This window comes from Crocodylus siamensis, chromosome 2, assembly GCF_052110815.1.
Source record: "Crocodylus siamensis isolate JL-2025a chromosome 2, ASM5211081v1, whole genome shotgun sequence".
NCBI lineage: Eukaryota > Metazoa > Chordata > Crocodylia > Crocodylidae > Crocodylus > Crocodylus siamensis.
Genome location: NC_143396.1, coordinates 98,389,290 through 99,259,326, shown reverse-complemented (window position 1 = coordinate 99,259,326; position 870,037 = coordinate 98,389,290). Strand labels below are relative to the sequence as shown.

Genomic DNA, 870,037 nt, shown 5'->3' with positions numbered 1-870,037 from the left:
TTTGGGTGTCTCTTTGGGAACCGAGGCATTTCAGTGTAGGGTGTGAAACTGCTCTCATCCTCCTCCTCCAACAAGGAAAGGAAAGAAGCTGCTGGTGACGTGTTTTTTCTTGCTGAGGGATTGTTTCTCTTCTTCTGTGATACCAGCTCTTCTTTAAAGCCCCAATTCTGCTTTTAATGTGCATTGTAGTAAATAATAGAAGAAACGAGCTGTAATACCCACATGCTCCTTTGTAATCTTGTTGATGTGGCCAGGATTAAGATTTAATTAACACTTAAACATGGGTGCGCATTTGAGTTCTCTGTCTTCAGTTATGGAAGACTTTTGCTGACTTTGTCTCCAGTACCTCTGTCACATGGAGTGCGTGCACATGCCCGTCATGTCTCTTGGACCCACATGCAGGCTGCGCTCTGCCTGCCCCCCGCCTCCGTGCCTCACTGCAGCCTTTGAAAGCAGCGTGGCGCCATGCACCTCCCACCGCTGGGCAGATCAGGCGGCGAGGCACGTGGCATTGCTTTCAAAGGCTACAGCGAGGCACGGAGGCAGGGGGCAGGCAGAGCGCGGAAGACCCGTGTGGCTGCCGGGCTTTGGCGCGGGAGCTGTGGGGCTTGCAGCACAGGGATGAAAGCTACAGTTAGGGTGAAGCTTGCCTGAAGGGGTTGGGGCCTGGAGCAGTTCCCTGGGGCCAGTGGAGCCTGTGCGGTGCCCGGCTTGGTCCCCGCACCTGCCTTGCCTCAGGGAGGAGCCGCTTCGTGCTCCGCGCTGCAGGCATGGAGGCAGAAGGGGCGGGAGCGTCGATTGCCCCAACGGCCCAGCCCCTCACGGGCTGCTCCGGCCGGGACTGCGCCCCTCCCCCTCCCCCCGCAGGAATGCCGGTGAGGAGCAAAGGGGAGCAGAGCAGCCCCCGCAGCCCACCAGCGCGCGGCATCACAAAGTTACTGCGTGGCAACGCTTTCTAATTGTGCGTGGCCAAGCACACGCGCAGCGTAGCGGGAACCTTGATTCTAAGTCCACGCATCTTTGCCTCCCTGCCCGCCGGTGCTATTAGAAAGACTTGCAGGGGTTAGCAGCAGGATTGGACCCCCATCATCCCCAATCTTGTCAGACCAAAGCTTGAGGTCTCTTCACTCTTTTAGCAACTTCTTTGCGCAAACAGTTGCTGGAGAAAGCACCGGCAGGAAGGAGAAGGAGGAGGAAAAAGGGGACAACAATAGCAAGCAGGAGTTTCCAGTTCACTCCTGCAAGAGAGACTGCCACGAAACAGTTTGGTCACCGTAGACCGTGGGTAACTGGTGCCACTTGAGTCAGGCGGGGCATGTGCGGCCCCAGTGGCCGATGGCACCGACTGGGAAGCAGCGCTCCCGAAAATGCCCCTGGGGCTCCACCTGGCACCCCCACTCTCCGGCCAGCAGTGTTAAGATGATCTTTTCATTAAAAAAGTATTTTCAAGCCAAATTAGATATACTTCCGGCCATGTGATGTAGTAGTAACATACACGGGTTGGACATGAGGGTTTTTTTTCCTTTCTTCTTTATAAGAATACAGGCTATTGGCAAAGGCAGCTGTTCTCTCTGGTGAGGACATCAGCGAAATGAGCAAGAAGGATCAAGAGTTTATGAGGAAATGCTTGGGTTTTATTTTTAACATAATATTTTTTCCTAGAATTTTCTTTTAATATTAATGAATCTCAAAATCTTTAAGTAGGACACAAAGAACATTTGCTGAATAACAATTACTTCTTTGTTACTTCACATAAAAAAAACCCAGTCTAGCAGCATCTATTACACATAGCAGTATTTGCTACAATTTGTACTTAGAGAGCGTCTCTACATGTCACGGTTACTGTGCCGTTAGTTACTGCATGGTAAGGGGTTTTTAGGCCAGCATCTACATGTGTAGCAGTTAAAGCACAGTAAGCTGTGTGTGGACTGACTTGGGACTAAAGTTAGTAGTCCCAAGTCAGTCCACACACAGTGTTACTGAGCAGTAATGTGTTACTGCACAATAACTAACTGGGCATAAATTTGATAGCTGCGTGATGCAGGTATCAAATTTACGCCCAAGTTGTCTTAATCACCATACTTACTGTGCAGTAAGGGAATGCACATGTAAACACATACCCTTACTGTGCAGTAATTTTTGGTTACTAAATTAGTGTGCAGTAAATGTTCACATGTAGACAGCCCCACAGAGTATATTATGGTGAAGGCTGTTTAAGTGTGGAACTGTTTTTTCATGTTAGGATGAAAAGTTTCTATTGTGATATAACTGTAGTTAGTTCAAAGTCAAATGGCATAGGCCTTATTGTATATCCCAAATAATCTTTTTTTTTCATTTTATTGCAAATATTGTAACTTGAATTGAGTTAAACTAACCAAAAAAAACCCTCTACTGAATTATTCTTTCCAATCTTCTTATTTGTAATATGTTTGTAACATATTTATAGAATTGTGTGCCTTCCAAACAGATGTTAACAACTGTGTAGAGCTGAACAAGTTAAGTGTGGTGCCACTGTGGACTGATGTAACTGTTTCCAAATTATTTTTTCTTTGCCTTTCAGAAAAGAAGACACCTGAACACTTTGGATTAATTAAAATCCTTTCCCCTGAGCACTCATTAGTTTGATCCACTAAAGGGATACTTCATATTACCCTCCAAGGTAGCCCAGGGTTGGATCAGACTCCTTTCAAAGGAAACTGGTTCAGATTTTTAGTTGTATAACCAACCATACATATGCAAAAATCCCATAAAAGTGAAAACATAAAATAATGTGAAAAATCACAGAACCAACTACTGCCTTCAATGCCTTTGAAAAGCTTTAAAGAAGAACAACAAAAAACAGCTGTGGTGATTCCCAGCCTGTGAGCCAGTTTCAGCCTGAGGAGCCATGTTATCCGACCTAAAGGGATCCCCAAAGATCTAAAAATTTGGCAGTGGGGGAGTGGGGGCAGCATTATGTACCACTCACCAGTTGCCAAATGCCCTAAATTGGATGCATGGAGGCTAAGCAGCACAGGCCTAATCCATGCACACAATGCCAGGGTAGCGAAGGCCCAATCCAAGTACTACAAAGTGAGATCTGCATGTACAAGTGTGATCAAAACATTATGAGATGGGAACTGGGAAGCATGAGGCAGGATCCGGGAGGCACTGGGCTGGATCCAGGCAGTGTCAAGCCAGATGTAGGTGTGCAGGGCCCAATCTGGGCAGCACAAGGCTGAGTCTGGGTGCACAGGGTTTGATCCAGGTGGTGCAAGGCCAGGTCCAGATGGCCAGGTCTGGGTGCCTGACCCAATCAGGATACGTGAAGCCTAACCCCATGTGCTGACCCTGCACAAGATCCGGCATGCAGACTGGCCCTCCACCACTTTCCTGGCCCATGGGGCAGAAAGGAAAGGGGCACCACTGTACTAAAGGAAACAGCTGCTTTGTATATTAACAAGATTTTCAATTTTTTTCAACTTTAACTCTTTTTTCATTGTATGTGTGACAGTCAAATCTCTTTCTTGCAGAAAACAATGAGAGACTTGAACTTTATATTATTTTTGTCTTTATCCTGTTTAGCTGTGGGAAGCCAAGTCTCAGTACTGTGACTGACACAACCAGTGAACATTAGCTACTGAATCTCCAAGCCAGTCATCTGGTAATGATAGTGAGCGAGAAAAGGATTTCAGAATTGCTACTCCTTTCCTTCACTGGTTTCATTTTTCCTGTCCAGGATTGCTTTCACACTTCTCCATCTGTTCCCCAGCCTTCCATATCTTACAGGTCCCAAAACAAAACATAAAAAAGAATTTTCTCCCACACCCTCTACCCTGTGACACAACACTACAATTCAAGATGCAAGATTGCTTTACAGTTAGTTGTTAGTACTTACATTGGATAACCTCACAGTGTTGTTACATCAGTTTTTTGCATGAACACTGCATGCCCCCGGAGGCTGGGGGGAACAGTGAGCTCCTGCAGGTGGCAGCAGTGCTGTCAGCAGTGGGAGCATGGCAGTGGCAAGTGGGCAGCTCCCACAAGCAGCAGTGGCGCTGTTGGCAGTGGGGGGTGTGGCTGGCGAGCACTGACCAGTGGTCAGGAGCCACCTGCGGATGATGCCGGCAGCAACGGCCAGTAGAAATCATGGACCGCCCACAGATACCACTGGTGGTATCAAAGTTGAGGGTAGGGGTGGTGTGCGGCGACTGCCCGCAGGCACCACCAGCAGTGTTGGCAGTGCCTTTTCACAGGGGGTGCACCGCCACGTTCAAGGGGTGCACGTGCACTTGTGTGCACCCTCTCCGTGTCGCCAGTGGTTTCTTGGCTACAGTTCTATTTAGATATGCATTAAAGCCAAGGATTAAATAAGTGTTCCATATATATAACATTTGTGTACCCTTCCAAAATATACAGCATGCATTCTTGGAGTACAGAATGAATATTCTAAGAATTTTTAGTTGAGTATGGTAATATTTGAGTACCACTTTCAAATAATCTCTTACATTGTCTTTTGATTTGTTTTCTGAAGATGATACCCATCTCTTTCAGTTAATTATGCTTTATTTTTTAATTTTCTCTTTTAGGGATGAATGTTTTCATTTCTGTTAGAATAAGACAAAGTAATGTACTATGTCTGTCATCAACTAGACTTTAGAGCATGCACATTTTCACTTAAAAATAAAATCATAGTCCTCATGGCTGTGAAAAAGACCCTTGCACTGAGCAAGGATTAGTGAAGTGTTCTCAAGTGTGCAACTTGCCTGAGATGTTTGCTGAGTCCGCTTATGTGAATTGTTATTATTTATGTTTTTAAATTAACAAAGTCACAATGGATGAGACACTGACCCTATTGAAAACAGTGGCAAAACTCTCATTGACTTTAGTGAGACTAGGATTTCACTGCAAGCCCCTACTTTACTCCTTTGAATGGGTGAAAAGCAAATGCCCTCTTGATATTAAGTTTGGCTGACACAGCCCCCTACTCCCAGCGCCTTCTGTCTCTCACCCAGTGCAGTCCTGGCCCTGCCCAACCTGCACAGATCCTGGGGCACACACTCCTGCCCCATGCCCTCCAGGACTGGTGGCAGAAGCAGTGGTGAGAGGCGCTGGACAAGCCACCACACAAGCAGCTCCTGGACTGGTGTTGCACAGCAGTGTGAGCTGCCCCACCCACTCCCTCGGCAGCACTTGGCCCAGCCCAGGTCCCAGCCTCAGCTCCAATCCTTCCCTGGCTGTGGGGATGCTGATCTGTGCCTCCTCATGCCTCTTCCCTCCCCCTTCCACCCACCACAACAGACTTACCAGCTGGAGGCAGCTGTGTCCAGTGTTGAGAACTGCTGCCGTTTAGTCTAAAAACAAATCTCTGAAGCAGTGCTGAATCTTTTCCAAATCAATTTGGAGGCTTCTAATTCTATTTGAACCTTTTAATACAGGGGTGGGCAATTATTTCAGGTGGAGGGCCACTTACCCAGTTTTGGCAAGGTGTCAAGGGCCACATGGGTTGCCCCACCCCTTGACAGGTGCCACGCCCCCTTGTTATCATCTTGGTACCAATGTCCCAAGGCCAGCACCAGTGGGGCTCAGAGCAGGGCACAGCCTGGCAGGGGTCTGTGCAGCTAGGCAGGGCTGCACCACCAGGGAAGGGGAAGTTGGCCTGGCTCCATAGAGCCCTGCTGGCCAGGTCCGTGTACTCCTGCCACTCTGCTTTGGGCCCCACCGGTGCTGGCCCCGGGACACGGGTGTGGGCCCCGTGCACCTGCTCACTCCCAGTGTCCCCCCAGCCCTGCGGTACAGGCAGGGGGCAACGTGCAGCCCTGACCCTCTGTTCCCTGGCAGGGACCGAACTGGTGCTAAGTGTGGGGAAAAGCGGCCCTTCCCCCACCCCATGGCTGGCACTCCCTGCTTCAGCCACATGCAGCCCACTGGCATCCCTTTGTGGTTGTGAGCAGCTACAGCATGGGGTGCTGCCCACAGGGTGGGCGAGGGGCTGCTTTTCCTGCACTTAGCACCAGCTTGTTACCTGCCCCCACTGCATGCCGGGCAGTGTTTGCCACTGTCACCTCTGGGCTGCCCAGTGCACGAGCTCTGGGTGGGCAGCAGCAGCAAACACTGCCTGGCATGGCAAGCCAGGGGGCCGCAGTTGCTGCCACAGTGTGCAGCCCCGATGGGGGAACCCAGAGCTGGCGTCGGGCTCAGGCTGGCAGTGGGGGCAGCTTACAAGCTGGTGCTGAGTGTGGCAGGGAAAAGCAGCCCCTCCCCTGCCCCGTGCCCCACACTGCAGCTGCTCACAGCCCAGGTGGGGCTGCCCGTGCCTGCTCCAGACAGCTCTGCCCAGGCTGTGAGTAGCTGCAGCAGGGAGTGCCAGCCACGTGGTGGGCAAGGGGCTGCTTTTCCCTGGGCTCCTTCCCTAACCTTCCTCCCCACTCCTTACCTGAGTTTCTGGGGCAGCCATGTAGTCCCAGGTCAGAAGCCCCTGCTGGGGCTTCCGGCTGGGGGGGAGGGCCAGGCAGGCCCTGCTGTTGTGTCATTTTTGACAGGAACCAAGGACAGATCAATATTAATTTTCTAAATTTTTTAGGGGGCCCACAGGCCAGATAGAATGGCCTTGTGGGCTGGGGCCATATTTTGCCTACCCCTGTTTTAATAGGTCTCCTGATTCGATTCAGATTTGGAGATTTGGCCACCAAATCAGGCTGAATCTCCTCCAGATCAAACTGGCTACTGAAGCTTTGCACAGCCCTGATAGATATACTGATATTTTGACACTTATTTTACCTATTATTTTTATTAAACACACACACACAGAGGGTTTTTTTAATTTATAAAAATGGAGTTTTCTTGCATCTCAAGAGTCATACTTTACTCCAGTTTCAGATAACAAAGACTGAAAGTTTTTTGTGCGTCTCATCCCAGCATGTTGTGTGAAGAGAAACTTCTAACAAACATTGAAAATAGTTGCCAAGAGCTTTAAAAAGTCAGTCAGTCTCTTAAACCGTAATAACTAAATTGGATTCATTTCTTCTAGGCAGAGACATGACAATATTCACAACACAATTACTAGATTTCATTTTTGTAATCAATCAGATCACCCCAATGGCCATCGCAGACCTTGTTGCAGAAAAAGCAAAAATGGATGCAATTCATATGCTTGGTTTTAATTAAAATGGGCTGGGAGTAAATTTGTAAATTGGATTGAAACACACATAGGCCAGGTACAGACATCATACTTTTACCAGTATAAGATATCAGAAACATGTATATCCATAACAGAACAGAAGTTTGGCAACACAGACTGGTTTAAAAATGGCAGAGGCCGGCTTAATATTTGCCCCCTCACCCCAACAAAGGGTAAATGTGTGTTCTGTTTACTACTGATCTAAATTATGCTGCTTACAGAAAACCATGTAATTTAGATCAATTCCTCCTCGAGCTTTTTGAATGTCCATACCTAGCCTTGATAAGTTTTCATTATAATTCTCCTTCCTCACTTGCAGTTGATTTGTTGTTGTATGCTAGTGATATTAATTGATACCTGCTTTTCCTGCATGTTATTAGTGGGTTTGCTGTTAATCATAAAAATAGAAATCATATTCTTCATTAGAAAGGTCTACAAAGCACCATGCCCTGAGAAATATTTTGCTGATGTTTTAGGCTCTAAAATGCTGTGCCCCAGTAGTTCTAACCTTCTGCTTTCATCCATGATATTTGTGGGTGTGTCTGCATGTGTGCTGGATTGTTGTTGCTGTGCAGTCTTTGCTTCAGTATTTGCTTAGTACTAAATGACTGCGCAGTAACCGGTCTTACTGCACAGCCCCATCACTGCACGGTTATTTAAAGTTGCTACTGCACAGTAGTGTTGCTATTGTGGTTTGTACCTGGTGATGCTGCATCGCAGTAGGTCATTGCTATGACAATGTATGGCATGTAGATGCACCCTGTAAGTACTTCTTTTGCCAGTATCACAGAACATATTTTTTACCTTTATGTAGACATAATCAGACACAACAGGCTGTAAATTAAAGGTTGGTCTGTAAAATAAAATTGCACCAAAACAGCAAACCCAGTGCAAGAGACTCTGAATAAACTCTCATTTCATAGAAAGTAACACCAGGGCACACTACTAGATCATTTAACCTGACCTCCTGTGTATTACAGGCTATTCAACTATTACCCATATACCCTAGGTATGGCAGAATTCAATTTTTATTTTTTAATAATTTTGACGGCTAAAATCAATGTTTATTTTTAAGCATCAATTTTGATGTTTATTGATTTAAATTAAATTGACAACATAAAGATCTTCTGCCCCCAGAATGGCAAAGAAAAAGGCCAAGAAAACAACAAAACTTGTATTGTTTCTAATTGGAGTCCCATGAGTAGGTTGCTTCACCTCTTTTTACAATCTTCCCCTGGTTGTCTCCAGCTGTGTTGTCCCGCTCAGGCCTGCCTTGCTCCACAGCTGCTGCGTCTGATCCAGCTCATATACTCTTACCTCCCTCCCCTCACTCTGGACTTTGGGTGGGGGTTTAAGTAGCCTGTTATCTCCCTCCAACCTACTTCAATATCTTTTTCACTATTTTGACCATCTTTGCCTAGTTTCTTGTGTTTTTAAAAATTTTTATATATATATATATATATATATATATATAAGCAAATTAGTGAGGAACTAATGCAAGGAACTGATTATTGCTAGATAGATAGTCATCTTGTCAGATCCAGTATGAAAATTTGGCTGGCTCCAAAACACCAAAACCAGCCACAAATAATGCAAAAAGTTTTCAACATGCAATCTCTTCAAGAGCTGAAGGGCTGTAAGGATTTCCAATGGTGAGTTCTGCTGGGTAATCCTCCCCCAGGGAAGGGTCCCAAGTGTCACAGTGAGACCGAACGAACAGGCTGGGTCTAGCGGCGGTGGAGTTCTGAGTGACACGGAAGCTGAGAGTTCTTTTAACAGAATGGATTTATTGACTTACGCTTGAAAGAGCGCAGGTACGGAGTCTTCAGTTACAGTATTAACTCACAACAGAGGGACCTGTTGTCCCACGGGGTTCACCGACGGGACAAGCCTGTCGGATAAGTCCCAGGGATGGTCAACAGTTTATAAAAGAGGAACAACTGACAACACAGAACCGTAACTCGCTGGTGTCCGCTGACAGCTGAATGGTCGGGTGGTCGAGATGGTTGCCGAGGTCCAGAACCAGGTAAGTAGTTGAAACCGTAGTCAGAGTCCAAGGGGTGATCTGAGGTCGTGGTTAGAGATCGACGCCAGGTAGGTCGTAAGCCGATAGATCAATATAATATACTAAGCTTTGTATATAGAACATGAGACGAAGGAGGAGACCGAAGAGCCTAAGGGCCTAGCTGGAAGACAGTCCTGGAAAAGACCAAGCTCTCTCTCCAGTCCCACGGGTCTCTCCCTGAGGGAGGGGTGGTCAGACCTTTTACAGCAACACTCATAGCTGATTAAATTGCTAGGAAGACCGAACTTTCCAGAGAGATTACCTCATTTCTCTTATATGCTGGGCATGCGTAGCAACAAGCTCTCTGTTACAACTGAGCCTGCGCTTCTCTAAAAGTAGGTCACACTTGACTGACAGGCCTTCAGGTCATGAAAAGGGCACCTGCCAGGCCTGTCTCCATGGCACATGCTTTTATCAGCCTGCAGAATTCTCCACTCCTGTGTTGGCAGCACACATGTTTTTTCTAAGACAAGTTCCCCAAAAGCTCTCTGCCCTGCCCACAACTGAAGGCAACATTGAGGAACTCTTGAAGGGTTTTAAAACTTCTGTCCACGTGGCTGTGCTGAATTTATTGGCTATATGACCCACTGATAGCAAGACTGGTTCGTAGACAGCAATACCAAGATCCAAACCCTCCTTGACTGGAAGAGAAGGACTCATTCTGCCTGGCAACATGACACCTCATCTCAGAAGAATAAGGAGCCATATCAGCTTCTCAAAGCTGAGGTTTCAAGGAGGATCTGAGAAATCAAAAGACAGTTGTGGAAAAAAGAGGTTCAGTTCTGCACTAATAAATATGAGATGGATAGGTTCTTTCAGGCAACAAAAGCCATCTACAGTCCAACCTCCCATGGTCCTACTTTCCTGCAATTTGAGGAGCGTTGAACCATCCTGCAAGACAATGAATCTATCCAAGCTAGATGAAAAGAACACTTTGAGGTATTTTTGAACTGTGAGTCAATTGTGACACAGCCTGTTCCCTAGGATCCCCAAAAGGGATCTGTTGCCAAACATCCTATCCTAGAAACAGTTTGGCAAGGCTACTGGCCTGGATGGCATGCCTGCTGAAATCTTCAAGGCTGGCAGAGAGGAACTGGTACAGAGACTCCACAAATTTACTCTTCAGCTTTGGAATGACAAAGAGATCCCTGGGGACCTGAAGAATGCTAACATAAACATATCTCCTTGAAGCTACTCACGATGTGCAGAAATTATTGAGGTATCACCCTCCCTTCCACAGGAGGAAAAACCTGCCCCAACATCTTCCTGAACCAACCTCTTGCCAAGAAATTCCTGCCAGAATCTCAGCGCAGTTTCAGACCATCCCACAGGGCAATTGACATGATCTTTGTTGTCCACCAGGTCCAAGAAAAGTGTCAAGAACACCATCAGGGACTGTATATGGCTTTCACTAACCTCACTAAGGCCTTTGACTCAGCTGTGAAGCATTGTAGAAAGTACTGGCCAGATCTGGATGCCACAGAAAGTACATCAAGGTCCTGAAGGTTTTCTATTACCATTTGATTAAGACAGGGGTTTTTTTGTAGTGGATCAGAGACAAATCCATGCATCTCCAAACTGGGGTCAAGCAAAGATGCATTATTGCCAAAATTGTGTTCTTCATTTTTTTGACTGGCATCCTCCTGGTTCTCATTAAGGATTGCCTCCCTTCCAGAATTGACGCTGAGTACTAAACAAATGGAGTGCTCTTCAATCGGGAACATTTTTGCTTGAAGACCAAAGCATTCAAAACAACCATATTTGACCTTCAATACTCTGATGACTTCATCATTCTTGCACATACTGCAGGAAACTCCTCCCTCCCAACCATACTGGATCTCTTTGAAGAAGCCTAACAAACTTTTGGGTCTCTTTCCCTCTCAATACTAAGAAGACTAAAGTGCTCCATCAGCCTGCTCCATTCCATGAATGTAACTTTCCTTACCTTGGTAGCCACTTCTCTCAGAAAGTGAACATTAGTGAAGCGATCCAGCACAGGATCCTCTATGGATGTGAAATATGGGTGACCTACTATAGTCATCTCAAGAGCCTGGAGAATAATCACCAACTATGCCTCCATGTAGTGATCTTCCCACATCAAATGGGAAGATCACTGCACAAACAGCAGCATCCTTGCTGAAGCCAATGTTACCAACAATAAACCTGAAATGCCAACTTCACTGGTCCAGTGTGCGCAGATGCCCAACTCTCAACTCCCAAAACAAGTTCTGTATTTTCAGCTTAGCTGTAGCATGAGACCTCATGATAGGTGAAGAAATGCTACAAAGACACAATGAAGTATACTTCAAGAAAATAGATATAACAATCCAGATGTGGGAGGAGCTGGCTGCTAACCGACTCCAAGGACATTGCAACCTCAATTAAGTGGCAGTCCACATTAAGGTAAAGTACCTTGTCCTCAGAGAAGAGAGATCAGAGAAAGGAAAAGGAGAGAAATCCTGGCCTACAGCCTACTCTCCTCTGTGGAAAGGCTGCAACTTCTGTGAATAGATCTACAGTTCAGTGATTGGACTCATAAATCACCTCAAGACCCATCAGTGAGTTATAGTAGAGATCATCCTCAAATTCAGGGATTGTTCTTGATATAATTTAGACAATTAGGGCAAATTCCAATAATGTTATCTTTGTTTTTGTTTTTATGTTAAATTGAATAATAAAGTGCTAGCCCCACAGCACATTAGTAAAGCTTTTATTTCTCTTTAATTAGAGGAAATTGTTTGTCACATTTATATGTGATGGTGTACCACATCATCTGTACTCTTTTCAAAATCCTAAATCTGTCCATGCTCATGTCTGTGTGACAGGGAATTTATTAGGTGAAAGATACCCGGATAATCCAACAAGCAAATCCTACTGCATACAGTAAATGAAGGCAACCCTTCCTTCCCCCAATCTGACCTAGGAAAAATAAATCCTTCATTCCTTGACACCAAATCTGGCTATCAGTAAACCCTGAGCACATGAGCAAGATACACCAAAAGACTAGAGGACTCTCTGTACCACCTCAGATGACAGGGTCATCCCCGTCAGTATCCCATCTTCAACTATACCCTCTCTCTGAGGGTGAGAGTAAGGAGAAAACAGGAAGCCAAATTATGCATCAGAAGAAAAATTCACTGCAGGTGACTGTCTGAAGCCCTGAATCATAAGATTCTATTATTTTTATTATCTTAATGTTGAGCTGCAAGTATTATGAGTATGTCCAGAGATCATAGGAAAGTAGGGCTAAAAGGGACCTCCTGACATTACCTAATCCAGCCATCTGCTCAAGGCAGGATTGCCCCTCACTAAACTATCCCAGTGAAGTATTTGTCCAACCTGCTCTTAAAAATTTCCAAGTATGGAGATTCCATGACTTCTCTAGGTAGTCTGTTCCAAAGTTTGACTACCTTCGTTGTCAGAAACTTTCTCCTAATCCCTAATTTAAATTTCTTCTGCTGTGGCTGGAGGCAATTGATCCTAGTCCTATCTCCTGTGGCCACAGAGGCCTGTATTTGGCCTTCAGGTATCTGAAGACTGTTATCCCTCAGTCTTCTTTTCTCCAGACTAAAGAACCATAGCTGTTTCAGCCTTTCCTCATAACACTTGCTTCCCAGGCTCTAATCATTTTTGTTGCCCTATGCTCAACTCTTTCCAATCTGTCCACATCTTTCTTGCAGCGTGGGGCCCAAAACTGAACAAATAGAAAAAGAATCATTTACCTTGATTTGCAAGTGACACTCCTGTTGATACAACCCAGGATGCTGTTGTCATTTTTTGCAACAAGAGCACTGTTGGATCATATGCAGTTTATGGTCCATTGTAATCCCCAGGTCCCTCTCTACAGTGCTGCAGACTAGCTCCTCATTCCCCACCCTGTAGGTGTATATGAAATTATTTCATCCCATGGACAAGACTTCTGGATCTTAACCCTGCCCTCCAGAGTGTCTGCAATTGCACCCAACTAAGTGACATCTGCAAATTTTCTGAGTGTGCACTCAGTCTTATCATCCAAATAATTAATGAAGATGTATAGTACCAGACTCAGGACAGACCCAATGGGGAATCCCACCTGATATCCCCTCCCAGCTAGACATTGAGCCATTGATGACTACTTGTTGAGCATGAGAATTCACGGAGTAATGCTACAGTACTTTTGTCTTGTCTCTATTTCCTTTGCTTGTTAATGAAGGAAAGGAATGAACAGGGAGACATAGGACCTACAGATTCCAAGACCAGAACGGACTACTACAACCATTTACCCCATATTGCCCTCTGCATACATAGACTAAAGGATTTCACCTAAAAACTGGAGAAAAACATATCTTTTAGAAAAATCCCATCTTGCCTTAAAGACTGCAAGCAATTGTGAAATGAATACTTCCCCTGGTAAGCTGTTGCAATATTTAACAACTCCTATGGCCAGTTAGTTTCATCTTATTTCACAGTTACATTTCTTACACTTCAGCTTTCAGCCATTAGATCCTAAATCCATCCTCCCTCCCTCAACTAGCCTCATATATAAGAATCTATACAAAGTTATTAAGTCACCTCCCAGCCTTGTCTCCAGTGAGGTAATACATTAAATACCAAGCTTCACATCAAAAGCTTGTTTTCCAACATCAGCACTGTTTTTGTGGCTCTCCTTTGAACTCTGTCTAGTATTTTAACATCCTTCTTGAAGAGCAGACAACAGAATGGGGCAAAGCTTTTCCTACTGAGGCAAGATCACCGCCCTGCTTTTAAACAATAGTCCCCTTTCTTATATATTTATGGATCACATTAGCTCTTTCCACCAAAAAACAGCAATGAGGGCTGATCATGAGTTAGTTAATCACAATGATCCCTAGATCATTTTATGAGTCATTGATTTCCAAAATATTGTATTCTGTCCTGTAAGTGTATATTGCATTCCTGGTTTCCAGTAATTAGACATATTAGCTTGCACCTGGCTTTTACCACATACTGTTGGATTGTGACCATTTGGGCAACTAATCCAGACACTCTATAACAGTGATCTATAGGGTTTTTTTTTACTATACTCCATTCTTTCAGAACAAAGTGACTTATTTTAGTTTATCTTAATAAAATACAAGCAGATTTTACTCAACTCAAATAAGTCACCCTTGATATCAAAGTAGGTATGTTCATGTAACCCTTTGTACAGTTTAAATATATCAGTTTAAAAGCTGACTAAAGTTACACTAGTCCAACTAGCTTGGCAGCCAATTCCTCAGAGTTACAGTTGCTCTGTTCATGTCTATTCATGTCTATTCTCCCAAAATAATGTAGGCAACAAAGAACTGAAAGATAAGCCAACTCACTTACTTTCAGTTGTACAATGTTATCACTTTCAATGCACTCTGGAAAATGTTTGTGTATTTATGTAAATTGTACATTTTTTAAATGGATTTGTCTTGCTGAAATCTGTCTTAAGTACTGCTATAACCCCGTTGTGGTAGTTTCTGAGTGCTTAAAAATCTTTAATGGATTTATCCTTATGGTAGACTTTTGAGGTATAGAAGTATTAGTGTCCCCCTTTTATTGATTGGAATTCAGGCACGGAGAGGCTACTAACTTGCCTGAGATCACACAACAGGTCTGAGGTGGAGTAAGGAATTGAAGCCAAGTCTCCTCAGTCCAAGGCTAGCCCACTAACCACTTGAAGGAGCTGCCATGACAGTGCGCAGGTACAGCAACAAGGGAAACACTAGTGAAACTTGGTGAAGACCAGTTAGAGTAACTCTCAGCTTCCGCAGGAGGAGTGCTTTCATTCTGTGGCATAAGGAGTTATGTTAAGGAATTGTCTCCTCCCCTGCAGACATGAGGAAAACTTTCTCTGGTCCAGGATATAGATTGTGAGTAGAGGTCATTCCCTGTAGCTCAACTAGTGGAGCACTGAATTGCTTAATTGTCTGACTGTAAAACAGTTATTTTATTAAAATAATGCTTTTCTCATTAGATTTTCCAGAATTACTTATCTTGCAAAAATAAGTTGCTCATCCCAGTCTTTTTCAGATATAATTGACAGAAAATCAGTTTTATGGCCTTGTCCCCCTGCTCCCTGCAGGTGGCGATGATGGAGCAGGGGGAAGCAGGAAAGCAGCCCTGCTGTCTCCAGCCCCCTGCTCCTTCCCCTGCTTGTCTCCAGCCTCTGGAGGCAGGGGGCTGGAGACTGGCAGGGGGCTGGAGTCTAGCAGGAGGCTGGAGACAAGCCCCTAGAGATAAGTTGGAGACTTCCCCTGCTCTCTCCAGCTTCCTGCTCATTCTCTGCTACTGCTGGTGAGTGTGTGGGGGCAGGGGCTGGGAGAGCAAGAGGGGAGCTGGGGGAATAAACAGGGGACAGAGGGAATAAATGTGGAGCAGGGGAATAAATGGGAAGCAGAGGGAATGAACAGGGGGAATGAATGGGGAGCAGGGGAACAAATGGGGAGCTGGGGAAAAAATGGGGGTAGAAGGAATGAGCCTCCTGTTCATTCTCCTATTCTCTCCAGCCTCCTGCTTGTCCTTCTGCTCATCTCCAGCCTCTGGAGGCTGGAGAAGAGCAGGGTAATGAGCAGAGCAAAAAAGGTACTGCCAACACTGTTGGTGGTGCCTGTAGGCGGTTGCTGCTTGGCACCGCCCCTCCCTGCTGCTAGTGGTGTCTACAGGCAGTCAGCAATCGCCATTGACCACTCTGTCTCTGCCGGTGGTGTCTGTGGGTGCTTGCCACTCACCACCCCTCCCCCCACTGCCGACAGTGCCAGCAGCATCTGTGGGAGCTCCCCACTTATCACAGCCACCACACTCTCACTGCCGCCAGTGCCGCCATGCCCCACCAACCACCAGGGGCATGCGGTGTTCATGAAGGGGACCTACCCCTCCTAAGCAGCCCCCACACCCACAGTCCCCCCATAACAATCCACACAGTGACTCATCCCCCCACATCCCTCCTCACCCATCCACATCCCCACTTCCTGCCCCCTCCTGCAAACCCCACATCCCCCCACACACACCCACCCTCTGATAAGGCAACCCAAAGCAAACATTAAAACATACAGGCATTTAGGATTTATTTTATTATGATGCTAGGGACACTGACAGACTTCCAAATTTCTTTAACATTGTAATATAACAATAAAACATTGCCCATCTGATCAATCACCCTTTCTCTCTCTCTGTTTTCTAATGGAAGAATGTGGATTTTGGGGTATTTTAAAAAGTTAATTTGGGATGCTGCCTCAGCAGTCTAGCTGACACAAGGGGCTAGTGCCCACAGATACCAATTGCCTGTGCCCCAGAAGTTCCTGATGTCAAGTAACCCTGTGCTGCTGGCCAGGGAAAGTTTTTGTACTGCTGGAGTCAGGACAGGGCAGCATTTTATACTGCTGGGGGCAGTACACGTGCTGGCCCCAGGCTCTAGCTCCCCCTGGCAGCAGATCTGGGGGGAGCCAGGCAGGGTTATTTTGCCCCAAATGGCACAATTTGCTCCACAATAAAGTGCATGTCCGAGCATGTGCACTGAGGCAAAAAGCCCTGGCTCAAATTTGCACTGCTTCTATTTGAGCTGCTGCAAGTGCACATGCTTGCATGTGTGGATGCACCCATAGATGCACCCACATTATTTATAAACCAAAACTTTTCAATAAACTTATATAGATTGAGATATTAAAGAAATCTGCAACAAAAGTAACACATTTCTTTTCTAACTTCCTTGTGGCAAGAAATGTATCTGCCAAGTCATTGGACATTGGAGTCAGAAGCGGACTGGCCAAGTTCTCCGATGACACCAAACTTTGGGTAAAGCCTGAGGACAGGAAGGAGATCCAGGCTGACCTTGACAGGCTCAGGAAATGGGTGGATAAGAACCTGATGGTGTTTAACACTGAAAAATGCAAGGTTCTCCACCTTGGGAGGAAAAACCTGCAGCATCCTTATAAGCTCGGCAGTGCTATGCTAGCACTACAGATGAAAGGGACCTGGGGGTCATGATTGACCACAAGATGAACATGAGCCTTCACTGCGATGCTGCGGCTAGTAAAGCAAGCAAAACTCTGCCTTGCATTCATAGATGCTTCTCAGGCAAATCCCAGGATGTCATTCTCCCCTTATACTCGGCCTTGGTGAGGCTGCAGCTGGAGTACTGCGTCCAGTTTTGGGCTCCACAATTCAAAAAGGATGTGGAGAAGCTTGAGAAAGTCCAGAGGAGAGCCACGCACATGATCAGAGGTCAGGAAAACAGACCTTACGACAATAAGCTGAGAGCTATGGAACTCTTCAGCCTGGAAAAGTGCAGGCTCAGGTGCGATCTGGTGGCCACCTATAAGTTTATAACGGGCGTTCACTAGGATCTGGGGGAATGATTGTTCACCAGAGCACCCCAAGGGATGACGAGGTCGAACGGTTATAAACTACTGCAAGACCATTTCAGACTGGACATAAGGAAGAACTTTTTCACTGTCATAGCCCCCAAGATCTGGAATAGCCTGCCATCAGAGGTGGTTCAAGCACCTACTCCGAATGCCTTCAAGAGAAAATTGGATGTTTATCTTGCTGGGATCCTATAACCCCAGCTAACTTCCTGCCCCTGGGGCAGGGGGCTGGACTCGATGATCTCCCGAGGTCCCTTCCAGCCCTAATGTTTATGAAATCTATGAAGTCAACATTCAGAGTAGCTGCCCTGATTTGCAGCTCTGGATAACATAAACAGAAATGCTACTAGAGATGTTCATCTGAAGTGATAGGACTCCCTTCCCTTCCCTTCGCAGACATAGAGAGCAGTAAAGTGCTGCCATTCCCATTTTTGTCCATTGTTTATTCCTGCATTTTAATTTTTGTGCATCTTTTAAATTACCATTACCTCATTACTTGTAGCCAGTCTTGTACCTTCCTTCCATATGATCTTCTCCTAACTTCTTCATTTGTTTTCAAATTTTTATACCTGCCATTTTTATAGAGATCTCACCTCTTCTTCCTCCATCCTTCTAATGTCTATCATTTATTTTAGCTGTTCCCAATTTATAGAGAAATGCAGTTAACATAGTGGCTTGAACTGTTTTGCACTTTTATACTAAATCTAGTGCTTCTGTTTGTCCATACTTTTGTTCATTCCTGTGTAGTGTTTGCATCTAAGTTACTTCTCCTTTAACTCGTCTTTGACAGAACTGACAGCACTGTTGAACCTTCCTAGGTACACATAAAAATCTACTTGTTCTATGACTTCATCACCGCTGCCTTTCAACTTTTTATCTATTATTTCCTTTCCTGGATATAATCACTTCATCTTCTTGACACTTATTGTAAGACCAAGTCGACAACACCAATTTTCCAAGATAGGAAAAAGTAACATAATTAATTCAAATGGCTCTGCCAATTGTGCAATGTCATCTACCTAAACTAAAGAGCTAAATTCCAGATCAACCATGATCATGTGCTCTGCCTGAAATGGCATATTTCTGATGTCCATTTTAGGAACATGATGAAAAGCAAAAATGAATCTATTCCACCTTGTTTTACACCAGACTGATGTGAACCACTTTCTTGATTTTCCACCAGATTTTACAGCACTGCAGAAGTGTTATATAAACTTTTATAACTGCAGCTATTTCATCTGGAACACCATTTGATTTGACTATTTTCTACAATGCTTCCCTCCAAATGGAATCAAATGTCTTTGTGAAGTCAAGGAAAATGATGAACATCTTTAATCTCTATTTTCATTTTTTCCATATTTGCAGTTGGACAATGTATTATGCAAATTCAATTCAGTGAAAGGCTATTTCTACACCGTTCCTTTAAAATTGGCCTTAATCTGTTTGCAGTTACTTTTATCATGATTGCCCAGTGTTGACAGTAAATGTATTCCTCTAATTGTTCATATTGGCAGGATTTCTCCTTTCTTCCAGATTGGTTCCAGATTCTTCTATCTTTGCCCACTCATCTGGCCCCTGCTCTTGTTCCCATACCTTTTTATATATATTTTTCTAATACTTGGTTTGACATTTGCCCCACTGGCCTTTAAAAGCCTGGTTGTTATAACAGACCACACATTTTTGCTGCTCTGCATTTTTAACTATGTTCATTGCTTTTTTGGTTCTGTTTGTTGATGGTGCTTCAGTATGGATTACTATTCTGCATTGCAAGCTGTCCTGTTCATCTTTCCCATGCAGAATACGTGCCTTTTGGTGGAATACAGATTCAGCACTTTGCCAGGCTTCTGCTTCCATACTTCAAAGACCTCTTTAGTAGTAGTTGTCACTTCATAAATAACTCCTTTTTTTCTGACAAATTGTGTTGTTTACCTGGTTGTGTTTTTATATAACCCAATCTTCTTTGTTTGTCATTTTCATATCCTGCTTTCTTTACCCTTCAGTTCTTGAGCTTCTTCCTTCCAAAACTTTTGCTGTCCAGCCCTCCCTGATTCATAATGCTTTTACTCTGCTCCAGCAGTCTTGGTTCATTTATACTTTTCTAATAATTAATTTGTGTTAATTTGTGGCTTTTGCAGCTTCACCTTGTTTGTTTATGTCTTTCAGTAACTGATTCCACTGTATGTTGTAGGTTCTGTTTTGCATTTTGCTTCATTTTATATAGTGAAAAAGCTTTAATTACTGAGTCACAAAACAACCCTGTGAAGTAGGTCAGGGAAACTACTTGCACTGAAGTAACACACAAGTCTCCACAAAATTGTGGCAGAATCAGGACTAGAATCTGAAACCTTTTCGCTAACTACTGCTCAGCCTTTTCTTCAAGCCACATAGATTTACCAGATTACCCTGGGAGACAGAACGGCTTTTGTAAAATGGGGTATATGTATCAGGGCTGTGTGAAACACCGTCATTTCATTTTGACATTCTTTTTGCCATTTTGAAGGGACAGTGTTTCATTTTGTCGTTCCGTTTCATTTGGATGAAATGGTTTCACTGTTTTGATGCATTTCAACATTTCACCCATAGGCTATAATGGGAAATCTTGAAAGGGCCTAAAACCTTGTCATTTCTTGCCTGATTTGGATGACAATTTCAGGGATGGTAGCCTCTTCTGAGGGCGTGAAGCCTGCCAAGTTTTAACGAGATAGGTGCAGAGATTTATGGGAAAATGCACCTCAAACAGTTCAAAACACAATCCCTGACAGTTGCCAGCAGCGGCAGCCTCGTCTCATCTGGCACACAGATCTGAGGGCTCGCACCCCCAAGAGGAGGAGGCCAGCACAGCCCCGCAGCCCTCCTGAGGGTGCAAGTCCCCTGATCTGCACACTGGTTGAGAGGAGGCTGCCACTGCCACCTAGGACCAGTGCTGAAGCCAAGTAAGCCTGGCTTCAAAACTTGAAATGTTTCAAAACTTTTGAAATGTTTTGAGTGCCCTCATTTCATTTCAAAGCTGTTTTGAAACCTTTTGTTTCATTTGTTCCATCCCCTGCCTTCCATTAATGCTGACCTCATGAAGAAACACCTTGAGAAGCTGGATACCTTCAAGTCAGCCGGCCCTGACAATCTGCACCCCAGGGTACCCAAGGAGCAGGTGAGCATCATAGCCCAACCTCTGGCACAGATCTTTGAAAACTCCTGGCGCTCTGGTGAAGTGCCTGATGATTGGAAGAAGGCCAATGTGGTGCCTATCTTCAAGAAAGGGAGGAAAGTGGATCCGGCTAACTACAGGCCCGTTAGCCTGACTTCTAACCCGGAGAAGATCTTAGAAAAGTTTATTAAAGAGGCCATCCTTAATGGACTGGCCGACGCCAGCATCCTAATGGATAGACAACATGGGTTTGCTGAGGGTAGGTCTTGCTTGACCAATCTCATTTCCTTCTACAACCAGGTGACCTATCACCTGGACAAGAGAGAAGAGATTGATGTCATATATCTTGACTTCAAAAAAGCCTTTGATCTGGTACCCCATGATCACCTCTTGGTGAAACTGGCCAATTGTGGCCTTGGGTCCACCATGATCCACTGGCTGGGAAATTGGCTCCGTGGTCAGACCCAGAGGGTAGTAATTGATGGAAGTCACTCATCTTGGTGTCCTGTGACCAGTGGGGTCCCCCAAAGGGACCTTGGACCCATATTGTTCAACATCTTCATTAATGATGTGGACTTTGGAGTCAGAAGCAGATTGGCCAAGTTCACTGATGACACCAAACTTGGGGGCAAAGCATCCACACCTGAAGACAGGAGGGTGATCCAGGCTGACCTGGACAGGCTCAGCAAATGGGCGGAGGAGAACCTGATGGTGTTTAACACTGAAAAATGCAAGGTTCTCCACCTTGGGAAGAAAAACCTGCAGCATCCTTACAGGCTTATCAGTACTACACTGGCTAGCACCACGGAAGAAAGAGACTCGGGGGGTCATCATTGACCACATTATGAACATGAGCCTGCAATGCAATGCTGCAACTAGTAAAGCGAGCAAAATGCTTGCTTGCATCCATAGATGCTTCTCAAGCAAATCCCAAGACATCATTCTCCCTTGGTGAGGCCACAGCTGGAGTACTGTGTCTAGTTTTGGGCTCCACAATTCAAAAAGGATGCGAAGAAGCTTGAGAGAGTGCAGAGGAGAGCCACACACATGATCAGAGGTCAAGAAAGCAGACCTTATGACGAGAGGCTGAGAGCCATGGGGCTGTTTAGCATGGAAAAGCACAGGCTCAGGGGTGATCTGATGGCCACCTATAAGTTTATCAGGGATGACCACCAGTATCTGGGGGAATGTTAGTTCACTAGAGCACCCCAAGGGATGACGAGGTTAAATGGTCATAAACTACTACAAGATTGTTTCAGGCTGGACATAAGGAAGAATTTCTTTACTGTCCGAGCCCCCAAGGTCTGGAACAGTCTGCCATCGGAGGTGGTTCAAGCACCCACATTGAACACCTTCAAGAGCAAACTAGATGCTTATCTTGCTTGGATCCTATGACCCCAGCTGACTTCCTGCCCCTGGGGCAGGGGGCTGGACTCGATGATCTTCCGAGGTCCCTTCCAGCCCTAATGTCTATGAAATCTATGAAATTTAAATTTCTCTGTTTCAAGCTCGAAGCACGTCCAAACAGCTTCAAAACAAAACACCTGACAAAATGTTGCATGGCCCTAATATCTATACAGTTGAATCAAGCAATGGCCAATTTCTCTCAACCTTCTAATTTTCCAGTACCACACTCACTATTAGTTCCCATATTCATCCAGATAGTCTAACAGGCAAAGGATCCTCTCAAAGGAAGGAAGAAGAAGGAGAGCTGGAAAAAAGTAAAGTTAAGTACACTAAATAGCTTAGCTTCTCAGAGAAGAAGATATTTAAACAACCAGTTCAGAGTGGAGGTTAAAAGGGAGAATAGTTCTTAAAATAGTTTCGGTTACCTCTGCCTTGCAGAAGTAAACTGAATAGACTGCTGTTAGTGCAATCTACTATATTTGAAAATTCAACATACAAATTATATTAGAGATTTTAACTCCATTCCACAGCCAGATCTTTTTTTTTTCAGAGGGAAAGAAACTCTTAAACTCATTTATTTAAAAAAACCAAACAAACAGAGGATACAGATTTTTTTTAGATCTCTTAGCTTGTTGCTTTTTTATCAAAAAAAGTCTTTGAATAGAAAATAAGTGGAAGTGCAATTGTTCCCTATTCCCCAACTGTTCTACCAGGGAAGACAATGAATATCATACCAAATGACCTATGTAGAAAATTCAAGTGTTTCCACCAGAAATTTTTTAAATCCCCAATACGAATAATCCAATCCAAAAATTGAAAATTCAGGAAGGAGACAAATCCTTCAGAAAGCAAGTTTTATATAACGCTAAAAGTAGATTTGCTCACATTTTGTTTTAGAGGATGTGATGAAAGAGAACAGGAAGATGCAAAAGTCAAAAGTTGAATGTGAATAGTAAAAGATAAAGTGGATCCTATCACTCTACTCAGTGACTATAGAGTACAGTAAGACCTTAGTTGTCCCTGTCTTTCAAACAACAAGCCAGTACAGAGCTCAATGCTGCTACAACTACAAAGTATTTGGTATGTAAACTGGCTTGTAAGAATAACTCAGGTATCCCCACACTCCACAGCACTCTTCAACATAGATATATTCAGCAAGCCTTTACCAAGCAAAATACAAGATTGCATCCTTTGAAAGGGATTTTTTTTCCCCAAGAAACCAATGGATAGGAAAATTAAATCTGACTTGGAAACCGATTAGAAGTTTACATTACCAACCTTGAAAGTCTGTTTTCTGTTAACCTTTCAGCTGTTTCAGAACATAGTAGACAGTATCCCCTGAATATCTGCATCTATGAACAGCACATTTAAATCACTAGTATAAATATGTCATTGCTTTACTGCTATCTCCTAAGATATACAACTGCAACCTATGGCATCAAATATAGTTGCAAAAAGAAAAACAGTCCCCAAGTTTAAACAATCTGATATTGTTAAAATACTCTGAGGGTATTTTTTCCTAAAAAATAGAGCAGTAGTGTAGATACCTGAAAAATAAAAAAATGTCATTCACAGAAAATACTTCAGCATATACCACAAATTCAGATATTCTTTTTGCAACATCCTGCTCATCCAAACTGTGATAGAGGAGGATAAAATAGAAACAGTAAAGGAGGAAAATGACTGAACACATTTAAGCCTACCCACCACCATCAAGACCATAGGACTCCAGATTCCACACATCAAATGTTTTCACTCTGGAATGAAAAAGCTTGTCTCTGTTCCATGGTCAATAGACTGGGAATGTGAATAGTTTACCTAGTTCAAGAGGGTTATTCTACAGAAAGAATCTTAGGAATACTTAAGTCAAAATGCACTCATTTTCAGATTTCTAGCAATTTTCAGAAACAGCTACTAGAGAGACACAGCCAGTTTGTCACAACATAAGTACTATGGATTATGCATAAAATGTTTGCGGTACCCAAAAATTATATAACATCAGCATAAAATTGCACAGCATGTCACTATTTGAATGCAGCTTCCAATTCAAATAAAGCATCCTTGAAACAGAACTTTGAATATGAATATGTTCTTGGGAATTATCTTTAAGTGCTTGGTGTGGAAACCCCCTTAATCTACCTCTGCTCAGCCTATCAGTCTAAAAATAGAGTGCAACTTTAAGGTGGATGGATAGTTTGGTAGACTGGTAGTAGATTTCTCTGTGGAAGATGAAATATTTGACCTTTCTTGACAGTTAAGTATCTTTCAAGCCATTTCCAATGGCAATATCACAGCAGGGCCTTTTCTTTTATATACCTCTGCTACATTCCACTCAGCATTACTGATTTTTCGAGATTCAACAGGTCTAGAAAAACAGGTGGTTCAACTGATCTAGAAGAAGCACAAAGCACAGTATCTAGATTTATCCAGCATTTCCAAGGACATTCACAGACAAATATCCTGATGTCCATAGTGGAAGCCCTTTGAGGCAGGCATCCTAGAAATAAACTAAAGAAATGCATCTAATGTTTTCTGGACATGAATGATGCTTTCCCCTGGTGTCTGGGGGGGGGCACAGCAGTGGCAGGAGCATGGCGGTGGTAAGCAGGAGCTCCCTGCCAGCACTGTCAGCATGGGGGCGGGGAGCAAGCACCAACCAGGGGTTGGTGACCACCTGCAGACACCAGTGGAGGTGTCAGCAGTAGGGGTGGAGAGAGGTGACCACCCACAGGCACTGCTGACAGTGTCGGTGGTGCCTTTTTGGAGGGGGTGCACCACCACAGTCAGGGGGTGCATATGCACCCACGTGCACCCCGTACACATCACCTCTGTTTCTGGCTCAGAGAATGCTAACAAAAAAAAGTCAAGCTAGATGCCTGAATACCAATACATCTTCTCTAGTGTTTGTAATCATAAATCAAGAAAACATTTATCTCTACTCTGACCTCTGTACCCATGGTTTAAAGATGCATAAAAAAGTAACCATGTATAACAGAAAAGAAGCTTCAGAAGTTGCAGTAAACTGGATCCTGGCATATATCAGATCCTTTTATAGGACTCTTGGGTATACTGGTTTCATGCATTAATATCTTTAAATCAATGTGCCTTCAAATTTTCCCCAACGATGTTCATTTCTATCCCCTCCTTCCCATTTTCATTGTTCATTAAGCCAAGAGAATAAATATTGCCCTCCAAAATACTGTTTCTTTTGTTTAAGGCTTTGTTTGTTCATAGGAACAGAAACATTTTTTTCCTGTGTTAACTAGTAAAAGCAGATAGGATAACCACTAGCTTGTCTGGAGGATAACCAATGCCAAAAAGTAAAGAACATAAAATATCTAGAATTGAAAATCATTTTATTAACTCTGAAGCACTTAAAATATTTCATTGAAGGAAAACATGCACTCTTTTTATATAGGAACTGCCAAGAAAGGCCAGATATTTCCAGCTCCCACAGGGAAATCTGCTACCAACCTACCAAACTACCCATACACCTTAAAGTTACAGTCCACTTTCAGAATGATTGACTGAGCAGGGGCAGAGAACGGGGGTTTCACAGAGTGCTTGTACACGCTACAAAATTGGCCTTTAAAGCAGCTTAATTGCCTTTTTGCACCACTTTAATGGCATTGCTGTTTATACCTTTGCAGTGTATTCCATTTTAATTTCATGATGATGTACACTTTGGTGGTGTATTTCTCTTCTAATGACTCTGTTACACAGCAAAGTAAAATGCATCCAAGGTATTTTAGTTTGCTACACAACAAAGTGCAATGCTGCACAAGGCACTGGAAGCCCAGACGTGCTCAGGGAAGCTCGTACTTGGCAGCTTCCAGAGCCCTGTTCACTACCCCTGCCACCTTCTCCCACCACCAGCACACCCTGCCACCCTCCTGACACCTTGCTGCTCTGCCCCAGGGGCAAGCCAGCCCATTCCTAGGCAGTCCCAGGCAGCGGGAACACTGCACGGGATGCTGGAGCCTACCTGCCCCTCCCGTGGCTGGGGGGGCAAGTTGCTGGTGGCCCCTGAGCTGCGGGGGACCCCAGGCCTTGCCTTCACAGTGGTGCTGCCACTGCAGAGGGAAGCACCAGGTCCCATGCAGATCAGGAGTTGCACGAGCTGGCGGCAGCTCATAGAGGTAGGCTTGACTGAGGGGAAAAAAAAAGCAGCAGGAACCTGATTTTTTTTTCTTCCAGAGCCTGCCTGCCTGCCTGCATTGTGCAGGGCCTGGTGCTTCCCCCTACAGCAGTGGCACCTCCCTGGGCAGCACTCACCTGCTAGCAGCCCACCTGGACAGTCCCATGGAGGGAAGCACTGGGCCCTGCACAGATCAGGCAGGCTGGCAAGCTACCAGAGGGGAAAAAAAAAGATCAGGCTCTTCACCACTTTTTTCTTTTTTTTCTTCAGTAGAGTCTGCCTTCATGAGCTGCCACCAGGTCGCACAGCCCCTGAGCTGCGCAGGTGGTGCCAGGTGCTTCCCTCCATGGTGACCGCACCCCCGGGACCACTCAGGGAGGGGTGCTAGTAGGCGGGTGCCGCCCGGGTGGTGCAACCACTGTAGAGGTAAGGACCGGGGTCCTCCGCAGCTCAGGGATCACTCAGCCCAATGGTAGCTTGCCAGCAGCCCCGCTGCGGGAGAGGCAGGTAGGCTCACGGGAAAAAAAAGGGATCAGGGCCCTCACTGCTTTTATTTTCCTGGTGGAGCCTGAGGGTGGGGGGTGGTGGTGGCGGGTGAGTTGACAGAGGGCTGTGATGCACGGTGATGTCACGTGACATCACAGAAAACCCTAAATTGAAACAGTGGGTTTTTTAAAGACACAATTAAAAACACACCAATTAAAAACCCACCATTTACATTTCGGGACAACTAAACCCCCTTCACATGTACAAGCACCCACACAGAGCACTTTGAGGTGGTTCCCAAAAACATACACCCAAGTTCTGTTTCAAACTTGACAGGTTTTACTCTAAACAGAGAACGCCAACAACCGACTCCATTTTCTCAAACCTGGAACAAGTCTTCTGCCTCTGCTACTGCCAATCTGACTCTTAAATGTCACAATTCCAAGCATTAAATAAGACAGTGTATCCTAATTATCACCCCATATTTCACTTAAAACATGAGAACTGTCAGTTGGGACTCCAGGACAGTGGTCTTTTTTCCTCTAAGGTGAAATTTCTTGTTCAAAGACCACCCCGATCCCATAAATGTACAACTGGCAACTTTGGAAGGAAACTATTTTTTAAAGTATAATAGACTAGGCATTCCACATTAAAGTGTTAATTTAAATCCTGAAGCATAGAGTGACAAATTGGGGAAATTTTCCAGATAACTGAATGTCTTCAAGTAAAGTCCATCATTTGATTTTACTCATCATTCAGTGGAATATGGATTGATTTCTTCTTCTCTTCTTTCCCCATTAACACAGACATGGTTCAGTGGGTTGATTGTGGCACTAGCTTCAGGAGACCTAGAACCAGTACTTCAGCAATGTTGCAAATCTAGCAACTTTAAGGGAGTTAGAGTAACTACAGCAGTTAAAGATATGGCCTGAATTCTATTCACTGCTCTCTTACTGATTCATTGAACAGCCTTGGACTGGTCACTTAACTTCTCTATGCCCTGTGAAACTTAACTAACTTTGTAGAGCAGTTGAGAGCTCTGTTGATTAAAGAGTGCTACACAAATACTTGATTTTCTGATTGAGATTCTTAAGCGCACACTTACTCTTGAATCTCTTTCAAGTCTACAAAAACCTAAGCAGGAAGTTAAATGGGATACTTTGATTATGTCTGTAGTTTAAATTATAACCATATATTTTGAGGTAAGAGTTTGCAGTTGCGGTTGTTTTTCATGGGGGCAAAAAGTTTAGGTTTTTCCATGAGGGTAAAGTGCTGCCTAGGTTAAATCTAGCTTTTACAACCAAAAAGCTTTTTCTCTTCATTTCTTCACAAATAACATAAGATCCAACCTTAAATCCAGCAACAAAAGAAACAATATCTACATGAGAGATGATTGTTTCAAATATTTAGCAAAAGAATGAGGGAAGACTTCCCTGTAAGTGTCTTATTATCCGGGTATAAGAGGAATGATTAAAAATGCCTCTATCAGATTTATAAAATAAAGAGGTAAATTTCCACTGAATGACAGCAAAACTCCAAGACCACTCCATGGTCCAAAAGGCTATTTGCTTCCTGGGAGGAATTTTACAAAGCAATAAACTGTGTCAGAGTTGATGCATTTAAAAATATTTCAAGCAACTGCTACGTTGTACTAAGAAACATGACAATCCTCCCTGCTGATTAGAACCCTTAAGCCAACAAAATACATGATCATAAGCGAGTGTGAGTGAGTGAGAGAGAGAGGGAGAGACCAGTATTTAGTTTATATTTGGTTGCTCGCTCCTTTCTGTGCTCCTTATTCACTTCTGAAAAAATTGTACAGTGGGCACAACCATTCTGAAAAAAAAAGAAATGTGAAGGCTCAAAGCTTAAGTGGTTCTTGCACATAAATGGTTCTGAGACTTTCTGACTGGTCTTTTCCACTTTCCATTACAAAGACAAGCAGTTAATTATGCATAGTGTCTATAATATGGAATAATTCATGTCCTACTCCCATGAGATTTTGGTTTGGTGAACAGCTACTGATTTTTAAGCGATCTCTTGCAAAGTGTTGGTCAGAGGGAATATTCCCTTTTGAAGGAAAATTATGACAAACTTCAGGGTGTATGAGTTAGGGTTCCAGTCAGAAAAAGGGCTGTGGACAGGTGCAAAGGTTTTGCCAGACTAAGCAAAACTGCCAAGCAAACTTGGTATTGAAACCGAAACTTTACAAATGATTTAACCATTAATGTAATTTTTTAATGTATAACTATCCTTGAACAATGGCCATACCAGCTGGCTTCACTTTGGTTATGTGCAGTAAAATTCTGAACGTAGTTTTGACCTGTGTTGCAGTAATGCAGCTGTGGGAGCATTTGTTCGGACTTGACTAATGATGGCCTGATTATGCTGTATTCTAACTAAAGATGGCATGCATTCAGAAAGTCTACTCGGTGAGAAAGTCATTTCAGAATGGATTTTCTTCAAGAACTGCAAGTAAAAATAGAAATTTCAAAACTTCCTGTGCAGAGGGCATTAAAAAAATGTAACCCCATAGCTGCTCAGTGGAGTTGGCATTTTTGTCTCGCTGCTGCTAATAGATAAGGAGCTTGGGGGCTCCCAACATCTGTGGCTCCTTAGCAGCCCCATCTGTTGGATTAACATGGAGTCACAGACTCGGCAAGAAGTTTTGGCTCTGCAGTTGGAAGCCTGGACGCTCTGAAACCCCTGACCGAGGCTTTCAGGTCTTCTAGGCTCTGCAGTAAGGATCCAAGGCAGCTGAGGATCTCAGGGCTTTCAGCCGGGAAGCTTTGGCAGGACTGTGACCCTGGAATCCTGAAGTCTCTCAGCCTAGTTAGCCTGCCCTCACAGCCCCAGACCCTGTACTCCCAAACAGGTTAAGCGCTCCAGTGCCAAGGTCTGCAATACTGGAGTTATTCCAAGTTTTAACTGGGGTTGAGAGTGAGACTGATGATCACTGAGAATATTCCAGTCACAACTTGACAACTTTATTAGGATACACAACAGCAAAGACTTATTTGTATTAATAAAGACACTGCTTACGCAGTCTTGGATTCAAGGGGAAAACAGGTCCACTGGCCAGGCTTCTCCATTCCCTTGGGCTAGGGACAGACATTCAAAAAGCCTGAGCCTGAATTGATTCAGTCTTTGCAGGTTAGTCTAACCTGCAGCGAGTGAATATGTTTGCAAGTGCATGGACGTTTGGCACTTGCCTGCAGTGCTGCAAGCCAGAAGCCCGGGGATGCTATAGCAGCCCTCCCTTCCAGAGGGAAGCTGAGCTGGGAGGGCTGGCTAGGCCCCGGCAGGCCCATCCCGGTGGCTCCTAACAGCCGGGAGCGATCCGGGTGCACACAGTTGCCTGGCCCCCCAGAGGGGAACTCGTCCCCCTCCTCCCTCTCCCCTACTGCTTCAGGGCTGGGAGGGTGGCTCTGTTTGGTGTTGGGAGGGGCTCTTCTCCCTCCTCCTCCCCCATAAAGAATCGGACTTACCCCCACCTGAGTCATTTGCATTTTGGGGACTTTTACCATCTTTCACTGCTTTATTTAATACGAGTTCCAGAGTTTTGACAGCATGGGAACATTTAGGCTCTGGGCTCCTCAATTCAACACTGGGTTTCAGAAAGGTTAGAAATCCTTCCATCCCTGTTCCTTCTGCTTTATTCTTCTACCTTTCTTGTCTTCTACACCCTTTCTCTTCTTCTATTTCAGAGTCTCTTCTCCTAGCCAGTTCCAGTCTCTAATTCCTTGACTCTATCCAAGTCTTGTCCTTGGTTTGCCAAGTTGAATCCTGGGTCTTTCCCGTACATTACTTTCCCCTCACATTCATTCTAGTCTTCCTTTACAGACTCCTTGTGCTTGCCCAGCCTGCCTCAGTCTAACCATCCTCCCATTCAGCCTTAGTCTTCTTTCTAGGTCATGGTTTCTATTTGGCACGACTGTCCCCATTTCCTATCCTATCATCATGATAGGCTTTCTAGTCCCAGTCCTTTCCAGGCTCTCTGCTCACTCTTCTTTTCCCAGTAATCTGTCTTCGCTGCCCTCCTCTCTGCTGTCTGGCCCCTGTCTCCTCTGAATCTGGATCAAGCTGTTTCCTGCTCTTTACTGCCTGGACACCAGGCAGGTAGAACAAAGTACAGAGAAACCAATCTTTTTTCTTGTCAGTTCAGATAGCCAGGGGGACAGCAGCCAGGAAGAGCAATTCATACGCACCTCTTGCTCATCCCCTGCACTTCTGTGACAAAATATACTTTTAAAACCACATTACAGATCAATTTAACTCTGACACTTGAAGAAGTCCTATGAACTGAAATTTTTCAAAGCCTTACAGTTGGACCCACTTTTGGCAATGTTTCACAGGAATGGTGAAAGATACTCTTGGCAGGAAGAAAATTTGCCACCCAAATGCCAAGCCCTCCTACTAAAACATGAAGGTATTAGTGCCTCTCAGTGAAACTGTTGGAAGAATATTTTACTGAATACTTTATCATTATGTATGATTCATAAATTCATTTTATTGGAAAAACAAGATCTTTTCAGTAATTCTGTTCTTCAAATCTTGGTTGGTGAATCTTTTGTTAACAAATTCAGCCTGAAGTAGACCTCTGGCATGGAAACATTCTTTCTGAACACTGACATTTTGGCAAGATTAGAAGTAGAGACAAAGGAATTGTCATGGCTTAGTCACGGCATGAAGACCTGATTTCACAGGCATTTCTGGCAGCCCTTCCCCTCGCCACTGATTGGCAGAGAAGCCCCAGATGGGAGAGGAGGGATGAGGGGGTGGCCACCACCTTGGCTGCTGGCTGCCCTTTGTGCCGCCCTGCCAGCTGGTGCCCTTCACTCCAGAGAGGGCTGCAAGGACCACTGGCTGCCACTGGGGCACTAGCATTTTCTTTTTAAGTTTTTTTAAGTTGATTTCATAGACAATTGAAGAGTTCATGGTTTCCAAGACATCTGCAGAATCACAAATTAAGTTGGTTCCTAATTACAAGCAACCAAAAAAAGAGGGCCAAAAATGGGAAGGACTGAGCAACTTTAAGTATAATCAGGGCTATAGCAGAGCTCGGTTAAGTGAAGAAAGTTATTCTATGTAGGAGAGAATTTAGCTACACTGGAAATATGTTTTATTCACATTTATAATGAAAACCCTCCAATTTGGCCTTCCCTGTCTACTTGGCAGGCTGCTGTAGACTCTAGAAACTCCGGTTTGCTTTTCTTTGGTGGAATCTGCCCTAGAAGAAAGACTCTGAAGCCCAGGCTTGGCAGCAGCTCACAAGATAAATTGCTTAAGAGCCAGGCAAGTAGGTTGGCAAGAAGTCAGGCAGGTTTCTGCTGGATGAACATTGTCCAAAACCAAGCCATGGCCACAAGGAATTTCAGTTTGGACAAACACTCAAATGCTGGGGGAGGGAGTGAGGGGAAGCATATCAGATATTTCCAGTCAGTGCTATTTACCAATTCTCTCTCTAACCTCCTGAAAACATTCCTACTAATATTACAGTACCTAATGAAAGCTGTCTACATCTATTTGATCATGATTCTTTAGCATGTATATGAGATAAGATAACACTGGAGGCAATAAGATCAGTTTCCATCATTCTGACATGATCTCACCCACACCTCCAGTTTCAAAGAAATATTTTTAAAATGAAAATAATGAATGTTTTTCCTTTTAGTGTTGCATTCATTCTTATAAACTTATATCCCAGCCTTGGCATGCTGCTAAAAACGGTAATGCATTACTTGGTTCAGTTACTTTTTAACTTCAGTTTAACATTCTGATCATGGTAATGTGACTTTGAAGCCTGTTGTTTTGCTAAATAGTGTATCCTGCTGTCTGTTGTAATTTCGGTGCATGACCTAATTGTTCAAAGAATACATCATTGCGACTCTTGATCAGAAAGGGAAGAGTGGCTCAAATAGTTCATTCTAATAGGGTCTCTGGAATCTCAGTCTTGATTTAATGAGACTTATGTGGCCCCAAAAGTCAGTTGAAACAAAAGAGGGCAAAAAGCATTACGCCATTTCCCTTTATATAGCAATTAAACTAGTTAGTTCCCTAAACAGAGATATATCATTAAACTGGCATGGGAGAAATGCAACACGATGATCAAAGTGCCCATACTAATAATGCTCATATAAATGTTGAGCATAACTAATGTTTAATTGAATGTTTCCAGAATTTTGAGCAGAGACAGAGTGAGCTGAGTGCTTGGGCAAGCCACCAAAAGGTGCTAGGCTTCTTTCTCCAGCAACCCCTCCCCAGAGAGATTGCACTACGCTGCACTATCATAGCGGCTCCAAGCCCTAAAAATAAACAAGCTACTTTTATCTCTCTGTCCTAGGATTTGCAATTTAACTATGTTGTTTTTTAATATGATCAGAATCTGGAAAAGGAGATCTGTCAGATACTCTAGTGATGGAAGCCATGTAAGAGACATAGATATATGCATACAAATGACATTTAAGGACAATAGAGCTGCAAGTCTCTACTTCTCTGTAACACTGGGCTACGTCTCAAGTCACAGCTTTATTACTAAGCTGCACAGATAAGGACCTGTGTGCAATCAATGGTCTTGGCTACACTACAGAAATATTTCAAAATTTCCCACTGTTCCTAATATGAGTTGGGCTCCACTGGCAGAGGCAAATTTGGGATCCCTACTGCAGACCATGTGCCAACAGAAGTTTAGGTACTGTGTCAATTAGATCAGTCATAAGCAGGGTTAGAAGAAAACACTTTAAACACCAGTTGCTTTTCTTCATAGCACTTGAGAAATATTCTGGTTAGCCATTCGTTTCAAGGAAATGCTAGCACTTTTTGCTGAAACAGTTGTAACCTTTTTTTTATTCTTTTTTTTTTTAACTGGCTAAATACACAATTTTTCCCTAATGTCATTCTCAGAAATTACTGCCTTAGCTGAAGCTTTTAAAAAAATTCAGCCTCAGGCAGAGAACCATCACAGAAAACTTCAGACAGCTTAAGTTTAGCAAAGTTATAAGCAATTGAAGAAAGGTTCTTATAATGAAAAACATTAGGTATCCTGAAGTATAGGCGGTACTATTACACAAACATGCCATTTGAAAACTGGAAGACTGTTGGGTTGGTACAAAGGTGATACACATATAGCAAAGAAATCAGTAACCACAAAATGATTACAACGGGTGCTGTTAGCAAGATGTGAGCTAGATGTATAAAAGATGATTTTCTAACAAATTACAACCTCATCAGTTGTGCATGTTAAAACATGAACAACTGAATGATATAACAGACTGATGCTTCTGACTTCAGTGTCAAGATGATTTTTTTATGTATAGGTTTATTGTACTTCTTTCTCTCCCAAGTTTCCTTTGAAGGATATAGCAGGAGTCCATACCACAGGTATGTAGATACTACTCTCATAACTAGGAATACATCTATAACAGGCAAGCTACTAAATGTGAAGAATCACCTGACATGAAACATCTAAAATAGGTCAACAGATCCTCCAATAATATATCTCCTAGTATATTATTATATTCCTAACTTCCTAAATGCCACAAATATGGGGCTCATCTCCTACCAAATAATTCATTTGATATGGCAATTTTTTTGTTCTAAACCAGGGCTATCCAACTGGTGGCTCTTGTCTACACACTGCTCCCCTTGAAACTCTCCTGTTGCTGCCACTGGGGTCTCTGGGCTCCCCCTGCCTCCTCCAGCTTCTGTTTCTTGGCTCAGCCTTCAGTGCAGGGTGGAGTTACTTGGCCTGAGGGGCCAAAGAAACCCAGGGCCGATGGGCTTGAGAGGCCCCAGAGGCCCTGCATGGTGCAAGGGCATCTGCCTTGCAGTGTGATTGGGTTAGGCCCATGTAGTGCAACACAAGGTGTTGGTGTGGTACAGCCTCTGGCCAATGTAGCATGAGGACCTGGGGATTTGTGGCCTTTGTGACATGGTTGTGGGCCTGTAGCCCCTAGCCCCCAGACCTTCAGAAGTTGGACAGCTCTGGTGGAAACAAAGACAAGTTGTGGTCCTACTTCCTTACCTTGCTACTTCATCAGTCACAGCTTTACTCATCTATTTGAAGAGCACCATGAGAAAGACTATGCAGCATTTATGTCCTTGCCTGGGGTCTCAAGGCCTAAACTGTATACAGGCATTCAACTGCACTTTCCAGCACTGAATGAGCCTTTTTAGTGCAACATATAAAAAATTGTGATACTGACAATGATTAAGTGGAGGGATTCTTTTTCAGACTACCTCCTGTACTTTAGCATTGGAAAGAGAACAAATACAGTATTGAATCTATCATTGCAGCTATCTTTGGATATTCAAGTGAGCGCAAGTAATTTATAGCATGACTTCCATTAACTTCCTTTCTAGTCCATTTACCCCACTTCTAATTGTTTATAACTTTCTCAAACAAATTCCTTTTGAATTACAATTGCCAAGTCTGGTTTGAGTCTACAGGTATAGTGTTGCTGTTGCTGAAAGTTAATGGAAAACCATAATGGAGCTATTTTTACATTATTTCTAAAAAATATTTATTTTCCCAACTTCTGGTTTGAAACTTCATATTTAGGAATCAACTAGTAGAGTAAAAAAAAAATCACTCTTCATTTTGCTTTATAGATCTCATTAAGATCTAAGGAATACACTCTATTTGAAGAAAATGGTTTGAGTGGTTTTATGGACACTTTACATTTAAAAATGTCACAGATGTCAATAGAATTTTACTACCTGGATTTCTGTAGATCTAACCTTTTGAAACAACATAGATTTTGACATGGCCATGTTGTTAAAGTGATAAGAGAAGGGTTAAGAATATAACCTGTGTTCAGAAGACATTAAGCTATATAACTCCATGCCAAGAGATTTACAGGTTGCAGAGGCAGTTTTCCTCCCCTTTCAGTTTAATTATAAGACTCATATAACCCCCTCCAACCTAAAACTCAAAATTAGCTAAAAGTTTGTTCAAGTAAGGCCCAAAAATGAAGCACTCAAATGTAAGGAGATATAGAACTGTGAAGGCTTAATTTTAACTCCTTGTGTTTCCACATGCATACCTTAAAATAGATTCTATATCATAACTTACATATTAAACAATTCTTCCTACAATATATGACTGTAATTATATAATCTTATGTCCAGTTAATAACAGGATATCTACATACGTTAAATTTGCAAATGTTAATTATCATAACTTTATAACTAATGTACCAAATTTTATTCAAATTGATTTATTTCTTGAATCTCAAACGAAGCCAGTTTTGATTTTTGCTGTTTTCTTCTATTGTTAATATATGGATGAATACAATTACTGATTGGAATATATATGAAACATCTGGAACATCTCAACTGATTTGGTGAGTTCACCTAATATTAAACTTTCATTTTTTCCCCATAGTTGTAACTGATAACTTTAAAACTATTGGAATTTTTTTTCTTCAAACCTGACTCATTTCATGGAGTTTACTATAGTTTCAAAAATCTAGTCTAAGTATGAAAACTATGTATATTTTATATGAGCCATGTGTAATATTAATATTGTGCTTATTTGCCAAATAATATATGTATAGAACTTAGGATATTAAGAAGTCTGTAACAGGCTAATGTTCACCTGTTAGCCTTTAAAGTATGCATTTGTTAAATGTTGAGTGCCTAAGTTTGCCTCAATGTTGCATTAATACTATTATTTTACAATTTTTAAACTTTGGAGTATTGTTATGTTCATTGTTTTCTGTTACTATAGGTTGGGGTTGTATTCATTTTGAAGATGCTTTATACCATGCAGTGATTATTTTCTGATGAATTTTCTGTTTCCATTAAAATAATTCATTGAGACAATTTATGGCATGAGCAAAATAAAAGCTTTCCCTTGGTTTGAGGATGAAACATTAGAAACCCATAACAGATGCAATACTGCCATAACTAAAGCTCAAACATGCATTTTAATTACATCTTTTATTTTTATGATGCAAGAATGATTTTTTTTCTCTCCATTTGCAATAGAAGGAGGAAACAGATGTTGCAGGTTTAATCTGAAATTATGTTTGCATTATAATTTACAGTATGTTGCCTGGTGATATTTTACTAGTAACAGACTGATACATAGGGCATTTGTCCCATTGAGATACCATTGAAGTCAACCATGCTTGGGAAAGTGATTGCGTAACAAGAGGCATTGCTTATAATAAATTTTGGAGCACACCTTTATGCTCTCCGACTACAGAAAATACATTTCTTCATTAATGGATTGTAATTTTAGATAGATAGATATATCTATATCTATATCTATATCTAGATATCTCTAGGAGTCCAACAGGAAAAATAATGCAGCAGGGAAACCAGCATGAATTCTCATAGCAGGTAGATCATGCCTGACCAATCTGATTTTGTTTTAGCACAGGGTCACAAAATGTTTAGATGCAGGAGTAGAGGTGGATGTAGTTTTCTTCAATTTTAGCAAGGCGTTTGATATGGTATCTCATCCCATTCTCATAAATAGATTAAGAGGCTATGACATAGATGTTTACATGGTCTGGTGGGTGGCAAGTTGGCTTAGTGGTCGCACCCAGAGAGTGGTAGTAGACAGGTCAGTATTGACCTGGAAGGATGTGGCTAGTGGGGTCTGGCAGGGCTCGGTCCTTGGACCTGTAATCTTCAATATCTTTATCAGTGACTTGGACGCGGGTGTGAAGTGTGCTCTGTCCTTGTTTGCAGATGATACTAAATTGTGGGGTGAAGTACACACTCTGGAGGGTAGGAAACAATTGCAGGCAGACCTGGACAGATTAGAAAAGTGGGCAGTACACAATAGGATGCTATTCAACAAGGACAGGTGCAGAGTGCTGCACCTAGGGCACAAAAATATCCAGCACACCTACTGGCTGGGAAATGATCCTCTCAGCAGCACAGAAGCAGAAAGGGATCTTGGAGTCATAGTGGACTCCAGGGTGAACATGAGTCGTCAGTGTGACAAAATTGTCAGCAAAGCTAGCCGCACTTTATCGTGAATCAGCAGATGCATGACAAATAGAACCAAGGAGGTGATACTTTCCCTCTGTGCGGCATTGGTCAGACTGTAGTTGGAGTGTTGCATCCAGTTATAGACGTTGCATTTCAAGAAGGATGTTGATAGACTTGAGAGGGTCCAGAGGAAGGCCACTGGTATGGTTAGGGGCTTACAGGACAAGCCCTGTGAGGAGAGACTGGGGGACTTAGACCTCTTCAGCCTCCACAAGAGAAGGCTGAGCAGTGATATTGTGGCCACCTACAAATTCATTAGGGGGACGCAGCAAGGGATCGGAGATGCTCTGTTCACCAGGATGTCTCTTGGGGTAACAAGGAACAATGGTCACAAACTGACAGAGAGCAGATTTAGGCTAGATATCAGGAAAAACTTCTTCACAGTAAGGTTGGCCAAAATTTGGAATGGGCTTCCAAGGGACATGGTGCTCTCCCCTAGCTTGGGGGTCTGTAAGAGAAGTCTGGATAGGCATCTGGCTGGGGTCATCTGACCCCAGCACTCTTTCCTGCCTAGGCAGGGGGTCAGACTCAATGATCTGTTGAGGTCCCTTCTGACCCCTAATCATGAATCTATGAATATCTATATCTACATATACATATAGATATAATGTATAATCTAGAACAAACCATTTAATGTCATTTTAATGCCATGCCACTTAACTATTTCTCTTCAAACAATACAACATAAGCCAAAGAAAACTTTATTCTTTGTTCTGAGTCGACCAACAGCAAAGACCTACTTCCTACGGCACTGGTGTATTCTCAGAACTAAAAGTCAGAGCCAGTTTGCAAAACCAGCCTGTCAGTTTCCCAAAATTTCCAAGGTAATATGGGTGTCATCATAACATTTTGCTTATGGCCCATCTCCATTACTATCATTTTGACCAAGTAAAGAAGTTCTGTTATGGTCTGTCCTGTCCATTCAACAATGCTATCTGTTCACATTTTTTCTTTGTTTGCTTCTTTCCTCTTCCATTCATTTTTCCTTTAAGTATTGTATTGGCCAAACTAGAATGTCTCATAAAGAAGTTGAACTGTCTTATGTCTTCAAGCATCCAGGATACTTTCATATTTTCTGACAGTGGCTGCAACTTTGAGTCTTAGCAACTGATTTGTCCTGTATACCTTATTTTTAAGGCTGTAAACTGATGTCTCATTTGGGTTGTTTCTGATTATTGCTGGTTTTGACTCAGAGTGGAACAGGAGCAGCATAGTGTTTAGCCCTTCTAAGCTCCATTGCTGCCCCTCTCCCAGTAGCTGACCAAGGAGAGCCTGAGAAGGCTGTCTGTGGAATGAAATACAGTTAAGTTAAATGAACCATAATTGGCTTAGAGTCTAGACCAGTCATTCTCCCCCTCTTTGGACTCAAGGTCCCCCTCCATGACTTTTGTGACTAAAGTGGTACTCAGTTTCAAAAACAAATTTACATATTTACAGTGCTTACCTCCTTGCAGGTGGGAGATTTTTCAGGCAGGAACAAACCTGAGCTTGCGTTTATCTACTTAGCTTATCTGCTTATCTCCTCACAACTCACAGCACCCTTCAAAGGATTTGGCAGCACTCCAGTGGGCCCTGGTACCTTGGTTGAAAAGCACTGATCTAGAACAGGGGTGGGCAATCATTTCGGTTGGAGGGCCACTTAATGAGTTTTGGTGAGCTGTTGAAGTCTCATACCCTAACCCCTGACCTTTGACACCCCTCCCCTTGCCCCCCTGAAGTATTCCTTTTGGGAAGGGGGTTTGCCATCTTGGAACTGGGAGAAAAAACAAATTATATACTAAAAATTAAACATCTACAATAACATTTTAAAATTTTATTTCAAAAAATATTTTTGTCGTGATTTGTGTGCGTTTGCATCATATATAGAGGTGATTGCATAATAGCTCAAAATGAAATCTTACTTTTGTATATTGTGGGGGCAGGGGTTTGTGGGGTTCTGTAAGTGTGTGTGTGTATGGGGGTGTCTGTGTGGATGTATGTGCGGGGTTTCTGATGGGATCTGGGTAGGTGTGGGGTGTGTGGGTATGTTTTTTGGGGGGGACTATGTGTGTGTATGGGGTGTGGGTGTGTGTATGGATGTGGGCATGAGTAGCATGGTCAGTATGGGGGCTGTGGGGGTATGCTTGTGGAGCTATGTGGGGGTGGGTGGATATGGGGTGTGTGGAAGGGAGGGTGGCTGGGGGTGTGTGTAGGGTGTGCATGGGGAGTATGGGTGCATGTGTATGACGGGGTGTATTTGTGCACTCCCCCCCCCCATTGCACACAGCCCCTGCAGCTAGCGACAGCAGCAGGCAGAGCCCCCTAGCAGTGCACAGTCTCAGCCAGCCACAGGACTGCATGTGGCTGGGCCACCAGCCTCATTGCACAGGGGTCACATGCCTGACCCCACCACTGGGGGAGCCCTGTATGATGAAGTCAGTGGTGCAAATTATGGGGATCAGCTGGGGCAGTGGTGGGAAGGGCAGAGCTGGCCCAGCCCCATTGCCTGGGGCACAATATAGTTCCCCATGATCTTCACGTAATAGTGAGCAGGGCTGGGCTGTCAGTTCCATCATGTGGGGCTACACCTAGAAGTGAGTGTCTTATGCAGAGAACCCAGGAACTGCATGTGAGCCCCATGTGATGGAGCTAGGTGAGCCACATGCCCCCATCAGCACAGGCTCTGCACTCCTGCTGCCCCACCCTGGTCCCTGGTCCTAGCCCTGGCACAGACCACACATTTCCACCCAGCTACCTCCCACTGTTGCCACCACTCTCTTGGTCCACTCACCGTTGCCACCACCATCACTGCCCCCTGTCGCCTCCGCCACTAATCTGACCTCCCTCTGCTGCTGCCCCTCCCCTGCCACTTCCCTACCTTTCTGCCCACCTCCCTTCCCCTCCTCTGCTGCCCCCTGTCTGCCTGCTGCTGCCACCTCCCCACCTCCCACTGCCACCATTTCCCCCACCCACCACCACTTCCTTACCTGCTGGGCCAGGATCAGGACTGTCTCATGGGTAAGGGTGGTAGTGCAGTGTGTGCTCCCCCAGCAGGAGTGAGCAGGACTTGGCCCCATGCAAGCACAGCAGGGGCAGCTTGGGGCTGGGCTGGATACAGTGAATAGGTAGGTATCTGACCACAGGCCAGGGGAAATCACTTGGTGGGCTGGATCTGGCCTGCGGGCCATATTTTGCCTGCCCATGGTCTAGAAGTACAAAGCAATGTCCTAGGTAATCAAGTTGTATGAATATAAAATATGAACTTTCATGAGACCTTTTACAATCTTTTTTTCTGATGCCTGATGAAGGGTGTTTGTGCCTGAAAGCTTGCAATTAAAATAGGTTTTTTTGTAAGAATCTTGTTGATCTAATAAAAGATATTACCTCTGTCCACGAGCGCTGAGCAATGTCCTAGGAAAACATGTCAACACATTTCATCTGGCATATTTCACAGGTACTTGAAGCAGGACAATGAATGTAGGATATGAATGTTTGTAGGAACCCAAGACAAAAGCCTTTCTCTCAGGAGAAATGCAACATCTGCTTACAGCCTAAGGCACTTTTAAAATGCTTTTTTAGATGCTTGTACCTGCGTTTCTACAACCGGATTCCATCCTTTACATGAGTTATTGCCATTAATCCAAGAGGATAGATCTTTGTTTTGATAGAAATATTACTGCCCTAAAAGATATTGGACAACTCTCCAAATTGCTATTGCAATTTTATTTTTACTTTCTTGCCTAACGTACAGTGTTCCACAATAATGGCTTGTGAGTAATTAAAGCAGTTCATGTTTTGAGATGCCTTCCTTTAAAGTTTGTTTCATTACATCGCATATTGTTATTTTCACTTACAGACATGATTTCACTTTTGTTCACACTGCTTTTCAGTCCATGAGATGTTGCCATATTGTTTAGTCCCTCTTAATTCTAACAGCTTCCTTACTGATCCTGATAACAAATCTCTTTCATTTACAAAGCTAAGGTTACATGTATTTTGACCTTCTAAGCTTCATATTTGATGATATATATTACTCCTCCCTTTAATATATATTTTGCAAAAAATGTGAAATCATAAATAAGGTAGATCCCTCGTGATGATTGCTTATTTTAAGTAGCTTTAACATCTTGATATAATGTAGTTTATTTGTTGTTATTGGTTGTCTCTTATTAACCTTAGAATGTATACTAAACCAGCGTGGTTCCTTCAAACTTTAATGTAATTATTTCTTTTCAGAACCACTGCCATTGGAAGTTGTTACATCCAGGCAGTCCCTCAGTGAGTGTAGATTAAGTCTGCCAATACCCAAATGCAAAAAAAGGTGGGGATAGTGGGATGCCAGAAAAGTGATAACATAGATCCTTGTCAGCTATCCCACTTCTCTGGAGAACTGGCTTGAGATCATGCCCAAAGCTCTTCATATAATTTTGTATTAAATATCTAGGCTCCAACTTTCAAGGCCAAGAAATGCCTTCAAATTTATAATGTATGTGCATTCTGTAAATTTACTACCAGTATCACAATTGCTGCCTGCATTTTCAAAGAACACAAAGGCTAGCATTACAGTACCCCCTTCATAGATTTCATAGACATTAGGGCTGGAAGGGACCTCAGAAGATCTTAGAGTCCAGCCCCTTGTCCCAGGGCAGGAAGTCAGCAGGGATCATAGGATCCCAGCAAGATAAACATCCAAATGTCTCTTGAAGGCGTTCAAAGTAGGCATTTGAACCACCTCTGGTGGCAGTCTATTCCAAACCTTGGGGGCTCAGACAATAAAGTTCTTCCTTATGTCCAGCCTGAAATGGTCATGGAGGTGTTTGTGACCATTCGATCTTGTTATCCCTTGGGGCGCTCTGGTGAACAGATGTTCCTCCAGATCCAGGTCAGCACCCCTAATAAACTTATAGGCAGGCACCAAATCACCCCTGAGCCTAAGCATCTCCAGGCTAAATAGTCCCATAGCTCTCAGCATCTCATCATAAGGTCTGTTTTCCTGACCTCTGATCATGCGTGTGGCTCTTTTCTGGACTCTCTAAAGCTTCTCCACATCTTTTTGAATTATGGAGCCCAAAACTAGATACAGTACTCCAGCTACAGCCTCACCAAGGCCAAGTACAATGGGAGAATGATGTCCCGGGATTTGCTTGAGAAGCATCTATGGATGCAAGCCAGCATTTTGCTCACTTTACTAGTTGCAGCATCACATTGAAGGCTCATGTTCATCTCGGGGTCAGTCATGACCCCCAAGTTCCTTTCATTCATAGTGCTAGCCAGTGTAGCACTGCCGAGCCTATAAGCACGCTGCAGGTTTTTCTTCCCAAGGTGGAGAACCTTGCATTTTTCAGTGTTAAATACCATCAGGTTCTCATCCACCCATTTCCCAAGCCTGTCAAGGTCAGCTTGGATTGCCCTCCAGTTCTCAGGTGTGGATGCTTTACCCCAAAGTTTGGTGTTGTTGGCAAACTTGGCCAGTCCACTTCCGATACCAATGTCCACTTCATTAATGAAGATGTTGAACATTATAGGTCTGAGAGGGATCCCACTGGTCACAGCACACCATGACCATTGACTTCCATCAACCATCACCCTCTGGGTCTGACTGGGGAGCCAATTCCCCAGCCAGTGGATTGTAGTGAAGCCGAGGCCTCAGTTGGCCAGTTTTGCTAAGAGGTGATTATGGGCTACCAGATCGAAGGCTTTTTTAAAGTCAAGATATATGACATCAACCTCTTCCCCCTTGTCCAAGTGATAGGTCACCTGGTCGTAAAAGGAAATAAGACTGGTCAAGCAAGACCTACCTGTGACAAACCCATCCCTCAGGATTTTGCCCTCGGCCAGTCTGTTGAGCATGGACTCTTTGATAATCTTTTCTAGGATCTTCCCTGGGATAGAGGTCAGGCTGATGGGCCTATAGTTAGCCGGATCCACTTTCCTCCCTTTCTTGAAGATAGGCACCACATTGGCCTTCTTCCAATCATCAGGCACTTCACCAGAGCACCAAGAGTTCTCGGAGATCCGTGCCAAGGGCTGAGTTATGATGTTTGCCAGCTCCTTGAGTACCAACAGGTGTAACCCAATCAGGGCCAGCTGACTTGAAGGTATCCACCCTCTCAAGATGTTCCTTCATAATGTCAGCATTGATGGAGGGTAAGGAATCTCCCACACCCAGGCCTTCCCATCCTATAACAGGCAGGGGCATCCCATGGGACTGGTGAAAGACCAACGCAAAATACCCATTTAGCAAGCTGGCTTTTTCCTGGGCATTGGCTGTCAACTGTCCCGTCTGGTTTAGCAGGGGTCCAATGTTGCCCTTGCTTTTCCTCCCCACATATCTAAAATAGGACTTTTTATTGTCCTTTATACTTGTATCCAATTGGAGTTCAGTCACAGCCTTGGCTTTTCTGGTTCACTCTCTGCAGGTTTGGACCAGTGCAGAATATTCCTCCTTGGAGGTGGATTCCATCCTCTATCCTTTGTAGGCCTTTCTTTTCAGATGCAGGAGGTCCGCAAGTTCCCTGCAGAGCCAAGGGGGCTTCTGTGCCCTTTTGCTGACTTTCCTCCGAGATGGAATAGACTTTGCTTGTGCATCCAGGATCACTCCTTTGAGGAGTAACCACTCATCCTGACCCCTCCCCTTTGGGTTGTGGTCCTTTAGGGCCTCACTGACAAGCCTCCTAAGCTTGTCAAAATCAGCTTTCCTGAAGTTGAGGACTTCTGTATTGCTGACTGACTTGCCAGCTTTACGGTGAATGGTGAAGGTGATCAGCTCATGATCACTGTCACCCAGCTTCCCTTTGATTGTTAGGTCTCTGATAAGGTCATCCCGCATTGCCAGTATCAGGTCGAGCAGTGCTTTGCCTCTCATCAGCCCGTAGACTTCTTGCATCAGATAGAGCTCATCTACACATGTGAGAAAGCTTTGTGACCGTTTGGATTTGGCTGAGTGCTCTTCCCATGAGATGTTTGGGTAGTTGAAGTTTCCCATGACAACCATGCACTGGGAGCGTGCTGCCTCAGCCAATTCCCTTGCCAATTCTTGGTAAAGCTCTTGACTTTGGGTGGGAGGTCTGTAGTAGACTCCCACCATTGTGTCCCCTGTTACGCCTTCCCCATGGATTTTAACCCAGAGGGTCTCCAGTCGTCCACCCTGGGCTCCAATGTCAGCTTGCAGGGACATGTAGCTTTCCTTGACATAAAGAGCTACACCCCTGCCTGTTTTATCTACTTGATCTCTCCTGTGCAAGGTATAGCCGTCTATACCTGTGGCCCAGTAATGGGTGGAGTCCCACCAGGTCTCTGTTAACCCTGTGACATTGTAATTGTTTGTGTTGAGCAGAAGGACAAGTTCCTCCTGTTTATTCCCCAAGCTCCTGGCATTTGTGTACAGGCAGGCAAGTGTCCCTTTGGGGGCCCTTGCCTTGCCCACAGATCATTCCAGGGTTGGGGCAGGGGTGGGCTCCGTAGAGTGCCTTGGCCTGCTGGCTTTGCAAGGGTGGGCCAGCAGTGGCAGTAGTCCCCCCCACCCTCTGGCGGGCTTAGTTTAAAGCCTGGTGAAGCAGGTCAGCCAGTCTGGCTGAGAAGAGCCTCCTCCCTAGTGGAGAGAGGTGAAGGCCGTCCCTTCCCAGCAGCTCACTGCCTCTCTCACCAAAGACCAGACTGTGATCATGGAAGTCAAAACCTTCCTGATGACACCAGCACTGCAGTCTTTGGTTCACTACCTTGATCCTCCTCTCCCTCCTCAACCTGTAGCCCAAGACTGGGAAGATTGAAGAGAACATCACCTGTGTCCCCAACCCCTTAAGCCCCACCCCCAAATCCCTGTAGTGCTTCATGACCCAGATGGGATCCCTGTAGTGCTTCATGACCCATGTGGATAAGGAGCATAGGTTAGTGGTCAGTGGGCCAGAGGAGCTCAGGGATCTTTTCTGCAATGTCTCGGGTACAGACTCCTGGGAAGCAGCAGACTTCCCGGGCTGAGGGGTCAGGGTGGCAGATTGCCCCCCCACCCCAGTCCCGCTCAGGATAGAGTCTCCCACAACAATCGCTTTGTGTTTTGTCTTAGGGCGGGCGTGGTTAAAGACTCATATCTAGGTAACAGGAGTTAAGCTTGCCTGCAGTGTTGCATGTTTTGGACTTGTTGGAATTTGCTTAGAACCTCAGACTGCAGTCCACTTTGCTCAAGCCTAGTGAACTGTAGAAGTGACTGTAGGTCTCTTTGGTACAGGGTCTTTAATTATATGTCAGCATAAAATGCCAAGTGCAGGGTTTCTTTTGGGCCTTGACTCAGGTCTTTAGATGCAAATAAACAACAATGACAACAACCCAGCAATAGAATGGGGATACTTTCCCTTTGTTTTCACTGGATTCTTTTGACATGCCTGTACAATGCTGTTTAAGAGTACAGGGCAGTGAAAACTCAGAGCAATAAAAGTTCACCCAGAACTGCTTTGATATATGGCTACAAATGATGTGCTATTAAAAAAAAAATCATTGTGTGGTCTCCTTATCTGGATCCAACAGACATTTAGATCAGTAGCTGGCTGTCATGTACCCAGAATGACATTCATAGAGCTCTAGAGGTTTCATATGCCTATGACCTTGCATTAGCAGAATCTCAGAATCCAGCTCTAGAAATTCTAACTTTGACAGTACGTATTTCCTGTTAGTGACCTATTAAACCAAGAACAAATAAAATCACTTATGAAAGAAAAGCCAGAATACATAAATAAAGGAGTAAATTATAGGCTGAAATAAAAGCTGAAGTACTGCAGATAAGAGTAAGACTAATGGACAAACCTACCATAGAACAAAGTAGACACAAAATACTTGAGACACAGAGTTGAAGGACCCAAAAATAACATTGGCATTACAGACCTTCAAAACTCAGCAGCTTCCCTGCATAAAGACAGCAATTGCTAAAATGAATAACTGTCTCCTTTGAGAGGTGACTTCCCAAAGAACATATTAGCATCTCGGAAAAACAGCTTTAACTTGCATTTTCTTTTCTTTTCTTTCCCTCATCTCGTCCCACTTCTAGCTAGGGAATTAATGCAGAGATAAATCAGCAGCAAGGTGGGGGCAAAGGATGGTACAAGCCAAAGCTAAAAAAGGCCACATCAGGAAGCATCTCTCAGAGTTTTGAACTTTATCCTTGGTGTAAATAAATATATATGTCTGTGTACACGTATTAAAGTGTGAAGATATATACCCAGACATGGACATGCACGCTCTTTAATTAGATGTTAGAAGAAAACTTTGCCTTTTGTTCATAGTATCAAAGTGCTTAGGGCCGGAAGGGAGCTAAAAAGATCATCAGGTCAGACCCTCTGCCCCGGCAGGAACGGGTGCCAGGGTCATATCATCCCAGCCAAATATCTGTCCAGCCTCCTCTTGAAGACCCCCAAGGTAGGAGAGAGTACCACCTCACTTGGGAGTCCATTCTAGAGCCTGGTAGCCCTAATTGTAAAGTAACATCTCTTGATGTCCAGCCTGAACCTTCTCTTTAACAATTTGTGGCCATTATTCCTAGTAACCCCAGGTGCTGCCTGGGGGAACAGAGCCTCCCCCAGTTTCCGCTGGTCCCCCCTGCTGAGTTTGTAAACAGGATCCCCTCTCAGCCTTCTCTTGTGGAGGCTGAATAAGTTCAGGCCCTTTAGCCTCTCTCTTCATAGGGCCTGCCCCGCTGTCCCTTGGCCATGCAAGTGGCCCTCCTCTGGACCCTCTTAATGCTAGCCACATCCCTCTTGAAGTGCGGTGCCTAGAACTGGACACAATACTCCAACTGTGGCCTGACCAATGCCAAATAGAGGGGAATGATCACCTGCCTGGACCTGCTTGTGATGCATCTGTAAATGCACGACAAGGTGTGGTTAGCCTTACTGACCGCTTCCTCACATTGGCGGCTCATGTTCATCCTGGAGTCAACAATGACTCCAAGATCCCTTTCTGCCACCGTGTTGACAAGAAGGGTGATCCCCAGCCTACAGGTGTGTTGCTGATTCCTTCTCCCTAGATGCAGTACCTTGCAAAGAATTAGTTAAAGAGGTCAGCTTTTTCATTTGCTGCAATCACCAGATTGCCAAGCCTATCCTGTAGGGGTCCTATGAAGCCTATCCTGTAGGGGTCCTATGTTACTCAGTGCCTCTTTCTTATTTTCTATGTATTTGAAAAAGGACTTTTTGTTATCATTAATTCTGGTTGCTAGTGCTAGCTCCATTTCTGCCTTGGACTTCCTAACAGCCTCCCTGAAGTCCCGAGAAATGGCGGTGTAATCCTCCTTGTTGATAGCCCCTTGCTTCTACTGTTTGTATGCCTCCTTTTTTGCCCTCAGGCATCCCTGGATGCCTTTTCCGAGCCACGGGGGCTTCTTAGCACTCCTTCCCTCCTTGGTGTGCATTGGGACTGACTCCCTGTGCGTTCAGAGGATCATCTCCTTGAAGAACAACCACCCGTCTTGGACTCCCATCTCATTGAAGCGCTGAGACCCCAGTGCCTCTCCTACTAACCTTCTTAGCTTGCAGAAGTTGGCCCTCCTGAAGTGAAGGACCTCTGCCTTGCTGCTTGCTTTCACCACCATGTGGTGATGATCACTGTTGCCCAGGTAGTTGAGTACCTGCAGATCCCTCACCAGCTCATCGCCTGTGGCAAGGACAAAGGCCAGAAAGGCATTTCCCCTGGTAGGACTATGCACCTCCTGGGTTAGGTGGAGGTCCTGTATCCTGGCTAGGAATTTACGTGAGTGGTCGGACCTGCTGACTGCTCCTCACAGCAGATGTCTAGGTAGTTTAGGTCACCCATGACAACCATATCCCTTGACTTTACAGCCTCTGTGAGCTAACCTGAGAATTCCAGGTCCAGCTCATCCCCCCGGTGAGGCGGTCTGTAGTAGACACCCACTATAAAGTCCCTTTCCCCATGCCCCCCTTGCATTCTTACCCAGACCACCTCATTTTGCCCCTCTTCTTTATCGATCCTGATCATTGAGGACGTGTACTGCTCTTTGACATATAGCATTGTGCCCCACCCCCCCACAATTTTTCCTGATCTGTCTCACCTGTACAGCCTGTATCCTTTGATGTCCATTGCCCAGTCATGGATAGAATCCCACCAGGTTTCCATGAGCCCCATTAGTTCTGGGTTTTTGCTAGCTAGCAGGAAGGTGAGTTCTTCTTGCTTTTTCTCCATGCTTTGAGGATTTGTGTAGAGGCATTTGAGGCCTCCTGTAGGTGCCCGTATTGCCCCCTTGCTCCTAAGCCTGCCCTGGGCCCTGTCACTTACCTGGGTACTACCTGTGTGCATCACCTAGCTTGATGGCAAAGTCTCCTCATGTTCCTGTGCATCCCCGCTCACCAGCGAACCTAGTTTAAAGCTTGCCGTATGAGATCAGCCATCCTGCAAGAAAAAACATGCGTACCTTTTAGAGAGAAATGAAGTCCATCCTGCCCGAGCATGTCCTCTGCGTGGAAATGTGGGTCATGGTCCAAGAACCCAAGGCCCAGCTAGCAACACCAGCTCTGAAGCCACCAGTTGACCTTGCCGATGCATGTCTCATGGCGCCATTCTCCTTCAAAGTAAAAGCATAGCAGAAAAAGTGTGCAAGAGCTCTCCTCTGTCAAACACAGTGTAAGGTACTCTCATTCAGAAGTTCTCTCTGCTTGTAATTTCTCACAAACTAGTTCCTCATATTCCACTTTCATGTAGAATATGAAGATCTTTGTTTGTCAAAGACAGTTATGCAGTGTGCCATTAATGACTCTTTTCCTCTGTCTGGATAAAAATCATTGTCCACAGAGTTATGCAGGGGTAAGGATTCAACTCAGAGATTGCTTTATTCCCCCAGATTTAATCTTTACTTACTGAAAAAAACCCTTTTTGAAACCAATGGTAAATTTACTTTTAACCTCTAAAAAAGAGAGCCAAGTGACAGACAAGAGAGTAAGGAAGTACAGAAACTGTTTATATACAAATAAAAACATAAAATAAGAGTGAAACACTTACATGGAAAGTCTTATTTATTTTGAGTGGTTTATTCCAATTTCTATTTCTAATAATTCCATATCGAGAAAATAGGTAGCTTTGAAATGAAAATGCACAGCTTTGTGTACTGATTTAAAACACACATTTAGTTAAACCAGTGGTTCTCAACCTTTTTAGATTAAAGACACCTCAAAAAATATCACCTCCTAGTTTTTGCTCCTTTTTGACTACAAAAAAAAATGTAGAACAGTTCTTCTGTTGCAAAAAACTGAGGAAGACCTCAGTAGGTCAGAATGTTTTTAACACTATGAATTCCTATGTGAAATCTCTGGGCACATCCACTCATGCAGGCATGTGCATTTGCAGCAGTTCAAATAGAAGCAGCACAAATTTGAGTCGGGCTTGTTGCCTCAGCACATGTGCCCAGACATACACTTTGGTGTGGGGCCAATTGTGCCACTTAGGGCAAATAACCCTGTGCTGGCCCCAGAAGTATAAAAAGCTGCCATGGCAAGCAACGTAGGGCTACTTGCTCTCATGAGCTTCTGGAGCCCGGCCACTTGGGATCTGGAGACACTACCCTTGTGGCAGCTGGACTGTTAAAGCAGCATCCCAAATTCACTCTTTAAAACACTCCAAAATTCATGTCCTTCCAGAATTAGAACAAAAGACCACTCTCTCTCTTACAGTGACAGAAAGAGAGAGAGAGAGAGCTATCAGTCAGTTGGGCTGTGTTTTACTGATATATTTATAATGTTAAAGCACATTGGAAGCCTATAATCACTATAATCATAATACATATATAATCATAATATATATTATAATCATAATAAAATAAATACATTCTAAATATATGTTTTGATGTTTGCTTTTGGTTATCTTAACATACAATAGCTGTATGATGTATGGATGTGGGTTTGCAGGAGGGGGGTGAGGGTCAGTGTGTAGGTAGGTATGGGAAGATCATGAGGGGATTGTGTGGGCAGCTGCTTAGGAGGGGTGGGTGCCCTGCCCCCCACAGGGCACAGCCCCCCCCACAGCACATGGACTGCCCCAGGGTCCCACCCCACCCACCCTACAGGGCTCAGAGCCCCCCCACAGGGGCTACTGCCCTCTCTGAAGGGTCCAGAGCCCCCCAGCAGGAGCTACAGACCCCCACCCCTCCCCTGCACAGCCAGAGCTTACCAGCAGCAGTGATCAGGGTGCTTGGAGCCTTGTGACAGAGGCCTCCCACCTCATGAAGTGTGGGGCAGTGGGACTTGGCCACCTAGCACCCGTGCTGCCGCTAACATATCACGGAGATTCAGCCCGACTTGGCAGGGCCCCGCACAGTGCTGCGCGCTGTCTGACAGCTTGGGGCACTCAGCCTGTCACCCAGGACTGGTACCACTCTGCACCAGCAGCCCCCATGCTGCCCAACAGCATACAGTGCCCTGCCGAGCTGGGCCACACCCATGTGATGTGGCAACAGCAGCGCAGGTGCCAGGTAGCCAGAGCCAAGCCCCACTGCCCCGTGCCATGTGGGGGAGCTCTGCCATGGGGCTCTGAGCAGCCTTGATTGCCACTGCTAATGCCAGTGAGTGTGGGTTGTGTGGGGGTGGGGAGCAAGGGGGGAGCTGGGAAAACCAGCGGGGGCTGGGGGAATGACCAGGGGGCTGAGGAAAGTGCAGGGAGCTAGGGAAATGAGCGGGGGCTGGGAGAATGAATGGGAATCTGAGAAAAGCATGGAGAGCTGGGGAAGGAAGCTGGGGGAATGAATGGGGGTGGGGAATTGAACAGGGCGTTGGGGAAGCACAAGGAGCTGAAGGAAAGGATGGGGAGCTGGGGAAATCAGCAGGGGCTGGAAAATGGATGGGGAGCTGGAGGAGTGAGCGGAGGACTGGGAGCCAGGCCCCACCCCCCCATGGTTTCCTCCGCCCTCCTCCAGCCCTGCCAACACCCTACTTATCTGGCACAAAGCCAGATCCAGGTTCCTGCAACCTGCACTGCTGTTTGCCTTGTATGGGCAGGCAGCATGCTTCAGCACCGGGGCAAGGGCCAGCCATAGAGGCATATGGCTGGCTACCAGAGAGGCTCTGTGGAGGACCCTGGTTACCTCAGGGCATGGTCTGGGACCATACTTTGCCCCACTTATTTCCCCCATTGTATTTTTCAGTACCTGGATTTCGAAGCATCAAATTTTGCCCCTGCATTGCAAATATGCAGCATGGGGAACGTTTTTTGTTCCCGCACTTGGGTCTTATAGTGTCTCAAAGGGGTTTGAGATGCTGCAAGAGGCATGTGTGCACTCACGTGAATGTGCCCTCTGGGTTTATCTTGTGAAACATACTTGCATACCTAACAGTAATAAATATCCTACAGCACCCTTGAAAGGATTTCAAGACACCGTGGAAATATTTAGCATATGTTGTATATTGCCTCATTCTCCCTTGCCTTAACATCCCTTCAAGATTTACCTACTCTTTTGCACAGAACTATTTTCTGCACAGGGCCTGGTAGAGGAGGAGGGTACAGTCCATGATATGACAACATTGTTGCATTCTCCAAATAGCCTGCACAGGCCATTTCCCATTAGTTTTTCCCCTCCCAGGTATGGTCCAGAAGTGAGGGCAGTATATTGACTGTCTTATCTAAAGTATTCTCTCTACTTCAAGGAAAAACAAAAACAAGCAGACAAAAAAAACCTGTTTTATTTTACTGCTAAAGCAGTCCCTGTGCAAATATAACTGAAACAGGTCCAATCTGCAAAAGTCAAATCTGCATTTTGCATCTACATTTAACAATTTCCAGAGTGCAGAGGACTATAGCCTCCAGATTTTGGTAGATCCAACCCTAGAAAATAAAATTGCACTGAAATACAAAGCCCGACAGATGCTAGTATTAATTCAGTGGAAGGCCTGAAAGTCCTATATCATGAGTATATTTCTGTGGCTTTGAATCAAACAGATAAAAAAAAGGACATCCTCAGTGGCCAAAGATATAAACGACAAACAACCTCTGCTAATTAGCTTTACTTACAAGTGCAAGTCAGGTTAATTAAAAATAAACTTTATCATATTATAGCACAAGGCACATCCCTTTTCCTAATTCAAATGCAGATGAATTCATTTTGATTCATATACTTTCACTGGATTAAAGTATATGTCAGGCATGCATCTATATTACTATCAAGAACTTTTGATTTCTATAATAGTTTAGGGGCATTCAGACAGTTTTTAACAACAAAATAAAAAAATCCCAAGAAGACTACAGTGTAAATTGAAAGAGAGAGCCTGTCTCTATTCAACTTCCAAGGTGATGTGGTTTTTAGATGAAATTCTAAAAACCAGTTCAATTGAAGAATTCCTTGAAATAAAAGTTAGGACATTTTGTTTGAGGGACTTTGCCCAAATAATTGAGATTTTTAGTAGGAATTACACAATATTTCTATCCTTTTTTCTTCCAGGATTTTGTAAATGGCTCTTGCTGAGATTTGCAAGACTAAAGCAGATTTGCTGGCTTTTTTCCTACCACTACACAGCAGGCTTTTGGCTGCTGGAATAAGGTCATCCTTGCATCTGTCTGTTGTCAGTCCCATGCTTAATGAGTAATCAGTATTGGATGCAAAAAGGCTGACTGTATTTGCATCTAATTATCAAGGTAATCTTGTTAGCAAAACCTTTAAATCTATTATCTATCTATCTATCTATCATTGTTATATCTTATCTTTCCAGCAATATTTTTTGGAAAACTAGATCGGCACTTTTCTTAATGTAATACACAATGTTTTACTAAAAGGCCTGTGTGTCAGCAAAAACGTCAGGCAGACTTCCTATATTTGGAAGCCCATAAACCATCCTGTTCAGCAAAAATTCAAATACAACTATATCTTAGGTTGCTTTACAGAGGCTCTTTCCTCCCAGTTGCATGATATAATAATGCAGATCCACTAGACACGGAAACTCAATTTATGGAATAACATCTTTTTTCCAGAGACCGTCTTATGTAACTGTTGTGATAAGTATACTTTTTCTTATGGTCCGATCTGTTGACACTTAAATGGTACAAAACACTCTACCAGTGTGGAAAAGAAGGCCACATGGTTTGAAGATGAAAGATAGATTAGCTGTACTGTAGCATGAATATTCTTCTTGGCGGTACATGCTTGGGAATACAGCAGCTTCAGTGTGGCTTCAGAGCCCTGGCTCCTTCTTACTCAGAGACCCTGGCCTTCCATTCATCAACCCTCCCTAATTGTCCATAGGTACATGCAATGCCATTACCATGAACACGATAAAAATGCCACTTTGTAGCTTAATGGTGTCACACTATACATGTGCAGGAGTTTGAGGGGTTTAAATGAGTTTGCTTTGTTGTACACTAAACTACATCCCGATGTAATTTAGTTTGCAACATTGCAAATTGCAGTGATGCAGCTGTGAGCTCACTGGTCATGGGAGAGACAGGCGAGGCTCCAGAGAAAAGAAGGATCAGGCCCCTCACTGCTTCTGCATTCAGCAGGCTCTGGGGACCAGAAGGACAGTTTGGGCAACCTGGGAACAGACTGGCTTGCCCCTGGGGCAGCCCAGGAAGGCAGCAGAAGGGCAGCTGGTTTTGCTGGCAGCCTGAGAAGGTAGCTGGCATGGTGCACGGAGCACTGGAAACCCACTGGATTGGGTGCCTCTGAGTTGGGGCAGCACCAGACCAGCTAGCAGCTCACCTGGGCTTCCAGCACCCCATGCACCATCCCTCCTGCCTTCTCCTGTGCTGCCTCTGGGGCAAACCAGCCTGTTCCTGGGTGGCCCCAGCTGCCATGCTGACCACAGGAGCTGGCTGAAGGCAGAAGCAGTGAGGAGCCTGATCCTTTTTTTTTCCCAGAGGAGCCTGCCCGCCTCTCCCCCTAAGTTGCAGGGGCCCTGGTCCTTCCTTCCAATGGCAGCGCCGCCTGGGGCTGGCAGGGCAGGCTGCTAGTGGGCTGGGTGCTGTGTTTCAATTCAGCCGAGAGAGCGACTTTGTCTCCTGGAGATAACTAGTGTAACTCAAAATGCAAAACTGGAACAAGACAGCTCCTATTAAATAACAGCATTTGTTGGTGCAAAGGCCACAGAATGAAAGCACCCTACCCCTTCAAAGTGTTAAGCAGTCCCTCTGTCCCCAGTCCAGCCTGCACACCCTGAATACCCCAAAGTAAACTCAGCTCTAGTCTCTCCACTCTGCTCAGCTCCCATACCCCAAGGATGCTCAGCTAGTCTCTCTCACCTCTCCCATCAAGAGGCACTTGGCTGGTTTACCCAGCACTGTCCATTGTCACACACATTTCCTTCAAGCTTCTTTGGAGCCTCGTGGTTGCCACTGCCCAACCCACCTTGGTGATGTGCCAACAAAGTTATTCAAGTCCTTGTCCAGCAACTCTGGCTTCACTGTCTCTTTAACCTACCTTTTGTCCCCTCTATAAGGTAGCCAAGGAAAACTGAGGCACACAGCATGATTACATAATGAACATGTTTAAAACAAATGTAACACAATAAACCCCATAATCTGTCATACCTTTGTAAATTATTAATGGTCTCACATCACAGCTGCCAAAGATATCAGGTAAATGGAGCAAACCCCAGCTCTGGAACTACCCAGAACATCTGATATAGCCCTAATGTGTGCCTCCACACTGTAGTGGAAAGATGTAGAAGAAAGAGGTGCAGAATTCACTCATGGAGACTGAAACGTTTTGCATTCATGCTTCCTGCACATGAACAAGAAAATGGTGCCTGTGAACTCAGCATCACCATATTAGGTAATTCACTGGACTACAAATGATGTGGGCTCTGCTGTGCTAAATCAATAAAATATATGATGCTTTATTTACAAAGCTGAGGTTATTAAGCAATAATTCCTTTTACATATCAATCACTGCTTTGCTTGTTAATCCAGATGATTAATTTAACACAGTGTGACTCAGAGAAAGAGTTGCAAAACAGGGAATAGGCTTCTTTAAAGCTATCTCCTTCACCCAAAAGAAAACTATTGTGTAAACTATAAAGCACGCTTTAATTGCTGCCATTAACCACAAGAGAAAAACATGTGTAAATCAGTCAAGTATTATAAATATAGTAAAGACTAACCTCCAAGCCGTTCCCTTCATGTAAATTTCTGTGCTGATGTCAGGGCTAGGAGACCGCAGAAGCAGTTTTGATAAGAAAAAAGGGCCTATTGAGCAAATTGTACATTTGGCCTCATCATGTGGAATAAACAAATTACTCAGAAACAGGAAGCCCAGCAACTGCTACCTTAGGTTTTTTTAAAGCATTTTCAATTAATTATAAGTTAATTACTTATAAAATGTTAATCATTAATTTCTGTTATTACATTTTTAGTTAATGCATCTAGCAAGGGCAACTTTGAGCATAATGCAAAGTTTCTGGATCTGAATTTTCCCAAAGCCGGGGAACGGGTTACATGTAGGTTTCAGGTCCAGTTCTATTTTTATTTGCAATGCTCTTGCTTTTCTACTCAAGATGGTTTGGTATTGCCACCGCTCTAATGTTCTAAACAACAGGAGAGGCACTGCTCCAATATTCCCATAGGAAAAGCCATTCAATAGTGTTCATTGTTAAAGGGAATGAAACCAGTTTTTAAAGACTGTTATGGCTCAGTATATTTTAGTATCTGTACAAGTCAGTGTAACTGTTAATAATGAGTTCTAATTTCCATTTTTTTCTGTTCTATTTCTATTCTAGTTCTGATGTCTAGTCTTTCTCTATCTTATTCTTTCTTAAAGTATAGAAAAGTCAGCTCTGCCCCAAGTTAAATATCTTCAGCTGTCCTTTGAAAGATGAGTGTACTCAAAAATTAGACCTGTTCTGCCTGTCTGTCCTATTCTCTTAAAAAGACAGAGTAGGCTCATGGTTGCTAGTATGTAACTTGCCATGTCTGGAGAGTGGAGTGAAAGTGTAAGGTGCCAAGTATTGCCGTTTATTCAGGTGATTTATAGCTGTAACTATTTGAAGGAATTAAATACTGTGTTTTTTAACTGCAGGCTTTACTCCAGGGAGATCACCGACAACCCTTCAGAGCAGAAGTACGAGAAAATGAAAGTTGGAACTACTTGGATCAGTTTTGAGCTGCTAAACTGGATAAGACAAGATTGTGAATAAGAAGGGGAAAATGAAATTGGAAGGCTTCCCTTGGCAGCTTTAGCAGTCAATCTAACCATTAAATGAAAATTTCCTATCTTTTTACCAAGTCCCATGTATGCAGTCATAGTTACTTGGTATATTTGGATGAGAGCTGTTCATTTGAGAGACTAATTTTAGGGTTAGGGCATCAGTCTTAACTGACCTGTTAGGTCAGGGGTTCAATAAGCAATTACAGTGAAAACCTAGCCCCTGGGAAGGCAATGGCCAAATTCTCACTTACTAAAATGCCTAGATTTTAGATATTTAAGATAAACAGAAGTGCAGTTTGAGAAGTAGGAGTTTATAAAATGTGCATGGGAGTATCTAAAAAAAAGTGAAACCTTGCAATGCTTTTATGAATAGCATAAGTAGATGGTACAACGTTGATTTGTCATTTATAATTTTCCCCACTCCTACTTCAGTCAGACACTTTCCATTTGAAAATAGTACAGTGTAACTGTCACTAGGCTAAGGAGTTTGGACAGTAACAAAATATATATCTATATATATGTGTGTATGCGTGCGCGCGCATGCATACGTGTGTGTGTATATATATACATATACATATGTATGCATGCACATGTATGTAAGGGGGTGTTTGCTTCCTGGGCAAGTTTGTCACAGTTCTAATGAGAACCTGAGACCCAGCTACATGATCTTTATGAATGCTTGAAGTAGAGGAGAAATGCCAGAAGAAGCAAAGTAATTAGGTCCGTGGTGTAAAATTAGCTGCCAGACTGTAGGCATAGAACAAAAATGAAAATGCAAGTTCTAGAGAAAAGTAATTGCCTCTCATAGCTACTGATCTAGGGTATAAACTATATAGGATTAGGTGATAGAAAACCTATAGTTAGTGGGAGCAAAAATTATAATGACGATTAACCACTAATGACATGTCATCTTCTATATCTGAAAGTGAAGGTAGTGAAGTGAAGCAAGGACCAGAATCACCAGAAATATAATTCAGATAATGCTGCACCTGAAAAGTATAGAGGAATCAGGTATTATCAAAAAACGATATGTGCCAGTTTTGTGCTTGCTTTTCATTTGTATATGTGCTTTTAAGCATAGTAATAACATTTTTGCTAGCTGTTTACCTCACAAACAAAACTCTATACTAAATGCAAGGTTTTCCAGGTCCCCATGGCCTTTCTATGCTGTGTAATTTCACTCACTAACAAATGTTTAATGTTAAATCCTATGTTACTTATTTTATAACCCCTAGAATGGATACCCCTAGGTATGGCACAATATATTGATTCATGACTGAATGAGACAAGTGACAGTCAATGCTTCCTCTATAAAAATAAGTAGAAGCAAACTTCCTCAAAAAACCAGAAAGTGATTCCTGAGAGGTGTGAGCAAAGAAGAGTGGAAAGAGCCCCTTAGAACACTTGGCAGCTCAAATATTTCGCTATTCTTTGGAAAACACAGCTATGTGGTTAGGGGGAATAGGTCTCTTATATTTCTAGTTATATACTTAGCAATATATTCTGTGCATAATATGTAGAGAACATTTGACAGAACCCCCCCCCCGTTATGTAAGTGCATAACATCATCAAAGAGTCCTATCAGGTCACCCATGCATCTGTGTTAAGGATGAAGATATCAGACTGTGGGACAGATCTTGGTACTACTGCTGTTTTGTACCACTTCGGTGACATAAGAAGGATATAACATTGACATGGGGAATCTCTGAATTGCATAGAGCCCATAGTGCTGGGACACAGAATCACAAGGCTCAAGGACCATCCTGTCTGTTCCCCTGCACACAGACAGGTTTTATTGTAGCTAAACCCTCCCTGACATATGGCTTTCTAGCCTTGTTTTCAGAATACTTAGTTAAGTAGATTCTACAATTTAGGAATCTAATACTTCGGTATATTTCCTTGAGGTCTGATATTTAGGTACATTTCCTTGAGGTCTAACATTTAGGTATATTTCTCCGAGGTTTAATCTGAATCTGCTTCCCTTCCATGGCTTCTTGCCCTCCCCTCAGCAACTAAAGAAAATGACAGCTCACCATGCCCTATGACAACCTTTCAGATACTTGAAAAACTATCATAATGTCACCTCTTTATTTTCTTTTCTCTATAAAAGCATTCCCAACTTCTTCAACCTTTCCTCACATAGCTTATTTTCCAAACCCATTCATGACCCTTCTGTGGGTCTTTTCCTACTTGTCTATATCCTTCCTGTAATGTGATGCCCGAAGTTGACATGATACCTTTGCTTTATACATCTTGGGTATGATGCCCAGATGGCATTTACCTTTTTGGAGACAGTGTCATGTTGCAGAATCGTTTTTAGTTTGTGATCCACTATAACCCTCTGCCTGTTTTCAGATGTGCTGCTTTCCAATCAATTATTCCCCATTTTGCACATGTGCATTAGTTTTTCCTTTACTATGCAAAGTACTGTATATCTGTCCTTGTTGAGTTTCATTTTATAGCTATGACTCAACTTTATAGTTTATTAAAATTGTTTTGGATTTTAATCCTGTCCTCTAAAGTGTTCACAGTTTTATATTATATACAAACTTGGTGTATATACTCTCCACTCCTCCATCAAAACCTCAAATAAAAATGTTGATCAGCCCCAGATTTGATCGCTGCAGGATCACACTCAAAGCTCCCCCCTTTTATCTTTATTTATTCATAACTACTTGTTGTCTACAGCTTTCCAGACAATTGTATCTCCATGATACAGTAGTTCCTACTAGTCCACATTTTGCCAGCTTACAGAATGTTACATGGCTGTTGGCTGGAATGACCCACCCTAGGTCAGAGATGGGTAGGCACTAGGACCCAGCTGTTCGGCGGTGGTCCCTTGAAGTTGAGGATGAAGTCCATCAGCCTTGATGGGTCCTCAGGTGACTGAGGAGCCTGATTCTGGATGCACGCGTTCTCTGGCAATTGGGGCATGTTGTTGCACGGGGGAGTGGGATTCATCAAACTTTGTTTTGGTGTCAAAAGCCTTACTGAAATCAAAATACATTATGTGTGCAGTGTTCCCTTTATCCAATCCAGTTATCCTCTTAAAAAAAGAAAACCAGATTGATTTGTCATGATTTGTTCTTAAGAAATCTACGTTGGCTACTAATAATCATTTTTAGTCTTCTAAGCACTTGAAAAAATGGGTTGTTTTAGAATTTGCTTAAAAGAAGTTTTCTGGGTATTGAAACCATGCTGACTGGTCTATAAATTCCCTGGGTCTTTTTTATTCCCTTTCAAGCACTGTTTGCCTTTTTTGTGGGACCAAAAACTCCTCAAATATACGTGATATTTAGTCCAAGATCTCATCAGCAAGTTCCTTCATTACTATAAAATGATATTTCTTTAAAGCCTACTGGCCTTCAATTCTTTTAGAACAGCCAAAGATTCTTCAAAGCCTTCTTTTCTTATCTTGATCTGCATCCTTTCCCTGTCCTTGTCCATGCTGACTTTGTTAACCATCTGTTCAAAATGTACCTTTTTATGAAGAGAGAAGCAACATAGGCAGCAGCTTGGCCTTCTTTATATCTTCTATTAATAACATCTTTTACTACTAAGTAGCAGACCTGCAGTTTCCTTCATCTTTCTATTTTTTATGCATACTTGCTGCTTTTGACATCCTTTGACAGCTGTAACTTGTATTGCACTGTATCTTATCCCTACATACTTTGCATACATCTTTAGTGAATACATTATGATACTTCCTATATATCTTTAGTTCTTAACTTCCATTCCTTGATTTTCAGGTCATGAAAAGCACCTTGTGCAGTTACGCTGCTCTGTTCTGACTTATCCTATGTTTCTGGGCATGAGCATGGATTGCAATCACATCTTTTAAAAAACAGTCAGCCTTTGTGAACTTTTTTTTTCTTTATTTGTCCTTAGGACCTCATCTGCCATTTCCCCTAGTGTATTAAATTTTTTTTCCTAGAGTTTGCCATCCTTACTTTGCTGCTCATCCACCTTATACTGTTTAGGGTCATGCCTTTTCAATCTTTTCAACCAGTTCAAGTTAAATTTTCATCCAATTCTTCAATATTGGTCAGAACCAAATCTAAAATAGTTGATGATCTGATTCTTCAACTTTCTGAATGAGACAGTGGTCTCCCACATGTCAGGAACATGCTGGGCATTTTGTTTGACTCTATTATCCTTCCAGCAGATATCAGTATAGTTGAAGGCTTCCGTTATTACTACTTCAGATTTTTTTGGGTATTATTGATACCTGTTTGAAGAATCCCTCATCATCTTCCACTTCCTTATTTTCAGGTCCATGGTAGACTCTCCAAATGGTAGTCTCCAAATTCTCTTTCATAATTTATTTAATCTCCACCCAGATATCCTTAATGCATCTGTCTTAATGCATTTTTATCATACAATGCAAAGCCTCTATGTCCTTTTCCCTCAGCTTATCCTTCTGGAGCACCCTAACCCTTCAATATCTTAGTAATAACATTTGGTTCATCAATTCTTTGTTATGCAAGTTAAGTCATAGGTTTCCTTAAGCACTGCGATTTCCAGGTTGTTCCTGTATCCAGCTTCCTCACATTGGTGTATGGGCATCAATGATAATTGGTAGACAGCCCTTCTGCATTTTGGCTTGCATCATCATTATTTTATTATAGTTTCCCAACCCTTCTCCAGAATTCTCTGTTTTTACCATCTCTTATTCTTACTTTTAAAGTAGCCTACAGTTTTAGTGTCTCTATTCTCCATAGGATCTAATTTAAAGCCCTACTCACCAGGCTTGCCAAGAGATGTCAAAAAATGGTGTTTATGAACTTTCTCAATTAATCCAATCCCTGCTCGTAAATATTCTCTCATGGAGCAACAGCCCATTATGAAAGAAAGCAATGCTATTCCAATTTTGTGGGAGGTAGGGTAGATTTGTACCTTATAGATTAATCCAAGTAGATCTATATATATAAAGATGTATCAAGAATATATATAGCACAAACTTTCAGGGACTGAATCTCACTTAATCAGATGCTATGAACGATGTGTGTAAGGAAATAGACATTTGAATACAAAAGCAGAAGGGAGCAGCAGAGAGAAAGAGAGGGGAGGGTGCAGTGCTGGGAGAGGCAAACATACAAGAAATAAACCCATAGGAACAAAGGAGTCACGAAAACTGATCCAGATAATGGGATATGAACCCATAGTCCCTGTTTAAACCATACTTAATACAACCTGGTCTGTGGATGATTTCTTGTTCTGCAATTTCCTGTTCAAATCAGTTTTCAAAGGTTTGCTGCCTCCGAACAGCCACCCTCAAGTCAGTGATGGACTGTCCAGGGAGGTTTGTGTGTTCTGCTACAGGTCTGTGCACCTTTCTGTAGCTCATGTCAGTTCAGTGTTCATTCATCATGTAGGGATCATCCCGGCTGCCTAATGTAGACAGCAGAGGAGCATTTACCTCCAGGATGTGATGGTCTTTGTCTGAGCCTTTGCCCTCAGAAAGAAAGATTACTACCACCTGGCCCTCTGTCTCCTAAAACCCTTTGCCTAGAGCAGTGGTCTCCAAACTTCTTTGATCGCGCACCCCTATCTGTATAAATAGAAGTTCTAATATTTTCTTCCTGCACCCCAATGGATCATCTTGCACACCTCCTGGGGTGCGTGCACGCCACTTTGGAGACCACTGGCCTAGAGCTTCAACGTTTCTTCTGATCTCCTCAGGGCCAATCCAAGCTAGACAGAGAAGTGACAGACAGAGAAGTGATCAGGTCTGATGAGTCTCATCAACTTTATTGTTATGTCCCACGTACAGTCTTTGAGCAGGAAACATACCTTTTGAGTACCTAGGTCAGGCTCGCAGATGGATGCCTCTGTCCCTTTTAGGAAAGAGCCTCCAACTGCCAACACCTTTATTCTCCTTCTCAGCAGTAGTGCGATGGTGGGCCTTTTAGGATGTGCAATACCTATCTTCCAACCAAGGACACCAGCTCCTTTTTGTCAAATTTATCATAATTTTGGGATGGTTTAGTTGGGGATGATTCTGCCTTGAACAGAGGGCTGGACTAGATGACCTTATGAGGTCCCTTCCAGCCTTACATTCCTATGATCTGAGATACTTTCTGCAGTAGCTGTGCTGAAAGCTAGAAAATGAGTGCTTACTTCCATTTGTGCAGATGTTTCATGGTTTACTTCTTTCTGATGGCCAATTGCCTTCCTTGTTCTCTAACCTTACCTGGTTCCCTTTTTTGATTTCTCTTTTAGCCATGCTGGTAGAAAGAATTCATGACTTCTAACCAGGAAGCCTTTACTTTCACTAATGCTTTCATTGTGTGGAAAACTGTGCCTTCAGACCTTGGGCATTTGTCTTCAGTATAGCTTCTTCAGCTTGCCCTTAGTGCATATGAAGTCTCCAGTATATTTAGGAATGAATAACAGTATGGCACACCTCTGCAGGTTACAACTGATACTTTGCTGGTCATACTCAACTTCTTGAAGACTTTCTATATGTGGTCCTCCACGCCTGCTTAGAACACTTTTTACCATAGTGGGTGGGTGGAAAGAAGGAATTGATTGTCCCACTCCTTAAGCAAGCTCCTCCATGTGAGGGATATTGCCACACTATTATGATCCTTGTTTGGCCTGATGGCCCCTTGGACCACTGCAACCAGTGCATTTTAAAAGCAATATAAAGGCAGCTTCAGGCCCATGGGCCCCATCCCCCCCATGCCAGGGCTCAAATTAGACAGTTATTTTAGGAGAGAGTTAGAGCATACTTGGATACCGCAAAGATGGTGTAGAATCACTTGTCCCCTTTCCTCCCAGATTCCCCAGCAACACCCAATTAAGTCGAGTCACAGCTAAAGATAGTTTTCCTGTGGCATAAATAAAAACTGTATTGCTTTATATAGACAGAAACACCCAAAGGTTTACAGCCACCTCAAGAAAGGAATAGAAAAGATAGAGATATTCTGTGAAATGTCTTAGGGTCCAAGGGGGAAGGTAAGTCCTGGAAGACCCAAGATCTCAATGATTGTGGGAAACCTTTAGCACAGAGTATCACAAGGACCTCTTTTTATGCAGTGCATTAACCTCCATCAGGTCTTATAGCCCTTATGTGATTCAAGAAACCAAACTCAAGGGGGGCTGAGGTGGGGGAGGCATGGATCTGACAGCAATTGTTTCCCTGTCCTCAGTGAAATACTTGACTCAGCGCAGTGGTGTCTTACATCCTAGGCTCAGTAGTCAGTATGAGCAAGTTTTAATACATTATAATATCCAATATTATCCAAAGCCCTGGCCTCAAAGTTCTGCCCACTCTTCAGTTAATGTTACTGGGATAAGAATGCGGTCCTGCATGCTAGTTTCAGATATAGTATATGACATATTGTTGGAGCCTGTTTGTCATGTACTGATCTAATATGCTGAACATGCAAAAGAAAAAGCACTGCTACACAAAGGCAGGCATTTATTTAAATACTAGTGCTTGAATAAGCATTTTAAAGTTTCACATTTGATTTGGCAGATGTGTATTCACCCGAGGCATGTTCTAGGAAATGTGAAGGAATTTGGGTAATGGTGCTCAAAACCCAAAGACCTTGTCAGGCATTGTTAATTCTATAGCCTACCTTACAGGGAATTGAGATCTGAGGACCAGAAAAGAGAAAGGGAAGGGGTGGTTTAATTCATGGAACAGAGTAAAAGATGGAATGGCTATTAGAAACGTTTAGCAAAAAACTAACATTTTAACTTATTGCACTTGCTGAAAAATGCTGCCATGTTTCTAACATTCTGAATGAAATGGTTACAGAAAATAGCAGAAGCAGCTACTTAAAAGCCAGTTACCCAGCAATCTTTGTATAACAATTGACTAGTAAGTATTATGGGAGCAAGAAACAGAGGGTTGATTCCTAGCTCAGTTATATCTTAATCTGATTTACACAGTTGCCACTAATAATAAGCACTCTCTTGTGATCTTCCATGTGGCTTTATAGAAATTGAAGGAAAAAAGAAACATAAGTACATGTAGATTTTTAGAATATTTCAAATATTCGTATTTTGAAATGGCGTTCTCCTCCATTTTTCAAGTACAGTGTTATAGGCCTTACACTTGTAGAGTGTTGCAAATGTTTAAATATATTTCCAGTATAATTATAGTGGTTGTGTCCACTATAGTTAAGATAGAGAGAGTTTTACCTCTTAACCTCCTGATTCAGCACCTCTGTAGCAAGAGAGTCCATTAGCCCTGGAACATTGAACTGACAAGCTCTGCTGCTGAAGCCATCAGAGCTTGCTAGCTGCAAGGGCTGGGTTTCTGTAGTTCAAGGAACATGCAAATTACATTGCTCAGATCTGCAAGGCTTCTAAGTTGCACTGAGGAAATAGCTCTGGATTTTTCTTTTTCATTTTTGTAAGAGCAAGCTAAGCCACTGTTAAAGGCACAGATTTAGTTTTAATGTAGTATTTTATGGTTGCAAACTCAAGGCTTCAAGATCAGAAAATTCCTAAAGTAAAGGGTTTTTTTTGCCTAAGATGTCAACTGGATCTAATGGCACATGCAAGGTTGAAGCAGATGCACCCTCCAGATGGAGTACAGAGGTGTTAACAACACTGGCACATACTCTGGCAACATGCCTTCCTGGGAGACCATTGGTTCCTTGGACTTGACTGCAGATGCAAAATAGAAGGTCTTATTACTGTTTTCTTTTAAAAAGTGGCCACATATATGCATCTGTGCAGTATAGTTTGTTTTTAATGCATCCCATAAAATATTTAGTTTGGGAAATAGACAGAATGAATGCTGTGGGAGCACCTTGTTTGCTGATATTTTCTGATTATAGAGTGCTTCAGCTTGCTGCCTGAGGAATGTGTTACTATCATAGATGATCAATTTGGAGCTTGTGCTGCCATGCCTGTTATTTGAGTTCTCTCTGGAAAAGCAGTGTAGAGAGAGTCCCCTGTGGCTGGGTGTACAGCATACTTTGCACTTCTATTTCGCATTTGCCTCTGGCCAATGCATAAAAGTAGCACTGATGAGTTTCTGAAGAACAGTCATGTATAGCTGTCTTCACTTGAGGGAAGGTTACTGCAATGTGCAACTCAATGAGGACAAGGAAGAAACTAATGAAGTTAAAAGAAGACCCGGGAGGACAATCTAAGTCATCCCTAGTGTATAGCTTACCTACCAGGAAGATAATTCAGAGAACTATTTAATGGGAGTCTAATAGTGAAGTTTCAGAAGAATATTGTGATAACCACTAAAAAAAAGTTCCTTTTCTATTTGATTAACTTTTTGAACTAAGCATTCTTTGACTACAAAGAAAATGTTAGTGCTTTAAGAGTTAAGGAAGTCACTGTACTTCTTGCAGCATATGCTTTTCTTGACAGAGTCTCTATTCAGGAGACACTGATCTAATTGGCAATGGAAATACTTTTGGAATAAGGATTTTCCTTTACTTTACAGATCATCTGGCATAGCAAGGATTAAACTCAAGCCTGCCCTTATTTGTGTTTAATGTAAAATATACCTGGAAAGGCACAGAAATTGAAATAACATAGATGCTTATGTGGCGGGCTTGACTATCTTCATCCAGTTCCTTGGGCTTAGAGAATTGCCAAAGCGATTGATGGGGCAAACCCACCAATCAGAGACCAGTAAGAGAGGAGCCTCAAGAGTCTGCCCCACCCCTACATTGGGGCGAGGCAGGGAACAGACCTAACTGAAGACTGTGCTCCACCTCCCCCCTGACTGGCTTGTCTTCAATCTTGGGGCGGAGCTTCAAAAGGGTATATAAGGAGCTGCTTGCACAGCACGTGGAGGAGACAATGAGGGACAGAGAAGAAAGAAGCCAGGAGTGAGGAACAGCTGGGGAAGAGCTAGCCAGAGGGCGCTTCCAGTTGCTCTGAAGAGCCTGAAGACTCTGCCTGGACCGGAGCAGCGGGCAGCCACATCCCCAACCCCTTAACACGACAGAGCACGGTGAGCTGGTGCAGGTGTCGCTGCACGGAGGGTCTGCTAGGGACTGGGACCTTGGAGCCACTTAGGTGGCTCGGGTCTCCAACCCCACCACAAGGCCAGACAGTGCAGGTGTTGCTGCACAGAGCTTCCAATAGGGACCAGGACTTCGGGAGCTGTTCGAGGTGTCTCAGGTCTCCAACCCCAGTATGAGGCTGGAACTGATGCAGATACCACTGCATGGTGAGTCATTGTTGGGCTGAGAGCCCCTGGAGGGGGCAGGGGGCAGTTTGGGCCCCATTCCCTGGCACTGGGTGCGAGGACCCATGGGCAGTGCAGGCTTGGCAGCACAGTGAGCCTGCCCTGGAGCCCCAGCCCTGGGCATGCACTAGGATGCCCAGGCCTGCAACCTGCTGAGAAAGCCGAGCCATCCAGAAACATGAACAAGCCACGTGCCCAGTGCAGGGACTGAGACACAGCACCCACTGTAGGAGCTGCTTGCCTAACTGGAGATGAAACAAAGGGAACCCTTGCTGGACCCTACTCACCATGAAGCATGAGTTCTCAGGCGAGGGGTTTCCCATTGGGGAGGGACATAGGGGATAGTCTCATCAGAGGGGATTTATGCTAGAGAGAGAGACTTCTCTAGAGGAAGTAGCTATTTGGGATTACCATACATTTTGGAGTGTTTATTAATTATTTATTGTGCTTTATATTTTGGGGTACTTACCCACTGATTGTTAGGAAATACTTACCTTCTGGGGATCCATGGGCAAGGTTTCTCTCATGGATCTTGGGGGACTGCTATACTTACCTGTTCTGTTATTTGCTGACTTGAATATATTATATGTAAATATTTATCTTTATCACCTATCCAGTTTATTGTATCGCCTCCTCTTTTATTCTGCACCCAGATAAACCATGTATATTGTTAAGATATTATGTTGTGGTCTTCCTCTATAGAGACACCGGAGAAGGGGAAGCTGCAAGCAAGCTGCCATTTCCATCTCCAGCACGTACACCCTGATGACCCTCCCCTTCTATTGGAGAGGGGAAGACACACTCTGGTATACTGGGTCACATTTAAATCCTGTGATGCTTAGTATTCCTGATGAAGCATCTGTTTTGTATGGAATGTACATATGCTTAAGTGTACATTCAAAATGCTTAAATTACTGAGAGGCAGAATTCATTAAATGCTGGGCTTTCAGAAACATTGACCAACCACAATACCACTTAAGTCTGCGGGAACTGCAGAGACTGAGTCCTCAAAAATCATCTCCTAAGAATTGTTGTTGTCCTTTTTCAAACCAAATGGAAATAATTTTGGTAGCTAATGAAAGAATAAGTTGAGAAAAGGTGATAGCTCCAGATATAGAGCAGAGAAAGCAATGAGGGTAAGTAGGCACTGGAGACCCAGGAAGAATGATATCTAGAAGATGATAGATATATTGAAGGATGATGATACATAGAAGACTGGAAGAATGTGCTGCCAACAAAAGGCATAATGGAAAGAAGACGACTGGAAGTTCACCAAAAAAGAAAAAAATGAGGGAGAGAAAGAGAAGAAATAACTGCCTGGCATGTTACCAGACCAGAACCAGAAAACAGAAAGGCTTTCTGTGCTAGGAGGAAGAATATGAGATGCAGACCTCAGGTTGCTTGGAATCCTGAGGAGAGCGGGAAAAAATCTTCTGGTCATCTGCACTTTGGGACAAATGACTACAAGATTCTTGCTAGAACTGTTGGAGAATAACCACATCAGTATGCAGAAGATCTTCAGCTCGGCCATTCCATAGTGAATGAGGATGAATATGTAAGAACAACATGAAGATCAAAGATTTGTTCTAAAGGAAGTTTTCTGGATGTTAAACCATTGGCATGCATTCACAGAAAGAGGTGTAGTGACCCTGGTAATCTCTCTGATGGCCAAGAGCCCCTGAATTGACAAAAATACCAACATGCACAAAGATAAAAATACTGACACCATTTTTGTTGTATGAAAGAAGAACAAAAGAGGACTTTTCTCAAAGGATCGAGCTCACTTCCGGAGGCGCTGCTGTTGGACCACTCACCACCTCCAGACCTCCTGTTTTGCCACTGTGGTCACTGTTGCCACAGGGGCCATGGCAGCCACCCCTGTGCCCTGGGCTGGATCTGGCCTGCGAGTAGCCCCAGTTCTGGATCTGGCCCAAGTCTTCAGGTAAGTTTGACACCCCTAAGCTACAGGAACTAGTTAATGAAGTCAGCTTTCCTGAGGAGTTGAGGGACTTAAACGTGGAGGAGGCCTTGCATTTCTTTAAATCTGTGGAGCTAAAACTGTCAGGCATCTAGATTCTGAACAATGAGAAAATACCAGTAGGAGAGGGATTCAGACCTAACTGGATGAATAACTCCCCCAGGAAAAGATGTTAGGAATAACCAGAGAGCCTATAAAGAATGGAAAAAAGAACAGGTCAAAAGAAACTACATCTTAGAGGTCAAGAAAGGTAGGGATAGAGAACTGCCAGAAAAATCAAGCTTTTAAAAGTCAATCTTACAAAGTATATTTGAACAAATAGTGAAAGATTCTTCATATAAATAAGGAGATGATAAGGAAAGAAGAGGGACCACTACGTAGAGAGAATTGGATAGACAGTAAGGATAATATAAATATTTTCCAAAAATGCAGTGATTAAATTATCTCTGGTTTCAATAAGGGGGATGTTGATGAAGCCAACTGTGAGATGGATAATAGGAACGAGGGTATGGGAATGGAAATGGAAATTAACATAACCACGGTTAAAACAAAACTCAAAGAACTTAATGTACTCAAGCTGGGGACACCAGTTAGCCTCTATCTCTGAATTATGAAAGAACTGACACTGACATACATAGCCAGTAGCAAGTATTTTTAGTAAATCTATCAACTCAGTAGTGCCAGCATATAATGGAGCAATAGTGAATACTTGGGGAAGTAAATGGAACATGAGATGAAATGCAACATGGTTCATCAAAAATGGATTTTGCCAGACTTATCCAGTAGCTTTCTTTGAAAAAAGAATCATAGTATTTATAGATGGAGAAAATGCAGCCAGTTAGCTGAACCTCACTGAAGCATCTGATCGATTGCCACATGGAAAAAGCCACTAAATGTTCTTAGCACAAAAAGTGGGGTGTGTTCGTGAAATTTGCTGATGAAGCAAAGTTGAGAGGCATCAATACAAGAAAAGGAAGAGACGGTCATAAAGAAAGAGTTGGATGACCCTGAGGACAGGAATTTGATTTGGAACAGGTGCTGAAAAGGGCTATCAGGATGATTTGAGAAAAGACTGGAAGATCATAGTTTGTTTAATCCAGAAAAACAAAGGCAGAGAGCAGATAAGGCTGTGTTCTATAAATATATCAAGGGGGGGATAAGCACCAGTGATGGAGAAGAGCCATACAGGCTAGTGGACTATGGGACAGGAAAAAATAGGTGCAAACTGATCATAAATACATTTAGATTGGAAATCATGAGTTGTTTTGTAGTCATCAGAGCCTTGAGATTGTGGAACATCCTTCCATGTGGAGTAGCGAAGCAAGACAATTATTGTCCAGTTTCAGGCACTACATCTCAAAGAAGATGAAGACAAACTGGAGAGAGTCCAGAAGAGAGCAACAAAAGGTTTAGAGGTTTTAAACCAGTTGGACTTCATGACACACAACTTGGAATACCAAATAAATTTTGAAGAACACAAGATTCAAGGCCAAGACCAGGAAGTGCTATGTTTTGTATTAAAAATCCATGTGAATGAAGACTAATGTTTCAGAATACACAAGAGTGAGTACCTCAGAAAATGTTGTTCCTGTAGTGGTGGAGGGGTATGAGAGAAACAAATGGTTTTTAAAAGCCTATGAACTATGTTACATCCACTAAACTAGGGAACACCCAAGAAAACTGTTATCTATACCCTGGCCCTTAGATACTACCACATCTGCTCAGAGAATACTGTCAACCCCATTCTCAACCTAAAAACTGTCTTTAGCAAACAGGGAAATTCTCCCAAGGAAATAGACCACACCTCTGAAGGAACCACCTGAAAACCCTGCACAAACCTAATACAGTACAAAAAAATCCCCCCTCTTACCCCACCACTGACCTCATGCCTCTGGTTTTCATACATTGTTCTACACTGGAACATTCCTTCTTTCCCAGACCTAATGAAAGATGCTTGAAGCCTAAAAGCTTCTCTCTTTCCTCTTCCAAACATACAAGATGGCCCAATAGATTACTGTTACCTCACCTTACAAATCTTGCTTCTCACCATAGAAAAAATTCACAACACCGACAAAGAATAGGACTTTTGACCAGTCTGTACATGCACCTGAGGAAGCTTGTAATGAGAAATAATATACCAGAAAAAAGTGTAGGCTCCTTGGCTATGGTTCTTATCTCCCACTCTGCTGCAGTTCATACAACTGAAGAGTTTTTTAATCATTTGTTATATTAAGCATCTTATTTTTCCTTTTTCTGTTTTTTGCCTTTTGCTTTTTATTGACTAGAATGCATCTTGGCTTTTATTTGTCTTTTTGTGTGCAACGTCTGAAAGTATGGTTATCTGCATGCATATATGTAGGTGCATTCAAAGCCTGCAGGGGAAGTCACCCAAAGAAAAGTTTTCCAAGTTTAAATAGCCGTAGATTTTTGTGCATTGAAGTGAAAGATGGAAGCCTAATTAACTCTGAATTCAGTAGTTCAAATGTTGGATAATTTGGATTTAATATTCACCTCCACTTACTACAGTTGGAAATGGGGCACCAGATGGGACAGACCACTGCATTGAGGGAAACTGAGAATCCTTTTGCTTTGGTGCCTTAGTGGTGTGTCTTACAAATTTGCTCAGGATTAGAATGGTCAGCAGGTCTATAATTACCATCAAATTCACAGTCAAAAAGCAATTCCCCCCCCCAGTCAGATTAGCAGGGTTCCCTTATGAGTTTTGTGCCTTCCACTGCAGTGTCAATTATTTACCCTCTGTGATTGTGCAGACATAGCTCACATGATTCATTCCCTACTGGGACAGGGCCTTGGAGCATTGGCTCTCTTGGTTTTTTGCCTGTATACAGTATAGTAGTGGTATAGTGTGCAGTAGTATAGTCTCCAAAGAAGTGAAATCCTTTAGTTTAACTAAAGATGTTGAACTTCATAGTTTGAGGAATTTTAATGGCCTGTGATATACTGGAGGACAGATTAGACAATCTAATCATCCCTTCTGGTTTACAATTTTTTAAATTAGGAGACCTGAATTTATAGATTTAATTGAATTTGAGGAAATTGTTTGGGTCAGTGCAGCTCCAAACAGGCTGTTACATTCTTAGAAGCCTCTTCAGGAGTTGCTAGGATTCCCTCTAAAAAAAAATTGATGATCAAATCATTTTATGAATTTACTCTAAATTAGCACCGGGCATGATTTGTTCATTTGAATGTTACATTAGTTGAATTGAATGTAATATCAGTAACAATAAATTAGATTCAGTGACACACCTTGGTCATCTTATTACCATTTGTTTTAGACTTTCAAAACAATTTATAGAATGGCAAATTGTACGCCTAGGAACACAACTTGTTCCACCCACTCACTCCAGCTCCATATGCAACCAACTTCCCAAAATGCGGCAACATAGTTACCTTAAAGCAGTGGTGAATGCACACAGTGCTCCCCTAATGCCTTCCTGAGTAATATGTGGTTATTAGCAGGCATTCAGAGCTACCCTGAGCTTCATTGTGTCACTTGGCGCACAGGCCGCAGGCGGGGAATGCAGAAAATGTGGGGCATGCTTTCTGACAGGTCTGCTGTGAGCAGCATGGAGACATGCTACAAGCCGCATTGGCTCCCCTCTGATTATTTTTTGGTTCTAACAATACAGTTCTGAAATCAGACTGGTCACCACAGAAGATGAGGCATTAGATAATGGATAGTCTCAAAACATTAGGCATATTTTTCCTACGGTGCCTACTGGATGGAGGCATAATGCCTAACCCTTTCTCACTGTTGTATGTTATATTATGAATTGAAATGGCGGAGGAGAACTTATTGCAAAACTTTTTTTTTGCCTTTTCATCATTGTAAACTCTCATTTGCCTTCCTCTTCTCTTGCTGTGTTAATTTTATCATCAGATAATTAAATTTTATACGTCTTTGCAGAAAACAAAAAGTATGAATGAGTTATGAATGAGTCATGACCCATCTTCAAATGCAAATGATGTATTGAACCACAGTACAGGAAATGACTCATCCTATACAAATTAGGTCACTTTTAAAGTCAGGATTCTTAGCTACAACTTATTTTATTAAATACAATGAATGCAAATGTCTGGTGTTCTTGTGGAAAGGATGTGCATGGAATTTGTCCAGTCAAGGCACTGAGTTAAAAAAAAAAATGCCTTTTTAGATATGGATAGCAATCTCAGGCCTGTAGTGACAATTGATTAGGTATTGTGTCATTTTCAAAAGCGCAGTGCAATCAGTTTTTGGAAAACTGTGAGAATTGTGTTATTTCCACTGCTGTAGATTTCATCTCAGCTTCCAGAATATATCACCAGAATGATGTTAACTTGCTCTAGTGCAAGCTGGGGCAGTGCTAGAGGAGAAGTATATGATAGATGGGTATTTCCATAAATGCCAATATACAAACACAATTATCTAGAAAAATATATATATCACCATACAGTATTTTGATTGACTGCCTCTTTCACTCATTTGTTTTATGTTCTATTTAGTCAGTGCAGGAGAATTAAAATTTTTAGCCAGTAAAACTTGCAGCATATTAGACAAAGTAGGAGAGCACTCTAACATATCATAGCGTTCTAGAGTCACTTTCTTCCGATATTGTTTGCATGAAGAAAATAAGACCCCACAAATACAAATTTATAGTTACTTAAATGGGAAATGAAACAAAAATAGTAAGATTTCTGCTGATCCAAAATTAATCCACCTTATGTACTGAACTAGTAGCTATATGGACTTGATTGCTATTCATCTTCATTTTGGTTTTTCTATAATGTGTTACATTAGCAGCAGATATTATGACACATTTACTTGTCGCACAGAGTCTTTTATTGAATTGTACACCGTGATAAAAATGATTGAACAGGTTGTTGAAGTGGAAAAAAGGCTTCATCAGCATGCAAGAAGGCTGAGGCTGCTATTACATAATTATATTGCTGTACTAGTTTTTAAGTCTCAAGCCTATCAATCAAAATGCCAACCCTGAGAATACTTATAAAGATTTCCTATTCAATTCAGTTAATTCTCTTAACTCTTCTGTGCTTTTTTAATAATTACTTTCAAATGCAATCAGGAGAAAAGGGTTTCATCCTAACAAGAGACTTGTTAGGAGTGTGAAAAGCATTGACCTATAACCTCTATTACATAACTAAAAATAATTATGCTTATATGAAAATACCTTCCACAGTGAAAAATTCAGCTGTAAAACAATGAAAAGTGCTGTTTGTTGCGCTCATAACTATTTACCTGATTAATTGACCTTCAAATGGACTTCAGAACTTCATGGTACAACTATATAGCATCTGACGACAATATGGGTGATGACGATGTGTGCACACATGTGTATATCTGGCAACGGACAAGTGTCCAATTTGGATTTTTCTGTCATTCTTTGGGCATGTAAGGGCTGTGTGTGTGTGCTGAAGTGGCACAATAAAAATGGCAACCTATCACCAATGGTCTATGAGAAATAAACATTCAAATTTTCTGCAAATGTTGAGGTGGAATTAAGACAATTATAAACTCACATTATTCAGGTCTTGAAGAAACGATTGTTCTTTTTAATGAGCTTTAAAAGGGTTTGAAAGCTAGTGCCCCACATTGATACCACCAATAAATGCAAGTACAACAGTTTCATATCATGGCTGATAGGATCTACACATCTACTGATCTGATGCATAGGCATATGATACTGAACAAATGTACTTACTATTTATTTTCCTCTTTAAGATACTTCTAAAAATCAGATCTCCTCTCATAAGTGGCATTGAAGGGCTCAAAGAGGAAGATTGTGCAATTACCACTTAACCCAACTACATTTGATTATTCAAATTGACATGCAACAACACCTTTTGTGTAGCTCCTACACAAAGCTGAAGGACACAGCGTAGTAAGTAACATGGGGGAAAGGGCCACTTCAGTGTGGCCAAGGCTCAGGACACTCATTCTAACCAATGGATTAGCTCCCATGACCCCTGGGGATTTCCATGGTCTATCCAAATCACAGACCTACTGGATGCACTGTCACCCAACCCTAAAGGTTAGTTACCTGTACCTAGTATGTGGCAACTAACTCTAGAAGTTATGAGCTAATAACTCTATTAGCTGGTAACTAACTGTGTTCAGGCGCATGAAATCCTTTGGTGCAGCCCCTCAACTTGCATACTTTTGAGGACTCTAGCCATTCCCTTTAACCCTTGGTAAGTTTCATCCTTTACTGCACAGCAGTGCTGATTTGACCCAAATGTGGAACTGGGTGCTTTAAAATGATGAACACATTTGGGGGCATCTACCTGTACAAAGTTACTGAGCAATATGGGCGCATGTCTACACATGCATGGGCAATGCATAGGGGGTGCATGTGCACCCCCTGAAAGCAAGCACTCTTGGCTTAGGTGATGGGCCACAGTGGGGGGAAGGGGGGCAGGTAGAGCGCTGGTGGCCCCACCGAGAAGTGCTGCCTACACTTCCAGGCTTGGTGTCCAGCTGCGGCGGGGGACCCACTCCCCAGCCGCCAAAACCACCTTGGCTGCCTGTGCACGGTCCCCACTTGGCCCGCCATCGTTGCTGATGTCAGCGTAACCACCTGAAGGTGGTCCCTGCTCACCATCGCCATGCCCCCACCACTGACACCACCTGCAGGCAGTTGCCATATCCCCCCAGTCTCAGGAGGTACATGTTGCCTATGTAGATGTGTGCCCATACTGGGCAATAACTATGGCAACTTGCACTGAGTTGGGTGTAAATTTGCTACTGGCATGATGCAGGTAGCATATCTACGCCCACTTAGTTACTGTGCAGTAAGGCATCTGTAGATGCCTTACTGCCCAGTAATACTGTGTGTGCGCTCCCATTTGGGAGTAACTTTACTCCAAAGTTGGAGCACACACAGTGTTACTGTGCAGTAAAGTCTACATGTGTAGGCACGGGTCTAAAAACTGCTTGCAGTAAGTTACTTCTCAGTAAATGCAGTTGTAGACAAGCCCTGGGAAAATTCCTTCCTTCTGGGGACCATTACTTAATGGGATATTAAATAGATTTTTTAATACAATTTTTAAAAATCCACTCAAAAATGTATATCATAGCATGATCCATAATAGAATGATTTAACCTGCACGCATACATGTGCACACACACATACAGGGAAAACTTATTTGAAGAAATATGCAATATTTATGCAACAGGCACTCAGAGAATTAGGTAGCAAACTAACCAAGGAATCCAGAATTAGGAAAGCCTAACTTTCATACCATATCTGTAATGCTCTGAACACACAAACATGTTACCATGAGGTAAATGAGAGAGGGGATTTAGAGTGTCACCTGGTCCACAATAACAGCTTGTGTGCCCGTTCTTATCCCATGGTAAATGAAAGCCAACTCTTAATAAAAGAGGGAAGGGCAAACTGCTATGGATTAGTGTTCATTTGTCAGCATGCACAGAGTTAACTGTGGAGCAGCTGATGCCTTGTAAATCCCTGTGCTCATTGTTTGTGTGCCTCTGCCCACAGTAACAGATAAATCATGAGAGTTAACATCACTTCAAGAATACAAAAAACAAGTTGAACCACTCAACAGGGTTTTTCTATCAAAATCTGTCACTTCCAAAGATACTGTTTCTCTAACTGCTTAATGGCCGTGACAGTTGTTGAGCCTGGAAATTGGTGGGAGCTATTTGCAAAACTGGTTTGGCAAAAGTCAATATCAGGTGTGTTGTTTCTTTCATTTCTTTAATAGAACAGGTCACACTTTTGTTAGCTTTGAAACTGCCTTTTGTTTGTTGGTGGAGTTAATAGCTTGACAGGCAGTTTAGTGCTTTATTGCTTCTAAAGTTGTAGCATTTTCTTTTTAATGATGTCCAAACAAATTAACTGTTAAAAATAAACTGCAGGGTAGCACAGTGGGAAGTGGAATTTAGCAGGCTGAAGATCAAAAGGAATTAAGTGCCACAGCTCTGGCCTATGTACCCATAAAAATTGATTTGACTTAATAAGTTTAATGCAGAAGGGAGTTGTATGGTATGCTTGATGCTTCCCTGTTGATTTTTGAAAAGTGTGGGAGCACATCTTCCCTGCTGATGTCCATTAACTGTGCCCATGAATATATACATATAAATTGGGTGCTTCACTTTTTTAAAACCAACTCTTATCTGCAATTTATAGCCAAACATGTTAGCTAAAGTTATACATACACACATGCACACAGAACTGCTACTAGCAGCTATTTTCTACTTATCTGAAATGTTTTCTCTTATCTTATTTCTCTTATCAAGGAAGAAAAAAGACATACCTTGAAAATTTTGTTGTAATAACTTCCCATCTTGACAAACTTTGGCTGTGACTTTTAATAAACAGGCAATTCATTCCATACCCATGTGTTCATTAAATCCTTCTCCCGTGTGTAGTCTTTATGGAAAAATCATCTGCTAAAAGTATCAATGAGCGTAACACACTGGTAATTTATCAGGACTCTTTTCATTCTTTCCAAGGTGGCAACAATTATTTTAAATGATAAATGATCCTCAGAAGTGGTGTAAAGCATTTAGCTTACTTAACATACTGAAGACATCTCCTTTGGACTAGATCTTTTAGTGAAACCTCTCAATACAGCATTGTCTTTTTTGGGTTGTGTACGTATGAGAGGCAATGCCTGTGATATTCTCTCCCATGGTTTCTAATAACTTGATATCGTACTTCTCTACCCTTCTAATTTTACAAGCATGTTGCTTTTCAGATATATCAATGATTGTGCTAACCATACTTCTGAAAAAGCCTCTGCTTTACAGAGTTTTATGTGATTGTGTAAATGCACATACAACATATACATACATTTATATACATATAACATATACATATATACATGAAGCTGTTTGGCTTGGGAACCAGCAGCTTTTTAAAATGAAACCACACTCTTGTCTGTGTGTGGATGTTCTGCACATAGTTCTGCATGATTTTGCTTACAGACTGATAATTTAAGGCTGCTACAGCAGTCCTGAGCTAACAAAGTCCTCATCACTTCAAAGCTTCTTTTTTTTTTGTTTGAAGGCACAACTATTTAACACAATCCAAAATATAATATGCTATTGCAGCTCAGGTTAGGGCAGATACTTTTGTTCTCTGACTCTATTTTATCCTCCAGATATCTTTTCAGTTGTCTCTGTACATCCCTTAAACTAATTCTGATTCTGCAATGCAAATATTTGATTACCTAGCAGTAAAAATGTAAGACTTTTCCTGTCTCAGTGCTGCAAAATACTCTGTCTTACATCTTCCTGTTATTCAAAGAGACTGAAATTTTATGGATACCATTGGTCAGTAAAAAGCTTGGTATCTTTCACAGAGCCTAAAAGACATCCATTCCTACAGGTCATGAGAGGCAGACATCTCAGCTCCATTTTGAAAGTCCCAGTACAAGTAGGGGGGATGTATGTTTTGGGTTACTACAGCCCTCATTGATGGGTATAAAACTTAGTGATGAAACACTCCAGAATGGGTGGTCTCCACCCAGATACATGTTCTGCATAAATAAGTTTAGCTGCTGTCTCCAGATGCAGATATAGTTTGTTATAGTTCAATATTTGTCATAGAGCCAAGTCAGGTTATGCGGCATGTCAGCATAGACATCACTACTCATCAGCATCTAGTATTCTGGAAAATGTTAAAGTGTCTAATTATCTGCCAAACTTATTTAGCTAAGCTGAATTCTTTAAAACTCTTTCAAGTAGAGGCTTGAGATTCAGTGCACCCTTATGTGGTTTCTGAAGGACAAATTCTACTAGACCTGTATCAGGATGCTCTTATTAGTGTAAGAAGGCAGAATTTGACCTTTAATTTCTATGGGTAACATTTTCAGCAGTGCCTAAGAGGTTTAAGAGATTCAGTCCCAGCATAAAAGACTCCAGAGTTATGTAGGAGCCTTGCAAATGTTACTGTACATCTCCCTTTTAAAGTTACAGATGGTGAAAGTCAAGATAAGTATTTGAAATAATAGAAAATAATAATTTTTATTTTATGTATAATAGAGATCTCAGTCTATGTATTTATCTATTTATATAATCTCTCAGTCAAGATAACTATCTTCTGTGCACAAATCTGTTATACAAGTGGATTTATTATTTTATAAGTCATATATTAATTAGCATCATTATTATTTGTTACGTTTATTACATTATAGTATAAGCTATGTAAGATGCCTATGGGGAAGGCAGACAGCCATTTAAACAAGGCAAATGAAACTAATCATTTGCCAAAAAACACTGATTTAAATTTGAAAGGCATCACTTAAACCTATTTAAGTGTGCTGTCAACTCTGCTTTGTTAGACTAAGCTTTTTGAATCTCATTCATTCTCACTACTTCCTTACTCAAAGCCTGCCTGAAGCTTTTGCTCAGCTTTTCACACCTCTTTAAGGTTCAATCACATTATTTCTCAGGTTGCCCAGCCTAGGTGTGGGGACATGTGCCTGGGTGCACGGTGGGGCAGAGGCAGTGCTGCTGCTGGCTCCATTTCCTGGCAGCAGCTCCTTCCAGCTGCCACTGGACCCAGCCAAGCTGCCCAGGTACCACAGAGACCTGCTGGAAGCTGCGTGGGCAGTGCTTTGCTGGGCGGATGCAATCAGATCACCCTGTCCACTCAGCTGCCAGCCAGTCTCTATGGAGACCCATTCCCAAGATTGTTCTGTCGGGCAGATGTGATAGGAGCACCCAGCCTCGGAAGCTCCCGACAGATCTCCCAAGGCTGGAGCCATATTGGCAGGGCACGCAGCCAGGTGGATGTGATTGGAGTGCCCTGCCTGTATGGCTCCCACCTGGTCTCCATGGAGGCCCTGGGTCTTGGGGCAGTGACAGCATGGGGTTGGGCTGGGGAAGAGCTGCGATCTGTTCCCTGCATGCCCCTGCTCACAGAACTTGAACCCATTGCAGGGACATGCAGGCAGCAGATTGTGGCTCTGCCTCAGGCCTGCACTGACACACCCCATGACCCTGCCCATTATCCTGGCGTTGCCCACTCTTGAACACTGCTCCCAGCCTGCCCATCCCACATAGGGAGTTTTGGTAAGATGTTGGGCAGGGGGGAGGGGGAGGTAAAGGGATTGACCCAGCCCATGTCACCTTGGTAAAACTCCCTATGTGGTCCACAGGCCCAAATAATTGTCTAGTCCTGCCTTAACTCCAATACCAGCCTTGGAATTGACAGATGCCACCAAAAATACATCACTGACATTAGGCAGCAGCATAACTAAGTGGGGGAGTAAGGGCCAGCAGCTCCAGGCACCAACTTGGGGAGGGTACAAAATAGCAACCATTGCTGCTGCTGGACTGGTGCAGCTGGCAGGAGCCCAGCCACACCTCTGGGGTACAAAGATTAACTGTCTACCCCATATGCTGGACAATTTTCTGATTGCTATATGCGACTTAGCACATAGGGAACATGTCTACACAAGACGCTTTACTGTACAGCAAGGCTTCACCATGCAGCTGTGAGCACCAGCTACTGCGCAGTTAGTACGTACCTGTAAACACTTAATGACTTCAGGATCGGGCCTTACCTTCTTCCTTCCTCCACTCCCCATTTGAAAAACCTGAAGCTTTACAATGAAGAATGTGCAGGGCAAATTCGACTGTGATTATCAGTTTGTGTGTGTGTGACACACTACTTTTATTCAAATCAAATGTTTAAATTGCCTCTTCCTGTAAATCACTATGATCAAGAATTATTCAGGCAAAAGAGATCTGCAAGTAGAAATCCATAAGGAATGTGTTGGGGGGGAAGGCAGGGAGGGTTTGTTAATAAAAAGGGGAGCATATGATTGACAACAAGAAAATGAGAATGAAGAAGAAATATATCTTTGTTTTCTTCCATAAGCAATAATCTTCCAAAATCAATGGTATAAAATTGCGTAATTTTAAATAGGGTTAATTTTTCAAACTTCAAATCTTAACTTTTGTGATGACCTCATCCCCTTGAGTGCTATCCTACATTATTGTTTTTCCCCTCCAAGACATTATAATGACATTAAGTATATCAAGGCAATATCCTGACTAGCCCTTAAATATTATTTCTTAGAGAGTTTTCCTCAAATAGTGGGCAAATCATGTCTCTTCCCCTGCAGGTGAAGAAGTTAACTCAGAATTTGAACAGCTCACACACACATCAAGGGGCCTTCTCTCTTGGGTAAGAAAAGCAGTGATGTGCTTTAACAATTAGATTAAATATCAAGAGATAAATAAAACCTGTTACGTTACTCAAGCCAAGTCAGACCGGACCCCACAGAGCTACGGAACTACTTACATAAATAAAAATGGAGCCTTCGAAGGCTCAACTAATGCTCCCATTGAAGATGGTAGCATTGACTTTGTTTGGAAATGTCAAGAATACCTTCATAATCAATGCACATCATTCCCAGTGACAACAGTGAAATTTCAGTATCAGTTGAAGGCAATTTATGGATCAAAACCCTCAAGTCATTCATACTTCTCTTTATCTACATTGGAAAGGAACTTACAGGAGGGAAGCTGCAAGAGCAAATGCACACTTCAGCTTTGTAGTGTCTTCTTACCTTATTACAGTTTTAGATTAATTTTGCTCTCTTTTCTGTATTTTTTACCCTTTTATCATTAGAAAGACAGCAGAATAATCTAAGTGGATGATAAAGTCTGTACTGTGCAAAGAAACATAGGAGCTATTTTTAAATATATTCATTTTTATTAATTAGATACAAAATTACCAGGCCTAACAGTAGCAGCTCTGTTATAACAGATTACTAAAACAACAACTTTTGAGTTCCTGGCTCTTTTGAAATGCAATTAAAACACTTAAGGGCAATTAACAGCTCACTAGACTTACTAGTTTATAAAAACTAAACACGTACATATACACAGAACATTGTTCTAGTTTGAAATGTGGTAGGTAAGTAGATAATGAAACATATTTTAACACCCTGTAGCCAAAACCAGACAAATGAAGGTCTCCTGTTATATTTCAGTGAACCGTGAAGGACTTACCTTTCACTGTGAACATAACCAGTACGGTAAAGTATGCTTCAGCAATGGGAGGAGACAAACTGAATATTGCCTAAACCAAACCTTACTTATTTCCTCAAATCTGGACTCTGCCAGAAAGCACCAAGCCCATGGAGCTGATACCAAATCGAGTACAGAACTAAACCATTTCAACTCCTTAAGATCATTATTGTGAAGAAATATGGATTCCACATCTATCATGTTAGATTATCCCTCTGGGGATCAGCAATTACACAGAGGTATCTTTTTGTTATTAACAAATGTAAGTTCCACCTTATGTTTAGATGAAAATTGCAATGAGATTGCAGATGGGAAAAGCAAGTTTACTTTTAGATGCTTTCATGAAAATGAAAAATAAATGACAAACACAAAAAGTCCAAAACATAAAAAATAAAACTCACATTTATTTAAATAAAAATATACACACAGTGTACAATGGATGTGGCTTACACGCAGCAACAAAACAAAATGATAATTCCTGAAGTACAAAGGTAGGAGCTGAGGCTATCTAGCTGTGCATCAGTTTCTCTTCATGGACACAAAGCATAAATCCTGTTACTTTGCCTCATAAAAGCTGTCCCATTGACTAGAGAGAATATGCAATTTGATCTTTGCAGTTACATTAGAATAGGTACACAAAAGGAGACCAAGTACCAAAAGTAACCCGCGATTATATAATTCTTTCACTAAAATCTGAAAGACATACTATTCATAAAAAAAAGAAAAATCCATAATTTAAAAGTATATAGTAGAAATATATGCATACCAAATGGAAGACATACAAACACTAGTGTCCAGGCACTAATAGTTAAGCTACTAGAAGGTCATCAGAACAGCAACATCCAAAACAATTCCAGCCAGCAAAACAACCCACCCACACCCTGAGCACCATATTATTTTGCATCCATTATACAATTCTTCAGATATGCAAACTTCTGATGTTTTCTCTTCCCTGTGTCATCATTGGAATTTGGATAACTGTTTTTTCACAAGCTTTTTTTTTTTTTATGGTATTGATTCTAAAGCTTGTATGACTAAATAGAATTTTTCATGTTTTAATTTTTGGTTATATACTGTAGCCTCTTTTTAGCTTGCTTTATTTTCTATGCTACTTTTTCAGGATATAGCATTTGAAAAAAGGAACGTATTTTAAATGTTAAGAATGCTATAAAATGTAAGTTGAATCTTCTAGTAAGAGAAAGAAAATATGGCTGATGTATTGTATGATTAAGGAAACAAAATCCTCATCAATGCTCCAAACTATTGGAAAAATACATTTTTTTCTAACTATGGAAACAATTGTATGAATTATTTTTAAATATTTGATCTTTCAAGTATGTTTCATTTTTCCCTTTTAAAGCAGAGTTAATTATTTGAAACACTTTTTGCTTCATTGTAAACACCTCTTGGATGCAAGAGTTTCTTTTTAAACTGTAAAGAAACAAAAGTTGAGATACAAATTGTGTCCAATGGCATGCCAGAATATCACCCTCTTTATGGGAATAAAACATAAATATAGAATCCAATGGCTTCAAGTGTTTAAGCGGTCAACTGAAATTAAATATTTAAAAATTTTTCAACTGGCTACATTTATGAACCACACCACTCTGTCCTGTATAATTTTTTTTTAATGTGATTCTTTAATAATTCCACCAATATATTAACCACTTTGTAACACTAGCTACCTACAGATTTTGCCAGAGAATCTGTTAGAACTGAAAATAAAAATTAAATTTATTTCCTGAGGACAATAAGATGCATATTGTGTATTGATCTAAATAAATGATATGCCGCAGTTCTTTGTACTTAAAACATCAGTGATGAGTTAGAACACTGCCAAGCTTAAGATGACACTATGCGTTTAGATTGATTTATATTTATTTAAAAGTTTAGCACAAAAATATATTTGTTCTTAATTTTCATTTTTGTACTTGCACTAGAGACATTAACATTCATAGCAAAAAGACTTAACATTATTTTGGCTTCAGTAGGCTTTGTATATTGCTGGTTTTTCTGCAGTATGTGCCCTGCTACTGTTTCAAGCTGAGCTGCTTTACACAGACATAATGGAATTAGAAATGTTCTCTCTCTCATCATTTAATAAAAACTAAACTATAGATGTTAAAATTAATATATTTTTGTGCTAAACTCCTCAAAAGAAGACTGTAGAAGAAAAAGCCTGCCTGTATGGCAATATGTCATTTCTTCATTTATTACACAGTATAACAATTTTACAGTTAGCACTGCAAAAATATTACAATGTGGTTTTCTATAAATTGTAAGAAAAAGGGAAAGCTAAACTGGTTTGTTATGTTAACACTTAGCTATAGTATAAAATGTATACAGTTACAGAATACACTAAACAAACATTCAAAGTGGGAAGCACCTTTGTTCAGGCTTCAGCAAGTGATATCCTGCTGACTTTACTCAAATAAGTAGCAACAGTGATTTAAGTAAAGTGTTGGCCTGAAGAAAGCAAGCTGGTTTTGGAAAATGCCATATATTTATTCCAATATGGCTGTTTTCTACGCCTTGAAAAATTGTTCAGATCTCAAGACAGAACTTTCCAGACCTTACAAAAGTTAATACAGTGCAAAATCAGAGCATGGTCTGTGAGTCTCCCATTAAGACCTGGCATGTTTTCTTCAATAATACATTGGCAAATATCATAGACATAGTTCACCCATGGAAATCCACTTGGCCTGGATTACTCCACCGCAAAGCATTTGCACAAAGCTCTTGGGAATACTAATCCTCTGCTAAATTTACAAGTGGTCTTGGGTGCTTTTGTATGTCCTCTATTGGGACAGGGAGGCATGCAATTCTTGGAGCTACAAGCACCAGGTAGCTGCATAGGATTAATTGTGTTAAAAAAAAAGAAAAAAATACTTAAATTTGGCATTTATGACTAGTTGGCCACTCAAATTTGGGGACAAATCTTTATCTGGTGAAACCATTAGAGGGCACAAAACCCCTTGGAATCCATGGCAGTGCAAATATTTCACATGAACGCACTGAAGCAGCAGTGCTCATGTTAAGCTTGAAAACTGCATTAGCATTTCTTACTGGGGGCTTATCATTAATCTGTAAAAATGTGTTTCAGTCAAAAACTTGGCATGCAAAGCTTCAGCCTTGTCAGATTAAAAAGTAATACTTATTCTCTCCCTGATAGCCTAGATACCATCATGCGCACACAATTGTGTTTCACTGAAACATCTTTTAATATTGTCTTGGAATATTGAAAATTAATTGGCAACATAAGTTTCAAAGGAATGAGCTGTTGGCATATTTAAAATGAGAAAGGCTGGAAAAATGTGTTTACTTCAAAATTCTGCCTGTACAAGTATGACTCGTATATAGTTCTTCTGCTTAAAGTAGCCAAACAGAATATGATTATTTTGTAAGGATAATTTAGGTCCCAAATGTTGAGGAAAGATCACAAGAGGAAAGGCCCTGAATTATTTCTTTTGAGAGGGAAAAATTCTGTGGACTTTAATTTAGATTAAATGAATGGGGCTTTAGATAAACCACTCTAAAACCTGTAATACTTTTACCTAGCCACAGAATTTGGCAGATTGATTTGAAAAGTGTAGAAAAATATCTCATTCTTTTCCTAATTCTATGGGATTTTTTTTTTCCAGAGATGCAAGAGAAATGCAGTTTTACACACTTAGTGAGCACATCCAGTCACCTTTTTATAGTAAACATGTCAAAAAAGATGAGGAATTTTAATGTGACAGATTCACAGCATAGACTATATTGTTTCTAGGAAGCCATCAGTTCAATAAACCTAGAAGTAACAAACAGATCAGGTCATAATGGTTAATCCATATACAAATATAAATTTGCATGACAGACTGTAATGGCCACCACTTTTAGTAAATTACATAGTACTAAAAAGAAAATCCCTTTGGTTTATGTCTGCCCAATCTTAACTATGTACCATATTTATGGAAGGTGCTGTAACAACTGCAAAGGCTCTTTTGTGGTCTCATGTGAAGAGAAAAAAACAACTTCTATAGCTTATGACAGAAGAAGACCCCTCAAAAGGAGCCATAAAATGTGAGTAAACCAATTTACCAAACTATTCCAGTGCCAGTATCACTTGCTTTGAAAAAGCTGTTCATCATGTATATATATTAGACAGATGAAGTCCAAACTCAATGATGTCCACAAGAGTTGGAGCAGGATTTCATTCCCTATGCTTTACTAATTGCCCAGAGACCTGATCTTGCAAACATGTTGACATGTGTAACTCCACTCACATAGCAGTTCATTTCCATATTTATATAAGCATTTTGCAGGATCAGGCTTTTAAGTATGTATTTTTATTAAAACAAATACAGTAACAGTTCTTAGTGCATTAGCATTTGTGTGGTTTCTGTAACAGCAGAAATATTGACTCCGGTAATTATATTTTTCCAAAGAATTTTGAATTTCCGTTGTGGTTTCACTTGGATAAAATTATTTTCTTCCTTTCCTAACCTGTTTATACCTTAAACTAAGGCTCTATATAAATGTTAATAATCTTTGAATTAATGCTTTTTTTTTGTTGGGGAGAGGGAGTAATCTGATGCAACTAAAAACCCAAATGACAGCTATGCAATAAATATAGCACAACTTGGGAAAAGCGCTAGAATTCAGTCAACACTGAAAACACATCTTTTAAAGCACTGTGTCCATATATGTGATATATAATCAGCTGTAATAGCTAATGAGTCAAAGTATTTACATTGATTTTTAAGCTTATGTTGGATTTTGTGCTATAAAAATAATAAAATCTTACAGGTATACAGTTTTTTTTCATCCAAAAGATCTGGATTGAGTGATATACAGGAATCACTTTAACTACTGTTAAAATGAAGCTATAACTGAGGTTTCACTGATCACAGCAACACTGAGTATATGGGTCAAATTCAGGTAACTTTACTCTCATGCATAATCTGACTCCAATGAAACTAATGTACAAGTAAAATGGGTAGGATTTGGCATGGGTACAGACAGCAAAGAATAATACACTCAAATGAAACTACAGAGAAGAATGTACTTAGCAAATTACATGCTGTAATTACTGTAATTACATTATGTAATTACCAAGCTTCTATAGAGAAGCAAAATATAATTACCAACATAATTTTGACTGGGAGACTAAGATCAGCATTTCTGGAAGAGAGTTCTGTGGGGTTTTGACCGTAAGCAGCCAAGACATGCATTTTACCCTTAACTGAGAAGATCAAAACCAACTGGATGTTGCTTCCTCACAGAAGTCTCAGGTACTGGGCCAAGTACCACCACCACCACCGTGCCACCTTTTGAATCACTAACATCAGATCCTGCAGCAATCCACATTTTTTTTTCTTATATCCAAAAACTCATAAGACCCTTCTTAGCTTATTTGATCTGGTTAACTTAACCCCTGACACAGAAGGGCTGTAAATTATTTGGTTTTGAGAACATTCAACCCACCATATTTCGTTGTGCTTTCTTTCATAGTGACTGACTAGTTTTTTAAACTTAACTTCATCAGCTATCACCGCATCTATTTTAATTCCTAGATTTGTTACACATTCCCAATTCATGATACACAAACAGCAATTTTATATTAGCTAATTAGCATAGATATGTGTTCCTGATTACATTTTTGTAAACTTAGGTGTCAGCTTTTCCATATGTCCCTTCTGGTGGTCTGTAGTACTTTGGGAAAGCCATCAGCTGTATCATGTTGAATGCATATTTTCTGCATTTGATATTCTTCAGTACATTCTCTATGCGGCATCCTTCTCTAGTGAAAGGGGAAAAAGTACAACTTCATGAAACACAGAATAAATAAATATGTTTTATTTGTTCATTGCAGAGTTTCAGCAACAGTTGAAGTAAAAATAACAAAGATTGAACTCTACATTTTTGTTTCTCCACAAGTGATGATACATCTTACAAATTAAATCCAAGGCCAGGCCCAATACAGTTATTGCCCTCAGAAATCAGTGATGGGGTTTGTTTTTTTTTAAATATTTGCCCATAAGGTTTAAATAAAGTTTAGTAAAAATTTTTAAATACTTTATTTAATGATATATTTTAATTCTAACTTTACAAATATATTTGCCTTTTACTTCCTTTCACATTTTTTTCAGACTTTTTATAATACATGTTAAAGTCTACACGTAGCCCTAAGTATGCAGGTTCTAGGAATAAGGCATTTTATTAAGTCTGGCCCTACAGATTTGTAAAGGAAAGGTTCATTTCTACTTTATTTCAATATGTTTAGCTTTGCAATGAAAAAAGAGAAAATGGCTTTTCAAACAGCCTGATCCAACTCTCTGCTTTATAAAGAAAGGATGTTCACATACAGTACAAAAGTCACAAGTGCCAAAGTGGTGCATCTAGACACAAACGAGACTTTGTTAAAAAGAATATAAAAGTGTCTTGAAAGTAAAAGCAACCAAAGCAACAATTACAAACAGGCTAATTTAATTACAAAACAGAACTTATTTTATATTTCCATGTAGTTACTTGACAGAAAAGGGTTAGCTGTTGCAAAGTAATAACATAACCCATTTGTTAAACAAAACAGAAGAATCCATCAGCTAATAAATAACAATGAAAGTAGCACAATAAAAAGTAATCCTACAGATTTGTCCCATCCATGATTCTTAGTTCAGAGTTAGCTTGCATTGTGCAAAATCATTTTTAACCTTTTAAAATTTTAGACTAAATAGGAGTCTGGAAAGTGGGTTCAAGCTTTCAGGATCCTGTATTCTGTCTTATATAGAGACACTAATATAAATGATCTTTTTTTCAGCTAATTACAGAGGGAAAGCTTTGCCATGAACAAAAAAGCAAAATAATTCACCTGATGCATAGTATACTTCTTAAATTTCAGAAAAAATAATGAAAACACTGTACAGTTCAGACATTTGTATCTTAAAGACAAATCCTCTGGGTCTGAAAATGTAGAAATCTTACAGAATAATTATTTTTTAAGTTAGTTTGTTGATGTTTGTAGAAAAGCAAGGGACACAAGTGAATTTTATTGATATTTGGCTAATAGTAAAGCAAGACTTAAAATAAGCCACACAACCAGCAAGTGTGAGCTGACAAGCAGCAAGGCGACAGGATAGAAGTGACGAGAAGTTGGCTTGTTATCAGTTAGACAGCCTGTCTCGGGATCATCCGACTCATTCAGTGCTCCCTGGGTTTGTCTGCTGTTAAACAGGGGAAGTTAGGAACAAATAGAATAGCATTTAAATAGCAAAGAAAGCCAACACTTAGGTATTCTGACAACAAAGAGATGCTAAATATGGCCATTGTGATGTGACAGTTTTATGCCAAATAATTCCAAGTATTTTATTCTATTCTGCACCGGAATGGGAAGCACAATGAAATAGCTAAGTAGCTGTCTGATATTTTCTAAAGCCATATAAGCGTATTGAAGCAGCATTCAACAAGTTAGCAGCTTTTAATAGCAGAACTGAAACAAAACAGACTGTGACTCAAACAACACATGAACTGATCTGAAGTGAAATAAATGGAAAACACATGGGTTTAGCTAAAAGGAAAGAAAGACATAAATGTGTCACAACGTGACATCAGTGATAAAGCAGTGTTTCTGTCCTGCTCACATGATTTCATTCACACCTGCTTCACTGTCTGCTTCTTGTACAGAAACTCTTTTTGCATGTATACAAGATTTTAACAGTCTTTAAAAATAATTGGAACAGGTTTGATTAGTTTCTGCTAACTCTACAGAATAGTTAACTTTAAAAGGAAATAGCAGTTTTTAAATACAACTAATTAGTTATTTTTTAATTTGAAGACTAGCCTGTATATCAAGGTTTTCTGAATCTTTAAGAGCTGTGTAGCCACAGTACCAGAGCAGTAAGAATACTTTCAAAGCTCCTTCAGCCATTTCTGTTTTAACCCTTATAGCTCATCCAGATATTCTTTAGTCAGTGGAATTATGGACTAACCCTTTCAACCCCATTAAAGTTATGGTGAAGGTTTTTTTTTCTTAGACAGGCATAAGATTAAATACTGAATTCACTCTTTTGCCATCATGAGAGAGTCCTGATAATAATTCCAAAGAAAAATTTACTCAGAAGGATGGAAGTTCAAAAAAGCAAAGGTGCCACATTGCAGCACAGCATTTTTCAGACCCACCTGCCTCAGGGATATTATTTGTTATGAACAAAGACACAGAAAGACAATGAAGTTACGGCACTGTCTGTAGAAGGGTGCAAAGATTGCAGCTAGGCTACCCTACTGACTTGTACGGAAGGGCAGACAAGTGCCAGCCTCCTTCTGACTCATTAGAGAAATCAATACTCACAGAGCTATTAGTCTTTGTACTCAGGTGGGGCAAGGACTGCAATTATGGCTGGGGTGCCAAAGAAGGAGCTGAACAAAAACTGCCACTAAGCAATCATATTTGTAAAAGACTATGGAAGGAGGGAGAGGAAAGAGAAATACTCCATTTTAAGTCTATGTTGTAGCAAAGGGTAAAAAGGATTCCCAATAGTATTCTGCCAACAAAATGAAAGGTAAAGGCCCAAAAGCCCATTGATTTTAAAGGCAGCTGGATCAGGCCCTTATTGTGACTATTCATTTTAGTATGAAATGTCATAAATTGCCTGCAGTGCTTGGCCTGTTGCTTTTGAGTGCTAGTAAATGGCCCTTAATGAAAAAGCTCTGAGACAAAATGTGCACAGAAACTATTCAGAAATAAAACTGGCCTAGTATGTTGTACTGATTTGCTCAGTGCTGTGACCTAGATTTACAGAGACATTACTGTATTCTACATCTCTCCAGCTAGATGACATCTCTTAGTTTGTGTCTAACCTAATGACACCCCCCTTTCTCTGTTTAAAATGCTAACTTTTATCATGTAGCATCCACACAAGGGACACATTACCTTCTGTTTTCTTTAACATTAATTTCTGTGTCCTTTTTGGAATAGACTGCCTTTTATTTCTTTTCATATCATAATTTCCATGGAAATCTGTAGAAAGGTCAGGCCTTGGGGTAGTCATGTCACCATGCCACCCCCCGTGGCCAATTGGATCCTGCGTTACTTGCCCCTCTGGCCTCTCAGGGTCCCACCCTGCTATCTCATCTGCCATGCCGTGAGGTTGAAGTAAAGTGGGGAGGTTGCCCTTAAAACATGGGCGACTGGTGCTGTCTTAGTCAGGGGGGGCACGTGCCTCCCCAGCGACCAATCAGCGATCCCACTGACCAATCGCTGTGGCCACTTCCGGAAGTGGCTGTGGCCACTTCTGGGAGGCCATGGCACTCCCACTCCCCAGCCGGCGCTTGCCAGGGAGGCACCAGTGCTCCCACCTGCCCCCCTTGCCCATCACCTAAGCAGCAAGCACGGCCAGTCAGGGGGTGCACTGACACTCTCAGGGGTGTACATGCACCCCTTACACATCCCTACTGCCTTAGCAACTAGTGAGCTTAGGGTAGGGACCTCTCCTTAGGCTCAGCTTGGTCTGCTTGGTTCAGAGTCCTGACCCCACAGCATGATTCTCAGCCTTCTGGGTACTGACTCAGAGTGCTCCCCCCAGCCTCCAATGCAGCACTTGGCCTTCAGGGCCCCTCTCTCACCCTCTCCAGCTCTGGGCCCCTGCCTTGCCTGCTCTGCTCTGGGCTTGTGCCCTCATTTTTGGGGGCTTCAGGCCCTCTTTCACCCTCCTTTCCCCCATGGGGTTTGGGCCTGCAGCCACAGTCTATTTTGTTGCAGGTTGGGAACCTTGGTTTGCATCCCGGTCCTCCTACAATGACAGCAACACACCCCTAGGTACTGGGCACAACTTTCAAGCCTCCACACATAGCCACTCCTGGTCCTCCAGTATTAAACTCGAACACAGGCACAAGCAAACTACTTCCAAGCTAAAATCCTTCTCCAGCCTGGATCTGTCTCATACCATATGAACAAATAAGCATATAACCAAAATAACTTGGTTTGGTACCCAGTGCCATGCGGCTTGCTTTTAGTCCCCGGGAGCTCCTTTGCCCTGGCAGGTCAAAACCAGTCTGAGGCCTCAACCATGGTCCTGTACTTATGAAGCCTGGGTCACCTAACCCATCACTTCCCCACCAGGCCTGGCAATCATAGTCCTCATTGGGCTTCCCACACCTGTAATGGGTCCCTACCCCAGGTCCTTCACACCTGGGTACCCCTGGCTCTCTCCTCTTTGATAATGAGGTAAGAGGCCCATTACAGGATTCCACAAGCTTCTGCCCTTGCCACCTCCCCTTCTTTTGGTGACCTGATGGTTATATGCTATCACCACCATGCTATTGATTCATAGACTTAACTTCTGACATATCACTCAATCATTCAACAACACATGTCAGTCTGTCTCACTGATGGCTCCTGCTATGTATCTTTTGCCATCAAATTCATAATAGACTCAAGGCACAAAAGACAGACTGGACTATCCTTTGTCTACTTTATCCACCAACAGAGGTGAAGTATATAAGGTAGTCAGTTTGCACCACCACTGCATATATTAATTGATTTTAAGTGGGTAGACTGCAGAGCTTTACATGCTGTTATTTCATGAATGCAGTTTCTTTATTTTGGATCGTCAGTTCTTTGTTTGTTGGTCTGTACCGCAGTAACTGAGTTGCATTCTTTCATCTGTAATTCTAGAGCTCCCATTAGGACCACTTGGATTTGTGTGTGTGTATCAACAGGAATATAGCTAAAAGGTCTAACACCCCACAGCAAATTTACTCTTTGATATATGTTAAAAAGTCTGAATATTGCTTAAATTTACATAACAGAAATTATATTTTGACCCATGTTATCATGCTTATTTTATATTATTTTGACCCATGATACCCATGTTTTCAACAGTTGATGTGCTGGAATTCTATTCCAAGGAATTAATCACCTAAGACACATTTATTGTATACATGATACAATAAGAAAAATTGTCAAAGCAGAGGACAAGAGAGTAGTGTCTCAATCCATTATGAGGTAACTCAATTGAATACTGAGTAAAATATCCAAATATACCTTTAACTTTATCTTAACACAGGTATTTTCTCAAACAGATGCTACTAAAAGTAACCTACTGCAGCACCAATGTGGATTGCAGTGTCCTCTGCAACAGGGAGTTGGCCAAGCGAAGCAAAGACCTCCCTTCAACTTCATAGTATTTTTTTCCCTGTCTATCTGTCCAGCACTCTTGGACACTGCTTCCACTGTTAAATGCTGTCCCATAAAAACCCTGCCGGCTTTGCACTGCATTACACAGCATCTTGGTATTCATGGGCAACTGGTGAATGTCTGTGGGGGGCACCAGATCACCAACAGGGGGGCAGTCCCCCTTTGGCTGATCACAGACTGATCACAGAGCGTGGAACCACCAGCGGGGAAAAAAGGAAGTGCACTTCTGCTGGCACTTCCTGTTTCACAGCTGGTGCTTCCAGGGGGTGCACGGCCAATGCACGTGCACCCTCTATGCATCGCCTCTGTTAGTATTTTTGAGGGACCAGTCTTTCAGCATTAGCAACCGTAGATGGTGTGTTTAATCATACTCAAGCCCTTTCAAAGGATGAGTCATGGCTTCTGCTCAGCATGCAAATGTTCTACGGGACTAGGGCTCAATGAAATGTCAGTGATATGAGCAAAGGAAGGGACAGGTAGGTTCTTTCTAAGGAACCTGAATAAAAGTCACATAATAAAAAAAAAAACTGACCAAAACCCCATAGAACTCAAGGGAAGAACTAAACTGACCGTCATTGGCTTTGAATCAGGTTCTGCATATATAGTTGAAGAGCAAAGAACTCCTCTCTGCCAGATCTCCTCACCTAACAGCATCAGCGATCCTGGTCAGCGATCTTTTAGAATTTTTGTTTGCTTTGTGTCTTGCTTTCCTTTGGAGGTTGACCTTTTCTTGGAAAATTACACATCCAGCAAAGGCTCTCATTTTGTGCTTGAACAGCATAGAAAACAAGCAAAACTTTCTGCTGATTTGGGCCCAGAATTACACCCTCTCCTACATCCCAAATTGTTCAGAAGAAATGTTAAATCCTGTGAAAAGACAGAAGCTATCAGGAGGTTAAGTCTCAGCTGCAGTGCAGAGGAATAACAGGGAGCTGCATGCTACTACCCTATTCTCATCTGACTGGCCCAGCAGAGGTAAAAGCTGCAAACGGGCAGATTTTACTTATGCTTTGGTTACAGGCCTCCCTCAGCAGAGGAATCAGATGAAGAAAATCCTTGCTCTGCCATGTCCCCATCCAACTTGGCACACTGGAGTATCTTAATTAAAAAAAAGATGCAGTTTTAAACCCTGTAAAATTATGAAGTGTGTGCATGTGTCTGATTTCACCAGTTATTGATCTGTTACTGATCCATGAACTCCCAAAGAAGTGCAATTCTCTCCAATACTGCATTTTTGCTGAATGTCTTGAAATCTGGAAAGGTCTTCTCCAAGAGGGTTAGAAACTACAGTATATCCTGAAATGCACATTTTGAATGTATGAATGTTTCATTTTCACAACCTGAAATGGGCAAACAGTTTAATCTGGGCCCCAGATTACAGAATGGAAATGCAAAGTGTTTGGTTTACATTTTTTCCAAAGCCCCACAAGAACATGCCTAGGATTCTCAGTTTGTCATCCACCCAGTCACCCATACTGCCCCAGAGCACTGAATTTATGCCAAAAAGCATAATGAGTTTCAAGAAGCCCAAATAAGATTTTATTTCACAGCTGATTTGAGATGCAATGTCTTTTGGGGGAAGAGGTGAGAGAAGAGGGGGAGATGAAGAGCATGAAGCTCATTAACTATCGATACCTGGGGCTGCAAGTGCTTCTTCAACCTTATAATCCTATTTTATATAATTTTATTTCAGGTTCTTTTACCTGAGGCTACCATCAAATCTATCCAAGGGGGCAATCATTTTAATCTGCCTTCTATTTCATTTGGTTATACTGGGTACATCTACACGAGACAGTTAATGCTCATTGGACTAATTATACTGAACATCAGCATGGCTGGCAAAAGCCATGCTAATGCACAGTAAATTTAGTTCAATGAGCATTAAGCTTCACAAAAAAACCCGTTCATTTGTGCTAATGCACAGTTGCACTGATTACGGTGCATTAAATAGTACCTATTACTACAGGTACTAAACTTAAGGTGCCGTAATTATGGTACATTAATGAATGTGTAGACGTGCCCACTATTTCCTATTGGAGTAGCTTTACATGCCTACCAAGTGAGATTGGCAAAGTTGTAGATATATTTTCTCTTACAGTTTAATTGTAGAGTCCCTAAGCTCTGTAGATGAGAAAATGAAAAAAGTAAAATACTTCTCATAGCACATATAACTCTAAATGAAGTCAACCATGAATGTGAAAGCAGATGCTGGCCCTGGATTATCACACTGTTTTGCAGATGAAATTGATTCTTTTTATGTGGTGACACCTTTTATTTCTTTGGGACAAATATGTCTCCTAGTGAAAATTCACCAGCTCCCATTCAGTTATATCAGTGGATTAGCTGCATTCAGCAACTGCTTATATGAACTACAAAAGTGTTGTAGTTCAGACAAAGGCAAGATCTACAAACTGTTGTTAGTACAGGCTTAACCAAACCAGAGGGTTAGCAATGCTGAGGAACCCAATGACCACTGCACATGTCTGTGGCCATTTCAAAGCAGTTCAGTGTGGGGTGAGGGATTTATAAATCCCTCCACTGTGGCTGCGTTTACACAAGATGCTTATTGCAAAGTTACTACTGCGTAGTAGCATCATGTGGCACAAACCATGACATGACCCTACTGCGCACTAGTAACAAGCTACCAGTCAGCATCACCAGAAAGGCATGCAGGGATGTTACTGTGCAATAGCTCCAGTTACTGTGCAGTCATTTAGTAGGGCTATGCGAAATTTCAGCAGTTGTTTCATTTCAGAGGTGTTTTGGCCTGTTTTGGTGCCTGAAACACCAAATCTGAAATGAAACAGAAGGCTCCAAAATACCTCTGAAACTAAACAAAACCATCCAAAATGTTTTGGAAATGTTTTATATGTTTTGGAGGAGTTCCTGGGAATAGCCCGGCACAGCCCCTTTTAAAGTGCCAGGAGGCTGGGGCCAGGCAGGGCAGCTATGGGGGCCTCTCCCATGGCTTCCCACGCTGGTGCAGAAGCAGGCACAGCCAGAGGAGCCACGGGAGAACCTGCAGCCACCCGGCTGTGCCTGCCTCTCCCTGGCTGATCTGAATTTCTGAATCAGCACCAACACTCCAAAACAGATTTGGCTGAATCAAAATGGAACAGTGATCTGAAACACTGAAACGAATAACTCTTCCTCTGAAACGGCTGAATCCGAAACCGAAACAAAACATAGCTGTTTTGAACATCCCTATCATTTAGTTCTTGGGTATGCAAGTACTAAATGACTGTGCTGTAACAACTGTGCAGTCAGTGTGTCATGTAGACGTGGCCAGTGAGGACTATATAAATGCACTGTAACTATCTATACAGAACCAAAGCAATCAATCTTCAACAGGTTCTGCAAGTGTGCTCCTGAATCAGTAATACAGAAGTGATGAACCTGAACCATCCAGCTTCCTATTCAAGGGCTGAGGTGATCACAGTTTCAAATGGAGAAGTTTTGACATTAAGAAACACCAGAAAGATGTACGCATTTGGAGTTTTACCTGTGTTTGTAATGAGAGATTTGATATAATGGTCATTTCATACACTGGAGGTATAATGAACTAATTTTTTACATTGTTACTGGTATTGTGTATAAAAACACAATATTGCTCAAATGCCTAGACCAGGTGTTGGCAACCTGTGGCTCACGGGCCAGATCCAGCCTGCAAAGGGATTGGCTCTAACCCACAAAACTTGATCTGGTCTGGTTTTTACTATGGTTTTTGCAGCCCTTTGATCTACTCTATTTTGCAATGGGATGTCAATTGTCCCTGGGAACTCTAGCTGCCTGCCCTGAGTGCTGCCTCTGCTCATTATTGCTTGGAGGGGCTGGAGGGCAATTTCAGGCTGTAGTGTCAGCTGGGTCACAAGCTGCGGTCCATGTTAGTAAAAGGATGCTGACCCACTCCTAGTTCCCCCTGCCCCATCCCAGATAATATCAAAAAGTCGCTGCAAATTAACAGACCGCCATAAGACCAGCTGATTTACAAAAACTATTTTGGTCCCAGACAAATATTCAGTGGAGACAGGATGGAAGATCTTTTGCTAGGAGTATGAGACCATTTGTTGGGTCCCAGGACCTCAGTGACTGCAAAGTTTAAAATGCATTTTAACAAACTGCAAATTCTAGCCTTCATTCTATCATTAAAATATAGCACTGCTGTTGTGATGAGATATGTTAAGAATGTAAAACCAGACCATGACAGATAAAGCAGAAGGCAGCTCTATATCATGCTGACCACATTTCATAACTGGAGAAAACTCAAGCAAACATGGTAAGGGCAGGTGGGGAGTAGTAATGGGGCAGCAAGTGGTGGGAAACAGGAGGGGCAGGCAGTGTGAAGGCAGTGGGACAAGCAGTGAGAAAGGCTGGTAGATTGCCCCCTGCTGCCTGCCCCACAGTTACCCCTCATTGGGCAAGCTCCTCCTCCCCACAGCCTCAGACTTCCCTAATTCCCCCTTCTCCCCTCATCTGCCCTCCACACTGCTTCCGATTCCTGCAGCCTCACGTCCCCACTCCCCTTCCTTTTTTCTCCCCCTCCCAGAGTCTCTTTCCCCAACCTGCCTCTCCACTCCCCACTTACTTTTTCTCTACACCTGCAGGCTCTGTCACTGATGCAGCCTGAGGCATGGAGCATGGTTCCAGATTGGCTCTGTATCAGTCATGCAGAGCTGGCACTGCTGTTCTAGCCCAACTCTGTAGCAGCAACGCAAGCTCCCTACTGCTGCTGCTATAGGACTGCTCTGTGCCCCAGACTGCAGCCAGGATGCAGAGCAATGGTAAGGAGGAATGCAGCAGTGTGAGGGAGAGAGAGGGAGAAGTGGCACGGGGGGGAGTGGGGAGAGGGCTGTGGGGACTAGGGTCTGTGGGGAAAGAGTGGAGACCATGGATAGGTAGCAGAGGAGGGCAAAGGAGAGTTGGTTGCTGTGGCTCTGGCTCCAGCTCCTGCTCCAACTCCAGCCCCAACACTGGGTTGGGGCCACAACTGCAGCAGTTGCCTGCTCCCCCTCCCCTCTACCTTGAGCTCAATTATAAGGCAAGGGGCTTCTTCCCCCATGTTAAATGGGGTGAAAAAAACCTCATCTTTCTAACTGAGTAAGTACAGTATACCTTGTGATCTCCACTGGATATTAGAAAGAAACCAATAAAATTCCTTCTATCTTGAAACATGGGGAGATTTGTGCCCAATATCCAAAAATGAAGTATTTCTTGTATGTGTGGCTGCTACTGTGAGATGACTATGTATATTCCATGCACATATAAATTGTGTATATATTCCACACACAACAGACCCAAACAATTTTTCCCCCATTTTTTTGGTTCATCCAGAAAACCAAGATCTCCATTTTTCATGCTGCTCTAATTATAACATATTAACTACTCTAAGAATAGCTTCAAAAGCATAATGATTCATTGGAAGGCATACGTGATTCAGATATAGATAATTGCTGAGTTTTATCATAACAGAAAAATTCACAGTGAAATACTAGCCCTACTAAAGTCCAAGTGAGTTTGTCTTTGACTTCTTTAAGGTCAAGATTTTACACACGGTTGGCACATCTACAGATGTCCCTATGGTGCCATTGCTACTGCACCATCATTTAGTACTTCCTAAATGATGGCACAGTAACAGCCTGTACCACACCATGCTGGAGGTGTACGGTTATTTTTAGTCGCTATGTTGCCATAACAATGCACTATACTGAGGAAGTATGTTGCTATGGCAACATAGCTGTAGCATCATGGTTTGTGCTTGCCAACGCTATGTCACTATTGCATGTTGCATGTAGATGGGCCCAGTGGCTCATATAGAACACATACTAAATTTTCTTTAAAATTACATACACTAATTTTATATGTAAAATATTAAAGGAAAATAATGGCCTCTAATATTCACTCTTTTCTAATGTCACAGCATTCAGTCTACTGCAAAATCATGGCACTAGCCACTTAAGGGGTCACTTTCAACATAAAAGATCAGTTTTGGGAGGTGATGCTTGACTAACACAACCTGTGATGTGTTGCAGACAAATCCATAATATCAAAGGTCTAAATCATAGCCCAGCTGCCACTGATATAAGGCAAGATGTCAGTCCTACTCCTCTGAATACAATTTACTCTAAAAGGCCTTAACCAGGATCTCATACCAATTGCAGGATGTTGAAAGGCAAGTTTAAGTCTTAATATTGTAGACCTAAAGAGAAGTACATAATCTCTTCCAAGACCACTGAACTGATGTACTCTTCTATAATTTTATACAGCCTTACATAATGTTATATCAGGAACAGGACATTACCTATTTTGTTACCTCCTTGTTTCTAATCTGCAAACTTGATTCAGTATCAAGACCATCACTTTTTTTTGTATATTAGTTTTTCTTATAAATTACATTTATTATTCTTTCTGATTGATCAGGATGTTAAACTTTCTTACCAATGTGATGCAAAAGCTTTGTCTTACTTTGAAGTATAGGATTTACTATATTCTATTATTATTTACCAATGTAGTTTTTTCCATTTAAACATATAATTCTGAAAATGTTGGGCACTTTTACCAGCACAGAGGTAGCCTGATTCAGTAAAAAGACCTTGGAGTCATGCCTATAAATGTGCTCAAGGGAGCAGGGGGGGCGCATTTCATACAGCAGTTCCCAGGAAGTCACATGTATTAAGCCCCTGTGCGTTTAAAAGTGTCCATGAGACGCTTTAAATAAAGCTCATTTTTAAACCCATTGGGGGCTTATACACGTGATACTAGAGTGTTCTAACTAGAACGTGGAGCAGACTTGATTAATCCGACACGTTCTAATTAGCACATCTTTGGCACCCTAGGTTCTCATCTCTGCTCAGTAAGTTTGGGCATATCACTTAATTCTTTGTGTTCCTGTTATCTTAACTTTAAAGTGGGGATAATTATTAAAATAGACTTGTTGAGCTTCTTGTTTGGAGTGAAAAGTTAGGATTACCACTGTGTGAAATGTTCAGGACAAAATTTCAGTTCTTACCTGACTTGGAACTTTATTGTAAAACCTGAAACTCAATACAGCCTGTTCTTAATTTTCAAGTAAACCTGTCCCGCCTTATAGATTTATGAGGATGCCAAACAAATCTCTGGTTTCTCTGTGACCTGTAACCAGGCTATGTTTTTGGGTAAACTTCAAAAACATATGAGTCTACAGAATTCAAATAATATTTTGCTTGCTTAAGGGGATGACATGAGAAATAATTAGTAGGCCAATTTTTCCCCTCAAATCAAATTCTGCTTGTTGTAATGGAGTTTTACCAAAAACTTATTTTTTTATTTTGGCACGCTGTTTATGTAGCACATTACAAATGTGAAGTCATATGTAAATTTTAAGATAACTTTACTATTGCACTCATTTTTGGTATAGGATTTGTGCTGAGCATGAAAAGCCTTTATAAATAATTCCCTCACTGCTAAATTGCTTTTGGGTAGGTTTTTTAGGCGAGTGGAAGTGTATTTTTTTAACATGGTTTTAGAGGGTTAAGGGCATCAAAGTATGATTTTAAAAGGGGAAAACAGCATTCTATTATTAAATGGCTGTGCCTAGTGCTTAAAATCTGAAATTAATATATGAATCTTTAAATACTAGCACTAACTGATGACACAAAATTAAGGAGATGTAAATCAAGGGATACCTGAATAGTGAACTACAGTACATTTGTAATTCACTTTTAAGATGAAGCTAAACAGGTTACTTCATAGTTATTCACAGAAAACTGAAGCACAAAGAGGCAGAAGTTATAAACTCAGTCTCCTTAACCCTTAAACAGCCTCAGTATAGGCAACTGATCATCATGTCTTGTGCTGGTTGCTGCTGAAGTATTAACTTTTTAGCTGTAATCATGCATAAGTTTCAATTTGTCTAACCAATCTTAACTATACCTTCCAGATGCTGAGAATTCAAACATCTCAGTATCAAGGTGTTAGGCAGTAAGCAGACAAAAATCTGCAAACTATTACTTGGGTTTCTTAAGCATGTGGAACTGTAGGTTTCACAAGTGTGTTTTAGGACTAACAAAATATTTTGGAAGACTCAGTCACAAGGCTGATTTGCAAACTACTTCAAATCACAAGATGCAAATAAATGCCCATTCAAATGAAATCCCTTTTCACTGACACTCTGCCATTACTTTGTTTTTTTATATACTTGAGTATTTAAGACCTGACCTGATCTGGTATCCGATATCTTGCTAGCACTAGTATCAAAGGCAGGGCCCAGGTATCAATATAACAAACACACATGTAGATTACTTGTTCAGGAAGACATGCTAGAACCAAGGACTTTCACCCCTTACGTCAACTGATGTTGCAAGACAACTGGTATTAGCACTACCAGATGAAGCCAAGTAAAGAAAATACATATTTTTTGTGTAGGCTGTTAACCACTTCATACATTTATCTGATGTTATTTTTGGTGTCTGAGGATGGCAATTGTGAGAATCTAATCAATAAGCATCTCTGTTTTTCTGTTTTGGTTGTTTAGTCACAACAAAGGAATTCTTTGAAGTAACACTAGGCCCCCAACACCAAAGTACATCTCATGTGCTACTTCTCCCCAGACTTTCAGAGGGGAATCATTGAATAATTCTGGGTAGAGATTCTATTGGGCTAGACATGTTTTTATTTGCTCTATTACATTCATTGTATTTGTTCTGTCTTCTAGCCATATAAAAATTTTAAGAAACAGAGTATGTTCTGGGAATTAGCACAACCATCTCCTACTTGTCTCATACTGAAGGTGTACAGTTGACTGCACAAAGACTGGAAACTGGTCCTGGTGTCAGCAAGGAACAAAGTATTTTTCCAAACAGCAGTGAGGCTGCACTTAGAAGGGTTTTGAATTTTTGGTCAATACATTTGAGTGACTGTGTTGCAGATTTTTTTTCTGTCAATGGTCATTATCATCATTGTTTCCATTTGTGTGGCCCTTCACCAAACTCTCAGCATTGCAGGCAGATTTTCAATAGGATTCTACCCAGAAGATTTCAAACAGATTCCTCTCCCTCAATCTTCCTTTTCTAATTATTTCTGCTTCTCCGCAGCACTGCAAAGCTAATATTAGCTTAGTCAAGGGCGTATATGCTATCATTTAATAAATTCAAATAGCATTCACTAGTTAAAAAAAATGGTGTCCCCTACATTTTTGTTTCTGTAACTCTCATAAGATTTGACTGTTTGCAGTGGAACCGCTGTAGAAATTATACATTAAGAGCCCCATGGGCGGCATGCCTTTTACCTTCTTGTGTTTGCCTAACACTTTGTACATAGCCATAAGGAGACAGACTAAACAAAACAACAGGGCGTATACATTCTCTTTTTAGTGAATATTATATCTTCCCAATTATTGCAAGTGGTAACCAAAAAAGCAGAGATTGCAGATCAACCCAGAGATATCAATGAGTGATTTGTTAGAAGTAAAAAATATTCAGTGTCAGAACTGCTTGTATGCAATAAAGAGTGCACAGTTTACCACAGCTGTCTAATTGGCGGCCCTGTGTGCTGCATGCATCTGTGAGGGGTTAATTTGCAGCCTCCAGGCTCCAAACTGGCTACCACTTCCAATACTGCTCTGGCTGAAGCAGCAGGGTCTCTGGGCTCCCTCTCCCTCCTCCAACTTCTACTTTCTGCCTCCATTTTGGTGGGTGGCATGATGCATCCTGGACTGCTGGCAGAGTCTGTGTAGTTCAGTGCAGCAGGAGATCCAAGGGTGGGGTGCACATGCATGCAGTGTGGGGGGAAGGTGTGGGAGACAAAGTGGGACAAGCACTCTTGCATGCAGCACAGGGCAGCTATGCTGTTATCGCTCAGCTCCATGTTCTTGGGGAACCCTGACACAGGATGCAGGCTTTCCGACTCGCAAATAATTCCTCCCCCCATCTACCTAAACAAAAACTGATTAAGATGCAGTGAGAGACGCACCTAAAACCCTCCAGATAAGGGTGACAAGAGTGAAACAACTGCCCTGGGTCTCATTTGCATTTGAGATGGAACCAGATGACCATTCATTTACATGAGAGATGGAGAACAGAAACCCTGAAGCAGAGACTGCAGTGAATTCTGGGATCAGAGAAGCAGGGGAGCACTGCATGATGGGGAATCTGTACTCCAAATGCTAATCAACCCACACACCCAGCTCAGCATTTATCAGACCAGTTCTAATCTGGATTTACAAAGGACTCCCCCCCCCCCACACACACACACACCTCTAAGCAGAAGTAAAGTTTACTAGGTATCTCGGGCTGTACATTCCCCGGTCCCACTATGGAAGGCCTGTTTAAACTTGATTGACTAAAACTTGGTTGCCGGGTTAGGGAATGCTGACGCAAAGAGACCGAGTCAGAGGGGGTATGGGCAACATTTGAACAATGGTAAAGGGTTCATCACAGCGTCCAGCCCATTGGAGCCCTGACCACAAGTGTTGTCATACTTTTCCCGGGATGACTGGTGGAATTCCCCCCTCCCAAAGGTTATGAACACTCCAATAATTGCCTTAAGTCTGTTAAAAGACTATAGTAAGATCTGGAAAAGTCATGCTAAGCTGAGGCTTGTTCACAAGTAAAAATCCCAAACCCTGATGCTGTAAACTATCTATTGTTTCTGAAGAAACCAGGAGATATCCTATCAGTATATCTACTATCCATAGAAATTTCAAGCTGACTCCTAAGTGTCTGGTTACTCCCTAACCTTATGTGTTTCTTGATTTTCAATCAGTTTCTTGAGATGTTCCAAACCAGATAACCCTTTGTCAATAGAAAAGGCAATTTTTTTACACTATTGAGAATGCTTGAAAGAAGCTGAATTGAGGGTATAAAAATCTGTAAAAAGCAGCAGTGTGGGTGCTTCAGGAGGAGAAGTCTCTTTCACACCACCTGCTGTTGTCTCCCTTGAAGGATCGTGCTGAGATCTTTAACTGGTTAGTTTTGCAACCCGAGTGCCTTGGATTGGTGAGATCCCAGCACTCTCTCTCTTTTCTCTTTAGGCATAAAATTCTGAACCTGAACTGTATTAGTTAAGCTTGAGCTAAGTTTCCCCAAATACTTGGTGAAACCAGGGTAATACTGTGATTGTTTGCGTTTGTTTTTCCTTTGCATGTCTATTACTACTAGTGCTATTATATATTTCATATACTTAGCAATAAATAACTTTTATAGTCAAACTGGTGGTAACTGGGTATATTTTTCCTTCCTTACTTCTCCTTCCCCACTTGTTCTGCAGCAATGCTTCTTTTACCTAAGCTAAAGATCCCTGCGAAGCCCAAAAATACTGTGGGGTCTGCTCATCAAGAGGCTAAAGAGCGGGATGTGCTGAGTTTGAAACACATAAGGGGATCAGCTTGTACAGGCTGATTGACCCAGTTTGGCTCAGACATGCCCTAATGAACTGAATGCTGGCCCATGAGGGTGTCAGCCGGACACCCAGCTGGATTCAGAGGTATTCTGTTTAACCGTGTGCTTGTGTCTGACTGCAGTTTATTATTGCTCTGATGAACTGATTCTTGGCATATGAGGGTGTCAGCCTGTCCATGCTGATCAACCCGGCCAGATCAGGCGTGTCACGTTAATTTGCGTGTGTTTGTGTGTATGACTGATTTGGTGACTGGAGAAACCCAGCCCCATTGAAACTGAGTCCTGCAAGATACCTCCATTGGAGGTGAGGACTTGCAGAAGGGAGCTATCCAGCTCCGTATAGAAACACAAGTAACACAAGCAGCACATTGATAGAATTACCAAGACCCTAGAAACGTATCGCTAATAAATGCGCACACCCCAAAGTGATGGGCAAATCTGGTAACAACATAGAGTAGTTCAGTAGGTGAGTGGTCCATGTGGCCGCTGGCCACTTAGAAGTTGGACAGCATCCAACTTCTACTGGGGATAGTCAGATAATAAGAGCGCAGTGGTTAATGGGAAAAATCAGGATTAAACTGGGGAAAAAAAAGCTGTTTTATGTAGTATGAACACAGAAACAGTGGCTAACCCTTCTTCTGCCAGGGGTAGTACAACAGCCCGGGATACTGCCAATTGGAAGACTACTGCAGAGAGCTGGCACTTCATGGTAGAAGAAGTACCACTTGTTTGTTATTTTGGGGATTCCAGAGAGCTTCCTGAGAACAGGGACATGTAAAGAAATTTGCCAGATGGCAGTTCCTGCCTTCAAACATGCTCCTAAGACAGCCCCAGAAAAGTATGTGTGGATCCCTGTGATGCCTTCCACCCCATTTCTATACAAACCACCACTGAGAATGTGGTGCAGGGGTGAGAGGAAGGGGTATTTTCCTAAGAAAATCCTGAAACTTACAATGCAGTTTCCTTTAATTTGGAAGATTAAGAAAATTCAAGAGAAGTTCTTTGTTCCCACTGCAGATAGAAAATGTATATTGTATTTTTTGGCATGTAACATGTTCCCAAGTAAAACATGCATCTTGTTTCTGGAAGGCAGAAGGTAGAAAAAAAAGATTTTTTCCAGTCATGGCTGGCTGTGTGACATACACAAAGTATTCAAGAAGTGCATCTTTCCAGGAGATAGTCTAAGTTAGTAGTGCCCAACCTTTTCCCCCACTCAGACCAGAAAGACGGTGCTCAGTCCATCCACAGGCTGGATCTGGCCTGTAGGCATTATGTGGTGTATGGGGCAGTAAGGCAGGGTCTGATCCAGCCATGGGGGAAGTGGCAGCATGGGCAGAGAAGGAATATGGCCTGGCCCTGATCTGGGCACGTGGTAGAAAGGGAGCATGGCCTGGCTGTAATATGACTGTGCGCAGGGGAAATGGCTGGGCCCTGATCTGGCTGTGTTGGGGGGGTGGGAGGGAGGGGGAAGGAAGGGGATGATGCATAGTTTGGGCCTGATCCAGCCACACAAGGGTAAGGGGGCAAGGCATGGACCATGGACCTGATTTGGCCATATGGAGGGTTGGGGAAGGTGCATGGCCCCATCCCATGGAGCTTGGAAATTTGGCACAGGGAAGCAATATTATTTGCCGCTGGTTCCCTGCCACCAAATTTCCTGACCCATGGGGAGCCCCATGGGCTGGATGCCATGACTCAGCAGGCTGCATTTGACCCATGGGCTGGAGGTCGAATGCTCTTGTTCTAGGTGATGCAGCAAGAACTTTGTGCTGTGGCAAGACAACAATGAGGCTAGGCCCCAAACCCTTGTGCGGGCAGTAGCAAGACTCTTCCATCTTTACTGTAAACATATTTTTTTTTAATATAATCTCCTGTAAATAATAAAGTGTGGTTTCCATACCCCAAGCCTTCTCAAGTTACTACAGACTGCATGAAGCAGCAGCTTGCTTGCCCTCAGCTACCAACTCTCACTCTCCAGCTAAAAGTTACTGCCTTATTAGTGACTATGAGCAGGTTAATACTGGATTCAAGCCCTGCTCATTGCAGCCGCAGGGAGAAGCAGCACCCATAAGCCATAGTGTCTGGTTGCTCTATTCTATCATATTTCTATTCCAGTTCAGGAAACTCAGCCACCCTGCTTAAGATATACACTCTAATTTTGGACAGCTGATGTTGGGGGGGAAAGTTGTGATACTTGAGTAAAAAAAAAACCCAAAAACATTTTATGGCAAATATTTGTCTTTTTAAATATCTGGAATATCTCAAACAGAAAATCAAATTGGGCTTTGCTGGAAGTAACCCCTGGATCCTCCCATTTTTAAGTCTCTTTATATCAATGCAGATGCTCAACTTGACCTAAATCAGAGTGGTCTTTGTCTTGCATGGCACTTAGTTCATCTACTTGGGGATGAGGCTTGTGGCGTGGAAGAGCATTTTATTATAGACACTAATGTCTTAACCAAGAGGTTGGGTTTTTTTACCACTTCAGGAATAACATCAGTGTCATTCATATAATTCAGGTGTTTGGATTGATTGTCCATGTGCCAGAAATCAGGTGCTCAGACTAGATGGACTTTTTCCTTGTCTTCTAACAGCTCACAGGCTGGTAATTAGAAACCCTTCATCTCCACAAGTGCCTATTACAATGGCAACCCTAGGGGGATTCTGCTTTCTTTTTAATTTTGAATAAATTATAATGATCTTCCATTATCTTGTAATATATCCTACATTCACCTTACTGGCCATGATGCTGCAGTTTGGGGCACTGCAAGATGTCAGCATTCAGAATCCTTTCATACTTGCCCGTGCCTCATAAACTATGAAAAATTGTATCCACCTGTTCCGGACAGAGCAGATTGTTTTCTTTGGTCTCTTGTTTAATGCTTTGTTCTCAGCTGTCACAGTACTTGGTGTTATGGGTTTCTGGCTAGATTGGTTATTTTCCCATTTTGGCACACATTAACTGTACTGTCAGAATACATTAAATTGATTATTTTAAATTATTTAAATTATTTTTTTCTGGCAGCCAAGCAAGCACATTTAGACAAAGCAGCAGAACTGTCTTTAAGAAGGTCTCAGCAACTTTCATAACTTGAGTCTAAACTGGCCTTTAGTCAAAATCAAACTAAGCAATTTCATACAGTCTCAGCTCAAGCCTAACTAGGACGTTTTAGGGGAAATTACTTTTGCATGTCTCACTTTATTAGCAGTTAATCCTGTGTTAGTTAAAAATGCATTCTATGACAAGTTGCTATGCACAGTTTAAGCACAATCAGTAAAATACAAAAGCTTCAATTAAGTAGAAAGAATTAAAATTACCGCTGCATAGCTACAGGCTTGTCTTGTTATCTTATTAATTGTACACAGTGTGCAGAGCTGAGCTTACACACTACATACTGTTAGATTAATAATATCCTCTTAACTCTCCTACAACATGTCTAAATCACATGGTTAGCAGAAATGCCCTAAACTAGCCTTGTACAGTATTCTTGGCATAAAAGTGTGGGAATAGCAGTTACACTGATTAAAACAAAGTTGGTGGTGTATGTTTGCAGTCCAACTTTTCCACTTGCCAAACAGGTAGGCAAATTAACGTAGACAGGATATTAGGGGTGCCTGAAGCAATGAATAATGCTTTCCCAGGTACGATATCAGTTTAGAATGCAATATTTTATATAAAGCATAAAGAACAATGGGATAGATAGATTCACAGCAAAAAAAAGTTAATTTCTGATACTGTTTGCCTAATGAACCATTTATTTTTCCTCACCCTAGAAAGTCTCTTGTCCATCCCAAGCATTGTCTATGGTTCTGACCCCTCACCACAACTGCATGCAGCAATGGGGAGCCACCCTCTCCACCCCTGCCCTGGGATGAACCACCTATGGCTACATCCCACTCCCCAGCTGGGCCCTGTAGCTGTAAATTCCCACCTGTTCCTGCCCCAGCCCCGGCCCTCGGACAATGCCCCAGCTGGGCAGTGCCCCCAGCCCCAGCTACCAACCACTACCCCTGCTCCACTCCCCTACTTCACCTTGCAGGATCAGTGCAAGCCACTGCAGCCTCCTCAATCTCCCCACAAGTTGTGCCCCACGATGTGTCCCCCCACATGTCGCTTACATCCTTTGCCATAGGCTTACCTGAAGGGAGTTGCTCTCCACCATGCTGTCTAGATCTACCAGCCACGTGCATGTGTACATGCACACTTGTACATGGCGCCCCCATGCCTCTGATCGCCCTCCTCCCACTCCTGCAGGAGGAAGGAACTCTGTCAGCCTATAAGGGGAAACATGTGGCTTCCCAGGTTTTTCTCCTTTAAAATGTGGACCCTTGCTTATAACATACCACAATATAGTCTAGGCAGACAAGGTTCTTTGGGTAAATGTGATATCTTTTATTAAATCAACTAAATAGTTGGAAAAATTGTTCTTTGCAAACTTTCAGGCACAAACACCCGTCTTCAGGCATCAGAAGAATCTGCTGTTGGTTTGTGTTCTCCTGGATGAAAAAGAAGCCCATATGCAAACTATGTCTGAAGAAGGATGTTTGTGCCCAAAAGCTTGCAAAGAACAATTTTTCCAACTATTTAGTTGGTCTAATAAAAGATATCACATTTATTGAAAGAGCCTTGTCTGCCTATGTCCTTAGACCAACATGGTTACAACCAACACCCCCGACAGTATGGTCTAGGGATTTTTCCTTAAAGAAGAAGTGGAATTAAACAGTGGTGTTTCATTGTGACCTCATTACTAGGCATCTCTTTGAACCATGAGTGGATCCAGAATCATGGCAATAGGGGTGCAACCACCCCTCTTTCAGCAATGTGGCGCACATGCAATGTGGCACAGATGCAGTAAAAAAAGTGCACTGCATATGTATTGTAGCTAAAAGGGGTGCAGCCACAACCCCTTACGATGATTCTGGATATCATGGAGCCTTCAGAGCTCACCAGCATGCCAGCAAAGCTCTTGTTCTGATGTGCCATGTGCTCTGTGGACTCACCACCTGGTTGGAGCAGGGCCCGATGGAGCCCCTGCTTTCAAGCAGCTCCAGAGCTTGCTTTTGTTCACTGTTCCCCTGTCTCCTCCCTCTCCCTCTTGCTGAATTCAGCAGCAGGGGAAAGGAGGGGAGGGACAAGTGGCAGCAGCAAAAGCAGAGGCTGCTCATCCCCTCCTTTCCTCTAATGCTGAATCGGGAGGAATCAGAGAAGGGTGGGGAAGAGAAAACAGCAGCTGCCTCACCCCTTGGATTCTGGGGCTGCTTGAAGGCAGGAACACCAGGCAGACCTCTTGACACCTGCAATGAGCTCACTACATGTGGCACACAGCTAAAGGGGTGTGTGACTGCACTGCCACCCCCACTCTGGATCTGTCCCTTCTCTGAATGCTAAATAAAGGTTCTTTTAGCAGGACCCACAGGGATATGATCCAAATCCCTATGAAGTCATCAACTATTTTCACAGTTATATAGTGGATCAACGGATTCATCTCTCTCCAGTTTCCTAAGTCTGAAAAGTAAATGATGCCCTTTTCCTTACAGCATCCCTCCATTCCACACATGTACATACTTTCTCCTTCCTCAAGCTGTTCCCAAGAGAAGATGCTGGGAGGATACTAACTCTGTGAAGATTGCTTGGGAAGTACACCAATTGATCACAAAAGTACAATAACAGATATGTACTTGGCTTTTATACCAAGTGAGGATGACATTCATGTCAGTACCTAGTACTCAAATAAGAATGCACTGAAACAAAAGTAAAATTTAGTTTGTAAAAGAATCTCATTTCCCCAGTTTAATACAAAAAGGTGGGGAAAAGTTCCCAGCTCTCTAAAACTGAACTTAAAGACCATCTACCATTAAACAGAAGCAGCTGGACATTTCAAGGAAAGCAATGAGGATAGTCAAAAGAAAGGCCTCTATTTTCTTTTTCTATTCCCCCCACACGTTTTTTTAAACTTGCACACAGCTCTGTCACCCATCTTAAATTGTTCTTTATTGAATATTTCCCCATACTGGTGTATTATTTTGTACCTAAACAAATACACATATGCAGCTGAGGGGCTGTCACAACATCATTTTTTCAAACAATATTGCAGAGAGATGAAAAAAAAAATATACAATTAAGAGCTCTGCTGGACTTGCACATAACAAAGATAAAAAAGATGGGTCCCATTTTTATTTGTGACATATGTTGGTAAAAGCTCAGCCAGATTTGCCCAATGGCACAACCTTTTTAAGTAATGCAATGTGCCACAACCCCTTCATGGGACAGAGGACCAGAACAAGCCAGATCTTTAGAGGAAAAGGGTGCAGACATAAATTTCATCCACTTTCTCCAAGAGGAATTGTCTCCTCATGGACTGCTATTTTCATAGGAGAAAATATCCTTTAGAAACACGGGGCATTTCTTGCAAAAGGTAGCATAATTTACAAGTGTTTCTGAATCTCATCTATTTTATGATTTTTGCATGTCTCTTCTGGATTATACCTTGCTGCCCATTATTGAATCATACATTTCATCTTAGACTCTTTATCAATTTTACTGCTTGGACACTGAACTGAAATACTGTACCAGGCAGGCTCCTTTTCAAAACCCCTTTCCAGCACCCTAAATGCTGTAAATCTGGATGAGGAACCACACTAGGATGCTTGTTTGACTAAAGAATCACCAGCATATTTTAACAGGACTAATCTGACTTATCACTGCAATGAAAATCAAAGGGAAAAATTATAAGCAAGCAATTGTCTGAATTAGATTCTGTTATGATATGGTATAATACATTAAATTTTGTGGCAAGGCTAAAATTTTCTATTTCTCTTAGTGTTTCATGCCCAGTGGAGTACACTGTAAAAAGTTCAAATTTCTATTTTTGCAATAAAAGATCATTCAACTTTGCTTCCTCCTTGTAGTGTGTTTTGTTTAATAACCTCTATAATAATAACCCCCCCTACAAAAACATTGTTCTATTCAAAGATTAGAACACAGAGGAGGTTCATTTAGTTCCATTAGTTTTAGTATCTGTATTCTGAGTTGTATAACAGGTTCAAAAGTAGGTATTATGGTACTGCAGTGTTTCATTTATGAAAGAATCTAGATGCTTATAATACAGTGGTAAGTGACAAAGTAGGAGAATTTGCATAAAATGGCCCACCATGTTAGCAGGTGTTGATCACGGTTAGAAAAAAGGTCACTAGAGTTCCAGGAGGTCAATGTGATCCAGTACTTCACCTGAATTGAAGTGAGGTGGGATGACCCATAGGAGGTGCCAAAGCAGGTAGCCAAGCTTAGGGAGAAAATGTATCTCATGTTTTTCTTCAGTAAAGCCAACCCAAGGAAAGAAGATTAATTTAGCAGACTGCTTCTGGGGAGCAGGCTGGGATAAGGCACTGTTCCCAGTAACATGACAGGCTAGATTCTCATCTGCCTTTGAAATTTGCTTCGTATAGAAGAAAAAATGCAAAGGGAGCCAGCTGGGAGGACTTGATTCTGCTGTCTTGGTTGGCCCAACTCCCAGTGTGAGCTGGAGCACTGCATTATGGTTTTACCATACACGTTGATATTTGCTTTGATAATAAATGCCAATTTTGTTTCATTTTGATACAATATAGCACGTGTCATCATGCAATAATGAGGTGAGTGTATCTATTTTATGTAAGATTACCAGCTAGTGTTCATTAGTGTAGCTCCATTGACTTCACTACAGCTATGCTGATTTGTACCAGATGAAAGATTTTGGACCCTTGCATACAGTTAATGTATCTGCCACAAAAGCAAACACAGAGCCAAATTCCAGGGTACAGGAGAAAATCACAGTATGTGCCAGATTTCTTTGCACACCAGAGATTGCATGTGTATGGTCATGAAAGCCTAACTTGAAAGTTCTGTCTCAAAATTATATCTTATAATAACTTTGTTTTTATCTCCTCTCTTTAGCAGGGAGAGGAAAATTAGCAAAATCTTTGTCCTTTGTTGTTCTGACAACTCCCTTTTCCCCAGAAACCCCTATGCCAAATTAGTCATACAGATTATTTTATTTTACAAGTGTTCTTTTGATGTTCACATGCATTTACAGAAGCCTGAGTTAAGCATAAAACAATGAATTCTGGATTCTTTTCCTGTATTCACTGTAACGACACTTAAGAGCAGCAACTTTCTCCTTTCTAATCTGCTCCAAAGAAAAGAACACCTTCAGAGTGGAATTCTGTCTGGAAAATACCAGTACTGTAGCTGAACAATTTTATAAGCATGCATGAGATAATCAGTAGTGCAAGTTCAAGTTCATTATAGCCTCATTTCAAGTTTCAGCTGGGAATTAAACTTAAATTGAGACTGAAATGAGTTTTGTTATCCCTATTGTGCTGCCTAGGGGAAGATTCTTCACAAGAGTAGGGAGAATGATTGCCTTTGGGACTGGAAACAGAATTTGAGATGCCTCTTCCACAAAATAATCCTGAAAAATCATCTAACATTACAGATGGTTCATGGACTGCTGTGCTCCCTCTCCTTTCAGCACCTGTTTCACATTGAATACCTGCTGTCTGAAGCAAGAGCTGCTGTCTGATTGAAAAAATGCTAGTGTACTCCTGTTCCTATTCCCACCATAGTATCAAACAGAATGATGCCATGCCACATCCCAGTACATGACAAGCAGCCAAGTTTTCAAACACCAGTACCTAAGGAAAGCCAACAAAATCTGCATGTACAAACAGGTAGCTTTACCCTATACAGAGTACTAAAGGTACAGTACGTTGTTCAATGAGATTTTAAATATAAAGCATATAAAATGAGATGCTTACAAAATACTGTGATCGAAGTTGTACACAACTCCATGTCTGCTAGTGTAATTTGCAGATTTAAATGTATATATGTCAAACCCCATTTCTTATCAAAGCATATGCACACATTTTGTGTGTTCAAACCAGCCCAACTAATTGTCCAAACTCATTCCATGAGAACATAAAACAACTTGTAAAACTATAGTGAAGGCAATAAGTTAAAATAACACCTTATTCACTAACATTTATACTTTTTATGTATTAGGTTTTTGTTTGAATGTGGCTATGAGATTATATTGGAGAGACCAAAATATACATTATAACCTTAGCCTTAACACGAAGTCACTAAAAAGTTGTGAGCAGAATTTTAAGTCGCTCAGATCACCTGGGCTGGAGCTCTTTTTATTTTCTCCTGGGGCTGCTGAAGCCTGAACTTCTTCACAGTTCATGGGAGCAGAATCTGGAATAGACTCCTGGTGGTGGTGCAGACACCTTCCCTGGAGATCTTCAAAAGGAGACTGGACGCACACCTTGCTGGGGTTATTTGACCCCAGCAGTCTTTCCTGTGATGATATCACAAGGTCCCTTCCAGCCCTAATCTTCTGTAAATCTGTATGAATCTGTGATTCTGTGACCACGCATCCACCTTTAAGCTAATTGTTTGCTATCACAGCTGTGATGGATGTCAGTCCTAGCTATACCTGAAAAAACTGTTCGGTAATTTTTTTTTTATCTAATAGGGTTGCAAATTACAGTCATTAAAGAAAGACAGGACTCTTGCCTTGAGCAATATGTTCTTCTTCTTACAGGGTAGGCATCAAGCATAAGGTCATATAGCCTAGTGCAGGGCTTGATGAAGCAATGCAATTTTTTTCTCAGAGATGAGAATGCTACCGACCAAGCTGTAGTGGCAAGTAGAGCAAAATTTCTCAAAAAGTGCAGCAACAAGGAGATATAGGGTAAAGACTGATTTCTGGAATATACAGAATTAGAATGAATGCTCTCCTATTAGTGAGAGACCTGAGGCAGAAACTACGAGGTCATTTCTAATAGCTAGGGATAACAGAAAACAAATTGATTAAATCCCTAAGAAAAACAGGTATTGTTTTTTAAACTCAGTAACTGCTCCACACATATGGTCTAATTTTTCAGGTACTGTTAGGCAACTTCTCACTGTGGCATACTGCTTTATATGCTTGGAGTAGATGACTTCCTGAGGTCCTTTCCAAGCCTAATCTTCTATGATTCTATATACTGCATAAGAGAAATGTCATTTTCAACAACTGCTTACAAATTTCCCAAGTGTACTAAGAGCAAATTCCTATGGAGCAGAAGGGCAAATAAACCCACTTCCTCCCCTGGGCAGCAAGGCAGGTTTCCAAACTAGCACTGTAGACAGTTGGAGGGGAGGGAACAACTAACTACCAACATTGCCAGTCCACCAGCTTTGCCATGTTCAAGAGGCACTAGACTTGAACTGTATCAACCAGAAGCAGGGAAGAGGTGCACCTTATAGACAAACTGAATTAGAGATGTAAAAGCTTGCACAAACCACAGCTCAAAGGCAGTTACTGTGCATCTAAGTGTAGGAGCAGATCCTTCCCATCCCTCTCTCAGATAGGTGGTAGACAGAAAGCAGAATCTTCTGCTTAGGACACTGGATTGGGACTCATTTCCTTCACCAGTCACAGACATCCTCATAAGCAATTAGAAGTAAATAATTTAATCTCTCTATGCTTTGGTTTTCCATTTGTAAACTGGGAAAATGCTACTTCCTTTCACACATCCTTTACTTGGCTTGTCTATTTCAGAGATAAGATCTTGGAATCAAGGACTGTTTCTATTTTATGCATTTGTAAGGCGCTGACCAGAATGGGGATCCAAGCTCCATCAAGGCCTCCTAGTGTGACTAGAAAATATAATAATTAAGCACAAGTCACTTAGCTGATCTTGAGGGAAGATAAGCACACATGCAACAGCTATTAGATGGAGTCATAATGAAATGGAAGGGCCCCTGGGGCAGCTGCAACACATAGGGGGGTAGCAGTGATTTTCAGTTGCCACTGTGCTGTTGGTATGATTATACGACTGCTCCAGCAGCTGCTTTTTCTATTCCATCCACTCCCCCCACCTTCCAAGTCAGCCACCCCCATTGCCCTGCCCTGGTATGCCACTGCTGGATAGAAAGTTGCAATATAAAGTAGAAAACATTAAGCAAGAAAAATTAGTAAAGCTCCATCTTTTCCAGAATACATATTGTGAGAGGAAAAGGATGAGCAATAAAAACTTCAGGCCAGGAACCATGCCTTATTATAAGTCTGGAAAGCATCCATCACCCTGTAGATGTACCAGAAAGAAAAAAATGGAGATCTTTAAATGCACAAGGTATATATTTGCAATTTTATTTGTGGCTGCTGAGCAGTAGTGTAATATAGGGGAAGTAAATGGAGCACCAGCCCACCTTAGTAGGGGTACTCCCCTCCTCCCTGAGGGCAGCAACAGCCAAACTGTAATAGCAGCAGCCAGGGACTTTTGAGTCTCTGAAGCAAGTAAGACTCCTGCCCTGCTCTTGGGTGCTCCCTTCCCTTCCAGTATGTAGTGGCACTCCCCCTCACTCTTGGTCCCCATCCCACCTATTTTCAGAACAGTCTGCCTAGGGCACAAACCATACTAGTTAAAACCTGCTGTTGTAAAAACCACATAGGTTAATACAGTGGAATATAAGCAATACAGTACACAAGATAGTAAAAGAGTTTTTTTTAAATTAAAGATAATGGAAAAGCATGTTTTAAAATGTTACAAACCAGTAGGCATCTAATTAACCTGTTCTAAAATTCTGGAAATATTAACCATCAATTCATGCACTATTTAGCCTGAAATGATATCATCTCCTAGTTGGCTGGTATTTTGAAAACATTATAGTGCTATTTTGGCCATTATGAAAATAACCAATAATAATACTAATGCTTTTGACAAAGTGACAAGATGCTTCTGCCTTTCTGATGGACTTTTTCAAAACATGCAGTGTAATGGGCCATTTTATTTTATAAGAGATAATGTTAGGAATGATTCTTAAGGTCAGGTCTGGAACCAACACTACTAAAACAAACAGTATTAAATAGGGTGGTGTTTATTTCACATCTGAAGTCCGTATTTAAAAGAGTCTCACTATATAGCAGCATTATGGTAAGCAGAGGGTTGATGAGCAGGGTTGGTGCCTTGGGCACACCCTGTCGAAGCATGGGGAAGGATGGGGAGAGTGCCAGTGGGTATGCACTCCAAGACGGCAGTCCCCACCTGCTGCTGCTTCAGCTACTGCTGCATGCTCTGCCTGCCACAGTTGTTCTTATAGTACCTGGCTGCTGCAACTGAAAGAGCAACACTGAAGGGTTGTTTTTTTCTGCGAAGGCACAGGCTCTATGAGGGTGAGGGTAAGGTTATGTCACCCCTCTTAAATTGGTGCCCGGGGCTGGTACCCCACTTGCCCATCCCTAGTTATGCAATTGATAGTACAGTCAGCTGCTAGTTGCACAGTTCATCTTTATGCTGTCGACACTATTTTGTATTCTGTTCAGCATCCCATTGTCAACAGTTATGAATGAGCTACCACACAATTTTAATAACATTCAGCAAACAGCTTTAGAGCAGTGTTTTTTTCAAAATGCATACAAAACAAAATGTATTATTTTTAACTGGAATAATAAATTTGGCGTTGAAACTGACAGTTTACACAAGACAAGAATTATTTATCAGATGGCTGTGGAGCAAGCTGGCTGTTAAAACTATTTGGATATAGGGCCAGATTGCTCTTAACTTGCTAAAATTCAGACTGGCTCCCTAAAAAATAATTAAACCAAATGGAAATCTCATATCTGCCAAAGCAGAGGGCAGACTGAAGAGTATTTGGGGCAGAAGAAACAGAAATCTTCATTTCAAATGAAGAAAGATGCTGCAGAAGACTCTAGATATAGATGACAGTGGGAGATATATTTATTTTGCTTTAGAATCTTTAATTCTACTGACCTGTTAACCATCATGGCTGTCATCTTTTCTTTTATCTCTTGTTTAGATTGCAGTGGTACCCAAAGTGTGGAAAAAATAGTCCCTGTCCTGACCAGGTCACAGTCTACTAGGCATTTCATTTAAGCTTTTTTTCTGAAGGCTAAATCCTGTTGTCTAGCAAGTAATCCTACTAGGCCAAATTGTGATCTTGTGCACACTGGTATATAAGAAAAAAGCAACTCTAATCATTGTAACAAAGACAGAAATCTCACCTCAGTCTTCAGTGAGTTAACTCATGTTTGCTTTGGTCCAGTAGCTAACTGCACTTCTTGAAGAAGCTCTTGTTAAAATTAGATTTATTGATTTCTTTAATGTTTAAAGAAGAAAAATTGTAATAACTGCTTACGCACAGAACTGAATAGATAAGGAGGAACCATTTTACTTGATTTTGACTCAGAAAACTGGCTTGGCTGTGAGTTTTTGGAGGATTTTGCATTGTATTTCATAGACTCATAGATTTTAGGGTCAGAAGGGACTTCAATAGATCATCGAGTCCGATGCCCTGCAAAGGCACAAAAGAGTGCTGTGTTCAGATGACCCCAGCCAGATGTCTAACCTCCTCTTGAAGACCGCCAGGGTAGGGGAGAGCACCAGCTCCCTCAGGAACCCACTCCAGATTTTGGCCACTCTAACTGTGAAGAAGTTCTTCCTAATGTCCAGTCTAAATCTGCTCTCTGCTAAATTATGGCCATTATTTCTTATAACCCCCAGGGGTGCCTTGGTGAGTAGAGCCTCACCAATTCCCTTCTGCGCCCCCATGATGAATTTATAGGCAGCCACAAGGTTGCCTCTCAACCTTCTCTTGCGGAGACTGAAGAGGTCCAGGTGCCCTAGTCTCTTCTCGTAGTCTTTCCCCTTGACCTCCATGTATCCTAACCCACAATCCTTCTACTTTTCCTCCTCTGATTTCATTTTGATAAGGGTTGATATATAATGCACCTTGACATAGAGCACAACCCCTCCCCTTCTCCTCCCCACTCTATCCTTTCTGTACAGCTTATAGCCCTCAATGTGTACTGCCCAGTCATGGGTAGAGTCCCACCAGGGACTCATAGTCTGCTTCATTATTAATTTTCCTGGTGAACTCAGATTTACTGGGGTATAGATTACTATATAAGGTTTTACACGTTTGCAAATGTATTTCTAGGGCCCCTTCAGGTAGTTTAAGAATTTGGGCTTCAAATTCTTATGTACAGCTCCAGCCTGAATGTCTACAAGCTGGAGACTTCCAGCAGGTGATGTGGGTTCATAATCAGAGCTGCTTGTCACTCAAATGCAAGCAGCTGCAAGAAATTACTCCCTGAGAAAGCAACCAAGTATTGATGATGCATTGGAGAGGCACGCGGGGAAGTACCTCCCCCCCCCCCAATTTCTGCACTGACAGTAGGTGCGGGTCTGCAGCCTGGCTGGAGTCAGGGCTCAGCAGCACTGGGGGGGGGGTGGCAGCAGTGGTGTGATTTCTGTGCCAATGGCAGCGTGTGGGTCTGGAGCCCGGCTGGAGCCAACACCCAGCAGCAATGGCAGTGGTGGGGAGTTGTGTCCCTTCACTGTCAGTACTTATGCATTGCCTGTGCAACTGAGGAACTTTCTTTTGATAGAGGTACTTCTATAGCTCAGCCATGACCAACATGAGTTGCTGCCAGAGGTGTAGCGGGGTGGAGGAACACTTCAGAGACAATGCTCAGGGACTGATTTGAATGCAGACACCATAGGAGTCATTGTAGGAGATCATTATAAATTCAGTGATGAGGTGGATGCCAATACCATCTAGTAAATAGTCAGACTAATGAGATAATGGAAAGAGAAAAACAGTGCAGAGGCAGAACAGAATGGAAACACTGCATAAAGTGATGGAAGACAGGCACCCGAACGAAGAAGACAGGAGCAAGGACTTTGCATGAGGAAAAAAGTCGGAAGCAGTTCTGATGGATTGGTAAAAGGGATCATTGAGTAGGGAAAAGAGGGGGCCAAAATGGGGACACTGAGTGTATAACGTATTGAAACAAAAAGTCAGGGGCAGATTAAAGGAGCTTTAAATGAAAACGAAAAATGGAGTTTGAAAAGCTTTACCATGCTTTAGGTTATATACCAGAAACTGACTAGAGTTGTACTAGGAGACTCTATGACCAAAGGAATGACACTGCACCTTAAATCTTTTTCCACATGCCAAATTCCCCTGACCCTTCCTGATGTTAGTTGCCATTTTTTGAATTCCCTCCAACTTGTCAATAATTTTCAAGTGCCCATGACTGCAGAAATTTACTAGAACTTCCTTCCCAGGCAAAATATTTGAAATACAATATATCAAGTGTTTGAAGGCAGATAGTTTCATGCAAAGGTTGACTACTATTAATTCTGTTTCTAGTAGCAGTTAATTCATGCCTATTTATTCACGCACCTTTCCTTTTATCTGAATTTCATCATAGGCAGTGCTGCCATGGCTGAAAGTTTTAGTTTACTTTGGCTTTGACTAGGTGCATTTCATTTTGGATCAGGCCCTTATAATATTCTTAGAAACAGTAACTCTGAAAACTTTTGTAAACCAAAATAAAGAATAAAAATGCTACTGGATACTTACAAGAGAGACACACTTTATTTTTGATTTCAAGTGGAATTGAGTTTCATCAAAAAAATTCTCTCTAAATGATGGAACTAGACTCAACCTCCATTTTGCTGATTGTAAGGAGCAAATCTACAGTGTGCAAATAAGATTGCTGAGGAATTGTCCCAATAATAATAAACAGGATTTTGAAGTGAACACAAAATGCTGGAAGAACACAGGAGGTTGGAAACTACTGTAAAGTGGTAACATACTGGATTTGTCTAACCAAGGAATTCTCAACTTGGGTGATACGAAATCCTTTTAAAGGTGTGGTGGCTTTTGTGCAAGGAGGTAAATGCTCACTCCTCCCCTTGCCTGGTACCCTGATCCCAGGGACAAGCATTGTGACTATTCCAGGGACTCCCATTCCTGCTGCCATCTCCTGCCACCCAGCAACCCTCACACACTGAGCAGCACATTCTGCCACAGACAGGAGATGGGGGGCTGCTCTTTTCAGCCTGGCTCATTTCTTTACCCCCCATCCCCTTCTCATGCCAGAGTCCTGGGGCTGATAGTTCTGGTCACTGACATGTGTGTCCCTTGAGAAAGACTGTCCATCTGTAAAATGGTGATGGTAACATTTTTTATGCCATCTTTTTTTTATCTTAATCTGTTTTTATCAGGACAAAGGCATCTTTTTACAGCACCTAGAACAATGTAGTTCTGATCTTTGCTGGGGCTTCACAGTGTGAGTAAATAATATTAGAAATGAAGGATGGGAAATGGAAAATCAAAGATGTTGCTAAGGACCATTTCTGCAGAGTAGAGAGAGTGAATGCCAAAATAGAGCTGATCTGAAAAAGCAGGGAGTGTACTGAAGAATTAAAGTGAAAAAAGGAATTCAGATACAGGGCAAGTGCAGCTTACTTGTCTTTTCAGGAGCAAGGACAAAGAAGCACTCTTGTATGGTGACAGAAAGAAGCAGGAGAAAAGTATGGTTAAAGTAAGGAATCTTTAAGAGTTACAGTGGAAGTAAGTGCAGTCTAGAGGGCATTGAGTAATGGGGAAAGTTGAGAGCTTGGCCGCAGATAACAGGAAGGATAAGAGGATAATAGGATTGGAGACTTTTATACACTGCTTTACACAGATTAAACATGAAGAAAAACTGTTGGGGCTGCTGGTTCTCCATACCCATTCCCAGCTTTTCTAAAGAGCTCAGGGCCATCTTAGCCAAGGGTCAATCAGTGCTTCACATAGGCTGTGTTGTCTGGCTAGACTTGCCACCTCCTCTCCTCCCGCCAGTCAAAGGGCCCTAGAAGCCAGGAGCAGCTGTGTCCAAGCTGCTGTGTTATTGGTTAATCATTTAACCGGTATAATTAAAGGAGATTAAATGATTATTTAAAAATGATATTTACATCCCTAGTGTGAAATCATGAGTCTATAGTTTATGTCTGGCAAATTGTGATAACGAACATCTTATACTAGGAGGCAATAGCATAACAAAGTGGAATGACCAGGGCACCAGCTTTGAGTATCAACCTTTGGGGTGGGGGGCAGGGGAAAGGGGCAAAGAACCAGAAGTGCTCCCATACCAGTTGCCACCATGATGCTAGCAGTGCAGCCAATAATGCTTCCTTGTGCATTACTGCTGCTCAGGAGGACCTTAAAAAAGAACAAATATTGCAAACACTTTTCAGTACATTTCCAACTATTCAATATTCCATACTGAAATTAATCTGCTGTAAGGGATGCATCCTGCAATTAAAATAATGTAAGTGACAATATGTACGGAAAGGGTTGGCATCCACACTCAAAGTTGAATGATCAGAACCATCACCTTGTATGAGATTCATCATGTAGTGTATCCACTGTATATACTGGAATTAAAAAATTCACTGAGAGAAACTGTAGTTAAGTTCCCTGCTTCCTACTGCAGTCAAAATTATGGCAACATTAATATGTGCCAGCAAGGTTTTGGATATTTATGTGTTAGATGAGACGTCATTTATCATGTCATTGTCACCACAGGAGAATAAAATAATCACAGCAGAAAAATGTAGCACAGACCAATGGATCCTTGACTGGCATTACTATGGCTGTCTTTAAGGAAATAAATGGGGACTGGGGCAGTGTGGGTGCTAAGGCGCATAGTTGACAGGCCAGAGGTTGCTAGATCAAGGCCATAGCAGAAGTGATTATGGTGTAGCCCTGCCAGATTCAAAGAATCTGCAAATTCAGCTAAATGCCTTGTCACAACAAGGACACGAGAAGAAAGGAAGGGAAGCAAATCATATAGCCTGTCAAGTGGTAGGACTTTGGCTAAAAGGCTATAAGGACACTAAGGCAGCAGATCAAAATGGCCAACTATGTAGACAAGAAGAGGTATTTTTCCCTTAATGGCTCCTGCCTGTATATTGATCATTTCACAAATTGATGCAAATATAGAGCCAGATTCTATTCTACCTAACAGGTGTCCAAGTGGTATCATAAAAAGTGTAAGTGCATTCCTATTCCACCTCCTTGAATCCTAGAAAAAAACAGTACTGCCTACTTTTGTACATATTTCCATATTTAGTTTTAGCCTAAAGACTATCACAAAAAAATGGCAAGAAAAACAATGTCCCAACACTTTATGCTATATTAATACTTTTTCAGGGACTTGACCTGAGCAGGATGGAATAGGATGGTACTTAGACACCTAAGTACCACTTAGCTGCCTAATAGATGGAGTTGGATGTGTCTCTTGGTATTTTCTTGTAAAACAGAATACGAGTTTGTACCATCTTCTTTGGGAAGGAAAAACCCCTCAGTAGTTATATCTACAGTACAGACAAATCTCAGGACCACTAACTGTAAATACAGACAGCACAGATAAGAACACTTATAGTTCTTATCAAACACTTCATTTTAAGACTCTGTTTTCCAGTACCTAATACATGCATCAAAGTTCAAGTGTACAAACTGGTAATTATAGCAAAAAAGTAGTATAAAAATTTAGTAATGCTTCCATCCCCAGAAGCAACTGTTCTGATTTTTTTACAATGAGTTCATCATGGTGTCAGGACAGCCTTTTGCTGTTCCTGTGATAATCCATCCAAATTAGGCCAGGTGAAGAGCCTCTGAAAATTTCTGTGCACCTGTGCTTAATAGAGACTTGTTAGAGTCTGGCAGCTGAATTTGCTGAAGATTGTGTCCACACACAGTATAGTCTAGGATGGGCCTGTGGATGCTAAACAAAACTTTCCCAGCAATTAGTCTTCTTGGTAGTTAGGGAATGAGAGCAGGGAAACTGGCTGTCCTGGGCCCTTAAATTTCCGGTGTCCAGACCATATGGCAGCGGCGGAAGAGGAAGTCAGAACATCCACATGGGAATGTAGAGAGGTGAGGAGCTACAAGTGGGCTGGTGCCACGGAGTAGGACAGAGGAAAAAGGAGTGAGGAGAGGCTATGACAGATGTCACAGGATGAAGCCAGGCTGGAGGTGGCAGATGTAGAAGTCTGGCTCCACAAAGTGGGACAGGAACCTTTCAAACAGTAGCTTAGGGTGGGAGGAGGGAGAGGGAGGACATGGGGCAGCAGCTCCCATCACTGCATTTGTGAGGGGGGCACACAAAAACAGCTACCATCATAGCAGTGGACTATCGTGCCACTGTAATCAGCATTGCAGCAGTCCGGCACTGTCCTGTGCGCTGCAGCTGCCCAAGACACGGAGCTGCCCTTCCATGCCTCCTGTGTCAAGCACACTCTGCTACAGAACCTCGACTTAAGCCCCACAGTCCTAGATCTCTACATCACTCTGCTGTCAGCACATACCTGTTGAACCCACTGGAAAAGTGAGCGTCCATTTAAGAGTTAACCATTAAGAGTTAAGCCATTACTGTTAACAGCCACTAACCAGCTATTGCATGAGCCCAAATGGTAGAGGGATCATACTGCAGATCTGAAAATCTACATTGTGTTGATGACCCAGGTAGAGTGTCAGTATGGTTTATATCAGGATCCTTTGGCTGTTTTTTAAATATTTTAAAAGTTACAGTTAAAAGTTAAAAATATAAAGTAACTTTCCAGTCACAAAGCCAAGCACTTGGGAGTTAGGAAATGATGGAATTAAGGTATCCCATGCAACCTACTACTGTCTTAATATTTTCTGAGCCTTTTGCCATCATCATTAAGAATCTATTTGTTCACCTGGTCCCCCATATCTCACTGAAATTTTTAATCCTTAATATGTACTTCTCCCAGAAGATCAATAAAATCCTAGTCCTCCCATATAAGCATAAACAGATGCATTTAAAATGCCAACAACATGCACTGATTGCACTGCTTTTCATTACTTCACATTCCTTTTTGTCCTGTAAGGCATAATGCATACGGCTGCTACAGAAGAGAGATTGCAGCTGTCCTTTCTTTAAGAAAAAACAAGTCCTATTCTTAAAACTCAAGCATTTTTGAGTAAGCTGATTTTGCTAGTGATCTCTGTGCAATGAAGCCTTCAATAGCTCCTAAAATAGGCTATTTGCTTCACAATTGGACCATCAAAAGCCTGTATCTTGTTGCCCAGACCATTCACTCTTTGTTCTATGTGCTTCAATCTGCTCTTTGATAGGCAATTTATCCAAAATATCCTCAACCAGTGTTTTGAGTGAAAACAATGTGTCTTGCATTGAATCAAATTTTGTATTCACTGTCCAAAAACATCTGACAGGTACTGCTTCCTGCTAAGAATGATGATGGGCTTCACAGCCCTGAGGCTTCACTGAAGAGAGTAGATTTGTCACATTTATATTTCACTGTTAGGCTTTATTGGAAACATTCTGAAAATGAGATTCTCTGGTTATTTACCATACAAAACTCTCAAAATAGACATGGACCAGTTCACTGAAAAGGACAATTTAACAGGCAACACAGGCACAAATTTAAGAGTTCTATAGAAAGCAACTTCAGTTTATGCTACCTTCTGGGGTCCAACCTCTTTTAAGGAGTGGAAGGTCCAAGGAAAAGAAATAGAATTGTGTGGTAGCCTGTAACCTGAGATTAATTATGGTAAAGGTGTTTGTGTTTGATTCTGTCTCATATGGAAACAATGTAAGATGGCACAAATTCTAGTAAATAGAAGATAAGAAAAGATGATCACATCATTTGATGAAGACTGGGGTATCAAAGTTGTAATATTAGTAACATGAAATGAGATGCTTGATTCAAAGGAATAATGCATTGGTTATAGTCACCATAAATACGCAGATAACTCCATTAAGACTGATTATATATGTAGCAAGGCAAAACTGATTATATATGTCGGTAGCAAAACTAACTCAGATACAGTATTATTTATTAAAAACTCCCCTACTTGCATGAGTATTTTAATTACATCAATTATACCAAGAAGATAAACCTGCATTGTAGATAGTAAAGTTGAATTTCTCTAGCTAATTTGCAACATTTGTCCTAAGTTAAAAGGACATACAGTAAAACAACCATTAAAACACTGCTTTTTGTTTTTTTGGGTTTTTTGTTTTTTGGGTTTTTTGTTTTTTTGTTTGTTTTTTTTTACAAGTGATGAATATTTCATGGAGTTTCAGTACAAGTCTCAAATTCTTCTAATGGTTAACTGTCATTCCATAAGATTAAAAAAACCCTATTAGCAGAATTTACAAAGCAAGGTTTCCGAGCATAAACATTAAACAAAATTTGAATGCGAGAGTTAGCCTCTGATGCATGCTAAATTTATACTATGCTATGCAAGGGTATCAAAAAATGGGAAGTTACAAGTAGTAGGAGAGTCCTGACTCTCCCAGTGCTCTTTCCTGCCCAGGGCAGGGGGTCAGACTTGATGATCTGCTAAGGTTCCTTCTGACCCAAACATCTATGAATCTATGCCTCATCATTAACCTTCCCACAAGGCCAAAACAGAAGAGGACTATACACTTATTCCTCACCCCTGTATAATTATCATCACAGCCATGGCAGAATGGGCAGAGAAGGAGGAAACATGAAACCTACAAAATTTTCCCAGGATTTTTTGGTACCTCAGAATTACAGTTTCCAGTCAAGGCTTCTCTTAAATCTCTGTTTACTTTTATAAACCAGTTAGCTTGTACAGCATTTTGTGCTCCTGTTGTTAATTCTGAAAAGTCACCTTTCAAAGCTCAATCCAGCTTGTAACATTTCTGTAGGTTAAAACTTAGCTTTTCTTGTATTCTGTTTCTTTTCAAAGTGTTCCCTGGCAATCACCACAAACGTATGAAATTGACATGGGGCTTAACGAAGTGCTCTATCGAAGATTCATCAGAGGAAAATTGCCCAGGCTATACACATTTAGAGAAGCACTGATGTTGTGCCTCTGTCTATACTTAAAACAAAATGATTTCTTCAATGGCATAAACCATTTTAAAAGCTTCTGCAGGCAAAGAATGAAGAGTTCGGTAATGCACAGCATAAGCTTCTAAATAACACTGTACAGCAGTAATCAAAGAGATAGAAAGGATAAATACAGAAGTGTCACATCCTGTATGAAGTCCATTAACCTTGTTTAGACAAGCTCCCAGAACAGGGTTGACAAGTTCCTTTGAATGAATCAAGTGAGTGTTTGTTTGAAGGCCATTACATCCCCTGGTAAAAACTGTAGCTTTTCTCCCCTTTGTCCAGGTGTGATCTCTTCCCTCAGTTCTCCTCTCTGGTTTGTTACCCCAAATTTGTTTTTATCCAGTTCTCTTCTCTTGAGCTGCCTGCATCAAAAGGACCTAGATCATGGATGGGAAGTTATTTCAGGTGGGGGGCCACTTAATTAGTTTTGGTGAGCTGTCGAATGCCACAAGGGTAGCGCTGTCCCTTGACAGATGACCCGTCCCCTGGTTGCCATCTTAGGACTGGAAGTCCCACCCCTTAACTCCTGACCTTCGCCACCAGAAGTCCCTCCCCTTGCTCCCAGAAGTACTCCTTTTGGATAGGGGGTTTGCCATCTCAGAACCAGAAAAAAGCCCAAATAGTATATTAAAAATCCAAACATTTACAACAACACATTTTAATTTTATTTTAAAAATATTTTTGCCTGGTTTTGTGTATGTTTGCATCAATAGAGGTGATTGCATACTAGCTCAAAATTCATTCTTACTCTTCAATACTGTCTGGGGCGTGTAGGAGTATAGAGGAGTGGGTATATGTGTGTGGGTGTGTATGCTGGGTGTGAGGGACAGTGTAGGTATGTGGATATGTGTGTAGGGTTTGTGGGGGGATGTGGGTAGGTAGGGGGGTGTGGGGGGATGTTTGTATGTAGGGTGTAGGGGAGGGTGTGTATGGATGTGGGGTTGGGTGGGTGTTGATATGGGGTTTGTGGGGGCTGTGGGTATATGGGGGTTGTGGGGTGTATGGAGTGGAAGAGTGGCTGGGGTGTGTACCATGTGTATGGTGGGGTGTGTGAGAGCCACGTGCTCCTGGGGGGAGCCCCACATGATGAAGCTGGTGGTGCAGATCATGGGACTCAGCCAGGATGGCAGGAAGAGGGGCAGAGCTGGCCTGGTTCCATAGATTGGAGCTCCCCACTGTTTCCTATGGGCTGCACATAGCAGTGAGTGGGGTCAGGCCACCGCCTCCATGTGAGGCTCTACCCAGAGGTGTGCAGCTTAGGTAGAGAACCTGGGAGCTGCATGCAAACTCCAATGGAGCCAGGCAGACCCTGTGCCCTCACTGGCCCAGGCTCCATGCTCCTGCCACCTTGCCCTGGATCCTCACCGGCCCTGGCCCCACGGCACCAGCACGGGCACCATGCACCTGCCTAGCTCCTGCTTCACTTCCACTTGCTGCCACTGCCACTCCCCTCTACCTGCCTCCTGATGCTGTGGCTGACACCACTTCCCCTCTCCCACTGCTGCTCTTCCCCTGCTGCTTCCTTAACTTTCCACCTGCCAGACACTCCCCTCCCCTCCCCTCCCTCTGCCTGTGGCTGCCACCACCACTTTCCCTGCCCGCTGTTACTGCCCCTTCCCCATCCATTACTGCTTCTCTGGAGGGCTGGGGTCAGGGCCATCCCATGGGCAAGGGTAGGACTACAGCATGCACTGCCCCCATGGGAGTGAGTGGGGCTTGGTCCTATGCAAGCACAGCAGTGACAGCCTAGGGCTGGACCAAATACAGTGAATTGGTGGGCACCTGCCTGCAGGCTGGATGAAATCACCTGGTAGGCCAGATGTGGTCCATGGGCTGTATTTGCCTACTCCGACCTAGATCTCGATTATCCCTTAATGGTCCCCCTTTCCTGACATTTGGATAATAATTGTGGGGCTAGGCTGCGGCAATTCAGGAGATCTCAGCAAGGCTATGAGAAGGTGGGTGAGAGGAGGTGAAGTTTGGATAATATTTAGGAATTTTTGTTTGGCCAATATTGTTTGGCCAGTAATTCAAATCTTCATTTCTGGGTGGGCCCAGGCAACAGGCATTTATACACATACTTTTTTGTCCCATGATGCACCATGAATTAATTGAGTCTGCTGTGGCGCGTGCATTAGTATAAGTGGCGAAATGTGCATCTGTGCAGAAAATGGCAGTGGTGCACTTTTGAACTAAAGCACCTCCAGTGTGTTTTAGTTCAAAAGCCTACCGTTGCCATTTTCTCATTCCTGACACAAATTTTGCAGCTTATACAACTGCAAGTGTTGCAGCGCCTGGCACTTTTCAGAGCACCTGGCACTATGGCACTTACATGTGTAAAAATGCCCATAGAGAACAGCTTAAAGGTCTAAAAGTTTACTTCAAATTTTGAGCGACAATTCAGATAGATAAAACTAGACCTCAACTGCCTAACCAATCTCTAATGTTAAGTGCTTTTCCTATTTGATTTTGTATCAGTTCTTTTTCAACAGCTTGTCTCAGATCTTAATTATCACACAAGGAAAAATGAATTTTCTCTTCTCAGTCAAATCTCCTGTTGTGCACATCAGAAACTGATCATGCAGTCTAGCACAGGAAGACTCTAGCATGAACTAAAGGTCTACCATTTATTTATTTATTTATCTATCTATGTAATTTCCAGAATATTGCAGATTCATATTTTCAAATGTGTTAACCTGTGGTCTTGCTTTAATTAGTAGTCAATTCTATCCCTCTCAACTTAAAAAACACCCCTGTAGTCAACATGTCAACCAAGGTACTGTTAATATGCTTATATTAGACAAAATGATGACTTCTTTTTCTTTCATACCTCCCTTACAAATGTAAAAATGACATAAAGTTAACATTGTACATTAGCTCTTCAGAAATTTCTGAAAATGAAAATAACAGGAGGACTAAAAACTGGAAGTTCCAAAACTAGATTCCCCCTTACTTTTGTAAAAACCAATATACAATTTCAAAGCTTTTCTTGATAAACATATATTTTTTTTATCTTGCAGATTTTCCTAAAAAAAAAATAAATTTTTTTGGACACTTTCCTTTCTCCTATTTTGATTATTTTCTGCCCAAACTTGACACTCTTTTCCAAATTTTCTGCTGAACTTACGAAAAGAGAGTTCATCAGCATAACTACATGAAGTTCCATTTCCTTACATTTACAACTCTTCTTTTTGTAAGTCATCTAATTTATCTCTATTTTATCCATAGCAGGTTGCCCTGGACTGTACAGATTCTGAGGTAAGTACCAGTGATGTAAAATCAGAGTGGCTCATTTGACCCCAGTGGTAGGTTTCTGGATTTATACAAACTGTAAACATAACCTTAGTAATTCAAAATGAGGTTTTATCAATTGTAGAATATAGACATTTTTATCACTGTAAACCTGATGAAATTAAGTTGGTTTCACTGCATATAGAGGAGTTATCACTATTTGGGTTTTATATTTTTATATGCTAGTAAACAATGTTATTTGACATTTTACTGTATTTCATACAGAAAACGCATTTAATGATGTGACAAACTGTGATACGTGGAAGCAGACACCATGGTTGACTGACAGGATCAAACCTACAATACTCAAAACACCGGGACGTGTTAACCTAAGGGATTAACTCTGTTAGCTAGCAATAAATCATAAGCTGCTATATTCACTGGTTCAAGCTATGGGGAAATAATTATGTATATTAAGGCAGTTTATGACCCTACCACCTACATTAGTTTTTTGTATTACAATGCATTATGTTCAACTTAATTCAGTTTACTATTATTATTGTTTAGTGGTGTTTTTCTTTAAATGCCAATTGCAGGAGCAGGCTGAAGAAAATGCTGAACTTCAAGCATATATTTAATACTTGGCAGGCACTGTGGAGTGCCCTTCCTAAACAGGGATGTTTTCCCAAATCAGAGCCTACATATGCAATCTTGCATCTTTTAACTTTCATGTTTTATTTGCCCAGCTCCCTAAATGTTCTATTTTGGTACCCTCTACAACTTTCACTGGTTCACAGTTCACTTCACTTTTCAGATCAATTATAAGGATATAAAATTACACTAGCTCCAATACGAGGTGTGTTTTTATCTCAAAAACTTATGGTACTTCTGTACCAACGTGTTATTCTGTATGATACACAAGGTCCAATTTACTAAGTTTTTTACTACTAAATTGTCTTGTTATACCACTGAGTGTTAATCTTTATCAGAAGATATTTTATAAAATTGAGATGCTTATGCCCAGCAACACACAGCAGCTTGCAAAGACTTACATTTATGGGCAATTTATAAAGGAAAAACAAACAGTTGAAATGCCAACAAAAAGTGTTTGATGTAGAAAACTCAAAAACTGTTCATTAGTGGCAAAACATGGAAATATGAAAGACAGTGCATGAAAGTGTCACGCTGTAGCTGAAATGCTGCAGTGGTTAAAGGATTTGTGGAAGCTAATGATATATACTAAATGGTACTTTAGTATAACATCACTCTACATTAGTAACTTGCAAGCTGACTATCCTACTGAGCCCTCACCATGCTCTGCTGAATTACCTTCTGCAGCAATTAACTTTTTCTTTATAAATAATTTGTGTCCCTGCTGAAGGACACATTGCAAACACATCCATTTAGCAACAACTTCAAGATTTAACAGCAGCTGAAATCAATCTAGAAATGAAGCTTCTAGCATCAAGAATACAAAACATTGTTTTGGAGTTTTATAACACAATCATTTACCTAGGTATAATCTCTGCAAACAAATTAGGAGATTTAAACAATTTAAAGAAAGTAGGAGAGAAATTCTAATCATGTGTTACACTCCAATGGAAGCCAAACAGTAACTTCATGTGAGCCTGCTATGACATTTACAGTTATGCTTTTGTCATATCATCTCTAAAAAACTTGCATGAAAAATGTTTTTTTTTAATCTTACCTAACATCACATGCATAACTATGTAGTATTCATGAAAATTAACTACGGGTATAAACAGATGTCACATTCCTCCTGCCAGAAAGCCTTTCACCCCAGGATCCTACAGACACATAAATCCATAATCCCATTTTAAGTATCCTGATAAATATATGAAATAAGTTTGTGATAACATTTTTTCCCCAGGACAATGCTGCTAGTTATTTAAGTTAATTACGGGTCATTGCAAGGACAGATCTGTCAGGTTATGTGCTCTCACTGGCCACCTACTGAGACAGGCAGCAAAGCATCTTGGAACACCTGTGGCCCCGGCAGACGTTACACTAAGATGTGATTAACCAATTAATCATGACTTTAGTATTAACCTGAATGCACGCAAATATAATTAATGGTGCAATAAAAAAGGAATAAGCTACAAAGTTATTACATAAAATATGTGTAATAACATTGTAGCTCCTTCCCATCATGCCTAAAATTGCACGTGTTGCCAGGCATCAGCTGACTGGGGCTCCCAGCTTTGGGGGTATATGGGAAACCTTGATTCCCATACAATCCCAAGGCTAAAAGTGCCAATCAGCTGACTGCCACTCCCAGTTTTAGGAGAGTAACAGAGTCCTTGACTCCCATGTGCTGCCAGAAGCCCTGATCAGCTGTTGTTGCCAGCAGTTGATTGAAGCCCTTGAGTACCCCAGAGTCTGGGACTCCCATTTAGTTGCTGCTCCCAGGCTCTAGAGTGCTGTGGAGCCACAGGTTCCTAAGCCCCAGGGGCTGGGAGCAGCAGCTGATCAGGGCTCCAATATTTGGGGATGCATTGAAATCAAGGACTCCGATGTGGCCCCAAGACTGGAAGTGGCAATCATCTGGTTGGTGTTCCTAGCCTTGGGGGTGCATTGGAGCCTTTGACTTGTGAGGCTGGGAGCAGAGACCTGCTGATTGGCTTGTTACTTGCCAGAGCTGAGGGAGCCCAGGGTCATGATCCTGGGCTCCACTTCCACCCACAATATAGAGTGATTAGGATCTGATTGGAAATTCCACAGTCACACTTCCTGCCATGCATGTGTAGTATGGCAGGAAGCATCATTGTTGGGATCATGCACCAGACCCCATGGTACCTTTAACAGAACACCTAATGGAATTGATTATGCACATGTAAATGGCTGTACTGCTTAAGTTCTGATCTGGGCTAAAACCCAGGGCAATCAGGACCACCTCAAGTGAGATGTCTACTTATAGTCTATGAAACAGCAGTCCCATTACAGCTAACAGAAAAAAGGAATGTAGGGGAGAGGTTTATTTTACGATCCAAATTTGCCTGCTTAAAATCTGTTCCATGCGTCTAAAATACAGACAATCAAACCTTCATTAGATCTCCTAATTACACATTTTTGATTACTTCCATATTAACTTCTGCATAGCTACACTTAACAATGCAATACAAGGAAGTTTAAAAAAAAATTACGAGGATTCAATTAAATATAAAGCGACAATCGATATAAATCCAAACTTGCTTGGTTGTCCTTTTTATCTCTGATAATATAAGCTAACAAGAACAACCAACTGTAACAAATGTTTAATTTTGATCTAGCAATATTTGTCTGGCTCAGTTTTATTCAGATGGTTTAATGAGAATTTAAAACAGCATGAAAGTCTTGAAAAAGAGCAAAAGCTATTTTATTTTTCACAATGTAAGGACATGTTGCTAAAATTGTGTGCCTTACAAAAGCCTATGAACCAGTGTTGAAAAATGAGCTACTAAGTAACTGGCCAAACTGTGCAGTCCTTACTCCTCACTAAGCCAAAGTTTCTGCTATTCAATTCACTATTGGCTAATAAAGCAATATACTACTAATATATGCATGTGTTTGAAAAAAAAAGGAACAAGAAAAAATAGATATATACCTTCTCATACAGTCCAGTGCCCGGATAAAGAAGTCTTTGTGCAGCTGATGTTCATCTCTCAAGATTGAGCACTGCTCTAGTGTCACTGACATAGATGTCCTGTCTTTGGCACTTTTACAACAGGTGAAACGGATGCCATTTAGTTTGCGGCAAATCTACAATGGAGGTAAAAAATCAAATCGTCACTATTATTATGCTTCCTATATATGGTAAAGGATAGGATGTTATGGAACTCAGATTATACTACTACAGAAATTTAAACTTCTAGGCTGAATTTTTTCCCCCAAACTTTTCTTTCTTGTAAAGCATAATTCAATGGAAGTGAAATATTTATGCTTCTGACATTCTAGTGCAGGTAGGTTAGCCATTTAGCACATCAATGGTTAAACAGAAAAGAGCCCAATAAAGAAAGAAATACCCATTTTTTTTACAGTAACATGACCTATTGTAATTATGCTCACTTTTATATTATATTGCCAAATTAGCACATGAGGAATAGCATCTCTATGCAAAGTAGAACACAGATTAAAGGCATGAAGGCGGTACCATCAGAATGCAAATACATTTTGTGAAGGATGACGACAACTGATCTGGAGGTCATGGCAACATTGCTGGCTACTCAGCATTTGCTGGGTACTCTCAATTTTATTTTCCAAAGTAATATTAGAAATTGAAAATGGACCAATAATCAGGGATTCTAATACAGGCAACCTCCACTTAATGCTGTTTTGCTTTGTACTATTTCGCTAAAATGCTCATTTTAAATTGATATCTGATTTCACTTAGTGCTCAGTGAGCTTTGTTATAATGCTCATGGTTGCCATCTTGGGTCATTAAAAACACTTGTGTTCACCATCTTGGATCATCAGATACTTTCAGTTTCACTTAACACTCGTTTCATTTAATACTTGGTTGTTCAGAAGCCAATTAAGAGCGCTAAGGGGGGTTGCCTGTACAGAAAACATTACTGACAAGGCTGCATTTTTAAGACACCCTCTTAGCTGTCCATGTCTGTCCCTATCTATTATCAATTACTACTTCCATCCTGCAACCTTTAACATTTCAGTTTCTAAGACCCCCTGTACATGTGCAGGGAAAGGCACAATGGGACCCAAGGCATGATCCGTACAATTTTGTCTTCTGCCACGCCATACATGCATGGCAGGAGGCACGATGGTGTAAGCCAGCATAAGATCCTATCGTGCCTCATTGCCAGTACAAGGGCTGTGGCAGGCCAGTAGGGGGCACTCCTGTGCTGAGCTGCCCGCCTCACTGCACCCAGCCAAAAACCAAGCTTTGAGTGCTTCCCTTAGGGCTCCTACATATGGTCCACCTCCTTCCTGGAGCACACCCACAAGTCTGGGGTAGCTCTGCCACCACCTGGACTCCGGTCTTTGTCTGGGCCTTGTGCCACCAGGGATACACAAGCCCCACAGACCTTGGGATCTTGGAGTGCTTTTATTAGCCTGAAGCATAGAAAATAGTCTCCCTTAGTCAGCCAAGAAAAGGGAGCAGAAAGGCATGCTCAAACTCTCTAAACGATGTACAAGGCTGGCTAATGGATAGCTTTAGTGGGTAGAGAGAGCAGGCTTGGGGATAGGTAAAAGACAGAGAAGTATCACAAGAAAATCCTAGAGCAAACTGTAATGGCTTGGTAGCCTTTTGACAAGCAACTAAAACACTAGATTCTAAATTCCCCACTACATTTCATGTAAGTTACTCACAATTCTGTCCAGGGGCTGACTGAGCCTGCTCTAGAGGCCGCATGGCTAGGTGGCTGTGTCCCCAGAACATATCTTCCCCACTTCCAGGAAGAAGGAACCTTAAATATCCCTGCCATGACCTCATCACTAAGTTCCCACCAGAAGCAGTCCCTTTGGTGGCTGACTGGTGCTTCCAAATGACTAACCAGGTGAGAGAACTAGGCACATGACCTGCAAGAGTGGGAAACTGAAACAAAGGGAGCGGGTCTCCCACTCCCTTAGGAATGTCTCCAGCCCAGGTCACAGCTCAGTGGTAATGAAACAGATGGTGGGAGGGGCTGCCTGCTTACAGCAGTGAGGCAGACTGCTTGGACGACCCCCATGCCCCAGATCATATTTATAGACACCATTTATAGCTGATTGACCCTTTTTAAGGCCCCACAATTAATATGCAAGTGTCACCAGTCTAAATTAATTGTGCATTTAACCAGGTAATTGTGCAAAAGATGTAATGTGTGGAGAGGGCCTATTAAAAGAAAAATGTTCAAACAGAATCATTAAAATAATCAATCAGAATGTAACAGAGGGGAGAGAATAGTAGTGCAATAAGGACCAAGAAGAGTCAAACTTAGATGCAGCATATGAAAAGCATGCTGCTTGTGCTTATAAACATGAATTCACCATCCAGCGCAGGGTGTCAAGGCCAGCAGCAAGGTGGTAGCCCTAGACTTCAAGACAGCCAGCTTCAATGAGTTGAGATTAGTGGGAGAGGCGCTGGGGTTCTCAAGGGCAGGGGAACTCAGTGCCCAAAATGAGTGGTCATTCCTTACGGAGATAATACTCATGGCCCAAGGGCTGACCATCCCAACAAGAAGCAAGGGGGGGCAGGAGTGCCCGTAAGCCTCCCTGGCTCACCAAGGGTGTACGGGAATGCCTGATTGCCAAAAAGGCAGCGTACAACCGGTGGAAGGGGGGTGCTATCTCTAGAAAGGAGTATACCTCCTCTGCTTGGGCCTGTAGGGGGGCTGTCAGGAAAGCTAAGGCGGACATAGAGCTAGGACTTGCGTCCAAAATCAAAGATAACGAAAAGGCCTTTTTCAAATATACAGGGGGATGAAGAAAGCACCAGGAAATGTGGGGCCCCTGCAAGATCCTCTGGGCAATCTGGTGGTTGTACCAGAGGAGAAAGCAGACCTGTTTAACCAATTCTTCACCTCTGTTTTCTTGGGCAGGGACTGGGATTTCCCACCGTAATGCAAGATGGACTCGAGGAGAACGCCTCCAGACCTCAGGTTGGGGAGGACCAGGTTAGAGAGCTTCTGGAAGGGCTGGCCGTGTTCAAATCAGCGGGTCCAGATGCTCTCCACCCCAGGGTGTTGAGGGAGCTAGCAGGGGTTATTGCAGGGCTCTTGGCACGGCTTTAGAAGTGCTCATGGTGCTTGGGCCAGGTGCCAGATGACTGGAAGATAGCCAACGTGGTCCCCATCTTTAAAAAAGGGAGGAGGGAGGACCTGGGCAACTATAGGCCCGTCACTCTTACCTCAGTCCTAGGGAAACTCTTTGAGAAGATCATCATGGAGCACATCTGCAATGGGCTGGCTTCAAAGATGATGCTCAAGGGCAACCAGCATGGTTTCATTACGGGCAGGTCAACCTGATTGCCTTTTATGATCAGGTCACAAAAACAGTGGATGCAGGTGTCGCCATGGACATAGTCTTTCTGGACTTCAGCAAGGCCTTTGACATTGTCTCTCACCCCATCCTTATTAAAAAATTGGGCGACTGTGGCATTGATGCTTACACAGTCAGATGGATTGCAGATTGGCTAAAGGGTCGCAGTCAGAGGGTGGTGGTGGATGGGTTGTATTCAACCTGGGGAGAAGTGGGCAGCGGAGTCCCCCAGGGCTCAGTCCTTGGGCCCGCGCTGTTCAATTTCTTTATCAGCGATTTGGACAATGGGGTGAAAAGCAACCTGTTTAAATTTGCTGATGATACCAAAATTTGGGGTGAGGTGAGCACGTTAGTAGGGAGGGAAAGACTGCAGCAAGACTTGGATAGGTTACAGGGGTGGGTTAGCAAAAACAGGATGCGCATCAATACTGACAAGTGCAGGGTGCTGCACTTGGGCAGTAGTAACCAGCAGCACACTTATAAGATGGGAAATGCACTTCTTGAGAGCATGGAGGCAGAAAGGGATCTTGGAGTCATTACTGAGTCCAAGATGAACATGGGCCAACAATGCGAGGTCATGGTTGGCAGGGCTAACCGGACCTTGTCATGCATCCACAGGTGCATCTCTAGCAGGGACAAGGAGGTGATCCTCCCCCTCTATGTGACACTGGACAGGCCACAGCCGGAGTACTGTGTCCAGTTCTGTCCGCCCCACTTCCGGAGGGATGTGGACAACATTGAGAGGGTCCAGAGGAGGGCCACCCACGTGATCCGGGGACAACAGGGCAGACCCTACAATGAGAAACTGCAGGACCTGAACCTGTTCATCCTTCACAAGAGAAGGCTGAGGGAGGACCTGGTAACTGTCTATAAACTCACTAGGGGGGACCAGAAGGGTTTGGGAGAGACCTTGTTTCCCCTAGCGCCCCCTGGCATAACAAGGAATAACGGCCACAAGTTGTTGGAAAGGAGGTTTAGATTAGACATCCATAAGAACTACTTCACAGTTAGGGCAGCTAGGATCTGGAACCAACTTCCAAGGGAAATGGTGCTGGCTCCTACCCTGGGGGTCTTGAAGAGGAGGCTTGATGCCTACCTAGCTGGGATCATTTGAGCCCAGTTTTTCTCCTGCCCAGGCAGGGGGTCGGATTTGAAGATCTACAAGGTCCCTTCCGACCCTACTTCTATGATTCTATGAATAGGATATGGCCTACATGCTTTTGGAACAGCAGAATTTCCTGATACCTTGTCTTAGAGTCTCTAACACCTGCTGTATGAAATCAGTAGCAAAGTTCAGGGTCTCTAGTTCTCTTTGTTTTTAGTAAAAACACTTCTGCTTTTTTGGATAAGATGGAGGAGAAGGTGCTCAAATATATATATATATTTTTACTCTATTACTTTTCTTTTTACTTTCTCTGTTACTTCAACTTTTTTTCAAAGAAGTTTTTCTTAGCATTTCCTAAATAAGATCTGACTCTGAGTTTGCTTGAGTGGCCTGGGTCCTAAGGGACCACCTCTTCCCTTATGTTCCCATCATGGCTCGTAAAAGTCACCCAAAAGTAAGTTCCTCCTGCAGTTCCACCTGTGCATCAACTTTACTTGACAAAAACATGTGGGAGTTTTTTTGGTAGTCGTTCTTTAATTTTGGAACTCCCTCTGCCTTGAGGCTCACTAGATTTTGAGTCTGGACAGCTTTCAGAAGTGGTATAAGAACTTCTTATTTGGGCAGGCTTGTAACAGGCAGAGTTAAGTTTTGGGGTATTGTCTGGAGAATCATTTTATCATTTATTTTATTTGGGGTTTTTTGTAAGCCACTCTGAGCCTCTTCCAGGGAGGGCAGCAGCATAGAAATCAAATAAATACATAGATACATTCTTCTGGGTGCTTCATCCATAGCTCAATTCCTTCAATTGAGATTTCTTTGCCCAAGGATATGAGAAAGCAGGGCCCCTGGGCTCCATTTCTGGACAATTATAATATAGACAAAATAGTGAAGTGTGTAGATCTGGTGACTTCATCCTGAAAGGCAGTGTGAGTAAGGGGGTGAGACTAGTTCTAGTCTCATATGTGCCTACAGTGACCTTAAATTCACAGTTAACATAACATATAATATGGAGAGAATTAAATGTACCAGAAACTTAACTGGAGATTTAAAAATCTGGGAAGTTCCACTGTAAATCAGTTATTTTTTTTTAAAAGGACTGAGTAGGGTTGTTAGTATGGTTAACATAATCTCTATTATACTATCTCTTGAATTCCATGAGTCATACCGAATATCAGGACTGAATGATTTAGAGGGATAACAAGATAATTGTGTGACTGATGAATTGTTATTTAATGGGTGAGAGGGGCTAAGTCCTAATTCTATGCTAATAATGTATAAATACTGAAGTCACTAGTGAGAACACTATTTTTTGGTTGATAAACACCCAGGTAGAACAAACAAATGAATAAACACACATAGAGGAGTTTCTTTGGCAAGCAGTTGGCATAATTATTTATAAGTGAACTAATTAAATACAATATTAAATGATGTTTTTTAAAGTTTAACTTAAACAATAGATAAACTAAAGGTAAATCTATGTCAACTTAATACTTGGGCACAGATTAAATCTTTAATGCAGCTCAGTTCAAAGTAAACTTTGCTCAAAGAAACATTTGCCCGATAGGCAGTCAAAAGTAAAAAAGAAGAGCAAACCTATTCTTAGAATGTGTAAGAACTACAATGGGAACATACCCAAGTCTATTATAATACCAAAACATGCAATGATAGGTATGTCATCACTTTAATTATTGTGATCATTTTTGTTCATATTCCAAACAACATATATTGCAAAAATAAAAGAACAAAGAGAAGTATAAACAATTTTTGTGGCTTGGAAGATCTGTATGAAAAGAACTGAAAAGACTAGCCATAAGGTTTGGTTCAAAGAGGGAATAAGAGTTATGAAAGGGCATAAGACAAGAAAAATATCACAGAAATATAGTATCTTAAAAATGTACAGCTGGAAGAGACCTCCAGAGGTCATCTAGTCCAGTGGTTCTCAACTTTTTTTGTACCAGGACCCATTTGTAAACATCAATGGCCAGTCCTGACCCAATAAATAGTTTATATAGAAAACAGCCCCCTGACCCTAGTGGTGCCCCTCACTCCCTACCCACTGTTCCCAGGCCCCAGTCTTAGTGTGTGGCTGCATAGGGCAGGAAGGGGGTGTCTGGGACATGTCCCCCCCAGATTTGTACACCCGCAGCAGGCATGGGGCTTCGGCAGAAGCCACCTCTGTGGCCCAATGGGTAGAACCCAGCATGGGAGGGCGGAGCAAGGCAGCAAGACTTGTTGCTGCCACCACCACAGCTGGGACCCCCATGCCAACCGTGCTGTAATTAACATGGGGAGTAATGGATGGGGGGTACTATACTACACTTACCACCTCCCACCAAGAGCTGCTTGCGCACTGGGCTGCAGATCTACTCAGCTACCATGCCCCAGGCACTGCCACCGCCGCTTAGCTCTATCCTGGAAGGGAGGTCGGGTAGTGGGCAGTGCAGGTGGCCTGAGAAGAGTGGCAAGGGGTAACCCATGGTTTTCCACATTTTTCCCCTTTAAAGAAGGATCCATTTTTAAAGTTTATTTGCAACCCTTTCATATATTCTTGCAACCCACTTTTGGGTCATGACCCACAGGTTGAGAAACGCTGATCTAGTCCAACACCCTGCTTGAGGCAGGATCATCCCCATCCAAACCACCCTAAACAAATCCATTGTCTAATCCAGTGGTGTCAAAGATATAGCCTGGGTCATATCTGGCCTTCACAGCCCCATCATCTGGCCCTCAGTGCTGCCACTGGGTCTCAGAAGTTAACCCACATGGTACATACCAGCCCAGCCCTGCACACAGGGCATGGGATGTATGCTGCATGCAATACTTGGTCTGGTCCCCATGCTGCATGCGGTGCCTGCTCTGGCCAGTCTGAGATTTTGCAGCACTTGGTCCCTGCTCCAGCCTCTGTAGGACCATCCAGGGCAGGCATTGGTCCCAGACTGGCCAAAGCAGGCACTGGGTGCATTGGATCTGGCATGTGGGAGGAGGGTGCATGCAGACCCAATCTGATCCATGGGCCAGCCTATCGCTGGTCTAACCTATTAGCAAAACTAAAAGACATAGCACCCTAATCTGCCACAGGTAAGCAGGGGGACCATGATGGCCAATGTCCTGCTGCTGCAAAGGTCGTTAAAATATGGTTGAGCGATCCAAGGAAGAAAGCTATGCCACACCACTAAAGAGGAAGGCATAAATCCTCACAGTCCATACAGATCTGAGCAAAGGGTAAAGTTTAAACATTCCTTTCTGACCTCAAATATGGCAATTGATCTCGAGTAGAGGGACAAGGTCCTTTAGTCAGGAACCTCTAGGTTTAAGTCCCAGCAGGAGCATTTGCAAATCCCAATCAAAATCCCCAGCCTTCGTGGCTCTTTAAGAAAACACTCCTATTAACTCTTTCCTATGATGCAATATCAAGGGTACAACTGATTAAATGGAAACACAGTATATTTATAACTATTAAAAAATATTACTACATAGCAGAGAATTAATGGGTTGCACCGACCTAATGGAATACAGTGGTGCAAAACCTCATTCAATTAAAATCCTGACTAAAAAGAGATCAGACGTTTTATGGATAATGACTACAGTTATTAGGGCCTTCCTACATGGTAATTTTGGGCAGCTCCTGGAGCTCTTAACACCTGGATTGTTCACACATTAACACCTGAAACTAGTTTTAACCACTCCTTATGTGGCTCAAAGTTACAGTACTCCAGGGCAGGATTCTCTCTGATGTTTGCTACCCAGCTTGTGTTACACTAAGGTGTAGCCACTCTAGCTACACCTCACCATAAACATCCCACCCGTCCCCTTCCCCTGCTGGTCCAGATTGGGCCCGCTGTTCCCCTCATCCTAGTGCCCACACCTCCCCCTCTTTACTTGTGTCTGCCTGTGCCATCTCTCCCAGGGGAGCAGGCAGGGAAGAGACAGCCTGGGCCCTGCTGTCATGGCTGCTACTCTCTGAGCCAGCAGTGGTGGCAGCAGAGCTGGGCAGGAAATTTAACCCTTCCCTGCCTGCCTCCCTGGGAGAGACAGAGCAGGCAGACACATGTAAGTGCTGGGGAGTGTCAGGGGGCAAGGGGAAATACTGTGGGGTAGGGAGTGAAGACACAGAGGACAGGGGGAAAATCCAGACTGGGAAGGGAGTGTATTCTTACTTTTCATTCCTTCAGGTGCCTGCTGGCCTGAGGTGTGACTACTCCAAACTTGAGCTAGCACTAACACTGATCAATATTTGTGCAGCTCACAGTGTCGGGTCTAAAAAGGCCCTCAAATAAGATATGGTACAAGAACTCTCTCATACTTCAAGGCCTAAACATTTGCTGTTAAAGAAGAACATTTCTCTACGGGCTCTATTCCCTAGCTGTACTTAATTTTTAGAATGTCCTTTGTAGCATCAGATCTCAGTCACTGCTGGAGACAGAATGCTGCAGCAGAAAAGATACTGGTTACATCCAGTTAAATAGTTTCTTTGTTCACTCATAGGCTAAGTTCAAAATCTGATTTTATGGACGATCAATAAGTGTAACTGCACGCATCTCTACACATGAACTTTACTGAGAAGTTGACTAATTTGCTCTATAGTAAAGCATCACTGTCTACATGAGTGCTGGTATTAAGGTGCAGTAAATTAACTCCAGAATAAGATAATACTGTTGAGGACAGTACTATCTTAAGCAGAGCAATTAAATGTGACAGAATGCATGTACAGATGGTGACAGGGGCTGATTGGGGCAAAAGGGTACTAAAGTCTAGAGTCTGTCTGCCACCTGGCCATATGGCTACATAGGTTTTGCACCCTCATCCCCCAACCAGCCCCACCACCACACAATGCCTCCACCTGGAGCCTGGGGCTGACCACCCTGCCCCAAACTTGCTGCCAGCTCAGGGTTGCTCCATCCTGGCTCAAACTGCTACTGCGCTCAGTGCACATGTAGATGCTACATCCAGGAGCAGTTGACTCCAGCTCAAACAGCTCTGGGGTTTATTGTGTTGCCTTAATGGCACGTGTATGTTAGAATTGCACAGCTTGCATCTTGCTCTTGATAAGAAAAGAATGCTGCCCAAGATTTCTCCCTCTCCCTCCTTAGTCTTTCTCATGCTGATTACAGAAACTGGAATTTAACTGCATAGCCTTGGGGAATGAACTGTTGATGAACTCTTGTGGTATTGAGCATGCTTAATTAGCTGTTGCATATTTACCTCTCCGCCCTCCCTACTCAAATGACTAATTATACTATACATGCGATATATGTGATGATGTAGTTACATGTATGTTTGTATGAAATGGAAGTAAGCTGCAAGAACTTCTGTGTCTGCGCACGCGCCCAGGAGATTTGAGAAGATAAATGCCGCTTGCAAACACAATCAAGGGCCGGAGACTGATCTGAGCTGAGCTCCCTTCTCTGGCCTTGCTTGCAAACAAATAGACCCTTAAGTGCCGACTGATGTCTGTGTGTCTGTGATCTCTGCGTGCCTCCAGGGAACGAACCACTGGCGAGATCCAGACGTGCGGATGTGTGTGGTTTGTGGTGCCACAAACCTCTTTGTGATGCCATGAGCAGCATGTCTGGCATATTAAAACATGATCCGCATTACACATTTGCATCATGGGGGCAAAATTTGCTACAGGGAATCCTGATAGCAAAAACAAAACTGAAAAAAGGGGCACACACCATAGGACCATGCCACTGGCAGACATGGAGGCTCAGTCCTCCTGGGAGATGCTTTAGCTGCTGGCCAGAGGGTCTACCTTCCTTTAATTCCACCCCTACTCCTCCAGCACACTGGGAGCCGGGAAGAGTGGGGAAATGGCATTTTGCCCTGCATGAAAATGTACAAGCAGGGGTACATGCAGCAGCAAAAAATAGTGGCACAAATTTGTGCCACTGCTTTTTTTGCCACTGCAAGTGCACAGCCCTGTATGGAGGCATGCACCCATGAGTAGAATATTTAGCTTTCACTGCTTACTCAGTAGTCACCATTACAGGAAATCTTTATATTGATTTTATGGATGATTTTTCTAATGTTTTCTATGCAGTGGACATGGACAACTTTCCTACTGTCTTTAGAAAAATAAATGTCTGTAATAACCATTTGGCAAATGTAGACTTTTTATACATTTTGTATAGCTCTACCATTGTTCCAATATAACAAGGGGTAATATATCTATCACAATAACATCATTAATACCTTACAGCTGGGAACTGCAACTTTCCAATACAAGCACACCGCTGCATTAGGTTATCAATATCAAAGGATTCAGACTAATCAGTACCAGGGGGTTAATTCATAATAGCATAAGGTAGGGGATATGTAACATAATGAAGACAATTTTTGAAGTATTTGTACTTCAGAAGACTGTTTCTTCCCACAAATATTTTGAGGATGCCCCGAATAGTTACCAATGAAATCTTTGGAAGCCTGAAGTAAAAGTAAATCTTGCTCAGATCTTCGCACAATATTTTATAAAGACCTATAGTGATTTACCTTTTATGTCTTCTGAAAGCTATGTTATAAGCATTGTAGAAAAATGTTATTGTTATGGACATTATAGGATTCCTATTGAAAAATGTATTATAAAATGTATTAGTCTAAATATGAAATTGTTTTAGTAATGTATAAAACTGCAACATTATTAATTACTAAGGAAAGTATGTGAACGTTATTCACAACTGGTAACTTGTAATTCACACTATTAATGAAAGGCTGTTCATATTATACTAATATTTTGTATTTATTGTGCCATTACTTTGACTTAAGTAGTGTGTGCATTTTTGAATTTGCAGGAGGAAAAGAGTTTATATTTCAAGTACAGTATATACTAAAGGCCAAATTCAGAGCTGGTATAAATGGACAAGACTTTACACGGGCAGCAAAGGTATATCTTTAACTCCAGGACAATAACCCTGCCCAGTTCAAGTCTCAGACATGCTAGAAATCATCAAATTGCATGCCTACATGCCATGATGATGTAGAGAAATGAATGAAATAGGTACTATTGATTTAAAGTTGATTCATGGAATTCCTATTGAGTAGCAGCTAAACGGTTGCTTACAAAGTTAAAATACTCTAATGACAGAGTAAATGAGAATTGAGAATGAGAAAGAGAATGTGTAGAAATATGAAACAAATAGTAAATCAAGGAATTGCATCTTGCATCATGCCCCTCATTTCTAAAGAAAAGATAGGCTTGCCTGATTTAAATCTGGATTCCCACAATGATGGATTTAGTTTAAATTTAGGAAGAATAACATTCAGTTGAGTTAATATTCTTATGAGTATGCATTATTAACCAAGGTACTGATACTACAGCATTGTACAAGAATTGACTCTTGTACATACATGGGGTTGTAATGATTTTCATAGGTATAGGTACAGGCACAGGCATTTGACTATGTGGAGCTAAGTGAAGGACTGGTATGCAGATATGTATATCATACTGTGTTTTACTGAGTCTCATTACATTTTCTTCATAAACTTTCACCATAAACAATTTTCTTAAATGTAGGCTGCTTCTCCTGGGGATGAACTGCAGGATACTGATAAGTCTTCAGCAGTGATATAAGGGGTTGAATTATATATATTTTTTATTTCATAATTTTGGCAATGGAGCCCTTAGTAGTGAAGAAATTGGGGAATTGAGAACTAGGGGATTCAGGTGCTGAGAGGCCAGACAGACCCACAACAGGGTCTCTTTCTTTAAAAATATCTGCAGAATAAAGCCAGACAAATATAGCTCCATGGTTCACTAGCTGCTTCTGTGACCCCAATCACTATAATTTCTGAGTGTTTCCTTAAAATACCAAAAATATATATGGAAAATTAGTGCATCATATGTGAAAATGGTGAAAACTAGAAAGCTTACCGTTGCAGCCAGCCACATGATTTCTACATTCTTTCTTTTTTTGGACTGGATATTTTGATGGAGATTTTCTAGTAATCCTTTTAAGTCTTTTTGTTCTTGAAAATGTGGTAAGCCTAAAAAGAAGGAAAGGTTATGCTGACAAGGATTTCTTCACTATACAGAAGCTGTTGTGCCTGCAGTCTCATTTAGAATTCATGCAGATCGCAATGATAAATACTGACTATTTAATGAAGAAGAAAAAGCACAATTTCCCTGTAAATAAAGGGCTTTATTTTTAAAGATCCCATCCTGTGGGATACTAAGTGTTTTAATTACCCTCTTTTAAATTACAGTTGAGACTACAGGGCACCTTCCATGTAGCCTGAGTGCTAGATCATATTTGACAGTTAAAATAGAAGTAAGAAAGCTGAGAAGACAGTCTAAAAAAAATCTGATATTTTATGGCTATGTACAAATCTGGGTTTTAAAATAAAGAAAGAGAAGAAAAGAAAATGGAAAAGAAATTTTTGAAATGCTGAAACATTTCTTGTTTTTATTTTCAAAAAGAACATCGCAACTTTTTGGGTCAAAACAATGTCTTTGCTTACAAAATTTTTAAGAGATGAGGAAAGGTTAAAAATCCCAAAAGCTAAACAGAATAGTTTGTTCAACACGACAATTTTTTGGGGTAGGTTCCAACTTAAAATATAATCTTGGGTAGACCTAATATGATTGTTTCAAAAAATATCTCTGTTTAATCATGGGGCAAGAAAATACATAATTTGTACAGCTGCATTCCTCATACACCCAAATTCCCCCTTGAAGACACATCATTGGAAGACCATTAGTGACTAGGCAATTAAGTATTGGCCACTTTCAGTTATTCTAGTGCTTCATGTATCTAGGCAAAGAACAGCATATTTAACACCACCTTTGTACTCATTAGTATTGAATAATAGTAGAGACAAATTCTGTCAATTTTTCCATATGTCTTTTTCTTATAGAAGTGAATAAAAGGAGACATTAGCTGTTAACATGCTTAAAATATAACAATATCTTGGAACCAGAGAAAGCATCATGAAACCAAACCTATTCAGAGGACTTTCTTTCCTTCAGGTTGGTAAATTGACTCATTTTGCCTACACTAAAACCAATCAGGGTGTTCCTCCTACTGCTGAAACCATGTTTTTTTTTAAAATGGAGCGAGCCAAGTTTATTTCTAATTCACAGGGTAAAAACTAAAAGGTATTATAATGCAGGTCAAATATCCATTCTCCTAACCTGCCCACAGCTAGAATGACATCTGTTTGATCTACAAACTTTCATTTCTTATCTCTAATGAATGCTAGTTTCTCTCATCCATAGTGCATAGTTGAGAAGTCATTTAAAAATACATAAAAAGAAACATGAATATGCTAAAAGTCTCTTGTAGTTGCCTGATCCACATGCTACATTGCACCAATGAGAGACCAAAGAATATTGAAGAATGCTTTTAGAATTGGTTTTATTATATTTTTTCTCATAATTTTATTGAAAATTACCTTCCCTGCATATCTGAAGATATAGTGTGTCTGCTTTTTAAAACTACAGCAACAACATAAAATGTTGTACCTCAATATATATAAACTTGTATCATATTATCAATATGGAAATATTAGTTCCCCGATATGCCCTTTCTCCAATATGTAGGAATGATGCTTAATCCTAGTCAGACATGCCTTTTTATTGAATATGGCAAGGGTTTTTTTGTTTTGTTTGTTTGTTTCTAACATACAACATTCCTAAAATAAGTCATATCTTGGCACTTTTGACAGTGTTCAAATCCTGAAAATCTTTTAACAGTATTAAACTGACAAATCATTCTTGAGGATTATAGAGGAAAATGACCCAGAATTACTGAATCCTGGCAGCTTCTCTTCTGAGGAATGCATAGTCTACAGAAGTGACATGGTACCAAGCCAGAGATTCTTGATTTGCATGTGGATCCTGAGAATCTTGCATGCCATCCTCTGCTCAGGGTGGAGAGGAACAGCACACATCAGTCTGACACCAGAATGGGTGCTACTCAAGTATCAACATGGCAATGTAAAACCACAGTGACATGGGCACGTCTGAATTCAAGCTGATAGTTCCTTAAACTGAAACTTAATATTCTTCCACTACACTATTGCCTTTGTGTATATTCAATCACATTTATTTTATAATAAGCATGTTACATTTGTGTACTCATGAGAATCTGGAAGTGGTACTGTATTTTGGGTCACAAATCTACAACTTGATATGTTCCACCTTTTGGTAGGAATTTATTCCAAAACATATTGTCATCACTGATTATTTTCAGAGTTTAATAAAAATAACAAGTCAAAGGGATTGAAAAATGAAGTACAGGCAGGGGGAAAGATTTTTTTTTTTCCAGTATGATTTGAATTACATTGGAAAGTCAATGAAGCAGAGAAATACAGCATGACTGCTCCAGATGGCAAATCTGTAGAGGAAATTTTGCAAACCAAAAGCAGTGTAAACTAGCAGAGTAACAGAAGAGGACTGAAGAGCAGAGAGACTGAGGACTATAGAGGCAAGAGATGGAAACTAATAGAGTATGCTGAGTAGTTCCTAAAAAGCTTTCCCTTCCACCTCCCCCCCCCCAAATCCAAAATGCAATATAGAAATGAAGAGGCAGACAATGAAGCTCTGAAAATGGCAGTATATGACAGTTTTGTGAATATCCCTGTATCTAATTATGAATTTCATTTGATTTAGCAACACTACTGTAGCTTTGAATTGTCATTGTTAGGGACCTACCAAAATTGCGATTTCACAATTGTCACAGAAACTGGAATTTCAGGCAGCCCCAGTGAAAAAGCACAGGATCCGTGCTTTTGGCAGGATCTCTGGGGAAAAAATCTCACTGAAAATAAAATGCTGGCTCCCTCTGGGGAGCCAGCAGTCCTTGTGGCCACTGCAGCCTGACCACACAGGGGGAAGTGGGGCTGCTGGCATGGCAAGATGACTGCCACCCTTGCCCCTTGCTGCAGATTGGCTGCAAGGGCTGTCCAGCATATGGCCTCTAATCAGTGGAGAGGGGTGGGGCCACATGATAGACAGCGCTTGCAGCCAATCAGCAGCAAGAGGCTGCCCCATTGGGGCCTCTCAGCCAATCAGAGGCATGGGGTGCCTGCTGCGCTCTGCCTGTGAAAACAGCTGCCTGGCTTGCAGTTTTTCTGGGAAATCAGCCAGCAACCACCTTGATTTAGAAAGACCTATTCATTGTGAATGAGATATCCATGTTGTGGCAGGATGTTGGCCCTTGGGAAGAAGCTATTTCTGAAAAGGTGTGACAATATAATCTAAGGGCAATCAGTATTGAATGGTTTTCACTTGTTTGACCAGAGGAATTTCTGCAGGTGGGACCTCTGCCTTTGGAGGGTCTCTCTCTTCAAAGAAGTATGCCTAGGTAAAAGGTGGAGCTAGAATTCTCTCAATTTGAGCACATGGCTGCAGAGCTGCACTTTTATCCAGCTAACCACCTGGCCAAAGGGGAAGGGTCATTTTACTTTCTGAAAGAGAGTGGAGGCAACAGGGCTTTTGCCTTCCATAAGAACTTAAATCAAAACCCATGGATTCTATTTTTAAAAAGGGGGGGAGGGATGAGATTTGATATGGAGGGGGGGGATATCAGGTGTTTGTTGTTTTCCACATACCTGTAACTCTTTTGTACTTTTTTAAGACTAAAGCATGTACTTCTTTAAGAAACTCCTTTACTAAACCTGCCTCCTTACTTTACTGCCATGTAGTAACTAGCAACACAGCTTAAACAACCAGGAAGACTCAAGAGGGAACTTGTTTAGGTAAGTTGGAAATTCATTATGTCTAAGGCACTGCCTCCAGGGCAGCAAACATGATCCCAGTGCCAAAAGGGTGTCAGATGCAGGCTGTATACCTGGAGTGTGTGCCCAAGTGATCCAGAACTTGAGGCAGTGGTTAGGCATGTGGGATTCAGTGGTTCAAATTAGCTCATGAAAAAGAGGAATCTTTTTAAAGAGCAGGAGTGAACCAGTCTGTGACAGGATGATGTGGTCATCCTTCTTTGCACAGAATTTTTAAAATGTTGGAGAACTGGGACTTGTGAAGGCCAGAAGGATGGAAAAGACAACAGTGGAAGCACAGGGAAAAGGAGGCTATGGGAAAAATGGACTTAATTAGTGGCCTGGATGTTATACAAGACTGGATAGAAGCAGAGGGGTGGAAGAATATATATGGGTCAGTAATTCAGAGAAAGTGATGCTTGGTAAGCTCTCCTCAGATAAGAAAATAAGCCAGAATGTATTTGGTCAAGACATGATGTATACATTTGACAGGAATAAATGGTAAAAGGTGTTTAATAATATCTGCACCATTGAGTTACAGCTTATTAGTGTTTATATATACACATTTATATATATACACACACACACACACATTATACACACACACACACATAGAGAGAGAGAGAAAAAGAGGAACTAAACAACAGAAAGGGAGAAGATAAACATAAAAAAGGAGAAATCTTTAAATCTTTATAGAGAAAGGGCTCTTGGAAAAAGAACCATGAGCAAAGATGGAAAATATATCGAAGTTAAAGAAAGTGGTGACTAAGGCAGATAAGCATTAGTTCTTAAATGGAACGTAAGAGACTCACACAGGTTTAGAAATGGCCCTGGAAGATGGAATGCCATGAAATCTCTAAATCTGTAATATGGCAATAAGATTAGAGAAACTGAAAGTAATCAGCAGAAAAAAAGAATCAAGTAAAATGAGGATGACCTAGAAAAGGGCAGTTACATTTTGGCAGCAACATGTAAACAGTAGGGATGTGTGAAACGGGCCATATTCGATTTGGAGTCAGCCCAAATTGGGGACAGCGATTTGATTAGTTGATTCAGAACACTGTCCCGATTCAATTCGGCCAAATCCGAATCTGAAGATTCGATGCTGATTTGGAGAGTTCATGATTTGGTCATAGACAGCTTTAAATGTTTTTTCTGCATACCTCAAGGTACCAGACATGGCTCATGAATGCTGCGATGGTTGTGCAGACAGAGCATTCCACAGGAGCATAGGGGGGTCCCCCGCATGCTTGGCAGTGGACCCGGAAGTGAACTGGAAGTACTTCCAGTCCTTTTCCAGGTCTACCACTGAGCATGCAGGGGACACCCCACCCAGACGCAGCAATTGGCCATGCAGAGACCCCGGGTGCCCCTCCAGACACAAGGAGGCACCAGTCACCAAGCCAGGAGGAGGGGGAGGGTCCCCTGCACACTCTGTGGCAGACCTGGAAGCAGACCGGAAGTGCTTTTGGTCCACTTCTGGGTCTGCTGCCGAGTGGGGAACACCCCCGTGCTCTTGTGGAACATTCCATCCATCCCAGCATCTCAGCATTCACGAGCTGCCTTGTACCTTGAGGTAAGTAGAAAAAAAACTTAAAGCTGTGCCTATGGCTGAATCACTGAATCTCTCTGAATAAATTCAGAGTGTTCCGATTTGATTTGGAGAGATTAAAGGGTCTCCTGATTTGATTTGGATTCAAAGATTCAGCCACCGAATTGGGCGAAATCTCTGCTGAATCCAATCGGCAACTGAAGCTTCACACAGCCCTAGCAAACAGATCAAGTAGCTTTTTATTTAAAAAAAAAGAAAAGAAAAGATAAACAACACACACACACACATATGCACACATCTGGAGACAGCCTAGATCAAGATTAAGTAATAATTAATGTAGGATTAAAATAAAAACATAGCTTAAACAAATTCTGGAAGGGAAAAGATTCTGAAGCATAACTCGTCATATAGAGATTAGTGTATGCAAGACCAGAAGACAGTGAAAACAAGCAAAAAATATTTCCATCCATTTGAAATTAATGAACTAGCATATAAATCAGAAACTAAAAGCAGTCTGAGATCAACTATTCAGAGACATACTTACGGATGGGTTCCTCAGATGATGAAAAGTAGTAAGTGCTATTTGTATGAGAACTTTTTTTTTTTTTTTTTTTTAGTTATTTAGGTACAGGGGACATAACAGACTTTGGAACTCACCCAGGAAGGATTACTGAATACTGTTCCCCAACATGCTATCTGACCAATGCCAACCTAAATCAGCTAGCATTTTCTTGTAGATACACTGCTGTAGGGATCATGAAAAATTAACTTAATATACAAAAATGTGGAGTTCCGTGCATGCATAGAAAGAATCCTTAATCCTGGCAAAAAACATATGCACCAAGTCAGGGATGGCCTGCGAATATGAAAGTCATGTGTCTCAGGATAAAAAACACAGCACTTAACTTTACAGTAACTGTTTTTCTTCAAGATGTTCTGCACACAGGGATCGGATTCATGGTTTGTACAAACTTCCTACAGAGAAGCACAGACTGCTTTAAGCAGAAACATCCTGAAGGTTGCACATACATGCTGTTTTACACTTCACCCGCTCTGGACATGAGGGGTAAAACAAGCCAAACTTCCAGTCAGACCTGTCACTGCCCAGAATTCAGATGTGCACTGTGAAGAAGAGTGGGTCATGGAATCCACCTTAAAACCCCATGAAAAGACAATTTTATGCAGTGTTTCAGTTTCAAGTACTGCAGTATGCTATGTATTCAAAAGTATATAATACAAAACTGTTTCTTGTAACAATGAAGAATCTAAGGAAAAGCTATACATGCATTGTATAAACAAATACTTCATTACAAAACACATCTGCTAGAAATGCTTCATGGATTCACTAAAAGGAAACTGCTTTGAAAAGTAATGGCCATATAGTCAACTGTAAAACCTACTAGTTAACCCCACTTTAAAATTTTAAAGTCTTATAGCTTTTATTCATAAACACAAATAATTCTGTTCTACACTTTTACATGGAATTCATATTCTTAGTTATTTAGCACAGAAAAGTTAAAAATTATCATTGAATCTCCAATATTTATTCGTTGAACTTCTGGGATCTTCTTAAGGGTCAGTTTTCTCACAAAAGGTCCTCAGAAGTAGCTTATCGCACTTTATTTGGAAGAGATATAGTTTCATAGTTTCTAGGGTCGGAAGGGACCTGAGCAGATCATCTAGTCCAACCCCCTGCCATGGCAGGAAAGAATACTGGGGTCAAACGACCCCAGCAAGATGTTCGTCTAACCTCCTCTTAAACACCCCCAGGGTAGAAGCCTGCACCACTTCTCTTGGAAGCTGGTTCCAGACCCTAGCCACCCTGACTGTGAAGTAGCGCCTCCTGATATCTAGCCTAAACCTACCCTCTGCCAGCTTGTGACTGTTATTCCTGGTCACTCCTGGCGGTGCTCGGGGGAACAGTGACTCCGCCAATGCCTGCTGATCCCCTCTGACTCGTTTGTAACAGGCCACAAGATCCCCCCTCAGCCTTCTCTTTTGGAGGCTGAACAGGTTCAGGTCCCGTAGCCTGTCCTCATAGGGCCTGCCCTGCTGTCCCCTGATCATACGAGTGGCCCTCCTCTGGACCCTCTCCATGCTGTCCACACCCCTCTTGAAGTGTGGTGCCCAGAACTGGACGCAGTACTCCAGTTGCGGCCTGACCAGTGCTGCATAGAGGGGGAGGATCACCTCCTTGGACCTACTCGAGATGCATCTGTGGATGCATGCCAAGGTGCGGTTGGCCTTCCTTACTGCCTCTCCACACTGCCGGCCCATGTTCATCTTGGAGTCAATGATATCATCACATAGTGAGAAAACTAGCCAGAATGAGCTGGGGTGCCGCCGTGCAAGTACTCTGCATCTCTGCTATGGTACTGGTCTTCATAATGGCCAAGTACGGTGCACCTGTCTGGGCTGCTAGCACTCATACCAAATGTGTGGACGTCCAGTTAAATTCTGCAATGTGTGCTATCGCTGGAACCATCAAATCTACACTAATCCACTGGTTACCAGTGCTGGACAATATTGCTCCCCTAGACATTCACTGTGACAAAGCTGCATACAGACAGGTTGTCCGCATGAATGACAACCCAGACCTTCCCATCCACAGAGATTTAAAGAACCTCCAAACTCACCATTTGGTCTCCCGGAAAGCTTTATGGACACATGTACAAGCCCTTGTAGGCCATGATAGCGAAGCTGTGGTTACTTGATGCACCAATGGTGTATTAGGAGTTTTGCAAAATGCGATTATGGTAATCCTGATCAACCTATGGATCACATAACAACACTCTGCTCTCTATACAAATTTGATGATGACATCGCAGAGATACATTCCCTTTCCTCAAGAACATTAGACTGGTTAACTAACCTTAAACTGTACTTATAATTGTTGCTCCAAGTCCTCTATACAAAAGAAGAAGAATCACCATTTCTTCAGGATTAGGTACTTGAAAATTAGAATTTACTGTCAGGGACAGTAGTCTCATGCCGCCATTTGAAATGCTGAATGTCTCAGCTTGTAAACTATTTAGATTACTGCTGCATGCAAATAGTGGGTAAATTCATTAGCGAAAGACTACTTTCAAGCTAATGTAACAACTCTCTCAGTTTCAGGCAAAACAGGATCTCTTACAAGGTACTTAAGTTTCCATTGATTTTTAGATTGCAGAGATGTCTATTCCAAACATCAAAGTCAAGCTGTAGCAGCCCAAGTTGAAAATAATTTACTGATTAGCTGTTAAGGAAAAAGGAGGATTAACTTGAATTGCGCTAATTTCAGCAACTGTTAAAAATCTCAGCAAGTAAGAACCCACCAGCTTATACGGAATATAATTACGTTGTTATGGCAGGAAAGTGTGCACTTGCTAAAATTCATCACATAAACCCACAAAACCTTGAGTCAAACCTGTCAGAAACCAGCAAGAAAGAAAATGCAAGCAGCAGTAATGATGACAGTGAGACTCCTAGAAAATGCTTCCAAGCATTGAGAGTTACTTATTGTGAATACATTTTCTTTTTTAAAAAAAAACAAACCTTGGTTACCTATTCACATTGATGCTCTTATAGTCTAAGCATAAGTGAGTCAGTGGAATATGGGGCTTGATTATAAAAGACACCAAGTTTACTGTTGAAAAGCTCATATTGAACATATTAGTTAACCTGCATAGGCTTATCAGTGTACCTCCTTTCCAATATCAAACCCTCTATACATGAAATAAATAAACAACTTTTATAGCACAAAAGGTTATTGACATGAGCTTGGGGTGGCCTTAGGAAAGCCAGTTGTGAATTACACAAGTCAGACTAAACATGTAACAACTTGCATTTATTTTTCTTTCTTCTTATGATAGCAATCACAATGTGCTAGTCACAGCCCACACAAGAAGAAAGACACAATCTGAATGTAAGGCAGTGGCAGACAAATTTTTTGGCAGGCATGCCACAAATTAAGCCCATATCTTCCCCTAATGCAGGGGCGGGCAAAATACGGCCTGTGCAGCCCCTAGAAAATTTAGTAAATTAATATTTATTTGCTCCCGGCTGCCTGCCAAAGATTACAGGAGCCAGAAGCAATAGGACCCAGGGGGAGTCCACAGCAGGACTGAGCAGCCCAGTCCCCGCTTATTCCCAGCCATTTCCCTGCCCCTGCCCTGCTCCAGCACCACATAGCTCCAGCTGCATCACCAGACTGTGGGAACATGGGGCCACACCAGTACCCAGGGTGTATGTGTGTGTGCACGTGTGTAGGGAGAAGCAGAGCATGCGCGTGCATGTGTGTGTGGGGAAAGGCAGAGTGTGTGTGTGTATTCATAGGGTGAGTCCCACATGCATACCCCACTATACACATGCACTTCCCTCATACTGCCGTACACGTAAGCACCCACACCCATACTCCCTCACACACGCCAACTACCCTTTCCCATACACAGCCTCTGACAAATCCCATACCCACTTACACTTCACATATGTGCACACCCACATGCTCCCTCACCCCAGAGCCACACCCCCTCCCCTATCCACCTCCCAAAGACACACCCACACCCTCCCCCACACCCCCAGTCCCCCACATCCTATACCCACCCCAACATACAAGAATAAGACTTCATTTTAAGCTACTGTGTAGTACTTCCAGGGGCAAGGGGGGGGACTTCTGATGGCAAAGGTCAGGGATTAGGGGGCACAGCACCTGTCAAGGGGCAGGGCTACCTATGTGGCCCCTGACAGTTTGCCAAAACTTGGTATGTGGCCGTCCATCTGAAATACTTGCCCAACCCTGCCCTAATACTACTCTGATCCTCTTCTCTTGCTTTATCTGCTGCTCCGCTTTTTGCTCCCTACTCAATCTGCTGCTCTGCATTCTGCTTCCTTCACTATCTGGCACTGTTGTCAGCTCCCTCATGTGCCACATACAGAGGCTGCCTGTGCCACAGATTGACCACCTTAGCCACATCCACACAAACATGGATGTTTGTTTCCCTGGGGACAAGAAGTAGCATCACACATTGTGCTACTGCTACTTGTCCCCAGGGAATGCCTGTGGCACGCACTCTCTGACACACAGCAGGTTACCCCAGGTGGGGTAGAGGAGGCTGGAACCAGCAACTAGGCTGGTCCCAGCAGTTTTACCTGGAGTCCCAGGGACTCCTGGGGCTGCAGCTGTGGTGATCCTGCCGCTCAGAGTCTGGCCAACAGTTGGAGTGTGGTCAGGCTCTGCTTTTGGAAGAAGTGCTCTGTCCCCACATACGCTGCTCTGCTTTTTTTTCTGTTCAGGTTTTTCTGACCCTGAGATCTCCCAGGGTCAAAAAATCCCACTGTGCTGCTACCTTGCAGCATTGAGAACAGCTGAATGTGTGGTATGTGGCACCACAGACATGTCTGCGGTGCCACAAATTGCACGACCACGCTCACCTGGATGCGCCCTCTGGTGTAAGAGACAAGCAACAAACCAAGAGACTATTTAGTCAATCACATTGAAAACTCCTATGCAACTATATTTCTCTCTTGCCAAGTTAGGGAAATAATTGTATGCTGGGGTTGTGATAAGAGGGGTTTGGGAGGCAGGAGCTACAGTACAGGAAGATTAATAGCTAGTTCAAGAGTCATGTTCCAGGCCTGACATAAAAGAAAGTATGCTGTTAGATGTAAGAGGGCATGCAGTGACGTACAAAGGATTTCAGAACACAGGACGAGATAAAAGCAGTCAAGCATAGATGGGCAGATGAGGGGCTTTGACAACAAGCACCAAAACTTTGAACTTGATATAATGAAGAAAGGGTTAATATCTTTATCTATGCCACATGCTTACAGGAAAAAAGGATGTTTATAAAGAGATTTGTAAAAATTATTTTCTATTTGCACATCCCTTTTTGTGGAAGGCTGAATGTTGCAAGTGTGCAAAGTTGGAGGGTAGAATAAAAATTACACCTTTGCCTGTTAGATTGTAAGCTTTTCTGGTAAAGGAACTGACTCTTATTACCACCATTTTACATTCCAGTCATGCAGGCCACTTGCAGATGCGATGAAATTGCCCTTTTTAGCGGTTTAATCCTGTCACACCTTACATACATTGTATATTAAATAACTTTGTTATGTAGCAAACTAAAACACATCCCAATGTACTTTAGTTTGCTATGCTGTGAAACAAACTGCAGTGATACATCCATTCCTGGGGCCCCCTGCAGCTCTGGGGCTGCTTGGTCCGCTGACAGCTCGCTCCCAGGCCACAGGCAGGCTCTGCTGGAAAAAAAAAAAAGTGGTGAGAGGCTTGGTGAGCTTCCAGAGCCCCATGCACTGTCCCTGCTGCCTTTCTGCCATTTGGGACCACCTGGGAATGGGCTGGCTTGCCCCAAAGGCAGTGGAGGAAGGCAGAAGGAGGGTGGCTGGAGAAGGCAGCAGGGATGGTGCTTGGGGCACTGGACTCTTGGGAAAGTTTGCAGAAGCTCAGGCTTGGTGGGCTTCCAGTGCCCCATGCACCATCCCCACCACTTTCTCCAGCCACCAGCACACCCAGCCACCCTCCTACTGCCTTTCCGCACTGCCCTAGAAGCAAACCATCCTATTCCTGGAAAGTCCCAGGCAGCAGGAACAGTGCATGGGGTGCTGGAAGCCCCAGTGGGGGGGAGAGGGGAGTGGTAAGGGTCCCACTTTATTTTTCTTTTCTGGCAGAGCCTGCACATCTCTCCCGTGGCTGTGGGGTGAGCTGCCAGCGGCGCCTGAGGTTAAGGGGGCCCAGTTCTCCCCTCTGCAGTAGCAGTGCCCCTTGGAGCCCCCCAGGCAGGCTGCTAGTGCACTGGGTGCTATTTTGCACAATCCTGAAAAACTGAAGTCAATAAAAATCATAAGAACACTTAAAAAATAAACATCAATATTATCCGTTGAAAGTGTTAAAAAAATAAACATTGAATTCTGCCAAGCCTAGTCATAATCTAAATAGATATGATGTACCAAGACTGGCTGGAGATGAGCACTGGCAGGGCTGTGCACCTGGCTCTGCATAAGCAATATGAACTACAAAAAGGAAAGAAGTACTATAACTTTGTAGATAGAGAGGAAGACAATTTCAGAGATATCATAATTGCATTGATATTGAAGGATACTTTTAAAAAATCTTCAATGTAATTGTTGTAGCTACACATTTCTGTAGTAATACAAATATAACAAAACCATTGCAATTGTAACCCTAATTTGTTTAGGGTGACGGTTATAGTGATTCACCCTGCAGTAGTGATGCTCAACCTTTTCTCCAGCTGACAAGATAGGCAGGGATGGGTCCCTCTGCAGGTTTGATCCAGCTGGTGGTCTCAATCCAGTGACCACAGCAGGTGCTCCAGGGGCCTATCTGCTGTGCAGAGGGGGTGGGGGGCAGCCTGGTCCTGATCCAGTCATGCAAGGGAAAGGGGCTTGACCTGGTCCCAACCAGGCCCTAATCCAGGGAAATGGGCAACGGTGTAGCCTGGCCCAACCTGTCCAGGCAGAGGGAAAGGGGGAGTGACCAGTGCCACTGAGGGGGCCAAGCTCAGTCATGAACCAGCAGCACACGGTGATGGGGCATGCCCTGGCTCCAAACCAGCCACAGGGTGGGAAGTGGGAATGGCCCAGTCCTGTGCTCTGATCCACTGCACAGGACACAGGATTTTGGCAGCAGGGAGGGGTGGCAGTATTAACTGCCATTGCTCTCTGCTGCTAAATTTTCCAACCCAAGGGGGACCCCATGGGCCAGATTCCAGGACTCTGCGGGGCTGCATTTGGCCCATGGGCTGGAGGCTTAGCACCTCTGCCCTATAGGAACATGCAGATGTAACAGTTACCTCACAATAGCTGATCAGCACTCCGCAGCAGCAACTCCCTTTCCCCTTTTAAGAAAAGTTATGTTTGTCCATAATCTAAGTATAAAAATATTATGGGGTTTTGCTATAACACTTTCTAGAAAATCAGATATTGTGATTATTAAAAGGGAGAGAGTACATTTCATTATGATTTTTGTTTTCAGTTTCTGAGAATTTTCAAATGAAAATGCAAGAAAACACTGACATATACAGAATCACTTGGTGTAACAACTAAGAAAATTTGTGGCATAAGAAGCATAAGCACAATGCCAATTATTAATCGTACAGTGGGATCTCATGATGGGGGGTATTACAACAGGATTGTTATAAGAGTATGTATGCTTCCAAAAGCAAAATTGATGGGCACCTCTAAAATACTGAGCAAGAATGTAACCTTTGAAACATACTAATGGTACATTGTAAGTTTAACCTGCATTGGTGGTTGGATGTCCCCAGAGGTTCCAGGTAATGGAGGCTAAATAGAAATAATCCATATTCATTTTAGAGCTCTCAGCCCTTGAAAAAAGAGGGTAAACAAGGGATGAGACATAGAGGGCGCACCTACACTTTCAATTATGTGCTTTAGGTAATGTGAAATCTGTGTGCATTAAATCTAGTACCGCCATTGTGAGGGACTTGAAAAATGCACATTAGCCTATTTTAATGTACATTAGCAAAAGAGCAATTTTTTCTGATCCTTTAATGTGCATTAAAATAGGCTAATATACATTAAAGCACACATGTAGATGCGCCCAGAAGTGATAAGTAACTTTACTAACCTCAAAGTGACAAAAATATGGATTAGCATAATGGGGTTGGTATCAGAAAGAAAATACTACAATTGTTGAGTCCAGTGCAAATAATAATGAACTTATACAAAGTCCTGATCCTGGAAACCTAAACTACCGTGGATGAGTCAGAAGGAACATAAATGTATCTGACAGTATACACAAAAGAGAGAAAATATTAAGGATGGTACAAGTGGATGTGTACAAGGGTAATGTTTTCAAATTGAGCAAAGGAGAAATATAAGGCTAGAACCTTAATTGTGAGGTCTTTACATAGTGGAATAATACCATAAGGATGTGATGGAAGTTTACATTCAGGTTATTTAAAATGAAGCTTGACAAGGTACTTGCAACATAATTTCAGAAATAATCCTGCTTTGGCAGGACTAGATGATCTGGTAGATCTTTTCAACTTTTGATTTAAACAATTAAGTATGCCCATGGTACTGTATTTCTAACACACTGTATCTAGTGAGAGGGTCTGAGCTAATGTCAGCTGAAGTGAATGAGAAGCTCTCCACTGACTTCACTGGAATTAGATTATGTGCATCACTCATTAGCTGTTTACATCTTGCTATGTATTCAGAAATAAACTGAAATGGATGCAAACTTCTATCAGGTATTTATGTATTAGTATTCTAAGTGCCCATTATCTTCTACTTGGATTACTGTGAACAAATATTTTAGTAAATTTGCAAAAATTATAATATACCATATTCTTACTCTGCTTGACCTTTTCCACCATCTTCTCTATTGCTTTGATCCTGCAAACTGTTCTGCATGGGTTAACTCTTACTGGTTACTAGTCCCAGCTGTCTACTTTGTGGAGCAAGCTGGAGGACTAAGGGCTAAATATAAAGGTGATACATGCTAAATCTGTTACCATTTCACCACTGCAATGAATTACGGTACATCGCCTATAAAACTTAAAAGCCAGTTAGATTCTATTAATGTTATACTTACAATCAGGAGGCATTTTTTCAGTAAACAATTTGTAATATTCCTTAAGAAGTTCAAAATGTTCCTGGTTAACATTCTCTTGCAAAGTGGTATCTCCAAACCTAAAAGACCACAGAAAAAAATAATAAATATAAAAACCATTCTCAAAAACAGGGCCATCCAATTTCTGAGTGACTGTGCCACACACCATGCAGGTCACACCCAGCTGCATGCTGTGTGGGTCACATACCACGCTGTGCTGCACACATCTACCCTCCTCCCTGGCACAATGGGTGCACACCCACCACTCCCTGAACCGTGGAAGCACCCTGCTCCACTGGCTGTACTGTCTCAGTGCCCCCACATCCTGCATGCCATGCCACATGGGTCTGCTGTGCTGTGCTGCACTACACAGGGTCCCTGGGTCATCTGGGGCTATCTGCCTGCAGACTATTCAGTCCTGCCTCTAGGGCCACCCCTAGGGGTCAGACAGCAGGAGCCAGAGAAGGGGGTGGGAGCCTGAAGACTCCAGTGGCAGCAGCTGTCAGAGCAGTGGTGGGGAGTAGCACCCACACCAGGAACCCAGGGTCCATATCGGGTCAACCATATGCCAGTTGGATAGACCTGCTAAAAACAGATAATCTCCCATTCCATTGCTATCCCCAACCTAATCCAACCTCAACTATGCCTTCTGAATGTAAACACTGAATTGAATTTCCTTTTATTTTCTAATAGTTGTTCAAACAGATGTTATACAACAAAAAATTAAGCGACTAACCGCTGAACCTTTGCATTGTTCAGAAATATTACTTCTAATACCGTACACCTCTCCAACGACAGACAAACGAACAAAAAAATCCACTTACTTTCATACTATTAAAGCCCAAATCCTGCCACTCTGAAAAAAGCTGGAGTAAATCCATATTTTGCAAGGTTCCTCTGGATGTCTCAAATGCCAATGTTGCTTAAACAACATTAACTCTTTTATCTCATTTACTCATGATGCTATTAATGCTACTGGTCATTTACACTAGTGTCTAGCTAAAGTCAATGCACGAACCCAGCCATGATGGAAATTATTTCCGACAGAGAAGGAATAAATCTGACAGGGCACAACAACAGCAGCACTTTCATCTGACAGGGCTGTAAGTTTGTTCATCAAGTTGGGATCCTTATGAACACTTAGCCTAAATTTCCAGGCATTCCTTCTTATATCTATTACTACTTGCCAATAAACTCTGTTCAATACTGTTGAACATAGCTTCACTACTGAGACCTGCATGCTAGATAACTGCAATTTACAGCATTCAGGCAAAAACTACTACGCAAGGTAAAAGAACTTCAGTCTTTCCACAGTGGTGCTGCCCATTTTTCAGCAATATGGGTTAATGAGAAAATATCATGCAAGTGCTCATTTTCTAGGTTCCTCCAAGAAACAGCTTCAGGGTATCTGTTCTCATCATTAAGAATCTCCATGGTTTTGGCCCAAGCAAGCTACCTAAGACAATGCTTCTCTCCCCATAATTTCCCATGTATTTTGCAGAAACTACACACTGTCTCTACCTCTAGAATGAAACTCTTAAGAGTGGAGATGGAAGAATCTTGGCAGTAAGCCCAAGACTATGGAACTTTGTTTTGGAAGACTTGAGAATAGCCTCAAGCTCAACTGCCTTTGGAATGACACACAAAACTTATTTTTTCAGTTGAGCTATTCCATACCAACTACAACAACAAAAAAGAGAAGACTGAAGAACAAAGGAGGAATTATAAAGGGGGCTAGAGAACAGAGAGAAGTGAGAAGAAAATGGACTAGAAATCAGTGAGTCTGATGTGTGCTGTCATAATGTGTGGAAAGGTCTTGGCCATTTGGTGATAAATGTAGGACAGAATCCCAGACAGGAATTGTGCGGTTTTCCACATAGCATACTGATTGATCTCAGTCACTATTGCATCCATTTATTATCTAGTTATTTTTAAAGAGCTCCTCGCTACAATGTGTAATCACAGTGCTTTCCCAGGAGAAACCGTGAGTGTACAGATGTTCAGGCTTTTTCCCCCACAGTAAAAATGGCCATTCCAGGAGAAAAAATGTCTGCAAACAGCTAGGGTTAAATCACTACCATCAGAGTTTCTCCTAGGAAAGCAATGTCTGTACATCCTGTGGCTTTGCTCAGAAGAAAACATAGCCCTCTACCACACAGCGTGTCACTTGCAGGACTCTGCTGCTCCAGCAGGAAACAGAACATGTCCCCTTCACTATCCCCACACTGTAATGCTCACTGGCTCACCCAATCAGGGCTGCCTTATACATTGCTGCCATCTGTAACCAGGCAGACTAAGGCAGCCTGTAGAGGATGCTAAAATGTGTGCACTAGCCCACCTGAACCCCCTTCCCACCTCTCCCAGCTTCACAGTGTCAGCACTACAAGCTCTCTACCCTTCAGGGTCTCAGTATTCAAATATCTATACAAGCAGGTCTGGGTAAATTTCTCTGCCAGGAGAACAAACCCTGGAGAATTCCCCCAGATTATCTGACTGCATGTACACACCCCATATGTTTGAACTGCTCTGTCATATATAAAGTGAACAGCAAATTATCAGTGACAATAAACCATAAAAGGCTATACTGCATCTTAACATTTTGTCCCATGTTCTGTATATTAAATCTATGCATGTCACTAAAATAGACATTAACCATAAATATTCAGATGTTGAACCTTGCTTATCATTTTCTTAAATCAAATATATTTTCAAACATGGTTCATTGAAACTGCATGTGTTTAGTTCCACTGAAATAACATTTACAATAAATAGAAGATCATTTCTATTGTTACTGATGTTTCCTCTTAGGATTGTTATTCTCCTGCAATACTTACAGGTAACTTTTTATTGAAAAACCAGGCTCTGTGCTTCCAACCTTAATTTCATATCTCAAGCACAAGAGTTAAGCCCTAAACTTCAGAGACACCAGTAAACTCAGGTAAGATTCTGAACTCTGGATGTCTCATATAATGTCTGTAATTAAAGAACTGCTATTTCTCCATAGATTGATCTCACTGGATTTGCCTGATGGACATGTTGCCTTAACTTCTAATTTTTTTGCAGTATGATTTTCTTTCCTTTTTATACAGAAAAGAGCAGCACATCAATCATTTTATAAAATAGTACCATCCTGCTTGTCACTCAATACTATAATTTGGTTGCCATCTTTGACTCGGACTTCTTTCCAGGCATTCATGTGCAGGTTATTTTTAAATCCTGCCAAATTCTTTCTGCAAAATATTTCTGTCTCTCCAAATGCTTAAAGCTCTCAGCCGAGCTCTCATAATCTAGCATGTTGATTACAGCAACATCATTTCCCCTGGCCTTAGAAAGTGGAAACCTGCACTACTTGTATCCTTTCAGGATGCTGCTGTAAAGATCATTTTTGTTTCTTATTGATTTGCCTCCTGCCAGTCTCATTTGTATCTCTCCACTGGTTCTGTGTTCTCTATTGCACCAAACATAAAGGTTACTTTACTTCACTTTCAAGGTTTTTCATGACTTACTTTACCCAACCTAAACCCTCTGATTCATTACTAAGATGCTGAATCCTATCTCTGACTGGCCAATTATCCAGTTCCCAACTTGCTAAATTTTCATAGCAGCATCTTGTGTATCCTCCTATACTGTCCCCTCACATTTGAGAAGAGTTCCCCAAAAACATCCATTAATTTACCTCGTTATATTTTTTGAATCCTCTTTAAAAATTTTCTCTGCCAGGATGTCTACAAAAAAACTGACAACAGATATACTGCCAGTATGCTAAAACCCCCATCTACTGGGACAACCAATAGTTTCTCACTACTTCCTTCCCCTTTCTATCTCTCTCTGTTCATCTGTTCTTTCTTATCTCATATCTAGATTGCAGGGACCACCTTTTTGTTTGGTGTTTGTACAGTGCCTAATGCAGTGGGTCTTTGGCCCTTGGTTCCTAGGTCCTTCAGTTATAACAAACATGCAAACATAGGTAGGTCTGTATCTCTTTTCTGGCAATCAAAGACTGCTGGTAAGAAATAAGTAACATTTTTCAACATATAGTGAGTGTGGAATGGAGCAAATGGGTGGAGCTTCCTTTATTGGCAGCAGACTAAGGATTGCCAGAGGATGTGTGGATACACCCTCTCTTTATCCAATTGTATATGTGAGCCCAGCAATACTAGCAGCAGGCATCTTGGGTTATTTGATGTGATCCACAGTTTTTTTCCACCTAGGTGGGTGAAACTGACTAGAACTGCATAGTTTGATTAGGTTGAGGCACCAAACTAGTTCAAGGGGTATAGTAAGATCTTGAGTGGGCAAACATAATTAAGAATTTCAAGAAAATAAAACATCATTCCCCTGCTGCTATGACCCTATTGTTAACATAACCCATTACTACTTTGTTGATTCCCTTGGCTCATGAACCCTATACTATCAATTAATATGAGGAGTGTACCCTCCAAGGCCTGCAACCTGCTCAGCTTTTTCAGCTTCACCTGTTCTAGAGAAGTGGTTTGTGAATTTTCCAAATGAAGCTTTAAAGAGCCCTATTCTGCTCTTTGATATACTTTTGCAAGGGTGAACTAGAGCTATACATGCACGCTCCAGGAAAAAAAATGGGCTTTAGCGATATGAAATAGATGAGTTGATTTTCTTTTCTTTTCTTTTTTGGTAACTTTTTTCATTATTTTGTTTTAGTTCATACCTTGTGGGTTTTTTTCTTTAACCTAATTTAGTAACATATACCATACTCATTGAGTTGGTACAAGGGCCAGTAATAACAAGGATCCCATGTTATCTAGTGTGAGATCATCAGGGTTATCACAGCATGCTCAAGCAAAAAACTGAATAATGAACCTTCCAAAAGGGACTGTCATACCTCTCTGCAAGCGTTTGCTGTTCGTTGATTCCAATATTAAAGAGCACTGGGTACACATGGAGCAGCTTTCCTTCTTTAATCTCTTGTGGCAGCAACTCAAACATCTTTGCTGGAAGCTGGACTTCTATTACATAATGTTCTCTATGGAAAGAACAGGAAAAATAAGAGATGGGAATTCATAGATCTCATAGGAAAGAATGGTTAGATTTAGAAATCAACTTTTCCACCAATTACTCTCTGGAATTTTAAGTAACTTCTTTTCTGTTTTTAAGAAACGTGTAAGGAGATAGAATCTGTAATTTAATTATAAAGTGTGCCTTGATAATGATTTCTTTACCAAAGTGAAAAAGGAATAAAACTGAAGGCGGTAAAAAATGCAGAAAAATTTCTATCAATTGCTATAGAAGTATTAAGGAGAACAATGACAAATCTTCATATGTAATATATCTTGAGCTACAATGCCATCTCTGTTCAGGAGGCACTTAAATTGGCCCAATTTTCATGCTAAACATTATTTACTGTTTCCTGTACCTAGGGAGGACCTTGGATGATATCCTCCAAAGGCAAATCCAGGTCAGAATTCTTCCATTTTGATTGGAAGCATCATCTAAATTAAAAGTGGCACTATGCAAATGTAAGGGATGGTTTATTACACAGACATGAATAATAGTGCAGATGAAATCATATAATATGACAGCTTTTATGTTATGTCTGTACCTCCAATCTGATTTTGAGATGAACGTATTCCACCTTTCGTTTTTACTACTTTACAGTAGTACCACTTAATGGGCTGCTGCAGGCTATAGAGGAACCTGCATGGTGAGCAGCAGGGAGAGCCATTATAAGAGGGGAGAGGTATGGCAGAGCACCTTTGGTGCCTGCCACTTTAAGCACAAAAGCATGCAGCAGGGTAACTAGCAGGTGCGGGCCAGCCCTGAAGAGGCAGTCACATGGCTGCTGGATGGGCCATGTGATTGGAGAAGAGGAGTGAACAGGTTCCATTTTAGCTCAGGAATCAGGGCTGAGCCAGGAGTCTGCTGCTGGTAGGTGAAACAACAACACCCAGCATAGCTGCTGCTCATAACGTCTTGGAAGTAAGGGAGGAACTATGGGGATTGGCAGGAGGTTCCTGGGGATCCAGTAGGGTCCCGAGTCCCAGGAAGAAGCCTTGGGTCTAGAGAAAGCAAGGCCCAACCCAGAAAGGGGGCTTACAACTTGCTGGCCTATGAAGGGGCTAGGTAGGCCCTGATTAGATCAGGCAGGGGTGAAGCCAGGGGGTCAATTGAGCCCAACGGACCTAGGCTTCTTGCAACTTTGCTGAGCCTCTATGTCAGCCCGGCTTGAGGTGATGGCTATATAGTGGGGTCTAAAGGGGGACCCCCTCTGGAGTATGGAGGGTAGCGGCTGCCATGCTGACCTTCTGATCCCTTGACCGGTCAATGTAAGGGGGCCAGGGCCATAAGGCCAAAGGGCATTAAATGGGCAGCCTCCCGCATTATTACAACCAGTATCATAACAATAAGGTGTGGCATGCGAGACCAGGCAGACTGCCCTAGGCAGGTGGATGGGCTGGTACTGTGACCAGGCTGCGGAGGTTGCACGCTGTCACACATTATGATGGGTGCATTTGAAAGACCTTGAGAATGTTGATTTGGATTTTTTTCCCCATCTAGGAGGGAGTTTCCTTAGTGGCACCATCTTTATGGCTTCTTACATGTCCATTCTGTTGCACAATGTGCACAAAAGCTGCACTTGCAATCTCTTTGTGAAATACCACTGAAGAAGCATAACAGGGCCAAAGAGTGACGCTGAAATCAGGTGAGAAAAACAAGCGCTGACATTCAGAGGACTAATTAGAGACTAATTTAATGCTGTTTTATAGGTTCTATGGGTGCCTATACACATGCAGTGAGGCTGCTCTGACGCACCGTAATTACAGCGTGTCAGAGCAGACGTGATTGAGTCTGTTGGAGTGAGGTAATTACTGTGCTCCAGCAGACTCCAGTGTCACATGTATCAGCGTTCCCAAGTTGAAAAATGGTGGCGTGGGGTGCTCTAACTAAAGCTTATCAAATAAATAAAGCAGCTCCACAGCCATTTTTCAGTGCAAGGACACTGATGATACATGAGATGCTCTGGGTGCTTTAATTAGAGCTGCTTCCCCCCAACTCCTGGAGCATGTCTACAAATGCCTGCTGGGTCTATTTAACTAAGGAATGGTAATAAAACAAAAATGCTTCCATGTCAAGTAATTTTTCTCTTTTTATAGCTAGATTCATTCTAGATAGGCTTAGTGGACTTAGGCTGAGTTAGACAACCATACAACTACATTTTCCAGAGAGTGCAAACTACAGCATAAAATCATTACAGAATTCTCATCACATAATATTTTCTCTTGAAAACAGAAAAAACAAGTAGTTTAAGGGAATAATAATAAAAGATAACCGCACATTTCAGCAGTAATAGTTTACATTTTGGAATGACCTATTTAGAATTAATATTCTATGATGAATATGTGATCACACATATTCCTTCCCACAATTTGACTTGCCTAACAGTGTAACCGCGCAATAATGATAACAAGCGTTAGTTGAAGTTTTTACAGTACACTACCCTGTGATGCCTCAAAGTTCAGATGCACAATAAAAAAGAACATTGCTGAGAGATTTTAAAAAGAAAATGTAACTACTTTTATTTATAACAACTCCTTGGCACTTTAACTGAACTTTATTTACATTAAGATATTTAGGGTCAGCCACATACATATTTTTCATTAGTACCGTGCTCATAAGATTGATTTGTTCTTAGGCACAGAAACTTGTGCTTAAGCATTTCCCTTGATAACAAATTACAAATAAGTACTGTGACTGCAAGCTCTTTTATTACAGAGGCAGATTAATTTCCTGACTTGCATTTCTGCAGTGTGGGTTTAAATCTCATTTTAGAAGGCCACGCTGCATAGGAATTAACCAAAAAAGGGTGAGTTGTTTTTAGAAAAGCATGTATTTTTAACAACAATCAGAAAAATGTTAATTTGTCCACCACTTTTACTCTTTACATTTACCCTCTTCTATCTCCTTATAGATACTATGTCATTATATCTAACTGGATTGAGCCTTAGGAAAATTAAACCTGCTTTCGTTTTAAACTTAAATCACCAATTCCTTTCTCTGAATCACCTTCCAGTAAGTACAGTATAGTAATCACAGACAGTAACTCTTCTTCCTAAAGACTGACTGCTCCCTCAATCCATAATGACTTGGGCAGCTTGAAGCTTATGTCTGTTTCAAAACCTGGACCTCCAAGTGTGACAGTTCAATGTACTGTAGTAATGGCAGCAGGCCAATAGTAGTGGCTGTTGATTTTTTCAAGACTTGATGGGAATGATTTACAAAGGGTGAATTTCTTCTGATTAGGACTTAACTCAACCTACCATAATTTTTCTTAATTAATCCTGATGCCTTGCCCATCGTGCTCTGACCTTCCTAGCTATTTATTTCAATCCCTTCTCGGAAAGCTCACGCTATGAGAGTGAATTGTCAGGAATAATTAAGAAAAACAGTGGTGTATGCCCCCATGACAGAGGAAATACATCTTTTCTAAAAAGTTGCTGCTTTTAGCTGAATTTAATTTACAGTCATCTTAAGAATTATGGTACTATTAAGGAAATGATTTCTGCAAAAGTAAAAACATTTGGAGCTTCAGACTGTGATAATAATGAAGAGAAAGAAAAATGTTCATCACAGGCAACATATCCTTTTTAATTCCTTTATGTCACAAGCATTATTACAGCATTCAATTTATGTACTGTACTCCAGGGCAAGTAATTTGAGAAGCATAATGTATTAGTGGGTAAAATACAGGTGTCCCTGACTCTGCTTGTATGATTTTAGACTTTATTTTTTAAAAGCATCCATTAATTTGGGACACCTCATTCTGAGTTCACAACTCAAGATACCTCAGGCCTGATTTTCAGAGATGCAGTGCCATGGGTCCAAGTGAACTGAATGGTAAGAGAACTCAAGAGTGTCTCACTCTAAGACCTCACTTTTGAAATACCCATAATTAGAAGCCACTTTTGAAAACGTTGATCTCCACAGCTCTCTGCACCTCAGTTTCCCAACGTGTTGGGGACAGGAATACAGACCATAACTCACAGAGATAACATTAGGATTACTATGTATTAACATTTGTAACACTGAGATCCTTAGCAGGAAGGCACTATGAAGCCCTACTTATTACCTTTACAGGTCCTCCAGAAAATTATTCATAATTCCATTTACTTCAGGAAAATCACACTTACAGATTTCCAACATAAGGAAACACAGAAAGAAGAGAAGCATTAACTGGATTCCTACTTGATTTTACCACCAGCATGTAAAGCTACACAGCTCTAAGGCTCTTGCTTCAGGAAACAGCCCCTACTTACCGCCTTCCAGTTATAATAGGCAAGAAATCATCTGATTTGGCTTCTATGATTTTAAACATTACATTTTGTAAATCTGAAATGCCCACAACCATGTCTTCCAGCATTCCAATTTCTTCACCTATGTAGAAAAATTTCAAAAGTTAACAGATGCTGATGTGTCCGACTAGCTACAGAACCAATACTTATAAGGCAATAAAGGGAATTAAGTGCCATATGTGCATTTTAAAACCCGAGTACTTAAATTATGCTCTTAATGCTACATTTAGGGCCCCTAAATAAAGAAACTTTGTTTTCAAAGGAGCCGAGAACTTTAAGGGGTAGATTTTATTTCAGCAATTAGCTGCATAGGTGGACTTAGGTACCAACTGCAAGCCTATTCCACTCTGCTCAAGTCCCTGAAATATAAAAGGTGGGTCCTTCTCTTTGCTGCTCTTTTGTGACTTAATCTTAAGGGTAAGGTTGATGATGTGTTACAAATTAGACGTGTTTGTGTATTTTCATGGATCTGAGCAGGGTGAAAGAGTCATATTTAGGTGCTTATGTGCACTAAGCTGCCCAATAGGTGGAATAGTATCTGGCTCCATTCTTCCCAATGGCATTAATAGTATCTCTGGATGTTGAACATTTCTGAAAAAATCAGTGTATTGGACTAGAGGGACAAATAACTTTAGAGCAGGCAGGTGGGTTTTTTTTTAATTTTGTCTATTGTGAAAGCCTTTTTTTTTAAAATAGATTGTTCTGATATAATGACCACTTGTCTGAATCCTCAGGGTAGCTATGAGGCAGACAGCCCCTTATACTGCAGTAACTTTAGAAGTGGGGCTCTACAACATATTTTGGAAGTGACAAACAGCTCCAGTGGTGACATTTTTCCTCCTTAGGCAGGTCAGTCTGTGTTTTGGAAAAAAAAAAATCCAACTTCTTTAATGTGCTTAAAGTATGTCAAAATTTCTCTTTCCAAATATCCATCTTAATAGCTAACAAATGTTGGCATCTATGAATAAGTTCAGAATGAATAGCTTAGAGTTATCTTTATATCACAAAGTCTGACCTGCAAGTTGCAGAAATGCTGTCTGGGTTGAAATCACCCAGAGTTGGCAGCAGTTTAGCTTGGCGTCTGTCAGCTGTAAAAAAAAGCTACCTGGGCTATGCTTAATACTCATATGATTGTAGTTCACAGTGGGCACAGGTACATGAGACTTCTACTGAAGTTGTCTGATTAGCTGCATAGGAAAGGTCTCATGTCTATACAAGCAGTGTTATTTAGCAGAAGTAAACGAATTAATTCTGCAGCAGGATACTACTTGTAAATACAAGTACTATCCTGATGTGGAGTTTCTGCAGCAGTGCATGTGCAGACCTGACTCAGATGGCTGGGGCATGAGGGTACTTCAGTGTGGGGGCTGCCTACCAGCTAGCCCCGCACTGGAGCACCCACGTGCCCAAGCCAGCCCCTCCGCAGCACAGAGCCAAGCTGGAGCAGCCCCAAGCTGGCAAGTCGGCTCCCCAGGCCTTTTGCCAGAGAGGACTACTCCAACTCAGCTCAACATGCTGCAGTTCTGGGTGCATGAGTAAATGTGGCACCTGGAAAGCAATAAGCACTGGAGTTTATTGCTTCGCATTAATTGTATGTGTCCAGTATTTTTCAAATAGGAAAAAGTTCCACTAGCTGCATTGTGGAAATGAGTCTCTTGTATTTAAGACAATATAGCTTAGTACTCTGCATGGAATAATTAGCAGTTAAGGTTCCAAAAGAAATTGGGAAAAAAAATTACTGTAATTTGTGATGCTGAATTGATATATAGCACTATATCAGTGACTTCAAATGCACTGTTATATGGAAGCCTGCTGACTCCTAATGGGATAATATTTGTTGATTCAATAAGCCAAATTCCTGAATGGATGTTAAAATAATAGCTTACTGGGTGAATTTCTTGGTTTGCAAGGATGTGTAAGCAGTGTAATTCAATAGCATTACTTACTGTATGTACTGAGAAGTCCTTCATATTGCACAAGCAAACCAACAGTATGAAGCTGTTGTAGGAAGCCTTGGTCATGTAAGCTTGTGTGCAATTTGATTATAAACCCACAGACCAACCCTGCAAGCTGAAAAAAAAAAAAGAGAGTTTAAGGAAAAAAACAAACCAGACACTTTTGTGAGTGGGGAGCAACCTTGTTGGTAGGCATTCCACAAAAAAGCCCCATGCCCTCCCCAACTGCCCACTCCAATTCCCTTCCTCTATCCAATCTGCTGCTTTGCTTTCTGCTCCCTGCCCTATCTGCTGCTGTGCTGCCTGTCCCCAGCCTGCTACATGCCCGAAAGAGACTGCCTGTGCCACTTGTAGCATGCACGCTGGAAGTAGACCACCTCTGCCTTGATGTATTCTAACAGCAATTCTAACATTTGCTCTTTTTGTACACGAACTGAGTTATATTTGGCGTTTGAGAAACACATGCACATTCATACCTCAATTTATATACAATAACAGTAATATACAAATAAAACATTTTGATCTCAGTTCAACCTTATTTAGATGTTTCCTTACATTAAGCAAACTACTTGCCATAAGTCTTACATCTAATTTATGCAGAGATCAGAATCCAGTTTTTAAGGTTATTAATAGTTTAAAACTGGAATATTTAAAGGAGCCTAAAGGCATTTGACTTTCAACTCCCACTGAAATTCAATAGCAACTATGCACTGAAATCCCTTGGCTCTTTCAAAAACCCAACCTGAAAATTACTATGACAATGTTTTATTTTCTTCCCTCATCATAGTACAGAATGTTAAAGTAAATGAACAGGGGAAAAAAAAAACCCCACTAAAAAGCTGAACACTTGTCTGTATACCATAACTAGTTACAGTAATGCCAAGAGCAACAAAAACAGTCACCGAAATAGGAAACAAATGATGCAAGAAGCACCTACTGCTTGACTAAAGACGATATCTCTTCTTAGGGTCAGCATTAAACACTGTGGCAAACCACATGCAAGTTCCTGAAGCAGAACAAAAGTCATTGATTGTTTTGCCCTTGTTACCACCTCTCCCATGCAGTCCTTCAGAGTAATCACAAGAGGATAAAGCTGCTCATACCAGTCACCTGGAACAACACAGAACACCAAGAGTGGTTATATCATTAAAACAAGAAACGCAGTCAAGAGCTTCTCAGGGATACTTGGTAGTGACTGCGTGAACCTAGAATTGCAAATAATTTCGCTACAATAAAATCCACAGGATAGTCAGGATGGTTCAGATGGGGCAATTTCTCTTTCTTTTTCTTGAAGAACTCCCTAGTTCCTAATTCAGATACTCAGGCTGGGAGTTGGAAAAAAATTCATCCCAAAACAAAGACTTTTGTGTATACCAAGCTTCTAAATGTATTTGTGATGTTATGTATCATAGCATAATAGCTGAAGCTCCACACAAAATGCAGAGGAAGACAGGGAACCAAATATTAGCTTAGTTGAAGCCAGTTGACATAGCTTAAAGGAACTATGACAATTTAAAATAAGCTATATCACCTACATTGAAAGTTTAAAATCTAAGGCTAGGTATAGACGTTACATCTGTTGTGCTTTAAGCACAGAAAACACACTAAAGCCAGAACAGAAGACATTCATGGACCATAGAGTGCTTTAAAAATGTCAGGTCACACTAAGTTAACCCTTGATGGACAAAGTTTTAGATTAAAGTGCTTTCTGTTACAGCGCTTTATCCAACATCTGTGCCAGATCCCATCAAGGGTCCATTTAGTGTGTAACTGTTGCCATCCCATTGCACAGGCTGCACTCAAGTTTCGGGCAGATCTTGTCTGCTCTGCTCCAGCATGGGGCTAGCTTGTCCCCTCAGCTATCACTGACCCACGTCAGTGACATCCTCTGATCCCAGCCCCACCTCTTCCCTCTGGCAGCTGTGAACCATAGCAGCGGGGGTGGGAGGAAGGGGTGTCTCTCTCCCTGAAACTGTCCTGGCCCCACAGTGGTCTGCAGCTTGATCGGGGGGGGGCAGGGAGGAAGGAGGGGGGAGTCACAGAGGAAGAGGTTCAGGGTCTCTCTCCCCACAGCAGTCCTGGCCCTGCAGTAGGCCGCTGCCTGGCTGGGGTGCTGCAGGGACACAGATCCCAGAACCCTTTCCCCTGCAACCCCACTGGGCTGGCTGGGAGGGCTGCTCACCTTAGGGGGCTTTGGGGGAAGGGATGCAGGGGTCTCTCTCCCTGCTGCAACCTTGGCTTCATGATGTGCTTGGCCAGGGGGCTGCAGGGAAAGGGGTCCAGGGTCTCCCCTTCCCCTCCCCCAACCTCTGCTGACAGTTGAGAGCTGGTGGGCGGGGGCAGAGCTGGGAAGAGGGCTACCTTGGCAGCCTCCTGGGAGGTCTGCAGGAGCATGCCCAGTGGCCAGTGAAGACAGGTTTAAGTCCCACCACTGAACAGCGAATGTCTTTTTGGTTTGATCATGCTCTAACTTAAAGTATTATAAGTAAAGCAAGATAGAGTGCTTCCACCAGGGGCTTTTTGAATGTCTGCACTTAGCCTAAGTTGTTCAGATTCAAATAACTAATGTTTAGTCATAAAAGGCAGAACAGCTCAGAGCTGAGAAAAGAATGGTGAAGGAGGCAATACAAAAATGATACCAGCATGGCAGAGTAATAATTTAATTTATAGCCTAGAAAAGCACTAACCTCCAGGTCATTCTTCTGTTCCTTTTTTTGAACTGTATATGTATTTTTATTTTGGGTATTTAATGATGGCAAATAAATAGTTTTGGAATTCATTAAAGGTTAGACAAAGGTAATGAAAATTGATGTGTGTCACAGTATTTTGAAATAGGCCTTGCTGTGTATAGGAAGGATAATATAAGAAAAAGAGAATTCCTAAGTCCTTAAAAAATGGAATGCTTGAGTGTATCAAAAAAGAATAACTATATACAAAAATTGAATCATTTATCCCAACTGGTCCTACTACATCTCAGGTTTTGTAGGTTTTAATAAAGTAAGGCCTATGTCTTAACCACCCATTATCTGCCTATCCCTTATTTTATCAAACCAAAGTTCACACTGGTCTGGAGTAGATATGCAGCTTTTAATCACATCATTTTAAGATACATATGGCAATCAATAGATCCAGAGAACACTACAAGTAAGTATATGATCAACTGAATCCTGTCCATCAAGAAATGAGATTAGCTCTAAATGGATGTAATTAAGGATGACCAATTTATCCGAACATACATTCCAGTTAGATTCATAATTAAGTGACAGGTAATGACAAATTGTTTTAGGTAATATTCCAAGCCAGATCAGGGAAAGGCCAACTTTAAATGCAAAAAAAATATTTTGGCAGGGAAGAAAGGTCCTGTGTGGCAGTGGGGAAATGAATATAAACTATGACGTCCAAAAATATATATACAAATGAACTTAATTTTGGGTAAGGTATATAATATGGATAGGGAACTACAAAGGATAAATCAATCTTTTCAGATCCTATGTTACAAGAAACAAACACAAGGACAGGGCAATAATACGGATTGCTTGGTAAACCAAACCCAGTCCAACAAAATGTATTTTAATGCAGTCACATGGAAAGTTACACAACTACGTCAAGAAATGCTGTATGTCTAGAGAATGGAGGACTGTAACCTGAAACTTAGTGACTGTAAAGGAATTGTGGTCACAGTGGACAAACAATTAAAAATGAACCTCCAGTGTAATTCTGTAACTCCAGTGTAATTCTTGTATCTTGAGATAACTGGATATATAAACAAGGAAGTATTGAAACTAAACAGAGAAGAATTACAAAGAAGAAAATGTCTTACTTCAACTTACAGGGCTAATATGTTTAGCTTGTGAACAAGGAAACTGAGAAGTGACTTGATTTTTCTGATTTATTAGGTACTAATGGGCTCTTTAATCTAGGGGGAAAACACATAAAAAGAACTAATGGATAGAAACTAACGCAAGACAATTTCAAATTTGAAATAGGGCACAGTTTTTTAAATCTGAGTTAAAGGGGAAGATGATTAACCACTGAAAGAAACTATTAAGGTTAGTGGTAGATTGTCAATCTCTTACTGTCTTCAAATAAAGACTGGATGTTTTTCTGAAAGGTATGTTAATCAAACATCAAAACAAGTTAGTGGGCTCAATACAGGGCTAACTAGGTAAAAGTTAATGGTCTGTGCTATACAAGAGGTCAGACAGGATGATTTAAGCATCCGTTCTAGTTTCAAATTCTACCAATCAAAACAGTTTGATAATGATAGCAAATAAAATAATGACTGAGCCTGGAACATATAATATATACTATGCCACAAAAGCAATGTTGCCTGCATAAGAATATTCTCTTAATAATAAAAAAAGAATTTTTCTTCAGGTTTGGCATAGTAATGAACAAGGTCACATCTGGCCACATCAGAGTAGCCTTGGAAGTATAATTGACAGACATCTGTCCAATCTCAAGGGTCTGAACTTGCTGGTATCAGGGAACTTGGAACTTCAAAATGTCACAATGTTGAAGGTCTGGCAAACGCAATGATAACCAGAGAGCAAATGAAAAGGAGAGCGTAGGCTCTGGAAATTAGTTTCATTTTGTGACCTAGTTTATACAACTTCACTGGTTTGGGATTACTTAGGCAGAGCTAAGAAATTTTTATATAGGACCTGTATCTTGTGTTTAAACAACAAACATTGAGGAGGCTACATTAATCATAATAGCCCTTTTCTAAAGGGGAGGTCCCCAAAGCACTTTTCAAATAACTACTAATTTGGAAAGGAGAGAGAAAAACATCTCTAATACTTGGGAATTTTGGTTAATATTATAGAGTTGTTATATAGTTGTTACTAGGAAATGTGCTGTATCATGAATGCCTCTGTCATTGTATGTTCATCTTAATGACATGGCCACTAATATGTACTCACAAGATGAGGAAAGTCAAGGAAAGCACTTGATTGACAGTTGTGGCTTGACTAAGAATAGATATACTATGGAGGTGGCTTGGCTTGGAAGATCTAAGTTTTTCTGTCTTCTAAAGGAAGGGATAAGTGGACAGGGCAAATGGAACAGACATGTCAAAGGATGGGTTTTAAAAGGACTCATGGGAAAAGAGAGAGACACTGAAATGCTGGGCAACAGAAAGAAAAAGAGGAAAAGGCTTTTGTTGCAGACAGGATCCAGATTATAAATACACAGAACAATCTCACTGAGGAGAAAAAGAACAGAAGTCTTCCAGAGAGCTTCTGCCCAAAAAACTATTAAATGCTATGGGACCGATAATCAGCAGCATTGGAACTCCAACTCTGCAGGACTAAATCAGTACTTCCACAAAACTTAAGGATTCTTTAAGAATAAAGCTTAAGTCAATGTAACAATATGGCATAATAATACTCCCCTTAATAGAACATTTCAGCTGAAAAGAATCATGAAGCTGGGGTTGGACATTAGATGCATCCAATGCATAACATACCATAAAAACAGGTTTGCCTCAGAAACTGAGACCAATGCTCCGATGTTCAAGAACACAGAGCATTGAGAGAAGTAGAGAATAACCACAATCTTCAGCAGGACTAAGACAGAATCATATGGTTCACAATGAAATTTACATGGAACATCAGGATAAAAAGATAGTACAAGAATTACAGGAGACACTGCACCATGACACTAATTAATAAAGTGCTTGAAGGAATTACAGCCTCAAACTACACATTTTCATGATTTTCAATGATTTCAATCAATCACAACCATGGTTTTATAATCTCAGAATACAAGTGGCTCTTGCCAGTAATACAGCACTCATTAAAACAAGATAGTTAAAAGTGATAGCTATTGAATCACCATTCTGAGTCAGTACTGAACCACAATAAACTCCTTCAGCACCAAGATATTTTCTGGATATCTGCCATCCAAGTATGTTTGCAATTTCCTTGGGTATACAGATGAAAACAAGGAATGAGTTATCATGTTGATAATTTAGTTAATCTGAAAATCTTAAGTGACTGACACTTCTGGAATTTCTCAAGACTAATTTTTCCTTTAATAGTCAAAAACACTAACATGGAGTAGTATATAAGAATGATTCAACTAACTCTTATTGAACCTTTTAGTCCTACAAACACTATGGAGTAACAGACAAATTACCCATTAGAAATATTTATATCACTTTTGATGCTTCTTTTTGGTCACACTTATAAAAATGGTTTTCAACAACAATGAAAACATTACCCCGTTTACATGAATGGTCTATGAGGACAATCACCATTAGTTCTGGACAACACTGGAACATTGCTCTAGACCAAAAACAGATTTGTTTTCCAGCAAATTAAAAGATACAATTATTCAAACTGAACTATATAACTTGTACCAAGCAAACAACTGCTTGACTATGCTGAAAACTTGTTTGCTGTTTAAAAGTACTTTATGTTTCATCTCCAGTAGGTGGAGCTAGTTAATAAGTCTGGAGCAGGACTGCATTGCCACTTAATCTCCATTATAAAACTACAGTAGCCTTTCATGTATAAAAACCAGAGAATTCATTCACTGAAGGGGATAATCTCATATTTGTTCTTTTAACTTTTTTAAGTGAAATTAAATATTTGAACAAGTTCCAAACTGGCAGACCTAGAGACTAAGTGCTTCCATCAATCCATTCATCCATCCATGGAACAGGAACAACAACAAGAAGACTGCAAGCTTCCCCATCACTGCAGGTCAATGTATTTCTGATGGGTCCAGCTGTAAGGCTGGTCTCCATGACCTTCAGGCTCCATTAAGAACACCGATAGGGGGCTGGGTCTCACATTGGCCCGCCCACCTGCCTACGGCAGTCTGCCCCAATTCACCTGCCATACCATTTGATATAATAAGCAGGAGACTTCCCTTTTCACTGCCCTGATGCCAGGGGGCTCTATCCACAGCTCCGTATCTTCCCTACACCATGGCCCATGCCTCACAGATGGCACCCATCTGCCCCGGCTTGAGGCTGGGCCAAACTCAGTATACTATTAGGACTCTCCCATACTACTCTATTCCAGGCCTCACTCATACCACCACCCCTCTCACTAGGAGCCTCTTCCCCTCTGCCCTCTCCCACTGGGCCTCTTTTGTGCCGCCCCTTACAGGGCCTGCCTTGCTCCCTTGAGCAGCTCCCATAGGCCATCAGGCTTAGCAACACTCACTCTTTGGCTGGCCAACATACAGCCTTTCAGGCCCTCTGTGACCCTCGTCTGTACAGAGGCCAGGCAATTCTCCAAATACTGGGCTGGCTGCACCAGTAGCCCCTCATCGGGTGACTTTACATTACATACATATAAAAAGTCATAGGGGTTTTTATGTGCATGTACCAACAAGGACATCAGTTATGATTACTGATTTTCTGATGCAGATACTTCAACTAGAAAGTAAGTTGAAGTCATCAGTTCATTCTACATAGATCTCTGAATAGCCCATAGAACTAGTTACTTTTGGGAACCACTGCAGCTGTTAGGTTGTTCTTAGGAAATGTGGTATGAATGATTTATGGGGAACATTTTAGAATTTATTACTGACTTAGTAAATTTGGCCAAGTAAAACAGTGTTGCATACAGGCAGCTTTATAAAGGAAGATTATAATAATAATCATCTGTATTCAACTTTAGGTTATTCTGTCATCTGCTGCCATAACCTATGTGGTAAGACTCCAGCAGTATTAATTTGATCCAGACGATGACAGCAGCAGTGAAGAACGTGCCCCTCTATCATAGGGTCTGCAGCTAGTTCCAAACTGTTTGCTGCTGAGGTAGATGGCAGACTACCTTGATTCAGGACATCTACTGGGCAGTCAGTGGCAGCAGATCTCCTAAACCAAAAACAATTATTGGATTTCTCACAGGACAAAGGCTTTTATAGCAAGAACCTATAGATGGCCTACCCTATTATCCAAGGTTGAGTACCAGAGAAGTATCTGAATTAACACTTTGCCCCAGGACAACAACAGTGGTTAATTCCAGCCTTGGATTAAACCCTACCTTTGCTTTTAGCCCCACAGAATCCTAACTGCGCTTTAAAACTATTTTTTCTTAATGGAATTCCTGAAGGAAGAAAGTGGTACAAACTACAACTTCCTGAAACCGGTGTTTTATCAAGTACTTACATAAACCTCAAACCTTCAGAACAACACAAGAAAAGCCAGGATTAAAAGCCTTTTTCCTCTCAATCTAACATGAATGGCCATATGCTTCTCGAGCATTGAGGGCACCCAATACCCCACAGTCTTTTGCTCTTCTTTCCTCTCTCCAAGGGAGGAGGAGGAAAGGATAACACTGGTTCTCTGACAGCCTGTCCAGGGGTGAGTTCTCAGGGACCCTGCCTTGAAAAATTTCATCCCGTTCCCACCAATCAGCTGATTGGCAGGGTGGAGGCATTCTCCTGCAGCAGAAAACTGTTCAGGGATGTATCACACCACAGGAGAATGGCTCTCCTCTCCCACCAATCAGCTGAACAGGGTGGGGCATTCTCCTACAACAGAAGTCCTCCTGGATCTGCAGGAGTGCAGACAGAAGTGCAGCTCTCAGCTGTAACTCAGAACAATTTCTGCAAAGCATTCTGGGATACAACATTACTCCAGACCAAACAGAAGTTCACTGCTGGTTCCAGGGGAGAGGGGAATTTAGTTGTGGGCTGGGAGTCTGCAGCCAGGTTCCCACAGCAACAGCAATGTCTCTCTGCCAGTGCTCACTGTTTTCAGAATGGGAGGGGGGAAAGGAAGCAGAGGGAACTCATTCTTGGGGCTCCCCAGCTAGTGCTCTGTGTGTGTGTGTGTGGGAGGGGTGATAAAACCCCAGAGTGAACTCTCTTAACTCCCTTTCCCCCTTTCCATTCTGAAAACAGCGACAGGCTGGGAGCTCCACAGACACAAGTTACAAAAGATGCTACATTTGGAAATGTCTTTATCTGATACTTCATGCAATGAGGGTCAGATTTTCACCTGATCAGCCATTTTTGAAGCTGTCTCCAGCCATGCACTTGTGTCTGATCACAGCTATAAACTGCTTTCTGTGGCCAGATCAAGCCAAAATTGTAACTTCTGTCTGCACCCCAGGCAGACTGCTGCTGGAGAGAATGGGCCCTGGCCCCCTGCCTCTTCCAGGTCAATGCAAAGCAGTAGAATCACAGTCATAGTAAATTAGAGTTGGAAGGGACCTCAGGAGGTCATCACCAACTGCTGAAAGCAGGACCACACCCAACTAGATCATCCCAGCCAAGATTTTGTCTACCTGGCTCTTAAAAGCCTCCAAGGATGGAGACTCTACAACATCTCTGGGTAATTTGTTGCAGTGTTTTAATACTTTCCTTGTGAGAAAGTCTTTCCTAATATCTAACCTAAACTTTTCTTGCTGCAATTTGAGACTATTACTCCTTGTTCTGTTATCTACCACCACTGAGAACAGTCTAGCTCCATCCTCCATCTTTGGAACCCCCCTTCAGGTAGCTGAAGGCTGCTATTAAAGTACAAGGGAGACAGGTTACTGTGCTATGGTGGGAGAAATTTCAAGGAAATTCTTATTGCTCAAAATGAACAGCTGTCCTCGGCCATAGATTGCAGAAGCTTCCAGCTGCCTCAGAAAGAAAATAAAAAATATATGCAATTAAAAACCAGACAAAATGAATGATCACAGAAATCAGAACGGAGAGGTACCACTGTTGGATGCTATGGTAAAGAAAAGGTAATGGGCCCATACTTCACAAGTAACTTTACTATTTACTTACCTAATCTCATTCACTTTCTCCCTCAGCACATGAACTAGGTAAACAACCTACTAGAAGCACTAGAAGATGAGAAATGAAATAGGTCAAGCAACACAAATGAAGGAACAAAAAAATGCTGTCTTGCTATTCACAAATTAAACTAGTTAGGTAAACTGAATATATTTTCGCTAAAATAGAATAATTTTTCTGAGGTAAGCATCTTTGAGAGGGTGTTAAAAATCTTATTTATCATTGCTCACATTATGTGACTTAGTACTATATGAAGTTAAACAATTTATTTTCCTAATTAAGGTCTCAGAGTTAGGTTTAACTCAAAGACAGCAGCCAAGCTTTTACAGGTGTTATTGTGGTAAACATTATAGAAATAATAATAGCTTCACTTAGAGCTACAGTTTGCAATATAAAAGCCATAAATTGCTGTAACTGCACAACTTATATTAACTCCTCAACTTTGATGATGAAGTGGACTTCAAAGATTAAAGACAGATTATTAGTTTACTGCCGAGGACCTGGGATATTATACCTGTGCACTGATTAACGGTGGGTCTGGAAACCACGTGACACAAACAAATGTGTGTCATCAGTGCTGTTCAGGAGAAAAGCCATGCAGAAAACAGAAGGTGGCTAATAACTCCACAGACACAAAACTCGCCAAATCTATACACTAACCGAATTATATCTTTTTCAAATTATATGTTTCAAAATATTATTGATTCATTTAAAATATGTAGGTGAAACTCATAAAGGTTTAGATGCGTCAGCACTGAGAGTCTCTGCACTTAAGATCTAGGTGCCCAACTCAAGAGCAGAATTCAAAAACTAGGGATCTAAATTCTCTATACTTTAAATGAAAAAAAGTCAGGTGTTTAGGAGTGGGGTTGAGATCCACAACTGTTGCCAAACTCAGAGGGTGGGACAACCCAACCCAACCAGCAGGAATTGCTGAACAGAGGGGTGTGTTTGAAAGCTTCTCTTCTTTCAACCATAGCAACTACTTGCAGCTGTTCGCTACCTATGTGAGACTGAGATTCAGAGTCTGAAACCCTCACTTAGAATTAATCATCAAAGTCATCCTTTCATATGAAAGGCTGTGGAAGGAAACATGGCTCTGAGGTCCACTGAAGAAAATATCATAGCAAATCTACTGGATCAAACCTTGCTAGGAACTCAGTCACAAGGGTACCTATACTGAAAATCCCAAATAGCCTTAGGTGGAAGATAGGTCCCTAAGCACTTGGTTTAGCCAAGATGGCAACAGTTCTGTATATTCTAAATAGCTGAAGTTTAGGTCCCCAGCAAAAACTTAGGCTCCTGGAAGATCCTGTGCACTTCAGTGACTTAGATGGAAATTACAAAAGTAAAATTGGACACATCTCAGTAGTCTGGGCTACATATATTTTAAGAAAAGAAAAAGAAGAGGAGAATAAAAAGGGGGAAGAAAGATCATGAAAAGGGAAAAGATAAGGAAGTATATAATGGTCACATAAGCAAAGACAAGAAGGAGATTAGACAGGAAAGCTACAGGGTAGAAGGATGAGAAAGAAGAGAAAGGATAGGAGGACAAAAGGAAGGAACACAAGAGAAAATTTTGTGGAAGTATCCATTATTCTACTTTCAAAAGTAGATAGCTTCTGATGTTTAGGGAAAACAAATTTCCCCTGGAGAGTTGTTTATCTTCCCCATAACAAATGACAATTTTAAAATGCCAAACTATTCAACTAGGAGTGAAAATTATAAAGAGCGTGGTTTCAAATGCTCTGGATTTATTTTGTCATAAGTAAGATATCAGGTCAGGTGCAGAGACACTCAACTTAGTTTCAAAGAATATGTAATTACGAAAGTGATCCAATTTAGATCTGTTGAATCCCTCTTAATTTCAGTGAGCAGATCCATCTATAAAAAACTATCCACTCAGTCTGTTTCACATACAATTTATAAGATATATATTTATATGCATATAGAATTCTGTATTTGAATTATGGTAAACTGTTGTAATCCTGTAAAAGAGACTTTTGCACTCTGTACTAAAAAAAAAGAAAACTGGTAGAAAATGTAACTTTTCAAGTAATTTTCAACAGCAAAATCAGGTATGTTTAAAAAGAATGCTCTCCCTTAAAATCCATCTTCACTTTCAAGCTTTATCCTGCAGTGAAATCATAATCCTGTGCTGATGAAACTGTACACTGTTACCTTGGAAACCAATAACTCGGTTAAGAATACTGAAGGAATGCCTTAAGAATACATTCAAAGGTCAGACTTCAAGAAAAATGTTAGATTAAGGAGGGCATAATTTCTGTTTAATGGGCAGCATCTATGATGAAAAAAAATTAAAAGCTAAAGATATTTTTATTTAAAAATTTTAGGAATTCCATACACTGAACATAGAAATCAGGAAATACCAACATTGAAGTTGCAAGTGCAACCCAGTTTTTTGCAGTTACTGTGTATATAATTAATGAGTTTTTAATTAAGGACCATAAGCAATGAGTTAAATAATTTTGAGCATCACTTTCATATTTTCTTATATGCATGTTGGAACATATTTTTCCCCCCATTGTTTTATACTTACACTATTTTCATGCTATTATAGCTAATAAATTCTTGTGGACAGACTTTTTATGTAATAGATTCTTCACTCTGTATGTATTATACATTTTTCTTTCAATCAAAACCACAGCCTTTCTTAAGAGTCAATCCCAGGATAGGGCAGTCAATTATGAAATAACTGAGCTGTAAGTTCACTAGTGAAAGGTTTTTCAGTATTAATTTGCTGGTTGTATGTACACTGCATGTATAATATTGAAGTTCAATTTATTGTAAAATTTTCCTATAAATGATTTCTGTGGTTGGGTCTAACACACAGACAACATAGCATGAATGTGTGTACATGAGCACAAAAGGGAAAGTTACTTAGCAGTTATCCAGATGCACTTACTGTGTGCATGGACCTGTGCTTCAAGTGTACATGTTGGGAAATTTTTTGCCTGAGTGTTACTCATGCATCATACATGCACTCTGCTCCTCCCTGTGCTCTATACTGAAGACTTCCCACTTCTCAATTTTCTCTCAACCACAGTTCCACAGTGTAAATGGACTCCAGGGAAGATGAAGGGAGAACAGGAGGTTTCATTCACATACGAACAACAGAGCTTGAAGAACTCCAGTTTACTGCTAAGCAACTTTTCTTTCTCCTTTGAGTGCTTGCCCACATGCATATTCTCACGGTGGGCAACTCCAAATAAAATATCCATGTTACACAGAGGTGGGTATCAGAGTCATAGATCTATTGCAGGAACCCTTTGTCAAATGCATCATCACTGCTGGAGGCTTCCACCAATTGCACATTTTGTAAGGGTGAGAATTAAATTCCAGGGGACTAATTTGCAGATTTCAATCTACAGCCTTTCTTAGGGAAGCTGCTGAAATTGCCACATACACTGGTAAAGCAAACTGTAACCACTGATGGTAAGACCATCTTGGTGGTCTTTTAACAAACTTTAACACAATTCAACATCCAATTAAACAATCTTTGCAACTTCTGAGCATTTCACTTTCTAAGTTCTGGCTCGGTGTTCTGTAGCAGTCTTTCCAGGTTCTGACAAACAGACTCTCTCCCCAAAAAGGATCACAGACCAACCCTACAGACTTTAGATTTGAATTGTGGTCTCATGTTCTTTTCTGGCTCAGGGAGGTTAAAATTTTGCAATTGGTGCACTTTCCAGGATTGTCAGACCCTTCTAGGCAATAACAACTTTTCTTGCCCATTAGATGAAGGTGTCACATCAAAGACATAGCTTAAATCCTGAGAAACTGAGGGAAGCCATCATGATGGGAACAGAAGAAAGGAAAAAGTAGACAGCATTTTGAGGTGAGTTCTTTTTGAGTGTGAAGTCAAAATAATGGCCCTCAGGTATGGAGATACCATGTGATACAAATGAAGGAAGCAGGGGGTTCAGGGTCCCATTACTTGAAGAAAGATTCTCTCCCCTAATTCTCCCACCAAAAAAGTTGAAAGATGAGAGTGGTAAAGAAAGTAAAAAAGATAAAAGAATAAAACCAGACTGAAGCTGGAGACAAAAGGCCTTGAAGAGCTAGAGGCCAGAGCAAATCATAGTGGGTAGGAAAAGTGCTAATTCTTAAGAAAACCTGGTTGAAAGAAAATGAGGAGTGAAGGTTGCACTGACTTGTCTGGTCTAGGGGTGGAACACAAGGGTGGGTGTGCCCCATTCATGGTCTATAAGGACAGTTAAAGCAAATAAATCTCGAAGCCTGTGTGACTATGGTACCTGTGCACTCAGGGAGTACATGCATATCAATAAGCAACTGAAGGAATCTACAACATAGTCATCATCCTCATTCTCCTCTACAGATGTGAAACATGGATAACCTACTGTTGTCATCACAACAGCCTGTAGAACTATCACCACTGAGGCCTCTGGAAAATCCTTTGCACCAAATGGGAAGATCACTGCACAAACACCAGCATTCTTGCTGAAGCCAATGTTACCAGCATTGAGTCAGTGATCCTCAAATACCAACTTCACTGGACTGGACACTCTGTAAATGCTTGACTTTCAACTCCCAGAACAAGTGCTCTACTCCTAGCTTAGCTGCAGCCTGAGATCTTGTGGCGGCCAGAGAAAATGCTACAAGGAAACACTGAAGGCATACCTCAAAAAATGGATGCCAAAATCAAGACCTGGGAGGAGCTGGCTCATAACCAACTGCATTGGGAGTGCAATTTCAACTAACTGGTAAAGCTTCTTGCCCTCAACACAGGGAAGAGAATGGAGGAAGGAAAAGGAGAGAAATCCCAGCCTATCACCTACTCTCCCTTGAGGAAAGAACAGCAATTTCTGTGCATGGATCTGTGGCTCAAGGATTGGACTGTTAAGTTACCTCAAGACCCCTCAATGATCCATGGTAGAGGTCATCCTTGAATTGAGGGATTGCCATTGCCACTGCTGCTGAAATATATCATAATACATTGGATTTGAGAAACAGTAAGGTGTCATGTAACCAAAAGGCTACATGCTGTTATGTCTAAGTGAGTAGAGCTAAGGCTGAGTTTACAACTTTCAGCTACTGGGTATGTAACCATGCATCCTTAATGCTGCACTTCATGAAAAAAGAGGGGGGAAAAACACATACTTTTAGGCAGAGATCAAGCATGGAAAATATGGCCCTAAAGACAAAAGGTTCAGGAAGTTATAGTGAAACCATTATGAACCTTGAAATAAAACAGTTGCTGCTGCTTTCCAAACTTTTCTTAATGTGGACCTAAGTCTAATATGTCAAAATATTTCAGTTCCCAGACTTATCCTTGATAAAACTGCTTTAAGCTAACATGACCATTAAATGTAAGCCTTCATGAGAAAAAATTGTGATGCAGAAAGCGATGAAGAACCTATAATGTGACACTAGTTAGATAATCCAGAAACCCAGGAAAAAAATCTCTATAAGCGACAAGTTATGTCACCATTGAAGTCAATTCTTGGAGATTCTCTCAGTAATATCAGGCCTTCAGCAAACACTGAGCAGAAATAACAGAAGAGTTTGAGAGAAGAATTTACTCCAGGGCTGTAATTTCTAGAAACCTGTTAGCTCAAGAAGACTACTTTGCAAACTGATGTCTCTCAAAAGCCATTTCCCATTATTTCCAAACCATTACAATCACCATTATTGCTAAGCATAGAGCAGTATCTTCAATCTTAAAGGGCAAAATTTATTACATTTCCTAAATTTTTTTCAGGCTAAAATCTCTTAGAGGAATGTAATTCAAAGTATTTTGAGTTTCTGAGCTACAATTCTAATCAATATTACAACTAGCACTGTAAAATTTGAGTGAAAGCAGAAGCACTTTTTCACCACTTGTTATGGCCATATGCAATAGCAAACAGAAATGGGATGAGACTGCTCGAAGATCTTTAAATCTATAAAGGACCTCAAAGGAAAAGTCCCCAAGCCTTGACAGAACAAGAGAACGGTAGAAGTCAGTTTTTTAAACTTTGGCTCTTCTGTGTCTTTAAAAAATTCTTATTTTTGTAAACAGAGGGCCTCCATCCAAACCACACATACACTATGAATCTAAATTCTGTGCTTCCTTTAGATTGGCAAAACAATATTAAAATAATCTAAAATTTCTGTCTACAGCCAAAGTACTCCATGCCATCTGGAGTACAGATAAAGTACTGTACATATACAAACAAACACTTTTAGTAAAAATAAGGGGGGGAATTCTGGAAATATTTGCTTTGTTTACAAACCAAATCCAATATTTGCTATTTAAACATCCAGTAGACACCATCAAGTAGTAATAAAACTAGTAAAACCTAATTATTTGACAGGGAAATGAGCCATTTTCCACAAGAATGCCAGCATTGAGTTTTGTTTCCTTTATCAGAGTAGGGTTGTTGAGTTTCAGGCTTGAGGACAGTTACAAAGTTAAGAGTATGCCTCAGTCACCTGTGCTACGGCGTACCTTCTTATCAGAGAAACATTACAGTAAGTATAGCATTGCTTTGAAAATATACTCTGCTGATACCTTGCCTCTGAGATAACTATTGGAGAATACAGTACAGAACACAAATTAATCATTCATTCTTCTACTAAGAGACAGGTAGACTCTACCTGACAGCAAGAAACTCTCAGAAGCAAATTTAAAGGATGCATTCTCTCTGTAGATCTCCCAGTTCTAAATATAAAGAACCGGAAGTAACGTATTTGTCACAGAAATCTGGAATGGTATCATTCTTGGCACAAACCTGTCATACTGATAAAAGTGTTAGTTTTACAGCTTCATTAAAAATTAAGGATAGAACCAAAAGCCAATACATAAACAATACAAGAAGAATACCTTTAAGTCTAACTAAATTAACACGGACTTAAAAACTAACTCTTCTAATTTAAAAATCTCTGATGTAAGACCAAATCATGAAAAAAAAGAGCATAAAAAGAAACCACTGAACCAAAATTAAGGCCATCTAATAAAAGAAAGGTAGGTTCTGTAGTGGTGTCTAGCACAAAAGTAGGTTCTATTTCTTTTCCTGTCCTAAGGAAAAGTAAGCATTCCTTTGGTATAGCACACACCTTCGAAGGACTGCTTTTCCAGGGTACAATATACATTTTAAAAAGACTCTCCTCATATTTATAAAATTATCAGAACATCAAACTTTCCCCTTCTTTACATATGCAGGCTGCCCTTTATTGCCCAGGTATAAAGTTGTTTGGACTGGAGAGTCAAAGGAAGACTAACATGATAGTACCCATTAGCTACAGAAACTAGTGTGCCTTAACTAGTGTGCAAGCCTGATGGACTATGTGTCTCAGACAGACCTTTGTCCTTTTGACATGTACCAAACACGCAGTGAAAACAGTTGAAAATCCTGGCATGTAGGAAAATCCGAATATTGGAGCCAATGTCCACTGTAGAGATCGTGCAGAATTTTCTCACAGTATTCTGTTAAACCATTCTCTACCTGATGTTTAACTCTGAAGTAACTGCTGTATTCACAAAAGAGATCCAGTGTATTGTTAAAAAAAAAAAATCAAATTGATATTGGAAGCAGTGGAAGATGTATAAACAAAAAGCACTTTGAAACAGTGTGTTAAATCTTCCTTACAAGTTTGCTAAGGGTTAATGTATGCTCTTAGTTTTTTCAAGGAAAACCTAAATTAAATTAAATCATTCCAGAAAATTCAAAGCAAAACACTGTTCTTTCAAGGTGTTTATTTATACCCTGCACCCTCCAAAAAGCAACGCAAGCAGTTCTTGAGTGTACAACTGAGATACAATTTGATAAATAGCTTCTATCATTCAATGCCAGCAGTGTGCAATAGCTTGCTATCAGAATTTTCATCAACGATACTATTGACTTTTCACATTGTTGTCACTTTTTCATGCTATTTACTCAGTCAATGTTTTAAAAAAAGGTTGCTTACCACCTGTATGAGATACCACGCGATCTGCTGGGGAAGGGGCAATTTCACCTTCTTCCACATTCCTGCTGTTGCCTTTTTCAAGCAGTCTGTCCACCATGGCAATAACACAGTTTAAACTCTTCCCCACATTGGCCCACACCCTGTCCTGAAAAAAGTATCAGCATCACTACATTTTATTGAAAGAAACATAGAAAGCTGTTGTGGTAGAATGATAGTTGTATAAAACGAAGATTAGATGCTTACAAGTGTCATTACTTCATTTTTTTCTATTGACACGGTTTTTACACTGTAAATGACTTTATAGCAATGGATTTTTTAAGGCACTGAAATAATTATATTCGTCCTTTAACACACATTATACGAAATCAAGAATGGAACTATCCAACAATCACTAAACAGCGTGTTTAATTGTATAGCCACTTAAGGTCCAAATGAGTAAGGAGATGAGTGATAAATTTACAAAATGTATCATAAATAGCAGAATGAGAAGTTGAGATAAATCAAAAGGTGTAAGATTAAAAGATAAAATTGAGCTTGGCATGTGAGAGCGCAGTGTCACAGGACGGCCCCTGCCAGGTACCCACAAAAGCGACAGAAGAGAAGGGTCTTGCAACTACTCTTGTAGAATTGTGTGGAAAAACCGTAGGAAGCCAGAGCCAGATAACTAGAGACTGGCTTAGTGAAGAGCCTGAGCCTGTCCGTGCTTTTGAAACTGAATTGTTTTGATGTGGATTCTGAAAGCTGAGTTGTAAAGTGCTTATTGTTCTTTGTATTTGTGACATGGTAGGCAGAGGCATCATGCACTTGCTTGGTTTGAAGGCATAAGAAAAGAGTTGGAAGAGACAGAGTGAGAAAATAGTGTAAGGATGTGGTCTTTAAGCAGTCAGAATTAAAGAGGCATCACATACAGACAAGGCAATGGAAGTGACAATAGGCAAATTTTAAAAGTACAGTCACATAGAGGCCAGCATTTTAATTTAATAACTATTTTGAATTACATATCACTACTTAAAATACTTAAATCTTTAATACAATATATACCTTCAAAAGTTGCTACGGTATGTCAGCTATTTATGGGTACTTTTTTGATATCTGGAGATTTCCTGGTTTCTGAGGGTCTTTTAATGAGAAACTTTGCTTGTAACAAAGATGTTGGTGGACACTGCACTGCCATTGTGAAGCAGGATATATAACATTAAATTACTATATCCAATTTATGACAGATCAAATAAAATGTAGTCAATAGGCTTACCTGATATTGTAAACTAGTGCTGATTTATTAATAACATTTTAAATTTAGAGGATGTGTAGAACAACAAGAAGTATATTTAAGGCAACAGAAAAACAACATATGTTTAGTACTAACAATGTATGTATTATACAGCATGCATCACAAGTGAAAAATGGTGACAGCTAAAAAGGGGAAAAAAAAAGCTCTCGTCACTGAGTGAAGTGCAATTTAAAAGGAAAATCAAGAACTGGCATCTAAATAAATCACTCTCTGTGGTATGGTGCTTCATTCCGCTTTAAAATAAATCCTTCAAAGTAATAATTGGATATGCAATCATACAGGGATAGCTATAACTTATTTAGTGCTAAAAATATCTACTGGACTTCAATTTCAATGTTCTTTAGGGATATGGGTATCCTGAGATAACCATCAGACTCGGTTGTCATCTTATTATTTAGAGGCAACTTTATAAGACTATTGGCTTTGGTAAGGATATATGGTAGTTTTTATTTTTTTAAACTGCAGTGAGTTTTAAGGATATTTTATTATAATAGTCATATAAGGTAGTCAATCAGAAAGCTAAGTACTCTGTCTACAGGGTCTGCATAAACTACTGAAAACTGCTTGGTTACATTTGGGACAACCTTAGATTTGTGGCTGCTTTAATTTTTTTAGAAATTATTTCCTAAAAACAACAGCTCAGGTTCTACTATCACGACATTCCCATTTTTAAAGGTTATTATCTGCTTTATCGTCTAACCTTCTAATTAGTTACTTTCTGTACTATACCCTCAATATGTGCCACATCCTCCATTAGAAAGTTCCCCTCCTATACACTTAATTTAATCCAATACATGTTTTTTTTTTCTATTCTCCCCCACTCCCCCGCTCTGAACACAACAAATTCAGGGGTAATGCAAACAATGCAGTGAGTTACAGATTGGTTAGTCAGCTAGTATAATCAACAGTGGCCATGTATGGCATAAAATCTGTTCATATGATAAATGGCTATCATTAAGATATAATGATTTCACTGTTAATTATGAAAACATGTGTCTATATATACAGCATACTTGTTTGTAAACAAAAAATATAAACACCAACTATATAAGGTCCATAAAGGGCCAGACACATTATAAGCATTAGCAGTCTTCAGCTTGGTTGCCTATCTCAGTTCAAAGAAAAAAAAGTAGCATTGCCTAAAGAACGAACTGCTGTTGATTTAGGTAACTGCTAGGTCTGTGCGAAGCAGCTTCAGATTCACATTTGGCTGATTTGGAGGACAGTGATCGATTTGAATCACTGTCCCGAATTAATTCGGCTGAATCAAACAGGCCCCACGCCCCACCCGTTCTCCCACTCCTGTATGACTGCCTCACCTGCCCCAGCTCCCGGCACTTGGAAAAGAAAAGCCCAAACTCACCGGGTGCTGCCAGGCAGGAGGTTGATCCCTGTCAGTCCCCACTGCCTCACGCTGTATGGGGGGGTCTGCATGAGCCCCCCAACCCTCTCCTGCTCTCCTAGCCCCCCCGCCCCCCACCCGCTCTGGCCCTTTAAGTAAAAAAAAAACAACGAAGAAACCCCAAACTTGCCAGTTCCTACAGGGTGGGGGGCAATCCCTGCTGCTTCCCACTGCCCCACGCCATGTGAGGGGCTCTTCCATGAGCCCCCTGAAGCTCTGAGGGCACTGCAGGAGCTCATGAGTTCAGGGTTTTTTCATTTGGTTTTTTTTTTTTCTTAAAGGGCTGGAGCTGGGGCGGGTCGAGGGGATTGTGCAGAGCCCCCCATGCAGTGTGAAGCAGTGGGGGGCAGCAGGGATCACCCCCCCCACCCAGCACCACCCCACGAGTGGAGCTTTTTTTTTTAAAGCACCCAGAGCTGGGACGGGCAGGGCAGCCATGGAGGGGCTATGGGAGCAGGCGGGGGTTGCGAGGCAAGCAGGCAGGGGATGAGGCCTGACAGTGGTCCCCCCATGGTCCCTTCTCCTCTCCTTTAGCCCCCCCCCTCTTACTTACCAGCTCTGGGAGTCCAGCTCCAGCTCCCTGCTGCAGCAGGCGGGGACTGCCCAAATCACTGAAGCTCTCTAACTCTTTTCCGAACTTCAGGAGAGCTTCAAATCAATTTGGACCTTTTTATTGGTCCCCTGATTCAATCTGGATTTGGAGATTCGGCCACCAAATTGGGCCAAATCTCCTCTGAATCGAATCAGCACCCAAAGCTTCACACAGCCCTAGTAACTGCTTCTTTGAGGACCTTTCTTGAACAGAAGGCTGTTCTGAAGAAAATCTCTATGGGTATCTGCAAATGCAGGAAATTGCCAATTCTCAGGCAGGAAAATAATCCACCACTTAACTAGCTAAAGATGCCATAATTTCCAAAGATGACCTCTACAATAACTGCCTGAAATACTGCACATACAATTAAATAAGTGAAAAATTCTACAATTATACATTCAAATCAGGCATTTACACACCTCTGCACCCAATTTTCAGATGCAAGCATAAAATTTAAAAACAGCATCAGAGGTCTGGCACAATACTCCTTGGGAGTGTGGCCCTATATGTACAAATATTGTTGATTTTCAACTAATGCTGAGTGTGTGGGTTTGGGAGAAGAATTCTACAAAATATAATAAACATAAAAAATATGTGCCTAAGCAATGGTAAGTCATTAATGTACTTCTTTGGTTACTGTACAAATTAATATAAATACAATTTTTCTTCTTTACATCATCTGTTAACCTAACAGTTCATAAACATTCCCTAATGCTTTTTAGTTTGAGTTCATAAGCACTCACATACAGAAAATATATTTTTGGGTGTAATATATTTGACTAGTCTCTGTGTACACAGGAGAGCCAGAGAGAAATAAGGCGTGTCCTGTACGCTTTTCTATCCCATATGAGAAACTGTCACAAATACCTTGCATAGCTAACTTTGATATTGGTCCATTCTTCCCAGATATGAGTACATCAAAATTTTAATAACAGTTTCCTCTGCCCCCACCTCCCATAAAAAAACACATGCCAGCTGGATGACAAAAAAATGCCAGCCATTTGAGTAAAAAAACCCACTTTCTTATTAAACAATCAATTTGTGCTATTCTCCTCCACACAGAGAACTATCCATCCAATTTCTTTTCTCTCTATCCTCTCAAAAACACATACTTTCCATACTATTTTTCTCCACCCATCACCCTTTCAATCCGCCCCTTCTCCTTGCAACCCACCATGTTTTCTCTTCAGGGTTCCTTCACAGAAAGTTTCCTTACAGGAGTAATGAATAGTAACAGGAGCATGCACTTCCAAGTCTCTGCTGTCAGCAACAATAGCAGGTAAACTCTTCTGAAAGCCCTTTCTGTGCATTGGTCGGCCATAAAAAGGGCATCTTCTGCAGCAGAAGTGTGGATATTGGATCCCATTTGATTCCTGAAATCAAATTCCCTTACCACGAGGCATTCCTCATCTGGTTGCCAGAGGGCTCACCTGGGGAAGCAAGTTTCTTGGAGTGGTGATGGAAGGTCAAGAAAAAGAGAACAGGGTTTCTGTATGCTTGACAGTACTGTCTGTTTCAATTTCAGACAGGCAAGTCAATGGCAGAAAGGGAGAAGAGCTGCAGAAGACAAGGCTGCAACTCGGACCAGCAGCAGCTTGGCTTTTGTATCCTCTCTTCCTTCTAAAAAGGTATTTGGAAGTTAAGGTACATCCCTCATACACATCTAGTGGTATGTGTGGGTGGTACAGGAGGGAAGTTTCTCTTTTAGAAGCTGTTGTGGCAGCACCTGGCATACCTATATCATGGTAATTACTGGACAAGGCAGCAGTGAACTTGGTCTCATCCTCTGAGAAGGCTGAATATTTTTAGCAAGCATTCCAAGGCTTCTAATTTTTAGGTGGGTCTGTCTAACATCTCCCACTCCAAAAATGTAATTATTCTGAATGCCATAAATGCCAGTATGCAGAAGGCTGTGCTCTCCTTTTGTGGCAAGGTGCTGGAAAAGACCAAAGTGCATTTTCTTACTCTTACATGAAATCAGTTAGGCACATTTGGCAGGTACCTCCTGGAATCATGATTCAGCATTCTTTTAACCAGCTTTACCAACCAGGAGTAACTCCAGTGAAGCCAATGATGTAAAGGTAGCTTATTAAGAGATAACAGCACTTGACCCTGTCTTGGTGGCATCCCTAAAATCATTAGTTACCTGACAAAATGTGCCTAACTGATTTCATATAAGAGTGAAAAAAATACACTTTGGTCTTTTCCAGCACCAGGCTTTTCCCTGCTAGCTGCTCAAGGGGTGGGAGTGTTGCCAGACCCTGCATCTGTTGATACTGAGCTTTTCAATCTCGGTCTCCTTGCTTCTTCAGACTGTCTAGAAACCAAGTGATTTCTAATGCCTTTCGCTGTCTCTTCTTGAAGACTGACAGATTGCAGCTAGTTTATCAGCCCATCAAGCCTTCATTAGTTTCAAGCTCTTCTTATCTGCAGGGTGCATTTGCAAGCCACTAGCTGTCTTCCCCTTTGTTCCAGTGAAATTGAAGACCCACACAGACACCTCTCAGCATTAGCTGGCATGGGAGGGGCATGACCAGATGCCATGTCTCTGTCCTGGGGTCCCTCCTGTGGGAGAGGGGCAGGAGGGGGGATCCCTGTTTGAGCAGCCAGGGGGGCGGGGGAGGAAGGGGGAAGCCTGGCAGCTGCTGCAGTCCCTCAGCCAGCTGGAGCAGTGATAGTACTCTGGCTAGGAAAGAGAGGGGCGTGGCCAACACCACTGTGCTCCAGCAAACAGCCCTGCCCAGCCCAGAGAGCATGCCAGGATGCTGGTGGACTCTGGTTTAACTTAAACCAGGAAGGGGTCTGGGACAGACATTGCATATACTGGTTTAACCCAAATCAGTTAAGTCTACATTCAATTAGGTTCATCTCAAACCAGTTTCAGCCATTTTCAAACTGGTTTATGTGCGCTAAACATCTGTTCTGTTACAGGTTTAAACCAGTTTCTGGTTACTGAAACCATTTTATGTGCAAATGCGACATCTACGTGGAACACATCACGGGCCACCGCCTGTACTCCGACCCCACCAGACGAGCCACCGCCGGACTGCCTGAACCAACCACCAGATCGACCTTTACTTTTGAGAGGATTCTTCAACCATGGATGACCCCGCTCCACCCGAAGAGGACCCTCACAATGAGACTCTATATGGACTGAGACACTTCCTTTGAACCACTTCCTCCACCACTGTGGACCATTGTAACAGGTTTGTATGTATCTATCTCCTTTCTCTTTCAGTGTCGCGAACCCCCTCCCTCCCTCCCCTTCCCCCTTCCCCCCATTTCCTACCCCCAGGCTTAGGTGGCTAACATTGTATGTCCTGTAACCTAGTTGCATTCCCTTCCTCACCCCCATCCCTCTATTATTAGTCCCTCACTTGGACGATCTGTATTTCCCTACCGGCTTTGTCATCTTTTTTGGATTCCCAATCCTAAACATTTACTAATAAAAGTCAGTCTGTCCCTAGCCTAAATAAGAAACATGGTTACATGCAAACTACTGACAATTCCCCATTGTCAGAGTTCAATAATATATATGTAGAATTTTCAGTATATTGTTTTCCTTTTAAATATTTTGACTCGAACTTGTCTAGAAATTCTGTTTTAATTAAGAAAATGAAACGGGGGGGTTATTTTTCATTACTTTTCACACTGAACTGTAACACTGAACACATTAAGAAGTCAGTCAGAAATGCAGAATATAAATTATTCTAAGGGGTACTTCCTCCTCTTGTATTATTCATGACATTTTTTTTCTTCCCACAGGGAAGTTCTATGATGACAGAAACAGCTGGCAGGACGAGATGGGAATGACTATAAAGAAGCAATTTGTAAGTATCAGGTTAAATATTTTTGCTTAAACATGAATGGTTTAGTACTGCTTACACTTCTTCAAATTACCTCAACAGAAACGTGTCAGGCAATACTGCTGCCAAATGTGTGACATTAATATGTGGATTTGACATGAGAAAAGTATACTAGTCTTACTGCTTAGGACCACAGTTTGTGCAGGAGCCCCAAAAATCCATAGTTTTTGAGTCAGTGGCAGTAATAGAATTTTGGATTTATTCTTTAAAAAAAATTGTAAAACCCCATTACCAGATAGGAACTATAAGGAAAAAAAAATTACAAAAAAGAAACTTTTCTTCCAAAAGGACTTAAATCTGTTAAGTATTTTCTAAGCTTAAAGTACATGCTTCTTAATTCATATGTAGGAGACATTTCAAAAACCACTAGACAGCTGTATATTCATACTCTTTCAAAATTTCTTTGTATGATGCACAGACTAATTCAGGGCAAGAAGAATTATTTTTCTCAGTTGTTGCTCTACACAGCGTGAGAAACAGAATATAAAGGGAAAACGCTGGAAGCTACTTTCATAGAGAAGATTTATTATTTTTTCTTTTCTTTTTTAAAAATGAAGTTTTGAATTCCTGATGCCAGGTGCTCAGACTAAATCAGCAGCATTGTAAAAGATAATATAATTATTTAAAGCAGCCAAAATGGATCATTTTTAGTAAATCTAATTTAAATTAGGTAGGACAACAGTATTTCAGATTTCAAGCAAACTAATCTTAGATCCCAGATGCAAGAAGCATCGGTGGCATTTAATATAGTAAAAGAAAATGAATATATTTTTTATAAATACAGAAGAGAAGAATATTGCACATTATATCATATGCATAATACAGCATTGAGGTCAGATTGCTTAATTTAGTCTGAAATTAAGTTATGAATTAATAGATTTCTTTAAAAGTTTCTGTAACAACAGAAAATATTTTCCTAAACTTTCTAAATGCTTGCCCTTTGCTATTTCTACTGTGTTAATGAAAGTTTGATAATTAAAATTAAGACTGTACGTGCCATTAATTTTCCATTAAAACAGAGTACATAAAGATAATGAGGATAGCTCTTGAATGCTAGAAAAATGCTCTCTCAGATGCTCCCTACTGTTCCATCTTTGCAAGTGACTTTCTATCTTGGGCCATGACCCCACAAAATATTTAAGCACTCAAATCATCCCACTTACTTCAGTGTAAACACCTAATACACATCTTAGTAAACATATGCATAAGGGATTTACTGGACAGAAAACAGGGAGTACTTTGTAACCATTGTTATAAATAAATAAAACAAAGCTTCAATAAATAAGTAAAACAAAGCTAGTTTCAACTTGCACAAATATATCAGCTTCTCATTGTTCTTAACTCTCATGATTCTTTCACAAGTCTTGTGATGTTTGGTGGCTTCTGAAAACCCTGGATGTCGGAGTCAAGTGAAGACATGAGAAGTTTAGCTTTCATTTTTTTTAATAATAAAGCATATTTTTATCTGTTGTGGTTGTGGAGGATGCTTTAAAATGTGACTGAAGCCTCTGAAGCTAATTGGCAAATAAAAAGACATGCCCCAACACACTTTTTTTTGTTGTTTTTAATTCTATGATTAGTGAATCACTGGGGTTAGTAATCCCCAATTATTCTTACAATTCTTTATAAGATTATTATTCTTTACAACATTTTTAAAGAATCATTCTTTCTTTATTTAAAAGATACTTTTCTTTCCATGTTCTTGGTACAGAAGAATTTATAGCTCAGGTGTGAAGATACTGTAGCTTGTGCAAAGTAATTAATTATTTACAACAAAAATTAATAGGCTTGTGTTCTTTGCATCTCTAATACCATAATGATCAAATGAGCAAAAGAACATAAGCTGAATAGAAACAGAATGGAGGGCACGGGGAGGGTGAGGAAGAAGACAGATTGTAAGACCATCTTTTGAAATAATTAATTCACAAAATCTCAGCTGTATAAATAGCACAAATCACTGCAAGATCTAAAAATATTACAGTTTTAAAACTATGTTGGATTCCTTTATGTAATTTCAGATTGCATCTAAGAGCAGACTCTCACGGAAAATGGTTCTTTCACTGATAGTTAATTCACAGATCTTAAAACGATTTATTCTCTGTCTTGGCAAAAACTGATTCCACACTTTTTTTCTGTCCCGATTACATGTGTTCAAATGGCAACAGGATTGAAGTAAATGTTCAGCGTTGCTATTTTCCTGTCAGGACCCAAAGATATCCAGTATCTATACTACTGTAGGCTGTGAGCACTCAAATGTGAATCAATTACTTTTAAGAAAATTATTTTCAGGTTACTTTTGTGGAGTTCTACATGAATAGTAGTTTTAGCAATCCAATGAATCAAAACAGAATTAGGCATCAGGAAAACAGTTTTAAAATGTCCTTTCTCTAACAAGAGGTGGTATGGATAGCAACAACTTGTATTTGTCTAATCTGAGCTATTTTTTTTTGTGATTGAACCTCAAGCAAGAGCTTTGGGGCTACTTACCCACTCTTCTTCATCATATTCTGAGTGGTGAGGTATAGAGTCCTGCCTTTTGATCTGAGATGGATGGTCCTGATGCTGTGAATCACCACCCTCTTCCATACTGTTCCTGGGCACAGCTGGTTTCTTGAGGACACAACCTGGACGGGCTGTGTACAGTGCTAAAAGGGCACTTCTGATCAGCTGATCTTTGAATGCATGCACAAATAACTCTGTCTAGAGAGAAATAATGGAAAGTTAGTATGAACCACAAAGTATAATAGTTTAATTATCATTATTAAAATAGTTTAGTATTAAGTATTTAATATTTTACAACAATATAAGTAAAACAAATATTTACTAATGCAGAAAGCAAGGATTTTTGTGGGTGGTATTTTTGCTGGATCATCTGCATAGTTGGGACAGACAAATAGTAGCCAACCTTTTTGGCAAACATGCTCTAACCCTCCCCAAGTACTTCTATGATCCCTGCCTAGAGGTATACCAAATAGAGTCTGTACCCTAGGGCAATGGTGCCATGCTTGTGGCATGTGTGCTATGGCTTGGCTACCCATGGGATAGCTTTAGACAAGCTTTTGCATGTCTCACATGTTTCCTGGATCATCACAGCTATAACAGCAATCCAGGAAAATCTCTTGAAAAAGTGAGTCAAGTGTGAGTGATAAAGTAACACAGCTTTGAAAACTTCAAACTGCTCCATTCATCTGAACAGAGTGTCTACTAGGATAACCCACTGCTCTAGGACTTGTTGCCAACACCATCCTAGCAAAGGCTTCTGTGAGTGACAGGAAGACAAGCATACATGATACCAGCCCTATTTACCCAAGCTGTCATGCTTGAATAAGTTCCTTGCATACGTATTAGGCAACCACAGTGTTGCTGCTTTACCTGTTCAAAGCAGAGTGTGCTCTTGTGGTCCTGAGAAAAAGCTCCTGCTGCCAAGGGGAAAAATAAATTACAAAGAACTTGAACTGACTGGCAGGGAAGCAGACCTTTTCCCCTCATATAACTCCAAATGCAGGGCAAGACTACAATGCAGATGCAAAGCCAACTCATGTTGTGCCCTAGAGCATGGCAAACTAGGACACACAGGATGTGCTGTGTTTGAACAAAGGTCCCACATATGAGACTGGAGACGTATTGGACCCCTTGCAAACTGCGCAGAAGAAAAACAGCAGAAGAATCTTAGATATTCTCTTTCCAAAACTGATCTCTAATATTTTTAAAACAGGAAAAAATCACTGGCCCAAGATAACTGTATTGTAAACAAAATTAATGAGCAAAGTCAGACCCTACCATTGTTTCCTAATCAGACACTAATAACATCCCAACAGAGAATAGTGGTGCAGTGGAAGTTAAATTTGTCCAGGGCAAGCTCCTCCTTCCCACACACTGCTGTTCGTTTTGTATTGCGATAAATTGTCAAACTCTCACTTTTCAAAGCCATTCTCAGGTCAAAATCAGGTACCTGTCCCAGATGATTAAAGACCTGTTAGCTAAAAGAACAGTACATCCAGTATATAGTAAGGTCATTAAATGTTCCATTTCTTCACTTCACTGCTATGGGGTATCATGACAGCATATCTAAAAGTGGCATCCCTGTAAGTCGCTTGGATGGTGTTCTTTCTTGGATTTAAAGAGTGATATGTACATCTTATATGAAATGGCTCTACGGAACCTAATAAAGTAGCATTGTACCTGCTCCACTCTTTCTCTGTGAGCTTCCACATAAAAGGCTGCTGTATCTTCAATTCTCAAAAACCACTAAACTATAAAAAGACTGAGTGTAGCTTATTCCTAAGTTCCCCTGATATGACAGCATGCAGGAAGCTCTATGGAGTTAGATTTCACTGAGCACAGCAAACGCACATGCTCTGCGCACCTCCCGATTCCTAACCTATACTGAAGTATAACTGAACTTCAACTGATTCTTAATCCTGTGCCCCTAGGATCTATTCCCTATCAGTTTCCATTAGCTTAAGGTTGTATTACTTTGTTCTACTTCATAATAATTCAACCATCCTCTAGCAACTATCCTCTGTATTTCCTTAGAAAGGGTCTATCAGTGAAATTCCATTCCCGTTCCATGTAGGCAAGTATCAAATAAATCTGTGAATTTATTTAAAACAATGTCAGGCCTCTTAAAATGTGATACAACATAAGTCTGGTGATTTGGCTGACCATTTAGTATAAACGGTTTAATATGGAGTTAACAGACTTACATGAAGCACCACTACTGCACTGGTACACTTATCAGGAAATACTGATGTCTAAGGCCTCTGGAAGATGTGCAGTTTAAGGTACGACAGGATGTGATGCAAGATTCCCACAATCGTGCTTCCTGCTATGCCACACGTGCATGGCAGGAGGTGTGATGGTGAGATCAAGCATCAGATCACATTATGCCATATTGCTGATGTAGGGCTTCTGCTGCTTGGAGCCCCATCAGCACCATGACCCCCACAACTTAGAGCCCTCAGCTGATCCAAGCTTCCAGCACAGGGACACACCATCTGCCCTGTGGCTGGGATCCTGAATCAACAGATAGTCCTCCCAGGCACAGGACTGCAGTGGAACCCTTGACTCCAGCTGGAGGCAGGAGCCCCAATCTCCCACAGCTCCCACTGGAGGTGGTGTATTGGAATCAAGGGTTTTGATGTGTCCCTGTGGCTAGCAGCAGCAGCTGATTGCAGCTTTCAGCCTCAAGGCACATAAAAGCTCTGGACTCTGATGGGTCCCTAAGGCTGGAACCAGAAAATAGTCTGGCCACATGTTCAATTAATAGCGAGACAAGGAACTAGCCACAGGGTTATTGCACATATATTGCATAATAACTTTGTGGTTCATTCCTTGCTGTATCACACCTTTATTTTGTGCTAGCTTTATTCCTTGCTTTATTAATTGCATTAACAGGTAGCTGGGTAAATATTTAAAACATGATTAACTGGTTAATCATTTCATAAATGTAATGTATGCCAGGTATCTAAAATTATCAAATGTTTAAATGGAAACAAAGTGCTCCTACTACTGTAAGATGAAGGGTAAGGACTTCTGTTACATCAGAAGAATTTCTTCAGTATAGCAGAGGCATAACTAGTGACACAGATGGAGTTACAGCAGAAGTAAATTTTGCCTGTAACATCAACATTTCTTTATCTGAATGAATTGAGGGATGAGAAAGTAATTTCAGTAATCCAGGTCCTGAACAGACAAAGGACTTTTCAGTGCAGTAGATACATGCCAGGGATTAGGACTTAGATTACTGTAAGAACATTTTTCAGATAATCGATGTTTGGATAAATGATGCTTCACTAAACTCCACATACATAGATAAACCCTCATGATTTGCTTGCCATAGTGCAGGTGGTTTAACTACACTATCCCTGCTAATTGCCACAATTTTTTGGTGATGAATGTAGTTTCTATATTCTCACTTAGGACCTGATCAAACACACAGTGAAAGACTGCTATTAACGTCAAAAAGCAATAGCTTATGCTATCACACCAAGTAGCCTTGGTGTGATAAAAAATTATCTAGATTATCCCAGGTCATCACAGATGATGATGACCCCTTATTGTACATTAATCATTAGGTATAAAGTTTAAGATACTAAGTCCTTGATATGTTTTAGACACTCCTGGCCAGTTAAACCTCTGGCAGAAAAAAGTCAACTCAGGACTTCAGTGCTCAATGGCAGGCTAAGGAGGGTATCTGCCCTGTGTCCTTCTGCTCCTTGGTACTCCATCATGGTTCCTTTTGCCTCCTTTTTTCCCTCTAGTACTATTTACTGCCCAACATGCTGTCCTGCCCGCTCTTCTACATCCTCTATTACCTCCATCGCATCTCCTATCTTACTCCTTGAACCCTATGTCCCAACCTCTCTGCTCCAATCCATCCCTATCACTTGGCTTTTTGCCTTTTTCTCCCTGTTTCTAGAAAATCCTTTTTCCCTAAACTTGCTCCTGTCCTCTCTATTCCTGTTCATCTCATGAAGTCCCTCTTCCCCTGGGTCCCTCTTCTTACCATGTGTGGCCAGAATTCATGAGACCCTCAATATCTGCTTTCCTTAAATTATCCACAGATAGTACAAGGCACCTCAACCTTCATTTTTAGAAAAAAGTAACCTTTTTTCCCGTCATACTATTCTTTTTTTTTAAACAGTCAAAATAATGTATTTTAACACTGCTAAAACAATGTATTTTCCCCTAATTTGACTCTGACAAATGACTGAACCACGTTCTTGGTAATTTTTGCTAAAAATTTTGCCTAAGACAGATGCATCATATGGAAAATGCCAGGCAAAATGCTTAAAATTTGAGAAAGTTTTTTTAGTATCAGACAACTTAACTGCAGACAATTCTACCAGACTTGCCTATAGCAGGGGTAGGCAACCACAAGCACAGTGCCAGAGTGTGGCACGCAAAGGCATTTTTGCTTGGGGCCAGACAGCAGGACAGCCTGTGATGCTATAACAAGGATTGGGCCACTCACGGCTCCCCCACTGTCTGCCCCTGGCACACCAACATCTTACAAGTCGAGGTTGTGGGTGCTTTTGGCACTCTGCCCAAAGACATTGCTGACCCCTGGCCTATACTACACATTTAAGTTAACTGTCTGGAAATCCTAAAGAGCTTAATTTCACATGTGAATATTTTTAATGGGAAAAAAGTCCTGATGAAAAAACTGGCATGGAAATGAAATGATTCCATTTTCTTTCATATGGAGGCTGAACTGCTTCTGTAATTAAATTCTGTTCAAGGATTTCATTGGATTAGCTAAATAAATGCTACTCAGAGAACTTTCTCTTATGTAAAGCTAAATTCAGAGAACACAGCTATTTATAAATTTGTACTAATCTCTGCCATGCCAGTATGCATGAAGAAATGCAAACCTTGCAAATTCTTTTAGATACCTGACTAATGAATAATTTTTGCAAATAAAAATAGGCATAGCTGGAAAAATGTATTCATCAAGACCACTGCAAGCTGCAAATACTGATAAGTGTATAGACACCAAACAGTTTAATTAACAGTAACTGTTAGATAAAAAGGGTAGGCCCAAGAAAACAAAAAGAACCACTGCAGTGAATTGTAGATGAGGACTGGAATGCTGCCTCTGACACACAGAGAAAATAAATAATGACCTTTTCCCTTTAACATTCACTTCAGATTCACCCACTAAAGTTGTCCAGGCCAAAAAAAAAAAGAAAGATTTACTTGCCTCTATTGCAATATTTCTCTCCATTTTGTTTTCCTTTTTCTCTTTCTCAGATGTACTAACTGCCAACTAAAATCTTTAGAAAGAGGCATTCTGACTCATCTCAAGGGTAAATGTGGACACGGTCATTAAAGGCTGTCGTCCCAGCCAAAAATACAAAGTGCTGAAATGGGTTGCTGGTAAAAGGGGTTATGACACCATTAAGGCACAGCTGTCAGGCTGGTAAACAGGGAGCACTTGTGTCAACCTTCCCAACCCCAGGTCATTTTGTATTTCACACACTTTTCTAGGAATGATGCTAGTAGAAACAATGCCTTTGTACATATATGGGAAGAACAGAGGCACACGCATTTGCATGCAGCAAAAGATAAGCACTGGTATATTTTGGTAGGTGTTCTGGTATTTCAGCTGTTAGGCATCATAATCCCACTGTTTGCCATGCAGGGATCAGCACCATATTGCTTTGCTTCATTCCTGCTGCAGTTTGCCTTTCAGAAACCTCACACAGCTGTGTCAGAATCAGAATGGCGTAGGCTAGTATTTTGCAATGTTCTTCATCAATCTCTGCTAATTCATATCAAACACCCTCTTAGTCCCCAGTCCCTCCTACTGCTAGGATACTGAAATCATGTTTGGGATTACACCATTCACTTTTCACTTCTGGAAACCGGTGTTCATATGTTAACTAGTAATTACATTTTCTTCATTAGGACACATAGGGCATGTCCAGATGAATGCATATGTGCGCTTTGAGGTGCCTGTACAATATATGTGACCCATGTGAAGAGGCTCTCTGAGCTGCGTGCAATGTGAAGCCAAAATTGGATACCACAAAATCCCGGTATCTAAAAAAATGGCTTTAAAAAAAAGCAGGGCACTGTATGTGGCTACAGCATGTGCCCCCCAAAACTGGAGCATTTCCAGTAAGATCACCAAAACTACAGCCCCAGGAGGCCCTGAGGAACCCAGGTCAGGCTGCTGGGGGCAGCCCAGGTGCTGGCCCTAGCCTTCCCTACCCCACCTGGGGCAATTTCCCACATGCCAGAGCGCACATGCAGGGGGCATTCCCTGGGGACAAGTAGCAGCGGCTCAATTATGTGCTGCTGCTTTTTGTCCCTGGGGAAACGCATGTGCATGCTCATCTGGACACACTCATAAGAGCTAAATTGACACAATTGTAAAGCCTTTTCTAAAATGTCTGGGGCTGTCTTTCCTGAAGTTGATTTCTGACCAACTTCTCGTAAGAAGCTGACTTTCAAGTGAAACGTTTTTTTCCATACAGCCAACCTCTGCTTCTCATAAAAGGGATTCTCCTTTCTACTCAGGTAGAAAAGGATTACAGAATGTAATGGGAAGAGCGGAAAGCCTGATTAGGGCTAAAACTATTGCTCTTAAGGTGCAGGGTGTTGAACACTGCCCCATAGAGCTGCTTTCATAATTTATCTCTGAACAACGTTCCTGCATCTCACTTGAATAATTTCATATCACAGCAGTTTTACTCGTGCTATGAGGACATAAACATGACTCCCTCCAGAGTCTCTTTAATACTACTATTGAACAACCAGCAGTAATCACAACAGAGCAAAATGAGGCCAAATTCTGCTGTTATACATACTGCTAAAAGTTGCAGTAATTCTGTTGTTTACAGTGTATTTACATAACTGTAAGTGAGAGTAACATTTGCCCCCCCTGGTGTTTGAATGCAATGCCTCCACAGTATGAAGCAGAGCTCAATATTCAGATCCAAATCTCCCACTTTGAAGGATGTACTGTCAGTGCAGTGTTGCTCAACAGAGCAGTGTTGGAGATGTATTTAAATGATTATTGATTTAAATGATTATTGGTAATGACATTTAAGTCACAGAAAGAAAACATTACAGCAGATGTGGCTTATCAAGCAGAAGGAACCTTTTTTAACTCCTGGGTTCAGTAAAGTCATAAAGCCCAAGGCTGAATCGATTCAATCTTCACAAGTTAGTCTAAATTGAGTAAATTCAACCGATAAACAAGTAAACAGACATTTTTTATTCCAGAAACGCAGCAACATGCCTGCAGAGGCCCAGGTCAGAAGCTGGGGGATGCTAGAGCATGCCTCCCTCCTTGGCTGGAGCAGACAGCTTGGGGCAAAGCTAGCCCATCCCCTCTGGTGGGGGGAGGGCTTGGGGGAGGTGCAAAGCTTCCTGGGATGCCGGGGGACTGTGAGTTAACTTGAATGTGGAGGGGATCTGGGACAGAAGTTCAATAAACCAAGTTAACCTAAATCAGTTAAATCTGATACTACTTCCATCCAGATTGATCTTAAACTGGTTTTGGCAATTTTGAAAGTAACTTATGTGCACTGAATTACTGTTCTATTACAGATTTGAACTGGTTTCTGATTGTGTAATTTCTGCCCCTAGCCTTATGGTCATAGTAATACAGTTTAATTTTTTCATGGTGTGACATATGCTCAAAGTTCTTTACAGATTTTAACTAACTAATCCCTACAGTGAGATAGACAGGAAAGATTATTGTTCTGAGTTTAGAGCTTGGGAAATTGAGGCAGGAAAGAGAAGGATTTGCCCAAGGCCCCCAAAGCCAGTGAGCATCAGAGGCAAGTTAGAATTGACAGGGTACTAAAACTCCTGTGCTTATTCCTTCAGATATACCACCTGCATTGTGTGTGGGGTCATACTATTATTCCAGACTTAAAAGAGACCTGCACTACCCACTGCAAGTGGAAGGCAGTAGGTAGACAAAAGTAATGGGAAGAAAGGTAAATAAAATAACATCCCTCAAAATCATGTTAGTTATCTTTGATAAACTCTCACTGTGTGACCACTAGAGGAAAATAAAGACATGTAAATAAAATTAATACTTTTATATAAAGCCAAACCTTATTCTATAAGCTGCATTATTTCCTACATGCAAAGGTTAAATAAATGCTTGGTAATAATTCAAGAAGAAATGCTCAATCATTATTCAAAAAGAACTGTTGTATTCTTTTTCCTATGGCAACATTTTGAAGCCTATTTTAACTGACATACTTAACATTTCCTAGTACTATGAAAGTCAATTTATGCAGAAAAAGACAGCGGTTAGGGATTTGGTTGTTCCATTTTCCATTGCAGTGAAGATCTGAATCTTACCTTTTCAGAAAGCATCTTTAAAGAATTCTTCAAGCTGTCTGGAGAATGCTGGCTTGCAGAATTAAGCAGCAGGTCTGCATGGCTTGATATGAGAGGTTGTAGATGATTGATGTTGCTGAGAACTTCTTTGGCCTTGGCTGTGTTTTCAGGTGAGTAATAAATACACTGGTACCCAGTGCTGTAATAAGAAATGTAAAGGCAGTTACATACTAGTCAAAAATTCTTTCCACTATTAAGTAGCCAGGTTGGCTAACAGTTCACAGTATTTTAACACTCTTACCATGTATACTGGAAGAAAGAAAGGCATTCTAAGCTTTACAATACATCTGTACTGAAGTCTGTCGTCCCAATAGGCTAAAAAGCAGTCCTGGCTGAAATGCTAAAGGACAGTGGGTTGTCCATCGATGAACACTCCAGACAGTGCTATTCAAACTAATTATCTCCCCGGTGCTCTGAATGATTCATTGTGACAAGAAGGAAAAAAAAGAAAAACCCTTCATTTTTTTTTAAATAATTCTGCAGAAAAGAAAGGTTTATAATGCCATTAATGACTCATTCAGAAATCCACACGGGTCAGGTAATGACCAGAAAGAGCCACTTACATTTCCATCTTAACTTCCCTATCCAGTTATTACCTATTTGGTGAAGTCCTCCAAAATGGGTCATTACTGCTTAATTGATTAATGGCTCATAATATGTTTTGATCGGCATCAGTGATCTGCCCACCCAGTGGTAAGGACAGGAATTATTTCCAATGGTAAGGTCACACATCTAATTTTGCAAAATAAGTGACGACAAAGGTGAAGGAAGAAAAGAACACAGAAGAGAAAGGAAATTAATTATACAGTGCCTTATCACAAAATTATTATTTTCCTTTTTCATTGCCCACAATTTTGTTGATTTATTTTTTTTACATTTTCTCTTATCTTTTTGAAATGTATTCCTCATTTGTTTTCTCACTATTACCAGCCACACAATACTCTCTTCATACCCTTCTCTCCCACTCCTTATCTGTTTATACATTTATTAGCTTTGTGAACTACTAGAAAGACCCCTACACTCTGGCTTGGCCTGGCCCCCCAAAGACCCTAACTAGCTAACTGTGGGGGGGCCAACATGGCTTGAGGGCTTCCTTTTCCCCTGCCCCAGTCTCCTGACAATGGCAGCCAGCAGCTGTAGGAGAGGCAACCCAGCTTGGCATTTCCCCATACTAGCAACTAGGACCGGGGGCCACAGGAACTAAGCCCAACCCCCCGCCCCCAGAGACTCCAGCTGTGTGCACCTCTCTTTTCTCAGCTGCTTCCAAGAGTTGTCACCTGGCAGGGGGTGGGGATGGGGGGAAATGCTCTAGCAGCCTCCTGGGAGGTATGTGGGAGAGCCCCTCACCTGATGGCTTTGGCCAGTGCAGACGGGCACCAAGCTCCCCCACACCGAACAGCACACATCTGGTTGGTTGGAACATACTCTAATTTACAGCATTTTAAGTAAAGTGCAACAGTTAAAAGTGCTTTCTATTGGGTTTTTTTTTTTGATGTCTGTACTTAGCCTCCGTTCTCAAGCACTTTACTCTTTCATGCTTTCTGCCAGATTGGAATCCTAGGGTTCCACCAGATTTTAGCTTAACCTCACTGTCCGTATCCATAGGCTCCATAGGCGTATCAAACTTTGTAAGTAGTATTTCAAAACCTTGAAAATTCCAGAATGGAGAAGGTGAGATGAGCTTTGGTAGAGGGTAGTTCTGGTCTGCTGTTGCTGAATACTGTAAACATTATTTAAACCATTGTGCCATCTGTTGGGACCCAGAAGCCTTCAGGCCTGGGTCTGACCTTTGTGCTAAGCCCAAGCTGCATGCTCATCTTGAATTGTGGTTGAGACACATGCCCTGTGAAAGGAGCAGATGGAAAAGTACTGTCCCTGACTTAAAACAAATCAGGAAGTTAGCTAACTAAATTGAATAAATATGACCTGGGCAAAAGAGGAACACTCAGAGCAAAATCTACCCCCACCTAAGAATGAAAAGATTTACCTCAGGATAGAAAATTCCAGTTAAAGGAAACCATATTTGGCAAACAGAAGCAAGATTATTAATATGCATTAGGAGAAAGGCTTAAATTAATTTTATGTATTAAGAAATGCAAGCTATATGGTATATAAAGAGAGGTGAGAGAGTGTATCCTTCAGAACACTACTGAAGAAAGCCTGAAGAGATCCTGTTACGGATCCAAGATCCTGTCTCAACATCAGACATAGAAGCCAGGAGTCCTGGACAAGACTTCACAGCCTGATGATAAACCAGTGAAGCTGCATTCATAACGTTACGGGGTGGTGGGCATCTGCTTTGACTAGCTACAAACCTCAAATTTTTAACTACTAATGCTGCTTCAATTTTAATTAGAATTGTATCTGTTAGGGTTCAATAAACTTGCTTTTAGTTTAGGGCAACCGTGTCTTAGTCTCCTTGCCTGGTATAAAACTCATTATAGTGACATAGGGACGCAACACATTAGTTTCCCAAGTGGCTTCTGAAATGTTACCAGTAACAAAATCAGTATGTATCATTCTTCCTCCTATCTGTGTCTCCTTTCTTCATTTTGTAGTCTCTCCATCTCTTTCACACCTCTTCTTTTCCATCTTTATTTCTGTCCTACATTTGATTTTTCCATCCTTTCATTTCAGTTTTCTCCTATTCCTCTTCTCTATTTCTTCAGTTACTGCACCTCCAGTTGCCCCTCCCCATTCACTCTGTACCTGTCATCAGTTTTCTCACACTATCTGTCTGGTTAATCAAAGTAAGGTAAGGAGAACTAACTATGCTTAAGCCCTTTGTTAAATATGCATTTTTTAAACTAACCATGGGTATCTGGCTGAATATTTTCTTAAAATCCTACCTAAAATCCTGTTCTTGACTTTCCTCCTTTCATTACTCCTTCTCATTTTGAATGATGTATTTACTGTAGAGTTAGCCTGAGTGATAAGCACCTGGGTTAGTTGAGCCTACTGGAGAATTACGATACTGTACCCAAATTATGGTGTTCTTTACTTGACCACATTTGTCCAGATGTAGCGCTGTAGGAGTTTGTCCCATGGTTTTCCGTGCTGCACCAAGTGGTGCTACTTTAGGATTCTTTTTCAGTGAACTGTGGGAGAAACTAACTGTTCTTCTGGTCACAAAGAAGGAACTGTTGAAGGCACTGCATGACTATCAGCTTGAGTGACTGTTTTCACTGCAAAGCAGATAGGTGAAAAGAATATTTGAGCATAAATCTGTACCTCTTCACTTCCCACCCTTCCTGGGCCAGCTACTCTCAGTTAAAGCACTACCTAACTTGAGAGAGGTTTTGTGTGTACATGCAAATAGGCCTAGGGACTCGAGCAACTATGAAACTTAACTCTCCAATTAAAATACACCCTCAAAATCCTTGATGCTTTCCATTCCCCATGCTTCCTTTTCCTTAGGGGACCCAGGATAGTAAAAAGGAGGGCAGCACACATGCCAGATGCATATAAAGGGAGCTCACTGCAACTGGGATCAGTTGGTGAACTGGCAGCAAAACAAGGCACCACACACCACCCACTGGATGTGCTTGTTCCTTTTCTTAGTTTTCACAGATTTCATAGACATTAGGGCTGGAAAGGACCTCAGAAGATCACTGAGTCCAGCCCCCTGCCCAAAGGGCAGGAAGTCAGCTGGGGTCATAGGTTCCCAGCAAGATAAGCATCCAATTTACTCTTGAAGGTGTTCAATGTAGGTGTTTGAACCACCTCCGCTGGCAGACTGTTCCAGACCTTGGGGGCTTGGACAGTAAAGAAATTCTTCCTTATGTCCAGCCTGAAACGGTCTTGCAGGAGTTTGTGACCGTTCGACCTAGTCATCCCCTGGGGCGCTCTGGTGAACAAACGTTCCCCCAGATCCTGGTGGTCACCCCTGATAAACTTACAGGTGGCCATCAGATCACCCCTGAGCCTACGCTTTTCCAGGCTAAAGAGTCCTATGTCCTATGTCTCTCAGCCTATCATTGTAAGATCTGTTTTCCTGACCTCTGATCATGTGCGTGGCTCTCCTCTGGACTCTCTCAAGCTTCTCCACATCCTTTTTGAATTGTGGAGCCCAAAACTGGACGCAGTGCTCTCATACCTTTGGCTGCCTAACATTTAACGTTCTCTCTCTCTCTCTCTCTCTCTCTCTCAACACCCTTAATCCCAGTGGCATAATTAAGGGTGGAGGTGGAAATGGGGTTAGCACCCAAGACACCAGCTTGGAGTGGGGCAGGTGGGTGCAAAAGCAATAGCTGTCACAGCTGCCAGGTGGCTTATGCCACTTCTGCTAACCAAGATCTGCTGTTGTCCAGGACAGCGCTACCCGGTTACACCTCTGCTTAGTGCTTACCCCTTTGAATACCAAACATCCCTGACTCTTCTTCACCGTAAATACCATAGCAAAGATATTATATTGCATGCCATTACGAAATTTTCCGAGTCATGGGAGGTGTTTTTCTTCCTAGATACAGAAAATTATCTATTTTTAAATAAATGTAAATTATGGAGAGTTTTAATGTCTCTCTGACATCATAGCTCTCCATTATCTGATTGATTCTGCCATGCCTTGGGCCTCACAATATACCATACCACTCAAAACCTTCAGGGCGTTCAGTTTTAAGATCAATTCTCAGTGACAACAAGAATTTTTGGTAAAACTTTAAGAAAACTGGGGAATTAATATGTAGGCAGAAACAATTAAAATTATCTAGTCTATGGATTTTTAAAGTTTCCATTGATTTTTCTGTCCCAACACCGAAGGGAAGGACTTAAAACATTTTTTATGCTCCCATACCTGATTAAAAGGTTTCTTTTCCTTCCGATTAACCAGAAAAATAGTTTCTTTAATTAAATTCTGTGCAACATGCTTTGCAGAACTCAGTTCTTATACACAAAAATATTTTGTATTTCAGCATTACTGAAAATGTATGCAGGAGGGTCTGACAATAACACTGATGTGAAAAATTGTTCCTGTGACAGGCACATCAATAAAAAGCTGCATGAAGGAAGTTACACTGAAAACAAGCTTGTGTACTGAGGCAAATGAAATATGGTAATTCTAGGGTTACCATACGTCTACGTTTTCTTGTACATGTCCTCGTTTTTGGCCCCCTACCCTCGGGTCCGGGCGGGTTTTTTAAATTAAAGCAAATGTCTAGGTTTTTGCTTTGCCTCTGCTTTTCTCAGGCACAAGCAGCTTGGATGCATGCAGAGGCCTGGCAAGTAAGTGTGTGCACACTGTGTATGTGCATGCGCACATGTGTGTACACATGCACGCAGCAGGGCTGGGGTGGCAGGGGGCTCTGTGTCATCAATGAAGGGCACCAGCAGGTCTGTGGGGGGCTGCAGGTTTGGAGTGGGGGCACCAGCAGTTCTGCAGGGGGTGGGGGGGAGACAAGGCTGCAGGTTGGGGGCTGCGAGTCAAGAGTGAGGAGCACTGGCAGGGCTGGGGGAGCAAAGGCTTAGGAGTGAGGGGCTGAGGCAGGGCACAGGCACATCACTGCCCCCTCCCCACAATCATATAACCTTCTCCCCCCCTTTTACCCCTCCATCCTCACTGGCTCCCAGCCCCCTCCCCCGCCAAAGGTGTCCTCTTTTTTGATCCTGGAAATATGGTAACCTTAGGTAACACTACCAGTGAAATCAGTAAGCACAGCAAAAAATATACACTTGATATTCTAAGTATATAATTAGGCATGTATATGTTGAAAGAATCATACTTATGTCCTCTGGGTTAGAGTAAAAGTTTTCACTGGAGTATACAAAGCAAATTTTCAACATCATTACTACCAACAGGCAACTATATTTGCATTATCTTAAGGGGTCATTTCATTCTTTAGATTACAGTAATGGCTTTTTCATGTTATTTGAAAAAATTATATACATTACTTCAGGAATGATTTTTAAGTGAAGAGGGTTTTTGTTTAGGAAAAATGTTGCAGTATACTAAATGCTGAATTTTTAACAACGCTCAGTGTAACTCCACTCCTGCTGTTAACTGAGTCATTCTTGTAAGTGAGTTAAATTGCCACCATCTGGAACTAGGTTAAAATGTTTTAGCAATGAACATTTGACCTAGTGTTTCTCTCAGTAACAATTGCTGATGATAAAATCTGGAATGCATATAAGCTACATATAGCAAGAAAAACATCTCTTACAGCATAACCTTGAGTGTGTGCATGTGTTGCTTGAGCTACCTATGCAGCAACTTGTTGTTTAAAGATTCATAGATTGTTAGGGGCTAGAAGGGACCTTGTAGATTATCAGGTCCAGTCCCCCTGCACTATGCAGGAAAAGACAACTTGACCCCAGTGAGGTGACTGTCCAGTGTCCTTCTGAAGATTTCCAGGATAGGTGACTGCCCCAACACTGGAGGGAGTTTATTCTACAGTCTGGTCACCCTAACTGTGAAGGAGTTTTTCCTGGAACTGAGCTTGAAGTGACCTTCCAGGACTTTGTATTCATTGCTCCTGCTCCTATTTATTCTCATGGCAACAAATTTGGAAGTGAAAATTTAGGATGAAAATAAAGTGGATAAAAATATGAAAAACTCACAGTACCTGGGAAATAAAACTGAACCCATTTACTTGGGCTGGGATTTTCAAACAGGCCTGCTGCAATAACAGATTGAGCTACTTTTGAGCTTCACTAGGGGCTGTGCAACCAACTTCTTTGGGGCTTCTTTGAAAATGACAGCCCAAAATACAATGTAAAATCCAATACAATTCTATAATCTAATCTACCTGCATTTAACAAATCAATTGTTTTGGGTCACAGTCTTCAGCCACATCAAGGCCAGATTGTACAGTTTTAGGAATGGTTACAAAGATCGTCTAGGTGACATTTCCCATTCCCCTCCCAAGTCTTAGAATAGGTCTCCAACTCCTTCAAATGCCATCAGCTCTCTAGGCCTGGTTAAAAGTCTTCAGTGTTACCTTCTGCAAGATCTCTAATGGCCTAATGCAGGGTGTGGAGTCAGAGGTATCTAAGCTGCTTTGGTGGCTTTATGCTACCCAAGGAACATCCTATGATGGGGGCAGGCCTCTAATGGCCAAATGAATCGCAGGAATGGCACAAGATGCTAATGCAGGTAAGCAAAGACAGTTCTAATGCAACTACAAAATCCTTAATGCTACCGCCAAACCCCAAAGCATAGCTAGATAAATTGAGTCTTTTAGGCAAAATCTTTTGCTAGGAATGGGTTGAGCTGCACTGCTTCAGGGGTACAAATACTATGCCAGCCTTCAAAATGGAGCCATGTTCATTCCCTGCCTGCACTGTGGGCTGGTGCAGAAGACAGAACAAACCCATGTCTCTAACCCCACCGCACCATTACTGCTTTTAAGGATTATAAAAATGTCACAGCAGGAGTGCTGAATAAAGTCTCCCAACCAAGGCAACTGTAATCCTTCCTGGCCCTTTTGTGGGAAGCTCAAGGTCCCTACCTTCCCTTATCTCACAACTGAAGAAATGTTTGGGGCAATCTGACCCAGAAAAATCTAGCAAATAGGTAATATTTTGACAGGATTTTTACATATTAAATGAATAACGCTCAAATCTTTTGTTTGAATTTTTACCAAAAAAATCCACAGACCTGATGATTAATTTTATGGTCAATGCAAAAATGTTCATCTCCATGACATCTTGTCTCTCCCTCACGCACAGATACAAGCTCACACACAAAGAGAGGGAAAGTGAACAAAGAATAATGTCTTCCTGGAAAGTGCTATGTGTGACAGGCTGTGATTTCCCTTTGAGAATAAAGGCTACAATTAGATCAAACACAAGTCATTATTATTTCAACATTTCTGGGTTTTCTGTGAAACAGTACCAATTCAGGCTCCACAGAGAATGGAAATGGGTTGAAAGTTATGAAACTCAGGTAATAGGAACCCTGCAGATTTCAACTTTAATGACATATCTTGTAATGAGTACACTGTCAAAGACACTTACCTCACACTTTGACCTAAGATCTATATGTTTAGTTGTATAAAGAGGTATCTCTTAGATAATTTAAACCCAAATCAAATAATTACAGCTCTTAAAATATCCTTTCAGTGTTCTCTCAGCCTCAAGTTCGATCTCTTGAAGACTAGGAGTATTTCCAGTGTCCTTGTTAAAAACTGGCAAACAAACAACAAATCCTAGAAGCTAATTCAGCATCTGGGACACCTCTGTTTTGCTTGATGGTTAGTACTGGGGCATTAAAGATCTTATCAGATGTTAAAACCAGTGTGTTTTAGCTGAAGCATGTATCATCAAGTTGGCTTTAAAATAAGAGAAAAAGTCCTCAGTGTATCTTGAAAATGATTTATAAATATTTAAAGCATTGATGCAGTGCACCAATATACCTTACAGTACATTTGACTTTATGTTCCTGAACAACTCTGTTCTAAAAAAGAATAATTAGCTTTGCCATGCATGTTGGTGAAAAGACAAGTCCTTCCATTTACTGGAAGACGAAGCAGCTTATATCAGTTGGAGAACAACTTTGACAATAGACTTTCTTTTGTCTTTTGAAAGTTGGAAATTATAGCTTTGTTTTGAAAAACAAGAAACAATCAAGCAAAAAAAAAAATCACTAAGCTAGAGGTATCAAACACACTTGGCCTCCTTGGCTGATTCCGGACCACAGGTCTGCTTATGGGTTGGATCCAGATGTGGTGGCAACGTGGGGGGATCAGCAGCCATGGTGGCAGAGAGGGGGAGCTACTGAATCCATCGTTCAACCCTTGCTACTGACACGTGTCCCCAACATAGCTCTGTAACCTGGATTTTGGTGGTGCCTCTGCAAGCCACACTCCCTGCACAAGCTCTGCATGGCTCTGTGGGTTGTACATTTGCCATCCCTGGGTCATGCTATAAAACATTTTCATTTTTTAAAATATTACGTGCAGGTTATTTATACATCACCACTGTCCAATTTATTTAAAAAACCTGAAAGGGTGGGGGGAGGGGAGAGAGAGGGCGAGAGAGAGAACATGCACCTGTCCCACTAATTTTTCTTTTTAAGTCACAGGAAATTCTGTATGTCCTGTATTTTAAAAGCTGACACACATCACAGCAACACACCTCTCTCTTTCATAGATTTCACAGACATGAAGGCTGGAAGGGACCTCAGAAGATCATCGAGTCTAGCCCCCAATTTCATAGACATTGAATTTGGTATATCTTCTTTCAGTGTTGATTTCTTCATCTGGCTCAAACATTACTTCCTTTTTTTTCTTACTGATGTTGAGGTGCATACTTTTTGTTACCTTGACTGGGGGATATGTAATTTTAAGGGGTAAGTTTTAGATGGAATTATTATGTCTGCTGTTTCCAATGGTAAAACTGTTTTGAATGCAATTCTGCTCCTGGTAAAGAAATATATAGATTGTGAATGTGCCAGCTGGGGCCTATTATAACCTAGCTGACCTGTCTTGGGGACAAATGCCTAGTAAACCTTATCTTTGTCTTGAAATATGGATTTTTTTCTTTGCAAGTACCTCATTTAGGTCTCAATGTTTTAAATACCTGGATGTATCGATCATTTCGTTATAATGATCACAGAGCTGCAAAAATAGTGTTTTTAATAATTGGATTCAGCAGCATCTATGGTATTTTTCTTCTGCTAAAAATGAAGTCTATATAATTGCAAATTCCTTCAATGTGCCTCCAATTTGTATGCAATTTTTTCATTCTTCTGCCTTGGTAAAAACTTTATTACAATGTATTTTTCTCTCTGTTTTTGTACCCTTGCAAACTAGTATTTAGAACATAACTTGGACAGTGGTATAACTGACCATAGGTAGACGTGAAGCAAAATGAAGACACCCATTCAAAGAATGGTATTTTTTCAATGACGACACTGTTGGATATTCCTATAAGATGCTGTAGTAATTAATCTGGAGGTTCAAGACAGGGGGAATACGCAGTTGCAAAAAACGTCCTAGGTAATCTTGGGAAGTAATCTTTTCCCACATCTCTCTCTAGGTCTTCAACTCAGTCCCAGAGGGGCAGCTAATAAACCTGCATTTTTATCTGTTCACTTGATAATTCTGCTTACTATCTCAGAGTGTCACCTCTTCCTTCAACTGAGGCTTCACAGAGGTGTTCCTTCTACAATACAGAAAATTTGAATTGTAAAAGCTGCCCCTGAAAATGCTACGTGGCCTCAAAGCATCTTCATGCAACTAAATAAACATGTGCATACAAAAATAGTTGTCACTGCCACACTGAAAAAAAAAATCTTCCTGGTAAAAATCAGAAAGGTCCTTTCAAATATCTGTTTGTGCTCTTACATTTTGCCTATCTAAAGTGTTCCCTACATTAAGATATGTATGATCATTTTCCAAGTCCCTCTTTTCCACTTTCCATCAAAAATACACACGGGGTCAAGGAGGAAGAGGACAAAAGTTGGCTTGGCCCCCTTTTCTTTGCCCTCTCAGGTAAACAGAGCAAGGGACTGTGCATTTTGGATGATGCAGCTCTTCCTGGCTCTTGGATATTCATAGGTATATGAATCCCCAACGTACAGAGCTGAAAAAGATTCTTCATAGATTTCATAGACATTAGGGCTGGAAGGGACCTCGGGAGATCATCGAGTCCAGCCCCCTGCCCAAAGGGCAGGAAGTCAGCTGGGGTTATAGGATCCCAGCAAGATAAGCATCCAATTTACTCTTGAAGGTGTTCAATGTAGGTGCTTGAACCACCTCCGCTGGCAGACTGTTCCAGACCTTGGGGGCTCGGACAGTAAAGAAATTCTTCCTTATGTCCAGCCTGAAACGGTCTTGCAGGAGTTTGTGACTGTTCGACCTCGTCATCCCATGGGGCGCTCTGGTGAACAAACGTTCCCCCAGATCCTGGTGGTCATCCCTGATAAACTTATAGGTGGCCATCAGATCACCCCTAAGCCTATGCTTTTCCAGGCTAGAGTCCTATGTCTCTCAGCCTGTCATCGTAAGATCTGTTTTCCTGACCTCTGATCATGCGCGTGGCTCTCCTCTGCACTCTCTCAAGCTTCTCCACATCCTTTTTGAATTGTGGAGCCCAAAACTGAACGCAGTACTCCAGCTGCGGCCTCACCAAGGCCGAGTACAAGGGGAGAATGACGTCCCGGGATTTGCTCGAGAAGCATCTATGGATGCAAGCCAGCATTTTGGTCGCTTCACTAGCAGCAGCATCGCATTGCAGGCTCATGTTCATCTTGTGGTCAATGATGACCCCCAAGTCTCTTTCTTCTGTAGTGCTATCCAACGTAGCACTGCCGAGCCTATAAGGATGCTGCAGGTTTTTCCTCCCAAGGTGGAGAACCTTGCATTTTTCGGTGTTAAACACCATCAGGTTCTCGTCCGCCCATTTGCTGAGCTTGTCCAGGTCAGCCTGGATCACCCGCCTATCTTCTGGCGTGGATGCTTTGCCCCAAAGTTTGGTGTCATCGGCGAACTTGGCCAGTCCACTCCTGACTCCAGTGTCCACATCGTTAATGAAGATGTTGAACAGTATGGGTCCAAGGACAGAGCCTTGAGGGACCCCACTGGTCACAGGGCACCACGATGAGTGACTGCCATCAATTACAACCCTCTGGGTCCGACCACGGAGCCAATTTCCCAGCCAGCGGATCGTGGTGGAGCCAAGGCCACAACTGGCCAGTTTGGCCAAGAGGTGATCGTGGGATACCAGATCAAAGGCTTTTTTGAAGTCAAGATATATGACATCAATCTCTTCTCCCTCATCCAGGTGATAGGTCACCTGGTCGTAGAAGGAAATGAGATTGGTCAAACAAGACCTACCCACAACAAACCCGTGCTGGCTATCCCTTAGGATGTTAGCCTGGGCCAGTCCATCAAGGATGGCCTCCTTAATAAACTTTTCTAAGATCTTCCCCAGGATACAAGTCAGGCTAATGGGCCTGTAGTTAGCCGGATCCACTCTCCTCCCTTTCTTGAAGATCGGCACCGCATTGGCCTTCTTCCAGTCTTCGGGCACTACACCAGAGCGCCAGGAGTTTTCAAAGATCCGTGCCAGGGGCTGGGCTACGACGCTCATCAGCTCCTTGAGTACAGATTGTCAGGGCCGGCTGACTTGAAGGTATCCAGCTTCTCGAGGTGTTCCTTCATGAGGTCAGCATTTATGGAGGGTAGGGGATCCCCATCACCCGGATCTCCCTGTCCTGTAGCAGGCATGGGCGTCCCATGGGACTGATGAAAGACTGACGCAAAGTACCTATTTAATAGGTTGGCTTTTTCCTGGGCGTCAGTTGTCAGTTGCCCCATCTGGTTTAGCAGGGGTCCAACGTTGCCCTTGCTTTTCCTCCGGCTCCCCACATATCTGAAAAAGGACTTTTTGTTGTCCTTAATGCTTGAAGCTAGTTGGAGTTCAGTTGCAGCCTTGGCTTTCCTGGTTTGCTCCCTGCAGGACCGGACCAGTGCAGAATAATCCTCTTTGGAGGTGAATCCCGTCCTCTATCCCTTGTAGGCTTTCCTTTTTAGCCGCAGGGGGTCCGCTAGGTCCCTGGAGAGCCAGGAGGGCTGCTGTGCCTTCTTGCTGCCTTTCCTCCGTGTTGGAATAGATTTAGCTTGTGCATTGAGGATCGCTTCCTTGAGAAGCAGCCACTCTTCTTGAACTCCCATCTCCCTGAGGTCACGGTTCCTAAGGGCCTGACCGACAAACCTCTTGAGCTTGTCAAAGTCGGCTTTTCTGAAGTCAAGGACTTCTGTGTTGCTGACTGCCTTGCCAGCTTTACGGCAGATGGTGAGGGTGATCAGCTCATAGTCACTGTCACCCAGCTTCCCATCGATCACTAGGTCGCCGATTAGGTCGTCCCCCATAGCCAGTACCAGGTCGAGCAGCGCTTTGCCTCTCGTTGGCCCACAGACTTCTTGAGTCAGGTAGAGGTCATCCACGCACAAGAGAAAGCTTTGTGACCGCTCGGATTTTGCTGAGTGATCTTCCCACGAGATGTCCGGGTAATTGAAGCCACCCATGACAACCAAGGTCCTGGACCAAGTGGCCTCAGTCAGTTCCCGGGCGAACTCCTGGTCAAGCTCAGGACTTTGAGTGGGAGGTCTGTAGTAGACTCCCACCGTTGTGTCCCCTGTGCCGTATTCCCCACGAATTTTTACCCAGAGGGTCTCTAGCTGTCCATGCTGGTCGCCAACATCAGCTTGCAGGGACATGTAGCTTTCCTTCACATAGAGAGCTACACCCCCGCCCCTTTTGTCAACACGATCCCTCCTGTACAGGGTATAGCCCTCTATGCCCGTGGTCCAGTCATGGGTGGAGTCCCACCAGGTCTCCGTTATCCCAATGACGTCATAATTCTTTGCACTGAGCAGGAGGATGAGCTCCTCCTGCTTGTTGCCCAGGCTCCTGGCATTAGTGTACAGGCAGGCAAGTGTCCCCCTGGGGGCTCTTGCCTTGCCCACAGATTGTGCCAGGGCTGGGGCAGGGGTGGGCTCCCTTAAGTGCTTTGGTCTGCTGGCTTTGCAAGGGCCGTTCAGCGGGCCAGCAGGGGCAGTAGTCCCCCCATCCCCCAGCGGGCTTAGTTTAAAGCCCGGTGGAGCAGGTCAGCCAGCCTGGCTGAGAAGAGCCTCCTCCCCAGGGGGGAGAGGTGGAGGCCATCTCTTCCCAGCAGCTCGCTGCCTCTCTCGCCAAAGAGTGGGCTGTGGTCGTGGAAGCCAAAGCCTTCCTGATGACACCAGCTCCGCAGTCTTTGGTTCACTACGTGGATTCTCCTCTCCCTCCTCCCGAGACTGGGAGGATCGACGAAAACACCACCTGAGCTCCCAGACCCCTAAGCCCCGCTCCCAAATCCCTGTAGCACCTCATGACCTGGCTGGGGGTGGTCCAAGCTGTGTCATTGGTGCCCACGTGAACAAGGAGCATGGGATAATGGTCTGTGGGCCGGAGGAGCTCTGGGATCCTCTCCACAATGTCTTGGATGCCGGCCCCCGTGTAGCAGCAGACTTCCCGGGCTAAGGGGTTGGGGCAGCAGATTGCCCCCTCAGGCCCCTGCAGGATGGAGTCTCCCACAACAAACATCTTTTGTTTTGACTTGGGGAGAGCGGGGGCAGTAGCTGTGGTTGAGCCTGGGTTGCCTGCGGGAGCTGGCAACTGAGCAGGCTCTGCTGGGGCTGCAAGAGGTGCGAACCTGTTGCTAAGCTCTGGTGAGGGAGGGGCCTTGGTGCGGCGGGCCTTAGGGCCCTTGACCACCTTGGTCCATGCCCCTGACTGGGCAGAGCGGGAGGTCCCAGAGTCCTCCTTAGTCCTGGAGGGAGACGGTGCTCTTGCAGGATCAGTCGCTGATTCAGGGCACCTTCAGCACATCTAGTAGCAAGGCTGTGGAAGAAGCTGCACGGAGATTATCTAAGTCCACTGTACTTTTCAGGGAGAGACCACTGATTAAAAGGGTCAAAAAGGACAGCAATATTATTCACATTGATATTACCTCATAGGCAGACTTTGGAACTTATTCAGGAACAAGCACGTAAGCAGCATTGAAAGCAGCACTTCCTTTGCTTCCTAGCCCCTGAAAACCATACAAGCCCCTCTGCATACCAACACATCTGAAGGATGTAACCTTTTGAAATATGAACGTAAAAGTAAAAGGAGGCTGCTGGTACCCTCTTCATTAACAACCTGCAACATACTTCGTCCTTTTTTCTGACTCTTGTTTCCTATTCCCCTACTCCTACTCTGGGAGTTCACAGCAAGCAGACTTCTTTGAATGGAGCTGATATACTTGCTGGAGGGACTCCTCCTAGGCTTGGGCCACAAAAAGCCTTGCAGGGGGGCCATAAAATAGTCATGCCTCCATTGATCCTATTCAGTAAAGATAGAAGTAAAGGTCTAGCAAAATAGAAAGATGGAGACAAACGAAAGATATGAGACGCACTGTACAACGATTCCACAGCACACAAACATCTGAAGTTATGCAGGTGCTTCATCACCAGCACCCAACCTCTCAATGCTATACCCAAGGAGACACATCTACAGATGTGGAACAAGTTGTGGACAAGCACCTGGCTGAGGTCATCTGACCCAAGCACTCTTTCCCACCCAGGGCAGGTAGTCAGATGCAATGATATCCTGATGTCCCTTCTGACCCTAATATCTATGAATGTGTAAGGGACTGAAGAAAATACCTGACGGAAGAAAAATGGACATTCCAACAGCCGAGTCCTTATGAACCATGCTGACAAACCATGGAAAAGGAGCCAGACACTCCAAGGAATTATTGAAGAAGTGGAGCTATACCATTGGTTCAAACCACCTGTGACTGTGGCACAGAGCCTCAGACTATGCAACACCAGCTGCAATGCCCACTGCTTGAAGGCACATGTACAACAAAGGACCTTGCAAAGTATAATAAACGAGCACAAGTATGTGCAACAAAATGGTCAAATGTGGTGTGAAGACACAAGAAGTAGTAGTAAAGCTAAGTAGACATGGATTGAAGAACTGTGCAACATATGCAGCCCCTATGGAAACTCTAAGATAGGTCATGTTTCTTCTTTACATGGCAATTTGCCCCAGTTCCTGATTGACCAGGACATATACATACTTTAATAATGAATGTTTAGTTAGTATTGGAGGGAGCATATTCTATCCTGAGTCTCCATAGAAGATTCTGACTGGCAAGTAAGAGAGTTTCACTGTGGACTGAGGTTTCTATATGGCACATAACTCTGGAACCTTAATGTACAGACCCAAATTAAAAATACACTTCAAACTCTTTCCCTGGAATAAATCTGCAATATGTAAACCAATATGTAAAGTGCTTTAGGTTCTTTCTGGAGGAGAGGACTATACTAATATAAACCATTCTATTTAGAAATAATTATACTCATTAAGCTGTGCTTATGATGAGCACTAGCAAATTCAATGACTTGCATACATTTTTAAAAATAAAGTTCAGCACAAAAGTTGGTGTACATATTAAAATAGATCAGATACAGAAAGTACTACATACTTCTATCAATATCTATTTTCTCTATTTTTAGGATGCCAAAACAGAAGCCAGGACAAAGGAAACAGTCTGATGCAAGAGCAGTTCCTATAGTTATTAACTATTTTCTCAAACCTATTAAAAGAAACTGAAAAAAGAAAAGTGAAGAGCAAATGTTAGAAAAGAAGCCTGTTAGAGTTATGAATCAGACAGCTAAGAGCCAGCTGTATAGTTGAGAATGCCCTGTCATCTTCTAAAGGATGTAATGTGATAGTCTCAGCACATGCATAGGATGGGGAGAATGGCAATTCAAGAATGTGAAAGCCATGTTGTTGTTAAATCAGCCATGATCCTGAGGGCAAAATCATGCTACAAGAACTTGGTAAGCATTGTGTGCAGAACAAGGTTTTCTCCATTTGTTGTCTTTTCCTTATGAGAAAAAAGATCTCTAAAATAAACTTATGGTAAAGGCAACATTTTCAAAATTGCACTTGCTTTTGTGTGCTGGCTATGAATGCTTTTGTGATTAAAGCATAGGACATCATTTCTGACTTTGCCACATGCTTTCTGTAGGATTTTGGACAAATCACCTAGGTTAAATTTTTCAAAACTTGGTAATCTCAATTAGGCACTTAAATCAGAAGCCTGATCATCAGTGGCACTGTGTACCCATGTATTCTTATTACATTTAACTTATCTATATAACTTTAAGCATCCATGTTTTAAACTGTTGAACTAATTCTTGCTGCATCAACTATACCATTCATAAGACAGGGATAACAGTATGAACTGAGATACTGAAACAGTTAATACAGTAACATGTTATACCATTAAAGACTCTCTGATGGAAGCCATTGCAGTATTACAAAATATTACTACTAACATTATTAATATACGCTGATAATTTGGTGCTCTGTTGCCCAATTTTCAGGTGTTTATACACATAAACGTGGGTTTTGCTTTTGGTCATAATTTTCTAGGTCACTTGGGGAAAAAACAGTGCTTAAGTGCTTTATATTTTTTATGTTTTTGTATTAGTGAATGATAATTTGACGAGCCTCCTGATTCTCGGGGTTGGGTTTCTTCTGTATCCAGAGCCATTTGCTGGAGTTGTAAGTAGAGATTCCTCAAGGAGAACAAAGTACTCAGGAACAGCCATCATGGATTCACCAAAAGCAAATTACAACCTGATTTCCTTCTATATGGTGACAGGCTCTGTGGATGGAGGGAGAGGAGTGGATTGATATACCTTGACTTTAGCAAGGCTCTTGACACTGTCTCCCACATTCTCATTAACAGACTAAAAGAATACAAACTAAATACAAGTACTATAAGGTGAATGCAAAACTGATTGGATCGCTGTCTTCAACAAGCAGTCATGAATGGTTTAATGTCTAGTTGGGAGGAGGTATCAGGAGGCATCCCCCAGAGGTTTGTCCTGGGTCTGGTATTATTTAAGATCTTCATTATTGATTTGGATGATGGGGCTGAGTGCACGTTTAGCAAATTTGTAGATGATACCAAGCTGAGCGGAGTTGCAGACACTCTGGAAGGTATGACAGGGACCCAAAATAATCTGGATAATCTGGAAGAATGATTCACAATCAACTAGATTAAATTAAACAAGGACAAACAAATAAAAAGTCCTGTACTCGGGATATGTAGTAACTGAACTGCTCTGTACTTGGGATGTGTAATAACTGAAATGAAAACTTGGAGATACTTCCTAATAGTAGGAGCTGAGAATTGGGAGATGGTCTCTAAAATAAGGAGCGAGTTGAGTTGGAGAGAGACAAAGGGGCTGCAGAGGTCACCTACATCTCTTCAAAGTTTTTTTAGTTCTTCTCATTCACTATAAACCTGTATGTACTGAAGCTAATAATCACTGCATGGTGTCAGGAGGGGTAAGTGAGAAAGAACTTGAAATAATTTGAGTTTGAGACTGAAACAGAAGATGGAAACTAACAGTATGTGGGGCAATGAGTCATGTGGAAGGACAAGAGCCACTGTAAATGATCTTCCTGCACAATTATAATCTAGGTAAACAGACAGTAATGGAAGTTTTGCAATCTCCACTTCGCCTTCTGATGTCAGGCAATACAACAGTGAAGTGGAAGACATTCAGTCAAACATTTGAGCGGTACCTAGCAGCCACAGACGTAGAAGAGAAAAACAGCAAAGTAAAATCCTCAATCTTCATGCATATTGTGGAGGAAGAAGCTGTTAATAATACTTTTACCTTTGCAAAAGGCCAAACTAAGTAGTTAAATTTAATATTGTCCAAATTTCAGGAGTACTGTATGCAAAAAAAAAAAAAAGGGGGTAAAACACCTGAAAGATACCGATTTTTAACATGAAAACAAACAATAAAGTATAGATCAGAATGTCACTGAACTAAAGAGACTGAATAACAACAGTGCTTTTAGGAACCCAACACAATCCCCGATTAGAGATGGGATTATTTGTGGCACTGTAGGCAATACGTTACAAGAAAAACCATTGTGTGAGGAAGACTTATCCCTAAAAAAAAAAGACTATGCAGATGTACAGGGCAGCAGAAACTGTGAAGATTCAGGCTATAGGGCTGAATGCACCAAAAGGCATTGTCCAAGCAGCATGCATGAAAGAATGTGGCCAGAAAAAGCCACCTTACAGGGTGGTATTTTCCATTAGCAAAGGAACTGTAAACAAGAGAAAGCAGTCACCCAATTTTACAGCAACTGTGAAAGACAACATGAACCCAAATGTGCTGCATTTGGAAAGCTTTATTTTAACTGTAACAGGTGAAACCGTTTAGTCAGGTACTCCAGATCCCAAACACAAACACTTTAAGTGCCTACAGTTGACAGCATACCAAAATTTTCTATAGATATAGTAGAATCAAGCAAAATCAAGGAGGGGGATTGGATTTTGCCAGTGGAAGTGCAAGGAACAATACTTATATTTAAATTGGACACTGGAGCTCGGGATTAACATTATACCAGAACATGAATATTGAAAATTATAACAGACCAAAAGTGAGTCCAACAAGCATCACAATAACTGACTATTTAAGAACATATCATACCAGTGAAAGGGAGATGCACTGCTAGCATCCAACATAAACACAGAGCATACAAGCTCCCATTCATTGTGCTACCTAAGGAGCTGACACCAATTCACAGTCTCGCAGCTTCTAAGAAACTGAATCTAGTTATGTGTGTGCTAGCAGTACAAGACAACACAATTTTTAAAAATCTAAATCCAAACTATCTTTTTAGAAAGAAACCAGCTGTTCTAAAACACAAGCTACCACACAGGTGCCAACTCTGTGGGTGCTCTCATGCTTAAGCACCCACTGAAAAAAAGTTAGCGGGTGCTCAGTACCCACAAGCCATAGCCAAGACATTAAAAAAACAAAAACAAAAGCATGCTTTAGCAGAAAAAGCAGTGCATTATTTTGACCCAGATCTGCCTAGTCTGTAAAGATGAGGGACTTCAGCGGGGCTTTTTGGCACTTTTAGCTAAAGCTGATTCAAACAGCTATTAGATAAAAGCCCCCAAAAGCCCCACTGAAGTGCCTGATCTAAACAGATGCTCCAGAGCCAGGTTGAAGTAACGTGCTGCCTCTTCTGGGCGTGTGTGGAGCTTGGCACAGGAATGTGCCAAGTTCAAAGTAAGATGCCGTTTTTGGGGGTGGCGCGCATTTATGTCTTTAAGCATCCACTGGCAAAAACCAAAGTTGGTGCCTACGAACAACCATGTTCTTAAGGGAAAAAGTATATCTACCTTAAACAGCAGGCTGGACTAGATGATCTCATGAGGTCTCTTCCAGCTCTATTTTCCTATGATCCTATGGATTCTCAGTACTAACTTCCATTTCAGGAATTTGTCAGTGCTAAGCAATATTTGCCTTTCACTGGTAACTTTTCTGCTCTGTAAGCAGGCCAGTGAAACTTTTTCCTTAAAACTTTTATATCCATGCAGTTTAAAATAGAAAAAAATTGAAGTTATTAAAATATCAGATATGTTTGAGCTAATCATTTCCATCAGTCCCTGTGGTGCTGCTTTGCAACTGCATAAGCAAGTAGTTCACTCACTCAACCTTCAAAATGAATTCAAATAATAAGCTCCTTGGGTACTATCTGTTAGTACAGTGCCTTGCAAAATGGGGCTGTGATACATGACTGGGGCTCTTAGGTACTGTAATATTATTATTGTTAATAGTCATGTTTTATTTTACTCTGCTACCATAAGAAGTCAAGAGCAGAGTTGCAGCTGACAGCCTAAAAATGCATTTTGTATTGACAGATCACTAGAGAAAATGGAAACTGTGTGCATTGGGGGATTAATGCAGAAATGTTATTAGACGACACTGAAGTAAACAGTAAAACTTCATCAGTCTCTTTTGTGTGCTTTGTGATGGTGATAACAATAAACATTGTTTAGCATTGGGTATATATGATAATTCGTCTTCAAAGGAGACTCATGACAGTCTAATAAATGAACATGTCAGCAGGAGTCAGTAACCCTTGAGTTCTAATTCAAATGACACCTGGATTAAATTGTAGGAGATTGGTTCAGTCACTGCAGGCCTAAATATCAACAAGACAGAGCATTCACAGCTACCACTGAATTCAGTGACAGTTACAGGCTGATCAGAACTCCTGAAAGGCCCCAGTTCAGCAAACACATGCATTTCCTACTCAGTCACCAACATACTGAACTGAAAGGTTGACTGTAACTATGGGCTCAGATGCTTGTCTGAGCAAGGATCATGAAAAGGCTCTCTGTCTTTATTGAATCTCAGTTTCCCTATTGTAGAATAAGGACAATAGTTTCTTACCTACTTCAGTGGGGTGTTTTGTGAAGATGGTATCTATACTTGCATATAAATGTGAAGTGCTATCTACAGACATTCTACATACAATTGTTACAAAGGAAAAAACTGTTGAAATGTGGCTATATGTTACTTTCTCTGTTAGCACAGATTGTTACAAAGCCTTTATAAAATGCTACAGAAGAGGTTGCCCTTTCTTACGCACGTAGTTTCAAACACAAGTGCTCCTTTCCTGAAATGTGGGGAGAAAAATATTATAGCTTGACTTAACTTTATTTCAGGGGTATTAAACTCATCTGGCACCCCAGGCTGAATCTCAGCTATGGGGCTCCTTGCCGAACAGATTCAGCCCAGGATGTGTGACAACAGTGGTGTCAGCAGCTCTGACTAACCTGTAGCTGTATAAGCTTTCACTCACTCTCCTACCACCAACTGCAATGTTTATCAGGGCCCAAGGGTCCTGAATTTTGTAGCAGGCCACTTTCCTTGGTCACATCCCTAAATTCTGGTGGCCATCCAAGCTGGACAGAGCAGCTCTGTGGGCCATACCCAGCCCACAGGCTTTACATTTGACACCCTTGCTTTACTTGATTCCATGGTAAACATAAACCTTGCCCTTAAAACCTAAAATAGAATCCCAAATAATTAAAACAACCTAATAAAGAGTGGAAGATAAAGGAGCTATTTGGCAGGCAGAGCCTTATCTGATGCCAGTACATTTAACCTGCTACACATTAAGCAGATAAGACTATTTGATCAGCAGATGACAAATTGCAGTGCAATGTCCTAGTTATTTATAATAAGTACTTACTTTCGCCTTTCTGCCTCAAATTTATTCAACAGTTTCCGAAGGCCACCATTCTTAAATCCCTGATAATGTGCTGCAGGGGCTCCCACTGTGATGACATCATACAGAGAATCTGGAATGATAAGAAACAAAGTATTGAGCTGTGTGTGCATGCACACGCGTGCACACACACACACCCCTCCCACTCCATGGCCACACTATTGTGGTCCTTATACAACAGATGGAGGGAATGATTCATCATATTATGCCAGAAACAACCTAACATCATTGGCTAGGTACAGATGTTACACTTAATGTGTATTAAGCATGCAGAAAGTGCTTTACAGCTATAACTGAACAGACATTCACAGTTCTTAGAGCACTTTAAAAATGGATCCCACTCCAAGTTAACCCTGGATGGTTGTGTACTAACCTACAGCATTTTCTGTTACGGTGCTTTATTAAATGTTTGTGTCAGATCCCACTGAGAGTTAACTTATTGCATGGTTGCCACCATCCCAGACAGCATTGTATAGGTCTGCACTCTAGCCTCAAGTAGAGCTGATTTGCAATGACCCAAATCAGTGACAGCTTCTGATTCCAGCCCCCTGCACAGCCTGGCAATGGGATGGGGGGGAGGAGGGGGGGTTCTTTCCCTTCAATTGCCCCAGCCCCAGTGTGCCACAGCTTAGCCAGGAGGTGCTCTGGGGTCCCTCTCCCAGCAGTCACTGCCCATCTCTGCAGCTCTGCCCACTCATGAGCTGGCATCTATCAGCAGCGGCTGTGGGGGAGAGTGGGGAAGGGAGCCTCTTGCTGCAAGGGTCCTCACCGTAGCTTGTTGGCTAAGGGGTCACAGGAGGGACCAGGCTGGTTTTATGCAGCACAGAGGCTCTACCCCCGGTCACAATTCATGGAGCATCCCCACACTGCATGCTTGTGGCTCCAGCTGCCATGTCACTTGGGTGGGAAGGGTCATTAAATGGTCCCCCCCAACAGTTTGCTGGCTTGGTGCTCGGGGGGAGGCGGGGGGGATTGGGCCAAGCTTGATCAGCATGGCAGGGGGTCTCTGTTCACCCAATCTCCCAATCAACCAACCTAGCAGCTGCCATCAGAAGCTGCACAGCAAGGCTACTCCAGCTTTTCACTGCACCAGAAACTGTGGCCAGGGAAAAAGGGAGCCCCCCCATGCCACAAAGCCACACAGCTTGCTGTTTTGGTAGAGGGGTCAGTCTGAGGCACTGGCATTTCCTTTCCCCTGGCTGTAGTTCCCAATGCAGCAAAACATGGGGCCAGGTAGCTCTGCTGCATCTGCTGTCTGGCGCTGTCAAGAGGCTGGGGCAGGGGAAAAGCAACCCTCCCGCCCAACTTCCCCCCCCCATCTTACTAGCTGGGGTCTTTGGGGAGGCTGGGCTGGCTTGCACAGCAGAGGGGCACCCTTCTCCCTAGTTACTGGTATGCGGAAATGCTGGCCCAGGCTGTCCCTCCTGCTGGCTGCTGCTGTCAAGAGGCTTGGGTGGAGGGGGAAGGGAGCCCCCCTGCCATGGGGACACAGCCCAGTCCCCCCCACCCCAAGTCCTCAGCTAGCAAGCTTGGGGAGTGGTGAGGTCATGGTGGTAGACTCCCTTTCCCTATAGTGCAGCAACCAGCAGCTGCAGAAGGGGCAGCCTAGTCCAGTGTTTCCCCACGCTGGGAATGGGAGTTGCAGGGGAGGGAGTCCCCTCCTGTGGTGACTTGGCCCACTGCCCCCAGCAAGCTAGTATGCTCTGTGATGGCCTTGCAGCAGAGGGGCTCTGTTTCCTCACCTCTCCACCCCTAGCTACTGCTGACAGTCACCAGGTGGTGAGGAGGGGGAAAGTGGTGGGAAGGGGTGCTGCTCCAGCAGCCTCCTGGGAGGCATGAAGGTGCACCCACCTTGCCCCCACCTGCTGGCTGTGGCCAGTGCAGGCAGACAGAGGTTGCCCCCCACAACCAAACAGCACACATCTGCTTGGTTGTAACACGCTCCAACTTATAGCATTTTACATAGAGGTGTGATACAGCACTTTCTGCCATTGGCTTTTTGAATATCTGCATTTAGCCTGTATCTCAAGGGGCAAAGGCTTGATCAATGCTTCCACACAGCCACCTGCATACCTCAGAAAAAGAGGATGTTTATCTGATTTATTAGCTCATTTTAATGATATGCCACAGCGTAGAACAATATGTTCTAGCTCTGTAGTTTGCTCAGCTACAATGTAAATTGGTCTTTTGTGCATTTCACTTTATTGTGCCTTATATTGTTTAATTTGCAGTAATGTTGAAATTCATAGATTCATGAATTCTAAGTCCATATGGGACCATTATGCTCAACTAGACTGACCTCAGGTATAACACGGGCCACAGATTTTTCCCAGTGATTCATGCAGTAAGCTCATAACTTTCTGCTAAACTAGAACATATCTTTTTAAAAGATATAAACTTGATTAAAAAACTCCAAGTGACAGGAAATCTACCACCTCTGGAGGTAAGTTGCTCTAATGGTTAATGCAGCTCTCTATTAAGACTGCATTTTTCTGTAGTCTGAATTTGCTTAGCTTTAACTTACAGCCACTGGGCCTTATTAAATAATGGGTCCTCTCTCTTCAGAAATCTTCTTGCTGTATTTGTTCCTGTATAGGATTGGGAACAATGATCCTGCCTTGAGCAGGGGCTGAATTAGATGATGATGTGAGCTCAGTTCCAGTCCTACTTTCCTATGAAATCAAATTCACAGCCAATTTTACTTACACTGGAAGGGAAAAACAGAAAACAAAATTGCAACACCTTTAATTCTAAAATTGAAACACTAGCTCTCCTTTCTTTTAACTCTTGTGATGTTTGTCTTCACTTTTTTCAAAAAACACATCAAGCATGTATTCCTTATTTGTTTCCTGGCACCGGAGAAAGAAAAGGAAAAACAAAGTGATGAGATTGAAAAATAGCTTCTGTTTCACACTAATACTTGATTACTGACATAATTATTTGTGGACACATTTTGTTTAGACAGAGATCTGATTTTATCAGTAAATTTGGTAGCTGAAGATTTAATTGCTTGTATTTACACTTGGATTTACAATTATTTTGTGCCCACAATACCCATAGGTATGAAAATTAATGTCAGGTTGTGGCCCTTTTAAAATCTGGATCCAAAGGAACTGTAAAAGCCTCTGTCTCTAGCTAAGACAATGTGTATCCCTCAAGGAAGCTTCACATTTAAATTGAAATCCAAGCCTGTTCTCAAATGTATCTTTGTTGCATTCTGATGACAAATGTCGCCATAAGCTGGAACACTGTAGAAATGATTCACAGTTAATGAACTGTATTTTATTTGTGGTGCTCGATTTCAAAGTAGATCCATTCAAATTGATTTTAACACTGTTATATTGGTTGCTCTTCAGTTCCATTTAAAAGTAGAAGTGAAACAATTTCATGAGCCTCAGGTGAACTCCTAAGTTCCTGAAGCATCCTGTCTTACAGGTCCATCATAAAGATTTATCAAAAATATATAATCTTGAGTCATTAGAGCTACACTATTACATATGGCAGTACATTGTTATATTGCTTAAATGATTTTAGAAAAGAGTGAAAACAAAACACTTAGTTTAACTGTATAATGGTATGGGATGTTTGTTTTTTTAGATGTCACACTATATGAAATGTTTTTTAAAAACTGAACATCGCTGGTTTTGCTTACTGTGTATTGAAAGGAAGTAGATGCAGACAATGTGGCAAAAATCATTAGTCTCAATGCTTACCTCAAAAGTTACAGAAACAGTTAAAAACACACCTTAATTATTACAGAATGTGAAGGAAGAGAATACAAAAGGAGTAGAAAATAAAGGATGATTAATTTAAAACCTAATTATTTCTATAAATTATTTTGACTTCTAAAATACTGGTGTCCTCAACTCAAACCTCATGACATGTATAACCCCTAACATTAATTACAGATTAATACTTGAACAATAGTATAAGAAGACTCCCTGATGGCTTACCTAATTCATCATCCCAAATAACTTAGTCAAGAAAAACCTCACTAAAATACGAGTCCTGCAACATAGCTGAAATATGAGCAAAGGGAACTAGTTCCAGAGTTGAAGCTTCCTGTTCCAAATCCAGATTAAGTATAGAAACTGCACCAACCGATATTGTTTGTGAGGGTGATGGAGAAACCTCTTGCCCTTCCCTCACATGACATGGCCAATGTTTTATATTACATTCAGAAATAAATTATAAACAGTTTAAACAACAGGGTAATAATATTTTTAATAACATATGTAATTGCAGGAAAACAGTTTTAAAAAATAAAAAAAAGAAAAGCCAAGTTTTTCAAAATATTTTTTCCTTATTTGCAGGGGTTTTTTTGATGAAAATCAAACCAGTTCTAGTGGCAATGCACTCCACACAATTCCCGCTAGAAGAGGCGTGGGCAAAATATGACCCATGGATCCACAGCACCCAGGGATTTTATCTGGCCTATGGTGGGTCCCTTGGCCCTGCTCATTCCAAGCACAGGGGGCAACCCAGGCTGTGGTGCATGTGGCTGTTTCTACCACTTCCAGATGTGCAGCAGGCTTGGGGAGGCACAACAGCTGGACTCAGTTTCCCAGCACCCCTGGGAGAGGTTGCTCCTTCTGGCTGCCACTGCCACTGGACCCAGCCCTGCTGCCCAGGCACCCCAGCCTGTCCACCCCACATCTGTTGCCAGGGTTGCCACATGGCATGGGTGGGCAGGATCTCCATGGAGACCAGCCTGCGACTCCTGAAGGCAGGGTATGTTTGGCTAGGCAGAAGGGATGGGACTGTGGGTGGATGGGGAGTGGCATCTGGGAGCAGGATGAGTGGGCAGGTGGTGACAACATGGGGCTGCAGCCTGGGGCAGAGCCATGATTCAGAGAGTAGATTGTGACTCTGGCCCAAGACCCAACCCTGCACTGTCACAACCCCAAATCTTGGCCCAAGCCCAGCACCAACCCAACCCTGGCCCTGCCTGCCTGTTCCACCAAGTGTTTTTCATTCATTTGTTCAGATATTAAGCTATATGTTGTTGCTAAGAGCCTAATTAAAGTCAAAGATGTGGTAAAGACTTGTATAAAGTAAGGCCTATTAAATTTAACAAAGCCTTGAAGTACTAAGAACCTGTGCACAGTTAAAATTAATCTTATCAAAAGAATGCAAGGTCTGTACTGTTATTGGTCAGTCCTAAGGACAGTTGAAGTAAGAAGAATCTGAATGGCTGTAAGTTATCAGCATAGCTCGGAAGGTATAAATAGGCTGGCACATCCGGAAATCATTTGGAAGGAAGATACAGGTCTGTGAAATGGACTAATTAGCTGCTGACCTGGATCAGTGGGCCCATGGATCTCGAGAAGCCCAAGGACCAAATACCAGGGTCCTTTCCGGTACTTCTAGGACAGCACTGATTGGGGACTCCTGACTTTGCTGAGCTTTGTGGAAAGAGAAACTTGCCATACATCAGGCATCAGAGGGGACTGCCGATAAGTTGCCAAAGTGAATTATTATTGTCTGTCATTATCTGTCTTAACAAAAACACGACTATATGTAGTATACTAAGTCAATAAACCTTTCTTACCTTTCTACCCCTTGACTATACTCTCAATCCCAAACCCTCCACAGGTGGCTGGGACAGACACTCAGGAAAAAGCCAAATCTCCTTAATGACTATTTCGCATCAATCTTCCATCAGCCCAGTGGGATCACCCTGCCTGACAAGAGGCAGGATCACCAAGGGAAGGGCAAACCTGTAACCACCATTACCAGTGATCTTGTGAGGGAACATCTTAAGAGGCTAGACATCCACAAATCAGCCAGCCCAGATGGAATGCACCCAAGAGTGCTAAAGGAACTAGCTGATATTATAGCACAGCCTATGGTGAGGATATTAAAGAACTTGTGGTGCTCGGGCGAGGTGCCCTGATGATTGGAAGGGGGCCAATCTTCAAGAAAGGGTGAAGGGAAGATCCAGGGAACTACAGGCCAATTAGCTTGACCTCATTCCCTGGGAAGATCCTGGAAAAAGTCATTAACACCTTTACCAACATCCTAACAGAAGGTAATATTCTGAGAGATAGCCAACATGGCTTCGTGGTGGGTAGATCTTGTCTGATTTCCTCCTATGACCAGGTGACGCATCACTTGGACAAAAGAGAAGAGGTGGATATCATATTCTTGGACTTCAAGAAAGCCTTTGACCTGGTGTCCCATTATGTCCTCATGGAAAAATTGGGGAATTGCAGCCTAGACAATTTCAGTCTGATGGCTGGGGAACTGGCTCTGTGGACAGAGTGACAGTTGATGGAATTGAATCAACTTGGCACACAGTAACCAGTGGCATCCCCTAGGGCTCTGTTCTCGGACCTATACTCTTCAATGTGTTTATAAACAATCTGGACTCAGGTGTTACAAGTAGACTGCCTAAATTTACTGACGACACCAAACCATGGGGAAGTGCAGCCACCCCAGAGAATAGGCTGGCAATCCAGGCCAACTTCAACAGGCTTACAAGGTGGGCCAATCAAAACCTGATGGCATTCAGTGCTGAGAAATGCAAGGTGCTCCACCTTGGGAGAAAGAACCCACACGACACTTAAAGGTTTGGTAGCACTATGCTACATAGCACTGTGTCCAAAAGAGACTTAGGGGTCGTGACTGACCACACGATGAACATGAATCACCAGTGAGATGCTGCAGCCAGCAAAGCAAACAAAACTCTGTCCTGCATCTTCAAATGCATCTCAAACAAGACCCAGGAAGTCATCTTCCCACTTTACTCAGCCTTGGTGAGAACACAGCTGGAATACTGTGTCCAGTTCTGGGCTCTGCAATTCAGAAAGGATGTGGAAAAGCTGAAGAGAGTCCAGAGGAGAGCCACATGAATGATTAGAAAACAAGAGGGCAAGCCTTATGAGGAGAGGCTGAAAGACATGGCATTCTTCAGCCTGGAGAAGCGTAGGTTCAGGGGCAACTTGGTGGCAGCCTATAAGCCTGAACGACATGTGCGTCCTGAGGATGGGGGGGCACAGCGACCACATACAGGTGACAGAGGTAATGTTGATGACAGGGGCATGGTGGCAGAGAGCAGGGACAATCTACAGGTGGCTGTGGTGATGTCGGCAGCGAGGGTGGTCTAAGTGGGGACTGCCTGTGGGTGGCCACGGCTGTTTCAGTGGCAAGGGTGGGGGGTAGTGAGCGACGGGTGGCAAACGGGGACTGCCTGTAGCCACCAGTGGCCTAATTGGGAGTTGGGGTGGGGGTGGCAACCACCTGCAGAAGCCAGTGGTAGCCAATCTCAGGGCAGACACGTGCCCTCCCCCATACATTGTCTATGTCTATAAGGGGTGTGCACCGGGAACTGGGAGAACATCTGTTCACTAGGGCAACCCATGAGAAGACTAGGTCCCATGGTGACAAACTTTTGGAAGACCATTTTAGGCTGGACATATGGAAACACTTCTTACCTTCCGAGCCCCCAGGGCCTGGAATAAACTCCCCCCAGAGGTGGTGCAGACGCCTGCTCTGGATTTCTTTAAGAAACACTTGGATGCCTATCTTGCTGGGATTATTTGACCCCAGCTGACTTCCTGCCCCTTGGGCAGGGGGTTGGACCTGACGATCTTGCAAGGTCCCTTCCAGCCCTAATGACTATGAAATCTATGAAAACTACAAACACAACAGTAACTGAAACAACAAATAAAGATTCAGAGATAAATCCAGACGGAAAAATGTATGCCTATTACTGGTAAGAAAACAACTTTTAGGGTTTAAGAAATATTATGGGCACCACTTACCAGACACTGGGAATACATGTGAAAGAAATTATGAATACAATTAATAACACTTCTCTAGTGCAAGCAAAGTCTGTAAATTTCTGAATTGAGGCTATCATCTTCTTCTTCCCTGTTAAAATGGGATTGATTTTCTGTAAGTGCAGGATAGAATTTATGGTTCCCTTTGGTTCTTCCTATCCAAGCAATTTCTAATGATCTTGCAGGGTTATTGTATGGATATTAAAATAAACAAAAGCCAGAACCAGCTTTAAACACAGCTTCTGCAGCACAAACTCCCCCCCGCCCCAGCAAATAAGGCACTCACTAAATGGATAAAGAAAATGAAATATTTTTTTCTGACTTCAGAGGGTTTTAGTATATATATCCAAGTAATTTAAAGACACACACATATTATATATATATCTATATATACCTATATATCTATATCTATATCTATATATATATATATATATATATATAAAAATAAAAGGCAGAAGTAGTGGTTAAATAACTGAATGAAAGTTTACTGTCTTCAAACCCTCTGGTGTTTACAGAAGCTCATACAATCAACACATATATGTTATAAAGAAAGCCAAACATTCCAACAAAAGTGAAACTGCATGTGCTAAGGTTCCTGTTCAAATATTTTGTACAAGCAGGCATTTTGGGGTGAAATTCCAAAACAGGAAGCCAGTACAAAACACATGACTCATTAAAATCCTTCTTCAGTACAAATTTGTATAGTTAACTGAAACTTTACTAATGGATAAATCCTGTACTGGTCAAGTGCTCAAGACTGCATTTCATTCTTTTTTGCTTAAAAATTATATAATTATTTAAATCAATACTCACTGAAATGCACAGCTACCCTACTTTGAACATACAACAGGGGGAGGTTTTTGGTGGGTGCTAGTTAATCTTTCATATTTGATTCTAACATTTTACATAGTTCCTTTTCAGTGTAAATATATGAAGTGTACAAAGCACAGAATATTGTGCATATTTGTGTTTGTTAAGTGCCATCAAACATTCCTCCCACGTAATCACCAACTGCTCAAGAACTGACATTGAGCATGTCAGTTTGAAGTGTTAAGCAAGAAACATTTGGTAGATGAAATTAAGACCCATTTTGTATCAAAACACTACAGAGATCTTACAGTTTGAGGGTTAATGGCAGCTTTATGATTCATCAGCTTGTTTAATCACTATCTCTATTAACTTTTACATGCTAATTTTTTTTCCTGCAAACCCCTTAAAAATACCCTGGATGCCCTTTGAAACATGACAAGTGAAGCATAAGATGAGAAAAGACCTACTGGATGTCAAAGTGCAACTTCCACAAAAGAATTAGCAGTTACTTTGAACTGCTCACAGCATATATTTGACACAAGGCATCAGTCTTTAGTGCCTGTCAAAGGAAACCTATTTCAATAAACTAAATGTAATGTGACAGCCAGATAGGACATATGCTCAGAAATTATTTATCCTTACCCTGACGCTCAGAGACTTACTATTATGTATTATTCGTACTGTGCTGTTACCTCTGGGTCCAATCAGGATCAGGGCCCTACTGAGTATAAACACATATAAATAGAAAGATGATCCCCGTATCAAAGAATTTACAGTCTGAAATCCCAATCTTGCAGAGGTATGCGTAGGCAGACTTCTGCCTCCATGTAGACAGCCACTCACTGCAGTGCAGCATCTCTTTGTATAGTTAATGTTTTATATCTGTGAATTTCACTGAGTTTAATGGAATGTATCTATCTAGCTCTGATGTCACTGAGATAAGCACATCTTACAGAAAAAACAAAACAAAATAAACCATCAAAATCCTCCGTAAGCAGTGGACAGAAAGACAAAAGTTTGGAATTTCTCTCAGGCAACTTAATTCACTCTTTTAAACAACCCCCAAATTTGGACAATCATGTCAGCTCAGTAATGTTTTATCTCCCAGGCGAAAGGGTTCAGAATGGGATGGTAAAAAGAAAGGAAGACTGCTCAGGAAAAGTCAGGTGCTGGAAAAATAAATGTTAATCATGATTTAATCAAGTGGCAACCTTCCTTCTGAGTTGCTGTTTAACAGCACAGCACTGGACTGCTGTGGTCCTTGGGTGAGGCATAAATTAAACTTCTGTGCAACTTGTCATTAAAAACATGATAGTACTTTCACAGGAATGGAAGCATTAGCTTCAGGCTGTTGGTTAAATTGAAATTTGTGTAGGTATATTCTGCCTAACTAAATCCCCATGTGGTCTCTTGGATATGCTGTTTCTTCATTTCTGGTACAAAACAACAACTCTACACAACAATTTAAAAGTAAACAACTCCCAAGGACCTGCCAGGAAGAGCATATACAGTATAGGATACAAATGGTTACACACATGTTCCCTCCCATTTATGTTGCCTTCTATACAAGCCCACGCCTATGACTTGTACAAACAACACAGGTTCTTAAGCCCTTCAGAAACTGGTCAGAGCCAATATGTCATGCAAATATTAAAAGCTATATGTTCTATATTTGTTTCACAATATAGAACAAAATGTGATAAGTCTATAGGCAAGCTTTTCCTTACTATACCGGAGTTTGTCAGCATTTCTTTAAGTGACTAAGATGACAGTAAAACCATATGCAAGCAGCACCAGTAGAATACTGTGCAGTAAGCATGGACAAGTGACACTGAAAAAGAAATACTCTGTAAAAACCATATGGAGGGTGTCACAGAAAAATCTTTGGTTTCAGATGCCGATGGCAAAAAGGTCAAAAGGCTAACATAACATATTTCATCATTATAGTTCCATATCCAACCCCCCCCAGCTTAAATGTAAAATACATGCGCAGTCAATCTTGCATGAAACCTAAGAACACACAGAGTCTGTTCACAGTCATGACTGGCAGTCCTATAATTATTCAAGCCTGGCGTGTTGTAATAGGCTACCCGGTAAACTATAACTTTGGAAAGATTTCCACCTTCTGCGGAGACCTCCACACACACCCAGGAGACATAGTTAGTGATTTGGCCAGTCGCTGACCTCTCCCCACCTACGGTAAAAGTTTTCAGGTGTATCCGTTCTGCCAGCTCATTCGTTCTCGCCAAGAGCTCACGAAAATCTTCAGATCAAAGTTACCTGTATGCTTTGCTTAAAATCTGCACCACGCAGTTTGTAATCTGCGCAATGAAAATATCTGCCTGCTGAACTGAATAGCTCAACTTCTCTTTCTACACCGCGCAACCACAATCTACACCGCGCAACCACAACTTCCTTCCTGCGCTGCAATCTCCTGTAGTGCAAGTAAAAATAAACTTTCTGTATAACCAAGATGCGTTAGACTTCCTGACTCCTCCCGCTTACCCACCTGCCCGATTATCTACCCCACCCGCGTCCAGCCGGTCATGCCGACCCAGGCTCGCAGGTCAAGGGTGCACCGGTCCTCGGACGAGACAGAGGGAACATGAAACATGGCTTTTCCCAATCCTATTGATTTTTGGCACTCAGTGGCCTGGTGAGTAAAACACATTTTTATACCCTTTTATACATTGGCACATCATCATTGCAGTTGTATTCCAGGTGATACGTGCGCTGCCTTTGTTTTATTTATTTTTAAATTTATCAGAACAAGCCTAGCATGAATGTCCCTAGCCAGATGATCATAATTTAGGAAGTATAAACAATGTAGTGTCTATGATCACAGTAAACTAATTGCTGAGCCTTGCAATGACTTCCAGTTCGATAGGATTTGCACTATGTGCAATATACTTTAAGACCCCAGGGATGGAACTATAGGCCCTTCACAGGGAAATCCCTGCTACTAGTCTAAGACACCTAATGTTTTAATTAGAAAAAGCACTGCCCTGCAAGATGGTAACTTCCAACATTGTTCTCTAAACAATTTATACACAAAACAAAGGTGTTAAGTCTCCCATCCCAATCACAGCAGATATTGTACCTGTGCTGGAGCTATATGTTTTGACACCCTCATACCTCTCCCTCTTACCACACATGCCAGTGAGAGTAGGAGCAGTGGCAAAGCCCACACACATGAAAGGAAAGAAAGAGTCCAGAAAACACATTAGAGAAAAATCATAATAAAAATATATTATATAAAATCCCATCATCAAGTCCCCAACTCATCCTATAGGCTGACTTTCCTACCTACACATCAAACTTCAGCTGCTCCCTTCATCACATACTATCTCAGCAAATTGCATTATAATCCAAAACCTATCATACCTTTTCTTTTTCTGGAATAAGACCTACAGCTAGTTCAATAAAAGTCCTTTGGAATTAGGACTATATTACCAAACAATAATCACAATCTTCCATGTCTCAGTTTCCCTGACTAGCCTGAACATGGGGAAAGAAGAGCTAGAGTCCCTGCTAGGACTCAGAGCTACCTGCATGTGGGATGAGAAAAAATGGACCTGAACCAGCACAGAAGGATTGGAGGTAATACCTGGGAGACTTCCAGGAAAGACAGGGATGGTGCAGCCTACAAAGCAAGGCATTCACCTGGAGCTGGAGAGACTTTGAAGCAAGGGAACAGCTGAGCTAACTTTGGGTATTCAAGGATGTTCGGGTTGGCCTGGGGACAGAAGGACTGTTTAACCCTTTGGAGGGGTCATGGTCTTTCTGCTCTATCACCTCTGCCCCCAGCTAAATACCTTGATTGAAGAGGAGCTGTCTGTTTTGCTGCTTGGAACTTGCTTCTTTCCCCTTTGACAAGGCTGGAGTCACAGAATTAAGAGGAATAGGGATTCCCCCTCTGGATACTGCCCAGAAGCCACACCTGGGCTGGCTTTAGTGGGTACTCAGAGGGCAGACAAGGCTGGAAATCCCAAGCCCTGATCCACACACAGAATCTGCTGGCCACGTCCACAGCTGATGCCACTGCCCACACGGCGCTGATTCTAGTGCATGAGGCAGGAGCTGGTATAAGCTGCGGAAGGGGCCAGGACATGCCCAGCATGACCCAGCAGCTGGATCCCATGACTTTGCAGCTGCCTGAGGGTCAGGCACAATCAGTTGGTGGGCTGGATCTGGCCCACAGGCCCACAGGCTATATTTTGCCCACCCTGATCTAGAAACATTGCTGAATGCCTCCAGAAACATTCCTAACATCCCCAGAAACTACTTGTAGAGCTATGTAAGCCCGGAAATAATGCAACTCAAGTGCAAGTGAAAGTGAAAGTAGTTAAGTTCCAGGCTGTAGTTAAACGCAAAAGAGATCTCCATCTGAAACATTTTTAAAGGCCCATTAAAATGGTAAAATGAAAGTTTACTGAGTTTCTAAGCTTAATTTTGATTGTATAATGAACCATGATATAGCTGGAAGACAGGGCAGAGTGGTACCTTATAAACTAATTCAGAGAGGCATAAGCTTTCGTAAGCAACAGCTTAGTTTGTCACAACTGGCAGTGTGATAGAGCTCCTGACTGAATCCATTCCTATTCCCAACTCATTGTTTCAAAGTCCTAATCTTAAATGACTTCACACAACTCAGGATGCATCTACACATAACAGTGCAGTACTATACAGGAAAGTGTTACTGTGGTGCTCCTTCAGAGCTAGCATGCCCTCCAGAGAAGCAGGGTGAAGTAGCCTGGTTGGAGCTTTTCACCTAGTGCTTGAAATAGCCTGGAATTATACTGGGCTGTATAAACATGCCAGCACTCGGTGTGTGTAGCACTTTTCCTTTTCTACACTAAGTTCTAACAGAGGTTTTAAAGCAAAATTCAATGGACACTAAACCATGAGAACTGAGAAAGAGGAAAAATAGTTTTAATGAGAACTGGATATACATTTCATTCATCCAACATATTTGTGGAATTCAGTTCTTTTCTTTGTTGTCAACTCAGCAGACTGAATTTCTTAGAAACTTGCATTTGAAACTGAAATTTTTTATGAAATATCTTTGTAAATTCGAGGGTACAGTATACCTACAAATTTTTCACCATGAGTAGTCCTTTCAGTATTCAATATGGAGCCCTGAGAGTATTTGAACCATGTAATTGGTTACTACGATCACATGGTGTTACTTCCCTTCTTTGATTGGCTTACCTAAACTTCATAAATGACTTCTGCATATGTTGTGATGATATGAATCTCAGCAATTGTTTCAAAAAAACATTTCTCATAAGCATTTTAATACATATAAGTTTCCCACCATGAATGTTAACAAAAGGCAAATGGTTTCACAGCTCACACAAAATTGCTTCTAGAAATGTAAAACCTTTTGAATATTTCTCTCACTATACTCTCAGTACTAACGCCAGCAAAGTTGTATGCAAACCTACCGAAAAGCCTAACTAAAAGGAAACTGAGCTATTTCACCAGTTTCCCATTATACGTCTTCAGGCACCATGTTTATGGTTGCTGTATTTAAATACTGGCGAATTCTTGGTTCTTCTAATATCAAAGACAAAATTCCATTTAACTTAAGGTAACCAGAATTTGGCCCTACGTAAATAAGTGTTTTAATACTAATGCAAATATGCAGTTCACCTGAAAGCTCACCTGTCTTATCACCATTTCTCTCTGGTAACAAAAGTATAACAAAGAAGAAATAAGACACTTTGTAACAGCAAGGCTGTGAATTAAAATGCATATAATTGAAAAAGAAAACAAAACACTTTCTGTTTATACAAGCCATCTAGTGATACATTATACATGGCATTTTTTGGGTAGAATATACCTTACCTTTCAACCGCGGACTGTGCACATGCATTCTCTGCAGATGGAGATTTATTGGAACAAATTCTAGTGTCTTTTCTCCTTTACTACAGCTTGATTTGAAGGAAGATCCTGAAAAACAAAAGTTTAAAGAATCATTATCTTAAGCACCCACCAGATGTTGTCTCATTTTTTAAAATGTGAGGACAATAGTTTATGTCAGCAGCATCCTTTAATTTGCTTTTAATGTGTAATTGTGTATTAAGAAAAGAATGGCTTCCTAACTGCATCTCAGCATGTATCCATATTGCGGCCGACAAAACAGCTTTTAATTCACAAACCAATCTAATTTTTTTCTAGGTGATAGACATTATTCCTGCTGTCTGCAATTGGTCTGTAGCATGGTGGAAAAGATGCCAGAATTAACACATATTATGTTTATACTGTGCTAAAAATACAAGGGCACCATGCAAAGGTGCTATACATTTGCACAGACAAAGAAATGCTTAATATTTTTTTAAAATCAAAACTTTTATACTGATTATGCCATTGTTTTCCTCCCAGAAAGTTCAAAAATACATCAAGTGGCTTATGTTTCAGTAGGTTTAAATTAGCTTTCAGGTAGGATTAAAAGATTCTTCATACTCATCACATCAAAGTAGAAGATTATGAGAAACTACATAACATTGTTATGAAAGTTTCTTGTGCAATTTCAACATGACACCCTTGCACATAGGGATTATATTAGTCTTTCATGACAATCACAAATTACTTTCTCCCCCAAGACCCATACCTCATTCAGTGTATAGAATGGAGAATGCTCACTTAAAGAGAAAGCAAAATAATCATTAATCCTCACTATTTTTCAGTCCGGGGCATAGCCTATTAAATGAACCCTTCAAACCCTGCTCAGAAGAGAGAATTTCCTTACAGGCTTTTTTTACAATGTGTGTCACTAACGTGCTTCACAGACAAAAATGAATATATTGTAATTATACCCATATGATACCCATTATACAGACAATGAACTGAGGCACAACTCTATAAGGTTAAAAGTATCTATTAACTCTGACATCCAGGACCTTATCAGCAAAGTACTTAGCACCACATACCATTTTGTATGTTAAAAGCAGAACTCCCTTTGAGTATTAATCATTTCAGAAAAACAGCCCATGATTTTTCAAGCTAAGCACCTGAAAGATGAGGTATACACAATTAATTATAAGAGTCTGCTTTAAATGACTTACCAAGGACTGCACAGAAAGCTGCACTGGAGGAAAGACTCCAAAAACTAAAATTTTTGGTTTAGCCAGAAAAAAATAAAAATAAAAATCATCTCTGAAAAAGGGCATCGGAAGCCAGTGGCCCAGCTCAGAAGTTAAGGCCAAGTTTTGAAACCAGGATACAGACTGAGGTTCAGGAGTCAAAGTCAAGAATCAAGAAAAAAAATCAAAGGATGGAGTGCAGTTTGGAGAAACAGCCAAAAACATCAATGTTAATAAGCACAGAATAACTATAGATGCTGCCCTAAGTCACAGAGCTACTGGCCACAAATCATAATCCCATAAGGCCAGTCCATCCATGGTTACTCTGGACTAGCTGAGTGAGTTTACTCAGAAAGCAGTTAGTCACAGACCTCAGGTGGGGAGAAAGCTGGCTCAGGTTGACTGCTACTGACTGGTAATTCTAACAAACCGCAAATGTTTGGTTGGAAACAGAAATAGTCTGCCATTTAAGCTATTTGCTGAATTGAACACACATTCATAAACAGTTTTGGTCTTCCCTAGAACTATTTCTCAGTCAAAATAATTTCAAAAGCTTAACCACAGCTTCTGACTCATTCATTTTACATTATCTAACCTATATAATAAATTAAGCAGACCACTGACAACAGCCTTCTTTACTATGGAAACCAAATTCATCCCCAGAACTACTCTTAGCCTCTGCATTGAATTATGCAAGGATTTTGTGGGGGAAAGCAGAATGTAACTAAAGTTTGTATCATAAATAAATATAAGATGGGCCAAATTAGTGCTGCATAGGCATCCTTCATTCTGGTACTTCTTGCATACTTGGACTGAAGTCTTAATAACATTTCTCTCAATGTTGTTTTTTTGGGTGTGCAATATGTAACAATTTATGTCTCCTATACCTCTGATCAGATGTTATATTTAAAACTACTATAATCTATACTTCTAGCAGAAAATATTCTTCTGACTTCCTTTTTCTAAGGCCCATTTTCAATCAAACTTAAGTAATACTTATTTCGGTGGAAAAAATTCAGGGAAATTAAACAGTGAAATTAAATTTGCAATTTTCAGGTAACTGTGGGTGTTCTTTTTGGTTTAGGCAACCTTTAAAGTGTTCTTTTAATCTCAAGCTTTCCTCTTACTAATACAAATGAAAAGTTAATAAATCATCTTTGTACATATTTGAGCACTGAGATCTCTGGACCCTTCTTCTTTGACATATTAATAATAAATCTAATACTTTATTACTTGTTTTTCTTTTGTATTCCAAGACAGATAAAAATATATATTTAATTTTACTCAGTATTATTGTATTTTAATGAAAAGGACTAGGGACAAATTTGTGAAAACAATAAATGGAAAGATGAATCTCTCTGGAAGAATTGATTCAGGAAGAAAAACATCTGGCAGAAACAAGTAATGGTCTATACAGAGAATCTATAGATACTAAGTTCTACAGACCAAAGATAGAAGATATCAGGAGAGCTTCATTAAAACTTTGTCAGGATTAATCAAAGAAGGCTATTAAAAACATTGGTAGGTCTAAAGTAAAGGAACAGTCTGAACCAGTTTGATTGTGAAGGGGATTGGGACACATTTTAATATCGTTAGTACACAAGAGGGAAACAGCAATCGTAATAATGTAGATTTAAATTAGCTGCATGGGGAAAGATGCCTTCCTTTGGTTTTGAGATATCACCTATTAAATACCTGTATGTTTTATAAATAAGAAACAGTTAGTGATAATTTAGCACACCATACAAACATAACGATTGTAACAAAGGAAACATCATGAATTTTACAGGTTTTAGGAACCCAAATTGAGAGCAATAAGTATCTCAAAAAAAGGCACTCAGTACTTCAGAGTACCAAACTTTAAGACACCAAAGAGTAATTTATGATAAATAATTCATGATGTAAACCGAAATGGAGATTTTTGAGGGAAGTCTGAAAAGGAATGAAATATGCTGTTTGTAGATGAAGATATATATACAGAAAGATAAATGGATACACATAAATCAAAAAGGGACCATTCACAGTATAAATTTCAGTGTTCAAATAAATCTTTGCTGGATTGGGGCCCAACAGTAAAAAAAAATTTTAAAAAGTCACATATAAGCCACCTAACTTTGCAGTTAAATTATCTGACCTTCATCTCTTAAATGATTATGCACACACAGTGATGGCTATACAGTTGGCTCAAAAGAAAAAATGCAAGTACAGTGTTAATTAAAACTGACAATAAAGATGCTTAATTAAGGCAGTCAAGTAAGCTCAGGTTGCGGAAAAATGACAACGCTGGTTACATCTTTCCTGATAGTTAAGTTAACGTTAAGGTCACCTGCTAGGCCAGGACTGTCCAAATTCTCAGCCTTCTGAGGCTACATGGACACAGCGTCCCAGCCCCCCTGACTGTACCATGTGGGTGTGCAAGTACCTCCCTGTCCACCACTGCACTGGGCACACCGTCTCCCCCACCCCACTGGATAGGGCAGGCACATGAGTGTGAATCTGATTCCCTGCTAGAAAGCATGAGCGAAATCCCTCAGCTCTTCTGGAACACGTGAGTACAACTCCACTCTTCCCATGTATGAATGTATGCCCACCCGGGAGCCTCCCAGCTGTTGTATCGCACGACCCTGGACTCACCCTCAGTCCTCTGTGCCCCCCACTGCACTACCTCATCAGGAAGCATCAGCCAGAGGAAGAAAGGGGATCTCAGAAACTCTCTCTGCTGTTGCAGCTGAAGCAATGGGAGGGAGGGTGAGAGGAATGGGAGGCAGTAGGAGGAGAGCCTAGGGGCTGCAACTTAATCCCTTGTAGGCCCATGGGCCGCCAGTCAGACAGCACTGCTCCAGGCTATACCTGCTGACTATCTATATCACTATGCTTGTCCCTTGGAGGCCATCCAGCCCAGCTGCAGAAGCTCTGTTGAACTTGGTCAGTCCCAGTCCTGCTCAGCCTTCCACTTTCAACTGTATGTTTAGAAGTCATCTGAACACTGAAGACTTTGAGTGGAGAACATCTGCCAGCAACAGTCCCCCTATTCCTTGTTCCTGTCTTCCTGCATGCCACTCCTTTCCTCAACCACCCATAACCAGAGATAACTCCAGAGAAGAGACATGTACTTCGAAGACGTACTGGTATTCCTAAAAATGTTCTACATAGAAAACTGGAGTATACCTTACCGCCATGTTTTGAGAGCTAAGCAGCACAATATGGATGTCTTGGTGCAGATTATAAGGTGTGCTAGAGATACGGAAGGGCAGCTCCCATGGTTGACTTAGGATGACTTCAAAGTCAATACTAAATATTCCTTAAGTTTCAGTTTTATTAGTTTTCCATTTTGGCTGCAGTACATCACCAACGGCATACTCAGTATACAATGAGCAAGTAAAAATGATACAGATAAGCTCACTGTAAACAGTACATTGGGATAGAATGTGAAACTTTTTTGAAACAGTACAAGCTGCCCTTTTCATCCTTGCACCAATGTGCATGATAATATATTTAGAATTGCTACAAATTCGACCTCAGCATGGAAAAAGCTACTTTAAGGAACCCATAAGAGTCTGAAGCAAAAACATACCTTTAAGAAAAAACAAAAAATCTCAGGTCCTGTATGCATAGCACATTTACACTGGTGCAATTTATTCTGGTTTTGTACACGGGTGAGTACATTACACTGAGATAGGGCCTGGACACACATTCAGCTATGCTGGAATTGCTATTATAGCCTCTTGCCACTGGGAGCAGAGAAGCAGGTATTATATTAGCCTGTCTGACCATAACAAATGATTATCTGAATAACTGCAGATACTCAAGGCGTTTCTGCATAATTTACACCAGTTTTACCTTTGATTTTTTCTGGGATAGTTTAAGATTCAAGTTACTATGATACATTTGGCATCCACTGTCTGATTATATCAGTGTAAAGGCCAATTACATCAGTGTAAATGTGTTTTGCCTCAAGGTCTCAGCCAAAGGTCCAAATGCAATATGTATATTGTGAGCCTTCAAACCGCCCTGACTTCTGAAGGTTCATTTGAGCAACCTGTATACCTTACTTTTTTGGGATGAATCCTGCACTCTCTAAGGGATCAGAATAAAGGTTTGGAGCCTTGGTATGGCACATTATGCATTTATATAGTGTTCAAAAGCATGCTAGAGACCTTAGGGTGGAAACAGATTTTGCCTTTGTGCTGCCATAACAAATTTTATGCCTGCCTGAGTTCCCCCATTTGTAATTTCCCAGGTGCCTGTCAACATTTCAGTGTGATCTCAGCCCCAGGATCACATTGGAGCATCTAACTCAGTCCTGGGGCTGAGACCACCAATCAGTTACAGTACTGGGACCATGCCGCAGTTTCCAATTTGTTCTGGTGTGGCATCTGGGGCACCAGGGAAAGCCGAAGTTTCTCCACTTACAGAGACATACCCTGGGGATTCCCAGGGCTTGTTTCTCTAAGTGGGGGAAACGTTGCCTGTTGTCCTGCAAGATCAATGGGTGCGACAACAGGTGGTATATGTTTTGCCCAATGAAGTGGATCAGTTATACCAGGACACAACCCAAAACAGCTGATCCATTTCATTTGGCAACATCTATTTATAGCCTAACAGAACACATATAAAGGCCAGTATTCTGAAAGATGTATAATCTAACTTTACCTGCATCTTAATAAACTAGAATTAAAATAATAAAAATATGGGGCAAGGAAAATGGTTTCAGTGTACACACATCTCAATGGTTCCGCTACAATGGTTTTCTCAAAACAGTAATTAAGCCACTTTTTGTGGCTTAATGTGAAAAAGACAGATTTTTTCATATATCAATGAATACCTTTCAATATAAATTAATACAAAAAGAATTAGCAGAAGTGAATTTTAAGGAAGGGTCTGAATGTTAGTCTTCCAATTATCCACTCATTCTTTATTCCTCATCTCTTTTTTATATGTGCTTATTTTGTTCTCTTCAGTAATCTTAGCTTTCAAGTTCCATAGTGGCCATCTCAGAAAACATTTAAGAAGAATAAATCAGAACCATCAACTTGCTCAAACTCACTTAGCTCATTAAAGATTTAATGATATGTTTGAAAGTCAGACTACCTAATGTTTAACAACTTGCAGTCCAACAGCAAGTTATTCTAAATACTTGCATCTAGAGAGGGGAGTTTTTTGGTGTATGTGTGTAAATAAAAAATCCATTGTTCTTGAATGATTAATAGGTTACTGAAATTGTAATCCAAATGGGTTTTACTATTTAGGTCCACATGTAAATGCCATATAATATAACCTCCAGAGTATGTAGTTTTAATAAATCTTAAATTATGGGATCCAGGAATTGTTTTTTGCTAGCTTCTTTTGTAAATAAGCACCAAGTCACATTTAGGGATCATGATCATTTTAAAAATAAAATGATACAGAAAAAGGATGAGTAAATTGTTCATACTATTATCATTTTGGAAGAGAAAGATGTGTCTCTGAGACTCTCCATATTTTTTGTATACATAAGAGACAGTTTCATAACCAGACTGATAAAAAGCTGGAGATAGAAATAGGCAAATACTGTAAAAAAAAATCTCAAATCTTTATTTGGGATTTTAAAATTAATATTCACACCTCTTCTGTATTTGTTTTTTACAGATATTCCAAGCTGCAGTCTCCCAACTGGTTATGCAGAGGCAAAACTTTGTACCTGTAGGTAATTGTGTAGGCTTTAATGGTGTTCTACAAAAAAAAACCCATGCACAGTAAATGGTAGGCTCACAGCATACGTGACCACATATGCCAGTGGAAATGTTTATCAAGAATTTTTTTAATGGCATGTCTATTTCTGTGGTCCCTGTGGCACCTCTGTACAGCACACTCCACTTATCCATTCTAACTCTGCACAGGACAAAAGTGGAAAAGTGGTGCTGAAGATGCAGTGAGGGTGACCTCCACAGCTGCTCTTAAGAGCTGCCTTTAATATGCTTGACAGCAGGGACTGGGCAATACCCTGAGCACAGTTTCACCATCTCACTTCCAGGGTTGACATGCATGTGGAGTGGCATCTCCAGGAGAGCTGAGTAAGCAGTAGGCCTGTTGAATCTCCGAATCAAACAGGCCCCGCCATGCTCTCCATGACGTCAGGATTAGTTTGCTCCAGCTCAAACTGCACTAGAGTTTATTCAGTTGCATTAATTGCACATGTAATTGTACCCTCTGTAGAGGGTTTTGGTTTCCTTTGTAGTGGGGGCTCTTGGATCTCTTAAGTGCATTTTAACAACATGTTCAGCAGCAGGACACTGGCTGTCACTGTCCCCCTGCTTTACCTCTGGCATGTTAGGGTGTTATGCTTTGTGGCTGTGTGTCAGAGTTGACTACATATTTTTACTAATGGGTTAGACAATGGATTTGCATAGGATGGTTTGGATAGGGATTTTTGTGTCTCTGGGAGTGGTTTGGAATAGATGACCTCCAGAGGTCCCTTCCAGCCCTACTTTTCTATAATTTTATGATTAACTGTGCTTTTATTTCTGCTGCATACCCTCATATAAAATACTGATTAACTTAGGTATTTGTTCCTCTGAAGGATGGTAGAGATTATTTTCATACCTGTGTACTTCACAAGTTCTGCAAGAGTGTCTTGGTACATGCTCAACATCTGATCGCAGTGCGCAATTACACTTTTACGCATATTGTCCCAATGAGGAGCAAGTTCCCCCAACTCTTTTAATTCTTGATTCCTGCATGAAAAGGCAAAAAACATAGCATTAGCCCAATTACTGAGTGTTAAGAAAACATATAACAGCTCCATTTGTTGAAAGAAAAATCTAATATTTAATGGTTATAAACTATTAATCTGTTCTTTATACAATGTTTCAAATAGACTTTTGATGGAGTTTGTTTTAAATGGAAACCAGCTAATACTAGATAAAAAGTCATTACAACCTCACATCTGTCTCGTGACCTATGTGAAATGAGCTCATCTCCTCAGCTCTCAAAGAACAGTATTACTGAGTTGTGAAGAAAATGGCGTTCAGTAGGCATGACTTCAGTAGCATGAGGACTATTCTGTATCCCCAAAAATGTCTCTTTCCAGGACAAGGAAGAAATGAGCCATCAATCAGCATTGTGAAGATATGTTAACTCCTACTTTGCTGAGCATAAAATTCCTCAGTACTTTATTTCTCTTTCATAAACGTTATTCTTGGTCTGAAAAAAAAACCTATACAAAGAAACCCAAATGCAGCATTTCTAAAAACATCAGTAAAAACAACAACCATTTTCCCCTCCCCCTCAACTGTTATCAAGTGCTGAATCAGGATGCATTCTTTTAATGCTTAATCTTCAGCCTTGCAGCTGCATTCACTAGGTCAAAATATCAGTGTTGTGGAAACTAGACATGTCATTGAAAATCCAAAAGGAAATCCTTTAGCAAATTATTCATTTTCCTGTGCGTTCTTTTGAGAGCTGACTTGAACAAAATTGAGATCACTTTAATATCCTACACAAACAAGTGCAGCTATAGTGAATTAAGGCTTTCTGTTTTTTCTCCCCCAACCTGCTACTCAAGTTTATCCCAAAGCTTCCATTAATGTTTGGTGTCTCTGCTTCACATAAAACATTCACAATTTTCAAAGGCGTTGAAAAGTACAGATTTTGATTCTATACCACACTGAATTGTTCAGAAGAAAACTTGAATGATATTATGAAACAGTTTTGCTCACTTCTACCTTATACAGAGCCACAAAACAGTGACGGGAAGCTGAGAGATTGTTTTAATATGATTTCTGTGGAACCACTTTCTCAGAGTTGTCAATTAGTAAAAAAAAACAAACCCAAAAACCAACAAACCAACCCCCACGCCCGCAAAAAACAAAACAAAATTAACAACAATTCTAAGGAATTCTGGAGAGGAGTCAGTGATTCACAAAACCTTTTTTAAAAAAAAGGTCCTCATATTTTGCCATCATCACTTCATGTATATATGATTAGACTGAATTTTTGCTGAACTGCAACACAACAACAAAATTCAAAACAATGCCAGTGGAAGTAAGTATGATTTGACTCTACTTTATTTTTAAATTCAGTTACTGATGTTATTAAATACATCGTAAAAATACGTGTGGTAGCTAAATTTACATTTAGCTACTATATTGACTCAAATATAAGACAACCCTAAATATAAGATGACCTCCCAATACTTTGATTCTACATATGGAAAAGCGACACATTTGTTATCATTTTCTAGGGGTAGAATATAATTATTGGAGGTTTGCCTTGATTGAGTCTCCCCTCTCACTGCTACAGCAGGGAAAATAAATCTAGGGGGAGGGTTAGGTAGCCCCCTGCCCTCTGTCCCCCATCCCCAATTCTTTCCCCTGCAGCCCCTTCCTCACTCTTTACTGTCAAACCTTACTCTCTTTGAGCACATAGAACCAAAGAGAAAATTTTAAAAAGCTGATTTTGAAATAAGCATCCCTTTAGTAGGTGGAATATAGACAAATTATTACAGGGACCCATAGACTTAGTTCATTTAGATCTGATGCAGTTCACCCTTTGTGAAACTGCTCCAAGTTTTAGCAAAGGTATTCCCTAAATACACTTTTAAGCAGCATATTTGTACTTACGTATAGTACAAACTATGCATGATATTAGTCCACAGACTAAGACTCCTGATTTACCATATAGATCATTGGGCTGGGCCACAACAGAGTCAACAACATTTCAAGCTAAGGTGACCTCAAAACTGGTACTGCTCAGTATGTGTGTCTACTCTAGGTACCCCTCACAAAGGATCCACGTGCTAATTACATCCCCCTCCCCACTCATGACTGGAGCCAGGTGCTTTTGTCATGAGTCCTGGGATACTCCAAAAATGTATATGCAGAGAGGGAGTAACAGAGGGATTCTAAGTGAACTGTTCAGTGCCTCATTTACTGCTGTTTGCCAGACATTTACGGATAGTGAAGAAACAGGAATTATTGGAAATGGGAAAGAAAGGCACAGCTCAGCTGTCGGAGTGAAGAGGAAGTCGAAATGTAGGCATTGTAGAATGTAGAGGGGAGTAATTACTTCCTTCAGTCTGCTGGCACTGCTCCTACTAATGCAGCTCAGTAAACTGTTAGCCTTCTTGGCAACAAGGGCACACTATTGGCTTACATTCAGCTTACTGTCCGCTGTAACTTCCAGGTCGTTTTCTGCAGAGCTGCTGTCCAGCCAGTCAGTCTCCTGCCTGTACAGGTGTATAGGGTTGTTCCAACCTGCACTTGTCTTTATTGAACCTCATGAGATTTATTTTGCTCCAATCCTCCAATTTGTCAAGGCTTCTCTGAATCCTAAACTTACCCTCCAGTGTATATACTAATCCCCCCAGCTTGGTGTCATCTGCAAATTTGCTGAGGGTGCACTCTATTCCATCTTCCAAGTCATCGATGAAGATATTGAACAAAACCAACTGCAAGACCAACCCCTGAGATACTCCTCTTGATACTGGATGCCAGCTAGACATCAAGAAGCTGATAACCTTCTGAGGCTGACAGTCCAGCCAGTTTTCTGTCCACTTTACAATCAATTCATCCAACCTGTACTTACTTAGGTTAATGCCTTTTTTTATGTTAACCTTCACAAATAAAGGCAACTATCATATGATGAGTGCAAAGAGAGGGAAAGGGACAAACTGTCCCGATTACCAGAAGAACAGGTTAGGGATTACTTAGGAAAGCTACATGCTTTCTAGTCAGCAGGGCCAGATGGGATTCTTTAGCCCTAGGGTACTCAAGGAATTGGCTGAGGTAATTGCAGAGTGGCTATCCTCTTTAAATGGTCTGCAACCAATCAGATAAGATTCAAGGAGGACAAGTGCAAAGTTGTGCACAAATACAGACTGGGAAGTGACTACTGAGGCTGTAGTACTGCAGAGAAGTCCCTGAGGGTTACAGTGGACCATAAAATGAATATGAGCCACCAGTGTGCTCTCATTACAAAAAGCCAAAGGCATACTGGGCTGTATTCACAGGCTGGATTCACTTACAAATCAAGTGATTCTTTTTGCTCTGTTCAGCATTGGTGAGGTCTCAGCTGAAGTAATATGTCCAGTTTTAGGCGCCACACTTCAAGAAGGATGTGGACAGAATGGAAAAACTCCGGTACAGATTAACAAAAATCATTAGATGCCTTGGAAACATGACTTATAAGGAAAGGCCCAAAGAATGAGGGTTACTTAGTCTGCAGAAGAAAACACTGAGGGGGCAGAGGAGCAATAACTTTAAACTATCACAGAGGTTGGGGATTAGAAGGAACCTTCTGACTAGAAAAACTGCCTGTACCTTTTGTTTAGCTGAGTGCTTGTTTGTTTGGTGGGTGTGTGCTCTGAGAAGCTGGGAGTGAGTGCTGAGTGACTGTTGATTGCTGTGGGATTGCCGACTGTGTGATTGTTGCCTGGGCCTGAGTCAGCCCAGGCCCGGAACGGTATAAAAGGAGACTCCCCAGGCGACTAGGGAGACTGTGACCAGGGACTGCCAACAGGGGAGCAGTTTGCAGGCAGCTCACAGGCCAGTCATGGGCTGGAGTACACAGGAGCTTCTGACAGAAACTTCAGTTAAGTGAATGAGGAGGGGGGCTTCTATGGGGGTGGCGACATGGAGCGCAGCCCCTGCCCTGCTGCTGCCTCTGGCCTGGAGCTCCTGTGAGGCCTCTACCCAGACACGCCCCTTCGCTGGGTTGGCAGTGGCCTGGCCCCCTGTCTGCAGGGGTTGCCTGGTGGGACCTCTGAGGCCTGGGGGTAGAGTGGGGGCTGGGGGTTCCCTTGCCTGTCCCACATATGCCTGGATTGAGGCCCTGGAAGGGCAGGCAGAGGTGATCAGGCTGCAGGGGATCTGGGCAACTGAAGAAGAGATTGATGGCTACTTTCATTCTGTGCAGGACAAGACACCTGACAGAGAAGCTGCGAGGAAATGCCCCAAAGCAGATGCTGGTGAGTGGAGGATGCTCACCTCAGAGGCCAGACCTCTCACAGTGGAGACAACTCCCCCAGTGCAGTTGGGGAACAAATATGAGGCCCTGGCTGCACTGGAGGAGTGTGCAGTGGGGGAAAGCACACTGGAGGGGCCTGCCACCATCACTGAGCGAGTTGAGGGCTGGCCAGGTGAGCAGAAGAAGAGAGACCATGTTATCATTGTGGGCAACTCCTTGCTGAGAGGAATAGAGGGACCCATCTGTCATCTGGATCCCACAGCGCGAGGTCTACTGCCTGCCCGGAGCCACGATCATGGACATCATGGTGAGAATTCCTGACTTCATCCAGCCCTCTGACAACTATCCCATGGTCTTCATCCATGTGAGAACAAATGATGCGGCCAGGAGTAGTCCAGACCATATCATGAGGGACTCCGTGGACCAGGAGGAAGACAGGGCGCAGGTGGTCTTCTCGTTGATCCTCCAGGTCAGTGGTCACAGTAGGCATCACGTCACCAGTGTCAGAGAAGTCAAAGCGCGGCTCCAGAGTTGGTGTTATTGTGTGGGTTTTGACTTCCTGGACCGTGATCTGCACTTCTATGCAAAGGACCTCCTGGGACGCGACAAGATTCATCTCTCCACAAAAGGTAAAAGTCTCTTTTTAAAGGTTGGCCGTCTTCCTACATTGGGCTTTAAACTAAGTATGATGGGGGATGGGGAGGCAGGAGGTGGAGAGAGTCTAGAACCTACAAACTGTGAGACATGCAGCAATACACCCAACATAACTACCAATAGGCCCTCTGGGAATCACCAAACAGGGGTGGGGGGCACCATTCAGAGGGCTTAAGTACCTGTATAATAATGCTAGGAGCATGGGGAACAAGCAGGAAGAACTCTCACTCCTGCTTGCAGACAATAACTTCGATTTAGTGGGGCTAATGGAAACTTGGTGGGACCCTACCCATGACTATGTGGTACACATTGAGGGCTACAGGTTGTACAGAAGGGACAATGTAGGGAAGAAAGGGTGTGGGGTTGCTCTCTATGTAAAGGAGCATTATACATCTCCCCTAAGCAAAATGCCATCAGAGGAGAAAGTTGAGGCATTTTGGGTTAGGATACATGGAGGTCGAGGGGAAAGGGACTTGGTGGTGGGGTTCTACTACAGGCCACCACACCAAGAGGAAAAGCTAGACTTGGAATTCTTGAGGCAGCTCTCAGAGGCCGTATGGTCTAGGGACGTGGTTGTCATGGGAGACCCTAAACTACCCTGACATCTGCTGGGAGGAGCAGTCAGCCAAATCCAACCATTCATGTAGGTTCTTAACCTGCCTGCAGGACCTTCACCTAATGCAGAAGGTATACAGTCCCACTAGGGGGAATACCTTACTGGACTTGGTGTTGGCTATGGAGGAGAACCTGGTAAGGGAGTTGCAGATTCATGGTCACCTTGGGGACAGTGACCACCAATCAATCGAATTCACCATATGGCATAGGGTAGGGACACCAACCCACCAACTGTTGATGCTGACTTGGTGCAGTGTCACTTAGATAGACTGGATGTGTTTAAGTCAGCAGCCCCGATGAGCTGCTTCCGAGAGTACCGAAGGAATTGGCTGGTGTCATAACAGAACCACTGGCACAGTTGTTTGAGTCCTCGTGGCACTTGGGTCAAGTCCCAGAGGGCTGGAAAAGGGCCATTGTGGTCCTTATTTTCAAGAAGAGGAGGAAGGAGGATCTGAGTAATTATAGGCCAGTCAGTCTCACTTCCATCGTTGGAAAGGTCTTTGAAAAGATTATGAAGGATCACATTTGTGGGAGTCCACTGGGAAAAATAATGCAGCAGGGAAACCAGCATGCATTCATAGCAGGTAGGTCATGCCTGACTGATTTGGTTTCGTTTTGTGACAGGGTAACAAAATGCTTAGACTCAGGAGCAGAGGTGGGTATCACGTTCTTGGATTTTAGCAAGGCCTTTGATATGGTATCTCATCCCATTCTCATAAATAAATGAAGAGGCTGTGACATAGATGTTTACATGGTCTGGTGGGTGACAAGCTGGCTTAGCGGTCGCACCCAGAGAGTGGCAGTAGACGGGTCGGTATCGACGTGAACAGATGTGGGTAATGGGGTCCCACAGGGTTCGGTCCTTGGACCTGTACTCTTCAATATCTTCATCAGTGACTTGGATGTGGGTGTGAAGTGTACTCTGTCCAAGTTTGTGGATGATGTTAAATTGTGGGGTTAAGTGTGCACTCTGGAGGATAGGGCACGATTGCAGGCAGACCTGGACAGGTTAGGAAAGTGGGCAGTGCACAATAGGATGCAGTACAACAAGGATAAATGCAGAGCACTGCACCGAGGGCTCAAAAATATCCAGCAGACCTACTGCCTGGGGAATGATCCTCTCAGCAGCACAGAAGCAGAAAGGGATCTTGGAGTCATAGTGGACTCCAAAATGAACATGAGTCGTCAGCGTGACAAAATTATCAGCAAAGCTAGCCGCACTTTATCATGGATCAGCGGATGCATGACAAATAGATCCAAGAAGTTTATACTTCCCCTCTATGCGGCATTGGTGAGACCGCAGTTGGAGTACTGCATCCAGTTTTGGGCGCCATACTTCAAGAAGAATGTTGACAGACTCGAGAGGATCCAGAGGAAGGTCACTCATATGGTTAGGGGCTTACAAGACAAGCCCTATGAGGAGAGACTGAGGGATCTGGACCTCTTCAGCCTCCTGAAGAGGTCCAGAGAAGGCTGAGCAGTGATCTTGTGGCCACCTACAAATTCATTAGGGGGATGCAGCAAGGGATCGGAGATGCTCTGTTCACCAGGGTGCCTCTTGGGGTAACAAGAAACAATGGTCACAAACTGACAGAGAAGAGATTTAGGCTAGATATCAGGAAAAACTTCCTCACGGTAAAGGTGGCCAAAATTTGGAATAGGCTTCCAAGAGAGGTGGTAAACTCCCTTACCTTGGAGCCTTTAAGAGAAGGCTGGATAGGAGTCATCTGGCTGGAGTCATCTGACCCCAGCACACTGTCCTACCCAGGCAGGGGGTCAGACTCGATGATCTATTGAGGTCCCTTCCGACCCTAGCATCTATGAATCTGACTATAAGGGTAGTTAAGCATTGGTATACGCTACCTAGAGATGTTGTGGAATCCTCAGATGTTTTCAAGGGCAGATTTGACAGACACTTGACTGGGATAGTTTAGTCAGGGAAGATACTGCCTTGAGCAGGGGCTGGACTAGATTGACCCTGTTAAGTCCTTTCCAGCCCTATTTCCTATGATCCTATAAAGATAGAAAAATAAGAAGCACTAAAGGCAAATTTCCAAAACTATGAAGGAACAGACCTAAGCTAGGCCTTTGTGAAATGAACCCAGGAACAATTCTTTCCCAGCATCCAAGCAACTGGACTTTAAAAGTCCTGAAACTGCTGCCAAGTCCCCTTCCTTTTGCTAGTAGTTTTAATCTTCTGGTTAAAAATGTCTGACAATATTTTTTTAGATTGTTCCCACTTCTCACTCTGAACTGGACCTAGAGAATTTTAATAGAGCTTGGAATAAGGGAATATCCCTATCACTGTTACCTTGTTACTGGCTTTTCTGACTTTCTGCTTTTGTGGTCACCTTTTGCTTTCATTAAAAAATGCATGAAAACGAAAAAATAATTTTAAATCACATGAAAGATTTTATGCTACATAAAACAATTTTGACAACATTTTTGAATCACTGAAAAGTAAGAAAAAGTGAAATTGGGTTCCCAAATGCAAACTTATTTTTTATTTATTTAAGTTAACTCTGAAACCACCAAATCAATGATTTATGCAGGAATTCATAGGTTTCAAAATGGCATGCTAGGATATATAAGTGCAGCTCTTATTACTGAGACTAAGACCTGGATGCTGCAGTTCAAGTGGGATGCGGACAACCTGGAGAGGGTCCAAAGAAAAAACATTCATCTGATTGGAGGCCTGCAAGGAAGGCCCTACGAGGAAAGGCTAAGAGACCTTAACCTCTTCAACCTCTCCAAGAGAAGGCTGAGAGGGGACCTTGTGGTGGTGTATAAATTCATAAGGGGAGAGCAACATGAAGCAGGCGACGATCTGTTTATCAGGGCACCCACTGGAACAACAAGGAACAATGGCCATAAACTACTGGAGAGTAGGTTTAGATTGGACATTAGAAAAAAATTCTTCATAGTCAGGGTTGCTAGGATCTGGAATGGGCTTCCAAGGGAGATGGTGCTCGCCCCATCCTTGGGGGTCTTCAAAAGGAGACTGGACAAGCACCTGGCTGGGATCATATGATCCCAGGTCTGGTGACCCTTTTCTTGCCTGCCAAGGGCAAGGGGTTGGACTAGATGGCCCACTGAAGTCCCTTCCGACCCTAGAATCTATGAATCTATGACCTAGCACAACACTTTGAGTATGTTCTCTTAAAATCACAAATCCTAATTTCAGATATGTGCATGGAATCATGGACATATTCTTGAAGCCATTTTACACTCCAGTTTCTCAGAAAGGGAACTAAAACACCCAAGGTATCATTTACCTAATTAAATCTGAAGTTTGATGATAATCTAGGATTTAAGTATTTCTGCCAGTATTCTTCTCTTAATCATAAAGACTTGAAATCAAGAACAGCCAAAAAAACCCCCACCATTACAAAATAAATACTGTTTTATTAGAGATTTGTTCTCAAAAAGGAGATTTGGCAAAAGATTTAATATATGTTTTATGTTGTCTCCTCATCAAAAGTTATTAATGGATGTTTTAGAATTTTATTACTACCCCGTCACATCTGCAATCTTACCCTCAAGCTCACTGATAATAATTCTACTTTGAATTATGATTTAACATTGTATCATATTTATAATAGAAACACTTAAACCTCATCAAAAACATTTTATGAGGTTAAACATTACTAAGTATGAGAGAGGTATATTGAAAGCAAATGAATAAGTTCACATAACGAAACAATTGCAGTTGCAAGAAATTGCAGTTTATAACCAAAGAATAAAATAAGAGCAGTTACCTTTCAGTCTATTTTCTTTCAAAGTTACTACTATACTTTTAATCAATTTGAGGGTCTTGCATCAAATTACAAAATCTAAGTCAAGTAACAGGTGTGATCTAGAGACTGTGCATGTGTAGGCCCTCTCACTAGGTATTAGTAAACCTTTGAATAAAAAGCAAAGTTACTGATTCAGATTCTAAAGTGGTATAAATTGATGCAGTTCTAATAAGGTCAGAGGTTTCTAACATCTGGGGGTGAGACCACTCAGCCCACTGCCACCCGCCCAGCCTCTGCCACAGCAAGTGGCTGTCCGGCCCATGACCACTTACCCTCAGAGTCAGCTCATCAAGGAGCTCTGCAGTCCAGATCCAGTCTGGAGCATGAGGTTAGTTTGATGCCCCCTAATCTAGCCTGTCTCACCCACATCCAGTAAGAATGGTGCTGTCCCGTGACATTACTGGCTCTCTCTTCCATATCAGATCAAATATAAGATACTGGATAATATTCAGTTGTTTTAGCTGATTTCTTCCCTTCCTGTGATGCTTATCACCTACACTTTTCATAAGCAGACACTTAACTCCTTAGTCGCCAAAGAGAACAATGTATTGGGCTAACAGACTTCTACTTTTGCATAATATTTGTGGAACAGCTGTGTGTAACTCTTCACTCATTCAACTACAAAAGAGGGCTCCTAAACTCAGTAACAGTCTGAACAAAGGAGTTTGTATCAATTACACTTTAATCCAAAATTATATTTTAATAATCGGCTATTAGATGGGCATTTGTTTTGTTTTTTAATTGAACACTACATTTGCCTATGTCAAAGAAAACAGTACAAATAAGTTTGTGTCAAATTACAGGAACGCTTTCCTTTATATATTAGAGCTAGATGCTCTAGAGTTATAATGAACGTTTTAGTTTTCTGGCTTTTCTTTGTGAGTTGATTTAATGAATTTCTTTGTGTTTGGGCCCTTGTCTATGGCAAGATAAAGCAGATGATTAATTGGATGATTACTTAAACTTTGAAAAAATCCCCTTTGCTAATCAGACTGTCTCATTCAAAATAAATACTAGAGATCTGTTTGACTGATAGCTGCCCAGATGGCCAGGCAGGTGGCATACATGGCAGTAGTGCCACATAAAGGCCAACTTTGTGGCCACAGTCCACTGGCAGCTGGCTCAGAGAGGCAGATGCCTCTACTGACTGTGCAGCCCCCATCCAGGTCTGGCAGGCGCACAGCAGGTCACAGCCAGGCAGCAGCCCCCCACTGCCAGACTGCTGCAGTGGGTAGAGTGTGCAGGGAACTCCCCAGGCTGCTTCAGCAGTCTAGCTGGCACAAGGGGTAGTGTCCCCAGGTACCAACTGGCTGGGCCCCAGAAGGTTCTGAGAATAAGTAGCCCTGAGCTACTTCACAGTGCAGCTTTTTGTACTGCTAGGGCCAGGACAGGGCAGCTTTTTATATTGCTGGAGACAGAACAAGTGCTGGCCCCAGGCTCTAGCTCCCACTGACTGCAGATCTGGGAGGAGCCAGGCAGGGTTATTTTGCCCCATGTGGCACAATTTGCCCCACACCAAAGTGCATGTCCGGGCACGTGTGCTGAGGCAAAAAGCTCTGGCTCAAATTTGCATCACTCTATTTGAGCTGCTGCAAGCTCACACGCTTGCAAGCGTGGACCCACCTACAAAGGCTCATCAACCACCGTAACCCAGACATTAAGTCCTAAAATGTCAAAAAAAAATTCAGTGCAACCGTCTCACACTATTACCATTCCTGAAGCCACTATAATAGCTTAAATATCCTATTCTCTGCAGAACAGCGGAGGAGTTGAACTAAATCCTCATGTGTAAACTGGAGCAAATGAATGCTATTGCACAAAATACGGAATTGGTGTTAATGGTCTAAAAAATCCTTTCAATTTTGCTCCCACATGGAAATATTATTAAAGATGGGATATTGAAAAATAGAGTTTTAGAATATGGTCTGAAACGTATCAATATTTGGAAATGACAAAAAAGAATCCATAAAATCAGACAAATGGATTTTAACGTATTTGTTTTACAAGAAAAGCATGCTCGAGTTAGAAATGGACACACTCCTGATGCAGAAAGAAGTCTGATTATGCTTTGTTTGTTAGCAAGATGGCTCATGGAAAGTTCAGTAGTTCATTCCTGCAATTTGCTTATGGATTATGTCCATAAATGCCAAGAGCCAAACTGAGCCCTGACAAACTGGTGACATTCCTTTTTAGCCAAGATTGACCCCAAGGGATTAACAGAAATTCAATGGAACTTGTAAGACATACAGTGAAAACAGTGTCAACTGTCGTCTTCTGTCTTTCGCTGTGCTGATTTAAAGCCAGTCCAGGCTGTGTTTTTATTACTGCAGGGTTATACTGTAGAGTTGTTGAAACTTTTTGAATAATTCATTGTAAGGATCTAAACTTCCTTTCCTTATTTATAATCTTTAAATTTGAAATTTGAAAAATGGATATTCCATTCTTACATGAAAAATGGTAAACGAACAAAAATGATCAAGAGCATCCATGCCATTCATACTACACTATCCAAAAACCTTATTAACATAATATAAAACTACAGAAAAAAATGGAAACCTATTACAAACGCTTAGGATAAAACCAAAGTAATTTGCTGTTACACCAGAAAATCAAAATTGAAATACAGCTTTATAATCCTTATGGAGATTTTCTTCTGTGGACATTTGCATAAGTCCTTAATTCATTTATTTGCATTTTGGAGAATATTAGTTACTATTAAAATACCCTGTCACCAACAAAGTTAATGCTTCAACTTTTGAAGTTAAATGTTCCCTGAAGTTGCCCATTCAAAAACAAATAAATGTTAGGAAATGTAAAAGTTCTGATTAGCTACAATATTTTTTGTAGGTTTATCTTGTAAGGAAACATTATCTCAGGTTATGAAGGGAAAAAGAAATTAAAAATATGATGTATATACAACAGGAGAATGTTAGTATCCTAAAAGGGTCTGTAAGACTTGCCACAGGAGTCATAAATATAAAACAGAGCACTGCACTCGCACATAGTTTGTGCTTAGTTTCTTTAAAAAGGAAAAAATGCAGTAGGGGTGGGAAGACAAAAAAAAGATCCTGGAGGAAAAAAAAAAAGAAAAGAAAAGAAAAAGAAAACAAACAAGACCCTCTATACCCTACCCCTTACACAGACTGAAAGACAACAGTTAACAGAAATCCAGTTTTGAAGAAAATCTGTACTAAAATGTTCAGAAGTACCCACAATTTTGCACTAACTGTAAACCAGCAACTCTGGCAGTAAAACCTTCTGCCAATAACTTGACTGCTAGTGCTGAAATGTCAGTACTAATCTAAGATTTCATTTAAAAAAAAAGTAATTTTGCAGTGTCTCTTTTTGTAGAAAAGCTTTCACAACATAAACTACCGCTGTAACTGCAAGTTTATTGGATCACTTTCCCCTGAAAATCATTTAAAAGTGAGGACATGTAGTGTCACTTACTACCCCTAACAAGTGCAATCACATCACCATTTTTCAACCTAGCAGCTGCCAGTATTCCTACCTTCGGTTGCTACCGGTGTCTGGCATCATGTCCCCACTTCACCATGTCAGTACAGTGAATTTCACACATGCATGCTCATGTACACACACTCTTTCAAGTAGGCTTCAATAGCTACCCCAGCAGCAGCACTGAAATTGTCAGCTCTTGACTTGGTCTCTGAGCAATTGCTATTTTAGTTCATTTCTCACTTGGATGATGCGAGAGGGGCAGAGGCTTGGCTATCTCTAGCAGGCACTCCTGAGAACTGAGATTTTTTGTTTCTTGTGAAATATGCCTCTTGTACCACTTGGAGAGAAGGTTGGGGCAGCATTTCCAGCTGCTAATATATTTATTCAGCTGTGAAAGGCACTCAGATACTATGCTGATGGGCGATGGATAGAAATATGCCTATTTATCTTTCCCATTCTTATTTTAATATATAATCACGTTATGACCTCACCTATGCAGTACACTCTTATAAACAGTGTAATAGAATGTGCTGTTTCCAGAGCAGCTTTGCTACTGCTAATGCCAAAGAAGGAATATAAATGAAACAGCTCATTCAACCCTACGTTAAAAAATACATACTCATTTAAATGAATGAAAATCTGGGACCTGGCTATACTGTTCAGTCAAAGCAATTTGCTTTCAGTATCTACCAAAAAACCCCTGAAAATTTAGCATTCCCAAACAGGAACAGGCTATGTAAGTCATAAACACAACATAATAAAGGAGAATTCTGTAGTAACTTATGCATGTGCTTCATATCACTCATCATTTCATCTCAATACCATTAGTATAAGGATCAAAGAAGCCAACAATTTTGACACCAATATCAGTGGGAGTAAAGCTGGGGGAGTAGTTCTGGACCCCAGCTACAGGTTCCAGTGATATATAGGTGTCATGGATGAGCTGTAAAGACTGTGACAAAAATACTCCCAGGATAAAAGCAACATAAAACAGTGTCAGGATGTCACAGATTACAAAGAGGAGGATATACCGAGGAGTCAACAAGTAGGGGGTGGGGAGTTATGGAGTATGTAATTATACTACTACAGAACTATAAACATTCTGGGCTACAGCACAACAAATAGACGGCCACGGGCAGGCTCCTTTTTCAGTTCCCATGGCACCTCAGATTTGGGGTGGCTTATGGCCATCTTTGGCCACTGTTGTTCCCTCTCTGAACTTTCTGAGATAGATGCTTCTCAGAAATCATTTTTGATTGTACCATCACATTCACACATGAAGATTTTTTGAAGCCCCATATGTGAAAATAAGCATTTTAACTGGTTAATGCAAAGCGGTTACTGGAAATTATTTGTGTACTTACTGGTCCTATACTTCATTCAACCATCCTTTGCCGTATTGCTTGTATTTTATTATTCCATGGCATTAATGATGCTAGGGCACACAGCCGAACACACTCCAAAGCACTCTGCAACCTATCATATGCTATTTGGTTTTAAAACATGTTAATTTTTCAAAATATTTATATTATTAATAAGCTGCTTATTCTCAGAAGTTCAGAACCATGATTGTATTTAACACAATGCACTACTAGGAATTCATGAAGTCACTAGAGGCTGAAAATTTCTGAGCAATGAATTGTGTTGATTGCAGTCATAGCTATGAATTTATCAGCCAAGGAGATCACCATATTTCCTCTGTCCGTTTCATAATATCAATCAGCATATTTTAGCTTCTCTTGATCAGTAGTCATGTATAATATAACTGAAAAAGAAGTCCTTAGGAAAAAATAGCATCTGATCTGTTTTTGTTTCCCTTACCTTCTCATATCCTCCTTTATGTGCAGGTTAATCAGTTCCTTGGGAACATGGAAAGAAAGAGTTGTTTCAGCCATTTGTTCTCGAATACGCATCCACTTGTTGTCAGAAGTGGGAAATCTGTATAATTTACAGACTGGGTTTTTTAACACTGGAGAAAGGGAGAAAATTATGACATTAAATGTAAAACAATGACATTAAACGTGTTTTCTTCAAAAGCTTTCAAAGTGTTTTAATCCAATGATACAAAGTTTCTTCTTTCTTTCTCCCTAAGTTTCCAAACCAAGGTCCAAAAACATGCATATTATTTATTAAAAGCATAGTACGGAAGACTATACTACTCAGCTGGAGTACCTAATTAAATTCAATCTATTGCAGTGGAGCTGGTGAATGAATTCAGCATTTCAGCTATTGCATGAATTCAAGCTCTCTACCACGTAGACTTGAGATGAAAGCAAGAAAAGTATTAATGTACTAATAAACAGTGAAATCTTATACTAATAAATAAGAACATTATCTGTAATGCATGAGTAGTGGTATTGTACCCTCCCAATTTTATGTTAAAGGACAAAAGTCTTGCTGTGTCACTAAACAAGAAGCCGGCACCCTAGAAAATTATACAGAATATACAATTTGGCAGCGCCCCGAACACTTTGCTCCCAGTCCAGAAAGGGGGTTATTTTTGTACTTTGGTTCCTTACTTATGAGAATCATGGCGGTCAGCACCTTGAAGGACCAAGCCCCAGAAAAGCACATTTGTTTTTTTTTCTCCCAGACCTGTTATACGTTTACTCACACCAGCACTCTGTCACCAGGCTGTGCTATTTCAAGGCTGGTCTCATCTTTCCCTTGCAACTTTTTCCTGTTTTAAACTAATTTTCTGGAAGGAGCATATGAGACAAAACCTGAGAAGGATGACTTTCATTTTACTATAGATAAGCTTACCAGGAGATAAATATTTGTCATTATATGCACATGGAGAAACATTCTCTCCTTATTAATTTAGAATGACTCTAGACAGCAATTCAAAACCTACAAAAGTATCTTTCCATCAGCCTGCTGCTAAAAGCTGCCTCTCATCGATTCTACCACTCAATATTGTGCATCATTCAAAAAACTGTTACCTGTGTTCACTGTAAAGAAATTGTTGCTTTTAAAAACCCATCAACAAGTGGCACTTGCGACCTATATTACATAACTTGTTGGTGGAAGAAGCTCTTTTCATTGCCTGTGTACAACTGATTCATGTAGCATGAACAATACAAGTGTAATAAAGAAAGGCCAAATCACCAAAGATTCCCAAAAGAACCTTTAAACCTCCCCCCAAAAAGCCCCCAAAACCACCATCCTGTTCTACACAGAGCTCCTTCAGAAAAAGCTTGAACAGAAAACACTGACACTTGAAAATCAACATAAACAAGCTGATTATTAGTAGGGAGATTTACAATCCACTTCATATACAATTAACGTAGCAGATACTAATTTTTAAATAATGCTTCTTTATTACTAGAGAACCTGTACAACCTGGCTTTTCCTACATTTTTAATTAAGATTAATTAAAACACTCTTCTTTCATGTGAAACGCAAGGCTTTGCAACCTAATTTTTTATTAATAACTTTCATTTAATATTAAAGAAGAATTTTACAACAAAACAGGATCGTTAGTAATTTTTTACATTTATGAACAGCAGTATTTTTTTATGCATAGAATTCAAAATTCAGCAATGATCAGGCATCATTATCCACATTTTACAGGTGAAGAAATTTAGTAACAGGGGTTATAAGATTTACCCAAATTAAAAGAATCTCTCATTACAGTGCCCTATTCAATGGAGCAGTTTCTGAGAAAATATCATTTGATTAATATACTGTAACCTTTCCCCATTTTCTTCCTATTTTTGTAATGTTTTTATGTTCATGGAAGAGGTTTTATTGATAACACCGAAGACCAAAGTCCTCTGTCAATCCATAAACCACACCAGTTGTTCCATGCAAGATGCATCAGAGTTCCTCAACCAAGACAGGGAAAGACATTCTCCAGAATTAAAGTTGCTCAATAGGCATGGATAATTCAGCTTTTGGCTTCAAGAATATGCAGCTGCCAAGATGAATGACATTCTAGGGCACAGGGCAAGCAACCTTTTATAAGGCGTAGGCCAGAGGAACCCAACTCTGGACCAATGTCATCTGGGTGGCTTCAGCAGTGCAACAATGGAGGATTTTCTCTGTGCCTGCTCTGGAGTCAAGCAGATAGGAGCTGCAATCATATGACTGCCACTTCTCTCATTTCCCTGCTTCCTGGCTGCAACTGTACCACTGGTTCCAGTCCATGGGGAGCTGTACCAGGACCAGGCAACTGCAAACTGTGCCCCACACTGATGCTTCTCCTTGGTCTTCCACACCCTCAGGGCCCAGATACCGTGCAGGCACAGCGGGAAGTTGCTCACCCCAGCACAGCTCCTAGAAGCTGTGCCCATGTTGCAGCTTGAGAGGTAGCAAGGAAGGAAAAGTGGCAGCAACAAGGACAGTTTGCAGATAGCTGGTACCAGTACAGTACCCTATAGACTGGAAGCTGCACCTTTGTTGCAACAAGGGAGCAGGAGAAAAGTGGTGGTGGCATAGGCACAGCATCTGGCAGCCTGGCACAGGTGCAGTCAAAGACACCCCCAACCCCCGCCTCTGGTGTACTGCTGAAAACACCCAACCCATGTCAGACCAGAGCTGAAAGACCAGGGAGAAGCAACAGTGGCAAGGGCACTGGTGCAAGCTGCCATACTCTGACACAGCCCCTTGCTGCTCAGCAACATCATGGGCACAGGCAAAGACCTCCAACTCCACAGTCCAGATCCGGTGGATCCATGAGTGGGATGCAATTCATGGGCTGGATGCTGCCAACCTCTGTTCTCTGCCAGGTAGAGGCCTTCTCAATAAAAAGCACACTGACCCTTCATTTACAATGGTCAACGATTTTTGGATGATAACCCAGACATAAAAATCTCTTTACTGCATTTCACCCCTGTATAACTTTTTGAATAATGTACCTAAATACTAAAGGAGACACTTTCAGAAAGAGCTGCTAAACTTGTGCTCAGAATTTACCATGTTTACCTGTGCGAAGTGAATATGTATGTACCAAGAAGATGTCATTTAACTGCTGGGTCACTAAATGCAAGCACTGTTTGCTTGTGCAAGTGTGTATGCATCAATGCCAAAGATTGCAGATGTAAAAATACCAGGAAAAAAATGGAAAAAGGAAAAGTGAGACAGACATGTAGGTCACCTTGAATATTTAGGTTTTGTATTTCTCCTTTAACGAGTATAAGAACCAAGGTACAATCTCTTCTCTTGCATTTTCATTGTAGCAGTATGCTGACGTTTTCAACTAATGGCAAAAATTTCTATTTCAATTTAAAGCTCTAGAGAAGATCCTGCATCTTCCTTATAAAAGGAATCCAAATAGTCCCATTTGTAATGTTACTAATTCTTGTGCCTTCAATGAAAATGTTTTTCTTAAAAACACAATCTCTGGGGTCAGATGATTCATCACATGAGATTTTCAACTAATATTTTCTTACTAAGGACCTTGTGTTAAATCTATGAGAAGTTATGAGGCATTAAAAGTTAAAATGTGTTCTGAGTGCTCATCCAGTAATGTTTATTACAAACTCTACATGCACAGTTAATGCCCTCTAGCTCTGCCGCTAGAGAGCCGGTGAGCAGGCCTCCTGGCATGCCACCTTGGAGTGAATTTTCCCATATTTCTAACAGCAGCTGAAAACAGCCAGGTGCAAACAAAAGCATCAATTGGCTTAAGTGAAGTGAGACAAGGACATGAATTATAATCCCTCTCTGACCGACCGTTCCAGCTGGTGTTGGGTCTCCAGGACCTTCCTGGAGACAATGCATGGTAGAACTGAGCAAATCCTTGCTCTGACCACTCTTAACCACAGACATCCAATTCATTGACCTCACAGGCTCCAGGCCCTGATGAGACAACTCTGAGTACTGTGATGTTGCCATGGAGCTCATAGTGGGCCACAGTGGCAGGAGACACATGATGCTGCACAAGCCACGGTGCTACAGGCTGGGTATCAGATGACATATTGTTGCTGCTGGGCACTACCAGCGAGAACTGGTGGAAACAACTCATGCTTGGAATCTGGGATGAAGAAGAGTGGAGGCAAAACTCTAGAATGTCTTGTGACACATTTATGAACCTTTGCACTGAGCTGCCCCTTGTGCTCCAGTTGCAGGACATTGGGCTTTGACATTTGTTGTCCATTAAGCCATGCATAGCTCTGATTTGGAAGTTGGTGAACACCAACAGCCTCTACTCTCTCACCAACCAAATTAGCATGGAGCAGACAATGGTGATGACAGCTGTCCACAAAGTGTGTGATACCATACTTGAGGAGCTGGGGCCTCAGTTTATTCAGCACAGGACCCTCATGAGGTCATCACAGAGTTCGAAAATATGGGCTTCATGACCTGCACAGGGGCCTTTCATATGACCCATGTACATATTCTAAGACCCCTTCACTATGCCACAGTTTATATCAATCATAAGGGGTTCTTTTCAGTTATACTCCAGGAAGTCATGTACCACCATGGGATGCTTCACTAACATCAGTGCTGGGTGTCTGGGCTGGGTACACAATGTAATCAGAACCTAGTTTCATAGAAATGATGGAGGGTGGAGAAGTGGCACTCCCACTATGGATTTAGGCAGTCTGACCATTCCCCCACTGATCAAGGACCTGGCCCACCTGCTGCTCCCCTGGCTCATGAAGCCATACACCAGCCAGCTGGACCCCAGGAAAGGTGTAACTGTGAGTAACTATCTGATGGTGAAGGGTGCCTGAAGACACAATGGCAGTCCCTGGGGTTTGCCTTGAACTTGGCTGAGAAATGTTCCCAGCTTCTTGCATGTTCCACAAAATGTATGAGATGAGCAGGAAAACATTCCTGAAAACCACGCCAGCTCTGGACAGAACCACACTGGGGGAAGGTCCCAAGCACTCTGGATGATGCTTGGACTGAACCTGCACTGCCAGTCAACTGTCCTGAAAAGAATCACCTCCAGGCTGTTCTGATCAAGGAAGCCTTGTCTTTCTGTGACAATATTTTGCCAAGTGGGAAGGGTTTAGAGGCTCTCTGATTGTGAACCCTTTACTTGCTGTGATGTACTTTAATATGCTTTTCCAAAACATTAGTAAACATCTTTCAAGCTAACTTGGATTTTGCAGGTAGCAACGCTGCAAAATATGTCCTGATGCTTCTTGTGACTTCCTGTGCCAAAACCAGCTGCAGACTCATGGAAAAGATAGCCAATTATTATGGCTTCCTAGGAAAGGTGTGTATGACTCCATATGTAGGTGAGTGTTTGGAAGCTTTCCTAAACCCGTGTTACAGCTTCATAGCTTTGCCAGATCTCGTAGCAGTGAAATTAATAAATGACCATGTCTTAAACTAGGATCACCTTGCTATCCCCCTGACAAGGTCTCCCCTGAAGAATGATGCCCCGCCTCACGCCCTGCCCAAAACTTCCAAGACCACTGTCCCCATGACCCTGAGCTGCATGGGGACCTGAAATCTTGAAGGATGATCGCTTTCACTGCCACCTGATATGGCTGTGCCCAGTATCCCTGGAATGACAGAGACAGCTACAATACTGGGACCCAACCAATGAAGTATTCCTGGTGCCAGATTAGTTCATGCCTTGCACAGAGGAGCATATAGGACTGCCACCAGTTGTATCAACAGTGCCTTTGTGGGGCACAGATGTAGGGTGGCATTGTACTATGGTCTAAACTTTCCCTCCTCTCAGAGTTTTACCCCCTCTGCCACCTCTCTGCTCATGTTCATATGTGCCTATAAAAAGCCTTTGATTGTGTATTTCTGTATATTGGTACCCTAAAAAACTTATCTGATGGAGATGCTGGATCCTGGTCATGTGGGCAGGAGCTCTGCTGTGCCCACCCCTAGGTAATGGCATGTGAAATTCAACCAGCAGCAACCAATATGGACCAGAGTAGAGGTAGCTTCCCCCAAAACCACCAAAGTATCCTAATGTGCATGGGACTTCTAGGTAGGGGGGTTGGTATGTGTTGCCAACTACTATTGCTAGGCAAATGGTCTGGACTGGCGCAGGTAGACTGGGTTTCCACCAACTGCTTTGTATGCATGAATTAATGCTTAAATAGGGTTAACACTAGCTGGCCTAGCCACTGAATGCCTTAACTAGCCTATCAAACATCTGCCCCGTGCCATGGTCCAAGCCTGGGTGTGCCACCAATTTTCTCTTCCTCTACATTGTGCAACACATAATGTCTCCTCCCTCCCTTCTGGTAAATCTCAGGGGCAGGGGACAATCTGTACTGATTGCCAACCCCATACCCAAACAATTCACCAAGCCATGCAACACCCTCAGAGTGAACACAGAATCACTCCTGAACCACGAGCCACCCCCAGAGTGAAACCCAAGTAACCCCTGACCTTCAAGCAACCCCCAGAGCCCCAAGTCAACCCATCAGTTACCCTTTCCCTCAGAGTTGCTAAAACATACCAGTGGCTGGTGCTAGGTTGTCTGTGTCTGCCTGTTCAACAAGGGCCTCATCCAAGCTGTCTCTGTCTTGTGTATCCTGGGTCTAGGTCTGGGTGGGGAACAAGTCCACCAAGCAGGCATCCTCATTCTCTTTTATGGCCATTTGGTAGAACATGGTGGAATGGGAATTCCAGCACTGTTATTGTCATGCTGCACCCTGAAGCTGCGTAGGGCACAATGTGGTAGAAAGAGACAGTATGGTCCACCTCAAACATCCCGGACAGCTCCTTGCAGACCACAGTCTTTGCAGTGCCTATAGTTGTTGGTGTCCCTGTCCTAAATATCCTGCAACTTCATGGACTTGATACAGTGTGCATCTGTTACTAGTCCTGCTAGTGCCCCCAAGCCACCATTTGGGCCTCAATGCATTTATAGACTGTTTGGTTCTGTTAGGTGTTCTTCCCACCCTTGGTGGCTTTCAGTAGATGCTCAGGTGATGCCATGTGGGCTATGGTCACACATCCCCAGGACAGATGGGGATGTCACCTTGTGGTTGGTACCACCCTCCTTGGCAACACAGTTTGGGCAAGAGGATAGATCGGTGCTTGGAGTGAGAGTAGAGGGGCTGTGACTGGTGCATTCTGGGATGCTGGAGGACCACAACTTGCTAATATTATCTCCATGGAGTGGGCCAATGTTATCTGAATCTGTGTTACTTAATAAAAACTAAAGATACTTGTCACCCTTAAAGTTATAAGTTTGCTATGACATGAGTGCATTTAGCAAATGTTTTACTGCTTAAGTGCATGGATGCTTATGTGTTACGTGCATTTAACACACATTAAGTGTCCCATGTGACACTGCCCTCAGTTTCTCCCTTTATGGAGGTGGAGAAAGGCTTAGAACACTTCAATGGCTGAATGCTAGAAGGCAAATGAAAGCACCCCCAAATCTTATGATTAAGTCAGTCTTCTAATTTGGGCAGGAGCAATTTAATTCCTGATTTTTAAAAAAAAATTAGCTTTGGAAATACTGCATATATACTGTGAGTACGCAACTAAACACGTATGGAAAGCTTCATCAAATTCAATCCCTCCTGCATTTATAAAGTTATGAAGTTGGCTGGAGTGCTGTAGAAGGCAGAGTAGAGATGTACTCTGTTGACTAACAAAATTAGAGATGAATAAGCTTCTGTTAGCCTGAGCTCACTTTATCAGATGCTGTGAAAGGGCATGCACAAAGCAATCTAAGATGGTCCAGGGAAACTAAATAATTATGTATAAATTGGAAGAGATGTTAGACCTCTCTGGAGTGCAGGGAGGTTAGAGATGACAAAAATTAATAACTTTACTGTGCACTGAACGCCATGGACTAAACATAGACAATGGTTGCATGACTCATTATAATTTAACTGGTTTCTCCAACCTCCCTGTACTCCACAGGTAATAACAACCCTTTTCCCTTCTGAACAGTCTTGTTCTTTTACATAATTAGATTATCTATTCAACCAATCTTCTCTTGTTATGAATTTAGTTTTGATAATTTATCTTTGCTCACAGTTTACAGCCTACCTCCACTTTAAGTGCTTCTTTTCTTTTACAGCTGGAGTTAAACATAAGCCATTCTTTTAGCTTGTATTCAGCTTCAGCTATACCTGCTTCTTTCCCAGATTTGAGGAAGGGCATTTTGTGTTCAAAAGCTTATCCAATATCTCTTCCAACTATGCAGTTGGTCCAAAAAAAGATACCATAAAAAACCCTTGCTTTTGTGAAATGTATGTCCAGTGAAAACTGCTTACATATGAACTATCAGAATACTTCACTGGGTAAAATGGGGAAAAGCTTTCTTTCAAAAGTACTTCTTTTGCATGTGAACCCTAGAAACCAGTGCTATATAACAACCTGTATTATATGGCATTCTCTCTCTAAATTTAGAGCTCTCCATGTTTTTTTTTCTAAGCAAATCCTTTACTTCCTTACACTGCTTCCCCACCCACACATAAAATAAAAAAATAAAAGAGAATGAACACTATCTTTGCTTCAATTCTTATTCCCCATATAATATCAAAGCAAAGATCAAAGCAAATTGCTGTCATGTTTTAATTTACTAAAAGCGCTTCTTGTATGCCTTTCTAGAAGAAAATCAAGTGTGCATATTATTTCAGGAAAATAACTTCAGATTTTTTATTTTTGCTTCAACTTCAATTACTTTAATTCTCATTTCCACCTTTAGGGGTAATATGTTTACAAGAAAAACATGGGGAGAACTTTTTCAGTGTTGTAAGTGGATAAGTGAATTTCTAGTAGTATAACTGAAATCTCTTGAGGTACACATGGAATAGTGATGAGTCTCTTTGAGATATGACATTCATTCCCACTCACTCAATAAGTTCTTCATAACTTACTTGAAGGCTTTAAGTTCCATGTATTAAGATCTAGGCTTAGAAAGAAAGCCAACACCTTTCTTTGCCTTCAGGCTCTAAAATTCACATGGGGGTACTTTTTTAGTTTCATAATTTTCAAGGCATGATTAACAATTCAAGAGGGAGCCAAAAGTTTATACTTCAATACATACATACATACATATATATATATATATATGTAGAGAGAAAGAGAGAGGTACACTTATAAATAATACACACATACATAAATTTTGTATCTGTGTAGCACTGTAGATGCATCTCTCATTGTACATGTATGCTTTATAGAGAGGGGAAACAAAGGTGCATATTGCAAACTGTCAATACCATTGACTATTACTCCATTACAGAGGGTGCCCAATAATGGCCATTATATGACTCTGTTTCAAGTTGCTTTTCACATTGCCAGACTTTCAGACTAAAAACTTTATCGGTCCCATACTTAATATATTTGGAAAAATTCCAATCAAAACAGTTCAGTTGTCTCAGAGAACAAGACTGGATAAAAAAAAAAGTTGGTGGGGAGGGGTCACTGGTAAAATTCTATCCACATTTTCTTTGGAAAGCTCTGCTATCCCAAACTTTAGAATGAAGACATAAAATTTGCAGCATATGCAGCCTTCGTGTCAGGGATATAGCTTTTGCCATCCCCGTGGAAATTTGTCCATATTTAGCCACTTCTTAAAATTCAGTTTGTACATGTTCAGTAGCAACTTCCTAGGACTTGACATCTAAAATGTTCCAAAGATTAGAGCTCCGTTGAGCATGCTTGAGCCTCTCAGAGCTTCTAATGCTTACCAGGCTAGGCATGCAACACCACCCCAGATTGGCTGTGTTCCAGTCCACAGCTACTTGGCTACCCAAGCAAAGCTGGACTTTTCCTGTGACAGCTGGTGCAGGCTGCTCAGGGTTGCTGTGTGACTGGGCATTGGAACTGAAAGCAGAGAGCCTATCTTGGTTCTGTTCTGACATAAGCAGTATTAAACTGGCTGATTGAAATGCAAAAGAAACATCAGGAAAGGGGCAGGGACAAGACTGGGACAAGATTCTTAAAGAATGGACTAGAGGCTTTTATGGTGGCGATGTAGAGAAAGGGGCTAGCAGTGCTAAGGGAGAAGAGATTAAGAATGGCTGGGCAAGGAGACCATGTCTAGAAGCCAAATAGAACAAGGTGGGAGATGAAAAAGGAGTCACTGGGCAAAGAAGAAACTGACATTAGAAAAAAGAGCCATATCCGGTAGTCTGGAACTGAGAACAGAGGGAAGACATCGATCCGTCAGAAGACAGGTTATTGGGAGGGGTGAGAAGGGGACTGAGACTGGCTGGGCAAAGAGACTGAGACAGGGAGTCAGAGGATGCAGGGCTGGGTATGAGAAGCCTGGGGAGAGAGACTGGGAAACACTGGGGACATTGAAAATGTGCAGTGTGAATGGTGTGGTTTGGCAGCACATGGGGAATTGTAGAAGAAACTGGGACTTCCTCAACAAGGAGAATGGGATCCAGGAAGAGACTAGAACAGGGAGTCTAGTAAAATGAGACTGAGCAGGGAGACTGAGTCCATCAGGTGGTCCAGAAGCCTAAAACAGACTAGAGATTAGGACTGGCTAGGTGAGGAGAATGAGACTGGGACAATGCACCAGTGGTGAATGAGATGGAGCTAAGGCAGGGACAGTGGAAGAGATACGGAAGAAGGGTTGGATAGGTGGAGACTGGGTACTCGCTGGCATAAACTCCTGACACTAACTAAGCCTCTGCTATTAATTCTTCCTTCCCTTGAAACTGGGACACCCACTGCTGCTGTCAGTTACTCCTTTAGAGCAGTGGTTCTCAAACTGTGAGGCAGGCCTCCCCAGGGAGGTGCAGTGTCACGTCAAGGGAGGCATGAACTGTGAAGATTTTTTTCTTTTTTGAGGGGAGGGCAATGCTCCAGGCAGCATGTAGGGAGGGGGAGTGGGCAGGGGAAAGCTGTAGCTGGGCAGGAATACAGAGCGCAGGACTGGGGCCAGCAGGAGTGAGGAGCCTGAAACACGGGGCTCACACCCAGCAGAGCAGCAGGAATACAGAGTCCAGATCAGGGCTTCAGTGGAAGTGGCAAGGAGCCTGTGTGATGGAGCCAGGCCAGCTTGGCCCCACTCCCTGCTTCCCAGTGGGGTCTCAGCAGCTGCACATGCTTTCAGGGATCGGGGCCAGGCCACTGACTCCACTGCACGGGGCTTCCCCCCCAGCAGTGTGCAAGTCCTGAGAACTACATGTGAGCCACCAGAAGCCCTGCCCAATGGAACCAGGCTGGCCCGACCCTGCTCCCTGCAGCTCCCACAACTGGCCAAAGCCATCTGCCATCAGGGGACTCCACCCACATGGGCCATGAGCAACCTGAAGGCCATTCGCTAGCTGCTGCTGTTGCAGCACGGGCTGTGCGCCATGGGGGGTGCACACACCCCCATTTACACTCCACAAACTGCACACCTTCTCCCACACACACACTTTCCCTACTCCCTCTCACACACTCTCCACCATATACCCCGCTCCCATCCAAACCCCACACACTCAATATACAAGAGTAAGACTTTATTTTGAGTTAGTATACAATTGTTTCTATATATGGTATGCCAGCACATGTAACTCAGGACAAAAATATTTTTTGAAATTAAATTAAAAATATTTAAAAAAATAAGCAACATGCTTAGCAAGAAGCTGCTTAAATGAAAAATGGATTATTTTGTGACAAAGGGAGAAAAGCGTACAACCCAAGCCAAAGAGAGGTTCCAGCAAAACGCAAAGGTTGAAAATATGACGAAGCAGCTATGAGGAGGTACAGTCATTTTTTCCACTGCTCAGTGAGGCTCACTATGACAAAGTTTGAGCATCCCTGCATTAGAGCAAGTGACAAAGCTTTATATAGCAAAACTGAAGGCTCCAGGACCTCCTGAATCACTGAGTTCAATACAGGCACTGAGAAAACACCACTTTTTATGGCCTGTCTGGTGCAACCAACATCTGGATGACTCCACCAGCTTCACTTTTGTAAGGCTACTTCTGAATGGCCCTGCTAAACTCCTCTACAATAACTGAGGGCTCTGCTGTGACCAGCAATTCTTCTGTACTTATCAAAAGTGGTCTCCCCTGAGATATTTGCTGGACTTTTGCCAGAATTGCTTAGGAACTAGAATTTGATCTCTGAAACCAGGTCTACTGCAGCTACCAAGGGTGAGGATCTCCTCACTTAAACTCTGCTATATTACCTACATCTTACTGAACAGTGATGGAGGTTCCCTTGCTTTATTGGACATTAGTTGTCACCAAAATCAGAGCTCTTATTGACCAAATGGACCCTGTAACATTTGGCCAGCACAATGAACTGCCCACCTCCCAGCTCCCCTTTGTCTTGATCATCTCAAGCATGCCCTACAGGAGGCATATCATCTGGCCCTCAAGATCTTTAAGTCAGGCCCTAACCTACAAGCCACTCACCAGTCTTTCAATGAGCTACCAGAGCCACATGACAAAAACAACTATATACATTCATGGTCTATACAGTTCATTTACTTGTCTTCTTGTTCCCTTCCCCTCCTCTCCACTCCCTGACTAAGTAATCAGATCTTTTACCATGAGTGAATGACAAAACTCATATGGGCCAGCCTTTACTCCACCTTAAGTCCATGGCCTGTCATGTCAGTGGTTACTCTATAGAGCTCTGAACACAGGAATGTTTTGGCCTATGTTTACAAAGTTTCTTGACACATCTTTTGTGGGTAAAAGAGATCCTGGCATGTATAAATATGGGCTTGCAGTCTTTTTTCTACCTCCTCTAGGAACTTCTGCTGAGGATCTGGGCACATTTTTCCCTGCATTTTTTTTTTTTTATTTATAAGCACTCTACCTAGGACCCCAACCCTAGCTAAGATGCAAGGCTAAGGCAGAGTAAGGAATCCTTAGTGACTGTGAGTACTACTTCCATGTATTTGTTCCTATGGGTCATTGCACAGAGTATCACAGGACAATATCCATTTAAGAAGCAATGGATACTTTCCACACTTTCCTGCTCTCATGTCCCATTCCAGGTTATGAACCTGACCCACATCACTATTTCCATTATTTGTCCTTCAGAATCTTGTGTGACAAGGTCCTGAAACCTTCTCAGGTTAAAAAAAAAAAAAAGGCCTGTGAACTAGAGGTAGAAGTACTGTACAAAAAGAACATGTGAAGTAATTCTGTATTCGAAAGACTATATACTATAATGCATATAAACAAGGAAGAACTAGTAAGACTGCACAGATAGGTTTAATTCCAACATTTTTTTTAGTTTTAAAGTGCTTCGTTTTGCAACCGAAGCAATGTTCTTTTAAAGGAACACACAAACACGTAAACTCAGGTGGAATGAAGTAATACCTATGTATCCCATGGCCAGGCAGAACTATCAATGGCGACTTTGTCACTGCAGAAAGAAGCCTCGCTGCTTTTTGCTTAGACCCAACAGCCATAAGGAAGACATGTAGAATTCACATACATGGAAAAAATTATTTCAAGTAATTAGCAGAGATTTCCATGATTCCCCCTGAAACCTGAAAAACTGGACTCATGGTAAATAGGGACCCAGACTTTGCAGGTGGAAAGATATGAGAGAAATTACATTAAATGTTTTAAAATTATCTAAAACATTAAGTAGCATATGCAAGATATCTGAGGGTGGTGTGTGTTTTGGATATCTTACAAAACTGCTGCTTTGCAGCAGTATATTGCTACTGCTGTGTAATGTGGATTCATAAATTCAGGCTGATAAAACTTTTATAGTGTTGCATGTAGTATCTCTTTGTATAATGAAAGAGAAATAGACTGAATTTTCAAGCTGCATCAGACCAAAGCACAAACTGAGTTTCAATGCCCTGCAAGAGCCTACTTTCTTTAAAACTTCAGGACTTTCAGCTCAAGCACCGGTGTCACTGTATCTAAGGAAGGCACAAGTCTCTAGTATTTAGAGCTTAAATGATGCGTGTCAAGCTGACATTATACGCCTAACATATATTTAGTATAACTGCTTTAAGATTCAGCAATACAATTCCAAATCTTACACACACATGCAAAAAGAGCCCAATGAAGTCATTGGGAGTTTTTCCACCAACTTCAGTGAGTTTTGGATCAGGCCATAAGTGAGGAAGAATTCAAGAGTATCAGAAAGTGCTATGTAACAGCCAGACTACAAATTTTTACTCATGTAAGAGATCAATGGGACAGGACCATTCTCAAGTGAATAAAGATAGCTTCTACGGGTTAAGCTTGCAAGATAGTAATTTTTCAGACTTCTGAAACTCTTCATTTCATATTGCAAATATGAAACAAACAGCATGCTGCCTTTGAATCAAATGGGAATTTAAAATGTGTTGGATGGATTGGATGCAAGTGGATTACACATTTTATGGTCTGAGCTGCTAATATACCATTCGAGTATCCTTTTTAGTTTGTTTTTCTAAACATATCAGTACAGTGTATATGTAAACATTAAACATCAATTGAATATTAAATGGAGCAACACATTTTAAAAAGTATATTCAATAGCCTTGTACCATAGAGATTTTGTAATTTCCTCCCCTAAATTCTTCTACTAATACACACGCACACATGCACAGACACACCCGCACACATATGGACGCAGCTTTTTAACACTAATTATTCTCATAATTATAAATGTTAAAACACATACCTGCATTTAACAAAGGTAAGTTGTCTTTACCAGTTATAGTTTCAGGGGCTGCACATTCACGAACCAATGCACACTAAAAAGGAAAAAGTATAACATATTAGCATACAAAAGTAGTCTTTAGATGCTGCTGCAGCAAAATATAAGCCAATATATATCTTCTGGGCAAATATTTGACAAATTTCCAATCCTAGAGGTACTATGAAACATTTTCATATTTAAGTGGGTTTTTACTGTTAATTCCTAATTTGCCTATTTCCTTTATATCTTAGCCATACGAAGAGGCCTCAGCTTCAAATCCGAGCCATTATAGGGAAGAAGGCAAAGCATGAAGGATTATCCCTAAACGCAGAAAAGAGATGTTGCCAGCAAAAAAAATGGCAGAGCACAACATTTCTGACATGTAATACACATTCAAGAGCTCTCATTCAGGTTGGCTTTTGTGCAAACATAGGAGGCAAGCAGTTCCATAGTTCAGTAGTAGTAGTGCAAATGCAATACTAAATAGGTGGGAAGGATGAAGACTAGAGTGAGTATTTAAAATTTAAGTTGCCACTTGTGACAAAAAGAATTACTTAGAAAATAGAACAGAATCATTTTGGGGATTAGGGTTGTGATTACATGAAAATTCACATGAGTTGCAGTCAAAGATAGTAATTTTCAGTTTAAAATATAGTGCGTCAGGACATTATTTTAGAACACATTATCTGTCATTATCATCATCTTCTAAAACTGATTTATGTAATAATTTCTACTGCTTATAAAACATATTAGTGTAAGACTTCTCTGTGGTAGCTGGTTCAATCCTGGCAGGATCAGGGAGGGAGATGGTTGAACTGCAAGGCTAGGGACAGACATTACACACAAACTGGTTTAAGCGATCAAAAACTGGTTGAAACCTGTCACAGAACAAACATTCAGTGCACATAAACCAGTTTGAAAATGGCTGAAACCGGTTTGAGATAAACCTGGTTGAATGTAGTATCAGACTTAACTAATTTGGGTTAAACCAGTTTATGCAATGTCTGTCTCATACCCCCTGCTTGTTTAAATTAAATCAGATTCCCCCAGCATCCCGGCATGCTCTCTGGACTGGGCGGGGCTCTCTGCTCCACAGCTGGACTGGCCCCTCCCCTCTGCTCCCTGGCTGGAGCTTGGCAGAGACTTATAGGCATAGCAGGGTTCTGCTGGCTTCCCCCTGCCCCCCTTCTCCATGCCCACTCTGCTGCACCTCACCACTCGCTGCTTAAGCAGAGATCCCTTCCTCCTCTCTCCCACAACACAGACTGTAGCCAGCATGTGGTATGCTAGCTAATTTTGTTTAAGGCAGACAGGACAATGTCCACTTAGGGCTTTTTGGAGCTAATCAACAGCTCACCTGGAAATGTCCCTGCATTCTTTCCTTCAGAAAAAGCTGTTTAAGTGGAGCTTGAACTAATGAGCAAGGCTTTGTTTTCTGATGGGTTGATAAATGCTGATAACAGAGCTGACAAATGCTCTGTTATCAAGCAGGGGGGAACCCCACCCTAATCACAGCATCCAGCCCAGATCTGGTCCCAGCTCAGCTCAACGCTGTGGAAGGGAAGGAACAGCTGCTCTAGTGCCCCCCAGCCTCCAGTCTGAGCTACTGCAGGCATGTGCTGGCATTTTTTCAGTCTAGAGGGGATGTCTTTGCAGTTACAAAGTGATTTAGTCTAGTCATGTTAGACTAACCTGTCAAGATCAGTTCAGGCTCAGGCTTTTTGAATGTCTGTCCCTAGCCCAATAGCTTCAATGCTTTCCTGCCTACCTGTCCACCAAGGCAGCTGGAACAGTTGCACAGCAAAGAACATGTTTTCAGTCACATAGAGAGCTTACATCTCTCAGAAATATACACAAATCACCCACAATAACAAGCCATTAGCTCCAATTGTGAGAATTCCTACATTCTTAGTTATACTATGAACACTAAATATGGTCATGGCTGCTCTCAGCTTTTAGGCTACTGACAGATGTTCAGTTGAAAGCATGATGGGATCTAATTCATGATTACCAACAATCACATTTCCTGCCATGCCACACATGCACATGAATGCCACATGACAGGAGGCATATCTGTGGGATGAAAGATAAATCCCAATCGCCAGTGTGGAGGGAGGCTGAAGTCATGATGCCTGGCTCCTCTGCACTGGCAAATAGTAAGCTGACTGCCTGGTCTGCCTGTGGCTTCAAGCACCACTTAGCTGTTTGGAACTCCCAGCCTGGGAGAACTGGGCTTCTGAAGGGCTCCACTGCACTCTCAAGTGCTGAACACACATTCAGTTTCAGCTGCGATGGGAACACCACACAAAGTTATTACACATTTTGTTATTAAGTTAATACATTTTATGTAATAACTTTGTGGCTTATTCCATGTTTTATTGTAATAATAATTACGTGAAAGTATAATGTTTGCCAGGGGTTTCGGTAACAGATCCATCACATTCTGTCACCATCACATTCACTCTCACATGCAACCACTAACACAATTACCTTTCCATCAAAAAAATCAGTAGTTGGAAACTGTTAATAAAATATGAAACTGCATGTACACATGCACACACATGCATACTGAGTAATATTCATATACATACATACACACACACACACATATATACACACATGAACAATGTGTGCCTCTTGAGCGTCGTGATCACCCGCATGCGGTGGTGGTGGCAGGGACAGGGCAGTGGGGACCTCCCGCAGCTGCTGTCTGCACTGTCGGCAGCAGCGAGTGGTGAGCGGGGACTGCCTGCAGGCGGTGGTGGCTGTGTGAGGAGCAAGCGACCTCAGAAGCTGGTGGTGGCTAATCGCAGGGGGGGCGCATGCCTCCCTGGGCCCCCCCTTATGCGTTGCCTATGTATATATATAGCATTACTTCTCGTGAGAACAATGGCAAAACAATACAGTTTTTATTAATGACAAGACACTGACACCAGAGATGTAACTTTAAATTTTGATGCCCTGGGCAGAATGGGAGTGGGGAGTAAGTGTTTATCTTCTCGCACAGGGGCTGTGGCTGCAGTGCCCTAGGATGCTGCTGCCTTGGTGCAAGGTCACTTAAATGGGCTGCAGCACCAATGCAGGCCCCTGGGGGCTGCCATTCTGGCACCCACTCTGATTTACCACATGGGGCTGGTCCCCGAGTTGCCCTCCCCCCCAGTTAAGACATGGACTTACATCATTAAGCCAGAATAAAAGAGCTGAACAATTTTAAACTCATGGTTGATGAAAAAAGCACCAAAGAATGACTTGTTGATCCTTAAACATATACCATATGTTATTGCACCTGTCTTTATTATTCTTCATGGCTCAAAACAATTACTAATATGGCATTACATAACACTTTGAGCAAGTAAAAATGTGTTAATGAAATGACTTTCATATGAAAATAAACAAAACAAAAAAAGCCAGAGGTATAACAGGCCAGCACTCTACCCTGAGTGCAAGCAGCAGACACTGCAGAACAGTGGCCAGAGATTTTCAGCCACTGGGAGAGATGCCGTTTCTTTTTCTTTTTTTTCCATGGACATGAGGGTTGAGCAGGAAAGAAAACACTGGTTTCCAAAGGCAACAAAGGAAGTGACATTTCTCACAGCATCAGTGACCAAGCATTTGCTGCTCCTACATGGTAATATCTCCATATAATCAAAATTACTATGGAGCAATTATCAAACTATTGTCTCTTGATGAGCCTAAAACATTGTTTCAATTTTTATAGTAAAGCTAAAACCTAATCTTTCAGCATGCTTCTTCCTGGAAAATGGTGAAATTCCTACCTTCTAGAAAGATTTGGCACAAATTAATGTCAAAACTCAGAATCTTCTACAGGATGATATTTCTGTTTTTTTGACCAGCTCAAATACCACCTTATTTCACACACAGAATTTATTTATCCAACATGAAAGCCATTACTAGAGCAATTCATATTATTTCCCATTAAAACTGTGTGTTGTCTGAAATTAATAAAATAGTGCATAAGACTGAGATATGGGGAGAGACATTTCTAAATGTTTTTATAAACAGTGTCCTTAATGAAAAGCATATGGGCTATTGCTGGAGACTCTTAGTAACTTATATGCACTTTTTTTAAAACATGCATTTTTTTACTATTCTTTCCCAACATCTCTTTCCTCACCTGATGATTTCATTTTTAGCACTATTTTCTACGTCAATCTTCAACTTCATTTTTAAAGGCTTCTTTTCTGGCCCTACTCTCATGTATAATTCTCAATCTTAATATATTTTTAAAAGCTTATATTTTAAATTATGTCAGATTTTTCCTGCTTTCAAAGGCAGCACATCAACTTCTCTTATTTTCTTGCATTTCATTCAGGCTTGAATCTTAACCACTAGCAAACAGCCAAAGTCCTCTGCTGTGCTTAAATCTGTTCAAGATGGAGTAGGAGAGAAGGAAACATTCTTAAAGGTGCTGGAAAGACTGACAGTGCTTTGCAACTGTTAGTGATGCATCAAGGATGCAGTGGCCATTGTGGCTTCAACACATCTCTTCCAAAGGGGTGGAATAAAAAGCAAGGGATGAATATAAGTTTCCAAGGCTGCAATCAGATGTCACATTTGCCCGAGGAAAAATCATTTTATCCCAGGACAGAGTGTAATCATTCAGATATCCATACTTGCTGTCCCAAGAAAAACCCTAAAAAAGGTTCATGGGATAAGGAGTATTAACATTTTCTCTATGGACACTGTGAAGTGCTTCTGAACTGCTGTTCCAGGATCACAACAGTGAATCAAGTGCAGAAAAGTGAGAGTGCATTTGGCTGCACATTGAACCCTGATTGGAAGGACAATGCGTGTTCATGCCAACCCTGTGACCTTTCTGTTCTGGGGCAAACAGGCACAGCACAACTTGTCCCAGGACAAATGCAATGTTCCTCCCCCAGCACTCACAATGGCTAGTGGTTCTATAGCCACTAGATGAGATACATGATAAAACTATGGCTGGTATCAGTAGTGTGGGTAAATGAGCAGGACATGAGCCCTGGGCACTTTCTGAGGGGGGTAGAGCGTCAGAATGAAAGTGGGGGGAAGCAGGGTGTCACCTCACCTTCTCATCCCAGTCCCCCAGCAGTGTCATGGGTTACACTAGTATGGGATTCTTTGCAGTCAAAAATCAGTATTTGCCTCTTTATTAGAGCTGGTTGAAATGTGAAGTTTTCATGCCAATTTGGGGCAAAAAGTATATTTGTTAGAATTCCACAATCAAAACATATTTTAGACTTTTATTTGCAGAAAAATCCAAATATTTTAGTTTACATTTTTCTAAAACAAACTCAGCTGCTTCAACTGAGAGGGACTCTCCAGGTCATCTCCACGCTGATGGACTTCTAGGCAAGGGACAGACATTCAAAAAGCCTGAGCCTGGATTAATTCAGTCTTTGCAGGTTAGTCTGACTTGGCTAGACTGAATTGGTTTGTAACTGCACAGACATCCCAGAAATGCAGACACATGCCTGCAATGGCTCAGGCTAGAAGCTGAGGGGTGCTAGGGCTTCCACAGGGCAGAGGTGAGGGGGCCATGGCCAGGCCCCTGCAGGACAATGATTATTCCACCCTCTTCCTGAGCTGCCCAGCAGGGAATGTTTATTCAGCATGTGCGAATAAGGAAGTATTCCATTTGGATTTGGAGGACAGCGATTCAATTCGGTGATTTGAATCACTGTCCCCATTCAATTCAGCTGAATCAGAGTTGGAGATCTGGCGCCGATTCAAATCGGCTGAGGACAGGCAGGCACAGCCGGGCAGCTGCAGGTTCTCCCACAGCTCCTCCAGCTGTGTCTGCCTCTTCTCAGGTGGGGAGGAGCCATGGGAGAAGCCCGCAAGGCTACCCTACCTGGCCCCATCCCCAGCCTCCCAGCACTTAAAACAACAAAAAAACAACTCCCCCCTCCACTCACTGGATACAGCAGGGATCAGGGCCTCTGGGTGCTCGTGGCAGAGCCCCCCCATGCATCACAGGGCAGCAGGGATCACCCCCCCGCCTGGCATCTGCATGGCAGCTGCCCCATTGCACAGGTGGAGCACAGCTCGGTAGGACACCGCGTGCTGTCTGGGAGCTGAGGCTGAGTGCTACCAGGCTCTGGGTGACAGGTGGAGCATAAGTTCAGTGTACACAAACCAGTTTCAAAATGGCTGAAATTGGTTTAAGATAAACCTGGTTGAATGTAATATCAGACTTAATTGATTTGGGTCAAGCCAGTTTATGCAATGTCGGTCTCAGACCCCTTGCTGGTTTAAATTAAACCAGTCTCCCCCAGCATCCCCGCATGCTTTCTGGGATGGACAGGGTTCTCTGCTCCACAGCAGCGCTGACCCCTCCCCTCTGCTCCTAGGCCAGAGCTCCAGCAAAGACTGCAGACTCAGCAGGGTCTGCCTGGCTTCCCCTTGTCCCCCTCACCCACCCTTGCTGTTCAAGCAGGAATCCCCCCTTCCCCCCCATCTCCCATAGCACGGACCCCAGCCCCACAGACCCTAGGCAAGTGATAATGCTGAGAGGTGTCTCTCTGCGTGTCTCCAATTTCACTGGGACAGGCAGAAAAGACAGTGTCCACTTAGGGATTTTTGCTAATCAACAGGTCAGCTGGTAAGATCTCTCCTTCCTTCCTTGGAAAAAGCTGTTTAAGAAGAGCTTGAACTAATGAGAGAGGCTATTGCTTTGCTGATGGGGTGATAAAACACTTATCTGTCCCCTGCTGGCTTGCTTGCCTGCCAGTAAACTGCAGACAGTATAAAGAAGCAGTGAGGGAGACTGCAAAGTTCCATATCATCAACACATGCATGCATTGCACAAACCTCCCTTGCCTCAAAGTGTAGCCCAGGACAGGGGTCTGGCAACACTCCTGCCCCTTGAGCAGCAAGCTGGGAAAAGCCTGGGATGGTGCAGGCAGACCTCTCTAATCAGAGCATCATGTTGGGGCCTGGCCACGCCCCACTCTTCTCAGCACTATGGAAGGGAAGGGAGGACTGCTTTAGCACCCCCTAGCTTCTAGCTTGAGTCACTGCAGGCATGTGTCTCCATTTCTGAGATGTCCGTACAGTTACAAACTGATTCAGTCTAGCCAAGTTAGACTAACCTGCAAAGATTTAATCAAATCAGGCTCGGGCTTTTAAAATGTCTGTCCCTATCCCAAATGTGGTACAATCAAGCCTGAGGATTTCATAGACATTACGGCTGGAAGAGACTTCGTCAGATCATCTGGGCAGGAAGAAAGTTAGGGTCAGAGGACCCCAGCAAGATAACTGTCCAAGCACATCTTGAATGTGTCCAGAGTAGGTGCATGCACCACTTCTGCAGGGAGTCTATTCCAGACTTTGCATACTCGGACAGTAAAGAAGTTCTTCCTTATGTCCAGTCTAAAATGGTCTTCCAGCAATTTCTGACTGTTAGACGTTGTTTTCCCTGCGGGAGCCCTGGTGAACAGATGTTCTCCCAGGTCTTAATGAACACCCCGATATACTTTGCCACCAAGTCCCCCATGAGCCTACACTTTGCCAAGCTGAAGAGTCCCATGCCTCTCAGCCGCTCCTCATATGACCTGCTCTCTTGACCTCTGATCATGCACATGACTCTCCTCTGGACTTTCTCGAGCTTCTCCACATACTTTTTAAAGTGTGGAGCCCAGAATTGGATGCAGTACTCCAGCTATGGCCTCGGGAAGGCTGAATAAAGTGGAAGAATGATATCTTGGGTCTTGTTTGAGATGCATCGGTAGATCCAAGCCAGGATTTTATTTGCTTTGCCAGCTGCAGCATCGCATTGGAGGCTCATATACATCTTGTGGTCAATCATGACCCCTAGGTCTCTTTCAGACATAGGGCTACTGAGTGAAGTACTGCCAAGCCGACAGGTATGATGTGGGGTCTTCCTCCTGAGGTAGAAGACCTTGCATGTCTCTATGTTGAAGGTCATCAGGTTTGTATCTGGCCACCTTGTGAGCCTATCTAGGTCGGCCTGAATCCCCAGGAGGTGGCAGCAAGGACTGTAGTTCATGTTGCATATTTTGTGCCAACTTCTATTAACAGAGCCAAATTCATGAAAAAGAAGCACATTTTGACTCTTCACATCATTTCCTGGCTGCTTTGGAAGCGAGTGAAAAAACTACCTGTTTACAATGGCTTAACATTTTAAAAGTGCTTTGGTATCTTTTGAGAAGAACGGTGTACAGAAACAGAAAGTGTATCATTAGAATTCAGACCTGTGGCCCACAGTTCTAAACATACAGAAGAAAAGTGGTAAAACCATTCATGATGCAGCCTCTTATTTCCAAACTTGCTTCTCTGAAAATGTGTTCCTGTGCTATTTCACAAGATGTGACGTTCTCATTAGACTTGCCCTTTGCATGAAGATTTTAACAATATTAAAGTTTAATGCCTCTACCAAGTACGGCACAGGGAACTGAACTAGCTAAAGTACCTCATACAATATTGTGACAGTCTCAAGCAGTGGTTAATTGAGGGTAAAATGAATACTTTTGTTCTAAAAAAACCACATAAGGAAAAACTATGAGAACAGAATATGACTTGGAACAAATCTATTTTTAGTTTAGAAAGCAAACATTTTGCTTTATTCCAGAGAGGGTTTCTTTTTAGCTTTTTAAACAACACACATTTAAACCCCAGTGTGATATTAGTAATACAGGCATCTGGCACAGCTGATCATTCTAATTTAATTTGTGCAGTGAGCTGATTGAGTTCCTACCTTTTGTCCCTGCACATCTGTTGTGATGTGGTCTGTTTCCCCATCCTCTATCTCTCCCATCTTCACAAAGCTGACTTCTATGGTACCCACTGTTTTTCCACCATCAGAAGTCCTGAAACCAAATATTAAGGGAAAAAAAACAAACATTCTTCAGAAGACTTTTCAATAATGATATTACTCAGTACATATTTACTCTTCTATTTTTTAGCTCTCTGAAACTCTTTTTCTACCACCATAAAGCAAATTATAAATTACTTGCATCTTCCTGCTTATACCAAGGATAACTTTGAATATATTCATTAAAACTAAGGAGGATGGAGGTAGTCCCCCCTGCCCTCATCTGCCATGGTGGGGAGGATACTCTAATAAATGTTCGCAGGATAAGAGGACTTTAAGAAAAAATGAAATACCCCTTTTGCCCAAATCCCTTTATAATCTACAACACTATAGCATACATCAGTACCTGCTTCTAACATTATCTGCGAAGAGAGAACATTTTTAGTATATCACAAAATCTACTGCCAAACCAAATCAAAGAGTAAAACAAGTGTGAATACCCATTCTTTTGATTTCCTTGTCTAACTATTGCTAAGCAGCACTCCTCAACTGTCTGGGAAACACTGCTATTGTATCAGGTGAACAAGCAGAGAAAACACATTCCTTTTTACATTGATTTCATTATACTTGGAAAAAGTCTCCTTCAGTCAAAGAAATAAAGTTTAGATTCAGATTTCCAAATTTGTGATGGGATAACCTTGGTATTCATAGATTCCAGAGACTTGGAAACTTATATCCTTACAGAAGCTGAAGTACCTCCTCAAATCTCACTGACCCTAAAATACAGCTTAAGAAAGAGAGGTTGACAGGATTGTGAATGGAAAAAAAAAGAGGTGGAGATTACTGAAGAACTGGACTTTTAGGAGAGAAAGGATAGAAAGTAAAGGACTATTGCAGAAATAGGGGAGAGCAAGATAAAAGGCATAAAGTTGAGAGCAAGAAAAACAGATGAAAGGAGCTTTGTAGGGAGCTTAACAGATTGGGAGGAATATAAGAAATGGGGAGAGTGAGAGCAGAGAAGCATTTGGGGCATCAGGTATAATCTTATAAGTTAGGATGAGTACTTGAATGAAGGCATTGAGGAAAAGACTACACGGCTAGGAGAAAAATAGTGACCTCCAGAGTCAAGATAATACTTCATTTTTTTAAAGACAAAATATATTCCGTATTCCTGGGAGAATTTTTGTTCCAGGAAAACATCGCACTCCTCTTCTGCATCAAATCTTTTCTGCATCTTAAAACATTAGGTAAGTAATCTTCACGCCATTCCTATGACATAAGAAATAGCCTTATCTTCCACATATTACTAATAAGGAATCAGACCAAGAGAATACTAAGCAACTTTCCAAAGTAATATGGGTCTCAATTTCAATGATTTCACACGCCCTTACAAATCTCACACATGCTGGGTAGTCCTAGTGAAGTCTTACAATCATATGCTCATAGCTTTTCACAGTCAGGGCCTTTTCCACATTTCTAAATTGGAATATTTTCCACTTTCTGGAATAAATTTGCAAGTTGTCTACTTCTGTACTTAAAAATGTTTGCCTTTGGTCTCTATCACTATTCTCTAACATGGGAAACATTTAAATGTATTTATTTGACACTAAACAAACTGAATACTTTTTCAATATAAACCTTTGCAGACTTTACATAATTATCCACACTGTGCACTGGGGCTTTTTTTTTTTGTTTGGTTCAAAACAAGTTCACCAGTGATAAGACAATAAGTAAACCAACCAATAATACCACAGCAGGCCTCAATCAAATGACTCTATATGAACAAACAAGTTAATATAAAACAAAGGTGGAAATTATTAGTAAGCAATCATGTTTCTGTTACCAGAGGGTTTCCCTGACAAAAGTCCATAAGATTAATTTTTAAATTTATGATGAAAAAATAATTTATTTTCTTTTTAAATAACAAAATACCAAATGTGTGTAATGAATTAATGATAAGTCACTTCTTTTTCTGAATTACTACAGACCACTTCACTTGTTTGACCTATTATTTTTCTTTTTTTGTCTTTTCAGGTCATAATTGCCTTGAATAGGTCAGGCTATGTTAATACGTGGATAAATCACCCTGTGAGCAGCCAGTGAATATGCAATGCGAACAGCTATTTCCAGCTCACATATACCTTTAAAAATCCCGGTGCCATGGCAGATGTGCTGATAAAAGACCAGTATTTCACAAAAATTTAATACATTTTGATGAATATGCCAAACTTCTGCCTTATGGCCTGCTTGTCTTAAATATTTAACTAAAACCTGCAGTCAGTACTGGATTTAAATGGTTTCTGTTTTCAGGGCAAAAGTAACCTGCAGGCATATTTGAGAATGTACTGGAAACAATAGAACTGAGTCTATTGTCACTTATACCACTATCAAACAAGTGAAAATGAAAATGAATGACAACTTAGGTTCACTTTGTAAATGAGCTGACAAGAGAATCATCCATGGTGCTACAATGGGAAACATGACCAAATAAATCAAAACTGAAATGGAATCATTTCTTACAAAGCACTTGCAAAATCCCTTTCCTCTCTCCCTCCCCTTGAATACTGGATTCCTCCTTTCAGCATCAATATCTATCTGATTACTCTAGCCATACACAGCCTGAAATATGTGCTTAATATAATTTATCTTTAATCTAACCTTTAAAATGGTTATTTCTTGAATATTTCCCACATCTTAATAAAATCTGCCATACTGCATGCCGAAACACAGATCTGTTCAAAACTACAAAAGAAATATGCTCTATAACAGAATGAAACTAAAACATTGAGATCTTGTCTATGTTCTTATAGTCTTTCATTTCCCCACAGCAAAAAAAAAAGAAAAAAAGGCTCTGGAATGTAACATAACAATATGAAACAAGGTTTATTTTTTAATGCTACAAGCATACAAATCAACAAAGAGTGTTCAGGGAGAAACCATCATTAGCTGTGTCAGACACTGTGAATTTAAAATACCATTGCTGTATGAGAGCCTTCAGACAATAGACATGCCATGCATTTAAAACTTGTGCAGACACAAATATCAAATTAAAATCTTGCACGAACTAGTAAAAGAAAAGAGAAATGAAGCAGTAAAAAAACAAACAAAAACAAGATCCTACTTAAATTTGGTTAAAACAATTGTCATTTGCTCTTGTGCTAATGAATATGGTGGGAGATCAGCGAACATGTCTGTCTACTTTATCCAATTTCTGGTAGTGTGCATGCATACACATTACCAGGGATCCAGGATTTCCATTTCCCATGGAAAAAATGTGGATTTTTTCCTTTCAACTGAGAAAAAAAAGTGGATTTTTCATTTTGAGGGAGAAACACAGATTTTCCACTTTTACAAAGAGCTCTCTGCAGGCTGGCAGAGTTTCAGCCTGCAAGAGCTTCTTGCAAAAAAGGCAGCAAACCCTAATCCCTGTTTTAAAAGGGAGGGAGAGGGGGAAAGGGCAGGGCCTGAGACTCTTGAGTCAGCCAGGGCCTGGCTCCACTACACTTTCCCTCCTCAAGCCTTTGGGGTAGGTGAAGCTTTCAGCAGGCTGAGAGCCAGCTGGGGGTTCTCTCCAGCAGGGCTAAGGAGGTAGGTAGGGGGCTGCAGGTCAGGAATGGGGGGCACTGGAAGGGCTGGGGGGGAGTTGGGTATGGGTGACAGCCAGGGCTGGTGGGTGGGATGGAGGCTATAAGAAGAGCCATCAGGACAGGTGGGAGGCAGGGCAGGGGTGTGTAGGGGGAGGGCTGAAGGAGTGGGACAGTGCCTGTAGGTACTCTTAGGCCAACACGGGAGAACCCAGGCAGCATCCCTGCGCCCTGCCAGGGGTAGGACAGGCAGGGTCTTTTACTTGCATGCCTATCTGTGTTGAACAGCCAGGGCACCTGCCCTGCAACCCACTCCTACGAGAAGGTGGTGGTAGTCACAGTACAGTGCTGCAGCTCAAGGAACACTGTGGCATGCTGGAGGCTCGGGCAAGTGCCGAGCTGCTGCTGCCCTCCATGCGCCATCTGGCCAGGCAGAATGGCCCTCTATGTGGGACTTCCAGCTCTCCAGTGGGAAACCACATGTGGAGGAAAGCCTGGCTCAGTGGCGCACAACTCTATGCCTCCATGTGCAGCTTCCCACTGGAGTGCTGGAAGCCCCACATGGAGGGCCGGCCCAGCCCAGCCTGATGGTGTGGGGACCAGAAGCCATGTGTCATTGGGCCAGGTGGGAAGCCACACACGGAAACACAGAGTCGTGCACCATCAGACTAGGTGGATTCCTGCTTGCTTCCATATGAGGCTTCCCACTGGAGTGCTGGAAGGCCCACATGGAGGCACAGAGCCCACCCAGACTGATGGCACGTGGCTCCCAGTCCATGTACCATTGGGCCAGGCCGGCCAACTCTGTGTTGGTTTGCTAAGATTTCACCCATTTTGTGTATACATATGTATGTGTGGTTGTAATACTCCTTCTGTTGTGGGAGTTTGCAGTACACATCTTCCATGTTTTCATAACTTGATTGTAAGCACCTGGGGGCATGGACTGTCTTCATATTGTATTTTGTCTTTATAAGCGTCTTGTAGGGCCTCAACAAGTAAGAACCATTCAAGTAATAATGAAGGAACAGTTGTCATGAGTGCAATAGGCAGTACACTAAACTTGGAAAATTCTCTCCCTCTCTACTTAGTAATGTGCAACGATCCTGTGTTTTTCTATTTAAAAACTGCAAATTCTCTGCTACCCCCTCTACAAATTCTGTGATTAAAAACCTAAAATTCATTATTAAAATTATGGATTAAAACCTCATTAGGTTCCCCACTCAGTTAACAGTTGAGTACTTGAGAGAGGTAGGCACATAATTATAGAAGCTTTAATTTTAAAGTAGTTCCATAACTACAAGATCAACCAAAATTCAGAAGTCATACTAGGTTCCCCAAATCATAAAAATCTCTTTACTTGTTCCCAATTCCTGTATCTTTTCCCTGACACCCTAAATTTGAAGTGTCAGGGAAAAGAAAGTGCCATGACTTAGAGCAACCTCCCCCACCCCCAACCCAACAAACGTTTACGGTTGGGTCAGGGGTGTGTGGGATTGAGCTCCACTTTGAAGCCAATTCAGGAGGAGCTGCCTGTCTGCAGCCTCTCTTCCTTAACCATGGCCTCCCTCCCTTCCTCCCAGCTCTGATGTTGTCTGCAGGATGAGAGTGGGTAGAAAGGAGGAGAGGCAGCTCCAGGCTGGAGTTTGTGTAGCCTCAGCTGGAGGAGGGGATGTGGATTGGAGTCCCACCACAAATCCCCCTTCAACTCAGGTTGGGCAAACCCCAGCCTGGAGCTCCGTCTCCATCCCTTCTCTCTCTCCCTTGCTGCAGACAACACCACGGGCACAGACAGACAGAAGTTAATGAAGGGGTTCCGTTTTGAAGCACCTTCATATGAACCCTCATTACACAAAGGTTAATGTGTCACACAACTGAACACTTTTAAAGCACTCTGCAGCCATGTACTTCTGTCAGGGCACAGCTGTAGAGTGCCTTCAAGGGGCCAATAATTTGACAAATATCACTTGTGTCAGTGCCCACAGAGACTGCCTATGCCACTTGTGGCATGGGCGCCACAAGTTGGCCATCCTTGAACCAAGGCATCCTCACCTCTAGAAGTCTTAACTAAAGGTGTTTTAAACAGAAGTGATGACCATGGGAGACTAACTAATGTAAGATGCCCTAACTATAGCACATTTGACCGAGAGGAACTTACCAGAGTTATCCTTAGTTAAACTGCTTTTAAGTATTTAACAACAGGCTATTGTGCACATGTTGCCCACAGTATAAAATGCTTATAAAGAAAGATAACGTTTCCCAAGTAGTATAAAAAAACATACAAAACTTAGTTTCAAAATTCCAATAATGCAGCTGTGACCTCCCAGCACTTGATTAAAGCTGGTCCACTGCTATGGGAGTTGGTTTATGCATTCTAAACTGTTCTTTACTAGAAAGGTTAAGGTTAAAGATCCACACAAGCTGAGCAGCCCCTTGGACTAGCATGGTTACAGCACACAAGGGAGTGATATGGTCAGCATCACAGCCAGCTGTCATCAATTCCCCAAATGGTTGGATATGCAATTATAGCTGGGTCAACTGCAGGCAGCCTTTGGCATAAGTCCAGTGCAGGGACTGAACTCATACTTTTGGAGCTGTGGCAAGATGCTTTGACTGATCTACCCCAGTCTTTATTACAGCAGTGTAAAAAATCAATAAAAACACTGAATGGAAAATGTTAATGAAAAATAAGAAACAGATACCTTGCATAATACGGTGGATACTAGGAACCCTGGGTCAGAAACTAATTTTGTTAACACTGGTCTAAATCTGAACCAATTATTCTGAGGACATACAGTAACTGTTTCTATACTAACTGTACCTAAGGGTATGGGGTAGACAGACTCATACTGTGAGATAAGCTAGACAGTATAATTATGGCACAGCTACTGTGGGGTAATGAGTTGTGTAAACACTTTTACCCCAAAGTAAATGTAAGGTTGTTTAAGCCATTCATTTGTAAGCTGCTTTGCATTTACCATGGGGAAAATGCATGCAATAGCCAGGTACCCCAACTGACACCCTGTAATTACATACAACAGCTTATCACACAGTTAGGTATCTATGTAGCCTTAAGGTGGGGAACATTGATCTGATTTATTTAATTAAACTGTTGCAACTCTGCATGTGGACAGAGGAAGCTAAACTGATAGAAAATCCTACTTGATGCAGCTTAAGAAAGTCCACAACAAAAGGTTTCACCGCTTTAACTAAGGCTATGTACAGACATTACAGGTGAGGGGGAGATTAGACTGCATTAAAAATGGCTGCCTGGACTAAATTACTTCACCCAGGTGAGGACCTTATACTAATTAGGTAGCTATAAGCGTGAACTGTACAGTAGTTCAGGACAGTTAGATCAGTCTAAAAATGGCTGACCTGATCTAAGTCAACCCTACTGTGGAGGTATACTTTGGATTGGGTCAATCAATTTTGATCTAAAACTTCTGTACAGTTCCTAGCACAGCCCCAGGGCTTCATTTTTCCTACCTCCTCCCTGGCACAGGACTATTTTTAGTCTTTTTCCCCTCCCCCACAACTCCCAGATGGGCAATGCAGGATACAGGGAGGTCCAGGGGAAAAGGACTTGGTAGTGGGGGTCTACTACAGACCTCCTCATCAGGATGACAAGCTAGACCTGGTATTTCTCCAGGCAGCTCTCAGAGGCCATTCAGACAAGAGGTGGTGGTCATGGGGGACCTAAATTACCTGGACATCTGGTGGGAGGAGCAGACGGCCAAAACAAACTGCTCATGAAGGTTCTTCAACTGCGTGCAGGACCTCCACCTAACCCAGGAGGTGACCAGTCCCACCAGGGGTAATGCCCTGCTAAGACCTGGTCTTAGCAACAGGGGATGATTTTGTGGGTAACCTCTGAGTGCACAGTAACCTGGGAGATCATGACCATTATTTGGTCGAATTCACAATTCAGCGAAGGGTGGGGAAGATAACCAGCAAGGCTAAAGTGTTAGACTTCAGAAAGGCAAATTTTAGTAAACTTAGAAGGCTAGTTAGTGAGGTGGCTGAATTCAAGAGCATCAAGCTTATGGGGGTCCAGGAGGGTTGGCAGTTTCTCAAGGGAGTGATCCTTGGTGCACAAAAGGAGACTATTCCATTACACAGGAAAGGGGGCAAGGGGACAAAAAATCCCCCTTGGCTGAACAGGGAACTCCAGAAAATACTGGGGGCAAAGATAGATTTATAGGCAGTGGAAGCAGCGACCAGCCACCAAGGAGGCACACTATTGCAGGGAATCAGTTAGGCAGGCCAAGGCAGGACTGGAGCTTAGGCTGGCTACAACCATCAAGGACAATAAAAAGTTCTTCTGCAGATATATAGTGAGCAAAAGGAAGGCACAGTGTATCATAGGGCCCCTGCAGAACAATGTCATAGCTGAGCCGCCAGCATGGCTGTTTGAGCACTCATGGTGCTCTGGCCAGGTCCCTGAGGACTGGAAAAGGGCCAACATGGTGCCCATTTTTGAGAAGGGCCCATTTTTGAGAAGGGATGAGCCTGGTAACTTTAGGCCAGTCAGTCTTACCTCTATCCTTGGGAAAATCTTACCTCTATCCTTGGGAAAATAGTGGGAAAAAATCATTAAAGAGAGCATTTGTGAAGACCCAGCAGGGGAATTGATACTGAAAGGAAACCAGTACTGGTTTGTCACAGGTAGATCCTGCCTGACAAACTTCATAGCCTTTTACAACCTGCTAACACACTGCCTTGATGCTCGAGCTGAGGCAGATGTAATCTACCTGGACTTTAAGAAGGCCTTCAATACAGTTTTGCATCCTATTCTAATAAGGAAGCTAGCAGGCTGTGGAGTGGATACTTACACAGTCAGGTGGGTGGCAAACTGGCTTAGGGACCGCACTCAGAGAGTGGTGGTAGATGGATTGTCTTCGACCTGAAAGGAGGTCGGCAGTGGTGTCCCACAGGGTTCGGTCCTTGGACTGGTGTTATTAAATATCTTCAGCAGCGATTTGGATGAGGGTGTGGAGAGCACCCTGTCCAAGTTCACAGATGACACCAAGTTATGGGGCAAAGTTAACACACCGGAGAGCAGGGAGCAGATACAGGCCAATCTGGACAGGTTGGAGCAATGGGCAGAATGAAACAGGATGCAATTCTACAAAGACAAATACAAGGTACTCCACCTAGGGAGGAGGGATCCCCTGCACACCTATAGGATGGGGGATGACCTCCTCAGCAGCTCAGCGGCTGAAAGGGATCTTGGAGTCATAGTTGACTCTAAGATGAACATGAGCCGGCAGTGTAACGAAGCCATCAACAAAGCCAGTTGCACCTTGTCGTGCATTAGCAGATGCATGACCAACAGATCAAGGGAGGTGATGCTCCCCCTCTATGCAGCATTGGTCAGGCTGCAGTTGGAGTACTGTGTCCAGTTCTGGGCGCCGCACTTCAAGAGGGATGCGGAGAATCTGGAGAGGGTCCAGAGGAGGGCCACTCACGTGACTAGTGGCCTCTGTGCAAGACCCTATGAGGGGAGATTGAGGGATCTGGATCTCTTCAGCCGTCACAAGAGATGTCTAAGGGGAGACCTTGTAGCAGCCTGTAAGTTTATCAAGGAAGGACAACAGAGAGTTGTAGATGTGCTATTTACCAGGTACTCCTAGGAGGAACTGGGAAAAATGGGTATAAACTAGTGGAGAGTAGATTCAGGTTAGGAAGAAATTTTTACAGTAAGGGTGGCCAGAATCTGGAACGGGCTGCCAAGAGAGGTGATGCTATCACCTAACCTGGAGGTCTTCAAGAGGAGACTAGACAGGCACCTTGCTGGGGTCATTGGACCTTGATCCTTTTTCTGCCTGGGGCAGGGGGTTGGACATGATGATCCTTTGGGGTCCCTTCCGACTCCAAAATCTATGAATGCCTCCCCCCGCCCACCAAACCCCTCCATGCCACAAGCTGCTCCCAGTGCCAGTTTTACCAGCATCTGCCAGTGCCAGAAGCCAAACAAATAAGCTGGGGTAGGGAGACAGGTGGGGGGGGTGAGGTGGGAGTTCATCTGGGGGTGGAGGGGGGCTCTGGGGGCTAAAATCTGCCCCTAGTTCTGGAGGTTGGGGGAGAGAGCTCCTCATCCCCACCATGGACTCCATAAGCCCCCCTGATCCCATCAAACTATTTCACCTCATTAAGTTGAAAGATTTGTATAATTTTAATGAATGTAATTAAAGAACTAGTATTTTTACAGTAACATCAGGAATCATCAAGTTATCACCTTAAGTTGAAAAGTAACAATATTAATCAGGACAGGATCTGGCCTCAGATGGACAAAATACTAAGTTCTCCAATTCTTTTTTTCTTATGAATGTGTTCCTAAAGGTATATACAGGCAGTCCTTGACTTAGAATGTTTTGAGTTACAATAAACAGCACTTACAATGTTTATAAATTGACACCGTTTCGATTTTCTGACATCGGTTTCGACTTTACAATGCTTAATCTGATCACACACCAGCGAACAATGCCACGCAAGCAAATAAGCTCACTGTATCACTCATCTGCCTGGAGGCATTTGTCCAGACTTCCTTGGACACTTTCTTAAGAAAGCAGACAAGACTCCAGAAAAACCTGCAGCCAAGACTCCTGAGAAGACTCCAGACAACAACCCTTCAAAAAGTCCAACCAAGAACCTTTCAAAAAGTCCAGCAAAGTCACCTCAAAGAAGTCCTTCCAAATTGATACAATTGCTATTTACAATATAAATACATTAATGTAGCTATATTACTCATCTATAATTGATCGAGTACAACATTCTGGGTTATTTTTGGTGAAAATAGGGTATCGAGCCTTGGTTCAGGAAATCCCCCATTTAAAACATTGTCCCTATGGGAAAATCAGTTCCGAGTTACAACATTTCAACCTAAGACACAGTTATCAGGAACCAATTATGTTGTAAGTCTGAGTACTGCCTGTACAGTAAAACCAGGACAGTCTCAATATAGACGTTAATTAAGGCAACAGAAACAAAATATTTTTTCTACAGTGTTAGAGACTGGTGTATTTCTTTGTGTGTTCCTGATTTTGATTAGCATAAGGAAATACAGTTATGCCATACAATACAATACAAGTTGTTGTTTTTTACTTCCTAAGTGTAAGAGCTTGTCTACAAGGGGAAGATACCAAGAAAAGTGTGAATATAAAGCACTCTAGTCTCTCTGTAATAACTGCATGGTAAGAATATCCCCATCTAGACATGCGCTAAGTGAAACTCTCCTAGGAACAATATAAAAGGTGGGGATTCTAGCAGGAGGGGAAGGTAACCACTGGTCATTTTCTATTCCCTCTACTCTCAGACATGCATAGTACAATGAGCTCCCCCCTTTCTCCCCTTCTGTGCTGTGAAGGGCAGTTATAGAAATTCCTCATCTCTTTTTCCTTTTTCAGGCTGCATGTTGCTGCAGGAGAGGACCTGAGAAGCCATTCTATTGCTCACAGGGTTAGGATCTAAGAACATGTGTGTTTTGAGATTCTTTAGTTGTAGATCTTTAAAAACCATGTCCATCCCTACAGATGACGAGTGAGACAGAAAATAACACCTGCTACTGCTGTTTCACAACTACAATTAAAAGGACAAGTTATATAAAAATTACTTTTGGACACTAATGTGCACACTTTGCTTGCCTTACCTCACAAAAGGGTCTATGACTGTATGGTGGAATTTTTCCCCCATTGAAAAATGTTCCTAATGAACAGATCACATTTGGAGATCTCTCTCTAAAAGGAAAATGGTTAGAGATATTTCCCCATCTTTAAATTAAAGCCTATTAGTTCTGGCAATCATTGGAAACTCTACACTAATCTCACTAGTCACAGTTCCATAAGGAATATTACAAATTCATAAGGAATATTACAAATTCAAGAGTTATTTACCAGACTCTGAGAAGGACAGAAGACCTGCTTGGCAGGGAATGAGGCAGCTTGGGGGCTCTAATTCTCTGCTCATCTCCATACCATGCATGGTTTTAGTTCGTGTTAGACAGCCAGCTGGGTATGCCAGTGCACCATCACAGCTGAGTACGAGGACACAAGAACAGGTTCTGCCTTTTAGAGAAATGGGTTTCTCCTCCTTTTGTGCTATCCCCTCTGCTCCTCACAAGTAAAAGAAAGGTGTGTGGCAATGATCCTGCCTCATTAATAACTTTCAAAATAAGATTTAAAATCTACTGCATTTTGGTCTTGAAGACCTTATTTTAGGAATGGCACTGCAAATAATGCATAGGAAAACACAAGTATGAAAACCTTTGAAATTACACTGACGTATTACAGAGAAGGACAAATCAAGCCTCCAATGCAGTGAACGTGTTCTAACTGCATGAAGAATGTGTGCTTCCCCATAATACCATCTTCATTTATATGTTTTGTAAGCTACTCTAAATCTGAAAAGAACAGCGTGCCTTTAAATCTGAACGAATGTTTCTATTATCTTTAGCTGCAAATGTGTTGCCTATTTAGTTCTTTGATACTGTCCAGGAGCTCTTTGATGATGACGTGAAGACAAGATGACTCGGGTTTCAAAACCACAATCACTCTCCTCTGTGTCTAATGCTACCATTTAATGTTAATATACATAAAGATATATGTGTTTCTACATGAATGATCAAATATATATAATCAAATATGTGAGTGAGCATGCGTGTGCGCGCCCACTGAACCATAGTATTTCAATTTCAACTTGTATCTTAGAAAATAGCTATGATTTATCTAATAAAAAGCACATTTGGATTTGTTCCAGTTGAGTGTTGAGAGGAAAAATATGAGTCAGAAAAACAAAGCAACACAGGAAACCAATATACAGTTTAATCATATACACATACAACCCTATATATATATACACACACACACATACATACACACACACACGTACACACACGTACACAATCCATCCATACATAAAACAATATATATATACCAATATATACACAACAATCCATACATCCATACACACACGCACACACCCATGAATATGAATCAGTATATATCAGTATGAATATATGTTCATATTTACATGAATATGTATTATGGCAATCATAAATATGTGAGAATTCACTAACTCTTGAAGGATTGAAAACTTCAATCCATTTTGCTTCCTACACAGTTATTGACTATTAATACATTCTCAGAATATGCAAACTCTGAACTACTAATTGGTTCCCATGGCCATATACTCACTCCTAAAATTGGTTAAGAACACAAAGACAGGCAGACTGTGTATTTGCATAGTCTTGTAAATTATAAATGAGCATGAGTAACTGCCTGAAAAGGAAAATTCAGGATTTTCAGTTGTTCCAGTTTCACAACCAGCCCCTTTTTGCCACGGCATAACATATGCAATAAGTGCAATGAAGCTAAATAACAGACTTACACACAGTTTAACACAAAAATATTTTAATGTGGAAATAACTCATTTTAAATAATATTTTCTGACAGCAATTTTCCCTTCTTTTGTTTATTATGGGAAATTCCACCTAGGGCCCATGTCAATCAACATTCTGCCTCATACCTTTCCACTTGGAAAAAAAAAGATGCTTTAACCTATGGTAAGTGCATACTAGAAACTATCATTTAGTGTATTCACTGTTGTCATGTATTTAGTGTAATGTTAATTAAGTTCTTTGTCAAAACAAGTCTCTCTCAACTCTCTTGGAGTCCTGCCTAGTGTGTAAAGCCAGCTTTTTGTCCACCTGCCTCCTGTGGTATAACATGCCCAGAAGCAACCAGAAAACAACTTCATCAGGTAGACTAAGTGAAACTAGTTGAAGAGACTCAATCTGATCTTTAAAGGGCAAGAACAGACCATATGTCAGGTTTTTTTGTACTGCTTGTTATGCAAATTATATACACAAAGACAATCGCAAAACAGATGCAGGTGCTTTCAAATTTATTTTCATTTAATTATAAGAAGCTAAATAGCATTCATGTTCAATGATGTCACCATCCACTGGCCCACTGAACCATAGTCTTACAATTTCAACCAGTATCTTAGAAAATAGCTATGATTTATCTTCTTAAAAATTCATTTGGATTTGTTCCAGTTGAATGTTGAGAGAAAATATATAAGCCAGAAGGACAAAGCAACATAAGAAACCACAACAGTTTAACTACATGACAAACAAACTGCAACTACAGAATCTTTCTAGGGAGGATAACAAGTATCAAATACTTCTAGTATAGTAATACCATTACTAGACTGTGATAGATTACTACTAGAGAAGAAGGCAAAGCAATACACAGGAAAGAAAAAAAATGACCTTGCATTATTATTTACAAAGAGTACACTATAACCTATATGCTGTTCTTTAATAAACGTCTTCCCGTGCTGAAATGCTCAGAATTTTAATACACACCAAAAGTACAGAAAATATTGAAACCCAACTGTATCTCCTGGAAGTAGTATACTTTAGGGTTGCGTGAAGTGGGCCCTAGTCGATTCAGATTTGGCCCAAATCAGGGACAGTGATTCGATTTGTTGATTCGGATCACCTTCCCTAATTCGATTCGGCCGAATCTGAAGATTCAATGCTGATTCGGAGAATCAGAGGCATAGGCACAAAGGATATACCCCTAAGGGTTCAAATTAAAGTAGTGGGCATTAGCACAGCAGACCTCTCCCCCACACTCTTTTCCTGCTCTTCTAAAACGTAAACTTTTTTTTTAAAGCAAATCTCTATTTGCTGTGTTTGCAAAGAAAATATGAACATCCTGTATTTGAGACAAAGATGTCTGCCTGAAAGAAGAGCTCTGAGAAGGTGAACTGTCACATGCATTGCCATGGGTATAGCTCAGGTGCCACCGATAACACTGTGTGTCAAAATAGCTAAAAACAACTGAATAGCTGAACTTGTTAAATCATTTATTGCTCATCACAGCATGTCAGAAAGGAGTAGATCTGATGTTTTTTTAAATTCTTTACAACCTACTCAGAGGGTGCATCTAGACATGCTCCCCACGGTGCAGTTGTTACAGCACTGTCATTTAGTACTTGGTTTTGGAAGTACTAAATGACGATGCAGTAACAGCTGTTACTGCGCTGTTCCGGCAGTACATGGTTATTTTTAGCAGCTGTGGTATGATACAGCCAAGTAGCTCATTGCCATAGCATGTCACCATGGTGATGTAGTATCATGTGTAGAGATGATCTATTTTGTTGCCAGAGATGATCTAGTTTGTTGCCATGATTCCAGGCACTTTGATAACTCCACTCAGGGCATTCTTTTTTCTAGTCAAGAAGCAGCCCAACTCAAGGAAATGAACCCATATTCCCCAGAAAAGACAGTTCTGAGGAATCCAGTGGAACTCACAAGGCATACCCAGAAGAGCACCACCCTTTTGGCAGCACTTCTACCACTGTTTAGCCCAATGAGAAGCACACTATCATAATTCAATATGGAAATAATATATGTGCACCTGTATGGCCACCTCCCAGGATAACATCACTGAATACAAGTGGTAATAAAGTGCAAGCCTATGATGCCATTAATACCCCAGAATAACTCTGGAATAATGGATATAACACACCTGAACTGAAAGGACCTTACAGAGAATAAGGCATGGTAAGGTCCTTACTGGATGTTACTAGAAATTCAGTGACAGAAAAAGCTTACTATTTGGGTTAGTAATTACAAAAGGACAAAGGTCCCAGGAAATGCTGAAACACAGGCCAGGTAAAGACATTACACTTTTACCAATATAAGTAATCAGAAACCAGTCCATACCTGTAACAGAACAGAAGTTGGGCACACAAAACCAGTCTATGCCCATAACAGAGCAGAAGTTCAACACACAGACTGGTTTAAAAATGGCAGAACCCAGGCTAAGATTTGCCTCCTACACTGAGGGGTCAATATGAGTGTTTTGTTCATTACTGATCTAAACTATGCTGCTTACAGAAAACCGCGTAACTTGGATTGGTTCCACTTCAGGCTTTTGAATGTCTGTACCTAGCCACAGTGTGCTATGCATGGTACAAATATACAGCAAGACACTGGCACTTTTTGAAGACCTTGCAATTGAAATTGATGAATTAAATCAGTCTTGGTTACTGAATCTGTGATAAGTGCTCCATAATGAGGTTTTCTGACAGCAATCCAGGGATAGTTAGATTGAATCTCCTGTCAGCATATATTTTCCAGTGAATATTCAGCTAACATTCAGACTGTTAAATAGAACAAGAATTTTATTTCCCAGTCCACATTTGGTACATCACAAACACCCTATGAAAAAAAACCACTAAATTTTGAAAAACTGCACTGCAGTATCCTTGGCAAAGTGGAATATCTGAATCTACCAAGGGGAGTTACCCCTTCAGACTGGAAACTTCTGTAACGCAAATATCTAAGCGATTAAGCTTTTTCTGTAGATAATGGTTTTGTACACTGCTGAAATAAAGGCAATTTTTCAAACTGACCTATTCCGGCTTAGAGAACTACATGCAGACACACCTATCCTCTTAAACATTCATTTGGTTGAGAGGCCAGAATTTTTTTCCTAAGGCTTTAAATGTTAAGGGCTGCAATACAAAAAATAAAAGAAAATAAAAATGGCAACCCAAAATAAAGAGATAAATCAAAAATCCTATGAATCTCTCAGGAATACGGATCTTTAGCTTGTATCCTAGCCACTGACAAGTAGAGAAGGAAGTGGTGTTGGGGAGAGGGGAGGGGAAGGCAAGCTTTGGGGAAGAATGGAACTTCAACAAGAACAAAATCACTGCTTTTCCCAACCTCTCACTACTGCCTCTATATCACAGAGAAAAAGAACCCTACTTACAGTGTTTCAGATGACAGAAGACCATTCTTTCAAAGTCCATCTTTATATTGTTTAATTTTCAGTTCTACCTGAGCAGGGGGTGCTAATAGAAGGTGAACATACTCCATGCATTAGAGTTCATTCCATTGGCTGTACTGTCACTGAGGAGGTGTGGGCATAATTTCTACTTCTTTTGTGCTGCCTGGCAACATAAAGGGAGCAGATCACATCTGTGAAACTAAGTCTAAGATAAATAATTCAATATTAATAATGTTTTGGAAAATATTTTTTTAAATTTCCACCCAACAATGACTACAATTTCATGTGTCTGGAGTTTGACTGGAATTATTTGAAATATTGTATGTACAAAAACAGATACCACAAACACAAGACTAATAATAAAGTAATGAACATGGGTTCAAAGGTTCAATTCTAGCCAAGCAGGAATCTTTTGCATAATTATTACAGCTTATCTAAACTTCTGAACACTTTTTGCAAACTTCCTGGTATTGTCAGTTCAATGGTATGATATTACGATACCTGCCAGAGACCTACATCAGACTCAGGTGTCATTAGTTAGGCACAGAGATAGACAACGCCCCAGTCACAAACAGTTTACAATCTGAATATCTGAATTTCTACAGCCTCTGCACAACACCTTCAGTTTACACTCTAATCTCACATCAGGACTAGGGGAGGTTGATTTGATACATGGGTATTTACCTAAACTTATCCTAACTGCAAGTTCTGCATACAAGAGTCTGATCAGTACATATTTTATAAAAAAAAAGCAGTTTACTGTCATGACCTCCACCTTTGGTCCAGGGTTTCATGGGGTGGCATGACTGTTTTCTTGCATTTATTTCACTGATGTGGCATGTATAGTCTTATTTGAAAGCCCACATTATGATGCATCCATTTATGTTGCTTTTTCCCCGTATATGTTATGCTTTGAGATTTTGGGGCACGTTTTAGCTAAGGAAAGGGAGTGGACAGAACTGCTAAATCTCTCTTGCTGTTGTGACACTAGGGCAAAAAGAACTGCTATTCCTAGACACAGGCAGAAGGAGGTATTATTGGGTTGGATACTCAAGGCACTTTCTCCCTGTAATGAGGAAATCAACTCCTCTACAGAAAAGGCATCTAAGACTGTACTAGGAAGCCAAAGGGATCCTATTATTTTAAGATGAGTTGCAGCAAACTGAGCTGGCCGTGGGCTGGCTGATTGCTAATACACAGGCTAACTGCTTGTAAACTAGCTGCCAACTAACAAGGTGTAGCAGGCTATGAGAGGGCAAAAGATGGGGGTATCCAGAGCTGGAGCCCAACAGGAGTCGCACTGCATCATGACTGCCCCTGGGGTCTGGTCCTGTTACAGAGACAATTGGTTCATTGGCCAGAGGAATTCCAGGTATCTCAGGGAGGCCAAAAATTTTGGAGGATTCTGATGACTCATGAGAAGGTTGACTTGGGGGTTGACTTGGAGTCATTTAGGAAATGATCTGCGGGATATGCTTTGTCTTTCCCTGGCTGGAGTAAGGTCCAAGACCCTAGGAGCCGGGGCTGGTAGCATCAGCTGCAAGGCTGATCTCTTAAAAATTCTGGCAGGACTCTCAGGAAGTCTAGGGTGTAGCCAAATGAGATGAAAAGAAGCTTTACTTGTCTTGTTCTTCTGTCTTCAAACCTATGCTCAGTTTCGTCTGTATAATTCTTTTCTCTTGCATAACAAATCCTTTTGCTGTTATGTCTCCTTGCTGGTTGCCTCTGGAAGTGATTTTCCAGGCAACTGACATTCCAGGCTAACCCACTTTAAAACTCAAGGCCCTGAGGTTTGTGACATCTACTATATAAAATACTATGTTATAAAAGAATGTTATATAATAAGATAAAATAAAGCCAAGGTTCTTTATTTACTTACTTACCAATATAGATTGGTATATACATATGCATAGTCGACCTGGGGGGGAGGGAGTGTCCCCCACGACAGGGCTGTCCCTGCCATTGCCACCACTGCTGGCTTCTGTGTGTGCTCGCCAGCCCCGTGCCCATCGACACTGCCAGTGGCTTCTGCAGGTGCACCCCCCAGACTCAGGAGGCAGCAGTCACCCACGTATATATGTATATATATTGAGGAGTATATTCTTTCCACCTTTCCCGCCCAGGCTGCCCCCCTATACATAGGCAACTCTTATTACTTTAAATACAAAAGCAGGTGCAAGAGCATGAAAATTTGTCCCCCTTTCCAAAGAATGTTGATGGCCCTGGACAAAATGAAACCACTGCATTTGTGCTGAATGGATTTGGGTCTGGACTAACAGCCAAGACACAGTGTATGTATATATTATATTCCCTGTGGAATTTAGCTTTAGACAGCCTCTTAGTGCATCTGTATAGTTTTATATAACTTTTTAGCTCCCAACTGGGAAGCAGAAGGAAGGTTCAAGAGGCTCTATTGAAAACAAACTCTGAATACAGGGCTCAAAGTCTGAATGAGTGATCTGCTTAAATATTCAAGTGCTATATGGCCCTCATTTACCAGAATGACTGAATGCTTCACGGATGTTAGTGAATTCACCTTACCAATGGGAGTTAAAGAAATATTAATTTGTAGTTTACAATATCAAAACTGAACAGAGACCACAAATGTTCAACCTGCAGGACATTAAGCACCTGAAATTCAAGATGAAGTTAATGGAAGCTGCTTTCAAAAGTGCTCTCAACTTTTGTAAAAAATCAGGCCCTACAAGTTTTTCTATTGCCTTCAAAAGACTTTGGGTCATGCTCCGATTTGCCTAAACTCAGACAAGTCTGCCTCAGAGGGGAGAATGAATCCTCATGATTCCAAGCTTGCTGCTTTAACCACAAGCTTATCCACTCCATCCTTTTATTCCTGATTACATAGTGCTACATCTAACAAACAACAGACCTGTTCTCCATAACCCTGTGGCTTGTCTAGTCACACATGCTTCTGCACAGTTCAGGGCTGTTATTCCAATTCGCAACATTTAATATTCACTTTAAACAGTTATCATAAAAGATGCAAGGTAGGGGTAAATTGGGTCTAAAATATATAAACTCTTAAACATTCAAGTCCTAATAACTTTACTGTGTTAACATTTAAATTTTACAAAATATAACAACTTATTTAAAAAGTGTGAATAACATCTATATTCCTTGCTGAAGGCATCTCTGAAAAGACTCTTCTCAATTCAACTGCTCTGGGATTTTTCCGCAGGAGATCATATCAAAAGAGCTAGTAACCTTTTCTAACCTGACACTTGGAAAGCTCTGACTTCAATAATTGCTATTTCACTTTGGCTTTGTGCATACTAGAAAGAGAAGCACCTGAAGTTGACATGTAGTACACCTGAAGTAATTTTGAGTTTCAAACACAGTCAAGCAGCAATCATTAAATGTCATGGGTTATTAATTTGAAATGGTTTACAATAGACAAAAAGACCTACCTCAGGCTAAGGGTCAACTGCTGCTCCTTTGATTTGACCAAGTCCCCTACTTTGAAAGTAGTGCAGCCCAGGAAACTTCGCTATAAATGGGGGAGAAAAAAAAAGAAAGGACATCTTTATTAATTCCTGAAGTTTTAATCATTTTACTTTTAGCCCTATGCCTGCAAATCTGTCTCTCGCAGCAAGAGAGAAATATTAAAATGAAGCCCACTGCCTTGAGGTATTATCTTGCAGAATGCTTTCATACATCACTGACATGATTATCAATAAGCTGTTAAGCTCCATTTTTACAGACAGGAACCCATTCTTTTTCATTAAAAACAAACAGTCTAACAACCTGCCACATACAGGCCATGAAAAGTAGAGCCGCAGGAAAATTTTCATTTGGCATGGAGAAGGAGTTCCCCTTTGCAAGTGATTTCTGTAATACAGGAAATGTTAAAGTTTCAGGTTTTTACCTATGTTACAGTAATTCCTCAGTCCCTTGTACTCTATCATCTCTGCACACCAGATATGAATGTATTTGCTTGTCGGAGTTGGTGTATTTTTCTGTGCAGCTCAATACAAGTTATTAATAGAAATACTGTATCTGCCCAGTTTATAGCCAAACACATGAACATTTGTTTTCTTTGTTTTTCCCACACTTGACTGGACCAATTACTTTCTAGAACATTTAAAGGGAAATCCACTCACCCTGCTCATTTTTTCTAAGCTTTTCTTGACCTACATTGCTACATGTCATGCCTCTCTCAAGGCAAACAGAGTGATAGTCTTCGGATGGGTCCCCCTGCATTTCCTGCTTAAGTGAGGCTGAAACTCAGCTGTTGCTGGAATCTGGTCTCCATGGCTGAAAAGAACTAAAGTGTCTCCAAGATTGTGAAATAATAGCAGAGAGACGAGAAGCAACCAGTAGAGAGCAAAACTCTCCTAAGAAAGATTAGCTCAATTAGTGAAACATCAAGCCCTTAAAAAGAAGAAAGGACTGCTAATTCCCCTGGAGTAAAGAACAATGAGTCATTAAGTAACTGACTCCCTCAGCTGCCTGAATAGTAATGCACCAACTGCTGTGCTATGCAGCAGGAATGAAAGTAGGGTGCTTCCATTCCAGCCAGAAAATCAGTTTCCCTGTTTAATACACACACCCTAATTTTGGGGGCTGATTTTTTTAGAGAAAACATGCATGTTGTATGCAAGGAAGTATGGGGGGTGTGTGTGTGTGTGTGTGTGTGTGTGTGTGTGTGTGTAGTCCTAGTGGGACAGGATACAAGTACCTTTCACCTCAAAGTAGCCAGTCCATGTCATAATGTCCAAGACTAGATACCTAACTCCAATTAGCTATAACACTGTGTGAAAGCAAAACAGTTTTAGAATTAAAGACATAGACGGTATCACAAAGTGCACACAAACAAAGTCTCTTTGGACATTTCCCAATCTGTGTACACTTGACTTTGAAATGTTATCAATCCTTTAACATGATTTTTGCATATAATTTAGCTTTCCATGATAAGCACTATCTAACTCGCTTTCTTTTATCTTACACAGGGTTTACAACAGGACTTTGAGCTCAGTTGGGATCTAAGTATTACTGTAAAGCAAATGTATAGTGATTAAATGATATAGCAAAGAAGAAAATCTGGGCATCTGTGGCAGCTCTTTTAAGCCAAGACCCTTTGCTATTACAGGTCTAAAAGGCCTTTGGGAATTAGCTTAACTTCTCCAAGCTCAGAGAACACAGGCCAAAAATAGTATTATTTTCCAAATTCCAAAACACTATTTTTGCATTGTGGGGAGTGGGGGGGGGGAGGGGAAGGGGGGATGGAGGGCCCCCCCCCAAAAAAAACAAACAAACCCAACCCATTATTTTCTAGTCCCAAAGTCTTCTGCCTGTCCCAGCTTTTGTCTTGACCTTCATTAGGAAGAGAAATGTTTTATACTAAAGGTTGTCAAGGTCATACAATGGAAGGTAACACTAAGTGGGACACTCTTATCCCAACTCAATATAAGTTGCCACCGCAGAACTATTACTCAGATATCACAAAATTATATATCACTAAATAAATCATTTGCCCTTTTAAAATTTAATTGGTGCCCCATCTCTAAATTTTAGGCAAGTTTTACAGAAAGCCTTAAATGACCTGTGCCCTACATAACTAAGGAACTGCCTCCTCTGTTTCATCACAATCCCAAAGGTAAGCTGAGAGCAACCTCCTGCAATTTCCAGTTGTGCCCTAAGTTCATTCAGAGACAATACACGGAAGCTCATCCCCCATAGTCACCTTCAGCTTCCTCCCTCTTGAGGCCTGCCACAGCCTGAGTCTGGACATCTTTAGGAATCGTAATAAAACTCTACTTGTCCGGGGTTTTATTAGGTGGGCAAAAGCCTAGAGGGTAAACCTCTTTCAGCTCTCCCCACAAGGCAGCATGCAGAGTAGCTACAAGCAACAGGCACAGGAAATGTATCATAGAGTGGAAAACATTCTGGGATAGGTAGTTCTTTAGAGAAGCAGTGGAGTTGGCTGCTGCTGTGTAGAAACTTTCACTCCATTTTTTGGCATTGAAGTCCATGTTGGGAGGGAAAAATTTGCTGAATTTGGTTGGCAAAAAATGAGGTCAATTGTCCCTTACTACAAGGTCTAGAGACAAACATTACACACAAACCGGCGTAAGTGATCAGAGACTGATTTAAACCTGTAACGGAACAGAAGTTCAGTGCAAATAAATCAGTTTAAAAATGGCTGAAACTGGTTTGAGATAAATCTGGTTGAATATAGTATCAGAATTAACTAATTTGGGTCAAACCAGTTTATGCATTCTGTTTCAAACCCCTTGCTGTTTTTAGATAAATCAGACTTCCTTAGCATCCTGGCATGCTCTCTGGGCTGGGTGGGGCCCTCTGCTCCCTGGCTTCAGCTGCAGACTGTGGGCTGCTCCCCACCTCCCCCTCACCACTCCCTGCTAAGCAGGAATTCTCCCCTCCCCTTTGCCTTACAGACAGGTGTCTGTGTAACAGCTAGCAGACCACACGCTGGCTACAGTCAGTGCTGAATCAACAGGCAAAATCAACAGGTAGCTGGTAATGTCCCTCTGTTTTCTTAATGTGGTGATAAACACTGTTATCAATTCCCATCTGGGCTAATCAGAGCATTCTGCAGGGGGCTGGCCATGCCTCGCCTCAGCTCAGTGTTGTGCAAGGGAAGGGAGGGTTGCAATAGCGCTCCCTCCTGCGCCCCCGGCTTTTAGCCTGAGCCACTGCAGGCATGGGCTTGCATTTCTGGGATGTCTGTCTGGTTATAAATATGGTTTAGCCTAGCCAGGTTAGACTAACCTTCAAAGACTGAATCAATTCAGGCTCAGGCTTTTTGAATGTTTGTCCCCAGCCCAAAAGCAAACTCCCCTGCTGCCCTATAAAACTATGACTTCTGGAACACTTTCCCCTCTGTGACCCACACTTCCTGAACCTGCTGCTTCCTGTAGTTGGGAAGTACAAGCTGAGCAGGAAGCAGGAGTAAGGCATCCACCTCCCCCTTAGGCAGTGCCTGGGAAACATGACCTCCTCACCTAGCCCATATTATGTTACTGCAAGTAGAGTTAAGGTCTAAGGTACTGTTTGGGGAATTGCTTTATTACTTATTACTTTAATATTTTATCTGTTTTTATATTTTATCTTGTTTTTATTGTAAGCTACCATGAGCCTTTTTGGAGAAGGGCAAATCAAATAAATCAATCAATAAATAGTGCAGATGCTTCCACTATGGAAGAAAGCGACTCCAGGTTTTTCAAAATGCAACCAGGGGAGCCTCCGGGTTCTTACATAACAAGGTTTCCACTTCTCAAACCGATGGCATTTCAGTTTTATTTGTGTTTATCAAGCCCTGACACAGAAGCACTATCCCAATTCCGCCCTAAAAGTAGGCCCCTTTTTAAAAGTAGGGCACAGCCATGGGCTTTAGATAGATCATCAAAATTACTTAGTAACACAACAAAAATAACTGTTATAGCAGTGGTAAATTTACCCTCTGCTTCATGCTGGGAGCATCTACATGAGACATTTACTGCGGAGTGGACTAATCAGCTCCACAGTAGAAGTCATGCATCTACACATGCACCCCATTAGACTGCAGTAAGCTATTTAATTTTGCTGCAGGTGTACTTATAAACACAAGTGTTATCCTATGGTGGTGTTCTTTATTGTGCATCTACACACGTGTAGATGCTGACAGGGCTGTTTCAGTGAGGGGGATGCCTGCTGGCAAGCCCCACATTGGAGCACCCTCATGGCCCAGCCAGCCCCATCACAACACATTAAGCTGTGTATGTGTGTGTGCGGTGGGGTGGGGTGGGGCGTGGGGGGCAGAAGCCCTGGTCTGGCACAGGCCTCTGGGGCCCTCTGCCAGCAGGGGCTGCTCCAACCCAGCTCAACATGCTATGGCTCTGGGCACATACTCAAACGGCATGTCCAAGAGCAATAAACTCCAAGGTTTATTGCTTCACATTAATGGCATGTGTAGATGCACCCCCTGAAAACTAAAGCCCATGTTTATTCAGATAAGCGTGATCCCAAATTCCATACCTAACCCAGTTAGTTATATGATAATAGCAGTATTCTAGAAGGCCTCAATGGACTGAGATTAACTTTATAAGAAGGATTTTCAGGAGTCAAGGAATAAATGCACTCAAAGCAATCACTTATCAAGTCTATTATTACTGTCAAGAACCTCTAAAAAGCTACCCTACCTTCCAATACAAACTGAGTCTGTTAGCTCCTAATAACCTGATGACCATGTAGGAGCATTACATGTATTTTAAAGTTACAGGGTGTCTCTTGTCTGAGGAAAGCTGAGGAGGGGGTGAAGGGTAGCAGTTAAGCTGTCAACACAAAGTGAAATTGAACACAAAATGCTCACCCCAGCATCTGTTCTTGGCTCCTTGTGTTCAGACAGGACACTGGTGCGGACCTGGAAAAAACAAACCATAAACCATCTTGGCATTTTTTTAAAGGGAATAAGAAAAGGTATACATGGATTTTCTTCCTCTTCCTTCTACCTTTTTTGGGCTTATGCCAGGCCTGGGTAATTTCTGATCATTTAATATTTTCTTTAAATAACTTAACACTTCAACATTTTTGGCCTCTTATCCAAGTCCTCTTTTGCAATAACTATTTCTCCACAGGAGACAGAGCTGTGCTCAATTGCTCCCCTCATACATTAGACCTTTGGTAAAAATAACTCTACAGCCAAAAAAGTGTTTACAGGGGGGGTTTTACATAGAGTCACTCTTATGAAATGATTCATTCATATAATGCAGGATGATGTCATGACAAGGGTGAGCTGTATTGCAGATTCACTTATCAAAGTACATACCTTTGGGCATAGACACTTGCACACTACTTCTTCATAACTTCAAAACCCTAAACTTCCTAAAATGTTTCTAAACCAGCTTAGCTAAACTAAAGCAAGTACATAAACAACCACATGAATTTCAGTTTAAAAGTAGGGTTTTGTTTTGTTTTTTTTAACTTAGCCCTACTTCTACAGCTGTTTTACATTGAGCTGAATCAATGTAAAACAGAAATACGAACTTCTATTAACATACTTGTATCTGTTTTATTACACTGATTTAAAAACAGTTTAGTTAAACTAGTATAAGCAGCAGGTCTAGAAAAGTCCTTAGCTTGGATTTCAGTTCTAATTAAATCATAACCTATGCTGTTTACTCTGGTAACATACATATGGCAAAGTACAGAATATTCTTCCTGGCCCTACAGGCAAACCTGTTTTGCCCTACTTCTTTCAAATCTCTTCAAAATTGTCACTTCTCCCAGCATGTTTGTGATATCAGTGGGGCTAGTGTGTACTGTAAACAAGCAGGTATTGCAATTTCTAGTAAATGTTCCTTTCTCTTCAGTAGAAATACACACCAAATCAAAATTAAGTTCACTTCCACTGACATAATGGCAGCCTGGCCATTATGTACTCTCCTGCAACAGATGGGTAATGCTCACATCAGGAAACAGTCTGATTCCCTACCTCACCAGTCTATTCCATGTCTTCTCATATCCTTTATCCCAGGGCATTTGGTGATTAAGTAGTCCTTAAGTTCCTCCAAGGATACACGCTTCCCATTATCCCTGGTCCTTCTACAGAATGGAGCCACATGCATGACTAACTTTCATTTTCCTGGCAAACACCAGGGACAATATGGCCTCATTTTAATTTCAATAACCTGCCTTGCAATGCTTTGTAAGTATTTTTACTACCTAATTTTCATATGTATAAGTTAAAAGTAGACTGGAGTGCTTATTGCAGAGTTAAAACTGGTAACAGAAGTCAAACTATGGCTACAGATGAAGCAATTATATTGAGGTAAAAGGAGGATGGGAGATTTAGGGCTAAATCCTCTTTCGCTTTATGTGCCTAAATGGTGCACATGTAGCTAATGTAACTACAATTTTTTCACATACACAGTTCTGGTTTCTGCTTCTTCCATCTTTTAGCCCAGTGGTGGTCAATATTTCTACCTTGCATGCCTGATGGGAAATACGCTGACCATCTATGGCGCAGAGCTGGCATGTTGTCCTAACTCAAGGCCCAGGGAGGGTTTGCTGCGGTCCCAATCAGGCCACACAGAGGGGGCCGGGGACAGAGGCAGGCCATCCCCAACCCAGCCCTGTTGATGGGAGAAAGTGGGGCCCAGCTGTAATCGGTTGTGCTGGGGAGAGGAGGCATGGCCCAGCTCCAACCCAGCTATGGGGGACGTGGGAATTTAGAAGCAAGGGAGAGTGGCAGTATTGCTACTGCTTCTGCCCCCACCCCCAGCAAATTTTCCCACCTTGGGGAGTCCTGCAGGATGGATGCCATGGCTCCATGAGCAGCATATGCGGCCAGCAGGCTGGAGGTTGAGCACCCCTGTTTTAGCCTATCAGCATAGTGATTGTTAAGACACATGCCCAGGGAGCAAGAGACCTTGATTCTAGACTCCTCTCACCAAGAGTGGGCTTGACCCTGCAACTTCTGCTTCCCAGCAATGTGCTCTAATGACCAGCCCAGAGGTCAGGCATTAACCAGCTCCCTCTTCAACTCTCCTCTTAAAACTGACCCACTTCATCCTGCATTTATATTTACTGGAAAAGAAGCAGAGAGATTATGGAAGTTTTTTCCTCGCTGATATAAAAGGGCTCAGGCTATCCTTCTCAAACTAAGTGTAAAGTGCCAAAAACTGCAGTTATGTAGCTGTGTAAGCGCCACTGAGGCATGTCAAGTGAAAAAGGATTCATCCCTTACTATAGATCAGTTGATGCATAGTACCTGCATCGCCTCTTTTATGCGGAAAGTGACAGCTAAGCCAGAACCATGTCTCCCTGAATGAAACAACTACTAAATTGCAACATTTTGGATTCATCTTAGTGTAGGATAAAGAGGACACACAAGAAACCGTTACCATGATGTGTGTCCTCAGTCTTCCATCCCCTTTGAATACTATACTTTTTTCAACTGTCCACAGCCTGAAACTGAGTAATATATTTCTAAGCATTTCTATTCTAGTTAGAATTTATAAACTGGAAGAAATCTTTAAAGAAACAGCAATTTTAGTCTGGTTTATTCATTTGCCAGTTTAAATATGAGAAATACTGTTTCCTTAAATGTACCTATGTTTTAAAACAGTGGAACGCAACCTATCCAGCACTGAGGAGTAGTGCGGGGGTTGGTCTGCAGGCTGGATCCCATATTAGTCTGTAGATGTGACTGCACATGCCAGCCTCATCCCATGCACCGGGCCCAGTTGTGAGGTAACCCCACATGCTGGCATGATCAGGCGCATGGGAGTAGGCCCATGGGACCCTGCACGAGCTAGAGGTCAAGTTCTACAAGCTCTCATAGGTTGAGCACCACTGCCTTGGAGCAAGGAGATGTTGCTATTCCCTAGTAGTTACTGTACTGAGGAACATTTTTTTCACAAAGTTTGAAGATACAGGATGTATCCTTTCTTCTACTGAAGATTGAGTCATTTGGGCAAGAGAGTAGCACGCCAGGCACTTGTACTCTGGATGATGCCATGGGCTGCCAATCCCCTACCCCCTGTCCCCTGCTCCAATCCCCTCCCTGTTCTGTGCCCTCTGCTTACCAGGTACCACCAACACCTATAGCTAATACCAACGAAGAATGACAAATTTGACAGCAAGGGCACAGGTAAGGAGGCTTCAAGTGGTTGCTTTAATGTAGTCCAGGGGTCAGCAACCCCCAGCACACGTGCCGAGCATGGCACGCAAGGCCACGTTGCTCGGCACGCCGCCACCACCCCGAGCTCTAAGCACCCGCTGCCAGCCACGGAGCCCAGACTACTCCCAGCAGGAAGCTGGGAGGCTGCAAGCTCTGTTGCAAGCAGACCGGGCTCCGTGGGCTGGCTGCAGCCAGGAGACTGCAAACAGCTGCTCCAGACTCTGGCATGCTGGCACTCCGGCACCTTCCAAGGTTGACATTGTGGGGTTTTTGGCACTCCAGCCAAAAAACGTTGCCTACCCCGATGTAGTCTCTTTAAATTGCTGTGTTAATACAACCACTTCAACATGCAACCTTTAAATTGCTGATTTAACATGACCCCCTGTAAGCCAAAGCTGATCTTGGCATGTCATATTTGGTCCCAATGCTGTAGGCTGCTGACCCCCAAGCTTGACCACAGTAGGACTTCATGTGAATATTTTTCTGGATACCATTTGATAATTTGATACATTTCTTTAGTAAAATATTGCCAGTTCAGAGGAATATAACATCATCTACATAGTTTATTTCAGTTTCTTGCACAAAAATGAAATGTTTAAAATTTAAAGCAGTTGTAAACACAATCATGGCTTTAACACAATAGCACAATGTTTTACAAGAGAACATAAATTAATGTCACTTCCTCTTCAGAGATGTTCTACTTAAGGAGCTGGGAAGAACAGAAGTTAGAATACATATGGTCCTTTAAAGAAAAGCTTTTGTATCCATTGGAGGTTATGGTTAGCATGCATTTTTAACAAGCTAAAATTAGTGTAATACATTAACATTTAAAAAGTAACATCTGGCCCAGGGTTGTAGTAATGCAATTCCCTAATCTTATATTTCTTTAAAAAAAACAACAACTTAAATACTTTAAAAATAATCTTACTTAAAAAAATAATTTGCTTAAGAACTACTGCACAAACTCTTCTTTATTACTGATTCCTATGCAGCTGCACTGGCCAACCAGACTCTCCAGTTAACAAAATGTCTGAGGCATGTGCAATTTTAAGTTGTTTAGATCTCACTGAAACTGAAGTCCAGCTAATTTGTCAAATAGGCAGACACATATTCATATAAAATAACTATGCATTTTATTCTGCAAAGTGATAAGCACCCTCTACACTTGCTGCAGTATTATTTCCCAGGTAAGGTTTACAGGATTGATTCTTAGAGGCATGCGTAAACAAAACAATGGTCTCAATTCAAGAGAGCACTTAATCGCCCTTTTTAAAGAGCTGCTTGGAGCTACTGGGTAAGAGGAGCAAGAGAGGCAGAGTCTTGGTAGAAATATGTATAACAAATGTGTAAAAAACCAGCAAACCTACAGAGTTGATTTTCTTGCAGTGTGTAGCTACATTTTATGATTACATAAAAAGTGAATTAATTAAATAAAGGAAACAATTTCTCTTGAGCTAAGCAACTGCAGAGGAACAATTTTAATTAAACCCTAAGTATAGCTGAGGGATTAGTGGGAAAAGTTATTTACAATCCTAATTTGCCAATTCTAATTTGCTTTCTAATTTAGACACATTCACACACTTCTACAAATAAGTTTACAATGTATAAATGTGCAAATTCATTTTTATTGGGACAGCTGGCTGCTTGTGAGCAAATATCTATATGAATAAGACTACATGGAAACATTTTTGTGGCGGCTGTTTAAAAAACTTTCTACCTAGACTTTTTAATGAAAAATGGATTTTTAATTAAATGACATTTTTGTGCCAGGCATCTGTTTCCATGGAAATATTAAACTTTTCAACAAAAAAACAATCACCTAAAAACAGAACTATTTTGATTCAGATGTCACCATGGTGCCTCCTGGAATGGTAGTTCTGCTGCTTCATGTCCCTATTCTCTACTATGCTTTGGGTTTAATCCTACTATGGGACAGATTCCATCTGTCATGATACACTGCAGCCTTTTTTAAATAGTCACAGAAAAGTAACCCATATGACAATACAGAGAACAAATGGCAAATATTCAAAGCAGCAGCTAAAAACAAATAGGTTATTTTTCAGAAAAACCACAGACTGAAATAAATTTATGGAATTGTTCAGCTAATATTGATAAATGATGAACACACATGACAACTATTAACTGTGAAAAGTTCCCTGAGTTCTCATGCCAAGTCATGAAGATTAAGACTAAACAAATAAGAATAAGCATTTTAAAACATACTATGCAACTAACTTGTCACTACATTTTTTTTTCCTTTTTGGCATCTGTAGCAATCCTGGCATGCCTCAGGCAGTCTGTTGACCCTTGGCATGTTGCCCCAGACTGCTTACCTTGCTGGCTACCTGGCACACTCTCCAAGCTTGCCTGCTACACCTTGATGTTACAAGAATAGGAGACTTTACTTGTTTAACCGCATGTCATCTGAGATCCTTTCACTGCAGAGGAGTTCTTTGTCTCTCTCTCTCTCTTTTTAGAGTTAGTGTTGGGTAAGTCTGTGTATGCCTGCATGGCTGTTCCAGGTTATGGACATCCGCTCTATGCTTATGCTGTATGTATTGCCTTCCCACTGGTCTTGCCCTAAAATACCCACACCTCCCTTGGCAAGCAACAGTTTAGAGCAGAGATTCTCAATCAGGGAGTCTTGAAATCCCCAGGGTGTCCTGAAATCCTTTCAAGGGCACTGCAGGGTGCAGCATAATGTTAGTACTGGTAGATGCAAAGATGATTCACAAGATAAACCCAGAGATTGCAAGTAGAAATCCATAGTTGTGGTCTTTCTGAATTCTATCAATGGAAAAAAAAATTTTTTTTTTTCTACAGAAAAATAATAGAGGAGTGAAAACTAACAGCTGGCATTTCCCTAGGGGTGCCATGAGCTTATCCAAGAGTGCCTTGAGACTAAAAAGGTTGAGAACAACTGGTTTAAAGCTTTGAAAAAGCTTTTACAGAGTCCTTGGACTTCACCACCACCACCAGAGTTTCTGGGCATCTCTTTCTTGTAAGTCTCTAGGTTCACTTGGTCCTTTTCACAATCCTCTGGCCCCTTTTTAGAGGGTTAGTTGCAGTCCTCAGTCAGGTTATAGGCCCACAGAGTTCAGGCTCCTCTCTCCTGCACTTCATAGTCTTTAGCAGTCTTACAGGAAAATCTACAGCACCTTCTCCAGGTGCCCTTAGTGTCCCTCCAGCCCTCTAGCCACATTGTGGACTTCAAACAGCAATAGAAACAAAAAAGCAACACAAATGGGTATAGAAACTCTTGCAGGACTTTCCTCACTCTAGGGTCTGCAGGGCTCCTTCTCTGAGCCTGGCAAGGACCAGTCTGAGACCCTATCAGTGAATCAGGGATTATAATAAGGCCCTTGGGCTCCTCCTCTTCATCTACCTGATTTGCCTGTTTCCCCATAGGCTGCCAGAGCTTTTTTCAGGGACTCAGGTCAGTTGCAGTTTTTATCCAATTAGTTGCCTGATGATAATGTCCTGGAGTCCCGTAGCTTTCTGGCTGTGCTGCTTGGTAGCACTCCCAGTCATGGAGGTAGGAGCAGCAGCCCTGTAACCCAGAGTCTCTGGGGTGCCATCAGCTCCTATAGCACTCTTGAGACTGCTTGCAGCTCTTAATGGGGCTCTGGAGCCTGACAGCAGCTCTTACAGGGCACTGGAGCTTGCCCCACATTAGGCAAACTAGGTTCTTCTTGCAGGTCCCTAATCTCTCTCTGGCCCTCTTTTCCTTAGTAATTGGACATGGGCCTCACTATGGCTAGGGACAGATATTATATGTAAATGAGTTTAAGTGATCAGAAACTGATTTAAACCTGTAACAGAACAGATGTTTAGTGCACATAAGCCAGTTTGAAAATGGCTGAAAACAATTTGAGATAAACCTGGTTGAATGCAGTATCAGATTTAACTGATTTGGCTCAAATTGGTTTATGCAATGTCTGTCCCAGACCCCTTCTTGGTTTAAGATAAATCAGAGTCCCTCAGCATCCCAGTTGCTTTGCAGCCCTGGGCAGGGCTCTACTCTCTGCTCCAGCCCAAGAGGGCTGGCCCCCTCCCCCCTACTTCCTGGCTGGAGCTCAGAAAGAGACTGCAGACTTATCCCTGGCTTCCTCCTGTTCCCATCCCCCTCCCAACACTCCCTGTTTAAGCAGGGATTCCCCCCTCCTCTCTGCCTTACACAGACACCTCTCTGCATTATCTGGCATACCACATGCTGGCTACAGTATGTGCTGTGGGAGACAGGACAAAGGCAGACAGGACAGTGTTGGCTTAAGGCTTTTTGGAGCTAATCAACAGGTAGTTGGTAATGTCCCTTCCTGTTTTGTTTGATGGGCTGATAAATACTAACAACTCCCTGTGTAACTCCCTGCTGTGCACCTCAATGCTGTTATCAACAGTGAGGGGGCACAGGACCCCTACCTAATCAGCGTGTCCTGCCAGGGCCTGGCCATGCCTCCCCTCAGCTCAGCATTGTACAGGGGAAAGGAGGGCTGCTCTAGTGCCCCCCCAGATTCTAGCTTGAGCCACTGCAGGCATGTACCTGCATTTCTTCAGACCACAGGGGATGTCTGCACATTTACAAACCAGTTTACCTTAGCCAAGTTAGACTAACCTACAACGACTGAATCAATTCAGGCTCAGGGTTTTTGATGGTCTGTCCCTAGCCTATGGAATCTCATAATAAGTAGCAATTCCCTCAACATTCTCAATGGGATAACTAGAACACATCTAAACTGTTTTTTAACATCTACAGACAGATTTTTAAGCTTAGATAAACATTACAAAAACAGAAAAATATTTTCCCCATAATTTGCTCATGCTTTTCGAAGTAAAGTGTGATGCACTGAGGAAATTTTTTGCTCAGAACTCACACAAGATTAAGCTTGACTAGAACAAATTATATCATCTTTTCACCAGAGACAACAGCATTCTAAAGACAGTCAAAAGGTAAGCATGCTTTTGGGCAGCTGTCTTTCAGTGGTTCTTGCCTTAGTATTGAAATTATCACTAGTACAAGTTTTCATTATGAGCATTTTAATCATAGAAAAATCAGCATTTATAATAGAATATTCATTCACATGCCCTCCTAGTGCACTGAGCTACCCAAGTATTAAATGCCTTTATGGATAAAAGTTAAATTCTGTTTTAATTAGCCTCCTATAGTAGAAGATGGTATTGTATGATTAAACAGGACATTTTTTGGTCATTCCTAGTATACAATATCACATGTACACCATGCTAGTGTTCAACTGACTGAACCTTTACCATCACTGACACCACTTCAGAGTTATACAAGAATTAGTATAATTAAAAAAGAATATACTTTTTTCATATACCTTCAACATGCCACAAGTAGTTAATTCAAAGTGGAAGTGAAAGAAAATTTCTTATTTGAATATTTTATGCCTGACCTTAGTTCAAGCCTCTACATTTCATTTTATGACTGAGGACTTGTTTGTAAGTTGTGCACTTCATTTTTTAAAAGTTAAGTAACCATAGAAAGCCAAATTCTGCTCACTGTTATATTAACATAAATCTAAAATAACTCCACTTGCTTTTAGATTGCATTCATGATATTTATTACTTCGGGAATTTAAAATGCATTAAATTATTAACACCTGTTTACTTACTGGAGTAGTCTCATAATAATGACACTTTGACGTACTTAGGCATTATAAGAACATGTCATGAAGCAGCATAAGATACATTGTTGAAAGATATGCTGGACGGATGGCCTATAATCTAGGATACATTAGCTCTTTCTGGGAAGTCTCCCAGAAGCTTTTTACACTTATTGGAGTTTCCTCTCACACCAATATTCTCTGGATCTGCTCTGAGAGACTGGATTAGCATTTTCCTCTTCAGTTATTTTACCAGGGGGCTGTGGGTTACAATGCAGCTGACACAACCAGCAGCTATAGCTTTTCCCAAATGTTAAGGTAATAATCATTAGGGCTGTGCAAAGCTTTGGGTGCTGATTTGATTTGGAGGAGATTCGGCCCAATTCGGTGGCTGAATCTCCAAATCTGAATTGAATCAGGAGACCAAGAAAGAAGTCTGAATAGATTCAAACATGTCCAAATAGATTTGGAAAAGATTTGGAGAGCTTTGGAGATTTGGGCAGTCCCCACTCACTGCTGCAGGGAGCTAGACCCAGACTCTGTGCTGGTAAGTGGAAGAGAAGGGGGGAGAGGACCATGGCGGGGGGAACCCCGCCAGACCCTATCCCTCAGGCCCTGACCTCCGCCTGCTCCCCCAGCTCCACCATGGCTGCCCTGCCCTGTCCCAGCTCCCAAGTCTTTAAATAAAAAAAAAAGCTCCCACTCACTGACTGCTGCCAGGCAGGGGGTGAACTCCACTGCCTCCCACTGCCATTCCACAAGCCCCCTGACCCCCCCCCACTCTCCCAGCCCCTCCCCCCATGGCTGCCCTGCCTGCCCCAGTTCCCAGCTTTTTAGGAAAAGGTAAAAAAAGGCCTGCACTCACTGGCTGCTGCAGTGGCCTTGGGACTCCTTGGGGCTCCTGGCAGAGCTCCCTAAGCAGTGTGGGGCAGTAGGGATCATCCCCCCACCTGGCAGGAGCCTGTGAGTGCAGGGCTTTTCTGCTTTTTTTTTTTTTTTTTTTTACACTGGGAGCTGGGGCTGGGTGGGGCAGCCATGGGAGGGGGGCTGGGAGAGAAGGCAGGGGTTGGGGGGCCCGTGGCAAAGCCCTCCCGTGGCATGGGGGAGTGGGGATCCCTCCCCCACCAGCAGGAGCCAGAGAGTCTGGGCCTTTTTTTTCCTTTTTTTTTTTTTTTTTTTTTTAAAGAACTGGGACCTGGGAGCAGGTGGGGCAGCCATTGATGGGGCTGAGAGAGCAGGCGGGGATGGGACCTGTCTGATTCAGAGATTCAGCCAATTCAGCAGTGGCTGAATCTCTGAATCAGATTTGGGCAAATCGATTCAGGACAGTGATTTAATCACAGAACTGAAGCACTGTCCCCCATATCGGCTAAATCTCAATCCAAAGTGAATACTAGCTACTTTGCACAGGCCTGATAATCATCTGCCCTTAATGCCCTGGAATTTGCCAGCGCTAAGATGTAGTACAGCCTCTCTCTTGGACTTGAACAGCCAGAATACCCTTTTCAGAATTCTCTCTGAATCTGTCCCTCCATTTACCCCTTTCCTTAAGTCTCAACCTAGTTATATCCTATAAAACATGAACCAACTATATTATATAAGTAGCAAGCAATACTGCTATTGCTACTAAAACAATAAATGAAGCAACTGTCATAATAAATACAACAGAAATGATCAGATTGTTGCATAGATATAAAACTGTCTCAGCTATCAGACTCTAAGAAAACGGGTATTAAATTCTAAGAAATCTTAGTATGTGTTGGGAAGCAGTTGGGAATTAAGAAAGGTGAATATTCAAGTGCCAAAAGGCTCTGTTTTAAGAATGAATAAGCTTTTATGATGAGGACAAAGCATTTGTACTAAGGTGAAGACATTTGTTTAGGATACAAAAATGGAAGAGGTAACTCAGAAAAATTGTATGGATTCTATTGGTTAGCATTTTGCAATTCTTGTATTTTTCATACAAATGTATTAAGCCAAATTTAAGTCCTGAAACCACAAGTTGGAGTATCTCGAAGAAAAAAAGGATTACAAAAAAGAACACTCAAGGGAAGTAGAATTTCTAAGCTACTTTACCTACTATACCAAACTGTTAATTAATTTTCCCTCACATTAATACAAGATCATTGGGTTGTAACTTAATTATGTTGTGTTTTGTGCTGGAACAACTGAAAATTTACTAAACAGTTCACATGATATAATTCTGGCATAAAATAAATTTTACTTAAATATTATTGGTTAGACACTTTCTTTACAAGGCAAGTCACTAAGAACGTATTTAATAAAGGACCAGGACTTTACAAGTTTCTCTTTACCACAATGCCTTAATTTAAAATAGAATTAGATTTTGCCCTTGTTTCAATTTTTAAAAAATGACCTCAAATGCCATTAGTTGGTGGTGATTAAAAGTTGTATTATAGCTCCTCTTGTAGAAGATGGAATAAGAATCTTTCTTCCACAAACCACTGGCCTGAGGAGTGGTTGGAATTTCTCCTACCCAAGAGAAATTTACAGGATAGACTGTGGGGAGTCCATAAGAGGTGGCACAGACTGCTCTCCACCCCAGCCATCATGCAATTGTATAATCTCTTTTGTGGCAAAGTGTGTTCCCATGTTCTCCTCTAGACAGCATGTGTGTCTGCACTATCCCCAGACTCAGGGCACTGGCTAAACAGTAGAAAGACTATGAAAAACACTGAAAGTTTTGCTTGAGTGAGAGCTTGAAGAAAACAGGATTTAAGCCAATTGTATATGAACTATAAAGAGACAAGGACAATCCATTTTCAACTTAGGCTACGAACAGGTGTGTTTATCGCAGGATAAACAATTTTATTCTGGGTCAAAATACACTCCTTCAAACATCCCTGTCCATTGTCCTAGGATAAATTTTAAAAAGATTCACAAGATAAGAAGTACTAACATGTTCTCCCAGGGCATCCTGAATCAGTAGCAGAAAAGCAAGAATGCATTCAGCTCCTCACTAAACTCTGATTAGAAGGGTGATAATTATGCATACGCACCACTCCCAGGACATTTCTCTTCTAGGACAAACACAGGCACAACTTGTCCAGGGACAAAAGCAGTGTCTGTTCCTAGTCCTTGAGAAGCAAACTGTTATTCTAGACCTCCAAAATTAAAATTTAATGTTTCAGAAATTATACAGTTAGTAAGGGACACCCTCTCTCATAATTTGTTTGCCATTTCCCAGAAATAAAATTACTACAGGAACCGGATTATACACATATTCAATTTAAAAAAAAAAAAGTACCGTTTGTCCCCAAACATGTTCCCATAAAAGTAACACAAAGCCAATCACTTACTATTCACCAAAATACATTAGAAAATGCAAACTATAAATTGATAAACTTTAGGTCCAAAAAGAACATTGATTGAAACAACGGAATTCATACCTTACAAACATAGCTGTAACAATAATACTTTACCTATGCCTGATTTATTTTCACATAAAAATAAGTTATTTTTGGAGTTAGAGACCCAAATTTGATTTATACCTTGCTGTTAGTGTAAATACGAGAAGGCTGCCAAATCTGCCTATATAAATCTAAATAATCTTAATATGTTTTCACTAAATGCAATAAAAAATGAAAGGAAGGAAGCAGCCTATTTATTTACCTTGCTAATAGGGCACACAGCATGAACGATAGGTTCATTTTTTAAACTATCTTAAACAATGCTTTTTTTTCCAAGGGATAAAGATATGACAAACTATAATTAATATGTGAGGGATTTAAAACCATGAAGAAAAAAGATCCTCATAAATTAAAGATAATTAACAACTAGCCTCAGCATCATTAAAAAAAGATGCTCACTTGCTACTAGTAATTAATTTCTTTCTTATATAGACTCAGGGTGCAGACCTTCTGCTGATCTAAGTTGCTGAAACTTCATTACTCTCAATGGAGGAGGAAAGGCTGTATTATGTTCACGAAAGCCTCTTTTGCAAAGAAGAGCTACCTTCACTAGATTCTAGGAGCAGATGCAAGGAAAGAAGGCCTTCACCATGTGGTTTCAGTGCATATGGCACACATTTATAAAGGAAGCAGCTAGCAATGGTGGTTCAACCACTAGGAGACCCAAGACATCAGTTTATTCAGACAAATAAAGGACTGAAGTAAATGCACCATTCACAGCTGTTAAACTAAATGCCTAAGGGTATTTCCATCTTCAGAAAAAGAATCCAAAATGAATGCCCTACCAACCCTTATTCTTGGAGGGTTTCCAAGGAGGCGGCATGAGAATTTCATGCAACGTGCCCCACAGCTCAGCAAATAGTCCTCCGCAGAGGAGCAACTCACTCTTTTGAAAGAGCCTTAAATTAGTAAGCACACAGACTTTGAAGTAAATGATTATGAACCACAACATGCTGACCTGCAGCAACCACTGCAATCATGTTGTCAGCCTTCGCACATGTATTCACCCTAGGGAAGTGACAATGAACATAGTCGGTCAGCAACAGAGTTCATTACAGCTCAACGTGAATTGATACTTGTACCATGGCTCTTACACAGCTACACCATAAATGTAACATGACAAATGTTTCTATTTCACCTAGCAGATAGGTTGCCAGTCAAGTTTTAAAAGTTCAAGGCAGCAGTAGTTTCAGAGGCTTTTCATCATCATGTTGACAGATGTTCCAAGAGTCGCAAAATATGTGAATGGTTTTCTGTCTCCCATCTCCTTGGCACAGAACACTGCAGTCTGAAAAGACTGCATGAGTGCTAGGTATTTTTGTACTTCAGATTATACAGGATCATATCTCATAGGATTTGTGCCCACGAAAAAGTAGTAGAATTATTTTTCTACGATGTTGCTAATTTTCAACTGAGATGATTTGAGAAATCTGTCTAGGGCCTTTTGCATATTTATGCTAAGGTGCAAACTCTGGGACAAATCTGAGTTTTGGATTTGGGAATGAATCTTTCTGCTGCCTCTTGCTTCTATTGCAAACATATACCCTGCAAGAGATGTTACGAGAATTTCCTGCATCTCACTGAGAACCAATAAGAGAGGGTCACTCATCTTAGATTACTGCCAAAATTTAAACCAAGAGCTATCAACCAGTTTTTCAAGTGTGAACCCCAGCATGGTAACTAAGCAACAGAATTTGATGAGGATGATCAGGGCTTCAGCTGACTAAGGGGACAGGATGCTATAAAAGAGACCGAAAGACAGGGAGCAGATGAGGAGCAGTAAGCTAGCTGTAGGACAGATGAATTCTGTAATTTCGAGAAAAGTTGTTAGTAGCGTTAGCCTGAAGAGAGGCAGAAGGCAAGGCAGGGTAGCACCTTAGAGACTAACTAGTTCAGAGAGGTGTGAGTTCTCACAGGCAACAGCCAACTTTGTCAGATGCTACAAACAGACTGCAAAAAGAAAAGAAAGGGGAAGGGCCATTACTGAGAGAGAGAAAAAGGATATATTAAATTGATAGCGAAAAGGAAGGCAGTTAACACAGAGAGGGACATCAGACTTAACAGCTGGTGTTAATAGCTAGTCCAGGTAATGGAATAAGAATCATAGTCTTTGTTGAAACCATTTCTAATGCAATCAAGGCTTTGGGTGATTTCTTGTTCTGCAATTACACACTCAAGTTGTTTTTAAAGTTTTGGTAGTGTTGAGTTGCTGTTGGTTCCCATAATGGTCCACAAAATATACTAGAGGCAAGACTTCTTGTGGGCGATCTCTTTTACAGAACCAACTTCATGGATGGGGAAGATATATGCAAGGTTTCAAGTACCCTTCCTCAGGCATCTGGAGAGAAGACACAGCAGAGCCAAGCAGCAGATGGAACACAAGCTTGTTTAAAACTCCATATACACCATATTTATCTGAACCCAAAAGAACTTCGAATTTAAGATGATCCCACACTAATTTGATTCTATACATGGAAAACGTATAAATTTATTGCAATTTGCCAAGTGAGGAATCTAATTATTGAAGGGTCATCTTAAATTTGCCCCCCTCACCACTGAAACAAGGAAAGCAGTAATGGGGTGTGTGTGTGTGGGGGGGGGGGCTAAACAAGGTGGGGGAGACAGGGGGTAGGGTGGCAGGGAGTCCCGTAGCCTGACCCTACCCTCTGTCCCCCTGCAGCTTGTCCCTTGGTGCTTGTGCCCCTGCTACATGTTCCTTGTCCCCCACATGCCTCTCAGTGGTGCTTTCAACCTCTGACTTCGCCCATCGCTACCCGCCTCTCCCCTCATCCCTTACCACCTACTCCAACTTCTGCCTGCCTCCCTGGACTCCATCCCTCCAGACCTTATATCCTCCTCTGCCTTTACCCCTGCCACTTGGCCCTGCTGCTATCTGCCCCCGCAGGACCTGCCACCCCTTCTCCCTGCTGCTGATTACCCTGAGTCACACCTCTAGTTCTAGCTCTGGCTCAGGGCACAGAGCATATGGTAGCAGCAGCAGTGGTGGTGGCAGCAGCAGCTCCAGCTCTGGCTCTGACCTTGGGCCAGGGCAAGGGCCAGAGCCAGAGCTGCCCCTTCTGCAACCACTGCTGCCTGGCTGACTGGTGGAGGAGGGGCAGGAGGGGTTGGAGACATCACGGACTCTATGCAATGAGCCAGAGCGGGACCAGAACTGGAGCTGATGCTGTTACTAGCAGTAAGTGGTGGCAGGAGGGAGAGAAGACAGCGGGGGAGGGATGGGGGTGGGGTCTGATGTAGTCCCAACTCTAATCCCCAGCCCAGCTCAGGGCTGAAGCCAGAGAAGCAGCAGCCAGCTGCCACTCCCCTGCACCCCTCATCACTTTGAATTTAAGTCACAGAGGACGGGGCCTTTTACCCCAAGGGTGCTTATATAAAAGTAACTTTTTGTGTGTGTGATCAGGCTCCTGAAAACACTCTACAGCCATGATGTAACATTCATGCACAACTGCAGAGCACTTTTAAAATGGATGGTCACATGAAAAATTAACCCTGATCAAATCAGGTTATAGATGAAGGCACATGTGGGTAAATAGATGAAAGGAACTTGTGTTCCCTCCAGTGTTAATGTTTTCCACTTTCCAGGGTTCTGCTGGTGCTTGTACCAGTGATGGACCTGCCAGCTGTTTTGCCTGGCCAGCGCTGGAAGTGGGGATGGGGCCAGGTGGAATGGAGGCCCCTCATTTCATGCCCCCACTCCCAGCTACCCTGGCTGGGGTATTTGGGAGAGCCAAGCTGGGCCCACAAGAGCTGGGGAGAGGGGTGGTACAGCAGATTCCTTCTCAGAGGCTTCTGGAGCACCCCTGCCTGCTGGCCAGTGCTGGTGCAGGCAGGCTCCAGTGCCCCCCGACCCCGCAACCCAACAGGTGAACTGGGGGGGGAGGGGAGAGGGGTTTTAATTCATGACAATTTGTGTAAAGTGTCACAAGTTAGAGCAGGGCCCTAAACATCTGTAGGCACCCCAAGTTGAAGGGGGGAAAAGCCTTATCTTGGATTTCAGTAAATAAGGTAAATAAAAGAGGATATAAGAGAGATTAAAAGAAGGTCCCGGGTAACATGGGGCCCTTGCAGGATGCATTGGGAAATTTGGTCATCACATCAGATGACAAAGCTAACATGTTTAATGATTTCTTTGCCTCTGTCTTCCTAAGTAGAGACCAGAACAGCCACCTCCCTGCTGGGCCCCCCTAAGGCCCCAGGGGAGGCACACCTGGGCCAAAGGTTAGCATGGAACTAGTTAGGGGGCTCCTGGAGGGGCTGGACGTGTTTAAGTCAGCTGGCTCGGATGATCTCCACCCTAGAGTCCTAAAGGAATTGGCCAAGGTCATTGCAGGACCCCTGGCACGGCTCTATGAGCACTTGTGGTGCTCTGCTGTGGTCCTAGAGGACTGGAAGAGGGCCAACGTGGTTCCAATCTTCAAAAAGGGGAGGAAGGAGGACCCAGGAAACTATAGGCCGGTTAGTCTTACCTCGATCCTAGGCAAGCTGTTTGAGAAAATTATACTGGCACACATCCATGAGGGGCCAGCTGGGGACTGCATGCTTAGGGGCAACCAACATGGGTTCATCAGTGGCAGGTCCTGTCAGACCAACCTGGTGGCCTTCTACGATCAGGTTACCAGATCATTAGATGCAGGGGTAGCAGTGGACATCGTCTTCCTGGATTTCCGGAAGGCATTCAACACTGTCTCTCATGCCGTTCTCATTAAAAAACTGGGGGACTGTGGTGTCGACGCCCACAGAGTCAACTGGGTCGCCAACTGGCTGGAGGGCCGCACCCAGAGGGTGGTAGTGGATGGGTCCTTCTCAACCTGGAAGGATGTGGGCAGTGGGGTTCTGCAGGGCTCGGTCCTCGGGCCCACGCTGTTCAACATCTTCATCAGCAATTTGCATGAGGGGGTAAAAAGCACCCTGTTCAAATTTGCTGATGACACTAAGATGTGGGGGGATGTGGGCACACTAGAAGGAAGCATCAGGCTTCAAACAGACCTAGACAGGCTACAAGGGTGGGCGGATGTGAATAGGATGGGATTCAACACTGACAAGTGCAAGGTGATGCATCTGGGGAGGAACAACCGGCACCATACCTACAGGTTGGGAAACTCCCCTCTTGTCAGCATAGAGGCGGAAAAGGATCTTGGAGTCATAACTGACTCCAAGATGAACATGGGCCGGCAGTGTGGAGAGGCAGTAAGGAAGGCCAACCATACCCTGTCATGCATCCACAGATGCATCTCAAGCAGGTCCAAAGAGGTGACCTCTATGCAGCACTGGTCAGGCCGCAACTGGAGTACTGCATTCAGTTCTGGGCGCCGCACTTCAAGAGGGATGTGGACAGCATGGAGAGGGTCCAGAGGAGGGTCACTCACACGATCAGGGGCCAGCAGGGCAGCCCCTATGAGGAGAGGCTAGGGGACCTGAACCTGTTCAGCCTCCAAAAGAGAAGGCTGAGGGGGGATCTAGTGGCCTGTTATAAACTAGTCAGGGGGGATCAGTAGGCATTGGGGGAGTCACTGTTCCCCCGTGCACTGCCAGAAGTGACCAGGAATAACGGTCACAAGCTGGTAGAGGGCAGGTTTAGGCTGGATATCAGGAAGCATTACTTCACAGTCAGGGCGGCTAGGATCTGGAACCAACTTCCAAGAGAACTGGTCCTGGCTCCTACCCTGGGGGGTTTTAAAAGGAGGTTGGATGAACATCTTGCTGGGGTTGTTTGACCCCAGTATTATTTCCTGCCATGGCGGGGGGTTGGACTAGATGATCTACTCAGGTCCCTTCCAACCCTAGAAACTATGAAACTATTATTGGGTAGCCAAAAGGCAGAAGAAATACAATAGAAACCTGATAAAGAAGGAACAAGTTTGTTCAGAAGATCTTTATCATCTGTGAAGTCTGACCCCACAGTTCCTGTGTTCGAAGGACATCTACCCCACAACTTACAAGGTAAGCTTGGGAACAGAAATGCATTAGCTTATTTGACATGAAGTACCAGGGACTTAAAACAGACAATGACTTCATAGTCTATTATAATCTACCTGATACTCACTAACCTTTGCACTTCACAGGTGATAACAGTCCTCTTGAACAATCTTGTTCCTCTTTTATCAGGTTTTTACTGCATCTCTGCTGCCTGTTGGCAACCTGATACTTTCTGTTGTATCCTGTTTTCATTTACATACAGATTTATATGAGCTTTTATTCTGCCGCTTAGTTTGCTGTTTCTGCTCCTGTCCCAGAGGCCTGAAGATGGGTGCGATGATACTCAAAAGCTTACCTATATATATATATCTCTAACCCAGCAATGCAGATGGTCACCCACAAGAATTTCTGCCACTTTTAAAGTTTTGGGGTTTTTTAAGTTTTTTAAAGTTTTATTGTCTAAAGACAGCTTCTCTGAGGCCAATGATGGACATCCAAGGAGGTTAAAGTATTCTCTGAGGGGCTTCTGAGTGTTTCTGAACTTGATGTCAAATCAGTGTCCATTCATTCTTTTATGCGGAGATTGCCTTCTTGGCTCAGTGGGCAATGTAAGATGAAGATCTGGGATAAAAGTCATAAAGTACAAAAAGGATTCATGGCTATGCTAAAAAAAAAATCAGAGCTGGTACAAATACTCCAGAGCACCAGTGAAACTGAGGCATAAAAATATTTGCAGGCAATTATTGTTTTGTCTGGATCTGAATATTTATTGGGAGTATTTAAGGAAAGGAGTATCTTACTATGTCTTTCTGCTGCTCCTATCATGCATTACTGAGGAGATCCACAAGTTTGGAGCACTTGGAAAGGGAATGTGTCAACACTACTCATGGGAGACCCACAGCAGTAAGGCTCCAATTGTGTGAAGCGGTAATAGAGACAGGAACTGGTCCAAGGAAGCATACCAGCTAAGACAGGGAAAGAAACAACCACTCAGACCAACAGAAGCACTACTGGGACGCTGTGCCATAGATTTATTATTTACAAGTCAAGGCATGGATATCTTTGAGAAAAAAAGCCAACAAGCATGAAGAGAAGATGGAAGGGAGATATAACAGCAAGAACAAAACCTTCTCCATAAATTGCTAAAATCTGATGAATTCCCTCTCTTACCAGTTGTTGAAATGGGTTAGCACATTTATTCTAAAATTTACTAAGCACTTTTGAAAAATAGAAAATTCATTTCTGTGTGCTCAATTTTGCATATTGTGGGCCTTACCCTATTTAAAATGCATTCAACATTCCTCTAAACAGTGTCACTGTAATTCTGAACATACTAAGAGTTGCTATGAATTGAAAGGTACGTGAAAGGTAGGTCCTTTACATCTGTGTTTACATCTAAACATTCCTAGCTCTTAGAAGTATAAAGAGCAATTCAATTAAGCAATTCAATTAAACTATACAAATACATTTCAAGCATTAAATATAAAAACATTCTTGCTCTTGCATACAACTCAAGACCTTCCAGTTCTTTACTCAGCATTTCCATAAACGTTCTGGCTTGAGGGAGCACTTGAAAGCTAGAATCTTAAAATTTTAAATTCTCTGCAGATGGAGCAGTCCTGTCCCTAGCAAATATGCTGCTCTATTTAAACTTCCTTTAAAAGTGGATATTCTTGCTTTGCTGGTGCCTAGAGATACAGAGTATACAGACACTTTAAAGTTCAAAAGCATTTTGAAGAACCTATTTTTGCATCATAAAGTTAGAGTGCTAACCTGTTTTTATTCCCTGAGGAGGAAACAGCAAAGAGAACTGTCACAAAATTTACCAATCAAAAAAGCTAAATATTTTGATATTTTCTGTTTAAGTGAATCTCAGTGTAAGCCTTCTACAGTAATTCTCCTATCCCAATATACCTTAGCCTTGCTATGGAGAGTCTACCTCCTAGGTTATATCAATACTAGAGTGTCTCAGCTCAAAATTCTCACCAGAGTTACCACCAGTACAACTCCACAAAGGCATTACCTAAAATGGGTTTAATACCACATCAATTAAATCAGCACCATCAAAAACAAAGGTTATTTTTGGTCAATAAATAAGAAAAGCAACAATAAAAACATACCACACAAAAAACACTCTCTCTCCAGTCTCTCAGTTCTAATCCTCAAAAGGAATTTACAAAAAACCTTTCACAGGCAAACCTATGAACCTCACTTCATCAACCTACTGGATACAAAAATCATGTACTACATATAAACACTGGATTTATGACGCATTATAACTCGCCTAACATCCGACTCCCCAGGTACCTCTCAATTATTTACCAGCTACATTCATCCCCCTTTTCCCAGCCTGTCTCTCACCCACCGATTCTTCAATTTACATTTTCACTGACTGGATTTCTTCCATCCATACAAGCCTCTAGCTTCTTTACTAATTGTTCCATCCAGGAAGAGCATATACCAACTTCAGATGCTTCCTCAGCCTGATGAAGGGTACTTAAACCTGAAAGCTTGCAAAGAAGAATTTTTCCAAATATCTGAGTTGGTCAAATAAAAGATACTAGATTTATCCAAAGAACCTTGTTTGCCTATCACTTGCACTGTATTTCTGAGGTGATGAAAACATTAAGAGCTCAGGTATGAATCAGAAAGAAAAATATATAAAATTATTTCTTTGGAAATTTTATTCACCTACACAAGTAAGTATTCCACAGCCTCAAGAAAATGGTCCAGTCCAAGTCTAGAAATAAATGTTGCACCTGTGCACACAGATGTGTCTAAGTGTACTAGCAGCCTTCTAAATTAGTTTTGGATTTTAAACATTGCAAAGCTTATAGAACTCACATTTTAAAATCTACTTCTAAAATAGACACTGCTCACCAATTAGATCCACAGGCAGAGAAAAATAACGTGTTTGGTTTACTGTGAAAGGGAAACTGTGTAGAATAAGATTTTTTTTCTTTTTTAAACATGGATACTGGGGTAGGAGGCAAGGTTAGTACCAGAGCCACTCCTGGTTCACTCCACCTAGACTGAACAGGGAGTGAATCTGAAGTACACACAGTCACAGCTCTTAAAGTGTTTTATTTCTTTTGCTTTATATACTGCTAGTGTTACCATATTTCTAGGATCAAAAAAAAAGGGGGAGGCAGGGAGCTGGGGGGGTGTATATGATTATGAGGGGCGAGGGGCCAGTAATATACTTGTGCCCTGCCTCTGTCCCTCTGTCCCACTCCTAATCCCCTGCCCCCCAGCCCTGCTGGTGCCCCTTATTCCAAACACAGCCCTGACCCTCCAGCACTGTCGGTATCCCTCATTCCCGACCTGCAGCACCCTGCCCCACAGCCTTGCCATTGCCCCTCACTCCTAACCCAGAGCTCCCTGGCCCCCCAACACTGCTGCCCACGCAGCTCCAGCGCATGTGCACACACATACAGAGCAGAGAAGAGCAGGTGACCCCTGACAGCTAATCACCTTGCCTGCTGCTCCCAGCCCCAAGCAGCCAAGCTGGTTCAGCCCGGGAAAAGTAGAGACTGAGCAAAAACATGGACATTTGCTCCCATTTTAAAAACCCACCCGGACCCAAGGACAGGGGGCAAAAAAAGAGGACATGTCCAGGAAAACCCAGACGCATGGTAACTTTATATACTGCTAGTTCCTGACAGCCCCTCCTCAGAGCTTACCTGTGACTCAGGCTGATAGAATTTTAGCTCCTCTGCATCACTGCTGGGCCTGCACACTACGGAAAGGTCACACATCTCAGTTCTACAAAAGGTCTTAAACTATCTGACAGAAATTGTGAAAAAAGGTCAGTGACATATTCTGATAATATGGATGAGAGGTAGTTTTCTTCTTAAAACAAAAAGCAATAGTACTTTTGGGTTTGATTGTCAGTCAACTCTGCTAATTAAAAGGTGATTTTTTTTTTCCTAAAATAAGGGTATTTCTAAGTAAATCCACCCCTCATGATCGTTATAAACAACGAGTGAAGTAATTATAAACTAAACAGATTGGGAGGGCTACATTTTAAGCTTCTGATTATTTTTTCACTTAAGTGGGCAGGTTTCTGGCTACCAGAAAGAATTCAGTTTTCACAGCCAGTAGTCCTACTCTCCTAGATAATGGTCCTTCTGTTAGAAATATTATTAAAAATGCATTATCAATAGTATTGTTAAAACAGCTGTTAGCTCCCATTAATAGTGTTGTCAAAATAAGCACGGCTGCCAGCTCTTTTTGTCTCCCTGGTGTAAGAAGGAGGGGGTTGGAGGGAAGGATACTAAGGGTTCTTTGTACTAAGGTATCACTCTCTCTTTGTTTTGCAAATTTACTATCTCTTTGTTACAGTAAAGCATATACTCCTCAGCTTTTCTCATGCAGATAAGAGTAAATTGCAATTCTAGCCTTGAAGGCAGGAGAGGTTTGAACTTTTATAAACTGAAGTGCTTTCTGGGCAAGCGCAATAAGCTAATACATATTAAGCCTATCCGCCCCGCATACTTAAGTAGTTAATTATAATACACATGCGATGTATGATGTGACGTATTCACATACATGTTTGTATGAACCGGAAATGAGTTGTAAGAGTTCCTGCTTCTGTACACGTGCTCAGGAGAGAGGGGATAAAAGCCTGCTGAGAAGTGTTCCCCGGGGGCAGAGTGTTTGATCTTTTGTCTTCTCTCTCTGACCCTATTTGCAAATATATACCTTTTGTATCACCAACAATGTGTGCCTAAAGGATCATTATTCATTGAGCCTCCAAAGAAACGAACCGTGATTTTTACATCACTTCCAATATGACAGGCACGGAGCTGTCACCCTAGGAGTATAATTATTTAAGCTTCTTTTACAAAAACAAGGACACTGGGCCAGTCCATTGCACCGTTGCCTTTTTTTTGCCTGTTGTGGACATTCAGCCAATCCACATGTTCCTTAAGGCAGCAAGGAATTTTCTCACTGGTGTTCAAAGGTGTCATTTTTAGGAGCCTGAAGCACACAGAAATCTAGTGAGTCAATCAGACATACCCAGCTTTTGAAAGGGGAGTACTCCTTGACCCCGAGAAGGGCAAAATTTCGTATTAAAATCAGGAGTATACCAGTTGGAAGGCTTCTGGAGCATCTGTGGAGTAGCAGCTAGAGAAGAGAAGATATTTCTGCTGTTTTTGGCCTAGCATTATAAGTGTTGTATAGGACGCTTACTGCACACTAGGGTCATGTACTAGCATCGAAACCAACAAGTGTCCATCTGTTATTTGCAGCTAACCAAAACAAAAGGAAACATGTTACAGTTGCCAATTGAAATTGCTAAATTATTAATTAAATGGTCTCTATAGGCAACCAATAAAGGCAGAGCTTACCCATGTAAACTGTACCACTGCAGTCTAAGGAATCCTATGCCAGACTAATAGCTGCAGCCTCAGACCCAATAATGACAAGCCCTGTAGCATTCTGCAGCTCCCAGTCAAATCATGATGTGACAAGGCTGGATTTAAAGGGCCCGTCAAAGGAAAAAAAGCCCCAATTGAGCTTAGGGAGCAGCGTGAGATGCACAGGTGAAAGCCCGTCATGCCCCCACACCCTGAAGCCCCCAGCGACCCCCAACAGCCGCAGAGTGCCCCGCCGGCCCCCAGCACAGCCAGAGGTAAGCAGGACCCATGGTGGGAGGGGACTAGCCCAGCTCAGCTGCAGGGAGGCAGCTGACAGGAGCCGAGGAGGGTCTCGTCCCATCCCAGCTCCTACTTCACGTGGTCCCCCAGGGAGCCATGCAACCAGAGCCTTGAGAACAGGCACACTTGTCTGCCCGGCATGTGAGTTAGTGTGGAGTCTACACAGGAGGGTAAGCGGGAGGGCCCGAGGCCCTGCCAGTGCACCCTAGGGAAGCCAGTCCCATCAGCAGCCGGCCTACCAGTGGCATCATGTGGATGGGCACGTGCCGCACCCCAAGGGTCCCCTCAAAGTTTGCAGTCTCTCCCTCTGGCACCTCAGAGGCCTCCACCCAGATGGAACCCATGGTTCTGGGCTCCACACAGACAGAGCCTCTGGCTCTCAGCTGCGGGGGCTGCCTGACAGTTTTTCAGGCTCTGGGATCTGGGAACACAGCCACCTCCCCTTGTAAGGTCTGCTCCCTTTTCGGGTTTCTAGCACACCAGCTAGAGGAGCTCCAGTCCGCAGTCCAGAGACTGTGTGCCATCAGGGATGGTGAGCAGGAGACTGACTTCTACTGCCAGGCTCTTCAACCCCTGGAGGCAGAGGGTAGACCAAGGTCACCTCCTAGGACAAGGGTGGACTCGAGGATCTCCCATACTGTCCAGTCAGGGGGGTTGGACCAAAGTGATCAAAGGTCCCAAGGCCTGCTGAACCAAGGTTCCGCCTGCTGGAGCTTTGCAACAGGTATAAACCTCTTGCAGCCCCAGCAGAGTCTGCTAAGCTTCCAGCTCTTGCAGGCAATGCAGGCTCAACTGTAGCTACAACCCCTGCCCTCCCCAAGACAAAAAGCAAAGTGTTTGTTGTGGAAGACTCCATCCTGAGGGGGACTGAGGGGGCAATCTGCTGCCCTGACCCCTTAGCCTGGGAAGTCTGCTGTTTCCCAGGAGCCCGTATCTGAGACATTGCAGAGAGGATCCCTAAGCTCCTCCAGCCCACTGACCACTACCCTATGCTCCTTATTCTTGTGGGCATTAATGACATGGCTCAGAGCAATCTCACCCAGGTCATGAAGCACTACAGGGATTTCGGACCCAGGGTTAAGGGGCTGGGGGCGCATGTGGTATTTTCCTTGATGATCCCAGTTTCCGGCTATGGGCTGAGGAGGGAGAGGAGGATTGAGGTAGTAAACCAAAGACTGCGGCGCTGGTGTCATCATGAAGGCTTTGGCTTCCATGACCACAGTCCACTCTTTGCTGAAAGGCAGTGAGCTGGTGGGAAGGGACAGCCTCCACTTCTCTGCTGGGGAGGAGGCTCTTCTCAGCCAGACTGGCTGACTTGCTCCATCGGGCTTTAAACTAAGCCCGCTGGGGGACAGGGGGACTACCACCACTGCTGGCCCACTGAGCAGCCCTTGCAAAGCCAGCAGGCCAAGGCACTCTAAGGAGCCCACCCCTGCCCCAGCCCTTGAACAATCTGTGGGCAAGGCAAGGGCCCCCAAAGGGACCCTTGCCTGCCTGTACACAAATGCCAGGAGCTCGGGGAATAAACAAGAGGAACTTGTCCTCCTGCTCAATGCAAACAATTATGAAGTCATATGAATAACAGAGACCTGGTGGGACTCCACCCACAACTGGGCTACAGGTATAGATGGCTATTCCTTGTACAGGAGACTGAGTGGAGAAAAGCGGCAGGGGTGTAGCTCTCTATGTCAAGGAAAGCTATGTATCCCTGCAAGCTGACATTGGCACGCAGGGTGGATGACTGGAGACCCTCTCGGTTAAAATCCATGGGGAACACGGCACAGGGGACACAATGCCCCCCTACCCAGGGTCAAAAGCTTGACCCTGTTGGCCAAGGAATTGGCTGAGGCCGCATGCTCCTGGTCCGTAGCTGTCATGGGAAACTTCAACTACCAAGACATCTCATTGGAAGAGTGCTCGGTCAAATCTGAATGGTAGCAAAACTTTCTCACATGCGTGGATGAGCTCTATCTGACTCAAGAAGTCTATGGGCTGACGAGAGGTAAAGCGCTGCTCGACCTGGTAGTGGCAATGGGAGATGACCTTATTAGAGACCTAACGATCAAAGGGAAGCTGGGTGACAGTGACCACAAGCCGATCACCTTTACCATCCACCTTAAAGCTGGCAAGTCAGTCAGCAATACAGAAGTCCTCCACTTCAGGAAAGCTGACTTTGACAAGATCAGGAGGCTTATCAGAGAGGCCCTAAGGAACCACAACCCAAAGCCTTCAGGATGAGTGGTTGCTCCTCAAGGGTGCGATCCTGGATGCACAAGCAAAGTCTATCCCATCCTGGAGGAAAAGCAGCAAAAGGGCACAGCAGCCCCCTTGGCTCTGCAGGACAATAGCGGACCTCCTGCATCTGAAAAGAAAGGCCTACGAAGGATGGAGGACAGGATCAACCTCCAAGGAGGAATATGGACCTGGAGGGAATGAACCAGGAAAGCCAAGGCTCTGACTGAACTCCAACTAGCTACAAGTATCAAGGATAATTAAAAGTCCTTTTTTAGATAGGTGGGGAGCTGGAGGAAAAGCAAGGGCAATATTGGACCCCTGCTAAACCAGATGGGACAACTAACAACTGACGCCCAGGAAAACGCCAACTTGCTAAGTGGGTACTTTGCATCAGCTTTTCACCAGTCCCGAGGGATAACCCTGCCCATTATGGGACAGGAAGGCCTGGGTAAGGGACGTTCCTTACCCTCCATCAGTGCTGACCTTTTGAAGGAACACCTTGAGAAGCTGGATATCTTCAAGTCAGCCTGCCTTGACAGTTTACATCCCAGGGTACTCAAGCAGCTGACAAGCATCATAGCCCAGCCCCTGGCATGGATCTTCGAGAACTGCTGGCTCTCTGGTAAAGTGCCTAAAGATTAGAAGAAGGCCAATGTGGTGCCTGTCTTCAAAAAAGGGAGGAAAGTGGATCCAGCTAACTACAGGCCCATCAGCCTGACCTCTATCGCAGGGAAGGTCTTAGAAAAGATTATCAAAGAGATCTTTCTTAACAGACTGCCTGATGACAACATCCTGAGGGATAGCCAGCGCAGGTTTGTTGCAGGTAGGTCTTGCTTGACCAATCTTATTTCCTTTTATGACCAGGTGACCTATCACCTGGACAAGGGGGAAAGAGATTGATGTCACATATCTTGACATTAAAAAAGCCTTTGATCTGGTATCCCATGGTCACCTCTTAGCAAAACTGACCAACTGAGGCACGGCTTCACCACGATCCACTGGGGAATTGGCTCCATGGTTGGACCCAGAGGGTGGTGGTTGACGGAAGTCAAATGCCGTGGTGTACTGTGACCATTGGGGTCCCCCAAGGCTCTGTCCTTGGACCTGTATTGTTCAACATCTTCATTAAAGATGCGGACATTGGTATCAGAAGTGGACTGGCCAAGTCTGCCGACGACACCAAACTTTGGGGTAAAGCATCCACACCTGAGGACAGGAGGGAAATCCAAACTGACCTTGACAGGCTCAGCAAATGGGCAGATGAGAACCTGACGGTGTTTAACACCTAAAAATGCAAGGTTCTCCACCCTGGGAAGAAAAACCTGCAGCATCCTTATAGGCTTGGCAGTGCTACATTGGCTAGCACTATGGAAGAAAGGGACTTGGGGTCATGATTGACCACAAGATGAACATGAGCCTTCGACGTGATGCTGCAGCTAGTAAAGTGATCAAAATGCTGGCTTGCATCCATAGATGCTTCTCAAGCAAATCCCAGAATGTCATTCTCCCACTGTACTCTGCCTTGGTGAAGGCGCAGCTGCAGTACTGCGTCCAGTTTTGGGCTCCACAATTCAAAAAGGATGCGGAGAAGCTCGAGAGTGCAGGAGAGCCACGTGCATGATCAGAGGTCAGGAAAACAGACCTTATGATGAAAGGCTGAGAGCTATGAGAGTCTTCAGCTTGAAAAAGCACAGGCTCAGGGGTGATCTGGTGGCCACCTATAAGTTTATAAGGGGTGCTCACCAGGATCAGGGGAAAGACCTATTCACCAGAGCGCCCCAAAGGATGACAAGGTTGAAAGGTCACAAACTCCTCCATGACCGTTTCACGCTGGACATAAGGAAGAACTTCTCTACTGTCCAATCCCCGAAGGTTTGGAATAGACTGCCGCCGGAGGTGGTTCAAGCACTTGCTTTGAACGTCTTCAAGAGACATTTGGATGTTTATCTTGATAGGATCCTATGACCCCTGCTGGCTTCCTGCCCCTGGGGCAGGGGGCTGGACTCGATGATCTTCCGAGGTCCCTTCCAGCCCTAATGTCTATGAAATGTATGAAATCTATGAAGACAAAATATGTTCCTTTTAACATTATCAGTACTACAAGCTTGAAACGTTCCTCAAGAAATAAAAATTGTTCTAAAACAAGAAGTTTATTCAATTCCAGATGAGTCACCTTTTATGTAGATTGAAGCCTATATATTATTTTACATATCCCCAGAAGTTATGCTATGACGATTTTTCTGTTATGTAAACACTGTCCACTGGTGACAGAGATGCATTTATTTTCTCTTTTGAGAATGTGTTTTATGCTCTGGGATTAGAGGATATTTAAAACCTCTATACCCTAAATTAGGTACTTAAATCTATGTACACAGGTTGCCTAGATAATGGGACTGATTTTCAGTCTCCATTCTGTATTGAGAAAATGAAGTCACTTCTGACATCAAAGGGGATTCTGGGGTAGAGTAGGGCTTCTCTCAGGCTCTTCCTCCCTTTCATAACTGGTGATAATTACATTGGCCCTGATAATTTAGATGTATCCAGGATCAGATGCCAGTCTTCTAAGAGTTGGCTCCATATGCCATGGTGCTGTGATGTGAGCACCTATCTATATTAAAAACATGTTAATTACCTGTTCTCTTACTTAGTTACCTGACTTTCTGCTACCTACTAGTCCATCTTCAAACACCACACAGAATACACAAATGCCTTCTTACTGTTCAGAGCAGCTGCTATATCAGCTGCTGTTATGTGGTCCTGTATTGTATGTGCAGCAAAGATAAGATAAGTTTATTAACTACAGGATATGTAACAAAAAAACCTGGCAGCACGCTTTCTTCCCTCTCATTAGAAAGAGAAACAACACATATGGTTCATTATTTTGTTATCAGGAGACTGTATTCATAAAGCTTTCTATATGGAGTAGTCACAATGTTGATCTCAAAGGGAATTCTCAGAAAGATGGGTTTTCTTTACTTGAAAAATCTGAGTCATTGTACCATATCCTATATACATTTCCTGTACTGTCAACTTCCTTTTTAAGCATACATAGGATATGCAACATATGACAGTACTTTTACATAAGGAAGATTATGGTTCTGTAAAGTCTTAGCTGAAACTGAATAAGCTACAAGCCTTCTATTTGAAGCTGATAAGGAGGATCTGTAGAAGGATAGTGATAGCATGACCATGGAAAGCAATTATTTTAAATGCTTATATTTTTGGTTCACAAAAATCTGAATAAAGCATTAAGGTGAGTATTTCAAAGATGAACTTGTTCATTTATTTCAGAACCTAGGTTTTCAGCGTACAAATGTATGAGACCTACCATGAACATCAAATAAATTTAAATATTTGGGTAAAATAAAACAACAAAAGCACTAAAAAGGTTCACGCATCTGAATGTCTGAATCTTAAGATCTTTAGAAGCAAGTGGCAGATGTGCTTTGGATTCTATCTTGTAAACTCTTTTTAAAAAAATTATACAGTCATTGAGAAGAAAAAAAAGTCACCATTTATGCCTGACCCTGATCTACTGTTCTTGTTCTACAACTCCAAGGCTACGGACAGATATTAAAAAAGCCTGAGCCTGAATTGATTCAATCTTTGCAGGTTAGGCTGAATCAGTTGGTAACTGAACAGATATCCCATAAATTCAGGCACATGCCTGCAGTGGCTCAGGCTAGAAGCCAGGGAGTGCTAGAGCAGCTTTCCCTTCTCTTCCTCAGTGCTGAGCTGAAGCGGGTGTGGCCAGGCTCAGGCAAGACACTTTGATTAGGGAGGGATAACCCCCACCCTTCTGACTAGCCCAGCAGGGAATTGATATCATAGTGTTTATCACCCCATTAAGAAAACAACAGAGGGACATTACCAGCTACCTGCTGATTCTGCTTTGTCCTGTCTGCCACAGTGTGGACTGTAGCCAGCATGTGGTTTGCTAGGTGATGTTGAGAGATGTCTGTTTAAGGCAGAGGGGATGAGGGATCCCTGCTTAGCAGGGAGCTGGGAGGGTTAGGGCGGGAGCAAAGGGAAGCCCGGCAGATGCCTGCAGTTTCTGCCAGACCTCCAGCCAGGGAGCAGAAGCATGGGGCCAACACATCCCTGCTGTGGAGCAGAGAGCCTCACCCAGCCCAGAGAGCATGCCAGGACACTGGGGGAATCCAATTTAATTTAAACCAGCAAGAGGTCTGAGACAGACATTGCGTAATCTAGTTTGACCCAAATCAGTTAAGTCTGATACTACATTCAACCAGATTTATTTCAAACCAGTTTCAGCTATTTTCAAACTGTTTATATATACTGTTTATCTGTTCTGTTACAGGTTTAAACCAGTTTCTGGTCATTTCAACTGGTTCATGTGTAATGTCTGTCCCTAGCCCAAAGGTAGCTATGATGCTGACAGGACCAGAATGTAACATGGTGTCTCAATATCATTACAAGATCTACAGTTTACCAAAAATAAAAGAACGACTATTATCACCACAAGAAAAGGAGGAAAATACAACGGGTAATTCAAACCGCCTCCTTTATAAACGGCGGTTTGACGTAGCTTCCGCCACTTGGAGGTCAGGAGCAGCGGGGAGAAGAGGGACTCAGGCGCACGTGTGTCCTTCCCACACGTGTGCCTCCTTTCTGGACCCGGAGCGGAGGAGAGTGCAGCAGTAGAAGCGGCGGCGGCGAGCGGAGCAGCTGAGGGGCCAGCAGCAGCTGATCCCCCTAAGGTAAGTGGGGCTGAGGGACTGAGGGGCCGGCGCAGCTGAGCCGGATCCGGAGGGGAAGCCCCCCGGGTCCCTCTTAGCTGAGCCGGTAGGGAGCCGCGCTCCCGAGCCGCGCGAACAGAGCGCGCAAACAGGCGCGGTCTGTAAGAGCGCGCCGGCGTTTGCGGCGGCGTTCGCGCCGGCGGGCGAGCAGGCGGGGCCCAGAGGCTGACCCCTGCTCTGCTAGTAAGGGCAGCAACTCCTGCGATGGTGTCGACACGGAGTTCTGCCAGGGCCCCTGCCCGGGGGGCGCGGCCTTCCCGGGGCTTGTCCGAGGCCTCCACCCAGACAGAGCCCTCGGGGGGGCTGCCGTCCTCCAACCCCCTGGCCTGCGGGAACTGCCTGGCAAGGTCTGGGGGGGCAGGGACTGGGGACTCCTGCACCTGTCCTGTAGGTATCCGCCTTAGGACCCTGGAGGAGCGGGTGCAGGAGCTCCTGGAGGAGGTTAGCAGGCTGAGGGGAATCCGTGAGGCAGAGGAGGAAATTGATAGGTATTTTCTTTCTCTGCAGGGTGATACAACAGAGGAGAGGGCAGACCGGGATGAGCCCTCCACCGCTGAGTGGCAGACAGTCTCCCGCGCCAGAGCTATTAACCATGTTGCGGCACCAGTTCCTCCTGTCCATCTGGAGAACAGATATGAGGTCCTGGCAGCCCTGGAGGAGGAGGGAGCAGTGGAAGATTCCAGGGAGGAGACTTTGTGCACACAATGTCCTGTGCGGGCGGCGGGAGTCAAGAGGCCTAAGAGGAGGAAGCGTCGCGTCATCGTGATTGGTGACTCCATCCTGAGAGGTACGGAGGGCCCCATCTGTCGCCAGGATCCCTCAGCACGTGAGGTATACTGCCTGCCCGGAGCGAAGATTCAGGATGTGAAGGGGATGCTCCAGTCCATCATCCAGCCCTCCGATTATTACCCCATGGTCCTTGTCCATGTGGGTACTAACGATGCAGCCAGGAGAGCCCCTGATCGCCTGATGGAGGACTACCATGCTCTGGGAGGCGTGCTGAGGGAGATGGGCGCACAGGCGGTCTTCTCTTCCATCCTGCCAGTGAGCGGACGCGGCAGACGTCATGAGATGTACATTGCGGAGACCAACTGGAGGCTACAGGAATGGTGCTTCGAGGCGGGCTTTGGCTTCCTCAGCCATGACCGGCACATCGTGATGAGAGACATGCTGGGATGGGATGGGCTCCACCTTTCCCCTAAAGGTAAGCGTGTGTTCTCTTCCAGGTTGGTGAACCTCCTTCGGCGGGCTTTAAACTAGGCTCGTCGGGGGAGGGGGAAGATGAGGGCGGAGGAGACGATGAGATACCAGGCCCAGCAACAGCCAGCGAGCCCAGACCAATGGTCAAAACGGAGAAACAGGTAAGCGTTGGGGGACGGGGCATTGCTGAGACTAGGGGGTCAGTGGGCACAACCGCTGAAGGCCTCAAATGCCTCTACACGAATGCTCGAAGTATGGGGAAGAAGCAGGAGGAACTCGCCCTCCTCCTAGCTGTCACCAGCCCTGACATAGTAGGGATCACAGAAACGTGGTGGGACTCATCGCATGACTGGGCGGTGAGTGTTAAGGGCTATAGGCTATACAGGAAGGACAGGATAGGAAGGAAAGGTGGAGGAGTAGCACTCTACATCAAGGAGGAATATACTTCCTCGTTAATTAGCATGGGGGTAGAGGGGGGGCACTCTGAGGTGCTCTGGGTTAGAGTAAAAGGCAGTCCAGGGGAGAGAGACTTAACGGTGGGAGTCTACTATAGACCTCCCAACCAGGGAGAAGAGCTCGACCTGGAATTCTTAGGTCAGCTTACAGAGGCAGTGAGGGCTAAGGATGTGGTCATCATGGGGGACCTGAACTTCCCAGACATCTGCTGGGAGGAGCAGTCAGCCAAGTCTGATCGCTCACGTCGGTTCTTAGCCAGACTGCAGGACCTCCATCTAACCCAGGAGGTGCACAGTCCCACCAGGGGAGACGCCTTGTTGGACCTAGTGCTGGCCACGGGTGATGACCTGGTGAGGGGGCTGCGGGTGATGGGCCACCTGGGAGACAGTGATCATCGCTTGCTGGAATTCACCATCCAGCGTAAGGTGGCAAAGGGCTGCAGCAAGGCAACAGCCCTAGACTTTAGGAGGGCTGACTTCAACAAGCTAAGGAGGATAGTTGGGGAAGCGCTGAGGACCCAGAGGGGAAGGGAATCAGATGTCGAAGGGGAGTGGTTGCTCCTTAAGGAGACGATCCTCCATGCCCAAAGGGAGGTAATCCCAACAAGGGTCAAAGGGAGCAGGAGGGCACATAAACCCCCATGGCTCACTAAGAGCATCCGGGAATGTCTCCTTGCTAAAAGGGAGGCATATACCCAATGGAGAGATGGGGTCATCGCCAAGAAGGACTATGTTATAGTCGCCCGAGGATGTAGGGGGGCAGTCAGGAGGGCCAAGGCAGAGTTGGAGATAGGACTAGCTTCCCGGATTAAGGACAATAAGAAGTCCTTCTTCAAATACATAGGGGGTAAAAAGAGGGTCCCGGGTAATGTGGGGCCCCTGCAGGACACGATGGGCAACTTAGTCATCACGCCAGATGACAAAGCTAACATATTTAACGATTTCTTTGCCTCTGTCTTCCTAAGTAGGGACCAGTTCAGCCACCTCCCTGCTGGGCCCTCCTCGGGCCCCGGGAGAGACACGCCTGGGCCAGGGGTTAGCGAGGAGTTAGTTAGGGTACTTCTGGAGAAGCTGGACGTGTTCAAGTCCGCTGGTCCGGACGATCTTCACCCTAGGGTTCTACAGGAACTGGCTGAGGTCATTGCGGGACCCCTGGCACGGCTCTATGAGCACTCGTGGTGTTCTGGCGAGGTGCCGGAGGACTGGAAGAGGGCCAATGTGGTCCCTATCTTCAAAAAGGGAAAAAAAGAGGACCCGGGAAATTACAGGCCAGTTAGTCTGACCTCAATCCCGGGTAAGCTCTTTGAAAAAATTATCCTGGCACACATCCAGGAGGGCCTTGCGGGGGAATGCATGCTCAGGGGCAACCAACATGGGTTTATCAGTGGCAGGTCTTGTCAGACCAACCTGGTGGCCTTTTACGATCAGGTCACCAAATCATTAGACGTAGGGGTTGCTGTGGATGTAGTCTTTTTGGACTTCCGGAAGGCTTTCGACACTGTCTCTCACCCTGTCCTCATCAAAAAGCTGGGAGACTGTGGTGTCGATGCCCACACGGTCAAATGGGTCGCCAACTGGTTGGAGGGCCGCACCCAGAGGGTGGTAGTGGATGGGTTCTTCTCGACCTGGAAGGATGTGGGCAGTGGGGTTCCGCAGGGCTCGGTCCTCGGGCCTGCACTGTTCAACATCTTCATCAGTGACTTGGATGAGGGGGTAGAAAGCACCCTGTTCAAGTTTGCTGATGACACTAAGATGTGGGGGGATGTGGGTGCACTAGAAGGGTGCAATAGGCTACAAGCTGACCTTGACAGGTTGCAACGGTGGGCGGATGAGAATAGGATGGGGTTTAACACTGATAAGTGCAAGGTGTTGCACATGGGGAGGAAGAACCGGCACCACACTTACAGGTTGGGGAACTCTCCTCTTGCCAGCACGGAGACGGAAAAGGATCTTGGAGTCGTCATTGACTCCACGATGAACATGGGCCGGCAGTGTGGGGAGGCAGTCAAGAAGGCCAATCGTACCCTATCATGCATCCACAGATGCATCTCGAGCAGGTCCAGGGAGGTGATCCTCCCCCTCTATGCGGCACTGGTCAGGCCGCAGCTGGAGTACTGCGTCCAGTTCTGGGCGCCACACTTCAAGAGGGACGTGGACAATATGGAAAGAGTTCAGAGGAGGGCCACTCGTATGATCAGGGGTCAGCAGGGCAGGCCTTATGAGGATAGGCTACGGGACCTGAACCTGTTTAGCCTCCACAAGAGAAGGCTAAGGGGGGACCTTGTGGCCTGCTACAAACTGGTCAGGGGGGATCAGCAGGTATTGGGGGAGTCCCTGTTCCCCCGTGCGCTGCCAGGAGTGACCAGGAATAACGGTCACAAACTGGCGGAGGGTAAGTTTAGATTAGATATTAGGAGGCGCTACTTCACAGTCAGGGTGGCTAGGGCCTGGAACCAGCTTCCAGGGGAAGTGGTGCAGGCTCCTAGCCTGGGGATTTTTAAAAGGAAGTTAGATGAGCACCTTGCCGGGGTCATCTGACCCCGGTGCTCTTTCCTGCTAAGGCAGGGGGTCGGACTAGATGATCTACCTAGGTCCCTTCCGACTCTAGCTACTATGAAACTATGAAACTATGAAGTCCTGCTGTAGCCCTCTTCCCCCATTCTTGGGCTTCACATTCAGGTGTTGTACTCTGCTCTTTCACCTATGACGAATAATAAGAGATGAGTAACAGTTTGGGTTTTTTTCATTACCACATCCTTAATTGCCTCTACCACTGTTTTGCTAGTGGTGTTAAGAAGACAATGCTCACTTACTCAGTATTTCCTCAAAGAGCAACACAAAGCACTGAGGGAATACTGAGATTTCACTGAGGCTCATAAATCAGGATATGCAGATATACACCAGGGTCAGCAACTGAAATCTTAAAGAAAAAGCTGCTCCCCCGTGTTTCAGTACTCCCAAATGGAAAATGAGGTTCTGAAGTATTGTTAGCAATTATTCTTAGTTGGCCTTATTCTAAGAATACTAATCAGAGATGCCTGAATACCAATTTTCTAAGAGAGAATATACTTGTGGGGTCCATATTTAATTTGGGACCAAGCCCTATAGGTATTTGTACCTTGAGTCAGGCTGACCTGTGCTCTTGTTTCTATTTGAAATTCAGTCTGCTAGAAAAACACTTTTTCATCATGAAAAAAACTGTGTTTTGGCTTTACTATAAAGTCAATGTGTGGCAAGAAGAACTTTGAACTATAATTCATTTTGTATCACAGGGCTGACTATCTATGCTTGGCTTGAATACAGGTGAATCAGAGGAATAGACTTGTTTAGTTTTCGTATCATGGGACCTACTGGAATTTTGAGACTTACTGGTTATGGCCATGAAAGGTACAGCAATATTTTGCCTGAAAAAAATTGTTAGATGCTGTTTAATTAATAGGTTTTTTTGGAAAATTAGTCATTAGCAGTTGAAGAGTAGATATAATGAGCTGTAGTAGATAGTATGTGAACCTATTTGCTGAAAGTGCTGCTGGCAATTCTTCTGGAAAATTAAAGTTTGATGGTTTCCCCTTCTACAACTCAAACATCTGTATAGAAGAGTGCATACAAAGTAACAGTATGAGCAGCCTGCATGCCCTTATTCTACAGAAAATATTAACAACATTATTTGCATATAGCATCTTCCAGCTCAATCAACAAATTTACAAAATGACTGGAGACTATTCATTTCCATTCAAGTGGTTCATTACATTTATTGTTGAAATGCGATCGCCTTAAAGGTAAAAGTAGGGAGGCCGTGAAAAATTGTAGAGCAATAACACACAACAGCACTGGACAATGTAAATAAATCATTCTTTATCTAGCAGAAATTACAAGGAGAATTTTATAAAACTGACTACAATATCTCAGCTCAGTTGAGCAAGAATGTCAGGGTCTAACATGCCTAGTTTTATAATATGTGCTGTAAGATTTGTAATGCCAAAAATGAAAACAGCACTTATACACGGTAGCTACATAACTCCATTTAGGGGCATTTCTTCAGTATTGGCTATGATATGACTGTACTTAACAGTGAATCATTAACATTGCTTCCTAAATTGCCTTAACATTTCAGTGGAGATTTCACATTCAAGCACTGAAGAGACAGCAAATTAATTTCTTCATTATCAAATGATATGCAAATGATAAGCAAAAAATGACTTATGAATTCTCATCTCACAGTAAGCTAAACCAGAGACAGGATGTCTCCTTAGATCAACACCATCAGCATTCGTCATGCAATATTATCAGACTATGAGAGAAAGAAATTGCTTTATGTTTGAAGCTGCAGATTTTCAAGGCATCCTTCACAAATCATAAATACATCAAATGCAACATGATAGCATAACTACTGCTGTCAGTATTCAAGAGATTTCTACTAGCTTTCCATGATACTGAAAATTTTTCTTATCTAAGGTGAGAACTAGACCATAAAGAGGAAGACAACTAATGGGATGATGTGAGGATTTTACCTACAACTTGTAAATTCTGTTTGATATTGTGGGACTCTGTGCATCTGTGTCAGACTGCAAACCCAATTTGAATGTGGGGACTTTTCAATTCCTCTTCCATCTTTTGTTTCCATAGTGAGCTAAGCCATTAGAAAGTGTCAGAATAAAGTCTTTTATAATACACAGACTTAATGGTTGAGAAGTATTAAATTCTGGAGTTTGTCCATGCAAATGAAACACCCGAAGACAAAGCTGCCCCCCTCGCCCCAGGCAAACAAGTCTGTGAAATCTTCCAGAAGGGGGATATTAAATAACAAATTATCTGGTGGGAGACAGCCTTTCCTAGTTTTCCATTTGAGGGACCAACAAACTGAGAAGATGTCAAAGATATAGGTCTCCCTCAGGCAGAAAAAGGCAGCCTGTACGTCTGCAGTAAGCTGAGACCATCCTGGCACATGAAAATCTGGAAGCCCAGAGAGAAGGAATCTGTAATAAAAGAAAAAAGTGCTTCCTGCCTTGATTTAAAGGGTACAATAATGGGATAAAAAAGGGCAAAAGGGAAATGATTGGCAAATAAACCAAAAGTTTTGCCAACAAAGACACAATATGGCAGTGCCTCAATGCAGTCTCACAAAGGAGATGGCACCAGGTAAAGGTACCAAGCAGCAGCTGAAGACTGCAGCCTGCTCTACAGCAGAAAAGGACTCTCAAGCATGCTTCCCAGAACAGTGAAGGTATTCAGAAAGTGTAAAAAGAAAACAGAAAAATGAAATATGGGTTTGGAGTGTTACCTAAGGCTCAGAACTGGTACGATGTGAGAATCTGTCTCTAGCCAGGCAGTTGAGAGATACTGGCTGTGCCTAAACAAGTACTAAATGACTGCACAGTACCCAGAGTTATTGTGCAGCAGCACTGTCAAATGGCTTTTAGGGGACACTGACTGCACAGTAGCTCCATATCATGTTTCCTGCCATGCGCAGTCAGCCTCTCATGTATACATGTCCATTGAGGTGCAGAAATGATGCACTGTTCTTACTCCTCTTAGTGTGTAAGAGATGGGAGGGTCAGAGCTAGAGCACTCTACAGACACTCAAAAAAGGGTCTTTGGTCCAAGGTCAGGGGATTTCAGACATACCCACAGGTGAGAATGTGAGAGTGGACAAATTATTCAAAGACCTGTGTGCCTGTTTTATGACATGATTATGCATCCCTGAAAAGTAAAAGTGGAAATATAGAGGGTCCATAATGTCATGATTCTGGAAAACCTGTAGAGTCTAAAAGGCTAGCATTAGTACTGGGAGCCTAAGCCAGCAAAAGCAAGGGTCCCATTTCCATGAAAGAGAAGCAAACAGAGCCATGATTTTTAAAAAGTGGGGTGTGGGAGCAGTGACCTGGGCTGCAGAGGTGGCTGCACTCCTGCTCTCAGCCTCCCCCTCAGGGCAGGCAAAGTCTATTGCTTTATTATTTTTTTTACAGTCAAAAAATGAGTGAAAGTTAAAAGCTGGCATTTTCCAAGGGGTGCCTTGAACCTAAAAAGTTGAAAACTACCGGTCAGGTTTAGATGCAGAGGAAGTATAATGGTGCAGTTACCCCTCACTTTTGGACTGGACTGTGGGGGGCATGGCAGGTCAGTGTGTGGGGGGGAGAGATCAAGGCTCCCGTGGTGGGTGAAGGATTGGGGCAGGGGCAAGGGGGGCCCCGGTCACCACAACTAATTTAGTCTGCTCACGTGCAAACCTTACACTTAGATCCCTGGTTAGGTCAATCTAAGTGCAAACTGTACAAAAGTCCAAGCCTTAATCTGTCTAGAAAATATATCCTTCACCAGTGGCTGCAGAGCTCATTCAAGGCCACCCAGCCTTAAACTCCGAGACTGAGTCACCGAGGCATATCACAGACAATAAGCATTGGAAGGGACCTCCGGAGGTCATCCAATCCAAGCCCCTGCTCAAAGCAAGATCACCCCAACTAGATCATTCCAGCCACAGCTTTGAGCCAGGCCTTAATAACCTCCAAGGATGGAGATTCCACCACCTCTCTGGGTGACCTGTTCCAGTGCTTCACCACCTTCCTAGTGAGAAGGGTTTTTTTTCCCTAATATCCCAACTAAACCTCCCTTGCTGCAACTTGAGACCATTGCTTCTTGTTCTGTTAACTGTCAACACTGAGAACAGGCCATATCCTTGACCTATACAAATTTTCATAGCTCCACTGAGATCAGAGCTATGGCAATTTATATCAGCCAAAAAAAATCTGTCCTGTAATGCCCAAAAACATTAGGAAGGCTTCCCCCTCAACATGCTTAAGATCTGGGTTTTCCTATGTGAATGACAGCTGGGGAGACAGACAGACACTAAGGACCAGCCAGCCCCCAGCTTATAATACTGGCTGACAGCTCAAAGACAGAGCTATGAGTTAGAGAGAACCAACCCACTGGTGCAGACAGAACAAAATAAATTATTAGAAAAGGTGAAAGACCACAAGTTTTCTACACATGACTTTTCCTAAATATGTAAAATGAGTTTTGCTTGGTGAGCACTCAAACCAAGTCACCTCCCCACTGCTACCTGCAGCCCCCTCCAAGTGTCTATCCACTGCTGGGTATACTGAAGCCCAAAGACTGCTGTAATTCTCTTTTGGACTTGAGAGCCGGAGAAGGTCGACCTGTGAAAGGGAGTTGACTACTGAGAAGGATGAGGAACAGATCTGCCCGTTCCCCCGACATTTCTTGTTAGCTTCATAGGTCCTTACAATAATGAAGCTAAGGAACTATGGGGAAGCTACATCATCCCTTCTGACCCATGCCTGAGGCACATTCAGAATTGCTCTTGCAAGTATGGCTTCTCTGCATAGAAATAAAACCTAACTGCCCCTTAGTGTACATATAACAGGATTAGGATTCAGGTCAGTGACATCAATATCATTTTGTATTAAATTACACACTTGAACAGATTCATTTATATATACTGTAAACACACACTCTATGTCAAAGAACCTTAAGTGGCTATACATATATGTGACTAATTTAATTGAATATTACAAATTTAGTCAGCCTGAACTACTACTCTGGTGTTGTCTGAAATAATCACAGCTAAGCTTTATTTATGATTTTTAGTCTGACTTCAGAACATTTTAATTACCAATTTTAAAAAAACCCCTAAATGCCAACATGTAGATTACTTCATATTAGTGGCTTCATTCCAATGGTTATAGAAATTATTTTTATAGTTGATTGCTACATAAAAAGACCTGGATACAATAGATATTATTACTAAGGAAACATGCTTCAAAGATCTACTCATGTTGTAAATGTTTATTAACTTAAAAAAGGTATATATTAATTGATAGCTGGATTGATGTGATAAACGTAACTCTTTGTACATGCATATTAGAGACTTCTGGACACAGTTTAAAGAAAACAAAGCAGTGCTGCAGACTACATAGAAATGAATGACTGTTCCCTCCCTCAGCAACTTTTGGAAAACAAATCTATTATTTTCCCCATTCTAACTACATTTTATTGTGAAAACTTTCCAGTAATGACAGAACAATGGTTAACAATTAATTCATTGTTTCATTTCATTTTTTCCCTGCATCGTACTCTTTGCTTAGCCTTAAGAATTTTCAATAAAAATGGTGAAACTCATTTTCTCAGTGACTGCTAAAAGGTATAAAAATAAATTAACAAGCAAAACACAATGTCCTTACAATGCACCTAACCTCTGGCTAGGCTGCAATATTGCAGAGAAGGATCTGGGAGTGACTGGGGACCATAAGCTGAATATGAGCGAACAATGTGCTCTTGTAAAAAAAGTTGGGTTGTATCAACAGGAATGTCACTTGCAAATCAAGGGAAGTGATTCTTTTGCTCTCTTCAACACTCCTGAGGCCTCACTTGGAGTACCATGTCCAGGTTTGCACTCCACACTTTCAGAAGGATGTGAACAGATTTGAAGGAGTCCAGCACAGGATAAAAAATCATTAGAGGCTTGAAAAGCAAGGCTTAAGAAGAAAGGCCTAAAAAACTAGCGTTATTCAGTCTGGAGAAAAGAAGACTAAGGGGGGGAGGGATTGGATAAGTTTCCAAATACCTGAAGGATAATTACAGGGAAGACTGAAAAGGGCTTTTCTCAGGGGCTGTAGGGGGCAGGACTAGGAAGAGTGACCTCAAGCTTTAACAGTGGAAATTTAGATAGAAGATTAGGAGGAACTTCCTGATTGCAAGGACAATCACACATTGGAACTGGCTACCTAGAGAAATTCTTAAATCTCCATCTTTAGAAATTTTCAAGAGTAGGTTTGCCAGACACTTGGCTGGGATGGTTTAGTAAGGGATGATCCAGCTTTGGCAAGGGGGGCAAGATGGCCTAGGGGTCCCTTCCAGCCCCACTTTCCTGTGATCCTAACAGATTAATCTAAGGGTTAGTAGCATCCTGTGCATCGTAACCCTTTGTCTGAATTTAGTCCATGCTGATTATTAACCAAAATGTGTTGCTATCAATAGGCTGTTTACAGGCCTAGGTTGCACTGCCCATTTCCTAATACTTTGCTTCCCCGTCATAGAACTACCAACACCATAGTTTACACTAACATGCAGCATGTCTAGGAAGACCAGGAACCAAATGTCTATGCACATGAGCAGCTCTCACACTGGAAGCAGTACTGCTAAATTAAATTTGAAGCCAACATACCAAAGAGATGTTTTCACTGCGACTGCCCATTCTTTTCTTGCTCTGAGGAGTAACAACTTTACAAGACTGTCAATCTGGGATCTTTTATGAATACTAAATTCACTGGACAGTATTACTAATAAGGAATTCTTGACCATAAATCAATGAGTCTTAGGGTATTGAGCAGGGCTTGCAATTAAGATTAAGCAAACAGTAAAAAAAAAATTAAAAAATCTAAAGCTTTGTGTATATTTACATCATTTTCCCTGAACTTTAGTATGAACCTTTGCTGCTTTTGGAACCCCTTTTAAAATTGTTATTTAATTAATGTCACAGATGAAAGGTTTTTTTTTTAATTCACACGCCTTTAGTTTGCAGCTTTCAAATACGAGAAAAATTCTGAATAGATATATGGAGTATGAGGCACTCAATTTCTCTCTCAGATAATGAGACTAAGGGGAAACATAATTTATATTTTCCCTACAGTTTGCCAAATAAAATGCTGCTCAACACAAAATAATTCAATGCAGATCTTTAGATTTTAATTGCAGAAAATTCAAAAGTAAAGGTTCTCTCAGGAACTGCTACTATTATTGTTGTTTACAAAAGTAAAAAAATTGTACCAAACCCTATGTCAATTTATGTACATTAATGAAAAATATAGTTTCAGCACAACATTATACAAATTTAACCAACAAGCTACATAAAAAGACAGGTTTCTTTCTATTTGATTATTTTTGTAAATAGCATATTATGTTCCTTAGTTGAAGCCCTTAACAGGATGCATACAAAAGATAGCAAATTTAATATTACTTTGGAAACCTCAACTCCAAATAACTTGGTATTTATCAGAATTATAATCTCAATTTTAACATAGAATCAGGTGATGTTTTTCAGTTACATGTCATTGTCTTTGTTCCTAAAGAGATAAAATACTAGAGCTTTAAACAAAAAATTCATTTCATTATGCTCATTATAACCTTCTCCATGCAGGATAGAACGTACCTTCAGCTCATCTGAATATTCACACTTCAAAAATGACAACAGGCTATTTCTCAAACTCTCCAAAAACAAAACAAAACAATAAACTCACCCCACGACTTGGCTTGGATAATATAAGATGCTTAAAAGGGTTTGGGAGGGTTGTTTTTTTTAAATAAACAGTGTATCTGTGAAAAGTCAGACTTGTAATTATTAGTGCTGTCTCAACTTTACAACAAAGCAGTGAGAAAGAGCAAACAAATCCATCAGAGAGAATAACAATACGTGTTCCATTGGGCAAAGCAAGCCCTGAAGTGCCTTCCACATGGTGGCATACCAGCTTTTCATTCAGACTGGTGTAGTGGCCCAGAATGGAGATACTACAACTAATAGGGTCTCCAAAGTTAGGAGGTTACATGCTCATGAACTAGGAATTTGGTGCAGACAGCTTCTTATTATCAAAGCCTTTGATACAGCAAACACATCAAGGCAAGAGACAGAATTTACTCATAAACCTGTACCAGACCATAAGTTCATTGCATATAAACCAGTTTCAAAGTGGCCAAAAATGGTAAACCTGGCTGAATGTAGTATCAGACCTAACTGATTTAGGCCAAACCAGTTTATGAAACTTCTGTCCCAGAACCCTTCCTAATTTAAGTTGAATCAGAGTCCCCCAGCATCCCAAAATGCTTTCCAGCCCTCAGCTGGGCTATGTAGTCTGCGCCAGCGAGCAGGGCTGGCTCTGCCCCTCTGCTCCCTAGCTGGAAAAGTGAGGCATGGCTGGCTCACTGCCCTCCTCCCTCCTTTACCCTCCCCCAGACAAACCCTGGCTAGGGTCTGGAGCCAGAGAGCAGAGTTAAATTTTCCTACCCCTGAATACAGAGCTGCCCTGTGGGGTTATTTACTGCTGGCTGTGGCTGTGGACTACAAATCCCAGAGGAGCTTGGAAGCAGAAAGAGGAAGTGAAGAGCAACCCTGTGGAGTCCTTCTGCCGTGATTCTGGATTGCAAATCCCAGAGACGTCGGGGGCAGCAGGAGCAGGAAGCACAAATACCTTCTATGCTGTGTTCAGGGGAAAAGTCTTTGGAGGGCTTTCTCTGTTCCCTCCCCTTAGGCAGTGGCTGGCAGCCATGCTCTAGCAACCCCCAGCTTCTGGCTTGAGCCACTGACGGCATGTGGCTGCATTTCCTGAATCAAAAGCAAATGTGCGTTTATTGCTAATTGGTTCAATCTCTGTAGCTTAAACTAACCTGCAAAGACTGGATCAATTCAGCCTTGGGCTTTTTGACAGTCTATTCTTGAAGTTCAGGAGTTCTTGAAAAGGAAACTACCTAAAGCTCTGTCCTCTGGCCATTTCCAAATGCTGTATGATCTTTTAAAAAGACTGCTTTGCCATTCTTTGCCTTGAATAAGATCTGGACAATCAAATAATATATGTGGTGGTTAATTACCAAACTTTTTTTCCCTGGATAGCTAGCTGTGTGAGGGGAAAGGAGTCAGCCTTTGACTAGCAATTCCCTAAACTCACACAAAATAGTTTAAGCTCCTGTCTTCCACTCCCCGAGTGGTCCACAATCATTCATAGGACTGGCATGGAAATATAAAAGAACAGATTCAGCAGTCCTAATTTAAACACTTTGGTTTAAAATCACAATCTAATCAAGGATCAGGATGAATGCATATGGGAAGGCATGAGTGCAATGAATTATTTCCTGTTCCATTGGTCTATACTGGAATACTGGGATAAATTGTGTACTGGGGTGAACATGGGTAGAGACCTCTCTGGCCCTGTGCTCCCACCAGTCTCTCAAGAAGATCTACACAGATGTATGGGTTCCACTGGATTATGAAAACCGAGCCATATGCAAGTCAAACAAAGTTCCATTAACTAAAAGCTGAAAAAGAAGTTCTACTACCCCAAATTAAAAAAAGTAAAATCCTATCTGTTATGTGGGAGTGCTCCCCCCTCCCTCTGCCCCAGAGGATGAAGTAGCAAATGCTTCAAATCCAGTTGTCTTTCAGACATTCATATAATAAAAGTATTATCTCTTTTAGTCTTCCCTTATTTTAAGTACGGTCAGCCACATTTCTGTTGTAGCTGTCCCATGCAATTTTCTCTCCCACCAATCTTAAACCTGAGAGAGAAAGAAAGAGACCATCAAACTACTATCACAGCCAATGACCTTTTTCCTTTGAAGAATTAAATGCCTATGCTAGAGGATATGATTCTTTCTGCCCTTTGGAAGTCTAGGAGGCTGATAGATTGGTCTCAATGTTCTTTCAGTTTTACTTCTATAGCCTGTTTTGATACGACCCTTCCACCTCTAATCCAAAACTCAATTATTTTCACCTTCTAAAGAATATCTTTGTTCCTGTCCGGTAAACAGTGCATGTTGAAACCTGACAATTCATGAACTCCCGTCATTTCCTCACCTACAAATCTCTCTTTCAATGAAAAAACAAAGGCACAAACACATTAAGGTATGGATTAATAATAATATTTGCAGTCTTCTTAAGAGGGAATCAATTTGGTCTCATGTTGTATCCAAAAATGGGCCCTACCTTTCTTCAGAATTTAAACATGCCAACCACAAATTAATCTTCTCCCTAGGGTTTTTTCTTGCTAGAGGGGAGAATGATTTTGCTCCTTTCAGCTGCTAGATGAATGCAGAGACTGGCAAGACTGCAGTCAGAAGCTGATATTTACATCTCAGCCTTGACAGTACCAATGAGGATCACATGGCACATGCAATTTTTCCGATATTTATATACTCCTTTGAAGAGAACGATCCCCTGGCTAGTTTGCCAACTTTTTACTATGCTAGACTACAATACAATAGGTAGCTATATTAGCTACAATTTAAAAGTAATGCCTGTAGGAAAGATCTTTATTTCACATGCCCTGCAGAGGCACAATTGAGTTACATCTCAAATTATAGTGCATTAGATAAAACATAGTCTATAATATAGCTAATGTAAAACATATCAGAAAAAAATGTGAACTGCTTTTACATTACAGATAGAAGACTCAGGCAACATGTACATAAAAAAATCCATTCACCTCTAGTCTGATAAAATATTCAATTCAATTGGTAAATATGACAGATATTACAGTTAAAATGAGAAAAGATCACAACATCTGAATGTTAAGAAAAGTTTTAATTTCTACTCTATCACACTTTCCTTTCACAGAATATCCCAGTGACCAAGCATTTCACGCCCTTCACCTTCACCTATACTTAAAATAAATATGAACTATACAGTGGGCACATGTGCATGAGATGATTTACTGTGCAGCAGACTAATTTGCTGTGTAGTAAAGCATCACCCTCTACACATGTGCGGCAATTAGGTGTAGCAGACTAATTTACTGTACTGCCAGATAATCCCATCAGATACAAGTGGTATCTGGCAGGGCAACAAATTACTGCGCTTAAACGCATGCGTAGACAGTTTCATTGGGATTAGTTTACTAATAAAATTGAGCCAGAGTATATTCAGTCTCATTAACTGATAGTGTAGATGCACCCAGTTTGTATTTCAACAAGCCCAGATCTTCCCAGAAGCAATGATCTGAGGTGGCTGTTTAAGTGCATCATTACCACCACCACTACCAACACAAGTAATATGGCCACAGATTACCTATTAATCCTCTTGAGTTCCTATCTGGGTTTAAGATCTTTTTTATAGTCATACACTTCAGTTTGCAAGTACCTCTGCTCTAGAAACCTAGTGGCAGTACTACTACTGCTAACACTACTGGATAAAATAAGCTGCAGAGGAAAATTGTTCTGAAGTTAAGCCTCAAAGATTTTTTTCCCCCTTGTTAAGGACTGTTTTTCAAAATGACATAGAATTATTCATGCTTTTAACCTTTCTGTAATCTACAGTGTTACAGATGCTAAGATATCTCAAGAGCATAACATTTTTTTCTTGTTTTATTTAATCTAAATAATAGTGTCATCTCAGTAATCTCTTCTTTCCAAGAATTAAAAATACAGTCTGTCATTTCACCTTGAAAACCCGTCTCTTTAAAGATAAGCAACAGGACATAATGGATGGCATCATTCTTATTGATCTTTGCTTGGTATGTTCCCAATGGTAGCCTCTGTGTAAAATACCAAAAGCTGTTTCTAAAAGCTATTTCTAACTGAACAGTTTAAATCCCATAGGAAATCATTTTTTCCTATACTTCTTTCTGTCTTACTTTCCTGCATCCCCCTCTTGATAATGAAGGGTGCCAGCACATTCTTTACAAGCCTTATGACTTTGGTAACCTATGAATCATCCTGCAGAATAACTTTTCACGTACACAGAAGAGGTAAAGGCAGTATAGGTGCACACAGCCAGAAAAAAAGAGAGTCTATGCCTGACATACTAAGACAAAGCACTGTTTCACTTGCACTAAATTGTTAGATAAGAGACAGTTCTTGGTGTATTATTTTTCTAGACAAAAGTAGAAACTATCCAGCATATTCACATCACAAAACCCCCACTTTTTTTACTGAATGCATATACAGCTTTTTTTCTATTAAAGACTTTGTCTACTTATTGCATGGATATAACATGACATTGAAATATTAAAAGTTTGTAAAACCAGGTCTTTTACTGTTTGTGGTAACTAATATTAGGATAAGGTATTTACAAACAGTAGAAATATATGTTGACAGATATGGTAAAATGGCACTGCACACAAATTGTCCACGTAAATGCTGTGCATATACTACATGCTATAGAACAGGGGTTTTCAACCATTTTTGGTTGGTGTACCCCCAGTGGCCAGTTGAGAAACAGGGAGTCCCCCAGCTGTTCAACAAGCAAGGGCAGTGGGGGCCGCGCACAGCAGCAAAACCAGAAGCATCAGCAGGAAAACTGGAAGTGCCCCCACCTATCTGCGCCATTGCCGCATACTCCTGTGACCTTCCCAAGTACCCCCAGGGGGACGTGTACCCCTGGTTGACAACCCCTATTATAGATTAAGAATCCATATTCTTTGAAACCCTATGCACCATCCGTTTAATAATTGTTCTATAGTCCACTACTGACTTCCCTACTTCTTCAGTTTCAAAGAATGAGTTCAATTCTCTCGCACGCAGGAAAGTATTTTCTCACCAATTGCTTTGTTCTCCATTAAATTACAGGAATTCCTGTCTTGTACATCTGGAGGCCCTTGCAGTTATGCCTAAAGATTGTAAGATTCAAAATTATCCCCAGATGTTTGTGTATTAAATGAGCATTAACAAAGTAAAAAAAAAATGAAAACAGAGGCTGAAGTAAAAAATGAAAAGTGAAGTTCTTGGTTCAACTGCACAGTGGACCAAAATAAAATATTACAGAAGTGATTACATACACTACAGGCAGTACACAACAGTAACACACAAATTAATCACTGCTATCTTGTAAACTCAGTTCAGCTCAAGTCATGTTTCCCACACCCTACCACAAGTCATTACCAATAGATTTTCAATACTACTACACCAGACTTTACGGACCAAACAAATGCAGAAGCTACAGCAGCACTGCTGTTCCTGACTCTCTTGTGACAGTATCCAGTTCATTGCCAATAAAAGGTGAACTCTGACAACAACAACAACAATAACAACAACAACAACAAAATGCTAGCTCTACTACTGACATTAATCTGTGCTGTTACGCTAGAACATCCACGAGCAAAAGACACACACTTAACAGCCCTAAAGTTATCTGGAATAGCCGGTAAGAAACTAATTTTTACATTACAGCAGTCCTGCTCCACTCTTGTTGCCATAGTGCACATAAGCAACACAAGAGAAAAAGTTTACCTAACAGAAATGTGTCAAATTTTCCACAAAAGATTTAGGTGGACACAAAGTAAATAAAAGGTAAATAAAAGGTTATTTTCCCAAGCAGATCATTGAACAATATGGTCTGATATTCTCTTTCTGGAACTGGTATGTATATGTGATTTTACAGCAAGATGAGTCAGTACCAATTGCGAACAGCTGTGTCACAAGAACAGGAACCCAATTCTGATCCACACATCCTACTTTCACCCTGAAGTAGGATGATAGACATAACATTAATGTTACGCTGCCACTTCTAACTTTAAATGCTAATAAGCATAAAGCAACTTAAATGTTCATTATGGAACGGTTATCAACTTTACTTCAACCAAAAACAAGTGTGTGAATTAACCTTTAGTACAGTATTCAAATTAAGCTTTTGAAACATCTCAAACTTGCTGTAAACTGTAATATTCATAACTAACCAGTCATAGATGGGTATATTTCTATATGCATCAATCCTACATCCAAGGGTTTATCTTTAAAACAAAACGGTTTTTATTTTGTGTTTAAAACAACTAATGAGAATAAGAATGCCTAAAATCAGCTTAGTTATGCCAATTTTTTTTGCAATAGATCATAATCAGACAGGGGAAGAACAGTTAAAGAAGAAAAGACTGGCATTTCAATCGTGGTTTTTATTTAAGGATTTGGGGGAAAAAAACTATACATTTCTTTGTGAAATATTTGGGTATTATTTATTTCCATTTTATAGAGGGTGGAACTGCAGGATAACTGAATGGATGTCCCTAGTAAGTCCATCTAAAAATTGAACTCTGACTTTGAAGGCCTGATCCTGCTGAACTTGCAAATCCATTTAATTTCTGCACTATGATTTGTTCTTTGCAAAGTAACATTTTTGTCAAATTTCCAAAATCTGAATGCCCCAAAATTTTGTGCTAAGTGAACTGCCTGTGATAACCAACAAGCCTGTGGCAAACTTAGGAACAGAGACACAGATCACAGATTTTGTCTTAATAAGCGTTGCTTTAATTTAAAGGTCTCTTCAGAGTCCATCGCTTAATTGAAGATGTCTAAAAAACATTTGTCAGAGCCACAACTAGATGAAAACATGCAGCTGGGCAAAGCCATGTTCAAAAATAGGTTTTACAGAGACCTCTTAAATTTAATTGCCATACTGATTTTATACACAATAAGCAAAAGGCATCTTCCACACATATGGACTGCAATATTTTATAAAACAAGAGTCTGGATTTTCAAAGCAATAAGACAAATTAATTAGTATTTTATTTCTGACTAACAGTTATACTTTGGGGGTGTCAAACTCACACAGCCCCATGGGCTGGGTAAGGCAGTTGGGTCTGTTCTGCAGGCCAGATCTGGAGGATAAAGCTATGTCATCTTAGCCCTGGGGCTGCCTACAGGGCTGGAAATGTGGCAGCAGCAATGCTAATTGCTGCATTCCCAGAGTCATGGTAGCCAGCACTTATCTCACTGCCAGATTTCCAGCCCTGCAGCCTAGATGACACAGCTTCATGGTCTGGATCCAGCCTACAGAGTTGGAAATTTGGCAGTACTGGTAGGATATGTGGCAGCAGTGTTAATTACCATAGCTCCAGGAGTGGTGGCAATTAATGCTACCACTACTAATGCTACTGCCAGTGGGTAGCCCTGCAACCAGGATTTGGAAGCACAGAGGCAAGTCATCCGGTTTTCAGGGCCAAACATTTTGCAGCAGGGCAAGCAGTGACTACCATAACTCCAAAATCAGTACCAATTAATACTGCTACCCTCACCCTGTTGCCAACTTTTTACCTCTGCGTGGAACTCCACGAACCCGATGTTTGACATTCCTGCTATATTTGTTTAAGCAACATTTTTGGCAAATATCAGATTATTCTAATCCATTAAAATAGTTTTGGAGATTCAGGTTTTGTAGTAGGCCAGTATTTTAGATTTAAAGAATTGTAGGGGGAGGGTGTGTGTGTGTGTGTGTGTGTGTGTGTGTGTGTGTGTGTGTGTGTGTGTGTGTGTGTGTGTGTGTGTGTGTGTGTGTGTGTGTACACACACACACACACACACACACTTTTTTAATAAAAGCTTTTCTTCATTTAAGCTTTTTAGCACCCCCCTCCACTCCCCTCCTATTTCCCTAAAAAAACAACAACCTGGGGCTTTGTTTGCTTTTATCCAGGGCCTAATTCCATTCAGGTTGAAGTCAATGGGCTAGGGACACACATTACACATAAACCCATTTAACTTATCAGAACCTGGTTTAAACTTGTAATACAACGTACGTTCAGTGCACATAAACCAGTTTCAAAATGGCTGAAACTGGTTTAAGATAAACTTGGTTGACTGTAGTATCAGACCTAACCGATTTGGATCAAACTGGTTTATGCAGCGTCTGCCCCAGACCCCTTCCTGGTTTAAGTTAAACCAGAGTCCCCCAGCATCCCAGATGCTCTGCAGCTCTAGTTTGGGCTGTGCTCTCTGCTCCAAAGAACAGGGCTGGCCCTACAACTTTGATCCATAGCCAGAGCTCCAGTACGGACTGCAGCCACAGTAGGGTCTACCTGGCTTTCCCCTGTCCCACCCCTGCCTTGCTACTGAAGCAAGGATACCCCACTTCCCTCTCTATCATCACCCACAGCACAGATCCCAGCCCCATGACCCTAAGCATGTGGTATGTGAGCTAATGCTGAGAAGTAAGAGAGAGAGCGCATGTGTGTGTGTGTGTGTATATATGTGTCCCCAACTTCACTGGGAGAGACAGACAGAACCATGTCCGCTTAGGTCTTTTTGGAGCTAATCAATAGGTCAGCTGGTAATATCCCTCTATTCCTTCCATGGAAAAAGCTGTTCAAGAAGACCTTCAACTAATGAGAGAGGCTTTTGTTTTGTTGATAAACTCTGTGATATCAGTCCCCTGCTGGCTCTCACCTGTCAGGTTTGCAGACCATATGAAGAAACAGGAAGAGGGAGATTGAAAAGGTCAGCATCATCAACAGATGCATGCACTACATACTGTACCTCCCCCTCCTTGCCTCAGAGTGCTAGCAGGGGTGGGGTCTGGCAACACTCCTACTCCTTGAGCAGTAAGCAGGGAAAAGCCTGGGACTGTGCCCTCCCTAAACAGAGCATCCTGACAGGGCCTGGTCATGCCCCCCCTCAGCTCAGTAGGGAAGGGAAGGCTGCTCTAGCACCGCCCCCAGCTTCCAGCTTGAGCCACTGCAGACATGTGCCTGCATTTCTTCAGTCCAGAGGGACTGTCTGTACAGTTGCAAACCGGTTAAACCTAGGCAGGTTAGACTAACCTGCAAAGATTCAATCAATTCAGGCTCAGGCTTTTCGAATGTTTGTCCCTAGCCTGGAAGTATACCCACTCCTCAGTTAGTGATGAATCACCCTGCATTGGCAAGTAGGGCACAATTGGGATCTGATTCCTGATCCCAAAATCATGCTTCCTTCCAGATATGTGTAGCATGGCAGGAAGTGTTATTGCTGGAACTGGGGATCTAATCCCATCAAGTCTGCCAGCGGCCCTAGTCAAAATAATGTATTTTTGTGTTTAAAAATCTTATGTTCCATTCTGACAAGTCCTGCTCCGGTTTAGTTTAGGTGTTAAAACTGTATAAAAAGTATAAATTAAAATTTAAAAAAACCCAAACAAACAATGAACAACACTGATATTTAGCAACATTTAGCACCACCTTATGTCTCTGACCAACTGCCAGCCACTTAGAAGCATCTGCTGCTTTTTGGTACATACAGGGATGTTGAAAGATAAGCTATAAGAGAAGTTACAGTCAAAAACATTTTGTAAGTGTGTGTGGTATATAACAAAGAGAAACATATCCAGGATACACATTTTACAAACTTGTGACTAATGCATTTACCTTGATAAATACTTGGGAATTTAGGGAATAATTAAATGAAGCAAGCAAACCAATCTTACAAAATCCGGTTTCTGTGTTGAGAAAAATCACCCAAAAGTGTCAAAACAGCTGATTGTTCAAAGCTGCTCAGACATACTAGAACACAAGTCACGCAATCATCTATGCTGAAATTCAGGATTTCCTTTTTATACATTTCATTTCTTGTCCACTATGCCCAGGCAGCTTCTTGTGGTTTCCATGCCTAAACTTCTCACAGCCTGCTAAGTTACTGGCAAACTGGCTGAGAGAGAAATTGTAATGGCCAGTCTAATCAGTACCCTACTGATGGCTATAAATTAGCCTAGGGTCTTTCCAACAATTTGACAAATCTATAGTCATGGCTTTCATAAATTCCAAGACTATACCAGCACTACAAACGGTAAGTTGTGGACAGGCATTATGCTTGTAGAGCTCCAAAAACAGGTGTGCAAATGTGCATTCTGCCTGCAGCACTACATAAATATTCCTAGTGAAACAGGAACTTCTTGGTAAGCCCTATGTTTTCTAGAGCCACATGTAATGTAGAGCCACAGAGGGTCTCTTGCTCCTCCATATCCCATAATGTTCCACTCTTCCCTAGCTTCTTTGAGGGAGGAATAGTAAACGCTGGTTCAATGACAGCCCACCAAGCATTTTTGGCGACTTAGTAGTGATCCAGCCAGGGGGCTCAAAACATACATACACCTCCGCTACAGCTATATTTTTGTGGCAATACAAAGCACCATGGCCCTTGCTGCATTGCAAAACACACCTCTGTCAATGGCCTAACATGATCAAAATCATTAGTCTATCTCCACAAATGTAATAGATTGACTTAAAAGTCATTAAAATTTAGAAACAGTGAATTGTAAATTCTACTGATTTTCCAATCAGTTGCAACACTTTCAAACTTTCTCCACAAACTAGGGTGGTTCGAAACTTACTAAATAGATAAATAAACAAACAAATACATAAAATAAAATAGAAGCTAACCCAGAAAATAGAAGTTAACCCAGAAATCAAATTTTCATGGAAATCCATGAATCCAGAAGCTAGAGTTTAAAAAACCAAAACCCAATACCTGTGAGACTTGCAATAAAATTATGAGGACTGAAAATTCTAGGATGATCTTGAATAAAGAGTTCAAGAACATTCTTGATGTAAGGACTATAAGGGTATAATTAAGTCAGTGAATGAATCTTTTATCCCTAATGATCAGTTTACACTTCCATGGATAGCTTTTAAGGAAAAGAGATAAAAAACGTACCATGTGCTTCTCTCATATCATTGTACAACGGATGTAAATGTATTATCAGCAGTAAATTTACTCCTAATTTAGAAAAATGTTCAAGTCAGTGAAGGATAAGGTGCAGAGTTCTTACTCATCTTTCATGGGGCTCCTGAACAATGCCTGAATAACTAGAAAGGAAGTAGCAAGAAGTACACTGTTATTATTTGTAAAATGTGGAGGTTGGTATGGTGATAAACTAATCCACAATACAAATTCAGTAGTACTGAAAGTAGAGATCACTGTTTTTGAACAGAGTAGTACTCTGGACTGGCCTGCCTTTTCTCTTCCTGTTTTCATGCAAAGATGCCTGCATATACCAATATGGTAATATCATAAAAGCTATTAAATATATCAGTCCTTTCCTCATCCCCTATTTTTCCCTCCCTGTTAAATAATTTCCTTTGCCATTTCTTATGTACTTCTAAAATGTTCTTTGAACATCTTTTGCCAATAGTATCTTCTTTAGTGCAGTTATATTTTCTCATCTTGTCATTACTGGTCTTGTACAACCACTAACTTCAGTCTTCTTCAAGTTTCTGACTTCATTAACTATTAAATTAAAATGTCTGTGCATTAAACAGCAGCCACATTTAGTCTGTTAAAGTCATATTTTACATGACTAGGGGATTGTTTTCTTTTCTTCAGTATTTTTTTCTGAAGCATTCCAGCCATACTAAACCACTCTTCACTTCTCATTTCTCTTCTTTCATTTACTTGGATCCAAAATCCCAACCAAAAAAAAAGTGTTACAAGGAGTAACAAGAGTGACTCAAGAACCGGTACTTTTGGTATTTGGACTGATCCATTATGGATCTGGTGGACACAATGCTGAAGCAAGCACCCTAAAATATAAGTAAAGGTTTTCTGAAGAGGGTCTATACCAGGGGGTGGCAATGTGTTTGGGGTGAGTGCCAAAAACACCTGCAGCCTCAATTGGTAAATGTTGGATTGCCAGGGCAGATAGCAGGGAAGCTGCGAGGGGCCTGATCCTGGTTGTGGCAGTGCAGCCTCGGCCTATTCCCCACTGTCTGCCCCAAGAAGCGTGTGCCAAGCAAAATGCCTTCAAGTGCCACACACTGGCACCCATGCCGTGGATTGTTGATCCTTGGTCTACACACACACATACACACAATGTATTCAAATTGTGCCATTTCTGGGATATAACTTCTGGTAAATTGGGTAACAATTACAAATCTGAATTTGTACTTACAGACACCAATTTAATGTGAGATATGGCTTTTACATGGAAAAAGTGAATTGATCAGGTATTGATTCAAGCTAAAATTATCCTTCCTTCATTAATGGTTCAGCAACTTTCTCTTTCCCACTGCTGGGGAAGCAAGTTAGTATAGCGCAATGAGGATCTAAAAGGGAGCCAGCAATATTGGACATTCTTTATTTATACACAGTTTCGCATCCTACTCTCATATGGAAGCTATCAGGCTGTGGAGTGGATGCCTATGCAGTCAGGTGGGTGGCCAACTGGCTTAGGGACCACATCCAGAGAGTGGTGGTGGATGGATCGTTTTCGACCTGGTAGGAGGTGGGCAGTGAGGTTCTGCAGGGTTCGGTCCTTGGACCGGCGTTATTTAATATCTTCATCAGCAATTTGGACGAGGGTGTGGAGAGCACCCTCTTCAAGTTCACAGATGATAGCAAGTTATGGGGCAAAATTAACACACTGGAGGGCAGGGAGCAGATACAGGCCGATCTGGACAGGTTGGCTCAATGGGCAGAACGAAATAGGATGCAATTCGACAAAGATAAATGTAAGGTACTCCACCTATGGAGGAGGAATCCCCAGCACACCTACAGGTTGGGGGATGACCTCCTCAGCAGCTGAGAGGGATCTTGGAGTCATAGTTGACTCCAAGACGAATGCGAGCCGGCAGTGTAACAAAGCCGTCAACAAGGCCAATCACACCTTGTTGCGCATTAGCAGATGCATGACCAACAGATCAAGGGAGGTGATGCACCCCCTCTATGTGGCACTGGTCAGGCTGCAGTTGGAATATTGTGTACAGTTTTGGGCGCTGCACTTCAAGAGGGACATGGAGAATCTGGAGAGGGTTCAGAGGAAGGCCACTAGCATGGTTAGTGGCCTCCGTGGAAGACCCTATGAGGGGAGGTTGAAGGATCTGAATCTTTTCAGCCTTCACAAGAGACGTCCGATAGTAGCTGCCTAAACTCCACTTCCATAAGTTTATCAAGGGAGGTCAACAGGGAATTGGAGATGCACTATTTACCAGAGTGCCCCTAGGAATAACTAGGAATAATGGGTGCAAACTAGTGGAGAGTAGGTTCAGGTTAGAAATTCGGAAGAATTTTTTTTTACAGTAAGGGTGGCCAGAATCTGGAATGGGCTTCCAAGAGCGGTGGTATTATCACCTAACTTGGAGGTCTTCAAAAGGAGGTTTGACAGACACCTGGCCGGGGTCATCTGACCTCGGTCCTCTTTCCTGGTAAGAGCAGGGGGTCAAACACGATGATCCTTTGTGGTCCCTTCCGAGTCTATGATCTATGAATCTATGAAACATCTGCTATCAGTTCCTGCACTGCAGAGATCCAGTAGAATAAGAGCAAATAAGAGACAATGGGCCAAATTCTAGGAGAACATAATTCTGTTGCCTACGGTTCGGTGTCCTGTGGGCCTAAATACAATACAGAGTATAATGGCACATGATAAACTGCAGGGTTAACAAAGAATAATTATTCTGCCTGCTTTGTCTATGGATTTTTTTCTTCTTTTTTTTTCTTTTTGCCTGGTGGCACAGACTGCTTCCAGAGGTAAGGCTCCTGTTAGCTAATTAATTATTTTCCTCTCAAAAGTCAGACTTGTTGAATACTTAATTGAATTCTCCTTACTCACTTTTTTTTCTTCTTGCAGTAATTTCCAATTTGTCTCTTCACTTCCCCTGCTTTGGTAACCAAAGTTAATTTCATTTCTCACAAAATAGTACACTTGACCACAAAGCCAGCCTTAGGAAAAATGGTGTCCTGGGAGAACTTTTATTTTGCTATCCCCCAGTCCCCTCACCCCACCAAGTCAGCAGCATAGCTGCAGGCAAAAGCAGGTGGGCAGGGATGCTTGGTCCAGTCTGGTGAAGAAACAGAGCCACCCACATTGCCTGATACAAAAAAAACCAAAACACCTTGGGGGTTAGATAAGCAAGGTGCAAGGGGATAAGAAAATTAATAAAAGGCAGGTTGATTTAGATATTGCAAAGAAAATATTTGGAAGTGGTAAAAGGTTTTTAACTCGCATGTCACATATTGTGGTACTGGGGTGGCCATAACAACCCCTGGAAGCTCCATGACCTTGCCCACTCTGCCCCTAGGGCACCGTCTTGTCTCAAGTGCCATGCCTTGATGGAAATAGGATGATACGAAGGAAGCTTCCCAGATCTTATTACAATAACCACCCAGATTGTGGTCATGGACCTGTGGGCCAATTGTATGGCTCATACCTCCACTACACCATGCCCTATGCCTCAGATGGCATCCTTGCAGATGTTTTGCCAGTCACTGATAGATACAGTCCCTCTCTAGGCCTTCCAATGCATTGGTCTCTCAGCCCCACTCTGGTCCTCTGAACCCTGTCTTTCTCCTGGCCCCTCTCCAGTTGCCAGACCCCTTGTCTCACCCAATCACTCCCTGGGCCACCAAGCCCCTTGGTCTCTCTCAGGCCCCCTTCTCTGTGCTACCAAGCCCTACAATCTGTCTTCTGGACCCTGTCCAGGATGTCAGCTCCTCTATTTTCCCAGCCACTTTCCAGGCCCTCACCCCCATCCAAGCCCTATGCTCTATTCCCAGCCCCTTGTTGAGTCACTGAACTCCCATGGTCCCAGTCTTTCATAGCCCCTCACTCGGTGTCTGGACCCACAAGGTTCTAGCTTTCTCTGGCCAGACCTCATTGGGCCTCTGGATCTGCATGATCCCAGTCTTCTCCAGTGAAGTGCTTTTCTTTTGGTGTGCTCCCCTAGTCTTCCCCCTCCACAGGGCCATCCACAAAGCAATGGGAGCTAAGGCTTTCTGGTGCCCCATCCTCGCCTTCCCCTGAAGTGGCCCATGTATGACATTTCATGGAGGCTGCCCGGCCACAGGCAGCCCCACCATACCAACCAACTCTACTAGAGTGCAGTTTTAGGTCTTACCCAGAACCAGTCTTCAGGCATATCTGATCTTGTATGTCTCACACTCCTCCTGGGCTGCTAACCACTGGGTCCCCTGGCCCTGCTTCCATCTTGTACTCTGAGTCCTCCATCTCTGGTCCCAGCTCACTCTCAGACCCACCAGTCATCGTCATCCTGAGCTGCATGCCCCTTAACCTCTTCCCCTCTCGGCTGTGGCCCCCCAGGGACCTTTGGCCTCTCCTAGGCCTTGGCCCTGCCTCAAGTCCAGTCAAGAACTCCAGGCCCACCTGGCTCTAGCAGTCTCTACTGTGTTCCATTTCACCCTTTGGCCCTGCCTGGCCTCTGACCCCCACACAGGCCAGACAAGATTCCCAGGGTCAGTCCTTTGGCTGTCCACCCCTTCATCTCTGTGGGTCCACCCTCTTGGACCCATCCATGGATCACTCTCTCTCTCTCTCTCTGAGGACTCAGAGCTCTCCATAGGTCTTCCTACACAGCTTCTTCCTTCTCTGGACATAACTTGGCTCCTCAATAGGCCTACTAACTCTCAGCCCCTCTCCTAGGACTCACCTGATTTCTCATTAGACCTCTGTGGACTTGGCCTCTCTTTCTCCAGGCTCATCTGGCCTTTCAAAAGGCCCACAGACTCTCAGCCCCCTTCTTGGGGCTCTGGACCCCACACTGGGTCCCCAGAAACCTCCTCCATCCCCTTAGTTCCTACCCAAACCTCCAGATGTCATTCTCCTTGCTGGCATCTAGGAGCTACAGCCCTTCTGCTGGGTGATGTTTCTTTACCAGCTCCCAAGATGTTACTGCCAGCCCTGCTCTCAGGCTCTGGACTTATACCATATCTACACCCACCCCTCCTCCAACCAGGAGATACCCTTACCATCAGGTGACTCCCTTGCTCAGGCATAGCCTCACTTGCCTGCCCCCCCTGAGTCAGCTGATTCTGCAGTTATCCCTGACCCTCATCTGCTGGTGACTCAGTAGGCTGCCTGAGCACTTAAAGTGGCAGGCACATCAAATGCCCTGCCACACCATATAATTTAAAAAGTGAAAGAGAAGGAAACGGGACAGCTACGCAGGAAGGATGATCTAGGTGTGGCTCCTGAATTAAGCACTTGTCTTCAAGTTTTCAATAAGGATGATAATGAAATACATGAGGGCAAATTAAGGATGAATAATGGAAAGAGAAATATTGAAAAGAAAACCAACACAAAGTGGAAGCAAAATTCCAACTGCTTAATGCTCTTAATTGGGAGGATTAGATACTATTCCAACTTTAAATCCAGTAGGCATGTGTAATAGGGGGCCATACCAGGGCCGGGTCTGATGTCAGCCCACCCTGACCCAGTGTGCCCAATCTCACCTGCCACAACTTTGCTGTTCCCAAACTTGGTGTGTATACATATGGAAGGATGCCTATTTTAATGCCCCAATGCTGGGGGAGGCTATACATGACTCCTAACTTCCCTTATCATGCCTCTTGAGTTGCTCTGGCTCAAGGGTGGGCCAAACTCAGCCCCTTGCTAGGCCTCAGGCATCCATCCTTCCACTCCGCCCCATTGGGCCTCATTCATACTGATCCCCTCTCATACTGGGGCCTCTCACACTCCACCGTCTCTCACTGGGCCTCTTACATGCTGCCCCTCACTGGGCCACAAACAACCTGACCTACTCCCTTGAGTGACCGCATAGGCCACCAGGCTTTCCTACTCACATTCCTTGGCTGGCTGGTATGCAGCCTCTCCGGCCCTCTCATGAACAGTGACCAGTTAATTTAACTTGCCCTAGGCAGAGCTCTGACCCAAGCCCCTCTCTGGGTACCTCATCACTCTTGCCCCCTCTTTAGGGCTAACTAGTCTCCCCTTTCACCCATGACTCCCACTGAGCTGCAACACTTGGACTTGGGCCCAACTATGGCCTCAGGCATTCAAAGTTCAACCTTGGTCTCCCTGCCCTTTCCTGGCGCTTCAACTCATGCCCTCACCCTAGGACCTGCTACTCACTGCCTCTTCTTTGGGGCTTCACTACTACAGCCCCTTCCGAAATGGGGCTTGGGTGCTTTCTGCCAAGCACACCTGGCCCCCACTACTCACACTGGGCTCAAGTCCCTCTTCCTAGGCTTGCCTGGCCCTACTACCCTCCAGTCTTAATGACCCACCAGATGGTGGGGGCTGGGATTATAGGTGCCTCTACCTGCCTTTCACAGGGGAGATAACTGGCCTGTTTTTTTCTGAAGGACTGTCCTGCCACAGACAGCCGCACCAGACCACCCTTCCCCAGCAGGGTGCTGTTTTTGGTTTTACCCAGGGCCAAGCAGGCTTACTTGCCTTGGTCTTACCCCTACTGGGCTATGTGTTATTGTTTCAGCCTGCTGTCTCACTGAGCCTTCTCCTGCTAGACAGTTATGTCCCCCTCATCGAGCAGACCTTCAGCCTCCTTAGGCCCTGGCCCTGCCTCCAAGCCACTTGGGGTGCCAGATAGCCCATCATGGCTAAGGCCTGCCACTGACTTCATTGCCCTTCAGCTCTCCGGCGCTGGCCCTTTTGCATTGACCAGTCGGGGTCCCAGCACCACAACAGCCGACCTCCTTAGGTCCCCTTCTGGGCCTCACCACACAGTTCTCACTCTGGGCTTACTCAGAGCCCCACAGGTCTTAATAACATAGCTCTGCTCTAAATTGGGCTTACCTTAGCCCTAGGCCTCACCCCTGCCTGTTCCACATCAGGGTTTGCCTAGCCCTGTGTAGGCCTGCAAACCATAAGTGCCTTCACAGGCTGGGCCTTGTTCTCTTTAGGCCCCAAACCTTCTCTCTGGGATTTGGGCCCTCACTGGGCTCTTAGGAACCTCCTGCCATCCCCATAGTTCCTCCCTTACCTCCATGTATTATGAGCAACAGCTCAGCCGGGTGTTATTGCTCCCTGGCTGCTTGCAGCTGACTGCTGGCTCAGCCCTGTGGGCCTGGATCTAAAATGGCCACCTCATCAGAGCTGGCCCACAGCTGCCGGCTGCCTGCTCACAGCCTTAAAGTGGCAGATACCAAAGGTGCTCTGCCACAGCATGATTTTAATAATGCAATTAAAATAGGAAAGGTGCCATATGACTAAAAGTATCAAACATAGTACTTATATTCCAGAAAGGAGGAAAAGAGATCAAAAGAACTACAGACACATTTGCCGAAATGCAATAATATGCAAGATTTAAGGAAAAATTTTGGCCAAAAACACATAATGCCATAATAACCTGATACCTTTTCTTTGACAATTCATTTTCCAGATAAATGAAATGTAGTAGATCTCATTTTTCTGGATTTCTGGAACACTTAGTAATATTCCCTGCTACCCTCAACCTTCAACCACATCAGGAATACCACAAGCTGGTTCATAGGTCCAAGAACTTGTATGAACACATTCCTGCTTTTAGCAATGAAGTAAATGCCAGGAGTGACCAGGAATAATGGTCACAAGCTGGCAGAGGGTAGGTTTAGGTTAGCTATCAGGAGGCGCTACTTCACAGTCAGGGCAGCTAAGATCTGGAACCAACTTCCAAGAGAAGTTGTGCAGGCTTCTACCCTGGGGGGTCTTTAAGAGGAGGTTAGATGAACATCTTGCTGAGATCGTTTGACCCCAGTATTCTTTCCTGCTATGACAGGGGGTCGGACTAGATGATCTGATCAGGTCCCTTCCGACCCTAGAAACTATGAAACTATATGTCATATCATCATCATGATGTGAGGAATGAGCCAAAAGTCAATACTCCTTCAACCACACTAATTGTTTATTTCTTTTTCCTCTGCCAAAATTATTTAAATGGAAAAATAAAAATAAATCAATAAAACAAATGCAAGTAACTAAAACTGAAAGAACATCTATTTTTCATAATTGTTAAAATGTAATGCCTCTTCCAAACAAGGAGTTATAGTTTCATCACCACCATGAGAGATTTATGCAGCGAAATCTCTATGCACTAGTATAAAAATTTAGTCTTAAATCTTCTAACATTCATCCCCTAGCCAGTATTTATGCCTGAGTTATAAAATCCTGAGAATGGGAGTTTATAAAGGAAATGCTGACAGAGGCTTTAGTAAGTGTGTTCTCATTGCTATAATAAACACTTTATTAATTTTTAATTTCCTTTATCCAGTGCTGCTATATAACGAAGATTTAGATGCATAAGAGCCCATTACTCACAGAACTTTCATGCTGCTTCAAGAACAAACATAAATGGAAATGTAATTCATATCTCATTTCAAAACTTTTAAACATTAATGGTTCATTTGTCCATTGATATTTAAAAAAGAGGGGTACTGGCAGAAGCCAACAGACCTGCACTGATTTTTTCCTTGATTCTTTTATGTAGTGAATGATCCAGATACAAATAAACTCTCTGCTACTTATTGCTTCACCCATCTCAAATGAGAACTGCCAATATCTTGAAAAAAAGCCGAAAAAGTTTTCCAGATTCACAGTCTCTCCTATTAGTGATTCTACATGCTCTGTTGAGTTTAAATTAAACGTCTTTAAAATACATAAACAAGCATATAAAGAAAATTATAAAGACAGTTTGGATTCTATAAGAACGCAAAAAACTATTGCTAAGTAAAAACCAAAGAATTCCATGTGAACTTCAGTGCCACTGAAAAGACAGGACAGAATTAACACATAACAGAATACTGAGGAGGCATTACACAACAACTTAGTAATACAACTGCCAAGTAGGAATTTAAGGATAACATAAAAGTGCTTCTGTAACACTGACAAGATGTGTCAGAAAACAACACATAATGAATGCCATTAAATAAGGAACACAGGAAAGTAAATAGAATCTTAGGACACACTCAAATGCAGACACCTAACAAATACTTTTCTTGATAATAAATATCTTAGAGGATATCATAAATTATAAAGCCACACAGAGGTGAATAGAAATTATTTGAAAAAATACTTCATCTTAACAGAGCAAACACATCTGACTACATTGCATTAGTTGCCTTTTGTGGTATTATCTGTCACTTCTTCAATATTTGCTATTCTTACATTTCCAACTACTCATGGTGGCTGCCACAATGTACACTGTACTGGTGATGGCATTCCTGATGCTCACTAGCTGCTGAAGGTGTTGTGGTAAATTCATTTTGATTCAATATTTATGGAGTTCTCTCTTTCTAGGTTCAAAAGGCAGTAATTTTAATAATCAAAAACCAACAAAATGGCAGTAATTTTTGCTGACTTTACTTGGGGTTTAACAACTTTTATAAAGATTGATATTTTCTTCTTTTTCAGGGATATATCCTTTTCACTTTCAAGTAAGAAAAAATGCTGACTCAGTGTTAGCTATTTTTGCAAATACTAGATTCAAGTAATATTTTTAAAGACATCAGAAAGACATTAGGCTAGGGACAGAAGTTACATACAAGCTGGTATGAGTGACTGGAAACCAGTTCAAATTCGCAACATAACAGGAGTTCAGTGCACATAAACCACTTTCAAAATGGCTGAAACTGGTTTAAGATAAACCTGGATGGATGTAGTATCAGACTTAACCAATTTAATTTAAATTGGTTTATTGAATTTCTGTCCCAGACTCCCTCCAGATTCAAGGTAACTCCCAGGATACTTGCACCTCCCTCACAAGTGTTGCCCTGCCCTCACAGGGTGGGCAGGCTAGCCTTGGCCCAAGCTGTTTGCTTCAGCCAAGCAGAGAAATATGCTCTAGTGCCCCCAAGCTTCTGGCCTGTGACACTGCAGGCATGTGGCTTCATTTTAGGAATCAAAAGTGAAAGTCTGTTCACTGGCTTATTAGTTCAATCTACACAATTTAGCCTGACCTGCAAAGATTGAATCAATTCAGCCTTGGGCTTTTTGACTGTCTGTACTTAGCCCTAATGATCTTATATTTAGCACACACAGCCTTTCATTATAAACAGCTTTCAGTTAAACTATCTGCAGGGTTCATTTCACCCCCCACCCCCAACAGGAATGCTAACAACTCTAGGGGAAAACATAGCTAGAAGGGGTATACAATGAATATGTCACTTTCTGTTGTAAATGCCATTGTAATGAAGACTATACATATTTAAAACTGCCAGGAGAGTTCAGTTAAATGGAATGTAATTGCTCAGTTTGGAATTTAGCCAGATCTCCACAGTGATCAGGACCTTGGCTTTCCATTATATCTAGGACATAAATAACTCTCAGACTTTATTTGGTGTTTGACATAAAACCATTGTCCTAACCATTTATCCAGGCTCTTGCTCTAATGCAAGTTCAAGTGGGTTTGAGAGCCAGAATATCATATGGCAGATTGACGTATCTCCACTGAAGTCAATTAGGAGGGGAAAAAAGGCAAAAGGGAAGAGGTTGAAACGCAGTGCCAATTCAGTTCACAGGAAGATCTGTCCCTCAAGTCTCATGGCACTCTACCAAAGAATAAAAGTGTTATCCCTAGTATTTTAGCCAATTATCTGACCAGCTATATTCTGGTCAGATACCCAAAAAATCCTCCACACTGCACAGTTGTTGTACTTAACTCCATAGATGGCTCCATTTCATCTCTAATTTTCAACTTCTAGATACAGTGTACAACCTGTAAGAGTAAATTCCAAGAGGGAAATTAAATATCCCCATTGCCCCCAGTACAGTGAACTTTATTTATACTACTAAAGAATCTGTCCTACATTTTTTTTAAATAAAAAGCACTGAGCAAAAGTGTAAACCACAGACCCACCTAGGGAGAGTGCTTGCATCTCTCCACAAACTAGTGGAGAGCAGATTCAGCTTGGACATTAGGAAGATATTTTTCACAGTAAGGGTGGTCAGAATCTGGAATGGGCTGCCAAGGGAGGTGGTACTCTCACCTAACTTGGAGGTCTTCAAGAGGCAGCTAGGTAGACACCTGGCTGGGGCTGTATGACCTCAGTGCTCTTTCCTGCCTGGGGCAGAGGGTCAGACACGATGATCCTTTGTGGTCCCTTCTGACTCTACAATCTATGAATCAATGAATGACCCAGATACTGTTCTGAGGTATGCAAAGAGAGGTTAGTCAATGTGAATTAACAGGCTATTCCCAAAGCTAGGGATAGACATTACACGTAAACCAGCTTAAGTGATCAGAAACTGGTTTAAACCTGTAACAGAACAGATGTTCAGTGCACATAAACCAGTCTGAAAATGGCTGAAATCAGTCTGAGATAAGCTCAGTTGAATGTAGTATCAGATTTAACTGATTTGGGTCAAACCGATTTATGCAGTCTGTCCCAGATCCCTTGCTGATTTAAGTTAAACCAGACTCCCCCAGCATCCTGGCATGCCCTCTGAGCTGGGCAGGTCTCCCTGCTCCACAGCAGAGGTTGCCCCTCCCCCCTGGCTGGAGCTCAGCAGGGACTGCAGGCATCTGCATGGCTTCCCCCTGCTCCCCTTCCTCCCCTCCCCACTCCCTGCTAAGCAGGGATTCCCCCGTCCCCTCTGCCTTGCACAGACACCTTCAAATCCTTCAAATATGGCAGTTGTGTCCTGTAATTCATTGAACAAATGTTTACCACTTACTGAACTGACTTGATTAATTTAGCTTTCAACAATAAGACTATACCCCAAATGGCAACACTGACAGAATTTCAGAACTACATTTCCAAAGTTCTGTCTAATCCAAAAATATGCAGGGAACTCCAACCTCATTTTTCTCATAAACGCAAAATCAAAAGAATTTTTGACCAAAGGGAATGGTAAGAAAATTTTCTCTCTTCCACAAAAAACAGTATGATCATTTGTGATTTGCTTTTATCCTATACTCACCTATGCGCATCTTTCCTACCCCATGGTCCAGACTCCAGAAATGATGTGTGTGATGTATTGTGCATTAGTCATTATAGATATACTTTAAATGTGGCTAGGCTGTGTGCTGCCTCAGGCACCATGTTTTACTTTCAGCTTTGGTTTCTTTTTAGAAGAATAAGATTACCAGCCGTGTGAGCTGTTGTGCTCTCTCAGCTAATTGAATCTTCCCATCACTGTGGAACCACGAGATCAATTATTTTGATGACAAGGATCTTCACTTTTGCTGGTAGCTGAAGCCATAGCCTAAATGATCCAGAACAGTAAGAAAATACTTTATTATTACTATATATGCACTGAAGAGATTCATATGAACATCCAGTTAGACCTACAATGGCTGCTGTGGTCATAGCAGAAGGGTTAGCAGAGAAATAAAAGTAACAAACTGATACTGAACAAAAGTGGATGAAGTACAGAAGAGAAACGTGCCAGACAGGAGAACAGTCATTTTGTATTCCAACCTAAAGTAAAAAAGCCTGCAGCCTGCACAGCAGTGTGAGCTCATGTGTGGACAGTTTAAAAAAAAAAAAGAATGAAAGAAAAAAATGGCCACTTGTACAGGCAATATTGGTGAATTTAATGAAAACAAAGAGATGTGGGTAGCGTATATCAAATGTTTTGAACAGTTTATAGCCTGCAGTTCAATTCCAGAAGGACGAGTTGCAACATTGCTGACAGTGATAGATTCCAGGGCATAAAGCGTCCTACGGGCTTTTTGGACTCCAACCTTGCCAGGACAGGCCACCTATGCAGAAATCACTGAAGCAATGAAGGAACATTTTTTTTTACCTACCCCATCTAGGACTGCAGAATGGTACCGATTCCTCCAATGAACCAAGGAGAACAGGGAGTCTGTAGCACAATTTATGGCTGCTTTAAAGTTGTCAGACCACTGTCAGTTTAGACAAGGGTTGAATGATGCCTACAAGATTAATTTGTTGCAGGGTTGCACAGTGAACAAACTCAGAGGAAATTATTGACTGTGTCCACTCTTACATTCACAAAGCTGTAGAAATAGCAGTTGCCACAGAAACTGCTGAGAAGGATTCCCATGAATTTATGGACTGGAAAATGCATTGCTTGCATCAACCAGACTGAGGGGCACAGAAACCTGGGCACTTTTCCTGTGGCCCTTGTACACAAACCAAGAACAATGAAAGGGATGGCTAGGCACTATCAGGTCACTTGCAGGAAGTGCAGCAAAAAAAATAAAGGACACATTGCTGTGGCCTGTTGAAAAGTTCAAAACAGAGTAACGCCTTCGAGCCATCCATCAGGGAGAGACTCAGTAAGGGACATTGTGCAGAATATATAGTAAGACCAGTGTTCTAGTGCCACTGACCAAGACCTGGGTTTGCATGTACTATCAAAAGCAGCTGTGAGAGATGGTATCCAGGCCACACCCTTAACTGAAGACATCCTTATAAGAATGGAGCTACATAGAGGGGCTGCTGGTTGCCTACTATCTGCATCTCTGTATAACCAGTCTTTGCCACAGGTACCTTTGGAGAAAACCTCCATGCTTCTGAAGACTTACACTGGAGAAAAGATAGTCCCAAAAGTGTGACTGTTCAACTAGGCAGTCAGTCCATTTACCCTTCTATGTGATGGAAGGAAATTATCTACCATTGTTTGGCAGATCTTAGATAAAGAAGCTTGGAATGAGATCAAGTCAATTAGAAAGTCACCTCAAGGCCTTCAAGAAATACTGGAGAAGCATCCCAGAAGATTTTGGGCAAATAAGCAACACCTTAGTGCAGTTCAAAATCAAGCCTGCAAGTCAGCCAAAATACTGTAAGCCCAAAATTGTACCTTCTGCTCTGTGACTGCTGGTGGAGGCTGATTTGGACTATTTAGTAAGCAGTGGGTGTTGTCACCAATTGCACATACTAAATGGGCTACACCAGCGGTGGGCAATTATTTGGGCCCAAGGGGAGTCTTGGTGAGCTGTTACAGGCCAGATCAGCACTACCCCCATGCAAGAGCTCAACAAACCTCCCTAACTCCTGTGCTTAGCAGAATGGCAGGGATGGGGCTGCAAGCAAGTGGCGAGAGGCATCTGAGAGCAGGACAGGTGGGCTCGGTGCTGACAGCATGGGGTCAGGGCTGGGGCAGAACTGTTATCCACCCCATGCCCCTGAAACAGGTGCCTGTTCTGCAGGCAGATGCATTCAGAGAGCAGATTGAAGCTCTGCCTCGGGCCCTGGCCCCCCCACTGTCACTGCCCAACTGGGACTCACACAGGCAAGGCACACAGCCAGCTGGACAGGATGGGGCCATGGAAGGGCAGAGAGCTGTGTCCACGTCCAGTGCTGGGGCGAGGATTTTGGGGCAGTGAAAGTGCAGGCCTGGGACAGAGCTGCAATCCACACCCCACATGCCTCTGCCCGTGGAACCCACTGCTGTCACAGGGACATGTAGGCAGCGGGCTGCCAGGAGCTGCTGCTGCCACTGGGGCTGCCAGGAAGCAAGTCTGACCACGGACCCACCCCAGCCCTGCTTTGATCCCAGAGGGCAACAGAAATGACCACATGCATCATGGCTTGGGCCGCCCCCTGTGCCTGCACCAGGCGGGACCAAAGGCCAGCCAAAATCCCTTCGCAGGCCAGATTCAGCCTGTGGGCCGTATTTTGCCCAAGCCTCAGCTATACCCATTGTTCCAGTGATCAAAAAGGATGGCTCAGTTTGAATTTGTGGTGACTTGAAACTGACAATGAATCTGGTTTTATGTGCTGCCCAGTACCCTTTGCCTACCACTGAAGATTTGTTTGCTGCTCTTGGTAGAGGAAACTAATTTAGGAAATTGGTTTTGAGTAATGCCTACCTTCAAATAGAACTGGATCCTGCATCTCACAAATATGTTACAATAAATACTCACAGGAATTGTACTGCTATAATCAACTGTCTTCTGGCACTACTTCTGCTCCTACCCTCTCTCAGAAAGCCATGGACAAAATCTTAAAAGGCCTGAAAGGAGTACAGGATGGCATATTGGTTACAGGAAAAGATCAGGAAGCTGGTCAAAAGCTTGAAGCTGGCCTGCAACGTCTCAAAGACCATGACTGCAAGTACATAGGGACAAATGCAAGTTTTTCAAGCTCTCCACTAAATACCTTGGGCACGTCATTGATGCCACAAGGGTAAAAAAATCACCAGAGAAAGAGAAGGCAATCCTTCAAGCACCACCCCCAGGGAATGTCACAGTTATTTTCCTTCTTAGGATTATTTAACTATTATGGTAACTTTTTGCCTAATCTAGCAATTATATTGGCATGGCTACTTGAACTATCACAAGCAAAAAAGAACTAGCAGTGGACTAGAGAATATCAATATGCCTTTAAGGACGCAAAAAAAATTGTTGACAGACTGGTGTTCTTACACACTTTGATGCTTCATTTCCATTGTAGTGATGTGATACTTCACCACATGAAGTGGGGACAGTCCTTTCACCACCTTTCCTCAGATGGCTCAGAGAAGTCAATTGCTTTTCCTTCACAAACAGTAACTGCTTCTGAAGCGAATTATATACAGACAAAGAGGGGGGCTCTCACTATTATCTTTGGAGTATGGAAATTTCATACTCATCTGTATGGCAGACATTTAACTCTATTGACTAACCACTAGCCATAACTTTCTATTTTTAGACCAACTCAAGGTATTGCTTCCCTTGCAGCAGGTTCCAAACAACGCTGGGCATTGTTACTTTCTGCTCACTCTTATACTGTTTAGTATTGAAAAGGAGCTCAGCACAGCAATGGCTCATGGGCTATCACACCTGCCTTGTCCCAGTGACCAAAAAGAAGACACCATGGAAGTATTCTATTTGAATTTGATGGACCTGTTACCTACACACAAATTAAGAAGAAAACTGTTAAGGATACTGTTCTTTCTCTTGTGAAAGGCATGGTTCTAAAAGGTACAATATTAAACTACAACAACCCTCAGCTGACACCTTTGCATCACATCAGTCAGAATTATTGGTGCCTGAAGGTTGCCTCTTGTAGAAGATGCAAGTGATCATACTGAGGTCACTCCAAAATTTGTTTTGTCAGATCTTCATGAAAGACATGTTGGTGTTGTGAGGATGAAAGCCTTAGTGCGGAGTTATGTGTAGTGACCAGGCATTGATCAGGGCATTGAGAGGACAGCAAAATGCAGTATTGCATGTAAATAAATTCAGAAAGATCCTGGCCCAGTTTATCTGTACTTCTGGACACGTCCTCATACTCCACAGCCATACATTCATGTGTATTATGCAAAGCTATTGGAAGGTAATATTTTCTTAGTAGTGGTCAATGCATACTCATAAGTGGCCAAAATTTTTCCAACTGTCTTCTTGTACAACTACGTAGACTACTTAGCACTTTCATACATTATTTAGTTGCTTTAGACTACCGTTGCAATTTGGTGAATGATAATAAACCTTAGCTCTCTTTGGAGGAATTTAGGAAGTTCCTTGTTTCCAATGGAATTCAACACATATATTTTGGTCCTTGTCTTGTTGCAAATGGACTGGCTGAACTTTTTGTACAAACTCTCAAGCATGCATTACAAGCCAACCAGTCTACCATAAGTCTTCACACAAACTGGACAATTTCTTACTCATTTATTGCAACACACCCCATGCTAATATGGAGGAGTCACTTGCTACTCTTTTACTGAACAGATCAGGGCAGACAAAATACAGCCCACGAGCCAAATCCAGCCCACCAGGCAATTCATCTGGCCCACTGGCACCCACCAATAAATTGTACCCTACTCAGCCCACACATTTTGCTACCACCCTTGTGTGTGGAAGGGCCCTGGCCCAGGCCAGCATGCACAGCTTCTGCATGGGGCTGACGCTGCCACTGCTGCAGCCTCCCAGGGACCTGCTTGGCTTCCCCAGCTTTCTGCAGCTCCTCATGTCCCTGCTGCAGTGCTCACTCCAGGCAGCAGGTAGGGAAGTGGCAGCAGGTACAAGGAAGCTGTAGCTGAGCAGGAGTGTGTAGCATAGGGCTGAGGCTGGCAGAAGAACAGATCCAAGGGCCTGTGCTCACCACCCCCGATAAGGTGTGCAGTTCCTGTCACTGGAGGCAGCAGCAGCAGCAGGTGGCAAGCCCTCAGGGTGCACCCTGACCCATGGTGGCCGAAGCCTCCTGGTGGTGCACAGCTCCAGCCAGTTCCAGGAGCTGCATATGGAGGCAAGAAATAGATCCAGGCCAGCCTGCCTATTATGCAGGACTCCCTGTGGCTCACATGGAACTCCTGGGACGCACATGCCACTGGAGGAAAGCCTACATGATGCAGCCAGATGCCTTCCCTGCTCCCTGCCACCACATGCAGCTCCTGGGACTCCACCAGAAATGGCAGGGAACCCTACCTCCTGTTACCTGGTAGACTCACAGGAGCTGCACATGCAGCTCCCAGAACTTGTTGGAGCCATGCGCCATTGGGTGGCTACGCCTGTGCAGGCCATGAGCACCCTAAGGGCCTGCCACCTGCTGTTACTGCTGCCTCCAGTGATAGGGGCTGTGCGCCATAGAGGTTGTGGGGGGAGGCTCCCCACACCTCCCCACCCTCCTTCACAGCCCACAAACCCCACACACACACACCCTTCCCACACACACCCTTCCATATATACACACCCCCACACCTCCCAACATACCCTACACCCTCACACCCCCTCACAACCACCTCCCACACCACCATATACACACACCCAACCCCCCCAACCACACTCCACACACACAATATAAAGAGTAAGACTTTATTTTGAGCTATTACACACAATATTTTTTTAAATAAAATTTAAATATGTTATAATAGATGTTTGACTTTTAGTATATGATTTTTGTTTTGTTTTTCTCAGTTGCAGGATGGCAACTAACCCCTCCCCCCTTTCCCAAAAGGACTACTTCTGGGGGCAAGGGGAAGAACTTTCAGTAGCAAACGTCTGGATTAGGGGTGGGACTTCTGGTCCCAATATGGTGACCAGGGGGGCAGGGCATCTTTCAAGGGGCAGGGATACCCTTGCAGACCATAACAGCTCACCGAAACTCATTAAGCAGCCCTCCAACTGAAATAATTCCCCATACCTGGAACAGACCATTGCAGACTTGTTTTGAGCATTTATATCCTGTTGTTACCTCACAGGTACTCAGATTCCTAAGCAGACAAATGGATCAATGACATGTCTCTCTCAATAGCTCATTCCAAGTAGGGGACTCGGTCTGAGCTTGTAATTACTCTGATAGAGACAAATGGATACCTGGGGAACTCATTAAATGTATGGAGCCTGTTTCATTTATAGTGCAACTCTTTGATGGTACTTCATGGAAAAGACATATAGAACAGTTAAAACTATGATATATACAGGAGCCTAAGAAAGCCCCATTTGAATGTCCAGTTCCCCCAGGTAACCCTCCTCCAGTTACAAGTTTTGATTGTGCTGATATATTGGAGAAGCCAGAAGTGCCATACACTAATGATTCCTTACCACCAGCTGATCCTGTGGTACAAGGCAACACCACTTTATCCTCACCATATTATTTTAAGAGGGTAAGAATCTGTCATGCACCCTGATGTCTAAATTGTCTAATTAGTAAGTTGCAACGAGCTGAATATTCCCTTTTGTTGTTGTTATTTTGTGTGTGTTATTATTTTGAAATGTAGTACTTGTAAGGTGGGGTGGGGAAGAATGTGATGTATTGCACATTAATTATTATACAGGGTCTTCATAAAGTCTTTGTGGATTTTTAAACTTAGATTGTACATATGATAGAAACAAACAATCTGTAAATGGCATTTAAGAGCAAATTTATTAAAGTTTTACGACAATTAGAGTACATACTGCTAGACTTCAACATAACCACCGTCCATCATGATACAGTGCTCAATCTAATCTTCCAACTCCTTGAAAACATTTCCCAGTTCCCCTTGAGTTACTGCACTAATTGCATTGGTGATCCTAGCCCTAAGTTCCACCAAAGAATGTGGTTTTGACAAGTAAACTATACTTTTAATGTGTCTCCATAAAAACAAGTCCAATGGTGACAGGTCAGGTGAACAAGGTGGCCAAGCAATTGGTCCACCTCTGCCTATGCACTTCTCTAGGAAAACGTTGTTTAGGAACTGTCGTACATTCAGAGTATAGTGGCATGGAGCTCCATCTTATTTAAGAATAAACTGGTTATTAGTTATGAAGTCTATCATTCTGTACTTTAGTTGCCTTAAAACTTAAATAAATTTGCATTGAAATGCTGTTTACAGATCTTTTCTATCATGCCTACAGCCTAAATTATTAAAGTTTAAAAGTGCACAAAGGACTTTATGAAGACCCTGTATATACTGTTTCTTTAAATGTGGCTATGTTGTGTGCTGCCTTCAGCCCACACTTTATTTTCAGTTTTTGTTTCTGTTCAGAATAATAAAGTTACCAGATATGTCAGTTGTATGGTGCTCTCTGCCAGATCTCATTTTCCCAACACTGCAGAGCCACAAGATATAACAATATGCACACGGGTTAGACGCAACAAGCCCAAAGCCATCAAAAATTCAAACCACCAGCACTACACACCCTGATCATTTGATAGCAAAGGTGCTGTTAGTTCAACTTTATGCAAGGAGAGAGGACTAAAAGGACACAAAAGACTGGACAAACAAGCTACGTATGTAGTGTACACATACATGCAAACTTTTTAAGGATGGAATGATATCCATCTACCACTTTATCAAACACTCAATGTTTTTTAACTTGTGTACTACAATTTAAAGCCTATTTTATTTTCCAAACATTTCACAAAAGACAGGCAAAGGACCTATCTGAAAAAGAACACCAAGTCAAATGCAGCATTTGTCACTCAGCAAGTGGCCCAATTAATTTAATAGCAGTTACTTGTGTAAAGGAACAAGATATGGTCTTCTAACTTTTGTATAACTTAGTTTGGAGGAACTATCAACATACATTTAAAAGAAAAATACTGAGAAGAGAATAAAAGAGAATAGTTCATGGATAATTAAAAGGGTGCAATTAGGTAGCAGTGGTAAAATCTCAGACAGCAGCAGACCCAGGAGTGGGATAGAGGGGTGCAGCCATATACCCTCTTGACTTTGCTATGCATGTACAGTGAACTCTGAGCTCACTGCCTGGTTAGCCAAAGCTTTGCATGCCCAGTGAGTAAGGACCTATCTTATACACCTGGACACTCTGAATCCACACAAAAGCAGTCACATCTTGGGAAAATCAATGGCACCTCAGAGATGGCCACCCAGGCGGAGCCCATGGTTCCGGGCTTTACGCAGACAGAGCCTTTGGCTCTCAGCTGCGGGGGCTACCTGTCCCTTTTTCAGGCTCTGGGGCCAGGAGCATGGCCACCTCCCCTTGTGGGGTCTGCTCCCTACTGGGGTCTCTGGTGTGCCAGCTGGAGCAGCTCCAGGCCACAGTTCAGAGACTGCATGCCATCAGGGACAGCAAGCAGGAGACAGACTCCTACTGCCAGGCCCTTCTCCCCCGGGAGGTGGAGGGTAGACGATGGTCTCCCTCCAGGACAAGGGAGGACTTGGGGACCTCCCCTTCTGTCCAGCCACGGGGTTGAACCAAGGTGGTCAACGGCCCCAGGGCCCACTGCACCAAGGCCCCTGCCCCGCTGGAGCTTTGCAACAGGTATGAGCCTCTTGCAGCCCCAACAGAGCTTGCCGAGTTCCAAGCTCCCACAGGCAACACAGAGGACACTGTAGCTACCGTCCCCACTCTCCCTAAGACCAAACGCAAAGTCTTCGTCATGAGAGACTCCATCCTGAGGGGGACTGAGGGGGCAATCTGCCACCCTGACCCCTTAGCCCAGGAAGTTTGCTGCTTTCCGGGGGCCCACATCTGTAACATTGCGAAAAACTGCTCCAGCCCACAGACTGCTTACCCATGCTCCTCATCCATGTGGGCACTTAAACTAAGCCTGTCGGGGGATGGGGGGACTACTGCCGCTGCTGGTCCACCAAGTGGCCCTTGCAAAGCCAGCAGGCCAAGGCACATAAGGGATCCCACCCCAGCCCCAGCCTTGGAACAAAATGTAGGTAAGGCAAGAGCCCCTAAGGGGACACTTGCGTGTCTATACACAAATGCCAGGAGCCTGGGGAATAAACAGGAGGAACTTGTTCTCCTCCTAAATGCAAATAACTATGATGTCATTGGGATAACAGAGACCTGGTGGGACTCCGCCCATGACTGGACCATGGGTATAGACGGCTATACCCTGTACAGGAGGGATCGAGTGGACAAAAGGGGTGGGGGCGTAGCTCTCTATGTCAAGGAAAGCTACGTGTCCCTGCAAGCTGACATTGGCACCCACGGTGGATGACTTGAGACCCTCTGGGTTAAAATCCATGGGGAACACGGCACAGGGGATACTATGGTGGGGGTCTACTACAGACCCCCTACCCAGAGTCAAGACCTCGACCAGGAGTTCACCAGGGAATTGGCTGAGGCCACACAATCCCGGTGTATGGTTGTCATGGGAGACTTTAACTACCCAGATATCTCATGGGAGGAGCGCTCGGCCAAATCCGAGCAGTCGCAAAGCTTTCTCTCATGTGTGGACGACCTCTATCTGACACAGGAAGTCTACGGGCTGACAAGAGGTAAAGCACTGCTCGACCTCGTACTGGCAACCGGGGATGACCTAATTGGCAACCTAACAATCAAAGGGAAGCTGGGTGACAGTGATCATGAACTGATCACCTTCACCATCTGCCATAAAGCTGGCAAGTCAGTCAGTTGTACAGAAGTCCTTGACTTCAGGAAAGCTGACTTTGACAAGCTAAGGAGGCTTGTCAGAGAGGCCCTAAAAGGCCACAACCCAATGGAGAGGAGAGTTCAGGATGCATGGATGCTCCTCAAGGGAGCAATCCTGGATGCGCAAGCAAAGTCCATCCCATCTCAGAGGAAAGGCAGCAGGAGGGCACAGCAGCCCCCTTGGCTCTCCAGGGAACTGGCAGACCTCCTGCATCTTAAAAGGAGGACCTATAAAGGATGGAGGACTGGAACCACCACCAAGGAAGAATACTCTGCATTAGTCCGGACTTGCAGAGAGCAAATCAGGAAAGCCAAGGCTGCGATGAACTCCAGCTAGCTACAAATATCAAGGAAAATAAAAAGTCCTTTTTTAGATATGTGGGGAGCCGGAGGAAAAGCAAGGGCAACATTGGACCCCTGCTAAACCAGATGGGGCAACTGACAACTGACGCCCAGGAAAAAGCAAACTTGCTAAATGGGTACTTTGCGTCAGTTTTCCATCAGCCCCATGGGACGGCCCTGCCCACTATGGGTCAGGGAGGCCCGGGTGAGGGAGATTCCTTGCCCTCCATCAAAGCTGACCTCGTGAAGGAACACCTCAACAGGCTGGATACCTTCAAGTCAGCCGGCCCTGATGGGTTACACCCAAGGGTACTCAGGGAGCTGGCAAGCATCATAGCTCAGCCCCTGGCACGGATCTTTGAGAGTTCTTGGCGCTCTGGTGAAGTGCCCGATGATTGGAAGAGGGCCAATGTCATGCCTATCTTCAAGAAAGGGAGGAAAGTAGATCCGGCAAACTACAGGCCCATCAGCCTGACCTCTATCCTGGGGAAAGTCTTGGAAAAGATTATCAAGGAGGCCATCCTTAACAGACTAGCTGAAGGCAATATCCTGAGGGATACCCAGCATGGGTTTGTTGCAGGTAGGTCTTGCTTGACCAATCTCATTTCCTTTTATGACCAGGTGACTTATCACCTGGACAAAGGGGAAGAGATCGACGTCATATACCTCGACTTTAAAAAAGCCTTCGATCTGGTATCCCACAATCACCTCTTGGTTAAACTGGCTAACTGCGGCCTTGACGTCACCACAATCCGCTGGCTGGGGAACTGGCTCTGCGGTAGGACCCAGAGGGTGGTGGTCGACAGGAGCCAATCGTCTTGGTGTGCTGTGACCAGTGGGGTCCCACAAGGCTCTGTCCTAGGGCCTATACTGTTTAACATCTACATCAATGATGTGGACATTGGTGTCAGAAGCGGACTGGCCAAGTTCGCCGATGACACCAAACTCTGGGGTAAAGCATCCACACCTGAGGACAGGAGGGTGATCCAGGTGGATCTGGACAGACTCATGAAATGGGCGGACAAGAACCTGATGGTGTTCAACAATGAAAAATGCAAGGTTCTCCACCTTGGGAGGAAAAACCTGCACCATGCATATAGGCTCGGTAGTGCTACGCTGGTTAGCTCTACAGATGAAAGGGACTTGGGGGTCATGGTTGACCACAAGATGAACATGAGCCTTCAGTGTGATGCTGCAGCTAGTAAAGCGAGCAAAACGCTGGCTTGCATCCATAGATGCTTCTCAAGCAGATCCCGGGACGTCATTCTCCCATTGTACTCGGCCTTGGTGAGGCCGCAGCTGGAGTACTGCGTCCAGTTTTGGGCTCCACAATTCAAAAAGGATGTGGAGAAGCTTGAGAGGGTGCAGAGGAGAGCCACGCGCATGATCAGAGGTCAGGAAAACAGACCTTATGATGAGAGGCTGAGAGCAATGGGGCTATTCAGCCTGGAAAAGCGCAGGCTCAGGGGTGATCTGGTGGCCACCTATAAGCTTATCAGGGGTGCTCATCAGGATCTGGGGGAATGACTGTTCACCAGAGCCCCCCAAGGGATGACAAGATCGAACGGTCACAAACTCCACTGTGACCGGTTCAGGCTGGACATAAGAAAGAACTTCTTCACTGTCCGAGCCCCCAAGGTTTGGAACAGACTGCCACCTGAGGCGGTTCAAGCACCCACTTTGAACGCCTTCAAAACACATTTGGATGCTTATCTTGCTGGGATCCTATGATCCCTGCTGACTTCCTGCCCCTGGGGGGGGGGCTGGACTCGATGATCCTCCGGGTCCCTTCCAGCCCAAATGTCTATGAAATCTATGAAATTAGCAAGAACCACTGATGCATACTACAAGCTTAATTATTTATCATATAACAGCATTTATTTAAAAAATAAATCAGAGCTTTTGGAAATGGATGCCTTCTTCATATTATTAATTTTAGCAAAAGTAAACAATTTTTGCAGTTAGTACAATTTCCTTCTGACCTTGCTTCCTGATTATACAAATTATGCAATATTATTACATTAATTTAACAGTATTTTAAAATGTTTTCCCTCATAAAAAGATAATTTTTTTTGGTAAAATATTAAAAGCGTAATGGCTCTAATAAAATGTTATAGGCAGCCTTTCATAGTTTAAAGGACTCATTAATAAGATATCTCCCCCCAGCCAAAAAGACATAAATCACATAAATGAGAAACCACAAATAAAATGCAGAACAATTATCTGAAATTGCTACTTTGGCATAAGGCGGGGAAAATGTAATCCAGTGGTCTATTTATAGCTAAATATTATTTGTTTAGATTGTCACAGGCAGGAATGTATATTCTTAGTACAATTCAACACATTATGTTTATTGACAAGATATCAGGCCACATTTTTCAAGAAACATTAAAAGCACATACAGTGAACCAAGTATACTGTTATAAGCGATCATACTAAATTCTGGAGGAGGGAAAAGGACGGTTGCTTGTTTTGTGGGTTTTCTTTTTTAGCTTAGTTTGTTCTCTCTCAGCCTTTTACACTCAAGATCCTTTGCAGACTACTTCAGTGTTAATCAAAGTGGCTATGGAAGCAAATGAAACTCGAACACAGAGGGGACAGCTCTGGGCCCAGGTAGAGACATTGCACTTCTACTGGTATAAGTGATCAGAAACGGTCTATACCTGTAACAGAACAGAAATTTGGCGCCCACAGACTGGTTTAAGAATGGCAGAACCAGTCTACGATTTGCCCTCTGCCACCAAAGGGCAAACGTGTTCTGTTTGCTATTCATCTAAACTACGCCGCTTACAGAACACCGTGTAACTTATTTCAATTCTTCCTTAGGCCTTTTGAACGTCTGTACCTAGCCTAAGACAGTGGGTGGGTTTACAGCTGCTGTGGTCATTATTACTTTCCAAATTAGCCAAACAATTTAAGAGGAATGGGATATCTCGTTCTTTTTACCAGAGTTGTGTCATTCCAGTGTCTATATCCCTTGCTTCTATTGTTTAACCTCTTGCTCTTTACAACCCACACCATACTCATAGGCTCAGCAGTGCTACACTCCCTAGCACCATGACCGAAAGGCTTGGAGGTCATGATTGACCGCAAGATGAACATTAGCGACCAATGGGATGCCGCAGCTCGCAAAGCAAACAAAACCCTGGCTTGCATCTACCAATGCCTCTCAAGCAAGACCCAGGAAATTGTCCTGTCACTTTACTGGGCCCTGGTCAGGCTGCAGCTGGAATACTGTGTCCAATTCTGGGCTCTGCACTTCAGAAAGCATGTGGAGAAACTTGAGAGAGTCCAGAGGAAAGTCATGCGCATGATTAGAAGACAAGAGAACAGGCCTTATGAGGAGAGGCTGAGAGATATGGGACTCTTCAGCCTGGAGAAGCAAAGGCTCAGGGGAGATTTGGTGGCTGCCTGTAAGTATATAAGGGGTGTGCATCAGAAGCTCAGAGAACATCTGTTCACCAGGGCACCCCATGGGAAGACAAGGTCTAATGGTCACAAACGCCAGGAAGACCATTTCAGGCTGGACATAAGAAAAATCTTCTTTACTGTCCACATCCCCAGAGCCTGGAACAGACTCCCCACAGAAGTGGTGCAAACACCTACTCCGGACACTTTCAAGAAACACTTGGAAGCCTATCCTACTGGGATCATTTGACCCCAACTGACTTCCTGCCCCTTGGGCAGGGAGCTGGACCCAATGATTTTGCGAGGTCCCTTCCAGACCTAATGTCTATGAAATCTATGAAACAAAGGTGCATAAATCTTTGTCCATTAAAAGAAAATAACTGGCTAATGAGACTAGAAAAAAAATAACTGACTAACAGAGTGTCTCTTGTGTCAAGCCCAGGTGTAAAACAAAACTGACAAAATTTGACTTGGAAACTGCCAGTATTTCTTCTCTGCTGCCGTAACAAACATGAGATAGGACAAAAGACAGACAACAACTGTCTGGATCCTCAGGAGAGTCTAATAATCTTTTAGATGGTTTCCTGCAGAAAAACCTAGCAACTCTTCCTTATAATGCCACCAGGCTACTCCCCTGAAAGAAGATACTAAGAATCAGTCACAAAAATCCAGGACCTCCACACTAGATATCACCAGCTAAAATAGTTATGGGCTCCTCAAGTTCCCCATCAGCTCAGTGAGAGACTGGATGAAACTGATGTAGAGAAGACACACGCTTGCACCCAGGAAACTGTTCTGCTGTCAGGGAGCCAGGCAATCTAGTCAGAATTGATCTCAGCAGTGAAATTGATCTCAGCAGTGAAATCTTTTATGCAGTGAATGCACCCTGAGTCTAAGATAAGAAAATATGGATAAATCAAGCTCTAAATTAGGTGCTTCAGGACAGCAAAGATGTTCTTGTATACTGTAAAATATGTAATCTTCTTGGATTACATGTTTTGAGCATGTTTGTTCTTTCCAATTATACTTCTGGCCCTGGTCCCAAATGATGGAACAGAAATATATATATAGTTGACAGCTAAAAACATGTGCATAATTCTATTCTAATGCAGATTTCCTGGGCTAAACTGTTTTATCCTGTGTATACCTGATTTCCTCATCTTCTTTAGTAATAGCACTTGCAGACAGTAGACCAAATTCTTGCTATACAGCCAAAAGCCCGAATAATATGGGAGCTTCATGTAACTTTATACATGAGACACAAAAGTAACCCTACCCCAACAGGATGTAATCATAGGAGTCCAATTAGAAAAATGCTACACTTTGCTTTTTACTTTTTTTTTTAAGCTGCTGCTTTCAGCAGAAATAACTTCCTCATTAGAACAGTTGCTAGTTTGTCCTCACTGCATATGCCAGCTAGATAGACTATACGTCTCTACTCACAGTGGAGGGCTGCCGTCCCACTGAATACAAGAAGGATTTTGCATTTAATTAGAAGTTTTATAGTAAAAAATTCTAGTTTTCTTCAGCTTAAGAAAAGGCCTGTAGCTTTTGGAGAGTGCAGACTAAATCTTTTCAAATTGGAGTACCTCGCTGTATGCTCTGTTCTAAATAAAATATACCCAAGGGGTCAGATCTGGCCTGCAGAACCATTTTATCCTGTCTCAGTAGTATGGCAGGCTACCAGGAGTGGCCTGATGCAGAAGTTGCGGTCCCTGAGCCCCAGTGGACATGGCCATCAGAGGCAGGCCCCCACACCTGTACTGCTGTTCAAGCACAGATAAGCTGCAACTGCTACTGGCTCTGTAGATTCAGCCTGGATCTGGCTTGGGGTGAACTTGACATCCCTGCTCTAAATTACATTACTGAGAAATCTCAATTAATTTGGACTATTAAAATAGTTACATTTTAAATTTTCTCCTCTTGAGTGAAACCTATACTGACACTTGAAATAACAGCTTTTTTTGTTGAAAACTTCCAAAATAGGTGTATAATAAAGGAAACTAAAACTTCCAACTGATGAAGCCTGAAAAAGCATGAGAAAACATATTTTCCTGAAGAATATAGTTCAGGACTCTGGTTACCATCAGTAGAATAAGACAACTGTGGTGAAGTATATATGAGCAATAAACGGTCCAAAATATTCTGAAGGTGACAATATAGAAGGTGCTACAGGAACATCCAAGCCTTGAAATAATGCCTGAATTAGAGAGAAGTTCCTCAACTGAATGATTTTTTCCTGTGAACATTAATCCTGAAATGTGAAAAAAGCTAAATAAAAATGTTCTCACTGAAAAATTAGCCATTTGTACAGAGGAAAACAAAACAAAACAAAAAAATTTAATCCGTCCCATGATTTTATCAATGAGTCCTCTAATTTAGGAAGAAATACTACTGATTCATTATGCAGTGAAAAGTATGTTTATATCCAGTCCTTCAGGCATTTCAGTTTTATTTCATCTTGGGAAGTGTGCTTTTTCTGCTGACCGAGTCTCATAACTGTGACCTTTCTGCTCTTGCTCTTCACAAACAGTTTACAAAACACCACACATTAGAAAGTGAAAGTTTTTATACTCGCATTTACTCCAAGAACAAAACAAAAAAATGACTTTTGCAGTGAGACCAAGCATGGAAAACATCAGCCCCACTAAATCTGTTTACATAATAAACTGACTATATGCAGATAAGATGTAACAATCAAAATGCAGTATGAATCATCAGGTCCTAAGAAGTGTGTATGAGCCTACACAGATTTCAGGTGCTATATTTTATATACTTGAGAAATAAATTGTTCTAAATATTTAGCTAGCCCATTCTGACAGCAGTTTACACCTTGCTTCAAAAAGCTATTAAGAAAAGACCCCTCTCTCCCCCCCATTACTGCATTGAAAGTAGAGTTTTCTGGGTTGAATTTTTAACAAAATTGTTCACTCAGCTCTACTGTAATCAGAACACAATTTCAGATACAAATATTTCCTAATACAAATATGTGTGTAATAGCAAAATAAAATAAGATGCAATTAAATAAAATAAAATGCAATTCCCTCTCTGTGACCCACTGGAGGAAAAACCTGCATATTAATCTGCCTGAATTTGCTCTATTTTCAATTTCCTACAATTATAAGGCAAAACTTTAGACGACAATTAGCCACTATCTATAAAATGACTTCAACTGCCTACTTTTATAACAATAGGGCAATTTTATAGTTTCAAAGTTTTCCATCAATTCAGAATACAGGTTTCATTTTTATCCTTTCAAATTTTATTGTGTCTAAATAGACTTTATTATATACTGTCACATTTTGTCTGCTCTAATTGAAGAGCTAAGTTCTGAACATATCATACATTCTATTTTGCCTCAATATTGTGTAGATTGGTGCCCTTTTATAAAGGCAGGAGATGGTTGAGAAGATGAATAGAATAACAATGTTTGACCTTTCAAGGTGCTAAGAATTCAGATAATAAATTTCAGAGACAGAGAAGAATTTATTAGGAAAACTGCTGCAATTATTTTCTTTAATCTAGAATTGTTTTTGAAAAAAAACATGGAAATACCCTCTTGAAGAATAAAAGGCAGTAAGAGAGTCTAAATTTTTTGATGCTAGGAAAAAAGTCATATTTAATTAAGTAACCTATAAATATTTCATTTTTGTTTAATACACATGCGTGGGCTACATGAATAATAGAAAATAAAACGGTATTTTTTTCTGTACATATAGAAAGAATAAGTTTGAAGAGCACTTGTAAATCTTAACTGCTGCAATCTGACAAACACAGAAAACTTCAAGAAGGAACCAAATCAAGGCCCAAGCTTTGACCCTTCAACAAGTGTCTGCCTGCCACATACACTGAAATTCAGGAGTGCTCAGCACACCAACAAGAGAGTGTGGCAGCTACTGAGGACTGAATTACACTGCCATAAAATGGGTCTGACAGACATAAAAATGGAATTTCTTTTCTAAAGAAATCATCTTCTAAATCCTTTTCTCTCTCGGACACAGTCCTGCGCTTATTGTGAGCCAAGGATTTAGTCCATTTGAAGCTCAGTCAATCATTTCAGTCGATGGAAATACTCTGACTGCAACAGGCTTTGGATCAGGCCCTAGGCATATAGGTAAACATGACACTAGCTATAGCTTCAAAAAGACAAATCCTTCTTCTTATCTTTTAGCTTTTTTTGACAAAATTTTATTCTACAACTTATTTGGGAAGAAGTTATCAGCATTCGTAGAGCTATGGTTAAGAAGTAACAGCTAACTAAATAAGATATATACGAGTGCACAAGCTTTCGTAAACCCAAATTCAGTTATTTCATAGATTTCATAGACATTAGGGCTGGAAGGGACCTCAGAAGATCTTCGAGTCCAGTCCCCTGCCCCAGGGCAGGAAGTCAGCTGGGGTCATTGGATCCCAACAAGATAAACATCCACATTTCTCTTGAAGGCGTTCAAAGTAGGTGCTTGAACCACCCCAAGTCTATTCCAAACCTTCGGGGCTTGGACAGTAAAGAAGTTCTTCCTTATGTCCAGCCTGAAATGGTCATGGAAGGAGTTTGTGACCATTTGACCTTGTCATCCCTTGGGGCGCTCTGGTGAACAGTCATTCCCCCAGATCCTGGTGAGCACCCCTAATAAACTTATAGGTGGCCACCAGATCACCCCTGAGTCTGCGCTTTTCCTGGCTGAAGAGTCCCATGGCTCTCAACCTGTCATCATAAGGTCTGTTTTCCTGACCTCTGATAGTGCAGAGGAGAGCCACATGCATGCTCTCAAGCTTCTCCACATCCTTTTTGAATTGTGGAGCTCAAAACTGGACGCAGTACTCCAGCTGCGGCCTCACCAAGGCCAAGTACAACAGGAGAATGACATCCTGGGATTTGCTTGAGAAATGAAACCAGTGTTTTGCTCGCATTACTAGCTACAGCTTGGGTTCACAAGAAGTTTATGCTCTCTATATATATCTTATTTAGTCTTTAAAGGTGCATATCTACCCTGCCTTCTGACTGACTTTAAACTAACATGGCTAACTACCTCTCAAAGAAGTAAAACTACATCACATCAGATCTACCAAGCCTTTAGGATTTTTCTGTGCTACAGCAAAGAATTCCTTTGCTAAAGCCAACAAAGGAAATCTCACAATGTCTGTAATATCTGGGACTAGGGACATAAATTACATCTAAATTGGTATAAGTGATTGGAAAGCAGTTCAAATATGTAACAACAAAAGTTCAGTGCACATAAACTGCTTTCAAAATGGCTGAAACTAGTTTAATATAAAGCTGGATGAGTGTAGTATAAGACTTAACTAATTTAGGTTAAATCGGTTTATTAAACTTCAGTCCCAGATCCCCTCCAGATTCAAGTTAGCTAACAGTCCCCCTGACATCCCATGATGCTTTGCATCTCCCCCACAAACCCACCCTTGGGTTGATGAGTATGTAAAATTCCCACACAACCTAAACCCACGTTAAGATCAAGGTAGGTTCAAGCTTTATGATCTTTCAGGTGCCTCAGTCGGGGTTTCTGAAGCTATTGACAGGAAGCAGATTAAAAAGTAGGTAACAACTCCCAGTTTCTTTGGAAGAGGTCATTTGCCAGCCACGGGTAACGTTTCCCCAACAGTAAAGTACAGAAAGCAAATACCTCCAAGCTGGGCATTAGTAGCACAGAAAAGTTCCTGCTCCTGAAACCTGACTGCTCTTTATGATGCTCAGTATCAAGACAGCACATCACCATCATCATTATTATTGTTTAAAGCACTCTCAGCATACAGCTGCATTGTACGATGCCAACAACAATCTTAGATATAGGAAGCACATTAGTGTAGGCACTCAGCCCAGGTTAATATACTTGCCTTCTCAGCTGATCTACTTCACCTCTGAACAGTGTCATATTTAAGTAGCTGTACTACTTTGGGTTCCTGAACTACTTCAGATACCTCTGAATTGCACTGCATTCTTCTTTGTAAATGCACCATCACCCTCACAGTGCAAAATACTGTCTCAAGCAGAGACTGAACTGAAGCCAAAATGACACAAAAGGTCCAACTGTCTGTAAATGAAAACTTCTTGATTTCCTGCAGATCTAATGCTGACATTTGGAGGGGTAAACATCAACATGAACCCTTGGAACAAATAGCAACTGACAAGTTGTGAATATGATAAAAGTATATATTGAATTGTTCTGAGATTTACAAAGACTTAAATCATTTATGCATCATTACCCAGTAGATATACAATAGCGCTATGTGAAGCTTAGGTAGCTGATTCAATTCAGAGGAGATCTGGCCCAATTTGGGGACTGAATCTCCAAATCTGAATTGAATCAGGAGACCAATTGAAAGCTCTGAATCGATTCGAAGCATCCAAATCGATTCGGAAAAGCTTCGGAAAAGATTTGGCCATAGACTAAACAGGCTGCCTCCAGCAGGTAAGTCTGTTGGGGTTGGGGGAGGGGGCAGAGAAGGACTGGGGCTGGGGCAAGCTGCCTAGCTAAGGTAGAGGGGCATGTTATTTGGGGCGGGGGGCAAGGAGGTGTGGGACATGGGCACAGCAGCACTGGGAGTGGGGACTCTTCCCTGATGCCGTTTGCCCAGACGGGGGGGAGGGGAGGGCACCCTGTCAAGCCATGCTGCATCCACATGATGCAACAGCTGCTGCACGGGTGCCAGGCAGGGGGGCGATCACCACTGCCCCTGCCACTGCCCTGTGCTGTATGGGGGGGGGGGTCTCTGCCATGAGCCCTTAGAGGCCCCAATCACTGCTACTGCCACCAGTGAGCGTGGGGATTTTTATTTATTTATTTATTTATTAATTTTAAGTGCTGGAAGTCTGGGCCAGGCAGCCATGCACCCGGGGAGAGGCAGGCACAGGTAGAGGAGCCCCGAGAGAACCTGTAGCTGCCCAGCTGTGCCTGCCTCTCCCTGGCCAACCCGAATCGCCAATCCATCTTCTGAGACATTGGTGTTTGTAGAAGTGAGCATCTAATAGCATTTGCTAGAGGAAGGTATATAGTGCATGCAGGTAATTTGCAAGCTTTCACATATATCTCTATGAATGCATTTCAAATCCTGTTATGCAGCATCTCTGGTATTCCAGCCTTGGGCCTATTTAGCAAATCGTGCCAAATTGTGCAGGGGTTTTGTGATATAGATCAATACCCACTAGGAACACAGAACATTGTCACTTTAGATTTGGCTTTTAAATTTACTTGTCTTAAAGCACCTCATTTACAATAGAAATTCTCCCGTTCCAGTTACCCCAATGTGATTTTTTGCCATACAGGGAGACCAGCAAAGGCAAGAAAGGAAAGTCACATTCTTATGTAAATGCATTCATCATGAATACCTGATAAGAAATGGGGAGCTGAAGAGAAACAGCAATTAAAGACAGTCTGTGGCCTAAACAACCTGAAATTATTCTTGTAAAAATACATTCTATAATCAAAACCATTTTTTTCTGAGTAGCTACAAAACTGTTTAATAAAGTGATTGTTGTTGCTTATTGTGAATGGAGAGATTGGTACATATGGACTGTGGGGCCCAGAATAGGTGGTATGTGTTATGGCACATTTGCCATGTATGCCTCCAGTTTCTAGTTGCTTTAGAAACCTAGCATTTGGATGGCTGTGTGTATTTTACAAGCCCCATATAAATTCCAGCTGTTAAGTATAGCCAAACAGGGCTTATTTTTCCATGCCAATATCTAACTCTTATACAGCAAATAATAGGGTTACTCAGATTCAGCCAGTCTATGCAAGATTTCTCCTTTTGAGAGATTTTATACTTCCAACATTTTTTTTTAAAGTAAGACCACAACGTCACCACATATAAACTGTATAAAAGAATAAATCCTTGAAAAGGAAGCTATAAAAAGTTTACTAGCTTGAACACTTTGGACACATCATTAATGATCTCCAACACCTCCTGGAAAATGACAACCATCTCAAGGCAGCCTTGTGGTACAAGCCTGTCCTACTTTACAGGCTACCCCCCAAAAAAACTAAAACATCTCTCCAGCAAGCCTACCTACCTCCTCTGCTCATCAAGCCACCAGGTCTTGCAACAGATCCAGATGCTTACTGAATCACCTCAAACATAGACCAAATCATACCTGGACCACACTTGGATTATAACATACAGGATCTGTTCACCTGATTTTCTGCCACCATCATATATGTTATTAGTCGTCTATAGTGCCTCTATGCTGTCCACACTGGCCAGATGGGGCAATCCATATGAGAAAGACTAAATGGCATTGATCTGACATCAATTCCAGCAAGACCCAAAAGCCTGTGGCAGAAAACTTTAATCTCCCTGGACATTTCATCACCGACCTCAGGGTAGCTGTACTTAAACAACAAAACTCTTTAAAAAACCCCAACTTGAACACAAAATTGTAGAACAAGAAATTATCTACAGACTGGTTTGTATTAGGAATGGTCTCAACATTGATACTGAATTCTTAACCCATTATCTGGACTAGCTTCTATAACCCATTGAAGGACATAGAGGTTTTAATCCATTTGATCTCTTCAGCCCACCTTCATTTCAGCAGTTCCCTCTCCTTTCCTCCTCCTTTTCCTATTCTTTGTGTTTAAATGATTCTATTCCTTTCTATTTAGTAACTTAACTTTCTGCAAATTCATTTACTGCATCTCATGAAATAGGCTGTACTGCATGAAAGCTCATGTCTCTCTGAATGGGTTTGGTTCATAAGGTGCCACCTCATCCTGCCTTCTGCTTGACTTCGGACTAACACGGATAACTACTGCTCTAAATATTAACAGATAACAACAGGCTAGATTATTCTGTTTCTTCTTATTACTAGGCCTGGAAATAATAAAAAAAATCCATAATACAGGTTTCCCATAGCATTGTGTTAAGGTAACTTTGCCAATGAGAGTAGATCTCTTGGATCCGCAGGAAGCCAGGTTTTGTCATCCCCTAAAAGTGACTCCTGATGCCAGAAGTTCCTAGCAGAGTGCAGACTTGCTACCCTGAGCTGCAGCCCCAAGTCATGTGATTCCAGAGCCATCCCTTGGGGGCGGGAGGGCGGTGAATCGGGGCGACTACCCCAGGCCATGTACTTTGCAGGGCACCTCAGACAGTACTGGAAAAGCCCTGCCAAGGGCACCAGCACTCTGCACAGATGCTGGCTGCTCACGACCCCCTCCTTCCTTCCCTCCCCTGCCACACAGGCTGATATGGCCTAGGCCCCACTCACCCCTAGGGTTGGCTCTTTGTGACTCAGTATTGCCTTTTCCAGATAACTTCTACAGGACCAGAGAGTCTGGCTCTGTGGTCTCATATCTCCTTATTTGCATCTCCTCCTGCATCTGGAATCTGTGTAAAGAGATTCTGTCTTGATCTGACAGGATCCTGTCTTGATCTGGGGAACCGTATTACAGGAATTTCTGAATCTCCTCTCTCACGAGCAGGAAGTTCAGATTCAAGTGTTAAAGACAGCTCTGCATGTTGATCACAAAGAAGTAACCAGCCTGTAACATGCCATTCTTATGCTCTGGCATGATAGCTAGAAAATGGTATTTAGAGGTTAGCTTTTGGGAACTGGTTTATAGGTAAAGTAGATATGCATTAGAATAATAGTCTAGGACAACAGCAAGGATTAACTGATTTCTAAAAACCTGTCACACAGTTTCACAGCCTTCAAGGCAGGCAGGGATAGACACACAGACTGGGAAACTGTAGGCATGTACTACACTGTTCCATAACAAGAGACTTGGTGGCATCAGGTCACAGCACACACCTGAGAGCCCTTGGGCTTTCCAGTTTTGGGGAACAGACCAAATTAGGAGGATACCAGTAATGCTCAAATTAGGATGTATGCATGTACTGGGTTTGTAAAACAAAGAATTATGATGACATGATAAAACATGGACAGTATGACAACCACTGAGAGACCAATCAGCAATGTCCAGGAATGAAGAGTCATTACAGAGGGGAAAAGATACAAAAGAAGGGATTTCAGAGTAGAAAAGAGCCCCTGTGAGGGGAACACAAGACAGCATGGACAGAGGGCATACTACCAGCCCATCTCATCCGTCCCACTGGGAGGACTCAGCTTTGGCTTCTAACTTCCAGGCTGCTGCCATCTGACATTCAAGAGGGAACCTTGGAGTGAAGCTCTCATACTGGTCAGATGTACCTTCCTTTGGGTGACAACCCTGAGACTGGTAGATATAGAATTGTTTGCATTATTCTTATCTGCTATTACTGCATATCAGTAAAATTCACCTACTATCAAATGGAAAGGTTGTGGTCAGTCTGAGAGTTTGGGTTTACCTAGAACAAGGTATTTGGGCTATAAATCCAGTGCCAACACAGCATACATTCATTTAAGGGTGCAGTGGGATCAGATCCCTGATCCCAACAATTATGCCTCCTGCCTGCTTGCTGGGAATCATGATCCCACGCTTCCCCTGCACTGGCAAGCTGAAATCAGGGTGCCTGCAGGTCTGGGGCCAGGGCTGGAGAGATTGGAGTTCAGCCCTGGAGTTCACCAGGACTAGTTCAAGACCTTCGTATAGTCTCTGGCCAGAGCCGACAATCAACTGGTGGTCAGATCTGGCCCCAACCATGTTCAGTTTAAGGAGCCATACAAAACAACCATAAAAATGTTTTATATGTAGAACATTTTTATGGCTGGTTTGTCATTTTATAGCTCCTTAAATTCAGTGCACGTGTAGCACCTTAGCCATTTATGCTGCAATTACCACGTTAATCACTGCATAAATGTAGCGTGTGGAGAGGGCCTCGTAATCTCTAACTCTTTTAATCTAAGAGTCTTATAGCAAAGGCTTATGTGAAGTGGCTAAATATTATTTTGAGCATTTTTCAGATGGGAAATTTATGGAAATGAAAGATTAGCTTTCTTGTATAAGATCACACCAGTAAGGCAAGTCAGCAGCAGAGTTGGAAACAGAAGAATACATCCTGATAAAAACAATGCCAGCTATTTCACAACTATTGACTAAACAAATGCAGCTGCACTGTATGAAACAACGGTGTCTCAGCAATATTACTGCAGAATACTCTAGTATTCTAATTTTTATGAGGGAGTCTTGACTCTAAGCCTAAAGACATACTCTTCTCTCAGTGTGATATACAGTAATTGTTTATATTGTAGTTCCTTCCTGCAGCTCAACCACACATATGACAGTATGATCTGACTACTGCTATACAGTATTTTTATAAGAATGAGTCCATTTTCAGTATGTTACATCAAAATATGCTAGATCAACTTGTGCAAATATATGCATGCTATACAGAAATCAACTGAAAAAAGCTTTGTGAAAGTTAAGAATTCTAAGACCCATATTAGAAGGGAAATGCCAGTATTTTAACAATCCATATTATGAGGTTTTAATTTTGGCTTTCTAGTACAGGGATCTAAAGAACAGCTGCAGCCCAAACATTAGGGCAAAACTCAACTCTCAAATCTTAGAGACAGTTTGACTTAAGTCAGTGAAACATAAATAAACTGGCTTATGGCAATATGGGAAGAAAATCTTTGTGATGTGGAAACAGATGTCACTGTACATTTTTCAGAGTGTGGCATCACCCGCTGCCTTGAACACATGGTTTTGCTTGCTAAATTTAAAATATCTTTTGAATTTCAGTGCTAACCTGAACATTCTTTATTCTTGCTACAAAGTAAAGTAAAAAGCAACCTTTTCATGAAAAAGGTTCATTCTGTATGAAAACCTGAATTAATAAAACAGTCTTCCTAACTAGGCATAGCATATTTTAAACAATAAAAGCTGTTTCATTTTATTAGAAACTCTATTATAGCACACAGCCACGTCACAACTGTGACGAGAATAATAGAAATCTGTACAAAATATGAAAAGTGTGGCTACAGCAGCCAGTATATCAAGTACTGTAAATATGGTAACAGCTGCACAGCGCTTAGATATAATAAAGTTGCCCTTATATAAATGCAAGTTAAATGACAGGCAGCAGAGAAGTTAAATCTCCGTGTTCTGATTTTGCAAGGTTATCCTCAAATACTTCTGAAGTAATCTGTTAAAAAGGCAGCACTAATGGCACATTACCAAAACCAAAAATTTGATCTTGTTGTGACTACTTGCATGAGCATATTGACCAGGATTTACCTACCATTTTGTTACTATGCTAGCACCTCCATGGGTTTGAACATGAGGCCTATACCTCTTATGCACAAAATAAATCAAAATCCTCCCATACTCCCCCCCATTTTTGGCAAGTAAATTACACTGATCAAACATTTACACATATCAAAATATATGTAATTTAACTATTTCAGCTTTAAATTTCAGGAGAAAAGAAACCACAAAGAATAACAAAGTGCTTGTCTTCACTGCAGTCAAAAGAGTAAATTCAGCTCACTCACTCACACACACACACACACACACACACACACACACACACACACACACACACACACACACACACACACACACACGGTTTAAACTACTAGCTTGACTACTGGTAGCGATGAAACCATGGCAAAGTGCTATTTAGTACAAGCAAGCTGACACAGTATTTACACCAAGGAAGCTTTTATAAGCCACACCAAACCCTGTACATTGCCTTAGCTATACTCTTACAGATGTTTGAGCTAGCTAAACAGCACTAGCTGGGGTATGTCTACATGAGTTGCAATCACAGCTTTGACTTCAGGGCAGATGGCCTCTATTGGCAGTGTAGCAGCAGCACTAGCTTTGTGCTTCCAGTGACCTGGGGTATTTGTAGCCTACAGTTATTTCTGTGACTGCAGTTTGCTTAAAAAAATGCAAGCTAGCTTTAAACAAGCTAACTTAGCTCCTACTACCAACACAGCCACAGCAACTTAGAATGGGCAAGTCACCAAACCATTTACCCAGGCAAACTTTGTGGCCTACACTGAGATCTGTGCTGTTGCAGCTATATTGCGGTGAATATCCAAGCTAGCTTTCCACATTCTCCTAAGCCTCACAATCAGCTCATTCCACGGACTGACAAATATGATGACTTCCAGTGAGTGCCTTGTTGAAGTAAAGCTAATCATGATCTTTTTCAGAGCTTATTTGCCACCATGCATATAAAGGTTCAAGTATAACTGGATATTAAAATCTACCAGGGAGCAGTCCAAGCAAAGATGACACAAATATTCTACTAGCTAGTTACATCCATAGTTTACAGGTTGTTTATTTTTTTATGTTGCAGTTCAATGTCACAGATGCTAAATATTTGAAACATATACATTTTTAAAGGTACAAAAAATTTCCCTGATGGAAAAGTACTATAAAATATAACAGGAATGAAATATGGTTCTAGAGATGAGAAGTTAAGCTATATGCTATAGAATTTTAAAAAAGGAAAACATTCTCCTTGCAGGTTTGTGAACAATCCTGTAAAATTCTACAGCACCAATTATAAGTAGTAATTTTTATGGAATAGTTTTTGAAAGCTGCAAAATTTATCCAATTGTATTAATTAAATAAGACTAGACGGATATTTATAGTCCATGCTGTACAAGGGGTGCCATGGAGCTCTACCACCCAAATATCTGATCAGGGAAGAAGTAACCCTTTGCTCATACTATGGACAGCAGATTACTACTACCCACAGTGTTTGCTCAGCTGCACTGGGTGATGAAGGGGAAGAGTTATAGTGAAAGGTCTACTCACTCCCTACCTCCCCTCACCAACTCTCTCCCACTTTATCATGAAGCATAGTTTCCCAGGTGGGGAAGTTTCCTGCTGGAATTATTAAAGTGCTGTACTCAATATTTAGAACACCTTAATTGTTAAAATAGTGAGAAAAAAAATAAATAATAATGTTGACTCCAGTATCTTAAATACATCAGAAATGACCTTCAGCTATACAGATACAACACAATCTAACACACTATTCCTAAAACACTCCATGCATTCAGAAATGAACAAGTCTTTGGTGGTCAACTACTCTTTTTTTACTCTAATGGTGACTGACGCTCCATGGACCTATTGATTCGCTCTCTGCAAATCCAAAATAAATACACCACAAACATCCATCCCTTTCTTTATTAAAGAAAAAACATAAATACCTATGAACTTGGAGTAATTTAACTGGGTATTCTCTTATGGGATCATCGGGATAAACAGCTAAGTTACATGCTCAGTTTCCTACTTAAGGCCTCTAGATAATGTGTTTGTGTACTGTCATTACTGTACATTAGCTTAGATAATTCTGACTCATATTGGTGATCAAATTACTCACTCAAATAGTCTCATCGACTTCAACAGGAATGTTCACGTGAGCGACTGCTCACCAGCAAAAGAGATATGCAATCTGTCTCTATAAGATTAGATTTACATTTTTCTATATCATACAGAGTGTCTTAGACAATTACTGATAACAATGACAGTGAGGAAAGGCTTACAAATTTCAACATGCAAAAGATTAAAACAAAATTTGATTACTCATAATCTTTCTTAAACCTTAAATACCAGGCTTCAATTTTGCCATGGTTTTGACATGGATAGCATTATCTGATCAGTAACATATTTCCGGTAAGATTATTTGCAGTCCTATTATCTCAATCTATTCCATATGCTCTCTACTAGAAAAAAGTTCAAAGTACTCAGAAAGAAAGAAGTTAACCACTACTACATAGTCCATCATAAGCAGTGGAAAGGAGCAACTTTTTTTCTTCAGTAATTTCTTTGTGCTTCTCAAAATGAAATTATAAATACATAAATATCATTTTAGGCATACAGGCAGAGCAATTCCAAGAACCTCACATATATTTCCTTCAGTTTAAAATAATAATTAAAAGGATGGGGGGGAGGGGCAACAAGAAAACTTAATTCTGAACCATATTTATGCACGACAAAGAGCTAGATACTTACTGTGTCTTGAGATTTATCTTTGACATCATAGACTGTTAGTTTTATTTTAGTCTCCTCGTAGACAGGGTATTCCGGTGGGAACGTCACACCAGTCAAAAACAGTGGGTCTCTTGTTCCCTGTATAGAACAAGTAAATAGCTTATATTCAGTAAGGTAACAGCTGTTACAGTTATGGATAAATGTGTAGAAACTACAGGCTTCTTAAAATAGAATATTTCTGCTAACATAGAGACCTACCTGAATTGCAAAATGCTATCTCAATGTCAGCAACATAAAATTTTATAGCACAAAAACTTAATCACACTGAAAAGGTAACCTATATCAGTACTTAGAAATATTTTTTTTCCAATAAGAAATTTTAAAGGTACTTGCTTAGGGCCAACAGTCGCTACATTTTTGTTTCCATTTACAAGGACAAAAGGTATAACTTCTGTCAAGTGTTGATGATTTCATTAAAACACCCCGTATTTGGTTCAGAATGGTATCAGGATGATTTTAAAAGAACTCAATGGGCTTAAGTATCACAGTGACAATTAACTCAATTTCTTAGCTCATAATTGATCTCTCAGTTTTTTAATTCAAGAATGTAAATGTACTTGGATGGCACTCACTGATGTTTTCCTTTTTTTGCAGTTTCATCTGCAATCTTAAACCTGACTGGCACATAAAAGAATTTTACCCCAATACATATAGAATGAATCATCTCATGCTAATTTTCTGGCTCAGGATGTGCAGCGCATGACATTCTAGTAATTCCCACATTGTGGTCCAAAGATCATGGGTAGTCTCTGTATGGGCAGCTCACAAATCATACATATCTTTTCTGTTAAGAGTGGTAATGAGAGGGCATGGTGATCTATAAGCAGCATTGACAGATGACAGTGGTATGTTGGTCAAATGAGTTTGGGAAAAACTAATTCTGGTACTGACCCTGAATGTTACGTTTCCTTCCTTTAAACAACACCAAATTAATAAGGCTTGACAGAATCCTATAAAGTGATGATTTTCTAGTTCTCTTGAACAATTGTAAATAGAGAAACAATAGTAATAATGCTATCTTTTAAGATATTAGAACTTCTAAATAAACCGTATCAAACCATTACTTGGCATTTCCCAGTCACAAATAAAGAGTTGTTGTATTTATTTTAAGGAACAAAACAAAACAAGCAAACTCTATATGAAATGTAAACATTATTGGGAAGATGCATTTAAATTTCCTGAAAGTGAAAAGAAGGATTTTGCACAATGTAAATGTTTCTTTGATAAATTTTGGTGAAGTTCATAAGCTACTAGTAAGGAAGTGTGACAGAAACCCAGAGGTACAAACACAAGAAATTCAGGATTCTGTTCAGAATCTGGGTTATCCCCATATTAGAAAAGGTGTAAAATATTGAAACGTCTATTCTACCTCCTATAGCATATCAAGACAGGCAGCCTGCACTGAACCATCCTGATGTACTGCAGGCTACTTGAGTTATGCAGTTTCGGGATGGCTGATGGTTCAAATCATGACAACTGAATAAGCAGTCAGATGGAATCAGAAGATCACAAAGAGCTCATGAAACATTCTTGTGTTTTGGATTTATTAAGTCATTCATTTTTTCCCTGTTAAAATAATCCGGAAAGAGAACTTCCTGCTTCTAATAATGTCTCCAACATTTATTACATCAAACAATATATTATGTGGCCTGACCCAATGTTTTTGTAAATATAAACTCTAGCTTTGTTTTTTTTCTTACACTAATATTTCCAGGGCAAGGGGCAAGAGAGTGTAGACAAATATTAGGAAAGCAATGCCATGCAACTTTTGCTGTCAAATGTAATGTAGGTTGTTCAAATCTGTACATACCCTCCTTTTCAAATCATAAAAGCAAGCACAAATTTTTCAAGCTACAAAAATGTCAAGTTTCCAATTGAAAGGATAATAAATGAAAAATGAATGGATAGCAGAATATTACATGTACTACACTCTCCTACAATAAAAATGTTCAACCAAAACTCATTGCCCTCATATTTTAGTTTAATATTACATAGCTTTATTCCTTAATGAAAGCAAATATTTCCTTGCTCATCTAAATCTGTGTCTGAAAACCCAGACTGTTCTTTATGTCTCCTGCTAGAAAAACAGACCTTTCATGAAAAGGCAACTTCATTTCTGACTGTTTTTCCTGGTTAGATGCCAAGGACTTCAGAACATTCTCAGGTATGCTTTACTAACAACTCCAGTATGCTTCCATTACTACAGACCATGTACTAACTTGCTTCAGCTGTTCATTTACTTTACAAGTAAATAATATAAAATTCAGCAATGAATATTAATGTGATAAAAAGCAGCTCACCTCCACGATTTCAGTATTTGAATATCTCGTCAAAGTCTGTTCTGCTGGATGTACCACTGAGATCTGTACAAATGTATTCAGCTTCCTGTCACGGGTAGTAGACACTAGATCCTTGCATGCTGGAAAAGGCACAAGAGGGGGGAAAAAAACTCTAAAAACAAAACTCAGAAAACTCCACCGAAAGAAAAAAGCAGACTAAGCAACAGCTCTAGATCAAATCCCTAGAGACCGGAGCCGATTCAGTAGAGGAAGTCCCTTGCAAATACCTTACAGAAATAGGAAGTCACATGCTACAGAACTGCACTTAGATTTCGTTTCCATTAACATTAGCAGTTCCTGCTGGCCACCCCTGACAGGCTCGTCAGCTCTTGTATATCAACGCACACATGTTTTGTGATAGTGGATAACGTTTCAGTTGCAACATGAGCTTTCAGTTAATCTGCCATGTAATCTCTCTCACATCAACTTCTGTCTAACAAACTTCATGGTAAAGAACTACTTTAAGAAAATTCTAAAACAATTAAAATGTTTTACTGATTGTATCTTTTAGCACCTGATTGCCAATACCTCGATAATACTAATCATAGGGTAAAGATCTACATTTTTAAAAGCAGACAGCAAAAATCAACTGCTCTGTCAGTGATTAACAGATACAAATGGAAAGAGTCATTGCACTGTGGCTATAAACACAGCATTATTAAATCTCATTTTACTGGATCAATAAGGAAGAATTCCGTTTTCAATTAATAATGAATTGTCAAACTGGGCTTATAGCTTTGAGATTAGAGATTCACAGAGCTGTACATGTGCATGAGCTTATTTCCTAGATCAAGACTCCCATACCTTGAAACAGAAAAGGCAAGGGTGCTGAAAAACAGTGATAAGACAGTCCTTCAGAAGTGAGAAGTAGAAGAAATACTGTGCTATACTGCATGCAAGGGCACTGTATCCTGATCCTACTGTAACTTGACACTAATCGTGAGAAAATGGACATCTTCTATGTCTGTCAAAGACCTCATGAAATGGCTGGCACGATAGCAGCAGGCTTGGATGCCAAATGAGAAGCAATTCCTGGACCTGGTACAGGTCACCAACTTACTGAAACTTCTATTAATACTAGCATTACCTTATCTGACTGGAAGTTAACTCATTATATTACTGTAAAAAGTTATTAGCAAAGCAAGTTGGCCAGGTACACACTTGCTTACCTGGACTGGACCATTCTTAAAAGACAAAGCAAAGCGGGATATAAGGTTCAGAACAGTAAATCGAGCAAATTATTAATAGTTGAGGGTAACAGTTCTCAAAACAAATTCTAGTTCCAGCTATGTCTCTCAAGGTCCTGATCTCTGGCTATTTACCCGATTCCTAAAGGACTGACTTATGTTTTTGATTTGGGATTAGCTGTGAAGAACTTCAAAATCTACTATTTTAGAAAAATATTTGGATACCTTTCAAGTGAAGTTGCAAGTCTGTATTCACTGTCCCAAGCTAGTACTGTGGCAGAGGCACTCCAGATAATAAACTACCTCCTTTGACCCAAACTTTTGAAAAGTTACTTGAGCACAGAAGCCAATACAGAAAGGAGTGAACCGATTCAAGAAAACATTAAATATGATGGGAAAATACTAGATTATGGGGGGGGGGGGGGAAGAGTTTAGATGCACTAGGCTACAGCTTTGCCCAGAATCCTAGCTGCCACCCTGCTCCCCACTTCAACTAAAGTGTTACAAGAAGCAGACTACTAAAACCAAGGAAAAAGCCATCTATCTGACTGATTACAGTAGTAATTTCACTGGTGGTATATTTAAAACCCATTAGCCAGGGTCTTATTATATGATAAGGGGACACAGGCATGTGTAGCCTGACAACCTGAGTAGCAAAAAAGATGCTATCAAACCTATGTAGTGCCAGTGGAGATTTCAGAGTTTGCCAGGCAACTCAGTCTGAGTAAGTAAATGCTGCTTCTGGCCACACCCCATCAAAAGAGGCTCTAATCTATCTATCCATGATTCCAATCCAGAACTTATCCATGGAAACATACGCTCTGACCCCACTGCAAGTGCCTCAGTAGGAGCCAAAAAAAAAATCTGGACTCGGGGTTGTTAGCAAGCTACCTTGGAACATGACTAGCAGGCCTTCAAAGAGTCACCAGGCTCAGCCAATATAGCAAGTTTGGACAACAACCATTGAAAATCTGGGGTAACATTTTCAAAATTGTTTAAGGGTATGTCCATTGCTCATAATTTCTTTAAGGGAATGTCATACTTCAGTGTGAATTTTCAAGAGATGAAATCTTTGAGAAGATATAAAGCTCTCTGCATCCTGTTCACAATATAGTTTCATAGTTTGTAGAGTCAGAAGAGACCTGAGCAGATCATCGAGTCCGACCCCCTGCCATGGCAGGAAAGAGTACTGGGGTCAAACGACCCCAGCAAGGTGTTCATCTAGTATCCTCTTAAAGACCCCCAGGGTAGGAGCCAGCACCACTTCGCTTGGAAGCTGGTTCCAGATCCTAGCCGCCCTGACTGTGAAGTAGTGAAGTAGCACCTCCTGATATCTAGCCTGAATCTACCCTCTGCCAGCTTGTGACCGTTATTCCTGGTCACTCCTGGTAGTGCTCGGGGGAACAGGGACTCTCCCAATGCCTGCTTGTCCCCTCTGACTAGTTTGTAAAAGGCCACTAGATCCCCCCTCAGCCTTCTCTTGTGGAGGCTGAATAGGTTCAGGTCCCATAGCCTCTCCTTGTAGGGCCTGCCCTGCTGCCCGCGCGAGTGGCCCTCCTCTGGACTCTCTCCATGTTGTCTACATCCCTCTTGAAGTGCGGTGCCCAGAACTGGACACAGAACTCCAGCTGCGGCCTGACCAGTGCCGCACAGAGGGGGAGGATCACCTCCTTGGATCTGCTTGAGATCCATCTGTGGATGCATGACAAGGTGTGGTTGTCCTTTCTAACTGCATCCCCACACTGCCGGCCCATATTCATCTTGGCATCAATGACGACTCCAGGATCCTTTTCTGCCTCTGTACTGACAAGAAGGGAGTTCCCCAGCCTGTAGGTATGCTGCTGGTTCTTCCCCCCCAGGTGCATCACCTTGCACTTATCAGTGTTGAAACCCATCCTGTTCTCATCCGCCCACCCCTGTTACCTGTCTAGGTCCGATTGTAGCCTATTCCTCCCTTCTAGCATGCCCACTTCTCCCCACATCCTAGTGTTGTCTGCAGATTTGAACAGGGTGCTTTATACCCCCTTGTCCAAGTCGCTGATGAAGATGTTGAACAGTGTGGGCCCAAGGACCGAGCCCTGGGGGACCCCACTGCCCACATCCCTCCAGGTTGAAAATGACCCATCCACCACCACTCTCTGGGTGCAGCCCTCCAGCCAGTTGGCGACCCATTTGACTGTCTGGTGTCAACACCACAGTCTCCCAGTTTCTTGTCTTCTGAATAGGTGTATAGGCAACATCCCTGGGAGACTCTAGATTTGTAGTTCTCAACCTGTTTAAACTTAAGGCGCTTCTCATTCGACTCATGGTATGCATCAGAACATGCCTGCTCTTAATTTTCATTCATTTTTTGCTACAGGAAAATATTAGACTAATTCTTTGGTTGCAAAGAAAACCCACAACAGGTCAGAATATTTTGACACAATGGATTCCCATTTGAAACCTTTGGGTTTATCTTATGAATCATGCGTAGGCATGTTAGGTGTGCTAACAATGGTAACATTGTACATCACTCTTAAAAGGATCTCATTGCACCCTGGTTAAGAATCACTGCTCTAGATCTTAGAAGCTTGAAGAGAACAGCTAATGTTCCTTTGAGAAAGAGAACTATGGTATGGCTCAGAAAACTAGCATCTGTTAACTGAATAAAAAGTCTATATATAATTATACATATCCATCTAAATATACTTTAGGAAAAAGGCAGGACAAGGTGGCATTTTTCTGTGTCTTCTGCCTGACTTCAGGCTAACATGGCTAACTAACTACTTTAGAAAATAAATAGTTACCCAAATGAAACAACCTTGATATGCACTCTAAGGCTTTTATTCTTAAACAGAAGTATAATATACAAGGCAAAAGATAAATAATTCCCCCTCATACCCTAAGCTGAACCACACAGATAGTTTATAATAATAAAATAAATAAAGTTTATAATACTTTTATTATAATATAGTAAATAGTGTATGTTTATGATACTGTTAGTAAAATAGTATAATATATATAGTATATGTTTATAATACATGTTTATAATACTTTTCAACAGCGCTCAGAAAACAGTGCACTGAGACACTGCAGCGTGTACTTGCTCACTAAAGGTATATGAATCGATTCATTGTGACCATTGACTCAGTATTCAAAAACTTGAGTCATTCATCCTGATGATGATCCTGTTTCTGCTAAGTCCACCAGGGCACAATGAAAGCTTAAGAAACAAGAAGCACTAGGGATAAAAAAAATCCTAAAGACGTGGAGAAAAAAGGTCCCATAATATTAAGTCAACAAAAGAAAAGGCAGGCATTGAACACTGGGCATAAAATAATGAGGGATGTTCAAGTTAATTGGTGTGTGGCAATGCAGGAAGAAAAGCAGCATTACACTGGAGCCTGATTATATTTATACATTTTAAAAAATCTTGCAGACTCTTTATAGAACTGTTTTACAGTACAAAAGCGGTTTTATAGTATAAATGCAGCAGAAACTGCCTTAGAACAAGCACATCTTTAATACATTTTACCCTTCAACACAAAGTTTACTTTCAAAAGAATAAAAGTATAGACAGAGTACTTAAAATATTGTTCCATTTCCATGACTAACCATTTCTATTCCACTATCAAGACTAAAATTATGCTTGTACAATCTGCAGTATAAAGAAAGAGCATATTCCTCTGCTATTTCATTTGTGTGATTTTATACTGTTCTTTCACACACACTTCTCATCAAAATGCCTTTTTCTCTCCAAGATTAAATCATACTTGGTTCTTGAGGCCTGCAGCATTTAATATTATGATCTGTTCTCTGCTGCACCAGCATACTGCTCTGCATTTTGTTGGGGCTTGTTATTTATCTGAATGTCAAGATTGTAGAAGGGATTTACCGCTGGATTATCCTCATGGAGTTGCACCAGAACCTAAACTTCCATCTAAAAAGGAAGTTTGTGGCCTCTGTAGTTACTGAAAAAAATCTTGAAGATGGGAATCAAGAGTAACCACTTCAGTAGCATCTTCCAGAGTCTACATACAGCTTGAAACAACAGATGGTAGCAGTCTGAATTGAAACATTCACATCAACAGGCAGCTTAAATACTCAAGCTAATTTGTAAGCAACTGCTCAGGTACTGGTAGCAGTCTAGACACAGCAGCAAGAAGCTCGCTAAGGTAAAACAGCAAATGCTGAGCTCTGTGCTATCACAGCTAGACTGCTCCTGGCAGTTTCTGTACTAGACTTGAACCACATGCTTTCTGCCTTCACAACAGAGCTAACTAGGGCTCTTGTCCAGATATTAATCCCAAACTCCCTAACACCTACAAACAAAAGAGGGCCTAGCAAGGCTGTGGGCCTTAGGACTGCATGCCATCCTGGGCTAAAGACTGCTTCTGAGATCCCCCGTTGACTGCAGCAGTACTCAGCTTGATAGAAGATGCTAACATCACTGCCCCCTCCTTCGCCCACTGAGACAAGCTTGCTTTGTTTCAGCAGATCACTCAAGTACTTAAACCAACATGCTGTCAGGACATCCTGCTAGCTGACCAGAGAAGTACACCACAGTTCTGAAATTACCATCAGTATAGCAACAACTTCAGTGAGATGACACAGGAAGAAAGAGTATAGATTTGCAATTCAGTGCAAGAGGAGAATACAAAATTGAACACCATATACGGTAAGGGCGAGAAATACATCACTAACAAGTCTGGAAAACCACCATCTATCTGCTCTATAACGAAGAATTTGATCGTGGGCCCATGAGCACAGAGCCCATTGTAAAGTAGGAGGCTGATAGAGCCCTAAGAGACCACTGGTCCAGGCTGTGCCAAAAGAGCTGTCTCCATACGACTTCTTAGAGCTCGAGGAACATTCTTGGTCTTTTGTTCATGGAATTCTTAGGAAGCGGGGTCAAAGAAGGACTCACAGAGGGACTGGCAACAGAATCACAGCTGACTAAGAGATTAACATCACTTTTGTTAACATTAGGGAACAAATTTCATTATAAATAAGGAAGGCTTTTACCAGTTTGTGATTAATGGAGTTACTGTTCTAGAGAACTGTGCGTGCTGCATGGAAACGTGTGCTTTAGTTGAGGCAGGAGCCTTACCATTACCCTGGCCCCCTTTTTCTCCACTGTAGTAGGGCACTAAGATATGCATGCTGCTTTAAGTGTAGAATCAGCCTGGCCAGCAAGCCCAGCAGGCTAGACAGAGCTCCACAGCTGCAGGTTGCTTGGCCAACAGCCTAATGGGCTAATTGGCCAGCACCTGCAGGCAGTCGGGTAACCAGGAGGAGACAAGGCCCTGGGGACATATAAGCCCAGGGCTGGAGCTAGCAAGTTCACTCTCTCTGGAGACTGCCAAGGGAAGGAGCACAGCCTTAGAGAGCTACCCAGAGACATTTGGCTGCCTGCTTTGCTGACCCAGGACAAGGAGATGCGTGTCCTATGATGAAAGTTTTACCTTCTTAAAGGGGCAGAACACAGTCATCATTATAACTGTTGTGTTGTAGCCCAGGGGCTTATGTCTGTGTTATTATTTGAATGGTGGTTTTGGGATGAGGCTATAAGGGGCCTCATTAGCGCCCAGTTGGCAGGGCACCCTATTGTGTAGGGCCCAGCACTATAGGGTCGTGCAGACGAAGGGGCCAGAAGGCCCAGTGCCAGAGAGGTGCAACAGACAGGGACGTGGAAAAGACCCGGTGCAGGGGCAGAGTTTGGCCCCTAGAAAGGGCTATGGGAGTCAACTATTTGTATTACATCTGCAAGGCATGGGGTGTGGTAAAGGATAGGATTTGGAGCCATGCAATTAGCCCATAAGGCTCGAGGTGTTGTGAGGCACTGTCTGGGAGAGGGACCTAGCAAGGGGTCCCAAGGCCAGTACGATCTAGTTTAGTGGGACTGGGATTGGCGTACAAAGGCTCGGCGGCAGCCTCCCCAGTTATTATTATACCCACAAGGCATGGCGGGTGAGATAAGTAGGTACTCTCAGGGCAGAGTTGGCCCTGTCATGGGGAACCAGGGCATGTCACAGCCACCCCTGAAATTCCCACCTGTCACACCCACATTCAAACCAAGATGGAATTCAAGGGAGATAAAAAACTGAATATGCAACAAGTAGCTACCCATTTATTTTAGCACACACTGTGCTGAAATGGCACATAGTAGCATATGCATTTCAAATTAGGATTACCAAACAAATAATCATATATGCAAAGGGACACATGACACAAACTAACCTGGATATCTATAGGCACATTTATACAGTTCATTTACCATACATCTTATTTACAGGGTAAATGATACCCTGTTTAAATATGCCATGCTGCTCCATATGTACCATGTCACAAAGCAAAAGCAACATAATGTGGTGCTCTAAGTAGTCTGATTAGCTCTGCTGAAAGACAGAACTAATCAAACTGGTCAGAAGGTAGCACATGCAGAGCAGTGGTGTCATTCAGCACAGTGCTGCCTGTCACAGCAAAAGCAGAATTTGGACATGCCCTGCACTACATTCAGTTTTCTCTTCATATCTCACGAGTACAAAAGTATTGTCCAAGATATCCAAATTATAAAGCCCATTGTATGGCCTATCCCTGTATTAAGTACAGAGCTCTTTAATAAGTCTCTTGATAGTACCAGCTGAATATCTGGGGAGATAAAGGGTGGGCTGGAAGTTTACTTCCACATCCTTGTACAGCATCCTGTTTACATGTGTCTGTATTTTGTCCACTCCTAGATGAGTACATTTGATAATCTTTTGTTCGGAAGAAACACAAGACAGTCCATGAGACTCCTCAGCAAGGTAAACTTCCCATACTTCTCTCCCTCCTCATGGTAATCCTCTTCAACATATATAGATGCTTTTCTCTAGCTAATAAAAGGTTTTTGTTCTGTAGAACCCAAATCCTTCTTAGACCAAAATGCATGACATACTTACTAGTATTCTGGTAAGCAGGTGACCTGATATGCATCTGTTTCTTAGCAGGCAAAAGCAGACAGACAGAATAAAGGGTACACAAAGACAGGAGACTTAGGGTCTTGCTGTGGCAGAATGTTAAAAGGAGAAAAATGTTTCATTCTGCCCCTAGATAAGCATTTTTTCATAGTCTTTGCAGTGCCATCTATCTCAGCTGGATTAAGATATCCATCCAGTCCTGTTAGAACTTAGAGGTGAAAAGAAAAAGAGTTAGGGACAAGCCACAGTGTGGGGTGCATAAGAACTTTGAGACAGGTCAGAGCACTGCCTAAAAATGCAAAAACAGCTGATAGAGCAGACTGGAAGAGAGAAGTAGTGGTGCACTTTGAATATGATTGGGCAATTAGGAATCAGAGCTGGTGACAGTAGTTCAAGTGATGGCTTAACCTAATAGCCTGAAAACAGCATTATATGCATGATACATTCTTTCATCAGCACCTACATAATCATAGAATCATAAGAAATGAGAGTGGAAAGGGATCTCAGGAGGTTATCTAGGCCAACAACTATGAAACCCTCTGCTCAAAGCAGGACCATCCACAACTATATCATCCCAGCCAAAGATTTGTCTAGCTGAATCTTAAAAATCTCTAAGGATGGATATTCCACAACCTCTCAGGTCAGCCTGTTCCAGTGTTTTACTACCCTCCTTGTGACAGTTTTTCCTACTACCTAACCTAAACTTCGCTTGCTGCAATGACCACTTCTTGCTCTGTTATCTGCCACCAAAGAGAACAGTCTAGCTCCATCCTCTTTGGAACCACCCTTCAGGTAGTTAAAGGTTACTATTAAATCCCCTCTCAGTCATCTCTACTTCAGATTCAATTAGCCTGGCTCCCTCATCCTTTCCTTATAAGTCATGTGCCCCAGACCCCTAACCATTTCCATTGCTCTCCACTGGACTCTCTCTAGTTTGTCCACATCCTTCCTCTAGTGGGGGGCCCAGAACTGGACACAGTGCTCCAGATGTGGCCTCACCAGTGCCAAATAGAGGGAAATAAATACCGTATTTTTCGGACCATAAGACGCACCTGACCATAAGACACACCCGGTTTTTATGGCAGGAGAGACTGTGTGTGCCGGTGGCCGGCCATTTTTATTGCCGGCTCCCGGCCACCGGCACGGGCGCTGGCTTCCGGTGTAAACAAGCAGCGGATGTCCCGCTCGGGCTCCGCCGCCTCCGCGGGCAAGCTCCGCCCCGTCTCCCCGGGACACGGCATAAACAAGCGGCGGGTGTCCCGCTCGGGCTCCACCGCCTCCGCGGGCAAGCTCCGCCCTGTCTCCCCGGGACACACACCTTCGGACCATAAGACGCACCCTCGTTTTCCCCCCACTTTTGGGGGGAAAAAAGTGCGTCTTATGGTCCGAAAAATATGGTACATCCCTCGATTTGCTGGTAATGCTCCTAATATAGCCCAGCATGCCGTTAGCCTTCTTGGCAACAAGGGCACACTCTTGGCTCATATTCAGCTTGTTGTCCACTGTAACTCCTAGGTCCTCTTCTGCAGATCTGCTACTGAGCCAGTTGGTCCCCAGTCTGTACGGGTGCATGGGACTGTTCCCTCCTAAGAGCAGGAATTTGCACTTTGCCTTACTGAACCTCATAAGATTCCTTTTGGTTCAATCCTCCACTCTGTCTAGGTTTCTCTGAATCCTATCCCTCTATTACTCCCCGCCAGCTTGGCATCATCTACACTGTATTCTTTCCAATTCAAGCCATATCCTTTTCAATTCATATGTTAAAATGTTTCTTATGGGAAGCTGGCAAAGGAGGGGCATATAATGGGTATCTGCGTGTCAGTAATTGCACTAAGACTGTTTGGAAAATTAATTTTCTCAACCCAGCAGTTATTTCAGGATGACTAGCAATCTTCACCACATGTGGATAACCCACAAAAATCATTTCTGCACAAACTACCAACTGACTTGTCAACATCAAACTGCTCAGCCTCTGAACTTCAGCAGTCTGGGATAGCCACCTTCTAGATAGCAGTAACAAACTGCTTATAGGAAAGAGATGGTCTCCCTTAGCTGCACAACCTGGAGCTGAAGGGTTGTGACAAGTTCTCCACACAACTACATGAAGGTGACAGTGTCCTTCTTCAGACAGGAGTGCTAAAGCCACTGGCAGGTCTTGCCTCAGAACCACCCATCAGTATAGGACAGGAGTGTCATAAGGCCTGCAGACTAGAGAGAGCCTGTAGAGCCATGTCACCCAACCCACAGAACTCACAGAGGGGCTAGGAATTTGGGGACAAGGTGAGGCAGCATGGCCTGACATTGAATTCTTAGCAATGGAGTCCCAAGAGCAAGCATGGTGGAGCAACAATGTCTATGTAAACCCCTTCTGCCATTGCCTGCCCCTCCGCCAGGTCCACATCCAGCCCTAGTGGTTCTTTGCAGTCCAGTTCCATTCAGTGAAGAACCTCATGGTCCACAAGTGCCCCTGGGGGATAGAAGAGTTTGACACCACCGGTAGGAGGGATCCCAGAGCCCTTACCAATCTATATCAGTTGTCTCCAGCCCCCTATCCCTGAATGCACCCTACACAATCTCATTAAGGCCCTTCACCACATATCATGCTCTCCATGATGGTCCAGGAACTGAGAGAGGCAAGGATTTCTTAGGGTGCTATCTTTTATTGCACCAACTGCTTAGTTGGGTTAGAGTTAGACAAGCTTTTGAATGAAAGACTTTCTTTCTCAGGTCTGATCAGTAAAAGCCAGCATGGCATAGTTATGGAAAAGGACACTGCACTAACAGTAGAAACAGTTTGAACAAGTCAATGTCTTGAGCTGGATCTATGTCTGGATGCCAGCTGGATCAGCAATCACAGAAGGAAACACGGAGCATGAAGCCATAACTGCTTCAGCTTGTGTGTTAATGGGCTAATCACACTTCTGTGTCAGGGCCTGGGAGAGCCTCTGAAGTTCTCCCAATCTATGGTGACAATTCATAAAGCAGCGAGGTTAATTCTGTGCTAAAAACCATGAGATACAATCCCAGAAGTCTTAACACACAACCTTATTACTGAAGTATCAGTGTAGAGAAGATACAGTCTTAATGGCAGGAAGAGAAAAGTACACCTTGAACACCTATTCAAGCAGATACACCTGAACACTTTTTACCTGCAACCTTTCCTGCCTCTCTGAGTAGAAGGTCCCAGACTGCTGCCCTCATCTCCCTGGGAAGAGATGTGTGAAAATACAGACAAAATAGATGCTCCTTGGCATTCCCAACTGGTTGTTATGGTAACCAAGTTAGAGTTCAACTGAAGTGTACATGCATAAGGCAGTTAATATCTTTCAGGGGAATGTCAATAATTACCAGTGGGAGCACAATTACCATCCAGAGCTCACAGAAGAAGAATGAAAAGAGGGATTGTTTCAGTTAGACTAGGGACAATGAAACAGCAATCTACGTGATGTCTGTAAGTATAAATTTGCAAAAGGACAAACATAACAATAACAGTCCCCTGTAAGTAATAAGTCAGTATGGTCCATATAACAGGTGTATATCACAAGGCCAGTTGTCACCTTGGTCTGCTCACCTGTCTGGAAAGGCTGCCCAAGTATTTTGCCTGCACGCCTTTGATGGAATGAATAAGTTATTTCTAGGCGAGAGGCTGCCTGTTTTACTATCACGATGTCTAGGGTTTATCCACAACTCCAGCCTCCCCCTATCATGTCCCAAACTTTGCAGGTGCTGTTACTTTCTATGACTTCAGCTTCCCTCAGACACTGAGGACCTCTACACCTCTGTATCTACACCCCTCCGGCTCTTGGGCTCTCTGCGCCCTCATCTCCAAGCCCTTCCGGCTCTAGGACATCACTCAGTCTCTGTGCCTATCACTACTCAACTCAAATCTTTGAACCCTTTCTCCAGGCACTAACGATGCCTCCAAACCTCCCCCTTTAGCCTCATCCTGGTCCTCTGGTGTAAACAGAAGCACAAACAAAAGCCTCTAGGTTATAACTTAAGTATTAGCAACAGTGTCATGTTCTCTTTTGAGATCAAACCAACTCCCTTAATAACAGCACACACTCTAGCCTAGTACCTGTGAGGTTCCTATAGGCTTGCACCACATGAGTAACAAAGCAGGCAGCATGAGTTCTCAGACAACTTCAATGGGCAGGAGCTCCTTCTTCGGCAGCTGCCAGAGAGAAAGAGATAGTACGCAGCCAGCTCCAGCTCTTAGCTTATATAGCCCAAACCCTGCCTCCTTTCGGTCACGTGTCTCCTGCATGTGTTACCCAATCACCTCCTTATGCTGTTACCCCGGCAATTCAGGGCTGGAGAGCTCTGCTGGCTAAGCAGACTGCTTCGGCCTTAAAGGAACAGGCACCTTTTAGTACCCTGCTACAGTCCACAAGAAAAAAACCCATCATTTTGCTACATTGCAACTAGAACAAACTTTCAGTCATTTTAGATGTGGCTGAAGGTGTCTAGCATGAGCCACTGTGACCATGTGACAGAAAATGAAGGCCACTGTAGGAAAATGCTGTAAGCCTGCACTGCACGGGAGGAAATGTGTGAGCAGAGATGCCACAGATGTGAAAATCTGAAAGCTGAGATGCCAGCTAGGGCTGTGCAAAATTTCACCTGAGGTTTCGTTTCAAAGCTGTTTTGATGCATTTCAAGCTTGAAACAGCGAAAACAAAATGAAAGAAAAGCCTTTGAAACAGCTTTGAAATGAAACAAGGGCTTCTTGGCTGGTGCTGGGTGCAGAATAGCCTATGGGCGAAAGGTCGAAACAGCATTGAAACAATTTCGATGAAATGAAACAGAACAGTGCTTTCAAAACAAAATTTGAAATGAAACACTGTTCTGTTGAACTGGAAGTCGAAGTGGAACGGTGCTGTTTTGTACAGCCCTAATACCAGCTGTACTCATATGGCATGTCCAGACACGTGTCAATGTTTGGTTCCCTCGGAACAAGTAGTGGCAGCGCTTCTTGCACCACCACTACTTGTCCCCGGGGGAAGAACATGCCATGCACACTTTGGTGCACAGCAAGTTGCCCTGGGTTGGGTAGGGGAGGCTGGGGACAGCACTGGGGTGACATCCTGTACTGGTGCATGGGACTGAAGGCACCAAGACTGTTTGGAAAATGTATTTTCTCAAAGCCAGTAATTATTTCAGGATCACTAGCAATCTTCACCACATGTGGATAACCCACATAAATCATTTCTGCACAAACCACCAACTGACTTGTCAATATTAAACTGGTCAACCTCTGAACTTCAGCAGTCTGGGGTAGCCACCTTCTTGATAGCAATAACAAACTGCTTATAAGAAAGAGATGGCCTCCCTTAGCCGCATGAAAGTTACAGTGTCCCTCTTCAGACAGGAGTGCTAAAGCAACTGGAAGGTCTTGGCTCAGAACCACCCATCAATATAGGACAGGGGTGTCATAAGGCCTGCAGACTAGAGGTAGCCTATACAGCCATGTCCTGGCAGCCCCAGGAGGACCCCAGCAGCCTTACTTGGAGTGAGGTCCTGGGGGCCTCTCAGGGCTGCAGCTGTGGCAGTTCTGCTACAAAGAGCCTGGCTGGCAGCTGCAGCGTGACTCTGGGTGGTCCTGCTCTGCTTTTCAGCAGTGTGCACTGGCTCAGTGTGTGTTGCACCATTGTTTGTTTGTTTTTCTGTGGGTCTTTTCGACCCTTAGTAGTAAAAAAGAACCTGCAGAAAAAAACCTAGCACAGCAAACACTCAGGCACCATGTCCTCGTAGCATGGAGAACACCAGACTACGGTATGTGGCACTGCAAACATGTTTGCAGTGCCACATACTGCATGACTGCACTCATCTGGCTATGCCCATAGAGGCTATTTGCATGTGAAAGGAACAAATCTAGCTCAAATTACCAGGGTCAATATCGAAAATTTCTATTCCATAACACAGTCTGATCACTTTGGTTGGCATCTGCAGTACTAGAGAAAAATGTATTTTGTTATATACTGTGTGTGGAATAGTGGGTGCCTCAGACTTGATCAGAGCACAAGCTATCACTTCTGAACCATAGTTGAAATCTAGGATTTCAGTAACCACCACCAACTGCTGCATACACCCTTCCTAGCTTGTGTATACATTACAATGAAAGGAGAAGGTCATCCTGCTCTAGCTTACAAGAGGAATTAATAAAACCTTTTCACCCTATAGTGATACCACTGCTATACTTAGATCCTGAGGTACACTGTGTGGCACACAGATCACTCTGGGAAGCTCAGTTTGTTTATGGTCCTCCGTTATGTTCATTATAAGGGATAGCCAAGGGCAAATTACTGATGCACCTCTCTTTGGGCACTAAGATCCAGGTGCAATTCTGTGCACACAACTTTGCTCCAACAGTAAATCTGAATGGTGCACCATTTATTACTTGCTGGTGTTGCATGTTCTGTTTTGAGCAGTTCATTTTATGAGCACACCCTTATGCCATGGATCTCCACATGTATTTTCAGACTGAGCTCAGCGCTCCTTGCCTGATGCATAACCACTGTAGTACACATACAAACTTCCCTCCTACCAGTGGGTATAAAACTTACTCTTTTATACATTCCAATACACTGAGATGTGAGGTCCCAATTTTGTCTGAAATAAAACTGCCACCTCTATTAAAAAATTAAGATGGCACAGTTGATAAATCCTATAAATTCACTCCACTTTGGAAGCTACTAGTGTACGTGTAGCTTTATGCTATGTTAGAGATGGTCCAAGAAATGCCTGACAGGCAAGGATTTTTTTTGCGATATCTTTCACTGGATCAACTGTGTAGTTCGAAGAGCTGCTAGACAAACTTTCATGCATCAACTGCCCTTCCTCAGGTCCGATAGCTGCATGGCTGCTGTGGTTCCCCTACTTTACCTGTGGCAGGTTATGGTGTTAGGTGTTGTGTCAGGGTTGAGGGTAATCTTATGTACAATTTGGATTATGGTTGTATGGAATGGCTTGAAGAAGGATGATCCTGCCTTTGGCAGGGTGTTGGATTAGATGATCTCTGGACATGCTTTACAGTCCTACTTCTCTATGACTCTAGGTTAACTTTTTAGTATAGTCATATGTTCTTTTTTTTTAATTCCGCCTTTACAAAAATTATTTCCATACTTCTATTAAGTACTATATTTACTTGAATATAAAACAACCTTGAATATATGAGGACCCCTTGAAAAAGCTGATGCTGAGGGGGGCTAAGCACAATGGATACTGCCATATGTTACTCAGAAGGGCCGCACTACTCTATCCTTATAGTAGGTTGCCAACAATATGTTTGCCCATTACAGGCCATGTGTTTTATAGACATGCTCAGTGTTGACTGTATTTAATGAACTTTATAGTTGGTTTCCATTACTGAGCACATGCTGCTTTGGCAGCAGTTTAATGATAAATAATGTATTTAATTATGTTTTCTTGTAGACAAATATAAGACCAAGGTTTTTCTCCCCCATGCTGATTGTGGGGGGTAAAAATCCAGTACTTGTAGAGAATTTTAATATTAACATAAAATACTACATATTGCTAAAACACAACTGGAATAATAATAGCAAAGCAGAACTTTAGCAGTTAATTTAGATTTTTAATTACCTCCTTACTTTCTACCTCTAAACCATCTAGTGGCTGGTACTACTAACAATGGCATTCCCATTCTGGCCCACAGGTCCAGAGGTGACTTCATTTCACTGGTGAGAGAAAGAGGAGAAAATTTGGGGGCTGAGGGGGACCTGCTGTAAAAGTGTTTGGAGTCTTCTACACAAAATACAATGGGTTTAGACAGTGATATTCCAAAGTTATAACTAATTTGGCACATGTTGATAGTTAAGAATACCATCCTAGAATTTACATCCCTTAGAAAGAGTAGCAACCATTGCCACTTTAGCACTATTAATATTCAGTCATATTAGTAGTAAAGGTCCAAACTCATGAGAATTCTGCTCACAGATTTCCCATTGCGCAAAAAAGAGTAAATTCAAGATCTAGATCTAAACATTAAACCTTTGAATAATTTATTTTAAAATGTTACCAATGAAATGTATTCCACTGGTTCCTACCTGCAGGCTTATTTTGACTGAAACTAAAAAAAAGCAAACAGGAAAAGACTTGTCACCAATGCAAGAGGAAGCAAACTGTACATAAAGAGCTCTAACTGATTCTTAATTTAGATTTTTTTTTCACCAGGATACACTGACTTTGCCTTTTACACAAAAGATATTTATCTTCTGCATTAACATTCATATACTGGTACAACCTGACAAAACAGGTATTTGTTTTTATATGTGCAATATTATGCTCTAATAATGTATGCACTATATTTGAAACAGGTTGCAAGGTAACCACCAATCTGAATTCCTGTAGCAGAAAGGAAAACAGTGAGAGTGATTTCCTGAATAATGCTTTACTGGAGCCACAAACTACTCATACCAAAATAAATCCTTTTCTTTTTCACTGTATCATCAGATGCATCCTCAAATCACACTTCTTTATTCACCTATAAAGAAGTTTCCTTCACAGAGTAAAGGAACCAAAAATGAACAATATGAAACCTAAGGACTGTATTAGACATATTTCTCTGAAAAGATTGAATGACCTACTTGATGCATTTCATGAAACGTGAATTGCAGCAACTGCAATATAACATACAAATACCACAACTGTCTTTAAACTAGCTTCCCTCGGTACTGGTAGCAATCTAGGGACCAAAGAGCTCAGCACAGGCTAAATTCACCCTTGCAGGTTTTGCAGCTTTCACTAAGTTCCACTCTGCCACAGTCAGATCAATACCTGTAATCAAGCTAGCTAACTTAAAAGCAGCATGGATATGTAACTGCTATACAGACATACCCTTAGGCTGAAAGTTCTTAAGGGCAAGACTGTCATTTACTTTCTGTCTGTATAGCACTTAGCAAAAGAGCCTTGACCTTGTTGGCCCCAAATGGCACTGCAATATAGATGTCAAAAAACTGCAAAGACAACAGCAGCAGCAGTAGCTTTACAAGGTTGAAGATAAGCCTGATGAGAAAATCCTTTTTTTAGCACCTTAGTACAATGCACGGTTAAAATTCAGCTGCTTCCTAATATTCTTCATGGCATAGACGTTACAGGCTTGTTATAGATTCTTTTTGAGACCACACTGTAATATGTGGCAATAGCAGCAGGATTCAGAGAAGGGATGATGTCTTGGGATTCCATGAAAAACAGCATCTCAAAATGAAAAGAAAGACTCACAGTTTAAGCAACTAAATTTTTTTTTAATGTGGATATTTGAACACACAGTTAAACATCTTTAAGCTGTTTAAGAGCTTGTAATGAGCGAGGCTTTGTTTTCTGATGGAGTGTTAAATGCTAATAACAGAGCTGATAAATGCTCTGATATCAAAGGGGGCACCTCTCCCTAATCACAGTGTCCTGCCCAGGCCTCGCCATGCCCCCTCAGCTCAGGTCAGCTCTATGGAAGGGAAGGGAGGGCTGTTCTAGCACTTCCTGGCTTTTAGCCTGAGTCGCTGCAAGCATGTGCCTGCATTTCTGGGATGTCTGTCTGATTACAAAATTGATTTAGTCTAGCCAGGTTAGACTAACCTGCAAAGATTGAATCAATTCAGGCTCAGGCTTTTTGAATGTTTGTCCCTAGCCATAGTGTCCTGTGGGTAGCTCCTACAAAACTGAGTCAAGGTGATTTCAAAATAAATTTGTTTTAAATAGTGCATCTATTGGTTTTTTCAGCACTTTTGATGTCAACAACGGGTTCATCTCCTCAGAAGACTGAAGGTGGCCCTAAGGGCACTGTTTTAAATAATCATCTCATGTCCTAGCAGAAGAGATCTGTATCTGGTGTTTTAAGGTCTATCAAAAAAGAAAAATACATTATTCACCATCCACAGATCAATGGACTCCACAACCTCAATGTTGCATACAAGCAAGGTTGCTTGATCCTACTAAACCGAATACACTGTTATTTCCACCTGAATTCCTTAAAAGGTCAGTGTTCATGTTGGAACACTGACCATGCTTGAAATTGCTGTTATTCCTCTAAACTTGCATTATGTAAATTAATAATGCCACCATCCTCGCTTTAAATAAAAACACTGCAAAACATAATTGGCTTTATTTTACCAGAATGAGAAGATTTAGTTAAACCTTTCAAAAACCAAACTTCTTTTATCTCCTCATATAGGGTATTCACAAAGGATTTAAAACTGACACGTACAATGAGCCTACCTCTGCTGTCAATGAAGTTGATAGCATTGGATCCACTGATTTCAATGGGAATAAGGTGGTATTCTCCAGGTAGCCAGTACTAATAATATATTTTACCACATATCTCATATTCTAGCACTTTACGGTTTAAAAGCAATTCTACTGCAACCTCTAACCACTAAAATCCTTAAATGACAGCTCTTTAGATCTGTGGAGCTAACTGCTAGGAATGACAAACTCTTCATAATTTATAGTATGTTATTCTGCAATCAGTTCCACCCATGAAACCCTTCTGAAATCAGTGGAGTTACCCAAGTATACAAGAGAAGATTTCAGGCAAGTGTCAGCTTTAACTATTTTTGGGTATCCAGATCAAATACGTCAAGCTACTTAATTTTTTAATTCCGTTCAATTTCTTATTACATTAAATATTTGTAATGTTCTATAGAAACAATATTTAAAAAACATGGCACATTTTAATTCACAGAAGAGTCAAATCACTACACTAGACATTTCAGTCTCCTGCCTGTACCCATTTTCAGGTCATGCAGACCATAAAAAATTACCTATTTTCATTTTAAAGTGAGCCCTTTTGGAGCATCTCAGATGAACCTGACAGCAAGTCATAGCAGCCATCTTAGAACACGTCACATTGGGCATTTGTATACACACTTGCGCCGCAATGCTAGGCACTTTTCAAAGCACCCAGCGCCGTGTCACGTCCAGTTCTATAAGTGGCAAAACGCGCATCAGTGCTGAGAAAACAACGGTGGTGTGATTCTGAACTCAAACACCTTGAAGGTTGACTTGAAGGTGTTTTAGTTCAAAAGTTAACCACTGCCACTTTCTGCATGCTGACATGCATTTTGCAACTGCATGCAATGCAATGCAGTGCGCATCAGCTGTGATTAATCAAGTCTTCTCTGACTGAACAGTTTTCTGGCATGTCACAGGATGAAACAATTTGCGTATAAGTGCCCATTGTATTTTGTGACTGCTAGCGATATGAAAATTCCAGTTCTCTCAGGACCCGCAGAAGACCCTCATTTTCAAGTCATAAAACAAGGCAGGACTCACTTTTCAAAACCTCCTAAATAAGTATATCTTTAAATAAGACATCAAAAAGGGAGGATGACTTCAGCTTTCCATTATTGATAATCGTTTCCTTCCATGACACTTCCAAACACACACATAAGGATTTGAAAAAAGCCTTATGTGAGGTACCATATGTACTTGGATAACAGCACCTCACCCCCCCCACATAATTAGATTCTATATCTGACGAATTTCTAAATTCGCTATAATTTTCCAAGTATAGAATCTTATTATTGGAATTTTGCCTTAAATTTGCCCCCTGCACATTGCTATTGCAAAGAAAATACATCAGGGGTAAATCAGAGACTCCCTAGCCCCCCAATTTCTTCTCCTTGCACCCCCTTAACACATGGAAGTAAGGGGCAAATTTGAAAACAATGAACTTGAAAGAAACACACCTGCAGTAATTTGCATGTAGTACAGATAGACTTAGTTCATCCAGAATTGATGCAATATACCTTTTGTTTAAAACTCCTGCAGGTTTTAACACAGGTACTCCATAAACACACTTTTAAACAGCATTTTTTGTACCTACTTATCTATAGTACAAACTGTGCATGGTATTACTCCAAGGTCAAAAGTCTTCCAGTTTACCATACAGTTCCTTGGGCTGGGACCCACCAGAGTCAACAGCATTTCAAGCCATTGTGACCCCATAGTTCAGTACTGCTCAGGATCCAGGTACTAATTAGCCCCATACTCATGACTGGAACCAGGTGTTCTAGTCTTGAGTCCTGGAATCCTCCAAAAATGTATAGGCAGATGAGATGCAGGGCAACCTGCTCTGGCTCCACCTCACAGAGAGTGGGACTACTCTAATTATATGCAACAGGCTGAGAGAGGAGGCAACAGGATTCTGGCTGAGCTGTTTGGGGCTCCATTTGGTGATGTTTGCCAGACATCTAAGAAGGGTGAAGAAACGGGAATCTTTGGAAAATGAGAAAGAAAGGCATAGCTCAACTGTGAAAGTGAAAAAGAAGTCAAAATGTATTCCATATAGTGGATTATCATAACTTGTAAAAGAGTTGGCACTGAGGGGGATTGTATATAATGGGCACTACTGTATATCTGATTCAGACAGGCTTCACTTACCTATCCTTGTGATAGCTCCCCATGAATATGTTTCCCCAGTATGGGCTATTTGTTTTATAGTCATGCTCAGTAGTGGCTGTATTTAATAGTTGGTTTTCATTACTGAATACATACTGCTTCTGGTAGCAGTGTAATGAGAGATAATGTATTTGACAGGGCTGTGTGAAACACCATCATTTCATTTCAACATCCATTTCACTGTTTTGAAGGGACATCAGTGTTTTGTTTCATCATTTCATTTCGTTTTGAAGCACTATTCCATTTCATTTCATTGAAACCATTCCCCTGTTTCGATGTTTAGCCCATAGGCTGTAATGGGGAATCATGAAAATGCCTAAAACATTGTAATTTCTTGCCTGATCTGGATGAAAATTGCTGGGATGGTAGCCCTTTCTGAGGGCATGAAGCCCATTACGTTTCATAGGTGCAGCTGTTCCTGGGAAACTGCATCTCAAACTCTTTAAAGCAAAACTCCTGACACTTGCCAGCAGCGGCAGCCTCCTCTCATCCAGCATGCAGTTCCAGGGGCCTGCACCCCCAAGAGAGCTGTGCCAGACTCCTCCCAGGGGTGTGGGCCCCCAGATCTGCGTGCCAGCGGCAGCCTCCTCTCCTGCAACCAGTGCTGGGCGCAGCCCACACCCAACACCAGAGAAGATTGCTGCTGCCACCTGCGACTCCTCATCTGGCACACAGATCCGAGGGCTCGCACCCCCAGGAGGAGTCTGGCATAGCCTAGCAGCCCTCCCATGGGTGCGAGCCTCCGGATCTGCATGCCAGATGAGAGGAAGTTCAGGCTGCAGCTGCTGCCTGGGACAAGCGGCAGCAGCAATCTTCTCCAGTGCTGGACACAGGTGGGAGAGGCAGCCTCCTCTCATCTTGGGCACAGATCCGGGGCTCACACCCCCAGGAGGGATGCTGGGCTGTGCCAGACTCCTCCTGGGGGTGTGAGCCCCCAAATCTGCATGCCAGATAAGAGGAGGCTCAGGCTGCTGCCAGGGACTAGTGCTGGATGCAGCCTGAGCCCAGTGCCGGGGAATACTGCTGCTGCCTGGTCCCAGGTGGCAGTGGCAGCCTCCTCTCATCTGGCGTACAGATCCGGGAGCTCACACCCCCGTGAGGAGTCCAGCACAGCCCCGCAAGCCCTCCTGGGGTTGTGAGCCCCTGGATCTGTGTGCCAGATGAGAGGAGGCTGGTGCTGAAGCCACATAGGCCTGGCTTTGAAACTCAAAATGTTTCAAAACTTTTGAAACGTTTTGAGCACCCTCGTTTCTTTTTGAAACAAAAGGCTCTGAAATAGCTTCATTTTGATTTCACTGTTTTGAGCTTGAAACGCATCAAAACAACTTTGAAACAAAACACCTAGTGAAATTTCACGCAGTCCTAGTATTTAGTAAGGTTTCCTTGTATTGAACATAAGATAAGGATTTTTCCCCCCATGCTGATTAGGGAAAATACCTTGTTTTATATTCAAGAAAAAACAGTATTTTTATAACATAAAAGCTTAATTGTATGTCTTTCAGTAGGCATAAAGAAATATTTAAACTTCTGAAATACTAATAGCACTGTACCATTTTAATTGAAATTTTGTTTCAAATAAGCCATTAAGATCCATCATGCCTTACATTACTTAAAAATTATTTATTAATATATTTTTAGCCTAACAAAAAATTCCATATCTCATGTGTCCATACTATGCTTCACATTACAATAATGATCCTGAAAAATACTACAGGAATATAAGCCTAGTTGCTTCACATTTTTCCCCAAAATAGACTATAATCGTACACACACGTTTTAGAATACCAAAGGAACTTACTTTGATAGAATCATAGAAAATGAGGGTTGGACGGGACCTCAGGAGGTCTAGTCCAACCCCCTGCTTAAAGCAAAACCAGCCCCAACTAGATCATTCCAGCCAGGTATTTGTTAAGCTGGGCCTTAAAAACCTCCAAAGATGGAGATTTCACCAACTCTTTAGTTGCAGTGCTTCACCACACTCCTAGTGAGAACATTTTTCCTATTATCCAACCTAAGCTTCCCTTGCTGCAACTTGAGATCATTGCACCTTATTCTGCCATGTGCTACCTGAGAACAGTCTACCTCCATCCTATTTGGGCCCACCCTTCAGGTAGGTAAAGGCTGCTTTTACATCCCCTCTCAGTCTCCTCTTCTGCAAACTAAATAAGCTCAATTCCCTCAACTTCTCAGCATTCACGCACCCCAGTCCCTCAACCATTTTCCTTGCCCTTCATTGGACTCTTTCCAATTTGTGCACTTCTTTTCTGTAGTGGGGGGCACAAAACTGGACACAGTACTCCAGATGTACCCTCACCAGGGCCAAACAGAGGAGAATAATTATTTCCCTTGTTCTGCTGGCAACACTCATACTAATGCAGCCTGGTATGCTGTTAGCCTTCTTGGCAACAAGGGCATATTTTTGACTCGTATCCAACTTACTGTCCACTGTAACCCCCATTGTGTCCATGCTACACAGTCCATGCAGAAAGACACAAATATTTACAGAAAAAAGATTAAGTAATCTCTTTATACTTTTCTACTAAATATTTAATGGAGAAAGCTCAAGGTTAGAGATGACCAGCCAGAACAATTGGTAGCAACAAGTTTATGGCTAGATCCATAAAAGGACTTAGACAGGACCCTAAAATGTCCATTCAGCTGCCACCTAAGCATAGAGATACATGAAATTCTTAGGTGTTCAACACTATATTTCTAGGCCCAACATTCTGCTTCTGTGAAGCACTGTAGTCTTAACAGTACTAAGCAATGTCAAGTCTCATGCTTAAGCCTCATGGGGATTCATAAAGCAGGTATCTTTCTGACTATCACACCCTAAAGGATTGACTCAGTTGACATTCTTGGATCACAACAATTGTACCAGGCTCTCTGCAAAGTACTCAAGGGACCATACTCTCTTTCAAACCATACCCAGAGGATACATGGTCAAGCCTCCCTTCCCAATAGCTTAGTGGTCAGAGCATTCATTCAAAAGGTGGGAGGTCTGTGTTCTGTCTCCTTCTTTGTCTGAGCTACTTTGGGTCCTTTAAGAGCAGCAGGAGAAAGAGCTGACTTTGAATGCTCATGTGGCTCAGACCTGGCTGCAGCTGCAAGTATTGCACATGTCTTGTGTGTTTTGAGAAAAACTAAGACTACAAGAGACATGAGCCAGGAACAGAGGTGAAGACTGCAGGACAGATTTCAATCTATCATACCACACTAACCAAAATACCACAATTCTCAACCAATTTTATTGATAAATATGAGCCTCCGGGGCATGAACAACTGGTGCCTTCCAAGACTGTGGGGGGCACTATGGTGGCGAGCAGGGACCACCCACAGATGCCGGCGGTGGTGTCGACAGTGGGGGGAAGGGAGTGGTGATGAGTGGCGACTGCCTGCAGACGCTGCCAGCCACATCGGCAGTGAGAGCAGCAACTGCCACGGAAGCCAGCGGTGGCTTCTGCAGCAGCACATGCCTCCCGTGCCCCGTCTACACATCGCCTATGCTTTGAGGGAAGGGAAGTGGGGAAGAGGAGGGAGTCAAGGGAGAAGCAGTATTTTAAAACTGGTAACCTATCATGATGCAAAACCCCTTTGATTCCAGTTCCTTCTGCTGCAAGATAGGCCAACTGCAAATGTTTCGCAGAAGAGGATTTTGAAGATGGGAATGGACCACCTTTCATGCTACATACCCTGTCCTTCAATCTGCAAAGATGGGGTGGGGTAAGGAATAGTCTAGGAAGAGAAAACTAGGTAGCAGGCAAAAGAAATAGAAAAAGCATGAGACCTTCTATCCACAAGACTGCTGAAGATGAAAAGTTCTTCCAGTTTCTTTTGAACAGTGAAGTAGCTGATGCTGGTCTGGCTGCCTTCTAACTATATCCAGTTGTACAGCAACAGGACTCTTGATAAGAATCTTGATACTTCTCTTTTGTAGTGGGGAGAGAGGGGATAATACTGGGGCCATCTTAAGAGACTGTGCTTAAGTCTGCTTGAGTGTGTGTGTGAAAGAAATGGAACAGGACTAGAACTGCAGCTTACAAGAGAGGAATGTAATGACAGAGGAAGGGCAATTCATATTTGCGGGGGGAGATAACACAGGAAAAAAGAGAAAAGGAAAACCAAGAGTGAAGTAAAAATGGAAAAATACAGATATGAGATAGACCAGCTAAATATTAAAAAACTGTTGTTTGATAGAAAGAGTATATACCAAATGATGTAATAAATAACTACATTTTTAAAAGATTTTTTAAAATGGTGAGATAAATGTGCTATAGGGATAGAATTTGTATGATTTAGTCCTGTCCCTAGGGGTGTGTGAAACAGGCCGTATTCGATTCAAATTTGGTGTGAATCAGGGACAGTGATTCGATTTGTTGAGTCAGATCGCTGTCCCAATTCAATTAGACTCAATCTGAATCTGAAGATTCAACGCCGATTTGGAGAATCAGCAATTTGGCCATAGACACAGCTTTAAATGTTTTTTCTACGTATCTCAATGTATTGGGCGTGGCTCATGAAAGCTGTGTCCATGTCTGAATCACCAAGGTTTTTCCGAATCTCTCCGAATCAATTTGGAGGGTTCTGATTTCATTCAAAGAAATTAAAAGGTCTCCTGATTTGATTCTGGTTTGGGGTTTTGGCCACCAAATTGGGCCGAATCAAATCAGTGACTGAAGCTCCACACACCCTACTGTCTACCTGTTTATCTTGACTACAGTTTTCTTTTCTTTCTTTTAAGCAAAATTATCTATCTTGGATTCTGTCAAATCAAGTACTTTTCAGTGGCCACACCTGGGGTTCTTTGTTACACTTATAGAAGTGAGATCAAAATGAGAAAATCAAAACTAATGCGTTTCAATAGCATCATTCATTGTCTTTATCCTATAAGCAAAAGAACAACCCTCTGACTTAAATGGAGTATACAACTATGATAAGCTATCTTACTTGAAGTGAACCCAATGAGTTCTTATATATGTTTTTGTACCAAGAATTTACTTTGAATTCACCTTAAAACCTGCATTGCTTTAGAACAGAGAATTAAAAGCAAATAAACTTGAGTGTCAGATACGAGTACATTTTTCAAAAGTACCAAAAGATGTCTATCTGTATCTTCAGACACGTGCAAACCTTTGAAAATCTGTCCTTCAATGACTGAGATACTTACCAGATGTACTGGTTTACCTTGTCATGGAACAAATTTCTTTTTTGTTTTGTTTTAAACTACCTCATCTACCCCTACTTTACTTTTTTTTAAAGTGGCATACAAACTGAAAAGTAGACTTAAGTGCTTTTGAAAATTGTATTCATCCTTTTTTTAAGGTTTATAGAAAACACTTATAGCCAACAAAAGAAAGTATGTAAAAGAATAATGTCAAACAAAACCTCTGGTTTTACTTAGAGTGTAAACATTTCTGCATTCAAAGAAAAAGGAAAGGTCTCTCCCGCCCTTCTCCCTGCTTTTCTCTTTCATGAGAAGGAAGCACTCTTATCTGCAACCAAGAATTCAGATTTGCACTTATGTCAGAATTCAATCCCATTATCTGCTGCATCACTCCAGAACAATAGTGAGAAAACCGTGTCTCTGAAAATGGTCAAATCCCAACAGAACCTTTACAGTTGTTAAAGCTTTTCAAATTCAGATATCCACAAACTCTTCTTTAAATAGATTAACTTCAGCTATTCAAAAATCTATCCTTACATATAAAATGTATTCCAAGACATGTAGGCAAATCAGTGTGGTAAGGTCTTTATTCCACGGGGTTTGAGATAAAAGTTCTCCCCACTCAAAGCTCTATATTAAACGTATTTGTATTTATAAGGTTGTCACTTGTTTTTTTTGCTTAGATTGCACAAATTAGTTCAGGGAAAAGTAATTCATAAAAATACAACAGCTTCCGACAAGAACCTGGAAAACAATTTAGGTTCATATAACAGAATGGAAAAAAAATTACTCAAAACAGTCTGCTCTTGATTCTGCTGCTAGTTTTCTTATTGCTAGTGCCCCAAAAAAGGCAGCTGCCCTCACATCATCTGCTTTTGGTACCACTGTGTCAGTCATTTGTACCACACATGCTGGTTCAGCATGTGCTCTGACCCGCTGCAGAGCAAATAAGATTCCCTGTGCTCAATGAGAAGCCAGTAGTGATGAATAATAACAACACAGAAAGGGGCAGTGTGGGATTTTTATCCCCATAACCTACACAGAATTGGAATTTACACAAATCATAGCCATTTAATGAATGGAGCCCTAAGGTAAGTCCCATTTTCCATTTATCATTAAGTAGCAACAGATGCTACACAAGTTGAAAACATTTTCTTGTGACCAGATCTCTCAACAATTATACACCGATTACTGAGATGAAAGCTAATTAGCTAACAAAAGAAAATGAAGAGAGGCAGGAGTAATGCTAAACTGGACGCAGGATGTGTTGTTGGGAAAGGAACCATTTTTACTTGCATACACTATTTTTCAAATGTGTACCTAAAAGCCATATTTCAGCACCTCCAGATTTTAATCTCGAGCTTTTAGGCCAGATACTCTCATTTAAAAAGTGACAGAAAAAAGCACTAATCTTTTAGATCACATACAATAAATCAAGTTTCTCAACTTACCATGCATGTTGCTATTGCAATTACAATGTTGTTATTGCTATTATTGTTTATTACGCAATGATAGTGTGCTCGGTACTGTGCAGCATGTGTGAAAACAATTCCTGCCTTCAAAAGATTCAATACCAAAATGTTAAGGTACCTTAAGTGATAAAGGTACAGATTTAAAAATCTGACTCTTGTCTTGTATTCAGAACTAAAAGAGTTTTAGAAAAGTTTCTATTTTAGATGCCTGGTTCTGTTCTTTTCTTGTTAATTCTGTAGAAAGTCTTAAAGACCTGAAGATGGAAGAGAGGCTGTATTTGGCAAACCAGGATAAGACATGCAGCATTAAAAATAAAAGTGCACAATGAAAGAAGAGAGCAAAATAACCAAGGGGACATCTAGGCTGGCACTGTCGAAAGAGTGACAGACTAATGGGAGGTAGGGTAGAGTAGCTCATAGAGGAGCGGAGACTAGTGGAGAGCTAGGTAGGGCCTTAACCATGAAAATAAGACTTGAACATTTGTTTTTTACTACCCTGGTGGCAGTTGTCAAACAGCAAGCTTAGTTAAAGCTCCCCCACCAGTCTTTTGAAGCACAGAATGCCAAATACATGAGTAGCTCCCAAGAGCCACTTTAATTAAAGTCCCCCCCCATCCAGAGCATGTGTAAAGATGCCGTTTGTATCACTAGAGTGGTACAAACAGCCAAACCTTACCGGGGAGGCCTGGCTTAACCAATTTTAGCCACACCACATATGCAAAGCAGCTACAATAAGACTCTTCTTTGAGATGAAATTCAAAAACACTGGCTTCCTTTTGTAGAAGTGTAGTAGACAGGAAGGGGTAGAGCCTAGGAAATGGAGTTATAGCACTTTAATTTAATTTTGGCCAAGGAGGCACTGCCAACAACTCAAAAATAATCTCTCTTATCAAACTGTCCTATGTCCATCAAACCTCCATAACAGCAAAAGCTGCTAGAAAAGAAAGGTGCTTCAAGCAAAATCTGGAAGCTACCAGAAGCAGAATAGGTTCCACAGGACTTTTCTTGGAAAGTGCCCCATCACTAGTCCCCTGACTTTTAATCTAGGGGCCTGTTGGTTCAGGTATCTCAGGATTACAACATGGGTATAGAGGCGACTCCTCAAGTACCTAGGTTTTGAAAACATTTAGGACTTAACCCCCAATGTTAAAAAAACCCCTAAATACAGGTTAGGCTTAGTGTTTTCTACATCTTCAGGAGAATTCTTCATGTCCATGACAAGCTAACCAGAGCAACTGCTATTGAGTGTGCAGAATACAAGTACTTCTTAGGGCTTCTCATTCTACACTTCAGAATACTGAGACCAGCAGAGACAAACAACCCAGCACCAGTGGGTTGGAAGAGTTCCCTGAAAACATATTCCTAAAGCCTCCTCCCTGTCCATCTTTTCTTTTTCATTTAGCTGCCTTAGACGAATTATCATAGAATCACATCATATCATAGATTGAAATGATTGATGCTTATCCAACTTCTGTGCATTGTGAACAAGAATCCAATTCTAAAACTCACTTTTAAAGGTGAGCAATTTTGTTCTACTACATGTTTATTCCGTGAAAAATACAGCTTTGTCATTTCATTTCAGATTTGGCAACTAGTTTTGGCTAAAAATTGTAAACACAAAACAAACCAACCAACCAAATAACAAACTACAACAGAAAAAAAAAAAGCAAATGAAACATTTTAGTTTAATTAACAATTTAAAATGACATTTGTGTTTAGAAAATTGCCAACATTAAATTTTTAGAAGTGTTAAAAGCCAGAAACTAAAAACAAACAAACAAAAAAGCCTGAGGAGTTGTGACACAAATATTTTAGTGGTTTAAGCAGCGTTTCTGCTTTTCCTTCATGTGACAAGACTGCTGCCTAAAGAGCTCCAGATGGTGTAACCAAGCTGAAGAAAACATTTAGTCAGAGTGCTTATGCAGTGTAACATTTAGGTTTAGTATGCAGAGTTAAATCAGCTCCATGACCTTCTCCCAATTAAGTGCTATCACAATATTACTCAGAGAGAAATGTTATGACAGAAAGAACAAAACCTTTTGCTTGTACATGTAGACAGCTCCACACTCAAATTCTGCTGGGAAAGAAGAAAAGAAACAAGTCCCCTACATATTTAAGCTTCATCTTTAACCCTCTTGGAACAACACTTGTTCTGAATCATGCTATTCCATAAGAGTTTGAAACAGACAGTAAATATCCTTATTCTTTTTTTCTGTAAATAAGTTAGAGCTCACACAAATCAAGACCAGTCTTTCAAACCTCTTTGTCCAGACATGTTTTCAGACACCCTACAAAATATCTGAGATGCTCAATAAACTGAATATCATTAGTGCCTTATATGCCAACACAATATATACACAGGGTAACACAATCTTTATGATTTATCCAACTACCACCCACCATAGCATTGCTTCACTATAGCATCTTCAGTCATATCTATACTGTGCAAAGCAGAGCTGATCCAACTCCAAAACCTGAAGCAGTGTATCACTGTTAGTGTGGCATTATGCTTGGCAGCAGTATAACTAGGGGTAGGTGAGAGGGGCACCAGACCTCTACATGCCAACTGAGAGAGGGCTCAAGAATGGCAGCTGCCACCACTGCCAAGCTGGCTGCTACTACCACCCAGAGTGCAAAACTTTGTAGTTATCCCTCTGATGCTTGGCCTTAATTTCCTCTGCAAAGAAGCAATAGTTTATTCACATCCAGCTTAGATTATCTCTGTACAACACTGAAATCAGCACATGCAGACATACCCTTAGTACCCGCCATAGTAAATATCAATAGTCCTAGCAAACGTGCAGCGCAATTCCACAGGCACTGAAGGAATTAAATTATAATTTGGTTATTTTTTTTCTGGCCTCCAAAAAAATGTTTACCATGTTTATCAGCAGGGATCCTGGTTTTCTCCGATTAAAAAAAATCCCAATTTCCCAAAATCCACATTTTTCCATAGTTAATTGGGACCCTTTGAATCAATTCAGAGAGATTTGGAAAGATTCTGAGATTTGGACATAGACACAGCCTTAAATGTTTTTTCTAAGTACCACTAGGTAGCAGAGCTTCATGAATGGTGCAGTGCTGGGGCAGATGGAGAGTTCCACAGAAGTGTGGGGGCTCCTCAGCACACTCAGCAACAGACCTGGAAGTGGATTAGAAGCACTTCTGGTCCACTTCCCAGTCCACTGGGGAGTGTGCTGGCCCCCGCCGGCACCTCCCTGGCTCAGCGACTGGTGCCTCCTGTGTCTGAAGGGGCACCTGGGATCCCCATACGGCCAACTGCCAAGCAAGGAGGGCACGGGCATTTCGATATTTCACCCATAGGCTATAATGGAGAAGCATGAAACTGCCTATAAAACTTTGTTGTTTTTTTGGGGCAGATTTAGATGACAAAAGCAAGGGATGGTAGACCCTTCTAAGGGCATGAAGCCTGCCAAGTTTCAAGGAGATAGGTACAGGGGTTTCTGGGACACTGCACCTCAAAGTCTTGAAAACAAAATGCATGTCACGTGTGTGTATTAAGGCACAATAAGGTAAAAACTGCAGGCATCATAGCCCTTGCTGAGGCCATGAATCCTGCCAGGTTTCAAGGAGATAGGTGTAGAGGTTTCTGGAACGTGCGCCTGTGGGTGTGTAAGACATACCCTCACTGGCAATGGTGCCTCTGCACAACACGGTAGTGCCCCAATGAGGTCTCCTCCTTGTCTACAGCCTCAGCCTGGTCTACCATTTCAAATGACAACAGGTAATAGCTTAGTAAGCAGCAGCACAATAGCACTAGCAGCATCTCAGGCAGCCAAACTGTGACAGTCAATATCAGAGCAGTCCTTCCCCCTCCCTGTCCTTACTTTTTGTTTCCCTGCAGGGAAGCCCAGCTTCAGCTTTGAAACTCAAAATGTGTCAAAACTTTCAAAATGTTTCGACTGCCCTCATTTCGTTTCAAGGCTCTTGTGATGCCCTTTGTTTCATTTTGATTTCGCTGTTTCAAGCTCAAAACGAGTCAAAACAATACTGAAACAAAACAGACAGTGAAATTTCGCACAGCCCTATTAGGCACCCTTGTGTGCTATATGTTTGTGAATCAGCAGCAGTAGTTAATTAACAAAATTTATTATTAAAGCTGCAATGACATAATTAATAATGTTACACAATGAACCATGAAATGTCAGTCACTAATAGAAACAACTAATGCACACGTAAAAATAAAACTACAGCCTCAGTCTGACAGAGCTCTGCTGAACATAGAGCCTCAAGTATCTGAAGGAGCAAAAAATGGTTTTGTATCACCTTAGCACCATCACACATTAATTCTTAAGTCAGTACTCCCTGAAGCATATCTATTTTGCAAACGCTTGCAGTGGATCTTAAAGGGCTATTCTGGAAGCTGGAGATTGTGGAGGCACAGCAACAAGGGAACCATCTTCCACAGTCACATCACCGATAATACAGGCTACTAGGTTGGATAGTGTAGGAGAAACCTACTACTTCATGTTCTTTATAATGAAAATATTATCAGGCCTTAGAGCCAGCAGGAAGAGCCTCATAATTAGGAACCTATCAAAATCAAGGAGGCAGACAGCTGATTTCATGGGCTCATAGTGGAGTGGTGCCTCCACACCCACACTTCTGATTGACCAAGAGGCCCCTCACTACTGACAGGAGAGAGGGCTGTCCATCATGCAGCCCTGGGCCTCATCGCTGATTATTGCTGAGAGCAGCAGTGCCATGCAATATGAAGCCCTCTCAGCCACTCAGCAGTGACTGGGAAGGCAGCAGCTGCCATCTTGGCTGCTCCTCTTTAAATCAGTGGCTCCCCTCCCCTCCTCCTAGGCTGCAAAGCCAAGCCACAGCAGCCATGAAGACCGCTGGCTCCCATTAGGGAGCCAGCATTTTACTTTTAGGGGTTTTTTTGTTGTTGTTTTTGGACACTGTCTGCAAAATCTGCAATTTCCATGAAACTGAAACTTGAATAGTTCCCTACTCATAATGCTAGACACTGTACAAGGCCACAAGAGGCTGTCCCTATACAGAACAGTGTAAAGTCCAAGTAGACAAGACAGGCAAATGATTTGCACCAATATATTTATATTTATACTTTCATTTCGAAACCAGCATAGCTACATTGGAATCCATCCCATAAAACAGATGCAAATATACTAGTGCAGGAAAGTCAGATGCAATTATACTAGCAGAAGTGTCAGTTATACAAGTGCAGGCTTGCAGAGCTGCATTGTGTAGCACCCAGGGCTGGTAGAGGAGCTGGGAATTTGGAGGTGGGGCCACAAGGGTTTGGGCCTACTCCCTAAATCCAGGACATAGATCCCATTTGGAGTAAATGGGACTGTGGGTGGAAGGTAGGGGAAATCAGGGAGGGTGGGGTGAGCGATGGCTGAATTTACCCTCACCATAGCTGCTTGCCACACTGCAGCTGCCACTCAATTCTGCTGCCGCTTTTGAATCAAGTCCACAAAGAGTCTGTGCATGACCCAAGGTAGGGGGCAGGGGAGCATGGTGAGTGTGACACCTTTTTACTAGGGTAAAGATGCTTTTATTGGCTATAAATCTGATTGTAGACTGGGTCAGTATATAAGCAGATTGCTAGTATACATGCATTACATTTGTGTCATGACTTTTTGGTCAATTTTTATTATTTGAAATCCTGGGGGGGCGGGGGTAGCGCTCAGTGAGTATGAAATTACCTAGGGAGAAGGGCAAAGAAAAGAGTTGAAAAAGGGAAAAAAAGTGGAGAAAGGAAGGTCAGTTTGACATCAACTGAGTTAATGCTCTATATCAGTTGTGTTCAACATTTTCTCCACCCCCGCAGGCAAGATGGACAGTGCCCAATCCATCCTGGCCAGATACGACCAGTGGTCCTGATCCAGCGCCTAGGGCAGGCATGGTGGGCACCATTTGGCTTTGTGGAGGGGCATGGTGGGGGGGGCAGCACAGCTGCAAGCCAGCCCCTTAGGGCAAAAAGGTGTGGCTTGATCCTGCAGGGGGAAAGGGGGCATGGCCCAGCCTCAACCTGGCAATGCAGGGGGGGAAGGGGCAGGGAGAAGAAGGTATGACTGGGTGCCAACTCGACCCCCCAGGGGGAGGGGGTACAGCCCAGCCTCAATCTAGATGTGAGGGAAGAGGTGTGACCTGGTCGCATGGGGGCAAAGGGGCACAGGCCAGCATGCAGGGCAGAGAGGTTGCACTGCTCCCCTACCACCAAATTTTGATTCCAAGGCTCCTCTGATTCCAGGGGAGCCCTGAAGGCCAGATATCAAGGCTCCACTGGCTGCATTTAGCCTTTAGGGCAGAGGTTAACCACCCCTGCTCTATACAATTGAAGCATTCTGTTATGTCACTGAAAACTGTTGGTGAAATGGGGCAAAACACACTTAGAAGATATGAGGAATTAGCATCAGAAAATATGTTTCTTACAATCTGCATAGGCTTGCACAAAGATTAGTGAAAAATGTCATAAGTATTTTAAAATGTTTAATCATATTATTATACATGTCCATTTATTGTAATAGATATATATCAACTAGCATGTAGTATTATTTCTTCCTTGTATACCTACACTCTGTCAAATGCATTTTGTTTCATGATATGAACATAAAATTATAACAATATGGAAGTTAGCTTATATATAATATCTTCTAAACACAGTATTTATCCGATTCCAAGAAGTATCTGGATTTAAGACACCTCCTCCCCAGTAATTAGAATCTATACATGGAAAATTATAAAATTATTATAATTTTTGATGCACAGAATATAATAATTGGAAGATATTTTTAAATTTTGTTCCCCCTGCTGCTACAGTAGGGAAGGCAGACAGGCAAGCAGCACAGGGGGTAGGGTGTCTACCCCCTCAATTTGATCCCACAGTGTCTGCTTCTCCAAAATCTGCCCCCCTTCACCTCATTTTCTGTTACTGCATTTACTTGCCCCCCTTGGCCACCTGCCCCCTACTCAATTCCCTGACTGAACCCCCATCATCAAGGCTCTGTTCTCCATAGCAGGGCTGGCCCCTCACCTCTGCTCCCTGGCTGCAGCTCCAGTAGATATTACAGTTGTTCCCCACCTCCCCCTTACCACTCCCTGATAAGCAAAAATCCCCAACTCCTCTCTGCCTTGCAGAGAGGTATCTGTATATTAGCTAGCAGACCACAGGCCAGCTGTGGTCCATGCTGAGTCAACAGGTAGAATCAACAGGTAGCTGATAATGTCCCTCTGTTGTTTTCTTAATGCAGTGATAAACATTGAGTTAGGGGTCATAAACACTGTTATCAATTCCCTGCTAGGCTAATCAGAGCGTCCTGCAGGGGCTGATTATGCACCCCCCCCCAGCTCAGCCCTATGGAAGGGCAGGGCTGCTCTAGAGCCCCCTGGCTCCTAGCCTGAGCCACTGCAGGCCCGTGCCCACATGTCTGGGATGTCTGTGCAGTTACAAAGTGATTTAGCCAAGCCAGGTTAGACTAACCTGCAAAGATTGAATCAATTCAGGCTCAGGCTTTTTGAATGTCTGTCCCTAGCCTGCATGGCTTTTTCTCTTAATTGCTGGAAAGTTAAAAATATAAAAGGTATCTTACTCAGATTTAAAAACGCAGATATAAAGCAGACAATTCTTCTTTCTAAATGACACTTCTGTTAGGCTACAAATATAATTTAATTTTATTGAGCCAGAAGAAAACATTTTTTTTCTTTTTATATGTAATGATTTTCTGTTCTAGAAAATTGAAAAAGATAACTAAAAATATGGACAAAGAAGTTAAAATAAAAAGGTTGGAAATGTACCAGACTTCACAGTAGAAAGTAATTTAATTTAAATATTTATTGTTACTAAATATCCAGTCACAATAAAGTGAAGCATTCATTTTTTTCACTTTATCTTGTAATACAAAACATGCTCAGTCAATTGGCTTGCTTGACTGACTGAATGTTCCTAATCATACTATATGCATCTGAATAGACTGGGAAGCGTGAACTAACAGAACACCTGCAGCAACAGATTACTCCACTGTACATCCACCAGAGCAGCTATAAAATCCACTGAAAATGAAATTGCAGTTAACCTTCCCCCCAAAAAAAATAGTCTGTACTTTTAAACAAATGTACACATCATTCTAAAGTTAAAAGTACTTCTATCCGAACCCCCTATACTTTTAAGAACTGTGATTTTCAATTCTCTAACCAAAAGCCTTTAATGTTTCATACAACACTGTGAATCAGTTTTTCACTTCACATAAAGTAATAATAGCTCAACTAACTTAGTTGATTTCCAATTATTTACATCATCTAAAAGTCTGGCCCCAATATTTCATATCCAGGAACACAGAGTCCTTTACATAGCAGGGCAAGTTGTTTAAACATGATCTGCCCCATGCCTTCCAATTCTAAACTGAAATAAAAAAATATGGCTTACCTACGCTGAATTCCAGCTTTGGCTCATTTGCAATCCTTTGAATACCTTGAAGATTATTTAAAAAGAATAATAATTAGAAAAGATACAATTTCTAATAAATATATAATAGAATCTTTTTTAAATACATATCTTTCCTTGCTTTACACATACCCTTACCATTGCTAGATATATCTACAAAGTTACTACATTTTTAAGGAAATCATATTGTAAAGAAATGGTTTCACAATGTGCCTGTCCATGGAAAGAAAACCTGTTTTTTGTTTTATTTCAGTACTTAGGAAGATAAATTTTAATTGTTTTTTCTAGGCCAGGGCTGTTCAACCAGTGGCCCCACCCTCTCCCAAAGGGTGGGGCAATGCAGGGAGCTGAGGGTGAACCTCAGGCACACAGTACAGCAGGGGAGGAAGGGTCACAGGTATGTGGTATAGCAGTGAGGCACCCATGCAGGTGCACAAGGTAGTGGGAAGCTGGGGTGATCATGAGTACACAGTGCATTGCAAGCACTTGCTTAGGCGTTCGGTGTAGCACGTAGGATGATCACAGGCAAACAGTGCAGCAGTGGTGGGAGGGTTACAAGCACACAGTGTGGGGGACGTCCATGGGTTGTGAGACCCAGGAGACAGCTCTAGGTGAACGAAAATCATTTAAAAAAAAAAAAGAAGAGAAAACCTTCATTGCTGTGCAGTTTTTGGTAAAATATTTAATAATGTAATGTATTTGGTGTATATTAAACAATGCTGTATAATGCTTAAATACCTATCTGAACAAAAATATATGACTCCAACAAAAATAACCATATTTATTCCAACCCCATCAATTAGGCTACTAAAAGTAACAACATGTTACCTTATGTGATTTTAGCACAAAGTTGTGATGCAAACAGAAATGCCTGTGCTTTTATACATGTAGGAAAAATTGCTACTTAATTCTCTCTCATGTACTGAGGACAAGTACCCTATAATCCTTTGCATATCTGCATTTCTGAGTTATTAATAATGTTGATGCCCACTGAAATGGAAGCATGCTTTTAATTCATTAGTGCATGGGAGGGACCACTGAATTGCAAAACTGGCCAATGGGAAAAAGGTAGGGAAATCAAAGGAAGGTGTGCAAGTACACGTGATTTAATTTGCTCAGCCTCCTCAGAATATAACCAGATAATGCCTGCAACACTGATGAAGACACAGTTATGTAACTGCCTCCTGTTCAGACAGTGTTACTGTACAACGGACTGCCATTACAAAAGAAAAGACTCCAACAGAAAAAAAACTAACATGAAGAAGAAAGCATGTACATGGATGAGGAGAGGAGGTTTTCAGCTATAGAGTGCGTGTCTGTGTGTACACATGCATGCACGCAAACACGCGGCAGGTAGGAGAAGAGGAGAGGTTATGAATTTTAAACTGTATCCTCTCCACAAGAGCTTGACGTATAGATGATCTGGTTTCAAATTGGTGGCGTTACTTGAGTTAACAATTCAAAACTATCCTAGAGTTTAAAAGCCTTTTGAACCAATTAGGATTTTCAAAAATGTTCTCAACAACCAAGGTGTTCTGAAAAATTACCCAAAATCAAGCTACCATTCACACTGGCAGCAGACGCATCTATAACATGACTTTTATGCGCAGCCCAAATGTGTACCTGACAGGGTTAGCTAACTGGACAACTAAAATCCTCCAAAGATGACAGTTCCTAGAAAACAGCATGGTTCCAGAATAAAACAACAAACATGGGTTGAACATATGGCCAGACATTTTCAAAGCTACAGTGTTTTTGCCACACAGAAGGAACGATTCATTAGTACTAATATTCAGTTTTACTGTATCTCCTGCTTTCTAATTTTGTCAAAGTTATGTTTTGTTATCTCATAGTTTGCATGCTCATGTGTGGTATAAAAGAGGTTATTCTTTTGCTTTCAAATGAAGAGTTTTCAAACTTGAAAAACAACATTTATTAAAGAAAACCTGACACTGCAAGCACAACTTTGTTTCCCTAACGGAGACTATTTGACTGAACCTAAATATAGCTAATCCTGACTATTTTAATTCTCTTCCATTTCTTCCCGCTACTATAGCCGACTGTCAGTCAACAACTGAAACTGCAATTCAATTCCAACAGTTACAGAATGTAGAACATTTTTAAAAGCATTACAGTGTAACGTGACATAAAGTTTATGCTCACTTACTTGTAAACTGCAGCTCTCCTAGGTTGTCTGCCTGCACTGGAGAGAGAAATTGTTGTGCTTCATCTGAGGTTCTCTCCTCTTTGATTTCCATGATCAACCTCCGGAGTTGCTGAATTGTGTTGTGCAAACCTTCTGAGTTTGCTTCTCCCCGAGCCACAGCCCAAGATTCGCAGTCAGCCTTTGATGCAGCTTCAAGGTAAAGATGTGGTTCTCCACTCTGAAACTCTGCACTCAGAAAACATTAATATACTTTTTAAGGATCCAGATATCAAAGGATGGGCTGGAGATCATGGCAGGATTGATGCTGTGTATAGTAAAAGCTTTCATGTATCTAGTCTTCCTGCCAGAAAACCAAACACCCCTTCTTGAAAGAAACCCCTGTTGTTTCCCATTCAGTGCATTAAACCCATATTACGTAGCAGTTCCGAAAACAATTAATATACTGCTAAACTGGGTGGAAGAAACATCAAGCTGAAATGGGAAATCCTTTTTTAGTACATGTTTTGCTGCTCAGCAGGTACCTTTCAGGGCTGCTACCTTAAACAAGAATTCGATTTAGCAGCAGCAGCAGACAGCATTCTGACAAAGGGACCAGTGGGATTCACAAAGGTGAATGTGTCCATCATTTCTTCTATTAGAACTGTCCTTTATGCTCAGCCTCTCATCCATCCCTGCCAGAATACTGCTCATCAGCATGTGGAGATAATTTAGCATGACATAGCTTCTCTGTGAGGAGCCAACAGGTTGTATGTGGGAGCTTCTGACTTCATTACAATCCACGAGTTTGTTGCTGTTCTGCCTGATAAAAGTCTAAGTGTTTAATTATCAGATTTTCTAAGAAGAAGAAAAGAATAAAAATCACTTATTCTCCTAGGGAAAAGCATGCAATAGCAAGAGCCATTCACTTGATTAGAACAGCACAGGAAAAAAAAAGTCTCCAGGCATTTAAAATCCCATGGCATAGACAGTTTCACAGAGTTGTAAATTCAGTATGACGTTTACCGTGATATTCATGGCCAACAAATTGGGGGGCGGAAATGGGAAATCAATGCTGCTTTAAAAGAAGTTACCTACTGATTTAGAAAAAACATAAAACTATTTAAATACCTATCTACTCAATTAATAACGTTGGCAACTATTTCTGTTAGAGCTGAATGTAAAGAATATTTTGACTATAACAAGTCATAGAAGGTATTAAACAAACAAAAACAATAAGACATTAATAGTAGCCTAAAATATCCAAAACTACATAAAACCTGCAAATTTAGGTTAGCATTTTCAAGTGGGGTATCTAAGGTTGAACACCTAAATCCATCTGTTCACACTTAAAATGCTTTTGTAAGGTGTTGAGCATCTGCAGTTTCCATTTAAAGTATAAACATATTTTTGATGTTTGACATCAGAGAAAACTGTGGGTACCAACCATCAAACCACATATTTAAGTTCTAAAACATGAAAATTGAGATGCCTCTAATTAGACACCAAGTTGGAATATTTTCAGCTTTACTGATAACAAATATACAGCATGGAGATTGCAGCCTTCATTATATATTCCCCGGGACAGATACAGAAAGAGCAACAAGTGCTATACTTATCCACATAGAGGTCAGGTGTTGGCTGTCTCACCTATACAGGAAGTACTGGCTTTGATTTTCTACCACCAATAGAAAATAGAGGAGTATAAGTTTTGTTAATTATTGACTTCAGATGCAGACACGTTACATGATTACTACAGCATAGTTTGCCCTAGATTTTACTCCGTGTTAACACAGCAACATGCAACTAGATCTCCTAGAATAGATGCCCATAATAGTTGCTATTATGGTCCCTGGCAGCAGGTGGTAGAAGACCCAGTCTGGCTTGGGTAAATGTTGGGCAAACAGCCATCCCAGGATGTTACTGACAAGGAGAGCAGAGGCGCAACTAATATACAGGTGTAACCTAAAATGGTGCATAATTATTCCTCATTTTCCATGGATTAATTTTATCCTGGAATAGTGTAATTTATAATGAAGAAAGCCTGCCTGTCAAGCATCTGATATACTTTTACCTCAGAGATGGATGATTTAATGTATTCTGGCCAGACAATCTAAGGCTGAGACCCAGACCTTCATTCCAATCTACATTTCAGAAATATTATGGTTTATTGTATCAAGATCTTTGCATTTCTCAGATCACTGACCATAACAACTGCATGTGTCAGCTATAGGTGGCTCTATCTATCAATTGCCATGACCTACTACAAAGGCTCCAAATCAGTGTGAATGGTAAAACATTTTAGTTTGCAGATCAAACGCTCTGACTGCATACTTTGAAATGTAATGTGGAAAACAATTTGTAAATGCGATAAATTTATGTCCTAAAAGAGCTACACATTATGCATGTGCTGCAAACAATTTTTTAAGCAAAATAATGTAATAGGCATGGTAGTAGCACTGTTGTGATGGTCCAGGAAAAAGGTGAGAGGGAAGGATTTTTGTGGCTGGTATTCTTTATTGGACAAACAGCAGAGTTAGGATAGAGACTTAGACAAGCTTTCAAATAAAATGTATTCAAAGTCTATCCCAACTATGCATTTGGTCTAATAAAAGATTTACCCACAAAACCCTTGCCTCTCCTGCAATAGTATTTTTTTTTAACAGCAGTGTGTCATGTTTCACACTATGAACACATATTTGTTTTGATAAAAGAGTGGGCTCCTTTTTATATAGTAGTCACATCTGGTTTTTCCTTGCTTTTGTGTTTCACTAATTGTCAAGTAGTTTTGCTTTCCTCAAAAGTAAATAAATACAATTCCTCTCAGACTCATAGCTTTGAATCCAAGTTTCAGGTCAGAGATACTTAGTTGAACTGAAACTCCCTGAATCTGAAGATTCATAAAGGGATATCAAATTTCATCAAGTTCTCAAGAAGAGTAGCGTATGTGACAATGCTATTATAGTTATATTGAAATATTTTGCATACAAATTATTCTGTTTACAGGGAACAAAATACTCTATATTTTATAGCTAAGGCACGGGTAAACACGAATGGCATGCCATACTCTATTGTGCAGAGTGTTACTTTAGAGAGCTTTATACAACATGGTACAAATGCTAGGTGAAATTCTGGACTTTCTGAAGTCAATACGACTTTCACCATTCACTCCAAAGAGGCCACTGATTTCACCCTGTGTGTGTGACTATAATTTTAAAATTTTGACAATTTTTTTTTATGAATATGTGAGATTTAAGAAGAACATATAATACTGTTAGGACAGTTTTATACTTATCTAGACAAATATTATATAACAACACAACAGTATTTTTTATTCTACTGTTAAATAGTCTCTGTGGTACAGGACATTCAACTTTGGTGGCATCTACCCAAGAAAATTATTCACTTGCACTCCTCCTGACAACAATATATTTCATTCAAAGTTCATTGTTTTCCTTTGGTGAATCAAAGGAAAAACAAAATCCTTAAATAAACAGTTGACTTACTGATTCCTAGTTCAAAACAGATGTTGTGCATTTGCCTTTTTTCTTGAAACAAAGGAGTTTATATGGGTGAGCAAAAGCTCAATAACCAGATGCAATGGATAAGATTCTGAGTTCAGCCACCAATGTACTGAAGTAAATATATGTATGTGTATACAAAAACCCAGTGTAGCTGCAGGGATCCAATATTGTTCATAGAAAAACTTGATCAACTTCAGATTTGCACATTTCTAATTTAAATTAAAGCCCAACCCAACATTACAAAAAGTTTTACTTTGGATCTTTCCTAAAAATAATATCTATTCAGACATATAACCAAGAATTTAAAGGACAATTTAGTTCTACTTACTTCATCCTCTAACGAAAATAGATACTGTGCATATTTAGGGATATTCTTTGTGTTCAGTATTATAAAGGCTGCTTGCATTAACTACATGGCTAGGAACAGACTTTACACATAAACCGGTTTAAGTGATCAGAAACTGGTTTAAACCTGTAACAGAACAGATGTTCAGTGAACATAAAACAGTTTGAAAATGGCTGAAACTGGTTCGAGATAAGCCTGGTTGAATGTAGTATCAGACAACTGATTTGGGTCAAACCAGATTATGCAATGTCTGTCTCAGACCCCTTGGTGGTTGAAGATAAACCAGACTCCCTCAGCATCCCAGTACGATCTCTAGGCTGGGTGGGGCTCTGTGCTCCACAGCAGGGCTGGCCCCTCCCCTCTGGTACCTGGCTGGAGCTCCGGGAGAGACTGCAGATACAGCAGGGTCTGCCTGACTTCCTCCTGCCCTACCCTGCCGTGCTGCTCAAGCAGGGATTCCCCCTCCCATCTCCTACAGCCTGGACCCCAACCCCACAGCCCCTAGGCATGTGGTATGCTAGCTAATGTTGAGAGATGTCTCTGTGTGTATGTCTCCAATTTCAGTGGAAAAGGCAAGAGTAACCATTTAGGGCCTTTTGGAGCTAAACAACAGGTCAGTTGGTAAGCTGTTTAAGAAGAGTTTGAACTAATGGAGAAAGGCTATTGTTTTGCTAATGGGATGATAAACAGTTATCAGCTTCCTGCTGGCTTGCCTCCCTGTCAGTTTGCTGCAGACAGTATAAAGAAGTAGAGAGGGACATTGAAAAGCTCTGTGTCATCAACAGTTGCATGCACTGCACACACCCCTCTTGCCTCAGAGCGGTAGCCCAGGGCTGGGGTCTGGCAACTCTCCTGCCCCTTGAGTAGCCAGCAGGGAAAAGCCTGGGATGGTGCAGGCAGACCTCCCTAATCAGTGTGTCCTTCCAGGGCCTGGCCACGCCCCCCCCCCCCCCCCCCCCCCCCAGCTCAGCTCCCTACAGAAAGGAAGGGAGGGCTGTTTTAGTACACCCCCTGCCCTGGCTTCTAGCCTGAGCCACTGCAGGTATATACCTGAATTTCCTCAGTCCAGAGAGAATGTCTGTCCAGTTACAAACTGGTTCGGCCTAGCCAGGTTGGATTAACCTACAAAGACTGAATGAAGTCACTGAGAAAAAAGAACCCTTTCCAAAATTCTAATCTGTCCATACTGTAAACCTGGAGAAGAAATATTTTAGAGCACTGAAAATGAGCACTCAACATTCTCCAATAAATGGTATACCAAGTGCAGACCAATTTTGATTAGCCTTCCAGGCTGGGCAGTATTAAGGGAAGGCTAAATCAGATCAAAATGGATGTCCAATATCAGGTAAGTCAGGATGGTGGGTGGTTGGCAGTGGGGGTCTAAACAGGCTGGAGGGAATCGAGGAACTGCTGTGGGATATTGGGGGCAGGTGCAACCCACAAGTGGGCCAGGCAGGCCAGCAAGACTGACAGGTGGGGTGGGGGGCCTGGCACAACCTGTGGGGGGGCGGGGCTGGCACAACCTGTGGGGGGGGTGGACAGGGCCAGTGCAACATTTGAGGGGTGGGGTAGCAGGCATGACCCATAGGTGGGGTCTCCCCACCAGCAAACCTACACCCTCATCTATCCTGTCCCTCCTTCCACTGAGACTTACTTGCTTGGTTTCAGCAGTGGCAAACGCTGATAAAATTGGCTGCACCCAGAGCAGCTTGTGGGATGGGGGTTGAGAAGGCTACCTGATCAGGGCCAGGGTAGGGGGGGAACAAGGGGCCAAAGGGAGCAAAAAATAGCCCAGTGCAGGGAGGGAGGGTGAAACACTTCAACAAGGACATGAAAAAACTTGGGAGAGTCCAGAGAAGAGCCACATGTAGAATCAGAGACTTGCAAGGCAAGCCATATGACAAAAGGCTGAGGGACTTGGGTGTCTTCAGCCTAAAAAAAGAAGGCTGAGAGGGGACTTGGTAGCAACTTACTGCTACATCAGGCACCCTTGGGGAAAACCAGGAGTAATGGCCACAAATTCCAGAAAGACCATTTCAGGCTTAACACTAGGAAAAGCTTTTTCAGTCAGGGTGGCCAGACTATGGAATAAGCTCCCTCCAGAGGTGGTGCAAATCACCCACCCTGGACATCTTCAAGAGGAGACTGGATGGTCACCTCACTGGGGTCACCTGACCCCAGGTATCTTTCCTGCCTAGTGCAGGGGGGCTGGACCCGATGATCTTGCGAGGTCCCTTCCAGCCCCTAACAATCTATGACTCTATGAATTCCAGCTCAGGATTTTGAATGTCTGTCCCTAGCCCATGAGAACTGTACAGTGGATAAATATATGCCCATATGTTGTTTTGTCACAAAGACAAGTCAAACAAGACAGTGCAATGTGGACTCCTGTTTGACTTTTAGATGACAGTTGTCCCATTGATTAAAAAAATAATCAAAGTAATCAATTCCAGAAGGGGAAAAAAAGGACTGATAAAGTAGCAAAGATGAACTATCTTCTAACCCCAAGAAGTAATCATTAAAAAAGTTAGTACTGCTATACACACACTGGTGGTGCAATGGAGACCAAACAGGGCTAAGGTACAGCTAGCAAAGTCTGTTGAAACCTGTAACAAGGCATACCATACCTGCCCTGCAGCATTTGGATTTCAGTCTTCAAGACTATTTTTCAGACATGTTCACCAATAATCGTTTTAAAGTATTTTCGTAGTCATGGGGGAAAAAATGCAGGCTGTGCCCAAACATGCTGATTCTTGCACTTCTATTTCCCCATTCTATTTTCCATGTTAGCAATAACTTAGAAAAGGAGAACGAGAAAATAATTTCAGAAAATGCCTTGTTGGGTTAAATTTTTCATTAAAAAACAAACACCTTTACCACCCTGATGTATTAGTATCACAAAGTCAGGCTGCCCTGCTCAGCCAAAAATAAGCATACATATATTCAGGAAGAGGTTTTGTCTTTAAAAGACTGTCTAACACAGGATATGCCAGTTCCTGAACTAACTGCCCCTGTGTTTTGCTTATGTGACCAGTAAATAGAACTCTGAAACCTTCCACCTTCCAGTAACAGACAGCTAATGCTGCCCTGTGGCTACTTTAAGGTAAACATACTTTTAAATGCAGATGTATTTCACTAACAAATAGTTGGCTTCCCTGTTAAACAGCTTAACTCCACCCATATTTTTCCTGGTTTTGTTTGCAGGCCTCAGTCCATGGTAATGAAAAATAGGGAGAGCTTGTTGAGGTAACACCAAATATTATTACAAAGCTGACATGTCTAAGTCTCTTCTGATCAGGATTCTGCTTGTCAGGAATTCTTTTACTGAAACCTGATCTGAACAGACTCTCTCCCACAGAAGCAAGTATTAAATAGAAAAGGGTTATAGTCCCAGAGGATTCCTGTATTTCAAATAAAGAATACAAGGAACCTGAACAACAAAACTGTTATCCTATACAAGAGTCGCACACACAGAAAGACAGACGCCCCTTTAGGCACAGGAGAGACTATTTTTTCCTGCATCCCTTCTATTGAAGGTGCACACAAGGTTCTTTTGGTGCTTTTACTTGAAGGCAAAATAGAGAGCAACACATTTACTGGCAAGGAAAAATACTGACAACAACTATCTTCACATCAGTTTAAAGCAGCAGCTGGCAATTTTCTTCTTTAATACTCTGGTTCCTAAAATTATAAGGGATGCTGACAGGTCATTTAAACCTAAAATGGCATTTTCATTTTAAAATATGTATTTGATTTTAATCTCAACATTGTTCCCTTACATAGATATTTTGGGAAATTCCTGGAAAGAGACAGGGGGAAGAGAGAAAAAAATACAGAGAATAACCTGGATGGTCCTTTACTTCATCAGAAAATTATTTTCATAAGGTGAAATGAGTCACCAGACAACTCTACAATGTCTCTAGAAAACATACTTGTCACTGAAAAGGTGGAAGTTTAAAATGTGAAGTTTTTTAAACTACTGAGAAAAAACTTGAGTTTAAAATATGTTTCCACTTAGCATTAACTATCAATCCAATTATCATACAAAGCTTTTATTAAACCGTGCTAACCATGGAAAAGTGACAGGAAAAGTGTTCAAGTGTACTAGGCATTACCCTGCTCTATTCCCAGTAATGAGAATTGTAAATATAAATGCTTATGCATTAAGTTAAAAAATTCTTTGAAGTATTTATTGGGAAAAGTATGCAGCTTCTATGTTTATGTAAAAGCTACCCTTTTCCAGAGGTTATTTTAAAGTGATTTTTTATGGCAATACACAAAAAATAAAGAGTTCAAAGTGGCTAAAGGGTTTCTCTCTTTTCATACCACACTGGCAAACAGTAATTCTGAACTGCTACCTCAGCAGCGGAAAGTGGTTGGGAATATCAATGAGCCGATGTCCCTCTAAAATATAAAGCACCATCACAACTAGCCACCATATGCTGTAACAAAAGTAGAATGGAAGCTTTGATACGTAAATTATATCTGCAGGATATTTTTAATACAGACATCAGAGACTTTTAATTCACAAAGCTGAGTGAATTCTATATGCTGATGCATTTCATGTTCAAATTAGTAGTGATGAAATCATCCCTTGGTTACTGATGATGCTGTGTTAATCTTCCTTTGAAAGTTAAATTTTCAATCAAAGATAAAGAATTTAATTTAAAATTTTATCTTCGGTGTCTTTTTTATGTTGCAATGCTGAGAATAAACTTATATAAGTTACCATTATAATCTCCATTTAGGTCCCCAGAGAAGCTCATGAAAAGTGCCTAAAGGTATTTGAAACGACTGTAACATGATACATAACTTGGTGCTCTCTCATTAAATATTGCAGCATAATAATGTTTCTTTTAACATCAGCAACTACTTATACACACCATTCACCTTCTTTGTTTCTGCAAACGTAATTAAATCAATGCCACATCTATTCTAGAAACAAGGGAGACCACAACATTTATACAATGATATATCAATTGCAAAAATACTAAACAGCAACAATGCAACACCCACAAAACATATAGGCTTTGAAAAGCAGTAGACTGATTTTCCAGCTAGAAATAACATCCCAGTCCCACTTGCCTATTTAGGAGGAGTGACTTAGACTTTCTTCCCAGCCCAACCGCTGACCTGTACCTGTTTCCCCATCCATAAGAGAAGAGATGACAATAATTGCCTCTCTTTATAAAGCACTTCAAGATCTTCTACTGAAAAATGCAGCAAGTTCTAAGAAAAATTATTTATTATTCTAAATGATGGGGCCACAATTGCATGGCAATCATCAATGTCTTAACCAAGACATACAAGAAAACGGGACTGACTTAACATTCAGAAGAGGAACATTCAGGTCCTGCATCAACAAGCTCTTAAAGAGCAGTCCCCAGCTCCAGTAATTCAGATTCAGTGGGACTGAAGAATGTTGTGTATTAAGCTGACAGCAACGAAGAAATCCAACATCACTTCAAATGCACAAGTGCAGCCTTCAGACACCTGAAGAAATGAGAGTTCAAAGATCGTGACATAAGATCAGAAAACAAGCTCATAGTTTATCAAGCAGTTGTGATCCCCACCTTACTGTACGGCATTAAGACATGGACTACGTATGGCAGATCCTCAAGTAATTGGAAAAGTACCATCAATGCTGCCTGGAGAAGATCCTTCAAATCCAGTGGGAAGACAGATGCACCAACACTAGTGTCCTCTCACAAGCAAACACTACAGCACTGTCACAATGATCACCTGACATCAGCTTCACTAGGCCGGTCATATCAATCAGATGTCCAATTCCAAATCCCTAAAGCAAGTTTTAGTCTCCCAGCTCAATCATGTCGTACATTCAAGAAGGGGGTAGAGAAAGAGCTTAAAGGACATCCTCAGAGCCAACTTGAAAAAAATGCAACACTGACATCAACTTGTGGGAGACTAATCACCCAGGACCACCCCAAATGGAGGAATGATCTTACTTTGAAAATTTACAATGACCACAGGAGACAGAAAAGTGGCAGTGGCAGAAACAGTGCTTCACAGACAGAATCAAGAATCCAAAGCCACACACCCACGTGAAAACATGTGCCCAAGTTGCAACAGAGTTTGTCGATCCCGAATCAGCCTCATCAGCCATTTTTGACCCACAGATAAGACAATCATGGAAAACAATCATCCTTGATTGTGACTGCCAAAGGAGGAAGATGGGGCCAAACTTGTACAAGGATGTCTCAAGTACACTTGCATAACAAAAACTCCATATATGACTTAGTTCTTAGACAGTGGTACCCTGCAGCCTGGTTGCCAAGACTAGTGATTCCCAACCTTTAGACTCAAGACACCCCTTGGAAAATGCTAGCTCTTAACTTTCATTCATTTTCTGACTACAGAAAAATACCAGAGCAATTCTTCTTTTTCAAAGAATTCAGAAAGATCACAGCAGGTCAGAATGTTTCTAACACTTGGGTTTCCTATCTGAAATCTCTGGGTTTATCATGTGAATAATGTATAAGTGTTTGTACATCTAACGGTGCTAGTATTGAGACATCCCATGGTACCCCAGGGTGCTGTGACACATCATTTGAAGAGTCTGACTTGGACATTTGAACCTACTGGCAGAACCTCTGTCTTCCTTCCCCTTCTCCCTCAGGCTGGAAACAGAGGCCTTCTGTGGAGTGTTATCAGCTGTGCCACTATATGTCACAGACTAGCTGATCTGCTTCACAGATGTCTAACAGACCTCACTCAGGTTGTTCCCTGACATTGCTTCCCATGGTCAATCCCCTGCCTCTCCCCTTCAATGGCCCAGACCTGAGGTAAAGGGATCCCAGGTGCCCTGCCACAAGTTGGGCATGTGTGTCTGCAAAGTCTGGCAGGAGGAACTCCCACAGGGAATCCCCCTTCCACTTGCGTGTGGCATCCCAACCCAGCGGCAGCAGCAAGAAAAGAGTGTCAGGTGCTGGCACACCTACTAAACTCTGCCACGCAGACTTGGGGTGCACATCTGCAACTGCAGAGGGCTTTCCCCTTCCACTTGCAAAACTTTTAGTAAATCTAGTTTCATATTCCTCCAACCAATAAATTTGGAGAAAAGTGATGGCTTCACTTTCCTCCAACTTAGTTTCCAATCTTTTTTTTTCTCCAAATCTTGAAAGACTTGAGATCCTTATAATGGCTGACAACTAAATTCACTTTCTCACAGGCACCAGTTCTAAAGTTGTCATCACCTTCCTGACTACTGCAATAAATGGGAGTTTATATACTTTACTTCTATATTAGATACCAACAATGCACCTCCATTTCACTGGTATATTTGCTCCTAAATAGCCAGTTATTTTGATGTTTGTTGGACTCAGTTTTAGTCTGAACTTCTATTTTCTATATTCATACTCTGATAAAATATTAACGTGATCTCCAATTTAAATTAAACCATTGTTCCTCACATTTCCACTGGCAAAATCCAATCTCTCTCATGGTTTTACTTTATTCTACTATATCTACAAAAACTCCTCTTCCAGCTCAACTGTGTGCACTTGAAATTTGTATTTTAGACCTGTGGCATTTCCCAAAATGGCTCCTCTTGTCACAATTAGAACAGAGCTTTCCAAATGCAGCCCAGTGTTTGGGGCCAGGTGGCCTGTCGCATCTCCTGTATGACTGCTTGTAAGCTTTCTCTCTTTCAGAGGTCTCCTTATCAATGGAAAATTTCACCCTGTGCAGAAACTTCTTGCCAGTCAAAAATCCACCCTGTGAGGTGGCTTCTTCTGCCCACATTTTTTCAAGGCCTAATGCATAGATGATCCCTTCTGATGCATTCAGCTTTGCAGTCTGGGCCTTCACAGTTTTTGCTGCCTTGCACATTTGGACAGCCTTTCCTAGGGAAAAGTCTCCCTCATGCAATAATTTTTCTTTTAATGCAGTGTCTGCAATGTCACAAATAATCCTATCTAATACAAATTCTGTCAAGTTCTCAAAAGCAGTTTTTACTCCGTCTCTTTAGTTCAGTAACATACTGACCTAGACTTTCTCCTGTTTGTTTTCACATTGAAAATCTGTAACTTAAGGGTCTCATTCATTTTTGGAATGCAACACTCCTCAAATTTGTACAGAATAAGAGTCAACTATTTGGCCTTCTGCAAAAGTAAACGTGTTGCATACAGCCAAGGCTTCATCTCTTACAATACGCAAGAAGATACATTCTTTTACTTCATCATCTTTCTCTTCTGGTTGCTAGTTACCATGCAAACCTTTGTCTAAACACCCACCAGTTCTTTGCTATATTATACAAAATCTGAATGGCAGGTGGAGGTTGCCAAACTTCCATGACTAACCATCCTTTTATTTATTTAGTGCAGCTCACCTACAGAGGCCTTTGTCCTTCCATATTTCCACATTTTCTATTTCCACATTCTTTTTCAGAACTTAAAAGAATTTGAGTTCTAGACTTTCTCATTTACCACTTCTCACACCATGTAGTGATTATCAAGTTCAATAAACACAGAAATACATTAATGAGAAGTGAACAACAAACTTCAATTCTGAAGCACGAGGCAAACCTCTTCAGACACTCTCTTTCACTAACACTCCCTAACTGAGGGACCATTTCCAAATTCCCAACATTTCTAAATTAGGGAATGTTTGTAAATGATAACTTTTATCATTACAGCCTTAACTCTGATCAGCAATTTGTAAAATGAGCCTCCATATAACACAGAAACTGATTCCAAAAGGATCTTCACAGAGCCTCTAAGAGCCCACAGTTTCTGCCCAGTTAGCATAACCATCATCTCCATCAATATTAGTATTAGAATTGCACAGCTTGCATCTTGCTCTTGATAAGAAAAGATGCTGCCCAAGGCTTCTCCCTCTCCCTCAGTCTTTCACATGCTGATTACAGAAACTGGAATTTAACTGCATGGCCTTGGGGAACAAACTGTTGATGAACCCTTGTGGCATTGAGCATGCTTAATTAGCTGTTGCATATTTACCTCTCTGCCCTCCCTACTCAAATGACTAATTATACTATACATGCGATGTATGTGATGATGTAGTTACATGTATGTTTGTATGAAACGGAAGTAAGCTGCAAGAACTTCTGTGTCTGCGCACGCGCCCAGGAGATTTGAGAAAATAAATGCCGTTTGCAAACACAATCAGGGGTCAGAGTTAATTTGAGCATCCAGCTCTGCTCTGACCTTTGCTTGCAAGCAAATAGACCCTTAAGTGCCGACTGATGTCTGTGTGTCTGTGATCTCTGCGCCCCTCCAGGGAACAAACCGCTGTTTGTACAACAATTTGGCGAGCCAGGCAGGAGCCTCCTGGACCACCCCGGGACCCAGTGACAAGATCGTCCCTGCCGCCATGGGGAGTGCACACCGAGCCGCCTTTTTGGGCTCGCCCAGGGGGTTTGAGACGTGAGTCGGGGTACCCGGGAGGTTAAAGGCTACCTGTGTAAAATTCTTGGTTTCTGAGGACGCCAGACACGCATTCCGGCATTCCGATCGAGATCTCTAGGATACCTGAGTGAGTATACAAATTCCCTTGCCCAATTTGATTTCTGGATCTGGGGACAAAGAGACTTGTTCAGTTTGGTTTTGTTCCGGGGATTCTTTTGGCCCGGTATTTGGTGTGCGTGGGACGCACTTTTGTGGACGGTCTTTGGCTCGGATCTTTTGGTGCATGCTTTCTGGTATTTGGTGTGTGTTGGATGCACTCTTGTGGGCATTAAAATGGGTGCGGGCAGTTCCCGTGTAGAAAACTCAAGTACTCCTCTGGGTTGTGTTTTACGGAACTTTAGCAAATTTACAAAGCAGGCAGATTATGGGGTAAAGATGAAAAAGAATGATTTAATTAAGTTTTGTCAACTCAAGTGGCCAACATTCGGGGTCCACTGGACCCCGAAAGGATCCTTTGTAGTAAAAGAAGTGACAGCTGTCCATGAGGTAGTTATGCAGGATGGACAGTGGGATCAATTCCCTTACATAGACTGTTGGTTAGGAGTGGCCCAAGATCAGCCACCCAGGATTAAGAAATGCTTAGTAAAATCTCACGTGATGGTTGTTAAAGGAAAGACCTGAGGGGGACCACCTGTACTCCCCGAGTCTAATGAGGGAGGGGGGAATCCTGAATTAGCCGAGTATCGGGTTCGTTCTCCGGTCACCCTGACAGGTAGCGAGGATGAATCAGACACCTCCCCAGAACCCAGTCCTTCTGCACCACCGCTTCCTCCCTCAGGGAAACCACCACCGGCATATCAAAATATACCTAATGATTCAGAGCGAGTGCCTCAACCAAGTGCCCCATCTGAATCGGGGAATAAGAGCTATAATTTGCACAATATTGTAAAATCATGACCGGTACTGAACTGCCCAATGCGAGAGGTTATCGGAGAGGGGGGCAATGCAACTTTTGTCTACACCCCATTTAGTACTTCAGATCTATTCAATTGGAAGAATCAGAGCCCCTCTTTTCGTGAAGACCCTGAAAAGATGAGGAACTTGTTTCGATCCATTGGGCAAACCCATCGACCCACTTGGGCTGATGTCCAGATGATGCTCCAAACCCTCCTGAACCCTGAGGAGAGGAGATTAGTATTGGGGACGGCAGAGCGCATTGCAGCAGCCAGGGTAGAAGCGGAGGGAACTGCCGGTCGTACCTTGCGTGATACATAGATTCATAGATGCTAAGGTCGGAAGGGACCTCAATGGATCATCGAGTCCGACCCCCTGCATAAGCAGGAAAGAGTGCTGGGCCTACATTACCCCAGCTAGATACACATCCAACCTTCTCTTGAATACCCCCAGGGTAGGGGAGAGCACCACCTCCCTTGGGAGCCCGTTCCAGACCTTGGCCACTCGAAACTGTGAAGAAGTTCCTCCTAATATCCAATCTAAATCTACTCTCTTCTAGCTTGTGGCCATTATTTCTTGTAACCCCCGGGGGCGCCTTGGTGAATAAATACTCACCAATTCCCTTCTGTGCCCCCCTGACGAACTTATAGGCAGCCACCAGGTCGCCTCTCAACCTTCTCTTGCGGAGGCTGAAAAGGTCCAGTTTCTCTAATCTCTCCTCGTAGGGCTTGGCCTGCAGGCCCTTAACCATACGAGTGGCCCTTCTCTGGACCCTCTCCAGGTTATCCGCATCCTTCTTGAAGTGCGGCGCCCAGAATTGCACGCAGTACTCCAGCTGCGGTCTGACCAGCACCCGATAGAGGGAAAGTATCACCTCCTTGGACCTATTTGTCATGCATCTGCTGATGCACGATAAAGTGCCATTGGCTTTTCTGATGGTTTCGTCACACTGCCGACTCATGTTCATCTTGGAGTCCACTAGGACTCCAAGATCCCTTTCCACTTCCGTGCCACCCAGCAGGTCATTTCCTAGGCTGTAGGTGTGCTGGACATTTGTCCTCCCTAGATGCAGCACTTTGCATTTCTCCTTGTTGAACTGCATTCTGTTGTTTTCTGCCCACTTGTCTAACCTGTCCAGGTCTGCTTGCAGCTGTTCCCTGCCCTCCGGCGTGTCCACTTCGCCCCATAGCTTAGTGTCATCTGCAAACTTGGACAGAGTACATTTCACCCCCTCATCCAAGTCGCTGATGAAGACATTAAAGAGTATCGGTCCAAGCACCGAGCCCTGCGGGACCCCACTGCCCACACTCTTCCAGGTCAAAACCGACCCATCCACCACAACTCTCTGGGTGCAACCCTCCAGCCAATTCTCCACCCACCGGACTGTGCAGTAATCCAAGTCACAGCCCCTTAACTTGTTCACCAGTATGGGGTGGGATACCGTATCAAAGGCCTTCCTGAAGTCCAAGTATATGACATCCACCCCTCCTCCTGCATCGAGGCGTTTTGTGACCTGGTCATAAAAAGAGACTAGATTGGTCAGGCACGATCTACCTGCCACGAACCCGTGCTGGTTTCCCTTCAGCATAATTTGTCCTGCCGGGCTCTCACAAATGTGAGCCTTGATGATTTTCTCAAAGATTTTGCCAAGGATGGAGGTGAGACTGACTGGCCTATAGTTACCCGGGTCCTCCTTCCTCCCCTTCTTGAAAATGGGAACCACATTGGCCCTTTTCCAGTCCTCCGGGACTTGACCCGTTTGCCACGAGCGTTCAAATATTCCCGCCAGTGGCTCTGCAATGATGTCGGCCAGTGCCTTCAGTACCCTCGGATGGAGCTCATCCGGGCCTGCCGACTTAAAGGCATCCAGTTCTTCCAAGTGACCCTGCACCACCTCAGGGTCCACGCATGGAAGTCTGGTGCCTTGCTGCTGCCTCCCTACACTCCCAGTGAGAGACTTGTCATGCCTCTCGCTTAGGAACACTGAGGCGAAGAACTCGTTGAGGAGTTCAGCCTTGTCCCCTCTGTCCGTCACCAATTGTTTCTGCCCATTTAGCAGGGGTCCTATTCCTCCCTGGGCCTTCCTTTTACTCCCTATATATCTAAAAAACAATTTCTTATTGTCTTTTACTTGGGTTGCCCATCCTCAGCTCCATGGTAGCTTTGGCCTGTCTAACTGCCTCCCTACAAGCACGAGCAGAAGAGGTATATTCCTCTTTGGTGATCTCTCCCTGTTTCCACTTTTTATGTGCTCCCCTTTTGGCCCTTAGACTGCCCTGAATTTCTCTGGTCAGCCAGGGAAGCCTCCTGGCCCCTTTCCCTCTTTTACCTCTCACGGGGATCGTCTCGCTTTGTGCTCGAAGGATAGCTTCCTTAAGGCACAGCCACCCTTCTTGGGCTCCCATCATTTCAAAACTACTACTCTGCAGTGCATCCTTCACTAATCGCCTGAGTTCGCTGAAATCAGCTTTCCTAAAGTCCAGCACGTTCACCCTACTCAGCTCTCTTCCTGCTGCGGTATGATTATCCCATCGTGGTTCCTCAACAAGGCAGGTATTGTGTTTGGCATGCCTCCTCGGGTCTTACCTCCTGGGATGCGAGAAAATGTAACTTTTGAATTAGGTAATAGCGAGCTTCACATGTATGTTATTGCTTTGCAGTCTGTCTTGTCTTCTCTTCACAGGTATGCAGCCTCCTTTCAATGTCTGCCTTTAGACGTTCTGGTACATGAATTCCACCCGGGAGACTGGGTCTTGGTGCAGCGGTGGAAAAAGGAACCTTTGACTGAGCGGTGGAGTGGCCCTTTCCAGGTACTTTTAACAACCCACATCGCTGTAAAGATTGCCGGCCATGACCGTTGGATACACCATACCCGTGTGAAACGACATCCACAAGCGTCAGAGGACACCAGCTCCCAGGACGAGCTCACTCCGGAGGCTGAGCCATCCTCAGAACAAGAAGCCAGCAGGTGGAGCTGTGAACCTACTGGTGATCTCCAAGTGCGCCTGAGGCGGCTTAGTCAGAGTCCAGAAAATCAGATAAGGAAGTAACAAAGGAAAAGTTTAGGCTGTATTCAATCTCAAGAGAGGGAGGATATGGCGGGAGTCTTAATATGCCTTGTTGTTATCTATGTAGTAAAGGAGGCAGGATTGAGTAGCCCTAGCCACCACCCTATATCCCTGTTCCCCCCAATTGCTCCCCCAGAAGCAAATTTGTATGTTGACATGATGGAAAGAATTGCAGGTACTTTCAATCTCATCAACTGCCAGGCCTGTGGGGGACTCCAAGAGGTCAGAGGATGGTGGCCTTAGAGGGCTTTTCCTTTGGCCCCAAAGTGGTTGGTAAGTAGTAAGGCGGATGTTAAGAGTACTAGTTAAGAATGGGAAGCAGAAAGCATCTTGAGGGGGGAATATTGTTAGAATTGCACAGCTTGCATCTTGCTCTTGATAAGAAAAGATGCTGCCCAAGGCTTCTCCCTCTCCCTCCTTAGTCTTTCACATGCTGATTACAGAAACTGGAATTTAACTGCATGGCCTTGGGGAACAAACTGTTGATGAACCCTTGTGGCATTGAGCATGCTTAATTAGCTGTTGCATATTTACCTCTCTGCCCTCCCTACTCAAATGACTAATTATACTATACATGCGATGTATGTGATGATGTAGTTACATGTATGTTTGTATGAAACGGAAGTAAGCTGCAAGAACTTCTGTGTCTGCGCACGCGCCCAGGAGATTTGAGAAAATAAATGCCGTTTGCAAACACAATCAGGGGTCAGAGTTAATTTGAGCATCCAGCTCTGCTCTGACCTTTGCTTGCAAGCAAATAGACCCTTAAGTGCCGACTGATGTCTGTGTGTCTGTGATCTCTGCGCCCCTCCAGGGAACAAACCGCTGTTTGTGCAACATTAGCAATATAACATAATTAATACATGTAAACAATTGGCATGAGGTATCTTGCTCTGCAACAAGACCTAAGATCTTCCCCAAAAATAGGAGAACAATTGCAGGCATACAACAATGTGTTACAAAATCATAGGGCTGGAAGGATCTTGCAGGTTGTGCTATTCCTAAAACAAACCAGACAGATTTCTATCCAGCCTCTTGCTGAAAATCTTCAATGAAGGAGATTCTGTAATTTCTTAAATATCTTAGTTCTGGTTGTGCTATGTCCTGATGCTCAGCTGTCTCAACATGCTGTGGTTGTTGCCTGGTCTGAGACCTTCTCAAGAAAGATGGCTCATTCAGTGTCCTTCAATTTGATCCGTGTTGGAATTTAGAGGTGTTGGCTATTTTGTCACAAAGCATGTCCATCCTGGGCAACAACCACTTGACCTGTGTGGCTAGTTCTTGTGATACCAAGGCTTTTTGCAATTACAGTCCTCATCATAAATATGAAGTGGTAGCAACTGCTGACACCCCCCCAAATCCTAAGATTCCTTTTTGCCTTCTCTCTTCCCAATACTGTAGCAGGCTTTGGAGTTCCTTGAGATAACTGTGGACCTTGGAGACCTGCTTCTTTTCCCCTGGCACCCTAGTACACTATCCCATCTCACTGTCAGACCACAGCACCAAACTAGGGGACCTGGCTGAGCCAGCATGCTGACTGTCTACTTCCGCCATAAAAGCTCTTGTGCAGGAACAGGGAGTACCAGGGCAACAGAACTCAACTATATCCCAAAGTGCTTTGCTATTCCCTCTGCCTTCCTCTCCGACTCTGATCTCCTGGCTTTCCAACTTCACTTGTTCCTAGACTCTGCTCTCAGACTTGCTTTCTAACTTCCTGACCCAGCTTGTTGCCGAATTCTCCTCCTGACCCTGGTCAGGACCTCAATTCCCAAGTGGGCCCAGACCTGGCCACCAAGAAGCCAACGTGACACTTTCCTGCCACACCCTGATGTTGAAAGCAACAGATTTGGGAGACTACCATTAGGTAGCGTGACTGTAAATCTGGCCCCCACTTCCCACTAAGAGAATCCCAATTTCTTCCCCTTGTGCTCACTCAGTGTCTCTCAGGCTCTTATTTACAGCTTACAAGACCTTCTCCATCTTCCTCAGGTAAGTCTGTAAGCAACCAAACGGCTACATAGCAGACTTTTGTCCTTACTACTTTGGACCATACACCTTGCCTCCGCTATAGGCTTACCCTCAAACACCTTCTACCGCTCTCACTAAGCATTAGTTTAAGGCTTCAGTCATGCAATCTTACAGTTCCACTGGAGGGTCCTCAATGGTCCCAAAGAGTCCTTGGCCAGGCAATGGCCTCACCAAGTCTATTTAGAAACCTGGAGCTTGACCATGGTCCTGCAGAGTTCAACAGAGTGGTGGCACCTGGCAGCAACCCATAGAGTTCTGCTCCTCACAGAACCCAAGGGCTCCCAGCAGTCACATTCCCAAAGTAAGCAATGCTTCCTTATCTCAAACAAAAGAAACCCACAGTCTTGGCACCCTCACTGTTCTTGCAGGAATCTTTTTGTTTGGCCCACAGGTAGCACAGACAGCCAAATTCTGCTAAGTTCAGGTCCCATGCTCCAATTTGCTGTAGTTGTCTCAGGAGCTGCTTTCCCCATCACATCCAGCACTGGACAGCCTTCAGCTCCCAGAGCCTAGCTATTATGGCAGCTAGGCTCTAACCTTTGCAAATAACATATAAAGCCCGAGTCCTCTTAAAGGGCCTTCACCCTTCTTCTAAGTAATGGGGCAGGGGCCCTGTTACACACACACAGATGCACACAGAGGCTTGGGAGATAAATTACATATAAACCAGTATAAGTGATTGGAAACTGGTTCAAATCTATAACACAACAGGAGTTCAGCGCACAAAAACTGCTTTCAAAATGGCCATACCCGTTTAAGATCAACCTGCACGGATGTAGTATCAGACTTAACTGATTTAGGTTGCAATGGTTTGTGTAACTTGTGTCCCAGATCCCCTTCAGATTCAAGTTAACTTAATGTCCCCCAGCATCGCAAGATACTTTGCACCTTCCCCACAACGCCACCTGTGCAGGGTGGGCAGGCTAGCCTTGGCCCAAACTGTCTGACCCAGCCTAGCAGGGAGGCGTGCTCTAGCACTGCCACCCTCCCCCAGCTTCTGGCCCATGCCACTGCAGGCATGTGGCTCCATTTCTGGAATCAAAAGTGAATGTCTGTTCACTTGTTTTTTGGTTCAATCTCTACGATCAATTTAGCCTCTGGCTTTTTGACTGTCTGTACTTAGCCATAATGTACCAAAGAAAGTTGCATTACTGCAAAAAAGCAAGATCTGCAAATTCCCACCAACTCTGACATCAGTTTTCTACCAGTGCAGTAGCTTTAGTTTTCTGTTGAACAAAATACCAGGAGGTGACAACCCGTTTCACTGCAGTAGGTTTGTAATTTAATAATGCTAAATATGGATTACAGTCTCACTCTACAGCTTTTTTACACTCTACAGTATATATTTTATCCTGTCACTGTATTTCCTTAGTCTATTACATAGAGGCTAATAGGAACTAGCGATTACATGTCTAAAGCCATGCTTCCTTGCAAACTGCTTAAACTCATGCCCGCCATGCTGAGATCTATTGTCAGTCATACTATGTTTAGTGAATATGGATTTGATGTGTGAGACTGCCTGCTTAGCTGTCTTAATTTCTAATAAGGCTCTCTCAGGAAAGTAAGATTAATCATCTAACATAGGGCTGTCCAACTTGCAACCCTTGAGGGGTTAATTTGCAGCTCATAGACTTGCAACCAGCTGCTGTTCCCCCCATAATGCTAGCTGCATCAGCAGCCAGGGGCTCTGGGTTCCAGCCCCTCTCCTCTGGCTTCTGCTTCCTGTCCCAACCCCAGAGGGCAGGACAGTAGAGTCTGCAGGGCCAAAGCAGCCTATGGCACAGAACAGCAGTTCATTGTTGGGATGCCCATGTGAAGGGCCTCATGGAGAAGAGGGTTTACCCTCATGCTGTGCAGCCTTGTGTCCTGTGCTGATTCGGCTCCTAGCTTCTTAGAAGTTGAATAGCCTGGATCTAAGACACATACAAGGTTTGTGCAGGCAGTGTGAGTGAAGCTATGTCACTCCACTCCTGTTTTTAATAAGTTTCTTGATACATATACCACGTTTCTCCAGCTGTCACCATACTTTTTGACAGATGGTATTGCACAGTCCTTTTTTGAAGACAGCTTAATTTTTATACTTCCCGTCTCAGAGCTTCAGGACTGGGGTCTTAACCTTCACCCTTCAGTTGTTCCAATTCTTAAGATTTGCATCTCATGTTCATTGGACATCTGTACACAATAGCTAGGGACATACAAAAATCATGATTTTGAGATTTTCATAGAAACAGTGATTTTAGGCAGGCTCCGTGAAAAAGTGCCAGCCCCACAAGAAAGCACAGGCTCTGTGCTATTGGTGGGCTCCCTGAAGAAAAAAAAAAAGTAACTCACTATTTTTAAAATGCCGGCTCCCTCACAGCCAATCAGCAACAAGGGACTGGGGCCTCTGTCACCCTCTTGACCAATCAGAGGCATGGGGGGAGGGGAGGTCCGCACTCTGCCCATGAAAATGGCTGCCTGGCCTGCAGCCTGCCTGCAAAATCAGCTGGCAGCCACCTTCACTTCAGCAGACCCCTAACAATAGTGCACACAGGCTGCTGGTTCAGACATCATATTAGGCACGCATTTCCCTACATAGTTCATTATACCCAGCAAACTTTGGATCTTATCCTTGACCGGAGGGGGTATGTATATTGAAGTCTGAATCTCACCTTCCCTGTAAAACTACCCGCAAATCTTGCTGTTTTAAGTTTGCTACCAGGTACATTAGATTCATTAGAAAAATGCAAATTCTGTGGTTATTTAGTTTAACCTTAAGCCCAGCAGCACTCTGGAGGTTAAATCTCTCAGTGTTGTTGACAGGTGTTGCTACTTGGGTTCTATGATCAGCAGTAATCTTGACCTTTAGACTGAACTAAGTAACTGAATCAGAAAAGCAGCTAAGAATTTCAGGCTATTACAGAACTATACGTGGAATAACAGCAAACTATCAGATAACGTGAAGATACCAATCTACGAGACTTGTGTGCTGTCATCCCTGCTCTGTGGTTCAGAAACATGCTAGGCACATGAAGAGACTGAACACCTTTCATGTGAGATGCCTGCATATTTAAAACCCTGAAAAATAAGTGGGAAGAGACAGAGGTACTTGAGGGTGCAGGACTGACACACTTAGAAACCACTATGAAGAGAAGGTTGCGATGGATTAGCCATGTCAGGACAATGGGAGGAGACTGTATCCCCATAAATTTGTATAATGAGATTCAAGACAGCTCTAGAAAGTGGGGTTGCCCTCTGTGACAGTACCACAATGCGTGCAAAAATGATATGAAGTCGTTCAACATGAACATAGAAAGGTAGGAGGAGTGTGCAGAATCCTGTCTGAACTGGAGGGAACCACTGGCACTGAGTAGAGCTCAACTTAAAGTGGTTTTGATCCAGAGGATGGAAGAAAAGCGCAAAAGAAGAGTCTTGTCACATGGTAATTTTAGGTGGCTTCTGGAGCTCTTAACCCCTAGACTGGCTGCACATTAACATCTTAAGTGTCTTAAAGCACTCATTATTCATTTTAACTTTACACCACTCCAGGGCAGGATTATCTCTAATCCACCTAATTTTGTTCCTATTCCATTAAGTTGTGACTGTTCTGCACAGCTTTTCTGCCCAAGTTGAAGTCTTCCATCATCCTAAGAGGCAGTGGGCAAATGGGGCTGCAGGGGCATGGCAGTGCCATGTCACCCCCAGGGACATCTGGTAAAGTAAACACCACAGCCTCGGAGTGCCTGGCAGTCGCAGTGCCCCCACCCACCACTCATACTGGCTCTGCTTCCAGCAGGGGCTTTGCTCCCAGCAAGTCCAAACTGTGGGGCAGGAGCATCAGGGGAGAGGGGAGACGCTTATTACACAATGCTGACAACCTAGAATTCAAGGAAGTGGACTACTCTTGGAATCCTTAGCACAAAGTGATTTCTGAAGAACAGATGATACTAAGCACAGAAGTAAGTATGAAGATAGCCTGAGAGGAAGAATAGATCAGCTAGAGTTCTCAGCAGAGCTGAACATATCTGGAAATTTGAAGGATCACTGGAAAAAGTTTAAACAGTACTCCATATATGCAAGCAATGGGTGCCAGAAGAAAAGGAAGACAGACAAAATTGCAGCTTCTTTTCTGGAAATAGCTGATTCTGAAGCACTTTGTGTTCTCTGCATTCAGTTGACTCAAGCAGAAGAGGCTAACAGTGAAATTGTATGATAGAAATTTGCATACAATTTGAAATATCTGAGAGAGATATTTTAACTTTTGAGTAGTAAAAGAAAAAGGTAAAAACTTAAAACATTAGCTCTTTCATGAACTTTTGGTAGATTAACCAACTCCCTTATAAGAGACATCCTAGTGATTAGAATCTGGGGGCAAAAACTTAGGGAAGACCTGGAGTTAACTCTTGAGAAAGCAATCAAAATTTGGCAAGAAAGGTAAGTTACCTAGCTTAGACAAGTTCATGAAGGGTTGACAATGCTTGAACACTGTTATCATAATAGAAAATCGAAACTGCAACAGGAACAGAGACCTGAGGTGGGTAAAATTAGAGTCCACAAAACAGCAAAGGGAGCTACATACACCATGATCAGCAGCACAAACCAAGACAATTATTGGGAAAATGATACAGGAACTACATTGCTCCAGAAGAGTTAATGAATGCTAGCAGAGTGTGTATAGCTTGGGCAAAAGGTAACAACCCTACCATCAGCTCACAGAAATTCTCTACTGGACAAATAAGCAACTTTGCACCAGAAGGTAAAGACACCATCAGGTATGAAAACAAACGTGACATTTATTAATTTAAACTTGACTTTGGTACACAGATCAGTGTGGTGCCAGAAACTGTGATATTTTCAAGTGAAAAAAGCAAGAACTTAACAGATAAAACCCTCGGCTAACAGTAGTGAGCCTATCCACTAAAGGAAATGTGAACTAAATAAATGAGGAAAAACAGCTTAAAAAGTTACAAACTGAAATAGGACTAAGGAGAAAAATGCCCATTAAGTTAAAAGCATAACTAGCCCTCACTTTCTTTAAGAGGATCCGCTCATTGTAGGGGAAGGGAACCAAAACCATTGAGGATGTGTATGAAGGCATATACCAGAAGATAGTGAAACTGCCCTTAGGTCTGGCAACACGTTTTGCCCAATTCTTCTTGCTTTTGGCATTGTTTAGCTTCCCTTGCTTAAATAAGCTTAATTTTTTTCAAATGATTCTCTCTCTCCTCTTTCCACATGTGTTAGTGCTACAAGATGGGGTTAGGTCTCTGTTCCTGCCCTGTAATCTCCTCTTAAACCTGTGGGCCCCCATAAAAGGGAGTTTTTGAAAACCAATGGCTTTATCAGTACAAAACCTGTTGTTCCCATAAGATCCTTGATCACTCTGTCAAAGATTCTTAGACATGACCTATCCACTAAATGTCAACCTTCTTCTACTAAGCAGATGCTCTAATCCATAGTTAACACACACATTTCCTGGAGCTGTCACATAAGACATTTATACCCTTGCTCAGTTGGACTCATGCCACCTAACTGATAGTACACCTCAAAGATGGTTTTCTGACTACAAGATCAGGCACATGCAGGCTTCATACAGACATTCTTTTTTTTTTTCTGGGAGAGTCACTACTCTCCACGAGAAACCATGAGTGTACAGATGTTTAAGCTTTTCCTCCCAAAGTAAAAATGGCTGCTCCAGGAAAAAAATAACCTGGGAACAACCTAGGTTAAATCACCTAGGTTAAATCATAATGTCCGTACTACAAGCTCTCCACTCTTCAGGGCCTTAGCATTCAAATGTCTGTACATGCAATTTTGCTAAGTTTTTTCTACCAGGAGAACAAACCTAGGAAAATTATCACAGATTGTTTAAATGTGTGTACGCAGCCACTGCCCCTCTTTTAAGACCTACATGGCACCTTCCTGAAAAAGGAGAGTCCCCTTCTTTACAGAACTGATCTTTAACTAGGCAAAAATAAAAACAAATCAAGTGACTACACTCACAGTGGCTCTCTTTTAATAGCCCAGTAATTATCAAGCGGGATGCTGCAGCACCGTAGGGTGTCTTGAGAAACTTTCAAGTGTGTTGTGGGATGCCATTCAATGTTATCACTGTTAGGTGTGAAAACATAATTTATAAAATAAACCAAGAGATTTCAAATAGGAATCCATAGTGTTGAAAACCTTCTGATCTGTGTGAGCTCTCTGAGTTCTTTGCAACCAAAAAAATTGCTCCATTATTTTTCTGTAGTCAAATAATACATGAAAACTAAAAACTGGCACTATCTGGTTGAGGACCACTGTAATAGCTCTTTCTGTTGCTTGTACCTCTGAAGCCAGGCCAGGTAAAAGCACGTTAGGGTGCTAATGGCCAGATTGCTCAAGGAGGAAGGGGGCAGGGTAGGGGAAAGGAAAGAAGAGTGTTGGAGTAGACAGAGCCCTGTGCTAAAGGTTCAGTTCTTGCTTCAGAAATGTTAAGAACATTGCTTTGAAATATTTTTTAGGCTGAGTGGAAGTTTTTATTCCCTTGCTGCAATGACACAGCATTGGGTGGAGAAATCAGGCCTCCTTGGTGAGAGGAAATAGAATTGTAGAAAGACATGACTGGAAAGAACCTCTTGTATCCTGACTCCAGTTTCCTGCTATTCCAGGAACTCATAGTATAACTCCATTCAAAAAATTATTAAAGCACTTATTTTTTGTTTTTGTTTTGTTTTGTTTTTTTTATCTCCACTACTATTATTGGAAGGCTATTCTACAATCTCACTTCTTGGATGGTTAGTAACTTCCTTATTTCCAACCTAATTTCATTCTTGGCCCATTTATACTCTGTTCCTATGCCAATGTTGTCCCTTAGTTTAGATGGCAGTTCTCCCACCCTGATATTTTCCTCACTGATATATTTCTAGTGAGTAATCATATCTATTCCCAGCCTATGATTGAACAAGCTTTCATTCCATCTCCATTCTCCTAGTTATCCTAGTTTTCCTCGCTTTCACCTATTTTAGTTTGAGGTCATGTCTCTTGAATATGGGTGACCAAACTGTGCAAACACATTCCAGATGAGGTCTTAGTAGTGCCATTTACAAATGTATTAAATATTTATCATCTCTACTGGAAATTCCTTACTTTATGTCTTCTCCATGCTTTAACCTATATAGGTAAATCATAAGATGCATGACTAATACCACCCTTTGTGTCATTACCCATTGACAAGTTCTCAGCTTACGGGAGAATTTTTTGACTAGCCATAAGAACATGACCCTTTGTACTATTGAGTTTCAAGCCCATTTCAATTACTTCCAGTCCTCAAGGTCATATACTTCTTCCTGTATTAAACTGCAATTCTTCTCTGTATTGACACAGCCTATTAATGTCATGTCCTCTGCAAATTTTCTTACCACATTCTTACTTTTTGTGCAAAGCGGTTAATGAAAATCTTAAATAAATTTAGTCCCAAAACCAGTCCCTATGGAACTCCACTTGGAACTAGCCTACAGTTCTCCTTTCAACACAACCAGTTCTGATATGATAATTCTTGTATTAAACCCAATCTTTTTTAGATTAGCTACTATTCACCCAATTGGAACCATATCACAAGCTTTACAGAAGTTCAAACACATTAGATCTATCATAGTCACCTCATTTTAAGAAAACCATTATCAAAGATATCAGGTGAGTGCAACATGATCCAACTTTTGTAAACATGTCATATTTGATCCATTTTTCCATTTATCTCCATATTTTTAATTTTTCTTTTCTTTGATGCTTGTTCCAAAACCTTACATACTATTCTGGTCAGACAAATGGGTTTGTCATGGTCCAGTTCCTTCCCACTCCCCCCTCCCTCTGACCCCCCCTAATCTATTGGTCCTACATACATTATTTTTTTACAATGTAAAAAATATATTAAAACTCCATACTACCACACTTGCCATTTCGTGTATTAGAAATGTCAGTATTCTGAGCTACATACTGTCTACTTCTCCCTACCTTCACCTTTAAAGCATTAATCAATTAGAGTTTTGCCCCTCCCCACCTCTGGATGTGATCATTTCCATTTCTATAGACTTTCTCCCATTGCCCGTATGTTCTAGATCACCATTTTTTTTGGAAACTAAAGCGGCATTAATTTAGATAAGGGGCTATACCTAGATTATCTTTATTCTTGACTGTATCCTCAGTGCATAGTGCCCAGACATGCACTTTGGTGTGGAGCAAACTGTGCAACTTGGGGCAAAATAACCCTGCCTGGCTCCTCCCGGATCTGCAGTCAGACCCCAGGCCACCACCTGTGCTGTCCCTAGCAGTATAAAAAGCTGCCCTGTCCTGGGCCCATCAATACAAAAGCTGCCCTGTCAAGTAGCTTCAGGGCTACTTGCTCTCAGGAGCGTCTCGGGCCCAGCCAGTTGGTACTTGGGGACACTACCCCTTGTGCCAGCTGGACTGCTGAAGCAGCCCTGAGAGTTCCCTGCACCCTTCTCCTACTGCAGCAATCTGGCAGTGGGGGCTGCTGCCTGGCTGTGACCTGCTGCACACCTGCTAGACCTGGATGGGGGCTACACAGCCAGTAGAGGCATCTGCCCCTCTGGGCCAGCTACCAGTGGGCTGTGGCCACAAAGTTGACCTTTGCGCAGCACTACTGCCATGTGTGCCCCCTGCCTGGCCACCTGGGCAGCTATCACCCGGAAGATGTTCCCAGTGTGGTGGCCTACTTTGAACTGTCAAAGCATGTCCTCTTGGTCACAGTTGGCTAGGAGGTCAGCCACCCCCAGCTGTGTCCAAGGTGTCATCTCTGAGCAGGCAGGGTCCTGTCACTGGCCTCCGTAGAAGGAATTCTGGTGTTCCCTATTGGAAAACTGAAAAATCCCTGATAAAAAAAAAAATCCAAAACTCATTCTGTAAAATACCCCGAAATCCATGTTTCTCCACAATTAAAACAAAAGACCACTATACACACACACACACACATATCTATACGAGAAAGAGTGAGAGAGAGAGAGATCAGTTGGGCAATGTTTTATTGATATAGCTACAGTGTTAAAGCCATTTGAAAGCCTACCAGTGTCTTTATCATCATAATAAATTGAATTCTAAATACCTATATGTTTTGCTGCCCCCCCCAATGGCCACAGCCCCGCCCCCCGCGCACAGGGGCCAAATGTACCCCACAGGGGCTACCCCCACCCTGCAGGGTCCATGTGTTGCACCCCCACTTGCTCCCCCAGCCCCCTGGATTGCTGCCCTGCCTGGCCCCATCCCCCACCAGCTCCTGCAGCCTCCATGATGGCTGCCCCACCCAGCCCAACCCCCAAAACCCCCCAATGGCTGCCCCACCTGGCCCCATCCCCTGCTTGCACCCCCAACCCCCCGCAATGGCTGCTCCCCCACTGCAGCCTCTGGCACTTAAAAAAAAACCCAAGAAAACCCCCTCTACTCACTGCAGTAGCAGGGGCTATGGGGGCTCCGGGGCCTCCTGGCAGAGCCCCGCAGGGGGCAGGTAGAGGACGGAGCCAGGCAGGGCAGCCATGGGGAAGGCTCAGGGGATGGGGAGGGGGGCAAATTTGCAGCATGGGGAACATTTTCTCATTCCTGCACATGCCTATTGCAGCATCTCAAAATGGCTTTGAGAAGCAGCAAGACACACGTGCATGCTCATCTGAACGTGCCCAATGGGTGTATCCACATGAGATGCTACAAACACAGTAGACTAATTCTGCTGCACGTTAGCACAGCAAGCAAAACCAGTGCTAATTCTACCCATGCAGTACAATTAATCTACTGCGCATTAGCATCACCAAAAAGTGTGTGTCAGTGCTAATTACAGATACTAAACGTAATGCACCATAATTAATGAATGTGTAGACACCCCCCTGTATTAGTTACCTTCTGTTCATTTCATAGCTTCATTTAGATGCCAGTTAAAATATAATATAAATCCTGCAGCTTGTACTTATTCATATTTCTTACCTTTTCTCCTCCACAAGCACCACCAGTGCTGCCTCCAAGCCATTTTTGCTTTCTTGTCCTTGTGCTTGGCCTCAACAAAGAAAGGGGAAAAAATCCCCAAATTCCCATAAAAATTCTTCACAGCCTGAGAGAGATGCAGGGCCTGGCCTGAGATGCTGTTGCTGCTGCTATGAGACACATGACATGCTCCATGCCCCTGGGCTGCAGTGGGGACAGAGCATGCTGGAGCCCAAGCCAAAGCAAAGATAAGTGGCATGGGGGCAGAGGCAGACCAGGGGCAGAGACTGTGGAAGGGGGAGGAATGACAGAGAGAAGGGGGACTCCAGGATGCAGGGGGGCAGGCATCAAGGAGTACCAGTTGGGGACAGACAGGCATCAGAAAGCAAGGTAAAGGGGGGCACAAAGGGCAGGGGTCAAGTCCCACCACCTACTCCCCTGCCCCCCTCTTACCTTCTACTACTTTTCCCCCACAATTGCCTGTCCTCTCTGCCCCTGCCAGGCTTTTCCCTACTTAAGCGGAGCGGGCATGGCTAGATGCCAGCCACGTGGTGGCATGCTGAGGCAGAGGGGAGGGAAAGGGGGTTAAAACCCCTTTTTGTCCCTCAAATGCAGTCTGCCTGCCAGCGACACAGCAGCTCTTGCCAGGCTTTTCCCATTGCCAGCTCAGCTGGCCCTGGGCTGGCACACTGAGGCAGAGGGCAGTGCTCCCTCCTTCAGCCCAGGTCTAGCTGGCAAGAGTGCAGCTCCACACTCCCCACACAGCCAGATGCCAGCTCTGGGCTGGCATGCTGAAGCAGAAGTTTAAACCCTCTCTCCTTCCCTTTTGCCTCAGTGTGCTGGCTTGGGGCCAGTGTCTGGCCCAGCCCCTCCACTCAAGTGGGAAGCAGGAAAAGACTGGCAGGGGCTGCTGTGCCCTGCCAAGCACCCCCTTATTGGGGTGCCATGGCAGTGAGGGGGTTTAAACCCTCTCCCCTCTCATCCATCTCAGCATGATGGCTGGGGCTGGGGTCTAGCCACACACACCCTCTCACTCCAGTGGGGAGCAGAGGAAAAGCCTGGCAGGGGCTGATTCCCCATTCCCAGGGCACCCCTGCTGGGGTCCATGCAGTCCAGCGTGGGGCTGCTTCCCCACTCCCAATCAATCATACTCAGCAGGCCTGCCAGGGCCTGGCCATGCCTCTCCACACCCCTCCTCCCCCCACACACCCCCACAAGCTCATGCAGGGAGCGGAAAAAGCCTGAAACACTTCTCTCCCAGCTTCCCTCCAGCCTTCCAGCCACTGCCGAAGGGAAGGCTTGCGCTAGTGCCCTCAGGCTCTAGCCTGAGCCACTGCAGGCATATGGCTGCTTTTTCATAATATGTATTTACTTGCTTCTTGGTTCAATCTACACAGTTTAGACTAACCTGCAAAGATTGAATCCATTCAACCTGGGGCTTTTTGACCATCTGTACTTAGTCAAAGTCTTTTTCAACCAATTGTTTCACCTAAGATACATGATACATGGTTTAATCCAGATCTTTGAGAGGCAGTATTTAACAGTTCCTTAGAAAAGTACCTGTGAAAAAAAATTAAATTAAATAGTTTAAATCTGATTTATTTAATCTCACAAATGGTACTGAACACAGAGGATCATCTCAGGGCTATAGCAAAGAGATTGTTTACGTTTTTTTCCTGGTAGAGTGGATTTTGGTACTTGTATAAGGGAGTGATAATAACAGGCTTGCCGATAACAACTTAATCACCACCACCACCACCTATATCCAGATCCTAAACACGTCAATGAAGTGTAAATTACTTTGCATATAGTTTTACTAGTACATCAGCATCCTAAATTGCAAAACTCCTGCCAAACTAGTCCTATAGTTCTCCTGAGAACTGAGAGTCAACCAAGTCTAAATGTGCCATTTTGTTTCTGAGATGCATACCAAATACATATCCACCAAGTGCCAAATCCTTGATACTCCCTGAAGTAGACACAAAACAGATATAAGCATTTAAACTGAAATATCCACAAGTGAAAGGCTTGTGAATGAGTCCAACTGTACCACTTACGTTTCAATGCATACCTTAAAATGGTTATGCTTTGGGAGAAGCTGCTTGGCACTGAATAAAAGAATCATGACACCTCAATCCAGTTAGGTCTCAGCCAACTTTCTTTCAGAAAGTAGGGACCATAAGAGCTACCAAAACATGGTAGATTAATGTAAGAGACTTTAAAAGTTTGTCATAATATCAGCCTAACTTTGAATCACAGTAATTTCAACCACAATAGCAGCTGGTTGAGAGCAATCCTGTAAGCCATTCCTTCAGAGAAAAAAAAAACTTATACTTAAATATTTATAATAAAAAACCCTGAAAATATATTTTTACAAAGTGAAAACCTTTATGTTTTAAATGCTACATTATTCTAAATTAAATTTAATACATTTATCTATTGTTCTTAAAAGGATTCAGTAAATGGAGAATGAGTATATACAAATGCCAAAATTATAAAGGCAATGTATAAAACCCATATTTCATGAAAGATGAGTGGGATTAAAAACAAATGATCATGAAAAAAATTGAAATGTTATGCACCAACTCAAGACCCATATTATATATTACTTTTAATGAACTAGAACATTAAACCCATATGTTGTTGTCAAAGGAGCTACAACACATATGGCTTTTCTTTTAATTTCAGAAAAGGCAGCAAAAGTCATTTGATATTTTCTTTTTAGACTTGAGATAAAAACAAGTGATGTCAAGATGGATGTTTGGGTATTGGACAACAAGATAAAAATGTTCAGCAGAATTTCAATGATTTTTCTAAATACTGACGTCGGAACACAAAATGAATGTTATGCACACATGGAGTTCTATCTTACTTACTGAGAATTATTGAAACAACTTTTTTATTCCTGAACGCCACAACCTAGCACCGCTCCAGAATTACCACTTCACAAGCTTCAGAACTCTGTAAGGGATAAAGATGACAAAATGTTAGGATTTTGAACCTACTGGGAAGTCCTTCTGTTAGTGCATTTGTAGCCAACATATCCAAAATGTTGATGCAGCCCCAAGTAGGCAATCCCTGCACATGTGCCAGAGCATGGCATGTGAACGCATTTTGCTTAGCACATGTACCCTGGGCCAGATAGTGGGGAAAGGGCCGGGACTGCACTGCCACAACAAGGATCAGGCCTCTAAGCAGCTTCCCCACAGTCTGCCACTGGCACGCCAACATCTTACAAGACAAGGTTGTGGGTGTTTTTGGCACTCTGCCCAAAAACACTGCCAACCCCTAATGTAGCCTATAACTATAAAGGCACAAAACATAATAGTCGCTAGGCAGATGGATACAGCCATCCTTTAATTACTCTTCTGTCATTCTGCTTCAACTCCATAAACTATTATGGGCAAAATTCACGAGAAAAGATGATACTAGAAAAGAAGAAGAAAGGAAAAAGCACAGTAGTCAAATTTTCTTAGTCAATATTAGATGCCAACAAATTTCTAAACAATCACCCTCTTTCCAAGTACTTAACTAATAATATTAAATCACATTTACTGAATAGCTAGTATGGACTAAAACCAGATATTCTGGTCAAAAAATAAAATATTTTCATACCGATAAAATTAATTGTGACATAAAATAGATAACCTGTAACAGAAACCTTCATTATATCTCTTTTTATAAGAGATATTGTCATAATTTGAAAACTTGGATGCTGCCTCTATATTCCAGAATGTATAACTCAGGTAATGGTAAGTGATTTGGACCACTGCAGGGAAGGAAGCTGAAGTTACTAGTATAATGTTCTTTTCATTAAATCCCTTTTTGAGAGGATGAAGCTTCTTTTAGCTTTAATAAATGAGATTCCTATTCAGAAAAGTGAAGCTATCAATCATCCCTTCACAATTAATCTCCTTTTTTCTTGGAGTTTTTATCATCCATTCTTTATCCCCAACATCTGGTAATAAATAACCATTAGAGTACAGCTCTTCTATACATTTCTTCATTACTAGGATCCTGATGTCTTGCAGAGCCATTCCTCTATTTGACTGAGCTTAAGAAGTGCAGAAGTTAATTTTTCCATAAATATGCTTGCTTCAGGCACTTCTATATTCAAGGAGATTCCAAGGACAGGAATGGATCTCATTTTAGTCTAGTTTTCCAAATGTGAAATTTTTTGTACTTTTGCTATTTTTAAGAGATTACTCCATAAAATACTTTTATATCAATAACAGCTGCTTCATAGACATGAGCTTGCCTTCCTATTTCATTTTCTGCCCTTATATTATGTGATTTGGCCTGTCAGATTCACATGCCAAAACTGTCATTTCTGCTGCAGACGGTTTTAAACGTATCCTTAAAACGATGGGCTGATCCTGCATCCTTCACAAGGGAGTTTTTACTCCCATAAGAATATGGGACTTTCATGGGAGAGCTTGCATGAGTGAATATTCTTGGGGGGGGAGGAGCGGGAGGTTAACAGAATAAGGTCTGGAATACATGTGCTTGAATGTTAGGTTTGAAATTGAACCAGGAAATTTTCAGTCTAAAGGAGTAAGATGAAATGTTTCACGAGGCACTTTTAGTTGAAGAAGTTCATATTGACTATTTTTCTTCCCCTTGAATTTGTTTATAATATAGCAGATTTTGTGGCCAAAGGTACAATAAATACTGCGAGCTTCTATCTGTAAGTAATAGATAGTCAGAACAGGACAAACCTGGTACATTTCTTACTTTCTTTTTTCTTTAAGTCCCCAGTTAAACTATCATGTTAAATAAAATGCAGTGGGTATGGTATGTAAATGTATTCAGAAAGCATTCACTGTATGGAAAATTATTTAGATTGGCCTCATAAGCTGCCCTGTCACAGACTGAAAATCAGCCAATGGGATGTTAAAAAAAGAAAGCAGGACAGGTGGAAATCATAGGACCGCAGAAAAGTAGGACTGGAAAGGACCAAGCTCCTGTGCCTCAGCCAAGCATCCATCTAAACCTGCAGGGATGGAGATTCCACAACTCCTCTAGGCAGACTGCACCAATGTCTGACCACCCTCATAGTAAGAAAGTTCCTCCTAATCTCCAACCAAAAATTTTCCCTGCTGCATCTTGAGACCACTGCTTCTAGTCCTGTTCCCTACAGCCACAGAGAACAGGCAGTCTCCATGCTCTGTATAATCACCTTTCAGGTATTTGAAGAGTCTTAATAAATCTCCCCTCAGTCTTTTCTCCTTCAGGCTGAATAACCTTAGTTCTATCCACCTTTCCTCGTAAGTCTCATCTCTCAGGCTCCTGACCATTTTTGTTGCCCTGTACTGGACTCTTTTCAAACAGTCCATGTCCCTTTTGAAATATGGGGTCCAAAACTGGATCCAGTACTCCAAGGAAAGCCTCACCAGTGCTGAATAGAGTAGAGGAACTGCTTCCAAATGATGCTCATCAATATAACCCAGGATGCTGTTGTCTTTTTTTGCAACAAGAGCACATGGTTGGTTTATATTAATCTTACAGTCCACTGTAATCCCCAAGTCCTTCCCCGCAATACTGCAGATAAACCAGTTAATCCCCAGCCAGTATTTGTGAAAGCAGTTATTCCATCCCAAGTGCAGGACTTTGTATTTGTCCTTCCTGAATCTCATCTCATAGATTGCAGACCATTCTTCCAGTCTATCCAGGACATTCTGAACCCTTGCCCTGCTTTCCAGAGTGTTCGCAGTTCCACCCAATTTGGTGTCATCTGCACATTTGCTAAGCATGTACTCAATCCCATCATCCAAATCATAAATGATTAACAGCAATATAGAGAATCAGGATAGCAATAAAGTGGATTGTGTCAGGCACATTTTACTAACTCAGTGGTTTTCAACCTTTTAAAACTCAAGGCACTTGTCAAAAAATGTCAGCTCTTAGCTTTCATACATTTCTTGACTACAAAAAAAAAATAATTGCAAGTCCTTGATTGTGCTATTTATGCTTTTACAAATGGTCTTGGTCTGTTTATTCTTGGAAGACAAAGACAAAAATGTAGCTTTCTGCAATATGAGAAAGACTAGGGAAAGGGAACAGGAAACTCCAAAGCACACCACAGGGAAAAACAAGTGATTATGCATTAAAAAATAAGCTAGCTTAAATACTGGAAAAGCTCAGAAAGCATAAGTGCAAGTTAATTTCTTAAATAAAAATACAAAAACTATACAACAAGCCTGCAGTCAAAGTTAACAACTAAGTAAGAAGGAATAATAGAAGTAGCATTTATTGATGGCTGTTCTTCAGTGACATGCCCTTCAAGCATTTAATCCCCAGGCAGCAGCAATGACCAGACGAGTAAAGATGACATGCTTAAAACTCTTGGGCCTCCCTCTCAACTACAGTGCACTTTGAGTAAAATGTTACCCTTGATTTGAGGAGATGAAGAATTGTGATTTGGCAGTGTTTTATACCAACCACGCACAGGCATATGGAACTGCACAAGATACCAGGCACCAAAACAAAACATTTTCCTCGTTTACTAAAACTAAACTGTTTAACACTACTGATTTGATTAAAGCTAGAGGTAGAGACAGGAAGAGGCAAAATCTGAGCTCAAGGGCTAAGCACTGGCAGTCAAAAAGCCCAAGGCTGAAACAATTCAATCTTTACAGGTTTTTTTAAACCGCATAAATTGAACCAATAAGCAAGTGACCTGACATTCACTTTTCAAACAGGAAAAGCAGCCAGCCCCCTGCAGTGGCCCAAGCTAAGTCGGGAGGTGCTAGGGCACACCTCCCAGCCTGCTGGCCCCCGCAGAGAGCCGGAGACCGCTGATTCTCCGAGCCACGCCCCCTCCTGAGCCTCCCCCTGGGCTGAGCACCCTTGGGGAGGTGGGAAAACCCACCCGTCCTGCCTGGCACCATATCCCCAGCCGGGAACAGCCCAGAAGGGAGGAGGGGAAGCTGAAACTGGGGGCTTTACCCTGTGCCTCCCCCACCCCAACCTGGGAGCAGGGCTGGAATCTCCTTGCCACGCCTCCTTCTCAGCCTCCCAGCTGCCTGAGGCAGTAGGGGAGGGAAGTCTGCACCTGGGCCTGGCTCTACCACCAGAGCAGGGAGCTAGGAGCCATGCCCCCTCGTCAGCCTGGGGCTGGCTGAGGGGAGGTGGGAAGCTCGCAGCAAGGGCTTGACTCTGCCCCCAGAACTGGAAGCTAGGAGTCACGCCTACTCCTCAGCCTCCAGGCTGACTGCGGGGAAACCCCACAGCAGTGCTTGGCTCTGTCTCCCGGCAGACCTGGGAGCAGGGCTAGAGTCCCCTAGTCATGCCTCCTTCTCAGCCTCTGGGCAGGCTGAGCATAGAAAGGGGCAAAACAGCAGAGGACTTGGCAATGCCCCCCCCCCCCACTACTCCAAAGCTGGCTGAGAGGTGGGGAGAACCCTGTACCAGGGCTTGGCTCTGACCCTGCAACCAGGAGCCACACACAGCCTCTTCTCGGGGCTGGCTGAGGGTGAGGGGAGGAAGGAAAGGAGGCAGAGGAGAAGCCTGCACTGGGGCTTAGCTTGCCAGGAATCAAGCCCCCTTCTCAGCCTCCCATCTGGCTGGAAAAAGAGAGAAGGCTGCACAGGAGCTTGGCTTCACCCCCACCCTCTGAGCTGGGAGCAGGGCTGGAGTCCCCTGCCACATTGTCTTCTCAGCCCCTGGGCCAGCTGATAAGAGGGTCATGGCTCCCAGCTCTGGAGGGGCACTGCCCTGCCCCAGCCCAGAGCCTGAGAAGGGGACATGGCAAGGGAACTTCAGCCTGCTCCCGGCTCTGGGGAACGCAGCCAAGCCCCGGTACAGGCTTCCTGCAGATGGAGAAAGAATGTGTAGCAAATGAGAGCAAATTCTGCAACAGCGTTTGAAGTTTCTGAATGGCAGTAAAATAGGAGACTTTAGTTGTGTTTGGCTTTAAGAAGTATAGTCTAACACAAACCTATTTTATTTTTGATGAGTTATTTTAATCTTTATATTGAAGTAGTACCTAGAGGTCTCGCTCGCATTAAGGCTCTACTGTGTTTGGAATGCACAATCTGAGTTTAAATCAGTGATTCTCAAACATGGTATGCAGCACTCTGGGGTAGCTTGAAATCCTCAAAAGTGTCAGGTATTGTTAGCACTCTTAGGTGTTCAAACATGATCCACAAGATAAACCCAGAGATTTCAAATTGGAAGTCACAGTGTTAAAGCATTTTGCCCTGTTGTGGTCTTTGAGTTCTTTGCAACAGAAGACTTGCTCTGCTATTTTACCGTAGTCAAAAACCAAGTGAAATTAAGAGTTAACATTTTTCATGAGGTGCCTTGAATCTCTTAAGGGGGAACTCTGACACTAAAAAGGTTGAGAAGCACTGGTTTAAATAACTGTAGGCATTGCTTAGCTGAGCAGAGACTGCCCACCCTTGTTAAGTGGTATTTTCAGTCCCAGCTTAGGTCACTCCATGTCATCCATAGAGCTCTCAGCAAAATGCAGAGGATAGTTAACAGACTCAGAAAGGAAATTTCAGAAGATGACCAGAGAAAGGGGAGCAGGGCCACATGGAGATAACTAAAGTAACTTTGAATGAGTAGACTTGAGTACCCAAAGCACTACAGCTATGCTAGTGACACTCTGTACAGCTGTTTATAAAAAAACTCAGCTGCATTATGGCATGTAGACATGCTGAAGTGGTTGACTTAATCTGTCACCACAAAATCACAAATACAGGCATCTCGCTCCGCTCAGGTTCTTCAACTGCAAACCTTCTCTTGATGTTAGGACACCAAGAATGGTCAGCTGCTGAGGCAGTGATTCCCTAGAGGCTAAAAACATCTTTTTACTGCCTCCTGCTCACTATACTCCTTCCTACACTCACATTTCCCTGCTGTCCCTCCAGGTATGAATGCCGTGTTACCCTTTATCTGACAATAGTATATATGCAGCCTTCCTTTGGACTGATGAAATTCTTTAATGAGACTGTTAAATAACAAAAATAACTAAAGGTATGCAATATACCTGAATATGCTGAGTATTTTGAGGTTACAGAGTAACCCTCTGAAATGGAAAAGGGAGCATCTCTTGTCCCATGGCTGCTGGGGATTGGTGTACTTGGGAAAGCCTGTACCAAAGGGTAAGGCACTATAATCACCTCCGCTCTCCCGTTTTTACCCAACAACCTCCTGGAAACTGAAGGTAATAGATCATGAAAAGGTAATAAAACAGCCAAAAGAATGGCAGAGTGTAAGTGGTCTCTTATGGTATTCTACAGGGTCTCTCACTGGCTGCAGCCTCCATGAAGGCTTTCACGAAAGCTAAGGTATGTCCAAAGTGCTAAAGAATCAGTACACAAGTGAAACAGTTTCCAGTGGAGACAAAGATCTTCCAGTGGACACAACCTGGAGATGAAAAATCTATTACTAGAGGATAAATACTCCTAGCCCATTTGTCCTCACCCTACCAAGTCATTCATCATCAGAAAACCTCACTCCCATGAAGTTCTATGTTCCTTCTTCCTGCTATGTGCATTCACATAAGCAGCTTCAACCAGCCCATCATGCAAATGCATATGCATACATACACAGAGTAGATTCTCTCTTGCTATAGTCCATTTGTGTTGTTTCAGCAGCAATAAAGAGTCTGGAAAGTCACTGGACCACCCTAGTTGATAATTTCTTCAAAGCAGCAGAGAAAGAGAGAGTAGAACAATAACTTAACAGGCCAGCTAAGGTGAAAAGGTATATGTTTATAAGTCTAACCAGCAATGAGTAATTGTGTATACCCAGTATAAACAACGTGGGACACTAAACCTTTAGATGCATAGTTTCCAACTCAAATTTATGCCTTTAAAAAAAAAAAGTCAGTAGATCTTAGTTGATGAAGATCAAGTTTTTAATGTTTGGAAATGTATAAGAAAAGATGAAGCGTGTAGCTAAAGATAGATTTCAAATACTTTTACAGAAAGATTACAAAAACTTCAAAAATGGCAATGGTGCTGCAGGCTGGTGGTATAGTTGTATATGTGATTAGCTACAAGTACAAGAGACCAAGGTTCAAGACTCAAGTGTCTTGATATTTAGGAAAACTGGGGCTGTAGGCATTCTAAAGAGTGATATTGTCAAGTTTCTTTGGAGACATGAGTGCAATTTAGATCGCTTATCCACAGTACTGAAGCCTGTGTGAAACAGCCTTGCAACGTCAAAGGAATCTGCTTACCCTTCCACACCTCAGGATGATGCACAGTAGCTGATCATAGGATACAAGGAAGAGAAGGTGGCAGAAAAGGAAAAGATTAAATAAGAAGGAAAAAAAGAACATGCTTTTTCTGGGGTTGTCCCCAAACACCTTAGTTACTGTGATGGGAAGTCGCTATGTGCTCCCTGTCCCACCCTCCATGAGGCAAAAATTAAAGCTTCAGGGCCAGAGTTAACTACATGTTATTTAGATGAGATATGCTCTATGCCTGGCACATAAAAAGATAATGAGAAATATATTTACAAGTGAAATGACAGAGCTGTAATCAAGGGACACATTATGCATGTCTGATGGATATCAACTTTGTTTATGAGCATCTGAAGGGGCCTAAAAGTGTTATCTTGGTTTAAATACCTAGCCAGCTTGTTTGGATGAGAGTTATATGATTTACTCCCATGAAAGGGAGATCAGAATCAGGGCTACAGTAGATGCTGGCATCCAAAGGCATGGTTATTCCTACCACAAAAACAACTATGGAAAGCTTGTTCAGTGATGTATTGTATTAATACAGATCCAGCGTAACCAGCTGGCATTGTGCTATTTCATTATGTTGCACAGAAATAACCTTGAATGAGAAGAGCCAAGACTTGGGTTAAAAGACCAGGCCTCCAGAATGAGGAAACTTTTTGCAATTTTGGTTTGGAGGAAGAATTTACATGATTTGTGTCTCACAAACCTGTCCATGGGATGCCCTATAGCCCCAAGTTTCTCCGTGCTGTCCGACCCCTATCCCAAAGAACAGACCAAGGTTTTCCCTGGGATAAGTAGTTATCTCTGCAAATGTCAGCCCTACTGCCCTAATACCAGACCTCACAGATGCAGAAGGGGAATCTCTGCCTGGCCTAGGTGGCCTCCCCTTGAGATCGTGGAAAACAAGAAAAACTGACCGTAAGTTTAGAGACAGAACAAAAAGACAAGTTTCTTATTCTCTTATCTATCTTACTAGAGAAGCTAGCTTACTCTCTTCTCTAGCTACCACCTAGCCTCAGATCTCTGCTCTGTCCTGCCCCACCCCACACCTCCATCAGGTCTTCTGGGAGCCCTGGGATCAAGGATGTGTGTGCGCACATATGCATGCACGTGGCACCCTCCAATCCTGGATTTCCTTACGCCCATCCCAGATTTCCTTCAAAATAATATGGTCATTTTTATAATACCTCTAAACCAGGCCTCCTCTCCACACCATGAGTACTCTCCCAATTCCACATGGGTCTTCACAATCCTCCAGAAATTTCTCCCTGGGACACATGGCATACCTCTCACTAATAGGCCATTTCCCACAGGTGCCTTTGTATAAAGTTAATTTCTCCATTACAGGCAGGCAATGCCTTAGGCCAGGGGTTTTCAAACTTTTTTAAGGAGTGTACCCCTTCTGGATACACATCTGGTGGAGGAGGGGTGGGAGGAAGGAAGCAGTGGCCGGACACAGAGCTGGGAGTGGAGCTTGCATGCAGTGGTGGTGCAGGGTGGTGGACGGCATGCAAGCTCCCCACTGCATTTGGCCAGCCGGGTGGTCCTGCGCAGCCCACAGATGTGAGCCGCACCATTGTAACTGAGAGCTGAAGCAAGTCCCACTTTCCATTGAATTTACACCCAAAATTATAGGAACCTATCGGGTGTTTAAAAAAAAAAAAAAAAACACCCTAGGAAAAATGCATGCAGATCTTCTCATCATATCTTATAGTGTGGGAATTAAAATCCTTTGCAACTTCCAGAGGAGATCTTCTACCAAGTGGGGGAGCAGCTCAGGGGGCCTCTCTCCCAAGCGGGGGGGCAGCTCCAACTAGTCCCTTGGGGTGGTATTCCCTGCCACCCCGGGATCCCAGCAGGAAGGGTGGGAGGGGCCGGGACTGCCAGCACACACACTTCCTACCTAGCCGGAAGGCCTGACTGGCTGAGGGGTCAACCAGGGGAATTTCAAACCATGGGCTCTAAAAAGCTGTGGTTTGAAATTCCCCCAGCAGTTGGGGAGCAGGAGCAGAGAAAGCAGGGTGCACGTGTGCCACATGTGTACCCACCTTACCTCAGCAGCGAAGGCAGCAGCTGCGGAGGAGACAGCGGCAGGGGCAGCAACAGCTGATATCCCCCTAAGGTAAATGGGGCAGAGGGTACAGTGCAGCTGAGGCGGATCCAGAGGGGAAGCCCTCCAGAGCCCTCTTAGCTTGCCCGACAGGGAGCCGCACTCCCGAGCCATGTGTGTGAACAGTGTGCGCCAACAGGCGCACTTTGTAAGGGTGCGCCGGCGTTTGCGTCGACGTTCCTGTAAGGCAGGCGTGAGGTAGCTGCCCACAGCGGCACCTCCAGTGAGCGAAAGCAGCAGGTGCAGCTCTGCAGACATGGTGCAGACACAGAGCGCAGCTGCCAGGGGCCCTTCCCGGGCGCTGCTGCCTGCCATCGGCTCTTCTGAGGCCTCCACCCAGATGGAGCTCATGGCAGGGTCGGTGGCCCCTTCCCCAGTCTGTGGGGGTGGAGGACTGGTGGTCCCCTTACCTGTCCCTCCTGTGCATGACTTAGGGCCCTGAAGGAGCAAGCGAAGGAGCTCCAGGCTGAGGTGACCAGGCTGAGGGGGATCAGGGATGCAGAGGATGAATTGATGCCTATTTCTGTTCTCTGCAGGCCCGGTCATCCACTATACAGCCCCCACAGGAGACGCATCCAACGCAGGAGTGGCAGAAGGTGTCTAAATCCAGAGCTGCTAGGCTTAGAGTGGTGGAAGCTCCCTAGGTTCACCTGGGGAACAGGTTCAATGCCCTGGCAGCTGTGATGGAGAAAGACAGAGAAATTGGCTCTGGCAGGGACAATGCCACTCCCCACGTGACAAAGAATGGGCAGAGAGCGAACACCAGCAGAAAGAAACGCCAGGTCCTTGTCTTCGGAGACTCCATCCTACGAGGACTGGAAGGCCCCATCTACCCATGATGCGAGAGGTTTCCTGCATGCCTGGGGCTCGGGTTAGAGACATCATGGAGAGGATCTCAGCCTACATTCAACCTGCAGACCAGTACCCCATGGTTGTCATCCATGTGGGGATGAATGATGTGGCCAGGGGCAACCCTGACCACATTATGAAGGATTTCAAGGCTCTGGGGGACAAGCTTAAGGAGACGGGGGCACAGATGGTATTCACAGATGGTATCCTTCCGGTGAGTAGGCAGGGACAGCAACACAAGGCCTGTATTGGCGAGGCCAACTGGCACTTATGCAGTTGGTGCCGCCAATCAGGCCTTGGGTTCCTAGATAATGACCCATGCTTTCGGGCGGGGGACTTGCTGGGGTGGGATGGGCTTCACCTCTCTTCTAAAGGCAAGCGTGTCTTCTCTTCCAGGTTGGCTGATCTTCTACGGCGAGCTTTAAACTAGTCTCACCAGAGGAGGGGGCCACAGGAAGACGAGGAGACAGCACCCAAGCAAGACAGGTGACAAATGCAAGGAATGCCCAGGTAAGAAACAGGGATCCAGACAGTATCCCAAATTGGGGGGCGGCACACGCAGCTAGGCAAGCCCTTAAATGCCTATATACCAATGCTCGTAGTATGAGGAATAAACAGGAGGAACTCACCCACAGAATAGCCAGTTCAGAACCAGACGCAATAGGGCTTACAGAAACGTGGTGGGATTCATCCCACGACTGGGCAGTTAGCATTAGGGGCTATAGGCTTTACAGGCGGGGTAGAGAAGGAAGGAAAGGTGGGGGTGTGGTGCTCTATGTCAAAGAGCAATACACATCCTCTGCCAGCAGAATGAGGTCAGAGGAGGGGCAAGCTGAAGTGCTCTGGGTCAAGATACAAGGGGGCTGTGGGGAGAGGGATCTAAGGGTGGGGGTCTACTACAGAGCCCCCAACCAAGGGGAGGAGCTGGACCAGGAATTTTCAGGCCAGTTTGCAGAGGCACTTAAGGCAAGGGATGTAGTTGTCATGGGTGATTTAAATTACCTGGACATCTGCTGGGAGGAACAGTCAGCCAGGTCAGACTGTTCCAGGAGGTTCCTGGCCGAGATACAGGACCTCCACTTAATTGAGGAGGTGCACAGTCCCATCAGAGGAAATGTCCTGTTGGACCTGGTCCTGGCCACAGGCAACAACCTGGTAAGGGGCCTCCAGGTTCTTGACCACCTGGGTGATAGCGATCATCGCTTGCTGGAATTCAGCATCCAGCGCAGGGTGTCAAGGGCCTGCAGCAAGGCAGTAGCCCTAGACTTCAAGAGGGCCAACTTCAATGAGTTGAGATTAGTGGGAGAGGCGCTGGGGCTCTCAAGAGCAGGGAAACTCAGTGCCCAAGATGAGTGGTCGTTCCTTAAGGAGACAATGCTCAGGGCCTCAGGGGTGATCATCCCAACAAGCAGCAAGGGGGGGCAGGAGTGCCTGAAAGCCCCCCTGGCTCACCAAGGGCATCCAGGAATGCCTGATTGCCAAAAAGGTGGCATACAACTGGTGGAAGGGGGGGTGCTATCTCCAAAGAGTATACCTCTTCTGCTCAGGCCTGTAGGGGGGCTGCCAGGAAAGCTAAGGCAGACAGAGCTATGACTAGCGTCCAAGATCAAAGATAATAAGAAGTCCTTTTTCAAACATATAGGGAGGATGAAGAAGACACTGGGAAATGTGGGGCCCCTGCAAGATCCTCTGGGCAATCTGGTGGTTGCGCCAGAGGAAAAAGCAGTTCTCTTTAACCAATTCTTCACCTCCATTCTCTTGTGCAGGGACTGGGACTTCCCCATCATGATGCAAAATGGACTCAAGGGGAACGCCTCCAGACCTCAGGTTGGGGAGGACCGGGTTAGAGAGCTTCTGGAGGGGCTGGACGTATTCAAATCAGTGAGTCCAGATGTTCTCCACCCCAGGGTGTTGAGGGAGTTAGCAGGGGTTATTGCAGGGCTCTTGGCATGACTTTACGAGTACTCGTGGTGCTCGGGCCAGATGCCAGATGCCTGGAAGATAGCCAATATGGTGCCCATCTTGAAAAAAGGGAGGAGGGAGGACCCGGGCAACTATAGGCCCGTCAGTCTTACCTCAATCCAAGGGAAACTCTTTGAGAAGATCATCAAGGAGCAAATCTGCGATGGACCGGCTTCAGGGATGATGCTCAAGGGCAACCAGCATGGTTTCATTAGGGGTAGGTCATGTCAGACCAAACTGATTGCCTTTTATGATCAGGTCACAAAAGCAGTGGATGCAGGTGTCGCCATGGATGTAATCTTTCTGGACTTCAGCAAGGCCTTTGACACCATCTCCCACCCCATCCTAATTAAAAAAACTAGGCAACTGTGGCATTGATGCCTACACAGTCAGATGGATTGCAGATTGGCTGAAGGATCATACTCAGTGGGTGCTGGTGGATGGGTTCTATTCGACCTGGGGGGAAGTGGGCAGTGGAGTCCCCTAGGGCTTGGTCCTTGGGCCCATGCTATTCAATCTCTTTATCAGATATTTGGACGACGGGGTGAAAAGCAACCTGATTAAATTCGCTGATGATACCAAAATTGGAGGTGAGGTGAGCACACTAGTAGGGAGGGAAAGACTACAGCAAGACCTGGATAGGTTACAGGGGTGGGCTAACAAAAACAGGATGCGTTTCAATAATGACAAGTGCAAGGTGCTGTACTTGGGCAGCAGTAACCAGCAGCACACTTATAAGATGGGAAACTCCCTTCTTGAGAGCTCGAAAGCAGAAAGTCATTATTGACTCCAAGATAAACGTGGGCTGACAATGTGAGGTCACAGTTGGCAGGGCTAACCAGACCTTGTCATGCATCCACAGCTGCATCTCAAGCAGGCCAAGGAGGTGATCCTCCCCCTCTACGCAACACTGGTCAGGCCACAGCTGAAGTACTGTGTCCAGTTCTGTCCGCCCCACTTCAGGAGGGATGTGGACAACATTGAGAGGGTCCAGAGGAGGGCCACCCACATGATCCGGGGATAACAGGACAAACCCTACAATGAGAGACTGCAGGACCTGAACCTGTTCAGCCTTCACAAGAGAAGGCTGAGGGGGGACCTGGTGACTGTCTATAAACTCACTAGGAGGGAACAGAAGGGTTTGAGGGAGACCTTGTTTCCCCTAGCGCCCCTTGGCATAACAAGGATTAACAACCATAAATTGTTGGAGAGTAAATTTAGATTAGACATCCATAAGAACTACTTCACATGGCAGCTAGGATCTGGAACCAACTTCCAAGGGAAGTGGTGCTGGCTCCTACCCTGGGGGTCTTTAAGAAGAGGCTTGATGCCTACCTGGCTGGAGTCATTGGAGCCCAGTTTCTTCTCCTGCCCAGGCAGGGGGTCGGACTTGAAGATCTACAAGGTCCCTTCTGACCCTACTTCTATGATTCTATGATTCTATGACCATGCAGGAATCTAACTCAAATTAGATCATGATGCAAGGTCCATATCAAATGGAAGAAGATCAGAAAACTGGCATAAGTGGTGGAGTAAGAAATACCAATTTGGCATTTTAAGGGTGTGTAAAAAGAGTGTAATGAGAACAGAATGAGTGCAGGAAGAGGGGTTTTGATAGTATAAGGAAAAGCACTATTAACACCAGATACGTAACTTATTCAGTTTTTAGAGATTCTTTCTATCCCAATATTTTGAGTCTTGGCTTTTTATTTTACTATTTGAACATATTTTTCCACTCCAGAGAATGACAGTTCTAGCAAAGGCTCTGAAAGTGGTCAGACAAGGCTGGAATGTGAGAGCTGTTTCTGTATTCCTGTTGATCTTCTTCAGTGCGTCATAAAAGAAAAATGTGAAAAGATGCTATAATCTCAAGTGGCTTTTATGGATGTTTTGATGTCATGGCAAAAGATTGTCTGGTAGCTATGTCAAGCACTGAAATTAACCTATATAGTTCATATCCAAAATAACATTCCAAAACAATTTTTCGGTGTTAGAACAGTGTGTAAAGAAGAGAGGTTATGACATTCTATAAAAATGTGAGCAAAATATTAGAAAAACCTTGAAAGCACAAGACTACTCAAAGGTACTACAAAAAAGTCATTCTGTCAACAGGAGAATACCACACGGAACAGTGAACATCACACATATTAAACAGCATAAGAATACACAATTAAAAGTTAAACTTCATTCTGGGTTATTCAGAGAGTGCCTTTTGTAATGTTTACACCTGAGTTTACTTTAATATGCTTCATTGCTCATGTGATCAAAAGCCTTGCTAATCAGGGACTGTAAGTACACTGATACACTTGCCAGTTTTTTTAAAGTATATTAACTCTTATATGTACTATAACTTATTCACATTTTCACTTGTAAATATTACAGTGATGACAAGTTGTCAATATTAAAATATTTACTAAAAGTGAATTATAAAAACAAAATTATAATTGATATAACTAGTTACATGAGGAACATAAGAGATGGTTACTAGAAACACTGTAAAATTAAATGTCATTATTTTAAAAAAAACAAACAAATATAGAGGTGATTTAGTTAGCATGCATTTTTAAATTAAACATTTCGCAAGACACATTGGCTCTGGGGACTGGTAATAGCAGCCAGAATGCTTCAACTTTAGGCATTCAATTTATGACAGTAACCGACACTTTAAAAAGTCAATATCATCACTTTCCCGTTGTTAATGACACTTAGGTTGTTAATGAACAAATATCCACAAAACTACCAACTAAGCTGACATTTACAGTGGGCAGTTTCAATGGAAAAGTCACAGACCAAGGACCAGATTTACAAAGGTATTGTAAAAAATTATTCAATGGTAAAGAAAGGCATATATTCATTAGTTGATATAATTAAAACCAGGGCTTAAATTACACTTTGACACTTAGGGGAAGGCAGGGTGAATGGTGGCAGTGGAAAGAAGTTGCAGGGTAGCCTGGGTGCTGGCTCCGGGCAGCTGCAGCAGAAAGCACCCAGAAATGGCAAGGGAAAGAGGCCTTTTTACCCCCCCATGCCAAACAGCACTTTCTGCCCAGCTGCTGGGGGGGGGGGGGGGGTGTCTTGTCTCTTATCTTTTAAAGACACAAAACCAGCACTTAAAATGTATTAAAACAAAAACTTTAGTGTTTCGGATACAGAAACTTTCAAAATAATTAAAATAAAAGCATGGTGCACATTTACAACTAATTTATTAAACACTAGTATTAACTGTTATAGTATTAAAATTATGAACAGTGGTTAGTGAATTAAACCAATATTTCAGGTTACTCTGGGAGAAATTTTCTAAAATTTGTAACTGAAAGGCATTCGGGCTTAAGTTCCTACTTGTTTAAATCTCTTTAAAATGAGAAAGTCATTATCAGTGGATAAGCCTGATAAAGGAGTACACCATGGTGTCTATTGGAGTCAGAGGTCAGTAAACACCTGTGATGATTTTGCTGACCAACGGTACAGATGCCACATCCCTTGCAGGGTCAAGCCACATGAAATATTGGTATATTTTTGAAGCCTGACTTCAAAAGTTAGATGCCTGCCCCTCTCCCCACATCCCCCCACCCCCATTCTTACATAGAAGAAAATCAGAATTCTTATTTGAGGCTAGTTGTTTTGTTTAAATTATTTTAGTAGCTTTTTAAAAATTATTTTAGCCTATACTGTATTACATTCAAATTTCATTTTAAGCTGATTTACTTTAAAAAAGCAAAACTAAATTATAATTTAAATTAAAAAATTAAAAATCCTATTTACATTTTTAAAAATCTGATTTTTAATTTTAAAAGATCAATTTTTATCCACTCTGCTCAGAAAGAATGGTAGGACACAGGGCACAGACAGAAGTGAAATTTTTCACCTAATCTGACCCCAGAAAGTGCTCTACAGCCACGATAAAACAGAAGTGCACGGCTGCAAACTGCTTTAAAAGAGCCTGTTCTCATGAAAATCTGAACCCTCATTGCATGGGAGTGGGGAAGGGAGTGGAGGGTGTTTGGTCTGGGGTTTTTACAGCCATCGCTGGAGAATGGGGCAGGTAGACTGGAGACCCTCACTTTCTGCTCCCTTCCCTGCCTTCCATTCTAAAAACAGTGTCCAGGCCAGGAGTGGTGTTCCTGCGGAGACCAGGCTGCAGGCTCCCAGCAACTCCCAGACCCAACAGTGAACTTCTGTTGGGTCCAGGGAATCGTTACAACTCACAGCACTTCCTACAAAGTTGCAATGGGGAGCTGCTCTTCTGTCAGCATCCACAGTGCATTGATGGTTCTGTTTCTGTCCATCACACTGTGAGTATCTTGCAATTAAATATATGTCTGCACACACAGGCAACCTGAACTGGCTAAGTCAGCACTGTCTAACTGGTAACTCCCAGGGCATCTGCATCCCCTGAATAATTAATCTGTAGCCTCTGGGTTCCTAGCCCAGGCACCACACCCTACCATTGGTCTCCAGCTGCTGTCTCCCAGGCTTCTCCTCTCATCTCTGATTTCTGCATCCTGCCTCACCCATGGTGGTGGGGTGGCATTGATAGTCTGCAGAGCTGCAAGAGACCGCAGTCAGGGACCTGGGAACCTGTATGACACAAGGGACTGATGCAGCACAGTGAGGAGTCACTTGCTGCACCACGATGGGAGGAATCACACAATGCAGCACAGGGTATAAGGACAGCCAAAGAAGGTAGTGGGGTGGGAAGGAGCCATGTGGCCTATATAGCATATGGCCCAGGGGTGTACAGACCCTACAGCCTGAGGCCCCCAGCCACTCACAAGGTGGGCAGTCCTGGTCTAAATAACTTAGGAACCCACAGCAGAAAAGCTACGGTGGTATGGGCTTCAGTGCAAGCTGCACAACCCTGCCTAGGCCAGAGGGTGAAGGCTACTTACCTGGGAGGCTAGCCAATGCTGAAGCCCATGCAGCTACTGCTTCATAGCTGGCTCAGACACCAGGAGCAATTATAAAGTTAGTTCAAACATGCCCATTTGCTCTGTAACTGTTTAGACACATTTTCTGTGTAGATTTCATAGACATTAGGGCTGGAAGGGACCTTGGAAGATCATCGAGTCCAGCCCCCCACCCAAAGGGCAGGAAGACAGCTGGGGTCATAGGATGCCAGCAAGAAAAGCATCCAATTTACTCGTGAAGGTGTTCAATGTAGGTGCTTCAACCACCTCCGACGGCAGGCTGTTCCAGACCTTGGGGGCTCGGACAGTAAAGAAATTCTTCCTTATGTCCAGCCTGAAATGGTCTTGCAATAATTTATGACCGTTCGACCTCATCATCCCTTGGGGCGCTTTGGTAAACAAATGTTCCCCCAGATTCTGGTGGTCACCCCTGATAAACTTATAGGTGGCCATCAGATCACCCCTGAGCCCGCGCTTTTCCAGGCTAAAGAGCCCCATGGCTCTCAGCCTGTCATCGTAAAGTCTGCAAGGTATACAAATAGAGAAGTTCATATTGTGGTGTTTCTTCCAATAGCTTAAAAAAAAATAAAAGGCGTAAAGAATAAGACTGCTGCAATCTATTTAGAAGAAGTAATATGTATATTTCAAAGAACAGCCAAACATGCTAGTATTTTATACCTTTGTGATCCAAACTATGCAATAAGGAAAAATACTGTATCCAGGGTTCCAATGAGATAGTTTAATTAATCCAGAGTGGCAGTGACCTGCTGGCTTGCTACGATCTTCTTTATAGACTGTCAGCTCATTGAAAGATACTGCATCATCCTATGCAGACAATGCACTATCCCCCATGATTAATACATCACGCAATGCCACCAGTTACCAACATCATACTGACAATTTGCATTCACTTTGCAATTCATTGTTGAGTTGCTACATCACTGAACAAATCTTTCAGAAGAAAAAAAGGTAAAATAGATAATATTGCTTTCAACAAATGTGAGTAGTTCAACAATAGCCAATTTCTTAACCTTTCCCAAAACAGTAATAACAATGTACAAACACAAATTCTATTAATTCATATCCATATTGATGCACTGTATTATGCAAAACCATAATTAAAGGGAAAATTAAACTCCTCCTATATTTTCCATGCAGCTTGAAAACCAATCTCAAATTACTCTACCTAGATAAAGGCAATTATATATAGATCAAATGCAAATTAGTTTAGTTTCTCTGAGTTACATTTTATGACATAAAAGCCTCCCATGAACATAGAACTTAAATAATATATTCTTAAAACCATGTCTTGTCTTCATGTATTTTCCAACTGCTTTGGCTGTCATTTCAAAAAAATACATTTACCCCTGGCAAAAAGCCCAATATACTGCCATTTCCTTCAGAGGCAGATTTAAATGCTAAGAATTTTAATATTACTTATAATTCTGAAATAAAATTTTAAGAACTTAATTGCAGCTCTGTTGAGTTTGAGTGGTGCCGGAGAAGTTAAGGTGGTAAGGATCTTGCTACAAGGCATTGTGCATTTTGGAAGACATAATACCTTTGGATATCTGAGAGGCAGACGATGAGGGATGCTTCCTGCTAGATCTGTCACCTCTCACTATTTTATTGAGAGGCTCAGGTTTTTCTTGTAACATTCCAGGTTCCAGTTTCACAGTATATTTTTATTAACAGAAAAGAAGACAGAAGTCTCTAGTCCACATGGAAAGAAAAGCTTGAAAAAAGAAATAAACCAAAAGATCCCAAAAACTTATTGCTTAAAACAAAAAATACTCAAGATGTTAAACCAATTTCCTTACTTTTTGAGGATCACTATTTCTGACTGCCTAAGACTGACAGCACTGTTTTTAACTCACCCACTGCTATATACAAGAGGCCATAGTTCTCCCATTTAAAAGTATCCAATCTGAAAACACTAACAGGAACTCACATTACTGCTTATCCTGGGGGAATCCACAGGGATAAGTAGCTGTGATGGAGACACCACTTTCCAAATACCCGGAGATGAACCCTTTCCAGAGTTCGTTAGCTCTCAATGATACAGAGAAATGCATGCTTTTTGGCAGGGATAAATCTAGTTTATTGAGGAGAACAAGGACGATGCTGTTACATTTTTCTTTAAGAAAAATATTACAAGTTAAACAATAAAAAATTAGCATTTAACTGTTTTATTGTTACAGTTGGTTGTGGTGGACCATGGGGGAGTGTTCAAATCTGTGGCATGCTATTAATACAAATAAGATGTATGTAGTCTCTCCAGCTTTATGTACATAAAATACAACATTTGCCACTAGTGAATGTCTTCTGGTTGCTTCAATTTTTAAATTTTCATCATTCTAACTCTGGGGGGAAAAAAAATAAAATAAATCCAGTGAAGCATTTATTGTGACCCCCACAAACACAGCTCTACACCAATGATGTTCAATATTTTGACCCAACATGCCAGATGAGTGACATGGGGCCAGTCCACTGGCCAGGCTGAGCTCAGCACATCAGGATTGGTCCCTAGGGTTTGTAATCACCCCCTACCTGCTCAAGCACCACTGCTCCCTCACTTACAAATTTCCAGATCTGTGGGGAGCCCCCAGGCGAGATGACACAGTGCCACAGGCTGCATATGACTTGCAAGCCAGTGGCTAAGTACCCCTGCTTACACAATACCATTTTCACCCTAACCATAAATTCACAGAAGTTTAGGGGCTGGAAGGGACATCGTGAGATCATCAGGTCCAGCCCCGCTACTCTAGATAGCAAAGACTGCTGGGGTCAAATAACCCCAGCAAGGTGTGCACCCAGTCTCCTTTTGAAGATCTCCAGGGTAGGTGCCTGCACCAACCTTACTGCGAGTCCATTCCAGATGAATGGCTTAATGGACACGATCTGTTGCTATTGTTGATACTGACGGGGACATCAGTGAATGGAATATATAGTGCTCCAGTCTTAACTGAGCTTCAATGACTAAGTGAAGTGATGATGTGAGTGAAAGATACTCAACTTCGTGAGTCATTTTGGTAGCAGGCAGCATCCGCCCCGTGACCCCCCCTAGAGTACACGCATACCCACATACTGCTGACAACTCTGCAAGGCTTCGCTACAGCAGCTGTGTCACCAGAGCCGTAAGTGGTCCCTGGGAGCGACTGGTGGCTGAATGGATAATGGCAGCAGTCTCAATTCATTCAGAACAGGTGAAGTAATGCTGACAGAATGCTCTGCTACCGCAAAACAGCTCTTACTGCGAAAATGCTCAAAACTCTGCCAGAAGAATTGTGATGGACAATGCAACAAAGAAAGAAATGCTCTGGCCAATAAAGGAAGGGAATAATGCTCCAATGGCTGCATAATGAATTATTACAAGTGAATATTCTCTGTTACTAAGCAACTGCTATTAATTTGACTAAATTGGTCATCTCATTCATTCAGGAAAATTCGGTTTCTTACGGCTCCATTATATGTTGTGCATTTTAGGTACTGATCACACAAAGGGTGTAGGCATAGTGAGTTTAAAAAAAAAAATCTATTTCTTTATACTGAATGCCTACAAATATACAGCTTTACAGTCCCTCGGATAACAGCTTCTACCAGAAACATGTTAAAAAAAAAAAAAAAAAACTTAACAGGAATTTTGGCCTTAGATTTCAGAATTTATCCCATTGCCTCTCTTTCTATTATTCACTCAGAGATAATCAAATAAATAAATAATCCCAATACATCAACACAAATATAAACCATTTAAAGCTGACATATCACAAGGGGCTCCAACTGCCAGTACAATACTTTTATATAATATACAAACATCTTTTCAAATGATCTGTTTCCTATTAACTTCATTTCTTTACATGAGCAGGTAGGTGCCAAAACCAACATATGTCTGAGATTTAAAATATAGATATAGTGTCACAGGGTACCGTCTCCAAGGGTGGCTATAAAACCCCTGGAGACCAAAACATTTACTTTTACTCTGCTGTATGGGCAGTCCGCCCTCCACGCCCACCATGTCTTGGTGGCAATTGCCATTAAAATGTGGGAGGCTCCCCTAGTCTTAACTGAATGACCACCAGCTGTCTGTGGTCCAAGCCTTATGGAATGATTGCATGGCTCTGATCCATCTCTACACCATGCCCCAAGCCTTGCAGATGTCATCCTCATTGATGTTCTCTCATTATGCACACAGGGCTTCCCTGGGCTGCCAGACCCCTTGACCTCTCACTCAGTCTCTCAATGGGCTCAGACACCTTAGTTTCTCACTCGGCCCCTTCTCCAGGTATTCAGATCCCTTTGAATTACTCTTCCCCAAGCCTTTACTGGGCCTCCAGACCTTTCTGGTGCACTCTTTTCCCAGCCCCTCACTGGGCCTCTGGACCCTTCTGGTCCCACTCTTGCTCTAGGCTCCAGTTCCCCCTGCCTGAGGGCTCCTGTTCTTTCTGCTGGGCCCAGGCTTAGCCTTGGGCTCCTGTTCTTTCTGTTGGGCTCACTCTCAGCTGCAGGCCTCTTGCTCTTACTTTGTGGTCCTGCATTATGATGGCTAAGGTGGTGCCATCTTAATTGGGGAAGGGTCCAAAGGACAGTCTCCTTGTTCTCCCTCCTCTGAGGTTGTAGCCACACATGGACCTTCGGACTACCCATTTCAAGACCCTGGCTCTGCCTCTGGCCAATTGAGATCTCCAGGCTCCAGCAGTCTTGGCTGTATTCCCTCCAGGACCTTTTGACCCTTCTTAGGCCCTGGATCTACATGGGCCAATTGAGATTCTATGGGTCAGTCTCTGCTGCCAGCCCTTACTCGTCCATGAGCCAGCCTACTCTATTAACAAATGCCCCTTCTGCAGGTTCAAGCCCTCTCAGGCCTTCCCCTTGGCTTCAATCCGCCCTTCACTGGGCCCATAACCCATGGGCGCTTTGGCTCTGCTAACTAACCTGGTTGTGGTCCCTTTATCCAGTTCCCTCTTGGGCTCTAAGACTGCTAACACCTTTCAGTGCCTTTCTCTTCGGCTGTGCTCCCCTAGCCTTTCCCCCAAAAAGGAGCAACTTAACAAGGCAGTGGGGGCTGGGATTTTCAGGCACCCCATATTCATCCTTCCCTGAGGTTTGCTACCAGCGTCACTTTCTAGGGGCTACCCAACCACAAGCAGCCACACCACTGTGACCACAAACTTCAGCAAGATGCAGTTTTCAGTCCTACTCAGGACCCTCTATCACCTATCCTGCTCTAGCAATCCTGATGTTACATGTCCCTCCTGGGCCATGGGCTTCTATCTCCATTCCTTGGTCCTCTTGGGCTACAGACCTCCAAGCCCCCTGACCCCAGAATAATCTCCCCTCTGGGCCCTCTGACCCCATCTCTCTCCACTCTGGTCTCTCTCGGGTCCCAAACTCAGCCTCTTTCTAAACCCATCATCAGGTCCCATACTCTTGGCCTCTCTCAAGGCCCTGGACCCCTCACCAGGTCCCATATATTTGGTGCCTTTCTCTAGGCTCACCTGGACCCCACAATAGGTCCCATACACTTGGTCCCTCTCTCAGAACTCACAATAGATCCCATACACTTGGCCCCTCCCTCCAGGCTCACCCAGACTCCTCCCTGGGTCTGCAGGAACCTCCTCCACTCCTTCAGTTCCTTCCCAAACCTCCAGACTGCCTTAGGTGTTACCCTCCACCTTGACCTTCTGGAGCTGCAGCCCCCCTGCTGAGGTGGTGTTCTCTTAGCAGGCTTCAAGATCTTACAGACAGCTTTGCTCAGGGCCCAGGCTTATATCTGCCTTATGCCCAGCCCTCCTCCTGCATCAGATGACTCCCTCCAATAAGCCCTACGCACCATGTGTAGGCTCCCTGGGTCAGATGCCCATATAATCAGTTCTGGCCCCATGTGCAGTCTACTACGCCAGCTGCTTCTCCTCTTAAAGTGTCAGGCACCCTATGCAGCCTGCCACAAAGTTCAGTATTGCTGTCATTTTAAGAATGCCTCTCTGTCACGTGCTTAGCACAATAACAAAATTGGATTTCTAATACTCAAACTGACTGTATACTATATGTATAAGTCATTACTGCTGGCTATGCGTTTTAAAACCTTGTAACAAATCTCATGGTTTAGATGACTTTATAACACACATGAGTTTTATGTTCTCACACCCATCAGTAGCTCTATGGGTTGTAAACAACTCAGAGCTAGCAGCTGCTCTGCATGTATACGGAATTTTTATATTTTAATCCAGGACTTTGGAGTGTTTCATAATAGTGGTTTTCATAGATCAATTTTATTGTATTTTAAGTAAAATAATGTGAAATAATGTTATTAGACAACCAGCTGTTAAGAGCATGCCATCAGTTCTGTTAACTATGCTAATTGTGTCATATTAACAACAGCTGGCTATTGAGCATTACTGAAGTAACTGGCAAATACCTCTTAACACTTGCAGCAATTCTAAGGTTCCCTGATTAAAATATATTAAGTTCCTCCCAAATGCATCAGGTTGTATTATACATTCCTATACGTTTGGGCCCCATTATCAAATATTTCCTCCTTTAAAAGAATATGATCCTTACACCAAAGCAGTGGATTACACCAAAGATGTACTGAGAAAGCAGAAGCTTGAAATTGTGCATTTTACAAATTAAAGAGCCTATAAGAGCAGACAATCAAATTCACGATGCCCAATTCACAATAATGCCAACTAGATTTATCTTGCAACCCATTTTAAGCTGCCTGAAGAGACACCAATTTTTTAATTTAATATAAAAATGAACACAAAGTAGTGACTGATAGCTTAGCAATTTGTTTTCCTAGTTCAGTAGTTTCCTGTTTCATGTTTTCCTATTCATTATTTTTTTCTCCCATATTACTGAATAAGAGCCATGAAAACATGAGAAACTAATTGATTATACCAAGGGAAACAGTGAATGACTATGTAATGTCAGTGACAAGCATTTCCAGCATGCAAGGCTCCCTGCAAGGGGGCAAAGAGGGGCTAGTGGGGAGGCCACAAAGGCACCTCAAATGCCGGCAGTCAGTGGCCTACCTTGATTCACAAGCACACCTGGTATGAAGTTCAATTCACTGGTCTAACCTAGACTGATTAAGTCTGATACCACTTTGATTCAGGTTTATCTCAGACCAGGATTTTCCATTTTAAATGGAAGATTAACTACATCAGACACAATTTAGAAGACAGTAATCCAAGTGACCCATAAAGCTGAGAAAATGATGAACATTAACTATCTTTTAAAATACTAATAGTTTGTTCTTCTGCTTTTGAGGCCCCTGACTGATAGGCCAGATCTGGATATTACACTTTTACCAGAATAAGTGATCATAAACTGGTCTATACTCATAGCAGAACAGAAGTTGACACACAAACTGGTTTTAAAATGCCTAAACCCGATCTAAGATTTGCTCTCCCCACCAAAGGGAAAACGTGTGCTCTATTCGCTACTGATCTAAACTAAGCCACTTACAGAAAACCACGCAACTTAGATTGATTCCACTTCATGCTTTTTGAATGTCTGTATCTAGCCATAACATTTCAACCCTAAGGATTGGAAGTATTAAAGTCACACTTCTCTCACTCAACTGGCTCCCCACATCTGTGCCCTGTGGAAGCAGAAGTTCTCCAGCCACCTTCGCTTACATTTTGCACCTCCTAACTTTCCCATACCAACAATATGATTATTATATGTTAAGACAAAATTTATGACACTCATGCCTACATACAGAGGAATCCCTCTGCCTTCCAAGACAATACTTTCAACTATCAGGCAGGATGCAGCAGCTATTTACCAGTGTACAACAATTCTACAAAAGAGTTCTTGAGATAGAAGATTTCTGAAAACACATGGAATTTAGACTCTTGTTTGTTAAAGGGTTTTTCTGAAAAAGTACCTAAATTACTGCTATTAAAAGGCAAAACTGTTTTCAAGTTTTAAATATGATTTTTGGAAAAAATCCTCTGAACACAACAGAGGTTCCCCTGCTACAGCAATGATTTCCCTTCCTGAGGAGGCTACAATTACTTCTCTTGCACACTCCTGTTACAGCTACAGATTACCTCTTAAAATGGAAAACCTAATCCATAAAATTTAAGAAACTGCTAGCACATAAAAGCTAGACACAATCTTCCATAACTGAAAGCTGTGGAAAGGAAAAAAGTACAGAGTATATGTTCTCCAATGACTCTCAGAAGTTTTTCCTCCAGAATATAGATACACAGGTGAAACACTGCACAAACATGCATATGCTTTACCTGACCATTGCTAAACAATGAACTCATAGAATCAGTGTTGGAAGGGAACTAAAAGGGCCATCTAATCCAAAACTCTGAAAGATTTCCTGTTCTTAAGTCATCTCAGATAGATGACTCAGACTTTTCTTGAAAACCTCCACTGAAAGGAGATCCTACAATTTTCCCAAGCAGTTTGTTTCATTGCCGTACTGCTTTTACACTTAGCAAGTTTTCCTGACATTTAATCTAAACCTGTGTTGCTGTAGTTTAAAGCAGTTTGTTCATATTCTGTCCTCAGAGACAAGGTTGAACAATTTCCCATCTATCTTCTTTATGGCAGTCTTCCACATATTGCAAAATTCCTATCATGTCCCCACAACACCTTCCACCTGGGGTGTAGGCAGACATTCCCTTACCCTGATACAATTTATATCAGGGTTGTAGACTGATGCAAATTGCACTGTGATAGAGTAGACAGACATATGGCTCTCAGAGTCCTAGGTGCTATTAAAATGGCTCATCGCTAGGTGGCAGGGTTTGTAGTCTGCTTGAATTTAGCAAACAGCTACCCCCAGGGTAGAAGCAGAGAGACAAAACTTGAACTAGTTTAACTTAAAACTGTAGAAATTTACTCACGATTCTTCCAGTGGACAGACCTCCTGTGACAGACCTTGACCCTGGATATGGTCAGGTACACCACTGAGACATAATAGGCACATCTACACATGCACTTTAATGTGCATTAGCCTATTTTAATGCACATTAAAGTGCCACTAAAAACTATGCTATTTAATGTGCATTAAAATAAGCTAATGCACATTAAGCATCACTTGAAAACCATGGGCACCTACACATGAGCACTGAGGCTTCTCCGGCATACGGGAAATAGTGGGGGTGTTTAACCTAAAGCTCATTGAATGAGCTTCAGTTCAAGCACCCCTGCCATCATTTTTAAGTGCAGAGATGCTGATACAGGAGATGTGGTGGTGCTTTAATTAGAGCGGCTCTTAGAAACATATGACGCTGGAGTCTGCTGGACCACGGTAATTACCACGCTCTAGTAAACTCGATTAATCAAGTCTGGTCTGAAGTGCTGTAATTACAGCACAACAGACCAGCCTTCTGCACATGTATAGGAGCCCTTAGTGACACTTAACCAGCACCAAGTGAACTGATACTATCATGTCCTATGTCTTGCACATGATGCTTCTGTTAATGAAACCCCAAAATGCAAGAGGCCTTGCCTTTGCTCTAGTAACTCCCCAGGCACTGAAGTCAGTATGACCAGTCTATAAACCCTCAGTATCTCCTTTTCACTGTTTTTAAACATGAACTCTATGTTAACCAATCTCTAGTCTCCTAGGATTGCAAAAATATTAACTGAGAAGTTATAAATATTATTGTCAATGGCTCCAAGATTTTTTTTCCAGCTAGTTGCTGTAGCACCATAGGGGCAAATTCCTTTGTGCCCTGCTGACTTAACCTTATTCCAGTTTTCAAGTTTACAGACAGATGCTTCTCTTATGAACTGAATCTCTCCCATTTTGTTTATATTATATTTTGCCAGTAGTCTGACTGCTTATTTCTTGTGAAGGCTAAGCCAAAGTAGGTACTGAGTAGGGCTGTGCGAAGCTTCAGTCACTGATTTGATTCGGCAGATATTTGGCCTGATTCGGCGGCCAAATCGCCAAATCCAGATCGAGTCGGGAGACCCTTTAATCTCTCTGAATTGAATCAGAACCCTCCAATTCAGAAAGATTTGGAAAGATTTAACGATTTGGCCATAGAATTTTTTTTATATATACCTCAAGGTACCAGGTGGCTCATGAATGCTGAGGTGGTGGGGCAGATGGAGTGTCCCACAGGAGTGCAGGAGGGTCCCCAGCACACTCAGCATCAGACCTGGAAGTGGACCAGAAGTATTACCGGTCCATTTCCGGGTCTGCCAGGGAGCATGCAGCTCCTCCCGCCCTGGTGACTGGTGCCAAATCCAAATCAAATACAGCCCGTTTCACACACCCCTAGTACTAAGTACCTCTGTCTTCAAATTTTTTGTCACATTTCCATGGAGCAGCAGACCCATAGTTTACCTTCTCTCTTTTCGAACCAACACATTTGTAGAGCCTCTTCTTTAATATCTCTTGCCAGGTGGAATTCTTCCCCACCATCACCCCCTTGATTTCCTCATCTTCTCAACAGGTTCACACTATACCTTTCTGTACTTCTTAAGCAACGTGATCTTGCTCACATTGCCTGTCTCTTGTTTTTCAGATAGCTAAAAAAAACCTCCTGTTATAAAGCCATATGGACCTCTTGCTGTTCTTATCTCTTTCCATTGGAATAGCTTGATGTTCACTTCCTTTATGAACTGTCAACTCTCTTGGATTCAATTTTCTTTTAAATGTGTTTGTTCATGAAACCTTATCTACTACTTTGCCAAGTTGGTCGAAATCTGCCTGTCGTAAATGGTGTCTGTGTTAGCTGTTCTCTTGTCTGCCTTTCATTGGATCATGGATTCTATCATATTGAGATTACTTCCTTATGAATATGACAGTGGTGCATCTTATAATCAGTACTGGTCAGAACCGGATCCAAAAATCAATGTTTCCTCGCACTTCAAAGTTGTCTACTAGCCATAATGAGACATTGCTGAACATGTTATATTTTGATGCATTTTTAACAGACTTCAGGAAGTAAAAAAACCCAATGCTACTAACTCATGCTTCTTTAAATATTTGTTGTTATCTATTCCCTCAACTACCTCTGCTTCCTGATTTAGTAGCCTGTAGTAGACCGCACCAGAAATACTTTTTCTTTTCCCCACTTTATTCATCCAGAGATGCAAGTGCGTATTTCCTTGACATATATTGAAATATAGACCCATTTTTCCCCTTATATCTATATACTAAAATAACCTATGCCCTGATATGCTGACATTTCAACTGCATAAATAAATTGGCATTGTAGACACTTTGTAGTTTAAAGCATTATTTACTTTATATATTGTAACTTACAGTGTAGCCTATCTGTCCCATATTATCTTTATGTTTTTACATATGGCATCAAATATACTTTACAGGCTGTCTTGCTTTCTCTCCTTACGTCTGTTTTTAGCTCTATTATATTTTCCCACTTCCCCTCTAAAATTAAGCCTCATGTCCAAAACCTCATCTTATTTGCACATTGGCTGGCAGAATTTTAAAATTCTCCTCATCAGGGTATGTATTAATTTGCAAGAGCATAATGAGGAATGGACAACTGGTATACCAGTCCCAGGCAACCACTTAGACATTGGCGATGCACATGTACACAGGTACACGTGCACCCTCTGAAATTGGCTGCCAATGCTGGTGGCACCTGTGGGCGGTCGCTGCTCACCACCCCACCCCACCCACTGCTGACACTGCCACGGCCACCTGCAGGAGCTGTCTGCTCGCCGCTGCCACTCCCCTGCCACTGCTGCCAGTGGGCTGTTGTCATGCCCCACAGCCTCCAGGGGCACTTGTTGTTCATACACTTAGAGAACCTCAGATGCTGCCATTGCTATAATAGCTGGCCCACCTCCTACTGCCACCCCTTCCACCACCGCTGGCCAGGGCCCAGACACTGGTTGTTACAACTCTGTTTGTTTAATTTATATACTCTTGTTCAACTACCACCACTTTACTCCTCCTCTCACTCTTCTTGCATGTATGGAATTCTGATCCCTAAAATTACATGAGTCCTACCTTCTTCTCAGTGGAGTCTGCTTTCGTTCCCTTCCATCTGTCAAACTACCCAAGATATTCTCAACAATATTTATTATGCTGAGAGCCTAAAAGCAATTTTGTATTTCGGTTTGCATCTGATGAACTCTGGGTCTCCTTCTTCTATAAGACTGAGATCGTACCTCTCAGCTCTTCAGCCTCTCCTGCCCCATCTGCTCAGATGCACTGCATATTGAAAGCCCAATCCTGAGAGAGTCTTTCTTTCCCTGACAGTTTCAGAGTGTTCAGGATGTTATAAAGCTGAATAACATGGGTATTTGTTTCCATTTGCTGTGAGCCCATCCATCTAACTTCATTAATTCATTCAATAAACTAGTGACCTCAACTTTCCATTTACTTAATAATTTAAAAATCTGTATCTTTATTTACTTAAGCAAAAGAATAATTGAAACACACTAAAAGATAGATGGGAAATTAAAGAGCAACGAAAACAAGCTGGCCCAGGTTCTCTGCTGCACTGAATTTTCACATGGAGAATTACAGATGGAAAAAGTCACCAGAGAACAGGTTATGGCAACTCTGGCTAGTATTAAACTGCAATACTCTAGGGGAGAACTGTCTAAACTCTTCCAGCTGGTAGTAGTCGCCAAGGAATCATCCACTAGGTAGGAAGTTACATACAGTACTTTTTAGAAGGAGGTATTATAGATACTGGGTATTGCATAGTTCTCATAATCTAACATCTTATAAATGATAAACAACTTTCAGAAGCAAAGCTTAGTTTTAGGAATCAAATAAAGAACAATACTTAACTGGCTGAAAAGAAATAAACAGAACACAGTATATTTAAGGGTAGATGTTAATTCAAAATATAATGGTCTTATATACTATGTTCAGCCAATAACGGAAAGTTCATATTTGTGTTTCTTTTTCAAATAGCCACTTTATATTTTTCAACACTAACGGCAACATGCTGTTCTCAAGCAAATCACTACACAAGTACGGTCAAGATTTCCTCAGTGGCTTTTTTCTTGCTGTTTTACATGTCTTTCCTATTAATGTTTAAACTATACTTCCTCTATCAACAGTAGCAAGTAACTCCATATTACTTTGCATAATATTTCTCAAAGGAAAGATGTATTCTCTTTAAGCGGTTATCCAAGAAAGACCAAAAACCTGGAAAAATCCCTAACTTCCCAGAGCTACATTATTCTCCTCTTCTAAACCTAAATAGAACCTGAATTAGATATGAGGTACCATTTTTTTAATATACCACACCCCTGGATTAAGATATGCGCCTTGTTTATGAAAGGCAGAGTAAAGAGAAAAAAAATATTTCCTTGTAGTAAGTAACTGAATAGCAGCAGCTAGGGAGCTGGGGCTGTTCACTGTCCTGCTCCCTGTGGATTGTATGCAGATTTTTCTCTCCCTTTTGCCCAGTAAATGGGCAATCCCTTTATTATAACTGAAGCTGATAGGTAATGTTGTGGTTAAATGGAATTACACTAAGAAAAATATCAGTTCTTCAAAAGAAAACTTCTTTCAGAAAGGTCTGCCAGATTAGTGAGGTAAAGGTAAGAAGAAGTTAGGTTAGGGTATGGATTAGGAATGTCAGAGACCAAGGTGAGTATCCTAGTCACTGAGCTGTTCTCCATCTCTGTTTCTGTTTTTGTAAATTCTCTCTCGGTTTTCTCTTGATGGGAAGGGGAAATTAAAAACCGAAAACCCCACAACAATTAATTATCTAGGATCAAAAAACAATTTCCCCTCCAGCTCAATTTTTTTCACCCCAGGATTAGCTGCCTTATTTTTTCCCCATTCTTTTAATATTTCCTTGGCTTTGGTATTGAAACTAAACATACAGCTCAAAACAAATATTGCAGTACATGACAGAAAAAGACAAAGTATATTTCATTAGCTCTCTTACTTAGCGTAGTAAAATGTCTTAATATTTTACAAAGTAATAAAAAACTGCACGTGGCTCTCACATTATAAAAACACTGAGACAATGTTAATGTTATATGTTAAAGCATAATTCTAAAAGGAACTCACAAATTTAATTCACAAGTTCTACAAATGCAATAGATCACGCAACATTTTTTTTGCTGTTAGTTCAAGACTGCATTTCTTCCATACTGATTATTTTTAATTCCATTAATTTAAATTCAGTACTGGACTTTCAGCTCTTTAGGACCACCACAAATTCTCTTGCATAAGGGGGACCAGTTGAACAGTCATATTATAAACAATAATAAATGAAGAAAGATAAAATGTTAAAGGGTTAGAAGAACAATTGAGAAAATGTTCATGAATGAACACAGGCAGCAACCAAAGTTTTCTTATCCAAACAAATGCTGAAACCAGTGGAGGCATTTAAGAAACACTAATTTTATTTATTTATTTTAATGTATTGTACTTTCACATTATGACGCAATAAAATATTCTGAACAACTGTAACCAGTGAGGTATTGACTGTGTTTCTGCTTTATCTTTCCCCTGACTTTGCAATACTGGAAGTACAAGGAACGTTAACAACTAGAGAGGAGTACATTTTAAACTAATTTTAGAATGACCTAGGTAGGAAGTCACAATTTTTAAAGAAGCATATTAAATAATTTGCAAGGAAAATTAACATGTGCAAACGGATCATGTGTTTTAGCAAATGCAGGCAAACAAATGAGTCTTCAAAATTATAGCTTGTTTGAATATTTAATCTAGAATGCACGTAAATTGAGCAAAGTTCATCGGAGAACGATTCTGGATACTTCTGGGTTGTCCCATATTAAAGCCCATAATAAAATAAATATATATTAATGAATACATGCTTATGTACTCCTGTATTTATGCCTGGCCTAGTCTTGTTGCATTCCCCTCCTCAACCCACATCCCTCTTACATTAGTCCCTCATTCGGGCACTCTGTATTTCCCTTATGGCTTTGTCATTTTTGTTTCATGACTCTTAACATTTTCAAATAAAATTAAAAATGTTCTCTGTATTCATCTTTATAAAAAAAAAATCAGGAGATATATATATATATTTTTTTTTAAATCAGAAAAATTCAGTCACTACCTCATTTATAAATGGCAACACCTTCAATACTAATTATTTGAAGCCAAGGCTAAACAGAGTTAAGCTAGGAGTTAATAGATCTGAAAAGCTTGGTACCATGAGAATGTATGTATAAATCTGCACACAACCTGGAAACTAAGCAGGCATCATACAAAAAATGTTTACAGTATGCCCTTATCTAAAAAATAGGGGTGCACTAATAGAGATTTTTGGAGGCTGATTTTTAAGGAAGCATATCGGCTGATACTGATCTGATTTCTGATACAGCTGCATGCAGCTGGTAAGTCTGTTGCAGTGGAAAGGGAGGGGGAAGGGAAAGAGCATGGGGGGGATGGGCATATCAAGGCCCCTGCAGTGAGGAGGGAGTTGGGCTGGGGCTGGGGAAGAGGCTGGCGCACAGCATGGGATGGAGCTGTAGCTCGTCCAGGGGGCACAGAGGGGGAGCAGCTCCCAGCACTGTGTGCAGCCCGGGAGGGCATGGGGGGGAGGGGGACGGTGAAGGCCTTTGCCCCCAGATTTGCACAGGGCAAGGCAGAGAGGGCTGCAGCTGTGGGCAGGGGCCAAGGCTGCATGGGGCTTTTCTCAGAGGGGATTGGGCCAGGCGGTGTTTGGGGCAGGTGACGGTGGCACTGGGAGAGAGGCTCCAGGGGAGGGTGCTGCAGCCACCCCAAATTTCACTGTAGCCCCCCCTCCCAACACCACTGCTGCACCCCCCAAGCCCAGTCCTGGCCCAGCCTCCTTCCCCAGCCCCTGCTCCACTCCCTCCCTCACCACAATGGGGTTTATCTCCTCTCCCATGCTCCTTCTCTCCCCTCTCCCCTTCCACCACAACAGGCTTACTAGCTGCACACAGCTCTACAAGCTGCCGGGCTGTGCTGCAGCTCTGCGCATGCACAGGCATTTATTGGCCAAATTATCAGCCACATCAGGCCGATTTTTGATGCCAATTTTCTTTATATCAGTGCTGATTTGATATTGGACTGATGCATCAGTGCACCTCTACTAAAAACCCTCATTATCTAGAACAGAGTTATGTTCCCTGCAGTGAAAAGTTACTCAGCTATGTCCATCTAATACCTTTTACTTCAAGAAAGTCTATGTATACCATTATTTTAAGGAAACGGGTATGGTATGGCATACTGAGTATAATTAACAATAAAACAGATTATTAAAAATATCCAAATTACAACTATATAATGATAGCCCGGGAGCATGGCCACCTCCCCTTGTGGGGTCTGCTCCCTACTGGGGTCTCTGGCACACCAGCTGGAGGAGCTCCAGGCCACAGTCCAGAGACTGTTTGCCATCAGGGACTGCGAGAAGGAGACAGACTCCTACTGCCAGGCCCTTCTCCCCCGGGAGCCGCAGGGTAGAGCACCATCTCCCTCCAGGACTAAGGAGGACTCTGGGACCTCCCGCTCTGCCCAGTCAGGGGCATGGACCAAGGTGGTCAAGGGCCCTAAGGCCCGCCGCACCAAGGCCCCTCCCTCGCCGGAGCTTAGCAACAGGTTCGCACCTCTTGCAGCCCCAGCAGAGCCTGCTCAGTTGCCAGCTCCCACAGGCAACCCAGGCTCAACCACAGCTACTGCCCCCGCCCTCCCCAAGTCAAAACGAAAGGTGTTTGTTGTGGGACACTCCATCCTGCGGGGCAGTGAGGGGGCAATCTGCCACCCCGACCCCTTAGCCTGGGAAGTCTGCTGCTTCCCGGGGGCCCATATCCCAGACATTGCGGAGAGGATCCCACAGCTCCTCTGGCCCACAGACCACTACCCCATACTCCTTATTCACGTGGGCACCAATGACATGGCTCGGAGCACCCCCAGCCAGGTCATGAGGCGCTACAGGGATTTGGGAGCAGGGCTTAGAGGTCTGGGAGCTCAGGTGGTGTTTTAATCAATCCTCCCAGTCTCGGGCTATGGACTGAGGAGGGAGAGGAGGATCCACACAGTGAACCAAAGACTGCGGAGCTGGTGTCATCGGGAAGGCTTTGGCTTTCATGACCACAGCCTGCTCTTTGGCAAGAGAGGCAGCGAGCTGCTGGGAAGAGATGCCCTCCACCTCTCCCCCCTGGGGAGGAGGCTCTTCTCAGCCAGGCTGGCTGACCTGCTCCACCAGGCTTTAAACTAAGCCCGCTGGGGGATGGGGGGACTACTGCCCCTGCTGGCCCGCTGAACGGCCCTTGCAAAGCCAGCAGACCAAGGCACTTAAGGGAGCCCAGCCCTGGCACAATCTGTAGGCAAGGCAAGAGCCACCAAGGGGACATTTGCCTGCCTGTACACTAATGCCAGGAGCCTGGGCAACAAGCAGGAGGAGCTCATCCTCCTGCTCAGTGCAAAGAATTATGACGTCATTGGGATAACGGAGACCTGGTGGGACTCCACCCATGACTGGACCACGGGCATAGAGGGCTATACCCTGTACAGGAGGGATCGTGTTGACAAAAGGGGCGGGGGTGTAGCTCTCTATGTGAAGGAAAGCTACATGTCCCTGCAAGCTGATGTTGGCGACCAGCATGGACAGCTAGAGACCCTCTGGGTAAAAATTCGTGGGGAATACGGCACAGGGGACACAACGGTGGGAGTCTACTACAGACCTCCCACTCAAAGTCCTGAGCTTGACCAGGAGTTCGCCCGGGAACTGACTGAGGCCACTTGGTCCAGGACCTTGGTTGTCATGGGTGGCTTCAATTACCCGGACATCTCGTGGGAAGATCACTCAGCAAAATCCGAGCGGTCACAAAGCTTTCTCTTGTGCGTGGATGACCTCTACCTGACTCAAGAAGTCTGTGGGCCAACGAGAGGCAAAGCGCTGCTCGACCTGGTACTGGCTATGGGGGACGACCTAATCGGCGACCTAGTGATCGATGGGAAGCTGGGTGACAGTGACCATGAGCTGATCACCCTCACCATCTGCCGTAAAGCTGGCAAGGCAGTCAGCAACACAGAAGTCCTTGACTTCAGAAAAGCCGACTTTGACAAGCTCAAGAGGTTTGTCAGTCAGGCCCTTAGGAACCGTGACCTCAGGGAGATGGGAGTTCAAGAAGAGTGGCTGCTTCTCAAGGAAGCGATCCTCATATGTACAAGCTAAATCTATTCCAACACGGAGGAAAGGCAGCAAGAAGGCACAGCAGCCCTCCTGGCTCTCCAGGGACCTAGCGGACTTCCTGCGGCTAAAAAGGAAAGCCTACAAAGGATGGAGGACGGGATTCACCTCCAAGGAGGATTATTCTGCACTGGTCCGGTCCTGCAGGGAGCAAACCAGGAAAGCCAAAGCTGCAACTGAACTCCAACTAGCTTCAAGCATCAAGGACAACAAAAAGTCCTTTTTCAGATATGTGGGGAGCCGGAGGAAAAGCAAGGCCAATGTTGGACCCCTGCTAAACGAGATGGGGCAACTGACAACTGACGACCAGGAAAAAGCCAACCTATTAAATAGGTACTTTGCGTCAGTCTTTCATGGGACGCCCATGCCTGCTATGGGACAGGGAGTTCCGGGTAATGGGGATCCCCTACCCTCCATAAATGCTGACCTCGTGAAGGGACACCTTGGGAAGCTGGATACCTTCAAGTCAGCCGGCCCTGACAATCTGCACCCCAGGGTACTCAAGGAGCTGGCAAGCGTCATAGCCCAGCCCCTGGCACGGATCTTTGAAAACTCCTGGCGCTCTGGTGTAGTGCCCGAAGACTGGAAGAAGGCCAATGTGGTGCCGATCTTCAAGAAAGGGAGGAGAGTGGATCCAGCTAACTACAGGCCCATTAGCCTGACTTCTATCCTGGGGAAGATCTTAGAAAAGTTTATTAAGGAGGCCATCCTTGATGGACTGGCCCAGGCTAACATTCTAAGGGATAGCCAGCTCGGGTTTGTTGTGGGTAGGTCTTGTTTGACCAATCTCCTTTCCTTCTATGACCAGGTGACCTATCACCTGGATGAGGGAGAAGAGATTGATGTCATATATCTTGACTTCAAAAAAGCTTTTGATCTGGTATCCCATGATCACCTCTTGGCCAAACTGCCCAGTTGTGGCCTTGGCTCCACAATGATCCACTGGCTGGGAAACTGGCTCCATGGTCGGACCCAGAGGGTTGTAATCGATGGCAGTCACTCATCGTGGTGCCCTGTGACCAGTGGGGTCCCTCAAGGCTCTGTCCTTGCACCTGTATTGTTCAACATCTTCATTAATGATGTGGACATTGGAGTCAGGAGTGGACTGGCCAAGTTCGCCGATGACACCAAACTTTGGGGCAAAGCATCCATGCCAGAAGATAGGCGGGTGATGCAGGCTGACCTGGACAAGCTCAGCAAATGGGCAGACGAGAACCTCATGGTGTTTAACACCGAAAAACGCAAGGTTCTCCACCTTGGGAGGAAAAATCTGCAGCTTCCTTATAGGCTCGGCAGTGCTACGTTGGATAGCACTACAGAAGAAAGAGACTTGGGGGTCATCATTGACCACAAGATGAACATGAGCCTCCAATGCAATGGTGCGGCTAGTAAAGTGACCAAAACACTGGCTTGCATCCATAGATGCTTCTCGAGCAAATCCCAGGACGTCACTCTCCCCTTGTACTCGGCCTTGGTGAGGCCGCAGCTGGAGTACTGAGTCCAGTTTTGGGCTCCACAATTCAAAAAGGATGTGGAGAAGCTTGAGAGAGTCCAGAGGAGAGCCACGCGCATGATCAGAGGTCAGGAAAACAGATCTTACGATGACAGGCTGAGAGACATGGGACTCTTCAGCCTAGAAAAGCGTAGGCTCAGGGGTGATCTGATGGCCACCTATAAGTTTATCAGGGGTGACCACCAGGATCTGGGGGAACGTTTGTTCACCAGAGCGCCCCAAGGGATGACGAGGTCGAACGGTCAGAAACTCCTGCAAGACCGTTTCAGGCTGGACATAAGGAAGAATTTCTTTACTGTCCGAGCCCCCAAGGTCTGGAACAGTCTGCCAGTGGAGGTGGTTGAAGCACCTACATTGAACACCTTCACGAGTAAATTGGATGCTTATCTTGCTGGGATCCTATGACCCCAGCTGACTTCCTGCCCTTTGGGCAGGGGGCTAGACTTGATGATCTCCCGAGGTCCCTTCCAGCCCTAATGTCTATGAAATCTATGAAATAAGATCATACTTGCCTTCAAATAAAACACCCCTCCAGAAACATTATGATCTATTCAAATATACTCAGAACCCCCACATTCAAAGGTTGGATATATCTTTAAATAAAATTAAAAATAGCATTCTGCCTTTATTTTAGAAAAATTGCTCAAAATACCTTAGTTAAAATTCTTCAGCTTTATATAGTCATTAGGAATTGGCAGCTAGACAATTCATACACCAACTTCCATAAGGTGTTCTTATAGTTTCCAGTGTCATAAATGACTATTCCCAGAATGTAAAGCAGTTCCCACGCAAGACTATCAAGCAGTAATTTTATAGAACCATAGACAAAATTAAGTATCAAGTTGCAACATGCAACTTCCATACACTTTTTAGTCTAAAACTAATTGTACAAAACTCTGAGAACATAAATTAGGACTCTCATAAAACAACAATCCTAAATTTCAAGTACAAGTTTCTTAATTAAAAATAAAATGCTGAAAAGAGGGATTTCCTGGAAAATGTGTTACAACCAGCAGTTCTACAATTCAGGGTTCATTGTCCTTGGTATTCAGCCAGAATATCAATTAATTTTATTTGCAGTCTTTCTTCTGAAGTAAAAACTTCAAAAGATGTTGGGCAGGTTGCCCAAAAGACTATATATAAAAAACAAAACAAAACAAACAAAACAAAACCCTGTCTCATTTGGCTGATTGAACACATTTATGAAGCTTATTCTGGACAATTTCCCTTTTATAATGGCTAAGCTGATGATTTTACTTTGAATGTTATTACAACATGATTTAAAAGAGTCTATTCTACACTTGAATAAAGCAGTTCTATCTGTCTTTAATATTATAATTGTGTTTCTTTTAAGAGCTTGTTCTTTAAGAATCTGCATGAAGGTCATTTTTAGTCAGTATTGCTAAATAATAGTGATGTATGGGCAAATTCTTCCCAAATAAATGTATACACAAGAGAAACAGGAAAGAAATAAGAAAGATTATAATGCCAAAACAGACTCAGCACAACTATCCATTGACTGAAATATATGCTAGTCTGTAGATGTAAATTTTGCTTTTACAGAAAATTAGATGAATTATTTGAGGGGTTTTAATCTTCAATTATTAAAGCTGGGAAGAAAACACATTTTTTCCAGCGTACATGTAATGCAAAGTGTGTTAGTAAAGGACAGAAGATTTTGCTAGCACTAAAGGGATAATTATGGTAACTTTTTTCTTTAGTCTATTTATAATATATACGTTATTAAAATCAAAATGTTTGCAAGGAAAAACAAGACAAGGATTTAAATATCTAGAAATCTATATTCTTAAGGAAAGAAAATATTACTCACATCAAGAAAATATGTTAAGCACCCATAAAAATTCAAGCTGCTCATTTCCTAACTGAATTATTTTAATACAAGGGAAACAATGTCTACATCAATATGAAACATTAGGGGAAAAAATCTAATAAATACCCAGCATATAAAGAAAACAAACTATGTTCCCACTCAGGGAAACAGAACAAATACCACATTTCAAGAAATTTAAGAAGAGAAAAAAAAAGTAATAACAGATTTTAAAAGTTTATTTTTCCACTGCAGTGGACATGTGTTTTCTTATCACTGGAGATTTGAGTGTAGATATATTGTGCATTAACCATAATCTGGACCAGGAACATACTTACCCTAAACTATATATTAAAGTAGCAATAGGGCTAAGTATCAACCCTGGCAGAAGCTGCACTTTACCTGAAATGCTATAAGTTAGAGCAGAAATGAACCAAACACACATTCATCATTTGGCAGGGGGGTACTCAGTGCCTGCCTACATTGACTGAGGCTAGCAGGCAGGAGGCGCTCCTGCATACCTCTAGGAAGCTGCCAAAGCAGCAGCTCCCCCCGGCCTGCTAGCTGGCAACTGGCAACAGTAGCTGGGGGAAAAGATGGGGTGGGGGGGAATGGAACCTCCCTCTGCTGTGAGGGCCAGCCCATAGCTTACTGACCAGAGTCTTGGGGGTTGAAGGTGGGGGTGGGCCAGGCCCAAATGGGATGGGTGCTCCCATTCCCCTCTGCCACAGCCTCTTGACAACTGAAGCCAAGAGCTGCAGCATGGAGCTGCCCAACCCAGCTTTTTGCCATGCCAGGAACTTGGGCTCCCTGCCATGCAGGTCCAGCCCAGTGCCCCCCACACCCGGAAACCCCAGCCAGAAAGCAGGGGGGAGGAGGGCAGCAGCTTTTCACCAGGAACTGGGGCCAGGGAGAAAAATGAAGCCTCTCTGCCACGTGGACCTGGTCTGATTCCCACCAAGACCTGACCCCACAAGATTTGGGTGGAGATCCACGTGGCAGAGAGGCTCCATTTCCCCCACCTTTTCTGTCTCTTCTCTCTCACAGCCTATGAGCGAGGCTGGGCCAAGCACTGGCCAAGGCTAACAAGCTGTCCAGAGAGGGGCCCTTATGATGGCAGCACACTGAAGCAAGATGAACACGGTATGGATATTCAAAGAAGTTGTCTAACCTAAAGTGCTTTAGTCTAATACAACATTCATCAAGGGTTAACTCTGAGCAGGATCCACCACTTTTAAAACACTTTAAGTGCCATGAACATCTGTTCTGTTACAGCTTGAGTGCATTAAGTGTAACGCCTGTACCTAGCCTATATAACTTACACACCAAAGTAATGTGGACACAGCAGCCACAGAAAGCCTATGAAAGAGCTTTACAACTTACCCCCTGATCCTGTAAAATTTTACAAGCTTAAAGCATTCACTGTGAATAGTCCTGAAGTAGTAAATGGGACACATCTTGTGCATAAATGATGCATACTTATGGGTTCCAGCGTGCCAAAGGAAAAGCATGCTATGGCTGATTTTATTAGCAGTATACCCAGAGCTTCATCTACAGTACTTAGGTTCTGCTGACAAAACTATGTACCTCCACACTAGGAGGTTCCCCAAGGCAGGGATTCTTCTACTGGAAGATGAATGCCAGCTCTAAAACCAACATGAGGCTCCAGTTATTAAAGTTCCTAGAAAGTTCATGAAATTGTGTCTATACTGGCTGCAAGCAGCTACAGTGCATCTAACATCAGGTGACTGACCACTGTGTACCTTATGGCTGTAGGTGCTATAATGGAGTTGTATGAAACTACCAGAAGCCACACTGGTGATAATGCACTCTGGTAACTTCCCTGTGGCAGCAAGGACTTTTACTAGTAGAGGGCTGTAATGGCTGGAGTGGACAAATCTGAAGTTTTGTATTTAAACCCAAGTATGAACATGAAACCATAGTATCTAAATAGCAGTTATCAGCCAACTTTAGCGGCACATCTACTAGTGTATATTTTGTCATATTTATGACCTAGAAAACGTCAGACTACTATTTCTTTGACTGTTCATTCTTATAAACATCCAGAAGCAAATCATACGCACTTTGCAGAAAGATGATCAAATAACCTTAAGGACCTTTTAGACGCACTTAGTACAATCCACAATAGGAATGACAAAAAAAAAAAAAATCTCCTGGTTGACTCAAAGTTTTCTTGTTTTGGAAAATTCTGGAACATTAAGCCTCAGAGACATACACTTTGTTGGTCAGTTAGAATCACATAATTGCAGAAAATAAGGGTTGGAAAGGACCTCAGGAGGTCATCCAAACCAACCCCTGCTCAAAGCAGGACCATCATCCCAGCCCAGGCTTTGTCTAGCTGGGTCTTAAAACCTTCAAGGACAGAGATTCCACAGCTGCTCTGGGCAACCTGTTCCAGTGCTTTACTTCCCTCCTAGGGAGATGTTTTTCCTAATATGTAACCTCAACTTCCCTTGCTGCAACTTGAAACCCATTGCTTCTTGTGCTGTCATCTACCACCAATGAGACTAGTCTAGCTCCATCCTCTTTGGAACTCCTTCAGGTAGCTGAAAGCTGATATTAAATTTCCCCTCAATCTTCTCTTCTCTAAACTGAATAAACCCAGTTCCCTTAGCCTCTCCTCGTAAGTTGTGTGCCCCAGTCCTCTAAACATTTTCACTGCCCTCTTCTGGACTCTCTCCAATTTGTCTACACCCTTTCTATAGTGGGGGACCCAAAAACTGGACACAGTACTCCAGATGTGACCTCGCCAGAGCCAAATAGAAGGAAATAATCACTTTCCTCAACCTGCTGACAATGCCCCTACTAATACAGTCCAGTACATTGTTAGCGTTCTTCACAACGAAGGCACAATCTTGGCTTGTATTCAGTTTATTATCCACTGTAACCCCCTCTTCCCCAGTCCTTTTCTGCAGAGCTGCTGCTTAGCCAGTCGATCTCCAGCCTGTGCTGGTACCTGAGATTGTTCCATCCTAAATGCAGGACTTAGCACTTGTCCTTATTGAACCCCATGAGATTTTTTTTTGGTCCAATTCTCCATTTCGTTGAGGTCCCTCTGAATCCTAGTGTGGCGAAGTACCAGTGGGGTGCTCGTGACTTAGGGGCTATGGCAGGCTCCGAGTCAGCCTGACTGTGAGAAGCAGAGAGAAGCTTCCCCCTCAGGAACCATTTTAAGGGGGAAGGTGTGCGGCAGATCACCTACATTGCTTGCCACTTTAAGGGCTGAAGCAGGAAGCTGGCAGGTGCCTGATGTGGGTGGTCATTTTCAAACAAAGGCCAGGCAAGCAGGAAGAGCAGTCTGCTTCCAGCAGTCAAGGAAGCAACATCACTCAGCTCCCTCGCTGCTCAGGCTTACCTCAAAGGTAAGGGTGAGGCTATGGCGAAAAAGGAGGCCTCACTGGTCGTGGACATGATCTGAAACTGCACCCTGCTGGAGAAGGAAGGCCTGGTGGGACTGCCGGTGGTACAGCAGCCCCATTCAAATGCCAGGACCACTCACCTTCCCAGTGAAAGGTGGGTTGGGGCACCTAAACTCCTGCCCCCACCACCCAGTGGGTTACTGTAACATTGGAGAAAAGTAGGGCCAGGCACACCCATGTGGGGCACCTGAGACTGTTAGGAGTGTAAGACCCTGGAGAGAGGGTAGTGGGAACAGGCACACCCATGTGAGGCACCTGAGCCCATTGGGATGTAAGACCCCATAGCATGGATAGTAGTAGGGGCCACGCATGCCCATACAAGGGGCACCTGAGCCCATTGGGTGAAAGACCCTGTGAGCTTCAGAAAGGGGAGAGAAGAGGGGTGAGAGTTGGAGGACCTGGTGTGTGCCTCCAGACAGAAGGCCAGGTGGTAGGCCAAAGAAGTAAGGCCCAGTGTGTGCCTCCAGACATGAGGTTGGGTACTAGGCCGAGAGAGCTATGGCCCGGGAGAGGGGCAAGTAAGTTGAGGCCCTGAGAGGGGGTAATAGTTGAGGCCCCATTGAGAGAGGCAAGCAAGTTGGGGCCCTGGAAAGAAGGGTTGGCTTGGTCCAGGTAAGCCTTAGGGTGTCTGACGCTGCAAGTGGGCCTAAGGACAGTAGAGATGGCAGAGTGAGAGCTGCTAGTGAACAGAGGGTGTCTTCAGACCCTGATGGGAACTGCTGGAGTATCATATCTGGCATGAAACAGAGGAGAGTCGGCCTAATATTTTGTGAATCACTCAATCACATTCAGGTGAGGGCTCTGGGAGAGGCCTGAAAGACTGTGCCAGGGCTGACTGAAGGGTGAAGAGCGATGCCCAAGGATCTCCATGGAAAGGGCAGTATGAGTGTGGCCCCGAAGAGGATGGCATGATAGAGACTGGGTGGGAGCTGGTGGAGTAAGAGACCCCAGTGAGAGAAGGGTGGTGTGTGGCCTGTAGCAGGGGGGAACAAAAGAGGCTCAACACTGTGTCAAATTCAGCGTGGCCTCAGGCCAGGACATTGTACAGCTCTGAGAACCATCTACGAGGCATGGGACATGTGTAAGGAGAGTTCGAAGCATGTATGTTTGGCCCTTGTCATCAGGGCAGTCGAAGAACAGCCTCCCGCCTAATTCCCAACTTCATTATTTACCAACTAGGCATGGCAGATAAGCATGCAGGCAGCTTGCCCAAAGACAGGTGGGTGGCCAGCACTGACTGGCTGGAGGAGTCCCACTAGTCACATCTAGCCCTACATTTCAGCTTATCTACTGCTCCCCACAGCTTGGTGTTAACTGCAAACTTGCTGAGTTGCCAAAAGACATTTTTAATCTTAAGAAAGTTTTAGATATTAAGCCTCTTTAAATTTCTTGGGTACATCCAAACAGTTTGTTGACATTTTTAGAATACAAGACATACAAAACCCTTATTTCATTGTTAACAATTGTATGTCAGATGTCCCAACAAGCTAGTTCCCACACTCTACTATAGCTAGATATGATGGCAAGGTAATCATAACTTTAAAGTAGTTTTACAAAGTCAGCAACAGAGAAGAGTGATTAGCCATAAAAGTGAACCAAGACAAAATTTTGCACCAGATGTGCTAGCTACCTGTAGATTTCATTTACCACAAAACTGACAATCCTGGAGAACTACAGTTTCTTTAGTCTTAGGCAACATTGCAACACAAAAAGAAAACAAATGTCAAGTTATTTGTACCACAGTAATCCAGAATAACATTATCAACATACACAGTAGCTATTCCAAATCTGTATTTTTGTAACTAGGAGGAAGACTTAGTGTAGCAAGAGAACAAATATAATTTTCAGCAGTACCCTACTTATTTTCTTAAGCACCTGCTCAAAATAAAGACACGGAATAAGCACAGAATTCCATCAGAACTCAACGGTTTAGACCTACTGATCACTGAACAGCTATTTTTTTTTTGAAGCAAGAAATTCAGGGGGTTCAAAGAACCTTCCCTGTAAATGCAGATATAAGCTACTCCAGGAGGGGAGGCGAGTCTGCTCTCCAGTGTTCTCTGTGACAGTACTCAGGTAAAACAGAAAAAATAGCTACTGGATTCAAGTGGAAAGGGGACAGACAGCTGCTAAACTAATGAAAACAAACCATCTAGGAAGCAAGGATTATCTAGGACTGGGAGGTGTTAAGGGGAAAAAGGCAAGGCTAGGAGTCAAGAAGGGAAAGACTGGAACTGGAAAACACTCAGAAAATCAGAGGAAACACTCATATCTGCCTAGCTAAAAAAACAACAACAAAACCCCCCCAACAACAACAGGGAGAAGGCAGAGAAGATTTGCATTTATAGACTAAAACAGAAGTATAACATAAGTGCAAGGCTTCCTTCATCATAAGCTGTGAGAAGGGACTGCAGGAAGCAGAGCTTCTAACAAAAAGCAGTGATTAGAATACAAACAGTGGGGAAGTGGTGGGGGATGGACACTGCTGAGAGGTAAGGTAGGTAAGAGAGAGATAAAAGCAAGTAACCTATTGAGGGGACACAGGGGTTATAAAAGCTAATCCAGATAACAGGATAAAAGGGGCAATCTCTACATGGAGAAATAAATGAACACCAACATGACACCAGCTCCAGAAACAGAGACAAGCTTGTGGCAAATCTCTTCTACCCCTCTGGACCTTTTATGCCAACGTCTCTGGACAGTTCCCATTGTTAGGCAGCAAAACTTTAAAAATGAGCTTGAATGGAAATTGCAGAACAAGGATTCATCCACAGACTGGACTGTGAATAGTATGGTCCAAACTAGGGTGTCACAACTCACCTCGTGCAACATACCAGATTCAGACTGCTGGGCCCCTTGCAGGACAAGGAAGCTGCAGTGGTGGCAGCAACTCCAGCTCTAACATGGAGCTGGCAACAGTGGCTCTAATTCCCACACATGCCCTGTGCTGCAGCAGGGGAGCCTGGCAGGTGGGGAGGTAGGGCCACAGCAGTGTGAATGAGCAAAGTTGACAGAGGACAACCAGGACTGTTAGCCAGGGGTGGCACTAGGGGGGGCACATTGAGGGGCTATAGCCACCCCAAAATTCACCTTAACCCCCTTGTATCCGCCCCTCCCAGCTCCACCCCGTCCAAGTCCCCTGCCTCCCCCTGGGGCCAATGCTGCCTGACCCACGCAGCTGAGCCTGCCCCACTCCTGCCCACAGCCTGCAGAGGCACAGCACTCCCAGCCTGTGGGACCCGTGTCCCCTTTGTCTGCACAGCCCCCCCAATTTTTTGTCTAACCCACCTCAGCCTCCCCACTGGGAAGAGGCTGGCACTGTCCCTGGTGTCAGCCCTCACTAACCCTACTGCTGCCAATCGCTATGTTCACTAGGGCCCGAGGCCCCAAATTATGCAGAAGGCCACTCCTTCCCAGCCATGTAGATAGCTCAGTGGGTTGGACAAAACAGCTTTGTGGGTCCCATCTGGCCTGCTGGCCATATATTTGATAGCACTGGTCCAAACCAAGATCACAGATTCTGATCTCATTTTGTCACTGAGACAAAAACAAAAATCTTGCCCCTGGAAACTGGAGATCGTTGTCTCCTGTACAGTAAACTTAGCAAAATACAAAGAGCAGGATGTTCATCTTCTATTTTTCTGTCTGTGCTGTACTTATAAACCAGCAACCCAAAATTACTTTATGCTCACTGAGCAGGGATATGCTACTATAACCTTTATCTTGCCCTTCTACGTTTCATTTTTCTTTCGTTTCAGAAACTCAAAAACTCTTTTTGTGACAGTTATTCAACATCCTTGATTACAGATAACAGTAATTAACTTATCCAAAAGTATGTCCAGAACAAAATTAAAATATATCCTGTAGCTGCTGTGAAAAGAAGAAGCATCAGAGAAGACTGAATTAAACATGATGAAAATTTACAGTGTTCTGGAAATGTCAAAGTGTATTGTGTCACATCAGCCCAGAAACATTTTTTCAGAAGCAAATTCAACCTTAATCTGGTCTTAAAATTCTGGCAACTGGAGCTCCAAGTCAGTTTCAAAATGTGGAAGATTCAACACGTATTTCCAGGATGCCTGACACTGATCTTTATTAGCAAATTAGTCTATTTAAGCATTTCATAAATTAATAAAAAGGGATGCTTGTCTCAGCCCAGAAGAATCCAATATATTTTCTAACAAATGGCAGCAAAGTAAATAGCAATCCTCCCTGGCCCCTGTTTTCAGAAACAAATGTTCACTTAATGTATACAAAATCTGCAAGTTTCTGTGATCACTCATGTGTTCACAAAATAATGCAACTGCACTTACACTAACCTGTTTATAACTACATGAGAGTGCATTAGCATCTACTCTTAAATATTTGAGCTTGAAATAACATCACTCCTCTTCCATACTGATAAATCCTTCACACCAATTTCTACCAACAGCCCACGCAGAAAGTGAAAACCTGAACGAGCAGCAAATGCTGAAATCATTTCAAATATTAGAAAGCAGCTTATTGTAATGTTAAAAAAAGATGTTAACAATCCTCATCTTGTCCAAAAATATAAAAAATGTTCTTTGGGTCACAACAGATTCTCAATAAATGACAGCCTTTTCAGTTCTCAGATACCTCGTCACTGCTTTGTGTTTAATCACTCACAAAAGCCATTTATTGCCTCATATACTTTTCCACTACAAGCATTATCCCTTAAACATTTAACATAATATTAGATGTTCATCACAAAATTCATCCAAACCACATGACATAAAGGGCACCCAACAATCTACAGTGTAATAAAATAGCAACACAAAAGAAATAGCACATTAATAACATCCAGTTACAACAGGAACCTTATAAAAGGGCTTATAACATTCACTTTAATACCTAACGAGTTCATCAGTATTAATATTATTGCAATAGATACCAAAAGGAATTAATAGGGATATGCCAACTTTTTAAAGGGTTACAATGGAAAAGGAAGATAAATGCATTGCTAATAAACTGTATTTTCATTTTGTCTCTATTTGTCCAAGAATAGTTTTATGCATATCAGCGTACAATATCAGTGTTTATACCTCTGCAAGGAACAACAAAAAGGAGTGTACACCTGGAAGCGGGAATATACAACAATCTCTCAAATGTTGTAGCACATAAATAAAGACAATTTTGAAGTATGTGAGTTAAGTATCCACACCCACAAAAGGAAACTGGTTTGCTTTGTACTGTCCTAACTAGATTTTGGGGTATTACTCAGCCAGCATATTTGGAGGAAAAAATCTATAGCAATACAATAATGGAAGTACTTTTGCTCCTTTTGGCATAGTCAGGATAAAATTCCAGAAGAAGTTCAGAGAATACTGTAAAACCAGGAAACAGCGCAGATCCTGGTTTGGGTATTTCACTAATGCTACAGTTATATTTATTGCTCAGCCTCCACTGGCATATTGTGCTGATTAAACTCCTTCATGCTGGTTGAGAAATCTACAGGTATAATAGGAAATCCTGTTAAATAAGTCACCTCCCCTTTTATCATAGTCAATGCAGGTTCCCCCATTCTCCTGTTTATAAGTAAATCCCCAGCTACTATCTTCCTAGCCTTTCACAAACTCAGCAGTTCTGGTCACATTATATATTTTCACCCATATTCAAGGGCTGTGAGACTCATATCCTCTGCAGTCTGTCTGACATAAGAGGACAAATCAAGAGGTGAAAAATGGGAGGTGGGGTATAAAGGAAAACGACAAAAAAACAAAAAACAAAAACAAAAACAATCTTGGGCCTGATCCACAAGCTTCCCACTGAGCTTCAGACTGCACTGAGCTGACTCTACCTGGCTGAGTGTGCCAGGATACCTTACTGACCCAAACAAGAGTGAGTGAGTGTAGCAGTCTCGATGATTTAAAGAAGTAGGTTTGTACTTGCTGCATCTGTAACAGATTTTCAGGAAATGTGCATATAAAATTACATTTATGACTTCTACATACCTGGCTCAATTATAATAAAACAATCTGATCTTTTAACACACAAGAGGACCTAGAAATCCCTTGTTCTTGCCCATAAAGTAATTTACCATCCAAACCTGAAGAGTCAAACCGAACACACTACAAGATGGCTGCTCCAGACTTCCAGAGATAGTAAATTCAAGTGAGCCTCTGCCCTCTGGACCAAATTCTGACCCTCCTCTCCCACACCTGGGCTGAGGATGGCATTCTTGCCGTGCTAGGGTTGCAGTTATATCCATGGAAAGACCAGCAGCAAGGTAACGCAACAGAAGAAAGAATCCTGGGAAAAAGTGATGTCATTCAGAATATTTCAAATTCAGCAATTTTAGTGGCAGGAGTTTGGACAAGAAAAAGGGTCGTTTTTGTTGTTTTGTTCAATACCACTTTAATTACAAGAAATAGAGAGTTAAAAAGCACATGCATTTGTGACAAGCAACACCGGTGTTAGAATTGCACAGCTTACATCTTGCTCTTGATAAGAAAGAAATACTGTCCAAGACTTCTCTCCCCCAGTCCCTCCTTACCCTTTCACATGCTGATTACAAAAACCAGTTTAGGCTATAATTCAACTGCATGGCCTTGGGGGCGGGGGAATGAACCTTTGATGAACTCTTGTGGTTTTGAGCATGCTTAATGAGCTGTTGCATATTTACCTCTCCACCATATACTCAAATAGCTAATTATATTATACATGCAATGTATGTGATGATGTAGTTACATGTATGTTTGTATGAAACGGAAGTAGGCTGCAGGAACTCCTGTGTCTGCACACGTGCCCAGGAGAGAGAAGATAAATGCCACTTGCAAACACAATTAGTTCGTTAGAGGTGATCTGAGCACCAAGCTTGCTCCACTCTAACCTTTGTTTGCAAACAAATACATCCTTTTGTGCCGACTGACGTCTGTGTGTCTGTGATCTCAGCGTGCCTCCAGGGAAACGAACTGCCGTTTGTGCAACACCGGGACAGAAATTATGAAACAATATGCAAAAAAAGAATGTGAAGAAGATGGAAGAGAGAGAATAAAAAAGACTTTTAAATATTCAATTGTTAATTATTAAATGGGCACAATATTTAATCCTGAAATTTATAACAGGATCCATTTTGCAGTTGTAAATTATACAGGGCATAAGATGGGACGTTCTGGCTTTACCACTGATTAAGTAAGCCAGAGTAGCTAATAGATACTGCCTTGTCTGCCACCATTCCCTCATTTCTGAGTCATAAAAGTCAATAAACTAAAGAAAGGAAACTAAGCTTAATTGTAATTATAGTTACAACACACTCTTAATCTCTTCTAAGGATTCCACCTGCCTCAGTCTTTTCTAAGAAAAGGAAGAGATAAATTGGACCCATTTCACCTGCTCTCTCGCTACTATTGCCATCAATGTGCATGATCACTCTGTTAATTCTGAACTAAAAAACATCAAGTTAAATTTATCATTTGAGCACAAAGCTTTAAAAGAAAAAAAAAGAAACCAGTGTGAGAGAGTGCTTATGCTAAGCAAGGCCTAGCATTAAGAACAATGCACTAAAACTCCCAGAATGCTTCAAGGAGGTTGAGGACTCAGCAATTGACATTCTGCTAATCACTTTCTGACCCTTAGATAAAAATGCTGACCTTCTGACCCTTGAACAATGATAAAAATTTCAGCTTATATTGTCAAAACAGGAAACCATATGGCTAAACCACAATGACAAAAAACCGCATATTACGTAAGCCTTGACATTTTAACCCTGCTAAAAACATAAGAAACATAAAGGTCATTAAGAATTAGCATAAGAAATATAAAGGTCATTAAGAATTAACATAAGAAGAGTAAAAATTATAATACAAAGCGTATCACCTGATATTATAATATCGATAAGTTAACTAAATAACCAATAGAAGTAAGAATTAGAAATGCATATGTATAAGTGTTATCATATATAACTAATAGTAAAATTATGTTAGATGCCTCACTTCCACCATGGGGACGGTTTTGTATCTTTTGTCTAAAAAAAGATAAGGGACTCCTTTTAAATGAGCTGTTGACCAGTTCTGAGACTACTGAATCAGGCAGCCGCACCTAGCCTCCGGGTTAGAGAGCAAGGGCTTGATTTGGGAACCTCGTGAACCAACAGACCTCCTTTAGTTTATGACTTTGTGAAACAATAAAAGTTTTAAATTGAACATCCAGGTCTGAGCCTGTGCTTAATTCAGTCCTTATATAATTTGGCATCGAACTCCCACAACCAGAATCAGCTTTCATAAACATCACATCCAATGCAATACTAAGAGAGAAGTGTAGCTAATCTTTAATCTCCTGTGCCATTTCTAAATTGACCCACGCTAAGCGATTTCTTAAAATGCATCTGAAGTTTAATCCAAGTGAACGGTAAAGAATATTAAACAGCAATATCACACCAAGAAGTTCTTACTTTTTTTTACAGAAATTAATCTTGACTTTCAAGGCTACTGGCTTTTTTGCATTCTTTTTCCATGCTTGAGGATGGAGTTGATACCTATCCCTGTGAAGCAACTGAAAAAAAGATAAACTATTGAAGCCTCTAAAAAAAAGATATTTTTCCATACCGCTAAAATAATATACTGAAATGCTTGTATGCTTATGGTCTACAGTTATTATTTGCAACCAGGGGGTGGGAGGACTTTTGCTTTCTTTTTTTTAAACAAGTTGTAGGATGTACATCTCCATGGTACAATATGAGTGGGGGAAAAAAAATTGGAAAATGCAACAGCAGTACCAGGTATTGCAAGAAATGAATTTTTAAAATACATTCTCTCTCCATTAAAGTGTATAAAAAGCCCACTTTTGAAGAATCATGCTAAAGTGTTAGTAGTACAGGATTTTTTTATTGGACCCTACAAGTAATTACTACTTGCTTTCTTAGATATGTACCATTCATAGATTTCATAGACATTAGGGCTGGAAGGGACCTCGGGAGATCATCAAGTCCAGTCCCCTGCCCAAAGGGCAGGAAGTCAGCTGGGGTCATAGGATCCCAGCAAGATAAGCATCCAATTTACTCTTGAAGGTGTTCAATGTAGGTGCTTGAACCACCTCCGCTAAATATGTTTTGCTTGTATTTGCCAACTAAGCTTAAAATGAAAATATTTCATTAGTGTTATCATTTTGAAATTTCCCAGATCAGTTTTAGGATCAATGTTATTTCTAATTAATTAAGCAGGATACTCTGATAAGCAGAAATTTAGGTAGAGCCAGTGTTTCTACAATACTTATTATGGTATTATTTCTCAACCTCATCTCCTAGATAGCATGCACTCAGTTCCGCAAAACTACAAATTGCCATGTACTCCAGCAGTAGCATATGCTAACAAACACCTCTGGTGCATTGATTCCAACCTCTGTTCTCTGATATGGAAGAAACATACACATATCAAAATTAACATCTGTGTTTCTCTAGGGACACAGCATGTCTAGCCCTTGCACAGGTGCACAAAGCACAATGGAAGGCCCAAGATGCATCACACACCTTTACAATTCATACATTGGGGCTTTAAGTTGTTGTGCGCTTGCAAAAAAGCCTTACAGTTCAGCCTAAGTGCAAACCACCCCACAAGGTGGGCAAGGGGCAGCTCTCCCCTTATATCTGCCATGAGCAGACTAGCCGTGCAGGCCAGTGATCAGCACCATTTCTAAGTGGTGAAACTGTGTGGGTGCCTCCTAGGGAAGGAAACAAGTGCTACCTCAGGTAGGAAAGTCTGCTTCACAGTCTGTCTCTATGTATGCTTCAAAGCATTAAACTATTTAAAAAATTATTCACACAATAATTAGACGCTTGTTTCCTTTATTAGTCATGGATAACTGTTATTCATTAACAATTCCTTTCATAGGGAATCATAACCATTTAAAACAAATTATAAAATTTTATTACCTTGCCCTTTCTGAAGGTAAGAAGAGATTACTAGAAAAATTAGCTTGCTAATGGAACACGTAAGAGATACTGTGAAATGTCAGTTCTACAAAGTTCATCAAGATAACACACCTACTCTTCAAGATTAAGACATCTATTTAAAAGAGTGACAGCTAGAAGCTAGTACTTTATATTTGAACTGCTTTAGGAAACCTTTTCATTATCTCTGAATAATTCAGGTAACACATTCTTTGGAGATATCCTACGAGATTTTGTGACAGACAACATTACTTTATCACTGTTTCCAACCAAACAATTGCCAAAGGCATATTGACTCACAGTAATGCTGTAACATTATAAGATGGCAGGCCACTGTACCAAGTCCTCTCTCCTAACAGTACCAGGACAAGAGCAAGTGAACTTGGTATCTGCAAAGAGGATGCCCACTACATGCATGCAATGGCTCAACAGCAACTCCAAACAGAAATAACAGAAATAATGGGGTGAGTGGGCCAGAGGCAAAGGGACAGCTGTAATTTTGCTTCAGAAGAAAAGTAAAAGGGACCACTTAAGGCAACTCCAACACTTAAGGCTGCAATGAAAGAAAATGCCAACAGGCAGTGTGGAAAAAGGAACTGTACTTCTTAGTGCTGCTCCTTGAGGACCAGTCATGGGACTCTTCCTGTTTGATTTTTTTCCATTCAAGTCCTTGGAAATGAAGTAGAAGCATGCTGAAGACACAAAGCTAGAAGGCATAGTTAATACAAAAGAGAATTTTGATATCACACAGGAAGAAGTGAATGACCCAAAGGACAGGAGTAAGAGAAGTGGATGAAATTCAGTTGTGCAAAATATGCAGTCATGCATTTGAGGACCAAACAAAAACTATTACTAATGCCATTACACAAGGCACTGGCATATCCTCACATAGGCTGTATATATTCAGCAAAGATGAACTCAGGGGAATGATAATCAAGGAAAAGGACAGCCTTGCATTGAAAGGGGACTACAAGAATATTGCTTGTTTAGTCTAGCTGAATGAAAATGAAGGCTGAGAGGGAATAGGATTGCTGTGCATAAATGCAGCTGGAGAAAAGTGACAGGGAGGGAAAAGAGCTTAAGCTGAATGACAATGCTGACACAAAAGCAAATGGGTATGAACTGTTCATGAATACATTTTAGCTAGAATGCCTAAGGAGGTCCCTACTAGGGCTGTGTGAAATGGCATCATTGTTTTGCATCAAGTTTCAAGGTTTTGACAGAACAGTGTTTCATATCGAATTTCATTTCAATTCAAACAGCTGTTCCGTTTTTCTTCATCGAAACAGTGAGGCTGTTTCAACTCCGTTTCGACATTTCACTAGATCAGACGGGGAGTCAGCCCAGCTAGACTGACTTCCCGTCCCCAGCGCTATGGTCGAAATGTTTCAACTAGCCTCATTTTGTTTCAAGGCTGTTTCAAAGCCCTTTGTTTCATTTCAATTTTGCCGTTTCAACCTCGAAATGAGTCGAAACAGTGTTGAAATGAAACAGCCAGCAAAATTTTGCACAGCCCTAGTCCCTACCCATTTAAGCGATCAGTTTCTGGAATCAACTTCCAATTAAAGTAGAAGGTGCCACTTAAAGATGGACCTTGGTTAATTTAATAAAATGACTAATTTACATGGTTGCCTGTGAAAGTAGGGGGCTGCACTCAGTGACTCAGGATCTGTGTCAATACTGCATCTTCCACATGCCCTGCCCCACCAGAAAACACCCCATTCATTCCCACCTTCCACGTGCCCAGTACCAGCAGTTATGCAGCATAGACAGATTAGAGAAGTCCTGAGCATGCACCCCAGCATGCCTTTGAAGGACTTACAGGAGTGGTAGAACATTTGTTTGGGATTCCTCTATGCCAGTGGAGCTCAAAATACAGCCAACAGGTCAGATCCAGCTCATGGAGTCAAGTCATCTCACCTTTGGAGTAGTCACCACTCCCCTGCTGCTAAATTTTTAGAAATGTGGAATGCCCCACAAGCAGGATGACATGGCCTTATATGCCAGGTTGGGCTGGCTTGGAACCCAAGTCTGTGGTCAGACTCAGCATGCAGTCACAGACCCACCACAGGGGGGTGGCTCATGGGCCAGATCTGGTGTGCAGGGGCAGTCTGCATGTCAGACCCAGCCCATGGACCAACTGTACCCCACTCATCCGAACTTCAGGCCAGAAAGGTTGAGCACCATTGCTCTTCTTCTGGAAGGGCTAGACATTTTTAAATCTGCAGGTCCAGATGCCCACCACCCAAGGGTGTTGAGGGACAGCTGGCAGGTGTCATCGCAGAGCCCTCAGACTAGCTATATGAGTATTCGTGGTCATCTGGCCAGGTGCTGGGGGATTGGAAACTGGCTAATGCAGTCCCAATTTTCAAGAAAGGGAGGAAGGAGGACCCAGGTAACTATAGGCCTGTAAGCCTCACTTCAGTGCTCAGGAAGATCTTGGAGAGAATCATCAAGAAGCATATCTATGATCATACTCAGGGGCAGTCAGCATGGGTTCATCAAAGGCAGGTCCTGCCTGACCAACCTGGTTGCCTTTTATGACCAGGTAACTAAATCCTTGGATGATGGTTTCGCCATGGACATAGTCTTTCTAGATTTTAAGAAGGCCTTTGACACTCTCTCTCACCCCATCCTCATCAATAAATTAAGCGACTGTGGCATTGATGCCTATACAGTTGGTTTGGTAAAAAATTGGCTGACGGGGTGCACCCAGATAGTGGTGGACAGGCTGTACTCAACCTGGAGAGATGTGTGCAGTGGGGTAACCCAGGGCTTGGTCCTCGGGCCCATGCTGTTTAACATCTTCAGGTATACTCAATGGAACAAAACTTCTTGGCATAAGAAGTAAAATTACAGGCAACTTGTCATCCATCCAGTGGTGCTTCTCCCAGCTGCAGGGGACTCAGGGGCAGCCTCTCACTCCCTGGGTTCCTTAATCCCTGGATACTTGATCGCCAAAGCCATGATCAAATGTTTCCTCTTTTTTTTTTTCCTTCTTCAGTAATTGATGCCACACCGGCTTAATTGACCACGCACAGCAGCCAGTTAACACAGGAGCACTGGTTTCCCCATGGTATGTGAGCTCTTCCAAGCTCTCAACACCATGCAGGTCTCTCACCCCATTCCTGGGAACTTCAGTTCTGGGCAGCAGACAGGCACTCACACTATCTTCATGCCCCATCTCTCTGTCTTACTGTTACCTGTCATCCCAGCTCCAGGGATGAGAAATAACCCTGGGCTGCTCAATGAGCCCAGTCTGCTTTACCTGGAGAGGTGATAAAGTGGTGCTGGGAAAAGTTGGGAGCTCCTCTTACAGCGTGGGGTCTGCTCTAGGTATGTAACCTTGACTTATTCACAGAATTCATTGCATTTTAGCAGAAGCATTCAATTAAAATGTTTGTTGCACAAACCACAAATCACAAACCTACTTCGTAAGCTTCTTCAGGTGTCCAAAGCCCCTTTGAGCCACTGCCAGAACTCCCAACTTCATCCAAACAGCTTCCATGATTTAGTTATTTGTGGTTAATACAAAAAACCCCCAAAACTCTACAGCGTACTGAACAAAGCTAAAATGCAGTTAGTGGCAAGATAAATAAGATAGGCTACTCTAACAGTCCTATTATCTCTCTTCATATTTCATTCATTAAAAACATTCATTATGGCACTATAAACTGGCAGGTTTCCAATCTGCCATATAATATCTAGTTGCAGAATTGAGGTCCAACTTGCCACTGAGTACATGGGACATTTAGGAATCAAAGTTAACTACCCACTGAGATAAACAAGCCAAATGACAGCTCTCAATACTATAGTTTCCATCTGTCCTGCAGGCTCAGAGGCATCCCAGCATGCTCTCTGCTCCACCGCAGGGCTGGCCCCTCCCCTCTGCTCCCTGGCTGGAGCTCTGGCAGGGACTGCAGGCTGTTCACCTCCCCCCCACACACTCCCTGCTAAGCAAGAATTCTCCACTCCCCTCTGCCTTGTGGACAGGTGTCTGTGCATTAGCTAGCAGATCACATGCTGACTAAGGTCCCTGCTGAATCAGTAGGTAAAATCAACAAGCAGGATCAATAGGTAGCTGGTAATTTCCCTCTGTTGCTTTCTTAATGGGGTGATAAACACTGTTATTAATTCCCTGCTGTGCTAATCAGAGCATCCTGAGCCTGATCACCCCCCACCCCAGCTCAGCACTGAGCAAGGGAAGGGAAGGCTGCTCTAATACCCCCCGGCTTCTTGCCTGCATTTCTGGGATGTCCGTCTGCTTAACAAACTGATTTAGCCTAGCCAGGTTAGACTAACCTCCAAAGATTGAATCAATTCAGGCTCAGATGTTTTGAATGCCTGTCCTTAACCAGAAAGAAACCATATCATCTTACACTTGGTTCATATTAACATGGCTATGGCACACCTGTTAGTGCTAGAAATGTTTTTTCTAAAGGAAAACTTAGCTTCAGGAATACAGTATTTGAGCAGGGATAACTGAAGGATGGATTTCTTAAACACACAGATACAGAACACACAGGGGCCCCCCTGTGCAGTACATATCCAGAGGGGTTAAGTACAAACAGTCAAAAAGCCCCAGGCTAAATCAATTTAATCTTTAAAGGTTTCTCTAAACTGAGCAGATTGAACCAATAAGCAAGTGGACTGATGTTCACTTTTAAAACCGAACAGCAGCTAGACCCCTGCAGCAGCCCAAACCAGTAGCATGCCTCTCAGCCTGTGGACCACTGCAGAAAGCCAGAAGCCATATGATTCCCCCAGCCATGCTAGATCCTCAGCCTTGGGAGCCAGCTGAATCGGGGGCATGGGTGGAGCCCTCCCCACCCAGCACCAAACCCCCATCCATCTGTCAGCAGTCTATTCCAAACCTTGGGGGCTCAGACAATAAAGAAGTTCTTCCTTATGTCCAGCCTGAAATGGTCATGGAAGAGTTTGTGACCATTCGACTTTGTCATCCCTTGGGGCGCTCTGGTGAACAGATGATGTTCTCCCAGATCCTGGTGAGCACGCCTGATAAACTTATAGGTGGACCAGATCACCCCTGAGCCTGTGTTTTTCCAGGCTGAAGAGTCCCATAGCTCTCAGCCTCTCATCATAAAGTTCAAGTGCACTGAATGTCTGTTCTGTTACAGGTTTTAACCAGTATCTGATCACTTACACCAGTTTGTGTGCAACTTCCGACCTTAGCCTGGGTATAGAAATAAAGTTGAAGTTAGAACTTTAATGATGTTCTAACCACCAGATTTTCATCAGACATTCAACAGCAAAAGGTTTTGGACTTCTATAATATATGGCATTAAGTATATGCTTTTCAAGTACTGTAATGACCAGAATATTAAAATTAAGTATCCTATTAAAACAAGCAATCCATCAATGCTCTTTAATCAGTTTGATCAAATTTTCCATAGAAAGCAGAGTTTAAAAAATATGACAACATATACTTGCTCAACAAATGTCCTGTTTTAGACATGACTGGAATAGTGACAACTTTACTACTTCACCACAGCTGCCAGCACTTGCTGAAGTCCTATATATGCAATGTTGTCAGCTGCTTCTCTGACATCTGAGACTGCAAAAATTCTTCTTAATCCTAACTGCTGAGAGATGTCAATGTAAATCCAAAAAAATCCATCTCACAGCTAGTTGATGAAAGATAAGTGTTTATTTTCAGTGTAAAGCAATGAAAGCTTAGTCTGCTTTTGCCTTCACCTGTTTTTCTTCAGGAAATAATTATAATATTATCATTATGAATTGCCCAAATATTTGCATAAAACAATTGTCTTCAACAGAATATGCATACCAATGTTCAACTCAGTAATGATATAGTGTCATTACACAGAAGTGACAAGACTGATTAGATATCGAAAAAATTCAAAGAACTATGATTAAATATATGGATTGCAAAGGTATTCTCAGTAATATTTTTCTTGTATACCCCATAGAGTTTATTAACATATAAAAAAAACTATTACAGAACACACTATTTTTAAGAATCCCAGAAATAAATCAGTAAAAATTATCTATGGTTTCTTATACTTAAGTAAATAGATCTTTTGTACTTCGTATTTCTCCTCTGTAAAAAGCATTTATACACATTAATCAGATTGCATCTCAATCTATTTTACATACACTAAACAAACTGATCTTCAAATCTTTCACTGAGATGCATTCTCCTGTTTGAGTCATGCATGGCCATTTTCTACACTGTCTCAGTTTTTGGTATCCTTTTTATACCAAGTTGTATACAATACTCCAATATCAGTCTCCCCATACACCGAGATAAAAGTACTAATCCAAATGGCTACTCTATTGTTTACAAGAATACTTTAACCCCTTCTGTCACAACATTGCAATGGCAATTTTTACTGAGTTGTTCATCTACCATGATTTTTTCCACAGTCCCTCATTCTGCTGTTAGTGTCCACAGTCCTTGTTCCTACATGTATCACTCTCAAATAGTTTGCTGTATTAAGAAACACTCTGAATGGGCCCAGCTTGCCAAGTGAGCCAGATCACATTATAAAACAACCTTGACAGCATCATTTCCCTTTCTGCAATTCTTAACAGCAATTTTATATTTGCTTTCAGATCATTACTGAATGTTCAGTAGTGCTGAGCCTAGCACTGACTCCATAGAACCCCATTATAGACACAGTGATTCTTTATTGACAACTATTTGTTGAGATCTGTCAGTTAGCCAATTCTTAATCCATTTAGCATGTGCTTTATTGGATATCTTATTTTTAATCAAAATGTCATGTGTTTTTTGAGTTAAATACCTCACAGAAGTCTGTATTACATCTGTGCAGTTATCTAATCAATCAGACTATACTAATCTCTGCAAAGAATGAAATCAGATTTATTTGACATACCTATTTCCCACTGAACCATACTGAATAAATTTAATTACACAGAAATATAATCCTTTAGTTCTCCATCAAAAAGAATCCCGTATCAACATTTCTATTATTTTGCTGGGGAATGATGTCAGGCTATCATGGCTGTAGGTTGCTGACATCTCTATCCAGACCAGGAAGAGTTATAATCATGCGTAAAATTATCTCCAGGCTTTCTCTAGAACAGTTTAATAGTTAAAATAAAGGACCTTAGTAACAAATGATTAGTCAGGTCAGATCAAGCTGGATGGACCAACATCCTGCTTGGTTATTAGTGACTTAGTCCTCCTCCAACAGTAACAGGGCAGTATATTCCTTCTTTTCAACTAGAAGACATTTATTTAACATTTCTACTACTCCTTTGTTAACAATTATTCATACTTCTACCACTTTTATTCAGCACACAGGCTTATACCATTCCTAAGGTTTCATCTGCTCTTAACATGATTAATTTTTTTCTAACCATCCTCAACTTTGCCAGACCTGGATGTTTCTTTCATGTGGTTTACTTCCTTTATCCTTAGAAAAAATAAAACAAACAAACAATATCACTGTATAGCTTGCGATTTACCTTGATTTCTATCACATTCTCCTTTTTTCCATTTCCAGTTGTTAACTTCATTTTACCACTGGACTAGAATAAGCTTTCAGCCAAAGTTGTCCTTTCTTACAGGATTACAACTTTTTGCCACCTAATACATTCTAAAAGAACTGTTGGCTTTCATTCATATTTTTTCACCATTTTTTTCTCTCCTGCTGAAATTCACTAAAAATTTTCCTCGGCTTTGGAAAACTGACTCATGAACTATGTAGTATTAACATTGGTGGAGACTGTCTTCCTGGCCCATATGGAAGATAAGGATCACTTGTCCTTACATGGCCAATTCTGCAATTAGCCTAGTTAAACATAATGAAGTCAAAAATAGAATTAACCCAGTATTACCCTTTGTGGATTAGAAATGAATGATGATACCACTGCCTGCACAGGACCTCAAGCACAGGTCTTCATTTTTTTCCATTTAACCCATTTCAGACAGATGGTTAATGTGCAACTCATTCTGTTCTCTACTTTGATTTGGTCCTCTACAGCAGACCCCAACACTCATATCCCATTATCTTGAGTTTTGTAAACTTGCACATTCATCCGTAAGTATTAAAAATCCAACAGTCCTGAGTTATCAATACCTCTTAATCAAGGAATATCATGCAAGATGTAGGATGTCATCCCCTACATGCCTCTAGTAACTACTCCACTGTTCCAAAACAAGTTTGAACTAGAGATTTTAACATCCCAATCATGCAGTGTGTCTTACTGAAACGTGGATAAAGTACATAGTCCCTCTTCCCCTACTATAAATGAGAATTTCCAGTTCTTTTTGTTAACCAGACTCTTCACACTGGCACGCAGCGATTTAAATAAATAAATAAATAAATAAATAAAGCAAAAAATCCTTTTTTACCTCCTTGCCAGATCAGTTCAATTTGTTCACAACATGCTGGTTAAAGTTGGTACCCTCTCCTTGCATTGCTAGTTTAATATGTTCTTAGCTAGTCTCTAAAGCTGACAACCAGCCCTCTGTCAGAGACAAAGAATACATTCATACAAACCCCAATCCCATGAAAAATGGCCAGTATTCTACAAAAATCAAAGCTTGTTTTCATCCCAGTTTTACAGCCAGCATTTTCTCTCTCTTATGTTATCTATTCTTTTGCTCATGGGATCAGCCAGATCACTGAAACCATGGAGACTTTCCTTTTATTTAGCTCTCATCCAAGCTACTTTTTACCTTTTATAAACTTTGTAGCTTACATGATATCATATTATTTGTCACAATGTGCATCACCACTGGCAAAAAACCTGTCCTGTGATATTGTCCAGTTCTGGCACTGCATCTCTATTTTGCTGCAGGATGAAAGGGAACACCCTCCTGTTCGCTTTGTGCCCTGTTCTGAATTCTCTATCCATTATTCTTAATGTATTTCATTCATTTCTGACGTGACTGAACATAATATAAGAACTGCCATTTACTGGGGCAGACAACAGGTCCATCTCACCTAATATCCTGTGTCACACAGGCAGAGCGGATGCTGAAAGGGAGAGTGAATGGAGTATGACCGGGAGGGGTTTTCCACACCCCCACCGTTCCTCTCTCACTTGCAGCCTCCAGCATTTAAGATCTTGGAAGTTCTAATTCATAGGCTGTACCTCTAACTCTCATGCTCAATAGCATGAAGAACCTCTTTTAGTGGCTGCTACCATAGGGATGCTCTTGTAACTTTCTGACCTTTTCTTCCAGAAAAAAATCCTCAGTGCATGATATACTGGGCACATCTACACCTTCATTAATGTGCCCTACTTACTGCACATTTAGTTTAGTTCTTCATTAATGAAGTACTAAATATGCAGTAACTAGAGTTACTGCACAGTAGTGCCAGTGCATGGTTTCTTTGTGATGCTTACCATGCAGTACCCTAATCACACTGTGCAGTAGACTATTAGCAGTTTGTAACCACCATGCTACTGCACAGTATTATTAAGCTAATGCGCAGTAAGCATCTCATGCAGACACACCCACTGAGTATATAATAAATGTTGTGATACTTCCTTAGGGTTCTTTTCTTTATCCCAGGGGTGTCCTACCTTTTTGAATGTGGGGCCGGATCACGAACTTTTTACCAACCAGTGGGCCGGCAAACCATGTTCAAAGACCTCACAGGAAGCGGTATCACATCAGGAAGTGATGTCACATGACCTTTGACACCAGTGAAGTTGCAGGAAGTGACAATGAAACAGGCCTGGAAATGTGGTTTAAAATCCAAAATAAAAACCATATAAACGCAACAATGAAATAATACCAAACACTTGACTAAAATAAACACTGTTGCATAATGAAAGAAGCATAACGCAAGTCAACAGATCAAATGTAGAAAAGTTATCACCCAGAGTGGAAACTAATCAAAGGTAGAGGGATGTGTCTTGGCAGGAGACACCTGCACGTCACTTTGCAGCCTCCACCGTTCGCTGCCTTGCAAACGGCAGGAGGGAAGAGGGAGCAGGGGCTCCTCAGTGCATCCGAGAGGCTGCGAGAGAGACTTGTGGCTCAGCTGAGCACAGCCGCAACTGCAGCCGGGCATGGAGAGGAGCGGGGCGGGGAGAGCTGCTGCCAGGCATGGGAGCCCCAGTCCGGGCTCCTCCTTGTCCTCCCACCCACAGCCGCCCTCCACTCTGCTGCTGCCCACCTCTCTGCCCTGGTGGCCACGTGTGCCGTCCCCAGCAGCACATGAGAAGAGGCCCCCTCAGGACTCAGGGCCTTGCATGTGGGTGGCCAAGCCTGGAGAGCCACAGTGCCCAGGGGGAAACTGGCCAGGGGAGCAGGCACCGCCTTGCTGTGGGGCAGGCCAGCGGGGTTGGCTTCAAGCAGGCAGGTGAGGAGGCAGGCCCGGGCCAGCAATGCCAGCAGCCGCTGCTTGGCTTTCCGCACAGGGCCGCACTGGCAGCGCAGTGCATGGGCACGGGCTCGTGTCAGGCTAGGGAGGCGGGGGCAGGAACATGGGCACTCCTGGACGCACATCCTCCCTGCCAGCGACTGGCGTATCCTGGGCCTGCGAGCGAGCCACTCCTCCACCACCCGGCTGTAAAGTTCTCACATGAAGGCTCCGTCCTGCGCCTGCCCTGAGCCTGCGGCACCAGCTGTGGCCGCTCAGGTGGGCATCGGCTCCTTGGGGCAGGCAGACAGGGCTGCTCAGCAGCCACAGCCACCAACGACCCCAGCCCAGGAAGGGTCCAGCCCCAAGAGGGACCCGGCTAGGCTGAGCTGCACTGAGGCAGTGCATGTAGGAACCTTGTCTCTTCCCCAGTCCTTCAGCAGCCATTAGAAAGCTGCTGAGGGGCTGGGGGAGGGACAAGGGGTTTCCTGTCACAGCACCATGGGCCACAGAAAATGCCTTGGTGGGCCGGATGGAGGCCCATGGGCCACATGTTGGACAAGCCTGCTCTATCCTGATTGTAAATGCCACTTTGTTTCTCAAGTTTCTCCTCAACCCCCTCATCTTTAAAAAAATCTTTCCCCTACTGGCATCTGTGGCAACCATGTCAGGTTTTGTTTGTCCAAGAAATATTTTCTCAGAGATTGTGCAATATGGACATTCACACTTCCAATTTATTCTATTTCTCTTGTTCCTCACCTTGCACTTCATGAACCAGGTATCTCTTCCGTCCATCAACAAAGAAACTACCCCACTGGAAGGAAGGGATTAATCCCCGAGACACTTCAAACACTGGGGACTGATTAAAGACTGAAGGCTTTAGGGGAGATGCTTCTCATGGCAGGGGTGTCAAACATACAGCCCCTGGGCTGTATCTGGCCTGAAGGACTGCTTCACATGACCCACTGGCCTACCAGCAGGCCACTGGAAATGTGGGGCATGGTTTGCCACAGAATCTAGGCCCTTGGACCCCAGTGGAGATGGTGATCTGCAATAGGTTGCCAGTCACCTTCCAGCCATTTTGCCCATTGTTTTGCCTATCACAACCCTACCTCCCCAGCCTCTACCATCACTCATGCTAGAGCTGGAGCTGCTGCTGCACCACAGGATGCATGTCAGGGGTTAGATCAGCTACCACACACCCCAGATCAGAGCCAGAACTGCTGCCACTGCTACATGCTTTGGGTTAAAGCCAGAACTGCTGCTGCCAGAACTTCGTAAGCTAGACCTGACCCACAAGGAGCCCCATAGTCTGGATCCAGCCCAAGGCATGAAGTGAGTTTGATACTCCCATCTTCCAGAAACATCAACATAAGAGCGCTATTCCTGAGGCCCAAAACACGAAGCACAATGAAACAAAAACACAAAAAAATAGACCGACATGCACAGCACTCACCAACATTATTTACAGCAATGTTTGAAGCACAGAATTTCTACTTGCATCCTCCAGAAGTTCCTTGCTAGTTTCATGTTCATCCTCCAAGTGAAAAAGCTGTTTCTGGAAAGTTTTAAAGGACAATTTTTTTTTCCCCTAAACTGTCTACCTGTGAACTATTTTGAATCCAAAAATACAAACACCCATACAGTTGATCAACCTCACACTTTTGAGGTAAAACTTAGACTTATAGTAAATTTCTTCAAACTGAAAGGAAGAGTTTCCCTTGGCCTGCCTATTCTAGCTAAGGCATGCTTTAGTCCTACTGTGCTCAGGGTAACAGCATAAATTAGAGCAATGTTAGAGACACATGTCATGGAGTCTCCCAGGTGATCACTTACTCAGGACCTCCAACCTTGTCTAAACATTCAGTGGGAGGGAAGCCCTGGGTTTTTCTGATCCTGAGACCCCAGCCTTTTGGTCCCCAACCCTCCCCTAGCTATCCCTGGTCCTGCCTCAGACAGCTGTCTGCCAGTACAAAGTAAGGACGTCACCTCTTAATAATAAGAAGGGCACCAAGCAGGAAAATAGATAGGTCTTTTTCAATTAAGGCATTTACTGGAGCAAATGCCATCCTGACAGAGGTTCTCTGCCCCTTCCAAAGACTTAAACTGCTGCCCAGTCTCACCTGCACAGCCATGAGCACTACACACTTAGCTCAGGTGTTCTCCCTCCGGTTTTTACAGCCTCAAGGCCCAAAGTCATTCAGCTGTTTTCTCTTTAGACTCTTCCCCCATTTCACAACTGACAACCTCATCAGGCTTTTCTGTCCATTGTGACACTTATCTCAGTCTGCTTCCATTGATGCCTCCATGGCATCTTCTCCAAAGGATGAGTATCAAGTGTACCTGATGCATCACCAGGACTATTCACCTCCCTATTGATGGTCAAGCTCTCTCATCCTACTCACCCAGCACAGACAGCTCTGGGATTTAGCACGGACTCTATTCACCTTCTTTCCCCGTGTACAAGTTCATCATAGAAATGGAGACATTTGTAATATTATTCCAGCACAAACGCATTTAAAACAGAAATGCTAGAACAAAACCACAGTCTGTCACACTACAATAACTGTATGAGCTGTTCTGTCACCTCAGAATAGTGAGAACACAAGGGCCTTTTAGCTAATAAGCCCTGCAATAACCTTTACATGGTCCTTTCTCTGTACTCTTTGAAATCATTTCTCCAATTACTATGAATGATCCACTTCCGTGACGGTACAGATAACAACTGGGTGTCACTAGATGGGATTAAGGAACTGAATTTTTGGGACACTATACAAAATACATGAATTCCATTTATGCCTTGGAGCACAATTCTTCACAACTTTTTGGGATACTTTTTGCAAAAGCAAACTTCCAACTACATCCTCTGGTTTTATCAGATTTGCCTGAAATATGAAGCATGTGTGAGTGCATGTGCACACACAACAGTGTGACACTGGTACACCTGCACCTGCATGAGAAACTGAAAAGTACTTTTCTTTCTAAATCTAAAAAAAAAAGAAAAGAAAAAAAAGAGGCAGTCAAAATAACCTATGGAATGGATAAGTAGAAAGAAAGGCATTTCCCTGTTTCCACTTGACCTCAGTTAACATTAATCATCTACTGACTGAAAGCCACGCTGCTGACAAATGAAGGAATACACAGACTGCTAAAATATTAAATGAGAAGGGTAAAAGAAGGAACAATAGGGAAAATATTACATATTTATAACGGTAGTTTATAGACTTTCATAATTTTAAAAAGCCCCCCGCCCCCTTCCCTTAATCTGGTACAAATCTGGAGGCTTCTATGCTCCTTTGCAATATGTAAATATCAGATTGGTTGATTCTGTGAGAATTGAACATTTGTCATGAAAGTTAAAAGGAAGGAGACTGTGGCAAAGTCTGTGGCAAAGTCTGTAAATCACACTTTAACAATTTAACCAACCTGGCTGTCAAAACATACTTTCAGACATGCAGTGCAAAGACAGGCTCCACTTAAAAAATTCAGTCTTTCATTAACAATTCAACTGGATGTATTGTTAAGAATCCCTGTTCTAGACAATAGAGAAAAGATTTAATCTGTTCTTTCTGTTCTAGACAAAAAAAAGTTAATCTGTTTTTCTTTACAAAGAGGTATAACTGCTGAAAATGATCCAGACAATTAACTGATAAAATCAGAGATAGAAAAAACAAAATGAGTAAATGTAATTTAGAAGCAGATAAATTTCTTGGTCTGGTTGCTTGCCAAGCAGAGCTAATCATTTCATATAAAACATACTTGGCAACATCTTTTGCATGGCAACCTAGTGCTGGCAACCTGTAATGAGTTGCTCATCCCCCGTGACTTTTTCCATAGCCACTCATCCTGTTGTTATGACCCACAGTCCTTGTTCTTCGATATATTACTTCCATTTGGCTGTATTAAGAAATACTTTGTTTGAACACAGGCATGGGAATAAGTTTTTTCTAAGACCTGTCACTTATTTGACACAGTCAAATTAGAACCTTAATAAATGCATTTCCCCATCTATAAAAGTTGGGATAAAGGATACTTACCCCTGTTTGTAAACCACAGTGGAAGCTTTTTCAGAAGACATACTATTAGTATTTAGGGTCCTAGAGAGAATACCATCAGTGCTATTTAAGGAAAACCTTAAATGGGAATAGTTTCTTAAGAGTGCCATAGTACTCTATCCTCTCATGATGGGAAAGTGGGAAAGCAAAGGGAATTTTCTGGTAGTGCAGAGGAGGAGCTGGTGAGGTGGGGTTGGTCACAGTGGACCATAAACTGAATATGAGAGGGAGTGGGAGAGGGAGAGAGCAGAAGCCTCAAAGCATGACCTATGAGGAAGACTGAAGGAACTAGAATAGTTTAATTTGGAGAAGAGAAGACTAAGGAGGGATTTGATTTAGTCTTCAAACACCTGTAAAGAGATCATAAGAGGATGGAAATAGACTATTCTTTGTGGTTGTATGGGACAGGACAAGATTTGGAGCAATGGCTCCAATCTTCAGCAGAGGATATTTAGATTGGAGATTAGCAAAACACTTTCTGACTTGTCTTTCTGAAATTGGAAAGACAAAAAGGTATAGCAGAGAGGGGAGGGGGGAAAGGCTAAAGGGGAAAAAAAGACTAAAGGCTAAAAGTCTCTTTTCTACCTTGTATTCTATCACTCTAATATCTCTCTTTAGCCTTTTTCCCCCTGGTTTCTTCCCCCTCTCCTCTCTGCTTTACCTCTTGTCTTTCTAATTTCTAATGGATACATCCATTTCTTGTAGTCTCAGACCAGCAGAGACTCCCTATGTGTGAAGAAGAGTGACTACGCCCAAAGGCTTGCCAAGAACTCTTTTCCAACTACTCAGTTGGTCTAATAAAAGATATCACATCTACTCAAAGAACCTTAGAAAATTCATTCTAATTTATAACATACAACTTATCAATGTTCTTAAAAAGAGAACAAGAAAAAGTATACGCAAACAACTTAAACTTCAGTAATTATAAAGTTAGTCTAATTACCTAATCTGATCATCATAGGTCACCTGAATAACCAGCCTATTACTCGTCTTATCAAAACTCATGAGGATTTTTGGTTTGGGGAAGAGGGAAGGAAGGGCAAGTCGTAAACCTTAGGTATTTTCCAGATTTGCAATCAGAAGACTGTTTAGGGGATCAAAAAATGTGTCCGAAGTCTACACAGACTCAGACTTTGGAACTTCCAGCCGGCTCTGTTGCTAATCTGCCCAAATGCCTTAGGCCTTCTCTTGCTTTGATGTCTTGATCTGTAAATATGGGTAACAATACTGACCATCTTTTTAAAGCACTTTGAGACCTATGGATAAAAACTGAAATGCTATACTGGGATTAGAACACCACATAGTATTTCCACAGAGTATCATAAATTTATTTCTCTAGCACTTGCAGATTTTTATGCAGGGGCGTAATAAATCAAAACCAGGTAACTCATGCTGAACATAAAAAAAAAAAACCCAACAGGTGCAAGACAGAGGTATGGATTTCATCTTTATTCTTTCCTTTTAGGAATAACATTTCTCATTTTAAATGCAAGTTGTACACTTAAAAAATAAAATATAAAAAATCTAAATCTTGGATTCTTTGCTTAGTTGCATCTGTGGATGTTCATTTAACAACTGAAATCAACAAGCATGATTCAGTAAATATGACCTTGAGGAAAGTAAATTATACTGACCAATATCAGCAAGATCCCTGTGATCTGGAAGATATTTATCAGAATGGAGTACACACTGTCACTAACATCACTGTATCTTGATATTTTAAAGATTCGTGGTACTTAGGAGTAACTTCAGAGTCTAATGTAAACCTTCAGATGGGGCTCCACAGAAAGTGTGCTAGTGGAGGCTGTGGAGAAGGGCTGAATTAGTGCATTCACCCACCAAAACGGCCATTCATGCATCCAGGAAGCCCTGAAATTTTTACACAAAATGTGGCCAAATTTTTTTGTTTGCAAATACTGAGTACATGACTATCCTTGTTATGTACAGATGCAGGCTGTCAGAGTGTCACATATATTACATTTACTTAATCTCATGAAAATAATATACTTTTAAATGATAGGTTCAACTGAGAATTAGTTTCATAGTTTCTAGGGATGGAAGGAACCTGAGTAGATCATCTAGTCCGACCCCCTGCCATGGCAGGAAACAATACTGGGGTCAAATGACCCCAGCAAGATATTCATCCTCTTAAAACCCCCCAGGGTAGGAGCCAGGACCACCTCTCTTGGAAGTTGGTTCCAGATCCTAGCCACCCTGACTGTGAACTAGCGCTTCCTGATATCTAGCCTAAACCTGCCCTCTGCCAGCTTGTGACCATTATTCCTGGTCACTCCTGGCAGTGCTCGGGGGAACAGGGACTCCCCCAATGCCTGCTGATCCCCCCTGATTAATTTATAACAGGCCACTAGATCCCCCCTCAGCCTTCTCTTTTGGAGGCTGAACAGGTTCAGGTCCCCTAGCCTCTCCTCATAGGGCCTGCCCTGCTGTCCCCTGACCATGCGAGTGACCCTCCTCTGGACCCTCTCCATGCTGTCGACATCCCTCTTGAAGTGTGGCGCCCAGAACTGGACACACTACTCCAGCTGCGGCCTGACCAGTGCCGCCTAGAGGGGGAGGATCACCTCTTTGGACCTGCTTGAGATGCATCTGTGGATGCATGACAAGGTACGGTTGGCCTTCCTGACTACCTCCCCACACTGCCGGCCCATGTTCATCTTGGAGTCAATTATGACTCCAAGATCTTTTTCCGCCTCCGTGCTGACAAAATGGGAGTTCCTCAACCTGTAGGTATGGTGCCGGTTGTTCCTCCCCAGGTGCATCACCTTGCACTTGTCTGTGTTGAAGCCCATCCTATTCACATCCACCCACCCTTGTAACCTGTCTAGGTCTGATTGTAGCCTGATGCTTCCTTCCAATGTGCCCACGTCCCCCCACATCTTAGTGTCATCAGCAAATTTGAACAGGGTGCTTTTTACCCCCTCGTCCAAATCACTGATGAAGATGTTGAACAGTGCAAGCCTGAGGACCGAGCCCTGCAGAATCCCACTGCCCATGTCCTTCCAAGTTGAGAAGGACCCATCCACTACCACCCTCTGGGTGTGGCCCTCCAGCCAGCTGGCTAGCCAATCGACTGTGTGGGCATCGACACCACAGCCCCCCAGTTTCTTAATGAGTATGGGGTGAGAGACAGTGTCGAAAGCCTTCCGAAAGTCCAGGAAGACTATGTCCACTGCTACCCCTGCATCTAATGATCTGGTTGTGAGATAGTGCTTACGCTGAGCAAGGCCTAGCATAATTAACAATGCACTAAAACTCCCAGAATGCTTCAAGGAGGTTGAGAAGTCAGCGATTGACATTCTGGTGATCACCTTCTGACCCTTGGATAAAAATGCTGACAATCTGATAAAAATTGCAAGCAAGCAGCTTATATTGTTAAAACAGGAAACCGCACGGCTAAACCGCAATGACAAAAGATAACCGTATATTATGCAAGCAGAGTCTGGAAAATGTTATATTTAGGTCATTAAGACTTAGCATAAGAAGCGTAAAAATTATAATAATGAGTGTGCCACCTGATATTATAATATAGATGAGTTAACTAGTAACCAATAGAAGTAAAAATTAGAAATGTATATGTATATGTATTATCATATACAAGTAACAGTAAAGTTATGTTAGATGCCTCACTCAGAGCAGAGTGGGGACAGTTTTGTATCTTTTGTCTAAAAAAAGATAAGGGACTCCTTTTAAATGAGCTGTTGACCAGTTCTGAGACTACTAAGTCAGGCAGCCACACCTAGCCTTCAGGTTAGAAAGCAAGGGCCTGGTTTGGGAACCTCGTGAACCAACAGACCTCCTTAGTTTATGACTTTGTGAAACAACAGAAGTTTTAAATTGAACATCCAGGTCTGAGCCTGTGCTTAATTCAGTCCTTATATAATTCAGCCCGAACTCACACACTGGTAATCTGATCGTAGAAGGCCACCAGGTTGGTCTGACAGGACCTGCCACTGATGAACCCGTGTTGGTTGCCCCTAAGCATGCAGTCCCCTGCTGGCCCCTCATGGATGTGTGCCAGCATAATTTTCTCAAACAGCTTGCCTAGGATCGAGGTAAGACTAACTGGCCCATAGTTTCCTGGGTCCTCCTTCTTCCCCTTTTTGAAGATGGGAACAACTTTGACCCTCTTCCAGTCCTCTGGGACCACACCAGAGCACACGAGTGTTCATAAAGCCATGCCAGGAGTCCTGCAATGACCTCGGCCAATTCCTTTAGGACTCTAGAGTGGAGATCGTTCGGGCCAGCTGGGAATTAGATTCCCAGTTTCAGATCAGATGCATGCCGTGCATGCAAATGAGAGGGGCAAAGAGAAGCTTTTCAGGTATCATTAGGTCCCAAATAAACAAAATATTCTACTTGATAATTAAATAAAATAAATACAACAAAACCTACTAAAACCATATTTTTTCCTCTAAAGTTGTAGGTATATACAGGCAATCCTCGACTTACAACATTTAGAGTTACAACATTTCGCACTTAAAACGTTTATAAATAGACACCCTTTTTCAACATTATGATGTCAATTTCAACTTTACAACGCTTGATCCAACACGATGCCACATCTCCCTGGAGAACATCAGTCCAAAATTCCTTGAACATTTTCTTAAAGAAAGCAGACAAGACTCCAGAAAAGCCTGCAGCCAAGACTCCTGAGAAGACTCCAGACAAGAACCCTTCAAAAAGTCCAACCAAGAGCCTTTCAAACAGTCCAGCAAAGTCACCTCAAAGAGTCCCTCCAAATCAATATGATTGCTATTTACAATATAAATATATTAATGTAGCTATATTACTCACCTATAATTGATCGAGTACAAAATTCTGGGATATTTTTGGTGAAAATAGGGTATTGGGCCTTGGTTCAGGAACCAATCCCCCATTTATAACACTGTTTCTTATGAGGAAATTGTTTCTGAGTTGCAATGTTTCAACTGAAGATGTGGTTTTCCAGAACCAATTGTGTTGTAAGTCCAAGGACTGCCTGTACTTCTGCTATTGAAAGTTAAGGAATCCATTTATTCACCATGGACAGAATTAACATAAACCTACCAAATTCTTTATTTTGAACTTAATTTTATCATCATCCACAGAACCTTCATATTAGTGATATATGAACAGCACAGACTATGCTCTATAACAAGGATGTCAAATTAATTTGGACCTACAGACAGGTTCTAGGCCACAGCAAAATGTTGGGGTTAACACAATCATCGCTTGATCTACCTACATCAAAACAGGTCCTTCAAGTTCTCACCAGGGACCCATACCCAAGATTTCAGCTGCAGGGTGAGCAACAGCAGTGTTAAATCACATGGCCTCCTGAACCCATGTGTCCCAGCGAACTGGATGACATAGTATCGTAAGTTGGATCTACAGTATGCCTGATGCATTTGCTGTGACTAATGTTGTATCTGTCTTCTCTATATAAAATCGCTGAAGCGCGAGTAACACGTCCACACACCCCTAGCATCCTCCCCCTACCATACAGGCAAATTTTAAGTTGAAAAGAAAAATGCACATTGTTCTTTCATCTCTCAATTTTTAACTAGCATAATTATTGTTATAAAGGTGAAAGGCAATTCAGTCTCATGCTTTCTCAACCTACCCTTTTTTGAAAAAGCTTCCAATTTAATCACAATATCATGTAATATTTATTTCTCCATCAGTAGTAGAAAAAAATTACAAAAGCTTAAAATGAAGGGCTTTTTAACAAAACTATCAGACATTCAAATTTACAATATGGCATGTAAAAATCAAATGTAAAATAAATTTTGTTCTGAGATATCCACAGCACACCAAAAAAGAAAGGAAAAAAGAGGAAAAAAACAATCCACACATGCAGGAGAGAGAGACAGATTGTGGGAAAGGGGAAGTTATTGAAAAGATTTCTTAGCTGTGCTTTAACCTCTTGTTCACAGGACTTGTACATAAAGATTACCATCAGTACTAAGAGGAATAGAAAAATCTGTTCCAGCTTATATTTGCCCTTTTTACTGTATAACCCAACAATCTTAGAATTCCCAAAATCACATTATCCCCTCCATATTTTATTACTTCTGCAAAGCCAGCATTTTACTAACTCTACAGTTCAAATCAAATAGAAGAGTAAAAACTCATGATACACATACACTGGTAACAGATGTGGGGGGAGAAGAAGCAGCATTTTACTGGAAGAGGAAGAGCTGGTTGAATCAGTGGTTCTTAGCCTTTTTCATACCAGGACCCATTTGCCAATATCAATGGCTTGTCCCAACCCATACTGCCCTGGTCCTGCTGGTGCCTAACCTACAGTTCCCTGCCCCCTGGCCCCTGCTGGTGCCACTCACCCCCAAGCCACAGCCCCCTGCCCCCCAGACCATCCTGCTGCCCTTCATTTCAGACCCGCATTCCCCTGCCCTGTCCCAGCCCTGTCAGAGGGGGCCCCTAGCTGCTTCCGTCCTGCTCAGGCCAGAGCATGAGCAGCAAGTGAGGGCCCCTGCATGTATGCATACTGCCCCGTGTCACAGGGCTAGGCACACAGCTTCCTGCTGCAAAGGACCATCCCGTGCCTTCCCCCGCTGCAGGCAGGCAGACAGACACACACACAAACCCCCAGCACTCCGGACAGTCCCTTGGACTTCTATCTCCTGCTCCCCAGACTTACTTGCGTCCAGAAGCTGGGGCTGCTCCCACCACCCAGACTCACTCTAAGCTGGTCATGTGTGTCTGCGTGCACAGATGCATCTGCACCCCCTGCCTCCAATCATCCCAAGCAGTCACTTGTAGGCTGGAACTCTGCTAGCCTGCAAGGGAAAACCTGTGCTTTCACAGGTTTCTCTGGGGACCCACTTGTGACCCTTTCAAATATTCTTGCGACCCACTTTTGGGCTGCAACCCACCAGTTGAAAAACACTACGCTAGAAGTTCAAAGGGTGTTCCTGACAGACTTACAAGTCCCTTTTGGCTACATGCTCCAGTCTTAAGTAAAATGCCACATTATGACTGTCAATAGAAATGAGATATGGCTTCATAAGATTCTCTTTCCAACCAGCATAAAATTACCTAATGTATCAAATAATCAAATGCATCTAATACATCAAAGCTTGATTATTTTTTATTGCATAAATATTTTTCATATTAGAACAAATCATTATTGTGAGTCTAAAGGACCATATTTGCACTTACTCTAGAAGCATTAAAACGTTTAAAGTAAGCATAAGTTAGTGGAAAGAGGCCATGGATCCTCACTGAAATCATGCACAAAGCCAACATAAAAAGACTGCTTACATTTATTGCTACACTTCAGAAGTATATTTTAAAGTAGATCAACAACAAAAAAAATCTGAGGAACTTTTATGGCTTCAGTTTTCAGTGTTCAATTTAGTTTTGCATGATCATTAGCAATCCTGTTTTTTCTCTGTTTAAAAATTGCAAATTCTCGGATTAAAAGACACCCAAGTCTGTGTTTTTCCATAATTAAAATGAACCATCACTATCTATATCTATCTATCTATCGAGAGAGAGAGAGAGAGAACAACTGAACACCAGTATTTTATTGCTATATTTACAATTTCAAAGCAATTTGGAAGCCTACCAGTGCTTCAATTACTATAATTAAATAAATTCTAAGTACCTATAAATTTTGACATTTGATTTGGGGTTAGTTGTTTTTTTTTAATCATGGAAAAATCAGAGCTTCCCCTGCCCCCTTCACTCACCATGATGCGGATCCGGCTGCAGCTGTCCCCCACACACTGCTTCGTGGCACTGAGCAGTCCTGATATGTTGGTTCCCTGCCCATGCCATTGCCCCTCACTCCTGACCCAGAGCCCCTCAGCTCTGCTGATGCCCCTCAGTCTCCACCCACAGCTCTCCGCCCCCTGCCAGTGTGCCTCACTGTCCAACCACAGCCCCCCACTTCCCCCATCCCTGCCACAAAAGGCCCTGAGCTACCAGGGTTACAGGGCCAGGGACCTCGGTCTGCAGCCCCCTGCAGCAGCACCCAAGCCCTAACTGCCACCCACAGGAGAGGGCAGCTGCTGCGGCAGAGCCCAGTTCCACCTCCACCACAAATGACAGAGCTGAAGCAAACCCCATGGCAAGTGGGAGGTGTGGGCTGTGCACTGCGGGCTCAGGCTCCCCACCCTGCTGCTCTCACCCCAGGGCCTCCACAGCCCAGCAGCCAGAACCCAGCATGGCAGGGCAGAGCAGGACTGGTCAAGGAAGCTCACTGCCACCACTGGGAGCTCTGCGCCACCATGGCAAGGTGCTTCCTGCCTGCCCAACAGCAGGGAAGGGCACAACTCCATGCCACCATACCTGCTGCTACCAGGTGGGCAGGGGGTGCCTCCCCAGGCAATGAGCTCCTCCACCAGCTCCGGCTCTGCTGCACAAGGTCCCACCCACTGGGTTTCAGAGGCCCCGGGGAGAGGGCAGCAGGGCAGGGAGCCCCACATGCCCCTCACACCTCCCTGGGAACGCACACAGTGGATAGGAGCCAGGCTCCGCTATACGCCTCCCAGACAAGCCATCCATGTCTTCGTCCTGCTCCCTGCCTGGGCCCTGCAGCTGTGAATTCTGGCCCCAGGGCTCAAGCCCTATGCACTGCCCAGACTCCAGCCCTACCCAACTCCATCCCTCCCTCTATGGGGGCCCCAATTCCCATCCCTACCCCAACCAGACTTACCTGTGGGGAGCTGCTTCCTGGGGGCCACATACATATGTAAGAGCACACATGCACATAGCATCCTCTACCTGACCGCTCTCTTCCTTCCCCCCAGCCCCAGAAGGCTAGAACTCTGTCAGCCCACAAGGGGAAACTCACTGTTTCCCACATTTTTCTGCTTAAACTCTGCTTAAAATGAGAAAATCTGGGTTTTTCTCCTTAAAATGAGAATAATCCAGGTTTTACCACATTTTTCCCTGGCAAACAGAAAAACCCAGATCCCTGATGATCCCTTCTAGATGATGTAAACAAATATGCCTGAACTTTAGCTCAATGAAGAACAGATTAATATCAATTAAGATAATCATGGTCATGACTGAAAGCATGTACAGTCCTCTTAAAACCCATCACTTGGCAAATCTGGCCCTTTGTAATGCAAGGAAGACATGTTCCCAAACCCAGGTGAGTGAAAAGAAGTGTCTAATCCCCAGGAACAGTCAGTCAAGTATGAAGAAAAATATCAAGACCTCCTGACCTAAGTTTTGCTGCACAGAAGTGTCTAGTGTGATACAGCCCATTTCAGAATTAAAAGGTCAAAGATGCTCTAATGTAGCTCCTGCTCTTGCAACACCAACTGCTGTCCGCTGAATGAATTCTCAAGTCCAATTTGCCCTGATGGAAGTTAGGGACACTGTCATTAACATCTGTGCTGTCCAAAGTTTGGCAACAGATCTTGCTTATTGCTGTCCTGTTTTCATAATTGATTAGGAATGTTGTGACTTGAATCACTAGTTCAAATTGCTGTACTTTTTGCTCATCCCCAAGGGTTATAATAAAGGTTATTTACCAGTAACTGTGAATCATTATATTTTCCTAGAAGTTCAGAAAGAAGAAGTTGCTTGGTCAGAACCTTCTAGAAAGTATTTTCAACAGTGCAGCTTCACACACCCCTGCACTCAAATGAAGCAATTCAAGCCCACTGTATAAATAAAGGAAAAATTATATCTTGGTCAGAATTCCTAAGGGTTAAAAGAAAACTAACACCTGGTTAGGGAAAAAAAGAAATCATACTTCAATTCTTCATCTTTTTCTATGCTAACTCAGTTTACAAGTTAAAATTCAGGAACGACAAATGATGCAGAGTACGTTTACCAAAGCAGCTGGCTGAGGTTGTGAGCAAGGGTATCAACCATACGGCCCACAGAGACCTGTTGGGCAAGGAGCTAGCAGGGGCAGGACCCGACACAGAATCTGGGGCTATGGGGCTCTTCTGGGCAAGGCTGTCAGCAGCAAGGGTTCAAGCAAGGGCTGTGCCAGCAACAGCCCTGTTCCCCTGATGCTGCTTGGCCCACCACTGGCCCCAGTGCTGCAATCACTGGCCCTGCTATCACTGCCACATGTCCTGCTGCCTCCAGGTCTCGATCTGGCCCGTGAGAAGATCTGCAGGCCAGATCTGGCCCATTGCATAGTTTGACATCCTTGCTATAAGAGATAGAGAACTTTTCTCTTTTCAGATTTCTGTTCCCTACCACTATTCCCAATATCCCAGAATCCCACTGTACTATTTTATTTAAGCATAATAGGATGCGGATCCTGCGTAGGACTATAAACCACATCCAACTGGAGGGCCTGGTGGCAACATGGTGGGTCCACTCATGGCGGAGTAGGTCCTATTTTAGGACCCATGCAATGATAATTTACTGGACCTCTCTATAAATTTACTGGACTTCTCTATATACAGTTGTAAACAAAAGGTGTATTTGATAGCGGCACCACCAGTGTTCCCCGCTGCTGCGTAGTTTACCACTTTGTTGCAGACATAGAACATGAACAGCCATTTTGCCATTAGGTTCTGAAAAACCCTTGTAATTATTTCTGTCAAATAAACACAATAAATTGTTTTTAGGACCTTCCAATAATAATGGTTTATATTAGGTACCAACCATCTGGCCAACCCCATCATATTTAAAAAACAGCTAATTTAATTACCTCGTTACAGGAATGTTTAATTCACACAATAACCCGCGCTCTGGTCATTTTACCTTCATTATCCAAGTTATGGTCAAGAACATCCTGCTAGAGCCTCAATAAATACCTACTGGTAATATTAAAACCTGCAGTTTGACAAACATTGCCATTTTAAAAATATAAGTAAAACCAGTTTTTTAAATGACCAACTTTCTTCATTTAATGAAAAAATGATACATATAAAAGCTGTAAAAACATAACACTCTGTTTAATACAAGCTGAAGAAGAACTTTAAAATAAGCTTATAAAACCGCTCAAAAAGAGCTTCTGGAATATTATCACTACCATATGCAATGTGTTTTTAAAGGTCATTCAGGTATTCATGCACCGTCAACAACTTCACTCAGTTCCAACTCTTCTTAAGTCATTACGGAAATTGGGGGCAGGAAAGCAGGCTGTCAAATTAATAGGTTATTGACTGATACAGTCTGTTTTGAATCAGCAAGGTCACCATGTAACATTTCACTGTGAACTCAAGGTTACAGAGAAATGGATGAGATTATTCATTTCAGAATCTCTGCCGTTGTTTCTAATGATTTAATCTTGTATTTGATTAGCTCATGTGAACTCTGACCTCAAGGATGACCCTAAAACAACAAAAGACAAAAAGAAAAAGTTGAAAACAGATGCAATTTGGGAAAACTGCCTTAGAATTTTCCAGCATCCCTGTATGTTATTTCACTGACATCCAAGACCACTGAGTAAGAAGCTTCATCTCATACAGACATTCAGTTTCTCCTGGGAGAGTCACTGCTCTCCCAGAAGAACCACAAATGCACAGTTGTTCAGGCTTTTCTCCCAGGGTAAACATGGTCACTTCAGGAGAAAAATAACCTGGGAACAACAAGGATTAAATCAGTCTCAGAAGAGTTTCTTTCAGGACAGTAAATGTCTATATGTGACATGGCTTCTCTCAGAAGATAACACAGTCCTCCAGCTTCTCTCTCTCTTCCCCAAGCAGACTATGTCTCTTTCCTCACTGGACTCTGTTGCCCCCTTGGCAATTCTCAAATTATGCTGCAGGGAAATGCAGGGCTGCCCTATGCACTGCTGCCATCTGTTGACAGGCAGACTAAGAATGCCTGCAGAGCACTCTGAGAGGGCTGTACAGCCCCCTTCCCCTTCCTCCCTTCCAGCTGCAGTATCTGTACTGCAAGCTCTCCAGTGTTCAGTGCCTCAGCAGTCCATATCAGCAGACATGGCTCTGGGTAAGTTTCTTTATCCAGAGAGCACACCTGAGAGAATTCTTCCAGGTTATTTGAATATCTGTATGCAGCCTAAGAATACCAACTGCACTTGGAAAAAGATGCTTCCCTAAAACATTCAGTAAGTTAATATAGCTCTCTCTCTCCCTCTCTCAACTGCCCATGATCTAAATATTGGGCAGATACATTAGCTTTATTTTGGAGTTTCCTCCATATTTTATGCTTATGTCTGCATTAAAAACAAAAAAGCAAAAGGGAGGGGTTTAAGTTAAACCATGTTTAGTATTTGAAACCTAAACTAAAACTCACTTTCCAAACAGTTACAAGAGACAGGATTGAAAAGAAATGTTGCCCTCTTAAATAAATAAATAAATGAATAAATTAGCATTAAAGACAATTATTTGTTGGATAAAGATGAACAAGAGAATGAAACAAAGTAATGGCTTGGCCCTCTAAAAATAAATCACACATCTTCTTTATCTTTAGAGTGGATCATCTCAGTTAGCCTCAGTTCTTACTACAACAGTAGCTTCTAATTTCCTGTTGCAGTAAAAGATACAATAGCCATATATGATTCTAATAATCTAGGACTGGATTATGTCATTACAGATCAGCTCAATGAAAAGGACCTTGAAAAGCAGCCTGGGATATGAGATGATGCTCCTTAATCCTGTTTCCCTCTTGGTTTCCCATCAATTTAAAGGACAAAATTAAGTGCACCGACATTAAAATCCAGTGCAATATACGCTGCTTAAAAGCCAGCAGTTTGGTACACTACAAGGATAAACCATTTGCACTAGGGAGGAAGGGGGCATACTAATTCAATACAGCCTGGCCCCCTTTCTGTACTACTCTGAACAGTAAGTTATCATCATTGCTGGACCACAATTCAGCCTTATAGAACATTTTAATTAAAAAAAAAAATCCCTCCAGGGATCAGCGTGTCTTTCTAGAAAATAATTCCCAAGATATTCAGCTTATAATTTAGATTTACGCATGCCCAGTTGTTTAATTTAGGTTTACAGAACTCCTGAATCACAAGAGAGAGAAACTAATGAAAAGACTACAGCAGACCCACAACAACGACACAGAATGCAACTGGTGGTTTTTTGGGATGTGAAAGAAAATAAGGATTATATTGAACAAATGCTATCATCAAAACTACCTTACATAAACAGAACCTGATTACAAGTTGGCATTATCCCACAATTATCTCCCTTTTATGAGATACTGTAAAATAGGTAGCTTCTTTCTTTATTCATCTCTTTCTTCCTTTATTTCAAAATGGCCACCGACAGGTGTGTTTGCTCAGAGCTCTAAGAGCTTCTCCCAGTTTTGGGTGCCTTTCTCCTTCTCTTGCTTTGTTTTCCCTCCCTCAGACAATCTGACCCCTTTCCCACCGCAGCCCACCACTTTTCATTACTTTTTCCTGCCTTTTTTCACCTTTTTTAAAGCCCTTTCTCCTGCAGTAACCCTCCCCTCTGTCCTCCCCCTGGTTTTTTGTTTTGTTTTTTCCCCCCCACTCACTGCAACTGCTCTGCTGGTCTTCTTTTCCCTACTACATTGCTTACCTTTCTCCCCTCCTCTGATGTTTGTTTTCCAGCTTCTTTGTTCCCTGCTAGCAGAGTGCTGCTCATCCCCCACCCCTCTGGTTCCTTACAGGATTTTTTTTTCCTGGAATGGCTGAAGGCAGCTCCCAGCTGTTCACTGCTGGGGCTTCTGCCCCTCTGGACCGGAGCTTTGGTCTCCGGCTTCATGCCCCTCTCCCATTAGAGTGGGGGGACTGTGCTGCGGCTGTGGCGGCACTGGTAGGATGCAAAAATGTCCTTTATGCTGCCTGGCTGAGTTCAGTCCCTATCAAACCCCCGGCTTTGGTGCTCGAAGTCATGGTACAGGTGCATCTGTTGGGGGTGTTTTTTGCTTCACAACGCCCTTAGACACACCGGCCGTTTGGATAGTAGCCTCCAATGTCCCCCCATTTCTCTCGGACGATGAGCTCACCAACCTCCTGAGCCCTTATGGCATAGTAATGGACCCAGTCTGTAGACTGCTGCTTCGCAGGAAGATCCTTGAGCTCCAACATGTCCTGTCCTTAAAACAGCAGATGTTCATGCTTCTTGACAGGGAGAGTCATGGGTTGCCCCACTCCATGTCCTTCCTGATTGAAGGGCAGCAGTATAAGGTTTACCTCATCACTGAGGACACTTTGTGGTCCCATCTGGCTACCCAGTGCCCAAAAAAGAAGGTGGCCACAGCAGAGCCACTTGTGGCTGGGCCCAATGGCATCTCATCCACCTCTGGTGCAGCAGCCCTGTCGGGTGGTAGGGATGGGCTTTCCTCCTAGCCGCTCCCCACTTCATTGGAGCCCACTGGCTCTGCAGCACTGGATTCAGGCCCCCACTTTCAGTAAAGTTTCATAGTTTCTAGGGTCGGAAGGGACCTGAGCAGATCATCTAGTCCGAACCCTGCCATGGCAGGAAAGAATACTGGGGTCAAATGACCCCAGCAAGATGTTCATCTAACCTCCTCTTAAACACCCCCAGGGTAGGAGCCTGCACCACTTCTCTTGGAAGCTGGTTCCAGACCCTAGCTGCCCTGACCGTGAAGTAGCACCTCCTGATGTTAGACAGCAGAAAGAATTTCTTTACGGTTAAGAGTTGCCAGAATCTGGAATGAGCTTCCAAGGGAGGTGGTGCTCTTTCCTGCCCAGGGCAGGGGGTCAGACTTGTTGATTTGCTAAGGTTCCTTCTGACCCAAACATCTGTGAATCTATGATGCTGAGACTCCTGATGAAAGGGCAAGTCCTGTCTCCCTTCCCCCACCTCTCCCCCAGGATTCAACAAGTGTGTTTGGTCAGAGCTCTGAGAGCTTCTCTGTTTTGTGAGCCTTTCTCCTTCTCTTGTTTTGTTTTCCCTCCCCCAGTCTAGCCCCTTTTCCACCGCAGCCCCCCACTTAAATTTTTCCTGCCTTTCTCCCCCCCTTTGTCCTGCAGTAACCCTCTGCCCCTCCCCTCCCCCCCAGGTTGTTTTTTGTTTTCCCTCCCTCTCCCGGCAGCTGTACCCTTTCCTTCTCACTCCCCCTCTCCTCCTTCCCTTCAAGCCTCCCTCCCCACTTTTTTTAAACTAGCTTCAGCTTTTGGGATTAGCCCTGTTTTAGCACGAATGGCTGCTTCAACACCCAGTAGCTGGTATGGGGATGTCTCTCAGGACCTCCCCCTTAACCATGGCTTGAGGGTCCATACCCTGCCCCATTTCAGGATCAAGGTTTGCACAGGTACCCTGGCTGATATCCTGGGATGGCGTAGCATATGTTATGTGGCTCGTGTTAACACGGTCCCAGTGATTTACCTAGGTACTCCCATCCTGGTCAACAGGACGTGCACAGAGGGCCTGGACATCATAGGCATACACTATCTCATCACACCCCTAGAGACCCAGGTAGTGAGGGCAGTAGTTTCCAATGTACCCCCATACCCATCTAATTAGGAACTGGCCAAGGGGCTTGAACTCTATGGGGTTCCTTCAAGCCCCTTTTGCCGGTTGACAATCGGAAGCAAAATCCGAATCTAAAGTATGTCCTTCCCATCAGAAGCAGGTCTTCATGCTTCTCAAGGAGGGCCCCCAGTCCCAACCCCTTTCCTTGAGCTTCAGAGTAGATGGGCGGAGGTTTGTGATTTCTCTCTCCCTAGGGGAAACTACATGCTTCCAGTTTGATAACTCCTCCCACTTAGCTACCCAGTCCACTTAGCTATCCAGTGCCTGCTGAGGAGAGTGGCCAAGACATCGGCAACTGCACCTGCACCAAAGGATGACACAGCCACTTCTGGGATCCAGGTCCTGCCTAGTGGAGGGACCAGGACCTTCTCCCAACCTTCTTTCACCCCTGTTCCATCTGAGGGAGCTGGGTCCTCTAGCATGACAGTGCCATCCAGTGGAGGAGTTAGGACTTCCACCCAGCCCCCTCCCTTGCCCATTACACCCACAGTGCTGACCCCCCCAGTGCAGGAGCCCCACCAAGTGGAGGGGCTGATGTTCCCACCTGGTCTCTGCTTGCCCCAGCTGAGGCAACCAGTGACTGTGGCACCAGGGCCCTGTAAGATGATGGAGCTCAGGTCTCCTCCTGGCCACCCTCCACCACCGCCTTCTCCAAGGCAATTGGCCCCAAGGAGGTGGGCCGGGAGCAGCCTGGTCAGTCCCCTGCAAAGGGGAGGCTGCCTGCCATTTCTTCACAGAAGAACAGGGAGAAGGAAATGAAAGGGGCTTCTCAGGAAGCCCCACCCCCATTGGGGCCCTCCTTGGTCAGTGCCGGAAGAGCCTCCGCTGGGGAGCCAGACCCCATTCCAACTGTCCTGCCGGTGACCCGCTGCACAAGGCTACAGTTGGAAATGACTCAGTGGTATGAAAGGTGGGGGGGGGGGTCATAGTTTCATAGTTTCTAGGGTCAGAAGGGACCTGAGCAGATCATCTAGTCCGACCCCCTGCCATGGCAGGAAAGACTACTGGGGTCAAATGACCCCAGCAAGATGTTTATCTAACCTCCTCTTAAACACCCCCAGGGTAGGAGCCTGCACCACTTCTCTTGGAAGCTGGTTCCAGACCCTAGCCGCCCTGACCGTGAAGTAGCGCCTCCTGATGTCTAACCTAAACCTACTCTCTGCCAGCTTGTGACCGTTATTCCTGGTCACTCCTGGGGGTGCTTGGGGAAACAGTCACTCCCCCAATGATTGCTGATCCCCCCGACTAGTTTATAACAGGCCACAGGATCCCCCCTCAGTCTTCTCTTTTGGAGGCTGAACAGGTTTAGGTCCCGCAGCCTGTCCTCATAAGGCCTGCCCTGCTGTCCCCTGATCATACGAGTGGCCCTCCTCTGGACCCTCTCCATGCTGTCCACATCCCTCTTGAAGTGCGGCACCCAGACCTGGACGCAGTACTCCAGCTGCGGCCTGACCAGTGCCGCATAGAGGGGGAGGATCACCTCCTTGGACCTGCTCGAGATGCATCTGTGGATGCATGCCAAGGTGCAGTTGGCCTTCCTGACTGCCTCCCCACACTGCCGGTCCATGTTCATCTTGGAGTCAACAATGACCCCCAGATCCCTTTCCACCTCCGTGTTGACAAGAGGGGAGTTCCCTAACCTGTAGGTATGGTGCCAGTTGTTGCTCCCGAGGTGCATCACCTTGCACTTGTCTGTGTTGAAGCCCATCCTATTCTCGTCCGCCCACCCTTGTAACCTGTCTAGGTCTGATTGTAGCCTGTTGCATCCCTCCAATGTGCCCACGTCCCCCCACATCTGAGTGTCATCAGCAAATTTGAACAGGGTGCTTTTTACCCCCTCATCCAAATCACTGATGAAGATGTTGAACAGTGCGGGCCCGAGGACCGAGCCCTGCGGAACCCCACTGCCCACGTCCTTCCAGGTTGAGAAGGACCCATCCACTACCACCCTCTGGGTGCGGCCCTCCAGCCAGTTGGCGACCCATTTGACTGTGTGGGTGTCTACACCACAGCCCCCCAGTTTCTTAATGAGAACAGTGTCAAAAGCCTTCCGGAAGTCCAGGAAGATTATATCCACTGCTACCCTTGCATCTAACGATCTGGTGATCTGATCGTAAAAGGCCACCAGGTTGGTCTAACAGGACCTGCCACTGATGAACCCATGTTGGTTGCCCCTAAGCATGCAGTCCCCTGCTGGCCCCTCCTGGATGTGTGCCCGCATAATTTTCTCGAACAGCTTGCCTAGGATCGAGGTGAGACTAACCGGCCTATAGTTTCCTGGGTCCTCCTTCCTGCCTTTTTTGAAGATGGGGACGACGTTGGCCCTCTTCCAGTTCTCCGGTACCTCACCAGAGCACCACGAGTGCTCATAAAGCCGTGCCAGGGGACTTGCAATGACCTCAGCCAGTTCCTTTAGAACTCTAGGGTGGAGATCATTTGGGCCGGCTGACTTGAATACGTCCAACCTCTCCAGAAGCTCCCTAACTAAATCCTCGCTAACCCGTGGCCCAAGTGTGCCTCCTCCGGGGCCCGAGGGGGGCCCAGCAGGGAGGTGGCTGTTCTGGTCCCTACTTAGGAAGACAGAGGCAAAGAAATCGTTAAAAATGTTAAACATGTCCACTGACCCCTCACCTGCCTCCCAGCTCCCAGAGTCAGGTGGCAGTGAAGGTGATATAGAATGCCTGCCTTGTGGGGGCCTGATCCAGAGGGTGGCAGAGGAGTCTACTAACCTCCCTCAGTCGTGCCTCAACCCATCCGATGAGCTGGGGAGGATGGTGAGATGGAGATCCAGCTTTCCAAATGTCATAAGTGACATCAGGAGCAAGATAACATCTCTTCCCCCAAGAAGGCAGGGATTGCTCTTCTAGAACAGGTCTTTTACCTGGATGATGAGAAGAGGCTGACCTTCCTGAAGCAGACTAAGGGACAGAAGAATGTAATGGGGCACATCACCTGGTGGTGCGCAGACCCTAAGCTTTTTGTCCAAGCTGCCAGGGCTGCGGCCAAACTCATGCAGCAAGACTTGGGCACCCAGCAGATGACCTACTGCCAAGAGAAGCTGGCACAGTGGGTGAGGGATGTGTGGGTCCTGGGAGGGTCCCTGGAGTAGGGTAGGGCATAGTAGGTCTTCCCCAACCTGACCCCGCTGCCTTGCTCTGTCCTTGGGTATTTGCTCTTCCCCTCCCATATCCACAATCATGACAGTTGTGACCATCGGCACCTTCAACAGAAATGGGCATCGAGATCTAGTGAAGTGAACAGCCACTTTGAGCTCCTGCATCAGTAGCAGCTGGCTGTTGCTTTCCTCCACAAGACGCACTCTGATGAGCTCAGCCAGGTAGACTGGTATGCTGCCTGGCAAGGCCGCCTGTTTCTGAGCCATGGCACCAGCCTCAGCACCGGAATTGTGACCCTCCTATCACCACAGCTGCAGCTTGATATAGCGGTGGCATGGGAAGTAGTCCCTGGCCGCCTGCTGACCATTTGTTTTGCCCTAGTGCTACACCACCTGCTGCTTGACAGCGTCTACACAACCACTGATGGCTAGGAGGGAGTCACTTTTTTAGAGACCCTGACTGCCCTTTTGCATGATGCCAGCCACAGCAACGACCTGCTACTCATGGGCAGGAACTTTAACTGCACCACCAACACCTTGCTCTACCACACAGGGCCCGAGCCTCACCTGCCCTCAGTCCACAAGCTGAAATCTGCCTTGGAGACTGCAGACCTAGCCCTCCACACTGATGTGTGCCAGTATACCTGGGTTACGATGAGCATTGGCAGTGTTGCCTTGGCCCGCCTCGACTGCCTCTATATCACTGAACATCATCTGCCACTCCTGCCCGGCAGTCCTTTCGGGCCTGTCAGATCACGGCCTGGCCTGCTGTGAACTGAGCCTGCTGGCAAGACCTCTGTGCAAGTGCCTTACTGGTGCTTCAGTGTCAGCCTGCTCCAAGACTCTTACTTCTCACCTACTTCTGGTGGGGCTGGGAGGCCACAAGAATGCATTACTGCTCCTGGAAACTATGGTGGGATGTGAGCAAGGTAAAGATCTGGGCCTTTTGCCCACAGTACACCCAGCTGACCATGAGTGAGCTGCAATGCCGCATCTAAGAGCTAGAGGAGGACGCGGCAGAGCTCAAGACCTCCCTGCTGGCCACCAGCAATGATGCAGTGCTGCACAAGAGCCTCCAGTTCTGCAGGAAATGCCTCTGCAATATGGCAGATAATGCAACCCACAGAGTGAGAATCTACACTCCCTGCAAGGAACTGACAGAAACTGATGCCTCAACCCACTTCTTTGATCTGGAATGGCCAAACCATCCTGCCCTGAGGCCGCGCGGGAGCTCCACAAGGGCCTGCTGCACCTCTGTGCCCTAGAGGCCAGCGAGCTCAAGCAGAAGCTCTCTGGAAGAGCTGGAAGCCACTGTGGCTGGCCTCACCTCCAGCAAAGCCCCAGGCCTCGATGGGCTACCCACCAAATTCTACAAGGCCTTTTGGCCTCTCCTCAGCCTCTGCCTCCTGCATGTCTTCCAGCAGATTCTTACTAACAAGGTCCTACCAGTCAGCTGCTGCCAAGGGGTACTTAGGCTGCTGCCCAAGGGGAGACCTCAGCTGCATCAAGAAGTGGCGGCCGGTCTCCCTGCTGTGTGCGGACTACAAGATTCTGGCCAAGGCATTGGTGACCTGCCTCCGCACCATCATGGCCTCCGTCACTGGGCCCAAGCAGAGCTACTTAATGCCAGGCAGGACCGTTCAAGACAACCCGTTTCTGCTGCGTGACCTGCTCACAGCCAGTAAACTCTTTGGCCTGGACATCGGCCTCACGTCCCTAGACCAGGAAACGGCATTCAGCTGGGCAGGCCATGCCTACCTCTTCCAGACCATTAAGGCCATGGGCTTTGGGCCCCTCTTCACCAGAGTCCTCTGAGTCTTCTGGGATGGACACCACTGGCTCCCACAAGCTGTCCTTTACCTACCTGTCACCGAGGGGGGGCAGGTCCTGGTCAACCTGGCAAGCAAGGAGACTGCCTTTCTTTTACAAACTCTCCAGTGACTCCTCTATGGCACAGGGCGCCGGCCCTGACAACCACTGGTTCCTGCAGAGAGTGGGGACTTTTGGCTTCAACTGGGAGGTCTTCCTACTGGACCTCACACTTCTGAACTGGGCAGTGATACCAGCCTTCTATTGCGGGGTAGTACGAGCCTCATAAACTGCCTTCCACTTCCAGCCCCAGTACCTGCAATTCCTGCAGCGACTGAGGGAGCCCCTGTTGCACAACCTGCCCCTGCAGTGCCTGATGCCGAGCCTGGCCTCTGCCAGCCTTACAGCCACCTTCATGCAGACATGCGTCCTCCACCTGGGTCACCTCCTTAACCCCGCTTGGTTGACCTGGCTTTCACCCAAAACCCTAGCCACCCAGCTGGACACACACTCTGTCTACAGCGTGACCTGTCTCCTGCATGTCATCCAAACCGCCCTCCCACCGGAGGCAGCAACCACCCTGGATAATCACCTCTGGGCACATCAGGTCCTCCTCCATGGATGGCCTAAGCAAGGTCTTCCCCCCGCTCCTGATTGCCCCGGCCATGACTGGGGAGCTGGGCGGTGAACCAGACACCCTGCTGTCATTCCCCATGCCTCTCAACTGTGACTTGGGTTGCCCTCTTGCTTCCCTGCCACGCAGAAGCCTGTACACCCGGGTGGTCTGCATCTGCCACACCCAGGTGCTGGTGAGCCATCCTGATACACTGTGGTGATGATGCCTAGGGTCACCAATTTTCCCACTGGCCTTCCTAGCTTGGCACACACTGTATAAGCTGCCAACCACCAAGATGACTGGTAACTTAGTGGCAGCTGCTGCACAGCATCCTATCCACTGGCATGTTCGAGTCTCACTTTCACCTGGCCACCTCAACAACCTGTCCCTTCTGCCCCAGGAGCACTGAGAAGAGCCTCATTCATACCTTCCTTGACAGTTCCCATCTACGGCCACTTTTTACTGCCTCTGAGCCACCACTGCAGGCATTGGGCAGAGGCCTCTCAGAGAGCACTTATGTGTATTCTTATCCATACCAGGCAGCCAAACAGGGTGCCATATGTCTGGCCAATTTTCTGCTGGGCCAGGCCAAGATGGCCATCCTTAAGAGCCACCATAATTGGCTTGCCAAGACCAGCTTGAATGATGCCCTGTGGCTTTTCTACCTCCTGATGCAGGGACAACTCTTGCTGGAGTTTGAACATTGTGTGCTTCAGCAGGCAGTGCCCACCCTTGTGGTGCACTGGGCACTTGAGGAGGCACTGTGTCACGTGGAGAATGACTATCTTTAGCATGCGCTCTGATGGGCGACCAGGAGGGCTTGGTGGTGGACTACGACACCCATGTTTGTGCTGCACCCTGGGTCCTCACTAGACTGATTTCTGCTCTTTCTTTTTTGTGTAAGTGTTTGAAGGCATTGTCAGATGGAAGGCTCCAGTCTGTACAGCTGCATGGCTGGGTGTCCCAACCATGTAACAGTGTGTTAAGCATGGCATGTAATACTGCAACAGTGTTCATCATGGTGTGATGTTATGATGCAATGGTATTAGACCTAGACCCCAGAGGGGGCAACTTTTTGTACCTGAACCCCTGAATGAAGTAGTTAAAAAGTCAAAGTCCTCCATGCCTCCCTTCCTTCCATCCATGACAAACTTCTCCAGCAGCTAGTTGCCTTAACCTGAGTACTGAACTACTATATTGTACTTTCAATTTTGGAAATAATCAGCTACATCACAAGTTTATCTCTGTGATACATGGGCTATTAAATAAATCTGCTATAAACTTCTTCGCACAGGACTTAAAGAGATGGTTTAACAAATTATTTTTATTAAAAATGGAAGCTAACAATTGTCAGTGTGATTCAATGTTTGCTGTATTTTGTATTTCAATTCTAATTTACTGGAGTTATAATAATTCTCATCACTATTTTAGGTATTGAAAAAAAAGTGTGTTATGTAATTCAGGTACAGTTTTAAATGAATGTGATTCGATCCGTTTAAATGATGGCACCAGCAACCATATTCAGAAGATTAAATAGCAACTTGTACACCTGACATTAGGTAACTAAATACATATTTAGTCACCTGTTATACAAAATTGAGACCACAACCATCAATAAAAACTCATGCCAACTGCCACAAACAAAGAAGTTCTAAAACAGCTCTACTCAACTAATGCTAAATTCAACAAGAATATGGCCGATTACCTAAATGGAAGTAAAATTGGTCCCCCTTTCTTCAGCTGCAAGGCCACCAGATGTTCAAATGAACAATATGATTCTAACTCAATGATCAGGATATATAACTATCCCAACTAGTTTCACTGCTTGCAGCTAAGAAAAATAGATACATCAGAATCTGAAAGGCAGAAAGGGAGTCATCAAAACTCTTTCTTTTTCTAGGCTTGTTCTTTTGAACTTGCAGCTAATAGAGATGAGGAAAAAAAAAAAAAAAGGGAAAAAAGCAGAACGCTCTACACACAAGGGAACCTTTCTTTCAAATTGAAATATCCATGCAGACTCACTGCAAAAAATTGATTATTTTTGGAACAAAACCTGGGCAATTCACAATTCTCCACTGGAACAAAACAATCTAGAAAAGAAAACCTCTCTTCCCCAGGTCAGAAACAATTATTTTGAAACAGGGGTGCTTTGAATTTCCCCATCCAGGTGGATGGAACCTATTTCTTCCTAAATAAGATATAGTAAAAAATTAAACCCACTCACACAAGTTATAAGAAGTGAATACAGATATAGGTGGCCCAAATTCTCCATGCTACAGGGCACATGCCCGCCAGTTCTCACTAAGCACCTGTCCCTTCAAACACAGAACAGTAACCATCCACCAGCTGCAGAGAGCTGGGGAACAGTACATTCCAACCATGCTCACACTCTGATTCATGATATACTATCATTCTAGGGAAAAGAGGGCTCGCTGAGGATGCTGCTTTTTGTTGTGTACATATAAATTCATAAGAGTGACATCAGACTTTAAAGGATGAAGGGGAAAAAACCTCGAGAAAAATAAAACAAAACCACAATAGACTGCACTGGACTGGGTGGTTTAAGTCTCTCAACAACCCTGGCAGTAGGGGAGGGGGAAGAAGGTGGAGGATGTACAACATCCTTGTAATACTTCCTGGAACACCTTAGAAACATTTCAAGACATTTCTGTTTACCTTTATCTTTCTTCCTTATATGGCACTCTGGCAGGGGTGCCTGCCACTTTAAGAGGTTTGAACAGGTTGGGGAGCATCTGGCAGGTGTGAGTGGGCTTAATGAGGCAGCCACATGATCGCAAGAGGGCTCCAGTATTCTAGGAAGGGGCTGAGCAGCCTCAGTATAAACGAAGGCCCTCAGAGCTGAACCGGTAGTTGCAACTGGGGAGCCAGAGGGTGAACATCTCCCAACTGAAGTCCTGCTTCTCCTGGCACACCTGGAGGTTAAGGTTAGGAACTACGGGGATGTAGGAGGTTCCTGGTCCTGGGGCATGACCTAAAACTACACCCTGCTGGGGTTGGATAGTGTGGTGGGGCTCCCTGTAGTGGGGTAGTCTCCAGGAAATGCCACATCTGTGCTTCCTCAGTGAAAGGCAATATGGGGTGCAGTATAGCCTCAGCCCCCATGACCTGGTGGGTTACCCCATAGAGGGAACAGGGAAGGGGTTTGGCATGTCATCAAACCTAAGACCCAAGGGGCGTAAGGCTCAAGAGCCCCAGTGAGGGGGTATAGTGCTTTTGGGGGTGGGGCACATGAGAAAGCAGTAGGCTGTGTAGAGTACAGTCTATGTGAAAGGCCTGAAGGACTGTGCACAGGCCACAAAGTAGGGTCCATGTGGACAGGCCTGAAGGGCTGCACATAGACTGGCCTTAGTGATCTAATTAACTGTGTTTGAAGGAGCCCCGAGAAGGCAGACCCATATGGGAGAGTGAGGGCGAGTGGCTCAATAACCTACCAAAAATAACCTCATTTTGCCCACGCTGGGGCCAGGACCAGACCAATCAAGGGGCCAGAGTGCCCACCACAAGGGATGGCCAGAGGCTAGAGGCCTGGAGTCCCAACTAGCCGAGAAGTGACGCCAAGACCTGTGTGGCCAAAGGTCCTAGAAGGGGCCACTGCCAAGAGGGAAAAGGGCCTACGGAGTTTTGCAGCCCAGAATGAGGGTGGAGGTTAGACCGCCTGCAGAGGAGGGATCCAGGTGAGGTCCAAATGTCTGGTGGGCATACAGTGAGGCCCAGAGTGAAGCCAGAGCCATATAGTGATGCCAACTGCAAGGCATGGTGTAAGGGCAGTACAAAGCTGGGTTTTATGCCCTTGGCATCAGGTAGTAAAATAAGCAGCCTCCTACCTTATAAACACTACTTCAGAGTCGCATCAAAGGCGTGACAGGTGAGTTAGGTGGGCGGACTGTCCCAGACAGGTTTAAGTTGGATAACGATTGGGCCAGCCATGTGACGGCCCACTGTCACAGGCACTCATCACAGAAAAAAAGAGAACAGAACTCAAGGATTTAGTGCCCTAATCAACTGAAATCTTGTACTTGTCCCAAAGCCAGATGTTTAGTTAAAAACACCATGTGAGCTGATGCATGGTTGCAACAATCATACTTCCAGTCATGCTATATGTGCATGATAGGAGGTGCAATTGTAGGATGGGGAATCAGATCCCCATTGTGCCATCCTGCCAGTACAGGTTAATCATGTCCTAAGTACATCTCTCATGCCTCTGGCAGATGTCAAAGACTATAGATATGCTGAAAAGAAGACTGCAAACAATAATTTTTAAATTTTCTTTCCTTACACACCTGAATTTTTATGTAATTAACTAGACTGATTAGGGTTTATATTCATGTAAATAGTTTGAATGTTTAAACAATTGCATCATTTAAAATACAACCTCTATTCCAAGCTTCCCCTCCCCACCTCGCTCCAAAAGGAGAAGAGCATTGTGGACTCCATAAAATCCATTACAGACTTTGCCACTATTTATATTTATTTTATATGGAACATGTTCAGATCCTAGTGATAAGGAGCAGCATAATATCCAAAAAATAGAAAGAATTATGGGAAATTATGTTCTCAGTATAAATCTAGAGTAACTCCAATAGCTTCTACCTAATCAAAGCTTAATTCACCAGGTTGTTGTAGTGGATAAAACTAATATATAAAAGACTATGAGAAGTGACAGACCAATACTACACTCTGAAGACTGAAATGAAAACTGCCCCGTACCTTCAGTAAACAACTGTGAAGGTCACAGGGGTGTGCAACTTTCCACCTGATCTGCCATGCCATTGAATTTGAGCTCTGGACCTCATCAGGAAGTTCTGCCCCAAGAAGCAAGATTTCCAAACATACTGTTTGGAAAAGTTTATAACGGAAAAGTGAGGCAAAAAGACCAATTTTGATTTATAGTTTCAAGTCTGAAGAAATGGTCAAGAAATGCATCCCAGATGGTTAAGTATATGTTAAATCAGATCAACATCTTGTCCTTGATGGTAAAACATTCACCCCCACTTATTTTAAAACATTAACTCACGCTGGTACAAAAAAATAGAAAGAAAAGAAGTCAGCACAATTGCATATTCTTTTCAGATAACGAAACTTGAAATTACCTACTTTAGACAAGCCTTCTTAAAGCATGAGTTTTGCCAATTAGGTTATTATATGCACTCATTTCAATTTATTCTCTCTCTCTCTCACTTCAACTAAAGTTTAATTGTGTTTCTTTCAGATTCATACAGAATAAGATGTAAGCAATCAAGCAAACAAATTGTGACAGATAGATATCCATAGTAGAGATCATCAGTATATATCACTGACTTGGGTGAGGTTATCATGTAAGTTAAGGCTACTGAGTGATTTGATTACATTTGGAATTAATCAGTCATATTCATCCACAAAAGGAACATAAAAGGCAAAGTTCTGCCCAATGTACAGTTCAGTAGATTTCAATGTTAGGAACAGCTTATTAGCATAACTACTGCATATACAAGGTACCGCATTTTAAACAAAACTGCCCAGTTCATTTCTATATTCCACTTTATCATTTAATCTGTATAAGTAAATTTCTAAGTGTGATTCCTGGGTGTGGTCAAGACAGTCAGAAGCAGTCTTTCTTCACTACAGTCCACAACCATTAGCATAAAAACATGAGCTCAAGTACCCAGATAGTCTTAATGCTATCATACTGAACGTACCATGTCTTGTATCTCTTTGCAAAGAGCAAATATCTTATCACATCCCCAAACAACCCACAATAACTAATACCAGCTTTAAAGTGCACAGGAGGAAACAAGGCAGACTGCCAAGAGTTTGACCATAATTATATAAGATGGACCAATTTTGAGAGCCTTCCCCTCTTCTGATATTTTGGTATTATCTGAAGGCTACAGAAAAATTATGTCAGAAAAGACACTTATCAGCACCTGCCTAAGTGAAGTCTTGGCAATTTTTTCTCTTTTCCTATACCTAGTCACTCTTAAAACTTATTTTACCCTAAAATAGACAATCCCCTGTGAAATCAGATAAAAACTTTGAAGGTGAAATTTAGCAGCTTTCAAAACAATTTATCTACCACGAGTCTGTATTTGTCACAGCATTTTAACCATCCAATTAGTGTTATGGAAAAAATCCACGTCCCATAATTTTGAATCCACATTCAAAAATCCACATGTGCCCCCCACACACACTCTCACCATTTTTTTTCCTGTCTTTTAAAAAAAAAACAACAAAAAACTCTTTCTTAAAAGCATGTATATGATTTACCCAAGAGGCTGCTCTGTTTTCAACTGATAAGCTGGAAAGAACACCAAGCCATCAACCACTAACTATACTGCATCTGAAGCTGGCAACTATTATGATTTCAAAAGGACAGTTTCACCCTGAAAAACAGACCACCATCTGTTGAGTGTCATCAGTGTCATTCTGAAGTCAAATCCATTAACTCCAATGAAGGCACAGAAGTTATTACATAAGAGAGCAGAATTTGCTATAAAAAAAGTTATTGATACAAGGGAAGTGGATGAACTGCACTTCCAGTTCATTTCTACACTGCAACAAAAGACACACGGCAGGTTGTTGGTGGTAGTCTCTTTGATCCTATGCTAACCAGTACTGGAGGAATTTCAAATACCCACAACCCTACAGTGCCATACACCAATGGAACCTAGGATCTGCTCTTCTACACTCTTTTCCCTGTTCTCCATTCCCCAAACACCATACATAGGCCAGAGGTAGAGAAGTAAGCACCAGTTCTTCAATGCCCCTAGGCTAGGGACAGACATTCAAAAGCCTGACCCTGAATTGATTCAATTATTGTAGGTTAGTCTAACCTGGCTAGGCTGAACTAGTTCATAACAGAACAGACATCCCCTCTGGACTGAAAAAATGCAGGCACATGCGTGCAGTGGCTCATGCTAGAAGCTGGGCATCCTTCCCTTCCCTCCCACAGTGCAGAGCTGAGCGGGGGCTATGGCCAGGCCCCACAGGATGCTTTGATTAGGGAGGGGGTCCCATCCCCCTCACTGCTCCTGACCACAGAGGGAGCCAGCAGGGAGTTACACAGCATTTACTTACACAGCAGGGAGTTGCACAGCATTTATCAGCCCATCCGCAAAACAAAAGCCTCTCTCATGAATTCAAGCTCTTCTTAAACAACTTTTTCCAAAGAATGGAGGGACATTACCAGCTACCTGTTGATTAGCTCCAAAAAGCCTTAAGCTGACTTTGTCCTGTCTGTCTTTGCCCTGTCTGCCTTACACAGACACCTCTCAGCATTAGCTAGCATACCACATGCTAGCTACGGTCCGTGCTGTGGGAGAGGGGAGGTAGGGATCAGTGCTTGAGCAGTGAATGGTGAGGGGGGAAGCCAGACAGACCCTGCTGTGCCAGCAAGTCTCTGTGGGAGCTCCAGCCAGGGAGCACAGGGGAAGGGCCAGCCCTGTGGTGGAGCCGAGAGCTCCACCCGAGAGCAGGCCACAGAGTCTGAACTACCATAGTTCCCAAACAAAACAGTCTGATATTGAGCTAAACTCTACAATATTTTATACCTATATGATCTAACTTGGTCCAAAATCTGTAACCATTTAGTTCAAATAAATTATTTAGAGACATATAATTGAAAGTATACACATAAAAAACAAATACACTTGCAAGATTTTGCAGCACAAATCTGTCTGCATTAAAGAGTTCAACTTTCACTTAACCAAATGACACCAAATTCCAAGATGCCTTTGAAGTACTGGGAAGGAGAAACAGGAACAATAACTACCACAGTTAAAGTAATGAATTTGGCAGTAGGTTGTGATGGTGTATGGAGAAACAGGGCAAACAAGAAATGTTAAAAATCACTACTCCTGACCTCAGTGTATTATAAATAATAGATAAAAGTGTCTCTAGAACCCCCCAGCGAGCACAAGGCTTCCAATATTTCAGTGCGTCTTTAAAAAAAGAGCTACACACTACACTGTATGGCCCATGCAAGAAGCATGCAAGCAAAATCAACTCTTAAAAATTCATACTGGAGTGCCAAAGGCTTGTGGGTAGCAGTATTACATATGCTATTAACATCCCTGACATTACAGGGTTAGTTTAAACAATTCATAGACTGGCTTCCCTCTTTCTTTACTCCAAATTTCTTCTACAGTTTACATTTCAAAAACACTAAAATACTGGCTACTCTCATATGCTTGCTGGGCTAGAATTCTTTTGACTGCCTCCCCTCCCCTTTTGCACTGCCTCTCCCTCCCTGAACCTGAGAAATTACATGTTGAATCCTAGCTCTGCCATTCAAGTTTAAATAATAACTAGGAAGATTATCCCCAATTTTTTCATATCTGTAAGACACAAAGAAAATTAAAAACAAAATGTGATGCTAGCATAATGTATATGCAATGATCATTTTAATATACGAGGAAGACCGTAAATATTAATTTATCAGAAATAATTCTGGAAATGTTTATGCTGACTATGACAAGTGTACGATACCTTCCCAGATGTCCCTCAGTATTGCAATAGGGTGCAGGAAACTCACTGCTTGATTAACTGTCCTCTCCTCACCTCCCATCACACACAAATTAAACAGCCAACTTGAGATCACAACATTTTGTAATGTTATAATTATTTCTCAGACCAACTATTTAGCACAAAGAGAAAGCAATTGCTGCTTGGTGCTTACTAGGACTGTGCAAAATTTTGGCAGCCACTTTGTTTCAGAGGTGTTTCAGCCCATTTTGGTGCCCAAAACACCAGATCCAAAATGAAATGAAAGGCTCCAAAACGTCTCCGAAATAAAACGAAACCATCTGAAATGTTTTGGATGTCGGCTTGCAGGGAAACAGAAACTCAGAAGAGGGAGGGGGGAGAGAGGGAGGGAAAGACTGCTCTGATTGACATCTATAGCTGGCCAGTGTCTGCGATCTGTCCCTGAGGTCCTTTCTAATCCCAGTGCTCTGGGGGAGGGATGGCAGCCTGCTGTCATCACATGCACAGATCCAGGGACTTGTGTGGGATGACAGCATGCTACCACTGCTGGCTGGGGTCAACAGCTGCACCAGTCTTCCTGGTGCTCAGCACGGGGTGTGCAGAACAGACTCAGGTGCTGCCGCTGGCCCCAGCTGGCAGTGGCAGCATGCTGTAATCCCACATGCAGATCTGAGGGACTGCACCCCCCAGGAAGAGTCCGGCCCAGCTCCGCAGCCCTCCCAGGGGGCACAGACTTCCAGATCTTCACACAGGATGACAGCATGCTGCCACTGCCCCCGACAGCACCGGCAGTGTCTGTGGAAGCTCACTGCTTACTGCCACTGCACCCCTGCCACCGCCATGCCCCAACACCTGCCGGGGACATGTGATGTTCATGCACTAACCTAACCTAATGTGAAATCAAATATTTTTTTCCAATTTAAAAAAAAAAAAAGACTGATCATACAGAGAATATGATTAAAGGGGGGGGGGGAATCTCAATGGCTACCAACACTTCAGATTCTTGGGACAAAACGCTATTTTATTTATTTATTTATTGTAAACAATTATACCTATATCAGCATTATTAAATAAAACACACAACCTATAGTTTCAAATGCCTAGCTTTGCTATTTGTCTTGTAGTCTTCTCCCAACATAGCCATTAGGTTAAGAATTTCAGCAACACTACACTACCCCTTTCCTGCAACTTGTGGCACAAGTATGGTTTAGAAAAGGAAGGTTCAAGGTCCTCTGCAATGCTGCATGGGCCTTTAGATTGTTTGATACAACTCAGACAGTGCTCAGAATACAGGCAGGGCTCAAATAAGTCAGGATAAAATACCAAAAGGACAGAGCTACCTTTGTCCTGTTCCCTTAGTCCTTCAAATGCAGCTTAAACTATAGGCACACCTCAGTAACAGCCCCCTGACCCACACACATAAAACAAATTCAATTCCTTTTTTCCTTGCACTTTAAAAAAATAGTATACATTTTCCTAGCAGACCTACATATACACATGACAGATTTCAAAGAAGGTAATTGAAATACTAACAACAGAATTTGGGCAGGGGGACAGAGGAGAGGGATGGAGGCGATGGAATGGGACTGCACAGTGCACTGTATTTTCCTGTAAGCCTAAAAATATTTTAGACATTGCAATTACTGGAGCAGTGAATTTGGCCTATTACGCCATATCCTCCTCTAGTATAAAAAAAATTGTACGAGTTCAATTCACCTAGTTTCTTTTTTTAATTTTTATAGTGACATTTAAAATCTTTCCTAATGGTGGGGCAGGAGATGGAAATCTGAGGTCAAAATGTAAATCTGTAGGTTCTAGTTTCTTTTGTCTAATGTCTTACGGATTTACCAACAATAACAACTGAAATAAGCCAATAAAGTATTAGGTGCTAGAAATATCTATGTTCAGATCCATGGCAGTTCAAATTTAAAAAAAAAGTCTATTAAAAAAAAAATAACCATCCTGGCTGAGCTCTCATCTGACACAGCATTTTAAATTGAGGGAAAAAAATCCCTCCTGCCATAACATCATTTTATTTGCCATGATATTGTAATTCTGTCCACCATCATTACCACAGCACTTTGGGCATCTATACACGTGCTCTGGGGGTAGGGCAGAGGCACTTTAATTAGAGTGGCTATGGGAACTCCTCTAATTAAAGTGACCGCAGCGTCTCATGTATCAGTGTCCCCATGCTTCAGAATGGTGGTCGGGGTGCCTTATCTAAACCTTGTCGAATAAGCTTTAGATGAAGTGCACCCACTACCAATTTGAAGGACTGGGACACTGATATGAGACAGAGGCTGGCTGTACAGTAATTACCATGCTCAAGCAGACTCTACTAATCCATTTTGTTTTTCTATAAGAGCATGGAAACTGCAATGTAAATACTAGCAGGTGTTAAAGATTATTTTCTTCCAAACGCCTTCTTTTATTGAAAATTTAAAATTATTTCCTTCATTTACAGATCACAGCATATCTTCTTGATTAAGTATTAGAGCTGCACCAATACATCAGTCTGATATTGGATTGGTACCGATATGAAGACAATTGTCTATATCAGATACGGGCCCAATAATCTGTCTGATAAAACGCCCACACGCAGAGTGGAAAGAAGCCTTCAGCTGGTAAATTGGAAGGGGAGGGAAGGGACATGAGAGAGCAGATTAATGCCCTCCATGGTGAGGGAGGGGGCAGGGACTGCCCAAAGAGGGGGCAGGGGTGTGCAGGACAAAGCCCTGCAGTGGTGGCAGCAGCTCCCACCACTGCTTACAACCTGGAAGGGGAGGGGAGGGGAGGGCCCTGGATCTGCATGGCAAGGGGTGGGCAGGCGGCAGCTGCAAGGTGAAGCCAGAGCCAGCACTGCACAGGGCTTTTCTTGCTGGGGCAGAGCTCACAGTGGACTCTGGCAGTGCTGGAAGGAGGCTGCAGCCGGTTGGGTGGAGATGGGGCGAGTGTTCAGCCAGGGTTGTGCCAGGCAGTGGGAGATGGTGTGGGGCTGGGATTAGAACTGCAGCGAAATCTGCGGTGGTTGCAGCCTCCTTCCAGCCCAGTCCCTGGCAATAAGAGCTGTGCAGTGCCGGTTCTGGTTCCACCTCACAGCTGCCACCTGCCCCGTGCCACACAGATCCAGGGGCAAATACCCTCCCCAGGGTGCAAGCAGCAGTGGGAGCTACCTCCACCCCATGAGCCGTGGCTCTGTCCCATGCTCCCCCACCCCCTTGGGTAGCGTCTGCCCCTACCCCTACCCCCTCCCTCATCACAGGGGGAGCACTGATCTGCCCCCCCACACCTCTTCCCTCCCCCCTCCCCTTCCACCACAACAGACTTACCACGTGGAAGCAGCTGTATCAGGTATCAGATCAGCATTGGCCGATATGCCTCCTTAAATATCAGCTATTGGTATCAGTCCCCAAAATCTCTATTGGTGCACCCCTATTAATTATCCTTTGCTTTTCACCAGCTGAATGTGTCCATTTCCACTCCACCAGCTACTTAATGTCTTTTCCCTTGTTCGTGTAACTGTGTAATACCTAGCATCATTCATAAATGACACACTAATGAACCAAAGTCTGTAGGCCAACTGGAATGACCCAGTACCAGGCTTACATATGCTGATGTACATCCCTTACTAATAGCATGCATTTCAGAAAGTCTCTATGGAACATGTACAGCTCCCACCAAGGAACAGCTATTAAGCTCTCCTTTCCAGAACTGCTTTTCCATGTAATGTTGCTTGTACACTAAATCATCAACGGCCTTAAAGCAGCATAAGCTGCTTAAACAAACCAAATGTTAGTAAATCTTTGGTTTAATGATTTAATGCTCTTTTTAATTATATAGCACATCATTTAAAGCCAACTTTCTTGTTCTAAAACGTTGTCATACCATATGCCAGAACTTGAAAAACTGCAGTATGGGTCACCTCCCCTCACAATCCTGTGGAAACTGATAAATAAGAAGGTGAACATATTATTAATGATTTTTAACCATGTCACAACTCGCTTTAGTAGGACAAGAAATAGATTTAGAGCTAGGTGAGGTGCCCACCATCTACAGGGCAACCACAAGCAAACACTGCAAACTGTTGTTTGGTGACCAGTCCATTAAGGCAACTTTCTTAGGGTATATAGTATTTTCTTAGGGCAAGGGTGGGCAAAATGTGTCCCAGGGGCCAGGTGCAGCCCACCAGGCCATTCTATCCAGCCTGTGCCCCTGCCACCCCAAATTAAGAAAAGTAATGTTTATCTGCCCCTGGCTGCCTGTCAGGCGGCCCTTGATGGCTTGCCAAAACTCAGTAAGCAGCTCTCTGCTTGAAATAACTGCCCGCCCCGTCTTAGGGTATCTAGTCACACCATACAAAGTTTGGAAAAATGAATATAGTAGAACTAATGTCACGTTTGTATCTGCCAAGTCAGTGGATATTTTTTATTTGGTTGCTTTGGTTTGTAATTTCTCAAAGTTATCGAGTTCCTCACTACCGCCCACCAGTGCAGGACAAGGGTGGTGGGACGCACAGGATTTTATTGTCCAAAGATCTATTGCCTACAGAGATCACAGTACACAGGGGTGGGGAAGCAGAAAGACTGTCATTTGCACTTTGCTGCTAAGGTCCCTGGATGGGAGTCCCAAGCTCATTTGGGTCAGGGAGTGGGTAGCCAGGTGCTAGGGGTCTGCCATTTGTGGTTCCAAGAAGATGTGTACTCCAAGGGCCTCTCCAGAACTCCTTTTTTTTGCCTCCACTGAAAAGTATGTTTTCAATTTCACCTCCCTGCTATGAGCTCCAGATGCACTGGGGGGGGGGGGTGGTTACAGTTTCTGTGCGACTCCCTGCTTGTACTGCATAGGTGGTTGGGCCACTAACAGTAAAACACCTGTGAACTGCTGTGTCAGGGGGATGCAGGGGAGGCAGAGATAAAGGGAGAGAGGGAACAGTCATTGTAAAATGGCAACTAAGACTAAGTCCAGACAGTCAAAAAATAAGAGGCTGAATCGATTCAATCTTTGCAGGTTAATCTAAATGGCGAGGACCAAGTGAACAGACATTCACTTCTAATTCCAGAAATGCATCCACATGCCTGCAGTGGTTCAGGCCAGAAGTTGGGAGGCACTAGAGCAAGTCTCCCAGCCACTGCCAGACAGAAGTGAAGAGAGAAGCCCTTCAAGGCTTCCCCTACCTCCCTGCTCAAGTGGAGGGGGCATGGTGAGGCCGCAGAGGAAAGGGGGCTTTAAAACCTACTCCCTGGCCAACATGGGACCCCAGTCCTGCTCTGCCTGGGGCAGGGGGAAGCCCCTGCCAGGCTTCTGTCCCCCACTCCCTGCTGAGGGGGGGCAGTCCCTGCCAGGGTTTTACCCCGCTCAAGCTGGGGGAAGGGGGAGCATGGCCACAGCCTAGTCAGGGGCTCACAGGCTGCAATGGGGAGGCCCTCACTGGCTGCATGGGACTGCAGCTTGAATCTACCTTGGAGGGAGCAGGGAAGCCTCTGACAGCCCCCCTACTTCAATGGAGGGCAGAGGGCATGGCTATGCCCAAGCTGAGGGCTTCCAGGCTGAAGCAGGGGCTCTGGACTTTAGCCAGCATTTGCCTGGGGTGGGGGGGATGGGCAGCCTCGACCTGGCTTTTCCCCTGCTTCCTGATTGGGGGAGGGGGGGCAGATTCCAGGCAGGACAGCAGGCTGAGATGGAGTGGAGAGAGAGAGGGGTTTAAATCCCCTCTTCCCTGCCTGCAAGGGACCCCAGTCAGGGTCTGCTTGGCAGAGGCAGAGACAAAGTAGCCCCTGCCTGGCTTTTCCACTGCTCCCTGCTCAAGCAGACAGGCAGGGTGGGTGGGCACAGCCAAATGCTGGGCAAGCCAATAGGCTGAGGCAGAGGGGGTGGGGTAAAACCCCTCTCCACCTCAGGCTGCCAGTCTGCCCAGCGTCTGTCCATACCCCTCACCCCTCTGCTCAAGTGGGGAGCAGGGGAAAAGCCCCCAGTCACAGTGTGAGGCAGAAACTATGGGAAGTCTCAAAGCAACCAGCCCCCAGAATGAAGAAGCAGGGACCCCTAACACACAGACTGGTCACCCCCAGTCTGAGTACCACAGAGTTTGGTAATGTGCAAACAAGTACAGGCCTAGACTGTGCAGGTTAGGCATGCAGGGAAACTGTGGGTTGAATGGAGAGCAGCAGTGGCAGCTCAGCACCAAGGGACAAGGAAGTCCTTCCCGACACCTGGTGAACCCTCCAGTTCCAGCCCCTTCCTCCCTCAAGATGAGTCTAGGATCAACCCAAAACAAGTAGCACAAGTAGTGTTACAGGCACAGGAGATGCAGAAGCAGCAGCAAGAGCACATGGCTTCAGTGAGGGGCAGGTAGTGCAGGAGAATTTCATGAGCTCTTAAAAGAGCTCCCTTCAGGACACCCAGTGGTGCTGTTGTGCTCCATCTCTGCTTCAACAGTGAGCATCTTTCCAGCCATGGACCTTAACTGAAGCTCCAGTGTCTTTCTGTTCCTATAGCAGAATATGCTTATGGATTTTACTGACAAGCATTTTGGCTTGACCTTTATCAAGTTTCTGTAAACTTATGGACAACTGGCAACCTGCTGGGACCCCACTGCCCAGGGTCCATAGTGGGCAGGTGAATTGATGCAGCTGGAACGCAGGGCAAGGGTTGGAAAAGCCAAGAAGTTCCTGGGAGCCCCCATACCATGAAGCTCCCTGGGAGCCACAAGCAGGAGAGCACACAGGCCCCACCAGCACCTGGCAACCCTTCCACCATGCTTCTGCCCTAAATGAGCCTGGGGACCATGGCAAGTGGGGTCCAGACTGCTACCCCCACACACCTGTACATTTCCAGTTAGCTACACAGACTTTGGTAAAGTGCAACAATGTTCTTTATTAAATAAACCCTATCAGACTTTTTTAACTCGGCGCTTTTGAGAAGAGGGAACAGAAAACTGCAATTGTGGGTAATGATGCATTTCTCATTCTTGGTATTCAGCTAATCCAGGTCTTCCCATTCCTCTAAGGGAATCCTAGGGAAACTTCAGACACTCACTTCTGCAAGTCAGTGGATGCCTCTAGACAAGCGGTTTAATGTGCATTAGCTTATTTTTATGTGCATTAAAAAGTCACAAAAACTCTGTGCTCTTTCACTATGCACATTAAAACAGGCTAGTGCGTATTTTCTAGTACTTCACAATGAAGATACTAGATTTAATGTGCATTACCCAAGGCACATTAATCATAGAAAAAAGAAGGACTGGAAGAGACCTATAAGATCAGCAAGTCCGGCCCCCTGCCATGAGCAGGAGGTAATTGGGGTCAAACAAGCTCAACAAGTTATTTGTCCAGCCTCCTCTTACAAGCCGCCAGAGATGGCAATTACACCACCTCTGCTGGAAGTGTGTTCCAGATTCTAGTTACCCATACAGAAAACAAGTTTGTCCTTATGTCCAGCCAAAACTTTTCTTTAACTAGCTTGTGCCCACTGGTCCGCATCTTTCCAGGGGGGGCTTTTCTGAAAAGCTGTTCACCTAGGTCTTGGTGGTGTCCCTTGATGTATTTGTAGAAGGCTATCAAGTCGCCTCTCAGCCTTCTTTTGCTCAGGCTGAAGTCTCAGATCCCGAAGTCTCTCCTCATATGGCCTGTCTCCTAGACCCTTGATCATGCGAGCGGCCCTTCTCTGCACCCTTTCAAGCTTGCCCACATCCACCTTGAAGCGTGGTACCCAGAACATGTAGACACGTCCAGCATATCTGGTGATGGTCTGGATACTCTATCACCATCTGGGGGTGTTTTAGCAGCAATGCAATCCCTAAAAAGTGACAGTTCTATTTAGATCCCCTAGTTGTGTGAGAGCAGACACTGCTGTCCATGGACAAATGCAAACTGGCTCCCAATCAGTGACGTTCTTGAAACATTTCAAGTGTTATCTTTGTCTACAGCCTTAAAGTATTGCTGTTTTGTTTCTTTTAAGTAGCTCCATTGAAGCAGTCTCAGCCTGCTATCTGCCTAGCCATTCTGCTACACTAGGGCCCAACAATGACAACCAGTAGCACACTAGGGCCCAACAATGACAACCAGTAGCACTAAAACCCCATGGCTGAATTCCTATTTATTTTGTATTTGAGTTAATGTTTTCTGCCTTGAGGGCACTCTTTGAGCATGTCAATTCCTATAAGGGATCAATTTACTACTGTATTTTATCTTTGGTACATAGGTTATTTGTATTTTTAACTGATATATTCTTTTGACAGGTATTTATGTGATAAAGCTCCACTGTATCATAGCATTTCTTAAGTTTTGTTTTGCTGCAGAGAAAATGTATTTACTCTATGTGACATGCTTATTTCTTTCAAAAAATGCTGCAAGAAAAATGATAAAAGCAAGGGAATCTATTTGCTGCATACCAGGAGCACAAAGCAGTCTTATGTGAGTTCTGAAAAAAATGATCCAAGTAATAGATCACTCTAGTCTATATGGTTTCATTTTAACGAACCAGTAACTGGCTTAGCACTGACAACTGGCAGGGCATGCACACCGCATACCATCACATGGACAGGACCAGCAGATGCCTAACTAGGTATAAACATTTGCAGGAAGTACAGCTCTACAACCCTGCCAAATACTCCCAGCATCCACAGCTGAAATACCAGTCATTCAGGACACTGAGGGATGACCTTGGAGGCCCTCCTCCTTCCCAAACAAGTGAGAAGGCAGACCGGCCCAGCCTGGGACCAGTCAGCTCTCAGCTGACAATTCTGAAACAAAGTCAACTTTTAATTAGGCAGCTATAAAGGGTATGTTTAAAGGATCCAGGATTATTAGACCTAAAATTAGATATACCATTTCATTTTAATTTGTGAATATTTCCAGGCACAAGCCCTCCTTCCGATCTCTCTCCCCCCATCTCTGCCTGTATTGTCCTTTTTAAGTAAACAGGAGATTTGAATGTGATTATATTCCAACATATTCTAGGATATTTCAGTGCTCCAACTGCTTATAGAAGACAGGCAGGCTTTCAGAAAGGATGTATACCACATGCAACTATGCTCACAGCTGTAGGAAACCTCAGCACAGCAACGTTGTGTTTAGTGGCGTTTCACTTTTGAAGAGGAAGATTTTTTTTTTGGTGGTGGGGGGGAAGGGAATCTATTGTAAAATTAGAGTTGCCTAAGTTTGAAATCTGTCAACTTTGCAAGTATTCTTTAGGAACTGCGTGTTAAATCAATAGTTAGTTGAGTTTATTTATTTATACTAAGGGTTTTGATTTAGAAGTTTGAAGTGACTCACATAAATGTGTTCACTGCATACACGCTCAGAATTACTTGCTGACAGAGCTACATTCTATTAGCAGGAAGAAAATCTGCTGTAGTCTCACAGCCGCAATTCAAAGGTATCCTTTTGGTTCTAGATATCAATTAAAGCAAAATTTTTAGAAAGCCGTTCCTATATTTTATACATGGAAAAGGTGAACGGGCAAGTCTTGCTTGATCTACTGGAAAAATACTTATTTGCAAATTACAGAAGAAAATGTATGTGAACTCAATTGTAGATGATTAAGATTTAGTCCCATGATGTGTAGACTGTAGAGTATTTCTAGTAAGGTGCTGACTGGTCAGTGGATACTGAAGAAATACAGCTCTTTGAAAGATGATACCCTATTGCAGAATTGCGTATCAATGGTTCTTTGTAAACTAACACATTATATAGAAGTGCTGATTGCCTTTCAGATTTTACATCTTACTACTAACACATTTTTACTAGTAAATAATTATCCTGTGACTAATCAAATGCATCAATTTAATTACAAATCTGGCTGTTTTGATTAACAGTGTTGATTACTATTGCATACTGTTGTAAAAGTCACTAGGTCCATAAAGTTTAATGATTTCTTTAAAATAAAAGTAAACTAAGGATATCTAATAGTATGCTACGCATTATTTAGAACCAAATGTACACATGCATACATGCACAGCATGGATAGACAAAACAAAGAAAAGGAGAAAAAGGGAAAAGTAAAACAAGAAGCCTTGCAGGTAGAGGTGAAGGAAATTGAAAAGGAGAGAGAGACAAAGAAGTGGAAAGAGAAGTCTGAAAGCAAGACAAAGAACTGAAGACTCTGCATGCCTAAGTTAAACAGGAAAAGAAGGGGTCAGAAAAAAAGCAGAAAGCTAAGAGAGAGCTAGAAATAAGGAAAAAATTAAGAACGGAAAAATGAAAAAAAAAAGAAAGAAAGTAGAAGAAAAAGCTCCAGGAAAGAATGAAATAACAGAACATGGATGTACTAGAACTTGATATATGAAAGAACTGAGAATGGGGAGGAATTGTCTTCCTGCAAATTAGTCTGAATTCCAATCTGAAATTGTTAAAAAAAAAAGAATCCTGGTTTAGGGCCTAAATTTGCTGTTTGTGAACCCATGTCCACAGTTAGAGCTGACAAGATATTTCCACCTTTACTTAACAGTTCCAACATATTCAATAACTGGAGCATGGAGTTAATTACACTGTTGAACTTAGAGTTAAGTCCCTGTCTCTCAGTTTGAGACACAATGTCCAGACACTGCGAGAAAGTTTGCATTATTATGCATCTTCCATAGCACAGTCTAGGACTATCTTAAGGTAAAGTTAGGTGTGAAAATTTCCTTAGGGATGGTTAAAGTAAAAGTTAAGTGTGCAATAGATAGCTTTACACCTATTACTATTCTTAAAGTTCCTTCTACCAGATGTATTAAAGTATCTCAGGTAGGCTGAGAATTTGCTGAAAGTTCTGCCTTTTCAGCCATGGAGAGATGTCAAAATAAAAGCAAAAACATGTAAGATATTCAAAAGGAGGAAACAAGTAAAAAGGTACAAAATAAAAGGACAGCACAAGTGTCCACTTTCAAGTATATTGGCTCTGATACCCTGCTAAAAACAAAATGAATGTCTGGCCTAAGTGCAGACATTCAAAAAGCCCAAGCCTGAATTGATTGAATCTTTGCAGGCTAGTCTAACCTGTATAGATTGAGATGATTTGCAAGGAAACAGACATTCACTTTCGATTCCAGAAATGCAGCCACCTGCCTGCAGTGGCTCAGGCTAGAAGCTAAGGGGCACCAGAGAGAGCCCTCCCTTCCCTTTGACAGCAGCAGCAAGGTTGAAGGGAAGCTGAGCTGGTGTGGGAAGGGGCCATGGCCAGGCCCAGGCAGACTGGGGAGGGGGAAGAAAGAAGGAGCGCTTGCCAGGCTGGCCCCTGAGTGGTGGGGGGCAAGGCCAGCCAGCAGCCCAGGTAGCACCTCAAGCAAAGGGGGGCGGGGAAGGGAGGAGGATTAACCTGCCCCCCCCCACCAGCATGGGGACTCCAGCCTGGATCTGCCTGGCTTTCCCCCCATGCTCACAGCTATAGCTGTGGGGGGGCATGACCAGAGCTGGTCTGGGCAGCATCCTTAGGCAAAGGGGAGATGGGAAGAGGAATTAAACTCCTCTGTCTTCCCTCTCTCCCACCAGCATGGGGACCCCTCCTGGGGTCTATTTGGCTTTCTGCCCCAGTGCTGGCTCTGGCCATGCCCCCTACCTTGTGAGCAGCCAGCGAGGTCGAAAGCCAGGAAGACCCCAGCTGGGGTCCCCATATCATTGGTAGAGAGAGGAGACAGGGGAAATTAATCACCCCCCAACCCCCCATCCTTTGAGGCTGCTGCCCAGGCAGGCTCTGGCCACGACCCCCACCGTTAGAGCAGCAAGCAGGGGGGAAAGCCAGGCAGACCTGGGCTGGGGTCCCATGTGGGTAGGAGAGAGGAGGCAGGGAGGTTTAAGCCCCCTCCTTCCCCCTGAGCTTGCTGGCTCATGTACCCCAACCCTCCCTCCACTCCAGCGAAAAAAAGTCTGGCAAGCCAGGCTATGCCAGTCAGGTTTCCCACCTCCAATTCCTTATCAGCCAACCACCAGTGGTCAAGCAAGGGAGCAAAGGGGTGGGGTCAACCATGCTCTGCTCAAGCAGACAGCACAGCCCAAGGCTGCAAAGCATGCTGTGATTTGAAACTTGAACAAGGCAGGCATCGGGGACAGAAGTTTCATAAACCAATTTGACCTAAATCAGTGAAGTCTGATACTACATTCACCCAGGTTTATCTTAAACCATCTTTGGCCATTTTGAAACCACTTTATATGCACTGAGCCTCTGTTCTGTTACAGGTTTAAACCAGTTTTTGATCACTTAAACTAGCTTATGTGTAACTTCTGTCCCTAGCCCTGGAGGAGAGAAGGGCAGGGCTATTTTACTTAATCTGTACAACAATTTAAATTCTTTGACCCCAATTTTACAATATATAAGTTATACTATTCTTTAAAAATAATAAATTATTAACTGAAATTTTAATAACAACAAATCTTTATAGCCACTACTGTCCTAGTGGAGTTAAGGTATACCTCAGAATCACAAGTTGAGGCTGAATATAAAATGGAAAAGGGCTCAAAAACCTGACACAGTGTTACATGTGGTTTATTCAGTGTCTAGTCACTGTACTATAAAGGTTTAAAGCAGTTTACTATAAAATCTTCAAAGCCAACAGCAAATTGGGATAACGGGATCATTTTGTAAGAAAAAGAAAAGTTGACTTTCAATCCCAGTTTGCACTATAAAAAGGAGGCGCACAGAACAGTTTTGCAAAAGATCAGTAAGATGAATAAAAGACATTAATGTATTTATATCTAGGCATTAATAAAGTATGGGAAATAAGCAACATGTATTAGCAGTAATATCAAACAATTTAGTACTGATTAGTGTGAGCTGATGATACAGAAAGAGAAGACAAGTCAAGAAGTATTTGAAGAAAAAGATACAGTTCAAAAACAAAGATAAGCTATAATGCTTGCAACATATACAGTGCTTTACCCCTTCAAAGCCTTATATATTATTATTTTGCAACAATACTGCTGTGCACAAATGTATCATGAAGGAAAGATTCAGAGAGAAAGCAAACTCAGTAAAAATAAAATAAAATAAAAATAAAATAAAATAAAAGCACCAAACGTAAGTAAATTAATACATCTAAAATGGCCCAAATTCTTAGGCTGATTAGAGAAATCAATCCATATCAAGAAAAAGAGAGAAAATATAAGGTTCTAATAAAGATTGCTGTTGAAAAAAACCCCCTAAATTTTAATTAATTGCATAGATATTGTAAGCAAAAATTACAAGCCCAGATGATATGCATCCCAGAGTATTTTTATGGTAGTTAATTACAGGCTGAGTGCAATACTGTTACCCTGGTATATTTTACATCAGTTTCATGCGCTGAAGGAAATTACACTAATCAGACAGTCAGGTACCTAGAGACAGCAGCTCACAGTAGGCTCTATTATGGTTATTAACAACAGGTACCCCCAGGCAGTTTTGAACATGACACCTACATTGGCGTGACTTAAACTAGCATAGTTTCTCAGGCTAATGCTATACTGGATTCAAGTTACACAGTGAAGAGCAGTACTTTGTGGCTTTGCCCCTTGATCATAATGTAAGCATGTTGTCCAAACCCTTAATTAACCTTCAGGACTTGGGTAATGACTCTGAATATCTAAGCATATACACAGAAATCCAGATAACTTAAAAAGGTTGGTAACTGGTAACCCAAGTTTTAACCTTGAAAAATGCAAACAAATATATCTTGGAATACATAAAGAGTGACAGATATTTCATGGCAGAGAAATATCTGGAAAACAGTATGGACAATAGACAGCAAGTTAGAAATACATTTTTAATATTTGTGCTTACAGGCCAAACGGTTTTGGGCTGATAACATACATGCAACGTTTTTACTTATTAATAAACTGGAATGCCTTTGACACAGTATCCCACCCCATTCTCATAAACAAATTGAGCGGCTGTGCCACAGACAATTACACAGTCACATGGGTGGCAAACTGGCTTAAGGGTCACACCTAGAGAGTGGTGGTGGACAGGTCAGTATTGACCTGGAAAGATATGAGCAATGGGGTCCCCCAAGGCTCGGTCCTTGGGCTGGTGCTGTTTAATATCTTCATCAGAGACCTGGATGAGGGTATGAAAAGCACTCTGTCCAAATTCGCAGATGACACAAAACTGTGGGGTGAAGTAACGATGGGAAGAAACCAAATCCAGGCAGACCTGGACAGGTTAGAGAAGTAGGCGGGGAACAATAGGATGCAGTTCAACAAGGACAAGTGCAAAGTGCTGCATCTAGGGAGAGGGAATCACCAGCACACCTACAGAGTGGGGGAGGACCTTCTCAGCAGCACAGCGGCAGAAAGAGATCTCGGAGTCATTGTCAACGCCAAGATGAATATGAGTAGTCAATGTGACAAAGTAATTAGCAGAGCCAACTACACTTTGTCATGCATTAGTAGGCCCATCCTGAACAGGTCCAGGGAGGTGATACTTCCCCACCCTGTGTGGTACTGGTCAGGCCACAGCTGGAGTATTGCATCCAGTTAAGGCGCTGCAATCCAAGATGGATGTGGACAACCTTGAGAGGGCCCAGAGGAGGGCCACTCTTATGGTTAAAGGCCTGCAGGGAAGGCTGTACGAGGAAAGACTGAGGGCCCTGAACTGTTTCAGCCTCCATAAGACAAGGTTGAGGGGGGGGATCTTGTGGCAGTATACAAACTCACCAGGTGGAAGCAGCAGGGAATAAGAGATGCACCGTTTACCAGGGTACCCCTTGAAATAAACAGGAACAATGACCACAAGCTGACAGAGAACAGATTTAGGTTTGACATCAGAAAGAACTTCTTCACAGTTAGAGTTGCATATTAATGGTCACTGCTCCCCAGCTGCCAAATTTCCTGACTTGTAGGGGGTCCTGAGGGGCAGATGCAATGCTCCCTCCCATGGGCCAATTTTAGCCTGCAGGCAAGAGGTTGAGCACCCCTGATTTAAGCAATTCTTGCATTTTCTCTAACATTATGCAAAACCCTGCCATGAGAGAATGTCTCCCCCACCCCACATTCACCAGCTAATCAACATTTCAGAGATCAGACCCCACCAGCTGTCTGTGGCAGCTGTTGCTTTTTAACATACACTTGACAGCCTGCCCCTTTCCCAAGCAGGCAAGTGGGCAGGCTGTCAATTAATAGGTTCCCATTAAGGCCAAGGCAACTCAGAGAGCAGGCTTCTAGCGTCCCTTGGCTGAAGAGCTTGCCTATCAAGTTCTCCTGCTGTGGGGCTGCAGAAACATCTGTACAATCCAGCTTCTGAACTATTTTTCTACTGAAAGAAATTTCTTTTGGTAAGAATGAATGTCTGTAAGCAGCCACAAACTTTCTTAATTAGAAACAGTGGTAAAAGCTGTTCCACAGCTGTTCCACTGCCAGGAGTCACTTTTGAGTAATTTCTGTCAGGAAAACAGGTTGGTTTCTGCTTTAATAAGCAGCCACCTTTTGAACTACTTTGTTTTCTTGTGACAGTACTATTCTTAAATCATAAGTCCTAACATCTGTGTTAGGAAGTTAAGGAACACAAGTAGGCAGTCATAAGAGCCGTGGAGTTCTAAAAATGCTGAATCACATAGCTGATTACAGAATGGCTTGGTTTTCTTTTTTACCCAGCCTATGTAGTGAATTTTCAATAACAGTAAACTCACAGAATAAATCTCCTATAACAGACAAAAAGTGCTTCTAAATTCTCCACTTATGAGTGTCTGGGGAGCTGGCCTCAATTTTCAGTAAAAATTCTACCTCCTCTCTCCCACTCACTCAGTGTGTGCCCAAGCTAAATTCTCGTTTTCTGAAAAAGAACTCCCTTTCTTTAGATTACATTTCAGACCAGCGGTCTTAAGTGTATTGCAGTCTATTTGTAAAGACTCCCTTGCAAAGGTTCTGACATGCACAAGAATATTATCTAGATATAACAACAGACCAGGAGGTATGTCAACCAGTACCTGCTCCATTATCTTCTAAAAAATGACAGGTGCACAAGACAAAAACCATAAATTTTAATTACTGCAGGTCTTCTGCTGTGAAAACAGTTGTCATCTTGTCCTTTGGATCTACTTCCATTTGCCAATATTGATTTTTAAATAACTAGTGTAGAAAACTAGCATGAACCCACTCCAGTATCCAGGGTGTCAGCTAGTCATAGTAATGGACAGGAAGCCTTTAAAATGACTTCACTTAGTCTTCCATAGCCCACACCAAATACAATATTGCCATCTTTTCTCTTAGCTAGAGCTATGGGTCAGGTCCAAGGACCAGCAGAAGGCTCAGATATGCCTTCCTGATCCATGTTCTTGGCACCCTGTAAGAACGCCTCCATGTTTACACTAATAAAAAGTGAGGTGTTTTATCAATAGATTGATTTCCCTCCAAGTATCATTCTTAAACGGGAACAATTCAGCACCACCCCTACCTTGGTTGGATGACTAATTCCCAATCCGCAACAGGAAAGGTTTGATTCAAAGCCTACAAGCTCTTTTCTCCCCTGTAGATTTCTTCTTTACTAGATCCACTGTTTTCTTGCTTCTTTTTAAACTATGTGCTGCTTATTAAAAATATTTTAAAATACACAGAAATCTGTAGCTCCTTCAGATCCACAAGAATCTGCACAATAAAGAATACCTCTAGACAATGAGCCAGATCCTATTTTACTGATTAGATGCATCAATTTTATCCTATTACACTTTGCTTGTCTCCCTAAAAATCCATTAATGGATCATCTTTTTAGCATGCTGTCATATTAGGCTTAAGATGAAGTTACCAAAAAGTAAGGTGGAGAAGAACTTACCTACCGTCTGTAGTAACAGTTTTTCAGGGACTCAAGCAGGGTAGACTAGGATCAGTAGGTGTAACAGGATCTGGTCCTGTGCTCCAAAGCTGGTCTTGGAGACTCCCCATCATTCCTTTCTTGGAAATTTACAGTAGCACTATACGATTTCTGCCACAGGTGACAAAGGCTCTTATTCACTAATAACCAGGGATCCAAGTTTTCTGTTCAGCAAGAAAAATGCAGTAAAACCCAGATTTGCTTATTTTAAGGAGAAAAACAAGGGAAACTTGTGGGTTTTCCCTTGCAGGCTGGCAGAGTTCCAGCATTCTGGGGGGAGCAGGAGAAGGGCTGTCAGGCAGGGGGCACCACATGCACGTACATGCTCACACCTGCACATGGCTGCCAAGCAGCCTGACAGCAGATCCTACAGCTAAGTCTGGTGGTGAGGAGGAAATGGGGAATTGAGGCCCCTATTGTGAGGGAAGGAGGCAGGGAGCTGGGCAGGGCTGGGGCTGGGGGTTCTGCCCACCTGGGGCAGTGCGTGGGCCTTGGAGCCCAGGACCAAAATGCAAGGCTGCGGGGCCCAGGCAGGGAGCAGGGGAGGGGCTGGCTCCCCACTGCTGCATGCACTCCTGGGGGAGGCATGGGGGGGGCACATCCCCCAGATTTGTGCATGGGGTGGGAGGGGGGGCTGCCAGCTACAGGCTCAGGCTTCTCTGTCCTGCTTCCCTCCCCTCAGGGCCTCTGCAGCCCAGCAGGCAGGATCCACCATGATAGGACAGAGTAGGGCAGGGAAGCTTGGTATCTCTGCTGCATATGCTGCCTGGCAAGGTGCCCCCTGCTTGGCTGACAGCAGCAGGACTGGTAGCATGCAGATGTGCCACTCACCACTGCTGGGCAAGCTGGGGACACCTTACCATGGCAGCACAGAATTTGCAGCAGTGGCATGGAGCTTCCCCACCCAGTCCCACTCTGGCCTGCCATGCTGGGTCTGCCCACTGAGCTGTGGAGGCCCCTGGGAGGGAGGGGGGGCCAACAGGGTGGGAGCCCCAAGCACAGAGCTGGCAGCTTGTATCCACCCTTCTTGCCCCTCCCCCCACTAGCCATGCTGCCCATGGGGGAGGAGGAGCCAGGCTCCATACTCTGCTATGGCAACTGAGGTTTGGGTGCTGCGGGGGGGGGGGGGGGGGAGCAGGACAGGGGGCTGCAGACCTGGGTCCCTGGCCCTGTAGCCCTGGCAGCTGGGGGGCCCCTCCAGCAGGGCCAGGGGGCTGTGGGTAGGGAGTGAGGGGCACCAGCATATCAGGGCTGCTCAGTACCACAAAAACAGTGGCAGGGGGCAGTGGGAGGGGAGGCACAACTGGACCTCCATCCTGGTGAGTGAAAGGGGTAGGAAGAGCTCCAATTTTCCCCGATTAAAAAACACAAACAAAAATCAAACACCAAAATTTACAGGTATTTAGAATTTATTTTATTGTATAGTGATTGAGGCAGTGGTAGGCTTCCAAATTGCTTTAAATTAGTAACTATATTAATAAAATTCTGTGTTCATGATACATATATATAGTGGCATATCATTTTAAATCATGGTAAAATGTAGATATAGGGACAATGTTAATCAGCACATTTGCAATTTTTAATCAGAGAAGTTTCATTTTTTAAATAGAGAAAACCACACCCCCTGCTAATAACTGTCTACAAATCATGTGTTCACCTAGACCAAACCTATGGATTTGTAGGGTATTTTTCTGACCTTTGTCAAACTTATCAGCCATAATGAAATCAAAACCAATTATGACTATGCCTTGACTCCTCAAACTTATTGTTCAAAAATCGACAGATGGATTTCTACATCTGCTTCTGAAAGGAGCTATGCATTTCCCCCATTACCATCTCTACTTGAGATCAACTAAGTGATATAGTTTTTGGGTTTCCTATTTCCGAGCCTTTTAATATCCTCTTACACATTTCAAAAATCCTCTTACAAATTCAATAACCAAATTCCCACCAGCATAACTGAACAGTTTTCTTTCATTTTTACTTTATTGCCAAAATCTCATGCCACTAATTTTCCACTTTCTAGTCATCATGAGCCAGATTAACATTCCTATTTCCATCATGAATATTAGATACAGATCTATACTTCCTGGATTCCTGGCAACCAACTTCTCTTTTTCTCAACACCAGTGGCTTCCTGTTCTGGTGAATTGCCACAAGGAGAAATTCAGGTTCTGTGGCATATTCCACAGCCTCTATGAATATCTTGCAGGTAATACTCTCTAAAAGGATCCAAAGTCTGGGTCCAAATGAGGATATACAAAAACGGTTCACTGCTAGGAATCTTCACTAGTATCTATATATCCCCTGTGATCTAAAACATGTGTTCAGAAATTCCTGCTGATGGATTGCCTCTTTTAACCATCTCTCACTTGGGAGTGGAGTGCAAAAAATATTTTTTTTCAACCATAAAGAGAGAAGCTGACCTTTGAAAATTCACAAGTGAACAAAAAAAGGCACCAGGACTGACCCTCACATAAACATTAAAAATATGGTCCTAACTGTTAAGAGGTGGCAGGTGACAGCTTCAAGTAATTTTTCATGCAAGCTATTTCTTCCTCAACCAGCTCCCAACGTGACTCCATTGAAGTCTAAATAGAATGGCCCTTTGAAAACAGAAGAACATGTGTCACGCTGGACCCTCAAGGAGACACTACAGTAAAAGATGCTTGGCTATTCCAAAAAGTGTGACTATGGAAAAAGTTACAGGGGTAGAGATAAGGGTTTTCCAAAAAAAAACAAAAACAAACATGTGCCAAACTCCCTATCCCTTCTAGCTCCACCAAAAGAATTCCCAAATTATTCTTTTTTTTAAAAAGAGCTTATCAACAGCCTCTTGAGGATCCACATGACATCTTCCCTAGCTGGATATTTATGGGCCAACTTGCAGCTGCTTCTGCTAGTATCACTTTCAATGTCTGAGATTTTTTGTTAAAAATTAAATTTTGATTTGATTATCAAGTCAAATAATCCAATTTTGTGCAAAATAATTTCAAACAGATTAGCCAAAAATGTAGTTTACAACCAACTAAAAACATTCATGATGGGGGGTCCAATGCAATGAGCAGTTCTCTCTCTAAAAAGGAGGGGGACACATCAAACGAATCAACTATTGTTTCAACATTTTTAAAACAAAAAGGTATTTCAGCATTTCTTTTTGAAAAATGCTTTTATTCTTAAATTGACCTTAATTTTATAGGGTAAAAAAAGTGAAGTCACTCCAAAATAAATCCCTCTCTTTTTTTTTCTGTAGTTAAACTAAACTCTTTGTATGAACCTGAAATGAAATTGTTTTACTGAAAAACAATTAACTTATTCTGAGTTGCCAAAGCCAAAATATTGTTCATGGTCAAAGAAAAAATCTGTTATTTTACATAGTTCCTAACACTTGGTCATCCACAGTTCCCTGTAAAGCCACTCTCAAAAAACAGGCAGGCATTGTCATACGATTTTAAAATTAGAGAGTTTAAAACACAGAGATTAACTTCATGCTTAACTCCATTTGGAAAAACACAGCCATTGTAGAAGCAGTTTCTCATTAATTTATCTTACTATGACAGAGTGACAGCTAGACAGCCTATAAATATCCAGAACAGTAGTAAGTACTATAATTCAGCTGTCAGAACAAGCAACAAACACACATTTTGTCTGGTATTGCTACCAGGAGGCTAGTGTACCTTTTTGTCAATATGCAATCCTAGGTTTCTTTGGCTGAGGTATGACTCCAACAATGACTGTATTGCTCTACCATTGTTAACACGGTCTGCACTGTTTTTATTGTCTTCTGTATTTTATTGCAGAATGTTTGGTTATGGTCATTTCAAAATATCTATCCTAAGCACTAAGATGAGCCAGACATTTCTTACTTTAAGACAAAGGTGTTCAACCCCATGGCGCCATGTCATCCAACCTACAGAGCTCCTCAAAAGGTCCAGAAATTTGGCAGTAAGGGAATAGGGAGAGCATTGACTGCCAATCTCCTGGACCTCTGGGGTGGTCCATGGGCCAGATAACATGGCCCCATGCACAAGGTCAGGCCCAAATGCTGACCCCATGTGAGGGGATCCAGCCCACAGGCCAACCCTAGACCACTCATCTGGGTGACAAGGCCAGAAGTTTGGGCCCCACTACTTTGGGTATCAGTGAAACAGAAAAAAAAAAAACAAACAGAATGAGCACAAAATCAATTAATCAATGCTCAGATAAAGCCTAGTGAACACATTGTGATTAGACATTTGTGACAGCCATGCTTTGAGAGACAACAGGAGAAAGCAAGAGGCTGAAAAAGGTAGAACCTTCAACTGGGAATGTTCTCAGATTTTAAGCATTATAGGAGATTCTTAAACTGCCAAGGAAGATCTCAAAGCAGAAGGGCACTGATTTCTAAATACGAGTTTATAGTCAGACAGTTCTTCCTTCTCTCCAACCTTAATTTCTCCTGCTGCAGTTTGAGGCCATTCTCTAGAGCAGTGGTCTCCAAACTTTTTTGATTGTGCACCCCATCAGTAAAAAATTTTTGAGCACACACCCCCAATATTGTATAAATGTAATATAAAGATATAAATATAAATAGAAGTTCTAATAATTTCTTCCCACACCCCAATGGATCATCTTGCGCACCCCACTTTGGAGACCACTGCTCTAGAGCCAGACAAAAGCCTACCTCCATCCCCTCTCTCTGATCACTATTCAGGCATCTAAAGACCATTATCAATTCCCCCCTTTCTCTTCTTCAGACTAAATAACTCTGGTTCTTTCAGCCTTTCCTCATTAGGTTTACCTCCCAGGCCCATAATCATTTTTGCTGCTCTGTGCTGGACTCTTTCCAATCTGTCCACATCCTTCTTGAAGTGCAAGGCCCAAAATTGGACACTACTCCCAAGTGAGACCTCAGCAGTGATGAACTGAGTAGAAGAATCCCCTCCCTTGATTTGCAAGTGACACTTCTGTTAATATAACCCCAGTATACTGTTAGCTTTTTTTTTTTGCTTTTTTTTTTTTTTTTAAGCAATAAGTGTATACTGTTGGCTCATACTCAGTTTATGGTCCATTGTCCTTCTCTGTAGTACTGCAGCTGAACCAGTCATTCTCCAGTCTGTATTTGTACCTGTAATTGTTCATACCAAGCATGGAACTTTGTAATCATCCTTGTTTAATTTCATTTCATTGATTGCAAACCATTTCTCCATCCTATAGAGGCCATTCTGGCTTTTAGCCTTACCCTCCAAAGCATCTGCAACTCCACCCAACTTGGTGTCATCTGCAAATTTGCTAATCCCATCATCTATATCATTAATGAAAATATTAAACAATAGCATACCCAAGACAGACTCCTGGGAAATCCCCACTTGATACCTCTTCCCAACTAGACACTGAACCATAGATTGAGATCCATAGCTCTCCTCACATTCACAGAGCCTGTCACCCTATCACAGAAGGAAATCAGCTATGCTGACTGTTCCTGGTCACCTTGTTCTCTTCTACGTGCTTTACAATGAATTCCACAAATTCCTTGTCATGGCCTAGAGTTCTTGCTCCTGGGCTCAGATCTCTGCCTTGTCAAGATCATGTGGTTGCTGTTCCATGCATCAGCTTCCTCAACATTAAACAAAGTCATGTGCAGGCTTAGAAGAGAGAGCGGAGCAAGGGAAAGGAGTGAAATCCCAACCTATGGGCCTACTCTTCCCTGCAGAAAGACCTGCAACCTCTGCAAATAGGTGTATGGTTCTAGAATTAGACTCATAAGTAACCTCAAGGCATCAATGAGCCATGGTAGAGATCATCCTTGAATCAGAGATTGCTGAAAATGCTCCGTGATCTTTCTGGGTAGCACAAGTCAAAGCTATCCAACTGCACAGAACTAGCACTAGGCTTATGGTACTGCCTTCATAAATATAGTTTCTGGCTGCATACAGATGTTTGCTTTGGCCAGAGGAAATTTCTTCCAGTAGCAAAATAGTCCGGGAGCTAGACTGTACAAACATTCCTCCAGCCCCACACCTGGAGAGCTTCACAGGCAAGCTCTCTAGCCAAGAGGCACTACTCCCTGAGTCACCTCACTTTTAGGGGAGCAAATTAAGTGCCAGCCTTTCCATTCCCTGCCTGGGAAGTGAACAGGCTGCCAAGCAGCATTTGGCAGCTGCTATAGACAGCCTGGGTGGGGTCCAGCCCCAGGAGAATGCTCCCCCTCCCTCTCCCCTCAACCCATCCAGCCAATCAGCTTCTTGTCAGGAAGGGGTATTCTGTTGTGGGAAACCTCTTTGTTCTCCCTGCAAAACAGCTCCACCCCTTGAGCTCCTCTGGACTGGCGGCAGGGGGGACGCAAGAGAAACCAAGTGCAGCCAAAAGCCAGGATTGCAAGCCCAGCTCTTGGATGTGCTTTTCTGCTGAGCAGCAAGGAGTGCAAGGAGAAGCAGGCAGGGGTCAATGCTTCCTGTACTCAGCCTCCAGTACCCTAGAGCCAAGCAGAGGAACCTGCATGGCAAAGCCCCTGCCTGCTTCTGACACCGGGAAGTTACGTGCAAGAAGCAGTCAGGGAACAGCTGGTAGCTGCTCCACCCATCCTCTCCTAGTTTAAGGGATGAGGGAAGCAGCTGCTCCTTGTGCCTTCTCCAGACCAGACCAGTAACCCTGGTCTCTGAAAGGTAAGCTACCCCCTGGATCCACTCCTCTTCAACCTCAGGAGTTAAATCGGAGCAAACCATGAAGATGTTCAGTCTTCTGGGAGAAACTCTCCTGAGAATGATTTAATCCTGGTTGTTCCAAGGTTATTTTTCTCCCAAAGTGGCCGTTCTGGGATAATAAGCTGAAGCATCATTCTCCCATTGTACTTGGCCTTGGTGAGGCCACAGCTGGAGTACTACATCCAGTTTTGGGCTCCACAATTCAAAAAGGATGTGGAGAAGCTTGAGAGAATGCAAAGGAGAGCCATGCACGTGATCAGAGGTCAGGAAAACAGGCCTTATGATGACAGGCTGAGAGCCATGGGACTCTTCAGCCTGCAAAAGTGCAGGCTCAGGGGTGACCTGGTGACCACCTATAAGTTCATCAGGGATGCTCACCAGGATCTGGGGGAACATCTGTTCACCAGAGCGCCCCAAGGGATGACAAGATCGAACAGTCAGAAACTCCTGTGCAACCAATTCAGGCTGGAAATAAGGAAGAACTTCTTTACTGTCCAAGCCCCCAAGGTTTGGAATATACTGCTGCCAGAGGCAGTTCAAGCACCCACTTTGAATGCCTTCAAGACACATTTGGATGTTTATCTTGCTGGGATCCTATGACTCCTACTGACTTCCTGCCCCTGGGGCAAGGGGCTGGACTCAATGATCCTTGGGGTCCCTTCTAGCCTGAATGTCTATGAAATCTATGAAAATCTGCACACTCGTTTTCTACTGGGGAAACAGCAACTCTCCCTGTAGAAACTGAATGTCTGTACAGTAATCACAGGGAAAAGCTAACACCAAATTCCAGATGTCAAAATATGCACGAGGGGACAGGGGTAGGGTAACAATATTCACTCTAGACATTATGGAGTGGGAGCCATTAGTTCCATCTGACATAACACCATACAGAATATCCAGTAGAATTCAGAATCTTTCCATTAAAACAGGCCCTGGCAATATTGCAGAGCTTCATATAGTCTAATCCAGAAAACATGGCTGAAATTTTCTAAAATCGCCTGATACAAACCACCATATACAAGAAATCCATGGACCAACATACGCATCTGCACAGAATCTGCAATCACTCCAAACACACCAAGAAAGCTGTAATATACACCCAAGCCCTCTAATACCACCAAATTTGCACTGAGAACACCCGCAATCATCACTTCACAAATCTCAAAAGGCCTTTTGCTCAACAAGGACACTCCTCCAGAGATAGATCACACTTTTGAAAGAGCCACCCAGATACCACAGGAAGAATTGCTGCAATAAAAAAAGAACATCTTCATAAATCACACACCATTAGTTATGACATACCATCCTTCCCTGGAACCTATATGGAAAATCCTCAAATAATTACAACCCCTACTAGAGGAAGACCCATTTCTTAAAGAGATCTTTCTAGTACCACCCATCCTAGCCTTTAAAACAGGCACTGAATCTCACCATCCTTACCACCATAAGCAAACTTCCCATTGCTCAAAGCATACCAAATGGATCCACGCCACACCAGGACAAGAAATATAAGACCTGCCAACACATCTCACAGTAACTATACCCCACAACAAACCATCACCATTTCTGGATCTTATACCTGCACCTCCAGAAATGTTATATATCTCATCCAATGCACTGGATGCCCTGATGGAAGCTAGGCAGGAGAAACCAATCAACAATTGTGAACCAGAATGAACACACACTGAAAATCTATCAAAGACAAAAATGCTCAATTAGCCAATGTCAGGTGCACTTTTCTTACAAGACAACCACTCTGTCTCCAATCTCTGTTCTAATCCTCAAAGGGAATTTACAAAACACTTTTTGTAGATGAGCCCACAAACTTCACTTCATAATTCTACTGGATACAAAAAAGCATGGATTAAATATAAACATTGCATTTACAGCACATTGTAACCTTCCTGCCATCCAATAACTCCAGGTAACCTCTCTGCATTTTACCAGCTACATTTTATCACCAGTCAACACCCCCACACACACACCTACCTGTCTCACACCTATTAACTTGCATCCCCTCTGACCTTCCCTGCCACACATGTATTTTCACAGACCTCCATTTTGTATACTGTCTTCAGCTTCTAATCCACCCAGGAGAGTACACAGTCACCAGCAGACTTCCCCTATGCCTGAAGAAGGGTGTTTGTGCCCGAAAGCTTGCAAAAAACAATTTTTCCAACTATTTAGTTTGTCTAATAGAAGATAATCACATTTACCCAAAGATCCTTGTCTGTCTAAAGTGTCTAAGGAATTTGGATGTTTACTTCTAACTAACTGTAGTAAATGAGTTTGAAAATCTCCAAGGGGTGGGGGGAAGAAGGGGAGGGAAGAATGTTTCCCTTTTATTGTTTCAAAGACCCTCATCACTGACCAAAAGAGGATGCCAGAGCAATGCCTAAAAATGTTCCCAGAAGTTATAAATAAAGCTCCCAGATATGTCCCAAGCAAGCATATCCAATTCCCAGCTCCAGAAATAAAATGCTATTTTTGTAATTCTATTAGTATTCACGTTCTTTAGGTTTATTTTGGTAAGTTAACTCTCTCACTTATCCTTGATGTATCTTCAAAAAAATGTGACCAACTGAATTGCATTTTATCTTCCTTCTCCATGTGCATTTTTAATCTTAAAAACAGACCTGGCACTTACAGCATTCTCCATTTTCCACTGTTTATAATTAAATTTTGCCCTAGACGCAATAATGCCAGTTAAGTTACTTCATCAGCTTTATGACATTTGAAAACAATTTTTTTAACAATGTGAAAACTGTCCATCTTTCACCCAGTTCATTTGTTCTATCATGCTTTATACTATTTAGACATAATAGCTTCCCTCTCCCTCCTTCCTTCCCCCCCAATATTTAATTCAATAAATGTACTTTTAATATATAATTATGTCTTACTCATTTTCAGGAATCAATGCAACATCTACAGTATTCAATCTTGAATTTAAAGAACTGCCCTATTACAGCACTCAGGATCTCCCATTGAAGTAAGTGACAAGTGTCTACGAAGTGGCAAGACAAGTTTGTAGAACTGAAGCACAAGCCTCTCTCATAATTATTGTGAAGTACATAATGAATGACACATGAAAAATGCACTTGCGACTAAATATCCTGCTGAAAACAAATGCTGTAAAAAATCTGTGAATTGCACTAGTATAACCTAGGATATACTAGTATAAAATAGGATATACTGATCTGTAGTGTTTAATACCATCTTAAAATTGGATGAATGCAAACCCAAGTGTACACAGACAAGCAATACCATCAAAAAGCTTGTCTCCTACGGGATGGTGGAATACCACAGTCTGTGGCAGGTATCATTACAGAGCTCAAGAACTACGTTTACTGGTGACTCATTTCAGAGCACACTGCATTTTGTAAAAATATAAGTAACGCATGACATTGTTCATTTATAAAATTCAAAGACCAAAACCAAACCAAAACAAAAATGAACCCACAAGTACAAACATCTATCTTAATATTGACTTCTGGATAGAGATACCCAAATTAAGCCTTCAGAGATCTCTGATGTGTCACTAATTATACTTTACACTGAAAAGAATCACATGGGGGGGAAGGGAGGGAGAAGAAAATTGCTTAATTCTCATTAATGTTTAATTGGGGCATAGCACAGATGTTTCCATAACACAGCTGAAAAGTGCTAGGTATTGTGCTATTCTAAAAATATTTTATTTTTAAAATACATTTTTATTTATAACTATAAATGGTTCCTTAAGAATTAAAACATTTCTCTTGAGTACCTCTGGAGACTTTGTTTGAAAGAATGTTCAATTTCAAATAGTGTTTGCTCTCTCTCTAAACTCAGAACATTTGAAATCTCTCTTCAGCTGTTATCATGCCTTATCATCAGGTTTTGGGGGATTCCCTCTCCTGCTCCCAAACTTTAAAACCCCAAATTAACAAAATAATAAATGGCATTTTTTAAAGATTACTGACCTATTGAATTTAACTATTTATTTTCCAGAGAAACTGATTGAATTTATGAAGGTTTGGGGGTTCTTTGCTGGCTTGCTTGCTTGTTTTGTGGTGTGAGTATGAATTGGAGAGAAGAAAAAGTTCTGCACCTGAAGCATTCAATTTAACTGCATTTTAAATTTAGATGCCTAAAATAGCTATTTCATGGAACTGAATTATACTAGAACATTAACACTCCATTTGGGAAACTACGAGGAATTTCAGAGCTCTATGCAATACAAAGAATTAAATACAGCTATTCCTAGTATATGTCTACGCTGGAAAATGTGTAAGAAAAATTGTTAACATGAGACACAATTTAGCCTTTAGTGTGGGCAAGAACAGTCATGAATCAAAATATGTTAGCGGACTATGGTGGAAGTCAGGACTCCAGTGTTAATTATAACTAGCTAACACTTTTTAAAAAACACTTCTCTCCTTTTCAACATTAATGGCTACGACATGTTTAGCATTGTGTTCATTAATAGCTCTTTCAATGCAAGCATTTTCCCAGTTTCAGCAGGCCTTTATTCTGTACAGTTTTAGATACAGTGAACAGAGTATTTTATTTTCCCCTTCTCCTTTAATAGGCTAGGGCAAGCAACAGCAGAAAAGATGCAGGTTAATTAAAGTTCCGTGTTGAGGTGTGATGGCCAGTTGACAACATCCAGGCTGGCTAAATTAATTGCTTCAGTCCCTTCATTTCATGCAAGTTCCGGACAGGAGTTTGCCATGTGGCTCACTAACTACACTTCACTGCATATGCAGTTCAGCAAATCCTTGATGCCCCATTTGTTCAGTAAATAGACAACTTCTGTGTCCTGTATGAATGTGGTTCAGTACAGTCCTATATTTATATTGCAGATGGAAACCCAGAAGCTCAATGGTAGGATCTACGACCAAATTTTTGTTGTACACTGTTGTTACTTTTCCCTTTACTCCACCTGATACTTAAGGCAATGGCAGTGGAATAAGAGGGGAGGGAGGAAGATGGGAGAGAAGAAGGTAGGATTAAATCCTTTGCTCTCTCCCAGAAACCCAGAATGAAGGAAAAAAGATTTTAACAAAGTTATGGCTGTGAAGAACAGGGACAAAACCTCATCTTCAGCTCATACACACTCTTCCTTTCCTAATTAACCAAAAGCTGAAACCCCAGCTGCCACTGAAGACTGGTCTTCATGGGTGAACCTGTGTGATTTTGAAAAGAGCTTAAGAAGTCTCCAGGGCTCAAAACAAGGGAGGAGAGACCAGGATCATCTAGCAGAAAGCAATACTGCCTTAAGAAAAGGTAGTTTGAAACATCAAAACTATTAAAAATGGAGTGAAGGACAATGAACCATTAAGTCAACTGACTCTGGCAGTTGACTTAATAGAAAGCAAACTGCTGCTGTGCTTTGGGGCAGGAATCAAAGCAGGGTGCTTCTTTTCTGAGCAGACCATCCCCATTTGCCACATACCACAAATTTGGGGGCTGATTTTGGGGGAAAGGTGCAAATGATATGCAAGTAACTATGGTATTATCAGATTCAACTGCTGTTATGATTAGCAAATTACAAACTTTTACTTCTATTGCAAGATAACAAGTCCAATATTGCTTTCAGTTTTCCTTCTTAATAGTGTTCTCCCTCATACCCAAGGAACCACACCTCTGAAATGTAAACCAGTTACACTTCCATATTGCTGAACTGAAAACAGTTTTATGGCAGTACAGGGAGCTCTTATATTTAGATGTAATGGATTTTCATGAGCTTAGTCTTCAGCTTTTAAATAAAGGAATGTATGGTTCCAATTGGCTGAGAATGGCCATGCAAAAATCAAGCAGAGTTACATACTTCTTCAGGGAACATAACTTCCATTAAAAACTCATGACATATGCAAATTTCTGCTTCATGCTTGGTTCCTCCAGAGAAGAATTAATGTTTCATTGCTTCTATCAACTCCTGTTTAGAGTTTAAAAATAACAGATAGAACAATTGCTGCACATAAGAAACTAATGGCCCTAATTAAAAGAACAGTAGATATTCCTGATAAATACATGGAGAACATTCAAGGAAATACATAGAACAAGTTGTTCCAATAAACTTAATACTTCTTAAGTAGTCAGCATTAACCTCTTAGTTAACACACTTTATATTCCTTTCAACAAAACACAACGTTTGCTCCCTCTTGCTTTACCACATGGTTGAACACACACCTATGACAAGGTAACTTAAAGCAGGACTCTCTAACTGGCAGCCCAACGGGCTGCAAGCAGTCCACAATGGGTCCCCCAGGCTCCCACCCAGTTGCCATTCTACCTATCGCTCTGCTGCATCAGCAGCCAGGGGCTCTGGGTTTCCCCTCTGGTTTCTGCTTTCTGCTGCTGCCCCAGGGGGTTGTGACATGACACAGAACATGTGCAGCACACCCCACAGTGCGAGTGAAGCCTAAAAATAGTGCAGCAAGGAAGCTTCTAGCCAGTGAGCTAGAGAGGGAGCATCTGTGCACAAGTACAAGGCAGCAGGGGTGAGGAAGCATACTGTACAGGGATGGGATGCCACCTGCTGCATGTGTGGTGTTGGGAGGGGCACCTGTCCATGTACATGGTGCAGTGTGGGGGGAAGTGGAGGAAGGATCCATATGGGGGCAGAATGGCTTACACTATTGCAACCCATGGGGCATGTGACCCCCTCCGGTGTGGTCTTTGTGTTGTGTGGCCCCCAGCTGCCCATAGTGGGCGAGCCCCAACTTAAGAGTATCGATTTGTGATGAAAATAAATCACCACCTGCACGTATGCATCATACCTACTCAGCCAGTCAATAAGCCTCTGCAATTATGGTTGTTTGTTCATGAAAACTCATAGTCAGTGGTTGTATAACATTTCAGTACTAGGTGGTCTTACTTGTGCTCTCTTTCCAATAAGATGAGCAGAGATCTTTTTGGCTCATTTCAGATCGTTCCTCAGATTCTTCGTTATTTTGCTAAACTGAAATAAAATGTATACTTCCATTAGGGATGCACCAAAACTGGAACCATTTACCTTATGAATAGAATCCAAAATTCAAGTACAATCACCCGTGATCCAAAGCTTCTAGTTTAGCTGATCTCCAATTCTGATGGCAACTTCTTGGAGAAAAAACTAGATGTGCAAGCACTTATGCTATATACATCATTGGGTTATTTAAGAACTTAAACCAAAACAGATCAGTAAGCTTCTAGTAGCACAAAGTGCACCCACTCACCAAAAGAAAGAGAAAGAAGTAGTCTCTTCTACGATTCCTCTAAACTATCCAATCAATGAGGAAGATTTCTTATTGAGAAGTAAAGCTGGAAAGGACCTCAAGAGATTGTCTAGTTCAATCGGGGATAGATTCTCTGAAGTTAGTGTTATTAGCATCACACCCAAACCAACTGAGAACCATCAATCCTTCTCAAAGCTCCTCTTCAGAAAATATAGCTCCAGCCCCATACTCTGCCTCCAATATATGAGCATGCATACAAAATTATGGCGTTTAGTTCCTACATATAACTTTGCAGGGATGGAATATGGCTAGGAAGTAGTTTATTTTACTCTTCCTTCTAGGCATGGGGGTTAGTAATGCCATAGTACAGCTGATAAGAATTTTTAGAACAAATATTGTTTTGCAAAATCTGCTGATTCAATTAAATCAGAACATTTCACACAGAGAACCTGAACAAATCAATTCTGACAAACAGCCCGAGTTTCTGGGACCCATGTGCTCAAGGTAGCCTACCAGATGGACTGCCCAAGGTTCCAGCAGACCCACAGCTTTTAGGGCCCACAAAACTGGAACAGACAACTATGTGAACTGTCCCAGAGCCTTTGCAGCCCAAAGCTCTGAAGCACCCTGCTAGGGGTGCCCCAGGTTCCATTCCTTGTCACAAAATATTCCAAAAAAATGCTGGGTTTCATTCCCATTTGGAACAGAGCTCAATTCTGAAACCCTCCAGTTACCATTCTCAACACAGTTTTAATCCATAGCTCCCCCTATAGGTTGAATTTTTTTATTGGACTATACATTTTTCCTACACCTGAGTGAAAATGATGCTTCTTATTCATTTAAAAAATGTACTAAAATGGGAATAAAAAGTTAGCAAAAAAACCCAGAACAACACCACTGTCATTTAGGAAATCTTAAATACAAAAGGGTCAGTCAGTATGCAGAATGCTGAGTATATATGTTAATGCAATGGAATAAATAAAAAAAAAAGGCTTTTGACTCTGAACATCTTTAAAGTTCAATTGGTTTTAAACTGCTGCCAAAATGTGACATTATTTCCTCCAACATTACTCTCTGATTCATACTCAAGTATGTATTTTATAATTCTGAAAGGCCTAACAGTCAATGATACATCAAAATGGATACTGAAACTTCAGATATTCCATTTCCCTATTTTACAAACCACAGCAATATACTTAATAAGCAAAAGCTGGCATCTGCCAGCACTCTTCTACTTTCTAAAGAAAGTAGTGTATATATATTGCTTTACAAGTAGAACATTTGAATATTTAGTTTTGGCACTGCAGAAATGTAGACTGCAATCTTAGACTGCAGAAAAAAGAGAAAGCCAAGATGGTTTAAAAAAAATTTTCACTAGGGAGAAGTTTATATTACACAGTATTTTAGTCTAGGATGGGAAAACTTGTTTAAAAACAAAAAAAAACAGTAAATATTTGGAGACTCCCAATAGGGTAACCTTTAAAACTCACAAAGGTATTTGTTGATTTGTGCTTTTAAAATTGGATACTCTGAGCCAGCTCAAATTTTAGTGGAAAGTTGTATTTTTAACAGGTTTAATATGTTTTCAAGAACAGGAACTCATTTTAACTTTCCCATTGGATTGAGGTGGGGTGAGGGAAAGTTAGAGAGCTCAAGTTGTATGCAACATTTGACTAGAATGGCATTTTGGTGCCACAGAATACTGAGGCATGCTTAGACTGTAAATTCGTATGGGTTAGTGGAAATAGTTTTCGTATAACAGTGCATAACACCAGAGCTGGCTGAGAGCTCTAGAAACTGCTTGCACACAAATAACAATGGCTAGCAGGAAGTGAGGCAAAGCTCTGTAAACAGCTGATATAGAAATGAGTGGTGCTTCTGTTGCAAACTTTCAGTAAATTGAATGCTTATCACATTGATTTTCACTCAGCTGTTCTGCAGTCTTATTCCATCTTGCACCATTCCCTTCAGAGTGGGACCAATACAAAGTTGTTAACCAATTACCTAACTGTAAATTGTGCACAGGTGCGCACAAATCACTGGACATCTGGTCAGCAACCTCTGGGAAGCATCTGATACCCAGCATATCAAAGACTGTGCCCACTGGATCTACATACATAGCTCCTCCACTGGGGCTATAAGTGGCAACATGCCATTCAGGGGTTACAATTTTTCCCTCGGTGAAAAGGAGGGAATATTTAGTTCTGTTCTCATTCAAAGTCTAAAATATACTACTTCCAATTAAGGGAGGGAAAAGAAGTTCTATATCAACTCTGATCTTTCTGTTCCAACAACAAAAGCAGCAGCAGCAGCAGCAGCTTAGTGACTGGAAGAAGTATAGGAAGAAAAAAGCACCCTTATATAATCAGTAATCATAATCCCTCCCGACCTTAGCTAGTTCTGCCTGCATCTCCCCTTTCCAGTTTTCCTGGCTTGTAGAAATGGAGTAGGTTTTCAGGCCTTTTTTAAAACTACTTTTATTGCACAGAAGTCCTTCTGAACAGAATGCTGCAGGAGCAATGCCCGTACTATATGCATGCTTAAAGGAATCCAGGAATATTGAAGATACAAGAAAAAAAATCATTGCAACTGATGATGATAGTGGAATACTGGCTTTATGCAATGTCTCTAATTCCAAGCAGTGGAGAACTTGACTCTGCAAACATGACTCCGCAAACTACAGTCCCACTACACATACATTTGAAACTGCTCAACAAAGAGGAAATGCCAAAATTAGGGCCATTTATCCACACACTTCCCATGGCCTGAGGATTCACTCAACAGAATCCAGATCCAAGGCTACCTATTTGTGATTTTACAAACACAGAATCTCCAGGCTGATCTAAGACTGGAACCAGAAAAAGCTTTCCTGTCAAAAATGGTAATAAACATCCAGAATGCCCATGACCTTACCCTCATGCACTCTGCATGAAGTGCTACTGTCTTTTTACCAGCAGATAAATTACCTGAAACTTCAATAAATGCACCTGTTGTAATGAAGAAAAGTAAGAGCAAAGTGATGAATGGGGCACAAGAATTCCCCATGTCCCTCTGTTACCACTGTCAGATGAAATGTCATTTAACCAACCATAGGAAAGTACAGCTGGAAGGGACCTCAGGAGGTCATCTAGGTCAGGACAGGACTCTGCTTCCTTGTAGCTCCTCCGCCAATCCCTTAAATACAAACTCAGTCCACCTCCTGCTTGTGGACCACCTTCTCCTTAACTCTCTTCCCTTGCTTACTGGAGTCTTTAACTGCCAGCGGGTACTCCCCTGAGCCGATTGATACCTGCAACTGGGATGCTACCACAGGCTCCCACTTAAAGATCTAGACCCATTACATTACTCTTGAAAATGTCAAGGGATGGAGATTCCATAACTTCCCAACTCGCCTGTTCTAATGCACCCTCAGTAGTTCAAAAGTTATTCCTAATCTCCAACCTACATTTCCTCTGCTGCAGTTTAAGACTATTGCTCCTAATCCTGTCCCCTACAGCTGCAAAGAAAAGCCCATCTCCATCCCCTTTCTAAAACTGCCCTTCAGGTCTTTGGAGATTCATCAACCCCCCACCAGTTTTTCTCCTCTTTGGACTAATCAGTCTCTCCACAAGTCATATTTCCCAGTCCTCTAATCATTTTTGTCACTCTGCACTGGACTATTGGAAAAGCTTTGTTCCTATAAAGAAGTTCTGAATACTGGAAAGTCTGAATTTACTTAAATGATCAGCATGCCATAGAATACAATTAAGCTAAACCCACCTTTAAATAATGAAACCATGAGACAGGTTTCTCATGAGTAGAATAAAAATGTATAAATTAAAACACATCTTGTAATAATGCCTATCTATCTGAGTCCTTATCATCATGACGTGAGCATTACTCAGCTCCTGAACAAAATTCAATGGGATTGCACAGTATGTGAAAAATGGCCTCACCTTTACTTTCACAGAATTACCCTGTGCAGGCATTTCAAAAGCATAACATACCCACCTATACTCTAAGCCTACGTACAGACATTCAAAAAGCCAGAGGCAGAATCTATCTAAGTATCGCACTTTTCTGTAAGCAGCATAGTTTAGACTGGTAGCGAACAGAACACACATTCACCTTTTGGTGGGGGGAGCAAATCTTAGACCATTTTTAAACCAGTCTGTGTTTGCTGAAATTCTGTTCTGCTACAGGTATGAACCAGCTTTGTGTGCTGAACTTCTTCTCCATTACAGACAGACCGGTTTCCAAATCACTTATATCAGTAAAAGTGTATGTTTGTATCTGGCCTAACTGATCATAATCAACAAGCTCCCCAGCTTGACAGTTATTTACATATTATGGTCAATAAGTCCCATTTCAGTTTGTTTAAGAGCTCTGTATCAATCGTATTCAAATATTTTCCTTTTTGCCAGTGACTTTAGCAATAGATCACCATGTTAATTGGTTTCTTTAATATATTATTTTGATCTGAAAAAAAGTGTGGGAAGTTTCTGCCTTATTTTTATGGAAAAATGTATGGCTTGTCTCCCTCAGTCACTTTTGTATTGTCCTCTACTGGGACTCTTAGAACAAGGAAGTAAGAGATGGCTGTTGGTCATATAAGCATGCTGGGGGTCTGTATTAATATTTGATCAAGAATAATCAGCACCAAAAGGACTTAGGTTAGAGAAACAAAGAAAGAACAATGAAGAGGCATTACACATTGTATAACAGCAACTAAAAGGACACCGAATGTGTAAGAACAGAAGAACCAGAGCTTGAAAGACCAGAGGTATCAAGAGAACGGGAAGAATTCTTACCATAATGCCAGAACTGACTGGATCAAAGATGGTTGGGCAAGACAAATCTTTGGCCAGCAGCAAGGGACACAGCCAGGCACTCCAGGCACAGAAACAGTAACAACTTCTGGTTGCTGCCATGCTCATAGCTCTGGTTGCACAGGTGCCAGCAGCAGCCAATATTTTTTTGCTCCCCTCCCCCCACAAGTTATCACCAAGGCTAGGTACAGACATTCAAAAAGGGCAAGGCAGAATTGATCTAAGTTGCACAGTTTCTGTAAGCAGCTTGGTTTGGATTGGTAGTGAACAGAACACACATTCTCCCTTGCAACTGTGAGGAATTGCTGAAGACAATGATGACTAAAGATTAATTTAGTGGAATTAAACAAACACACACAACCCCCACCCCCCAAAGCTTAGTTACCCAAAGTCTTTGGCTCCCTGACTTCCCGGTGTACACAGTGTTACAAGACAGAAGATAAAAAACAAGCCAAAAGAGAACAGATTGTCATAGCATCGAGACAAAAACATCACCAGCACATGTCTACCTGCATTCAGTGTGGGATAGCAGCTCATATAGATGTCCTAGAAATAGCAACACAGATGCAATTCCATAAGCTGCATAGGCCTCTGAGGACCCTGGGTATGCTTAGCATCTGAAACTGTTGGTACCCAATCTTAGTAGTTCAAAGATAAGTCAGCTGTTAAAATGAGCTGCAACGCTACCTCTGAATATCAGCTCAGACATGCTCAGAGTCTTGTTGTGGCTTTTACCGTCTCCCCTAGGATACAGTGTTCTCCCCTCCAAAGATGTAATCTTTCCATTCTCTTCTGTGAAACATGGGTCATTTCAAAGAATTCCCTAGCATCTGTATCAACACATTTATTAAAACAATATTGTTCCCCCTCTCCCCCTGCCCCAAATGCACACATTCTAGGATGGCAGAGCTGACTACCTAAATTCTAATCCAATTCAAATTTTAATTTCTTTTCACTGCAGGCAGTCTCTCTGTACTCTGATTAGCATGCTTTCTAATCTTAAAACATATTCTAAATGTCCATGAACAATTATAACGCACAAAAGAAAATATTTATTTTTCACAAGAAACCAAACCAAGAGAACTAAAGAACCAGTGGAGTAGAACCCATCCTAGCTAAGATCTTCATGCTTCAAATGCCAGATCCTGCCTCTTTGACAGCACCCTACCCTATTGATTACCTACTGCAAATAAAAAGATCCACATTTAAAAGCAAAAACCCAAACCATAAATCCTTCAAAAGAACCACACATTCCAGCATGCCCAAAACAATTCTAAACAAGCACAGATTTAGAGAAGATGACTGGTGCAAACCCTGTGTTTGGCTGCCCATGCTGGATTTTCTGTCGCAAAATCAGAAAACAAGGGGCATTTTTACAAGTGCAAGTGTCCAGTGCTGCGACACTTACAGCTGTGTAAGTGGCGAAATGAGCCTCAGCACTGAGAAAATGGCAATGGCACATTTTTAATTAAAACAACTTGAAGGTGCTTTAGTTCAAAAGCGCACTGCTGCCATTTTCTGTGTGCTGACACACATTTAACTGCTTATACAACTGTATGCGGTGCAGCACAGTACATATCAACTCACATACAGAACAGACTTGATTAATCGAAAATTATATCCACACAAAAAAATGTGTATAAATGCCCAAGGGTTTTAATTTATGTACTTATTTTAAGGAACATCATCATCTCCCTTAGGCCTTCCCCCAGAGCTGCTTTGTATAATTCCTCTTCAGATCCTGCTTTCTGTGTGTGCCCACAAAACAACACGTACAGTTAACAATTAAACTGTATAGGAACGTAAATCATTATGAAGAGGAATGCCAATGCCATTTTTTGGTGCAAATGCCCTCCCTGTGCATTGATCACTACTATTCAGTACACCAAAACGGGGGGGATCAAATGATACTAGAGGAAGAAGGATAAATTTTAAAAATGCAGTTTGGGAACGTAATGTTAAAATGCATGCCAGTGTAAACCACCAAAAAGATGGCCACCGTATATGAACATAGGTCTCATGGTGCTATCAATTTCATCCTAAAAATAGATATGTCTTCACTAAAATAAAACACAGCAAATCGAGCTGGGAGAGGGAAGAGGAAAGGAGAAAGCATAACTAAAGTACTTATACCTTTATCAAACGTGTTTAGGAACTGGTCTACACAACATGTTGAAAGTCTAGTTTTAAATTCTTCCCCGCTGTCGTCATTTGGTTTAAAGGAAGATCTTTATTTCCCAAAACAAGTAATTTTGAATAAGTAGTAAACATGAAATCCAGCTGCAGGCAGAAATATGTATATGCATATTACACACACATTTTATTATATATTTGCCAAGCAGAGCAAGCTAAATGGTTAAACAAGTATGCCTCCATTTCTATTGTTTTGTTAAAATTACAATCCACAGATATGCAACATACTACAAATTAGACTCTAATACTGCTGTTTTGTCTTCCCAAAGAATACAATCAAATTAATGAATATTTAGTCCCTTGAAAGTATTAAAATGTCCATATACATGCCCATTTAAACAAAGTAAAGCAAAACTGAACCTATCAAAGAACTGACAAAATGAAGAAGCAATACCTCAACAACTGTCTTATTAACAAATCTGTCATTCCTGTTCTTTATTCAGGGAAACATTTCTCCATGCAATTGATCCTAACCATTATTTTTAATCTTATAATGCCCATTCCTACAAGACCTTAATCCTTCAACTTCTGCTGAAACCCAGGACTAAGTACAGACAAGCAAAAAGCCCGAGGCTGACCCGATTCAGCCTTACAGCTTAGTCTAAACCGCAGAGATTAAACTGAGAAACAACTGGACACACGTTTACTTTTGATTCAGGAAATGCAGCCACATGCCTGCACTGGCTCAGGCCAGAAGCCGGGGGAGAGGAGGTGGTAGGGGTGCTAGAGCATGGCTATGGCATATAGCCAAAATGGGTTATATGTTTGCTTCCTCTTCCTACTGTCCATGAGGTCTCTGGGATTTGCAGTCCAGAATCACAGTACTAAGACTCTGCAAGGTTGCTCATCACTTCCTCTTCCTACTTCCAGGTACCTCTGGGATTTGTACCTGCAGCCAGCCAGCTTGCAACCAGCTAGCAGTCATGTTGCAGCCAGCAGTAAGTTTCAGTAAGCTTAGCAGCAGGACAGCTCTGTACTCAGGGAAAGGTTGGTTTAACCCCACTCCCTCACTGGAGCAGACAGCACAGCACAGCCCATGACTGGAAAGCATGCTGGGATGTTGGGGAACTGTGATTTAACTTGAACCAGGAAGGGGCCTGGGACAGAAGTTTCATAAACCAGTTTGACCCAAATCACTTAAGTCTGATACTACATTTAGCCAGGCTTATCTTATACCAGTTTCAGTCATTTTGAAACTGGTTTATGTGCACTAAGCTTCTGCTATGTTACAGGTTTAAACCAGTTCCTGATCACTGAAACTGGTTTGAGAGTAACTTCTGTCCCTAGCCCTAGAGGTTCTCATATTACGAGTGAGCCCTAAGACAGAACTTACATTTAGGACTATCTTAAACTGTCCTGAACATCTGAAAGACAGTAAAAAAAAAAGCAAAGATTATGTTGGCAGCCATCAGATCTCTACTAATTTTTAAACAGCATTGTGTTCCCATGTTCAGAATATAAAAAGGAGATTGTAAACAAATTAATTGTTTTCCCATCTCTCCTCCTTAGTCTTTATGATCCTATCAGTAGGAATCACTCAAAGCAATCCTTGCCGTAAAAAAAAAAAGAGGGAAAGAGAGAGAGAGATAATGGAATAACTGCAGATTCTTCATAATCTTCTTTACAAACAGTAGTGCTGCATCCCATAATCACAGTACCAGTTCAATCAAAACTACCTGATTTTGCTAGGACAGAGGGATTCTTCTGCACTGCTGCAGTGATATCTGCATTGCATTGCACTTAGAACTAGAATTAAATTTTATCCTCTGAAGATTTGATCTGTTAGCATTAGTAAGTTAAACCACAGTGCTGCTGACTACATTTATTTTTTAATCACATCTTATTCCCTCTCACTGGAATACTTCTGAACCATTATTATATTAAGAAAGCTTTTTTTTTTTTTTTTTTTTTTTTTTTTTTTTTTACACACACCCCTATCAATTTTAGTTCACATCCCTTGCATTTCTTACCTTGTCTATCCTTTATAATGTTTCTCTGAACGAAAAGAGGGGATCACTGAAAACAGTTCCAGACATGCAATGCTGACTGTGTTTTCAAATAGTGAAGAGCAAGCAAGGAAAGAAACATTTAGGAAGTGAAGAACAAAAAGGGCCTAAATGTACAAGATTAAAGATTTGTGCGGTCTGGAGCTCTTATACTGGGCTAAAGAAGGGCGAAAAAACAATCTACCAGCACCTCACCAGAAGAGAGACATATCTGTCAGTTTCCTTACTTTTAGGGAAGAAATATGGTATATATCATCTCAACACTGGATATTTTCACCTAATGTTTCTATTACACTTCCACCAGGAAAAAAATCCCAGTCAAAACTTAGTGCACTATAAACACCAAATTACTGGAACTGTTATGGATGAGGTTCTCATGTTTAAAAAGATATAGATATTCTAATAAATTATTTACAACTAGGGACAAATTCCATACCATTCTGCAAAGGCAGGGGGAGGAAAGCATAAAAGGTGTTCTCTACAACTTTCATGAAAAAGCAAGGCAGAACTTCTCCCCTAAGCTGTAGAGCATGCAAGGAAGGAAAAGCCAGCATGAACCAGGTGGAACTTGATGGGATTTGATTCGGGGGCAGACAACTAGCCTATCTCCTCTAGCTAACTAATTAGTGTATGCTGCAAGATGGATACAGTTAATGTATGTTAGCTAGAGGATCTCAGCACTCTTTGAGAAGGTAAGTGATGTGTCCCTTTGCTAATCTGTACTAGGGCTGGCAATCTATGGCCCACGGATCTGGCAGCAGGGATTTTCCCCACACCACTCTGGAGCTGGACAGCCAGGAAGCAAGGAACTTTCTTGTGCCACACCGCAGCAGAACAGCAGCAGTAGAGAGAAGCAGCAGCCAGGTCATAGTGCTAGCCTTCCTCAGACTGGGTCGTTCCAGCCCCCCGATTGAAGAGGTTGCCAACCACTGATCTATAGGAATCCAGTTCTGCTACTGCAGAATGACTCTAGTGCCAGAAACCCAGCCTACCCCTCTTGCTTCCTTCCTACTCTCATCATCCTACTCACAAAAAGGCTTAGCCAGAATTAATTGTAGCCACCAGGAGTCCTTGGGTTTCAAGATCAAGCCTAAAATAAAAGAAAGGTTTCACACTGACTAACTTATTCTTAATAGATCTTCCTGTCAGCATTCACTACCTTCAGTATAAGATACCAGTTAACATGTCTGTAATCTGCAAAATCTGCTTTCTACTGAAGAGATTGCTGCTGCCATCTAGTGACAACTGCCATTCTAAACAAAATAAAGCCAACCAACAGTAAGAGGCAATGAAGAGCTCACATAATCTAATCTAAAATCAGGCAAACACTCAAAGAATTTGGCACTTGATCCCCCTTTCCCCCGCCCTCCCCAAGATCAGCCCTTTCAGGGAGGCTCTCTGATAGCACTATCCAACCAGAAGACAACTGCACCAGAAATAATCTTTCAGACAATTACAGACACCTTTCAACAAATCAGCTTTAGCAACAGCTTCCCAATAAACCCTTCCACTATGTTTGCCATCATAAACACTTTAAAACAATTCACTTGTACATAACCTTGTTCTGTCTTGTGCTGAAGTATATTGGTGATGATAAAAACACTGAAGAGAAATAGACTTCCCATTTCTAAATTTGCCCCTTTGATCCAATTTATTTTCACAAAACTCTCCTGGAACGTGATGGTCCCTTCCAGTCTTAAGTCTGGTCCCTTGTTTGTCCAAAAAAGTCTCCTCCAGGCTACCTTGCACAGCCATACAGCTTTTTTTTTTTTTTAAAGCGAGAAGCAACATGCCATAGACAAGAGCAAGGGAAATAAAGGCACACCTCAGGCAATGGCAAGGAATTTGTTAGCTCAAAATATACTCAGAGGCTATGTCCAGATGTACATGGATGTTTGGTTCCCTAGTGACAACTAGCAGTGGTGCACCTTGTGCCATGAACAGTTGTTCCCAGGAAACACCTGTGTCACACATGCTCTGGTGGGCAGCAAGTTACCCAAGTGTGGTAGGGGAGGCTGGCCACAGCAGCCTTACCTGGGGTGCTAGGGACCTCCCAGGGCTACAACCCTGCCATGTGGAACCTGGATGGGTGCAGAGTGCGGCTCCAGCCAGCCAGGCTCCAGATATCCAGGGGTCAAAAAAAACCCTCCACACTGCTCCCTTGCAGCACAGAGACCAACTGAATGTGTGGTATGCATCACCGATGCCACATACCGCACAGCCACACGCATCTGCATGTGACCAGATGGTCCTAAGAGAGTATTAGAGGAAAGTAAACAAACAAACAAACAAACAAACAAACAAACAAACAGCTGCCCTGAACCTAGCCCCTGATGGCCAATTTGACCTGATTATGTGAGCAAGACCCACCAGCCAGGTCCATAGAACACCAGCAGGCATTAGCCAAATCCCCACTTCTAGCCAACATACAGTGGTTCATAGACAGAGAAAGTGGTATTTTCACTATGGATCTTTGCTGAAAAGAATTATATAGTCTCTTTCTTTTGCCGTGAAATTCAAAGGAACATATTTTCCAGCACTGACCAGTTCCAAGGGGAAGCTTGCTCTAGAAATGTTGCTTCACAGAAGACCTATTAAAAAAAAAACACCTGACCCCTTCAGGCCATCAACAAAAGCCCAGAAACATGACAGTAACATACACCTCATGTTTGCAAGCAAAGCAATCCATCTCTGCAACTGCAGGATGACTCTAGTGCCAAAAACACAAGCTACCCTTCCTTTCTTCCTTCCTACTCATGATCCTGTTCACAAAAGGCCAGATCCAAAGCTAGTATTCTCAATGGGAATACTACTAGTAGTATGACAGTGTACTGGAATACTACAAAGCAGTATTATAATTAGGAATCAACACAGTTAAAATGCCACAGAAAAAGTATATGTATTTTTATGTTGCACTTCCAGCTTCTTTACAGGATATCCTGGTTTGAATGCTCTGAAAAGTAAAGTATTTTTTAGAGCATTTCTCCCTTTGGAACACTAGTCAGTTTTGGTTACATAATTATTTATACATCAAAGCACAAGCGAAAAAAAAGCTGCAAACTTTGTTTAGTACAGATTCATAGTGAAAATGTACACAGGAGTGCTGCACAAGGAGTTGCTATTTAATGTTGAAATTCAATGTGCTGATGCCAGGCTGCCCTTCAGTCCCTAGAATTCATCACTGTATAGCATCTGTCCTCCACTTGCCACACGATTCAGATGGAAAAATCTAGTGGCCCACTCTGAACTGCTACCTTGGCAGTGCAATCTTTGGCTGCTTCAAGGGAGCTTCAGTTTAGACAAAAATAAGCCAGACAAAAATACTCCAGATATCTCTCATCCTGGGTTACTTTCCTCCCTCTCTTCTGGAGTTTAAATGTTTTCCTGCATGTCCATCTAAAAGAACAAGGACAAATTCTGAACATTTTCAAGTTGATTAAGTAGTAAAAATTGCTATTTGTGACAAGCACTGCAAAGTAGCTAGAGTCCATCACATAAGTGTAAGAATGTACAGCTTGATTATTTAATAGTTTACTATGAGTTTTGCTCATAGTAGATTCACTGAATAGTGAGCAGAGAACACAACCACCTCTCCCATACCAGCTACACAGGGCAGATGCTACTCCATTTGTTCAGTGAAAACTCAACTGGTTAGGACAGCAACACACAACCCTTTAACAGGTGTAATTTAGGCAGATACTTAACAGTCTTAGCTTCCTAAGAGTGAAGTGACTTGTACCAGCACAAGACTGAATTTTTTGCCCATTCCATTTTTACTAGAGTGAAGTCAGAACATATCTATGATGGGCTGGAAGGGACTTCAACATCCAGTCTAACCCTCTGCCTGAGGCAGGATCATCCCTATCCAAACGATCACATAGAAATCATAATCTAAACTCTACTTAAAACTACCATCAATCCTGACTCAACACAGACCCAAAACCCTAACCTGCCACAGGTAAAGCAAGGCAACCATGGCAGCCAATGTCTCGCTCCTATGAAATGTTGCCAATATATCCTCAAGGGCTAGGGACAAGCATTCAAAAAGCCCGAGCCAGAATTAATTCAACCTTTGCAGGTTAGTCTAACCTGCAGAGAGTAAACCAGTTTGCAAGTGGACAGATGTTTGACACATGCCTGTAGCGGCTTAAGCCAGAAGCCTACGGGTGCTAGAGCAGTCATTCCCTTCTGACAGGGAAACTGAGCTGAGGGAAGCGTGGCCAGGATCAGGCAGGCCCGAGTTAGACTGAGGAGAGGTTTAAACCCCCACAGTGGCCTGCAGGGTTTGGAGGATGAGAGAAGAGGAGGAAGTGAGATTCCCGTCTGCCCCAGCAGCTCCCTCACAGCTGGGAGCAATCCCCACACATAGGACTGCCCAACCCCAGAGAAGAACTCTTCCCCCTCCTCCCTCTCCCCCAACACCACAGGGTGCAGAGGGAGGCTTTGTTCAGTGCTGGGGGGGGGGGGGCTTCCCTTCCTCCTCTCCCCTGCTGCCTTGGGTTGGGGAGAGGAGAGCACTGATTGGCTGCTCAGTCCTGGAGTGGGTCTCTTCCCCCTGCCTCTCCCCTATCACCGAGAGGTGGGGAGGGTGGCCTCCATGTAATGCTGCCTGGCCCCAGATAGGGACTCTTCCCCAACCCTCCCCCATCCCCTGCCATGGGGCGGGGACAGGGGCTTTGTGCAGGCTGTCCAGCCCCAGTGGTGGTTCTGGCCCCGGCAGGAGTGGGGGCTCTGTTCAGTGCTGGGGAGAGGGGACTATTTCCCCCTCCTCCTCCTCCTCTGCCCCTTGCTCCCTACCATCACAGGGCAGAGAGGGGCAGCGCTTGCAGTGCTCTCCAGCCTGACCCAGCCCAGCCAGGGCACAGGGAGAGGCTTTAATGGAGACGCTGCTACCGGGGAGTGGCCCCAGCCCAGCGGTCTAGCTTGGTCTGGCCTCACTCGGCCCCAGCTAAGGCAGCTGCTTGGTGGGGCTGGGCCACCCCTGGCAGATGCAACTCAGTGATGGGGAGGCCAGCACAGCCAGGCAGCTTCTTTCCCATCAGTGAGCGCAGCCCGGCATGTGCAGCCAGCGGCTGGCCAGGCAGTGCTTACCTAGTGCCCACCGTGGGGGCTCACTGAGGTCCCATGAGCCCCCATGGTGCCTCTGAGCAGGCCTGGGCCAACCCCAGCACCTGCGGCTCTGTTAAAGCCTCTCTCTGTGCTCCAGCTGGATTCATAGTGATGGAACTTGAGAGCCAAATGAAGTAGCTCCAGGGATCAGTGTTCCTGGTTGGGGCAAGTCGCTGCCACCAGACATGCAGGCATTGATGAGGCGGCTGAAGGAGGGCATCAGGAAGCATCTGGATCCATTGCAGTCCAGTACAGTCCACATTCTGGTCCTCCCCCTTGCCCCTGTGCAAGGTGAGGGGGGACTCCCTGCAGCTGGGTAGTGCTGCACAGAGCAGCTGTAACAGCCACAGCCACAGGGGGTGAAGAGCAGGGCAAGAGTCCCCCTCTGGGGCTGGGCAGCCTCGCATACAGCCCCCACCTCCTAGCCCTGGGGGGGCAGGAGGAGGAGTATTCCCCCTGCAGCCCCTCAGAAAGCCCCCCCTGCCCACTCTGGGGGCAGGAGGCCGGGGGGAAAGAGTCCCCTCCGGCACAGAACAGATCCCCCCTCTGCCCCGCAAAACAAGTGTCCTGGCATGGCGCCGCGAAGGTGAAGGGGGCAGGAAGAAGGGTTAAATCCCTCCTCCGTTCCTTCTGCCCTGTAGCCAGGGTCTACCAGCCCCAGGGACCACAGCCACAGCCACCTCCCCTCTGCTCCCTGGCTGACAGGCAGACCCTGGCTGCAGTGGGGGGCCTTAATGGGGCCATGCTGCCCAGTGTCAAACCATGTCCCATCCTTGCCCTGGCTAGAGAGCAGAGGGGCAGTCAGCCCAGCTCTGGAGCAATGCTCCTGCTAGGACCAAAGCCAGAGGTTCCCAGATAGAGGATCTTACCCTGCTGCGCAGGGTCAGATCAATTGCCATATTTGCGGTCAGAAAGGAATTTAACACCATGGTCATATTGGTATAGACTGTTGGGGTTTTGCCTTTCCCTGTAGCACAGAGTGTGGCCCTCTACTCTTGACTAGGGACAGACATTACACATAAACTAGTTTAAGTAATCAGAAACTAGTTTAAACCTGTAACAGAACAGATGTTCAGTGCACATGAACCAGTCTGAAAATGGCTGAAACCAGTTTGAGACTTAACTGATATAGATCAAACCAGTTTATGCAATGTCTGTCCCAGACCCCTTCCTGGTTTAAGTTAAACCAGACACCCCCAGCATCCCAGCGTGCTTTCTGGGCTGGGCTGGGCTGAGCTCTCTGCTCCACAGCAGAGCTGGCCCCTCCCTTTTGTTCCCTGGCTGAAGCTGCGGCAGTGATTGCAGTTGTCTGCCTCACTTGCTCTCCCCTCACCACTCGCTGCTAAGCAGGGATTTCCCCCTCCCCTCTGCCTTACATGGACATCTCTCAGCATTAGCTAGCATACCACATGCTGGCTATGGTCCATGCTGTGGCAGACAGGACAAAGGAAGACAGGACTGTGCCACTTAGGGATCTCTGGAGCTAATCAACATGTCAGCTGGTAACTTTCCCCCATTCCTTCATTGGAAAAAGTTGTTTGAGAAGAGCTTGAACTAATGAGAGGCTTTTGTTTTGCTGATGGGGTGATAAGCACTCCCTGCTGTATAGCTAAATGCTATGTAAATCCCAGCTGGCTCCCTTGCTGGCCAGGAAGGGGAAGTGGGGATACTCCTCCCTAATCAGAGCATCCTGCCAGGGCCTGGCCACACCCCAGCTCAGCTCAGCATCGTGAAAGGGAAGGGAGGGCTGCAATAGCACTCTCCAGCTTCTAGCCTGAGCCACTGCAGGCATGCGCCTGCATTTTTTCAGGCCAGAGTGGATGTCTATACGTTTACAAACTGATTCAGCCTAGGCAGGTTAGACTAACCTGCAAAGATTGAATTAACTCAGGCTCAGGCTTTTTGAATGTCTGTCCCTAGCCATATAGTGGAGGGGGAGGAGAGCAGGGGGTGCAGGGGCAACCAGCAAAACCCAGAAGTAAGGAAAATACCTCTGGTAAAAACAGGCATAGATATGCCTAGATCATCCTTGATCAGTAGCTCTCCAACCTCCTCTGGAGTACCTTCAGTGATGAAGAGTCCACAGTTTCCCTGGGCAGTCTATTCTACCACCACACCATGCTAATAGTGAAGAAGTCTTCTCTAGTAAAACATGTTGCCAATCTGCACCCGAAGAAGAACAGACTCAAATATTCAAAAATGCCTCACAGCCAAATCAATGGGTCTTTATAATCCAAATGCCTGAGTCATTTATGGAAAAAGGGACTTACCCTCCTTAGTGAAGAACTTGTAAATGTTTTGTTTATTTTAGCAGCATATGAAAAAGCAATTTTAAGGTGCAATGAGATCTCCTAATGTAGCAATAGCTACTATAAACAGTGATCACCATTTAGGCTCCAATTCTACAAATGAAATCCCAGAAAAGCAGACCATTATGTGAAGTCAGTTAGCACATATGCATGACCCTACTCTAAACTATTCACAGGGTCAAGGTCTACAAGGCAGCATAGCAGACATCTACCACACACCTATATTGGCTTCTACAGTATTAAGAATAAGTTCTCAACTAATAGCATGGTAATGCAACTGTTTCTAGTAGCTTTTACTGTGCGTAATCTACAGAGACCTACTCTAAACATTTGTACCTTATTTATCATAAATTATATTGAGAATTATTGAGATGACCTATACAAAACACCATACATACCCTGCACATTCTGTAGAACTACTGAAATATGCAGTTCTGCATGTACAGAAATTCAGCTTTTTAATCAAGTTATCGAGCAAACTCGGATCTTGTGGGACAAGACACCAGAAAAAGGATTGCCTGCTGTCTCCATTATTATTTGCTCATAGTTTGGTAACAGTCTTGACTCAATATTTATTGCATTCCACAGCTGTTATAGTGGCATGAATTAAGAATTGTTCTGCATTTTACAAGAGACAGCCTTGCCATCACAATGGTCAACATCAGAGCTAAAAAGATTTATAGTATGAAACTAACATCTGCAAAATCATCTTCCAATTAAATATGGCTGAAGAAAAGAGTGGTTCAGTATTACTGTTTTCATAGCATTTATGCTTTCATCCACGTTCTTGATAGCATAGTACAGAAACACGCTTGATGTCCACTAGTTTTTCCAAATTCTTCAACTAGCGGAAGTATTATCATCTATTTTATTATTCTATTGGGAAGAACTCAGTGATGTGACAACAGGCCAAGGCGCAGTACATACTCCAAGAACTGAATTTATCTGCTATTTTCAATTAGACATTTCAATATCTAAAAACCAGGAATTCCCTATTCTAACATTTTGTATTAACTGTCTGCTGCACAAGCCACCAGCATGCTGGCTGGTAGCTTATGATGTTTAACACCAAAAACGAGTTGCATAAAATTATGGTTACAAGCTCTGGGCAAAACTACACAATCTATAAATATGAGAAGGCTTTGTGCTAACACTGTCTATGGTAGTGCCACTCTCTTTTCTTCCATCTTTTCTTTTTCCAGTATTTCCTAAAAAGCTTTACCAACTACTGTATTTACATATCTTTTGTAGAAAACTCACAATACCGAACTATGGAATTGCAACTAAACCTTAAAGACACTTAAGCCCAAAGAAAAAGTTATGAGTTAATTTCTGTTTATGTGGTGATAAATGGACAGAAGGTAAGAGGTCTTTTTTCTGGATCTTTAATGGATACCAGAAATAACTGTTGATTTGAAAAAAAACTTCCCTGAAGCAGTTTTATTCAAGGACATGTGGCAGTGGTAGACAAATACTACATCCTCCATAAAAAGAAAACCAGCATGCCATATACAGCCTCTCTTGGCAATAAGCATTGTGTAGTTTGATGCATAACATTCCAATGTACATGAAAATTCATGAGTTCTTCCAAGCAGCACAAACCCTTCAAAATCTTCTGGCTTAAAATCAAGATTTTTGTGGTTGCATTTCAAATCAAATATTTACTGGATCCATCATTCTCTTCTTTTATCTCTAAATTGTATTTTAGTATCTGACGTGCAAGTTGGTCATATTGTTGATATTTGTATTCTTAATATTTGTACAGCAATGATTTGGAAAGCTGCTAGTATTTATTTAGAACAGCAATTTAAAAAATAATTTTCAGCACTTCAATTCACTTCAAAATTACTTTAATGTGGGCAGAAAGCAAAAGACAACTGCTGGAAGTGGATATAATATATGTTACTACCAAAAAGATATGAAAAAAAGGGAAATAGTCTCAACTGGCCTTCAGATGTGGTGTGAAGGACTGCATAACAAAAGGTAAGATTTAAAAATGAAGGTCCTGATTTAGTAATGTGCTTAAGCACATGCTTAACTTTACATAGGCAAATAGTCTTAGTGAACAGAAAAAGAATATCCATGTTTAGTTAGACACACAATTAAATATCAGACTATATCAGGGCTAAAATACATTTTTGGGCATTAAAAATATTATTATTATGCTTCATTCCATATATAATCAGTTCTTTACTAGAGAGAGGTAGTTAACCATGTTAGCCTGGTAGAGTGCAGGGTAGAACTGCACTTCGGACTAATTCAGAAATGCATCAAGCTTTTGTAAGCAGCAGCTCATAATGGCCTTGTACAGATGTTCAGTTTTTCCTGGGAGAGTCTCTGCTCTCTCGGGAAAAGCCACAAGTGAACAGATGTTCAGGCTTTTTCTACCAAACTAAAAATGGCTGCTCCAGGAGAAAAATAACCTGGGAACAATCATGGTTAAATGACTCCCAGGCACGTTTCTCCTGGGAACGCAAATGTTTATGCTATTTGTCAAATACTTTGTCAGTTCTTTACTAGACAGTGCGCTACATTAAAATATGCCATCCACTTATCCTGCAAGCATTTCCCCCAAGTGCTTCGTTTTATGACTGGCTTCAACTTTAAAAGTGGACAACTTCCTTAGATAACATATTAGTTAGATTCCATGCATAAGTGCTCACAAGGTTGGGAGTTTAAAGTGAGCTGGAACTATTCTGCAAACTCTGCTGCAGCTGCAGTAGTTGATACAATTTCAAAGAATATTCCAAGTTCTTATTACACATAACTTTCCCATCTCTACCCTATATCCTCAAAGGCATATCACCCCTAGAAAAGGAAACTTTACTAAAACTCATTGAAGGAGTATTCCACTACAAAAACTAATTTACTTCCTTTGCTTCTATGCTTACAGACATTGCAAAATATTGCTGTACAAATATATCATACTTTCAGTGTTTAGCCATCTGTATATCAGCAATGATATCCAATTGCGGTAGCAGCCAGCTTGTGGCAACAACTCACATTGCTCAGACCCTAGCACCTTAATAGGTATGAAGCATCTGACACTGGAAAAAAAAATCTATAGAAAAGTACATCCTTAGCCAGAAGTGAGGCTTTTATTTATAAGACGCCCTAGGGAGATCATTGACTTACAAAAAGTAACAACTCAAAGAACAATTCAGAAATGAAAAGCTTTACCTTTTTGAGTACTAAAACTAAATAGTAAATTGCATCTTAAAATATATGGCTGTACTGAAATATTGAAAGGCACACTGTACATTTTGGCTTGAATGCAAGCAGGCAGGATGCACCAATACATTCTTACCTTTAAGAGGACAATGCCATAAAAACCTGAACAGTATTTTCATAACTGCATTATTATGCAAGTTGCATCAAAACCTTAGAAACAATAAAACAGTGGCATTTCTATCTTGCACATAATTCTGTGGTTATTGATTTATGAGTCAATCTGCAATTTTACTTTGATGCTTTTCTGTCCACTGTTAATAATACATTAGAGTTGTGATAAACGCTAGAACAACGTAATTTATGTTAAGCTTTTACAAACACTGCATGAAAGCTTGGGATTATTGACAGCATGACCATTTAGATTTGCTCATTTATCTTGTCTGCAAACACTCCTATGCCAAGTAATGCATTCAGATTAAGAGGCAATTCATTACAGAACTAGTCTCTAAACAATACACCTTTTACTTAATTCTCTTGGGCATTAGTTGTATGATGGAATTCATGCTTATCCCAGTATAGCTACGTCTGTCATAGCTTCAGAATAAATCCCTTATTTTCAGGGGGTTAGGAAACTACCATACAAATTCACTACAGCACAAATTACCATGCAGAGTTTGCTACCAGAAAGCATTTTACCTTAAAAACGTGCAGCTAGCTGATTTAGTTATACAAGTGTAAATGAAATACAAGGTGACTGCCAATTGAAGATATTTTGTTTAAATGGCTTTGTTTTAAACTGCTTATTTTTCCCTTTTATTTATTAGATTTTTTTTTCATTAAACAAGTTATAAAACAGGGTAATGCTGTTTCCAAGATGCAAAGTTCTCATATCTTAAAAATCCAAGTAATGCAAGTATAGTGGTTTCATATGTTTGTACAAATTGACCCAAGAGATAATGGATCACTAAATTGCAAACTAAGGAAGATTTACACAACAGACACTAACAACTCTTAAAATAGGCATTATACGCTATTGATCACTTCCAAAAAATCCACTTTCAAATAAATGTCGAAGTACTCATTTGAAAATAAGCACACATGTCAAAACACATGTTTACACAGTACAGCACAAGGTGTCTTTCAGTACCATTACCAAACAGTAATAACATAACTGTACTTTGTACTTAGATGCCTTTTTTCATCCGATTACAAAATGGTTTAACAAGCTGGCCAAGTATCAGCATTAACCCTGTAAATGTAAGGAAACTAAGCCATCGATGAGTTAGGCAACTTGTCCTTAGTTCAATGGAATTAACTCAGATTCACACATGTATAATTGACAATTTTTTGGCCAGAGGTGTGAAAAAGTGAGAAAAATGACTTTGGCAAAGAAGAAAGAGAAGGGTTTGAAAGTAAAGTAACACATTTACTTCTTTCAAGTATGAAAATTGCTCAAAAATTATTCTGAGAGAAAATGTGGCAAATAGAAAAGGATGCACCACAATAATCTGGAAGAAAAGGATGGAAAATGAATTGAAATTAAAAAGGAGAGAGAATAAAACAACCCAAAAGCAAAGGAGATCAGCTCCAAAATCTGAGATTAAAAAAAAGCTAACATGATGTACAAAAATGGATTGCAAACATTAATTCAAGGCTATATTCTTAAATCAATGAAACTGACACTTACTCATGTATACCTATTAACACAAGTAGGCATTACAAATAGTAAAGGTTTCCCTTGTTCTAGGGACAGTAATTACACATAAACCAGTATAAGTAATCAGAAACCAATCTAAACCTGTAAAACAACAAAAGTTCAGTGCATACAGACCAGTTTAAAATGGACAAACTGGGTTGAAGATAGACCTAGATGGGTCCTACCTGCACTTGTAAACACTCCCCAAACCCTGGTCTGCCCTGCGGTGAGAGCAGAGAAAGATTTCCCCTCCTGACTCCTTCCCCCACATGCTTCAACAGACCGGGGCTCAGGGGACCCTCGTTGGGGCAGGAGAATTGAACTGAGGCATGGAGTACCCCCTCCAGCACGTGGGCAGATGCCTGGCCCCAGGGGCTAGCACCAACCTGGAGGACTGCTCCCCCTCTCCCACCTGCAAGATCAAGGCTGAGCTGCAGCCTGACCACATGGGAGGGAGAAGAGTAAATTCTCCTCTGCTCCCATGGCAGGGCAGACCAGAGCTTGGGGGACCCCAGCCAGCTATGGGGGCTGGCACCTTGAGGGGGGGGTGTCCTTTTTTTCCCTCCCCCGCAGTGTGTGGGGAAAGTAGGAGGTTAGGGGTATGTGCTGGGCAGCTAATCAGAGATGGCCCCTGCTTGGCTGGGCTTAGCAATGGTCAGCAGGCTTGGAGGCATGCTCTAGTGCCCCCGCCTTCTGGTCTGGGCCAGTGCAGGTATCTGGCTGCCTTTTCCAACTGAAAAGTGAATGTGAGTTCAGCTCATTATCAGTCCAATCTATGCAATTCAGAGAAACCTGTGAAGATTGAATTGATTCCAGCTTGGGCTTGTTAACTGTCTGTTAAAGTGAACAGAGTAAGAGGCTTCCAAGGTGTAAGACATTATTTCATGTATACACATTACATTTTTACTGGTATAAGTGACTGGAAACCGATCTATACCCATAACAGAACAGAAGTTCGGCAGACAGACTAGTTTAAAAAAAAAAAAAAATTGCAGAACTCAGTCTAAGATCCTCTCCCCTCCCTTCCCCAACAAGTGGCATGTTCTGTTTGGTACCCATCTCAACTATGCCACATACAGAAAAAAACATCGCTTAAATCAATTCTGCTTCAAGCTTTTTGAATGTCTGTACCTAGCGTATGGGACATGATGGAATTGAGTGATTAGGGGAGAACACTATAGGTTCCACTGACTTCCTACAGGTCTTTCACCTCTAAATTCACTTTTCAAAATCCCACCAGCATTGCTTGCAGTCTCACAGTTAAATTCTTTGAGTACTTCCACAATAGAGCCTTTTTCCAGGAAGCATGTAATTTGATAATAAAATATTTGAACAAGGCTGAAGGCTGCACTGTCCATCCATCAGGCTATTACATATGAAGCCCTATGTAACGTGTACTGCTATAGGAAACAGATAAATAGCTAACAAGTCTACTTTTTCTTTCTTTTACCCACCACACTGCTTGCTGTAATCCATTCACCAGCAGGAGTCTCATTCAAATGAGCCTCCTAAGGATAAAAGTTCCCATCCTGAGTAGAAAACTACAGCAGATAAGTCTGATTAAGACAACACAGAGGGTGGGTGTTTTTATCAGTTTTTTAGCCCCAACTCTCTACTTTACATTTCCCAGGCTAATGAAATTTTCTAAGTCAGAATTAAAGAGAAAACTAGCAGCCATGCCTATTTTAAAACCCAGTTTCCAGGTTTCTGTTACATTCCTAAACTTTATCCATTCAGGCTAAAATTTTCCATACCATGTGTCTGTCTCACGTTGATTTAGGAAAAAACCAAACCAAAAACAAACAAACAAAAACTATAGAAGAAATAATTCAACCATTTCCCAGAATCAGGTTAAGGGAACCTGCATACAAATTGATTACTGAACAGCTATAACAATACCATGCTTAAAAGTAGGGACTTGAAGTTAGAAAGGGGCTGTTTCTTGGGTCAGAGAAAGTATCCCTGTGAAAATTCACCAAAATCTGAACAAGCAGCAAGCCTCTAAAAATCATTTTCATAAGTTCACAGAGTTTAAGGTTGGTAAGGATCATTAGGTCCATGTAGTTTGAGCTCATGTAAATTATAGGCCACTAAATTTCAATTACTTCCCAACTGAACCGGATAACTTATATTCAACATTTTCAAGACAGGCATACATTCTTTGTTTTATCAAGAGAAGACAGAAAATCCACCACCTCCCATATACCAGTATATTGTTCCAGTGGTTAATCATCTTTATCCTTCAAAATCTGTATCTCATTTCTAATTTGAATTCATCTGCCTCCAACTTCTAGCCTTTGTTTCTTATCCCTTTCACCATTAGATTACAGAGCTCATTAATACCAGCTGTATCATCCCCATGAATGTACTCAGACACTAATCAAGTCTCCACACAATCTTCTTTTTGACAAGATCACCAGATTGGCTCTTTAAGTCTCTCCATATAAGGCATTTTTCTAGCTCTTGAATCATTTTTGTGGCTCTTTTCTGCAGCCTTTCCAGTTTTTCAATGCTCTTTTAAAATGGGAATACCAGAATAATAGGTCTCATTTTAATTGCAGTCTTCCCAACAAGATAGAGCAGTACTTCTTGTCAGTTGTTCCTACTCACTGTTTGCCTGTTACACATTCAAGGATGGCACTGGACTTTTGTCATAATACTGCACCAAGAGCTATCAATGGATTGCTTTTCCACTGTGATCCCTAAACCTTCTTCCAAAGTCACTGTTGTCCAAGACAGTCATTCTGTAGGTACAACACAAATTCTTTATTTCTTTTTATCTAGCTACATTAAAAACATGTTTGGCCTGAAATGACTTACCAAGCAGCACAGATCAATCCATAATATTTGCATTATCTACCCTTCTACAACTCTGGGTCATCTGCAAATTTTGATTCAGCAACAGTTTTATATTTACTTCCAAATCACTAGAGCCATTAAGGGGACTCAGACTTAGTACTGAATTGTGCAGAACCCCACAATGGATATGACAAGTGGAAGATTATTAGAGTTGTATGCTTAAGTTCTCTAAGAGTTGCATTTTTACTGAACACACTCTGTCCCAGGGCTGTACAGTTTGAACAGGACTCTCCTTGCAATTTCTTCTGTAGATGCCAGGAGTCACTGTAAAACCAAGCTTTGGAAATGAAAAAGGACCTGTCTCCACCTTCTACAAAGTGTTCTCCTAGCTGGCATTCAAGCATCATGAAGAAGTTAAGACCATAGAAGACTGAAAGGCAAAGGATAGTTTTAAACTCTCATACTAGAAACAGTTTCTATAAACTATGCTGCCTGTATATAATAGGAGAAGGTATGAGAGAGAGGCATGGACTTGGCATGAATATGATATAACCTACATAAAATCTACTTGTCATTTCACTGTCCAGAAATAATGTAACCAAACCAAAAACTCTTGCCAATAAAACCTTTATGCCACGCTACATTACCTTGTCTGCATACATATAAATCTTCCATGTGTATGTTTGCAAGAACTGTTGTTCATTGTATATGAACATTTATAATTATATTTAAAAAATCCACTTTGCCATGCTGAAAATCTTTCAAAATAGAATATAAAATCTGTCAAACTGCTATCATTTCCATTCAACCACTGGCCCATGCAGTACAAAAATACTCCAGGAACTGGCTATGAAACACTTGCAGTTAATGACAGGTGATTTCAAATTTCATACTCATTTCCTTCAGTTCTTTAGGATTTCATGCACTTCTGCATTTTCAGCCACCTGCATAAACTATAGGCCTAATATAAAACAAAAAGCAAGAAAACAAGCTATTCCACATATAGCGCTTTTTTCTTCCTCATACCAATTGCCTTTCACTACCATTAAATTCAATGGGCATGAGAACACTCAGTGACTCTCAGGAGACCTTCATGATCTGGCAGGGTCAGACCTTAGTTCAAGGGATCTGGATATATATTTGCCCTTTAGATCAGAGGGACCTGCTTATGTGGAGAGAGAAAAAATAACTCCCTATCTCACATCAGGTTCAGTGACATAGGGGCATTGAGTATTGGGTCTGAAATTGCACTCTGATAAGTACAAACATTGTATTTCAGGGTGAAATTCTGCCTTCAGTTATACCATTAAAGTCAATATTGTTACTCCAGAGTATGCAATACAAGCAGAATCTGGCCCAAAGTAATCACATGCAAGTCAGCTAATGAACGCTGTTGATGGAGAATACCTGATATTATAAAAGTAAATGAGATTCTCCCCCCCTCCCACATATACCACGCTAAAAATAGAGTAATTTTTTTTCTCTAAAACAAATGTCAGTAACTACCATGAAGAAAAGATTACTTAAAATTAGGAAGATTACACCAAAATGCAAGGGGGGGGGGAAATTAGTAAAAAAAAAAAGAATTACCTCGGTCTTATTTTTCATTAGAAAAAGCAGATTTCCTTTCAGACGGCACCATCTCTCTCTCGGTTCTATATGCAAAGAAGTGAGAGATTAATAAAAACAACCTTTTGTCTTCGCACATTAAATGCTTCTTAAAGAAGATGCATTAGTAATAAAGGTCAAAGAAGAAATCTTAAAAAAAAAAAAGACTTCATTCAGTAGTTGGCTATGTACAACATGCTGTTAAATGCCAGGTAACATCCCAGAAGGTTTCTTCTACCCCGCAGCTGACAGAATTGGTGACTGCAGCATATATTCAGCTATGTTTTCTTTGCTTCTCTCCCTTTCTTCACATGGGAGCAGAAACTGGCACTTTAGCATGGAACAGCTTTTGGTTCCATCATTTCAACAGATAAATCTTATTGGGACATAATATTTACTATTTTACTTGGATTATGACAAATTCAACTCATCTGAATTTACAAATCATCTGAAAACACAAATGAGAACTAAAATATTTATAGAAGCTTTCTAGTTTTGCTACTTTACCATTCCTTGACAGAAAAATGAACAGTGTTACAGTGCATGATTTCTGTATACTCAAACTCTTTTAAAGAGAGGAAAAATGTCAGAGATTAACTTTCCAAAAATAATCTTTATTCAAAAGAGATGCATGTTACTAAACTCATCTGTATTTTAAAATGCAGCCTGATATATTGAGTTACCTTCCTACAATTAAATCTTTATTGACAAAAACAGGCTACGAAGATACAACAAACTCAAAACAAAAAACAAAAAACCCCCAAAAAACCCACAAGTCTGGAAGGGACATAAAACCTTCGGTTTCAGGAAACAGCCCTTACCAAATTAGAAGCTGATTTAAGAAAACCTGTGCCTTCTGGGTAGGTTACTCTATGGGATTCTTCTATGGGATCATTACACCTTTTCAGAAGTAGCCACTAAAGATAGGATATTTGATTAGGTGGATTGCTTACAAGTTCTAACGAGAACATTTCTTTGTCCTGATAATTTTACTGAAGTCAATTAAACTAGGCTTCAAAAATAATTTTGGCTACAGACTACTGGAAAGTGAGAAGCTTGCCTTTGTCAGCAATGGGTGTAATGATATCACATTCTTTAAATAACTTAGATTCTTAGTCCATAAGTATAGGATAATACCCCTGAAGTACAAAGTTCAATACAATGTGGAATGGAACAGAATGAAGAAACGCGGTATTGTTACTTGAAGTCTGCAGACAGCTCCGGTACCTCTAGTGTTATATTTCACTCTAAAGCATTGGACAAGCATTTTATCAGTTTGAGTTCTACCTCTAGCCTGAAGTAAAACAGAGAAGAAAAGAATCAAACCAGTTGAATGTTGCTGCTGATCCTGGAAAAAGGTCTTTGCAGCAGCAGCACTGAATTAATTCATTGGAATAGAAAAATCTAATGAAATGTCAGGCTTGAAGAGACAGGCTGCCTTCAGATGCAACAAGCATTTACTATCCACAGTCTGGTACAAGAAATGGTACCCATGGGCAGAATCCAGAGACCACAGCAAAGTTTAGTTTCTGTATTTCTCACTAGTGCACTGTCTGCAGGGGGAGCCTCCTCACTCAGTCTCAGCTTGTCAGCCAAGAAAATCAGGCTTGTTCCTGTGGTTGGTGAACATCTGCACCTCTTGTCTTCAATCAAACACACACACACACGTTCTTACAGGGCAAGTGGGGGGGGAAAAAAGCGTATTCTCTATTGTGGGAATTATTGCATTAGGAATGATTTCACAGCTAAACAGGAGTGATTTTTTAACAACAGCCTAGGGAACAGACATTTATTTAAGCTTACTGGAAATTGAGATATATTAAAGCACATTACCATGCAAGGCAACAGAAACCTGTATGGGAGAGGGTAGGAGGACACTGGGCTACAAAAGTCTGCTGAAACAGGAAACGCTTTTAACTTTTTTGTGAAACTGGAATTCTAGAAGTTCCTGATCATGAGTGGCAACTAAAAGTCATTACAATGCAGATCAGTATTTTCCCCAGAAAAATCATTTATTGGGCAAGCCTCAACAATTAAAAGCCATATGTTATATCACACATTCACACACCCATCCACCATAATGGCATACTTTATAAGAGCTGCTAGGTAAGTTAACTTAGCTACTGAAAATGTAGTTGAAAGAAGTCATTGGACAAAAAGCAAGAATAATTGGAGGACTGGACCAAAACAAATCTCATAAGGTTCAACAAGGACAAGTGCAAAGTCCTGCACTTAGGATTGAACAATCCCATGCACCAGTACAGGCTGGGGGCTGACTGGCTGGGCAGCAGCTCTGGAGAAAAGGACCTGGGAGTTATAGTGGACAAGCAGTTGAATATGAACCAACAGTGTGCCCTTGTTGTTGCCGAGATTGCTAATGGCATACTGGGCTGCATTAATAACAGTGTTGCCCGCAGATTGAGGAAAGTAATTATTCCCCTCTATTTGGCATTGGTGAGGCCACATCTGAAGAACTGTGTCCAGTTTTGGGCCCCCCCACTACAGAAAAGATGTGGACAAATTGGAGAGTCCAATGGAGGACAACAAAAATGGTTAGGGAGGTAGGGCACATGACTTCTGAGGAGAGGCCAAGGGAACTGGGTTTTAGTTCGGAGGAGAGAAGACTGGTGGGATTTAATAACAGTCTTCAATTATCTGATTTGTGGTTCCAGAGAAGACAGAGTTAGACAAGGGGTGGGCAATTATTTCAGCTGGAGGGCCACTTAATGAGTTCTGCTGCAATGTCAAGGGTCACATTCATCTTTTCCCCCCTCTCACCTTCTCTCCCTCTGTCCATCTCTCCCTCCCTGTCCATGTCTCTGTCCCTCTATTCCTCTGTCTGTCTCTCGCTCTGTCTTCCCTCCTCCCCTCCCTCCAGAACCCAACTGAAGCTGTAGTTCACTAAGAGCCTCAAGGCCCAGCTATGGACCCAGGCTGGGTGGGCAGCTGCATCAGTTTCAGCCAGGTTCTGGAAGGAGGGAGTGAGAGACAGAGGGGCAAGAAGAGAAAGAGAAGCTGCCACCCACCTACAGCAGCTCCTCCCTGGGTCCACAGTTGATGCCCCTGGCAGGCAGCTGGGTCAGGGCTCTGGGCAGGAGCTTCCACCACACTGGAAGGGTGGTGGATTAGCTGTGGACACCTCTGGCAGGTTCTGCATCCAGGCTCCTGAATCTGCCCACTGCATCCACAGCTGACACTGCTGCCGACCCACTGTGGGGGAAGCCCTGCCCAGGTCCTCAGCTGATGTCCGATGCCGCTGAGCCAAAGCAGTCCCCAACACTTGCCCAGTACCCCGCAGCAGCTGGAGCCACTGGCCACCCGTAGGCCAGATCCACTGACTTGGTGGCTATCCACTTGCAGACTGGATTAAATCTGTTGGTGGACTAGATCTGGCCTGCAAGCTGGATTTTGACCACCCCTGAGCTAGACTGTTCTCAGTGGTGGTGGATAACAGAACAAGCAAGGGAAGTTTAGGTTAGATATCAGGAAAAAAAAAAACAGGGTGGGGGGGATAGTGAAATCACTGGAACGGGCTACCCAGAGAGGTTGTGGAATCTCCATCCTTGTAGGTTTTTAAGACCCAAGCAGACAATGCTTTGGCTCAGATGATATAGTCAGGGATGTTCCACTATTGACCAGGCGGTTGGATTAGATGACCTCCTGAGGTCCCTTCAAACCCTCATTTTCATTTAAAAAGGTATACAGCACCACTCAAGCGTTAGCACTGAAGAAAACCAAAAAGCCCACTGATAAATGTTTGATTAGTGAAACTGAAAGCAGCAGCCAAACATGTGCATCAATAAAAGATAATTTCACATACAAGGAACTTTTACTTATTAATTTTTTTATACAAACTATTTTTACCTATTAAAGTTCCATCCCCAACCACTCTGCAAGTCTTCAATTTTCCTTCCTTATCAAAACAAGCTTATGGCCTTCTAGCCAGTGAAGCCAGAGCTTTGGCACTGAACCTCATTGGATTACAAGTGAAGAGTGAGGAGGAGGAGTAAAGGATGGAGGAAAATAATTATGATGGTAACAAATTGTTGAAGCAAAATCTAAAAAACAGCAAACATCAAGGTCAATTGAAATATTAGAAAAGAAAAGAAAAGAAAGGAAAAGAAAAGAAAAAAAGAAAAAAGGAGATGCTGCTATATATTGTGATGCTAAACAGAATCTCACGTGCTTGCTATATATACAGTTCATATTCTTTCAAAATATGAAAGTGTCACAATTAACATGAAAAATCAGTGGAAGGTTACATTACTATCTTTCTATTAATAAAAGTTGATAGCAGCATCTGTATTAACTTTTAGTACATCCCCTCCCCAAGCTTATATAGGAAAATGATTTTTATGCTGTACTTCCATGCATAATTTTACAATTCCAACCACTTATCTATGGAATAAACTAAAATATTCAAGCTTGCATTCATGTAAATACATAAAAAGACAAAGAATCCCATCTCCAAAGCCATTCACATCCTCATTTGAGTAGCATTATTAACTAATGAAAACTTTACTAAATATTATTATTTGGGTTGCTGCGATATGATCTCTGTTACTGAATTCCTTGTGTGGGAAAAACAATGTGTCAAAACACCCCGGTCTTATCTTCCTTGGACATTTCTTGCAATGTTTTCAGAGAATTATACATTCAAACAATAAAACAAAAGTTCTGAATATGCAGTTCAAACAAACTAATTCTATTTTAAGGATAATATCTGTTAGTGGAGAGGTGGGCATTATGGATGAAAAATATTTCATTATTGGAGTAATGCTGCATAAAATGTAATTTCTCTCTTTGGATCAGGACTGAGTCATGCTAGAACAACATAGGAACAAAAAGTTTAAAATAGGTATCTCTTATTGCTCAGGAAGTAAACTATGTTTTATAAATCAAATGGTAACATTAACAGATAAAATCCTACCTTCAAAGATTCTTCCTTATAGCACATCTTTTATTATTGTTATATATATTCAAGAAATTCAGGTTTCTCAGATGGGTTTTGGTGTGTCTGCATGTTCAAAAGGCAATGGATAAGCCAACTACAGAAGAAAGATTTTTGCTGCTAAACAACAAGCCCCTACAACCACCCTTTTTTCCCCCCTCAAAATGAAGGTAATGGCATCATCAGAAAATAAATTACTGTGTTTACTTGAATCTAAGACGAGGCTTTGTTCCCGCATTTAACATGTGGGAGTATCGTCTTGGATTTGAGTAGAAGTGGGGCAGGGGAGAGGGCAGGCAGCTGTTGCAGCTCAACTCTGGCCCCAGCCAGGGTCAGGGCTGTAGCCACAGCCACAGCCATCTACCACACTCCATTAGCAGCCCCCACAGCCTCCTGTACCCTCACCTGCCCCACTTCCACCACATCTGCTCCCTGTACCACCACTCACCTTCCAAAGCTCTGGCCCCACACTGGCCCAAGGTATGGAGCACATGGTCACTCCAGCCTCTGCCCAGCCAAACAGCAGTAGTAGAGGTGGCAACAGCTGCAGGGCTGCGGCCAGAGCCGCAGCAACCACTGCTGCCAGGCTGGGGGAGGCCGGGCTAAAGCAACCATGTGCTCTGTACCCCAAGCCACAGTGAGCCCAGAGCTGGAGCCATGGAGGATAGGCGACAGTGAGGGAGCAGGCAGGTGGCAGCAGGAGCCAGGGCATAGGTATGGCAGGACAGGTAAGTGGGGAGAAGGGTGCCTAAGTAGCACTTTTCCTACTAGTAACAATACATACAGTAAAACCAACCTAATTGCAAAACTAGTATTCAGAAGAGGATTCCATGAAATACTCCACATTTCTTAGCAAAATCCAAAAAGAGTCTTGAATATTCTTATAAAATTGCAGAAATAATCTTTAGGCAGAAGATGAGAAACTTGAGTCTTTAAAGAGTGCACACATATGAATAATCCTATGTATGAAAAATTATTAATGTACCAAATGGGTGCATCCACACATGCAAGCACATGCGCTTGCATTAGCTCAAATAGAAGCAGTGCAAATCTGAGCCTGGGCTTTTTGCTTCCACGCACGTGCTCAGACATGCACTTTGCTGTGGAGCAAATTGTGCCACTTGGGGAAAAATAACCGTGCCTGGCTCCTCCTGGATCTTCACCCAGGGGGAGCTAGAGCCCGGGGCCAGCACCTGTGCTGTCCCCAGCAATATAAAAAGCTACCCTGTCCTGGCCCCAGCAATATAAAAGGCCACCCTGGCAAAGCTATCACCCGGAAGATGTTCCAGATATGGTGGCCTGCTTTGAACTGTCAAAGCATGTCCCCCTGGCCCCTTTGTCCAGAAGGTCAGCCACAGCCAGATAGGTCCAAGGTACCAGCTCTGAGCAGGCAGGGTCCTGCCACTGGCCTCCCTAGCAGGAATTCTGGTGTTCCCTATTGGAAAACTGAAAAATCCCTAATAAAAAAAATCCCAAAGTCACTCTGTAAAATACCCCAAAGCCATGTACCTCCACAAGCAAAACAAAAGACCACTATAAAGACAGAGAGCAAAGCAGAGACAGTGATCAGTTGGACAATGTTTGATTGATATATCTTACAGTGTTAAAGCAAGTCTCATCATAATAATAAAGTGAACTCTAAATACATGTTTCATGAATTCATGAATACATGAATACATGATTTGCTGCATTCCCACAGGGCAATGGCCCCCAACAGGGGATTCAGCCCCCCCAACAGGGGCTTCGGCCCCCACACAAGGGGTACTGCCCCCCCCAACAGGGTGTACAGGCACCCCAACTGGGGCCAAATGGCCCCCACAGGGGCTACCACCCCCCTTTCAAGGCCTACATACCCCACCCCAGCCTCCAATTGCTGCCCCACCTGGCCCCATCCCCCACCAGTTGCTGCAGCCCCAATGGCTGCCCCACACAGCCTCACCCCCCCAACTTGCACCCCCAGGCACCCATGGCTACCCCCACAACCCCAGGCACCATCACTTAAAAAAACCAAACCACAAAAAAAAACAGAAAAAAGAGGGAAAAAAGCCTCCGTTTACCTCAGAAGCGGGGGGGGGGGGGGGCCTCCTGGCAGAGCCCCGCCCAGGCAGCACAGGGCAGCTGGGGGGGGTAGCAGGGCCTGGGCTGGGGTCACTGGGGCTGTCACCCTGCCCTGCTTTGTATGGATGGGGTCCCAGGCAGCAAGATGCAGCCAGACTGCAGGTAAGTGCTGGTGGAGGTTTTTTTAAAACTATGGCATGGGGGGCAGGGATCGGGGGCTGGCGGGGGGAGGGGCCAACCCCAGCAGGAGTTGGGGTTTCTGGTGGGGGAGGGGCCAGCTGCAGCAGTGGTCAGGGGCCTCAGGGGGGCTGGAAGAGGACTGGGGGAGTGGGTGGAGCCATCGGGGGTCCCCCCCATGCTCCCCTCCCCCCTCCTCCAGCCCTCCCCAACCCCTTACTCACCAGCACCAGCACCAGCACCAGAGCCCTGGTGCTAAAACATGCAGCCTGGCTGGCCGCATGTTTCAGCACCAGGGCGAGGACCAACCACAGAGACACTCTGGGAGCCAGAGCGTTTCCATGGAGTACCCAGCCTCCAGTTGCCTCAGGGCATGGTCAGGGACTGTGCCCTGGCCCGCTTTTTTAAACATAGATTTTTTTAGATCTGATTTTCTCCCTGCACACGTGCCTGTTGCCCCACCTCACCTCAAAGGGGACCCGGACATCTGCTGGGAGGAACAGTCAGCCAGGACGGACCACTCCAGGAGGTTCCTGGCCAAGATACAGGACCTCCACTTAATTCAGGAGGTGCACAGTCCCACCAGAGGAAATGCCCTGTTGGACCTGGTCCTGGCCACAGGCGATGACCTGGTAAGGGGCCCCCAGGTTCTTGATCACCTGGGCGATAGCAATCATTGCTCGCTGGAATTCACCATCCAGTGCAAGGTGTCAAGGGCCTGCAGCAAGACGTTAGCCCTAGACTTTAGGAGGGCCAACTTCAACAAGTTGAGACTAGTGGGAGAGGCACTGGGGTCCTTGAGGGCAGGGGAACTCAGTGTCCAGGACGAGTGGTTGTTCCTTAAGGAAACACTACTTGGGGCCCAAGGGGTGTTCACCCCAACAAGAAGCAAGGGGGGCAAGAGTGCCCGAAAGCCCGCCTGGCTCACCAAGGGTGTCCGGGAATGCCTGCTTGCCAAAAAGGCGGCGTACACCTGGTGGAAGGAGGGTGCTGTCTCCAAAGAGGAGTATACCTCCTCTGCTCAGGCCTGTAGGGGGGCTGTCAGGAAAGCTAAGGTGGACACAGAGCTGGGACTAGCATCCAAGATCAAGGATAAAAAGTCCTTTTTCAAATGTATAGGGAGGATGAAGAAGGCACTGGGTAATGTGGGGCCCCTGCAAAATATGCTGGGCAATCTGGTGGTTGCCCCAAAGGAGAAAGTGGACCTCTTTAACCAATTCTTCACCTCCGTTTTCTTGCACAGGGACCAGGACTTCCCCGCTGTGATACATGACAGACTCGAGGGGAACACCTCCAGACCTCCAGGTTGGGGAGGACCGGGTTAGAGAGCTTCTGGAGAGCTGTATGTTTTCAAGTCGGCGGTCCAGATGCTCCCCACCCCAGGGTGTTGAGGGAGCTAGCTGGGGTTATTGCAGGGCCCTTGGCACAGCTTTACGAGCGCTCCAGGTGCTCTGGCCAGGTGCCAGATGATTGGAAGATAGCAAACGTGGTCCCCATCTTCAAAAAAGGGAAGAGAGAGGACCTGGGCAACTATAGGCCCGTCAGTCTTACCTCAATCCCAGGGAACCTCTTTGAGAAAATCCTCAAGGAGCACATCTGTGATGGGCCGGCTTCAGACCAACCTGACTGCCTTTTATGATCAGGTCACAAAGGCAATGGATGCAGGTGTCACCGTGGATGTAGTCTTTCTAGACCTCAGCAAGGCCTTTGACACCGTCTCCCAGGCCATCCTCATGAAAAAACTAGACGACTGTGGCATTGATGCCTACGTAGTCAGATGGATTGCATATTGGCTCAAGGGTCGCACTCAGAAGGTGGTGGTGGACAGGCCATATTCAAACTGGGGGAAGTGGGCAGCGGAGTCCCCCAGGGCTCGGTCCTTCGGCCTGCATTGTTCAAGTTCTTCATCAGCGATTTGGATAACGGGGTGAAAAGCAGCCTGTTTAAATTTGCTGATGATACCAAAATTTGGGGTGAGGTGAGCACGCTAGCAGGGAGGGAAAGATTGCAACAAGATCTGGATAGGTTACAGGGGTGGGCTAACATAAACAGGATGCGTTTCAATACTGACAAGTGCAGGGTGCTGCACTTGGGCAGTAGAAACCAGCAGCACACTTATAGAATGGAAAACTCCCTTCCTGAGAGCACGGAGGCAGAAAGGGATCTTGGAGTCATTACCAACTCCAAGATGAACATGGGCTGACAATGCGAGGTCACGGTTGGCAGGGCTAACCAGACCTTGTCATGCATCCACAGGTGCATCTCAAGTAGAGCCAGGGAGGTGATCCTCCCCCTCTATGCAACGCTGGTCAGGCCACAGCTGGAGTACTGCATCCAGTTCTGTACGCCCCACTTCAGAAGGGATGTGGACAACATTAAAAGGGTCCAGAGGAGGGCCACCCGCATGATCCGGGGACAACAGGGCAGACCTTACAATGAAAGACTGCAGGACCTAAACCTGTTCAGCCTTCACAAGAGAAGGCTGAAGGGGGGACCTGGTGATTCCTATAAACCCACTGGGGGGGACCAGAAGAGTTTGGGAGAGACACTGTTTCCCCTAGTGCCCCCTGGCATAACAAGGAATAACGGACACAAGTTATTGGAGAGTAGGTTTAGATTAGACATCCGCAAGAACTACTTCACAGTTAGGGCAGCTAGGAGCTGGAACCAACTTCCAAGGGAGGTGGTGCTGCCTCCTACCCTGGGGGTCTTTAAGAAAAGGGTTGATGCCTACCTGGCTGGACTCGTTTGAGTCCAGTTTTTCTCCCGCCCAGGCGGGGGGTAAGACCTGAAGATCTACAAGGTCCCTTCCAACCCTACTTGTATGATTCTGTGATTCTATGGTAAGAGACACGTGCGCGCTTGTGTGGATGCGCCCAGTGGTTTGAAATATTGAGACTTAAATGTTTTCTACTGTATCATGACAATTGTTTTCCTGAATTTCAAAATCTGCAGCATTTATTCCTCAACTTTTTCTGTCCCTTTCATCTCCACTGACACTATGCAGGTGCAGAAATTTGCCCCCATTTTGCAATATGGGGGCACGTACAGACATTACACTTTTACCAGTATAAGCAATTAGAAACTGCTCTGCACCTGCAACAGTGCAGAAGTTCAGCACACAGACTAGTTTTAAAATGGCAGAACCCAGTCTAAGCTTTGCCACCCCCCTCCCTCCCAGACGGCAAATAAGTGTTCTGTTCACTACTACTCTAAACTATGCTACTTACAGAAAACTGTGTAACTTTGATTCCACCTCAGGCTTTCTGAATGTCTGTACCTAGCCTTAAGGATCACAACTGTATGATTTCTATAATGGCTACTATCACATGGTATACAAAGAAGACGACATTACACTAAATAATAGTCCAACCCTAAAAAAGATTTTTGAGAGATGAAAGTTCAATGCGGAAGAAAAAAAAACATGCAGATGCTCTCTGAGCTGAATAATTTCCAGAAAATTAATGACAATCTATGAAAGGACTAGCTTGGCCTGTGCCACATAGCCAGCAGTGGCGACAGAAAATATTATTTGGGGGGCGGGCCATGCAGGGCAGCGTGGGGCCGCCCTTCCCTCCTGCAGGGCCAATGCGCAATAGGGGCACTGGGTGCAGCACTGCAGGGGCAGGGTGCGTCAGTGGTGCTGAAGCAGCGGAGCTGCATTTGGTAGGGCTAAGCCCCATTAGCCCTAGCCTTCCACTGTCTATGCACATGGCTAAACAGGGAGTTTTGGTTTGGAATGTTTGGTACCCATTTTGTTTCATCAACTGTATTGGATAGATGAAAGAGTTTAGGGGAAGAGAATGTTTTTTTCTATATTAAAAGCTCAGCAGTAGGATTTGTATAGCTGCTGCTAATTGGTCATACAAACAGGCTCCCTGCCTGCTTTGTTTTGTAGCTCTTTATTTTTGGACAGTTCTGTCAAGTGTGACCTCACTGAGGTCACAAAGTGCAAGGAAATTACAATTCCCTTTGTATACTTCAGCACTCCTTCATCTTTCTTAAAAATATGTGTATTTTTTTAAAACATTACATCTGTGACCTAAATCTGTAGCTGATGAATTCCAGCCCATCTTCTGCAATTCATATGCTTATGCCCTTACTGCCATCTTCTACTGTGTGCTAGACTGCATGTGTAAAGGAAAGTCTGGCCCCCAGGCAGCTTGTCCTTGAATTAGAGAGCTATTAAAAACCACCAGCGAATTTAATTAACCTTAACAGTGTAGCCAGATGTGAGACTCTTGGCCACCCCCTGCTGGGTGTGCCAATGACTCTTACAAGCTACACTGAAGACAAAAGTACAATATAGGTGGCAGTTCAGACGTAAGTTCAGAATGAAAGAGACCTAGAAATGAGATATGGTGTGTTCTAAAAGTACTGGCAACCCCCACTTAGTGCTCTTAATTGGTTCCTGAAAAACTGAGTGTTAAGTGAAACCGAAACTATTTGACGATCGAAGATGGCAACCGCAATTGTTTTTAATGACCCAAGATGGCAAGTGTGAGCGTTATAATGAAACTCACTGAGTGCTAAGTGAAATAAGGTATCAATTTAAAATGAGTGCTATAGCAAAATAGTGCTAAGCGAAACAGTGTTAAGAGGGGGTTGCCTGTAGTTTGTAATACTCTTTCTAATAAGGGACCAGAAAAAAAGATTTAGCAGAAGGGAAAGTGCAAGAAGAACCTGAACTCCTTGGAAGAGCACCAACACCCAAAGAACTTCAGGAGGAGTACACCAAACATGGAGGGATTGTACAAGATGTTCATTATTTTCCACAAATTTCTGTGCTTTACCTATCAGGAAAGCATAAACGGTTCAAAAATTCCTTTACTAAGTCTTTTAACTTTACATTATCCCATACAGAAGCTAGTGGAGAAACCAGAGTGAGAGAAGAAACCAGAGGGGCCCTCTGGCTTTGGGACATCCCACATCCCAAAGGGAAGCACTGCTTTGGGGTCTGTTCCCCAGGACTTTAATCAGAGAGTCCTGGGGAATACCCAAACCCAGTCACTGAGATCCAGCTTGGTTGTAATACAGCAACTTGGTAACCTTCTGGTCAGAGCTGGGACACAACTAAAGAAAAAAAAATGACAGAAAATGTCCCTCATTGCTGTGCTGGTGGTTCTCTCGTAACAGGCAGGGAGAATTTTTTGGCTTAATGAACCCCTCCCCTTTTCCCTCATGAAGCCAGTATCTTCCAAATTACACTGCTGGTTGGGGGATGGGGGAAGGGACACTGCCACATTGAAAATGCATCCCTAAAGTTTTTCATCTTTCTGCAACCATCAGTTGTATGTAGATCAGACAAATCAGTTCCCTTCTAAATAAGCAAAAAAATAACTTTTTACATTAGGAGCCATTTTGTATAGTTCTTAGTCTTTGGAAGCCAAAGGGAATCCAGTTTATTCACTCATTCAGCTTTTACAACTGCTTTCTGCAGACATGAAGTTGTTTTGAAATTATAAGAAAGCGATTCAAATAAACAAGAACTTTGAGCCATTCTAACTGTTAGAGGTTATGAATGTAGATTCACCAACATGATAAACAGAATGCAAAGGGAACAAAAAAGCAAGTATTTTTAGCCACTAATATATCTTTCGTATTAGAATTACAAACAAATAAAAAGCCTTCTTTATTCTCCTTTAATTGCAATGATCAAAAACAACACCTTGATCCTGTTCATAAGTGCTAGAATGAGAAATCAAAACAAGCAGTAAGTGCAAGCGCTATTATTCACTTACTAAAATGGTTCTAAGTCAGCATCATTTAGCCTTATCTAAATAGGCCTCTGCAAATAAGACTCCTACAAAAAACAATTCCACAAAATAGTTTATAGCTGATCACCAACTCATATCTTCCTAAAAGAATCAGAAAAACTAATGAACAGTACTTTGTTAGATTAGGATAACTGCCAACTAGTAATAGTTTAAAAGTAGCAACTCAAAGCAATGGCTGCAGGGAGGTCAGGGGCAGCAGTATCAAAAACTGCCATTGCCTCCACGACCACTTGCACAGCATTTAGAACAACACTTTGATCATTTTCCTTTCAAGCTCCAAATTTTCTAGGATACATTTTTAAATGTTAGTCAGCACAAAAGAACTAAGATCATAACATTTCGTAGCTTTTATTCATATTGCATTTAAATTCCAAATATTTAAATAATAATACTCAAATCACTGCAAATCTGTTTTTGAAAGTACAGGGCTTTTGATTGTACAGACTCTAAGCCCTTAAATAAGATCAGTAAAATTGTATGTCATCATCCTTACTGACAATCTTTTCCAATGTATAAATGTTTTACTTAATTCTAGAATCCCTCAGAGACCTCGTCAAAAGTTTTTATTCTCATTCATTTCCTCTTCCCTTCCTCCCACATTTGAAAAGGCACAATACTTTTAGTTATAAACACACCACATTATGCAGTTTTAGAATCTGAAATCTGGACACCCTGAACAGGAAAAAGAAACAAACAAACAAACAAACCAACAAACAAAACACTCTTTCAAAAGAAAAACCTCCATTAGAGACTTGGTAATTTTTATCGTCATGAACTCTTGTACTAAAACAGTTATTTGTTCCACTGTGATACATTGCTTGAAAAACAAAACAAAACAAACGCAAATGAGAAATTCTAAGTCAGTGGTCACCAACCAGCAGATCTCGATTCACCAGTAGATCTTGGAGCCAATCTGAGGCAGGGGTCGGGGGTGAGTGCCTGCATACATGCACCCCAGCCCAGCAGGTCAGTCCATGGGGACAGGAAAGGGTGGGTGCTAGATCAAGGCCCCCACGGTAAGGGAAAGTGCCACAGAGGCATGAGCAGGGGTAAGCTGAGTGGGGTCCCAGCCAGGTGGGATCTACCTGCTAGGCAAGTGCACCCCAAAATAATTTTTTATCCCTCTACCTCATCCCCCCCCACACCCTGCCTCCCCTCTCCCCAGACTTACCTGCTGGGCACATGCACAGTATGGGGTAGCAGGAAGAGACTGGGCTGCTCAATCTCATGCCTGGGGCCAGAGGAAAGAAGTGGAAGCCAAAAAAGTGAGAGAGGGGAGGCCCCTGGGGATCTTGACGGCCACAGCATCAGGAGTCATAGGGGGAAATAGCAGCCAGGCAGGAGCCCACGGGCAATGAAAATTTAATATATGGGCTATATGCAGCCCAGCCCACCAGCTGCCCATTGGACAGCTCTACTGTAAGGAAAGGGTCAGGTTTTGGTGCATAAATCAGATCCCTCCAAGTATTTTAATACTATTAAAGCCCAAGTCCGTCCATCCATAACACTTTATTTGTGCTCCAATTGGCTGACAAACAGTTAGAGTGTGAACAGGTGTTCAAACAGGAACTGGTTGTGGTGGAGTGCCGCCATGATGGTGGGGACACAGGGGATGGAGGAGGGGGCGAGGCCAGTACAGCCGACCTCTCATCCGTCCCCCACTCCCTGGAGGCAGGGGCAATGGAGTGAACAGAACAGGGGGCAAGGCCAGCAGCACTGACCTCACCCCCCTGCCGTGCTCCCTCCAGGTGGCAGTGATAGAGTGGAGGGGGGGGTTGGTTCCAAGCCTGCTCCTGCCATTCCCCCACCACCGCTGAGTTGGCCTGGGCCCACTGCTCCCCTCGCCACAGCAGACCAGCTTCTACCCACCCTCAGGCCAGGCCTCCCCTGCATCAGGCCCAGACCCACTCCTCCCCTCCCCTCGCTGTTCCAGCAGGGAGAGGGGAGGGGGGCCGAACCCCAAGCAGCAGGAGATGAAGGAGGAGTGGGCCCGGATGGGGGGTGGGGCATGAGGCACTATCCCCGCATGCTCTGCCCCCCAACATCATTCCTGACAGGCAACTGACTAGTTCTAATGATAACTAGGGACAACTCAGTGAGTCAGTTTCTAATTAGTGGTACAAATTGTAGCAATTCAGCCTTTAAAATTAATAAGGAAAAATTGCCTTCCAACATTTATTAAAGGAAAGCTGTTGCAAGTTCCATCTAACGCAACCATATCTTCCCCTTCAAAATGTTTCCATTTTCTTTTTTGTTATCCTCAACTTTACCACCTTACATTTAACAGAGAAGAGAATTTGCCTTCATACAAAAGGCAGTCCATGTTACTCCAAGAACATGCATAGAACTAACTAATGAGCAACAAGAGGCATACACAAACCCCCCCAAAAATTCCACAACTCCCAAACTTAGGACATCAGCACTAAGGCGGCATGACCTTCTTCCCTGAGCGCTATATAACAGCTTACCTCATTAGCTTTTGATTTGGAAGGAAATTTTATAAAAAATAAAAAAGAGTTAACTTTTGAATTCCAGGACATTATTTACTTGGGTAATTAAAAATTCAAATAAAGTTTCTGAAAACAAGATCCTTAATACACATGGACTACTGAAAGGACACAAATACTGTTTTTCTAATTAAAAAGGTAATATCAGTTGAGACCATAACAACTGCTGAATGAATAAAAATGGAAAATACTTCAATGCCATTATATTAAAAAGTAATAAATCATTTTAACTGCACCATACATTATTAACAGGCAGTGAAGGTCTCAGTTTTAAAAGATGGTATGTTATCTGTGGGAGGCACACACTCAGGAAAGAGGAGAAACACAGCAGATTGCCTCAAAAATTGAACAACAAATAAAGCATAAAAATGTAAGTCACATCAAGTTATTGTTTTAACTGTCCATTTCTATAATAGCTGGCCATACGTTTCCTTGCCTACAGTGCACCCCCCCTCAACCAGAAAGAGGCTTGTGCTCCCCGGGACACCCATGACAGCAGCTGCTGCCCCTGCCAGGGTTGCTCCCCCTGTGCTGGTCCAGTGGCAGGAGTGGGGACATGGCCAGATGCCAGCTAGCATGGCCCCCTGAGGCAAGGGGGGCAGGGAGAGTGCTTATTCCCCTCCCCCCCCATCTCCCCTATTCCCCTGTGGAACACTAGCCAGAGTCTGCCTAGATGAGTGTGAGTGGTGGAGGTGGTGGCCAGGGTCTGACAGACCCCATCTACGGTACCCCAGCAGGAGAGGGGAGAAATAAGCCCCCTCCCTGCCCTCTTCACCTCAGGTGGCCATGCCGGGCTGGCATCTGGACATGCCCCTGCCTCAGCAGCAACTGAGAGGGGGAGTGGAGAAGGGGAGACACTGACATGGGCTGCTCCGCTTCAGCCAGACAGACCCCAGCATGCCACTGAGACACGGTAGTGAGGAATAAACACTGCTGTCCCCAATTCTTTGAGGCTGGTGCCAGGACTGGCCACACCTCTGCCACTAGAGTGATGAGGGGGGGGCAAAATTCCTGACAGGCTGCTGTGCCCCTGCCAAGCAGACCACAGCTGAGGTCCATGCTTGTGGGACAGGGGAAGGGGGGAGAAAAATAAACCCCTTCCCTGTCCTCTTCACTTTAGGGGACCATGTCTGCCAACATCTGGCCATTCCCCTACACTTGCTCTGGCTAGAGAGCAGAGGGGCAGGGTCATCCCTGCTCCACTGGAGAAGACAGCACAGCCTAGCCCAGCCCAGGGCTGCAGAGCATGCTGGGGGACTATAATTTAATTTAAACCATGAAGGGGTCTGGGACAGAATTCCATAAATTTGACCTCAATCAGTTAATCTGATATACTACATTCAACTAGGTTTATCTCAAACTGGTTTTGGCCATTTTGAAACTGATTTATGTGCACTGAACTTCTATTGCGTTACAGATTTAAACCATTTTGCGATCACTGAAAGCAGTTTGTGTGTAACTTCTGTCCCTAGTCTATGAAATATCAGTGTCTGCTGGATACTCAAAGCTCTAGAATTACTCTGTCTCCCCAGTGCTGACCTTTGCCTCTTTGCAGCTGCACAAAATCCCATTTTGAAGTAAATAACAAAAGCTTCCTTTTGCAGTCAGCTCTTTGGCCCTGCCACCTTCCCATGCAAGGAAGATGCTAGGGCTTAAATTGTACAACATGCTTTGCCCTCCAGGATAAAACAAAAATTGTTGCTCTTAAATGATGACTCACACCATTCGTTATTTCATGTTGTATGAAGTTTCATTAACTAGAAGTAATACAGAAATACCAGCAATACTGGATAAATCATTGCAACAGTTTTTATAATAAAGTGTAACAACCCCAGTAATAAATCCAGATCACAAATGCTAACTGGATTTCTGTATACAATACTTTAGTCTGTTATGGATAGACCCCCATTTTCTGCCATCACAAAGACAAACAGAAACAACCAACACATCTTGTGTGAATTTTTGCTAGTCCTTCCTGTGAACTACTACAGTAAGCTGAATTAACTAAAACATAGTTGTCCACTCTTTATTCCCAGACAAAAACTACACTAAAATGGATTTAAAAGGTTGAAAAATATATATATCAATGTTAAAATAAAACAAAAAATTGTATCATTACCTCCAAAACAATTCAAGATATTCTGAGTTAAATATAAACATGGTACAATACGGAAATGCACAGTTAGGCCAGGGACAGACATTCAAAATGCCTGAGACTGAATTGATTCAATCTTTGCAGGCTAATCTAATCTGGCTAGGTTAAATCACTTTGTAACTGCACAGACATCCCAGATATGCAGGCACATGCCTGCAGTGGCTCAGGCTAGAAGCTGGGGGGCACTAGAGCAGCCCCCCCACAGTACAGAGCTGAGGGGGAGCATAGCTAGGCTCCAGCAGGATGCTCTAATTAGCCCAGCAGGGAATTGATAACAATGTTTATCACCACATTAAGAAAATAGAGGGACATTACCAGCTATCTAATGATTCTGCCTGTTGATTCAGCAGGTACCATAGCCAGCATGTGGTCTGCTAGTTAATGCACAGACACCTGTCTGCAAGGCAGAGGGGAGGAGGGAACTCCTGCTTAGCAGCAAGGGAGGGAGAAAATAGCTCTTCTTAGACAGCTTTTTCCAATGAAAGACATTAAGCTACCTGCTGATTAGCTCCAAAAAGGCTGTCTGCCTGTTGTCTCCCACAGCATGGACCATAGCCAGCATGTGGTATGCTAGCTAATGCTGAGGCATCTGCATAAAGCAGAGGGGCAGGGGGGAATAATCCCTGCTTAGCTGCTGTGCCTGCAAGTCTCTGGTTGGAGCTGCAACCAGGGAGCAGAGGGGAGTGGCCAGCCCTGCTGTAGAACAAACAGAGAGCCCCACCCAGCCCAGAGAGCATACTGGGATGCTGGGGGAGTCTGATTTAACTTAAACCAGCAAGGGGTCTCGGACAGACATTGCATAAACCAGTTTTAGCCAAATCAGTTGTCTGATGCTACATTCAACCAGGTTTATCTCAAACCCATTTCAGCCATTTTCAAACTGGTTTATGTGCACTATCTGTTCTGTTACAGGTTTGAACCAGTTTCTGATCACTTAAACCAGTGTGTATGTAATGTTTGTCCCTAGCCTTAGTCAAGGACTTTGAATACCATATGGTGGTGATCCCATTCAATTATGGCAATATGGGTTACACCTGTAAGTGAAAAATTAACTCTTTTGCACTGTGCATTGACTAGTTGTTTGATCTTGTTCAACAGCCTACTCAGTGAAGTTCTAGACAACCCTGGAAAAGCTGTTTTGATGCGTGGTTACAGGCCCATCGGAGAGAACTATCAACTGTGAAAAGCTCTCAACTATCAGCCTATCCCCATGGAAAAACTGAACTTTTTACTTAGGGATTTGCTTGCCTGGTGTAGCAAACAGGAATAGAAAGGGTGCAGCTTCCCAGACAGAGTATGTGACACAGGAACAGAAACTTGTGAAGTGCTGCTTTGTGCAGGGCAGTGAGCCATCAGCACTCACAAGGGGGAAATTGCAAGAGACAGATGGCAGAAGGAATTCTCATCATACTGGAACATCAAAAAAAAAAAGTTTACAAAAAGGTGAGGACATGTCTCTGAACTTTGCTGTTTTCAAACAGAAGTCATGAGTTTAAAAAAGTTCTGTGATCAAGGAATGCAGGTTTAAAGGCATTTTTTAATTTCCTGCCCTATTGCTCCCAAAGAAGTTAAACATAATGACTCCTGGCCTAAGCTGTGTAAATTCTAGGCTTCAAAATAGGGTCACAATCTCAAGTACATTTTCATGAGCAACACAGATATTTTACTGGAAGAGCAGGGCTTGTACCAGAGGCTAGAAAGCCTGCTGTCCTACATGCAGCTCTGGGGCAGCTTATACATGCAATTTGTACAGAGTTTCAAAAAAGCCCAAGGTGGAATCAATCTAGATGACACAGTTTTCTGTAAATGACATAGTTTAGCCTGGTAGCAAACAGAACATGTTCACCCTTTGTTGGGGGTGGTTGGGAGGAGAGCAAGTCTTAAACTGGGTTCCACCATTTTTAAACTAGTCTGTATATGCCAAACTTCTGTTCTGTTATGGGTATACACAGGTTGTGTGTGAAAAACTTCCGTTCTGGTTATGCATATACACTGATTTCTGATCACTTGTACCAGTAAAAGTGTGATGTCTATACCTGACCCTGGAGTCTCAGATACAGATTTTGTGGCACAGGTTGACTGGATGGTTGCTTCCCATATCCAAAAGGGAGGAAAGGATGGAATCCTGGAAATCAAGTCCTTAGCTGAAGAGAATCCTTCACAAGACAGCTGATGGTCAAAAAGACTGACAGGAAAGTCAAGAGTCTGGCACCTCACATGGCTCAGCTTCCGGCTAAGAAAAGAGTCTGTTTAGTCATCCATCTGCACCTCTGTCCTGCTATAATACCAAGGCTCTATACACAAGTAAACCTCAGGCTCTAACTCAGGGCTGTCAAATATACAGCCAATAGAATAATGTTGTGGGCCCAGCAGCACTCCCAGAGCGGCTGGAAATTTAAGGAAGGAGCAAATGGAGGTAGTGGCCACTAACAAAATCTGGAGTCCGGAGCCCTGTAGAACATGTATGTCAGCATCAAGGGCTAGGGACAGACATTCCAAAAACCAGAGCCTGAATTGATTCAGTCTTTGCAGTTAGTCTAACCTGCCTAGATTAAACCAATTTGCAAGTGAATAGTTATTCACGAAATGCAGGCACATGCCTGCAGTGGCTCAGGCCAGGAACCAGGGGGCGCTAGAGCATACTTTCAGCTACAGAGAAACTGACCTGGTGGCGGGGAGGGGGCATGGCCAACCCCAGCAGTAGCTTGGAGTGAACTGGCCAGGGAGGAGATTTAATTCCCCCTTCCCTGTCTCACCGGCATGGACCCAAGCTGGAGCCTACTGGCTGCTCCCCCTTGCTGCTGCAGCGGCCTGGCCGGGGTGTGGCCAGATGCCAGCTGTTGTGACTGCCTGAGGCACAGGGGGCAGGAAGGAGGGTTATTCCCCCTTCTTCCCTGTTCCCCTTCTGGGGCCAGCTTCTGGCCAGGCCCCCACCCCTGCTTGCCCTTGCTCCATCTGGAGAGCAAGAGTTGGGCCAGCCCTGCTTTGCTGCAGCAGAGAGCACAGCCCAGCTCAGAGAGCATGCTGGGGGACTCTGGCTTACCTTAAACCAGGAGGGGGTCTGGGACAGAAGGAGTCGCATAAACCGGTTTCAGCTCAAACAGTTAAGTCTGATATACATTCAGCAAGGGTTCTCTCAAACTGGTTTTGGCCATTTTGAAACTAGTTTATGTGCACTAAGCATCTGTTCTGTTACAGGTTTAAATGAGTTTTTGATCACTTAAACCGGTTTATGTGCAACTTGGGGGACGGGGGGGGCAGGGAGGAAGAGGCGGCAAGGAGTACCAAGCCCATAGGGAAGATTGAATTTGACACTCCTGCCCTAATTGTTCTGATGGATATTACAAAGACCAGAAGGTACTCTGGGCACATAAGGCAAGTGAGTCATATTGCAGTGAACAAACACGTTAACTGGTGCATTTTACTCCTTCCTGAATTTATTTTCAAGCATATTAGTCAAACAGATACCTTCAAAGCTGCTGTTACCGTGACTGCCTTGCTGTCAGGATTTTTTTTTTTTTTTTAAACGTCAGACAGGGATCCAGAAAAGGATGCCTCTGAACAAAACAGGAGAAATCCTGCTAATAAATGGCTGCTGCTCTTGCCTATCACTGACTAATAACAAGGATGATGAATTTACAGGTTGCAACTTTAGCTATGCATACATACCCCTCACAGTAATATTTTACAGTAGCAGTCCACTCAGTTTGCTCATGCAGGTTATTACCAAAGCACCTATGACAGCAGTGTCTCAACATATCTCAATAGAGGAAAAAGTAAACCTGGAAAAAGACTCGAAGTCTCTTCTCTTCTTTTCTCAAAGAAATCAGGGAATTTGAGGAGCATCAAGTTTTCACTTCCCTTCTCTATGCTCTCCTCTCTGCGCAGCCACATACGTCGCTCTTTCCCTTTCTTTTGTTTACTTTTGGTCCTTTCAGGAAAAGATGAAGCAGCAAGTTGTACACTGTTTTTAGAAAGCTAAGAGGTTGTCTTTTGAGCATGTCTGGGTAACAAGGGTCAAGTCTTTAATGCACTGTCAAGAAAGACTACTTGCTTGTTCTTAAAACCTTCATACTGAGGTCACGACACTTTCAGAGTAAATTTGCTTGTTTAAAGATGTTAGTAGCAGAAAAAAAACAAAATTGAAAAAGTTTTTTCTTTTATTACTTTTTGCCATTTATGATTTATTTGGCTCTCTGCACTCTGCCAAGTCTGAACATGAATTTTGTTCAAACTTAGCAAAGTGCAAAATGCCAAACAACAAATGGTGAGAATTAATAAAATGAACAGTTTTCCAGTTGTTAAAGATGTTACTAGTAGCAGATAAAGGCTACTAATTATCTGTCATTGAGTAACAAAAACACTATAATACTTGGTTTGCAGATAGTGGCAGAAAGATTTAAACCCCAAGAAAAGAGAGGTACTACTTTTCTTTAAAGAAGTCCTTTTGTGAATTAAGGTTTTGTAAAAAAGAATTTAAACAAAAATAGCAGGGCTAGACTACTCAAAGTATATCAGCAGCTATCCTTGTGTCACACAATGTAAAACTGTATTCAGCCATTTTCAGCTGTCAACTGATTAAAGAGGTTTTGAAGATCACCAGACTGGAGAACTTTCCTACATTTTTATTAAGCTAAAGATGGATTTCAAAAACTTCATTCTCTAGCATCTCCACTGTTGGATCAGTTTCCATTACCTGAATGCTAATGACACAACTAACCAAAAAAAAAAATTCTGTTACAAATAGGCAGTTTCTTACTATCAAGCCTGCTTTGCACCACAGCAAGCAACCTAGAATCAGGTTATTTGCTACTAAATTCACACTCCAGAACATGACAAAAAATGCTTTCCAATCCAACAACCAACTGAAAAATTCTTCTGAAAAAATGGTCACAGGCTAACAATTTGTCAAAAGTAAGCGATAGAAACATCAACCAAAACACCATGAAGGTAAGGGAAAGACCCAGTTCTTTGCAAATAAACTTCACAATCTGGTGATTGACATCCATGCCTAGCCTAGGGCCCCCACTGCACATTACGGTATTGCACAATTAACTGGTTAATTGAACAATTACCTTAAAACCAGCTACCCATACAAAGTACTTAACACATGATAAAAAGCTCCAAACAGCTATAATGTTAGACCTTGAAAATGTGTACCAACTTTAAAGCTCAAAATCAACCAACTAAAATTTGCACATGTAGCAGGGTCTCCCTTGAATCTGGGAGCCTCATCAGCTCCCTGCCGCACCTGAGCCCTGGGGATTTCAAGCACCCCCAAACCTGGGAGATCACGGCTGCTGCAATCCCTCAGGCTCAACTGAGGGGGCTCCCAGCTGCAGAAGCCTGCTTCTTGCCAGTGCAGGGGGAGCCCAAGATCAGGCTCCCCCTACACCAGCAATAAGGCACAATGGGATCTAATGTGCAGTCCCACAGTTGCACCTTCAACCATGCAAATGTGACATGGTAAGAGGCACAAATGGGTGGATCATGCATCAGACCCCATCGCACCTTTACCTGCATGTGTAGAGGGTGCCTAGCATTCTACTGCTAATGGTCCCCTTATCAGTCTGTTCCTCAGATGAAACCATGCGAAAGATCTCACACAACTATCAGATTGTGAATAATTTAGCTTGCATCTCACTGCGAAGTGAGCCACTTGCAGCAAATTAAGCCAAAGCCTGGGCTCTGATCAACAGAATGGTTGTTTGATTAAAATACACTAGAATTAGAACACCCGTGTTGTAGATTTCCTATATACCAGTAGATAGTTTGGGGAAGAGACTGGGTAAAAACCTGAGTTAAGCAAACAGTGGAAATACACCTTCTAGTTTAGGTTGCTATTATAGATACTAATATGCAGCAACACTTAAATTATCTTCTTTGAGGTAATTCTGGGAGTAAAATACAGGATAAAAAGCAATTAAAGAACTCACTCATACAACTGTGCAAATCTCCATTTGGCTCAAAGTTTGTCAAACTCTACTCTAGTTTCTATGCAACAAGTACTGCTATCCATTTAAAAATATCTAGAGTAATGCATTTTATTTTCCTATTCACATGCTGCAGCTTGGAAATGGTAAAAGCATTTAATTGAAGTGTTGCTTACTATGAATGCACTTCTTTCCCATCTCATCTCACAAGAACTGCAACAACAATCTCAACTTTTAGGATTGTAACTCTCGCCCTTAAAGTCATTTTTCTTTACCAGTCCTCCAAGCAAAAAAACCACTCTTTACCTCAAGAATTACAAAATCTGAGTTTCTTCATGCATGCAAGACTAAACAAAATGGAAACAGGGCTTCTTCTCATAAATTTCTTCCCTTTGAAATAAGCTAAACCTAGGAGTAAATCTGTTTAATTAAATGGCTCTGCTCTGGAGTAATACTAGTAAAATTAAATAAGAACTGTTCTTCTATCTGCTTTAATAGGTAGGACTGTAAAAATAAGATATTCACAGACACATTACCCACCGTCAGGTGAATAAATTACACTAGGCTTCTACTTTTCAGAGTGGACAATGTTTGTTTTAATAGGCTAACTTGGAGTGAAAAAAATCTATTTAAATAAATGTAAATCTTTTACAGAGGTAAAAAACACATTAGAGAAGGGATTAGAACAACCCAATTAAGTATATCCAGTGATTTTTAAAGTATGTTAATTTGGTTCTGTCACTTTGACAGTACCTGTTTTGAAGGTTCAAAATCCTATAAAACATTAATCTCTTGAAATGGAAGTGACAGGTTTAAGGCAATTCTTAAAAAAATATTTTAGAGCCATTTCAATTTAATTGGATTAAAACCTCAATAGAAAGTTGCAGCTCTAAATAAGAGTTGTTCTTACAACTCATACAAAGATAGCATAATGGCCAAACTACCTGCTAGACTTGTACTAAATAGCAACAGCTAACTGAACCAAATGAGCAAGCACTGAAAATATAGGACTTAAAATGTACAACTCCAACCACATAAGATTAACACACTTTCTAGACTTTCAGCACATCTGTGCTTGGCAAGTGTTATTTGCACATGAAAACTAAAATTATGTCTATGGGGTAGGCAAGCTCAGTGTGCACTTCATAGATGATTTTTTATATAGGTATCAGCATTTAGAAGCCAATCATAGGAAGACAGTAGTGGAACTGGGGAAAATGAAAAAGAGCAAATCCGTTTCTCCACCAAAGGCTAGGGACAGAAGTTAAACTGGTTTGTGTGTAAGTAATCAGAAACTGGTTTAAACTTGTAACAGAACAGAAGCTCAGTGCACATAAACCAGTTTGAAAATGGCTGACACTCGTTTAAAATAAACCTGGTTGAATATAGTTTCAGACTTAACTGATTTGGGTCAAACTGGCTTATGAAACTTCTGTCCCAGCCCCCTTGCTGGTTCAAGTTAAATCATAGTCCCCCTGCATGCCTTCCAGCCTTGGGCTGTGCTGTACTGTCTGTTTCAGCAGAGAAGGTGGGAGAGGCAGGGACTGCCCTCCCCCCAGACAAACCCCAGCTGAGATCTGGGGCTAGGAAGTGGGGTAAACCTTCCTTCCCCAGAGTACAGAGCTGCCCTGCTGCTAAACTTACTGAAAGTTACTGCTGGCTGCAGCTGTGGACTACAAATCCTAGAGGCACCTGGAAGTAGAAACAGGAAATAATGAGCAACCCAGCAGAGTCCTGCTACTGTGATTCTGGTCTGCAAATCCCAGGGACCTCTGGGGCAGCAGGAACAGGAGGAAAACACACAGCCCAGGATGGCTAGGTACCAGAGAGGCATGCTTTAGCACCTCCCCTCCCCTGGCTTCTGGCCTTAGCCACTGCAGGCATCTGGCTGCAGTTCCTGAATCAAAAGTGAATGTGTGTTCAGTTGTTTCTCAGTTTAATCTCTGCAGTTTAGACTAATTTGCAAAGACTAAACTGATTCAGCCTCTGGCTTTTTGACTGTCTGTACTTAGCCAAAAAGCCTCCCATCATGCTCTCACACAGGCTCAGGTTTTGCCTTCATAATAACATTCACGAAAGGTACTCTCTCAGTCCTGTTCATTCCCTTTTTCGTGCCTCCATGGCTGCAGCTCGGTGGAAGAAAAGGTAAAAGCAGCAAGTTCCAATTTACCCAGTTCTTCCTCCCCATCCCTCTTTTTCTCCTGTTTTTATCATAGCATGCCATCAATAGCACTATAGTCCTTGTGTACTCTAATCTCTCTCTTTCTCTCTCTCTCCTGAACAAAGCTGAGGACTCAGCAAAGCAGACTAACAGCTTTGGAAAACAAAAGAAGCTGGTGCAACTTGACAGTTCTGTCAGCTTTTTCCCCCCTCAGAAATAAAATAGGTTATGATTTTTTTTTTTTTGCATGTATAGGTAAAGAGTGGGATATGCCTATTGTAGGAGTGTCTCTGCATGTAATACCTAAGGCAGAAGGTATTGTAGAAGAACCACAACTATTTAATCATTGGTGCCGAGGGGGGGGTATAATTTTAGGAGAAAATTCTAAATAGGATAATTCATAAAAGTTCTCTCCCCAAAGTTACAAAACATTTAGCTGTATTATAGAAAATGCAATTGGCCTATTAAAAAAGCAAGAGTATATTCAATATGGAGAACAGATTCAGTCAAAAAGGGAGAGATTTTAGTCTTCCTTTAGAGGCAAAACAACCTTAACTATGCAGCTGCAAGAATACCTCCATAATAAAAAGTCTCTGAATACTGAATTGCAACTTGTCACCTTTAAGAGATGATAAAGAAAATTATGACAAAGTGCAAAACCAGGAACCACAATCAATAGTTCAGTAACTCCCCACATGTAAAATGAAGTCAGAAGCAATTTAGAATGACATAATAGCTAGCACTGTCTTTGAAACAAGATGTTGGAGTAGACGAGAATATAAACTCTACTTATTCAAAAGAGAATACAAAATGAGCAAACTTACACAGTAGCAACATGGCTAGCAAAGAAATAATTTCAGTTCTTTATAGCACTAAACAAAAAGGAAACAAGCAGAAACTGCATTTTTAAACATATTTAAGGCAGCTTTCTAACAACACTATATAGTGTTTTAAATTCTCTGAGATTATCCTGTTTTCATGATGTTTTGCTTCAGGTTCAGAAGCCTATGACAAAAATGCTAATTTTATTACTACAATTTATAAGATCATAAAATTTTCTTCTATGGAAAAGGAATAGTAAATCTTATTAGCATGTGCTATCTGAACATATTTGCTATTTATGTTTTATATTAGGGAAAAAAAGCAAATGTTACTCATACATACTTAATAAGTAAATATACAGGTTGTGTCACCATTTTAACATACGGTTGCTAAAAACGTGGAATCACTTCTTGGAATCGTTTTAATGAACTGAACTATTGCTGCAGGAAAACTCAAAGTAAACAGTAGCCCTCTGTGTATAACTACCTGTATCCCACAGTTATAAGATGTGTGAAGAAGGGCATAGATCCTCACAGATGCAAGTGTGACCTTGTTAAACAATTAGCTTAATCCCAAGAGATGTTAAAACCTAGCACTTGCCACTGAAGGCAACAAGAATTAAGCCCTCAGCACCTCTCATGCTCAAACCACATAACTTTTAAAACAAAGCAAAGCAAAAGATAGCAAAGTCAAAAAGCTTTACTATCAAGATACTCAAAGCTGTCCTACATGCATAATGATAGACAGTTTGTACCTGTACAAAGAAAAAAAAAAAGCCTACTGCGCTTGTTTTCAGCATGACTAGAGGCACCCCTCCCCAACTTTTAGGAATGAAGTAACACTCCAATTTATTGATCAGGATGGGGTACAAGCAAGGGCTTACCTCCTCACATAGGGCCCACAGCCATTTTGTACTGCACAGCCACTGTACTGAGCAGTGGCCCATGGCATCCTTGAAAAGATCTCATGACACCCTGGCTGAGAATCACTGGTCTAAAGCAGGAGTTGTCAATCAGGGGTACATGTACCCCCAGGGTACTTGAGAAGGTCCTATGGGGTACGTGCAGGCAGGCGGGGATGGAGTACCACCATGCACCATCCTGTGCTGCCACACAGGTGCCACCCACCCAGCTGGACACGGGGGAAGCTCGCATGTGGTGCCTGCTGCCACTCCGTGTTCGGCCGCACACCACCCCCCTCCACCTCCTCCTGCCACTATGTCCGGCCACCAGGGGTACACTGCTCTGCGTCTGGCCGCTGGGAGTACACCAATCCAAAAAGGTTGAAAACCCCTGGTCTAGAGATACAAAATAGGGTTCTTGTTGTATACAGCATGAGCCACATTCAGTTTTGCCTTCATCTGGCTTCCATTTCTGTTCCTGAATCTCCACAAATAGCCACATTTCCACTCACTGTAATTTTGCTTTCAGAAAAAACACTTTTATATTCATAGGGACCACGGCCAGATGCAAGCATGGGTGAACCAGGCAGTTGCCTGGGGCCTGGACAAAAAGGGGGCCTAAAAATCGTGAAAATTATTACCTCTGGCAAAAGGGGTCCCAATACTAAAAGTTCTCCCAGGGCTGCCCAAAGCCTAGGTACGGTGCTGGTAGGGGCACTCTGACATTCTGACAGCCAACTTTCCCAAACTACAGAAACTAAGATGATTTTTAGTTCAAAAATGGAAACCCAATTCTGAAAAAAATAGCCAGATACTTCCTTTGATTCTATCCAGGGACTCTGAAGTAAGAGCTGTTTGGAAAATACTGTAGTAACGTAAATCCAAGACAAGGTTTTTCCCCCCTCATTTAACATGGGAGCTCCTTGTCTTGGATTCTAGTATAAGGCAGCAAGAGGGCAGGCAGTTGCTGTAGTTCCAGTGCCAACCTGGGGTTGGGGGTACAGTCACAGATGCTGCCTGTCTCCTGTCATCACCCTCCCCAAAAGCCTCAGTCCCACCCACCTCACTGCCACTGCTTACCCTCTGGCTTTGGCAAGGCTCTGGCCCCACTCCAGCGCAGAGCATGCAGCCTGGCCTCAGCCCAGCCAGGTAACAGATGATGCAGCAGCAGTGGCAACTCTGGCTTGACCCCAGAGCCCAGGCTAGAACTATCACTAGCATCAGGCTGGGCTACGGCAAAACCCTGCCTTAACCAGAAGGTAAAAAACAAGGCAGGTGGGGGAGCAGAGGCTGTAGGGAGGGGATCATGACTACTACAAGGGGGTTCAGATACCAAGGTTTGGCAGGGCAGGGGTCAGACTGTTTAACCTCCCCTATTGCTGCCTTTCTACCACCACCTGCACCCCTACCACTGCTTTACCTGCTACAGCAGTTGGGGTGGGGGGAGAATAATTTAAAGCACAGCCCTTCAACAATTATGTGGAAATTTATAACAAATTTATAAGTTTTCCCCATGTACAGAATCTAAGTATGGGGAGGTCACCTTAAATTCTGGTAAATACAGAAGTATATTCTGTGAAGGAGAATAGAAGTGACATTTAAAACAATTTCAGTAAAATGAAATGTTTTCTAGTGCTATTTTCTTATTGCTGGAAATAAGAATATTGTGGAATATTGCTTAATCTACTTTCTTCCTCCTCACTGACCCCATCCTCTACCTGCTGCTATAGCTGCTCCTTCACGGACTTCCACGCTGATGACTACAGCCACCTGCCCTGAGAGTGCATGAGGAGCAGGGAGATGAGTCAGGCAGAAAAGTGAAGGTACCCTGTTTGAGAAATACCTACTGGGTGGGGCACAACTACAGCCACCCCTCTTGGGAAAAGCTGCTGTGGTTGTGCACTATAGCAGAAGTGGGCAATGTTTTGGGCAGAATGCCATAAACACCTGCAACCTTGACTAGTAAGATGTTGGTGTGCCAGGAGCAGATGGTAGGGGAGCTGTGAGGGGCAGCGCGGTCCCGGCCACTTCCTCACTGTCCACCACAAGGCGCACATGCCAAGCCAAACACCTTTGCGTGGCACACACTGGCATGCATGCCAGGGATTACCTACCTCTGCACTACAGATTAAATTGGGTAGCATACTGAGAAGGGAAGGGGAGGATCAGGAAAAAAGGGCTGGGCAGTCAAACTCAATAATACAATTATGTAAAAAGTAAGACCATTCAAAAGGGATGAGAATTGTTATTATGTGTGGAGTACAGCGAGGTTAGCAGTGATAGCAGGGAGATCACTTTATAATTTAGGCATAAAGCTGTCACATTTGTCTGGTGTGGTTCTAAACTTTTGTTGCTTGCTATTCATTTTCTTAGGTCCTAGATGTTTTCAGAGTTTTGTCTCAATATTTGTTCTATTATTTTATTAGAACAGAAGTTACTTATTGCCAAGTATTAAGCGAGATGTCTTTTAGAACCCTTCTAGTTACAGTCTTTGTTATTGATGGGGTTTACTTAAATCGGTGGTTTTGCAGTTTTTGTGGAAACCGTAAAAAATGGTATTTCTGCTATTGCCAAAAAAATTTACATAGGCCAGATTTCCTGCAAAATCAACTCTAAAAAGAAAACAACCCAACATATTATTTATATAATACACTGTTTTAGAATGTCTCAATACAATACTTACAATACAAAGACAATGCAACAATCACTGCAGCCATAGATCACGTGATTGAGTTGCTAGTGATGTAGACTAAGTGAAAAAGCCAGTTAAGGAAGTGAAAGTATTTCTATTAAGAGTACTACTAGTTAGTACTCGAAAACTTTTTGTAGAATGCTCCACAAAATAAATTACGGTCAACTTAATCATGGCACAAAGAGCCGATTTCACAGGCATTTCCTGGGAGGCCCTGCCCCTTCCCACAGATTGGCAGAGGCATATACCACATAATTCAAAATAGCAAATCCCACACAACATAAATTATATTATATTATTATAAATGAGTATTTAAATCTAAATTTAAATATTTTATAAATATAAAAGTATACACACAATATGAATTGTAACTTATGATACCAACTTAAAATATCTCAAGAAAAGAAAAAAAAAAGTCATTCATCTTTTTATTAGTATATGGAATTAATTTTAGTTTCAAATGTTGCACCCATAAAAGGAAGTTTTAACAGGTCAAACAATAGGAAGAGAAAAGGGAGAAAAATTAAAAACTGAAATATTTACAGATACAAAAAATGTCCTAAATTATTAAGTAGTAAGTTTCCTTTAGATTCTCAAATAAATTTTAAACAAAAACTGCAGCTGAGATGCACAATGTTTAATGGGCCTTAAAAAGCAGCTTGTATGTTTCTTCTGCAACCTGTATGTTAACTATTTCCAGTCACATAGATATCTTCAGTAACAAGTAGGTATAAAGTGGGGGTTATGTGGAGAGACTGTTATTTGACAGTGCCCTTTAACATACTAGGAGAAGAACATAGCACAGGCCATTTACAGTGTTTATGCTCTCTGATGGCAAAACAGGAGTCAGCTGGTAGATGCTGGTGATGTAAAAGCAGAGATGGAGTGACATTCTGCAAACTTTTTTTCCTTGAGCTCCTTATCTTGAAAATCATTAATATGGTCTTCAAAATTGAGAAAATGCTCAAAGCATTTAATGGCAAGTGGCAAGCAGTTATTACTGCTTTAAGCCTTCTTTATTGCTCCAAGCAGCAAAGGAAAACAAAACAAAACCCAACAGGCAAGGCAGGGCATGAACCAAGTAGGTGCTATATTTAAAAAAAACCACCCAAAGGAATAAGAACTACTTTGTAAACACAATTCCTTTGCATTACCCTTTGTGTTCCAACCAGGTGAGGGAAAGCATATGTGTGGGTCTAAATATGCTTGTTGTTCATTGCTGCTGAGGATTGCCAACAATGGGTAATGATTCACTTACTGCTACAGTATCAAAGCTCTTACCTTAACTGAAGTGTCATTGCTACACCATTAGATATCAGTCCCTTTCAGAGGTTGATTGATCAAGTTATAGTCTCATCTGCTACAGCTATGGATAGAAAAGTTATTGATCAGAGACCCATGGATTCTGCCACTAAGGCATTTGAGCCTTTTCTTCCCACATTAAAATAATCTGGGTGAGTCAATAGCAAACACCCCATTCCTGTTAGAACTGGAGGTTTTGGATTGATCCACTGGATCCCCTCAACGAAGAGAACTACAGAATCAGGCTGTTTTGTTATTGTTGCTGCTCCTATTTTATTTTATGGGAGGGTGGGAAGGGAGGGTTGGTTAAGGGGTTGGGTTTTGTCCTAGAATTAGTTTTTTTCTACACAATTAGGTAGTGGAAAATCCTTCCCTTGTAAAATGAGTCCAACCATACAGCCACTAGCATATAAGACATGTCTGAAGGAAAACAAATGTCAATATTTAGTGGCTACTACTTCTCTGACCCCTCTCTCACTCTGCTTAGAAAGCCATCCAGATCATCAGCTCTAATCCTTCACCTCTCTGGGACCATTTCCCATGATCCATTCATTCTTTACACCAGGTCTACAGCTGCACTCCAGTTCACAAATTACAATTGTTCTGCAAGCTCTGCTGAACTCAGCTGCCTTGTAAGATTTAGCCTAATCTGTGGGCACACAATCATGTGAAAACCAATGCTTTCAAAATAAAGTTTTGTTTTATCTCAACACTAGGCCATAGAGCATAACAATAAAATGGTGTTTAACAGAAACAGACTCTTAGATAGTAAGCTTAGACAGACTTTGCATTTCCAGGCTACCCCTGCCCTCACCCCTTCAAGGAGAGCAGTTCACTTAATTTCCCCCTCCCAACATTCTCCATGTCTTTTCTGAGCTCATGCTTTTATTTTTAACTTATGAGTTCCTTGTCTCAGTTTCCCACTATCCTAAGCTCAGTATGATCACATTTCTCAAAAGGAATTCACATCTACATTGTTCTAAGTAGGAGAGGTATGCTCCTAGCAGAACTAGTCCTTTGTAATGCCATAACCTCCACCACAATCAAATAGGTTATGTAAGCAAAGAACTACCCCAATTTAAAGCACCTGGCCCATTCACCCAGCCCAGACAGGACACTTAGGATATCATACAGCTTTATCTTCAAGCATCCTTCCAACGCCACTAAGATCTTTGCAGGGATCACAACCTCTCACAGCTACTGGACAGTCCCTTACCATACTTCATAATGGAAGAGGATACATGGACAAGACAAATCATTATGCTCCAGTGATACATGCTGGAGTAGCATAACAGCCCCTTTGGATTGTAAGTAGTTATATATGAATTCTGGCAGCCTTGTAAACATGTCACTTCACACCAGAACTGACTGATTCCCAAGCTCCCTTATCCTCCTTGGTCCTGCACTTGAACACATCAAAAAACTCTCTCAACAAACAGGCTGTGACTCCACAAGTTGCAATAATGCATTGTGATTGCCTATACTTAATATGCCTTCTGAAATGGTCATTTCTGCTTTGTGTTGTTTCAAGGGACAGAATTTAGATTCTCTACTCAACAGCTTAGGGTTTGGAAGAGTTAGAGCACTCCTGGACAAACTGCTGACTGATCTGACAGCTTGGTTTTGTTTATTTTCTAGAAAGAGTTACAAGGGCATTAAAGGTGACCAAATGTAGCTGTCTTGAAGATAGGAAGTAATTTCCCATTTCCAGAAGCATAAAAAAGCATCATCACCCCTTTCAATGAAGAAACACCTTATCTTTTTGTGGTAGTGCATTATGTTAAAAAAAAAACTATAGCAAACTCTCGGTTGTAGGGTAGGAGAGAGACAAAAAGCAGGAGGCCATGATTCATTTTGCCTCTCCTTACATACCTCTTTCACTGCTGACTCAATAAAGGTACACTGAAAAATTAGTAACTCATGTAGACTAAGTAACAGGACTTCATCCTCTTCAAAAGAAGCTGTTGCAGCCCCTGGTGCTAGTCCTACCAAGACCTAGGAAGGTAGTCACAACACAGGGCTGGTGAGCAGGATGTTCATAGATGTGATATATTGTGCATTAGCCAGTATATATGGTATTGTTTCTTTAAATGTGGTTCTGCCTGTGGGCCTCCTTAGGCACCATGTCTGCTTGCAATTTTGGTTCCTACTAAAACAATAAATTTACCAGCCATGTAAACTGTGCATTGCCATCTCTACCAGGCTAGTCTGATCTCCCCACTCCTGTGGAGCCACAAGACAAACAAAATCAACCCATTGCTATGTTTTTTCATTTTTAAAAAGTTTCCTCAAAGCAAGAAACGTTAGTCCGAATCTATGAATTTCTGAAATTTTTCTGCAATAAGGTGCCAGCTGCATTTAGGGATGTGAAAGTTTAAATGCTTAATCATTTAATTATAACTTAACTGCTAATCCCAGTGATCACCAGCTAGTTTACTGGTTAAATCATTAGCAGGGAGTGGGGTGCAGTCTGATGAGAGGGGAGAGAAGCTGCTTGGTGCCCCAAGAGGAATTAAAAGGTGGCAGGGCAGGTAGGGGGGAGGGGGACAGGTGACTAATACCCATTGTTTATGAAGTTAAAAAGGAAAAACAGCAGGTGGCCTAATGACTCAATTAAACAATTAGCTGCTTGTTCTCAGTTAGCTCCCTCCTTCCCAGTGATGGGGTTTCACTTGGGCTGTATTGTATGGCTGGCTTTGCCACCCCCTCCATCCCCCACTGTCAAAGAGTATGGGAGCAGCTCCCAGCACCACCTACATCTGAGCTGCTGTACTATCGGTTAACCATATAACTGGGAGGTGGTTAAAAACAATTTTAAATGATATTTACATCCCTAGTTGCATTAGGTTTCACAATTCAGAAATCTGGGAGTTCACTCTGCTGTTGTTTCAGCAACAAAATATGATAAAGATGTAGAATCATGCATGTCTGTATCACTAGCAGCAAAGGGATTAAAAAGATCACAACCAGACAATATTCAGGTAATCCAAAATTCTCCCTTACTCATCATGACAGGTCTAGAAAACAAGACAAGACATGTGAGGAAAGGTTGAAAGAGTTGGGATTTTTAGCCTGTAGAAAAGAGTACGCTGAGGGGCAGAATTTGAGTAGTCTTCAAATATGAAAATGGTTGTTATCAAAAGGATTGTTGCCAATCCATTGTATCCACAGGAGGCAGCATCAGAAGTAATAGGGTTATACTGCAAGAGATTTTAAGTTAAATATTAGGAAGAAGTTTAAATAGGAGGATGATTAAGCACTGGAACAAATTCCTGTGTGAGTTCGATGCCAAATTATATATGGACTGAATTAAGCATAGGCTCAGACCTGGGTGTTCAATTTAAAACTTTTATTGTTTCACAAAGTCATAAACTAAAAGGAGGTCTGTTGGTTCACGAGGTTCCCAAATCAAGCCCTTGCTCTCTAACCCGGAGGCTAGGTGCGGCTGCCTGATTCAGTAGTCTCAGAACTGGTCAACAGCTCATTTAAAAGGAGTCCCTTATCTTTTTTTAGACAAAAGATACAAAACCGTCCCCATGGTGGAAGTGAGGCATCTAACATAATTTTACTATTAGTTATATATGATAACACTTATACATATGCATTTCTAATTTTTACTTCTATTGGTTATTTAGTTAACTTATCGATATTATAATATCAGGTGATACGCTTTGTATTATAATTTTTACTCTTCTTATGTTAATTCTTAATGACCTTTATATTTCTTATGTTTTTAGCAGGGTTAAAATGTCAAGGCTTACGTAATATGCAGTTTTTTGTCATTGTGGTTTAGCCATGCGGTTTCCTGTTTTGACAATATAAGCTGCAATTTTTTATCATTGTTCAAGGGTCAGAAGGTCAGCATTTTTATCTAAGGGTCAGAAAGTGATTAGCAGAATGTCAATCGCTGACTCCTCAACCTCCTTGAAGCATTCTGGGAGTTTTAGTGCATTGTTCTTAATGCTAGGCCTTGCTTAGCATAAGCACTCTCTCACAATTCCCTAGAGGCTGTTGCATCTATTAATGCAGGTTAGGAGTAGGTAAGACAAAAAAAATGTCTAACATGGTTTAAACAGGGATAATCCTACCTTAAGCACTAGGTTGGACTAGACAGACTCCTGATAGCCCTTCAAGCATGTTCTTCTAGGATTTAGTAACAAGATAGAAAAGGTTTCTGACCATCAAAAGTTTAAATAAATAAATAAAATATTGGCAATTCAGTAGGAGGTATGAACACATACACCTGAAAGGTGCTGGCAGATCCAGTCTAAGCATGAATGATAATGTGGCATTCTTCAATTAAAGATGTTATTAATTCTAATCTGGCTACTAAGTGGCCTACCTAAAATTTCGTGTTCCATTTTAAATGGATGTGTTAAGCTGTTCTTCATGCATGCTATTAAACAAACACTTTATTTCATCCTAAATTGAAAGAAATCAGTGACAAACGTAGCCATAAATGGCTTCACCATTAAAATTTGCATAGTGCTTGGAGATATTTTTATTAGAAATGTGTAGTACAGATAAAATGATGTTTGTCCCTATCCTGGGATTCACTGCAGGCCCTTAAAGAAAGGGGCTAAAAAGTCATCCTCTGGGAAGCACCCTCAGCAGCATAATGACCTGCACTATCCCTGCAATGCATGAAGCTTTTAGGAACCAATCTGAGGATAGGAGAGGTGTTATATTCAGAACAACACAACACACACTGGCTGGAGCAGTAGGAAGGAAAACCAAAAGGGTCTGGTGGGGAAACAGGTAGACAGAAGAAAAGAAACTCCCTCAACTGCTGTACCATATCTGCTATTCTGCATGTTAGAGAAGCACAGTACTGCATATAGTTCAGGGCTCTTTTTTTGTAAGGACAAAACACACTTCAAGACTCTCTGAACTTGTTCTGTCCCTCTCTCTCTCTTTTACACACCACTTCCAGAGAGAGACAGACAAACAGCTGTGTTGTCAGCCTCCACACATCAAACAAAGATGGAGAAAATAACTCTATGACCTTACCCCAAAGCAGCACACTGAATGAAAGCCATATTTATCTGTGCTTATTTACCATTAAGCAAATCATTATGAACACAAAATAGCATGCCTACCACTAATATTTTTACTTTGATAAGTCTATTTGCTGAGAACAACATGTGCCCTCATATACAAGCCCTGAAGGACATTTTTGCCAGGTCAAACAGGATCTAGCGAAATTGTAACATCCAGTTTGTTTTACCTCTTCTTTAAAAGATGTCACTCGGATTTCATCAGGAAAAATGTATTGACTGCTCTGTTCATTTATTTGGCTTGAATTGAAAACTGCAGGTTAAACAAAAGGGTAAATATAGATGTAAGAAAACAGTCTACATGCATTTAAATAGATGTCAAAATGCTGAAGTGTTTGTAGACCAAAATGCTTGTCATCAAATGCTTTCTACATACTAAATAAATAAATAAATAAATAAAAGGGACTGCTAGCCTGCAGCCAAAAACTGCACTCCTTAATTGAGCACAAGTCCCACTGACAGCTGTATTCTCTTCCATTTAATTTCATTTCCATGGATGCTGATAAAGCAATTAATAGGTTTGACTGGTAGTTTGCATATTGACTCTAAAATGATAAATAATCAATCTGAGAACAATCTTCTTAAAGTACATTAAACTGCTTTTGCCCTGCAGTATATATGCTTGTGTAGTTTCAAACAATGGGACAAATATTCTGCAGATGTAAACTGTGTGGCTTTTTGGATTTTACATTTTTGGACTGGACGCACCCCTCCATAACTTTTGTGAACTCACAGGTGCCCAATTTCAAAAACTAAATTTATATACTGTATTGTATTTACTCAGATCCAAGACCAGATATTCCCCATGGGGCAAGCCCCTCATCTTGGATTTGAGTACAGAGCAGAGGAAGGGGGAGGGGGAGCAGTGATTCTCTCCTTCCCATGCACAATCACAAATAAAGAATTGGGTATGAGTTTCTCCTGACCCATAAATGCTGGCAAATATCTGGCAGACTGGCAAAAATACAGAATGAAAAAAATAAAGACAGAAAGCAAGCTTTGTTTAGGAAAATCATGACTCCAGCAAAAGAAATGAGCACTAAGCATGTCATTTATAATATATCAGTTGTACTATAACACTGCACAGCAATAAAGAAGCCAAAGCATTCCACTCCTCCTTGTTTCCTCCTTTTTTTATTACCTTGTATTTCATGCCTAGCAGCTATATATCCAAGTTTTCTGACATTTTACAAAGCAAAATGATTAAATATTTAAAAGTAGTAATAACTGGTCAAAGCAGCCTGTCTGATTCAGAAACTTAAGTCCAGGGTGCTGAACATCAGAGATCCTGGTTTTCCCTGATTAAATAAATGAATAAATAAATAAATACATCACAATTTCTCTGATAAAACCCTCGAATATGTGATCAAAACTAAAGGCCCCTCACTCTGTCGTCCCCCCAAAGCCCACAGGTTCTGCTTGGGCCCCTCACTCTTCCCCCTACCCCCCCACAGCCCCTCCAGCCCAGCCCTGCTGGTGCCCCTCACCCCACCCACCCTGCTGGAGGGGCCCCCCAGAACTATGCCAGGACGATGGGGCCAGGGACCCATATCCACAGCCCCTTGCCCCCAGCAGGAGGCAGTGGCTGCTGCAGTAGAGCCCAGCTCCCCCTACCCTGCTGCCTGCCTGCTGTGGGCTCAGGCAGGATGGGCTGGCTCCCTCCCATTCTGTGCACTCCTGGGGGGCAGGGGAGACCCCTGCCCCCCAGATCAGTGCACAGGGTGGAGGTGGGCTGCAGGCTTCTGCCTCTCACTGAAGCCATGCGCACAGGGGTTATGTCACCAAGGCAGCACAGGACTCGCAGCAGCAAGGAGATCCCTGTGTGGCCCTGCTCCACCCTGCAGTACTGGATCACACCTGCCAAGCCCATAGCAGGCAGTCCACCCCATGCACCAGTCTGGGGGGCACAGGTCCCCCCTGCCTCCCAGAAGTGTGCGCAGCTTCTGGGAGCTGGTCCCTCTTCCCCCGCCCTCAATAAGCCCTGGCCACAAGCTCTGTCAGCTGAATCTGGAAACAGGGCTCCACACTCAAATGACCCTAGTCCCCAGCAGCAGTGATGAGCCTCCTCTTCCCCAACAGACTCCCAGCATCTTAGGCACATGGTTTTCCAGAACTCCACCCTTGAGATTTATTATTTAAATCTTCAAGGACAAATCTTCACAGAGCACATGACGTGTCATGTCACACAGACCCCTGCTATGTCTTGGCTGCCACATCTTTATTTCTGCATGGGGTCTCCAGTCAGCAGTGCATTTTTCTAGTTACTAATGTGATCCTCCATATCACATGCCAAAACTAGGATAAGAGCAGGTCACCAGAAGCACTGTACACTCCTTGCCTCAAGCATGACAACTACGAATGCATCACAAGGCCAATGAGCTGAGCTGAATAATGTAGTGATACTAACAATCACACCTAATAATCTTGTACTCTCACCCATAATCACCAAGACAGAAATTTTTCCAGGCTATAATGCTTAGTAATCCTTATTAATTCTTTCACTGACAGCACTTCCCTACCACAGTACTCATTATCTCAATAGCCTCCTCCCCCAGTGTTCCCAAATGCTGCCTCTGGCTTTCTGGATGCCTCATTTCTCAGTCCCTGACCCTCTTCATCTACCTCTTCCTCATCTGGTCCCTCACTGCCCCACACCCTATGCTCTGGTTCCACTGGGACCTGTCCAGAAGCATAGGCTCCTCCTACACCCAGACTGCTTCTGATCTCCTCCTTTCTGTTCCCACTTAGATGAACTGGAGCTGGTGGTAGGCATACTTTAAAAAAACTTTAATAAAAAGAAGCTTTATCCCTAGCCACATGGACTTTTAAGGTATAGGGTTTCTCAACCACACAACATAGCACAAAATACAGATTTTGCCCAGAATCACAGCTTCTACACACACATTTCCTAGTCTCAGTTTCCGCAATATTTTGGAACGCTGTTTGGATTTGGTCAGTGTCCTGTAGGACATGGCTTGTCTTCTGAATCATGGTGCCTCTCCAGGGGAGCCCATTTTCTCTAAGATGGGTTATTCCCCCAATTAAAGGGGAATTACACCCACTGCAATGTCTGCCTCTTCCTGCCTCAGAACTAACTGCATGCATGACCTGAAAGTCTTCCCAAACTGACCCACCCAAACTCTACTTTTTTTTTAAGTCAATATCAACCACGTTGGTTTGTCCATTCCAAATCTGGAACTTCTTTATGCTCCAAACCCCATAATACAACAATGAAGAGGTTGCAAAAAGCTGGCATCAGTCAACATGCTTGCTGGATCCCAAGGTGCTACACCACTGAACTAAGCAGCCATTAAGTTCCCACAATTTCCTACTGTACCTAGTCTGGCAGGTACAGCCCCTGTCAGCACATGACAGATTCCATGTGGAGAGGCATTTTGTGACCCAGACATTTTCACAACCAGGATTCATGACTCAGGCATAAGACGCCTCAAATCAGGCCTGATGAAATAAATAAATAGATACATCTCCATGTACTGAGCAAGGCTTTCCAAATGCCCTTTCATTCAATTTTCCAGTTTCCAGTAGCCAAGTCTCCCATTTTCCATCCTCACCTGATCCTAAAGCCTACCAGTCCCTTTTTTACATACTCCCCTATTCAAATATTATCCCTCTCTCCCATTTAGGAACAACTAAATCTCTCTGTATTGCCAGAGTTGTTCTTCCCGTGGATGCATTTTCACCCTTTACAGAAGCTCCTTTAAAATATATATCCCTCCATCCCCAGGTATCAGGTTATGCTTTTCATGGAACTTCACCAGAATTTCTTCCAAAACCTGTTACTAAAAACTCCCACACCAGTTTTCATTTCTTCCACTTCAAAAAAGGTAAGATATTTCCATCCAGAAGTTGTAAGTCTCATTTTGAACTGAACTCAAAGTAAATATTTTGTATGTTATTCTATTTCTTAATTACAGAGAAACAGAAGAAAAGTAGCATGTTCTCTATTTGTCAGGCATCTCTTTTTAAACAGAGTGGTAGATCAGAGCACTCTGATTCAAAATGGGTATCTCAATGGATAGCTCTATTCCAAGCATAACAGTCTCCAACCTGTTCCTGTAAAACCAAGCAAGGAAAGAACAGAAGCAGTAGCAACAGCATGCATCCTCAAGAGCGCTAACAAGAAGCTGACTGATAACCAGGGAAGCCAACAGACAGTAGCAAATGTACTACTTATATCTTTAAAAGATTCATGAGAAAGGAGAGACAAAGGAAATCCACTTAGTGAAAAGACTTTCAAAATTACTTGAAACAATGGCTTAGAAGTGAGGCTCTTTTCTCCCCCTCCACTTTCCGCCCCCCATAAATACTAACCCATTCTCTTTTTCATAATCATACAGATTTAAAGCATTTGGATTTTTTCATTCTCATAGTATAACCTCTTAAAATCCCCAGTACAGTCAGGATTTTAAGACAATGCAATCCATGTTGGAATATTCAGACAGTACGAAAGTTGCTGGATTATGGCTGTTAATGGCCAAAAATCCCCTTTGCAGAGAGAAATCCTACTTACATAGATCCACAAGAGATGGCTTATGCACCCGTTAGGCACAGAGCTCTATATCAATCTCGCCCTGGTACCAGTCCCTGGCACAGAATTAAGAAGCTGCAACTAGCTACTTGATGTCCCTCAATTTGTGTTCGCCCTGAAGCTCACACACAAGAGAACCAACCCCATCATACCATAAAGAATCCCATTATTTTAAATGAGAAGAGAAGAGATGCCATAATGGGCCAGATGAAAGGTCTTTTAGCCCAGCATTCTGTACCTTACATTGACACAAAAGTAGTCGTAAGCCCTGTAAACGAGAATGATACACTACTTCAGATGCTGGGCAAACCTACAAATTTTGATCTGGACCCTAATTCTTCCAAACTTTGTGTGTGTTTAGATCCAGAATGTCAATACAGGCTCACATCTGACAGACACATAATAGGAAGGATGGAATGTCCTAGCATTGGTGGAGTGCAGACATATTCAGACTGCAAAAACATCCATAAATAGGATGGTATATTCTCTAATGTCACTGACTTACATCAATATTGCTTTATGTTATTTACCAAAAAAAACACAAAAAAACAACTTTGTGATTCTGTTATTAAATGCCCAATGAAGGTGTAGTTCGAGAATGTTAAATGGTTTCCAGGGTGTTCGACTACCACTTGTACTGCAGTTTCAGGGACTGAGCAATTGTGGGCAGAGCCCCACTATGCAAGCCCCATTATGCTGGGTGTTACATTTCCCATCCCTCAAAAAGAGACAGTCCTTCTCCCAAAGAGCTTGCAAAACAAGGAGGGAAGGACAAGGTAGCAGTAGATCACCATGCACAGCAGGAAAAGCAGAAAGCAGCTGGTGCACCATAACCAACTACCCTTGATTCTTTTTGGATATGTAACCCAGGTGGCGGCCCAATAGTTGCCACTCCTGCCCAGTATCAGGGATGGTGTAGTGAGAGTGGGGCAGGGCTTCTGGACAGCATCAGTTTACTTTCTGGCCAGCCCCTGCTCCCCACAGAGCAGCCTGTGGTCCCAAGAAGGTCTAACACTTAACTGATCTAACTGTTTACACTTTATTTACAAAACAAGAATAGTAGGAAAGGTTATTTACAAGTGAACTTAAGTGGCATAACCAGAAATCACAAAACAAACCAGAATGCATTAGTTAACCCTTGACTCAAGAACCACAGGTAGGGTAACAGGCAGCTTTCAGTCACTGCTGAGATGCTACCACAAGGAAGCAAGGTGCTCACTCCCAGCAGCTCCAACAGGCTTCCCAATAGGCGACAGACTGCAACAGGTTATGGTCTTCTGGTCTGCAGCAATCAAATTGTATCAAACCCCAACCCCACAAAGAGGCTGAAGGGTGACCCTCCCTGGCAACCAAAAAGGCAAGCAACAGAGTAGGCTCCTGCAGCAATCAGCATGACCCAAGCATAAAGCTCAGGGACTCCATCCAGTGACAATCAGCTGCAAAATAAGGGATGAGACTGAGTCCCCTCCGAGGCAGTCAGTGGCAGAGGGTCAGCAGCACAGGCAGGTCCCAGGGGTCGCTGCTCTAAACCCCTGCTCCAGATGACTGGCCGGACACCCCACGTGCCTCACGGCTCACCAATCCCACTCCAAGCACCAGCGTGCACCCTGAGCTCCCAAGGACCCTCGTCCTGGCGCTCTGCTGCTCCTCAGGATCCCAAAGCCTTGCCTGCTGCTGTCCCACTTCCCCAGGGAAAGTAAGGGGTTTCCTCAACTCACCAGCCCAGCTCCCTGCTCTGGATAAGGATGCTGCCTACGCTCCTGGCCGCTGCTTCTTCTCCGCAGTGGAGTGTGGGGCCCACTGCCACTCCTAACCTTTGTGACGCCCAGCACGTCCAGCGCACTCCGATGAGGCCTTGGGGCACCAGCTCTCTGCCCTAAGCCCTGGCCACTGCTCCCTCTCTGTCGCAGGGCTGGAGGCACGGCCGGAGGCACGGCCGACTGCCGCTGCCTTCTCCTAGGGCCTTCGAGGCTCTTCAGAGTGGTCTCTCTGCTCCCTCTGCTGGGTCAGCTCACCCCAGCTCTTCTTAGGCCTCCTGCAGCAACCCCACACCCATTCAGCTGCTGCTTTTATCCCCTCAGGCTGTCCTCCCTGGCTTGCAAACTGGCCAACCAGGGCTCGGGGTGGCTGGCCCCCCACCCCAGCCACCCCCTTCAATGCGAATGAGGGGATTGAAAACCCCTTCTTTTGACTGGTTTCTCCTTCTCCACAGGGCAGGGCTCCCCTCCTCTGCCCTTGGGGTCACTCAGAGTTCACCAGCACTGTTTCTAGCCCAAGGAAAGTATCTCAGGCCAATCTGGTGAGTCAACATTGGCAGTCTGTTACAGATACAACAGCAAAGGAGAGTTTTAAGAAAGGACATGAAGGGGGATAAGGAGGTAGCTTTACAGATATTTAAGGAAACTCATGCCATGCAGAGGGATAGCATGGAAGAATGAATGAAGGGCTTTGCGTTTACCTTCATTTGCACCTGGATGTCTCAAAAATATTAACTGTAGCTTGTGAAAGCATTTCTCTAGAATACTCCAGCACCAACATCTTTTTAGACACGATGATCAGTATCCAGAATGGTAAAATACAGACCACGTTATACAAGAAACCCACAGACCAACATACCTATCTGCACAGAAAAAAATCCTAGTTCTGTGAAGCTGATTCATTGGTTTGTGTCTTCTAAGCAGATAAAAATGGAGTTGAACTTGATTTACCACTATTTCCTTTAAATAACTGGATAGACTATAATTTACATACAGTGTAACAACTCAAAATCTGGTTTTCTGCAAGCATGAGAATCTTAGACTTGTTAATGCTGCCAGTATTGTTTGTAGTTAAATTATTAAAATATGGAATGAATGATTAACCAGGAGAACCAGCAATCACCCTAAACACACCCAAAAAGCTGTGATATACAGCCAAGCCCTCAGACACCACTGAATTTGCACTGAAGAGAACACCTGGGATTGCCACCTCACCAATGTTAAAAGGCTTTCACCCAACAAGGACACTTCTCCAGAGAGAGAGATCGCACGTTTGAAAGAGCCACCCGGATACCATGTGAAGAACTACTGCAGTTCAGAAGAAAACCCCCCCACAAATCGCACACCGCTGGTTATGATGTATCACTCCTCCCTCAAACCTGTACGGAAAATCCTCAAACAACTGCAACCCATACTAGAAACAGACCCTACTCTTAAAAAGGTCTTCCCAGAGCCACCCATCCTAGCCTTCAAACAAACACCGAACCTCGCTAACCTCATCACCAGAAGCAAACCCAAACCCAAGCCCAAACCCAAGTCCTCAAGCCCAGAACACACCAAAAGGATCCAGACCATGCCATGACAAGAAATGCAAAACCTGCCAACACATCTCCACCACCCCCACAATTACTACACCCCACAATAGAGCCATCAGCATTCCTGGATCTCACAGGTGCACCTTGATATGTAATATATCTCATCCAATGCACCAAATGCCCTGAGGGAAAATAGTAGGAGAGACCAAACAACAACTGCACACCAGAATGAATGCACACTGGAAATCTATCAAAGACAGGAACACCCAAATACCTGTGGGGGCACATTTCTCCCAGGAAAACCACTCTCCCCGCAGTCTCTCAGTCCTGATCCTCAAAGGAAAAACTTACAAAACATTTCCCAGACATGAGCCTATGAACTGCACTTCATCAACCTCCCGGATACTAAAAATCATGGACTAAATATAGACACTGGATTTATGACACATTATAATCTGCCTAACATCTGACTCCCCAGGTATCTCTCCACTATTCATCTCCCTTCTCTCTCTCCCCTCCCCCCCCACCTGTCTCTCACCCATTGACTCCTCAATCTACATTTTCACTGACTACCTGTCTTGTATGCATACCAGCCCAGCCTCTGGCTGCTTTACTTTTCATTCCATCCAGGAAGAGCACACACCAACTGCAGAAATTTCCTTAGCCTAACGAAGGGTTTTTGAACCCGAAAGCTTGCTTAATAGCTGTTTTTCCAACTATTTAAGTTGGTCTAATAAAAGATATCAGATTCACCCAAAGAACCTTGTCTTAACTGCCTAACACATTTACATCCTGTGATATAGTATTTACAAGGTCATCTTACATGCTCACATATTAAAAGTCACTACAACAGAATTCTTAGGAAACCAAATACAAGCATGGGTGTTTACACACACAAGCAATTAAACTAATAAATACAGGGAGCATTTTCACATGAATGTTTTTGGGCCAAGTTCGCACACATATTAAAGTTTTAGATTTGGCACCTTCAATAAAGAGATTCATTCTGGGGGACACTTATACATACCCAACTTTACCCAAATGAAAAACCCCACTGAACCCCTAACCAATTTGGGTCTCTGTTCTCTGGCCAGTGCCAAACACATTCAAGGCTTCATCAGCTGCAGAAGCAAGTTGTCTTGACTCATCACAGGTGGTTGGACAAACTTTCTGTGAAAGGAAGTTCTGTGCCTGAGACCAGGGGTGATCAACCTCTGGCCTCCAGTCCATATTTGTTCCCCTGTACTTTGTCATCCAGCCCATAGGGCTCCCCATGGGCCCATAGGAAACATTTTGAGGTACAGCCAATCCCTGTACATGATGCTAAGTAGAAGCAATATGGGGTCCCAGGGTCAATCCTGACATTCAGAGCTCAGGAGAGAAGCAACAATGTCCTGCAGCCCTGATCCCAGCATGAGGGACTCGATCCAGGCAGCATAGTCTAGATCCAGGTGTGTGGGCCTCATGCTGGAGCACAGGGTCTGAGCTGACCTGCAGACTGGCCCCACAACAACACTGTCCTAGGCTATGCCATCAGAAGCTAATGTAAACTGGAGTAAATCTAGTGTGCCTCCTTGCAGAAGACAATTATGGAAGCAACCACCCTAAGCAATGGCTTGGGAATGGACCCCTCCACCATTAGAACTGGAGCCAAGCAAGGATATGTGATTGCACCAACACTTTTTTTCCCCATCTATATCTCAGTTATTCCACTTCTCATTGCTCATAGATTTCCATCTGAAGTCAGCATCCAGTTGTATGGATGGGAATCCCTTTAACATCAACTGGTTAGGTTCCAAATTCAAGATCATCAATATCTCCATTACTGATCTTCTCTACATTGACAATTGCATCATCTATGCCCACTCAATTGAAGAGCTTCACTTGGACTCTGCCAATTTCACGAGAACCAAGAAACTTTACCAGTCTACCCCAAACCAATCAGCTGCTCACCCACATGCTTACAATTACAGGGCAGTCCTTGGCGAATGTTCCCCTACCTGGGTAGTCACCTGTCTCAAGAAGTAAACATAGATGATGATGTTCAGCACTGCATAAAGTATGCCAGTGTTGTCTTTGGAGGTCTCCAAAATAGTGTCTTCAATCATGACATCAGGACCCAAACTTCTGTCTACCAAGCTGCTGCCGTCCCTATCCGGTTGTCTGGGTGTGGAACCTAGACAACGTATCAAAAACACCTGAAAGCTTTGGAATGTTATCAGTGATGTCTCTGGAAAATCGCCTATATCGACTGGAAGGACAGACAAACAACTATCAGCATTCTGGCTCAAGTAAACGCCACCAGCATTGAAGCCATGTTTATATAGCACCAGCTCCATAGGACAGTGTGTCATAAGGACCCCAGACAGTTGTCTCCCTAACTCACCAATAGTCACTGCTGCGGATGTGGGCAAAAGAAAAGATTCAAATGACACCTTCTCAGCCAATCTGAAATGAAATATTAACATCAAGACCTAGTAAACTCAAGCACTGAATTGTCCAGTGATGCCATGAAGTACAAGGCATCGATCATTTTGAGCAAAATTGTCTCACTATGGAGGTGGATAGACAAGAGAGACAAAGGGAAAGAGCCGTGACCTGACATCACCAGGATCCACTCCTTCCTTCTAGAACTGGGTGACATGTCTGCACTTGGACATGCAGATTTTGGCTTGGCCTCGAGTCCTCTCCCAACTCACCGATGATTTTTCTATCTACTGGAAGACTGTTATCCTAGTATGGAGGAAATTCCAACAAAGAGACCATTGGATGCTATGCTCGGAGGTTGATCTAGCAGAGATTCCAATACACAGGGTTTAAAGGGCTTTATGGTTGTATTAGAAATGCATGTTGAAAATATTATGATTCTGGGTTTAGGGCTCTCAACTGCTGAAGATAGATTACTTTTCCTATATGCTCTTCTCTACTCAGCCACCTTCGCTCAGGTGAATAAACACTGATGAAAAATTCCCTAATTTGTTCACTTGACCTCCAACTTCTTTTAGTCTGAAGCAACTCCTTCAGTGTCTTATTTTGAGCATTAAGAACAAAAGGAAGTCTCATCTCACAGCATCATAGCACCCAATCCCAGCGGCACCGCCATACAAGAACTTCATGGCAATCAGGATACATAAGTGGGTAGGCAAGAGGCTGGAAAGATGATCACCAAGCCATTACAACAGTCAAACTCCCTAGCTCAATCTCTTGAAATGTTATACAGTTAGACAATGCTTATGTTGCCCATGTAATCTTACTATCACATTCAGAGTGGAAATCCCATCCCCAGGAGATCTGAGAACAGCATATACCTGGGGAGCTCAGAGAAAAACTCTGAAGCTACATAGATCAAAGATTTTCACATTTAGAAAACTACTTCCCTCTTCCTAACATATTAGAAAGTCTTCAAATAAAAATTCTTGGATTTTTCTGTCCTGTATTGTTTTCCATGTAGGAGATAAATTTTTATACATTTGATTTAATCTGAGACTCATCTTTTTTTTCTTTTCAGAGTGTACACCCCTAAAGGATTGGTGTATTCCAAATTACAAGGTATTCAACGTAGGTCTGTTTCAAGTTTGAAACTGCTAACTGAACTATGGCCTAATTTCATTCAGTGTTTCAAGAATATACATTATGTTTCTCATGTTTTACAGTATACAACATACCGTATTTAACATTTTCTGAACAGTGGTTCATTTTCCTGTGTGGTTTCAAATTAGCATTCTGATATGCTATTTTTGATTATGTTTGTGGTTATCTAATGCCGTGTGCCTTTAATCTCCTGGCTGTTTAAGTAGTAGTTATACATTTTTACTAAGGATTCATGAATTTTTCTCCCTTTCATTTTAGCTTGGCAGGCTGGTGATTTGTGATGATGTTTTTCATGCATATGGAGGAAGTGTCTCCACTGACCCTTGGGAGAAAAAAAAAGGAAAGAAAAGAACATGAAAAAATGTTATAATTTTCCAAAGATTTGTGATTGAGTGGCTAATTTTATTACTCCAAATGAATAAGCATTATCTGATTAAAACTGTTATTATATGGTCAGAAACCGTAGACCAAACACTAAATAACATTAATACTGTCATCATTATGCAGGATTTTAACCTAGTGTTCTACAAAAATTCATTCAACCAAAGTGAGTATATGAAAAAGGATATTTACAAAAAGGAGGAGAAAATAAATGTCAGATTGTCTAAGACTCAATCAAATTTGTAAAATACATTTCTGATCTTTTTAAAACTACAGCAAAAAAGTTTAGTTTTTATATTTCGAAAGAAAGGGAGAACTTTAAAAGTTCTTTACTTTTCTTGAAAGTCTGCCCATATTTCTGATGGTTTCTTTGGTGAAGTTAATTGGATTTGATATTTTATTAAAATATTTACATTTATTAAGTTGGCTCTTTGCCTCTAGCAGATATAGTTGCTTACCCATAATGAATATAAAACTTCCTGTGTTTCATGGCTTTATCATCTCTTGGCTGCCTGGTAGATTTTTTTTAAGGCATTTCTCTTCTCTGGCATGGCATTAGCCTTTGCTGCATGACAGATGCTGTGTGCCTAGTCTTTTTCCATTAAAGTTCATCTATGAACTTATTTACACTAATTTTTTTTCAGAGATGGGATCATGTTTAATTTAGACAAAGGCTTTGCAGCCTAGTTTATTTTTAGGGATGATATGAAGTTTTATTTAAATGTCGGAAGCATAGTAATGCATAAATTGTACACACAGAGTCACATAAAATTCAGGTCCTGAAAAATTTTATTTACTGCCTCAGCTCCAGCAGCTCTTAAAGTCAGGAAGTTTCTACTAGAAGGATGCAGCCACAGCATAGCCGTAGCAGCCTTAAGGGATGGCAAACCGGGCAACCTCCTGGGGACCCACACTTTAGGGAGCCCCAAAATTTTGAACCTAGAATCAACCTAGAATATAGCTCAATGTTAAAAAACTCTTTCGTTGTATTATCAATATTGTATTAAGATACTTTCATTGCAGTTTCATGGATACGGCAAAGTGAAATTGAAATTGAAATTGTCAGACTTTCTTATAGGCCATCAAAATTAAGCCTCTAAGGGGCCCCAAATGACTCACTTGCCCAGGACCCCAACAACCCTAAGGCCACCACTGAGCACAGCAAATTAGTCATGCCTCTAATCCAAAGACCCGGAGCTCATCAAGAAATAACTTTTTTTCTTCTACCATAACATTGACCACATCAGAATCAGCCAGAACTACCCTCTAGCAAAAAGAATGGGAGAAATTGGGCAACCAAGCTGTTGAATAGAGCCAGCAAGGAATTATCCTCAGTGAGGAGTTAGTATCCGGCTCCACCTACAAACAACATACATGACAGGGCCTGAAAAGACAGAGTGGGTCTTGGCAGATGCAACCTTCTCATGAAATCACAAGGCCTCTACACAACTGACCAACGTGTTTGTCAGGAGAAGCAAACCATGGATTATCTCCTGAGATGCCCTGTAACACCACAATGTACCCAACAAGATCTGGCAACACCAACACCAGAAACAGTGGCTTGTGCAGAATATGGGGAACAGACTGTATAGAAAGGCTGGATTGGAGACATGACGAAGACAACCCAGAGCTGAATAGAATAAGCCACAGGAAACTGCCAGAGACTGCAGAGACAAGATAGGAACAGAGCATCTCCTAGGCAGCAGCCAGCCTTAGCAACGAAGCAGTTTTTTACTCATGTCCTGCTCTGAAACGTTAGGATGGAGTCAAAGGAGAGATGTTGCTGGAGTTTCAATGTTGTCATTTTCTCAATAGTCCAGTGACATTCAATCAGGGCAAACAGCACCCTGGGGTATCATGAGATCCTATAAGGGTGCCCCAGGGTGCCATTCAAAATTAGCAGTTAGGTGTGTAAACAACTACACGATTCACAAGATAAACCCAACAATTTTAAATCAAAATCCAGTGTCAAAGACATTCTGAACTGTTGTGGTCTTTCTAAGTTCTTTGCAACAGAAGAATTGCTCTATTATTTTTCCACAGTCAAGAAACAACTAAAACTAAGAGCTGGCATCTTCCTGGGGATACTTTGAGTCTAATGAGAAGTGCCTTGAGTCAAAAATGGTTGTAATCCACTACAATAGTCTACAATAGTCTTACTGAGGAAAGGGAAATTGAAAATGAGTGGTAAGGTCATTGGCAGTAAACATATACTAATTTCTCTTTGAAGTTTTACTGTGTCCATAAATATTTGAAGAATTGACACTACAGATATCTACTGAACCAAGTGCTCTCACAACTTACAATCTCAGAGGGACAGAAGATTGAAAAAACAAAAAAAGACATGTCCCTTTTATAAAGTATTTGCAAAATAACAATATTAAAATCAGAGATTATAATATAGGAATTCTCAGGTTGAAGAATGAATCCCTTGTTATGCTGTCTTCCCTTGTCATAAAATATCTCTTAAGTTTATCAATTTAAAGAGAAAGACTGGACTGGACAGTCTATATTATACAGGTTTTAAAAATCTGCTCACCATATCAAAAGCAATGCTATACTCAATACACAGTGATCTGATTCTGTTCTGACACTGTCCTCAAGAACAGAGGGGGACATTCAACGCTTTTGCATCCCCCAGATTCTGAGTTCAACCAACGGGTAAACAAGACCCCTGATGAACTACAGCAGCATTTAACAGGAGAGCTGAAGTTAGAGCAGCCAATAACCTCTAGGACAGTGCTTCTCAAACTATCTGATGTGGCGGACCGGCACCCTTTTTTCCAGCGGGGCAGGGACCAGTGCCGGGTTCAGCCAGTTGCAGCAACTGCGTGTAACAGCGCTACACAAATGCGAGGCTGGCTGTTTCTTTCTCTTTCCTCACCTCACACGACATGACGTCACCTGGAGTGTTGGAACGTTACAAACTGTGGCGCTATGACATATCAATGTTATGCTTCTTTCCTGGCAACTCGCTGCGGACCGGCAACCGGTGGCTCACGGACCAACACCAGTCCGCAGACCACCACTTTGAGAAGCACTGCTCTAGGACATAGAAGCCCTCCCACCATGCTCTAGTATGCCACTAGGCTGAGTGCCAGGAGATGCAACAGAGTTGTAAGAGAACTCTATGCATCCCTCTCTTAGGAGAACTTCCAAACACATAGCAAAAAGACAGGTTTCAATATTTTGTGAAGCAGGAAGCCATTATCAAGGCCAGTACAGGGCCACTGACCATTATCAAGGTCAACACTGTATGAATATGGAAACATTATCAAATAGTAGCCATTCCAGGTGACACCACTCTTTCCCTGAACTCAAGCCATGCTGTAACATCCCATTCCTTTAATAGGAGCTGCTCCTGCACAGATATATTACCACGATTCACTGACCTGTTGCAGCAACCAGCTCATCACCCAGCCCAAGTGAACAGATGGCAGAAGTGGTTCTCTGGATGGAGGGAATAGGGCTTTTTTTAATTTGAAGAGAAAAGAAGCAACCAAACATGTGAAGAAAGAGGATCTAAGCTGAACTTTGGTATCCTCATTCCTCAAGTTGTTAAAAATAAAGCTTACGACAGGTGCCAGTTTAGACTCTACGTAGGGCTAAGTCAACCTCTGGCAGTGGGAAGGGGTCTTCTGTTAGCGCTAATGCCTATCAGCATACACAGTGGGCATTCTACTTCCCAACTCCTCTTCCTCCGCACTTGTCTCTTCTGCCTAATACAGAAAACAGTGGCTCCAGGCATTCTGCTCTCTAATCCCTTCTATTAAGGCACCAGTATCTTTAACCAAAATCTGAATCTGGCCATTCAACCCAAAGAGATGGAAAAACCTTAAACTCAGTATAAATAAACTTGCGTTGCCTGGATAGACACAATCTGTACCAATTTAAGGGGCAGACTTACAAATGGATCAGCCTGATACACCATTCTGTTCTGTACCTCAGAAAGTGGAAGCTAAATCACCTATTCCTCTGCAGTTTCATTCTGTAGTAAGCTGCCTGGTTTCATCTTTCACTTAGGTGGGATACAAACACTTTCTTGAAACACTTAATATATTGCTTGTGAGTATCTCCCATCCCCAACACATCTTTAAATCTGTACAATTGTGGACAACCTCAGACAAAAGCCACGCAGTGGGCCAGCACCAAACTGCAGACAGAACACGTGTCTCCTGACTGCCAGTTCCATCACTACTCTGTTGAACCAATTTGCTTCATCCATGCATTTTTCAGGAGTAATAGAACTTGACCTCAATTTAATTAAAAGTACAGTTTTTAAATAGAATTAATATTCATAGTATCTTAACAGATTTATTTTTAGAAGAACATCAAGGATCAGATTCCGATCTTATTTACACCATAGTGCTTCTTCTAGCTTCAGAAAAAGCTTACCTCAGTGTAAACAGGGTCATAATCTGGCCCAAAGCATGTTACTTAAGAGAGCTGATAGATAAGAGGTGCTGCTGACTGCACAACAAAGGCTGTGTTGAATGATTAAATACAGCAAAAACAATAATTCCCCTGGATGAAAAAAACCGAAAAAAACCCAAAACCAAAAAAAAAACAAAAAAACCCCTAGAGTCACAACTGAATAGCTGGTGTTACTGCGTCCTAATTGCAAAAGCCCCTTAACCATGACAGATTAAACTGTTTCAAAACCAAAATATGTGTCCCATGTTAGCAAAATACTTCTGCCTTTAGCTTTGAAAGAACAAGGGAAGACAGTAGGGGTGTGCAAAGCGGGCTTATTTGATTTGGATTCAGCCTAAATTGGGGACAGTGATTAAATTCGTTGGTTTGGATCACTGTCCCCAATTCGATTTGGCCAAATCCCAATCTGAAGATTCAATACGGATTCAGAGAATCAGTGATTCGGACACAGACACAGCTTTAAAAGTTTTTTCTACTTACCTCGAAGTACCAGGCATGGCTTGTGAACGCTGCAATGCTGGGGTGTATGGAGTGTCCCACAGGAGTGTGGAGGAGCCCTCCCTGTGCTCGGCGGTCAACCTGGAACTACTTCCAGTCCACTTCTGGGTCTGTGGGGGAGCGTACGAGGGGCCCCCCCTATGCCTCCCCCAAGTTGGCAATCGGCCACAAAGGGACACCACCAGTCGCTGTGTTGGGGGAGGCACAGGGGGGCCCTCCAGCTCACTCCCTGGTGGACCTGGAAGTACTTCTGGTTGACTTCCGGGTCTGCTGCCAAGCACGCTGGGGAGTCCCCCCTCGCTCCTGTAGGATGCTCCATGAGCCCCAGCATCACAGCATTCATGACCTGCGTGGTACCTCGAGGTACGTAGAAAAAACATTTAAAGCTGTCTCTATGTCCGAATCTCCGAATTTTTCCAAAAGTCTCCAAATTGAATCAAAGAGTTCCAATTTGATTTGGAGAAATTAAAGAGTCTCCTGATTCAATTCAGATTCAAAGATTCGGCCACTGAATCAGGCCGAATTGAATCAGGGTTCGAAGCTTCACACAGCCCTAGAAGACACTGCTCTCCTAGGCCACCACCCCAAGCCAGAGCCACACAGGGTCCTCCCTCACAGGCGAAATTCAGACCCACCTTTGGCAGCAGAGCAAGCAGTGATGGGGTAAGTGGCACCAATGATCTGGGGAGGGAAGGGGGGTTAACACAGCCATTGCTCACCCCACCACCCAAACTGTCCCCAGTGGAGCTCCTTATCCCAGAATTCAGTGGTGGACTCCCACCTCAACTCCAAATTTCCAGGTCCCCCCAGGGGTGCTACAGTCTACGTTTCACACCCATTTTGGCTCATAAGAACAGAAATCCAATGCTTAGTTTAAAAAGCTTTTGACAAGAAAAATGTAGAGAAAGTTCCCCAGACCTGGGATGGATTGTTTTCAACAAACTAACAGACAAGAACAGTCTAATTCATGAATTAGAGGAGTTTAAGCAAAGTAATTCTCTGAATAAAAGATAACCATAAACCTGAGGTGAATTTCTACTTCATATTGCCCGTTATATGTTTTGATTAACTGCATTAGACAGTGCAGAGGAAAATGAAGAAAAAAAGCAGACCACAGCTTCAGGCAAGATGCCCAACTATGTCATTCTATTGTATTGTGTCAAAATTGATTGTTAGACACAGTTTCAGCACATTTAAAAATGAGAAGCCATACTTTTTCTGCTTTCAAAACAGACTGGTTTTTCTGTATTCACTCGTTTACATAAATCTTAATAAATATTCACCGTTAGCTCTCTGACACCTCATTAGTGAGCTGTTGAACCAGTACTGAATTAGATAGTTAAAATATTAATACTAAATGTATCTTCCCAAAATAACATGGAAACAATGCTTTCTAAATACAGAAAAAATGTGTTTAAATACAATAACAAAAAGAGCTAGTCATGATATGAATTCAGGGGGCTCTCTCTGCAAAATCTGGAGTACTTTGCACCCATCTTCCTATAGACTCAGTTCATCTTTTCATTCAAGTCACTAGCAAAAGTCCCATTAAACCTCAGTACCAGCAGCATTAGGACCACTGTTTCCTGTTAAGATGGATATTCAACAATGCTACTTCATTGGACCCAGCTAACCATAATATGCTATCATTCAACTAAGAGCGAACTCAAATTTCAGATTTGTAATTTGGTAGCTCCACTTCAACTTGAGTTTTAATCCAACAAACAGCTAAATAGTACCTGATCTTCTAAGTTAGTAAGCAAGTTTTATACAGGGATTTCCTTCTTGCACATAATGGATGACAAACATCAAGGCTGGATTTTCAGAAGACTTTATAAATTGTTCACCTGCTGAGGCTGCAAAAAGATATACTTAAATCACTCACACTCCCACCTCAGTGTTTGCTTGCAAGCAGAGGCTTAAATTGTAGTGGTTGTGGTTGTTTTTACTAGATGCTTGGGGCATTGGTATGAAAGTGAAGCTGAAATAGATGTTCTTGTAGACTCTTGTAAAATGCAAATGTATACGGAACAGGACTTGATAGCTCAGAAGGTCCTTCCCATCCCAAATTACTATAATTATTAGTGCATATGTTTTCCACAGTAAACTTGCATCATCTGGGTAGATCACAGTTTACTGAAGCTTGGTACTTCTAATTGCTTTTCACTCTAAAGCAGGAGCACCAAGGAATTTTATTCACTAATGTTTTTGCCTATGCTTGTTTTCATATAATAGATTTTTCGGCCATAGTCCAAAGGGGGGAGGAGGGAGAAGAACAGCAATTGGCTTATACTGTACTTTAAAAAGTGATTCCCTCCCACCAAAAACAAAAAATAAAACCCCACCCTAAAAAAACAAAAAACAGATTTAGCATTTCATGAACGTTATTTGAAATACGCCCACTTCTCCCAATTTACCACTGGGTTGATTACTTTCCAATTTTAAGTACAAAGTATCACACAGATGCATGTATATTTTGATAGCCAGAGAAGACTTAATAATCCTATCATGTGAATAGTTTTGCTTCTTTCAATATATGCTTCTAAAGAAAGCCATTGGGTCTAGATTTTTTAGTTTGAGAAAGAAAATCTGATTGTGGGGGGTGCGGAGCTTTCACATTTTCCATCAATCTACCATAATTTTATTCGCAAAAAATATGTAGCAAAGTGTTCAGGACTCTGCCTGTATCCCTCAAAGGTTACGTCATCTAAATCAGTCTGCCTTGCTTTTATGTCTGTAGTCATGACTAGTATGTAGCTATCACCACTCAATGGTATACAATGCAACTAAAAAGCTTATAATAAAATTTGACTTTTCCTTTCTTTAAAGCTATTGGTTTCAATCTTTAATTTAGCTTGCTGCTTAATATAATTCTTGTTTAAAACAGTTGAATTTACATATAAATCATAATTTATAATCAATGGGGAAAAGTTATTACTTTCATAGCATTCTTTTCTATATTTCTCTAGTACTATAATCATATCCCAATAGTTCCAGTTATGTAGATACTATTATGTAGATACAAGTTTAAGTCACATTAAAAAGGATGTGTTGCTAACTCACAAACAATGGGACTAATTCTCAATTTCACTTAAATCCCTTTCCATCACTTTAGGTGTATAAAGGGGCCTTTGAACCTATCAAGAGATACAAAATTATACCACTTTAAACTGTACTAGTAGATGAGTGTTAAACTACTGAAATTTTAATCAACCTGTTGGTGTTCAGAGAATACACTTATAATAATTAAAGTCCACACAATTTTAAAACTGTCATCTTGGAAAACATTATCACTAGCACCTAAATGACTTAGGAACCTAAATTCTGATTTAAAATGAATAGATTTTTGGCCTCAAAATTACTTCCTTTGGAAATCTTAGTCCTTGTTACATTGTGCTGATCTAAATATCTTTGAAAATCTGACATAAATAGTTGAGAGATTTTTAAAAATGAAATCTTAGGAGCCTAAGACACTTGGGTGCTTTTAAAAATTTTACCCATACCTTCTAATCATTGGTTACTTAAAATGACCTATAGCTTCTTTGCATCATATACTGCCATCTAGTGTAAGATATATTTATGTTCCAAGCATTTGACAGACCTCAAGAGCATCAAAATGGACCAAAACGTCTCCATAAAGTCACTAATCCATTTGTTTACATTGTTTGAAAGATGAGGATTTTTGAGACATTAGTGTGTAATATTTGTACACACTAATGAAATTGTCTGCTCTGACAAATTCAGGATATAAAAATACGAAGATGTTGACAGTCATGAAAGATGCAGAGCTTTAGAATTATGACATACCTGAACATATGAGAATTCAAAGGTAGTTTTTTTCCTTATTCAGTGTATGTAACTAATTATGTGTATTTGGACTACTTATTTTCGAAGTGGGACACTTAGATATTCCAAGTTTAACATCTCTCCATGCTAAAGAAAGTAATGACTAATATTTTTCAGCAGTTAGATTATTTCAATTAAAATATTTCAAATATTTCCATTTCTTCACTTAAATGTTCAAACATTGCAATCCAACATCTTTGAATGAGAAACCTGACCTCTCTGCAGCTGAAAAACAAGCCAGCAAAAAGGCTTAAAAAAAAGTTAGCTTCATGACCTGTGCAGATGACACCTTTCCCCTCACACATAATATTCTGTCATTATTCCAAATAACATAACTAAGCAGTGTCAGCTGACTATTCTACAACAGCCACACTTACTGTTTGTCATGACAGCTAGCAGCAGAGAAAGTCCATAAATAGTATTTCTGTAATAAATGCCTTTTGAAATTGGGCTAATTGTTAAGTTACTTTGATTACAAGTAAAAAGGTCCTTCACACACACGCACATGCCCCTTGTTATATTTTTATCTGTCAATCTAAGATGTGTTCCTTACAATTGAAATTTATTTTATTAAAAGAGAGCTCACTAACAAGGACAGGCTGCAATTATTCTGAATATCAGGTGCAATAGTTCAGTTCTAAGCTACATTTGTTCTCATTTACAATTGTGTATGTGGGAGTGACTCATTAAAATAATGGAGCATTACTACAGATTTACACCACTGTAACAGAGAAAAAAAACTGTAGACACCTAATTTCTTACTGGCATCTATTTTGTGTAGCCATTTACCCATGTGCAAGGAGAATATAAAAATACCATTAGAGTGCTACTGCTCTTTTATTAACACTGTGCAGCACTGCCAATCTGATTTGGTAGTGTTTGGTAGTGTTTCACACTAAATTTGCACAAAGAAAAAAACATGGTTAAAGTCTGAGGGCTTGAACAGTTGCAACAGAATAAGTTGCATCAGTGGCATTTGCACTGGTTTATTACATCACTGTAAAGTTACATCAGGACTTGAGAGTGAACAGATCACCAGCTATTCCAGGGTAGGTGTTCAGAGCAGGTGCTACTACAGCTTCTCATCACTAGGTCACAGAAAGCAAGTAATAGCTCATTTGCCTGTAACTCCAAATATTCAAGCGCTTATTCCAACATTTTTCCTGACGTAACTCTACTGCAGATAAATTATAGCAATTGAGGGGCCGTATATAGGGGTTTACATTAAGGACATTAGGTGTTTACTCAAGGAGGAAGTGTGTTGCATGTCCAAGCCCACAAGCAAGCTCTAAATATTTACAATCATTCCCTGACCTTTTCAAAGACATTTTAAAAGGACAACACATGGCTAAAGGCAGACAAGCTATTACATGTGCCTAGCCACCTAATGGCAAGGCATTGGAACAGCACCCAAGTCAATATGTAGAGGTAGTCGTCCTCTGATCCCTCTGGACCAATGTAAATTACATCAGTGAAAGCTTTATTAATGACCATTAAAATCTCATTTCCTGGAACAGTGCCTCCCGTAAGTATACCATATTATATACCCATCTCAAAACAAACAGAACAACTAGAGTCCTTTTAGAGGCTGCTTTTAACAGGTTTCCCTACACTTCCTACATGATCATCTACATTGCAGAAAGAAGTCCCACTGGCATGTATATATTAGCAACAGGATTAGAATACTGGTGAATTACAAGGAATACTTTAATTTTAAACAAGAACAATCTCTCAGATCAGTTCTGCTTCTCATTCAAACAAAGGATCACTTCACCATTTTGATTCCTTCACATTAAAATGCCTACAACATGCCAGTACAGTACCATTTCAAGGAGCAAGCCCATCAAGAAATGCATTACATGGGTCTTATAATATGGGAATTGCCAATGCAACTGAATATTCATGAGTGAGACATGTCCACCAAGAAAACAAAATGATGTTTTTAAAAGCATTTTTGGACACGAGAGCATGAGCAGTAGTGATTTCATCCATCACAGAAATAAATGCAATAAATAATGCCAGACATTTAATATTATATTTCATACAACTAGCAGTAGTTTGTCTAAGTTTTCATTAATGCAAACCTTTGCATTAGTTAAAATAAGTTAGAGGAGGTGAATGGGCTGTGTGGGGGAGGGGACATGGAGAAGAGGAAGAAGGGTTGAAGAACTTTAGTCCAACAGACTGAGGCAGGAGGCCTATTATACAGCTTGGACCCAAACACTTTTCATTTCCACTTGCTTATTAAATAACTTTTCTAACACTAGAATTATTTCAGTGTAAATGAGAAAATATTCAGCCCCTTATCTTTTGCATGTAAAGGAAATGTCAAATTAAATATAGCCCAAAAATGTATGTTGCAGAAAAATGTATGATACTACAATGGAAGCAAACAAGCAGAATCTTTTAATTTAGAAACGAATTAAATGAAAGTTGTTAACTTTTAAATAAAATCATCCTCCTAGTGATCAGGTTCCAAATAAAATAAAAATGAGCCTCTGAAATTGACTTTACTGATTGCCAATATCCATCGTAAATGTAAGAACTAATCAAGAAATATAAATAATAAAAGTGGAAAATTTAAAAAAAATTTACATTAATAATACACAACATTAAGTTATGTAGATACTATAGTTAGAAGAATTTTTACATTTGTGTTTCAACAATGGTTTAAATGAGTAGTTTGTGAATCTAATCAATTTTTAGCCAAATATAAAAATGCCTAGAGAAGCAGCAGAAAATGAGTACTAGAATAATTTGAACAGAGCAAACCACTTGGAGTAAGACTAAATTACTAAAATTCTCTCCCTCCAAATTATAGAAAGAAATAGTTTCTCTAGATCTCTGCTCATTCTTAAGATAGGAAATTAAATTAAATGTGGATTTCCAAGTACAGTAAAAGACGTACACAGATCATTCACGCCATTTTTATCTTGTATTTTGTGTCAACATGGCTATCTTCAAATTGCTAAGGAGTTTTAAACTAAATCCACAAATTTATTTATAAGCTAACTCTGAAGAGACTTAAACCTGGCACAATTCTGCTGCAAGCTGGCTGGCCCTTTAAGAGAACTCAGGCTCAGCCTTGTCTGTGATATATCAACTATGCACTCCTAACTCTAAATGACCCTAATCAGCTAGGGCTTGGGGCAATTATCTTACTAAGGAAGGAGTTAGATAATTCTTTTAAGGAGCCAGGAGACTTGAGTCCCTTGTGACTAGCCATGAAACATGAGAGAGGATGCAATGTGCAGAGCAGACATGGAAAACTACCAGATTTGCAGCAGAACCCAGAGAAAAGGGCCCCAGAACCAAAGGGAAGATGCATGAAATGCCAAGAGCTCACAGTTGCTAGGTGGAGCGGGACTGAATAAATCTAACAGAATCACTGCACAGCCCATCTAGCCAAAGGGAGACACTTGTGAATCCAAAGAACCAGGGTAAGAGAAGATTTGAGAGAGACTCTCTTGATACTTGGAACTGCAAAGCACACAGTCTCAAATGAACTGAAGAAGATGTAAAAGCAAAAGGTTAAGCCTGTTTGGCCAAAAAGGGTTGCATCTGGTAAAGCTGTTGAGATGCAGTTTAAGGGTGATACTACTTTATGCTCTGTAAACTGTGAGAGCTTTGAGATTTCACTGGAAACTGGGGCATGGGAAGTACTTTCAAAGCAAGCCACAAAGGTGCCATACACGGACACAAACTCCAGTATTAACAGGACTGTAAAAATGGTAAGGGCCAACTCTTGCTCACTTTACTCTCATGACTAGTACTTTAATCTTCATATGGAAGTCAAGCTGCATTTTCTCCTGCAAATCGTGCTGATGAGATCCAAATGTCTGAATTAGAGGCCAGGCCCAAGATTTCAACAAGAATCTAAATTTCATTTAAGACATCAATTGTATGAGAGCTGCTCTTCCAAACATCACTAATGAGGACCAAGGCTTGAGATTCTGACTGGGGTGTTCAAATGCTCCTGCTGGCGCCAGAGGTTCCCGGCTAGAGGGTCTTATCCCTCTGCTCAGAGTCAGACCGATTGCCATATTTGGGGTCAGGAAGGAATTTTACCCCATGATCAAACTGGTAAGGCCTGTGGGGGTTTTTGCTTTCCTCTGTAGCAGCGGACATAGCGTTCTACCTGGGATCTCTTGAGCATATATTGACAATATTTAATAGAAGCAGGATGTGGATTCTGTGGTTTCCCTGTTTTACCTGTGGCAGGTTAGGGTGTTAGGTCTGTTTTGCATCAGGGTTGATGGTAGTCTTATGCAAAGTTAAGATTATGGATTATATAGCATGGTTTGGATAGGGATGGTCCTCTTTCAGACAAGGGGTTGGACTGGATGGCCTCTGCAGGTCCATTCCAGTCCTCCTACGTCTTTATGATTTACGTATGTATCACAATGCCAGCAAGATTTTCATTTTTCAGGTCAGGTTTCACTTGCAATTCATTAATATGGATTACTACCTTGCTATGTTGTAAAATTGGGTCTCCAATATCTGGCAGGTGTCCTCAACATATGACACCAAGTGTTGCTAAGTAGAGAGCCTTCAATAAAGACAGTGGTCATCAACAGAAGCCAGAAAAGAGTCTAACCTACTTTCTTTGAACTGGGCAACTGAATTAAATGGACTGTGATATAATATTATACATATGAATATGAAATAGCATGATATAGCATATGATTATGTGATCCAATGTATGGTTATAAAATATGGTGTCATATGATATAATACAGTATGATAATATAATATATCATTATATAGTTTGATCTATGATATAGTATGATTATAAGAGTGATTAATACATTATGATACAGTATATGCTTATAATATACATGAGTGTGAATAGTACGATGCATCATGCAACTATAACATAATGTATTATAATATAGTATGACATGCTTCCAGTGTAACACATGATACCTTGTGATGTATGCTATAGTCACATCATACTACATCACATGGTATGCGTTACACTGGGAAGCATGGCATACTATATCATAACATATTATGTTATAGCTGCATCAGACAGACATATTTTAATATAGTATGCCATGCTTCCCCGTGTAATACATGATACTGTATGACACAGTATGATGTGACTATAACATACGTCACAGGGTATCATGCGTTACAGTGGGAAGCATGTTAGACTATATCAAAATATATCCATATGATGTGACTATAACATAATATATTATGATATAGTCTGCCTGCTTCCAGTGTAACGCATGACACCGTGTGACATATATTATAGTTACATCATACCGTGTCACACGGTATCATGTGTTACACTGGGAAGCATGGCATAAGATTTTATGATATAGTATGTTACAGTTGCTTCCTACGGATATATTTTTTTATAGGCTGACATGCTTCCAGTGTAACGCATGGTACCATGGGCTACAGTATGATAGGGTTATAATGCATGATATGATATAGCAGGATACGATTCCAGCATTAGTACAATATGACCCGGTATAACCAACACGGCCGGCTCGTTTTTAAGTTGCTCATTAACGTGCAACGGAACAAGGAAATGCGCGCACCCGGCCAGCCAGGCGGCGAGGGAACAGCTACCTCCCAGCAAGGGAAAGCGGGCTGAGAGAAGCTCGCCAGGCGTAGGTCTTTTTTAAAGGTCTTCGCCCTGCTGCAAAAGCCAGGCTCTCCCCTTGAGGGGCCGGGGAGGGGGAGTCCTAACAGCGCTGTACGGGGCTCCCCCCGCGCCCGCCCGGCGCCTGCCCCGGGCCGGGGGCAGCGCGGAGCCGGCGACTGGCAGCCTCCTGCCACCGGAGGCGGGTGAGGTGGGGCGGGGACGGGCTCCTTCCCCTTCCCCTTCCCCATCCCCATCCCCATCCCCTCCACCCCGCGAGGTCCCGCACACGCACACCCCGGGTCTCCCTCTGCCACACACGCGCGGCGCGTGTCGCCGAGTTGGGCGCGCAGCACCTGCCACTCTCCCCGGCTGAGGAGGTTTCCCTGCCCGGAGCGCGCCCAGCCCTCCAGCCCCGAGCCCCACAGCTCCGCTGACCGAGTCATTCATTACCTGGCCGGGCAGCGCCGATCCGCCTCTGCCTCTGCACGCCTGTGTCCCGGCTATTTATAGTCCGGGGCCGGCAGCCCGGCAGCAGGAGCGGAGCTGGGCGAGCAGCCTCCCTTCCTACCCGCTCCCCCGCGCGGCGCCTCCCCGCAGCCCGCTCTCCTCCTCCCCAATGTCACCGCCGCCCGCCCGCGGGAGCTGCTGCTGCTGCTGCCGCTGCCGCCGCCTCCCCTGCCCGGCTCCTTGTGCGCTTGGCCCCCGCTTGGCACAGCCCGGCAGCGCCGTGCAGAGGTGACCCGCTGCTGCCGCCGCTGGAGGAGGAGCACAGGCCGCCGCGGGGCTGTGGGGGGAGCCGATGCCGCCTGCCACGCACAGCCCGCCCGGCGCCGGGAAAGGCGGGCGTGAGGGGAGCAGACGGGGTTCGGGATGGGCCCCAGCGCCCGGGGTCCCCTCTCCCGGGGCTCGGCATCCAGCCCTGCTCGGCCCCAGCCACCCGGCCTCGGCCAGGTGGTCCTAGAGCAGCAGGGACCTCACGTAGCCCTGAGGTAAGACCAGCCCATCCCCTACAACCAAGACTGCCCTCAAGCCCGGGCAAATGTATGACTGCATAGCTTGAAATCATGAAATCAAATACACAGTTCCATAGTTGTAAGGGGCTGGAAGGGACCTTACAGATCATTGGGTCCAGCCCCCTGCACCTGGGCAGGAAACGCTGGCGACACATAGGGGGTGCACGTGCACCCCTTGAGATTGGCTGTGCACCCCCTGGAAGTACCAGCCCCAAAAGTGGAAGGGCGCTTCCAGTTTTGCCGCCGGTGGTTCCGCAATCAGCGGCTGGAGGCCCCCCCACACACACACACACCCTCCATCAAGGATATGGTGCCCCCTCAGACTCGGGAGGCAACAGTTGCCCATGGCAGGAAAGGCTGCTGGGGTCAAGTGACCCCAGCAAGATGGGCATGAAGATGCTTTTGGAAGATCACCAGGGTGGGTAACTGTACCACAGCGGTTCCCATCCTCAGGTGAGACCCAAATGAGGCTTGCAGGGGCAACACTGCACACAAAGGATGAGCTACACCACGTCCCCCAACCACCACCCTCTGCTCCCAGCAGTGGGTCGGAGCAATAAAAGGTTGGGAACCACTGCTGCACCACCTCTAGGGGGAGCCTGTTCCAAACCCTCAGCACTGGACTTGTAAAAAAGTCTTTCCTTATGTCCTTTTATCTAGTCTGAAGCAATCTGCAATCAGTTTGTGCCCACTATTTTTAGTCCTGTCCTGGGGGGCCTTGGTGAATAACTGCTCCCCCTGGCCCTGATGTACTCCCCTGATATACTTAGAGGCTGCCACCAAATCCCCTCAGTCTTCTCTCTCCCACGCTGAACAGTTCCAAGTCTTTCAGCCTGTATCAGATGACCTCTAATAGTGCACATGGCCATCCTTTGGACTCCTTTGGCTGACATGATGCTTCATGGCCAAAGCAGAGCTGTTAGCGATGCCTTCTGGAGAGCTAGGAAGAGGGGCACCATAGGAGAGGCAGCTACTGAGTGCACACTGCTGAGCTGCCTGGGCTGGAGAGATCATGAGGAGAAAGCAGGGAATAGTTCCCCAAAATAAATGTTTATGGAGAAAGATGTCAACAGTAGTAGCAGCTTATGATGTCACATTACCCAAGCCTGGGCCAAGCTGAATAGGGGTTGTTCTAGGAAGTGTTAATGGCTTCCACCCAGCAGGGTCAGCAACCTTGTTAAGGCCAAGGGATGTGCAGGTACCTTTCTGGAAGGCAAAATGTAAGGAGCAATGAAAGGTCTAGGTTCTAGGTCTAGCTGGAAAAGACGCCATTGTCTCAGGCCTTGTGTGCCCCAAGCTGCTTCAGCTGCCAGGACTCTGTACAGACTTGTAAGCTGCTGGTGCCTTGGTGGGGCTCCACTCAGAAGCTGTGCAGCTGCAAGGCCAATTGCTCTGGAGAGGTCACCAAGACCACAGCAGCAGCCTGAGGATGGTCGCCACACCCCTTCAGTGGACTGCAAATCAGCTGATAATCTGTTGGATCCAGGAGGGCACTGGGGCTTGATCCCATCCCAATGCAGTCTCTTGCTGTCTCCATGCAGATGTGGTGTAGCTCTATGGGCAAAGTCCAGTCACAACTGAAGGGGCTCTGAGTGAAGACGCCCTCAAAGTTTGGCTGACAGATGAGGCCTAAGATAATGTGCTCTGTGGCAAGGCTGAAGAAGTTTCCTCAGTTTAAATCGGTGCTCCTTACATTTAAAAGGTGCCACAAGATCCTTTCGATGCAACATTAGGGCAGTTAGGTGTGAAACATAATTCGCAAGATAAAACCAGAGATTTCGAATAGGAAACCAGAGTGTTAAAAGCATTTCTGACCTGATGTGGTCTTGCTGAGTTCTTTGCAACAGAAAAAAAAAATGCTCTATTATTTTTCTGTAGTCAAAAAAATGAGTGAAAATTAAGAGCTGGTTTTTCCCAACGATGAGGCTAAAAAGACTTGAGAACCACTGGTCTATGCAGTTCCCTTAGTTTGCAAGACAGGGAAGAAAAACTAGATATCAAAAGGGAGAGAACTGGTGGTGAGCATGGTGGCCCTAAGAGGGAATTGAGAAACAGCCCCTGGAGGTATGGGACAGGTTAGAGATCTAAGCTTGGAAATTCTGTGGCAGGAAACAGCCTCCTGCTGTTTGTTTCTACTTCACTGAGAGAGCCAGGACTGTGTGTATACTCTTTTGTAAACAAGATTGTCTTAAAGAAACAACAGATTTATAGTATTAATTTGATTTCCCAATGAAAACAACCTGGCAAGCCCAGTATATTGATTAATCTCTTGGGTTGAAAGTAGTATCAGGACTATATCCGTTTTGTAATATGCTTCTGGAAATTGTGTATGTATCATAGCTACAACATAACTATGGTGGCTGCACCCAAGAAAATTAAGCGAGGATAGCGGAGGGAGTAAATCTTTTCCCAGTTTGTTTATTTTATATATTTGGCAGCAATCTGCCAGTTCAGCTGTTTCTGCTACAGTCAGTAGGTTCTTCAAAGTAATATTAGGATCAACAGGACTACTACTACTTCCGCACAAATCATTTCCTGACTGGGCCTTACTTAGGACCTACATCTGCAGTAGGACACCCCCTTGTCCTCCTCATCAAGCCCCAGTAAAGTTAATGAAACTATGACAGATGTTTGGCCCACCACGGTAGAGTTTACTGCAGGATCAGATGTTAGGATAGAATTTCCCATGTAAAAAATATATATATTGACAGTTGAAGAGAAAAAAAAATACACCTCACATATTTTTTAAGGAATACTGAAAAGATACACTATTTTAAAGGGTGCTTTATCCAAAATTGCATCTTTTTAAATTACTCTGCTTTGGAAACTTCCAGTTGGTTGTTGTCCCCACTTTTTTTTCCAGTTAATAAATAGAGTGATATATTCAGTGGTATAGCTTAATAGTAAAATTACTTTACAATTACTTTAAAATCCCAAATCCTGAAATAAAATCCTATATTGGAGTTCAGTAAGTTCTGGAGATATAAAAGGGGAAGCTAACTTAAACTTATAATATAAAACAATTTAAAACTCAAAAATACTGAGAAAAATTTTTTTTAAATCTTGAAAATAGTTTAGCACATAAGTAATACACACAAAAGACTGAATCCAAAAGGATTATTTGTGTGTTTAAAATTACTGGTATGCCTAAATGTTACAGGATGAGAACCAAAACTTTATAAATTGTTATGTTAGAATGAAAGTTTTCATCTAAATCCAAGAATGGTTCTCTTTCATATCTTTCCTGAATAAAGTTTTACTTCTCTGACATTTCTGCACATTCTTTCTTTGTGTGTGCAGTTTTTATGGCTGCTGACAAATGTACATTTAGAAATGTGAAAGGACCTGATCCTAAGTCTCAAAAATCACACCTTCTGCCAGGCCATGTGATTTTGGGAATCAAGAATTAGATCCCAATCATGGCTTACTTACCAGTAGAGGAGGATCCGAGGACCATGATGCTGGGCTTTGCCCACACCAAGAAATTGAAAGCTAGAGTGTCCAATAAACAGCTGATTGAGGCTGACTGTGACCTCACTGGGGCTGGAACCGATCCTGCCAATGATCACCTGATTTTCAGCTGGCAGGGAACCCACTAGGACCAGAGTCAGACAATCATCTGCCAATTATCAGCCAGCAGGGACTGCATTGGGACTGGTTCAAGCCCAAGTGCAGTCCTGGATTCAGCCAACCATCAGCTGATTGTGCAGGGTGCAGTCCATTCTGCCACAAGTTTACTTTAACACACAATAGGAAACAGCCACAAAATTATGATACATAGTTTTGTATCATAATTTTGTGTCTTATTTCCTGACTTATTGCACCATTAATTACCTGAATGTGTAGCCGGGTTACTGTTTAAGGCACCATCATGGACAAATCTAGGATTTTCAAAAGGGAGATGCAGATGGTACAGCATATCATCATATATAACAACACATTTTTCTCAAGTTAAAAAGAAACTAGAAATTTTACTAATATGCTAGGGGGCTAGCACTGCATTAATTCAGTTTAAGATCAAAGCAAAAACAAATATTACTATTGGAATGTGTACTTATTTGCTAACTACTGCAACCATTTAAAAAACACAACAAACTAGTCAAAATAGTCAAAAGATATCTTGTCACTAATCCTGTAGTCATTACAGTTAAATCTCATTCCAATTCATAAAACAATATCTTCCAATACTTCCTCCATTATCAGTCATTTCTACACCTGATTAAAGTTTTAGCTAAGACTAAAGACAGCCTGCAGGATTGTGAGATGGAAGGGAACTATTATCAAGAATAGTTAACAGACAGCAAGATTGCAGAAGAAAGGATAGTTTGAATAGTGGAATATCCAGACAATCAAAAAGGACAGAAGTTCATTAACACTTGTGGGTGGAGAGAGATGAGCAGAAATTAGGGAGATAAATAATGACCCATTAAGTTACTTGACTACCTGAATAGAGATCCTGCTGCTCCTCCCAGGCAGTTAGTTTTTCAGTTTGCATGGAAGAGAGATCAAAGGAGGGTGTTACTGCACCGCTGCATTCCCCAGGGACAGGGTTGTAATGTCTTCCAGAGGCCAGTATCTCACAATGCAATGGAAATCAGTAATGTCCTGTTGCATGAATCCATTTCAGGGGACATATGGTGCTATCAACAAAGGACTGGTATTATAATTTTGTAATATAGGTTATTTCTTTCATTGCACTCTGGCAACATTTCAATATAGTGTCACTTTACAAATGATCCCTATGTTCACAGAACTGACAATCAAAGTTGAAAAACTGAAATGTAGTTAATTTAGCAGGAATTGCTATGATAAAATCTGTATACATGCTGTATTAAATCTTAAACATACAGAAGTGAACACTTAGATGTACACAGCAGGAAAAGTTATCAAAATGATGGTGCTTGAAAAGCACTGTTTGCTTCCTTGACAAATTTCTAATAAAACCCATCCAGATAGCATGAGGAATGAAAAGAGGAAGTCTGCTTTTTAAACTACTGCATGTTGATAACTTAGTCATGCTACAGATGTGCAAGGTGCTGCTAGAGGAGCATGCACCTACCAGAAACCTCCAACATGTTCATGTGGAAACCTACTATATATCAACAAAACATATTTTAGGGAAAACAAAATGTGCCCATGATAGGTGTGTTGCCCTAATATAGACCAGAGATCTACTCAGAGAGAAGTTGAACCATGGGGTTCTACCTTGGAGGGAGTTGCAGGAAGCCAAGCCTATCATCAAAAAAGTGCACTCAAAAGATACCAAAAACATCCTGAAGCACGGCTATCCAACTGACAGTCTGTGGACCACATGTGGCCTCCAAAGGGTTAACATTTAGTCCACAGGTTACCTCCCACACAGTTGAGAAGGTGAGGAAACTGGGCTCCCTGTGCTGTTCACATGGCAGAAGTGGTATGCTGGGCATCTTGGCTCCTTCTCCCCCCCCCCCCCCCCCCCCATCTCAATTGCACACCCTGTCATGACTGCACAGGGAACTGAGCTACCTGACTTCTGGGAGGGAGACTGTCCCCACAGCAAGTGTGGATGGGGGAGAGAGGGAGGGCTGTGTGTGCAGTGGGTAGGGGCACTTGGCAGCCTGTGCATTGAAGTGGGGAGCTGGGGTGTTGTTCACCCATCTGCCCACACAGCATGTGGCTCATAGTTCTGCAGCCCACCTGCCCCAAGGCTGTACAGCATAGCTCTCCCTGTGGCTGACACAACATCCTAGTCACCACCCCCCAAGGGAAAAATGAATATCCTTTATCAGGGCTGTCCAACTTCTGGGTAGCAGAGGAACTGCATGTTGTGGGGGCCACAGACCCAGGACCTGCATGATGTCCATCTCCTTCCCACCATGGGGCTGCCCAGCACCCACCCCTCTCACTGTGTGCACAGCATGGACAGCCTGGCTCCCTCTCTCTTCCAGACATGCACATAGTGCAGGGGTGGGCAATTCTTTCGGGCAGAGGGCCTATTACTGAGTTTTGGCAAGCCGTCAAGGGCCACATAGGTAACCCTGGCACTTGGCAGGTGCCCCACCCCCTGGTTGCCATCTTGACAGGTGCCCCACCCCGTAACCCCTGACCCTTGCCACCAGATATCCCTCCTCTTACCCCTGGAAATACTCCTTTCAGCAAGAGGTTTTGCCATCTCAGAACCAGAAACCCCCCCAAATATATTCTAAATATTGAACATCTACAACATTCAGAGGGTGACTGGGGTATGTGTATGGCAGTGGAAGGGGAGGTGTGGGTGCATGTGTATTTTGGGATGTGTGTTTGGGACTCACCCTATGAACACCCTGTGCCTACACACACACACACACACACACACACACACACACACACACACACACACACACACACACACACACACACACACACACTACCCCATGCCTGCAGACATGTGCACGTACCTGCTACCAGCACAGTCCCATGTTCCCTGGCCCCACCATGCAGCCAGGAGCCACATGGTGCTGGAGCAGGGCAGGGGCAGGAAGCCGGGAACTGGTTGGATGTGGCGGGGGCTGGGCTGCTGAAGGCTTCCCCTGAGACCTACTGCCCTTGGCACCTGTCAGCATTGACAGGGAGCCTGGAGTGAATAAATATTAATTTACTAAATTTATTAGGAGCCCTGAGGACCAGATAGAATGGTGTGGCAGGCCGGATTCAGCCCATGGACTGTATTTTTCCTGCCCCTGAGATAGTGTGAGTGTCCCCCACCTCGCACACCACAAGCAGCCTGGTTCTCCCTATCACGTGCAGTACCCCATTCCCAAACAAATGTACTGTGTGGGCACCACCCTCCCACCCCTATGCAGAACAGGTAGCTTAGCTCTCTTGCAGGTGGTGTGTGCAGCCCCCACATGGTGAGCAGCTCAGCTCCCTTTTTTGCTACATAGCATCCCCTTTCTGGCCACTGGCACAGGAGCAACTGGGAGGAGAGGAGTGCAGCATGGCACATGCTAACCCTTTAGGTGCTACATGTGGTCCACGGGCTGTCAGTTGGACCGCGCTGTCCTGTATGTTCAGAGGAATGCCATCATAAATTACTATATAGAAGAAGCAAATTAAATTTCCTATACTAGCCAACATACTGAAAAGGAAGACCCTGTACTAAACAAAGCAATACACACTATAAAGCATGAAATAAAAAAATATTACAACCAAATGTTAAGGTATAAATCCATTTCTTTATTAATCACTAATCACTCTCATGTTTTAACAGCACCCAACCCTTGGCTATTGAACCCACAGTCCCATCTGAATGCCAATTATTATTATAATGAAAATTAAATCCACCATTACACAATTTCTCCCATGTACCCCCCAGAGATGCCTAGTGTACCCCCAGGAGTACGTGCACCACAGGTGGGGAACCCCTGCACCTGAAACACCAACAAAAGCCTCTGTGGAAGTCTGGAAGTAAATCCTAAACAACAATGAGCTTTATCGGTATGGCTCCCTGCACAGAAATGTCACTGCATATTAACTCAGTAAAGTGAAATCTGCTAAGCAAAGGCAGACTTACCAAATGCAGAATCACTGACCATGAAATACAAGTTTGAGTCTCTACTGTCTTGTACCTCCTATAGTCATTTGCACCAGTGAAAAAAAATGTGTATAAAATGTTCCTGTTCTAATTTTTTATTCTGTTTCTTCATCCCATATGCTTTCACTTTAAATAACTGTAAATAACTACAAATGGGGCAAGACAGTAGAGAATCAGCTTCTGTGGACAGAAATTGAAAAACAAAGAGCTGAGCAAACTAAGGTCTCATTTCTCAAGCTGTTCAAGACAGGCCATCCTTTGAGCCCACCTAGGACCTCACAGATTTTAGCACAATTGGCAGGATGAATGTGGAAAAGAATAACTATATAACCAACGTGACAGAGGGGGATATGAAATTGAGAGATATTTTCTACTGTTTGCCAAGTGAAATGGGGTGGGGGGGGGAATATTTTCTCAGATTATCAAAAATGACTGGATATGTTTTGTTAAAAAGCTATGAAGAAAAAGTGAATAAGCCCTTTAAAAAGAGAGGGCTGAGAGGGCATCATCCTGTGTACCACATCAGAAATGGATAGTAATGCACAAAGTAAAAGCCCACCTCATAAACCTTGAATAGATTGTACCTACTTGAAGATTTTGTCTCCTTTATGTTTTGGAAATACTTAGAATGCTTGTCAGGCGGGTAAGTTATTATTGAAATGAAGTGCACTCATTTGATGGGCTTATTATCAGCTGGAAAAATAAAGTGTGGATCTCCCTTCACAAAAAAATGCCAGGTCTGTCTCCTCCTCTAGCAAGACCAGAGAGGTGGGAATAGCACAACCCCAGGGCTGTGCTGTGAACACAGACAGGTGTTCACAAAATCACATTAACCCAATCTCATTCTAAGTTAGTGCACCTACTCATGAGACCTCTGCATGCCTGTACAACTGGGCAGTTAGATCAACCTAAGCCAGGTAAAAACCTAACCTAGGCAAATAACTGCATGAAGTGCAAGGCATTTGAGAACCAGGTCTAGTGAATCAAATTATTTTCCCAGTTACATTAGTACCAAATCACCTCGACGGTTTCAAGAGGAGAAACCATATTGGCCTTTGTATAAGCTGAAACCCATATGAAGTCTATGGATTTACTGGAAATATACCAGCTTTCTATCTAAACCCTGTTTATACACCCTGGATACTTGACCTCTGCCAAAAAAAAAAAAAAATCACACAACTCTTCTCTCTAAAAGTAAAATATTTCTAATACTCTTCTGCAACACTTGTATAGCACAGAAGGTGAAAGGCCAGGCCATCCACTAAAATAGTATACCATCTAAAGCAATAAAATCATCAAAAAAGCAATGATACAGGGAACATACAATTCCTTATTTACTGACCACTTTGCCATTGGTTTTTTCATGTTTTCTACTTTACAGCATGTATATCAGAAAAGGCTTCTGTGCACCCATAACAGATTTATTTTGATGTGTTGCTGTGATGCATGCCAGAAAATCAAAATATTAGGAACTAATAACCTTCATCATCACTGGTCTCTCTTCTTCTCATGTCCAAAAACAAACAAACACTTCCTTTTAAAAAAGTATTCAGAAGGTCTGAGATGTAATATCATTTTCCTGGCACTTTTTCTTTTGTTCTTGGTGATGCAACCTCTATTTTTTTAAATCCAAATTTCAATCCGAGTGTCTAATTACACTCATAATTTCTGGGAAGGGAATGAACAAGCTTTTCTCTTCAGATTCTTCTAAGGGCTCAAGGGAACCTGGAAGTTTTCTTGTATCACATTTGTATTTCCTTCAGCTTCAGCACTTGTAAAAGAATGCATCCGGATGCTACTAGTGCATAACACCTCTCTGAAGTTGCCATTTGCCTTAAGCAGATTCCTGTGTGGAACACATAAAGGCAAGGCCTTTTGGGGGTGATACTTTTTACTGGACTAACTACATGAGATATGATCCACAAAAATTCTTGCCTCTCCCACATTTCCTGGAACATTACAGCTTCATCACTCAAACACTACCACATAAAGGAACTGAAATTTTTGGGGGTGTGGTTCTTGGATTTTCCCTTTTAATCCTCCAGTAGAAAAAACATTAGAACACACTTGTTGATCTAATTCCCCTTTGTCCTAATGTGAATATAATTGTTTACATTAACTGTAAATTGAGTGCAAAATGCATGGATGTAAAGTGCTAGGTATGGGGGGCTGGAATTCATATTATGTGAGTTTTCCCTGCAAGGGAAGGGGAGAATTTGGTCCTTGGTTTGAAACAGAATTTTACTCCTTTTTGTGGCACTGTGTTGAAATCATGAGAGCTCAATAAAATTAAACACACACAAAATGTCTGACAGATTGAAGTAACAGGATTATATGATTCCATGTTAATGGTAGATTGTGAAATGAAATTAATTCTCATCCAATACAGATACAGTATACTAGCATGTGCTAAATTCATACAAAGAAGCAACCCTAAAGATACCCATAATCAGCTGCTCTAAAAAAACAAAAAGACTTTAAAAAATAAAAACTACATACCAAGAACTAGTTTGCACATTGACATTCCTTCTGTCTTCTACCTACCATGCAGATCACATCCATACTCCCACCTCCTAACCTTTTTATACTGGTTGCAGCAGGGCTTTAAAAAAGAACCTACTTTACTACACAGATGAGCAATCACTTTTCAAACCTGTTCAGGATTTTCTTAGACACTGTGCTTCATTTCATAATCTGATATTCAAAAATAGCAGTCTTCTTTCTGTGTATCATCTTACAGCAGTCTCTTAGACTTAAAGTAAATGCTTAATCAAAAATCATCTTTGCTGACTGATTTACTTTATTATAGTTATTGTATTGAAATTTAAAGTAACACTACAAGGATTATTTAAACTATCTTGGAATGTCCCCAGTTGATAATGTCCCCTATCTTTGCCATGTCCTGATCTTTGATCTGTTTTGAATATTGACCCTGCATGGAGCTGTGGAAACCAGTATGTAACACGAATACACTAGAGGGGAACAAGCGCTGCTTAAAGTGGACTGTCTATGCTTCAGGGCAGGGACCATATTTTCCCTTCAGAGGCTCTACATCAGACCAAATACCTATTAATAAGAATAATTAGTGACCAAGAATAAAAAATCCTGAGTTCTAGTCCCAACTTTGTCACTAACTCACAGTCGAACCTTGAGAAAGTCACTTAGGCTAGGGACAGACATTCAAAAAGCCTGAGCCTGAATTGATTCACTCTTTGCAGGTTAGTCTAACCTGGCTAGGCTAAATCAGTTTTGTAACCTGACAGACATCCCAGAAATGCAGGCACATGCATGCAGTGGCTCAAGCTAGAAGCTGGGGGGTGTTAGAACAGACCTCCCTTCTTTCCATAGCATGGAGCTGAGGGGAGTGTGGCCAGGCTTGGCTAGGAGCTCTGATTAGTCCAGCAAGGAATTGATAACAGTGTTTATCACTCAATTAAGAAAACAAGAGAGGGACATACCAGTTACTTGTTGAATCAGCACTGACCATAGCCAGCATGTGGTCTGCTATCTAATACACAGACACTTCTCTGCAAGGCAAAGGAAAGGGGGGAATTTCTGCTCAGCAGGGAGTGGTGAGGGGGAAGCAGGGTTGCTACAGCCAGGGAGCAGAGGGGAGGGGCTAGCCCTGTTGTGGAGCAGAGAGGGGTGTCTAGTTTATCTTAAACCAGCAAGGGGTCTGGGACAGACATTGCATAAACAGGTTTGAGCCAAATCAGTTAAGTCTGATACTACATTCAATGAGGTCTTTCTCAAACTGGTTTACGTGCACTGAACACCTGTTCTGTTACAGATTTAAATCAGTTTCTGATCACTTAAACCAGTTTATGTTGAATGTCTGTCCCTAGCTTTAGACTTTCTGACCCACCTGCATAATAGGAATAACACCACCTACCTGCCACAGAGGGTGGTGTTAATAATAGGACTTGAATACAACTTGCTTTTGTTTGAGTGGATGGGGCTCCAGGCATAAAGGCTTCACCCTGTAGCATGCACTTTATGAGTACAACAGCAGCCCTTGTTTTCAGGAAAGCCGTGAAATGAGTTGTTTCCTTAATGAATCCTAAAGGCTGCATGTTGCTCCAAAGAGATTGGCCTGAGATATGACTGTGAGTGCTGATTCCACAATCCTTAAAGATGCTAAAAAGCTTCTAGTAGGGTGGTGTGCTCCCACACTGTTTTACCCAGGTCTATGCCTTTTTATGGCAATATAGGTTTTAATTCATTGCTATTTTTAAAATGGTCAAACATCCTTAGTTGAAAGGCTCTGTAAAATAAGTTACTATTAATATATTTTAAACATAATTTGAGCCCCACAGGTCAGATAGGATACATGAAATTGCACTCCTTTTCATCAATGATTATTTTTCTGCATTGGCCATCATTTTTAAAATAAAAAAGATGGGTTCTTCACCATTTTATCTTCCTGGGTTCTATTTAGATAATTTCTATGTACAATTTCTTCCTTTCCTGCTCTTATTCTTGGGATCATGAAGAAATTTATTGAAGGAGCCAAAGATAATTCTGAGGCCTTTCCTTATTACTCATATAATTAATCCCATTTAATGCAATGCAGTTCTACTCACAGAAGGTTGCAGGATCTCCTTCTGAGCTCCACAGTTGAGAATTTTGGACTACAATTGTATTTGTGCTTATTTGTGTACAAACATTTTAATGTTTTGCTGCTATCATGAAGGATTCTGCATGCTATTCAACAGTCTTTGCATCCTGAATTAAAACTACATATGGCAGGTTTCTGTTGTCTATATATAGCGCATGTTGTGAAAAATAAAGCATGTTCTCTTGGCCATCCTGAGTCAGCCATTTTAAGTAATGTTAAAACTAGCTGGGTTTGCTTAGCAGGGATTTTCCTACAACCTAATTCCTAATAAATATAATTTCTTCAGCACAAGCACTAGAAACAGCTTTTTCAGTAATGATTAAGTACCAAATTTTGTAAAGGTCACATAACATTAGGTAAGTTACTTCCCACCTCCCACTCCAAATTTAAAACCTTTATAGGAAAGCTTTTGCACTTATGTAGTATTTTTGTTGCTTTTCATAATTCAGCTAATTATAGAATTGTTTAGAACATGGTTCTTAGAAAAATATTTTAGTGATTATAAGTGCTAAGACAGTATCAAGGACTGTTGGTAACCACATCCTCTTCAATTTTGTAGAACATTATAGCTAAGAACAAAGTAACATCAACTACTATATAATACGTATATATTCTGTGTGTATACATACCCACATATATGTATATAGGTATATTAGGAATATATATTATATATTACAATATATCATATAAATTATATGTGAAATACAATACAATATACATGACAAATGCAACATGTATCCACTAAATTGGACCAAGCCAGACATAAGAAATGTAAATTTCACGGGTGACATAAAATAACTTACCTATCCTGTACATATAGAGCCAGATCCTGTTCTTCTTTATAGTATGATAAATTCCCCTCCCCACCCCTGTATTTATTTAAACTGAATTATTCTGAATTAGCTGTGATTGAATTAAGAACAGGATTTTACTCACTGTATATTAGACAACCTAGTTGTAGCCCAGGCACACTCTGGGGTGTGCCCTGTCCACAAGTGGAAGGGATGGGGCGATCAGGCAAGAGTGCTGTGAGAGGGGCCTGCCACCTGGAAGCAGTTCCCTCTCTTCTCTATAGAGCCAGGCCAAGACAAAGCGCTTGACTATATACAAATTTATTGCTACGCAAAAATACATATGAAAAAGAGACATTAAATAATTACACTAAAATTAGGATGTGACACCATACACAATAACCTGCAATCAACATATTGTACCACTTCGAGGGACTGCACAACATAAACCAGATGATTCACAGCATAGGCAAGAATTAACCCTCCTGCACAACAAACAATTAACACTTTGGAACAGGTAACACAATAAACACATATAAAGCATCAACTTAGGTAAACCCAGGTAAGTTGAGGTAGCAATACCATAGATGTACACAGGCAACAGTACAGGTAAGTTCCAATAATAGGCAATAAACACATATAAGCAATAAAGACAGATAAACCTATATAAACCCCCTTAAGGAGTATCCATAACTATATTAACCGCTACAGTATGAAGCAAAATTAATCACAAAGTATGGGGGTGCACTTAGCACCCTATGGGGTGTTCCCTGGAGCCCCTCCCCCTTAGGGCCCTGGGATATGGACATGCCCCCTCCCACAATGGAGGAGGGTAAAGGCTGTAGACCCTTTTCTCCCAAGCCCACCTCCCCTGAGGGACCCACTTCCCCAGCAACTCTCACTCCTACTCTGAAGCAGCCAAGTCTCATTCCCTGGTGGCCAGTCCTGTGAGGGCCTCTCTCCAGCTCCTCTCGATGGCCTGGTGCCCCACACTGGATACCCAGCGTGCTCCTACAGGAGCCAAGCCCTTATTGGCTCTGCTTCTCTGGCCTCTCACCAGGGGTCCTTCCTTTTCTCAGGCGCTGCTCTGGGCACTGGGGCTCTTTCCATTTAATGCAGAGCCACACTGTGGAGCTTCGGTTACTCGGCCTAGAGCCAGGGCTAACTTGAGCAGCCTTGAGCTGCTCCCAAGGTTGGCTCTCTATGCACGGATCCATGCACTGTCCTCCTAGCTGCTTCTCAGGCTCAAGCTGCCTTGAGCAGCTCCCAGAGCTTGAGTGCTATGCTCCAATCTCCATACTGTCGAGGCTCAGGCAGAGTCCTGAGGACAGTCTTTTCCAAAGCTCCTCTCTCCTCGCTGTCCCTTCTCTCTCCAGTATGCCCAGCACGCTCTCCTTTTATACACTTCAGGGACTCCACACTCAAAGTTCTCTGGACCTGGCAGGATGCAGTCTCAACCCAGATCCAGACTGCTCCCTCTCTTCAGGGAAAGGGCATGGCCTTGCTTACCCTGGCTTGCTTCTGATTGATGGATGGGCTCCACCAATCAGAATTGCAGAATTCTGAGCCCAGGTCTCACCCAGAGCTCAAAAGGTAAGTCTTATACATAATAATTACAGGTGGGACACTCCTCCATACAGCTCCTGGAGAGTAAGTGGATACTCAGCCTGTTTTATAGTACTCATCCCCTTATCAGACTCTATAGTGGCTCCTGGGAGTTGGAGATGAATTAAGGCTAGGGGAGGAGAAGAAGGCCAGAGGTATAGGCAGGAGGTGTTGAGAGCCTGAGCTAGCACAAAGACATAAGACATCAGACATCTATGTGCTTAGGCCTGACTGTATGGGTCCCTGGAAATATCTCAGGATTGTAGGTCGGAATTGGGACTTACTCTGTAGGGTACAGAGGGCAGAAAGTATTAACTCCTTGATGTGACAATGTTCAATAATCTTTGCAAAGAGATTTTCCTAGATTTCATAGATGTTAGGGCTGGAACAGACCTTGAAGATCATCAAATCCAGCCCCCTACCCCAGGGGCAGGAAGTCAGTTAGGATCATAGAACCCCAGCAAGATAAGCATCCAAGTGTTTCTTGAATAAGTCCATAGTAAGTGCCTGCACCACTTCTGGAGGGAGTCTGTTCCAGGTCTTGGGGGCTCAGACAGCAAAGACATTTTTTATGTTTAGCCTAAAATGGTCTTGTAGGAGTTTTATAAGTTGATCCTTGCTTTTCCTTGGGACGCTCTGGTGAACAGATGTTCCTCCAGATCCTGATGAACACCCCTTGTGTACTGATAGGTAGCCACCAGGTCCCCCCTGAGCCTGTGCTTTTCTAGACTGAAGAGACCCATGACTCTCAGCCTCTCTTCATAGGGCCTATTCTCTTGCCCTTTGACAATGTGCGTGGCTCCCCTCTGGACTCTCTCAAACTTTTCCACATCCTTCTTAAATTGCAGAGCCCAGAATTGGATCTAGTACTCCAGCTGCGGCTTCACCAAGGCCGAGTATAGTGGGAGGACGACATCCTGAGATTTACTTGAGAAGCATCTATAGAGTCAAGCCAGGGTTTTGTTTGCTTTACTAGCTGCGACATCGCATTGGTAGCTCATGTTCATCTTGTGGTCAATCATGACCCCCAAGTCTCTTTCAGCAGTGGTGCTAGCAAGCTAGGCACTGCCATGCCTATAAGTATGCTGCAGGGTTTTTTCCCCCAAGGTGGAGTACCTTGTATTTATCAATATTGAATGTCATCAAGTTTGTGGCCACCCACTTACTTAGATCCTGGGGGCAAGCATGGGGAAGGAGCTTACTCAAATGCATACACAGATCTTGCATTTCCAAGCTTAAATTTATCATACAGGGGTGGAGGAGGGCAAAATTAATTTGATTTAATGATGAAAACAATAAGCAGAAAAAAAGATGTGTGGCAGGTATTAAGGGGAATCTATGGAGTTGTAAATGTTACAGTATTCTTATATTCTACCCTATGTGCAAATAACAGCTGCAGGAAATTTTTTCTCCTAATTGTTTTTTGGGAGGAGGCCATGGTTAGCAAACAAAGCCAGCAAACTCACCCCTTCAAACAGTGACTGTCTTAAAGGGAAGTGTAATTCCTTGTTTCCTGGTATACAGTTCCAGCAGCACCTTCAGTCAGAGCTTTTAGATGCTCCCCTACCACACTTAAACTAGGTTTCATAGCATGAAGGTGAAACAGTATAAATTATAGTTCCACTTTGCACTGGGTTCTCATCCAAGTAAGGGTTGAAGTGCCTCTATTCTCCCCATTTTAACTACAGAAGCTGATATTTGGAGGCTTTCCATGGAGGGGCCTCACTGAAAAGGCAGATACACTTGCAGAAACTCCTTTTTCCATAATTACAGCTTTTTCTTTCCCAGATATAGGTGTGAGACTGAGGCTTTGGTATCTGAAAGAGAATATGGAGATTTTAATAGCCTAGTGCATTTAAGGAAGTTCTAGTGAAAAAGGCTATCCAGGTCCCTATGTGTGAGTAAGTTTTGTTTTAGACCCGGCTAAATAGGGGACAATGTGAAATGAGTCTAGACTCAGCTGGGGCTGATCTAGGTTACAGCTGGAGCTATATCAGGCCTAAACAAGCTCAGACTAGAGCAGATAGCTGGGATTTTGGATTGACTATCTATCCTAACCTTAATAATACCTAACACTAGGCTAGGTATTATTTTTTTAATTTTACCCAAGGTGGCAGTTCCTTCTTTATTCAGGCATTTATGTGAAAGAGATGCATGATTTTCATCCAGTTCCCATTGGATAATCTCTACAGCACAAACCAACACTAATTGCCTCCCCCTCCTGTGTCAGTCTCAACGGAGAGGTCATGGAGAATGAACTGCCCTTTCACTGCTAGAGGCAAGAACAGGGTTATGGCATGTAGGGTGAAAAAGCTGTCACTGCAGCAGCCTGTAGATGGAGGACCTCAGTTTCCAAGACTGTCAGTTCAGAGCTTTTTAAAAGTACTAATTCTGACGGATGCCTCTGTTTTTCATTCCTATAGACTGAATACACACTAACATACCTATTCATTTTGCATTAGTTTTTGAATGCATCATATACGAAGGGAAATGAAATGTGAGGCAGCAGTTTTCATGAGGAATAGGTCAAAGTATTTCATTTTTTTTGTCATTCATCAGTAGCACATTCTTGTTATACACTGAAATGTTATTAATGTAACTGGCATTGCTAGCAAAAAGACAATCAAATTTAGGATGTGGGGAAGTGATGTGGCTGAAGAGCTAATTCAACCAAAATCTGAATAAGTACTGAAAATCAGTACAGTAAGATCAGCTGCTCTTTGAGCTGCTGCAGTCCTTCACTTAGCATTGACATTTATTACCTCAACAGCCACTGGCAATAGTAGCTTCATTTTCTTGCCAGAGACTTTAACCCACACTACTCTATATCATTATTTCTCCTGAAAAAAATAAGCTAACAGCAGAGATGCACATAAAAGAGAGAGCAGATTAAACAAAAAGCTGTAAAGGAATTTCTACTTAACTGTGGACTGGTAACTGTTATTATAGACTGTATATACTGCATACAGTATGATATGGGTTTATGTAAAGACATTCAGGAAAAAGAAGCAAAAAAAGGCTAAGCATATATTTGTGAATTTAATGTGAACACACAAAAGTGTTAATATAATTGTTAAAATGCATGGGCATTAGTATGGCTGTTGTTGTCATCATCACAGGAAGGTCAGCTACACTTCTTTTAGGATTTTTGGGAGTGATGCTCCACACAAGAGTGGTAAATGGGTCTGCCAGCTAGGAATGTTACTCTGAGAAAGCAGCATGGCAACAAACTACAGCTGAAAGTTGGTAATAGACAATAAAGTAGCATAAAAGATAAAATGTCAGGAACCATATCAAAAGAAAATGTTTCTCTAAAATAAGGTCTGTAAGTGCAGTATACTTGCTGAAAATCTAGTATTTTTTTTTCATTTGAAACACTTGCTTTTCCTAGTTTAACATAGGAAGTAGTAAATATAGGGAAAAGATGTATGGCTTTATATAGCAAAGATACAATCAAATGCAAATGTATTCTTATGAATAAATATAACATGCATCACTGAAGTCTCTTTATTTACAAATCTGGCAAACCCTTCCCCCCCCCCCAACCTAAAAAACCTTCCTCAAACAAATAAAGCTCAGCTAGAAGAGTAACTTGAGGTCTCTGAAGGGCAAAGTTGGTTAAGAAAGAGAGAAAGTGCCAGTATTTAAAATGGGGCTAGAAAGAACTGTGTGATCTACTGCCACTGTATGAGCTGCTGCAGGTAATCTCTTCACCTGGTCTTGAAAATGCATATTACATGATTCTCCTTGCACCTTTCTTCTCAATCACTTTCTATAGAAACTAAAGACCCCAGCCTGATCTTTCTATATAGAGGCACACACCTTTCCCTCCTCCCTCCTGACTCCATTCATCTTTGGTGTTCTCTTATATGGCCTGAGTTAAATATGCATTTTTTTAAATAAAGGTATTTAAAAATACCTGGGCAGGTTCTTAAATATTCATAACTTACCAGAAATGTTAACTTTGATATATGAAAACATATATGTCTTTTCATGGTCATATTAGGCAGGAGCATGGAACATAAAGCACAAAGGCACTATTTATATTTTATTTGCAGAAACGAAATCACTTGCCTGAGTTTCATGTTTTAGTGTATAACACAGACCAGGTTCATCCAAAACTTGACTCTTTCAAGTAAACCCAAGTTTTAATAGTTTCGCATTGCAGTCATGCAGAACCTGCCATTTGAATGGGAAATTAGATTATTTTAGGTCTGCTTTTAATGTGTTTCACTTTGAGCTTTTGAGTTTTTTAAACCGGCAATTCATAAAGAAGTTCATGGGGGACGTAAGCCTGACCAGACAGCACTTGAGAGAATGTTTGTTTGTATATCTGTGAACCGACGCTGGAGCAGTTGGCACCAAGTAGTGAAAGACACTAGAAGGCCATTCTACTTTGCTTTCATTGAATTCTTCCCCTCCCAGAAGCTTCAGGGAACATTTTAATTATGTCAAGTTGTAAGCAAGCTAATCGTGTCAGATGGTTGGGCTATATCATAAGCAAAGCAATGAACATCACGAAAAAGAGATAATATCAGTTCAAGGACAGTGAACAAAAATAGATGGCCAGGAAATCCTGCAGTCTACTCCAGTATTCCTTTACTCCAGCTGAACAGTGCAGCAGAGAAGTTGTGTGGAAAAATCCCCCACCAGAATAGATAAATGGTTATAAAAGGTAAGTCTGTTCTATAAACCTGTTCATTTGTCCCTGAGACCTGTGTTTGGTTATAATGGCCCGATTCTATCACTTTGCTTCATACTGAATAGTGCCTCAGTCTGCAAATAGCCCCCCTGAAATGAGTGAAATTATTGGCAGAATAAGCTACTACTGAACATGAGGAGAAGTAGTAGAATTAGCTTTGAACCAAGACAACAATTATGCCTGAATTAGGGTATCAGGTAGCAAAATGATGGTGGGGAGTGAATTATATCTGAGAGTAACACTTATTTTCTTACTTACCCCTTGCTGCAGGATGTAATATGTTTTCTCACCCTTACGCCAGCTCAGCTTTGCTGGCTGGAACATGTGCACGTTGGTTTAGGGGATACAGTCATCCCACCCACTTATTAGTGAGTGGGTAGTGGCCCTGGCCAGTATGTTTTTCCCGCTTTCCCTATCCAAGTCCAGATTCCTTTATCTGGGAATCCCTTTGAGCCCTCCTGAGGTGCTGAACTTTAATCTTGCTACTGCCCTGTAAAGATAATATAGGCTAGGTACAGACATTACACATAATCTGCATGACTGGTATTTAAACCATGCAGGAGTTTGGGGCACATAGTCTAGACTAAAAATAGCAGAACCAGAGCTAATAGAGTCCTGGATCAATGTGCACTCAAACTTATTCAAATGAGGCGAGTCTGGAGCATTGAACTACTGTACCAGATCCCCTATCAAGTCAAGTCAGTTTACAGTTCCTTGGCATCCCAGGTGCCTATGCAGATCCCTGCTAGCCCCCTCCCCTGCACAGGGAGGCCCACGCTGGATCTTGGCCCATGCTCATCTGCTCCAACCAAGTGTCCAGCTGGCCCTACCCCCAGCCTCTCACAGAGAGGAGTCAGAACAGTGCCTGATGATGATGCTGGGGGATGGGGAAGAGAGGTGCTTGGCCATCCCCTGCAGCGCACTTATGCTCCCAGGGTTTGTGTCCACTCACAGGGGTCATTGGGATCCCTGGGTAGGTGTGTGGGAGCCCACCCAGAGAACTCCATGCTGCTCATGAGCTGGCACAGACCCAGGGAGCAGACCATGTTGCTGACTCCTCTGCTTGTCTACAGCTGGCATGCCTGTGGCTGACAGAAGACCAGCAGAGGGAGGGGGGCATAGGCCTGGCAGCCAATTGGGAGTGGCCCAGCCTGTGGGCTGGGCTTGGCACTGCAAGACTACCTCCAACCTACGGGCCTCGGTTAGTGCAGGCAGCTTGCATGCCCCTCCCACTGAAGGGTGAAGCTGTGTTCTGTTCACTACCAAACTAACCTAGTCTGCTTAGAGAAACCCATGTAAGTTTGTTTGAATCCACCTTGGGCTTTTTGAATGTTTATATGTAGCCATAAGGACTACATTATGGTTCAGTAGTAAACCATTAAGTGCAGATAGAGACACGTAGAAAGGTGTTTATAAAAAGCCTGATTAAAAAAAAAAGAAAAAGCGGCCAGAACACAATGAGAAAATATGCCTTCAGTCAAATTATACCATCATATAAATGGTAAATGCTTTCTTACGCCCATAAATGGAAATTTCATGTCTAATATGCCATGCATGATAATGAAAATTTGTTTTGTACATAAAATTATTTGGACCGTGTCACTGCAAAGTAAAAGCTTTGCTATGATGCATATCTACTAATGTAACATCTCAGTTTTTACGTTGCTAGTCTGTTGCTGGTAACGGTAAGTTCTGCTTCTAATAGACAACAAAGAATAATGCTGCCTTAATTGAAGACATCTGTAGTAACCCAAAAGTTCTCTTGTATTTTCTCAGTTAACTGGTATCTTTTTACAACATGCAGCAGGAAGTTAAGCCCAATCTGTCATTCTTAAAAAGGGTCCAGCTACTTCTCCCTATTAGATCTGTGATGCTAGTGTGACATTTTATGATATGATATGGCAGAAGAATCAACATTGTCCATCCTGTCATTAAGTCCAAAGCCTATGATGACAGCTTTCAATATTGCATTCATTTTCTATACAAACATTTAGAAGGGCAAGGTGAGAAATTGAGGCAGTGGGGAATAATCAACTCACTTTGTAGAAAATTGACACCAACAAAAATAGCCTCCTGAATTATAGAAGTTATCACTGTGCAGCTCTGAGGAAGGGATTACTGGTGAGTCAGTTTATTAGGGCTTCCAGAATTTGTACCTTACTCAAGAGACATTTTAGTTACAAGCTAATCAACTGGAAAATATACTTGAAGAAAAAGGATATCCTAGTTGATATAGTTCACAAAGCATTAGTTAAGCCTCATGAGTCTGATGGACAACAAATTATTGTTGAAACAGCTCAAATCTAAAGTGCATTTTTCTGTGTCATTTGTTCTAACTTGTTCTTCTTTGTCACCTAAAATCAAGGAAATGAATCTCCAGTCTTCATTTATGGCCTATATTTATCAATGACAAGTTTATTCTCCTGTGATTTTTCCTTTTAATATTTTTGTTGTTTTTTTCCCCAGTATGAGATAAAAGGGACTGAAATTGGCAATTTCTCTAATAATAGCTGGATTTAAAACTATAATGGCCTGGTTCTCATTTACTCTATGGCCACTGTATATAACTTTGGCAATATGAAGGGGACTTCAAGAGATGTACAAGTGTAACTTAACTCCTACTTTTAGGACCCCTTTATACTGCCAGAGCAATATTAAGCAGCCTCAGATTTAAAGACGATATAGTCCTGAATGTTTACCACTAACATGCCCCAAGGGATGACATGGTCAAATGGTCACAAACTCCTCCATGACCGTTTCAGGCTGGACATAAGGAAGAACTTCTTTACTGTCCAAGCCCCGAAGGTTTGGAATAGACTTGGGGTGGTTCAAGCACCTACTTTGAATGCCTTCAAGAGAAATGTGGATGTTTATCTTGCTGGGATCCAATGACCCCAGCTGACTTTCTGCCCCTGGGGCAGGGGACTGGACTCGAAGATCTTCTGAGGTCCCTTCCAGCCCTAATGTCTATGAAACATTTTAGTGCATGTGCCACACATTGCTGCTATGAAGTGATAATTTGAGACGGTCAATTTTGTTGGGCAAACAACAAAGGAAGAGCTAGGATAGGCTTATTTGTAAACCAGAGGGTGTATACCATATATATTGACTCATGTCACAGTTGGAACCTGTGGAGTTTCAGTATGTGTAAACTAATAATTGGCAAGTGGCTGCTCTGTGTTTTAATTCACTATCAACTCTCAGTAGCATCTCCTCGGGATGTTGGTTAAGATGCCACGTGCGTGTTTTGTTTTGTTTGCTAGACTGATATTACTGTGTCAACGGATCTGGATAGACATTATGACTAAGGGATCTTCACAAGCTTTGAAAGCCTGATACTGCTCTTGTTTGACAACTAAAATCTTGCCTTTGATTTCAAAACCATAATTGGACCTTTAATTAGAACTGGAAACTTTTCTCTGCATCATTTACAGTAAAATATTCTTGTCATTTTTGGGTGCCTGGTTAAGCACAACTTTTTATGTTTATAATGAATGACTATAGGGAAAGAGATATTTTAGAAATTTTCTTGTACTATCACTTCCTCCACAGAGTCTTTTTTTTTTGGATAGGGTAGGATACTCACAGCTGGATTCAGACAGTCTGAAAACTGCCACCTAAGAGCTCTCCTTTCTCATTTTGGACCTGATTCTGCCCTGAAATTTATGGGACTTTTGCCATTGAGAGCAGTGGGAACAAAGCCAAGTCCTTTTTTTTGCACTACATTATCATAAGCTTTGAGGACTATTTACTATCACCTTCCTCACATAATGGTTTTTCCAGACAATTTATACAGATTTGTGTTACTAGTAGTGAATTAATGAGGCATGGGATATATATATATATTTCTATCTTCTGATTTAACACATGCACCCCCTTTTTTATAGTACCAATTTGAATGCTATTTGATATATGCTATTGATCTAAAATAGAGCTATCCTACAGGTAAGTTTACACTTCCCATTTTGTCTGTTAGGATCCAGCCTTATAGCCTTACTGACTTGAAACCTGATTATGTTGTCCCTGCTTATTCCAGTTCCCTTGGTTTCAGATGCACTGCTCAATTCAGCAAGTGCTACAAGATTCCTCTTTTAGGACTTTCAATATGAGGCAAAAGCAAGAGGCAAAGCAAGTGGTTTGGGAACCAGCTGACATTGAGGAGGTAAATGCTACTTGAGGATCCTGTTCTTGGTTTGGATCAGCTAGGTTTTAAGCCTCTTGCATGAGCACCCCACCTTTGGCTGATGGGCTCCACAGCCTTTTGATGTGGAAAATGTTTGTCATATAGATCATTTCTATCTGAATGTTACTATCCTTCAGACCTCACGTTTGTTCATTTCAGAGACATGCAGAGCCTTAACTAAGCTATTTCTCTCCTGGCTAGTGTTTATTTTTCCTTCTCTTTCATTTTCTTAGTGACAAGTGTCACCACATCAGCAAATGAATTTTCCTTTAGAGAGAGAGGGAAGCATCATAACGGGGCAGAAATGTAAGCATTTGCACTGAATTTGATCATGCCTTTCAGCTGGATATGGCAGACGCTCTCTGCAAAGACTGTACTGCATTATCTTGGAACAATCAACCAATGCATCCATGTTGCTTTTTCTCATTAACCCAACAATTGGCTCAGCAACAAAAACCCAGGAATCTACATATGAAGAGGGAATGATCTAGAGACAGAGGTGCCAGAAGAAAGCAAATACAGTCAAAACCTATTATGCTTGTCCAGGGGCTGCCTTACAAGGTGGAGCCTCTTTCCTGGGAGAGTTCTAGGCCAGTTCCATTTCTGGGAGCTAGGGTGCTCAAACTCGTTCAGAGCCATGGTCTTATATGTGTGCGGGCTGGACCCTCATTCTTCTCATTTTCTCTAGCTATCATGGGGTTTGTATAGTGTATAGCACTCTACTCCATGATGGAGTAACTTCATGCACAATACAATTTGAAAAGAACTGTGCAAGAGATTCTTTAGAGATTTCCTTCTTCTTACCTTCTTACCCTTTCCTCAGAGCATGAGTAATCTGGTTCCCATTGATAAATAAAGAATCTTAAAAAGCACTTGTTGGCCTAATGCTGTTCTTCTGTTGAAATCAACGGGAACAGACTAAGCCTCTGATGAGCATTTTCCAAAACAGTAAGCCAGCGGCAGTTTTTGGAGTTGAACGCCCAACCCCATGTTGAATTCAGCAGATCACAGTTCTCAATATATATGGAGAGACAGCCTTTCTCTGATTTTCATACACTGATTAGAATTCAGTGAGAGCTTAGCAATAACAGACCTGGTTCTAGTTGGACTTCCTTAGGACACATAAGCTGATTTAGTCTTTTCACTTAATGCAATTCTTTATTGTAAACAGATACAGCATTTGCTTGCTACCAGAGGTAATCGTTACACTTTAATAACAGAGGCTGGACTGTTAATTCAGAGCTAAATTTTTATGACTACTGAGCTAGCACTGCCCAGTAATTAGAACTATAGTTCATGGTTGCTTTTTATTCAGAGCAGCTGTATCTGAATAGCTACATACATGCACATGCACACACGCATACACGCACACACACTTATGTCTGTGCATGTATGTGTGTATACGTATATGTGAACTCAAGAAAAAACTTCCTTTTAAAATATTACATTTCTATGAAGCTTTTGAATTAGTAATAGTGGAATAAATGCTTTCAGGGTGTTTTTTAATTAAAATGGTGATATCATTGTATATTTTATAAGACAGCAGCTTGAAAAGTGGAATTTCCAACTTATGGGACATTCCAAAATTTTAAAACATGGTTGCATCATCAATCAGAATAAATTCAAAATCTTTTGATTTTTTAAGAACCAAAACATTCTAAAAATTTTTGTTTTGATAGAGTAAAATGGGTAGGGAACCCCTGGCATGGGTGCCAGAGTGTGGTATGCAAAGACATTTTGCTTGGTACATGCACCTCGAGGCAGACAGTGGGCAAGACAGGTGTGCTACCAAAATAAGGATCGGGCCCCTCATGGCTCCCCTGTTGTCCTCGCCTGTTGTGCCAACATCTTACAAGTCGAGGTTGTTGGTGCTTTTGCTACTCTGCCTAAAAACATTGCCACCTCTTGGGTAATAAGTTAAATTTCAACCTTATTTTGATGTAAATTTGGCATTATTTTTAAGGATATAAAAGTTCAAATTATAAAGTTGAAACAAAATCTTTTGCCCTCATTAAAATGATATTCTTGAAAACTGTGATGAAACTGATGCATTAATCACTCCATTTTCCTTAAGTTTCAATGGAAAAAAAATGTCAGCAAATTATTGATTAGCTGGACTAGACAGTGATATTATGAAAAACCTACAACTTTACCTTCATACTAAAAACACTTGAAAGTTAGATGGTTTTCTGGAGAGGGTTTTTTACTAATCTGTTAACCATTTTGGTACTATTCAGATTGCCTAATCAGGGATCTGGTCCTCATTTTGCTAGACATTCAGACACACAAAGGCAAAAGGCAGGCCCTGCCCTAAAGAGCTTGCTGTCTTTGAGTATTAGCCATTTCATTGTGCAAAAGGATGATTTGGGCATGGAGATGGTACGCATCTTCTCCCAAGACCACAAAGAAGGACTGTGGTAGAATAAGGAATTGAACACAGATGTCTGGTGGCTTTACCAAAAGACCATCCTGAGTCCTTCTATTTGTTTTCAAAGCATATGTGTCTATAACTTAAATTATTGTTAAGTTTCATTCAGGTTTGATTGAAATCCACCCATTTTTAAATGAAATGCCATCACAATCACTCAATTTTCCTTGATTTTTGTATCCAGATGATGAGAAAGTGCAGATCCTTGTGAGTTCAGTGAACAACCACAAATCAGGCCAGATCCACTTGAAACCAGATTCAGGTTCACTTGAAAGGTTTATGAATCATTCTACAAAGCTGCAATGAATTTTCAGTTTGTAATGAAACTCCAAATTTGGTGAGTCTCTAGTGTTCTGAGGTTTTATTGTGAACATGTCATACAGCTCCACTTCCTTTTGGACTGTTCTTTCTATTAAAAACATTATATTCTCAGTTCTTTGAACATTTAGCAATTTTATGCAGTGAACAAAGCTCTAGTATCTGAATGAATCATGTGCAAAGGTGTTTCTTTAGGTCAGTTTCTTAATTATGCCTTTCCAAGCATTTCTTCCTATTAAAAATACTTTCACAATTGTTCAGTCTTTTATGAGATATACTGATTTTATTTGTTATAGGTGTCGGGGATGGAGGCCCTGGTGTCACGGTGGGCCAAGCACGAATGAATAGGTGGGATTAGCGGCGGGGAGTCAGAGCGGTCGGACAAGCGTGTGGTTACAAAAGGTAATGCTTTTTACTGTAGTTGTCTTATGCCACTGATGGTATTGTAGCGTAGGTCAATCTTAGGCTTGGTTACAAAGGTATGATAACGAGGTTACAACGAAGAACGAGAACGATGAACGGTCGATGACAAGAACGATGAAGAGATGTGAACAAGGCCGAGTCGGTAACAGTGGCAAAGGCGATGAACGAAGTAACTGGAACAAAGAACGTGGAACGAGTAGCCGAGGCATGAAACAAGAAATGAAGCCGGAACGTGGTCGAGGAACGAGTAAATCGGTAACGAGTGGTTGAGGGGCGTGACAAGCGAGTAATCGAAGACCGGAATCAATAATCAATAATGAGTGGTCGAGACGAGATGAGCATTTGGTACGCCACGATATGACAGTCTCAGGGAGACCAGCGGAGGAGCCCTGGGAAGCGAACAAGGGCTCTAGGTCTAGGAGGCTCTCCTGAGAGGCAGTCTCTGCAGTAGCAGTCTCTGCCCTCAGACTGGTCTGGTCTCCGCTGTGTGCGGAAACTCGCTGGCCTTAAGTATGATTTAGGTGGTCAATCATAAGGCTTCCCCCATGGAAGTTTCTAGCTTAATTATGTCATGCTTGGAGCAAGACTGGGCATGCGCATTGTGTCAGTTCAGTGAAACATTTTGATTGACAAGCGTGGGGTCAAGCGTGGGGCATGTGCAGCGCATGCTTACTAGCCCTCTGGGGATTTTCCACTTGCTTGTCTGCGCATGTCTGTGCTTAACCTTGTGTTAGCCAGCACCTTTCTTAAATTTGGTTCTGACAATAGGGAACATGCATTCTTGGACAAGAGTGATTTCTCCAAAAACAATATAATGGAATTTAAATTAAACAATTGCAGTAAGATATGAACAATATAACACCATAAATAATTTGTTTAAATGACACTAAATTCTGTGGTATGATGTATATGTGGACAGAAAAGCTTCAAGATATACCAATGTCTATATTGCAAAATAATGTGATTTCAGCAGCCAATGAGCATCTATTTCATATTGTGATTTATACTTGAAGGATTTCAGACATGTATATTACAACAGTTAATATGTTCCTTTGATAAATACTATTTTATTCCAATACACACACACACACACACACACACACTCACAGAGTCACAGAAAAAAGAACTGTAATGTTCCAAAAACTTGACATGAACAAAATGACAAATTCATAATTTTCTTCATGGTATTCAAAAAACAGTAGTACTTAACCTTGACACCTAATGTATACCTTCAATTGTAGTGTAGGCCAGGGCATACTGACCAAAATTTTTGTCCCAGCTTAAACAGTGCTATTGTTTAAAAAAACCCTCTAATTGACCAGAATGGAAAATAAGACAAGAATTTCATTTCTGGCAAACTGCTGGGTGGTTTTGGTTTTACCAAACATACAAACATTTTCAATGCAACCTTTGCCTCTAGGCTATGACCAGTAGATTATCACTGTTCATCTGCTCTAGTATAAAAAAAATCAATTACATATATTTAATGGGTTTGGGTCCACTGGGATTGAAATAATTAAGAGCCTGTTTTTCAGAGGTGCTTAGGACCAGCAGCCTCCATTGACTTTTGTGGTAATTGTGAGTTCTCCATTTTTATGGCTATTATTTGACTATAGTAAGGATATAGCTTTTCTAACTTAGATTTCCAATGAAAAAAGAGAAAAAGAACTATTATAGTGTTTCTCTCTGGAATTTTTTCTCTCTTGGAGCATTTTTATGGCTATATTTCAGCTAATATGGAAATAGGGGGCTCAGACAAAAGTGACAATTTTTGCTCAACCTGGCCCCTGAAAATGCCCTACAGCTGTGACCAAACAGACGAATACTGCTGTAAAGCACTTTAAAAGGGCCTGATCCTACAGAAATCTGAACCCTCATGCAAAGACATTTCAAAATATACTGTCTTCAGTAACCTGTGTCTGCCTGCCTCCCAGCCTCGGAGCTGTTTTCAGAATGAGAGCTGGGTAAGGGAGTGGAGGCGTATACCCAATGGAAGGGAGGGACCATCACCAGGGAGGACTATACCTCCGTTGCTCGGGGCTGCAGGGGGGCAGTCAGGAAAGCCAACGAGGAGAGGGACCTGGGACTAGCTACCTGGATCAAGGACAACAAGAAATTCTTTTTTAAACACATTTAAACACTTGCATCTCAAGCAAGTCCAAGGACGGGGGTGATCCTCCCCCTCTATGCGACACTGGTCAGGCCGCAGTTGGAGTACTGCGTCCAGTTCTGGGTGCCGCACTTCAGGAGGGATGTGGACAATGTGGAGAGGGTCCAGAGGAGGGCCACTCGCATGTTCAGGGGGCAGCAGGGCAGGCCCTGCAAGGAGAGCCTAAGGGACCTGAACCTGTTCAGCCTCCACAAGAGAAGGCTGAGGGGGGATCTAGTGGCCGTTTACAAACTAGTCAGAGGGGACCAGCAGGCATTGGGGGAGCCCCTGTTCCCCCAAGCACTCCCAGAAGTGACAAGAAATAACGGTCACAAGCTGGCAGAGGGTAGATTCAGGCTGGACATCAGGAGGCGCTACTTCACTGTCAGGGTGGCTAGGATCTGGAACCAACTTCCAAGAGAAGTGGTGCTGGTCCCTTCTGACCCTACCAACTATGAAACTATGACTTTAGTTTTTTCAGCTAGTGCTGGTAGATGGGGTGGGGGGAGGGGAGGGCTCCAATCCACCCACCCCAACCTCCAGCACCAGGCTGGAGAACCCCACGAATGAGCTCCCTCCACTCCCTTTTCCCCATCCCATTCTGAAAACAGCCCCCAGGCTGAGAGGGAGGAGGGGCCATTGCTAGGGCAAATCAACTACAGACTCACAACCAGCAGCTAGATTCCCCAACCCCCTCCCCCCTGGACCCAACAGTGAACTTCTGTTTGACTTGGGAATTGTTGTAACTCAGAACGCTTCCTGAAAAGCATTGTGAGTTCAAGTGGAGAGCTGCTGTGTTCTGCCTGTGCCCAAACTCTCATGTCCTCACATACACAGACATCTGTTTGTGTTTTTGCATGTTTCTGCAAAAGCAGTGTTGTATGTATGCCACCTTGGAGAAATCCTGTGGTCTTTTCTCAAGAAAATTTCCATTGACTTGAAAAAGTTTTAAGCAAAGTGTCTAGGAGTCAGCCTTTTCTTAACATCTATTATGAACTGGAGTGAGGACTGTAACAGAGCACCCTGTGCGCTACTTGCAGGAGTGTAGTGGCAGCATCAGGGCAGCTTGCAGCTGGCTGCAATGCCAATTGGGCAGGGCTGCCTGACTGGGAACAGGGCCAAGCTGTTCTTTATAAGAGTTGGGCCCTGAACAGCCTAGGTAGCAGTTTGTTGCTATAGCCGAAGGCACAACACTCGGCTGAGCTGCTGCCCCTGGAACATCTTTGGGAGATAAGGGATGGGGCTATGGGGAAGGAGGAGGCCCCATGGTCCTGGGCATGACTTGAAACTGCACCGTGCCAGGGAAGTGTGGCTTGGTGGGACTGTTTGTGGCAGAACAGTTCTCATGAAATGCCAGGCCAGTTACCTCCCTGGTGAAAGGTTAGAATGGGGCACTTTCTAACCCCAAGCCCACATCCCTGGTGGGTGAGATCAAGCAGTGGGAGCCCAGACTCACTGAGAGTACTGAGGCAGGGCCCAGGTCAGTGGAGGGACCTGTGGCAGTGCCCAGACTCACAGTGGAGATCTGAGGCTGCATATAGGAGCTAGACTGAAGCTCCAGTGGGGTGGGGCCCTAAGCCTTAGGGAACTATTAACGAAGCTCCTGGGGCCAGGGATAAGGGGATTGCCCAGGGAGGGCAAGGGGAGTGAGAGTCCTGGTAAGACTCTGGGTCCCAAATGTGAGCCACTGGAGAAACGTCTGCAAGGCAAGGGACATGATAAGGGAAGGTAGCAGTCGTGTGTAAGGTGCTTGTCATTGGGGCATGCAAATGGGCAGCCACCTGCCTGATTAACACCAGATACATATTAACATCAAGGTGTGGCAGATAAGGTAGGCAGGCAGTTTTCCCAAAGGCAAGTGTGAAGGCCAATGAGTGGACTGGCCCAGGGGCACCCACTTCTTACAGGACACAATGTGAGAGTGTCTAAATGACATTCCCTAATCAAGGAACATGATCCGGGTGATGGGGATCCCCTACCCTCCATAAATGCTGACCTCGTGAAGGAACATCTTGAGAAGCTGGATACCTTCAAGTCAGCCAGCCCTGACAATCTGCACCCCAGGGTACTTAAGGAGCTGGCAAGCGTCATAGCCCAGCCCCTGGCACGGATCTTTGAAAACTCCTGGCGCTCTGGTGTAGTGCTTGAAGACTGGAAGAAGGCCAATGTGGTGCCGATCTTCAAGAAAGGGAGGAGAGTGGATCCGGCTAACTACAGGCCCATTAGCCTGACTTCTATCCTGGGGAAGATCTTAGAAAAGTTTATTAAGGAGGCCATCCTTGATGGACTGGCCCAGGCTAAAATCCTAAGGGATAGTCAGCACGGGTTTGTTGTGGGTAGGTCTTGTTTGACCAACCTCATTTCTTTCTATGACCAGGTGACCTATCACCTGGACGAGGGAGAAGAGATTGGTGTCATATATCTTGACTTCAGAAAAGCTTTTGATCTGGTATCCCATGATCACCTCTTGGCCAAACTGCCCAGTTGTGGCCTTGGCTGCACCACGATCCGCTGGCTGGGAAATTGGCTCCGTGGTCGGACCCAGAGGGTTGTAATTGATGGCAGTCACTCATCGTGGTGCCCTGTGACCAGTGGGGTCCCTCAAGGCTCTGTCCTTGGACCTGTATTGTTCAACATCTTCATTAATGATGTGGACATTGGAGTCAGGAGTGGACTGGCCAAGTTCGCCGATGACACCAAACTTTGGGGCAAAGCATCCACGCCAGAAGATAGGCGGGTGATGCAGGCTGACCTGGACAAGCTCAGCAAATCGGCAGACGAGAACTTGATGGTGTTTAACACTGAAAAATGCAAGGTTCTCCACCTTGGGAGGAAAAACCTGCAGCATCCTTATAGGCTTGGCAGTGCTACGTTGGATAGCACTACAGAAGAAAGAGACTTGGGGGTCATCATTGACCACAAGATGAACATGAGCCTGCAATGCAATTCTGCGGCTAATAAAGCGACCAGAATGCTGGCTTGCATCCATAGATGCTTCTCGAGCAAATCCCGAGACGTCATTCTCCCCTTGTACTCGGCCTTGGTGAGGCTGCAGCTGGAGTACTGCGTCCAGTTTTGGGCTCCACAATTCAAAAAGGATGTGGAGAAGCTTGAGAGAGTGCAGAGGAGAGCCACGCGCATGATCAGAGGTCAGGAAAACAGATCTTAGGATGACAGGCTGAGAGACATAGGACTCTTTAGCCTGGAAAAGAGCAGGCTCAGGGGTGATCTGATGGCCACCTATAAGTTTATCAGGGGTGACCACCAGGATCTGGGGGAACGTTTGTTCACCAGAGCGCCCCAAGGGATGACGAGGTCGAACGGTCACAAACTCCTGCAAGACCGTTTCAGGCTGGACATAAGGAAGAATTTCTTTACTGTCCGAGCCCCCAAGGTCTGGAACAGTCTGCCAGCGGAGGTGGTTGAAGCACCTACATTGAACACCTTCAAGAGTAAATTGGATGCTTATCTTGCTGGGATCCCATGACCCCAGCTGACTTTCTGCCCTTTGGGCAGGGGGCTGGACTCGATGATCTCCCGAGATCCCTTCCAGCCCTGATTTCTATGAAATCTACATTCAAATATGCAGACCATGTTCCAAATCCATTGGTCACGCAATATATGCTTTGCCTGAGAGATGGTTACCTGCAGAATAGCCTTTTTACAATCGGTGGATGCAGCCAAACTATGGGTTACTGACTTCTGTTCCTCACTCCTGTTACTGACCTATGATTTTCAGGAGTATGCCTGTGATCACGCATAACTAGAATTTAACCTTTTCATGGAAATTAGCCGTATGTCATATTATGTGCTACAAAATGTTCCAATTATCATAATATTGTCCTGAACTGTTTAGCTTTTCTTCCTGGTCATATTTTCATCTCCCCAAAATTAATTTCATTCTGCTGCCTTTATATATGTAAAAAACCTCAATTTTGAAAAAATAAAGCTTTCTTATCAATAAAGATAGATTTTCTTTAAATACAGAAGCATGTATAATTTGGAATAGTCCAGTTTTTCATGTTTTCCCAGATTAACCTTCATGTGTTCCCCTGGGGTAATTTCCTTCACCAGACACATATTTTGTGCAGTATCTTAAAGTTAATTAATATTTTAAAAAAATTCTTTTTAGGACATTGCCACTGGCAGTGCAGTGCACAACATCCCCAAAGAACAGCTAGCTTACATGAATGGTTTGCTCTCTGTGGATGAAAAACTGCCCAGGGTAACATGTTACCCCAGATGTGAAAGTGTTTTTTCCATATGGGGTAACAACTTACACCAAGCCCATGTTAACACATTGGGGCTCACTAATGTATTAACATGGGCTTGGTGTAAGTTGTTACCCTATATGGAAAAAACACATTCATGTCCACTTCAGGTCTCCATAGTACAGGGGTGGGCAATTATTCTGGGCAGAGGGCCGCTTACTGAGTTTTGGCAAGCCATCGAGGGCTGCATGATAGGCAGCCAGGGGCAGGTAAATATTAATTTTCTAAATTTTTTAGGGGCCCCTTGGGCCAGATAGAATGGCCTGGCAGGCCACATTTTGCCTACCCCTGCCATAGTAACTAATGGATAGCCATCCTCCACTCTGCTTTTGCAGAAGATGTGGTAATCCCTTTTGCTAACCACTTTCTTTACAGGCTGCAAGGTCATCAAAACCCCTTCCCTTTGCCAACCCCTCCCCCCTGCCAAACAAAAATCCCCTTTGTCACACCCAAATCTACCTCTGCTCTCTTCTCATGGCAAAATTCCACCTCACCTGCCCCTTTCATAATATACAAGCTAGTTTGCCCTGCCTTCATTGAAAGTGAGGACAAGGAGCAAGGGGACAGCATAGAAATAGAAGAACAGCATATTGCAATACAGCGCAACACTATGGAGTCCCCTTCAACTGTAAGGGCTTGACACCTCCATGCCCCTTTACCTGCTCTCAATAAGCCTCTGCATGTATGGTTCCCAAACAGCATCCACCTACATTTGGCTTGCCTGCAAAGGGTGGATGCTGGTCTCTGGCTTCTGTGCCCAGGAGGAGGAGAGGGTGCTACCTGTGCTGCCATAGGACAGCGAGGAATTGCTTCTGTGACAGCATAGGTGGACGGGCTTGTTTTTGATTGCTATTGATGTGCATTCAACAGTAATCAATTTTTTCTTTTTCTTCTGCAGTCCAGGATGAGAAGGCAGCGCATATTCAGTGCTGAAGTCTGTCTTGCACAGGTAACTGGGGATGACATGTCCACCGATGAAATCTTATCCCAAGGCAGTGAGGATGCTGACTTTGTTCCAGACATGGGAGATTATAAAGAGCAAGAAGACCATGTGTCTATGGAAGCTTCATCCAGCTCAGATGTGGAGGAGTTGGTGCCACAAGCAGAAGTGATGCCAACACTTCCAGTAGGAAAGGGAAGAGGACCACCCCGGGGCTGCTGTGAGGAAGACTGAGGATCACTACAGCAGGATGTGGAGCAGAACCAGTGCCACCCCCCCCAGAAAACATAGCAGATGAATGACACCTTTAGAGGAAGAAATGGCAGTGTGGAAAAAGTCCACAGCTAATACATCATTGGAGAACAGCCAAGGACATAGTCCATGAAAGTGCTGAGCCAACAAGAGAAAATAATAAGGACACACTAGTGGAAACATTCCACCTGTTTCTCTCACAAGATATCCTGACTGTTATCATAACAGAAATGAACAGAGAAGCAGAAAGAAGATGCAGAGAACAGAATGACAGCCATCCTGAAAACAGGAAGGAGTGAAAAAAGCTGGACAAAACAAAGCTGGAAGCCTACATTGGCCTCCTATTGCTGAGTGGTCCATACCATGGTGGTCACAAGGCACTGGAGGAGTTGTGGGAGCAATGCATCGAGCATCCTTACTTCTGTGCCACCATGAGTTTAAAATGATTCCATCAAATCACCAACTACCTGAGATTTGACAACAAACTGACACGTGAGGAAAGGAGAGCTATGGACAAGCTTGCTGCCTTCAGAGATATTTGGACACAATTTATGGAGCAGCTTAGGAAATGGTATATTCCTGGAATACACCTGACGGTCAATGAGCAGCTCACTGCATTCAGGAGTTGCTGTCCCTTCAGACATTATATGCCCAGAAAGCCTGCCAAATATGGCTTGAAAATTTGGTGGTGCTGTGATGCAGCAGCATCATTCCCCCTGTCTGGAGACATCTACCTGGGCAAGCAACCAGAAGCTCCATGCCAAGGTAATCTTGGTACCCAGGTCATTGAAAAACTGGTTCATCCCTCATACAAGATGGGAAGGAATATTGTGAGTGATGATTTCTTCACAAGTACTGACCTGGCAAAAGACTATTAAGCAGGGCTTGACCTATGTAGGTACGATTCAGAAAAACAAAGCTGATATCCCAAATGAAATGCAAGCAAATTGAAGACGGGAAACTTTTTCATCCATTTTTGCTTTTGATGGGGAACTCACCCTAGCTTCCTGTGTTTCAAAGAAGTCCAAAGTTGTGCTGTTGCTGGCAAGCATATACCATGAGCTGTCAGTGGGTGGGGAGCAAAGAAAGTCAAACACCATTCATGACTACAATAAAAACAAGTGTGGGGTGGATAACTTGACCACTTAGTTCGTATGACCACCTGCAGATGGAAAATCAACAAGTGTCCAACGACACTATTTTTCAATATGCTGGATGTAGCTGCTATTGCTAGTCTCATTTGGCTAGGCTGCAATGCAAACTGGAAGCAAAGATCACATTTAAGAAAATGAAACTTTTTTTTGCAGGAGCTTGGATAACAATTGATAGATGGACAAATAAAACAAAGAATGATGGATACACTTAATCTGTCTAAGTCTGTCAAGTCTGGTATGACTGCCCTAAATTACAAATTGCCACAACGCTCCCCAGTAGAACATTCTGAAAGCATGAGTGGATGTTTTGCTTTTTGTCCAAGGACAGATGACCGCAAAACCTGGAAATGATGCAAAGATTGTAAGCGATTTGCTTGTGTGCACCACAGTACATCACTGCTGCTTTGTTAGCAATGCAATATTTAGTTAAAACAGTTAGGAAATGTTTTTGGAAGTAATTGTTAGTTTGAAAACAGTGTGAACCTCAGACTTAGCAAATTGCTCATTTACATTTTGAAATTTTACAAAGTTTAAATTTTTTTCATAGTTCTAGTTAAATAATATTTTGAGTTCAAATCATCATAAATACCCTTTCAAACATTCTGTATGTTTAATCAATAGTTTTTGGTACTGTTGTCACTAGTTCCATTTGGTTCATGCAGGTGGGATAACAAGTTACCCCACGAGACCAGCTATGTCAAATTGTGGGAGTAACAAGTTACCTCAGGAGAACAACAACGGTTATAATTTAATGAAAGTAGATGAGGGTTAAATGCTTATTTTATAATTGTACAAGCTCTGCTCCTGACACGGGTGACTGGTGCCTCCTGAGTTGTGGGGGTACTTGCCCCCCCCAGTGGCCAGTCAGTGACTGGGGTGGGGTCCCCCCATGGCTGATCGTGCTGACCTGGGGGGGGAAGTCCTTGCACAGCTGGTTATGTACGCCAACCCGGAAGCAGCATTCCCTCTAAGCTGGCTCTAAGAGGGAATGCTGCCTGGAAGTGCCAGTGGCACTTCTGCTGCCCCCACTCCCCGGCCAGCGCTCCAAGAGGGGGCACCAGTGCTCCCGCCTGCCCCCCCTGCCCACCGCCTAAATAGGGAACGCTGCTTGTGAGAAGGTACATCAGCGCTCGCAGGTGGTGCATGGGCACCCCATGCACCCCCTACACATCGCCACTGGCTCCTGATTTACATTAATCAGGTAATTCCATGGACACTTGTTTTTTTTCCTCTGTAAAAGTAAGATAGCAGTCAATACAAATACATATGTTTTTTCAAAATGAATGTAACAGATATATTTCTTCATGAAAAAATCAGGCTGGCTGCAGAAGGTTCAGTCCAATTCTGTGTAAGACTCTGCATCATTTAAAAAAACAAAAACACTGCCACCACTCCTCCCCCCCAGGAGAATGGTCCAAAGTAGTTCATAATGCAGTGGTATTGCTGCAGCGCTTTGGGACATTACTTACAATACTACGCTGCATATTGTTTCTAAGAGGCAGGTCTATAGGGCAATACTCATAACAAAAAATTCTTCTTTTTTTTTATAAAATCAATAATTCAGTTCAGGAAGAACAGTAGTATGACTCTAGTTCCCAAATGGTTGAAGGCACATGACCTTTGATCTAGTGCTTTATTGTAGGGTGGGTAAAATCCTCTCCTCACACAGTAAACCTGCATCTCTGTGCTCTGCTATACTGCAGTGGTAAAATTCAACACATACAACTTCATCCCCTGGCTCCCAAGCTACCATTTTCAACACAGCAGCCATTTCCCTTGTAGCTGTTACTGCAGCCTCCTCCATGCATCTTAACCTACTTCTTTCCTCCTATCCATAGAGACGGGGAGGATGAAGGGAATCTCGTCAGGATTGTCATTCCCACTCCTGCCTGCCTTTCCTTATGAAGCCATTGGTCCAATAGCTTTAGTCACCATATTAAATGGGTACAAATGACAACACAGTTCACCTGGAACATACAATGGATTTTCACTGTTTAACAAAGGAAAATAAAAGGAAGAAGATCTGGAACCCTTGTACTAGGCATTCAGACTTCAAGAGTCTGGAAGCTATTAATGAGGAGTAAGTTGAGCCTAACCCAGACCCTTTGGGCAGCAACAATATCCCTCCTTAACATTTTCTCTCTTCCTTCGTTGCTGCTGTTTATAAAATTGTAATGATACAAGTAAAACAAACCTAAATAAATAATAGATGGATGAATGCATCTTGGGATGAATAAATTATGGGAGTCGCACTGACTTTCAAGAGTAAGAGATGTTACACTTCATGCTTGAGGGAGGCTGTAATAGGTTCTGTCTGCTGGAACCATCACTGGTTTAGGTTCCATCTCTGTGTCGTCTGCAGTGCTGCAGCAGAGCCCAGTGACAAAGGAGCTAAGCAGAGCACAACTGCTTACTTGCAGACTAATGGCATTGTTATATTACCAATCTAAGGTATGGCTTTGGCCTTGTTGCTATAGTGACTAGGCACTTGAGTTCTCATTGCATTTATTTTCACAATATCTCTGTGAGGTAAGCAAGTGCTATTATCCCCATTTTACAGAGAAGCAACTGAGGCACAGAGGCTAATAGCCCATGATTGCACAGGTGGTCTATAGGAGAATAGGGGGACTGAATCCAGGTCACTTAAGTATTCCTGTCTCTTCTTTAGCGCCAAATTCTGCTCTTATCTACACCAGTACAATTGCAGAATAACTCCACTGTAGGAAGAAGTCAACCTGCAAACCCTTGAGGGACTAGTCTTTACTCATGTGAACAACCTCACTCACTTCATTGAGATGACTTGCACAAGAGTTTCTAAGATCAGCCCTTAGGTCTTGTGCTAAAACAAAATTTCTCCCCCTTATAGGTATGGGAAAAAATGTGAAAGTCCTCAGCTGATATATCTTCACTGATTCCTGTTTACACAGGCAGAGGATTTGATCTTTAACAGTCTTCAAATGTTGATAAGGAGACAACAAAGGAACTGAATCAGATTCACCCCAGACTCTAAGCTGACAGTCCATGGCTTTCAGACTCAGCCATAAGGCCCCTGCAGTACACAGTCCACTGAGGAGGTCTGTGCCAGGTAGGGACCCACAAGCAGCCAACAGATCCCTGTTGCAGCTTTCATCTGCAGGACTCCTGTGGAGACTCTGGCAAAACATAAAGCTGTTGTGCCATATGCAATCCCTGGGGGAGGGTGGCAGAGAATCCCTTCTAGGGTACAGCAGTCAGTCCTGGCACGGAGAGACACATTTTCACCTCCTTTCACCAACAGGGGTTGAATCTGTCCCATTGGCTAATGATGAAAGAGCTTACCCCATCCTCCTGATCTTTGTAGCTGGAAAAATAAAGAAAATTACAGCAAATGACCGGGACTTTGCATCAATGTGAATAAAATGCAAGAGTGGACCTCTCTGCTGTGTGAAGAATTGGATCAAATCCTTTTAAACAATCCCTTCACCAGAATCCAGAACCAAGGAGTGCTTCTTTAAACTCTTATTTGGAGCTTTAACACCCTTTGTCAGGTAAATATTTTCAAGTTATAGTCACAGAATCATAGGAAAGTAGGGTGGGAAGGCACCATCCAGACCAGCCCCCTGCTGAAGGTAGGAACATCCCTGACTAAAACCATCCCAACCAAGTGTCTGCTCAACCTGCTCTTGAAAACTTCAAAGGATGGAGATGCCACAGTTTCTCTAGATAGCCTGTTCCAATGCTTGACCACTCTCATAGTCAGAAAGTTCCTCCTAATCTCCAGCCTAAATGTGCTCTGTTGCAATTTGAAGCTGTTATTCCTAGTCCTGTCCCCTACAGCCATTGAGAATAACCCAACTCCATCCTCTTTGTAATTGCCTCATGCATTTGAAGAATGTTATCAAATCCCCCTTCAGTCTTCTCTTCTCAAGGCTAAATAACCCTAGTTCTTTCAGCCTTTCTTCCTTTACATGTTTTAAACTCCATCCTGAAATCCACCTGGTGAATCTGATGCGATCATTTTGCTGTAACCAACCAAAATATTTGCATTCCTTTAATTTGTATTTAGATGCTTATTGGAAATCTAGAAAACCGTGTAGACACAACTTCCCTGTCCACCTATGTTTAGCAGGAAGAATAATGTTCTCCCTCTCCAAAAAATAACACAGAAATATGCATATTGTAATACAAATGTCTTTCATGAAAAATACACATTTTCGCACCTAATTTTTATCTGTTGTTAAAGAGTTTACTTATGCATGCAATTTGAAACACTTTTGTGTAATTTTTTAATAAAATTCCATAGTAAAATAGTACGTGATCTTAATATATATTTTTATTATTTGGAAATAAACATGCAAAATATTGACAGTTTGGCTTTCTTTGAAGTTTCCTAAAAATTATGAAAACAATTATTGATCTTTCACATCAACTGTATCTTAAAGGTTTATAGAACTGTCTCTGAAGAGTGAAAGAAAGACAATCAATCAGACAATAAAGGGATTTGACCTGTAAAACATTGACAGGTTGGCTTTTATGTAGGAGGAATCACAGACAAATGATAATTGGTAGATGGTACTATGTCTTGTTACTATTCTACAAGCAGTACAGGATAAAGCAAACCAAATAAATCATTACCTCAGATGACAAAACAAGTTTTTTTTAATTGCACTATTTTATAATGTAAGAAAAAGGTTCAGTTAAAGGCCTGGTTTTAAATCAGCTTAAACAGAATTCTCAATGAGTCATTGAAGTTCAGTGTGAAATTGCTTCCATTTGAAGTCAAGAAACTTTCATTTTACCTAATAAAAGGAAGCTGCAACAGGTTTCATATCCCATGATGGTATACTGTGTTTATTTGTCATGTTTTGTCCCTTATGGCCAACTGCTGTAGTGGATCAATACAACCCACAACTTGAGCATCAGTTATTATTTGAACCAGGGTTTTGGTTGTCCCCTGTGTAGGTGCATATTAGTGGAGAGAGAGCGAGAGAGCTCCTTGCACTCTCTTGGACACCCATTTATGAATAGGCAAAAATTAGGCACTGTTTCTCTGCCATCTCTCATTTATACATTGCCTGTTTGTTTAGCAAGATAGTCTTGCAGAAAGTTGAACTTTAAGGCTAAGTACAGAATGAGTTGATTCAGTCTGCAGGTTAGTTTAAGCTTCAGGGACTGAACTGATAAGCAAATGAACAGATGTTCACTTTGATTCAGGCAATGCAGCCACATGCCTGCCGTGGCTTAGGCCAGAAGCCAGGAAGGGGTGCGGGGGATGTTAGATCACACCTGCCAACCACAGTCAAAGGGGAGGGAAGAGAGAAAGTCCTGCTGGACTGGAGGGGCACGGCCAGGCCCCAGCCCAGGCTCTGCCTGGGTGCGGGCTGGGGAGAGGAAAGTAGTACCACAGAATTCATAAAAGCTCTTCCTGCTGCCCCCAAGCTCTCTGGGATTTGCAGTCCAGCATCAAAGCGGCAAGATGGTGGAGGGTTGCTCATTACTTCCTCTTCCTGCTTCCAGGTGCCTCTGGGATTTTTAGTTCACAGTCACAACCAGCACTCATTTTTAGCAGGGCAGAGCACCTATGTACTTGGGGGAAGGTGAGTTTAACCCCCCACCCAGGCCTCAGCTGGGGTTTGCCTGGGAGGCACAGTGAGCCAGCCCTTACTGCTCCAGCTAGGCAGCAGAGGGGTGGTGCCAGCCCTGTTTTCTGGAGCAAACAGCCCAGCCCAGCCAAGAACTAGAAAGTGTGCTGGGATGCCAGAGGACTGATTTAACTTAAGCCAGAAAGGGGGCTGGAAGACAAATTTCATAGATTCATAGATGTTTGCATCAGAGGGGACCTTAGCAGATCCTCAAGTCCAACCCCCTGTTGTGGGCAGGAAAGAGTCCTGGGTTGGCTTAAATCGCTTAAGTCTGATACTACATTCAACCAGGTTTATTTTAAGCTTGTTTCAGCCATTTTGAAACTGGTTTATGTATACTGCTCTTCTATCAGAAATTGGTTTAAACCTGTAACAGATCACTTAAACTGGTTTATATGTAACTTCTGTCCCTAGCCCAGCTGTCATTTACATTCTTGAGCACCTCCATATCTCTTCTTCCTCACTTCCCTCCCCTTGCCCCTCTTCCCCCCATCCCCATCCTCCTTCTTCTAGAGGTGAAAACTTTCAGACAGGAAGACTCCAGGTAGGTTAGATTCAACAATTGATGCTTTTCAACTCTGAACAGTAATGTAATTATTTACAGGCATACAATTATACATTATATGACAACTAGACATTTATTAAGAAATCGTATTTGTTATTTAATCAAGTTTCGTTCTGTTATGCTTCCCAGAGACAAACAGCAAAAGAGTTAAAGGTTAAGTATGGATGGTTCAGATTAAGGAAAACAATGAAGTAAAAATGAGGATAGGGCTTCATGAGAGAGTGAAAAAGAATATTCTGTTGAATTTACCCACACTAGTGACCCCTACCAGCCACTCAAAGTGACCATGCGTTACTTACATTACACATAGAAGAAAAAATAAACCTCTCTCTGCATTTATATTGTACCACTAAATATATTGCACCAACAAGCAAAGTCTCTCGCCCATCTCTTCCTCTGCAGGGAAGGGTTGGGAGGAGATGAATGGAGGAACATTGGCTCCATTTCCCACTATTCACTTGCATTGATCAAGTAGGTACTGACTGCTCAACTGAAAAAAGAAGTAGTAGTACTCCTGAGGCAGTGCAGCCTTATGCAATCACTTAACATCCTAATCTAGAGTTTCAGGAAACTCCTCAGGGCTTTGACCAATTGACTCTGGTCCCTGAACCAGTATATGCGGTCTGGGCTTCCTGGGCATCTCCTGCTCCATCTCTAGGACCCAGGAGTTCCTGCCACTGCTGTCAGAGGCAGGTCTGCACTGCGGAGACAGTCATTAACAGCCCGCTGTCTATGGCAAAGTGGAGGGGCTGGGGATGCCTTAGGCTCTGCCCATGATAGCACCAGAGCAGGAAGCTGCAGGTAACAGGGAACCTGAGAGCAGGTGCCAGGGCCTGGCCAGGAGCTGGTACCCTCAGCCCTATTTCTATTCACTTGGCAGTAGCTGCCAAGCACCAAGCCCAGCCAAGTACTCAGCAGAAAGTCACTTCCCTCCCCTCTCCTCCTCCCTCCTCTCCTATGATAGGAGAGTGGTGGCTTGCAGTGTAGTTGGGTTGCAATTACCCAGCCTACCAACCTAAAAAAATGAGCACTGCTGCCTTAGTTAATTATAATAATGCATGTAGACCTTGTACAAAATACTCCTACATATATGATAGCTGCAATATAAAGGCCTATAATGTTTTGGAAGATTAACGAAAGTTGTATTAAGAAACCTGCCTCTCTTGTTTCTTCCCCACACAAAAAACATTCTTTCCGTTCCACAGCCCCAAACGCTACGGTTTGCTTCCTGTTTTTAACATGTAGCACTTCCAAATCTCATTTTTAGAACCCTTTGTTGGCAAGAGCAGTATGTGCATGCAAGCCAATTCTTATAGAAGAGAGGAGATGTAATACAAGTGTTATAACCATAACAAAGACTTTAACATTAATATAATTTAATAAATTCAGAAACATTTCCCTCCTTGTTAGATTTGGCCAGAGGCCCCTATTCTCATGAAGTCATAGAGAAGTAGAACTGGAAGGCACCTTCCAGTTCTACTTCTCTATGACTTCATGAGAATAGCCTATTGCTTTAAAAATAAAGACTAATAAAACAGCGAAATTATTATATTATAATTAATAGGATAGACATAGGTCTTGACCCAAACTATGGGTTTGATTACTCACCACTTTGAGGAAGTCTATGTCTAAAACTTGTTCCACATTTGCAGCTTGTACTCTTTAGAGTACAGTCACATTCAGAATAGATGTAGCAAACTATTTCTGCTATCTAGCAGTAGTCTCCCTCCTTGTTACTGAGTTTAATTCATGAGCTTTGACATTTGTTGATGATGCTGTAACTCTTTTCTGCTTGTAACATCCTGGCTCCAGCACAGAAATATCCTTATCCAAAAAAACCCAAACAGAACTAAACTAAAGGATTTTATTTTAGTCAACTTCTTCCAGAATGCTTGCTTAGTTTGCCTCAAGAGCTGTTTTGGCAACAAGACACTGAATCTCAAAAAGGCAAAACGCAGCAAAAATCTCATGTGTTTCTAGACAGAGCTGCATGGTCATCATGAGGTTATGTTCAGGCTTACCTTTTCAAAGGCCATGACCTTAGCTTCACAAAAGTTCCTTGACTAAATTACTGCAGGATTTTCCTGGGATCAGTTTTCATAATTCAAGAAGACAGATTCACTCCTGATATAATTTTTCTGCATTCTATGTACTCAAACATATTTTTAAATCAAATGTATCCTTACTCAATATGGGTGAGAAATAACAACAATAACAATAATAAATGTAACTGATGTTTTTTAACTATAAGAAAAAATTAGAAATAGCCCAGTAGGAGTTCTTAGCGCTCAGAAATTATTTCTATTAGAATTGAGGTCAGATTCATCTCTGGTCTAGTTCTGATGACTTCAGTGAAATTACACCAACAGTGGGCTGTCTCAGTGGATTTTACACTTCTGAACATGCTAAATCTGAAAACACTGCATATAATCATAAGTAAAACATGTACCTAGCACTTTTGCACAGTCTATGTTAGTTTAAAAAAAATCACAAGGTAAAATTATTTCTAAAAGTTATTTAGTGTTCAGCTCAGGTCTTAGGATATGTGGCATCCTTGGGTGTCTTAATTAGGGTCTGATAGGGCGCAGCCACATGTGCAGCCATGTGTGCTTGCAGCAGCTTAAACAGAAGCAACACAAATTTGTGCTGGGGATATTTGCCTCCTCATGCATGCCCAGATATGCACTTTGGTGTGGGGCAACTTGTGCCACTTGGGGCAAAATGACCCTGCCCAGCTCCTCCTGGTTCTGCAGCCAGGGGAAGCTAAAGCCTGGGCCCAGCACCTGTGCGGGCCCCAGCAGTACAAAAACCTGCCCTGTTGTGCAGCTCAGGGCTACTCGCTGTCAGGAACTTCTGAGGCCCAGCTACTTGGTATCTGGGGACACTACCTCTTGTGCCAGCTGGGCTGCTAAAGCAGCCCTAACTTGGAGTGGTTCCAGCACCGTCTACCCATTGCAGGAGTCTGGCAGTGGGGGCTGTTGCCAACTGTGGCTTGCTGCCACCTGCGACAGTATCCGCCCCCTTGGACCTGTGGCCCCATGGCTGCACCCCTGCCAGACCTGGCTGGAGTGCCCCGGCTCTGCCATTTAGGCAGGTATTGCCCAGAAGATGTGCTCCTTGTTGTGGCCCACTTTGAACTGTCAAAATGTGTCCTCTTGGTCCCAAATGGCCAAGATGTCAGCCACTTGTCTCACCAGCAGAGATCCTGGTGTTCTCTGTTTAAAAATTGCAAATACTCTGACAAGAACCCCAAACTCTCTCATGAAAATACCCAAAATAGTCTTCTTCTGCTATTACAAAGAAATGCCAATATAGAGAGATCAGTTGGGCAATGTTTTATTGATATATTTACAAGTGTAAAGCAATTTTGAGGATGGGGGTTGGGGGAGTTTGTGGGTGGGTGTAGAGTTTGTTGAGGTATGGGGCTTGTGCAGGGGTTTGGAGTTTGTGGCTGGGTATGTGGGTGAGGGGTTTGTGGGGGTAGCTTGGGGATGTGGGTGTTGTAGGTGGATTGTGGGGGGACTGTGGGTGTGGGGTCTGTATAGGCAGGCTGCACAGGAGGGGTGGGTCCCCTGCCCCCCCCACAGGGTGCAGCCCCCTGCACAGCACACAACTGTCCCAGCCAAAGGACCCATAGCTCCCATGACAGAACCCCCCCACAGGGCCACAGCTCCCCTTACAGGGCCACATGCCATCCCCCAGGCCCACATGCCCCCCCCATCAGCAGCAGCAGCCATCGGGGCACCCGGGTCCCTCCTGTCACATCCCTGCTCCATGGCATGGGGCAGCCCATTTCAGCGCAGGGCTGTGCACCTTTGGGCAGCTCTGGACCACTTGGTCTGTCACTTGGGGCCCAGTGCTGCTCACAGGGATAGTGTGTTGGTCTGGGGTGGGTCCTGCGTCCTCCCACCATTGGGCCACGCTGGTTCTGTGGAGGCAGGACCCAGCCCAGCATGACACGTGGTCCCTGTGAGTAGTGTTGGGCCCTGAATGACAGCCCAAGTGGCCCAGAGCTGCCTGAAAGCATACATCCCTGTGCTAAGCTGGGCTGGGCCTGTGCAATGTGGTACTGGCAGTGCCAGGTGCGAGGCAGCTGGGGCTGTGCCATGCTGCCTGGTGCCATGGGGGTGTGGGCTGTGTGGGGTGCAGGCAGGGTCCCCACCCCTCCCAAGCAGCCCCTCCCACACCCACAGTCCCTCGCACCCACACAGCCCCCCTGCTGTAGTTCCCAGCACCCTGAACTCCCTTACTTACCAGGGACGGAGCCCAGTCCCATCAGGCTGCACCGCTCCAGGATGCCCTGCACCCGGAAGCAGCGTTCTGAAGCACTGGGGCAAGGGGCAGCCAAAGACACATCCTGGCCAGCAACCAGAGAATCTCTTTGGAGGACCCCAGCCTCTGGTTCCCTCAGGGCATGGTCAAAAACCATGCCCTGCCCTGTTTTTTTTCCTTGGGGAGTTTTCTTTTTTTGATACCTGGATTTCCAGGTATTACATTTTCAGCTTGTGCTGCAAATATGTAGTGTGGGGAATGCTTTTTGTTCCCAGCATGCCTCTTGTGGCATCTCAAACTGTTTTGAGATGCTACAAGAGGCACGTGTGGGCTCGTCTGGATGTGCCAATAGGGGCCAAGAGCTACAAAAAAAAAAAAACAAAGACAAAAGAGAGGTGGTTCATAGTTGGCAAGAATACTGACTTTATGGCCTTATATTTTAATCATATGATTTTAAATTGAAAAGATGTATAATTGTAACCTGGGTGGTACTCCAAGATGTATCCCCTCGCCAATTGAAGGGATCAGAGCAGGTGCACAGGTGCTGTGGGAGGTGTAGAGACCTTTCTTCCCCTATAGAGCACAGCCAGACCACCAATGGGGACTTAACCATATACCTTTTAATGAGAGAACAGCAGTGGGAACATAACCAGTAGAAACCAGGGGGTATAGGGGACACTACAACACCCCGGGGGGCGGGGGGGGCAGGCAGGATTCAATAGAGGTTAAACACACACAATCATAGACATATTCATCCAGCTGACAAAACACAAGGTTAACAAAATATAAAACACAAACAGCAGAACAAACAGCACTGGTCGGCAAAATATAAAAGGCACAAAATACAAAACGTCAAATAAGAAGAGATACAGGGCCTAGGTACCTGGAGGGGGAGGAAAGAGGGAAAACACAATGACTCCTTTCCACTGCAACATGAACTTTTCCATGTTACTTCACTCACCCCAATTTATCCCAGATAGAACTTGAACTTAGCTCTCCCATGTGGTAGATAGAAACTCTACCACACAGCCACCAGTGCTGGTATCACTCCAAGCTGCTAGTTCTTGACCTTCCAGGAGCCCCAGCCTCACGTTGAGTTGCCTGGTTTCTTGCTGGAGGAGCTGGAAGCAGGGCTGGGACCCTCTCAGGTCACTGCTCAGATCCTTGCTGGAGCTGGGGAACCTCTTCTGCTGGCCACAGCCTCTCATATGGGATCCTGGAGCCCAGCAGGGAGCCTCTCCTGCCGGCCACATGCTGTGCTGCTGAGGGTCCAACTGCTGCCTGCAAGTCCCACTCCTTCAAGTTCTTCTGGGGCAACTGCTCCTGCCCCGCTGGCCCAGCTCTTGCCAGCTCTTTGAAACTCCTTCCTTGTGGCCCCCCACTGGTCTCCCCTGAATCAGCTGCGCTGCCCCTTTTATCCCCCTCCAGGTTACCCAACAGGCCAATCAGGGGACAGGGAGGGTGAGTCTCTGGGGCCTGATTGGTAAGGAAAGGGAATCCCAAGCCCTCCAATCACCTTTTACCCTTTCAAAACCCCTGGGCTAAATCACTACCAGCTAGGCGGTCACATAATGTATACATTTTCCCCGGGGAATTCAGTGGCTCAGGGATTAGTAATTACATGTTATGGAGACAGAACAGATTATAACAAGGATAAAGCTAATTTTGTCAGCTTCTCTGTAAAAAAAAAAAAAAAAAAAAATTGATCCAGTCCGTTTCAAGCTATGGTTTGACTAGATGAGTGTTAGACAATTTGGAGACAGTTAAACCATAGATGAAATACTGGTATAGCTGTATACTGGTACTGGAAATATTGGTAAGGTGTATTTCATTTTTTAAAGTAATTCTAATACTTGTTTGTCACATCTTTTGTCAGAGATGATTTGGCATTTCTTATTCAAGGGTAGCTGGTGATATTTAGGGCTAATCTGAGAAGCTGTGTTGCTTTGGTTTACTTTTATGCCAGCTCTTTTTGGTGCCAGGATTAACTAAAGAGGGAATGATCTGATCTCAAAAGATGTGTTCCTCTGACCCCCACCCAGCAGCTGGAATGTTTGCAATGATGCTTTTCAAGATAGATGGACGTGGGGTAGGCCTGTGATTGCTTTAGCTTACTGCAGGTACTAGGCCAGGTTTGGCAAGCTCAGAATCCAGGGAGGAATTACGGCTGCCTAGGGCTGCATTCTGACCTCAGTGCTCCTGGGACTTGCATCCTATTTCTTTAAGGACAGAGTACTGTGTTCCTGTAAAACATTTCTGTCATGTAATTGATGTACACCACAAAAATAAATGTTACTAAAACCTATGATATAAGGCACCAATAATGTTGTGCATCCATATATGTCATTTTCTTTTTATTACATTATCCTGAGTATAGAAAAGCAAAACATTGCCTACAAGAAGCCCTGCATCCCACTTTTTCCCCACTGAATGCTGACATAATTGCTAGCTCACATACAAGAAGTGGTAAATGACGCATCTAGGGCTTTTAAAATGGATGCAAGATTGGCAGTTAAGTGTACCAGTGATTTTGAGTTGGGGTGCCTACAGGTTCTAATGGGATCATTCATCTTAGATGACATGAGGCTTCTTTTTACTCATATATAGATTTTTGTTTGACGTGCCTTTGAGCTAAAACATCTGCCATGTTGGCTATTTACATTTTTCAGCACAATGGTTATCTGTATTTGCTGTCATAATTTGTGGAACCCACTGAGACTGAAGATATAACTTAGTTAAACTACCAATGGCTCCATATGGAGAGTGAACTGCAGCAATATCTAGTACCTTGGAAAGTGGACAGTGGACTCCATGATAATGCATCTAGAATATTAGGCTTCTCTCTAGGAGAACAGTAAAATCTTCTGAGTGGTCACTGCTTTGTCACATTGTTGATCAGAGGTTACTTGGAAAGTTTGCTAATGTGACTACCATTGGGTATATGAAGAACAGCCTAGATTCTTTCCATTAAACCTTATTTTAGTTTCTCTGACCCCAAGCTGACCAGTGGCTAGCTGCTAAAATGAAAACTCTTTATTTGTTGATTTAATCTACTATGATCTGCAAATGATTGGTTTCCTGTACCAGTTTCAGTGCTTTCAGTGCTTAAAGTTAGGAGCTAACATCCTGTTTTCTTTTTTTCAAATTATTTCTATAGAATAAACACACATTTAATTCAGTAGTAACTTAATAGGAGTGATTTCTCAGTGTAAGGACTATAGATTTAGTAAAGACTACAGGATTTGACTCAAGTGTATTTTAAATCACAGTAAAAAATAAGATTTTTCCCTTACATATTAGGACGGCAAATTGTTTAACAAGTTTTGACAAGGTTGTTACTCACACAGCTGAAACACTTACCAAATAAACAAATGTCTTCCGTTCGCAGGGCTCATTTCATAGAAATATGACAAAACCTGCAACCTGAAGGGACTGAGACTCAACAGCTTACAATGACCAAATTACAGGAGACTCTCAGCACCTTCCAGGTGGCAAATCCCTTCTCAAGTATTGGAGCTGAATTACTGTAACAGAATTTGAGTACTTTCAACAAGTGCAAAAGAAGCAGGCACTATCTTTTGATGAGTTTGGATCCAGAGTTTTGGTTCTATCCATTATAATAATTTTGGCACAGCCAAAATTGTTTGCGTGTATTCCACACCCAGGACTTAGCTTAGATCAGTGGCATTCAACCTTTCAGCTCCATTGATTGAATGAGTGGCACAGGGCAGGTCCACAGGCCAGACCCCTCGTGATGTCAGCATATGGGGTGCTGCCCCTGGCGCAGACCCATGCATATAAGTCAGGTCCCAAGCTGCCTCATCCTGGCCCTGCATGCTTGGATCAGACCTTGAACTACCATAGCCTGGCCCTGGATGCAATGATATGACCCTGGACTGCCCCAGTCCTACACGTCTGATCTAATGCACATGACCACACTGTCTGGCCCACTGAGCTCCCTATTAAGATTGCCACTGCTTCTACACTGCAAATTTCCAGACCGCCGAGGAGCCCAGCATGCCAGATGACATTGTTTCATGGGCTGGATCTGGTCTGTGGGCTGGGGGTTGAACAACCCTGGCTTAAACACATCTCTACCACAAAGTGATTATTTGAGCAAGAAACTGCAATTTTTCTGGTCTCTGCAAAGTCTTATGTATATAAGAGATTGGAAAATGTATATTATATAGATTGAAATTAAATTGTAAGCCAACACCATGGAAGTTCAGTTTCTCTTTTAATGTAAAAGATGGGCCAAGGTAAGGGTCACAGATGTTAATATCTCCTATAGACTATCACTGGGCACGTCTACATGTGCACTTTAATGTGCAGTAGATTGTTTTACTGTGCATTAAAGCATCACATAAAAACCATGACATGCTAATGTGCAGTAAAATAGTCTACTGCATATTAAACAACACTAAAAAAGTATGCAAATGCAGTACCGTGCATTAGTGTAACCTAATGTGCATTAATTTAGTATCTCACATTGGAGGTACTAAATTTAATGTGCATTCGAAAAGGTGTATTAATGCAAAGTAGACATGCCGCTGTCTGTCTTATGCCACAATTTGAAGTACTGAGTAGTTATACATCTTGAGTAAAGGCTGAAGAGACTTAAAAAGTTCTTAGATACCAAAAATAACTCTCTTTTGTGAAAGAGAGAGAAACATCTATCCAGAGAAGATCAACACATTCTTCAAATGTGTGAAATATGCATACTATTCTTGTAAAAAAATCTCCGTCAAACATTTGTGAAAGATTACTGTGTCCAGCAAAGCAGTCACCATTTCCTTATCTGGTTCTTAGGGTAAGGCATGACACAGGACAGTGCAGTGTTTTGAATTGTCACAAAAAACCATAGTAGATTTGACAAAGCAAAAGGACTTCACCGTATACACAGAAAGGAAGGCAAAGCATTAAGTTATGAAACATAATGGAATACAATCTTTTTGCTAGTAGGGTCTTCCCTCTTGCAAATCGTAGGTTGGAAGGAAGCAGAGAGGGTTTGCAGTTAGAGCGATAGTTGTACCGCAGTGGTTCTCAGCCTTTTTAGGCTCAAGATATCCCTTAGAAAATGCCAGCTCTTAGTTTTCACTCAATTTTGGACTATGGTAAAATAATACAGCAATTTTTCTGTTGCAAAGAGTTCAGGAAGACCACAGCAGGTCAGAATGTTTTTAACACTATAGATTCCTATTTGAAATCACTGGTCACATCCAGACAAATGTAGCTGTGCAGTATGTGGCACCACAGACCCATCTGCGGTGCCACATACCACACGTTCAGTTGTTCTCCATGCTGCAAGGGAGCAGCATGGTTGGGGGGGGAAAGGGGGAGGATTGACCCCTGGTCAAAAATACTTGTGGAAAAAAAAGCAGAGCAGCGCACACAGGGGCAGTATATGCCACTCAAAACCAGAGCCTGGCTGGCCAGAGCCACACTCCACTGCTGGCCAGGCTCTGTGCAGCAGGATTACTGCTGCTGCAGCCCCAAAAGACCCCCCAGGACCTCAGGTAAGGCTGCTGGGCCAGTCCAGTGCTGGCCTCAGCCTCCCCTGCCCATTCAGGGTAATTTGCCATGCACCAGAGGATGAATGGCACAGACGTTACTAGCATTGGCACAAGGTGCACTGCCACTAATTGTCCCTGAGAAACCAAATATCCATGCATGAGTGGACACAGCCACTGGGTATATGTTGAGAATAAGGTTTGCACAGCCGGTTGTGTTAACATTGTATGGCAAGCCACAGCACCCCTGAAAGAATTTCAAGGCACTCCAAGATGCTCCTGCACCCTGACTGAGACTCGGTATCAGTAGCAACGCGTAGCAGGTGCATGGGGGTGCACGCACACCCCTGAAAGTGCTGGTACATCCCTTGACAGGCTGTGCTCCCTGCTTAGGTGACAGGCGGGGGGTAGGTGGGAGCGCTGGTGCCCCCCCTGCAAGTGCCAGCCGGGGAGTGAGAACGCTGGATATAGTGCTGCAGCCACTTTTGGGAGCGCTCTGGCCACTTCCCAGTCTGCAAGACTGGCCAGGAGGAGATCCCTCCCAGTTTCTGACTGGTCGCCGGAGGGGCATGTGCCCCCCCCAACTAAGGTGACACCAGTCACCCATAATCACTATTGTGCTGAGATGCAGTAGAATCTAAGGTGGTTGTTATTGAGATTGCCCTGGGGAGACTGGCATAAATGCAAATCATGATTTTGAAGCAACTTCTCCAGTTGTTGTCCAGGAAAAAATCCACAGGAGGGGACATGAGGTTTCCCAGAGCAGTGCTTCTCTCTTTCAGTATGCCCAGATTTTCAAGAGATGGGGGACTAAAGATGTGAGGAAATGAACTCTCTCTGCCGGCACTGTTGAGGTGAGGGAAACTGAAGGATTTGCACCATTATCGGCCTGTGCAGGAACTGCAAAGTTTTACACATGGGACATAATTGTTTCCATGTTTTTTAAATTTGTGCATGTGTAAGACAACTAGGTTTCAACTGTAATGGTACCCTCAGGCTCCCCGCTGACAAAACGTCTGGCCAATTAAATCCAGGGTCCCTGCTGTATATCAGTGTAGGTGCTTTATGCATTTGCTACTTATTGAGGAATTTAAAATTATAGGCCAGACTGTTTGGCCTTTCCATCTCTTCTGCACTGCTCCACCAAAACAGAATACTTGGAAACTGGCCACATGTCCCTAGTTGGGGGTTTCTCCCAGCATGGGGGAATTTTCCATGAGTTTAAAGCCTGTGTAGCAAGCTTGCAACACAGGGATATGCAATGGGTCCTGAGTGAGGTGTGTGGCTGGAATTTGCTGTGTGCCAGCAATCCCCAGATGGCAGATGACCCTTAGGGCCATAGCTTGTTGTCACTAGAGTAGAGCAGAGTTGCCTGTTGTATATACCTAGAGCTAGCCCCAGCTCTGGGTGAACAGCAGCAAATTGTGGTCACAGTTAGAGGGAAAGATGTTATCTGTATGCTTAAGATGTGTGAATTTTCACACATTTTAATTATTATTAACTAAATAAATATATTATGGTGATAGAATATTTATGTAAATAACCCAAGTGTTCATTTCTTGGCATTTCAGTGCTTAGGGATTTTTTGAAAGGGAATGCTGTAGTGAGGTTGCTTGAATATGGTTTATAGTATTAACTTCAGGCAACTTCACTCTAAGTTAATAAGTTAGTAAAGTTTTTGGGTGGGGAAAAATTATATATTATGTAAACATAAATTATTTCAGCAACCATATAGTGATATAATCCTATTTTACCATTCTACTTGTAAAAAGCATGCTGAAAATTTATAACAAGAATTCTTATGAAAGCAATAAAATGAAGTAAAGTGATCATAAAATCAATCACATATTTTATAGAAAATAGGAATATAAAATCACTTTGTGAGAGATTTCTCTGCTGCAAAGCAATTTATCATTTAAGAAAAGACAACTTTCTGCTGTGTTTAAGCATCTAATCTGTTCAACTTCTTGTGACCCATGCAAGAATGGGAATAGGTTTTATTATTTTCAATTTCAAAAAGCTTTACTCATCACTGGTCATGCTAACACAATCTTTCAGTGCCAGAGGTAGAGCAATTTACCAATTTTGATAACTCTGCAAAGGTTTTTTTCCCCTTTGTATTCTTAAGTTTCAGACATTTTGCATACACACTTTCCTTAGCTACAGAGTATCTCAGTTTCCTGGTGTTTGGGTCAACTTGAAAGACGAAATATTTGGGATCTGTTCACATTCAGGGTAGGAAAGTTGAAAATTAGGAAGTAAAAAGCAAATTTAATGCTAAAGTACTTTAAAGGGAGTTTGGTTTAATTCAACTACGTTAACATCTACAGGGTTCTTTCTAATCAACTACACATAGTACAGGGGTTGTTGGTTGTAGCCGTGTTGGTCTAGGGAGACAAGATTCTTTGGGTAGATGTGATATCTTGTATTAGACCAACTAAATAGTTTGAAAAATTGTTCTTTGCAAACTTTTGGGTACAAACACCCTTCTTCAGGCATAGGGAGAATATAGAGGAAGAGACTCTTCCTATGCCTGAGGAAGGGTTTTTGTGCCCTAAAGTTTGCAAAAAACAATTTTTCCAACTATTTAGTTGATCTAATAAAAGATATCACATCTACCTGAAGAACCTTGTATACATAGTACAAAACATTGATGTGAGACCAGTGCCCTGTTTACCAACTTTGTATGTTTCCATAGTTTACAGTAGCAATTTGAAGTACCTGAGTAGCACACACATTAGAGAAATGGTCCAGAATAGCCTTTGTCTGGGCAACAACATTCAATGTAAATATTTAAAAGTATTTGCATCAGCCAAGCCATGATATTCCACTGTATTTCCTATACTTTGTTATAAAATACTCAACAATGAAAACATTATTTTTAACATGACATGTTATCCAACAGTTCTGTTCCCCAGAACATGTTTATTTTCTGAGGTGGAATTCTCCTATGATCATTGGTATCAGTTCCTTGAAATATGATGTTCTTTATTGAAAGGACACTACACCCTTCTGACTCATTTTTATGCAATACAATCTAGTTTATTTCCTTTATATGCTTCTATCCAAGTTTTATATCTTATAATTATGTGTGTTGTTATATCAAAACTGTATGTAACTATTCATTTTGACAGGCTAATGAGGTGTGGGACTACAAACTCAGAGAAATTTACAATTTTATAGAATACTTTACAACTAGGTTAGTAATAAACAGAATTGTGGACCACCAAAATTGACCATTTCTTTGTAAAATTGCTCCCAGTGACAAAATCGAGGAAATTATTTCAACTTTTAACATTAATTCAGTGATCCTAAAGTCTACTGTAAAACAATTGCTATAATCTGTTCTTCAGCTCATGGGGAAAAACAGGAATTGCAAAATCTTTTACTTTTCAAAATCAAGAAACAATTATTCATATAAAATTATAGTGCTTTAAGGATATGAATATCAATCCCAAGGAAACTGTAAAAAGATCAGATTATAGTGTATCCTCTTTGAAGTTCAACCTCTATAGTCCCTTCACTAATTTTCTTGGCTCTCTTCCCAGCTAGTAGCTTCTCATGCTAGTATGGTTTGTAGAAGCACTATGCTGGATTGGGAAGTTAACAAGCAAAGCTTTAAAGTCAGAGATTTCCTGTTTAGTACCATTTTCCCCAAATATTTGCAGGTTTGCACTCAGCTATTGCCTATTTCCCTTTTCACCTAAAAGAAGAGTATTAGATGCTGGTGAATGACCTATTTAAAAATTGAGTTCTTTCCAAAAGGCACATCATCTGTTAAAATCACTGGGAATTTTGCCTACTTAATGGAAACAGGGTTGAGGGTGTGTACAGAAGTTCAGGCAGCCTGTCAGAGAGGCATGCTAACTATCACACTTTACACAAAGCACCATGAGTTAGAATGTCATTGAACCCAACAGATTCAACATTCACCTGTTAGGTGGGGAGGGGAGCCTTCACAGTCCCAGGACAATAGGTGGAGGTGCTCCAGCAGCTTCCCAGGGGGCTGCCAGATTGCTCCTCTGCCCAGGCCTACCCCCTCTGCCAGCTGGTAACTGTCAGCAGTAGTTGCAGGGGGAGGAGAGGGGTGGAGCTCCCCTGCTGCATGCTCCCCCTACCCCCACTACTCCTGTTGGGCTCTTGGGTGAAGCCAGGCCAGGCCCCCAGGGCAGGGACTCTGTTTCATCCCCCCACCTCAGCTCCAGGCATAGCAGCCTCTGCCAATGTCAGGACACTTGTGCAGGGAGCAGGTAGAAGCGAGCTCTCCCACCAAGCGGGCCCAGCCTGGCTCCCCCAAGACCCCAGCAGAGGTAGCTGGGCAGGGCACGCACAGTGGAGGGGTGGGACTTCTTTCTTCTCCTGCCCTGGTTGCACTGGGAGGAGACATAGGTCTTCTGTTTCCTCTCTGTGACAGCTCCAGGGGTGGGGCTGGGCTTGTGTTTGCCTGCGTGAGCACCAGCCCAAGCTCACAAAGCCACATGGGATGTGGGCAGAATCACCTAAAATTAATCTTCACATGAAACCTGTACATAGGTTCCCTAAGGCACTCTGCCTTAGAGTGCCCATCTGACACTACATCAGACAAGGATTAAATTTTCACCCAGTCAGCCATTTTAAAAGTGCTCTGCAGCTGTGAACGCTTGTTGTGTTATGGATACAGAGTGCTTTCAGGGGCATCATCACATGAAAAATGTAACTTCTGTACACACCCTGGGCCTATCATCCCTACTCCTTCCTCTTGGCTTTTCACTATCAACAATGTGAACATAATTCATGCCAGGCTATCTTGACACACCTTGTGCCAATTTTTGCTTGCATTTACAGAAGAGTAATCCCAGTGGGCCAGTAATGCCAGCAGAATCCAGACTAATTCTTTTGCCTTCAAAGGAGTTAGTCTGGGTTTACATCAATGTAACAGAGATCAGAAGTTAGCTCAGTGGGGCTGCATGTGAGAATAAAGCAGCCTTCACTTGAAATGTGCCATGACATGTCATTTAACTGGCATCACAACAAATAGGAGTGAAAGCATAATACTCAATCAAAACCCAAGTAATTTATTATCTTCCTTTTTTACCATCTCAGTGTACAGCAGCAAACGGATTTTGATATAACAATGGGCTGACTGTCCAAATAAGAGCATGCATTTGATTTTAAGCTCTGGCTTCATTCTTTAATCAAGCAGCATTAGCATAATGACTGTTAGCCTTTCAATTTATCTCCAGTTCCAGTATCTTGATGGAGCAATAAGAGGTAATGAACTTGAATATACGACTCACACAAACACAAACAGTATGGCTATCTGCAAGATTTACCAAGGGACAGAGCTTTGCCAGTAGTACAGACATCTTCCTTTAAGACATCTTTCCCACCAGTGACACCCGAATTCACAAACAATGACAATGAATGTACTCCAGGTAGCAATGAAACCTATTGTTTTTCCCAAGTACTTATCAGAGGTATCAGAGTCATGTGTATTCAGCAATCAGAGATAGTACTGACTGTGCTTTTTGTGGGAAGGTTCTCACAGCAGCCTTTTTAGTCAGTATTGTTAAGGTTAGGGGTTGTCTTTGTTGGGTTTTTGCAGGCAGATTGGGAGAGAAAGGTGACATTTTTGTTTGTTTCTCTGTTTTTAAATCCTTTCTATTCCTAAACTGTGGCTTGGTTCTGGGAAGATCCAATGACTAGTTAAAAGTCTTATTAAAGAGATGTGGCTTGACTCAAGACCTGAAGAGAGTGAGAGTTAAATCTGTCTGAGCCCTTAGTGTAAGACATTTGATATCTGACATATGACACAGAAAACTGTCTTCCCCTTACACCTGTAAATCTAATCGTGGCCTATTTCACTTGTAGCATTTTTGTAGATCATTCTCATCCTGGACTGCTAGGTTACAATGAATACCAAATTTAAAAACTGGGAATGGCAATTAAGTGTAACCATGATCCTTCTTAAAAAGGAGTATGCAACAGCTGTTATGATCTAACTGTTACATTTTCAAGATCCTGTTAGTGATACAAATGAGTTAAATCACCCTAATTTTTCTCCTGAATGAAGTGGATGTCCCAGGGCGTGGCGAAGGCACGAACCCAAAAGGTCCAAGGGGAACCCTGGGGGGCAGCACACCACTGGGAAAGGAAAGAGGAAGAAAGAATAAACAAAAACAACTTACCGGCTGCAGGAATCGCGGCGGGCCTGGAAGCAGCGGCAGGAATCGCGGCGGAGCGGAAAGTGGCGGCAGGACCCATGCGACTCATTAGCCGCGGTTTGTTTAAAGGAGAAACAGCTGGGGGAGAGGGAAGGAGAACAAGCTCAGGGGGATAAGAAGGGAGAGTGAGTGGGCAGAAGGGGAGGAGAGGCAGCAAGAGAGCCTGGGGAGAAGAGCTCCAGAGTGCACTAGGAAGGTGGGAACGTTGCTTTCGACTCACAGGAGGAATCTGAATTGTGCCCAGGGGAAGATGCTGCCGTCGAACCTGACAAGACCCAGGTGTCCCGACTGTATGTAACCCTGGAGGTGCGGAGAGCCGAGGCTAAAGGCTTCATCAACTCAGGTGGAGGTCGATGGACATAAGAATTAAGAGGGGATCCTTACAGGAGGATGGACTGAGACCCCACGTCCGGGACAAAGGACCCTGACCGAAGCTCGTTAAAGGAAGATTCCTTTGCTAGGGAGCTTAGCATATTTTGTGGTGGGGGAAGCTGCGGTATTGCCCGGTACCCTACAAGGGGAAGGGCATTTAGATTAAGGGAGATAGCACTGCAGTAGGCATACCTAAACATTGGCCTAGGAAAGGTTGTGGAGGGACCTGGAGGGGGTTCCTGTAGCCTTGTAGTTACTTTATTATTTTTGTCATTACTATTGTCGCTTGTTCGTTAGTGTTATTATCTTTATTATTATTGTTTGGGGCTCTAAAGTTAGAGGGAGCCAAGGTCATTAAAGGTCAGACTAGCCAAGAAGGAACCAGGGCTTTCTGGGCCCCTGTGTGAGCCTAGCTGGAACCCAGAGGGACCCTACATCAAGTGAAGAGTTGGCCGTCAGCAACCACGATAGCACACCACTGAGGCTGGGTCTAGGGCGATGTACAGGGGAGGTTGGAGCCTCGCAAAGGACATCACGCTTCGGCCTTGGAGAGGCAGCCGGCATCAGGCAATCGAACCCCTCCACCACTGAAATATCATCGAAGTCGTGGCAGGCGGGATAAGGAGGGGGAAGACTGCCTGAAATGGGAGATCGTGAGCCACTCCCTTAAAGGACAGAGCGCAAGGTTACCACCAGGTCCCTGGGCAAGGCGGTAAGGGACCGTATGATCGAGGCCCGGTGGGTGCAGTGGGATTAAAGCTAGGTGGGTTTGCTACACTATAAACTCAGGCAGACCTAACAGTAAAGTAACAGATTGTATTGGTATCCTTTGATAGCAATACAATTGTTATGTCTGTCTATAACCTAAAATAGGTAATCTGACAAAGTATCAGGTATGATTAAAAAAATGGACCCAAGACTGAGATTTCAAATCCTGTTTAGAATTGCCTTAATGAACAAAAACGAAATATTAAAGTTACATAGTGAGCTCACTAATAAGAAGAGTGGTAAAAGCAAGAATGTGGCCATGAGGGGACATGATGACATATTCTCTTTTTTTCTTTGAAAAATGGATTCTTCATTCCTTTGGGGGATAAAAGTCAGACCTACTATATGCTTTTCATGCCCATAGGATGCCACAAAAGAAACACAATGTTAAAACTCCATGATCAAGAACTATGACTATGAGAGTATATGACTGGAGAGATTTAGCTGGCACAAAACAGCAGGAGAAAAACTTCAGAAAAAAACCTAAATCCAATTTCCTTTTACATGAGTGATAACAAAATACAGGCAAGGAGGAGGGAAAGGCTACTTAGTGTAATAGGTTGTACAGGGGCCCTGTGAAGATGGTTATAGGTAAAGGCAGGCCCTCTTTTTGTCCTGTGTAGAACTGGGATGTGTAGTCTGGAATCTGAGGGAAGAAGGATGGATTATTTGCAAGAAAGTAGGTGAGGATTAAGCCTGTGCTGAATTTGGATAAAGCAACTTCAGGGAGACTTTTGAGGAGATAGGCAGATCTATAAAGTGACTCTGGGAAAAATGAAGAAGGGGAGACTTGAATTTAGGCTTCATTTCATGGAGTTTGGAATACAAAGGATTTCTTAGGCCTCTGACAAGACCCATGGCAGTATCAAGCTTTGGCATGGAGTTAGAGGGCAACTGGCTTGAGAAGGGTGAAGAATGGCTTGAAGGGGTGTAAAAGGCCAGAATTCTTGTGAAGAATATCTATTATTGGGCTGTGTGGTCATGCCCCAGTCAGTGGATTGACTCGTACAGTATGCCCTGCTAAGGGACCTTCCACTCTCTTTGAATACTTTCATGCCACAACTCAATGGAAAATTTCAGTAGAATTCTGTCCCAAAGGAAGTGAAATTTTCCTTCATCAGGGCACCTCTTTCTCAGACAAATAATCCTCTATGGCCTCTGATAAGAATTCAGGCCTATAATAGGGGCTCCTCCATCTCCTACACCCCCACCATTGGCCTCCAGTCTGACAGTTATTGGCTTCTGCTGTTACAGTTTCACAGCTAGGGAGTTAGTCCCAGTGCCTTCCCATGCAACTATCAGGAATTCCTAGAAGTCATCAGATACAAAAATAAAGAGATATGGGCAAGCGACCCCTCACCATCTGAAATTGTCCCTCTCCGGCAAAAGATCTCCCCCTCTACTACTTCTGGCATCCTTTTTGGGTATCTGCTGGATGCTCTCAGCCCATCAGTGTTGGCTTCTGCTCCTTTGCTGTGGCTCACCTCTCCTGTGTTAATAGGAACCACATAGGGTAACCTAGGGCCAGGTGTTCCCTTTTTCCAGGATCTGCCCCACTCAAACTGCGATTCCTCAATCCCTATGTTCACAGATGAGGCCTCTTTAGATGGCCCTGTTTCCTTGAGGGATCCTTTAAGGTGCTAAACCAGGGCTGCACTGGCCGCCAGATCCCTTGGAGCTTCTATGCTGCCTACTCCCTCACTTCTGGGATTGTCTGTCCCCTAACCCAGGGGCAACAGGTAAGAAAAAAATCCTTACCTCAGGTGCCTCTGCTGGATAGCATCTGGGCTAGCTTGCTTGCTGCCCCACTCTGGCCATTACTGCCATTCGTCCCAGTGCCAGCGAGGTGGCCTGGTTCTCAGGGGCTCAGGGAAAAGAGGAAAGCGGGGAACTCCCCCTCTGAGATCCCCTCATTCTTCATACATACAGGCTACCTGCAAAGAAGGGGGAAAACAGGCACATAAATTTAATGAAGAAATGGGTTAGCAATGCATCATCCATGTAGGGGCTCTACCACTTTCCCTGGGGGTGGTGCAAGGACTTTTGAGCCAAGGAAAGTGAAAGACTGTCCTTCACTGCTCTGGTTGTGCTGGAGGGAGTCTTCTACCTTGTCCAGTAACCCAAAACATGAAAACTTTCACAGTATCCTAAGTTAAGGAAACTCTATCAGAAGAGAAGGTAGAGAAAATTTCATTTTCCACTAGAGGGAAACTAGCCTCAGCAGGAAAACCAAGGAGGCACACAAGGAGGAACTGAAACAGCAATGCTGGTCACCTTCTGTGGTAGGATATACTGTGTGCAATTTTTTACACTAGTGCTAATCTAGGCTGTATACAGACATACAGGGGAAGTTAGATCACATTAAAATTAACCACCCAATCTAAGGTAAGTCAGGGGGTGGGGGCTAGTGAAGGGGTTGTGGGGATCAGGGTGGCAAGCAGACTGGGGGAGGACCAGAGGGTGCATGGTGGGATCAGGAGAGCAGGCAGAGCCTATGGGGGATTGGGGGACAGGTGGGTTCTGTGGAGGGTTTCTGGGGTCCAAGTGGTGGGTTTGGCAGGATCAGGGAGCTCTTAGGGTCTGTGTGGGACCTTGGGGAGGTGGGGGAGCTCTCATTCCCATTCCCTGGGACCAGGAGATATTTTTAACTCCCCAAGCCTCCCACCCCCTGGGTAACAATCACACCCTGGTGAACCTACCCTCCAATCCCTCCTGCCCTCTCCCACCCTGACTTATGTCCTTAGTTTCTGGCATCAATAAACTTTGATAAAACCAGCACTGGGAGTAGCTTGTAGAATGGGGGTTTTGGTGGGCTTGTGGTGGTTCAGGGGAGGGTGGGGCGCTGGCTGGTTTGTGGGAGTGGTGTTTGTTCATCTCAGAGTGCGGGGGAGTGGTGGGAGCTGCACTGGGAACTGTACAGGAGTTCAGTTAAATTGGTCTTGCTGGACCCAAGATAACTTAGACTAGCTCAGAGGTACACTTAACTTAGATCAGATTGGTCATTTTTACATCAGTCTAAACACCTAGCTCCACCTAACTAGTATGAGGTCCACACATAGGTGAACTAAGTTAGATCAGGTTGTCATTTTTAACAAAATCTACCCCCCCCACCAACCTCCCTGAATATCTGTAAGCAGCCCTAATGCCCTGCAAACCAAAGCTTCCAGGTTTGACACTGGTGCTTTGAAAATGCTCAGTCACATGTTCCAGCACTGAGCTTGACTTCTAAGATCTTCCTGAGATCATCTAGGTGAGAACAGTAGTATTTTACAGTGACTTTGTACTTGTTTAAATGACAACACAAAGGCCAACATAATTGTGATTGCACCCTTCTTCCCTTCATTCACACCAACTGCAAGAACGAAAACAGACTCCACCTCTCTACTTTTCCAAAACCTACTTGCCTGTTTCCTAATGTATTTCAGCTGAATGTACCCCATGCCAGTCTGTTTTTTATTATTTTTTGTAATATCGTCTAACATCCTAGATTCTTCCTTTGGGACAGGGATCCTGATACTTGCCTGACACATTTCTTCCCCTACATAGTGCTCTGTACAGCTACAGGGCTCTATTAATTATTCATATGAATGAAGTAAAGGAAAGAACTATTTTGCTACATTGCTGCCTCGCTCCAAATGATGTATGTTTGAGAGAGAGAGGTTTCAGCCCATCACAGGGACACATCCACTGAAAGTTAAGTTTAATCAGTTAAAATGCTTAGAGGGACAAGTTAGCCCTGCTCTGAAAGGATTTTCCTGTATCGTGTCTTTCTCCATCATAACAACAACACTTTACTCTGATATGTTTTGCTTATTTTTTGGAAAAAAGAAAACTTATCTACTGCTCCCAAATAAAGATGAAACCTAGGAAGTGGATTTGAAGTAAAGTAATGTGTTAAATGTGTTGATAATTTTGACATCTTAATATTTTTATCCTTATTAATAATTGCCAAAGGTGGGATTGCTTGTTCTAAGGTGACATACTTCTTCTCCATCCTAGATTAAATAAATCTTGGAGGTCAATAGAACCTCCCCCCGACTCCCTGTACACCAACTGAACTGAATTGTGATGGCCAGGAGTCAAAGGTCTGTGTATTTTCATATTCCTATTACTTCTGCTTGCCAGGGAGTGAAGGGCGGTGGGGGGGCGGGGCAGGCAGAGGGAGGGAAGGAGAGAGAGAGAGATGGGAAGGGGGTGGGAAATAGGCAGAAGCATTTCTTCTCCGTATGCAGGGGGAGTGATTTTTATATATTTCATAGACATTTGGGCTGGAAGGGACCCTGGAAGATCATCGAGTCCAGCCCCCTGCCCCAGGAGCAGGAAGTCAGCAGGGATCATAGGATCCCAGCAAGATAAGCATCCAAATGTGTCTTGAAGGTGTCCAAAGTGGGTGCTTGAACCGCCTCCAGCGGCAGTCTATTCAAAACTTGGGGGCTCAGAAAGTGAAGAAGTTCTTTCTTATGTCCAGCCTGAGTCGGTCATGGTGGAGTTTGTGACTGTCACAGAGCGGGGTCCTAGGAGTGGCCGTGATCTCTCCAGACACCCCCTCCCGTCCGTGCCAAGTCAAAGATAAAGCATCCTCGTTCTTGCCCGCCACATCTTTGATGTTAGGTATTTTATAAAGGGAGGCTGCCTTTTTGTCCTCTTGGACACAGTGCTCTGGTGTATCCTGGCCCCTGTTCTGTATTGACTGACTTGGTGCACCCCAGCTTTATGGGCTATGCGTGGCTCCAACCACCCCTGTACCACGCCCCAAGCTTTGCAGATGTATTGGACATTGTTTGGTCAACCCTATCTGCACCCTCGTGGGTGCCCCTTGGCTCCTCTCGTAATTGCCCGCACCCTCACGGGTTCCCTGGGTTCATCTCAATTGCCCGCACCCTCACAGGTTCCCTGGGCTCGTTTCAATTGCCTGTGCCCTCCCACAGATGCTCCCTGGCCTCTCTCGCAGCCGTGCCCGCACTGGGGCCTCTCACAATTGGGGCTCACATGGCCGTAGCCATGCCTGGCCCCTGAATCCCCTCCTTGAGTCTTAAGTGAGCGCCCACTCGGGGGGCTTCTTGCCTGCGCCTGCTTTCCTCACGCCTGCCCGCTCTGGGGCCTGCTCTTGTGACCGTGCCCACTCTGGGGCCTGCTCTAGATTGGGGCTCAGGTGGCCGTAGCCGTGCCTGGCCCCCAAATCCCCTCCTCGGGTCTTAAAGCGAGTGCCCTCTAGGGCTTATCACCTGCGCCCGCTCTGGGCTTCTCACAATTGGGGCTCAGGTGGCCGTAGCCCTGCCTGGCCCCCAAATCCTCTGTGCCCCTTCTCAGGGCTGGGGTCAGTGCACCCCTGAATGTTGTGCCCTTTCTGGCACCAGGGTCCCCACACTACCATGGAGCACCTATGAGGCCTCCTCCAACCCCTATTAGCCTCACCCGGTCCTCCAGTCTTATACAACTATGAACAGAAAACTCAAGGTCCTGGGCTACAACATAAACTCTAAGCCAACTGGGTAACCATCATTCAAATCCCTACCAGGGCTTCCTCCACCAGGTATCCTCAAGCAGAAGCTGCTTAGGCCATGAGGGTTCTCTACTCTGCTTACTCCAGCGGAGCTCCCTCTTCCTCAGCTGCTAGCAGGGAACTGACTCCCTGGCCCCAGCCTGAATCGCCTTTATATAGGTCAGGCCCTGCCCCCTTCCGGTTAGCTGACCAAACTGCAGTTGCCCCGGCAACTGGCACCTGTACCACTTTATAGGAGCAGGGTACTTCCCTGTGACACACCTTCCCCCTTAAGTTCAAGGCTCACTAGGAGCAGGGCACGGAAGTACCCTGCGACAGTGACTGTTCGATCTTGTCATCTCTTGGAGTGCTCTGGTGAACAGATGTTCCCCAGATCCAGGTGAACACCCCTGATAAACTTATAGGTGGCCATCAGATCACCCCTGAGCCTGTTTTCCAGGCTGAAGAGCCCCATGGCTCTCAGCCTGTCGTCATAAGGTCTGTTTTCCTGACCTCTGATCATGCGTGTGGCTCTACTCTGCACTCTCAAGTTTCTCCACATCCTTTTTGAATTGTGGAGCCCAAAACTGGATGCAGTACTCCAGCTGTGGCCTCGCCAAGGCCGAGTACAATGGGAGAATGATGTCCTGGGATTTACTTGAGAAACATCTATGGATGCAAGCCAGCATTTTGCTCGCTTTACTAGCCGCAGCATCACAGTGAAGGCTCATGTTCATCTTGTGGTCAGTCATGACCCCCAAGTCCCTTTCATTTATAGTGCTAACCAGCACAGCGCTGCCGAGCCCATAAGCATGCTGCAGGTTTTTCCTACCAAGGTGGAAAACCCTGCATTTTTTGGTGTTGAACACCATCAGGTTCTCATTCGCCCATTTCCTGAGCCTGTCAAGATCTGCCTGGATCACCCTCCTGTCCTCAGGTGTGGATGCTTTACCCCAGAGTTTGGTGTCATCGGTGAACTTGGCCAGTCCACTTCTGACACCAATGTCCACATCTTTGATGAAGATGTTAAATAGTATAGACCCTAGGACAGAGCCTTGAGGGACCCCACTGGTCACAGCACACCAAGATGATTGGATCCTGTTGACCACCACCCTCTGGATCCTACCATGGAGCCAATTCCCCAGCCACCAGATTGTGGTGAGGTCGAGGCTGCAGGTAGGCAGTTTAGCCAAGAGGTGATCGTGGGATACCAGATCGAAGGCTTTTTTAAAGTCAAGATATACAATGTCGATCTCTTCCCCCTTTTCCAGGTGATAAGTCACCTGGTCATAAAAGGAAATGAGATTCCTCAGGCAAGACCTACCTGCAAGAAATCCATGCTGGGTATCCCTCAGGATATTGCCTTCAGCTAGTCTGTTAAGGATGGCCTCTTTGATAATCTTTTCCAAGACCTTCCCCAGGACAGAGGTCAGGCTGATGGGCCTGTGGTTTGCTGGATCTACTTTCCTCCCTTTCTTGAAGATAGGCACGACATTGGCCCTCTTCCAATCATTGGGCCCTTCACCAGGGCACCAAGAGCTCTCGAAGATCCGTGCCAGGGGCTGAGCTATGATGCTTGCCAGCTCCCTGAGTACCCTTGCATGTAACCCATCAGGGCCAGCTGACTTGAAGGTATCCAGCCTGTTGAGGTGTTCCTTCACGAGGTCAGCTTCGATGGAAGGCAAGGAATCTCCCTCACCCGGGCCTCCCTGACCCATAGTAGGCAGGGCTACCCCATGGGACTGGTGAAAAACTGACACACAGTACCCATTTAGGAAGTTCACTTTTTCCTGGGCATCAGTTGTCAGTTGCCCCATCTGGCTTAACAGGGGTCCAATGTTGCCCTTGCTTTTCCTCCGGCTCCCCACATATCTAAAAAAGGACTTTTTATTTTCCTTGATATTTGTAGCTAACGGGAGTTCCATCACAGCCTTGGCTTTTCTGATTTGCTCTCTGCAGGTCCAGACCAGAGCAGAGTATTTCTCCTTGGTGGTGGTTCCAGTCCAGTCCTCCATCCTTTGTAGGTCTTCCTTTTAAGATTTAGGAGGTCCGCCAGCTCTTTTGCTGCCTTTCCTCTGAGATGGGATGGACTTTGCTTGCACATCCAGGATTGCTCCCTTGAGGAGCAACCACTTGTCCTGAACTCCCCTCACCATTGGGTTGTGGCCTTTTAGGGCCTCTCTGACAAGCCTCCCAAGCTTGTCAAAGTCAGCTTTCCTGAAGTTGAGGACTTCTGTATTACTGACCAACTTGCCAGCTTTGCAACAGATGGTGAAGGTGATCATCTCATGGTCACTGTCACCCAGCTTCCTCTTCAATCATTAGGTCACTGATTAGGTCTTCCCCGGTTGCCAGTATGAGGTCAAGCAGAGCTTTACCTCTTGTCAACTGGTAGACTTCCTGTGTCAGATAGAGGTCATCCACACGAGAGAAAGCTTTGCGACCGCTTGGATCATAGTTTCTAGGGTCGGAAGGGACCTGAGTAGATCATCTAGTCTGACCCCCTGCCATGGCAGGAAAGAGTACTGGGGTCAAACGACCCCAGCAAGGTGTTCATCTAACCTCCTCTTAAAAACCTCCAGAGTAGGAGCCTGCAGCACTTCTCTTGGAAGTTGGTTCCAGATCCTAGCCACCCGGACCGTGAAGTAGCGCCTTCTGATATCTAGCCTAAATCTACCTTTTACCAGCTTGTGACCATTATTCCTGGTCACTCCTGGCGGTGCTCGGGGGAACAGGGATTCCCTCAATGCCTGCTGATCCCTCCTGACTAGTTTATAACAGGCCACTAGATCCCCTCTCAGCCTTCTCTTTTGGAGGCTGAACAGGTTTGGCTAAGCACTCCTCCCATGAGATGTCTGGGTAGTTAAAGTCTCCCATGACAACCATACACTGGGATTGTGCGGCCTTGGCCAATTCCCTGGTGAACTCCTAGTCAAGGTCTTGAGTCCAGGTCAGGGGTCTGTAGTAGACCCCCCCATAGTATCCCCTGTGCTGTGTTCCCCATGGATTTTAGCCCAGAGGGTATCAAGTCATCCATCATGGGTGCCATTGTAGGCTTGCAGGGATGCGTAGCTTTCCTTGACATAGAGAGCTACACCCCCGCCCCTTTTGTCCACTCGATCCCTCCTGTACAGGGTATAGCCGTTTATACCCATGGTCCAGTCTTGGGTGGAGTCCCACCAGGTCTCTGTTATCCCAATGACTTCATAGTTATTTGCATTTAGCAGGAGAACAAGTTCCTCCTGTTTATTCCCCAGGCTCCTGGATTTTGTGTATAGACATGCAAGTGTCCCCTTGGGGGCCCTTGCCCTACCTACATTTTGTTCCGGGGCTGGGGCTGGGGTGGGATCCCTTATGTGCCTTGGCCTGCTGGCTTTGCAAGGGCCTCTCAGTGGGCCAGGAGTGGCAGCAGTCCCCCCATTCCCCGGCGAGCTTAGTTTAAAGCCCGGTGGAGCAGGTCAACCAGTCTGGCTGAGAACAGCCTCCTCCCCAATGGGGAGAGGTGGAGATGCCATCCCTTCCCAACAGTTCACTGCCTCTCTCCAAAGAGTGGACTGTGGTCATGAAAGCCAAGGCCTTCCAGATGACACCAGAGCTGCAGTCTTTGGTTGACTAAGTGGAACCTCCTCTCCCTCCTCAGCCCATAGCCTGAGACTGGAAGGATCAAAGAAAACACCACCTGTGCCCCAGACCCTTTAGCCCCACACCCAAATCCCTGTGGCACCTCATAGTTTAATTGTTTCTAGGATCGGAAGGGACCTGAGCAGATCATCTAGTCCGACCCCCTGCCATGGCAGGAACACCGAGGTTCAGAGCAGGGAGCGCTCCGAGCCGTGTCATTAATGCCCACATGAATGAGGAGCATGAGATAGTGGCCAGTGGGCTGGAGGAACTTTGGGATCTTCTCCACAATGTTGCAGATGCAGGCTCCCAGGAAGCAGCAAACTTCCCGGGCTATGGGGTCGGGACAGCAGATTACCTCCTCAGTCCCTCTCAGGATGGAGTCTCCTATGACAAACACTTTGCGTTTGGTCTTAGGGAGAGTGGGGACAGTAGCTACAGTGTCATCTGTGTTGCCTGTGGGAGCTGGCAACTCAGCAGGCTCTGCTGGGGCTGCAAGCGGTTTGTATCTGTTGCAAAGCTCCAGAGGAGCAGGGACCTTGGTGCAGTGGGCCCTGGCGCCCTTGACCACCTTGGTCCAAGCCCTGGGCTGGACAGTAAGGGAGGTCCCTGAGTCCTCCCTTGTCCTGGAGGGAGACCATGATCTACCCTCCACCTCTCGGGGGAGAAGGGCCTGGCAGTAGGAGTCTATCTCCTGCTCACAGTCCCTGATGGTGTGCAGTTTCTGGACTGTAGCCTGGAGCTCCTCCAGCTGGCATGCCAGAGACCCCAGTAGGAAGCAAACCCCACAAGGGGAGGTGGCCATGCTCCTGGGCTCCAGAGGGGTCAAGTCAAATTTTATCCCTAAAGAAGCAAACTAAATGTGATGGTGATAATTTGGTCACGCAGGGCTACTCCAGCATCTCTATGTAATGCAGCAATTAGTGTAATATAACAATTTAAAATATTGTAAAACGAAAAGCATTGTTTTGAAAAATATATCTGACCTTCTTGAGATGCTTGCACTCCAGCTCTTCGTGTTTATGTCAAAAAAGCGAGCACTAATTGCCTTCCCTGTAGGCAGGCACAGCAGAAAGGCCAAGGATTCAAGGAGTATTAGGACTGAACTGCCCTTTAACTCCTAGGAGATGGCCAATTTAGCATAAAGGCACATTGGCAGTTCAGTTTGGTGTAATTTACACTGCCATTGCTTGCGCTGAACCTGCTCTGTGGATAAACAGAGGACTTCAATCTTCAACATGCCAATCCAGTGCATTTCAGAAACACAAAGCTTACTTATATATATTGAAAGTTAATCATGTAAAAATACATTTATTTAGTCAGAAAAAGACCTTAATTATGATTTTTAGTCTCACTTCGTACCTTCTTTTTTTTCCTTATATGTCAGTAATATTACCAGCTGACATGTTTGTTACTTATATTTTTGCACTGTGGTCCACAGCCTCACATTGGGTGTGTATACAAATAGTTTTACCTCACATTTATATTCCCATATTCTGAGGCCAGTAACGTACCATGGCATTTCTCTGGCATAACTTAGAGCAGCCTTCCAACTGCTCTAATTTCCACTTGCTACCAACAGCACTGCGGTGAGGAATATGACTGTTTTGGACACATTCCCCTTCTTTCCCTCACCATATTCCTATTATAGTTTGAAATAGATAGGGGACATTGAAGCCCACTATACCAACCCTAGACTGCTGAAGGACCCCCACTATGGGCATGGGCCTTCTGGGACCATTTGCACAAAAGATAGGGGACAAATCAGAGATTTGCTTTGTATATCACCCACTCTCTCTGTCAATATTTACAAAATTATCCATGTTCATCTGCCAAAAAGGTATAAATTTCACAGAACAGTGGAGCTAACGAATTGGCAGTTCTTATTTTGAAGGGATGTACAATTTCCCTTCCTATTTCTTAAAAGTAATGGAAGTAACATGATTTTTGTTTCTTAATCGAAAGCCTGCAACCGCATATTCATAGAGCACACTCTGCTGGTTGACTGATAGAACTGAATTATCTCTTTCAGAGGAGGGAACTATTCTGAATTCCTCATTGAAATAAACTAGAGGATAAACAGATGGACCACACAATCCTAGTGCTCAAGGATAATCAGCCAAACACTTTCAGAAAACAGGTGTGCAAACAAATATTCACGATCTTATGAGACACTAAAAACCAGGGGCAGACATCGACTTCATGACTCATAGTCTACCTAGGATGTCTGCTAATCCCTCTGCACTCCACAAGTGATAAATACCATCCTCCATCTTGAATAGGATTGTTATTCCTGATAATGTCTCTTCCTTCCTGTTTTGAAGCCCTCTTTCATTCTTTTAAGCAGACTATTTTTGGTTTTCATTTACATATGTTTTACACAGGCTATTATTCTATCTGCACTCTGGCTTAAATTGTGTCTTCTTCTTTCCCAGACACGGGGAAAGTATACTACGCCTGGAAGTTTGTCTATGATCTTTTCCAGCTATACACTTGGTCCAATAAAAGATATCTCCTCCAAAAATCCTTTATTTTTGCATCAGTTATGACTCCATTCTGTACGGCAGGGGTTGGGAACCCTACAGGCCACGGGCCAAATAGACTGCACAAGAAGGCTGAAAGGTTTGATGCAGAATGGAGGTGATATGCAGAATCAATGGGACATAGCTGTACCATGCTGCCCATCCCCTCTTCAGTGTCCTGTCTCCCTCCAGTCCTCAGTGCTGCTCAGCTGTGCCTGCACTTACCCTTGCTGCACAACTTGCCTTTCTCTAATGCCGATGGGGGCAGGGATTGGTGGCAGGGTTAAGTGCAAGTGGCTTGGGTACTCTGAACAATGGAGATCTGTGGCCTGCAATGCAGGCCATGTTTCAAGTAGCAGCTCATAGTAGCAGAAGGTTGTTGACCCCTGCTCTAGGGATGTGAGTCTGGTTTTGTTTATATGCCCATTCAGTCCTTGGCTTTTCCATTGAGAGATGCGTAACAACTCATCCATTGACCGAGATGAGTAACAACTAGTACCAGATATGCTGCTGGTTTCTATGGGTGTGATATGGGTAGTTATTAGCTACTATTAATTATTTTGAGGATGGTTAAATATTAAACCAGATTACCTAGAGCAGAGCTTGGCTACCTATAACCTGCAGGTAGCATTGGTCCATGAAGCCATTTGATTTGGCCTGCAGACCTGGGGCTTTGGCAGCATTTGGAGTGCTGGCTGTGGGCACTCTTCTTGTGCTGCTGAGGGGGAAACTATTAATGGCAGGTGCTTTCCTCATGCCACCTCTGGGGAATGCAGGTGCAACAGTGGATTTCTAGTGCCCACTCACCCACCAGATACCAAAATTGCATCCATCTGGGCTGTAGCATTAAGGGGTTGCCAACCACTGACCTAGAGAGGTCATGGAATCTCTATCTTTGGAAGTTTTTAAGAGCAAATTAGAAAAAGACTAGGATAGAGTGGACACAAATCATCATGCCTTGAGCAGGGAGTCAGTCTAGGTGACCTCTTGACCAGCCCTACTGCTCTGTAAGAACTGGATTGAGACCACTACCAAATAATTCAATTTAGGCCAGTTTTTTTATGTCAATCATTTGCCAGATTTAAATCTCTAGCAATTTAGTCACACTGAAAAGAGTTTGTATTGCAAAGTCTGACCCGGCTAGTTTTCCACATAAAGATGATTTGAGTCCCAACTAGCTATTAGTTCAGCTTCAACCCCAGCAGCCCCTACTTTATGCATCTCTACTTAGCAGTAAAACAGCCCTAAAATCTTGATTACAAAAGGAAGGAAAAATCTTTGGTGTCACTGTGATTCAGATTAGCATTAAGAGAGTTTAAGCAGCTGAAAAGTACCATAAGAGGAGTGCCCCACCTGCTTGAGGGACTCCTTTTTAAATTTACACTTGCTAACTATAATGCTTGCAGTACTATCACCTTGCGTTTTGACTCTTTCCCATTTCACAATTAAGACATGGATGGGAAACCTTGAAGAAATAGCTGGATGCCGCAAAAAATGATTCAGCATATGGTAGATATGTTGTATCTGTTATAACTTGTTTCACTTTATATGGAGTTTATAACTTTGAGCTACAAGTTTATTTTTGGCACATGACATTTAAGTACCTCTGTTAAGCACCACTCCATCTTACCCAGTTGGGGTTTTTTGGGGGGAAACATAGGTTTTGAAGTGCTGCAAGCATCACGTTCCCTACCAATGACCGAGCAACTGATTTTCCACTTAAGTGTTTTTATAGGTATTCATAAAATATTGCCAAATTCTCTAAAGATATAATACAAATGGTTCATCCTTCATTTAAACAAGAAACCTTACATGTTTCCATAAGCAGCTGGTTTTCCTTTTTCCATTTTTAAGGCGATTTAACCATTTTCAACCTCCTCACTCTTTTGTTGCTTTAGATGTTTCATCTTCCTCCCCAAATTTATTGTTATGTTTCTCAGAAATTACCTTTATTTTATATTAGAGGAATAGAAGAACAAGAAAAAAAAATGTAAAGGCCTTCCAGGGAGATGGTTTGCATGTTTCCTCTGTAGCAGGCTACATCTGACCACAAAATGGTCATTGCCTCTGTCTCAAGAAGGGGGCATGTAACAAATTAGTCGACAGATACCAATTACACTCTCTTTTTTTCCCCTCAGTCAGTGGTGAGTTGGAGTTGGAGAGTGCTAAGCTGCTGAAGGCTCTTTCAAATGAGACCTAAAACCCAGAGGCATGATTTCATACTAGCTTCCAAAAAGCACAGCCTGTTGGAACCAGACGCACAGAGATGTCTATGGCTTTATGCTGCCATTTTGCTGCCCCCTGTGTTCATCCAGCCAAAAACTAACCCTGGCGTAAGATAGCAAATTCTCAGCAATTCTACTTTATGGCAGCCCATCTTCAGCTGCATATGGATTATGGCGTAGCTCAAAATCCCTACTGTGCTACATACAAGGTACCTGTTGTTTCTGTCTCAATCTTCTCCTGGTAAGTCAATGGAAGATTAACTGAGCCATGCATATGTCATTTGTATATTAGTTTTTTAAGAGGCCTACTCCTGCTTAATATGAAGCAATGAGACTTTTACCACTGATTTCAAGGGGAGGGATCAAGCCCTAAGTCATTAATGCTTTGGATTCTTCAAGGTTGAAAAAGCAATATTAAGACAGTGTTGCCAACTCTCATTAATTTATCTCAGATAATGTAATTTTGGCTGTCTTGCAGTGAAATGTAAAGTTGCAGCTGTCACACAATTTTTTGGGAAACAGAATGAGAATGAAATGATGACTATCCTCACAATGCTGTTTTGCTTTGTAGAAAGGGAATTCAGTCACAACCCAAAAGCTATGTATATATGTCTTAGTACCCAACTAACCACTGTTAATATTTCTGTGCCTTTCTTGCATTAAGCAGCAGCTATTATTAATAAATTTCACAAGCAGGTGCCTGCACTGACTTCTGGCAAAGTTGTAAACAGAACCAAGGCAACAGAGCCTCTAACAGAAGAGAGTCAAGGCTTTTGCTATTTACCACACAGTCTTACAGAAATAATATTTCAAAATAGGTGCTAGTGTAACTTACACTATGCTCCACATTCCCCTGGCTAGATCCTTATATAAAGGTTTATTGCTTGTATGCTTACATGCTTCTTTTTCAAATCTAGTTGTAGAGATTCAGTCTTCCCAGGCTCATTCTTCATGGATGACCCAAAACAGGAATTACAGTTGATTTTTCTACCCATACTCACAGGCTCACAATCTGGTCCTAAGTTTAGGAACAGAAACCTAGAATCCAGATGCCCACTATTCTACTGCTTTGTCACAAATAACCCACTGTTGTAGCTCCTGTAGGGACTGGTACATATAGACAATATTAGCATACTCTCCTTCCGCTCTGTTACTCCTTTCCTAATATAGAACAAGCCTATTCTGTGGATTTTAAGGTTGTTCAAGTCCTTCTGATTCCCCACCTTGGGTAAAAAATTAGACTCATTTAATATGTATATAAAAGTTTGCATACGGCTTCAGGAAAAATTACTGGAATATATTATTTGTTCAAAACTTTATCCTTACAAATACTGTGTTAATATTTGCTCCATGGCTGCATTTTTATGGTTTGCTCTTTTGATGATTGCAGCTATTCCTTTCAGGGCAGGTAGGGTAGTAAATGTCTGGAACAGAGGAAATTGTATAGGAGGTTTTGCTTTTACGTCCAGAGAGGGGAAGCCCATTTCTGGGTAAGACCCATCATTTTCCCAGAACACAAACCTCATTCTCAAAGGCAAAATATTAGTGCCAGTGCAGTAGCAAGGGGCAGGGGGGGCAAGTGGGGCGACTGCCTTGGGTCCTGAAGTGAAGGAGCACCAACAGGTGCCAGCCAGGGTGGGGCACAAGACGGAGCTGGAGCTGCTCATTTGGGTGGGGCATAGGGATGGGGGAAGCTCAGCTCCTCCCACTGCAAGCACTCTGGGGCAAGCACAGGCAAGTGCACCCCGGATCTGTGCATGAGGGTGAGGGCGGGCTGCTGCTGCTGGCTTTGCCCTGGCACCAAACTTCATTGCTACAGCACTGATTGGTGCTTATGGGACTTGGACCTTTACAGTATTGCTAATGATCTAGGAGGCTTTTCACGTGTTGATAAGCAAATTAAATCTTGCCCAACTCAGCAGGGATTAAAAATTCTACTGTATTTGCAGAAGTTATGTAGTCCCTACCTACACAAGATTTATTTGGTCAGTTTTACTTCCAGCTCCTCCTTAAACACACATTTCTGTATGTCGGACAGAAGTTTAAACTAACTAAACTCTTGGTCTGTCTTTGTACAGTGCCTAGCCCTGCTTGTGGCTGGAACATTTAGGGCAGTGGTTCTCAGTCTTTTTAGATTTTGGGCACCTCTCCATAAACTTTCTGAATTTAGCAACACCCAGGTTTAGAATCCCTGTTGTACTATCTCAGTTTACTGTCTTTATTAGATAAACTGAATACACACAGAGGCACCATCTTCTGCTGCAGCCAGTTCCTCGTCTGGCCTTGCACATACCTCGTGGGCTAAGGACAGAAATTACACATAAATCAGTATAAGTCAGTTCAAATCTATAACACAACAGAAGTTCAGTGCACATAAACCACTTTTAAAATGGTCAGAACTAGTTTAAGATAAACCTGGATGGATGTAGTATCAGATTTAACTGATTTAGGTTAAATCTGTTTATTGAACTTCTGTCCCAGATCCTGTCCAGATTCAAGTTAAGTTACAGTCCCCCAGCATCCCAGGATGCTTTGTACCTCCCCCACAACCAGCCCTCCCCACCTCACAGGGTGGGCAGGCTAGCCTTGGCCACAGCTGTCTGCTTCAGCTTAGCAGGGAGGCGTGTTCTAGCACTCCCCTCCCCCAGCTTCTGGCCTGGGCCACTGCAGGCACGTGGCTGCAATTCTGAAATCAAAACTGAATGTCTGTTCACTTGCTTAGTAGTTTAGACTAACCTGTGAAGACTAAATCAATTCAGCCTTGGGCTTTTGACTGTTTTTACTTAGCCTTGGAGACAGAGGCTTACAAGGCTGCAGCATCCTGGCTGAGAACTCTGTAGGGTGTGCTCCTGTAGTAGCGGTCAAAGTAAGGCCTTACCATGCACATTTGTAAACACTGACTACTAACTGCCTAACACAGATGTGAGTAGTAGGAATTTACAGATCAGGGACTAAAACAAGTTACCCTTTCTTTCTCCCCCTCATGACTGTTAGATCAATCTCATGACAAGTGAATTTTTCAGGCTATCAATATTTTAAATGTAAAATACAAAGCTATCATTATGAAGTATGGTTTCTTTTGTTGAGTGAAGCAAGCTAAATATAACCAGCACCGATCTGAAAAGTATAAAAATAATAAAAAGGAACCCGACAGAGGGTTTCAGTAGCAGTCATGAGTTCCTACTTTTGAACTTGAACATGAAAATATAGGAACATGTAAATCTGTTAGAAAACAGATTTCACATCACATGAAAAATTGAGATTTTGAAAAAAAGGTTATCTCAACTTGGACCAAAAGCTGAACTTTTAACTTTTTTCACAGAATAAAAACAAATGTAGCTAATTCCAAATACAGATTTTTTTTTTTAAATGTTGACCCTTCTATATTAAAATTGTGTAATGGTTCATCAAGACATCATTTCCAAGCAACAAACAAAACTTTAATTCTGCAAGTGTTGAAATGGGACACTGCAACATTTCTATGATGTTTTTGTTCCATTTTTAAGTTTCAAAATCAGCTTAATTGGTGAAAACATTTGGTTTGGCCAGAACATCATTTTCTGATTCAAAAACATTTAAATAATTTTTCTGACCATTATTATGAGTATGAGCTTCTTAAAAACTAAATTGGAAGAAAGATGGAGGGAGGGAGAATTAAATCATAATGGGTGTTTATACCTGTGCTCTTGGGTGGGGGGAGGTGTTTTAAGTAGAGCAGCATCTGCAGATCCTTGGTCTGGCTTGCTGCTTGCAGTAGGTGTATGCATGCTTTGGGGTGGACAGCAGGGAAGGGGCCGGGGCTGCACTGCCACAAGAAGAACTGGGACCACCGTCCGCCCCGGCACACCAACTCCTGAGAGCCATTCTATTTAAAACACCTGCAGCATTTTGTGTATTCAGCGTCCCAAGCTTCAAAATGGCAGCAGGGGAGTTTTAACTAAAACACCTGGCACACTAGCTCCCAAGAGCCACTCTAATTAAAACACATACAGTGTTTTCAGTGCCCATGCTTTAAAATGGTGGTGGGGATGCTTTAACTAATACTCATTAGATTGTCCCCCTTGGCTCATTAAATTAAATGGCCCCTGCTGCCATTTTGAAATGTGGGGACACTGAATACACATGATGGCAAGGCTACTGGAGAATTTAAATTAAGTGCTCCAGCAGACTCAATTAATCGTGTACACTTTCTAATTCTAATTAGAATGGATCAGAGCAGGCATCTCGCACATGTACAGGCACTGAATAATATTAGAATAAAAATCCAGTTAAACCAGGACAACAGGCAATTCTTTCTGATTTAAGACTACAGCATGTCACTAGCATTTCTTCCTTTTGAGGGGCTGCTTGCCCTCTACTAAAACAACACTGTCTTAGTTTATGAGAAAATTCAGTGTGAGCTACTACAACAAACTGCCAATGGCAATTCAACTGGGATTTTATTCTGTGCCTAAAAACAGCCCTCATAAAACACGTCCATTATTACTGTACTTTCAGATTTTATATTATTTTCACTATTTCTTTGGCCACCGATTGTCAGGTCCCCGGGTACACAACAGCATGTAAGTAAAGCATCTCTCAGAATATCTTCAGATGATAACCCAAGTGCTTTCAGAGCTGAATGAGGAAATTCTGAGCATTAAAAACAATCTAAGTGTTGTCCCTCAACCCACAGGGTATTGCACTGCCCTTACCTCTCCCTCTTTGGATAGCACAGGGTTTCAATTAAAATGAACAGGGAAATCTATACTTCCTGGAGATATCATTTCATCTTCTTAACAGACTGAGGCATAACTTGCTTAGATTTCGGTTCTGTGTTTAAAGCTATTCCTTGCATCCATGGGGGGCGGCTTTAATTAATTAATTTTTGTTAATATAAGCTGTGACTTCAGAAGCTGGGAGCTCTGGCACATGAGTTTAAATTCATTATCCTCCACAAGGCCTTTTCATGGCCTGCTGACACACAGTGCAGGGGTTCTCTAATTTTTTCAGAGTGCAGACCATATTTTAATAGAGAGCCTGTAGTGCAGGTGTAGGCAACCCTGGCACGCATGCCAGAGCATGGCACACAAAGGCATTTTTCTTGGCATGCATGCCTTGGGGTGGATGTCAGGAGAGCCATAAGGGGACCAATCCTTGTTGTAGCAGGGCATCCCCAGCCCTTTCCCCACTGTCCACCTTAGTGCATGCGCACCTGTTGCTAGCTAAGCTGCAGCTCCACAGACCCCAGTGAAGCTGCTTGCAGCCTCCCTGCCACCTGCTGCAAGCAGTCCAGACTCTGTGGCAGGCAGCAGGGGGCCTGCCCAGAGTCCAGGCCAGCTGTGGCAGGCAGCTAGGAGGCTGCAAGTGGCTGCACCAGAATCTGAGGAGCCCCAGCCTGACTTGATACTGGCAGTGGGTACATGTACGCCTCAGGGTGGACAGCAGGTAAAGGGCTGGGGCTGCACTGCCACAAGAAGAATTGGGCCCCTTGTGGCTCTGCCACCTTCTGCCTCTGGAACACCAATGTCTTACAAGTTGAGGTTGTGGGTGTTTTTGGCACTCTACCCAAAAAATGTTGCCTACCCCTGATCTAGTGTATCCCTTTTTCCTGATTATACCAACAAGCCTGCCCTTTCATTCACTGAAACATAGGCTGCCTCTTTTCCCAATTCACAATCTCATAAACCTTATGGCAGCAGTAGTAACTACTTACATGGTAAAGTAATGTTAGGGAATTATTTAATGTGTTTTGAGCTACCTTTAATGCAGTGTGGAAGTTGGAATTGAGAAACACCATGGGAAAAGCCAGCTTTTCCTGACACCAGCAGTACTCTACTGGTTAGCAGTACCTTGTAGAGCATGGTTTGGGAGCCATTGATACAATTCATTTATAACAGAGTAGACTCTGTAATATTTAGAGCTTTACCAGCTGCCTTGAAAAATCAAGGCACACATTGATTTCCTTCATTACCACAATTTCCAGGAGAGGGCCAGCATAAAGGTGAGCTTCCCAATTAATTTCAGCGCTAATTCCCTTTTAATTCTCTGCATGAAAGATTGTTGCGTATGGCTTGGTTCATAGTAGAGGGGGGCATTATATTTCTTGCAGCGAAAGTGCTGCACTGTCATTCCAATACCTGTTTTCCGAACATTTTTAGCATATAATAAAAGTTTTATTATGACACGTCTGCCTATTTTTTACCAGCTAATTAGGAAAAAGGTGTTTATTTCTCCAGCTGTCTGAAAGCAGGAGCTACTGTGCTTAAAGCTACAGCCTTGATAACTTGGCTGTGCACATTAGAGCTAATTCCCTAGTGCCAGAAGCTCTTGCAAGAGGCATTTCCTTTCAAATACTTGTAAACAAACAGACACACACACACATACTTCTCTGAAGGGAAGAAGATTACAGAGGTTCATGAAAGGGAAAATAAAATGTCATAAAAAAGAAGCAATTTCTTATTATGTATGTATTTTCCTGCTGGGGTTTTCACTTATGTTTAGCTGAAATAGAAATGGAAATGGAAATATGGTGAACATGTGCTCCTTTGATTAATTGACTTGTGCCTGCAGGCTGCTAAACTAAGCTTATTTTCTCCACCTACTGGACTATTATGATTATTGCAGTCATTTTCAATGTGATTTAAGGAGACTCTAAAGTGTGTTTGCTTAATAATGGACTGTATCTTTCTACATCTTGCTAATAAAATAGCTAAATGGGAAAAGATTTAATTGATAAATGATATACAATCCAGTCTTCATACCCCATTTAGTTAAGAATGAAGGAACAAGAAAAACATACATAAAAGCTTTATAGCAAAAGAATCTCAGTTGTGCCTATAATTTAAATGGGTTAATTTAGTTCTTTAAACACCTTTAAATAGACATCTACATTGACATGCATAGACCTAGCCATGACATACAAGAGAGAAGCAATGGGCCAAGTTCATCCAGATTTCTATTCTACTCTGTACAATTAACTTATCATTGACCCTGTTAGAGCAGCATCAAGAGACATTAACTGGCAGGGGTGACTGGTAGGGCTAAGCAAAGCTTCGGTCCCCGATTTGATTCAGTGGAGATTTGGCCCCAGTCAGTGGCCAAATCTCTGAATCTGAATTGAATCAGGGAACCCTTTAATCGCTCGAAATCAAATTGGAACCCTCTGAATCGAAGTGGAGAGATTCAGAAATATTCAATGTTTTGGAAGTAGACACAGCTTTATATGTTTTTTCTACATACCTGTAGGTAGCAGGCGGCTCATGAATGCTGTGATGCTGGGGCGTATGGAGTGTCCCACGTAAGCATGGGGCTCTCCAGCGCGCTCAGCAGCAGACCTGGAAGTGAACCAGAAGCACTTCTGGTCTGCTTCTGGGTCCTCCAGGGAGCATGCTGGGGGCACCCCCTGCACCTCCCTAGCTTGGCAACTGGTGCCTCCGGGGTCTGGGAGGGACACCCAGGATGCCCCTGCAGCCAATCACCAAGCTATGAGGGGGGGCATGGGAGCCCCCCTGCACACTCCCCATCAGGCTCAGAAGTGGATCGGAAGTACTTCCAGTCCACTTTCAGGTTCGCCGCTGAGCACACTGGGGGGGGAGAGGGGGCTGCACTCCTGTGGGACACTCCATCTGCCCCAGCATTGCAGTGTTCATGAGCCACGCCTGGTACCTCAAGGTATGTAGAAAAAACATTTAAAGCTGTGTCTGTGTCTGAGTCACTGATTCTCCAAATCAGCATCAAATCTTCAGATTTGGATTCATCCCAGTTGAATCAGGATTGAATCACTGTCCCTGATTCAGGCTGAATCTGAATCAAATAGGGCCCATTTTGCACAGCTCTAATGACTGGTGCCTCCTGAGTCTGGGAGGGGCACAATTTGTGGGCAGGCCTGGAGGTGGGCCAAAAGCCCCATATCCACTCCTATACTTCTGTGCCAAGGCTTAGTGCTCCCCCCTTCCCCCCCCAACATGCCACTGGCCCATGTGGCAAAAAAACTATCCTGTACTGAGTGGTGCTGAGTCGGGGGCCAATCTTGGGGGGTGCACATGCCCCACCATGCTCCCCCCCCTACCAGTTGCCTGTGTGAACTGGAATTAAAAAATGGTGTCTTCCCTGAAGAGGAGTCTTGTTCCTCTGTCAGGCAATAATAAGTTTGGGGCTTCAGAGACTTTTTTCCTGGAAGAGAGGTTAGAGAGGCCATGAACAGGCATTACATTTGTGCCAGGAAAAAAAAAGTCTCTCTCATGGCAGAATGAGAGAGAGAGAGAGAACCATTCAAGGACTTTCTTGTGGAAGAGAACTGGCTCTTCCACCAAAAAGGAGACTAGCTACCTATAAGGAAGCCCTCCTCTGTGGGTGGCTCTGCACTTCTCTCAGGTGTGCTACACTCCTGCAGTTCTCCACAGTCCTCTACTCTTCCTCCCTCCCACCAAGGCCAAGGGAAGGAAGGAGTACATTGGCTTTCCCATAGCCTCCCCAGGGGTAAGCTGTGAGGAAGCCCTATAGGGACCCTGCAGGAGAAAATTCCCTCTCTGTGAATCAGATGATCTGCCAGAGAGTGGAGCTTTCTCTTCTAGAGCCCCAGGAGGGTTGCCCCAGATGCAAAGTAGTCCCTCACCTCCAAACTCCTCCAGTTCTACTGAGAGGGAAAGAGCAGGAGACAGCTGTGCTGCCACTGCAAGGCTCCCCAGGGGCATGGAGCCTTGCAGTCTTGGGAGAATTGTTCCCTACGCCCCTGCCCCATGCCTCCAGATCCACTGGGAGGCATGCAGGGAATGGGAGACAGCTGTGCTGCTGCTGCTGCTGCAAGGCTTCCTGGGGCATGGGGAGTCTTGCCGCAGTGGTGGAATTACCTTGGCTCTGGATCATTGCTCTGGATCAACCTGTAACATTGCAAGGAGCAGGAGCTGTTCTCCTGCTGAGGGAACTAGGAGAGTTCCCTCACTGGAAAATAGCCCCCAGCTCACCAGTCAGCTGTTTGGTAGGATGGGGAGGCTGCATTCTCCCAGGGGCTGTCCATGGCAGCTGCTGCTTTTCAGCAGGTGCCAACTGCCAGTTAACAGCCTGCCCCCTTCCCAGGCAGGGGAGAGGGTAGGCTGTCAATTAATGGGCTCCTCTCTAGTGCTCCCTGGCTGAAGAGCTCACCCGGAATATGTGCGTGTTCCAGCTCCTGGGCTTTTTTTCTACCTGTAAGAATTTCTTCCCAGTAGAGAGGAATGTCTGTCCTTGGCTAGAAAGAAAGACTCAGCATGTTTTCTAATTTCATTTATTTACACTACACGCAAGTCATGCTTCATTAACCTGATTTCCTTCTCTCAGCATGTGAGAGGTTTTGTGGATGGGAGGAGAGCAGTGCATATGGAATACCTCGAGTTTGACAAGGCTTTTGATACTGCATCCCATGACATTCTCATTAACAAGCTAAGGAAATACAGATGAGACAAAAATACTGGAATGTGGATGCATAACTGGTTGAATCATCATGCTCAATGATGTCATGCTCAATGTCTAATTGGGAGAAGGTATCAAGTGGTGTTCCCCATGGCCTGTCCTTGGCCAAGTACTATTTTTATTATCTTCATTAAGGATGGGATTGAGTGCCTAGTTAGCAAATTGGCACATGACACTAATTGGGTAGAATCACAGGCACTCTAGAGCAGGGGTTGTCAACAGGGGGTTCACATGCCTCTGGGGGTACTCAGGATGGACCCAGGGGGTATACACAGTGAAGTGTTGTGCAGTATCAGTGCAGAGTGGTGAATGGCGGCAGCAGCAGCAGCTGCAGCTGCATGCAAGCTCCCTGCCCTCTGCCACCACTGTTCACCACTCTGCACTGTTGCATGCCACTTTGCCGCCCCCTGCCACTGCCATCCACCACTCCACACCGCCGCTTCCCCGTGCCACTGCATGCCACTGACCATGTTTAACCGGCTGTCAGCCGACTCTCCCTCCCCATCTGGAAGGGGGTATACTCCAAAAAGGTACCCAACAAAAGCGGTACACTCCTTAAAAAAGGTTGAAAATCCCTGCTTTAGAGGATAGGACTTAGGATTCAGAATGACCTGATAAACTAAAAAAAGGTCCAAAATTAGTTGAATAAAATTCAGCAAGAACAAATGCAAAGTCCTTCATTTATCATAAAGCAATTACATGCACAAATATATATTGGGAACAACTGGCTAGGATACAGGACTGTAGAAAAGGATCTTGGGGTTATAGTGGACTGCAAAGTGAATAAGAATCAACAGTGTGGCCCTGTTGCAAAGCCAGTTAATGGAAAGTTGCTTTCAAGTCAAGGTAAGTGATTCTTCTGCTTTCTCCAGTACTGATGAGGTTTTGTTTTTGTAAAACCTGGAGTGGGTACTGCACTTCAGGAAAGACATAAATAAGCAAGTTAGAAAGAGTCCAGCAGAGAGAGAAAACATTACAGATCCAAGAAACATGACTTAGGAACAGCTGAAAGAACTAAGAATATTTCGTCTGGAAAAGAGAAGATTGAACAGAGATCTGATAGCAGTCTGCAAATCCCTGAAAAAGACTGGTGATTATAAAGAGGGTGGTGATAGACTTTTTTCTGTGGCTACAAAGAAGAGAGGAGAAGCAACAGTCTTAAATTGCAAGATGGGATTTTTAGGTTGGATAGTAAGAATGACCTTCTCACTATTAAAGTGGTTAAGCATTAGAAAAGACCATTGAGAAAGGCTGTGTCATCTTCATCCTTGGAATTTTTTAAGAGCAACTTAGACAAACACTTCTATGGAATGGTGTAGATAGGGATGATCTTACTTTGAGTAAGAAGTTAGAGTAAATGACCTCCAGAGGTCCCTTCCAGACCTATTTTTCTATAATTCTGTATAAGCAAATCTACTTGCTTTCAGTGAACACAACAACAGGGCTACATATAGATTATTCTGCTTAGGCTCAAAAGTATCTCACTGTTTTCACATCTGCTTTTGTAACTGAAAAAGCAGCTCCCTTTCAAATCCCTTGCCTCACATTCACTTTGTTCTTGGGAAAGTCCTTGTCACAAGGCATGATCTCAGGGGTCATTAATACCAATATATCCAAAACTTACTCCAGAAGAGTCTAAGGCATTAATATTCTGTTTGTTTTAACTGCTTTACAACATAAAGGAACCTTTCAAACAAGTCCAGTGGTACCAGATGTCCACTAGAGTTTGGTCCTGGGAAGTGACAAGAGCTTTCAGCTCCTATTGAAAGGTGGGCCTTCTCATTTCTACATCTCTCAACTAAATTAGAGCAATGTGTTCATTTTTAAATATAAGTGTTTTTCCCCTAAGTAAAAATCTTTCATAATCAAATGGGGTTCTGAGATTCAAGCAGCATTGTTTCCTTTCCATTATGATTCACAAAAGTTCTGTAGGCCAAAACTCGCCTTTAGTTATGCTGTAATAACAGCTGAACTCAACATTAGCTCAGCTTTCAACATCAAATGATTAGTTAGACTCTGAAATCTTCTCTCCTAGTGGAAAAATATTAAAACAGAGCTAAGCTACTATTTCCTATATATATTCCCTTCTGGGTTCATCAAGAACTTGCTTGGAGAGATATAATACAAAGTATTCACCTTTGAAGTCAAATATGTATGCAGCAATAAACAATATAATCTAGCCTCATTTTGGCAGAGAACAACAGGAACATAAATATTTTACCACTATAAAATTCAATATATTTTCCACTGTTAAGTAATTTGAAAAGCGATTGTATAAAAATGTCTCTGCCTAAATCAACAGATCTATTCCCTTAGCATAATCAGAGTCATGTCAGCTGAATGCAGTGACAAAAATCAACATTATTCTTGTTAGCCTGTAAAACTGGCCTAGCTAAGAGAGAGTGAGCAAGTGTCTAATAAAAAGATTATTGAGTTCCTAAATATTGTCAACAGAAGTGATTGACAAGGGCCTGGTCCCACAGAGCTGAATGCTCTGAAGTCTCACTGAAGTTGGAACTGGGGGATGGTCAGCAATTCTAGCAGTTCTCTTCATTTTGAAAACTCAGTATCTCTGACTCAAAGCTGTACCTCAATGTCAGGCATTGCTACATCTAAATCATACCTGACCAGTCCAACCTCTTCTCGAACACCTCCAGTGATGAAGAGTCCACAGCTTCCCTAGGCAGTCTGTTCAAGTGCCTCACTGTTCTAACAGTAAAGACATTTTTCCTGATATCCAATATAAACCTACTTTTTTGCAACTTCAAGGCATTGGAAGAGATTGCTCATAAGGCCAATTCCACTAAAATCAGTATTAAAATTCCCATTGTCTTCAATGTGACCAGGCATAGTCCCTCTTCCTCTTTGCGCCTCTCCTTCCCCTCCCAACCATCAACATTTTTATCAAGATGATGAAACACTGACAAATCAAAGTTTAGGAAGGTGATTAAAATAATTGTTTGCTGATTCATAGTGCGCCAAAACCTGATACTACTCCAGTGTGGGGAAGGGTGTCTTACTGGTTGAGCAGAGTCACTGAAATAAGACGGCTTGAGACATCCTGAGTCTTCCAGAGTGCTGGCCTGCTGAGCAACCCTTGCAAAGCCAGCAGACCAAGGCACTTAAGGGAGCCCACCCCTGCCCCAGCCCTGGCACAATCTGTGGGCAAGGCAAGAGCCCCCAAGGGGACACTTGCCTGCCTGTACACTAATGCCAGGAGCCTGGGCAACAAGCAGGAGGAGCTCGTCCTCCTGCTCAATGCAAAGAATTATGACGTCATTGGGATAACGGAGACCTGGTGGGACTCCACCCATGACTGGACCACGGGTATAGAGGGCTATACCCTGTACAGGAGGGGTCGTGTTGACAAAAGGGGCGGGGTGTAGCTCTCTATGTGAAGGAAAGCTACATGTCCCTGCAAGTTGATGTTGGCGACCAGCATGGACAGCTAGAGACCCTCTGGGTAAAAATTCGTGGGGAATACGGCACAGGGGACACAACGGTGGGAGTCTACTACAGACCTCCCACTCAAAGTCCTGAGCTTGACCAGGAGTTCGCCCGGGAACTGACTGAGGCCGCTTGCTCCAGGACCTTGGTTGTCATGGGTGACTTCAATTACCTGGACATCTCGTGGGAAGATCACTCAGCAAAATCCGAGCGGTTGCAAAGCTTTCTCTCGTGTGTGGATGACCTCTACCTGACTCAAGAAGTCTATGGGCCAACGAGAGGCAAAGCGCTGCTCGACCTGGTACTGGCTACAGGGGACGACCTAATCAGCGACCTAGTGATCGATGGGAAGCTGGGTGACAGCGACCACGAGCTGATCACCTTCACCATCCACCGTAAAGCTGGCAAGGCAGTCAGCAACACAGAAGTCCTTGACTTCAGAAAAGCTGACTTTGACAAGCTTAAGAGGCTTGTCGGTCAGGCCCTCAGGGACCATGACCCCAGGGAGATGGGAGTTCGAGAAGAGTGGTTGCTTCTCAAGGCAGCGATCCTCATATGTACAAGCTAAATCTATTCCAACACGGAGGAAAGGCAGCAAGAAGGCACAGCAGCCCTCCTGGCTCTCCAGGGACCTAGCGGACCTCCTGCAGCTACAAAGGAAAGCCTACAAAGGATGGAGGACGGGATTCACCTCCAAGGAGGATTATTCTGCGCTGGTCCGGTCCTGCAGGGAGCAAACCAGGAAAGCCAAGGCTGCAATTGAACTCCAACTAGCTTCAAGAATCAAGGACAACAAAAAGTCCTTTTTCAGATATGTGGGGAGCCGGAGGAAAAGCAAGGGCAACGTTGGACCTCTGCTAAACCAGATGGGGCACCTGACAACTGATGCCCAGGAAAAAGCCAACCTATTAAATAGGTACTTTGCGTCAGTCTTTCATTAGTCCCATGGGACGCCCATGCCTGCTATGGGACAGGGAGATACAGGTGGTGGGGATCCCCTACCTTCCATAAATGCTGACCTTGTGAAGGAACACCTTGAGAAGCTGGATACCTTCAAGTCAGCCGGCCCTGACAATCTGCACCCCAGGGTACTCAAGGAGCTGGCGAGCGTCGTAGCCCAGCCCCTGGCACGGATCTTTGAAAACTCCTGGCGCTCTGGTGTAGTGCCCGAAGACTGGAAGAAGGCCAATGTGGTGCCGATCTTCAAGAAAGGGAGGAGAGTGGATCTGGCTAACTACAGACCCATTAGCCTGACTTCTATCCTGGGGAAGATCTTAGAAAAGTTTATTAAGGAGGGCATCCTTGATGGACTGGCCCAGGCTAACATCCTAAGGGACAGCCAGCATGGGTTTGTTGCGAGTAGGTCTTGTTTGACCAACCTCATTTCCTTCTAATACCAGGTGACCTATCACCTGGACGAGGGAGAAGAGATTGGTGTCATATATCTTGACTTCAAAAAAGCTTTTGATCTGGTATCCCATGATCACCTCTTGGCCAAACTGGCCAGTTTTGGCCTTGGCTCCACCACGATCCGCTGGCTGGGAAACTGGCTCCGTGGTCGGACCCAGAGGGTTGTAATTGATGGCAGTCACTCATCGTGGTGCCCTGTGACCAGTGGGGTCCCTCAAGGCTCTGTCCTTGGACCCATACTGTTCAACATCTTCATTAATGATGTGGACATTGGAGTCAGGAGTGGACTGGCCAAGTTCGCCGATGACACCAAACTTTGGGGCAAAGCATGCACGCCAGAAGATAGGCGGGTGATCCAGGCTGACCTGGACAAGCTCAGCAAATGGGCAGACGAGAACCTGATGGTATTTAACACCAAAAAATGCAAGGTTCTGCACCTTGGGAGGAAAAACCTGGAGCATCCTTATAGACTCAGCAGTGCTATGTTGGATAGCACTACAGAAGAAAGAGACTTGGGGGTCATCATTGACCACAAGATGAACATGAGCCTGCAATGCGATGCTGTGGCTAGTAAAGCGACCAAAACACTGGCTTGCATCCATAGATGCTTCTCAAGCAAATCCCGGGACGTCATTCTCCCCTTGTACTCTGCCCTGGTGAGGCCGCAGCTGGAGTACTGTGTTCAGTTTTGGGCTCCACAATTCAAAAAGGATGTGGAGAAGCTTGAGAGAGTCCAGAGGAGAGCCACGCACATGATCAGAGGTCAGGAAAACAGATCTTACGATGACAGGCTGAGAGACATGGGACTCTTCAGCCTGGAACAGTGTAGGCTCAGGGGTGATCTGATGGCCACCTATAAGTTTATCAGGGGTGACCACCAGGATCTGGGGGAACGTTTGTTCACCAGAGCGCCCCAAGGGATGACGAGGTCGAACGGTCACAAACTCCTGCAAGACCGTTTCAGGCTGGACATAAGGAAGAATTTCTTTACTGTCCGAGCCCCCAAGGTCTGGAACAGTTTGCCAGTGGAGGTGGTTGAAGCACCTACATTGAACACCTTCAAGAGTAAATTGGATGCTTATCTTGCTGGGATCCTATGACCCCAGCTGACTTCCTGCCCTTTGGGCAGGGGGCTGGACTCGATGATCTCCCGAGGTCCCTTCCAGCCCTAATGTCTATGATATCTATGAAATCTATGAAATAAGTACGATCACATCTGTCAGTCAGAATCAGAAGAAGATAAGAAACCTAAAGAAGAATCATTTAGATCTAGGAAAATACTTTGATAGATCACATAGTGGTATCAGACTACCAGTAACAGTTTCTGACAACACCTATGAGAATAGGACCTCATCCTTGGAAGTGAAGACGATTCAACTTTCACTGCTCCACCAGGGGAGGAAGGCACTCAGCATCTTGCAGGATCAGTTTCATAAACATTTGCCAATGAAATGCTCTTGGAAATTGGTTACAGTCTTTGCTGTATCTAGGGTCATTGAACTAAGTAGATCAAAATTAGTTTCCATTTCCTGGTGCTTCTGATGAGTTTGTCCCCTCAGTCTGATCAGAGTGCACTTGGTGGTCATGATCAGATTGGGGGTAATTGTGTTAGAGATGATGACAGTATTTTTGAACTTACTAAAGAACAGGAAAGGAAAATAAAGGAAAAAAGAAGTTACACATGAAGAAATTTAAGGGTATAAAAGGATTAAATAGGAAGCAGAGTAATTTAGCAGAACATTTCAAATAAGCACAGCTAAATCATTAACTAACACTGAAATGAGCTCAACTTTCCCTGTCAACCCAATGCCTGTCTACTGTTTTGTTTGTATGTGTCTAGGGTGCTAACATTCAGTTATGTTTCTTCAGCATTTCTGAAAATATGCTGACTAAAGCAGAAACATTTCATTTTTTACTGTTATTAAAGGTTTATTAAAGGCTGTGCATTAACAGCTCCCATCTTGGTGCAGCACAGAAATATTTCAGAGAGGAAAAATAAAATCTTGTAAAAGGAACACTATAAGCAGGGGAAGTAGTTCAGAGGCCCTGCCAAAAAACATCAACACATAATCCAGAAAACCCTCTCATGCCTATGGTGTCTAAAATGGAAACGTCTTTATGCTCTACTGATTCCTTTAATGCAACAAGCTCCTAGAGTGCAAATCCATTAAGATACCCTGCAGAGATAGATGGAGAGAAACATTTTCTAAGGTGAGAGAATCAGACAATTGGTATGTTACCAATGGCAGTCTTCAAGCTCTGTTCATTTCTGTTCCTTGATCAGTACAACAATAATGCTATGGTCGCCCAAAGACACTTCAGTTCTCAGAATCTAATTTACTGTAGCAAATGAGAGAAACCAGTGCCAATATCCACATAGTATTTTTAGCCTCCTCTCCTGCTCTTCTTGATCTGTGCCTGAGCTGTAAGTTTCCACCTAACCAGTTATCTCAACTGAGTAGTTGTATCCATTGCTGTTGAGTATTAAGTGAAAAATTATTTCCAGTCACTGTTTCAAAACTACAGGTCAGTAAACAACTGAATGCAAAGTTGTCTAGGTTAATGGAGATAACTTTCATATTAGAAACTAGGTTAGTTTTCATTACACTGAACAGAAATAGTTGATCATGCTATCTGAAAAGTTCCAGCATTTCAATATCTCTGACCTTGTTTTATGCTTTAATTTCTTTGGAAGACAACTAATTCCACTGGAGACATTGCACGTACTTGTAGAGGTTGAAGATGTCCTTGTAATAGATCTAGTTCTTGATTTGCTGTGGGATTCTAACCTCTGCAAGAATCAAGTTAGACATATTAGAGGGAAGAAGAAACTAAAATTTTCTGCTTAGGCATTTGCTCCCCTGGTGTTAACAAAAGCATTCAACTGAATGAACCAGGATGCCTCTGGGCACAGCACTACTGCCTTAAACCTAGATACAATCCTAAATGAAGAGAATGGCTATAAGAGACAGAACAAATAGTCCCTCTCCTGTGGGGTTCAATTTATCAGAAACCTTCCTGGTCATGATCTATCATCAAAAACAAACCAAACAAAACAAAATGACAAACAACTCCCAAAAACTATTTCTCTTAAATGACTCTCTCCATACTTTCTATGTACTCTTCCTTCCCTCTGCCTCCAGTTTTCTATCCATCAGTCCAGACACCGTCCCTCTTTTGACTCAGCCCCCAGCTGCTGAAACAAAACTTACAAAAAGTTTAGTGAAGCAAATAGCCATATATTACAAAAGCATCTGCTACTGCTGGCTTCTACTATATAAATTGTGTTTGTCCAAAGAATTTTGATGAGAATAGGTATTTTAAGGGATTACTTCACTTGAGACTACTGACCTACACATTTCTTGATTGTATATCAGTCTTTTTTTGTCTTCTGCCACTGGTCACACATCCCATCATGGGGAAAACTGCTCACTTGTTAAGGTCAATATACAAATTCACATGCTTGACCTTTTTCTTATTTATTTGTATGCTGTGGTAGTGAAGAGAACTCTTCAGACATCTTTATCAGTCTGGAAGTCTTCCTAAAAATTGATTCTTGAAATAAGAAAGGTAAACACCAGTATCCTAGGAAAAGGAGGAGGATATTACTGGCTGAGGGATAATTTGCATGTAGGCTCTGAGCCTCATAACCCAGGAAAAAAGATGGAAATTCATGGTAGCAAAATGGCTGTACCTTACTTGTTATATAAACATGTTTAGAGCAGTAAGTGAAGAAATATAGATCTTCTAAGATGTCACTGCAGCAAAAAAGTGCCTAGATACCATGAAAAGGAAAGAAGAAAGCTTGCAGAGCAAAGATAGGACACCCTCAGCACAGCACTTCATTGATCTCTATTCTTTGTCACTTAATTTACAGAGCATTCTGGAGATGGGCTGTGCTCCAGGTAAACTCTATGCTCACATTCTTTATTCTTATTGAATTTTGCTTTGTTGTTTTTGCAGAGAAAAAGATGGCCATGAAAGCTGACCATTTTATTTGCCAGTCCACCTTGTCAAATGATTAGTCTGGAAGTGAAGAATCGAGTTAAGAGAGCATGTGCTAAATAGAACAATCATACAGCACAGTGAACAGGAAAAAGATTTGACGGTTGTTGTAGGAAAATCATTGAAACCATTAGTCAAGTGCACAGCAGCAGTAAGGAAGAAAAAGGCAAATGAGATGCTGTGTTTCTATGTACTAACTTGTGTAAGCAGAATAAAGGGAAAAAAGGTCATAAGATTAAATGGATAAACCATTTATTTAGCCCCACTGTGCACAACACTGGACAATACACCTCATGAAGGATATTAAAACCACAAAGATAATACCAGGCCTCAATTGATTAAGCTAGGAGGCAATTTCAAGGAAGCTGCAAACATACTTGAATGAAGAGAAAAGACTTTGCTGTGACCAGTGGAAACTGAAAATTATGAAAGGCATTGATAAAGCTTATAGGGGGAAAAAAAGACTTTAACACAGGCAACACATTTATATACTAGTGGAGATAGTCAAACACTGAGCCACCTAACAATAGGGTGATCACCTGACCTTAATCGGGTGGGGCAGTCCTGGAATGGGAACCTTAAGACCTGGACCCGGGCTGCATGACTCCAGGACAGCATTTATCTCAGATTTGCAGCATCCATGCAGGGATCTGCAGGAAACAGCAGGTTTCCCTTTGTAGGCTGGCAGCATTCCAGCCTGCAAGGGGCTGTCAGAAGTAGGATGCAGGGGGTGCTGTATGCATGTGTGTCCCTGGGAATACAGCCATGCAGCATGGAGAGCAGCTCCCTGCAGGTAAGTGTATGGTGGGGAGTGGAGACATGGAGCAGAGCGATGGTCAGATCAAGGCCCCCATGGTGAGGGAGTGGTGCAGGGGCTGGGGGCACTGCTCAACCAAGATGGTGCATGGGGCTGGGGTGGAGAGTGGGACAGAGCCATGGGCAGATCATCCAAGGGGTGTGGGGTATGGGGGGTGGCTCTCTGCCACCATGCACACTTCCCCCCCAGAGAGGGCATGGGGGAGGCATATGCTCCCTCCCTGATTTGTGCACAGGGTGAATGTGAGCTGCCTGCTGTGGGCTTGGGGCTCCCTGCCATGCTGCCCTCCTTCCAGGAGCCATGCACCATCATGGCAACATGCTCCCTGCCTGCCCAGCAGTAGCAGGGGCGGCAGCAGTGTGGAGTTATGCCCCCTGCTGCTTCCAGGCAGACAGGGGTGTGTGGCTGGCATGGGGCTCCTAGGAAAAGGGCAGCAGGGTGGGGAGCCTTGAGCCTACACCCACCTCTGCCCCACTCAGCTCTGCTCTGTCTATGCTGTTGGCAGAGGTGGGGTGTGGGGTGGGCATGTGTCCCACCTTTACATTTTAAGAAGGTGGTCACCCTACCTAACAATAGTTAAGGTAGTGACACAGAGTTATTTTCCTCAAATACTAACACATTTGGAATAAATAAGTAAATGAAACAAAGAAGAGAACGGTCAGGTTTCTTTGGGTGATTCTGATATCTTTTATTAGACCAACTTGAACAGTTGGAAAAAAAATTTAAGTAAGCTTTCCAGTTTAAAAACCCTTCTTCAGGCTGAGGAAGTCTCTGCAGTTGGCATGTGCTCTTCCTGGATGAAATGAATAGTAAAGAAGCCACCTTACCAATAGTCAAGGATTGCCACCTCAACAAGCTTTAAAAGGCTTTCACCCAATAAGAACACTCCTCCAGAGAGATAGATCATGCATTTGAAAGAGCCATCCAGATACCATGTGAAGAATTGCTACAGTACAGAAGAAACCCCCCCACAAATTGCACACTGCTGGGTATGACATATCACCCCTCCCTCGAACCCACACAGAAAATCCTCAAATAATTGCAACCCATTCTAGAAAGAGACCCTATTCTTAAAGAGATCTTCCCAGAACCACCCATCCTAGCCTTCAAACAAGCACCGAACCTTGCTAACCTCATAACTAGAAGCAAATTTCCTCAAGCCCAGAACACACCTGCCATGACAAGAAATGCAAAACCTGCCAACATATCTCCACCACCCCCACAATTACTACACCCCACAACAGAACCATCAGCATTTCCGGATCTTACACTTGCACCTCCAGAAATGTAAAATATCTCATCCAATGCACCAAATGCCCTGATGAAAAATATGTAGGAGAGACCAAACAACAACTGCACACCAGAACGAATGAATCTATCAAAGACAAGAATACCCAATTACATGTGGGGGCAAATTTCTCACAAGAAAACCACTCTTTCTCCAATCTCTCAGTTCTATTCCTCAAAGGAAACTTACAAAACACTTCCCAGAGATGCGCCTATGAACTCCACTTCATCAGCCTCCTGGATACAAAAAATTATGGACTAAATATAGACATTGGCTTTATGACATTACAACCTGCCTGACATCTGACTCCCCAGGTACCAAACCACTATTTAACTGCTACATTCATCCTCCTTCTCTCCTCTACTCAGCCTGTCTCTCACCCACTGACTCCTCAATTTACTTCTTCACTGACTGCCTGTCTGGCATGCAGACCAGCCCAGCCTCTGGCTTCTTTACTATTCATTCCATCCAGGAAGAGCACACACCAACTGCAGAGACTTCCTCAGCCTGACAAAGGGGTTTTAAACCGGAAAGCTTGCTTAAAATTTTTTTCCAACTGTTTAAGCTGGTCTAATAAAAGATATCAGATTCACCCAAAGAATCCTGTCTGCCTATGTCCTTAGACCAACACAGCTACAACTTACATCCCTGTAACAAAGAATAGAAGTAATTCCAATGACTGCAAGAGACAATTTGATTTATTTCTGAGGAAAAGGTAATAGCACACACATAAGAAAGGACAGAATGGAACAGATCATGTTTCCCCTTACCCTGTTACCTTATTTTCACCCATTTATGGTCCGTTTATCCATGATACTGAGTAAATCAACACTGCAGCTGACTGCAGCTTTTTTAGACATACCCAAAATCAGCTTTAAATTAGACGGCTGAATTACTCCTAGCAGTGGACAGTAACACCAGACAACTCAATGTGGGTTAGCTACTTAAACTTCTCAGGTGGTTTTTGCAGCTGGGCTGAACTTCATGCTGCCATGACTGCCCTGTGTGCAAAATCCAAGATACTTAGTTTTAAAGCTAGCCTAAGTATGTCCACCTGAGTGCCAACCACTGTAGTATAATTATGCCCAGATTGACATTAATAGGTACTAATAACTCTACATCCCAGTGTAAGCAAAACTATTACTGAGTTCAGAAGAGGGTTTGATAGCACACAGCAGTAGCAAAACATAGGGCGTGCACATGCACCCCTTGAGAGCACCAGTGCACCCCAAAACAGGCCATGCTGCCCACTTAGGCAACAGGCAGTGGGGGCAGGCAAAAGTGTCGGTGTCCCCCTGAGAGTGCTGGCCGGGGAGTGGGAGTGTTGGATGAAGTGCTGTGGCCACTTTTGGGAGGCCGTGGGGGACCCTCCCCCCAGTCAGCAAGATTGGCCACAGGGGGGGATTCTCCCCCATTCACTGACTGGTCACTGGGGGAGCATGTGCCCCCCCTAAATAAGGTGGCACCAGTCGCCCATGTGACTCAGAATGTTCACAACCCTAGCGTTTTAAGGAATAGTTGCTTGATTTTCAGAAATGCTGACCACCCATGGCCAAATTAAGATGAATGGTAAGGGACAGTGTTCAGCATCTCTGAAAGGCATACAGTAAATTTTTGAGCTATCCCAATTATAGGGCAAAATACATCTTTTATAATATATATTGAAGTGCTGGCCAGGGCATTCATCCATCCAAATTAATTTGACCCCTCATGGTATAAAAGCTTTATTAAGTGAGATTAAGAGAGAGAGTATTAATCAGTTAACATTTTAACTATAATAATATTCTTTTCAGGAGATGAAAAAATTATGGTAATCTATGGCTTGCCCTTAATTCTGTGTTATTATAGTAATATTCCTTAGGTAGTATAAGATTTTATTAGCAGTTTTTCATCTTTGATGTTTTTCTTCTTGCACTTTTATGATTTTATTTTGCATTGATGATATATTTTTGAATGAATGCTGATAGCATGTGTGATGTATTAAAAATGTAAGTTAACAGAAAATAGCTGAAGAAGAAACCAGGATTCTCCTTACACTGGGGAAGTACCACTGTTGTTTCTTGGAAATATGAAGTGTCTTCATGTTTTCATGATGAAGATACCATGAAAACTTAGCCTTATTTCTGTAGAATCTACAAAGCCTGGTATTTCAGTCTAAACTAGAGGATCTAGATTAGTAGGCTAAGTACAGATAGTCAAAAAGCCCGAGGATGAATCAATTCAATCTTTGTAGGTTAGTCTAAGTTGTGGAAATTGAACCAATAAGCAAGTTAACAGATATTCAGAGTGCTTGCAGATGTAGAAAAAAAAATAACAGCACTTTACCTGAAATCCAGGGCACTCCCACACCGAGACCAGCACACGTCCAGAAGAGGCAATGTGTTAGTTGCATCCAGCTTTCCCAACATCTGTAGAGATCAGGCACTTTAGTAGGGCTTCTTTGGTGCTTTTATCTAATAGATGATTGAATCAGCTTTAGCTAAAAGCACCAAAAAGCCCTGCTGAAGTGCCCAATCTATACAGATGCTGTGGAGCTGAGTCAAAGTAACGTGCTGCTGCTTCTGGTAGAGCATTGGGAGTTTTTTTCCCCATGTGGAGAAGGGATCAAGACAAACAAGTGAATACTGTATTTTCTCACATAACTGAAGCGAGTGGCAGATTTACACAAATCAAGAAATCTGGAAGAGAACATACATATCTGAGAGAGAAAAAATGCGGTTACTAGAGCAGGTATCAACTTTTTGCCTGAAGTTAAGTTCTTGATATCATTAGAAAAATGGGACAATTCATATATTGCTATCCACAGCCAGTCCTAAAGACACATGTTTCTTTAGATAAAATCCCCTGGTAAGTTTCTGTTCCAGTTGTCAGCTCATATGCAAGATGAACAGACCCATGTCTAGTGAACTTTACAAGTTTTAAACTTTCAACAGTATGCTCTTTAGAAGTGAGCATATTACATTATATAAGAAACCAGGAGTTATGTTGCTAACTGAGACATGCCAGGCACATTCCACATGTGCTTCCTCCTGAACCAGAAATAGTCCGATCTGGTGTGCTGGGTCCATCCATGAACTGATGGAGTACATGGAGCCATGTTATCCATTCAGGGAGGTCCCCACAGGTCTGGAAATTTGGTGGTGGGGGAGTGGTATCAGTGGTAGCACTGTTTTTCCAGTTGTGCTGGAAAAATGGTAAGATTTAAGAGAAATCCTGAATGCCTGCTCTGAAAGACAGGACTGAATTAAAGAGGATATCTAGGATGGCTGCAGAGCTATACTATAAGGGAGAGAGGAAAGTTTGGAGGGATAAATTAAAAGCTTGTGTTAGACCATGCCTGCATTTAAACTGATAGCTGACATCCACAAGGAGATCTCAGCATTTTAGTTTGGTTGGAGGGAAGGACATGAGGCTGGAGTGAAGAGGAGGATAAGCCTAGAGACAAAACTGGGATGAAAAGACTTCCAGCGTTTGTTCTTTTTTCCCCCTGGCAGGTGAGGACTACTAGATCCCAGTCTTCCAAGTAAGTAGTGAAAACTCTATCTCTAGGACATCAGTTTTCCCACTTGTATTCTAGGGAGAACTCACCAGTAGCCTATAGGGAGCTGTCTTTTATATGATGTTGGCACATTCTCATTTTCAGTAGCTAGATTATATTAGAAGCAGCTAATAGTAGGTAGAGTACTTTGCTAATATCACCCTTATCCCTTGCACCTATATCTGCAAAGAGGTGCAAGACTCTGCTTCTGTGACAGGTATGTTTTACTGCCCAAACAATTCTTGGGCGCAGCTGCCTACCATGGGGGCACTGCCTATATATTCCCTTCACACACAGGAAATGCACATACCATGTTTTCTCATCTATAATATGCCCTGCCCCCCAAATAAGTTATACACCTTTGAAAGAATGAGAAAAGAAAGGTCTTTCTTATAGTAAGTAACTGAATAGCAGCTTCTGCAGCAGGAGCCTCTGCTAGGGAGGAAGTAGGGGAGAAAATGTCCATAGCCAGCAGCTAGGGAGCCCTGTACTCATTGTGCTGAGCCCAGTGCAGCATTACTTTTAGTTATCCCAGCAGAAGCAGAAATTGCTATTATAATTCTTCTTTTATAAAATGTACTTCACATTCCAGCAGGCAATTTTGTTTTTTGGGGGGGCAGGAAGGAGAGAAGATAGTTGTCATATGAGAAAATACTGTAGTTCCTAAAATTCCTAGGCACCTGGTTCGTTGGTTCCACACAGTGCATATAAAAACTGGAAATCCTCAAGCCTAGAATACCAGTGTTAGTTCCTCAATTTCCAGCACCTTCTGCTATTAATGTGGCTTTTGTTCTATTCCCTTGCTACCCAGTCCTTCCCAATGGAGTCCTTTCCTTCTCCACTTAATAGAACATGCCAGTTTCTCTGCCAAGAGCTCTTTTTTCCTTAGGGAAATATCCACCCCTCTTGCCACTCTGTTCATTCTTTTTCCTGGCTGAATTGATAGGCAAGGCCCATATTCAGACCTCAACCCCCTCCTGGTCAGGTACTCCATCTTAAAGAGATTAGCAAGCCCCTGTGCTCAGCACCATATACTCCTGGTGGCCCCAGGCAAACTTTTAGTATCAGGCTCCCCTTCACCAGGGATAATGATAATAACATTAATCAGACAATGGAAAAAAATTACCATTTTCAGGTCTGTGTCCGGCCCTGACTATGCTATCGTTTCCAGCCCTTGGACCTCTCCAGTTGGGAAAAACCAATAAGCCAACAATTTTGTTCTCCTACCATCACCAAATATTGATTCCAGCACATAAACCTCAATACTACACTGCTAGTTCTTACTAGACCACAGCCATAGGTCCCACAAGCACCAAGCACCACCTTTTTTAGCCTTATATGTTGCCCTGACCTCTTAATTAGAACCTGCTGAAAAGCACCTGCTTTATTACAAGCACTTTTGACCCACTTTACTTCAAGAAACCAGGCAATCTGATTTTTCCAGACAGGTGTGCAATTCAAGCCCCCAAACTTTCCAAACTATTTCTATTTTACAGAGACAAATATGACCTTCTGCACTAGTGTATATCTTAGATTGTCGTGTGATTGGCAGAGATACTAGATAGAATCCCTGAAGGACAGTCATGTTGACACTGCCAGTCTGAGTGCTCAACTCATTGATTTTTCAAGGCTGAAAGTTTACTCAGGGAAAAAAAAACCCTTCAGATTTATCTTTCATTGATGGATATTTGGTTTCTAAATGTCACAGTGACTTTTGAGCTTTCATAATCTTGACACTTTTGAACACACTATATATTGTTATATGGAATCAATCAATGTGAAGCCATTCATCAGATATTTGTCCCGGTATTTCCACATTTTCTTTTTATCTTTGTTCTTTCTTAGTTATCATTGAAACAACCTGCCACCATCCTTTGCATGAAAAATCCATTGTTCTGAATCATTCCTTGCCTAAAACAGATTCAGCAAAGACTTAGTGGCACATACACATGAACATGCAAGTCTTAGCAGTGCACTCAGGTGTTACTGAGTATCCAACCAGTGTCTTAGATTAATGGCATATATTTTTGTGTTTGTGTGGAGGGGTGTCTCTATCCTCCCCTGCTGTGGAATACTAGGACTCTGGTCCAGCAAGACAGGCAGTGCCCAGGGAAAGAGGGAGCCTTGTGTTTTGCTCCAAATACTGTTTATGCATTTTATCCAGTACCCGCTTAATGCAAAAATAAGTAGCATTGGAACCAGAGGTTAAAACTCAAGGATTTCCTCTTTTCCAGGCCACAGACCTTTTCACTGGTCCACAGAGTCAGATTCCCTTGTGCTTTTGACCCCTGATTCCTTTACTCTTAGCTCGTTGAAGTGCGGGAGGATGCTGTCAGCCTTGCCTGCCCCGTGGAAGTGTAAGAGGTGGGTTCAACCCACTCTGGCTGAAGATGGAGGCTCTATCCCAGGCCTCCTACTTTTCAGGCAAATATTGTATGTAAGCACTAACTAAAAGGTAGAAAATAGTTGTGGTTTTTCTCTGACTAACAATTGAGGGACTTGCACAGAGTGTATGTGTTTTTCCTGATTAAACTTGATTACAATAGACTCTAAGTGAGGTTAGAGACCTAAGTGGAACATAGGCAGGCAAGCTTCTTTGGGTAAATGTGATATCTTTTATAAGACCAACTGAATAGCTGGAAAAAAAGTTCTTTGCAAACTTTCGGGCATGAGCACCCTTCTTCAGACATAGGGAGTCTCTGCTGTTCTGAGATCTCCAAGGAAAAAAAGAAGCTACAAGTGTGGCAGAATGTCAGGGAGAATGTAAATAGGTGGAAATAAGGAAAACAAAGGGTAGAGAAGGGAAGGGAGTGTGTGGAAACAAGGGTGAAATAATGCCAAAGGTAAGTAAGGGAGACTACTGTAGTTTGTTACCTGTCAGCTCTGTGCTTCTGGGAAACTCTGGCATGGCACCCAGCCTGTCTAACTCACAAAGGACACCCCCACACACACCTCTGAAGCAGAACTAATCAGAAGAAGGACTTACAAAAGGCAATGAAGATGCAGTGGGAGATGCACCTAAACCACTCCGGACAATGGTGGCAGAATTAAGGCAACTACCCTACTCTCATTTATGTGGAAGATGGGACAGGGTGGAAACTACATTAATATTCACAGCAGAGAAGAGAAATTCCAAGGCAAGGACCTCACTGAACTCTGGGACCAGAGAAGCAGGGGAGCACTAGCACTGGATGATGGGGGATCTCTGCTCCAGATGTTAATCAGCCCAAGCCTGCACACACCAGCTCAGCATTTGTCAGACCAATTCTAGTGATGAATCCTTTATTGGTACCCAAAATACTGAATCTGCGTGCTTGCATTGTGAGCTCCCTCAGAGCAACACTGCCCATAGCCAGGAATGATCAGTTCTGGTCCACAACTCTGGTATACTCCCCTGAGACATCATTTATCCATAAACAAATCTAGTGTTCTCCCTTGAACCATTGTTGTTTCCCTACAAAAACCCCTACCCCAGCTCAAGTTCCTGTACTGGTGCTTGGATCCAAAAGCTGCACCAGTTTCACTGGGACTTTACCTTCTCCTTTTGCTGCCTGGAATATCTTCACTGATCATGCTCAGGGCTTTGCCTGTCACAAGCACTCTGGACCCTAAGCTGAGCAGCTTGTCTACAGGCTCCAAGTTCCTACCTGGGAACCTGGACTGGTTCAAACTTCACTGAGTGGTGAGATCCCAACTCTCTCTCTCTCTCTTTTTGTTTAAGCCCACTTTCTAAACCTCAGACTTGATTTAATCAATCTCTCTCTCTCTCTCTCTTACTCCAGGCATAGCTTGCTAAACCTGATTTTTGTTGATCAAGCTTGAGCTAGATTTCCCCAAATACCCAATTGAAACCGTGTAATATTGTAACTGTTTCGTTTGTCTCTCCTTGGCTATTACCATTAGTAACATTATAAATTTCCTATACCTGGCAATAAAATACTTTTATGGTCAAGCTGATTTCCATACTCTGTCTCCAAATCTCATTTACTCTTTCTTTTCCTCAACTTCCCCATTTGCTCTGCAGCAGCACTCCTCTTACCTAACCTAAAAATCCCGGTAGTGCCCAAAAATCCAGTGGCGTCTGCCCATCCAGGGAGTTATTACCAGAAGAACAATTGTGACAAGAGACTGCGGGGGATGCTGAGTCCATGGCATATGAGGATGTCAGCTTGGAAGCACTGATTGACTCTGTCTGCTCAGATGTGCTCTGTTAACGTGTGTATGTGTGTGCGCGCGCGCGTGCGCGCGCAACTGATTCTGTGGCTGGAGGAACCCAGCCTTGTTGAAATTAAGCCCTGCAGGGTAGCTCCATTGTGTGTCTGGAGGGGGCAGGGGGGCGGGGTTGAGGGCTTGCAGAAGGGAGAGGTAGAGCTCCATATAGGAATACAAGTGACACAAGCAGTACATTGACAGAATTAGAGACCCCAGAAACGTAACTCTAATAAATGAATGCACCCCAAAGTGAAGGGCAAATCTGGTAACAAGTTGAGTTTTCCAAGATAGAAAAAGAGGCAGTCTGTGAAAAAGTAAATAGCTAGAAATTTGGAAGACAAAGGATAGACAAGGAGGGGAGGAAAGTGTAAATGGTAAGGTCAGGCAGGTACCTGGTGAATCAGATGTCAGGCAGGTTGTAATGTGTTATAAATCCAATGGAGCATAAGAAAATCCAAGTGGAACATAAGACTTAGGGCAAAACTTAGAGAAATCTATATCTCCCAGTGATTTGGTGGCTGATGCACATAAAAAATAATTCCTCTCCATTAAATAAATAGCATTCTCAAATTCACTATCAGTGTAAATGGTAAATAAAAAAGGTACAATTACAACTGAATAAAAGCAGAGGTTTGCTCTCATATAGGGTGTGTGTAGATGAAGTGGGGGCCCTAAATTGAAGTGGTGGGTTTTTAAAAACACTGCTTCCATTTAGGGCCAAGTAAACCCCTGTGTTGTGTACATACCCGTGCACTTACCTGCCTCTCCGGCAGCAGGGAGGGGAGAGCAAGATGCTGGTGGGCAGAGAGGTCCCAGGGCATTTTTGGCAGAAACAGGAACTGGAGGTAAGTTTCTTAATCCTATTCAGTGCCTTGCCCACAATCCTTTTCTGCTGGGAGAATTTTGTCATATCAAAAAATGGATAGATTGTATGTATTCCTTCCACAATGGACAACCCAAAGTGCTTTCCAATTAAAAAAAAACCTTAACATTAGGCTACCATTGGTGATCCCACTATAGATTCTGCTATATTACTCTCAATATAACAACTTTATTATTTATATGTCACATGTACATAGAAATATTTTGTCAGCAGAGAACAGCAGAGGACACTTTGCTGATGAAGCATACATTCAAAATGTATCTTATCTCAGTTTTGATTAATACTACTCCCAGCTACTGTAAAAACAGGGAAATAATATCTGTTCTTTCTCTGAATCTTGCCTTTCTTTGAAACTCTGCTAAACCAGCTATGCTTATCAGTATTCCTACATTGCTTTTCAGTGTAGGATTTTCACCATTTCTTAAACATGTGACATTTTGACAATTGCTATTTTTACCTTTGGTAACAGTTCTCCCTCCTTCATCAATAAGAATCCAAAATATTCTCATTTTCTGCAAAATCTCATTAAATTGGAATCCTGATTTATTTCTGTTGTGGTACCAAGTGTGTCAATAGCATTATAATTGTTATCTTTCTCCTGCTTTACTTCTCAAATTAATGAAAAACTGGTTCTGTTTCATACTTTCCAGATGAAACCCAAGTATCCTGACTGTACAGACAGATAGTGGCGCTACCATTTTTAGATTAGTCGGACATTACTGGAATTCAGGAAGCATGTGAATCAGGTACCAGTACTGATAATGTACTGGGTAAATTCCCATAACATTGATTGCTTGTTTTAAAGAATCATTTTGTGATTCATTTTCTCACTGCACTTTTTTACCATAAGGCTCAGAGCCTATACTACTTAGTATAAACCCTTAATGAGATAGAGAGGGTTTTGTATAAATGTTGCCACTTGTTTGCATCCATTCCTTTGGAAGCAATTTCTATTGCTGTAAAGTAAGTGTGGTAAACAAAGCCATCTCATAATAAAGGAATTTGCATGTTATTCCATGTATATCTTTCCATGGAAATTCATTTTCCTTTTGCCTGATAGGGAATGTTTCCCTATGTGTAAGACAAGAGAACAGTAGTCAGGGGGTGCGTAGGGTAACAATAAGACAATAAAAAGGAGGACCCAGGCAGTTAGCCTTACCTCAATGCCTGGAAAGTTACTGGAGTATATCATAAGGAAATACATTTGCAAGCATCTTGACGAGGAAAGGCTGATCACAAGCAGCCAGCATGGATTCACTAAGAATAAATCCTGCCAGACAAATCTATTCTTCTTTGACAAAGTAACTACTTGGGTAGATGAAGGGAACAGTGTGGATATAGTGCATCTGGACTTCATTAAGGGACTTTGACAAAGATCATGTGATCTTCCTAAAAACTGGAGAAAAGTAGACTTGATAAAACTACTTTAAGGTGAATAGACAATTGGCTCAATAGCTACAAGCAATGGATAATTAATAGGCAGTCTAGTGTGGAATCACACAAGGATCTGTCTTAGGCTGAGTGCTGTTCAACATGTTCATTAATAATCTGGATGCTGGCACAGAGAGTTTTTGATCAAATTTGTAGATGACATGTAACAGGGAAGGAAGAAAATTTGGCAAGAACTAAGAGGACAAAGTTCAATTTTGACAAATGCAAGGTGGTACACCTCAAGAAGAAGAATAAAAAAAGACATGGTTGACACCTAGGGAAGCATCTGGGAATCGTGGTAGACCACAAATGAGTCTGCAGCATGATGTAGCTGCACAAAATGTGAATACAATTTTGGGCTGCATCAATAGGAACATTCGGTGCAAGACACAGAAGTGATGGTGGCTCTTTACTCAGCACTGATTAGGCCTCATAAAGAAGAGGGAAAAACACCTTTTCTCTTTTGCTGCAGAATCTGGGTACAGAAAAGTAGGTTTAAGATCAGATATCTGGAAAAAAAATCTTAGTTGTTAGAACACTGAGGCAGTGGAATAGACTTCCTAATGAAGTTGTGGACGCTCCAGCATTGGAGGTTTTCAAGGGAGGATGGTCAGGGATGCTCCAGGCAAAGCTATGCTTATGTTCTACTATGGATTTTTCCCATGCTCCTGGGCTTTGAAGTTGCCACATGGGGCAGGGAAAATATTTCTGCCCCCTCCTTCTGCACCATAAAATAATGGAAAATATTTTAAAAGGGACAATAAGGCAATTTTGCATAGACCTGCCATGAGGGATGACAGGGGAGAAAACTTAAAAGATGGACAATGGAACTAACAAAATTGGCAGAGCAGATGCAGGTTGTGTCTTGGGAGCATGTACTAACAAATAGAGAGGCCAGTGATAGACAGTGAAAGGCTCTGAACGTGAAAAGAAGGAGAACAAGGGGAGTGAGCAGAGAGATGAAAAAAGAAGGATGACGTGGTTGAGGACATGAGCCAAGAAAATGACCAGTTTGAGTCATTTGGCAGCTAAACATGTACAACAAGATGCCAGAAAGACAGTCCATGATTTTAGTTTGGACAGAAAGAAACAGGATGGGATTGGAAATGTAGATATGCAAGCATAGATATAACTGCTGATCTTTTTTGAGAACGAGACATCTAGAGAAAAGGTGAGAAACAAGAAGAGGAGAGGACCTAGAATTGGGGCCTTGTGGAACCTCACAGAAAGTAGGAGGGGAGAGGAGGGGGGAGAAACGCAGGGGAAAAAAGGACCCTCCAAATGAAACTATAAAACGAGCAGCTGAACAGGAAGAGGAGAGCCAGATAGGATAGCGTCACTAAAGCCTAGGCCAGATCATAGTCCACACACAGTTAAACATAACTTAGTTGACTTTTTTATCCAGTCTAGATTTGAGCTTCAGCCAGAAAGAGGCTGTTAGAGACTTTGGTGAGAACCATTTCAGAGGAGAACAAGGGGCAGAAACTAAATTGAAGAGGCCTCTGCTATACTAATTGTAAGCTACTGAGATACAATGCAAGTTACATTGATTCTAGTAGCAATACCACAGCACAGCAGCTAAACCTAGGGATTCTTTGGTATATCCCTGAGGTCAATCTAATGAAAAATTTCCCACAGTTGGACTGGAGAAAGCATAGTCTGGTAGCTAAAGTAGCATTTTTGCCTCATTCATAGGTTTGCTTTACAATTTTGACAAGTGATTTAAAGCAATATCTTTTATGAATTATATTGATGAATACCTATCATTCAAACCACCTATAAGGCTGCTGAGATTGGTGGTTTTAAGGGCTGGCTAGAATGATGCAAGTGTGGCCTAGGATGGGGGGGCCAGGAAAATTGATGTGCCCTGTATACATCATGAGACCTTGAGCAGCTTTCTGAAAAGAGGATCCATAGTGTTACGGCATGTGGTAAAGAAGTGAAGCTGAAATAAATGGCTTTTGCTGGAAAACAAAATCTGATGACGGACTAAGCAATGCTTGGCTTCTTCAACACTCCTCAGCAACTGTCCTTGGAGGGGAAGTTACAGATTCATGTCCACTTTATTGAAACAAGGATTTTCAAAGGTACTGAAGTCACTAAGGAACAAAAATCCATTGTCTTTCATTTGGACTTGTGTCCCTATGTCACACAGACACTTTTGACACTTCTGACAACAATCCTTTATCTCCTAACTCCCTTTTGAAATCAATATCTATGTTTGAAATGTTTACTAAACTATTTATTTCACAGGTTGCACCAGGAAAGACCCATCCCTTTGCCAGGACAGAGGAACCCAGATGAGGCTTTTCCAGATGGCCATTGTTCCTGACTGGACAGAGATATTGAATCAGGGCTCATATATAGCTGCTGTGTGCTCATATGTCATTCTGGCAGCTCCCTGAACCAGCTGTCATTTTGCCCTTCATGCTCCATTCCTCTCCCCCAGCCCCATCCCTCTGGACTGCCACCACCACCAATGGCCTTTGGTCAGTCAGAGCCAGCCAGCATCCCCCAAATTTAAAACTATAATTGTCAAAGGTGGAGATGTAAAAGACCTGGTTCAGGCATTGTGTCATAATATATGTTGTTCAACATAAAGCTATAGAAACATTATTTGTAGGGCAGACTAGAAGCCAAGGATATCAGGATCTCTTGCCAGACAAGAGAGGGATTGTCTCTTCCTCTCTGCTGTTGTCTAAGCTGTGCTCTTTGCTAAGAGGGGTGTGATCTCTGACTCCATTTCTGCCTCACAGAACACCCTACTGTCTCCTTTTTGTGGCGAAATGCCGGGCTAGCGGCTCCGGCACCGCTTAGGGGAGCCGCGGGCTTTGCGGAGTTGTGCGAGCGCGCGGCTTGTGGGGCGGAATTGAGGTAGCTCTTAGCCGCCCTTGAGGTTCGCCGAGTTGGCACAAGTAGACGACTTAGAGTAAGTTGTTAGTGTCTCTTAATCTATAGGGTGTCCATTGGTTCACGAGGTTCCAGAGCCAGCCCTTGCGTTCCAACAGTGGAGCTAGTCCAAAGCTAGGTGCGGCTGCCGGCTCCTTAAGTCCCAGAACTGGTCAACGGCTCATGAATGGGAAATACAAAGCAATACTGTAACACGGTGAATCGTTGTCAGTTGTCGGATTTCTGAGGCCTTTATCTTCGCTGGGATACGCCCAGGCGGGGAGGCTGAGAACCGGTCTGCGGGGTGATCAGGCCCACAGAGTTTTCCAGTTGTCGTCTCTGCTGCTTCCTGCTTTTTTGCCTCTTTTATAGATGTTTGTTGGACTGCCTCTATGACACTAACTATCATATATAGAGATAGGATAATTTTCTTTTACATAATTATTGCTAGGCAGACTTTCTACATAAGTTTCATTTTTGCAGAAATGACACTTCTAGATAAGAAATGAAATTTACAGAATGCACATGTATAGCTTATTGCCAGTGGAGAAAAGTACAAAGCATTCCTTTTGATTAACAGTCGACTTCAAGGTTACATAAATGTGAGAGTGCTGCGCGGCAGTTATACAGAAAAGGGAAAATAATATAAAGTCTTTGCTAAAAACTATAAGATAGTTACACTTTTCTCCCCACATAAACACACTCCTATCATCTTTCCATCTTTCTTGCCTGATTTGTGTCCTGCGTCACTTTAGACACTTTTGAAAATCCTACTCCAAATCTTTTTTCTCTTAAGCCCTTTTAAATGTGGCCATGAAATATTTGAAATACACATGAATTATAGTATGAACAAAATGCATATTTTTAGTAATTTTGCAAGAGAACAAGTGTAATTCCAATTACCAGTCAAATCTCTACGTGGCCTGGGTAAATTCTTTATATTCTGTAGAGTGATACCTACCAGGGAGCTGCTGGTAGTACCAAGGAACTCACAGGGAATTTATAAAGCTTAATTAATTATTTGGAAAGTTCTATGAGATCAGAACTAAAGCATTAATTAAATGCCAAGTATTACAAAGGGGATCTATTTTTCCTGGAAGCTCTGGTCTTCATTCAATAATTGTATAAATCAAGACTCCTAATTATCTGACAGAGCCATTCAGACAAGGGTTTCAGGTCCCAAGGCAAGTTTGGCAGCAATACCTAAATGTGGTCTGCCAGGTATTTATGGGTCCCACTCATCAGGGACAGGGTGAAACACTAGTGTGCAGGCTCCAGTGCTGCTTAGTGAAGAGTAGGAGTTGCTTTTTGCTGACTAGTGACAGTGGGGGAAATCAGACTGTCACAGAATATGCAGGTTGCTTGGTAGCCCTATAATCTATTTTTGGATGACAGCTACAGGAAGATGTCCCAACAAGGCTGGCAGAAATGCGGGGGATTTATGCACTAAGTACCAGGACGGAAATTGGAGTCCAGCTAGGAATGGCTATTCTACTTTGACACAATTAGGTTCAGTTGACCTTGTTTAGGTTCAGACTCAGAAAAGCAGGTGTGGGGGGTTATTGACAATAATGATAAATATAAGAGAAACAATTATGATAAATATAAGAGAAACAAAAAGAGACTTGCTAACAAGAAGCTGAAATAGTGAGCAATTGAGACATAAGAGCTTTCCCTGCTTACATTGTTTGACTTACAGTCTGGTAAAATCCCTGAATGAAATTTCTCTGCAGATCTTCCTGGTCTGTGTTTTGAGGATGAACACGAACGTATAAGACTCTCTGGAGAACCCAAAGAAGTGAATTAGGAACTGTCTCAACTGTCTTTAAAAGAGGTGCTGAATCTTTAACAAAGAAACGTTTATCATCTGCCTGGTAGATGTTTCAGTTAAATGTGTGCTAACAGAAAAGATTTGCAAACAGCATGAATAAAAATTACATTTCCTCTCAATTAATTAGGTTTCAGATCTTCAGTGCAAAATCCAGTTATTTCAACCACAATGAGTTATACTTTAGGGTGATGTTATCTCTCTGGAACAATTGCATGCAATTCTGCTCAAAATGTTCAGTCAAGAGCAGGCTGGCTTGCTTCATAAATCCCAGCTTCAGGTTAATAAAGCTGGAGCTGGATGTACTATTTTATTGTTAAAAAAATCCTTCTGAGATTCCAAAATTTGAGTAGACCTCAAAAGAGAGAAAAGAGAGAAACCCTATATGGAATCTTACTCATTAGATTTTTATACTGTACTTCCATGAACAAGGCTCAGGGCAGTTTACAATAAAATACAGAAGCAAAGTAAAACAGTCAAATGAGAAGATTCAACAAGCTCCCAGAATTCCAAGTCAATCCATAACCTACTCCTCCTCTGACTTTGACCAAGGACAGCATCCCCCAGCCCAACCCAACCTCACTTCCTAAACCACATTCAGTACCACTGTAAAAGAAAACAAAAATTCCCACCCTACAATATTCCCTCCCATCCCTACCCACTCCCACTTACCCACCTCGCACTGAGGGGAGTTCCTCCCCATGAAATGAATTAGTAACTGTAAAAACTCTCTATAAAATCACTAAAAGACACTGACATGCTTAACAGAAGATGGAAACTAATTGCATATTCTGATTATTAGCGTGACTACATTATGTCTTAAAGGCAAATTCCTTTCTCTGTGTAATCTGCTTACTTAAGTGTGAAATCTTTGAGGATGTCTGCACAGTTCAAGGGCAATATAATGCACTTGGTATCCTGTCCTTGCTTTTTGAAGGATCTTGCCTAGTGGAGGTGGCTTGACTTCTTGTGCAGTAATCATATTCACTTTTTATAGGGAGGGATGTAGTTAGTCATGTTAGTCTGAAGTCAGGCAGAAGCCAGGGTAGAGATATACCTTGTAGACCTGGTCAGAAACACATACACATACTTTCTGTGAGCAAGAGCCCACTGCATCTGATATGATAATAATGACTACTTCATCTTTTCATAACATCTGATTAAATAGGATTTGGGCAGGTAACTAAGTGGGACTTGGGAAAAGGATGGGACAGGACACAAGGCTTTCAGGAAGTTCCTTTTCTCCTCTTACATAGGATCCACTGGATCCAATGGCTTCTCCTGTAGCCTGCTCTCAATATGCCACTTTATTCAAAGCCAGTACAGACAGGGTTTCCGACTGTTTATAAATTTATAGGCCATCTGTAAAAACAAAGATGCTTAAAACACCTGTCCATGAAATCTGTAAACAAAATTAAAAAGAAGTTGTCCTTAAAAAAACTCCTAAACAGTGCACTTGTCTGAAGATCCATGGTCTAGTCACCACTGGAATGAAACTGGAAAGCAAGCATGGATGGATAGAGAGAGCAGAGCAGTGCTGCCTGGTGTCTAATGAGAACACTGCTTGGAGCCCTGCAGTAAACTGTCTGTCAAGGCTTTCTTGTACACTAAAATCTCAGTAGCTCCTTCTCCCCTCCCATTCTAGCAAATGCTGCCACTGAGTGTCCTAACCATCACTTGGCTGTTCAGTGCTCATCCAGAAAGTATTCAGGGTCATGCAGCCCAAGGCTGGGCAGAAAAAGGACAGAGTTGTGGGGTGGGGGCTTGTGTCAGAAGAGTGTTGGTGTCTGTGTTGGGGTCTGTGGTGGGATGGAGGGAGTAGGGCCAGTAAGTGTAAAGCTAGGGGGTCAGGTGCGGGGGGAGGCGGGCAGTATTGCATGGGGTATAGTCAGGAGTGTCAGAGTGTGGGGGTGAGTAGGGGACCCACAGGTAGGAGCAGCATAGTGTAAAACAACTGCTGCAGTCAAGAAAGTGTGCCTGCCCAAGTTGTCTTTTTTAACTGACAGTAGAAACATGTGTCAGTATAAAAATTTGGTTGTCAGTAAAAAATTTGCAGACTGTAAGTAAAAATGTTTTCTTGGGTTGCAAGTAAGAGATCTTCGATGTTGCATAAAGCAGGGTTCAGATGTGCTGCCCTGCCCCACTTCTATTTATATCCCTTAGTGAGGGATATAAGCATTGCATAGAGACTCCTGTACATCCTCTGCTCTTGAAAAGTATAATGTCATTTGAGAAGCAATCAATGTTTGTTCAAAGCTTCAAGTTAACCCTATATATCAAGCATTGACAACATTTAGTGACAAGGAGTCATTTTAATGGAGCGTAGCTCTGGGTTACTTCTAACTTGGTCTGTGCCACTGCTGTCAGAGCTGAAGCTAAAGCCACAGTTACTGCTTCCAGCTCCCCTGCCAATCTGCAGTGCCCTGCTCCCATGTCTGCCAACTTCCAGGCAAAACCCCTGCAACAGAAGCACCACCAGACCCCCTGGCTCTGCAGACCAGATAAAGTGGATCTGTGGGCCAGATTCAGCCCACAGATGGTAAGTTGCCAAACCCTGTATATCTTACCAAAAGTAGGAGTCTGAAAAATAGCTAGATGTGCAGCTTTCTGACTAGGAGAAATCTCTTGCAAATCCTAGATTTTCAGCCAGAAATGTATATGTTAGTAGAAAATGGCATTCATGGTTTGTGATTGCAAGTGCACATAAATATCTTTCTGCCTGGAGAATATTGGATTACCCGTGGGTAAGTTATTTTTAGACAGGTTTCATTTTTGGATAACAACAAACAAGAATACAGTCTAATAAGATCTACATGGCATCAACGCTGAATGACAATGCAATCTAGTGTTACATAGAACCTTCTATTAAATATTGTTCCAGAATGCCTTTCTGAGTTATTAAATACAAGGTTTGATTCATTCCCATTGGTCTGAGTGGGAGCGGTCAATTTGCATCCCAGCTGAACCAAGAAGGACAGTGATATCTATACACAATGCAGTTACTGGTGAGGAGAAAAATGTATTTACATTGCTTGTCACCATTGAGCTTTGTGCCAGGTGAAGGCTGTGGAAAACTGTACCTTTAAAAGACTCCAGTATATGCAAGGTGGACGTAATTGTTATGTTATGTGGAGCCTAATGGTAAACTAAGCTAATTAGTTAAGGAACTGACTTCTATTCGATTCCTTAGCTCTGAGTGATTACTGAACAATACAGAGGCACCTTTAAAATGAACCAAGGCTTTGTCAGAAGTCAGTAGTTTTTGGTTGCATATTCTTGTTGGATAGACTAGAGGCCCTAGAGCAATTATTCTCAATCAGGAGGCTATGACACCCTGGGGTGCCTTGAGATCCTTGAGCTCTTTTCACAGATGCCACAGGGTGCTATGCAATGTTAGCACTGTTAGGTATGCAAACAGGATTCACAACATAAACCCAAAGATTTCAAATAGCATTAAAAACATTCTGACCTATTGCAGTTCTCTTGATTTCTTTGCAGCAGAAGAATTCCTCTATTATTTTTCCCTTAGCCAAAAACTGAGAAGAACCAGCAGCTGGTATCTTCTGAGGAATGCCATCAGTCTAAAAAGGTTGAGAACCACCACCCTAGAGACACTGTCTTGCTAAGGCTTCAGCAAATGCTTAGCTCCACAAGGCCTCAGCTTCTAGCAAGCCTCTCTCCCTCTTTATCTCCCCAGTTCTCCTTAATTTACTGAGGTCTCAGCTTCTAACTAGGTTCTGCACTCCCCTTCCGTTTCTCTACCTGGAAGGTGATAACATCAGAATAAGGTAAAACCAGGCAGAAATATGCTGCTAAAAACAGAAGTAGGGACTTTTAAGGCCTTTTCAAATCACACCAGGAAGATAAGTCTGTTAAAGGACACAACTTTTAGGAAGATACAGAGGTTTGAAGGGAGGTTTACCAGTGAGGAGGACAGCTAATTGGTATGCATACCAAAGCAGTGAAATAGGGTATACCTGCATGAGTATTAGTGTAGTAATTTTCTTATGGAATCATTAGAATCAGATTGTTTTCTATAGTTATTCAATGCATAAGAAGACCCCTCTCTTAAAGAGATTTTCCCAGATCCACCCATCCTAGCCTTTGAACAAGCACTGAACCTCATTAATCTCTTCACCAGAAGCAAACTCTCTATGACCCGAACCACACTGAATGGTTCCAGAACATGCCAGGACAAGGAATGCAAAACCTGCCAACACATCTCCACCCCGCCTCCCCCGCCATAACTACAGGAAGTCCTCAACTTACAACATTTTGAGTTACAAAGTTTCGCACTTAGAACATTTATAAATTGACACTCTGTTTTAACTTTCTGACGTCAGTTTCGACTTTACAATGCTTGATCCGATGCAACACCACACCAGCGAACAAATTCATTGTGTTGCCCATCTCCCTGGAGAACACCTGTCCAAGCTTCCTTGGATACTTTCTTTAAGAAAGCAGACAAGACTCTAGAAAAGCCTGCAGCCAAGACTCCTGAGAAGACTCCAGTCAAGTACCCTTCAAAAAGTCCAACCAAGAGCCCTTCAAAAAGTCCGGCAATGTCACCTCAAAGAAGTCCTTCCAAAATCAATATGATTGCTATTTACAATATAAATACATTAATGTAGCTGTGCTATTCATCTATAATTTATCAAGTACAACATTCTGGGTTATCTTTTGATGAAAATAGGGTATTGGGCCTTGGTTCAGGAACAACGCCCCATTTATAACATTGTTTCCTTTGGGAAAATTGGTTCTGAGTTACAACATTTCGACTTAAGACCTGTTTTTCAGGTTGTAAATCCAAGGACTGCCTGTACACACCACAGCAAAACCATCACCATTTCTGGACCTTACACCTGCATCTCTAGAAATGTTATATATCTCATCCAGTGCACAAAATGCCCTGATGAAAAATATGTTAGAGAAACCAAATAACAACTGTGCACCTGAATGAACGCACACTGAAAATCTATAAAAGACAAGAATACCCAACTACCTGTGGGGGCTCACTTCTCACAGGACAATCACTTCCTCTCTGATCTCTCAGTTCTAATCCTCAAAGGAAACTCACAAAACACCTTTCATAGACAAGCCTATGAACTTCACTTAATAAATCTACTGGATACAAAAAGTCATGGACTCAATATAGACATTGTTTTATGACACATTATGTCCTGCCTGACATCTGATTCAACAGGTACCTGCCTGACCCAACCTCTTACATTCTTCATTTCTCCCCTCTCCTCTCCTCCCCTACTTTTCTGCCCTTTGTCTCCCTGATTTCCTACTTTTTCTTTTTCATTGAAAGCCTCTTTCTTACCCTGTATTATTACCTTTGTAATGTTGCCCTTTGGCCTCCCCTACAGCACATGAAGCAGAGGGACAATGTGTCTCCACTGCAAAGCACATGAGCAGGGACATGCACTTGGGCACAAAATTGTATCACTACTATTTACACTGCTGCAAAATCACACCCCTGTGTGGACCTGGCCACTGTATTGTTTCTATATGTACTATGTGCAGCAAACCAGAGACAAAACCAAACTGTGTGAGGCCCAGCCACTGCAACCATTCCTCTCTAACACGTAGGTCCATATATCCTGAATTATACCAAAGGAACTGAGCTATCACATTTTGACAGGAGGAAAAATGATAAACAAGGAGGGGAAGCTGATATGAAAAGAGACAAAGGAAATATGTGTTCTAATGCCTCATATCCTATTCATCTCTGTTTGAGAGGTAAATGAAAAATTCTCTAGCCGTGCAAGGAACCCAGTACACTTTCTTTGCTGCATTCTCCAGAAGTAATATCTACTATAAGATAATTCCATCATGGATTGCTTATTAAAAAGTTATGGAATATTGAGACTAAAGGGCTGAAATGAGCTCTTTTCACAGATGAAACTACAAAATTAATGAAGCAGTGTAATTCATTCAGAGATGTGAGGTAATATTCCATAAGCATTACAGCTATTATACAGGGAAGTCTCAATAAACATTGACACGTTTCCCTACCATAATATAATTAAAACTCATCCCAAAATGTTCTTAGTACCTTTTAGGGATAAAGACTCAGAGACATTACAAAAAGTTGTAGCCAGCTAGCTTTCTAATGATTAAACAAATGAGAGCTGAAAAGCATAGGGCCTGAGACAGCCTCTTGATTTCTAAAAGTAATGGGCAGAAAGGAAGAAAAGAGCCACCTCTTCACATTGTCTTCTCCTCTCTCATAACTTTTGAAGTGCCTCCTGCAGTGCCTCACAGAGAGTTGGCTGGATGAGATTTGATGAGAACAAGACTGTGAGAAGGAGCTGCTTTCCCCCTCTTTTACCCATCAGCTGGAATATATCCTTAGATACCCTCACATGACTTAATGTTGTATGAACAAGCATTAAGTCTGGTTGTGTAACTGTAGTTCCCAACTCAGCAGGTTATATAACCATACATGTAGCTTTAAGCATCAGAGTAATCCCATCAAAGGCAATAGGACTAATAATTTGCCAAAATCATGTGCATGCTTAAATACATTATAGAGTTGGGGTCTCAAAGAAGTGGATTTTATTCAAGCATGGAGAACTTAGATAACAGAAGTGTTATAGAGTGAAGGTACACAGAATTAATGATTCCCTGTTCCGATACATAGTTCTTCTTTTGTTGGCAAATCCTCATGGTCAAACGAGCTAAGGCATTACATTCCATGGCTTTTCCATGGCCCATTTTCCTGCATTTTTACTCTGAGTGTGCAAACAAGTGTTTGCAGGGCGTGGTTCAGGTTCAGGTGGCTTAGTTCAAGACACCTAAATGTGAGTGGATCAGAGTATGCAAGCATTCCTGGCTTGTTGGGAGAAGGCTCAGTCAGCTACAGGAAGGTAAGTGAGGGGGGAAGGGCTGGCAGTTCTGGTGGAAGCTGGCAGATGTGCAGGGAGATTGGCAGGTTCAGGGGGGCTGGTAGGTCTGGGAAGGATTGCCAGGTCCAGGGAGGAGGTCCCGGTCTGGGGGAGTTGGCAAGGGAGTAAAAACAGCACAGCCCCAGAACTATACTGTGAACACGTACAAGCATTCACTGAGCCAGGGCAACCCCTTGCTGATCTAAAGTTGGTTCACCTATGACCAGAACTAACTTTAAATTGGACACATCATTTTTAGGGCAACCTATGCCCTGCAAATGCTTGGGTTTTTTTTTAGACCCAGCCAGTTAAATCACTGTAACTTTGAATAGGGTCATATAAATGTGATGCTTGTACATACCCTCTAAGCCAATTGTGTAACATGTTCTTGAGCTTTTTTCAGTGGTACCATTTGGCATTTAGTTATTTCTTCAGATGTCATGAGTATATCATATTGTCACGTTTCCAGGCACATGGGACTGGGAGCATGGACACCTCCCCTTGCAGGGTTTGCTCCACTTTGGAGTCTCTGGGGGCATCAGATTGGGGAGCTCCAAGCCGCAGTCCAGAGATTGCGTGCTATCAGGGATGGTGAGCAGGAGATAGACTTCTACTGCCTGGTACTTCACCCCCTGGAAGTGGAGGGTAGACCAAGGTCACCTTCTAGGACAAGGGAAGATTCAGGCATCTCCCATGCTGTCCAGCCAGGGGGTTGGACCTAAGTGGTCAAGGGCCTCAAGGCCTGCTGCACCAAGGTCCCTTCCCCTCTGGGGCTTAGCAACAGGTATGAACCTTTTGCAGCCCCAGTAGAGCCTGCAGAGATACCAGCTCCTGCAGGTAAGGGGGGATCACCCACCCCTAATCTCTCTAAGACAAATCGCAGAGTGCTCATCATGGGAGACTCCTTCCTGAGCGGGACTGAGGGGGCAATCTGCTGCTGCGACCTTCTAGCCCAGGAGGTCTGCTGCTTCCCAGGAGCCCGCATCTGGGACATAGCCAAGAGGATCCCAAAGATTATCCAGCTCTCTGATCACTACCCTATGCTCCTTATCCACGTGGGCACAAATGACACAGCTTGGAGCAATCCAAGCTAGGTCCTGAGAGACTATAGGGCTCTGGGAGTGGGGCCTAGAGGTTTGGGGGTACAGGTGGTCTTTTCCTTGCTCCTCCCAGTCATGGGCTGAGGAGTGAGAGATGGGTTGAGGTAGTCAACCAGAGACTGCGGCGCTGGTGTCATTGTGAAGGCATTGGCTTCCGTGATCACAGTCTGCTCTTTGGTGAGGGAGGCAGTGGGCTGCTGGGAAGAGATGGCCTCTACCTCTCTCCACTGGGGAGGTGGTTTTCTCAGCCACATTTGCTGACCTGCTCAACCAGGCTTTAAAATGAGCCCACCAGGGGATGTGGGGAGTACTGCCACTGCAAGCCCACTGGGCAGTTTTTGTAAAACCAAGAAGGCTAAGGCACTCAAGGAAACACACTCCCACCCCAGCCCCAGAGCAATCTCTAGGAAAGGCAAGGGCCCCCAGTGGAACATGTGCCCGTACACCAATGCCAGGAGCCTTATGATAAAAGGATTATGATCTCATAGGGATAATGGAGACCTGGTGGGACTCCACCTATGACTGGGCCACAGGTATGGATCTCTCTTGTACAGGAGAGATTGTGTGGGCAAAAGGGGCGGGGTGGGGGTAGCACTCTATGTCATGGAAAGCTACGCATCCCTGCAACCTGACATTGGCACTCAGGGTCGACAGTTGGAGACTCTTTGGGTCAAAATCTGTGGTGAACAAGGCACAGAGGACACAATGGTGGGAGTCTACTACAGACTTCCTACCCAGGACCAAGAGCTTGACCAGGATTTGCCAGGGAATTAGCTGAAGCTGCACGGTTGTCATGGGAGATTTCAACTACCCTGACATCTCATGGGAAGAGCGCTTGGCCAAATCCAAACAGTTGCATAGTTTCCTCATGTGTGTGAATGAGCTCTATCTGACTCAAGAAGTCTATGGACCGATGAGAGGCAAAACGCTGCTTGGCCTGGTACTGGCAATGGGGGATGACTTAATCAGTGACCTAACGATTGAAGGGAAGCTGGGAGACAGCGACTATGAGCTGATCACCTTCACCATCTGCCATAAAGCAGGCAAGTCAGTCAGCAAAGCAGAAGTCCTTGACTTCAGGAAAGCTGACTTTGACAAGACCAGGAGTCTTGTTGGTGAGGCCCTAAGGGACCATGACCCAAAGTGGAGGGGAGTTCAGGAAGAGTGGTTGCTCCTCAAGGGAGTGATCCTGAAAGCACAAGCAATGTCTATCCTGTCTCGGAGGAAAGGCAGCAAAAGGGCACAACAGCCCCCTTGGCTCTGCAGGGAACTAGTGGACCTCCTGTGTCTAAAAAAGAAAGGCCTATAAAGGATGGAAGGCTGGCTCTACCCCAAAGGAGGAGTACTCTGCACTGGTCTGGACCTGTAGGGCATGAACCAGGAAAACCAAGCCTGTGACTGAACTCCAACTGGCTACATATATCAAGAACAATAAAAAGTCCTTTTTTAGAAATGTGGGGAGCTGGAGGAAAAGCAAGGTTAACATTGGACCCCTGATAAACCATATGGGTCAACTGACAACCGACACCCAGGAAAAAGCCAGCCTTCTCAATGGGTATTTTGTGTCAGTTTTTCACCAGCCCCAAGGGACGGCCCTGCTCAATATGGTATGGGATGGCCAGGGTGAGGGAGAACTGTTACCCTTCATCAATATTGACCATGTAAAGGAACACCTTGAGAGGCTGGACACCTTCAAGTCAGCTGGCCCAGACAGCTTACACCACAGGGTACTTACAGAGCTGGCAAGCATCATAGCTTGGCCACTGACATGGATCTTCAAGAACTTGTGGCGCTCAGGTGAAGTGCCCGAAGATTAGAAGAAGGCCAATGTGATGCCTATCTTCAAGAAAAGGAGGAAAGTAGATCCGGGGAACTACAGACCCATCAGCTTGACCTCTATCCCCAGGAAGATCTTGGAGAGAATCATGAAAGAGACCATTCTTGACAAACTGGCTGAAGGGAACTTCTTGAGGGACAGCTAGCATGGGTTTGTTGCAGGTAGGTCTTGCCTGACCAATCTCATCTCCTTCTACAACTAAGTGACATATCACCTTGACAAGGGAGAAGAGATTGATGTCATATATCTCGACTTTAAAAAAGCTTTCAATCTGGTATCCCATGGTAGTTTATAGAAAAACTGGCCAATTGTGGCCTCAGCTACATCACAGTCCACGGGCTGGGGAATTGGCTCCAACGTTGGACCCAGAGAGCGGTAGTTGACAGAAATGAATCATTGTGGTGCGCCGTGACCAGTGGGGTCCCCCAAGGCTTTGTCCTTGGGCCTATCCTTTTCAACATCTTCATTAATGATGTGGACATTGGTGTCAGAAGCAGACTGGCCAAGTTCGCTGATGACACCAAATTTTGGGTAAAGCGTTCACACCCAAGAACAGGATGGTGATCCAGGCCAACTTTGACAGGCTCAGAAAATGGGCAGACAAAAACCTGATGGCCTTCAACTCCAAAAAATGCAAGGTACTCCACCTTGGGAAGAAAAACCCACAGCATGCTTATAGGCTCAGCAGTGCTACGCTTGCTAGCACCACGGCTGAAAGGGACTTGGGGCTCATGATTGACCACAAGATGAATATAAACCACCAGTGTGATGTTGCAGCTGGCAAAGTGAGCAAAACTCTGGCTTGCATCCACAGATGAGTCTCTAGCAAATCCCAAGATGTCATCCTCCCACTGCACTCAGCCTTGGTGAGGCCACAGCTGGAGTACTGTATCCAGTTCTGAGCTTCACAATTTAAAAAGGATGTAAAGAAGCTTAACAGAGTCCAGAGGAGAGCCACGTGCATGATCAGAGGGCAGGAAAACAGGCCTTATGATGAGAGGCTGAGAGCTACGAGACTCTTCAGCCTGGAAAAGCGCAGGCTCAGGGGGGACCTGGTGGCTGTCTATAAGTATATAAGGGTTGTAAATCAGGATCCGGGGGAACGCCTGTTTACCAGAGTGCCCCAAGGGATGACAAGGTCAAATGATCACAAACTTCTCCAGGACCGTTTCAGGCTGGACATAAGGAAGAGCTTCTTTACAGTCCGAGCCCCCAAGACCTGGAACAGATTGTGGTCAGAGGTGGTGCAAGCACATATTCTGGATTCCTTTAAGAGTCAGTTGGACGTTTATCTTGCTGGGATCCTGAGACCCCAGCTGCCTTCCTGCCCCTGGGGCAGGGGGCTGGACTCAATGATCTTCTGAAGTCCCTTCGAGCCCTGATGTCTACGAAATATGTGTGTTCTTAGGTTATATTATGACAAGAAGATGGAAGTCTTTAGCATTTTGGTGACTCTGCTTATTCTTGCTCAAAATATTTGCCTTGATAGATGTTAGCTACTGTAAACAGGGACTTTATGGCCAGGTACAGATATTCAAAAAGCCTGAGGCAGAATCGTTCTAAGTTATGTGGTTTTCTGTATGCAGCATAGTTTAGATCAGTAGCAAACAGAACACATGTTCTCCCATGGGACAGGCAAATTTTAGATGGGGTTGTGCCTTTTTTAAATCAGTCTGTGTATGCTGAATTTCTGTTCTGTTGTGGGTATAGACCAGCTTCTGATCACTTATACTGGTAAAAGTGTAATGTCTGTGCCTGTCCAAAATGAAGATGGTGACACAGATTTTCACTCATCATTATTGGGAACTTACATGGAAAGAACTGGAGCTCCATATCATTCATACCTTCCTTAAATAGCCTGGCATTATAAGTTTTGGTAGGTCTCCACAGGAATTTCAGTATCTGATCTGCCTGATCTAATAAAAGAGCAAGTGCCTTTCTACTTTAATTAGGTAAGCAATTGCAAAAAATGGAGTGTGTTGTTATATTTGCATAAGATAATGGATAGCATATATCCATCTACAGTCATTATATGTTTCTGAAAAGCTTTTGTGAAAATATCTAAGGATAACCTCCCTTGCAAGTCCTCTGCGCACAACCTCCCCCCTTCCTGCCTGCCCCCCGACCCTCCCCACAGCATAATACAGTACTTCACATTTTCTTCACTTGATGAATCTTTTCCTTCAAGTGACACATCTTTCAGTACAAATTCAATGGAGTATACAGACTCTCTGCTCTGGTCTCACAGCTGGCTTTTCCACAGTCTACATTCTTTCTAATTTCTGAGTCACAGATGACTTTGTAGCCAATCTATTTTTACTGTTATCTGACAGATAGCTGGGCTGATATATTTATATAAGCAGACTATCCCCACAGCAGGTACCTGAGCTCTATTATTGCATGTACATTCATCAAAAGAAGTTCTTCATAAAAGCTTTACTTTTCTTTAAATGCAAGAACACTTTTTTCTTGAGAGGCAATATCAGTATTATATTTTTTTTCCCAAAAAAGCAGATGAAGCTGCCAAGAGCAGAAAAATCAAGCAGGCCGGAGCAAACCATTCCATGGAAATGCACCATTGTACATAAATTCCTATATATGCCCCTTTTGCAAATGCAGCACCAAAGGTAACATGGTTAACAGAGCACACAAATGCAAGTTTGCTGGCATAACTTAATTTGATTCTTTGGTTCTCTGTATCCTAAGTATAACATGTTTTATGTTAACTTACTGGTTAGATAGTTAAATGCTGGCTTTCATCCAACTACAGACACTAGTAGTGATGTTCTGAATGTTCCAGGAGAAGAAGGAGGCAGGGTACCAGTTAACCAGCTTGACACATCAGAGTTTAAAGCTATATGAATTTATTGGTGAGACCTGAACTATAAACATTAATGACAGCCATAGGCGGCAGAAAGTCGGAGCTGATGGGGCTCAGCCCCCCAAATCTATGCCCCCCCAATCTGTGCGTGGGGTGGAGGCAGCTGCCCCTGCAGGCTGAGCTCAGCATGCTGCTGCCACTGCCCAGGGAGCAGCACGATGCCATGTACGTCTTGCCACTGCTGGGCTGCGCCATGTCCCCTGCCTGCCCCACAGCAGGAAGCACATGGTGTTGCAGGGCTCTCGTGGTGGCTACTCTGGCAGCAGGATGCTGAGCCTAGCCCACAGCTGCAGTCACTTCCACCCACACACAGATGGGGGGGCATCTGTCCCCTGGGTCTTCACTGGGGTATGTACAGTTTTGAGAGCCCCCCGCATCCCTGGATGAGCCGCCTGGGCTCCGATTGTCCCATCATCCAGCCCAGCTGGGATCCCATTCACCCCAGCTCCTGCCCCTCTCCCACCCTCACGGTGGGGGCCTCAATCTCCACACCCCCCCATGGCCCTTCCCCCACAAACATACCTGCTGGGCAGGGGGATGGGATGCATACACACACAGAGTCTGCCCCCCAATATTTTTTTCTCGCTCCACCTATGATGACAGTGGTGTGTTGCTGCAAATTTCATGGCACAGTAAAACCTTTAGATTTTAGTGAGACTTTACTGAAGTAACTCTACATTTCACTCTAGTGTAATGGAAGGAGAATATTTATTGAGAAATAAGTAATCATTCCATCTCATTCAAAACTAAATTCCTAGTATTTGAAACATAACACTAATCACCACTGTGTAGCTACAGCTAGCTTAGTATGCTTATTTATAGAGCATTTAGCGTGCAAAGAGACAAACACAAAACCCGGCATTTTTCTTAGAGGTGTAGTAACTGGCATTTTCACTCTTTCATATATTCTACATTTTAGAGAAAGACATTTTATGTAGTGTTATTAGTCATCTTTCTGATGGAGAGGGGTTAAATATAAGATGCCCTCCTTACTGGGGGAATCATACATTAAAATCAAAGGCAGTTTTGTCTAGCTAGGAAGCATAGAATTGGATCTGAATAGATTATTTGTACCAATGTAGTGACACTACACTGAATCAAGATACTATAAAGATGTCTCTTGCTATTTTAGACCTTGTGAGTGAGGGCTCAAGTTAGCACCATAAGCTTTTAAAACACCAGCCTCCTTGTCCTCCAGTCCACAATACGCCTGCTTTGCCCCCCATCTCCTCCCCAAGGCCCAACAACGTAAGTCTTCTCCCCAGCCTGCTGTGTTTTTGGGGCCTAGTCTCAGGGCAGCTTCTTGCCAGATTGTTACAAGGAACTCATCTACCTTCTCTAGAAGCCTCCCTATGTTTGGATTTCAGCCATTTATCCCAGCTTTGACCAACCAGCTACTTACTTACCACAGCTGGAGAAGTAGCTGTTTTTTGTGCCTGTTTTAACATACATACTCAATCACAGCCCCCTTTTAAGTCTTACTGTTACTACAGAGGGAGGGAATACTCTGGCACGTGATTGAGTATCTCTATGCCTGATGTGTGCCCCTCCTGCTCCAACATGCTGCTGGGGAAAATAGGAGTGAGCCAAGGCTGCAGCAGTGGCTTGGACCCAGGCTCTGTACCTGGTAAGTAGGGACATGAGGGTGGGGGGAAATGTGTGGGGGTGGAAGGTTGTGTGTGTGCAGCACATGGATGTAGGACCCAGTCCAGCCTAACTGCGCGTGGCCCTTGAGTGCAGTGCTGGGAGCCCGGGTGGCAGCAAGAGCTAGCTTGGTTCTGCTTAAAGGCCCACACCAGCGGGCCGGGCCTGTGCCGGGGACCATGTACAGTCACTACATCTCAGGTGGCAGCAGGTGATGAGCACCCTGACGGCTACTGCTGCTGGGGGTGGGGGCTGTGCGCTGTGTGGGGGTGTGGGACTCACTCCTCCCAAGCAGTTCCCCTACCTCCACAGTTTCCCCTATCCCCATAGTCCCTCCCACTACAGCCCCCCCCCCACATTCCTACTTACCCAGGACAGAGCCTGGGTCTGGTCCACTGCTGCCAGCCTTGCCCCGCTTCTGTTTGCTCCAGCGTGCAGCGGGCATAGAGACACTCTGGACATGTCACACTCCCAAACCCCACCCACAAACTTCATACCCCCAAACCACCCCCACAATCCCCCTTGCATACTTACTCACAAACCCTACACCCCCCAAATCCCTAAACAAGCCCCACACCCCCCATTAACCTCACCTCCACAAACCCTATGTCCACCCATAAACCCCTCCGACCTCCCCCCACAAGCCCCCACTTCCCCCCTCACGAATCTCACACCCTGCATGCCCAGCTGCCAGACAGGATTGCACAGGACCTGCTGGCAGGAGCAGCTGCAGGGAATACTGCAGCACTGCATCCTGTCCCCATGGCCACACTGGTGCTGGAATGAGGGTGCTCCTGGTCCCAGGAATCATTTAGGTGTGTGAAGGGCTAGGGGGAGGGGTGGAGGTGGCAGCAGGAATGTGTGTGAAAGAGATAAAGATAGGGCTCAGGGATGGAGTAGTGCTTCAAGTAGGAGAGGCTGCCCAAGCTGGGCTTAGAGCCTTCCTGGCCCTCTAGAGCAGCCTGTGCAGGGGAAGGCCAGCCTGAAAGGGAAGAGGCTTGCCCAGCCCAGTCTCTAAGCCCCAGTTGAGAGCTTTCCAGGAATGGGGATCTCTGGGGCCTGGGCACAGGTGCAGGGAGCAGAACAGCAAGGGCTGGCACTGCTAAGAGCCACAAAGCAGTGGCTGGAACAGCTGTAGCTGGTCTCACGTCTTGGTGCTGGGACAAAGCTTCTGCTGGGAGAGAGCTAGTGGGGGCAGGCAGGGGCTGTGGGTCAGGAGTGAGGGACACTGGCAGAACTGTGAGTTGGGCAAGGGCAGAGGCAGGGCACCAGCATATCAGTGTTGCCCAGTGCCCCACATCCTGGTGACCAAAGCGGGCAGAGGCAGCTCTGATTTTTCTATGACAAAAAAACCAAAAGCAAACAGAAAAGTGTATAGATATTTAGAATTTGGTTTATTATGATGATAAAGGCACTGATAGGCTTCCAAATTGCTTTAAAATTGTAAATATATCAATAAAACATTGTCCAACTGATCCTCTATATATAGTGGCATTTCAGTTTAATCGTGGAAGAATGTGAATTTGGGGTATTTTAATGAGATAATGTTTTTTTTTAAAATAGGGAACACCAGGATCTCTGATTGTGAGGCAGGTGGAGAGACCTGGACAAAAGAGCCTGCCCAGGGCTAGCACCCAGATGGATGGCAGACAAGGTGGCTGACCTCTTGGCCATTTGGGACCAGGAGGACATGCTTCAACAGTTCCAAGCCAGCCACCCCAAGGAGCACATCTTCTGGGCAATAGCTACCCACATGGCAGAGCGGGGGCACCAGAAGACATGACAGTAGTGCTGCACAAAGGCCAACTCTGCAGCCACAGACACTAGCAGCTAGCCCAGAGGTGCAGGTGGTTCTGCTATAGTGCCCGTACCACAGCCCAGGCAGCCATGGTAGGTGCGCAGCCTTGGGGCTGCAGGTCCAAAGGGGTAGATGCTGTCACAGCCAGGCAGCAGCCCCCACTGCCAGACTGCTGCAGTGCGTAGAGAGTGCAGGGGCCACTCCAGGTTAGGGCTGCTGCAGCAGTCCAGCTGGCACAGTGGGCAAGTGTCTCCAGTTACCAACCGGCCAGGCCTCAGAAGCTCCTGAGGCCAAGTAGCCCTGAGCTGCTCACCAGAGCAGCTTTTTATACTGCTGGGGCCAGCAACTCTGGATGAAGATCCAGGAGGAGCTGGGCAGAGTTAGTTTTCTCCAAGTGGCACAATTTGCCCCACACCAAAGTACATTTTCAGGCACGTGTGCTGAGATACAAAATCTGTGTAGCTGCTATTTGAGCTTCTGTGGTTGCATGTGTGGATGAGCCCCCTGATGTCATAACAACACTAATAGACTCAACCAATCATTATCCTGCGTTACCAGTTTATTTGCATGTTACAGTTCTAGCACTTGAAATGTACCTAAGTGAAATAAAAGTAGGTGTGCTTGGCCATATGAGTCAAATGGAAAAATACTCTCTCCATGCTTTTATAGATTCATAGATGTAGGGTCAGAAGGGACCTTGTAGATCTTCTAGTCCGACCCCCTGCCCTGGGCAGGAGAGAAAACTGGGCTCAAATGACCCCAGCTAGGTAATCGTCAAGCCTCCTCTTAAAGACCCCCAAGGTAGGAGCCAGCACCACTTCCCTTGGAAGTTGGTTCCAGATCCTAGCCGCCCCGACTGTGAAGTAGCACCTTCTAATGTCTAGTCTAAACCTACTTTCTAACAGCTTATGGCTGTTATTCCTTGTTACTCCGGGAGGCACTTGGGGGAACAAGGCCTCTCCCAATCCCTGCTGTTCCCCCCCTAGTAAGTTTATAGACGGCCACCAGATCCCCCCTCAGCCTTCTCTTGCGAAGGCTGAACAGGTTAATGTCCCGTAGCCTCTCCTCGTAGAGTCTGCCCTGCTGTCTCCGGATCATGTGAGTGGCCCTCCTTTGGACCCTCTCAAAGCTGTCCACATCCCTCTTGAAGTACAGTGCCCAGAACTCCAGCTGGGGCTTGACCAGTGTCACACAGAGGGGGAGGATCACCTCCTTGGCCCTGTTTGTGATGCATCTCTGGATACATGACAAGGTACAGTTAGCCCTACTGACCACGTCCTCGCATTGTCAGCCCATGTTCATCTTGGAGTCAATAATGACTCCAAGATCTCTTTCTGCTACTGTGCCCTCGAGAAGGGAGTTTCCCAGCTTATAAGTGTGCTGCTGATTCCTACTGCTTAAATGCAGCACTTTGCACTTGTCAGTATTGAATCCCATCCTATTTTCATTTACCCACCCCATAACCTGTCCAGGTCCCACTGTAATCTGTCTTTCCCTTCTGGCGTGCCCACCTCACCCCAAATCTTGGTGTCACCTGCGAATTTGAACAGGGTGCTTTTCACCTCATCATCCAAGTTGCTAATAAAGAAATTGAACAGTGTGGGCCCAAGGACTGAGCCCTGGGGGACTCCACTGCCCACTTCCCTCCAGGTCGAATATGACCCATCCACCTCTACTCTCTGAGTACGACCCCTCAGCCAATTTGCAATCTATCTGACTGTGTAGGCATCAATGCCACAGTCGCCTAGCTTTTTAATGAGAATGGGGTGGGAGATAGTGTCAAAGGCCTTCCTGAAGTCCAGAAAGACTACATTCACCATGACACCTGCATCCAATGATTTTGTGACTTGACTGTAGAAGGCAATCAGGTTGGTCTGACAGGACCTGCCCCTAATGAAACCACGCTGGTTGACCTTGAGCGTCATCCCTGCTGCTGGCCCATCACAGATGTGCTCCTTGATAATCTTCTCAAAAAGTTTCCCTAGGATTGAAGTAAGAGTGACGGGCCTATAGTTGCCCGGGTCCTCCCTCTTCCCTTTTTTAAAGATGGGGACCACGTTGGCCTTCTTCCAGTTGTCCGGCACCTGGCCAGAGTACCATGAGTGCTCGTAAAGCCATGCCAGGGGCCCCGTGATGACCCCTGCCAATTCCCTCAACACCCTGGGGTGGAGAGCATCTGGACCTGCTGATTTGAACATGTCCAGCCCTTCCAGAAGTTCCCTAACTCAGTCCTCCCTGACCCTAGGCCTGGCAGAGTTTCTCCTGAGTCCATTCTGAATCTCAGTAGGGGAGTCCCAGTCCCTACACAAGAAAATGGAGGCAAAGAAATTGTTAAAGAGGTCAGCTTTCTCCTCTGGTACAACCACCAGATTGCCAAGCATATCCTGCAGGGGCCCCATATTACCTGGTGCCTTCTTCATACTCCCTATTTAGAAAAGGACTTTTTGTTATCCTTGATGCTAGCCCTAGTTCTGTATCTGCCTTAACTTTCCTAACAGCCCCCTATAGACCCAAGTGGTGGAGGTATACTCCTCTTTGTTGATAGCCCGTCCCTTCCACTGGGTGTAATCTCCTTTTTGGCAATCAGGCATTCCCGAAAGCCCTTGGTGAGCCGAGGGGGCTTTTAGGCACTCTTGCCCCCTTTTGCTTCTCGTTGGGATTGTTACCCCTTGGGCTTTGAGTATCATCTCCTCAAAGAACGACCACTCATCTTGGGCACCCAGTTCCCCTACTCTCCAGGACCCTAGCGCCTCTCCCACTAATCTCCTCAACTCATTGAAGTTGGCCTTCTTGAAGTCAAGGGCTACTGCCCTGCTGCAGGCCCCTGACACCCTGCGCTGGATGGTGAATTCCAGCAAGTGATGATCACTATCGCCCAGGTGGTCGAGGACCTGGAGTCCCCTCACCAGGTCGTTGCCCGTGGCCAGGCCCAGGTCCAGCAGGGCATTCCCCCTGGTGGGACTGTGCACTTCTTGGGTTAAGTGGAGGTCCTGTATTTCGACAAGGAACCTTCGCCAGCAGTCAGACCTGGCTGACTGCTCCTCCCAGATGTCCGGGTAATTTAGATCACCCATGACAACTACATCCCTTGCCTTAAGTGCCTCCACAAGCTGACCCGAGAATTCGTGGTCCAGCTCTTCCCCGTGGTTGGGAGGTCTGTAGTAGACCCCCACCATTAAGTCCCTTTCCCCACGACCCGCCTGTGTCCTGACCTAGAGCACTTCAGCCTGCCCATCCTCAGACCCCATCCTGCTGGTTGAGGATATGTATTGCTCTTTGACGTAGAGTGCCACACACCCGCCTTTCCTCCCCGTTCTATCCTGCCTGTATAGTCTATAGCCCCTAATGTTAATCGCCCGGTTGTGGGATGAATCCCACCAGGTTTCTGTGAGCCCTATTATGAGCGGGTTTGAACTATCTGGAGGGCGAGTTCCTCCTGCTTAATCCCCATACTATGAGCATTGGTGTAGAGGCATTTAAGGCCTTGAATTGGTGCGTGTGCCACCCCCCGATTCCCAGGACTATCTGGACCCCTGTTGCTTACCTGGGTACTCCTTGTGCATGTCACCTGTCTTGGTTGGGAGGTGTCCTTAAGTCCTCCTGTGGCCCCATCCCCCAGCAAAGCTAGTTTAAAGCATGCTGCACAAGATCAGCCAACCTGGAAGAGAAGACACACTTGCCTTTAGGAGAGAGGTGTAGTCCATCCCACCCAAGCAATTCCCCTGCGTGCAAGTATGGGTTGTTATCCAGGAACCCAAGGCCTGCCTGGCAGCACCGACTCCGTAACTGCCGGTTGACCTTGCCAATGCAGGCCTTGTGTCGCTATCCACGCCTACTCACCAGAAGAATAGAGGAGAATACCACCTGTGCCCCCATCTCCTTAACCTTGGCACCCAGGGCCTCAAAGTCCTTCAGGATGTGGTCTGGGTTGCCTCTGGTTGCATCATTTGTTCCCACATGGATGAGAACCATGGGGTACTGGTCTGGAGGTCGAATGTAGGCTGGGATCCTCTCTGTGATGTCCTGAATCCGAGCCCCAGGCATGAAGAAGACCTCTCGTGCCATGGGGTCGGGTCAGCAGATTGCTCCCTCCGTTCCACTTAGGATGGAGTCCCAAACACCAGGACCTGGCATTTCTTCCTCCTGATGTTCCCTCTCTGTGCCATCTGTGTTGTGTGGGGAGTGGCATCGTCCTCGCTGGAGGCATCCCCTTCGTCCACCCAGACGGAGCCCATGGTTCCGGGCTCCACGCAGATGGAGCCCCTGGCTCTTGGCTGCGGGGGCTGCCTGTCCCTTTTTCAGGCTCTGGGGCCCAGGAGCATGGCCACCTCCCCTTGCACGCCAACTGGAGGAGCTCCAGGCCACAGTCCAGAGACTGCGTGCCATCAGGGACTGCGAGCAGGAGATAGACTCCTACTGCCAGGCCCTTCTCCCCCGGGAGCCGCAGGGTAGAGCACCATCTCCCTCCAGGACTAAGGAGGACTCTGGGACCTCCCGCTCTGCCCAGTCAGGGACATGGACCAAGGTGGTCAAGGGCCCTAAGGCCCGCCGCACCAAGGCCCCTCCCTCGCCGGAGCTTAGCAACAGGTTCGCACCTCTTGCAGCCCCAGCAGAGCCTGCTCAGTTGCCAGCTCCCACAGGCAACCCAGGCTCAACCACAGCTACTGCCCCCGCCCTCCCCAAGACAAAACGAAAGGTGTTTGTTGTGGGAGACTCCATCCTGCGGGGGACTGAGGGGGCAATCTGCCACCCGGACCCCTTAGCCCGGGAAGTCTGCTGCTTCCCGGGGGCCTGCATCCAAGACATTGTGGAGAGGATCCCAGAGCTCCTCCAGCCTACAGACCACTATCCCATGCTTCTTATTCACGTGGGCACCAATGACATGGCTCGGAGCACCCCCAGCCAGGTCATGAGGCGCTACATGGATTTGGGAGCGGGGCTTAGGGGTCTGGGAGCTCAGGTGGTGTTTTCGTCGATCCTCCCAGTCTCCGGCTATGGGCTGAGGAGGGAGAGGAGGATCCACGCAGTGAACCGAAGACTGCGGCGCTGGTGTCATCGGGAAGGCTTTGGCTTCCACGACCACAGCCCGCTCTTTGGCGAGAGAGGCAGCGAGCTGCTGGGAAGAGATGGCCTCCACCTCTCCCCCCTGGGGAGGAGGCTCCTCTCAGCCAGGCTGGCTGACCTGCTCCACCGGGCTTTAAGCCTGCTGGGGGAGGGGGGGACTACTGCCACTGCTGGCCCGCTGAGCGACCCTTGCAAAGCCAGTAGACCAAGGCACTTAAGGGAGCCCACCCCTGCCCCAGCCCTGGCACAATCTGTGGGCAAGGCAAGAGCCCCCAAGGGGACACTTGCCTGCCTGTACACTAATGCCAGGAGCCTGAGCAACAAGCAGGAGGAGCTCATCCTCCTGCTCAGTGCAAAGAATTATGATGTCATTGGGATAACGGAGACCTGGTGGGACTCCACCCATGACTGGACCATGGGTATAGAGGGCTATACCCTGTACAGGAGGGGTCGTGTTGACAAAAGGGGTGGGGGTGTAGCTCTCTATGTGAAGGAAAGCTACATGTCCCTGCAAGCTAATGTTGGCGACCGGCATGGACAGCTAGAGACCCTCTGGGTAAAAATTCGTGGGGAATACAGCACAGGGGACACAACGGTGGGAGTCTACTACAGACCTCCCACTCAAAGTCCTGAGCTTGACCAGGAGTTCGCCCGGGAACTGACTGAGGCCGCTTGCTCCAGGACCTTGGTTGTCACGGGTGACTTCAATTACCCGGACATCTCATGGGAAGATCACTCAGCAAAATCTGAGCAGTCGCAAAGCTTTCTCTCGTGCGTGGATGACCTGTACCTGACTCAAGAAGTCTATGGGCCAACAAGAGGCAAAGTGCTGCTTGACCTGGTACTGGCTACGGGGGACAACCTAATCGGCGACCTAACGATCCGTGGGAAGCTGGGTGACAGCGACCACGAGCTGATCACCTTCACCATCCACCGTAAAGCTGGCAAGTCAGTCAGCAACACAGAAGTCCTTGACTTCAGAAAAGCCGACTTTGACAAGCTCAAGAGGCTTGTCGGTCAGGCCCTCAGGGACCATGACCCCGGGGAGATGGGAGTTCAAGAAGAGTGGTTGCTTCTCAAGGAAGCGATCCTCAATGCACAAGCTAAATCTATTCCAGCACGGAGGAAAGGCAGCAAGAAGGCACAGCAGCCCTCCTGGCTCTCCAGGGACCTAGCGGACCTCCTGCGGCTAAAAAGGAAAGCCTACAAAGGATGGAGGACGGGATTCACCTCCAAGGAGGATTATTCTGCACCGGTCCGGTCCTGCAGGGAGCAAACCAGGAAAGCCAAGGCTGCAACTGAACTCCAACTAGTTTCAAGCATCAAGGAAAACAAAAAGTCCTTTTTCAGATATGTGGGGAGCCGGAGGAAAAGCAAGGGCAACGTTGGACCCCTGCTAAACCAGATGGGGCAACTGACAACTGACGCCCAGGAAAAAGCCAACCTATTAAATAGGTACTTTGCGTCAGTCTTTCATCATGGGACGCCCATGCCTGCTATGGGACAGGGAGATCCAGGTGGTGGGGATCCCCTACCCTCCATAAATGCTGACCTCGTGAAGGAACACCTTGAGAAGCTGGATACCTTCAAGTCAGCCGGCCCTGACAATCTGCACCCCAGGGTACTCAAGGAGCTGGCGAGCGTCATAGCCCAGCCCCTGGCAAGGATCTTTGAAAACTCCTGGCACTCTGGTGTAGTGCCCGAAGACTGGAAGAAGGCCAATGTGGTGCCAATCTTCAAGAAAGGGAGGAGAGTGGATCCGGCTAACTACAGGCCCATAAGCCTGACTTCTATCCTGGGGAAGATCTTAGAAAAGTTTATTAAGGAGGCCATCCTTGATGGACTGGCCCAGGCTAACATCCTAAGGGATAGCCAGCACGGGTTTGTTGTGGGTAGGTCTTGTTTGACCAATCTCATTTCCTTCTACAACCAGGTGACCTATCACCTGGACGAGTGAGAAGAGATTGATGTCATATATGTTGACTTCAAAAAAGCTTTTGATCTGGTATCCCATGATCACCTCTTGGCCAAACTGGCCAGTTGTGGCCTTTGCTCCACCACGATCCCCTGGCTGGGAAATTGGCTCCGTGGTTGGACCCAGAGGGTTGTGATTGATGGCAGTCACTCATCGTGGTGCCCTGTGACCAGTGGGGTCCCACAAGGCTCTGTCCTTGGACCCATACTGTTCAACATCTTCATTAATGATGTGGACATTGGAGTCAGGAGTGGACTGGCCAAGTTCGCCGATGACACCAAACTTTGGGGCAAAGCATCCACGCCAGAAGATAGGCGGGTGATCCAGGCTGACCTGGACAAGCTCAGCAAATGGGCACATGAGAACCTCATGGTGTTTAACACCGAAAAATGCAAGGTTCTCCACCTTGGGAGGAAAAACCTGCAGCTTCCTTATAGGCTCGGCAGTGCTACGTTGGATAGCACTACAGAAGAAAGAGACTTGGGGGTCATCATTGACCACAAGATGAACATGAGCCTGCAATGCGATGCTGAGGCTAGTAAAGCGACCAAAATGCTGGCTTGCATCCATAGATGCTTCTCGAGCAAATCCCGGGACGTCATTCTCCCCTTGTACTCGGCCTTGGTGAGGCCGCAGGTGGAGTACTGCGTCCAGTTTTGGGCTCCACAATTCAAAAAGGATGTGGAGAAGCTTGAGAGAGTGCAGAGGAGAGCCACGCGCATGATCAGAGGTCAGGAAAACAGATCTTACGATGACAGGCTGAGAGCCATGGGACTCTTTAGCCTGGAAAAGCGCAGGCTCAGGGTGATCTGATGGCCACCTATAAGTTTATCAGGGGTGACCACCAGGATCTGGGGGAACGTTTGTTCACCAGAGCGCCCCAAGGGATGACGAGGTCGAACGGTCACAAACTCCTGCAAGACCGTTTCAGGCTGGACATAAGGAAGAATTTCTTTACTGTCCGAGCCCCCAAGGTCTGGAACAGTCTGCCAGCGGAGGTGGTTGAAGCACCTACATTGAACACCTTCAAGAGTAAATTGGATGCTTATCTTGCTGGGATCCTATAACCCCAGCTGACTTCCTGCCCTTTGGGCAGGGGGCTGGACTCGATGATCTCCCGAGGTCCCTTCCAGCCTTGATGTCTATGAAATCTATGAAATCCTTCTCTGCCACGGCTGCCAGGGCCTCGTATCTGTTCCCCAGTTGTACCTGAGCAGCCTCTACCATGCTAGTTCTAGCAGCCCTGGATCTGGTGGATACCTTCTGCTACTCCTGTGCTGAATGTGTCTCTGGGGGGGGCTGTACACTGGACGACTGGTCCTACAGTGAACAGAAATATGAGTCAATTTCATCCTCTGCAGCCCTGATCCCCCACAGCCTGCTCACCTCAGCCTGGAGCTCCTGTACGTGCTCCTCCAGATCCCTAAGTCGGGCACAAGAAGGACAGGCAACGGAACCAGGTTGTAGCCTTACATCCCTTGCTACCTGCTAATTTCACAGGTTTCCTGTAAATTATAGGTTTTGCAGATATGGTTCTGTGGACAAAAAAGTAAAATCTACAGGGAAATCCCCTGGGACTAGCTATCCATTCCCCAGATCCCCACCTCCAGCCATATAGATCTATTTCACGATCTAATAGTTCCATCCCTCAAGCCCAGCTTGCAGAGCTCTGTTCTACCTTCTATTTCCATGTAAATGAAGCCTATGCTCCAAGGGATCACTCACAGCTCATTGGAAGCAGCTGTTGCCTGCCTACTCTTGCGCTACCCATATGACCTTTTCTTCCCGTGACTTCTGTTCATCTTATCAGTGCTCTGATCTCCCTGTGCCCTTGACCTACGATCCCATCCATCATGAGCTTCTACCCATATGTCTTGTATTTCTGCATTCTATGAACCTCTGATATCCTATGTGCCTTGGACATCTTGATTCTTCCATACAACCCTCCTGGCATGTGTCTTGACCATCCACATCCCTTTCATGTGCCCCTGATACCATGATACCAAACCCACACTTTCTCTTACTTTAAAACTCATTTAAGAGAGACTCTGACAGCCTTCTTCTATACCCTTCCCAGCTTCAGGGACTTTGCCATGAATAATAGTTCTAAAAGTGAATACAGATAAGCATATCTGAGGATACAAAACTGTTCAGTTCAGACCATGAAATTATGGCACTTACACAAAAGGACAAAAGTTAGCATGAAAACAGAGCACCATACCTGCATCTGTCATTAAACAAGCTAATTTGTACAGACTGTAAAATATGGTGTCCCTTTAAAGGCAAGATTTCTGTGGACATAGATTGTAAACTTCTGAAAGTCCTTTTGACAAAATGATATAGCCGTGACACATTTAAATGAAGCTCAAAAGATGATGTGGAGCTCACACAGTTAAAAAATGTTAGGTATTAACAGCCCTAGTCTATGACCTCTGCAAAGTCCTTGATCAAAACCTGATACAAGGATGCAAGGTATCACCTGTAATTGGCTTGGTAAACTTCAAGCTCTTGAGCAGTAGCATAACTGGTAGTGGGTGAGGGGGGCGCTAGCCCTGGATGCTGATTTGGGGTGGTGCCTGCATAGAGGCAGCAGCAATCAACGTAAGGGAAGCTTGTGCCACAGCAGCAGCATGTGGGGTCTTCGAGTCTCCATTATCAGATAAGACTCTTCAGTCTTTGGCCATCATCATCCCATACTCACCAGTGCTCAGGAAATACTCTCCCCTCCTCTTCCCTCCTCCAGCTGCTCTCGGGCATCTCTGTCCTGCTTGATAGCAGTAAGGATGAGTCCAGCCGCTCCCAAACCTTGTAAATGACTAAGAGCTACACAGTCACATGAGGTCATGTTTAGGAAGAGAGTTTCCTGTTATGCCTCTGCTTGATTGTGTACATAACTTATTCTAAAACTGGGCTTTATGAATGAACTGAGGGAAAACTGGAATCTAGAGGAGTTCAGGTTCTGTAAACACCTTGACTGTACATTTCTAAAGTTTAGGAGACATTAGACTTCCTTTTAAAGTTAACTCTGATTTTCCTGATCCCATACCTATTTTGGGGGGTAAGTGTTGTGGGGCTGGAGAGAGGTTTGCCAGTTATTTTTGCTAGCTGCAACCTTACATTATTGTAAGGTTTGCTGTTCTTTTCAAATAGCTGTGTCTACTATCAGCTTGTATCTGATTTAGATTCTACACGTCTTGCACAGCAGCTATTACCAAGAAATTAATTTGGGACATTTTACCACTTTCTTGATGCCAAAGTGTAGGCATGATTCACCTGCGTAGCAGAGTGTTTATTGCTCACACTGTGACTGCTGTGGTTGGCCTGAGTTGGTTTATTTTAATTAGAGAGGTGGAGCTTAGTTTTCAGGGTTCTTAACGCTGGAGATATATTTTAATCTGAAGGCTTGTAAACTTTGTTCTTTGATAGTACTCTGGGAAAGAAATTCACAGTACTTTCAAGCTGTGGAACTTTTTATTTTACATCCCTGCCAAGGATGTTATCTGGTGGGAAAATAAAAGGTGTACAAATAAGAAGCTGAATGCTGAAAATTTGAGATAAGCCAAAGAAGAAAGAGTGAAGAACAGGCTGAAATGGCAATGGAATTACTTTCACGGTAGGTTCAGGTATAATTTTCATATGTCATTGTTGGTGAGATGAAAGGCTATGTCCAATTTAACCAGTGTTAAATTATGGAAATGTACAGATGGAGTGGAAGAGAGCTGTAGGAGATTGAATGCTTAGTGATAAAGGAAAAAAATAGCAATAATAAGATGACTGATCACACATGACATAGAAGCAAAACCCAGGGGAAAAATGCCTGAAACCAAAGTGACAGTTGCCAGGCAAATGACATAGATGTCATAGTGAGGGCAAGAGGAACATGTAGAGATTGCAAACCAGTATCAAATCAAAGAAGATTGTTCAGAAAACAATTCCTAGTCTATAGAAGGTTGTAGAACAGGTGTTGAGGATGTTAAGGTAGGTCATTACACCATCAGGCATCAGTGAAAATGATGGTGTTTTAAAGGGCAAGATTTTAAAGAGAAGATGAAGTAAAGGAATGGTCTGTAACCAATGAAGAAACAAGTAAAGAAAAACTAAAATAATGATTTTTTTTCAAACAGCTGGACAGGGTAATGTTTTTGAACACTTTATGGAGACTCCTGAGATGGCACTGGCTGACATGAGCTCACAGAGCACAGAAAATTGCTAAGTTTGTTAGAGCTAGTGGCACCACTTAACGTTGCCTGATCCCAGTGTCAAATTTTACTTGTTTGAGCTGAAATTTGCCAGAGACCTATCTATGCCAGGTTGATTTTTTTTAAAAAAATGGATCATGTATAATGATCCAGCTGTTTATAAAAACAAAGTAAGAGAAAAATGTGTTGCTTTTTGCAACTGTTTCATCAAGAGGCTCTAATACTTCCTTGTTTCAAAAGGGTCTTGAAATTTGACAGAGCAAATTTCTCTTGTATTAGGAATGGGCCCTGCACTTTCCTTAAGAATATTGATCTGTATTTGGCCAATTTATCAGCCCCTTAAAAAAATTTCAGTAGACATACACTTAAGTAGAGATGTAGCACCTAAATCCTCTGAATCATCTGTCCGCGCTGATTATGCTCCAACCCAGGGACTAACCACAACTTTTCCTTGTGATTGCTTCTCCTAGCTATTGTAACACTGGACACCAAAACTTGAGAGTAGAGAGCCTGACTCTTCTGTGCTCTCACTGTCCCTTTTACTGGTACTCAGTGGTATGGAGGAAATGGGAAAAGCAGTGACTATAGTGCAGGGAGGTGAAAAATGGGAGGCTGTGGAAACTGATGGCAGGGTATACCTTGAAAAGACAAAAGAAATCCAGCGGAGGAGCTGAACCCCCTTTAGTGGGGATTGTAAAAGCCAGAAGGCAGGTAGGAGAAGAAAAGGAGAGAGGCAGGAGTCAGCAGCAGAAGAAAGAATAGGAGCTGGTGAAGGTGGTGAATAGGAGCAGAAAGAAGTTCTCAACCTCCGCAGAAAGTTCTCAACCTCAGCATGTCAGTGACAAGCTCTGAAACCCAGGGACCAAGTGGGGATCTCCTTCCCCTGTAGCATTTAGTCCATGTACCTGATAACAGCCTACTAGTGCAACTAGTCACTGCATTATTTCAAACAGTATAAATCTCTATTGTGGATCTAAAGGTCCAAACCTATGATGACTGATGTAGAGGGTCAGTATAGTTATAATGGTTGGTATTCCAATGGGTTTCTACCTGACCTTTCATGTGTGGAGAGAATTCAGAGATCTGGAAGGTTTTCATGAGCCATAAAACCAATATCAATGTTAAATCTTTGGTTCCTAGTATCCAGCCAGATTATGAATTTTTGTTCCCAGGTTTGCCTTTTAAAGATGTTAGGTAGGTGTTCCTTGAGCATGAGGATAGTAAGGTCAGAGGGAATGGTTGTTCTGTGAGAAATGGTGTATGTGGTCCCTTGTCTTTATATTTTTCCTGTGAGAGTTCATTCTGGTGCATAGTTACTGCTTAGTTTCATGCATGCTACTGCCATTTGGTGAACTGGATGAGATGTATCAGAGTTTGGAAAAGTCATGTGTAGAAACTGTAGTTTTTTTGTATATTTTTATATAACAAAGACACTCCAGTAGAGAAATAGACTGTACATTTGAAAGAGCTTTCCAAATACCCCACAGAAACCTGCTACAATACAAAAAGAAATCCCCTGTGACCACACCTCTGTGGTGGCCACCTACCACCCCATGCTGGAACCAATCAAAAGAATAATCAAATAACTACAACCTGTACTTGACAAAGATCAGATCTTGCGAGAAATATTCCCAACCCCTCCACTCCCGGGTTTCAAACAACCTTTTAATCTTGCCCAATTCATCACCAGAAGCAAATACTCCATTGCTCAACAGATATCAAGTGAGATATAGCCTTGAAAGAAATGCTTAACCTATCAACATCTCCACTGCTGCTATAATCAACAACCCCATACCAAAACCATCAGAACTGTGGTTCTTACACGTCTTTCTCCAAATATGATAAATCTCCAACACAACAAATGCCCTCATGCAATACAGTCTTTAATTACATGATCCCTTGATGTTTTTATATAGAACCCCAGCATCGTTTACTGCCCAAATGCTCTCTGGTACTAAACTGAAGGATGCTGTTTGTAAGACGACCTTTGTTACATAAGTCGGAAGGAGGGCAGTGAATGGAGCAAGGATAGACTATTTCTACCCGTAAAGGGAGTGCTACTAAAGACAACTGGATTCTATCCCCGCTTTTCCCACAGAGCTCCAGTATGAGACTGAACAAGGAACTCACCAGTATGTTCATAGCTGGCCACTAATTGTACGATCCTCATTTTTGGACCATGAAATACCTGGTTATGGCACGTGATCATGTAATTAAAGGTTGTATGATAATGCAAACACGTTAGATATTGTTGATGACACCACAGTAATCAAAGAATGAAGCCAAAGTAGTTTGTAATTGCGCTGGAACCTGGAAATGCATAGAACCTTAGTCACTACTTCCTGCTTAGTATTAATAATTAGTACATATGATCAGAGTGCTGCCTCTTCATAATTAATCATCACAACAGCTCTGTATTGTTGCCTTCTACAGATGAGGGAAGAGACACAGCAAAAGTACAGAGTGGCTTGAACCCATTAGTGGATTAAATGGGTTAAAAATGTAGTTATATATGGCACCATCCTGTGCTAGGACAAACCAGACTCTGTGATCCTGGTGGGTGTGAAAAGCAGAAAGAAAAAAGCTTTATTTAGATTCAAATTACATCCAAAATAATCTGCCTTTTGCACATGTGGCCTTTTTACTTGCTCTTGCGTTCTGACTAAGAATGGTTTTATGACAGGTTTACCTTGTTTCCTTGGTTGTTGTTTTTACTCAGCTGCTTTCACACTTGTCCCCTGAGTTCAGCAGCTTCTGTTAGTGATAAATTCACATTACATATGGACAGGACAGAAGATTACAGTTTACACCTTGTAAAAAGGTTTTTTGTACCCTTCTCTGGCTCATGAAGCCAACCAAAACTCATGATGAACTCCTGCAGGAACCAGTTCTGCCCTTGGACAGCTGGCCTTGTGCTCTAGCATGGGGTACTCAACCCCCAGGGTCAGACCTGGCCTGCTGAGCTATGGCATTCAGCCTGCTGGGCTTCCCATGGGTCCAAAAATGTGACAATGTGAGGAGGGTAAGAGATGCCAGTGGTAATTGCCACTCCCCTGCTACCAGGGTTACTTGCCACCCCGCTTGCAGGCAGAATAGCAAGGCCCTGCATACATCATGGGGCATGTGCAGCTGCGGTAGCACAGGGGGACAGGGCCCAGCAAGACCTGAGCACGTGGGGCCCAATACGGGCAAACCGAGACAGGAGCCAGGCAGCACAAAGCGTGGGTCCAGGCACTTAGTGCCTCATTTGGGTATCGTGAGGCCAGACCTGGGCACCCTCCCTGTGCACTCCTCTGACCCATGGGGCCATGGGGTTGTGGGCCAGAGCACCAGCATCAGCGTGGCACTCTCCTTTGCACCGGAGGTGAGGCACCCCTGAGACAGTGAGTCTAAGGAGCACACACACACAGCTGATGGCTGCCATTACATATATGTAATCACACAGGAATCAGAGCTCGTGGCAGTGGTGGCATCTTTTATTGGATCAACTAAATTTTGCCAAAAAATAATCTTCAATTGCAAACTTTTGGGCACAAACACCCTTCTTCAGGCATAGGAGAAAAGATTGTACAAGTTCTCCTGGGTAGAAATGAAAGCTTATATGTCATAGGAGACGTGAAGATAAAATCTCCTGTTTGGAGCAGTTCATTTTATCCACAGATTAGGCTCAAGAGAAAAGCTGCAATCCCCAGGAGAACGTGTACAATCATTTCTCCTGAAGAAGGGTGTTTGTGCCCAAAAGCCGGTGTTAAAGGAATTGTTTTTGCCCAAATCTAGTTGGTTTAATAAAAAATATCGCTTCTGCTCTGTCACGAGTTCTGATTCCTTTTGCCTCTAGACCAATAGGGCTACAACCTGGATATGTACATGTGTATGCATGCATATGTCTATATGTATCCTTGCTGGGGTCACTTGACCCCAGTTGTCTTTCCTGCTTGGTGCGGGGGGGGAGGGGGGCTGGACCCCATGATCTCGCAAGGTCCCTTCAGCCTCACAATCTATGAATCTACGTATCCAGGTAGTCTATAAGGCGCCCTGCGTTTCCCCCATGCGTGAAGCCAGCACGGGGCGAGCGCACCCCGGGAAAGAGGGAGGGGCGCTGGCCTAGGGCGTTGCCCGCGCGACCCAACCGTTAGTGCCCAACGTACCCGGCTCAGAACAAGGCTGGGAGCAGGCGGGTGAGGAGAGGGAGCAGGCAAGAAGCACCCGACGCCTTCCCTCAGCTCCCCCTATCGCTTCACTCCGCCCAGGCGCGCAGTGACGCCACACGAAGCCGCCGGGAGGAGCGGGGGGGAAGGAGTGGGAACTGCGCCGCGTTGCTAGGTCGCGGCGGCTAAGGCCGTTCTGAGCACTCTCAATTGCTCTACCCCCGGCTTCCGGCGGGCGGGATTCTGCTTCCGGGTCGCGCCTGGGAGGTGAGGGGCCCGGCAGCCGGGCCCGGATGCGGAGGCCGCGGCCGGGCCGGGCTTGAGCGCGGCCTCCCGCTTCCCCCCTCCGGCGGCCATGGACAAGATCCTGGAGGGGCTGGTGAGCTCGTCGCACCCGCTGCCGCTGAAGCGGGTGATCGTGCGGCGCGTGGTGGAGTCGGCCGAGACGCCGTTGAGCCAGGCGCAGTGCCGCGCCATGTTCGCGCTCAGCACGCGCCTCATCCTGCAGGGCCCCGACCCCTTCCAGCGCCAGGTGGGCCGCCAGGTGCTGGAGGCCTACGCGCGCTACCACCGCGCCGACTTCGAGGCCTTCTTCAACCGCGCGCTGGTGTTGGGCTTGCTGCGGGGCGGCTACGGTGAGCGGCGCCGCGGCGACCCGGCCGTGTTGGACTACGTGCGTGCCGGCCTGCGTCTGCTCATCAGCTGCCCCTCGGTGCTGGAGCTATTCGAGGCTCTGCGAGCCGAGGCGCTGCGGCTGCTAGGGGAGCGGCCGGGCCCACCACTCTGTGCTCGCCTCTGCCAGCTGCTGGCCGACTTCCCGCAGTGCCTGCCCCGCGGCCGCAAGCCAGCCCTCGCCTTCTGCCAGCAGCTGGTGCGCACCATGGCCCACTTCCAGAGCCCACCAGGGGGCCGTGAGCCCGATCTGCGCCTCTACGTCTCGCAGGTGGCCCAGGTCAGCAGCCTCCTGCGCGCCCTCTGGAAGGCTGAGCCCGATGCCCTGCTGCCCTCCCTGCAGGAGCTCTTCGCCCTCATCTCCTCCACGGGTGAGGAGAACTCAGCCAGCAGGTGCTGGTCTGGCTGGGGGAGGGTAGGGTGGGGGCTGCAGTGGGGGCTTTCCAGGCTCACATGTGGTTCTGTGATGGCCCCTGAGAGGGTAGCAGGGCCTGTTGTCCAGTGCCTCTGACTCAGAGGTCTTTGGCACAAGCAGTTGTGAGGAAGAGGAACCTGCCAGCTTGCCCAGAGGGCTTTGGGGCTGGGCATGGAGGGGGCACAAGAAGGGCAGCCACCCTGTGGGACAGACACCACAAATGGCACAGGCATCCTCTGCACATAGCTTCCAGGGGATCAGAGAGGGGACAAGCAGTGCACTGGCAGGTCAGGCAGGGAACAAAAAGCAAAATGGCAGGTCAGGTGGGCAGTACAGGGCAGGAAGTGGAAACCAGCACAGCAGGGTGGCCAGGAGCAGACAGTGGAGCAGGGAGTACAAGGTAGGAAACAGAAACCAGAATAGCAGATTGGGCAAAGGAAGGGGATTGGTATGGCCCTCAGGGAGACTGCAGGGCTAATTTGTGGTGCACCTGTTGAATGTTGGCCCTCGCTGACTTATGGAGTGGCTAGCAGACGAAACAAACAGGAAGCTCACTTCCGAAACATGACCACATGTCACTGTGAAGCTCTTAGTCATTTACAAGGTTTGGGAGAGGCTGGAACTTGCCTTTACTCTTATCACTAGAGCAGGTGCCTGTATGATAAAAAGCCTGTATATTCCCGTAGCCAAAAATTTAAGAGTAAGCTTCTTACTCTCTGAAATGCGTCCTCTAAGAATTGTGACATTTAATGTGGCTTGGTGTGGTTTAAAAGCACACTTTATTTTTCTTCTGCTGGTTAAATTCGAATACTATTCCTCAAGGTGATTTATAATTTTTAACAGTGTTCTCCTGGGGTCAGTCACCCTCCTTCTAGCAGTTGGTTTGGGGGAAAAATGGCGAAGCTGGACTCCCTTCATTGCCCTCCAGTCTAGTGTAGTAGGCTTCGGACTGAATTCTCAGAGATAAGTCTCATTCTCAGGGATACTGTTGCAACATGCAGGTTCCTAAATTAATCTGTTGGGACAAATAGCGACACTTTCCTAGGCACTCAAGTTTCTACATCCAATTTTTAACACCAGGGTGAAAGTTTTTTCTTGGGATGAGGAAGGTTTTAAGCAAATGCACATCAAAGATACTGCATTACATGCCTCAACATGTATTCCCATATGCTACTGACTGAAATTCAGCAGCTTGTGTTCTCCGGATCAGATTAGATGATTGTAATGGCACCTTCTGGTCTTAAAAACCTATAAACTTGATATGTAGAATCATTGAGAAGATACTGAATTGCAAAGACAGCGTTTGGATGAAAACAAGTTGGAAGAGCTAGAAACTTGATATCATAAAAATCCAGATGCTATAGAAACCTTCCTTGCAGCTGTAGCAGTGCTGATGTACCATATCATAATGAAGCAGCTCAAAACAACGCTTGGTTTCTAACGCAGAGTGAAACAAATCACCTTCCAAAAAAACATTTTGGTGAACTTAAAAGCACATCTTTTAGCCTATCAAAATAAAGTAGACTTTGAACTACTTGTTACTTTCCTGCACACACATTTGTCAGGCAGTTTTAAGGAAAGAAGTGAATCTATTAGATAAAATAAAATTAACGTTTTAATAAATATTGACTTGTATACTGAAAGAACTTCAGTATCAGGGCAGGGCATCAATGTCGTCTTTAACATCTTTTACAGCCACACTAAAAACTTAAGTATGTTTGGGTAGGAAGTAAAACATAGCTGTTTATGTACCTTTGTTTCTCACAAGATGTCATGTTCAACTATTATAGATGCTTCATTTGAACCTTCTGTTGCACTGGCAAGCCTTGTGCAGCATATCCCATTACAGATGATTACAGTACTCATCAGGAGCCTTACTACAGATCCAAATGTAAAAGATGCAAGTATGACTCAAGCTTTGTGCAGGTACTGTTTCTCATTGGAAAGGGGGCTGTTTTTTTTGCTGCTTGTTTTTCCTAACTTATATTTTCTGAAGTTATTTAGCACTTAAGTTCCTTAAAAATCTAAAATTGGTGTTTAGAAGAAGCTTAAGATGTGCTACCTGGAATTTTAAGATAAGTATCTGCTTCTAAGGCCACAAATGTTACCTTAATCACTAATGCGGTCTGATTAGTACTCTGCCCTGACAAGAGGAGGATAAAAATGGCAATTAGAAGCCCTAAGGTAAAGGTAGTCGTGTCCTCTTTTTGATGTTGTTTTTTTGGGAACTGAGTTAGACCAGGATACCGCACAGCACGAGAGCAGTCAAGGAAGTGAGACTTTTTTCAGGGATGCAGCTTTTCATCTACTGCATGTAGAAGACTGACTCACTGATGTTTTACTGCCCTTTATAGCCCATGTTTACTTTTACTCCCTTTTTTTGAAGAGGCTAGATAGTTTGGACTGAGCATGAGTTAATTGACTTTGTTTTGTTGAAAATTCTTGAGTGTTTTGAGAGGGTCTACCACTAGCTCCCTCTGTCTCCCCTGAAGCCTGCATATAACTGGAATTGATTAATAATATGTATATATATTTTTTAACAATGAAGGAAGGAATGAGAATTGAATCAGTTGTCCCCTGTACTTGCTATCACCCAGTTAAGCATTTGGGATAGTCAAGATGACTAGTGTGAACAGGGCATGTTTTAGGATTGCAGACTTGGCTGCAATTTACAGAAATATAAGTAGTGCTGATTTAGAAAATTGCTAAAATAAGATAAGAGGTCTTTACATCTGTTAGATTTTGTCCTCTGAATGTGTTTTCAAGATCTAACTCAAAGTCCCCAATTTTTAAAAGGTTTAGAAAGATCTATCTCATAGAAATGACTTGAGGTAGCTTTGAAGTGCCCCTTTCAGAAAGCACTTGATTTTAATACATGTAATTATTTTCAAGTTTCTTGTCTGCTTTTATACTGTTTTATCACCACTAATTCATCTTTATATAGTTTACAGCAGGGGTGTTGAAAGATTTGGCCTACAAATCCCTGTCATCCGGCCCCTGGTGCTGCTCCTGGGTCTGAGTTGTCCCATGTGGCATGTGACAGACTAGACTGTGTGATGTGTCTTGGTCTCAGTTGAGTGTTGATGGCATGCAGGGGAGGGTGGACAGGGAGCATGACACCATGGGCCTGATTAGGTCCATTAACCATTCTCGTGCTTCTTGTCTTGCCCCTGGGTCCAGATGATTTTGGCAAACCTGGTTTTAGAGGAATGTGAGGGTATGAACAGAGTACAGCAGATTGACAGCACTCAGGATGATGTGTGTAATTGTCAGTTTGCTGCTTTTTCCTTCATGGTAAGTGAAAGCTAACCTGGTGTGATTTATCCCTGAATAAAATAGAGCTAAGCTGTCAGGGTTTAGCTTTCATTTACCAGGGGGAAGGGCAGGAAGATGTAGTTAACATCTGTAGTTATGCATCAGCTGTTCTGCAGTAAATCTTTTGTTGCCTTCTCAGCTTGCTGCTATTTGATTGTCCTTACCCTTGCTAACTTTCTTGTAGAATTATGGAGCTGAGAGAGTTTTCTTTTCTACTTTATGAAAATGGATGGGGAATGGCACAGATTCTGCTAATGGTATCTCTTTTCAGAACAGAAATAGATTTCTTTTTAAATATGGAATTGTGCAAGTTCCTCACTAATTCAGGGTCGGGGAAATCTTCTGCCTAAGGTGCTTCATATCCTGAAAAGAAGGCCCTTATCCTATTATAGACATTAAAAGTAAACCAAACCTACTTTAGCAAGCTCAGGCTGTATGCGCCAATACTGTCATTTCTACCTAGCCTTTTGTAGCTTGGACCATACTTATTTTTTCATATTAGAGTTATCCTAGTTTAACAAAACACTTTTACTCACTTATGCATAATCAGTCTAATCTTCTGAATTCTTTTTTTTTTCACTGTTAAGTTTCTCAGCAAGAAAAGCTTGGCAGTGACAGCTGCCTACCATGGGTACCAGGGAACCTTTATGTACCCATACTAGAATACACCTAACTTTTACAAATTTGCCTGTTGCAAACTTTGTGAGAAATCTCTGAAAGTAATCCTTTGTTTCATTCCTGCTTCTATGGATATGCTAACAATAGAAATCTACTTTAGTACCTATACAGAAAATATCCTCTATATGTGCTATCCTGGACTTCATAGCAGACAAGCTACCCTCTCCACCAGAGGGAACCTTTATAGACATTTAGTAAGTTGTACTCCTGCTGAAGGAGAGCTGCTAGATCAGTGATGTGGTCCTTACTGCTGAGTTTCACGGTGATCTTGTAAATGTTAATGCTTGACTGTGAATGGTACTGTTGCAGTGTTAGTTAGGGTAAAAGCTACATGGATGATGTGGGAATTCTTTTAATCTTTCAGAAGTCTCACATTTTAAGTAATATATAGTGAGAATGGGTGTCTTAAAATTATTTGTTCACAGCATTTGTCACAGAGGAATACTATTCAAGGATCACGTGACCACAGAGTTCTTTGTAAACAAGTGAAGCAGTGCTCTGTCACTCTGCTGTTCATCTAGGAAACAAAATATGGACTTGCAGATGACATATCTAGCTCTGGTGGTTTTTGAAACAAGTAGTGGAAAGATTATCGATGAAGAAATAGGACAGTCAACTGGTCAATGAATAGTTGTGGTGAGCTGTGTTGCAATGTGCTCTCCGCTGTGCTCAGACAAATCAATTGCAGAGGTGTTCCTCTTATGCAGAGGAAAGAAACATTATGCCTATCTACCAAAGTAGCAAATACTGTCATCTAACTGTCAGAGACTTTTAGTTTTTAAAAGACTGAATTTCCTTCTTGAGTCAGTGTTAATATGAGATCTGAGCCTAGGGTTAGAGGATGTATTGGCTTTGGGGAGGTGTGCATGTACTTCACCTGTCCTTGTAATAGATGTGTCTTCAGAAGATTAAGTTCTGAAAGCTATTCCTTCCTTTGCAACACTATCTTCGATTTATGCCAAAAATTAATGTCAGAATTTTCTGGTTGTCTTTTTTTTTTTAGTTAACCTAACATTCTCTTGGTGCACTTCCTGCACTTCCATTTTCATCCTGTGAAAATTAGTCTGTAATATCAAAAGGGCTTTGAATATCATATGCTTAAGACAATGACTCTTAACCAGGGTTCCATACCACTCCTTTCATGGCACCCCACAACACTCCTGAAATATTTGCACAACTAACAGTGCTAACATGATTCTCAAACTAAGCCCAGAAATTTCAAATAGCATAGTGTTAAAAACATTCTGACCTGTTGTGGTCTTTCTGAGTTCTTTGCCCTGAAGAATAGTTCTATTTTTCTGTAATAAAAAAAAGAGTGAAAACTAAGAACTAGCACAGTTTCTCATAGTTTCATAGTTTGTAGGGTCGGAAGGGACCTGAACAGATCATCTAGTCCGACCCCCTGCCATGGCAGAAAAGAATACTGGGGTCAAATGACCCCAGCAAGATGTTCATCTAACCTCCTCTTAAACACCCCCAGGGTAGGAGCCTGCACCACTTCTCTTGGAAGCTGGTTCCAGACCCTAGCCGCCCTGACTGTGAAGTAGCGCCTCCTGATATCTAACCTAAATCTACCCTCTGCCAGCTTGTGACTGTTATTCCTGGTCACTCCTGGCGGTGCTCGGGGAAACAGTGACTTCCCCAATGCCTGCTGATCCCCCCCCCGACTAGTTTATAACAGGCCACAAGATCCCCCCCTCAGCCTTCTCTTTTGGAGGCTGAACAGGTTCAGGTCCCGCAGCCTGTCCTCATAGGGCCTGCCCTGCTGTCCCCTGATCATACGAGTGGCCCTCCTCTGGACCCTCTCCATGCTGTCGACATCCTTCTTGAAGTGCGGTGCCCAGACTCAGGGGTGTCTTGAGTCTAAAACAGTTGAGAATCAGTGGCTTGGGACAGTAGTTGAGCGCTGTATTATGTTTTGGGGATGGAGGGGGTGGTCATGTGTTTTAAGACTTCTCCCTGTGTAATGATGGTATCAAAATGAACTAAGCTTTGTCAATACCTCAGAGCTACTGGTATCAGGACTAAGGCAGATTTGGTGGCAGGCTTTCATAGTGCTTTCACCTCTACTTTCTGGATTAAGCATGCGTAGGATCTTAAGATACTGAGGAGATTGGGACTTTGCAGGGTTTGATGTCAGGGCCACTTCATTTGACAAGTTTGTTTTTTGTTGTTGTTGGTTTGTTTTTTTTTAAGGAGACTTTAGTTCAGTAACACTTTCCTTGACATAAATGAAATAGATAAAGTGCTGTGTATAGAGAGTACTTTGAGTTGTTTTTATGGTGAGCTGTACTTTATAAGGGGTGTGTGATACTCCTTTATTTTAAAGAAACTATAGTGAGTTGCAAGGTAGGGTGTGTAGTACTGTGCTGAACATGATGTATATACCTTGCTTTTCCTCTTGGAGGCAAAGAATCTCAGGTTTAAGCTACTTCCATATTTCTGTTCTCTAAAAATTGTGAGCTCTACAAGTGAACAAAAGGAAGTCAAAATGTACATTAGTTTTAAGCAATGCATGTCTTTAAAAGAAAAGCATCAGTATAGTTCTGTAGTGCCTAAGAGCATACATTCCTTCTCCTTCATCTCTTCCCTTTTCAAGGGCACATTGAAAGACTTCATAAACACTACAAAGTGGCTACAGCACATACCCTAATTCCTAAAGCTGTGAATATAACACTTCAGGCAAATGTAAGTTGATAATCATTGTGTAAATCGTGGAAAATGGCTTAGAGATTTAATGTTAGGTGTTGTGTTACTTAAGGTCTCTTTTATAATTTGCCATTCATCCATAGCTCTGTGTTTTATGTGCAAGGCATGTCAATCATGGCTTTGCAGTTTTTGTGACATTGTTCTGTTGAAAAAAGCAGAGCAATTCCTGCAGCTTTTTTCTGTGCATATTGAAGATGCAGGATATCTATTGTCTTACTGAAAATATAGCTTGACTTAGCTGCAAAATGACACTTGTGAAAATGTCAGGATATGCTAGTGGGTTTGTTCCTCCTTAAAACAGCTATTTAAAAATGTAAGGCAAATCCATTGGCTTCTACTGATTTCATTACTGCTGAGTGAAAATATCAAAACTAAAAAAGAAAATCTTATTACTAGTAATCTGCTTAATGAACTGGAAGCACTTAACTTCATGTTTTCTCTACGCATTTCTTTGGATAATAAATATAGATGTATTTTCAAGCAGCTCTGGCTTAAGGTGGTGTGCACTTCCGCCACGTGTGCCACTCTGCTTTCTTTAGGTATGGGGGTTTTTTTTGGACACCCCAGGATCTCCCAGGGTCAAAAAACCCCCCACGCTGCGAAGTAGCAGTGTGGGGAGTGCCTGCATGTGCGGTATGTGCAGTATGTGGCTCCGTAGATGGGTCTGCGACGCTGCATACTGTATATCCGTGCTCATCTGGACACACCCTGGGAGACCTGTTTTTAAATGTTCAAAAAGTCATTTGAATCAAATGAGAGGTCTTGTTTTAGTGTTTTGTATCTGTAAGCTTACAGTGGTAGGCAGAAAAGTTCAATCTGTATGCAGCGGTAGAATACGAGCTGTAGTTTGGAATGTGGTGCAAGCATAGACCTAATACAGCGGAAGTCTTAAGTTAATCTTTTCATGCTGATAGCAAATGAGTCCTGAAACTAGATTGCTTTTTATTAGGTGACGGATTCCTGGTGCAGAGCAGTTGACCAGGTACAATTTATAGTTTGTAGGTAATATCCCTTGTATTTTAGGAAAGAGAGGTAAGGAAGTCTCTTCCCCTCTCCCTTCTTCCTTTTTTAAAGAATATTCTATGATGCAATGATAGGACATCTAGAGATAGAAGAGTGCTTAAAGACAAACCTTCTTCCCCCCCCCTCCCCCCCCCCCCCCCCCCCCAAAAAAAAAAAGGCATTTTCCTTTTTAGAGGCCATAGAGGAAAGGTCCTCCAAAAAGTTAGACCTCAGTTTTAATGTATGCTATGGTAATGCATTGTAATAACCATGTCTTAGGATTGCTATAATGCAATATAACATCAGACATGTAGATGGATCTAGAGCTGGCCTGCAGTGCTTGTAATTGGCTAGATGACCCATTTCCTGATCCAGGCCATGGGACTTGTTGCTAGAGCTGCTTTGACAGCATGGGCCACCTCCCAGAGGGTTAATGTTGCTGGCACCTCGCACCTTGGTGATTTAAAAATTGGGTGGGGAGGCAGCAATGGGAAAATGGGACAGGATGAACCATGGCTGCTGACAGTGGTCCAGCAGCTGTGATGAGAAGCACCATGGCCTGGATCAGGATCTGGTCATCAAGCCCTGGGGGCAGGTAACCCACTTCCTGGCTGCCACAGGGAATATGGCCTATCAGTTTATTTGAATTTAACACCCCTATGGTAGTCTATTTACCCTCATGAAATTGCAAGTTAGACTATTTTCATTGCTGTGCCTTTATAGGAAACACATTTATGATTTTGAAAGGCATTCCCTTTCTTCCCCTTATGTGCCATTTATAAGTTTTTTACTATGCTGTCCAGTTCAGTGGTTCTCAACCTTTGTTAGACTTCAGTCACTCTTCTTTGGTCTCAGCACCCCTTGAAAAATACAAGCTTTTAGAGCAAATGCAGGTTCTGGAGTCCAATAAACCTTTTTTTTTTGAAAGACATCAGAGTGGAATGGGTCAGAATGTTTTTATGTTCTGGATTTCTATTTGAAATCTCTGGCTTTATCTTGTGAATCAAGTTTGTGCACCTAACAGTGCTAATGTTATGTAGCACCCTTGAAAAGGATCTCAAAGCACCCCAAGGTGCATGGCATCCTGGTTGAAAATCAGTCATATAGATGCTGCCAAACTTCTTTTCATATCTCTTAACTGCTTTGAGTAAAACACACTCAGGCCACAGACAGCAAATCAATAATACATACACAGTTGCAAAAATCTCCACCTTCGTGGCACTTACTTAACTTTCTGTAATGAATGTTTGCAAGCCTTCAGCTTCTGCGTTCTCAATACTTAAGTTTTAAGAGCCACAGTCTAGGTCACTTCCTCCACTACAGTGCTAAGCTTGAGGCCACAATTCAATTTTAATTCAGTATAGGTGGTATGGTTTGATATACAAATTATTCAGTTTTCTCTTTCATAAAGAAAACTTCCACTGCAAACTGACAGATTGTGTAACCTGAAGTCATTTTACAATAACTTCTTTTCTTGAACAGTTAGAATGTCAAATGTATAATTGTTGTACACGTTTTAACAATGTTTTTTTCTTTGTATAGCATAGCTACTAGGCCTGTGTGAATAGGGAAGTATTCGATTCAGATTTGACAGATTCGGAGGACAGTGATTTGACCTGAAATGATTCAACCAAATCGGCTTCAAAAGATTTGGCACTGATTCGGACAGATTTGGTGATTCAGATTGGCTGGGGAGAAGCAGGCACAGCCAGGTGGCTGTGCCTGCCTCTCCTCAGTCGGAGGGGAGCCGCAGGAGAAACCCCCATGGCTGCCCTGCCTGGTCCCATCCCCCACCTGGCTTCAGCCACCTGACACTTTAAAAAAAAAAAAAAAAAAAAAAGCCCTGCACTTACTGGTTGCAGCAGTGGCAATTTGGGGCCTCTGGGCACTGGTGGCAGAGTCCCCCTGCACAGTGCAGGGCTGTGGGGAGCAGGTGGGGATTACTGTCCCCACCTGGCACCTGTGTAGCAGCTGCCCCATGGCATAGGTTCAGCACAGCTTGGCAGGGCACCATGCATTGCCTGGGAGCTGGGGTCACCGGGGTGAGTGCTGCTGGGCTCTGGATGACGCATAGAGCTGCCCCAGTTCCCAGGCGAATTGAACCGATTCGATTCTCCAGCTCCCTGCTTGATTCACCTGGGAGCTGAGACAGCTGTGTGCGTCAGCTGGAGCCTGGCAGCGCTCAGCCCCAGCAGCCTCAGCTCCCAGGCAGTGTGCAGCGCTCTGCCGAGCCATGCTGCACCCATGCCATGGGGCAGCTGCGACGCAGGTGCTGGGAGGTGGGGTGGGGGCAATTCCCCAATGCCCTGCACTGCACAGGGGGCTCTGCCACGAGCCCTCAGAGGTCCTGATCACCGCTGCTACAGCTGGTGAGTGGGCCTTAAAAAAATCCCTCCTTCTCCCAACCCCAACAGATTTACCAGCTGGGGGCAGCTGTTAGCTGCCTATTTAGTCTATGGCCGAATCTCCAAATTGGCTGAATCTTTTTCCAAAGCTTTTCTAAATCGATTCAGAGTTCTTATTTGGTCTCCTGATTTGATTCTGATTTGGAGGTTCGGTCCCTGAATTGGGCCGCATCTCCTCCTGAATCAAATTGGCTACCGGAGCTTTGCACAGCCGTAATAGCGACATAGACAGCTTTTTATTTTCCTTGCTGCTTTTCTCATCTCAGCCTACTTTGTATAGGCTTTTATGTAATTTCGTATGATTTAAATAAGTAACATACATAAGTAACTTGGTTGAGGTTTAAATAACAAGTGGAATATACTGAATGTGTTCTTTATTTCTCTTTTTTTTTTTTTTTTCCCCTTAATCTTTCAGAATGATTGACTGGCTGTCCTGGCCTCTTGCTCAGCATGTAGAGACTTGGGTGATAGCACTGCTGAAGGGACTGGCTGCAGTCCAGAAGTTTACCATTCTCATTGATGTTACTCTGCTTAAGATTGAACTGGTATGCGGGGTGCAAAACTTTTCTGGGTGGTTGGTGTAAGATCCTTTGTGCTTTAATAATATTTTGCCTTTTTCACCAGGATAGGATGGTGTAAATATGTCTTCGAGATGTTTAGCTGTACCATAGGGAACCTCTTATAAAACTAGAATTATATCCATGCTCTTGGAATTCTCATTTTTGAGATTTACTGTATAAAAAGATCTGTTTTCCCCCCCACCCCTGCTGTCAGGTTTTCAATCGACTTTGGTTTCCTCTTGTGAGGCCTGGTGCTCTGGCTGTTCTCTCCCACATGCTGCTTAGTTTTCAGCATTCTCCAGAGGCTTTTCACTTGGTAAGTATTTAAATTGAGACTTTTACCTTGTTTAAGATACGGGTCACTTCTTAATATTAAAAATACAGTTCTACTTCTGTTTTTAAAATGATTGTAAAACTGGCATAGGAGCCCTGAAGCATTCCCTACATCATATTTGTTCAGTAAACATGTAAACAGGTTTTTCAGCCTAGAAAACACTATCTGGAATCAGAATATCATGCAGCATTCTCATGGCCTGTACCAGTGCTGCTTCTTTATTTTGTTTAAGAAATTTCATCTTGCATCACTTTAAGGTCAAAAGTCAGCTTGCTTCTGAAAGCTTTTTCCCACCCTCTAGTCTTCAAAGCTAATTCCACTTACTTCAAATAAACTTTTGATTTAGCCTAGGGTAGAAAACAGAATTGCAAATAAAATAAACAGCCTGGAAGCTTTTAATCACAATGTAAATAACTAAAGAAAATATTTACCATTTTGCTCTTCCTCTCTCTTCCCAAAAAGACTACAGACAAAACATTCATCTGCCAGAAATAGAAGTTTTTCTCCAGAATTGTACACAGCTTGACTCCTAAATTTAGAGATTTGTTTTCTAAAGGGAAAACTTTTGGTGATGTCTTAATTTTTTTCCTGCCTTAAAATGCTGCACATTATGCCTCCACCATCATTCTACATGGAGCAAGTTAATGGTTGTTGTTAGTTTCCTGATGAATGCATTGTCTTGCACTATAATTACTCCTATGATTTGATATGTAATTAGTATGATTGTAAAATAGGACAGGAAATTGCCAAATCTGTTTTTATCCTGTACCCGATCCAGAGGGGACCTTTAGTAACTATATACTATTTTTATGTATTACCAAGAATAAGACGACACAACTGCCTGAATTTCTTACCTCCTGTTTTTAGAGAGTCTCCTTTCTTTAGGAGGAAAATAGAAGCAAAGCCAGTACAGTTGGTAGTAGTAGTGCATCCTTTTAAATTGTTCTTCTTTAGTTGTGTTTTTCATACAAGCTCTTCAAGCACTACAGTCTGAATCAATCCAGAATTCAATTTTGCTCACATTTGCCAGGATTGCCATATTTGCCACTGGAGTGATCTGTGTGTAGATGGCCGCCTTGACAAGCGGCTTTCTTTTTTCATAGCTATTAAATAGAGCATAATGTTGTATTAGGCACACTGTTCACTCCAGGAATGGTTTTTGCATGACAACATGAACTTGCAAGCCTTAAAATATGTGGACAAGGGCTCATGTAGCTTCTCATATTTCCAGAATCACTTTTTACAACAGCCTCTGCTTGTTTCTTGGGTTGCCCACTCTATCAGTCTTGGGCGGTTTCAGCCTCCACCACATGCCCTGTGCCAGAGCTGGAACTGCTGCTGCCATGCACCCTACGCTGTAGTGGTAGCTCCAGCTGTAGCACGGGACATGTGGTGGAGGTTGGCAGCTGGAGTGGTAAGGCTGTGGTAGTGAAGACAGGTGAAGGGGCTGGAGGGTAACTGGACTGTCAGCCCTTGCTTGCCCTCCTGCTGCTGATTGCCCCAGAAACTGCAGCAGACCACTTCCTTACCTCTGCCTGTGGCCACATCCCCCCCCTTCCCCACCTCCCCAATTTTTGGTGGCCCACTAGTAGTTAGGAAGGCCAGATGCAGCCAGCAGGCCATGTTTGTTGCTCTAGTACAAAAAAGCTTTCAATGTTTTTAAGTTTAATGCAGTAGTGTTCAACCTCTGGGCTCTGTGGAGCAGATGTAGCAATGGTTAGATTGGGCTCTGGGGCCCAGGATCACCCCTTGTGCACTGGGATTGGGTCCCAGTGGCCTGCTGCCACTCTTCTACCCCCTGTGTGCCAGGATTTGGTCTCAGGGGTCCAGAGCTGCCTCCTCTTTGCCCTGCCACGCAGAGATTGGATATGGGGCCCAGGGCCACCCCTGCTCAGCTCTGCACACTGGGATTGGGCACCAAATCTGGGATACAGAGCCTGGCGCCTCTCATGAGTTCAGAGATTTGCAGTGCTGCTGTTCACCCACTGCTAGATTTCCTGGCCCATGGGCAGGAGATTGAGCACCCTTTTTATTTTTTTTTAATGCATGTATCTACATTCTTTTGGAGGTGGTTCACTAAATTGGACCAGTAACTCTGCTGCAATCATTGTAGATTCCCTCCATGTTGGGTTTTTGGGGTTTTTTTGGGGGGTGGGGGAGATTGATTACTGCTTTCTTGTGCATTTATTCTTACTACAGAACAATTTTATTAACTTAACATTTTTTTAACAGTTTAGATAACCTGGAATTGCACACACATTTCTGAACTAAGTCACTATATTTAGTTCAGTATTGTATGAAGATGAACTCCTTTTACCAATATTATCAAAAACAAGTGTGGAGAGAGATGTATATAGCCTAATAATTGTATTACTGAGGATATTGTGTATTCTACAGATCAGTAATGAGGAAACATATATATTTTTTACAGTGCGCTAAGATCATTGTTTACAGTTGTAAAAACCAGAAATTTATTCTGGGCCAGTTCTGAAGTTTCATACTTTTCTGTGTAAATTAACCTGTTGATTTATTGAGCCATATCACTTTCAGTAGGCGGAGATGGTAAGCTACATCAACCCTATTTATAAAAAAAAAAAAAAAAAAAAAAAAAGTAGGAATAAAGCTTAAAATATAAAGGAGGTGAATTGGTATATTATATATAAAACACATTATTCTGTATTTTAAAAGATGTGTGAGAAATAACAATGGGTACTAAATCACTAATGGTGGCTTATAAACAGGGATCCTGGCTTTCTCAGATTAACCCCCCCCCACCAAATTATTTGATTTAACCCCCAATCTGTATTTTTCTGCAATTAAACTGAAATGCTACCACCATACGTAGTACATACATATGTTGAACACAATGTCTTATTGATAGACTTCCAAATTCCGTTAAATTATAAACATACCAATACTTCAATCATTATTATAAAATACATTCTGAATATTTATATATTTTGGCATTTGTTTTTTTTCTCATGGAAAATCAGAGCTCCCATTGCCTCCTTCATTCACCAGGATGCAGGTCCAGCTGTGGCTGCCTCTTTCTCTCCCCACCCTCCCCCACTGCTGCTTGATGCTGAGTAGCCCTGATATGCCAGTGCCCTGTACCTGCTCATCCTGTTGCTACTTGATCCCAATCCACAGCCCCCACCCGGCATCCTTGTTGGTGTGTCCCTCACTCCTGACCTGCAGCCCCCAGTGTGTGGGGAAGGGGGTGGGTATGGTTGGGCACAGACAGTGTCATTGGCAACACAGTGGGGGACCATGTGTGGTCCCCCCCGATTTGTGTCCACAGCAGGGCGTGGGGCTACAGCATGGTGGACTGGCACTGGTCAGGAGCTGCTTCCGCAGCCCAGTAGGCAGGACCTAGCGTGGGAAGGCTCTGTGCTGCTACCGCCACTGGGAGCTCCATACCGCCAAGGTAAAGTGTCCCTTCCCCCCTGCAGCGATGGGCAAGCGCAACTCTGCAGCACCTCACCTAAGTGGCTATGGCAGTGCAGTGCTCCTAGCACTTTAAAGAAGAAAATCAACTTTTTTCTGTGGGAAATGGAAACCCTGGATCCCTGCTTATAAGCAAAACATTGACTATTCTTTCAAGAAAATGTGCATCTGAACTCTTGTCTACTCTTATCTATTTAGAAACTTAATTTAGATACTGAGTTAAAACTTCAGAACTTGAAGAAGATATTGGGGGGAGGGGAAAGAATATTGAGTGGTGTTGTTAGAAAATTCTAGATGGGGTAGTGATGAATAATGCGTATTTTTCTGATGAAAACTTTCTAATGATTTCTAACATACTTTTACAGAGGACCTCAAATTTGCATTAAATAGAAAAAAATACTCTCTAAAGGAGATGTGTTTTGCTTTGACTTTATTATCATCATTATTTATTTTTTGCATAGGTTGTTCCCCATGTAGTCAATTTAGTTAACTCCTTTAAGAGAGATGGTCTGCCTTCCAGTACAGCTTTCTTGATGCAACTGGCTGAGCTGATACACTGTATGATGTATCATTATTCAGGATTTCCAGAACTCTACGAACCTATTCTGGAGGCTATAAAGGTATAATATGAATACCAATGAGTGCTTTCTCTGTGTAATGAAACCTGTAATTTGGAAAGGCTACTTTTTTGCTGGTAGAGCCCTGCTAAAAAAAAACAAACGAACCTCTTAATCATTAGCATAGATCAGATCTATAGATGGTACTTATAGATTCATACTTGCAGTCCTCAGGGAAAATAACCTCAAGTATCATGCAGTATAGACTTTTAAATTGTGGTCCTACTGTAAAGGTCTGGTGGGGGGGAAAGGAATGTCTCACTGTAGTGCAGTAGGAGCCAAAACATTTTGGCAGGAGTGCCACAAATTAAGCCCTTTCCCCTACCTGATCTGCTGCTCTGCTGTCTGGCCTCTGTCCTACTTGGCACATGCTACATACAGATTCTGCCTATGCTACTTATAGAAGTCATGCCTTGGTCACCCCTGAACAACTGTCTTCAGCCTCTGTTTTATTTTTATAGTATAAATTGATTTTGCTTTAGCTTCTGTTGCATCTTTTTTCTCATCTGTTCATGCTTTTTCACCACTCTGTTTACACTGCTTGTTATGACTCTCTAGAAAGGAGGGATTTCTCAAAAATTTACTTGATGCCTTTCCCAAGGTGCCTACAGATGTGTAGCATCCTACTTTAACTCATGGTACTTTACATAAACCGCCATGAGTTAGAGCCTCCCTGCCCCTGCCTCCTGAACCAACAGATGTTTGCCTGTTGGGCAGAGGGGGAACGGGGGTGCTGGAGCCTCTGCACCAGCCCTGGCCAGCAGGCAGGGGCACTCCAGTAGCCTCCAAGGAGGCTGCTGAACTATGCCCCCACTCCTCCCCAAGCCACCCAGCTCTGGGGCTGTTAGTGGAGGAGGGAGCAGCCAACATGGAAGTGCTGGCTGCTTTGCCTGGCCAGAGCAGGTGTGGGGGTGGAACAGAGCCTCCTTGCCTTGTGGCCCAGGCCTGGCTCCCCCCAATACCCTAGCCAGGGTTGCTGCGAGGGACCCATGAGGTGAGGGGGAGGGGGCTCAGTTCTATCCCACTGCCCAGCTCTGGCTAGGCAAAGCAGTTGGCCGCTCCATGCTGGCTGCTCTCTCCCCTTCCCCCACTTACAGCTTCATAAAGCAGGAAAAATTAACCATGGGGGGGGATCACAAGTTCCCTAAAGTATTCTGCTTTTAGAGTACCTCCATTTATTACTTCATTTGACCAGGGTTATTTTTGTGTGTGTGTGATTGGCCATTTTAAAAGCACTCTGCAGCTGTGAACATGTATTATGGCAAGGCTGTAGTGTAGAGCACTTTCAGGGGTTCCCTGATCACATGAAAAATGTAACTTGTATAAGTTTGTAATTTGTACAGTGACCGGGATTTTCAGGACCACTGTACTATTTAAGGAGCTTTTGATAGAAAGAATGGCTTTGAGATTTAAACTTAAGCCAGCAAACTGGTCTTGAATATTTCCCAACAGCATGCATTTACTTTAAGATGTTATACTCTGGAAATGTTATTATACAAGAGCATGTTTTGCTGTTAAAATCATGAATGCTTGGGAGTTTTCATGAGGTGACATATGGGGATGTATTGTTCTCATCTTGGTTTGAAGGGATCTGGGGAATTTAAATAAGCAATAACTATTTTAAAGTTTTATTGTTAACGGTATGCCACAATCTGAATGGAGGGGTTGACACTATTTCACTTGCCTTCTACTATAGGGCTTGCACTATTTTTACGTTGAGCTTCAGTCTGCTCATATTTATTTACTACTTGTTTTGTGTTGTGCTACAACATGAGCAGGCTTTTTTCATTGAGTGAAATGAATGTCTTTGGTAGTTCTGTATGCTTTCCAATTGGGTGCAATATTGTCATTAATCCAGTTTTTTACTTGGTTATTCCCTTTTGTATTTCTAATGACTTGAGACTGCTAGAGTCCTGAGAATGATATAGAATGCTCTTGGACGGGAGTATGTAGTGTTCTGCATTCTCACTTTTTTTAATTTAAAAAACAAAAATAAAAAATCCAGGAATTTTTTGGGGTTTATCTTTGAAATAAAAACCAAGATGAAAGCAGGATAAAAGGAAGAAAAGGCGGGGGGGAAATCACTTTAAATCGGAAAAATTGGCGGGGAAGGAGGGAGTAAGGCTGGGACAAAGGAAGGGGTCTGGGAGGGGTGCAGCACGACCCATTGGCCATTCCCAGGGCTGCTGCAGGGAGCAGAGTTGGGGGAGATGTCAGTGGATGCAGGGGGTAGGGGTGCAGCTCTTTTTGCTTTGTGTCCCCCTGGTAGGGCCTCAGGCCAAGGGTCCTGTGCTGGGCTCTTCCCAGGGGATGCATGCCCCTGGATCAGCAGCAGAAGGCACATGGTGCCATGCCCTGCCTTTCTTGTCTGGCTGCGTTCGTGCCCCTCCCCCCTGCTGCCGGGCTGCCCTGGTGTTTGGGTGGGGGGGGCAACCCTGGCACCAACACCTCTCACCCTGTGCAGGGTCAGAGCCAGGAATCCGATGGTCCCAGGCAGCAACTCCAGCCCCATGGGCCTATGCGGAGCAGCTGGGTACAGCACCCACCACAGGGAGTGGGCCCAGGCTCTCTTGCTGGCCCTCCCCACACCCCTCTTTCCACCACTCCTGCCCTTGGCGGGGCTCGCAGCTCCCAATGTCTGGGGCAGGGATGAAGCCAGAGCTGCCAGGGTGCAGGTCACTCTCTCCTGCCCCAGGAGTGATTCTCATGGCCCAGCCCACCCTGCCTAGGGTCAGAGCTGGGAGCCCTGGGCCCCCAAGCAGCAGCTCCAGTCACCCTCCCCTGGCCCCCTGCATGGCCACCATGAACTGAAAAACTGGTGTAAATCAGTAAAAACTGAATGACTTAAAAAAAACAATCAGGGAATGTATCAATGAAAATCAGTAAAAACTAGGAATGCAGAACACTAGGAGTATGGTACAGGGATATAAGTTAAAATGTAAAATAGGTCCTAATAAGTCAAGTGACCTGGCTGAAGAAAAAGAAACTACTAACTGCCGAAGTAGAAGGGGTCACAAAATATGTTGTGGGTAGGTGGGCTTCTGTTATGTCATGCTGATTACAAGAATTGTATGTACCTTACTTCTAAGGCTAATCATTGGGTAACAAAAGAATGCACATTGACCAACCTTGTCAATAGCAAAAAAGAAAAATGCACATTTAAATCTATAGGAAAAATCAGTCTTCATGGCTTCATTCAGCTTACAATACTGTATGCTTTTAACACATTACTGTCAAGTAATAATATACTTCATAGTTTCATAGTTTCTAGGGTCAGAAGGGACCTGAACAGATCATCTAGTCCGACCCCCTGCCATGGCAGAAAAGAGTACTGGGGTCAAACGACCCCAACAAGGTGTTCATCTAACCTCTTCTTAAAAACCCCCGGGTAGGAGCCTGCACCACATCCCTTGGAAGTAGGTTCTAGGCCCTAGCCGCCCTGACTGTGAAATAGCGCCTCCTGATGTAACCTAAACCTACCCTCTGCCAGCTTGTGACCGTTATTCCTGGTCACTCCTGGCAGTGCTCAGGGGAACAGTGACTCCCCCAATGCCTGCTGATCCCCCCTGACTAGTTTATAACAGGCCACAAGATCCCCCCTCAGCCTTCTCTCGTGGAGGCTGAACAGGTTCAGGTCCCGTAGCCTGTCCTCATAGGGCCTGCCCTGCTGTCCCATGATCATGTGAGTGGCCCTCCTCTGGACCCTCTCCATGCTGTCCACATCCCTCTTGAAGTGCGGCGTCCAGAACTGGACGTGGTACTCCAACTGCAGCCTGACCAGTGCCGCATAGAGGAGGAGGATCACCTCTTTTGACCTACTTGAAATGCATCTGTGGATGCATGGTTGGCCTTCCTAACTGCCTCCCCACACTGCCGGCCCATGTTCATCTTGGAGTCAGTGATGACTCCAAGATCCTTTTCAGCTTCCGTGCTGACAAGAGGGGAGTTCCCTAACCTGTAGGTATGGTGCTGATTGTTCCTCCCCAGTGCATCACCTTGCACTTGTCTGTGTTGAAACCCATCCTATTCTCATCTGCCCATCCTTGTAACCGGTCTAGGTCTGATTGTATCCTGTTGCTTCCTTCTAGTGTGCCCACGTCCCCCCACATCTTAGTGTCATCAGCAAATTTGAACAGGGTGCTTTTTAACCCCTTGTCCAAATCACTGATGAAGATGTTGAACAGTGCAGGCCCGAGGACCGAGCCCTGCGGAACCCCACTGCCCACGTCCTTCCAGGTTGAGGAGGACCCATCCACTACCACCCTCTGGGTGCGGCCCTCCAGCCAGTTGGCGACCCATTTGACTGTGTGGGTGTCTACACCACGGCCCCCCCCAGTTTCTTAATGAGAATGGGGTGAGAGACAGTGTCGAAAGCCTTCTGGAAATCCACTGCTACTCCTGCATCTAATGATCTGGTGATCTGATTGTAAAAGGCCACCAGGTTGGTCTGACAGGACCTGCCACTGATGAACCCGTGCTGGTTGCCCCTAAGCATGTAGTCCCCTGCTGGCCCCTCCTGGATGTGTGCCAGAATAATTTTCTCGGACAGCTTGCCTAGGATAGAGGTAAGACTAACTGGCCTATAGTTTCCCGGGTCATCCCTCCTGCCTTTTTTGAAGATGGGAACCACGTTGGCCCTCTTCCAGTCCTCTGGTACCTCTCCAGAGCACCACGAGTGCTCATAAAGCCGTGCCAGGGGACTTGCAACGATCTGGGCCAGTTCCTTTAGAACTCTAGGGTGGAGATCATCCACCCGGCTGACTTGAAAACGTCCAGCCCCTCCAGAAGCTCCCTAACTAAATCCTCGCTAACCCGTGGCCCAGGTGTGCCTCCCCCGGGGTCCGAGGGGGGCCCAACAGGGAGGTGGCTGTCCTGGTCCCTACTTAGGAAGACGGAGGCAAAGAAATCGTTAAACATGTTAGCTTTGTCATCTGGTGTGACGACCAAGTTACCCATGTTGTCCTGCAAGGGCCCCACATTACCCGGGACCTTCTTTTTACCTCCTGTGTATTTAAAAAAGGACTTCTTATTATCCGTAATCTGGGAAGCTAGTCCCAGTTCCATCTCTGCCTTGGCCTTCCTAACTACCCCCCTACATCCCCGAGCAACTACAGAATAGCCCTCCCTAGTGATGACCCCTTCTTTCCATTGGGTGTAAGCCTCCTTTTTAGCAAGGAGACCTTCCCGGATGCTTTTGGTGAGCCATGGAGGCTTGTGTGCTCTCCTGCTTCCTTTGATCCTCGTCGGGATTACCTTCCTTTGGGCTTGGAGGATTGTCTCCTTAAGGAGCGACCACTCACCTTGGACACCTGGCTCCCCTCCCCTCTGGGATCTCGGCACTTCTCCAGCTATCCTCCTTAGCTCGTTGAAGTTTGCCCTCTTAAAATCTAGGGCCACTGCCTTACTGCTTGCCTTTGCCACTTTGCGCTGGATGGTGAATTCCAGCAGGCAATGATTGCTGTCGCCCAGGTGGTCGAGCACCCGCAGCCCTCTTGCCAGGTCATCACCTGTGGCCAGCACTAGGTCCAACAAGGCATCCCCCCTGGTGGGGCTGTGCACCTCCTGGGTTAGATGGAGGTCCTGCACTCTAAGAATCTACGTGAACGATCTGACCTGGCTGACTGCTCTTCCCAGCAGATGTCCGGGAAGTTCAAGTCCCCCCATGACTACCACATCCTTAGCCTTCACTACCTCTGTGAGCTGACCCAAGAAATCCTGGTCAAGCTCCTCTCCCTAGTTGGGAGGTCTGTAGTAGATTCCCACTGTTAAGTCTCTTTCCCCTTGACTGCCTTGTACCCTAACCCAAAGCACTTCAGAGTGCCCCTCCCCTGACTCCTTACTAATTGATGAGGATGTGTATTCCTCCTTAATACAGAGAGCCACGCCCCCACCTCTCTTTCCTATCCTGTCCCTCCTGTACAGCCTATAGCCCTTGACATTCACCACCCAATCATGTGTTGAGTCCCACCACGTTTCTGTAATCCCCACTATGTCCGGGCTGGTGTTAGCCAGTAGGAGGGTGAGTTCCTCCTGCTTGTTACCCATACTACTTGCCAAAGCCACTCTTAAACTTATCAGAAGTATTGCAGTGAAGTACTGATGGATAAATTTGTGTGTTAAGATGGAAATCTAGCCTCAGCTCTGAGTGGTTTTAGTCTGATTTCTTTTCACTCCTGCAGTCTGACTTAATGGAACAGAAGTCTGCAAGAAGAACACGGTATCCTTGGTTCAGCTTTTAACATATACAACTTATGTGAGAGTTTTTCATTGATAAAGAGATTGCAGGAACTTGTCCATCAAAGGTGACCTCTGGTCCTGCAATAGCATCAGAGTTGATAGAATCAGCCTTGAGGAGAAGTTGGTTGGCCAAGACGCACAGTATGAGCCTTTGATGGCTGGCCAAACAATAGCCCTACCAGTAATTTCAAAGACAACTGTAGCATATCTTCTAGGCTAGCAGGGGGTGAGAGTTGGAGAGTGGAAGATAGTAGGGAAATGGAAGACATAAAAGGCATTTGTTGGCTAAATTGCATGTTGTGAACACAGATACAGAAGCATGTTGTTAAGGGTTTTAAAAATGTTTCTCTCCTGTAGGATCTGCCCAAGCCCAGTGAAGACAAGATTAAGTTGACTCTTAGTCAAAGTGCCTGGACTTCTCAATCCAATTCCTTGCCATCTTGTTTATCTAGACTTTCTGGAAAATCTGAAACTGGGAAAACTGGTCTTATCAATCTCGGGAACACATGTTATATGAACAGCGTTATTCAGGCACTTTTTATGGCCACAGAGTAAGTTTTAAAAACTTATGTCAAAATGTTTAATAAACTTTCTTCACAAACCAGTTATTTCTTTTGTGAAGTACTTTAGCTCTTAGTTTCATATTGGAACTGTGTCAATGTTCCCTTTTTTCCCTCCGTAATCATTTGTTAAATCAGAACATGTAGGAAAGTGCACTTTAAAATCTAAGACTGCGGTGTCATAAAAGAAATTTCAGTCATTTCTGTCAAATGAATATAAAATGTATATGGGTCAAATTGTAGTGGTGTACCTTCTTGAGTAATCATGTAGGTGATTACTGTCAGTTTTCTCAGTGTCTGAAATTGGCTTACAGTTGCAATATTGCACTCTCATTCCCAGCCCAAAACAAGTTTTTATTCCCCAGTGCTAATTCTGTTGCTATATTAAATTTTTAGACTCACTATAAATACTTTTTGCTGTTGCTATGCTCCTGTAATCTGCCTTGGAAGAGCTTTTTGCAATAAATTGGTTCTTGTTCTAGAATATTCTTTTTCCAATGTATGAAAAAGGTTTCTAAGCTTTTCTATAATACAAAAGCAGTCACTGAACATATAAGCATGTACTAAATGTTTTGTCTTCTGTCAAAATAAATACGTTTTCTTTGCAGGGTTGATACATTGTAGATGGAGAAACAAATTCCTGTCTTTTTACTTTTCAGTTTCAGAAGACATGTATTATCTTTAAATCTAAATGGGTGCAATTCCCTAATGAGAAAGCTACAACATCTTTTTGCATTTTTGGCTCATACGCAGGTATGTGTTCAATCACTTTCATCTTTTTTTTTTTCCCCTCAAGTCTAACCAAAAGGGCAAAACTCGAGACTGGTCATGATGGTGCAGGCATATTAGTCATACTAGATGTGATCAAGATGTGTTTTGCAAATGTAACTGATATTGCTAGAAGAATATGTGTGAATTATTTCAATTACTTAGTACCTGGTACCACCAAACAAATAAAGTATTGATAAGTTCAAGGAAAACTGGTGTATGTGTTCCCAAATCAGGTGAAATTTCATGGTGACAAACCGCTACTACCTGCACCCCTGTAACATGGGGACAAACTGGTTTTTGTAAGTGGGTGAAAGGTACAGCTGGTGAACCCTAAAAATAAATCTAATAGGTTAAACACTAAGACTGCAGTAGTTTCGTTTGTGTGGCCTTTTCATTTCAAATCCTCTCTTAAAACTGAATTTCAGTAGAACTTTTTATGGGGTTTTGAGGCATGAAATGATTTTCCTAACAGAGTAATAAGACATGCAAAATTTATTTTCTGCAGATGAGCATAGTTTTAAAGAGTGGAATCATTTTAAAGTGTGCAGTATTAGCAGAATGCTAGTGTCACTCTGAAAAAGAGAAAGCAGTCTTGTCCAGGAGTGTGTGTAACATGTACTGTAAATGTAGTTAAAATTGTCGTAGCCGGTGATAAGGACTAATGCTCACAATCTCTTCAGTTTGTACTTGTCAGCAAGCTAATAGAAATGCTGAATCCAAGCAGTAGAATAGTTGTAGTTTACACGGCATCTGCTTATTTTATTTTTATTTTTTTGCACTAGATACAGTTAATAAAGCATGCAATATGCATGCCTTTTTCCCCCATAATAGAAAAATACTTTTAGGGAGATGATATATTTAATGGAAAGTATTCAACACTTCTTTTAGAAGAGCAGTTCAGACTTCAGCTGTCAGTATTGTAGTTTAACTAAGTTATTGAATAATACTTTGTATAAATAGCTTCTTCCTCATTCCATCTGATAGAGGGAGGCATATGCTCCTCGGATTTTCTTTGAGGCCTCCAGGCCACCCTGGTTTACTCCTAGATCCCAGCAGGACTGCTCTGAATATCTCCGGTTTCTGCTAGACAGGTATGGGTATTGCAAAAAGAAGAAGAAGTGATAAATCTTCAGACTTGTATAATTCATAGTTTTATTTAAGAGCAAATCTCTACCGGTTACAGTTGGGACTTTCCTGTCTTATTCCTGACACTGCCACTTCTTGCATGTTCTATGAATCGCTTCTGCTTCTGCCTCTGTACGCACTGTAAAATCTGGTTATCTGTCCTACCTCTGTGACATATTGCTGTAATAATTAGATATATTTGAATCGTGACTAAGTTCGCTAGTCTTACTATAGCATTAAAGTGGATAATGAAAACTACCTTCATTAGCAAATTGAACAAATTGCAGCCAGGAATTAAAGGAGGGGGTTTCTCATACGTTGCTTGCTCTGTGGGAAGTGTCCATGCCTTGTGGTTAGTGTAAAATAATAGGTGGTAATTTAGTCCTGTTTCAGTGGGTGTAAGCTGTCTTGATTTTTTTAGCTTTTGCTTACTGCAGGGTGGGAGTGGGTATGGGAACAGTTACCACATTGCTGCTGATGGTTAGTAATTGCCCCTTTTAGACTTACATGAGTGGTCTTATTACCAGTAATTTCAGTGGGACTATTCCTATGCTTACAGCTGAGCATGTACCTAAACTGATATCTAGAAAAGAATATTAAGCCACATTTAATCTGTCTCAGTTTGCACTTTTGAAGCAATTCCCTACAAAATGCAGCCCCATCAGGAAAAAAAAAAAAGTAGCCTTCTCACCCTTGCCTTCATGTCTGTTCTTTTGCTTGTTTTGTTCTAACTTAGGATCATAGAAAAGTAGGGCTGGAAGGGACATTACAGGTCATCTCATCTAGCCCCCTGCTCATGCCAGGATCATTCATGACAAACCTGTCCCAGCCCAGGCTTTGTCCAGGAAACTTTCATTCTTGTGAATGAGTTCTTGACATTACAGTAGTGAGGGAAATGCTGTGTTTTCCTTAAGCCACTATGTATGTAGCAACCTTATTAACTTTCTTACTGAATCCTAAATAAATGATTCAGATGGAGCATGAGTAGATAGCATCTTGAAGTAATCAGTAAAAATCCTGTTATGAATTTGAACACTTTAGAATTCCAGTTTTTCATAAAAGTCCCTCTCTCCTCTGGAGTTGTGGTTTATTATGTATGGCATTTGGGATATTGAAATTTGAATGCAGGTCATATGAAAATCTTAACAAAAATGCTGTCTTTTAACTTAAAAATTGGCTAAATGTCTCATAAGCTAACCTCTCCATTAAGTGGCATATTTTTTTTTAAAGTGCTGCATGAAATTTTTCAGAAGTATTCTTTTAGGAAATAATGTGCCTTCGGATTTCTTCTTTCAGACTGCATGAAGAAGAGAGAACCTTGAAAGCTTTGTCTTCAGCAAAGCTTCCTGAAAGCATGAATGAAGAGTCCCTGGCACAAGAAATTGCCCACAAAGCACAGCTGTTTACTGAAGCACCTTGCACAGGAGGTGAAGAGAGAACTTTAATTGAGAAAATGTTTGGAGGGAAACTGAAGACCATTATATGCTGTCTGAACTGCAAAAGTACTTCTCAGAAAGAGGAAGCCTTCACAGATCTCTCACTGGCATTTTGTCCTCCTACTTCTTTGGAAAATGTTAGCTTGAAAACCATAACACATTGTGAAGGGAAAGATGCCTGTATGGTGCAAGTTAGTACTGTGGCTGCTGAAGAACCAGCACTTGATAATTCTTCAGCAGGAGGTGATGGGTCTGATGCAGTCATGAGTGAAGGAACTCCAGGAGATGTTTCTTCTGAGCCAGACTCGGAGAATACTATAGACTGTGCTCTGAACAAAGTTAAGGATCATACAGATGTGTCTCAGAAAGGAGTAAATGAAAGTACTCCCTCAGTTACTGACTTATTGAATTATTTTCTGGCACCTGAGATCCTTAATGGGGAAAACAAGTATTATTGTGAAACATGTGCCTCTCTACAGAATGCAGAGAAAACTATGCAAATCGTTGAGGAACCTGAATACCTCATTCTTACACTCCTGAGATTTTCATATGATCCAAAGTGTCACATAAGACGTAAAATCTTGGACAGTGTGTCTCTGCCACTTGTTTTGGAGTTACCTGTCAAAAGAACTGCATCCCCTTTATCTACAGTGTCAGGGGGTTGGCCTGAGGATGTTGAATTCTCTGACATTGGAGAAAACCTTGCTAAAAAACTGAAGCCTTCTGGTGCTGATGAAGTGAACTGCCCACAACTGGTGCCCTATGTACTGAGTTCTGTTGTAGTGCACTCTGGTGTATCCTCTGAAAGTGGACATTATTATTCTTATGCTAGAAATGTGACGGGTTCAGGACTGTGTCATCAATCAAAAACTCTGTCTCTCATTTCTCCTCACAATAATTTATTGGCAGGGGAGAATCCCAGTGCAATTATAGAAAATGACCCAGACACTAACGAGATGTCAAAAGAATGGTTTCTATTTAATGACAGCAGAGTGACATTTACTTCATTTCAGTCAGTCCAGAAAATTACCAGTAGATTTCCAAAGGACACTGCCTATGTGCTGTTATACAAAAAACAGTGTAGCTCTGGTGGCTTCAGTGCCAATTCAGCAAATGGACTGTGTGTGAATGGAGACCCTCCTCTTCAGAAAGAACTTATGGATGCTATTACAAAAGACAATAAATTATATTTACAGGTAAGATAAAAACATACAGCGTGAAAGATGATACTTTCTAAGGGACTGTGGATCAACTTGTGCACTGTATTTAAACTTTCTGAGAATAATGTAGATTCCATAACTATAGGAGGATTTGTTATAACTTAACTAACTATACAGTAAGTTGGATCGTATTTTCAATATGCAGTGTTATATGAAACCTGTTGCAGGAAAACTTCATGTGTTCAACTCCCTATAGAATTTCCACGGTAGTGGTAACTGAATTGGTCCTTTGATTGCTTGTACTCTGTGCAAAGCTGGATGGTAAAATATCCCTCGGTTTTCTTTTAAAGTAATTTAACAGCTGACGGTCAAGAAGCTACTAATCCTAACTTCATTAACTATACAAGGGTTGTCCAACTTCTGGGTGGTCAGGGGCTGTGGACATGGGGCATGCACCTCCTCCCCTGCTGAGCACTTAATACAGGCATCCCAGTTTACCCTACTCCCAGCCTGCCCAGCTCCACTCCCCCACTAGTGCTCATATAATGCAGGCAGCCTGTTGCCCTCTATCCCTCCCAGTCTTTCTTCAGCTCTACACGCTGCCCTCCCTCTGCCACAGCCCACCCTACTCACCACAATACAAGTGGCCTGATTTTTTTTTTTCCCTCCCTGCCATGCTTACAGCACCTGCCTGTGTTGTGGGCAGCCGAGCTCCCTTTTGCATTTGCAGCTTGGGACTTGTAGCTACTTTGTGGATGCCAGGCAGGAGCCTGCAGGTTGCATGCTAACCTTTCAGGGATTCCATGCATCCCTCAAACCACCAGTTGGCAAACCCTGAAGTACATGGTGTAGCAAGGATATTAAGCTGTTGCCTATGTAAATCTGTATGAAAACAATCCATGCTATAAAGATTTGAGAATCCCTCTTGCTAAGTGGAGACTCTCTGTACAGTATAGTAATATTTTGGTTAATTTCCTTGCAGTAAGTTAAATTATCAGAGATGTCCCTGTCTTCCTAACCTAAGCTGAAAATAAAAAACACACTCTGAAGAGCTCTTAATGGTCACTACAGGTGCTTTTCAGAACTTAAAACTATAAAGGATTGTGGGTTTGAGTTGGATTCTTGGTTTGCTATTTTTCAAAACTGTGTGGCTAAAATATGGCCGTGCTGTATGGCTTTTGTGTGCTTGCTTTCTGCTTGGTAAGCAGGGAGAAATGGCATGTGGCAGGTGGGGATTGGAGCAGTACTTGAGCAGAGTGTGGGGCTAATTTGTAGCATGTCTGCCTAAAAGGTGGTCCCCTACTGAGCTGAATAGTGCTCAAATCAGCATTGTATACTTGCCTCTGGGTTTCAGGATTAACCTATTAAGACCTTTTTTATTAAGTTCTATAGAATAATAGGGATAAAAACAAATACATAAAATATGATAGAAACTTTTCCTTTCTATAGACTTTCAGCTGTGCTATAGAATTCCAATGAAAGCTGTTCATGAATGAATTCAGAAATCAAATTTTGGCAGTCAACCAAATGAATTTTGCCCATAGACTGAGCAAATTACATTTGCTATGGCGTGCGCACAAACTCTCTCACTTGCATACTACAAGTTAGTTGGGCTCACAAGTGGAATCCAGGTTAATAGCTTTCTTGCAAATGTAGTACTCTAATTAAAAAGAAAAATCAGCCAACAAAGTGTTTAAAAAAATAATTCAAAAAAGTTTCTTTAGCTTTTATGAGATGCAGTTTATCCTTCTTTGTATTCTTTCCTTAAATTCAAGCCTCTTAATATTGTCCCATCAAGGATAAAGATCATATCTTTCCTCAGCAAAAGGAAATGCTCTGTAATGATACGTTTTTCAGATTGAAAATGATTTTCAAGATCATGTCTTGAATATGTTAGCAAGATGGTGGGGGCTTATTGCTTAGAAATTAAGCTGTTCACCATTTTTGTTCCACTTTGCCCCAGAGTACATTGTGGGATGGGTGTTCCTTTAAACAGGGGGGACAAATAAATTGGGTATGGTGTATTGTAAAGAAATCTTGTTTCTGATAAATCTGGAGACTGAGTTTAACAGAGATGAACTTTGTGTCTCAATATTCTCGTATTGCAAGTGGGAGGTATAGGTTTCGATGGCTTGCTGTGTTTGCTGTCACATTGGTCATTCTTATATTTTTATAGTAGACTATTCGCCTGACAGGAGGAGGACACAAATGTCAAGCAAATGTTGGAGAAGCAGTATTGCCAAGTCTCCTGACTTCTGGGTGTGTTCTGTACTTTGGGAAAGTGAAAAACTTAGCTCTTTCATTTATATTTATATATGAAAGAGCTAAGGTTTTTTTTTTCATTTTCCCGAAGCATAGACTTTAGGAACAGTGCCAAAAACCATGAAAGTTGGCAATACTGCATAAGGCACACAATAATTTTCTGTTCTTATTGAAGACCCTAGGAGGGATTTTTTTTTAATAGCGATATATGCTTTCTAGACATGTTCAGTACTTTAATTTGTATAAAGATGATGAATAATTTATTAAATTACATGCACATCTTGAATATTAACATGCATAAAAAGCTAAATAAATTGTTCTAGTAGATGACCTCTGGGTTGCACTAGGTTTTTTTAGTGGGGAAAAAACTTTGGACTACATGAGTATCTTACAGCAGTGTGCCAAACATATTACATTTCAGATGTTAGTGTATACATACAATAAGGAACTGTAAGCATCAGGCATCATCTATAACATTGCAGGTATTTTTTCTCCTTCACACTATTGCTTTGGAGGAGGAGAATTAAACAAAAAAGTGGTTTGCTGTTTCTCATCTCCAACTATTTTTTTTTCTAAATCCATCCGTTTCCACAGAGTCTCTCATTCAATAAATTGTAACTGTCCACCACTCGTTAGGAGCAAGTTGGCACCATACACCTTTAGCTAAATGTTATTTGGCATTTCCCGTCATTGGAAAATATATTTTTTTTAATATCTTACTCTTGGATTCTACTTTTTCTGTGTGAAAGGAGATGGACCATTCAGGGCTCTAATCTAGGGATATATAACCAGTATAAATTTTGCTTACTTACAGGCCTTTCCTTGTTTTTTGAATTCTAAGGAAAATCTGAATAGAGAATAGACATAAGGGAGAATTAATTTTTGGGAGCTGAGGAATTTTATCCCTGATCCCCAAAATTGTGTACTCTGCCATCCACATCTGGTAGGATAGGTTATGAGATTGGGCGGGAGGGGGGGCCATAAAATTCCTCTGATTCCCAGTTGTGTGATTATATTAATATCTACCAGGGACCTAATAATTGTGCCACTTCATAGTAATACAATTGTGAAGCTTCCTGTTAAACAGTTGAAGAATCTAGTTATAGTTAGCATTTGGTTAGTTTAATGGTGCAACTCAACCCTGCATGTTACCAGTTTAATTAGTAAGGTGTCAGATGCAGCTAAAATGAAAGAGTTTTCGTTCCTTCTGCTGTGAAAAATTCTATGTTCTAGGAAACTCGGACAATTTCAACACGTTTACTGATACTTTTATTCATGTTTATTAGCCCAGGTCAGGATGGATTTGATTTAAATCAAATCAACTTGATTTTAAATCACTGGTAAGGAAGCCTCAATTTTAACCATAGCTTTCTACAGAAAGTGCATTCTTGTTGTTTGTATAACCTTAATATATATTATTCACAGCTTAGAGAGAGGTTTCAATTTTAGAAAGTACATACTGTACATTTTAAAGCAGTGATTTAATGTGATATTTTTTTTCAGATCAATTTTGCAGCTGCATCAGAAAACTGAATTATGATTTGGTTGTTTTATTTACCAAAGCTACTTGAGGCAGATACTTGTGAAGTCATTGGGAGGTGAACTATCTCCAATTCCACTAGATTAATCATGGATATTTGGGGGATGTTTTTGCCATGCTGCGTTAGGAGGACATCAAATGAGTGTCACAGCCACATGTTTTTAGCTTGGGGGTTTCTTCACTTCTTTCTAGACTTCTTTTCTATTTTATTGCCTGGCAAGCCTTCTGTCAATGATAGATTTTTCCCTTCTACCATACCATTCCCTCACTAGATCTCAAATTAGTGGAGAAGCTGTACTCAGAAACCCTCAAGGCTTCTGGAATATTCTGCTCAAAATGTTTCTCTTCTGTTTCTCCTGCCCCTCCCTCCTTGTATTTATCTCCAGACTCCTACTTGCCCAAATCTACTCCAGCTCCAATCCTCTATTCATTTAAATTCTTGGAGCTTTGTACTTTTAGAGAGAGGTAAGGGCTTGACTGTGTACACAAACTTGCAGAGACACAATAGGGCCGATGGGTAGGTAATATCAGATCTCTTATCTCTCATCTCCATATACTGCTGTTAACAAGGATGTGATTTCTGGAGACACGTCCACTTTGAGAACTGAAACTAGGCATCACAAAGATGTTTAATGCTAGTCTAGACTGAGCACTGAGTCCCACTGGGTAGAGTGGTTTTCTTTAATCTTTACTAACCTATAAAGGAGCCTCTGAGAACCCCATAAGATTAGGCCTCTTATATATTCCAGGGCCTGTTGTGACCTATTTCTAAAAAAGGTTGCATAAATATATTGTCTCAAATGGTATATACAGTAACAGCTGTGTTATCTGGCACCCTACAAACTGGCATACTCTATGAACTGGCATACCAGTTTGTAAGGTAAAAGTGAAACCAGAAGTGCCCACAGTAGGCACTTTTGGTTTGGCCGAGCCCCCACAGTCCGGGGCATAGCAACCTGTGTGGGAGCCTCTCTCCCTGTCCTCCAGCACATTGATGGGGCAGGAGGGATGGCAATGCACTGGACGTAGCAGGAGAGGTGGTGGCCTGAACAGGCAAAGATGCCTGTTCGGGCCTCTCAGGTAACTGGCACATTTGGTTATCCAGTACACCACATTCCCGAAGGGTGCTGGATAGCAACACTTTTGCTGTAATTAGAAGTTGTAGTCTGTATTCCATGATGATATCTTTGAGCTTTAACGTATCTTAAATTAAAGCTATGTTTATATAGGTAGGGGTTTTTTTGGTTTTTTTTAAAGCATTTAACCAAAAAAGAAAATCTAGAAGTACGATTTTAAATTTAAAAAAAAAATAAATCTGATTTTAATTTTAAAAAATTGTTGTTTTTTTTTATCTATCCTGGTCCAGGTCGTGACATTGTTACCCATCTTCAATGTTAATATTTGCAAGAAACTGTGAATATTATTATAATCACAAGTTGGAAATAAAGTAACAATTTAATGGCAAATCAGTTTGGGATATGAAGTTTCTAATTATTTTCTGGTTGTTTGGGGTTTTTTCCTTGTCTTATTGATTACTTATTTGAGACAGTTTAAAAAAAAAAAAAAAGTACTCTGGCATGTGAGAAATAAGCTTTCTGATAATTGGTTTTATTTTTTTTATTAGCGATTTTGATTTATTATTCTTTAATTTCAGGAACAAGAACTTAGTGCTCGAACACAGGCACTTCAAGCTGCCTCGGCCTCATGCTCTTTTCGACCCAATGGATTTGATGATAATGATCCCCCAGGAAGTTGTGGACCAACCGGTGGAGGGGGTGGGGGAGGATTTAGTACAATTGGTAGATTAGTTTTTTGACTCTGATGAAGATCTGGAATACACTGAACAAACAGCCCGTTACTGCTTAGGACTGTTAAAATACTGAACTGTATCAAATGTTGTACCAAGTTCTGAGATGTGATCCTTGTTCAAAAACAAATGTTGATTTTTTTTTTTCCAGTTTTGTTCTTATTTGAAATAAACAAGTGCATCATGGAAAAATCTACCTCTCAAAATCCAGTTGCTTTTATAGTAAGACAGACTTGGCCAAAAGACTAAATGAAAATGTGTATGTAATTCCTGATGACGCTGCATTGAACTTAATAAATGTACTTAAATCAATTTGTATACCCCAACCAACTTAATGAAGGAAGAGTTCACTTTTATTCTTAAGAGATACTATCATTTTAACATGCCAGTCCTTTCAGTTGAGTTTAATTACATACAGAAATCTATAAATTCTTAAAGGTGCCAGAGAGGGTGCAACCTTATAATGAAGGCAATAAGTTAAAATGTGACCTGCTACAGTACTTTCCAGGATAAGTTATTCAAATTCACTATATTTCAAGTACAGATGTTTTTAAAAAAAATCATTTATACCTGTTTGCTAAATCATTTTCAGAGAAGAAACGCATGGTCTTGTTGGAGAAATGTTTTTAACTAGAAATTGCTGACTTTGTAGTATTTCTAATTGTTTTGAGGATTTTTAAATTATTTCAGGGAGTATATCTGCTGTGTATTTGAAAGAGGGTCTGTATGTGCCTTGCAGTACTGTAACTAAAATACAAAACTTTCTGAGGCTGCAGAAGAGTTAAAGAACATAAAATGTTAGAAATCAATTTTGTGTTATCAATATTAGGACTTAATACATTTTTGGAAAGTTATTAGATTTTCCAGAAGTAAAATCTGGTGGTTCTAAAAAGAGTAAGTTTTGTTGTCCATTATTTGCCTTTCGGAAAGAAGTGCATCGTAACTTTTGTGGCCAGTATTACTATGAGAGTTGGTAATAAATATTGATCCTTATATGCAGAACCATAAACTATTTTTTCCAAAAGGCTGATGTGCCCATTAGTATGAAGGGGTCATGAGTTCTAAGGCTGTCTTAATCTTCTAGTATCAAGATTCTTTTATTTGTTCCTTGAGAAGTACAGAGGCAAAGGAGTTAAACTGTAAGATACATTCTATGTGAAAGATTATAACCAAAGCAAGATGTTAAGAAACTGAAATTAAGTACACATATACTTTACTTTGGAGAGCGAGAGAGACTGTCTGTGTGTGTGTGTGTGTGTGTGTGTGTGTGTGTGAGACCGAGCAAAATGTAAGTGTATTTGTTTTCAGTTTTTCTTAACTTCAACTTGCTTTGATTTGTTTGTTTATTTTTCAGAGTATAATTCT

General features: G+C 43.0%; 3 protein-coding genes and 1 long non-coding RNA gene across 14 annotated transcripts; 2 read left to right on the top strand and 2 right to left on the bottom strand.

Moving 5' to 3' along the window:
• Positions 1 to 38,320: 38,320 nt before the first annotated feature.
• LOC149870554 (uncharacterized) lies at positions 38,321 to 55,875 on the bottom strand. Its single transcript, XR_016440459.1, has 3 exons — positions 55,812 to 55,875; positions 49,151 to 49,300; positions 38,321 to 39,043 (listed from the first exon to the last, which is right to left on the bottom strand). It is a non-coding gene; the product is annotated as an uncharacterized LOC149870554 (long non-coding RNA).
• Positions 55,876 to 82,411: 26,536 nt separating this feature from the next.
• Positions 82,412 to 696,013, bottom strand: INPP4B (inositol polyphosphate-4-phosphatase type II B). 8 transcript variants are annotated; one of them, XM_090036465.1, is made up of 27 exons: positions 695,795 to 696,013; positions 664,077 to 664,161; positions 632,644 to 632,708; positions 480,582 to 480,666; positions 448,482 to 448,706; positions 446,297 to 446,341; positions 410,664 to 410,782; positions 408,325 to 408,441; positions 314,216 to 314,266; positions 309,312 to 309,391; positions 289,440 to 289,551; positions 280,706 to 280,778; positions 266,048 to 266,195; positions 251,340 to 251,470; positions 243,520 to 243,624; positions 229,040 to 229,148; positions 207,443 to 207,620; positions 199,100 to 199,312; positions 189,462 to 189,606; positions 172,714 to 172,886; positions 171,768 to 171,891; positions 169,786 to 169,903; positions 165,357 to 165,497; positions 160,481 to 160,578; positions 145,504 to 145,616; positions 133,158 to 133,312; positions 87,835 to 89,238 (listed from the first exon to the last, which is right to left on the bottom strand). In XM_090036465.1, the coding sequence occupies exons 5-27, from the start codon at positions 448,570 to 448,572 to the stop codon at positions 89,064 to 89,066; spliced, it is 2,814 nt and encodes a 937-aa protein (XP_089892591.1). In that variant the 5' UTR covers positions 448,573 to 448,706; positions 480,582 to 480,666; positions 632,644 to 632,708; positions 664,077 to 664,161; positions 695,795 to 696,013; the 3' UTR covers positions 87,835 to 89,063. The 8 variants fall into 8 exon arrangements, with proteins under 8 accessions (XP_089892596.1, XP_089892588.1, XP_089892591.1 ...); XM_090036466.1 differs by lacking the exon at positions 664,077 to 664,161; XM_090036467.1 differs by lacking the exons at positions 480,582 to 480,666; positions 664,077 to 664,161.
• On the top strand, positions 341,008 to 377,412 carry LOC149870553 (uncharacterized). The gene is made up of 4 exons (XM_090034460.1): positions 341,008 to 341,036; positions 344,964 to 345,135; positions 345,682 to 346,218; positions 377,386 to 377,412. The coding sequence occupies exons 1-4, from the start codon at positions 341,008 to 341,010 to the stop codon at positions 377,410 to 377,412; spliced, it is 765 nt and encodes a 254-aa protein (XP_089890586.1).
• A 139,612-nt stretch (positions 696,014 to 835,625) lies between the features above and the next one.
• Positions 835,626 to 868,868, top strand: USP38 (ubiquitin specific peptidase 38). Of its 4 annotated transcripts, XM_090036471.1 has the most exons (10): positions 835,626 to 836,663; positions 838,498 to 838,633; positions 847,232 to 847,361; positions 847,591 to 847,692; positions 851,619 to 851,777; positions 858,369 to 858,562; positions 859,231 to 859,324; positions 860,327 to 860,433; positions 861,764 to 863,099; positions 868,520 to 868,868. In XM_090036471.1, exons 1-10 carry the CDS (start codon positions 835,976 to 835,978, stop codon positions 868,679 to 868,681), a joined length of 3,108 nt encoding a protein of 1,035 aa, XP_089892597.1. In that variant the 5' UTR covers positions 835,626 to 835,975; the 3' UTR covers positions 868,682 to 868,868. The 4 variants fall into 4 exon arrangements, with proteins under 4 accessions (XP_089892597.1, XP_089892598.1, XP_089892599.1 ...); XM_090036472.1 differs by lacking the exon at positions 847,591 to 847,692; XM_090036473.1 differs by lacking the exon at positions 851,619 to 851,777.
• Positions 868,869 to 870,037: the final 1,169 nt, after the last annotated feature.

What these genes read in the sequence shown, in the direction of transcription:
- USP38 (XM_090036471.1), top strand. Translation starts at nt 835,976, where the DNA reads ATGGACAAGATCCTGGAGGGGCTGGTGAGCTCGTCGCACCCGCTGCCG. An exon ending in CTCCAGAGGCTTTTCACTTG is followed by an intron (nt 847,693 to 851,618) that starts GTAAGTATTTAA and finishes TTTTTTGCATAG; the next exon opens with GTTGTTCCCCATGTAGTCAA. An exon ending in CTATTCTGGAGGCTATAAAG is followed by an intron (nt 851,778 to 858,368) that starts GTATAATATGAA and finishes TCTCTCCTGTAG; the next exon opens with GATCTGCCCAAGCCCAGTGA.
- LOC149870553 (XM_090034460.1), top strand. Translation starts at nt 341,008, where the DNA reads ATGGATCTTCGAGAACTGCTGGCTCTCTG. An exon ending in CAGCAGCTGATCCCCCTAAG is followed by an intron (nt 345,136 to 345,681) that starts GTAAGTGGGGCT and finishes CTTTCTCTGCAG; the next exon opens with GGTGATACAACAGAGGAGAG. An exon ending in TCTTCTCTTCCATCCTGCCA is followed by an intron (nt 346,219 to 377,385) that starts GTGAGCGGACGC and finishes CTTCTTTTTCAG; the next exon opens with GGATATATCCTTTTCACTTT.
- INPP4B (XM_090036465.1), bottom strand. Translation starts at nt 448,572, where the DNA reads ATGGAAATCAAAGAGGAGAGAACCTCAGATGAAGCACAACAATTTCTC. An exon ending in CGTGGTATCTCATACAGGTG is followed by an intron (nt 172,887 to 189,461) that starts GTAAGCAACCTT and finishes GTGTTGTTCCAG; the next exon opens with GTGACTGGTATGAGCAGCTT. An exon ending in TGAAAAAATGCCTCCTGATT is followed by an intron (nt 145,617 to 160,480) that starts GTAAGTATAACA and finishes CCTTCTTTTTAG; the next exon opens with GCTTACCACATTTTCAAGAA.